This window comes from Columba livia, chromosome 2, assembly GCF_036013475.1.
Source record: "Columba livia isolate bColLiv1 breed racing homer chromosome 2, bColLiv1.pat.W.v2, whole genome shotgun sequence".
In the NCBI taxonomy this organism is placed as follows: Eukaryota; Metazoa; Chordata; class Aves; order Columbiformes; family Columbidae; genus Columba; species Columba livia.
The window spans coordinates 144,974,713-146,128,145 of record NC_088603.1 but is presented as its reverse complement, the minus strand read 5'-3'; the positions used below and the strand labels follow the sequence as shown (position 1 = coordinate 146,128,145).

The 1,153,433-nt window shown below is 35.9% G+C and overlaps 1 protein-coding gene across 6 annotated transcripts; it reads left to right on the top strand.

Moving 5' to 3' along the window:
- The first annotated feature begins 333,632 nt into the window (after positions 1-333,632).
- Positions 333,633-965,381, top strand: CSMD3 (CUB and Sushi multiple domains 3). 6 transcript variants are annotated; one of them, XM_065054280.1, is made up of 72 exons: positions 333,633-334,601; positions 421,938-422,160; positions 450,059-450,171; positions 491,989-492,183; positions 498,402-498,467; positions 528,547-528,754; positions 557,463-557,575; positions 583,392-583,700; positions 595,841-595,918; positions 600,890-600,977; positions 611,010-611,134; positions 620,752-620,873; positions 644,401-644,504; positions 648,445-648,557; positions 692,541-692,723; positions 693,833-694,159; positions 700,793-700,987; positions 709,903-710,041; positions 715,073-715,260; positions 717,719-717,907; positions 727,556-727,672; positions 734,080-734,295; positions 734,897-735,085; positions 750,051-750,220; positions 758,449-758,605; positions 762,749-762,940; positions 768,068-768,194; positions 769,056-769,258; positions 785,578-785,769; positions 793,876-794,014; positions 796,297-796,484; positions 799,359-799,553; positions 825,519-825,635; positions 845,524-845,637; positions 846,300-846,395; positions 847,213-847,416; positions 850,161-850,285; positions 855,114-855,210; positions 856,124-856,228; positions 862,958-863,076; positions 865,244-865,313; positions 866,948-867,064; positions 873,828-874,037; positions 877,611-877,799; positions 881,290-881,467; positions 884,968-885,113; positions 886,051-886,131; positions 887,303-887,416; positions 890,113-890,301; positions 890,702-890,848; positions 892,546-892,734; positions 897,257-897,442; positions 898,800-898,994; positions 900,927-901,100; positions 909,258-909,431; positions 910,899-911,072; positions 913,798-913,983; positions 917,127-917,300; positions 925,156-925,338; positions 926,971-927,147; positions 929,488-929,667; positions 933,461-933,634; positions 936,765-936,938; positions 937,176-937,249; positions 945,531-945,642; positions 946,988-947,167; positions 949,448-949,513; positions 951,580-951,738; positions 956,839-956,951; positions 959,002-959,089; positions 960,730-960,865; positions 962,205-965,381. In XM_065054280.1, the coding sequence occupies exons 1-72, from the start codon at positions 334,424-334,426 to the stop codon at positions 962,362-962,364; spliced, it is 11,187 nt and encodes a 3,728-aa protein (XP_064910352.1). In that variant the 5' UTR covers positions 333,633-334,423; the 3' UTR covers positions 962,365-965,381. The 6 variants fall into 6 exon arrangements, with proteins under 6 accessions (XP_064910352.1, XP_064910353.1, XP_064910354.1 ...); XM_065054281.1 differs by lacking the exon at positions 498,402-498,467 and having other exon boundaries at positions 333,635-334,601; XM_065054282.1 differs by lacking the exon at positions 583,392-583,700 and having other exon boundaries at positions 333,637-334,601.
- Positions 965,382-1,153,433: the final 188,052 nt, after the last annotated feature.

Genomic DNA, 1,153,433 nt, shown 5'->3' with positions numbered 1-1,153,433 from the left:
ATGCATCTGAAATGTGCATAAACAGCTCCCAGAAAATCTAAGAGTATATAATTTTCAAGGTTAGTTTGCTTGGGTCCACTAAAATACTACACATGATGTTTAACTTAGTGCACCTTTTGGACACCTATTCTTGGTTTCCCTACTGTCCCAGGAAATTCACAGATAAATCAACAGAGATATCAGAGACAAAATCAAAGGTAAAGGTTTCATTGTTGAAAAAAAGTTCTTTAAAGAAGCAAAGGCACAACTTGGTCACACCCCCAAGACAGATACATTCAACCCCTTCATTTTTTAAGTTAAGGGACTTGTGTGGGAGTTTTTACAGCTCACAATTAAAACACTTGTACCAGAGCTCTGGAACAATCTAAATTTCCCTTTCTGCAACCTGATTCTTTTGCTCTTCTTAGGAGATATGGAGCAGAAAGACACTTAAATAAACACTGCTTGCATTTGGAGTGCTAATAGTCTCCATATATCCTTTTATTCTTTTCTCCAACCTAGACAATCTCATCATTTTGGTTTTGTGGAAATCTTATTTTCAGAACTTCTTACCACTCTTATAATTATACTTGGCATTAAAGACTCAACTGTCTTTGTCTTTTTCTTAAACTAAGGGGGTCTAACCAGGACATTTACAACAAACTCTACCTCATAGATTCTGTTAGTTTATGTGATCAAATGCTAATTTACATTATTAAAGACAACAGAGCCTGGAGGAATCTTTTTGACCTGTGACACAGACATTTAGCCCGTGCTCCATTGTCCCCCAGGGTTATCTCAGGAAAGCTTTAGCCCTATGTGCTGGGTGAGACCTAGCACCATGAGTCCACAGGGGCAGCGCTCTGGGGCACCACACAAAGAATTCCTGTTCTGGGGGATGGTACTCACTGTGGAATGCCAAGAAAGAGCAAGATGTATTATTGGATGTTTAGGGGAGGACCCAAGGGTAGGGAAACTGAGGGATCAATGTGATTGGAAGAGTTGAATAATAGAGGGATAAGGAGATTAAATTGGCTAGTATTGTGTAAGAAAAAGATCTGTATGCTGGTCTAGCTATGCCTTGTTTCTGGTCAACATAGTAAGTTCCGTGTTCCCAATAAACTCCATTTCTAACTACTTTCCTGAGTGAGGGGACTCTATTTGGCACACATGTGCACATGTGGAGGTCTGAGTGCAGCAGCTGGAGTAGGGCCATTGGTCAAAGGGTCTTTGTGTCTGGTGTGCCAGCAACAGACAAGACTAGAGCATGAGCATACTCTAGAGGGTTGTGCATGGGGGTACATGCAATTTAGTAGAGAACATCAGGCTGGACTAGACATTGAATAGAATAAGAATAATAAATAAATAAATAATAAATAATAATAATAATAAATAATAAATAATAATAAAGCAATACAATTTGGTTTTATTTAAGATTTTCAGTCTTAAATATGCAGAATTTTGAGCTGGACATGTTGGCAAATGTTGAATGCGGTGACTACGAGCTCCACTGAATTCTACATTTTGGGCTATTTTGTCCTTTCTATTGGATAATTGTCTAGCTCTGTGCTGAACTGACATTTTCTGGAACACCTCAGCTTTCAGCTGAGTAAGAAATACAAGCATTAGAAAAGCAAAAACTTTTAAAAGAGGCAATTTCTGTCCTGGGAATCCCTGTACCCCTGAGACCCCGGATGAAGCCAGGTCAATGGAGGAGTTTGCTTTAGTCGATGAGGACTGGGTTAGGGAGCAATTAAATAATCTGGACATCCATAAATCCATGGGTCCAGATGAGATGCACCTGCGGGTGCTGAGGGAGCTGGCCGAAGTAATTGCTAGACCACTCTCCATCATCTTTGTCAAGACTTGGGAAACGGGAGAGGTGCCTGAGGATTGGAGGAAAGCAAATGTCACTCTAGTCTTCAAAAAGTGCAAGAGGGAGGACCTGGGTAATTATAGGCCAGTCAGCCTCACCTCTGTCCCTGGGAAAGTAATGGAACGGCTTGTCCTTGGTGCCATCTCAAGGCATATCAAGTATAAGAGGGTTATTAGGGGCAGTCAGCATGGCTTTACTAAGGGTAAGTCATGCTTGACCAACCTCATAGCCTTTTATGAGAATGCAAAAAGGTGGATGGATGATGGCAGAACAGTGGATGTGGTCTACCTTGACTTCAGCAAAGCATTTGACACAGTCTCCCATAGCATCCTAGTTGCTAAATTGAGGAGGCGTGGTCTGGACAATAGAGTAGTGAGGTGGATTGCAAACTGGCTTAAGGAGAGAAGCCAGAGAGTGGTAGTCAACGGTGCAGAGTCTAGTTGGAGGCCAGTATCTAGTGGAGTGCCTCAAGTGTCAGTACTGGGGCCAATATTATTCAATATATTCATTAACGATTTAGACGAGGGAATTGAGTGTACTATCAGCAAGTTTGCTGATGACACTAAGCTGGGAGGAGTGGCTGACATGCCAGAAGGCTGTGCTGCCATCCAGCGGGATCTGGACAGGCTGGAGAGTTGAGCGGGGAATAACCTGGTGAAACTTGACAAGGGAAAGTGTAGGGTCCTGCATCTGGGCAGGAACAACCCCAGGTTCCAGTATGGGCTAGGGAATGACCTATTAGAAAGCAGTGTAGGGGAAACAGACCTGGGGGTCCTGGTGGACAATGGGACGACCATGAGCCAGCACTGTGCCCTTGTGGCCAGGAAAGCCAATGGCATCCTGAGTTGTATTAGAAGGGGGGTGGTTAGTAGATCAAGAGAGGTCCTCCTTCCCCTCTACTCCGCCCTGGTGAGACCCCATCTGGAGTATTGTGTTCAGTTCTGGGCCCCTCAGTTCAAGAAGGACAGGGAACTGCTGGAGAGGGTCCAGCGTAGGGCAACAAAGATGATTAAGGGAGTGGAGCACCTCCCTTATGAAGAAAGGCTGAGGGAGCTGGGCCTCTTTAGTTTGGAGAAGAGGAGGCTAAGGCGGGACCTTATTAATGTCTATAAATATATGAAAGGTGAATGCCATGAGGATGGAGCCAGGCTCTTCTCGGTGGCAAACAATGATAGGACAAGGGGTAATGGGATCAAGCTGGAACACAAGAGGTTCCACTTAAATTTGAGAAGAAACTTCTTCACAGTGAGGGTGACAGAACACTGGAACAGGCTGCCCAAGGGGGTTGTGGAGTCTCCTTCCCTGGAGACATTTAAAACCCACCTGGACATGTTCCTGTGTGACCTCATCTAGGCGTTCCTGCTCTGGCAGGGGGATTGGACTAGATGATCTTCTGAGGTCCCTTCCAATCCCAAACATACTGTGATACTCTGATACTGTGATACTGTGAGATACAATTGCAATTTCACCTCTACATTTCCACCCTGATGACTTAAAAAAAAAAATAAATACATGGGCTATGAAGAAATTTTCATACAAAGATGCTTCAAAATGCTCCGAAGAAGTAGAAACCAAATCAAAAGTAAGTTACAAAATGATTAAAATATGGAGGCCATGAGGATTAAACTAGACGCTCAAGAAACTAAGTATCTAACTTTACCAATAGAAAAATAAAACTCACCCCCGATTTGTTAAAAAGGTCATGAAACATTGAACTGGACTTTCGCTTAACTCAAACTAGGCTTTTGAAAAACTGTATTATGTCCCAGGGGAGTAAAGAGGATTGCATTGGCTTTGGATGTTCTTTACTTGCTGTCAGTAGGGATTCAGTAGTGTCTGAGGAGTTTTGTTTTGAACTTTCTCATTTGCTTACATGCTTCCAAAGGAATGAAAAAAGCCCATTTTTTCCTTTAGTAAAGATTTATCAGGTTCCCTGGTGAAGCATGGATAATTGATATCAGAAGGTTTAATCTAAGAGGTTACCACAGATAAACATTTACCACCACTAACTCCAGTATTTGGCTACTTCTTTCTGAAATAGCACAATGACAAAGCCGGTGTAAGAGTCAAAACAGCAAAAGTTCATATTCTGTTGAAATAAAAAAGAATATTACATTATTTAAAGAGAAGCTGGACTTATGTGTACCTAAGAAGAATCTTTGAACAAATGAAAACCAAAGTATATTTCAAATATCCACTTTAATCAGAATATTAGAACATCATTATACAGACAAAGAGGTAGTCTATGTTTGAACTTAGATAAAACAGTTCTATGTCTAACAGGCAATATGTACAAAATTCTGCAAGGTTTAGACATTATGAAAACAGAACAATACAGAAAAGAGCAATTAACTTCAGCTCATACATTTATACAGACTCTACAGCTGGAGCAACTCCTCAAAATGTTAGTAGGAACGTAAATAACAAAACTGGGAAAAGGAAAAGAGTTCAGAGAAAATGGAAATGAGAAGAGGTGATTTCAGCTGCCTCCAACTATGAAAAAAAAAATCTGAAAGTTCATTGATTGTATAATGATACTAATTATGTAATATTATATATTCTTTAACATTTGAAATGAAAACTGGAAACTTATACCAAACCTGGAAAAAACCTGCAAATATAACAGTAACTTTAACTTCAGATGTGTTTCAGGTATATGTCTGAGTTTCATCTGTCACATTATGGAAAGATCACTAGAAGTAAAGCCAAGCATGTAACAACTCACTTAGCCAAACTAAATGTCAGCTTTTTTCCTAAGTGGGAAAACTGATAAAACTATTTCAGTACTGCCAGCACCCAACGTGTGAGTGAGCACAGTTGTAGTCCCTGTTGACATTTTATAACTTGGTTTCAATACACAATGGGGAAATTAAAACTCGTTTAGTTATGACCTTTTTCACTTAAAACTTACAGATGCTCAGAAAGTTTAATTCTAAGAAACCTCAGATATACATTTTTATTTGGAAAGTTTCCAGATATTTTTTTAATAATCAAATTAAGTATAATTTGTTGTTGCTCTTGCTAAATTTGTCACCTTAAATGAGACAAATAATTCTTTTTTCTGGATATCTCTCATTAGTTTTTCAAGATTTTTTTTTTTAATCTTGGTGGATATCAAGGATATCAAGGATCTACCTGCATAAGTTATTGTCTAAAACCATAAATCTTAAAAAAAATTAAGAGGAAACATAATGAAAAATAAGTGGATTGCCTTAAGATATCCAGTAACACATGGGCTGACAATTCTATTATACTATAGTAATAGTTATAATTTTAGCTATAATCCCATCATGTCATTGTCTATCAAAGACAGTACACATACTAAAATTGAGCAGTCAGTGGAGAATATGGAAAGGTTTGGTAATTGAAACTACATTAACATTTCTTGTAGACATGTTGGTGTGACCTACCAAAGCACAGTTTTGTTCAAGAAGACGCCTATTTACAAAGTTTTATTAGGTGTTGCAGACCTCCTAGTCTTTGATTTCTGTAGTAAACTCAGGATTTATAGAATGAAATTATTTTACAGTGGATTAATTGTCCCATTCTGCCCTCTCTTTTCCATGAGCCTTTACCTGAAGAAGTCATTTCTCAGATCAACAACCTGTATATCTCTGCATGTAAAGAAACATATGAAGTGCATCATTCATCAGACTTAGAAAAAAAGCTGAATTTATGTGTGACACATTTGTGTGTGTGTTGAAAACAATTTTCATTTCATTACCACCATGCAGAAATTGGTGATTAAACAATGGCAGAAAGTGAAGTATTAACATTGAAATGCTATACTTCAGCACTGAAGAAAAAACAGGAATGTCAGTGACAAGTGAAAGGACTGAAAGAGAGAATACAGTGATCAAAAGCAAAAAGCTCAGACTAAATAAGTTTGTAGAATGTATTTGAAATGCAAAAAGACATGAATGAAACGTAAAAGAAGTAAAACTTGTATGGGGAAGAGTCCTTTAAAGAGCTGTGGGCAAAAATGGGCAATATTACACAATTCTGATGTGGTTCTGTCTGTTGGAGCCCAGGTGGCATGTGGAATTTGTCACTTATATGTCTTCCAGCCATGAGCCAGCACTGTGCCCTTGTGGCCAAGAAGACCAATGGCATCCTGAGGTGTATTAGAAGGGGGGTGGTTAGCAGGAAAAGAGAGGTTCTCCTTGCCCTCTACTCCGCCTTGGTGAGACCGCATTGGGAATATTGTGTCTAGCTCTGGGCCCCTCAGTTCAAGAAGGACGGGGAACTGCTGGAGAGAGTCTAGCGCAAGGCAACAAAGATGATTAAGGGAGTGGAGCATCTCCTTTATGAGGAAAGGCTGAGGGAGCTGGGGCTCTTTATCTTGGAGGAGACTGAGAGGCGACCTCATTAATGTTTATAAATATGCAAAGAGTGAGTGCCAGGAGGGTGGAGCCAGGCTATTCTCGGTGACAACCAATGATAAGACAAGGGGCAATGGGTACAAACTGGAACACAAGAAGTTACATTTAAATATGAGAAGAAACTTCTTCATAGTGAGGGTGACAGAACACTGGAACAGGCTGCCCAGGGGGATTGTGGAGTTTCCTTCTCTGGAGACATTCAAAACCTGCCTGGACACCTTCCTGTGTAACCTCATCTAGATGTTCCTGCTCCGGTGGGGGAATTGGACTAGGTGATCTTTCAAGGTCCCTCTCAGTCCCTAACATTCTGTGATTCTGTGATTTTGTAATGATATGACACGCAAAAAAGAATCCTGTGCAACCTAGGCAGTCAAATGATAAGAAGTCATTCACTGAAGTGCTAGAAAATACCACTCCAAGATATCAGTACACACCTGCCAACCTGAACCACCATGGACCTGACACATATGTCTTGAATTTTACACTGGATTGCTGTGATTGCTGTTCTGTGTACATGACTCACAGGATTCTCTAGAAACCTTGCCCTGAAGAGGAACTTTCCAGGAAAGATGCTGAGCTCTCAGACAAGCTGGACCTGATGAGGCCAAATTACTGATGAAGATGACATGTCTCAATCTGTTTTGGATCTCCTAAGACTAAACCTATATTGTCGTTTAGAGTGTTTGCCATGAATCATTGAATAATTTTGTTGGAAGAGACCCTTAAGATCGAGACCAACCATAACCTATATCTATCACTAAAATGAAACTAAATGAAGCAAATAAGCTTTCTCTTGCCTAGTGTAACATGCATGCTGATTAAACCAAGTCATGTCTGAATAGTGGTGGAGGTGATTACACTGAGAGATAATTATGTCTCTATTTATTTTTTTTATTATTATTATTTTCGGTCCAAGAGTCACTATCTTCAGAAACTGTCCTCCACGGTCATTGTGTTTGCTTCAGCGCTGGAATGTAAACTGCTAGAATATAAAATAGTTTCATGAACTCAAACATTTACAGTCTTTCTGGAAAGCTTCATGCTGGTTCTTTATAGACCTTCTGGAATATTCTTTGGGATGAACTGGAGATTTTTAGTTAGTGGTTTTCTACATCATGTCAAGGGTTGTCAGTGGTGTTTAAACCATTTATCCTTTCACATACTCAATGAATGTGCACACAGTACAAGGCAGGAAACTGTATTTCCCATTTTTGTTTTAGAAAGAGTTCTAAAAATGTATTAAGTGACAATTATGATACCTTATTCCCTATTCAGGAGCATGTGTTTTCTCATTTTTCTTTCTTTGTCCAGGTTTCTGGTTCCACTCCTCAAGGCTTCTTTAACATATCATGACTATGTATACCTAACGTATTAAAATATACTATAGAAGTTTTATCTGTCAAATTAGTTAAGCACTAGATTAAGACTAAAACCACTGAAATTTAGAAACTTTCGTTTTCTCCCTTACACAGAGAAAGTGCATAGAAAATTTTGTGAGTCAGTAACAAGCAATACTGCCCAATCCCCAGACTAGGAGAAGACTATACTTGCTTAGCTTCTTATCTGTGTGCTGCATGGCAGCGTGATTTCAGTATAGAAATCAATCTTAGGGCATACCGTGGTTCTACTGCTGTTTCCTGTAAGTGCATCTCTGAACTTATTGAACTTCTTTTTCTTTCTTCTCTTCTTAGAGGTTATTTTTGTTCTCTTTTTCATTTTACATTTTGTGAAAGTGCCAAAAGGCAGGACACTAAGTTTGTATATTACATATGCATCACAAAATGTAATGGAGCAATTTAAATGAAATTATTTAATTGGAAGTTGGAGAACAAAACCATCAAAATTTAGAAATCTGAATTTAACTTTAGAATTAAATATTTTGTTGTTGACTATGATACTGAACAAAAAAAAAAAGAGAGGAATTATCCAATGAATGAAAAAAAGTATTGAGTTCAACAATCAGGTTTTACAAAAAACAAGTGTTTTGTGATAACTTTTCATTTTTTAGCTCACATTTTAAAGGTTATTATACTCAAGTTTAAAAATAGTTTGGCAATATATTTCCTCTGCTATCACCCTCTGTAATATTTCTCTCCAAAATTCAACAAGATAAAAGTCATGTTATCTTTACGCATTAGTTTTCTAATTATGAGTAAACAAAATAGTACCAGTGAAGATACATAAAGATAGGGGGTTTTTTATTACCAGTGTTAACAGCTATTTCCAATCATTTTAAACAATTTTCTGTAAACTTCTTGTTCATTAACTGCTTATTAAATTTCAGTAAGTAGACACTAATCTGATAAACATGAGATGATTGTGTTGACAATCATAGTTCAGGAAATAGGTCTTAGGAAGACAGTACTTTCTCAGGTAATTTTATTGTCAGAATGCTCAAAAATAAACTGCATTTGAAGACAACAATTTCACAGGAAAAACAAGGCAAGCCACAAAGACGATCTGACAGGCTTGGTTTTGGCTTGTTGCCCTCACTCTCTTTAACATCTTAAATCAGCTTCCAGATTTTCCTTCTGAGTAAAAGTTTCAGTTTGCTCTTTTTTTTTTTTTTTTTTTTTTTTTTCCCTACATGAAAACTAGTTACTCATGAGCTTTTTTGGAGCTTTAATTTGAATATAGGCAGATACTTCATTTCTTTAGGCAAGAACACTAATTAGGATTAAAAGGTTTGCAGCAAATGTAATTTCAGTTCCACCAGAAACTTAGAGCTCAATCCTACAGAGGACTTCAATACCCAAAATAGAATGTAGGTGGAATTGAGCTGCCTATATTTAAACTTGCTATCTTAAAAACTTGGCAACCTGCACCTTAGCCTACTCAAGGTGAAGGAATGAGGTGTACTTTTTTTAAACTCCACTGTGGGGGCTGAGCTTCTCCTCAGCACATCAGTACCTTGACAGACTCTAAATGGAAGGACAGCTATTTTTTTTTTCATAATATGGTGCTGGTATTACCATTCTCCTTTTAAATATTTCATGTCTAAAGCAAGTTTTTAAATCAGATGTTGAGGATCAGCATCCTTCTCAGTCTAATGAGCTCCATTTTCTGCAAGACTTATGGATCTACTCACCAGGTATTTTTAAGTGTGTGGAACACTTGACTCCTGATAAACCTGTGGAGAAAAGAAACAAATTAATGGAAAATGCATCAGGCCTTTACATTATCAGAAGTATAAATCCTGAGGTGTTTAGCTCTGGAGACAACGATTCCTAATTCAGACCTGTTTGTGTATCTCATTCAATGTATATACAACACAGAAGCAATGCCTAAGCAAGGTCTGGAGTCTAGACTCTTACCTTTCTTCATAAGTGCAGAAGCCACTCTAATATAGAGAAGAAAATATGAATTCTCTGAAAATATTTGGATTCCTTGTTGTACAGTGAAAAATCTACAAAAGAGGAAATAAAGTGTTGTCCCTACTTCTGATATGTAGTCAATGGGTTTGAACACACTCATAAATATCGGTAGATTCAAATTTCAGTGTTCATCTTAGACATCTCAATTATGACCTTGCATACAGTCCAGCTCCATTCTGAGTCTAATTCTTAACCATGTACCTAACTTAACACAGTGCTGCCATTTAGTCTCAACTATGATGTCAGTTTGGGAGGTGAAACGTAATATATTAATTGTCTGAAGACTGACTGTTCTCCCTCTCCCTCTCCCTCTTTATTTTTTTTCCCTTTTAGGTATTGTAAAACATAAAAGAGGTGTCAAATGAAAAGTGCAAAGGTAGCACATTTTTCACGCTCAGGTAAAAACTATGTCTTTATTAAGAAAAAATATAAAATCTACTGACATACAGCACAGTGTTAAGTTTGGCCTTTGAAATGAAAACACATACATAGTATTTTCATTGCTATTAACCGGAAAGTTTAGAAGAAGTGAAGAGTAACGATTGAACTATTGTTATCATATGCTTATTTCTACAGTGCTTTATCACCACAGACTTTTATCTTTACTGTGAGCACTCTGAGAATTCTTTTCTTTATAGATTCTTATTTCTACTTTTATTGCTTTGGTTTATGAAGATGTGAAATAGGAATAGTCATCCATTTGTGAGAATTGTTTAGTGAATGCCTCCTGAAAACGAAACTTTTATTATAGCATTCACTTTTATTATAGGCATTCACTATTGATTATTTGGAAGCAGATGTGACTTCAGTTACCTTAAAATACATCTGTTTGCTTCAAGTAACTAGAGCTGTTCTCTGTGATCTAGTGTTGACAATGAAGATGTATTTATTACACAACAGAAAAGCTCTCCCATTGAGTAGTAAATTGTAGTTGAAAACTACATTTATTCTCTTGCCAGAGGAGCCGAACTTTTGAACAATACCACCATGTCTACTCTAATCTTCCTTTAGAAGTTGTTTCCTATGTGCATTTTTGCATACTTTACAGCATATATAGGTGACTAGCTCTCTAACCTATGTAATGGCTTCCTTTGTATTGCTGCAACTGCAGTGTATAGCTCTGCTCAGATAAAAGCTCTTTATAAAATCTACTTCATCTTTCAGTGAGGACTAAACTCCTAATTTCACTGTACTTCTCTTTGTTGAAACGGAATTATGGCAGCAGCAGTAAAAATTGAATAAAAGGACAGACAGTAAAAGGTGCATAACTATAATAGGGTGATCACTGCCATTATGAGGGTGACAAAATTCATAGCAGTAATCAAAGGACAATAATTAGTAAAGCAGCGCATAACCTAACACATTTTTCACTTATACATAACATATTGTGAAAATTTTTTCATGATCATTCTACTTTCAAAAAGTAAATACGGCTGTGAAATAAAAACATTTTCCATGGAAAATTCTACCATTCTTTTATAAAATAATAAATAACATGCATGTGCTTGTGTGTGACAAAGGAGGTAGACAGGGAATGTGAATGGTTCCCAGTTCTATTGTTTATTGAATATAACATATGAGGTCGAACAGAAAAAAAATACCAGCAACAGCATTATTGTTGCTGTTGTTTTTCAGTTGTGTTTTTATTTTTTTTTTGACATTTGACTTCACTAATTCCACTGAGCTGAAACTCAACTCTCTGCAGTTAGCTGCATTATGCTTTTATACCATAGCCTGAATTTTACATTCCATAGGAGGAAAATTCAGTGCTTCCGTAACTGAAGCCTGTGGTGACACGCATTGTAGTGAGTAAACAAAAGGGTTAGTTTGCTCTGAATTAGTCTATTTTCTCTCTAAGTGGAGATAAAATTCCAAACCCTGAACATACACACACAAATACAGTACTGGTAGATACTACACTGTGCTTTGCATCTAGTTTTGGATGGGTGGTAGTTCTGTTTTAATTTGTTTTTTGTTTATGCTGAAGCAGAAGGACAGTTCAAAACTACAAAATCTAGAGTTCATGTTATGATAAACTTTTAATAGCTGTTTCTCTCTCTGTGATAGCTGGGGAGAGGAGGCACTCTGCCTATTTTTTTTCTCTCTACTCATGTTTGCTAAGTTCTCCTGAGTCTGAGTTGTTCTGAAGCTCTCATTTGGCAGTGTTTGATAGTCTACAGGTAAGACTTGAGAATATATTTGATACAAACACATAATGACACATATCTCTTTATCTTCATTAGTGCAAATAAATAAAATATGAATAATGAAACATGAAAAATATGTATTTGTGTGTTTTACACACTCTCCTTTCAATATGAAAACTTTGGGGCTTAAGTAAGTATAAATTGATATGCTTCAAAATTGCCCTCTAGCTAGAGAGCATTTTCTCATATCAGGTATAGTGTTATTTCGTTGTCATCAAAATAAAAGTTCACTTTTCATTGCCCAGACAGTTGAAAAATATATTGTAACTCCAGGTACCGAGAGTTCTGCAAGCTGACATTTACATTTGCTATATCTTGGTTAATACATTTCAGATTCTGACTTTCCTGACATTTTCTCATACAAAGTTACTTTCCTTACTCTAGGAGTTTAGCAGATGTGCGTTCAAGTCTAAGAAACTGTAGGTGTTGAGCTTGGGAAAAAAAAAAAAGAAAAAAAAAGAGAAAGTGCAAGACTGAGAGACAAAGCCTTATTGTATGGATGTAAATGAATAAAATGAGAGGTGGATTGTCAGAGAGTTTATATTTGAAGAAATGTACTTACCTTTGAGCTTATTTAAGAAAATAACAAACAAACAAACAAACAAACAGAAAAAAAACCAACAAACTTTTAGCAATTTTATTTGTTTTACCATAGAATTATAAATCTGCTGATGAGATTTATAACTTGTTTCGTTTGCATTGATGTAGTCAAAACCAGCGTAAGGCCAACAATGCTATACAGCCTAACAACAAATGTTCAAAGACACTTCTGAAGTTATTGTTAGTATAAGGTCTAACTTGGGTTGTCTTATTGATTATGCCTCTATTATGAAATATATACCCACAAGCAATTGTATGTGTTTTAGCTGATGATTGTCTTTTTAAGCATGTGATTTTTTGCATAAATATTCACTTTACCACTTTTATCTCACTTGATTCATTTTCCACCTTGTTGAAAAAAGCAGACATTTCAAACTCTGTAAACCAACTCTTTTGAGGGTCTTAGAGGAACAAAAAACTGCACAACTGCTTTTAGTTTGCCAACATGCATTGTAAGATGTGTAAACTGTAGACAGAGCATTTCCAAGTTCATGTGAATTCTCATATTAAATAAGTGGTGTGTCTTTGCTTTTATATGCAATACCTTATTCAAATTCAGTTATTATTTCAGAAGTCTTTTGTATTTGCTTGTTAAAAAATTGCATTTGATTCTGATCTGACTGAAACATATCTAAGTATTGATCTATGCTGGCAGTTACGAAAATAAAATCAAGTCTGATATATGATATCATATGATATATGGACCATTTCTCTGACAGCTTTGGTTACTGTTAAACCAAAGGTTTCATTTTTAGCACAATCTTTCTTTTTGTTTAAAACATTTTCTCTACAGATATAATTCTGTAGGCATACCAATGCTAACAGCCACTGACATTGTAATTCTCATGGATTCAACGTGAGCTTTTACAGTCATATTACAAAAACGTATGGTTCTCCTGTTGTGCCACAAACTTTAGTGTACTTTAAACATACTGAGCGAAACGTCTGCTTCTTCTGAAGAAACTCTTTGCATCTCACATTAGATTCCCTGTCGTCATCACCACCAGTTACCTTCATCTACCTGAGCTTATTGACATTTCTACTGCAGCCTGCAATCAATTTTCAAGGTCATGAGGCTCTGTAATGGAATATTAACACCCTGTGAGTAGGCTTGCCAGCAGGAGGTGTGTCAGAGCAATTTGACAAACAGTGCTTTGAAGGACTATGACCTTGCAAACCTCTAGCAGGGCAATCTGTGAATTTGGAGTAGCTGTCAGATTTAATTGTAAAAGGGTGTATATTAATACACAGGATTACAAATGAAGACTCATTCATAAACATTCCGCTAAAGAAAGGATCACACAACAGTTTAATAGAATATCTGTACTCTTATTACAAACATAACATGCAAAAAATTGGCTATTTATCTGCATCCTTGGAACACCACAAATTGTACCATATTTTCCAATTTATTCCTTCTTTTTTATAATTAAATATTTTTTATAACTTGCCAAATCCTGCCTCAACTGGATACTGACACACGTCCCACTGATTTTAGCATAAGTAGGCCTGCCTCCAAAAGACAGTTATAATGATGGTCATATTAAAATTGGAAACCGCAGCAAAATCTTTTAGGTCACAACTAAGCACCTGAAATTAGATTTTTAAACCCATATTGATACTTCTACATAAATTTGGGCAGCTTTTCAAAGACAGTGGCTGGGAATCAACTGAAAAGAGCTAGTGGAACAGAAGTTAGGTCGTATTTTTCTGTGAGACTTAATATGGATTTAAAGACTTAACTGCAAACATTCAGGTTTGGAAATGTTGGCCAATAGTTGGAGCCCAAACATGCCTAGTGTTTTCTGAGAAAAATCAGAAAATTATGCAGAAAAGACCATGTGCAGTACGGTTCACTAAGTCATAAAAAGAGACAATAAAACACTGAGGACTCAGCTTAAAAAATATTGTAAAATTACTGGTAATCACTGAACAGAATGATGCTTTTTTGTTTGGTTGGTTGTTTTTTAAAAAAGCCTTATCTGAGAGCTGAAAATACAGAAATAAAACATAAACGATAATTACACAGCCCAAGTATACATTTCTGAAGAAATATTGTCAGTAATTGTGCTTTTATGATCATCATTTAAAAGGCAGATTTATACAGCAGTGAATTCTCAATTACAAAAAGAAGCTTCCCTTTTGCAAATAGAAATGTGCTGCTATTAGACAGAAATGCTTATGTTATTCATGCTCAACATTATAGTTTGTCTCCTTATTAACTGTTCAGAAAATTTGTGAATACTAATCCTACCAGCTTGCACTGTTACTCAGTGCAGCATAGTAAGAACTTGAGTTAGTATTGTCCGCAAAAAAAAAGAACCATCTGATGTGTTGTGATGGGTGGCTCTACACTCTTTACCACACTGGTGGTGGTTTGGTATTTGCTCCAAAATGAGGTAAAAATCTTCACTGTGGCCAGACCATGAACTCCTTCAGCTTACCCACAAAGGAGCAGAATGGTACAGTGAGCAATGATGCATATGAGTTTGGAAAACAGAGCTGTATGAATAGTAGGTAGATTTTTCAAAACTCATTTATAAAGAAACAATGAAAGTTATAGGCACAAACAGTTCCTGCATACCTTTCCTCACACATGTATGATTTGACTACCATCCAACTGCTTTATCCTATAAGTAAGGCAGCCTAGGTGAGATTTCTTAGAGCTTTTCCTGCTGGGTAGCGTGGTTATATAGTGGAGATCTTTGAGCTGGGATACCTGTCAAGGTTGCTCCTTGAGGCAGAGAGACATTTTAGCAACATCAGCTCTTTGGTAAGTGACCAATATTGTGTATAACTTTGTAGTATTGTAACTTTGATTTTTGCCTTGGTAACTTTGAGTCCATGCTGAACTGATACTAATGAAACATTACTCAACAGAGGGTTTCCCTTACCCTTTGCACCTCCGGTCTGTGTGAAATACTCTAACTCAAGGCCGACCCACTTTTCCTCTATATGTTTCTTCCATACAGTAATTAATAAGGTGAACCTTGCCATTGAACTTCTTTAACCTTGTCAAACCACCATTGAACTCAGTGCAATCTGTCAAAATATTATTCTATGTCAATAAAGCATGTTGCTGCTTTTCTGTTTTGAGTGAGGTGCATTCCACTGAGCTGTGGCATGTGTGTAATTGGTATAAAAAGATATCTCATTTTAGCTGATCTCAGTTCAGAACAAAATGGCTTGACAGCACATACAAGTTATGCAGTTCTGAGGCCCTGCCAGTATCCACAGAATGAAGCAATAACTTAAGCCTGATCGAATGCCAGCTGAAGTGAAAAGGAATCATGTCATTGCTTTCAGTGGCTTTTGGATCATGCAATCCTTGACAAATCTACCCTCCACTACACCCTGACATGATTCTCGTATCACACAAGGCAGTTGAACACAAAAAGTACAAAGACATCAGCAGGCATTAGATTTATTTCTTTCAGAAATTTGGTGAATGATGTTCTTTGCATGTCAAGGTTGTTCTCCAGCCAAATGCACATACCTTGCTTATTACATGTCATATGTCCACTTTTAGTATAAAAAGTACTTCCTTTTGAAGTGGAATGTTGACTCCACTAATATTTTCAACAATTTTTTTAAAAATCTTTTTTTCCCTTCTTTCATGCAGTTCTGTAAACTCTGGTGCACAGTCACATAGGAGAAGCAGTCAGTGCCAGATCACTTAATCTCCACTGCTTTCCACTAGCAATACAAGATTGTTTTTCTTTTCTGTATTTTTTTTCAACTCAATGTTTCTACATATCTTTAAATTAATATGATACAAACTGAACAGTTCTAATTTATGAACTTGGCTGTGACATCATGGCTCTATTTACTGACATGAAGGCTCTGCTCTTACCCTCAGCTTTTAAACATAATAGTGATGAACTATGCGGACAGCTCTGGGCTAGAATTTCAACACTATTGCTCATAATTTAAAAAAGCTGACCCAAGCTATTTTTCCTGCCACTGTACCAATTTGTATTCTTATAAACTATACACAGTTGAAGCTGTTTTTTATTAGACTGTAATTCAATAGGTGGCACCCTACAGTCAGTGAAGAACAATTTTCTAAAATAAATATTTTTTAATAATGAGGTATAAAATAAATAACAGTTTAACTGTTTCATTTGTAGGCATACAGTCGTTAGATAAACGACACCACCTTGAAAGAGGGGGTAAAAAGTGAAACAGAAAGAAAATATATTGCATCCTTCCATGGCCTTGAATCACATGTTCTGCAACAGATTTATCCTTCTCTGCACCTCTACTCCTTATGCTGAGGGTTTATTTGAAAATAAAGCCAAAGATAACCCAAATAAGAATTGGAAGCTGAATTACAGTGAAAGGAGCTATTGAAATAGAGGGAACAGAAGGTTGTGGGGGATAAGGGACAGTGAGTTGATGGGGAGGAGTGTGGAGGAGGCTGCATGTTTTCCATCACACTAGCTGAATATTCAGGTAGTTGGCACCAATCACTGCAAACTGTAGCCATGTTTTTGTCCCTAAAAAAATTTAATCTGTAGATTATAAGCATGTAAATGCAGTACCTGGGATTACTTTTTGAGACAGAGCAGAGAATTCTACTCCCTGCATGCATTCACAGTTTCAAGACAAAAAAAAAAAAAATAAATATATATATATATAATAATAATTAAAAAAAATATATATATATATATATATATACCTCTTCTCCCTTACTTCTTATTAGTTCTCATTTCTGTCACCTTGGTATTGAGAACAACCGGGTAAATTTCTATGACAAAATGACTAGATTGCTAGATGAGAGAACAGCAGTCAATATTGTTTACCTACACTTTAGTAATGCTTTCCACACTGTCTCCTGTGAAATCTTCATAAAAGAGCTGATGAGATATGGGCTAGAAGAGCAGACAGTGAGGTAGACTGAAAACTGGCTGAATGGCCATCAGTGGCACAAAATCAAGTTAGAGTCCTGCCACCAGTGTTCACTGGGGGTCAGTACTGAGTATGATCCTCATTACATTCATTATTGGTATGGATAATGCAGCAGAGTGTATCCTCAGCAAGTTTGCTGCTGATGTAAAACTGATACATGAGAGGGTCATGCTGCAATCCAGAAGGACCTCAACAAGCTGGAGAAATGGGCTGACAGGAACCTTATGAAGTTCAACAAGGGAAAGTACAAAGTCCTGCACCAGAGGAAGAACAATCCCATTCATCAATATATACTGGGTGCCACCCAAACGGAAAGCAACTTTGCAGAAAAGGGCCTCAGGGTCCTGGTAGACACCAAGTTGACCATGAGCCCACACTGTGTCATTGCATCAAAGAAGGCTAATGATGTCCTGGGATGCACTAGGAGAAGTGTTGCCAGCAGGCTGAGAGAAGGGATCTTTCCCTCTACTCAGCACTAGAGAGATCACACCTGGAGTACCATGTCCAGTTCTGTGCTGCCTAGTACAAGAGAGACATGGACATACTGAATAGAGTCTGACCATGAAGATGATTAAAGGACTGGAGCTGAGAAAGCTGGGACCATTTAGCCTGGAGAAGAGAAAGCTTAGGAGAATCTTATCAATGTGTATAAATACCTGAATGGAATATGCAAAGAAGGTAGAACCAGGGAGCCCAATGACAGGACAAGAAGCAAGGGGCACAAACTGGAATGCAGGAAGTTCCCTCTGAACATCAGAAAACACTTTTTTATACATGTCCTCAGAGAGTTTGTGAAGTCTTAATTTTTAGAGATATTCAAAAGTCATCTGGACATGGTTTTGTGCAGCATGCTCTAAGTGGCCCAGTTTGAGCAGGGATGTTGAACCACACGACCTCCAGAGGTCCCATCTAACCTCAGCCACTCTGTGACTCTCTGATTCTATGAGCAAGTTTCATCTAATTTTCAGAGTTTAAAAAGCCAAGAGTCAATCTATACAAGCATCTTAGTCCAGATGTAACTTTGAAACGAATCTCCGCATTGTTTCCAAGTTTTTGGTTCCCTTTGCAATATAGTCTCAAAGTGCATGAAATGGACACCTCCTAAATGAAAGTATGACCCCCACCTGATGCACCCTCAACAGATAATTTTATTTCAGGCTAAACTAGAGCAACCTTGAAATAAAACTCCTTAAACTTCTGAGGTGTGGATATTGAGTGACCAGTACCGTTTTATTCTACAGATTCACTCCTCTTGGGTTCTACTACTTGCTAACAAATAGTTTTCTATCTTCATGATTCCCTCTCTCATGACCCAGGATTTTTTTTTCATAATCATTATATGGATTATATAATAAAAAGATTCAGAAAAAGAAAAAGAGTAGTTTCTAGCTGAGTATCTCTCTGAGTGGGATGATGAAGGCAGTCTCCTGCTAACTAGCAGATGGTGGGTCTGGAGCATTCTGTGCTGTGGACTCATTTTCATCTCATGTTTAGAATACTTTCTCAGGAGGGTACTATACAATATCAGATACAACCTCCTTTACTTATGAACTAAAATGATCCTTTCAGGTATATATTGGACTTATTTCAGTGCCACTGAGGCTTTAATATAAGGCATCAAAGATCTATGGTTCTTTTAGGAATTTAGGTCCTCTCCCACTGCTGATGCATGTGACTGATCTGCCCAAAGAACAAGAGACCTAGCGGTTCAGACTGGCAGACTACATATGAACAAAGGATTATGCTTCTGTACAAGAGAATTTCTTAATAAGACAGAATGAATAGGATGACTCTCTAAGATTCAGTGTAAGGTCTAGCATCTCTGATACTGTTGCTTGCCTTAGTTCATAAGTCTTGGGGATATGCACCATTCAGAGGACTATGGAAATATCTGCAATGTGTGCTGATGCCTGTTCAATAATTCAAGATACCTGAGTAACTCTTTTTTTTTTTTTTTTTTTTCCTGGATTTTCACATACACTTCTTGACAGAAAAATGCCTAATTTACTCCAAAACTGCAATTCAAAAGGTTATTGAAACCCCACTGTTCTCTAAGTACTATAAAAAAGGCACACATTCTTCTTTGGTCATGAGTCTATTTGTATGTCCACAGGGGACAGACTAACCTTCTGACATACATTTATTATCAACATCCTCTGGGCAACAACACATACTGTGACATTGTCTCAGTTTGCAGCCAAAAATATCTACCAAATGCTACCAGAAATCTATTTTTTTTTCTCTCTTCTGTCTTTTCTTTCATATATTATTCTTACCAGCCACATGTTCCTTAAATACATCAGGATGCAGACTTTCCATCTCAACACATCTCCTGTGATTCTGTCAAGGTCAACATCAGTTTTGTTCAGTAAAACCCACCAGGGGTTACCAGAGAAGCTCTACTCCTAAGAATACAAATGAAAGAAGGCAAATTACCTTCCAGTTATCTGCAACTTAATGATTAATTTGTTGCAAAATCCAAGTGCCAAATTCTTACATGATGATACATTCACTTCTGTTATTTAGTACCATGCTGCTTGTACAGCCTTATGCTTTAAGTAATTCACTACAACAATTTCCAAGTCATATCCAAGGCTGTCTCATGGTAGCTCTCACTGATAGCTTGTATAAAACAGCAAGGTCATGCTGACACCCTGCTTTGTCACTGTAGCATAACTTGTCTGCCACAGGAAAAATGCACAAGGCATCAGGATTAAAAAAAAATCTCAGAGTCTGTGTATTTGTGTGCCTCATGAGGACAAGAAAAGCTTATTTTCTGAACAAAAGTGTCTTATGAGAATCAGAAACATACAAAGAAATACAATTATTTATTTTTAAGAACATTAGGTTTCTAAATGAAGTTTATACTGAAAAATCCATTAACGGAGAGAATCCCTTTGTGTATTAATATAATCAGATGGTATTACCTGTCTAATTTTTAGAATTGCTGAAGCACATCCTAATTCTATCAAATGCAATTGCGACAGACCAGTTGTGACAGCAGACTTTACAAATTTCCTATCACAAATATATGAAATGTTTTTCAGCACTTATAAAGGCACACATTATCAGAAAAGTATTAATTAAAATAACAGCATTGTGAATTTCCAAACTGACTATATTTCACAAACACGAAAACTGGATACTCAGTCTGTTAGATTTTTCCCTTCCTCCTCTTCGCTCGTGAATCACTTCTCGTGCTTCCCACATAATGCGTCTTGGATTTTTCCTGTCTTTCAGTCTTTGCATTTGAGGAAATTTTTTTTTCGTAAGTTTACACAAGTGATCTTTTTAGGGGAAGACTTTGTGATTGAACCAAAGATTGCTGTACTTCCTAAGATCTTGTAAGACAGTGTTCTCTCCTTGGTTTCAGTGCTCACACTTCACATCCTGCCTCTGGGCTCATCATATAGATAGTCAGAATTGTCACCAATCATTTGTCCTTTGAGTCTATTCATGTCAAATGACTGCAATACCAAGGTATACTACACAAACTATTTCTTCAACTTCATATGACCATTGACTAAGAATACAAGAAGAAAAGTCTGAGGGAACCAGCTCATGCGGTCTCACAGTATGAAGTTGAAAGACACTCATGACTGCTCCAAAAAGCAATGACCATGGGGTCATCTGTGATAGGGCTACTTGCCTTTCTCTGACTGATGCTCTTTTGCAACAAGAGGCAAACCCAAACTAGGTATGAGTGCTTTCTCAGACCCCTCTGATTGTCAACTAATAATGGGGTTTGTTTGGTTGGTTTTTTTGTTTATTTGAAGAAGAAACAGGATGGCTGAACATGGAATCTTTTTTTTTTCTTTTTTTTTTTCTTTTTTTTTTCTTTTTTTTTTTTTTTTAAGAAGGATCTAAAAATAGTCTACTCTGTTTTCAATAAATGTCTGGTAATCAGTTTAGATACAAAAAGCAACACAAAGTCTGTGAGAATCAACCTAGTTTTCTAGAACTTTCTAGAGTTTAATATCCAACAGATCAGGTGAAAGTGGGTTTTAGTCAGAGCTCAAGAAAATAGCATGACATTGTAGGCCTCATCATCACCATTAAGTGATGAAGTAATGAAGGTCTGCCATGAAGTTTCAGGCTTCATGGTGCTTAAGGTTGCCTTAGGTCAGTCATCATGTTGCCCATTGTGTAAGTTGACCATGAGTAATGGCCCTTTATGCTGAGAAATTTAGAAGCTATGACAAATGTGGTACTTGAGAGGAATTCCCTTACTATGCAAAATTCAAAAGGTTTCATTAACATCTGTCTTCTGCTACTGGAAGAGCTACCAAAAAAGACAAGGACTAGGGAATCTATACAACTGGATATAATCAGTGTTATGCACAGTAAGAATTTCATCTTAAATTCCATCTTAGGCAAATGTAACTTCATTGTGGTCAGGAACATTTTGTCAGGTTATAGTAGGGACAGAACACAGCCCAACCCAGAGTTTGCCAACTTAAATATTGCTCCATTAGAAGTAAATTACTGAAAAGTATAATATTAAGAACAACTGAAAAAATAGCTTAAAGCTGTGCTTTTGTATTTTGGTTATCACTTTAAGGAACATAATGGTTTCCATCCAAGTAAGTTAAGTAATGAGTGCATTTATGCCAATTTCTTATTAATCAATATCTTCACCTCCTGTTTAGATTCATTCATCTAAATCCATTTTGTAGACAGCACTGAGGAGAGACTGGTGATTGAAATCAAGTTTAATTAACTTAAGCGCTGTTTCTGCCACTGGTGGCACAGTTCAAAGTGAAAGGAAAGAGAAGAATGAGAATGGAGAAGTGAAATGTCTCAAATAACTGAGCTTGTTGTCACATAAAAATCTTAGACGAAAGGATTTAAGAGTTGTTTGGTTGGAAAAAAAAAAAAAAAAAGAAGCTTGTAGTTTTAATTTGGGCCATTTTCAATTATTCTTATACATTATCTTACTATGGTAAAATATAAAAAATACCTGTTTGTAAAAACAAACTTAAAAGATTAGACAATGAGTCATCTTGTCTCCAGTAGACAGCAAGTCTCTCATCCTTCTCAAATTACATAACTGTAAAAACCCCTACTTTTATATTTTCCCACAAGTACATATAAAAGCCTGACACAAGTGCCATTTCAAGCTCTGATTTTCAAAGGTCCATTTGCACTGAAACAATACATAGTCTGAAAGTTGTTAGCCCAAATATTTATGGGAAATAGAAGAAATAAACCATGGAAACTTGTGAAGATTTTTTTTCTTGTTTTCCTGAAAACAGACATAAAGTTGTGGATTTTAGGACATGAAGGGCAGAGAGAAGGAATAATTTAATTTTTTTATTTGTTTCCTCAATGATGCCTTCTTCTGTAGATCAAACTTGAGCTCTTCAAATTGGAGTTTTAACAAGACTAAATGGAGTGCCTCTATGAAATATTTGTATATAGAAGTAACAAGGCTATTTCTATGCTTTGTTTTCATTACCTTTACACTGACCTTACATCTATCACATATTAATATTGAATGCACATTTTTCATTTTTTTAGTAACTTGATTTCAAAGAAGGTTTGCAGAGATACCTTGTCACAGCGGCACTCCTAAAGTCAATTTAGGCGGGCAACAGATACAAACAGACTTTATTCTAGCCAGAACAGCTTAGTCAAGAAAACAACTAGAAATGGGGTTTATCCAAATTATTTAGCACTCCAAAAACATCATAAAACACAGTTTTGGACACCAGTTGAGGATATTGTTGTATGACCACTTGAGAATAATTATGACCCACAGCACATATACACTTACTTATGGGTACCCAGCAGAAAATAATCACTTGCCCAGGGTTGGCATGTGGTGTGTAAGTGGGGACAGGCACAGTGGGGCACGAAAGGTGCTAAAGAGCCATTAGCTGCCCTATTGAAGGCTCTAGACCTCATTGGGGTGTGTGCAACTGTCAGGTACCTATACAGTTATATTACACAGGCTCCAAAGGAGTTATTAGACTGATAACACCACTAACTTTTATCTTAATTACATCTATGCTATATATTTATGATAGCACAAAAGCTGCCAGGCAGCTGTTACAGTGTCAGTAGAACTGAACTGAGATTTTGTTGGCTCATCATTTTAATGTGAAGTATTCTTGCTGGGCAAAACCCCATACAGAAAAAAAAAAAAAAAAAAAAGTCATGTTTGCATCATTCTCTTTGAACAGGAATAGAGTAAGCATAATATTGATGAGTCATTTAAGGAAGAAAAAAATGCGTTACTGAGAAATACAGCTGGGGAAACTACAAAACAAGTCCCTTGGCAACGGTTAGTACCACATTTGAAGAATCCACCATGGCTCAGTTGTTCCCGCAGAAGTTTTAGCTTGGTTTATCATTTTTGGTTATCACAAAGTTTTGTTTATGGTCTCCTTTGCAATGTTGACTATAATGCAAGACTTCTTAGTCATGATGTATATTCATATGTGTATATATATATCTCCTTAAATATGTCTATACACACATACACATATTAATAGATGCAGTCTCTTTAATTTCTGTTATTTTATATTGAATGTTTAACACAAAAAATTATAAAAATTCTGTTAATATGCATAACAATTTTTTTTCCATAAAATCTGTAGGCAAATTTTTATGTACATATGATATACAGAGTCTTCATTATTACTCCCAATCACAGCTCTTCCTATCAGTACAGAATTCTAGTATCTATGGCATTCTAGTCCTCTAGTAATCTGTTGTACTTTCAGGAACAATTGAAGATTTGTTTTATTTATAACCTCTTCAATGCATAACCATAATCCTATATTCAACTTGTGTTTTACTTCCAAGGCATTTTGCTAGCAGATATAAAACTTCCAGGCCTCTGTCTTCTCACTTTAATTTCAGATTTTCCTTCTAACACCTTTTTCAAAAGAGAAATCTTGGATCAAAACTTTTGGTCAGTTTTGTGCCCTGTCCTTCTTTAAAAAAATAAAATTAATAAATAAATACTGTACAGGCCATACGGATTCTGAATGAGAGTTTGTGTTAGGAACTTCCAGTAGACATTGAAGACTAACCTGTTTATTGTTATTACGAGACCATACAGTACATTTCACATAATTCGATATACTCAACTTGGTGGATATGTCATAGTATCTGTTTTTTAAACAAGAGTATCCTAAATAAGTCACTGGAAAAGTGAGAAGAGACTACTACTTCTCTCTGATGAGATCACTGTGATTATATGGTGCTGTCCATGGTCACTTAGAAATATAGTTTATCCCCTAACTAGTCTAACAATTAAACATTTTAGAGAGGCAAAGCTTAATTCAACCAAAGGTGGTGAGTTGTATCCAAAGATTTGGACTTCTTTTTTTCTACTACATAAATAATGAATTATATAAAATTAAATTATCAGAAATATTCAGCAAGCGCACCAACTGGACTCACCTTTGTGAAAAATTAGATGCACAACTTTATGCAAGGAGTTACTGAGCTGCAATTTTAGGCCTTGTTCTTGTTACAAAGTTTGCAGTACATTTACCTCGGTAGAATCCTCAGCATCTTTGTTATTACTATATAAGGAGAGATTACTTTTACAAATGACTGTGTCAACATTATAAATAGCCCCACTATATTACAGTTTTCCCATGGGCATCATCACTATTGAGGAAATTGACCTTACACAGAACAATAAGTCATTCCTGACTGGGAACCTTAAACTACAAATTGTGGAATAAATTTTGGAATCACTCAGTCCCTAACTAGACACTCTGTTTAGCTTCAGCATAATCATAAATATATTGTACAAAGTATCCAGCTGAGATCCTAATCCAATCAGTCTCCTAGTGAAATCTGTATTTCATATACTCTGCTAGAGTATGCTTCCATAAATGCACTTTCAGTGTGGAAAAAGTACTGGCAGAAGAGATATCCAGAAGTGTAACCTTTGCTAAGCGGAATCACATGGTATTTATAAATAAAAGCATGTTCACAATTCTAGTAATGAACCGGAAGCTCATGGAAACATCATGTTCCAGTAACATCTTAATTACCAAATAGCAAAGAAACCCCACATAACTTACTTCATCTGTGCTGTAAAAGAACAACTAAAATTAAGCAAGCAGCTCAGTCTCCAAATTCCTTCAGTTGTTTGTTTGCCTGGTGAGATTTCCAGCATGAATACTAGTGGTGGCTTTGTGATGTGTGCTCGGCTTAAAAGTCCTGGTCTTAAGTTCTCACTTTGCTTACAGGCTTTGGGTCAGTATCAATCTGAGAAGAATTTGCTGTAGTGATGGAAAAGGGTCACTGAGCTGTTCCAACACTTCAGAGGCAACTGTTAAACATAGTCTTGCTGAATGTGGCTTCAGACTGTTCAGATTTAGAATTATGTTGCCACATGAGAAAGAGGAATGTGAAAGATGAGAGATTATCTTCAGTAATACCTTATGTACACCAAATGCTCAGATCCCCCTCTTCCCTCAATATAAAACAACAAAATCACTAGTGAATGAGACCACAAATTCCTAAATCATCATTAAGACTTCCATACTACATCTACTGACAATAAAAAATTCCAAGGTTTATTCATGTGTGACCACAAGCATGCTATGGGCATTACCACTCCTATGTTGTCATTTAAAATGGCACTCCAAAATAAATAAATACTTTGTATTTTTTATTAATATATAGAAGAGGCAGTTTTAATATACTACTAACACCCATAAAACATGTGCATATATATATTATAGTCAGTGTTTCAATAGGTACCTTTTCAGCAATAAAATGTTATTTAAGTCTTTTCTGATTTTTCTTTTTTTTTTTTTTTAATTAACATAGACTAATATAGAATAGCAACATGTTAATTAAGGAAACATACAAGGAAACAAATTCACCACTAATGAAGCTGCAATGACTTGAAAGCAATTTTACTTCATTAAGCTTGAGCACTATGGTTAAGTATCATTGAAAAAGCTTTCAGTTTAAAAAAAAAAAAAAAAAAAGAAAAAAGTACATTTTATTTTGATTTTACAACAATTATGTAACAGATTACTTTCCTTCTGTTTTTTTGCTGAGACTTGTAAAATCCTGGTGATTCCTGCCTTATTATGTGTCCTGATGACACACAAATACATTCAAAGGCATTTTATTCCTGGAAGTTGTATATAATAGCATCAATAGTCATTCAAGATTTTAATAAAAACATGAGATTCCTAATCCTTTTACTTAAGGAAAATTACAATGGCAATATCAAGAACAACAATAAATCAAAAATTGAAATTCATTCTGTAATGTGAAGGTACAGGGTATTTTTTTTTAATTACTTCAGAAAACTATTAACTTTGTGTTACATATCTGATGTTTAAACACCAGGATTGCAGAACATTCCAAAAACTGTGAAATTATTAGACATTTCAAATTCCTGAAGGAATATATGATAGGCATATAAAGGAACAGGGCAGCAAGCAGAAAGTATTTTAATTGTGAGGAAATGCACAGAGGAAATACAGTTTAAGATATCAAGGCTGTGTTTTGTGAGAGAATCTTGGGATTTATTCTGCTTTATTATAATATCCCCTAACTATCATTTTGGAACGATGCCTCTTCTGTACTTACTGATCATTAAAGCAAGCTATCTTTCTTGGATCATTTCACTTGAAATCTGTGAGTCTTTCAAAAAATTAATAATTTTATTATACACAGTGTAGAATTCTGTAAAAATAATGTTTAACTCTGGTCTGTGGATTTATGTCATGAAGATCTTGAAATAAAGAGTTTTTCTTTTTCCCTTTTTTTTTTAAATCAATGTTTTGTTTTAGTATATTTCTCACAAGGGTCACTGTAGATTTGATAAAGGCTGTAAGTGAAATTTTGAAAAATATTAAACACTTGCCCAATTCTGGTTCTATAAGAGTATATCATAAAAATTATTTGGCTTCAGAAGGTACATCAGGGTAAGGCTTCACCCATTCTTTCAAAAATGTCCCTGTTGATTTTCACACTTTCTTTGCCAATAGCTGAAGAAAAAGCAGTAGAAAACACCGTAGAAGCAGAAAAAGGAGAATCATAAGTAAAACTGAGGGGTTTTTTTAAGAATCTTAATCTAATTGCAAAGATGAACAGATTTGTTGTTAGACAATGAATGACATATTCTCAAGAGATCTCTCTAAGCCTGGATGAGTTTTCTATTTAATTTTGGACAACTTGTTAAACCCCTTGTCTCCATCCTCTATTAGAAATCAACAAAACAAAACAAAACAAAACAAACAAACAAAAAAAACCAACCAACCAAACAAACAAACAAACCTCCAGAGAATTGTTATAATCTCTAATAAAAGGAGCAGTGCTTGCAAAATTTATTAGTGTCTTTGATATGCTCAGATACTGTTGCCATAAAATACAGGCACAGTACACAAGATGCAGTTTCCAAACCAACCACAGCAAATACTAAGGATACCTTGAAGCTCCAGAACTCTATTCAGCTGTTGATTGCTCACATGGTTAATGATTTGATGACTAACTGTTCTTAGGTATAGTCACAGTTTATTGCATGAGCTATTGCTTAAATTGGAGATAGATCCAATGATTTTCTAACATTTGGTTCAACAAGCTTATAAGATCCAATAACACGGTTTCCTACATCATCAAACAGTTTTAGTTTGCCATTAAAGACTCACCCAATGCAAGTCTACAACTGCAGATGGTCTACGTTTAATAACAGTTGAGATTTGTATGCAACACTTGCTCAGTGGGAGAAAAGGAGAAGCAAATACTACATGTAATAAGGGAGCAGTGACTTTTTTTTGGAGGCTGATTTACAATCTGATTTCTCTGCACTAATGTCTGTCACTATCTAAATTCCTCTTCAGAGTTTTGTTTATAAGGTGTGCTTATTTTCTAAAAGAATGGTTGTATAAATGTAAAGTAAGGCAAAAAAATTTCATTCTTTTCTTGTTCAGTTTGCTTTTGTGAATGATTTCCTTATTATCTTTTTTCTTAATGTTAAAACATTTTCCTTGCAGGCAAGGTATATCCTGTATTGTTAATAGACTTCTGCTCAGAACAAGGCAGAATAAGCATACAGGTTTGGAGGATGAGGAATGCAGTAGGAAAGCTAGAAGGGAGCAAAAAAATTACAGAATAAGGTGAAAATGTATGGAAGAATAATAGTACATGCGGTTCTCTTTTCAGCAATACTGAATAAAAATACTGGCTTTAGTTGCAATAGTAACTAAGGAAAGAATAACATCACCCCGTTGAAGTTTAGCCTGATGAGCAAAAACTGAAAATAATTAAAAAAAAAAAAAAAAAGTAAAGGAGTTAATATGTTGAAATAGTAAGCAAAATCTCAGACATTTACATTTTCCTTTACATTCACATTTACAGAAATTATGGAATCTGCCTTAAATCCAGTCAAACAAAGAAAGCCTAACACTGGGCTGTAGTCAGATTTTATGTGTATCCACTCATGTTGTCCTACAAGACATTTTATATCTTTAATGGTTTGTACAGGTTTTGAGTGGAGAAGCATAAAATCCTTACCTTATTGAAAGATTGATTTTCCTTTGCTTCTCAGTTCTCCATCTTCTGTTCTGCTTTACTGAATCTTCTATAAGGCTGCTTTTTTGATCTAACTTTTCTTCTGTTTAAATACCACCAAGGCCTTCCTTCAAAACAATTAATGATTTCAGTAGAAGAATTGTCTGACAGGCTGACCACACAAGGAAGAGTTAGTTACAGGTAACCTCAAATTCTCTTCCTGATAGTGTGTTTTATTTCTGTGACCAGAAAAAAACTATTGCAAATTAATGGGTGACAATAACAGAAGGCCTTGGCTTTGACTGATTAGGAGACTGTAAGATGCCTCCACCTGATAACATCTTTCTTACCACCAGACTACCCTTCCTATTGTGACATTCTTATTGCAACTCATCATATCTTGGAGCCAGGGAAATTATATTATTTACAGTAGTGGCTATTCTATGGACCTGAACTGTCTGCATTTTGACAGGTTGTATACCTACATACAAAGTTGAGAATCTGAATAACATAATAGATTTGCATTTAATCAAATGAGTCCTCAACTACTCAATAATTTAGTATTTTTCACCTTTTTCCAGGTGCATCAGAAATACCAGCAAATACTTATCACATACATAGCAACAATCTTTTTATGTCTCTCAGTGGCAGAAAGTATGGATACGTGGAATTTTAGTAAGAGGGAGCCCAGTAATTAAATAGTTTTTCTTATTAAATAATTTTGCCTGATATTTTTTGATAAAAAATGGGCATATATTTTAACAGACAAAAAGGAATTTAATGTTAAAATGATTTTAAAAATTGAGCTATTTTATCTGTAAAAGATACTGCTCTAAAGCACTGTCTTGTCTATGACAAACAAGTATTACCACTGTGAATTATGTTGCTGTCAATAACAAGTAAAACCTGAAACTTGAGTTGTAATTGCATTTCATTATAATAGCAAACCATAGTTAAATGAACCATCATTGTTTTGCCAGCTTGTTTTTCTTTTCAGAAAGTGTCAGAAACATTACTAGCAAATGTTTTTACTTTAAATAATGATTTTTGTGTCAAAATTATTCAAACATGGCATTGTTTGAAAGATCCAAAGGAGAATTAATGCCTGATGTAGAGGAGTGTATCCCCATAAAATAATAGAATCCTTTTGGTTGGAAAAGAGCCTTAAGATCATTGAGTCCAACCATTAACCTAACACTGTCACTAAACCATGGCCCTAAGAATCTCATCTACACATCTTTTAAACACCTTCAGGAATGATGACTCAACCACTTCCCTGAGCAGCCTGTTCCAATGCCTGACAACCCTTCATTTGAATAAATTTTTCCTGATATCTAATCTTAACCTCCCCTGATGCAACTTGAGGACATATCCTCTTGTCCTGTCACTTGTTACTTGGGAGAAGAGACCAGCGACCTCCATGCCACAACCTTCTTTTAGGTAGTTGTAAAGAGTGGATAAGGTTTCTCCTCAGCTTCCCTTTCTCCAGGTTGAACAGCCCCAGTTCCCTCAGCCACTTCTCATAAGACTTGTGCGCTGATCCCTTCACTAGTTTTGTTGCCCTTCTCTGAACTCTCTCCAGCACCTCATTATCTTTCCTGTAGTGAGGGGCCCAAAACCAAACAGACTATTCAAGGTGCAGCTTCACCAGTGCCAGTGTGTCACAGACATGATCAACAATGATTGTGATGGAGAACTGAGGGACAAACTGCCACATGAGGGGATCAAGAAAGATGCTGAGGGTGACCCTGCTCAGGCTGTGCTCTGATGCACAGTCCTGCAGGAAATGAACTTGTGGGCCAGAGCTGGGTACTGGTGTCACAGAACACATAATGTTAGGGATTAAAAGGGACCTCGAAAGATCATCTAGTCCAATCCCCCTACTGCAACTGGAACACCTAGATGAGGTTACACAGGAAGGCGTCCAGGCAGGTTTTGAATGTCTGCAGAGAAGGAAACTCCACAACCTCCCCGGGCAGCCTGTTCCAATGTTCACTCACCCTCACTATGAAGAAGTTTCTTCTCAAATTTAAGTGGAACCTCCTGTGTTCCAGATTGCACCCATTGCCCCTTGTCTTACCATTGGTTGTCAATGAGAACAGCCTGGCTCAATCCTTGTGACACTCACCCTTTATATATTTATAAACATTAAAGAAGTCACCCCTCAGTCTCCTCTTCTCCAAGATAAAGAGCCCCAGCTCCCTCAGCCTTTCCTCATAAGGGAGATGCTCCATTCCCTTAATCATCTTTGTTGCCCTGTGCTGGACTCTCTCCAGCAGTTCCCTGTCCTTCTTGAACTGAGGGGCCCAGAACTAGACACAATATTCCTGATGCAGTCTCACCAGGGCAGAGTAGAGGGGGAGGAGAACTTCTCTCAACCTACTAACCACCCCCCTTCTAATACACCCCACGATGCCATTGGCCTTCTTGGCCACAAGGGCTCAGTGCTGGCTCATGGTCATTCTGTTGTCCACCAGGACACCCAGGTCCCTTTCACCTACACTGCTTTCTAATAGGTCATTCCCCAGCCTATACTGGAACCTGGGGTTGGTCCTACCCAGATGCAAGACTCTACACTTGCCCTTGTTATATTTCATTAATTTTTTCCCCGCCCAACTCTCCAGCCTGTCCAGGTCTCGCTGGATGGCAACACAGCCTTCTGACATGTCAGCCACTCCTCCCAGCTTGGTGTCATCAGCAAACTTGCTGATAGTACACTCTATTCCCTCATCCAAGTCATTGATGAATATAATGACTGGTCCCAGTAGTGACCCTTGAAGCACTCCACTAGATACAGGCTTCCAACTAGACTCCGCTCCATTGACCACGACTCTCTGGCTTCTTCCCTTCAGCCAGTTCACAGTCCACCTCACTACCTGATCACCCAGTCTACACTTCCTCAGTTCAGAAGCAAGGATGCTTTGGGAGAGTGTGTCAAATGCTTTACTGAAATCAAGATAGACCACATCCATTGCTTTGTCGTCATCTATCCACCTCGTTATATCCTCATAAAGAGCCATGATGTTGGTTAAGCATGACTTGCCCTTGCTGAAGCCATGTTGACTGCCCTCTTATGACCCTCTTATCCTTGATATGCCTTGAGATGGCATCAAAGATAAGTTGTTCCATCACCTTCCCAGAGATGGAGGTGAGGCTGATCTGTCTATAGTTACCCAAGTCCTCCTTCTTGCCCTTTTTGAAGACTGGAATGACATTCACTTTCCTCCAGTCCTCATGCACCTCTTCTGTTTCCCACAACTTAGCAAAGATGATGGGAAGTGGCCCAGCAATGACTTCAGCCAGCTTGCTCAGCACCCACAGGTGCATCCCATCTGGACCCACAGATTTCTGGATGCCCAGATTGCTTAATTGGTCCCTAACCCAGTCCTCATCAAACAAGGCAAACTCCTCCATTGTTCTGCCTTCCTCTGAGGCCTCAGGGGTATGGGGCTCCTCAGGACAGCCTCCAGCAGTGTAGACAGAGACAAAGAAGGCATTCAGTAGCTCTGCCTTGTCTCTTCATCTTCTGTCACCAGTTCTGCCTTGTCTCTATCTTCTACACCCACCTCATTCATGAGTGGGCCTACATTTCCTCTAGTGTCAGTTTTATCTGCCATGTATTTGAAGAAGCTCTTTCTGTTGTCCTTGACCCCTCTTGCAACGTTAAAAGGTTTCATTGACAGCCTCTGACATGGGAATTGTTGAACGCGGTCTGGGATCTCTCCAGGAGCCAAGCTGGGATCAAAAGGCGAAGGCATCAGGAGAGGAGCTACAGTGTAAGGCCAGGAGGTACATCCAGGACTAGAAACTGGCACTCTTCACTCCTACAGTGTTGATGGGGCACATTTGGGAGAAGCACCAGATGGGGTTGGGCAGGGCCAAGAAGTGTCCTCAGGGCCCTGAGAAACGGTGTCAATGCCACATTGCAGAATCTGTCCTGTCATCATTTCAGTTATAAATACAATAAAAAGGCCATTTATGTGGAAGGTGTCTTTTCCTCAAACCCATGGAGTTTTTCATTATAACACTATAAAACAGTCTCTAACACATATTTAAAGTCAGGGCACATTGGCTGTATTTTGTATTCTCAATTCCCTTGCTAGCTGGTGGATTTTCATTAAATTAAACAAACAAACAAAAAATCCAAATAGCAGCATAACATTTCAGTTTTCAATGAACTCTTTAAGAATACTGTAATAAAAATCTCATGTACTTAAGATCATTTGCTTCTTAGAAGAATTTATTAAGGGAATTGCTTAGTGCAATGCCCTCTGAAAAAGCAGAGCTTCTGTCAGTTACCTTATTGTTTCATAAACAGAAAAGGTTGACTACATTTTTTTGCTTCATTGGCATGAAAGGACCAGTTTTCAGGCTTGACCGTGTGAGCTGTCTTTTTACTGCAGTACGTAAATCCTTAAATTAATGCTTAAAATGGTATTTAAGTGACTAAGTAAGGATTTATCTCCAAACTGTTTATATTTGACTGCCTAAAATTAAGAAGGATAAGTAAATCCCTAGCTAAAAGACAGTTATTCAAACAGAAGTGGATTGTTCTTTGAAGCTGGAGAAAAAAACAGTGAGTGTCCCTGGCATGGTTTGGGTACACATGCACTTTGCAGGATTAGGCCTTTAGAAAAAGAAAAGAATTTTGTTCTGCTGCCTACATTTGGCTCCTGTTCTTTTCTTCCCTCAGACATTTTTTAAAAATGGTAGCACAAAAGAGATAAGTGCTGAAATAGGGAAATAATACATAGTTGCTATAATGCAAGTATATTAATTATTTTCTCATGACATGGTAAAGATATATGAATTCAGATTCACCTGTGTGGGATTCATTTCACTCAAACATAGGTATCAATAAAGTAGGTGCCTTCATTTGGAAGTAGTCTTCTAGTTTCCCATAATAAATAACAGAGGTCTAGTCAATATCTTCACTGGAGTTTAGATTTAAGTCTGTTGACCAGATGTAGAGGTTTAATTTAGAGTGAGGTGAACTACACTTTAGCTTCCATGCTCATCATCTCTTTTTAGCAGTGAGGGATCTCAGGTGATTTTAACATTGCAGTGACCAACATTTAGTCAGATTAACCCAGTCAAATCATAATATTTAAAATTTAATGAAGATACTCCTCAGTGACTATGGTATGACAAAAGAAATTATGGTTCCTTGCCAATGCATAACATAATACTGGATCTTTTCCCTTTATTTTATAACAGCTTCAAAACAATCCAAAATTAAGTCCTTAAAGAAATCAACTTATGAATTTGACTTTTTTTTACCCAAGTGTACTCTTAACAAGTTCTGAGCACATTTGAGTTTAAGAGGAACATGAAAAAATCAATATTCATTTGTTCAGATGTTTTTCCATTTTTTAACAGCTTTGTGATGTGGTCAGCATGCTAGACAGACATAATTTTCTATTTATCTCTTCACAAATGTTTGATTGTTAGATCTTTCCATGGCAGGAATTCACTACTAGATTCAGGCATGAAAATTGCATTTATTTGTCCTGTATCCAATACCGTGACAGGAAAAAGGTGTGTTGCAGAGCAGTGGTGTGTGATATGTACAAGGATACAAAAGGTAAGTAATTTCTGCATTGGCATTTGATTTGCAGAGAGAAGAAGAGATGATGTCTGCAAAGCATTTATGCTAGCTAGATAACGTCATCTTGTGTAAATGAAAGTTTTTCTATGGTTCAGTCTTCACTATATGATTATCAGCTTTGTCTTCTGGTTAGGCTGTACACGTTGTTATGTCGATGTACTGCATACTATTTTTTTTTCTGTTTTTTTTTTAATAAAACGTTATGATTTCTTTCCACATCACAAGACATGGGGCAGAAGCATACTTCCAGCCCTCGGTGTCCATGATAAGCTCACAGCTGCCTTTCCTGCTGGCTACAATGCCAATATTCCAACAGGACAAATGCTGGTGATTAAGATTTTCTGCCTCATGAAACAGGTTTTGTTCACTAGTTGTCAAAGAACTTTGCTGAAGGCAATGTACAGAAGAAAGGCACTGTGAGGAGCTTTGTTAACAAACCTAGTTCTCTTCCTAACCGGAAAAATGTTCATGAGGTCCTATATTAGCAACAGTTGCTGGAATGATGTGTTTTCTTACAATGAGGTTTTCAGCTTGCTTACGGCAATACATTGAATATCTGGTTGTCAGACAAAGCACTCCCCTGGTTACCAGCCCTTCGTAGGATTGCTAAACACTGAGAAAGAGAAATATACTGAACCATATCATATGCCAACAGCAGAGGGTAGTTTGTAAAACCTTAAAATCTCAGTGCAAGAATAAACAATGAGCATAATGTATTTTAATTTTAGGTAAAAATGAGTCCAAGATGTCATGAAAAAATCTCCTTAAAAATGTAGGTTAAATACTATACAAATTCTACCTCATCATTTTGCTACAAGCTGTCTGAATAACCTTATTCTTTGCAGTTAGAAGATTAAATTGCCTAAGAAATATAGGATGCTACGAAGACTTTCAACATGGAAGACACAAATACACTTTTGTCCACACCTGTGAGACAGACTAGATGACTGGGCTCAAATTCATTTGCAATTGGCTTACCATTCTGGGTGATTCAAACTAGAGTTGCTCATGAGAAACTACCCTGAATCTGACTGTAAATGGGCCTACTTCTCTTCGTAGACTACAAAAGGAGTCTTGAAGATTGGCTCAGTTCTAGGCATTCACAATGTAGAAGTGGATCATAAAAAATTTCCTAGCAGAGGGTAGACCAGGCCATAGATTATCTGACATGATGTACCACAATGATATTCCCCACAGATATCTCTGTGTGACAGTTTCACTAGATCACTGCGTGATCATTTTGCTTGCTAGTGGATATCTTGAATTAAAAAAAAAAAAAAAAAAAGTATAAATATAAGCAAAAAGATATTTGAAGCAGAGATACACATTTAATTCTCACATTTATGTGACATTTACGCACTCTAGTTGTACCTGCTTTAGCAGGTGGGTTGGACTAGATCATCTCCAGAGGACCCTTCCAACCCCAACCATTCTGTGATTCTATGGTTCTGTAACCTGTGTAAATGGTACTCCACTTATGTTTAAGTTATGTAAACCACATTTTCCAGATTAAGAAATGGATTAAGAAATAGTGTATTGGAGTTTTTACCTCTGTAATTATTATGTAGCAGTTTCTTGTTGATTTATGAGCCAGAACTTCCTTGTTAAAGGTATACATTTTTCAAAAGCTCATTCTTACCTGTAATTAGTTACTATAAGTTACTATTTTTAATTGTTTATTTTCTAGTTTAGTGCCTAAAAGCTGAGAGTTGTCAGCAATAGTAACCTACTTGAATCTGGATGTGTGAAACTGAGGCCCCAAGCCCACAACAGATGGACCAAGTGATTGCTCTTTGTGTTGACAGTTTATGAAGAAACACAATAACTTGTAGGGTTCGAAGTTACACGTCTTTTCCTCACAGTTATTGAATTTTTTTTACATTTTTAACTGAAGAGTGGCACAGTTCCAATAGGAACATTGGATGTGTGTCTGTTCCAGTTTCGTAAACCACATGATGGTTACAGAAGATCTTCTCTGAAGTAAATGCTTTAGCTCTGTAAGCTAAAGACGGCCAAGAACCTGGACCATGTTCTTTGTGGCCATCTGTGCTAACTTCTAAGCTAATACCGAAAACGTAGGCAGCAAGCCTTCCTCTAAGGCCTGTGTTTTTAACAAAAATATTTGTGACTATGATTTGTGCTGTCAGAGAGTACTAAATATGCAACTGCGGGGCATATCAGTTTAGCTCCCTTGGAGCCTGAAGCCCAGCAACATCAGTTTTGTGAATTATAAATAACCTCAGGCTGAATGGGGTCCTGAACTGCTTGGTTCAGCCAAGATGATAGAATTTAGAAGTATTTACATTGCCAAACATTGGGCATTAACTTTTTTTTCTGGCACAACTTTACTTGCCTGCAGACTGTTAGGCACCGAAGTAGTTAGTTGGGAGCTGCTGATCAGCTTTTTTGTCTTTCATGTCTAGATCCCAATTACTTTGTATTTTGTCATATAAACATTTTTTGGACCTTTCTCTGAGCTCTTCAGAAGACACCAAATTATGGTTTGGTACAAGATATTCAGTAAAGTGATCTGTTGCAAAGAAAGACAAAAAGAGAGAACAGTACATATTTTATGTAGTGGTTTCACATTTTTATCAGTGGTTTAGAACTGAAAAAAAAACTCTATGAGGGACTGAGTTGAGTTCTCTTCCTATTGCAGACAACTTTTTTTTTGTTTTATGTAATATTTTTTGGAGATGTATTAAATATTATTATCAAATTAAAATATTATTTTTAATGCATTAAATTATGTATTGGAGCATTATGTACTTCTGTGAAGCTGTTTTGAACCCAAATTATAAGCTCTGCATTGGAAAGTGTCCATAAACACAAATACATTTTAAAAAATCAGGAGGCAAACTTATTTCAAAGTTTTTATCCCAAGGGAAACCAGACACCTGCTTGAATTTCAAAATCTTGACAGCGCCAGTGATGTTCAGATAGTTTCAAAGTTACTGACATTCTAAATGAATTCAATTATCCTGCTTCTTTTGGATTATGAATCAAGATTTGCAGTGTAAGTGTTATTGGAAGAAAAGCTCTTAGAATTTAATAGGATTTAATTCAGTGATTCATATCCACTGTTGTTTTGTGCTGATGATGAACAGGAGAACTTATCTTGGCTGAACTACATGTCCTGAAAGGAAATTATTTGATCCTACAGTGTTTTTCATACTAAAGGAAAAGGAAAAAAAAAAAATAAAAAAGTTTTAATAGCACTAGTTAGAATTTTCGAGAATGGGCACGTTGTTTTTAAATTTATATATTCAAAGGAACATTTGATTGCTATTTTTGTCCAGTGACACAAAAATTCCCAAATAAGGCACATAGGCACTTATAATTCCAATACAAAGAAAAAAAAAGTAAACTGAGATGTTGCAAGAGGATTTTGTTTTTGCATATGTTAGACAAAGAAGACACTAAATTGTATCATGGGTATAAAATCTGTGCAAACACACATGCCTGATTTTTTCCTATAACAGACAAGCTTGGAGTTTAAAATAAGTTCATGGGTAGAAAAACTCTCATAAAACTTTTGAGCTGAATGTCTCTTCATACTATATCTGAACAACTTGACAATGGACAGTAAACCAAGACATAGAAAAAAAGCAAGATGGCAACTTACAGAAATATCCATCTATATATTTTTAAAGTCATCATCAATTTGACAAAAACGGTAAGGTCTTAAAAAACATGCAGTCTCAGATTCCACACTCTGATGATAAGGAGTGTGAGAAAAATGAATTAAAGAATCAGTGCTTAAAAATAGTGCAACACTCTCTGGAGGTGTTCAAGTTGAGAATCTTTTGATGAGTGAGTTACTCTTTTTTGCTGTTAGTGTTAGAATGTCTACCAACGTAGTAAATATTGGTGCGAATTAACCAAGGTTGTTTGATTTTACAGATTCATTAACACCTTTTAATACAACATTGATATTATTAATAGGATAAGGAATTTTATTTATTTTAGAATTTGGGCTCATGTTTATACTTAGCTGAGCTTTTAGCCACAAGAACAGTGGTTAGTTGTGACACTCCTTAGGAAATGCATATCAGACAAATGTACAATAAAATCAGATCAAAGCCTTGGACTGGATGCTGAGGTGGAAAAAATTGCCACCGTATCTTGGGATAGAGTGGATACAAAATAAATTGTGGTCTAGTAGCGCACACCGAATGAAAAAGATCTGCATCATTATATCCAGCTCCCTGTTATTTCTGACAATCACAAGACAGAATGTCCCTAATACATTTATCATACTATAGGTAAAAATTCACTAAGTTCCCAGTACTCTATGGTAAGATTGTTCTACAATAAATTTATTATTTCCTAAATTTATTAACAGATAGTCTATATACATGGATTCTTATATGGACATTATCTTCAGTTTTAAATAAGTCTTCTTCATATGTTCTATTTTATATTTGTATAGATCATCTTTATTCAGATTCTCTCATATCTCTCAGCCTTCCATGGATAAAGGAGTCAACAGGAACCTCATGAAGTTAAAGGAAAGGTAAATGCAAAGTCTTGCACCTGGTGGCACGGTTTCATGCTGGGAGTTACTGAAAAGAGTGCCTACAGAAGAGAACGTAGATCTCTTGGTGGACAAGTGTACCAGGAGCCAGCAATGTGCTTTGGCAGCAAAGAAGGACAATAGCTTCCTGGGATGCATTAGGCAGGTTGAAAGAGGTAATCCTTCACCTTTCCTCAGCATCAGAAGCTCTATGTCCAGTGGGACTTATACTGGGATCCCCAGTACAAGAGAGGCAGGACATCCCGGAGTGAGTTCAGGAAAAAGATACAAAGGTGATTAAGGGATTGAAGCATTTTTATGTGAGGAGGTGCTGAGAGGATTGCTGGGACTGTTCATCTTGGATTAAGAGAAGGCTCAGGGGGCTCTTATCCATGTGTGTATCCTGATGAGTGTAGCAGCATAGATGAAGCCAGACTCTTCCCAGTAGTGCCCAGTCCCAGGACAAGAGCCAGTGAGCACAAACTGAAAGACAGGAAAACCAGGGACTGGCTAGCAGAAGTGAACTGTGTACCAGGGTTGTACTCTGTCCTGAACTCTGGCCAAGGCATGTATTCGGAATTTTAAAGCACTCTTGAATCATAAGAAAATAAGAACCCTCAAACAGGGTTAAGCTACATCACTATGCCATCTCCAGCCCTGTCTATTAATGGCTATATAAGGAAAGGTACAGCCATGAGGCAAGCATAAAGTGTTACTTCCTTAGAATATTCTAATAGCCTTCAGAGTTAGGCATCTCAGGGATTTCCTGAGCTAGAATTGAGAGGTAGTTCATAGCCTTGTATATATATATATATATATGTATATATATATTTAGTGAAATTATCCAGCTGCTTTTTTAATTATGTGAAGTATTTAGCTTGAACAATGTCCTGTGGCATGAATTTTCAGAGTCTAAAGAATGCATGCTCTGAATGACCAACTACCTGTTCTAACCCTTATATCCATTCTGTTCAGATTATGGCAAAACCCCCTTTTTAGCTTTGTAAGATGCTGGCACTTCAACCCATATGCTACAAGTGACATCAAACTTCACTGAGTATGTGTTTGACAGGTCCTCAGACAGTTGCTATTTGCCACACTTCCACTGCAGCCAGTGGAGCTCTGACAAACTGTACACACTTCAGGATCACTTCCTCATTTTGTTCAATTGCTTTTGTACAAAGCTTATTCTTGTGCTGAGGAAAAAAATAAATATTTATTATGTAGCTAATATCCAAGAAGATATCTGTGTATTGTTTTGAGCAGAGTTATAACACTACTGTGTAATTTTAAAAGACTCCACATAGGATTTGTTTATTCTGCTACCTTCAAGAGAATGATTCAATATCGATAATATTCAGATTTTGTAAAAGATTCACAGACCACATATATTATTGTACTTCATATATCTTATTTGAGATTTAAGTAAGAATCTAATTGCTGTTTAACAGCTTTAGAGAATGTGACTTTGAAAATGTGGCTGCAATTTATAATTCAGTCCAAGTACGAATTATTTTCTTCACAGATAACAAAGTCTGGATTTTGATGTCATCTAAATAAGATTTGTAAGTGAAACTTCATTTTCAAAAACTGCAGTTGAGGTGAGATCCAGTCATTAATATCCCTTGAGAAGGTAAATATTAAATCCTCACAGCCTATCACAGAAGCGCTCCAAAAAATTAATTTAGGCAGGTGATAAGATCCAAACAGCCTTTATTCTAAGCAGAATTGTTTAGAAGAGAACTAACTAGAAACGAAGTGTAAACAAAATCATTCAGCATTTCAACAACATTATGAAACACAGATTCAAATACCAGTGGGGAGTTCAATTACTACATAGACTCAAGGGATCCCAAAACTTTTGAATGATGATTCAAAATGCTCATCTTCCCACTCATAAAAAGCGAATTTTCTCAAAGGTACCCAGAAGATGTAATACTCACCAATAAAGCAAGGTCTCCCAATCCTTGAGGAAATTTCCTTAGACGGTGTCCTGCATCTAAGGACAGTCTTCAACTGCAGACTCACTAGTCTGAGGAAGATGAAATGGGGATCTCTGGCTGGCTCCATTGGTACCATAGTTGAACGTGAGCTTCTAGTAATTTATGGTAGTGTCCTAGAAACTTCTGTCAAGCACAGTGTCTCCTTGGTCAAAGACCCTGTCTATCAACTAAGGCATGCCCATAGTAGTCCACTGGCCTAGAAACTTCTCGTGCTTTCCAGGTGTTTGAGGAAGTATATGTGCCATACAGCCTCACTAAACTTTGTGTGGCTAAACATCTAGAAAAAACCACAAATTTTGACTGACTAATAGATCTGAACAAACCCCAAACATTCCATTTGGAATAATAAAAGCCTGTGGTGAAAATAACATGGTTTCAGGAGTGTTGTCTTGCACTGAAATTATGACAAGCAATGAAAAGAAACACGCTCCATCTGTAATGCTAAGCCCCTCCCTCATTGCTAAACCATCATTACCCCAGAACAGTGATAATACAGAGTTTAGTTCGTGTTTTAGAACACATGTATCCTAGCATCAAATTGTTGCTCTGCCTCACTTAAACTTTGTATTGAACCTGTGTTTTGTTCATCAGTGGGGACTGTCCTGATAAACTATGGATTGGTCATAGGAACTGAAGAAGGAAATGCTTATTTTCCATCATTGAAGATAAAAAATTCCTATCTTTCATTTATTATTTTCTCCTTGTTCTTATTAAAATCAATACATCCTTGCTAAACATTTATTTATTGACAGCTTTTTTTTTTTTGCTTTGTGAGAATCATATTTGAGTTTAAAAACTTTCTTTATTTGTTCACATACCACCAACTCACTAGCAATGATTAGCTGCCTACACTTCTTGTGACTTTGTAGATTTCTATAATGATTATATGAATTACCTTAAAATTTAATATATTCTGGTTTCAGAAACTAGCAGTCCATTATTTCCTGTTACAGACCCGCATAAGTGTACATTTTCCTCATTATAATACATATGTTTATGATTTCAAAATATGACTTTTTATGTTGAAATGTGAAAAACTGAAATAATGTGAGTTATATGGATAATCATTCATCTTGACAGTTTCTTTTTATTTCAAAGCAAACTTTGAGATTTTTGGTTTAGTCCCATCTTTAAATGGAAAAAAAACTCTCACATGTCAAGAAGAAGAACAAAAATATATTTCATTTTGGATACTCCATAACATTTGTGTTACAATATGATTTTTAAACTTTATTATTAATTTTTAATTTAAATTAGGTCTTTTCATATTTCATAAAATATTGAATGCTTCATGAATTTTATTTCATCCCTTTTTATGATATTCAGATGTTGCTAAAACTATTTAAGTGAAAAAGGTTTAACAAAATGGTATTATGATAAAACAATTCTAGTAAAAGGTATTATTATAATAAAAATAAAGATATAATTACATATAAAATTTTTAAAAAATAAGCTCTTTTTTTCCCATTGGATACCAGAAGTGATGAAAACTTGAATTCCCCATTATACCTCTGATATAGACTTTTTGTATAATATTAAGTGAGCTACGTAATCTCTTAGGCAGCATTTCATTTGCAAGAAATGCAGTGAGAATTAATGAGATGCTGTTTGCTAAGCCTATGAGACTGAAAGTCATTTAAGAGCAGGACCATGTTTGGGTTTGAATAAAATCTTAATCTTTCCTAATTTGCCTAGGACAGCAACTGCTCTAAAGATACCTTTTGGATTTTGTTTACAAGGAGTATATTCTGTGCTCAACCTGGGAGAGAGTAAAATACTCAGAGGATTATGAGAAGTTGATGAGAAGAAGAGCTGAATTCTGTTCAGTTCTCCCCTGTAGACCATATGATTACAAATTAATTCCTTCCTCGGACAAAGTATCACAATTTTTAATCTGTATTTTTTTTTGGTTCAAGACCCATTAACCAGGTACCCTTCTGGTATAATCTAGTTGGGGAAAACATCAGAAGCTACATCTCCATATTTTAGCACTCCTTTGGGAAAATATCAGTGTGTTTTCCAAAGACTGGATATCCAGACTGAAAGGAGGCTTAGTAGAGGGCAGTTAAGAGAGATTAAGACCTCATACCAAAGTGTGACTTTTTTCCTTCTTTCTTTCTTTCCACTGTTGAAATAAAAATGGAGAGGGCATAAGTTTCCACCTTGTGCCTATGGGGAGACAGATGGCAGAGTAACAGATATTCAGGATGAAAAGGAGAAAATCTGAATGTTACTAGGTCATGCACTCTGTATATATTAATAACGAAAAAAGGTTGAGAAGCTCATTCTGTGTAAGAGGAATAAGCGAACTGTAAAAGGGTAGAGGATTTGGAGAAGAACAGTTTGTGTTTTTAATTCATTCCCATTTAGTCAAAAGAGTCCTCCTATGATTTAGACTTCATATGAGATGAAAGCCCACCATATTTTGTACTTTCATAAGTCTTTACCCCAGGGTCAGCATAACTTTCATAGCACTTGGATTTCTACTGGAATAGACAAAAAAACCTATTTACTTGTCTTTCATTGGATCCCAAATGTTGTAATACATGGTGCTTGGGTGGAATAGTGCTGAACTTTATAATGGTAAACTTTCCTCTTGATAAATTAAATTCTGAGCTGGGATCTGACCTGGTTTCATTTTAGACTGTATTAAATTTCTTTTAAATCATGTTTTGTGTCAGAAAGTTAGACCTTTATTCATGGTCTGATTTAACAGTCACACAAAACAAACTGCAACCATTAAAAGCAAATCAAGCACACTCTAACATGGACAACATCTGCAACAAGCCATTTAGATAGAAAGCTGAAGCCAATTTGCACAATATACAAATCAAAACAGCCATAGGAAAGCCAGTCCTACTTAAATTTTGACATTTGATGAAGGATTATAATCTTGATCTATTACTTTGTTTTTAAAACTACGTAATTAAATAAAATTAATCAATGGAGTAAAGGAAGGCCAAAGAAGGTTAAGGTGTATTTGTTGACATTTCAGCACTGTTTATTAACATACAATATGATTTACAAGCAAATGCAGAATCAGTAAGGAGAAAAAAAATGTGAAACCAACAGAAGCACTAAAACCAGAAATTTTAAGTGAATGTAAATCAATGTAAAAATTTACCATCTCTAATAAAAAACAAAAGTCTAAGCAAGAGTTCTTGAAGTTAGTATGAGTGTTTTTTTTTACTACGGAAAGATTTTAAACACGCCCCATATTAACGTTTAGTTTTTGTGTCCTGATAGTGCCTTAGGGTGCAGTTAGGATCACTGACCTCCATTGTGTTAAGTATTTTATGGATTAGACAGAAACATGGTTCCTGACCTAAGAACCTGACAATTCACCTTTGAGATTTAGCTAAAATTCTGCATAATTTGGAAAGACATAGAATACAGCAGGAAACAAATTTGACTTTAAGCCAATGGTTGAATATTCCCCTTCCTTGCTCTAAGTGAAATAAATGAAGCTACAATAAATTTATTCAGGGTGAAGTATGATGAAAAATGTTTATATAAAGAAGAAACCACATCTGCTTCTAAGCAAAATGAGATGGAAATGAACACTGACTCCAATAGAAATCCAGTACTACCCAACTTTAAGCAGAGTCAGACAAACTCTATTGTGGTCTGAGTTTGCTAGTAGTATGACTGTTTTTGCAAGAAAGTTAATTTGGGAAGTATTCCAGAGAGAGTAAGGAAGGGGAATTTCTTCAGCTGTACTATTTCGTGTACTAGTGGCCGCATTTTCCTCCTGGGTGCACAAATATGGGGAAAATGCATTGTACTAATTCAAACGAAGAGAGGCAAATGTTTTCTGTCTGTGGCACAGTGCTGTGTATTTCCTTCTCTGAAGGTCCCCCATGCCTATGTAGCTCATCAGCTTTCTGATCTCCTGCATCTCATGTTCCATCTTGAAAAGCTAGAAAAAAACTGCAGCACTGTGATGAGAATGAAGGAGCTGGCAGAAGCACAGCAAAGAGACAAGGGGGTAATGTCATGTCTGCAGGAAACCTTGGTTTAAAATGGCATCCAAGAACAATTACAGGTGTCTTTCTGTCCTCATATTGGCATCACTCTCCCAGCCATGGAAGCCTAAGGAACCTTGAGACCACCAGGCTCTTCAATCACAGCTGTGGTGCATGACACTTTCAACATCACAGAACACAATGGCAGCAAATGTTGCTTTAAAAGCTATTAATGTTATTATATTTTCTTGCTTGTTGCATTGAAATTTCACATGGCAGAAAGCATGTTGTGAAGGCATTCCTCAGTTCTCCAAGGACAACAACCCCTCCTTTTCCTTTTAACACTGCTCTACTTGGCAAGCTTACCTTTATAAATAAGGAGCAAAAGTGAAAAATACCTTATACCACCCCTGCCAAGTGATTTGTTTTTCCTTTTATCAGTCAATTCTAATTTGAATTTATTTCTCTTTGGAGTTTTACTCTCTTCTGACTAGTCAAATGCGTGTAGAGGTTTTTCATTTGTTACGCAAGATGTAGAAGAAAATTGCCAACAATATGAACATTGAGCTAAAACACCTAAAACTTTTGGCTTGAGCCCAGGAATTGGGCTCAGAACTACCATAAACTAGAAATATACTGTTGATATTGGCATGCCAAAGGGCATGTGACAGGATTTTAAATCTGTTTAAGAATTCCTATGTGTATTTCAGTCCCTGAAAATATAGCAGTTAATACTGCAGCAGCCTTTGCCAAGACAAATCTATATTCAAATATGTGTTTCACAATTATACAAAAAATTAGCTTGGTCTAGGTAAAGCTCATTGTTTAAATCAAGAAAACAGGACATAAAAATACTTTGGTATCTTAGGCTAGGAAGCATATCCTTCCTTTTTCTTTTTCACTAGTTTTTAGTCTTAAGACCTTGAATAACCTAATCAGTGCATAGTCTCATTTATACAGTATATAGCTATAGACTCTTTCCTCTCTCTGACAGAAGCTGTCCTTGATTTTTTGTTTCCTGAGAAGCAGCACTATGCATTTTTCCATACTTTAGAAGGATTTACAGTCCATGTAAGCAAACATCCAAAGAACTGTTATGCTGTTCCTCTTGAAATCATTTTGCAAGACACTTGTGACACAGCCACAAAACAACTGTACATGGCTATGGATTCAGTAAAACTGACCATAAAACTCAATTCAAAATCTGATTGCATGACACTTGCATGATGATTGCATGATCTGTTTTACCTATCCATTGCCTGTTGTCTAAAGAGCAGGGAATTGTTCTCTGCAAGGGATATGATTTTTCTACTACAACAGGATTATATACAGCCAGACTAATACTACTGTTCCATTACCAATGATAGCCGTTATGCAGTGACAATAGGTATGAATTTTAATCAAAAAAACTCCATGCATAAAGATAAAAATACTTTTTAAACAAATTATTTTGATTCCACTAGTTCATACAGTCTTAGCTCAAGACTCCTCAGAAAGACTGGCAAATGAAATGTTGCCACACCAAAAAAAGAGAAGGAAAAAAATAAAGTTATTATTAAGGATGGATAGTTCACAATCCTGCTGCTCCTGTTGTTACATCTTCTTCTCTTTTCCTCTTCTGGTATTACCTTTCCCTCCAAAATCTACATCTTCTTCAGTCCTACAGCATAGAACTTCCTTTGAGGTACTATATCAAAGTAGCTGGAGAGTGAACAACTCTTCTGTCCTGGCTTGGAGGAGTGATAGCTAAGATTGCTTCATATGAGGTGCTGCTGGGACCTACAGTTACTGTGGAAACAAACTATAGAGCACCAAAATTGATCTCAATTACAAGAGCATCATCCTGGATAACTAAAGCCTGTAACTCTATATTGTTTCAACTTGTACCGGATCAACTTTATACTCTCCACTAGGTTTACATTTATAATTACATAATTAATATGTGTATAAATTTACATATACATGTATGTACGCATACAACTATGTACATACATCATCACATACAGATAAACATAAAGGACTGTGGATAATACTTTATTTACTTCCACTGTTCAAAGCAAAGACCAGATTCAACCTCTTCCTTCGTTATTACTGAGACTGGAAAACTAATTGTTCATAGGTTTGTAGTAAGATGAAAGTTTCAGTGATGGTGTAATATGAATATTTCACACACAAAATATGCATGCATACATGTAAACAGTGTCTTAGGAAGGCTGCTTTTAACAGCTAATTCTGAAAAAGACATTTTGTTGAAGTGTTTGTTCTTACAGTTAAAAAATATACCAAACAATGCTTTCAGCATCACCATCTTATAATAATTGCAGCTATTGTTCAGCAACAAATGGCATCACAGACACATAGTTACAGGTTATCAGCAACTTCAAGCATAAATAAATTATTCATGTTACTCTATTTATAGGATAACACTGTACCAAGGTGGATGACCTCAGCAAATACCTTTATCTCAGCATCAGTGCTGCACTAGGCTTCTGCATTAATGTGCCCTTGAAGCACAAAGCCTTCATGTTTCAGTACAGTATTCCAAGTGAGAAGATTTGGTCTTGCATTGACATAACCTGAAAGTATTATGTCAGGTGAAAAGAGCAGGAAAGGGAATAATTTTCACAGAATATAAATAATAATAATATTCATAAAATACCATTATTATTATTGTTATTAAAAACATCTTGGAAAAAGCTTGAATAAAAAGTTGTGTTGAATTTTTGTAGTGCCTTGTTGGATCAATGGCATTACTCCCCCTTCCTTTTTCCTCTTGGTTGTTAATATCGAAATTTATTCCAACTTCAGCATCTGGCTTATTGGCACATTTAGTTGGAGCATTTTGCATTTTTCACAGGTTATTCATATATTTCTAACCAGGCCCCACTGTACTTTCCATTTCCACTTGAATTTGTTGTGCCAGATCCTCTGTCAGCAATGAACACTCTGTCTAAAGGCTGTTGAAATTAAGTGGAAAGTGTACTTCTGATTTCTGTATTGGGATCAAGGCCTATGTACCTTACAAACTGCTCTTGCAGGCACTATGGCAATCTTCTAATTGAGTGTAGCCATCAGCTGGTAAATAGAAGTCCATTTGCCAATTTAATCCACCAGCTGCATCTCGCTATAGAGAGCAAGTAGGTAAGACAAGATAGTCTTAGGAAGTCCAGATGGCTGTAGAGGGTTCTCTACATATGGCATCTATCATCCAAATCCAGCACAGCAATTCATTGTTCAGTGTGAGAATAAGGCAGCATGTCAATATTTCACAAATTCAGGGGTACATTTTCAGTGCATTATACTGCATAAGGTGTTAATTTTTTTTTATTTTAAAGTCTGGGAAGTACTGGCAGTCAGTATGTCTGTCATATGAATTACAGCTAGCTAGGTAACGGGAATACTATGTAAACAAAACAAAACAAAAAAACAAAGCAAACAAACACAACAACAGAACATCAGAACAGAACAGAACTCAAGCATCACCGAAAGATCTTTGTTTTTTTCAACGGCATCCCCTCAAAAAAGCAAGCAAATGAGACTGTATCCTCCACTGCTCCAGCTTACCCTCTTCTCAGTCAATAGCTCTGTGGTTAAGCCCCTCCAAAAGGACCACGTCCACCAGAGGCGTTCACATCTGCAGCACAAAGGGCTGAAGAGTTGTGTGCTCTTGCACCAGACCAAAGACATGCAGAATAAATCACCCCTATGTTCCCAGCTGTGTAACATGAGAGGGGTGGGAATGCAGCACTGCAGCCAGGGGCTTCTTCACTGCTCCACAGGCCAGTGTGCCAGGGGCAAATGCTGGGCTGATGTGAGCTGCCAGCAATAAATAGGGTAGAAGGCTAACACCCACACCCACATGAATAAATTCTTGTTAGGTCTGATCATTAGGTTTCTGCCTCTTCTAGAGTAATGAGCCTTGTCTCCTCTGTTTCTGCTTTAAGATTTGACTCCAGACCTGTGAAGTGTTCTAGTGACATTTTTGTGAAAACAGACATATTGCCACTAAAAGTTACAGTTGACATTTCATTACTATTTAATGGAAAAACATTACTGTTGAAAAATTCCTTTCTGTTTTCACATCACACTTTTAAACTGTTAGAGGAACTGGTGGGTGTAGTGGGACAGCGATCTCAGAAATGATCAGAGGAAAATTAGTGAAATGAGCCTTGAGCCAAAGGAAAATCATGAGCAAGTAAGGGAAATTTTTCAAAAATAAGTCAATGTAACTTCTGCTTCTAAATCTTTTAGTCTGCTTGATAGTGTCATCTTAAATCTTTCTTCAGATTAACTTTCTGTCATCTGAATGTTGCCATTACGGATGATGACTTCATTAGGAAATATTGTTCTGTTGCTAGGAAGTAAATGTGATAACCAGGATGCTATAAAACAACAAGTTTATAATAACTTCCTTAAAGCATGATATTCAAATAAGTGAATATCATCTGCTCACATAGGAAATCTGTAGCCATTCAGTAACAGAAGACCCTGAGAAATTTATCTCCAAAAATGAGAACTTGCAACATCTTCTTGTAGAGTGATTACAGAACAAGAAGCATCTCAACCATTCACAGGCAAATTAATTTGTTGGCTCATAGAGTGGGTGATTCTGAGAATAAAGTGGATGATTTACAGGAGAAACCTCTGGAGATAAGACTTACTGTAAGGATTCTAATTCAGGTACTATACTTGTTTAAAAATCTCTGAAAATAGTTCTGATTCAGTGTCACTCTGTCTACAGAAAACAACTGCAAGAGACATAGGTATGGTCATTTGATACTTCTCTTTCTTATCTTTTCTATAGTAATCACATGAATCAAGAATAAAATACCATTGAGTTGAAACGGAAAACTTTTCACAACCAGTCTGCAGAAATGCCAATAACTTCGTAACTAGAAGGCAGTAAAAACATCACATGCAACTTCTGAATCTAGTCACTTGATCACTTTGCTAAGAACTGTGGGAAAATTGCAATGGTTTCTAGTTAGAATCTTACATGGTCCTATGGGAGTGCCAAGTCTATTTATGTTTTAAGATTTTTATTATTATAATTTGCAGGATTATTATTTTCCTGGAAGAATTTTAGGATAGGGCTTTGTGGTTATTTGCTGTTAAGTGGAATGTTTGAATAAAAGTATTGTGGTTAGACAGAAATACTGGAATATGTGGTTTACCAGAGAAGAATGTCTTTTTTCTCTCTCTCATATTCAATAGTATTGTAGCTCAATTTCTACTTTTGTGTTTTTGTTTTTAAATCTGCAATGAATCGAGAGCTCATTTTATTGGACATTTGAGTCTAATTACTTCTTTGGTGAGCCCAGTCTGCTACTTATACATGTAAGTGCTCAAGGACATCCACCATTATTTGCAAACAAAACTACCTGCAGTATCAAAAAAGGTCAGGTCACATAGAAAGAGGCAGTTGACTCCATACCTCAAGACTGCCTCAGGTAAGAAAGAAAGAAGGGTAATTGTAGTAGGCAGTTCCCTTCTGAGAGGGACAGAGGGCCCAATCTACAGAGTTGACTCTCATCATAGGGAAGTGTGCAGTCTACCTGGAGCCCAGATCAGGGACATCACCAGGACGCTCCCCAAACTGATGCACCCAACAGACTACTACCCACTGCTGATCTTCCAGGCAGATGGTGAGGAAGCTGCATCCCGCAGTCTGACGGGAATGAAGAAAGATTTCAAGGCCTTGGGACGGATGGTAAAAGAGTCTGGGGCTCAAGTGATTTTCTCTTCCCTCCTTCCAGTTTTGGGTGATGACATGGGATGGAATAGAAAAATTCAGTCTGTAAACAATTGGCTACAAGACTGGTGCTACAGGCAGGGCTTTGGGTTCTTTGATAACAGCTGTTTTTACAGGACACCAGTCCAGACAGTGATACATGGGAAAGGTTTATCTCACAGGGGCAAAAGGATGCTGGGACAGGAATTAGCAAGGCTCATTTGGAGAGCTTTAAACTAGACTCGAAGGGGGATGGAGTTGTAGCTGGGCTTGCATCAGTGGGGCAGCACTCCAGAGTTTGTAAAGGCTGGGAGGCATCCCATACCTCTAGGGTGAAATTTGTGTGTTCAGCTTGCTCTCTGAAATGCCTGTACACCAATGCATGCAGCATGGGGAATAAGCAGGAGGAGTTAGAAACCTGTGTTCGGGCAGGAGATTATGACCTGGTGGCAATTATGGAGACATGGTGGGACAGCACACGTGACTGGAATGTGGTCATGGATTGCTATGTCCCTTTCAGGAAAGACAGGACAGCCAGGTGAGGTGGTGGAGTTGCTCTTTATGTGAGAGAGAAACTACAATGTATTGAGTATTGTCCAGGCACGGATGAAGAGAGAGTTGAGAGTCTATGGGTGAGAATTAAGGGGCAGGCTGGCATGGGTGATACTGTTGTGGATGTCTATTATAGGCCACCAGATCAGGGTGAGGAAGTTGATGAGGTCTTCTACAGACAGCTGAGAGCAGCCTCACAGGCCCTGGTTGTGGTGGGGGATTTTAACTTCCCTGATGTTTGTTGGAAGGACTACTCAGCCAGCCAGCCACAGTCTAGGAGGTTCCTCCAGTGCCTTGACGATAACTTTCTGATGCAAATGGTGGAGGAGACAACTATGAGAGGTGCACTGCTGGACCTCATCCTCACTAACAAGGAGGGTCTGGTTGAAGCAGTAAAGGTTGAGGGCTGCCTTGGTTGCAGCGACCATGAAATGGTGGAGTTCAGGTTCTTGTGTGGCAGGAACAGAACAGCAAGCAGAATTGCAACCCTGGACTTCAGCAGGGCAAACCTTTTAAAATGTGTTTATTTTCAGCAAATGTTTCTAGAAAAGTCAAGAATCTTCAACATTTTTTTTAAGAAGGAAAAAACTTGTTGGGGAATGAGAAAAAGAGAAAATACTATGACAGACACAAAAAAAGTGTAGTTAATACAAAATACATGACTATTTAAAATACAACCTTATTATGCAGAACTTAATGGTCCTTTGGATAACAAGATCAGTCATTTATTTCAATTTAAGGAACAAGAACAGACTTAATGTAAGTAAGTAAAAGGGCATCCTACAGATACGTTACTATTATACTAATTCTGTAGAAATTACTGCTAATTAAAATTAAATAAATATTAGTACATATTAATTTTTTTTTGCTTTTAATAGAGAAATTTGATATCCTGGCACGTGACTGGGTCACACATGCAGAGGATAACAGCAAGTGAATAATGTCTCAGAATTATTTCTGAGGAATTATCAGGGGGTTAAAGATAGGTAAAGCTATCTGAGAATTGTAAGAGAGAATTAAATCCACTGTGTACATCTTGAGCACGCAGGTGACAAACGTGAATTTTGCATTTCCTCTATAGTAAAATAGCTTCACTTTGTCATCATTGGTCCTGAATATCTGGAGAGGTGGACATTTGCACCACCTAATACTTGCATCAGTCTCTGGTATCATGGACGCATGATTCGCTGTGAAAAAGTTGGAAATTACCTAGGAACATTTCAGAGAATGACCATCCAGTGCTTTCCATGTTATCACTGATATGAATCACACTCTGATAGTTCAGTCTGTCTGTCTAGAACCAAGAACAATATTTAAGTTACACTGTCAATAGGACAATTTGTCATAAATTATAACCATTGTAACATTAAGATTACACTTTTTACAAGCTGTTACTAGTTAGTAGACCAGCTGAGCTATGGAAGAACACTTCAGAATTTAATTTCCATTTCTTACTAATTTCTTACTGGAAATCAATTTATATAAAGAAACCAATAAAGAATAATACATTAAAGTTCCCACCAATATCAGTCTGACAGTCTTGACCTGCTGAAAAAAAAAACAAGACAAGCTATTAGACAGGGTAAATTTAAACTATAGTGGGGAAACCTTAACTTCTTAAACATCTTGCTGGTTTTAAATGTATTCTTTTTACCCAGTATCTCACTATAAGGCAGACCGAAGCATCACTGCTTGAGGGATGTTGAGGAAACATAATTTTTCTGGCAGAATGTATCACTGATTAGGTCATTGTAAGTACTGGAATGGGTTAAATGGTCACCTCACAGATAAAAATGAGAATCGGTCCACAGCTGGGATGTTGGGGCTCAACATGAAACATGGGGAGACCTTATTCTGAAGCTCTGTTTTAAATACAAGAAAAAATGGCTTTAAGTCATAGCTTCCACTTCTGAGAAAGTCTTAATTTTTGAGTTACATTATTGTTGTCTCCTTTGATTGAACTAGGATACTGATCAAAGCTGGCATAGATGTGAGTTTAGAAATATTTTGGACCACTACTCTGGCAAGGAAAGAAAAATAGGAATTGGGTTAGATCAGGCCATATTCTTCTTCCAGGTACTCACACAGCCTTTGAAACCCTTAACAGTACCAAATAATTTTCCTGTCATAGTCAGTTTTTTCCTCTTATGTGGACCTAAAGTGACAGCATGATGCTGAAGGTTTTGGAGTATTTCTCTGGGACAGTTATTCTTCTCCCAGGAGAAGATATGTGTTCTCACTATATCTGGTTAAGCAGCGAGCATAATGCAGGGATAAAAATCAACATATTTCTTAGTATATTAAAAATAAAATAAAAAAAAAATTATATATATATATTGACAGCTATAGCAGTTCTTCAGTCCCACATATCTCTAAGAAATATCCCATGGAAGAAGAAATAAGGCTGTGAACGTCAAATAATAGTAGCATAAATATGTGGTTAACGCAGATGTCTTGGGTATGAAAATTTATTTTCCCAAACCATTACTGGCCTGAGAGATGTTATCAGCTAATAATTGTTTGTTTTCCTAGAGCTGTGGAAACTAGTGCTGTATGACTTTAAAGGAGCATAGATATCCAAAACAGTTGATGAGTGCTCCTTTTAAGTAAAGAACATATACTTGTTTTAAAATAGGTAGTCTGGGAATACTTTTGCTTGGCTGAAAAATAGGACCAAAAGAACTGACAGATATAAGAATGAATCCTCTTTGTGGTTGACCCACATAATATTCAGTTTGGATTTAAGGTTCATTTTGAGAATGCAAAGAGTTTTGATTTCATCTTCTCTGCCTCCAGAACACACATAATTGCATGATATGAGGTATCACCTTCAGATTTATATATATTTTAAGTAAGGGTGGGGACGCTTTAGTGTGTGATAACATGCAGTTTTAAATTTAGTTTGGATAGCAGCAAAAATGCTAAGATTAGGAACAGCTGTTGTATATTTGCTAGGTTTCCTAGGTTTCAGTGCCTAGCACACAATAATACATACTTTCCAAATTCACTATTCTAGTACACTGATTTTTTCTTCCTTCTTCCATCTTGTCCTCTTTAGCTCGTTTGTTCCCTCTCTGCATCTTGAGTAGCTCATCATTTAAAATTTCTGAAGTGAAGAAAAAAAAGGATGTCTGCCTGTCTAGCACAGCTGCTGAAAATAACAGTCTTTTCCAGTCCAAGTTTTCTCCTTTTGGTGGCCTGTTTTAGTATGGACTTCCTTGAATAATTAACTAAGGTCTGCATCCTGCACAGGAATGCACTGAATGTACTAGATTTAATTTCATCAAGTTCAATCAAATCAGCTATTAGAATGATAACTGCTTCTAAAACCACTTGCTGCACTTTTGAGCTCAGTTCTGCTGCCTGCTTCCAAGCTTAATACATTTTGTTGTCATCTCTCACTGTCACTAGCTCTCTACACTATTTTGCTAACACAGTATATAGGAAAGATGTCTAAGTAAGAGGCTTAGAGGACAGAGAAAGGATAAAGAAAGGAGATTCATAAGCTCTTCCACCTGTGTGGAACTCTGCAGCTGGTTCCTTCTCCTATCCTCTTAACGAAGTATGTAGAAAACTGTTATCAAGTAAAATAGCATCATGCTTTTGGTGTTGTGTTAAAATATATACTGCAACAAGACATCAGTGAGTAAAACACTGATCTAAACAGGATGAAGTCAATTTCACATCTTACATAGTTTGTACTGTCCGTTAGGACGATCTGTCATCCTTTCCTAGAATATCTATTAATTTTGGCATGAAGAACTTTGGACATGGCAACATCTTTACTGTATTTCTTTTAGGACCTAAGTTGTACCAGTGCAGGCAATGTCCAAAAAACCTTTGCTACCTTAGAGGCAAGGAGGACAACTGAGAGAAGCAGTTAAGACACTTAAATTGGTGGTAAATGTTTTACTATTTTCATCTAAAAGGTTAGATGAAAGGTTATTGTCCCAAAGGTTATCTAACAAACGGCTGTTATTCTATTCATTGTATACTGATGCCTGGGGTTATTTCTCCCCATGTGCAGGACTTTGCATTTCCTGTCCTCCCTCCCTGTTTCCCCAACCTGCTGAGCAGGTTGCTGCTCTGCATGGGAGCACAACACTCTGCAGCAAGCAGGACCCTAAATCACTCAGTTCCCTCAGTTCTGTATTATCTGTGAAACTGCTGAGGGTGCACTCCATCCCATTGTCCAGGTCATTAATGAAAAGTTTCAACAGTATTGGCCCCAGCATTGACCCCTGGGTTATACCACCAGTGACTGGCCCCCCGCTGAACCCTTCCCAATGATCACAACCCTCTGGACCTGCTTATTCAGAGAGTTTTCAATTCACCCCACAGTCTAGTTATTTAACCATACTTTGTTGGCTTCTTTATCAGGATGTTATGAGACAGTATGTCAAAAGATTTGCTGCTGTTGAGGTAACAACATGACTGCTCTCCATTTGTCTGTCGAACCAGTCACATCACTGAGGCTGGTCAAGCATGATTTCTTCTTCATAAGTCCGTGCTGACTACTCCTAATCATCTTCTTGTCCTTCATGTGTTTGGAAATACATTCCAGATGGATTTTCTCTGCCAAATTCCCAGGGACTGACATTAACTCCTGCCCTGACTTTCACATCCTTGAATAGTTTTTTCTCTTTTTCATAAGTATCAGGTCCAGCAGAACACCTTTGTTTGCTGGTTCTTCAGTTACCTGTGCCAGGAAGTTGCCTTCAACACACTCTAAAAATCTTCAAAATTACCTGAGTCCTGCTGTATTGTCCATCTAATAGATAGCTGGGTGATTAAAGTCCCCCACAAGGACCAAGGCCTGTGAATATGAGGCTTCTTCCAGTTGTTTGAAGACGGCTGTATCTACTTCTTCCAGATCATGAGGTCCACAGCAGATTCTAACTACAACAGCACCCATGTTGGTCTGTCTGCTAATCTCTACCTATAAGGTCTTGACTGACTCCTGGAGGCATCATGGAGGCAGACCTCCATGCATTCCAGCTGTTCCACATAAAGGGCAAGTCCCCCTCCTCACCTTCTCAGCCTCTCCTCCTAAAAAGCCGGTATGCCTCCAGTGAAGTACTAAGTCATGTGCACCTTTCCACATTTTCATGTAGTCTCAATCTGGTTGTAATGGCAGAACTGTAAAGAAAAGGAACAATGGAGGAAAAAGGTTGCTTTAACAACAAGAAAACCTGGCTTAAGGCAATATTTTACTTTATTTATTTATGTGATCAAAATAAGATTTCAAAAACGAAAATAGCTAGTGTCTGTTTTGTATTAGTATGACAGGTTTAAGACACAGGGAGTGCAAGACTTTGGCTGAAAACTGACTGGCTGATTAAATTTGATAGCCTTGTAATAAACTTTTGTAAGTCTTTGCAGAGGTGTATAGTATAGAAATGTGACTGCATGCTGAATAAGCTCTTACCATCTGATTTTTTAATACCAATACTGTGCAAACCAGGCTCTGAAATGTATTCCCTAACTAAAAGATATGCTACATTTAATTTATGCAGATGGACAAGCACATGGCAAATATCAAACTTTTCAGTTATATGACCTAAATTAACTAGTAAAATGTGCACTTTACAGACTGTAGTTGCTTGTATCTTATCTTTTGAAAATTACTTAGAAGAGAGATAGCTGAACTGCTTCCTGCTTTCTTCTTTTTATCAGCAGTACTGTCTTACTCCAGTATTACCAAAACATAAATCAAACTCACTTTTATCAATCAAAGTTCATTTAAAGGATATTTCAGCTACAGAGATAAAAGACCAAACTGAGGCTAATCCAATCACTTCTGAAAGTGAAACATGACATTTACAAAATTATTTTCTCTAGGTATAAGACAATTTTTTTTTCTGTTCCAGAAATAATATTTCTCTTCCATTCCAAACAGATTTTGCTATAGAAGACCTCTGAAATAAAAATAACTTGGTTTTTGAATAACACAATGGTTTCTATAGCAACATATTAATGTGACGAACACAAGGTAATTAGGGACAATGAAAGAGATACTTTGAATGACTTTGGAATATATTCAAATGCAAACTGAAATGCAAAATAGTGCAATAAAGAAACTATTCCTGATTAATGGATGCTGTTGTGTGTTTTGCAATACTCGAAAATTTAAGGTACAAACAGAAGAACAGTAATAGCAAGCAAAACTGAAATCCTTTCCATTTAGATAGAGATATGCACAAAGAAAATATTTTAGAAAAATACTTACATATCGAAATTAATCTTTATCAAAACTATTGGTAGGAGCAGTGCATTCCACAACGAACAGAGTAGTGCATATTAAAGGATCTAGTAGACAGAAAACTGCCTGATCCAGACATTTTTATTTACACACACTTATTAACATATAGATATATAGTATAAATGTACACATACATGTCAGCATCTTTTTTTCTGGAATAGGTAATACAAAGAAGGTTATATTAACCCAACACTTTTTCCTTCACTTAAGTGTTTTGTAAACTTCCACTGTGCTATGTGTATTTAGCCAAATTTGAAGACAATAACAAAACTCCATTCACAACAATGGGGAAAATGATCAAGTGGGAGGAACACATACTTAGAGATTACCAGGGAATATAGGGTTGGTATGTATCATACAGAATCAAAATATTGTTCCACTGCAAAGCTTCTTTCCATGTACACAAAGTCTTTTGCAGTTCTGGATGATCAACTGGTTTCCATTGTCTGGTTTCAGATTCATGGCATAAGGAAAAAATACTGGTTCTGACTTCTTATTGTTTAGATACTTGCATTAACTAGTTCTCACTAGTGTGGAGGGGTATAAGTATTGGAATGAAAGGCTATTTTGAAAAATATTTTTTGTTTCTTAGCCTTCAGTAAAGTGGCACACATCAGACTTATAAAAAAGTTTATCACAAAGACAAGGACAAAAATCTTCAAGATAGCCTCCCACTAATCTGGAAAAAAAAATAAAAATAAAAAAATCAAAGTTATCATTACAGACACTGAATACTAAGTTCAGGATAAAATATCTAAATATCTGGATCCCCAAAACATTAAAGGCTTACGCTGCCTCTTCTTGGCCATCTGCCAATAATTAATAACTTCGAATTTCAACAGACTACAGATCATTTCTTGTAAAAATGAGTTTTAACTCCTCCCTGGAGTTTTCCAAATGTGGAATTGCTATGTGAAGACTGAAAATTTTACAATGAGTATTTAGCTTTCCTCGATACATATAAGCCATATTTGTCACAGCTCTTTTAATCAAATGCCCACCCATCTACTCTCTCTCTCACTGCTCCTTCTCAAGAGGACAAGAGGAGAAAATAAGAGAAAAAAGTTTGTAGGTCAATATAAAGACAGATTATTAACCAATTACCATCCCTGGCTGTGGCAGTTGCACATCCCCCTGAGATCCCAAGCCTTCAATGGGTAAGTTGATGGCTCTTTTAGCACCTTTTGTGCCCCACTGTGCCTGTGCCCAAGTACACACCTAGGGTGGCACCAAGGTGTTGACAGTCACATCCTCCCCTACCCCGGGGCAGGGTGGCTTCACCTCCACCAGCTGGTGGGGCAGAAGGGGTGGGACCCTCGGTCAGTTGAGAGGACCCTAAGTCAATTGACAGGGTTGTAAACAGAGGAGGTGCCCAGAGTAGCTGTAAACTTCTGGACTATGTTGCAATGCCCACTGCCAGATCTGACCAGACTATAAAATGGGGTCCCCGCTGAAATCCCCCTTGGAGTGGCCTTCTTGGAGAAAAGTAGACTTGACTTGGGGAAAATTAATGTAATTCATTGACAAAATAAAGCTGCATGGTGAAAAATAAAGACAAATTAAAACAACACATTACCTCTGACCCACTCTTTTTCTCAGAGTCCACATCTCTCCTTCACTTACAACTCATCTGCATCCTCCCCCACAGCCCAAACAGCACAGAAGGGCTGGGGAGGCAGTCAGTTCATGACTCTTCCTCCCTGCTGCTCTTTCTTCTTCACACTCTTCTTTGCTCCAGTGTGAGTCCTTCCCACAGGCTGCAGTCCTTCAGGGTAAACATGCTCCAGAGTGGGGTCTCCACTAGTCACTGTTCCTGTCAAGAAATATACACCTGTTCCAGCATGGCATCCTCCATGGGATGCAAGGAAACACCTGCTCCACTGTTGTCTTTACTTCAGGCTGCAGGGGAAACTCTGCTCAAAACATGGAGCACCTCTTCTCCTTCCTTCTTCTTGAACCTTGCTGTTTTCACACTTCTTTTCTTCTCTGCTCTGCTCTCTAGTGTTTTGGACCTTTCTTAAATGTGTTAGAGAGGTGCCAACAGGTTGGCTGATAGGCTGAGGTCTGCCCTGCAGCGTATAGGATCTGGCTTGAATCAGCTGTGCCTGGCACAAGACTGCCCCTGGCCTCTCCTCAGAGAGGCCAATGTAGTCTCCGCCTCCTCACTGCCAAAATGTGGTATGGACATCAAAAGCACACACACACACACACACAAAAAAAAAAAGCTGCTAAAAAGGCTTTAAACTTCTACTGCTTTTTTGCACTTGTCCTAGAAGGGCTTCAATAATATTTTGAACACTGAACAGCTGACACTAAGACTAAAAGTTTCTGAGTTTGATGTAGCCATGTTGTTTGAAGAGATTGTGAATGCAGGACATCAGTCCACAGTCGTGAGTCTCAGCCTCCTACTGTGTTTATTGCAAAGGCTGCCCCAAGCCTGTGACTGCTGAACTATTGGAGTAAGGAAAAAAAGACCCTGATGTCCCTGAGTATAAATAGCATTCTCTTCTGTGTCCTTTGCTTCGGACCCTGACATGTTTTAGCCATGTTACCTAATGATCTGTGCACACTTAAGAAAGATTATGACTGTTAGTCACCAGGAATAAAACTGTAAATAAGTTTTTCAGGACACCTGAAAATATCTGCCTGTGTTACTTTTAAAAGTGTAGCTCCCATGTGTTCAGAAATACCACATATTTTACAAGAGGGTGTGTGCATGGGAGAAGCTATTTAAGTAGTTGCTTTGTTCCTTGTTTATACATTTTTGTATCTCTCCCCCTGGCAAATTCGTTTCCTTGCTACCTTAAGCTAAATTTCATGGGCCTCATAAAATAATTCACTACCCTAAACTGTACCCCATCATAGCTTCTCCCTGTGGTATGGGAGGACTCAGGTAGAACAGTATCGGCAATGATGGTACTGGGTCTCACTGGAAAGGTGCAGCTCTCCATTTTCCAGGACATAAAGTTCACGGCTGAGTATTACAAAAGTTTATACTTCCAGCCTGTCACTGGTCTATTGCTACCACCTTCCTGAGCTTGCAGATAGATAGAGTGGCAGCACTGTGTTATTCCTTGTCAGAGGGGAAACTGAAAAAGGGTGAGGAGAAAAATATTACATAAATTAAAAAAAGTTAATGTAAAAGTTGTTATGAGCATTCCATTGCCTTCCGGTATGTTCAATTCATTTCCAAGTAATTTTCTCAGTCTAGGTTTTCATGGAGATTTGATTAGGAGAGCTTGAGGAATTTCTGAAAGTGACTGACAGAGCAGAGTAAGAGGGGGAGGAAAAAAAAGAAAGGCATGAAAAACAATTTAAAAAAAAATTCCACAAGAAATTAATATTTTTGTTTGTGAAATCAAGCTGTCAGCCTTCTCACCACTGTCGTCAATTGATTTTGGAGAGTTTGTTATTTATTTACAATGAAAACTTGAAGATAAAGTACTTTGGAAATGAAAGTTATAATAGAAAATGGTGTTTAACATGTTTTTATAGCATGCAACATATACAACAATTGTTTTCCTACTAAATGTTGTAGCTGTATTCACAAACAGTAACACCATTAAACGTATTTTCCCTTTTCCTTTTCTGTTCCCTTCCCTTCCTTTCCCTTCCCTCCCTTTCCTTTTCCCTTTCCCTTTCCCTTCCCTTCCCCCTTCCCTTTCCCTCATCATTCCTCTTCTTTATTTCTTTCCTCCTTCCTTTCTTTTAAAAGTACTCAATGGAAATCCTGAAAAAAAGTATCCTGAGTTTATCACATCAATAAAGATCAATTTCTGCATAAAGCCTGAATAAACATGAACAAAAATAATGAAAATACGCAATTAATGTCTTATAAAATTCATCCTGAAACCTTCTAGTCAACCTAGTTTCTTTTGACTCATGTCTAATTGTTGTGCTACTTTTTGCTTGAGAACTGTGAAATCCATCCCTAGCATAACAGTATAACGCCCTGTGAAATCTTTCTTAATCTCTTTTTCCTCCTGCACTAAGAAGAGAAAACTAACATGCCAGCACCAATCTTTGCACCACTCACCTGAAGAGGAAGTAGACACTGAATCAGGAAGGATACTGCCAGCTGAGATTTTCATCAGCTGTAAAGTAGCAGAGCTGCCAGTAGAGTTAGAGGAGTTTACTGATCATAAGAGTATTTTACTGCTACATTTCACATGAACTACAGGCAAAACATCACATAAGAATCTACTACTTGGGCCAAGAGTGCCCAAGAATGTGCTGTGCATATACGTGAATGTATTATGTAAATATAGAATAAATATACAAAAAGAATATAATAATTATATAGGCAACGTATTATCAATATTTAATATAAACATGCTATGCATTTATATTTATATTTTTCAATATTATGTATTCATATATGCACTTCTAGAGAAAAAATAAATATCTTCTGAAATATACAGACTGAGGGAGCTGGGGCTCTTTAGCTTGGAGGAGACTGAGGGGTGACCTCATTAATGTTTATAAATATGTAAAGGGTGAGTGTCACGAGGATGGAGCCAGGCTCTTCTCTGTGACAACCAATGATAGGACAAGCTGCAATGGATACAAAGTGGAACACAGGAGGTTCCACTTAAATATGAGAAGAAACTTCTTCTCATTGAGGGTGACAATACCGGAACAGGCTGCCCAGGGAGGTTGTGTAATCTCCTTCTCTGGAGACATCCAAAATCTGCCTGGACACCTTCCTATGTAACATCATCCCTCCAGTGGTGAGACTGGACTAGACAATCTTCTGAGATCCCTTCCAATCCCTAACACTTGGTGATTCTGTGTGACTTGGTGGGAATTCACTGGAGGTTGGTATGCATTGGATTTGCAGCAACGGTTAAGTCCCTTCTACTCACCTGATGCATTTTAATCTCTTTATATATGTTCAGTTAAGAAAATATTTAATTTTTTCTGAATGTTGTTATTCTCTTTTATTATGAATCCTATGGAGATTTTTTTTTCAGAGAGTCCCTGGTTCTTTTTGTAGGAACATTCAGGTCAGTGATTGTTATTTTGATTGATTGATTGATATAGATATGATTGATTTTGATTTGATTGATATAGATTTTGTTTGTAAATAAAAATACTGAACTGTCTTTTATATATCATATTAACTTCCTGCCCTCAACAGCATTATTTCACAAGATATTCTGCTTTTAAAACTCCAAGATCCCAAGATGCCTATAATGCATTATCTTTAATGTCAAAGGTAATTCTGTTTACTCTGTCTCCCAAGGACAGAGAGACAATGGAACTGCAAAAGGTAAAGAGAAGGGTAAGGTACATATCTGGAAGTACAGGATAAGTAAAGATTAATTTAGGATTAAATGGGGTAGCCTGAAAAAAGACAGATGAGTAAAAAGGGAGATGTGACATTGGTCTGCAAAATCAAGAAGGCTACAGAGAACTTGAATCAGAAACAATCAGTATTTTTTCAAATGCAAGAACCAATACATACATACCCAATTAAATATACAGGAGAAAAAGAAATAAGATGTTGTGGGTTTTTTGGTTTGTTGTTGTTTGTTTGTTTGTTTGTTTTCTCATAATATGTGTTTCACATGCTTTGAGTGTCTTACGTCTTTTTAAAACAGAATTATTGGGGAAAGGTGCATCAAGATTATTAAGCATGATGATTGCTTATTGCAAGCAGTGAAAGGATACAGTATCACTGTATATTTGTATCACTTTATATTTTTTTAAAGTACATCTAATGGTGGTCCTGGAGAAAAGAGACAAGGTTAAATCTTTGGCCTGACTTGTTGCCATCCTTTCACATTCATACGCAGATCCATCATAGATTATTTTCATTAACTAGAAAGATGTTGATCAATGACAATGTAATTGGAAGGCCTGAAATGTTCCATAAGCATATTTTATTAATATGAGAACTTAAGTAAAAGACCCAGACTAAACCTGTGTAAGCCTGAAATTAAAATTTATTTGCTTTATGGGCACATGCTATTCTGCAGTATTGTAAGTATGCATATGTTTAAAATCTTAGTGATATTTAGGAAAATGAAAGTAAACAGATGAAAAAAACACAGTTTTTTTGTGGAGTACTGTTGGCTTGAGCTTGGTTTTCTGAAACACACAAAGTAAAACAACCAATAACTACTGGTGAATCTCTAGGAAAGCTGAACTTTCTGAGAGTAGATCTCTAGTCGTGGTTTACTGTTGTCCTAGACTTTCCTAGATGGTGTGCTAGTTCTTTCTTTTATGCTCATGTGCCCAAGATTCAGAGGCTTATGATTTTAACATGGTGTTGCCATTTCCCTGAGACATGCAAACAAGATCAGGGGAAAAGTTTTTTTTAAAAGTTTATATCGCAATAAAAAACATACAAGTGGGTGACAGTACAAATAATGGCATTTACTCCCTCTAAACCTCCATTAGTACTACAAGTTTTAGTTTACATACATTCCATCACTTCAGTACCTAAAAACTTTAATATCATATGCACTGTTTTATCATTAATACACCCTAGAGGTTTTAGAACAGGACTGGAATCAGGACTCCAATGCTTGTGGCAGTTCACTCTTTCCTTTCCCTGCTACATATTTTTCTGAGAATTTCTTCCTGACCAATGACAGAGTCAAAATAATTGGGCTGGTGGACACTAGATCAGATACTACAGCCACTATATCTTTACTTGTGCTAGGCTGAGCACACAGGAGTTCCAGACAGTAACAGTGCCATTATTTGTCACTTCCAGTTAAGAAAGTTGCAGGCACAGTGTTTCAATTTGATGCTCGTTTTCCTTCAGTCTCAGCAGAAAGACTGAGATGGAGAGATAGCTGAGGTAGGCCCTGCTCTAAGATAAACTATTTAAGCTTCCCACTAGGCATACTTGTACAAACATATATCTGCTTCCCTTCTAATTTAAATATAAACAGATTACCTAAAATTATCTGTGATTAAAATTTTACATTAGTCTATAAGAGAGGAACAACAAGGCTTCTCATGTCTATTAGCAACTGTGGTTACCCAACAAAAGGCTAGTCATTGACTGGCAACACTTCTTTCAGACAAATGCCCAAATCCTAATTTGAAGACTGTTCTGATCAAGGCCTAAATCTCATGCCTGGATGATGGTGAATCAACACATGCTATTTTTCCTTTGGAGTGCCTAATACTACCAGATCTAACACTCCTTGTCTGGAGTCCTAACTGGCAGGTCAATGTTTTTCACAGCAAGACATGTCGTCTCCTTGGTTAAGCAATTTTTCTCCATAGCTCAGCAGACTGAGCAAATAAAGAGTACCTCTGATAATTCAGAAGAGATATGTAACTTTGTCTTAGAGGAAAGGGCAAAGTCACTGAAGAAATGCTTTTGACCTTAAATCAGAACAGTGTAAGGGCTTGATGGAGTTATATTTCTAAAGAATTCAAATTATAGAGTCAGATTACTGCATGTGAAATTGCTAATGTTTGAGGCTGACCTAGAGACAGAGTGTCTGCTTTAATAAAGTCCAGGCACCTCATGGAACAAAAGCTATTATAAGGATTATACCTATGAACATTACATCATTCTATGCTCAGAAGTTTTATCACAACTGTCATTGAACACACTTTGAACAAAGCATTTTAGAAACATTCCAGCCATACAAGAATTCTTGCAACGTTTCAAGTATTAGCTCATTTTTATGTAAATCCACAAAAGTAAAATATGGGAATTAGGCTGGCATTTATTATCATCTCAGCCCTCATACTGTGTTATGCCTAACTAGAGGAAGATTCTGACCTCAAGAAAGTACAGTGAAGTTTTGTCATTGACTGAAACTGATACAGGGACCTATTCAGTCTGTGTTCTGAAAAAATTACAGTGGCAGAAGACAAGGAAGATACTCTTCACAAGGAAGATAGTACTTGACAACACGAGTAGCAGTTTGAAACTGATGAATCGGTCAGGTGCCCTCATTCAGACTAATCAGAGGGGCCAAAGGGTTGTTTTGTAACACTGTCATATTTTGAAAGAGGAAACTGCAATCTTCAAAAAGGAACCATCAGTTCAAAGCTAGAGTCAGAGAGTAAGAGAATTTTCCGTAACTGGAATTACCAGCACAACAATATTTATCCACATTTTTTTGTTTTGAAAGAAAGAAGGGGGAAAAAAAAAAGTGTACAGAAAGAGCAGGAACAAAAAGTGGTTCAGGGAGGGAGTTCTTCAGTGTAACAGGAAGGCTGCAAAGCAGATGTGAAGTTGAGAGCCAGGAAACTGTTCAGTGCTATACCATTGCCTCTTCTAAATCGCTCTTCTTTTACCAGGAAAGGCAATAAGGCCCTAGGTACTGATTACATAAACCTGTATGCTTGTGGTTAGATTTTTGTACTTAGACTAGCTTTCTGGTATCTCCTTCAAACACTGTGTTTCTCCTAACATGTTTCTGTTAGTGTGTTCTTGCTATTTCCTCTTTTATGTAATGTTTGCCCAATAATGAGAAGCAGAGGTTATTAGTATATAGTCCACACTCAAGGTATGACCTTTCCCATCATTGCCATATATTAGGCCAGGTATTCTTTAAGGAACTGGTTGATTCTTTGTAGCTTGTTCACTTCTTGATCTTTTACGAACTATTTGTTTTATTATTATGCTATTAATAATGTGCTTGTATCCATCTTGTAGTTTCCTTTTTTTTTTGGCTTGAGTTGGTCCTCTTATTGCATGTATATATATTTCTATATATATATGCATTTCTGACTGTCCTATCTCAGATCAGTCACTTACTGAGACCCTTTCTAAGTCCTGATTCTGTATATGGCTTCATTCATCTGTCTATCTAGCCTCTTTGAAATCTTGACTCTGTAATACATTCATACAACTTGTGCTCTACATGATTTAGATTTTCCACATCTGCATAGTTACTATTGTATTCAGTTCTGGTCCACAAGACCTCAGTTTATCCTTTTATACTGTGGTAGGTTGACCTCATTTGGACACCAGCTTTTTTTTTTTTTTTTTTGTTCACTTTGTAGTATGTAGAATGTAATTCTCCCTGTACTGTGCTGGAAAGGTGCCCAGGTCCAGAATTACTGCATACCCTCTTTAAAGCAATTCCCTTCTCTGACTTGTGCTTGTGTGTATCTAATATATATCTTGTTCTTCAGACAAACAAAAAAACCAAACCAAATACATAAATATAACGTTAGGCACCCTAAATTAAACTTTTCAACTAATGTATAAACATTGGATTCTACCAGAGGTTCTGCTCCAGAATTCTGCTCCAGGATGGATACTAGGGACTCTGGCACACATACAGTGCTTGGCATTGGTTATTCCTTCAACTCTTGCATATTTGTTAATGTCTCTTGACTGAATGATTAATGACACTGAGTCTGTTCCAATATGAAGCTTAAAGAGTTTATGATTTATTTCCTTTACACCCACTCAACCTTAAGTTTCTGTCTGCTTTAACATCATATGCTCACAGTGTGCATACAGAAAATACCACTTGAACTGGGAAAGCTAACTCTTCTCCACTTTCTTACTGTGAGGGCTTCGTGGGCATGATCACAAAAGACAAAAGGAAACTTTAGAAGGCAGAATTATCAGCATATGAGGGGAAGTCCTCAACAGAAACCTTGACATAACTCAGTGAACACTTACTAGTTATTTCTCAATGGATAAAGATCGTAGAGTGATTTCCTCTTTAAAAGGTGTTAGAATGCATAAATTTCTAGGTAACCGGAAGAGCAATATATCAGTCTTGTGGCTGAGCTGGAAAACACTGGGCTCAGCTGTGAAGGTCCTGTTATTCCAGCCCTGCCTATGTCTTGCAAACACATGGAACCTTATGTATTATAATTACTCCATCAGAATGAGAACATCAGCTGATAAAGTACAGACATCTTAAGACATAACAAACCTTCAGTCCCAAAATGTAGTTAAAATGTAGGCTTCATACCTAGGTGATGCACGGTAGAAAGTCTTCAGATACTGAATCAGTCCTCAACGTATGTTTTCATGAGGTTCAACTCTACACTTCAAATTGTGTAAAATTAGATAGGATAAAAAGTCTTTCATGTGAAACAAAAAGCTTGATTGGACTAATTTACATTAGTGTTTTCAATAGTGACTATCCCTCATACACCTAGCAAAATTCATTCTCATCTCCATGCTTCAGAAGACGAGAAGATAAAAAAGTTTAAAGTAAATGCAGTGTAGTGTCAGGTAGAAGAGGAGGAAAATATGAGAGAAAAGTGAAGTAGGAGGAGAGGCCATGGAGGATATAATAGCAAGAATAAGTTTGTTTTAGGAAACGGAATAAGCTTACGAGGACACTGCCTTTTGATTTATTGCCGTACATGATAGAAGAACATGTAGGGTTAACTAAGGTTACGTAGCATTTGAAACCATAATACATCACACCGTACCACTGTAAGCATGTTTTTCAAACATTAGCAAGCCACAAATCTAAAACACATTGTGTGTGTGAAATTGAAACTGCTTTACAGTTTGCAATACAACAGAAAGTGCATCATTTTGACTGACATTTGGACTAGCTGTCAACCAGAAAATTCCGTAAGTCAGTTGCAACATATTGGATCATCCTTTATTGTCTGCAGCCAGGATGATAAAGTGTCATAGGCAACAGCATTTAGCATATGATACTCTATTTCCTGACCAATTTGATGTCAGACCATATGCTGGAATGAGGTGACTACAAGTTACTAGTTTGTATTGTGAAAATTTGTTCAGAATTTTGTAGCTGCTGACAAATCTGTATGTATGCAATATAGGCATATCAGTTGCTTTAACTTGTTTAAGTTTGTTTGAAGAAGCATCTCATGCTTTTTTATCAGAACATTGTGCCACTATCTATTTAGTCACAAGTCAAATCTTACACCAAGACAGACTGAAAAATAAATAAATTGTAATACCAGTATTGCTGTAAGCATTGCAGTCTAGTCTCTAATATATAACAAAACTTTCATTATATAAAACTGACAATCATAGTGAGATTTGCAGAGTTGTAAATGAACAGTGCCAACCATAGAACTTTTCACAGAAATGTCAGTGTAAGGTCACAGTTTACAGAACTTCAGTGTGCTGTTAACTTAACCTTTGTTGAGCTGAATTCTGGAAGATTAAGAAACTGTTCATTATCTAAAAAGCATATCAGATATTCTTTTGAAGACATCACTTTGAAATTCTACATTTACAAAGCTAAGTTATGCAGAAATTTTGAAATACATTTTTTTCTTCTACCCAGTGCATTCTGTCATCTTCATGTTTTAAGAGATGTTTCCACAAACTTTTAGAATAAAAGTGAAGCTGTTTTCTATGTATCTAATTGAAAGGTTTATTGCAGATATCTCTGCCACACCTAGTATCTGAAGTAGTTTTATATATTTTCTTTAGTATTTTCTGCTCTCTGTGCCTACCCATGCCTATTCACTTATTTACTTACTTTGATACCTTGGCTCCTAGATTATAAACTCTCTAAATGATACTTGCTTCCATTCTTACAATTTCCTGTAAGACATCTAGATACTAGTATATGTAAGCACTAATAAAGGTTCTGTATCTGATTACCAGTCCCCATTCTACTCCCAATATCATCCCCTTTTTTAAAGATAGGCAGCTGTTATTATAGTCACACTGCAATTGTACATGTCATATAATTTATTACTATATTCTCACAATTTATTTGAATGAGTGAAGGGTACTTGAAACCAGCTATAAGAAGAAAAAATAAGGAAGCCATTAATCAATAAATATACTCCTATGTGATTAACAGTTCTTATTAGCTACTTATAGATTCTCTGAGTGTGACGTCTAGGTTGTCCTAAATTATTGCTGGCAGCAGTGCATGTCAGGCAGAATAAATGCTTTTCATATGTGCCCCATAATTTGTCTTTAACATCTCTACACTAAGAATTTTCAACAGCTTTGAAAGGCTTTTATTATTTTTAGTGAAATCAATGAACAAACAAGAACTTTTGATAATTTTTCCTTTATTAATTCTCAAACAGTATGAACACTTGAATCATGAAGGGTTTTAGGGTTTATTTAATATAATCTTTTTGTCTGATGAATAAAGCGTTGTTTCCCAGTGCATGGATGATTAAATAGAATGTATAAACTTCTGAGACAATTTGGATTTAGGATAAACCACATGAAGTTTATTCAAGTTGGCTGTTACTACCATGTGGCTGGAGGCTAACCTGAAGGCTAAAGAAGTCCTCAGAAAATTTGGAAGTGGCGATAGGTTCATGGAGTGTGTCTGAAAGATTGTCATGGGAAGGGGCTTTGTGGATCTCCTTGCCCTTCAACTTAGTTCAATGCTTAAGTAAAATCTGATTGTTTGAGACTGATTTCCAGGAGCAGATCTTCAATAATAAAGTAAAAAAACTACTGGCATTTTTTTCACATTTCTTGAGCTAGATGGTTGAATACTGCAAGTTGAAATGAATCTCTAATTGGCGTTGAACATAACCGAATCTTTAAAGTTTCAATCTCTTTTCCTTGTAAGGTAAATTTGAAGTAATTTCTTACATTTAATGCTAGTCACTACTGTGGGATACTTGCACTGCCCACCTTTGGCCTGGCTAAGAACAGTTAAGACAGGTATGTAAATAATGGTTGTGAAAGCAACATTCTAAACTTCTTGAGAGAGCCTTTGCCCAAACTGATTAATTTACAGGTGAAGTTGTCTATCAGACAGCTGAAGAGTAGCCTGGATATTAAAATGAGACTTTAGAACAGAAGAGGAACTCAGCTGGAAAAGAAGCATAAAAAAGGTATGAGAATTTGTATATTTTTAGGTTCTAAAATTTGCAGAGAGATACTTAGAAATGCAAAGAGCAGTAATCAAGATCTGTCTGTGCACTGCTAAAAATCTCCCAATGGCATCAGCTCCTCTGCCTTGGCCAGGCAGAGCCATTGGATGGTGTGACAAGCTTGAATCTTGGCATCTGTGGGTGAATATGGCCTTGCCAGGAGGGAAGCACAGGTGCACATAAAGCTGGAGCACCCACATCTCTCCTAGTAGATGTGTTCAATTTCGAGAATCCATAAGCTCGGGAAAGGGGATGTGCTATTGCAGCCCACACTGCCTATGAGAGTGTGCACGTAATTCTGTGTGTACGTGTACATGGGTGTGAGGTTACAGAATTTTGGAAATGGTTATAAGGGCTGTTTCTTAGAATTTTATAAGCTTCTAATATGGAGGTTTATATGTTGTATTGCTGATATTGATCCTGAATGAATCACTGATTGCCTTCTAATCATGTGTCATTAGTAAATCAATAAAACATTTTTAACCTGATTTGGTTTAGAGCTCATGAACTGAGCAGCTTTTCCTTATGGCAATTTTCATTACACTGGTTACGTCAATGCTTCACTAACTTAATCAACTCATACAGTCATTATGAAAATGCATATATATTTTATATATTAATATTACACATATGAATATATATATTAATATAACATATTTCATCTGTTATATGGATGATCCTTCATTGAAGGATCAAAAGATCCTTGTTTTACAAAAGAAATAAACATCTTTAAAAAAAAAATAAAAAAGAGGCATGGTCAATTTCCTTGCAATTTTCACACATTATATCACCCAAACAACTGCTGGAAGTAGACTCTCTATCAAATACGCAAATCCTTTGAGATAGGAGTCCTCTCTGTTTTTGACTGGGGTTTTTCTGTTTGTTTTTGGTTGGTTGGTTTTGCGGTGGGTTTGTTTTTGTTTTTTGTTTTGTTTTGTGTTTTCCTTTTTTTTGTTTGGTGTTTTTGTTTGTTTTTTTTCAGAGACTGCCTAATATCGTAAGGAAAACTTCGTGCAATTTTAGACATTCCTAAATTACAAATAAATAGCAATAAATATTAATCCTAGAAATATAAATTAAGTATGATAAGGATTAATTCAAAGTCTGGTAACTTCCAAGTCAAAAGGTTAATTAAATCCAAATCTAATTCAAGCTAGGCTGTATTGATTTTCATGCACCAAGTGAAAATTCTGTGTAGATAAGAGAACCAAATTGTCTATTTGCTGTAAATGCTGATAAAATTCACTGAGATCTTAAAATATTTCTGCAGGCAGCTCAAAACATGAAGACTTAACACTTTTTCTCAGATCACCAAGAACTGAAGCAACTATCTACTCATTCCACAGGTCCCCTTGAAGTGCCTGATTTATATACATGCCAGGAATGGTTAACTGTAGATGTTTGCAATTTCCTTCTAATCCCATCCTTGTCACAATAAGTAGTAATTCACTTTTATCTTTAATATTTTTATTAATATTGGTTTGACTTCTCTGCCTTGATTTTTTTCCTACAAATCTATGCTACTGGTCTGTACAAACAATTCTTGTTAACATCATGACCTCTTTTTGATCAAGGCCATCTTTTTTCACCATCCTCATGTTCTAAGTCCATTTATTTCATTATTTTTCTTTCTGAAAGCTGTTGATTCCTGGGATTTAGGGAGACTTTTAGTTCCTTCACTTCCTCTGACAAGAGGAGATTTTGTGGTTCTAAAAAAATGATCTTTATCTTTGATGTTTAGTGCAATGTAGTAATAAAAAGTAGATTTTGGATCTTTGTGAAAAAATGCGGAACTAAAACACAGACTTCGCTTCCTTAATTATGTAAGAGTTTGCTTCACAGGTTGGTTGTTTCTTTACTTGCCCATGTAGTGTTTACCTAAATTGTTGTATTTGCTCAAGTTGTTGTAAATATAGCAAATATACATTAAATGTGGATAAATGAGAAAAAATAATCATTTGTCCTTCTCCAGTTTCCCAAGGAATAAGGAAGTTTCAGACGTACAATGTGTCTTTATACTTCTGTACTGTTTTAGACAAACTGATAAGATTTAATACTAGGCATCAGACATTTTACTATGTTTAAATATAGATTATAGATTGAAAAGAACCATATTTTTGCAAACATCTTGTCACATGAAATAACATACTATAAAATTAGCTTTACCTTTTGTGATAGAACACATCCATTGTACAAAAGTTGTGCGAGAAACAGGTGTGATTATCACAGCTGATACTGGATAGCAGTAGCTTGTATTTTGCCAGGAGTAATCTCCTAATAACTTTTCTGTAAAGATACTTCTGAGGACATGCTGGGAACTCAAACCAGACTTCAGACTGACAACAGCAAAAATAGACACAAAAGAAGGAAGGAGTAGCCTATCACATTAAATATTTTATGAGCTTTACTGTTAGTTGCAATTTAGAGATTTTCTGTCTTGGAGACAGGACCAGCAAAATATAAATTTCATTCTGCTTGATGAATGTGTTTGTGTATTTACTGGAGCTATACAATTGTGAGCTATATGGACAAGCTATGAGGAACTTGGCCTCTATGGAAAGTTTCAGTAGTTTTTGCTTCCCTTAGGAAGAGAAGGAACTGATGAATCATTTGTTGATTTACACTAATCACACATTTTGAAGATTATTTTTTAATAGTATAATTTTAAAATAAAAAGTAGCATTGTACCTTGCAGATAGCTTTTTTTTTCATCCTTAATACAAAACAGACCTTTGTTTTTATGCTAATCATTAACTTCTTAGTGTAGAATAAAGGAATAAAAAGGGAAGAGAAAAGAAAGAAAGGCAATAAAGAAATCTGTCAGATGCTGACACTGAATATGTTGTATTCATACATGAATGTTTTATGCATATATTCATATGACAAATGCATATTCAATATTCCGTTGAATATATTGATAGACTGGAAAAGCTGAAGAAAACTAGAGATAGAATTTTCTTAGGAAGTGAAAATATTGCTCGCTTAGAAGTGAGAAACTAGCTTACCTGAGAGCAGAGATTCCAGCATTGGAAGATCGAAACTGAACAGGACAAACCTTACTGACTAGTAGAATAATGGAGTTTCTAGAGAAATTCAGACTGTCTAATTGACTGGCCAAAGACAAAGTAACTGTACTTATTCATAAGAAGAAACAGCCATTGTTTAATGGCTGTGCATTTCTGCCTACACTGAAGACATTCTTACTGATTTCTTACGTGCTAAAAATATTCCTACCCATATAGTGGAAAGGCCAAAAAGCAGAGTTTAGACGAATTTCAATGATTTCTTAAATGTAGCTGTTATTTTCATATAAATATTATAAATTTCTTATTCATATATAGTCATAGGTCTTATTCATCCCTTACTCAGATATTTCATATAAATCTGTCATATGTAATGTTTATCCTCTTCAAGGCAAAGAGTACTATTTTTGTAGGGGAAATAAAATTCCACTGCAGTACAAGTAAACTTGTTTTCTGCATATTGAATTATATACTAGATGACTCCTCTAGGTCAGTAGATGACTTTTTAATATAACAGCATCTAATTCTAAGTTTTGTGACAATTACAGGGTAAAAAAAATTATGAGAAAAATGAACCCTAGCAAGAATGTGTGGGAAGGCTGGTACACAGTAAAAAGACCATAAGATCACAGCTGGTAGGGAGAGGGAAGTACTGTATTATAATAGCATTAAGTGATTAACTTGCAGAAGATTAAAATGACTAATATGACATTAGCAAAGAAAACATTGTTCTGTCATTTATACTGTGTCAAAATGTGCTTGGTGCCTCATAGATGGTTCTTACTAAGGAAACTTACTGACCTGTGCCAAATATTATGCTTTTACCTATCATTAGGATATGAAATCAGTACAAGGTTCTCACTAATTCTTTTTAGATGAGAAACTGTGGAAAACAAGAAAATGGTAACTTCCTCAAAAGTTGACTAAATTAAACTTTTGAATCTACCATTTCTGGTAGGGATGTGAGAAGAGCAGTTTGATATTCAGAGATTTTGTAGAATCACTCGATATTTAAGAAAGGTTATGAGATAAAATTTTCACTATATTAATTCATTGAGAAGCTGTGGTGAAATCCAGTGAGATAATGAGGATGATGAGAAGGTATAGCCAAAGAGATTACTAATTTATTTTTTTTTTAAATAATGACCTGCATAGTCCTTCATGTTCCTTTTGTGTCCCTGCTCTGAAAAGGATACAAACTGAATTTCTTACAGGAAAGCAGATTTTTTTTTTTTAGAGAAAAAAATTAGCAAATACAGTTTTATATTTATTTCTGGGGGATAATTTCATGATAACTTCTGATACCATGTCTACAATCAATATGAAAATGTTCCATGAATTGTATGGTGATGCTTCTGAGGGAGAAGATACTACCAAATATTTCCTGAGCTTACTTTTATTTCTTTTTGCACTTCTATTGTTTCAGTTTGACTTAGTAGTTTTGCATCCACTTGATTTAATGTGGTGGGTTGACCTCAGCTGGCTGCTAGACACCTACTCAGCTTCTTACTGACTCCACTCCTCAACATGTCAGAAAGAGAAAATAGGATGAAAAAGCTCATGGGTCAAATAAAGACACGGAGATTGTTTACCAATTACTGTTTTGGGCAAAACAGTATTAACTCCATCCCAGCCCGATACAGTACCCACTTCTCAAAATTTCTCTTTGTTATACTAATTGAACTGACTATGTAGGAGGTTATGATAGATGCTAGGTCATGGCTGCTGAAGAAGGCAAGGGGTATTGTACATTCTCCTGTTCCCATCTAGTTGCAGTTTTACTGAGTAGCCCCACTGGTTCAACCCTATAAAGCACTGTTTGACACTCTATAACGTCACTGAGGAGAATAATACTGGACAATCAGTGACTATCCATTCAAGTTTTCTTGCAGCATGGTACCCTAATTATTTTATCAATACCCAGTATTATGATGACTCCGTATGACTCCTTGATTTGATTTGTTGCTAGAAAAAGAAAAAAAGTACTCCCAAACTTCTTATTCTATGCTACCCTAACTTCACACTAAAATTATGCAGTAACTTTCTTCAATAGAATCTATTAATAATACATTAAATAGTTTAAGCTGATATTAGTACACGTTCTACCTCAGAGATGGCTTTTTAAATGAGCATATTGGCTTACATATTGCATGCATGTTGAAGTTATATATCCATAAACATGTAGTATAAATACAGAAACCATGTTCATAACTGTTTTTAGGCTTTCCACACCATGTAATTGACAAATGTTGGAAAAATATGAAAAAAAAAAAGGCATTTAAAAATCAATCAGACCATAGACAATCAAGATATTTTATCAGTACTTATGAACAGAAAAAGAGCCGTTTCATAACTTTTCTATTAGCATTAGATATTTGCGTTGTGTTACTTGGTTTTTAATATCTATTCTGATTTTTCTCAAGTTTATTTTAGTTGTTTTTCTGCCTAAGCTGTTCCAGAGTTGATAGACGGTCCTCTCATGAGTAATTTGAGAGTCTGCCAAATAAAGGCTTGACTTAGCCAATGTTATCTTTCATAAAATTATTTACCATATCATGGCTTTAATAAGATTAAGAAATTCAATATAGCTGATTTACATTTCCATGTTGAAGTTCTATTTTTTTGAGAATGATGTTTGAGAAAGAAAGAACAGATAAGAGAGCAGAGAGAAAATGGAGAGTTATCAGTCTGACATTTACCATAGAAACTGAGGAGTCATTACAAAAAATAATATTAAAAATCATACCTGCATGCCATTGTAGAAAATGGTTTATGCAAATAAATTAACAATAGTTACACCTTTAATTATGTGAAAAAGACAGACTCCTTGTACACTAAAAATGTACCTGAGAATTTCCAGTATTAAATAGATTAAAAAATACTAAGAAAGAAGAAAACTGAACAACTGATAACTTACTGTTGATGTTTGGGGAATTTTGGGGTGTTTTGTTTTGTTTTTTTTTTTTTTTTTGTTGTCATTATAAGAACAAGCAAAAACTAAAAAACGTGAACTTCACATTGCTGAGGAAGGCTGCTGGTAAATCAAAGTGGTTAACGTCAACAAAAAACCATCAAAAACATTTTAGTGGTTTTAATTTTGTTTGGTCATTAATTTGGAAAATGTTTCAGCTAGATAGACATTCCTGAATCACAGAATTCTAGGGATTGGAAGGGACCTCAAAAGATCATCTAGTCCAATCCCCCCACCAGCGCAGGAACACTTAGATGAGGCTACACAGGAAAGTGTTCAAGTGGGTTTTGAATGTCTCCAGAGAAGGAGACTCCACAACCTCCCTGGGAAGCCTGTTCCAGTGTTCTGTTACCCTCACTGAGAAGAAGTTTCTTCTCATATTTAAGTGGAACCTCTTCTGTTCCAATTTGCACCCATTACCCCTTGTCTCACCATTTGTTGTCACCGAGGAGAGCCTGGCTCCATCTTCGTAACAGTCACCTTTTATATATTTATAAACATTAATAAGGACACCCCTCAGTCTCTTCCAAACTAAAGAGACCCAGCTCCCTCAGCCTTTCCCCATATGAGAGATGCTCTACTCCCTTAATCATCTTTGTTGCCCTGCGCTGGCCTCTCTCCAGCACTTCCCTGTCCTTCTTGAACTGAGGGGCCCAGAACTGGACACAATATTCCAGGTGTGGTCTCACCAGGGCAGAGGAGAGGGGAAGGAGAACCCCTCTCAACCTACTAACCACCCCCCTTCTAATACACCCCACGATGCCACTGGCCTTCTTGCACACAAGGGCACAGTGCTGGCTCACGGTCATCCTGCTGTCCACCAAGACACCCAGGTCCCCTTCCCCTACACTGCTCTCTAATAGGTCATTCCTCAACTTATACTGGAGCCTGGGGTTGTTCCTACCCAAATGGAAGACTCTACACTTGCCCTTGTCACATTTCATTAAATTTTTCCCCGCCCAACTCTCCAGGCTGTCCAGGTCTTGCTGAATGGCAGTACAGCCTTCTGGCACGTCAGCCACTCCTCCCAGTAATTTATGTTTGACTTTATGTTTGCATGGATAGATTAAAACAGTGCTTTACCTGAGTGCAAACAAGAGCTTAGAAACAGTTCTGTGCTGAATGTAGACTATATTTTCTGTGTAGTCATTGCAAAAGGAAAGGCACTCCTGAGGTTGACTAGCATCTTAATATGCCATTACCTTTGAGTGACCACAAATGTCTTATGATTGAGAGGTCACACTGAGGTGCAGAAATGGGATCAGCAGTAATCTCTGCCACAGGCTTCTGATATGATCTTGAATGAATCACTTCAAGTACATGTGCACTAAGCAACACCAAGTCATAACTGAGCTAACTTGAAAATTAAAATTGACATAGCTGTTAGGGACGCATTGCTAATTAGCTGTAACACAGTTTTGCACTGTAGAGCTATATTAGCTAACACCTCTGCACAGCGGTACTTTGCATTATGTGAATGCATCCAGCAACGAATTTAGCATGATTAAGGCCATTCTCCATATGCTGCTCCTGCACCACTTTTACAGTAGCAGTCACACCACTACATATCTTTCTTCTTCCCCACTTCTCCTGTGCTAGACATTTAAGTTTAAGTAGCATGCTCCCTTGTCAGCTAATTTGTAGCTTACTTATAACTAACCTGTCACTGATAGAGCACTGTACTATAAGATGTAGACAGAATTAGTCACTGCATTCCTTAACTATAACTGGGAACACACAGAGTTTCTTATTCTTCTCTCTTTTTGTCTTTTCTATGCTCATTATAAATTATTTGAACAGTAATTTCTGCAAATTGGTTCTTACCATATGGACATCTCCAGATCTAATCTGCAGTGTAGCTGGTCTGCTATGAGTGTGACAATGCATTCAGACCAGAAAAGACATATAGACATATACATACAAAATGTCAAGCTTGGAAAAAAGGTGGCAAGAGTTTTCTAGATGTGAAATAGCATTGACATATTTTTGTTTGAAAGATTTGGTGTTGAATATGTACCTAAATAAGGAATTTCATAAATGAGGGGTTTTATTCAGCAGTTTTTCATATTCTTTAGGAATTATTCACATCATGTTAATGTTAGAAGGTATGGTATCACAAATCCGCGTACTATCTAAGAATAGGAGATTATTATTTTTTGTTCATCACATATACTCCAAGAAGAAGTATGATGTGTGTCTGAAATCTCTGCATAGTAATAGGAATAATTTTACCAAAGATTGGCTGAATGAAATCAGGATAGATCACTCTTTGGAGTTTCCCACACCACCGTGGTAGATGGCACTTGTTTAAACTAGATATCTACATTTTAGATGGGTAAGATTGGATGAGATTGATCTCATCCTGTGATACTATATATCAGACTAAGAATTAATAGTACAAATATTAAAAAAAAAAATAACAATCCTTTATGAGTTAAACAGGACAAAATAAATTTCTTTCATACTCCAACTCTGGAAAACACATTTCTGTACAGCCAATTGCTATTAAACTATTTATTTCCCACCCATTCTGTCTCACAAGAATCTGACTGTTTTCCTTTTAGTCACTTTTTACTGTACTCCTTTTCTTCTTTTTGTTTTTTTTCAAAAGATGACCCTTCTTCTAGGTCATGCTGTGTCCACTCCAGTTTTGAGTGTACCACTGCTTGATTTTCTCCCTTTGTTCTCATTCCAGGCAGTATTCACTGAAGGATCCCTTGGACTATGTTTTCTTTCTCCCTTCCTCTCCCAATTTTCTTCTATTTGATTCTTTCACTCTCCCCCCTTTTGTTATATATATATTCTTCCTTCTGACTGTGTTCTAGCTTTTCTGCAGAGAAAATTCATATCACAAAGTTTTAAGAGATAGGGTGGGAGTCAGCTACTTAGAAGCAGCTGACTTAAAAGGGAGTCAGCTGTAAAAGTAGTTCAATCTAATAGGCTGTCTTGACAGATAATCAAGACAAAAAAACATCGTCAGAAGGCAAATTTTACCAACATCAGTTTTCTCAGTTTGTAGTAGATTGGTAAATTGTAACCAGATGCATGTTGTTGTTAATAACAGGAAGATAGACCCTATATGTTAAATAGGTGCCTTATTTTCAGACTAGACGTGAGGAAGAAATTGTTTACAATGAGGGTGGTAAAATACTGGAACTGGTTGCCCAGAGAGGTGGTAGTTGCCTCAGCCCTGGAGACATTCAAGGCCAGCCTGGACGGGGCTCTGAGCAACCTGATCTAGTTGCAGATGTCTGCTCACTGCAGGGACATTGGACTAGATCACCTTTAAAGGTCACTTCCAATCCAACAATTCTATTATTCTATGGTTTTTAGACAGCTTTCTGGAGGGTCAAACCAAATCTCACATGATTCTATGGGACTGAGGAAGAATACTGACAAACTGAGCCTTAGATCAAATTTGATCAGAATATATCTAGGAAGTTTGAGACAGGGGAAAAAAAAAAAAGTATAATTAGAGTAACTTTAAGAAAGGACTTTTAACCTTTGCAGTTATCTATAAACTGTGCAGTTTCACCATAAGCACCTGAAAATTTTCACCATAAATATCTTCATAGGACTGAGGGAGGATCAGCTGATTTGGATGATAAGGTACTAAATAAAATATTTACAAAGTTAATAGGATAGCACATTATTGGCAGCCACACAGCAGCGTGTAATCCACTTTGTCAGAGGCACCAACATGCCTTGACCTGTTGTCACGGAGGCACCTCAAAGTTAGTTTAGACGGACAACAGGGTCCAAAGCAAACTTTTGTTCGGTAAAGAAAATGCAGCAGATTAACCGGTGGAAGACGGGGTTTTAGCTTTCCAATAGTGACATAAATACAGGTTCGAGTATCAGTCGAGATAATTATTAAAGGTGCAGCAAATAATAACAATGAGGATCCATCGTGTGCATACACGTGGTTCACCAAAAACAATGCCAGAGCCGTCCCTGACTCCGGGAAAAGTATACTCTTGCCTGAATCTGGCAAGGAATTATTAAAGAGAATGCATGTGCTTATATTTAAGCACGGAATAAGCACCTGCGATCCATCAAGGAATTATTAAAGAAAATACACGTGCTTAAATTTAAGCACAAAATAAGCACCCCCGATCCTGCAAGGAATTATTAAAAGAAAATTTTATCGCTCACCCACGTGGCTCGGTGGGGGGGAATCCCGGTCCCAGGAGATTACCTTAGGCAGCCATCCTGCCTAAGGGGGAGGGCTCTTGGCCGCAGACTTTGGCCCGTGCTCCAAGAGGTCCGCAAAACCGGGAGCTGGCCTCATCGGGGGTCCCGTCTAAACAGCCTTTGTCAGATCTGACTGTAGGCATTCCAGAAGCTTATCTGCACCCCCACTCTGGCTGTGGGGTGTCCTGAAGCTTCTAAGCACCCCCACTCTGGCTGTGGGTGCCCAGCGGGTCCTTCGCACCTCTACGCCCCCACCCCTTCTCGCTCTTAACGACCCTGATCAATGGGTTCCGGGATTAAAACAAAATAAACTGTTAACCCCATTGCAGGAGAAGGGGAGGAGATGTGTCTGCACCTTTCATATGGAAGGAAGGGAGGGGGAGAGAGGGGGGTGTGCATCTACCACACCTGTGTTATTTTAATGAATAAGCAGTAAACACATCTGAGAATGTAATTTGTGAGTAATTGTTTAAAAGCTAGCAGAACCCTGTCTCTAGTCGAGCCATAACTAAGTCAATTTTTTTCCACAGACATTACTTTTTCACAGCTTTGATACTTCAGTTGGACAGTTTCCTTAAATCATCAGAAAATCTCCCTGGATAGGGTTTTTATGCATTTTTTTTTTTTCCTGTAGATTTCTATGACTTTGTAGCATGGCTTCCTCATACAGCAAGAGAAATCTGGTATGCAAATTAATTCTCTTTTCTGACATAAAATAAATTGACCTGTCCTTAAGAGAAAATATCATAAATTTCATATTATTCACTGTAAGAAAATATATTAGTGGGATAAATACATTTCTTTTGCAAGAAAGTCTGACAAAGATCTGTGTCTTTCTGATAGCCCAGGTATTTCCTTGAACCGTACCTCACAATTACAGCTCTAACAATATTAAGGAAATTATTTCATGTGTAACTAACCTCACAAGTTTGACTTTTCATTGTTAGAAGGAACCACAGGAAGAATAAGATTTCTGACAGATCTACAGCAACTGAGCGTTATGTTGATACCAGGGACTTCTATGGGAACATTTCATTTGGTAAAAATTAACATATGTGTGCAAGTATACATATCTACATTGAAATGCTATGCCAATAATTGAGCAAATATTTACATTTCCAAGCATATTTTTAATATATATACAAACATATATATCTGAATTACGTACAGTCAAACTAGTTTAAATTTCAGTTCTTCATAACCTAACTGATATTTCAGTGTATTTCAAATTCCTTTAGTATATGGAAAATTAATGTTAATAATAATCACTGATTGGAGCATCAACTTAGTAATTCAGAACATCCATGCCAATTATTATGTTATTATATTACATTATTACATTACTGTCAATTATTGCAATTATATTACTATGCAGAGCTGATGTTGCTCATAGGAATTTCAAAGAATTTAGTTTAACATAGCAACAGCTACCATCAGCACCTTAGTAGGAAGTTTTATGTCTGGATTAAAACATATAGCTTTATACATAAGAGTCTGAAGAAAATAATTAAATATTTAAGCATACTTTTTCATGATAAAGCGTGCAGGACTACAAAATAATCACTTGTAAATTAAACAATGTTATAGAAGTGATAAAACATATATCCATGAACCAAATATTTTCATTATTTAATGTAAGATAATTATTTTATTTTATAAAAGATAATTGTATCACTCAACTTTTTACTTCTAGCAATGCCTGCTTCTGCGCCAGAGTCAGGTATTGTACTTCCACAGTGTAAGAATTACCTAAATCTGAGGATAATAATAAATACTCAAGCTACAGTGTTAGTAGGTGTTTCTTTGCCCTTTGCCAATAATATTCCTAACTAAAGACGTTATTGAAACACTAAGTTGTAAATGTAAATTGACAAGAACATTTTGCAGATTTTAGAGAAAAGGAACTGGGACTGTTTAGCTTGGAGAAAAGGAGGATGAGGGGAGACCTTATCGCTCTCTACAACTATCTGGAAGGAGGTTGTAGCATGGAGGGTGTTGGTGTCTTCTTCCAAGTACGAAGTGATAGGATAAGAGGAAATGTCCTCAAGTTGTGCAAGGGGAGGTTTAGATTGATTATTAGGAAAAAACTCTTCACAGAAAGGGTTGTGAGGCATTGGAACAGGCTGCCCAGGGAAGTGCGGGAGTCACAATTCCTGTAGGTTTTTAAAAGGTGTTTAGATGAGGTTCTTAGGGACAGGGTTTAGTGCTAGAGTTAGGATATGTTTGTACTCGATGATTCTGAGGGTATCTTCCAACAGAAATGATTCTATGAGACAGAAAAGCCAAAATCTTGTTTTCCCATATTTAACTGTAGTACAGTATAGACAGTTACAGATACAGCAGTTAAATAAATAAATAAATGAAACACACACACACACACACACACACACACACACACACACACACACACACAAACCCAACAACACCAAAAGCACACACTGTAAAGAGTGAGTACTTTAAAAAATAGTTGGAAGGGAAAAAAACAAATAAATGAACAAAGGGAAAAGGAATGAGAGGGGGATGACACTGAAACCTTAGGTCTTTAAAATTCTCATTGCAATCTAAGTTTTTCAGAGCTTGAGGTAAAGGAAAACTCGCACAGCACCTTTTTTTTTTCCCTTCAATTGCAATCACATTTGCATTTAGCCAGAAAGAGTAGATGTGTATGGCCTGTTAGCTGCACTGATCTGCAGTGTGTGATTCTGAAGTACAGCCCCCAGCAACAATCCTGAATAAACACATACATCCAGATAACATGTGGGCTCTTAGCTGACATGAGTGCTGCAGAGTTTCGTTCCTAAAAAATAATGATAAAGGTTGGGAAATTACGTATTAGAGAGCAGTGTAGGGGAAAGGGACCTGGGGGTCCTGGTGGACAACAGGATGACCATGAGCCAGCACTGTGCCCTTGTGGCCAGGAAGGCCAATGGCATCCTGGGGTGTATTAGAAGGGGGGTGGTTAGTAGATCGAGAGAGGTCCTCCTTCCCCTCTACTCCGCCCTGATGAGACCACATCTGGAATATTGTGTCCAGTTCTGGGCCCCTCAGTTCAAGAAGGACAGGGAACTGCTGGAGAGGGTCCAGCGTAGGGCAACCAAGATGATTAAGGGAGTGGAGCACCACCCTTATGAAGAAAGGCTGGGGGAGCTGGGTCTCTTTAGTTTGGAGAAGAGGAGACTAAGGGGGGACCTTATTAGTGTTTATAAATATATAAAGGGTGAGTGCCATGAGGATGGAGCCAGACTCTTCTCGGTGGCAAACAATGATAGGACAAGGGGTAATGGGATCAAGCTGGAACACAAGAGGTTCCGCTTAAATTTGAGAAGAAACTTCTTCTCAGTGAGGGTGACAGACACTGGAACAGGCTGCCCAGGGAGGTTGTGGAGTCTCCTTCTCTGGAGACATTCAAAACCCGCCTGGACATGTATGTTCCTGTGAGACCTCACCTAGGCGTTCCTGCTCCAGCAGGGGTGTTGGACTAGATGATCTTTTGAGGTCCCTTCCAATCCCAAACATACTGTGATACTGTGATAAAGAAGGAAGGGAAATCTTTCAGTTGCTGGGTTCCACTAACGTGGAGTGTCAGGGAGGAATGAATTGTATGGTAACTCAATACAGTAAACTGTTTAAGCCCAGGGATATTACATGAAACAGGCCCCGTTAGCCTGGTGCAACATATCATTCAATCAGTTTTATCTGATTTCCTACCATGACCATATATGCTTACCTTTTAAATTATTCAAATAAGGTAAGATAAATTTATTATAGCCAAATTTATCCATAGACCCCCATAGTAGCTAAATGTGCCATTTATTTGATTCACCTAAACATAGAACTAGTTCTCAGTCAATGAAAAAAGATTAGTTTCAGAATTATTTTCTAAATTTTGATTTATTTTTTCTTAAGCTATGAATCGTCTTGACTAGCTTACCTAAAACTTCACCAAAAAATCAGCACCTCCTCTTTAAAGTCAGCTTATTCTCTCTTCCACTCTCAATGTTTGGCTTTCTTGTAAAATGATTCACTCTTGACAAGATTTCTCTGGGAAGGCTAGTTCACGACTTGTATTTGAGAACGGTAGTTCTCTAGCAATCATCATAGATTTGTCAGTGCTTCTCTGCTCCTAGATTCAGGTATTGCTTTCTCTGAGGCTTCCAAGATATAACATGCCATGTTTGGAGGGTAAAGCAGTGAGGTCCTTATATGCTGCAATACTGAAATACGGGAGCAGCTGCTCCAAATGAAGCAGCTGCAATTTTCAAGGAGCTCTAGATTTTCCATTGAGCAGGTGATTTGCCATTACATTTTGTTGTATGGTTTCCTTTAGCTAATACATGTGGATTATATTCACTGGTGGGTAAAACTTCAGAACTTATTGTATTTTATCCAAACTGTTCATCTGTCTTTCTACTAAAAATATTCAAAACAGATGCTGGATACCTCAGTATCATGCAATATGAAGTTCTGGTAGGATTTGCAGACCTCATGACACATTTAATACATTTGACAATAAAGTGATAAGATTTTCCTTTTGAGAATTTAATTTTAAAACTAATATTATCTTTTAAGTATTTGGACATGTATCAATCAGGAGGTTAATAAATAAAAAACTTTAAAACCAACAGAATTTAAGCAAACATTTGGCATATGTTTCAGGCTTACAGACAATACATTTATTTAATGTCCTTCCATTAGAGACATTTTAGACACTGTTTTAAATTATGAAAATCAAAACTCAGTTGCTTTTCTTTGCTATCCTTATTGAGCTAGGATGTGCTGGATGTGGAAAGTAACACTAGAACAGTATCCCAAAGTATACTCTGCCTTATGAATATGAATTACATGTTCTTGGGCTTCTTGTTCTGTATATCTACAGTGACACAGCTCGAAGAAGCCTATAAAAAGCTTTCTTTTCTTGAGGACTACACAGGGCAAGAAAAACAGAAACCTCAAAAACCCACACAAAACAGTTAATGTGGATCAGAAAGAAAACCTTTAAAAAAGATTTAAGAAGCAGACATATGAAGCAAGTAAGAGCTGTTGACAATTCATATGATAAAATCCTTGATTCCACTCATCATAGAACACACTCACATCAACTGCCACTAGTCACTAAACATCAGATTTAAAGAAACTGAGACAATAGGAAAGTACTTATGTACATACAACTTAAACCACAAGCAACAGTAACTGTTTGACATTTCCCCATAATGATTTACTTCTGATTTTGAAAAAGGTTTTTGCTCTGGTCCCATCAATATTTAAGCATATATAACACATCCTTATTCCTAGTTCTGAGATAATCTGGGTGTACAACTCCTGCAAGTAAAGGAAATTGAATTTTCTTTTTGATGAAGTAGCTGTCCATCAAGAAAAAATGTTTTATCTAAAATTTCTTTTTTTTTTTGCAGGCATGTATCAAATTTTGACAATATGATTTGCAGGAAAAAAAAATTACATGATATATAGTTCATAGATTATATGAACAAAATAAAAATATTTTACTCCAATGTTACTAGAAGTTTTCACTGCAATTTAATTTGCAATTCTGTTGATTTATACTACACTACATTTCACACTATAAAGACATTTGAGATTTTGAAACCACATTGGAATATACTGTGATCTCTTCTGAAATATTGAAAGGTTTTTGCTGTGCTCCTAATGTAGGCAAAAGACAAAGTATACAACACTTTAATTTTCTGATATTAAATTAAAAGAAAAACTTGTTTCAGGCCATTGTTACTTTCCTCTATTCATTTCCCCTTTCCTTGACTTGGTATAGCTCTCAGTTCTTCAGCTATGAACCGTCTTTTGGATTGAAGAGTCTAAATCAGACAACCGGACAATCAATCTTGTTAGACAAAATTTGCCTCTATGGTTTTGTTTCATTTTGTTTTTTCCTTCAGCAAGAGGAAACCTATCTCCCAAATAAAGTGAGAAGGTTGTAGCCCATCTCCAGATGTCTCTGCTTCAGCCAGACCTTCCCAGCTGTGTCTGTGGTTTGCTCAGTCATCTCCCTGTGTTGGGAGGGAGAATTTAAATCATATTTTGAATATGAATCTTTGAACTTAAATAATATTTTTTCTTTTTTCTTTTTTTTTTCTTTACTATGTTTCCTAAGGGAATGTTTTCTTCTCACTTCTTTGTTATAGACAAAGTATTCAAACAAATGTGATAGATATATATTCACAACTGCTTACTTTGTTTTGAAAAAAATATTAATATATCCTGTATTAACAATGACTCAAAAACTAAATCTTTGTTCCTTTTGCATATTGCAGTATCTTCAGTAAGCCTAAGGGAAAATCCTTCATTATAAAATATAATAGATTACTGAAGTTAAATTAAATATTTACAACTGTTGTAAACATAATTAAACTGGAACACCAATGTGCATAATATTGAATTATTGATTATTTATTAAATATGCCAACAGTTACTGCAAATATGCAGACTTTGGACTAGCTTTGTAGCAAGCCCTTGCTAGTTAATTCACAGTATCCCACAAGAAAAAAAAATCTACTCCTTTATATAAAAGGTTATGAAATAAAGTCAAGATATCATTTATATTGTTATTTTAATTTTATTAACATCACAGTTTCATAGAAACCACAATATAGCCAGTGATAACTGCAGAATATATGAATTAATTAATTGCTGTTAGATCTCTGCCCCAGACTTCTTCTGATGTCTTTACTTGAGAATTCATCATTTTGGGAAATCCTACCTCATCTTTTGATGGCTGTACAAGGAATTTTCTCAAGATAGTGTTATGTTTGTTGTCTGCAAGAAGCTGGCCTGTGTAACATTACACTTATTGAGGTATTTCTGCATGGTGCATTTGTTATAATTTCAAAGACCAAAAAAATATCTTTAGTTCAGATTAGGCTTAGTAGTTGGTATTTTGAACTTTTCCATTACACCTATTTTAGCTGAAAGAGAAGTTGCAAAGTATAAGGATAAGAAGAATTAAGAAATAAAAGTAATTTGTACAGGAAAGAGTTTCTGTATCTGTGTGGACTAAACTAAGGGGATGTCTGTGGGGTCTTTATACTTACTAATGTGGCCATACAAGCTTCTGAAGGGTACAATGGGCTTGAAATGTCTGGATACAAGCCAGGTTCAATCTGGAAGAAATATAGCTTCATTCATGCTACCCTGCACCAAAATAATAAATCTTTCCTCTGCAGACTGCAGTGGCTATGCAGCTATAATGGCTCTCATCTCTGCAAGCCTTGCAAACTCTGCACTGTGCTTCACTGTATAGTCTGAATTTACCCTAACTATGAGGAAACTGTAGATACCTTTGCTTTCAGTGCACTTCAGACACAGAAGTTATGTATATAGTACATATTTTGTCAGGGGCATTAGCTGAAAAGGATAATATTAAGTAGCAGCACTTCTCACATTCGACTGTGCTTATTTTCAGCAAGTTAAGGATGCTCATTGTTGCCCTCTACTCAACACTGGTAAGGCCACACTTGGACTACTGCATCCATTTCTGGGCTCTTCAGTACAAGAGAAACATGGACAAACTGGAGAGAGTCCAGCAAAGGGCCACAAAGATGATTAAGAGTCTGGGGCATCTCCCCTATGAGGAAAGACTGAGAGCGGTAGGGCCTGAAGGAGGGAAAGCTGAAGGGGACATTTATTAGTGCCTATAAATACCTGAAGAGAGGGTGCAAAGAGGACAGAGCCAGGCTCTTTTCAGTGGTGCCCAGTGACAAGACAAGAGGCAACAGGCGCAAACTGAAACATGGGAGGTTCTGTCTGAACATGAAGAAACATTTTTTCACTGGGAGGGAGACTGAGCACTGGCACAGGTCACCCAGAGAGGTTGCAGAGTCTCCCACCTTGGAGATATTCACAAGCTGTCTGGGCACGGCCCTGGGTAACTGGCTCTAGGTGACCTCTAAGGGTCCCTTCCAACCTCAACCATCCTGTGATTCTGTAAAATCTCTGGTTCTATTTCTGTTACTGATAAAGGGCAAAAACGAAATGATTGTGGTTATTACAGAATCACAGAATCACAGAATCACAGAATCACAGAATCGACTGGGTTGGAAAAGACCTCAAGAGATCATTGAGTCCAACCCTTGGTCCAACTCTAGTCCGTTTACTAGATCATGGCACTAAGTGCCATGTCCAATCTCAGTTTAAAAACCTCTAGGGATGGCGAGTCCACTACCTCCCTGGGCAGGCCATTCCAATGTCTGACCACTCTCTCTGTAAAGAATTTCTTTCTAATATCCAGCCTAAATTTCCCCTGGTAGAGTTTAAGCCCATGCCCCCTTGTCCTATTGCTAACTGCCTGGGAGAAGAGACCAATCCCCACCTGGCTATAACTTCCCTTCAGGTAGTTATAGAGAGTGATGAGGTCACCTCTAAGCCTCCTCTTTTCTAGACTAAACAACCCCAGCTCCCTCAGCCTCTCCTCATAGGTCTTACGTTCAAGTCCCTTCACCAGTCGTGTTGCTCTTCTCTGGACCCGCTCCAGCACTTCAATGTCTTTCCTGAACTGAGGGGCCCAGAACTGAACACAATACTCCAGGTGTGGCCTCACCAATGCAGAGTACAGGGGAAGGATCACTTCCCTTGTCCTGCTGACCACGCTGTTTTTGATACAGGACAGGATACCGTTGGCCTTCTTGGCCACCTGGGCACACTGTTGGCTCATGTTGAGCTTCCTATCAATTAGCACCCCCTGGTCCCTTTCTGTCTGACTGCTCTCCAGCCACTCTGCGCCCAGCCTGTAGCGCTGCAGGGGGTTGTTGTGACCATGTTTGTGTTTATGTTTGCTGTGATCCATTATCTCTCCAAGACTTCATTTCCATATTGTGTGTATAGATGCAAAGGAGGGTGCACCAGGTGCTGCTTCTGGGCATGCACAGCAAATGCAGAGGCCTTAGGTCTACTTTGCCGGGGGGTGCTCTGGAGGGTGCCCCAATGAGTGACTTTCGACCAGGACATTGAATACATTGCTGGTGCTCCTGAGTGTGTGCCACAGGAATACCAAATACAGACAATATAGTCTTAGATACTACAGTGTTCATCTAGACTTTAATGGGCTTAACTTATCTGGACTCTCTGCCTTTGTTGCAGCTGGACCTTCTCAGTCAGGCCTAGGTCTTATTCACTCAGTCTCTGTGTTTGTCCCCTACCCACAACCAGTTTCCCTGCTCCTTGTATGAATCACACATGCCTCAGCCTTGCATTTGAACTTTTAGATGATTCAGATTTCCAGTTACTCTGGACCTACTTGCTTTCTTTTCAGAGGCAGAGAGTGTCTCATACCCCCCTCAAATGGTAGCCCTATATGGCCTCTGTTTGAGTTCCACAGTTTGGGCAAAGAGGAAAAGGAACTCCCTAGGTGCCATGAGGAATTCCAGCTTGTGTGATGTGAAGGAAAAGCAGATCATAATAGCTGCAGCTGGGGAGCCCATTTTCTTCCACAAACCCCAATATTTAGGCTTGCACTTACCTAAACAGCCTGAATCTTTTGTTCAGTGCTATGTTCAATATTTTTCCCAAAAGAATAAAGAATGACTAGAACACACTGAGATAACTATGCTGTGAGAAGGATTTGTGGGCCAGTCAGTGACATGGACTGAATGTGCAGCATCAATCACTGATGACCTTCAGAAGCACTGTGTATCCAGATGCCTGTGTCAAATGATGTGGTTTGGATACTTAATCTTATGAAATATACAATATTTCAATGGAATCCAAATAAAAAATCCTTAATTAATACACTAGAGATCTTAATAAGATTTTCAGCTCAATGAAATTGTTCCAGAGAGATGAAGACACTCTGAGATCATAGGTCTGAGGAGTGTGATGTCATTTGTGCTAGTCTCTCTGCTCCCTGTATACTCTGAGCACATCCATTTGCTTATCACACAAAAGTACAGGACTTCCAAGGTATCTGTAGAGAGAATTTCAATCTCCTAATATAAACCGAAATTAGAAAGAACTCACTGTATTCTCCACCCCCATCTGTAGAAAGAAGCCTGTTCTGGAAGGAGATTGCAGGAAAAATGCATCCCTTGAATTCTTGAATAAGGTCAGCTTTGGTTTACATTGTAGACCGAGAAAGTGAAAGGACTACTGCAGACCTTCTTAAGGTACCAAACATTTTCAGATAGTAGGATATTTAGTCATTAAAAAATATTTCTGCAATTCAGTCCTTCTGTACACAGTGTAATACATCTGATATGTAAGATAACTTGTCCACACAGCAAGACCTGTATAGCTTATTCAAGGCTATCATTTTAAATTCCACTTTCTCAGAAAAATAGTGGTGCTATGCAAAAGCCAATGGGGATTTGATCTCAAACAGTATTAGCCTAAGGTTTGAGGAAGAATCTATTGACCTCTGAGAAAGCTGCTTATTTTTCTCTTCCCAAATTCCTGTATTTCAGGAACCTTTTACCTAGACTTATAGTATTGAATCTACCCACTCTTAACTTCCAAAACTATCCAAAGAAATGGATTTTTTTTTTGAGCACCAGACAAACTTAACAGTGAAAGTACTGACCCCTCACTGTGAGAGACTGGTATGCCACTGTCCCAGAGAGAAACATTGACAACACAAATACAGCAAGGCTTAAGCTTAAGTGCCTTAAGTAGCTGAGGAACGACCAGTGCTACGGAAATACGTGCTGAGATGACCTAAACTTGCGGAGAAGACCTTACAAGTCTCCACTAGGTGGAGCTAAAAAACTAGCCCTTGTGTCACTCAGAGCCTGGGGCTCTCTCTGCTCCTGCTCTATTCAGGCGTAGGCCAGCTTTTTCCTGATGGACCTCAAGGACTCTAAGGTGGCTTCTTGACTAACTCAGCTCTGCTGCTTGAGCACACAGCTTATGCAGCCTGGGGCTTTCTCAGACATCTAGGATGGGCTCAGAAACTTTGAGACTCTGTTGTGTGTGTTTTTTTTTGTTGTTGTTGGTTTGTTTGTTTGTTGTTTTGGGGCTTGGTTTTGTTTGTTTGTTTCTTTGTTTGTTTGTTTTTGTAGTGTTTCCCCCCCAGATCTATGTGGAGTAGAAAAACCTACTTCCTTTACTTAAATTACACAGAAATAAGCTCTATGCAAAATGAAGAATAACGTATAGAGAAAAGGTCCAGGAAAACTGTACCTAAATATTTGTGAAGCTGAAGGCCACTTAGTTTGTCTATAGCCAGTGTTGTATTTTCTATTATGAGCATTGTAATAATTGTAGACTTACTCGCTCAGACTGGAGACTCACTGTACAAGCATTGTATAAGTATAGACAGGAACTGAGCACTGGATAGGATGAATTTGCTTTAGGGAAAATCTTTGTTTTTTTCAGGCTAAAAAGCATCAGAAAATTCTAAGAGAGTGATATATTTAAGGGAGACAGAATGGTTTGAAGAACGAACTATTGCTGGCATGGGACACATCACGTCTGAGAACCCAATGGTGTTATTTTATTATCTACTGATTGTGCTGCTACTTCAGAAAACAATGTGTGAAAGCTGGCTAAATTGTTTTTGAAATATCATCTCAGAGACAGTTTTCCTCTCTTTAGACCCCAAGTGGCAAAAGCAATTGAAGGGAAAATAACACAATCAAATAGATGTAACATAAAGGCAAATAGGCAGGAGAACTGATAGTTCTGTCTCCAAAACAGCAGGAGATGGTAAAAGATTACAGGAAAGGAAGAAAAATAAGTGAAATAGTGGTGTAAGAAAAGTACTGAATCCAGTGACATAACTTATAATTGCAAATCATAGAGCACTGGGAAAAAAATCAAGGACCAATTTTTCACAAACTAAAAGACAAAAGTGTTTTTTATTTCATAAAATATTTTATATAAGTAAAACACAAAGACAAAAATGAAATTAACTGATTTGTTTAAAATTTGTGACTCACTCAGGACCATAGTTTCTTCTGCAAATTACTGTGATATAAGATACCAAACTGGTTAAGAATGTAGGAAATGCAAATATTTTTGATGCTCAAGCCTATGAGCCATTTCTTACATACTGTTCCTTTTCCCTCATATCTTTTTTTCCTTTCATTCATTTCAGTTCCTTTTTGTCCTTCTACTAGTCTTCTTTTGAAGGTTTTCCTTTCATTATTTTTCCTTCATAGACTTTATCTGAATGTGTTTAGGAAAAAAAATAAATATTTGGGATGCTCATTTTAAACATTTTATGTTCCTTCAGGATAAAAATTTTGATGTACAATTCTGATTTTGATATTGTACCTGTCAGTTTCTTACCAAAACATTGATTAGTTTGACTAGTAGGTAATGGGTGGAAGTTACACCCTTTGGAAAGAATGCAAATTTTATATGCAACTTGTGGCACAGAATTTTAGACATTTAGTATAGCTGGATACAAACTGCTACTCTAAAATAAGAATAAGCCTTAAGATTAATAACCAGTGTGGGTCAACAATCTCTCCAATTATTTCTAATACATCTTCATAAAAATGTGAAATTTTATCATAAAAAGCAGTATTTTCCAAATGAATTTCCAGTTTCATCAACACTAATCCTAGCTACTATTTTAATGAATTAGAGACCTGATCTGTTTTCTTTGGAATCAATGGAAAACTGACTTTAGTGAGCAACAAAAAACCTCTCAGAAATCAGACACCCTTCCAGTGCTTGACTGAAAACTTTGTTAACTGGGTTAACAAAAAAAATATACCAGAAGAAAATTCACAGGTTATCCTAAATGAATATGAAAAAATATAATGCTTTTGTCAACAACTGCTCTTTTTTATCTCAGGGCAAAAAAGGAAGAAAATACTGGCATTAGCAAGTGTTCTGAATCATACTGATAATCCTTTCAACTTGTAGAAGAAGTGATTATTTTGGAGTTAACTTATTTATTCCACTTCTACCCAGACTTTTATAGCACAACAGTGGTATCAGCTCAGAAGCAACTAACACACTACCTAATTACATTCCAGATTTCTCTTTTCTGACTGCTCAAATCACATTCTGTTTTTTTGAGGATGGTGCAACAATAGAGCAATAGTGCTTGTGGTGATAAAGCTGGAGAGGTCTTAAAGGTGTAAAGGTTAAGAATAGTAACATGAAAACCAGTCATCATTTATTACTGGCCTGTGGTGGTGGTTCTTAATGACAAGAAGTGTGTAGTTATTGTAAATTTTGCTAAAAGAAATCAAGAAATAAGAGAAAGCAGGCTGTGAAGGGAAGAATACTACAAACAAACTGTTGAGCTCTGGAGAATAATGTGACAAACACAAGGTCTGTGGAAAAATGACTTTGCCAGACACTGTGATCACAACTCCTGCCCAGGGAAGCTTGAAAGTTACATTGCTAACTAGGCAAGAAATTGTACTGACCTTCTCACTGTATTACAAGCAGGCTGCTATAATGTAAGTCATTGCTGTTGAAATTGATTTTAGAAGCAGCATAGAAGACTTGTTTTTGTTGTTCATTGTGTGTCTTTTTAACAGTTTGACTCATCTTAGTGCTGTGTAGCAATATACCTTCACTCAAGCTGATTAAACTATATTGATTAATCATGACCTTAAAACCATGTAAAGAAAAACAAACCAAAGTAATCTCTCCAGAAAAAATAACACAAGATTCATATGCTCACTGCTGCTGTTATCCCAGTTAAAACACTCTTACCTTGTCCAATATTGTGTTCACAAACAAATTAGGAAAATGCTTCAGTGTAAAATTCATAGTGTTATTTTTTTTTAATATGACCAAGAAGCAATTCGGGGGGGGGGGGGGGGGGGAAGGGGAAATGATGCCCTCAAAGCTTTTACAAGCAGCTCTATTTTACTGCAAATTTTGCAGTTACCTTATCATACAAACAAGTATGGAAAGAAACCAATCTCCCCATCCTGTTGGGAATTTGGATGATGTTAAATGTAATGATTGTGTGTAGTTCTACTATATTAAGTAGTGTGGTAGTCTGGTGACATATTCAATTCAATTATTTTGTTTTTCTTGTCTTAAGAACACCTACAGAAGTTTGAGGACTAAAACAAAGTGCGTGCTAACCATTTTTGCAATAAGAGATGTGGTGCAACATGATATTGAATCAGTATTTCTAAGGCTGTTGCTATTAATCTTCAATCGTTATTGTAACTATAGCAGATTATGGTGTATTCACTGTGGAGACATTTATTATCATATATTTAATTTGCGGTGTTACGGCCAGGAAGAAAAATAATTCAGTTTACAAACCTGAATGGTGTGGCATAACAGTTGTTCAAGATAAAATGAACATATGGATTTTGCCATTAGCAGAAGAGATCGATTCTTATGCTATGAGAATGATGGGCTTGGTGCTAGTACCTTACTGCATGAATAGCATTACATGATAGCTAATAAGTTTTACAAAGCATTGAACTTGCCCTAGGAGTTGTTAAGACATTAACGTATCAGGACATAGCTGGAGTACTTCCACAAAGCAAAATATCTCTGCTTATGCAAACACAGTGATGTGGTATGACAGAAAATGGTACTGGGAAGGATGAAGAAAATAAATATTTTTTAACTTCGCAAAAATTATACAGTACTATTGTTTTTTATTGTTGGTTTCCACTCAGATCTTGCCTGCTACTGTCCCTATAACCATTTGACTTGACAAGGAAAGTCATCATTATCCTAAATTAGATTAACACAACAGACAGGTTGGGCACTAGTGACAGAATAATTTCTGAATTAAGTAAGAGCTAATAACCAAATAATGTCAACACTGCTGCGGCAGTTGCACATCCCCCTGAGATCCAGAGCCTTCAATTGGGCAGTTGATGGCTCCTTAGCACCTTTTGTGCCCCATTGTGCCTGTTCCAACAAAGGCATCTAGAGTGGTGCCAAGGTGCTGACAGTCACATCCTCCCCTACCCCAGCTGGGGGCAGGAGGGGTGGGACCCTCAGTCGACTGACAGGGTCCTCAACGAAAGAGGTACCCAGAGAAGCAGAGAAGCTTCTGGACTATGTTGTAATGCCCACAGCCAGATCTGACCAGGCTATAAACAGTGTCGCTGCTGAAGACCCACTTTGAGTGGTCTTCTTGAAGCAGCTGGTCTGTGAACTGGAGCCCTCCCCTTAGTCTGGGACGCGGTCTAAGGAGACTTCCTGGGACTGATTGTGCCTCCTCCTTTCTCTACTGAATATGTTCTTGAGTGAGTTCTTGCTTAACCCAGGCAAATCATTATTTCTTCTGGGTACCCTTGAGTGAGAGGTCTCTAGTTTTGCTTCTTGTGATTGTATGCATGCACATTGTGGATCCTCATTATTCTTATGTTGTCGTACCCCAACAATCTCCTCAACTGATATCTGAACCTGTGTTTTATGTTGCCAGAGTGCTAAATAATTGTATAAACCCTGCTTCTAGTCAGTTTATTTGCTACACTTTTCCAGCTAGGATAAAGTCTGTTTTGGAAGTTGTTGTCCACCTAAAACTGACTTTGAGGATGCCTCCATGACAACTGCTTAATTTGTAGTTCTGGAAACCAAGAGATGATAGCAGTTGCTGCCTCAGCCAGAGGGTGAAATTTCCTATAGCATTATTTTCAGAAGCACCAGGGGAAAAAATACATGCCAATAGAAAATAAGTGTTTGATCCACCACTTTACCAAAACAAACAAACAAAAACCAGCTTCTGATTAATTCCAACATAAATCATAAATGGGCTCTTCAGATTGCTATTGTTGATTATTCGGCACAGGATAAAAGAAAATTCAAAAATTCTATTTTGAGGCAACTGTAGGTGCATTGTGATTATCAGTCTGTGTTTACAAAACATGAATCTGAAGAAATATTCCATTATAAGTATTCCATTTTTTTATTGATACAGAATTGTATTAGTAATAAAAATCCATTTTTCCATAGCTAATTTGAGGAAGCTCTATAATAAATGTTTCTTTCCTTGATGTCGACAAATCATACAATGGCATGCTAAAAGAAGCTGTCTCAATCTGTATAAAAAGGCAAGTAGATGATCTATTTTAAAAGGACGTTGTAAAATTTACTGTACTTGTTGGCTTCTTCCTTTAGGTCTTACTGTTTCTGCAGTCAATGGAGCTTTTATCTGTGTACTAAGAGCACATAGAGGAATGTTTGTATTGCTGTATAACTGATTTGAGTTATAGAAAGTGCAGAAACATAATAATGTCATAATAAAAAAAGACGTTTTAAACAAAGATTCAGACAGTGAATTAACAGTACTCCTTAAAATATTATATAAGCTGCAGTTTATTGTTTCTATTTGGTTTTGGTTTCCATAGGCCCTCTGCCATAATTTCAGAAATAATGTGCCATTAGATTTGGAAAGGTACATCTAAAAAATCAAATTATTTAGATTGCTATCCTACACCAATTGCAGTCAACCAAAGGACTCATAGAGAATTATTTGGCAGCTGAATAGTGTTATAATTACATAATAAATCAAGAAGACAAGATAAATGTTGACCTTAACTATAATCAGGTTGACCATATAACTGGAGTTCATTCTGCAATGCTCCAATGAATCAGTAGGCAAGGATTTTCTGCTTCTTTTCAATGGTATTAAGTTCTGTCTTCACAGCCCATTTGGAAAGGAATATAAGATTATTCTCCACATACTTTTTTTAAAGGATATATCTATTACCCTCTTTAATCACATAATTTTCTAATTTGTTCCCAGTTTTTTCTTTCTCTTGGTGATTGCAATCTTAAGCATTTACTTCTTGTCCTTAAGTTTTTGTTTTGTTTTGTTTTTTAGTTCTTTTAGAAAAAACAAACATCTTTTTTCCTTTTTTTTCCTCCCCCCGCCCCCCCCCCCCCCCCCCCCGGAAATGAGTAAAAATATCCAAATCTTTCAAATTCATCTGTAACAGGACATGAATTCTGACAGTTTAGTTGCATGTAGCAGAAGTGTAGTCTAGATTTTGTAGGAACATTTTATAACTTTTATTAATCTTTCAGTTAAAAAGAATTCTGATATGATTTGTATTCATTTCCTAATTACCAAGCTTATTAGTAATTTTTTTATTGTATTTGTAGTGTCACTATTTCTTCAATTAAAGAGTATAATCCAGTGTAAAGGTATTAAAAAAAAAAAAAAAAAAAAAAAACACAACAAAAAATCCCAAATCCCAAAACACAAATGAAAAACTAGCCCTATTTATTAATGATTATTAGATGCTTAGGACACATTTTGCACCTAATGTCAGTAAATCCTCTGTAGATCAGATAATTAGAAGAAATTTTGTTAACTTCTGATTCATTATGTTCAATTTAGGAACTTTATTATTTTTTTTTAAATTAATTGATAATTATATTTAGCATCTCATTCTCCCTCTCAAAAAAAAATCATCCAGCAGTAAAGAAATAACTTTTTCAGATTCTTATGAACCCCTATTAATTGAAACCAAACAAACAGACAAACCACCAAAACCAAAAAAGAAACAAACAAAAGATATAATAACTGCAATGTGGAACTGAAAGTGAGAACAGAAAAAACTACCCAATGATACTAAGAAACAGGCCAAATGTGGTTATCCAAACTGGACTTTAACCATGACCCTAGAACAGCAATTAATAAATTACTCTGTTTTAGCTATTTTTGAATACATTAATGCCTTGGATGTACTTGAGTCGACATTCAACCCCAAAGATTCAGCAGCAGATAACAAAAGTTGCTTCATTTTTTCATTGTTCTGCTGATCATGATTCCTGCTGCCAAAAAAAATTAAAAACCAGTATCCTCAACTTTAGATGATTTTTTTGTGTGTGTGTGTTCTCCTCTTCTGCTTGAACCATTTCTAAATAGTTTTCTCTAGATTTATGATAACAATATTACAATATGTAAAATTTTTAACATTAAAAATACAATATTTGGCAAAAGATCCCTGCCAGTTTCGGAGACTTACATTATATAACTAAAAATTATGATTGTTTTCCTTCTTTCTAGGAAATAGTTTTCATTTGTAATGATGGTAGCAATAAATTTGTTTCATCAGTTTAAAAAAAATACATAGTAAGAACACCATGGTTTCCTCTTGATTTATGAGCACAGTGATTTCCATCCATATTGAGGTTGTGGAAAACTGTTTCTGTTCTCTAATGTCTGAAGGGATTTGAAGCAATACATGCTGCTTCTTTGAAGTGTTGTGCATCCAGCCATTGCTCTTTTGAGAGTGACGCACTCAATTGCTCCTGTTAGAGAGATTAATTTGGTCTGTAATATTTAAATATTGAGCAAAGTTAAGGAAACCAAAACCTGTAGTATTTGCAGTTACTTGCCCCAGTGGGAACTTAGATTGAAACCTCCTGAAAGTGATTATGGAAAAGTATAGTTTCTGCAGTTAGTTTAATGGCCAGTTCAGTGACAGAATCAGATTTAATTTTTAGTCAAAGAGAAGATATTGCTCATTTTTGTTTTTAATAGCAAGAAAAAGATATGATAAATACATTCAAATATGCATCTTCAGGTTTACGTGTGGATTTGAAACATTATGGTCTTTACGGCTCGTACACCTGAATTGAAAAAAATGTCCTGAGATAGAACATCTAACATGGGAAGGCATAGAAGTCAGTCAGTTCCCAATTTCGTTTTAGCTTGTTTTGAACCATTAAAAAACATTCTATCAGTTTCAGTACTTAAAAAAAGGACAATAATTGATTGAATGTCCTCTCTGCCTGCAGTATACTTCCAACAATTATTGTTTACGATAATTTCATGATAAGAATTCCTAAACTATACTGCTGTCTCTGAATTCCATTTCAACACAACATTTGCATTGTCTGCTTGTTCACCATGAATTAAAAGGCAACAGAATGGTTGAAATACATGAGCACTTATCCAGAAGATGTTTTCTTCGATCGATATCAAGGATGGTGTTTCTTATATAAGATTTAAGATCATCTTAGTGGGTAACAAATTCAAGTGGCTGTAAGAAAAGAAGGCAGAAGGAGACTTTTTTTTCTATTGTCAAAGGCATGGATGGATGGAATGAACTAGTGGAACAACCTTAGGAAGAGTCAATATACTGAAAAACAAAGTATGCTGATAGTAATATTTCTCTCTGAAGCTCTAACACATTACACATTGCTTATTCCTGCTCTGTGAGTATCTCTGGCATGCAGGAAAAATAATATTTAATTATATGGGCCCAAAATGCGTTCTTGGTATACATTCCCCAGTACATGCTTCAGTCACTTACTGACATTTCTCAGCATAAGTGTGCAGTAGAAAAGTGGTGCAGTAATGAAACAAGGCTCTTATTAAACTCATTCAAATATGCACCTTCTGTCATTGATATAAACGAGATGAATAAGCCCAGGTGGAAATACTCAGGCTCAGTGCAATGTTAAATATGTACATTAAAAATTTCTCTTTGTTGACATCCATCATTTTCAAACTAGTGCTAGTTTTCTTATTTTTTTGCCATCCTGGTCAGAAACACTTCATTAAGCTAGAATTCGTTGTAAAGACATTAAAATTAATTCAAGGCAGAATTAGAAAGTCAAAAGTAGACAAAAAAAGCATCTGAGAGTTAGATCATTTGAAAATCCCTGTCACTTCCTGTTTCTGATAGACCGCTACAGACTGTTAGAAGCAGTCTCATATTCAGAGGCCCTCTTTCTCAGAGGGGACTTCAACCACTACAACACATGCTGGAGGGGCAAGACAACAGGGCATAACTGATTGTGAGATTCTGTGGAGCATCAATTACAACTTCCTGACCCAGGTGATAGAAGAGACCCAGGTGATAGAGAAGCTAATGAGGAAAGGTGCTCTGCTGGACCTTGTACTCACAAACACAGAAGGGCTAATTGCGGATGTGAAGGCTGAAGGCAGCCATGGCTGCAGTGACCATTAGAGTGAGGTGCTCAGCATCCTAATGTGAGAGAGCAGGGCAAAGGCAAGATCATAGCATTCGACTTCAGGAGAGCAGACTTCAGTAGCTTCAAAGATTTGCTTGGAAGGATCCCATAAAAAAAGGCCCTATAGGGAAGAGGGACCCAAGAAACGTGGTTAATATCCAAGGAACACCACCTCCAAGCTCAAGAGCATTCCATCCCACAAAGTAGGAAGTGAATTAAAAATGACAATAGGCCTGCGTGGATTACCAAGGAGATCCTGGCTAAACTTGAACACAAAAATGATGTATACAAAAGGTGGAAGCAGAGACAGGCAGCCTGGGATGGGTACATAACCACCATCGGAACATGCAGGGATGAGGTTAGGAAAGCCAAAGCCCAAGTGGAATTGATGCTATCCAGAGAAGTGAAACACACCAACATATTCTGTAAGTGCATAAGCGGCAACAGGAAGAGTGAGGAAAACATGGGCCCTCTGGTGAATGGGGCAGGTGGCCTGGTGACTCATAACATGGATAAGGATGAGCTATTGGATCCCTTCTTTACCTCACTCTTTACTAGCAAGCCTGGCCTTCAGGAATCCCAGGCACCAGAGACCATAAGGAAAGTCTAGAGCGAAGAGAACTTACCCATGGTGGGAGAGGATCAGGTCAGGGAATAGTCACTCCTGTCTTCAAAAAGGGCAGGAAGAAAGATGCAGGGAAGTACAGGCCAGTCTGCCTCACCTACGTTTTTTTTTCTTTTTCCCCTGAGACACAGAATTTCTCTGAGTATGCTGTCACCATCAATGCTCTACTAATGGTAATATCTGCAGTTTTACCTATTAATTATAGAGGGTGTTTAGTTGGAGACCAGAGGATAGATCTTCTCCTAGCATATAATAATTTAGGCTGGCAGGTAGCTCTGGAGATTGCGTAGTCCAGCCCCCCTGCTCAAGGCAGAAGGGACTAGAATCATAGAATGTCCTGAGTTGGAAGGGACCCACAAGAGTCTTCGAGTCCAACTCCTGTCCCTGTATATGACAACCCCACAGTTCACACCATATGTTTGAAGGCATTGTTCAGTCTCTTCTTGAATACTGTCAGGCTTGGGGCCGTGACTGCCTCCCTGGGGAGCCTGTTCCAGTGCTCTGTAACACTCTGGATGAAGAATCTTTTCCTAATATTAAACCCAAACCTCCTCAGCACATCTTCCTGCCATTTCCTTGGGTTCTGTCATTGGTCGGCAGAGAGAAGAGATCGGTGTTTACCCCGCCGCAGCATGTTGCTCAGGCCTATGTCCACATGGATTTTTAATATCACCAATAATAGAGACTTAACAGAATTCCTGGGCAACCTGTTCCAATGTTGAATCTGATTAACAGTAAAAAATACTTTGTTATGTTTAAGTGTATTTCAGAAATCTTAGTAATTCTAGAGAAGGTACTTCAATTTATACAATTGGAAGATCTTGCCATAAGATGAACTAAAGCTATCCTGAGTAACTTAAGGAATATTAGCTGTGAGAACTGAATAAAATAAAGAGTTCATAGGTCATAAAAGCTGTTGCTCACACCTGAGGCAAGGCTATTTGGGGCCTCTGATACTTTTGATTTGGAGCTTTTTTCCCTCTAGCATTGCCACCTGTCCTGGTGCTATCTTCCTTTTATCCAGCTTCTTCCATACATCAGAAAGAATATGTCCTCTTCTTGTTCAGAAGGTACACCAATGGAAGCACTTCTACTGAAGTGCTGGATGCACTGGATGCATCTGGTGCACCTCTAACCTCTGCCTTTACTAAAATTGTGTTCCTAATCCCGTGAGACTCTGGTTTTCATTAACTGGAGATTCTCCAGATTCTCCAGTTACTAGACATTCATTAAATGTCTACCTCTTTTAGCTAAAGAATTTTTAGAAAACAATATTCAGCTGATTATCCACTAGTATCCCCACATCCTTTGAAAATCTTCACCTTTTGAATTGTTCCATGTAATTTTTTTCTTAGATAAGGGAATCATATGTGACCACAATAAAATATGTGGGTTTTGTTGTTTTACAAAGCAATGCATGACACCGTGTTGGTGAACCGTAATATTTACTACTTAGTGGTCCCCACACTTTGCACCATCTGAATACTTTATCGGTGATTATAACATTTATACAAAAGGAATCGTTAGAGTCAAAAGAAATTCTGGGATTCCACCGAGAATAATATTCAGTAACTGATGATTGCCTATTTACAATGAGTTTTGAGAATAACAAATCTGTGAAATTATTTTTGTATTGCTTTAGTTTCATAATCAAATACCTACCTATATATAGCAGCTTTGGAGATAAGTCCATTGTTCCATCAGTGTTGAAATATAAAATCATTTACCTCCATTTAAACTTGGAAAAGCTATTTTTTAGTCAGAATGATATGAACAATTTCTTGTCTCATTTTTCATATATGGCAATTACCGAAAGAAATGTGGAACTTTTTTCTTCTCTACCTAAAGAATGAATAAAGAGAAGAAAAATCAGTTCTACCACTGTCCTTGGCACCCTTTCTTGTGTAAGCACAGTCTGGCCTTCATCCATATTTAAAATGCAAGTTGCAACAAAGCAGGACCTTGGCATCAGTTCTTCCCTCTCATAAACGTAGTCTGATTGCATCACAACCTTCAGAAAAAAAAATAAATCAGTTTCTTAATTAAACCAACCAACTAGCAAATCTCTCTCCTTTTCCTTCTTGACCTTGTAGTCCCTCCAACGCCCACTTCCTTTCATCAACCAGGGAAGTAAAAGGTATTCTCATAGAAATATTTAATAGACAGAAAGCAATGGGATTAGAGTTAAAGATCATTCATCAGTGTTAGTTTTGAACTTCATAGCTATTTTGTGCCTCTTTTGAAAGGTTGTAGAGTTGTGTTTCTTCAGAACTTACATTTCAACAATGAAAGTAAACAAGATGTTTCATAGATACCTCTATATTACTACTACTTCTTTTTAAAACATATTTTCTGAAACAGGACAGCTACTCTGAAGAATTACTTTCTGCAAGGAAAGCAAGCTCTGATATTTAACTCCTCAGGATTCATACTCTGGCTTTTCTGATAAACGTCCTATTTTTTTGTTACTGCTCTTTTTGTTTTTCTCCCCATCTTTTCCATTTTTGCTATTATGGTCATGTCTTAACTCTAGAGTATCTGTTCCAGCTAAGCACTTTTTTTACTATAGAAAAAGATGGCTGTGAGGGAAGACAACCTAAACCTGTACTAGTTTTTCCCAGTTACTCTCACTTGTCTGAGAGAGAAAGAGATGGTGGAGACAAACTGCCATAACATAGGCAAAAACATGAGACTCAAAAGAAATTAAAAGCAACTTATCCATTTAGCCATTTCCAGTAGAGGAAAGAGGCAATAAACCCCCCTGGATTTAGAATATCAAGCTTTGGTACTACTTGTGTGTGATAATTGAGACAAAAACTACAGGACAATTGGACCAAGCGCCAAATGTTATACCAGTAATGAGCTTAAAGACTGATTTCACCAAGGGTCTCAGAGTCCAGGAATATCAGCATTCCTGACAGATGCTAATTTGCTATTCATCCAGTGTGGAAGGGATTTTGAGCTTTGATTTCACTCCGCCTTGAAGTGGTAGCTAGAACATCTACTTCAAATTTTGCACAACACACACTAAATTACAGCAGGAAACTGGTGTAATATATCTACAGTTTAGATCTGTTCATTTTCTCAAAACATTCATTTCACATTCTACTCTTGAGACACAATTACTATATTCTATCTCTAATCCAGAGCCACCTGGACGGTTCTGATCTAAGGAATTTTTCTTTGGATTTTCCTAACTGGAGAACCCTTTATATTAGAAGCCTGGATATAGTGAGAATGGGCTGTTTCTTTTGGTGGGATTTTTTCCCTTTTCTCATCCTCATAAAAATTGTGGTCATGAAACCTGATCCATCCCTTGCTGTTTCCTGTTCTCATTATAATCTTTGCCAGTGAAATGAGACATCAGAGAATCTTAAAACTCAGTACAGTCTCTGAAAGACAGCAATATACTGTGTAACTCTGACCTTTTCGGTGTTCTATAATTTGATTGGCAGGAAGCCATTCTTGTCCTCTGTTACATTTCTGTCAATCTAAATCTCAAAAGAGAGGCTGTATGGCTAGCCAGTCAAAATCCCAAGTATGTCAAACACAACGAGCAAGGCTTAGTAATATAATTTACACATTACATTAAACACCACTGAGAAATGCAATTCTTGTCACCAGCCAATTATTGTATGATAACTGTGTTGATAAACAGCCAAAAGAATAAAACAATTCACTTTTCTAAAAGGATCAATAAGAAAGTGTAATAATGCCCATACAGACAAAAGAGATACATAGCACAATATGACCCTTAACATTTTATAAATACATTTCCAAACCACTTTGACTGCTATTTTGATACTTATTTCTTCCAGCATAAAAGGCAAGTTAAAAAAAAATAATAATAAACCAAGTGAAAACAAATTGCAAAAGAAAATAAAGTAAGTATTCTCTTGTTAATGGTTATTACAGGAAATAAAGCTGTTAAAGTCTAAAGTGTAAAGACTTCATGTTTTCTGACAGCACATCAAAGTTGGTAACCAGAACTTAAAAGAATGGAACACAGATAGAAATCTAGATGTCTAAAAGCTTGACATCTAAGCTTGAGCTACTCATTCCCTGTCTTTTTCTAATCAAGGTAAGATTTACTTCAGCTCATCCTTAGACAGGTCAGATGCATTTCCTTCTAAAGCTGCCTATTTCTATTCACTGATTATAAAATGAAGGTTACAGTGACTAGCAAGGGCTTAGATATTTAGCTTTCAGCAAGGTGGCTTGACCTCTCTCTCACCCCTCTCCTCAACTGGACAAGAGGAGGAAAATAAGCTGAAAAAACTTGTGGGTCAGGATATACAGGGAGATCACTTACCAAGTACCATCATGGACAAAACTGAGTTGACTTGGGGAAAATTAATGTAATGAATTGTCAATTAAAATAGATTTGGATATTGAGAAAAGAAGACAAAAATTGAACCACCTTCCTCCCGTTCCATCTTTTTTTCCCAGTCTCCACTCCTTTGTCCCTGACTCCTCCATCTCCATGCACCCTGAGCAGTGCACAGGGGATGGGGAACAGGAGTTTGTAGTTAGTCCATGACAGTTCCTCTCTGCTACTTCTTCCTCCTCACACTTTCCCCTGATCCAATATGGGTCTTTCCCATGGGCTCACTCTTCAATAACTGCTCCTGCCAGGGTTCTCTTCACAAGCTGCAGTCCCTCAGGATAAACCTGATACAGTACGGGCTCTCCACCAGCTGCAGTTCTGTTCAGGAGAACCTGCTCCAGAACAGGCTCTTCATGAACAGCAGCTTCTTTCAGGAAACATCCACCTTCTCTGGCATAGTCCACTCCATGATATGCAGGGAGATACCCACTCCACTGTGGTCTCCTCCACAAGCTGCTGGGGAATCTCTGCTCTGGCACCTGAAGTACATCCATCCTTCCTACTACTCTGACCTGGGTGTCTGCAGGGCTGTTTCTCATAATTTTTCCCCTCATTCCTCTCTCTCACAGTGCTGCGCAGTGTTTTGCCCTATGTTTTATTGCTGATAGGCTCAGTTTTGTCCTGTGGTGGATCTGTTGCAGAGATGGCTGGGACCAGCTGGAACTAGCTGCATCCAGCATGATCAGCCCATGATCCCTTCTCACAGAGGCTATCCTTGAAGTCCCCCCACTGCAAAAATGTTAGCGTGGACACCCAATACAAAACAGCACAGAAACACCACCTCAGATTCCAGAAAGAAATGGCCCTGAGCTCTGGACTCTCAGAATTTGTATCCATATGTGTGTTTTAAGGCATAAACTGTGGGTTGTACATTCATCTGTGGGATAACTTCAGACTGTGGACATACTATGATACATTATCAACTTAAAATATTGCTTTTCAAATAAGATACATAGCTCTACCAGCATATGCTATTTGAATGTTGTTTATCAGTATTAATTGTGCTTTTCAGCTGTGGAAGAATCTCATTAATCTTTTACAAAACTAGTTGTACCTACAGTAAAGACAAAAATCCTTCCAGACTTCTTAAATACAAAAAGCTGGAATGTTGTGCTCAATGTCAGAAAACAGGAAATATTCCATTTCTCCTTTTCTTCCCACATTTCAACTGTGTTTGCACCTTGTTTCACTGAAGGATAGTTCCCTGTAAAAAACTGCAAGACACCCACTCCAAGCCTCAATGACAAGGAAGGAGTCCAAGGCTCTGTCCTTCTGTCCTGACAAGCATGCCATACCTTCTTGAGCAGTATTAATGTGCCTACACTTTACTTTTTATAGTAGTAGAATCTGACAATGGCAATGCTGGAGAAAGCCAAAAGCTGCTTATCCTCGTCTTTGTTAAATGGACAATGACTTATCTCACTGATATCAGCGGACCTACTTCTCAGCCATTTTAAAGGAGGAAGCATTTAAAACAACACAGAGATGGAAAGTGTCTGAAAAAAATTGAAAGCCACTATCCCAAACCAGAGCTAAAAAAACATCTGAGAACAAATTCAGAATAAGTTCTCTGGAGCTGTATAAAATATGTGGGAGCTGTGTTATTCGTGTTCTACCATGTAATGGTGTGTACTTGTTTGTGAAAGGCTGCAAAAGGCAACAGGGAGTCAGAAGAAATGAAAGATTCGTGGGGGCCAAGATGACAGTGGACAGGTGCTTATACTAAATGAAAAAGCTGGTTAGAAAACTGAGGAGCAAGTTGTTTCCTTGGACTTGATAAGGCCATTTGACATGCTCATGAAAATCAACAGGACTGAACCCAAAATAACTAAGTTTCATCATTAATTTCTTGTAGCAATGGAAATAACCTGTAAGCCCCAGAATATCAGCTACTTGCTCTCAAGAAAACAAACAAACAAACAATAAAAACTAAACAGCAACAACAACAACAAAAATCCAAATAAACAAAAACGCCCAAATATCCCAAAACCAAAACAAATAGACAAAACAACAACCACAAGAAGCACCAAACAAAACAAAACAACAACCTCACAATAATTTTCTTTAGGTTATCTATATCTATCTATATCTATATCTATATCTATATCTATATCTATATCTATATCTATATCTATATCTATATCTATATCTATATCTATATCTATATCTATATCTATATCTATATCTATATCTATATCTATATCTATATCTATATCTATATCTATATCTAATCTATATCTATATCTACATCTACATCTACATCTACATCTACATCTACATCTACATCTATCTAAGAAAACAAAGGAAGAAAGAAAGAAAGAAAAAAAATAGTAGGCTATGTCCTTTTCCAAAATTATTTTGAATATGTGTTGTACAAATAAGGAGCTGTACAATTTTTTTCAAAATGCTGCTTCTCCATTGATAAGAATTTCTTGCTGCTGCATTCACTGTTTTATATTCCATTTCCTCTGTTTACACCCTGCAAATCTGTCTGCTACAAGCTAGGAAAAAAAATCTTTCAGACATATCTTCAAAGAACATTTGCCTTGGTGATAGGCTGGTAGGGGAAGAGGCTGTTTCTAAACAAAAATAGCTCAAAAATCTAAAATATTAGAATTAATCTGACTTTCAAATTAACATTATAATGAGACTGACTTAATCCTGATTTACTTAAAATCGTTTCATCATTTCAGTAAGCTAGAAAACACTTTCTTTTTCTCTCCAACTTACAAAACAGAAATCACAAATATTTCTGAAGCATTGATAATTGCTAGAGAAACTGCAAAAGCTCCTTTTCAGTGATACCAACAGCATCACAGTCATATTCTTCATGCAAAGAAAATCATCTTCACCTATTGGATTTATAAAATATTGTTAAATTGTACTTAATGAGAGTTGGATGAAAGACTACAGTTGCTGTAACTGTGTTTCATTTACTACATGGAAAACAAAAACTACAAGTACTAAGTGAAATGAAAAAGCAGGAAAAAAACCCATGCAAATGTGAAATTAACCAATTCAGAAATTGTAGCTGTTTGCCTCTGCTTTTGACCATTTTTGCTTTTGTTTTATCCTGCTGCATTAGGTTTACTTTTCACATCCAGTATGGAATAACCATGTAAAGAATCTTCTCACCTTTGGTGCTTTCAATAACTTCATCCCTGTAATTTTCCATATGTCACATAGTAGCTCTTACTCATGGCTCCTGCAACTTCTGTGTTAGTGAAACCACAGAGTACAACAGAACATGAGAATATGTATCTGTGCACAAAGGCTCTGTGACCTCTCAAAGTAAGGTAAATATTAGCAAACACCAAAACATATATTTCATTGGGAATTAACAATCTGGATAGTAGGGACCTGTCATTTCCTAAATTAGAAATATTAAACCAGAGGAGACTTTAAGGACTAGAAAAGGATATAGTTGGTGGCAGCTCTCAACATATTTAGCAGAAGACAGATTTTCACACCTGTCTCAGAATCTGGGATTTAGGATTTTTCTTATTTCCATTTAAAATATTATGACCCTTATTAAAAGCATTGCTAACATTGCTGTGGGCTTGAAGTCTGAAAATTAGGGGGGAAAAATAATCTGCTTTTTTCTTCATTAATAAGGGACAAGGTGCTTAAGACTGAAGCATGGGAAATGCCATGTTATATGAGATGTCTAATAGCTGTTAGAAAATCCTTTGTATTTATCCATCCAGTAATGAAATAGACTATTTTCTCTTCTTGGCCTCTGTCCCAATTACACAGAAGATGCATATTACGTTACTAGTTAAGTGTCCTTGTTGGCTTTTACTTACAACTGGTACAGTTACATTTATTTGAAAGTTCACTATATTTCTTCTGTGCTGTCTACATATTTCAGTACTGAGAGTGAGAAACCATATTTTTATCAGTTTCTAAAGGAAATGCCTGAAAGATCACAGTGAAGTAGAATGCAACAAGAGAACCTGAAAACTCTGTTATAATGGAGGTGTAGCAGTATGAATGGAGTCACCATGCATCTTTATGTCAAAACATCTGCACTCTTCACTGACACAAAGACCTCTCCATTAGCTGAGGGCTCTTTACCCACTGAAGCCATTTGGAGTCATTCTTTGATCCTTGAAAAAACTCAGTGTTTGACATATTAATGGTATTCTGGCTCAAGGAGAATATCACAAACAAAATCTTTTGTTTTCCAAAAATAAGAGATTGTGACATTGGTTAGGGACAAAAGAAGATGACCTATCTATAGAGATAGAATTAAATGCTTAATATAATATATATATATATGTATTAAAAAAAGAGTTATTACTGGAAATATAGAGAGATTAGGAAAAAATCTGTAGTCCAGCTGTAACCTTCTTCAAAGGGGTTGAGAGAACCTTCTAAGACCGGAATCAAATGACAAGGCATTTTGTAGGATGAAAAACCCCCTGATATTAACAAATTCTGCATAAATACTAACAACTGTCATACCTGAAAAAGAAAAATAATTATTCCAAAAGTTTCTGGGATACTTTAATGCAAAGATCAGCTCCTCAAGTTACAGCATTTTGGAAAATTTACATTATGCATCTCATCTCACCTCGGAGTATTTTAGATTTATAGGTCTCGCGAGTTCATTTTGGAATAAGAAAGCCCATAAAAGTTAGATTTTCATGTCTCTTATCAAGGATGTCACAGCATATAATATTAGTACTGAAATTTAATGTTAATATGAAGGGTGGCCAACCAATCGACATTTAACTAAAGAAACCTGAAGAAAGTCAGGGAGAGAAACTGAATTTAAGAAACAGGTCAAGGAGAGAACACTTTAAACCATTTACACCTATGGAGGGACTGTCTTTTCTTGAGATACTCTGACAATTTTAGAAAATGCTTCAGGAAATCAGACTTTTACCTGGAATGAAGGAGCTCAGCATCACACAAGGTTGTTCGGATCAAAACCTTTTGGGGATCTGAATTGTTTCAGGCTTTTTTAAGGAACTGTATTCTATGTTTCTATGCCACTTAATTATTTTATTTCTCCACAGACACTTCTGCTTTGTCATTTTGCAAGACAAGTACAACTCACCTATACAGAGAAATCAGTGAAATTAAAAAAAATAAGTAAAACACCAAACAAGACAAAGAATGAAACATGCTGGATGCTCTGTGTGGTTGATATCGTCCATAGAAACTGTGTTGGATTTTGAAGTCCTGCCAAACGGAAATAAAAAAAATAATCATAATAGTATGTAGTAACACACTCTAGCACTTTATAATTTTGGGGATAACATATCCAGTTTTAAAATATATAGGTTGTTCTATATAGTTTTCCATATTGTTTTGATAACAATAAACAAGTTTTAATTTTCTAAGTGGACAGGAGATGGAAAGGCATACTAAAAAAAAAAAAAGAGAGGAAAAAAAGGATCAAGAATAGAATAGAATCTAAAACATCAAAGGTAAGAGAATCAGGATGAAGAAAAACGATGAATGCTTTTTAGGTCTGATTCTAATTTTCCTCAAGTCAGTCATAAATCTGTGAATGAATTTAGCAGGAATCAGATAAGACTCTAAATCAAGTAACTGGCTGGTTCTGGGTTCACTGTAATTTTTTAGTTCTCTGTAGACACTAACAGGCTACCAACCTTGGGCTGTCAAATTGCTGTAGTTCCATATGTTTCAAAAACCTCAAAACTATTTACCATCCTCTGAGGATTTGACCTATTGTTTAGAAATTCCACAGTTACAGAATTAAAGATGATGGAATAACAAACAGAAAAACCCGAATCACTCAGAGTTTCAACTATGTCACTGAGCTGTCGCTTTGAAAATCCCAGGCAGAGTGAGACAAACAAGCTTAGCAAGGAGTCCCAATGGAGCACTCTCCCTAGCAACAATAGTCACATAAAATGAGTTTCTGCATCCTCTCCTTATTCTTGTAGCTGTCCCTGGTTTAGAAACATGCAAACACTACAGAATAAGTTTTGAGTAGATTGATATCTGTAAATATGCAAACAAGAAAAAAAAGTTATGCAATATTGTGTTTTCTGATAGAGCATACTTTGGAAAAATGTTCATGTCACATGGCACATTGGAATTGTCTCCTTTTTAATATCACTATCGTAGTAGTTCATATTTCTGTATTCTGTTACAACCTTTAAAGATTAGAAAACTGTTATCTTTTGTTATGCTTATTAGGGGCAGTTTCAGGTCAAGCTTCTGACAAGCTGAGCTCCCACCTACGTTTCTTACACACAGTTTATTTTTCCAGTGATAATAGGGATAAGTTCCTATGGCATTTATTTCTTTCAGTTTAATCACTCCTTAAATGTAAATAAATGCACTCTCTGTTATATCTTAATTCAGGCTGTTTTGGAGTCCTGAGATTTTACAGTTAGTATGTGTAAGGTAAGGAAAGCCAGATGCAAACAAAATGGCTGAAAGTTATTAGTAGCAAAAACTGAAGAGAAAAATATGAGAGATGAGAAGAGTGTGAAAATGAGTCCATTCAGGACTAAAAGTTTCCAGAATGCAATAACTGAGAATTCACTTTCAGTAAAAGGCTCTTTCTCTTATTCAAATTCTTGATCTATTTGTTTTCCAGAACACGTAGGAATAAATTCTACAGAGATACCTTGCATCATGTTAAAAAAACCTGCTCATTTTCTTTAAAACTGGTATGTGGCAATTTCTTAGAATCACAGAATAGTTTGGGTTGGAAGGGACATTAAAAGGTCATCTAGTCCAATCCCCCTGCAATGAGCAGGAACATCTTCAACCAGATCAGGTTGCTCAGAGCCCCATCCAGCCTGGCCTTGAATGTCTCCAGGGATGTGACAACTACCACCTCTCTAGGCAACGTTCCAGTATTTTATCATCCTAATTGTAAAAAATTTCTTCTTCATGTCTAATCCAAATATCCCCTCTTCTAGTTTTAAACCATCACCCTTTGTCCTGTCACAACATGCCCTTCTAAAAAGTCTATCCCCATCCTTATAGGCTCCTTTTAAGTACTGAAAGGCTGAAATAGGGTCTCCTCAGAGCCTTCTCCTCCAGGCTGAATAACTGCAAGTCTCTCAGCTTGTCCTCATAGGAGAAGTGTTCCAGCCCTCTGATCATCTTGGTGGCCCTCCTCTAGACCCTGTCCAACAGGTCCATGTCTTCCATGTACTGAGGGCCCCAGAGCTGGATGCAGTACTCCAATTTTCTCCCCTTATTTTTTATGAAAAAAGTGATAATTCCTTTCCAGCATCTGCATGTCATTCCTGATTTACATTGCACACATTTTTTCAAGTTTAAAATCTTATTTGGACTTCTGTGCCTCTGATCTCTTGTAGCCTACCCGAGAATATTTCCTGCTTCCACTATTGCTTCATCTTCTTGAGACAGTTTGACCTGAACTATGACTAATGTTCAAGCAACACCATAGATTTATGCACTGGCATGATTACATTTACAGTTTTGTTTTAACTTCCATTCCTAATATTTCTCAGCTGTTTGGTGTTTTTTTTTTTTTTTTTGTTGTTGTTTTTTTGTTTGTTTGTTTGTTTTGTTTTGTTTTGTTTTGTTTTGTTTTTTGTTTGTTTGTTTTGTTTTTTGTTTGTTCGTGGTTTGTTTTTCTTTTTTTTTTTCCCCACATATTGACAGACTTCACCTCTATTTTGACAGAGCCATGTAATTTCTGCTACATTCAGGAAAATGTGCATTGCACAGCATATCTAAAACATGAGTAGCTTTCCAGAGTAGTAACTTATTCTCACATCATAACACTAAAGTCCCAGTAACATCTGGTGTACTCACTTGGGTACACTTGGCTGTGGTTTCTTCATGATGCTTTTTAATGACCTGTGATCTGCCTAAGCAAATATCCAGTGTCTGAAGGTAACGAAAGTGGAATTATTCCATTTCACAGAATGCAACAAGGAGCTACTTTCCTGAACTATGTCTGTCCTTGTTTGTATCTAGAAAATGCTGCCATCTCTATTTTTCTAAATGTTGCTCTTCAAAGTCATGAAAAAGCAGTATAGTATGATTACACTGTAGGCTACTGCACTAGATTATAGTACTTCAGAATCAGTGACTCACATATCTATTTCATTACTTCATTAAATATTGGTTCCTGATTTCCACTTACTCCCATTCTGCATCCTTTTTGTATTACTTGAATATTTTCAGGCTCTTGACTGATTTTTGTAAAGTAAATTGCTGGCCTCTGTTCATATCCTATGGCCTGGATATATTTGTAATGGTTTTCTGGCTCTCAATACTTTAAAAAAGCTTTTCAGAATCAAAAGATATGTGAAGAAGAATGCAGTAGGTCTTTTCAGCTTCAATTTGACCTAAAATGCTTCCTGAAAAACTGCTTAATACAGTTGCATCTCTGTAGCGTTGTTATGGATTGCCTCTTTAATTTCTTTAAGTAAGAACATCCTCTGTTACAATCAAGATGCTTGTACCTCCCTTCAAAGCCCAGTTTACATCAGTAATGACTTGCAGGCTTTGTTCATACCCAAAGCCCTTTGTACCAAAGAATACTTGCCAAGAGGCATGTGAAACATTGCCAGGCTGTTCCAGTGACACTGATACTTTGCATGTAAAAATACATATAGTCAGCAATTTGATTTGATGAACCATGTAGCGTGTCCTCAATAGCTGGCAAAGATTAGTAATTATTTTTCATTGCTTTGTTGAGTGGTTTTGTATTAATTAATCTGGACATTTTCTCACAGTACTAGATTTCTATCTATGATAGTTGTAGTAAGGATATTGAAGTATTTTATTTGTTGCAGGTTTTTCAGTTTGTTTTGCATTATAAAAATATTTATTTTAGATATGCCTTTATGTATATGGATACTTTATATTTTGCTATAATTCTGTCTACAATATCTCATGAGTACTTTCCTTCCTTTCCCATACTGAGGATATCTTCAAATTATCCTCTGGTCGTATCTATATATTGTACTGCTTTGTTGCCCAGCAACTATATCTCAAAGTAAAACATTCTTGTGTGTGTTTCTTACTGGACATCACTATAGGAATCATTATGAGACATCACATTTTTCCTCCATTTGGTTCAAATTAATATTGCTATTTTGCATTATTGCTTGGATTAGAGGTATAACTGAATTAGCCACCAATCTGATAGCCTAGCTGCAAATAGGGCATTCAAGTGGTCTTTGCAATATGTGTTCATTAAGGATCTCTGGATATGCCCTTTATAGGCTATAATCTCTCCTTCACTGGAGCTCTGAATCTATTCAGACAACACCTGTATTGCAGATGATTTAGTGACAGGGAACACAGATAAGGCTGAGGTCACTAAATATATTTTTTTCCTCAGTCTTCACTAATGGGACTCTAAGGCCTCTGTAGTCAGTGAAAGGGTTCAAGGCTGAAAAGTACCAGCAGTGAATAATGGCTGAGTCAGGGATTACTTGAAGGAGTTCAACATGTGTAAGTACCAGGAAATCAACAGGCTGCATCCAGTGCTGCTGGGAGATCTTTCTGCTCTCATCTTTAGAGGCAGAGGAAGAATTCCCAGTGACTGAAGAAATGCAAATATTGCACTAGTCTTCCAAAAAAGCCAAAAGAACAATCTATCAAATTACAGGCCAGCCAACCTCAGTTTGGTTTGTGTGGAAATCATAGAGCAAGTCACGTTGGAATACACTTATGGCCTTATGAATAAAATTATTTGGAGTAGTCGGCATGGATTTCTAGAGGCTAAATCATACTTGAGCAACCTTATTATCTCCTATGCTGAAAGAACCACATCTACAGATGGAGGGAGAGCAATGGATGTCATCTGATCAGTAAAACTTTCAACATTGTTTCCCATAATATTATTTAATCCATTTTGGGATGTTGTGGTCTGGATGGGTGGACAACTAGATGGGTAAATAATTGATTGCATGTTCAGGCTCGGACGTTAGTGGTTAGTGGATCATACTCTGCTTCAAAGTAGGTAATGTAGAATTAAGACAATAGTCTACCCTGTATCTTGTCTTGCATGACATCATTATCAATGACCAGGAGGTGTCACTCAGTTTTTTAGATGGCACCAAACTGGGGGTAACATTAAATACCACTCAAGGCAGAGCTGCCATCCAGAGCAGGAACAGGCAAACAAGAATCTCATGGAAGTAAAAAAAGACAAGCATGAAGTCCTGCACCTGCGAAAAAAAGCCTTTATAACGAAGTTTGGGCACTAGTTGGCTGCAGAGTAGCACTGCTGAAATTACCTGGGGGTTCTTGGCTAACAGCAGGAGGAGCATGAGTCAGCAGTGTACCCTCATAGCAAAGGCAGACAGTGCATCCTGGGCTGTACTGACAGAAACATTGCTGGTAGATTATGCACCTCTATTCAGCATTTGACCAAGTCTGGAATATTTCATCCAGTTCTGGACTCTCTGTATGGGAAAAACTGCAGTAAATTCAGCAGAGAGAGAGTGAGATGGGAGGGAGGTCCAGCTCTTGCCCTGTGAGGAAAGGCTGAGTGACTGGAGCTTCCTAGACCTGGGGAAGATTTGGCTTAAAGGGAGACATCCCGTATTAATGAGGAGGTCCTCAAGAAGACAGCCTTCTGAGTTCCCCTCCAGCCTGAATTTTCCTATGATATTATGAAACTCAGGGTAGTTGCAACACTAAAACACGAGATAGTTGAGTTTTATTTTACCTAGTGATTGAACTATAGCTTTTCGTCAGTCCATTGTAGCTGCTCTTATACCACAGACAGTGAACCAGAAAGCTCATGTTTGCCCTTTCTCTGGTTTTCTTTTGCCTAAATCTGCATATACTCCTGCATTAGTAACAATCGTTTGAGTCTTTGCTTAAACAATCTTCTGTCTTTACAAGATGAGCAACTTCTTCTGTGGAACCTTCACATAATTTTTAGAGACTCTTTTCTACTTCAAAAATTGCCCACAATCATACATTTAGGTTTAGTTCCCCAGCTGTATATGTTTGCTCCATTACCAGGTGTTCCTTTTTTTTTTTTCTTCTACCTTCTAAACATATTGTTTTCATTTATGTGGGTCCTGGTAGTCTGAGTGCTACCACTACTTCTCATAAATCACACAAGGTTTCACAGATATATCCACAAGACATAAGCCAGCTCAAATATTCAGTTATTGCTACGTGAAATAACGTAGCAGCTGTGGAAGTAGTAGTTCAGATTGTCCCTCATCGCAAGCTGGTTGCATAATTGTCTCAGCAAGATTACTGATTGCTCAGTTGAAGTAAAGCACTGAACTGAGTCAGCTGTAGCATATAGTTATGGAACTACCTAATGTATAACTTATTTAAATGTCTTTGTATAGCACTATTATTATCTGGAGCAGATATTACCTACATTTCTAAAACTAAACAGTTTAAAAATAAATATATATATATATATAAAGAGTTTAAATCATACAAATAATATCTAAGCCGTAGTAGATATTGTAGATAGTATAGCTGTTTCTAGAAAAGTAAAGAAAGAGGTGAAATAACTATATACTTTCGTCATTGTAAAGAAATATTAGCGTATCATTTGAGGCCAAGAAGAATGGACCTATTTGTCCTTATTTGAACATCATCCTTCATTAGACATATGGCTGAAATTAAAAAAAAAATCAGATTATTTAAATCACATCATTTAAAATATGTTAGATCACTATTCAAAACGTTTTAAAATATGCTTCACTCTGTTCCCTATTCTATGCCTTCACTCCCATGTCAGACACATTTTACTGTTTTCCAATGAATTCACAAATCTTGAATATCAAACTGAAACACTAACCAGAGCCATGTATACAAAAATATTGAAGTTGCTATATACAGTAACTCAAAATATCCAGTTCACAGTATGGGGTCTTTTCTTTGTTTCCTTATAACTACCACAACGGTTTTCCAAGGAATTGCTTAAGTAAAATGTAACAGAATAGCAAGAAACTTTCCAAAATGTAGAGTACTTAATCAAAAGCAGGCAACTCCTATAGCATTTAGGCTGGGAGTCAAGATGATTCTATGTTCCAGTTTCAGCCATGACACTGACTGACTTTGGACAACTTTGCTGACTTTTTCTCCTTGTTCCTTATTCAGCTCAGCTGCACAGCTGAGTGAAAAGCAAGCCACAGTGACAGCCAGCTGCTGTGCTTAACCCATACTCTCTGGGGAAATAAATTGAAAAGAAATAGAGAAGGCTCAGAACACACTAAACCACCTATCATTTCAAAACAGACAACTTCAGGTATCTAAAAAGTGTCTAAATAATGTATACAAGGTGAAAGTCCTTAGTGGGCATCACTAAGATTTTTCTTGTTGAATAGGTTTTTAATCTCAAGAAAAAAACAATGTTGTTGACATTTTCTTGTAAGGTGACAAAGCACTGTTTAATACGTGGCACTTGAATTCTACCTTCTGTACATCATGTTTTCTGCTTACGATACGTGTTTTATTTAAAACCATGTCAGGGCAACGTTAAACACTGCTAATGCTTGGCAGCCTATGTGTAGTCAATGAGCAATGAGCAGTAAAAGTCTGTAACAGTGTAAAATCTTGCTAAAGTTCCTGCTGTCTCTGTAATCAGAATGGTTTTAAACACGGTGAGTGAGAGGAATTCACTAAGCAATGTCAGGACTGAGACATTCTGGCACAGCAGTGTGGAGAGCACAGTACTGCTGATACCCCTTTTGCAGCAGACACCATTTCAATTTTGATAACATAGTCATAATCAGATTGGGCATGTGAACAATAGCTCATATGTTTGCCAACAGGATTAATATCACATGTTTCTGGTTTTGTGAAGAAGGAGGAAGTTCAACCTGCTGTGGAAGATTTTGTAAATACATATGACTTCAAGCAAATAAATAAATTTAGAGTTAGGTGACTAAAATTAGATACTGGTGGTTCATAAATGAATATACAGTGTGCTATCATGTTGCTCCAAGAGAAGGTAAAAACCCTACACTGTTACAAAAAGCAAGAAATCTGGTGGGGTTTTTTTGTGTTTATTTCCCAGTCTATGACAAGCCCGTTTGGTAAAGAGAACCACCATAAGGTCTCCATGAATGAAAGACAGTAGGCAGTCTCTCTCATAGTGTGCCTTGCAAATGTTCACAGATTTTAGTCTCCTCATAGTCTTTAGCTTAGTCACCAATGACAGTTTACAACTGTAAGGATAGCTATATTTCAGCTGGGTCCCTAGATCAATCCTCAATTTTGTTTTCACTGCCAAGGGTGCTAGAAGTGTAATTCGGGGACTGTGCCATGACCACAAAATGTCTGTTTTCAAAGTAGTTTTTGGAGAAAGTGAAGCTAAGTAACACACCCTTTATTTCAACCTGCTTCATAGCACTAAACGTAATTGTGAATAGTTTATTGCAGAATTATTAGTCTTACTCGCTTAAGACAGCAGAAGGCAACATACTGCTGTGAAGCATCTTGCCAGAGACTGGTAAATTAAATGCTGTGATGCCAATGCATTTTAAAATCGCAGGCACATGTTTTGAGAGCCATTGTTATCTAACCCTTATTTATAACTGGCAAAAAAGTGAGGTACAGAAAAGAACTCTGCACCATACAGATGCAGCTGAAAACATAATGCAACCCAAATACTGTCATTTCAGAATGAGCTATAAACCTGATTTATTAAACATACTCTATCAATGTTAAACCAAGGATGGAGTGATTACAGAGCGCTTTATGTTGTAAGGATGTATAATTATGATTCCTCCTTAAGAAGAAAGAGGATTTTTTACAAAACGCTTAGTATTTTTCAGCATGCTGGGCTGTGTAGAACTGATAATGAGTTGAAAATTAAGACTGTCAGCAGTACATTTTACAAATGAGCACATAAGCCAGGTAAATCCAGAAGCTATAATGAACTTTTTGTTTGGATCCTTCTGAGAGGGAGAAGGGCTGACTTGAGGGGTTTGGGGTTTTGTTTCCTTGTTTGGGAGGAGGTACAAGAGAAGCTCAATGGGGGAAGGGAATCGTTCAATTCATTACAGTTTTAGAAAGCATCCCTAGAAGTGCTGCAACAGAAATAAAAATATGATTTACCATTATCTTGCAGTTTAAACTATTAGAAGGAATGATAAATATTAATGTAGACAGAAACTGAAAGCCCTTCATCAGTACAAATTCCCAATGAACTCAGTGGCAATTTTGCCTGTGTGAGGACAGAGGACTGTTCCAAAGGGGCACTACACAAAGTTTATGCAGAACTAAAATATGTCATATATGCTGTTTTGAAGGCTTATGTCTGATATAGGTGATTAATGTTTGTTTTTTTAGTTGTGAGTTTTAGTGTAGGGTGGTTTTTTTGTTTGTTTGTTTGTTTGTTTTTAATCTCAATTTGAAGCCTGCAGGATTTTCCTTAGAAATTGTACTTGCCTTTCTTATCATGTAATTATCACCTTTAAGGTTTTTAGCTGTTATTGCAACCATTGCACCATGTATGTCTCACTTTACTGGTGATAGCAGTCTCATTAGATAGAACTGGCTGATTTAGCATTTAAATCTGTTGGGCTATATTAATGTAAAACAGGTAGGAGAACACTATGATAGAATAATTGTATGAATGAACAGCAAAATATTTCACCCATTCACGAATTAATAATAATATAATGCAAATCACTTTTACAGACACAACTGCAACAAGATAAATGGTCTTGGCATTAAACACAGGTTTCCACCTACTTTATAGGAAAAAGATCTTTAGGTTTTTTTAGATCCATCTACAAATGTAAATTATATTATCACTTTTTTTTTTTTTTTTTTTTTTTTTTTTGGAGGGGTGTTTATCTATTCAATGAAATATTTGTCAAATATCTTCTTTGATGATTGTCAGCATGTGCTACTGAGGCCATATTCTGCCTCCCTTACTTGCAGTTACTGGATATGCTGTCCATGTGTACTTCACTTGCTTTGAGCTGAACATCTTGAAGAGGAAGATGTTATTCAATGAAAGGATGACAGTATATGTCTCCAGATGCTCAAGTAGTTGAGCATTTGGTCATGGTTCAGCAGTAAACATTTTTAGATCAATGGTAAATAATCATGCAACTCACCTTTTACACTCTTTTAGTTATCTCAGATGCAGAGCATTATTCTGAGTGAGGGTCAGGGATTAGTAGATGACAACTAAATATCTAAGGTAAGTTGAAAAAATAAAACAAACCCAAGCATCTACCTCCAAAGGATATGGAATACTAGGCCTGGACCAATAAGTAAGCAATAGCAAATGATTAATAGATATTATATAGGGTGATATGTAGAAGCAGTGTGATAATAAACATGAACAGAAAATCTGAACTGAATCTGGACAGATGATCAGATATTAAGCTTTTGATAGCAGTAGCATGTGAAGGTTTGTTTGTTTGTTTATTTTTAAAGATACGGCTGCTGTGTAAGAGGGACAATTAATTAAGTATGTTTAAAGAACATTTTGAAAACAATCAAAGAAGATTTGGGAAGTGAATCAATATGGGATGTTCACTATGGAAGGGAAAACACAGAAAAGAATGTCAGCAAGAAAATATTTACACCAAAAAGTCAGCCAAACTATGTAGCAAAGATTTTAACTGATGTTGTATCCTACTTTCAGAATATTCATATAAATGAGGAAAAAACAACATTCAGTGAACAAAATTATCTTTTTGAGCATCTGCAAGAAAAATGCTCCCTCTTACCTACTTAATTATTCCAAATGCACAAACTGAAAAGATGTCCAACTTCAGTATATAACAGATGTGTAAGTGCATCTGGAAATCAATACATTATGTTCACAGAATCATCATCTTATGTCCCACAACAACATTTTTTTAATCTGCTCTTATTTAGTGCTTCAGCTGCTGTCATCTATGTTGTAATCATAGTGTGAGAGACACCAAAGTGTAGTCATCAATATTAAATAAGTTTCTTAAAATGTATAGGGGATTTCTCATCTTTTAAATCAATGTATATCTTTGTAGAAATGACAAATCAAAAATTACATTAGAAATGAAGACATTAGAATAATGAAAGTAACAAGAAAATAGGAAAAAATAAACAACATTTGGAAAGAAGTTTAATACATCCAAAATTAAAGACTGAAATGGATGAAAGTGATAGCTGGATGTTAGATCCTCATGAGGCTGTTATTGGTTTCATGAAAATGTTATCTCCCAGTCCTTTGCAGCGTTTGCACGTCACAATGTAGAATGGTGTTCATATTCTATTTTTTGACCCACTTAAAATGTGATAATCTTTGAACACGTGGGTTTGTCTCCAATGTAACATCTATAATAAGATGCAAATAGAATAATATTGTACCGATTGACTAGATAAACACATGCAACAAAGCATATGGTTGGTGTAATGTTAATGCATCACACCAAATTTATTACACCATTAATAAATTTGACCCACTGCATTCAACAAGTCAATTTATGATGGAAATTTCTGTTGCTCATTCATCCAGAGTAGCATATTCATTTTTTTTCTTATTGAACACGTTCTTAAATTTACATTGTAAAAGTATGGAGAATCTGTAGAAGGGAGATAGTTGACAAAAAATGGCACCGACTTGCCAGAAGACCATACAGAAATAAGCATTATGCTGGTGATTATGTGCAACTTCATATGCTTATTTTGAGGCAACCACTACAACATATTTCACAGTTGCACAGAGGTCACAATTCTCGTCTCAGGCTCTGACTGCAGAGCTCAAACCTGTGAGCACTTTATATTGCTGTCTTTCTGAACTATAACAGAATTTGGGAATCAGGTACTTTTCCAGCTTTTGTATTAACATACATAAGATGAGTTCTTTTTAGGTTTTGTTTCTGAGTCCCTTAAATATGCATACCATGATTTAGAGGAATTACAAAACATGAAATAAAGCTGCTTATGGCATCAATGTAAGCCAGCGTGCAAGCATGACATGCAGCAGAATTTACAGATTTTTTTTTTTAACTTATTAATTTCAGTGAACAACTCTTTTTGTAACCTCAGATGAATAAATACATGCATGTACTAGTATCCTTGAAGCTTGTTTGAAGCTTTCTGGAGCTTATTATTAATGGGATCTCTATTGCTTGCTGTTAAAGAATGCTCAAATTATATATGTTCAAAGGAGAAGACGTACATACAAATCCTTCCTTTTATTCCTATGCAGATATTGGTAGTAGAAGAGATTTTCTGGAGATGCATCTAATCACTATTAACATTCTCTGTTACAGTGTAACATCATAAATAGTTCCCTCTATGTTATACAGAAAGGATCAAGTTTCAAACTGAAATAAATTCTTTACACCAAAGAAGTCATCCTTCTCTTACCAGACAGTCTTGTCACAAAACCTACAGAATTCAACCTACAACTTTGATGTAGCAGGTTATTAGGGTTGTGTCTGTGTGTCCATCCAGTGCACTTAGTTATTAATTCTGTGAATAATCTAGGAGTTCCCTACTTTGTCTGCATAGAAAAGCCAAACTCATCTAAGACAAAGGATTCACCTGCAACAATGGGAAATTCAAACTGTACCAGAGACTACCCAGAGAGTCTCTGCTGCACTTGAACCAACAGGCACTGTTGGTGTGTTTCATGAGTTGATTAACACTTTGGATATAGGATGTGAAAGAGACTACCACATGGCCCTCCTGCTGTAAAACTGATGAAAATTGTACATAAAAAATAATCTTGTAAAGAGTCAGTAGAAACTGCTCTTGCAGATGTGAAAATGTTCACATAAGGCAATATTTTATAAATAGATGAGATAGTTTAGAAATATTTTGTACCTAGTTTAACACAATTAATATAAATCAATCGTGTATGTGCTGAGGTGGTCATGTGGGACCACAGCCCATCTGGATATAAGAACTGAGCAGATCAGTGGTTCAAGGAGTCCCATTCCAATTCAGCTGGATATTGTTGCAAGGACTCTTGCAACAAAGACTGCTGTCACCCTCTGGACTGTGAGCAGCCATCATGTCATAGAGATCTAATTCACTAAGCAAGCATTACACTATTCAAAAGATCCAAATAAATTTGTTTGTTTGTTTAAATAGACATTCTCTCCATGAGTATAACAATTATATATGTGCGTGGAAAATGAAAAAAAAAGAGCACAGAGATGCAACACACACACAAACAGCATAGACATGGGAATTCTTGTACAGCCTTTTATGTCACCACATTTTCCATTTTGCTTCCTACCTGTGCTCAAAGGAGTAATAAGTAATAAAGTAAATGGCAAACAGTGGACAGGACATGAAAAAAAAGTGTGAAATTAGGCTCACTCATCCTTAAAGCATAAAGCTTAGCATCACCTTAAGGAAAAAAAAAAAAAAAAAAAGGCTGCACTTTTTTGTATTCCTTACTATTATAAGGGAAAAATTAGTGACCATCTGTGTATTGGAATTAGCAGAATTTTTGCAATGAATTGTATATAAATAGCTAGTGCTAGCACAGGTCTTTGTCATGATTCCTTTAGAAAGACAATACAGATGAAAAATTCAGTAGATATCAAGGCAAGGTAATTGGCAGAGTCTTCTCTAGGAGTTTCTTCAAAGATCAGTAAAATAACAAGCAATAGTCCAGTAAAACTATTCATAAATTTCTGGAATACATTATGACATTTATTCAAGACCTAGTCACACTTCAATGTGAAGTTGAAAAATCACACTGCAGTTTTACACAACGATATTTCTTCAAGAAATAATCTGATAAAATCACCATGTCACAAAATTATCCACCGGTAAATTCATTGCATCTATTTCTTATCCTTTTTGTTTTTCCTTTGTAAAACCGTAATGATATACAAAAAATGAAATATAGTATTTGAGACTCCATATATTTAATTAATGTTGCATGTTAGATTGTATTTTCTTTCACTGAGAAAATCCCAATAAAACTAAAGGATTTTAATGGAAAAAGCAAATTCATAACATGACCTTATTTATCATAGGTTGCAGTTTTAGATATGCAGTCCAAGACCTTTTAAATGTCTTTTTTTCCTGTAGGAAACTTTCAGTCTGAAGAACAGTCCAAAATAAAAGTTTTGTATTTTGTTCTTGCAGGATGGTTGGAATTTTTTGCTCCTGATGCAGTTTAACCTAAGGAAAAAGTTTACAAGTGTCAAGCCTTTTATCCTAAAATTTCTGTATTGAATTAGAAAAGTACTCTCTGTTTTGTGAATGGAGCTGTGGACAGAGGACCCACAACTTCTGTGGTTTCTAGTGGTTTTATCTTTATATCAAAAAGAGAGAGCAATTTAAAGCTATTGAGACTCAAACTGAATGACTGATTTAAAAAATGAGATGTGGGGAGCAAGGAGTGTTCCAGTTCAAAATCCTGATCGTAAAATGAAGGGGAATGCTTCCGGAATGAAATATGCTCAAACATACACACAGGTGACTAACAGAAACTTACGGTCACATTTATACTTAAATTAGTAATTCACTCTTTTTATTCATCCTCTGTTTTGCTTTCTGAGCACTTATGAACGGCATCATATGCTAGTCAAAGCAGTTTATCACTACCACATATACACAATTTGTTGCCCAGCTCCTATTGGCACCTAGGTGATCATCCGCATGATATCATGGTATGCAACAGCTTTGTGTATTTCTGTATTACTCCATCAAGAAGATATCTTTCATTTTTTATTCTATCTGCATGTCTTTTACTTCACTGAATTGTTTTTTTTTGCTGAATGTGTGTAAGCATTTGGCACGATTTGTAGATCACATCATTTCTTTGCCGTTTTCTGTCATTCAGGCTAGTTACTCTCTTTTTTTTTTTTTTTAATATTATTATTATTAAACACATCATGTATGTTAGTGTTAACATGCTCCTTTCTTTCAAAATCTTATTTCCCTGGCTACAGGGTTTTTGCTTATTATTTGCTTCTATTATCTAAACTATGCAGAAAACTCTTTCTCTGCAATTCAGACTTGCAGAACCTGAACCATTTTGTTTGACCTATGTTGTACCTTTTCAATCTCAAGAATATACTTCTTGTATTGAGAAGAATAAAATTGGATGTGGTAAAAAAAAAAAAAAAATCAATTCAATTTTTAAACCATCATCTGGGGACCAACATAAAGCACATTATTAGCAGTGCATTTTTTTCTTTGAAGCCTGCATCAGTTGTGAGATGAATTCAGGTCTCTCTGACTGCAGTAAAAGTAAATGGAGTATAATGGACGAGGGTGTTATACAGTACAAGGCTTTTCAAGCTAGATTTCGTCTTGCAGTCAAGTGAGACTGAAATGCTAACATGTATCTGTAAGATTTACAGTCAAAGCAAGCCCTGACAAGAAATTTGAGGTCAAACCAAGAGAATTTGTGCAAAAATAAAGTCATTCATTAGATATGTATTGTGTAGGCACCAGCTGGAGCCATGTGTCATTAATATGTTTTAAAGGTGCCACATATATGCAAGGTGTTTCACAGGACAAATTAAGTCAGGAAAGCTTAAATTCTAAGGATATTTTGTGGCTTCAGTTATATTGGAGTTGAAATTTAAGTTTGTGCTTAATATTAAACACTTTGCTTCATTAAAGCCAAGTAAAATTCAGAATTGCAGAAAATCATAGCAATCTAAAAAAGATAAAAGAAGGATGAAGAAAAAGACAAAGAGATTATTTTACCACTGTTCTGATTTCATTTTCATCCCTTCCTAAATATTGTAATCTTATTGTTTCACTAAAATAGCAGAATTGTTGAAGATTGATTAATCCAGTGAGAAAACAATATGAAGATTGGATCACTTCAGCTCTACCCTGCTCTGCTAGCTGAACAAATCAATGGCTGCATTCCAACATACAGTGATGTAATTCATTTGTATCTTAAAATGAAATCTTCAGTATGACCCATTCTTTCTTTTTTTTTTTTTTTTCCTCTCTCATTTGAGACAACAGTACCATTAGATGGCACTCTGGGTAAAGTTGAAAAATTACTTTGTAAGGCTGTTGCAACTCAAGTATTTTATCAAAATATAGTAAAAGAGAAAATAGCAAATGTGTCATCAACTGAAAAAACATTCATATTCATTATACTTTTAGCAGCCTAGAATGAATGTCAAAGGGTTACTTAGATATTACATTTGAGAGCAACATTTTGTACCACTTTTTTATATGAGGTAATGAATATTACTTATAAAGAAGATATACTAATTTGTTCTTTTTAATCTTGTTTTCAGCTTTCTATAGGAGATATTAAAGGCAAACTGAAGAATCTCAATACCTAATGACATAAACAAGTATTGCAGAACATGAACTTTTGATGGTATTATTCACTGTTTGAAAAGTTACCTCTTAGAGGTGTCTGACCATCTCATACACATTTTATCTGAAAGTGAAAGCCTGAAATAATTTTGACTAATATCAAGCTTGGCTCTCATTTACTTTGTATGTGTAAGCATTAGAGTGCAAGAAAAACATGTTTTTGAAAGGATGTTTCAAGACACTTTTTTTCTTGAGAGAGGAAGACTCTGTGTGAAAAAACAGCAAGGAAAATTCTGAAACTCAAGGCAGTCAATTCTTCTTTAAGGGAAAAATTCTACTCCTAGAACTTTTAGTCTATCTTTTCATCTGTGTCTACCACTAAAATCATCTTACATCCTAGTGGACAAAATCCTAGTAGAATGTTTAAGTAATGATACACAAAATAATTATTTTAAAAATTGTCCTTTAAGTCCAAAATTACCCTCGGCTAAACTCAAGCAGCCATGAAGCCAGTGGAATCCTGTTCAGTTGCAAAGGTATACCAGTGCAGAGCTGGGTGAAGCCCTTAATAATTAAATTATGATGTGACTTCTTTCATATGCAAATTTACATTGCCACTGCAAGAAAACCTTACACTTCGGAGGTCTAATTCTGCTTCCAAACCGTACTTAATAACTTGTTTTCACCCAGTATTTCAAAATGTTCCAACAGCTGTAGATTTAATCTCTAGACACCTCTATCCTGACTAAAGTATCAAACATATTGCAAGAGAATGCTGTGAATTCTAAATTAGGCTTTTTATCATGAACACTAGCTAATATGTTTCACTCTGTTCTATGGTGTGAAGAAGAGCAAATGATAGTTAAAGGGCTGGAAATGCCCTCCAATATGCATCTTGGGAGCTAAATATTCTCAGTATTCTTCTGCTGCTTCAACTATGTAAAACTAAGTTACTGGAAAAAATAATATTTTGGAGGGTCTCCAAATTTTTAGGGTCAAGTTGTAAAATATCTGCTGTCATGTGGATTTTTGTGTGTTGAGCATTTCCTTACAAAATCGTTGGTAATTGATGATGGTAGAGTGACATTGTCTCCTAAAGATAAGATGAGGAAAAAATTAGCTTCAATAAAGTATTAGTATCCACTCACAACATGACATATGACACTACCAGTTAACACTACTGGAAGATTAATTTAGATTTCAAAAGTGGTCCCTGCTTTTTGTACCTTGTTTGTATCACCACTGTTGGTAAACATTTCTTCTCTTTCCTGCTCACTGGTACATTGCCATCCTCCAGAAATGATAGTCTTGTTTGATATTCAGACATAGGTTTGAAGCTGTCTTTCCTTCTATGTGCAGTCTTCACAAATTACACTCCAATTACCTGTACTGGGGGGAATTTCATAATCCTGCCACCACTAAGGCACGTAAGCGCTGCTCAGCAGTGACCGAAACATCCCTGTATTAGCATTGTTTTCAGCACAAACTGAAAACATAGCCTCATAGTAGCTACTGTGAAGAAAATTAACTCCATCCTATCCAAATCCAGCACAAGATGTTAAGGGACTGGGCCAAAGGAATAGAGAGAAAAGAAAATAAAAATCTTAGGATATGTCTATATTTGAATTTAGGTCAGCCCTTGAGAAAAAGATCTGTGGAGCAAACCAGATGATTCTGAAGATCCAATATTCAACATCTGCTTTTCATGGGGTTCTTCAGATTAGTCATTTTCTGCTCCTAAGAGATGAATGTATTCATTAATGCCAACAACACATATGGTGTTCTTCTGGGGTGCATAATCTGGTTTAGTTTCATCTAAAAGGAATCTAGTTTGTGAGCTCTGAGTCTGCCCTATGATGCAATTTGAAATTCAGTGACTGGGAACAATAAGTAGATTTGGTTTTCACTTCTAATCTAAACAATTTGTAGACATACCTTTAGGCATTAGGAGTTGCTTATTCTTTTTTCTCTGTTTCATCCAGTGCTTTTGGGCTATATATATATATATTGTAGTGGATGTCAATAAGTATTTAGGATGTTAGTAGCGACTAATGGAAATATTAGTATTTTAATAAACCTGTAGGTGATAAAAATATAGTTCTTGCTTCAGAGATCCAAGTTGTGAAAAGACTGATTGAAATGTTAATTTAGTATCATCACCATTTGTTTCCTCACGATGCATGAACTAATGTTAAAGATGTGTAGATATCATCTAAACTTGCTGTATTTTTTCAGTGTAGGCATTGCCTCCCACATATTCTGTTTTGCTAACTAGGTCTGGAATTCATAAAATATGGCCAGTTTATTAAAGTTATCTGAAATGATCTGAGGACTGTTCAACCCTAAATGCCTTGAAATATTGTAGAAGCTCAGAATTAAGAAGGTGCATATGGTGAGAACTGACAGTCAACCATGTTTTATAACATCAGAAACATGATTTTATTTTATGTTATTAAAGAAAACACATTTATGTCTGCATGTTTGAAACTTTGACCGAATAACCCAACATGAGCATCACAAGCCAGCTCAGAGCTGTGGGACTGTAATTCTTTGCAATATTTTGTGAGAGGAATGATGGAAAGCTCCAAGAGGGTCTCCAAGGTCACGATCACAGGATTCATAAACAACCCCAGAGATTTTCAAGATGAACAGTGAGTGCTTCATGAGTATTTGCAGTGAAAAAGATTCTTCACTTAACAACGTGAGAGTATGCAGCTTCAGAAATACTAACTAGGTAATACAGAAAGCTGTTTAAAGCTTGGTAAACAAGGGGACTTAAAAATATGTGATCTGATCTATTTTAATGTTCAAAAAAACTTTTGACTTTGATAAGGTGAAGATTACCCCCAACACAGAACATGTTTCTATGAGCATTTTACTGTACAAAACAAAAGTGATTATCCCCATGTTAATAGTACAGGAATACACACAGAGATGTTAACTGCCTCCTTTATGTGCAAAATGAGAAGAGCGATACAGATAGATTATACTTAAATTCATTCTCAACTCTGTTCACTGCACTGTGTCTTTTGGACAGGGCGAGTTGGACAAAATTAACAGTCACCAAAACACCACCTAAGATTTGAGCCGTAACATAGCATATCAATAGTTTCAATACCTCCTTCCTGGAAAATGATTTTTTCTTAAACAAAATAATTATTAGGAAAGGATAGCAGTTGACAAAATTGAAATCTGATATTTTCTAAATGTATCATTTTTTGGAATCAAAATGATCTTGTAATTTCAATTGACAAATACGTTTTCAAAAATCAAGATAAGCCATTCCGATTAATCAGTTTGATCCAATGCATAGGCAAGTCTTCCCCTTGCAAAGATCAAAAAATAATGAGAAAATATTCTGAAACAATCATGAAAATGTGGATAGGAAAAGAAACACTCTAAAAGAATGGGGGAAAAAAAAGACCAAATAAGTAAAGGAGAGTGTTTGAATTTCTTACCTGAAAATTTTCATACTCTTTATTCAATATCTTCATTTAAGAAATACAGTTCTCTACCTGAGACATATACGAGCATGACCCAGACAACTACTTGCAGTGCAAAAGTTTGCATTCAGGAAAGGAAAAGCTCTTTTTCTGTAACCACAGTGAACTGTTCTTCTACCACATCTGAATGTCTGCTAGATTATTACCAAGAGAAGCACATGCAGCTAATAGGAACATTTTCAGGAGAGTGGATCAGCAGAAAATAAACTACAGAAGATCAGCTGGGAAAAAAGCAAAACAGAGTATAGGATGTTGAGGTTGCAGGTGAATTGTACACAAAAGCCTTTCTTAACCATATCCCTTATTTCCCTTCCTCACAACATTGCTAGGCAGATTTGAGTTCCTAAATTTTCCTCTCAGTTTCAGTCTCCAGCACCAGCTCTACACTTCATCTACTAATTCTTCTCAGCTGAAAATTCTTGCTAAGGATTTTAAGTTAAAGGGATAAGTATAGGCAACACTATGCACTTTGAGTTAAGCATACTTGAAATAACTGCAATTTGTTTGTTTGTTTTGTTACTTATTTAATTTTTCTTTAACCCTAGCATCTCTACAGTACACTGCAGATTACCATATGTACATAGCACTGAGGTCCCGGACCCAGAGGCACAGACTTTTTTTCCTGGCAGGGATGTCCAAGATCAATCATAGACAGGATCTAACTATTGAAATAAATCTGTTCATATACACTTTCGGTACTGGTTATATACAGCTAGTCACCTACGTCCATATTTTAAACAAGATGATATGTGACTTCATTGCATCCCAGCAAGGAACTTACATTTCCAGTGAAATAATAATGTTAAGGAGTCATTTTTAGGTAGTCACACAGAGAGAACTGGTGCAAATACTCAAATTTTTTTTTATTACTTCCATGCACAGAACTATATGCACATACGTAGTTAGGGCAGCTTCCCCGTTCCTACATAGTGTTTAAGAATGTCTTGAAGAAACATTAACAGATACTTAAGAACTGTTTTTATTTTTATGTATGAAATTATAGTTGGGAAAGAAGATGCACAAAATCTAAACTATTTGCTAAGCTCTTATTGCTAGATTTATCAGGTCCCATTTAAAAGTCTTTTAAAACTCTCATTATTTTCATCAAGGAAAAAACATATGCCCAGCAAGATCATCATTACCAAAAGTCCGTATTATCTGCTTCTCTTTTGCATTTATTAGGTAGCAAATTCTAAGAATGTCATACTATGGTTCTAGCTGATAGATAGCTAGTAAAAGTAAAATTCACAGAGGAAGAAGAGTAAATTTTAATTAAAATTACTAATATAAATTTGTTTACTGTTTTACATTGTTAATAATTTCTCCAACATTTTTTGCTAAGATTTTTATTTAGGATATGATACCTCTGTTCTTCATACTACTACAAGTCTATAGACTAAAAAGATTATAGATTTTTATTCATGTTATTTTATATTCTAGTTTTTAAACTTAGGTAACTTATATTTATGTGCTAATTTTAAGTAACATAGAAAATTAATTTAGTAGGAATGTACAAGGCTTTTTCTGAGGTCACTTCTGTTCATCGTGTGTAGGTTTAATGTGAACAAAAAAAAAAAATATACATATATTACCTTGAACTTGAATAGGAATGTAGAAAGAAGAATTATTTTTTTTTCCTAAAGCCTATTTATCTGTTATTTATATTGGTGTTATTTAAGAGAAATAGGCATTGCAAAGGTTGCCTTTATGAGCAAAGTGAATTTGATTCAGCTGCTGCTAATCTTGTAGAAATACAAAACTGCTAATTGAAAAACTAATTGTGATGATGGAGTGATGAGCAGCCCATTGGGCAGGATGACATAAACCCCATGAAACACCTATTATAAAGCAGTTGGTATCCTTTGAAGCTAGAAGTATTATAGATTGCTTTCCTATGTTAAAGCAGGCATATTAATATTACACCTTGGACAGCTGGCTATTGTTTTAAATCCAGAACTCTCCATAACAACAGAGTGGACTTTAAGCACTCAAAGCAGAATAGACCAGAATAATAATGTATAGGTCACCCCTATCAGTGTTGAATTTAATGGAAATGTTGAATAAAAATGAAAATGAGATGAAGTATGAAGTTTTGATAAATGCAAAGAATGAGAAGTCACCAAGCAAGAACTCTATTTTTGTTTCAGTCATTGAATTTTTTGTAAGATACTTATTTGTATTTGAATTATGCAAAGATCAGATGAACAGGGATTTGAATCCTTTTCTATTTAGATATTTGTGAAAGTTCTCACTTGGTTACAGTGGAGGTCCATACTAAAGTAGGACCTAGCTGCAAATTTTCTTACTTGATGTGGTAGTTACCGGACCAACCTATTTCCCACAGCATGCAACCTGTCTAAATAACTCCATACTATATATCAGATAAAGAGAGGAAACAGAGATCAGGTTCCTTTTCTTTAAATATTTTGCAGGCAATTAAAAATGCTTCATAATTCAGATGTTATCAATAACCAACTGTAAAGATGTATTTTACTGAAGTTTAAATTCTAAAAATAATTTTATAGGCTTTCAACTCTGATGTAAGAGGTTAAAAAAATAGAACTGTAATATGTAGCCATATTAGAGAATAACCTTCAGATAGAATAGCTGAATTGAAGAGTGAGTATTACTTCTTGGCATAGATTTATTGAATTTTCACGTAAAAGTTCCTTGTAGTATCTCTGGAAAAAAACAAAAAACCCAAAACTTGCTAAACTTTTTAGCAATATCAAATAAGTCTTTCTGTTTGTAGATTCAGTAATGTAAATTAGACATACTCTGCCACAAGAAAAATCATATGATCATTATAGATGCTCTTATAAAGCCACAAGCATTCCTTTTTACATATTACATGGAATATATTCTGAACATTTTTATTGAAAAAATTCTCTGCCTGATGAAATTAATATGAAAATATTTGCCAGAAATTATTGTAGTGTCATATAAAAAAAATGTGATTGACAGATATCTAAACAAAAATAAGAAAATGCAATTAAAACACTTGGTGAAAGTTATGTATGATTTGTATAACAAAGCACATCCTGTTTTCATATGTAGACCCAGTTCTCACTTATACCAGCATAAAGTGGTAATGACTCAGTAGCTACTGGTAGTAACACGGTTAAGAGAATTCAGAAATTTGTAACAGAAAACATAAGTTAAACCAGAATCAAACCTGAAATTCGATGTCTTTAGTTTTAGTTTGTTTATCAATACTTTACCCCAATTTGTGTTACAGCGTAACAATTTATCTGCACTGAATAGTGCTATAACAATTAAGAGAAACATTCAGCTTTTTTGATAAAAGCAGCCCAGTTTTGCACATAATAATTCACAGGGAGCATGTGATATTTTAACCACCTGTGTTTTAGTAATAATATCTATTAGTCTATCAGAACTATGAATTTTAGAGTCAGGGAACACTTCTGCCTATATTGCCAATATCTGCAATTTCATTCCTTATCTTTGTGATTTTATCTTTAAGGTTCAAAATGTGTACTTCCAAATCACCATGCAAACAATCCTGGACAATACTATCCATGAAATATATTTTATAAAAACTTGTGTGCATATGCCTTTACTTCTGCAATCCACAGATTTTTATGAGGAGGACTGAACTTCAGATATAGAGCTTGAGTTTTTCCAATCTGCTCAACATGGCTTTCACGCATTATCCTGCTGTGGAGGAGGTGACTCAGATCAAGTAGGTCAGAATCACTGAGAATTGTCTCCCTCACCCAGCTTGTATAACCAGGTATGAAGGAAACCTCCAGGCCTGATAGATCTATTCCTACATCTATTCTGCTCTCATACAGAAAGCATATTTAGTAGAGTAATGGTAAAACTGATGAGACCAACAAGCTGTCTTCAGGAGCAGAAATAAATACTCCAAGAGCTAGAAAGCCTGATGGACAGATTTCACTGGGAATAGTTCATTTGGTCCTTTTGAATGACTTAATTTATGGGAAAAGAAAAAGAAAAAGAAAAAGAAAAAGAAAAGAAAAGAAAAGAAAAGAAAAGAAAAGAAAAGAAAAGAAAAGAAAAGAAAAGAAAAGAAAAGAAAAGAAAAGAAAAGAAAAAGAAAAAGAAAAAGAAAAAGAAAAAGAAAAGAGAAAAGAAAGAAAAGAAAAGAAAAGAAAAGAAAAGAAAAGAAAAGAAAAGAAAAGAAAAGAAAAGAAAAGAAAAGAAAAGAAAAGAAAAGAAAAGAAAAGAAAAGAAAAGAAAAGAAAAGAAAAGATTATATGTATCTTTTTTTCCTTCTGTGAATTCTGTGAATGTTTGACAACTGTACAGGGCTAAGAAAAATACATAATGGGTGTGTATCTGTGAAAGAAAACAACTATTCAGACTTACTGATATAAGACCATAACAATCTAGTTTTTTAGCATATCAAATTTCATGAAATTGTGTGTGATGTACGGATATATTTATAGTTAGACCTCTTGATCAAACTTTTTCCAAATATAGCTTTTGTTTTGTCCTTGATGCAGGCACTAGTGTGCCAAAGCCTAATGAAATTTGATTGAACTTTGATATAGTTAATTGCATAGGGCTTTCAAATGCTGCCCTCAATGAAAAGACTGATCTATTATCTTCAGTGGTGCCTGGGCCAGTAAATATTTTTTCAAAGTAACTCCAAATAAAAAGGCAGAAAAGGAAAACTGTAGTCTCATTCTCTGGGGGGAAAAAAAAAAAAAGCATATTTTTGCCTAGAAACATTCTCTACGTACAATTAAATCTAAAACATTCATTTGGTAAGAGATAGATCTGCTGAACTCTGTTCAGTGACACCATAGGCAAAGTCAAGAAGATTGGTGAGAAATTGGAATTTATGCCTTATATTTCATAATGTCCCACTCTTTCTGTAAAAAACACTGAATTATTAGTGCTATGCTGGTAAGGTCAATTGGGTCATCTGAACAGTGTCCTTGTCACTTAATACGTCACTTAATAAATGAGTGAATTTAATCACAGGTTCATTTATTTAGCTGCCCAGTAATTAATTGATATCCAGGCAAGTAATAAGCTACAAGACTGTGTTGCCACAACAAAAAATATATGCAAACTGGCAATGAGTACCTTTAGGGAGAAAATAAAGAAAAAAGATTTCTGATCAGTGGCATTCTGAAATAGTCTTTCAACATAACGACCAAAAAAAGCCTGGCTACTTTTCAGATAAAGATTTACTAGTCTATATAAAGAAATACTGAAATATCATCCAAAGTCATCCTCGTTCTAGAGTTTTCATTTTTTTGTTCAATATATTCTGAAAAATCAAAGAAGTCGACATATTCCCAGCAGCTACTGAATAGAATTTAACTGTACTCTGTTAAAGTCTGTTACCGAAGGGAAGAAAGTTATTTTTTAATAATGGCATATCTACAAGCACACATTCTTCCCAAAATTGCAAGAACATAAGCTACAGAGTGATATAAAAGATGACAAGTTGATGCATGGAAATATAGTACTCAGAAGGGTTATCAATTTTCCAGTGGTTTTGTCCAAAGCATCCAGTTTATTACAGTTACCTGAAAAGAAAAAATCTTGAATTAGTATTTAAATTCTGTATTCAGCCAACTACAAGTAACCAACAGGACCGTAGTACTATACTGTAACTCCCAAGCTAAATCTTAGTGGTGGATACCACAGCGAAGTTCCTTCAGAAGGTGTCTTCTAGAGGATGGTTATTTATTTCTTGTATGTAATGTTCTCCAACCCTGTTTATAGTTTATTGCAGGGACTAGAGCATTCCTACAATTTAACATTTGAGCCAAGGAGGCCTTTTTGTCTTTTGCAGCACCAAAGAAGGTCAATAATTGAATAACACAGCAATTACACTGGGGGTTTCAAGTTGCCTCGCCACTTCTGAGGATGCATTTGCTGTAAGCAATTACAGTCATCACAGATTACAATTTTCACTTTGCTTTTCACAGGTAGGTACAATATTGCTGTTTTGAGAAGGTAGTTTACAAATATTGAATGAGAAATATTCCCAAAACGACTTTTCTCTCACCAAGCTAAAAGGAAGCTGAAAGAAATCCATATCCTTGTCAACACACAGGACTTTGTTTTTACAACCTGACAGGAGTATATAATCCTTACAACAATTCATCTGATGAATGAAGAACAAAAACCAATACATAACGTGGCTTATGATGTGTTTTTTTGCTGGTCTCAATATTCATTCTTTCGTTATTTTGCAATGGCAATTGCATTAATGTCAAAGGAAAAAGGTGAAAATTCAATTATTAATAGGATTATGACATAGTTTCTTACATTTTTTCTCTTATGTCCATTGTTTAGAAGGAATACTTTCTATCTTTCATTGTCTTTGCACATTACTATATTGTGTCATTTTGTAAGCTTAAAAAAGATGGAGTAGAATCACTATATGTTGGTACATTTGGTAAAAATAACAGAATATGTGGGAAAAAAAAAAGTTATTTTACAGATAAAGTGGCAATTACATTGTGTAAGAAATGGGAGATAATCAGTATTTCAGGCAAACATTTGCTATGTAATTAATCCAAAGTAGAAATGATCACCTGACATGAAACATTTTCCTGATGCATCTACAGTAAGCAACATTAGTAAGAATCAGCTGAAGTTATGTACATTTTTCACCTCCTCATGTTGATGTTCAATAGCATAGAAAGCCGCTTGACACATTGTAGCTTCCAGGAAAAAAAAAAAAACACAAAACTGCAAGTTGAGGTGGAACCTGCAGAATAGCTCTATGTTGACCTCTAGGCTTTCCCAGGAGTGACAGGAGGAAACAGTCTTTTTGCAATATGCATATTTTATTTTTGTATCTGTATTGACATTTATATGAGACCTGGGAAGGGTTGTGTGAATTAGCAAATAATTTTCTGAAGAATGCAACCTGTGTTGCAGAATAAAACTAGAATCTAGAGGGCCCAAGAGTGAAAATGTTTTGGTTTTCATTTTGTTTTGGTTTTGTTTTTGTTTGTTTGTTTGTTTGTTTGTTTTGTTTTTGTTTTTTTTTTTTTTTTTTTAATCTGGTTTGTAATCATAAACTTTGGGGGGGTTTGGTGGTTTTTGGTTGGTCGGTTGGTTTGGTTTGTTTTTTTTTGTTAGTTTTGTTTTTTCTTTGTTGTTTTGTTTGTTTGGAATTCTGTAGCTGCCCACTTCTTTTTCTACTATCAGAAGATGCCAACGTGAGGTCCCATATCCTGTCTGAGATCTTTTAACCATGTCACCTTTGCCTGCTATGGCATCAACAACCAGTGATCCTTCATGCTGCCCCCAATTTTGCCCTTCTGCCCTCAGATCTGCCACAAGTGTTCAGTCACGCTTCCCTTCTTTTCTTTCTCATCTTTCCAAGGAGTTAATATCCTCTCAGACAATTTGCTCAGTTATGCTTTAGATGTGCACAAGAATGTGCAATGTGGAGTTATATTTATCATTCTGTGTTTGCAGTAGACTTTAAAGATAATTCTTCTTCCATATTCAAATTCAGTCTTTTTTTTTTTTTTTTTTTTTTGCATATAACCACTTTCCACTACTAGTTTCTGCTTGTGTTACATCAAGCATATCTACTTTGTCCTACTAAAATTTCTAATTAATATTGGAAATGCGTGAGTCACTCATTACTGACTGTGATTCACATTACTTGTAAGTATTTGCTCGGTTTTAACTGTACATATTTCTTTTGATTAAATCTCTGCAAAAATAAGAAGAAGCAATGGCTCAACAGAAATCTTTCTGATCAACAGGAAAGACAAACACTACAGGTTAATAAGGTTTTGATTGTTTGGATTGATTGAAAAGGTCTCCCAAGTAGTGTTTTTTCAAATTCAGTCTGGGTGTCAGGAGCGTGTTTATTGTACAGCAGACTTTGGTTTTGTGTTGTCTTGTTCTTGTTAATTTTGTACTTGCTAGTAAAACAAGGCTAGACTTTCTAAGCTTGACCTTCTTTGCTAAAAGATGTTTTTAAAAAGGAGGTGTAATAGAAGTCCAGTGCAATAAACAGGTCTACAGACAAGAACAAATTCACAGTACTGAAGATGAATGCAAATAAAACAGACCAAGACTGAAATGCAGCCAAGAAAATGTAATAGAAAGAAAAAAATAGGAATTTAAGGAATCTTATTTGAAAATTCTATTCAGATCTACTAATGCTTTTTCATCTTATGTTTCCTCGGACAGAAGCATTTCCTACCTCAGACTTCATGCTTATATTACAAAATTTTATTTTTTTCTTTTAGTCCTGAAAAATATCCTAAAATGACTCACCAACTGCAGAGAAAGTAGTTTAATTTCTAGATTATCAGGAAGAGACTCATAAGCAGCTTAAGTCAGTCTCAGATGTCAAGTCATTCAAAGTTTAAATGAGATCTGATGTTATCATGAGTAACTCTTGGGTTGATTTATAAAATATAAACATTAACTATTGTCAGAGTATTTATGTGAATAAATTTAGGAACAATCACCTCAAGGTATTAAAATAAGCACTCTAAACAATCCTTGAAATACCAGTTAGTGTCTTTCAAATTTGCATATAAAGAGAATATATTATTCAAAGTGAAAAAGAGTATAATTTTCCATTAGACTAAATCTAAATGTCTATGTTTGAGTAATTGTAACAGATGAGTTAAAATTCAAGGATTGTAAAATGATATGAATCAAACACATGGAAGGTCACAAAGTTTCAAATATTTCATAGTGTACAACATTTTCAGCTATTATTGGCATTTTCGAGGGTGACTGATTTTATTAATTGAATTTGTAACGGCAAATACTATTGGATGAGATGTTAATAATTAGGAAAGAGCCAAGGCGAATCTGACTCTGAAAGCATACTGTTGTGCTTTAGGATCAGATGGTAATTAATATACAGCCATAAGGGCGTATTATGATAAAGGATGACAGATTCTGCTCTCTCAAGCTATGCAAATCTAGAATCATTGCATTTTTGTTAATGCAGACCTTTGTATTCTCATCAGAGTGGCTGAAAGAAGGATACTGGCAAAGAAAATTTAACTGAAAGGAGGACTATGAAGTAAATATGCCTCAAAGTGGGACCAGCCAATATTATCAAAGATAGTGAAATAGTAACTGAGCAATGAAATTTAAAAATGGTTCATCAGATTCAGTGTTCAGAAGATAAAATAGACTATAGTAACTGGGAAAGTGAAAAAGCACAATCCAAGAACCAGATATGTTGTTATACCAAGCAGAAGAATGTAATCTAAGATGTAAAAACCTAAAATGTTTCAAGTATTAAATAAAGATAATATAGATCACACAATGAATGCAAATTACAGAAAATATTATAATGTTCAAATGACATGCAAGGTGAAATGGCTCAGAGCATACCCTGAGAAGCTCTGGTCATGTAATTTCAAAATGGTATCATAGAAATAGGGAAACCACAAGAATAGGCAGTGTGAAATATACTGGTAACTAAAAATCTTCAAAAGACTGGAGAAAGTAGGCTTTATTTTTAACCTTAAGAAGGCAGCTAAGCTAGGATCTTACTGCAGACAGTTAACTAATAGCGGGTATAGGGGACATATTATAGAATATGTAGATAAAAAAGTCAGGTTGCTCAAAGGCCCATCCAACCTGACTTTGAAAACTTCCAATAATGAAGGAACATCCATTACTTATCTAGGCAACCTGTTGCAATGTCTCACCACCCTTATTGTGAAAAATTTCTTCCTAATGGCCAATTTACATTAACCATCTTTTAGTTTAGAACTGTTGCCCCTTGTTCTGTTTGTACAGGTCCTGGTAAAAAAGTCTTGCTCCATCTTTCTTGTAAGACCCCTTAAAGTACTGAAAGGCCAAAACAAGGTCCCCCCAGATCCTTCACCAGGCTGAACAACCCCAGCATTCTCAACTTTTCTTTATAGGAGAGTTGTACCATCCTTCTGATCACTTCTGTGGCCCTCCTCTGGACTCAGTCTAATCAGCCTATTCTTGGACTTATACTGTGAAAGGACAAAACCCAATGGCAAAAGTTACCAAAATAGATATTCTAGTTAGGAAAAATTCTTCACTGTGAAGTTGGTCAAAGCCTGTAGCAGGTTGCCTAGTAAGGCTGTGGAATCCTGCTCTTTGCAGATACTCAAAACTTGACTGCCCAAGGCCATGTGCAACCTCTGACTTGGCCCTGCTTTGAGCAGAGGTTTGAAGTAGATGACTTTCAGGGACGCCTTTCAACCTATGTGTTTCTATGAGTCCCTGAAACTGAGATAAACATTTGTTAGAAGTGATAAGTTTCTTGTACAACAGTGTTTCCTATATCTTTCAGACTCCTGAAAGATTGAGGAATTTTACTGAACAATTGTGTCTGACACTACTCAGTGCTGTACCAGACAAACTTTATCGTTGAATTCTATGTGGGTAGTCATGCTAAGCATAGACAAGAAGTTTATACTCATAGCAAATGCAGACTGAAAGCCTTTTGTATTGAAAGTGAACAATACGTAACAGAGTACCACATGATTCATATCTGATCTGAGACACCTAGAGACAGATTTTCAAAAAAATGTGTCCTATGGATCGACAAGAGATTTTGAGATATTTAGAATGCCTGACTACGGTTGCATGTCAGTTCTGAAACTTGCATTGGGGATAGTCAGTCAAGTTCCTCTCTTGAGCTGAACTTTTTTAACAACCGGCCAAAAGAGAGAAGAAAGTTGTTAGAGTCCAAACTTTTACAGTTCTAAGCTTTGAAATCCGAAACTGCACCTCAAACTAGAAAGCATGATTAAAGAGTTTTTGCACATGTGGGAAACTGGCATCACTAAGCGTTTCTCACAATGTCTTGAAAATTCTGGATTACTCTCCTGAATGTGAGGACTACATTCTTAAGGACACTCGCAAAATGAGCCAAGTCAAAGGTTCTTGTTACAATGACTTTTCAGTTTGCTGAATGAAAGTTTCTACAGCACAAGGAAAAGCATTTATTTGTATCTGAGCAACTTAAAAATTATTACTGTTTTGCTGAAACTTTACAAAAAGAAAATTCATTGTTATTATCACTAGTTTGAACATTAAGTTTATAGTAGCATACTTAATATCAACATTATTTGGCCTGAAAACAAAAATAGCAAATGAGATGGAGTATGTTCCGGCAGATAGACCTTTATTTCTGGCTTTTACATTCTTGTGATGTGTAAATTGTCTTGCTTAGGTTTTTCTCTGCACATTTGATTTTTCATCTTTTGTTCGTCTTATCTTAGTCAACTATACACTGTTCTGAACAAAGACACTGCATTCTTGCTTGTTTCTGTTCCTAGTATAATAGAGCTTCTGCAGCTGGAACATCTAAATAATGGTGTAATGAAAATTAGCAAAAAATCATAATGTCACAATATCAGATTCTTTACAAGCATTTACACAGACTCAGGCCATCAGGTAAAAATAATACAATAGAACTATGTCCTATGTCAAGAGCCTCTGTTTTATGTCAGTGCACCACCTGAAATCTTCAGCCAAATAAAATAACATTTTTAATTGACTGTTGCAAATGTTTTTTTGAGTTCTAATTTTGTTGTCTCAGGCACTATAAAGGCACGTGACAATACTCTATGCTCTCATAAAACAAGATCTCTCACAGCTTGATCTCTAAGTGAATAAGGCAGGATTTTTTTTTTTTAAAGGCTAAAATATGAGTAGATGCCAAGTGGTGGAACAAAAAAAGATAATTCAAAGTCAAATCTAAAAGGCATTTAAGTCAATGGTCCAGTATTACATGCAATATTGTCTTTGGATCAGAATCTTAATCAGCAGAGAAGAAAATCTGTCTCTCCCACATCCCATTTGTTAACAAGTCTGTATCCCTTGGAAACTCTAAAATAATTTGATAGGCTACAACTGTAGTGAAAAAATTCTGGTTGATCCATAAATTGGAAATACAAGGAAAACATATCTCTTAGGAGACTGAGCAATTAATGAATTTATGAACAAACACTCATAAATTAGCAGAAGGATAGCAAGTCCTCCAGGATGTTCCCTTCCACAATGCCCATGTCCTCCACTCACTACTGAAAAAAGCTACTAGTCAGAGAGTTTCAGGTTTCAGTGGGCTTGTCACCAGTTTGTCTATATAGTATTTCCCCAATGATCTAGATCTGCCAGCAAATACAAGAAACAAGTAACAGTTGCTCTACATGTCTACATCTAAGAGTTTTTAAAGACTTACATGGAAGCATCAGTTTCTCTGTTACCAGAACTGAACTTCATAAAAGGATTTCTACAGCTTACAAGTTCTTTTGAAACCTCTCCCTACTGTGCATGGTGTTTGTTTCCACAGTGCTTAAGTGAATTTATGTAATCGCTTTGAAAAGTAGGATATTGGCCTAAGATGTAACCTCTTGTTCACTGTCATCAAACTTATAACTCTGTTGTGGTAACTGATTTTAAGAGCACCCTTAGTCCATCAGTACAAAGCATTTTTTTACAGCTTTAACATAGAGTTCGTATATATTTTCTTGGATTGGTAAACTCATGTTGATCCTGGACCTTCCCTCTGCTAGCTTGCTTTCTTAATTTCATTCTGGAGTCTCTTATTCCTTCAGGTATTCTGATTCAATTTATGATGTGCCTGTGAAATCCTCATAGGTGAAATATTTTAGGTTTAAAATTTTTGTATTGATTGTGTGATGACACATGCAGATCATTATAATTCTTATGATGTGAGTTTTTTTCATTTATAGCTAAAATTACTTGGTAACTTTTCTAAGAAGTAACATATAATGTTTTGCTTTGAAAAGATATCCTCAAAAATATGCATTGAGAGTTGGAAATAGGCAATTTGGTTAGGTAAATTAAAATGTTCTTCAAAACTATAACACCAGTTTTCAGTAATAATATGGCCAAATAATTTACTTGATTACTCCAAAGGGTCATCTGAGTGGGCGGGAGAGTTTTTCTGAAAAATTTTGCTTTAGAAGAGCTTTCCTGTTACTATTAATAATACCCATCTCCATAGTGTGTCTGAACCTTGCACAGAAATTCTTCTCTTTTACACAGACAGGGAATAAGTTTTAAGTATAAATGCTGTAAATGCAAATAGGTATACTTCCATCTATATACATACACACAGGCATCCACACAATAGAACAGTAACATCTAGAATAAATGTACAATGTTATAAGCACTTTCTTTTCCTGAAAAGGATTGCTATCTTTCCAATAAGAAACAAAACAAACAAACAAAAACACCTGAATTCACTTTCTGTAGAACTAAACATTTTTAGCTTTTTCTAAACTTCCCCCCACCACTTAGAATGTAAGAGGAGAAATCACTCAGGCTATCAAGTAAAATTTAGCATAAATCTGGTCATCCAGTACATGATATATCCAGTAGCATACAATTGATTTTATTCTCCATGGTCACATTGTGGTACTGATTCCCATAAACTGTTACAGATTTTAAGCCTAGACCAAGAATCTCAAGCAACCCAGAATGCTACAGGGAGAGTCCAGAGTACACATTTACAAAGCCCAATGTCCTAGCAGTAGCAGTGTATGTCCTAGGTAAAAACCCCAAGACACCTGGAAAAAAGGTGCTATGGAAGAAGGGAATAAATTTACCAACAAAATAATCCTCTGGTAACACAGAACAAGGAACTCAAGTTTCATCCACTTATTCCAAAATAGAGCATGTGAGCAACACTTAAATAGTCATAGGAATGACTTCTCAACAGCATTCATGGTATGCAACAAGTTTTTCCCCTTATTCTCTTGCCTGCAACTATGAAACAGAAGATGTATATGGCTTTGAAAAATCATTTAATATGTTTTCAACCCAGTTTTCTGCTAGGAATTAATTAGGACTGAAAATACTTCAGTAAAACCTCTGATGTTACCAAAAAACAGAAAACAAAATCCCCAAAGTTTTTTTTTTTCTTTTTGCGATAAAAACATCTTATTGGGGACTGCAGTTAATCAGCACAAATACTGAAGTGTTGACTCAGAAACAGAACTTTTGTGTTGACATAGGATTCTGAAATCTCATTCATAAACATTAAAATTATATCTATGATTTTATTCACTTGAACTAGCAATTGTTAAAGATAAGTTTGTGATTCTAGGAATATAGAAAAATATTGGCTTATTAAATCTGTTAACTTACATCTTTCATAACATTTCTGATAGGAGAAAAAGGGCAATTCATTATGTATTTTCATCATTCAGGGAAAATAAATAAATATTTGTTCAACAAAGGATATTCAGTAGTCTGGGTACCTAAACTGGCTGCCTATATGGCTGCCTATATTCAGTAAACTACATATGAGCATTAAATTTGGTTTCAGATGTATGGTTAATTCTAGCATTATTCAATTGTATTCAGATAATCAAAGATTTCAGCATTTATTTTCTTTAAATTTATTAATTTCATCCACTAAGAAAGCCACCAAGTGAAATAAAATATTTATTAGATTTATGATGCTTACCAAGAGTTTATAAATGAACATAATTATTGTCCAGATTAAGAACTGAAGAATATACACATTAATTTACTCTAAGAAAGAAATTATTGAAAATATAAGGAAAAACCCACCAAAACCTACCAAAACAACAACAAAAAACTAAAGGTGTATTGGCAAGATATTTAGATAGAAAGACTGATACAAAAATAAGTTTTTTCCAGTTTCTCATGATCTTGTATATTGCCTGTTAGTATAATACCTAATTCTAATTATTTTAGTAATACATAGTGTATTTTTAAATATACCAGTAGGTGCTAATCTATAATTCTGCACAATTAAATACCTTAATATGTATCTGTAAGTATTTTCAAAAAGGTATCATTAAATAAAAGATTTTTTCTTTTTAGTTTTAGGCTTAAGAATTAAGCATGATACATTTTGGATTTTGATCAGGTAAATCTACCTAGAGAATGCTGGCAACAGCTAGTTTCTGAAATCAACTTTTTTTAGCTTGCTCATCAGTCTACACAAACAAGTTACTGTAACTAACTTATTTCAGCGACAGACAATTACCACTTTAATTAGTAAGCCGCTGTAACACTTAAATGAAAAACTGAAAATAAAACATTTTGCCTTTCATTTGCATGTGGATGTACCCCAAAGGGATAAGACAGAAACAAAACCCTATCACAGGAGTAACATTTGGGAAATAAAAGTAATTTTGTTGTTAATGTTTCCTTCTTCTCTCCTTCCCATTATGTACTAAACATACCAAAAATTAAAAATAACATAATGCATGCACATGCAACTAGCTGCAAATGGCAGCAGTAAGAGTTGCACTTCAGAGCATAAGCAGAAGAAAGATTGCTGTCTGTCAGTCAGGACTGTGCTTATTTTATTCACAAAATTAAAATATAAACAAGGTTGCACTTAATTTCCTTTGGTCTCACTTACTAGCATCTGAGAAAATTTAGGAAATGAAGACCCAGAAATATTTGGCAAAGGGAAAAAAATAAACACAAAGAAAGTGGCAATCATTCAGTTATACTCACATGCTCCACAATAAAAACAAATCTCAAACAATATCTAAACATAGACTTTTAAAAATAGTAATTGTTTTCCTTAGCAATCCCAGTTTCCAATGTATAAACACAGCAAGAGTTTCTGCACAGCTGTCTTCAGCCTCTTTGAATGCATCTACAAATGTCTGAGCAGCCAGAAGGCATTGCTCTCCAGGAGCCTGCATATCACAAATGGACAATTCTGATATGCAGTTATTTGATCCTATTCTGTTCCATTTGATCCTGAGCTCTGAAATCACATTTACAATCATGGCATGATCAGCTCTACAATCACATATGCTATATATTTACCCATAATATAAGATACGATGGATAAACCAGAACTTTTTTTTTTTTTCTAAAACTTATCTTAGTATGTAAGATCAAATGAAAGAAGTCTGTCCTTTTTTATGAATAGCTGGTGAATGTAATAGTTGGTGCACATGTTACCCTTTACTTAAATGTATATAAGTAAACTACATTATGTAGCTTCAATTAACAGAGAGAAGTATTGCTAATGAGGAAAAAAATGTCTATAAACACCTGATGAGTTAGTAATTAGCTCTCTTCCTGAGGCTGAACTGTCCCAGTGCTCTCCTTATAGGGCTGAAGCTCCAGTCCCTTAATCATTTTAGTACCCATTCACTGGATGCACCTCTTTATGTCCACATCTCTCTATAATGGGGAGCCCAGCACTTGACAGAGCACCCGGATTTGTATAACCTGGGCTGAGCAGAGGGGACAGATCACCTCTGTAAACATGCTGGCAAAGCTCTGCTTAACACAGCCTAGGAGGTTCTGGCCTTCTTTGCTGCAAGTGAACATTGCTGGCTCATGGTCGACTTACTGTCCACCAGTATCCCAAGGCTGTTCTTTACTAAGTTGCTTTCCAGATGGTTAACCACAATATTTTTGAGTGCATGAAGTTATTCTTTCCAGTTTCAAGAGATTCATGTTGGTCCGTTGTTCCAGCTTGTCCAGGTCCCTCTGAATGCCAGCAGAACCTTCCAATATATCTGTCACTTCTCCTAGTTTTGTCTTATCTGCAAACTTACTGACAATCCACTTGGTCACATCATGGAAGTCATTAATGAAAATATTAAACAGTACTGGCCCCAGTACTGATCTCTAGTACACCCCACTAGTGGCTAACTTCCGGTTGGAGTTCATGCTGCTTTTTACCACCCTTTGAGGCCAATAATTCAGCCAGTTTCTCTTCCACCACACTGTTCTTTTTTTTTTTTTTTTTTTTTTTTCCCCCCTCATATGCTGTCACTGATAGTTTAAGATTTATAGATGATCAGTTAGCTAAGGATAGAAGGAAATGAGAAAAAAAAAAGTGAAACTTCCTGATTTTGAAATTTTAACTCATTTACATATTAAGGAAGACAAAATGTCAACAATCCTTATATATGGTTGTTCGAATCAAAACAAATCATTTTGAGTGTTAGAATAAAATCCTTCACTAGTTCTAGTGCATTATATTAATTATATGATAGCTTCTATTAGTGCCAATATGTTAACATTTCCACAGAAGTAAATACTTATTTTCCTTTAAATATAGAAAATGAGTGAGGTTAAAGCATGCTTACTTAGTGTAATCTATCTTAATATAAAGATTTATGAACAGAGATAATTTCAGAACAGAGACACTCTTCCTCTATAAAGCTAATACCATCTGAAAGTTTATCTTTTTAAATAATGATACTGGCCCTACAGTGACACTTACAGCTCTTGTTAAAACTTGGAACTAAAAAGAAGCACTCTGCAGAATTAGATCTTTTAAAGTAAACAACTGAAACCAAGAAGCTTCATTACTTTTAAATCCTGTTTTCTCATTAGGACTACAACTCCATGCCAGTTGGAAGTGATAAGGGTCTAGGAAAGGAATTTCTTCTGCTACTACTTTAATTTTTACTTGTCAGCTTGCCAAAGCTTACCTCTTACTGCAGCCGTGGACCTGAGAACAGATAGGACTTGGCAATGGTTACTATAATAAATGCGTCTTGTCAAGCCTTCTTGAAAAAAATTCAGTGCCAGATCACTTTGCCAGGGAGAAATCCATGCCCTTTTCTTTTTTTTCTTTGTTTAAATTTCCTGTTATTTTCATCCTAGGAGAATGTAAAAAATAAACCTTTTCTAAAATATGATGAGAGAGCCAAGAGGCTAGCAAATACAACAATCAACTTGAGAAACCTGATCGCTGATCAGAGGATAAGAACCCTATTTCATAAACATTTCTGAAGTGTTGCAATTTGGTTTTATGACACTTGGAGTAAAGCAGAGGCATTTATCCTTTTTCACCAAGGAAAAAGAAAGAAAAATGAAGGAGCAAAGAGTACAAACCAGCACAGCAGATCTCAAACTGATATACCGAGAAGCCCAGTTATTCCTGCAACTTGATTTTGATGTATGAATTAAACTGTGATAGTGATTTGAATTTGGGTCTCTTACCTGTCAGCTTTTTCTTGGCCTTCTGTGAGAAGGAATATTGAGCAATGGAAGAACTGCCTTGTCGTAAGTTATCCATGTGTCTCCCTACACAAGGAGAACTAAGCCACAATTTCTGTGCTAGGTTAAGTTTCCCAATACAACTGATTTGTCTCCTTCAGCTACGAAAAGAAATACTGGGTCTCCTTTAGTTTTAGCTGCTTCACCAATTCCTTCTGCCAAGGCACAGGATGCATGATAACAGATGAATATGTGTAGCAAGTATTCTGTCAAATGAGGTCACACCCCATTGCCAGAATAGCCATTTGGTTTGGGAACACGTAGACCTAAGATTGTATACCAGGAACCCAGTACCCATCTCTAAGCCAGGAAATTCAGAAACAAGGAAAAACTAAACCTATTTTTGTGAACTGTTAGTCTGGCACATAGATTAGCTGGCCCTGAGAAACTAGCTTTTCACACCATAGCAAATATATTTTTCCCAGCTTTGCTGGCACTTTTTCTACTTCCTTGGCACCAACTTTGTATGCACAATTCTATTCAGATCATGAACATACTGGTGCTGGTGGTGGTGATGGATAATGTTGATGGATATGTTGATGGATAATATCTGCAGATTCCTAGCAGCTATAGTGAAGATCAACCTGAAGTCTTACAATCTCTTAAAGTACCCCTACAGTTAAGGGATTGTCCTCTTATATTCCATCCTTTTTCTGTTTCTTAGGGTGTGCTGGTACTATGCTCATTGCTGCTCAAGAAAAAATGTGCACTAAAGAAGCCTGAGTTAACCAAAACGATGGTAACATAAAAGGAATATTTACAGACAACATGTTTTTCACCTATACATAGCACATAATTAATACTTAATTGACTAATAATATTAGCAGTAATAATAATAAAAAAAAAACCTTAAAAGGTTATATCATAGAATCATAGAATCATTTCAGTTGGAAGAGATCCTCAGGATCATCGAATCCAACCATAACCTAACTCTAACATTAAACCATGTCCCTAAGGACCTCATCTAAATGCCTTTTAAACACTGACAGGGATGGTGACTCCACCACTTCTCTGGGCAGCCTGTTCCAATGCCTGACAACCCTTTCCATGAAGAATATTTTTCCTAATATCCAATCTAAACGTCCGCTGGCACAACTTGAGGCCATTTCCTCTTGTCCTATGATTTGCTACTTGGGAGAAGAGACCAACGCCCTCCATGCTACAAACTCCTTTCAGGTAGTTGTAGAGAGCGATAAGGTCTCCCCTCAGCCTCCTTTTCTCCAGGCTAAACAGTCCCAGTTCCCTCAACCACTCCTCATAAGACTTGCGCTCCAGACCCCTCACCAGGTTCTTTGTGCTCCTCTGCACTCTCTCTATTATTTCAATGTCCTCCTTATGGTGAGGGGCCCAAAACTGAACACAGGATTCAAGGTGGGGACTCACCAGTACCGAGTACAGTCCTGCTGGCCACACTGTTTCTGATACAAGCCACTATGCTGTTGGCCTTTTTGGCCACCTGGGCACACTGCTTATTCATATTCACCCAGCTGTCAGTCAACACCCCCAGATCCCTTTCTGCCAGGAAGCTTTCTAGCCACTCTCCCCCAAACTTGTAGTGCTGCCTGGGGTTGTTGTGACCCAAGTGCAGAACTCAGCACTTGGCCTTGTTGAACTTCATACAATTGGCCTCAGCACAATGATCCAGCCAGTCCAGATCCTTCTGTATGACCTTCCTACATTCCAGCAGTTGAAAACTCCCACCCAATTTGGTGTCATCTGCAGACTTAATAAGGGCCAATCCCTCAGTCCCTTCATCCAGATCATTGATAAAGAGATTAAGCAGACCTGGCCCCCGTACTAAGCCTTGGGGAACACCACGCGTGACCGGCCACCAACCTGATTTGGTCCTGTTCACTACAACACTTTGGGCCAAGCCCTCCAGCCAGTTATCCATTGAAGAATACATCCTTCCAGGCCATGAGCTGCCAGCCTCTCCAGGAGAATGCTGTGGGATATGGTGTCAAAGGCTTTACTGAAGTCTAAGTACACAACATCTATTGCCTTTCCCTCATCTACTAGGTGGGTCACCTTGTTGCAGAAGGAGATCAGGTTGGTCAGACAAGGCCTAGCTTTCATAAGCTTATGTTGACTGGGCCTGATCACATGATTCTCTCTATGTGCCATGTGATGTTACTCAAGATCATCTGTTCCATGGCCTTCCCTGGCACCAAAGATAGACTGACAGGTCTGTAGTTTCGCTGATCCTCCTTCCTTTATATATATATATATATATATATATATATGTATATGTATGTAAAATAAATATCATTTGCTAGACCAGTCAACATAGCTGAAAAAATGTACAAAATTTAACACGCAAAGGACCTTTCATTTTAAATACATTTGTAAAAATGTCAGTGTTGTTAACACCTATGAAACTGATGATACTACAGTTAGACCAAGGATAAGCTACCCTGAAATACAAAACTTTACAATTTTCCAGCCTGACTGTCTAGGCATTTCAATCTTTAGTTGGCATGCCCTGTAAATTACAGATCCATACATCTTAGGGACAGGATCTGACAACTTTGATGGAAATATAATATCTTATTCCAGGCATGTAGTGTGTCATATATCAAATCTCTCTAAAAAAGTCAGCCAAACTACTGTACAATGTCCAGCTTTACGACTTCTAAACTTGAAGGCAGAAGTCATTGAAGGCAAATGGTGATGTGGAGAGAAAAACTACCTAAATATATACTGAGAAGAGAACTGCATGTCCAGCAAGCTTTTGAAATACTTCTTGACCCTGGCTGTGGGTAGGACACCCAAGTGGAATCTGCTTCTACAAAGCAAATATAGCAATTGGGAGGACATGGTTGGGAATTTCAGAGTGAGTGGTAACTCAGATACTGCTAACAATGAAATGAGAGCTTTCACAGAAGTTAAAACAGAAAGAAAAATTATATCAAAATAATAATTTTAGAAATCAAAACAAAACCAAAACCAAGCAAACACATTAAATACTTTTTAAAAAAATGGTTAATTTATATGCAAATTGTAATAATGGATAAGTCTAAGAAAACAAATCTGGAAAAAAATTTTCAAGTATAATAAAAAAGTATTGAGGTCAAAACATGAGCTCAGTGTACAACTCAATCACAAAGATTAAAAATATGAATGCAAATGTTTAATATAAACTTTGAGAGACAAAATCAAATGAGGCACAAAGATGCAACAATAACCTGTTCTGCTCTGCACTGGTGCAGTCTCACCTGGCACACTATATGCAGTTCTGGGCACCACAGTATAAAAAAGATACTAAGCTACTAGAGAGTGTCCAGAAGAGGTCTACAAAGTTGGTGAAGGGTTTGGAGAGGATGCTGTATGAGGAGTAGATAAAGTCACTTAGTAGCAGGAGGGAAATCTGGAATTGGGATAATGTGCCACTCAGTGGAGAAGGAAAGCTATTTATAGTTGATGCCAAATTGACTGTAACTCTTTGAGAGTGACCACCCAGCCAATTCCTTATTCATCAAGTGGCCCATACATTGAATCAATGTCTTTCCAATTTAGAAGCAAGGATGTCATGTGGGACAATGTCTAATGCTGTGCACAAATCCAGGTAGATTACATCAGTTGCCCTTCCCTGATGCACCAACTCTTTAATCTCATCACAGAAGGCCACTGAATTTGCCAGACATGATTTGGCCTTAGTGTAGTTTTCAGGAGGATCTGCTCCATCATCTTGCTGGGCATAGAGGTGAGACTGACTGGCCTGTAGTTCCTCAGGTATTTTTTTTTCCTTTTGAAAAACTGAGGTTATAGTTCCCCTTTTCCAGTCACCAGGAACTTCACTAAACTACCATGACATATCAAATATGATGGATAGTGGCTTAGCAACTTCCTCTGCCAGTTCCCTCAGAACCCATGGATGCATCTCATCAGGTCCCATGGACTTGGGCACCTTTAAGTTCTTTAGATCATGTCAAACCTGACCTTCTCCTACAGTGGGCAGTTCTTTATTCTCCCAGTCCCTGCCTTTCCCTTCTACAACTTGGGTAGTATGACTAGAGCACTTGCCAGTGAAGACTGAGGCAAAAAAGTGGTTTCATCCAACTCTCTGCCTGCACTAGTTTACTTACATTTGTCCAAGCTATCAGTAGGTCTGTAGGTCTGTAATTTAAAACCTAGTTTGCATATTTCCTCTCCTTTAAGTTTACTTTATATTTTAACTTCCTTCTACTTTTTTATTCTATGTAATAAACTGTTCATTTGCTACAGGATCTTAAGATATTTTTCACTTTTTTCTTTTAACATTAAAATTAGTTATAAGTCTTTTTAACTAACATCCTGAGAATTTACTAGCTAATTTCCAGATGCTGATCTGAAGGTCTGAAGCTCTCTTTTGACCTTCAGAGGAAAATTTCTCAACAGTTCCTGAAAAAGAGGGGGGGAAAAAAAAAAAAGGAGAGAGAAAAGAGGGATTTACTCCAGGTGCCCATCTAAAATGGAGGTATCCAAAATATTTAGTCACTTTTTAAAATCTTCATATGGGAGTCTTATCTGAGTTATACAGAAGATTGAGTCTGCTACTACGAGAGAGATGCTAAGCAAGATACTCATCTTCCATTCTAAATACCTTGGCTATCAGCAGAATCACCAGCAAGTCTATTCTCAAAATGTATAAAACCTCTCCTGAATGAATTTTTAGCTGTTAGGCAATCACTATAGATACAAAAATTATATGTTCATTAAATAGTTGATGAACACAAGCAATTACATATCTTTATTTCCAAATTTTCTACAGCTATAGTTTAGGTAAAGGGACAGATGCGTTAACAACTACTTTCAACTTCAAATCCTTTTCTTCAGACGACTTGCCCTTAAGAAGACAGCAGTTCAAAAATTTTTGATCATAGTATTGTTTGATAATTATAGGCTGCAAATCATTTTGTTCAAGTCACTGACTTTCAGAAGCTATTTAGAATTTTGCAATATTTGATAAGGAAATTTCTCCATTTTCTACCAACTTAACAATACAGCCAGAAACTGAAAAAAACCCCAAACCCTGAGAAGTCTCAAAGACAATTGTTGTGAAGAACAACTCCACTTCAGTTAACTCAAGCTGTCACCAATAACATTTCAGATTGATCTCTTGGTAAATAGGGCATATAAGCCACACAGGCCCTTTTATGAAACATGAGAAACTTCCTGTGTTAGTTTGGTAGGAAAATATAATTTTGCACATCAATATTTTTATGTTAGAAAAATAACACTGAATTTTCACAACATTCAACAACAAATTCAGGGAAGATCAGAAAGACATGATATAATGAACCAAACTATTAGCACCTCAGTTTTAATGTTGATTTTACACTAGTGGTTGGTACTTAATTTTTATAGGGGTATAGTCGCCTAAGTAAATTAGTAATGAAATGTAGAAAGGAAATTATTATTTCTTATCATTTTTAGCATTCTTTAAAAAAGTGTAAGAATAATTTCACATTTATATAGCACATTTCATTCAAAAGATTCTTGAAGATTTTATCCAGTGTTTTTAAAGAATAACCAAAAATTGAGCTTCTCTACTGAATGCAGGATGAAAGCTCAAAACATCAGACTCATAGTGATATAATGTACCAACTCATAAAGAAAGAAAAGATCAGAGCAACATATATATTTTTATCATGTAAGGAGCAAAGGTCTATTAGAATAGTAAATGCATAATAGGATTGGGAGGATAAGAGGTCCTTGACACTGTCTTTTACTGCAATCCACTGAAAAATTTGACGGTTCCCTGAGCCATCTTATCATTAACCAAATGTTTTGCCTTCCAGAAGTGAAGGAGCTGCTATCTGTGCCTCTGCAGCAAAATGAAAGAAGGGTTGGAGCATCTGTCTGGCCCTGAGGGTGAATGGCGTCCACACTACAACAGTATTTTACCCTGGGCCACCTTGTGTTATGAGTGACACCACTCTAACCCTAAGATGAAAACCTCTTGGCTCAAAAAGTCTGCAGTAAAGAATACTTTCACAGAATAGAAATAAAGGTGTTGCATCATCTGGAGTCAAACACTAGAGCATTTATGAAGGATACAAGGATTGTTAAGATAGCATTGTACAAGTCCAGTCTTGTCTCTATAACATTATGGAAATAATCTGTGATAGGATGACCCAAACACTGCCTTGGCACCATCACTGAAAAGGCTAATCAATACTAGTCAAAACCATGCTAGAGAATGGACTATAAAATTAAACATCATGAGTTCAAAACTAAATGCATTCTCTAGATCACAATGTAATAGTGGTTATGTCAGTTAATATTAATATTACTATAAACTGATGATGATACTGAGAGATGTTTACAGGTATTTGAAGAAGGCATTATAAGCCTTGTAAGTCTTTTAGACAAAGTTAGGCAAAAGAGAGGTGTCAAAAGAAGAATCAAAGGAAATTATCATAGGCAAGAGTCTGGAGAAGCACTATATTCCTGGGACTGATAAATTCTCCACCCAGGAGATTAATCAACACATCAAATGTACACAAAATGCCTGTTACGTAAAAGAATAGCCAAAGGCTTTGCTGTGGGGGTAACTGGGAGTTCCAGTTATTACTTTGTCCCAGGTGAGTCCATTGTCCCAAATCTGTTTGTTGTCTCATCTATTCAGAGATTAGTCAAGAAGTTCCTAGACCACCCAGGCAATCAATAACTTAAATGCTCTGTGTGTACATGCAGTTTGATACCCATGATGCCCTCATACTGAATGACACCATAATTACAGGAAAAAACTTGAATCTTATCCTTGTATTTGACTTCTGATTTAAATTCCATAGCTTTTGCCACATCAGAGACAAAGTGATAAATTAACTACCAGTTTGTCATATTTGTAATAATTCAACAATGTGTTAGTTATTAGAAAATAAAAGAATGTCTCTGTCATTAAATTCTTCTGGCATCGAAGACACACTGAGATTCCCAAGTTCAAGGAAACACAGCCTTAGAATTTAACATTTTGCTCAGGCAATATTCAGATTAGAAATATTAGCTAAGAAAAATGTTTCTTCCAGCATTTTGAAATTTATGAAAAAAAAGAATTAAGAATTGTTTATTTCTGTGAAATTTATATAAATATGTTAATTACATATTCATCTCAGGCAATATATAAGCTTTTTTGAATGTTTTTGGTAATATACTTTCAGACTGAGTTGTATAGATTCCTTTGTCTTTTTATTTTTTGAGTAGATTCATTACATTTGGGAGTCAAACAAATGTTCCTGGAGCAGATGACAGACTATAATAGCCATCGTAAAGGAATATTAAAGGAATATTTTCCTTTTCTGGTAAATTACATCCCCAGGACTGATCAAGTGTTTTGCCTCCACTGATGAGATAACTGCTTCAATGGAAGAGGGCAGTAGTGTGGATGTTATTTATCTTGATGATAGCAAGGCTTTCCATCCAGTGTCTCGAGTATCCTTTCAATCGAACTATAGATGTGGTTTTGATAGGAAAACTAAGAACGGTGTCTGGAAATCTGACTGCACGTCTTAGCTGAAAAGACCGTGAACAACAGCAGGACAATTAGCTGATGTCCAATTGCCATTAGCACTGCTTAGGCTGCTGATGTTGTTAAACCTCTTCAATAACAACCTAGGTGAGGGACAGAAGGCACCTTGTGAATGCTCATAGCTGGAAAAGTTGCTGGCAAAAGATTATAAATTCCTGCAAAGACAAATGGGATTTGGGATCTGGGACAAAACAGTTCCATGTGTCAGTAACTGTCGAGGAACGACTGCTTAGGAAGCAGTTTTGCATAAAGCAGGCCTGAGGCTCCTGGTAAACAACATGCTGAATGTGAGCAGGCAGTAGGCCATTTTGACAGTGGGAGAGTACAGTAAAACTTAATATTTTGCACAGGTGTGCCATCCAGGAGAAAAACAAAACCTAGCTGTGTATTTGTCTTCAAATAAGGTTATGGGTTGTGTTTTGTGTGATTCTATCTAGGAATGTCTTTTATCCTGGAACAAATTATTAGAAAACTGATAGAGAAAACTCTATCACTTAGAAATGTTTGTGTTTTTTTTTTAAACAATACAAACCAACCAACCAAATAAACAAACAAACCAAAACCAAATCACAAAAAAAACCTTTAAAGAGAACGTCTGAGTTGGTTCTAGTTTAAATTCCAGTCATTGAACACTGTGTGATGGAATTCCTAATTTAACACATTGTTTACACAGGTTTGTTTTTTTTTTTCAGTTCAGTGTAGAAGGAAGAAGAAAAGATAACAGAAAAATAAAAAAGCTCTAGATAATTTCTACAGCAGTTCTGTTATCATCCCCTTGAAAGAAGGCAACCAAATTCTCCAGTGCAATTGGCTCCCTATGCCACCATCTATATGTTGACTGACTATTTTATAAAAATTGACCTTAAGCTCTTCTCATTCAAGATACAAACCGCTTATGCTTGACATATTTCTCTGAAACAAGCTGTGTCTTGATTAAAAGCAGGGTCAACCTTTAGTCTGTTTGGCTACAGAAAAGAAAGGAAAAGAAAGGGAAGTGTTAGAGCCTTTCACTTGAGTGCAGAAAAACATTAAGCAGAAGACAGAGGTTTGTTTGATTTCTGTTATATTATTCTATACACTTTGAAAGGTGATCAGTCTTTGGATGACATCTCTTCATAACTTGAGCATCTTGAATTGTAACAGTCATAAAAACACTAAACAAATTTCTGAAATTTATTTCTGGAACCGGTAGTTCACTATATTTTATATCTTGAAATCTCCATAGCAACTATCAAACAAAATTTTAAATATATTATTTCCTTAGGATACATTGGAAAATAAAGATTTTTCCAACTAGAATGGTAGTAAAATGAAGATTCTTCTAGATCCTTCTGTACCAAATGTTAAAGGATCTGGGGGATTCAATGACAATAAACATATTCTGTTCATCTTTTTGAACTCCTAGCTTTAGCAAGGTCCCGAGGCAAATAAATACAAAAATGTAAATCCCAGTGTATTTCTACCCATGAAAAAAGAAAGACATGACTGAAGATAAATAAGTCAGAATATATATGCAAACAAAATTCTAAACCAAAAGAGATTAAAAAATTCACTCTTTTTTTTTTTTTTTTCTGGTTGAAAAGAATGAAGGCTTTTGATCTAATACTTATTAATTACTTGTAAATAATATTGTCTACTTTTATTATTTCTTTTGGTTAGGTATGAGCATTGCACTTATTAACCTAGGACTTAATTAAAGAGAGTAGCTGAGAAGTTGGCACTGCTGATCTTGAAAGGAACATATTAGCAATATTACTTCCTCTTTTCCAGTTAGCACAATTACCATTGTATATTGTCACAGCACTGTATTTCCTTTGATTCTCCAGAAATGTTTAGGAAGAATTTATTGCGTGTTGTGTAATAGCTTTTCCTTTTTATCTTTGTCAACAGATTGCTATTCCTGTAAGTCTAAGCCTAGCAAGAGTCCAACTAAAATGGGTTAGTACAGCACCAAATACATTGAGAAAAGGCTGGTTTACCTGATAAAACTGCAATTAGCGACCTGCAGCATGTCCTGACCAGCAGCATCAATGTACAAGTCACTAAACTAGTCTTAAGAATCCAGAACTAATTATAAGCTGCTATTCTAGACACAAAGAAATAAAAAATAAAAAATTTCTTTGTCATTTTCAGCTAACACCTTCATACATGTAATCTCATAAAAAATACTTTATCTGTTTACCAGTGAGTATAATTTCCTTACTAAGGCACCTAAAATGTGGTACATTTTTTGTGTTCACTAGGACAACAGATTTAGAATACTTAATACACAAGTAAATTATTACACTAGCAAAAGCTGAGTGCTTTCTTTCCAATGCAGATGATGTTAAAGACATGCTGGTTTTCATTTCTTACCCCCTCCCCCAAATAAAAAAGGAAAGACTGCTAACTACTTGTTGGACATCAAGTACAATTGTCTCTCCTCATGGTCTTTAAAGTGGATTTAATAATTCTACATTGATATTTTCCATCATTATTCTTCTTGTACCTTGCTGTTATTGACCCCTGCAATATATCATTCTTGCAATTAGCATTCTTCATTAGTACTGTTTGAAATTCTTGCCTTCCTACTTAATGATGTTTGGTTTTATATAGTCAGCTATTAGGCAAACCTTCAATTCGCATAGGCAAATGTATCTTAGTAGCTCTTGTTTTGATCAGCATTTTGAAAGGTAAAATGTAAGTTGACATCTGGAATTTGTATTTTATTTTAGAGAAAACTAATGAATCAAAGATGAATATCTGGAAAAGAATCTTTGAAAATGGTAAAACACTAGCTACACCACAGAAGATTATGGTCTTCTAGCTGTTCTTCTTACAGTCTCACATATGGCAGTGCTATCAGTTTAGCAGTCAAAGCCCTGAGAAATTCTTAAAGCTAAACAAAGCAAGAGAAGAAACATCATGTTGAGACCAAGGACTGTCTCACCATCAAAATATAACTCCTTGACAAATATGCTGTGCATCGAAAGGCTGCTATATTTCTTAGGCAAAGTTTACATCAAAATGTAGATCTACTTCATTAATAGGAAGTTATTAAAAATGTCAAACTCAAACCATGGTATGTTTGATGCTATAGGGCACTGACGTATTTCTGTAGAACCTGAATTAAAAACCTGAGTGAAAAAACTTGCAAAGCAAGTACAGAAAACTGGAATTAGAGATACTTATGAAATAATAATCAGCTACCTAAATGTTTAGTCAGAACCAGACAGAAGTATACTCTGTATTCTGATCTACTGCATAAATCAGACAAAATAATTACATTCATTAATTCTTGCACTGTGACCCTGATTACTAGTACAGTTATAGTATGGTACTTAAGAACACAACTGATCTTCAACCAAATTCAGTTTTAAAATTTCAAGTAATGAAAAGTCCTCTAGCTCTCTAGGTACATTTCCCAAAGGTTAATTATTTTTTTTGTTACAAGTACACACTGTGTTTCTCAACTGAATTTGCTTCTCTTCCATTTCTACTTACTCATTCTATTATGCTGTCATCTATATTAATAAACACATTAATATTCAGTTTATTTTCTGCATCACTTTTGTATTTTGTTTGTATTATACATATGTTCTTGTGACTATATTTGATGGCATCATCTGAAATACCAGCTTCAGAATATCTGTTTGGTTACAGCGTCCAAGATGTCACATTTTCAATTAAGAACTAGTCAACCAATTTTTTGGGGTATAAAGAATAATATTTTCCTATCGTAACTGTCACAAAGTTAGAATATAAGATTCCCTCACTCATCCTTTTTTTTTGTGTGTCTGTTGAAATAGGATATGGTTATTACAACAGAACTTTTCCCTTTGATTTTACATGAGCATATCAGAATGTATCATATAATTGCTAAATAAAAAAATATATTGCAGGCCAGTGTATTTCCCCCAGTTTGTAAACTAAAATTGTGGATCTGAACTGTGGAATTATTTTTGTAGTTCCTATTTTTTTAAAAAGGCAAAAGCTGGTAGTAACTCTTCCTCTTTAATTTTATGACAAAGCTTGAACTTAATGAAAAAATATTGATTGCTTATAAACCAACTGAAGAGGGGTAGCCCCCCTATGGAAAAATGAAGGTTTCCAACACATGCTGAGAAAACTTTAGAAGACATCCACTGTTCTAGGAAGAGTCTTGTAGGACAGAAGAGATATTTCCCTCTGTCAAAGAATATGTCTTTTCCACTAATGAAGGAGGTGGTGGATAAGAAGAATCCATGACCGATCTGGAGATGTCAGCTGGATACATCAGTCTGAGCTTGCTGTCCAGAGAGAAAGAAATTTTGTGATTGCCACTGCCAAATGAACAACAGTAATTAGTGAGGAACCAAATATTGGCACTACCAGACAGATGCTTCTTTTTCTTTTCCTTCTTTCTTTTCCTTCTTCTTTTTTGTGTCTAAAAATAAATATTTCAAAATTAATTTGAGTACATCTCAGTCTGTGCTTAGACCAAGTATCATGTAGCCTATCAAATCTAAATTAGAAAAAAAAAATCTTGCACTTTTTTTTTAAGAAAAGTTTTACTTTAAAAACAATTAAGACATTCACTGTCATGCCTAGGACACAGAAAAGAATCAGACATTTGATTCAGCAGTAATTCTGCTGGCTTTCAACTGTTCAGAAGAAAAGGAAAAAGAAAGAAAATTCTATTTTTACAAATTATCTTCATTTTATAGAAAATTAATTTTCATTTAAATGTAAAATTCTTACCTATTTTTACTGCCAATACTTAATTTCTTTTAAAATGCTAATTTTTCAATTTACATTCAGCTGAGATACTTAGTATTTCTGTAATCTACTCATCAACCACATAACGTTTGAAACAGTGATGCTCTGAAGCATACATTTCTGAAGTAATAAGTGGAAGTTTCAACAACTGAGAATACCACAAAAATTGTGGTTTTAATCAACTAAAAAAACAATTTTAAATCACAGATTTCCTGTATGTTAAATGAATTTTGGTTTTCATGTTAATGAGGCTTGACACGAAAAATTGATATAGATGTAATTATTATCTACTAGAGAAAAATTCTTTCCATATATTAACTGAATGTTGTGAGTTTTCACAGAAGCTCTCAAAAAATTAAATACTTTAACAGAATCTTTGTTAGGTCTTTTCCCTGGAGTGTGTTTCATTAACAGAAGCACTAAACACAAACCCTTCCTCTAGTGCACCACTGGCTAGGACTGTAGAAGGTTTCCTCTCTACCACTCTATGGCAGAGACTATGCAACATAACATAACCTGCTTTGGATCCTACTGAAAAACTCCATCTTCCTTCCACAACTTCCTGTTAATGTCTAAACTATTAACAAGAAACACCTAATTCCTTTCCAGTTTCAGGCAAGAAAACAAATGACTTTCAAAGGGAGTAGGCTGCATGCTATTACAGTAAAGTTATTTCTAAATTATATAGTAAGAATCTAACCCAATGTATGCAGCTTCCACATATTTCCTTTTTTCTTCCTTTTTTAAGCAAATTTTTGTTTTGCATTTTTGCATTTACTAAAATAGAAATTCCAAGTTTACTGTAAAGAATGTGTTTGGTTAAATATTTATGAAAATGAATGAAAATGAAACAATCTTTGGGAAGAAAATAAATTAAAATTACAATTACAATTAATGATCTTAATAATAATTAAAATAAGACATATAAATAATGCTTAAAATAGTATATTTAAATGAATCTACCATAGCAGAAAACTGAAATCTAGGCTGGTATGTGATAGCTTTTGTCGATGTAGAACACATCTAGCTAAGCTCAAATTCAAGTTAAAATGAGTAGAGCTAGACAGCTCATCCTCTAAGCACTATAAATCTCAAACACCTCCACCCAGAATTAAGAAGGCAGCTTTATTTTATAGTTTCTTCACTAACATTTCCTTCAGTCTTATAGCAGAAGCTACCTTCTGTTTTCAAATACAGAGGTGGAATTTGGGGTGCAAAGACTGGTGGCATTGATGTCATATCTGAGAGAAATTTCACTGCCTTTCACTACAGATATTTCAAACATAGGATGCTGGTTCGAAAACAACTGAATGAAGTGGAGAGCTCAATGACATTGTGCCTTTGTTCATTTTCAGCTTTGAAACTGAGAATATCTTTGAATTTTTGTTACAATAGAAAACCTAAAAGAACATCTGAATATCTTTTAATCAGCTCCTCTTGGCCAGTCTCATGCTTTGGGTAGTTCTTGCCTTAAAGCATATGTAATTGGGTGAAAACTACCTAAAAATAATCCTCAGGCTGGTGAGACTTTGGCTTTATCTGCCCAGACCTAACTCATTCATGTGTTCAGATATTTGCTGGAAAAATAATCAAAGCACAGCAAATAGTTACTGGGAAGCCTGGCCAAAAGCTCTGGAGTGCATCTGCTCTGCTGTAGTGTTGCAGGTTTTCTCAAGAATGAACCAAAAAGGCACTCTCAACACCTTCACATACTTATAAGACAGCGTGAAGCCAGAATCTAATAATAATCCAGGTAACAGTTAGTTGGCCTAGGGGTAATATGAGCAGCAAGGCCACTGGCGAGATTTGTAACCATCCAAATTTCAAAGAAAGAGTAAAAACAATATTCTCTTTTGTTCCTCTCCCCCCTGTGGGGAACACATTCAAAACCATACCAAAATCTGAGTAGAGTGTGGAACTATTAATATTATGTGTAAAGCCAGGCAGACCACCAGCCTGGTCTTAGGCACCTTGACCAGATTCAGTAAGACTCTTGTTCCCTTGAGTCCATGGTACTGGTCACAGGTGGACCAACAGCCTTAACTGATGTGAGTTTGTTCTGTACAGTGAGTGTGACTGTGTGTGTGTGTGCCACACATGCATTTTGTAGAACAGATATCACAACCCACCAAATATACCCCTCCCATTTGGGATGCAAATTTTGGATTTTTTTTGATCATGATTACTCTGCTTCTATTCTTCAGGTTACTTGCCCCTAAACTCCCCCCTGGGATATACAAATTATGAGTTATTTGCACTATGCAGACAAAAAACTAAATTGAAGTTTCTGCAGCAATCCCAAAAATTTTACAAGTGCACACATTTTGGTATCCCTTAATGGCACAGCAGAATGCACATAGCTTTCTTTAATGAAACTGTCTTCTTTGCTGCCTGATTCAGATCTGCGGTAACAGTTATAAGCTGTTATGTTACTTTAAACATATTATAATTAGTTTAGGACTGTTATTTACATACTTTTAAGAAATGTATGAGTTGAATTAGAATGTGTTGTCTGTGTTAAATGTAGGGTAGCAGGAACACAGCAGGGTTCTTCAAGAACGCAGGAAAAATAATTAAATGAAAAAGCTTGATATGGAATCAAACTCTAAGATCTCATCCAGCAGCTATGAAAGAGAGACTGCTTCTCATTTTAAAGGTCCGCCTATTTGTCAGGGAAATAAAAACATATTATGTTTCATTGGCGTGTGATTGTCTAAATTATTAAACACTTGGTTAAATGGGTAGAATTTATGTTCACTCTGAAATTAAAACAATCAGTGTGCCTATAAACAGTCCTTACATTGATGTATAGCAATGTGACTGTCCTAAGGATGCTCTAGGACTTGAATGATTAATGTGCTTTTTACCTATTAAAAATGTAGTTATGCTTTGTCTAAATTATAAACCCTCATTTTCGTGCAAGTGTGCCAAGGAAATCTTCCATAGTTTAATCTTAAATTTCAGATTATTTATCTCCAGTATACAGCTAACAAAGTTCAAATACCTCTTCAGACTTTATATAGATACTTGTTCTGAGCTAACAAAGCTGTTTGTGTCCTAAACCAAACAAATATTTTTAAATTTTATATATTTGCCAAAATGATTCACTTCACACATTATTAATTTGAAGTTTAAAGCTCTCATTACTTTCCAAATGAGAAATCCTATTGTATTCTTGTCCTTTCAAAGAGATCTGGACTGGCATATATTATTTCTGTTATTCACTTTATTTAGATTTGATTAAAGACAGTTTTGCATGAATAAGTCCATAGAAAAAGTGACAGGGACCTATTGAGATCTCAGTACTCTCATATAAATTTGAGACTTTGGGATATTGATCCCTCATGTAAGAACTGATGAAATAAAATACAAAATTGTGATTAACTATATTTGCATTTCAGCAGAAATCACACCAAAATCAAGCTTGAAGGTTCCATGGAAATATGGATAAGCACCTTAACAGTATGAGTCAACAGAAACAAACAAACAAAAACCCACCACACTCAAAACCCACAAACCAACGAACAAAACACAAACAAACAAACAAACACCAATAACTTCAGAAAAACTGAAACATTTTTCTGTTTTACAGAATGTTACCTTTTCCCTCTCTGGGATCTGGGATGGTCAAATCGTTGGTTCCCAAATCTTTGATTTGCAAAATTAAGGTGATTAGATATAACTAGGTCAGGTCTCATAATCCTCACAAAAGTATTTCAGTACTAAACATGTTTTGACTGAATTTCAAACAAAGAGATGGCACTATACATCTTCATGCATCTGGACTTCTTTTTCTTTTGTCTGACACAAATCACATGGAAGTCTTCCACGCCACAAGTTATGTGAAGATGCAGACTTTCTGAGTATTAATAATGAAACTCCATTTAAAGGGAAATTAAGATATTCAGAAATATAGGATGTTGAAAATTATGAGGGAATTAACCTGGCATATGAATAATATAAACAGTTAAAGTGACAAAGAGTGATGCAATAATTATGACTCCCTACATAATTTCTGGTCTGGTCCTGGATCATGGACTTTATATTACGGAACTAGGCAACAGAGTTGGATAACTCATCAAAGTGACAACAGAAGGTATTTTGCAGGAACCACTCAACCTATCAACTCTGCTCGGAAGAGACTATTTTGAATTAGAAAAGGAGATGTGAAGCTTTGATATACAAGAGTTAGTCTCCACAAAGCAAGAAAGGACGATTCTGTATTGCTGTTTCTTAAAGAAGAGCGATACAGAGCACCTGTGGCTTCAAAGGATATCTCAATCAATAAGCTATTTGAGTAGTGGTATCACTTCTGAAAGACTTTGGGAAGGGAGGAAAAGCAGTCTTCCTCTCTCTTCCCTAGCCCCTCTCTCAAAATTAGCAGAAATCAACAGAAGAAAGACAATTAGTCGAGGTAAGTAAGGAGACTCAAGAAGACTCAAGAATCTTCTCTCTGGGGAAAGACAACTCCTGTCCCTAAGTCACCAGATCTACGGAGCTACCAAAAGATGCGCAAAATTTTGACAATCCAGAAACTTGCTTTGTTTCTTTGTGAGATCTGCTTACCTTCGCACAAGAAGTTTGGAGTGTATGTTGTTGGTGTCTCACTCCTTGTTAGTTAAAAGATTAATTCTGGATAAGCTGAGATATGGTCAGTGTGTGAACAGTTGTGATTTTTACAACTTCATTGTTTCTCTGCTCCTCACCATCAGCTGTATCATTCCTTAGACCTAGGTTATCAGATCTTTGGAGCCAAGCTTGCAAATTTAATGTAAATGCTTATTTCTTTGAATAATTTCTGAAGAGTTGTAATGCAGTGTTGCAGTTGCAGTTGGTGTTCAGTGTTACACATATTTCTCTATACTTACTGCTGGCCATATGAATGCATTCATCCCATGGAATTTCAGAAACAAATATGCATCCATCATACTCTCTATAACATATATATCTACCTGTGTCACAGTACCTTAGTCAGCCTAAGACAACTTCATAGTTTGTGGAGGACACAGACAATTATTATTTTAAAACAGATGTCTAAAGTCAGATAAATGTACTCTAAAATTGTGTATATTTCTTTCCACCGAAGAATATCTTAGCTGTAGACATTGTTGAAGTGTGAGGGTAGCTGGAATGAAGCCTATCCACATGCTGAAAATTGTGGCATTGAATTGCTCCTTTGCTGCTATTAGTCTTTTTGTAGGACACTGATAATATTTAGGTATTAAAATTAACATGATTATTTGGGGAGTCAATTATTATTGCTATGAAAGCTAATTTATTTTATAATTTATTTATCTTCCATATTTTTCTTAGCAATTTCTTTGACAAAATGTTCTTTATGTCTCTTCTCACTTCAATGCTGTACATACACACAAAAGTACTTTTTTGGTTTTCAACAAAGAAATAAATCTTTAACTAGACTTTTTGAGGTATTTTATTCAGAAATACTCTACATTTTATTATTTAGGTTCCTGCAGTAACCCTTTTAATGATAATAGATTATGCAAAGTCATATTGATTTCAATAAAGTACTTTATTTGTTTTCATAATGAGACTTAAAATTACAGGCTGCAGCATATTGTTTGTGAAGCATGCAAGTGTCATTGACTAACAAGATTAATATATGTCACCCTTTGAAACTCTATAATAAACAGAACACACCAGTTTTCTTCCATTCTTTATGATTTTAGCAAGTTAATGATGCACGTTTTATCAGAAATTTTGTTAACAATCTGTTTTTTTTTTCTTTTTTTTTCTTTTTCTTCCAGAACACTTAAGACAGAGCTTGTATTGATTTTTGTTCACATGAAGATGAACTGAATTTATCACACAAACCATAAGTGTCCAGGTGTTCTCCAACTGGATTAATCACTTCAGCTTCATCTGCTATGAAAATCACAGAATCACAGAATGGTTGGGGTTGGAAGGGACCTCTGGAGATCATCTAGTCCAACCCACCTGCTAAAGCAGGTTCACCTAGAGTAGTTCACACAAGAATGCATCCAGGAGGGTTTTGAATTTCTCCAGATAAGGAGACTACAAAACCTCTCTGTGGAACAAACCTCGGAGAACTTTGAATTCAAAATCAGCTCTAAAAGAACCACAGTAACAGTAGAAATTTAAGGTAGTAATACTTGTAAGATGAACATTCTCCTTTATTTCAGACTGATTCTCACTTTTGTCCAAAACGTGATTCCTGTATTTTGAATCTTGCTATATCTGGTTGTTCTTCAGAGCAAATATGGTCTCTTTCAATGTGAACATAATTATTGGGTATTTTCTCTGGGATACCAAAATCACTCATTCCTGAGGGGGGAAAAAAAAAGCAAGCATATAATTTAAATGTCATTCAGAACTGTGGAAAGCATATGGTTTCCCAGTGTCCCATTCCAGAGACTGACGGTTGAAATGATTTCCAGAAGAAATCACAGATCATGTGAAATACACAAAATTCTAAACTGTAGTCCATAGTTACCTGTTCTGCAGCAGAGAATTGTGGCCTCTGTGGGGCTACTGAATCCAGCACAACCTTTTTTGATCTACACCACCACCACTGCTGCTGCTTCTCTGAAAAATAAATTGTAATCTGAAGAAATTTTATCTTTTATGACCTAATTGCCCTTATACAGTAGGTTGGCCACATTCTGCAGGCAAATTTCTACTTCAGAATTTCTCATATTGGGAGAGATCAGCTTAAAGATTACATTATCTCACCTCAAAGTTAATTTAAGACTGAATCCTTTCCTTGTGCATGCAAGACACAGCTTCAAATGCTGTGGTATAATGAGAGAGGTAAAACAGAAAAAAGAACCTTCAACAGAAATTCTACTGCTTTTTTGTCTTTTGTGCTACAATAATATTTCTGTGTTACAAAGAATATAATTATCAACTCAACATACATGTTCTGTTACATGCAGTTTATTTCACAAATAAATTCTGTTGCGCAAATGTTTAAAATATAATACTGGACAAAAGCATATAAAATTCATCAAAAAATAATTTTACATCTCTAACATAAAGTGTAGAAATTTTACCCTGAAGGTCTGGTAGAGATGTTAATAGAAATATTTTATCTGAGGATTCAGAGGGACAAGACTGTGAAAGACAAATGCAAAATGTATTTCTTAACCACCAAAAGAGTACTTTGAAGATATTAAATACATGAGTGAGTTCTCTAATATTAAAAAATATTCTGCATATGTGGAAATATATGTACATATGCTTAACTGTAGTAGCATTTATGACTTGAAGTAGGAGTTTTAATAAGTGTAGAATGTAAAAAAATAAAACAGAAAGATATGCCATAAAAATAATTTGTTCAGCCTAGGAATGATGCATTAGCCATCAAAATTGCTGTGGGGCTAGTGAAATCTCATAGCTAAAATATTAAGAACAGAAAATGGTGTAAATTGGCTTAGCTGCTTTGACTTCAGTGATTTAATTCAACAAATACTGATGAACATGCATTAGTAAAGGAAACTCTTGTGAAGTCCAATAGAACTTTTCAAAGATATAATTTCTATGACTGAGGTGAACATGGTCATCATAAATTATTTTTGCTATTTCCAAGCACTATTCAGACAAAACTTGTACAAACCATTTTAGATAGGGCAGAAAAGTAGTATTTAATACAATATCATCTATACTTCATGTTTTTCCTCTATTGATATTAAGAGAAACTTTAATATAGAAATGCTTGCTATTAACAGTTAAGGCACAGAGAGGTGCAAGAAACTTCACAGGATTGTACAGCAAGCTAATGGCAAACCAGGATATTAATTCAGATTTTCTGTGTTCTAGACTAATGTTTATACTGCTAAAATGACACACTTGTACTGTAAGTAGAACAAACATAATTGTGAAACATTCTCCATTTGAACAATACCTTACTGTAAAAATATTTTATTTAATGGTAAGTTAAATGAACAAGCCTACGTGATATTTCATATCTATAGATTAGTGTAAGCTCTCAAGTTAATTTAAACATGATAATGTTTTTTTTCCAAAAAAAATATTTTTTTTTTAATATATTTTTTTCTTCACTACATGGTGATGTTGCCTCTTCTGCCTCCTTATCCCTGCATTATTTTGGTAGTCTTATAAAAAATAACATTAAGGACAGGGTCCTGCAGTTGAACATTTTTGCTGTGCAACACAAAACAAACTCTCTCAAGTTTTTGCTACTGATAAAAGTGTCTTTTCCTTAACATTTACTATAGGAGTGTTTGTGCTTGCATTGGTAGACTTCATTGCCACTCTCTTCAGTTTCCCATTTTCTTCTCTTTTGTCAGATTGTACTGATCCTTCTACACTAGTTTTGGGAGCTGGACTAGTAAGGTACAAAAAGGATAAGCAACCAGCAGAGATGTGTTTACAGATATGGCTTGTATCCCTTATCTCAAAAATGTTCTTTTTTTACCTTTATATTAATAATAACAAGAAGTACAAATACTATCTTATACTCTTCAGACACTGGAAACTTTTTTTTTTTTTTTTTTCTGTACCCTCCTGTGAAGAATCTTGTGCTCAGAACTGACAATGATTTTCATTTTCCTTTGTCTTAACATTTAATTGCTTCATTAGCTATAACAATCCAAGAGGATATTTCATATATATAGCTGAAATGGGCAGTGGAAACCAGAGCTGTGGAAACATATCATCAAAGCAATGAATCTATAACTAGAACAACTTTAAAGACTGTGCAGATACTGAGGAAAAAAATGGTCATGACAATTTCATCTTTCATCTTTTGAACTGACTAGGTATTAGTATGTTTTTTTATGGCAACCTCTTTCAACACAGTGCTGAATTTTTAAAAAGTCATCATTAGGTGATTGATTTATCAAGTAATGTAAACTTTATTTTACAATAGCTAGATTAGATAATTTGCTACAACTGAAAAGATCTACAACAATAATTCTATGAAGTGTCCTTCCCAGCTGAAGGAATGTAAATTACAATAAACACATGGAACAGAATTACGGCTATAAACCAACTGAAAGAGCTATCATGGTTTGATTCACAAGTCTTGTCACATACATAATTAAGGCAAGGCCAGATGCAGTTACACAAACAATACTGAGACAATGCAACAATGAAAATATCATTGGCCCAGCAAGTGGAAGCACTGCACTAAGTGCTGTTTACTGAAAGACTCCTTGACCATCCAGGTAAATCACTTTCTTTCATATAACAACTGAATGTCCTACAAGCATATTCAAGCTATCACAACTCCTTGAGGACAGCCAGGGGAACAATTATTCTATTTTGTGGCTTTAGGAGTGAAAAGGGATACAACACTTGATATCCATAGGTGCCATCCCCAACAGTAGCTTTCCTACACACATGGAGGAAGCAGAAAACATGCATTGGCTCCTTCTCTGTGATGACAGACCTATGTTCTATATATTTCCTTACTTTGCCACCCATCTGTACATTGGCATTCCCCATACACATCCTTATTCCACTTCTATAAAAAATAACTCATCTCTCATTCCCCACATACCTATACTTTCTGCATCATAGTTTCCATTTACCTTTGCTCACTAATTCCACATGTTATGTTAATTTGTCTTAGATGTGTTGATGCATTTTTAGCAGGGAAAATAGCCTGTAGGAGACATTGTACAAGTTGATCCACATGAGGACAGTGGAGAGAAATTACGTCCAGAGCCTACGTCAGGATGATACATAAAAGTCCTTCCTACAGCAGTCATATGCACGTTCTTAAGTCTTAGCATGCTGGTCTTAAAATCATTGATACCTTAGTAATTCTCTTACAAGTCTCTCATGTAACTTGGTCATTACACCACAAAGATCTGAGATTCTGTCAGCCAAATTCCTAGATTGGTTCACAAAAACCATCCAACCAAAAAACAAACAAACAAACAAAACAACAAACCAACCAACCAACCAAACAAAAACCCAACAAACCACAAAACAAAAAAAAAATGACCACTGAAAAACATGGATTCCTGCAGATGAAACACTAGGGAGATAATTGTGCAAAGTTAAATTTGTGGTGTTTGCAGATAAGTGTGAGAATGAGCTATGCTAGTGTTTGCAAGCTCCATTGCATTCCTCTCTCCTCTAGTATGGAGCTGAAAAATATTATTCCCTTAGCAAATGTTTTGTAATGGAAAATTCAAACTTGTCAAACACAAGCTCCTGTGGAGCCATAAGCAATACCCTTGAAATACTGAGCCCTGAATAGCTGGTTTTATTTCCTGAGAGTTTTTGCTATTTGTATTTCTTATCTTTTATTTCCATCTGGCAGACAATGAAGTGCTTCCACTAGAAGAGGTGGTGAGAATGGAGATAAAGATGAATACAGATGTGACTGTTAGAACAGGGAAGATATTGCTGTGCATATACCTATATACATATATCATATACCTAGGGTATTCTCACCTTTAAAAAGGATGGAGAAAAGTAGAATAAAAGTGATTTAGTGCACCTTAGACCAAATTTAATAATAATAATAATAAAAGAAATAAAGAGTAGTTTCTAGCTCTATGTTTTAGATAACATAAAAAATAAAAATTAGTTTCTGCTGTTTCTACCATTTCTACTGTTAGTGGCTGTCATTTCTTCATTATTATTTCACATAGAAACTGTTTAATAGATACTGTCAATACAAAACAGAAGAGCTGAGGAAGTCAGGAATGATAACATTTGCACGTGTTCTATACTACCATCTGTGAAAAAAAGTCCAGTCATTCCATTTTAGAGACTATGACAGAAAGAGGTTATCTAAGTGTGATATGGCTTTTGTCAACATACCTGTCTTGGCTTTAAACTAGGAGTTTGATTACCAAGAATGATGTAAATAGAGCAGGTTACTGCCAGCAAAGCCTGTGTCGGAAGCTGAATAAAGAGCTGTGACTTTACCTACTGCTACGACCATTATATTCTGCAGTTCTCCAGATAAACACTGAGTACACATTTTTCCCAATGGTCTTTATCACTACTGAGTAATCCAGTGGTTATTTCATATCTAACTACAATCTCGGTTCATGGCTTGGGATTTCTCTTGTGTTTTATGTATCCTTGAGTATGAATTGTTGAATAAATCACTGCAGAATTACCAGCAAGGCTCTGAAGGAATTACAGTAACTACATCCCAATCAAGTGACTTATATAAACTCACCCAAACAGCTACAGTAAACCAGTCTCCTGAATAGCATTTGTCATGACCTAGACCACACAAAGCTGGGAGAATTCCCATTGAAGGCCTCTTCAAAGAACAATCTACCAAGGTGGAACCTGTGTATATTTGCCCACCAGGAAAAAAATGTAAGGGGGAAGGGTTAGTGAGAAGGAGGAAAAGGGAAAGGAAGGAGAAAGAAACAAAGGGAGGGTGAGCAGGTAAAAAGAGCAGGAAAAAGAGAAGGAAAAAGGGAGAAATGAAAAAGAAAATAGTAGGTCTTTTCAATATAATTGCAGAAGAGTAAAAGGAAATAGATACCAGCAGGACACAAGGCATTGTCAAGGGTTTAGATGTGACATGTTCGATATAACATTTTAGTAAGTTTATTTTAAAAGCACAGCATAGCAAGGTTATATTGTGTTTAACTTATGCTCAGCTGGTTACTTTAACACTTTAACTAAACAGTTTGCCACATTCAAAAGTATTAAGCTTTATCTATACAAGACTGATTTACAGCATGTGGTAACCTTAAATCGTGAAACTCTTTCAGAAAGGGAGGGAAAAAGACCAAAACAGAGTAAGAGCCTGGAGACAGTGACTGAGAGATCTTATAACTGAATCTCAAAGTAAGAACAGATTTAACCTGCTGGATGTCAGAGAAAAGAGAATTGAACATTTCAGAAATACGGTTTCTAGAGCAAAGAATGCCTGTTTGATCAGTAGAGTATTACGACAGATTTTTCTACGGTCTCTTTCAAGTCACTGCTAAAGGAACTTCTCTGTTTTAAGCAAGAGGACATGAATGATCACCACATGCAGCTTATGCAGCCATTCTTGACTTCTGTCTTATTAGAGAGACATTAAACGAGGAAAAGAGGAACGTATTACTGTAACTGAAGCAAAAAAAAAAAAAATCTATCTGCTTAGTAATTAACGATAAAGAATACATTATGTGTCCTACTTTTCATTCTTTTTATTTCCTGACATGTTAATTGATAAGGAGCTACAGTGACAATGGCAAGGAAAGAGAAATGGGGTATTTTTGCAGGAACTGCCAACAAAGGAAACTCCATGAGGATCGCCACTCACACCAAATGTGATGTCTACTTGAAAAGATTGCACTACAGAATCATAGAATGGTTGCAGTTGGAAAGGACCTTAAAGATCACAGACCTTAAATATCACCTAGATCTAACTCCCCTGCCATGGGCAGACATGCATGTCGTGAGGCTGGGGTCCCAACAAGGACCTTTACATATGCGAGTGCTGCAGGGATATTCAGTTTATTCCTTCTATTTGTGGAAAAAAACATAACCAGTTGAGAAAAATTAATAACTCCTCAACTGTACTTATCACCCATCTGTGAGAGGAAAGTGTAAACTAAGAAAATGTGTGATTCTTTCATCCTTTCTCATATAAAAAATGGATTAGTGGATAGTTTAAACTTTCTAATTAAGAGAAAGAGTGAGTTTTCAGGGTAGTATTCCAGAAAATATATTATAATGTCAAAATACAGAAAGTGATCTTTTTTACACCAAAATGCCATGTTAAGTTTCTCATTTGAGAGGAAATTATATACCAGTCATCTGCAAAATGTGTTATTGATGGAAATAAGAAAGAAATAATGTGATACATGCCATTCTCTCTTATTTTTAACCCCTTTCATAAATTACTTTTGTCTTTTTCTCCTCTTCATATGCCAAGTAGACAACTCATTTTTGCAAAATGAAGCTTAAAAAACTTGTAAATGATTACCACATCACATGTATATGCAAACTTCCTGTACAGCTTTTCAAGATAGAGGAAGATCAGACAATGAAATTTTTAAAAATAAATTAGGCCTCCTAAGTAGATACAGTGTAGGATTTCTAGATTTGTGACCTCTATATTTACACATAAATTCAAATTTCTTTGCACTCATCTATGAACATATGCTATTGTTTAAGTTGCTTATAGACAGATGGACTATCTGTTTCACTGCAGAAACCAATGTATTATAAGAAAAAAGGCTCCTGGAACTGATACTGTTCCACAATTCGTTTTCAGAACTTATTCTTACAACAGTATCCAGAGGCACTAATCAGGTTGCTGGGCTGGATTCTGCATAAAACATATCCTTAGATAAAGGCCATTTAAAAAAATATGCAATCTGTTTCTAAGACATCACAAAAACTAGTTCTTACTGCTGACAAGAGATTTTCTGACAACATATTTTCTCATCAAAAAATTGTCAGTTGGAAAGACACTGAACATGAGCATGAATATGGTTGCTTTTCTTGAATCTCAAATTTTAAATTATTTTTTATGGATTTTTTCCTTTTAATATTTTTTATTGATATTTTATTTTTAAATTGTACTTATTTTCACTTTTGAATTTTTTTTTCAAAATATTTTTACTAACCTCTGCATATTTCTCAATATCACTTTTTGGATGGGAAAAAAAGAGAAGAAAATAAAAGAAAAAAGCATTTAGTGTTCTAACAAACCATGGAAGGCTGCTAAAGCTCAGAAAAATATTTCTTCATCCTCAAAATAAGAAGATTGAAAATATCAGTAAGAATGTGAACTAAAATTTGTACTATACAATGTGTTACATCTACCCGCCAGATGTTCTCTTGCTTCTTTCTTAAGCTTTTCTAAGCCTGTTCCAGGTCTTCAATTTCTTTTCTTTTTAAAGTCTTTTTGACATTTCCATGCATTAGGGTTCTTTTCTCATTTATTTGAGACTTTGTACATTTTAGTAAGGCCAACACTTGCTTTGCTTATTTCTGCTGGTCTTGCATTCTACTCCGAGCTGTTAAATATATTTATTTATTAAAAGCATTTTTACTTATCACAGTCAACGAGATTTGTTTTTCACTATGCCTTCATAATGGGTAGGGTTTTATTTCATGGACAATTCAGATAATTCCTTGTTTGTTTGTTTGTTTTTTCCCTTATATTTTGTTCTTAACTAACTTCCCCACTGTTATAGAGGTTTCTTTTCCCTAAATTTCCCATAGAAGAGACTCAGTCATGAATCCAGAAATTCTTCTAAAATAATTTATTCACAAGGTACAGCACAGAGCAGCTCAAGCTGGGTGCCTCCTGAGGAGAGACCCTCAATGGAATAAAACTTGGACAATTATATCACTACAATAAAAACCTCCACCCCCTGTGCGTTGCTCTGGGCCAAATACAAAATTATAGTCTGGGGTCTCCCCATCCTTCATTGGATCTCTTCATTGTCATCTGTTGGGCTGTCAATCAATGTCCTCACGTTCAGTTGCTGTTTTGGACCTGCAGCTGAAGAAAAATAAGTTCTTGGCAACAACCAAAACATTGTTTCTCATCTTCTGCTAGACACCATTCTGTTCCTTTACTTATTTCCAGGGATGCAGCTCCCATGATTTTCTAGCTTGAAGACTCTGAGGCCCTTTTTACTTAATGAAGCAAAAAGTTCAAAGGTTAACAGCTTGCAGAAGTTATGTTGAACAAATTTACTAAGCAAATTCTATATAAGCAGTTTCTAACCAAGTTCTATAAAAATCAGTATAACAAATAATTCAGTAAGCCAAGGCAGTCTATTCCTTAATACCTACCATAGTGTTTTGTGAGATGAATCCATACTAAAAATCTCTACTTGCACAGTCATGCAGTTCAAACTATACACATTTAGTTTATTCACATGTACATCCACAGAGTAAACACTGTCAACATTCAAAGTGACCACTATTCAAGGTGACCACTATCCAGCAGACAACAATCTGTGACAAGAAGACATCATGACCCCTTCATACACATTAACAATTTACCTATATTGCTCGCAACATTACAGTGTCTGAGTTCCTTGCCGTTAACAATTATCCTTCTAAAAAGAAATCTAGGGTTGAAAAATATCTCCATTTCACAGAAATGCAGAGGGGACAGAATTAACTGATTCATGTCATGCACACCGAAGTCTGTAGCTGATGTGAGATGTGATCTATACATCCCACAGACACTAGCTCTTAGAGCAGCCTCTGCTTAAAAAAGTAAAAAATGAATCACAGATATAACGTGGATCCTAAATTTTAAAGAAAAGTTTGGACTCTTCTTTTCTTTTGCAAACCATTTCGGAATGCAAACAGAATGAAATCAAATATTCTGAATTGGCATATATTTAATACATTTTCATGGGAGGTGGTCTGGCCATTCTTCCTCAATGAACAGCTCTACCTTTGAATTTATAGTACAATACTAACTATATTTTTTTTTACATATTTGAAACTGAACTCTGAAGAGACCTCGTAAAACATATATCTGTAGCTAACTTCCTATACTGTGTGAATATGATAGATCGTATCTTCATGAAAATACTGTTGAATCACTGGACATGAAATTCAAACTCTGATAATCAAATCCAAAGCCCTCTAACATTCTGGGAAACTCGGTATTTATACAGTTGTCAGAGCAAGGTGCAGTCAGATAAAACAGTCCAGCAGACTGATTCTCATTAATCATGTAAAAGTTTGAAAATTTGTTTTGAATGAAAGAGAACGAACAGGATATGAAGACCTGTTCAAGTGTCATTTTGTTTCCTGGCTGCGTATAACCACATCTCTGCCTCCTCCAAATTCAACTGCTTACAAGGCAGGAATCTGTCACTGTGTCCAGCCAAGTCAGTAAGCCAGAATCACTAATGGTGGATGAATGCATATGTTATGTTTTTCTTAAGCCAAGATTTCTCAAACTTTGCTGCCTAAGGTTTAGTGTAGATATGTGTTTTAGGTTCTCAGGCTCTTTAACTGAACTCACATTAATGTTAGTAAGCAATTAGAAACATAATTTTATGCATACAGTTCTAAAAAAGTTGGGTTTGTCATTTTCACTCCTTTGTGTTGATGCTCATATAGAAAAACTATGCTTTTCTTATAAGAAAATTGCAAGTTTGTTTCCTGTACAAAAAGATAATATTTTTGAGATTTACAGTTGTGTTTTGTTCTACTCAATTCTAACATAGTCTTCACAGTTCATAAAAATTATTATATCTAATTAAAAATAATAAAGGGTATAGAAAAAAAATGCACACATATGAAATCACTATAAAGGCAAGATTAGGTAGGAAAATTGAATGAACTGTAATTCTGTTTGCAATGTTCTGCATCCCAACTGGACCTAACTAATTCCCTGCTTTTGGCTAGAGGCTCCAGATTTCCATCCCCACCTTCAGGCTTGCCAAGCCTCATTCATCTGGCAGCTCTGTCGTGCATCCTTCTGCCCAGCTGAGGTATCACATGCCCTGCTGGCAAAACAGTGATTGCGGCCATTGATTGCCAGGGGCCTCAGTGGCACCTGCTCAGCCTGCAGACATCTGACCTCCTTTTCCACCATCCCCCAGTCTCCTCTTGCAACCCCTATGGATGCTCAGAGTAGGTTTAAGATTGTCCAGGCTCCTGTTCCCGCTGCCACCATCTTGCTCCCAGGTAGCAGGTTAGATGTTAGCTAGCCCGCCTGGCAGCAGCCCTCTCAACCCCAACTTTTTTTCCTATGAGCCCTCTGCTTCCAGTTCGCCTAATCTGAAGAGCATCCATGCAATGAATGCACAAGATGCTCAGCCTTGCTGTCAGGTTCACCTCAGTCACAAGTTTTATCCTCTGGACACAGTCATGTAACTGCTTAAGTTCCTAGCAGGTTGTCAACAACTTACTGTCAGTCTGTTATTTTTCATTTGGGTTGCAATCCTCCTGAACACAGACTTTTTCTGTTTACTTGATTTCTGATTTCTAGATGTTCAACCCTGATATTTTTTGCTTGTTCTTATTTTAACTTGGATGATGTCCAATCCAAACTACTCCATACTTAATAGCAGGGGAAATCGTTCTTTCATTATGTTGAAGGACAACAGGAACTACATTTAAAATATTAACAATCACTTCTCCATGATGATAGAAAATTAAGAAGTAAAATTTTTTCCCAGTGAACAAAGAACAAGTAGCCTACCTATACAGAATTTTTTCTATCCCTATGAAGGAAGAGATTGATTATACAGAGACGGATATCAGCCGTGTGTCTGCAACTGTCATATGATGCAGAAGCACACATATTACCCTTGGTGAAGGATGGGGACCCCTTCTGCAACTTGATAAATCTGCGACTGATTGATGGTAATTTGAAGCATTCTTCTGTATGTGATCTTATGCCAGTGTAACTGCACTGATCACTTCTACAATGTGTTCCAGCTCCCTCTTATTATCGAGCAGAGGCATCGCTAAAATCCTTGATTCAGCAATAGCTGCATTTATAGTTTTTCATTTGCCTTTATCGTAAAGTAAATGAAGAATGGGAGAGGGTTAAGGATTAGTTTAAACTGCCTTAATATTTCACATGTAAATAATTGCAAATTAACCAAAACTCCTTTAGGAAGCCAATAATGGACAATTATTTTTCATGGAAATGTTCTCACTACTTTACAGCTTTGTCAAGTGGTTCAGTACAGGCAGCATGTTAAATGACCACATTTTTCCAACAAGCTATTTGAAATCTGTGGCAGCCAGATTTGATTGATGCAGTGTACCAGAAAGGATAAGTATTGCAGAAAATGCTATTTCAGAGTTCAAAGCAGTAGAAAAATTGCTGTTTAATAATTCAGCAGTGTAATGAAAATAATGTAAAGAAGATTAGCCATGCTCTTTTATTGGGTGGTATTCATAGCAATGTTCTCATTTCTAGACCTGTTTTTTTCAAGTGATATTTTTAATCAAATGCTTTGAATGAAAGCTTTGTTCTTTTTTTTTCTTTCTTTTTTCTTTTTTTCTTTTTTTTTTTTTTTGAGAGAGAGAGAGCAAAGGGGGGACCTCTTCTAAAAGAACAAGCTATCTTTTATTCAGCATTATGGCAGAACTAAAATTTGTTCTGTGTATCATAGTTTCCTTTTGTTTCTGTCACAATTATACACAAATAATTCAGTAGAAATCTATGTCCCTCTGGAAGCTATTGTTTTCATTGTATGAAGTATTCAAAAGTGGTTGTAAACACTCAGCTGCATCCTGTTTTAACATAGCCCAGACGAGAAGTGGAGTACTAGGATAACTGTGATTTTCATCCATTTCAGTGTTTCTCCTATCTCCAGGGCTTCCCTTATAGATGAGTTGCCTGCTCAGCACACACAGTGTAGCTTATACAAGCCCATTCCCACCCAGTTTCACCCATCCTTCCAAAAATTCTGCAGAACAGAAACCCCTGGAGAGTTGAAATAAGTTGATGCTCTGAAGACTGCTATATTGGATACCTAAAGTAATGGACACCTGTGTCAATAGCACCCTATGTGTCACTTTTCCAGCAATATCTGAAAATTGTTTAAATACAGATTTTTGAAAAAAGCAAAACATAATTTTCTCTGCTGAAAATCACTACAACTGCATTCACCAAAATAAGTATTCAAAGCCATTTGAGCATGCTTATCAGGTAGTTGGACAATCTGGTGAATTCTCAGTTTTAAGAATCACATTTCCACAAATTCATTTTCAAATATTGATTTCCCAGGTTGAATATCCTGCCTATTGGAAATACAGTTTTCAGTTGCATTTATTTGCTAAATCCTCTCTATGTTTGAGAATACAAACACAAGTCGCAAGTACCTTGGGAGAACTGTTTCATGCTATACACTTCCCAGTGTTCAGCATATCTGGCCTGAGCCTTTTCCTTGCTATCAAACTACAAAACTACAAAAGAACAATTGTCATAAAAGCAGTAATTCATGTCAATCCTTTGCTAAATTTCAACTCACGAAAGCATCTAGTAAATTAATTCAGCCATTGTTTTATGTGACAACAGGTTTACTAAGGAAACTGATACAAATTGCTGGAATTCCAAACAGCTGTAACAACGGAGATTTCTGCTGCAGTGTATATCCCTTACTGTGCAAAATGTCCCCTAAACCGTTATAAGATTAAGTCAGTCTAGAGCTGTTCTTTAAAGAAAAGCACTAGCAGTCACTGGTCTGTTTATCAGTCTGGAAGAGGCATTATCTAGCAACTTTTATTGTAGTACTTCAGTGCTGTTCAAAGATTCGAAGGTGCCTTTCATGATATCAGTCATTTCAAATACATCTTTTGGTTCACTGTGCTTTCTGATTCCAGAATCTTCCAACTTCTAAATACATTTTCAATAAGTTTTCAATAAATTTTGAAAAAGGAAAGAAAAAAAAAAAAAAGACACAACCCCAAACATGAAGTATAACTAGCAACTTCAATCATCTAGTGTCTCAACAATATTTGGAAGACTGACAAATAAGATGAGGGGGTTTTTCCTGTGTTTCTGTTGTTCTGTGCCTTCCTAGATTCTGCAGATTTATTTGTGTAAAAACAAAATTAAGAATAATTAAGAATACAATTTTATATGTATTGTTTACAAATGGAAGGATATGATTGAAGAAGACTGTTCTGCTTTCTGTTATATGAGGAAACAAAAGTATAAACACACTTTCCAGGCAAAATACAAGGCATTCAACGTATAAAGCACAAAACTATTTTCTTAGTTCTGCAAGCAGTAAGGCACACAGGTGAAGCAGCACATGTGCAAAGATCTGAAAACATCAAGCTGCATATGTTAATCTGTCACATAAAGTAGAATAAAGTAGCATACTGCAGATATTTTTTCTTGTCACAGATGCTCTACCTTATCTTGCAGTTGCTAACAATAACTTAGACTATTGTGAAAGAAATGACTAGAAAACACAATGACCTTTTAAAACAGATAATAAAATCACTTTCTAGTGAGAATTTCCACAAATTTAAACTTATCCAGGTATTTAGCTGCTGTACTGGAACCAGACCAGCATGTCCACCTTCTTTCAGTACCAGGTCCTTTGCAAACATAGCCACAGCAATTATTTAAACTAGTGCTTCCAGTCTGGGTGTTTCAAAGCTTTGGACAGAGATGGAAAGACAACATAAGGCATTTTAAGTGTGGTTTGCTCAAAGAACATATATGACCTTGTTTTTCTCAGTCACATGTGACAAATCACTGAGAAAGAAGACAAGGGACCACTGATCACTAATTTGAAAGAATCGCTGATATAAATGAACAAGAAATATCACCCAGAGTGTTATCCACCATGTAAAATTATTCAATATTTTAATTAGCAATAAGCCTTATAGGAAATGAATCAGAGACCATAAAAACAGCTGTGCATAGATCATAGATTATTTAATTGAATTTTATAAAGAATTATATATTGAATTTTTTGTACCAACTCTTGTAATCCCAAAGCAGTAATAAAGTTCATTTCTAAGAATTTCATTTATCATTTTTCTATATAAATCCTACAAAGTATTTCCATAATGCATGCTACTTCCTACTTAATTAATGCCCATTTAAATCAAAAGGAAATGGTACTTTGGGATTTAGGGGAATATAAAAAAAAGTTTATTTAAACAAACAGAAATAACTGCTCTGTGCACAAAGCAGATTCAAACTTTTATTATTCTGAATTTTATTAAGGCCATAGACTAAGATTTTATAAACCTGTGCTTACTTGATGAACATTCTGAAGCTGAGTTTAGTTAATACCACTGTACCCTGAATGAGAACATGTGAAGTTAATCTCTACTGTGGTATACATGAGTGTGTGTTCTTCAGAAAGCTATTTAAAATACCTCATTTTTTACATCTTCAGAAATCAGCACTGATATAAGCTGATTACTAATAGTTAGAAAGTATTCAATTAATGGAAGATACAGTAGAATTACAAAATAGCTTTGGAACCACAGGATCATTTGTGCTGGAAGTGATGTCCTGAGCTTACCTAATCCAACCTGCCTACTGAAGCAGGGTCAGCTAAAGCAGGTTGCTCCAAGACCATGTTCAGTCAGGTTTTGACTATCTCCACAGACAGAGACTCCACAACTATTTTGGGCAAGCTGTGCCAGTGTTTCACCATTCTCACAGTAAAAAAGTGTTTTCTTGTATTCAAATTGAACTTCCTATTTTTTAATTTGTGTTCATTGTCTCTCCTGTCAGTGTGCTCTGCTGAGAAAACTCTGTCTAGTACATCTTCAGTCCCCTCATCAGATGATTATATACATGGATAAAAATCCCCTTGAGCCACCTCTTCTCCAGGTTGAACAACTCCATGTCTCTAAGATTCTGTATTCCAGTGATATGATCATTCTTGTTGCCTTTCACTGGTTGTACTCCAGTAAGCCCATATACTTCTTGTATTGGAGATTACAAAAGTGACACAGGACTCCAAGGCTTAGCAGAGGGGAAAGATCACCTTCTTCAACCTGCTGACAACAGTCCAGGAGGCTGTCAGCCTTCTTTGTTGTGAAGGGACATTGCTGGCTTAAGTCAACCTGTTGTCCACCAGGACCTTGATTTTGTCTCTACAAAGCTGCTTTCCAGGCTGTCATTCCCCTGCCATGTGTACTGGTGCATGTGGTTATTCCTTCCCAGGTGAAGGATTTTAGGTTTCCCTTTTTTGAATTTCATGAGGTTTCTGTTGGTCCATTTCTCCAGCCTGTCTAGATCCCACTGAATGACAGCACAACCCTCTGGTGTATTAGTCACCCTATGTAAAGCTGATCTCACTATTTAGGTCTCAAGGATTTAAGGGGGACGTCCCTGAGACTTTACTCTTTGCTTAACCTGTGAGACGGCCAAGCTGTAGGACCCTGAATCCAAGGCAAAAAAGAAAATCTGTATTCCAGTGGTTAAAGTTGTATTGTTTTCATCTTATTCCATGTCCCCGTCTGCATGCAGAAGCACTGATTTTGCTCTAACACAAACCAACTGTACTGAGCCTAGAATAAAGCAGAGATCCAGCTGTGTTCAAAGAGATTGTGTTGGGCAAGAACAAGATTGCCAGGAGAAGAGTTGACTTCTGTATTACAGTCTGAGTCTCTTGCTCTTTTCAACCCAAAGTGGTTTATACCAATATTTCTACTTGCTCAGACAGTCTCATATTTTTCAATAAAATAATGACTAAATAAATAAATAAATAAATAAAAGTATAGAAATCCAGAAAGAAACCTGAGAGCAGAGCTGAGGTCTGTCTCTTTTTTTGTTTTTTTTGTTTTTTTTTCACAGATTTCAGCCTCTGTCTAGATTTTTCTGTCTTCAGGATAAATGAATCCTCAATAGTTACTTGATACCCTGTTATTTAGGGAACACTCTACAAAAATTATTCGATTCATTTCAAACTGAGACAGTCCTATAACTAAATCTTCATTAAATGACAGCCAAGTACTGCAGAAGTGAAACCTTCTGGAAACCATACATAAGTCCTGCTCACTGTATGCACTTCCACATAATTACTTCAGGGGTATGTTCCAAGAGGATGAGTGTATTAATCTCAAAAGCACCACAAACTTTCAAAGAAGCTAACCTTGAAGTTCCAAAATTGGAATCAACAGTATTGATATGGATAGCCCTGCACTTGGCCTTTCCTATTGATTAATGCTAGGTCAGGTCTTTCACAGTGTATTCATCTTTTTGGATTGCACTTTGGAAGCAACTAATGGTTCTCAGTGATTGTATGGGGAGCACAAAAGTCTAACCCTGACTCTCTTGGGGCATTACTCAGATAAGAATGTTGAATTAACCTCTGTGGATCTCATCCGAAGTTTGCATTTATCAAATGAAGATCCTTTATTTTCTACCTTCCAAAATATTCTCTTGTCAATATTTAACATTACTTTAAAGGGTGAGGAGAAAAAAATACTCATATATACCACAAAACAAACAAATGAGAAATTACCAGAACACTAAAATATTATTTTTGTTTTCTGATCCAGAATATAGCCATGAAATACTTATCTCATAATTTTGATCTTTCTCAGCCTAATATCATATCACTTTCACAATGTCAAATTTTGTATGCTTTTTTTCCGTGATGGATCTATTTTATGTTAACTATTACATTAAAGCAACCAAAACGAAAACACATACCAAAAAACATTGAGGGAAACAATAAAAAGTTTATAAGATAAATAGATTTTACTATAAACCTGTTATATGAACACAAGTAAGCAGCCAGGATTCTTTTTGTAAACATGCATATGCAGAATTAGGTACTAGTTGTAGAATCATGCAATCATAGAATGTCCTGAGTTGGAAGGAACCCACAAGGATCATTGAGTCCAACTCCTGTCCCTGCATATGACAACCCCACAGTTCACACCATGTGTCTGAGGGTATTGTCCAGTCTCTTCTTGAACACTGTCAGGTTTGGAGCTGTGACACCACCCTGGTGAGCCTGTTCCAGTGCTCCACAACACTCTGGGTGAAGAATCTTTTCCTAATGTCCAACCTAAACCTCCCCTGGCACATCTTCTTGTCATTCCCTCGGGTTCTGTCATTGGTCGCCAGAGACAAGAGATTGGTGACTACCATTCCTACGCCCCTTGTGAGGAAGCTGTAGACCACAATGAGGTCTCCTATTAGTCTCCTCCAGTCCTACAGCAGTAACACTGCAAGTATATTCAAATGTGAATTCACTCTGAAGTGTTGCAGAATTGTTTTGAATCTCTGCTTGACCACCGTGATAAGGGTATATTTTTATGTGTTTCCAGTCGTGTTCATACTCCTTTAAGAGGTACATGTGGGAAAGTGTGGGAGGGTATGTCCTTGCCTTGAATATCTACCAAGAACTGAGAAAGCTCTGGAAGCTGCAGAGTGTGGTTAGGCAAAGGAGGGTCCTAGCATAGTGCTGACTCAGATCTCTGAAATGACAGATCTTCTTACCAACATATGGGGCCTTCATAGTTTGCTGCTACTCAGAAAGATTACTTAGCTGAGCTGGCTTGGAGATGACCTACCCACCTGGAATGGCATATGTCATTGGGAGATATTGTGTGCAAACCTTTTGTTCTGTTCTATCTTCCCTAGTTGCAAAAAATGGCAACCACTTACAGCAGGTAAATCAGCAACTTTTAAGTGTAGTCTTTATCTACAAATTGTGTTTCAGTAGATATTCTTTGTTATCATCTGCTTCTGAGGTTTTTTTTTCCTGCAGACCCTGATATATTAAACTACCTGCCTGAACTTGATTTGCCTACACCAAGAATTCTCACATCTTGACCTGTGCTCCTTCTACTGCAATGTTCACATAAAAGCTATTAGTTTCTAATAATAAAGCAAACTGAGCTGGGCTTTCATGTTACTTATTTAAAAATATGAAAAATATTTTCAAGTTATTTAGAACAATTGAATTTTACACATAGCTAGTCAGTGTCGTTTGCCCTCTTTCCTTCCTGTCTGATATATTCAAAAGGTACATTTCAAATTAGATTATAATTCTTAATGGTAGCTTTTCTTCATGCATGCTTCATGTACAGAGAACTACACTCTGGAAAGGAGATTTTATAATACAATTATTAAATACATTTATTTGAGGTCAGAAATTTACCAGTGAGCCATAGATGCCATAGAGCTAAATGGCATTAAGCTCCTAGTTCATCAAGAGTTCACAAACCTTCTAGTTCTATAGAATTTAACTCTATTTCCCCAGGACTGGGAAAGCAAAAAGAGAACTTATGTGGGATAAATCGGCAGATAAGGAACCCGTATTACTAAGGAAATTGGCTTAAAGAGTTCCAAATATCAGCCAAGATACACAAAGAACAAGTGGAACAGTTCATCACAATGGAAACGTTTTGCAACTTTCACTACATCATAATTTTCGCTTCCAACTACAAGGCTGCAGTAGAAGTCTTTATCTTCAAAGGGTCAATCAGTGCTGTATAAACATTAACATTATTATTAAAAAATGCAGAAATGACCCCTGCAGAATACAAGAGTAAAGGAGAGATTAATGAATGTATATTTTTGTGTAATGATCATTCAGTGGTGATTCTAGAAGAATATACTATATGCATAACAAGATAGTATCCACTTTGCCTATTAGCAAATGTTTTACTTTGGCTTTGGAATTTGAAATTGTTGTAAATATTTTTTGGACTATATACATTTATGCTGTGTCAGTGGAAAAATATTCAGATAGCAAAGATCATTTTCATAACAAACACTGATTACTAACTATGATAAAAGCCTCAAAAGTATGCACATAAATGCTCAACTCATAAAAGCCTCACTTTCTGGGTTTTTTTCTATTCACCTTTATCTATCTCCAAGGACTCCTTCTGACCAAATAAAAGTATTATTTACTCCCACTGCAAAACAATGCATCTATAATTTATGGCAGTCTCTACACTGTATTTCCAGTAATTTAGTCGACCAATAAACTCTCTAAACCTGCTTGGATTTTTATGACTATATCAATATATTCGTATTCTAGCATCTGTATAAGGAAGTTCTGCAGACAGAGTAGTGTCTTATATTCTGATTCTGTCTGCAGCTTGGTGTCTCCCTCAGCAGCTCTTGAAAGCAGTTGCCTGAGTGTGAGATTCATATGAGGCTCTTCCCTGAAAGCGGTTGTTCATGTTCTTTTTCCACAGACTCCACCACTACAAGTGGGTTTGAACTCATGTGCAGCAAGTCAAACGTGTAGGAAACATTAGATTCACTGTTGATATGAAAATCAATTGCTGCTTATACCCACTGCTCATGTGTTGATGTGTGTGCATGGAATAGCCCCTTACTCATCACATCCAGAAATCAATAATTTGATATAAAAAAAAAAAAAAAAAAAAAAAAAAAAGGAAAAAAGGTGTCAGATTGCCAACAGAAGAAAGGTTCTCACATCTGTCTCTCAAAACTGTCAAAACTGCACAGGGGCAACTACTTTCATATTTACCCATCTCTCCATCCTTCTTCAGTCTGATAGGTCCAAGTTCAGAATACATACCTAGTCTGTAACACAGTTGAATTCAATGTTTCCCATGCTGAAAAGAAATCAAAATAATTTCTTTTCTATATAAATGTCTGAATCCAGTGTTTTCCTAACTGACCAATGGAAAGCCTAATTGATAATAGAAAAAAAACTATATGTGAGAAAACAGACTGTGACATTTACAGTTTACCGCATGTGTTGATATAATTAGATGATATAAAGCAGACATATTTGCTAAATAGCAATGAAATGAGAGAAAATATGTCTTTCTCTCTATTTTGATCATTATTGAAAGAAATAAAAAACTTATATGCCACATAGAGGCAACTATTCCTGACATGACAATATCCAGAGAAATCCTTGAATCTTTGGTATTTAAAGATATCAGCCAGCTGCAGGGTATCGAGACATGCTGCAGAAAGGCTGAATGCTCACAGGGAGTCTTGTTAGGAACAATTAAATCTTGATTAATTGAGGTGGACATTAAGTAAAGTGGCAGTAAGAATCAATGAACTTGGCTAGACTTCTCACTCTATGTCACAGAGGACTTAAATATCTTGAAACATGGACATAGTAATGCTATACATAGTTTTTAATGTTCATAATAGCTGGAAGCAAAATAATTCCTCTATGTTATACATTTCCTCATATAAGTACTTATTTATATTGAACATGCCTTTGTCTATTTCTAAGGTCTAAGTAGAGGTTACACACATAATCCTTTTAGACAAGATCTAGTTTCCACTAAATAAAATTACAGAAATGTATCAACCAAGCAGATTTTAGTCTTATGTCCGAAGTATGTGATATTTAGCAATCTGGTGCCTATTAATTAATTTAAGAGCACAAATTTCATTGGTTTAACTCAAAATTTATAGGATTTCACAAACAAATCACTGGCAGGAAGCAAAGGTATGACTCAGGTCTGACTCTCAACAGGAAAAATTGAGGGAAAGGAAAGGAAAGGGATGTCCTTATGGAGGAAATAAACGGAGTTCATAAAGGCAGCTGTTTCTCTAAAATTAAAATCCTACAGTAAACTTTTTTTCACTGTGCTTTTGAAATGTTTGGAAGAAGTATTATCTCTAGTAACAACTATACTGATCAGAAAAATATGAAGAAGTTCTTTGATCTTTATTTCTAGTTGCTTGTCCAAGTCACTGTTATAAGCATAGAGAAATCCAGTCTTCCTCTCTTAATAGGCTTTAAAGTAGAAAGAAAAACTGTAGTCAAAGACAGTATCTGGAAAACCATTTCCTTTTCGAGCTAATGTAGATAAAAGAAATACTTCTGAAAGTACCTCTAAAACTATTTCTTTTTGAGCTGTAGTTTACACAGGAATTAATGAAAAGGTCTCCATTACTTTACTGGAAAGGGTCAAGTCATGGCAGTTGGAATGCTCTGCACATAGATACATATGTCTATGTGTATATATATATATATTTATATATATACACAGTCATATTTATAATGAAAACATTTTTATTACCTATTTCAACTATACCACAATGAAATTTTATACATTTTCATTACAGGATACATTTTCTTGTTAAATATATTTATTTTACATTATAAGTTGCAAATACATTTTTAAAATATAAATTACTAACGAAATATTAAAATTCTGCTGATGTGATTTATTTGAGTGAAAACATTTTTTAAATAGTTGAAGAAAAATTTTCAAAATATATTTTCATTTCATTTAGAAGGAAATGAGATTTATGAAATTGTATCGTTTCCCATGAAATGGACATTCCCAATTGTAAATCTGGGTGTAAATGACTGCCCATTCACCTCGTATTCTCTATACATATGCATGCATGATGCGCTAATTCAAGCCCAATTAACAATGGATAATTTACCAAATATTTCTTGTGAATATTTGCATGACTCTTTGAACAGGAGTATCTTGCAAATTCATGAAGCTTCTTACAGTTTACAATGCTTGCTCTGGTGTCTGGAGTCAACTGCCTTTGAATTTCTTTAACTAATAAGTTTGAGTGTGGTGTGGGGAGTTGTATAATCACAGCTAAAATAACATGTGAGTCCCAAAGAGTAACAGTTCTGTACAGGTGGTGATGATGATCCATAACATGCAAGAACTACTATTAGCACAAATTATACTGCTAATAAATTAATTTAGGAAAGTTTAGTTACAAACTGGCCTGATTTTTCAGTCTTTTAAACATTCCTACCTCAGCGAGCTCTGGTTTCTTAACTGAAAAAAAAAAATATATGTATGTATGCATACATACGTTTACTTGCAATACTGAGGAGGTAACTATCAGCACAGAAAACTTTGACTGGTAGAGAAATGCACTGGTTTAGTGTGCAATTTTTGTTTGTTTATTTTTCCATAGTACTTTACATTCTTAGAATAAGTTCCTAAACTAATGCACACCTAACTAATTTCCTACATCTTATTAATAAATTATTAAATAATATAAGCATAGTTCACCTCAAATAAATTCTGAAATACTTAATTCCTGAGCTCAAAAAGATAATCAGAAGTGACACATGCAGGAAAAGCAAACAAGCAACCCATCATAAAATAGATTTTTGAGTGTAGATTCTCATTTACTGCAAGCAACAATCTGCTAAACAACCATCCCTTACTTCCTCAATTTCTGCACTGTATGTCTTGATTTCAAAACATGTACACCTTGAATAAATGACCGTTGATTCTTGATCCTGCTACAGTGTCTGTTTTACTGAGAGAAAATATAAGTCAGTTCTGAATTATTTTCTGGCCCTTTTTCAGTTAAGCTAAATTTATGTGTTCTGTTCTAGACAGTTATGGTCCTTTCTGTGTGCTGTAAAACTAAAAACTTCCTGAATCTGGGTCATTACCTATCATTTGGTAGATTGATACAGTAATCAGATTTATATAGCACTTGAAATCATTCTATAAAATGGTGAAGTTGAAAACTAAACAGCTATATGCAGAGGAATTCTTTTACAGCTCCTTAAGATTAACACAGTCTATTTTATAGAAATTTAGAAAGTTATTTTAGAGCAGATTAAAATTTTCTGTTATCACTTTATCCTATGACTTCCCATTTTCTGTTCTGATAAATTTTTACTTTCCCGATTTAAAATCTTCTCATGCAAGCCCAAAAATTGTAGTATCATTGTGTTGGTTTTAGGTAGAATAGAACTGATTTTCTTCATAACAGCTATTATGGGGCTATGTTTTGGATTTGCGGTGGAAACACTGTTGATGACATAGGGATGTTTTTGTTATTGCTCAATAGTACTTACACAGAGTCAAGACTTTTTCAGCTCCTTGGATTATACCATCACACCAGCATGTAGGCTGGGGGTGCTCAAAAAGTTGGGAGAGGAGACAGCGAAGACAGCTGAGCCAAACTGTTCAAAGAGATATTCCACACCATATGAAACCATGCTCAGTATATAAAGCTAAGGGAATAAGAAGAAGGAAAGGGAACAGAGTGTGGCGTTTGTCTTCTCAAGTAACCATTATGTGTGACGGAGCCGTGCTTCCCTGGAGACGGCTGAACACCTGCGTGCCCATGGGAACTAGTGAATGAATCCCTGGTTTTGCTTTGCTTGTGTGTGTGGCTTTCGCGTTATGTATTAAACTCTCTTTATCTCAACCATGAGTTTTCTCATTTTAGTTTTCTGATTCTGATCCCCATCCCACCAGGGGGGAGTGAGCAAGCGGCTATGTGGTGCTTAGTTGCCAGCTGCAGTTAAATCACAACAATCATATGACCTTTGCACCCTCATTAAATATGGCCTCAGAAATTGAAATAAGTTCAAATCTATTATCTGTATTTTTATTAAATTATCGATTTATCCTACTGGGGGTAGGGGGGCAAAAGTTATTTAAGTATTTCATTGAAGGATTATGTCAAAACCTGACCAAATAAATATGAAGCCCAAATAAATATGAAGTATTACCATAATTGTCAGTTGCAAGCACAGTAAACTAGTGAGGATACTGACCTCCCATGTTCTTGCCATTTCCACGGTAGAGTTAACCGTGACAAAGTCTTCTGTATTCTGGAAAGAGATTTAAATAGTCTTATTTTATATTTTGCTGCACCAAACCTTTACATATTTGCCTCCTAAATGGAATTTACTACCTGGATTATAGACATTAGCTCCACATATAAAGCCTAGAAGAACATAAATGCGTTGAAATAATTGAATACCCAGAAAAGCAAATATTGAATATAAGATGCCTGAAGTACTCCGAAAAATTTCTGAGGACACAGTCATATCTTAAAGTTTGCTTCTCTTCAGAGTGCATGCTACAAAAATATCCTTTCTTTCACTTTAGTTTGTGCCTTTCTGGAAACAGGTGCAGAAAACCTTGTTTTACAATAGACAGATGGCAAAATTGGCACATTTTCCTTTACTGGGCCCTTATATCCAGCATTTGAACACTCACCCAAGACCCGGATTCAGGTGCCAACAACTCCCTGATGAAATGAAAGTCACATCCACTATCTCGCAGAAGCCTGACCTAACTACAGTGGTGCAGGTTACCCTAGACTGCTGCTTGGGAAGATGATCCATCTTCATTATGTAATTAAATAGGTAAGGGACAAGGAAAGAATTACTCTTGAGATACCCATTACTCAACAGCTTGATCCACAAATGGACCACAGCACCTCTAAGGATCTTTATGCAAAATTTTAATCATGAGTGCCTAAATAAACAAAGGTCACACATCTCTTTCAAATAACAGAGAGCTCGTTTTCAAGCAGAGGGTTACAGTTGTAGACCTCACTTTTTGTTGATAAGCAATCCTCTGGAACTCTAAAAATGAGTGCGCTGGTGAGCTAAATGTGTTTTTTCATTGCTCACTTGTAGTTGTTATGCTAAGAATTTAGCACACCAAAAATTCTTTATTGAAGGAATATTCTGATATTTTTCAACTGAAAAATGACTTTTAAAAGATTATTCAAAGTTTTAGAATACCTTAAACAAGAGACAAGGGAGTATTATTCTTAAATCAAGGCCTAAACAAGCAGGCAGTGATGAGGGAACATTCAGTGAAATCCAAGCATGATTTGACTTCTCTATAGCGTGCTCACCGACACAACAATATTTCTCTATGCAACAGATCAAAGGCTAGTTCATGCATTTTGATTCTCTCTCTATAGTTAGCTGACATTAAACCAAAAAGCTAGTTTGTTGGATAAGTAGTCGAAGTAAAGTTGCTAGGCCCTGGGTAGTGGGTGACAGGTAATTTTTTGTAAATGGTAGCACACATATTAATCTATAGATACATTAGGTAAACTGAGAAGATATAATGAAAATGGGTTTGTTAGATTTCTTTAAAAAGAAATTTGATGCTGTTGTGGCTTAACCTCACCCAGCAACCAAGCACCACACAGTCACACACTCACCCTCCCCGCACTTGCAATAAGGGAATGTTACCGTTTAAATCTAGGTTGTCGATCAAACAGCAGACAGCTGTTTTCTCTCGCTTTTCCTTCCCTGGGCAGAAAGAAGGCAAAAGAAGGAGTGACTCGTGGGTTGAAATGGAAATAGATTTAATAAAACAATAATAAGAGTTAAGAATGTGAATATCAGAAAATGTACCAAGTTATACAGAAATACAGAGCAATACTTATCCATCGGAATATGTGCTCCCAACAATGAATGTCAGAGGAAAATACTGTGAGCACAGCGAGTCCATTAAAGCACAGAGATCGAAGCAGGGATAGGAAAGTTACAGGAATCAGGTAATAGGAGCAAGAGCAGGACAAGGACGCATCACGGATGGCATCCATCAAAGAAGAAGTGGCCGTCCCCAGCAACTTCCTGCTCATATATGGAGTATGACATTCATGATAGGGAATACTTCATTGATCAATCTGAACGTCAGTCTAGGCAGTATCCTGTTATGTTCCCTCCTGCTGCTATCTTGCACCTGTAGCTGGCCAGTTGAAAAGTCCTTTGTTGCCTTGGCAACAGACAAGATATCAGTGAGTTCTTACATTCTTTTTGTACCAAATCCCAAACACTGGAATGCTGCTGAAAGAAAACATTAACTCTGTCCCAGAGAAGAAGCAGTGTTGTCACATTATTCATATACTAAATCCAAACCAAAAGACCTTGCTAGCTACTAAGAAGAAAATATTCTAACTGCATGGAAAATTACTTCAAGTTTAGCTAATTCAGCACAGGGACATAATAAACAAACCAACAAAAAAACCCCACAAGTGAGTTGAGACAAAGACAGTTCAACAAGATTGCAAAAGAAGAGATAATAATAATAATAATAATTATGATAACAGAACATATAAAACAAGTGATGCACAATGCAATTACTCACCACTGAGTGACCAATATCCAACCCCTACCCAAGGAGCAATTGCCTCTAGTCAGCTTCACTCAAGTTTATATATGAAGAATAACTTCATATGGTACAGAATATTCCTTTGACCATTTTGGGTCAGCTATCCTCTCTGTTGAGTAACATTATTTGTGTGAGGGAGGAAAGCAGGTAATAGATTTGTATTTTATCCTGCCTTACCTAGCTTATTTATGGCAGATGGAAACTCTCTTTAAATGGTTAGAGAAGTAAAAAGGACATAATTCCAGCAGGCTAAGTAGAAAGTTTTCAGTGTTATGTATATGCTGTGTTCTTTATTCTATTCTAATCTTTTTTATAAGCTGTATTGCATGGGTAGAATTCCAGTGAATTTTGTTCTTGCTATTATATATGAAACTCAGAGTAACTCTTTAAAAGCTGATGATATTTAAAATGTTTGGTATCTGTGACTTATCATATAAGTACAGCAAGCTATAGTTTTATGAATATAAATTCTTAATGAAACTTAATATCATTAGAAGAGATGAGAGTAAGAATGTTTTCAAAACACTGTATACAATTTTAGAAAGAAAATGTCTAATGCTACCTAGATTTTTGAAAAACTGCTAATTTAAAATAAAAGGTCATAAGCAGAAGTCCAGATTTAATTAATTACTATGCAATAATTAATGCATAGAAGAAAAGTGATACTGAACTGGGGTTTGGTTGGTTGGTTGGTTGGTTGGGTTTTAATGTAGACTTGAATAAACAGTGGAATAAATTCAGGCTGTAGTATAACAAATGTGTAGAAAATTGATGTTACAGGTACAATAACTAGCTTTTTACAGTGTAAAAGACTATAAATGAGTTACGTTCATTAACTGGGCACAATACATACTTTAATGAACAGTTTTCTATTTTATATTGCTGACATGATTTTTTTTTTTTCCCTACAGATATAAGTTTTGAAAGGTACAAAAGTGATATAACAGGATCTCTAAGTTGCTCCTAAAAAATCTCTTTCCTCATTCCCAAAAAAACTTATAAACTAAAAAACAATGTGATATGAACTGTTCAATTTGTCCTCATAAAACTGGTTGTATTTTGTGATTTTACCATGTTTAAAACTCATTACAATTAAAACAACAAATACAAAAAAAAGTGGGGGTGTTTGTGTGTGTGAAATTCAAAGAGCAGTGAGAAACATAGGATTTTATATTCTTTCAAATTTTTAACCGTCTTATTGTGATTATTTTGTGACTACACACTTTATCACTGTGAGCTGACTGAATAATTATATCATATGATCAGTTTTTCATGCAGATATGCACAGGTTAATGATTATGTTTCACAATTTCTGAATCAATAAAAGCAAATTAAAAGAATGCAACAACCCCCAAAACAGAAAGAAAGCCTTTTCTACTTAGTTATTTTTACATTCATTCTCTAATTGAAGATTTTCTAAAAAGTGAACTTTATGAATCATTCAGTCCTGAATTTAAAGTAAAACCAATAAGTACATTAACATCAAGTGGCTTTCAATCTGTTAGAAGCATGGTAGGCAATTGTGAAGACTTAGCAAGCCCACCTAGCAAATGAGTTCTCCTTTAAATAGTTAGAACAGCATAAGCTGTCCAAAGTCACAAGCTGATGGAGTGATTAACAATGTTTCTGTCTGTTTGAAAATATTCATTCAATATATTAAAAGGTTTTCATTCTTATTCACTGTTGGAATGTTGTTTGTTTTCCTCTAGATGATACAAAAATACTAATTGGAACAAAAGAGATATTTGATATGAGTCACCTTCTACTGTAAAATCACAAAGGCTTCTGTTATTACTAGAGTGCCAAAATGTTGATAGAAAATGCCTGATGCACATCTATGAATCTATTACTCAGCCTGAAATAGACATACTGACCTCTTATCAGTATTTTAATGGATGTAACAGTTTGAGATGGCAGAATTCAATAGAATTTGGAAATATGTGAAAACAGTCACATTTTCAAGAAGGAATTTTGGGGGCAAAACAATGGTTTAATAAGAGTTCTATCCCTACAGTGTCTGACTTTATTGATCCGTTTTTTCTTCTCTTACTTTCTAGAAATTTCGAATTATTTCCAGGAGAAATAACGAAAAAAATAATAAATCACAAAAGCATGCCAGTCTCACCTCTTATACATCAGGAAGGAGAATCTTTTATTCTGTGCAAAAATTTAGTGATGAACAGCTCAGTGTCCAGACAGAGACTGGTGACCAGTGCTGTCCCTCGGGGGTCCATACTGGAACAAGTGCTGTTTAATATCTTTACATCATACACAGTGGGATTGAGTGCACTCTCAGCAAATTTGTAGATCACACCAAGCTGAGTCATGCAGTTGACATGCCTGAGGCATTGGATGCCATCCATAGAGACCTGGACAACTTTGAGAAAAGGATTCATATGAACCTCATAAGGTTCAAAAAGGCCAAGTGCAGCTGAGTTGGAGCAACCCCCACTATCAGTACAGGCTGGGGCATGAAGGGATTGAGAGAAACCCTGCAGAGTAAGACTTGGTGGTACTGGTAGATGAAAAGCTGGACATGAGCCAGCAATATACACCTTCAGCTCAGAAAGCCAGCTATATCCTGGTCTCTGTCAGAAGTGGTGTAGCTAGCAGGTCAAGGAAAGTGATTCTGCCCCTCTACTCTGCTATGGTGAGACACCACCTGGAGTACTGCATCCAGCTCTGGAGTCCTCAGCACAGGAAAGGCATGGACCTATTGAAGAGGGTGCAGAGGAGGCTACCAAAATGATCAGAGGTCTGGAACACTTCTCCTGGTAGGAAAGGCTGAGAGAGTTGTGTTTTTTCAGCCTGGAGAAGACTCTGGGGACACCTTATTGTGACCTCTCTATACTTAAAAGAGGCTTATAAGAAAGAGGGATACAAATATTTTAGTAGAACCTGTTGTGATGGTCAAGGGGTAAAGGTTTTAAAATAAAAGAGGGGATATTGAGACTAGATATAAGAAAGAAATTTTTCACTATGAGTGTGGTAGAACAATGGAACAGGTTGCCCAGAGAAGTGGTAGATGCCCCATCCCTGGAAACATTCAAGGCCAGGCTGGACAAGGCTCTGAGCATCTTAATCTAGTTGAAAATGTCCATGTTAATTGTAGGTAGGGTTGGATTAGAGGTCATTTGAAGGTCCTTTCAAACCCAAACCGTTGTATGATTCTATGATTCTACTATTTATAATAAGGTCTTGAAGTGGAAAAAACCAAAATTGAGTAGCAAAATGAGTAGAACTAAACTATATTGCATTATAACCTTTAAAAAACAAAACAAACAAACAAAATCCTGGGAACTGCTGTATAGAAAATCACAAGTTTAATTCTTAAACTGAGTTAAGATCTCTAGTTCAGTTCGACCAGTTTTGACGAAAAAGTGAGAAAAAAATAGCCAGAACAAAGAAATTTCCATGAAAAATGGCTGAAATTGACAGGTCATAGAATGGATGGGCATACTCTTTTCTCAGGCAAAGAACTGACTGGATGGCAGGTCCCAGATAATGGTGGTGAATGAAATCAAATCCACTTGGCAGCCAGTCACAAGTGGTGTCTCCCACTGAGACCACTTCTGTTTGATTTCTTTATCAATGGTCTGGATGATGGGACTGAGTACACCCTCAGAAAGTTTGAAGATGACACCAAATTGGGTGGGAGTGTTGATTTCCTTGAAGGTAGGAATGCTCTTCAGAGGAATCTGGACTGGCTGGATTGTTGGGCTGAGACCAACTGTATGAGTTTCAACAAGACCAAGTGCCAGGTCCTGTACTTGGATCACTACAACCTCATGCAACACTACAGGTTTGGGGAAGAGTGACTGGAAAGCTGCCTGGCAGAAAAGGAGTTGGGGGTGGTGATAAACAGCCAATTGAACATGAGCCAACAGTGGGCCCAGGTGACCAAAAAGACCTACAGCATCCTGGTGTTCATCAAGTATAGTGTGGCCAGCAGGATTAGAGAAGGGATTGTCCCACTGTACTAGGCACTGGTGAGGCCCCACCTTGAATACTATGTTCAGTTTTGGGCCCCTCACTACAAGACATTGAGGTACTGGAGAGAGTTTGGAGGAGGGCAACAAAGCTGGCGAAGGGTCTACAGCGTAAGTCTTACAGGGAGCAGTTGAGGGAACTGGAGCTGTTTAGTCTGGAGAAAAGGAGCCTGAGAGGAGACCTTATGGCTGTCTATAACTCCCTGAAAGGAGGTTGTAGCTTGGAGGGTGTTAGTCTCTTCTCCCAAGTAGCAAGTGATAGGACAAGAGGAAAAGGCCTCAAGTTATGCCAGGGAAGGTTCAGATTAGATATAAGTTATTTACGGAAAGGGTTATCAAGCACTGGAACAGGCTTCCAAGGGAAGTGGTTGAGTCACCATCCTTGGAGGTGTTTAAAAGACATAGGGACATGGTTTAGTGCCAGAGTTAGGTTAATGGTTAGACTTAATGATCTTCAGGGTCTCTTCCAAACAATATTGTTCTATAATTCTATAATGACCAAAAGAAAGTAAAAAATGTGATTTGTAAATTTTTGAACCAACAAAACAGGTGACAGACCAGTATTGAGAGTGGGAGTATTCATCAGAGAATGAGTTTTTGAAAAAGAAATACTGGTTGCTGCTGTCCACTTAAAATCTATGAAAGATAATGTTTATCTTCTTTCATTGTCTTGACACAACCACCAGTGGCAATGAACTCAGAAGCTTAATATAAAGAGCAAAACATGACTGTAGAAGTGGACTGCATAAAAATGTCTCAAAACAAGACAGTTCTCCATGCATAAAAATGTCTCAAAACAAGACAGTTCTCCATGCAAGTACACCTGAGTCATATGTTATGAATCACTAGATACTTGATTCTTTCACTGTAGCTGGCATACAGCTTGTGCATTCAGGGTAATTTTGAAACATAGTTCATGTTTTTACCACACTCTACAGAATAATGAAATCTCTTTTCAAGGTAATATATTGTCCATCACGTCACAGTCAGAAGTAAGGGATTAACTTTCGCTCACACAGCCAATGTTTCATTCACATGTTTCCTTGAGCATTGAAGTTCATAAAATGATCAGAGATAACAGAGGTGATGTTGTGTAAATCTTTAGGATTCTGTGAAAAATAGTAGCAAAGAAAACAGTGTAGTTAGTTCCCTGCTTTGTTTGCATTTATATATATGTATATATAAACATGCAGTTCTTAAAAGTTCATTGGTTAACTGCATACTATTTAGAATTCCACAATGAAATTCACCTAAGTTGTTAGGAACAGACTAGTCTGCTTTACAAATATATTCACATTTTATTCTTGTCATTCTCTTCCCAGTAAGGAGTTAAGTCACAATTTACTGAATGAGTCTTAATGCTACCTATGTTTCTTAAGTTGCTCTGGAAGTTGTTTCTAAATCAAATAATTCAGCTGTTTATATAATATAAACTTCCACTAAACCATACTTTGTTCTGTGCAGATCCGTGAACATGCTGGTTCCTGGATGAGCATCGGCTTTCCTAAGTACATACCAATCTCCTGTATGCTATCCAAACTACATTAATAATGTAGTTTGTAACATTAACTGCACATTGCTTGTGTCCAGTCTATTACATTTCAAAAGTAAGTTCTTAGGGGAAAAAAATAACAGGCCAGACCCAACAGCTCAAGGGAGGCATTGGCTGTCCCAGCTCTATCACTCCAGGTTCAATCAGCAGCAAGGCTGAAGATGTATTCCAAGAAGACATATGCACTGAGAGCACACGTGTATATCACATATACACATATACACATAGCTGGCCAGACATACCATAAACAGACACACAGAGCATTCACACAAACACACAGAGCACCACTGGCCTCATCCTGCTTTGCTCTGTCGCCGAGCAAGTAAAGGTCCGCTAGTGATAATACATATAGAGATATGTATGATTTTCCCCTCCAGAAGCTGGGATAAAACATTCAGTCTGCCCAGTAGCTGTTCCTGGATCCATCTTCCCAGCTGCTGGCACCTGGACATATGAATTCCTAAGGCTACAGCTCCTCTCCATTTGCTGGTACAGACTGTCTCACTCACACACAAAAACACAAGCAGGTTTCTCAGTTGACCTCAAACCCTACAGTCTCTCACCAGAGAGACTCCCCAGTAACCAATTCCCCTGTGGTCTCACCTGCAGAGCAACCTCTTTACCCAGCTCCCATGTCACATCACATAAGCACTGGTTAACACAGCTTGGCCTTCACTGTAGTGCTCACACACTCACACACCCACACTCATTCCAGTTGCTGGCACTACGGACCTATGTCCCTCCAGCTCCTGGTCTCACCCCATGGGCTGACACTTCATTTCAATCAGCTGTGTCTCCCCATTCACTGGCATCCAGGTACGCAGATCCACCAACCTGTGGTCCATGGTCCCTCTCCTGCTGCTGGCACCCAGGCCTCCCTCACTCCAGTTGCTCAAACCACAGACGTATGGGACCCTCGACCCATGGTACCACTTCAGTTGCTGCCTCTTACATCCACTCACTTCAGTCTCTCCAGTTGCCGGTGCTGCAAACACACAGGCTCTCTGAGCTATGACCTGACTCCAGTCGCTGCACTCACAGCTCCATACACACTGTGCACTCAGAACAGAGACCCTCTCACCCAGAAAGGAGTCAGAAAATATTTCGTGAGAAGACAAAACACACTGTGCTGATCAGGCATGGCTCATGGGCAGACAAGTGTACTTACCACCAAATTCTTTATGTATGACCAGCCTTTTTTATCCCCTTATTTTTCTTTTTTCCCACTCTTGTTCATCTCCAAATCATCTGGACTCATCCCTTTCTCCATCTTTGGTACACTCCCTAAACGCTCCCGTAATAAGTCATGTGCACTTCCAAGGTGCTTTTCCCTTGCATGTCATAAAGGGTCTCATACCCATAGGTAGCAACCCACCTCTGTGGGTGCTCTGGCATTGACTTATCACACCTGGTTATTGAGGTTGAGGTACTCTCACAACAGCCATGGGGTTCCCTAAACAGGGTGTCCCTTTCTATGAGTCCTTCAGTCAGACTCCTGCCTGCCATTGTGTCCCTGTGCTCCTCCAGACTTGCAAAGATGAGCCTGTGTTGGTGCTGATGGCTCCTGCGATGGGCTTGGGAATAGACCATTAGGGTATTATTTGGGTTTATGTGCTCCTCTATGAATTTTCTGATAAGCTTTTATTACACAATCTAACATAAGCAATGTTCAAGGTGCAAGGAAAACATTTTAAAACACAAAAACCCAGAAAAACTTAGTCCTCAGTTATTGCTATTGATCCTGGTACCTTTGTCTTTGAATAACCAAAATGGAACAACCAATGCCTTCAACCAATAAAAAAAAAAAAAAAAAGGAGCGAGATATAGAAGACCACTTGATTTTTAGTCACTCTGAAATACTAACTAGACATTATTTATTGGACAGTATGTGAAATCAGGAGCAATTTCATTTAATTTTAGTCAGCTTATGATGACAATCCGAGTCCACTTTATAATTATCAGAAAAAGGCATCTCCAAAGAGCAGATCACCTTGTAATAAGAGTGGAAAGTTCGTGGGATGATTATGCTTATAGAGCCCTGTCTCTCTCTAAAGACAATTGCTAAGGGAACCCGGACAAGTAATTTAGCCTGGAAACCTATATTTTGGAGGCTAAACATTGGGGAGTTTGTTCCCATCCCAAATGCTGCTTCAACATGCATAATATATGGGGGTTTCTTCCATGGTAACTCCATACTTTCCTTTGAATGCCTCTTCCAACATGAGTGCCATCTACTGACTCAGTTCTCAGTACAGATGAGAAGCAAATACACACCACTTTGGGGTGACAATAATGTTCACTTTTACACCTAATGATATCTGGAACTTGCAAAATAAAATAAAATGGCAGCTCTTCCAGAAAGAAGAAAATAGTATCTGATTCTAGGCTAATCAAATGCTTTTCCATGAATGATGTTAGAAATTCAATGCTTCTATTTTTCTGGTGATTTACAGAAAAAGTACAGCTCACCAAAACATTTTTAAAATTTGCTGATTTTTTTAAAGTATAAGTTGCAAACATAGCCTTCTGAAAAGTCAGTTGGTTGATTTTCTACTTATTTATTATAATTATTATAATTATTTCTACTCATGTTCTGTATTAACATCCATAACTGTTACCCATTATATTTTAGACTGTGCTTTTAGAGAACACTTCTGAGATATGTAGTGATGCACTTGAAGCACAAAATGCAGGAGATTCCAATTAACTTTCTTTTTAACTTTATTGGCAAAGCTATGCTAACAGTAAGTAATAAAATATTAAACTTATTTTCATGACTAAAGTCTGTAATTATGATACTAAATGTACCACGGGGCCAGCCCTCTGATATAAAATGGTTTGACTTTTATCAAATTATCTTTTTAGAAATAGAGGTAGACTTTTAAATATTTAAACCCTTAGAAATGGTTCTTTTAGAAAGAATTACCATTAATTAAGGATAAAATTACATGTACACAGATTGTTTAATTTTTTTAATGAATCTTTTAGTAAGTTTGTGAATTTTAACTATTTGGTAAATATTAAACTAGTTGTTGAATATTAAAAATTTCACACTTGTTTGAACATTTCATTAATGTCTTTCTTGTGGCAAAATACATCACAGCTTTATTCTTTAATTAAAAAATGGGTTCAAATTAAGTAACTATACCTCAGTAAAGCCATCACCTCATACACTTCAGTCACTGATAAGTGATGTCATGAGATCAGTGTGGATTCACACCAATTAGGCAGGATTAGGAGGAGATTTTTACCATTGTCACAATGCGGGTTACAAATACGGTACAAAATTACAAAATCAATTTTTTTTCTCTGGTGCAAAGTTCTGTTATCTTGTTACTAAATGAGATAAGATTTTCATCCAACATAAACATTTATCTCCCTTTTACTTCAATTCAGTAGGACCTATTCATAGAGAAAGTACTCTTTCTTGTCATAATAAAGGAAAATAATACATATGGTATTTTCATATATAATTTCCTTAAAGATTCATAAGAGTATATTAATAGTATTGCGCACTGAAAGGATGTTTCTTCTACATAAATATGTCTTTATATGTACTACCTGATTTTTATTGGAAACCTTAAATTATCTCAGCATTTAGTCTGTTGTAAGAATCATTTGTCCACATAACAGGTTCAATGGAACAATAGATTTAGGGTAGAGAACTGTTGATTTATCAATACACTGAAAGACGAGCAGTATTCAATTGTTAAAACCAGGGAAAAAGTTATCAAGGATGGACTATTATGTGGATAAGACATTCAGAGATCCACAACTACAGCACTTTGAAGAGGCTTCTCTGATCTACTGTGGACATAACAAAGTCACCTGCTCAATAATCAAAGGATTATTGCAGAACCATTTTATAGCCAAGGAGGAAAAATAAGTACTCACTGCAAAATGAGTGTTATCCTAAAATGCCCATCTAAAATGAGTTCTTTGAATCCTTATGTAAGGATTTTTCCTTTGACTATAAATGGAACCTAACGACTTGTTCATATGTTGGTGTCTATCTACATTCCAAATATCTAAAATCATGTGATGAATTTAAAATTTAGAGTGGGATGTTCCCAAGTGCAGCTTACTGGACTTGCTTTACTTGATCGTAAGTCCTTTTATTATCATTAATGCAATTAGCAATCAAATACCTAGTCTTGCTTTAATTGGACTCTGCCTATTTTCTGGGGTAAATACAGATTCTGTATTTTGTTGAATACATTTCTAGGAATGAAAGGCAAAGTCAAAGGAGATATGACACTTTGTGCCTCAGTGTAGCATAGGGTCATTTGATAGTGAATAAGACACATGATAGCAAGAATGGGAATAAATTCCAAACGTATTTGCTTATATTGCTGATTTACAAGGTCTTATATTTTTCATTGTGGGCAACATATTTTAACATGGTCACATGTATGCACATGTCTAAACCAAGCAAGTTCCAACTGCAAATATTTTTGTGTGTCTGCCCATGCTTATTTATTCTGAGAAACAGAATGGAGGCTATCTTGTAAAGTCTATTTTCTTTTTTCCAGAACTGGCTTAGCTTTTACATTTTCACAATACATACAAATAAAAATTTTAAAAAATGTATTTTTAATAAAAATATGGTTGTTCCAGATAGTCACTTTGGCAGAAGGCGCTGATGGCCCTGGCTGTCCCTGTACTGCTTCCCTCAGGCTTCCCTTAGTTGGATGTGGACCCAGGCCCCATCTCAGCTGCCCAGTCCCAGTGATGTCACAACAGGGCCAGTTTCCAGCTCACCACAGCCTTGCCATGCCCTGCCATGGGCCTTACAAAGCTGGGCCCACCTGTGGGCTGATGTCCCAGCCCAGCCTCAGCCCACTCCTGCCCCAGGAAGGTGATTGATGTCTGGGGCTGGGGCTGTCCTGACTGCTTCTGGGTCTGCCCTGTTCTCTGCCCAGGACAGGAGGACAGTCCTGTCTGCCAGATCCAGCCCCACTGCCCCAGGGGAAGCCACTCCATCCTTAATTCCCAGGGAGACCCTGGCCCATGCTTCACCCTGACACTATCATACATTGACATCTGCTTAGACTCAAGGCAGTATTTCACAGTTCATATACCTAAACACATATCAGTATAGTATAAAATGTTTATTATTAATTATTCCTGTAAATGCAGTGTAAGCTTTATGAGACAAATAAAAAGACATGGTCCATGAAATGAAGAGCTCACCATCTAATTTTAGAGGAGAGGAGGAGTAACCAAATAACTCATACAGATGTAGTGAGTCATCAGAAAAGGTGTCCAGCGGCAAAAAGAGGTAAGCTGGCGTGGAGCACAGAACTAGCACCAGAGGGAAGAACAGAGTAGGACAGAAATATCTGGCAGAGCCCGCAGAACAAGGGGAAAGGTCTAAAAAGCAGGGACACACAGGTAGGCTAGGAAAATTATAATGTGAATCTCTTTGTGATGTAAAGGTATACTGGCTAAGGCTCAATAGGAGAAAAAAATAATATATGTTCAAGTGTTGACACTGAAATGAAGCAAATGACTCTGCATGTGAATAGTATCCATAAAAACAGGATTAAGACAACACTAATTTTATCATTCTGATTTCATAAATGTGCACACTGAATGATAGAAAACAGCAATTTTATTTTACTAGAAAATACATGGTGAAAATACATAAGGTTCATTTCAGACAAATCCACTGGAGGAAATATAAAAGTCTTACACTAGTGTCTCTCACTAAGCACCTACATAATGCCAGATTTTTCATATCACATGTTAAATAATTTTTGGCAGCCTGTACTAGGCAGCATTATTAATGAAAAGACTGTTTTAAGAAACTGGGAGACTTGGTGTGAAAGTGAAACTAATCATAATGCTGTGAGGTGGGAAATATTTCAAAACTCACAGAATTACACTTGTTTCATTAGCAGGGCATCATTTTAAAAGGCAAAAAATACACATGAAACACTTCTTGAAATAAACAAATCCAGTAACCAATTAGATGTGACAACAACTTCCTGTAAATCTGTAGTTTTATAGGCACTCCATATTAAGTAACCTATAAGAATGAGACATGGATTAAACCGGTTGCATGATTTCCAGTTACTATTCCAATTTTCCAAATATTTTTCTTTATGCAGACAGTTCCTTATCCTTGTTCAGACTGTCTCTGATGTCTTTTGCACATTGTGTAAGTATCAAGCTCAGTTCATGCTTCAGGATGCAAACCTAAGTGCTAATTCTATGGAAAAACCTAAGGACTTGCTTATGTTTATGTACTGAGAGTAGTACGTCTGTGCTTTTTAGGTAGTAGTCAGTGCATAATGAGGAGCAGAACTTACATTACAGCAGTGGTGCAAAATAAAGAAAAAACACTTCTAGGGGGTGATGAAAGTAGATATGTTAAAGACAGGAATTACATTTTTAGTCATCCAGTCTACCACATTTCCAGTGCACATTCCCCACTCTTTCAATTTCCTGTAGATTTTTTCCAGTTTGGTCTTAACAGATAATTTTTGTCTTTCACATCTTTCTTTGTAAGATCATTATCCAGTACAAGAAAACACATTATTTTTATTCTTTCCCATTATTAACTTTGGCATTTGTATCTTAATAAATTGCTCGTCAGAGTACTCCTAATTGCTGTCCAGAGCATGACCCAAATAATGGATCCTTTCAGCCATTTCACATCTGTGTAGACTAAATTTGCCTTATGCCACAGATCATACTGTAGTCTTTTTCAATATCAGGGCTGCTGTAGTTGTTCAAATCAGTGCATTCCTCCTCCTTCTGATATGAGAATGTGTTGCAATGGAATATATTGTGCAGCTTTCCTCTTGTGGGAGGGACCTGAAGTGTGTGTTCCAAATGAAACTTTCTGTACTCCACATTGTTCTGTTCCTCATATGTTAACTACCACATTCCTGTTACAACATTACTGTCAGCCTGCCCACAATCTGCTCCTGCTCCCATATGGCCCAGCAAACTGCAGCCATGGTGATCCCTAAGTCCAGTGATGCTGAGCTGCATGGAGGGCTCTACTCTATTTTAGGATGGACAAGATGATACATTTTATCAATGCTTTCTCCTATGTGCAAGGGAACTTTATTGTGCCTTTGACTGTATTTCATGATTTCTGTGTTCCTGATGATAATTTGCTCTGATCAGAGGGCTTGAATCCCACACAGTTCTCATATGCAGGCCTGATGATGCACAGTCAAAAACATGTCACATAGAGATTTGCAGTAGAAGATATTAAGTCCTTTGAAATCTATTAAGGAATATTTCAAAATTTGCCCCTTTGGACATCTGATTTTTACTAAAATCATGAAAATGTAATTTTTGTTTTACAGATGAAGACCACACTGCACATTTGTAAGAGCACTCTTGTCCTTCTCACCTGGCATCTGCTGTTTTAAACATGGTCTGTTGGGTGTCCCTGTCCAGGTGTTGGCAGTGGGGGACTGCAGGGGTGGCATATGTGAGGAGAGGCCCAGGGATGTCTCATGTCAGAATTAGCTGGTCCCAGCCAGCTCCAACGGACCCACAGAAGGACATAGCTGAGCCCATCAATAATGATGGTGGCATCTGTGTGATAAGATATTTAAGAAAGGGCAAAAAACTGCATAGCCAGTGAGGAAAGAAAAAAAAGAAAATAATGTCAGAAAAACATCACTACAATCACCAAGATCAGAAAGGGAGGAGGAGGTGCTCCAGATCCCAGATTCCTGTCTGTGCTCCATGATACAGATATTGCCCTGCAGCCCATGGACAATCCCATGCTGGGGCAGCTGGATACACCCTAAAGGAAGCTGCAACATGTGGAAAGACCACATTGGAGAAGAGGAAAATTGTGAGGAAGAAGGAATGGCAGAGACAAACTATAATGAACTGACCCTACTCTACCATCCCCCAACCCCCTGCCCTACTTAGTGAGGTGGAAAATGTGGAGATGTTGGGAATGAAGAAGTGAAGCTGAGACTGGGAAAAAGAGGATAGGACCGCACTACTCTATTTTTAATTGGCAATAAATTAAATTAATATTCCCCGAGTTGAGTCTGTTGTGTCTAGAGCAGTAAGTAATTTCCCTGTCTTTGTCTTGGTCCACAAGTTATTACTCTTACTGTTAATCTCTTATCTTACTAAGAAGAGAGATGAGTGAAAGGCTGCATGGACACATGACAGCCACGAAGGTCAGCTCACTACACATCATATCATTCTTTCAACACTTGTGTTCTTTCTAAGTTCTCTCAATTTCTCTCCTATTATTATTTCTTATTATTTTTGATATTTTAAAATAAATTTAAGAGATAATTAACACTATGATGCCATTTTTCGAATTATTATATGTGGGGTAATGTTTTTGTACCCTAAGTTAATGAAAAATTAATGATATTTTATTAAAAATAAATATCTCTGCTCATTTCATTGAAAGTCAGTATTAGCTTATTATTCGTTGATGAATGACTGAATATATGACTGCACCATAAATAGATCTAGGCAATCATGAAATGTGCATTTTGTCTGCTTTTCTCAGATTTGCTACAAAGGTTAATCAATGTGGTTTTGATACACAGATTACTGATAACTTTGATGATCAACCTGCAAACTGTCTCTCTGTAGCTAAGCGATTTGCAAGTGTTCTCTTAACGATTTTAAGTTGCCTATAACACTTTTGATAGTGCTTCAGGACATGAATTGTCCCTATGAGATCTCTTTTATGCTTTTCTGTGGTTTTGACTGTCAAATAACACCCAGTGAGTTGTTTTAGTTCAAGGTTCAATTTACAGTAGTTGTTAAAAATACTCATGCGCACTATCTTCATTTGGAAGATATTTCCTATTTTATAATCAATAACTTAATATCAAGAGTAAGTTTACAGTCTGAGAGTCACAGCAAACAGAGAACAAATATATGGAGATAGACTACATACAGAAGTATTGATTACTGCAAGTAAGTGGAAGTAATATGGGGTTTGGTTTATACTGTGTGATGCCTTTCATATACATATTTAATACTCAAGATTTTTCAGAAGGGAACCAATCATAAATATTTCCCAAATCCATGAAGTACTACTATAATAACAGATGATACACCTCTTTTGAAAACAAGATCCCTTAGGAAAGAAGTAAAATTTTAGCATGCCTACAGAGAAAAAAAAAAAAAAGGATCTGCTGTCTGTTGTCTTAGATTCAGCCAAGCTAAAACTGCTTGTTCTCTCTTCTAATTGGAAATTCTTTGCTTTGGATGAGTCTCTGACTCATATATTTGTTCGTGCCAGGTCACAAGAAATCAAACCTTCAGACTTCCAGCTGAATAACACCCTTTCTCAACTCAGTGGCCAGAATGTGGCTGATACAATTGAAGGTGTCTGACAAAAACTAGACTGTTAAGGACGCTTAGAAACCATGTCAAAATAGAATGAATTAATGTTGGCCAAATACTTTATATTACCAAGGTTAACATATATAGAAGGGAGAATATGGCTCCACATTTACATGCGTACACTAGTCTTTTTAATAGATCTTTCAGAAATGTATTCAGTCCTATAAATCAGAGCTGTTAAACCCACAATTTCTCTGGGTGGTTCCAAACTGTATTACTCTTAGAAGAACATCTAATAGCTTTTAACATACAACAGAGGGACTTATCCAGTGAGAGAGGACAAAACTCAAGCATTAGGTAAACCTCCCAAAGGACTCTGAAAAGGTCTAACTGCTGACGTAATCCTCCTCTAAAGAATCCACCACATACAGCTGGTTTGAGTGCACCATCAGCAAATTTGCAGATGACACTAAGCCGAGTAGTGTGGTTGACATGCTTGAGAGGCGGGATGATATCCTTAGGGACCTGGATAAGCTTGAGAAGTGGGCCTGTGTGAACCTCATGAGCTTCAACAAGGCCAAAGGCATGGTTATGCACCCAGGTCGGGGCAACCCCTTGTATCAATACAGACTGGGGGATGAAGGGGTTGAGAGCAGATGTATGGAAAAGGACTTAGGGGTATTGGCAGATGAAAATATGGACATGAATCGTATCCTGGACTGCATTAAAACAAGTGTGGTCAGCAAGTCGAGGTAGGTGATTCTGCCCCCCTGCTCTGCTCTGGTGAGACACCACCTAGAGTACTGATTCCAGCTCTGGAGCCCTCAGCACATGATAGACATGGACCTGTTGGAGAGGGGCCAGAGGAGTGTCATGAAAACGATCAGAGGGCCGGAATGCCTCTCCTGTGAGGGAAGGCTGACAGAGTTGTGGTTATTCAGTTTGGAGAAGACTAGGCTCTTGAGAGACATTTTTGCATCCTTTCAGTACTGAAAGGGGGCTGATAAGAAAGATAGAGATAGATAAACTTTTTGGCAGGGCCTGTTGTGATAGGTAAAGGAGTTGTATTTTGAAGCTAAAAAGAGGATATATTTAGACTAAATATAAGAAAGATGTTTTTTACATTACGGGTGGTAAATCAATGGAACAGGCTCCCCAGAGAGACTGTGGATGCCCCTTCCCTGCAAACATTTGAGGCCAGGTTGGACAGGGCTCTAAACAACCTGATCGAGTTGAAGATGTTCTTGTTCATTGCAGAAAGGTTGGACTAGATGACCTTCGAAGTTCCCAAGCCATTCTATGATTCTATGAAAATAAGAGTGATCAATAATGTTTCCAAATCAATTATTTTCTTAGTGTAACACTCTCCAAGTAGCACAGTAGTTAAGCTAACTGTAATATCTCTTTTACACAGTTTATTTATTTTAAGCAGCAATTAATATGAGTTCTAATACCTGTATATCAATTAGATTTGTACATATGTACTGTAGAGAATAGTATGTAACTTTGCCAATCATTGCATGATGGCAACAGCTAAAGAATGTTTAACTGAGTACTGTGCAATCTCTACATTCATAGTATTTCCTTGCAAAAGTGAGATACCTTCTGCACAGGTTTTAGTGACAGAATATTTTTTCCCATTTCAACTGCAGTAGTTAAGATGTTATGAACTCCTAGAGGGTAGGTATATGAAAACAAAGATGTTCCTTTTCGTAGTGTGAGCACTTAATTGCTTTTCTTTAAAAAGAGGTGCACCAAGTTCTGAAACAGATGGAATTTTACAGCCATGTTCTACGTCTCAGGAAAGGCAATGAATTACAGTTGAATTGCTGACAAGCAGTGATACTAGTCCTAACAGTACTGGAAAAATAACTAGATGTAGCTTTATTTCAAGAGCTTTGTAGCTTATAGTGGATTGTGAGAAGCTTTAGTTTATCTCTTAGCATTTCCAATAAAAATTGAAGTGGACATAGTAAATACATAAATATTTTTCATTACAGAGTCATACTATTCCTTCATGAACACTTCTGTCGACTTATGATGTAGTATAATGCAAGGAGTTTATATTCTTCTGATGGATTCAGTTAAGGAAAATTGAAGGATAAAGTATTTTACAGTGTACCTTGAAAATGTGCATGAGCTTAATTAGTAGAAACTAAATATTTTCCCAGTTGCAACCTGAATAAGCAAGGATGGGACATCAAAACTTTCATTAATGCATTTGGGGGACCTTCCTTACTTTTTTAAGAACTGGCTACGTCCCTGTATTTTAATTTCTATGGAGTCAGACTCCCAAATCACCTCACTCTGAACTTAGGAAACTATGGTAGAAATGGAACTTCTCTGCAGACTACCCACCAACCTGTAAGATGTCAGAGTTTCATGGTACTGCTTATATTCTGTCTGAGAGATTTTAATAAGGGTCAACTACATTCTGACTTAGTTTTGTCTCCTCAGTGGTCTTACAGAGATTGCAGAAATGCAATTTCAAGTGAAAAAAGGGCATGGTGAGATGTATAAAGATTCACATATGAAATAAAATTCTACATTCCTTGTACCTGAGAAAGATGGAAAAAGGCAAAAAAAGTAATCTGAGCTGAAACTGTCACAGCCTAAGAGCATCTGAAGGTATAATAACACCTTCCTAAAGGAGAACACCCTATAGAAGCTTTCATGAAGAGGGCACAGTATCCCTCAAGTCTTCATTTTTGCCTTTCAACATACTAATAGCATTGCTAGCTTATCGAGAAGCAATTATGGCATAAGAGTTTAAAAGCATGCAACACAATTGTGAGGCAAGGAATTAGGATCATTAGGTCAAAAGTTAGCTGGGTAAAATGACATTTTACATAATACGCTAAAGGGAGACAAAGATGCACGGTGTACTGAACAGGCTGGCCACTCCATGTAGACAGTTATTCACTATTCTGCACTACCTTTAACATTCCATTTATTAACTATTGATAGGGTTACAAATATTTGTGTATTTCTAGTTTTGATTTTGATAACTTTAACCATAGGCTCTTTTGCTAGATTAAACTGACAACTGACAATAAGGTATCTCCTTGCTACATATGTATTAGCTCCTCAGGTTACTCCATAAATTTATCTTCATTAAAAAAATGGTTGATTTCTCATATTTGTACTAGAAATAATGTTTCCACCACCCAAATACTTGAGGTTTCAGTTTTCTATATCTGAAACGGTATTAAAAATCTTGCCAAATATGGGCATCAGAACCAAACTCTTCCAGTGCAGTCTCACACAAGCATTGTTTTCCCCATAATACTTTTTAGCTACTTAAAGAAGGAGATGTGGAAAATTTTCTCAGACTGTTTATTTTTACTGAATTAGACATCAATAGTAGAAACGATAAATTATCCAGTTCACTTAGAGGCTAGCAGGTAGCTCCTGTCTGTGACTTTTTGAATTAGTATAAGGCTGCTTATGTCAGGGTTCTTTCTGAGAGAAAAATAGAGCTGTCTTTGAAAGAACAACTTCTCCCTTGGAATTTTGCTTTGAACTGAAATAGTTTAAAGAAAAAGTAGATTTTAGATCAATTTTTGTCAGGAGGGAGTTTTTGGATGCTAAAATAATATTCAATGCATTGCTATTGTCATAAATTGTAACTACAGATGTGTAAGCTTACATTCAGTTCTATCTCATTACTTTTTCCTTTTTCCTTATTCTATACTCTGAATGCCATTCATCTTAATGGAAGCTTCAGAAAAAGCTTTATCAAAATGTAATACACATTTTGGAAAAGAAATGGAATACATCCCTCAAGGAGATGTATTCATCAGAAAGTTTAAAAATGAAAGGCATGGTTTTGAATCTCTTTCAAACATACGAAACAAAGATCTTTGTAAAAGCAAATGCATGTATATGAACACTCACTTTAAAAAAACTTACTAAAATTTGGAATCTTTGCAAAAACTATAAGACATGACAGATAATATGGTAAAAATTTTCCCTTAAAAAAAATTGTTTGTTTGAAATATTTTGCACCAAAGAGCAAGAACAAATATCCTTCATTTGTGACTTCAACTAAAACCAAACAACAGAAACCAATGAGAAAGGGGGGGTAAGGCAAAATCAATCAGCACTCTGATAAAATTTAAGAAACTGCAGGTTCAATGCACCAGTCAGAGATATTACTACACAACAGCATACAAGAATGATGATCTAAACCATGCATGCACTCAGCCAAAAAGGAAACGCTCACTCAAAGGTACCCAGAAGAAATAATTGCTTGGCCAGGGCTTTGTGAGGGCTCACTCAAGGATATAGCCAGAAGAAATAATCACTCACAAAGGAAGAGGTGAGGGCTCTCAGTCTAGGGAAATTTCCTTAGATTGTGTCCATCATCTAAGGTGGGAGATTCCAATCACAATCCTGCTGCTCCAAGAAGACACCTCAAAGTGGTTCTTTGGTGGGGGCCCCATTTGTAGCCTAGTTATATTTGGGCTTTTGTCATTTAGGAGCAGAGTCCTGAAGCTTCTCAGTGCCTGAGGCACTTCGTTGACTGAGGACCCTGTCAGTCAACCAAGCGAGTCTTGTCCCTCTGGCTCCTCCAGCCAAAGGGTGTACATGATGGTGTCACTGTGCCCTGGTGGGGAGGGAGATGACAGCAGATACCTGACCAAAGTGCATATGTAACAACACCCAGACAGCCACAATGGGGTACAAAAGGCACAAAAATAAGGTGTGAAAAAGCCGGCAGCTCCTGCGTTTAAGTCTTGAGAACTTATGAGAGTGTGTGCAACTGCGACATCATTCCTCTCCAATAGTTCTCACACCACCACATGCTCATTCACTCATTTTAAAGTGAACTGGAAGTTTCACAGACAAGCTATGTTCAGAGTTAAAACATAGCATAAGTTCTTAGATTCACCCTTATTCTTCCTTACTTATACCTAAAGATATAACAGGCCAATTGACTAGCCATTTCATGATGATTTATGATAAGCCAGCTCTAATGAAAACAAACCCAATACAGCAAATTTGATGTGGTATGCCCCTCCTAAACCTCATCACCAAACTGCCTATAGGCATCTGGCAATAAAAAGTAACTCTACAACAGGTCATACAAAGACAGCATGGAAAATATTTAACTACCACTGCAGTGTTTTTCACTCTGATGGACCAGAAATATAAAGCAGAGGATGATTTATACAGCAGAGTTACCAGCAAGGGAACTGCTATGATGTTTCTGATGTTTCTCTGAGTTTTTTAAATATTTTTTTTAATTATTTATTTATTTATTTATTTTAATGAAAGTGAATATATGATTCAGTTACATTCTAGATGCATAAGGTAAGACAGATGCTGTAAAAAAGGCCAAGGAGAAGAGGAGGAAGAAAAAGAAATAAGATGTTCAAGTTCAGAAGGATCAGGCTGAAGTGAAGATACTGTATTAGGGATGGTGATCAATGACTACATCCACCATGTTCTTAAAGGTGTAAAGCCATTACCTTTGACTACAAGACCGATCTAGTAAAAAATATTGAAAACAGTTATTTAAATAGAGGAGGATAAGTTTTTAATAAGTGTAGCTCCAAATAACTCTGTGACTGTTCTAATTTGGACCAGTGAAAATATCACTCTCTAATGTCAATTGGACTTTTAAGGAAGAAGATAAAAAGGAAAGACAAGAATGGGCAAGAGAGAAGAATAAAAAACCACAGAATCGTGAGTCTGGCCTACCTTTCAAGGACTATTTAGTTGTTGATACACTCTATCAAGGTAAGGTAAACGTAAAATCTGTGCAGCTGCTAAAACTACACACAGAAATGCTGAAAAATAGTTCATAATTCCAGTACAAAACCAGAACTGAAATTATTTTATTTTCTGTAGCGTGTTTTAGGTTTCTATAGGAAAATGAATAAATGTATGATCTGCAGGCTGTTTTACTATTTTGAAATATAACACTCATTATAAATAATGGAAAATCTCATAGCAGCATCTTGCAACATTCTTCAAATACGGATGTAAAGGTGTCGAATGCCACTGCACCTTGCTAATAAGTTATTCAGACTCTAGAGGAAACTGTAGGTATAGAATCCAACCTCTTTGCCTGAATATTAAATACTTGTTAAACAGACATTTACAGACAAAAGAAATTCACCATGTGTTTCTGAATTACTAAGCATTATATTAATATTCAGTTGGTGAGCTGCTGTGTAAAAAGAAAGACCTGCTAGAGGCTTAAAATGCTAAAAGCATGTCTCCATTTACTGTAACTGCATACTAAAAGCACTGCTCTGTCTTACATTAGAAAGAACAGTTCAAGAGCCATTATAATTTAGGAGAAATCCAAATGCAAGGTACTTGGTTTGAGTTCTTAGAATTAATTGAAGTCATAAGCACAGTAAAGGAAGGAAAAAAATCTTTGCCTACATGAATCTATAGTACTTTGCTTCTTAAAATTATATCTCTCTTGGGCTTTTGTATTAATCAGTACTTGAAAAGATTTCTGTTAGAGACGAGTGAACTGTTCTGGTTAAATTGAAAGCTGATTCAAATCTTTTGCCATTGCTTGTGCTTTTGGAACCATACTCAGTAAAAATCAGATATGTTTGGCTGAATATATCTTCCTAGGGAAAACAGGAGAAAATTATAGCTTCTATTACACTTATGTAGACAGCATGTCTAGGGATGGGGTCAATGGAAAAGGGAAATCCCATATTCTGTGTTTAAAGGTATATGGTGGCCAACACCAGGAAATCTGCATTGATAGGATGTGTAGGGGATTTATCTTTGAAAGGATCAAGCTTGAAAATGGTATCATGTGTTCAAGTAATATGATACATGGGGCATGCTCCTCTCTCTCTTACCAGAAACAATTTCAGGAATAACATTTAGAGGAAGCGGCTTTCCTCGGCATTCCCACAATTTTGGGCAGGACATTGCAGTCATCATCTGCTGTATATGGGCTCCTTCAAGAGAGGGAATGGAGGAAAATTTGTAATTCAACAAACATTATCAGAACTATTACTGTATCTCTGAATGACAGGCTTCTACAGAAAGTGAATTATGCTCTTCTGAAATAATGTAGCCATAAGATTTCTGCAGCAAATAGTGTATAGAGGTATGTATACTGTAAATTCATAATTCACAGTTTCAAGGCTTGTGCCAGGCAACATCTCCTGCTCCTCTCCTTTCCCTCTTCTTCCCCACCTTCTGCTGATTAGCTTTGAGACAGGAAGGAAAGGAATATTTGTAGAGAGGGATGAGTTAACCCTGAACGCGACACGCACCCTGACTCAACAGATGAGACCAGGTGTGGGTTAACTCTGGGTTAATTCTGCACGGTTATGTGAAGTGAATGACAGACAATCACTCCAGGGGTCCAATTCAATTACGATTTTTACTAAAAGTACATGTTGGAATATTAGTTACAGCGAATAGTGGCTTGGCAAAAGTATAATAGAACTTATCAACACAAACTTATCAACACATTAACAGCAAAAGTCCTACTACAAGTGATGCATTGGCAACCATTAGTAGCTATAATATGAAATTTAACCAGAATCCAACAGCAAAGCTTAAAGTGATGTTACACTTATGTTCAAAAGGAAAAGAGGGAAACAGAATGGTAGAGAGGGAAGGAAAACTACAGTGTAAGAGAGAGAGAGTGTGTAATATATCAAGGAAGAAGAGACAAAGAAATGGGGGTATAGAAAAAAGAAGAGAAGGAAAGAGCAGAGAGGAAGGAAGGAAGAAAGAATAAGAATGAGGCATCCAGTCTCCCTTACAGCCCTGCAGTGTGGACAATGATGTATGGCCTCCAGTGTTCCACGGCAAGGATGCTGGAGTTTATAGTTCAGGAGCGCAGCATCCTCTGATGCCTGGTTCAGTTCCCCGAGGTGAGGCTGATCCTCAGGATTCCCTCAGTGGATTACCTCAGTGAGGCTGGTGCGCTGAGGGTCCCCAGAGTGACGGATTCCCTACCTGTGCTGTTTTAGGTGGGCTTTTTTTTTATAGCTCTCCAAGTAAAGGAATGTCTGCAGGGGAAAAGGGGTGATTGCAAAAGATCAACAAGTCTGCACAAGTCCTGGGCCACGTTGAAGGGTCTCAACTTTTCCCCTTTGTGTCATGCAGAAGTCCAGGGGGAAGGGGTGATTGCAAAAGATCAACAAGTCTCGACAAGTCCCGGGCCGTGTTAAAGGGTCTCAGCTTTTCCCCTTTGTGTGCCAGGCTGGGCATATCAGAAGATGGAGCTATGTGCCCTCCAGCACATCCTCCACCTCTGGTATCCATCAGCCGACCTGGACTGTGGCTTATTTTCTTGTTGTTGATATGTAAATCGCAGTTCCCCCTGTACTGAATGTGTTACCTCCTGTGGCTGGCTGAACTAGTTTTGCCACAATGTTTTCAGCCATGATCCTTATCAACACACAACAGGCAGACAAGTCAAATCAGTCACATGCTCTAGTAATCATGCTGAAACAACACCACAGGAGAAATCTTTCAGGCAGTTGTAAGTAAGGAGAGTGCTTTGCGGATGTAAAGTTCTTCTACTTATGGGAGAGAACAGGTCACCAAGTCCTGCAACAGTGTAAAGCTGTAGACATCAGCAAGCAGTGCTTGCTGGTCACTTTGTTTCTGAGGATTTCATTACCCAACAACATGTAAGCAAGCACATACTTTCTGACGTCAATAGGACACAATTATGAACTGAGAGACATACAAATTTTGTGCAAATCATATGCAATTCATAAGCAAAATCTGATCTATCTGATTTATAATCAACATTACACATGCAGCCTCCTGTTATATAATGGTTTAGTATTATAGTAGTGTTAGTGACAATGTTATTACCATCAGTGCCAGTCTAATTGATCTAGAAACTTACAACACTTACAACATACTCATCAGTATATTTTGTATATCTATTCAAATATTAAGGAAGGCTTTTTTTTTTTTTTTTTTTCTGCTACCAAGAAAGGAGAATGAAAAAGCCTGAACAAAACTGGCATTTTGTTTCTTCTGAGGTAGCATGCCATTTTCTCTGTAGTCCAATTTTTAAAAGAAGCATATAACTGTATTGCCTCAGGAAGCACCAAGAAAGTATATTATTCTACCACAAAAACATGATTTCCTCCCTGTTCTCTCATTAGTCCCAGAGGTTAACAATTTGCTACTAGCTCTGAACAATGTCAATTGCTGTCTCAGCAACACTGAACACAGCATGGGACTTTGAGGGAAGGAGAGGAAGAAAATCACAGTTCCAGTTTTCCTTTTGTCCAGTTTCCTCCTGGATGCAGTGATTAAGCAAGCTCTAACACTTGCTCTGTCCAGAGTAGTTGTTACAGCGAATAGGCTGGGAAGACAGTTTGAAATTTTATGTCTCAAAATAAAAAAGGGTAATAGACTGAGACCCAGAATAGTTATCAATTTACACACACTGAATTAATGATATTGCACATGTGACATAAAGCTCATCCCTCAGAATCCTTGTAGTTCATATTACTTCTATCTTAATTTGGAAGTTCTCTAATTTATAAAAATTTCTGCTTGGGGTCACTTATTCTTGTTTGGGGACTATGAGAGTTTTCCCCCTTCCCTTCCCCTTCCCCTTCCCCTTCCCCTTCCCCTTCCCCTTCCCCTTCCCCTTCCCCTTCCCCTTCCCCTTCCCCTTCCCTTTCCCCTTCCCCTTCCCTCTCCTCTCCCTTCTTCTTTCTCTCTCTTTTTCTCTTCTCCCTCTCTTTGTCTTCTAATATTTGGGGGGCTTAATTACCACAGAATACTTCAGTAAGAATTAGTTAACAGTCCTGATGATTATACGACCAGAATATAATACATTTCACTTTTCTACACATGTATTGATGTATGACATGAAACTGAATACACAAGAGGATGAGACCGTAAGGCATTGCCATTGTTCTTTTTCCAATCAGCTTAGTTAATCTGCTGCACTCATAAATACGTTATGTAGGAACAGATCCAAATACCATGCTAAGTGTTTCAGAAAGCATGACACCTTTGAAATCCAATCTTCATCTTTTACAAAACATGTACAACATCATTAGACTGTTTTAAGGATAGAGTATAAAACAGGGCTGTGCTTTAGACCTCAGAAATTTTTCAGTGGAATAACACTGTCAATTTATATTTGTCATTGTTTAACCCCAAAGAGCAACTAAGCACCACACTGCTCACTCACTCTGCCCCCACTGTGGAATGGGGGAGAATATTGGAAAAGTAAGAAAACTCGTGAGTTGAGATAAAGATAGTTTACTAGGTAAAGTAAAAGGTGTGCACAGAAGTGAATCAAAGCAAAGAATTCATTCACTACTTCCCATGGGCAGGCATGTGTTCAGACATCTCCATCACATGTAATGTTTACTTGGGAAGACAAAAGGCATCACCCCAAGCATCCCACGCTACCTTCTTCAACCAGCTTTCATACTGAGCATGACATCATATGATGTGGAATATCACTTTGGCCAGTTTGGGTCGGCTGTCCCAGCTATGCCCTATTCCCAGCTTCTTGTGTACCTGGCACAACTTGATTTGAGAGGTTGAAAAGTCCTTGACAACAACTAAAACATCAGTGTATTATCAACATTATTCTTATTCTAAATCAAAACCACGGCACAATATCAGCTACTAGGAAGAAAATTAACTCTATTTCAGCTGAATATAGTCCAGGATTTGGTGGCAAGTGATTAAACCTTGACAAATATCCTTCTTCTAAAGCAGCACTACATGGGAACTTATTATTCTTCATGATTAATGCAGTGAAGTGCACTCTCTAAGATGCCCGATTCAGTTGTATGCATTCAAAGAACTATCATTACTGTAATATAAGGAAAGGTCCAAGATACAACTGAATAATGGCTGTGAGTTACAGAGGAAAGGAGCTCTTGGAACAAGAAAACAAAGTGCTGATAGTGAAAAATATTCCTTTGAGCTAAATTAAACGTAGGTCTACATATCACAGTTATCACACAGAACTTCCACAGACAAGCAGCTCTGGTAGCAGACTCCAGAGGAATCCAGTTTCCTTTTTCACTGCATCTGTCATGTCAAAGAATTGTCAGTTCAAAAACTTTTCAGGTCCTGGAGAATGATATAATAACAATAATGAAAGAAAATTTGGAGATTTTATTTTTGTTCACTTGACGTTCCTCTATTATCAACTATATAGGTGAACCCATCAGCTTCAAAACAGAATTGTTTTAAAAAGAAGGACTTACAAATAATGATAATGTTGTTTTGTTTTTGCTTTGGTTTGGCTTTTTTTAAGTTCTCTGATATAAGCAGACTCTATCAATCCCAAAATGGCTGAAGGGGTATTCCAGGTCATATAATGATGTCATGCTTGGCAATAAAAAAAAAAAGCAGAGGAACTGCTGTTCAGAGACAGGCCAAACACCAGTCTGATTGTGGGAGGTAGTCACTTGTTACCTTTGCATCACTTCTTTCCTTCATTTGTTAAGCTGTCTTTATGTCAACCCGAGCTTGCTTGCTTTTGATCTTCCTATTTACTCCCTAGTCCAGTTGGGGTAGCACGAGAGTGGCTGTGTGGGTGCTTAGCTGCTGCCTGGGGTCAAATTACTACAACTGTTTAAATTTTTGGCAGGGTTGCAGGCAGGTGTGTAGACTGTTGGCCTGGCCCTGGGCTGAGGTTAAGTTAACTGCATGGGGTATGAGAAACTGCAGGACATGACATGATATGAGAAATGGCTAGACATGATAAATAGCAGCCTGAGAAACTGCCAGGAGTTACAAACAGTGCCACAAAGGACAGCTGGATCTTAGAGGTTTGCAAGAGGATTAACAGGAAAGGGCTGAGCCTTGCAGACCACCACACCACTGTCATCCATGTAATAACAGCAAAAATACCAAACTGGATATAGATGTCACAATGCTGGGACTGAAGTTGAAAAAATAAATAAGGACACGTTTTTTATCTGAGGGGACAAGGATGGTGAAAAGAAGGTCAACAACGAGAAAAAGTGATAACAATGTACATAAGTAATTTAATTGGTGCTGTTTGGGGGTACTTGTCAGGCAGACCTGTGTTTGACTGACTAAACCACAAGGGGCAGAATGTGACTCACTGAATAAACCCCTGCAATGGAAGAAGATCCAGTGGAGATGGGCAAGGGTGATGTGCCCATGAAGCTCAGAGAATAACACAAAGAAGCTCTCTTTATCTCAACAAACTGGGACTGCAGGATGGCCTTTTCTTTGATAAACAGCTATCAACAGTTAAGTATTTCAGCTAGTGGTATAAATGTTTCTCCCTGAGCTGATTAAAAGAGTGTGAAGTGTGGTGTCCCCTCACCAATATTATGGGAAAAACTCCAGGTCCCCTGATTGCAAAATCAAATCAGACACCTGTGTTACAATCAGAACAGGTTTGTTGTTCTGCTCCAGGCTGTGCTGGTCAGGCCAGGGCTGACCACTAGGGACTTCCAAATGGTCCCAGTCACATCCATTACCCTACAGTCAGGTTTTTCCCTATTTCCTCCTTCTAGATAAATAATTCTTGTTCATTAAACTTTTTCTCCATATGCTCCCATTTTACTGATTTTACATCCTTGCTTTTTAATTTTGACCTTAGACATCAACACCTTGATTAACCAGGAGCACTGGTTTCATTATTTTTTGACACCTTTGGCTTAGATTCAGGTCCTGGTACTCCCCTCCCCCGATTTCTTTAGTTTCTGCCTTCTTGTCTTAGTAGCTTAAGCCCAGGTCTGGTGCGTCCAGCTATTTTTGCCCTTACATTTTCTGCAGAATCCAGAAATTTCTCATCTTGATACCCTGTTAGTCTGGCCATGGGACAGGACAAGCTGTCTGCATCCACGCCTTAAGAAAGACTAAAGAGGTTTTCAAGCTCAAAAGGTCTGCGAATAGAAGCTAGAACAAATAATGTTCTCTAAATAAATAAATTATACTGCAAATTTGTAGGACAAAATAGAAGTAAATAATTTTCTTACTTCACATTTTGCCCTTTTGGGTTTCCAGAATGGCCAGTAGCATTGTCTGACTCTGCTTCATGTCACTGTTTGCAGATTCCTCTTTCCTAAGTGTGCCTTATACTTCAGAAGAAACTTCTCACTTCCTCTGAAGGGTTCATGTGACTTGGTTTTCACATAAATTTAGCACAACTCAGAATGATAAACCAAGCTTCCTTGATTATTACAGTCTATCACAAATACTTACTGTTTTTCTACTCTAGCCATGGTCACTATTAAAGAAAGTATGTGAGTATGCCCAACATCTTTTATTTATTACATCATATATTTTGTTCAGTCCTTAGCAATGACCACCTTAAATAGTAGTTTCTTGTCTTTTAATACTTGCCTGTAAAATCCCTTATACACTAGGGATATATTTATCAGCAAAAACAGGGGGAATAGAAAACAAAATCCATATTGAAATATTAGCCCTACCTAACTTTAGATATGAAATAATAAAAGGCTTTAAACAAAATTATGCAATATTTTTATGGTGTATTTACAGAACACTATTAAAAACGCATGTTAAAATTAAGCAAAGAAGCATGAATGCTGGAGCAAACTTTATTTCTATATGTTTCATAGGCAATTATTGTATTTCTTGTGAAAGGCATTAAAATGAATTCTGCACTCACTAATATAAAAGATTAAGTAATTTCAGAAATTTTTAATGGGACATCTGCAAATTACCTTTGCATATGAGCTTGGTCAAGTTCCAGACTTCATTAGTGAAAAAGTAATTTAAAAAATGGCATACATTATCTACATATTGTGCACAATATCTAAATCTGATGAATAAATATCTAGTATCTCATGAAAGTTTACTATTGATTTTGTAGATATTGTGTTTTATTTAGAAAGACTCCAGTAAGGTTCTCATCTTGGGGTCTGGAAACTAACTGATAGACACTGCATAATTGGTTATGGTGTCTAAAAATGAGATTCACCTATCTCAACATGTTGATCTAGTGAATATGGAGACAAACTTATTTCGGCTGCTCACTAACACTAAATACACAGCTGTTGTAGCATAGTGCTGATAGGAGCTCTTCCCTAAGCAGAAGAGAAAAGACACACAATGCAGAAAACATTACTTTCATTTCATCCAAACCAACAGTTTTATATATCACAAAATGTGAATAGTATCATTTGTGTCTCTTCAGCCTGCAGACCAGGGAGTATTACTGATTGCAGCTCTTTCTGTTTTATTAGCTGATGATTTTCTTTGTTATGCAAACCAGTGACATGATCATTAGTAAGAGGAAGCTACCTCTCCCTTTTTCTAGTTGAAAAACAGGCTGAAGTTCACACAGTTTCTGTCTTTCTCCCTCTAACCCAGTTGTGGCCTTGTTTGTTTCTTTTTTTTCCAGTCAAATCGTATTACCTTTAACAAGCAACATTTAGGTCTCCTGAAGCACTGTAACCTGATGGTTGGAGAACTCTCCAGGAGTGAACATATGACAATTAAATCCCACTGCAAATAAATTTAGCCTAGGTATCCTACAGTTTGTGCAACTGCTTTTGTGTGAAGGCTTTTAATACAAAGTAGAACAATCACCTTCTAGATGTGCTTTGCATGAGGCTGGCAGGCATCCTGAGACAGCATTTTCCACAGTTCTAGTGTGCTCCCAGTGTCTTCCATGTCTAGCTCCTTACACAGTGGTTTTCATTTTGACTAGATGTCCTACTAAAAAGAAAATGCATGCTATTACTTTGAAATTTCGTCATACTCATGTAAAACAGCCGTTCAGAGCACAAGGCATTAAAGAAAAAGACCTTAGAGTTTTCTATTGTGTAGGTTTAAATTTATTCTGTTTCTTTGCATTGTTAGTGGTTACTAATTAAAATTTCAAATCCAAATTCCACTGTTCACTAATAACCATATATAACAGTGTTCCCATAGATTTCTGAAAACAGTGTTCATCTTTAGCAATGACAAAAAGGTCATCTGTCATTCACAGCAAGAAATATTAGAAATGTTGTGAGTTTGAATAAGGCTGGAAGGTCAAAAGTTACTTGTTGAGTTTTTGTCTTTGTTTTGGTTTGGTTTGTTTTTTTTTTTTTTCATCTGTTTTATGTTCTGTCATTTTTAAGTCTCTTTTTTTGCTTTTTCATATAAATTTGCAAGGTTGATATAACAATTAGCTAGATAGGAGAGAGGCTAATTACTCTGATTTACTCCTGAGACACAACAGAACCCTGTAATGAAAAGCAGAGCCAGATATGCGTAAAAAAGAAGCAAACTGAAAAAATCAGCTTTCATGAGTTTAGAAAAATCACTGGAATTTAGCACAGAAGTAATATTGGAGTAGTGGAACAAAAAAAAACCTATCTGAGAATTAGCTGAAACTCCAGGGCGAAGAACATAGCTTACACTTTTTGAGAAGGCCGCTTATGTGGAATATTACACACTTTTTATGGAGGGCACATAAGTGAGGAATATGAACTATAAGAAAAGCTTGAACTATTGCTCAGACAGTGTAGTGACAGTGATGCTAGGGCATAATTTTTTCTAATGAAACATCTACAGCTGCAAGTTTGTGTAATAAGTAACAACTTCTCTACATAACCACTGAAATTAGAAAGCTAGGTAAAGGGGAACTCATTACCATGGATCAAAGACGTCAAAGACTTTATTTAAATATTATTCAATAACGCATATTAAAACAAATAAAAATTGAGCCAAGATCTTAGTGGAGCTGGACGAAGTAGCATATTTTTTTGCATCATAAATTGGAATCAAAACATTAAATGTCAATATTTTTGAAATGAAACACTATTAAAGTATTACATTTTGTCTCGTCAAAACATTTTTGTTTGATAAGGTCAAAATATTTTGTATAAATAAGACGAAAAAGTTTCATGTCAGTGATATCATTTAGAATATAATATACAATAGTCAAAATGAAGATGCCAATATGAAGTGTTTTGACACAATTGAGGCATTATGTTATGAAAATCCTGCCTATTCTGTAGTTTTGAAGTGTGGGAGAGAATCTGTCAGAGCACAATATAACGGTGAGAAAAGAACTGTCCTGAGAAAAGTATTAGCTAGCAAATGCTGTTATCAAAAGTTTTAAACTGTGACATGATAATTTCTATCAAAGTTACTAAAATAGAAGGTCTGGTGTTCAGCATTATCAAGTGTTGATATTAATAGCTGAGAATGGACTTTTTGGGCATTTAGTAAACACTTATTATAATGCAAGAGAGGGGAAGTGGGCAAATTTGAGAAAGAAAAGGTTGATAGTGTTTTAATAGTGAATGTGATCACTCAAACATGAGTTCTTTCTAGACTCAATGCAGACAAAACAGTTTACTAATGAAGTTTTACAGAATGGAGCAAATAAATACTACTGCACTGTTTCAACAATTATGTTATTCAAATGTGTTGCAGATGAACTATGCATCATCACTTCATTTTAGTTTTTTAACTTAAATATGATAGACAGTTCAAGTGAGAAGAATGGCAAGTGTAATGGACACTGAAATGAAGCATGGCTTGTTGAGTTTTATCTGATGAAGCAAACCAAACAATCTAGATCAGTGAAACCACAGAATCACACAGAATGGTTAGGGTTGGAAGGCTCGTCTTGAGATCATCTAGTCCAACCCACCTGATAAAGGTGGTTCCCCTAGAGCAGATCTTGCAGGAATGTGTCTTGGCAGGTTTTGAATGTCTCCAGAGAAGAAGACTCCACAACATCTCTGGGCAGCCTGTTCCAGTGCTCCATCACTCTCAAAGTAAAGAATTTTCTCCTCATATTCAAATGGAACCTTCAGTCTGCCTTAAAAAATTGGGTCACCAGTTCTCAGACGAGTCATCACTGTTCATAATACTATTATAACATCATAGATGTGCATAGCACCTACAGTGTTCATGTAGAAAAATACTGTTTCAGCACCACAGAAATAATTTGCAACTTTTCACTAGCTATAATTCAAAGGAGACAATGCTCCTCAGTTCACAACACTGAAAGTGTCTGCACTGCATTCCAATAAACCTTTGCCCAGGCGTTTCTATAGAAAAAATAGTAGAATACTTCTCAGACGTGTTAAGAAAACACAATACTTTTGGGTTACTGATACATCTCCTAGAAAAACAGAAGTATCTTTGCTATCCCAAATATATTTCTGGAATGTAAACCAAACAAAACAACCAAACAACCAACCAAAGAAATTCACAACCCAGTTACATGACAGTAGTATTCTAAGAGAAGGAGAAGAGTTTGCTACTGTCAATGGTGAGCAACCTGATCTAGTTGAAGATGTCTCTTCTCATTGCAGGGGATTGGACTAGGGGACCTCTAAATGTCCCTTCAAGCCAAAATATTCTGTGATTCTGTGTGTGTGATTGCAGTATTGCTATGAATTTAGCACTTTATGTGTCTGTACGATCCATGCTGACAGATATTGATTTACTAATGAAATCTATAAAAATCATATCAATAACACAGGCAGATAAATGAAATTCAGTTTCAAAAAATACAAGCGGATATATCTGAGTGGGAAAAAAACCCACAACAACATCAAACAAACGAACAAACAAAAACCACAAAAGACCAAAAGAACAACGACAACAAAAACACAAACAAACAAACAAAAAATCTGAAACATAACTGTAACTGTTCCTTCTCAACTGGTGACTGTGATTTTTTTCCTTCAAAGATGCATTAATTTCCTCTGGTGTTCAGGTGAAGCATTACCACTAGCTGTGCTTTCACTTCTGCTCACTGACACACACATGTTTGGCAAGGCATTGATTCTAGTACTTCCTTTTCACCCCACAGACAGTCATAGACAGATATCCCTGTGCTTGAGAATTGAAGGGACTGATTTTTCAATTTAGCAATTCACTAAAAGATGCTGATCTGACAGTAAGACCTTAGGCACTTAACTGGTGAAGAAGGAAGGGGAGAGCCATTTATAAAATAGTTTATTCTCACTAACCCACTGAGTATCTCTATATTGACAACAACAACAACAACAAAAGGAAAAAAGTTCTACTTCACATTCAAATTACAAACACCCTTAAAAAATGTAGTATTCTTTTGTTGTTTTGGGTGCCAATGTTGAAGAAAATATGAAGGAAGCTCTGGCTAAAACCTTGGCTGACTTGGAACCCAGTTACAAGGGTACTAAAAGGGAATTTCAGATTGGATATGCCTTTGAAAATATCATTGCCATTTAAAAGGCCAGCATGGTTTTTACACTATTTGCCTATCAGGAAATGAAAATACGTTTTGTCTTTGGAATATTCAGTGTGATTCCCTACCACCAGGCAGCTGTTTAGCGATCTTAAGTGTGTAAGGTTAGTGTACAACAAGATTTTTTCAGAAGGATAGGTTTTTATACCAGTTGTGTTCAAATATATACAGTCATGGCAGTTACATATTAGTTAATTTACACAAAGATCTCCATTTGGGAAGTGTTAAATTATTTGTACATTCACACAATAAATTATTAAAGCAGTACTGTAATGGAAGCTATATGGTCTTCTGGAAAGATTCCTTTTCAGTGAAGTGCAACATGCCATGTCTTCATTTCAAAATGAAGTCTTCATTGGCAAATTTACCTGATATGAAGTTATAGAATGAATTGAGATTCCCTAAATTAAAATAAATGAAAACATTTTTAAAAGCATGAAAAATAAAAAAGAGCCATTTCAAACTGAATTGAGCTAATTTTAAGAGTACATATTTTCCCAATTAAAAAAAAAAAAAAAAAAAAGGGAGTTTCTGCTTCAATATTGGCTTTACCTGTTTTGCCTCCATGTATTTTCTTTTATCATCTTTTAGTTTGGTGGTCAAACCATTGTTCACTTCAGCATAAGTAACGTTATGAGGTTAAATATAAGAAAATGGATTTTTCACACACAAAAAATGATCTTTGACTTTTGCAGAGTGATTGACTACTTTAAATTTGAAAGGCAATAAGTGATAATAATAATGGAGCTAAGTAGGTACCATTTATATAGGTTCTCATCCAAGTATAAATGAGTTTTAAGGTAAGCTATTTTATTGTTCTCTTATCTAGATCCCGAGTGCCACAATAACTCATTCTATAGAGAGGGCAATTAAGCATGAGACTGCAACTAAATAGTCATGAGTTGCTAGAAAATACATTGGTAACCAGTGAAATCTTAACAAAGTAACAAAGGTGATTTCCCAATGCTTGGACTACCATTCATGGTGAAAATATTAAGGATACTAAAAAAAATTATTTATGGAAAATACTGTGGACTAATGGAATCTAACCTGGCTTTTTGCTTAGATATGTGGTAACTGACATGCAAAATAGTGTTTAGTTGTCCTTATGACAGCCCTGCACAATTTTTATTTATTTCAGAGCAACAAGAGTAGCAGCTGACTATTCCCAGGTCAGTGTTCTGCTTAATTTATTTTAGTCCTCTACTTAGCAGTTGAGGTTTTTCTTCTGCAGCCATTCTCTTTAATCAAGTTTAAACCCTGAAGTTCTTATCATTTTCTCCACAGACCTTTTCTTTCCACTTTTTCATATTTCTGTCAAAATAACTGACTCTTCAACTGAACAAGAAGCTATAATACTCTCTGATCTATGCTACCTGGAATAGGTGCAAAACTAATTTTTGGCTTAAAGAAAAAATATTTCCTGTCTTACTGTGGCAGTTGCACATCCCCCTGAGATCCCAACCCTTCAACAGGGCAGTTGATGGCTCTTTAGCAACTTTTGTGCCCAGCTGTGCCTGTGCGCATGTACATACCTAGGATGGTGCTGACAGTCACTCCTCCCCTAATGTGGGGCAGGGTGACTTCACCTTCTCCTGGCTTGGGAGGGCAGGAGGGGTGGGACCCTAAGTCGATTGACAGGGTTCTCAACAAAGGAGGTGTACGGAGAAACTGAGAAACTTCTGGACCATATTGTAATGCCCACAGCCAGAACTGACCAGGCTATAAAAGGGGTCCCTGCCAAAGACGCCCTCTGAGTGGTCTTCTCAGAGCAGCAGGACTGTGAACTGGAGTCCTCCCCTTAGAATGGGACACCACCTAAGGAAATTTCCTGGTACTGAGATTGCCTCACTGTGGTGAGTGGTTATTTTTTTCTCTGTGTTGCATATATCCTTGAGTGAGTCCTTGCCTAATCCAGGCAAGTGATTGTTTCCTCTGGGTACCCTTGAGTGAGAGGCTCTCTGGTTTTGTTTCTTGTGAGTGAATCTGTGAATGTTGTGGATCCTCATTATTCTTATGTTGTTGTACACCATTTATCTCCTCAACTGATATCTGAGCCTGTATTTTACGTTGTTTGAGTGCTAAATAATCGTAAAAACCCTGTTTCTAGTCAGTTTATTGGCTATACTTTTCTGGCTAGAATAAAGTCTGTTTTGGAACTTGTTGTCTGCCTAAAATTGACTTTTGGGGTGCCTTCGTGACAGCTACATCAGGAAAAAAAACAAGACCTTCTAAAATCTCTTTCATTCTTTTAATGAAAGACAAGAAGAAAAAAAGGACTATCACACAGTTATGGATGGTCACACTCTAATATTTGTTTCATATCACTTAGATATGAAAAAGTTACGCATCATTCAATTTTTTTGTCATTCTCCAAAGAAAATATCTTCATGACTGTACTAATGCAAGTTTCCAGGTTTGATTTCTTTCTGCTGGATCTGCTGTACCTCATATAAGTAATTTTCCCATTGGAACAAATTGAATGCATGTTACTTTGGGGGAAAAACAAGTGAAAGTACTTATCAAGCAATTTATGCAGATGCTTTTTACTCTAACCACAGATTCTCTCCTGAATCCATACACATCTCCCAATAGCAAATTTAATTAAAACTGATACATTCCCACCAAAATTTTAGGTTTAATTGACCATTATTGTCAAATAGCAAACAGCTTCATCCAGCTATAAGTATTGTATTTATTTCCTGTATCACAGTATTCAATTTTTTGAAAAACCAAATTACCACTAAATCACTTTGTAATCAACATATCAAATCCAATCCATTCATTCTGCAGAAAGATGTGCAATTCATACACATATATATATGTCTAATATTACTCAATACAGTTGTGCTATTGTTTGTAAATTTTCAACTTTTACGGTGGCTTACAGTTATACTAGTAGCTGAATTTCACTCCTACTAGGAAGTAGGACTAGGACTAAGGAAATCTTGCAGGTAGTTTATGCCGAGCTCAGTTAGTATAGTGGCACAGGGTACATGAACTTCTAACCCCATGAATCATTTAAAACAAAAAAATTTATTCATAGGTAGAAAGTACAATTTATATAATTAACTTAAAAAGAGCTTTGCATACTTTCCCATTCTCCTTTGGTAAGGTAAACTACATTTCTTGTAAACTCAAGCAATTTTATTACGAACTTATGGGCTACTAATTAAAGCAAAAGATGTCCCATGATACAACATTCCAGACAGCAATTCAAATCAGTTTTCTTTATAAGAGGCACAAAACACCATCCATCTTTGCAGTACCTTGAGGAACAATTGCACTTGACAAATGCCCCTAACCAGCTATGGTGAATGGCACTAATATTTTGAGACAGAGGTGTGGATGATCACAGCAAGGGCAGCAGCCTTTTGCTCCTTGTCTATGTGGTTCAGTCTGAAGCCAGGGTTGGACCTGCTGGAAAGCAGCATTGCAGAGAAGAACCTGGGAGTTCTGGTTGACAACAGGTTGACCATGAGTCTGCAATGTGCTCTTGTGGCCAAGAAGGCCAACTGTATCTAGGGTGCATTACAAAGAGTGTGACCAGCAGGTCGAGGGAGGTTATCCTGTCCCACCTACTCTGCCCTGATGAAGCTGCCTCTGGAGTACTGCATCCAGTTCTGGGCTTCCCAGTTTAAGAAAGATAAGGAAATACTGGAGGGAGTCCAGAGGTGGACTACCAAGATGATTAGGGGTCTGGAGCATCTTTCTTATGAGGACAGACTGAGACAGCTGTGTCTCAGCCTGGAGAAGAGAAGGCTGAGAAGGGATCTCATCAATGTTTATAAGTATCTCAAGGGTATATGTCAAAAGGATGAGACCAGACTCTTTTCTGTGGTGCTCAGTGACAGGATGAGGGGCAATGGGCATAGACTGAAACATAGGAGCTTCCATCTGAATATGAGGAGAAAATATTTTACTTTGAGGGTGGCAGATCACTGGAACAGGCTGCCCAGAGTGGTTGTGGAGTCTCCTTCTCTGAAGACATTCAAAACCCACCTGGACACATTCCTGTGCAATCTGTTCTAGGTGAACCTGCTTTAGCAAGTGGGTTGGACTAGACGATCTCCAGAGGAGCCTTCCAACCCTAGCCATTGTGTGATTCTGTGACTTTACCACTGCTGTGGTATAAAAACATTTGCTCCAAAGAAAATCACCTATGAGTAAACTTCATATTTTTTTATCTTGTAATCTTGACTGCATTCTGTGCTACTGTGTGACTGAACGAAGAGGAAAAAGAAAACATAAATGTCAGGACCCTGGTCTAAGATCAGGATCTTGAGAGATTTCTTAGGTCTTCCAGAGTGAGACATACTGAATATGGTTAGAGAACAAAGAAGTCATGTACATGCAACACAAACAGGCCACTTTATATCAGGCAGAGCTAGATTTAATCAGAACATGTTCAGCGTCTGCGTTTTCAGGTACAGGGCAGCTGGGTCACAGAAGATTGACATATTACTCTTCCAAAAATCTTTTACAGAAGTACAAACTCCTCAGGAACTGACCAAACACAACTTTTGGGGAAGAAAAAGCTATAAGTGGACTCTTAGTCATCTCATCATCCTGCAAAAATTATAGAAACAAAATTGAAAAAAAAGGAAATTATCTGCCTATCCTGAAAATCTCTTCATTTTTGTAACAATTTATTGTTACTGTAAGCTGAAGAAAGCAATAGTTTTCCAACAACATAACATACAAAATTATAATTTATTTAAATCTTAGGAAGTTTACAATATATTTTGCATTCTGGAGTCCTAGTCAAAGATTAGGAATAGTAGATGCCAGTTAAACAACTTAGAAAAACCTTAAATAGAATGGAAATAAGAATTCCATTTTATATCAATTATTGTTTTCTGAGCAAGACTGAGTTCAAGTAATGTGAATTAGCAAAAAAATACAGTAGTCACACTGTGTAACACTGAATCTAATACAGGGAAATTATTTATGAAATATACCACATTTGTAGTCCCTAGCTTTTTGATTCAATTGACTTGTTGCCAAAGATTCTATAGCAAAGAGGGATTTCTTCATGACTTTGGCGATATAGGTTAACCTTATACAGAAGACCATCTCTAAATATGAGTCCAGAAACCAGTCAGTGATTTCTTATCCTTTTAAGTGACAACATGAGCAACACTGTGAACTTGCTTTTTTATGGCAGAAATATCTATGAACTATGAATTTAGCTAACTTGTTTCATAATGGTTTGTTTGTTATCTGACCTGATGCAGATGGGAACTGAAAGTAAAAGAAAATTTGTAGGGCTCTGTGCCAAAATGAATATTCTTCTTTGACCTGGTGCTTCAGAATAAACACACATCACCATTTTATCCCTTTAGTAGCAAGGGAAAAAAAGCTACTTTAATCATTCAAACCATATGCAAGGTGATCAAAATAAATTCCAGCTTTCAGGAAAAATATTAATTGAAGAAAGTTCTTTAATTTGGGAAAATTAGTACTAGAATTATGGTCATCTTTTTTGAAAAAGAAAATATTGTAGGCAAATCACATGTTAAATAAATAAAAGTTTATCTTTAAACTCAAATAATGAATCTCCTGTGAACTATTTGGAAAAAAAATGCAACCAGCCAATTTTCCCTCATCATGAATATTTGTATATGCAAATAGAACAAGTAAGATGTGTCAAAATATCTGCAAGTGTAAGGTAGAGAGTGGTCTTTTCTGACCACTTCTTTTTCTGGGATTCAATGTGAACCTTATTTTCTTCATTAAGACTGTTAGGTTCAAGTTAAGAAATTTACTTTCTTAAAAACCTCCCAATATTTTTCTGAATTCTGGAAAGAAACTAACACGTTTATGCTAAAAGAGTGTCTTTATGGGTTATTCAATTTTTTTTTCCCCCACAATGCACTGCTTTAGCAAAAAATTCAGGAGTCATCATAACCCTGTATATTTTAGATACTTCAGAAAATAATTTCTGTGGTGTATTCTATGATGTATTACTCAGACTTTGAATTTCTTGCAAGTCATATGTCCACATTATATTTACAAATTGAATTATTAACATTCCCCAGAACTACAATGAGAATGTCTGAATAGCATACTGCTTTATAATTAGCTGTTTATAATTGAACCTGAAGGAAAAAGAAAATAAAATTCATTTCACAGGTTTAAATTAATCGAATCTGATCCGTAAATGAATTTGAAATCATTGTCAAGTTTAAATAGCAATAACCAGAAATTGCTTTTTGTAAGTTGAAAAATTGTTGAAAAATTTCAAAGCTATCACCCTCCAAATAATTACTTCTCAGTGTTCTAAGGTTTTAGCTGTTTTTTTTTAATTTTAATTTTAATTTTAATTTTAATTTTAATTTTAATTTTAATTTTAATTTTATTTTTATTTTTATTTTTATTTTTATTTTTAAGTGTTAATGTCTTTAGCTAAAATGTAAATTGTAATTACAAATATAAAATATCAACCCATAATAAAACTCATCAATTTTACTCTTTAATAATGTTTCTCTTATTTATTTCCATATGCATTAATTATTAATTACGTTACTGTCACCGTTTACAGCAGGGCGACAATAAACTGTGGCAGATGCTCTCTGTTAACCCTCCACCCTTCCCACTAAGGAAGGGTAATAGGAGGAAAAGGGAGAGAGACAAGTTGGAAAAGTTAAAAATGCTTTACTCATGTTACTAATAAATAGAGAAATTAATACAAAATTTCCAAAACCAATCTCGAATTTCCCAGGGCAATGCAGAGCTGACATTGCTCCAGCAGCTGTAGGGCAGGTACCCGGAAGTCCTGGGCTGGACTCCTCATTAAAATGGAACTGGATTCAGGGATGCAGGGTTTGGAACCAGGTCTTGGATCACAGGCATGACAGGCAGGGTCCCCTTCAGGTGCCAGCCATGGTCGAAGAGAACGCGATCCTCGTGATCTCCCACTTTTGTAGGGTGTATGGCACGTATGGGATGGATTACTGAGTTGGTCAATTTTAGTCACCTGTTTTGTCTGCCCCTCCTTGCAAATACGCCCCTCTCACTTAATGGGACATGCAAAATTTATCAGTAACCTTGGCTGCCATAGCAATAAGTCTAAACCTGGGCCTCTTCTGCATACCATTGCTTCTGTTAGCAACCCCAGAAAGAACAGTGTCAGAAAACATGCAGCCAAAATTCAGAAAAGTGCAGTTACTTAGAAGAACTTAGCTGAAAGAAAAAATCACTAAAAGAGAACTGGTCTGGTTTTAAACAAAACCAGGACAACCACACGTTCCCATGGTAGTTTTCGTTCCGATGAATCTTTGTATTTACAAAACTTTTGAAAATTCTTAGTGTTTACTCAATAGCACCATTCAAATTTAACATCATTAATCACAAATCATATTAAATCACAGGAGGTAAGGAAATAAGCACATTGTTTCATCAGCTAATATGTTAATTTTCAAATAGCTTCAGTTTGAAGTTTGTTAATTGAGATTTTACATGGCTTCTCTGTGGAGCAGAGGTTTGACAGTGAGTAATTGTGTAGCAATCTAAAATGTTCAGAGTATTTTTATGCATTTCAGGCAACTGTCCATGATGTATCTGTTGACACTGATGTTCTAATACAGCTCATTCCTGTCAGATTCTTTTAATCCTATCTGTCTGGATTGAACAAGCATTTAAGAAAAAAGTATTCATCTTTATGCTGGCTCATGCTACAATTATTATGAGGGTGAGGAGTTGTAACAATGTGCTTCAGCCTGAGTATTATGTGTTAGTCATCATCTTTGATCAATGTTTTGAAGCTTCACTGTTGATGGAAGGGATGGAAAGCAGCTATAGAGCATTACCACTGAGGTGTTATTCAGAGTCCATCATATTTTATTACATCTGATATCCTTTCATATCGTGAAAATCAATCTTTTATCTTTCAGTTAAAATCTATCAATAAAAGTTACTTTGTTGCTCAGTGCATTATGTGAGTTATAGGTATAACATATAGAAGAGTGTATGTTGATTTTAAATATATGCCTGAAGACGGTGAGGGTACTTTTACCTCTTAATGTTAAGCAGAGAAACAAACTAAATCCACTTTTTTGTCATTCTGTTGAAAAGAACTTTCTGTAAAAATAGTAAAAATAGTAAAAATAGTAAAAATAGTAAAAATAGTAAAAATAGTAAAAATAGAGGACAGCAGCACAAAAAGTTCAGAAAACTCTTTCAAGTTTTCACCTAAATCATAAGAAACTATTTTAATGTGTTTTCCTTTAATAATAGTTTTTGCTGTTCCCTGCCATTGAGACATTTTCATCCTTGACATAAGAGGTTCTCACCTGTGTTTAAATTTTCTCCTCTATAAAAGTAGGTGTATTGATATTCAGTGACATTCAATATCAACAATGATTATTTTATTTCCTCTCTACAGCTCATAGATTGAAATTATCAGGACATACTTAATTGTTCTTCATTGTTCTGCAGTTTTAGAATGTGGTTATCTTTTCCTTACTACTTTGGTTATTGTTTTGTATGAAATGCTTTGATCATTATTTTAGTTTCATATTCAGTGCTGTGTGATCCTACTTGATTTTAAACACCCATTTCCCTTCTAAAATTTCAATTTTTATAACTTTCAGATAAATATTTGCAGTCACACCATGGAAGGTCTGTCATTCATTTTGGGATTTGGTACAGTTAAATCCTTCCCTCCCACACCACTCCAATACACAAAAGTGAGTGAAAGATAGGAATGGATTCTGTGATGAACTTCACTTTGTCAAGAACAGAAATGGAAATTATAAAAGGACTGCAAAGGAGACATATTACTGTTAGGTGTCTAAGGCCAAAAGTGACCTTTAGTGAGGACTCAACTGTCAGCATAGCTTCCCGTATCTAAGCCAAACTAATTCTTCAGACAGTATGATAAATCTCTCAAACTATCTCTCAAACTGTGTCAGCAGTCAGTATATATTTCTAAGAGCTTTGTGATTTTTTCTCTGCTCAGAATTAGATGTGGAGTTTTTCTAGAAACCCAGAGCCTCTGGATCTTCCTATGCTATGTCCCTCAGAGCTGAGAGAAGTCTCATGAGAGAGAATCATAAAGAGACTTTAGGAGAAATTACTATTTTGAGTATTCAGGCAGTCTTAATAACTCAACTATTCCATGATATTTTATATGTCTTGCTCTCTGTCCCCTAAGGTGGAAGAAAGATCAATCTACTAACCTACTATAAGAGAACCCGTTCTAAAAGATATTGAAAAAACAAAAGTTAGGCATCAAGGAGTCCTTGTTGGAGAAATTCTGAAACCAGAAAGAAATGTGAGTGTGGTAGGACTATAAGATGATAACAAGACTGAAAAAAACCCAAAACACCACAGAGACAGTTTGCTGCAAATACTTGTTTGTCCAAATGTCCAACACTGCAACAAGCAAACACATCAGCCTATGATGAAGGAACGGAAAAAAGCAATAAAAAAAAATCAACTAAAAACCTACCAAGACTTTGTTTTAAAATTATTTTCAACACATTCAGCTTTACATAATCCTAGCTCTTCAACTCATGGGTGATGGTGGCAGACAACACAAAGAAAAAAAATTAGTTGAAGGTCCATAAATTTGATTATTAACTCTATCATCAAAAAAGAACAGTGAAGCAAAGGCAAAAAATTCCTAAAAATAAATCAACCATGGTGAAAGAAAGGCAAAAATACCTGAAAATAAGTTTACTAATTGTCATATTGGTAAATATGGTTGGAGAACCTCTCCTATGGACACAGGCTGAGAGAGCTGGGGTTGGAGACATCTTATAACAACCTTCCAGTACCTAGAAGGGGCCTACAAGAAAGATTAAGAGGGACTTTTTATAAGGTTATGTAGTGATAGAAGGAAAGGCAATGTCTTATATTGTAAGAGTGGAGATACAGATCAGACAGAAGGAATAAATTACTTGCCATGAGGATGGTGAGGCACTGAATCAGGTTGCCCAGAGGAACTGTGGATGTCCCATCCCTGGAAGTGTTCAAGGCCAGGCTGGATAGGACTGTGAGCAACCTTGTCTAGTGGAAGATGTCCTTACTCATGGCATGGGAGTTGGAACTAGATGATCTCAAAGGTCCCTTCCACCTCAAACCATTCTATGATTCTATGGTTACAGGCAGATAACTGAGTTAGCTTTAAGTGAGACAGTTTGGGTAACAGAAGCAAAATACTCTACCCTGAGCTCCAAATTGCTCTAGCAAGCCTACTGTAAACTTGTTAGCAAGTTCTGGCATTTCTTCCTTCATTGTAAGATTCATTCTGTGAGGCCTTCTGCATTAAGACCTTATTTCATAAAATATGCAGAAAAAAAGTGAGAAAGATTATGGGTAGTTTAATTAATTCATTCAGTAATTATATGTATGATAACAAACAAATCTTCATTAACTGGAAAGTATTAATAATAAATATCATTACCTTCCAGACTAATGGAACATTTATGAAGGAAAATAGCAACACTACCAGAACACATGGAACTGAAATTCTGTCTTACAAGAAAAATGAGACACACATTTCAATTACTGTTTTCCTAAATGCCATTTCAACTTGCATCTAATGGATGGTTCTATATCTCTGAAAATAACGCTGTTCACCCTAAGCAAGAAATAAATCACTTTCCCTGAATGGAGGTCTGATCCTTTCAATTGTGGGCCATATTTTCAGGCAGAACAAGATAAATTTCAGTAAAACTGACTATCTTATGAAATCCCCTTGTTGGGCCAAAAATATAATGAGATGTCATCTTTTTTCTAAGTATCAATATTCAGGGCTGATTCATGAATTCTAATTTACAGCTAATTGGATTTCTGACCCAAATACGGTCTCTAGTTATACACTTGAAAACATGCTGGATAAGACTGTCATTCAGCTAAAGATGATGTATGTTGATGTTCAAATATATTCACAAAATCTAAGATGTAATACTTCAATTAAACTTTATTAGGTTAAAAAAATAAGCTCTTCATATATTTTTAAAGTGACAATTTACTTTTATCACCGTCAAATAGACATGGAGTATGACTAGATTTGTCTAAAAAATGTAGGTTTTATACATGTTGGATTAACTCCTTAGATGTTGGATAATTTTAAACATTAGTTTAAATTATATTTCATTACTGATACAACAAATAACGAATTTTCATTAAAACTGCATTGTTAATGCATCTCTCTACATTTCCAGTCTTACTTTCTGATAACTATCATGCATTTTCTTACTCTCAGTGAGTTGTAATGTCATAATTTTAGATCACAGAATCACAGGGTCACAGAATGTTAGGGATTGGAAGGGACCTCAAAAGACCATCTAGTCCAATCCCCCTGCCAGAGCAGGAACACCCAGATGAGGTTACACAGGAAGGCATCCAGGTGAGTTTTGTTCAAATGGTTTTGTTCAAATGAACAAAGGTAACTAGTAGCTGTTGTGTGACATGCTAATTACTATCTTAAAACTTGAGTTTTATTTCAAAATATAATAATGTTAAAGAATAACATCTATGCAGAGTATGTAGGAATAAACATCTTCACTACTGTTTTAAAACAAAACGGTAAGGTCTTGCATGTGTGAAGTGTCACTTATTTTTAATCTGTGAAGATCCAAACCCCAGTTTTTATTTTCTTTTAAACTTGTATCTTTTTAATACTTGTACCAGAATGTCTATGCAAGTTAAGAGTGAGAGAGCAAATACTTGGAAAAAAACACACCTGGGTGCTTCTCAGAGGGGAATATGAAATGCAGCAAATGTGTCCAAGTTCCACCAGCTGCTGCTGCATTGCTGGAAGGCTGCTGTCCTAGGGAAGAAGTGCTGTCAATCACATCTGGAAAAGGCTGATAGAGTAGTGAATACCCTGCCTAAAAGCATTTTGCAGTAAATCTCTGTTCCTAACCAATATGTGCTATTTCTATAACTTCTATTTTTTAAATGCAAATGATGAAATATATAAATCTGTCGTCTATGTATACCAAGACCATACACCAACGAAAACCACAATTTTCTTTACAGTACAGTTGAGAAAGTGTTATCATGCAAGACCAGCTACATAGTCTCCCAAAAGTAACTTCCAGTCAGAATGAGGTTGAGAATTATTGTAGGTGATAAATTTCAGTCAACCTCATAATTAAAACTATAATTCTGATTCTGTGGATAAATATCCAACTTTGAGTTTATTGATCTCACACACATAGAAACAAGGCAGAAAACAGTATCAACTCATTTTTAACAGAAGGATTTCAGAAGAATAAAATGGGTTTGTACAAGGAAACAATGTAGTGGAAATCTACTAATTTCTTACTTCAACTGCCTTGCTTGTTGAGTCTAAGTCTCAATGTACCATAGCAGTTGGTAGAATACTAAGCATACTGGTACACTAGGCAAGTCAGAAAATTAATGAAGAGAGATGTCCTATGAAAAATCAGTTTCATTTACATAATTTTGTCTAAAAAATATTTTTAGACTCCGAAGGAACCTACCAGCTCCTGCAGATTTTTCAGTGAATATTGATAAGACTGAATATGTCTATATTTTCATTTTGGATGTGTTGCTCTTTTATTTGGGCCAACAAGCCTTTAGAGAACAATGTTGCCTTTCTTTTAATGACTTACATCTCTGTTGTTTGAACAGTTTATAAAAAAATATGCTAAGGTACTTTAATGTGTTCAGAGGAGGGCAACCAAGCCCTGGTGACAGGGCTGGAAGGACTATCCTATGAGGAGCAACTAAAGACTTTGGGTTTGTCTAGAGTGGAGAATAGGAGGCTAAGGGTCAATTACATTGCTCTCTATAGCTTCCTGAGGAGGGGAAGAGGAGAGAGAGGTGCTGATCTATTCTCCCTGGTATCCAATAACAATATGTGTGGGAATGGTTCAAAGCAGTATCAGGGGAGGTTCAGATTTGATGTGAGGAAACATCTCTTTATTAAGAGGGTGGTAAAACACTGGAACAGGCTTCCTAGAGAGGTGGTCGATGCCCTGAGCTTGGTGGTGTTTAAGAGGCATTTGGACAATGGCCTTAACATCGTCTTTAAACTTTTGATCAACCCTGAAGTGGTGGTTGGTTCAATGATCACTGTAGGTCCCTTCCAACTATTCTATTCTATTCTATTCTATTCTATTCTATTCTATTCTATTCTATTCTATTCTATTCTATTCTATTCTATTCTATTCTATTCTATTCTATTCTATTCTATTTCGTTCCTTTCCATTCCGTGCTATGCTATGCTATGCTATGCTATGCTGTGCTATGCTATGCTATGCTATGCCATGTCATTTTTTGAGATAGATGTACAGTTTTCTTAGATTCAGAAAGAGTTTTAAAGGATTACTCACATATAAGATCAAAAGTCTAAAACTAGAAGTCATAAAAAAGAGCTATTATCAACTCATTCATTCATTCACGCATTCATTATTTCTAAACCTTTTCATAAGAATCTAGACTCATAATGTTTTAAGTTTTGACCTTGGAAATAATTTTACATTGCCTTTTCAGAACACTGGACTCATTTATTTTCTTGAATTTTAGTTACAAACATCAAATTTGGGGCTGGGTCACTAGATTCTTACCCAGGTGTTTGACATGCCTTTAATTCATCACCTTCTGACATATGGCAGGATCCACAAGGAGAGGCATGTGTTATTGTGGCAGCTACAAGTCACCAAATAATCATTCCAGGCAACTTAATTTTCTTAAAAGGACTATTATGCAGCCAAATATCCTGCAAACATTTGTCCAGTGTTGCTGTCTTTATTTTTATGGATCAAGGTTCCTTAGATCACAATGGCCTGTTCTCCTGGGCATTTGATCACCAGGCTGCATCACAGCCACTGTGTTCCTTTAGGATTGTCTGCATTTTCTGAGATACTAAGAAATTCTTCTTAGTGATGATCCTTCGTTATTTAGGCAACTGTTGCAGTAGGAATTATCTAAAGTAGATTAACCTGTTGATAAAATTTTCTACTATGCTGGAACCAATTATAACACTTTGTTTTTCTTCTTTTTATTAAAGACTCTTACTGATATAAAGAATTCCTGTATAAAGAATATTCCTGTATAATCTACACTGAGGTAAGTTTTTAAACAAAAGGCAACATTTTTTTATGATTTGTTTAGTGCATTAGTTTATTTTTTTACTGTCTCCCTATATGTTCCTGCAGAATTACAGCCTTGATTTACAGCTGTTTTGCCTTGATTAAGTATTTTTTAATATTCTACAACGTGTGGCCCCATAGTTTAGATTTCTTTTTTTTTTTTGTAGTGGAAGTTGCCAGTTGAAATTCTCAATTTTTAAATTGTATTCTGCCTTTAAACATTTGCTTCTGAGAAGTTCTTGGATGCTTTTAAGCAAACTTCATCACATAAAAGAAATTTGTAGTAAGAAGAGTGACTTCTCCCAGCAGGAAATGCAATTTTCAAAGACATCAAGCATAGGAAATGCCTACATTAAACTATGTGTTATGACAAAGAATTTGGTTTCTAGCAGCAGGAGTATCTCTGAGCTATAAGCAATCTCAAAGTTCTTTGAAACAGAAGAATATGCAATCTATCCTTTTCTGGAGATATATTTAAGAAGTGAATAGTCTTTGTAAAAAAAGGATAGATGAAACAATGGCTGCAACCTCACAAAAAGTGAACAGAGTGTGAAGCTAGTGAAAAACTAAGTGCATGATAGAAAAAAGGTTTCAGTAGAACATGATGTTAAAAATAATGGAGATGGATATGTCAGAATGTGAGAACAATGCAAAAAAACAGCAGTAAACGGTGACAGCAGCAAGTAAAGTGCAGAGGGAAGTAGAGAAGAAAAAAAGAGAAAGTCCACAGTGTTCTGAAAAGAAAAAAAAAAAAGACAGATTTGGTTTGAAATCAGGAAGACGATTTTGGCTTAATTTATGCTATGTGTTCTGAAGAAGTATGGGGTTTTTTTTGCTTTTTATGTATATAAGAAGGACCATGTCAAACACATTTCATCACTAACCTCTTCCTGGACTCAAAGAGACTTTCAAACTGACATTTATACTAATGAAATCAACAGAGCAAGGTGCTGTACTAGCTCAAAGACTTGTGAACAACCACTCTTATGCCTTAATTGCTAGGGTTCTGACTCATATGGTTTATCCTGTGCCAAATCTCAATCTCCCAGACAATGTATGAGCTTGGCTCAAGAGAATAATGGACCAAGGGTAGGCAGCATGAATGAAGCTACTTTGTTTTAGCGTGGAAGAGAACATAACCTTATGGAGGTGAATTAGACTGCATTGCTTGCCCCCTATCAAGCAAATAGGGCCTGACCCTTTTATTTACTGGAACTGAAATAACCTTTGAGCCTTCATAGGAGTCAGCTGAAATTGGATATTATGTTACATAAAAGGCTGATGTTGTATAGTGCCAACCAGGTATAGCTTAAACTTTGAAATAGTCTTCTCTGAAGCTGTTGATATTGCATATTAACTGGATGGAAACTATCTTCAAGGTTTCAAATATTTATTAGCTTATTAAGTCAATTTTTAAATGCATACCTCTGATGACTGTGCAATTCATCTACTTTTCTGCAACTTCTATTAAACCAGCACCATAGGATTGGTTACTGTAATACATATACTTCCACAGAATAAAAAAAAAAAAAAAAAAAAAAAAAAAGGCAAGCTTTTTTTTTCCCTGTGGATTCGGTTGTTCTCAACATATTCTCATCTTTAGTTTAACATTTTTTTTATGCTGCATTATTCCCAAAAGAATTTAAATCAATCTTTTTTTTTATAACAAACAATGTATATGATTTAAAATTATATGCAGAATCTAGCTGCTTGCCCGTCCCATTTCAGGGCCTCATACCTGTTGTATATAGGCACTTGGGAAGATGGGGCAGGCTGAGGCTGTGTTCACTTGCGGCCACGAGCTGTAACCCATTTCTGTTTTCCCCCAGCTTCTGGGTTATCCCTCACAGACTGGTGGTGGGAGGATGGTCCTTCGTATCTGGTGCCATGGTTGGTTTCTGCTCTTGTGCCAGGGATGGTAGACTGCGAGTCCACCAGTCAATCTCTTTTTCTGACTCTCTGATACTCCTCAGCTTGAGCATCTCCTCTCAAAGCTCTGTCACAAGGCTGAGCAGCTCCTTCACTTGGGCACTTCACCCACAAGTGAGCTCGCTGCTGCCATCAGTCCCCAGGCAGAAACTGGGGCACATTCTGTAGCCCTGGACTTGGACACCAGCATCTTCTCTCCCAAACTCAGTTTGGGTGGCTGCATCAGTTCTTGAAGCCAGAGGACCATGAAGGATACTGAAGGTACTGCTCTTCTCCGAGGGGATACCATGCCTCCTGCTATACTTAGCTCCTTGCTAGCAGGTCGTAGCCTCTGTTTGAACGCAGTCTTATCAGACTCCTGTCCAACCAATTATCCTGCTTTTCCAGTTCAGCTTTATATACATCTCTCTTTTGTGAAGAGTTATTGAAATTGTCAGTTAGATCTATGAAAAAAAACACTTAGCAAGTGGCTATAAGGCAAATGAGGTAGTATAAGTAACAATTTTTCATTCACGTTCTTCATTAGATTACAAGGTAGCATCTAACCACAAAGAAAGTATAGAGTTTTTATGAAATTCCATGCAAATTTATGACATGTATAAGAGTGAGTGTCTCTTTCTCTCTCTTTTTTTTTTTTTTTCTCTGACAACGGTGTACAGAATAGTTAAGTGACATGCTTCTGACGTTATAGAGAGGTGGGAGATGAGGAAGGCAACTGAAGACAACCTGTGACCTTAGCAAAATGAGCTCTTTAGACAGTAAAGCAGCAGCTCAGTTAGACTGGAAGATGGTACTGTTTCTTTTAAGCATATTCTTAGTTTGCACAGATGTCCTTTAAATAATTGAAAAACAACCCTTAAATTTGTATAATAAGAGACTGCACACATGCAGGATGTGCTGTGCTGGAGATTAATAGAAAATGTCATGCAGTTCAGCATCTTATGCAGTACAAGTTCTGACAAGCTGAAAATTCTTGCAGCCTGGCACATAAGTCAGGCAATAAGCAGAGATTTGAAGTCATAACATTCATTTCATATAAAATACACCACCACAATTTTTTTCTTGTTTGATGATTGAGTTTCTGAGCATCTGATTAAGGCCTCTGAAAAAAGTCCAAAGAACATAAAGAGCAAGATCCCTGCAAAAAATAATTCCAACTTTACATCAATGTGTTGGTCAGGGAGAGTCTGTAATTCAGTCAGCAAGTCAGCATTAGCATTTCAGACCAGCAAGAGTTGTAGGCACATAGCCTTTCTTTTTTTTTTTTTTTAATTAACAGAGGCACTAAACATTTAGGTGTTTAACTTCTGTTGTTACCTTCAGACAGAGCTTAGAAAAAATTTCAAGGTCCCAGGAATTCTTATATGATCTGAACCTACCTAAAATATACTGAATTCTAAAAAAAAAAAAAAGAAACACTACTGCCGATATCAACATAAAGCACCACAAAAGGTTGGAGACTGTACTTCCATTTTTGTCCCTTTCTTAAGGTGTCTCAAGCCCATAATTTTCACTTCTGTGAGTCTCCTAACCATATACTCCTTCCTATTATTCCTTCTCCTGGGCAAGGCACAATGAAGAAATAAGCAAAAGAAAGACTAGGTCTTTAGCTCAATGTTTATCCCTCAGTTCCTTTTGGTTTGGCTTACTATGTATATTTGTTCTCATTCTGACCCTTCACTAACTCAAATGTATGCTTAGTTCTGGGTTCAGAATGTAAATATACACTGCTAGAAAAGTGCCATAAATATTATACATCCCTGGGTTGCTACTTCTTCACTATTGTATTTGGTTTATTGCCTCTGACTCTCTCATGTTTAGATATTAACTGCCCCAGGCAAAACTCAGCAGAGCTTTTTGTCCTTCTTATTCTTTCTTTTGCCATAGCCTGGCAAAAAAAGAATTTGTTTTGGTAAGAATTTCAGATAGAGTGGGAAATCAGACTCACAGCTAACGTTTTAGATGAGTAACTGGTGCAGACTCACTGATCAGACTGCTAGAACACTAAATCACCTTTCCAAGGTACCTCTCTCCATCCTTCAGCTCCTTTTATTAATATAATCTAAACAGATCGCATAAACACTCTGAATCACTCAACCATAGCTAAACATATGCATTTTAGGAATTCCTAAATTGGAGTTCCTTATGTAGCGATAGCATTAACAGTAATCAATTAATTTCAGAAGTATAGTAATGAGATTGTATGGATATAGCTGAGCATAACATTTCGAGAAAATCCAGGCAGTATCAAAGACGAAGACAGTATCAAAATCAGAATTGGTATTTGGATGCTAAACCAAACATGTCAGATAAAGTGATGACAGGCGCCTTTAAAAGACGTGTGCTTAGGTATGAATTCTGCTACTTAGCATTTGGAAGAAGTTCCTGAACTGTTCCTGGTAGACTGAATAGAACAAGCAAAAACATCTACAGTAGGAGTAGATTACAAAGAAATACTTAAGACATATGACAGTGTGAAGGACTACTCAGGACACTAAGAAGTAGGTGGAAAAATGTACACACATACATATACACACATACACACATACTTACTCATTAATCCCTGTGAAGTGTTAATATAACATCAAATAGGATTAATGTCACACATGCAATATAAAATAATTTCTAGGCTCAGTTTTCAAACACAGGTTCCTAAATATAAATTCTTAATGGTATATTTAACCATAAATCTACCATATGTGTTGATTATAAATCAGCATTGACTAGGTAAAATGTACATTTGGATACCTAAACAAAAAAAAAAAAAAAAAAGGAATATTGGAATATTTGAAATTCAAGCATAGAGAATTACAGGCATTTGATTTCACACGCAATATGAAGTGAGTATGTCCTGGATTTTGATTACATTTTGCTTAAAATAAAGTACAGCTATTTGGAGCTTGCATTAGAAAGCATCAGTAGAAGCATTGACTAAGAATATCTTGCTCATCCTAAGCTCATTCAGAAAAAAAAAATGAACATGAAGAATCATGATAACTTTTTGACATTAATAAAGCGTCTTATGCAACAAATTATTATAAAGTTGCCATGTCATAATAAAGATTTATGGAAAAGAAACCCCAGGGCAAAACCAAGAGTGATTGCAATGACCCTATGTCTTTTGATGTTGTCTAGACAATTCCTGGGACAGGAATTAGCAAGGCTCATTTGGAGAGCTTTAAACTAGATTAAAAGGGGGGTGGGGTGGTACCTGGGCTTGCATCAGTTGGGCACCACTCTAGAGTTCATGAGGGGTGTGAGGCCCTCCATACCCCTGAGGTGAAATCGGAGTGCTCAGCTCGCTCTCTGAAATGCCTGTACACTAATGCATGCAGCATGGGGAATAAGCAGGAGGAGTTAGAAACCTGTGTTCGGGCAGGAGATTATGACCTGGTGGCAGTTACAGAGATATGGTGGGACAGCACACATGACTGGAATGTGGTCATGGATGGCTATGTTCTTTTCAGGAAAGACAGGCCAACCAGGCATGGTGGTGTGAGAGAGCAACTACAATGTATTGAGTATTGTCAAGGCATGGATGAGGAGCGAGTTGAAAGTCTATGGGTGAAAATTAAGGGGCAGGCTGGCAAGGGTGATACTATTGTGGGCATCTATTATAGGCCACCAGATCAGGGTGAAGAAGTTGATGAGGCCTTCTACAGACAGCTGAAAGCAGCCTCACAATCACAGGCCCTGGTTGTGGTGGGGGATTTTAATTTCCCTGATGTTTGTTGGAAGGACTACTCAGCCAGCCAGCCACAGTCTAGGAGGTTCCTCCAGTGCCTTGACGATAACGTTCCGATGCAAAGGGTGGATGAGCCGACTAGAAGAGGTGCACTGCTGGACCTCATCCTCATTAACAAGGAGGGCCTGGTTGAAGTGGTAAAGGTTGAGGGCTGCCTTGGTTGCAGTGACCATGAGATGGTGGAGTTCAGGATCTTGTGTGGAAGGAACAGGATAGCAAGCAGAATTGCAACCCTGGACTTCAGCAGGGCAAACTTTGGCCTTTTCCAACAATTGCTAGGGGAAATCCCATGGGCAAGGCTGCTTGAAGGTAAAAGGACCCAAGATAGTTGGTTAGTGTTCAGGAACTGTTTCTATAGGGCACAAGATCACAAGCATCCCGACACGTAGGAAGTCAAGGAAGGGAGCCAGGAGACCTGTGTGGTTAAACAGGAAGCTGCTGGGTAAGGTCAAGTGGAAGAGAAGAGTTTATAGATCATGGAAGGACGGGCTGACCACTTGGGGAGAATATAAGGCTGTTGTCAGAGGGTGTAGGGAGGCAACTAGGAAAGCTAAGGCCTCCTTAGAATTAAACCTGACGAGAGGGGTCAAGGGCAACAGGAAGAGCTTTTTCAAATATGTGGCAGATAAAACTAACACCAGAGGCAATGTAGGCCCACTGATGAACGAGGTGGGTGCCCTGCTGACAGAAGATACAGAGAAGGCAGAGTTACTGAATGCCTTTTTTGTGTCTGTCTACTCTGTCGGAGGCTGTCCTGTGGAGCCTCGTACCGCTGAAGCCCCAGAGGAAGGCAGGACAGTGGAGGAGTTTGCCTCGGTTGATGAGGACAGGGTTGGGGAGCAGTTAGGCAATTTGGACATTCATAGAAACATGGGTCCAGATGGGATGCACCCACGGGTGCTGTGGGAGCTGGCTGAGGTCGTTGCTGGACCACTCTCCATCATCTTTGCCAAGTCTTGAGAAACAGGAGAGGTGCCTGAGGACTGGAGGAAAGCAAATGTCATTCCAGTCTTCGAAAAGGGCAAGAAGGAAGACCCGGGTAACTATAGACCAGTCAGCCTCACCTCCATCCCTGGGAAACTGATGGAACAACTTATCCTTGGTGCCATCTCAAGGCATATCGGGGATAAGAGGGTCATTAGGGGCGGTCAACATGGTTTCACCAAGGGGATGTCATGCTTGACCAACCTCATAGACTTTTATGAGGACATAACAAGATGGATGGATGATGGCAGAGTGGTGGACATGGTCTACCTTGACTTGAGTAAGGCATTTGACACAGTCTCTTTACAGCTAAACTGAGGGAGAGTGGTCTGGATGATCGGGTAGTGAGGTGGACTGTGAACTGGCTGAAGGGAAGAAGCCAGAGAGTCGTGGTCAATGGGGCAGAGTCTACTTGGAGGCCTGTATCTAGTGGAGTGCCTCAAGTGTCAGTACTAAGGCTAGTATTATTCAATATATTCGTCAATGATTTGGACGAGGGAATAAAGTGTACTATCAGCAAGTTTGCTGATGACACTAAGCTGGGAGGAGTGGCTGACACACCAGAAGGCTGTGCTGCCATCCAGTGAGACCTGGACAGGCTGGAGAGTTGGGTGGGGAAAAATTTAATGAAATATAACAAGGGAAAGTGTAGAGTCTTGCATCTGGATAGGAACAACCCCAGGTTCCAGTAAAAGTTGGGGAATGACCTGTTAGAGAGCAGTGTAGGGGAAAGGGACCTGGGGGTCCTGGGCACAGCAGGATGACCATGAGCCAGCACTGGGCCCTTGTGGCCAGGAAGGCCAATGGCATCCTGGGGTGTATTAGAAGGGGGGCTGTTAGTAGGTTGAGAGAGGTTCTCCTTCCCCTCTACTCTGCCCTGGTGAGACCACATCTGGAATATTGTGTCCAGTTTTGGGCCCCTCAGTTCAAGAAGGACAGGGAACTGCTGGAGACAGTCCAGTGCAGGGCAACGAAGATGATTAAGGGAGTGGAGCATCTCCCATATGAGGAAAGGCTGAGGGAGCTGGGTCTCTTTAGCTTGGAGAAGAGGAGACTGAGGGGTGACCTCATTAATGTTTATAAATATATAAAGGGTGAGTGTCACGAGGATGGAGCCAGACTCTTCTCGGTGGCAACCAATGATAGGACAAGGGGTAATGGGTTCAAACTGGAACACAAGAGGTTCCACTAAAATTTGAGAAGAAACTTCTTCTCAGTAAGGGTAACAGAACACTGGAACAGGCTTCCCAGGGAGGTTGTGGAGTCTCCTTCGCTGGAGACATTCAAAACCCGCCTGGACGCCTTCCTGTCTAACCTCATCTAGGTGTTCCTGCTCCGGCACGGGGATTGTACTAGATGATCTTTCGAGGTCCCTTCCAATTCCTAACATTCTGTGACCCTGTGATTCTGTAAATGGTGTTCTTCATAGCCTTTTTTTTTTTTTGTAGTAAAAAAAAACCCCAACAAACCCATATGAAACATTTGGATAGTCTCATCTAAATTACCAAAGAACTTTACTTGGCTGAGAATTTTTTTTTTCCAGTGCAAAGGTTTCATCTTTGCATCTCAACAAAAGCTTTTGAATTTATTTAATGCATGATCAATAAAGCAGGAAACAAAAGACACTACTGTTTCTAAGCTGAAACGATTGCATGCTATTGCATATAAAAATGGTCTAACTCTCATCTGAAAGCGGCACAAAGGTATTAATTTACAGTGTATTTAATGCTATAAATGTTACTCTAATTATATATATTAACGCAGAATTGTAAGCACCTTAAAGGTGTGTCAGCAACAGAATAATGCTCAATGTGTTCAAAAAAACAGTATGTAACACATCCTCACTGGGTTACAAAAATACCAATATCACTTGAAAGATCTTGGAGTGGTGGAGAACTCCTAACATCTTGTCACAGCCTTAAAGGCATTAATAACCTCACCTGGGACCCTCACATAACCCCTGTATATGGATCTCATTAATTTCAGCTCCAGGGCCATCAGTCCCTGCCCCAGCAACACTGTAGAAGTGCTGGTCTGCAAACCTGTTCCCATTTCTTGGATATACCCCTCAGTCCTATGATTCAGCTCACCTCCATCTGTCCCTCATCTGTTCTCCTTTTGCTCCAAGGTGAAGTCTTCAAGGGACTCTTGACCTGGTTCATCACTTGTCACCTCTATGGACCCTATTACCTGTCCTCAGCTTTGCCCCTCTCTTCAGTCCTTGCGGGACTGTTCCCTGTCAGAAAGGGTGCAGCTTGTGCAGGGTCAGCTTTGGTTCCTTGATTCCCACCCCTTTAGGAGGAGCTGGCCGTTTCTGCTTCCTAGCATTCAACTGCTAAAAATATTTACCTTATATGTAGTGTGAATTCTTCTAGCTCCAGATTTTTGATAGAAGCTTTTGCTGTGTTGTAGTCAGCTAAGCGATCTTCTTTTTTGTTACAAGCAACTACAGATCATAATCAAGTTATTACTTGAACTTCTTTCAAATAAAATATTAGGAGTGTTCCTGGAACTTGAATTACCTTTCTAGCTATTTTCTGAAACCTATTTATCACCCTGACATCACTTTATTTAAACATACTGTAAAGTAATATAAATTTTATATTTGTACTTTTCCACTTATAGATTAGTCCCCTTTAACCATTTCATTTGTTTGGTGTTTTGGTTTGGTTTGGTTTTTTAATGTTTAAAATTACAGAGTGTTTAGACTATGATCAAGCCCTAACTGTGGGTTAGATAGACATAGGCACCTTTCAGAAACATGGGTTATAGCCGTTGCACTACTGATGAGCACCATGAGCAGTACATTCAGTGTGGTTCTGCTGTCCACTTTGCACAGGACTGCTTCATGGACATCCAGTAGATTTCACAGACATTGATCTCATAGGTGAGGTCTCCTCTGGTCAGGACCTTGTGTCTTTTACTTGGCATTAATAATTTGAACCAAAAAAGGGAGAAATTAATTCTCATGTCTCTCTTCTCCACTATGTCCATAAAAATAATAAAGTCTTAAAAATTAGTAACCTAAACCAGAGAATGAAGTAAAAGAATATAAAGTGGTTAAAGGACAATGTGGTTAGATGTAAATATATGACTGTTATTTAATGTAGAAATACTGATAGCAAACAAGAAGGGGAAGAAAGAGTACACAATGGTCATAGTATCTCAAACACTGCATTGATGATCTGGCAAAAACATATTTAAAACCACTTCACTGGCTTGTTTACCAAATGAATTACTAGTCATACACTCAACAAAATCGTTGAGGTGAGAAAACAGCTTGAGAAACTGGCTAGTGCATTCCCATGCTCAGAGCAGGTAAGATCAGCTAAGGTGGATTGCTCAGGGCTGTGTTGTTGCATTTTGAATATCTCCAAGGATGTAGACTCCACAAATGCTCTGGGCAACCTGCTCCAGTGTTTGTTTTTACTGTTTCCTTTCAGTAATAAAGCAGAGGTAGACAAATAAAAATAGATCTTTTTTTCCTTCTATAGGCTTATTTTCAGTGAAAATGTATTGCATACCACAGTTTTTGTGGCTCAACTTGATACAAAATGTTAAGGATGTTGCTAAAGATTGAATTTTGCTTATGGTTTTAGATATGTGATCAGGTTTTTTGGAGGACTTTGCTACAAAAAACCTCTGAAGACAATTATTTTCCAATGACATTGTAAGGATGAAAACCATGATTGTTTCTGCTGCTGGTGCAGACACAAGGAGTTGGTGATGCATTAACTGTTACTAATACCTTTGAATCTGTACTAAGCTAGCAACCAAAGTATGATTCTAGAAGGCACAGACTTGCTAAAAAAGTCATATTTTGCATGAGACATAAAACATTAAACCTGTGATTGTAAAGGTCTCAGATCTGTGCTGACATGAACCATCACGACTCCGTCACCGAATGGACCATGACACATATCAAATGTTTTCTCTTATAGTGCATCAATATAAGCATGTTCCTCACTCAAGTGAGACCCTTAGCTCTTGTATGGGTCCTTTATTTAATCAAATTATGCACATTATAAGCCTTTTCTGTAGAAAATATTCTCTCCCACTAAACACATCAAGAACTGTGAGGAGTCACTGCAGACCAAGGCACTGAAGGACTTGGCAGTGCCTAGAGGTCCTGATTCCATAACTTGCAGAAGCAGCGCTTGAGTTTTTGCAGTGTGGGTGGAAAGTGAGGTGGACCAATTTGTCCTACTATAAATCATCAGCTTAGATGACAAATTAAAGAGGAAAAGAAGGGCACGTTAAGAACAGCTATGCTAGAATTCTGTCTGAAGTTCAGAGAGCACAGAGGTGGTGACATGATAAATAAAAAAGTTGATGAGAAATAATAGTTTCACATGAAAATTAAAAAAAAAAATGAAAATAAAAAAATATAAAACAAAACTAGTCTTCACTGTCATTGTCTGTAACTAAGACTTCTGTTGCATATAACTGTCACCACTGTGACTGTCATTACCAAAAAAATGGCAAGAGAAAGGTAACAGTGAACTGATAACAATAAGGTATTGTAGCAGTATGCTAACAAACCTAATGTCCACCATTGTGTGGTGTTGGTTGTCTTCATGGGCCCTGACCTTTCTGATAATTTATCAGTTTAATTTATAAGAATTTGTGTAAATAATTTTATGAAATAATTTCTATATATTTTTTTTAATGTGTCCAGTAAGGACATAGTTCTTCTCTATTTGCAACTACTAATGGCAGGAATATAAATTACTCTATTCATTTTAACCAGAGACATTGACCAGATCCATAACTCTGTACCTTCAATAGAGTCTCATTAATTTAAATGAGAATTGGACAAATCTGGCAAACTGTCAGCATCTGTTAGTTAGGAGACAAAAACTTGTGTTTGATTCTATTTGACATATTTCCTCTGAAATCATCCACCTTGGTTTCTGTAAAGTTGTCAGTCAGGTGGCCTTGGTGTATTTTTCCAAAACACAAGTCATACTTCAGTTGAACGTTGGTGTTAGTTGACATAAAGCTTTTATTTGTTGCTCTGAAAAATTCTCCATAACCTGATAAACACACAGAAAGTTTATCACTTTCTTCCCTTCCTAACATCCACCTTTATGTTGTAAGTTCTAGTCACCTGGAACAGGTGGTACAGTGATTTTTTTGCTTGAAGTTTTTTTTTCTGGACTTGGGAGAACAGGAAAGGTTTGTTTGCTCGGTCTTTTTTTTTCCTCCCCCTTTCCCATCCAATCTATGTTATTTATATAAAAGCTATTACCTCCTTCTACAAATTCTTCCTCACTTTTATTCATAGACCATCATGGCTTTTATGAAAGCAGTATCTAAAATTAGAATATCACAGTATCACAGTATCACAGTATGTTTGGGATTGGAAAGGACCTCAAAAGATCATCTAGTCCAATCCCCCTGCTGGAGCAGGAATGCCTAGGTAAGGTCACACAGGAACATGTCCAGATGGGTTTTGAATGTCTCCAGCGAAGGAGACTCCACAGCCTTCCTGGGCAGCCTGTTCCAGTGCTCCGTCACCCTCACTGAGAAGAAGTTTTTTCTCAAATTTAAGTGGAATATTGCTTATGTGAGAACCTTTTCCAGACTGGTTAAAAACAAACAGAGTATATTTTTCAGTAACCATTAGTATTACCCTGCTGATCAAATCATTACACATTTTTACCTGCGTTTTTACTCATCATGCATCTACAGTGTAGGTCTTTAAAATGATAATAATTACAAAAAAAAAAAAAAAAAAAAAGCTTTTACAAATTTGGAACTTTTGATATGATTTGACTTTGTTAATTGTTTCCATGGAGAAAGAAAATGTTTAAAGTGGGTGGAACCTAATCACCAAACTCTATTAAAAATATATGTCAGAAATTAATTCTCCAATTCATTCCTTATATTGTTTCTGGAGAAATAACACAACAATTCAGGACTTACTACTGATATTGTGGATGTTTTACATTTCCTGTAAACAATGTTATGATAAGTGAGAACTAATTCTATCTAGCGATATGGCTTGAACCTTTTTTCTTTTATTAGTGTCATAAATTGACTGTAATTATAAAAGAGAAAAAGAACAGAACTTAGTGTAAATAAACAGGGAAATTTATTTTAAAATTCAGACAGATGAAATTTAAAAGAGTGAAAAAATGCAGCATTTCATGTAATGCAAAAGAGAAAAAAAACCCTTAAAATTACATTGAACTAAAAAAAGTAAAGGAATGTCACACTGACATTGTGGATTTTTCTGTTAAACACAGTACAATGGATTTTATTTCAAACATAAAATGCTATGTTACTTAGATAGGAGGAATATAATTCTTTATTACACTCAGCACTCAGTGAACTTCATGAGAAGAATTTCTCCATTTCAGAGAAGTCTGTGCTGTGATTCAGTGAGACCTGGACAGCCTGGAGGACTGGGCAGGGAAGAATCTAATTAAGTTCAACAAGTGCAAGTGAAGGGTCCTGTACCTGGGGAGGAATAACCCTAGGGACAACTACAGGTTAGGTGCAGACCTGCTGGAAAGCAGCACTGCAGAGAAAGACTTGGGAGTTCTGGTTGACAACAGATTGACCATGAGTCAGCAATGTGCTGTTGTGGTCAAGAAAGCCAACAGTATCCTGGGGTGCATTAAGAAGAGTTTGACCAGTAGGTTGAGAGAGGTTATCCTTCCCCTCTAGTCTGCCCTGGTGAGGCTGCATCTGGAGAACTGCAGTTCTGCCCCTCCCAGTTTAAGAAGGACAAGGAGTTACTGAAGGGAGTCCAGCAGTGGGCTACAAAGATGATTAGGGGTCTGGAGCATCTTTCTTACCTAAAAGAGGCCTAAGAGAAAGTTGGACATGGACTTTCTACAAGGGCATGTAGTGACAGGACAAAGGGCTGTGTTTTTAAAGAGAAAGAGGGTATATTTAGAATAGATACAAGGAAGAAATTTACTATGAGTGTGGTGAGGCACTGGAATAAGTTGCCCAGGTAAGCTGTGGATGCCCCATTCCTGGAAACATTCAAGGCCAGGTTGGATGGGGCTTTCAGCAACCTGGTCTAGTGGAAGGTGTTCCTGTCCATGGCAGGGGAACTTGAACCAGATGACATTTAAAGGTCCCTTTCACCCCAAACCATTCTGTGATTCTAAGATAACATTGAATTTTATATAAATTTTATATATAAAGATAAAATATGTTAATATCAGATTTTGTATTTCAGAGATGATTCTAGGAAACTATTCTTCTAATTTACTCTTTGCTAAAATTGAAATATTCTGAAAAATGTTTATGAAGTCTAGCAAATCAGAAAAACAAAGTTGAATTCCTTATAAACTCTCCAAATTGCAATAAGTTTAGAATTTCTAAGATGCTGACCTCCAAAAGAAGTGTTTTGTATCTATCAATGACAACACTAATAATGGAAATGTAACATTTCAAAGAGACAGTGTGCAAAAAACAATAATTATTTACTGTAAAACTTTTAACTTCAGAAGCAGAAGAGATTGACATTTAGTACAGCTATCTTTAATCCAGATGGGTACCTAATCAGTAAGACTGGTATTACTTTTAGTAATCCTGAACGTGTTGAAGATTACTTGCCAGATTATGTGAAAAAATATAAAAGCAGAAAGAATTCAAATCTGTTAAAAGATTTTCTCTGGGATTACACCAGTTTACCAGAAGACAAATTAGCTCTTGTGTGTGTTCTCTCCCTAAATCATACCAGTTTTTCTCTCTCTTTCTAAGTCAATTGCATTAGAATTTGGCATTCATTATATATACTTTGTGTGCTATGTGTAGTTTTGATTGTTTAACTCAACAACACAAGTAGTGGTAGTGCGCTTCTTCAGCTGCTATGAATATAGTTGATTAATCTTTGTGACTTGTCAGGCAATTATAAAATAATAAAGCTGTGCATTGCTTCTGATGGACTTCTTAATTGCAATTTTTTAATGAAGTTGGAATAAGCAGTGTTACATATGCTAGGACTAAGTACAGTGTTCTTGAAAGTGGCTTGAAAGTAATATTTTAGGCGGTTTTCTTTTTGTTTTGGTTGGTTGGTTTGTTTGTGTTTTTTTTTGCTTTTTGTTGTTGTTTTTTTCTGTCCACACTTAGTTGTTCTCTCTTTAGCGGTTTTATCTGTTTCTATTTATGTTGAACCAGATTTTTGTGTATAAATTTCAAGAAACAAATCTTAGAATAAAGTTTCTCATTGAAGAATTAAATTTAAAATACATAATAAAGAATCTAGACTATTTTATTTTTCCAAGATAACATTTTTCTTTAAAATGTACTAAAAATTTACACTGTGTTTTAGAAGATACAAATAAAGTCAATTTGTAGGTGCTAACTGCTGAAAAATATTGAATATCAGAGGAAAAAAAACAGTAAAAATAATTAAATTCAATATTTCTCACTTTAAATATGATGTGAATTATTATTTTGAACACTGCTGATTAATCATTGATTCTGTTTTATAAATTTGTGGACTTTATCAGTGCAGTGTTGAAACTACGTAGTTCATATTCTTTGGTATGTAGCTACTGCTTTTTATTTGACTTAGTGACAAAACATTTTCAGTTGACAGAGGCAAGATTATCTGTACCTCAAAATACATGAAGAGCATTTTTGTCTTCTATGTTATCTACATGATATTAGTTTCTCATAAGCAGCTTAAGAATGTAGTGACTTTATTTAACTCCTGATGTTCAGTCTCTTTGGGAAGCAGATTCCCACATTTTTTCCAAATATTTAAGAAAACAACGTCCAAACACAAGTCAGCTATAAAGTATACCAGTTGTGCTTATTCTTACAGAAGAACTTGAAAGGAAATTTGCATATATTAAAATTTTCAGAAAATACCTCGGGATCTGTAGAAGAATGATGCCCTGGAGTTGCTAAGTGCAATTGCTCTTCACTATATTTATAACATATTTTTCAACAGCTTTATTTTTTTTGAACACAAGAAGCAATGAAAAAAATCTTTCCATTTTGGAACGTATGACCCAGCTACTGCCTTCTTCCTAATGAAGAAATGACAGAGGAGCATTGAAAAACATATGAAAGTCATGCAAAATTAACTGCCAAGTCCTTGTAAACAGAAATTATAAATAAAGCCTTAGAAGAAGCTATGCAAAGTTACATCTGCGTAAACATCTTGCACACAGAGTTTCTTGCATATTAAATTTTAGCCAGAAGAAATGATGAATAGCCAAGATATCAAAATCCAAATAAATAGTCTATAAAGGAAACTCAATAAGAATTGCAACTATAAAAGCACTAATGATATGGCTAGAATATATTAAGTAGAAATAGTATCTCTGTTATTTCTCAAGATAAGTTGTAAAACTATTAATATCTTAATTGTCCACATCACTCTATTTTATGACTCATTACAAGTTAAATATCTGATTTAAATACTACTGTACTTAAAATATTTGTTAAGATTGAGTAGACTGACAAGTGTTAAGTAACAGTAATAAGCATTTAAGAAATGCAGTGTAAGCATTGTGTTCAGTAGCCAGATATCAAAATTACAGCCAACAGAACAGACCTAATTAATCTCCTTACACTAGCTAAACCCCACTATTACTTCATTCCTTTCAGTGCAATGATTAATGCATCTCCTCTATAACACAAGTGTCTAAGACCTATAAAGAAGAGATACTATGAGGAAACCTAGAGTAAACCCTAAAGATGGCCTCTACTTCATGTTGACATCTGTCTGTTAGCTAATACATTACAGAGGACAGTTTACTCATAAATAGAAGTTGTAGTGAGCTTACAAATAAGCATCTCTGGTGTGTATATGTATTATGCATGTATGTGTAAGTATGTATGTTTATGTATTTACATATGTTATCTAATATTTATACATATTCTACCTACAGCTGTTGATCTTGTTGGCTGGAAGACAGTAATGTAAACATCCTCTACCTACTATTTTCTACTCAGTGGAGTAAAAGTCCACTTCATAAGTCCTCAGATTCAACCACCAAAGTGCGTCTGTAAAGGATGTGTTTATAGACACATCTTAGCTGGAAAGAATGCTGTTCGGTTGGATAATTAGATAACATGTAGAGATTTTTTTTGTTATTGTTGTTTTATTTGGGTTGTGTTGTTTCATTTTGTTTTGGTTTTGTGTGTGTGTGTGTGTGTGTGTGTGTGTGTGTGTGTGTGTGTGTGTGTGTGAGGTGCTACTGCCATTGCTCTGCCTTTTTTCCTGTGTATTCTGTGATAGAGCTATATGCCTATTTCCAGACTCTTTACTGAGAAATAGTGATTTGCAACATCTTTTACCACAGTTCTGCAAAAGTAGCCCTATATCTCATCCTTGGTCTGCCTGCTATTGTAAACTGAGTCATGTAGCCATACAGATTTTTGCACTATACCCATTCTCTCATATATTTTGTTGTACACTCTATCACATTGTATTCAGCTGATGCAATAGATTTACAGCATGGAAACATGAGTAAACAGCTATGCAAGCAGAACAGAGTTAATTTTCTTCATTGTAGCTGGTATAGTGCCATGTTTTGGATTTAGCATAAGAACAATGTTGATAACGCACTCATGTTTTAGTTATTGCTAAACGGTAGTCAAGGATTTTTCAGCTTCTCACACCATGCCAGGCAAACAAGAAGCTGGGATGAACCTCAGTGGGATAGCTGACCACAAATGACCAAAGGGATATTTGATACCATATGATCATAGAATCATAGAATCATTTAGGTTGGAAGAGACTCTCAAGATCATCAATCCAACCATAACTTAGCACTAAACCATGTCCTTAAGAACCTAATCTATATGTCTTTTAAACACCTCCAGGGATGGTGACAACCTCCTTACAGGTAGCTGTAGACAGCAATAAGGTCTCCCCTCAGCCTCCTTTTCTCCAGGCTAAACAGCCCCAGCTCCCAGCTCAGTCATCATAAGACTTGTGCTCAACAGCTCCGTTGCCCTTCTCTGAACTGTCTCCAGCACCTTAATCTCTTTCCTGTAGTCATGCTCAGTATAAAAGCTGGGGGAAGAAGAAGGAAGAGGGTACATTTGGAGTGATGATGTTTGTCTTTACAAGTAATCATTACACATGATGGAGTTCTGCTGTCCTAGAGACGGCTGAATATCTGCCTGCTGACGGGAAGTAGCAAATGCATTCCTTGTTTGTGTTGTGTGCACACCTTTTAATTTATCTATTAAACTGTCTTAATGTCAGCCTAAAGTTTTCCAACTTTTATCCTTCTGATTCTCTCTGTCATAGCAACGCAGGAGAGTGAGCGAGCATCTGCACGTTGTTCAGCTGCTGGTTGAGGTTAAACTGTGACAACAATTATTTGATATTCATGAGTTAGATGCAACTAGATTGTATTTACTCAGTCCTATCAGATTGTTTTGATGCTGTCTCAGGCAAACTCTTTGTTTTTTCATAGATATTTGAAAACTGACTTAATTTCAACTATTAATTTAGATAGCTATTAAGAAAACAGGTAAAAAGAACAGAGGAGAAAAATAATGAAATACATACTGAAAATTAAATAAATACTTTAATATTATTTATGCACTTCTAAATCTAACTAACTCTTGTGTGGTTCCAACACTCTATTTTTTTAAATGTTTGTCAACATTTATATGCTTGTCTTCCCCTTTGTAATCACCCTGTCAACAAATTCTACAACAAAATTTGCCTATGAGGAAGGTGACAGTATCATAGTCAAAAAAGGTTAAGTATAGTTTCTTTTGGACAAAAATCTCAAACATCATTTATATGCAAATATGTGTTTACCATTTTATAGAAAATATCAAAATTTCCTAGCAGCTGGTGATACAACAACAGAACCTAATTGCCTAATTTACACCAGTTAACTCTACTGAATTTCACCATATATTTTTTACCTTTATTCTCATTCTACTTCCTTCTCTAATCTTTCATCCTGAAATTTTTGACTTGGGTTTTGTGCTATCTGGGAAAGGTGTTCATTTTTTGTTTTTCTTTCCTCCCAACATTTTCTTTCTTATCTTTATTTCTTTACCTTCCACTTTTACCTCACACTTTTCTATTCATGTTGTGTGTGCCATTTATCAATTACAAAATAATAACAAATGTATTATTGTGTTAGTATAGAGATTTGTGTCTCTGGATTGCTATTTCGCAGGTTTATGTTTTCTATTCTAGCAAAAAAATAATGTTTCTGAGGATTTATACAGCTTATAAATCACAATAGAAGTCTGAATTAGCTGGCTGTTGATGTCAAACTCAATTACTGATATCCTCTCACATAGATTGCTCTTCATAGACATTATATAACACATGTTTAATGATGTCTACACTGTCATGAATAATATGCTTAATCCCAATTTAAAGGATGCTTGACCTCAGCTTTGCCCTAATAATATTACATTACATTGTACTCGTTTATATATCACTTTTAATAACATGCACTCAGAGGCTGTTCAATTTTCAGAGGCTTTCCTTCCGGCATCAAGCTACATTACTTCCTACCTTGCCAGTAGCTAGGAAATATATAGATTAGTGATACTTTATAACTGAGTTATGACCTTTTACCTTAAATTATTAAATATGCTATCACAAACCCTCTTCTAGGACCACAGGTACACAGATTACTTTTATAAACTTCTGTATGGAAACATACAAATGCTTGTGTATAAATATAAATATTTAATGTTATATGGTAAAATTCTGTTAACAAGTGATTGCATACGCAAGCAGGCTTGGAAATAGGCTGGGGCCTATCCACAACAATGCCATTACCTCTGACTATGTCTGCTGTGCAGTATTTTTCCTGGGTAGTTACTCAGACTCCAGGCTACTTTGGACAGAGACATTGTTTTACTGCACGTTTAACACTGATTAGAATGATGACACTTCCTGATGGCACTGTAGTCCCAGTAAATTGTAAAGACAACAACAGATTCCTAAAAATTTCCCCATTTCTCTCAAACATAAATTGTTACCATAAAGTTGATTATTCCTTGTGGAAAAAAAAAAAAAAATAGCACCTCAGTATATATAATCTATTTGTCTATTACTAGAAGTAGTTTAATTAATCTGTTTTATAACCAAAAATAAAGACTATAGACAATGAGGAGAGATTGTGTGACTGGACAACATCATGAGGCATCTGAAATATTAGCTGATTTATTCTGTAAGGATTCTGACAGAGCTTTATCAAAATTTTGGAGTCATGTCCTCAGAAGATGGGCTACGAGTCCAAACACAAGTATTTGGCAAGAAGTGATATATAGAATAGGCAGGACAACAAAGAGAGTGAAATATGGATAAACAAGAAGGAAAAATTAAATAAAATTATAATAATTTTAGAGAAAAAGTGATGGAAGTCATGAGTCAGACCTGTACTACTTGGAAACCGTCACAGGAAAGATTACAAGATTGTAGTATTCCCTTTCTAATACAGCATAATTTGATCTTCTGAGAACAAAATAAGGATCATTCAGTAAAGAACATAAAAGATGGGAAAATAATGGCATGGAAGAAAAAGGTGGAAAAAGTAGTATCAAACAGGAAATAATTTGGAAGTTAGTATAAAAGACAAGTTAATAATCCAAGGAAGTATTAAAATCTAACAGTACATTTTACTATTTTGCTTACATTCCTGCACCTCTTAATTACATATACAGACAAATTAAGAGAACTCAGGCATGAGGCCCAAGAATAAACCATGACATAGTAAAACAAGGTCTCTGGCATATCCCAAAAGACTGGTCTACCGGATAAAGCTACCAGGAATCTAATGCTGTCTATTTTAAGATGGAGTTGAGGCTACATTTGCAGCCATTTTTTCCTTTTCTTTCCACATTACTGAAATTTTTTTCTTATATTGCAGAGAAACTTCTTTGTCTATGGAACGATAACACTTCCCATTCAAGTTACCTCTTAAATAAATTTGGATTGGGAAGACATTTCCTACAAAAGTAGTCTTTATTAATATAGTTAACTATAATGTCAATAGAACTAAGCTATATTTTAAGGCACAGCTTTATATATTTTGTAGTACAGTTGGAGAAATATAAAACATTTATTTGCTGACTCCAGAACAACTGCAATTTATGGAAAAAGAGATTATTTCATACCTACATCATAACTGCCTTGCTGAATCATACAACAACAACCAAACTGAGAAAATGGAAAAAAAAAACTTGTAAAAAAATTAACTTCCTGTCAGAGCTAGACAATATATTGCATAAAAGGGAACAGGACTACTTTGCAAAACTAATTAAAAATATATTTTCTTTTGAAATCAAGTACCTCAATATTAATTATTGTTTAAATTCACTTATGTAATTTTTTTACTAACCATCTATTGATAATTCCAGATCAGTTCTTCTCAACTATTAATATATTGGAGGCAAACATAACTCCTGACTAGTTTCCGTGAAGTCCTCAAGTAAATTCTCATTCAGTGACTCAGTATCTTTCACAAAGCATTACTCTTTTCCTTTCCTGACAGCTAATGAAAAAATAATAACAGTACTCTTCTTCCTTGATCTGTCAGGGAAATGTTCATGGTAACTGAAATCTTATTTTGAGTAAAATAATAGTACTTTTATAATAATTTTATGTAAAGCTTACAGTAGAAATTATATAAAGGTCAATATTTCATCTTTACAGTTTTAAAGACAGGAAACAAACTTAAAATTCAGTCACAGTACACTGTAATTAGACATTCTAACAAAAGACATAAAAATCAAAATTAGAATGGGGATTAAACCACTATACAACCTTGTTTTCCAAACAAAACTATCGTGTAGGACTAGACAACTGATTGTTCCATGGTACTCAGTGCTGATGAGGCCCCACCTTGATACTCCGTTCAGTTTTGGGCCTCTCATTACAAGAAAGACATTGAGGTACTAGAGATAGTGCAGAGACGGGTGATAAAGCTGGTGAGTGGCCTGGAGCACAAGTCTTATGGGTGGTGACTGAGGAACAGCAGCTTAGCCTGGAGAAAAGGAGGCTGAGACAGAGACTTTATCATTCCTTACAACTACCTGAAAGGAGGTTGTAGCATAGAGGGTGTTGGTCTCTTCTCCCAAGTAGCAAGCAATAGGACAAGAGGAAATGACCTCAAGTTGCACCAGGGAAGGTTTAGATCTGATATTAGGAAAAAATTCCTCATGGAAGAGGCTGTCAGGCATTGGAACAGGCTGCCCAGGGAAGTGGTGGAGTCACCATCCCTGGAAGTGTTTAAAAGACATATAGACAAGTTTCTTAGGGACATGGTTTAGTGCTAGAGTTAGGTTATGGTGGGACTTGATGATCATGAGGATCTCTTCCAACCCAAATGATCCTATGATTCTATATAATTTTATCTACTCTATATGGATAGCTGAATGTGTATACAATTATTTGAATAACTGCGATATTGCAGATTCAGTTTTATTTAAATACTTTCAAACACACTTTGACAATTTACGGAATAGGCAAGTCCCAGTTCTATTGCAACAGGTACACACCATAATCTTTATGTGTTCAAAACAATCTTAAATCCACTGTAAGAAAATTCCCCACCATCTCTCTTACAAACATTGTTTATTCATTTCTGAAGAGTTGGTTCTATATAGCTATATGTGAAGCTTTCTGAAATGTTTATTTGTACAATATAAATCATTGACTAGCTAGTCTTAGACACAAAAAAAAGGTGAATTAATTCTGAAAGCATTCTGAATCTCCTGATTATTAGGCTAATCTAAAATGATCTTTCATTGGTTCCAATTAAAACCTCTGAAGATTTGAATTCACATGGTCTTGTGATGGCCATGGTAACTACTAACTTTTAGTCACCTTAAAACTTGTTTTAATCACCACTGTCCTTGTTTTTTTTTTTTATCTCTAGAATTAGTAAAAACAACTAAGAATAAGACTGACAAGAAACAGAATGCTAAAAGACAAACCACAGACAATAGTAGCTGCAGCTTTAGTATTTAGATATATAAGAACACAGTTACACACCTTGTTCCTTAGCACTTCAATATGACTCAAGCATCCCCACTTCATCTAGTCATTAGACATTTCTTATCTTCATGTTTCCTCTGTGGCACCTTTGTGTTATGCCCACATGAGTGTGTGAACAGATTCACAAAATAAACTGGGACAGGGAGTTGACTTGAAAAATAGCACAGCAAAATACAATTAGTCTCCATAGAATTTTTTGTGCTTTTTTGTTCATGCAATTTATAGCCAGTTCCACGCTATAAAGCCTGTGAAATCCCAAAACACCATATAGTATTGGCATTAAAGAAGCTTTATTTGTAACATGATCCCGTGTTTCCTCAGACAAATAAAGGATAAGAGTTTTTATCCTCCGTGTTCCAACTAAGCACTCTTTTCTTTCATAGAGTGAGTGAAGACGGGTAGGAATTCCTCTCAGAAGCTGCTTTCTAAATGATTGTTCCCTTTTTGCTTTGTTTTATTTACTTAAATCCTGGCTCCTAGAGGACGTTCTCTACCTCTGGAGAGCAGACTTTAGACCAACCCCAAAATAATCTCTTTTGCTATTGACATAACAAAACAACAACAATGATGACAACATTCTCAATCCATTTGCCTCTCCCAAAAGCAAACAGTTTTTGGTTTTTGTTTGGTTTTAGCAATTACTATGTATAATACATAGTCAGATTGGAGCAGTTAAATTGTTGTAGTCTGGCCACCCAGAATTGAACTCTATGAAAAATGTAAAGATGTGCTGTACTTATTCCAGGAGTAATATTTACTGTTTAATGACTCAAAGTATTTTAGAATGTAACAAGGAAAAAGACTGATAGCTGAAAATCTACTTTCCTGTTACTAGGCCACAATGAAAACTAAAACTTCTTACCTTCAAATGTTTATTCTGCTGAAGTGGTGTCTGTATAAAGTAAACAAGCTTTGATCTCCATATTATTTTAAACAGTTTTATCTCCATAGTGAGATAAGCCAGTCCAATCAGCTATAAATAAACTATTTTGTTTCTAAGTGAATGAAAATAGCAAGCAGACAAAGAAGTAAACAGGAAGAAAAACAGAAAGCTCGACCAGAGTAGTAATTCATTCCTCAAGGACAAGATACATATCTGCCTCTGCTTCACATCAGGTTCACCTGCTGTAGAAAAATACCCTTTTTCTTGACAGTGTTATGCACAAGATCAGTCTGAAGATTTGTATATCCCATGTTAGATGTTGCTGGACTGGGTAGTCTGATGGAGGTGAGGCTACTGTGAGTCCTTGTTCCCAGAGTCCAGCAGATATCAAGGCTGAACATGTGCCCCCAACAGGAAAATACATACACACTCAACACACACACACACACACGTAGCCTGCCGCACATACACACACCCTGGCTGCACAGATAACAAAGAGAGAAAACAGAGCTTTACCAGCACCTATGGACATGCATAGAATTCTCACAAACAGGCACAGATGACCTGATCCTGTTCCTCCACGGGAACAGGGTTCGGGAAAGTCTGCCAGTAGGATACAGTAGTACAGGCACATGGAACCCTGTCATAGCTCAGCCTCTTGATCTTGATCAGAGAACAGGTCTCTGCTCCTCTTTGTATGTATCAGTTGAATCTTTGATAGCCAGGTCAAACTGGGGCCTTTTATAGATATTTATACTTAATTTCTAAACAACATCTGCTTTAAACTAACATTTGAGTATTTCCTTTTCTGAATGTGCACCTTCCAGAGTAGTAAGGAGTGCTCCGTACAAGTGCATGTATAACAATGCACACAGTCTGGGCAACAACAGGAGGAACTGGAGCTCTGTGCCCAGTATGAGGCTTATGTTTTCATAGTAATCACAGTATCTTGGCGGGAAAAATTACATGACTGGAAGATCACAATGGATGGCTACAAACTCTTTCTGAAAGACAGGAAAGGGAAGAAGAGGAAATAGAGTTTCACTTTGTGTAAAGGAGAAATTTGAGTGTAGGGAGGTGAACTATGGAGACCACAAAAGTTCTCTCGAATGCTGTTGGATCAAGATTAGAGGGATTGTCACCAAGGGGATCATATTTTAAGTATCTGTAATCAACCTATCAATCAGGATGACAAGGCAAATTAAATCTTGCTTTGGCTGCTCAAGAAGTCTTGGCTCAAGAGAAGCTAGTCTTCATGAGTGACATCAATTACCCAGATGTTTGTTGGGTAAACAATACACCAATGACAAGTTGTCCATCAGGTTCCTGGAGTATATTGAGGATTACATCCTGCTACAGATGTTGGACATGCTGACTAGGACCAGTGCATTTCAAGATTTAGCTCTCAAAAACTGAGAAGGCTTACTTGACAAAATAACTACCAGTAGTAGTCTTGGATATAGCAATCATAACCTTGTGGAATTTAAGATCCTGCTGAACACATTGAAGACCAGTAGCAGGACAAAGACCCTTGATATTAGAAGAACCAATTTCAATACACTCAGAGCCCAACTGTGAGGGATTTCATGGGAAGCATCCAAGGAGGGTAAAGCAGCTTGTGAGTTCTCAGAGTTACTCAAGAACAAAACCAGTCCCCCCTCTACAAAAGGAAAGAGAGCAGAACAAGACACCACCCTTGCTTAACAATTAAAGTTTTGGTGTACTTAAAAGTAAAAAAAAAAAAAAAAGTGTTCTGGCTATGGAAAGGCAGTCAAATACCTACTTAGGACCACAAGACTACAAGAACCCTACTGACTAAGGCATGCCGAGTTGCAGTCAGGAAGGCAAAGGCTCAGCTAGAATTGAAATTGCGCAAAGATGTCAAGAAAAACAGAAAAGGTTCTTCATACATGTGAGCAGTAAGGAGAAACACAGAGAAGACAGAGGACCATTGCTAAACAGCACAGGGAAACTAGTTACTGGAGAAGGCCCAGGGAGGACCTCATAATGCTATCCTGTATTTAAAGGGTGGTTGAAATGAGGAGTCTCTGTCTCCACAAGAAGCCACATGGAAAAGACCAGGGGCAATGGGTACAAGTTGCAACAGAAGGTTTATTCTTCATATAAGAAAGAAAATTTTTAAAGTGAGAACAATCAATATCTGGAATAACGTCCTTAGGGATGTGGTAGAGTCCCCATTGCTGGAGGTTTTCAAGACATGATTGGATATGGTGCTACAGAATCACATGTAGGCTCTCTTTCCCACAAAAGGTTGGACCAGATTGTCCTTCAATGTCCCTTCCAACCCAGGCTGTTCTATGACTCTATGATGTTGAATTCATTGATAAAATTTTGATTTCTACTAAAATAATGTAGTATATTAAAACCGTAAGTTTGTATTTATAAGAACATTTTGGTTTTAATTTACATGAAGAAAAATTTGTTTGGGATTGTTCAAAATCAAAATTACACTGTGATTTTGAATGAAGAAAGAAATATGTATTTATTCAGCTACACTTTGGCAAAATAAAAATTCAGTCTTAGTACAATTACACTGCATGCAGATCACCAGGCATATTAACTTTTCACCTAAACTACAAAAACCTTATTGCCTTACTTTTTAAAAAACAAATTAAATCTATCCACATAATCCAATGGTTAGCCTCTCTCACATATTACTGTCTATACTCTGGGAAAGATCTGATGATGACATGAATCAGCTCTAGTCAACATTTATGTACTTTACTATATTTTTTCACAAAAAATTATGTTCAAAACATCAGGAACATTAGTTATAGACTATAATGCACACATTGCAAATCCCACTACATTAGCCATAAGGCATAATATTGAGACAAGAAAGAATATTGGATTTTGATCCAATGTCTGCAAGTTTTATTAAGTATTTTTGGTAAGAACTTATTAAAAGTAGCAAGAATATTCAGAATATTTGAGGACTGCATTTTATTTTTGAAAGATTGATTGAGTTTTTTGCTTTGTTTTCCATAAACCTTAATCTATTTCTTAAAACTATTTTACTGTATTGTTATTTGCTAAAAATAAATTAACCAAAAAACTTTAATAAGGAAATTGCAGATACTGCTCTCAAAAATTTCACTGAGAATGTCTTGAAAAACAATAGTAAAAAGTGTAAGAAAAATAAAATGTTTGCCATTTTAACATTTTTGTCTGAAAATATATCTAAAAAAATATTTATATTATATATCTCTTTTACATTATTTTTCATAATATGCGAATTTTTAGTATGTCTATTCATTAGCATATATTACATCATGTTAAATTAAATTTAAATATTTTTTTTAAATTATCATCTTGATTTTCATTTACGCATAGCAGAAAAAAATGTTATGTATTAAAACTATTGTATAATTCTGAAGAAAAAGGTTGCTTATAAATTATAATATAGACATGTATCCTCCAACCATTTTTAATGGTGACGTATTTTGATATGAATGTGAAATAAATACCGTATTGACTTCTTACTGAAATCACTGAGTGCACTCAGGATTCATGAGTCATTGCTTTGTGAAACAACTTTCTGAGAAATAACAAAAGCAACTTAACATTAATGCACTGTAAAAACATGGGAATCTTCCAGATCATCTCTTCAAGCTGACAAAGGCTTTGTTTGTTGTTGTTTTCTAAGTGAATGACAAAGTTTTCCCATCTTCATAAAGAACTTTCAGTAAAATTAAAACTGAAACAGAACTGAGCACTGGATATGGTGATACACTTATTTTCCTCAATGTTTTAGACCAGTGGGTTGTTAAGACATGAACAGAGTGTGAAATACATTTAAGAAGTGGGGGGGAAAAAAAAAAAAAAAACCAAAAAAAACCCAACCACCACCAAAACATTCAATAACCAAAAGTATCTCTTATATGATTAGCTGACCAGTTTAAACCTAGATCTAGAGGCACTACAAAGAGCTGGGAACCTATAGAAACCAGTTAACTACAGCTATCCAAGTATGCCTCAGTTTTACTCAATACTGTTTTATTGGTACCTCTGTGCTACTTAGGCATGCCAGGTTCAGTCTGGGTTGTGCTTCTCATGAAAATGTAAAAATGTGTTTCTGTGTATGCGGACAGTAAAGGATTCAGTACATCCCCTAAGGGGAGTATTAAAGAACCAACATACCCAGGCACATTGGCACATAGCCAGCACAGCCCAGGTCTGTGTTGACTCAGCTTTAGATATCTATTTTAGGAAAAAATTGTTATATCCATGGTGGTGTCTCTCTCCTCCCATCAGTCATAGGCATATGGTTTCATTAGATATGTAACTTTTAGACAATCTAATTTTTAGGTTAGCTGAATACCACTTTTAAGCTAAGCCACCACAAAACATTTTAAGACAAGCTTTCTTAAGAAACTGAACTTTAAGCAGATTCTTGAGATGTTAGGAGTCCTCTGCAGTTGATTGTCTCAAGTTTCTGGAACTGCAGAGATCCATCAATATTGTATCACACCAGCAATATTCATCAAAAGATTTAGAGGCTCTGGGGAAATAAATTAACATGTTTTACAATGCTAACAGCTATTGCATATGTATAATGTAATATGTGACTATTTTGGATTAATACATTAATACAATATTGCAGAAAACTTGACTACCCACCAAGAAGTAATAACAACAGATGCAGACAATGAATTTAGTCACTGAACTCCAGAACATGGGAATTTTAATCCAGCTTCGGCTGAAAGATCTCAAAAACCCTTAAGGACCTATTAACTATGGATTTAATACTTATGCCTACATAATGTCTTTTTCCAAGTAGGACATTGTTTTCTCTATGTAAAGCATAACTTGATACTGATGGAACACTGGGGTTTTACTCAGCATATGAAATTTTAATGACAAAACCATGATTCACAAATTAGATATCTATGCAGTTGTACATGATTTATGCATTGAATTATTTCTGTGTAACACAGAGAGGACAAGCAGGTCTTTTTGACCCAAATTTGACTTTGATTTTGCTGTTTTAGCCATGACCTAATTTAGAGCTGTCTCAGGCATGTTTATAAAATACTCAGCATTTAGACCATATGGTGTGGTTAGAAGCACAGAGCATCATTTGAACCTTCCCCAGGATTAGACTTCAAATTATTTCTAGTGTTAAAATTAAAATCTAACTCTTGAATTTAGTAAATACTGTATAACATACATGTAATCCTAAAAGCTCCTCACAATGAAATCCAGCATTAAACCTTCAATTTATCTATAAAAAAGTCCATCTCTGTCTGATCTCTCTAAACAACATTGTTCATGGAAACTTTAGATACTGCTTCTTAATTGATGACTGAGTAATTAACTATCCATATAACTAAATAGTTACTTCTGCCTTTGACACAGGAATTGCCTGCAAGTACTGAATCACACATGGTCTTTAACCAACAATTAGATGTATTTACAAAAATTCCAGAAATGGATGTGCCTAACTACAAATAATCCCACTGATGTGAAAAATGTTAACTACATAAATGAACAAACAAATAAAGCCTGTGCATCAAAAAAAGACCACATATGTTCACACAAATATGCATGTGCAAAGGAACAAAGAATCACAGGTCTGGTGGGAATCTCAGGAGATTACCCAGTCTTTTCATCAGCCTCCAGCAGGACAGAACAAAGGTTGTTTTGGCTGGAGGGTCTGCACCATTTACCCCAGTGGTGGCCAATGCCTCCAGACAGATGGAGCTGCTGAAGAGAGAAGCTGCAGTGCAGACTCCAGGCTGTAGGAAGTGCCTGGAACTTTCTTCTGGAATGAGGACAGGTGGCAGACCTGCCTGCAAAGGTTGTGCCTTGGTGGAGGACCTCCTGCACCAGGTGGCTCAGATGCAGAAGGTGGTGAGAAGGCTGTATAACATCAGAGAGGTTGAAATGGATACCTGGTTCCAACTGCAGTCTGCAGTGGACCCGTAGCCAAACAACCAACAAGTCCTCTAGTAGCACACACAGAAAGGAGAGGACTAATAATGCAGAAGAATGGAAGCTTGCAATGGCAAGGACCAGAAGGAAGAGTCTTCTCCTGAAGTCTGAGATGTTCTTGCAGAACCACTTCACCACTCTGTAGACTGAAGAGGGAAGACCTGTCACATCAGGAGAGACACTGGAGCTAAGTGAGGCAGCCCAATCTTCTGCCTGTATAACAATCAGCACAACTAAGAAAAGGTGACGGATGACAGTAGTAGGCAACTCTCTTCTGAGAGTTGAACCAGCACTCATCAACCTAACACACTCTCTAGAGAGGTGTGCTGCTTACTGGAGTGTCATATAAACGATGCCACCAGGAGACTACTAAACCTTGTACAGTCCAGTGACTGGTAGCAACTGCTTTTATTTCACGTGGACAACAATGATACAGCCAGGAGCACTCTGAGGAGTACCAAGAAGGATTATAGAGCCCTGGTAGCAACTGAAGCGTGGGCAGCTTTTCCATCAATCTTCAAAGTGAAGGGGTTTGAAAGAGACAGTCAAATCTGGTGAATCAACAAATGGTTACAAGACTGGTACCACAGAGTTACTCAGAGTTACTTGGTTACTCAGACCATGGGACTCACTTTGAGAAACCTGTTCTGCTGGGGTCTGAAGGTGTCCATCTGTCAGAGGAGAAGAGTGTCTTCTGTCATAGGCTTGCTAAACTGGCGAAGAGGCCTTTAAATTAAAGTTGCTGAGGGAGGACAATCTCAATCCATCCCAATCCTACCAGTTTGATACCACTGCCATCAACAGATAACCAGAGACCAGAGAAGGAGCACAGGTCAGCAAGAGAGCACCTGAAGAGCAGTGCAAAGGAATCCCAGCCACTCCAGCCTGTAAGTCAGCTCAGTCGGGGTCAAATTTAAAAGCCTCTGTGCAAACACAGGAAGCATGGGGAATAGACAACAGGAGTTAGAGACGTGCACATGCCTGCAGGGCTATGATCTTATTTGCATCACAAAGATGTGGTGGGATGGCTTCTACTACTGGAGTGTTGGAATGGAAGGATATGGGCTCTTTAGAAAGGACAGGCAGGAGAGACAAGGAGGGGGTGTCATCTCATATGTCAACAACCAGCTGGATTGCATGGACCTCCACCTGGGCTTGAATGAGGACCAAACTGAGAACTTATGGGTCGGGATTAAAGGGAGGATGGGGACAGGTGACATTATAGTGGGGGTCTGCTGCAGACCACCTGAACAGAAAGATCAAGCAGATGATGTACTCTACAGACAGACAGGAGCAGCCTCATATTCACAAGCCCTTGTCCTCATGAGGGACTTCAGCCACCCCAATATCTGTTTGAGGGACAACATACCAGGCCATAAACAATCCAGGAGGTTCCTGGAATGCACCGATTATAGTTTCCTTCTCCAAGTGATAGAGAAGGCAATGAGAAGAGCTATTATGCTGGACCTTGCTCTCGCCAACAAGGAAGGGCTGATAGGGAATGTGAAGCTCAAGGGGAGCATTGGCTGCAGTGACCATGAAATGGTGGAGTATAAGATCCTTAGTGAAGCAATGAGAGGACATAGCAAGTGCAATACCCTGAACTTCAAGAGAGCAGACTTTGGCTTCTTCATCTGCTTGTTAGAGTACCATGGGATAAAGCCCTGGAGGGAAAAGGGATACAAGAAAGCTGGTTAATACTCCAGGATCACCTCCTCCAAGCTCAGGAGTGGTGCATCCCAATGAAGAAGAAGTCAGGCACAAAAGCCAAGAGTTGCTCCTGGACAAACTCAAACACAAAAAGGAAGCCTACAGAGGTTGGAAGCAAGGACAGGTAGCCTGGGAGGAATACAGAGAAATTGTCCAAGAAGCCAGGGATCAAGTTACAAAAGTGAAAGTCCTGGTAGAATCAAAACTGTCCAGGGACATCAAGGGCAAGAACAAAAGCTTCTATAGGCATTTTGGTGATAAAAGGAAGACTAGGAAAAATGAGAATCACCTCCAGAAGGAAACAGGAGACCTGGTTACCTGGGATATGGAGAATCTTGAGGTACTCAAGAACTTTTTTGCTTCAGTCTTCATCAGTGAGTGCTCTAGCCACATCACCCAAATTACAGAAGGGAAAGGGAGGGACTGAGAGAATTAAGAATTGCCCACTGTAGGAGAAAGTCAGGTTTGAGACCATCTAAGGAACCTGAAGGTGCACAGCTCCATGGGACCTGATGAGATGCATCTGTAGGTCCTGCAGGAACTGACAGATGAAGTTGCTAAGCCACTATCCATAATATTTGAGAAGCTGTGGCAGTCTGTAGAAGTTCTCACTGATTGGAAAAGGGCAACATAAACCCCATTTTTAAAAACAGAAAAAAGGAAGACAGAGGGAACTACAGGCCAGTCAGTCTCACCTCTGTGCCCAGCAAGATGGTGGGGCAGATCCTCCCAGAAACTATGTCAAGACACGTGGAAAATACAGAGGTGATTGATGACAGCCAACATGGCTTCACTAAGGACGAACAATGCCTAACAAATTCAGTGGCATTCCATGACAGGGTTACAGAGTTGGTCCATAAGGGAACAGCAACAGATGAAATCTACCTGGACGTGTGCAAAGCATTTGACACTGTCCCACATTACATCTTTGACTCTAAAATGGAAAGACATGGATTTGATGGATGGATCGCTTCATGGATGAGGAACTGGCTGGATGGTCACACTCAAAGGGTTATGGTAAATGGCTTGATGTGGAAGTGGAGACCAGTGAGAGATGACTTACTTCAGGGGTCAGTATTGGGACCATTGCTGTTTAACAACTTTGTCAGCAACATGGAGAGTGGGATTGAGTGCACCCTCAGCAAGTTTGCTGACAACATCAAGCTGTGTGGTGCAGTCAATACACTGGACTGAAGGGATGCCATCCAGAGGGATCTTCACAGGCTTGAGAGATGGGCCTGTGTGAACCTCATGAATTTCAACAAGGCCAAGTGCAAGGTCCTGCACCTGGGTTGGGGCAATCCCAAGTGCAAATAAAAGCTGGGTGAAGAATGGATTGTGAACAGTCCTGAGAGAACTTGGCAGTGTTGGTTGATGAGAAGCTCACCATGAGCTGGCAGTGTGTGCTTGCAGCCCAGAAGGCAAACTGTATCATGGGCTGCATCAAAAGAAGCATGAGCAGCAGGTCAATGGAGGTGATTCTCCCCTTTTGCTCCACTTTTTTGACACCCCAGCTGAAGTACTGCATACAGCTTTGGGAGCCACAACATGAGAAGAACATGGATCTGTTGGATCAGGTCTAGAGGGCCCTGAAGATGATCAGAGCAGATGATAAACTGGAGCACCTCTCCTATGAAGGCAGGCTGAGAGAGCTGAGATTCAGCCTGGAGAACAGGAGGCTCCAGTGAGACCTTATAGCAACCTTTACCTAGAGGAGGCTTACAAGAAAACTGGAGAGGGACTTTTTACAAGGGCATGCAGTGATAGGACAATGGGTAATGATTTTAAACTGAAAGAGATTTACATTAGATATAAGGAAGAAATTCTTCACCACAAGCATTGTGAGGCACTGGAACAGACTGCCTAGGAAGCTATTGATGCTCCATCCCTGAAAGTATTCAAGGCCAGGTTGAATGGGGCTTTGAGCAAGCTTGTCTAGTGGAAGGTGTCAGTGCCCATGGCAGGGTGTTTGGAACTAGGAAATCTGTAAGGGTTTTTCCAACCAAATCATTCTATGATTCTTTCATATTCTACTGTATTATGTATAGACTATGTAGATTTAGAATTTGTGACATGATTTTAAATCCACTTTTAAAGATCCAATGAGAAGAACCCAACTCAGTGTTAAGTAGGACTTTTTAGTGCTTTTTTGCAGTTACTGATCCCTGCAAATTCCCATCATTTTGGCAGTGAATTAAGGACTTTGTCACAGGCACAATTTCTTCTCCAGATTTGCCAGAATTCCGCCCTTATGGTTTTTCATTTTTTTCTAAGTTTTCTTAGTACTATCGTGACGCACAATGTCACAAAACTTTAAAAGTCAAGTTATATGACTCTATTACTTCTATTCTGTCTATAGGACCTATTATCCTATTGCAGAAGTGAATTAGGTTGTTTTGAGATGATTTGTTCATGATAAATCTTTTTTTGGATATTACTCTCCTCTTTTTTTTTTTTTTTTTTTGTATTTTCTGGTGCTACAGGTTTGCTAGGTTGGTTGTTCCAGTCACTATTTGGAAACAGAAGTAAAGTTGATAGATACATAGTTCACTGGCTCCTTTTTTTTCCACATTTTTTTAAGTGTGGCATAATAATCACATTTTTCATCTTTGATCCATGAATTCTCAAAATAACTTCTATTTCTCCTCTGATTTTACCAGTCAATTATTTAACTAAGTAGAATGAAAAAGTCAGGCTTAGAATATAAAAACACTTAACTTAGATAAGTAGCCTCTAGCTCATTCTTGATTTATTCAAGGCTGATATCTTAATTTATTGTTGGTTTTAACTATATTTAACTGTAGGTTGCAGCTGGTATTTTAGTCAAGTATTATACAAAAATATTATTAAGCGTATTGACCTTCTTTGCATCACCTGCCAATGGTTTCCTACTCTTATAATAGTGGACCTATTATTATTAAACTGACTTTTTCACTCTTTGTATACCTTCTTGTTTTTGCATTCAGTTAAATGTCAGCCCAGTGATCCGTTACTGTATTTTGGGAGGGATTAATTCATTTGACCACATGTAAATGTCTTCTACGACTATGCTGTATAGTTAATGTAGTAAAATAGATACTCCTAGAATATAATTCAGAACATCCTAAACCTCAGCAGACAGTGCATACCAGTGTTCTGCTACTGCCAGCGAGAGATCTTAAAAGTACCAGCTCACATGCAGCAGTCTCTGTTGTGTATATCTGTAGTTATGTAAGGTTGATCACAAAAAGCCCGATACATATAATCTTCTAGGTTTATTGTTCTATGTGGACTCCTATAATGATAATGATCCTATTCCGTTTGCCCATGAATCACCCAGGACCTTTCGGAAACCTCAATTTAGAGCCTTAGTGTCAGAATTTGTTCTTTATTTTAGAAGGCCATGCTACTCCCTCTTATGTTGCCTTTCTTTTTTAGGAAACTATACCCTATTCTATTTACATTCTGGTCAGGAGAATTATTTCAACCAGTCTGTGACATTTCAGTTTAATAACAAAATACGTATTAATGATCTATTCTCATTCTGAGTTGTACAGGATGGTACCAGTCCTGCAGAGGACTACAAAACACGTCATGTCCATAGTAAAACTATCCAGCTGCCTCAACGTTCTTACTCTCGGATTACTTTTTGCAGGAAAATCTTGAAGGGGTAAAAAACTCCATACTGATGGCTTTTCAGCAAGACTTCAATGCCCAACATAAAGAATCTCAGACTGGCAAATTATTGCACAATACACCCATGAATGGCATTGCTTCAAAACCACAGTAATTGCATGATGTTATGAGGTTAAGAATCTGTAAACTAAAGTTATTGAAAAAAAAAATAACATTTTAAAATACCATAATTGTAATTTGTTGTTCAGAGTATCATTTACATCTCATTTGAGCTTTCCTATAAACTACCCAGTTTAATTTGTTTGGCCTTCTATGCAAATTAATAAGCAAAAATATAATATAGATTTCCAAATGTCCTACTCTGAGCATTATTTTCTACTTCTATGTCATTTCAAATGTCTCTTAATTTTGTGGTGTTAACCAATTATATGAAAGCCATCATAATCCTCTAATGGTTTTTGCTGCCTTTACCTAGGCTGACATTTTTATTATTTCCCCACATAATTTATTTAAGAAAGAAGATGCTATTCCACCTTGGAATCAAAACAAACTGTAGATACTCTCTTTGCTATGCTGGAAGGAAAAATCAAGATGACTTATTTGGACTGGGACAGAGATCAGCTTAAATGTAAATTCCTCCCTGCTTTATAGGTTTGACTATGTCTGTTTGGTCTTGGTACTGACAGCACAGAACATTAGTTCTGTTATTCTTTGTTCTAATTTGGTTTGACACCTCTAACCCACAAATTGCCAGATCTTCTTTCTTAAATATGAGCCTTATGCTGCTTTGTGGCTGTTTGGGGTTTTTTTTTCTTTAAAATTCAGCTCAGGGAAAAATATTATTATAGAATCTCAATATGCATTAATAGTTAAATATACTTGATGAATGCACAGAGGAAAAAAAATGAAACTTAAACACTCATCAGAAGAGGCAAACAGAGTTTCATCTCATGGTAGCTAAGTGAATGCCATGACTACTCCGGTTCTGAAATATTAATATTTGACGATACTCCAATCTTTTGTCTCTAAATTATATTTCCACAAAATGTGTATGAACTAAAAAACAGATAACGCTCAGGAAGCATCAAAGTCTTATTCTCATTTAAAAAAAAAAAAAAAAAAAAGAAAAAAGAAGAAAAAAAATCACCAAAAAAACCCCATACCAAACCCCAAACAATTCAAAAGCAATTTATGAAACTATTTGCAAGCAGCATCCTACTATTACATTTAGAATAGACGATAAAACAGCATATTTTATCTGAGTAAATAAAATACAAGAGAAGGTAAACCATTGTCTCAAGGAGTATGTGCCTTCGGAGAAGTAATATGGGTCCTCATAGATTAATTGTTTCTACAAACTCTAATCACAAATGAGTCTAAGACTCCCTTGGCTTCGTTGGTGAGGGATCTCTGGTGTGACAAGATTCTTTCATCTCAGATTATTCCAACATGTAAATTCATTGCCAACATGCATACACACTGCACAATAACCCCTACTGTTCCTATCTAAATAACCTTTTTGAAATAAAGATTGTGGTTGCAACGAGAAATTAAGTCTCTCATCTTCCTATATTATATTGGTCTGTAACAATTTTGTCATGGTCACTGGCAGCAGGAAAGGTCTGGTTAAAGTATCAGATTTCCTCTTAAAATTAGCTAAAAATCATCACCAGCTCCAGACACAAACCAGAGCTTCTTAAAACTAAGAACATTCTGGAGAAAAAGAGTAAAAGAAAGAAAGAAATTAATATAAAATTGATTTTAAAAAAACACATCAAATCCTGACATCAATAACAACATTGACTTAACTGTATATTGACAGGAATAGTAAGCGAATGCTCTATAGCATCTTGTGGGTTTTTTGGTTTTGTTTTGTTTTTTATATTTTTACCTTGAATTCTCCACTGATACTATAAATATTTTCTAAACAAATATCTCTTCTACGTCTTGTTCTCCTTTGACATTTGCCCTCTCTCATTCATGACTAGTGAATGGTTAGCATCATAAAATGGTTGTCAGTAGCTGGTTGTCATAGAAATGAGAAACACATTTATGCAAACTTGTCCCCAGACTGTACACAAAACTGAAGGCAGGAAAGGAGAGGAAAGGAGAGGAAAGGAGAGGAAAGGAGAGGAAAGGAGAGGAAAGGAGAGGAGAGGAGAGGAGAGGAGAGGAGAGGAGAGGAGAGGAGAGGAGAGGAGAGGAGAGGAGAGGAGAGGAGAGGAGAGGAGAGGAGAGGAGAGGAAAGGAAAGGAAAGGAAAGGAAAGGAAAGGAAAGGAAAGGAAAGGAAAGGAAAGGAAAGGAAAGGAAAGGAAAGGAAAGGAAAGGAAAGGAAAGGAAAGGAAAGGAAAGGAAAGGAAAGGAAAGGAAAGGAAAGGAAAGGAAAGGAAAGGAAAGGAAAGGAAAGGAAAGGAAAGGAAAGGAAAGGAAAAAAGAAAAGAAAAGGTTTATTTTGTTACTTCTTATAAATCAAAAATTTTTAATGATTTTTTGATTTTTCAGTATTTACACAAAATCTTAATAGTTTTATTCCTAAAAAAAATGATTTAAAAAAACTTGTGACTTGACTTTGGTCAAAAGCTTCTATAATATCTAATTTGAATAATGGTGAAAATATAAATTCTTTTTTTCCACTAAAAAAAAAAAAATAGTAAAGAGTGCATGGCTGAAGTTTTGGTTATAATGAATTCATTATACACGGTACATTAAGTACCACTTTTCTCTTTATTCAAATTACACAGACAATTTCATATATTCTATACCTAAAATCTATGAATTCTAACTAGCATAAATAATGTTTGCACTGGCACAAATGCATGTTAACCATACACCTTGTCTTTTTCTAGTCGGCACAAATTTGCACAGAGTTTCTTCACCTCACAATAGTACTAGAGTTAAATAAATGAAACACTAGACTAAACTTAAACAAAATAACTCTGATGGCACATCTGGAAAGTAATTGGACATAGAGTTCAAAATTATGTGAAATAACAGATTATTTTTATTTTTTTCTGTTTTAGCCTGAATCCTCTCTAAAAATGTAACTTCAAAAAGCATTTGCAGGCACAGCTTTTGCTTTTGAAATGACCTGTTGCTAACAACTTTCAATGAAAATCTTCATTGTCTGCGTTGTTTCAACCAGTGTCAAGTACACAAATATACACATTTCTGTCTTTTGTGTATTGTGCTTGGTGAATTGTGTTGGATTTCTCTAAGGAGATAAATGTTCATGACTCACTTCCAAATATCTTTTAACAAACTGTTTGGGACATCTGCTAGTAATGTAAACCTAATAGTGCTCAAGAGACCACTGCTGACAAGCTCCTCACATTTCAACTGAAATTTATAATTAGGCACATGTTTTGTATGTTTATACAAGAAACTTATGCAAGAACCTTTATACAAGGACCTTACACAAGAATGTTTCAACTTTTGAGCAGAGTATTTTTTCCAATGAGAGAGAAGATTTTTCACACCATTTGATAACATTTTTGTATTATTTCAACATCTCCTCAGTAGAGATGCATCATGTGAGCTGAAGTAGCTAAGTATCTTGATGCACTGAAAATGTCACTGCTTATGAAATTCTTTGATTGATCTACTCTTCTCTGATGTGTAGAAGAGGTCTCTATATTCAAAAAGCGAAGAGTAGAAAAAGATTTAATTTATACAGCAAAATTACCTAGATATTCATATTTTCTAATGCTTAAAATTTATAATTCACCCTGGTAAATGAGAATGAAGGAAATAATGATAGGCAGAGATTAACAAAAAGACCCTTTCAATGTTGACCTTCCTTAGGAAAATGTGATAAGTGTGATGGTCTTACATTTGCAGTGGGAGAGCAGGAAAAACTGAACCAAATGAAAAAGTAACATTTATTTTCTTGGAGGGCAACAAAACAAAGGTCTTGAGTAGAATGAGTGTTGACAGAGTGATGGCAATGGAAGATCATAGAAATACCTCTTTCTCCCCAGCCTCATTTGTGTTTTTCGTCTTCTCCTGGAAAAGAAAGGGCAGAAGTAGACCTGTTATAAAGTTGTGGTGAGCCTTTGCATTTATATTTAACAGCCAGACTCTAAATGCAAGTAGCCTGGCTAGATAAATATAATCAACAAAACTCTAGAGCAAACACTAAGCTACAGTTCCCTTTAATGGTGGTGTTTACACAGGCAACAGTACAGTACAAGTTACAGGAGGAAATGGTCTCAAGTTGAGCCAGGGGAGGTTTAGATTGGGTATTAGGAAATATTTCTTCACTGAAATAGTGATCAAGCATCGGAATATGCTGCCCAGGGAAGTGGTTGAGTCATCATCCCTGGAGGTGTACAAAGACATGTAGATGTGGTGCTTAGGGACATTGTTTAAAGGGACTTGGTGGTGTTAGGTTAACAGTTATACCCAATGATCTTAAAGATCTCTTCCAACCTAACTGATTCTATGAGTGATCAATCTGCATATGAGTTTCTCAAGTATGTTGCTAATCCCCCATCTGTTGGAGTCTCTTGTAGTCTTCTACTGAATTTGCAGACAGCTCTGCCTACATTGTCACGTATAGGTTTCTTCACTAGGGTGTGACACAACTTGATATCAGTAAAAAGTCATTTGCAAGAAAAGCCTTAGAGTCCTCTGAACTTTCAACATCTCTGCTAACACTTTTGGGATAAGAGAAGTCCAAGCGAAGTCAGATGTGACTGCTATGATCTTGTGACAATTTGGTTACTCACATTCTTATTCCAAATTTATTAATAATTGTCTCTGCACAACAACAGAGCTCAGAAACCTCTGTATAAATATAGCATATGTAGTATAGCTATACTGTATATAATACAATATGTATAGCAATTTTGTAACTCTGATAGTGATATCCATTGAATTTATAACCATTTATTGATATGAGTTACAACTTAGTTGTCTTCTGGATGCAACAGTGTTTCAACTCCTTATTCCACTAAGACCTAGGGGTAGTAACAGACACTGATTAAAAACAAATCAAAACAAAACAAAACAAAACAAAACAAAAAAACAAAAACAAAAAACAAAACATTGTAGTGGCTGCAGAGTAGAAAAGAGTTTTTCATTACTTGCTTAGTGATAGTCTTGAGAAGTGCGGTAAGCATCCTCAGAGAAGAAACCAGATGGTTGTGTTTCCTTGGTACAAAACCATTATTGTTCTTCTTGAGGGACCAGAGGATAGCTTCCCAAGCAAAACATCTAATCTTCTTGAAATGACACATATTCAGAAACTTTCTACCTCAGTTATAAATGCCTACTTCAAGAAGGCACTGGTAGACCACTCATAAAGGGTCTACCCCAGAACAAAAAGTACAGAGTGCTTTTGTTTGGTATTTTTCAAACCTGTTAAAGTCAAGGACTGAAGCAATCATAAATATGCTAATGCAGCCACTAGTTTTGCAATAAATTTCAGGCACCATCTTGCTACACTTGTTTCATTATCCCAACTGCCATTTTATTCACTTAGTCACAATTATACTGCAGGAAAATTTTAACTGTGTTAACTTAAGTTAGAATGAAAAGACATAGAGCACCACACATTTCTACCTATTAACAATCAACAGTTGTTGTTTTGGTGTTTTTGTTTGTTTGTTTGTTTGTTTGTTTGTTTTTCCCCACGGTGTTAAATGCAAAGTCTTTGATTCCTGAGTTGTATAATATGCTTAGTCTTTGCAACATGGCACATTTGCATATTGAAATGGATGGAAAATAAGAATAATGAGCTATGCAGGGAAATCTGAATATAAATAATAATGAAAAAATGTTTAAACTACTTTATTCTTTCAGTCTTTTCAGGATGTAACTAATGGATAAAATCTTTTGTTGGTGACAATCTATTTAACTATGTAGGGTTTAGTAGACATTTAGAGATGTCTACTTTAGTCTCTAAAATTTTCCCCTTTACCATCTGATTGTGTTTTCTTGGCACTTTTGGATGGGGATTTCTATTTAACCTTTTCCCGCCTGTTTCAATTGTCCTCCTCTGCATAGGCTCCCATATAATTTTCAGCTTTTCTTTTCTAAATTTTACTGCATAGCATTACATATTTTTCTTCCAGAGGGACCTTTAGAGGCAACAGAGTAGTTCCTTTTCTTTGATCCAAAACTACACCAAAGCACTAAAGTAAACATAATGTTAGAAAGAAGAAACCAAACAAACCAACAAACTAAAAAAACACCCCCAAAACAAACAAACAAACAAAAAACCAAAACCAAACAAAAACAAATAAAACCTTAAGAGGGTTTTTTTTTAGCTAAAATATCCAGTCCACCCTTTTTTTATTTAGGCTGACATCACCTAAACCTTCTGGCAAATTTAAAAGTATGTGAGCCATGGCACATTTTCTGTGCAAACCTTTATGTATCCTGTTCACAATCCACAAAATTATAATGACACTTAAGGATGCACACTCCTTTCTCCTCCTCCTTGCGTGAGACATCGACTTCTTAGCACCAAACCCATATGTTCGACCTTCATCTTAGGGAAGTTTGTAGTCTACCTGGAGCTCGGATCAAGGATATCGCTAGAGAGCTCCCCAAACTGGTGCACCCAACAGACTACTACCTGCTGCTGGTCTTCCAGACAGATGGGGAGGAAGCTGCTTCCCGTAGTCTGAGGGGAATGAAGAACGATTTCAAGGTCTTAGGAAGGATGGTGAAAGACTCAGGGGCTCAAGTGATCTTCTCTTCACTTCTTCCATCTTCAAGTAACGATGTGGGATGGAATAGGAAAATTCAGACTCTAAATGGTTGGCTCCAAGACTGGTGCTACAGGCAGGGCTTTGGATTTTTTTATAATGGCTGGTTTTATAAGACTCCAGTCTGGACAGTGTTACAAGGGAAAGGTTTATCTCGCAGGGGCAAAAGGATGCTGGGGCAGGAATTAGCTGGGCTCATTTGGAGAGCTTTAAACTAGGCTCGAAGGGGGATGGGGTTGTAGCTGGGCTTGTCCCACTGGGGCAGCGTTCTAAAACTGATGAGGACCAGGTGGCCTCCTATGCCCCTAGGGAGAAATTGGTGTGCTCTGCTCGCTCCCTGAAATGCCTGTACAACAATGAGCACAGCATGGGGAATAAGCAGGAGGAGTTAGAATCCTATGTTCAGTTGGGAGATTATGATCTGGTGGCAATTACAGAAACATGGTGGGAAAGCTCACATGACTGGAATGTGGTCATGGGTGCCTATGCCATTTTCAGGAAAGACAGGCCAGCCAGGCGTGGTGGTGGAGTTGCTCTCTATGTGAGATGATAACTTCCTCATGCAGATGGTGAAGGGGCTGACTAGGAGAGGTGCACTGCTGTATCTCCTCCTCAATAACAAGGAGGGTCTGGTCGAAGCAGTTAAGGTTGAGGGCTGCCGGGGTTGCAGTGACCACGAGATGGTGGAGTTCAGCATCTTGTGTGGCAGGAACAGAATAGCAAGTAGAATTGCAAGCCTGGACTTTAGCAGGGCTGACTTCGGCCTTTTCAAGCAATTGCTGGGGGAAATCCCATAGGCAAGACTGCTTGAAGGAAAAGGGGCCCAAGATAGCTGGATTGCATTCAGGGATTGCTTCTTCCACACTCAGGATCAGAGCATCCCCACACGTAGGAAGTCAAGGAAGGGAGCAAGGAGGCCTGCGTGATTGAATAGGGATCTGTTGGGTATGCTCAAGCAGAAGAGGAGAGTTTACAGGTCATGGAAGCAGGGGCTGGCCACTTGGGAGGAATACAAGGCTGCTGTTAGAGGATGTAGGAAGGCAGCTAGGATAGCCAAGACCTCCTTAGAATTACAGCTGGTGAGAGGGGTCAAGGACTGCAAAAAGAACTTTTTCAAATAGCAGACAAAACTAATACCAGAGGCAATGTAAGCCCACTGATGAATGGGGTGGGTGCCCTGGTGGCAGAAGATACAGAGAAGGCAGAATTACTGAATGCCTTCTTTGTCTCTGTCTACTCTGCTGGAGGCTGTCCTGGGGAGCCCTGTACCCCTGAGACCCCAGATGAAAACAGGTCAATGGAGGAGTTTGCTTTAGTTGATGAGGACTGGGTTAGGGAGCAATTAAATAGTCTGGACATCCATAAATCCATAGGTCCAGATGGGATGCATCCGCGCGTGCTGAGGGAGCTGGCTGAAGTCGTTGCTAGACAGCTCTCCATCGTCTTTGCCAAGTCTTGGGAAAAGGGACAGGTGTCCGAGGATTGGAGGAAAGCAAATGTTACTCCAGTCTTCAAAAAGGGAAGAAGGAGGACCCGGGTAATTATAGACCGGTCAGCCTCACCTCTGTCCCTGGGAAAGTAATGGAACAGCTTATCCTTGGTGCCATCTCAAGGCATATCAAGGACAAGAGGGTTATTAGGGGCAGTCAGCATGGCTTTACCAAGAGTAAGTCATGCTTGACCAACCTCATAGCCTTTTATGAGAACGTAACAAGGTGGATGGATGATGGCAGAGTGGTGGATGTGGTCTACCTTGACTTCAGTAAAGCCTTTGACACAGTCCCACAGCATCCTCACGGCTAAGTTGAGGAGGTGTGGTCTAGACAATAGAGTAGTGAGGTGGGTCCAAACTGGCTTAAAGAGAGAAGCCAGAGAGTGGTAGTCAACGGTGCGGAGTCTAGTTGGAGGCCAGTATCTAGTGGAGTGCCTCAAGTGTCAGTACTGGGGCCAATATTATTCAATAAATTCATTAACAATTTGTATGAGGGAATTGAGTGTACTATCAGCAAGTTTACTGACGACACTAAGCTGGGAGGAGTGGCTGACACGCCAGAAGGCTGTGCTGCCATCCAGCGGGATCTGGATAGGCTGGAGAGTTGGGCAGGGAATAATCTGATGAAATTTAACAAGGGAAAGTGTAGAGTCCTGCATCTGGGCAGGAACAACCTCAGGTTCCAGTATAGGTTGGGAAATTACATATTAGAGAGCAGTGTAGGGGAAAGGGACCTGGGGGTCCTGGTGGACAACAGAATGACCATGAGCCAGCACTGTGCCCTTGTGGCCAGGAAGGCCAATGGCATCCTGGGGTGTATTAGAAGGGGGGTGGCTAGTAGACCGAGACAGGTCCTCCTTCCCCTCTACTCCGCCCTGGTGAGACTCCGTCTAGAATATTGTGTTCAGTTCTGGGCCCCTCAGTTCAAGAAGGACAGGGAACTGCTGGAGAGGGTCCAGCGTAGGGCAACAAAGATGATTAAGGGAGTGGAGCACCTCCCTTATGAAGAAAGGCTGAGGGAGATGGGTCTCTTTAGTTTGGAGAAGAGGAGACTGAGGGGTGACCTCATTAATGTTTATAAATATATAAAGGGTGAATGCCACGAGGATGGAGCCAGGCTCTTCTCCGTGGCAAACAATGATAGGACAAGGGGTAATGGGATCAAGCTGGAGCACAAGAGGTTCCACTTAAATTTGAGAAGAAACTTCTTCTCAGTGAGGGTGACAGAGCACTGGAACAGGCTGCCCAGGGAGGTTGTGGAGTCTCCTTCGCTGGAGACATTCAAAATCGGCCTGGACGCCTTCCTGTGTAACCTCATCTAGGCGTTCCTGCTCCAGCAGGGGGATTGGACTAGATGATCTTTTGAGGTCCCTTCCAATCCCAAACATACTGTGATACTGTGATAGAGTTAATCTTCTTCATAGTAGCTAGCATGTGGTTGTGTTTTGCATTTGTGCTGGAAACAGCATTGATAACACAGGTATGTTTTAATTATTGCTGAGCAGTGCTTTCACAGAGTCAAGGCCTTTCTGCTTCTTACACCACCCCATTAGCTAGTAGGCTGGAGGTGCATAAGAAGTTGAGAGAGGACACAGCTGGAACAGCTGACCCCAAATGACCAGAGGGACATTCCACACTATTTGATGTTGTGATCACCAACAAAAGCTGTGGGAAGAAGGAGAGAGGAAGACATTTGGAGTGGTGACAATTGTCTTCCCAGGTAACTGTTACAAGTCATGGAGCCCTGCTGTCCTGGAGATGGCTGAACACTTGCCTGCCATTGGAAAAGTGTGAATTAATTCCTTGTTTTGCTTTGCTTGTATGCATGGCTTTTGCTTTATTTATTAAACTGTCTGTATCTCAACTCATGAGAGTTCTCACTTTTACTCTTCTGATTCTGTCCCCCATCCCACCAGGGGAGAGTAAGTAAGCAGCAGTGTGGAGCTTAGTTGCCATCTAGGGTTAAACCATGACACGATGTTTTCAGCACTTCAGTAAATGACCTGGTTGCTGGGCGCCCACAGCTCCTATTGAAGTCAAGGTTAGTTACATTTTACATCATCCTATTTCTTTCTCCAATACATCTACATGGGAAAGTTACAACTTTATGTTCATTAATAACAATTACAACTATCCGAGTTAATATAATTACAATAAAATCGTATGCTTCAGCGCATAAATTGATAGTCTATAGGAGTCAGGAAAGAACTTTTATTCTCTCATTATGGCATTAAACAATGGACAGGTGCTTTATGGTGGCTTTTTCTGTTATTTGAAGCATCAAGAACAGCAGCTGTTTATGGAAACAGAATGCCAGAGTAGTTTTAATAATGGCAATGATCCAACATTACCTCTTTTATATTCTTGTAGAATCTCACCCATTATGTCTCTTATTGTGACAAATACTATTGATAATACAATTAAAACAAAGGTCATTTTTACTTAGTAGTTCCTTTGCTAAAAGAGTACTCCTCAGTGTCATTTGACAATCTATTTTTGGTTTTATAAGTAAAAGCCCTGTGATTAATTCTGGACACAAATCTTAAAATGAAAAGTGAAAAGTTGCTCAGAAGTAATGAAAGTAAGTGCACACGTGTTCTGAAGCCATGTTTCCCTATATTCCACTTCCTTTAGTACGGAGGAATGGACAAAACAAGAAAAAAAATCAAATAATGCTATAAAAAAATGTAAAATTGGCTACAGAAATAATGAGTAAACAAGAAAGCAATACAATAAACACACCAACACACCCTGCATGAAGTTCTTCTGTTCTTTGGGTGATCTGTTTCCAGTGAGGATTGGGTATTTATTAATTCTTTTTATACTAAAAAAAAATTTAAAAAAATAATAAAAAAATAAAAATAAAATAAAAAAATAATCCTAAACTGTGGATGCTGGGGAAAACAAAACAAAACACTTTTACTGTATTTTAATGGATAAATTCATTGATTTGTATTCTTTCTAAATTAATTATCCTTCAACATTACTCCACAGTTTTGCCAGATTGGCAGTGAAATCAAGAACTAAGTTCAGACAGGTAGATTTTCCTCTTAGAACTAACATTATTGACTTGAATCCCCAGCCAGAATTTTTCAGATCACTAACTACATTCTCCTAGTACCCTTAGTAGTTAACCCTCCCCACCTCTCTCCCTTGGGATAAATGCCTAGTTGTCTTCATCAGTTACAGAGGAATCAAAGGGAGATTAAAATCACCAGCCTACAGTTAGCCTTTGGGAATATTCCCTTAAATTCTTAACTTTGTTGTTAAAGCCAGGTGAGGTGAATTCCTATTCTGTATATGAAACAAAGAAAACTTAATTATTAGGAAATGAAACACATCATTATAGCACATGAATCCAAAATAAATAAAATAGTTGTAGTATATTGGAAACAGAGAAGATCAGGAAACATTCACTTTGGTTTCTCAGCAGCTAGCATGAATATCTAGTAGAGAAACAGTCCAGTACCAGACCATTTGCCTCTCTCCCATCCAGCAAATTGTCCTCACATCACAGTTTTGTATTCGGTTCCCAAATGAGGAATGTATTCAGCCAACCTCTATCAGGTGTCTTGGGAAATGCTACCTAGTTCCATCATAATTCTCATTCTTCAATGTGCTATAATTTCATTTTAATGTAATGCTTGAAAGACAAGGTATAATAAGAGTTTGCTTAATTTCCCTGACCTATCTAAGCATCCAAATCACAAATTCTGTGATACATTATCTGTATCATTATTATCAAGGTTATCTCTAACAGCCCTTTCCACTCCTTTTTTTTTTTTTTCCCACATCAGGCTGCCTACACTGAAAAATCTGAGTTTGCAAAAAGTAATAGTGCTTTGGAAAATTAGAGAAATTCCTGGTCAAAAACCTGTACAAATGAAGCTCGCTTGGTAGACCTATTTTATGTTTCTCTCACATAAACAGAGGGCAGAGGTTTCTTTCTCTCTGAAGCTTTGTCCATCTGTGTTCTTTGCTAAATTAATCAGGCAAACAAAACCGTCTGGGCCATTGTTTCAGTGGCCTCACAGACATTAATAGTCTTCCTTGTTCTTCAAAACTTGAGGCATGCTTAATTCACAAAGTTTTACACTCAAATATCCATACCAGAAACAGTCAAATCAAGAAATAGCTATAATGCCATGAGACCTCTATAACTAGTCATACCTAATCCATAGAACCCAAGTCTGAAACAGTACGTATTTATAAAGCTCGGTTTGCAACAATTCTATGAAGGTAAAAACTATTTTTTCTAGACAGGCTTGAGAAAATCACACTGCATTCACTAGAACTGAACAAAGGACAACAACAACAACAAAAAACTAAACTGAACTCTAGCCAAGGTGAAGACATTTAGTTTTGACAGGGTCTCATATAGGCATTTTTAAGCTGTGCTCTACATGAAGGGTGTTTGTATGAATGTACAAAATATTAACATTCACATGAAACTGGGGGTGTAATTTTCGCTGGATCTAAATCTGTTCACTTGGTCTTAATTTACTTGTGGGATCCTGATTCAGTTTTTAAAACTAAACCACAAACATAAATCTGAACAGACTCTAAATTCGAGACCAACCTTTATGGCCTAGACATATCATCACTTTAAAAAACAGCAGAAATCATCCTTGGAACACAGAAAAACAGTGTCTGTGATAGTTGTTCATTCCTAAAATAAATGTTTTATATTAAAAATCCCTTCAGAATAAAATCTGGAAGACTGAATGGAAGAAAACATAAGGATTTTCTTTTTCATTTTGTTTAATTACGCCTGCTTCAAGACAGAAGAATTCACTACTCCCTTTAGGCTATGATTTGCAAGGTGATCTATGCTAAACCAAGAAAGCTACTGGTGCAGTTCTTTAAGGCATGACTAAAGAAATCTTTTCTGAATTCACAAAGTATGACAGGGAAATCATGCACAGTTGAGACCTCTAGATGTTTGATGAGTTTATTTGGTCAAAGGGACTGCTGCTCACTTCACATTTTCATTATTTATGGCTTTTTAAGTCAAAGACCAGCATGCGCCAATGCAAGTCCACCTTGACAAGAGTGCACAACTGCTTGATCTATCAAATTCATAAAGTTGCTTATAGGTTTGTCATTACACATATATATATATATATATATATATATATTTTTACAACATCTATTGCTGCATAGATATGCTGTCTTTTCAGTCTGAGTGAACACTAATAGTACCTTATGTCTGGAACTCTGACAAATTCAGAGGTCAAATAGTTCCCTAGAAAGGTTCCTCCATTGCAAAGAAAAATGAGAAAAGGAATAATGCTGCAAATAGCTGAGCTATAGTTCATCTGGAAAACACAGTCAGTCTTCCTTTGGGATTACAAAACATTTATTTGCCAAAGACAAAAAGAGTTGGAAAACAGTAATTGTTATAGAAATGAAGGTACATGTCATGCATTGAGGTTGAGATACTAATACTTTAAGAACTGAAAACTGACTGAAGAGTAATCAAATCTTTGTAATAACAAATCATGTTAGCTTGAAGCTTCTAATGTACAGACATAAAGTCTTTTGAAATTCAGTGAGGGAATGAATAAATAGAGGGCAAAAAAAGTTTAAAGACATTTTGACAAAAACAAAATACTGTCACAACTAACTTGGAAAAGTGCAAATGAATATATATAAATAAAAGCTAGTAAGAATAAAAACGATCCTATCCAGCTGAAGTAAAAAATGGCAAATGCCATTTCCAACATAACGTGGTTGCAATAGAGTATATGGCAAATATTCTATAGAAAAATCTTTTAAATTCAACATAATTGTTTATTTGCGTATGGTAGTCTATTGTTAGTTGAAATGACCCATAGCTAGAAGCTGGTCCAGTGGGCTTCCACACATTAGTACACTGTCAACAGTAAAATAAAATAGTGAAATACAGTCTTTTGGACTTAGCATAAAAGACTAGGGAACTATGGAGGGACCCAGCTATCAATGTAACATTAATAAACTTTTGTTTGTTTCTTTGTTTTTATATTGGTGTATCCTGTAAAAATAAATAAATAAATACATAAAAATTTACAATTTCATAACTATTCTCCTTTCTGTTTTGTAGGAGTTGCATGGTCACGTAAAAGGCATCAGGCACAAATTTAACAGAGAACAGGCTAGACAGTTATTCAGTTCTTCTGAATTTACTGTCATTGTTTTTGATCTCTTCTCTGTGTATTGCAGAAGAAAATAGCAGAAGAATAAGAGATGTTCTGTGTAGTATCCCCTAGAATAGAAAAATTCCTCAATGTTACCTCATTACAAATGATTATTGTAATTCTTAAACAGAAAATTAAGTTGATATCAGATCTCTTTTTAAATGTATATCTTATGAAAACAAAATATAATGAACATAGAGATTTTTAGGTCTTTTAACAGGCATCATTCAAATGTAATAAAGATATTTGTGTTTAAATGTATTATTTGATAATTTCAATATTTTTGTGATATGTTAAAAAATCCACAAAATTTCCAAAGCAGAACATTTTTCTGTCTTTAATACTTATATATCCTCTGCACTAGAGGCTGCTTCTATGTTAACTACAAAAACCAAAGTTTTACTAAGAAAATCAGTCTTATGGAAAACTATCCAGTGTCAACAACAATAGTATTGTTTTATTTTATAGTTTGAGGGAATAGAAACCACAATAATTTTCATACAAAAAAAAAAAAAAGAAAAGTTTTTCCAATCAAAATCTGCAGGATGTGAAGGTACTAGGAACCTAACATACCACACTCTTCAGTTATCAGAGGTACATTTTAAAATAAAATACTCTACACTCTAATAGCACCTAACCATCACCTTTCTGTAAGCAGGTGTTTTTAATAGATATACTTAAATAATATGAAGTCAATAAAAGGACTCTCATTTTTTTTTGCAGCTTTGGATCAGGGTCAAAACTGTTAATTTCTGCCATTTAATTTATTCTCCCATTTTACATATCCAGCTTAACTTCAGAACATGACTGATTGCAGCTTACATTAGCATTTAAAAATGTTAGGTATTTAGGATGCTTCTATAGTCATTTAAGACATTTGTCTGGGACATATATCGAAGAATGATTAGAGGTGTTTGTTTGTCACCCATAAATACTGGTGAAGCCTAGAGAGATATACATTTCTAGATTTGTGACAAGTAAAACTGTATTAAGTGAATCCCAATTTGTCCATTTTAAGTTCTTCAGCTTAAATATTTAGAAATTACATATCCAGATCCTTTAACATACATCACAAATTTTGGATGTCCTAAGTAAATTGTGCACTGAAGACATCACTGAACTATTGAATGAGCAATCTCCTGGATATGTTAAAAAAGTATCTTATTATTTCTAAGGATGTTCTTTTGATGAATGTCCTAGACAGAGACTCAAACTATCCTTACATCCACAGATAGCTCCACTGAACAGGAGAAGTCTTTTGTTGTTTTTCTGTTTTTAAAGTAGAACATTTAAAAATAATTTCCCTTCCTTCTTTCCATTTCTTTTACCATAGAGCTCCTTACAAATTCAAATCCTTTGGCTTGTGGCATTTTTATTAGTGCCTGTTAAATTAGAACTAATCACACTTGCTAAAATAGTATAATGAACAGTTGTATTGACATGTCCTCTGTTTTTTCAATTATTATTTCAAAATTATGTTAAAATGTCTACATTTATTCATTATAATTAAGATTAAAATCTTATTTTGTACAATATATTTTCTGCTATTAAAGTGCATAGTAATGTACCTCTATTCCATAACAATATGTCTTTTAACTTTTTTTTTTTTCCACAGCCATAAAGATTAGTACCTTTTTTCTCTGGAATGACAGTAGCAAGCTGCAAATGATGTATGAAATGAAAAAACTGCAGTCCAGTGCACAGACAAAATATGGACAATGCTAGGCATTCTTAGAAAAGATATCCACAAGGAAAAAAAAAAAAAAAAAAAGCTACTAGAATAAGCCAGGACACTCAGGACACTTAAAGCTACATCCAAAGCCCATTGTAGTCCAAGAAAGATTAGTATTAACCTCTGTAGACTTAGGATGCAGTGATTCTAGATGTTTTCTTTGAAGGAATGTCTTTTTTTATCTCTTCTGTCAGACTTCACTCTTTGAATCTTTAAAGCTCCTTGCAGTCATACGTCACTAATACCAATGTTTCCTCAGACCATATATTTCAAATACCCTGCATACACCTTAAATATATAAACAAGAAATTTTCATGGAAAATTGACAGAATCTTAGAAAAGTCCTGGATAGAAGAAAACTCTGGGACAACATGTTGGCCTTTCTGTTGAAAGGAAGCATTAAATTAAGTTATCCACGACTCTGTTAAAACAGCCTTAAATATATCCAGTGAAGGAGAATCTACCACTCCTCTGGGCCACTTACTGCACAATTCCATTATTCCCAGAAAAAATATTATGTTTCTTATATCCAGGTGGAATTTTCCCTGAAGAAACTTGAGTTTGTTGTCCTGCTACCATGTATTCTTGTGACAGAAGTATCTCCATCTTTGCAGTAACAACTTTTTAGGTGCTGGAAGACTGTGATTAAGTATACACATGCCCCCCAGTCTCCTCCAAACTGGATAAATTCAATTTCTTCAGTATTTTCATACATCAAGTTTTCTGTCCTCTAATCATCAGAATGGTAGCCTACCACTGGACCCTTTCCAGTTTTTCAGGTTTCCTCTCACTTGCATTGGGGAAACCACAGCTGGACATATTATTCCAGGTGTGGCCTAAGTTATGAATGGACTAATCATACACCTGTATTTCCTGGATTTGCTCTTATAGACACATCCCAGGACATGATTTGCCTTTCTTGTTGTCCTACCACACCACTTCATCTTCCTGTCCACCAGGACTTCCAGAGGCATTTCAGCAGAAGCATACCTCACCTTGTATTGTCACTTCTTTCGTCCCCTGTGCAGTACATTCCACTTATCTTTGTCAAGCCTCATAAAAATCTTGCTAGCTGAATCTTCCAGCCCATTGAGGTGTCTCTGTCGAGTACTCTCCTTTTCAGCCTTTCCTTGCCCTGCCTGGAGCTTTGGTTTAGCTTGCTTCACTGTAACAATTGTGTAACAAATAGTTGAATACTACCTAACTCAATCTATCTCTAGTTGAATTTTCTGCAATTGTAACTAACATATCTTAGTAGCAAGTAGGTTTTTTTATGACACTAAAATAAAAATGAAATGTAGAAAAGTACAAGTGTAGGATGATAGAAGAGACCTTGAAAGTGTGGGAACCCCCAGCTGTGCTGGTTGGATTTTTGGGGACCTCCAGATTTGCCAGGGGAAGAAACTGGTCTTCATGAAAATAATTTCAAGAGAAAAACGAAAAAAAAAAAAAAAAAAAGGAAACAAAAGGTACTTTTAAACTGAGCCAATTCTCTGATCTCATTCCCCACAGACAGCTGTATCAGTGGAAATAACTGGGAGAGGAAGTTCCAGGGCACCTGTACATGGCAGAAATTGAACTGGTTAAAGAAATGTATGCTAAGCCACACCCTGACTGTAAAAGGTTCATCCTTTTGTGGCAGCCAATTGATTTCTTACATCCCTTGATATTTCAGTATTGCAACAGACGGTTTTATGCTATAACCTTTACTTCCTAAGTAGCAGTTATTAACTCAAGCTTTTATATTGAAGTGCCATTGAAGTCAGTAGGAATATTTGCGTCAGTAAATGCCACATGGCTGTGTTAAGGATTATGGCACTGGACTCTCTTCCATTTGTTCACAAGCTGCTCAGTCAGCTGACATTTCTGGCATATAAATGTCTTTGGATCTCAGGGTTTTGTTTTGTTTTAATTTACTAAACGCATTTGAGTAGATACATCTAAGACAAAATTAAAAAAAAAAAAAAAAAAGTGAAAAAGCCAGTGAATCATTCACCTTACTCAGTCAGCAGTACTAGATATAAGGAACATTAGTATTAAAAGGCAATAGACCCAGGAGTCATAGAGTAATACAAGACATAAAACTACTTATTTTAAAGAATGCATTATCTTTAGAGAGCTCCTCTCAAAGGAAGAGCAACACGCAAAGTGCTCAAGGAGGACTCCTCTGGAATCACATGAGAAAGGACACAGTATAAGATTCATTCTGAATTAGACTTTTTAAGAATAAGACTTAAAATATGGATGGTAGAATCTTAATGAATTCAAAGGTTTTTTTATGATAGAATAATGAAACATTTCACATTTTCCTAGTGCTTTATATTATTTTATCTTCATGACCACAGGACAGACGAATTTCAACAAATGACTAACTTATTGACCTAACATAGGGAAGAAGTGCTGAATGATTAACTCTTGCAGCTACTGATCATTTAATAGGGCTTGGTGGAAGATTTCAAAGAACTTTCCATAGGAAATAGTTTAGCCTTACTCTGCTGCCCCATGGAATTGATTCACTTATTTTAATACATAAATAACAACCAGAAGCACATTATTTTTTCAAAGACTCTCTGTTCCTCTTACAGGCAAAAAAATATGCTGGCCACATCTTTAGAGCTGACCTACTGAGACTTACCTTTGCTGGATATTGTTGAAAATTTATGATGAATGAAGCATTCTTAGAGGTATATTGGTTTGGTTTTGGGATTTTTGTTTTGTTTTGGGTTTTTTTTTTGAGGAAGGTGAGAAAAGAGTCTCTGATCACTTCTGATATTTTGATATACACATAAATTACACCTTTCTGATAAAAGTATCACCAACAGAACAGATTCAACTGCTGTATTCAATCTATTAGAAAAAATAATAGAATTTCTTTTACTTTCATTTTCTAAGCACCAGAAGCCAGGTACAGTTGAATTTCTTAACAGGCCACTCACAGTTTTTATTTGTCCTGGGACATAACAATCAGGCCGAGCCTTTAACCTGAGTCTTATCCAGCTACTCCTGAGGACAAAGTGCACTGTCACAGAATACAGTGGGAAGCAAGTTAAACTGCAGACAATAAAAACAGCTATGAAGGAGGCAAAAAAACAAAACCAGGCTAGATCACAGAGGCTTTAGATAATTAAAGAAGTGCTAGTTAACCAGAGCAACCTGAAACTCCAGCATAGTAATCCTCCAGGGCAGCCAGAAGGGAGGTGGGTTTGCTGCTCTTGTCTGTACTGGCTGAAATGCCAGTAGCGCCTTATTAAGTCCTCTCAGCAGTGCCCCTACTTAACTCTTCACTAAGATGAGATCTTTATCAGTTCTTCATCATGGGATACGCAGGATAGACATCTATAATTCACTTATTTTCCTTTCATCATGTGCAGCCTCTCCACTTCTCAGCTTGCTACAGTGCTGAGGAGACCAGTCACTCCAAATTCCGTGCAGATCCCTTACACCTACAGGTCTCAGTCTTATTCTGGATGAATTCTACTAAAGGCAGTGAAAAGTTTGTCAGAGCAAAACCTGTTGTATTCAGACAGAAAGTTAGAATTTGGGTCACTTTCAGCTCTTCAGTAATTAACTCTTAGCCGAATTGAAGACAGACATAAATTGAAAAAAAACAATGAAGATCAAGGCAGAAGACCTTTTTCTGCATAAAGAACCATAGGAAAAGGTTGATATGTGAAATTAAATAAGTTCTTATCTGTGTCCACCAGGGAAATCAAGACAAGGCTTCAGAAATGCAAACAATATGTTTCTAACAATCATAAATAGATTTCCTTAGGGAAAGACTAAACTAGATAATCCAAGTGACTTCAAGAGATATTTTAGTTTGTTTATGGGTGGCAAGAGATAAAATAGGAAAATATGATTAGTATATAACTGAAAAAGACAGGTGTGGTGAGACAGGTACTCTTTGTGATCTTTAAAGTGTTCTCAGAATATACCGCAGTGAAATTACAGAACTAATAAAAAGAGCTAGTTTGTCCAAATGATTCATTGCTTCACATAATTTTTATTTCACTTTTTGAGATAAAAGTTCTGTTAGAAATTATTGATATATTTATTCTTATTTATGTATATAAATTTTGTATCGAAAACCATATGAATCAGTTAAGAAGTGCCATTTTCAGTACAGATTTGCTTGGTGCTTAACATCAGCAAATCATGCCATGTCGGGAATGAGAAATATGAAGTTTCTGGTGAGGTACTATACGTTGATTGTACTTTTATGAAGTGAACACAATTTATCTGCAGTGCTAAGATTATTTACTTAGTTATTCACTTAGTATATTTTGTTGATTGAAACTGCTTACACTTATTGCCGTCAATATACAAACCTGAAAATCTAAACACTATATTTCTGATGAGAATTTAGTCATTAGTGTGAGTTCCTCTATACTGAGTTTATGCTTTGTCTCTGTTAGTTTCTTTTTCTTAATGAATGAAGTTCATTTCTGTGTAAATACTTCCAGAGATTCAAAATTAGAAGATACTTCATTAGATTTCTAAGTGGACAAACTGAATAAATGAGTAAGATGGATTTTGATCCAGTATGATCTTCTTGATCATACACAAACAAGAAATGTACAACAACATGTGACTTAAAGTTTTAATTTTGCTACTTGTGTATGTTGGAAGTAATTATTACACAGCACTATCTGCAGTTTTTGAATCCTAAAACTATTTAATGATTGTGTAACATGCTAGTGCTGTGTTTTAGAAAGTTAGTAAAGTCTTGAAAACAAAAAAACCTCTATTCAAGCTGCACTCCTGAGTGGAGACTACAATCAGATAAATTAAGTGAAAATTTATTATATAGAAACTTCCATTCATCTCCCTAGTTATTCTTTTTCATCTCCAAATACATAATTTTAAATACTTTATTTCCTTTAGAAACAACTCACTAACAGGGTATTTTACCTTTTGCAATATTTGATGTATTATCACAGCAGTACTATATAGTGGGCAGTATCATCATATCTAATTTGCAGAGAAAAAGCTAAAGAGAGATAAATGATTAATTGAAAGTCATTAAAGAGTTCTATGACAAATAAGACTTTGAAATTTGTTGTCTCAAATTCCGAACTTCTATTAAGTAAGACTTTATAAATTGAAAGCAAAACCTTTAATCCAGTTGTCTAAAATGATAGTGTCTTTCCAATTCAATGGTATGCTTGGAAAAAGAGAAATTATAGCAGAGGTTAATTTGCTTATTGACCTAGGAACTAAATGCATCAAGACTAGTATTTAAAACTTGAAGACAGACCTATTTCTCTCTTTTGTTCTTTTTAATAATAATATTTTTACTATTTTTTTCAGTAAGAGTTTTCACAGGTTTCTTGAGGAATTTGGCTGTAAAGATTTCTCACTTTCTCATGCTTTAAGAAAGACATAAAAACCTGTTTGCTTGAAACTGGCAAACAAGAATTGAAACTACACTAAGAAAAAAAAAAGAAAAAATAAAGTAATGTTGCTACATGGAGTAAAGCAAAATGAAAAAAAGATAAACTGTTTAAGTTACAAAACAGCCAGGGTGTCACCTATCAAAAAAGAAGAAAACACTTCAACAAAAATAGAGATAAGAATGTGGTTGTTTTAAAATTATTTTACTTGGTGGAATTTGCTATAATGAAAATCAATATAAGATAAAGACTGAGTTATATTTGGTTTAATTTAGCATTGGATAACCATTGAAAAGCGGATGTGAAAATACAATCTGAAAACCAAGCTACCTGCTAAAAATCAAATAACCTGTCATAGTACCATCATCGAGAACTATAACAGCCTGCAGATAAAAAGAAAAGAAACACAAAGGTGTTAAGAGATAGAAATGAGAGATAAGGCAGACTGGAGATTTTGATGAGACACTGCAGAACATATAAAAGCAGTACATCATTCCAGGAGCATGGGTCAAAGAAAGAAAGGAGTATTTCCAAAATGAAAGAGGGAAGGTTTACATGTTACACTACAACATAGCTTATAAAATACATCAACAGTATCTATAGTTATATTAACAGGACAGTCCAGTTCAAGTTTTGAATCTCATTTCCCTTTCTCTCTTTTTCTTCTAAAAAAATCATAATTATACAAAATCCAAGTTTTCAATACTAGGCCGTTACAAACAGTGCATAGCAAAACTCAGATATGCAGACAAACCTACCTTAATCAGCATTCAGACTGTTGTACATTTTGTAACCTCTTTCTAGATAAGTAAACACAGTATATGGGAGCCGTCTATCTGGTATTCAGCATGAAAACAGAACAGAGAAAAAAAATAGCTAAAAAAGAACACACAACAAGTAACAATTACCCCCCCAACCTCAGTAAACAATTCAGAAAGTAAAATCCTGTGCAGCCATAACACCACTATTTATTCTGTTCCTAGTAAAGCTCCCTGGTTACATAAAATTCTTATAGCTTTTTTTTAGCATGATATCAAACCTCTTTTCTGATTTTGATATTCCTGAACTTTTGTAGTCTTAACAGCTGTCATATATTAGTCTTATTCCTTAAGGTGCTCTGATTTTCTATCTAGATTAATTACTTTTTTCTTCATCCAAAGAAGAAAGTACTCAAGAGATTAAGATGCTTGGATTTGCACCTTACTTAAATGCCCCAACTGGACATGTAATAATTATACTAAATAGTAGAAATTGCATTAACTGTACTCCTCCTAATAGTGCCTGCAGCTTCGCACCATCAAACAAGGAGATACAGAAATATCAACAAGCAAATACTCCAGTATTCAAAGAGCTTACACAGTGAATTTATGCATGAAGGACAGGATAAAAAAGAGTCACCAAACACACAAAGAAAAAAAATCAATTAATCCGTATTTTCTAGATTTTCACTTTTGTGCTGCTATGAAAATTTCCATCTCTGTTGCTTGTTTAATTCACATTGTCCATCTACCAGCAAGAGCAAGCTCTTCTCTCCCTGCATTTGGGAGGGAACTTTTAGGACTTTTTTAGTATTAATTAGTATTTTTTTATTATTAGTTGGGACTTTTTCTAACTAATTTGCTGATTATATTTCTTTATATGAATGTAAATTATGACAGAACCAATTTATAGGAATGCCTTAAAAAAAGGCGTCATTGGTGTTTTTCACAGCTTACAGTACAATAGAATTAAAACAATTCAGCTTCAGCTTAGAATACGGCAGAGCACAAACCCAGAGCTGAACACAGAGATAGTTCAGTTATCCAGGTGTTTGAATTCTAAGTGCCAAAAACTGGGTCCCAACAGCCAATGAAAACCAATTTCTTTTTTGGGAAGTAGTGAATTAAGACTAAATCTTCCTTATTGTTGTAGATTTTAGAAAGACACTGATAAATCTTTTTGATATATTAAGCATTGATAAAACAGAATAATCACTTGAAAGTTTTAGGCAAATAATTGATCAACATTTTCTTTTTCTTGTTTGAAAAAAAAATGAGTGTTGCACTCATATAGGCATGAAAATAACACATTTTATATGACAAATCAAGAATTTATTCTTAGTCAATTAAAATAATTCTAACAGTCTAGTCAAAATACCACAGTTATAAAACACAACAGACAATCACAACAAGTCACAGAGTTCAAGCTGTCTGTCAGCAGTTTGACTCTGTCAGTGGTGGTCCTCTAGGATGGTCTATGTGTCCTTTTGTTCAAGTGATTCCCAATTATTCAGGTTTTCTATCCCCTTTGTTTACTTTAAAACTGATTTTACCTTGAAGACTACCAGGCTAGATTTGTGGTTTGTGATTTCTGTTTGCAGACCAGGACTTTTTAGTCATGTATCCCAGTAAATACGTGATGGACACTGTTAGTAATAGGCTGTGTACTGACTTTGTGGATCTTAAGACTGAGGCTTGAGAAGTTTACTTTGTCTGAATTTGCTTCAACCTGTCTGGAAATTTGTTTTTATTTGATTTGTCTGTAACAGCAGTTTTTCCAATGACTGAGACTATGCCGAATTTGTTTTACTTATGTTTATACAGAGTAGCTCTAGTTTTTATAAAGTATAAATAGAAGTACAAGCATGGGATGGTAAGAGGCAGAGCACAGGCTCCAGGCCTCAGGGCTATAAACAGATCAGAGAAATGCAGATATAAGAACTGGTTTTAGGGTTTGTCCATAAAGAGAACAAAGAAAAAGTAAACAATATATATAAAATGAACCATATATATAATATGGTTGCAGACCACTGAATAAAGATCAAACTGCAAAGGGGTTTTAAAAAGACGTAAAAATAGCCCTAGGTAAATACTGGAGAGAGGAGGAGGAAGACACCATCAGAATTAATGTCATATTCCTCCAGTTGAAGGGCTTAGGATTCTGATGACTTGCAATACCCCACTCCAGATTGAAGCCATTTACCTCTGGATGCAGTGAAAAGATGGGCATAACTCCAGAAAAAGGGCTAGGTACTAGGATGGGTGTACACCAATTTAAACCATATTATAGCAGAGATTTATTTTTTGCCATAATGGTAGTACACTTAATTTTCTCTTTCCGTAATAATTAAATGTGGACTGACAGAAATTCTTTGATTAGACTGTTAAGATTTCTATTCAGAGACAGTCTAATATCCATAGAATAAGTACTTGTTACTGTTATAAACTAATGTAAATTTTTTTAAAGTTACCTGATCATTAGACAGTTGCTAGCACATCTAAAACAAGATAAAATAACTAAAGCCAAGGCAAGCACCAGAAATTTGAAGTCTATAAAACCTGGGACACTCTACTTGTAATGGCAATAACCATATTTATTGGGCTACAAAAGATGACTGAATAAAGTGAAACAAACAAAAAACCCACAAAAACACAGAAGGAGGTGTGGATTAGAAACAGTAATTGATAAGGAGAAATAGGAGAGTAGGGGTGAAGGGTGTGAGGGATAGATGTACTGTGAGGGTGACATGAAGAAACAGTGAATAAGCCTGGGTGTAGCTATGACACAGGAAAGAGATTAGTTTTAGCGCACTAATCCTTACTATTACTTCAAATTGCTATTACAAAAGTCAGTGAAGAAGAGGGCATAATTTTTCATTCTGAACTTACAGTCTTCAAGTGAGGGTATCACCAAGTTTCTATCTTCATAACTGCCACCTTTGCCATTTCAGGAAAACTTCCCATTTTTTGAGCCTTCTTATCATTGTTTTATATAAAAGACCTCTTTGTTGAAATATGAGCTAGTCACAACTAAAGTGAGACTGGGAGTTCAATTATTTTATCCCCACAGTGTGTAAGTTATACTGGACTGAGGTTTTTATTCAGATGCGCTCCTTGCATCAGTCCAAAGAAGGAACTAAAGGTAAACAAAATTAAATAACAAAGTGGCACAGTAATCAATTAATTCCTAGCCATACAAAGCATGATGATTCTCCAAAGGCTATGGAAAATATGTAGATTTATTCCTATCTATATGTTAAAAAGATATGTATGTCATAGTAAAATCTATGCTTTTTAAGAATAGCTCAATATACAAATGGACTCCTAGCTAACAGTGGGAGCTGAGACATTCTTTTCTACTCCAGTGAAGAAACATATAGTTCTTTGTAGTGATAAATCTTTTCATACCTACTTGGAAAATCATCACAACCTTTTCTAACTTAATTTTTAAAATCAATATAAAGAGCCAATTGTAGGTCCAAATACTGAAACTGATGTGTCATTAGAAAATAAAGTTAATGAAGACAACATACCATTAAAAGCATTCAAGGTGTTACCAATGGATACTACAGGCTTAGGCCTGACATCATCAAGACTTACATCAGCTTGTTATCAGCTGAGCATCTGACCATGCACTTTAAAGCAACATGGGTCCGGATTCAGCCTACCTATATTATCTGAGATAGAACAACACATAAAAGTAGTCTCCTAACTCCAGCAAGATCTCTCAAGTGAGGTGGCCATGCTCCTTCCACAGCTGATCAAGAAGACCTTTTGGATATATTACTTTTCTCCACCGGCACACATCTCTGCTTGCATTTCCAAATGATTTATCAACTAACAGAACCATGAAACAGAAAACATGAGGAATAGATACCAAGTATTTTTCTGAGCAGACAGGACCAGTGAAACGCATGTAAAATTTTTCACACAGCAACCTAGTAGTAACAGTAGCTTCAGTACATAAAGTAACAGACTTATCACATCAACTCTTGCCTGTCCTGAGAAGGCTTAAACCCAGAAGTCTGCCTCCTGAGAAAGTATCTGAACTTTCAAACTGTAGAGCAGCCTGGGGCTGAGCTCTTGGCCTTTCTGATGAAAAGGAGGTACTTTTTAGTAAGTGAATGCAGCATTATGGAAGTCATAAAGAAAATAATAAGAAAAAAAAAAAAAAAAAGCCTGAATGATGTACGACAAGGCCTCTGCTGAGATTTAAGATCCTTTGTTTCTGGTCAACATTCCCAATGGCAATCATATATTTTATCCAATTACCTGTAAATGTAAGATGCATAAGTAGTCTTTGACACAGAGGTCAGACTCACAGTCTATCCCTCTTTTCACCCACCTGGTGAAGTGACACTGCAGCTCAATAAGGCGTCCATTTTGAGAAGTGCAAAATCAAGTTTAATGGTCTTAGTTAAATAACTAGTTGGATGTAATTATTAAATCCTAGATACAACAATTAAACAAATAGCGTAGCACAATCAAAGCCAAATTAAGAGTAACCCATTCTAGATTTTTTTCCAGCTAACATTGTTCATTGGTTTTGTTCCAAATTCACAAATTTCGTTGCTTAAGGTTTTGGGTTTTTTTTTTGTTATATCGAGCACATTGTCCAACCCTCTTTTCTTTTTGCTTGACTGTAATAATCACATACGTGATTACAAATAAAAATTCTAAGAAAAATACAGATATTATATCTTTTATTTGGATTTTATTTTGATTTGGATTTTTTTACAATATTTGCTATAAATTTAATAACTTATGTTGGTATATGTGAGTATATTTATAAAATGTCACATGCTTTGTATGGTGAAATATTAGATTAAAGATTAAGCAACAATATGTAAAGGGGAAAATATCTTCTTTTTTCAGTATAATTATCAATTAAAGAAACTGTAGTATAGAGGTATATTTCAATGGGTAATGTGCTTATATTCCCATAGCCTTCTCTCAATACAACATTTTAAACCATGTACTCAATTAATAATTTACAATATATATTCAATGTATATCTGCCTTTTCACATAATTAGAATGTGCACAATACTTTTTTGTTATTATTTATATATTTATTTTTTTTATTTCTTGGACTTCTTTCATGCTCAAAGCCATGAATTTAATTTTCTTGTATTCCTGCTACAAAAATTACATTGAACATTCCAAAGTCATAGAAAAGTCTGAGTAGAGGATTTTTAGTCTACTTTTGCATTTTTAAGTGATTTCTTGGTGACTTCAAGGTCATCTAGTTCTCTTCTTATTAGAATTGGTTATGATTCTGAATCAGCACTATCTTAAAAAGCTACAAACAACCAGTTTGTAACTGTGGAGTCATTCACATCCCTGGTTTGCCTGATTAGACAAAGGAACCTTGAACCTCAGCTTCTCAAACCAATGTGGGAAATAACAGGCATAATTTCAAATACTTACTTTGCCCCATTCAGTTCAATAATATGTAGCTAAATCACATAATCCAGCTGGGTGTTATAATGAGTGACCTATGGGTTTCTCTCTTTCATTTAGTGATTACGTTCTACTGAACAAGAAAAAAACTCTGAAAACAGCAAGATTAAACATTATCCAAAGGGTCAAAGCAATCAAAAGATATTTAACGAACTGATCCACAAGATTTTGTTAATGTGAGATGGGATAATAATGGGAAGACTTGATCTAAATATTTTCAGTCGTTCTAAGGTTTTCTTCAGCTTCACTGTTTCATAAGCTTGAAATTTTTCATTCTGGAATTAAAAATTTTTCTTTATTTCATTTTACTCAAATTCATTCTGCTTCTCTGAAGAGTTTTTGTCTTGACAAATTTGTATTTTATAATAAAATACATCTCCTTATTATATTAATGTCTGCTCATGATACTTACATCTACTAATTCTAAATGCCTGCTTGCAAGCTTCTGCAGGCTTCGGCTTGAAACATCTTTATCAGTATGATGTTTTTGACTAGGGAGCATGGTGCTGAAGGAACAGAGCTGAAAGATAAAACCATCTTTTAGGGTTAAAAACATCAATAAAGAGCCTTTAATGTAAAATATTAATTTTTAAAACAACAGAAGAGACTTCTAAAGGAAAACAAAAAAAAAAGGCAAATTAAAACTCAATCTAAAAGGTTGTTTTATATACAGTGTGACAGTTATTCTTGGAACCCTGGCGTGGTAGTCTTCAGCACTTCAAGACAATTCTATTGGACTATATGACAGAATTCTGTGTGCAAATATACTAAACTTTGATAATCTATCTAGCATGATATTGCCCATTCCAATGAAGCAGTTTTTAACACTTTTAAAGAAATTAAAATATTTACTTTTGCAAAGACTCTAACAGTAAAAGTTATTCTGATTTCAGCAGAAGCACCATGGATTGAATATTTTAGGATTATGTCCTAAAAGCCAGATTAAATATTCAATAACTTTTACTTACTCCAGTAGATTTTTTTTCAAGCTAACATCTTTATCAAACTATATTTAATGCTGAGCAGCTCTTTTCATGGTGGTCTGTAAAAGCAGATCGTTTCCTCTTCTAATTAGATTTTTGTTTGCATGAAAAGAGTATCTTTGATTAGAAGCATTTGGAGCTTTTTTTTTTTTATTACCACAGACTTCTATGAAATCATAATCAGTTTTATAGCAATAATTTGTGATATCACAAACATAAGATTATTAATTCAAGTAGAGATGATGATTTGTTAAAATCCTGTTTTCATTCAAGGTTCTTGGCCACATGGAAAGAAAATGAGTTATATAAAACTGCACAGCATTAGTAGATGCTGCACTAGGAGCAGTGTAGACTGATGTTTGTCTGCAGAGCAGGTGTCATTACTTTTAACTTCTCACACACAGACATGCTAGTAGGTATTTCAGCCTTGTTTTGGAAGAAGCACATCTGAGAGAGTGAGAATGTTGTTGATTTTCTTTGTTCACCAAGAAAGGGTGACACAGAGGCTAGATTGTAGAAGAATGACATAGCTGCTTCTGAAAATCATTTGATGAATCACTGTATAGCTTGAGAAAATAAAAGCTAGTGTAATTTATTTGCAGAGATATATCAAACCACTTTTATTTAGAAATCCTAATTTGCTACAGTCCAGATGCGTTTTAGCACTCTTTAGAGAGTGCTTTGTTTATAAAGAAGATAACATTTTATTTAATCTATTTTTAAATTGAACTTATACTCTTCCTTCACACACTTATCAACCACCTTAATTTAAATGGGATCTTTATTTTTTTAACAGATTATCTGTTCAGCCTGAATTTGTAATCATCTCTCTGTGGTGATATAAATTATTGCTATTGCTTGTAGTTTTGAACTAACATACATTTCACAGTATTGAAAGGTAATTTCATTGTAATACCTGGATTCTGGATTTTTGACCCCTTTTTGATGAAACATTTTGACTAATTTTGTTTATCCTTGAGGTCACCTTTTGAGACAAAGATGTTTCCAGAAGCTCCCAAGGAGTATAAGGGGGGATTTGAATGAATTATGTTAGCAAAGGTCTCAAAGTACATGATAATGCACCTAATGCCCAGCGTTATTATCATCCATGAATCATATCACGATTTTCACAAAAAAGAGATCCTGTAACTATTTAATTAAGGACCTACATTCATTTGCACTTGTTCATTTGTACTCCTATGTTAAAAACTACTTATTCCCATCAAAATTACAGATCCACCGCATTTCATAAAAGTGCTACTACCCACAAAGGGCCAAGCTGTAAAAGCTTTGAAGTATGGAATATTTCCTGTCCATGGAAGCATACGGGCACAAAATCAAAAGCAATCCATTTATAGCAGCTTTATAAGTCATTGTTCATCAGGTCAGTTACAACACATCACATGTACACACTTAGCTCACCTTAATTTGTGAGGTAAAGTACATTAGTTTAAACTAATTTCATGAGGTTATAAATTTTACCCTACCTTCTGGCAAGGTTAAGATGGCATGTAGTGTGATACAGCAGCTGTTTGCTGTCTTGTTGGAAAGCTGTAGCTCAGTCTGGACTGATCCAGGTAGAGGTCTTAGACTATCAGGTTTGACTGCTGTAAATGGTAATTTTTATTGATCTCAGTGTCTGAATATGATAAATCATATGTTTCAAAAAACATCCAGTCCTTATTCAAAGAACTAGAAAGAGGAAGCTTTACCATTTTCTACTAATTTAATTGATTTAATTGCATTCTCACTTTATCAAAAATATGTCTTTTATTTCCAATTTCACTAGATTTTATAATTTCAAACTATTATTCTTCTTGTACCTTTCTCTATCAGATAAAAAAGTCCAGTATTCACTAGAATTTTTTGTACATTTAGATACTTATACATCATTTTTACTTACTTTGAATACTGCCTTGTGATACACGTAATTTCTATAATAGCATCAGCTTCAGTGAAGGAAATCACTATCAGAAATGTTTTTGAATGGATCTTTCAAATATACATCTTCACTTCTCTTCTCTTGATCATTATAAAGTATTTTTGATATGGTACTGTATACTGGCTGTAAACATCAACCTGGTACAATATCATTCTAAACACAGCTGCACAGTACAACACTGAAGGCAGACTTCTATGAATCCATCTTCCTATATATTTGTAACTTGCAAGCTTTTCAACAAATAGTGAACATGGCCAAACAATTTCCTTTTCTTTCTGTCAGCATTTTTTTCTGTTTTCCTACTATTGGATTTAACAGGATCTTGTTATATGCTGGTTCAAAGCAGATTATGAATACAGCTACTGGTGAAACTATACGGAGCTATATCTTCCATTACTTTTACCTGTTACAACTGGTACACCCAAGACGACCTTTCAACTTCCATAGTAATACAAATAATAGCAGATACTAATCAGTCTAGGCACACTAATTGACTTGAGATTTTTTACCTTATCAGATTTATCTTGAAGTATTATAATTTTCTAGTCCAATCCTATTTTCAGGCCAGGTTCTTACAATTAATCAGAATAAGTAAAATTTCATTCCTGAATTACCAATACAAACAAAGGATTCAGAATATGGATTGTAAGCAATATTGCGTTGTTCCTGAATGAAGTGCCATGAAATTCCTTTCAACTTGTACAAGAACAGCTTCATTTCTTTGTGATATTCCATTGCCTAAAATACAAGTTTCTGCAGTAATTTGAAGATGGTAAGAATGCATGTAGCACACACACATACGGTTCCAATTTGTATTGGAATAGCACAAGAATGGTGAGGATGAGAATTGTAAATATGCTTAAGCGACTGCAGCTGGGGTGTAGAGAAACACATAAATCACAAGTAGAACCTCTGTGTTTACGTAACAGGCCTGTGAAAAGAGTCATAAAGGCACTTTATCATATATCCTTGAGATTCTTGCAGGCAAAGATCAAAGCAGTGTGGTAAACTACACCTGTATGAATCCCCATATACAGGTCTAAATTAGCAGGTTTGTTGATCTTCAACCAGGGCTGAATTCTGCAGCACCTGCGTCTCTGCTTATGTCACCTCTGCCTGGGAGCTTAAGTGCTGTTTTGGAGATCACCCAGCAGTGAGGTAACAAAAATAAATTTGCTCTTTGCATTGCATTCATGGCCTCTGGTTGCTCTTGCGACCTGACTACATTGGCTCACGCATAGTTATAACCAAATTATGTGTGAGTTCAGAGAACTACCTGTCTCAGTACTGTAACCAAAGAACAACTGCTGTTCACTCCTACAGCCAGCTCCTCCAGGTAGTCTTGTTAATCCTTGCTTAGTCTCCTGTGTTTATTAAGACTTGTGCATCTTCTCAGTATGGTAGCCATGGACTGAGTACACATAAATGCCATGTTACTTTTCTTCTAATGTGGAATGTATACTTACCTGAAGCCTAATAAATGTTCACATACTTAATAAAAGTTGACTTTGGCACAGACTTAAGAAAAAGCATGTTACAAGACATGAGAACTGTTCCTACAGTAAAAGAACAAGTGTACAACATATGTACAACATGTAGGAAACAACTTTTTCTTGCATTGCTGAGATACAGTGAAGTCTAGCATCAATTGCTTCAAGACAAGTTGACTACTTCACTAATTATGATTTGTGTTTTTTCATTGCTCTATACACTGGGCAATAATCAATAAGGAAATCTGTAGCTTTAGAGTGCCATTTTATTGACTTGTGAGCTTTCAGAGCTCTAATGAATATTTAAAATGTAGATTATTTTATACGTAAGCTATTTGATGTATCCATGATTTTATTAAAAAAAAAAAAAATGAATAAAATTAATTATTTAGTAGAGCATCTGAAGTTTTGAAAACAAATTGTCATTTTTAAAAACAGCCTTGCCTTCCAGAGTCAGGAGACTTACATAAAGATAAGTGTCACCAGAGAAAGAATCTTCTAAACCACATTTATTTTTATTTCAATGTTTTTCAGGCATCACACTGAATAACTCAAACAAAAAAAAATACCCACAATGTTAGCTCTTCCCCATACAAAATCCTGTAGTATTCACAAGAACCTTGAGAAAATATATAATTGTGTTATTATATAAAACACCTGCATATCAAATATTAATGTTATCACATACCTTTGCATTAAATACTAAGATAACAGATCTCTAAAGATTCTACACAGAGACTGATGACCTACAAGTAGCCATGAGCTATATGATATTATAGGGATTTTTTTTTTCAGAGTTGTGGGTAGAAATTATTTCTGAAATTGAGCTTGGAAAGTAGTGAATAGTCTATCCCTAATGCCATTCAAGTCAAATGACATTTATTATATTCACTGGTTTCAGCTGAAAGCTAAGAACATACCTAAGTGTCCTATTGAGTTGAACAAGGCTACTCAGCACAACACAAATGATACTCAGCACATCACAGAATTCAACTTTTTTGCAACACAGATGATAACTATAATATTGGAGCATTGATAGTCCTGTTCACTGAAAATTAACAGATACTCTGATGGATAGTTTAGAGAAGTTAGATAACAGATTTTGCTTTAGGTTTCTGCAAACCACATGACTCAGAAAAAAAGATCATAAGGTGTAACCAAAGTAGAATCACTAGTACAATAGGCCCTGCAACAATATCAAGTTTTATGCTTGGAAGAAATTGCTCAGAAATAAAATGAAACATCAAAGATAATATCTTCTCAAGAAACAAACTCAGATATTTTATAAATGTCTGTGTATTTAGAGATCCCGTCATTTTTCAGTATTTCAAAATTTTATCAGTTGAGTGAGTCCTTACAAAGAAAAAATTATTTCCTAATATTAATGACCATAAGAAGATGGTATTTGGTTCTTTTGCATGAAAACTGTACACTAAATTATTTGTATGAATTAATAACCTTTCTTAAAATTTCAGTCAGCCATTCGCAGAGTCCTTAAACACATAATAAACTCATTAGCCAAACTAGGAGATGAAGTAGTAACAGTGAACAAGGATAGCTAATCAATGGTATATGAAGTATCAGTTTGTTCATCTGACCTGTTCAACAAAGAAAAGAAACAAATGATATTCAACGACATCAGGCTATTTAAACAAAAAAATCCACAAACACAGATCACAGGAGATTTTTTTCTCTGCAATTAATAATTTATTTTGTTTTACTTAAGATTTTTTTTTAACAGAACTATTAACTTTAAAAAGGAGAAAACTATAGACATACTGAAAAATCTTTACACAGAGGCTGTATATTGATTTAGTTCACAGAATGCGCTGCTAGCAAACAGACATTCCAAAGGTAGCTGGTTCCATGCTTACATTTTTAATGTCCTTAGAGTTACTGGAGGTTACTCACTGTGACCTTTAATTACAGTACTTCTGCCTGGATTTCTGAAAAAGCAGTTATTTATTCAAAGATTGTCCCTACGATTCTACTGTCTTGCATTAAACTTATTAGGTGTATGGATCTTTTTCTCATGCAGTAGAAGGGACCCTGTGAATTTAAAACTTATTGGCTAGTTTGAAAGTCTTTTAAACAAATAATGATTTTTTTATATTCCTTTTTATGCAGGTTTGTCTATTGAATTCATAAACTACTCTCTAAGACCAGGTTAATCAGGCCTTCAAGAAATGAGGAAGGAGGCATATTTTGACAAAGCCTTTAAAAGAGCTATGGAATTCAACATGTTCCAGCATTAAAGAAGTAGATAATGTAAAAGTTGAATAGAGATTCCCCTTCAAATAGTTTCTTAGTTGTCAGGAAAAAAAAGCTAATCTTCCTCTCGACTTTTTACGAAGTAGATGTATCTTTTTACTAGAATGCATGTATGCATATACATGTGTACAATTTAGTATAACTGATATAAAAAAAAACACTTGACCTATATGAATTACAGATGCAAGAAGAAAAATATGCAATCAGTTGATTAGTTTCACATGTGTAATGTGTGCAAGAAAATCAAATGTATCTCACTTTCATGTAAAGACTGAAAATATTTATTTTGGTGAAATTTGCATCATATTCAAAAACTTTTGAAAATAATAAAACAAGATACGGTAAGATAAACTTCTTCAGTTAAACAAACCTTAATAAAAAGAAATATCCATTTGATAAAAAGTCATAATATGAGTTCTATGAATGAAATCTATGCCTTCCTTACAATTATTGTTACACTTCAGCTAATGATATTATGAGCCCACAGTATAACTTTATTAGGTACCATTCTAGAATTATTTCCTTATAAAACATATTGATCCATCAAAGATGTACTCCTAGAAAATACACAGTTGAATGAGTTGGCCATATTCAGTATGCTAATTAATATTTTATTTCCTTTAACTTTGTGAATTTCTATGTTTGTACTCTTCAGATAAAGAAAAAACATCAGTTAGCATTTAATCTGAGTCAGAAAAATGAATCAAGTGGATGTCAGAAGTACTGAAAAAGCATCTTCAAACTATTTAAAAGGACAATTTTATATTCCAGATTTTTTATGAGTGACTCATATTTTAAAGCTAAGCAACGAAAGTCCATCATCTTTGCAACAGGAAGTCTTTGAGTTTCTAGTTGAAACTTCTAATTGAAGAAATATTTTGCAGTTAAAGAATTTGAGAACTTAGATGTTTTTCCTTTTTAAATGCTTTCTGAAGATGAAAGAATTGGCTTTGTAGAACCTGCTTATGTGAAAAAAAATCACAAAGAAAATACATTGGCTGCCCAAGAAAATCTTCTAAATCTCCTGCCTTTGGCAAGCCACAGGGTGCTACTGAAGATACAGATGTTGTTTTACAAGAGAAATACAATTCCTGAGTCTTCAAATAAAACCTGAAAAACTGTAAGCATAATTGAACATAGTGATATTGCGTATTAGCTCAGAACTGACAACGTACTTACCAGCATATGGGCCTGAAATTAATTCACTTCACGTGCATAACATGGGGTAAATCCATATTAAAAAGGCAAGTGAATGTGAAGATTGTTCCCTACTAAGCATTGTTTCTTATCTTTCCATTTTCTGCCTTTTTCATGCTCTTTTCTAAGTTTCCATTCTCAAATTTCACTTTCATTTGGTTTCACTTTCTTTTGATTCCATTAAGTATCCCTGAAGAGTTCTATGACAGCTATACCTTCTTACTGAACTTTAGAAAGTATAATTAAGTATTTTTCAACCTTCACCTTGATTACTTACTGAATTTCCTGCACCCATTTCTTTGGTTTATCTTCTCTAATTCCACAGTAAATATTTTAAGATAAAGAGGGTTTTTCCCTCACTCTGTTTTACAACAAAGAACATTTGTATGGTTTTGATGAGGCCTTCAGGTACATTCGTAAGATAAAGAATATAAATCACAATAACAGAAAGATAGTAAGAATATGACCTTAAATATTCTTTATGCATCTTCTCTGCTTTCAGTTTAACTTCATATACTGTATCAAGTAAAGTTTACACTATATTCTTCGACATAGAGATAATTCATTCACTTATATGAGTAACATGATGACAAAGCTAACTGCTTTAGTAACAAGAATATCTGATGAGAAAGGAGTTACTACTCTGCATTTTAGATGGCATGCTATGGTGTGGTGTCCCATGTTGTTTTGTTGTTATTTTTTTCATAGATGGCTGACTTTTTTGTTGCAGTGTGATAAAATGTAATAGGTACAAACAAATGAAAAAATAAAACACTTGGACTGAAATACTAACTTATTATGAATGATTGAATGGATCTTGAATAAACACCTTCTCTCAAGGATATGTATATCTAAAGCTAGGCATTTAAGCATGTACATAGACAGAAACCTTAATAGGCTAACCTATATCTACACATCTGGTTGTGGTAGCAACCTTTTTCCTATTCCAGACTATAAAGTTCTGTAGGCATATTTCAATGAATGTACGTAATCAACTGTTAAATCTCATTAAAAAGCACACACTGTTATTCTGAAGACTTCACAATGGAATCCTGATTCCATTCTAGCAATAACACTGGTCTGTTTAGTGAAAGATATTTTTAGGAATGGAGTGAGGATGGTTCCTCCCTCAGGGTATTATTGATGAAAACAGCTCTAAAATGCCTATTTATTATTATCATCTTAGCATCAGCAGGTAGAATACATCCAACATAGATAAAAAGAACAAAAAGTATTAATTTACTTATGTGGTTCTCTGGAATGCTGGCAGAGTTTTTCAACATTGCATTGTTTTTGCGTAGAACTTCACACATTTCATTAGATCCTTGCTACAACAGCAATTCCATTAAAAATCTCAGCTATTGCAAAGGACAGATATTTTACCTTTAGCTCAGTAATATTTTAGCTTTAGTCCCTGTAATATTTCTTAATTGCTCCACAGTTAGCTCTCAGCAACCAATATGTCTTTATGGTTAGTGTTACATTGTCCCCTAGCTTAATCTTATAAAGATAACTATACAATTGTTATGATCAGTAGGCTCAAGCATCTTCTGTATTTTATATGCTGTTCTTTAATCTCTGCAAAAGCTCACACTCAGCTGACATTCACTACCTGACATAATATCATGTTTATTTTTAATTGCAAATCAATGGAATCACAAATTGTTATGTACTCTGGAAACTAGTAGATTTGTCTGAATTCTCAGTCATTACTCTGCAAAATGAACACATCAGACAATTTCTATTCAAGAAACAGAGCAAAGGGATATCATAAAATATACACTTAAAGGAGCTTAAACTCACTTTACTTTCTACCACAAAGGTACATCCTTCAAAAACACACTTGTTTGTGCTAAATTACCAACATTACCCACAGCTACAATTCCTACATAAGATATCATCTGTATCTTGAACTACTGGACTTAACTTCTTGAGTAAATTCAATCAGATTGCATTACAGCAGACAATTTTTTCCAAAAACTATAGTAGTAAAACCCCAACATTCTTGGACACCTGCAGAAACAGAAAAACCTCTATAGCTAATGCTGTTATGTGAAATTTTAGGAGCAATTTAACAATTTAAAATATGCCTTACTGAAAACCTTGATGGGTGTTGTGCTTTAACCCCAGCTGGCAACTAAGCACCACGGAGCTGCTCTCTCACACTTGATGGTGGGATGAGGGAGAGAATTGGAAGGGTTTCATCTCCTGTAGCTTTTTCAGTGTCTGGGCTGATTTCGCACTTTCTCCAATTGAACTTCCAAAATGGAAGATCAGTTAGCCCCAGCTATGGCTATTTTCTTTCCCAGGAGGAAGACTTCCATTTTGAAAGTGACTAGATTGACATCACCAGCTCCATATCATTCTTTCTGACTAGAGAAGGATGTGTGTGGGATGTACTGGTAGGTCGCTGTCTTGGCTGACTTTAAAATTTTTGGTGTAATGAGAAAAAAGGACAGCAGAGCAGGTACCCTGGATTTCAAGACAGCAAATTTTAAGTTACTCAGGGAGCTACTTAGCAGTGCCCTGACAATCTGAGGGCTTAGGAGTCCATGAGTGCTGGTCAGTTTTTAAGAGCAACCTTTTAAAGGCATGGGAGCAATCAATCCTACTGTGTTCTAAGTCAAGCGAGTGGGCAGAAGACCAGCTTGGCTGAATGGGGAACTCTGCTTGGACCTTAGGAGGAAAAAGCAATTGTGTGATCTCTGGAAGTGAGGAAGAGGCATTTGGACAATCGCCTTATTACCATGCTTTAATTTTTGGTCAGCCATGAAGTGGTCAGGCAGTTGGACTAGATGGTCATTGTAGGTCCCTTCCAACAGAACTCTTCCTCTCCTCTCCTCTCTTCTCTTCTCCTCTCCTCTCCTCTCCTCTCCTCTCCTCTCCTCTCCTCTCCTCTCCTCTCCTCTCCTCTCCTCTCCTCTCCTCTCCTCTCCTCTCCTCTCCTCTCCTCTCCTCTCCTCTCCTCTCCTCTCCTCTCCTCTCCTCCTTTCTCCTCTCCTCTCCTCTCCTCTCCTCTCCTCTCCTCTCCTCTCCTCTCCTCTCCTCTCCTCTCCTCTCCTCTCCTCTCCTCTCCTCTCCTCTCCTCTCCTCTCCTCTCCTCTCCTCTCCTCTCCTCTCCTCTCCTCTCCTCTCCTCTCCTCTCCTCTCCTCTCCTCTCCTCTCCTCTCCTCTCCTCTCCTCTCCCCTCCCCTCCCCTCCCCTCCCCTCCCCTCCCCTCCCCTCCCCTCCCCTCCCCTCCCCTCCTCTCCTCTCCTCTCCTCTCCTCTCCTCTCCTCTCCTCTCCTCTCCTCTCCTCTCCTCTCCTCTCCTCTCCTCTCCTCTCCTCTCCTCTCCTCTCCTCTCCTCTCCTCTCCTCTCCTCTCCTCTCCTCTCCTCTCCTCTCCTCTCCTCTCCTCTCCTCTCCTCTCCTCTCCTCTCCTCTCCTCTCCTCTCCCTTTTCTAAATAACTCTCAGAAAGCTTAAAGTTACAAATGAACTGTGAAAGTTTTACCTCATGGCTGAAGCATGTTTTGTATCCTGTATAAACATGTTTAATAGAGGAGCTGTGCAACTTGGTTGGACTGGGAAAAGAGGATGTGACGTCAATAGCAGCATTGAGCTATTCTTAGCTTGGAATAGCTGTTGTTTGCCTTGCTGTACTTTAGACAAGGATCCAAACATTCTAGGTTTGAAAATGACCAACACTGCCATCACATCAGTGTAACCTCTGCTCATTGTTTTTCAAAGCCTGTGTTATTTCCATGGCAGTCTGTTGTTACCATCCATCCCACCCTATGGCTCTGGTTACACTGTGACTTTACTCCAGGCTGTGGCTGTCAAAATCATCCCCATCCCCACAACCCTCCCAGAAAAGGGTTTGTGTCCAGCCAGATCAAGTCCCTGGCCTTTCTCTCTGCATACCCCCATGGACATTAGCTCTGATGCAGAGAGGGGATGGCTAATAGAGGTGGTGTCTGGGCTGGAGGGTTGGTTTCTTCCATGGCTCATCTGGACCATTTTGGCTAGGTACCTACTGCTTCTGCTCCACAAAAGTGATCCTCATGCCTTGCATATGGAGGGGGAGGTAACATTCTTTACCCCCAAGGCAGGCTGGCAACAGTTCCCTGGAGGTTTCTCTTCATCTGCAGTACTGAGCACAGCCTCTTGTCAAGGCTACTCTGATTCATTTTGACTCAGTTCTTGCCTGCTGCTCTTGCACCAACAAGGCACCACTAGTGCCCTGGCTCCTTCTGGCTCTCTTCCCATTGTAAGTTTGTAGTGGAAACAGAGAGTGCTTGGCCTGTATTCCTGCTGCTGCTTTCTGTAGCTCTGTGACTTGCCTTTGCCAGGGATATTTGTGAGGGATATTTTTTGCAAGCTAAACTGAAGAATGCATTGGCCTCCTCCTGGCTAGAAATGCACCTTGTGTTAATGCCTATAAGCATTGTCTCTGAAACAGACTCAGAAAAATTAAAATTAATAGAATAGAATAGAATAGAATAAAATAAAATAAAATAAAATAAAATAAAATAAAATAAAATAAAATAAAATAAAATAAAATAAAATAAAATAAAATAAAATAAAATAGTTTCCACTTGCAACCTTTATGATATGTGTCCTTAAAAGTGTTTTTTTTACCTGAAAAACTCCCAGCATTTCAGACAGATAACAGTCTCATAATTACTGAGCTTATGGTGAGCACATGGACTAGACTAGGCTAGGCTAGGCTAGGCTAGACTAGACTAGACTAGACTAGAATAGAAGTTATGCATGGCAAGCTATGACTTAGGTCTGAGGGGTGCATCCAGGACAGCAGTTCTTTGCCACGCAGGTCCCAGGCCCATCCAGGAGACAGGGTCAGAGATGGCCACATCTTCAACGCAGCTCAAGCAAGGACTAAAACATCCCTGTATTATCAACATTGTTTTCAGAACAAATCAAAAACGTAGCCACATACAAGCTACTATGCAGAAAATTAACTCTATTCCAGCAAAAAACAGCACAATGGGGAATTAAATGTCTGCTTGTTAATAATATCCCCTTGGAAATACAACATCTTAAACTATTTTCGTGTTATACTGAAGGTCTTCAGAGTACTTTCTCCAATTAATTCCATTTCTACTACCATTAAGAGCATTTACAGTAAGAACTTCATTTAAGAAACAAATTGTATTTGTATTTGTGTCTTCTTTCATCAGTGTTTCAGGGTTTTGTCAAGCCATTAAAAATCATGCTGAAATTCTGTTGTCTCTTGATGTCTCTGAGGATAAATCTAGTGAGAAACAGATGTATCATCAAGCCAGAGAATCAGCAGGTGAAAACACACTTTTAACTGTTTTATATTAGTTTAATTTCTGTCTTTGAATTGTGGAAGGAAAAATGCACATTCACTGTCCTCTCTAGAGCTCCTTATATAGAAAATGTAATGATTCAACAACAGTTGTTCTTTTTTGGTACATACTGTCTTCATACTGAATAGAGGTTTTAAACAGGAGATCTTTAATAAATTCACACTCCACAGCAAAACAAAACTTTCATCATTCAAAAATGTCCACGGAAATGGAAAACTACAGTATGAAATTAACACCTTGGCATCCAGTAGGTCAGAGATTAAGATACTGGTAGGATACACACAGGTTCAAAAGCCAGCCTAGCATGAAACGCAACAAAGATGCAAATCCAGCATCTTCTGTGAGAAAGTTAACAACACATAATTATCCACCACTGGAAATTTTTTTTTCTTCTGATGTTCATTAGAACTTTCAATGAATTCTTAGAATCACACAATCATAGAATCATTTTGGTTGGAAAAGACCTTTAAGATTATTGAGTCCAACCATTAACCTAATATTATCAAGTCTACCTCAAAACCACAACCCTAAGAACTTCATCTATGCATCTTTTAAATACCTCCAAGGATGGTAACACAACCTAGGCAGCCTGTTCCACTGCCTGACAAGCCTTTACATGAACTTCTTCCTAATATCCAATCTAAACCACCCCTGGGGGATTATACTAGATGATCTTTCGAGGTCCTTTCCAATCCCTAACATTCTGTGATTCTGTGATTCTGTGGTGCAACTTGAGGCCATTTTCTATTGTCCTATCACTTGCCACTTGGGAAAAGAGACTGACAACCACCTCACTACAACCTCCTTTCAGGTAGTTGTAAAGAGCGATAAGGTCTTCTCACAGCCTCCTTTTCTCCAGGCTAAATAATTCCAGTTCCTTCAGCCACTCCTCATAAGACTTGTGCTCCAGACCCTTCAGAACCTCAATGTCTTTCTTGTAGTGAAGTGCCCAAAACTTAACACAGTATTCAAGGTGCAGCCTCACCAGCACTGAGTACAGGGGGACAATCACTTCCCTAGTCCTGCCGGCCACACTATTCCTGTTACAAGCCAGGATACTGTTGGTCTTCTTGGTCACCTGAGCACACTACTGGCTCATATTCAGCCAGCTGTTGACCAACACTCCTGTGTCTTTTTCCATCAGGCAACTTTCCAGCCACTCTTCCCCAAGCCTATACATTGCATGGGGTTCTTATGATCCAAGTGCAGAACCTGACACTTGGCCTTGTTAAACCTCATACAATATTTTTTTTGTTGACAGCTGAACGTTATACATACAACTTAAGTTACTGTTTATCATCATTTTCTGTTGAAAATCAGTCTCATTCATTCTTGTCCAATTTAGAATGAGAACTGGATGACCTTTTATTACAGATAACTATGTCTGTTATCAAATATGGGTGCTTAACTTAAATTCTGCTTAAATTAAATGCAGTAGTTAAGCCTGTAACTAGCACTTATATATGAATCTTAAAATATAGTAGTACATGCTTGATGGCTGTTTTATGCAAGAATGTGTATATTTATAACAGGGAAAATTAATTTTGTGTTTGTACTTTAATTCATTTAGCACATACTGTGTGTTTTCAACTTATTATTTTATACTTTATTTACTACATTAATACTATAATCAGTTAGAATGACAGGGTATTAATTATTTTGAAAGTCATTTAAAATACCTACTAGAGAAAACACTTCAACTTTTTTTTTTTTTTTTTTTAAAAAACCCCACATGATTATATATAATATGAAAAAGACCAGCTAGTTAGGGTCCAGCTTCTTTGGCTCTGCTGGGCGAATACTGATTTATACTAGTTATCTAGTAAATTATCTTAATTAAATTAGCATGATATTATCTTAATTTAAGGATGTACCTTTCTTCGTATGTTTTGAAACCTTACAGCATATACTTACCTTATCAGCATATACTTACTATGAGAACGCTACAGGACAAACATGTGTACCTAAGGTAAAAAAAAAATAAAAAATCTTATGACTGTTATCTCAGATTGCGAAATCTGGCAATTACTAAAAAGAATTAAAAAACAAACAAACAAAAAAAACAACCAAACACACAAAACACACACACAAAACCAAAAAAATCCCACCAAAACAAACAACATGGTACTAGTACTTTCTGTTAATTATTGTATTGAACAACTGGACAGTGAAATCACACTTACACGTAGTTAGTGAATCCTTTAAATAAAAAATACTCAATTATGCAACACATATGGTAGAAATTCTATGATATCAAATAGGGTTTGTGCATAACTTACTGATCTTTAGGAAGCATTTTTATTTTCCTGAACACATTCTGCCCTATTGCATTTTTTTTTGTAATATGTAACACATTTTCATTCTGACAATTTTTCACAAAAAAGGTCATTTTGCTTTCCATTTTAGCCATAATGTATGGCTAAATGTATAAATGTATGAAATTTTCATTTGTGTTTTAAGACCCTTGAACATTATAACTTGCTCCAGAACTGCTAGCTGAATTCTAAGTCTGCATCTATAATATATTTGAGTGAACACCTACTGTCATGGAAATAATTGTTTCTGTGAATGTTATTTTCTACACGTATGCTCTGTTAAATTATTTAGTAATAGCCATTTCCTAACAAAATCTGCACTTAGGAACTACAAGTACTGGATAATTTGATTTTTTTTTACATATAAATACATATAAATGTTTTTAGTATTTTGCTGTTTTAGAAAGCTCTCCCTAATGAGCATCAAGTTCACACTAGGGGAAAAAAAAGGCTCATAACTCTAAGCTTTACAATGTTGGCTTCAGGCATGTAAAGCAGAAGAGTTTTCTCATGTCCCTTGTGGAAGCCCTTTTCCTTTTTTCTTCTTTTCCTTTAAACCATTTGAAGATAATGTAGCACTGATGAAAAGATGCATTGTAATAGTTATGGAAAGTGAGCTTCTTGAATGCTTAAAGTAAGTATACAAAGACACTAAAAATAATTTAAATTTTAAAGCAATGGATCTACTCAATGAACTCATTTCATACGTCGGTGTTTAATGACTTAAATGATGCTCATTTAAAGTTTCCCCTTTCTTCTTGCTTTTTTCCCCCAAGTATGGAAGTAAAAAGATCCCTCATTAATTAGACTCCACAGGTCCTACCATTTATGCATTTAAAGACATCTACTTCAAATCCACTGAGGAATTTATGGTCCCTTTGAATTTGACATTTGCTTTCAATTTTCTGCTAAACTAACCATCCTACTTTCTAGATTCACACCAGTAGAACCTTCAGAAATAGTGATAACATTTGAAACCAATCCAAAACTCCATGAGAACATATGTCTTTGGTTCTTCTTTCCTACCCTAACCCAGAAGAGCAAATTCTGTATTTTTCTTGCTATGGTCTTTCTACTTTTCCCTGAGCATCACAATCAGACACAAAATACTTTGTATTAATTCATTAAGGGGCAAAAAGCTGTTCCAGTTGAAAACTGGAGGGCAAGAAATCACTGTGGAAAGATAAACAGAAGAGTGAAATAATAATTCTTCATTCTACAAAGTGATATAGAGCCAGCCCATGATTACTCTCTGTTACCTTAAAGTTGACACAGAGGATAGATATACTCTAAACTGTATCCCTAACATAGCCTCTTCAATTCTGTCCCCATAATCATAGAAAAAGTTAATTAATTCCTTTCTCAAAGACAAACAAGGATAAAATCATATGAAAAAATCATTAACAAACCAAGCCGCTGCTCTGTAATTAAATCTTACCATCAGCTTCTTATGGAAAATAGTATAAGTAGCTAGAAGCATGTGTTTTCTTCAGTGAGAACTGTAACAAGTTATTGTAATTTTTCTGTGATTGAGATCCCTTATTTTCATCACATTAATTTATGAAATCCTTACTTACTTTGTCTATGTTGTCTCATTCTCTAGTCTATGTGTGAGTGTCCCACACCACATGAGTGGTAGCAACTGGAGAAGATGCTGTGGGTCACAATGCTCATAGGCACATGCCCTGCAACTGGAGAGGCCTATCTGTGTTTATCTTTCCCCAGTGAAATCCTGAATGTGTGTGTGCATGTGTCACCCCTCAGCAAACCTCAAGCTGGACTAGTCTGCAAGCAGAACACCTGCACGGACAGGCATGAGGTCTGAGCCAGGGGGCGGAGGAGGGCCCTGCTGTTCAGGAACAGATACTAGGTAGACTTGGGGCTTTTGCTAAAATATGAGGGATACATGACTGTGTGGGTGCAAGATAAGTGTGAAAAAAACATGCAAGTGCATGTGTCTGTTTGCTAGTGAACATCAATCTGGATAAACTGGCGAGTAGGAGATCTGCATACTGAGTAAGGGGATCTGTGATTGTGTGCATTTGTCAGTCTACAGGGTGAGGGTATGTGTGAGTTTTCACTTCAGTCCTGATGAACCACAGAGGAGGGACTGGGCTGCTTTATGTGAATGTTGATGTTGTTCGTGTTCATGGGGCTTCTCCTAAAGACAGTGCCCTGTCTATGGCAGTCCGTGTAGCCAGACATATTAGAGTCTGTGTGTGTGCAAATGTGTATGTGTGCAAATGCCTCTTTGGGACACAGGATCAGGCTCACTACCTGCCAAACCTGCAAGCAGGAACAACAGCAGCAGCATCCATGGGAATGGGATGGAGAGACCTCTGGGTTCCCAGGCTGCACCTGGCTGGGCTTCACAACTGCAAAGATACTCCGGTCCTGGAATCCACAGGCTTCAGCAGCTTATAACTTCCTCAACATTTTCACTTTGACTAACTCTGAATTAGATATATTAGTTTTGATTTTATTTGTTTTGAACAGCTTTTACACATATCCATGAAAAATACAAAACATTCTTTTCAACTGTTTAACTCATACTTTTTTTTCACAGGAACACAGCATCTGATGCACAAGATCAGAGATCCATTTAATCTAATTTTCAAACACTTTGTGCACTGCTAGGTGTTTCAGTGAGATGCTATGAAAGCTGTCATGTTGAATGGTTCTGTTAACAAAATCCTAATTTTAGAAATTATTAAATTATGGATCTAGGATTTTCTGAGGAGTGGTGAAAATAGAGAATTCAGCATTAAGCATGGGACAAAAAGAGTGTCCTTATGAGTAAACAAGTATCCACAAGTTGAACACCTGCTGCTTCAATGAATGTTGCCAGCAGAAGAGAGTTTCCAGGTCCTTGCTGACAGCATGGTGAAGGCTGATAGCAGCAATGAGAAGTCCACCAGTCTGGATGAGAAAGCAAGAGAAGGGGATACCCTCAGAGCTTCAAGGATCCAGACATAGAAGCAATATCCACAGAAGACTAGGTGGCTGAAGGGTCAAAACATAGTGCTCCTTCTCTGATGGTCAGTGCTTTAACATTCAACTTTCAGGCTATTGCAATTGAATATGAATGCGCCTATATATGTGTGTGCACACATATAATACATACACATATATGTAACTATCAGTTAATTAAGAGATTGCTGTGAGAAAGTGTTTAGAAGACTGATAAATCAGGCCAGTTTTAAGTTTTAAAAGCAAACTTTCCTAAATTTATTCATTAACACCACATTCTGCGCTAATAATTAGTTATCACATCTTACTGATCATCATTATTACATATACAAAACTGTCAGTCCGTAACACTACTATGTTACATCAGTTATGAGTACATAGCACCCTGGAACTCATGATGACACCAGTGGCTATGGTCCTTTGATGACCACATTCCTCACATACTTTGTGAAGCGCTTATTCATTGTATCTATTTCTGTCATCACAGCATTACAAAACACGTAAGTTTTGATGCTGGTTACTTTACTTTAGTACCCTTATATTCAGGTTCAAGACAAGTTAATACTGATTAGGGCACTTTTTTTTAGTTGACATAAGCCTCTGCTTTGGCTACAAGGTATATGGCACCAAGAGGAGTTATTTAAGCCCTAAGTTCAAAGTCTTAGCTCCAGGCAAAATGCACATAGATATTTGGGCATTCAGTAATCAGATGGAAAACAGCCAGTGCCTTGAGTACAGAGTTTCCTATTATTTAGCAAATAAATAATGACAAAGAAATGTGTCAGGAGTTTACACACCTGATTCTAGGCTAAAGGGAAATTATTTCATTATATGAGGATTATCAGCATAGAATTCTCTCTTGGACCTTGGTTCTTAAATAATTTCTTTTAAGAAACATAGCTGAGTCATTTATTCCAATGGATGCCTGGAAGGAATTTTGCTTAGTAAAACTCTCAGGAGCAGACAGCTTGCCAGGATTTGAGAGTCAGACTGGATTCTCAGTATAGGAGACATACTACCTGAAAAGTACAGACATTGATCAAAGGAGAAGAGCATGCTTCATCTCCTTGAGAAAGACTCATGAATAAGCATTCAATGATTAATATATTCTCTTAGGAGAACAGAAACTTGTGTCTAGTCCTAGTAAGTAAGACATAGAAACCTTAGTAAACAGCCATTACAGAAAGTAAAATTCAATAAGTTCCAGCTTTGTTGTTGTATTCAGAAATATTTCTTTATCTCTAATATTTTTTCCACCCTGTATTAACTCTGTTTCCCCTAAATTCTGTATGTAATGATGTGAGAAGGGATGGACGTAAGGGTCATTATAAATTGTTAACGTGGAAAGGCATCATTTTACTTATGTCAGTTAAACAATGCCTGTGTACAGCAGCTGAGGAAAAAAAAAATTAAAAGGTGAATTTTCCTCTATATGTAATCAATTTTTATAATACTTCATGTTAAATATTTAGAATAGAACAGAACAGTTCCACTGAAAGGGACTTACAGTGATCATCTAGTCCAGCTACCTGACTACTTCAGGGCTGACCAAAACTTGAAGCATTATCATTAAGTGTGCTGTCCAAATGCTTCTTAAACACTAACTGGCATGGTACATCAATCTACTAAGCCTGCTCCAGTGTTTGACCACCTTCTCAGGGAAGACATAGTTCCTAATGTCCCGTCTGAACCTCCTCTGACGTGGCTTTGAACCATTCCCATGCATCCTTTCATTGGATACCAGGGAGAAATGCTCAGCACCTCCCTCTCCACATCCCCTCCTCAGGAAGCTGTAGAGAGCAATGAAGTGGCCCCTCAGCCTCCTTTTCTCTAAACTAGACAAGTCTAAAGACCTCAACCACTCCTAATAGGACACTCCTTCCAGCCCTGTCACCAGCTTCATTGCTGTCCTCTGGACACATTCAGGGACCCTCACGTCCTTCTTAAATGGTGGTACCCCAAACTGCACACAGTGCTCAAGGTGAGGGCACAACAATGCTGAATACAGCAGGATAATCACCTGTTTTGACCGACTGGTTATGTTGTGTTTGATGCACCTCAGGATGCGGTTTGCCTTCTCAGTTGCTGGGGTACACACTACTGACTCATACTGAGCTTAATATCAACCAGCGCCCCCAGACTTCTTTCGGAAGGTCTGCTCTCCAGCCTCTACTCTCCCAATTTACACTTGTGCCCAGTGTTACTCGGTCCTAGGTGCATAATTCAGCATTTTCCGAATGTCCCAATCTATCTAGATCCCTCTGCAAGGCATTTTGTCCCTCAAGTGAGTCAACAGCACCTCCCAGTTTATTAACATCATCAGACTTACTAAGGGTGTATACAATTCCTGCATTCAGATCAAATATAATAACATTAAACAGAACTGGCCCTGGAACTGAATTGAGGAACACTGTTGGTGACCAGTCACCAGTCAGATGGCTACATGACTACAACCCTTTGAGAGCTGCCATTCAGCCAGTTCTTCATGCAGTGGACCACAAACCCACTGATCCTACAGTTGGATAACTTGTCCAGAAGGATGCTGTGAGGGACAGTATGAAAAGCCTTATTAAAATCCAGAAAAACTGCATCCACTGCCTTCCCTTCATCCACTGTGGGGGTGACCTTATCACGAAAGGATATCAAATTAGTTAGACAGGACTTTGCCTTTGTGAACCCAAGTTGACTCTGCCTGATGATTGCATTGTTCTTAAAATGACTTTCAATAGTACCAAGTATAATCTTCTCCATAATTTTTCCAGTCAGCAGGGACCTCCTCAGAGTCCCAAGACCTTTGATAGGTAAATGAGAGAGTCCTGCTGTAACATCTGCTAGCTCCTTCAGTATTCTGGGATGAATCCCATCAGGCACCATGGACTTGTGAACATTCAACCGGTCCCTTCCAGTTTCAGTGTTCACCAATGAAAAGGCATGGTTCCCACAGTTGTGGTACTCCAACTCAGGGGACCACGCAGCCCAATGTCTATCAGTCTATCAGTATTATTAAAGACTGAGGCAAAAAAAAAAAAAAAATCCATTTAATGCCTCTACCTTTCCTTGATCCCTATTTGTCAGGTGAACATCAAGCATTGATGTCATGTTTTCCTTAGACCTCCTCTTGCTATTAGTGTACTTTAAAAAGACTTGTTTTCAGACACAACAGTGGCCAATTTGAATTCTAAATGACCTTTGGCCTTTCATGTTTTCTACCTGCATTTGTGAACCGCAACTCTGTAATATTCCTGAGAAGTTTGATCTTGCTTCCAGAGATCACACCATTTATTTTTCCTCTTCTGCTCCAAGAGGAGTTCCCTGTTCAGCCAAGCTGGTCTAATACCTCACCTTCTTGCTTTGTTATAGTATGCATTAATTATATTGAAAAAATTGATGGAGTTCATATAGTATATGCTGTATTTTGTTATTTATTTTCCATCTTATTCTAGCCATAATCCAATATTTCACTGTGGTGAAACCAAATGAATTATTTTGAGTAGCCTTTCATATATTCAACATTATTTCCAACATATTTTCTTGAAATAACTCTGAAATATCTACAGTTAAGCTGAACTTGCTCCATTTAATGATTGTAGAGCTACTAAAGATTCTTTTACACTCACCCAAGTTCATTGTGAATTTTTCAACATATTCAGTATTCAAGGATCTCATTATTTTCTTTACTTGTAGACCTTCAATATTTCTGGTTCAAATCTGATTTCTCCGTCACTATAAAATATTTTGATGCCACTTATTGTATCTTTTAAATACTTTTGCCAGAGGCTATTAGGATTTCAGACAAGAAACTACTTGTTTATAAATGAAACCATTTTCTTAAAAAGACAGACTGAGATGCATACAGTCATACATTCTGTAAGACAATACACTACAGTCCATTTTTCTTTCTTTCTATAATAATGACAAACACATATGTGGATAGACACTATGTCCAAAATAAAAAATGCAACTGATTACTGTTTCCAAAAGGTAGCTAACACCTTCATAGGAAACTGGAAATCCTAAAGCAGTAAAAACAAATCAGAAGAAAATAATCAGAGGAACTTGATGAAATAATTTTTTTATATGTTATAAATTGGCACAGTATGGAAAATTTTAAAAAAGTGCTTCTGGATATTAATACTGTACTTTCTATTTATTGAAGTGCTTTATTCTTACTAACTGAAATTTGAGGACTTAAAACAATAGCTTATCTACTCAATTCATGAGAACGGGTAATGTTATACATTCTATATTTTTATGTAGAAAACAATAATCATAGAACAGTTGTGGCATCAAAAGTAGTATACATATCATGCCAAGAATTTTTTTACCCATCAAAACAATAAAAAGGTAAGAAGCATCACATTCAAACTAAGGACACTATAGATGCACAGTGCTGAAAAAGGTAGCCTACCATCTGAAATGCAGAAAAGGGTACCAACCAGCAAACTGTGAACTGGTGACTGTTCCCCTTTATTTTATCATCTCTGCATTTTTACACATTTATACCTTGCCAAACCACCCTGATCCCTCCATTTCCTCATCTTTGATTCCTCCTCTAAACATCCCATAAGAAGTCTTGCACAATTTCAGCATGTTCTTTCCCTGCCTTTCATAAGAAGCATTGTCCCCCAGGACAAGGACTCCCTGGTCTGTGTGGTTCCTCAGAGAACCCTCCCAGGGAATGCTGAGTCTCACCTGGCCCATGGGGCTGATGCTCTCCTGGGACAGGCTTGAGAAGGTCAAGGCAGGGGCTCCTGTCTCTGTGCTGCTCTACGTGTGTGGGTGAGATTTTTATCACATATCCTAACATAGGTCAGCTCAGATCTGCATTTCAAGATGCACAAAAAAGCACAGCATCACCACATCACCACTCATTACTTTTAGCTCATAATTCTCCAAGCGATACACAATGCCCCCACAGAAAAAGAAGCAAGTGACAGAGCTGGCTGTGAAACGTTATTCAAAATCAGCACCAATATACTCTTTGCTGTAATACTGCACTTGGCTAAACAGGGGAAGGGATTCAAACATTATAAATCATTTAAGAGTGGAGTACATAGAGAAATAGACAGGAAAAGGGTCTAGCTATGTTCATGCATACCAAATATCTAGCTGAAACAAAATAGCCTGAAACTAATCCAATAATCTTTTCCACCCACCATCTTTAACCTCCTCAGCTTCTGATCAATGTCTAACATTAAATAATACAAACGAAAGTCCGAAATATTTTACTAAGCTACCCTGAATACTCTCAGACAAAATAAAAATTCAGTCACAAATAAAAATTTAATGTCTCAACTGTGATATTTGTGTTCATCAGGTACATTTAAGTTCCATTTTTGCCTGTCTTTTCTTTAAGATTAAAAATTGCAAACACTTGCAACCAAAATTTCCTAACCTATATGTGCCTTTATAACAGGAGCATATAGCATCCAAAAGCCGTAGGTATACTTGAGTTGCATATCCAGACATATGTCTCTAAACCAGGTAATCAATTCTGCCTGCAATGTCTCTATACTCTTAAGTGTTTGTTAAAGAATATATGGGAGGCTGACAGAATGTCATTCTTCTTTCTAGGTATGAATTACTTATAAAAAAATGTTCATTATACAATTTGCATTCTGAAATTAGAGTCAAGGTTACCAATATTTTACAGGTTTAGATTTTCTATAGCTACATGCACAGAATTCCTGTTCAAGCCAAGGAGAATCCTTCATGGAAAATAACAGCAAAACAGAGGCCTTCTAGATTTGTTCTTCTGCAGATGCCAGAGGATTTATATGTGTAACTCCTGTAAGTATCATCAAGAATAATTAATTATTAATTTTGTATCTACAGTGCTTATCTTCCCTACCATTCCAAGAACCACATAAAGACATTAAAAACATTAAACATTAAACAATGCAACAGATAATACAGAGGAAAAAAAAAACAGCCACATAAATAATTAAAACAAAATCTGAGATGCAGTAGAAAACTTTTTTTTCTACAAAGTATTATTTTTACCCCCTGGCTAACAAATAAAAGTTCACTGAGAAAATCTACACTCACCAGTGAGAATGCAGTTCAGATTTGCTCGATGAAGAATGGAAGTACATTGCATCTGATTATCCCTGAATGACAGTTAAATAACTGACATGTTTAATATACCTTTACTATGTCCCAATCTAATGTAAACAGGAAAGCAGAATTTGGAAGGATATTTTAATCTCCCCCACAGCAGATCATCCACTTTCCTACCTAAAGAATCCACTAAAAAAAAAACCAAAAAGCAAACCAAACCAAACCAACTTTTTTCTTCCTATTTCAGCACCTCATCACCCTTCCTGATTTCTTTTCCTTTACATACTGTAAAAGTTCTGTTATAACAGAAGGATAATATTTGGTTAAATTCTAGACATTTCTATTTTTTCCTTCAGTGATGAAGCATAGCAATTTCCTACCACACTTTTTTCCTTTTTTCCCCTAATATTTACCTTTTCTTCTCTCTTTCTTTTTTTTTTTTTTTTTTTTTTTTTTTTCCTACTGATACTACATGCAGCCATTCCCTATTATGGAATTTCCCTTTTCTATGTCCATAATATCAATCCAGGTTGTAATGTCTTTAAGTAGATACTAAATAATTGCATTTGTTGCAATAATCACATTAAGTATCTTTTCTAAATTTCTACTATTCAAGCTTTCACTGCATAATGTTGCACTGTATCACGTGCATGAACTTGTTGGGAGCTACTTATGTATCTCAACAAAGCAGTGCTTTGAGCAGAATAAACAGTGACATCTTTGGTCATGGATCAAAGGTCCTAAACTGCCAGATCTAAGGGTAATACAGTTAGTGTACAAATAGCTATTTGAACATATGCCACTCAATTACTAAGGACAGGGGAATCAAGATCTAAATTCTCCCAAGCTGACTGCCTAGAACATCTTTGTGAGCCTGCACATACCACGTAAAAAGCCATTCTGCCTGTGTAAAGTCACACACTTCTGATTTTCACACACCCTATAGGATTTCCAAATCATCAAACTCAACTTTGCTGACCAGAGATGAGAGAACATTACAGTGGTGACAGCTTCTGCTGAGAATGTCAGTTGTCTAAATCCCAAACAAATATAACTACACACCACAATCATCCTGACTGATCATGACTAACAATAAATTTAGTCACTAAGATATGCAAAATCTGGTAGTAGACAAAAACTAATTCCTTGAATTCCACTTGAAAAGTAAGTTTTATATAGTACAGGATCTAAATCAGGAAATGTTGCATATAATAGAAATGCATTCTCTCATCTCCAAACAGATTTCAGATGTGGCCTCTAGCAGAATGCAAGGAACATTGAACAGGGAGATAACAAAACCACAGCTAATTGTGATAATGAGACATATGATCTCTGTCTCCCTGCGAACAGCGCATCTGAAAGAAATATTCAATTTTTTCTTTATTCAGGGGTGTAAGTGGGTACTCTTGAATATCACTGCTTTCCAGTTTTCTTAAAGAGATATTTTGTGCTAGGGACAGCTTAGAACCTGTTTTATGAAAACTTAAGTTGAAAAGAAGTCAAGAGTAGATAGGTATTATGGCACCTTTCCCCTCCAGCTATTTCCATCACTGTATATTTGCTTTACTGCATCTTTGGGTTGTATTATACTTGATCTTTGTGTTATGGTTGTGTCCTCTACTCTGAATATGTGGCAGTAACACCAGCACATGACAGCACCCCAACACTTGCAGAATGATCCCCACCTCACTTTTTCCCATCCAAATGCCATTACCTGTTTCCCACCAGTAAAACTACTGTACTCTGAGCAAGAAATGAATACCATCTACCTGAGGATGACACAACGGTGTCTTTCTCTCTGTGGCCTGCCCTGTGACATGTTGAGAAGCCTAAGTGAGAAAACAACAGTTTAGGACTGTATTTGTAACACTCTCCTACTATTTTCAAGGTAAGAAAATAATATTAGGGCTCACCAACAGACGAGCAGGCAGTTTACCATCATGGTTAGGTCTAACATCTATATTTGGGTTTATAACCAGGTGGACTAAGTTACGGGAATTCAAAAAATTCTACATTCTGCATTAGGTGAGGATGTTCAAAGTAATTATGTGACATGAGTGAATGAGATTTGTATCCTAAGTAAAATACACATTTTTAAATTTCACTATCTATATGCTTTACACATGCCTACATGTGCTGTCTGTGCTTGCAAACACTGTGTATCATATTATTCACAGTGTTATTTGTCATGGAAGACTCCACTGCATTTTTTGAAGCAAAGCAATCAGTCTATCTATGATTAGAATTAAGTTACCTGGGGGCAAAATGTAGGAGTTACTTAACAAAATACAGCTACCTTACACAAAAGTATATGACAGCAAGTAAAGAATAACAAATGCAGTTGAAAATGTAGGAGGAATTTGTAAAATAATTATCAAAACTTAAATTTGATCTGCCTTGGCAAAGGTAATAGGGAATTCTAAAGGAGGGTAATGTGAATACTAATAGTAGTACTTTATTCCACAGATCCTATAGAATCATAGAATTACCTGAGTTAGAAGGGATCTACAAGGATCATCGAGTCCAACTCCTATCCCTGCATAGGACAACCCCCACAATACACACCATATGTCTGAGGGCATTGTCCAGTCGCTTCCTGAACACTGTCAGGTTTGGAGCTGTGACAAATCCCTGGGGAGCTTGTTCCAGTGCTCCACCACCCTTTGGGTGAAGTTCTTCCTAATATCCAATCTAAACCTCCCCTGACACATCTTCCTGCCATTCCGTCGGGTTCTGTCATTGGTCACCAGAGAGAAGAGATCAGCACCTGCCTCTCCTCCTTCCCTTGTGAGGAAGCTGTAGCCACGATGAGGTTTCCCCTCAGTCTCCTCTAGGCTAAGCAAACCAAGTGACTTCAGCCACTCCTCATATGGCTTCCAGTCCAAACCTTTCACCAGCTTCATGGCCCTCTTCTGGACACTCTCTAGTAGCTTAATATTCTTTTTATACTGTGCTGCCCAGACCTGCACACAGTGATCCAGGTGAGGTCATATCAGTGTAGAACAGAGAGGGACAGTCACCTCCCTTGCCTAACCGGCAATGCTGTGCTTGATGCACCCAGGACACGGTTGGCGGTCTTGGCTGCCAGGGCATAGTGTTGGCTCATGGTCACCTTGCCGTTGACCAGAATCCCCAGACTCCTCTCCACAGAGCTGTTCTCCAGCATCTCGTCCCCCAGTCTGTATGTACAGCCAGGGCTGCCACATCCCAGGTACAAAATCTGGCACTTGCCCTTGTTGAATCTCATGTGGTTGGTAATTGCCCAGTTCTCCAATTTGTCTAGATCCCTCTGCAGGGCCTCTCTGCCCTCAAGAGTGTAAAAAGCTCCTCCCATTTTTGTGTCACCAGCGAACTTACTTAGTATTCTATCAAGTCATGCTTCCAAGTCATTTATGAAGACATTGAAGAGTCTTAGACCTAAGATAGATCCCTGCGGAACCCTGCTAGTGACTGGTCACCAGCCCAACCCAACCTCATTTACTGCAACCCTTTGAGCCTGACCCATCCACCAATTGCTCACACACTGTATTACATGTTTATCCAGCTATATTCTGGACATTATGTCCCACAGAATAATGTGAGAGTATTGAAGGCTTTACTGAAATCCAAAAAGTTCACGTCGACTGGCTTCCCTTGGTTAGCTATGTGGGTAATTAAGAAATTAAGTTAATTAACTATTTTGATGTATTTATCTATTGGAGGTTCTGAGGCAGGAGTGCCTGCTTAGAGATACTATAACTAAGCCACCACAGCACAGTTTACCTTATGAAGTATCCAACAATAATAGTACAAAGGAGCATCACCACTGTCAGGTCTTTGATACACAATTTCCACTAGCAATGCTGATATTCATGTGCCTGACAGGTCATACATTTAAGTATCTGCCCATTTCTGATTTTAGCACATTTTAAAGTTCTTGGGAGTATTTAATCATAGTGATTGACTTAATGATCCTTGCCAAGTCACTTTCATCCTCAACTGGCACCCAAATGATCAATAAGCTTGACCATGCCAAAAGATGGGGGAAAGAGAGGAAGAATAAGAGAAGAAAGAGAAAAAAGAGTGCAAGAAAAAGAAAGAATGAGGGAAATGGAGAGAAAGAAAAACACAAAGGAAGGAAGAAAAACAGAGTGAGAGAGCAAAATAAAAGAAGGAAAAGAAGGAAAGAGGAGAAGAAGAGAGAAAGAAGGAGGAAGGAAGGGAGGAAGGAAGGGAGGGAGGAAGGGAGGGAGGAAGGGAGGGAGGAAAGAAAGGAGGGAGGAAAGAAGGGAGGGAGGAAGGAAGGGAGGGAGGAAGGAAGGGAGGGAGGAAGGGAGGGAGGGAGGAAGGGAAAAGTAAGAGGAAGGACACTATATGAGTATGAAACATATAGCATAATCTACAGCTTGAACCCAGAATCACTCAAAAAGTTATGGGATGCTAGTATTTGACAACAAAACAACCACAACATCACAATGTTCAAGGGTAGAAGTGGAAGGGTGTTCTATAAAGAAAGTCAGTCCCCAGCATTACTACTATCAAATGTGCCTAAAATTTGCCTTTAGTACCTGTAGTACTATTTTTAAATGTGTGTAAATTACTTGTAAACCTTGAAAATTAGTAAGAATTTGGCCACAAAAATTCCTTGGGTAACCCACTTTTAACTGTAAGCATTTCTTCATTCATGTTTAGCATCTAACTGATAATCCAAATTTTATTTTCAGAAGTAATACAGATAACTCACAGCACAAATCTTACCGAATGTTAAAGAGACATGACTTCTAACAGCATGAACATAAGCCTCCTACATAAGTTAGATATTGAAGTACTGAGCAATGCAAGGCATGGATTAGAAATAATATGTTGTCTAGGTCTTCGATATCTATTTCTTATCCTCTGTAACTAATAAAGTATTTACCCCAAAGAGATTTGAGTTCTGAAGCTGAAAAGTGTTCTTTGGAGGATAAGGGCAGAACATTATTCTAAGCACATTAAAAAAAGATGAATACCAGAAGTGAGGCCATTTGTGCTATTCTGAAAGCACAAGCCTTCTTCAGTTTTGAAATGCTTTTGAAAAATGGATTCCAGTTACATGCATACATACATGCATAAATGAACACATGTATATAGTAAAGAGAGGTGTATTGATTTTTTTTAAAAATGAATACAGTGGCCAGGTTCTGAACAGAGTGGTTCTCCCTCATCCCACTTTACCTAAAACAGGGACCACAGAAATTTTGTCAGAAAGTTGACCCTAATGTGCCACCCCCCTTAACATGAGCACAGGGCTTGTATCGTTTCTGTGATCAGATTCCTGAGCTGCTTCAGAGGAAGCGAAGAAGCCCACCAAGTTTCAATTACGACAGTCACTCTCCAAGACTTATGTGTCTGCAAGAGAGGGCTGTAGACAGTACACAAGGCCATGAAATATATACCTTTGCTTCTCCTCAGTAAACAAACCTGTACAGATCCGATGGGGCTGGTTAATGTCAGCACTTGCAGCTATTCTTTCCTCACACCAGCTACATGCAGTCTTACAGCTACAGAGACAAGTTCAGCCAGCCATATGCAGGGCCACACTCTGCTAAATGCTGTTGGCCTCACTAAAACAGGGCATGGATGTAAGTAAAGATGGAAGGAAAGTATATAGTGCTCACTCCTACACCCACATGGGAGCAGACTCATGGCCATCCAAACTTCCTCTTTCACATTGTTCTTTAGGAGCAAAGGCTGAATCATTGTTTTTCTGGATTCCTTCAATACTATTTTCTATGATATTGTGGTACAGCTGCATATATAGTTTATATACACATAAATACATGTTCATACAAATACACATGTGCACCTACATGTATATAGTACATCCACACCCCTTCCAGAATCAGTTCTTAACAAGGACAGACCTTTCCACAAATGCACTCCATGCACATACAAAACCCACACAATACTGATCAACATGTGGAAATGCACAGACACACCTAGAAAAATCAACACTTTGTGACTGCCTGCCAAAATTTCCCACCTCACATACTTCACTTCAGATTATACCCATGGACTCAGACACATGTGCACATATGCACATCCACATAAAAACGTAAACATGCAAACCTACATGAATGAACACATACATGTGTGCAAGACAAAATCATGCACAGATGCACACATGTTGACATGTAGAACACCCACACACACAAAATACATGTACACAGACACACAGAAACAGATCCATGCACACATACACACAGATGCATGCACACATACACACAAAAACCATGCACACACATAAATACACTTATATGCACACACAAAAGTGCACACACAGAACTGCACATGCACACATACACAATCACACACCACACACATTCACCTGTGCACCCAGATTTCATGTGACAGCACATACATGTATATGAACACACTCACCGAGGCACACATTTCCACAAACACACATGCAAGTGCAAACACTCACAGGTGCAAACACACGCACCCCCACAAAGAATACACAACGCATGCACTAATACAAGCGGACCCTTACAGACGCACTCGTGCAGTAGGGAGAGTTAAACACACGTGCACATGCATGTACGCTCGCTCACGCACACTCTCGCGTTCAAAAATACATGTCCACCCCGCAGACGCCCCCGCACACCCACTCATACGCACACCCCCCCCATCGCAGGCGTTGCTTGCCTGCCCCCTCCGCACGCTCCCCCCAGCAGAGGGAACCTCCACCCGGCGCACCTTGCGCGGTAGCTGCGCTGGGCAGAGGAAGAAAGCCGAAAGCGCGGTTCCCGAGCCCGACAAGGAGGGGCCGATTCTGATTCCACAGCCCCGACCACCAGCCCCCTCTCTCTCTCAGCTGGGGCTCTCCCCGCGCAGCGCAGCGCCCCCGCCCCCGCGGAGCGTCGCGGCCCCGGTGGCACGGCAGGGCGACCGCTAGGTGGCGCCAGCGCTCTTCCCGGCAGAGCCGCAACCGCACCGCCCCCGCCCGGTCCGGCCCGGCCCGCCGGGATCTGCCGACCCGCCCGCCCCGCTGGCTGCGCGGCCCTGCGCGGGGTCACATTACCCCCGCCCGCGGCGGCCAAAAGCCCTCTCCGCTGCGGGCACGGCTGTGGCCGCGCTCTTTAGGGAGCGGGGTTGTGCCACCGCCTCCCCGCGGCCGCGGAGACCGGCTTGTCATTAATGGCTCCGCGCAGAGCAATTAGTCTGCAAATCCCCTCGGAGACGCACATGCTTCTGTGCGAGGTGTGTGTCTGAGGGCGTGTGTGTATGTGAGTGAATGTGTGCGGGTGACGATGGCAGCCCCCAAGCACCGCACGTGAATTCTTAATAACGAGACACTGATTGTTTTTGCGAGCGGCCGCAGGATGGATGAGCCCCCCCGTATTTACTGCCCGAGGCTCCTCCGGGGGGCTTTGGAGACCTCGCCACTGTATTATTTCTCGAGCCGTTTTCCTAGGCAGAACTGATCCTCTTAGGGGAACGAGGGGGCGGCGGGAGAATCTCTGTTGCAAATACTGTTTGGAGTTAATCGGGAGAGTGTCTGAGCTTTAAGATGCTCTTCCATAGGTCCTGGTGGATGCTGTAAGGAGGCAGGATTGTGGTGGGTTTCGACTGTGCAGGGAGTTGGGGTAGAGGGGGGTGGGGGGAAGGAAAAGACACGATCGAGAGTAGCTGAGACTTTGTGCCCCCGTTGGAGAGATGGTTGAGTCCTCGTCAAGGTTGCTGTGGTATCCCAGAAACACCATTCACTCCGAGCTGTGACCGCGCACCATCAACAGCAACAACTCCGCTGCGCCTAGCCAAGGAATAGGAATCAGGAGCTCTCAAGAATAATATGAAAGGAATCTGCAGAGGGGAAATCCGTGCAAAGGAATCGAAATTAGCAGACTTTTTGGAAAGGGGATGTACTAAATGTGGCCGGCTGGATTTCATCCTGGTGAAGAAAATGGAGATTAAAAGTGGATTTACATTGTGGAACCTCGTCTTTTTATTGATGGTTTCGTGTGTGAAAGGTAGGGTAGTATTTGAGGGGTATATTTTTAGGGGTCCGTCTGCTTTTTGTCAGGGCGTTGCAAGCTCTCTCCTTATACCAAAGTATATTTCAATATATATATGTATATATCTTTAATTTTATATACTTACGCTGAGTACTTTGCAATGGAGAGATATAAATGATCGCTAAAGCGGGGAGGAAAGAAAGAGTTGATTCAGAGCTCTCTTCGGAGATAGGAAATGTATTTGCTTGCCAGGCTTGGCGTTCAATGCAGTGACTGAGCTGAGGCTCAATAAATATTCTTGCAGTATGCTCAAACGGAGACGTGAGTTGGTTCATATAGCCTCTAACTAGTATATTCAAGCAAATACCACCGTGTGACTTTTTTAAGGTGATGATAATGGTAGTGGGGGGCGGAAAACCCACCTTTCTGGTTTTCAGTCGAGCAACGGGCTCTTTGCGGGAATGCCTATATCGATGCACTTATGAGTTTAACCCGTTGCGTGGGGAAAGTTACGGAGGAGCCCGGCGTGTGCGTAGCCGTCTCACAGCCCGAAATGCGCTTCGCGCTCAGCTGTTTGTATGCATGCAGGGCTCCCTGGCTGTCGAAAAGGTACCTTAGCAATTCAGCCTTGAAGGCATGGTCTGCCGCTGGGTGCAAAGATCGGCACCTTTTCTCTTCTCTCTTTTGATCCCTTTTCCCTGATATATGTGAGGCTTTTGATGGGATTTTTTTTTTTTTGGGGGGGGGGCGGTGTCTCTCTTTTTTTTTTTTTTTTTTTTTTTTTTTTCTGGGCAGGGGCTGTTTTGCTTGGTTCTTGCTTCTGTGTTCACGAAAGGAGAGTAAAAAGGAAACCTCTAGTTAGCCCCATAAATATCTCCAGTAAGTCTGTGTTTGCAGATAGTTAAGGAAAATGCTACACAGAGAAAAGAAGAAATACGTGGCTTGAATAATCTGCATCTTCAAAATTACACAGGCACCGCTAAACGGTGAAGTGCTGTTCCCATCATGCGTGCCTTCAGTAAAAGGATCTATTCTGCAAGTCCCCACAGTCGGCTGCCTACCCGAAATAATCTCCCCTTGTTTGTAGCCAGTGATTAATATCTGATTAATCACCCTTTTATCCCCCTCCTCATCCTCATCCCTCCTCGCCGCCACCCTCATACACTCTCAGAATATTTAGTAGACATTATCGATCCTCTCCGAGTTTTTAGCCTTGGTTATCGCCTACAGAGGTTGCCCGCACTGGTGGGAAGGAGGTGTGTGTGTGTGGGAGGCGGGGGGGGGGTGGGTGTCATTCAAAGGCGTGCCTTCCCAAGCTGGCTCTGCCTTGGATGAAACAGTTTATTGTAGAGCTTTGCAGCTGCTTGTCCCCTCATTTGCATGGCGTGGAAAAGATAATTCGTGTTTCAGAGAGAGGATGTCGAGGGCTTTTATCTAATCCCACGTTATCCTGGCGCGGGGATCCAAGAGGAAGGGGCTTGCCCGCGACGTTAATGCACAATATAGTTACAAGCAGCGTCTCTGCGTTTATCGAGGCGAGCTGCTTCCTGCGCTTTGCCCCGTTCTATCGACGGTCTGTGATCAAAGTCAACCCGGGGCTTTGGGGGCATTTCTTTCCTCTGGTTCAGTCCCCTGTCATTAACACATTCTCTGTGCGGGGTGCCATCATTTGCAAGTCACGGGCTCGCTGTCGGCGAGGCGTGCCGTTCCGCTCCGCGACGCGCGGCGGGCGCGGTACGGAGGAGCGGTGGCTCCGGAGCTGCTGCCGAAGCAGCTGCTGCTTTGTGAGCACAAGTCGCGGGGCGGCAGCATCCTACAAAATTAAAGACTCGGGTGGTTCTCCACGCGTAGCGATGGCCGCTGGAGCCGTGCAAGTTTCCACAGCACCTGTTGAGAATCCACTTCGCTTGCTTTTGGGGGTGGGGGAGGGAAAAAACACTGGACACTGAGGGATAAAACTGGGATGAAGCACCTGAAACAGCACAAGAAAAAAGAGAAAAAAAAAAAAAAAAGGGACTTAGCAAAATTGTCGCTTTCTCTTCCTGCTCATGTACAGTTCCAGAGAGATGCTGTGAAGCTGTTTCCTCTCTATTGTTAGGGCTTGAGCTTCCCAGGTGCTGACCCTGACAGTTTCTGTAGACATTCCCCAGACTTTGTGCGGTCCTCTCTGCAACTGCAAATCCAGCAGGTCAGATTTTACACCCTGGATGCAGGCTCCTTTAGGCAGCCAAGCTTCATAGAGCTGGCTTAAAGTCATTGCAGAAGTGCATCTATTCTGGGCATTCATATTTAGTTCTCTCCCCACTCCCATGAATGAATATATTTTACCTTTATTTACATTCCCATTGTGTCAGTACACGTTTCTGCTCCCAGAAACCTGGGCAGAAGCAAACAATGAATGAATACCTGCCCATTTAAAACATTCCAGATTTTGGGAGCAAGGTGAGTCCCTAGCTCCTTCATCTGCTCTACTGCTGCCTGTCAAATCCTTTTTACCGTGCCCTAGCTCCACAAACTCCAGTCCGTATCCTTCCTTGCTTAATCACCTCCATTGAATAGTCTAGCACCACATCACAGCACACAAACTGTTGGTGCGTTTCCTGTTATCCAGACCACTTCCACAGCTTTGCTTGGTATCTGCCTCTCAGGCCCTTCATACTTTTGTCATCATCCTGTGCCATTTCTCCAGTCTTGATCCACAGCTGTTTCACTGTTAGAGGTGTCAAACTATCCCAGGATGCTTACAGAGCCACGTTCATATCTGATTAATTATGTGCTCCTTGTATTTGTATATATCCATATAGATTAAAACAAACAAGCAAACAACCGTCATGTTTATCCATAAATTTGTGCCTCTTTGGAACCTTTACACAATACTTGGAAGGACTTAGAAAAGGGAGAAGAAAGAAGGAGAAAATGGAAGGAGGGAAATTGTGAGAACTGTTGGGGAAGGAGTGATGGCAAGAGCTTAAGACGAATTCTGCCTTCTTCCATGAAAATCTTTAACTGCTTATGCCATGGATCAGTCTCCAACAAAATTAGACATATTAAAAAGGCAAAGAAATTGCATAAGTGGAAAATGAGAGAAGGCACAGGTGACACTGAAACAAACAAACAAAACAACCAAAAAAACCCCCACAACTCAGCCCTTGGAAAATGCCAAGCAGGGTCATTTCTGACCATCTGCAAGGGATAATGTATACCGTATTCTTCTCTTTAGATTTACAAGGCACCTAGAAAAGCTCCTTTCCCTTCTCCACCATCCTTCCACAGGAGAAATGAGAAGCTTCCTTTAGGCACAGGAGATACAAATCAAAAGCTTGGAGGAGCAGCAAGTGGAAACCTACATGCTCCAACTTCGCTACTGAAAGGGGAAGAGAGGGGATAAAAGAAAATGAAACTCAAATCCATGGCAGTTCTTTTATACGCAAAAATGAAACAAGCACTATCAGTGAGCTTTGTCTCCCGAATTTTAGGAGAGAAATCACTGATACCTGCACCCCTTTGGTTTGGCAGCTCCCTCCGCCCAAAAAAAAAAAAAATGTTTGTGATCTGTTTGCAGAAGCAAACCAGGGAGGAAATCGGGAGAAATTACTAGAGACCACAAGACTCCTCTATCTCTTCTGTTTAGCTGTCGCTCCAAGACAGACAGGATAGAGCACTGAGATCTGCTCATTTGTCTGCCCAGCTAAAATGAAGCATCGCCTCTGCTGTTGCTTCCCTGTTCCTCTGTTGCAGTTGTGACAAGCGGAACAAGGACAGCTTTCAAAATAAAAGGGAATGAAGCAGTGAGATTTTAAACTGCTGATTAACAGAAGTGATGAGAAAATGGAAAGGATTTCCGTTTCCACTGATGGGTGTCTGGTACGTGGGAATATTTAGGAGGGACAAAGCGTGTCCTGCTTCTGTCAGCCACCTCTGCAGTCCCCCTTCTCCTTCATTCCCACCTCAGCCCCGTTCTCTTCAGTCTCCGCCAGCCCCTCCTATCTCTTCCTTCCCAGTCACTTGATTTGTGGGGTTACTGGCGGTGGCTTTCCTCAGTGGGGCACGGGTGGGCGCAACAACGATTGGGCGAGTAACAGCAGGTTCGAGTTTCCTCATCTCCAGATGGTAGCTGCTGCTGCTGCGTCTTTGTGTGTGTGTGTGTACGCACGCCGGGGTGCAGGGAGACACCGGTTAGAGAAGAGGCAGCCTCTTCCTTCCTTTTCAACTCCTCCGCAAAAGCTCAGCTCCTTTTACGGTGCCTCTTTCCCAGAAGCTTCCTCAGATCACACTGGTCTCCTGCTCAGGGCACTGGGCACAGCACCTAAGCGATTTTTTCAAGCTACACAGTTCTGCAGGGTTGCAGTCTAAGTTGCTCTCTCTCACCCCAGCTCTTCTCCTTCAGAGCTGAAACAAGGCTCCGCTATGCCCTCTGGCCGGCACACGGCTCTTCCTCCTTCTCTTCTGCAGGGTAGAAAAGAAGAAAAACACAAACCCTTTCAGCAGCATCAGCAGGGACCGCTTCTCCCTCCCTTGCCCAGTAGCATTAGGGACTGGCAAAGGGCACAGAGGAAAGTCCCCTGCAGTCAACACTTTTTTGTTGTGAGCTGCAGCTGTCGCAAGGCGGAGCCGGCCCGGAGCAGCAGTAGCCCTCCGGCCGGCGCCACCTGCGTTCGGCGGCAGCTGGACCGACACCGGTACCGGCACCGGCCTCCGTAGACTCCGAGGCGGCCGCACCCTCAGGGAGTCCTTCTAGATATGCTCCCGTCGTTTGGCTGTCCTGTGTTTTTTTTGTTGTTTTGTTTGTTTGTGTGTGTGTGTGTGTTTTGTTGGTGGTGGTGTTGGTTTTTTTTTTCTTTTGTTTTTTTCTTTTTTTTTGTAGCTCTGTGACTCCCTCAAGTCTTTTGTTTGTAAGTCTGAGACAGCATTAGGATGGTTGGTTTGTTCTTTCCAACACACAGAAATAGCCCCTCACTCCCTGAGCGCCTGTTACTCGCAGGAGTGGGCTGGGGCTTCAGGCAACCATACAAGCTGAAGAGGGACAGGTTGCATCTTCAGCTCCATTATAAACATCTTGGTTTGCAAGCATCAGCTCACAAGACTTAAAGACCTTTGTGGATATGCTTTCAAATCCCTCCTTTTCCAAAACCCCTGTGAAATAAACATAGCAGAAGCTTATAGTCTACTTGTTCGTTTGTTTGTTTTCTTGTTTGTGGCATTTTTTTTGTTTTTGAGGAACAAGTCAAGTAGGATTGATTGCACATCTAGCTTAGTAGGATTGATTGCACTTCCCTTCCCTTCCCTTCCCTTCCCTTCCCTTCCCTTCCCTTCCCTTCCCTTCCCTTCCCTTCCCTTCCCTTCCCTTCCCTTCCCTTCCCTTCCCTTCCCTTCCCTTCCCTTCCCTTCCCTTCCCTTCCCTTCCCTTCCCTTCCCTTCCCTTCCCTTCCCTTCCCTTCCCTTCTACATGCTTTACATTCTGCACCTGTCTGAAAGCACTGAATAGTATGAAAGCTTGTAACAAAATCTGCATTATTATATCTGGTGTTGTTGATGTGTTACACAGGTCAACTCCAAAAATTTGAGATTTGTAACCATTGATTGCACATTGATCTAGTAAAGAAGGAGAAAAGCACAAAATTGTTTAGAGAAACTTTAAACGATTTTGAAATATCCTGCAGGGATGGCTCAATTTGCATGATTTTAACACTCTTTCAGATAAAAGGTTATGAAAATAAAGTAGCCTTGTATCCCCCCTTTTTAAAAAACAGATGTCTTGGGCACTATCTAATTTTCAGAGATACTGAGCATTTCCAATTCCAGCTGGCTCCAGGAAGAGTGTGGGGAACTAGTTAGCACCTGTGAAGCAAGGCCAAGTCCATTGTTACGATGCTGGGACAGAGACAGATCAAAGGATAACATTTATAAAATAACTTATGTAAAATGTTAATTCTATAGAATCTGATAAATTTGAACTGGTAGGAATAGGAAGACCTTTATGATCTGTTGCAAAAATTGTTTTTACCTTTTCACTCACAGAAAACTTCAATTCTAATTTAACAGATTTGTGACATCTCAGACTTAACTTCTTCTGTCATTTGACTTGTATTTCTGGACATAGTGGTTAAGATTGAAAAGGTGGAACAAAGCCTTTGTGGGAAATTATTTTACGAGATCACTCTAGAGCAATCTCCCACAAAAGAACAGTCAAAGAAGAGACAATTTGATCTAAGGTGGCGTTTTTTTCTTAGGTCCTTATAATTTTAGGGGTGCTTTGAAGAAACAATATTTAAGTAACAAATCAGAGAGGCATATGATAAAATTATTTATTACAAAGCTAAAAAACTTAACTCACTATTTTGACTGAATAATTTTCATGCTAAGGTTTATTGAAAATTTCCAGAATTCTTATGGGAATTTAACATGTGCCTTTCAAACAACTCTGTAGATGAATGTTTCCTTCTCAATGAAATTGTACAATTTGTCTGCAAAAAGAGAGAATCTTTGCATCTATCAAAAATTCAAGGAACAATATATAGTGATGATCTTGGATCTAAATGGAATGGTGCATAAATGTAATGTACAGGAATTCACCTGCATCTTAAAAAAAGAATAAGAAAAGCCTAGTAGTACTAGGAAATGTTGAATATCTGCTTCCCAATATCCAGCTATTCTTTCCAGAATTGGAATGGACGAGGCTATGGGCTATGACAAAGACTTTTTAAAAGAAACACGCACACACATGGAGACATGCCATATTTTTGTAGATGTTTAGATTTAGTTGTTTAGTTTTCCTGGGCAGATTTGCATTTATACTATCACTGCCTTGTTCTTACAGATCATGTAAGATTTACTATGGCTCCATAATCCCAGCATTGCAAGCGCTGAATACCATTGTAAATGTCAAAGAAGGAAATAGTGGAAATTCATCATCTCCTTCCCAGTGTCTGAAATGTTAGATAAGTTTATAGATCTAGGAACAGTGTTAGTCAGGAAGACAGAGCCTCAAAGTATTTGGGAATGGCATACAAGGGATTGCATCAGAACTGGTGCTCTCACAGAGTGGTATTGTCAAAAAGGAAGGTGAGATGCAACCAGCACAGACACAGAGAGATGGACTGACCATTTTCCTTTGGATTCTACAAATGGCATCATAGCATCATGTATTGTATTCATATTGTATTACAGAAATAAGATGAAAAACGATAGGTAACTTAACCACACAGGGATTCACAGGGTGATGAATTCTCACCTCCTGAGACCGGTAAATAACAAAGATTATCTTTGCAATAGGACTAAAGGAATCTGGAGGCCTGAGGCAGAAATTACTGAGTAATTACTTGGACTATATAGATGATGGATCGCTACTTCTGGCCTTGAATTCTATTTTGTCTGTTTCCCATGTCTGCATGTCTTATTAGTTTTATATCTTCATGTATTGTAGCTTGTCTGATTTCATTCATTGTGTATACACATGTGTACACATACATACATAATATGTACATATAGAAAGTATATCCATACATTTGGTTATGTCATGAAAAAAATTCAACAGACTACATTGTCATCATACAAAGGTGCACATAACAACTTGAAATGTATGTGCTTCCTAAGTAACTAATTACCTCTTAATTTATTGTCTGTGTCCAATCTCAGAAGGAAGTTCTGCTATGATACATGACTGATCTCACTAACAAAACAAGAGTGCAAGTAGTGGTAGCTAGCAAATGTTAGGAGGAAAGCTTGATGAAAAGAAAAAGCACCAGTTACTAAATACACTAATAAAAACTGATTCTAGCACATTAAGAGTTAACTGACACAATTATTTATTCCCACTGCTTTTGAAAAGTTGTACCAAATATAATTCCTATAAAACTGTCTTTGGTAGAATGAAAGCTTCTAATCACCTCTCAAATATAGAAAAAAATGTCTGCGCTATTTTCTCTTTCATTTTAATACTGGCGTTATCATTTAAAGAGGTTGACATATCACACCTCAGAGGTGGCTGTATTTCAGTGACACTTAAAAGATCCCTCTGTGATCATTATCTTCTTATAGAAGTGTTTTCAGACCAAGCAAGTAGCTATCTGCAAGTGTAGTTTGGAGTCCATACATAAAATGAACTGCACAAATGCTGAATATGTACATTCTTCTTATTTCAGCATAGCATTACTTTCATTGGGTTATCATCTATTTAAGATATGTAGTTACATTTCAAAATGCTGAATCATCCAGCAAAACCAAAGCACAAAAGTAGGGAAGTTTCCACATTTATTTTATTGTGTTTATCTTCTACTAGCATGTTCTTTGTATTTGCCATCGTCTCAGATCTAAACCCATATAATATACTGAGCCAAATCACAAGATCTAAAATATCCTGGAAAACAAGTGTGCAAATCCTGACTTTTGGAAAGCCTACCTAGTTAACTAAAGGTGAAGGTGAGAAAATAATAGGTCTTCGGCCACCTCACATAGTGAAGACAATTATCTCTGCTGTAAAAGGTGCTTTTTTCATGCATCTCCAGGTGCATGTGGGAACACAGACATGCACACGCATGCAAATGTGTGTGTGCACATACCAGAACTTCTGTTAGTAGCCTTCTGTAGCTGTGAGCTCTATCAAGAAGAACCTATGCTTAGTTCACTACTATTTCGTCTTCTGTGTTCTTCCTTGAATATATCTACGCTAATCAACATTTATGCTTTAGTCATATGACTACTGCTATTGACTTTAGCAATGTTTATTGCATGACATGGCAGTTTTAATGACCACAAGGAAAGAAATACATGTAATTCATATTATGTAACCGAAAGGGTAAGTCATTTTCTCCAAAACCTTTACATCAATATAGTGCTCACAAAAGAACTTATCTGATTAGAGAATTTTCATCAGTCATATTGAAGCAACATGATACAAATTGTACTTTATCAAGTGAATGCTTTAGCAATATTCATGGCAACAATTCTTCCCTTTGAGGACTATTACTAAAATGATTTACTTTTTTACAGCATCCACATTATTTACTAAATATGAAATTATTTCATATGAAACTGCTAAAAGATTTTATCTTTAATTAGACCCTTCAACAAACAGTCCTGGAACTGAGAAAAATAACAACATTTAATGTTTGATGGGCTTGAAAAATGTTCTCTTACAATCAAAAGAGAGGAATTGACTGCTCAATCCTCAGTTTCTTGCTGTCTTCTTCAACTTAAAAACAAATAGGAACATCATTACCTACTCCTTTCCACATTACTATTCAGTGTATCTACCACATTCATTCAAAATTCTTCTTTTTTGAAGAAAAACCTCAAAAGCTGTTCCTTTCTGCAACCTCTTTTGAAGAGGGCAAATGACTTCCCTCACACAAGTCACATAGTTATTACCTTCAGAGACTTTGATAATATCACCTCTTTACCCTTTATTTCAATCTTGGCAACTTGTTCCTGAGAAAATGAAATACCTCTGACATTTGGAAGAATGTTTGTTTAGGGGTTTTTATAGATGCTATTTAATGAACTTTCAAATATCCTAAATTCAACTGTATTTCCTTCTAACAATTACAGAGATTTTGTAAGAATGTGGCACAACTTTCTACCCAAGTACTTCAGCATTCTTGAGAAAATTTAATTTTCAGCCCCTTTCTGTGGAAAGAAAAAAAACCATAGACACTAGACTAGCAATAGCATTTCTGTGTTTTTTGTAGAGGACACAGTGCCAACAGAACCTCCCCTGTCTTGCCATGCAAGGATAACAAGTTTCTGTTGATGAACAGGTGAGATATATTTTACTGGAATTTTCATTTTCAACAGTGGAAAGTTGCACCAATCAACCATATAAGACATGGTGATTTTTGAAATGTCCTTACAAACTTGTGCTTCTCAAAGCTATTTATCTGAAACAGCAGCAAGCAACATAATGCTTAATATAGAATGAGTTCAACAGGATGGGTGACTTCTGTATGCTTGCCTCTGTAACTTTCCTAGGGATATATTTCCAAAATTCCTAAGTTGCTCTAGTACTACAATTGCAGGTCATAGAAAATTGTATGAGTTTCAACTCTAATTTCATCTGGTTTTAAATTAAGCTACCCATAAAAAACCCCCCATTCTCCTAAGCTCTATCTATATATTTTTTACTACACTCAAATTCTAGCTCATCAGCTAGCTCTTGTAATTTTTCCAATTTATCCAGCCTCCCCTGCGCTTCTGGGCTCCCTTCCCAAAATCTCTTCCCAGTCCACAAGTACCACTGGAGAAGTCCCAAAAACATAAAGCCTGCAGTAAAATATAGAAAGTTCTCTTCAGTTTCTATGTCACTTTAAAGTTCTTTTGTGGCCTAAATTAATAAGTGTATAAGGGTAATCTGGTAGGAATCTAAATATCCTCCCAGCCTTAGAGTCATAGATTAGACTTACCTTTTCAGAATGTTCTTTGAATTTTAAATCGTCTGCAAGAAGGCAGGATTGGAAGACTAGACTTTCAGTTATACTTGTTTTCATTCTTCTGTCTGTTTTGCCTGTCTATTTTTTTTTTTTTTTGGTAACCAAAATAATACCCCTTCACCCCAAACAAAGAATGCCAAAATAATTAAATAATTGCAGAGGTTCTGCTGAGCAGATCCTCTCCTTAGCTTATATCTGTGGCACAGTCTGACTGTAGACTGGACATTTGTGTTAACTCAGCTGTCAATAGATTTCAAAGAGGTGACCAGTACAAGAGGCCCCAAAGGGAGCAATTTGGAACAGTAGCTTTCACAAGTCAGAAACATAGCAAACTCTCCTGATTTCATTGAAATGCTCAAAGTCAGTCTTAGAACAAGGGAGTAACAGAATCCCTACAAATCTGGCCTTGTTTTACCCTACGTGATTAAAAAAAAATAAAAAATATGTACTAATATACGATATTCTGTAGAATCTATAGTTCCGACCTGTCTGTCCTGGTCATCCCAGAATGATTATATCAGTAAAGGATATAGTAGTAATATTAGATCTGTAAAATTTTCCTTACCATATCATGTGGAGTGTTTAATTGCATACACTGGAACTTGAAAAACATCTTGGATTTCCAAAATACACCAAGTATCCAAATTTTAACCATATGATTCTATAGTGCTTATTTGTATGCAAGGATTTTATCTCTAAGTTACTACTAGGTTTCAACCTTTTTTAATCATGTGCTTTTGTTAACCAAAACACTACTGCTTCACCCCCCAAAAAAAGTATTGCTGGAATTTAGGGTAAGTCTGAGGTAACTAAAAGGAAAATTGATAATTTATTTTAAAATGTGTTACAAAATACAATGAACATTTAACCATCATTAATGAATTTGCAGATTTTTCTGAAGATACAGCTGTACTTTACCTGAGATGTTTTCTGAAGAACATTTTCTTCCTTCTTAAAAGATTTAACTTTCTGTGTTATTAAGCCAGTACACAGTGTGCTGTAGGTGAAAATCCTTTGTCCAAACTGATTTGGATACACTTAGTTGATACTTTATTTTTTTCTTTCCCATCTGCTTCCTCCATGTTTCATTTGCACAAAGTTTATTTGCACCATCTCTTTGGTACCATACTTCTTTGTGCTTTTAATTCACAGACTGCTTGGGGCTGGGTTCCGATTCTTTGGTACACTTCGATGACTGTGCATTTTTTGAGTCATGTACCATTGATTTATCCTGTTTGCCCACCTCTTATCAGTGTTTTAAATGTAAAAGTTATCTACTTGAATATCCATACTTTATAGTCTTAGTGCTTTTTGTTTTTCTTTTTGAATTAATACTATTTTTCTGTCTCATTTCTAATGATGGTTCAATTCATGTTACTAACCGTATTGCTATTTCATATTGCTTTAAGTCTTTCTATTCAAGACTTCTTACTCTCAAGTGAAATTTTGAATGAGAGTGATCATCTGTTCAATTATAACCTTATTGAAATAATTACCAGTAGATTATTTTAGATCTTCTCCCCACTGAAATGAAAATTTGCCATTGGCTTTCAGCAGAACAGAACAGATCGCTATAACACACTAAATGCTTCTTAGCAATACAGAGGAGTTTATTTAGGATGCAACAGCTCTACAAAACTGTTCATATCATGCATGGGACTAAAGTGATGAAACTGAAAAACTGTAACAGTTGAAATCCCTCAGATTCTTTTTGGCCAGTACCCTAAAATGGTATTAGAGCTAGTGAACTAAGTAATTGACACTCAAAAACCTTACAGGCTTTGGTCCATTTCTGTTCACTGTCTTATGACGGTAGTTAAGTGAGTCATAAAAAACATGTTTCAGACTTTAAAATTATTATCAGATTTTATCACATTTTTTGGAATCCTTTTCTAATTAATCATTCATTTATAGAGATGGCAGGAGAAATACTAGAGTTGCAAGATGAGAAGAAATTCTAAAATCCATTTTAAAGTCTAAAGTAAGTAAGTTCAAAACTTTAGAAGACAATGAGTCAACAGTTTATTAACCAATTACATTTATTTAACTGTGATTTGGTCTAGAAGTTGGCAGAAACACATGAGAAACCCTGAGAGTTTAAAGTTTCTGGCTGATCTCTAAATCAAAAACAGCTGAGTAGATTTAAATATTTTGTGTAAACAAATTTGCATCCAGGCTGCTAATCTGCATGCCAGCTTTCAGTTTGACATTTTCTGAAATTATGGAAAAATGCTAAGCCCTTAATGCTAAACGGAGTTCATAATGGAAATGCTGACAGAGCTGTAATTACCTGTATTGTGATTTTGCTGAAAGCTTCTTTATCTGTCTAATATTTCACAATGGAGATAAATATATAAATTCTTGAAAGGAGGAAAAAAAGGAACATTATGTTGGAAATGTTAAACTGTAGCAATTCTATATTTTCTTCCAGACACTCAGTTATGGAGGTAGAAGTGACAAATAAAAATTGGAAGAAAAGATGTAGCTCTTTCTGTGAAACTGTAAAAGCAGCCAGTGATGCCTGAAAGTCTAAAAAATTTCATTTTTCAATCTTTTTGAGTCACCTTTCTGGTAAGGTATGAGTAAACAGATCTAATCAAACATTAATATGGCAATGAGGAATTATCATAGAAGAAATTTGTCATTGACTTGACATGGAAAAAAAAAAAAATCCTAGCGAACAACAAACAAGAGATTGACATTTCCCTGCCCTCATAATGACAACCTGTGCAAAAATGTTCTGCACTGGGGGAGAAGAAAATAGAAGATGGTATGTTTAGAACACTTCTCCAGAAAATGAAGTGTAATGATAATACTAATAAGAATGAGAGTAAGGTAGTTATCTGGACTCTGTAATTTAGAAACTCCATAATTAAGAAACTCCATTATCTGCCAATTTTATAGCAGAGTCTTGAAGTTCCTCTGGAAGAGTTTTTTTTCTTGATATCTTTTTCATTCCCTCCATGAAAATATTCTCCCATTTGCTCAGGTTCTAACCAGCTGAAAAACTAGACAGCATTTGCTCTGCAGACACTGCTTAGAATGGATGATTCAGGTATACCAGCCTTACTCCATCTGCACACAAACTCTGTGCACTGGCCATGGCACACATCTGTCCCTGCAGTACAACTACCACACATCATAGGAGCCCTTCATTGAAACAGAATGTCCTCTAGCATTTTTGGCTCTGTGGTTTGCTGTGAAGATGAAATTTGTTTCTCCAAACCTACAGCAAGGACTGACACAGTTCAAAGAAAATATCCTGAGGAAAACCAAAGGAATATATCCCTCTGGTACCCTCTTTCCTAACTGCTACCATCATGAAGCAGCTGCTTCAGTTCTAAGATCACTTATTTGCTCATTTCTGTATCTTCACTTCTTGAGACATGGAGATTAGGACTCCAGGCAGTGCTCAAGATGTACACCAGAGTGTTCTGCAGGAGTTCAGTTACACTTTGTCTTACTGTCCCTTGCTGGACTTAAGTATACATTTGGAGGGGAGTAGCTGGAGAGCAGCCCTCCAGAAAGGGATGTGAGGGACATGGTCAATAGCAGCTCAGTGTGAATCAGCAGTGTGTGCCCTGGAAGCAAGAAGGCAAACCACATCCTGGAGTGCATCAAACACAGCACAAGCAGGTAGCCAAAAGAGGAGATTGTCCCACTGTATTCAGTGTTTCTGTGGCCTTACCTTGAGAGTTTTTTGAAGTTCTGGGCCCCACAATTTAAGAAGGATGTTAAGGTACTAGAATGCAGCCAGAAGAGGGCAATAAAACTGGTGAAAGGGCCAGAAGTAATGTCTTATGAGGAGTGACTGAGAACTTTGGCCTTGTCTGTTTTGGAGGAAAGGAGGCTGAGGGACCACCTTACTGCTCTCTACAGCTTTCTGAGGAGAGGAAGTGGAGAGCAGTTAGTTTAGTTGATCTTTGTAAGACACTCCAAACTGAAATTTCTCTTTCTCTTTCTCTTTCTCTTTCTCTTTCTCTTTCTCTTTCTCTTTCTCTTTCTCTTTCTCTTTCTCTTTCTCTTTCTCTTTCTCTTTCTCTTTCTCTTTCTCTTTCTCTTTCTCTTTCTCTTTCTCTTTCTCTTTCTCTTTCTCTTTCTCTTTCTCTTTCTCTTTCTCTTTCTCTTTCTCTTTTCTTTCTCTTTCTCTTTCTCTTTCTCTTTCTCTTTCTCTTTCTTTCTCTTTCTTTCTCCCTCTCCCTCTCCCTCTCCCTCTCCCTCTCCCTCTCCCTCTCCCTCTCCCTCTCCCTCTCCCTCTCCCTCTCCCTCTCCCTCTCCCTCTCCCTCTCCCTCTCCCTCTCCTTCTCCCTCTCCCTCTCCTCTCTCTCTTCTTCTTTCTCTCTCTTTTTCTCTTCTCTTCTCCCTCTCCCTCTCCTCCCTCTCTTTGTCTTCTGTTCTAATATTTGGGGGGCTTAATTGCCACAGAACAAAAAGTTGATCTTTTCAGAGATATGTTAGTGACAACTCTGACATAGAAACTTTGAAGTTTCAAGTTCAGCATCATGCAGGTATGATTTAGATACGTTTTTCTACATGTGCATTAATCTCTAAAACTCTCCTACTAAGCATTTGCACACTCATTCAATTTGTGAGAACATTCTGGAGTTCCTCAACTCTGGTGTATCATTTGATTACCCAAAGGAGCTTAACATCATCCCCACTCTTGAAAATGTCACTCCATGCTCCTTACTCCATTTGGATGGAGATGTGGAGGAAAACTGATCTCATCACTGATCCACTTATGATTCTTCCTCATCCAAGCATGTGATCATTAAACCCTATTCTGCTTCTTATCCTTTAGCCAGCTTTAAGTCCAGAAAAGGATCTTTCCATCTATCCTGTGGTAACCTGTTTTCTTTAATAACCTTTTGTGGGGAGCCTTGTCAAAAGGTTCTTCTATGTTGACAATGGCTAAATATAAAAGTTTAGTTATTCTAAGAATTCCCTTTTGCTGGATGACATCTTTAACAAAAGACATTCAATTGGAGTAATATTCTGCCTCTCACTCCTCCTTTCATAAGCTTGAATACAAAACTGTATATCCAGAAACAGACAGAGGGCAAGAGCCATAGCCACTTTGCAATATGTAAAAGATTAGTTCAGCCACTTGAAATGTTTGGGAGATCTGTTGAATGGCCAAGCATGAAGGTTCAATACAAAGATTCAGGCTTGTAATCACAGTTTCACAGAGGTACCTAAATGAGGTAAGAGTGTAAACCTATGGATGGAGCTTCCAGTGTGCCTCTTTCTTGAGAGTTCCCTATTGACAGCCCACAGAAATACCAGCACTTAGCACATTAGCTGCTGTTAATGCAAGTGGAGTTAAATCCTTTCATACATTAATATGGAGAACATAAGACCTAATCTACAATTCTGAACTCTGGTCTTGAACCTCCTGTCTAATAGTTTAGCCATTGAAAGGAGGATGAGAATCCATCTCAGGTCCAAAACATCTGACTTACAAGCACCCAGCCTCACAAAATTAAGCCTCAAAACCACTGGAGAAGAGTGATACCTGTATATATCACCTTCTTCATTACACGAAAGAGACATAAATATTTTGTGGGCTGAATCAGAATCCTTTCCTTGGTACTTCTGAGGTAGGATGAAATTGTTTGGTACTTTAATAGGAGACTTGAAAAACATATTTCTGGAGTTGCAGGAAATTGTGCTGATTCTGTTAGAAGCACGTTTCTTCCTAGAATTTGAACCAAACTACTACTCAGAGCAAAGTGCTAGAGATATTGAGCTGTTGCAGTTGCCACATTTCAGATGATATGTTGCTGGCATGTCTGGTCCTGAAAGATTGCATGGTATTTTTCACAGAATATTTTTGTTAGCCTTCATCTGCTGGCTAAATTCCAATTTGGATAATTACAGTCTGCTATCTAAATTCTCTAAGCAGAATATGTTAAATAACCTTCTACACTTCCTTTGCTAATCCTCTGAGGGGCATTTCTGTGATTTATTAAATAATAGTTCTGCTTAATCTAAAAGGCAAATGCTTCTAGAATCTAGGGGAAAATGACTGTTTTAGAAGGTGAGCTGACTGTTTAGTGCTCAGTGATAAAGTGATAACTTACATAGTTGTGTTGGTGATGCTTGCCAGGTAGGAAGAGTTCTTCAGCACTGTACAAAAAAACCCACAAACAACCAACAAAACCCCCCTACCTCCATATCAGGATAAGTGAAATCTAATTTAGATTTGGTGGAAACGTTTTAGATAAACAGTACAATATCTTCTACACAAGATATGAGTGAGAGCCTGGAGAAATCTACATAAGATATTTTGCAAAACTTACAAGATTTTGAAGGTTTAAATAAAGATTTCTTATTCAAGATGAGGGATAAATACACACAACTGTAGTACACAAGAAAATGTAGAAAAGTGTAAAGATGTGCAAAACTTTCATTTTGCTTGAGATATGAAAAATATCAAAGAGACAAAATTGGTCACTTGGACTAGCCATGAAGCCAAGTCTCAGTTTTGTAATAAATGGATGAAAAAGACACATTTCAGATATAGTTGAGAAGATTTTGCTGAATCTAACACATTCTAGTTCAGTTCTTTGTTTCAATGTGAGATGAGAAAAGAAGCAAAGAGAAAGAAATAAGAAAAATAAATAGGTCAAATATTAATCACATTGTTGTTCAAAGTGCTTTTAAATCCTTCTAATTATTGGACTAGTTTAAGGATAATTTGTTGAGCTTCAGTGCATTAAACTGAAATTTGTTTCTTCCTCTCTGCCCCATGGTATTTATCAAAATAAGAAAGAGACAGGAAGTAAAGGGATTCTACAGAAATGTCCTGCCTCAAAAGATGCTTTAATGTTCGGTATCTCCATCTTTTCTCAGTTGTCACAGTTGTGTTAACCTAGAAGAAACCCTTTCACACATAATTTATTCCAATTTTATTTACCTCCTACAGAATACCCTCTGTTAAGTCAGAAGATTTTTGCTCTTTATGTAGAAAGGACAGCAGTGCTAACATTTTTGTTTATGATTGTTCCACTATGCATTTTGCAAACTATGTACAGCCTCACAGTAAAAGTTTATTTTTGTGGGTTTTACAAAGAACAATTCAGTGCAAATAACACAAGCTCTTAACATTTCTATGGATGCTGCTATTGTTTGGCATTATTTTGGTTCAAGACAAAAACATCATAACAATGCTCACATAGTAACTCATGTCTGCGTGAACTACACCTAAGCTCAGTCTCATGTGTTTAAAAAAGCACAATACCAAGAACATTTTACATGCTATGTGTAGATTAGGTATTCACAGGACTGATGTATGTCTGTATTGAATGGAAGCACGATTTGTGTTTACAGACCTTCGAGAAATAATTTAAAACTGATTTAAGAAAACAGTGTTTTTACAACGTCGATGTTTTTCATGATTGTAATCTCAAAGCTTGAGGATTTATTTATTTCTCTGATGTTACAGAAATGTAAAGACTTTTTGGGCCTGGTTATCATTATAACTTACTGTTGCCAAAAACTGCATTAAATGCTATTTTGGAGTCTCCTCCATACAAAATTTTTACTACCTTAGTTTCTTGTTTGAATACAGAATTAATAAATATGAGTGTCATAAAACATGCACAGTTCCAAAACACATAAATGCATTCTTGCTGGTAATGATGAGAAAAACAGAGTAAGTTATTTTCTCTGTTAAACAGCTTCCTCATTTGGGAGTTAGTTAAACTTCAGGTACTTTGGTTTGCAATTTACCACTAGATTGTCCCAAAAAATCAGGATATACATTGTAGTTCAAAATGCACTTTGAAGTCTTCAGTTCTTTACAGTTGTATAAAAAATTGGCATCAAGGGAATTGCTACTGTCCTTTGCTGGAAAAAACAAACAAAGAAAACAAAACCAAAAATACACTCTTGAAATTAATGAGTCAAATATAATCTGCTTTAATTACAACAAACAGATAGAAATAATTTATAATTATTCATAAAAACCTATTTATATGCCCCTTCTAGGGTTATTATTTCAAGATTTTTTCAGTTACAAAACCAGCAAGTTAAAAAAAGCAATTAATATAATCCTATTTCTGCATATTAAGAAACAACAATGGTTTGTTTTATAACTGTTCTGACAGGTAGGTGGGTCCAAATCCAGTGCAGACAACACAGAAAATCCGAATTTTAAAATCAAGCTGTGTTGAAGGATTTATTCCCAAGCTTCCAACTATTTCTTCATTTTTATCATTGTGTTTCACTAATACATGCTGTTAAGAGGGGCAAATAAGTTTATGGGAAGTAGATTTTTTACTAGGAGAAAAAAATAATTCCCTTCAGACAAACTCTCAGATAATGTGTGATTTCTACCAGCTTCAATGAGATTTAAGTGTACATCTTACTGCTTTTTCAGTAATGAGGTTCTGAACTTGTTACTGTACTGTTTGAGAATTAGAATGTCCAGTATTTTAAAAGTTGTCAGAATAAGAGTTCTTTCATACCTGGAAGGGGTACTTCTGAGAATTTTCCTACTTTCACATTTGTATTACTTTTCATTTTGCATTTATACGTGAGTTACTTCTGAGTTAAAACCACAGCTGAACAACTGTATCAACTTTACCTGTTAGACCTGCATCTGCTCAGTGTCTCATCTTTCTGAGCTTGCTGACCATTTGTGATAGCTTCTGAAACTTTCTTTGTGTCCATTCATGCAGCTCATGGAATACCACAATATAACCAAACTTAAAAGTGTTGAAATAATGTACTTCCTACACCTCAGCTGAGACACAGCAGATTCTTGAACTGCTGTTACACAACTACAAAATAAACACATGAGCATGTGTGTTTCCTCTTTTATTTACTCCCAGCTGTGAACTGAGTCCTCTGTACTAGCTCTTCGTGCCTTTGTTGTTGTTGTTGTGTTTTTTGTTGTTTTTTGTTTGTTTGTTTGTTTGTTTTGTTTTTAAATTTCTTTCTCTCAATACCTAAAAAAAGTTTCACTTTCAGAAAATGGAAGGATAAAAAGAAAGGTTACCCCTCTGCCTCTCATTCTACAAATTTCAAAGACTCGAATACAAATTTCAGAAAATAAGTTCTATACTTGCAAAATTAATAAGAAAAAGTAATTGTAACTTGTTTCTGCATTTTGAGAAAAATGTATTGCAGGTTTCTAGTTAACTGTAACTAAATTAAGGAACTTAATTTTTTGCCTTTGAAATATTATTTCTCTTCTCCAATGCAATTCAAACACCTGGGTATAGGAACTGCTTACGCAATCTCACAAAAAAAAAAAAAAAAGCTATCATTTCCATTACAGTTCTTTTGGTAGGTGTTTTGTCGGTTGTTTGTTTTGTTCTTATTTGAGAAGAGAGTTGAGGATAATTTTTATCTTTCACATGCCATGGATGACTTTCCCCGTTGGGAGTGAGAAAAGAGGAAAAAAGAGCCAAATGATCCTTATGTGTGTCATTAGGTCAACGTGTTCTGGACTGACTCCAGATATGCTGCTCCATATAGGCAGATAAAGGACAGTCTGAATTTCAGTTCGTAATACACTTTGTGATCCCTTGGGTTAAAAGTTGCTACTTACATACAAACGTTCCTTCAAGAGCAAGCCACACAATTCTTGTAGGTATCCTCCTGTGGTTTTCTGCCCCCAGCCGTGAGGTTTATCTGCTGATGAGCCAGCCTGGCCACTCACCTGCACAGAGCAAGTGGACCTACAGGGAGCACAAGATGTTTCTCTGCAGAGCACAAAGCAACCACACAGAGTGGGGCATCCTCTGTGCTAAGTAGGCCATTTCCCACCGTATTATAACAATTTCACACTACGTTATATTGTAAGCCTTAAATGATTGAATGTCCCCTTTGAACACTCAAAGGTTTCCTACTATGCTAGCTCACTATTATTGCTTTTTACATTGCCTTGTGGCAAATTACTGGAACATACTGTAAGAAAAGGAAGATCATCAGCATCTTATTTGCATACAAATATCACATTATTTTCAAATTATCCTCTTTATGCTTCTCATTTTCTTAGGATGTTTTCTGCAGCCTGTATGAAGTTTGCCCATTCTATCTGTATTCTCCTAATAATTCTTTGTTGTGTAACGTAACAGATTTTTTTTTTCTACTTTTATTCCCTAACTGAACAGAAGAGCTAAATTAGAAAATGGTAAGAACATCAGCAATATTTCACTATTGAATTTTACTGATTAATACCAAGCTAGTCAGAAAAGTTAAGACAAAAATGGTCTAAACTTTCAACAAAAATGCAGCTCTTCACTTTTTTATGGCATAAAAAATGTTTCAGGATTGCTTCAGTATTCCTATCACTGTCGCTCAGCCTAAAATGTATAGGAAATTTCTCAGGCTTATAATGCTTTTGGTAACATCCTGTGTGCTTTCCCCTCCACTAGAGAAGAACAAGAAAATGCAGTCATAATGAAGACCAGTTTCCCTAGCACCCGGCTCCCTTACTCTAGTATGTTCACGGGTCCTTTAGGCTCACGCCTGTTATTGTATTGTGCTGGTGTTGTATGAAATCATTCATACTTTGCAGGACATGTGAATGATAAGGGAATGGGAGGTGATTTTTCTAAGTGGAACACAATGAAAGAAAGCTAAACTATGTACAGTTACAAGTGCCTTCATTATTGATGATGTCTGAACTGCAGACATACTGAGACATAATGGGGAATCGCAGCTTCAGGGTTCTGTATATCTCAATGCAAAATCATTCAACTCAGCAAAGTTAAAGCAGAAGGAGGTCTATTTTAGCATATTTTCAGCTGGAAAAAAAAACTTTTCAAGGAAGTTTACAACACAATAAATAGATTTGTGTTCTATGTCAGTTCTGCCTTATCTTGACCAACATTCTTTAGGCAGTGACAGTTTTTGTGCAGTATATAATATTGACATTAAACCTCTGATACAGAAAATGTATTTACTGAAGGATACTCTGGTTGCAACTTTTGAAAATAGGGAAATATGTAATTATGACGTTTCTTAACTAATTTATTCTTGAATTTACTGTCTGAAAAATATCTCAGCTGGTGTTGTTAATATTTATAATGGGGAGTGTTGGAATCCTACTGTGTTAGCAGAGAGAAAAAGTTAACAAGAACTTTGAAGCAAAGTCTTTTGTCCTTTGCTTCATGCCTATACATGTCATATTAGCAAGGATGTAAAACATGCACAGAAGCAAAATGAAATAGCTTTTAATGAAACTGTTAATTGTTTCACATATTCTACATGAGGTGAGTACTCTAAATGAGTCATCAAAGCTATATACTGATCAGCTTTAGTTACCATTTGCTCGGCCATTTCGTTAGGGAGGAAACAGAACAAAATAGTTACTTAAATAGAAGATCCAATCGCAAGTCTTCAAAACACAATAACTCACAAAGATTACCACAAATACTACACTGTTTCTAGATTACATGCAGTTTCTTGCACTGCCAATACTGAAATAAAAAACAACCTCCTTCAGCATTATGTTAAGTATGAATCCAAAGTTCATTTGGACCATTGTAGAATTCACAGGGCTTCAGGTCCACAGCAGAAGCTCAAAATAAGAAAAAACACACTTCACAGATATGAGTAGCAAAACACAGGTAAATCCAGAACTAATTGTTTAGAACTATAATACAAATGAATATTTATTTTTTATTGCTAAAAAGAAATTACAATGTTTGATCATATAATCATGACTTGACATTCAAAACTAGCCACAAATGTCCTATGTTTGAACTAACGGAAAGGCAAACAGGTGTGTAGGGCAGAAGGTGACACCCAGGCAGGTGGTCTGTCCAGTCATTTGGTTTATTTTTATTCTAGAAAAAAATCTTAGTTTTCTCTATCACTGATCAGGAGCAGCAAGTTTAAAATCTGCACTTAATGCAGTGTCAGCTAGTAAATCTTGGCACTGTTTTGATGCATTAGTAAAGAAAAAACATCTTTCACAGAATACTAGTTTTCTAATAATCTCTGACACAGCTAACTTATTCTTACAGCTTTTCATAATGCTGCTTAGACATAAAAAATGTAATAGCCCTTTCTAGTTTGTGGATGTTGAAATACATTTAAAAAGCTTTCATACTGACTATGAGGTTTTTAATTGCTCTTGTCCTTTCAGTCTGTCAAAATCTTAGTTCTGACATGCTTTTATATTATTATAGGGTTCTAAAATGCTTTGTTGTAATTAAGACTCAGGCCAGGTTTTCTTAGTGGTTTCTTCATGCTCTCTGTTTCAAAGTGGTTTATCAGAAACTGGGATTATTCATAAGATTCATGCTTTTTCCTAATAACAGCTGTCTTATCTTACGCATTTCTAGTTGAATTGTTTTGTTCACAATGCCAAACATGGTTTTCTCCATTTTGGGATAACAACCTTACTTTCAAACACAGACAGTGTAAAGACACAAAGATGCTGGTATAGGAACTCATTGTCTGGAAGTCCACCAAGACAATAGGAAGTGGTAGTCAAATACAAATGTAGTATATGTAAGAGTATATGTAAGGTGGAACTGGTAGGAAGAAAAAAGAAGAAAAATGTTCCTAGAACAAATTCTAGAGACAGTTGATTCAGAACATATTGACTAGACATAGTCTGTGATACTGCGATCCTGTGTGCTTATTATTTTTTTAACTCTATCACATGTTTCACTTTGGATTAGATGCTATCACATAATTTATTAACAGTTGTTATTTCATCAATATATTAAGTCCATACAAAATCTTCAGTCATTAGCACTACCACACATTACATTCACATGTCTTTCAATGCCACTTGCAGACACCTTTCAGTCTTCCAGTCCTAGGTGTTTTGGGTAGACTTGGCTCATTTTGGAGTACATGATGGACATTCTCCTCATCAAGGTGTAACCTATTGTTTATCAATATCATGCTTAAGATACTTTCTACTTCTGTGAACAGGTATAATAAAGTTTTTGCTATTTTTCAGGCACTCAAAGCATTGCTTTGATCAGTTGCTAGAGAGAAAAGAGAACAGCTAGTTCAGGACAAAATAACAAAAGACAGAGTCAAAGCTATACCTTTAAATTAAACACATACAGATACCGACTTTTTAATGTAAAATAACTTTGCTACTTACAAAATATCTGTCAGATAAGCAGTGCATCAGAAAGAAAGGAGAAAAGGAAAACGCCTAGAGCTAAAATGTTAATCTAATGGGTGAATACATGTAAATTGATAAAAAGTATAGGATATCTAGAAGAGTGAAGAGACTGGCTCATTTAATCTAAGGTCTTGCTGACAAATTAGTGTTGTGTGGGGTTTTTTAATTTTTGTTTTGCTTTGAAGTCTTCTGGATTCTTTCAACTCTTTTCAACCTCCGTTCAAACCTTTTTTTCAATGTACTCAGTCATTTCAGTGGCAGTCTTTAAACCACCTTTAATTCTGCAGTGTCATCTCTGGTACAGGCTGAGTACTACTGTATGCAGTTTTCTACATATGACTGCACTATTAACATTATGTAATGGCATTTCTTAATGATCTGTCTTACATATTGATGTACCACCCCATGCTTTAGTATCTAGCAGGGCTATAATTTATACCAGTATCATGAGGGAATCCTGTTGCCTGACACCTTACCTGTAGATAGGTCTTTCTGCAAGTCAGTTATGGGCCAGATTTTTTAAGGGTACTTAAGTACCTAATGATGCAGGTAAGTTCCTAGTGGAACTGACAAAAAACTAAATGTCTAAGTCTCATTATTTCAATAGATATTAGACACTACATTTTTCAAAATCATGTTGTGACCTATCTGAATTTCCAGATCCTAAATGCCCTTTAAAATCCTAAAGAATTTTTGAAATTCCTAAGTGACTTTCCAAAGTTACAGAAGTCTTTGGTCAAGCAGAAAGCTAAAGCCATGCCTCCTGATTCCAGGAGTCCTCTGTTAACATTGGATCTATGATAAATCCCCTGTTATATGAGTAAATGTAGAACACTAACCACATTATCTTCTATATCTTACTGTGTATAAGGGAAAAATCTCCAGGAGTTGTATTTTAATATTATTATAAATTGCTATTTTTTTTCTAATAAGACATTAGGTTGCATACCACTTTTCAGTACTGATCTGCCATCTGTGTCAAATAATAAGACTACAATAATTCATAAAATAGAACTGACACAGATCTCTAATTTTTTTGGTGTTACTTTTTCTGACAAACTTTAAATCTATCCCCTTTATTATGTTAAAACATTAAATGAAGGTAGTTACCAGTGACATACATGTACATACAGTCAAAACCATTGGCAAAAGATGCATATACAATGAATGCATATAAGCACCGTTAGTATTGACCAAAATATGCAAATAACTGTACTTATATAACTTAAGTGCAAGATGTGGTAAATTAGTCTGGTAAAAAAGGAGTTTGTATTGTTTTCTTTAACATGTTCTATGAATGATCCCTTTTTAGATGCTGCTTTGCTACAATTTGTCCAAACCTGGTACCTGTCAGGCAGCAGGTGAGACCACCTCACTTTCTGGTGATCAGCACCATCTCATGATTTCCTTGTGCTCCCTAGTCTGCACGTCCTTGTGCTATCTAGTCTGCACACAGTTGTGCTATCCTGTTTTTCTGTTTAGACTGAAGTCTTTTAAAATCAAAATCTGTGTCTTTCCTGTCTCTATGCAGCTTGTAGCACAACATACACCTTGTATATGTGACTATTTCAGGAGTATTGTCACATAGTAATGGTGGAAGCTATGCACATATTTAAATCAGTGGGTCCAATTATCTACTGCCTGGTGCTTTTGAAAAGCACAGTTGTTATAAAAGATACCAACTCATAATTTTGCATTTTGAATGACAAGAGCAATTTATGTCAATTTTTCAAAGAGATTCATGAGAAAAAGAGATTCACGGAGATGAAGAATCAAACCTCATCTCTGTGGCATTCTTGGGATAGAAATAAACTGGACTTCAAAAGTTTTTAATCTCTTAAGCATGTTTCAATAGACTGGCTAATGATTAATCAAAATACATGCAACAATACCCTACCTAATTAACTTTAAAGCTGGTTGAGTTTTTGTTGGAATTTTTTATATTCAACTTCAAAAAAGAAAATATTTCTCTTGAATGTCACAAACAACTTCAGACTTTAACTGGAATTCCATCGTATTTTGATTAATTACAAATCTGCAACAAAGAAAAAAATTGTGTTGTTTTTTTTTTTTTCAGAAAAAATACAACTAGCTACACAATACAGAGAAATAAGCAGAAATCCCAAAAAATGGGCCAGACGTTCATGCCCCCACTTGAAATCCATTCTAATCTGTATGTAAAGAGGCCAGCCAAAAAGCCAGTGTGGAATGATCACTGTTGCAATGAAGATCATTTGTTGTTAATATGTTGTTAATATGTTTTTCCACTACGTTGCTATTGTTTAGTCATGAATAGGTGTGCAAGATGCTGACTATTTTTTTAGCCCCATATTTAATTGCTCTTATAATCATTTTGCAATGATAAAAGGGTCTGCAAGGTTATAGAAAATCAGATCAGATGCAGAGTAAAGGAGACTTAGGCTCCAGTATTTGTCTTCCACTTTCATATTTCAGTGTTTCAGGTGTATGTAAATGTTCTGTCTTGATATGTAGTTGATATATCCATTACAATATACACTTTAAATAATCTTTTTTTCTGAGGTTTGGAGGTTTTTGTCCGTGCTTACTATAGTTGAATTTGCCAACAGCTGTCATAATACTCAAGGCAGGGAATTCTACTTATGACTTTACAGCCATCTTTTGTTTTGGTGTGTAACTCAGGAGACACAGAAAGAGAAATTACTTAAGTGTTTGTTAGTGTCTGAATTAAAGATATTTTATGGCTTGTATTCTTGCTCTTCCCTTCTGACCCAAATAATGTTACTTTTTTTTTTTTTAATTTATTTTTTTTTCTCTTCTTTTTGCAAAACAGTAATAAAATGACTACAAATGGACGACTGGAGAATGCCCAAGAACTATAGTCTGGTGTTAGGGAACTCTAGAAAAGAGTTGAATTCCCTTAGGCAGAATAGAAGACTTCTTAACCTAGAAGAATACTATAATTATAAAGCTTCATTTTAGTGTTTCTGGGTTTTGTTTGTTTGCTTTTTCCTCTGGGAGGTTTTTAAGGACAGAAAGAGGAATGGAGTGTTACATTTATGTGGTATATTAAGGGTAAAGTTGAAACCCTTATAGCATTTTACAAGAGACCTAGTCTATTAGATATATTTTGAGAATGCCAAGTAGTTGTTCTGATGATGTGAGCAAAGGGATGGCTTTGATCCTGTCTGGGTCAAGTCCAAGCTAAGTATCAGCTGCTCAGCATCTCAATCCCATCCATACTGAAGCACAGTAAAGCATGTTCAGAGTGGATTTTATGCATCCAAAGAACTTTGGTACAAAATACTCAGTAACTTTGAGTCTATTTTCTTCCACAAACAAGACACCAGTGGAAAAGGAGATTTCTAGATCATAATTTTCATAGAGATAAAACATAGGTACCCACATTCCATTTTTTTTCCAGCAGCTAGGAAGACACTGGAAGGCAATCTCTTACAACAAAAAACCCACATTATTTAGTGTGGATGGGTAGCTTAGATGCCCAGTCCATCTCTTCCTAATGCTGTCCTATCTTGCCTAATGTGACTTATATGACTTGTTCTGTTTTACATAAATTATTTTACTTGGTAACTTCAAAAGTATTAAGTAGGAATAAGAAAACTAAACCCAGAGCAGTGTCACAACTGATGGTGATTCACATCAGATGTTAATGTCTGTTTTGGAGCTCCATGCAAATCTTTTTCTGAATATCTAGTCTTTATTCTTCTTGGCTAAAGGGATACAGGCTTTTAAGGTTGTTTCAGACAATGTTCTTTTTCATGGTGGCCAAGCAGACTTAGGAGGTTTCACATTTAAGATGCTCAAATCTCCAGAGGTACTTTTACTCCAATTCCAGTTGCCTCAGTGGCTTTACAAGTAACTTATTTAACCTCCAATTCAGTGTAACATTTATGTATTGTCTAATACTTAAAAAACAAACAAACAAACAAACAAAAACAAAGCTGTAGGTGAAGGAATATTTGGATAACATTTACACTTATCCAGTAGACAAGCAAATCATGGACATGTGGTTATGCTATGTATCTTTATATCCATCACTGTGTTTTGGGGGATCTGTAGGTTGGCAAACTCGAAGAAGTTTCATTTAGCTTTTTTACTAAGACAAAAAAGAATGTACTAAAGATACATCTTAATAATTATGAAATATATTTGAATTAAAATACCTTGGCTTAAATTTCTTACATTAGCAATTGTTTGAATAACCAAGATTCAACAGCTATTGCTGAATAATATATGGTTTCTTCCAGAAATTACATTTGCTTGTGACTTCTCTCAGTTTGCTGAATAGGTATTTAAATGTGTGTGTGCATCTTATTTTCATGTGGCTGTCCACCCCTTCCTTCCCTCTGCTTTTGTGAATTCCTAAAGTATGAATGCATCAGAAGTTATTTACTGGCTGTGTATGAAGTGGCTACGTGCGAAGAAACAGTAACTACTCTGTTTCTCATAGCTGAGTTCAAGCCAATGCAACTCTTTGTGCTATCATGGATTAAACCTTCTCTATTCTGTGCTACAACGTCTGCAGAAAAACTTGGCATGCACATGGAGCTTCTTTATCATCTGTACTGCTGGGAGAGAGGCCTGCTTTCATTTACTGTACATGGCTGCTGAAACTAAACAAGCTGGACCTAGTTTTTGGTCATGTGTATTTTTGTTTGTTTGTTTGTTTGTTTGTTTGTTTGTTTGTTTTTAAGAAGAAATGTTCACAACAATAATGTTAAAATAATATTTCTATATCCAAGAATTAGCAGATACAGTTTCTTTGCTTTATTGTTAGTGCATTTTGATAGTGGAACATCAGTCTCTCACCTCTTTAGTCTGCTACTTTTGGTGGGCTTCTGACATTATTTATCCTGCATTTGCTAATTCATTCTCATAAAGCTGACAACTCTCAAAATCTTTGTGGGCCCAAACTGTATGAGATGTATACAGCATGTGAATTCTGAATTGTGTCAATTTTATCATATATAAAACATTATTTTTAAAAGCTATGCACAGCTTTTCTGCTACAGCTTCAGCTTTACTGAAAAATTATTTTGTAAACAGAGAAAACTCCTTTTTATCCCCTAAAGACATAAGATAGGGACAAATTAATATATGGGATTCTATGATCCTGAGTTGAAATATTAGGAAAATTATGAAATACCTATACTTTATGCTGCATAATGCCTATCTGTATGTTCTTATTGCTGTGTATGATCTTGAACACAGAAGTTTAATTTAATTTACAGTGAAATAATCCTATTAACTCTTTCCTTCTCTTTTCCTGTTGAACTGAATGGCAAAGCTCCCACAGGACTTGAACAAGCCATATTTCTCAACATGTAAAGTTAATTGCATGGCTAGATACAATTACATGGGTATCACAGAACAAGCAGCATTTACTTGCTCCCTTAGTGCTGTTGTCTCCCCTCCTTCTTTCCAGAGGCCATCTAAAAAAAGCATGTTGTAAGCTAGAGAAGAACTGTTCAACTCCTGTCTGTGTGTGGCTTGTGTTTAACTTGGGTAAAAGCTTAGATTGCCTCCAGCATATTTAGTTTTTAAAGAATTCTGAAGTCAGTTCAGCCATATTTTATAGATTTCACAGAGATAAACTTTCAGCCTGCTCACTCACTTTTACGAAGTCCTCATTATAAAAGCAGGAAAAATGACTATGTACAGAAGGATTGTGTTTTCTATCAGAAGTTAACTGACTTAATAGGGAAAAGTGCTGCTGAAATAATAATTGAGTTAGAATATTTTTCGTGTATAGATCAATTATATATTTATACATTTGAATGGATGTTTTCATTATTATACTATAGAACATTTCAGTGTTACATGCCATAGCGTATTTCCCAGAGACTATTTCCCAGAATATTTTAGAGCAAAAGCAATTCCAACTGAAAATAAAACTGAAACCAACCAACCGAACAAACAAACAAAAAAAACCTAAACCAAACCAAACAAACAAATAAAAAACCCATCAAAATTCCTTTTCTTGTTATTTATTTAGAAGACAATTTCCAAAGCTTATTAGGCAAAGTGGGGTTACAAAAAACATTTGAAAGTACCAAGAAATGAACAGAGAGGATAAAAATTAAGGAAAACAGAGAAATTTGGAGCAAACAAATGTTAAACTTTGTAGGAATACCTTGCTCCCTTTTGGCAGAAGAAAGTGTCTTCAATAGTTTTATGCTTAAAGCTGAAGTTACATTAAAATAAATGCTAGCTCAATACATACTCAGAATTAGGGAATTGAATTTAAGTACTTCCTTGAATTATAGGGATTTTTTTCTTGTTTTTTTTTTTTTTTTTTTTTTTTTTTCCAGAAGTTTCTCAGATATTATCATATGAAACATTCCTGGGCAACAGATAGATGTTACTCCTTTTTCTGTTCTTGTGGTGGAAAAAAAGGCAAAGAAATTGAAGAATTTGACTATAGCTGGGATTTGGATGATAGCTGATGTGAAATGAATCTTTACAAGAGATGTTTACTTTCTGATTGAACTACTAGGCAAAAGGTCTTTCCCATTTTAGATATTTTAATCTGAAGAGAAGAAACCCCTTTTGAATGGTTTTAAATTAAGGTGTATGGGTTTATGGGTCATGTTTTCTACACTGCTGGAAAATTAGTGCGCTTTTGTGAGCCTCCTTTGAGTGATTTGGAATCTGTCAATGGTAAGGTTTATCCATCCCAGTTTCATTGCAGTCCTTCTAAACATCCAGCCCACTGTTTCTTCTTGGTAAGTTTGCCATGAATGCATCAGTATTCCCAGCCTTTTCTCTAACCTCTCAGAGGTCCATTTATTTCCCAGAAGGTCCATTACTTTTTGGTTGTAAACTGTGATTCTGTAGGCCATAATACATTTATTAATTCTCCAACACTGTTTATTCCTACTCAGAATTGACCCTTCCAAATTATTTTGAAACCCAGAGTGTATTTTCAAGCACAGTGTATTGGATTTTTTCTCTCTTTCGCTCATGACCTGCTTCTGTGTGACTCATGCTTTATTTAAATATGCCTTTGGCTTTCAGAGCATCTCAGTGTCTTCCATTGTTGGAAATCAAACTGAGTAATTAGAGCAAAACGTAACCATTCATTTAACTGAAAACTGAGCCAAAAAGGGTGACTGCAAAATGCAGGCTACTTGCTTCTGGGAACAAGCTAGTTTATAGAATAAGGTGCTGGGTTCTTTTATTAAAAAAAAAAAAAAAAAAAAGGTTTTAGTTGCTTAATAATGGATACAAAATTAATATGTAGATAGTGTTCTGCCTTTCTAAGCTGTATACATTTTAACTTGGCAATATATGGGGATGAGATTTTGAAAGCTTTTAGTGTTGACCTGATCTTGTTATCATTTCAGCCACTTCTAGTGGCTGGAAAAGAAGGCATTTCTGTCAGGGCTAAGTGCTGTTGAAAATCTTAACCATCCCCTGTTTGGTTGTACTTACCACTTTGTATTATTTTATTAATACAAAGCCTCATATAAACAACTTAACAGAAAGAGCCATGATTTTGGAGTAACAATATTAAACATTTCCTTAGTTCCAACACTGAGTGATATGTGATACTGCAGTTTCAGACAAACCCTTATAGTCCTGCAAGCGCTGCATATCCATTTAAGTTAAAATTATGTATACTGAATGTGGATGAATAAGTTAACATGGCTTTGAGAGGGACAAACAGAAAATAAGTCTGATTGTCACAAATACAGGTTTATTCTGATAATCATTTTTGTAACCAGTAACTTTATGATGTTCAATTAAATAAGTAAAAGGTCTAAAACTTTTAAATAATTTAATCAGACCCAGGCCACCACACTTCCCTCATGTATTCTTGCATTGTGCCCTAAAATGTGCACTTTGAATAAGTTCGTATAAAAAGTATGTTATGCAATTTGAATTTGACAACCCTTTATCTGGGTAAAAATAAAACTACTGTGCTAATTAGAGATTGCCTTAATTTTTCTCTCTTACTTAAATTCCATACCACTTTCAACTGGCCTGTCAGTCTCTGCCTCTTCTAAATGAAAGTACTTGAACAACATGAGTGACAGGTAACAGTCTTTCACAAAGAGATCACTAGGATTATTACAGAAATTTGGTCAGTGGGGCATCTAGATTAATTTTGTATATTTTTTTCAACATTTTGAAACATTTTAAAATCATGAACTCCAGAGAGCCTGAAAGTAAGTCTTGGGAGTTCAAGTGTTCAGGGAATACTGAGCACAGCAGCAAGCACAGGGAGCTAGTAAGGGTGGTGAACTGTCTGTGTGTAGTTCTGCCACATTTTCACTGTTCCTGAAAATTGTAAGCAGGATTCTTTATGGAAAAAGTGCTTTTGAAATTAAGTCCATCTGATCTCTTTTTCTTATGCTTCTTGGTAGTAAATGCTTGTGTTGTTCAAGTTTTCTTTTTTTTTTTTTTTTTTTCCAATTTGTGTCATATTTTGGATGCTCTCGTCAAACTGAGAGTATCCATGATGCTAGATGCATTAACACAGGTAACATGGCTACTGATGACAGGTCCAGCATAAAGAAGGCTTGGAAATAGGCTGCTTCAGTTCACACTAATGTGAACAGGATGGAGAAGTCTGAATTGCTGCTTTTGTGTAGAAAAACAGAAGCATGTAGCTTCCAGAAAAAAAAAAAAAAAAAAATCTCTTTAAAGCTGTGGCCTTCACTTTTAAAATGTTCTTGCTTGTCTTTAATCCTTTTTTTCTGTGCTGCTTTCTCTTTGTACTTCTCCTTATTCTCTTTTCCCAAAAGGTAACAAGTGTTTTTCTCACCTTTCTTAGACAACTTCAATCCACAGTAGGCTGATTTATATTAGAGTGTTTATACAGTTTTTCAAAGGTGAATAAACTTAGCTTTGGCTTAAATCTGTGTTGTAAAAGTGACCCTGGCAAAGACTGCTGTAGAGCAACTGCAAGCAGAGTTGCTTGTGTGTGTGCCAGGGCAAACTGTCAAGGGGAGAAAGGGAAAGCTGCAGGAAATGAGGAGAAAAGTCTTGGCGTTGCCTAAAATGGAATTTTCAGATTTGCTCTATGTGACAAATCCTCTTCTAATTTAACTCTGTTATTTATTTATTTATTTGTTTGTTTGTTTGTTTGTTTGTTTATTCTTGTTTGGAAATTGAATATACAAGAAGAGAATAAACTCATAAATATCATCTGGGTAGAAACAATATATATATACATATTCTGGCTATCAGTATCAAGTTGGAGTCTATGTAATAAGAATGAAAAGCTAGGATAATTTTATTATATTATTTTTATGACTCTTTCAAAAGAATTTGTAAAATTTTCATTAGAGAGAAATCAAAACCAAAATTCAGGCCAGTTATGGTGTAAGAATAAGGAAAGAAAAACTAAAAAGAAGGAGATCAAATATAGTGGGCCCTTCATTAAATTTATGGTTTCCCCTGATGAAACTGGTTGTTAATCTTTCTGTCTTGGAAATAAAAAGGTTCTTCACATTCCACTAATTCCCCAGCTCTGCTTTATGAGCCAGATATTTGTCCTACTAGTTTGTCATGTATGCTATGGTGCTGCAAGCAGCACACCAATTACTTGCTAAGGTCAATGACATTGCTAATTTCCTCTTATTTAGGAAACCCATCGGTGACCAGCTTAATTAAGTGCAAGATGGATTCTACTCCTATGCAAACACTGCTTGTAGATTATAGAAGTATAGAAAGAGAAAGAAGACAAATAATGAGCTAAAATCTGTATGTGCCATTTTACTCTTTGCCTCTGGTAAGAAAGTTCGGTGACACATTTTAGTAAGTACAGATAGAAATATTCAATGGTCATGAAGCACTACTTCAGTGGCTTATTTTTTTTTAATATACATTTAATTTTTTGTTTGCTTGATTAGTATTTTTTTTTTTTCAGACAATTGTGGCTAATACTGAAGTTTAAACCAAAGAGATTACCCCTGAACTAAATTGTTGCACTTGGGATTACACTCAATTCACTTGCTTTGATCTAAGCCTTCAGGGTGTATTCAAGTATGTTATAGGAAGATGAAAGCCATCTGCTAGACTAAGTTTCATTATTCAAGCCTATATATTAGGACTTCTCCATAGCTGAGTGCCTTCTGTACCAGCTTTCTCTAGATAGGTTTTGCTACCTACTCATAAGTACAGTTTCAATTCATATTTATTCTTAATAAACAGGATCTGAAAAAGAGCTGTGAAGGAGGGTACTCTATTATGTCTACAGTAGTGGTCATATTCCTTAGTAAGAGTTGAGATGAAAGATAGTCTATGTCTCCATTTGCCTGAGAGCTGTACAAAAGCACTAGTTAGGGGGGTGTGCCAGGTTCCCTGCACTCTCTTGTTCAGACAGCAGGTGATCACATTTGAAGCCACTTTTCTATTAAAACAAGTTCTGAACAGTTTAATTGCTTTCCTCTGCCCCACTCTAATCAGTTTTGCACTTCTTGTATCATTTTAATGAACTGCAACTTATGGCTGGAGGTTGCAGAGATTTCCATTTCTATGGGCTTTGTGAAAATAAGTACTGAGAAGTAAACCTGAATAGTGTTTTTCCATCCTATGCCAAAGAAGTTTTCAAGAAGTAGTTAGACTACCAGGCAATAGAAAACTCACCCAGATGAATGAATAAATTGGTTTTGAAGAAAAAATAATTGCAATCAGGCCTTAGGATTTGCCAAATAATGTAACTATAAAATAGTCTTCACAGATGAGACTTCACAAATCTGCTACTTGTGGAATTGTTAGACCTTATTTCAATCTTCACTCACAGTATTTTTCTGGTTTTGAAATATTCTTGTTTGTGTATACAATTGTATAATTGGTTCCAGCACCCATCTCATCTACTTGTGAAAATCAGTAATAATCTTAGTATTTCTGAAAATTAGGCATCAATTTAAGCACTTTTTTTAGCTGTCCCATTTGAAAATATTGTCCACGTAGCTACTTTTAAGAGAAAAGTTTCCATGGTTGGACTGAGTAATATACTAAAACACTAAACTGCAATTTGTAAAATGGATAGTAAATCATTAAATCTATAAAATTTGTTTGCACTTATGATAATTTCAAGTCTAATTTACTTAACAATAAGGTTTTAGATGTAAACTAAAAATAACCAACTGTGTCTAATCTTTGCAGCCTTTATAGTTACTGATTCATTATGATTTATTTTCCTGAAACTTTCTAATATTTTCAAATCATAAAAGGAAACAAAGGTTCCTTTGAATGTTGAAATGGCTTTGTATTCATGCCAGTAACATTTCTGTTTCTGGTTGCCAGTGTATACTGTATCAGTATTAAAGTGACCAGGATATATATTTTAGAAGATTGCTACTGTTGCTTCAAATTATTTCTCCTCCATTAATGTAAGCTTATTAATATAATTAAGAGCACTTTGTTCTGGAATCAGTTAATTCTCAGTCTGGTTAAAGTGTTGCAGCTTTACACATAGCAACATCCTCGTCATAGCTGCAGAACTGTTATAAGTTAATGTAATTGTTTGTTTGCAAGACCCTTGGTATTGACCCCAGAGACATCAAATTCTAGCCTTAGTAACACCTGTATAAATCAGGAATAGGTCCATTGATTTCAATTACTCAGTATTTATGGTGAGATGAAATTGATAATGTAATTTGCCCTATACATCTTACTTTAACCTTGACACAAACATGCACAGTCCCTATTTACTCAGATGAAGAAGTTAGGGAATTCAAAGATCATATTGGTAAGTGCAGAACAGTGGCATTCTGAAAGGGAAAGTTAGAAAAAGAAGCTAGATGGTCAGTGTAAATTAGAGAAATCACAATTTCATCTTCCCTCCCACCCCCTAAAAATCTTCTGCTTTTAACTTTCCTCATCTCTTACCAGAAAGGACTGTATTTAGAGTCACTCTTTTGTGTGACTGTGTTGCACTACAGAATACTCATAATTTTGTCTCAGTGAAAAACTATACCAAGTGATGTATTTATGAGTCCAGTTTCTGCTACCTGACATCATGAAAAGAGAGAAGTTGTTAGACCTTTAGTCTCTTAGGAGAGACTGAAAGCTCATCTAAGCCAGAAAGAGTTTATTCTTAAGATATGAAGAGTTGGTTGAAATGCTTCTTCAGGGATATATGCAATGTATAGTGCCTCCAAAGCATTATGTAGTTGCTATTGCTCTATCAATAATGTTATTGGGTGTTCCTTCAGACTGAACCTTGAGCGTTCCATCTGTCTAAAACTGAAAGTTTATTTTAAAGTCTACAGCATTCCCCACAGAAGTGATTTTTGTGCCTCTTGCCTTCAAAATACATTTTATTTTCTGTTCCATAAAGAACAATTCCTTGTGATATAGCTATAACGATGTTTGCTAAAATTTCCTATGGGTGGTAAATATTTTTCCATTTTCTGTTGCTGTCATTAAACTGTATTCTCCATCCAGAAAATAACACAAGATGATAACATGAAGGACCTATCTGGGTCATCACGATTAAATTGTATAGTAATATATAAAACAAAACTTAAAAGAAAATTGGTTCCTTTCCTCTGCAGAGACTTGTTCCTCCAGGTTTTCATAAGGATGGGCATCTTTAATCTCTAAAACCAGACACCATGCTGAAACTATATCCCAGAATAAAAATACTTTTGCACAGTAAATACCTTTTGCAAAACTGAGTATTGCAATTGCCATATTCATCATGAAAACCTCAGAACGGAAAGTTATTTCCTTCTCTGACATTGAGACCACACTTGCATGCACACACATCCTTCTGATAGGGAGATATTAACTTGTTGAAAGCCTATCACTGATCGATTATTTAATAACCACTAATGCATTTAGCTTTGTAATAATTCTCTTTAAAGTAAAAACAGCGTAAGATTTTAAGGATAGAGAGGTGTCAAAAGATACAGGTGTGTATCCAGTAATAATTTCGGTGGTGTATTAACTGCTCAGTTACAGCTCCATCTGCATCAGCAGAAGCCTAGCCTTCAATTCCAAGGTCTCTAAATTTTATGTAGCACATAAGAAACAAGTGGTAAAACCTACATTTAATTCTTAGTTTCAGGCTGAATTACCTGTTTTTATTCAGATATCATGATATTGAAATAATTCAACTCTTTCTTTGATTTTCATGTGGTCCCGATAAACATTTTTGCTGATATTCATGTTGCAGTTGCTGTTATATGGATGAAGAAGTGCTTCCAGTTTTAGAGCCAAGTATTTAATCTTGAAGAAATACATACTGTATATCCTGCTCTTGTGAATTTTGACCTTATAAAAGCATATTAAACTAAGATTAATTAAATATCCACTTTTATATTTGCCCAGTCCCTTAGAACTTTCTGCCTGTCTCAGATTTTACCATCTCTGTATGCCTGTGGTAAGCAAGATACAATGAACAGAATTCCTAACATTTTGCATGGCTTCTTGAATCAGAAGTAGCTGAAAACTCAAAGCAAAAAAATCGGTACAGCACATTGGAGGACATTAGATTGCTTTCTTATGTGGATAATCCTACTAGTAAGATATTGTTTTCAGGGCTGAAAGAAGATTTAATTACTCTTCCACTTCTAGTTTATAAGTGATATGTTGACAACAATTAGCTCATACCATATACATATACATGTGTACTAACTTCATTATAATTTACTTTGTAAGTTGTACCAACTGAACTTTGTGATGAAATACAAGACTGTCTTATAATGCATTGATTCCATCCTCTATGTGAGGTAGCACAGTATCAGAACACTAATGTCAGTCATCACTCCCAATGCAAATCACCAAGAAAATTAATCTGGATGTACTCACTAGACCTCAAAACTAATTGAATTTTAATGGGACATGAAAATGAGCATATTAGAATAGAGTAAACTTCTGGCCCACCACTGAATGTGGGAAGTTAAAAAGCCCTGAGAGGAAACCAGAGAAATAATACTGGAGGCACGTACAGATACGGAGGAAAAGATTTCTCTTCAGAGTTGCACAGCAAGGTTATAAACTAGGCAATGTTTTCATTATTCATCCACAAGGCCAATGGTTAGAGATGAGTAGCCTTCACACTACTGCTCAATCTGCAGGTACCATTAAAAGAATTTTCCCATGAGTATCTACTAAATATATGAGGAGTATATCTATTGCACACGAAGTCTTGAAGCAATCTACAACCTAGGTATTTTTTTACTGGAGAGTTAAAACATGAGGATGTCAGTGGGGAAGGAATACATTGTTCAAAAAAATTACACTGTAAGATACCTTTATTTCTCTTTCACAACCATAGAATTTGTCCATTAAGTTTTTCAGCTGCTATGGCAATTAAAGGCTTAGAATGATAAGAACCCAGAACAACAGTGCTGAGATATTTCCCCCATGGATTTTAATGCCCACCCTCTTCAAACACTTAGTATAAACACATGGAAGGAAGAACTGGTTCATAAACAATGGAAAATAGTGTGTCTCTAATGTATGTAGTCAAGGGCTATGGGATACAGATGCTCCATTGCTTACATTACAATGTTCTGACACTATAAGTTTGGTATAGGCAAGGAAAATTAATTTTTATTAGACAAATAATTGAAAAATTTACTATATATTATTGCCACCAGATTTAACTGGAAATTATATGAGTCTTTTAAAAGCAAAGTTAGGTAAGCAGACTACAATATTATGTCATCATTTGTTAATGAAATGAAGGGAAAAATATCTGTATAGTTCATATATTTATGAACCCTCTTGGTCTTTTAGCAGTTCTTCCTTGACCTGGACTCCTTTTTTTTTTTTTTTTTCCCCCCTGTTTTACTTCTTTATGGGTTTCAATAAAATAGATGTTTTCAACATAGAGTAATGTTCTCACCCAGAATAATTTGGACTATTGGAGACAGAAAATCAGAATGAAGATACCAAAGTAGAAACAAGTTTGCACTTCTACATTATTTCAGTTTATCATGGTTATACTTGCTAACAACAGAAGTGTTTATTAGGGACAGTGATTATGGTGATCCATGAAAAGAACTGAGACATAAAATGAAGGATTTACACACACAGTGAGTTATTACTATTATACATAATGTATTTTGTTCCTATACCTTTAAGATTTTTTTATCCAAACAAACACAGGTACTTTTCTGTTAAAAGATTTTTAAAACTAGCTTGTCATAGAGTCGTAGAATGTCTTGAGTTGGAGGGGACCCACAAGGATCCTCGAGTCCAACTCCTGTCCCTGCATAGGACAATCCCACAGTTCACACCATGTGTCTGAGGGCATTGTCCACTCTCTTCTTGAACACTGTGAGGCTTGGGGCCATGACACCTCCCTGGTGAGCCTGTTCCAGTGCTCCACTACCCTCTGGGTGAATAACCTTTTCCTAATGTCTAGCCTAAACTTCCCCTGGGACATCTTCCTGCCATTCCCTCGGGTTCTGTCATTGGTCACTAAAAAGCAGAGTTTGGCGCCTACCCTTCCTCCTCCCCTTGTGAGGAAGCTGTAGAATGTGATGAGGTCTCCTTTTCTCCAGGCTGAACAAACCAAGTTACTTTAGCTGCCCCTCATACGGCTTCCTCTCCAAACCCTTCACCAACTTTGTAGCCCTCTTCTGGACACCCTTCAGTAGCTTAATATCCTGTGTTTTATCTTGTGGCACCCAGATCTGCACACAGTGGTCCAGGTGAGGCCACATCAATGCAAAGCAGAGGGGGACAATCACCTCCCTCACCTAACTGGCAATGCTGTGCTTAATTTTTGTAATATTAAAGGCAGCAAGTTCATACACGTTGCATCTTTACTGAATACGTCTCATGTTAAAGTTGAGTCTTCCCCCTGCTACAAAATAATGGGAAAGAAAATCCATTAGGAACTATTAAACACAAAGGGATACATGTTAACTTCATAAATTTCCAAGGAATTTGTCTGCAGAATATACCGAGGAAGTTTTAATACATGATTTACTTGTTTCATATTCTCCAAGAAGCTAATTTATTGTCTAACGTAGCATGCTGGAGGTAGGCCAATCTAACTTTTACAATACTTCATTACTAGGGCTGTAATAGCAATGTGAAGAAAATAACGCTTTTTAACAAATACATATGATTTCCAAACAGGAGAAAAAGTAGGTGTAATGTGATTCATGCCCCAGGATATATTTATGGTGGTAAGAAAAATGACATTATTCTGCCATGATAAAAAAAAAAAAAAAAAAGCTTAGATGAGAACATAAATTACCACTTCCTAAGAAAATAATTACTGTGAAGACATAAATTGTTGTAGAGGAATCCATGCAAGACCCATTAATAGAATTAACTCATGTTTGTTCAATGTGCACCTGAAAGGATGAATATGTTTATGTGAACTTGTTATGCAAAATATTTGCTTTTGAGCAACGTGTCATTATTAAATCACTAGCTTCAGAGGACTCATGAATCTAGGAAGAATAGTTGGTAGCCATTTTTTCTTCTGTGCTGAAATTTGTGAAAGTTTATTACTGTTTTCAGACCTTCCTAGGTGATTTACTTCTGTTCTTTTGCAAAGATTCTGATGTACAAGCATCCTGATAAAATAACACTGTGTGTTTTCTTATGTTTCTTTGTGAGAAGAGGTGAATATATGTGAACTGGTGTGCAGACACTTCTTTTGTGTTCTTTGGTACTACAACCTGACAAACCTAATGAAGACAAATAGTCTCATTCAGCAGCTCTGCATGTGTTGGGATTTTTTTTAACTCACTTGTAGCTCTTCATGGTTTTGTTTTGCATTAAGTTGTCTGTGGAAATGCTATGTGCATAGTGTTCATATTCTGCATTCTGTTAGTAAGGTTCCCATTTCTTCTTATGCTTTCCTCTTCACATTTTTGGTGGGTTATATAGGAAGTAATTTAACAATTAACACGCTACTAGCATGAACAAAGCAAAGAAAAAAAATAATCTTTGATATCTGCTAGGCTATAGACACTGTTCTCTAATTCTTTAATATCCTGTTGAATTTGGCTTGGGGTAACATAATGATAACCAGTTTTCAAAGGTTTTTTGCTTTGTTTTCTAGAGATGGTGTCATAGTAAGAATTAACGCATAAGTCAGAAAAATGTGGAAGTGGATTTTCTCTCTTTCAAAACATTGAGATACAATAATGATTTCAAGCAACCCTCATAAAGATACATAACTTCCTTCCTAACACCAGCTGTTAGCAACCAACTGTTTTATATAATTCTAAAAGGCTCAAGAAAATCTATAAAGTTATGTGGAAAGATTAGGTTATGTTTTACATATATTTATCCTCCCTCTCTACTATGCCCTGGTGAGACTGCATCTGGAATACTGTGTCCAGTTCTGGGCCCCTGAATTCAAGGACAGGGAACTGCTGGAGAGAGTCCAGTGCAGGGCAACAAAGATGATTAAGGGAGTGGAGCATCTCCTGCATGAGAAAAGGCTAAGGGAGCTGGGTCTCTTTAGCTTGGAGGAGACTGAGGGGTGACCTCATTAATGTTTATAAATATGTAAAGGGTGAGTGTCACGAGGATGGAGACAAGCTGTTCTCAGTGACAACCAAGGATAGGACAAGGGGCAATTGGTACAAACTGGAACACAGGAGGTTCCACTTAAATTTGAGAAGAAACTTCTTTACAGTGAGAGTGACAGAACACTGGAACAGGCTGCCCAGGGGGGTTGTGGGATCTCCTTCTTTGGGGACATTCAAAACCCACCTGGACGCCTTCCTGTGTAACCTCATCTAGATGTTCCTTCTCTGGCAGGGGGATTGTACTAGATGATCTTTTGAGGTCCCTTCCAATCCCTAACATTCTGTGATTCTGTGATTGTGTGATTCTGTGATTGTGTGATTCTGTGATTCTGTGACTGGACATCAACAGCGTAGGCAGAAGACAGTGGGACATTAATTACCATTTACAAAACAATTCCCAACTAGAAGTGTAATAAAATTGACATGTAAAGTGATAAACAATGGTGAGAGTCGTTAGATCTAACTTAGAAGCTTAAAAGTTATAGCTGAACCTTAACCAGCCAGCCCAAGGTCTTTTTATAATCAACATATGGAAACAAATAATTACAGGGGGCAGTTCAAATGGTTCTTCTGATACGTTAATCTGAAAACAAGATGAAGAGCTACATAAAGGTGCCCTTTTGTCTCCTTTATGTATAACAGAAACACAGAATGACTAGCCTAGGCTTAGAAGTACAACTTTTAGGTACCTTAATCAGGCTAAAAAAATCTCATCCAGCTTAATCAGTGGAAAACATATCACTATTTTATTTTTTCACAGTAGAATTTTTTTTTCTTGTTTGTCTGTTTTTCTTTTTTAAATATAAACAAGTATGAAAATAATCTTATCTTAAGAAAACAAGTCTTACTAAGCACTGAATTTTAAAATATCATCTAGGTTGAAGTTAGTGATAAACCAAAAGAACTTCAACATTTAGGACATACACTAAAGTTTCAGATCAGATAGTTTTTATTATTTTCTGTTCAATGACCTGTGAGTCAAATAAGACTGTTAGGCCACTTTGCAAAATGCATTTGATGGAATCTATATGAACATATATATATATTCTATAAGAATTATAAACAATTACCATGATCTATGATGTATGTCTCAACAAGGAGACGGAGGAATTAACATGGAAGCAGTTGTGTTGCTGGGAGTTACTCTTCCCTTCATCCCCTAGAAGCTTTAACATTTATGTTTGACTTTGTTTAAATCACACAGATCTCAAAATCTCTTCAGATTTTTTAATATGGAGGAAACTTGTCTTAAAAATACAATCACATTTCACTGTGGGAACTGTAGTTTGGCAGTTTAATTTACTTATTCCCCTCCAGGAGTGACATTCTGTGATAGACTGAAGTTTCTGTGCTTATCCTCTTTTTATTTCCTTAATCTTTTACAGTTCACTACAACTGCTTGACTACTACTTGGTCATGCCCTAAAACTTCCGTAGCCATTTAATTTTGGAGAAAATCCACGGCCTTCATGGTATGAAGAAAACTATTATGTGGAAGAAAAAGTCATGTATTAAAGATTTTGGGCTAAAATACTTCTAGGAGTAAATGTTTTGTCCAATCATGGAAGCCTTCAGTTCATCAAATGGTTATGCCAAACTTGTTGAAATGAACAACAGTGACCTGTTATATGAGTAGGAAGGTTCCTTGTGTAAGATGTTAAAATGAAAACTTTCCAAAACCTGAACAGAAATAAAGTATTGGCCTATGCTGAGTTATTCAGTAGTGTGATTCTGAGTAATGCATTAATTTAAAACAGCTCCTGTCTGAACTTAGAAGTATACTTTTTGTCATGTTTAATGGGTGACAGCACAGATGTAAGAGTTTCCATAGAAAGAGTATATGTGATACATTTCCTTTTTTTTAAAAAAAAAGAAAGCTGTTTATATAATTAATTTTTTTTTGCAGTACAGCTGTATATCAGTTTTGAATTAAATAGTTTAATACACTACTGAGTCATCATTACAGATACTTGGTAGCAAGATCAAGGACATTACTACAATAATTTTACCTGGAAAAAATATGTGGTGTTGGCATTTCTCAAAATTACTTAAAATTTTCACCGAAATAATTTGAGTTACATCCTATTCACACTCCAAGATGCCAGATGGAACTTTTCTTATCTATGTTGAATCATGGGCACAAGCAAAGAAAGCTATCTAATTTATATCACATGATAAGTTACTAAGCTTTTCCTAGTATTTTCTGATTTCCTGTAGCTTTGGGAAATGTTCAATTAAGGAAAAACAAAACAAGAACAATACATTTATGGAATATTGAATATCAATATTCAAAAAGTATATTTCTGAATAGTGTATTATTAATTTTAAAAAAGTCAGACTGTAAATCAAAGCTGATCACACTTCCATCCCTCCTATAATTGCTTTGTCTTTCCTATATCTTCATAGAAACAAACTGGTACAAAATGTAAGATTTTGTCACACAAATAGTTAGTTGGACAGAGAGGCAAAGAAATACGTTTTTCATTAAAAGCAGAAGATCCTAGGTATTAAACACACTTTAATTTAAAAATATATTCTGGGCCTGTATATTTGACTTAAATTCTTAGATACCTAGTGTGAAACAGTACCAAAACAATTTGTTGTTTTAAATCTAGTTATTCAAACATAGGCATTCTTTGTTTTAGGAGAAGAAACGACAGCTTTGTAAGATTTTCTGGGATGTCTCTACACTGCTTAGCATATTAAGCTTACAGAGATCTGGATCTGGAAATTATTTTGTCAGTATTTGATAAAAAAAATGTATTTTCTAAACTGTGAATTCATCAAGAGGATTATTAATCGTTCAACAGGAATATGTCTGATCCCAGTGTGGTATTTCAGGGTAAGGGAGTGTTCTCAATTGTTTCTTCTCCGAGAATGGGTTGAAAATGGCTTTTGGTGGCTACTTATAAACCATCTGCTTTAAAGGGAATTAAAAGGAATATAGTCCCCTCTCTTCGACTCAGCTCACAAATGCAGTTATTAGGACCAAATATATGCTCATATTAAAATGCATGATAATAAGGGTACATTCAGATAGATTCTTGAACCTAATTAGCACTGAGATAATTCAAAACCAAACCAAAAGTTAATAATAATAATAATAATAGTAATAGTAATAATAATAATAATAATAATAATAATAATAATAATAATAATAATAATAATAATAATCAAAATCAAAATCAAAATCAAGTTAAAACAAAATAAAGTAAAATAATGTGAAATAAAAATTTAGATAAAATAGATAAATAAAATAAAATAAAATAAAAATAAAAATAAAAATAAAAATAAAATACAAGCACCAAAACCCCCCAAAACCCCACAACTACCACAAAGACACAGTTTTTAAAAGCTCCTATAATGTCAAGAAAACATGATGTTGAATAAAGTGGTAGAAAATTCAGTGTTTTATATGTATTCTGTGATCTGTCTGAATGACTACCGACTAGTTTTAAATTTCACTGTAGTTTATGATTACTTTTCTGCTGAGTAGAGGTGTGGTATTCTTACCGCAGAAGAAAAGAATCAGATTCAGGCTTTCTAGAGAGGCAAGACCACATTGTCTGAGGCATCATTTTAATTTATGGTGCAGAAGCTCAGCTAGTTTGATGATACCAATACTTGCTTCTAGAACCACGTGGGAGACCCTCTGGTTCAATTAAGTTTTCATCGGGTGAAGGGACTTTTGTCTGGATATCCATTTGCTTTTCTTGAGTGATATGAAACCATAAATGATATAGATGAAGGCAGTTGATTCCAATATGCAAGCTTCAAGTTTATGGCCCAAAAAATTGTGGCCAGCTGGGAAAATAAGTTGTGGTGATCACCTCTTGACATGAAGTTGATTTTATAAGTGTACATCTTCCACTGTCACAAAAATATGACTACTTCCCACAAGTTTCTTCCTCATGCAATCACACCATTATTTCAATTACATAAAACTTCACTTTTCTAAAAAGGTTGTAATGATTAAACTGAGGATTCCTTTGATTACATGAGACTTCAATTATCTGAATGTTTTGTTTCCTTTAAGACTTCAAAATGTTCCAGTGTGTTGTATCATTTTATTGCAGTTGCATAAGGGAAATGATAGATGTTATCTCTGTCTCCAATGTATGAATCTCTGTAGAGGCCATCTGGTCCTTAAGATTCTGGATGTAAGTCTGATGCTAGTACATTGTGTATTTATATTTGCACATATGTCTCAGTAAACTCAGGATGGCAGCATATTCTAAAGCCACGTGAGATAGTGTTCACATCTGACCAGTCCATAGGGCTATCATATGCTACTGATAATTCATATTTTAGGAAATTACTCAAAAAATGTAAAAGATAAGTAAAACATCTTTTGATAAGTAGCTAACGTTTTCCTCATTTTTGAGAATGGGACAAGTATACTTGTGTCACCTGGACAAATATGGACATTTTATAGTTTCTAATTGAAAGTTGCTCAGACATGGGTTACATGTATTTGAATATGTAAATCTCATCTTTTAGTTAATCCTGATATCCTATCATTAAAGAAAGGATTGTCATATTAATATTTTTATCTATTATATTCTGGAAAATAAAGTGCAAATGGAAAATTGGATACATGTCTATCATGCTAAATAGAAGACAACAGTGGATTAATCGACATCTGTATGCAAATATAGAAGGAAAAAACAAACCAAAAAAAACAAACCCAAAAAAAAAAACAAACCCAAACAAACAACAAACTTGTTCGATTCTTTCACAGTCCTCTTTTCTAAGATATACCATTAATACATTTCTTGACTTGTTTTCCTTGAAATTTCTGATTTGGTATTTTGCTAATTATATAGGTAAAAATGCATTTATGACATTCTAAAATATTTTTGAACTTTTGCTTCAGTCTTATCATTCACACTTTGTTAATACATTTTTTATATTTGGCATGCCTTTACAAACACTGCCAATCTTAATGCTCACCAAGTCAGCCATGAAATGTAATATGTGATTACAAATCTCTGATCATTCAGTAGTTCATGTTACAAAAAAAGAGATGTTGAGAGATAAAGTTCTGCTTCAGTGACCCCAATCCACACAAAATATTAGCGAAGTAGGTGACTTAGATGATGTATTTATTGGCAGAAATGATATGGTTACATGGTGATATCTTATTTCACAGAAACACCAAATTACAGAAGAGTTGATGTTGCTGGGGATCTAGAGCAGATTGTATAGGACTATGTCCAGACAGCTTTTGAATGTCTCTAAAGATGGAGACTTCACTACCTGTGCTACCGCTCAGTCACCCTTACATTAAAAAAAGCATTTATTGATGTTCAGACAGAACCTCCTGCATTTCAGTTTGTGCCCATTGTCTCTTCTCTTGTCACTGGACAGCACTGAAAAGTCAGGCTCCATTCTCTTTGCACCCTTAAGTATTTAATAGAATCATAGAATCATTTCACTTGGAAGAGACCCTCAGGATCATCGAGTCCAACCATAACCTAACCTAACTCTGTTACTAAACCATGCCCCTAAGAACCTTGTCTAAATGCCTTTTAAACACCTTCAGGGGTGGTAACTCCACCACTTCCCTGGACAGCCTGTACTAAATGCCTGACAACCCTTTCACAGAATCACAGAATCACAGAATGTCAGGGATTGGAAGGGACCTCGAAAGGTCATCTAGTCCAATCCCCCTGCCAGAGCGGGAACACCTAGATGAGGTTACACAGGAAGGCATCCAGGCAGCTCTTGAATGCCTCCAGAGTAGTCTTCCATGAAGAATTTTTTTCCTAATAACCAATATAAACCTCCCCTGGTGCAACTTGGGGCCATTTCCTCTTGTCCTATCACTTGCTACTTGGGAGAAGAGGCCAACATCCTCCATGCTACAACCTCCTTTGAGGTAGTTGTAGACAGCAATGAGGTCTCCCCTCAGTCTCTTTTTCTCCAGGCTAAACAGCCCCAGCTCCCTCAACTGCTCCTCACAAGACTTGTGCTCCAGGCCCCTCACCAGCTTTGTCGCCCCCCTCTGCACTCTCTCTACTATTTCAATGTCCTTCTTATGATGAGGGGCCCAAAACTGAACACAGTATTCAAGGTGGGGCCTCACCAGTGCTGAGTACAGTGGCATCATCACTTCTCTGATCCTGCTGGTCACACTATTCCTGATACAAGCCAGGATGCTGTTGGCCTTTTTGGCCACCCGGGCACACTGCTGGGTCATGTTCAGCTGGCTGTCAATCAGCACCCCAGATCCTTCAACAGGCAGCTTTCCAGTCACTCTTCCCGAAGCCTGTAACAGGGGTTGTTATGATCCAAGTGCGGGACCTGGCACTTGGCTTTGTTAAACCTCATACAACCGGGCTCAGCCTAACTATCCAGCCAGTACAGATTCCTCTGTATGGCCTTCCTATCCTCCATCAGATCAACACTCCCACCCAATTTGGTATGACCTGCAAATTTACTAAGGGTGCACTCAATCCCTTCATCCAGATCATTGATGAAGAGATTAAACAGAACTGGCCCCAATACTGAGCCCTGGCGAACACCACTTTTGACTGGTTGCCAACTGGCTTTGTTTCTGTTCACCACAGATCTTTGGGCCTGGCCATCCAGCCAGTTCTTTATCCATCACAGAGTACACCCATCCAGGCCATGAGCTTCTCCAGGAGAATGCTGTGGGATACGGCATCAAATGTCTTACTGAAGTCTAAGTACACAGCATCCACAAGCTTTCCCTCATCTGTTAGGTGGGTCATCTTGTCACAGAAGGTGATCAGGTTGGTCAAACAGTACCTGTCTTTCATAATCCCATGTTGACTGGGCATGATTCTATGGTTCTCTTGTATGTGCTACGTGATGTTACTCAAGATCATCTGTTCCACGACCTTCCCCGGCACTGAGGTCAGACTGACAGGTCTGTAGTTCCCTGGATCCTCCTTACAGCTCTTAATGTAAGTGGGCATCATGTTAGTCAACTTCCAGTCAACTGGGACCTCTCCAGTTAGCCAAGATTGCTGATAGATAATGCAGAGTGGCTTAGTGATCACCTCCACCAGCTCCTTTAGAACCCTTGTGTGTATCCCATCTGGCTCCATAGACTTGTGAGTGTTCAAGTGTTATAGCAGGTCCCTAACCATTTCCCCTTGGATTATTGGGGCTTCATTCTGCTCCCCATCCTTGTCTTCTGGCTCAGGGGGATGGGTACCTGGAGCACAACTGTTTTGACTATTAAAGACTGAGGTGAAGAAGGCATTTAGTACCTCAGCCTTTCTGTCATCTTCTGTAACTATGTTTCCCTTGGTATCCATCAGGGGATGGAGATTCTCCTTAGGTATCCATCAGGGGATGGAGATTCTCCTTAGCCCTCCTCTTCTTGCAACTGTATTTACAGAAACATTTATTGTCTTTCACAGAGGTGGCCAGGCTCAGCTCTAGTTGGGTTTTGGCCCTTTTAATTTTGTCCCTGCATAATCTCACAGAATTCTTGTATTCCTCTTGTATTCCTCTTGAGTACCCTGCCCCTCCTTCCAAAGGTTATAAATTCTCTTTTTATTCCTAAGTTCCAGCTGCAGCTGTCTATTCAGCTAGGCCTGCCTTCTTCCCCACCGTCTCGCATTCCAGCACATGGGGACAGCCTGCTCCTGCACCTCTAAGATTAACTTACTGAAGAGAGACCAGCCTTCCTGGACTCCTTTGTCCTCCAGGACTGCATCCCAAGGGAATCTGCCAACTAGCCTTCTGAACAGGTCAAAGTCTGCTCTTTGGAATTCCAAAGTAGCAATTCTGCTGACCACCCTTCTAACTTCTCCAGGGATAGTAAACTCAATCATCAACCATAAAATAGAACAAAATAGTCTTCTACTGGAGGACTGCTTAAGAAATATAATGCAAACTTTCCCCATGCCATTCATTTCCAGACACACTCTTTCTTTTACTGGTTTCTTCCTGAAAATTCTTGGTAACTGTAGTCAAAATTGGCTGATTTTCACAGTTTTCAAGTAAGCATTTAGAAAATCAAAATTTATTTTTCAATGTAGTGAAATAACAAGAATTATATTAAAAAAAGCTTAAAAAAACCCAACAAACAATTAGTGATATTTGTCTAAAACTAGTAACTTGTTTATTTAAGGGAAATGTTTTCTGGATTACTTGTTCTTTCTTTGTGCATTTATATTTCCTGCTCATGTTCCAGGAAGTTGCCAGCAAATAGAAGGGTCTAGATGATAAAGGAATTTTAGAATAATAGATATATAGTAAACACCCTGTAGTACATTTTAAAACCTTCAACAGAGTTGTGAATATCTTTTTTCACTCTATCACAATCCAGAAGCATGAGCATATTCCATATCTTTTGGACTCCCTCTGTTAGTTTTATACCAAGGAGCTAAACACGACAGATGTAAAACAGAGAAAATGTATCCAAGTCTGTATGAATGCAGTTAAAAATACTCAGACATCTTTAATTTATGGAATCCCAAGCAGATGGTAGAATATGTTTACTGAACTCTTGTCTTTTCTTCTCTAAAGATCTAGAAGCTTTAAATATCATAGCATGTTTCAGAATTTGGCAGTCAGGATGTGAGTTTTCTGTGGATTCTTCCTATTTTTTTAATGTCCTAATAAGATGTTCTTAAATTTGAAGCACTGTTAAGATTTGTAATAGTTACAAATATGACTCAAATTACTGATTTGAGATCTCCACTTGAAAAAATAATTAAAAAAAAAAATGATATAAAAGAGAAAATGTTGACTTACTGTTTTCAGTGTCTGTACTGCTATTTGATTTGGGAATTATAATTTAACTCTCTCAAAATTAGGCTGCTTTGAAAGCAGCCTAATTGCTTTTTTTCTCTTGTAATAGGATCATAATAAGATGATTTCATTATCTTTGCACATAAGGACAATGTGGTGTTTGTCTTAAATATATCTTCCAGACAGACAATCATTCCTCCTTTGCAATAGCAAAAGACTGGAGCATGCCTTGCAGTCACTCATCATTTGTTTCAGTCACCTATTGAGGATCTTCTTAAAATGTTTTTCTCTCTCTTTTTTTTTTTCTTTCTTTCAAACAACATGGCTTTAATTTTCCTTCTTTTTTTTTTTTTTTTTTTTTGGTTATTATTTCTCTGCTTGTGTAAAGATTTCATCATAAATAAGTTTCAGAAATTAAGTTATGAAAGGAAGAGTAGTAGGAAAAAACCAGAACTACTGTTACCACCTATCAGTCAGTGATATCACATATCCAATACCATGTATAATATAGTTTGTACATACCATGTATGAGATATAGTTTGATGTTCAGAAAACCAAAATATCTAAAATTTTTTATTCCTTCAAGCTTCAACAGAATGGAGAATGAACTGTTTGCCTTCTGCATGAGGATGTCAATTTTTTTTTCAAAGTGATTAGATACAACATGTGTTAAAGTCTGTGTGTACAATCTATGTGAATCTTTTTGAAAATATCAAATTACAGTCTAGAACTTCTGAGTATTTCTTTACATAAGTGCTTGGTTTCCCTTAGAAGCCCAGCTAAACAAGAACAGGGCAGAGAACAAGCAGTGGCTGGGGCAGTGTCCAGGGAGGAAGCAGCAGGCCCATTTCTCAGGTGACCATTCTTCAGGATTATTTCTCTGAAGAATTTCGTGACACTCTGTCTTCAGATGAAAGAGGGAAAATGGATTTTTGGTCACTACATTTTTATGGGCTTTTTAATGGATTCTGAAGGAACAGGTGAACAGAAGCAGAGGGCTGCTGTCTTTATTTACATATCTAAGACTCGAAGTGAAATTCCTGTCCATTTTGCAACTGATGTTTCAAAAATACTGTGAGTATCACAGAATTCAGATTTTTTTTCTTCCTTCTTCAAAGATAGTGTCATGAGAATGAATGATGCAAGAAAGGATTCTCATGCAAGCAACCCTGCACTCTGAATGATATTGTATTCTGAATGATAGCTATAGTAGCAATTCAGGGATGGCTAAGCTACGGATTTTGAGTAATGAATGTATGTGTATGTGCATATGCATGTGTAGGTGTATCCCATTTTATTTTTTAAACAAGGTGGGGAACTGCATGGAAGTTTAATTTGATCTACTTAAACCTGAAGGTTTTGCATTCAGCAAGTATAATCCTAATGAAGAGGAAGAGGAGGGTTAAACATGCAACACTTGATAGTCCAGTTTGTCAGGAAGCAGGTTACAAGAATATGTAGAAGTGCAAATCTGCACATTTAGAATGGAGAGATAATTATCTTAGGATATGCTTTCATATATACATTACTGTGATCTGTTTAAAGGGTTATTTTTTTCTCATACATACTTAACATTTACATTTTTTTGATTTCACAAATATTTTTATAATAATTTGTTTTATTTATTAATCATATACTATTGATTTTTTAGAAAGTTTTCAGACCTTCTAACTGCCTAAAGTAACATCAAATATGTATAAATATAAATAGTGTTATAAATAATACTTGACATTCTTGACATGTATAATTTAATTTATTCCTTTGAACAATACCCTCTCAAACACTGACATTCTAAGCTTGTGAAAGATTAGTGCTGCTCTGTGGATAGTTCTAAATAATGGTTTTAAAGAAAGTGAAAATGTGAACTATATGTATATTTGAAAGGAAATAGTGAAATTGTTCTCTTGGAAAATCTGATTGTAAGTGTGGTATTAATTGTCCCCTTGAATGTTCCATTAAATCTAAGGATGGGAATACACATATTTCATTTGCAATAAGCACTTGTACTACTCTTCCGAGATTGCTAGTTATAAGTGTTTGAACTGCACACACCATTAAATCTTTATTTTTTTAAATTAACTATTCCGGAACTCCAGTCTTGATTCTCAAAAATGTCTGAACCTAAATGTCAACAATCTGACTAAAAATAAAAGCAAGGAAAAGAAAATTGTCATTGAGAAAAGTATGTTTTCATCTCAGGCCACTTGTGACAAAGACATCTGAAACCTAACTCTTCATTCTCTGTTCCTCCATTTCATCCAGTTACCAAGAGAAGTATACCTTTATATTAAGGCAGTGGTTCTACAAAGGAAAACAAATACTTTAAAGCCTAGAAGGTATCACTCACTGGGTGATTTTAAGATACAAAAATGTTTTGGTTAAACACCCTGTATGTTATTATTTCTGGAGGAATCAAGATGTTCTCCTGTGTTTATAAATTACTTCAGAGCAAGGCTCTGTTTTAACAGAAACGAAGTGGGGAAGTAATTTGGTCAGGGGAATTTAATGCCTTGTAGCTGGCTTGCATAAGCCTTACACAATGATTTTGACTAGTACTGCTGGTTTTCCTTTCAAATAAGCTAAAACAATAACAATTTTGTTTAAGAACAGATTACCTTTACAGTTGGATAAGTTATGGATTCTCTTATCTGCTGTTAAGAACATCAGTCTGTAATTCTGACTTATTTGTTTTAAGCACATAGCTAGTCTACCCTGTAATGGAATAAATTGAGCATTATTATACCAGGATATACACTATGTTAGAGAAATTGTAATTGGTTGGTTCCTAATTTTTTTTTTTTTTACCTTGACTTTAGCCAGGCTTGTGACACCATTACCCACAGTTAAACATTATAATCTGGTTGAGTGGAAAACCAGATGGGTGAAAATTGTTCAGATAATTGGGCTCAGAGAACAATAGTTAATGAGTTGGATTGTCTGGAGGATGGTAACAAGTGGAAGGGCCTGCGTCTGTCTTATTTTACATCTTTATCAGTGACTGGGACAAGGATGTGCAGTGTATTCTCACCAAATTTCTAGATGACACCAGTTTGGGAGGAAAATAAATGTAAAAATTAATACTCAGTAAAATCTCCTTTAAAATACTGCAACTCACCACACAAACTAAATGACTTAGGAAAGATATATGGGAAATAATATAATTAATTAACCTGAATGTCAGGTTAATTCTCTAATCTATTACGACATACAGCAAAATGATTATTCAGAATGATACAGTATTTGCAAAAAGATTAGCACAGTACAGCTACATCTCACAGGTCATTCTTTGTTTTATTTCATTTAATGAAAATGTAGGAGAAATATCTTTCTAGAACTCAATTTCAAATGATCAAGTTTAGGAAATGTGAATAAGATCTAAATAAAACTGTCTTCCAAATGCCTAATTAACCATCTGAATATATGACTTAATTTTCTAAGTTGGGAACACTTAGAATTTTACACTGAATTTGCAGAGAAGCTTGCAGATAAGCTTCTAAAAGTGTCTAATTTTTCTCTCTTTGTTTTTACAAATTCAGCAGGAGCTCCCCAAGATTTCTTATTCTGCAAATTAGCTATGTACAGAGAAAATCAGACCAGTCACTTGGGAATAAATATCATATGAACACAATATCTTTAATTCCAATGAGGGATGATAAATGTCTTTCCTTCAACTTCCATTTATTTTATTACTTAACATGAAATTCATGTCTGTTTTACTCCTTTGTTAGCACAGATGTTGTTTATACAGTCCTTGTTTTAAGAAATATACGAACTTTTATGAACCAAAACCTGCTTCTGACTGGACTCAGTGCACAATTTTTCAGTGGAACATTTCAGTATAAAAACTTGTAAAATGGAGGACAAAACCAGAGCAAAGTGTGTTGATATCATAAAATCAGTGATTTTACAGGCTCCTAAGTTTGAAGTTTAATCTACTATGCTGTCATAAGCAAGGCAACACAAAGTTAAATGACTTTTTTTTTTTTTTTTTTTTTTTTGTTTGGTACCAAAATATTGCATTTGAAGTTCATTTTGGATATTTTGGTAAGTTTTATGCATTTAGTTAGGACATAATAAAACCATATTTCTCCACTGTCATCTGAGTTATGATGCCATAAAACACTCAGGTTGAACTACACATGGAGTTACTAACTTGGGTGCCAGTTCTTGTTGAAACTAGATGGCATCATATAATTACCTATAAAATAGTTTTGCCAAGTATGTTATGTCACACTCAAGCACTTATTTCATCATAATGGATGTCGGTGAACTGAAGGAACTTAGAAACTGCATACATTACCATATTTTTAAGGTGCTTGTAAAATTGTCTGTAAAAACACTAAAAGAAGAGTGAGTAAAGGTCAGCACTACAAATAGACTAGCCCAGCCATAATAGAAGAGAAAAAGCTTTCAGTTAATAATTCAGCATTATCTTTTTTCTTTTTCTTTTTTTTTTTTTTAGTAGAAAAAGTATGTTTAATTTCTACTTTAATTAGGAATGTAACAGTCAATAAAAGGGAGATCATAGTGCAGGAGAGCCAAGCAAAAGTTCCTGTTCTCTTTTTCTTTGTCTTTCCTATATTATTCTTGCTCTCATGTTCCTATTTTCAGCTCAGGCTTGTTCTCTTCTGAAGGGGAATACTGTTGGAAATGTAGATTTTTACAGGATGTTCAAAAAAACTATCCTTGCCGAGGTCATGCTACAAGTCAAGAAAAAAAGCATTAAGTATTTGGGAGGACTCTGAACAAAGTATTATTTAGCTATTCATATATATATATATTTTTAAAATTATTTTGCTTGTTGTTAAATTTCCTTTCAGTCTTTATTTTCAGTTGTTCTAGATCTTTCTAGTCAACTTCTCTTGACTAAATAGTAAGCTGAAAATACTGACAGAACCCCAGAAGATGACAGGTCTTCTCACCATTTTATGCATGAAGTATAGGACAGAGATATTCAAGCTTGTTGGATGTCACGGAGGTTGCATAGCAACAATACAAGAAGCATCTCAACTCTGCTGACTGTCAGACTCCCAGGACAGCAGAGGAAGTATTTCAGGGACTGCAACTCCAGACCTTTTAGAATCTTTAACCTTTTCTGTTTAAAAAAAAAAAAAAAAAAAAAAAAATTAAACAGCATTGGATAAGCATACATGGCTTTTCAGGTTCCATCAAGAGAAGGAGAGTTGAATATGAATATTAGTACAACCTTTTGTTAAAAGCTTTTTCTTCTTCTTTGGACTATCAGAGCATAAAGCTAAGTATCTGAGAAAAATATTAAAGGAAAATATACAATATTGTCGATTGACAACATTATGACACGGTTAATTTTTGTCAATGACATGCAAACACCATTTTTCTGCATTAGTAGATTTTCAGTTGTACAGTGAGGCCAGTAAGAGATGCATGATACACGGAAAACAAAGAAGGGGTTGGAAGTCAGGAGGACTGGTAGTTAAAGATGACAATGAAAAAAGTTGTGATCGGGCTAGATAGCACTGGTCACTTATTGGGTGGCACTTCCTGTTAAGATTTCTAATATTGTCATTTCAGGATTTTCACACTTTAGAAAGTAGAAGCAGGACTTTACAGAGAATTTTCATTTATTTACAAAGAAGGAATGTGAATCCCAGTAACATTCCAGACCTATAAATGTTCCTTTAGAAGATAATAAAGCTCTTTAACAACACTAAGCAACAATGCTTCGTGACAAATTATTCCCAGATATGAACAAAAACCAAGTATGGCTCCACAGAATAGTAATTAGGACAAATTGGCACATTGTTTAGATTGGAAATCATCATAGATTAATATTGCCTTTTTAAGCCTCTAAAGAACTTGAAGTGATAAATTAATTTGTCAATGTGATGCAGACACCTTTTGCATTAAGCTGAGCGAGGATTTTCAGGATCAGAAGTGTGGATTTAAGTGCCTAAAATCCACACACATTCTCTGTGATCCAGAGTCCTTAATGGTGCTACACAAGTGGTTTAAAAAAAAATTTAAGATAGTCAATAGCTGTGGGTTTTTCAGTAATTGATCCAAGGTCCCAGAGGTTGAATTTTCAGGAGTACTAAAACTTACTTCCAGTTCCAATGGAGGCCAGCAGTAACGTGCTTTTGAACTTGTATGACTGTACAGAAGGTTACATAGCGGTAAGCAGTGTGAAAAATTAGATTACTCTAAATTCAAACATTGTAATGACTTCCAGATTTGAAGACCATGTGCTTTAGTTCCTCTCCTGTAAACTGTATTACCTAATCTAGCATGCATATCTTTTGGTGGAGTCATGTTTACATTTTTGGTAACTGGATATTTGCAGAGGAGTTAGTCTATCTGAAGCACAAGCACTTTATTTCAATGGTAAAATTGTCTCTGCGATTTCATGTGCAGGCTTTGCTTTTGTTATTTTCATATTGTTTTATCACAGTATAAAATAAAATACTAATTCTGAATGTTTATGTCTTTGCTTAAAGTAACTGACATGTAATTCAGAAGGTGGTCAATTTGTTATGATCCCTATAAAACAAGGGCTGACACAACAGGGAAGGGTATCTCAGTGGTTGAAAATTACCAGTTTTGAACTCCTGCTGAGCAGACTCAATTAGGATCCTCACATCCCAAGATGCAAAAACTCATTTCCATGCCTGCAAGCAAAAATAGTGCCAAGTTCTGGAAATACCCCAAGATGCAAAGATTTCAAGGCATGCTTATACATATAAACAAAGCCTGGTATGCATAAAATTAACTGCATGAAAACAGTCTGCTAAATAGATGGAGTTCAACACCTTAATAATGTTCATGCCCTCAGAATGTTGCTATATGTATTTAAAGAACTATATTAAATATCATACAAAAAAGATAATCAGGAGAGGGGCATTCTTCCCAATACATTAGTGTTAACATTCAGAAATTGTTTTGGAGTAAATACTATAATTTCAGAACCTGCTTCCATTTTGGAAAGGAATAAAAATTTGGAAACTCCATCTTTCACAAAATCCATTGAACAAAGTCAAATAACATTATTAAATAATTGGACTTGTTTAAAAATTTTGAAGTACAGATCGTATTCACCTATGGCATTGAATATAAAAATAACTATACTATTTTAAATATAAAAATTTTTGGTAAAGTTGAACAACTGATCTTTGTTGAAACAATTTTATTGCTAACAAATTTTACCACATGACAGAAAATATAAAAGAAGAAGAAAACTCAATTTTATAGCTAGGAACTTCTCATATGTTACAATAGATTGTCCCAGAAGACCTGCTGTGTATTAGCTTTGCTAATGTCTAAAGACAGGAATCTTTTCAAACTAAAAGAAAATCTCAAAATATGTATGTAGTGGTAAATAAATTCACACCTGGGATCCCATTAAATAAAAGTTAAGACTTATTAATATTTTAGTGTCAGTCTTGAAGCCTATTGAATTTTCGATATGAAAGCTGAGTTCACAAAAAATTATCTATAAAAATTAATTTACATATTTGTTTATGGACTTGGATTTTTTAAAGGTTTCCAGTATTACCTTTCCTAATATCAGATAATTTAGCAGCAGTGACCTTTAATATTTGACAGTGGTATCTTTTTTACAAATAGCAGCAGGAAGTGAAAAACAATAAAAAAATACTTAGTCTGTGCTTTGTGGAACTAAAAGTTTAAACATGTAAGCCTGAAAGAAAAAAAAAAAAAAAAAATATTCTGTTGGTGTAGGTGGGACACTGAGTAACAAAAAATTGATTAAGATCACAACGTTGCATAAAAAGTGATGGAATAAGAACTGAAACTAAAGCTCAAAGAATTATCTGTGATTCCTGTATTACTGAATTCTTCCATTCATAAATATTTTCTCCTTTGCCTAGTGCTCTGTGTTTCTAGTCCTTGCTTCTACTCATAGCACTTACTTTCTTCTTAGCTTTCTTAACTTGTTTTCATCTTTTTTGTCTTTTATGTCCATTTCTGTAGTTGCTGAGAATTCTATAATTGCACACACACATAGAGAAGTATATCTTTGGCCTGTAATAAGTATACACATAGTATGTAGTGTATGACTAACTACACACATTTCCTAGCATTTAATGACTAGAATAATTGTGAAAATAATACAGTATTTTTGTGCCACCCATTTTAGGTAAAGAGTAATATGTACTTTTTGTTTTCCTTTTGATGTTTTGTCTTAATTTAGATCTCAAATATATGTAAGAAATGTGACTTTTTTTTCTTAAAAAGCCTTAAAATCTTTATAATCTGTTCATTTAAAGTCAAATATGCAATGATTTCAGCAGGGCTATTCAATATGATTAGGATTTGAAGAATCTGAGGTCCATACTGAAACCCCTTTACATACAATACTTATTATGTACTCACACTTGCTGCATATTAATAAATATGACAGCTTAGTTTATATTATTTCAATATATCTAAGTTTACAAGAGAAAGAACCTATAATATGAGGACAATTTCTGAACATCTATATGCATTTTCAGAACAAATTTGCTTTTCAGTTTAAAAAATATACTAGTAAAATAATATGTAACATGGCATAGCTGCACTCAATTTTCATATACTGTTTTTCAATAAATATTAGAATTAAGTTCCTGATCCTTTGTCTTCAAGGGAAAATGAGAAGAAAAACACTAATTTATTTGCTGTTATGAACTACTAAAATTGAAACTCATTATAGGATTCTAGCTGAAATTACAGAGGCATCTTCCTCAGAATCGTTCTTTTTAATTAAGACAAGAGTACAGCACAGATAGATAATAGTACTATTGAGTATGCAGCAACAGCATCCTTCTCTGGTACTTAACTGCTTATTTCTGAAGTGCTCTTTCCCTCTTGTCCCTTACTACATGACATGAGAGTTTGTCCTTTGCATGCACCTAGATCTCAAAAGTAGAATCTACACATGGAAACTTATGTCTGGAGATATTTTGACCTTTGATGTTACAATGCGGATTATTGCTTGGATGACCAATGCAACTCCTTATTGCTACCAAAATGATCTTTTTCAGAGCTGGATGCAAGGTCCCGCAATAACATTTATTTTTCTTAGCAGATATAACAGAGAAAGAATGAGATGAGGCCCTTAATCAGCAGAAAGCTCAAAGGAACAGACCTGTTCTCAAATATTGTGTATTACACAGTGGGGGTCGTAGTTTTAAAAGCATAAGGGCTTATTAAACACATTCTATTCAGGAAAGATACTCTGATAGGAACAGGACAGAAGGACCACTAAAAATAATTCTGACATTTTGGACCCTGCTAACTTTTTCACATGACTAAGAAAGTCTGTAATATTTTAAGTTCTGGAACATTTCCCGATTAACCAATTATGAATGGCTAATTACAAATTATTTGGTTAGTATACAATCATGTGGATGATAGAAGCTATTGATGTCACCTCAGAGAGTGTGCCAGTGAGCCGTGAAAAATATTACTGATGCTACCGCTCAGTTTATGCTGGCTGAGCAAAATGTGAGAACACCAAGAACTGGTATGGCACTGCACTTTTGCAATGCAGCTGAACGCCAGCAGATGGAGGGTTTCAGTTATGCTGCTGAATACAGTTATTCCGAAGTCATCAGAACAGCTGATGCCTAATCTTTGCATCACAGGAGTTACACTTCATATTTTAAGCAACCAAATGTTTAAAAGCTTTGAGATGCAAAGAAACTGTAATGCAAATCATGTTATATTTACAAATATTATTTCTATATTATTATTATTAACTGTGATACAGTTCTGTACTAAGTATACTTTCTACTTATTCACAAGATTCAAGCCAGTTTATGTAATCCTGATGCAAACAATCTTGTCTCTTGCAAAAATGTTTCTTTTAAATTATACCCCATCCTTTCTGGAATGGACTATCTTGTTTGTTTGTCATATGAGTTTTTTTCAATTTACATCATATTCAGTGTGCTCTATCCACAGCCTTTTGTACTCTTGATTATTTTAGGATAGATCTTCTATGTGTCATCTGATAGATAAGATTTATTTAATGTATAGAGACTAAAATGTGTTTTACCTTAAACACATAGTAAAATAGAGAAATACAGTAAAAGAGTACAATAGGCGAAGCTTAATCTTTGTCTTTCTATTTGTCCTACCAACAACTTAAAAATAATTAATATATCAAAAATTAATCACACTATGAATCCCTCCAGTAACTAGTCTTAGCCACTCAGACATCTCCATCAGCTGGCCCTAGAGGCCCCAGCAGCCCTTACCCTCCCCCTGCTTCCCTAAAGAGATGTCTCAGTGCACAGGATCTGTGTGGAACCTCCCGGCCCTTCTGGTAGCCAGCCTCCAGACCTTCTGGTCTGTACCAGATCCAGCTCCTACCCTACTCAGCTGTTAGTCCTAGTTGATATTCACTGCCCAGCACACACTGATGTATGTTCCCACACACTACCCACGCACTCCGGTCTGTCCAGTGTGTTTCGTACCATAGACACTATTCAAGAAGAGACCGGACAATGCCCTCAGGCACATAGTGTGAACTGTGGGGTTGTCATATGCAGGGACAGGAGTTGGACTCCATGATCCTTGTGGGTCCCTTCCAACTCAGGACATTCTATGATTCTATAATTCTATGGGCGCATGGATATAAAGGATAAGAGGGTTATTAGGGGCAGTCAGCATGGCTTTACCAAGGGTAAGTCATACTTGACCAACCTCATAGCCCTTTATGAGAATGTAACAAGGTGGATGGATGATGGCAGAGAGGTGGATGTGGTCTACCTTGACTTCAGTAAAGCCTTTGACACAGTCTCCCACAGCATCCTCACAGCTAAGTTGAGGAGGTGTGGTCTAGACAATAGAGTAGTGAGGTGGGTTGCAAACTGGCTTAAGGAGAGAAGCCAGAGAGTGGTAGTCAATGGTGCGGAGTCTAGTTGGAGGCCAGTATCTAGTGGAGTACCTCAGGGGTCAGTACTGGGGCCAATATTATTCAATATATTCATTAACTATTTGTATGAGGGAATTGAGTGTACTATCAGCAAGTTTGCTGATGACACTAAGCTTGGATGAGTGGCTGACATGCCAGAAGGCTGTGCTGCCATCCAGTGGGACCTGGACAGGCTGGAGAGTTGGGCGGGGAATAACCTAATGAAATTTAACAAGGGAAAGTGTAGAGTCCTGCATCTGGGCAGGAACAACCCCAGGTTCCAGTATAGGTTGGGAAATTACATATTAGAGAGCAGTGTAGGGGAAAGGGACCTGGGGGTCCTGGTGGACAACAGGATGACCATGAGCCAGCACTGTGCCCTTGTGGCCAGGAAGGCCAATGGCATCCTGGGGTGTATTACAAGGGGGGTGGCTAGTAGATTGAGAGAGGTCCTCCTTCCCCTCTACTCCACCCTGGAGAGACCACATCTGGAATATTGTGTCTAGTTATGGGCCCCTCAGTTCAAGAAGGACAGGGAACTGCTGGAGAGGGTCCAGCGTAGGGCAACGAAGATGACTAAGGGAGTGGAGCACCGCCCTTATGAAGAAAGGCTGAGGGAGCTGGGTCTCTTTAGTTTGGAGAAGAGGAGACTAAGTGGGGACCTTAATAATGTTTATAAATATACAAAGGGTGAGTGCTATGAGGATGAAGCCAGGCTCTTCTTGGTGGCAAACAATGATAAGGCAATGGGTAATGGGATCAAGCTGGAACACAAGAGGTTCCACTTAAATTTGAGAAGAAACTTCTTCTCAGTGAGGGTGACAGAGCACTGGAACAGGCTGCCCAGGGAGGTTGTGGAGTCTCCTTCTCTGGAGACATTCAAAACCCGCCTGGACATGTTCCTGTGCGGCCTCACTTAGGCGTTCCTGCTCCAGCAGGGGGATTGGACTAGATGATCTTTTGAGGTCCCTTCCAATCCCAAACATACTGTGATACTGTGATACTGTGATGTCTCATCCCTGTTCCTAACCCCAGTTGCTGTACTCAGACCCCAAAGACACACATGCATGGAGTATAAAGAGCCTCTCATCCAGGAAGGAGTTAGAGATGGAGTTTAATGAGAAGACAGAACAGACTGCATGGACCAGGCACAGGGCACAGCCAGACCAGCATACTGACCACCAATCTGTGGACATGTTACTGGTCCTGTTTATCTTCTTATCTCTTCAGGTTTACACATTTATTACTCCCCAAACCACCTTGATTCTCCCTTTCCACACCTTTGATTCCTCTCCTAAGCATTTAATAACAAGTGTGACACAATCCCAGAATCCTTTCCTAGTGGGATGCAGGGCAGGAAGTCAAGTCACTGAGAGAGGTACTGGTGCTTCTGCTCCTTTGTGGGGAGACTAGGCAGTTATCACATAAGTTAACACTATGCTTAGAAAATCAGCTTAGAGATAAGCAAATCTGGCCACAAAACAGTTGGGTGTTTGTTCTTTTGTTTTTTGTTTTGTTTTGTTTTGTTTTGTTTTTGGGTGGGGGGGGCAGGTGTTTGTTTTTTTGGTTGGTTGGTTGTTTTTTTCCCAAGAAGATGCAAAATTTAAAAATGACATTTTGTTCTTAGATGGAACACTGTGAACCCTTCAGAGTTTAGGGCAAGAAATTCTAGAAAGACTGATAACCAATGAGATCATGTGAGCCATAACTCAGAAATTACTTCCCTATTAGGATTGGGACACAGTTCGAAGTGAAATTCAGTTGTTCCTGGAGGGTGTTCAAGACAAGAACAAGTTGGATGACTTGTTGGACAAAAAAAACCCCAAAATTACAAGACTAACATTTTAATTTTATATTTTTTCTAGATTTTTCAATAACAATTATAATTACAACAAAAGCCCTACACTTCACATAAAGTGCTTTATAAAGTTCAGAATGGCAAAACAGTAGTACAGAAACTACATGGGAAACCAATAGAGCCACGTGAGGCAACTGTGTGTTTTCAAACCAGATATTTGATTTAATGAATTATTGTTCAAGTGGAAAGAAATATGGAATGGTATTTTTAAAGAAACATGAATGGAAATTTTCTTTACAGACGTAGTATTATAGTTAAAAAAGAGTCTTGCACAGATGGAGGTCACTGTTGTAAACTTGTGTGAATTATGTTTTTAGAACTACTGAAGAGAGAAAAATGTTCCTCAGAGCTAAAAGAAATTGTTCAATACTTTTTACGTTAAAACATGCAAATTATTCTTACATTTTGAAAATGCAGGATTATTCCCATTAGCTACTTAATGTGTACTTTCCATGAACAATTAAAATGGAAATCTAGGTTATTTCCATAATTTATTTGGCTCATAATCAATGAGACACAATCATTATAAGCAAAAACAGTTTTGAGATGAGATCAATGAATTCTAAATGTTCAAAGGTGACCCTGCTACTTTTTTTTTTTTTTTTTTTTTTTTTTTAAGGAACATTCTCATTACTGAAATATTTTAAATAATTTGCCTGTTTAGGGAAAAAAAAAAAAAAAAAAAAAAAAAAAGAAGAGTCTGTAACCTGGTATAGTGATGTGACATCAGTTTAATATAGAGAAGAAATATAGAAGAAACATACATAAACTGGTAGTTTATTCCATGTTTATCTCAAAGATGATTAACAAGAAAAGATACAGAGATTCAGAGACTTTGATGTAGTCACAATAGGTATGTTCCATTTATTATTTGCACTGTAAAATTTCATTATTATTGTGTAGTTGGGAAAGGAAAGAATAAAACATGGAAGGCTGTCCTTAGAGTACTTTGTGATGAAGCTAAATTCTGCCTGTTCAACTGCAGTAGTTCATCCAAAAGGTTTTTATAGGATGCTGTAGATTTAAGAGAGGAAGAGGTTTCTGAAGAAAGGGCTTTGGTATCCTTTTTAATCTTAAACATGATAGAACTAGAGAAATTGAACCAGGAGAAAAGATCCAGTGGCTGTAATTTCATAATCACATAATGTGGTTATAGGTATTAGCATGCAGAATATGACTCCTTGTATGCCTATGTAATGTAAATGTGGGAATTATTTTCTTTCCATTGAAACAGCTTATCTTGTATTTTCAGTAAATTCATATGCTAAATATTTTCTTGCATTAACAACTTCTACAGAACATACTGGTTAAATTGAATGTGTTTTTGGAACTTTACAATGTATAATTCTCTTAATATTGAAGAATGAGGCAAAAATAATAATTCCAGAGTATCTTATATGAACTGCCTGACCTATAATTTAATCACTCCATCATTTTATATATTCCATTCTTACTTATCTTTTTAAAAATTGCTTCCTTTCATTCATCTTCACATTGTCTCTGCACGTTTTTTTCCGATTGTTCCTGCATTCTTTCTATTTGTGAGTGCAGTTGAGCAGTTACCAGCTGTCTTAGACCACTGTGACTTTCTTGGCTTCATTGGATTTATTCCAAGACATGCCAGAGGAGGATGTGGTTTAGTAGTTCAGGGGAAGAACTTCCAGGTACATTGATTCAAAATAACAGCATTACATGAACTTTTACATCAATTTTGTAGGATCACCAATTTTTTTTTTTTTTTAATTACTTTTAGACCATTCAACATGATTGAGATTTTATTCGATAAACAAAAAGATGTGCAGGTTTTTGTTTGGTTGCTTTGTTTTATTTTGCTTAGTTTTCCCATTAATTTTATACCAGCTATTTTTCTTTCAGAAGTGTGTTAAATCAAATTGATCTATGTTCCTTTCCACTCATTCCCATTTTCTGAAATGCTTTTAAATGATCTTTACAGACATGCTCATGGCCTTTTCTGTCTCTGACTCTCTGAAATGATTTCATCACTTCCAAATTCTGATACTTCTTGATCTAACCTTAAAAAAAAAAAAAAAAAAAAAGAAAAAATTACAGGTAGGACTTTCCTGTCCTTTGTCTTGAAGAATTGTTATATTTTTTAATGAGATATTCACAGATGTTTGAAGGGCAATGCACTTTACACATACCATTGGCTAGAGCTGTAGTGCCTTTCCTTCTTTTTTTTTTTTTTTTTTTTTTCCTAAATCTAGATCTTCAGGTGACACAATTATCTTAGCTCAAAGTTGAAGTAGCTGTGTCATTCTGTAATCATTTAGGTCTGATCTTCATTAACTAATTATATGATGAATGAACTCCATTCTCTAACTTTTCATATAAATGTTTTGCCATAATGAATCAGAAGAAACATTAAGTTAGAGAAAAGTGAAGAGAAAAGTGGCCAGGAATGTAATAATTTCTGAACCCAGTAACAGCTCGGTGTAAATCTGTAAGTGTTCTTTCATCTTTCCTGAGCTCATTAGTTGTAGTAATCTCCTTGATTCTGGGTCACTCATTGAAGTCTAATACTCAGAGGGATGTGATTATATTTACCTGTTTTTAAGACTGAATATTTTTTGACATCTAATGAGTGACGAGAGGGGTAATAGCAGCTACTGTTTCTGCATTATTCCTTAGGCATTTTGCAAATCTTGTAACTCAGCCAGATGGAATATTCCAGCATGTTTCTCTATAATATCTCAATGTCATCTTCTCCTGTAGCAGGTAATGCAAGCCACAGAAAGGCTGATAACTTAAGTAGGCAATAAATTCTCATTAACATGGAGTTTACAACACAGATCAAGAGATGTTTTCTCCAATGATATGTTTTAAAATAAATTACTGTTGGCAATCAATATTTTTTTTATCTTATCCTAAAACTACTTACCTCTACTTCTTTCATTTTACACAATAATCTGAAGAAATATTAGTGAAACAATATTTAATAAACTGTAAAAAATGTGGAAAAGGAATTGAAGCAGAAAAAAGCAGTACACAATTTATTGCAATGAAAACTTGAGTAAGCAAAGAATGTATGCAGAAGCTAGAAGCAAATACTAGAAAAAAAATGAGTAACTGAATGATGTAAATATTTAATGAAACAAAATAAAGTAGCAAAAATAAACACAATTACCAAGATGTTAAAATATGGTCCATCATACAATGATACAAATACAGTAATGTTCTCAATTTTACCCTTAAATGGGCATTTTAGTATTTGGTGTCCTAAGTAAAATTAATTATCAAAGCTAAGGATATATAGAAGCTTTCAATAAGTATTATAATGTTATTTTTCTTGTGCATTAGAAAAACTCAAAGACAATATTTGTAGAAAAACACTTATAAAAGGAATACATTGTAATGGTGGCACAAATTGGATGCTGTGTTATTTCAAAAACTGCGATGTATTTAATTTCAAGGACAGTGCTTAACACTCAAAAGGAAATCTGTTAAGCAGGCTGGAGTTACCTGATATTTTTCCAAAATGCAGGTTTAATAATACTGGGGCCTTCAATATTAAAAGAAAATAAAATCTATATCTTATACCTTTGTGAAAAACAGATGCTTTAGTTGTGTCACGGAGGCACCCCGTAGGTTAATTTAAGGGACAACAAGGTCCAAAACAACTTTTATTAAACCCGTGAGAAACAGGGTTTTAGCACTCCAAAAGTGACTTAAATAAAGGTTCGGATATCAGTCGAGGAAAATTATTTAAGAGGCAGCAACCAATACAACACAGTGTGCATGCACATGGCTTCACCCAAAACAATGCCGGAGCCGTCCCTGAGTCCCGGAGAAATACACACTTGCCTAAACACGGTGCAGGATTATTTTTAAAGAGATACACGCACTCGTAGTGAGTACAGGAAGTGTACACTCGTGATTCCGCGAGGTAAATTTACAATACACCTGCAATCCTGCAAGAGTTAATTTACTTACACGTGCAAGTGTGCACGGAACCCTACACGTGCTTATGTGGAAGCATGGGAGGAAAAAAACACTCGCGATTGTGCGAGGGGCTCTCGGCGGCCACTCGCAATTGTGCGAGGAAATAATTTATACACGTGCTCGTATTGGGCACGGAAAGTTACGCGTGCAAGTGTGCACGGAAGGAAAATACACTCGCAACTGTGCGAGGAAATAATTTAAAGTACATGTGCAAATGTGCACGGAAGGAAAATATACTCGCAATCCTGCGAGCAGTTTTACTTACACACGTGACGGCAAGGCAAGCGCAGTCCCCATCCCGGGGAGAGGGCCTCTCGGCAGCAGCATCTTGCTCGTGCTCCGAGAGACCCGCGACAATAGGCGGAGTCTCGACGAGAATCCCGTTTTTATCTGATCAGATCTGACTGTAGGCACTCTAGAAGCTTCTCTGCATCCCCCACACTGGCTGTGGGTGCCCCTGAAGCCTCCAAACATCTCCCACGCTGGGCGCGGCTCAGTGTGCCTTGGCACTCCCTTCTCCTAATGGCCCAGGAGCCAAGGTGCTCTGGGGCCGAACAAAAGAAGCTGTTAGCCTCAAGTAGCAGAGAGAGAGGGAGATGTGCCCACTCCTTCCACATTGAAGGAGGGAGGGGGAGAGAGGGGGGGTTGCATTCTGCCACAAGTTGATTTTGAATTGCAAGAAACAAGTTGTTTTGATTTATTCCTGCTTTCAGGAAAAAAAAAACAAAAAACTATTTGTAATTTCATAGAGGCATGAGAAGGTCCCTAAATAGATTATTTCAATTATTCTTCCTCTGCATGGGGTTATTAACCCTACCAGCTTTTAAGATTAAAGATTAACATAAGCAAAACATTAATGAAATCTACATGCAAAATAGGACAGAATGTCTCATGTTGAGAATGTGCTTCATTGTTTTGCTGAACAGAACCATCTAGGAAGACATTATCCACAATTAATAATTGGTCTTCTTTAACAAAACACTGTAAAGAAGAAAAAAATATACAGATTTTTATGAAATGTTGATAAGAGAATAAAGTACAAAGAAAGAAAAATAGTTAAATCTACTTTTGCCATTCTGAATATAATTTTGAAATATACCATAATGTTATTAAACTATACATTTTGTTAGACAGATGGGTTTGGAGTTTGGTTTTCGTGTTTTTATTGTTTTGTTTTGTTTTTACAGTTTCTGCTGGAATATCAAGGTGTTGGGGGGTTTTGTGAGCAAATTAACATTTTTTTTTTCTGAAATTGTTTTATGAACAGAATCCTAAAGTGAAAAAAAAAAAGGAAATATGATCTAGAGAACGTGTCCCACATTTTCAAAATGAAATCTGAAAACATATTGATTATTCATGTAAATGAACAGTCTGATTCTCATTGGGAGCTGCCTTATTCTCAGCATTTCTGAATACTAGGACACATCCTTGGGTATCTAATCACCTATTTCAAAGCATAGCAAATGGATGGGTTTCATTTGGTGCTTAATATATTAAGTCTAGTGTCAGTTAAAAGTATATATATATTTAAATCACAATTAAAATTAAGTTATTTCCTCTTCAAGTTCTTATAAGCCTTTTTCAGACAAGTACAAATGCAGGGTACTCTATCATGATTCTTTTCAAAGGTAAGCTCTTGGAGTGATCCCCATGATTTTTTGTTTTGTTTTGCTTTGTTTTTGAAGTATTGAGAAGTCCTCTCTGAATTTTCTTATTGTATATGTCCTGAACTTTCAGAAAGCTTTAATGAATTTTTAAGCTTTGAAAGCAGCCATGGAATCTAAACATAGAGGCTTCTTTAAATGGAGATCTGGTATCTTTAAGCTTTCTGATGAGTGCCAAGAGTTACTCTATTAATCAAGCCGAATCATGACAACAATGTTGAGCCTTGATATACCACCTAGCTTTTCTAATATTAACAATTACACTGTCTTAGTAGCACAAAATTATAGCTTAGCAATCTGATTTTTTAAATGCACTGAGCAGCAGTTATATTCCCTCTCCTCCACATCATTCATATGCAGTTTGCCACACTAATTCAACAAAGTCAACACATCCTTTACATCCAAGAAGTAGAGTGCTATTTTTTAAAAGTTGTTAGGTTCACTGAGTATTGATTTCAGGTTATTATATTGTATTAATAACTTAGTCACATCCCTCAACTTACAACAAAGTATTTAAGATAGACAGAAAAAATATAATTGCTTTTTGTTTGAAAATTCTGTAATTTCTATGCAGACTGGGTAATTTTTTCCTACTGAGAGTGGATTCTATTTTTGTTTCGCTGCACTGATAGCATAATCACATATTCCTAATTATAGAGATAGTAAATAAGAGAGAAAAGAATAAACCACTCCTCACTCTTGTAGAAACTTCTATTGGCATGCTAAGCACTAATTAAAATTCATTATTGCATCCCATTTTGCACAGACACAAAAGGTTTGTAACAAAAAGAAGAGGAGATATTTTGTGTGGGAGGGAGGAAGACAGAGAGTTACTGTTAAGATCTTTTTCAGTGAGCATTATTCTTGCACTCTGGCCCTTGTTCTAATGCTTACGGCTCTTCCCTTAAAGCTGTTGCTGTTGCTCACTGCTGTAATGTGATCTGGGGCATTCTGAAAAGAAACCCAGTGCAGAGCGTTCATTTCTGCCAACTGTGTAGCTGGTACAATTTTCATCATGTTTCTCTTGAAGATCTGGTTAAGCAGTGTGGCTGTTTCTCTTCACTGCCATCCCTCCATCAACTCTACCCTGTGCACATAAAGGTTTGATTTTAGGATTTTAGACTATGTCCTGGGATTGCCTTCATTTCCCTCTTTTACAGAAGGAGAGAGCACCTGAGCAGCCTACTTACCTTCTTCATCTCTTAAATCTGAGAGGACCTTCTTATATGGGAGAGAGATGAAAAAGACAGCTTGATGTCATTACCAAAAAGATATGATGGCTTCACTTAGTATTGATGAAAGATGCTGACAGATTTATCCTTGCAATGCTGGCCCACCTTGCATTCCTCTGTGCATAATAAACTGATGTCAGCAATGATGGCAACTCTACGTTGTAGTGTGCAAGCAGGAAATGGAGATGAGATGTTGATTGTGCACTGCTTCAGGAAATGCAGAGGGGAAAAAAAGCGCTGTGAAGCTTCCAAGTATAATTCCAAACAAATACTGAGGATTCTAAGAAATTACCTAATTTTGGCTGATTTTACTCCTGTCCTTGTCTTGCTTGGGAAAAAAAAGAAAACAAAACAAAATGAGGTGCTAATCTAATCATTGGAAAGAACTAAACTGAAAATGTATTAATATCTTTGGCAGGATTCCTTCAGTTGACGTTAGACACCTGTTGTGCAGGTGTCTAAGTTGATCTAGGTATTTAAATCTGTGTTATAGCCAATGGAGACCACATGAAGTCAGTTTATTTGCTGTCTCATGTACATGACTAAGCACCATTGAATCTGTTGTCCAGCACTCCACTGATAATAACCAGAGCCTTGCTGTTAGGGCATTGTAAACACCCATGTTTAATAAAATTCTGCTGTTTGTATCTCATTTGTAAGCAGATAAAAGAGGAATAAATGTCAGTACTGGAACATAAGGACGACTTAAACCCCTGGACTGTGTTCAGCAGTCAGAGGATTCTGGTTACACTGACAGAGAAGTCACAGGACATACAGTTAAGGGTGGAAACCAAATCTGCTCTAACAGAAACAAAATACAGAAATTTGAAAATTTGGCTTTGATCCTAAGTAGCAGCTGAAATGAGATTTAAGACACCTTAGAAGCTACGAGCACGAACCTGACTTGCAAGCAAGCAACCAATGTCCAGTATTCTGCAAGACACATAAACTGGGATAACACAGAGAAGTAGGACTTAAAATTGAGTTTTGTATACTCCAGTAATTACTGTGAATGTCGAGCTATTACATGCGATGTCATTTTTGGTTAGACCAGAAGGACATGTTGGCACTAAGAAACCTTAATAAAAATGTATTTGGATATACATTCAGATACAATTTGATCTAACTTTTTTTTTAATGATATGTCAAATTAAAAAATTATAATTTATATCCAAACATTCCAATCAATTATTGTGACTGCACCAGTCATCACTGAACACAATGTTGCACAAGGTGGTTACATCTCCTCTGCGACTGTCTCTTTGATACAAAGTTGTTTTCTTCTGGTGCAGCCTTCCACCATGTTCCACTTTTCTCGTATTTTTTTTTTTTACCAAAACCCGATCCAAATACCATGCTCTTGCCTCAGACTGGGCACAACCACACAGTATACTACACTTTTGTGGTATGATTCTGCTTATCAGCTGGAGGGATAAAATGATTATGTTTCTCTTGTAATCTAGAGACTAAATTTAGGTCTTAAAATATAATCTCCTGGTAGCAAAGTTGCCCTGTGTGTCCTTAAGGTTTCTACTGGTATTGTGATTGATGTGTTCAATTCACCTGGGTCTTCCTTGTAACTCCTGTGCAAATATATTCACAACTTTTGAAAGAATTATCTCCGGCTTTTTCTGGAAGTACTTGTATTGCAGTCCTGTTTTGGATTCCCCAAATCCCACTTTCTGCAAGAAGTAACTATTTTAATCTTGATACACAACAATACAAAGCAACTCTCTGACTTCCAAAACTACTAGAAAAGTCTTCTTTCCTATGAACAAGAACTCCCACGCTTTATGCGGGATGAGACTAAATGTTTCCATATCACAGAGGTAGGTGTGGAGTATTAGAAAGAACATTTTTGTTTCCTAGAGAAGTATTATAGGTATGTACTTTGCCTGCCTTAGTATCTATGTATCAGTCTGTCCTGATGGATTCACACACATGCATATATACTGAAATAAAAAGATTTCATAATCCTTCCCACGAAAAAGGCTCTCTCTGTATTAGTCTTTGCTCTGTTATAAACAGCCATTTTCAATTACTCCAAAGCAGGGACTCAGTAACCGACACACAACAACGTGTCTTTGGTTTAGGCAAAAAGAGATTTAAAAAGTGAGGTCCTTAATATTTATGCTAAGTGCCAAGAGGATCGAATGCTTATTTATTTAATGCTAAGATAAAAATCGAAGTATGCAGTATTTAAAGACTTACAGAAAAGGTACTTCCAACCCCCACTCCCCAAAAAAAAAAAAAAAAAAAAAAAAAGTTATGTAAAACACTGCTATTTTTTAATATTTAACAAAGGGAATATGACTCTTTCAGCCTGAGAAAGACACAAAGGTCTCTCTTCTCCTTCTTCAGAAATGAATAAGCTTTAATAATCTACTGAGATTCCTTACTACTGAGAATATTTCAATGCAGTAGAATTTGTTTCAAAGTAATAGCTTTCCTGCTAGAGATAATTTGTCATGTCAGAGGGGATGATTATTCATGATAAAGCAGTGGCACTGTTGTCAGCAATTTTTTAGGAATGGGGGATAGTGATTAATTTCAGGAATACCATCTATTGAGAGCAGACATTAGTACTGCAGAATCGATCAGACACTTGGAGTAACAGTTGCCAAAAAGTGAAACAAGCTAAAAGCAAAGAGCACATCAAAGATATAAAGTAACAAATTTAATAGAAATTTGTGGGTTTGGTTACTTGATGAGAAGAGACACAGATCTCTGCTGAGTATAAATGGCTGGGAAGCTGTGCCTTGGGCTATTATATAACAAATCGTCATTAAGTTCCAAGAAATAATTAGCCGCAAATTTTTGTGCTGATAGAAGATGAAACCAAAGATGGAAGACTCAGACCAGACATCTACATTTTCCCCATGCATTAAATGTTTGCATGGGCATAGTAACAGTGTAACAGTATGTAAGAGACATTTGTGAATACTTAATACCTAGCACATTAGCTAATCTGTACAAATTTCAGTCAGTAGGCACTGAAGAAAGCAATATGTCAAATTCCTTTGTCCCATGCAAAGAAACATGAAGACACCTAGCCAACAGTAAAATCTTAGTGTTTAAAAGAATGGCATAACTGTTCTCCCGAACAGTTTTATATACCAGGTTAAACTATGTAATCTAAGTCAGAACCGTTTACCTCATATTTTTGCTTCCCATTTCTGTGACTGTGCTGCTGTCTTTTTTGATTTTCTTTCCGTCTTCAAATATTTTTATGTATTTCTCTTCTACAGAAATTTTTCAGTCTGGCTTTTCCTACAACTTTTTTTATTACCTTTGTTCTGCACCCCAAGCTCAGGTGATCCATTATTTTTGGTTAGAAGATGTTGCTGGAAGGAATGAGAAAAAGGGTAACTGGTCAGTTCTGAAGAACTAATTTGTTTTCCTTTGATGCTGGGACAGAGTGGTTGGATTTTGCTTGTTTCTCTGTTTGTTATCTTGAAGGGAAGAGGGAAAAGAAGACATCAGTGATATAATTAAATATTTGTTCCTCTTTCCCTTTTCTGCAAATGGTCACAGTGTAGCTCCAGGTTTTAATTAGCCAGGCAGAGAGGAAATTCAGCTTTTCTTGATCATGATTTTTATCTCACTTGCAAACTGACAAAATCAGCTGGGGGGGATGAATCAGTTAATGTGCTCTCCCTTGTTTCTCTCTGTGTAATTCATTGCTATAATAAGGACATCTGCCCAGGAAAACTCATCATCTGAAGTTTGAAACCTTGTTATTCACGTAAATTCCCAACATTTTACCATAATATGCTGGATTCCTCCCTGACAGCTTGGGATATAAAATTCATCTGGATGTCTCTACAATGAAATAGGTTTTCTCTGGAAAGGACCAGAATAAATATATAGAGTAATATATCAACAGCTTCAATGGTTCTGGGACCATTTGGACCAAAATAAAATCTGAATGAGTACTTGATTATCTTACTTGGCTCTATAACATGTTAGCATTGATCTCTCTATTAAAATTCTAAAAAATTGTGTCAGTTCAAGAAGCTATCAATGTCATGTACTCCTCCTGTTTAGGGTAGTATTATCAACAGTTTTGTCACTTTTCCTAGAAAAAATTTCATGACTTTGCAGGGTTTTCCAATGTATAGAGAAGCAAATCTTTGCTTTTCTTTTTAACCAATTATTGTATTTGTTAAACACTATATATTTTAGAGTAAAACCCTCATGTGGTGATGTTTGCTTTTTAAATACAAATAATTAATAGGAATTAATGCAATATAAACAATCTTGATAATATTAAAGTTATTATTTTAGTGACATCAGTAAATCAGGTCTCATTACAAAATCTTATAAACTAAGTTATCTCAGTGATTAACGACATTCTTCTTTTTAACCTATTTTTGATTTTTGCCTCAGTCTACACTACCTCAGTTGACTACTGAAATTTATATTCCGGTTTATATCAAAAAATAGATTTATGACACTTAGAAAGAACTATCTGAGAAAGATGTTAATACTTTCACCTACTGCAAATTCAGAAACATACTATTGGAATTCATTCAAAATTAAAAAGTGAGCAGAACTGAAAATATAGGAAAAATTAACTTTGCATTCAGACAGATGAAAGAATTGGGATAAAAAATAGCCTCTTGATTTATAGGTGAGAAGGATTTTTTTGTATAGGAAAAGGCTGCTTCAATCAAAATTACTTTTTTAAAGAAAGATTAGTTCTTGAGGAAATCCTGTTACACCATGCATGATTTTTAAAAGTTGATGTAAAACATTGTTCTTCAAAAGACTTTTGTTGACTGAACATTCTGCTTGGTCTGGTTGGTTCTTCACGTCTCAAGGTTTTGATATGTTTTATTTTAGAAAAAAACCTGGACACCTCAAGGTATACCTCTTCAGTTTAACAATGCATCATTTAAATCACAAATAAATTTACCACAAACGCTGTGTCAATACCTGTTAAAAGTTAAAAATAAAAAAAAACCAAACAAAACTGATACTTTTTTTTTTTTTTAAATCAGTATATTATATGAGATTCCTAATTCATAAAATTGGATTTCAAACAGAAAAATCTGTAGAAATATATTGCTTGAATATCTACCATTGGCAGTCTTTAGTTGATAAAATGTTTAAATAGTTCTTTCTTCACTTTTAAGAACTGTGTCAGAAGCTGTGCCATAGATTTAAATCTGTCATGATAAGTTCTCCTGACCTCCTGCATTCATTTGACCCTTATATAGTCTATGGCTCTTTAATTTTTGAAGTGTTGGCATTTTTTTCACTATTATATGATCTAGAAAATGAAAACCAGAAAACTCACCCTGGTGTGCCATATCATCACAACTGTGTGTTTGTCTATTTATTTGCTTATAAAAGGACATTTTTTTTCTTTACTTTATAGTGAACTTCACTGTATTTTCTCTTTTTAACTTCATTTCCACCTGCCTATCCTCACAAAAGTTGTATTTGCTTATATATTTACTGAAGAGGTTGAGATCCTGCCTATTTATTTTTTTTTTTTTTTTTCTATTTAACAACCAAAAAAAAAGACACTGTTTGGAGTAGGTGAGACTATATTTGTAATTTTTTTTTTCCAACTGCTGCTTTCTTTAATTCTGAAGACATCTTTAATTTTTTTGCACTCAAGAAGCTTAGGCTGTTGTGGACTGCATGAAGTACATGTGGTACAACAGTGCAAACTCAATAGTAATGTCATCATAGGATAGCTATTGTCATCAGGTTTTTATAGATGTTTCACTGGGAACAGTAATGTTTCAGAACTGTGAAACTTTAGTTTCAGAGTTTTTTACTTCGCAAGTTTATAGCAGATTTCCAAAGGTCTGAATTTCTGTGTGGTCTAAAGCAAGAGGGGATTTGTTTTTCATTTTACTTTATTTTGGTTTTTAAATTACATCTTTTCTGATGGTAAACTTAATGAGTGAATGAGAAGACTTTTGAGGTTGTTTACATTTGAAGCAATTTAAGCTGCCATAGAAGGTTGTCTGTTAATTTTTGAAAGAAGGAAACAGAACCTAGGAAGACCATCTGCGGTGGTGTACAATAAGTACTGAGCCATTCCTGTGTTCGGTTTCTATTGGCAGAAACTTAAAACAGAACCATAATTTTGTCCTGATTTTCCAAGCACTGAGTTTTCAAAGTATTTTCTAATCTTGTTGAAGTCACTTCAAATGAGCATCACATGTCTTTGATTTTGTTTTTGTTTTTGTTTTTTGTTTTTGTTTTGTTCCTATCTGAATGCTTTTTGGAACTTTTTTCCTGACTCTTGGTTTTCTTCCCCCTTTTTCCGTCCTTCACTTTTTGACTAAATCTATGAGCTTGTAGAAGAATTGTGGAAACTTTTTTCTTTCTCTGCATCTATATACTAATTTCAACAGGTTTCTTAGGTTTGCAATGATGTTTTCTGTCACTTATCTGAAACTGCTGCAAGATTTCAAACTAACAGATGTAATATACTGTAATTGTGTTTTCTTTCTTTTCTTCTTCACTAGATTAAGTCTCTGTGTAAATCTCATTAGAGAGGTGCATATCCCAGATCCTAGATTTTAATGAATCAGATATATAATAACAGAGGTTTATTATGTATGCCACTGGCCTTTAAAGAATTCGGGTCAGCATTATATCGACTGTTCTTCTCTTACATTGTGATTAATGCAAAAACTGTAATTAAGGTTTTTGGACATCAGAACTGTGTACTAGTAAAAGTGTACTAGTAAATGTTTTACCTCTTTTTTTTTTTTTTTTTTTTTAAGAGCTTATTTGGTTATATTCCACTAGTGCCAAGTATGAAGTGTCTTGAAACACCTTATTCTATGATTATTTTCCTTATTAGAGAGTTCTGATATTTACCAGTTTCACAGTATTGTTAATTAATTATTTGGCTGTAGACAACTCAATTTACTCTTTATTTTTTTCCAAAATTGACTTTTTCAGGCCCTGTTCTCTACTTGCATCCTAGAGATCCAAAGGAAAATATTTTCTCTATCAATATTTAAAATATAATAAGAAATAAATATAATAGTAATGAAGCTTTAGAAGCAATATATTGCATGGATTCAACTAAATGATAAACTACTACAGAAGTTTTAGTTTGACCTGCTGTTACAGCAGTTGCTGTCTTTCATACAGTTCAAATCAAAAGGGCTGACTACTTACCAGCACATTTTAATGAAAATAAAATTTTGCTCTATACCTTAGATTATTTGAAAATCAATTAGGAAGTCTATGCAAATTTAGACTTGCTATTTCTAAAAGAAAAGAAATGCTTTAAAATGATATTGGCAGTTCATATTATTCTGGAAATGGTCATCTTTGTCATTTTGACTTAAGTGATGGTTCTAAGCTAACTTTAAAAATATCCCAGTTTAATTATGAAAATAATAGTTTATCAGACCATACATTAAAAAAAACAACAAATGAAGCACAGTACTAAACCTTTAGACATGTGGTTAGCTTTGCATAAAAGGGAACAGTGAAAAGGAATTGTAAAATAAATATAATTCTTTCAACAATGGATATCTACAGTGGAATATCAGTTTGTATCTTTTCTGCAGAGTAAATTTCTCACATAATTAAACACAAAATTTGCATGAAATAATCCTCAGACATGTCTTGGCTATGGTGTTCTCCTTAGCACTGCCGGGAAGATTCCTGGATCAATTTCTGGTTGTATGCTGGGTACTTTCCAATTTTCAAGTGGAAGAACTGCAGGAAGAGTAGGTAGAAGAAGAAAAAAGAGCTCAGGGTCAGAGTACTAATGAAAGCACTTTTCAAAATTTGTTCTTTTTAAATGAAGAAGTCAAAGTTCAAAATGCTTGTTCTTAAACACAGAGAGAGAAGCAGGGTGGCCAAATGCAATTGTACCAGAAATTCTATTACTTGAAATCCAAATTTTCTTAAAACTCCAAACACCTTTAATAGCTAACCATGATCTCTCCAAACATAAGAAATCTGGTTCTCCTGCAAGTTTGGCAGCATTAGTGTGTGTGAGGTATATTAAATATGGCAGGCTTTCAATCCCAGAGAGGATTTTTAATTCAATTTCTGATGATATTCCAAATGTCCTCTCTTGTTTTTTTGTCTGGTTCAATTATCTAGATGTTTGTCACATCTGAGAGATTACTCTTCTCCAGCTGTGTGAGCAAGGAGGCAGTTATTTTGAAATCGGTAGTCCCTTCTGTACAATGCATTAGAGATATTAGGTGATGAGTAGGAGAGAAGTATTGAAATATCCTTAGAAAGCAAATAAATTACATACTGGGGATAAAACCTTGAGTGTATTTCAGCTGACTGTTGAAATCAGACTTTCGTCTGTGGCAGTGGTAGCAATCCTTTTAGAATGGAATAAGAAGGTTATTTCCTGTCAAAGAATTGTGTACAAACCAAAGTAATTAAGTGTCTAAGGTAAGGGAAAAAAACTGTATTTTCCTGTGAAAGTAATGATCTTCTTCTGTTGAGTGGCTTACAGGGTCGTTGATTTATGCTACATCTTTTCTGAATTTCCTCAAAGACTGGCAACACTGCTGAAGTTACAGCCTTTTTGGTTTTGGTTATTAGAAATGACTCAAAAATTTTCTGTCAAAGAACAAGAAAACAAAAAAGAAAACGGAACAAATATTTATTTCAGCATACGTAACAAAAATGTTATGGATGTTTTTGTTAGATGAGATCCACTTGTTCATTTTGCTACCTTGCAATTTTAAGCCATTTGCTCTTTAGGATGGATTTCATGTGAATATGAGTAGTCCTTCTGTTTTTTAGACCTTATGTTTCTCAAAAGAAGAAACATAGAATCATAGAATGTTTTGGGTTGAAAGGGACCTTAAAGATAATCTAGTTTCAAGACCCCTGCTGTGGACAGGGACACCTTCTACTAGGCCAGGTTACTCAAAACTCCATCCAACCTGGCCTTGAAAACTTCCAGGAACGGAGCACCCACACTTTCTCTGGGCAACCTGTTCCACTGCCTCATAAACCTCATGATGAAGAATTTCTTTCTTATACCTAATTTAAATCTACCCTCTTTCAGTTTAAAGCCATTACCCCTTGCCTTACACTACACGCCCTTGTAAAAAGTCCCTCTCCAGCTTTCTTGTAGGCCTTCTTTAAGTACTGGAAAGCTGCAATAAATTTTTCACAGAGCCTTCTCTTTTCCAAGATTAACCCCAGCCTTCTCAGCCTGTGTTCATAGGAGAGGTGCTCTGGCCATTTGATGATCTTTGAGGTCCTTCTTTGGACACACTTCAGGAGGTCCATGTCTTTCTTACGTTTGGGACTGCAGAGCCAGACACAGTACTGCAGGTAGGGTATAATGAGAGCAGAGCAGAGGGGGAGAATCACCCCCCTCGACCTGCTGGACACACTTCTTTTGATGCAACCCAGGGTATGGTTGGCTTTCTAGACTGCAAGCTCACATTGCTAGCTCATATTGAAATTCTCATCAACAGACACACCCAAGTCCTTCTCCTCAGGGCTGCTCTCAGTCCATTTCCTGCCCAGCCTGTATTTGTTATTGGGATTGTCCTAACCCACATGCAGGACCTGACACTGGGCTGTCTTGAACTCCATGGGGTTCGCATAGGTCCACGTCTCAAACCTGTCAAGGTCCATTTGGATGGCATCCCTTTCATCCAGCATGTTGACTGCACCACATAGCTTGATAACATCAGCAAACTTGATGGAGTGCATCCTATCCCGTTGTCCATGTGACCAACAAAGATGTTAAATAGCGCCAGTCCCGATACTGACCTCTGAAGAATACCACTCATCACTGGTCTCTACTTGGACATCGAGCTGTTGACTGCAGCTTTTTGAGTGCGATCATTCAGACAATTCCTTAGCTGTTGAGTGGTTCATCCGTCAATTGGTCTGTCCTTCAAATCCATGTCTCTCCAATTTGCAGACAGGAATGTCATGTGGGACAGTGTCAAATGCTTTGCACAAGTCCAGGTAAATGACATCAGCTGCTCTTCTCTTATCACCAATATTGTAACCCCTTGTAGAAGGGTACCAAAATTGTCAGGCATGATTTTCCCTTAGTGAAATCATGTTGGCTGTCACCAATCACCTCCTTATTTTCCATTTGCACTAGTGTATTTTCCAGGAGGATCTGCTTCATGATCTTGCCAAGAAACAGGCTCGATGTTGACATGAGAGGGCAAAATATTTTGTCCCTCTCCCCCTTTTCACAGCTGAGAGAAGTGGAAGACAATGCTAAAGTATTTCTGAACCTTTTTTTTTTGAAAAGGTGGCTTAAACAGAGATAAGAAATGACTCTTTAGATGAAAAAGAGTGCTTTTATAAGGTTCTCCAAATGTAGTGATAATTACTTTACAGTGATAGCTTTTTTTTGGCTGGTATTCTGTACCACTTCCACTGAGCTTTTTATAGGGTTTCCAGCCCATGCTAGCAAATTAATGGAAAAGACATTTTGGCACCTAGTTATAGCTCATGCAAGAGCAAGACAATCTATCTTATCCAATTATTTGCAAAGAAGTATAACTATCTTTTCTCAAATCTTAAAATTATACAAATCATACATGAAGAAAAAGTCTTAAAATAAGCTTATTTTGAATCCTTTACAATGTCTACATATTGGCACAATTTTCAGTAAACTGTGCAGAGAATAAGTGTTAAAATATCTTGTTTGTGAAAGCAAATGCTTTTAAGAAAAAACTGACATTAAATGGTAATTTAGTTAAGAAATCTGAAATTTATTGGAACTCACAAGAGCTGATTTTCACAGAGATGCAACGATGGTGTTTTTACATTGTGTGCTTCACAAACACAAGGTTTTGTTGTTGTTGTTACAAGGCTTTATTATACATGTCAAGGAAATAAGCATTATATATATATGTATAAAATATTATTGACAAAAACAGAAAGTAAAAAAATAAACCTATGTAGACAGACATAACCACAGCAGAAGTAGTTATTAGTACTTTGGGAACTTAAAAAAAGAAGAAAATCTCATAATTAATCTGGGGGATTTGTTGTTTTTTTGGGGAGGAAGGGGGCTTGTTTTTTGTTTGTCTCAGGGTTTGTTATTTTTGTTTGTTTGTTTGTTTGTTTTCAAATGATCAGGTGAAATATTAAACTTAAACTCTGATCAGTTGGTAGAAAATTAATTGTAAAAGCTGCTATTTGATCTGAGATGGAAGTGAAAGGATTTTTGAAGCAGAAAGTATTGGATTAAGCAGGAACAGAGGTCTACATGAAGACAGATATTTCTGAAACAGCAGCAGCTCTAATGCCTTGTAGCTGGTATGGATCCCTACCTCCCTGTGAAATACTACACAGATGCACCATACTTCTGGTGTGCTGTGGGGCAGTGTTGCTGCTGGCATGTGCACCTTCTGTGTCTAGCACAGGCAGAAAACAAGGCTCCAAAAACAAAACAAAAAAAAGGAGTTATAATGTTCTGGTAGGAATGGACACCAGTGAGTGCCCTTAGTGTAAAAGTCACCAGTCACAACTGTGATAAAAGCATAATAGAGAAAGAAAGAAGTATTCAAGCTGTTGGACATTTGAAGGAGACGGAGAAAAAGGTGGAGAGTAGCAAGGAACTAAATGCAGTACATTAAAAGAGGCAATTATCTTGCATGTTTTATGCAGAAAAGAGGCTAATTCAGAGATGGAAAAGCATAAATGAAAGCGAACTAAGACATGACGAAAAAAGTTAAAAAGTAAATTTCAAACATAGTCCAAAATAAAATAAAGTCATTACATCTGATAAAAAGTTCCTTTTCTCTATTTTGTAAATGGGCTAGAATATCTTCATGAAAAGCATGGAAGAAAAACTAAAATGATGGTTTAGAAAGAAAGATTGTGCATGTATTTTCCAAAAATGGGAAGAACTGATAGGAGGGGGAAAAAGCTTCACAAAATAGTGAAGGGTTTATGTCACTATGAAGTATATCACTGTGGCATTCCAATAGCTTCTTTGAAGTGCTAAGAAACACATACAAGAGTATAATATATAACTACAAAATCAAGAGGTTTCACAAACAGGACCATAGGGGAGAATAAAGAAACAACAAGGATAAACACACAGGCACCATAAACCCTAAGGTGATGATAATGCAAGTCAACAGAAAGAGAATCCAACACAACAGAAGGGAATTAGGAGAACAATCCTAGCGAAACTGAAGGAAGACTGAGTTATCAGAAAAGATAGAGAAGAAAAGAAGCAGCATATGAACAACTCATCTTCCATTTTCTCAGTTTGCTCTTAAAGCAAATAATAGCAAGTATTAAATACGTCTTTAAAATGAAATATACAAGCAACTTAGAGATGTGTGTATTAATCAATGCAGACACAGTATCATTATTTTACGGTGGTGACTGCTCCTAAAGAATAAGTTAAACAAAGGAGGTTAAACAAAAGGTGTGGAATACTTACAAGGAGTGAGGTGTAGAAATATGTTATTAATGGTATAATTGAATGGTCAGGAGGATCTAAAAAGCAAAAGACAATCTTGTAGTACATTGAGCATGCATAGTTGTGGGACATCCAAGGGCAAGGAGTATGGCTGTGTCCTAAGTATTATAGAATCATAGAGTGTCCTGAGTTAGAAGGGACCCACAAGGATCATCGAGTTAAACTCCTGTCCCTGCATAGGACAACCCCACAGTTCACACCATGTGTCTGAGGGCATTGTCCAGTCTCTTCTTGAATACTGGCAGGCTTGGGGCCATGACTACCTCCCTGAGGAGCTTGTTCCAGTGCTCCACCACCCTCTGGGTGAAGAATCTTTTCCTAATGTCAAACCTAAACTTCCCCTGGGACATCTTCCTGCCATTCCCTCGGGTTCTGTCACTGGTCACCAAAGAGAAGAAATCGGTGCCTGCCCTCCCTTCTTCCCTTGTGAGCAAGCTCTGGATCATGATGAGGTCTCCCCTCACTCTCCTCCAGGCTTAACAAACCAAGTGACTTTAGCTGCTCCTCATACAGCTTCCTCTCCAAATGCTTCACTAGCTTTGTAGCCCTCTTCTGGACACTCTCCAGTAGCTTAATATCTGTTTTAACCTGTGACGTCCAGAACTGCAGACAGTGCTTCAGGTGAGGCCACACCAGTGCAGAGCAGAGCGGGACAATCACCTACCTGCCTGGCTGGCAATGCTGTGCTTGATGCATCCCAGGACACTGTTGGTCCCCTTGGCTGGCAGGGCCACTATTAGCTCATGTTCAACCTGCTGTCAACCACAACTCCCAGTTCCCTTTCCACAGAGCTGTTTTTCAGCATCTCATCCCCCAGTCTGTATGTACAGCCAGGGTTGCTGTCTCCCAGGTGCAAAATCAGGCATTTGCTCTCATTGAACCTCATGTGGTTGGTGATTGCCCAGTTCTCCAGTTCGTCCAGATCCCTCTGCAGTACCTCTTTGCTTTTGAGAGTGTCAACAGCTCCTCCCAATTTTGTGTCATCAGCAAACTTACTTAGTAATCCCTCAAGTCCTGAGGCTAAGTCATTTATGAAGACATTGAAGAGTGCTGGCCCTAAGATGGTTCCCTGTGGAACCCCACTAGCGACAGGTTACCAGCCCAACATGACCCCATTTACTAGAACCCTTTGAGCCTGCCTGGCCCATCAGCCAGTTGCTCACCCACTGCATTGTGTGTTTACCCAGCCATATGCTGGCCATCTTGTCCAGGAGGATACTGTGAGAGACAGTATCAAAGGCTTCACTGAAATCCAGAAAGATCATATCGACAGAGTTCCCCTGGTTAACTAGGTTGGTAACCTTGTCTTGGTAACCTTGTTAAGCAGGACTTTCCTCTCATGAACCTGTGCTGGCTGGGACCAATGACTGTGTTGTCATTTAGATATGTTTCAATATCTCACAGAACAATCTTCTCCATGATTTTGCCAGGCACAGAAGTGGGGCTGACAGGCCCGTGGTTGTCGGGGTCATCTGTGTTGCTCTTCTTGTAGATTGGGACAATGTTTGCCAGCTTTCAGTCATCTGGGACCTCTCCACATTCCCAGGAACATTGCAAAATCATGGTCTTTCTATGACATCAGTCAGCTCTTTAAGCACCCTTGGATTAATCCCATCAGGTCCATCAACTTGTAGGGATGTAGCTGGAATAGCAAATCCTTTACAAGTTCCGGATTGATTGGGAGTTTATTGTTCACTCAGTCATGGTTTTCTAACCCAGGGTTGTGGGGGCCCCCAAATCTATCTTCGGTGTTGAAGACCAAAGCAAACATTGCTTTGTTAGAAGGCATTTTTTTTTAGAAGTCAATGAAAGTTGAATAAATAGATTAAGTAAGAATAGATGTTACTGATACTTACTGTAATCCCACAATAAATCAAAGGATGACTGAAATCAGGAAAAGCAGCAATGCTTTATGATTTCAAGAAATATTTATCCATGCAAAATTGATGAGAATTAAACATTTGAATTTTAGAATCTGGTAGAAAAAAATACAATGGAAACTTTGAATCATGCTAACTATTAAGAGAAAAGCATCAGTGCTGTTTGTTGTCACACTTACTCCAACAAGTATTTTTCTTTTCTAGTCTAACTTCAAGCTTTTCAAAATTGTTTATCTCATGCTTTGAATCAAACCACCTCTTTAATGAAAAGCAGTTTGCAAGTAACTTCTGTTTTGAATGCTAGTTATGAAATCTAGATGAAAAAAGATCACAGTATATGTTACCAGTTAATTCAGCATGAATTTTGCCTTGTTAAAATAAATGTCTTGTCTTCAGCATTTGATCAGACCAGTCCATTTTGAATGTAACCAAGTTGGTCTGACGAGGTGAAGACCATTACAGAATTGAATAACACATGAAAGTAGAGATTAAAATGAATGCCATATGGATTCTGTTGGTATGTTTTTTATTTTACAAACTAAAAGTGTAAACCTATCAAAATCAAACCTCATTGTTCATTTTTTACCATTCTTGGAATTAAAAATGTGTCTTCTGACACATGCATAGCTGTGTTACATTCTGCTTGTCATTGCTGAAAAATATCCAAGTTATATCATCCTGCATCCCATGAATAATTCTCTTTTGTTACAGTTTGGATATTTAGTAAAAGGAGTAAGTGGAACTTCTGTATGTCATGGAAATTCATATTTCATACATATGTATGGATAGAACATTTATTGAATCCTGTATGAGGAATTACATTCCCTAATAAGTAGTGTATCATCTCACAAGGCCCTTTCTGACTGTTTTGACTCTTTTTTGTAATATAATTTTATTTTGGCCACCTGTTACTTGAGTTTGTTTGCTTGTTTGTTTGTTTGTTTTTACAGCTTGCATTCAATTAACAGAATTGTACACGTGATCAATAGCTATACTGACTTAGATACAGCAACTGTGACACAGGCTCTGAATTATGGAGCTGTATTATGACAACAAGACAAAGTTCACGTTGTGCTTTCCACATCTGGTCTGGAGAGATGCATAGAAGTTAACCATCTGTGCTATTTAAACTTCAAGTCTATCAAGTTTTTTCCTCTCATTCAATAGAAGTAGGCCTCAGCAAGAGACATCTAGGAAAAATTAAATTGATAAATACATACATGCTTAGCTATTTTAAAAGTTTTATTCCAGTGACTATATTTGTTGGGAAGTGGTAGATTTCTAGGATGAAGAATCTTATGATGAGTAAATAGTTTATTTTTGTAAAGTGACTTGCTCACAAACTGTATTCTGAAAGATTTTTAAAGTGCTAAATAAAACAGTTGAGCTTAAATAATGAATAATAACACATAAAGGAGATTTAAAAATAGTTTGAGTATATGAGGGAGATGCAGAAAGACATAAATAAAACAGAGTCCTAGCAGTGAATGTTGATAACAAATGAAAGTGCATAAGCACTTTTATGAAAATGAATTCTCTAAGCTAATTTGCAGTAGAAGGTAAAATTTGCAATACATGTCAGATGAGGCAAACAAAGCCCTAATCACTTTTTAAGAGGATCTCCATTCCCTCTCTGTCCTATATGTCTATGATATGCTGATATTTGTAGTAAAAAAGTAATCACATTTCATAAGAGGAATTTTTTCTCATAATTAGAGATAAATATGAAAAAGGATACGTCCTGCTTCTGTTGCCCAGCAAAGTTACTTTACAGTATAGCAATACAGTATGTAAAATCTTAAGAGATTTCCACTTAATACTTCAGAGAAAAGGGTCTCTGCACATTCAAATGCTCAACACAAAGACAAGCTTGTGAATATGCCATAAAGACGATGATTTAATTAACTCAAATATATACATATGTGCATAATTAAAGAGATGGTATCTGGTTTGTTTTTTTGTAGTTTGTTATGAAATGTATAACATGTTTCTCTGAAGGCACATGCTGAGCAACTGAGTGCTTTGTGCTTTCTCTCAGTTTATGAAATCCCTTTGCTAGCAGAATGGACTTGCTCTGAGCACGCTTGGGGAAGATAAGCTTCAGGGGTGCAAAAGGCAAAGAAGGAAAACTGATCTAATATTAAAGGCATAAGAGAAAAGAAAGCCTGCAAAGGGGATGTAGAACAACAGTCAGACTGTGATGCTGATGGAAAGAAAAAAAAGTATTCTAAGGACCAGGAACAATTAGGAGCTCCTGTAACTGAGCATTAAAACTGAGAACAAGAGTATAGAAAAGGACCTGCCCTGCCAGGTCACAGTGACTTGGGCGAGATCTTTTTAAAATTATTATTGTTTTCTATTTTTTCACAGAAAATGGAATTTTCTGTGAAAATTGTTTATAGTCCAAGAAAATTTGGCTTTTGAATGTAGGGGCTATTTCTGACATTTGGGGATATTAATGTTAAAAAGGATCTATTGGCAGATCTATATTTCAGCTTTGATCCCCTGTACTGATTTGGGGTAGGACAGAGTTAATTTTCTTCATAGTAGATCCTATGTTATTTTGTTTTGGATTGCAAACATTCTCTGTTTCTCATGCTGACCCTCCCAGCAAATAAACCTACAAGGGGCAAGCAACTGGGAGGTGACACAGCTCAGATAGCCAGCCCAAACTGATTAAATGGATATTCTATACCATATGAAGACAACTTCCATGATCAAAGCTCATGGAAAAAAATAGAAGAACAGACATTCAGGATTTTGATGTTTGTCTTTCCATGTTACTGTTAGATGCGATGAAGACCCGTTTTCCTGGAAATAGCCACCTGCCTGTCAAAGTAGCCAATGAATTCCTTGATCTGCTTTGCTTACGTGCACAGCTTTTGCTTTACTTAATCTGTCTTTATCTAATCTACACATTTTCTCACTTTTAACCTTTCTGATTCTCTCCTACATCCTGCTGGGGAGTGAGCTGATGACTGTGTGGAGCTTAGCTGACTACTGGCATTAAACCACAATGCCCATTTAGAGTTAGTCAAAACACGTAAGCTGTTCATCTTAATATTTTATTTAGATATAGAAAAGCTTACTACATTCTTTCTAGTTACACATGCACAATGCAATTATCTACATGAGGTAATAAAATGACATAACACATGGCTATTTCACATTGAGTCTTTAAGTACGCAACTTTCATAAACCAGAACTATTGATAGAAAAAGCTTGTTCATCATGAAGAGCCTTTCAACCTCGTCCAGTCCCAAAATCTGAGGAGGAGCAGCAGAAGGTTAATAGATCTAACCTGTATCAGACTGGCAACAAATGAAGACTAATTTACTTTGCTCTGGTTACTTATCTTCATTTTTTCAAAAAAGGGAATTGAAGCAAATACTTTGGCTCATAGGTGACAAAATATACTCATAAGTGTTGTTTATATATATATATTTATTTGGAGAGATGCTACCATATGTCTTTACATAAACAGTATGGAAAACACATTTGTTAGGTGGGTGGGGTTTTTTTGCATTAAGTGGCCAGAATTTGTATTAAAACATGGGCTTTACCTTTCTAAATGCAGTCCTTGCAAAGAAGTATTTTGACAATTTTTTAGAAATCATAGATTTCAATTATGTATTTTATTGAAGTTTGATATAAAAATGGGTTGCTAACTTTTGTCTCCTTGGATTTTTTTTTAGGATTTATTTATACCTGTGGTGGAACTCTAAAAGGACTTAACGGCACTATAGAAAGCCCTGGCTTCCCATATGGATATCCAAATGGTGCAAACTGTACATGGGTTATAATAGCAGAAGAAAGAAACAGAATACAGATTGTCTTTCAGTCTTTTGCTCTAGAAGAAGAATATGATTATTTGTCATTGTATGATGGGCATCCTCATCCTGCAAACTTTAGGACAAGGTAAAGAATAAACATTATTAAAGCATTTACTTGCTTGTATCTTAAAAATATCTAAGAAAATAATTAAAGCTAATATTTTAAAATTATAGATTCTTTCTTATATAGACTTCCAAGTACACTTTCCTTAATTATAAATGTCTTTAAATCTATATGGTGTGTTTTAATTCTAGTTAAAGTAATTGGTAAAGTTAATCTAGCCCTCATATAAAATTTGTTTAAACAAAAAGTAATTAATTAAGAATCATATGAGCATGGATAAATGAATGTAAAGTGAATATGACATTGTAGAGGTCCCAGTTTGCATGATCGAGTAGTGGTGGAACTTTTGGAATGTTTGTAACAGGAGACTTTCAAGAGAGATCAGAAAAAGGTAATGTATTTATGACAGAAAATAGGTAACTTTTTGATAATTGTATATGACCATTCTTCTAACACAAAGGCATAACAAGAGTGAAAAAACTTTGGAAAATCAGGAGTATGGTGGGTCACAGAATATTTTTTATCAGTGTCTATTTCAGAGTTCTGGAAGGTTGCAGCTTGAGGGATACATAATAATTCTGCAATAGCAACAGATAGATTATCCATACATTTACTAGGAATCTTTCTAATCATCTATCCTGACTTCTGTAAGTCAAGTAGTCTTCTACCTAGACTACCTAGACTTCTGTAAGGCCTTTGATATGGTCCACACAACATCCTGATTGCTAAATAGGATAGATATGGTTTTGATGGGTAGACTGTTCAATGGATAATAGGCTGGATGTTCACATCCAAAGAGTTGCAAATGTAGATCAGTAACAACTGATTTCTCTCAGTGATCTGTATTGGGACCAATAGCATTCAATATCTTTGTTAATGACATAGGCAGTGAGATTGAGTGCACCCTCAGCAAGTTTGCACATGGTGCCAAGCTGAGTGGTGCAGTTGACACCCCTGAGGGGTGTTCAGGGGGATCTGAGTAACATACATTCTTTATACATTGCCTCTGCCACTCCTTCCTCCTCGGGGAAAGTGTTCCTCACACTCTTCCCCTGCTTCAGTGAGGGGTGCCTCCCACAGGAGACAGTCCTCCATGAACTTCTCCAATGTGAGTCCTTCCCATTAACTGCTTCAGTGTGAGTTCCTTCCTCTGAGTGCAGTCCTTCAGGGCCAGACTGCTCGAGTGTGGGTTCCCCACAGGGTCACAAATTCTGCCAGAAAACCTTCTCCAGCAGAATCTCCTCTTTCCGTGGATCACAGGTACCGGGAGCCTGTTTTAGCATGGGCTCTCCATGGGGACTCCTTTGGGCATCCACCTGCACCCCTGTGGAGTCTGCTGTGGACTGCAGGTGGCTATCTTCTCACTGTGGACCTCCATAGGGCTGCAGTGGGACAGCCGGCCTCAACATGGTCTGCACCATGGGCTGCAGGGAAATGTCTGCCCTAGTGCCTGAAGCATCTTCTTCTGTCCTCTTTTGCTGTCTGCAGGGTTGTTTCTCTCACATATTCCCACTCACCTCTCCACTGCCATTGATGTTGCCCAGCAGATACGGAGAAACGTATCTCTAATAAAATTGTTTTTCTTTGTACTTCTGTGTTTCCCTTTGTATTTCCTGTTTCACGAGTGTTTGTGTGCTATTCTGATACTAGCTGCAGGAAACAGGGAACGCCTATCTAAAAGATTTGAGTGTTGTTTTTCAAAAGAAAATCCAAGAACATGTAGTTTTCCTCCTTTCTGCCTACTCCTCAAAAGATAAAATTTACATGGAGATTTGATCCCATGTAGGAGCCCAAAAAGTCCCTCACTATCACTCAAGACTTCTATTGGTGAATCCATTCTAAATTGTAATCTCAAAGAGTATGTGAACAATGTTTTGCACAAGTTCAAATAAAACCATTATTGCTGCTAGAAGCTTATGGTTCTTAGAGAATTATAGTTTTAGTGAGCATCAGAGAAAACAGGTGATGGAAGCTAGGAGGATGGAAGGAAGAGGAAAATAGTACCTTGCAGAAGCAGAAACCTTTTGTGTATCTTGTTTAAGCTGCCAAGAAGTTTTATATATATTTGTATGCACATGTATGTTCATATCTGTCTGTACACATAAAGATCCATCTACATATATAAATACATGTGTGTAGGATTATTTTTATATTAAAATGTCAGTATCTTGAGAGAAAGTCAAGGAAACCTGACATGCTCAAAAGTTTTAGTATTGTGAATTTCGTATGCTACTACATTCTGGTGAGGAAAAGGATGAGGAGTTCTGTAGAAAAAAATAGAATAAGTCAGCACTTAAAAAGGAAAAGATGATTAAGCCTCCATATAGGTCTTGAAATAGGCTACTTCTGTAAGACTTATAAAACGTTGCCAATGTGCGGGTGCAGTAAAAAAATAGTACACATTTGTTGGAGGCAAAAATTAGGTTTTAAATAAAGAAAGTGTGGAAGTGAAATTATGCAAGCTTTACTAAATTTTCTATGGTGTTTTTGTTTGTTTGTTTGTTTTTTTGTTTGTTTTCTCAGATTTCAGTAGCAAGTAGTAAGGTGGTGTTTCCTAGAGTTTTCTATTTGCAAAAGGTTTTTACTCAAATAAGTGAAGTTTTGCTGACATAACAGTTGCTTGTGGAAATTTTCTTCCTAATATGATAGTGGATTTTATCATTTTTCTTAGTGACATTAATGAAAATGTAATCAGATTACACTAGTCATCCTTCTCCCAATTCTGTAACAGACAAAAATATTTTCAGGGAACTATATAGGTGAATTTGTAAAATATATACCTGGACAGCTAAATAAAAGTCTCAGATAGACAAGGCCACTCTATTTCTTTATCTACTTCAATATTTTGACTGAAAAAAGTTTCTACATTACCGAAAAATATTTTTCAGTTGGGCTATTTGTGAATCTCATGACCTTTGACTCCATCCTCATCCAGTTTTGTACTTCTTTGTTTAATTGTTCTCTTCAGAATTGAATCTTCTTGAAATTTGAAGTCACTGAGTGTCTTCAGTGAATGCCTGACAGTCTTAACTGGTTTAGATGGCACTTAAATGGCAGCTAAACAATAACAAATAGAAATGAAGCATGTCAGATATGGCCATTTCAGAAAGTGTACAGCCAATATTACTCTCTCATTGTTGTGACTGTATATGCTAAATCTTTGCCTCAAAGTACAGAGAAAACATAGAATAGTTTAAAACTGTGAACTAAATGAAAAAAAAAAAATCTTTCCATAAATCAACTACAAAAAAAGTATAGGTAGCATTACTTACTGAATTTGAACCAAGCTCTCAGCAAAATTTCATACTTGAGAGTCTTTCTGGGTTATGTCCCAGACACTGTCTATTTTTAGGGCTCTCTTTTTGCCCTCCCAGTGCATCTGACTTTTGTGTACATTTTCTTTCACACTTGTACATCTAGCTTCCTCAAAAAAATGAAAAGTAATTTAAAAAAAGGTAAAGTCAGAGTTTGATTTTATAAGATTACTTTTAAATTGCAACTTTATATACACCTCATTTTGGAAAGTAGCTAATACTTCTGACTGCTACTCTGAATCTAAGTACATTTCCAGATAAAACTTTGGTTCAATTTTTTTCAAAATTTCTGCCTTTCACATATTTTTTTGTCTGTTACTAGATTAATGATTTCAGCTATGCTTTTGGAGATGCATATCAAGGACATGCTTTCAACTATCTGGGTGCCCAGCTTGAGAAATAGCGGTTTTGTTTGCACTAGTGATAAGAAATCACACTTTTAAATGACATTAATGGAAGGTATGTTTTTAAGTGATAAAACATCAATCAACTGATTTGCAAAAGCCAATTGGAATCACCTGGTAAAAGCTCTTGCACGTTATGAAAAATATTTTTTAAGTTTAACCTGGAAGGAATTCACCATAATAGCTACTGCCATATATTAGGGAGTGGCAAGAGCAGGACTGCTCCACAAGGGACACAAACCAGGTGTCGAGGGTGACCCTGCTCAGGCTATGCTTGCATTGACAAGGCACAGTTCTGCAGGGGCTGCATATAGAGTCAGAGCCAGGGACTGGTAACAGGGTCCATCGACAGCTCCCTGCATGGCAAGTGATGAACTGGGTCCAGGGTGCCTTCAGGGAGTCCAGCTGTGAGCAAAAAGAAATGGGGCCAGCTAAGGTTCCCACAGAGTAAGGCTGCAGGGCTCATACAGGAGGCAGGGACAGGGACAGCGCTGTAGCAGGGTCTGGATGTCTCAGCGTGAGCTGAAATGGAGTCCTAGAACCCATGGGCAGTGATGGGTGGGAGTCCCAGCTGAGGCTGGTCGGGACCAGGAAGGTCTGTTGGTTTCCTCAGGTATTGACACTGCATATTAAACTAAGAAAATTATTTGACACTTGCCTTTAAAGTTTTAGGTATAATAGAAAACAAAATATGGGGTTAATCATACAAATCGGTCATTGGGAACTCTTCATGACGCTCTTTAAATAGGTTTATTAAAACCACAATTAATTTTAAACCGTGCTTAGTGCCAGTGATGGTGCAAGTGTAGGTGAATGAAAGAATGGTAACTTAAATTCTGACATTTACTTGCAAGTGTTTTACTTTGCAAGTTGGATTTTTGTTTTTTTTTGAGAAATTTCTAAGCACAACACATGATATACTATCAGTAAATACCAAAGAGCAGGGTTGTTGTTGCTGTTGTTGTTGTTTTTTAAGGAATAAGGTACTTAGAATTGAACACTATTTTTAAAAGAGGTGTCATACTCAACAGTTTTCTAAAATATATTTTTTTTCTCTAAATAGTTAAAGAGTTTGCAGTATGATATTAGAAGTAACTGTAAATAATTGAATAATAACTTGTGATTATATACCCAAGGTCTGTTCACAGCTCCAAGGGAATGTATTTTTCAAATACAATGGTCTTCAAAAACACAGATGTGGTATGGGGGTTTGGTAACCTCCACCGTTAGCAAAAAAGATGTAATAATTTTGTGACAGCTATTCGTTTCCATAAGTGAAAAGAAGTATGGATATGTTCATCCGAAAATCATGAGAAAAGGAGGTGTGACAAACTGGAAGTTTTGAATACTTAATAAAGATATATTTTGTTTCTGTTTGAGAGCCTGCAAGACCAGCAAATATCTGAAGAGATATTTTTTAAATGTTGATATGGTCACTGTGGCCAGAGACTTAATGGAATGAATCAAAATCTTTCTTCTGCCTACTCATGGTTAATTTCACCTTAAGAAAGGAAGCTTTAGCATTCTCAGTGTTTAAAAGGTGAGCTAATACTCATCCTCTCTAATCTCATGTTTTCAAGCAAAATGAATCATCCTTTCATCTGTACTCTCAGTTGAGGCAAACAGAATCAAATGCACAGCTTGCCTCATCAGTATAACTGAGCTGCATAATAAAAATTCACTGAAATTACTGGAGATATCCAGGCCCTGAGTAGGCCTACATTTTTAACATTTAGTCTCCAACTACTTGAAGAGAAAAAAAGTTTTCAGAAGATTAATAAGTAGATCTTTAAAATTTCAGGATGCTGTTAGTCTTAAATGCAATTGAGTATGCTCTCTTCACCATAACATTTCTAAAAGTTTTAATTTGGTACTAAACAAACAGATTCATACTTTGATAATTGTTTTGAAATTACACAAAAAAAGAAACAGTTATCACATAACAGAGGAATAAGGTCAAAACTAAACTTAAATAAAACTAAAATACTTTATTGTTTTTTAATTCCAGAGCATATGGGATAGCATATATTGGTCCACTTAGAATGGGTGGTACTGACTATACAACTAAAATTAATTTATTTGATCTAACTAATTGAGCAGAGAAAATAATTGGGAGTAGAAATATGTAAAATTACAACAAATCCTTAATATTAATTCATATTAAATATTGTTAGGGTTGCAAGCAGGTGAGTTGACTGTTTTCTTGACCCTGGACTGGGTTACACTAACTGAAATGGTCATGGAAGACTATTGGATATGCCAGGATGAAAAGCCAAACTGGCTGCTCTGACCATGCCATAGGAGTTGGACCTGCTTCAGTGATCTGAAGAACCACAATAGGAACAAGATGAATGCTTTCTCCAGCTGATATGGGAACACACACTTGGATGAGTTGAACACCCTGTTGTAAACCTGTCAGTGCCTGCTCCTGGCCTGATAGCATTGTTGATACTTGTCTCTCCACGATAAATGTGCCAAGTATCACTGACAACATAATCAAACATTGTGGTTTACCTCAGAACTAGTCACAAATTTACTAGTCACAAATTTTTTTTCTACATCTAAAATCTTATTGAAAAACATTCAGGACATGAGCTAAATTAAAACAAAACAAAACAAAACAGAAAAAGAAAAAAACACAGTAAAATCAAGGATACTTCAGTGATTTTATATTCTTACTTAAAAAATAAGTAGCACTAAGCAAAATACTAACTATTCCCAATTTTAAAAGGGGAAAAATGTACTTTTGGAAGATTAGATTTTGCATACAAATTTTCTATTTTTAAATTAGAAAAATTATGATTTACATCCTACAGGTTCTAAATTGTCAAAATTATCTTACGTAAAAGTTCTGAAAAAGGAAGGGTAGCAAAAGAATGAATGTTGACTAGAGTAAAAACTTTCAGTGCCCTTATTAAATAGCTCTGTTTTTCCATTTCTTATTCTAACTATGCCGAATATGTGTTTCTCCTTTTAAGAGACAGAAGTCTGGCTCAAACAGGCAGCAATTAGGCTATGCTGCTATCATTTGTGCAATGTCCAGCTTGCTACATGTCACCTGATGCCATTACAGTAGCTACAGTAATCTTTTTCTTGTAACTCAAACTCTTTCCTTCTTCTGGTCCTTAGAATTTTAGCCTGAATTATTTGTGAAAGTTATATCTGTTTTATACCCTTTTCTATTTCCTGGCCAAGCTCATTACCATACTTTTTTTTTTGTGAATCTATCATCCTGTTATTTATTAGCAAGTGTTCTAACCTTTCTTACACTAATTGTCATCAAAACCAGAAGATTAAAAAAATTCCTACATTTTTTCCTTGTTTTCACTGCCTTCATCCTCCATTTCTAATATGTCAGGATTTCCACTCAGAGAATTTCCTGACATAAAGGCTTGTTTTCCTAGTTTTTTTCTTTCCCACTTCTTTGTCTTTAGATGATCCACAGTACTACAAGATGTAGTACAGGGTGGCCAGAGCTGGTGCCAATGTCTCACCTGGTCAAAATACCATGATGTTGTGTTGATTTTTCCATTCTAAATCCAAGCTTTGTTGTTTGTAGCTCCATTTTACTTCATGCACGTGTATCCTTTTGTTCTCTTAAAATTCTTTCTCGTATGAACAAATCTTGTTCACGTAAACCATATAAAGACCCTTTCTGAGTCATGCTATCATTTGACTTATATTACCGCAATTTCAAATCCAGCTAGTAGACTTACCCCCTGTTAGTTCTACACCTTTCATCTACTATTATAATGGTTGCTCAAGTTAGAAGACTCAGTACTAATAAAACAAAGAAAAAAATCATAGCTCTGTGAGGTTCTAGATTAAATCTGATAGAGACAAAATCTCTTTGACTATTTGGTTATTAAGGCTCTAAGATACATCAGAGTAAAATATTTTCAGTCATTTGGGTCATCATTCCCAACTAACCTTGACAACTGGAAATGTACAAAGCTTTCTTTTGCACTCTCCTGTTTAAGTCTTTTTGGTTATTGATATAGGCCAAGAGCTGTTGATAGGGAGAAAGTGGATCACTTAATGAACATAAAAAATTTTCATAATCATCAGAGACAAGCTTAGCACTCTGAGTTGTTTTCTGTTCATACTGTTTATTATGCCCTAAGTACATTTACGTTTCTTCTCTCATCAGTGTTCACTTTCTATCCAAATTGGCAACCAGAGCAGAAACTATGAGCTGATGAGGATCAAATTAAGGATTCAGCACTTCGGAAACACCTTAAAACTGCTGATCCCTGAAAAATTGATTTTTCTTTCACCTAATCCACAGTTTTCTAGATTTTTCCAGTATTTGCATGCAAAGAGAAGAAAGGAAGGAATTTAATTTGAGAATTTATGGACCAGTGAACAAAACTAAATCAGATAATACTCTCCCCCTACAAAGAAAGACAAAATAAAAGAGTATAAATGCTAGTCAAAGACCAATGAAGAGATAAGGAAGCAGAAGGAAAAAAGACCAAAGACCAATGCAGACTGAAGGAGTTAAAATGGCAATTAAAGACAGAAAGCACAGTGAATGAGTAATCAATGTGGAAAATGATGAGACAGATAACAGAAATGAACGAATCTAAGCAAGAAAATTTTCACTGCAGGAACAAAAAATAATGGCAAAGGTGTAAATAGAAGATATGTCGAATGTTGAAAATGGACTGAGTATGGATAGAGACACACAGCAATAAATACAACAAAGCTTGTAGATTGTAGCTTGTAGAGAAAGAAAAATAATTGAAAAAAAATGTGTCAGAGTGTAATGATAGTTATCCAGCTCTGAGAGATGGCTTCAGAGCATGCAAGTCATTTAAATGAAGATTTCTTATTTTTCAATCTGAAAAGTTTGCTTTATGAAGAAAACACATTGAAGCAATAAAATGGCTTGCATTGTGATTATAAATGCAAAGTTGAAAAAACAGTAGCTCATATAATTGTGCAACACTCTTGGCAATATTTTCATATTATGTTAAATTTCTGGAAACACATCAAGAGTGAAAAGCAGAAAATTAAAATTGATAAAAGAAAGTGCCTGTCCAGACAAGGTGCAACTGCTCTCTTCTATACGTTTAGATGTTCACTTAGCTAGCACCCAAGTCCAGAGTTAAATGGTAAGGATTTAAAGCCAAAATCGAAACCAAACCAAGCCAAACCAAAACCAACTTAGCAAGCAAAAAAAGTGGTCATCATTTGAAGGTGGGTATAACTTTCTGCTAACTGACTTTAGGAAGAGACTTTCCCATTATCAGCCTTCCATTGGATACTTTTCTCTAAAGTAACTAGGATGTCCAGTGTGGTTACTCTGAAGTAGCTTATGGATATTAGACTAGCTTGCTTATTTGACTTCTCATGCAATGCAAGAAAAACCTCTTTTACAGTCTCTGAGAATTACAATCTTCTTTGAAAAACTGGTAACTAGCATTATAAAGATGAAGAGTACAAATACCAGTTTTAAAGGGAGATGAATGTAGTCATCTCTCAGAACAAACCTCTGCTAAATATTAGTTATTAATTTTTCTTTGCTTTGCTAAATTGCTTTATGGGATTTGAAACAGCCTTGGAATCAAAATTGATTTTTGTTGTGTAGACCACTTATATACAATACACATATATGAATACACCAGTGGACAAAGGAAGACCTATGGCTATAATCTATCTGGACTTCTGTAAGACCTTTGACACAATCCCCCAGAACATCCTTCTCCCTAAATTGAAGAGATATGGATTTGATAGGTGAACTGTTTAGCAGATAAGGAATTGGTTGAATGGTTACATCCAGAGGGTAGTGGTCAATTGTTCAATGTCCACATGGAGACCGGTGACATGTGTTGTCCCTCAGGAGTCCATACCAAGATCAGTACTGTTCAACATTTTTGTCGGTGACACAGATGATGGGATTGAGTACACCCTCAGCAAGTTCGTATACGACACCAAGATGAGCGATGTGGTTGACATTCTGGAGGGACCGGATGCCATCCAGAGGGACTTGGACAAGCTCAAGAAGTGGGTCCATGTTAACCTCAGGACATTCAACAAGGCCAAGTGCAAGGTCCCACGCCTGGGTCAGGGCAACCCACGGTACCAATACAGGCTGGGGGATGAAGGGATTGAGAGTAGCCTTGTGGAGAAGGGCTTTGAGGTTACTGGTGGACAAAAAGTGGACATGAGGTAGCAATGTACACTCACAACCCAGAAAGCCAACTGTACCCTGAACTGCATCAAAAGAAGGGTGGCCAGCAGGTCAAGGGAAGTGATTCTGCCCCTCTGCTCCACTCTGGTGAGGCCCCACCTGAAACACTGCATCTGGCTCTGGAGTCCTCAGCACAGGAGAGACATGAATCCACCAGAGTGTGTCCAGAGGAAGGTCATGAAAATGGTCAGAGGACTGGAACAGCTTTCCTGTGAAGACAGGCTGAGAGAGTTGGGGATGTTCAGCTTGGAGAAGGATAAAGATCTGGGGAGCCCTTATTGCAGCCTTTCAATGCTTAAAAGGGGCTTACAAGAAAGATAGGGACAGAGTTTTTAGTAGGGCCAGTAGCATTAGAACAAGGAGTTTTAAATGGTTTAAAAGCTTCAGGGTAGATTCAGAATCGATGTAAGAAAGATATAAAAGAAAGAAACCTTTTACAATGAGAGTGCTGAAACACTGGAACAAGTTGCCCAGATAAACTGTAGATGCCCCATCCCTCGAAACATTCAAGATCAGGTTGGACAGGGCTCCGAGCAACGTGAAGACATCCCTGCTCATTGCATGAGGGCTAGATGACCTTGAAAGATCCCTTCTAACCCAAACTATCTATTATTATTCCACATTATACCACAGTATGCCAGCACAGACTATATGTGGGCATTAGTTTTCCACATATGTTTCAGCTGTAAAAGAAGGAAGAGTAATAGTTTGCAATAACAATCTTGTCCCAGAAAATTATAGTCTATGGGAAAGACTCATTCTATTGCAGGAGTGTCTAAGGGTTAGACTTGCTTACATGGCAGAAAGGTAACTCTCAAACTGGTTGTTAAACTCACTTTGTATTGTTGCAGTTGACAGTAACAATCAACATACCTCATAAGGTTGATAATTGAATCTGAATGTACTTAGAACAACCATATACTATTGCTAAACTAAACTCTGAATGTTTAGGTCCAACAAGAACAGATTATCTTTTTTGAAGAGAGGTGTGATCATTCTATTTTAAACTACTATGTCTGCAGAAAGCCAGAATAAACATGAGTCTATGTGCAAATGTGTATATGTGTGTGTATTTACATATACATTTATCAGAATGAAGGACTGTTTAGGCCTAAGTCTGGAACTGGACAACTTTCATCTCTTCCTAATATTTGTCTTAAATTGTGAATACGATAAATTACTACTGAATAGTGCCCCCTATAGATCACATTGCATTACACAGTTTTAAATGAGTATTTTATCATTCAAATTATTTATGTAAATATAAAATATGTTATCTTTTGTTTTACCTAAGTACAAGTTAATGCCAACAGTATACTAGAAATTCCTGAATCTTCTGAGATTGAGAAAATTATCTCCAAATCTGCTGTCAGTTATCCTGTAGTCAGTGAAGGTCTTCAGGACCTAAATGTAACTGCACAGGCAGTTAAGCAAAAATGTTTTTTTCACTTAAGATTTACATATTCAGTCATGTATCTATACAAATTTCTTATATGGTCTTGACCCAACTGTATTACTCAGATATGTTTTGATTTTTGCACTGTAAAACACATACACTACACATTTGCTTTTCAATAATCTTTGGACATGGCACTTAGTGCCATGATCTGGTAAACGGACTAGAGTTGGACCAAGGGTTGGACTCAAGGATCTCTGAGGTCTTTTCCAACCCAGTCGATTCTGTGATTAGCTTGATGACATATATACATGGGACTGAAGTAATTTTGTTAGTTAAATATTGCTTCTTTATAACATGAAATGAACGGTGCATAGAGAGAAATATATAATTTATTCACTTTTAAACAATATTAGAAATTTTTCTAAGATAAAATAGATTTGCTTCTCATGGTCACAGTTTACAGTGACTTTTTGTACATCTGCCATACTAAAACTGTATAAGCAGACAAAGTTCTAAAGGAGATTTGCAAGTACAGAGTCCTCATCTCCTTCAAATCTTCTTTAGTGCTATCCAAAAGGAATATTTTATTGGACAAATGTTGGTGGTTTTTATCTATGGTCTGCAAGAAACCAATAAAGACATTTATTGCTAAAGCCTGAAGATGAATCTTTCCCAAATACTCTTTTACAAGATGATTAATGTTATTGAGAACACCTCTCTGGAGTAACAAGCATCTATGTAAAAGTAATGGAGTTCATATTTTTGAGTGGAATGTTGAGTATTGGAAAAAGTGAAATGAACAGGGTCCAGCGTGATAGTCTAACTAATAAACACAAAGTACAAAATATGAATGTTGTGAAGAGGTAGCAGAGAGACAGATAGACAGTATCTTCGATATATATCTTTTATTACACCTTTTTTTTTTTTTTTTTTTTTTTTAATGAGAATTTAGTAAGCAACAAGTAAGATATGGCAGGAATGAGGAGAGATAGTTGCTACTAAGAGTATAGCAGACCCATGAAGACTCCCAGATACACAAAAATGGCAAAGTCCTGAGTGAAAACAGTGGTCCTTCTAGGCTATTTTTGTACTGCAAATGTTCATGTTGTTATTTAGAAAGTAGCTGCTGATAAATTGCAAAAGGATTTCTACACTTTGATGGCAACAGTAAATATTAAGGGACAAATATTGTTACCGCTGGCACAAGCTTCCTCCCATGGCAAAATCTGGAATTAAGTTAAAGTTTAGTGTTTTTAAAGTTTGAAACTAAGGTAATTCTTAGGTTACTGCTATTCTTTGTCTGGTCCCAGTGCCATTGTAAACATGTTGTAGCAGACCATGTGAAAATGAGTCGTGCCTATAATAGTTCCTATAAATTAGTTTGAATTCTTCTGTGATTTCAAGTGAAATTTCACTTCAAGGAAGTGAAAATTTATTTAAACATAGAATTAAACAAATATTTAAAATATAAAATAATCACAAAATATTCCATGCCACGTAAAAAAATTGAAAAATCAAATAAACACCTTGTTTGTCCAAAATACAAAACTCAGAGGTATGAAAAGTAATATTATTCACTATGTAGAGAATTTAAAGAGAGGTTTTCTATGTCTGTGTGTTTGGTTGGTTTTTTTTTGGCTTGTTTGTTTGTGTTCCCCCATCCACTTCCCCAATGAAACTTTTTATTCTAAAGAATTCAATTAGGCTTTCCCATCAAAAATCAGCTCTGAATGTATTTGTACCTTCCTGTTTTTACAATATTGCTTTAACTGTCAAATTATTTCTATAATTTATCACTTATTTCATTCCATTCCATTTCATGTTCCTTAAAATATTTGTTTTATCTGTCTCCATCCTGCCTTTCTAAGCCCACTGTAATGAATTATCCCTCAATAATGTTTCTTTTTATTATTATTATTATTTTATTTTATTTTATTTTGCCATTTCCTATTTTTAGTTTCTATCTGTGAAATTACTACTTTTGAGGATCACTTTTTTTAAGATCTCACAGTGGCCTTAACTAAAATTACAAAAAATGTTCAACAGAAAAATCCAGACAAATTTTTATTTGCATCAGAGCATTTGCACCTGTAATAAGGTGCAAGATTCTGCTAGGCTTTCAGCTTTAGGTATATTACACGTTGGAGTTACATTTGACATGATTGTTTATTTTTATGTGGAGGATTTAAAAAACTTCATATTTGTCCTTGTGTTTTGGGTGAAGTAGGTTTAATCTTTCTTTTCTCAATGGTTGTCTTGGGAAATTAAATCTGTTTTTTTCTCAGAGTATTATTGGACATTGTTTTCTTGTTGTTTAAAACCACACTAGGTTATCGATCACCATACTGTAATACCAGGTTTCATTATTATGCTAATGTGATCCAGATTTATATGACAGTGGTTCTTAACACTGATTTATGTGGTGCAGCTGTAAGAAACTTTTGAACTAATATTAAGCCACGAAGATGCCATTTCAAAAATAGAGGAGTTACTGGGTTTTTTTTTGTTTGTTTGTTTGTTTGTTTTTAATAATTACTACATTCAACACACTAACAAAGTTTTCAGGTTGGTATTTAGAGATGTAGTTAGTTAACCCAGGTGCTGAATTCTAAGGTAACATTCCAAGAAAAATGCAGAGTAGGACCAACCTTTAGTGTTCTAAAAACCACTGTGTACCTTGTTAAATATATAGAGTCCGAGAATAATTTTGTATTGATTTTACACTTTGCACTATGTGTCCCAGTGGTTTGAAAAAGTTATTTTATAAAGCATATATCCAAGCAATGAAAGGACAATGAAAATGTTTGAAAGTTCCTGCATAAGTTTTTTCTTTGACTGTCTTTATCAGTTAAAGTAGTAAAAAACAACAACTGTTACTGCTTATTTTGGCGTGAAATGTGGGTAGCTCACTCAACTTTTTTGTGAGATATCCTGTTTGCACGAATGATTATTTCCCTTAAAATTCTTGTTTACTCCACTATCTGATTCTATTTACTATCAGTCAAAGTTACTCATATATGGATATAAGATGACACAGTGACTAACCTATTGTTTGATAATTGCAAAATGGATTAGCTAAGTGGACTTATGCTAGATGCAGACCTGGCAGACCTCTAACTATTTACAGATGTGTAATTCTAAATACAAACACTAGCTGCATTTTAGGAAAACTAATGGAATCTTTGAAAATTTCTTTCCTGAAATTATTGTGGTACTCCAAGCATGAAAATGAATTTAACTCTTTACTAATGGTCAAAAATAAAATCTTTATACATACTTTTCCCACTGCAGTGGATTCAGGCTCTGCCTTGGAGCACCATATGCTTCAGACTGCTCTGTACAAAGTTAACAATACCCTGTGTTGAAGGAGAGACACCTTCCACTAGCATACTCTAGACTTCCCTCTCTTGCTCTCTGTTGCATACTCTGCCTATATTTTCAACTCTAAAGTGAACAGGGGTCTGTGAAAAAAGTAGGTTGCTTTTGACTCAGAGTGCAAGTTTGCTGGAAAAAAGGGAACAAAATGGTTTGGGTTTTTTTAACTGTTGCAGTCTGTTTTCCAGCTAATTTAGCTGATGGATTGATATGATTTGTTTGTTACTCAGCTATGACTTTATATGCTAAGACAGTCAGGTTTTCACATTAAAAGCGTAGATTCTTGAATATATACAGATAGTTTTTCCTCTTTCACATGTCCTGCTACTACAACTTTATGTCTGTACCAGAACAGAGATAGCATGTGTGGTGATAATGTCACAAGCATTTTGCTTATGGATGAATTCCAAAACTCCACAGAATATTTAGTAGAAGTCGAAGTTCTTCTGGAAGTTCCTGGCACCTGCAGTGGTGATAAGCAAAATATGGCATCTCTCCTTTCCATATTGTGCTATTTTCACACATTAAGGCAAAGTTACAAAAGTCGAGTTCATCGAAAAGCTTGTTTTGACTTATAGAAGGAAATCTGCCTCCTGTGTTCCTCTGACTATCTGTGTGATCCTTCACTTCAATTTGCTCTCTAACTCATCAGGCATATCCCTTTGTGGATTGACTTAAGTTTATTTTTAATGGATTAATTATTTGTCAGGATTGTTAAATGAACCAATTCACAGAGGAGTGTGCAAATCTCTAGAATCAGTGTGAAGTCAGTGTCAGAAGCCTCCCCTCATTTGGTGATTAGAAAGCTAAAATGTACCTTACATCTTTACCCAGGTTTAAGAAGGGCTGGAAGGAATGTCCTATGAGGAGTGGCGAAGGACTTCGGGCTTGTGTAGTTTGGAGAGAAGGAGGCTGAGGAGTGAGCTCATTGCTCTCTACAGCTTCCTGAGGAGGCAAAGTGGAGACAAAGGTGTTGATCTTCTCTCTCTGGTATCCGACGCATGTGAATGGTTCAAAGCTGTTTTTACCAAGAAGGTGTTCAAACACTGGCTTCCTAAACAGGTGGTTGATGCCCCATGCCTATCAATATTTAAGAGGCATTTGAACAACACCCTTAACAACATGTTTTGATTTTTGGTCAGCCATGAATTGGTCAGGCAGATGGTCAACGTAGGTCCTTTCCAACTTAAATTATTCTATTCTATTCTATTCTATTCTATTCTATTCTATTCTATTCTATTCTATTCTATTCTATTCTATTCTATTCTATTCTATTCTATTCTACTCTATATGAGGAGAATGTCATAATATTCTTGCTTAATCATTTTTGCATTCTTGTTACTATAAGGAACTAGGATGTTTTTGAGTGCTCTAAAAGTAATTGGTGTTTTTTGTGGTTTTTTTTTTTTGGTGTGTTTTTTTTGTTTGTTTGTTTGTTTTTGTTTGGTTTTGTTTTTTTTCTTTTTCCCTGATAGTTTTTCTGTCCAAGAAGCAAGATTTTTAATTACTGTTTGAAGTTCTTCTTGCTATTTTTTATGTATTAAAATAAATTGACTTTTATAGGAAAGAAAATTATTCATAAAGTCTGTTTCGTTGGACAGTGGAACATTGATAATAAAAGTTTCACACTGATAATTGGTGGTGGCAGTTTTTAGAAACATGCTTTGTAAAGAATATAATGATTGTGCCAGAACCTGATGAGTAATTGATTGTTTAGTTCAAAGCAGCTGTTCAATTAAAAATGTTCAGCCTTGACCTATGATCATTATTTTAAAATAATAGATTGCATGAACAGTTTTGTGTTTTGACAGGGAAAAATTATCATTTGACAAAAATAAATTAGTTCATAAATCATATGTTGATTTGTTAATGAGTTGTTCAATAAAGTATAAGATAGTTTTATTAACATTTCAGTGAGAGTGAAACTTGAATTTAGTCAGCCACTTCTGCTTAATCTGGTTTGTTTTGTTTTATAGGCTATTAAGACAAATACTGTTTACCTGTTTTAAACTGATTTAATAGATCTATAAAAAGGATAGGAGTTACTCCTATCCATATTTGAACTAGAATTCTTTTAAAAAAGCCTTTACATTCTTCACTTTCTTCCTAATTCGATGTAACTGCTTCCTTGGAAGGAAAATTGGAAGACCAAACATCAGTTGAAATTCACCTGGACATTGCAAATCTAACTTGCAATATACTCTCAGATGCAATTCAACACCTTTAGTTACTTCTCAACACGTGCATTTGCACATGCACACCCAAAAACTTTAATTAGATTCAGACTCTATTACTCAGTAGGAAAGTGTTTTCCTTTGCCAACAGGCTTTTGAGACTTCAAAAACGTTTGTTCTGAACTGGTATGTAACAAAGAACATTAGAAGTTGTGGTGGGTTGACATTGGCTGGCTGACAGATGTTCACCCAGCCACTTCTTCATTCCCCCTCAACTACAGGACAGCAAGAGAAAACAAGATGAAAAAAACAACCTTGGTCAAGATAAAGGTGGGGAGATCACTTACCAATTACTGTCATTGGCAAAACAGACTCAACCTGGGGAAAATTAATGTAATTAATTTCCAGTGAAAATAGAGTTGGATGGTGAGAAACAAAGACAAAAATTAAAACACCTTCCTTCATCCCCACTCTTTTATTTCCAGGCTCACCTTCATCATAACCTCCTCCACCTTTCCCCTCCTGGAACAGCACAGGGGAGATGGAGAATGCAGGCTTGTGGGTGGTCCATAACAGTTCCTCTCTGCTGTTTCTTTCTCCTTACACCTTTCCCTGCTCCGGCCTGGGTCCTCCATGGGTTGTTTCAATATGGGTCCTTTCCATGAGCTGCAATTACTTCAGGGAATATCCATCTGCTCTTGAGTGGAATCCTAAAGGACTACAGTGTGGATACGTGCTCTAGTATGGTCTTCCATGGGCTTCAGTGGAATCTGTTGCATTGCCTAGAGCATCTTCTCCTTCTCTGACCTTGGTGTTCACAGGTCTCTTTTTCACTCTTGTTTACCTCACTCCTCACTGCTTGTGTAGCATTTTGCTCCTTCTTAAGTATGTTTTCACAGAGGTGCCACCAGCTTTACTTATGCACTCATCTGTGTCCCGCAGTGGGTCTGTTGTGGAGCTGGAAACAGCTGTGTCCAGCATGAGTCAGTCCCTGATCCCTATTCACAGACCTCCGCCCCCCGCCCCCCCTCTCCCCAAACCTTGACACATCCACCCAGTGCACACGTGAAATACACACATGACAGAGCCTCAGTTTAACTCAATGCCTACAAATTGAATTATTTATTGAATAATGAGATTTTTGTATCCATCCTAAAGCTCTAGCAATTCTTTCAGTGATATACTGCTAAACTCTGAGTTTATTTATTAGTTACTTGTCCAATCCCTTCTGAATCCTTCTAAACTGTTGGATTAATAAAAGAACTAGTTCAACAAGGTAACTGAACTTTGTCTCATCCATTGTAATTTGCCACTTTTAGATTTCATATAATTATTTCTATTATTATGAAAGAATTAATACCTTTTCTTTAAATTAGTTATTTTTCTAATAAAGTGTAGCAGAACACTAGCAAAAAAGCAGGATGCTTGATTATTTGAGTACTATAAGAACATGCATACTAGGTCAATGGAAAAAAGTTTCAAGTAGGAAGGATTAAAAAAGAATCTGTTACAATTATAATTATCCTGGATTATTTTACTTTCAAATATAATGCTGAGAAAATAGAACATATCTACAAAAATGCAAAGTGTAAGTCATTATTTCTCCGTCAATTACTAAGCTTGGGTAGTGATTTGATTGCCATCATGAGTGACTGTGTAATCCATTTCATCAGAATTCTTTTGGAGCATATATGATCCACTCTTGGATTAGTTACTATGGCTGCTTGACTTTTTAGCCTTTGACATTCTTGAAACTCACTTTCTGGACATGGTCTGTTGTGCTCAAAAGTCACAAGGGCATGGATGCATAGGTGGATGCATAGAATATGTATGTGAGAAAAGGCCACAAGACTGAAGAATTAATGGGAAACTAGTTTTGCTCTGACAGTTGATAGAGAGGTCAGAAATATATAATCAAAGAAATATTGCTGATGTAATCCATTAGATTAGACATAGGAGTCTCAGATATTCAGAGATTTAAATTCACGTGTACAATATAAATAGTAGGCTTTTTTTACTCAGAAAAGTTCTGGTGTACTCATTTTAAAATATACATATATTTTAGTGTGAAACTTCATTTTTATCATTCCTTTACCTGAAAAAGAAATAATTTAAATAACTCAGAAAATGTATATTGGAAACTAAGGAAAGTAGGGTGTATTTGTGCAAATATAGAAATACTCTTCTAAGACCTGTACTAATATTTATAGCTGTTTTACATGAGAATCAGTTTACTTTTACTGGAATAATGGTGAAGAATTAAATTAGTTCATTTTTTTCAAGGAATTCTGAAGTGAAATTTATCTTTCCAAATCAGTTTTGTAGGCTGACATGTTAGACACTGTGTTTCTCAACTTCGGCAATCTCTAAATTTCCTCAGTATTGTCCTCTGAACTAGAGGCTCCGAGGAGACCTTATTGTAGCCTTTCAGTATTTAACAGGAGCTTACAAAAAGATGTTTAATTAAGTATTCAATGTCATGGATGTCATCAAAGTTCTTGAGAGTGAAATGCATACTTTAATTTTTAACAACATATTACCTGGCCCTTTTTTGCTTTTCTGTTGGCTAGCTTTTATAAATGACTGCTTCTGCTATCTACTTAGTTTTGCTTGCTTTTGGAACTTTCTACTGATAGGTGGTTAGGTTGCTCTTCAGAGATCAGAGATGCTTACATGTCTGATGAATTATTACTGAAGACACATGTAAAAAAAACAAAAACCAAAAAACAAATAAAACCCAATAAAAACAACAACAACAACAAAAACCCAAACAGATTGAAAAGGAAACAAATGCTAGATTTTTCATTTTCATGAAAGAGGGAAACAAGAAATATGCCAATAGGGAAATATGTAATTTTAACATGGCAGTCAAAGTCAGGGAAGGCAAAATGGGACACACCGAACATTCAAAATCCATACTTTATTAAGTAATCATGTCTTCTCTTCAATACCTCGGTATTCAAAATAAGAAAATGCCATGAAGTGTAAGGGGATAGGGTCCTTAGAAACAAATATTTGATGAGTATTAGAAGACAAAAATAAAACTTTTCTCAGAAAAAATACTGAAAAAGCCTTTTATTTCAGTTAACCAGATGCTGATCACAACAAAATCAGTAGAAGATTGAGTCAGAAGAGCATGTTTTTATCTCAAAAAATGCAAATATGCAATCCTTCCTGTTGAAGGCTTTTTTTTTTTTTTTTTTTTTAATAATCAGAGCTAGTGTGAAAATGTTAAAGAATTTGGGAAGGCAAAAGGCCTGTTTTCACTAAATTTGAAATTGAATCAGTGTAACATCAGGCTTGTCAAATGTAAAATCAAATCATCTGCTACTTAGAAAATGAATAGAAGTGTATATGAATGCACAAACACACAGACCTGACTACACCAGCTAATAATTAATTCATCAGTGTGTAGTCCAACAAAACCAAACCCTAGCAGTACTCCACGAAGTTTAAGTTGTATTTATTTGGTAAATATTAAATACTAGTGTCTGCATAAACTGTGTATACTAAGTCACTGGACAAAGCAGCAAATAACACAATTGGTAGGAGAATTGTATTTAGCTTGACGGGAGAAACCCACTGGTTATGAAGCTTCATTTGTTTATGTACAATGTTTCATAAGAACAATATTCTCTGAAGATTATCAAATTGTGTAGGTATCATCGAGACCAAAATTTCATACTGGAAGAAAAACTTACATTAATGTTATAAAAGCTAAATCTATAATTAGAATTATTTTATCTATGCTTTTAACATATCTTATATTTCAACTTCCTGAAAACAGCTAAATGTGGAATAACACGTTTATTGTCTTCACAAAGTTTGTATAAAAAAGTTAATTTAACCTACTTTTTTTTTTTCTAATTCGCATTTTGCTTATAATGCCTATTCTTTTTCAGAATCCACCTTCTCCATTTGACATTAAGAATAAACAGTTATTTGGAAAGAAAACTAAAAGTGCAAATGGATGGACTTGGACAGTCTTTCTAATGTTAGTCATAGAATCACAGAATAGTTTGGGTTGGAAGGGACCTTCAAAGCTCATCTAGTCCAACTCCCTGCAATGAGCAGGGACATCTTCGACTAGATCAGGTTGCTCAGAGCTGCATTCAGCCTAGCCTTAAATGTTTCCAGGGATGGGGCATCTACCACCTCTCTGGATAACTTGTTCCAGTGTTTCACAACCCTCAGCATAAAAAAGGTCTTTTTCATGTCTAGCCTGAATCTCCCCTCCTTGAATTTAAAAGCATGACACTTTGTCTTGTTGCAACACGCCCTTCTAAAAAGTCTGTCCCCATCTTTCCTATGGGTTCCTTTTAAGTACTGACAGGCTACAATAAGGTCCCTCCAGAGGCTTCTCTTCTCCAGGCTGAACAACCCCAAGTCTTAGCCTGTCCTCATTTGAGCAGGATTCCACCCCTCTGATGATCTTAGTGGTCTCTTCTGGACTCCTTTCAGCAGGTCCATGTCTTTCCTGTACTGACGGCTCCAGAGATGGATGCACTACTCTAGGTGCGGTCTCACCAGAGCACTTCTGGTAGAAGGGCAGAATCACTTTCCTCGACCTGCTGGCCATGCTCCTTTTGATGCAACCCAAGATATGCTTGGCTTTCTGGGCTGCAAGAGTACATTGCTGGCTCATGTAAAATATTTCTCCACCAGTACACCCAAGTCCTTCTCCACAGAGCTGCTCTCAATCCTTTTATCCTCCAGCCTGTATCAATACTGGGGGCTGTCCTGTCCCAGATGCAGGATCTTGCACTTGGCCTTGTTGAATCTCATGAAGTTTACATGGGTCCACTTCTTGACCTTGTCCAGGTACCTCTGGATGGCATCCTGTCCCTCAGATGTGTCAACTGCACCACTCAGTTTGGTTTCATTCACAAACTTGCTGAGGGTGCACTTGATCCCACTGTCTATGTCAGTGATGAAGATAGTAAACAGTACTGGTCCTGGTATGGACCCTTGAGTAACATCACTTGTCACCAGTCTCCATCCAGACATTAAACCATTGACTACTACTCTCTGGGTCTGACCACGCACCCAGTTCCTCATCCACTGAACAGTCCACCCATCAAATCCAGTAGTCTCCAGTTTAGAGAATAGGATGTTTTGGGGGACCATGTCAAAGGCTTTACAGAAGTCCAGACAGATGACATCCATAGCCCTTCTCTTGTGCACTGATTTAGTTACTTCATTGTAGAAGGCCACTAGGTCAGTGAGGCAGGACTTGCCCTTGGTGAAGCCATGCTGGCTGTCTCCAATCATCTCTCTGTCCTCCATGTGCCTTAGCATAGCTTCTAGTGGGATCTGTTCCATGATCTTCCCAGGCAGAGGGGTGAGTCAAAGTTATAATAAATCGGCATAGTGACATGTTTTATGTTTCTGCATTATTTTATGTAAATTAGAGACAAACAGCCTAGAACTAATCCTGTTGTAAAATTTCTATGAGCTAATCAAAAGTTTATTGAGATAAAGTGAAAGACTAGTATTTATTTCAAAGATCTTTTGGTGAATTTCCTTATATAGTATCAAACCAAAACTGAAATATTACAGATGAACGGTATTTTCTTTGGAAATCAGTAAAATACTAGAAAAAAACTAGAATTTTATGAAGCTGGAAAAAAAAAAGTCTTTAAAATGCATTTTTTTTAATTACATATTTTAAAGGTAATCAATGATTTGTCAAACAGTAATTATGTGAGATATACAGCCAAAGAGGAAATGCTGTCATCTTATTTATCACAGTACAATCTCAAGTAAACAATTTATCTCAGAGTACTTTTGCAGGACTAATAAGGATTGCTTTCCATAATTTAAACTTTACAGTTATGAAAAGATTGCTCTAATTTGATCCTGCTGTTGGGAGCTTGTCTTTCCTTAAGGGCTTGTGAGGTTGAAGTCCAGCATGCAGCTAAAAGTTTGCTTGACATATGATTAAAGGTTTATCCTAAGGATCACAGCAAAAGAAGAAAACAAATTATGGATAAAACTTCACAGATTTCCAGTCAGAACCCTTAAAAGCTTGGACATCATAAATCTGCATTGATTTGTCATTTTTAAATGATGGCATAGATGAGTGTTCACTCTCTATAACTACCTGAAGGGAAGTTATAGCCAGGTGGGGATGGGTCTCTTCTCCCAGGCAGTTAGCAATAAGACAAGGGGGCATGGGCTTAAACTCTGCCAGGGGAAATTTAGGCTGGATATTAGAAAGAAATTCTTTACAGAGAGAGTGGTCAGGCATTGGAATGGCCTGCCCAGGGAGGTGGTGGACTCGCTGTCCCTGGAGGTTTTTATACTGAGATTGGACATGGCACTTAGTGCCATGATCTAGTCAACGGACTAGAGTTGGACCAAGGGTTGGACTCGATGATCTCTGAGGTCTTTTCCAACCCAGTCGATTCTGTGTGATTCTGTGTGATTCTGTGATTTTTAAAAAGAGAGTGAAAGAAACTACAAAAATATTGCCAGATTCCCATGTTACTGAAACTACTTTACAAAGCATCATAATTTTGCATGCAAATATTATCTAAATTCTGAGTACATATTATGTCTCCACATGATTTATCATCTTAAATTTCACCATATTTACCACTGGAGTTTTGGAATTTTTGTAGAAAAGAAGTTTAAAATATCTCTCAACCTTTTCCTGCACTCCCAGTAGCATTTGGGTATCCACACTGCTAATCTCATTCTCACATAGACAACTTCAAAGTCTACTAGGTGGACACAAAATGTATAAGTTTCCTGTGGGTGTGGGTACTGACCAGCTTGCTAAGACGTTAGCAAGAACAAAGGAAACATTTCCTTTAATATGCGGTGTGTTAATTTACAAATTTCTATCGCTGTTGCATGTTGGATAGCACTCTGTATCTGAACCGCAGCATCTCAATCAAATGTTCCTACTAGAATGTTAAAATTCAAAATCTAATTTTTTTAAGAGTTGACGCAGAAAGAAGTGTGTTTCCATCTCACACTTCTGTAGACCCCGTCTCTTAGTTTCCATGTTTTGTTTGTGTTTTTTTTGTTTGTTTGTTTGTTTGTTTTATTTTTTTCACCACAGGAGCCAGTATCAGTTGCTTATGGGATGTTCTTACGTATTTCAGTGAACACTAAATGAGTCAATTTCAAAACTGAAGTGGGAAAGAGGATAAGGACTGGGTAAATAAAAATCCCACCAAAAAAAAAAAAAAAAAGCCTACCTGTGTTAGTATAAATTTCTTCTGTCAAAGTGTTAAACTTTGAGTCTTGTGTAGGTCCAATACCATGCTCTATGCTGAAGTCCCAAATACCTCATGGTGTCTAAAACAGCAGTAGAGAGACACCTGAAGTACCTAAAGTACCATTACTTTAAATTTGAAAAAAAGTTGATGCAAATGGAACAAAACATGCAAATGGAAAGTAAGAGAGAAAATTGCTGTAGATTAAAAAAAAAAAAAAAGCTAATACAGGTAATTTGAATTTTAATGTGTTTAATATGCAGATGATACCAGTTTAAGGAGATGATTCCTCATTTTGCATAAGTGTCCTACCTATATTTTTACTTTTACCAAGGCACTTGGTCTCTTTAATTTAACCATTTATTTGTGACTGATCTGAATAAGTGACAATCAAACCCACACACATAGATTATCTCACAGCCATTTTGTTACTTACCTGACATCTCTCTCTTGCAATTATTATGTAGTTGATATGTTTCATTTTAAATAACAAAGAAAACTATTCTAGCTAACATTTACACCTTTTAGTAGGGTTTTACAAGCAAATGAGACTTAAGTTCTGAGGTGAATGTACTGTAGTACCTAATGAATAATACTCATGGTACTTCAATTATCTGAACAAATAAATTACATTCCCTTTTAAAAACCTGTAGTATTTTACCAAGTGATATTCACAGGTTGCATTTTTACTTGTTAAAAAAAATCAAATTTTGCATCCACTAAATCACAAATAAACTTCTGTGTTTTTTCATAAAAACTTAAGCGTAGCAATGAAATTAAAGAAACAAGCTGAACTTTTCTGCGCAAATGCAGCACAATGATGGTGATAAAAGACACATGCCTGAAAGATAAATGGTATCAAATGGCTCTAATAATGATTTATTTTGTATGAGGATCTGTAATACTTGCCACAGTAGTGACATATGTGTTCATTTAAAAAAATCCTTTACCTGTAGAAGCTGTGCATATGTACCTCTTGTAAAATTAAATAATTTGGGATAAACGTGTATTTTTTTTCCAGCTGGATATGTGTTTATACCCACAATTCCCTCAAATCATTGAGTAGCAAAATACATACCATCTAGACCTGCTGTGCAGTGCAAATTAAAGTTTTATTCAAATAATTGACTTTGTTTTATGTTAGGTCAGCTTATCTTTAAGTGGCGATACTTACTAATGTATTGATTGCTTTATGAATAAGCTAATGGAAAAGTTGTACTGATATTGACTTGTCAAAGAATTATGTATATGCCCCTTTGTGAGAGGTAAGCATTTTTAAATTTGTTTTATTGTTAGAACAAAAATATATTCTCATAATGAAATTAAAAAATGCATTTCCTAAATCCTGAATATTCTGCAAATAATTCTCCATCTTTACATATTAATATAAATTCTTTAATCTAGTCTTGTTTTGATAATACTATTCATGATGAGGCCAATAACAAAACAAAGAATATGTTTCTGGATACTCACACTGTTGACTTGCTGCATATGTATACATCTGTACATACAGCTCTTTAAGTGTCATTGCCACTTCTGTTCATGTTTTTCCATTTCCATTTTTCCTTATATCTAAGCTAAACCTCCCCTGGCACAACTTGAGGCCATTTCCTCTCATCCTATTACTTGTTACATGGGAAAAGATGTTGACACCCATGTCGCTGAAACCTCCTTTCAGGTAGTTGTAGAGAATGATAAGGTCTCTCAGCCTCCTCTTCTCCAGGCTAAACAACCCCAGTTCCCTCAACCATTCTTCATAAGACTGTGCTCCAGCCCTTCACCAGCTTCATTGCCCTCCTCTGAACTCAGTCCAGCACGTCAATTGACACACTCTTGTAGTGAGCGGCCCAAAAGTGAACACAGGATTTGAAGTGCAGCCTCACCAGTGCTGAGTACAGGAGGACCATCACTGCCCTAGTCCTGCTGGCCACATTATTTCAGATACAAGACATCCGTTGCAACACTCCAGTTACGTGAGTCATCCCACCGTGTTTCTGTGATGGCAATTATATCACAGTTTTCCAGTTGCACAAGAGCTACCAACTCCTCCTGTTTGTTACCCATGTTGTGTGGATTGGCATAGATGCACTTCTGTTGGGCTATTGATCCTACTAGCTTTTTCTGGGAAGAAACCCTCATTCCTACATAACTGTTTTCAGGCACTTCCATGGTTTCTAACACATCAATAACCCTTTTGTCTTTGCTGCTGCAGGGATCTCCACCCCCTGCCTTCACTGAGATAACAGGTTGAAGGACCTTGCTAGCACACCGCCCCTCAAATATTGGCATAGCACTCTCATGCTTATCTCTAGCAAGCCTGGTTTTATCCATTTCCCCCTTCAGATCTAGTCTAAATCTCTTCCAATAAGTTCTGCTAACACTTGCATGAAGATCTTGTTCCTCTTTTGAGGCAGACACACCTCATCTGTTACGAACAAGCCTGGTTTTGTGTAGACCAACCCATGACCTCGTGTAATGGAGACTAGCAGTTAGTCACCGAGGGAAGCTCGGAGCCAGCCCAATCCACAGCAGAGCCGCAGATATTGGCATACACAGGGATTATCCTGAAGCTGGGAAACATCAGGGCAGTGGAGAGACCCACCACAAGCAGGCAGGTCTGGCAGGAGATGCTGATGAGATCTGGGCATTGCCAGAACAACTGTGACCATCCCCATGCCTATAGAAAGCCACCTGGGGAGCACTGGTGACCAAGAGTGCTTCCAACAGAGCAGGCAAACAGGGCATGATGCCTTAGCTAGGGTGTGGCGCTTCACCAGGGGTGTGGCACAGCATTTCAATGGCCTCCAGCAGGACAGAGCAAAGTTTGTAGCTCCAGCTGGGGGCTTTGCACCATCTACCCCAGTGGTGGCTGATGCCTCCACACAGACAGAGCTACTGAAGGGAGAGGCTGCAGTGCAGACCTCAGACTGCATGAAGTGCCTGGACCTTTCTCCTGGGGCAGGGACAGGCAGCAGACCGGCCTGCAAAATATGTGCCCAGGTGGAGGACCTCCTGCACTAGGTGGCTGAGCTGCAGGATGCAGTGAGAAGGCTGGATAATGTCAGGGATGCTAAGAAGGAGTTAGAAAGCTGGTTCCAAGTGGAGTGTGCAGTAGACTCTCAGCCCATGGCCGAACAGCCAAACCCCCACTGGCACACACAGAGGTGAGAGGGGCCAGTGATGCAGAAGAATGAAAGCTTGCAATATATGATTTTGCAATGGATCTATGGTTTCACAATGATGCTCTTTGGATTTCCTATATGAGTTGAAAGCAGAAATATTTTCTTTGAGGCTAAAGTACATGGTTTAAATAATCCTGAATTCCCTCATCAAAGTGAATCATAATCCACTTTCTTTCATCATATTGCTACAGAAAATGCATCACCTAAAAAATTTCACAGAAGTCTATGTAAAATATATAATGCAATAGATGTTTGAACATAACCCTAAGTAGTGTAAATTAGCTGGTGGTTGGTTTTTTGTTTGTTTGTTTTTTGTTTTGTTTTGTTTTGTTTGTTTGTTTTTTTTCCATCTACTGATAATCTAGACAATTTTAAAATTCTAGTTTCTATATCTTACTATCATCTCTACTAAAGTATCTGTTTTCTCAAACCAATATACCTTAACTGGTTCAGTGTCGGTGAAAGCTGATAAAATTTTGTATCGATTTCTTAACCTATTGTATAAAAATAATTTTCTCAAGTAATATAAACACTCTATATTTTTAAGTCACTTGCCCTTTCCAGGATGAAATACTTCTTTGGAAGATTAATCTGTCATGGTTTTATTTTTCAGACAATTAACCACGAGTCGTGCTTTTTTGTTTCTTAGGTTAACAGGATTTCATCTTCCTCCACCTGTGACAAGTACAAAATCTGTATTTTCACTGCGCTTGACAAGTGACTTTGCAGTTAGTGCTCATGGGTTTAAAGTTTACTACGAAGGTAAGACATCTTACAAAAGATTCTTGATTTTTTTCCTCTGGTCTCTATACATAATAAAACTAAATGTCTCAAAAAATGTTTACAAATACACATTTATAGTCTTACCCAATATACAATGCTTGTTTTTTACGTAGTCATTTGGAGGCATAGACTCACACCTGAAACAAAAATATTTTAAGCTCTACCATCTACAGTTGCATTCAGTCACAAATGTTTTAAGACATTTAATACCACCAAAATCTTTAAATTCTGGAAAACATGGTCATAATCTTTCTGGCCTTTCTAACACATGCTTATTCAAATTAATGTCAAGACATTACTAGTTACTCTTGAATGTCACTAAATAGTTGAATTTCTCTATGCAAGTTCTATGGACGAATTCCCTCTCACACTTTTGTATAGAAGAAATGCTGACTCAGTTCTTTAAACTAACATAAAGTTATTTCCCTATTGCAGTTTTTATAATTGCCTTCAGTTTTCACACAGACACTGGAGTAAATGAGTTGGCACAGGTATTCCTGAGGTCCAGAATCTTATAGTACTGTATGTATGTTCCAGGAAGGATCTTGTTTCCAATTAAGCTCATTTCAGTCTCATTTGAAGAGTTGTTGAAGAGTTGGAATATATCATCCATCAATCTTTTTAATCAATTTCTTAGCACTGAGATTATGAACTCTAACGTGTTTATAGGATATAAACAAAAGCTTTTTTTTTTTTTTTAAAGTTGATGTAAAGACCCTTGATCTTTCTGCTACTATTAAGTGTCTCAATCAGCAAGCCAGGAGCTATAGTAAACTGCCTAGAGAAGCTCTGAGGTCATTGTTGAACCCTGCACAGTCCCATTAACAACAGAAACTAATCTCTGAGAAAGTAGCGAGCTGAAAGTAACTGGTAATGCAATGAAGGGCTACTATATAAATAAAGCTCAAAATCACTTTGTAGTAAAATACCTTCAGCTATTAACATAGTTTACCTTCAGGTATGATGCATTAGAATACTACTTCATATATAAATTCTCTCTTATATGTACTTATGTCAAGATATGAAACAAAAAACATAAAAGAATTTTCAGGTCTTTCTTGTTCCTTGAGTTATTATAGAAAATAAATGAGGCAATACACACACTCTTATGGTTTGCACACAAGAAGTAATTTACAAAACAAAAATTCAAACTAGGTGTAACTGGTTTTGCCTGGATTATAGCTACTTTGTAGTCTGTTAATTCAAGCTAAGGGTAATAATTGTTTTTGGCTAGATTATAGCAAATCTATAGACTGTTATTTTTTCAAGTGTTCCATAACTTTGTTCAGTTATTTAAAAAAAAAAAAAAGTTATATAGAAATGTACTATGGAATTCCCTTGGATTATTAGCTACACAAAATATAGTATATACTTCTCTTATGCATATTAGGAAAGTACATAGCATTTTTTATCATTCATTTGGTGCCATAAATTGAGAAATTAAAATTCGTTATATATAGTATCAGCTGCTGTCCTTATACATTGTTTGCCAAAAAGTTTTGCACTACTAATGCTAATAGAAAGTGTACTATGCATTTCAGTTATGATAAATAATTATTAAAACTAAAATGAAAAATCACCAATAGAATTCAGTTTGCACATATGACTGGCTCCTCAGCTAGTTCCTTTCTGGGATAAAATAACATGCTGATTAATAGAACTCAAGCTCTTAAATCACTGACAAGTGTGGGGAAGTTTTACCTTCAACCATAGAAATTATGATTTTAGAAAAAAGAGTAATCTTGTTGCCTTGAATTATTATTATTATTATTATTATTATTATTATTATTATTATTATTATTATTATTATTATTATTATTATTATTATTATTATTAATGTGAGGCTTTGTTTTGTGCAATCAGGTATATTGAAAGAAGCTAAGCTACACCCTAGAGTTTTAGTTCACTGGAGTCTCAATTCCAACAGCCAGATCTCCTTTTTTTAAGAGCTGCAAAGAAGCAATTTTCATTCAGTGACAGAATTTTGCTTTCAATTCCTGTTTTTTTGACTTCCTATAAAGCTACCTGTCTTTATCCCAAGCTGGCAAAGAAATGAAAATTCATTACATTACATTCATTTCATGTATCATTCCTTGACATGAGAGAATAGATGTATTTAAATGATAATCACATCACGGCAATCTCCATTTCTGTTCTTGTACTCTTTGTGAAAGTGCATAACCCTGCAATCAACATTTTCAGATCTGGTTCTACCTAGTATTCAATTTTCAAAAATCATGATTGCCCAGTAGCTTCTTTTCAGCTTCCTGATGAAACATCTGCATACTTTGCACTGTTAAGTGTCAGACCACACACTTACATGTTTGATTATGGATATGTAACTTGAAACCTAAGATAGAAATGATTAGCAACCTATCGTTGCAATAAAGCAAAATGATAGAGATGCCATGAGAGGGCAGGATGAGCAGTAGAAACATATATCTGAATGTATTAGATCCATGTGCGGTTTGAACAAGAAGGAACATACCTTTCATTATCAATGGTAATTTAAATTTCTTTTGAAATGTTTGGAAATAGAGGACATAGACAGATGGCTATATGGGATGCATTACTGTTCACTACATTTAAAAAACAATCCAAACCAAACCAGAACAAAACAACAAGCAAACAAAATAAACAAAGTCAACCAACATCTCTTTCTCTGACCTCCCATACTGCATGACAAATTTGCACTCAGGCTGAAAGTTTACAAGAAACTACAGAGTGTCTTACAGAATCTGTGGGAACTGTGAATCTACTGTGGACATTCTTGATCATAGCATAGAGGAACATATTAATTTTCTGCTCTTCCGAGAAAAAAAATATGTATGAAATGATGTAAAATTATATTGCGAATAGAAGTGTTATGCTGGGCCACCATATGTAAGCCCCTGCAACTACATCCAGTCAAACTAAGTACACAATAGACCACAGAAATATCCATTCTGGTCTCCCACCATCAATAGCATAAGCCTCAGCCTGTATCCTCTGTCTCTCCATCCTTCTCTCCTTCTTTCCCTCCTTTTTACTGTCAAGTGGCATATTTGGGTTAGCTTTGGTACTCTTGTGCACATACTTCTTTATGTTCAGTTTCTCTGTTATTTGAGAAAGAACATATCTCAGAAATACACCTCCTTACATAGCACAGTATCCCTCGATAAAAAAAATTTCATGAGAGAAAACATAAACAGATTACTCAAAAGAAAAAGACTTCACTTACAGTGACAACAGAAAATGATGAGATGCATTGAAAATTAAAGAGGGATTTTAAAAAAAACCCTTCAGCTACAATAATTACAAGTAGCAATTTATCATTTCATCATTGACAAGCGACACAACTTTGCTGGCTGGAGTGAGAAATGGGGGAGTTACAAGGCTGCTGATTCCATGCCTGTTTGTTTTTAATTTTTTTTTTATTTTTTTTTTCTTGAGAGGTCCCTGGCATCTTTGTTTTGATTTTCTTTTTCAGTAGCTTTCAGGGTCTGTGTAACATGTATTGGTATTAATGTATGGAGCAGAAATGCTACACTTCATCCCCTACTTAGTAATTCAGGCCAAGTCACAGTGTGGCTATGTCCTTTTCGTTTTATTTCTGATAAGCTTATTTTGCTTTCAGAATAGAAGAATTTGATGCATTTCTCCATTTCCTGTTGTCCTGAGATACATAAGCAGCTTTATTCATTGAGAGCACAGGAGGGGAAATACAGCTGCTGAGAAAGAAAGTAACATAGCAGCTTGGCCCATACAGCAATGAGTTTCAGTGAACCTAGTCCTGCTTTGAACAGAGCTTCCTTTTGTTCTTACTGAGTTATTTTACAGCTATTAAACAGGTAGCTGACATTGTTAAAATCATTGACTTCAGTAACAAATTTACTGCTATAATTTGTGGCAATCTTTATTTAAAAGAAAAAGTATAGTCATTATTGTGTTATCCTGTTGATCACGAAGAAGGCAAAAAAGAAATGAACATGTTAATTAACATTAAGATTATTCTTATAGTGAAAATTCTGATTGTCCTGCAGAGGAATCACAATTATTGATAATAGTGTTATTAAACCTTATTTAATCTGCTTTGTACAGCTACACCTATTTTTAAAGATGAATTATAAAGCTGAATTATTAGATAGTGTAGAAATAAAGAAATTATCTTCATGATTGTGCTATAACGGTGCTATAGGAATTCAGCAATCCTACTGAAATGCTTTTGAGAGGGGTTGGAAAGCAATGTTAACAATTTCAAGACTGATCTCATCTTTATGGGTAATGGCAGTGGGGGGCAGGAAAGAGGGGAGCAGATGGTGTTTATTAACAGAATACGATTTCTATCTAGTGACTTCTAGGGACGTATCATGCATTTCTTTCAGTAATATTAAGAAAAATTGGTCACTGATGCACAAGATTATTGAAGTATGTAGATTAGAAATACTAGTAGGACTTAAATGTGCCAGAATGTAGATGCTAAAAATAATTTTGGTGATTGGTATAGAGCTAGAGAATGTGAACAAATAGGATAATCTATTTTTAATTCTCCTTCCCATCAAAATTCAGATATGTGGCTATGCGTAATCTAAATACTGGATTTGGATAAGTTTCATGAAGTACTAGCTATACTAAGCTATTAATATCTTCACTATTAAATTAATATAAAATTTTAAAAGAGTACTAATTAATTATTGCTTAATATTGGAGTGGTCTCTATAAAAGGTCCACTCAAGAACTGTTTGCCAGGTTGGAGTTGTAAATGCTACAGACTTTAAGCTGTAAAGTTGTCACCAGGCTTACTACCTGACACATACTACAGGCTTTTTTTTTTTTCAGATTTTGTCATAGCTGTTGTAAGTATGGCTGCTCGCTGTCATAAGACTGCTTCAGCAAGCCCTTAATAAAAATGGTATTTAATTGAGTTTGCCTAATGAGGAAAGGAAAGCTAATGCTTAAATTGCCTAAACAGGTAAACTCCTGTTTATTAAATGAAACATACTAAATGTAACAAAGAAATATACTAAACATAATAAGGCAATCTAAATTCTGCAGCTTGCAGCTGGTTATGTTGGTGTCTTGTGTGTGTGAATGTGTTTCTCTGGAATACATGCTCAGCTGTGTGACTGATTAAACCTGCAAATGGGAAAGCATCAACAAGGTCTGTTGGCCTGAGTCAGACAGCCCCAGGTTTCAAGGCTGGACTCCTATGGCTGAGCAAGAGAAACCTCCAAGCCCCAAAGCTGCTGGAAGCAGTGGCCACTTTAAATAGCCCTTCACATTCTGAAATGTCATTTGGGTTTATAAAGCATAATTTGCCCTTGTAAGTCTGTGCTGACTATTCCCAATTACCTTCATCCTTCAGGTGTTAGAAAATGGATTGCATAAGTGTACTTTTCAAGCTACTTCCAGCAACTGAAGGAATAGTTACTAGTTTATAGTGCCTGGGGTGATCCCTCTTGCTTTCATAAGGACAGGTGTATCACTAGTGTGTCTAGTCAGGAGGGACTACCACTGATTGCCATAATTTTTCGTGGATTACAGACAGCAGCTTTTCAGTCATGGTGGGACAGCTCTTTCAGTACCCTTGGGTGAATCTATGAATGTGACTATATTCAGCTTCTCTATATAATCCATCACTGCACACCTAGAACTGACTGCTTCTATCCTTACCAACTGTATTAATACATGAAGATGTTTCTTTTTGTGAAGAATGATGCACAAAAGGCATTGTGTTATTTGGCCTTCCCCATGTGATCCATTGTTGTGTTCTTCAGTCAGTAATATATCTGCATTTTTGCCTGTCCTTTTTGCTACTAGCACACTTGTAGAATCCCTTTTTATAAACCACAACACCCCCCTCTGGTGTTAGTATCCCTTGGATTTTGGCTTTCTTCATTTTGTCTCTAAGTACTGAGCCAATACTTTAATACTCCTTTCTTGTTGTCTGTCCTTTTTCCACTTTCTTTTTGTCTGTACTTCTTTGCATTGTAGTCAATAAGAAGCTCCCTTGTTAGGCTCGAGAGTCATTTGTCAAAGTTCACTTCTCTTTAAAATAGTTGGTTGTCTTTTAAAAACATCAACCATCTTTCTGGCTGTCCTTCCTCCTCATAATTGCTTCCCAGGAGATTCTGAATAACAATTCCCCTAATAAATCCAAATGTAATGTCTTAAAGTCTAGTGTTTCAATTTTACTGCTTACTTCTCAATCTTCCTTTTAATGCTGGGGTCAATTTTCTTATCTTCTACTTTGTAGTTTAGGTGTAGACAGGTCCCTGTCCCCTGACAAAACTATTTTTGAAGGCCCTCCTTTTGAGGTAAGCAAGTCTGCTTGTGGTTGTGTTCTCCTTCACCTTGATCAGGTGGTTTCATTTCTTCCCATCAGTCCTATTTCATCTTCAGATGAGGTACTATGATTAAGGAGGCCAGATACTTGAAGACGACTGTGCAGCTAGGCATTGGTCTGCTGGATGCAGTTGCTCAGAGCCAGAACTTTTCTCCTAACGAGGACTGAGGAGATACCAACACCATCTGGAATCATATTCCACTCACTCTTCCCCTCAGAATCCCATACCAGCCTTTGATCTGCTTAAAGTTGCCCTTAGCCACATTATTACCACTCACATGTGTGAACAGCATGAAGTAGCAGTTGTGGAGCTGAACAAACAGCAATTATTTTGAGAAATTATGGGTCTGGTAAGAAGCACATTGTCCATGGCTATAGTTCCGGCTTCTAGGCAGGGGACTGTGCCGTTGCAGGAAAGAGTACTTAATCACTACTACCTCTCAAAGGCTCAGTAGGAGTAGCTATGGCACTTTATTAATAGTACACAAAAGTACAATTAAAGATTGTTCCTGCTGTGAAGAATTTGCTGTCTTATTTTAGAGAGAATATGTGATAAATTCATCTAGATAGATTTCTCTTCCTTGCTCTTTCATTTCCAAAATAGCCTGTCATTTGTAGGAAAAAAGCTTATGCACATGTGCTTGATTATAGATCTAGTGCTTTATTTTCGTATAACTACCAATTGAACTTCAGTTGTTGTCTGTGGAGTGCCAAACTTTCTTTAATAAATCATAATAAATAAATAAACTAATAAATAAATAAGGTGATTGATTTCAGAGCCACAGAACCACACATTGTTTTGGTCCAGGCAAAATGAATGGAAATATCATCTTCAAAAAAGACATTATTTGAAAGTTAAAAACCAATGAGTAACCTATCATTTCTTCTGCCTTAAGAAATATGTAATTATTGAAAGAAAAAATGTCTCTCCCTTAGTCTGCAAAAAAATCCACTCACTATTTCAATGTTCTGTTTAATTTAATTCTCTCAGAATAATGTTGTTAAAAAAGCCATGTTTGTCAACCTATGCTACTGTAATTTATCATTTTGATACATGCCTCATATTGAAGTTTAAGTAAGACAGTGATTAATTTGAGATCTCAATTATATGTCAGCCTTACTTTAGCATTTTGCTTGTGTTTTCAATGTCATTTTTCATGAAAAAAAAATGTACACTGTAAGTCATGAAATAAATTTCCCAAGAGATTTTGGGGTTTTCATTGTGAACTTACATTCCTCAGCTACTGGCCTGTCATATTATTAAGGTAAGTACAATACCCTGACTAAAGCAAATCTTAAGGCAATCTAATTTGTGATTCACATTTTGATCCCATGTCTAGACAAGTAGTGGTAACTGTAGTCCAGTATAGTTGAAACAGTATTTATTCTATAGGAACTAATTTACTGCTCATTAAAGCATCACATTAAATGCAGCTCCATGTTTATAAGCAGTTGCTCCCTTCATGCTTTTCCTAAGTTACAGCTCAATGAAATTTTGATGCAGTAATAAACAATAGCAGACTTTGAAATATCCTTTAAGTTCATAAAAATGAGGCTACTAATTGGTGACGCTGGTACCTCTAGAGCTACATGGCTGAATCCTTCAACCTGCATTTAGTATTTGATAGAATTTTGGCTTTGCATTTGCTTTGATATAACTTCAGCATGTGATCTTAAAAACTCTTCAAAAGTCAATAGGAAACTCTGCAGGTGGAAAGGTTTAATAATGATAAGAACATGCATCTCAGTAACACAGAAGTGTGATCTAAGAACAGACTCTTTTTGTCATCTTAACAGATTTTCAAAATCTGTTATTTTTTCCATATCTAAGTCTAATTTATATTTCATGTTTGGACACTTAGATCCATAAGGAGATATTTATACTGTTGAGCATTTAATAGCTCCCACTAAGTCAAATACAAATTATATGACACGCAAAATGCCTGGAAATAGGTCAACTGATTTTTTTGAGGTTTGTAAATAAAGCATCCAGTTATGTCAGTCACTGACATTATCCAGAGCAATACCATTGTAACCATTTAGTCGTGATTATAATGACAATGTTATTTTAACAGGAAGAGAGGAGTCATTGCTTACTCAGCACTGGAATTCTCTACCATTAAAAAAAAAAAAAAAAAGTTGTTAGAAGTTTATTTTGGAAGACATTTTATCTTTCGATCAAGTCTTAACACACAATTGCTCATTATTCAATGAGGTCATCTAAGCAAACCTCAGTGTAAATTAAACAGCTTTGCGAATGGCTGATAATAACGCCATGAACTAGAGGGTAAGTCAAATGCCTTACAATTTGAGGGGAAAATAAAATAAATAAATAAAATAGTTGAAAGCAATTTTATCTACAAGTAAATATTAGTTTTCTGGATGAAGGAGCCATTCTCCTTTGGTAGTTCTGTATTTCTGCTCATGAATCCCTACCTGAACATCTTAAAGGAAAAAAAAAAAAAAAAAGAAAAAAGCCATTCCTTTGTCAGATGGTTGGCAACAGGCCACTAAAACCCCATGGAGTATAAGTTGCATGTTACAACTAACAATTAATTAGCTAAACTGCTTATCTGAGATACACACTATAGATGTAACTGGAAAAGTTGTCCCAAAATATTGGCACAGTCTTAAAACTTATTTTTTATATGCAGTTCTGCATTAGAAATGCTTTGAAACTCCAAAGCTAACCTGTTTGTTTTAAACAAAGAGGTTTATCCTAAGGAAATATCATACTGAATTATTGAAAATGAAATAAAATCTAGAAATTCACGTACTTTAAAAACACCAGTTCATTCTTCTTAGGACATTTATAAAAAACGTTTTTCTGAAAATAATGGCAATGGAATAATTAAAAACTGCATAACAGTATCAGCTTGTGTTTTGGTGCAGAATTCTTATACCTCCTTGGTTTTCATCTTACATTCTGCATCTGAAGTGAGTTTAGAGAAAGTGAACAGACCTGATTTCAGAAGACAATCCTACTGCTTCTACATAAAAAAAAATACAGGAGTAAGAGACTTCCTTACATATTTATTGTATAATTAAGGAAGAAATTAAAACATTAGAATCACAAAGATTTAATGAATTTTCTTTAATTTGATTTAGCATTTATGTTGTTTTTCCCTTACTGTTCTGTCAGTGTGTGTCTAAAGAATAAGTGTTCTTAGTTTCTTTAGTACCAGATATCATCGGCACTTGAACACTCAACTCCCAGTCTCTCTAAAGAGATAATCAATCCTGATGCACTTAGTGGCAGTTGTAGAGCTGATTTTGTGATGAATATATGCATCATCTGGGAAATTATTTGAAACCACAGGCTAAGAAAATGCTACTAAACTATGGCTTCTCAACATGAGCATTTGTGTCCAGGTCTGAATTGATGATGTAGGAATGAAAGCCTGTGCTGCACGTTTACTCTTTTCAGCACCCTGTCTCTCCAGTTTACTAGTTATTAGTAAGCAGACAGATGACAAGAATAAGATGTTTATAGACAAGCAGTGTTGTAAAATAGCAACATGTTGTGTCATCTTTAATTACAGTGTAGCGTTGCTCAATTCTGTACTTATCATGAGAGCTTTATTGCAAGTAATAAGAATGTGTTTTTGTGGGCATGATGCATCTTCATATGGAAAATTTTCTGCTTCCATCCACAATTCTGCTACTGCCACATTTAAAATACATTACAGATTGACATAGTGTTGAAGTTTAATGAAATACAGACTCCTTATATCTCAGCCTTTTCCAAGGTTCTGCAGACACTTGAAAGGTTTTTTTTCTAAAATATTCCTTATCAATTAAATATATTTATTTATTCACTGTTCATAGAATACCTTGTAAAGTGCAGCATAAAATAATATTTAATAAACCCAGGAAACATTGCTTAATAACAATGCCTTAATTGGACGAAAGAAATGTAAAGAAGAAATTCTTGTAAGATGATAATAGAAAAGTAGGCAGAAGCTAATTATTGATAAAACAGATTAGATTACACCTGCAAAATGATACAAAGATTCTTATAGCACAAGAGTTTCTCACATTGATCTTGGTGGGCAAAGCATTTCAGTTTTGACTAATGGACCAAGACAAACAAGCGTGGTATTAGAGAAGTTTTCAGAGGGCTAACCATCAAATTGGTGAGATCAAGCCAGAACTAGGGAGCAGGCAAAGGAATTGAAAAAGTGGTGGAGGCAATATTATTTGAATTTTGGTGTTAAATGTCATTATTGTTTTTGAGGTGCTACAGATCTAGTCTGGTCCCCAGCCTCATGTTCCTTGATCTCTCCCTGTTTGCTTGCTGTAGCACCCACAAGGCTATGTCAGGAGCCAGGTCAGAGAATTAGTACAGATGAAATCATATCATTTCACTGTCTCTGTGTTATTCCCTCGTCCTTTTCTCCAGTCCAGCCTGTTGCATGGCTCACAAATGCTAAGAGCAACCCAAGGCATTAATGAGATACACACAGTTGACAGGGAGAAAAAATGTTGCCCTTTTGACACAGTCCATATACCTTAATTTAAAGCATTTATCAAACTTCATCTTGATGCATCATGTATAATGCAGAATGACAATAGGAAACTATAACACTCTTACAGTTGTAAATTGTCTCATCTCTTGTCTGTGTTTCTGTTGTGTAACATCTCCTAGCAGATTTACTAAGTATAAAAAACTGACTCTTGCTGTTTAGAAGAAACTGTATCACAATATATTGGACTCCCAAGATTGTTTTGGATTGTAAATGCTCCAAGTAGCACATTTGTCATGTTTGGATTTGGTTCTTCCATGAAAGTATTACACAGTGTGCCTGTTATTTTTACTTGAATCCAGTTAGATCTCTACACAGACTTGAAATTATAAATTAAAAAAGAAAAAAGTCCCAAAGATTAAATATGTGTTACAGATTGTAAATGGTTACACACGGGAAACTTAATTTAAGAAGTTTCCCCTGAGATTTAGGTCTCCTTTATCCAACCTCTCCCCCTGAACCTCTCTGCTTCTAAGATTGGCTTTGCCATATGAGATATTTCACACTATACTTTAACTGTTCCCTTCAAGAGATGGAGGTATTTTCTCTTCTTCTGTCTCTTTATTTTAGAACTCCATTCAAGCTCATTTATGTGATAGACAGCATGTCCTGAGTTTATGATGATGATGATATGCATCAGTCTTCACCTCCAGTACTATTTGTGGCATAAATGCAAATGAAAGAGAAAGGACACTGCCCTATTTTCTGAGTCTGGCTTCTAGCTCATTCTTTTAAGTCAACACTATCTTGTAGGTATCTTTTCAGCTACCTACACTATCTTGTAGGTAACATTTTTAAAGACTGCTACATCAGTTTATAAATCCTATCACATATGAGAGATTAGGTGGTTAGGATTCACCTCACAAGACTTCCAATACACATTACAATGTTGATGTTGACATCTTGTATTGTCATTTCAGACTTACTTTATAGTAGAAGGCAAAGATAAACAATTCCAGAGTGCCATCCCATCTCTTTTCCATTGCTAGCTACATAGCTAAGCATAAATGACTAGTAGACATAGATGTATAAATAAGTCATACTTAGCCACAACTGTAACACACAGGTGTTTGTTTGCTTTGTTCTGTTTTGTTTTTCTCTTCTTTGACAGAATATATGACATACTACTGCAGAAATGACAATATTAGCATTTTTTACCTTATCCCCCAGAAATCATTTTAAAGGCCCCTATTGTCACATGAGTGCAGGTGACATGGTGGAAAACATAAGTGCTTGTGGCATTATTGCTGTTCCTGCCTTCAGGTGACATCTGTTGACTTATAATCAGATGAGCATCACACTGACTTCATAGGGCACCTGCTGAAAGGCCACAGCAGTATTTCAGTTACATTCACCTTTTCCTCATCAGAGCACCAGGATGAGTCAAAGATTATTGCTACTCACAACCAGTTTCTCTGACCGTTTCATGTGTTATTTGAAGGTCACTCTGCACAGGCTTTGCACTCTTCAGTGGCCTAAGCCCCACAGAGCTGAATATGGGATGCAGAGCCAGGGGCTGGTAACAGGGTCCATTGATAACCATGGTAACATGGCAATCAATGGATCAGGGCCCAGGTGCATCTAGGGAGCAAAAAGAAAAGGGGTCAGGGCCAGACTGGATACAGGACAGCAGCACAGGGCTGAGACTCCATGCAGGAGCTAAGCACCCTACAGCTCAGGGACAAGGGGTGCATCTGGCAGGTATTTGGAGACTGGCTGAGACCAGAACTCCTATGGTGTTGCTACAGCAGGGGACTGATGGCCAGTCTGGGCTTAAAGGGGATTCCTTAGCCCATGGGCAGGGATGAGGGTCCTAGGTGAGGCAATCAGGTCTGGTATTGTCTATTGTTGCTCTCAGGATGTTGATATTTATTCCATCTCCGGTTACTGAAAGATATCTGTACTTTGTGTACATACGTTGAGTTCTTTTTTGAACTATGATAGCTGCAACAGTGTGCAGACCCTGCAGTTTCACTTGGTATCTTGTTCATGAAATCCGTAAGTAAGCAGAAATGCTCTATTAATCTTTACTGTGACATTAATTCTCTGTGTTTCTGAACTGATACGTTAGAAATACCTTCATGTGAAGTACCACAGGACTGTAATTTTGACATTTGTAACCAGGTGATCTCTACCTTCAAAAAAGCATCATGAAGGAATGTTTACACCACTAGATTAAGACATCTAGTTTAGCTTAGAGCATTCGAATTGGGCTCTAAATTGTCCTCTGAAAAGCAACTCATTTTTCCATTGATTTTGTGGAAAATATTGTCTCATCTTTGAGAACTAAAGTAGGAACCTGACTGTGGACACCATGATTATACTTTTGTTTCAGTAGAAAGCTTGTCAAAAGAGATCAGTGCATATCTTTGCTGTCAGGGTGATCCTCAGAATACCAATCAAAAAAGCACTTTACCTTCATATGCTTAGTTCTGAGACTTAAAAGTTTGAATGACTGTTTAGTTTGCTTCTTCATTGCATGGCATAATCTTCAACATAGAAATGTCTATATAAATGCTGTATAGCATTTCAATAAATTAGAATATCATTTCCAGTTAATAGAGCATCTTTCTGAATGTGATATAATAGATATTGAGTGCTAGCAAACCTCATATTGATATTGACTTTCATTTTATTTTTAAAAATTTAATTCTACTATGCCATCTGGTGAAATGAAATTAAGTGAATTATAATAATTCAGATATTTTAAAACTGTAATCAAATTACATATTATTTTGTGTAAAACACATTTTCTGCTCCTGAAAGGTTTGCAAGTTGCAAGGGCTAAGAGACTATGTTTTTACTTCAAGTTTTTAAACTCAGATTAAATGCCGAAATTACATTGCCACTACAGAATACTTTTTTGAATGTTTATTCTTCCTGGAGTAGCATTAACAATTAAATTAATTAAGTGCCATTATTTAAGGCTGCGTAAACTCAATACAGAGAATTATTTGCATATTGTGTTCTAATTTTTCTGGCCAACTGCCAACTCTGGAAAACATTAATGCGGTTAAGTAGTTATTCCTATCAATAAAGGACTTGTGCCTTATTCTGTTTAAACACTATTATCTTTACCCTGTGGCATGTTAGCTCCTTAAATAGATGGCACATCCTTTTAACTTTTCTGGTAAGTGTTCATCTACTTACTCCAGCAAATCACTGAGAGCTTATTAGCAGAACTTATTCATCTGTGACCTGTTTGGTAAACAGAAGTGTTTTAAAAAGAAACAAACAAAACCCAATTCTATTATATAGTATAAAGTAAACCTCAATTTAAAGTTTGGATTTTGGTTTTAATAATATCTTTTTTTTTTTTTTTTTAATGGTCAACCATTCTGTGATTTACCTGGAGCCCAACTTATGTTGTCACTCAGATATTTCAAGTGAGAAAGGCTCTGAAAATCACAGTATTGTCACCAGAAAAATCTTAGAGAGATCTAATTTGTAAGAGCATGACTTCACAATCTGCACTATGAAAGTAAAGAGGTTGTCAAAAAGACTGAAAGAAGACAAAAGGAAACAATACCTGGTCTTATCAAAGAGCCTCAACTAGTGAGAGAGCTGTCACTGAACTGAGACTTCATGAAAAACTGAGCAGTTCAATAAAGATAATTGGATTATTGTGCACTTGAGAGAGTGCTGAAAAGATAATAGTGATGAAAGAGGTATACTAATTGTAGAAAAAAAAAAAAATTCTTCAGTTGATTTGTTTAAATTTTAAACCAGAAAAGGCTAATTTAAATCTTAGATGAAGAACTGATCTCTGAATGAGACTCAGTCATACAGTAATGTATGGAAATTTAAAAATAATTTCTCATAGAGAAGAACCAGATGCAGTAGCTGAATAGCTTTTCAGTCTGCAAAAGATACCTGTCAGCAGTTTGGAAATTCCTTCTATTGATCAGAAAACTCCTTCTTAAAGAAAAGACTTATATTTTAGTTGCCACCCTCCTTGCAAATTCAGCCAAATTCAAACTGGGCACTTATTCAAGGTCTAGATTATGTGAACATACTTCTTTGTTTAGATTGTTGCAGTTGTTCCACTTATATGGACAATTAGATATTAATTTCATTAGGGATTTCAAACTCTTCTGTTCCTGGTGATTATTCAAAGAAGCTATAAAGTTTACTTCCTTTCTCAGAAAATTTGTATCATCCAGTTAGGTACTATTTCTAATTTCTTTATTTCCAGCTTTACTTCAAAATGCAGAAAATTATTTTCTTATTCATAAATTTGATATTAAGAATGTTACTTTTTGCAGAAATATAATTTTTGACTTCTCTGTTCTTTTGAGTTTGTTGTAATGAACTCTAAGTATTTTAGAAATATGCGGTTAAAAGTCTATGACAGAAAAAACATTAATTTATAGGATCTGAGTATCATTACAACTGAAGAATTCTTTCTATATTTCAAATACTTTGCATCATCTTAGCAAGAAAACATGACATACTCTCTGTGTTACACAAAAAGAATATAGACCAGTAAAAAAATGGACTACATAGTAGACAAAAATTTTTGCTCAACTTAAAATTTAATTCCTTAAAATAGCCATTTTTAACAATGTGAACCTGTTGAGGATCAGATCAGCAAAGGAAAGCAGAAATAGTAAGTGCAGTATGATGAATCATAGTAAGAGAGAAATGAAGATAAAGTAATATAATTAAATATTAGTATTTATAATTTCATTCTGTTACAGTTCTTTCCTGTATGGCTCACTCTACTGAAATACAAGTTTCATACTGGTATATGTTTATGGTTATGTATTTTTTCCTTCATCTGAAGGAACCAAGTACCACCTGAAATACCCTGGCTTCTCATAGCAGGAGCAACATTCATTATTTGTGTAAAGTCCCAGGCCTTTAGATCTCGGTACTACACTGGGTTTTATTTCCCATATAGCACTACCGGTATGATTTTTGAAAAGGAAGAGCTCTGGTGGTGATTTCCATTACACCTCGCTCCTGTTCTATCAAACAACAGCAGAACAGCAGGTAACCTGAAGGTTGTTTTCATCCCCAGAACTCTACCAGCACCTTGTTTAGGAAGAACTCTTAGGCAATACTAACTGCTCCTGATTTTTTTTTTTTTTTTTTTCCTTGAATGACCCTTTCAAATAAATAATATAATACAATTTTATTAAATAAAAGATAAAAAGAAAAGGCACAGTCCAATTAGCCATCATTAGATATGTTTTGCATTTTGGAAGCAATGTTAAAATAGAACAATCTTAGTCATTGGTGTTCCCTTCCACAATCCAGTCCAGAGGTTCATAGACATGTACATTAGTGGAGATTGCAGTGCAGCATTTAAATATTTTAATAAGCAGCATGATATTCTAATGAAATAATTAAAATACCCATATACAGATATGTTTTATTTTCAATAAAATAATAATTTTTATCTAGAGAATTTCACTGTGGTGATAGAATTTGCTCTCTTTCATGGTCTTTGTAGGTATTTATTTAAGCCTTGACAATGTTGAATCTATTTTCTTATCAGTTAATGAAAACAGACTTTAAGAAAGTATTTTTTTTTCCAAAAGAAATGTCTACCACATTAATTCAATTATCACTGAAGCCTATTAACCCTTCATATATCAAAGCAGGTCTATTTTAATCTAATTTTTCTGTCCTGGAATTTAGTGAATAAATAGGAAAAAACAAAGTGAAAAAGTAGCATATGGCTACACTGACAGATGAAAGGTTAAAAATGAGAAAAAAGAAATAGTTATTTAATTCTTCACAAGAAACTCACTAATGATGCTAAAAAATTGGCACAATTAGAAAAAAGAACTCCATCTTTACACAGACACTCCCACCCTCATCCCAAGTCTGTATAGACCAGGTGGGAGCCAGCATTCCATTTCAGAAACAGTGATGTTTTTAAAATAATCTCCACTGGGTCTGTGACTGCCAGCTTGGCTGCCATAGAAAATCTAGAGAATTCTAGGTCACTTCTCTGCTGTGAACTGTTGAACAGAAGCTTTGAATCAAAAATGCTTCTTTTCAGCATCTCTGCTGCCTACAACATAATAACAGCAGCAAAACTGATAAGACACTTTTTAAATTGTGAAGGAGGAAATGTGCAGGCCCTTTCAACTTTCAGGTGCCAAGAGTTCCAGGACTTTGGCTCCAGGGCAGGCTGGAACATCGTATTTTTATTTTCTATAGTCTGTTTGTGTGGATGGCAGAAGAGCTGTAATGTCTGGGAGCATTTACTCAAGCTGACAAACTCCAATAGAAAGGGACTTATAAAAGAGATAGAATAGTGAGCTAGGAGTAGTCTTCAAAATCTTCCTCATCTTACCTTCCAACTTCTCTTTTAATTACCATTTTCCTTCATGGTTTTCTCTCCGTCCTGTATTTGGACATACCTACAAAAATGAAATTATACTGATATGCAGAGACAACACTCACACCTCTTATCAGTTTGTTCATGAGCTCATTACCTTTGTTCAACCCCTGTTTCTGTGAAAAACAGACTTTGAGCTGGTGTGCTCTTCTTATCCTTTACACTAGAACAGTGTGGTTTAGATTGCATGGACATCTTGGGGTAATATCATTGAGATGCATCAAATGAAGATATCACAGAATCACAGAATCGACTGGGTTGGAAAAGACCTCAGAGATCATCGAGTCCAACCCTTGGTCCAACTCTAGTCCGTTTACTAGATCATGGCACTAAGTGCCATGTCCAATCTCAGTTTAAAAACCTCCAGGGACGGAGAGTTCACTACCTCCCTGGGCAGGCCATTCCAATGCCTGACCACTCTCTCTGTAAAGAATTTCTTTCTAATATCCAGCCTAAATTTCCCCTGGTAGAGTTTAAGCCCATGCCCCCTTGTCCTGTTGCTAACTGCCTGGGAGAAGAGACCAATCCCCACCTGGCTATAACTTCCCTTCAGGTAGTTATAGAGAGTGATGAGGTCACCTCTAACCCTCCTCTTCTCTAGACTAAACAACCCCAGCTCCCTCAGCCTCTCCTCATAGGTCTTATGTTCAAGTCCCTTCACCAGTCGTGTTGCTCTTCTCTGGACCCGCTCCAGCACTTCAATGTCTTTCCTGGACTGAGGGGCCCAGAACTGAACACAATACTCCAGGTGTGGCCTCACCAATGCAGAGTACAGGGGAAGGATCACTTCCCTTGTCCTGCTGACCACGCTATTATTGATACACAATAACAAGGTAGAAATGTGAACATAGTCTGTGTGCAAAGCAATCTTCTTCTCTGGATAGGTGGTTTATTTAGAATATACATGGCTGGAACCGTCCTTTATAGAAGTGACTAGGGGGGAATTCTATTTATATTAGTCAATGACAATGATGGACACTTTGATAGGACATTATTAGTACAATGAACCCTAAGCAAGCTGGATAAAGTAGAAAGAAACAGTGACAAAATTAAGATTAAATAAAATTATACTCTGCATGTATTCTATTTTCTGTTTGCCCTGTATCTGTATTACAGGATTTTTCTTTTTTGCTATAGCTGGACACCAATCAAATTAGGCTTGTAGGTCTTAGCACAGATGCCTACAAATTGCAACTGAAGGCAAGGGTAAAATCTACTCTTTAATTTGAAATGATTGACCACAGATTAGGCACACCAAATGATACCATTTGTTTGGACAGAAAAAGTATGTAAAAATATTCAGCAGTCAGTATCATGGAAACAAAACTTGGCTTTTACACCTGAAATTATCAGTCCTTTCACAGAATATCATAAGCAAGAAAATGTCCCCAAATGCAAACTGTCACCTTCACAGTAACCCAAAGGGCCACAGGAATTCTTGTCCTTGTTTCATTTGTATAAGTCACAATTACATTAAGCAAATTGAATGGGTGAATTGAAGGCATGTTTATAGCCTAATTATCCTCACACTTGCACTGCGTTTAACTTCTGCAGCATAGAAACCACACTAACAATACAGCAAGTTAAATGTATGTTAACAATAATAATTAATAAATGTATACATAAAGCGGAAATAATTTTTTATATGTAATTCAGATCTTTACAGGAAAGGGAACTAAGATGAGTCAGGCCTCATTTCTTGCTTTTTCCTGACTTGAGCTTCATTTTTAAAAATTTTTCCATAAATATAAAGAAATAGGAGAATACTATAATATTGTATATTGTATTTTGCACCTTTCCATTAATGTTCTCATTGTTAGTTTTATTGTTATTTTTATTTCTTTTTTTTTATTTTTATTTTTTCATAGTGAATGAATCATTTCCTATTTACATATATGTTAAAAAATTCAGTGCTTGTGCACTGAAACTGAAAGTTTTACTCAAGTTTTATTAAAAAGCAATGATCCCAAGGAGCTCTATTTATTTTGGCCTCTGAAGTCCCTACTCTTTTAATGTTTCTGCATATTCCTTGTGGTGTTTATAAATATACTAGATACATTCTTACTTCTAGATGTCCAACTTTCACAACTCTGTCTAAAATTATAGTGGTCAAAACTCCTGTTGATACATGGCAAAGCAATAAAATTAACTTCTGACAGGCATATCAGAAGAAGACTGAGGCCATATATTTAATGACATAGGATATAGTACAGCCACTTTCACTTTAATGCAGATTAAACAGAAAATCTTATCTGCAGTATCTCTAGTAGTTATTCTCATAGACGGAATCATTATGAGAGGAATATTTCTAATCTGTTCTGCTGTGTGTGTAGCTAGAGGAGTTTCTTTGATTTCATCTTTGAACAATTTAAAGCCTACATTGTGAGCAGAAAAAGTTAATGTGTGAATTAAAAGTTTTACTTGTGGAAACAGAAAACAGAATAATATAGGCAAGACTTCTTATATTTTAGTTTAGGTAAATTATGTTAAGGACTATTATCACAGAATTGATTATCGTTAGGGTTCATCTCCTTTAATCACAGTTGTTTACAATATTGACGTCTGAAGATGAGCTAATTACTTTTCTTTTACTGTAGATGAAAGGAAATACAGCATGAGTCACCCAACATGGTTTAGACAGCCTCGTTCTAAAGCTGATGTCATTCATTAAGCTTATTAATTATTCTGTAAAGGTGGTACTTTGAACTAATTATAACTGGAAAGCAGATGAGCAGTTCATATATATCTACACTATAGATGTCTGCAGTTATTATAATCATCTGTTGTCCTGGAAAGTCTGTTTTTTGCTTCCTGGTGCTGTATTTTATTTGCTATAATATATTTTGTTTTTCAGGAAGGCAATATTTAAACGCTTGGCCTAGCAAAACAATAATAAGTGATGGATATGACCTATTTCTGTGGAGTAGGAGTAGTTATTTCAACCATCGTGCAGTGTTTGTCTGTTGAGCAGCACTATCAGCTTTATGAATCATGAGCTGGGAACTAACTTTAATTAAAAGGAACATGGCATGTTCATATTTGGCTGTGATAAAGGATTATATTTGTCAACTTTTCTAATGAGTTCTTGGGGGCTAGTAATGTTCCTCAAGTGACTTGTTTGTCGTCTCTGTAACTCGGGTCATACTGGCACAGTTGAGATCAGGAAGTATAACTGAACCAAAATTTTTACAATGAAAGAAATAGAAATTGTCAGCAGAGAGTTCACCTAAGAGTTCCTGAACTTTTAAATTATGGAAACTCAGTTTGGGTTATTTGCAGAGTTGGTGATCATTACAAATGGTTTAAATCTCTCCTGCAAATTGTATGTACTGTTTATTAATGTCTACTACCTTGTGCTTTTTTCCAAACCCAAGGTATTCTTCAGTGCTTCTCCTCTTTCTGATACTTCGTGAAAGTTCAAAGGGTGTATAGGATGGCACATGGCACAAAAAAAAGAATGAGTAGCTTCATTAATTTTAAATTAGTTGTTTGAGAAACTGGCCATGGGGAAACTTGTTAGCAGCCCTGTTAAAGCTTATTTTTATTTTTTGTTCAACAGGAAGCTTGTTCTGAAAAAATTCTGGTTACTCTCATGCCTTTACAGTTCTAAATTTATATGTGAAGGGGTATAGGATTAAAGGAAATTTTAGTCTTGTAGTTTTGGTTGGTATGACTGCTTTTTTGACATGACTTTTTTAATTGGAAAACATCCATATATTTTAATTTACTTAAAAAAAAAAAAGATAAATGCTAAGTCAGAAAATTTTATGGTTATTTAAGCTGAGAAAGAAAACGCCCAACCCTACATTTTTCCTTTTTTAGTTGCCTCTAAAACAATGTAGACACTTAAATAGTATGCTTAAATACTACCAAACCAGATAAATCTTTAACAGTATGTCTATACAATACATCATCTGGGACTCACATCAGCTAACTTTAGACATCTACACTGTATACATCTATGTGACCTAGACACTGTAAGGTTCCTTTTTTAGTTGTAGGAGAAAGAGGATTGCTTTACGAAATAAATTTATCTCATCTCTGTTAGTCATTTACACTAGGAAGACAAAGTTCTACCCTAATGTCTTTCATCAACCCTTGCAGCAGTCTTGCTGCCACCCAGATTTTATATTCTACCAAAATCGTGTCAATACAAATAAATGTAAGTATCTCTTCCGTCCGTACGGAACGCTTCTCAGAAAATTTTCATTGTTCTGGAAATGCAATTTCAAATATTTACAATAGGGGCCAGCCCTCTGTTTATACTGTTATTAACACTAATTCCCAAAGTCTCCTACATAAAGTCCTCTCTCTGAGAATGCCTTTCCTCCATCCACACCACATCTTCTTCTTGCAACTGCACCAAAATGAAAGATGAAACAGTGATCTCAGCTTGAGGTTTGTGAGAATAGTTCTAGGGTTTTTAATGAACAATGATCCTGATTAGAACAGATTGTCCCGTCCCAACAGATGGGATGAGGGATGAGTTAACTCTAAACATGACACGCACCCTGACTCAACAGATGAGACCAGGTGTGAGTTAACTCTGGGTTAATTCTGTGCGGTTAAGTGAAGTGAATGATAGACAATCACCTCCGGGGTCCAATTCAATTGTGAGTTTTATTAAAAGTACATGTTGGAATATTGGTTACAGTGAATGGTGACTTGGCAAAAGTATAACAGAACTCGTCAACGCATTAACAGCAGAAGTTCTACTATAAGCAATGTATTGGCAACCATCAGTAGCAATAACACAAAATTTAACCAGAATCCAACAGAAAAGCTTAAAGATGGTATTATCCTCATGTGTTTAAAAGGGAAAGAGAAAAAGAGAGTGGTAGAGAGGGAAGGAAAACTAAGGTATAAGGGAGAGAGAGAGAGAAATATATATATATATAAGGAAGGAGAGACAAAGAAATGGGGGTATAGAAAAAAGTAGAGAAGGAAACAGCATAGAGAAAGGAAGAAAGAAGAGTGAGGGATCCAGTCTCTTACAGCCACACAGTGTGGATGACAGGACTTGTAAGATGATATCTGGTCTTGGTGTTCCACCATGAGGATGCTGAGGTTTGCAGTTCAGGAGCACAGCATCCTCGATGTCTGGTTCAGAGTCCTGAGGGTGGATTCCCTTCGATGAGGTCGGTAGGCTGAGAGTCCTCAGGGTACTTGCTTCCCTTGGTGAGGCTGAGCTGGTATTCCCTTGGTGAGGCCGAGCTGGTATTCCCTTAGAATCATAGAATCATCATAGAATGTTAGGGATTGGAAGGGACCTCGAAAGATCATCTAGTCCAATCCCCCTGCCGGAGCAGGAACACCTAGATGAGGCTACACAGCAATGTGTCCAGCCGGGTTTTGAATGTCTCCAGAGTAGGAGACTCCACAACCTCCCTGAGCAGCCTGTTCCAGTGCTCTGTTACTCTCACTGAGAAGAAATTTCTTCTCAAGTTTAAGTGGAACCTCTTATGTTCCAGCTTAAACCCACTACCCCTTGTGCTACCATTGTTTGTCACTGAGAAGAGCCTGGCTCCATCCTCGTGACACTCACCCTTTGTATATTTGTAAACATTAAAAAGGTCACCCCTCAGTCTCCTCCAAGCTAAAGAGACCCAGCTCCATCAGTCTTTCCTCACAAGGGAGATGCTCCACTCTCTTAATCATCTTTGTTGTCCTACGCTGGACTCTCTCCAGCAGTTCCCTGTCCTCCTTGAACTGAGGAGCCCAGAACTGGACACAATATTCCAGGTGTGGTCTCACCAGGGCAGAGTAGAGAGGAAGGAGAACCTCTCTCGACCTACTAACCATCCCCCTTCTAATACACCCCAGGATGCCATTGGCCCTCTTGGCCACAAGGGCACAGTGCTGGCTCATGGTCATCCTGCTGTCCACCAGGATCCCCAGGTCCCTTTCCCCTACACTGCTCTCTAATGGATCATTTCCCAATTTATACTGGAACCTGGGGTTGTTCCTGCCCAGATGCAAGACTCTGTTATATTTCATCAAATTTTTCCCTGTCCAGCTCTCTAGCCTGTCCAGGTCACGCTGGATGGCAGCACAGCCTTCTGGTGTGTCAGCCACTCCTCTCAGCTTGGTGTCATCAGCAAACTTGCTGATAGTACACTCTAGTCCCTTGTTGAGGCCGAGCTGGTATGTGCTGCATGTGCTGGTTTTGGTGAGCTTTTTTATAGCTCCCAAAGTAAAAGAAAGTCTAGGGGGGAAAGTGGTGATTGCGAAAGATCAACAAGTCTTGACAAGTCCCAGGCCACGTTGAGGGGTCTCAGCTTTGCCCCTTTGTTTGCCGAGCTGGGCATATCAGAAGATGGGGCTATGTGCCCTCCAGCACACCTTCCACCTCCTGTATCCATCAGCTGGCCTGATCTGTGGCTCGTTACCTCGTCATTGATATGTAGATCCCAGTTCCCCCTGCTCTGAATGTGTCATCTCCTGGCTGAACTAGTTTTGCCACAATGTTTTCAGCCATGATTCTCATCAACACACAACACAGATGAAAAGGTATTTATTCGTCACTGACTGAATCACTTCAGTTCTGTGTATACCAGTAAAACGAATATGTCCGTAGAATGGATGCAAACCCTCACAGAAGATCGTCTCTGTCATTTAGTTGTCAGAATATGTATCCCATGACATGTTTTGTACTTGTATAAATTATTGCCCTGACACAATTCCTGGGCACGATGTGGGCGATTCCATGTATGGATAAGGCCAGCGTGGTTTGGGAAAGGTATTAGGACGTAAGATTTTTAGTCATTCCTTGCCACTGACTGTCAGGGCTTGCAGACCTATGTCTTTACTAGCATATTGTATAGGTAGCCTCAACCTCTCAGGTGATATATGTATAAAGGGTACACCTTGTACATAGTTTTACCAGCTATCTATTTCTGTATGTTCCTGTGCTCAGCATCCGTATCTATGAACTATCTTTCTTTGTCACTTAGCTTTTCCACTGTATAATACGTGGAACTAAGACACAGAATGTATATGTTTAGATTTTTACCTTGGAAGATGTGTATTAAAAATTTAGATGAGGCAACACAGGATTTGGCAGTTTTTCAGCTCCTATTTCATAATTTGACTTATCCTCAAAGCCATTTTGAAGACAGTTAACAATAGCAAAATGATGGCATAAAAAAGGAAAATGCTTTTAGGGTGGTTTGGTAGCATTGGAAAAAAATGTTTTTTCAAGGCACACAGTCTTTGATATGAGATAAAGTATCATTTATCTTAAGACACAGGGCTTTTAAGAATGAATTTCATGATCCAAGAACAGTCCTTAAGCAGTTAGGAAAGGTGCATCTTTATCCTGGAAAAACAGAGCAGGTACATGTCCAGCTGCGAAAAAGAGCACTTTAAAAAAAAAAAAAAGCATATTTTAAATTAATTAATACATTTCTAGATTATTACTAGATTATTAGAAAGCTTTGCTTTGTCTGTTAAGTTTCACATTAAATCCATTGCACATAAAAGAACAAACAATTGCTGGTCTAATGACACAAATCAGTTGAATGATGTTTAACAATCTTTACTTCATGCAAGTCACCACTACTAGTCAATGAATAATGCTTTCAGAAAACCATAATTGTTTAATAAATAATCCATTTAATTTCATAATTTGAATTGTTATGTATAAAACTACCAGATGGTGTCTTAAAATATATTTAACTGTGTTGATCTGAGGTTTAAAAACCCAAATTTTAAGATTTTTGTGACATGACACTTCTAACCTTAGACTCTGATTTCTCAACTTACTCAAGTGATGTCTGTTCTGGCTGACATATAAAAAGAAGCAAAGTAAAATGCAGAAAGAAGTAAATGAATGGGATGATGTTGATATTAATCTAACTGACACCCAGGAGCAATTGCCCCAATTTGAAATAATTAGATCTACATTATATCAAATTTACTGCAGCATTGACGAGATCTTCACTTTATTGTTTAACATTATGAATGAGTATTATGCAGCACATTGCGATCAGCATCTTGATATATATAAAGATCTGCACAATCACTAATATTGCAAGTTTCTGGAATTGCAGAAAATTAAGGAAAAAACTAAAGTTCTTGTTTGAGGAACTTTCTGTCTAGTAGAATAATTAAAAACAAGGACTATAATTAACATCAAATAAAAAGATAGAAAGACAGACAGACTATAATAATATCCTGAAGAGATTAAGTTGCGCTGCTCCTGCAACCAGCTCCTCTTCTGCTGTGATCCCATTTTACGTACTATTAAATACACTTAGAACATGGAATTATTTGCATATTATAGTGAAAATAGCCCGAAAATACACTGTGACTTCACAATCTCTTCCTGTTGCCTGTAGACACCTTCATGTTTGAGGTAGGAGGATGGACAGCAAGTTGCAGTGAATAAAGTGGCCTGATGACAGGGAAAGAGCTAACATCAAGCCTTTGTACGTCTCGATTTATATGCAAAATCTCTATAGTCTCCCAGCTTGCTGCTGAAAAATTTGTTTGACATAATTCTCCTCAGTAGTAATTTTTCCTTAGAGATAGGACTGAATTATGGCACTGCTAAATTATTGTTATAATCAAGCAATGACAAGATTTTATAAGAAAAAGAGAAATAGAAAACAGATTCCAAAGAAACCTTTAAAGATTTCCCAATACCTTCATGCCAATACCAATATAAAATCCAATATCCTGGCCAATTACTGTACGAGTGATTCCTTCTGCTGACCTATTTTAAATACAGTGTTTTATCAGTGATTTCAGGACATTACCCTGAGTTAAAACATTTTCGAAACAGACAAGTCTGGAAAAAATAGAATATATCAGCTTCGTGAAAAATAATTAATTACTTAATTCAAAACACTATATAAGTACCGCACCATGCGGTATAAAGTGTTCTCAAATGAACAATTATATGTTATTTCCAGAAAGGTAAAGCAAGAGATTTTGACCAAAAATACATGTTTTGAAAGCAATGTTATTGAAAGTCAAAGGCAGGCTAAGGCTAAACCCCACGTAAACTCTCAATTTAGTAAAAACTAAATCTGAACTCCAGGAATATGTAATTATCAACACAAATATAGATGGACATTTATCAAAATAAAACTAATTAATTTTACCAGGTAAAATTTCTTTAAATGGAAATCAACTTGACATAGTTCGATTTTAATCAAAATAATAAGATCTTTAAGGAATGGGTAAAGTAATAAATAAGAAATACTTTATGTAATGAAAAAAAATTGAGATAATCATATATCAGTGCATGAAGCATATATTGATAAAGCTAATAAACTATACAGACTCTTATCTGAATACATTTCACGCACGTGATATGTTGAATTAATAAATTGAATTTACTTGCCATGGTGTGCCATGATTGCATCATGTCTTTTCACTTCATGGAATGCTTCTTCAGAATTATCTCTGCAGGTGATTAAAAAAAAAAAAAAAATAAAATTGTTCAGGTTTTTTGGTAGCATTTTTATTTAATAGTTAACTTGAGGAATAGCTTTTCTTCAGAGTATTGCACAGTAGATTACCTATAATTATTTAGACATATTTTAAAAGGTGCCTGACACTGTCCACCTTTCATAATGTTAAACTTTAAGTTTAAAAATATTTTTTTTCCAGTTTCCAGGGTTTTAAATTTTTTTTTTTATAAGGAAGTTTTTCTTCCTGTCTGAAAGCTTTGAAACATTTTAAACACTTTATACACTTTCAGAGGTAGTCTTGAAAATTTGACACGGTAGTGTTTCTGCCTTTTGTTACCTTGTCTTTACTATGACTGTCATACTAAAACACTGTAGATAGATCAGGCTTAGTGATAATGTGTAGGAAGTAGGGAAATGCTTCAACCTTTCAGAGACTCTGGTGATGAAATGGCCCAGGTCACCTCCAGATTTCCTACTGTTACCAGGCAAGGACTGTACCTTTTCAAACTATTGGGATGAAACCTCTGTGCTTTTATGATATAGGCTTCTTATATCTTCCCCAAGCTAAGTTAGACCAGATCTGGAACTGAGATGAGGGGACCCGTATCTCCTCTGGTCCCAGGGATTCTGCTGCTGACATCAAGTGACGCATTTTTCCAGAGTAGCCATGACAAAGTCCAAGGACTATACCTATTGAATGTGAGGTAGTACTTCTGGAGTATAGGAAGTTGCAGTTGCAGAAACACATTCTTGTCTCTTACAGAAGCTGGAAGATGACTGGTAAAATGAGGAATGGAATAAGCTTATTTTGATTTTTGTTCGTTGGTTTGTTCTTTGAGAATTATGTTTTTTTCCCTGTCAAACACAACTTCTTTGTGCTTCATGTAACTTAAAAAATAATTTATCCTTTCATAATTCTATTTTTTCTTTTCTTAAAGTTTATGAAATTCATTGTCTAATGTTTGTAACTTCAAGAAAAATGTACTTTTTCTTCAGTAGATTTAGTTATCACATATAAAATTATTAGATATGAAAATATCTGTGCCATTGTTTCAAAGGCAAGTGGGTAATGCTTGTCATCTACTTGTACAATTAGCAATATAGATCATAACCAGCTATTAAATAAGCAGAATCCTCCTTGAGAAATTAAGATATCAAAGGTCTTTTAGAAAAAAATCCACTGTGTGCGCACTCTAGACATGCTGGTAATTGTGTCACTATGCTCTACTCTATGTCTTGGAAACCATTGACTCAGATAATTTATAACAATCTAAAATTACCTGATACTAGAGTGTGTGGTTTTCACAGCATAAAAGAATCAAAAAGAACAATATGAGAAAGTGATGATAGGAACATACAGATGTATGGATTTGTTTTATAAAACAGATATTTTTAATTGTCATTTTTACAGATGATATGTTGGAAAAACCTTCTAGCTGGTTAATGTTCAAAAGGAAAGTTTGTGTTGTGAAGCATGTTTGTCACATACTCCACACACCATGTATGCATATTCCAGTTGTTAAGGGCAGGGAGATGTTTAAATGTTAATATTAATGTTGAACATTATTTCTTAAACTGGAAGCAATCAGGATTCAATGAATTAAAGAATTTTAGGTTGCAGAAATATGAAAAAGGTATTAATTACCTTGTCAAGTGAAGATGATGTAATTATCAACAGTTCTTTCAAATGTATCCAGTATTAGCCAGGACTAAAATTTATAGAATGGATCTGTTATCAATGAGGAATGAGTAGCATTTAGGAAAAGATTTTACTAGGAATTGAAGTGATGTAGTTTGCTTTCTTGATACGTGGATTGCCTTGACATCCATTTCAAACCCCTTGTTAAAAACTTGCCTTTTAGTCCAATTCTGAGCTGAAAAAGACCTCTTCAGTGTCATTTGGTATTCCGACATGTACAAATTGAAAATAGTTGTACTTTTAAAAAATAACTGGCATTTTTGGACACTGCTGATACTTCGAATTCAAGTTCCAGCTATGAGTCAGATGACTGTAATGCTGAAAATAGCACTTATGTTTGAAGAGTAAGAAGAATTTCACACAGTGGATTAGACAGTCAAATTCTTGAAGGGTTCTGTGGATTCTTTTCCATTTTTACCACCATCACCACAGTGATCTCAGTAATGACTGAAGTAGAAAGCAGAGAAACGAATACTATTCAAAGACAAATTATTATACTAAAATTTGGCTTTATATAACCAAAACTATATCTCACTTGTCTGTTCCAAGAAAACTAGCTGTGTCTGAGACTTTTTCTCTTATCTTAAAGTTTTAAATTAATATCCAAATACAATCTCTGTAAGTCAATATAGAACAATATAGGAAACAATAATAAACTGTATCGTATCTGTAGACTTCATATTTAAGTCCTTTTGTAAAAATAACATAGGAAAGTAGAAATACACATACTGATTCCAGCTAAGAGATAATACATTTGTTTCTTATGTCTCAGCATATTAGCATTAGTTTGTTAATGTAAAAGAAGGCAGAACATTACAGCACTTAAATAAATGAGAGATTTAAAATGGAAGAAGCTACTGCAGAGAGACTTAAGAACATATTCAAAAGTTTTAGCTCATGAAAACACAATATAGCTAAGAGTTAATAACTCAATTTTTATTTTTCTTAACATTAAATAATATGTAGAGGAAAGAAAATATATCATAATGAAGACTTGCTTGATTTTCCTTGAAACAAGGTAGGCTCTAGAGAAATCACATCAACATTGTAGTCCTGTCTAGGTAGTGTCATATGTCTGTTAGCAAATATTTGATTAGATAAAATTTAATAAACACGGCAAGTTTTTCAGGATTTCCAGATGCTCATATACTAATAGTGGAACCATAATTTCCATCTACAAAGTTCACTGACAAAATTATCACACCTCAATTCAGTGTGCTGAGACCCAAAACTAGAAGTCTGAACATTCATAAATTTTCTTGCCTCACACTCCGTCTTTTTTTTTTTTTCTTACTTACAGCATTTTATTTATATTTAGCCCAAATATTAAACATTAAACATTTTATAACCAAGTCAACATTAATTGCAAATGTGCTCCAATTGTAACAAACATGTCTGATGAACACAGACTTTTTCCCTGAATGAAAACACATCTTTCTAAACTTGTTCAAAAACAAAGTAACAAATTGATCTTTCCCCCCATTTTTCTTATTCACCTGTATTTTCCAGTGGAAAATATAGGGTAAATCAAACTGAAATGTTCAACAGTTCATTAGTACCCTTCCACCAAAACCAGAAAACTAATGCTGAAAATATTTTTTATCCATAATTTGATACTTTTTTTTCTCTCCTTATATTTTAAAGTAGGATTCTGTATCACGTGATTGAACATGTCGGATACAGACCTGAGGATACGTTTCTGCATATTCCTTACCATTTCCCACTGTGCTAACAGCCTACTTGTATAACATATATTTCTTTGACACTGTTTAGCTTGTCTAATATTTAAATCTGTCACTCTTTAAAGAAGTTTTTCAAAGATCTCTATAAGATATATGATCTTTCAGAGAGGTAGACTACAATGAACCCTTCATAAGCTCTGTCAAACAGTGATTTGTGCAGGATTTCAGCAGGTTGTTAAACTTATCCTTTCCTAGAATATTTTTCTTTTTCTCAATAAAAACAGAGAATATTGAAAGTATTTAAAGGCAGAAACAAGAGGGGTGTTGTTCAAGTAGTTTCTTAACACAGAAATACCAGTAAGTATGCCAGAGATGTCATCGGAATGACTGTTTCAGTATTAGCCCGTCATGAAGAGATTGCAAAAAAAAGCAGCCTACACAGATGTTTTCTGAGAAATTAATTTGAATCTTGAGTTATTTAATTATAAACTTTTATATTCCCTCAAATTATGACCATTTCTACTCATTAACAGGTCAATCAAGAGAGGAAAGACCCATAGCAGGTATTCTGAAGGGATGGGGATAGAAGTATCTCTTATTCCAACTGCTGATATGATTTGGCGGAAAGCTGACTATATGAGTTCAAGATTATAGTGGTTAAAAAAAGAGACTTTGAAGGAAGAAAGTTAATATGTATGTGTCACATGAATTATTTTGCAGATGCTTTCCATCACTGTATCTAAAAAATAAGATTAAATGTCTTTTACTGTTTATGTCTCAAATGCAATATTTTGATGTAGGATTAACAACATTTTGATCTCTGCTTCTGCAGGACTTAGACTAGAAACTACAAATATCCCTTTCTGATAATAAAACCTGTTGGGGAAAAAAAAAGAAAGATACCTGTAATAGCCCATAACCCAGAGGCAAGTGTACTGAATCAGGTACTTGTCTATATTGTTAAATATTTCACTATTAGAAAGAAAAAAATTATAATTAAGCACTTTTCACCAAGCACCACAAAATATAGCTTATATAAAGAAATTCACCCTATGCAGAGTTGTAACTCTCCTATAGAACAATTTTGGTACATATTCAGGTTGAAAGCTCTTTCTTTTTTTAGATATTTTAAATATTTTCTGCATAAGGAAATCATATGTTTCATCAGAAAATACACTACTTTCATTCTTCCATGCTTGAGAATTCTGAAAATATTTTCCCAAATCTGCCAGGAACTTGCCTCCAGCAGAAGGCAAAGCATACAAATTTTGAGGCTTGAGAATTTCTCTGAGAAATGCACAAGCCCATGCAATGAAAGTGATAACAGAATGGTGAATACCAACACTAATGTTAACTCTTGCAAAAGGAAAATGATAGCATAATGCTGAAATAAAATAACATTTAAAGATAACTGATTCCAAAGTGAAGGACATCTGGGAATGCTTTTTTAAAGTGAAAAGGAAAGGTGGAGTAGATAGGAAAAGCAGACTTAATGCTTTTCTGTTTGGAGTAGAATATGCTTCTCCTTCCCTCCCCGTGGAAAGCTGACAGTTTTAGAAGGTACAATATAGAATCATAGAATAGTTTGGCTTGGAAGGGACCTTCAAAGGTCATCTAGTCCAATGCCCCTGCAATGAGCAGGGACATCTTCAACAATCAGGTTGATAGAGCCCCATCCAGCCTGGCCTTGAGTGTTTCCAGGCATGGGACATCTACCACCTCTCTGGGCAACCTGTTCCAGTGTTTCATCACCCTCACTGTAAACAGTTTCTTCCTCATATTTAGTGTGAATTTCCCTTCCTTTAGTTCAAAACCATTACTCCCTGTCCTATAATAACAGACACTGCTAAAAAGTCTGTCCCCATCTTTCTTATTGGCCCCTTTTATGCACTGAAAGGCTGCAATAAGGTCTCTCTGGAGACTTCTCCAGGCTGAATAAGCCCAACTCTCTCAGTTTTCCTCATTGGAGAAGTGCTCCAGCCCACTGACCATTTTGGTGGCCCTCCTCTGGACCACCTCCAACAGGTCCATGTCTTTCCTCTACTGAGGGCTCCAAGGCTTAATGCAATACTCCAGGTGGGGTCTCACCAGAGCAGAAGGGCAGAATCACCTCCCTTGACCTGCTGGCCATGTGCCTTTTGATGCAGCCCAAGATACAATTTGCCTTCTGGGCAGCAAGCACACATTGCTGGCTCATGTCCAATCTTTCATCCACCAGTACACCCAAGTCCTTCTCCACAGGGCTGCTCTAATTCCCTTCATTCCCACACTGTATCAATACGGGGGATTGCCCCAACCCAGGTGCAGGAGCTTGCACTTCTTAAGCTTATCCAGGTCCCTCAGGGTGCACTCAATCCTGCTGTTTAATTCATTGATGAAGATATTAAACAGTAGTGGTGCCAGCACAGACCCCTGAGAGAAACCACTTGTCGTCATTGTTCATCCAGACATTGTCCCATTGGACTGCTACTCTCTGGTTGCAACCATCCAGCCAGTTCCTCATCTACTGAACAGCTCACCCATCAAATCCATACCTCTCCAATTTAGAGAGAAGAATGTTGTGGGGGACCATGTCAAAGGCTTTTTGTCAAATATTGTGGGTACAAAGCTCAGCACTAAGTTAAAACCCAAAGTTTCATGCAATATAAATTATTAAAAAGTTTTGTGCTTGCTCTTGGTGAATGGCCAGTTGTAGATGTTTGTTCACATTATTATCCACTAATTTGATCACAGTCTTTCCTCGTTAATGAATCATGTCAGTAATGTTGTATTATTTCGCCTTATGCAGTAGAGTCATTAGGCCATAATGCAATTCAGCACTGTGAAATTATCAGGATAAGTACCATTAAAAGCAGAATCATGCATATATACTTGACCTAGTACTTTTAAATGTTCTCATGTCTGGACATTTTTAATGCAAGACTCAGATTATACGCAAGATGAACATTAACCAAAGAGACCTTTTCCAATAAAAAGGGCTTTATTAGGTAGCCATCTGCTTCAGACCTTAAAACTACAATTTGGTTAAAAAAAATATTCTGAGAATAGTGCTTTATTATGCAAGACCTGAATTTTTATGGGTTTCTGAATCATATCATAAACACTAATAAAAATGAACAACCTAAACCACTTTTAGTAGGATTAGTTGCACACTTTCAATTATGAACTTTCTCTTGCTTAACATATCAGCAGTGTTTTCAGTTGTATTCCGAATGCAGAATCCTTGAGTACAGTTTGATGTAAAGAGAAGGGATCACACTTCCATCCTGATATGGAGTGGAGATTTTATTTCAGTATTTTAATAAAAATATTTTTATTCACAATAAGACTTGTATTTCAGAATATAATATCTTTATTTTACACTTATTTATACATTACCTCAAATTTACAGTCTTGACAGCATGAATACATACTAATGACAGCTATGCAATATAATAAAACATGGTTAACTGAATGAGCTGTATCATATCCATACACAGTTTGAAAGATGTGTTAGTGCCTCATGAAACATTCATGCAAATACTTTAAAACAAAAGCTGGAATAGGGATTTTAAATTTCACCTGATGTGCTAAGACCTTGAGACACATAAAAGAATAGTTTGATTTGTTTTGTTTTGTTTTGTTTTCCTAAGGAAGATATTCTGTTGAAAGGATATTATAAGAACATTCAAAAAAGTAATACAGCAATTGAGCCTTGACTAAACAAAGGCACTGCCTAACCACTACATATCCTACCTATTGAAAAGCAGTGTCAATCTGCCAGTTGAGATTTATTATGGAATATAAAAAAGAAAACACCTCTGAAGAGTTTGGTAATGTCCTCATGACATCCAACATCAGAATGTTGATTATGACCATCTGCCATCAAATACAGTAAGGATATTTATTCTATCAGGAAATAGTGTCAGAAAAACCAGCTGTGATAAAGATTTTGGGGAGATTCAGTCTTCTAAATGAAAATTCTAAGCCATAAAACTTTCTAAGTGAAATCTAAATTACAGAACTTAGGCCCACATTTCTTTTGTAAAAATGGCTAAAACCAGAAACATTTAGCAAGTCAGTATAGGGAAACAGCTCTAACTTTGGAAAGATGGTTTCTGTAAACAATGTTGTTACGGAATCCTTCACACCAGCAATAATGGTGGAAACCAGATGAAATTTTGCTGTAAGAGACATTATGTTCTTTTAGAAAAAGAAGATGGCAGTCAATGAAGTTATTCAATTGCATCAAAAAATCATACTTCTAACAAGGCACTACAGTGTCTCCTAGTAGCAGTTCTCTATATAAACATATATACCCCAACACATACATGTACAAACCATATGTAATAGATATATATTAAAAAAAAAAGGAATTTTATGTTACCACTGATATGTACAGAAGGAAATTTTTGTTACTCTGACAGGTCATACAACAGCTCTGAACGATTCAGGTGCCACCTAGTGCCCAGTTCTCATGTGTCAGTCCTTTTCATGAGGTGAAAACTGATTTTCTTTGTGCCCTTTTATGCTGCTATCTAATTACATGTTCATGATGCATCCCATAAATTCCAGCTTTAAACAAGTTGAATAGTTCAGCATACCAGAAGGACTCTACCTTCAAGGTTTAGACACAATTTCTGAAGAAGGCCTTGGCTAATAAGTTAGACACAAGGCATGGCTGATTAACCAGGAACATGTGTCTGTATCTTTAGACTATATACTAGTCAGTTCAGGTGACCTTTGCCAACAGGAAGCTGGAAGAGGTGTTGCATATTTTCTTCTTAAAACTAGACAGTCTGTAGTTTATAATAATTTAAGGCATAAATCTTTCAGATTAGCCCTTATAAAACTTTAAGAACCAATTCACTAATTATCAACAATAATAACAACAATAACAACAATAATAACAACAATAAGTGTCAATTTTTACATTTCTTCTTAAGTCTCTTTAAGAAGTCTCAATATTTTTCTGCAAACTGTGGTTTATTTCATTCTATTCTCTGCTTTCAGTATTCCTCTAATCTTGAATATAAAAACTGTACGTCTTCCTAATATTTGTGTTACACAGGAATTTGAATATGATAGTATATAAAATATATAAAAATAATTACATTTATTTGACAGATGCATCTGTTATTGTCTGTGAAATTTGTGTGGAAACACTGTCTATATGTTATCATACAACTTGTTTGTGCTATGACATCCTCCTTCGGTGGGTAAACTGCCTTTTCATGAGTTCAGTTAGCTTTTAATATCTTTTGTTTCTGCAGATTCTCCAGGTAGGGAAAGCCAGTGAAGAAAAATGAAACATTAATAAAGTACCTAGCATAAGACAAAATAAGGTTAGGCATTGAGGCAACAGTAGAATGAAAATAAATAATACTATGAGATATTTCTTACCATAACAATTCAGAAATTGAAGTTGAAATTCTTTTGTATAACTCTAAAAGGCATAGTAAGAAATAGATATTGCAGAAGGAATAGCAATACGGTGTAGGTTGTAGGGTTCTCTTTTATTTTAAATTGTCTTGGGCTCTGAAATAATCTTTGCCCTTTAATTATAACAGCCTCTTCTCAGCTGCCTAGAGAATACAGCTGTGCCAAAAAAAAAAAAAAGCGCTCAGAATCACTACAGTCTAAATGAAACAATCCTGTTATGACTCATATAGACATACCTACACAGACTTAGCACAGCAAGCAGGGTGCTTCTGTGTGGATTTCATCCACCTGGGAAGCTGAACAACTACCACATGTGGCAGATGCAGTGGTCAGGCTTTGGACTAGGGGTTGAATACATTCAGAACAGTGTGGATGGAGTAACCTCTGTGATATTGGCAACTCTACACCCAGTCCAAAACTTCAGGTAGTCTCCAATGGTCTTTCTCAGTCCATGCACTATGTGAAGTTACCTTTCAGGAATTTTTGGGGTTTAGCTGGTACCCTTAGCAGCTGTACAGGAATTCACTGCAGATAAAGCTTTAATTGAAGTCAAGTAGGATTTGATAAAGGCAGAAAAGTGTGGCTGGTGCTGTTAACCATACAGCTCTCCTAACTAATGGTTTGGTCTTTACCTCTTTGTCATTCCCTTTAGGTAACACTTTAGAAGAATGTCTGATGTGAAATGTCAGATTTAACTATATCTAGTGAAACTTATAGTCACCTTCCTACTGCTTTCATTTGATGCATAATTATGCTGTCATATGGTAAAATTAGTGGCTGCCATTGTCTTTCTGCATGAATTTTCAGCTCTCTAGTGTTGTTCTATGTCTTTGATTTAAATAGATATTCCAAGTGTTGTATTGCATGTGAAGGAAATGTATTACAAACCCTAAACCTTTTCTTGTGTTACGTTTGTCAAGCTCAGTGTATCAGTTACTATAGTACTACAATTATCACTTGTTTCCTTCATATGTCTTGAAGGGTTTTTTGCTGTACTTCTTGTTGCTATTGTTCTTTTGCTTGTAGAAGAATTATATTAATGCATTTCTAATGCACTTAATGCTGGAATGGATTTGTTCCTATAAAAATAACATATGACTTTAATGCTATAGATAGAAGCATCCTTGTGTTACTTGCAAAGAAGATGTGGTGATTGTTTCAATGTACTTAGAAACAAAATCAAACTTGGTATAAAGATCTACATTTAAAGTTCCCTCAGGCCGTTTTTTAAAGACTCCCTTATAATAATCAGTGGCTTTACTTCAGATAATCAAGTTCAAGGAGAAGAAAATAAATAGTTTATCTTGTTTTCCTTTAGGGAAAAAAAAAATCTTTCTCACGCTTCCTCTTACCTATATATTTATAGATAGATAAATACCAGAATATGACAGTCTCTTTTGATTGGCCTATATAAAATACAGAAAGGAAAAGAAAAACTGCAGAGAAGTTTTAATTGTTAGACAAACTATTATTTGTATTGCTGCTGTAAAAAAAATGGGAATTTCAGAAAGGTAACTCTTCTTTTTGCACTCGTATCTTGAGGTGAGATGTCTGGTGGAATCAAGGAATAACCATTTATGTTGTTGAATTACAACAAAGGAGAGACCTGGATTTGGGAGGAGAATATTTTTTTTGTTTAATCTCTGTTTTAATAAAACTGTATTTCTTATAGTAGATATTTCAAACCATTCATTTATAGTGTCTTTTTCTTTGCTCTCTGAACCATACATATTTGTGCAGTTAAATTGCCACTTAGACACTAAATTTTTCGTTTTCTTCCTTCAATGCATTGATATTGCATACTCTAATTTTTTCTTGTGGTTTCTCTCACTCTTTAAACTCAAGTGGGAAAGGTATGTATACAAATTTTTAAACATGCATGTAGGAAAACAATGGTATTTCTAGTTTATTATCTTAGTCCCTTTTAGATCTAAATCTAGACCATGCTCACTCATATATTCAGAGCAATGTGAATGGGTACAGAAAAGAAAAATAAGTTAAATACACATTTTGAGAAAAAAAGCAAAGTACATGAGGTAGAGACTATGCATCTAAGTTACTTTTTTAGTTTACAATACCTTTAAAAAACTATATGCAACAAAAATAAACCATTACAAGATTTGATATAGTGAAATTTTGGACAACTGAATTTCACCCTACTTCATACTGTTACAAATGAGTCATCTTGCCTAATATTTGGGACCCTCAGAATATACAGCACTCATCATATCCACACACATACTACTAGGACCCCTTCTGAAATTGGTCTTGAGACTCCAATATCAAAGCATTCTCACTTGTCAATATGACAAGCTACATATGCATTGCTTTTGAAAGGGATATCTGTGTACAGCTGTGTTCTAGTATTTCCAGTTTCACCAAGCTTTGTGCCAAAAGACAACTGGAGTGACCCCTTGAATGGTGTATACCCTGGACCATACTCAGCTTTGTCTGGCAGAGGAATTACTGCTTGGAAGAGCAGACATGAATGAACAAGAAGTTTATAACCAGTTCCGTGCAGTAATAGAGGGAGGTATCCAAACTAGCCATGTAGGGATACCAGAAGTATTAAATCTAAAAAATAATAGATGAAACACATGTTAACCTCTCTTGGGATATTTCATAGGTTTTAAACTGTGTGAGTACTCACGAAGATACACATTTGATATTAACAGTGTTTCTCATCTTAGGTTGGGAAAAATGGGATTATAATAACTTGTAATAGATATGAGCAAAAACTGTGATAAAGATCTGGATCAACCTTCTGAAAAAAAGCCAAAATTACTTATGTTCCTAAGTTTCCAATATCAGATTTGGTGTGTGAAGAACATTAATCTTCAGCAGAGAAAATACAAATAGTTTCCACTGAGCTGAATGCAATGCAATTATATGGAAAATGCATTTTTTACTGGAATATTTTCAAATAATTGTTCTGCATATTTGGACATAAAAATATAAATTTCATGCTCAAACAGTTTAGAGAGGAGAAATGATACTCTTGGTTTTATACAGAACATAAAAAAAAAAAAATCCTGATTTAAAATCTGAATAAAAAGAAAGTAAATTGGAAATTTCTGAATCTGGTTATGAGTTGTTTCTGCTTGAGTGAATGCTGAGAGTCTCTCCTAGTCTTGTTTTTAAAAATATTGTCACAAAGAAGTTATATTAAATGTGATTTAATTGAATAGCTTATTAATTAGTATTTTTAAGTGGCTGAATTTCTGTTAATTAAACTCTTTAAAGGAGTATGTCCATTCCTGTTAAGCAGAACTCTACGAGGCATGTTTTACCTGCAGTCTTTAAGCAGAATTTCTATTAAGGAAATAGAAACTTATTGAAAAGCATTGAAGGGCATTGTGATGTTGGTGTTTTATCACCATGTTAAAAAAAAAAAAAAAAAACCACAAATAAGTTTATATGTACCATGCTTACAGGTGGAATATTGATTTGAAAAAGCATTTTGGTTTTGCATTGGTGAACAATGCATATAATTTCAGAGATAACTGACAATTAAATCTAGGACAAAGAAAATTCTTATTTGGAGAGAGATTGAAGCAATTGTGATAGCTTGCTCTAAAAAGCAGATGAGCAACACTACACAATAAAAATGTAAAAATAAGAATGGTATAAAAATCATTTATGTATATTTTCAGAGTATATGAACAAGGAGAAGTTCAACCAAATTATAATGTGGCAAATTTAAGAGGAAATACTTTTCCATGCTCCATATCATTACTGAATATCAGAATGTTACTGAAGTCAAGAATCTGTGCAGATATGAACAAAAATTACAATCTAGTCTGGCAATTCCCATGTTTCCTGGCAAATGACAATCTCAAGGTAACTATCCACAGCTTTAAATGGCAGGGAACTGATAGCACAGTTTTAAAAAAGATGCTACCTATCAAAGAGGACTCATGCAGTTACTTGGTGAATTACACCCTCCCCCTTAAATAATACACTTGTATGTGTTAAAAATGAAAGTACTTACAGAAGAAACTAATATCTTTTAAATTGTATTATTTATTTTCTAATTCATTATCTAGAATCAGGAACAAAATGAGTTGAAGGGTTAGAGGTAGTAACACAATCAGTAGCCACTTTCATGATATTAAAAAGTTAATGCAAAATGCCAAGTATCCTTTTTAAATGAGTAATTTAACACTGCAATGGGAAAACAAGTTTTATTTTCAGAAGGTGGGTGATTTTTAATTAGTGCTTTAAAATACAACATAGTTTCATAAGAATATGTTTCCTTCTGTGGGTAGTTCTTGATGAGACAGCAGTAAGAGTAAAGCAAGCAATTTTAGGCAGTGACTATTAAAGGCATTGTTAATCACTATATTCTTCATTTTATAGGACAGGGAATCTTTTCATGACCTTTTACAAAGCTCTAAGAAATACTGGCCTCTGAAAGATTTCATCTTCTTGGAGAAGACAAAAATAACACCACTGTGAACAGACAGAGTTTTCAAGTTACTATAATATGATTCATAAGATAATCAGAAACCACAGGATGATATTCTTACCTCTATTTTGACATGCTATAATGATACATAATAACTAGAGTGGCCTTGAACCCTTTTAAAGCATTTACAAGAAATCCCTTTGAACAAATATGCAGGAGTCAACTGTAGCATTGCCTTCTTTCTAAGCCTTGCAAGCAGATTTAAGGACAGAGAGGTTTTGTTGGAGGACAGAAGACTTTGCTCTATAAAGCATTAGTAAGAATATCAACCATTTAGGTGAGCTTTGACGTGATTAAGAGGAGGCAGGCTATCTTCTTCTGTGTTATGTCTTTCTGCAAAGCAATGAAAGTCAAAGACAGTTCCACATTTTTTTTTTTTTTTTTTTTATGTAAAAGAAAGAAAACAATAGCAGCAATGACATTGGCAAATAATCTGCAAATTAAACTTTCACATCAAAACATGATTGATACAGAAATTCTTGCATGTGAACACACTGTTAGCATATATTTTACATATAGCCTCTATATGTGTAGACATCTACAACATATATATATGACTCTACAGGATTCCTCCCTTTAATAATTGTTACATAGTTTTGTTTCACAGCTGGTATCAGAAATCTAATAACAAATCCTTGATAATTTTTGGCATAGAAATTTCACAGTGTAACGTACCTTGAACCATACTGCTTTTTTTGATAACCATTTATACCTTTTTCTTTAATTGAAACATTGTAACAGTTCAAATTGGTTTTTTTATACTGTATTTAAATATCTTAATAGCTATATATATGAGCGTGACTGTGTGCATACACTCATGAACACATCGGGGATACAGAAGAATAAGTTAATTGCATGGAACTCAGGAAAAGAAATGAAAGCAATACATATATACCTTTCTGTTCTTTCATCTTGTTTCTTTACTTTGTAGATTAGGGAAATTTGCTATGAGTACCAGTACAGGTTTGCCTCTTTCCTGTTAGCATTAGACTGGTGAGTATACTTGGTATGAGCTTTGAAGAGCTCCAGATGATATTATGAAACCTCTTTTGCTTACATTGTACAAAATCTATCTTTTTATGTCCATTAACTAAAAGACTTCAGTAGTAAATGACGGGAAATTTTGTAATCAAGCTGTTTATGATCAGTCAAAAGGGTACACAGTCGGAGTGTGAGTACTGCCTAGTAAAAGTGAGCTTTACTTAATGTCCTCATGAATCAAACAGCTGAGCTGCAACTTACTTTGGATTTTCAATGGTTTAAAGCTCTGTATTAGAGTAGAAGTAACGCAGATCTATGGTATTTCATATGTTTAAATTAACCAGTCCTTTGCTCAGAACTCAGTTACCCACAGTGTCTCATAACTTTTTCCCCATTATCTAAAATCTATTAAATCATTCAACATATTCCTGATCAGGCTCAGACATATGTTTGTCCTGGTGTCCTGTCTTGAGTATTTTATTTGTTCTTCTAATTTTTTATTGTTTTGAATCTGATGCTCTTTTATGTCTGTGTTACAGTTTTATTTATTGTTTTGCATTTTTATGAATTAAAAGCCAGAAATATATCAAGTTCCTTTGTTTCCTCTTCCTATGCAATGAGTTCTTTGCTGTCAATTAAAAAAAAAAAAATAAATCTAAAGCTATATATCTATAGCTGGAGTTTAAGGAAAAACTTGTGCTCATTTTCATATAATATTCTACCTTTCGATATGTGGGTATGTAAGTAGATACTTAATAGATTAAGTCAGTAATGGCTTTTCAGTGTTGGGTGTTGTATAATAGTTGTGGAAACACACTATCTGCCCAAAGTTGCTACAAATTTGCTGTTCTATATTCTTCATCAAACTACAATATTGATTTATAAAAACATTATAAGTAATAAAAATATGTCTTCTCCAGAATTACAGAGTAGTTCCTGTGGCAATCCAGGAGTTCCACCAAAGGGTATCTTGTATGGTACAAGATTTGATGTTGGTGACAAAATCCGATACAGCTGTGTAACTGGGTATATTTTGGATGGCCACCCTCAGCTTACTTGCATAGCTAACTCTGTGAATACGGCATCGTGGGATTTCCCCGTTCCTATCTGTAGAGGTAAGAGAAATGTTATAGTAATGTTCTTGAATATATATATTTATTAGTATGAACAACTTTAAATCTCTGGTTTAATTATTGTCTTTCAGACTATGATTAAAGAAAATAATATTTTTGAACACGTATCTCAGCATATGCACCTCCTAATTTTTAAGTCAATATCCTGATAAAATGACATTTCTCATTTATTTTAAAATATATTTAATGAAATAAGAACTAGAAACCTAGTAATAAGTAGGGCATAAATTTCTGTATTCAAAATAATCACAGGTATGGGAATGTAGTTTTGGGATCCATTAATACTTCCTAAGGACTGATTTTTGTCAAATATTAACTTGGATATGCAATGAAAAGAAGTTCAAAACTATCAAAAAAATTGAGTTAGAGGGACTTCCACTCATTCACAGTTAGATTTAATATCTTAAGATTTCTATATGGGATATGCCTTGTATTCTAACAAATATTGTAGGTCAAATCCCTTTCCCTTGCTCTCATTAGAAATACAGCAGAGAATCCTGTTTTATAGGCAAATCTTAATTTCTGAGACTAATCAAGAGAAACAATGTTTCAAAATAATGAAAGTAATTAAGATGATGAAATTGAGAAAATATCACTACTATACACAACCAAATGCAATATAGTATTTTGATGAAACACTGTTATGTCAGGCAAGCTTGAGATCCTCTTCTGGATTCACAGCTTAACTTTACAGAATGTAACATTTATATTTGTCTAAAGAATGTTATATGTTCTTGCAGGGGCTACAAAAACATTCCATCTGAAATTAGCATTCTGATTCAGAAAAATAAAAATTCAGTTGGGCTAAAACCTGGTTAACCAGTACCACGAAAAAGTATTTATATATGGGAAATGTGTATCATTGGAAATACCATTCTATTGTTTCCTATACTTGGCTTAGAACTATTTAATACGTTTATCCATGATCTTAAAGAAAACAAAAAGTTATTACTAATAATACTGTTTTCTAGTAAACTAATTTTTAACTCCCAAACCTTCCCCTCCTACTTCTCAGAAAAAATGCTGGCTAATAACGAAGAAGATACACAATCAAGGCATAAATCCAAATTTTGTTTGTGGAGGTGATGATAAAAAAAGATTTCACGAGAATATGTGAACTTGCAAAAACTTACATTTGTAAGAAAGTAAAAGGCTAAGGGACTTCACTGTGAATCGTTCAAATTCTTGATCTGCAAATTTTGAAATTCATGGGCACTAAAAATTGTACTCTTAAATGAGGAATGTGAGAGACTTGAACTAGATGCTTCCACTTGCCCATCAGTCATCACAGTCACAGTGTTACACACTTTTTCTTTTGATACAGCATTTTTCAGCAGAACTTTTGAGATTTTGTGAATGTGAAAATACACAGTGTTAATCTGAATTTAAATAAGTTCCCAAAGTAGTCCTGTAGTTAAACATAACTCCAGTGTGTAAAGAGAAGACTATCACATAAGAATATGAAAAACATATTACTTTTTATTCATGATTAGAGAGGTCATTATCTGAATAGTGTTACTCTCTAGGGTGAAACAGAGTTGAAAAATTGGAAAGGATTCAGAAAAAGAGGAAACAAGTTCTGTTAGGTTTCAAAATTGTCGTTTTGTCTAGAGACTTAAGGAACTCAAGCTTTTCAGTGTATGCGAAAGAGGGCAAAGAGTTGGCTTGATTTACTGCAGAAACTCATGTAGAAGGAAAATATTTTCTGAAGAAGACAGTTCTCTAATTGATAGCAGTGAAGAATCTAGGGGACAAAAGCTTGACAAATAAAAAAATAATTTTTAAAAAAGATACACATTTTAACAGTGGTGGTTATTAACTACTGAAGCAACCTAGGAACGTGACAGTTTCTTGACTTGACATCGAGCATAATGGTTTAAAGGCTTAACACGCCAAATTACTGTTAAGGTACTTTTGATCTATGTTCAATAAAAAAAAAACAAACCCACAAACAAACAAAACAAAACAAAACAAAAACAACAAAAAAACTAATTTTTTTTCAATAGTTCCTTCCCTGACTCTATGTTTGATATCAGAAACCTCTAACTCTACATTTAATGCAGAGACCTTTGTGGTTCCATTCTAATGAATGTGTCCTAATTTTGTCTGATACAATTATTCAACACAGAATTCTGCAGGAGGTTGCTAAAGGTGATTACTCACTAAGGAGCTTTTTATCTCTTTCTTTCCTTTTGCTATGGAGACTCTCTTTGATTAAACAGTCATTTTTAAAGAGTTCTTCTGATAAATGTCTTATTGTTCTCTACCAATGGTCATTGCATTTAAACAGAGAATCCTGAGACAAACAAGTGGTGTATAATTTTGAGAGTATATGTGCAATAATTTTTCTCAACACTGAACAAGCTGACTACCGATTTTTGGAAGATGGCCAGGTCTCTTCCAGACAAGCATATACTAGTTATAAATTTTAATGTAATTAGTTGGACTGAGGAAATACAGTGTATTTCAATGCCATCATATAGGAAATGTCACTGTCTGATTTGTTAGAAAAAAGCCTCAAGAATAGAACAAAAACAATTTTGGGGTTTTTTTTGTTTGTTTCTTTGTTTTTACCTATGGGAAATAAATTGAGCAAAGCTCTGAACTTACAGCATGCTTAGATCTCAGTGGAGTTAAGCTCATAGATTTCTTTAGATCATCAATGTGTAAATGCCATTGTCATCTGCCTCTTGTAAATCAGAAAAAAAAATAAATCAGGGAGTAGGGTTTTTTTAGATAATACCTTTCACATTGCCTTCACTTTGAATGAAGAGATTAGGAGGGGGTCATGCATGAGTTTTAGCAATGTAATTCTTACAGACTGATGTCTCAATGAGGGGAATTTCACTGGAATCAACAACGCTTTGTATTGCCACAGGCATCCATACATGACACCTGATTACATGCTTATGGTTTAAATGTTGTACGTAACACTGTTATTTGTATTTTTTTTTAAGTTATACATTTTTGGGCTAAATTTTGTTCATGAGGAAAAGAGTTATTGTTCCAAATGACTTCCTTTTTCTTCACTGATCTCCATAGGATTGTATTGCAAAATCAGCGCACATACCTAACAATCACTTTATTTTATATCCTGTTTCTCAGTGAACATAGTTTGAATGCACAAAGCTTTTCACCTGTCATTTGTATGTTCTGATATTTATTAGCATACTGTAATTTTTATTAGATTTACTAGAAGTGCAAAATACTTTAATTAAAAGAAAACTAAATTGGATTTATTGTGCTGTGGTCAATTATACTGTGCTCAACCCGTGACTAGTTTTTAAAACAAAGTCTTCTTCCATGACAAATTAATTTTGATAAGGTTATATTCAACAGTGAAACAAGACAGCAGCTTTATCATATAACCTTTTCCTGAGATAATGTTGCAGCTTGCAGTTTCTCTATAGTGCAGCAAGCTAGGAATATATTGAGGCCAATAAATAAGGTTACATTTCTATATAATGTTGTTCTATAAACATTATAATAATTAGACACTTTCATAATCAAGAAAATATTCTGACTACTATATTTTTGCAGCTTTTCCTATTCCAGGGTAAAATGGATGTTGTAAGAAGCTTTATTCTTAAACTATTTTTTTGTTTTTAGAATTCAGAAATTTCAAAAACAAAATATAGTTTTATTTGTATTCCTAGAAGTTCTATTAAAATATTTTCACTGTTGCCCGTACATATAGCTACAAAATATTTGTCACTATAAAACTTCTGTTCATAGTTTTAAGAACTGGCTTGTTTTTCCTCTTGTTTGAATTGACGTGCATTTTGGTCAGACAAGTTCACAGCCCACTGATTATGTGTACTTTTTTACATGGGAAAAAAGCATTTCTGTTTTTTATTGTTGATGTGGGAGGATATTGAGTTATTTTCCCATATTGTACAATGACAGGTAAAAGACTAATGAAGCTGGTACTAAATTCCAAGTTTGGGAGTTCTGTAATTCCCCTGCAACATATATACACATATAAAAATATGTTTGTTTCTACCTATCTGTACAGATGTAGGCTTAATTTTGTAGGACTGTTGTTCAAAGCCCCATACAGCCTGGCCTTGATGTCTGCCCAGGGCTGGGGCACCCACAGCTTCTCTGGGCAACCTGTTCCAGTACCTTACCGCCCTCGCAGTAAAGAGTTTATTCCTTATATCTGATGTAAACCTGCCCTCTTTCAGTTTAAAACCATTAGCCCTTGCCTTATCATTACACACTCTTCTAAAATGTCATTCTCCAGCTTTCTTGTAGGTCGCTTTTAGGTACTAGAAGGCTGCTATAAGGTCAGGTCAGAGCCTTCTCTTCTCCAGACTGAACAACCACAACTCTCTCGGCCTTTCTTCATAGGAGAAGTGCTCCAGCCCTCTGATCATCTTTGTGGTCCTCCTCTGGATCCGTGTCCATCTTGTGTTGAGGGCTCCAGAGCTGAATGTGGTACTCCAGGTGGAATCTCACAGGAGTGGAGCAGAGGGGCACAATCACCTTTCTTGACATGCTGGTCAGGTTTCTTTTTATGCAGCACAGGATACAGTTGGCTTTCTGGGCTGCAAGAGCACATTGCTGGGTCACATTGAGCTTCTCATCAACAAACAACCAATTCCTCCTTCTTCAGTGGATTTATTCCAGATAAACCAGATCAAGAGTATTATAACCTCATATTCTAAAAAGTGATCTCACAGTCTCAAATTTGAATATTTAAAATTCAGCTCACTACTGGAGAAGAAAATTTGTTAACTGCAAGTTACTAGTACAGTTCTGTGACTATCCACATTTCAACTACATGAGGCAAGTTTTAGGTCAGGTAAAAGAGAGAGCATTCACATATGAAATAAAAGTACACCTAAGAGTCTTGTAGACCCTCCAGTACACTTTCTTGATGGGGTATATCTGTTTATATACAGCCTATAATAAGAGGAAATTTTGAAAAAAATGAATTAAGCTTCTCATAACTACCAAGAAGTATTAATATAAAAATGTAAGCATTTCGCAGACAGATAAATTTTGTTGCAGGTAGGTAAATGATTTTATGGCAGCATGGCAAATAAAATAGAACTCAGTAACATAAGCACTAAATAAGCTGACTCTGCCTTTGTGTCTTTATTGTGAGTAGGGCTTTATAGGCTGTGGAGAGAACAAAGCAGGAGATTATGTACAGCACTTGATGTCATGCAGTGCATTAACTAGCAGAACTGACAATATACACAGAGGAAAATAAAGTGCACTAAACTTAAAAGCAGGAATAAATTACATCTCATGAGGAATGAGCAGTTTTCTGTCTGAAGCCAGTTCTTACATACAAAGAGCTGTTAACTGCTTATTCTTGGGAGAAGCCCCAGTATAGCTGTGTGAGACTGTATTAAAGGCACGTTAGATTATTTAAAGGAAGGTAAAAAGAAAATCAACAAAAATATTTTGTAGAATTATGTATTTGTATATAAGGTATGAAAATTACTTGACACTAAATAATGTGCAATTCTTCAGAGATTGTTCCACGGATCCTTTTTGGGACATTATAAATCAGTGGCTTATAATGGCCAAAATTTCTGATTGGTACATTAAAACATGTAAATGGTCTGCAAATGGCAATGATGCTTCCCTAAAATTAGAGAAGTTAAATAACATTGTGGGGAGGGGTGGGGGGTAGGTCAGGGAGGGAATGATAAGAAAAGTCTACTATTTTATTGAAATAGAAGCAAATATAAAAAATGTGTTTTCCAGTAGAACACTGTGTGCTTTCAAGTAGGGCCCAGAAGCCCTGCAAAATAATACCTTAAACTGAATATTCCTTTGGTCAGTTGGGGTCCCAGCTGTGTCCCCTCCAAATTTTTTGTGCAACCTCAGCCTCCTCGCTGGTGGGGTGGTGTGAGAAGCAGAAAAGACCTGGACTCTGTGTAAGCAGTGCTCAGCAATAATTAAAACATCCCTGTATTATCAACACTGTTTCCAGCACAAATCACATCATAGCCCCATATTACCTACTGTGAAGAAAATAAACTCTGACCCATCCAAAACCAGCATAGACAGCATTGTCTGTCTTGTGAGTTGGATTTCAGATCTGTAGTCTGTTTTTAAACAGATAATATTTAAAGTTGTCCATTGATGAAAGAGTGTGAAGATGGTTCAGTTGTGTTAAAAAAATTAATGCCAAAGCAGTGTTTTGCCACATGTGTACAAAAAATGTCATTTTATTTAAGGTGGTCAAGAAAGGCCCAACAACACAGACTTAATCTCTTACAGAACTGACTCTAATCAACATATAGGTAAGAGATCTGCTTTTAAACTCATTTGTCTTCTGTGATGGCCTTCTGAGTTCTGTGCAGCATGAAACCTTTGACAGTAGAACTGTACAAATTTAGCACATAAAATATATTTCAGATTTCAGTAAATCAGTGGAGCTGGCCTTATTTCACCAAAACAGAGCAGTTTATGGGCAAAGGTTGTCTTTGCTTGTCTACATCATAAATTTGATTCTGGGTTTTTCTGAGACTGTCTGGGAAGAGGTAAAAACTTTAACTGGGAGAATTTTGGATCACTAGTTGCTTCATCAGTTTAATCTTCCTAATCTCAATACTCTTAACACTGGCTGGTATTTGACACTTCAGAGAAAGAAACTTCCCACTGTCCAGTTATGTATTAATTCTTTCAATCATACAGTTCTATCTTATCTTTTATTTTAAATCTTTGATGTTATGTTAAAATATTTTATACTTTGCATTTTTCTATACATTTTTTGCCATATTGTTGTAAGTATGAATATTTTAAATTTCTGTATATATGTCTTAGAACTTTTAAATACTCTATAATGCATAATGGAAAAAAAAAAAAAGTTTGTTTTTGAGGCCTGTTATTTTCCAGTTTTCTCATCTTGACTAAACCAGGAGAAAAAAAAGAGCATTCTGGTTCAATATCAATACTTCATACAAAGTAATCAAGTTGAAAAGAAAACAATTTTAAGCTAGGAGCCATGGGAAACGGACAATTTGACCCATATTAAAGTTAGGTAGAAGTGGACAGGGGTCAAAAGCAAATGGTGCAGAGTAATAGGAATATGGGAGAATTCAGAAATGATAAAACAGGGTGAAGGGACACCTGGCTATCTGCCTCAAGTCAGCCTGGGACACATGCAGGAAGAGCTGCAGCTCCATGTGCAGTCACAGAACAGTGACGTTGTTGGAGTAACTGAGACATGATGGGATAGCTCACATGACTGCAGTGTGGTAAAGGATGGATACAAACTCCTCAGGAGAGACAGCCAGAGAAGATGGTGTGGTGACCACTGTGTGGAGGAGCATCTTGGATGTATGGGTCTGCCATTGGGGATGCAGAATGGCTGGTTGAGAGCTTCTGGATCAGGATCAGGAAATAATAGAACAATCAGAAAAGTCACATTGGGAGTTTGTTGCACACCACTAGATAAGGGTGAGAAAACACATGAAGTGTTCTTTAAACAGCTCGAGGAAGTCTCAGATTCACAGATTGTAGTTCTGACAGAACTTTATCCTTCCTGATATATGTTGAAAAGGTAGTATGGCAGGATGCAAACAGTAAAGATTTCAGGTGATCTTAAAGAATTCATACCCCTGTTTCACAGAAAGATTTATTCCCAGTAGGTATTTGTCCAGATAGTCCTTTAAAAACCTTCCCATTTTCCAAAGACTGTGGTTTCCATTGTTTTATTTTTAACATAATTAGAAAGAGTTTTCATCATTTATTTGACATTGATTATTTTTGTCTAACTTTAAGCATGCTTTCTTCACTCTATTCTGCTCTTTGAGGTGCTGGTGTGTCCAGTTGTTCACCTAGTTTGTCTATGAGGATTATTTCAATTATTTTTCCACTTTTAAACCAATGTTCTGAGGCTTAAACAACATTTTTAACAAACAACGTTTTCCTGATTTGTTTTGTTTTATTTTGTCAGAATAAATTAATTGTTGAATTCCAGATAGGTGGGCAAGGTTTTTATCTTTCTGTATTGCCCATGTTATCATGGATTATTATTGCCCTACAGTAAATGGTGATACCGTGGAACGAAACACTTGTGGTAAGGCACAAGTAAACAGTCTCCAGGAGCTGTAGACAAATCTGGCCAAATTCCCAGAATGATATTTTATTTACTGCTATCTATAAATCTCCAGGCTGGTGAAAAATACAGTGCCAGATTCCAGTTCTCTTAACTATATGAAGTAAAAAGCAAGGTACATACATTAATGGAAATAATGTTATGGCTTAACTCTTCATTTACTCCTACTTCATTTAATAAAAATACTGATAAAAATGTTTGGATATTCAGTCCTCCCTCATTTTCGGGCATCAGTTAAAAATGCTGGGACATTGCTTATTTCATGTAAAACTGGAAGTATAACAAAAACAAAATTCTATATATTTGTTCATCTGAACAGGACTAGAAAAAGCAGAGATTTATGAATAACAGTAATGTTAATAATGTCATAAATGAACTATTTTGGGAATACTCTCATTGGGTATGACAGTTCAAAGGGCTTCTTGTACTTATCCAAGTCATGTGGACAATATCCATACACCAAGGATTTTATAAAGTGTCCAGTTTCTATCATTACTAAGAACACCAAAAACTGAGGAACTGATACTCACTGCACTAAGATTTGTCACTTATAAATAGTACAGCAAATGGATTAAGAGCACTGCTTCATTGAAGGGAAAAAGAAAAAGAATGAACAGCATGATAATAGCTAGTTGCTCCCAATGCTCAAGGTACAATAATGACAGTTCTCTTTTCTCATCTCCTAATGATGCAACTGCTAGGATAGTTAGAATCATTGAATGTCCTGAGTTGGAAGGGACCCAAAAGGATCATCAAGTCCCACTCCTATCCCTGCATATGACAGCCCCACAGTTCACACCATGTGTCTGAGGACATTGTCCAGTCTCTTCTTGACTACTGACAGACTTTGAGCCATGACACCTCCCTGGGGAGACTGTTCCAGTGCTCCACCACCCACTGGGTGAAGAATTTTTTCTTAATGTCTAGCCTAAACCTCCCTGACACTTTGAAAATTATACTACTGTATTACAGTTAAACATTGTAGTGTGTATGTGTATGAGTTTAGGTACCTGAAAAGTTTAATTAAGCAGTTTCCTTGGACAGACCTTGATTTTAATATCTATTTTTACAGTATCAAAGAGCTAAGAAGAAACTAAGAATATATATTTGAAATATCTTGGAGTCTAAGAACTGTGTCTGGAATGTATTTTTTAATGAAACCTTTTCCACATTTTCATGCTTTCATTTTTCTTTTTAAGGAAGGCGATATTAAAAACCTTGAATACGGAACTTTTTTTTTTCCTTCTTAGTTCCTAGAACTAAAAAAACGCCATTATTTGGACTCATTGGATAAGTGCTGTGTAATGTATTTGAATACTAGAAATATCGCTACGGCTTTTTTAGAATATAATTTCCATATTTTAGATCATCTGTTGAAGCATGCAACATTGTTTTTAGAGGTTTGGAGTTTTCAGCAGGAGTCAGGCTATTTGATGACTATGTTGCTTAGCAGGCTGTGGTTTACTGATTCTTACAGTATTTTCTAATTGTTAAAAACAGTGGTACCATATGCCTAACATGGTATCTGATTTTCCCTCTGAATTGTGATTCTCCTTAGAGCATGCATATAACTACGTAAGGGAATATTCATGTTTATGAACAAGCTTCCTGCTGATTTCTTTCAGCTTTGACTGTTAACACTTTTTGTATGATTGTTCATCAAACATATTTTTTAAAAATACTTAAGCTACTAGGACATTATTAAAATGTGAAAGCCTGCAGCATAGATACCAGTTAAAAACAGCTTGAAATTCCCGTATAACACAGATGTTGGAATAGGAAGGAGAGATAGATAACTCAGAAGAACTTATTTTTCTTTGTCTCAGTGTATTGACAGAGTATTTGGAGCAGAGATTTACCTTTCTGATTTATCCTGCAAGAAACTTTTTCTGCTAAAACATAGGTACTGTAAAGCCTCACTGTCTGTGCCCAATTGTGACCTGGGGTTGTCCTCCAGGTAAGTCAAAATCAGCTCTGGGTACCAGACAGGTAGGTGGGAGGGAAGACAGCTTCTATTGAGCAGATGTGTTGATTTGAATTAGAATTTTTTAGAGACCAAATAAAGAGCCAGGGAAGTTATATGGTGGCTCGTTTGGCATAATAACTCCTTCTGGAAAGCTGTACAGAAGCCATATTCAAGAATAAGGACAGGGAATAGAGTGATGTGGATTAAACAATTTAATAGTGCTAGATCAAAATAAAATAAATTTAAAATGTAGATAAGTGGTGGCAGTACTTCTAAACCTGTAAAGGGTACATGAAGTGCAAAAGACAGGGAACCTGGATGTTGAAAAAATGCTGCACTGCTAAATGAAAATTCTTCCAATGAATTTAATGGTGATAGTAACATGCAAAAAGTAACTGGGGAAGAAAGCAAGGCTAAGGATTCTAAGGATGATACTACAACCGAGATACTATATTATAAGAGGGAAAATCTTTTATAACAGTATAAGAATTTAGGAAAGTGAAGACTTTATCTACTAAGGCCACTACCTTGACTTCCCTCTTGGTATTAATCTGAATTAATTTTATATGTTGGATCCATAGTCACTTTTTCCAACCTGCCTTTTTACAGAACTCTTAAGATGAATCTGGAAAAGCAAATGTAAATTCAGGATGAAATGCCTCTGCATACAAATCTGTCTTTCAGAACTGTAGTTTTTAGGCATTTATTTTAATAAATTTTCTGCCTCTCATGACTCTGGAGGTATCCACAAGAAGTGTAAAAACATTGCTTTAAGTATCATAAGCTAACGTTGCATTACAAACAGTATTTCTTCAACAGTACAAGCTAATTCTTAGATTCCAGATGGGATTTCTGATTTTAGACAATGAGTGAAATTATTTTGCATTTTTTTCAAGCTCTGTTTATTGGTAAAACTACAGGTTAATCTGGTTTTGTAGTATCCTTTTTAGTTTGCGGTAACACATTGGTTTTTATGTGGCTTGTTTCTCCATTATGAACACATTCTGTTCACCACCTAGAGTCTTAGACATATTTCTTGGCCTAAGGTTCATATGTGCATAGAAGAGCCAGACAAAAAGAGTGATGTATCCAGAAGTGCTGAACATGACACTGCATGTTAATTGTTTGTTTTGTGCTATTGCATATAGATTTATAACCATCCTAATTTCAGTTATTTTTGGATTAAATTTGTTTATGTCTCATGTCTACCCTGCTATTTGCAAGACTACCTGCTGTTTTGAACAAGGATGCTATAATGATCTTGCTATTAGCCAAATAATTTTCCCTCAGACATACATTCCACACTGCATAGTATCTGCCTTATGCCAGCACTATGGAGATTGTTTACAGACGTTAGTGATTTTATAGCCCTCTAGTCCCAGAATAAATTAATGTATAATCTGCACGTTGTTGGCTCAGGAGCTGGCAGACTTGATAGACTCTGCAGCACTTCAGCCACTTCCTGGCTAGGCTGGCACACAGAAAGTCCAGTTGAGATTTTCTAAATGTGCACAAATAATTATACTGAAAGCTCCTTTTCCTGTCATCCCCAGTATTTCACTCTTCAAATCTTCTAAAGATCAGTCTTCCTTCTTAATCTTTGTACCAACATTTGCATAACAGTCTGAAAGATCTATGGTCCACATAAGGAAGCTGCTAGTGAAGAGCTTTGCCATCAATATTTACATACATTATGAACAACAGCTTGAAACACATCCGAAATTGCTGGAACACTAACAGAATATGTTTATTTCTGGACAGTGTTCAGATATCTCTGTTAGATAAGAGCTTTAAATTAGTGGATTAATATCACACACATATATAGAAAAATACGTAAAAAATGAAGGTATAAATAGCAGCATTAAAAATAAACAAACAAACAAACACACAAACTTCCTTAAGTTAATGATGCCTGTCATATAACTTGTAAATAGAGGAAAGAAAATGGGATTCTGGAACAAAAATATATTTTTCTTTTGAGTGCTGCTCTCTCTCTCCCCCAGCCCATCATCTATTTATTTAGGGAACCCCGTATACAAACTGTACATGTCTGACTATAACGTTTGTCATAGCTACCTCCAAACATTTTGTGTTGTTAAACTATCATTTCAGCTTCACATGAAAACCTAAGGCAAACCAAAATAACAAATGAAAATAAATGAACTGATTGAGTTACAGGCACTTCTAGCACATAGGTAAGGAGTGAACACATAATTTTCAAGGTCTTGTTACAGCTCCCCCAAAGGCTGCAAATCTTGATGTAATTTATTTTGTAACATTATAGATAAAAAATTCAGAAACAATCGACAGCATTTAATGTGAATAAATATTTGACAAGCAAATTAGAACTGTGCAAACTGAAGCCTTTTGTAGCATCTGGAAATGAGGAGCACATGGACAGTTTTTCAGAGCTGGCTATTGAGGATGAGTATGAAAATCCACCTAAGAGTAAGACTGAAGTACAGGCTGCTCCAGAGAAAGCAAGGAACTCAAGACAGTCCTGTCTTAAGGTATAGTCTCCAGGCAACCATTTGCAAGTGCCTGAGGAGCTGGTATGTCCTGTAATTCAGGACTCAACTCCACTGACAGCAATTCTGTGTTCACTGTGTATGATGGGGTGTTTTTCATGCATTAAGTAAGTCTAACATTTTGTACATGCATATTTGTATATTTCTTATACTAAATATGCAGACAAATGCATAAAAAATAAAAGTATTCTCACCGAGTTTTTGTACAAAAATAAATACTGCATTATTTGTGTAGATTGGCTTTACACCGCATGTGAGATGGCTGTTATATTGTTTTCCTTTTCTTTATGAAATGTGTCCTGTGTACTTCTCTGGCAATATAAGTGTGGTATTAAGTGAAGAGTTGTGCTTAAAAACCTGAAATGAGTTGTGGCTAGACAATTAGGAAATCTACCATTATTTGATCACCTGGTCCCGAGAGAATTATATTGAGCACAGTGATAGGGTTTCCATGGAAACAACAACCTTATTAAAACCTCCAAGAAGTTCTGACTTTCTCCAGCTCCTCTCCCATCTCGCCTCTCTTTTATCTAGTTTGTATTGTGCATAAGTGTTTCATTTCAAATGATGCAATAAATGGGAGAATTTCATCCCCTCATTAAATAGAATGTATTGCTTTCCATGATAAACTGAAATTCTGTGGACTGAATGTTCTGTCCTTGTGCTGCAGCCTTAATTTTAAGCAGTTTTACTTTAAGGATAATATGACTATTCATTTACAAGTTAGGCATATTATTTGTGAGCTAAGAAGATTTAAGCTACATGTGGGGGACACCTTCTCAAATAATGTGAGCAATTAAGCCAAAATAGATTACTTAGAAAGGCTGTGGAATCTCCATTATTTGATGGGAGGTGGTTTTTTTTGTTGAGGTTTTTTTGTTGGTTGGTTTGGTGGTTTTGTTTTGTTTTGGTTTTGGCTTTGTTTGTTTGTTTGTTTTTGGTTTTTTTTATTTGTTTGTTTTTTTCAGAAATACGTGATATTATTGGGGATTTTTATAATTTGCAACCCCTTTGAATTTCCTAATGGAGGCATCTAGCCCTTTTTAGGACATAAGCTTACTTTTATAAGTTAATGTTTTAAGAAATAGAGTCACTGTTAGAGGAACAAAAATTCAGAATCCACTGATAATTCATTTCTCATTCTTTAAAACATAGCTATCACCTTCTTTGTTCTGGAGGGTTTGTTTGTTTATTTGTTTTTAGTAAGCCGATGTCTTTACAAAAAGTTTGAATTCATGGTTCATAGATAGAACTTCATTCTGAACAGATGATCTAAGTCTTTATTAAACATTTTCAGTACTGCTCCAGGTCAATTCAGTATATTTAGAACTGTATTTGTAAAATCTGAGCCAAGTTAGGAATTAAGATGATAATAAGATACAAGGTTTAGACCACTTTGAAGAAAAGATTTTTTAAATTTTGTCAGTTTGTGGCAAATGTAGCAGTGTGTAGATATGAAAGTAGTTATTTCAAAGTCCTCATTGCCACCATGCTAACCAACCCTGGCAGATCCAGAATTTGAAATTCTTGCAAATCAAGATCATGGAGCCAAATTTATTGAAGATATAAAGATAAGTAAAAGGTTTATAAAGTATCAAAAATTTGCAAAAATGTAGTGCATGCATTATTTCTTAATAGCATAGTATTACTCCTATTAATGTGTTGGAATGAGTGAAAGCAGAATAGCAAAGAAGGAAACATGACCAAGACTGTTATTTTTCTAGCAGACTTACTTTTTCTAGTACCTTCACAATAAAAAAAACCCAACAAAACAAAACAAACAAACAAAAAACCCACAACAAAAAACAAACCCTAAAACTTCACTTTCATGGCATGTGACTACAGTCAGCTTACTAACTTCTTTACTCCATCTCTGAATTTCCATGCTTCTTAAAGAGTACTAACACTCAGAGTGTGGTGTTTGTTTTGTTATTTTTTTTCATGGACTGAAATGTTTTCATTCAATCATTTCTACTGAGCTCTGAACTATATGTATGCAATTGAGATGTTGGATGGCAACTGCAGAGAAATTGTACTTGCAAAAAATATTGTTTAACTGAAAAAACATTTTAATGAAAGATTCATTCAACAGCACAGCAGTAAATACATTGTTAAATCTGTCTTTATAATGGAAATGAAGCTGTGTTATCTTCATAAATAGAAGCATCATATTCTGTTCTGGGATTTATGAAAAATGGAATTTTAAGGAAGACTACTTTTTTTTTTTTTGCATGTCTTCTTGCATTTCTGAAATGTGTCTCTCTTCTCATGATAATTCATTTTCATATTATGTGACTAATTCATATAACCACCACTTAATTTTTCTACTTCTTTTTATGATAGCTCCCAAAATGTTTAGAAGTTAGGAAGGCTGTTTAATGACAAAAGAGTTGAAAAGCTTCCTGTGAGATCAGCTTAAGCAAAGCTACAAATCAGAGTGGTGTTTAACTGTATTTGGAATAGGCAGAATGTGAGGGGTTCCTTCAACCATCCTCAGTATAAAAGCCTAAGCATTGATTAGTGTCTGGGCTACATTTAAGGCCACAAGGAAGAATAAAGCACTAATGGTCTGTCTAATGTTCACTGCTAAAATAAATCATATAATTGCTTCATCACATAAGTTGGAAGGGGCCTCTGGAGGTCTCTAGTCCAATATTTTGCCCAAAGCAAGGTCAGCTACGAGAAGTTGCTTGAGGCCATGTCTAATTGAGTTTTTAATATCTCCAAGGATGGAAACTCCAGGCCATCTCTCGGTCTCTGTTCCAGTGTCTGACCTCACTCATGGAAGATTTATTTTTCTTTGTGTTGGAACAGAACTTCCCACATTCCAGCTTGTGTTGATCCTCTCTTGTCCTTTCACTGTGCACTTTCTAGAAGAAACTGGTACCATTTTCTCTACATTTTTCCGTTAGGTAGTTTAAGATAATGGTAAGACCTTCCCCAAATTTTGTCTTCTCCAACCTGAACAGACCCAGTTCCTTCAGCTTCTCCTCATGTCATGTGCTCCCAAATCCCAATCACCCAGGCAGACCCCTTCTTGACTCAGTCCAGTACATCTTTCCTATGTTGGACTTTAAAATCAAACACAGTGCACCTTAAAATTCCCGTTTCCTGTCAATGATTATGCACAGGGCCTAAGGTGACTAGGTCAAATATAGAAGTATACTATCTATGTGCATCAAAAGTTAGGTGAGACATCCATTTCCATATGTTAAGTGGATTCTACAATTTCAAAGAGAAAGAAACTGCTGGAAAATCTATCTCAAAATAACAAACTATAAATATGGAGAAGCAGGAGAGAAGATAAGAGATAGTAAGAAAGAAGATTTGGAGAGATGGAACAGACAATTTTGACACTGTTATTGGGAAACAAAACAAACCAAACCCACACAACTCAAAGATGGAACAGAAGATAAAATAATATTTTAAAATACAGTGATTATAGAGTATTGATAAAAGGATTAAAATAGAAGGTCAAAGCAGAGGCGCTCATGGGGGAATGGAGAAGATCTACAAAAGTATATAAATCCATACCACTGGAAGCAATCTTAAATTTTTCCAGAGCAAAAGCTACTTGTATGTTTCCTTTCATACATATGAATGTTTGGGGAAAACAAAGACCAAAAATCAAACCAACCAAACAAAAAAATATCCAAGCCACCAAAAAAACCTTTATAATATGAACTGTATAAGTCTACATCTTCTTTTCTCTTTTTTCCCTGTCAAGAAACATATGGCTGCTGTTATTCATTTGTTATAAAAATTGTAGCATGTTCTGTCAAAAATGCTACGTTCCACTTTGCATAAATTACTTAAGGACCTTCAGTGTGGCAAGAAAAAAAAAAAAAGACAAAATGGCAAGTAATCTGAAAGTAATCTGACTGCATCAAAGAGACTTGTAAGGATTTGTTGATTATGGCATAGTATGTTCATAAAAAGAAAGTAAAAATTCAAGCAAGATAACCTTCATAAATCTGCTGCTTTTTTAATGAATAAATATTATCATAAAATCATAGAGTGGTTTGAGTTGGAAGGGACCTTCAAAGGTCATCTAGTCCAACCCCCTGCAATGAGCAGGGACATCTTCAGCTATATCAGGTTGCTCAGAGCCTTGTCTAGCCTGGCCTTGAGTGTTTCCAGGAATGGGACATCTACCACCCCTCTGGGCAACCTATTCCAGTGTTTCACCACCCTCATTGTAAAAATTTTCTTCCTTACATCTGGTCTTAATCTACCTTTGAGTTTAAATTCATTACCCCTTGTCCTGTCATTACAGGCCCTGCTAAAAAGTTTGTCCCCATCTTTTCTATAAGCTCATTGCAAGTTCTGAAAGCCTGGAATAAGGTCTTCTCAGAGTCTTCTCCAGGATGAACAACCTCAAGTCTCACAGCTTTTTCTGATAGGATCATTTCTGTGACTTCCTATGGCCCCTCTCCAACAGGTCCATGTCTTCCCTGTATTGAGGGCTCCAGACTTGGATGCAGGACTCCAGGTTGGGTCTCAGCAGAGCAGAGTAGAGTGGCAGAATCAACTCCCTTGATCTGCTGGCCATGTTCCTTTTGATGCAACTCAAGATATGATTTGCCATCTGGGCTGCAAGCACACCTTGCCAGCTCATGTCCACTCTTTCATCCACCAGTACCCCCAAGTCCTTCTCCACAGGGCTGCTCTCAATCCCTTCAGCCCCTGACTGTATTGATATTGGGAGCTGCCCTGACCCAGCTGGAGGACCTTGCACCTAGCCCTGTTGAACCTCATGAGGTTTGCATGGGCCCACTTCTTGAACTTCTACAGGTTCCTCTGGATAGCATCCCCTCTCTCATATAAATTATATATTTGCTAGAAAAATCTAACAACAGTCATATACATTTTTCACCTGTGTCCTTCAAATAATATTCATAAAGATAAAACAAAAGTATGGGGTTTAATTATATAATTACTGAAATATAGATATATATTTATAAAATACATAAATACATATTTATATACAACTATAATGGTGTTACTTTCTATATGTATCTCTGATCTTGTGATATTATTTGTGAGGTAATTTAGATCACTCTTATTTTTGAAGTGCTATTGCCACAGGCTGAGAACTGTATTTTTGTTTTTTCCCATGTTCTAATACTTTAGAAGCATAAATTGTTTTTCTTAATTTTAATACTTTCTTCAGAAGTATATGAAATTCTTCAATCAGAGACTGGGTAGAAAGAAAGCAGAACGTGGTTCCAAAATAGTAGTCATTCTCATTTAGCTAAGATTATTGTAGACTGAAATATAACCACTTATAGACACAACTTAGGTTTTGAGTACGAGAAAAAAAAAGTAATTAACAGAGTTGAAAGTACCAAGGATTTTTCAACATTTAAAATGAAAACTAAGAAAATGACTTAGTTCTATTCAGCCACAGCCTTATTCATTCAAAGAAAAGCAAACAAACAAAAAAAAAAAAAGGTGAAAATCCGTATTTTCTGTGGTCGTGGTTGACTCTAGCACAAGAAAGTAATAAAAATATTGAGCAGTAGAACTCACAAATATTAACTCTCTGCATGATTGTATTCATACTTCAGTATTTTCTGCAATGGGAGCAGTAATTTATCTCTATAGAGCAGCCTATTTTCGTAAAAATCTTAACAATGTTGTTCAAAATGTGTCTTTACTGCAAAACTTAATTCAAGTGAGGCTATAGATTCAAAAGCTGTGGAAGTAGGAGGAAGCCAAGCTGAAATTACTAGTGTTTGTATAATCAATTTAGCATTGAATTTCAACAATGCAGTCCTGGTCTTCTCTTATATTTTGCTATACAAGTAACCACCTATGTACTATGTACTCCTAAGTATAATGTTTAACTTATATTAAAATAATTTATGCTGTTGTTGAGTTATTGAACTTCCAGGTAGTCTGCATTGCAATGTAAGGAATGTGTTTTTCTTTGATTCTGTTACACTGACATCATGATGAAAACAGCATGTTATGCATTTTATTACTGTATTATTACATTGTGTGTGTTGAGAATTGTCACTTAATGCAAATATTCAGGCAGCCAATGAATTGTGTGACTTTTCTAAGCCAAGCTGATTTTCTTGTCGATTTTCTTTGCTGTTTCTGTGCTGAAGATGCCCAGACACATAACTGGAATTTGCATTGTGTTGGCATTGATATTGAATCCCAATTCATTTTAGAATTAATTTTTTAAAAAGTTCTTTAGATATGAAATTTATCGTGTTGATTTATTTTTTTTTCCTCATGTACCTCTAAATACATTTACTAAGTAAAAATCTTGCTTTAGTAAGTCCTGTGTAATGCCATTGGTCCAGAGGGAACTGCAAAATCTATCCATCCATACACATACTATCCCATCATCTTTATAAGCAATGTGGTCTAGCAAGCAATGGATCAGAAGTGATGTAACTAAACATATGTATATGTCCACATGTATACATTAGGAAGCTGGAATCTGTTGTCATGAAATATTTACAAAACTGAAAAATCAAAACAGTTTTAAACTTTAAAACTGAATTTTGCTAAATCCACATATTAATGGCACATTTGAAGGAACATAAGGTCGCTGTTAAGGTATGCAGGATGCAGTGAAGAAGGCTAAGCTACACTTAATTAAATCTGGCCATGGATGTCAAAGACAATAAGAAGGGCTTCTTCAAGTACATCAGCAGCACTTTTTCAGTGAACTTATATTGGGGTTTAAGGTGAGCTATTTCAAGCCATTGCTGAGCAATAAAACTGCGAGGGCAGGGCAGAGTTTTTTTTCAAAGTAGCTGTTGCTCATGGACTAGCTTGGCACTGGATGTTGAGTTGAATCACTTGTTTTTTGTTTGTTTGTTGGATTTCTTTCCTTCCCTTTCCTTCTGCCACCTCCACTTATTAAACCATCTTTTGAGCCACAGGCTTTCTCATTTCTGCGCTTCCAATTCTCTCCTCTGTCCAGCTGGGGACAAATGGGTGAGTCACTGTGTGAGGGCTGACCTTCCGGCTGGGGTCAGCCCACCACACCTCATTCCATCATTGAAAGTTTGGGATCTGGTGTTTTTATTGAAGTAATCTGTAAAGTTCATTTTACTAAATAGGGGCAAAATAAAGCCTGAGATGTATATGGCTGTCAATGTCAGATGAACATGTATCAGCAGCATGTGTAGCACATATCCTGTTCCAGGATGAATAATGCAATAAAGGATGAAAATGACAATAAAGAGAAACTTTTTCAGAATCCAGAATTCCTTCTTGTGTTCTCTCTCAAGAAGGTGGTTTACTGTGAGGTCTGTCATCATGGACTTCACAGTTTTAATTCTGAGATTAAAACCTCTCTAGACACTTGCTCCTCAAATCAGTTCTATTTCAGTCTTGGAAGTGCCTGTAACAACTGTACTCTTACAGTTACATACAAAGTGCTGAAACCCTTAATATCAACAGAAGTATTGCAACATCCTTATTTGAAAACAGCATTGGAAAGATGTGTATTATTTTTTATTTGTGATTAGCTCAGTTCTGCTATCATTGCTCTTTTTTGTTTTTTTTTTTTCTTTTTACAATGTCATTATTCCATGCACTGGCATATATGTAGGTCCTGGTATTGAAATTTTGTAGTTTTTAGTAACTGATAACAAACTACCGAAAATGAAAGATAAATACTTGGACCATGACCAAATCACCTTCCAACTTTAAAGTAAAGTAGTAAAATGGACACCAAACTGGGATTGACTGTAGGTTGACTGTTACGTATACATTGTAATTTGCCAGGAAAAATTCTATAGTGATTTTCAATACATATATTTAAGACTTTGGATTCCTATCATAAACCAGAATAGCTCTGAAGATGTCATTACTACCTGTTGAGTAAATAATGTGTGAAATAAGAAGGATGAATATTGTAGGTCTTAATGGTTCTAAAGGAATGACTCTTAAAAAAGAACCATTATGTACAGCTTTTTTATGAAGAAGGGACAAAATGCACAGATATAAAGAACATGCATGTGTGCACGTGTGTGTATTCACTGTGTGATTTGTCATAGGGGGAAAGGAATACCAAACAATGCAGCTTCCCAGAGCTCAATCTTTTAAGCAGATCAGTGGAGGAATAGATGTCTCAGGGTAAAGCTTTTACCTTACACTGACATACACTATGATCACCACTCCAGAGAGGATGTCATTCAAACCCTGGGATGGCAATGCTTGCTTCAGCCAGTTCCACTGCTGGTGCTCATGTGCAGCAGCTCAGCTTTAACACAGAACAGTTCTACTGCATGCACTTTGTTTCTGTGTGATTTCATACAGCTGTGTTCAAATGTTTCCATCAGATCTCTACAGACAAGGATCTTTGTAGTGAATCAGTCTACAGTGACCCACGCTATACACCTTTCCACCAGTTTCTGATATGGTTTTCCTTACAGCTGTGGATCTGTGGCCAGTGCCAAGGCTAGTTACACTTAATTCTTGTTTACATGAGTTTGTTTTCCATGGATTGCCACGGCCTGTACTGTACTCAGCTCTTGACATAGGCAAGGGCATAATCCCATGTCACAGAATCACAGAAACAGACAGAGTCTGAGGCTGGAAGGCACCTCTGGATACAATCTAGTCCTCCAAGTCTCCTGCTCAAAGCAAGAACACCTGGAGTGGGTTGCTCAGGACCATGTCCAGTTTGATTTTGAGTATCTATAAGGATAGAGATCCCACAGCCTCACTGGACAAACTGTTTGAGTGTTCAAACAGCCTTACAGTGGGAAAAAAATATTCTTATGCTTAAACCATATTTCCTCAGCTTCAGTTTGTGCCAAATTTTCCTTCATCCTTTCACTTGATACCACTGAGAAGAGCCAGGCTCCGTCTTCTTTACTCCTCCATCAAGTATTTATGCACATTGATAGGATCCCCCTTGAACCTTCTCTAGTCTGGGCTTAATAGTCCCAGCTCTCTCAGATTTTCCCTGTACATTGGGCACTCCTGTCCCTTAATCATCTTGTAGCTTTTTGCTGGACTGTCTCCAGTGTGTCTATATCTCTCATACCGGAGAGCCTGGCACTGGACATGGTACTCCAGATGCAAGGTAACTGGCCTCTAGCTGGACTTTATGTTGCTTCATGCACTTCACCACACTTTGAGGTCAGTATTTCTGTCAGTTTTCCAAACATCGCACTAGCCTTTGATGTGCCCCATACTTGATCAGTTTGTCTTGGGGTTGTTATGGGAGACACTGTTAAAAGCTTTGCTAAAGTGAAGATAATGCCTCTCCTTTCATCTACCATCTTGGTAAAATCATTGTAGACAACTGTCTCATTGGCTCAGTATTTCTCCTTACCTTGACGGATCAAGGCTGACTACTTCCAATCACCCTACAGTCACCACAACCTTTGAGTGGTAATTGACAGTGATGTTGCAGTGACATTGGCCAGCTTGTGGGTGCATCCCATGGGATCCTGTGGATTTATGTATGCCCAGTTTATTTAAATGTTCCCTAGACTGATCCTCCACCATCAAGGTTAATTCTTGCTTGCTCCAGACTTTACCACTGCTCTGGAATTCCTGATGGCAAGTCTTACTGAGGCGAAAAAGACACTGAGTACTTTAATCTTTTCTATGCCCTTTGTCACAAAGACTCCTTGCTCCATTAGCAGAAGGGTCATATTTTTCCTAGTCTTCCTTTTGCTGCTGATAGAATGTATAACACACCTGTATTTAGAATTTGTCATCAGTGCAATGTATCAAACTTGTGAATCACTTGTGATCTCTGTGTTGCCTCTTCAGTAGATCTTAGGGTGGTGCAAGTGCCTAGCTGGACTAGGACCTGAAAATATGAGGTTTCTTCCAGTTGTTTGGACATGGCTTCAACTACTGCTTCCCCCATAACCTGAACCCTGTCATTCCTACTTTTTAGTTGTCCTCACCAGGTTGGCCAGCCTGTTGGCTAAGATACTTATGCCTCATGTCTTGAATCCCCTCTCTTCCAAGCAGTTCTCAAACCTCAGAGATGCTCCCATTGCCATAAAATTGGAATACCCATTGGCCACATCTGCTGTGTCACCACATGTTGACCAAGAGGATCTGTTCACTCCCCCTCAAACACTTGCGCTGTACTGGCAGGACTGACAAAAACCAAACCAAACCAAACCAAAACAACAAACACCTGAGCACCCACTCAGCCCTTGACCCTCAACCCAGGGTTGTGTAGTCATACTTGATATTTTCCAGCTCTGCCCTCACAGTGCTAGTGCCCACATGGAAGAGCAGCATGGATTTACAGGCCAGAGAAACCTCAGCCATGCCTGGGATCTGAGGCCCTAACAAGCACGAAACCCCCCTAGGTAGTAAGATCAGTACATGGAGGCCTCCATTTCTTGCAACAGGGAGTCTCCTGCTACTGTCATTTCCTGCTTTCTCCTGGTTCTTCTGAAGAGCCCAGGCTCACCTGGTTCAAGTGCTTTGTTGACCTCAGGTCCCAGGTCCTCATCTGCTACCAGGGTGATCTGCTCTCAAGCTGCAGAGCTGCAGCAGAAGCAGGAGCTGTCTTCCTAATGTCAGCAGTCCCAGGCTTCCAGACTTCACGGTCATGGAGTCTCCATTTCCTGTGGTACTGAAAAGGTAATAGTAGTAGCAAAGTTAATGAGGGTCCTCTGTATCCGTTAAGAGATTCGGACTATTATCTACCATTAAATCACTAATCCAAGGAAAAATAATTTATTGTCTGCATATAAATTTTATGTTCCTTTTCACCCACAAGAAGATTTTGAGTGTAACAATGAAACTATCCAGTGGTAGGATGAGATATGAGTGGCAGAGGCATTTGGATACAGGAAGGAGATATATTCAACTTCTTGAAAATTTTTGTACATTTCTGAAGCAGAACACTGAAACTCTTACTTCTAAATGCTTCTGTGGTGTAAAAATCTTTTTCTTCAAGTTCTGATTTTAATCTTCCAAATTTGAACACGTCTGTGAACTTTTCAAGTGCAAGCAGACTCAATTTAAGTTTGATAATTTTTGGCAAACAAGATAACAGAGCTGCCAAAGCAGTCATTGTAAATTGGCTGAGAAAACGTCTTCAGAAGAGGTTAAATCCTGTTTCTTCTGGTTTCTTCTGTAGTCACAGATCACATTCAGGAGTGCTGAATTTTTAAGTCTCTGCATAATTAAGCAACTGCAGAAATCTGGACTCTGAATTCCTGGAAACATTTTGTCTTCCTTAGGCATTTTGTGTTGGGATAAAAGGCAGATTCTTTTAGATACATAACATTATCGGAACAAAGAAATCACAAATATGCCACAGAAATTGTGCTTCTTGCTTTGCATGGTGCTTGGTAGGTATACCCCTTTTTGTTTAGCTGTTTTATAAACCTGAGCATATGGAATTGTACATTTTAGAAAAAAATATTTTTATGAACATTTGTGTTTTTCTCCAGTTCATAAAAGTAAATTATTTTAAACTGCATGCTTCTTGTAATCCAGTTGTCATGAGGCCAGAAGTTTCCAAGGACTAGTCAATGAAAATTCTGACAGATGCTTATCCCACAAAGGTCCTATACTGAATGTAATGTAGAAAATTAGGAAGAGTTGATGGCATGATGGTTTATGAAAAATGAGGTTCAAGTGGTCTCATTCCACACTTTTTATAACAAAGATAAAAATTATTGAAGATGCATGCATTGCAATGCTTTCTTTGTTGGGTGGTGTAAAACTTAAAACTTAATGCACTGGTTCTGAGGAAAAAATATGAGTTTAGAAATCAGGCCAAGAGAGTTACAAGTATAATAAACATCCTTAACAGCAGTATCTTGTAGTTATAACCGCTTCTTTGAAGACACATTGTTACACTTGAAATCGTATGGATGAAGCATACCTTACATATAAGTAAAACCAAGAATTTATTGCTAGTATGATGTAAATCTTATTAGTTGAATAATTATTAGTCAGGATCTAATTGTTTCAGAAAAGGAATAATAATAATAAAGCACTTAGAATTATTATACAGTGATTTGAGTATGTTATGTCAGTGCCCAAAATGAAATAAACCTGCAAATAAAGTTTTCACGTCACAAATTCCAGTGTTACAGGGTCAGCTAAGGATTTGATCCCACCTTATGGATTTAGTTGCGGATTAGATAAAGTAATCATACAGTACCTATTGTTCAGGTCTTGACACATCCAAACTCATCCTGTAACTATTAAGTGTGTTAGGACAGAGAAGTTATGAGCCTTGAAAAAGAAGACACAGGTTTTACTGTCTGTTCAGCCTCAGACTCTTTTCAGCAAGATGTACATAGGTATGAACGGAGCTGCCTACAGTAGGAATATGTCTGTACTAGGTTTCCTCTATAGGTCATCACAGAAAAGGAGATACTTCCTGTGGACAGTCCTCATACTGACTATAGGGAGAGATTTCAGATTTTATTCTTGTCTCTAAATTCAAGAGAAGCATAAAGTGATTGTCCATAGCTTAAATGTCTGTGTTAGATAAAGGCATGTTCTGCACCAGAATAGTAAGATTTTATAGAGGCATATGCCTGTCTTTCTCTAAGTCTGAATTTTTTTTTTGCTTTTGCATATCTCAAATGTGTGAGTTACTGGTGTTTTCACATGCTTTAATGATTCTTTTCGAGGTAAGTTACATAAGAACAACTCATAAGTTTTAAGAGTTGTCAGTTGACAATTCTTACTTAAGGTTAAAATGTGTTCATCACATAGTTTTGTCAAATATATCTGTCTATTGTACACTCAGGGATTTCCGAGAAATTATTAATTTTTTTAACAGGTACCTGTCAACTTAACTGCAAATTGATTTTTAGGCAACAACATAAATTCTGTAAAAATCTAAGCAGGTATTATTAATAAATCATCTTGAATCTGGAAAATTCATAACATGTTGTACCTGGTAATAAAATAGACATCAGTAATTTTTATGATATAAATTAAGAGAAACCTAAAAGTCCATTTTTACACATAAATTAAATTTGATTTCATGTTACTCTTTTAGTAAAACACTAACAAGGATATCTTCACTTTGCCGGGTTTCATTAAAAAAAGCCTAATTTTTTTTCCCTAATGTAGCCAACTCAGTAATATTTATCAAAATGGAATTTAGAAATTGAAGTATTTAAACATTGATAGAAATATATGGGGGAGGTTTGAAGCATAGCTTTTGAGATGGCAAGGAGGAAGTTCAACTGGGGACAAAGCAATAACGCAGTGGATATAAGAAACTTTTTCACTATAAGAACAATCAAGAAGTAGAACAGATTGCCCAGAGAGGTCTGTAAACACACATTTTCAGGGATTCCAATGTTAGTGAAATTCCCTTCTAGAATTTATCTTCTACAAATCACTTCTGCTTTTGAAGACTGCTTCAAAATTTGTTACTGCCCATTGCCTCTTTTTCTCCATGCATCACTTCAACCAACTTGTCTCTGTTGTCTCAATATCCTCCCTGTAGGCACTGGAGGCTGCTGTTATGTCCTTCTGAAGCTGCCTCATCTCTGGACATGAACTAGCCCTGTTACCTTAGCCTCCTCAGTTCTCCAGTCCCAACAGTCCTGGTGATACTTTCTTGAATTCACTCCAGTTTATCCATGTCTTGTCTGTCTTTGGCGGGGGCAATGGACAGTTAGGGCAGGAAGGTGATTGTGCAAAATTCTAGAAGCTATTTTAGAAGCTGTGCTGTATTCTAGGAGCTATCAAAACCAAAACCATAAGAGTATTTAAGCAAGGATTTTAATATAGTTCTCCCGCTTCCAACATGACTCTGAAACTCTTATCCTTCTCTTCAGCCTACTTGAACTTCAGAACCTTTTAGGAGTTTCTTAGATTGAAACAAACTCCTTGGAACTCAGACAAGCTTTTATTTTCCACCCTCTGGTATGGCTGTACCCTGTGCATTCCTAGATTATCTTCACCTATGTGGTGACTTGACCTTGGCTGGCTGCAAGGTGTCCACTAAGCCGCTTTCTCAATTCCCCTCTTCAACAGGACAGCAAGAAAGTAAAAACAGAAAAAAAACTTCTGCCCTGCTTCAGCATGGGGTCCCTCCCAGTCCTTCAAGAACTGCTCCAACATGGGTCCTTCCCACAGGCTTCAGTTCTTCAGCTGCTCCAGTGTGGGTTCTTTCCATGGGCTACAGGCCTTCAGGAAGAGACTGCTCCTGTATGGGCTGTTCTCCATGGGATACAGTTCCTCTTAGGAGAACTTGCTCTAGCATGGGCTCTCCACAGGTTGCAGCTTCCTTCAGGGCTTATCCCCACTGCTGCACAGCGTTTTTTTACCCTAAGTTTGTTCCTAGAGAGGAACCACCAGCATTTCTATTTGCCTCAGTTTTGGTCAGTGATTTTTCTGTCTTGGAGCCTTTTGGAACTGTCTCCGTCCAACATGGGGGCAGCCTTTGATGTCTTCTCACAGAGGCCATTCCTGCAGCCCCCATGCTACCAAAACCTTGTAACATAAACACAATGGAATATTCTTTTGTGTAGACTTCTTCTGTGGTGGCTTTTTCACATCCTTCCTGCTGCAGTCTTCATCTGAGAAGGTCCTTCCAGCTAACAGCTGTAAGCTGGTCCCGAAAGAAGTGACAACTCCTCCTCCTTGCAGGCAATGTCAGATGACAATGGGTGCCGTGGCTTGGATAGGCCACTCAGCCTCACTTCTGAGTGACCCACCACATCATTTCCACAGAACAGAAACAAGTTTGTTTTACCCAGTAAATTACCAACAGATAAACAAAACAAGAACCATTTTAAATACTTAGATACCTGTCACATTCTTATTTATATATTAGCATAATCTTCTTTCTGATAAAACAGTGTCTCAATTACAGCTGAGTTAATAATTTCTTTGTGGCTGAGATGCAAAACTGCAAAACCAGGTGTAAAAATTAGTCTTCAGTAAACTCATACTTAAATGTAGCTTCTTTATTAATAAAATGACAAAAAAAAGATATCCCTAATAATTTCTAAAACCTCAGTTATTATGTTTTTGATCATCTCTCATGTTTGGCATGCCTAATTTAAAGAAAAGACAAATTTTAAGGTCAAAATTACATTTCAAAACCATAGTAAAAACCTTGTTCTTCACAGAAATAAAAAATAATCATAAAGAAAAAGAATTTACTTTCAAATTGATGACTATTTACTTTAAAGTATTTTTCCTTTTCTTTGCCCGAACAATTAAAATGATTTCTGCCTTCCTTTATATTCCATTTTTAATGAATTTTACTCTTAAGCTTTCCGCCCCTCAGCAACAAAAACAGTTCATATCAGGTTTGCAAATTATGAAATCTGAACGAATATCTTAACACTGCAGAATGGCCAATCTTTACTGTTTCATAAAGCAATTGGAAAGAGTTTGATCAGCAAGAAATCTTTTCAGTTTCTTCCATTGTGCCCACACAAGCAGTCTGTCCAAGTATTATCATTCAAATTACCTTGTTTTCTTTATAAGTAATAAAAGCACTAATCCTTCCCCAACATTTATTTTCACATGAGAAAAAGATGTATTTCATTCTCTTTCTGGAAGCAAGCAGTAAAGAAACAGCTGGCTGATGTACAAACTGGTGGGTTCTCTTACCTTGTCAAATATGCCTCTGAGTTAATCCATTAAATTTTAAGCCTTATTCTAGAAAAGCAGGATTTTCTTTTTTAAAAATGTACATTTTAAACCAAACAGCTTATGATGTTTTCCAAATATATATGTAAAAATTCAGCAGACTGCACACATTTTTTTTTTAAATTTTTATTTTTAAGAATCCTGAACTCTTGGCTTCATGTGTCAAGATTTTTCCTATGTTGATATTTTCCCTTTCTTCTTTGTAGATAAAATAATACATGAGATTGCTGTGCAGTGTTTACTAGAAAACAATTACTTTTTGTATTGGTAACCCTTCAGAAGAGCCCAGCTCACCTAAATCACACCCACAACATGGCATTTCCTTGGGGGAAAAACATCCAACTCGCAGGATCTGACTGAATTTTATTGGTAGTTAACACAAACATTGAGTTACTGATTCAGGCTTTGTGAAACAAAAAAGACAAAATCTTAAGCACTTAGGGAAGAGACATTTCCTCCCTCTTCGCCTGACTCAGCTTTGCTCCAGACCCGCCTAGCCCTCCCGGTCTGCACTTCCAGTGCCCCTGACACATCTCACCCTTGGCCCCGCCAGCAAGAAGTTGTGGGAGGTGACAGTGCATACTGGTTTCCTTTTTCTCCATCCTGGTTTCCCACTCTTACCTTTGCTCCAGCATGGGTGTCCAGGGGCCACGTTCTCTTCAGGACCTTCCTCCTGTGCAGTTTTCAGTGTGTTCTCAAAAGCACCTACAGGTTTCCTCTTGTGTTCCCCTTTGTGCCTCCTCCCACACTGCCTCCTACCTGCTTGGGTCACTCCATTGTGACTCCCCTTTGGTGACACAGTGGGTCAGAGCCACTGGTTGCAGAGCTGTCTGGAACCAGTTGAGAATGACACAGGGCAGTTCACAGCCTCCTCCCACACAGGCCACCCCTGCAGCTGTCCTCCCAGTTTTGCCCAGTACAGGGCTCCAAGTAGGCACAAACTGTGTGGATGTTGGCGGCGGCTTGCCTGTGGCATAGCTAATTTGTAATGGTTCTGTCTCAAAAAAGGCATGTTAGGAAGCAATTTATTCCATTTAACTTCTGCTAAAGCACCATTTAAGATTATCAGCTTCCTCACCTTTTCAGCTAGTGATGCTATTTGATTTTTTTTTTTTTCCTGGCTGTCAAATCTGTATATATTTTTACAGCACTACTGAGCACATAAGTGCAAAGTGAAAGACTTGAGCATGTGAATCAGTTTATAATCGTACTTGGGTTTATTGGAATTTAAAATCTGTGACTTTTCAAATCGTGACACAAAGCCTTAGAAAATAAGACTTCCATATTTCCTCAAGACATGTTTTATGTCCCTCTCCTCAAAAGCTGCATGAATTTTATGTAAGTCACTAATGACAAATCTTCTGCAAAGCTACCCTTAGAGGTTTTCAGCTGATAGATATTTTGCAATCATTTCATTTAAATTTCTGAAAGCTGTAAGCTTATTCTGTGAATAAATTATGAGGAAAGGCTGCCATTTTTTATTATTGCAGGTTTGTAAAAAAAGTCAACATAGAAATGTTTCTCAGAAATTACTTACATATATGTCTCATGTTATATGTGGACTTTTTAGAATATATCAGAACATTACAGGAAAATAAATGTAATATGCATTATTATACATATGCTATTTTTTACATTTTAAAGACCTATTTGTTCTCTGATTCTGATCATTAGATCATTGAGACTAAGTGAAACTCATTGGATTACTAGTTTTTATTTAGTGTGGCAAGAGCACCATTGACAAGAGTCTTGCTAACCTAGTAAGGAGGTCTTCAAACTATGTTTATTGGGGAAGGGCAGACAGGGGGAGGCATGCATGGAGAAGGGTGGTGAGGGATTTGCTTGCACCCTTTTTGAGGAAGTGAGATGACCAGAGACACAACTCAAGTGCCTGTACATGAACACATGTAGCATGGGAAACATAGGAACTATAAATTCATATAGAATCACAGATCAATGACATCATTAAAATCACCGAACCATTGCAGAACAGCTGGTACCACTAAAGTCCTGCAATAGATGTATACAGACTCCAAGAAAGGTGTGTAAGGAAGAAAAGGTGTAAGTGGTGCAGCTTGTGCAAAGGAGGAAGCAGTGGGAACTCTGCTAGGAAATTGATTTGCTTACGCAGCTTCTCAAAGATATTTTTGTGACTGTCTATGTAATGTATTACTGTGTTCATTTGCAAATTTCATAATCAGATTATTATACTGCAGACTTTAAAACTGAGCTTAACTTTTTAAGGAGCTTTCCACTTCAACCTATACAGTTACCTTTCTGCTGTTTGCCTATAGTACAGGCAATGAAGAAACTTAATAAGAAAAATATTCTAAGTTGTTTTTTTGAAAGCACTATGAGATGCACAAAAAATTGCAAAGCTGGAGTGTATATAAGAGCATTGGATTAAAAACTGGCCAAGTGTGACATTGGAAATTTGTGAAAGTTGCTGATGGATAAACCAGCAAATCCAGACTTGTGGAAAATTATGTTTAGAATGCTCTATGAAGCTGCTTCTCAATGCTGTGCTCCATAAAAACAATCTGAGTGTACAAATATACAGGCCTATGAAGGGGAAAAGACCAAGCATAAAATGCTCGTGTAGTAATAATAATATTCAAGTCAATATGATTCTGACCTTCATCCCCCCAAATCAGGAAATAATTCTATATTATTGTTATAGAAGTATTGTAAAACATTCATAATGAACACCTTTGAAAACATAAAAACCTTCCTAAACAGTGATCAATGGGGTTGCTATCTAAGTGAGATTTCTTGTTTGTTTATTTTTTATTTAAAGATAACCTCTGACAAACTTCCAGAAGTAACAAAAAGAGGCAAGGTCCTTGGAAAGAAACTACTTTCTGATTCAGAAATTTTTGTAGAACTAAGTTGCACCTAAGATAGTGTGCTGCCTTTTCAATAGACAATAATGTTTTCTTTCTTATACCAAGTTACTATCTAGAGGAGATAATCTTATTTTCTTTACCCTTTTATTTGAATATGAAAATAATTGAATAAAAATCTTATTTAGAAAACTGATAGAATTTTATAACAAAACTTCTGGTTTTTTTTGTTTTTTTTTTTTTTTTCTGTCAGAATGGAGTTTTTAGCTAATAGGTTGTCATTTTGAAAAAGTTTTAAAAAATATCTGCATAATTAATTTCCATTTCCATTGTACTTTAATGCATCAAAGAATCATGAGCTGTTTCAAAGGACATAAAAAGCCATACCTTTAATTTAGAAACATCTGAAAATACTTAGAATTATGCTTCATTTTCCACATAATTATTTTAGTTATGTAAGTTAATTTATGTTTCATGTATGTTAAAGATGATATGGGGTGATAGAGAATGACATTTTTCAGGTCCCTCTTTTCTTCAGTTGACCTGATACCAGATGCCAATATTTAAGGCAGAATCTCAAATAAAATTCTGTGTATGGTTAGATTTTGTGTAGACATATGCATATGTGCACGTTTCCTATGCAGAAACAGGTAAAGTAGTTTTTTATCACAGTAATGGAATCCATTGTTAGTGTTATGTGTTTTCCTATATTAATTTTTTTTTGAGAGCACTGGAGTTTCTGAAACAAGTGTTTTCTATCTACTATACAGATCTTCTGTGATCTTCAGATGAAAGGTAGTTATTGATGTGTATATTTAAAAGCAATAATTAATGACTGTAAAATGTTTAAATGGGGTGATAGAGTTCGGATTCCTTTAGATTGTTCAGCTAATTTGTCTGAAGTAGAGCTATCTAAAATTTGAAAGGGCAGACAACAGTGTGTCTGGGGTTGTACTTGAACTAGACTGCAAAGAGCATGCCATGAATTTCTGAAGAGTTTATGTAGCTAAGATGAAAGGATAAAGGGATTACTGCAGATCTCTGCCTTTCATGACGCATTTCTTCAAAAGTGGCTCAACTTGCTCAGAGCTTCTATTGGCTATTGTAAATATCATTGTTTAAACTTGGAAGGTTGCTATAGTCTTTTTTTTTTTCACCCACATTATTTTCAATAATAGATAACAGATGTCTATTACTCTGTGATGAGCTGAGCTGTGCACTTGATTTTAACTGTTTGATACACTATAAATATCTAGATAGATAAGATGGTGTGATACACTGTGTGCCAGATTAAAGCTTGATCTTCCATGCAACCTAATTGAATTCTCATTGAAATCCATGAATTTGCATGGTCTATAAATCACTCATAACCTTGCCTCTCTTTGATCATGTATCTTCTTGAAAATTACAGTTCAATATTTATGTAATATTATTATGAATATCACTGAAACCTACAAGAATAAGCAGAAAATTAAATTTAAATACGACTAACTAGGGAAATATATATTCAAAATTTATTCTGAAAAAGGAACACTGAGCAGCAAACCAGGAATATGGTTGTGAAATAAAATACAAAATGTTATGAAATGAATTTTCACCAGAAGTTATTTAAATGTATACTCATGTCACGTGAATTTTTATGGATACTTAGCCCTAAATAAATAAAAAAAAAAAAAGCTGCATATAACTATGTATGTAAATAAAAACCCATCTATGCCCACAAAAATCTAAAAGAAAAAAATTATACTCCTAGTTCTGTGCTTTTGACTTGTTACATGAACTGAAAAGCTATTTCATGTACTACAAACCAAAACCAACAAATCCTCAGAACCTTTGTACTCCTACAATCATCACTCACATCATAATATCAGTGATAGTTCCTCTGCATAAGAGCCCTTATGCATATTCAAATATAGATCTTCATTTGAATTCATAATACCTTGAAAAGCTTTTCTAAGCCAAGTCCCCACTTGCATATCACTTTGAAAAATTTTCCCCTTTCAGCATATGGTTAAGATCAGAGGAGTCTGTTTGGAAAAATGACATTCTGTCACTATGCGTATTTTTTGTGTTTATGCCTTCACATCATATTTGCAAGTTTGTAGGTCAGATAAATTCTCCCAGTACATGACAAAATAAATTTTAAAATATTGCTTGGGAAGTTTAAAAGTAGATTTTTTTTTTTAATGTCATCAGTGTTCATCATGTATTTGTAATTGCATAATGCCAGATTCTATCAAGTCTTAACTGAAGTATTGTCTTCTCACCATTCCTGTGAATAATTTTTTCTCCTTATTTGGTAGCTGGAAATTAAAAGAACAGGAACAGACACACAATTCTTTCAAGGCATTTAGGTGCTGAACTGCTTTTTATGTATTAAAAGTCCCAACCAAAACAATTCTGATTCTATGATTCTATTATATTTTGATTGCACTGATTACAGTGTTAGTCACTTAAGTATCTTTGAGGACAACTACCCGAGTGGTTTGACAATGGTGATTTAGAAAGTTGTGGAAAGGCAAAAAGAGATTCTCAGGGCTCTGTACAGAAATCATTGCAAAGATTAACTTTCTTTCCACCTTGTTCACATACCGTTGTTGGACTTGTGCAATGATGAAGATAGACCATTGTTAGTCTTCATAAATGTTCTCTTACCAGTTATTTTTCTGTTTGTTTCTTTTATAGCTGACTTCTAAGCAATTATGCTGTTTCAGTGTGATAGAAATACAGATTGAACAGAATAAATTATTACATTTTCTTTTGTTTCTCAGGGTCTTATTCACTATGAAATCAATGGTAGAACTGCTGTCGACTTATGTGTTTGTCAATTTACTTGAAGATCAGTTCTTTTTTCCAGTGGCTTCACAACTTAAGGCACCAAACATTTTCACATGGATTAATGTTTGTCAGCTTTCTCTCAGATGTAAGGATCTGACTGCAAGACTGGAACCAAAAAAATCACAAGCAAATTATACTGTAGGTGGAGGAACATCAGAACACAACACAGTAATTCTTTATTTTTTGGGCCAATGCTTGCACTATAGAGGCTAAGATGATATCTGGTGTGGTCTTGGTTACGTTTACAACATTTAAATGTAGTTAGCATTAGTTTTGTTTGAATCAAATTTGCTACATGAATCAGATGCAAAAAAACCCCAAACAAACAAAAACAAACCAAACAAACAAACACAAAACCCAAAATAACAAAAAACATTATGATATGGCTGGACCCTTTTGCTGATGGTAGCAAAATTTCATTTTGGAAAAAATCTCTAAATAGATGTGTCTCAGAAGTAGCAGACTTGCTCATGGACACAGGTTGTGTTTTTAAACCAATAGTCTATTCTTTTAGGTATTGATAGGGTATAGCAATGTTTTTAGTGAACAGGTTTTTATATTGCTATGAACTAGGATAGGTTTATCTATAATTCATTTGTGAAAGCAAAGCAATGAGTTCTCTAGTAGAATAGTTTTCAAAAGCACTTCTATTTTTGAGAAAGTTATTCCATCCAAAGTCTTTAGTCTTGCATGATACTCCTAGTTCTGTGCTTTTGACTTGTTACATGAACTGAAAAGCTATTTCACATACTACAATTTATCTTTCCGGTTTGCATAAGCTTCAGTAATTTAGACATGAAAATTTACCTCTCAGAACTTTTTTCAAGTCAGTTTTGATAAAAGACATTTCAATCAATATTTTAAAATCAATATAAAGTTCCTTCAAAATCATTGAACCAGTATGTTACTCACTATTTTAATGGACATTTTGCATCTATGAACTAACAGCTAAAATTATTCTCCTGATAGTCCTTAATGAATGGTCCTTTCACAGTAAAGGACCTAAGCCTGTGATGTGATGAGGTTTCTCAGTTTTGTTGTATTTAGAGGATGCTAAATACATTGGTTAATTAATTAGATTAAACCAAAGATATGTTCTTGCTTTAGTTTTTTCATCCGGTCATAGAATAACTTAGCAGAATATTCAAGACACAAAACATGGAATTTTAAACTCCTAAACAACTGTAATTAAGAAGTTTCTTACAATCATTAACATTTTTCTCTCCATGAAAAGTGAGTCAATACGTGTGTCAGAATTTTTTAAAGCTTTTGTTCTGTGATGTTATGCTCATTTTTTCTTATCTTTGTAATTAATCTTTCAGCAATATTGACTGTTTTTCAGGCTCTAGGGCAAGTTTTATTCATGTTAGCACTCTAATTAAACAGAAACAAGAATTGCTTTTCAGTTATGCTTCAAACATTTGGATAATAAAATTAATAAGTAATGCAATACAGTATTTCTGTCTGATACCATGGTAGTTCTGTACAAGTTGTTTGAAAGGTATTTCCATTTCTGAAAGTAATAGCACTACATTCACAATCAATTATATTAGCTCACAAAAAAAAAAAAAAAAAAATTGGCATGAGAGCCTCCAAAACAATTTTGGAGTTATTGGGCATATATGCACCATTCAGATAGAAGATACACAACATCAGTCATGTTCTCTTATCCTACCAAATGAAACCTGGGAATATCTGAGAACTGTTTTTTCATAGAACTAGTTTTGTTGCTGTTCAAACTGATTTTGTAAATCTCAAATATTTACCTAGTGTATTCAGTATAGATCGTGTGTTAGAATGTAGTCTCCACTACATTCTTTCAAGCATGGAGGGTGTAACAGCTGAAATTACACAGGACCTATGCTTTAGTAGAGTGATACAAAATAGATTACATAACAACACAAACATAGATTACACTTAGCCAAACATATAGCATTTTCAATATACAGTTTTATCACAATACAAATGCGATTGCCTTTATAGGTATCTGTAATGTGCTCACCACCATGACACTAGGCATCCCCAGTCACTGGAATGAATGCATAGATTGAAATCAGGTCAAGGCCATTGCTCTCTTTGATATTTGTTAGTTGCCTAGTTTTTATACTCTATGCTGGACTAAGCCCCAATGCTGGTCTGGCTAACTCAGAGAGACATTCACACTCCTAATAAACTCAGGGAGAAATATGTCCACCACCAGTCCATCCACTCATCTGTAGATAGGTGTTTTTACAAAACAAAGGCAGCCCTCCGGTTGAGATAAAAGTCAGATTCTTTGCAAAAGCTGTGCTCTGTCATGCCCTGCATTATTTCCTAAACTTTATGGGCACATCACCCTTGTTCATCTCTGAGCATTCTTCCATTTTAGGGGTTTATTGGTGTATTCACAACCAATAAATAATTGTTTGTGTTAACTGGTCAAATAATTTTACGATTCATTTCTAAGGGATGATTTTAATGACATTTATAATTCTTTTTTAACAGCTGAGGATGCATGTGGAGGAACTATGAGAGGGTCCAGTGGTATCATCTCGAGCCCCAGCTTTCCTAATGAATATCAAAATAATGCGGATTGCACATGGACAATTGTGGCAGAGCCTGGGGATACTATCTCACTCATATTTACAGATTTCCAAATGGAAGAAAAATATGATTATTTGGAAGTAGAGGGTTCTGAACCACCTACAATATGGTAAGTCAACTATTGCAGTTTTAATCTGGTAAAAAATTATGATTAGATGTGGAAGAATAACTTTTCCTTCCTGTCAATAGATAGTCTTGCTGAAAACAAAAATAGTAATGATTGTTACTATGGCATAAAGTTTATATTCTAATTGCAGCTGTAACATAATTTTGAAATATATTCCATCAAAATGTAATATTGATATAGCATTGAGATGAAAGGCATTATAGGGTCATTCACCTCATTGATCTGTAGATCTAACCATTCTAACCATTATTGTATTAAAAATTTATATATTTAGAAACAGAATGGAGTGGACTGTTGTACTGGTTCCTTGGTGGAGCCTTCAGGGTGTTTTATAATGTCAGAAAGTAAATGGCATGGAGTCCTTTAAGCACAGACTGGGAGAAGTAGCATTGCTCACACTTGGTGGTCACAGATTCTCTCTGGAGGAATTTCTGTACAGAGAACCAGATACATGATGTCATTATGTAAAGTGCTGGGAGTATGGTTGATGTTACATTCATCTAGAAAATTCCATTCTGATACATGAGATACAGCACCCTGAGCTGAGTAGCTACAACACTTTTTTTTTATTTGGACTTTATTCCAAATATTCTACCTTTAGAGAAGATTTCTGTTTGTTAGTTGGTGTAGCAGTAGTAATAATATTTTTCATAGTCTGACTTCTGCAGTTCTTGATCTCAGTGTATAAACATTGTGTAAAACAAGTAGATGAAATAAAATAGTAAGCAACTTCTTTTGAGATCAGGTTCAGTTAAGTAGAAAAAATAAAGGATATTCAAGAAATATGTGAATATGATGAATTCTTGTGTTTGTTATATTGATTTTAATATACTATTCACACAAAAGAGGGTATATATATGAAACCATAAATACCAGTGATACCTTCCAGTAAAGTCTTAAGAACTTAACTTGTTCATAAAGTATTATGAGGGTTCTGCACAACAAACAGAGGCATTTAGACAGCAGGTGATACAGCACATGAATGGCTAGCCATTAAACTCATTAGAGTCTTGTTTTCTTTTATCAGTGCAAAAATCCCTAAACATAGCATAGAACAAATAAAATAATTATTTTTAACTTTATAATAGGAAAATATTCCAAATTAGAGAACTACATTATTTTGAAAAGAGCAGTCTCAGATTCTACAAGTGATGCCTATAAGTGATATTCCTTACTGCTTCAGGGTATAGTAGAAGCCTATACACTGTCAGCTTCAGCAAACAGTCTTTTATAATTTGAGTTAATACACACTGCCACCTACATAGTTAATTACCTGTATTAGAATATTACTTAATTGCCATTGAGTTTCTCAGGCTGTTAAACCTAAATCTTCTGAACTAGCTGTCAGCTAAAATAATTTTTAAACAATAATTTATAATAATTATTAGTGAGGTAACATCAATGACATACAGACATTATGGATCACTTGAATAGCTAAATCTGCATTCTATTACTCTTGAATGTGTTTTATGTATTCAGTCATGAGTTTCAAACAATGATTGATTATTATTTTTTTTTTCCTGCAAAAGGCTTTGGCTATATTTAAATGATAAAATTTCTTTATATATGGAAATTCTCATATTATCTGTTTACAAAACAAAATATTACAATGCTAATTTAATAATTGCTCATGTAGAGAAGCAGATTGAGAACATATTATTTTTTCTTAGCTTGTCATTTATATTCCCTAAATTAGACTGATATATTCAATTATGCAAAAGTATCCTCCCCATATGTTAGGAAAAATGGATTTGGAAAGCTTAATTAACAACAATTTTTTAATTAGATTTACAGTGGTAATATGTTACATCCACTTGAGGTTTAGTTCACTATATCTTAGTTCATAAACTACATAGAAATATACTTCTAAAACTAACACCAGGCTCTTGATTTTTCATTCTGGAAAACAAAGAGTACATGATTTGTAAGACTACTGAATACATATTAGTTGATAGCAAGTAGTATTATAAAATAATTTCTTACAGATTTTGTTGCTTAATGTGACTCTTATACCTATTGATTTGAAAAAAAACAAAACAAAACAAAAACCAAAACAAATCTCTAACTTTTATTCTTTTGTACATCTGCTATGTAACAAAATACCCCTGCTTTTTTATTCTAATTTAAACAACGAGGTAAAATATACATCAATAGATACTCTGGGGTTATCCATGAGATAGGGCTTGAAATTATCCATGAAGTGCTAACTTTCCATAGCCTTCCACTCTCACAATATAATATTTTAGTTATGCCAAGTCTTTTGTTTAAGAAAATCTTGATAGGCCATTTTCTTTTAAGTAGTGGGAAAAAGTTGCCTAGATGTTCTTCAGGTTTTTGTTGGCAGATATCAAGGGCTGATTCTGACATTTGACAGCTTGATTTGAATTATGAGTTTCTTTTCATTTTGGAAGTGAAACTGAGAAAAAATATTTAGTTTGAGGAAACTATTTCCTCTCTTTTTTATCAACAAAACAAAAAACTGACAATAAACAAAATGGAGTGAAATGTTCCCTTTTACCTATGTGAAAAGTTAGGATCTGAGAAATTCATTGATGTAAGAAGTAGCAAGGTCATTATGGGATAATTTATTCAGCATATGAAGTTCAGAGCTTGCCTCTAGGATATTTTCGTTGGAAAGATTCAGTCTCTTATTTTGCTGTTGGTCACTTTTCATGTGATATTGAATAATCCCTGAGCAGAAAACTGGAATGATTCTCTAGGCTGATTTGACGTGGGTGTCCTGGATTCCATCATGTACTCTAGTCTGAATTGTTAAGACAATTGTAAAGATCCCCTTTAAATTGTATAGAAAAAATGGTAGAACCTCCTTCCCAGAATACTCTATGAAAGATGTGTTTAGAGCAATCTCCTCATAAGAGTGGGTGAGGATGGAAAGTGTATTTCACACTGTCCTGGGGAAAGACATTAAATCTATATCTTCTATTGCTGATTACCAACTCAATTAAGCCATTGTTGAAAAATAAGTTGACAATTTCTCCTTCTACATGTTAGGAGAGCTTGGTTATTAAAAAAAAAAGAAATCAACCAATTGAACTTGAAATTATAATTAGTTTTGAATTAACCACTATATTTTTGGTGGAAAAGTGATTTAAAATAATGGTTGTCATAAAGTATGTGTGTAGAACTCTCAATTCAGAAAACTGCTGTAGTCTGAGCGAGTATCACAATTTCTTTTCAAAGAACACATAATTATGTCAATTTTTTACTGTTTGTTAACATGAAGGTGTGCATTACTGTGAAGGTGCTTGGGAGTGTAGCACTATCTCTAATGTTGTAGGGAAAATGTACTTCAATTCTACTATGACACCAAACAACAACACCAAAAATACCAAAACAAAACCAACCAACCAAAAAAAAACAAACAAAAAAACCCCTAAACCAATTAAGTGTTCAACTCTGTTCTCTCTGGGTGAGAGTGTACTCCTAAGAAGAACTTTGTGTAGTGTTCAAACATTTGACCTACCACTGGCACGTTTATCCAAAATAGTAGGACACCTAGGTAATCTGTTATTGAAGATAAATTTGAAATATGATATAATTACTCCTTTTAAAGTAAAACAACTCACCTCACTTCACTCTTACTAGTAGTATATTTTTGGGTATTTCAAAATGGTTTCCTATTTAATCTTCCTAAATTTTAAAGGATGCTCAGAATTTTCATGGTAAATTGAATTATTGTGTTGTCTAGGCCACCACTCTGTTTCTTATTTTAGCCAAATTGTATTTTATATATACACTATAAAATGATACATACTGAATGAAATTTATGTTGGTGAAACCACAACCAATTTACTTCTGCTCTAAAACATATTAAAATATTTAACTGTTTGATATTTCACGTGTTATACATCATATCAATTGTGTTAAAAGACAGCTGTTAGAGAACAATGGCTAACAAAATGCATTTCTCCCTTGCAACAGTGATTTTGCTGATTTTTTTTCCCAACAGCAACACTCCTTTCACATTCGTTTTTAAAATTCTGTGGAGAATGAAATAGGATTTTATGAAAAAAGCTTTCCCTTAACTTAGATGCAACAAAATCACATCCTGTTTAAAAGTTTTTATCTGAGATTCTTAACACTCTCCTGAATCTTATAATAAAATTCTCTAAGATAGCCCGTTAGCTTAAGAGTCTGTTGCATATTTTAAGGATGAGAAAGAATAAGAACAAGAAAATGTGGGTCTTTGTTTGGGTTGCCAAATAAGGATTTATTCCAAGTAACTAGTTATTTGTTTCTAATCAGTTTGGGTCTATCCTTGACCTGGAAACATTCCTGATGAACTTTTCAGTGGATATGATGTGTTTCTATATATTTTTTTTTTTATTGTGAACTTAATTAGTTTACTTTTCTGCATAACACTGCTAAGGACAATTTAATTAGCACATTTTATTCCTTACAAATTTACATCAATTGTAATTTCCCTGTATGAGTTTTTTGGTTTTTTGAAGCCATTTATCTTTTTTTTTTTTTTTAAAGTTTATGATTTATGACAACTGGAAGCTAAAATAAAATAGAAGGCCCTTCTATGGTACTCTCTTCTAGTGATTTTTTCTGTGTTCTTTTCTTAGGTTGTAATTCAAAGTGTAGTGCATAAACATGTCTCAAACATGACTGCTGCTGAAAGCAGGCTCAGATCTGAGGTGAGACTTGGTCACTCAGGGCTTTATCCAAGCTAGTCTTGAAAGCCTCCAAAGATCAAGACTGCACAACCTGTGTGGACAACCTTCTTCAGTGCCTGACTGTCCTCATGGAGGAAAAAGCTTTTCCTTTTTTCCCTTATTTGGAAATCATTATTTAGAGTCAGAATCAACACACAAGAATTTATTATCTCCAAACATCTCAATGAGGTCCAAACATCTCAAGTGGCCTCTTTCTTCTTTGTAGATAGACAGTGATATGACTTTTCCTCTGGGCAGGTTGGCTTATCTGTCCAAGTCCTAGCTTGTGAGTTGAAGACATGTGGGGTCATGATGGAGTCCTTCCTATACCTCACTTGTGTTTTCCCACTCATCTTACAGGGACATGTACATGACTAGAATAATGAATCATCCTGTCTTCCTCTAGACTATAATAAGCCAAAGTTTATCTGGTACATGTGTTTTAGTACTATATAATATAGAGAAGAGTGAGGCACATAGGGAGTAATGTATCAAGATGATAATTTAACTGGTTCATGAAGGAGTAGAACCACTTTATGGTGAAAATAAAGCACACACTGTTTTCCTTTCAGGTACTGTAGAGTCTGTAGACTGATGGACAGCATCCATGCAAGCATTTACTTTTTTTTTTTTTTTTTTTTGTTAACCTTATGTGCAGAGGTTTCACAGATTTAGTTGATTTCCTTTATATTTTTCTTCTGTATCCTTAGTTTATTGTATTTCTGTGATGGTATAAAATATTTTATTCTGATTAAGGTACACAATGTCAGGAAGGCAGTATTTCACTATTGTTGTGACAAAAAAAAGAGTATATCCTGGTAGTTCAATGCACTTCTCTTGAAGAAACATTTCTGAAACTGTTCCTAATTTGTTTCCTTTCCTATGCTCATGAGTACCGCAAAAGTGAATATTTGTAAATCTTAAGATACATGCTTTTGCTATTCACATGGTACTTTCTAATATTTATTGAAGGTATTCTGATCTGAGTCAAAGAGATACCCATCAGCAGTTTTCAAATGAACAGTTATATATTGGATGGGCTTTTTACATACATTCTTCTCAACAGAGACAGGATGATACTGCTTTATTTCCCAAAGTCTTACAAACATTCAGAAACAAATAAAAAAATAATTCTCATGAATCCTTATATGGTAGATGAGTACTCAAGTTTTTCCACCATCCCTCTTGGGCAAAGATGTACTGACTATAGTGTTTATGCTTCCATGGCCTCCTTTTACCCTCTTCAGGTGGAGCAGTCCAGAGTGCTTCCAATATTTCTTATTTGTAACTCTGTGTTGAAGAAAATAGAAAAATAATAGTCTACACCTAGGGCATTTTATTAACAAATACCTAAAAGGCATTATCAGTAATAAAAACAAACAAATGCAAAAAAATCTGGAGTCTCTGACTCAACAGTTTCTGGAAAAAACACAGATAGGAAGGTGGCTTGATAATTTAAGAGGAAACACTTTCTCTTTGCTTACTCCAGCGGAATACTGCACTTGTTCTTATGTAGTCATTTACTATTGTCTCAGGATGGCAATTGCTGGAGTAGTGAGGGAGAATGATTGCTCTTGTCTTGACTAAAATATAAGTGACTGAAGTGGCAAATCTTGCAAGTAGTACTGAAACAGCTGTATTTTATGTTGCATGAGTTGTTTGGTGGGGGAAGGGATTTTACACATAAAGCAGAGGTTAACAAAAATCTCGAAACAAGGCAGGGAAAAAAAACCCACAACCAACCCACAAACATCCCAAAACCAAAACATATAATTGTTTCAAGTGTCATTGCAGAGAAGTTTAAGCTTTGCACTTTCTTGTCATGTGCTCCAAGTCTCTCCATGATCTCTGTTTATTTTATTCAGCAAAATAAGGGACAAGCTGCCAGAGAACAGTAACTCCTGCAGAGATAATCTCTTGTTTTTAGATTCTGGATGAAAATCCTTAGTATGTTTTCTACATCGGGTAAGCTACATGAATTTATAATTCTGTCTTTTATGCTTCAGGTCATAACAGCCAAAATTATAGTATTTTGAATATATGAATGAAACTCTTTGAGTTAATAAACAAATCCAGACAAAAGGAAAAAAAAATAATCCTTATATGGGGCGTACAGACTACTTAAAATTTCAGATACTACTACTTCTGTTTGTCACTGTCCATCTGATTTGACTGTCAAAATAACTTTAGGTGATTTAGGTTGAAAATTCACTTGTAAAATGAACCAGTAGCTAAAACAAATGATTAAGCATCCTATGAATCCCAAACACCACCCTTCTCTCTAAATTGGAGAGGTATGGATTTGATGGGTGGGCCATTCAGTGGATGAGGAACTGTCTGGATGGTCACACCCAGAGAGTAGTGGTCAGTGGCTCAATATCTGGATGAAGACTGGTGATAAATGATGTCTCCCATGGATCCATACTGGCACCAGAACTATTTAATATCTTAATCAAAGACATAGACAGTGGGATTGAGTGCACCCTCAGCAAGTTTGTGGATGACACTGAGCTGAGTGGTGCAGTTGACATGCCTGAGGGATGGGATGCCATCCAGAGAGAGCTAGACAAGCTCAAGAAGTGGGCCCATGAAAAACTTGTGAGGTTCAACAGGGCCAAGTGCAAGGTCCTGCACCTGGGACAGGACAACCCCTGGTATTGATACAGGCTGGGGGATGAAGGAATTGAGAGCAGCCCTGCTGCATTCTGGTGGGTACTTGGGGGTACTGGTGGATGAAAGACTGGACATGAGCTGGCAATGTGCTCTTGCATCCCAGAAAGCAAATTGTATCTTGGACTGCATCAAAAGGAGCATGACCAGCAGGTCCAGGAAGATGATTTTGCCTTTCTACTCTGCTCTGGTGAGACCCCACCTTGAGTCCTGCATCCACCTCTGGAGCCCTCAGTACAGGAAAGACATGGACCTGGTGGAGAGGGTCCAGAGGAGGTCACAAAAATGAGCAGAGGGCTGGAACACCTCTCCTATGGGGACAGCTGAGGGAGTTGGGGTAGTTCAGCCTGGAGAAGAGAGGGTTCTGGGGAGACCTTATTGAAGTCTTTCAGTACTTCAAAGGAGCCTAAAGGAAAGATGAAGACAGACTTTTTAGCAGGGCCTGCTACTGCAGGACAAGGGGTAATGACTTTAAAGTAAAGGAGGGGAGATTCAGACTAGACATGATGGAGAAATTTTTTATGAGGGTGGCAAAATACTGGCCCAGGTTGCCCAGAGAGGTGGCAGATGCCCCATCCCTGGAGACATTTAAGACCAGGCTGGATGGGGGTCTGAGCAGCCTGATCAAGTTGAAGATGTTCCTGCTCATTGCAGGTGGGTTGGACTAGATGACCTTAGAAGGCCCTTTCCAACCCAAACTATTCTATGATTCTATGAACTTGCTAAAGGAATTTCTTTATATTAAAGATTGACACAATGTCAAACCAGTGTTAGAACAATTTTTGGTAATTACACGTCATCCAGTATGCAGATGATTGGTCACAACCCACAGCTTCCTGGTCATGACACAAAAGTCATTAAAAAAAGAAAATAAATCATTCATGTATGCTTATTGTATGCTTAGTTTTTCCTTTGTACGAGAGGTTATGCAAGTGAAAAAAACCACCAGAATGTAGCAACCTAGACCTTTGAAAACTAGCCTTGAACAAATTACATATTTTCAAAACATTCCACCCTGAACTTAAAAAAGCCTATTCAAATAAATTATCAATTTCAATAAATTATTTCATCCCATAAAATTTTAAACTGTTTTTAATGTTAAGAACTTTGCATGTTTACAAGTGAAATACAATTAATTTTCAGTATTTTGAAAACCTGAGGGTAGATTCATCTGAGCATCTTTTAAAAATTTAAAGATTTGAGAGTTAAATGAAATTTCCCTTTGACCCAATTCCTGAACCATGTTAATATCCCAATACCTTATGTCAGGATAGGGATAATAACATGAGAAACAGTACAGAAAATGGGAAAAGCATGAAAACAGACACGGAAAAGCATCTATAGGGAGAGGAATAAAATAGGCTAGAACTTTTAAATCTTGAAAATAAATATACAAGATAGGATTTGAAGGATTCATAAAATTATGAATATTATATGTCAGGTAAATAACGAACATTCATTCTTCATTTCTTACACTGAAATAAATAGATACACTCAACGATTTAACAGGCTGAAGATTTAAAACAAAAGGTAGAACTTTTATGTAGCAAACATGATTAGTTGTGGAAGTCGTTAGCATGTGACATTATAGGTAGAAAAATTATTAGTGGGTTGAAATAAGGAGGATAAGGAATTACTGGAGGGAGTCCAGCGGCAGGCTACGAAGATGATTAGGGGCCTAGAGCACTTTTCTTATGAGGAGCAACTGAGTGAACTGGGTCTGTTCAGCCTGGAGAAGAGAGGCTGAGAGGGGATCTCATAAATGTTTATAAATATCTCAACAGTGGATCTCAAGAGCATAGGACCAGACTCCTTTCATTGATGCCCAATGATAGGACGAGGGGCGGTGGGCATAGACTGAAGAATAGAAGGTTCCATCTGAATATGAGGAAAAACTTCTCTACTTTGAGGGTGCCAGAGCCCTGTAACGGGCTTCCCAGAGAGGTTGTGGAGTCTCCTCCTATGGAGACATTTAAGACTCACCTGGACACATTCTTGTGCAATCTACTCCAGGTGAACCTGCTTTAGCAGGTAGGTTGGACTAGATGATCTTCAGAGGTCCCTTCCAATCCTAACCATTCTCTGATTCTGTGAAAAAAGGATCAGACGGTCATAAAATTAAATTTTATGAAAGAGTATTAAACATAAAGGCCTGGTTGAAGAGTTCCATTCAAGAAGCCTACAGTCCATATATTTTCTGGAAATTGTGATGATGTATGAAGGGGTAAAAGTCATTCTGTATAATCACAGTTTCTGATACTCCTGGTGAATTATCTCTTACTGCTTGTTGTCAGAAATAAAATGTTAGTCTCAGTGTGTTTCTGTTCTAACATATCTTAGATACCACCAAGGATGTGATGAGTATTACAGAGGATATTATAATTCCAGTCATGACAGTAAGAGACTTTTGCATGATTTATTTAAACCAAATAAATGGTCATAATTGAGATGTATCAGGAATAATAGTTTTGCATCTGTAAAACATTTTGGGGGCTTAAGTTTAGAACTTTTTGGTTTATGTTATAAATATATTTTGCCTAAAGCTTGTCATAAGAAAACCTAAAGCTGCCAATTTTGTAATTTTTGTCTGGTTTCATTTTCCACCCAATTAGGAATTCTTACTGGATTTTTCTGCCCCCTACTAAAAAGCTTATTAATGCAGATATTGATATACCTTGATTGCGCTGACTATTAGTCTTCTTTTTTGGCTGAGTAGACTTTTTGGATATTCTGTGTAAGATCCAATGAGTAAGTTGTGGGAGCCTTCACATCTCTTGATCAGACTTTTCTGTACTCTAACTTGCACCATTGGACTGCTGCATTTGAATGAGCAGAAAAAAAAAAACAACTACCTACCACATGGTACATATTCTCTAATCCTTGAAGCATATAACACAGGTTCTGGCATCTTTTATGTGGGTACATGGCTCTGCTGCACAACTTCTTTTCCCCATCATTTCTTATGTCATAGGATAAACTCCTACAATCACCTCTGCTAAGCAAGAAAGTACTGGTCTGCATGTCCAAAGTGAAGTTAACTGTAAAGTGAAGGACTGTTACAATGAGGCTTAATTTCTGTTTAGTAGCTGACATCATGTCTTTCAAAAGAAAACCAAAAAGACAAACCAACCAACCTTGAGCTGAATTTTGCAACTTTTTTTAATAAAAATTTCCAATTCTGTATGCCTTACAGAATTTGAGATTCAATCCCAAAGTGCAGGCATCTTTGAATGTGTTTGGAGATTTTTGAGGTGTTTTTTATTTGTTTTTTGTTTATTTGTTCCTGGGTGGTTTTATTTTTGTTCTGTTTTGTTTCGTTTTTTATTTTTTTCCAGAGAGTAAATTATAGTAAAGGGGAATTTCCTTAAAAAGATGAAATAAAGGCAGTGCTACAGTGTTGAGTGCACTTAAAAGCAGAGTTCAGCTACTGTGGGAGAGAAATGAGAGATGACTGTGACAGCACCAAAGGCTAACAGTCCTTATAACATCACTTATTGTTTTTAACTTACAAATGAATCTGCTGGCAAGACCTTCCACAATCCTGTTAGTGGATTTAGACAAACTAGTTGCAAGTTGTGTTTGTCCTGAAAATTTTGCTAAACATGAAACTATAGCTTTGCTAAATGTTCTGGAAGTGATTTTTATTACTGTAGTCTATGCATTAGACATTTATAGCCATACACTGGATTGCTGCCATTCAATTTGTTTTTGGTGACTTCTTACACAGAGTCCACAAAACTATGAAGCAGAGCAGCGTACTGTACTCTTCTGCTATAGAAAGACACAGTACACAGAAATAAAGCTTAAATCCCCAAACTTGTGATTTGAATCACTTGTTGCTGTTTAACAGCTAGTGCAACTCAAATTAAAGCCTGATCTGTTCAGCATTACTATTCCTCTTACCTTTTGCAAGGCTTTTGCTGATGCAGTTAAAAGATAAGAAGGAACCTAGTGGTATCAATTGCCAGTGGGATCCATAGTACTTTGCAACATATCCTGTATTTCTGTTGTCTAATTTTGCTTTGGCTGCCTCCTGAAACATGAGACATAGATTCGAGTGTTAGTGTTAGTGGCTCATAATTCATGACAGAAGTATCTGGCACATTTTTCAGACTGAAAACCAGTTGATGAAAACCAGCTAGGTTGTTCAAGGGAATGTTTATATGTATTTTCTGTTAAAAAAGAACTAGGAACAAGCAATCTCAACTGAAGTCTGTGACTAACCCCAAAAGAAATCAGATTTAGGAGTAGGATGCCATTGACATGTGACATGTGCCAATGGGGAAAATAATTCGGCAGCCAGCTAAAAATTTTGTATTTTTAATGATATTGTATCAAAGAGACCAAAAAAAAAAAAAAAGAAAAGAAACAGAGGTACTCTATCAAATATTTAGTGTATATGTATTTATTTACATTCAATCAAGAAATAATTTAAAAAAAAGTTTTCTATTTTAATATATTACTATATCTGGTATTCAAAAAGAAAAAGAGTAATGTTGTCATTACTGAATATTAAATTCAAAGAGCAAGGCATTCTTCCTATTCTGAAAAATAATCAGAAACACGTGAAGTACTTTACCTGATGGAAAGTTCCCTCAGCTACTCCTCATAAGACTTGTTCTCTAAACCCTTCATGAGTTTTGGTGTCCTTTGAACTCACCTCAGCAAATGACAGGGAAAAGGAGAGGGATCTCTGGGGAGCTGTAAGAAAGCCAATTAACTCTAAAACCTGGAAGGAAATAATGGAGTAAGTGGTGAAAAATAAATTCCTTAATGCAAAACCTAATTCTGTTTACTATTTTTTTTTTTTTTTAATTACAAACTAGTGAAAAAAAGACTCTAAATATATGGTGTGCTTAGTTGGGAAAATGCATACAAAGAATATTTACTGGTTATTCTCTAAGTCAGTGCTCTCCAGTTCTAGGCCTGGTAATGTTACATATTTTTGCTATATTTTGGATATTGAATAAGAATTATGCATAAATATCGTTAACGACCCTGAACTGTGGGGAGTCACAGGCTCTTTAGATGCTAGAAGTATACTTCAAAATTATGCTGATAAATTAAAGTGAACATGAACATATTATCAATGTGAAATTCATTTCAGGCCAGTACAAAATGCTGTAGAGTAAATGAAGAAAAAGGTGTAAATATAAAATGAGGAGTAAATACCCAGACAGAGGAACAAAACCCAGTGAGTACATCAGGAAAACACAAAAAGTAGTTAGTATTAACAAACATTAGTGAGCAGTATGTCCTTGTATGCACTACTGAAAGGCTGAGGGAGCTGAGTCTCTTTAGTTTGGAGAAGAGGAGACTGAGGGGTGACCTTATTAATGCTTATAAATATATAAAGGGTGAGTGCCACGAGGATGGAGCCAGGCTCTTCTCGGTGGCAAACAATGATAGGACAAGGGGTAATGGGATCAAGCTGGAACACAAGAGGTTCCACTTAAATTTGAGAAAAAACTTCTTCTCAGTGTGGGTAACAGAACACTGGAACAGGCTGCCCAGGGAGGTTGTGGAGTTTCCTTCTCTGGAGACATTCAAAACCCGCCTGGATATGTTCCTGTGCAACCTCACCTAGGTGTTCCTGCTCTGGCAGGGGGATTGGACTAGATGATCTTTTGAGGTCCCTTCCAACCCCAAACATACTGTGATACTGTGATACTGTGGTCCACATAATTCTCTGTGTGTATGTGCATGCTTTTGTGTGTGCAAGAGCAAATTCTTGTTACAGAATTATAGAATTTGCCCTGCATTTATGCAGGCACAGTATGTTTGTAAGTTGCAGATAGGACTAATGAAGATGCCGAAAAATGTTGAATTCTTTGGTTGCTGAAAAAAGGGTAAATAGAAGTTTATTCGCAAATGAAGATGATATTTCATATTTCTACATCCTTTAGAACTCCCTTAGCAGCTACACAAATATTTTCCTGTTTCCTAATCAGGCATTTCCACTATATCTTGCTAAACAACGACAACAGCAACAAAATAGAAACAATGTTATATCATGAGCTGGTGTCGTAGCTCAGTATGCCTAAGGTTTGTTCACTGTGTCATGCTGGATGAGTATTAAAGGTTAGGACTAACTACACTGACAGGTGTAGAACCTAAGCATTCTTTCACCTGCCTGTACTTCTGTGTAGTCTGCTGTGGTTATCTTGCTAGTTATTATAGTCTTATAAATGCAGTGTTTTAAAGGTCAGTCTGCATTTATAACAAGTGAATTAGTAATCTTTTTATCAGTTATTGTATCCAAGTATTTGCAAACTTTCTAACTCAGATATATCATAATAGAAAATTCTTTCAGAGTGCTCAGATAATGCTATGATCATTATCACTAATATCAGTAAAAGACATCTTATAGAAGAAATTAACAGATATCAAACTATGATACAAGATATTTTAAATATGATAATATAGTTTGTCTTTTACTGCGTAATTTATATGACTTTCCAGCCAAATGTCATGTACAAAGGTAAAATTCTTTTGGTGAAATGGAAGTGAAATTTTGGCACTAATAATTGTTATATATGGTAAAGTAAAACAATATTATTATTCTAGTGAATATTTACTTACAATCTGCTCCAATCTGGAAAACCTACATAATGAGATGACCTTTTAAATGAGGCACCAGATTTTCCCAGAGTATAACTATTTCATTCTGACAATACAAAAATATCAGTAAATTTTCTAAACTTTGGTTTTGCTCTCTATCAAAGCTTTCATACATATTAATCAATGTATTAAACAAGTACATGAATTTTATTATGAATAAATATATTAATAAATGTTTTATATGTGTCCTGTATAGAAGCCAGAATTTTTTAGCAGACATACTTTTCTCTCAGTTTTTTGAGAGGGAGAGAAAAAAAGCTGAGAATTAAAAACAAATGATATTTGCTTATATCACAATGAAAATGTAAATTTTAAGACACAAATATTAATTTTAAACATGTATTTTTTAAGAACTGTAAACTGAAGGCTTTAGAATTCAGAGTGTGTATGTGTGTGTGTGTTTTTTTTTTTTTTTAAATTGTCTTTTTAGACATCTATTGCACTTTAAATCCTCAGTATGGCCTCTGTTAGCAGAGAGTGTGATGTCTCCTGTTGGACAAATTAAACTACAAATGTTCAACTCAGAGGCATGGTTCCAGAGCATGGAGAGGTTAAAATGCGATGACATGGATCACTGGTTCACAGTCTGATTTACCAGAAACAGCAGGTGGCTAGAATTCAGACCCATGCATTGGTGTCCCTGAAGTGTGTGCTCATCTCTGAGAGCAACATTTAGTTTTTTGAAGGAAAATAATTACATAAATTGTGATTTTACATGCACAAGTGTATGAAGAATTGATATCAATAAAATAATTTTTGCATGTATACATACTTCTTCAAATTAAGAAACAAAAATCCCTCTTGTCACATTTCTCATAAGATTTGCATTTTTAAAATGTTTTTATGATATTTATTTAAAAAAGCACTCTGAAAAAAATATATGTCCCTACTATTCTTGTTGTCTTAGTATATATAAACTTAATAAACAATAGTATTTCAACAGTTTATTTCAGTGAGTCCTTTTCAACATGATAACTTGAAAGTCAGTACAGTTTGGAGCAGACCCTTGCTTTACACACACATCAGTTCATGTATATCTGCAAGGTTCAGATCAGTGCGGTACCAACTTCGGCCTAGAACTGGAAGTGGTACAGCTGCATCAGTGGGAATCCTTGCTCAGGACAATTATTATATTTTTGCTTCTGTATGTATGGATATCTCTGTACATTGTTTCAGTCTGAAAAACATGTGTTAGCTCCAGGCAGTTACATGGCACAAAAAAGGACTGTGGTGCCTCTTTCATTCAATATCTGATAACCACATTGTGTGTTTTCCAGTGGTTCAGAATGTCCAAGCAGAGGTGTAATATAGCCTGTCTTCTTCGCTTAAAAGTGCTAAGTGGTAAAAAAACCAACCAACTTTTCTTTTTTACAATTTTTAATAATAGATACCCACCATTGTCCACAAAAAAATAAGAAAAAAAAAATATTTTGAACGTGTTTGTCATTGACTTCCACTGCTGGATTTTTCCTGTATTTTCCAGGTTAGAGAAAGAGATCTTCAGTGGTTTTTACATTCTTTTTCTTTTAAATTTGATACCTTAAGAAAAGTTGGTATATCAATTTTTGACTGCGGCATTTTCTGAAAACTGCATAACCAGAACTAAATGCATATCTATGTTTCCACATACTTCTTCCCTGGTTAGATATATAACATTTGCTTTAGTCTTTTTTGCTGCAGCATTCACCTATATTAAAGGAAGAAGAAAAATGCTTAGCTAAGAAAGTCACTTAGGTCATCCAGCATGATGGCCATATTCTTTCCATTACCTCATTATAGTTACTTCTGAAATACAGAGTACCATGTTTTTTCTGCTGGTGAAACTCTCCCTGAAACCTGTCTTAATCAATATAGTAAACTCTACCTTTATAGATAATATTTCTTTTGCTGGAGCCTAATTGACATGATGTTATTTATATTTTGAAATTTATGTGATATGCCTTCATTATAAATATATGAGAGAAACAGAAGTTTAGTGAGCAAACCCTTCTAGGACCTTAAATTCCAAATAATCTGTATCTGTTGATTTAAATGTTTGTCTTCTATAGATGTTGTTAAACATGTTCCTTCAAGTAGAAAGTTCTTCATTATATGCTTGCCATAAACAAATCATTCTGCTTCTTTCTAAATAAGAGGGGTATATTCACTGAATTAAGACATCGTATTACATCATCAGTTATTTTTACTTTTGTATCTCATATTCCTCTGTTTCATGTCTTATTTTATTCTTAATGTAGATTTACACACTCTTCCTCTCTAAAAAGAATAAAAACAAACATTGTTCAATTTCCTTCTCCCTTTTAGCTCTTGTCTGATAGGGCAAAACATGAGCTGTCCTACCCCTTATTAGCCACAGATAAATTCAAAGATTTGGTCTTGGTTTTAGAGACTTCCTGTTGGTTATATCTCTGTGGAGTAACGGTAGAGGTATATGATATCCACATCTTAATTTTATCATAACGACTTAAAAGTCCTTCATACAAAAGATACAAGAAAGGTTTTGCTATTTGCAGTGGGAGACCATTTGAATATGAAAGTTACAAATAGGGTAAGAGAAATACAATCAAGTACACTGAACAACAGCAAAGTCATAAAGTTGTTTAAATCAGATAACTTATTGTAGAAAAATAGTGAAGTTTTAATGATTAGAGCAGTTGAATTGGGAGATTTGAATTCTGTTTCTGTCTGGGAGCAGTAGAAGAGGGGAGGGGATAACTTCAGGTCATGCCCTCACCCATGATGTGCAGTCCTGCAAAGGCTGAACACAGGGTTCGGAGGTGAGGACTTAGACAACAGAGTGAAATGGCAGCCTCTGACATGGGATGTGATAAACCGGGTCCAGGGTCTCTCCAGGAGCCCAGTTAAGAGGAGGTGGCAAAGGACAGAGCTGAGGGAAGGGTCAGGCTGAGCTGGTATGAGGTTCCTGGGCCCAAGGGCAGAGGTTCATCAGGGTCTCCAGACAGGGCTTTGTGGTGGAAAACAACATAAATTATCTTTGTTTGTTTGTTTGTTTTTTAATGAAATAAAGGGTAGTACTGTTTCTTGACATTTGTCAAGCACTCTGAGATGACAGTTCTATAAAATTATCAAGTAAGAAATCTATTAGCTGACACTTATATTGCAGAATAGGGGAAGGTCACTACAGATAAATGTAAGCAATTTTAAAATGTAAATGTCTTATGCGATAAATTCAGCAGAACTAGAAGACTAGACGTTTGAGATATAGAAGAAAGTTGTTGGACAAAATGTAACTGAGCAAAAATTATTTCACAAAAAATGAGATGGAAACTGAAGTGAATGATTTTGTGAGTAATCTGCATGGATTCATTGACAGCAATTATATTTAAATTATGCAATAAGAGTAGCCTAAGACTGGCTTAGGTAGCCTAAGACTGGATTAAGGAGAGAAGCCAGAGAGTGGTAGTCAATGGTGCGGAGTCTAGTTGGAGGCCTGTATCTAGTGGAGTGCCTCAGGGGTCGGTACTGGGGCCAATATTATTCAATATATTCATTAACAATTTAGACGAGGGAATAGAGTGTACTATCAGCAAGTTTGCTGATGACACTAAGCTGGGAGGAGTGGCTGACACGCCAGAAGGCTGTGCTGCCATCCAGCGAGACCTGGACAGGCTGGAGAGTTGGGCGGGGAATAACCTAATGAAATTTAACAAGGGAAAGTGTAGAGTCCTGCATCTGGGCAGGAACAACCCCAGGTTCCAGTATAGGTTGGGAAATTGCATATTAGAGAGCAGTGTAGGGGAAAGGGACCTGGGGGTCCTGGTGGACAACAGGATGACCATGAGCCAGCACTGTGCCCTTGTGGCCAGGAAGGCCAATGGCATCCTGGGGTGTATTAGAAGGGGGGTGGCTAGTAGATCAAGAGAGGTCCTCCTTCCCCTCTACTCCGCCCTGGTGAGATCACATCTGGAATATTGTGTCCAGTTCTGGGCCCCTCAGTTCAAGAAGGACAGGGAACTGCTGGAGATGGTCCAGCGTAGGGCAATGAAGATGATTAAGGGAGTGGAGCACCTCCCTTATGAAGAAAGGCTGAGGGAGCTGGGTCTCTTTAGTTTGGAGAAGAGGAGACTAAGGGGGGACCTCATTAATGTTTATAAATATATAAAGGGTGAGTGCCATGAGGATGGAGCCAGGCTCTTCTCAGTGGCAAACAATGATGGGACAAGGGGTAATGGGATCAAGCTGGAACACAAGAGGTTCCGCTTAAATTTGAGAAAAAACTTCTTCTCAGTGAGGGTGACAGACACTGGAACAGGCTGCCCAGGGAGGTTGTGGAGTCTCCTTCCCTGGAGACATTCAAAACCCGCCTGGACATGTTCCTGTGCGACCTCACCTAGGCGTTCCTGCTCCAGCAGGGGGATTGGACTAGTTGATCTTTTGAGGTCCCTTCCAATCCCAAACATACTGTGATACTGTGATACTGTGAGCCTTTTCTGACAGATGTCAGTATCTATCTTGACACATTTTCAGAAGCAGAAAATACAAAATAGGAAGGTGTGAACTCTCAGGAAAATATCACTTGCAGTTTGAGTTGAGTTGCTTAATTTTTGTCCTTCTGCTTTGTACTGGTGAGTTCTTTAAAGGCATTTCAGGACTTGAACTGTCTTATTATTGCCTTTATAAAGATGAAATAGTACAACTGACTCAGGCGTAATATGACAGCATTTTTAATTTTTGTTCTCATGTTAAGGAACAGCTCTTTTAAGATACGTTTGCATTTGGCTTTAATATCTAACTATGAGTAAGCAGAGTGGCAGATACTCAGGAAAATTTAGAGATTCTAAAAGTACTTTTTCAAATAAGACCCATGGGGTCCCTAATTTTGCCGCAGAGTGGGAGTAATTTGACTTATATTTTAAACTTTTTCTCCAGCCAGATTTTCATGCCAATTTTCCTTTGTGCTGTACAAAAAATATAATTAGCCTTTTACCATTTTGAATATTGCACACCTATATGTGCTTTTGATTTCAACTGCAGTAGTTACATGAAGTACTAAGGATTAGGGGTAGAAGTTAAATGCTCTTTCCTTCCCATTTCCTATGTCTCCAAGATTCTTTAGTGTGAATCTGGCAACACTGGTATCACCAGAAAGCCCAGTAAATATGACTTTTCCCCTATTACTGGGAAATGGCCATAGGCTTTGTGTTGATCTGACAGTGGGACTGTCTTAAGCCTCTTCTGAGATGTCTTGACCTGAGCTAGTTTTAGCTTGTTTGAGCTCTGACAATTGCCTACTTTTCCTACTGCTGATATGTGACTCTCACGTAAAGGTCTGACAACCCTAGGCAGTTGCTGTGTAGCACACATTGTCTCTCTATGTTAACTGGAGCCGGAGAAGGGTGGGAATCAGTGAGGAAAAAAAAAAAAAAAAAAGGAAAGTAAAAGCGAGCTTGGTTAAGCAAACATCAAATAGCCCAAAACTGATTCAAGGTTGAGGAGGGGGAGTTTTATCACTAGCAGCTTTCCAGAGATGACCTCAGGATACTGTTGATTCAAAATAAACATTTTCCCCTTCTGTTTGGGAAAGAATGAAGTGCTGACCTCAGGCCAGAGAGGAACACTGAAATGGTGAGCATAACACCAGGGAAAGGGGATGGATATTTGGAAGATTTCTTTAATTCAAGAAGGTACTAGTATTATTGATGAGACTTTTCAATATTTATCCTATTAGTCCATTAAAACATGAATTGGACTAACAGTAAGTTTTGGCTCAATCTATGGGGTGTTCTCTTCTGCCCCAACAAGATTTTGTGTGTAAGAAACTATAAAACACTGCTGCATACGTGGTCTATTGACCATCAAGTTGTAGTACCAGGTGTGATATTTCTTTCTTTGGTTCATTTGTTAACACTTAGCAGAAAGACTGAAGAACAAGCTTCCTTCCCCTATGAAAAAGTAAGATGTTGGCAACTTTTTAAGAGAGGTGAACTGTGTAAGCCTCTCACAGATAATGGTCGCAGTTATTCAGCTTGACTGCTACCTAAAGAAGTATTTGATCAGATACAAGTTGTATTCAATGCAGTTCTATTTAGAGCAGCTGTGAAAGCAGAGGGAAAAAATGTACAGAATTCCAGGGAAAACATTCAGATAATTACGTTAATCCTTAAAACCATCCAGGGTCCTCAGCTCTCCAAATAAGGCCCTCAGAGATTTGAGGTTCTTGAAAGAGAGTGGACCACAGGTTGTTTTAGGTCATGCAGGAAAACAAATCCCGTGGCAGGTCTTGATGTCCATCAATGTTATGTTTATTACTTGTGTCAGTAACAACACATCGTTTGTAACACGGACTAACATTTCAGAGTATGTGGATTTGGAAGTCTCCATTTACCTTTTGTCATACTTCATCCTCGCTGTTAAACTGAGGCTGTGGGTGTGGGCTAGATGATCGGGTAGTGAGGTGGACTGTGAACTGGCTGAAGGAAAGAAGCCAGAGAGTTGTGGTCAATGGGGCAGAGTCTAGTTGGAGGCCTATATCTAGTGGGGTGCCTCAAGGGTCAATACTGGGACCAGTATTATTCAATATATTCATCAATGACTTGGATGAGGGAATAGAGTCTACTGTCAGCAAGTTTGCCAATGACACCAAACTGGGAGGAGTGACTGACATGCCAGAAGGCTGTGCTGCCATCCAGCGAGACCTGGACAGGCTGGAGAGTTGGGTGGGGAAAAATTTAATGAAATATAACAAGTACAAGTGTAGAGTCTTGCATCTGGGTAGGAATAACCCAGGTACCAGTATAAGTTGGGGAATGACCTGTTAGAGAACAGTGCAGGGGAAAGGGACCTGGTGGACAGCAGGATGACCATGAGCCAGCACTGTGCCCCTGTGGCCAAGAAGACTAATGGCATCCTAGAGTGTATTAGAAGGGGTGTGGTTAGTAGATCAAGAGAGGTTCTCCTCCCCATCTGCTCTGCCCTGGTGAGACTGCATCTGGAATATTGTGTCCAGTTCTGGGCCCCTCAGTTTAAGAAGGACAGGGAGCTGCTGGGGACAGTCCAGTGCAGGGCAACAAAGATAATTAAGAGAGTGGAGCATCTCCCTTATCAGGAAAGGCTGAGGGAGCTGGGTCTCTTTAGCTTGGAGGAGATTGAGGAGTGACCTCATTCATGTTTATAAATATGTAAAGGGTGAGTGTCACAAGGATGGAGCCAAGCTCTTCTTGGTGACAACCAATGGTAAGACAAGGGGCAAGGGGTACAAACTGGAAAACAGGAGGTTCCATTTAAATTTGAGAAGAAACTTCTCAGTGAGGGTGACGGAGCACTGCAACAGGCTGCCCAGGGAGATTGTGGAGTCTCCTTCTCTGGAGACATTCAAAACCCACCTGGACACATACCTGTGTAACCTCATCTAGGTGTTCCTGCTCCAGCAGGGGGATTGGACTAGATGATCTCTCAAGGTCCCTTCCAATCCCTAACATTCTGTGATTCTGTGATTCTGTGAGTCATTATTCTGCCAAGCCAACAGATTAATTGGAAAATCTTAGACATGTGAACATCTGTCTTTATAAGATACTATCTCCTTCTGAAGTTAAAGAGTATTTCTTAATCTTGATACTTCTCAACATTTCATATCCACAGTACTATAAACTTTCTTTAATCAGTCAGACCTTTATTCGGTCCTTAATAATCATGCAGTGCTTTCTCATAGACTTGCTTTATAAGACACTAATTTCACTTCAAAATTGAACTTTTTACAACATTGTGAAGGCATGACAGGGTTTTCCTATATTTCAACACTGACATTTTTAAAACAAAGACTTTTTTTTTCAGTCTACCAGGCATCATAATGAACTTGACAAAAAGTCATATGGTGAATTATTTTTATCCCTCTAGCTGAATAATTTTAAAATTAATCAATAGATTATTAAAGTACTTTCCAGAACAATATAGAACTTTTTTTCCACTTATTCCAAAACAATGGCTTATTTAAGTTTTCATTTGTTTCTTTTATAAATCAGAAATAAGTTACTATAGTAGATTTTCTACCTAGAATTTTAGTTTAGTTCTAAATAGCTCATTGGGTTAAATTTGAAGAATGGTAATTTACTGTTCTAAAAAATAAAAAAATAGCTTTTGTCAGTCATTTTGCTTCAAAGTTGACAATGTCTTGATTCTTAGTTAAATAAAATGCTTAATCCTACTACAGGCAGTTTTACAGGAACTGACCTTGGGAACCAGGTCTTTTATTTACTCTTGCCTTTGCAACCACTTAAAATTTGGTTGATTTACATTACCCTGCAACAACAAACAGAATGCTATATTTTACACGCTTTTCTTTTGTTGCTTTTTCTTTACTTTTCTGATGCATGTTTAACTTTGAGAAAGAGATGGGTCTTTGTCTTCTTCTTCAAACCTGAATTAGTGCTGTTTACTTTCTTTCTTTTATTCTCTTTATTTACATGCTTGCTGTACCTCCAGCTTATCTTTCTCTTACTGTGTTGTTTCTAGTTTTCACTATTTGAAGACTTAACTGGGAAATTTTGCAAATTTTCATATTGTAATTACTTTTCAAATTAGTCTATTTTCTCAAGCCAGTCTTTTATCTCACTAAATGGTCAATTCCAGAATCTTCCAGGGAGTTAATGACTTGCGTGTACTGGATGTACATCCAAGAGCATCCTTGATACTCACCTATAGGTTGGACTTCACACATACAATTCAATGAAAAACTCCCCTTGCATAGAAGTTTTATAGCTTCTGTCGCAGAGATGTGTCATTAAGTCCTCTTCTGTAATATAGATATGTCAATATTGTAGATATTAATGTTGAATAAATGTAAGCTACGATTAAAACCCTAAGAAATCCATGGGTCTGAAAATACTTACTTTCATGTTACTTTAGTTTTTCTATTGGAAATACTTTCATGAAAGAACAATTTACAGTTAGTCATGATGCAACATCAGGAGGGGATGCTGGTACTCTTGAGGGCAGAGGGGCCCTGTAGACGGATCTGGACAAATTGAAGAACTGGGCAATCACCAACCACATGAAGTTTAACAAGGGCAAGTGCTGGATTTTGCACCTGGGACACAGCAACCCTGACTGTACATACAGGCTGGGGAATGAGAAGCTGGAGAGCAGCTCTGCTTAGAGGAATCTGGGGGTTCTGGTTGACAGCAAATTGAACGTGAGCCAACAGTGTGTCCTGGCATCCAAGAGGGCCAACTGTGTCCTGGGTGCATCAAGCACAACATTGCCAGCTGGGTGAAGGAGGTGATTATCCCACTCTACTCTGCACTGTGTGGCCTCACCTGGAGCACCGTGTGCAGTTCTAGGCACCACGGTATAAAAAGGATATAAAGCTACTAGACAGTGTCCAGAAGAGGGCCACAAAGTTGGTAAAGGGTTTGAAGGGGAAGCTGTATGAGGAGTGGCTAAAGTCACTTGGTTTGTTTAGCCTGCAGAAGAGAAGACTAAGGGGAGACCTCATCATGGTCTACAGCTTCCTCATGAGGGGAGCAGGAGGGGTAGGCACTGATTTTTTCTCTGTGGTGACCAATGATAGAACCCTAGGGAATGGCAGTAAGATGTGACAGAGGAGGTTTAGGTTGGATATTAGGAAAAGGTTCTTCACCCAGATGGCAGTGGAGCACTGTAACAGGCTCCCCAGGGAAGAGTCACAGAACAAAGCCTGACAGTATTCAAGAAGAGACTGGAGAATGCCCTCAGACACAAGGGTATGAATTAAGGGGTTGTCCTATGCAAGGGCAGGAGTTGGACTTGAGGATCCTTGTGGGTCCTTTCCAACTCAGGACATTCTATGATTCTATGATCTGGTTGACCTATCTTGTTATTAAAAGATAACTGAAAATATCTATTACCAAGTAATATTTATCTGATATCTTCAACAAAATTCAAATTTTGAGTTCTCAGTTTAGACAGCAATAGATTTTGTGGGAGATAGAAGAAGGTTTTTTTTGACTGTTTGACAGTGTATGTCAAAGTGTCCTTGCTCTCAAATGGTTTACTATAATTTGGATAGAGCACTTCAAGGAAAAAAGAAGAATGAGGGAAAAAAGCCAGCCTGCAAAGTTGTTATGCAATAGACATTTCACATTCATAAAGACTGCTATTAATACCCATTAATACCATCACTGGAATTGGCAACATTAAGGGTGTCAATAGGCCTAGTCATACAAAATACTTATTTAGTGCTTGACCAAAAAGTTAATGGTTAGGTTAGTGTTTGAACTCCAAAGTAAATATCTTTCTAATTGGGTTGATGGAATAAGAGGGATATCTTAAATTAATCATTAAATCGTTCAGGATCTTTTAAATCAAACAAAGTTTTAAATAGTTAGTTTCAGCTTTGCTTCTTCACTGTTAATCTGGTTATTTCTAAACAGATTCAGATTTATTAAATCAGAGACCTGAGTTTTAGTCTTGAATCCACTAATGAGTGTCTGTACATCTACCTTGTGGGGTGGATCTTTTTACAAAGTTGTTAATGTTGAGGCTTGTTACAAGGATTGTTGTGTTATGGGATTAAGGCAATAGCAGAGAACAAAGGAGAGGATGTGAGAAATCTTTACTGATGAGTATATGTTGTATACAAGTACTGAAAACACAAAAGCTATAAGTGGTTGATACTTCACATTTGTGTTCAACACACTTGTTCCCTAGTTTAACCAAAATTCAACCAAATCAGATAAATCAGGTACTGTTCTTTTGGGTAAGTCTTTCCTTCCAAAGAGGCATGAGGCCACTGCCTTTTGTAGTGTTTGCATTATGCTGTATAACTATTAAGCCCCACTGATATGCACATGTACATGGATAATAGGCCTTACCAAAATATGTGATACTTTGTCATTTTTAATCAAACTTTTTATATAGCAGTTTTATCTTAACAAATAATGCCAAAGAGAAAGATTCCATGCAGCTGTATTTAACATAAATACAAGCACTTAAGATTTTGTACTGCATAAATATGAGTGATGAAATCTATGTGTCCACCTAGTCATGCTGAGATATAAATCTGAGTTAGCCTAAGGCTTTGATAGTATTAGAATAGGTCTCAGCAGTGCATGTAGATGGGATATCAACCTCAAATTCCTTTTTTGATCAATTCCATCACTGTGAATCTCCTGGCTTGTGAGGAAATGTTGGAACTCTAGTCTTTATTAAAAAAGTTTTGTGTGAAAAACTTTGCTGTATATTTTTCCAACAAAAATACTTTTCCCATTCAGAATACATTTGGACATGTTTAATGCATACACTAAGGCTTGTATTAGTTAGGTTTATATTAGTGGAGCTTGCATGCTTGTTACTTGATAGTAATCTTTCTTAGAAATTAAAATATACATGTTTTACAAATAAATCAATTTCACTAAAAGAATACCTGATTTGATGTCACTGATTTCTGCTCCAAACAAATAAGTAACACACAAAACTTAAATTCCACTACCATTCCATATAGATTCAAACATAATAAAATAGAATTGGGCACTTAAGTAGAGCAAGGATTGCCTATTTGACTCTTTTTAATCTCCTGCCCCTCATATATAAATTTTGTAGTGTTTATATCCTTCAAGTTTTTTACACATTTGTTCGCTGATCTGATTTTGATCTTTTACCAGACATTTGAAATCTGTGCACTATTTGTTTCTCTTCATACCTGTATCATGTCTAAATTACTTCTTTTGTTTGTATGTTATATACCATATTTTATCTGACTAATCCAGAAAAAGCTTCTGAGCCACTTCGTAAAGAGATGACAAAAGCAATCATTACAGATAACAATGTATGAAAAATAAAATGACAGCATGAATGAAAGCAGTTGTTAAATATTTTTGCTATAATTTCTGTAAGAATAAGAAAGATCATGTCTGTGAAATTTGTACATAATCAAGCATTTTTGTCTTATTATTTATATCTTCTACTAATCCTCATTTATTTGCTACCTAGCTTTAAAGAAACAGTTTTTCCTGTTTTAATTTCTGTTTGTAAGAACTATAATTTTAGAAGATTTTTAGTCATGAAAGCTAGTTTGTTACATTAAAAAAGACAGGGATTTTATGTATTTGATTTATGTAATGGAGTATGTGCACTATGCTATTAAAAAACCCGAGTAAACCAACCCTGAATTCCACTTTGCAATACGAAGTGAGAATTATGTGATAGATTTTTGAAGGAGAATAAAGTATTAATTGACTTCACTGGATTAGAGTTAGCCTAAAGCAGGGTAATTTTTTAAAAATTAACCTCCTAAATAGTGAAGAAAAGAAGGGTATGGAGGCAGGATGCTGTCATTAAGTATAAGAAGAATAAAATTCTGACTCTCAAAAATGTTAGTGCCTTATTTCTTCTGTAAACTGTGAATTACTCAAATTCTCAAACCAAATAAGATGCAGATTGGAATATCACAGACACATCTACATGCATAACCTTATACTTTTAAAAATTCTTTGATAAGAAAAAAAGGTACATTATTTCAGTAAGCACAGGTTTATTTTTTAAATACATTTTATGTTAGATGACAAACTATCTAGTGTAAATGTTGTTTACTACACTTAGTAGTTAGATAATTTAAATCTTTGCTTCATAACCAATGATTTGAGGATTCCCCATGAGCATTTCTAAGAGTATATGAAAGACCACTGCAAAAAGGAGCCTACTGTCTGCTGACTTAAATTTGCTATGCAATTTTCTGTACAGTTTGAAGGGGACCTACATCTTTTGAACTGTAAAAAAACATCAGGCAGCTGCATTTCCTTTATGGTAGATATGGCGTTTTTCTTTGAATTTTAGGAAAATGCTAGAGATGATGTAGTGTAGCTATGCTTGCAATAGCAGCTGGCACAGAAGTAGGTTGGACTGCTAATGCATTATGGTAATGGTGAACAGCTTTACCATTTGCTGAGGAGATAAATTGATGTGAGAAAAGGTGCAGTTATATGAGCAGAATAAACAATCATCTTTTGCCAATGACCATTATAAATTTCATCAGCTTGCAAATCTAATTTCTGGGAACAATCCCATAGAGATCAGGAAATATAAAGATCAGATTTTATGTAACTGTGAATTTAGTTAGAACTGTGCTGCTATCAGTATGTATTTAGTTAGAGTCATCTTAAGTATAACCTGTAGCTGTCAAGGATTTATGCGTTAATGAATAACTGATAAGACAGGTAAGCTTAATCAGATATTAGGTATTTAAAAAATAAAGCTAGTGTTCTACCATGAAGATGAAGTTTTCTCATGTCTTGGAGAATAAACTTGTAGTTTATTTTTCACAAGATTTTTTTCATTCTAGAAGAGAAACCTTGTTATAGGCAGAATATATATTAATGAAAATTGGTGCTAGGAAACGTATTTTACAGACCTCTTCCAGTAATAGGTTTATTCTCAAATATGTAAGCAGCGAAAGGTTGTGGCCTTTATGTTGCTTAACAATTGCTTACAGGGTGAGAATTTAAATAAAAGCTATTGTGTTTTGCATAGTTAGGTAACAGTACTATATAGAGAAATAACCATACGAAAAAGGATGGCTAATTAAACTCCTTCAGAAACCAAGCCTCAAGCTGAAGTATACTTCTTACATTTGTAATGAGATATTTGTAAGAACTTCAGTCACTTAGTGTGTTTCATGCAGAAATTCACAGTGAGAAAGCAGAAAGAATCTGTGTTTTCTAATCAAAAGGTGTAAGCTTCTGCCTCTTACACTGAATACATGTCATAGTACAGTTCTCACTTTAAACACTACATTTCAAAAAATGAAAATGAAATTTAGTAGCTAGATAGAACAACGCACCATATAGTAAAGCTAACCAGAAAAGAAAATTCATCCGTTTGGGGGGCTTTTTTTTTTTCCCCATTAAATTCTGGATATCAGCATTATATAACGTTATAAAATTTCCATTGGTTTGGAAGAAAACATTTTGGTGTTGATTGGATGGCAAATCAAAAAAAGAGAGGTAAAAGGCCCACCTAGTCCACCATTTGAATAAGCAGGCAGTTAAGGGGCAAACAGAAAAAAAAAAACAAAAAACCCAAAAAAAGTCCAGGTAATTTTGTATACTGTGTCTAGTAGCTTGGGGTTGATTTCTTTCATAGAATTCCAAGTAGTGCTGTGGTTTGGATTTCTGACTAAACCAGAGATGACAACGTACCAATTCACCACAATTCCCTACTTTTCTTGTACATTAAATTACTAGTTTTCAGATTCACTGAAGTGATGGAGTATTTCTTTGTACACCCAATTTAGAAAAATACTCTCAAAAAATAGCTGCCTGTTTTATAGTTTTAGGTGGTGGTCTGTATAACCTAAGGTCTCTTATTCCACATCTTGAATGTGACAGTCACTGGGTACTATCCTTCTCCTGGTGCCTAGAGCAGTGCTTTGCCTAACCTGCTAACTGACCTGGATGGACAAAAGCTCTTTCTAACCTGAATGTCATGTACTTTCATCATGATAGTGCTGTGCTTCATCAATGTGGCTGTGTGATTTTTGGATTAATGTTAATTTGTATCCTGTCACTTGGTCATGCAGAGTGGACAATCTTGTCTATTCACGCTTGTCATAATATACATTCATTGATAAATAAGAAGTCCCACAGAAGGCATGTCAACAAATGTGTGTTTGAAACAAAACAGTTTTCCGTAGAAGACCTTCATCAAAACTTTATGAAAACCTACTGATCTTCATCCCTGATATTTTTAAAATCTTTTAATAGTAATTTTTCTTTGTTTTAATTCAGGCTTTCTGGAATGAATATACCACCTCCAATTATCAGCAACAAAAACTGGCTGAGACTACATTTTGTAACAGACAGCAATCACCGATACCGTGGATTTAGTGCTCACTACCAAGGTACATTTAAAGAAACACATTCTTTGTTGTGGTTGTTTTTGTTAAGAAAAAAGTGCTTGCAGTTGTAGAGCACAGGTGTCAAACTCATTTTCACCAGGGGCCATGTCAGCCTTGCAGTTGCCTTCAAAGGGCCGAATGTAATTTTAGGACTGTCTAAATGTAACTACTCCTACATTTAGACAGTCCTAAAATTACATTCGGCCCTTTGAAGGCAACTATGAGGCTGACGTGTCCCCCGGTGAAAGTGAGTTTGACATCCCTGTTGTAGAGGAAATGGGAAGGGCCATTTTAAAAAATTCTCATGAAGGTATAGTTTGTATTTGCATGAATGATAAATTAATCTGTGCAACCTGTTGTATCAAATTACAGTATGTTTGAGTATGGGTGGTGTAGTGCCTACTGCATCTAAATACAATTATAAAAAATTACAGAGGATATCTGCTTCACTTTACACTTTTAAATACTTAGCTTTTAAAATGGTCCTAATATTCTGGATGATATTGAGCAACAGATACAGAAATAATGTTTTCATCATTAAAATATGTATTTACCTCTATGGTTGTACGTCACGTTTTTAAAACAGTGAGTAAGTTTCTACTTACTAATGTAGCATTTAATCACTATAATCTCTTACTACCTATTTCTCAATGCATTGTGCTGTTAATCTCCAAGATTCTTATCCACTGTTTTTATGAACAAGCATTATTTTGAGTAAGAGTGAAAGTATCTGAAGCATTAACTGGGGAATATCACCATTTGGAACAAAGTCATTGTAATGGTGAAGTGCTAATGAAAAGTGAGCTTCATTAGTGTATGGTGATGCTGACTGCTTTTTCACAAGCATTACTGTAAATAATATTTTTCAATATCTACATTGTATCAATGGATCTTCATGGAACAGTAACCCTTTTTGTGCTTTTGTGCTTTTCCATTTATCTGATAAAAAAAATAAATCAAGGCATTTTGAATGAGATTTAGTTCAGGAGTTTCTTTTACACTTCTCTATAGGAAATTTAACATAGGAAAATATTAGCTACATAAATATTTGCAGAATCCAGTAAAATTAATCAACTAATGTAAAACTGCAAGTAACAAAAGGCTAATTTTTAAATGTAATTAATCTTTTGTAATAGTAAACTCTTTACAACTCTGTGTGATTGCCTCAGATAACATATTCTATACAAGACTAATGAAAATTTGATTGCTATTTCAGAAAATACTGTATATCTCTACTTAGACTTCCTGAGTTCATAGATGTTCTGGGATGTGTATTCTGAGTTAATTTAGGTAAAAGGAGGTTTCCTACTGTAGCTCCAGGGCTGCTATAACTGTTTTCAAAAGGTACTTACTCATTTTTCACATGGTATGCTTCATACCAAATATGAAACCATGGCACAACTATTTTGGTGTTTTATGTGAAGTAATTTGGATTATTGAGATGTTAATTTTTGAATTACTGAGGAAAGTAGAACAAACTCTGTCTCAGATGACACACATAGTTACACTCCTGCTGAAAATGTGGTGTAATGGGTAATGAAAGAGAATAGGTTTTTGTTCAGTTTCAAAATGTGTTTTCTGCAAGTCACATAAAACACATAAGTTGGTAGATGTAAGAGATTTGAGTGTGCTGTGTATCTTAAAGTGTACTCTGTACTAAATTGTGAGATGCTGCAGTAGTCCACCATACTTAAAATGAAGAAAATATCTTTTTACAACTCTCTAAAAAAAAATATATAGTAAATAATTTCAACACATGAAAGCATTAAATGTGCATACACAGGCCAATATGACCATTGAAATTAAATCTTGACAGCAAAAAATGAAAAAATGCATCGAGTAATACGGAGGAGTGGTTTCTGAGTCAATGGTAGGCAAAAAGAGAGAGTGTGAGGCAATTAAATAAACATATTATAAATATTTCATATCTTTATAAACAAATTAAAATATATACTACAAAATATTTTGGTTTGTCAAAAACTGAGACCTTTGTTTTTTTTTTCAGTTATAGACAACCTTAAGCCTTTTTTGTAAAAAACATTTAAAAGCAGTAATTTCACTAGTGTGCTGACATGAGTTGTCACAAAAGCAGATTACTGCTAAAAAAAAAATAAATATTGCAAAGAGCTGTGTAGTACAGATACAGGTGCCTGCTTTCAGGTGTTTGTTTCTGCATCACATTTGAGAGGTTGTCTGTTAATCCTTTCACTAGCCTGTATTATCACGGTACTACACTGCAATACCTGTAGTAAAAACCCATTCTTTTCCTGGCTTAATTAACATAGAAATTACTTTAACATCTCTCTGACTTCCCTACCTGAAACTTAAGCTTTCCTACCTGCCACCACTATAACCAGAATTGGCAATTTCCTACCGCTTCCTCTACTTTAACTATCTTTATTGTTGCATCTTTTGAAGAAGTCAGACTCCGAATTTTGAACTTCGGAACTCTACATAGTTCTTAATTCATCACTGTTTGACACTTTAGCTCTCTTTTCATCTAATCACTCACTTGAATTTCTGTTTTTGTTTGTACAATGACACATTTTGTGCTAGTGTATTTGGGTGGTGGTTTGACCTGGAGTAGCAGTGAAGTCCTACAGACAATCACTACACCCCCACACTGGAACAGAGTAGAAATTAGGAAAAAACAAAGGAAAAGTCATGGGTTGAAATGAAGATGAGGAAAACCACTCATCAACTACTGTCCTGGGCAAACTAGTCTTAATTTAAAATATTTAATTACTGATTTGGGTGTTGAGAAACAAAAACAAATATTTACAAATTAGGGAAAACACATTTCCTCTCCCCTTTTCCAGGCTTAACTTCATTCTAGCCACTTCTCTCTCCCCTTTCTCTATCTATGTCACAACAGATTGCACTTTGTCTCGTTGGTGATGCGACAGGCAGTGCAGGAATCTCTTTCTGCTGCTCCTTGTTTCTCACTGTTTTCTTCTGACACTCCTTCCTTCTTACTCATTTCCTCTGCTCTGATGTGCATTGGCCATGGGTCACAGTCTCTCAGAGGAAGAACTTGCTCCAATGTGGGTTATCCATGGGCTCCAGTCCCTTTGAGGGTGTTACTAGCTCTGGAATGCAGCCCTTCTGCTCTGTCCTTTTCTCAGTGTTCACTGCCTTTTCTTAAATACATTTTCACAGAGGCACTGCAAATTCTGCTGATGGGCTCAGTTGTGTCCTGTGGGTGGTCTGTTGTGGAGCCACCTGTAATTAACTGTGACCAGCATGGGGCAGCCCCTGACCTCCCATCACAGAGGTTACATATGCAACCCCTTTGCCCCCCTACTACCAAAATCCTACCATTTGCACCAATTGCTATCTGAAAAAAGCCTGTCAGTTGTTTTATTAAAACAAAAGAAAATAAACAAAGTTCATGGCCAATTTTTATTCAGGATGTGAAATAACCAAATCTTAGTTTCTGTTCTTTTATATTTATGAAAACTGTTTTTCTCATATTATTTTTCACAAGGCAGCCTCACATAGCCTAGCTTTAGTGTAATATCTAAAGCTACTGTGGCCTAGACGTTTGAAAACAAGACTAAAATGATGCTACACAAATCTAGCTGTATATTAAAAAAGACAAAAACCACAACAAACAAACAAAAACAACAGAAAACCTAGGGTATTACATAACCTTTCATAAACATCCTTTTAATTTAATTAACTATCATGTCTTTCCTAATTTTCTGTTAAAGGCTCCAGTCTTGCAAACACCCATGAAAATATTTAAATCTGCTTATACAGAACAAATGAAATTTACCGAGGTGCATGAAACTATGGAAAACTCTCAGCTTTGTAGAAGTACATTGTCACGTGGGCTATTTGTATTAATTTATTTTAATACACATTTTAATTCACAAAAGATATTGACTTATACAATATTTAAAATATGTTTGTCAATGATAATTATAGTTATATATGTCAATTAAAATAGAATCAAAATGTTTCTCTACCCAGGTTGTGGTGTCATAACCAAGACACACTTATTCTTGCTTGTCTGGTCACCTGTGTTTCAGCACTTTTTATTCACTGAGGATTTTTTGTCTTGATGTTTTCTGTCCTATTGCTTGGATAAAACTCATTTGAGTTAGAAACGGTTGGCTGAAGTAGTTCCAAAGCTTGTTTGGATCTTCCTGAAGGTGCTGCTTCAATGTTTCTTGGCACTGGTAATCCTCTTTTGCTGTTTCTAAAATTAGTTGTACTTTTTTACTCCATCTATTCACAGTTCCTGTAAAACTTCATTTTGTTTGCTGCTCTTTGCACTCCATCACTTAAGTATAAAACCACAATGTTATCTAAGCGGACAGAAGGGATTAAGTTAGCCTCACGGCTTCCAGTCTCACAGGCTGGCATATACAAACTTCAATATTCTTTACATCAAGCATACCTGCACTCCCAAAGGGCTTTTGGAAGATAATTCCTCATTTTCTGATAGTTAAACATTAAGAATCTGTAACTTTGCTGGTTTTTGAGATCCAGTATCTTCCCTTTCTCTCTCTCTCTCTCACTCTTTCTCTCTCTCCCTCCCTCCTCTTTTAAAGCTCTGGAAGGTTTCAGTAGTAGCCCTTTTCTTGCTATTTATTTCACTCATGAAATCTCTTTCTTAACTGATTTTACTTCCTTCCCTCTTCTCTAGTTAAGCCGTGTACAAACTAATGCTTCTACTTTGGACAAAATAATATAAAATATGTCAATTGAGTGCACAATTGCGTCTGCCTTTCATTAAGAATCTTTGCTTATAGGACAATACAGATGAAGAGATTAAGTATATCCATGAGCTTTTCAAAATGAAATAAAATTCAGCTGTCATGCTCATGTTGAAAAGCATGCAAACAGTTTCTCTATTTAATACCTGACAGCCAACTGAAGTTGGATAAATGCCAGCCCTTTCAATGTGTGATGCAATAAGGAGAAAACTGATGTTGGAAAGTTTTTTCTCTGCTTGATTTTCCATTATTCTGTTCTTCTTCGTTCTGTCATTTATATATTAATAGAAATGTATCTTCATTCAGAAATGATTTATGGAGTTCAACTTGTCTTAGATTTTTTTTTTTTTGCTGGTTTTGCTTTGAGAGAGAATTCAAAGCAATTGGCAATCAGGTAAAGATCAAAAGTAAGCAACACTAGGCTGCCTCAGAACATCATGGCTAAAGTTGCCAGAAGGGGGAAACTGTCTTTATCACTTTATTTCAGAACACCTAACAGTTTAAACAGAATTTGTCATTCATACCTCATCTCAAAAGCTGTTGAAATGAACAGTACACAGTACTACTGCCATTAGACTCAGCAGTTGTAGCTAAGTCAGGTGAGATTCTGCTCCAAGACACCAAAATGTATATGTCTCTGTATTGCACCCTGTAGGTTTGGACACCTATAGGTAGCTAAGTCAGGAAGCTGTGGAATACAGTTCAGCTGTCAATGAATATATGTGCACTGATGTATGAAATCACCTAGGATATATTTATGGCAGTGGCAGAAGTGCAGAGTTCTTCTGGCAGACAAATCAAGGTGCTGTGAAGCAGTACGTTATGAAGTGTCAAAATTGCACCAACCTAAACTACGTATGGGCAACTCAGTCTTCCCCATATGTAGCTAATCTTGTTAGTGCAGGTTACAGGTCAGCTGACCACATGGTAAAGGTTGAATAGAGATGCTCTAGAGTAAATGAAATATCAGCATGGTTTTGGCAAATTAGAATTTACAGGAGACCATGCCATTCTGGCACAGAAACTGGATGGCAAGGAACAACACCTAAAATGATAACCAACATACAGGCAGCTGTTATGCCCAAAGGGTGCATAATTAAATCGCTACATTCCACTGACTACGCTATTTTTCCCTTTCTTATGATAGTTTTTACACCTTGTGCAACTATAGACATGTAGAGCTATGTGTCTTAATCTCAGGTTGAATCTCATGCAGCATGACTACTCACTTACTGAAATGGCTTTTTACAATGAGCATACTCATGGGCTTGAGATTCCCTGGCAGAAATTAAGGTGTCACACTGTGTCACATCTGTAGAAGTCTCCTACTTCAATAGGAACTGTGCCTGCTTCTGCTTAGGGCAGTGTAAATAGTTGCTGTTTGTGTCGGTAAATCATTTGACAGATGACAGATTTTTAGGGGGTTTTTAGACAGAGATTTAGTTATTAGACTTTTAAGTCTGTGACTTTTCAGAACCTGAACTCCTATTGTCAAAACAGCTCAGATGGTTACCTGATTTTGCAATGAATAGAGAAGAAAGAAGCCCTGTCCTCAGAGAATGAAAGAAAATTACCAAGGCTTCTCAGCAGATTTTTTTTTTCTTCCAGGCATAATAGGAACTTAAATTGCATAAATTGTCACACAAGTAAATGGTTTTAGTGGATTTTCATATCATGGGTCTTTTAGCTCTGCTTCATTTTTTACAAGGTATACTTTCTGGACAGATTATTTTTCACCTTTTCACTCTTGAGAGGTCTATTGTGCACAACTACACACCCACACAATAACAGTGTGAGTGGTTTTGCTGCAGTCAAGTCAGAGGGGAGAAAAATTGCTGCATTATGTTAACCCTTCTCAATTTTAAAGTACTTAGTTTTAGAATTCTCTCAATCGTAAGTTTTAATAACACCATTACTGGCAATTAGTTATTTCTGATACTGTATGCAGATCCAGAAAGCTGTTTCTAAAATTTTAATTTGCTTTTTTTCTACTTAAAATAATATCATTATTCATTAAAAATGTCAATAGTACTAATGCTAAATATAAAAACATGGTAGTCTCTGGTAATGTTTAAATTGATGGATTGTAATTTACTTCTGAAATAGATATTAAGTGATGCAGTAAAGAACTCTTCCCATTCTTTAATGATTTAACAGGTGTGTCTTCTTAATTTCATACTTATCTGAAAGAAACACCTCTAATGTTTTAGGTGAATTGAAACATTTCAATATATTTCTGTTTCATTTATTGTTCTACATACTTCTGTTCATTGTTTACAAAAGACCAAATGACAACGTTTTATGTAGCATTGACTGGGAGTAATTCAGTCTCCACTGCAGAAGAAAAAAGATGCACTGAATTACTCTTTATTTCAATTTCAGTATTACTTAAAAAGAAACTATTTTCTTTATCTAGGTCAGCTTTTTCAGATGTTCAAGAATTTATAAAATGAAATGAAAACCAACATTTTAAAAGACAATTTAAAAAACCCAAGAAGATGGGATATTCAAACTATAAAATCCATAGGTGATATGAACAGTCCTGGTTTATGGAAAGGAAGAAAAAAAAGTGTTTAAAAATTCATGTGGTTTTAATGATAGTATTCATATATATATTAATGTATGTATAAATACACTAAATATATATGATTATATATAATACTCACCTAGGTATAATATATTTAATTATATAAAAATTATATCTATATCTATATCTATATCTATATCTATATCTATATCTATATCTATATCTATATCTATATCTATATCTATATCTATATAAATAAGGGATCCTATAAGGAAACCAAATAGAATTCAAGAAAAAATAATTATGAAAATAAATATTCTCGGGTAGTGGTAATCGTCTAATAATAGTATATAAATAATTGAGTTTATAGGACCTTCAAAATACTTCATTTTGATAAGATAAAATGTTAATACATTAACCTATATATCTGTATGCTTCATAACCATCAAACAGCATAATATATTGCACTGATGATGTGTTCCTGTCAAGATGATGGAACAACTGAGGGAAAAACCTGGGATAAAACACTTGTTTACATTCAGAATATTTAGTGGCATTAAGACAAGGTGTTGGAACACATTGTTTCCCCTTTGAAAAATACTGACATTCAAATACTCCCAAAATATGTTTGGGCTTTTTCATCAAGTGATCTGTTTCGTGCAGCAAAAAATTATTTTGTCATAATCAAAAGTCATAAGCCATTCCAGTTATTTTTTTAATATCTTGGGCCACCATGAAGCTTACGGGACATCAAAGGAAATGAATGTGAAGTGGTCTAACTTTAGAAAACACATTTTAAATATTAAAATGAATACAGTCAGTGACATCAATTGTATTAGAATTATTTCTGCTGGATTATTTACTCCCATGTCTATCCATCCTTCCTTCCCTACATAGCATTTTCAACTATTTTTTGATTCTAGGATGTAATTTTTTATTTTGGAGGGTGTTTTTTATATACTGTTAGGTGACACCCACACAGTGAAAGAGATTGCTTTGATAAGAAACAGCAGACAGATGTAGAGAACCAGAAAAATAAGTAACTGAATGTAGGATTTTTATGTCTTGCCTCATACTAAAGTTTCCTATGTATTTTCTAAGCAGACTGCATAAATTATTATGCACAATTATCCCTTCTCTCTGTTTCTTCTCTTTGACCTAAATAAAGGGTTGTTTATTTGTTGTTTAGATGCTTAGATGCTTGAGAACACTTGCGCTTTTGAGAGAAATCATACCCTCATGATCCTGAGGATAAAATTAGTTATTTAGTTTTAAATGTAATTGTATGAGCTGGACAGCCATGTGTTGAGGCATAAATTATGTGAAATATAGTTGTATTACTCTTTTAAGTGTTTCTCCCTTCTTTATTATTTGTGAAGACTGTGATAACACTATACGCATGAAGACTGAGTAATATGCCAAATTGTCTCCTTCCTAAAGATAGGAATGATACTTTTATTTTTCAAATAAAAAATTAGATCAAAAATTCTGCTCTGGAATATGAATATGAATATGAATATGGAAGTGATCTATGAAATATATTATGTCAGAAGTTATTTCTTACTGTTAAATAAGAGACTACTGTTTTTACTAATTCACAGTGTAGGTAAGTTTGAGGACATTCAGCTTTACTCTTCAGAACTAAGTCCAAGGTTATTTAATTTCAGAAATAACAGTACTGTTTGCAAAGTATCCCCCAAATGTCTTAGTAAATAAGGAGTCAAATCTATCTAATGAAAAGTTAATGTTTAATGAATTCCACTCCAAGGAAGAAAAGAAATTTCTGAACTATCTTATAATTTTCCAGCTACACTTTCTCTACCTTTGTTCCAGTCAATGGATCTTTTAATAGTTCAAAATATGTATTCCTTTATTTTTGGACTGTATCAGTAGCAGTACCACAAAGCTGAGAGAATGTAACTTTTTTACCCCATTCACAAATATCTGGAAATTAATTAAACATATACCTCGGTTTAATAAAGTGTTTTCATTTAAATGCAGCTGAGGCAATAAGTCTTGCATACTAGTGAACAGTATTCTATGGAATTTGTTAATCTGTAATATCAGTAACTAGTACCCTAGAGAGTCTCAGTTATGTAATTTCCTTATATCTTCATTATGTTAAACATCACTATCATTCGTATTTAAAAGAAAACTTCATAAAAGCCCTCTAAGAACTACGTTGGTCATATTTTTTCTGTTTCTAAGTCTATTTGAAAATTGTCAGAACAACTGTTGAGTAGCAATGTGAATATGAGAGTGTTCGTAACATCTCTTAAGAGTGTTTTTTTTCTTTTTTTTCCTTTTACTTATTAACTTGCTTGGTTTAAGGGATGTCAATATATATCCTTTTTGCTGAATTCTGTATAAATATTAACATTGTTTTACATTTTCAGAAAATGAAATTAGCCTAATTCACATTGCTTTATGCATTTTCCATTCCAGTATTATTTTTTTTCAGAAAGCTCATATATTTTGGGATTATTAACATGACCTGTGACTTTTCCTGAGTGTCACCTATGTTTAACTAATTTACAAAGCTTTGCTCTTGAGTGGTGAGAAGAAGTTTACTTATGAACTGAGAAACAGAGGCTGCAAACTGGGATTAAGAGATAAAAGAAAGGAAGGGGAAAAAGAAATATTTGTATCCAGAATTCCAAAAAAGTTTGCTGAAGGTTTGTAACGGAAAGGGATAAGTAGGAGAAAGACAGAATGCCAAGTGAAGTGATTAGAGTGGAGAGTGAGGGATTGTGAGAAAAAGATTTAAGCAAAAAAGACCGGCAGTACTAAGGAGATTGAACGTGAAAAGAATCTGTTAAATAGTTCTGACTCACTGAATAAGAAAACTTCTTGTATAATGCATAACCTGGTTGGAATCTACCTTGTGCTAGTGGAGAAAAATTGTCTTTAAGAGATAGCCAGGGCAAACTATAGACAAATAAAATGGCCTCTGTGGACAGAAGTCTTCAAAAATGATTCTGCCAGCGTCCTCAAACTACACTGCATGGCTGTGAATATGTTCTTTCTTGCCATGAAATAGCTGAAACCTACCAGAAAATTTTGGGTCAACAAGGTGTTTTTTGCACTATATGGAGTGGACTGAGGATCTGCTAAAAATACTATCATGCAGGGTTGGCTATAATTCCTTTGTATTATCATTTTGAAGAAATTAAAGGGGGATTTGTGAATGACATATGAAATTTAAGTCACTCTAAGAAGCAGCTTAGGTATCATAAGATCATAGGATAACTCAGGTTGGAAGTGAACGGCCTGCTCAAAATAACCTGGGTGTTGAGATTATAGAATCACAGAATGGTTAGGTTTGGAAGGGACCTCTGGAGACCACCCAGTCCAACCCACCTGATAAAGCAGGTTCACCAGAGTAGATTGCACAGGAATGTGTCCAGACTGGTTTTGAATGTCTCCAGAGACGGAGACTCCACAGCCTCTCTTGGCAGCCTGTTCCAGTGCTCTGGTACCCTCAAGGTAGAGAAGTTTTTCCTTATATTCAGATGCAACCTCCTATGCTTCATGTGCCCATTGTCCCTCATCGTATTGTTGGGCACCACTGAAAGGAATCTGGTTCCATGCTCTTGATATCTACCCTTGAGACATTTTAAAACATCGATGAGATATCCCCTCTCAAGGCTTCTCTTCTCCAGGTTGAACAGACCCAGCTCGCTCAGTATCTCCTCATAAGAAAGATACTCTAGAACCCTAATCATCTTTGTAGCTCTCCGCTAGACTCCCTCCAGTAATTCCTTGTGCTTCTTAAACTGGGGAACCCAGAACTGGACGTAGTACTACTGATAAAGCCAGTATGCTCAAGGGTTTATCCCGTTCTCTCTTGAAAAGTAATGTCTCTAGGCAATCTGTTCACAGCTTGACTGTCCTCACAGGGTGTAAGTCCCTCCTTATATCTGCCTGGAACTTCTCTTGTTTCATCTTTCCTCTTGTCCTCCCACCTTGTATGTATTGGAAGCACCCTTCTGAAGTTCTCTTCTCTGGGCTGAACAAGTACACCTTTCTCAGCCTCTCCTCACAGGGCAACTTCTCCAGTCCCAACCATCTTGGAGACCATCTGAAAACTAACTCTCATTTATCAATTTATTCCCAGGGCCTCTTCCTTTTGGTGAGCCTCAAAATGGACACAGAACTAACAAGTGCTAAACACAGGTGGGGATAATTTCTTCCTTCAGTGTATTGGCCATGCTACTGCTGGCTCACATTCATACTGATGTCTACCAGGACCCACAGGACCTTTTCAGCAGATCTGCTCCCCAACCAGTCAGACCCCAGACTTTCCTGTTGCCAGGGGTTGGATTTGCCCCTGTTTACTTTCATAAGATTCCTGTTGGCTCATTCCTCTGGCCTGTCTTAGGTTCCTCTGGATCTCAAGCCTGCTTTTAAACATGTTGTATATTCCTCCCAACTTGGTGTTACTTACAAACCTAATGAGAGCCCAATCCGTAGTTTGCTCCTAGTCCTTGATGAAGGTAGTAAACAAAACAGATCACAAGATAAAGTCCTGCATGCTACACTTATTACAATCTTCCAAGAAGAGTATGACCCACTAACCACAAACCTGTGACCCAGGCCATCAAACCAGGATCTCTGCTCTACTACTTGCTTTTGTCAGTCTCCTTGGGGCCTTGAATTAGTTAGCCAGGGCTAACGTTGATTACCATGTCTCCAACCTGCTTCTCCTTGTTAGCTGTGCATCACCCCTGGTTGCCCATCCAGTATGTCTATCAAGAAGTTGTCCCTGACATCTTCCAAAAACCCACCACCACATTCCAGCCATGTGAGCTATCCCACCACACCTCAGTTACTCCAATGTTGTCACCTTTTTGTGATGACAAGTGAAGTTCTATTTTCTCCTGCTTCTGTCCTGTGATGACTGCATGTGTGTATGTAAACTTGAGGTAGGGGTCTCTTCACCCTATATTATAATTCTTCAAGTAGCTCTTATTCCTGTAAATCTTTCATTTCCATTCTACTAATTTACAACACTATGTCACTTAAATGTGGCTCATTATCTCCCCCTCCATCATTCTTAGTATAAAGGTCTCATCAGCAGGTTGTCCAGAGTGCTGGCAAAGATACTTTTTCTACAATTTGTTAGAGGCACCTTTGCTACTTCAACTAATAGCAGACTATAGTCACTCTGTTTAGGCACAAGTTCATTTGAACAACACGAGATTTGTACCGTGCTTCCTAAGGCAGCATAAAAAAATTATCTCTAAGTGGCTGCGGTCTCAGAGTTATAGTCATATAGTCTTCTTGCTTCACTTAGAGGGAATTCAAAGATCTTAGCTTGTGTTTCTTCTTTGTAACTCTCTTTGCATAGCAAGCACTGCAAAATAATCTTAATTTGCAAATAAAATGCTGGGATCTGTTCATCATTACTATTGGGGGTAATACCACCAAGCTCTTATGTTCTAAGATATACATACATAACAGCACTACATAGTCCTCAGGTCTGTACTTAGAGTGCTTTAAAAAACACTAATTAGTGCTTCTAAAAATAAATATTAGGAAAAGTGTAGAGGACAAAACAGAAAACATGCTGTTGTATAGGTTGACCTGCACCTTGATTTTTTGTTTCTCTGGCCTCTCTGCATTTCAGAAGAACATAGGAAAATTAAAGAAAGTTCGGAGAATGATAGTAAAGATCATCAAACACATGGACTATTTTCAGGTTTCAAAGTGATGCACTAGTGTAGGACCCTGCAGCTTGAAAAACAAAGCTGTGGGAGGAGGGGATATACACAGATTTGAAAGTCATAAATTGCAGGGATAGTACTCGAAAGTTATGATGTCTGTTTTGGATGTCAAAACTGAGGTGCATACCAAGGAAGTGACTTTCCCAAATTCACCCAGAAAGTGATCAGTGGAATAGGGTCTTTTGAGCCTCAGTCCAGGGCAGCTGAAAACTAGATGACACTAACCCTTCTGCTTACCAAAGCTGCAGAAGTGCTTTGGTAAGGCTGGTTTAAGTTCTAGTGCTGCCTAAGTGCACTATGATGTGTACAAATGCCTGTGAAGAGAGTCCTTGATTTGAAAGATTATATCCAAAATAAACAAAGCTGACACAAAGACAAAAGGGAACAGATGTAATGATCTCTGAAAGTAAAGCAAACTGCTGCTTTTTCTATTCTCCTTCACTCGTCACTGCTTTCTCTTCTCACTTAATAGTAAACTTGGGGTTAACAGCAATACCTTTGAATTCCTAATATATATATATATCTAGAGTATAGACATAACAAACAGGGAAATAGCATATGTAGCTTTATAACTGGAAATATAAGAGGAAATTATTTTTTTTCATTTGTATTCAGCCTGGTGTTGGGTAGGTCATCTTTTAATGAAAAAGATATAAAAGCCACATGCTTAAATCATACTTTCTCCTGGAAGGTTCTAAAATTTACGTGTGCTAAAAATATTAATGATAAAAAAATATAATTATAGTCTTGAAGACAATTTCATTTTTAAGACATTGACCTTCTGTGTTGTTGAGGTTTTTTTGTATGTGTTGTTTTTTTGTTTTGTTTTGTTTTGTTTTGTTTTTAAGCCATTTGAGCACACTCTTTCGACACTTAGAGCAAGCAAGTCAGTAGTACTGCTGTCCAGTTACTTTTCTTATATGTGAAAGGAGTTACTTTGGACCTCAGTAGAACCTTTCAGAAACTCTTGCCTCTACAAAGAGTACCATGGCACTCTTTAATTTATGTAAAGTAAATATCTAGCGGTGATAGTAAAACTGTTGACAGCTTTGACAGAAGCCAAATTCTAAGCAGAAATAACGAGTAACTAATGAGAGACATAGAGGACACGGCATGCTCTAGGCATCAAATTTAGCTTCAGTTTAAAGAATAAGTATTTCAATGGTTTTCAAGACCCATTAAGAAGTTTTCTAATGTCTTTCACAGTTAAATTTCTCAGAAGATTATTTGCAATTGAATTTTTGTCCCACAAAACAATCCAACAAAACTTTCCACCAGTCAGAAATTTTCACATAATTCCAGGAAAGGCATGTTTAATACAAATTAAGTTTACATAAATAATTCTCAAATCATAGCACTATATGAGTTAGTTTATATAGGAGAACATGCAAAACTTGTTTTAGAGATGCTTTTTGTAATTTTTACTGGTATTTATCCCAGTGATATTGAAGGAATAACTTTTTCAACTTACTACCCACTAAGGAACTCACAATATAAGAATGTCTTAAGCTAAATGCTTACACATTAAAAGAAATTTGAAATGTATTCCTAAGAGAAGAATACTGCAAAGAATGTTACATCTCTGTGTAGAAACATGTAAAATCTTCTGCAAGTGAAAACACAGAGAAACTGTTCTTTTTAATATTTAGGTTTTCATTTTTCCTCAGGAATACTAAGAATGGAATAGTGCTAATTTAAAAGGTATGAAAATAAATTAATACATAAAATTATAAACAGAAAAAAAAAGTGACAATCATAACATCCCAAATAAAATTCTATACCTCATAAGCCCATGAATTATTCCATAATTTATTTATATGAAATCAGTAATTACTTAGAAATCCCAGCATATGTTGTGATACATTAAGATCAATACCTGAGGTAGAGAGCTTGCATTACTTTCCACATTTCAGTCCCTGATTCTATGGACTGTTATTAGTGCTTTTTTTTCAAGTAACCTACTCTAATATTAATCCTGATTTCTGGCTTTTGTTCCTTTTGTTGCCTGAAATCTGAATTCTAGTTCTGCTTACCATTACTGCAGTACCTCTTTGGTTCTCTTCACGGTCTAATGAGATGAATATACCTTTTAATGTAGGTTTGTTTTTTTTTTTTTTTTTTTTTTTTAATAGAGGTGAAGACATTGCTGAAAGTAGCTTCCTATAAAGCAAGAAACCAGAAACCCATGCTTTCTGGCATGACTCTAGAAAACTGGCAAATTCTGTGAAAAACACTGAATTTCCATTTTTGCATAGAAGAATAGATTTTATGATTGATTCCAGGAATGTATATGTCTTTGATTTGGATAAATAGGACATTTCAGATAACTTGAGGAAGCTGAACAGCTTGAAATAGTATTTCACTGACTCAAGAACTTAACAAATATTAATAACTTCATACAAATTTAATTTTTATTTTTGAGAGTATTCCTTAGAGTGAAAACAACACATGATCTTCTAAGAGAATTTTTTCTTCAGTGTCAGGTTTGAGTTTTTCTGGAAAACAAATTGGTTTGCTGACACATAGAACTTATATCCAAGAATATGATTGTCACAGGAGACAGACTTGAGACTAGGGTATTTTCATAAGAAAAGGAAAAAAAGTGGAAAGAATGTTTAGAACATATATGATTCTAAATTTCTAGTTCAAATATGCACTTCCAAGAATATCTGATTCCAATTTTAAAAATATCAGGTTTCAAGACAATTAAACAGACCAATATTTTTAGAAAATAAGCAAGTATGGTGGTGCATATATATATTAAAAATTGATCAGAGAGATTAACAAAGATGGAACCAGACTACTCTCAGTAGTGCCCAATGAAAGAATAATGGTTATGGACACATGTTGAAATATGAAAAATTTCATGTAAACACAGAAACCTTTTTACTGCAAATGTAATTGAAAAATGGAACAGGTTTCCCAGGGAGGTTTTGGGAGTCTCTGTCCCTGAAGAGACAGAGACTAGACATGGACTGAACAACATTCTGAGCAACATGCTTTAGCTGACCCATCTCTTAGAAGGTAGGGATGGACTAATCAATCTCCAAAAGTGCCTTCCAACCTCAGCCTTTCCATGAAAGTCTAATGTGTTCAGGTATGCTGAGCAAGCAGTCATGTCAAAATTTGACCTCCTTGAGTTCTATTAGCTAAGGAATGCAATAAGCATCCAAAAGCAGGTGCCATTTCTGAAAATCAAATTGCCATATTTTTAGACATACCAATATATTTCTCCCCTTTAGAAGATGCCTCTTTGTGAGCATTTCTCTGTACAACATTATACACTGCTGAGGAAAGATGCAGTAATTGAGATAGCTGTTTTGGATTTTAGTAACCATTTTGGCTATTGAAAGAAAACTCTTTCATTACTAACATTGTATTGTGCTGCAATATTGCCTGAAATGTTTATTAAGGCAATACATATGTGATTCTCTCAAGAATACATTTCAAATTTCTTTTAATGTGTAAGCATTTAGCTTAAGACATCTTGAAACTGATGCCTAATGGATCACTGGGGACATCTCATAGGGAAGCTTTTCCTGAGGCAAAGTTCTTTTTTCTCACTGGATGCCCACTTCATAGCTCAAAAGTTCCATTACTGCCCACTTGATCGTGGCAGCATGTAGAGCTCTGTGGGAATAGCTTTATGCCTGTAAAGTCTAAGTGGACTTTGAATCAGTTTCTATACTGAAGCAACCTTCTTCTCAGAGAATTGTTTTCATCGCATTTAGGACTTGACTTTTCTTTAAAAGTATTATTTTTTCACCTATCCTGACCTTTTAGATAAAACCAAAAAAATAAAAGATAGTGCAGTTTCGTTTATAAATCGTTCAACTTTGCATTAACTTACAATTAACACTTACTCTGTTTAGAGATTAACTTCATTTATTTATTCTGAGTGAGAAATGAGAGAAGAATACTTCTTGCTAAATGTCATTCTTTACTTTGTTCATGGGCATTGCAATTTTCACAGTGATGAAGAGACGATAATCATCAGAGTGCAGCAAGGACTGATGGCTCCCTGAGTGCTGGTGCGCTGGGGGGAAGGGGATCTGTGTGGACGCCAGCAGTGCAAGACGTCACAGCCCGTGCTGGTCCCGCTGCCCCCAGCCAGGGAACAGGACAGAACAGGGGGGCAGTTGCAGGCAGACCCAGCCATGGGCCTTGGGCATCCCCATGGGAATGGGGACAGGCCAAGGTCAGGTGGGGACATTAGCTGAAGTGCCTGGCAGGGCAGAGCTTTTAGGAGCTGGGACCACCACTGCTGCAGTGTCACTGGGTAGGGACTGATGACGCCAGGCCAGGGGTCCTGGACCCATGGTGAGAGGAGGCTCAGGGGAGGCTGGGGAGTTCTGTTTAGGCCCATTGCAGCCCTCAGATTTCTGAAAGTCATTGAACAAGCAGTTCAGTGGTACAAGATCTATAGAAACAAAATTTATGTTTGGTATACAAAAATTCATATCTAAAGTTAGTCAGATTGTAATGCATTTATGACAGTATAATGTTAGACACAGAATCTTGTTATGGCTGAAGGGAAAGCAATTAATATGGAGTTAACAATTTATTGTTATTCCAGTTAAAGTTTCAACAGTATGGTAGTTTAAATTATGTAATACAGAAAAGCCTCAACAATAATAACTATTTATAAAAGTTAAGAACTCCCTTCCTACTCTCCACTATTTTTCTCTTGCCTCATTTTCACTCTTTTCACTGTGCCCCTGGGGTAGAGATTATAATGAACTGATAGCATCTGAGGGTCTGTGTTGGGATGAGTGTGATATTGGTGGTGATGAGAGAAGGGGGAGCATCCTCTCTGGTCTGGGAGTTCAATTGTTTCATAATACAAGCTGCTTCTTTCTCAGTGTGCTTTACAAAAATCTGAAAGTTGTACTTTAGCCTTCCTCAGCCTCAGAAAGTATAAAGGGCTGTTACTTGTTATGCAGTGACAACATGGCTTTAGCAGAAATTGACTGTAGGTAGTATTCTAAAAGCATAACATTCCCAAAATATGAACATATCAGGAAATACCCACTTGACCCCTACAAGACTATCAAAACTAGTGAAAATGCCTGAGGCCAAGGTAAACCTGCATGGGATCAACACAAATCCTGTGGCCTTCTTTTAGTAATGGCAAAATTATATTTACAAAGCTACAGCGTTCTGATTTTCTGTATCATTCTCTGTTAATTTTGCTGGACACAAGTAGAATAAACAATGCAGAAGATGTGCTTAACTATTAAGATTTGTATTCTTTCTTGTGCGTGAACATATACAGACTGATATTAAAGTAAACTTGCAGGATACCATTTCTGCAAGTTTCTCTTTGCCATTGGCCTAGTAAATGAGCAGACTTTCTAAGAATTTCACAATATTTCTAACAAACATTAATGTATTTAAAAGAATGAAAGAAAAAACTCTTAAAATTATCTTCCTGTGATGAAGATTATTACATCGAATAATTTTTTTGAGTCTTAAATTACATTATCAGTTTGATAAAATTAAGATACATAGATTTACTGTTTTCAGTATCTTAAAAAAAAATGCAGGTGATTTTAAATTCACTGATAGAAACATCTGGAAGATCATGGAGATATGCATTAATATTTGCCAAAGCATGATAAATGTCTTTATCTCCTGCATCTCTGAAGATTTCTGGTCTATGCTTAATTGTTTCTACCAGATTTTTCTGGCACATATCTTACTGCAGCAGTTGATTTACATTTCAAATTAATATAAAAGATGGAGAGGAAGAGAAGAAAGAATTAATAATAGAGAGATCAAAAGAAGAGAGTGTCTAAAAAAAAACATAAGAAAATGCAGGAATGCAAATAAATGCCTTCTGGTACTAAAAGAAATGAAAGTTACATCAATTCACATAAATTGTGGACAAAAAAGGAAACAAAAAGAACATATATTAAACTTCTGTCCAGACAGGTTTTGGAGTCTTTGCTGTTTGGATAAGTCCAGGGATCATTGCCTGTTTGAACTGAAGTCTAGAAACTTGTTTTGAACCTATTTTTTCAGTCATACATTTCTTGATATCAACAGTTATATTTCCTTTCTGAATAGCTGTGAACTGAAAATTGATTTGGTCAGAAGAATGTTTTCATCAGCCATTTATACTGATTTTATATTCTGAAATGTATATTTGCATTGTGGATTCCTTTTTTTTCTATAACTTGTAAATCATTATGAGAAAAACTGTAATTTGAGCTTAGAGCAGGTAAAAAGACAAGACATTTATAAAGAATAATAAAGATATGTGTGAACATAATAAAGCTGTTATAACATCTAAATACATGTTAAAATAGTCAAATAAGCTGTTGTATACAATATAGTGTTATATACATTAACTTGAAAATTCCTTTAACAGATCCAGAACACATTATTCTAATTAAGTTCATAACTTTATTGGAAAGTCTTGCAGGCAGCAGATATTTAATGACAGAGAACATCAAAGAGAACAGTTAATTAAGATATTCTTTTAGCACACCCCCCCCCCCCCCCAGCCTTGTTGATGAGATACACTGGTCATTGCAAAGTTACTTAATTGTGGAAAGGTTTTAAGGATACCAAATAAGTCCTGACTGACAGTCCTTGGACATCTGAAAGAAGAATGAAGATGGAATATAGTGATTACTCTTATTTAAAATTATATATAATTGTAACCACCTCTTTTTTTCTAATGAAATATGCGTTTTATTTTTGCTTAAGACTCTCAACACTTCTTTCTCAATTATCCATTACAAAAGGATAGAACATCTTCTTGCTATTAAGATACACAGAAATATTCACTTCTAACCTCATTAGCATTTTACTATAGTGAGTCCCACTTAGAGCCATCTGCATTAAGGACCTTTGGCTTTGTTTGGGAAGTCTGTGGTTGCACTCTATGTGTTACCAGGACTAAGAAAGTCCTGCATCTTTAATTCATCCTGAATAAACAAGATACTGAATATTTAGTCTCACATTTTGAACTCAATCTGATTCTTAGGAATTAATCACCAAAACTAATTCTAATGAATTGGAATAGCTGCCTTAGATCCCATTTATCTGGTCTTATGAACAATTTGCCAGTTTTTATCTGCTCTTTAACTGATGAAATTAAAAAAAAAAAAAAGTGTATTTAGAGGGCAGTCATAAATGGGCTGTACTCTATCTAGAGCAGGGGGTCCATCATTGTACAAGTTCTGTTCAATGTGTTTATCAATGAGTTTGAATCTGTGACAGAGTGCAATCTCAATGGATCTGCAGATGACACCAAAATGTCAGTCAACAGTCGATATGCTTGAGGACAGGGTTGCCATCCATAGGGACATAAACAAGCTGGAAGAATGGGCCAACAGGAATCTTATGAAACTCAACAAGGGCAAAAGCAAAGCCCTACACCTGGGTAGGAAATGCCCTGCCAGCAGGACTGGCTGACATTAAGGAGCTCTGCTGAAAAGACTCTGGATATTGTGGCAGACAGCAGGCTGAGTGTGACCCATCAGTGTGTCCTGGCAGCAAAGAGAGCTAACAGCATGCTAGGTTATATTAAAAGGAATGTAGCCAGTAGATCAAAGGGAAGGATTATTGTCCTTTACTCAACACTCCTGCGAGCATGGCTGGAATAGTGCATCAAGTTTTTGGCCCCATGAGAGGAAAGATGAGTTCCTTGCTGGAGCAAGTTCAGTGGAGTGTCACCAAGATGGTTGGGGGCTGGAGCACTTCCCCTGTGAGGAGAGACAGAGGGAGCATGGCTTTTTCACCCTGGAGAAGAGGAGAAAGCTAAAAGCAGCTTCCAAATGTCTTCAAGGGGGTTATTGGAAAGACAGAGCCAAGCTTTTGATGGTAGAGCATGATGTGAGGATGAGAGACAACTAACAAAATTTGAAATTAGATCTTCAAGCCAGATATAAGAGAAACTTTTATTCTGTAAGGACAGTCATGCATTCGACCAAATTGCTCAGGGAGGTTGTGCCATCTACATCCTAGGAGGTTTTCTCCAGACTCGACTGTATAAAGCCCAGAGCACTTGGTCTGACCTCGTGGCTAACCTGCTTTATGTTGTCATGAAAACAAGAAACCTCCCGAGGCACATTTCAACCTGAGTTATTCTATGACCCTGTGGATAAAAACACACTATATAATGCTCACTCTTTTTTGAACAGCTCAACTCCTAATCAGCATGGTATTACTAACCAATGGTCAAATATATAGGATTAAAACATTTGTTTGTTCATTGGTTGTCTCTGAAATAAAAGCCAATTTAGAAAATCTTTAAAACTTTTGCTGAATACTTCTTGAAAACTCAACTTCTTTAGCTGCATTTCAGACATTTAATGGTGGACTTTCAACTTAGTCAAGTTTTGCTGGCTGTGCTTTCAGTTTGTGGAATTACAATATTTGACTTGTAATAACAGAAGTTATAGCTACATACTTCATGTCAAAGGTTTATTTAAATATGACATTGTGCTGGAAATAGTTTTTTTCTGTCTAGTCAATGGTTAATATCTGAAAACATGGTAATTTTGTAATGTCACACTGTTACTTTAATTGAGTAAATTAATTAATTTTCCTTAAAATACTATCTATTTGAATATAGCTCATTCTCAATCCTATCTTGTAAGATACAATGGCAATTAAATATTGGTAGGTAATTATGTTTTATGAAAAAAAAAAACAGCAATCTTAAATCATGTGTTAATGCAGGTTGACTAATCACCAATAGTTTACCTTGTCAAAGCTTGTGGAACAGGAAGGGAAAAACAAGTCTGGTTTAAAAAGAGACAACAGCCATAGCTGAAATCTACCTCTTAATCTGGGATTGAACAAAATACATTAACATGGCACAGAGCACAAGCTTCTAAAATAAGCATAAGACTCAGGCTGTCCTGTCTGAAATGAATTGATTTTGGTTAAGAACACAACTTATTTCTAAAGTGTATAGAGATTCAAATTAAGATCTATAACAAGAATTGGTTTTGTCTGATTTTGCTTTCCAACACATATGAACTGCTGTGACTACTTTTTTGCAGACCTACAGTTTCTAAAAGTTAAATTTTAATATAGTGTGGGCACATTCCTTACAATTCACATGAATACATTTTAAATAACTGTACTGATTGGAGAGGGAAGATACATTATTCCAGCATTCCCCATTTTAAACAGAAACTCTCTCAAGTCATAATCTTCTAAAAGGGAAAAAATAAATCAGTAAAAGAATTTTCACTGAATTAGATACTATTTTCTGCCTTAATTTTTTTTTTTTTTTTCTTTTTGCCGGTGAATGCTTTTGCAGAGTGGGCATCTGCCTGGGTTATTTTATTCCCTTAGGGATTACTTGTAAAAAGTTAGTCCGTTATAATAATTTAAATGAGATTTACCACTATGAGTTTATCTGGGGTAAATTTTCTTTGCTGTCGTGTTTACAACAAGAACCCTATATATACTTGTAGCATATTGCGTGAACAAAGTGAGTGCATCTAGCACAGATTCATAATCTATTTTTGGAGCTTTGTCTCAGGCAAATGTCAAAGGCTCTTGCCTCTTTCATTTACTAAAAATGATCCTGGAATCAGGAGCAACCTCCACTTCTATATAAATAGAAAGGCTTATGGGTCTTCCATATGTTTGCATTATGCAAAGTTTTAGCAGTTAAAACACTTTTGAGTAGTGGTTCATTCAGACTAGTTTTCTGAACTGAATTGCTCATCAGCTTGATTTCCATCCACTTCTACCTAGTTGTGAATTTTTATGTGCAAATACCTCTTAATATCTTTCCTCACCTAAGCAATCTAATTTGACACATGCCAGGTCCTCAGTTTTACTGATTTTAATCTATTCTCCATCCACAGGGACTCACTTAGAGGAATAGCTGTCCAGGTCAGTAGCTCAGACTGCTTTAGTCTGAGCCGGTCATGTTCCTTTTGTGAACTCATGCCTTGAGCAACAATTACTATATTTTGCCTCCACATTCTTATTGCTGCTTCCCATGGTGCAGCCTGGCAGTTTGTCAAACCTCAAGTTATCCCAGTTGCTGATTGTGAATTCAAAGTGATGATCTACCTCTGGATTGAATTCAGCTGACAGAAAGTGTTGGTTAGAATTTCATCCAAAAAGCAGAAATCAGTCTTCCTGTCTTCCTTCTTGTACCATTTTTCATTGCCAATTTGTCTCTTTTTTTTTTTTTTTTTAACCAGAATATTAAAGGAAAATAATATCTGTGGTGCTCTTTTTCTTAATCATATAGGAAATTACAATTTTTAAAAATAGCCTCTTTGACAAACTGAAATGTCAGTTTTGGCTGCAGATGACTGAAGCGGAGAGTATGTTAAATTACCCATGCAACATAGGTATTTCAATTGGTCTTAACCTGTTTTCATAGAATCCTAAGACATCAAAGTTGATGCTTTTACAGATTATAAATTGTATTTAGGCAAACACGAATGCATCTATTCTAGGCAGTAGCTGATACTTACCAGATTGTTCATACATTACTTTAATTTTGTCTTGGAATCTTCCATGTAAATCATACCACACTGTTTATCTCTTAACGATCTTCTGCATGAGTTCTTTTTTGTAGTTTAAGTGGATGTGGAAGCCAAAAAAGTTATGTGTTTTGCTTGAAAGATGCCTCAGTATCAAAGTAGTACAGTACTTTCATTGTATAAGCTTTGAAGTTTTAAGTAGCATAATTCCTCTTGCTTTTTTCTGTTGAGATGAACTTTCTCTTCGCTTGTTTTCATTTGAAGGGCTTTGCATCTTTAAAGCACTAGTACACAACATGCCATTTGAATGTGATTCTGTATATAATTTTACTTTGAGCTCGATAATGGGAGCAGGTGACTGTTCTTATATATTTACTTGCATGATAAAGGTGTGTCCGCATAGATTTTGCTTCAATAGTAGTGGTTACATGACATGCAACAGTTGTCCTTGCAAGAATCATTGCAATAATGACATGCAATATTTTTTTCTTTGTTTTAATCAACATCATACTGTTCCAAAATATCACTTGACCATGCATTTGTTTTTCTGTGTTTTAATCTTGATACCTGTCTGTCAAAATTTATTGCATCCTGAATCATAACAATTCTAGTCTCTGATATTATTCATTGTTGTGACAATTTATTTCTTTTATTCTGAAATAAAGAATAAAACATGTCTAGGTCTAATTTTAGTTACTTGTAATGCTGGCATCATAGGACAGTCAGTAGTTTTTGTTGAGTCTCTGACACATAAACCTGGAGTCTTACCTGACACATTTAAGGTTGTTTACTTTTACAGGGAGAACCACCAGCGTATGATTTAGAAGTGCTGTACTGCAGAACAATTATTAAGACATTAAATGTAAGATAGCTAAAAAAAATGCGTACCACAGCAGCTCTACAAGTTCTCTGTATTGTGCTGAAGTATTCTGTTGTGGTAATATTTTTTAATAGTATAGCAAAGTAAAACATTTTCAGCCTAAAATTTTTGCAGTAAACAAAGACGACTTTATTAGCAAGACTATTTTTGACATTAGGACCTGTTACCTTTATTTATACAGTACATTTGATAAATCTGTCAAGAGTTTTTATATACTTTGTGCATGAAAGGTGCTACATAGTGCTCAGTTCCTCTGGGAGTCTTATTTCCATTTTCTAGTGTACAGGTTCTTCTAACAGTGCAAGAACTCTGGTTTGTTTCCATCCTGTCACCACCCACTACACTTAAAGGTCATATCTCAAAAGTCTGTGTGAGGTGACAGCTCAGAAATAAAAAGAGAAGTGTCTCTATTATTGTCTCAATGACTGTTCAAGAGCCCCTTGATCATTATTATGGAATAAAAAAGCCATGTTTTAAATATACTAGTATAACATAATAGTTCATGGTACATCAACTTGGTTTATGCTAATTATTATGAATTTTTTTATATATTGCCCAGTCACTTATTCTTTCAAGATGGAGTTGCTACTGTGTTAGGAGTTTTAAATGCTCATAGGTGAGAGACTTGGCCTTTTGGCCATTTGTAGCCTAATCTGGGGAGTGGGGAAGGTTAATAAAACATTAAAGATTCCCTCATCAGTTATGTATTTTAGCTACAACACGTTAGATTTGTTATCTTCATATTTTCACAAGCAGTGGATGCACAATTTTTTAACTCATTGAACATTTTGTGGGTAAGGTTTTTGAGTTATATAACCTGGCATATTACAGGAATAAAAGAGTAAAAAGAGAATTACAGACGCTGCCTTTGTCCAATATCTAATGTAGATAATTATGGTTAGATATGTTTGTTAAATGTGTACCTTTTACTATCCATCTACCCTTGGCCTTGTATCAAGTCTAAATGAGCTTTTAAAGCCCTGCCAATCTCTGATGAAAAGAACTAAATGTATGAATGGATTGGGCAGCCTTATTAGCAGCTGGAGTACAGAACCTTTGCCTGCTACCTAGGTTACTACATAATGCTGCTGTATCACTCCTTGATTGGGTAGTTATCACTTATCTACATGTGGGGTCTCTTTTAATGATATAGCTGTATGTTTTTTTCTAGCCATGCTGATTTCAGGACTGAATTTTCAGGGGTGGAAATTAGGTGCTGTCATTCCCATTGATACAAAAGTTTATACTATACATATTTAAGTACATTTAAAAACGAAGTGTGTAATATCACTATAATTACAAAATGTTCACTAGCATTAAAAAAATGTCTCAATTACTTCAAATTTTTAAATAAAACATATTGACTTTCCTCTTTTCATGTCACTTTTCTTTACTATGTTAAATAGAGGGAAATTTAATCTGTTAGGTTGATCAGGAAAACATAATTCAAAAGAAACAGTTAGCATCCAGTGCTACTATGTGTCCCACAGGTTCTTCCACTTTGATCAAAACTGCCTCCACTGGTGAGTTAGAGGAGCGTATTGCGGCCACTACTGGTGCTATTACTGTTGCTAGCACATCAGCTGATGTTGCTGTATCCAGTGCAGTGATCACCCATAGACAACCTCCTGAAGAGCAACAAATGCAAGCTATGAATATAAGAAAATCAATTCTGGAATCGGCCACTTCCAAGGAAGCACTCTCCCTTCATCAAGCAAACTTACAAAGCACAAGAAGACGACCAAGAAATGCTGAGCAGATAGAAAGAACTAAAGAATTTGCAGTTGTTACTCATAGAGGTATTGGATATTATTTTACTTGCGCCCATGTAGTTACAGAAAAATATTTTGTATAAATTAAAAGTGAAAGGTCAGTTATCCATTCAGGAAAAATAATTGAATCAAATGGGAAAGGGATTAAACCTGCTTAAAACTGAGTTCTAGTGGCGCAGCCAGATAGAAGCATGAAATGAATAATCATATTGTCATAGTAATTTAAATTAATTTGGTGTGTATTATAAAAAGACAAAAGGGAAAGATAAGGAATTTTCTTTTGATGCCACTTTATAGATTAACACAGTTTTTTCACTGTCAAACCTAGTGTAAGATCTGATCAAGGTTTTGACAATTGAGATTAAAATATTAATCTATTCATATGTGTTGAGGCATAATCAACTGTAGTATTAAAAATTTGCCTTTTAAAGAGCTGCCTTGTTCTAAACTAATGGGTGATGCAGCTGTAACCATTTTGCTTCTGTTTAAATCTTCAGCAAAATTTTGGCTTTTAAAAATGTCTTTACATTTTTATTTTATCTAAGATGATATCAATGAATGAAGGAAAGTTTAGAACACAAGGGAATTCAGTTGCAAGTACTAAAGCAGTAAAGCTAAACGTTTGATATGTTCCTGTATTCAGAAGATTTAATCCACATGCTAAAGTACTTAGAATGAACATCATTTGTAGTATAAAGAAAGCATTATTTATTGTGTTAAAAGGTAAATGCCAGTGTCTAAAACATGTGGCAGAGAAACAGCAATGCTGAAATGTCTTAATTTAACCAGCACAGACATTTAGAAACAAATTGCATGTGGTACGTTTTTTACATGTACACAAGTTCAAGTAAGAAGCAACTTAATTTTGCAGGTTAATTTTGTTGAATATGATTTATTATATATTTTTAATTTTTATTGTGTGCTAATCCATTGTTTCATGTTAATCTATTGTGCATGAAAAACAGATAAATACAAATATATTAAGAAGGAACATCTTTTATAGACCAAACAATTTGTAGAAGTGTCATTATATGGTTGATATTTTCTAAAGACAACTTCAGATTGGAATCTGTTTTTCTGCTGGATCAGATAGTGTCCTTGTGTAAGTTATTGTGGCTTCATTTACTAACACGTATTATGCATTCACTTCAGAACACATTTTCAGCTATGAGGGATTATCTGAGAGCCTGTAATAATCTCTTCTAATTTAAAGATGTGAGAGTATACTAATTCGGAAGTTACATTTGACAGTAATTGTGATGTACATACAGTTTCTTCCATTCCTTGTTTCTAATCATTACATTACAATGTCTTCTCCACTGTTTTCTCACTGTCATTTTCTTTGACCTATCCTTTATATAAGATATAGGTAAGGCACCTACTTCTAGAATTGTTTTGTTATATTAAAATGATAAACCTTCCATTATATTAAAAAAAGAAAAATACGGAGACCAAGACTCTGCCAAAATAATGTTATGTTACTTATTTGTCACATGTTAAAGTAGTATTACACATACTAAAAGGCATCACAGCCCACATGCAGATGAAAGCAGTCTTGTATAGACCTTACCAGAGAAGACAGCCAATACCTAGTTCTCTGTGCAGTTTATTCCCTCATGCCACATTTTAACTCCTGATTTTGCTAGCATTCTTTATACAAAATCCACTATTTTTTACTTTACCACACTTGCAGAATATTATATGTATGTATGCTACTAGAGTCGGTATTCGTATACTGAACAAAAAATTTCTATTTTGCCTTGGCAAACATCGGTATTTGACAGTATAATTGTAATAGCCTTGAAAACATATCAAATTGACCCTTCTTAAAAAACCTGTAATTGTCTTCCCCAAACTATTCCTCATTACAAAGGCACAGACATATTCTGAAGGAATGTTTGTGAATATATGACTATTGTTAATTAACTTGAAGAAATTTCCATTATGGGGAGATATTCCACAGGTGTTTCTATGGAGTTTTCTGCAGGTTTCTATTGAATTGTTTTCCTTCTCTTTGCCAATGAAATATGCACAAAGGTATGAAGACTACTTGTCTTGCCTTGCATATCAAATTACTATGGAACTATAAGAGCTACTGAAGAAATTTACGAAAATTCATTTTTTGTAATTCTTTCTCTACTTTATAGATATTAAAAGTTAGGTTTTAATCTGGAAATATAATTTTTTCTGTGTTCTTGATTATAATTTAAGAATTATCCTCCCAAAGCTACGCAAATTAAGAAATACTTGAAAAGATAAAAGTGAATATACTAAAAATAATTTATTAGAACTTACTATATCATGTATGTGTATATTTAAAATGGCAAAAGTGTACCATGTAGTCTTCACTGTAGTTTTTTTTGAGAATGTTGCTAGTGAGATCAGGCTAGTCTTGTTTTATGTTACATTAGTATTGATGAAAAATGATAACTATAGGATAAGAGTCAGTTGGCTTCCATAGGATTGTTCTGCGAATAAGATCTCTCAGAATGAGTAAACAATAACAATATTGTTTTGTTTCCCAAATTTATATTTTTTAAACTCTATGTGTGAAAGAGATGTATAGAGAGAGCTGAAAGTCTCTATTCATCTACAATTAAAATTCTAGGTAGAAATTAGTCTACCACACTTACTGTCTGGACTTCAATAACAACTATAGGTTGTGTCAAAAGCTGGCTACAGAATTTCTTTAAGCTTTATGTTGGAAATCACAGAAGAGGAGTTTGTGTTCTGACTGTTTAAAAGGGGAAAAAGGAACCCTAGATGCATTTGGTGCACTACTTCCAGTAGAAGCAGGGAAGTACAAGTATCATTTAATAAGGCAACAGTGAGATCTCATGAGGAATATTGTACATGATTATAGTTCAGACGAAAAAAAGAACTATAATGGTGTTACATTGTTCTGATCACCCCACCTTACAAAAGAAAATGTAAGATAGGATGAAAGGATAAATATTTCAGTAAGTGAATGGCAGTATGTGTAGAACTTAAATAAGGACAAATGAGTAGAAAATATATAAATAGATACATTAGGCAGAAGAGCGCAAAGAGTTATTGTTATTCGAGCCTTATATTGATAAAACCTTCTGAAAGAAGGACAGAATAGATTAAAAAAGCTTACTTTCAAGATGCAGCTTGATTAGCTAATGAAAAATATGTTTAGATATGATAGCCAGAAGAGAAACATAGTGTCTTTTGGGTCCTGAGTTACAATGAAGCAAATCACTCAAATTCAGGAAAGTTAATCTCTTCCTCCAGTAGAGAGAGAAACAACAACAACAACAACAACAACAAACAACCCAAATAAAACAAACAAACAAACAAACAAAAACCAAACCAAAACAAAACTAAGAAGTCCCTAACCACTTTCATTCAGTTACATCTAGAAGCTTCAAATGCCAAGCATTCAGTAGCAATTCATGTGGATACTACAACCACAGTTTCTAGTACGTTCTGTCTTCTTCTGATGTTAAAACACGAAGGAAATAAAAAGTGGGGTTTTTCCCTTGTTTATTTTCTGTTGAAATATTTAAGTACTGGTAGTTTGATCATAGCTACATTAGTAGAGGATAATCTAACGTGTTTATTCAATTTAATTTTCTTGTAGTTCCTGCAGTTCTTAGGTGTTCTTTATTATATTTTACATGTTTACTTCTGTAATGGATATTTGTTTTTTGACATGTTGTGTCTTTGTTTTCCGTCAGTAATTCAGGTTTTCTTATTTTAACCACACTATGCAGATATAAATCAAGTACCTTGTAGTTAGAATATAAAAGATAACTTATCATTAGTGTAATTATACTTTAGCTTAAAAACATATTTGTTAACCATAATTGCTTTCTTTTAAATAATTATTTTTTTTCCAAATTATAGAATTTAAGATACATATAATGTAGAATATATTAGAAAAACTGTAATTTTAACCAATACCAATATATAGAATAAAATATATATACCTGTAACCTGTATTAAAAAAAAAAAGTTTTATCAATGCATTTGCTGACTAATTTTAAATAGTGCTCCTCATTATTGCACAGTGATGACCATGAGCCAGCATTGTGCCCTTGTGGTCAGGAAGGCCAATGGCATCCTGGGGTGTATTAGAAGGGGGGTGGTTAGTATTTCGAGAGTATTTTGAGTTCTCCTTCCCCTCTACTCTGCCCTGGTGAGACCACACCTGGAATATTATGTCCAGTTCTGGGCCCCTCCATTCAAGAAAGACAGAGAACTGCTGGAGAGAGTCCAGCGTAGGGCAACAAAGATGATTAAGGGAGTGGAGCATCTTCCTTATCAGGAAAGGCTAAGGGAGCTGGGTCTCTTTGGCTTGGAGGAGATTGAGGGTGACCTCATTAATGTTTACAGATATGTAAAGGGTGAGAGTCACGAGGATGGAGTCAAGCTCTTCTCGGTGACAACCAGTGATAGGACAAGGGGTAATGGGTACAAACCGGAACACAGGAGGTTCCACTTAAATTTGAGAAGAAACTTCTTCATGGTGAGGGTGACAGAACACTGGAACAGGCTGCCCAGGGAGGTTGTGGAGTCTCCTACTCTGGAGGCATTCAAGACCTGCCTGGACATCTTCCTGTGTAGCCTCATCTAGGTGTTCCTGCTCCGGCAGAGGGATTGGACTAGATGATCTTCCGATGTCCCTTCCAAACCCTAACATTCTGTGATTCTGTGATTCTGTGACTTTATTGTACAAAGTTGTTCTTTATATTAATTGGTACTTCACTAAGGAAGTAAGGTATTTTTATAAATTTTAGTGAAAATATTGTAAAGTGGAAAAGTTACACACATCATTTTGTTGACAAATAACATAGCACAGTAAAACTTAAACTTCCATTTCTGCTCCATGCTAATCATGCTTTTCAGTCAAGAGAAGAGGAGGGTTGTTGTTTTACATTTAGTGGCTCATCAGTGTATTTTTAGCTGAGATAACAACTCAGTGAGAAATTTTCAAATGCATATTAAATTATACAGTTCTCTGAAAACTGTCATAGGTTTTCATCTATGGATAACAAATGAACCTGAAAAGCTGCACAATTAAAACGGTAATGCATCTTATTGAAACAAAATCAAACTACATTAAATTTTAATATAAATGGGAAATGCACACATTGGGTTAAAATAATATGCATATGGCATGTTTCATTAAAGTATACAGTTATATGCATTGAACTATCAGAGCTTTTCATTTTATGGAGAGACTTTTACATTCATCCTCATTTGCATTGTAGTCCATTCTGAATAAAACTATTTGACTGTGGGGTAACACTAAAATAGAGCCTGTTGTCAGTAAAACTAAGATACCTGAAAGGAAATAAAAATTCAAATTTTGTCTATTTAATAGATCATAATGAACAATAACTTTATTTAAGCATTTCTACCTTTAGCAAGGAGTCAAAAAGTAATTTTCACTGTTTTAGTAATCCTATTTATTGTGCAGCACCACATCATGTTTAAAACATTGTAGGGTCATTAAACAAATATTTATTGTGTTGTACTAGTGCAGTATGTTAATGCACTAATTAGTAATACAGTGCAGTAATTCAGTACAGTAATGCAGCAGCTGCAATAATTTTTAGTGTAAATCTCCCATACAATCTGCTTTGACCAGGGAACTTAGGGTTGAAAGGGGGGAATGATAAAATGAGTAATTAAGATGAGCTCATTTAAAAAGCAAAAAATGGAATAGTAGGAAAATTGGATGGTTCACCACTTTATACTGTGATTGTTCATCTTCTGAATGGCTCTTCAAATTTAAGAAATCGTTAACCTACATAGTTGATGCTGTATTACAAAAATTTATGAAAATTCATGTCCTCTAGTGCCAGCTTTCAAGGTTCAGAAAGTCTCTAAAAGATAGTGCTACATCAGTGTGTTGGGTTACAGTGAAGTTTATTTGGGTAACTGCTATTTTTGTAGATTTTTAATGTAAATTTATGCAGCCTAAAGTGTCATAACTTGAAAACGAAATAAGTTGCTATATCTTCCCTTCCCCTTTCACCACTCCCCCCACAGGAACCCCCATAACTTGTGCAATCTCTTGAACTGGTGATCCCTAAGATACCTGGATATCTAGCACTTGTGTTGCCAGAGCTTGGAGATTTTAGATAACTAGTTGTGTCATATGCATAGTGAACATGAAGGGTACAAAAAAGAAAACAATCAACTGACCTGTACATAAACAGTACAGTAAGTTCAGCATATTCAGGCTGTGCATGTGCATCAGCTTCTTGAGAAAATGCAATTAATTAGACCTATGCCCAAGATGAGCTGGAAGTGTCATGCATTATTTTTTTTTGGCATACCTGCACATAAGCACCAAATGTTAGAAGTCCAGGGTATATCAGGTGTGGGTTTCAATCATTAGAAACGGCAGCTGCTGCAGATAAAGTCTGCCACCTTCAGCTATTGAAGTTCTTGAACAATTACTGAATTACTGGTTCTGCACCATTCAGAATCAGTTCTAAACTGCATTCCTAACAAACATCTTGTCTCTTCAGAAGGCAGTTAATGAGTTAATTACTCATTATTTCTAGGATAACATAAATCCAGCCAACATACTTATTGCAGAAGATCATGTCATTCTGAATCTACAAGTGGTTTTAATGTCAGCTTGTGTTCCCTAATATCTGTACCCAATACAAAGTAAAAAAATCATATTGATTTATGTTTTCTAAAAAAATAGTAGTGTGATGGGAAGAATTTGAGAATGTGAATTCAAAGGAAAGTTTAATTTTCTCTCTCAGTCTTGTAATAAAAAGAAAAAAAAAATATCTCTTGAGACAATATAGTTTCTAAGACTTTTACCTCATACCTTCTCTTAGCAGATATTTTGATTTCACATACTGTCACACAAAATCCTTTGCAGTTGGCTTTAAATAAATGTCAAATACGAGAAACAGAAAAATACAGACATTGTGAGGAAGCACAAAATCTTGCCTTTATTTCTGGAGATATTACATGTTTTCTAAAACATGTTATATGGGCACCTATGTATGTGCAATACAAGCATTAGATACAGTCATATAAGCAATCTACTGCCTTTTTTCATATAATATCATATTTCTGCAGATGTCATTTAAGAAGGGATGTGTGTGCAATCTTGAAATAATGGCTTTGATATTATGTTTTTGTTCTCTATCTCCCTTAGCTGAGTAGTAGTGATTATAATGTAAGGAAGGTTCTGAAGAAGGGAGGGGCTGTTTCAGTGTTTGAACTGCTTTGAGCTACATCCAAGAGAATAAGTATACAACGTTAGAATAGGCTGAAGTTTCCATAGTTAATACTCTGTATAGTTACTGGTAGTAATGCAAACTGAGTGCCTGTAGAATGGTCACGTTTTGGTCGTCACCATTTTAAATGCACTTTATACTTGGCTTAAAAGTTTACAAAACATAGACAAGACAAGCTAGACAATTTCATTACATAAATGCTGTTCCATAACTGAAATAAATAAATAAATTTGTTGGTTGTCAGTGTTTTAAATAGATATCCATCACATGGCTATATATCCCAATACTTCCATACTGTAGAAGCAAATTTCCTGCCTCAAAATCTATGCTTCCTGTAGCAATCAGGATGTACTTTTTGAATGAAACTAAAACTGTGTCAGTTGAACAATCTTTACTTCAGCCAAAATTAATTTATAGTGTCTGAGAGCTTGTATTCAAGGTTACTTCAGAAATTATACCTCTAAGTGTTTCTTTTATAATATATATGCTTAAAATATATGCACATGAATTCTTGTTTACCTGAGGTCCTTTTTAACACAATACCTAGCCTGAAGAGTAAAATTCAGTCATTGTCTATATTAGTCCTTTCTCACAAATGTTTGTGTGTAGTCTGTATGCATATGAGTATGCATATGTACACAGAATCACACATACTTTTAATAAAAAATAATTAAGACAATATTTTACTTTTGTCTATATGTCTCAAACTTTGCCTGTAAGGGTTTGAAAATTGCTTATCTTACATGGTCAAAAACTTCAACAAAATGATTCTGAACATGTTTCTGTTTACATATAAGTTTACTACATGAGAAATGTACATGAGTCTGGTCTGTCTGTTGGCTGAACATTAGCCCGCCTGTTGATCATACAAAACTCCTTACCTACACTTCTTTCATTACCAGGACTGCTCATGTCTTTCCCTCCTCAATAGAGTGTTGAGTTCCATCTTTCATATTTGCAGGAAACAACGGGCCAACTAACTCTAGAAACAGTTACATAGATAATAATTTATTGCTCCATATTAAAGCCATTTGAATAAGGAAAAAAACATGAGCAATGTTGAGCATAAAAAACAAGATGGATGTCTAAATAGTTTTCAGGTTTTCAAGGTTTTTGATATAATCTCTGATTCAGTGTCACGCAGTTCTGATGCTACTGTTTATATTTCATCAGAAAATCGTATGTATTTAAAATAGCATTAAAGAACATTTTAAGCCTCTCCTTGCATTATAGCACTGTTCAGGTGATTATGTCAGACAGGTATTTTTAAATTTTTATTATCTTTAAAATAGATTTTTATAGTCTTTCCAATTACATAATTATTGATATGAAAGTGATACTGAAGATTTGTTCTGTTGTAAGTGTAATTAAGTTTGATTTCCTTGATCTAACTTTTCAGTTTTATTTTTGGATTTATTCTGAAAGGGGTTGAAGGACAGGGCATAAAAGAAGCTTTGGGTTCACATCTGTTTTAATTTATGTAATATTATTCCCCAAAGCATTGGAGAATCTTATTGCTATCTTCCATCTACACCAGTATGCCTTCTCAGGGGTATCCTTCTTTTTGGACTAATCTATTTCACTTGCTCTTGGCTGTTCAGAAATATGAAAACATACTAGTCTGACCATATTCAGCTGTTTGTAGCATTATCACATCTGAACTATTTATCTTGAGAGAAATGGGCATATCAAAGTTTAAACTCATCTTGAGAAAGCAGGTATCTGAGGCCAGATTAATTGAGCTTCTAATACGTCTATTTCTCTTTGTGGAATAGCTTGGATATGTACAACTACACTGTTTGCTGACGTGAATCCATCCTCTGAGACTTCTGAAAAGTGAAAACCACTTTCAGAAGTTACTGTGTGCTAAAACTGGTTTTGAACAGCCATCATTTTCTCACTGGCTTCCACATTGGCATCGGCAAAATAATGCCTAGTTTACCAAGTATTAAAACATATATTTATTGCGTTTCGGGTATGGGATTTCTTGGTGGTGGTAGGGTTGTTTCTATGTATGTACATGCAGGTGGAGCATGACACATAGTTTAGTGGTAGCATGTTAGGACCAAATACATTTCTGTAACTAGTTGACAGTGCATTCAGAAAGTACTGTTCAATAAATTAACATACAAAACCCAGTTAAAAGTAAAATTCTTCTCTTGTAAAGATGCTTCAGAGATCTTGAGTTGCTTGCTTTACTATTACTATTTAATAGCCTTGGCAAAATGATGCAAAGAGTTATAAAAATCTCTGTTTTAAATGTGCTCACCAAGACACTCTTGTAACTATTTCCAGTTTGACCTTAGCTTTTGTGAACTCTATTTCTTGTGTACATAAACTATGTATGTGCCATTCAAGTGTTTGAGGATGAGAAGAAACAAACAAAAAACCCCAGATAATTCTTTAATGTGTTGTTGCACTGATTTCTGAAAATAAAGGACAAACATCTCCCTAATGTGAGTATTTAAGCCCATCCCAACACCTGAGATCATGTATTCAAGCCCACTCCCATTTTACTTAGGTGTTGGAAGAATAGTTTGGCCTATAGTCTGATTCATGAGAAGTCATTTAACACTAGTGCTCAGAGAGGGTCAAAAGAAGCTTGCAGCTGTACTCCTACATTGATATTTATGTATAAATAGCATCTTAAAAATCTCACACAATGATGAGAGAGCATTACTGTTATTCCAGTATGACTCTACCATGTGAAGGTCCATGACTTCCACTGGGGATAGAATTGCTTCTGGACTTCAGTTTATTTGTGAGGTGGGGAGGGCTTCTGGTACCAAAGTTTCAAAGATATATTAAAAATATAGTATTTTGTGGCAAAATATATGTTGTGTTCCTGCAAGTAATATATTCCCCAGAACCATTAGCAATGTTTATAGATTGCATTATGATGATACACAAGGAAAGTTACATTTTGCCTATTGAGTTAAAAATTTCTGTGTATTTAGAAGAAAGTATGTTCTCTTCAATCAGAAGTGTAAAAATATTTATCATCACATCCTGTATCTCTCCTATGAATTGTCTTTCTTAATAGTATGTTATGTTCTCCTGAATCTTGTTCTGCTGTTCTGCATTGTAATGATTTCTTTTATTTATAAAAACAGTATCAGTAGTATTTTGCTACTTTGGTATTTATGTCTCATATAAGAGTTTCTTTCACTATTCATTGATTTTGTATAAGAACTTAACGGGTGCTGAATAATTCTTTGATGATCTACTGTCTGTCATTCCAGGTTTACCTCTCTTAGACCTCTAATCTCTCATGTTTCATCAGCAGAATTTTCTTGTAGCCAACATAAACCATCTTCCGTATAGCTTTTAATCTATTAAGTCTCTTGAGTATAATGTACCTAAAATTAACATGTATTTAAAATTTAAAAATGTTTAGAAGGTCCATTTTTATGAATGGTTCATTACTCACTGTTAGAGTGTATTGCAGAAAAGAGGCACTTAGTTTAATGACTGAAACAAAAAGTTTCTTGTGCTGTTCTTGCTTTATTTTCTCTTACCTTTTGTATCTGTAAAATTTTGGGTTTAGTCTCTTTTTATTAGTTGTTACATTTCAAAACTATGTTGAAGCCACATGGTTTGCCTGGATTAACTGTCTTTATCATAAAGCCAGCCCAAAATATGGAATTTTGCAGACATAGTTCAACTGTGGGTTTAGGGGTGAGGTGGGAGCCAACTACCTTCTATATCATACTTTGCAAATAACAATTTTCAAGCTGGAAAGAGGACCAGCTCCAGAACCAACACCAGAACAGTGGACTGCAATTTTTTTTAATTTTTATTTTTAATCCAAATCTCTATAGACAAAATAGAAAAATAGCTTGGTATGTTTAATTTAATAATGAAGTGGTTTTCTTCTATGATGAAAATATTACTGTTTTGTCACAGATAACAAAATTTCAGTATTTCCTGAAAAAATATTTATTATTCTGTACTAAAGCTAGGAACGTAGCTAAGGTGGATTTTGAAAACAACTAGTGGAGAAGTAATCTGGGTGCTTATAGATCTTGAGAATGCATGCCAATGTGTTACTTTAAAAAGGACTTTTTGTCTACTAGAACATTGTAATATTTTAGCTGTTACCTCTGTTTTGTCTTTTTCCCAAAAATAATACTGATTTTTAATTGAAATTTTAAAAACTGAAGTAACAGGCAAAATATGTAAGATTTCCTACTGCTGATTAAATATTTTCAGAATATATGTGGATTAAGATATGTCTTGTATTGCCTGGATGCTTATGGAATACAGATCTGAGCATGTATATCGGATTTCAATGTGCTTTCAGTAGAATGTTGTGGACAACTCTTTTTTCCTTCTGTCACTGTATATAATAATTGAATTAAAATTCCACAAAATATCAGCTGTTTAAAAAAGTCATACTAATTTTTTTTAAAGGTTGCTGACATTTCAGTTCACAGATATGATAGTATTCTGTACTTTTTTTCTTTTTCCTTTTTTTTAATATGGGGGGCAGGGGATAATCACAACTGTTTCTTCACACAGCAGAAACACCATATAGGATTGAACAGTTCAATTATTTTAGATCAACAAATCTATCATTCTTTTCATATTCCAGGTTCCATAAATGTGTGACAATATTTTGCACAAATATATAGTTTGTGGAAATAACCAATTTGGCCTTTTTTTCTTTTTTTTTTTTTTAATTGCTTATGAGGAAGAACAATTAAACTAAAAATCCTACTTGTTTCCTTTGTCAGATGTACAAATTGGTCTTAATATTTTGTTTTGTAAATTATTATATTTTCCACCAGAGGTACACAATATGAGCTTGTTAGGTAGTCAATACTCTAGCTTGTATGTACTTCCATGATAAAATTTGTCAAATGAAATTAACTATTTTAGACTGTATTGCCTGATACATGTTTTTGTTTGTTTTTTTTTAACTAGTGAAAAAGGCCATAGATTTTAAATCTAGAGGATTTAAATTGTTTCCAGGGAAAGACAACAGCAACAAGTTTTCTATCTGTGAGTGTACTCCTTTTTTGTTACTTTTTTCTAGTGCAAGAGTGAAGTTTGTGCTGTCTGTGTTGTTTGTGTGTTTTCAAAATTGTTTACGTATTTCTGATGATATAACTGACTTAAATCAGTTTCTTCAGTCTGCATGGTGAATTTTTGAATATGGTTCTACTCTAAAGACAAGCTTTCTATAAGTTTGGCATTGTAGAATGACATAATATTTCATCAGTAATTTCACATTAAACTTGAAGTATTTACAACTAAATAGGTGTTCAGCCTCCTAGATGTCAACTGAAACCTAGCTGTGAACAGGAGATGTTAGTTTAATTGAAAATTAGTACTAGCAACAAAAGACTATACAAAACAAAACCTATTCTCATTTTCAGATGTGCAACCATGTATTTTTTAAGCAACACATGGGGTGACTTTCTGATTTTTTTTTTTTTTCTTCATTACCTTTGACATTTTGAAAAACTCTGGATATACTTAGTACCTTCAATTTTAATTACAGAAAATAGAACTTGAAAGTGCTCGGCATCTTACAAGTCCAAGTCCTGATTAACTCGTAAGTAAGAGTCAGGCAACTTTCTAACATGAATTAAACAAGTATGACTCTAAATACATTTAAAAGGCTGTCTTTTTAAATGAATGTGCCATTTTTATAGAGTTCCTTTTCAGACTAGAACCATATTTTAAATATTTAGAAGTAATTGGTTAAAATAAAGGTGGACTAAATGCTTAGCCTATGTCTTCTTATACTGCATTTCATTATTCTTCACAGGAGTCAAAAGACTTGTTTTGAAATCTGCTTAGGTTGGACAAATTTTAACTAATTTTTTTGTTTAAAGTGTCAGTGATGGATTCCAGTTTCCAGAATTTAGTAAGGCATATTGGTATAACTTTTAATGCTTTTTTCAGTTTTCAGTTTTAAACTGTCAACAAACTAGACATTATTTTTTTTTTTAATAAAAAGGGGTCTTTAAGCAGTATGACACTTTAACGTTTACCAAGTCAGAACAATAAAGCAAAACACACTTCTGTTTTTATAATGTAGCATATTGCCATATTCAACTTTTCTGTAAACTGCATTACCTAAATAGTTCCATAAGGGATTTCTGTTTTTTTTGAAATCTTTGCATCAAGATATTTAAAAACAAGTACCTTTTTAGTGCATATGGGGCGACTAGAAAACAGAATCATTTATATAACAAGAAATAACAGCAAGATAATTACAGTAGTGTTTATAAGGTTTGTAAGGTACATCACTGAGGTCTCTGTCTGAGAATATTACAATGGCCAATAAAATAGATTGTTTCTCATAAGTTTATTTTGCACAAGTCATTATGTATTCCACTATATAAACATTAATAGGAATTGCATATTTATAGTGAAGTACAAGACACCTGTGATGTCTAAAGGTGATTGTTAGGGATGAAATATATTATATATATATTTTTAAGTATTTATATAATTTCATATGTTATGATATTCTATGTCAAGCTGAAGACTTCCATAACTTGTTTTATTGGTTATGCAGAGTACCTATATGAATCAGTAACAAATGAAGGTGAAAACCTTGATGTTTTGTACCTTTAGTGATCATAATCTCATCATAAATGGATAACTAAGATTTTATATTGTAATCTAGCATTTGTCTAGTTAGTCACTTTGGTAGCTGAGGCATATGAAGAGCCAGTATTTCATGAAGAGCTTGTGTATTTAGCTGTTGACGTTATCTAAAATTTTTTACCTCAGCCACATCTGTACTTGCATTATGATGACAGGTAGGACCCTTTAAAAAAAGGATGACTATCATTCAACTGTTACTTGAAATAAGTTGAAATAAGAAAAGTGAATAACTGTTTTACATTATGTCTTGTATTAGCAAAGTCTTTAGAAATTATCATCTCTATGTCTTTTCCCTATTTTACTTTTTTGAATGCACCAGGTATATAACATTAAATGCTAATGCATAGGTAACCTGCACATTGTAAAGCCAGAATGGTAATATTTTATAGGATTATATACTTTGAAACATTAACTTAATTTTGCAACTGTTGAGATTAACAAAATGAATCATTGTGGGACTCAATTCTACCTCAATTAGAACTCTGAAGTTTCTTGCACCCGGTTTCATAACCAGACCATGAATGAATGCCTTCCCTGGAGGAGCCTTTAATTTAGTACAGGAAACTGTTTCATTGCTTATTGTCATATGGATATCTGGGTATAAAACAAACAAATATAGGCAGATAGACAGATATCTAGGGAGCTACATAGACATGTATTTCATTAGACTCAAAAGTCAAGCATCATGTCTGGAAAAGGAATGTCAATACAAAAATAATAAAATGTGCATTTAATTTTGCTAAGTATTTAACAGAAATCAGAATGGATTTAGGTCTGTTCTTAAATGCATTTCTGATTTGGGATCAAATCAGAAATCAGTTTAATGACTTCTGCTTATAACTATTTCTTCTGAATTTTTACTGTTATACATGTCTTAATTTAATTTTGTCACTGTAATTATTTCATTGTTTTTCTTTAACATAAGCCTTCATATTTTTATTTATTAATATTAATAAATCTGTAACATATAATTTAAAACTCAATTTCATATAGTATTTTTATAACTGAATTTTATATAGAAGATGTAAAAAAAAAAAGGATTTTCAAGCTACCATTTTTGGTAGAAGTTGGTAGAAGTTGAAGTATATAATAGTTCTTGTGCTTCGAAACCCAGTAGAATATTCTTTTTTATACGAATGTTCACTCTATTAAGTGTGTACGGGGAAATAAAATCTACAAAAATAACATAATTGTTTGAAATATTAAAACATGAATTACTGTAAATATAATAGCTCTGTTTAAATAATATTCCTTTTTTTAATTAAAAAAGACTTTCTTCTGTGTGCATAGGTATACGTCATAGCTCCAAAATGTCACCATTTTATTTTAATTTATTTGATATTATTATCATGCACTGTGAATAAGTTCCTAGCTATAGTTTTAATTTAAGTTTAGTGTCAGAAAAGTTAACTGCCACAACACTGAGGTGTCTTTTTCCCTATTTGTTCTCAAGTATACTTCCTTTCCCCCTCTGCATTGCTCAGTGAATCCTAACTGTCTACCCAAAGCTTTAAGATCTTTTCTATATATACAGGCTACTTATGAGGATTCTGAATTTCTCATGTCTTGATATAGGCTTTGGAACTATAGAAAAGTACCCAGATATTTCAAAGAGAGAGTTCTAATTGCTCATCCAACCAGTTCCTGCTAGATGGCTTTGTGAAATCCTCTGTGTGGGATTATAATTGTCAGAGATATGTATATTCCAACAGTAACAGGAATTTGGGTTTCTATAGCCAATGCTTTCACCACACCTACAGGTATGAGGAGAGGAAAACATGGAAAACCGTTAATATGGATGCGTTCCATGGAAGAGCCCTCCTGGCTCGAAAGTCTCCTGACAATAGAGATGCAGATGAAAAGACATTGCCTTTGTTTGCTCTTAGAACAACCTTGGGCATGGTACAGCTTTTTCAAGACAGAGGAGGAAAAATACTGTTGTTCCAGTTGACAAGGGCTGAGCTTGATAGGTTTTCTGAGCAGTGTGCTAAGTTGAGACATTTTCCTTTTAACACTCTGCAACATTTTCATGTGGCCTTTGGCTTCCTAAGGGGTACCGAACAAATTCTTCCCTTTCTGTGTGTGTAAGAAGACAAATTTCAAGGAAGCGAAAACCACCAAGTATTCTGAATGTTATTATCCTTCATTAAAAGCTGAAATTTAATCAACACCCTTTAGAAATATAGTCAGAAACTACATTTTTTGTATCCAGGTACAATCAATTTACAACATAATGTGATTAACCTAATTATATGCAAACTTTTTATTTAAAGGAAAGTTAAGATCTAATACTGCAAATCCATTGATCTAGTTGCTCAGAAATAAAGATGGATAACAGTGAAAAGTCTCTTTCTGCTTAGTATCAACATGTGTTTTTGAAAAACATATTATTCTATCAGGCCATTAATTTATTGAGTAACAGCAGACCAATTTCCTTCACTATATATATATATTTTTTTGGGGTGGGAACTGCTACCTTCTTATTGAATGAGCTTCATAAATTAAATACAAAAGTAATAAAATTATTTTGGCCTAAAATTATTTTTGTAAGATATACTTTTAAAAACTGTAAAAATTACATGGAAGTATGTAATGCATTGGAAAAAAGAAATAGTGAAGAAAGTTGAATAGAAGAAGTTGAAGAAGTTGAATAGGCTGACGGCTGGATTGCTACACACAAATTTCTGGAAAAACACACTGAAAGGTTCACAGGAAATTTCTCTTGAAGATCCATATGCAAATCAAGCTGACATTTTGAGTTTACCTTCGCTATATTTTGGGTATATCTGCATTTTCAATACTGATTAAGAACAATTCTCTCAGCATGAGCCTATGTGTTCAATTTTTGTTATAATTCAAGGAAAAAAGGTCAGTTCTTAGGGGAGATTTATTAGATTATGATCAGAGTAAAATTTTACAGCCCTGAACTTGATGAACACTCTTTTAAAGGTTAGTGTTTTTAAATGAAGAGTAGTAACATTTCCTTATGGCTTCAATAATACTATAAGAAAACAAAATAGCTGTTTAGTACAACTTATAAAAAGCTTGGGTTATTTTTCTGAAAAAAAAAAAAAGAAAAGAAAAAAAAAAAAGAAAAACAACCCAAAGAAACAAACAATAAAACAAATAACCAGAAAATACATGTTCTGCTTTTTATAAGGAGGAAAAACTTATATATTGAAACTAGAAATTATATGGGTGATTATACTCTGCAGAAAATCTGTTTTGGAGTACCTAAGATACAGATAATGTACTTCTTCATATTTGTTAATTGCTTGACTCTGTATTTCATAAGAAGTGTATTATTTTATCTTTTTTGTGTTTATTTTGTGGTTTTGTTTTGTTTTGCAGTAAATGAGGGAGGTATTAAACAGGCATCCAATTCGTGTCCGGATCCTGGAGAACCAGAAAACGGAAAACGAATAGGCTCAGATTTTAGGTAAAACATAAAACCTACCATTGTGTCATTTCTGTAATACTAAACTTGGAAAATGTGTTTATTAACAATGTATTTATCTTGTTGACCTGCTCTTTCAAAACTGAAGTTTTCAGTAAAAAGTGAAATGAAATTCTATATAAAATTATGTAGTACAATTTAGCCTGTACTTAGTAAGCAAAGAAGATCAAATGCCTACTTGCAAGAGAGCTTATATATCTGATAATCTGCAAAAATTGGACTGAAGGTAAGTTAAAATAAATTTCTCATGTAAATACTGTATTAGATTTACAAACATTGAGCATACATGTTCTACTGGATTTTTTTGTGAAGTACAAAGCAAAATTAAATGCAACACAAAAAGAGCAATAGAACCTCAAAAAAAACCAACTTCAGATATCATTATAGAAATGTTCATGGGGATCTAACAGAGAATATAGTATGTTCTATATTACGTTTTTCAGGAACCCAGAAGTTTACTACATGTAGGTGTATTTCCCTGGTAGTCCTCAGAGTGGTTTAGCGCTCTTAATGCAGATTATATTTTAACTAATTTTGATACATAACTAATTGGTATAGTATTACTAAATTAAAAATAAAAATAAAAAAATCAGAACTAAGGAGTTGTACTTAGTTTTTATCAAATTCTTATATTTCCTTTTTGCTGGCTTTACTGAATATTTCTAGAATGCAAAGAATCAAAGAATGATATCCTGCCAGTGATCTATTCCACATTTTTTTATTTTAACTAAACTTTAATTTTAGCTCACTTTCCTCCTAATTTCTCAGCTATCTTTCAAATCCCTTATCTTATAAGAAAAAAAAAAAGAAGTCTGCAATACTAATTCAAAACATTGTTTGTTTGTTTGTTTGTTTGTTTTCTCTATAATCATAGATGACTTCTACAGCCAGTAACAGTGGTTGATGTTTTGTGTGCATCAATGCATCAATATATATATATATATAATGACTGCTTGAAAATGTTTTGAAATAATTTTAATCTCTTATCTATCTGAGTTTCTGATTTTTTTTTTAATTCTTGAAAATTCATTTCATCGCATACTAAAAAGGATTAAAGATACATATAATATATTTGATATACAGAAAAACTTTGGACTGTATTAATAGAGTAAATCTAAAGCTGTGTTCTTGCTTTACATCATATGCTAATTTCACATTACCTTCATGTTTACAACATGAGGAAAGGGAAAAGGAAGAACTATGTAGGAGGGAGACTGATTGTTTTTAAACTAATTGGTTTTATTACATTCAGTTTTGTTCAAAAGATGTATTTTGCTTATCACACAGTACATTTCCTAACATTTGAAGGTAATAAGTGTTAGAATAGTCCAGGAGAGGAGCAAATATTCTGCAAAATTACGTTACTTCATTATTTTACATAACTTCTTGTACTTTTGTTTTGTTTTGGTCTTTTCTCCCCATAATGAAGCAGAACATAGAATTGAAAATGACATCCCAAGTAAATGTGCTAGCTGGCAGTTAGTTATTATAATTTCTCAGGTAGTTATAGTCTCTCTATTTCTCTAGTTTTGAGAAAAGTTCAAGGGACATCAGAGAAAGCTTTATAGGTAATTTTATATGAAAAATAATTTCTGACATTACCTGACAAAAAGATTTTATTATATATTCAGAGAAATTACAATAAATTAACTGTATTTCTTCACTTTCCTGCTTTCTAGAATCATTGCTTAGGCCAGTGTTTCATACTTTAAATTCAGAAATATGAATTGGTAGAGGAAGTCTTTTAGAGAGAGAATCTGCAAATCCTTTCTTAGTGTTGCCTCTGTAAGTGACCACTGAAAGACCTACTTTCAGGTCTAGTTAAAATTATGTGAGGGGCAGTACCTTGGAGGAGATACGATGATTATCACGCCCTCATCTTTCTTTTTAGGCTAAACTGTTTAGGATATAATTTAACATAATTTTTCAAATATATGTACATTTCAAATATAAGTACATGAAAGAACATGACTTGCACATACAATATCCACTGGAAGTGAAAGAAGTGAAAGTATTCAAAACAAAATAAATAGAAGGTGTAACAGATACATTATGATCTTGGTCTTATGGGTTCTAATTTTGATGTGCAGAAATGTCTATTTTGGTAAGGAAGTATTAGGGATAAATGAAATGTTTTCCTACCTAATGCTTGTTAAATGTCTCATGAATATGAATGGTGAGATTTGTTCTTGTAAATAACAGAATTGGTGAATATAAGTAATACATGTGTCATTTATCTCAAGTTGAGTGCTATCAAGCACATTGAGAAGAGGTCCTACAAAGAAAAAAAGCAAACTGAAAATTTTCATCAGACTGCATAATATTCCTTTTAAAATTAACCTGGTTTCAATTCTTGCCATTATTATAATGGCTGATCAACTGCCTTATCAGCTTTCATAATTAGAATGTTATTAATTCTTTAAATAAATAAATAATGCATTGAAAGAAAATCCTTACATTTAGTTAAAGGAATACAGTGCTATGGAAAAATCTTTTCCATATTGTCTTATACCTGACAGGGTATGACCCTTCTTGAAATCACTTTCTTTGTAATGTAGGAAATAGATTTACTTTGAGCTTATATTTTCCCCCTTCTGATAAGGAAGTGAATCCCAGTTACAGCACCTTAATTTTAAAATATAGTATTTTGAAGAATGGTTCAGGCTATCTTTATGAAGATCAATCAAAATCTAACTGCAGTACAACTTAATCTATTTTAGAGAAAAGCTTATTTCTTGTCACTTTTCTTTAGCTTTCTTTAAATGTGAAGGTATAGGTTTGGAAGTATTTTATTGCAGTTTCACTCCTGTTGTGATCATAAACTGTACCTGCTCTCTCAGCACATTAATATGTTCTTACATGGTTTTTAGAAAATTAACGATGTAAGTTCTAAGACAAACTGCAGCATTTCCTGTTCATTCTTTTGGACCTGGCACTCCATGTTCACCGTTATTCTACCCGTCACCATGGATATTTTTTCTATTGTGAAAATTCCTCATGGCTGTATTTTGAAGTTTTAAAGGCTTTTTTTCTGATGGTAGATGCCTATTTGAGCATAACAGGCCTTTGCAGTGTGAAATAGAGTCAGGAACCCTTACTAATAGCTGCCAGATTTTCCTGTAGTGAAAAATATATTTTACTTCAGAACAAAAACTTCCCTTCCCTAGAAATTTCAGATGTATTCATTCTGCTGAAATTTTCAACAGCTTACTTTACGTTACCTGTTGTACAGTAAAATACACTTTTTTCCACATGAGAATTTTCCACTTTAGAATCAATACCACTATGGAAAACATAAGAAAGATGTAACAAGTGAACAGAAAATATTTTAATGTACTCTTGTTGCTTTTTTTAATTGTTAATTTTGTTTGGTTTTGGAATAACCATAGCAACACTTAATTATGCTTGGACATATATTTTATTATGAAGCAAACTCCAACATCATCCCTGAAATTTTGCCTTCATGAAATGAATGAACAAGCCTATCTCCGACCCTCTACCTCTGTAGTATAGTCCAACTAGGTATTTAAAGACGAGATTCAGATCCAGCTTGGATCACAGCAAAGCAACAAATGCTGTTAGACACAAAATTTATTAAATTTTATATTATAAATTAATTCATATTTATTGTCTTTAGAAGAATGACTTTGAAGTGTAACCACATTGATTGACTGGAAGTTTCATGACTAATTTTCCTAAAATCTCTGAATTACATACCCTTCTCTGCAGATATGCAAGGCAAGCTTCTAGACTCTGAAACTTCAAGCCAAACATCCTGATAATTGAACAAAACTCAAACAATCTGCAAGATGATATGTGAGACTAGTTTAAAGGGAAATAGTACATTTCCTTTATCAGCAGTTAATTAGTTTCTTTGTCAGACAAAAGCCTCTGACAGTACATGCTTTGTGGGAAAATGTGACACCTTAAGAACTGTTTAAGCAGAGCTACTAATGATATCCAGAGTACTGGGAAATCCTCTGCAACTGAAATTTAGTCATGACTTTAGTTAGTTCAGCATATGGTAGGGATTTTTCTTGCTCAGAAGTTTTGAAGATTTAGGTATCGTAACATTATGTTTTGGAATCCTAACATGTTGCAGCAACATTTCCAAATACTGTATCAACTGATCTACAACAATGTTCCCATGCATACTCTTAACTTCGGACACATGATGTGGCTTAGCTCAGCTCTCCTACTGCATCTCAAATAAACTACAATAGATTCTATCTGTGTTTTGCACATAAATCATTATGGATCGGTGCTGTGCAGAAAGTTGCTATGTTAAGAAAATTAGATTCACTGGGCATAGTCCTGAAAACTTACATATAATTTTAGCTTCTTTTACTCCAGGTGGAGAAAATAGTATGTGCTCAAATACTGATTAGTTATTTACACTAGCATTAAAATGTATCAAAATATTTAATTAATTCTTTGATAGTGACAGACTTTAAGAGACAATGGAGTTAATGTTAGGTATTTCTGTTTTGGTTTTGTTTGTTTGGTGTCTCGTTTTGTCTTTTCCTATGGCAAAAAAATGATGTGCTGTGTCAAACTTGTTCAGTTGCAGGTCTGGGTAGAATGGGTTAATGTGGTAGAAAGGCACACATCTTGGAGAATGCTGTTTTCTGTACTTTAATGTATATATGACAGGATAGAAATGCAGTGTGTGAATTCAGATGTATTCTCTGCATATCAGTGCAAAAATCAAAAAAGCATTATCTTCTTCTTCTAGCCTGTCTCACATATCCATCACAAAATTTACAAGAGAAATGTAAGTTCAAAATGAAGAATAATATAAGAATAATATAATGTATTGTTACAGTTGAGCCTGATTTTTTGATTCCTTGTATAAATGAGTCTTGTTCAACAATAATTTGCATATATAAAATAATGGAGGAAAATAATCTAAAATGAGTTATTTTGTTGCACATATGCTAACTGTTAAAATATTACTATTCAATATGAATTTCCTATGAAGCTCAAAATTTTAAACCTGATTTTTGCATCCTTTAGAGATTCTATAGCTTCATTTTAGACTCCTGCTTACTGCTTTTAATTTGTGTTTTCTGAAGAGGGATCCCAAATTCAGGGCAGATGATGGAGAGCTCAAAAATACATAGAAGGTTAAAGTGTTTTCTCAAATTTTTATACACATTTAATATTTACTCATACTATTTTCCTAATGAAAATACATCAGAAGTTTATTTGTTTGTTTGATTTGCTGAATATGCAAACCTGATGGCAATCATATTTTGTCCTGTTAAAAATAGAAATTGTCAGTTACTGAGAGTCACATGACAAACATAGGTTTTTGAAGCTATGAACTCCTTTAGCACAGCGTGTTGTAGATGTGAAAGTTTTATATGAGTAAAAAATAAATTGATCAGCTTGAACAAGTCATAGAAATAGTGATTGGAAGGGTCCTTGAGAGGGCATCAACTCCAATCTCCTGCCTAAAGCAGGACTAATACCAACACTAAATAACATCAGTTTTGTCTTTGTTTACCTAATCCTGAAAATTCTCAAGATTAGAGATTTCACAACAGTCTGAGTTTGCTGTTCCAGTTCAGCCTGGCCTTTCTTGGAAGAAGTTTATCGCAACTCAAAACCTAAATCTCCTGAACTGCCCCTTGTATATTATCTTTCACATTAAGAAAAGTTTGGCTTCATTATCTTTGTAAAAGTTCTTGAAGTAGTTATGGTCTGCTGTTAGATAGTATGTTAGCTTCCTTTTTTTCAGACTAATTAAGCCTAGCTGCCTCATATTTTTACTGTAGGTCATGTGCTCTAAGCTTCTGACTAACCTCCAAACCCTCTATAGAGTTTTTATCAATATCTCTCTTGAAGTGGGAGACCAGACACTGGGCTTAATATTGCAGATATAGCCTCACCTGCTGAGTGATAATTTCACTTATTCTGCTGTAGTTGAACAATTTGTTTTATTCAGGATGAGAACACATGACTGACCAACAGTCCGTAACATTGTACTTCTACTTGTTGAGTTTCATGACGTTTTTGTTGGCCTGGTGCTCAAGTTTATCAAGTGTCTGGATTGCAGCTCTTCTATTCAATGTGTCAGCTACTTCTCCAAGTTTAGTATGATCCATAAATTTGCTAGGAGTCCGTTATGTCTCACTATCAATGTTGAGAATGAAAATATTAAGCAACATAAGACCCCATATCAACTTCCTAATGTTCTTGCTTGTTACTGGCCACCAGCTGAATATAAAGTCGGTGATTACTACCCTTTGACACAGCTTCCAGGCCAATTCAAAAGTATATATTCAGTGCATATTTTGATAGCTTGCAAAAGACATCATGTCAGACACCTTCCTAATGTTGAACTCTGTTGCATCAAGTACTATTGCACCTGCCACTGTTCAATGTAGCCCATCATTTTGTCATAGAAGACTGTGAGGTATGATTCACTTTTGGTAAATCTGAGTAAGTGCTCCTGATTTCCTGTTTGCAGTTTCCTAGACAACATGTTCTTTTCAGGGATCGATGTGAGGTTCCCAGTTTCTCTTTGCCTTTCTTAAAAAAAAATAATGTAATGTTAGCCTTTCTAAAGTCAGTAGGAACTTCTTGTCACCAAAATTTTTCACACAAGGTACCAGCCTTGCATAGAATCAGACAACTTGAAAAAAGGTCGTAGGTAGGCGCTGGATAGAGACTCGAACTCTTGTGGGTTACTCTGAGCAGTATTTATTGTAGAAGATTCGCAGGAACAGCAGCGTTGGGTCACCTCCTCAGAGAGTGACAATCATACAGCAGTATAACTAGTCATTATATAGGGTTCTAACAGGTATTATGCAACTAAGCAAAATTTATCCCTGTCTATCACTGTCGATATCTATCACTGTCGATATCCTCAGGTTCCTTCCGTTCCAGTGATCTGCGGGTTCCACTTCTTCTTTCTTGGCAAGTACCGAACGAAAGGTCATCGGGTCACAGGGCTAGCTTCTTTTGAAGTTCCACCTGTCTCATTTGTTATCCATAGTTCACCAGTCTAGTATAGAAATCAGCAACCCTAAGAATAGCATTTATCAATGTCTTAACTAAGGGTACAAAGCAAGCATAAGGTAACCACACTCGTGGTTCTGGGTAAGGACTATACAGGGGACAAGCTGAGACTTGCAGCCTTAGCAGCACAGCTTATAACACTGATATAGGCCTAAAATCCTAATTTCCTATTTTCCTACAACACAACTTTTTCAGCACCCTTTGGTGAAAGCAATCTGTTCCCCTGCCTTTGAATATAGCCAACTTTTTTTAGTTGTTGCTCCTCAGTATTGACCATCTCTCTTCTGCCCAAATCTTGCTGATACATCCAGATGACTAGGAGCAGACATGCTGTAGACATTGATGCAGAAAAGGCACCGAGTACTTCTGCCTTTTCCATATTTCATTCCAATATTACAAGGTTGCTTCACCCATCTATTAATGCACCCATATTGTATATGAATATACTTTTGTGACTAATATACCCGCAGTAGCTTTTTTTTCATACTAGTGTGCCTTACCAGTCTTAGCTCTAGTTGTGGGCTGGCTCAGGGAGAAAACTTTAGTCATTCAGGGACTACTAAATTAGTAGCTCCAGTTCAGAAAGCTTCTTTACCATAAATGATTTCAATATGGTAACGATCAGAAGGTGAACTATAGATGTTCTCTGTATTCTGAAGTTTTTCCTAAGTATTCACTTTTCTTCACTCTTAAGATTTAAAAAAAAAATAAAAATTAAAATAACAATGTAATGTAAGACAGTGTCAAATGCTTTGCATAAGTCCAGGTAGATGACATCAGTTGTTCTTCCCTTATCCACCAATGCTATAACCCCATCATAGAAAGCCAACAAGTTTGTCAGGCATGCTTTGCATTTAGTGAAGCCATCTTCACCATATTCACCTCATGTACTATACCTGGAGAAGGAAGTGACATTTTACCCTTCTGTGCTCAGTTACCAAACTTTTTTTAGAGGAAGATGGATTTTGAACTGAATTCTTGTATGTCATCAATAAAAGGTGTTGGAGAAAAAATATCATTAGCTGAAACAAGAAGGATTTCTCCTACTAGATAACTGTGAAAGGATTAATACTTTTCTATTTTTGAAAGTGTGTATAGGTAAACAATGACAGGAAAACTTTAAAAAAAAAATGATCTTGACTAGTCTTTTAAGTTCCTGAGAGACCCATTTTCTTAACATTTACTTGACAAGCTCATGACAGTGAATATGCAGGTCTTTGTGGATGCCATTCTTAGACTGCAAGTCCAGAAGGATTATACAGATTTCATGCAGGATTTTTTCTTCATTGTCCTTCTTTTGACATTTCATATAGGAAGTGTTTGTTTGATTTTTTTTATATTATTGTTTTTTTGAGTTGATCTGCCATAGGAACTGGTGTCTGGCTCTTCCATTTTCTTTCTTAGACTCATGTTTTACAACCTGCTTATCTAACTGCTTTTATTAGATGTCACTCACATGGTACACATTACAGATGTTGCACATTTTCCAGTCTTACTGTGTTAATGAGTCCACTATGCTTACAGTCATATACTGTCAAATGTCAGTTTAATGTTGAAACTGATTTGGACAAGTGAAGTGTGTAATATGAATGTTATTTATACTTTTTGGAGATAATAAAAATAAATATCAGGCTTGTAAAGTCTTCATAATCATTTCAACCCTCCAGAATTTTTGCCAGTTACAGTTTTGGCACAATCTGTTCATTTTTCTTTTTTTTTTTTTAGTAAATGGTGTACTTCCTGCTGTTTCCTCTTTAAATGAGTCCATGGTTAGTTAAAAGAAATATTTTTCTCTGTAATTGTGGTTTTTTTTTTTTATGTGACTTTTTTTAATAATTAAAGGGGTTCAGATTTTCTCAACATGACTTTCTACAGCAGATATGTGAAAATCTATTCTTAAGAAAGTTATTTTTGCCTTCCCAATTGCTACCCCTTTAACCTTCCTAACCATATAGTCCCTGGAGTAGCTGAGTATAATTTTTAACATTAATGATCATCAATTTTTAACATTAAGATCATCTTTCTGTTTCATAATTTTGAAGTTTTCCCTAACTCTGTGATCTGCCTTGTGGCTCTTTTCCTCAGTCTCATATAGAAGGTTTTCAGCCTTACCTTTCAAGGACCTTTACATTGTGTTTACCTCTTTATTCTTCTAGTTTTGCACTTTTATATCTTCTTCTGTTTTTTATGGACTCTGCAGCTCTTCTTTATCTCATTCTTTCACAAATGTTATTATTTGTTATACAATTAGGAACTGGTTTTGGAATAGTTTATAGAGTTGTTATCAGCTGTCAAATCCTCCTTTGCCACGATGTCTGTTCAGATGACTGTATCATCTTTCATGACCTCATTACTTATTATCTATGTTTCTGTAAAGCCCAGGTACTCTCCGAATTTCATCATCTCTATTGTGCTGACAGCATTCCTTTTGAACCATCTAGCATTTCTAACTCCCTTAAATTTAATTCTTGTTCTATTTAGTATCAATCAGTTATTTTCATCGTGGGTGTATTTGAATTGATTACCTAACAAATGTTAATCTCTGCAACCTGTGCTCAGTCTTTTTAATTTTTTGTCTGTCTTTGTAAACTGAATTGAAACTGAAATTACTATTACAGCACTAAAATCCCCATCTATAATGAAAGAAAAAAAAAAAAAAAGAACTTCTTATTTACAAGGCATTTGTTACACAGTGTCCAGGTCTGTCAAACCTTACTATATAGGTCAGAAAATAGTCTCTTAACCTCAAGAAGACTTTTAAAAAGTGGTAAACCAGTTCTTGCCAAAGTGATCCCAGAGAAAGCTGAACACTGCACTGTCAGGCTAGTAGATAGGCTGTAGTGTTTTAGTACTAAGAGCAAAAAATCATATTTACTGAATTACATGTTTGTATTGTTGTTTAGAAACATCATACTTAAAATAACAGAAAAAATATTCATATCTATTTGTAAAAAATTGCTTCTTCTTTATGTCATTGTTTGATTTTAGCTTGGGAGCAACAGTGCAGTTCTCCTGTGATGAAGATTATGTGCTACAAGGTTCAAAAAGTATCACCTGCCAGAGAATAGCTGAAGTCTTTGCTGCATGGAGTGATCATAGACCTGTGTGTAAAGGTAAAGAGGAATTCTTGTCCTTATAATGATTTGTTCATTTCACATTTGTCTATTGTTTCATAACCAATCCTATTAAATGAATATTTTGTAAATACTTAAGTCTGTAATCTTGGTGTCCACACTTCCTTAGCAAAAAGGTCCCACCTATACTGTTTCATTTAATACGAACTTCGTAGTTCAGCATGCTTATTTCACTTGGGAACTTACCTTATGAAGTTTTCTTTATAATGAATTGAAGAAAATCTATCACATGTTGAATATTAAAACTCACCAAGTTGGATTTTAAAATTGAAGTGATACAATATAGAATAATTAGTTCATGAAGCATCTTCATTATGTATTTTCTATGCAGATGAGAAATACTTGAATCTAGGATTGATAAGGACTGGAAAAGAAAGTCTATACCTGGTTTTGACACTGACAATATGGGTAAAGGACAAAAAACACAAAGAAATTTAAGAAAAGAAAAGCACAGTCATTCTGCTGAATATATTTAATGTCCAAATACTATGACAAGAAAAATGACAAATACCTGAATCAAATAATGAATGTATTAGTGTGTATATATATATTAGTATACATAATGAAAATATTAGTTTGTACATATACATGTAAACTGGCACAAAAGCGAAGCCTAATATTGAAGACTACAGTTTATTCACAAAAAACACTTGGGTATGGAAAACAGAAGGCACATTTATATTGTAATTCAAGGCTATGGATACTTATACTAATGTCCAGAGAGAGGTGTGAGAAGTTTCTGGCCAGTGGAAGAAGGAAAAAAAGTCATAGAAGCATAGTATGTCCTGAATTGGAAGGGAGACATAAGGATCATTGAGTCCAACTCCTGTTACTGCATAGGTCAACTCCAAAATTCACACTGTGTCTGAGGGCGTTGTCCAGTCACTTCTTGGATACTGTCAGGCTTGGGGCTGTAACTACCTCCCTGGGGAGCCTGTTCCAGTGCTCCATCACTGCCTGGGTGAAGAACTTCCTAATGTCACATCTAAGCCTCCCCTGGCACATCTTCCTGCCATTTCCTAGGGCCCTATCATTAGTCACCAGAGAGAAGAGATCAGCGCTTGTCCCTCCTTCTCCCCTTGTGAAGAAGTTGTATACCATGATGAGGTCTCCCCTTGGTCTCCACTTTTCTGGGCAGAACAACCCAAGTGACTTTAGCTGTTCCTCATATGGCTTCCCCTCTAAACGTTTCCCCAAATTGGTGACCCTCAAGACTGAGGGTGGAATGATTGTGTATGGTAGAAATACACAAATGCTGGAAAATTACATGGGTGATTATTTTTTTAGCTTATACCAGGAAAGTCTAAATGAGACTGAGGGTGAATAAGCATGAAGTGCTAAATGTAGGCTGGAAATCTGAGATGAAGAAAAATATAATAGGTGTTACAGCTGCAGAAATAGGTTTACAATGCTTCATGGCAGTATACATTTCAACAATAACCTATCACATAAACAAGTAAAAAGTTTAGTTGTATAGATATAAATATACATACTACTAACATTTTATATTCTACTATGGTTTACTGTATGTACTATATGTATGTATAATTATTAAAAATTGATAAAGAGGTACACATACACACAGACACACATGTATAGTGGAATTAATCATGTTATTCACATAAATGAAATATCTTTTTAGAGTAAAACTAGTAAGGCTTTATCTACTAGAGTTTTCAGCTTATTCACATATCCTAAATCAGATACCTATGACAAGATGGTAGTCTTTTAATGTTCCAATTTAACCATCTGGGTGTGGCATACTTGTATAAGGATGTTTACATATATTATTAAACAGTATTATATAATCTGATAGTCTTGTCTGTGGATTCCTCTCTGGAGGAGGTTTTAGACACAGCTGATTAAATCAAGGAGCCCATCTCTCATCTTAGGTGCCTAAGGTTACGCAATGTGATCACCTCTGATTTTCCTTGCTACGGAAATGAAGTTTCAAGAAATGAGTAGACCAGTGAAAATAGGACAGAAGAAAATATTTAAAAGTATCAAAATTCTCTAAAATATAACTTAATATAAACAAGTGGAAAGAACTGGGCTTCTTTGATCTAGAGAAAGAAGAATCCAGAGAAAAAGGGAAAACATAAAATATAATGGGCTACAATTGTGCAAAGGAACATTTATGGTTGGACACTAGCAAAACTTTCTAAAGTAAAGAATATTTAGGTATGTGCGTAGTTTTAAAGAACTTGTGAGATTTACAGATATCCAGGAGAGTTTAAGCACATGTAATCTTACCTTTAGCTGTGACAATGGACTACATATCTTTTCAAGGTTCTTCCAAACCCTATTTGCTGTGTTTTATAAATAAAAGAATATTTATCACAGTATCACAGTATCACAGTATGTTTGGGATTGGAAGGGACCTCAAAAGATCATCTAGTCCAATCCCCCTGCTGGAGCAGGAACACCTACGTGAGGTCGCACAGGAACATGTCCAGGCGGGTTTTGAATGTCTCCAGGGAAGGAGACTCCACAACCTCCCTGGGCAGCTTGTTCCAGTGCTCTGTCACCCTTACTGAGAAGAAGTTTTTTCTCAAATTTAAGCGGAACCTCTTGTGTTGCAGTTTGATCCCATTACCCCTTGTCCTATCATTGTTTGCCACCGAGAAGAGCCTGGCTCCATCCTCATGGCACTCACTCTTTATATATTTATAAACATTAATGAGGTCCCCCCTTAGTCTCCTCTTCTCCAAACTAAAGAGACCCAACTCCCTCAGCCTTTCTTCATAAGGGAGGTGCTCCACTCCCTTAATCATCTTCGTTGCCCTACGGTGGACCCTCTCCAGCAGTTCCCTGTCCGTCTTGAACTGAGGGGCCCAGAACTGGACTGGACTTTAGATTTCAAAGATATATCATCATGAGGCTCTCACGTAAGTCTGGCTGCATGACAGGATGTATTTATTCCTTGTATGATAACAATGATAAAATGACATAAAGATTCTTAGCTTTCATGACCCACATAATATTAACGGTACTGCAAATCTTGCTGTCCTCTGTGTATTATGTTTCATAATACAATTTAGCAATCCGCCATTGAAAAGGCACTTAAAAAGGAAAGCATACTGCAATTAGCATTTCACTTACCAATATCAATATTAAGAAAGTTATTAGGAATTGATACAATGCCATATAGTGAAAAGCCAGACAGATGGTATAGATACTATAGTTTGTCAAATATGTAACGCTTTAGAGTGTCATTAGTTGCATTAAAATTAATGATTTAAGTAACTTTGGTGTGCTGTAATTTTGATTATTTTGTTTAACAAGGTGTTTCAATTAGACTCTTAGATATAAGAAAGCTGGAATATTAACATTTCTTCTAGACTATTAATTATGTCTTCTCTAAGTTTCATGCACAGAACATGTAATAAACATTTTGAAATAATTTTGCATAAGTAACATCAATATCACATAGTAACATGAAGAAAGTATCTGCAAAAATACGTGTGCATCTGCTTACTGAACTGCATGTATGTATACAAATCATTCAGGCAAACAAATTAGGCAATCATACATAAATGTTATTTTATGTAAGAAATGAATATTTTCTTGTGAGCTGATGCAGCTTTGTGGATAACAAAGGAAAGGTCATTTATTAGATACTTCACCTGTTGTTCCTTAAAATGTCATTTGAACTGTTGCTTTTTATCATGTGGTGTTTCCTATTTGTCGAGTACAGCTTGCAATAATCTTCATTCATTATATAAATTATATTGTACACACACCAAAAATTCCACAGTAGTGATACACTTTTCAAAAATGGCATGTGAATTTCAATAATTAGTTACATCCATATACTGCAACTGGGCAGAGTTCTAAACAGGAACATTCCTATTCTGTTATGTGCATTTGATTTGACATCATAAATCCTTAGGATCTGTTTTCATAGGTCATGTGAGTGACTGAGTATAACTGCCTGCCAAAATAGAAAGATTAACTCTCTTTAGGACTTATCATACAACACCAGCTGGAACTTGCGTAAGATCATAGTCACAAAAGTGAATCTGGAATGAGTCTGAAGAATTTCTACAGGAGAAATATATTAGAAATTTGAGAAGGAAAACTAATACATCACTTCCAAAATATAAGCAAATGTTGTAGATTATTAACATCTTCTAGACCTGAAGACTAGTTTCTAGGAATATGTTACTTTGAAGGCTTGGCTGATTTATGAACCTTTTGACTTCTAGAAGATACTATGAGAAAATTGTAAAGCTACCTCAGACAACCTGACAATTTAATTGCAGTTGTATCATCTTGTAGTTTACCAACAATCATACTTCCTTTTTCATATTTTTTAATTATTATTATTTTAAAAATATGTTTTATAATTTATTTCTCCCATCACCATGGCAAAATTTCAGATACTCAGGTAGATGGAACTGGTGAACTAATATGGCAGAAAATCAAGGCATTTACCCCACTGTGATTTACAGATAAGGTATATTGAAAATAAGTTGGAATTTGAAGCTATGAGGAAAGTATGGCTTTATGTTGTAGGTAAGGAGAGAAAATAACATAAACAGCAGCTGAAATTTAACTGGTCACGTTCTGCATTTTCTTAAAATTTTAGAGTGTATTCATCCTCTCAGACAGTTGCTTATTTTTAGCTGGACTTTTTCAAGATCAATGCATCATGCAAGACTAAAATTCTGTTAGTAATTTTTGTCCAATTTAATTCACGTCTTGTAGCATACCATTGTTGCAGGACAGCAGAATAAACAATACCTCCTTATCCTTCCTGAGAAAGAAAAGTTCAAAAAATGACATGAGAATCTTTGCCTAGCCATTTAGTGTATATTGAGTTACAGTTGAAGTCTGCTATTTGAAAGATCAACATTTCTGGCAGATGTTAATTATTTCACATCCCAATAAATGCTTCAGTACATGTGGCTGTACTAACATGGCTGCTTACATGGATTTCTCTGTTACTTCATTCAAGAGAGGTAGTTTAAACACTTCAGGATTGAGACCCTGCTTATTTTTCTGCCAAGGGATTCATTGTTCCCCTCCAGGGATTATTACAAAGCTAATTTGTTTAAGCAGAGACAATTATGAAACTATTTGCCAGTTGATAAATCTCTCGCTCTCCTTTACGTTTCAGGAAATGAAACATATAGACCTATTCACAGTTGGTCAATTAGTCTTTTTATTTTTATGCCCACTGCTCCTGTTTTCTGCTTGTTTGTTTCTCAGACCCTGTGAAACATGCATGAATGCTGCCTTTTATAAGTCTGCTGGCAAGTTAGCAACAAGTTCTGCAAAAAGTACAGTATTTTGTAAAAGCTCACCTAATTTGTACTTTGTTCTATAGTCGTCTCTGCTGAATTGCATATTATTTCAATGTCATTTCTTCAGTTTCTAATTTGTAACTCTAATTATGTTTGCTAATATATTCACAGTTCTTCCCAGCTCTTTGTTAAATGCAGATTTAATAATTATGTCCAAGGTGTTAATGAAAATGCTGAATGAACCTGACCCAAGACAAATCTCTGTGAAACCCCATTCAGTTATTCTTTCCTTTGGACTCTAGGTTAATCAAACCCAGTTCCTTCAATCTTTTTTTTTGTCTGTCTTCTTGGCTGTCTTTCACTGCACCCTTTCCAATGTCTCTTAACCTGGAGGAACAACAAAAGGACAGTATTCCGTATATGGCCTAACAAGCACCAAGCAGGGCTAAATAATCATGACCCTTCATCTGCTGGCTCTGTTCTTACTGATACAGCCCAAGAAAGTTTTTTTGCTGGGCTGCCAAGGAACGTTGCTGGGTTTTGTTCAGCTTCCAGTCCACCAAGGCTCCCAGGTGCATTTCAGCAGAACTGATGCTCAGACAGTCAGCCCTCATCTGCATGGCTTCTGGGGCTTATTTTATCCCTTGTATAGGACTTTGCATTTATCCTTTCTTAAACTCATGTAATTCTTGATGGCCCTGTCTTCCACTTCACTGAGGTCTCTCTCTATAGTGGTTCTTTCTTCCAGTGCAGCCACCTCTCCTCCCACTGCAAACTTGGTGAGTGTGCATTCAATCCCATCATTCAAATAAATTTAAAGATATCGAATACTATCAGAACGATAACTTACGCATGAGGAACTCTACTCATAACAGTCTGCCAGTTTGACTTTGAGTCTTTAACCAGCATCATTTGAACACAGCAGTACAGCTAGTTTTCAAACATCTTGTGGTCTAACTATCCCAAACATGGTTGATGAGTTGTGAAGAAGGTTTTGAAGGACACTGTTAGCTATTTTCCTGAATTCAAGGTAAATTATGTCTATAGCTCTCCTCTTGTCCACCGAGTATGTTTTTTTCATTATAGGAGGCATCCTGGTTGGTCCAGTTGAACTGCACTTCTGAATTCTAGTCTTCATTCTGCTACTTGTCTTTCTCATGCCCTTTAGGGTCTTAAACTCTATGATGCTTCCTTATTTTTGAACACTAGGTCTAAAAAGGCAGCATTCCTCTTTGGCACATTTTGCCACTGTGTTAGGAAGTTGTCCAAAGTTCACTACAAAAATCTCTCAGATTGCTTTTGCACTAGTGTTGCTTTCCTAGCAAATATCAGGGTCATTGAAGTTCCCTAGAACTTGGGCCTGCAGACCCAGGACTTCTGTAAGCTATTTGGGGAATGTTTGGTCCTGATCAGGTGGTCTGTAGCAGACATCTCCTCTGATGGAGATCTCACTGATTTTGAAACAAAGCCTCTATAGAGAACTGTCCTCTTGTTGTTGATAAACTCCACATGCTCAAATCTTTCTTTTACACAGAGGCCAAACAGTCCTTTTTTATCCTTTCTGTCTTTCCTGAATAGCTTGTAACCATCCACTGTAGTACTCCCAGTCATGAGAGCTATCATACTGCATTTCTGTAATTCCAATGAGATCATTACTCTTAGATCATTACTCGTCATTACATAGACTAACCATGGTGTTTTGGTCTTGCTTGTTCCTCGCACAGTTTGCATTGGCACACTGCAAAGTAGTTCAGGCAAGGACCATGTGTCTGAGCTATCAAATACAGCAACTGCTGAGTGGAGTGAGGACTAACAGGGCTTACTATAACTCTTTGTCACACTTTCTGCCAGGTAGCTTTCAAGACATTCTTCCCCAAGCCTGTAGTGCTGCCTGGGTTTGTTGTGACCCAAGTGCAGGACTTGGCACTTGGCCTTATTAATCTTCATACAATTGTTCTAAGCCCACTGATCCAGCTGGTCCAGATTCCTCTGTATAACCTTTCTACCCTCCAGCAGATCAACACTCCCACCCAGTTTGGTGTCATCTGTGATCTTACTGAGGGTACCTTCAATCCTTTCATCCAGATCATTGATAAAGGTATTGAACAGAACTGAGTCCAGCGCAGAGTCCAGCACAGAGCCACAAAGATGAGTAAGGGAGTGGAACATCTCCCTTATGAGGAAAGGCTGAGGGAGCTGGGCCTCTTTAGCTTGGAGAAGAGGAGACTAAGGGGTGACCTCATTAATGTTTACAAATATATAAAGGGTGAGTGTCACGAGGATGGAGCCAGGCTCTTCTCGGTGACAACCAATGATAGGACAAGGGGTAATGAGTTCAAACTGGAACACAAGAGGTTCCACTTAAATTTGAGAAGAAGCTTCTTCTCAGTAAGGATAACAGAACACTGGAGCAGGCTGCCCAGGGGGGTTGTGGAGTCTCCTACTCTGGAGACATTTAAGACCCTCCTGGACGCCTTCCTGTGTAACCTCATCTAGGTGTTCCTACTCCGGCAGAGGGATTGGACTGGATGATCTTTTGAGGTCCCTTCCAATCCCTAACATTCTGTGATTCTGTGTGGCCCCAACACTGAGCCCTGGGGAACACCACTCATGACCAACTGGATTTGACTGAGTTCACAACTCTTTGGGCCTGACCATCAAGGCAGTTCTTTATCCATTGAAGAGTACATCTATGCAGGCCATGAGCTGCCAGCTTCTTCAGGAGAATGCTGTGGGAGATGGTGTCAAAGGCCTTACTGAAGTCTAAGTGCACAATATCCACAGCCTTTCCCTCATTTATTAAGCAGGTCACCTTGTTGTAGAAGGACATCATGTTGGTCAAGCAGGACCTGGTTTTTATGTATTCATGCTGACTGGGCCTGATCACTCAGTTGTCTTGTATGTGCCACGTGATAGCACTCAGGATGATCTGCTCCATGATCTTCTCCGTCAACGAGGTTAGACTGACAGACCTATAATTCCCTGAATCCTCCTTGCAGCCCTTCTTGTAGGTGGGCGTCACGTTTGCCAGCTTCCAGTCAACTGAGACCTCCTCAGTTAGCCAAGATCGATGCTAGATAATGGAAAGTTGCTTAGTGATCACCTCCGCCAGCTCCCTCAGCACCCTTGGTTGTATCCCACCTAGCCTCATAGACTTGTGAGCATATAAGTGGTGTAGCAGATCGCTAACCATTTCACCTTGGTTTATTGCTGCTTCATTCTTCTCCCAATCCCTGTCTTCTGGCTTAGGGGCTGGGTAGCTGGAGCACAACTTCTCTGACTACTAAAGACTGAGGCAAAGAAGGCATTTAGTATCTCAGTCTTTCCCTCATCTGGTGTCAATATGTTTTGTTCCACCAGATAATTTCATGTATCTTAGTGTGATTTATTTTTTTTTTAATTCAGTTAAGCAAGATGGTCTGTCAAAATACAGAGAAAGTAATATATTTTTAGCCTCTGCAGTTTATTTTTGGTTTCATAATGATCACTGGAAAAACAGGGTAAGCTTATGTTTAGCTGAAGTTGCATGTAAGGTCTATAGCCTCATACAGGAAAAGATAAGCAACAGTGCATTCAGCAAAGATCTGAATATCAAGGAACCATCAATAAAACTTTTATTGACTTCAACAATGAATTTACTGCCTTAAAAATGTCATTCTCAAGCAGAAAGCACACAGTTTATGTCCTTTGTGTTATTTGTGATGTGAGATGCAACCTACAGTAAATAAGGATATCAGTTTGTTTTATTTAAGATATGCTACTGTAAATAACCACACAGACTTTGATTTGTAAATAAATGCCTTTTGTTGTCTTTAAAAATACATAACACTACTTTGTGTAAGTCTAACTTCTACAAGATTCCTTTAAAGTTTTCAGTGGTTCAGCCATTGGTAAAATGGGTTGGACAGTAGTTACAACAAAAAAAATGCTGACATGCCATACACCAATACATATACACAAAAAGTGCGCAGTGATAAAAGTGATCTTTGTGTTCCACTATATAAGTCTTGTCTTTCAAGACATTAGTGAAGGTTAATGACATAAATTACTTCTTAAAGTTTACTTTTAAAAATAAATGGAGCAGTTCCTCTCTCTGTAGTTACCTTTTTTACTCCAAATATACTACTTTTTAAAAAAATATTATAATCTTGGACACAAAAAAAAGTCTATTTTACTTTGTCAGAATAGCTAAACATAAATATTCTATTATCTTGTATGAGGTGGTTCTATTTTTGTGCAATGGCATTTTAATCCTTCACATCTTGATTAATATAAATTAGAGCTTGGTTTATGAACCTGATACATGTATTTTGTATGTGAATGAAATGGTGAACTTTCATTTTGCAGTCAAGACTTGTGGATCAAATCTTCAGGGACCTGGAGGTACTTTCACATCACCCAATTTTCCATTCCAGTATGACAGCAATGCTCAATGTGTATGGGTCATCACAGCTATCAATATTAATAAGGTAAGTTTGAAATTCTGGCTTTTATTGGAAAAAAAAAAGTAGACTATGACATTTTTCACTAACATGATTCGCCTCTACAGTCCAGCTGCTGTACTTGGTGCATTGCAACCATTTCTAAGAAATGGCTTATATTAGATGAGTATGGACAGATGTTAGAACCTGTTGTTTCCACTAAGAGTGTTTTGCTTTTCATATGCCAAGTAGATGGCATCATGTTTTTATGTGATTCTCTAAATGAATTCCCAGAAACAAGTAACCAATGGTATGAAGTGATGTCATGGGTCCACTAATTTTGTGTTGTAATCAATAGAGCTGTTTTGTGTATAATACTGTTTATAACGTGCTTGACCTTGGACTACGTGAGAAATCACTGAAGTTCAGTAATTCACTTTCATTTCGTGAAGGACTGTTCTAAAGTTTTGTAATCTATTTCATTGTCTGAAGCACTATATTACAATCACTTATGCTTTATACTTACACTATAAACCAAAAGTACTAGGAGTTCTGATAATGTCAGATGAGTCAAAGTAAAGGAATAAAGCTAAGTTATGACACCAGTTGTCTTTAAATTCAAGACCCAGACACCTGGCAGCAACAACTGTATTCTATTTCCAGGTGTATCATTTTATCTGAACCAAGAGTAATGAACTTGTTTAGATGTAATAAAATAAAAATTAGCTGGACAGCTCAGGAATATTTTATAAAGTACTACCAACATCTGTCATTGTTGCTAGAGGGGTGTATTCTACCTGCTAATTTCTGTCTTATATTGCCATCTGCATCACACTCCATTAATTGATCAGAGGGGCCTACCCCTTTGCACCTGAGTTTATTAATCACAAAGCCAGAGGACTCGTCAAAACCTGATTACATTTCAGAAACAGTTTAGCTACATTGGTTCATTTCTTTCTCTAATCTTCTGTGTGGAAGCCATCCTTATGTTCCACTTTGGAAGAAGAAAAAAAAAGGATATTTATTCAAGTGATTAGAATATTCATAATGAAAGTAGGTGTGTTTAGGAAGGGAGACCACAAAAAATGTGGTAAGAGTCCTTGAAAAATTACACAATCTCTCTCCCACAGACGGGCACAAAGTTTAAAAGACCAATTTCTCTGGCCCAAAAAAGCTTGATATTTTTATTTATTTAATCAAAAACTTTTAGTAGGCAAGATGAAATCTGTGCACATCTAGAATTTCAGAGAGAAAGTTCTGTCAAATGTGGCAGTGAGTAGAATTTAGTATATTGTTTGAGGAAATTAAATGCAGCTCTTACACTTTGAACAAGTGTTTTAAATGGCTTGAAAAACACCATTGAGCTATTGTATAGAATGAATTTAATACTTTCTAAGGTGTGTTTTTCATAAAATTGTTTCTTTTCTTAAATGCAGCAATGGCATGTCTACATAACAAAAAAGCCAAATAAGATTTGATACATTCTACAAATGGTAGAAGCAAAACTTTAAGCTCATAAACTGGTACATAGCTAATGACAAGTCACAGGTGACTGAGGGGTTAAGATATTAACGACTTCAAGAGTGTTAAGGCTTACACTTAGATGTGGTGAATGCACTCAAGCCTCCCTCCTCCCCAGTATTAATGTTTTAATGTTGCCTTCCTCCCCACCAATTCACAACATGGTGATGCAGTGTTATCTTCAAAACCTCAGAATTTTATTTTGACCCAAAGTATTTTTACTGAAGCATTCAAAACCATTATTCCTTAGCATTATTTTCCTTACAAATTTCCAGTTTTTGCTCTTAAGGAACTTTGAATTTAAAGCTGAGTGAAAAATTAAGAAAACAACAAATTCATTTTCTCTTCTCAGTGTGGTTCACAGAGTTACAGAATGATTGAGGTTGGGGTGGACCTCTGGAGATCACCTAGTTGAACGCCCCTCTCAAGCAGAGCCACCTATAGGCAATTGCCCAGATGGTCTTTGAACATGTCCAAGGATGATGACTCCATAATCGCCCTGGTTAACCAGTACTAGTGCTTGGTCACCCTCACAGTGGAAGACTGTTTCCTGATGTTCAGAAAAAATCTCTTGTGTTCCAGTTTGTGCCCATTGCCTCAGGTCCTCTCACTGAGTATCACTGGAAAGAGTTTGATTCCATCTTCTTTACATCCAGCCTTCAGGTATTTATACGCTTTAAGGTCTGCCTGAGCCTTCACTTCTCCAGACTAAACAAGACCAGCTCTCTCAACCTTTCCTTATATGAGAGATGCTACAGTCCCTTAATCATCTTGGTGTCCCTTCACTGGATTCTTTCCAGTAGCTGCATGTCTCTCTTGTACTGGAGACATGCAGTTAGGCTAGTTCACCTTTCTCTCAAGACACTTAGAAGATCAAGCTATTCCATGTGTATAAATTACCGTTCTAATGAAAACAAAATAAACACTTTCTGTAGACAGAGGTCATGCCTACAGTAGTTCAAATAAAGGCTTTGTAAAAAGTTATTTTATATTTTTTTTTCTGAAACTGTAAATACTACAAAGTAGCATGTTAGCATAACATCAAAATTGTTTCAGTCCCTGATTGATAAAATATATATAAGCATACACCCAGTTTTAATATTTGGTAATGGAGCATTAATTCATAAGTTGAACCTCTGCTGGTTCAGTAAAATATTTCAGTGCACGCATGATTCAGTTTGTTTTGATTAGTAATTATGTACTGCATTTACATCGTGAAGTTTTGACAACAGGAGGCTTCAGGAGTGACTTCTGTGAGAAGTGATCAAAAGCTGCCACCACGTTGGACAGAGCCAGTTCTAGCTGGCTCCAAAATGGATCCACTACAGGGCACAGCTGAGCAAACTGGGCAAGCTAGTGGCACCTCTGTAATAACACAGTTAAGGGTAAAAAATGCTGCACAACAGCAGCTGAAGGGGAGGAATGAGAAAATGTGAGAGAAACAAACCCAGAGACACCAAGGTCAGTGAAAAAGTTGTGGGAGAAGGTGCTCCAGGCACTGGAGATGAGATTCCCCCACAGCCTCTGGAGAAGACTGTGGTGATACAGTTTGCTCTCTGCAGCCCATGGAGGTCCACAGTGGATCATATATCCACCCTGCAGCCCATGGATGGCCCCCTGTCAGAGCAGATGGGTGTGCCCTGAAAGAGGCTTTGACCCTGTGCAGAGCCCATGCAGGAGCAGGTTTCTAGCAGGAAATGTGTCTCATGGACAGGAGTCCACGCTAGAGCAGATTTGTTGGCAAGACCTGTGAATCCATGGGAGTCCACACTGGAGCAGTGTACTCCTGAAGGATTGCTCCCCACGGAAAGGACCCATGCTGGTGCAGTTCTGAGAACTGTAGAATCATAGAATAATTTTGCTTGGAAGACACCCTCAAGACCATTGAGTCTGGCTGTTAACCTAACACTAGCACTAAACCATGTCTGTAAGAATCTCATCTATCCATAAGAAAGTTCTTGAAGAACTGCAGGCTGTGGGAGGTACAAATGGTGGAGAAGGTTATGGAGGACTATCTCCTATGGGAGAGACCTGACACTGGAGCAGGGGAAGAGCATGAGGACATAGGAGCTGCAGGAATGAAGTGTTAGAAACTGATTGCAACCCCAATTGCCTGGCCCTCTGCACCACCTGGGGGAAGGGAAGAGACAGAAGAGTCAGGAACAAAGAAGTGAAGTTCAGCCTGGGAAGAAAGAAGATAAGGGGAAGGTGGCTTTAGTTTTGTTCTTAATTCTTGCTTTCCTACTGCTATTTTTAGTTGGCAATAAATGCATTTAATCTTCCCCAGGTTGTGTCTGTTTTGTCCATGATGGTAACTAGTGAGTGATCTCCCTGTTCTTATCTCAACCCATGATTTTTTCATCCTATTTTTCACCTCCTGTCCTGCTGAGGAGGAGTGGTAGAGTGGCTTGGTGGGCAACTGCGAGCCAGTCAAAGTTAAATGACCAAAATTTACATATATATCTGTCTCCTCATGTATTTAATACTGTGAAAGTATTGAGGATATAGTAAAAGAGTGAAAAATATAGTTAGGAATGGGTCACTTATTTCAAATTTAGCATGGATTTTTAAATAAGGACATAATCAAGAATGCCTGCTAGTGGATGGTGCTTCAGAGAGTTTGTCAGTAATAATAATACAAAGAAGAAATGGCAGATTAAGCAAGATATTTTATTTCAAAATATGGAGGTTGAAGACTATTCCTGCACTTCTGTCATGTACCACTGAAATGACTAGATTAAGAGAAATCTTAGTTTCATCATGGGCAGATTCTAGTGCAAGGAGTTACACGGTTAATTATAGATATGCGTATAATAGCTTCAGCATTACCAAGAAAATGCTGTTCTTTGCATGTTAGTGGTTGGACATAATGATACCTCTTTGATACTGCAATTAAGTGCAGACTCACAGATAATTATCAAGTTTCTGAAACAGTGGGTATGTAAAAGGTTTACAATGTTATCTGAAACAACATTCAGATATGTTTATGGTTTTCAATATAAATAGAAAAAGTGTCTAATACTGTTTAGAAGAACCTAAATTTGTTGAGATTAAAAGACAATGGGATTGTATTACAAGTTAAATCAACTTCTTTTTAGGATATATTGAAGACTTTGCATGTATAAAGTTTTTGCTTACATAATCAGTGGTTTAATGTGTTCAGTTTTGATTCATGCTAATATTGCCTTATTGGTCTGAACATAATAAGGCTTGCCTTGCATGACTGCTAAAAGGCATAACTTTTGATGCTTGCCTTGAATTAAAAACTGTCATTGATGTGTAATGAAGATTAACCATTGAGAGTTATTTATAATGACTACAACAAACAATGCCATGGTGTTCATTATTACATGGTAATATTTACAACATTTTATATCATAGCCACAAGAACCATGAGGATTTACTGAGCCTAGTATTTCAGGACTTATTGATCTGATATTTCAGAGATCCTTCTGTTGCATCATTTGCAACAAAACAGCTCAGAAATTGAGAATCTTCTAAGGGAGAAAGTACTAGATGAAAGACCCTGAAAAGAACTTTAACTCTAGCGTAAATGGACGTTCTCCTGTGCCTACATGTCTGCTCTGGGGTGGATACTATGATTTTCTTCTCCGATTGGTTTCTTAAATAAGGTTGATATCAATACAACAGAAATATTGTCCCAGACAATCAGCTACCTCATTAGCTTTGTACTGCATTGCTGTTGGTCTCTTGCCTCATGCAGTTAACAAGGCATGCTATTCATTCCCAAACCTTGTTGGCAGTGGAGCAGAACCATGGCTTTCTTAAAGAGAGACAGCAGTTTGCAACCTCTGAGGTGGAAATGAAAAGCCCAGAGCAGAAGACTTATTTTATTTAGAGTTTTGTGTAAGTAAACCATGAGTAGAGGAAGATAATGATTTCTGATGGGTTTAACCCATATATACATGTGTTTATATACAGATATATTTTTAGAAACAAAAAAACTTTTTTTTTTTTTTCCACCCGCTGGAAGACTGATTCAGTTAATATCAACTAAACAGGAAAAAGAGAAAAGCCTTTTCTGTGAAACCTGCTTCAGCACAAACAATGATAAATTTACTTGTGATTAAAAATAGCAAGTGTATTTAAATTTCCCTGCACTAAATGCCCACAATATCTCATCTTAACAGAGAAAACACTGGGTGGATTGATTTTAGCTTTTTTTTTTTTTTTGTCTAAAGCTGGCAGTCATTGCTATTTGATATTCTAAAACATTAAATGTCATTAATTGAACTTAAAGAATTATTATGATGACAGCATTTTCATGTTGTTATAAACATTGCAAGATTTTCTGTATTGTGTTATCTGAATGACAGAATGTCATTTTGAATGTTTTATTGCTTCCATAACTCAAATATATACTGATGCTTGCAGTGATAGAAGTTCTGCAGCTGTTCCTTAACCTTTTTCAGAAAGTCTTTCCTGTTAAGTTTAAAACACCGAATGAATGATACATGTGATGAAATTCCAGACAAAGAGGGAATAAATAAAATGAAAGACATATGTAAATTTGTAGATTATAAATGCACAAATTACCTGTTTGACAGGTAGAGTGAAATCATATGATAATTTTTAATTATATGAGTTCTTAAATTATGATACTTCAAATGCTCTGGTTATTTTGCCAATATAAGAACGATGAATTTAATTCTTTTGTTCTTAGCTAATACCTAAAAAATACGAATTTTATGTATTGTATATGATAATATTAGTTTGTATATCCCTCTGCGTTAGCTTAACATAAGAAATTTGCCTCATTGCTGGTGAAGTAAAAAGTCTGTTTCCAGCACTATGCCAAGGCACAATTTTTTGTTTTTATATCTTCACCTGCTTCTTTTGATTTGTTATAAGGTAAAGCTTAAAAATTGCACAATTTCCTCAGCTTCACTTAACATAAAGGATTACTGTTTGTCAGGCAGTGAATTCCCTGGTTTGTTAGGCTTATTTTGCCATATACAATATTCTCAGAGCTAAATCGGACCTGTTAGCCACTAATTGCTAGACAATTGTTATTACAGCACAAGCATTCTAAAATCATTTTAGGAGAAAGCCTAATAATGCTGAGGTCAATTGTCAGGTCAATACAAATCCTGGCATTTTTTTTACTAGTAATGGCAAAAATTCTGTTTGCTGGGCTACATTAAAACGTAGTTCAGGTTGTTTACTTAAAAGGAAAGTGTGATAAGAAAATTGCATCCTTCAAAAGGATGGGCTACAATATGATCAGTTTAAATTTAACTACAGGCTGAAATACCAGTGGAATTTGAATTATGGCTATAGTTCAGCAGAGTTCGAGTCTTATGAATTACACTTGCTGATTTTTTTTCTAATCCACAGTGACAGAAACACTGTGGAAAACATCAGTGCTAGAATGACAGCCTTTCTGACAGATCTCAGCCATATTCACACCACATATCTTTCACCACCACGCGTCAAGGAGAAAAATAAGTAAAAGTGTTCCTTTTTTCTAAAAAAAAATCATGCTGTTTTCCAAAATTGTAAGGAGAAACTAAATATATAAGCTTATTGTCAAATTTAGGTGGATCAGAACACTAGATCCTGATTCTCTTCATTTTATATGGCAGTAATTTTAGAAAAAAGGAATTTTACGTGAGCACATGTTTGTTGTTGTGTTTTGTTTTTTTTTCTTTAACACCATCATATTCAAAATTCTACATTCAGTGTATTTCAAGCATAAATATACTCTTACTACCTCCATAAATGTATTCTTTAGAATACAGGTTTCAAATGTGTTTCAAATGTATATAGGTTTCAAAATTTTACTAGTGTTCACATTCTTATCTTTTTATCCATTACATTTTAAAATTATTTTGAAATGAATAATGATTTATGTTTGAGAGCTGGGAGATAGCTGGGTTTTGCTTTTAAGGTGGGTTTTTTAATTATTATCTTTGTGTTTGTGTATGCCAGATACCTGTTAGGAAACCTATTATCTGAAATTTGTCATAATGGCAGAAACTACTGAAAATCTATGACATCTGTTTCCAGCTGCTGTAGTCCTTTACTTTCTGAGAAATGGTTGAAATAGTTTTAAATACCTGGGAAACTCCTCACATGACATTTTCTTCAAGTCTGAAGAAGGTTACTGAAGAAATAGCTCACAATTCTTATTGAGTTTACATCATATATGGTTCTCATGTAATCACTGTATATTAGGATGTTCTTATTTTTCTTATATTCTTAAATTCCATTCTTCCCTTCCTCTTTCCTTATGTCATGATGTCGCTGTTTTCCTCTTGCAAAAATTTCATCTTTTTTTTCTGAGTTTTTGTGCTTTTTAGGCTAAGCCAAAAATAAGCAAAACAAATTCAGCATAAAGCTGAATGTTTACATTTATTTTACCACAGCTGTGTTATTTTGTTAACCATGTCAAAACTGTCAGTGGAATATTTCCTAAGCTTGCTGTCAAGCCTAAATCTGGTTACTATCCATATTTGTTCATGTTGACAGTATAAATCTCAAGCAGGCTGGCTGTTTCAGTGTGAACTCAAGCACTCATTTAATGAAGCCCATTTTGGTCAGACCTGTTGGAACAAACTACACGGCAGCTCTTTTTTCAGGCAAATGTCTCAAACTTAGCTTTTCCTAAACCTAGTGTGAAGATATACTATAGCTATTACAGTCAGTGAAATTACTGGGAAATATGAGCATACATAAGCTTATACACTATATATTTTAATCATAATAATGCTTTTCATCCATGCAGATTTGAAAAGCTGGTATTGCATTTATCAATAGGAGATAATGTACTTTTATTCTAAATGAAACTGGAAAGTAAAAATATTTCAGTTCTGTTCAGGACATTAAATTCCTTTGTAGTGGTAGCTACACTGTTCTTCCATATTGTTCATTAACATTTTGATCCAGTTAAAAACAAAGAAACAAGCAAGCAAGCAAACAAACAAACAAACAAAAAAACAAAACAAAAACCTGAGTGATGTACATAACACAGTTAAAAAAACAATCTTAGAAATATATGTGGATGGAGGGGAGATTGTCTCAGTGAGGGAATAAAAACAATTGTTGAATGAGAGAATTTGGAGTCAGGAGGTATGTGCATGTGCTTTGGGTAAGTGTTGGAGAAAAACAGTGAAATAAAAGAGACATAGAGGAAAAAAAAAAAAGTAATTGCAGAGTGATAAATGACTTGTCCCATTCTGTAATTTTACTTTAACATTACTTTCATTCTGAAAGGAGGAGAGGTCCATTTTCTCAATTATTGTAGATTTCATCTCACCAAATATTTTCCTGCCATTTCTGTGACTGTAGGAGTGATGTTTTACACTCTGAAAATATGATCTGCCCATAGGGAATAGGTGAGAGACTGTGCTTATTGCAATAACTGCAACAAAAGCAATTACTTCTATTTCAGCCATCAGCAATTTTAGATTCTAGCCATAACACGAATTTCAGGTATTAGCTCCACCTTTAATTAAAACTTTAGACAGAACTAAAGGCCACATAAGAGTTTTAGTTCTGTTTGTCTTTCTGTAAGTTCCTAACATTAGTCTAAGTTACGTCTCTCAGACACTTTGAATTCAACCATATTTTCTTATTTGTACTTATCACGAATATCAACACCCAAGCTAGAACTTTTAAAGACATGTATGCATATTACCCAGAGACTTTGATCCCTGGCTGCTCATACAATTTTTTTGTTTTCTCCCAGGCTACCTGTCCTTGCTTAAGCCTTCTGTAGGCTTTCTTTCTGTATTTGGGTTTATCCAGCAGCTCCTTGTTCGTCCATGCAGGCCTCTTCACATTTTTCCTGACTTGCTCTTATTTTTGGATGCATTACTCCTGAGCTTGGAGGAAGTGATCTTGAACATTAACCATCTTTCTTGGGCCCCTCTGCCTTCCTGGTCTTTATTCCATGGTACTCTACCAAGCAGATCCCTGAAGAGGCCAAAGTCTCTTAGTGACATCCCTGACGTGAGCCCCCAGTAAACAGCATGCCTCTCTGGAGGGTGCACCAGACTGACAAATGGGTGCCTCTGTACCTCTCAGAAGAGAGTCACCTACTACTGTCTTTCCTTACCTTTTCTTAGTTGTGCTGGTTGTTATATAGGGAGCAGATTGGACTGCCTTACTTAGCTCCAGCATCTCTCCTGAGTGACAGGTCTTTTCTCTTCAGTATGCAGAGTGATGAAGTGGTTCTGCAAGGACAGCTCAGACTTCGGGGGAAGTCTCTTCCTCCTGCTGGTCCTTGCCATTACAAGCTTCCATTCTTCTCCATTATTGCCCCCCCTCCCTTCTGTGTGTGCTGGTGGGGGGATTTTTGGCTGTTTGACTGTGGGCTATGGGTCCACTGCAGACTCTGCTTGGAACCAGGTATCTAACATCCATGGGTCCTGAGGGAGCTCCCTGAAGTCATTGCTAGGCAACTCTCCATCATCTTTGCTAAGTCAGGAAGTGGGAGAGGTGTCTGAGGACTGGAGGAAATCAAATGTCACTCCAGTCTTCAAAAAGGGCAAGAAGGAGGACCCGGCTAACTATAGACCAATCAACCTCACCTCCATCCCTGAAAAGGTGATAGAACAACTTATCCTTGACACTGTCTCAAGGCATTTCAAGGATAAGAGGGTCATTATAGGCAGTCAATGTGGCTTCACCAAGGGGAAATCATGCTTAACGAACCTCATAGCCTTTTATGAAGACATAACCAGGTGGATAGATAATGGCAAAGCAGTGGAAGTGGTCTATCTTGATTTCAGTAAAGCGTTTGACACCATCTCCCACAGCATCCTCACAGCTAAACTGAGGAAATATGTTCTGGAATATCAGGTAGTGAGGTGGACTGTGAATTGGCTGAAGAAAAGAAGCCAGAGAGTTGTGGTCAATGGGACAGAATCTAGCTGGAGGCCTGTATCTAGTGAAGACCCTCAAGGGTTGGAACTGGGACCAATACTATTCAATATATTCATCAATGAAGGAGTATAGTACACTGTCAGTAAATTTGCTGATGACACCAAACTGGGAGGATTGGCTGACATGCCAGCAGGCTGTGCTGCCATCCAGCATGACCTGGACAGGCTGGAGAGTTGGGCAAGGAAAAATTTAACAAAATATAACAAGGCCAAGTGTAGAGCCTTGCATATGAGCGAGAATAACTCCAGGTACCAATATAAGTTGGGGAATGACCTGTTAGAGAGCAGTGGATGGGAAAGGGACCTGGGGGTCCTAGTGGACACTGGGATTACCATGAGCCAGCATTGTGCCCTTGTGGCCAAGAAGGCCAATGGCATGCTGGGAAGTATTAGAAGGGGTGTGGTTAGTAGGTCGAGAGAGATTCTCCTCCCCCTCCACTCTACTCGGATGAGACCGCATCTGGAATATTGTGTCCAGTTCCGGGCCCCTCTGTTAAAGAAGGACAGGGAACTGCTTGAGAGAGTCCAGCACAGAGCCATGAAGATGATTAAGGGAGTGGAACATCTCCTTTATGAGGAAAGGCTGAGGGGATTAATTCTCTTTACCTTGGAGAAGAGGAGACTGAGGGATGACCTAATTAACGTTTATAAATATGTAAAGGGTGAGTGTCACGAGGATGGAATGGAGCCAAGCTCTTCTTGGTGACAACCAATGATAAGACAAGGCGCAATGGGTTCAAACTGGAACACAGGAGGTTCCACTTAAATATGAGAAGAAATTTCTTCATGGTGAGGGTGATGGAGCACTGGAACAGGCTACCCAGGGAGGTTGTGGAGTCTCCTTCTCTGGAGACATTCAAAACCCACCTGGACACCTTCCCATGTAACCTCATCTAGGTGTCCCTGCTCCAGCAGGGGGATTGGACTAGATTATCTTTTGATGTCCCTTCCAAACCCTAACATCCTGTGATTCTGTGAACTCCTTCTCAGCTTCCCTAATGTTACACAGCCTCCTCACCACCTCCTGCAGCTCAGCCACCTGGTGCAGGAGGTCTTGCCCCTGGGTACATCTTTTGAAGGGAGGTCTGCCACCTGTCCCTGTCCCAGGAGAAAGGTCTGCACTGCAGACAGCTTCTACATTCAGCAGCTCCATCTGCATGGAGACATTGGTCACCACTGGGGTAGATGGTGCAGACCCTCCAGACAGAGCTGCAAGCTTTATTCTCAAAGGGGTGCCCACCATTCTACCTTGAGGGTCAGGTAGGATGAGTGTCCTTGACCTGTGCAGATGGCTGCAGGACAGTGTTGTGTCCTGTGTACTTCAGGTCTGCCACTCTCCCAGTGGAATGCCCCTCCTCGTAGAGGTGCTCTCCTTGCATGTCCTCCTGTATGAAATGCTGTGCCACATCCAGGATGAAGTGCCACACCGTGGCTGAGGCGCCATGCTGGGTTTACCAGCTCTGTTAGCAGCACTCCCAGTCACCAATGCTCCCCAGGTGGTTTTTTATAGGCGTGGAGGTGGTCACTGTTGCTCTGGCAATGCCTAGGTCTTTTCAGCATCTCCTGCCAGAGCTGCCAGTTCCTGGTGTGTCTCTCTGCTGCCCTCACATTTCCCTGCCTCAGGAAAACCAACTGTACAGAAATAGCTGCCACTCCACTGTGAATCGGGCAGGCAGGCTCCAGAGCAGCTTCCCACAGTGACTGACTTTCAGTCTTTTTTGTTTGATGAATTTTTTGCACAGAGACTTGTCACTTTCCTCCACAGTTGAGTTCACTTCTTTTGTGAGTCATCTTTATAATAAATTTTTCTGCACAGTGTATACCTTTTTCTGGTATTTGACTGGAAAATGGTTGTTTGTTTGTTTTGTATGAAGCGACTCCTCTAAAAATTCATGGTACCATTCTATGGTGGGTTAACCTTGAATGGCTACCAGGTGCCCACCTGGCTTCTCTATCACTCCTCCTCCTCAACAAGACAGGGGAAAAAAAAAGCAATTAAAAGTCTCCTGAGTTGGGATAAGGACAGGAAGATCAGTCACTAGTTACTGTCATTTGCAAAACAGAGTTGACTTGGGGAAATTCAATTAATTTATTGTCAATGAAAGTAAGATAATGAGAAGTAAGAACAAATTTAAACCAACACCTTCCCGCCACCCCTCCCTTCTTCCCAGGCACAACTTTGGTCTCAACTTCTCTGTCTCCTTCCTCAGGCAGTGTGGGGAGGACAGGCAGTGGGGGTTGCACTCAGTCCATAACACTTCCTCGTTGCTGTTTCTTCCTTCTCAAGCTCTTCTCTTGCTCCAGCATTGTCTCTCCCATGGGCTGCAATTCTTCAGGAGCAGGCTGGTCCAGCATGGGCCTCCACAGGGTCACAGTTTCCTTCAGGGCACATCTACCTGCTTTGGCCTGAGGTCTTCCATGGGTTGCAGGGTGGATATCTGCTCCACTGTGGATCTCCCTGGGCTGTAGGGGTACAACCTGCTCCAGCATGGTCTTCTCCAAAGGCTTCAGGGGAATCTCTGCTCCATCACCTGGAGCACTTCCTCCCATTCCTCTTTTACTGACTTTGGTGTCTGTGTAGCTGTTTTTCTCACATATTGTCACTCTCATCCCTCAGCTGCTGTTATGCAGCACTTTTTACCACTTCTTAAATATGTTATCACAGAGGCACTACCAGCATCACTTATTTGCTCAGTTTTGGCCAGTGGCAAGTCCATCTTGTAGCCACCTGGAACTGGCTCTGTCCAATATAGAAACAGCTTTTGATCAATTCTTAGAGAAGCCACCCTGTACTCATGTGTATAAATTTTAAAGATTTTATGCATGACTTTAAAAAAAAAAAAAACAAAACAAAGAAAGAAATAAACAAACAAACACACAAAACCAAACCAAAACCAACCACCACCAAAGCACAGACTAAGCCAGCTTTATTGACTTTGGTAAGCTTCAATTTATTAGCATTTTGCTCTCTGGTATACAACTTTTTATTTAATATTTACAGATATTTCAAAACTGTTTTGCCTTTTTTGTTTACAGCTGACCTTGTTGCTTTTTGGAATTTTGTCAGCCTAAATAAACAAATATGATCCTAGCTTGGCTATGTTCACCTTCCTAATATGGATATAAATTTGTTTTTAACCACATAGCCATGTGGTTTTATACCCCATAAGTTGTAATCAATAGCATCTTCTCTCACCTTTCTCTAAAATCCTTTCATTCATTCCTCATGCTACTATATCAAATGCTTTCCAGGCAGGCTGTTGTGTTCAGCTAGATGTGATAGGGAATAATTAGCATGTTATTCCCAATATAATTATTCCTTATTTTTAACAACTGCAGCAAAGGAGATATGGAGGGATAATTTTATGGAAGAGAAAGACTTTATGTAGATCATTGTCATGTAACTTTAGTCAACAGAAGGCTAATTGCCATAGTTGGTAGATGTTTTTATTTTAAACTGTCTCTCCAGTTAATGAAGAGACATTAGTTTCACTAGAGGTAAAAATCCTAAGGTCCTGATTAATTATTTATTGTAAGAGGCATATCCAAAATAGGCAAGATTAGTTTATCTCCAAATAGCTTATCTGTACAAAAGCACTGGCTTCAGAGGTAGTAGATGACCACATTTTAGAAGATGTCTAATTTTTAGTTGATTCAGTTTTCACAGAATCACAGAATGGTGGAGGTTGGAATGGGACCTCTTGTCCAAACCCCCTGATCAAATGACGCCACATAGAGATGGTTGCCCAGGACCATGACCAGACGAGTTTTTAACTACTCCAAGGAGGGAGACTCCAAAACCTCTCTGGGTAACTTGTGCCGGTGCTCAGTCACCCTCACAGTAAAAAACTGTTTGCTGATGTTCAGGAAGAGCCTCTTGTGTTTCAGTTTGTGCACATTACCTCTGGTCCTGACCCATCAGTGAAAAGAGACTGGCTCCATCCTATTTGCCCCCTCTCTTCAGGTATTTATATACATTGCTAAGATTACCCATGAACATTCTCTTCTTTAGGCTGAACAGTCCCAGTTCTCTCAGTCTTTCCTCACAGGAGAGATGCTTGAGTACCTTGATTGCTTTTGTGGCCATTTGTTAGACTCTCTCCAGTATATCTGAAGCTCTTTTGTACTGGGAAGTACTGGACACCACATCCAGATGTGTCTCACCACAGCTGATCAGAGGGTAAGAGTCACATTCCTCAACCTGATGGCAATACTTTTTCTAATGCAGCTGAGTATAACATTCACATTCTTTTCACATTGTTAGCTCATGTTCAACATGGTGTTCACCAGGGGACTCCCAGGTACACTTCTGCAAAGCTGCTTCCAGCTGGGTGGTCCTAAGCATATACAAGTGCCTGGGGTTGTTCCTCTCCAAGGGTTGGACTTGTCCCTTCCCCTGGTTGAACTTCATGAAGTTGCTGTTGGTCCACTTCTCCAGTCTGTTGAGGTCCCTCTGTATGGCAGCATGACTCTGGCATATCAGCCACTTTCTTGGTTTGGTGTTGTGGCAAACTTACTGAGGGTATACTCTGGCCCATCATCCAGATCACCAATGAAGACATTAAACAAGACTGATCCCAGTATTGTCTACCGGTCTACACCACTAGTTACTAGTCTCCAACTAGAATTTGTGCTGGTGATTATCACCCTCTGGGCCCAGACTTTCATCCATTTTTCAGTCCATGTTACTGTTCACCAAGTGCATACATCAACAGCTTGCCTCTTACAGGAGATAATGTCAAAGGCCTACATGAAATCCAGGTAGACAATATTCACTGTTCTCCTCTCATGTACCAGATTAGTCATTTTATCATAGAAGTTACCAACTTTACCAACTTTCATAAAGTTGGTAAAGCTTGACTTCCCTTTGGTGAAGCCATGCTGACAACTACTGGTGATTTTCTTGTCCTTAATATTCCTGTAAATAGTTTCCAGGACTAGCTGCTCCATGGTAGTATTAATGTTAAATAAATCTATACCTCAGTATAAATAATTAAAATAAAATTATACCTCAGTCTAATAATAAATTATAGATTCATTATATTTTCCTACTGAACCTATTATTCTAGAATCAAATACAGAACAACACAATTATTTTGATGGTGGGACCTGTGATTCTATGAAAATTATGGAGGCAAAGCCAATCAATCAGACTGCAGCATTTCATTAGCTTATATCATCAGATATAAATGCACATCAGTTACTTGCTGGGAAGTAGTCAGACATCCTCAGCCCAAAGGCAATTAACCATCATGAGGACATATGAGGACACACAAATATAGACAGAATGCGTTTTCTTCTCCTTGCTTAGTTTCACTTCTACCAAAGAATTTATTTTGATTGATAAGAAAAAGGTGGGCATGGCATTATCAGCAGTCTATAGGGTTTTTTTGTTTGTTTGTTTTTTTGTTTCTTTTTTCTAGAGTTAACAGTGAAAACTGATGAAAGTAGATATCTTGTCGATATGTTTCAGTGAGGTGGATTCCTTGCAATTGTTAATACGTTCAGATCATTCATACTGTGTTTTTTTGCAAAATTATGTTTGCAGAAATAGAGTTCTTTGCAGAGCAACAATAGAAGTTCTGGCACCAAAGAAGTGACCAGAATTTCCAAGTCAAATCTTTCTGTCTTCTGTTATCTTCTAGGTACAAATGCCATTCCCATATGATGTTAGTTGTTATATGGGTCATTTCCTTCAATGTCTAGATCAAAAACTTCAACTTCTTTTCTAATAACTTAATAAAAATGAGTGAAATTAATTTTACATACAACCACTAGCAACTTTTAGAAGTATAATGAGACAACACTTGCAAAGGTTAATAAATTTGATGTGAGAAAATAGAAAATATAAATATAAAATATAAAGTTGTATAATAATTTGTATTGGGAACTTGATAAATGTACTGACTTAAGTAAAAGGCAATGTGTTTGCTTAATGATTTAGTCACACTCTTTTATTTCCCTTTGTGGATACTATATTGATAGTTCAATTAAATTGTGTAATTAAAATTATTTTTTTTATCTTTGTAGAAGGCCTTATTTATAAGTTAACTTCTTTTTTTTTTAGAATGCTTTTTTTTATTGAGGCTGCATAAGTTGATTAAATGTTGAGATTGTATACCTCTGATTAATCAGTCTTGGAAACCCTTTTTGTGAATACAAGCCACTACAATACAGGTCATAGTTTTATGCAAACAGAAAACTATAGCATGAAAAAAAATATAATCTCTTCATGCTCTTCTTTTAATGAGCTGTTCTTCTATTTTAAGGCTTTCAAATAGTATTTGTTCTCAAGATAGGTAAGGACTATACATTTGCTTTCAATTATTTTCACCCCAAAGTAAGTAATTTTAAATGACCTTTATAAATAACTGATTGCAGTTTTAGCCTCCAAGGAAATATAAGTGACATTTAGCATTAGTATTGGAGTTAAATAAAACCAAACCAGAACAAAACAAAAAACCCCTTTTAAAGAACTGCATGAAAGAAATTATGTCATGTGTTTACAAATGACTGTGCAAAGCAGAATTCATCTGCTATCTGTAGGACTGAGATTACTGGCAACAACTGACATATAATACTCCAGGATAACCCCACCTGATTTTCATCTGCCTTCACAACTGAACACGATTCTCTTGAAGACCCTGTATCTGGTTTGTGTGGATATTTTGGCTGCTTTACAGTATCTCGGAGGGTACTACTTAAATCATTCATGTGAATGAATTCCATTTTAGATGTCCAAAGTGAAGACATCCATATGCAAATACCTAGTCTCGCTTCACAGTCAAGAAAGGTAAATAGGAACTATTAAGGTGTGGTTGATCTAGTGTGTGTTATCCACCTTTTGATGAAATAGATTACACTCTAGACATATTTTTAACTGGTTATGACGATGCCTACATAAAATATAAATGTTTGCACTGTAGATGTCTACAGTTAAGTATGATTAACCGTATTGACAACAAATGGACTGAACAATATACAAGTAGCTTTCCAGTTCAGTTGGTAAGCATTTATGTCTTCAAATTATCTTATGGCTTTGTGTGTCACCTGCTTTTTTCTACAATGTTCTAGAAATCTCCAAGTTTTCTCTCTCCTTTTCTTGTCCCTCTACCCCTTTTCTCATCCTCTCTGATACTCAATGATCAAATTAAATCTAATTTGAAAACACAGAATTGATTAATATTTAGACTCTTTCTTTTTGGATTGTGTTTTGTTCCTGTAATAGGTGACTACCAGAGAGCCAATTAAACTATTGTTATGCTACACAGCTGCTAGCAGTTCTTGGATGTTTTGAATCATTGGATTATATGTAATGTGCAGCAAAATAATATGTAATAATATCGTATTTTTGCTAGATGTTTTAATTCAAATTTGTTCCTTACTATTAATATTATCTAAGATATAGCTCACTTAAGCTATATCTTAGCTTAATTTTAAGTACTCTTCTGAGGATAAAAGATTCATAATAGCTTTATAAACTTCTTCATTATTATTTTACTGGTAAAATGTCAAATTTTATGGAGTGAAAACATTACTACACCTCCAAAAATATTTTTAGAGGTACATTTGCATTGGAAGCTTTAGGACAACAGATGCACATGTGGAAATGCATACAATTTTAAACCGTTATGCTTCCCCTTTAGAAGCAGTTCTGAAACACATATACTAATTTCTGTTACAATTCTGCTTTATATGTTTTGAAATTTTAAAAAGTTGAGTACTTTACCTGGAACACTGCTTTCTTTGATAAATCTTTGGTGAGCTAGTTCAGGAACTAGACACAGTCATACTGAACAATTATCTGGAATGGTTGCTATCTGGAACACATCCTCCTAAGTATGTTCTCCCTCTGAAGAGATGTAGGAAGTCCTCAAGTCATCCATTAACTTTTTGTAAAGTCTTCTCCTCTGTTACTTATGAGCTGGATAACAGACTCAGTTTTGCCCAAGAAGTGGATTTCAAAGGCTATATTCCAAGGCACAGAAAGGAGGTACATTCACCAAAATTTGTTAGAAATGAGACCTCTGCTTCCATTTCTTCCTTTGGAAGACTGCTTGCAAAATTATTAGTCACCATAATTTTCAGAAAGTTGTTTTTCAAATAGGACCTTTTTTTCTATATAGCTTTGATAATATTAGAATTGTTATCATTTGTTTGTTTGTTTATTTGCTTCTGGGTTTATTATTTTAATTTAATTCATCAATTATAAGTTGTTTATTGCTTCTGGGTTTATAAACAACAAAAGCAGACCAGGATATAGAGAGACTATTGTCTTCCTTTCAGTTACTTTCATATTTATTTTAGTGAATAAAGAGTGCATAACTCAACATATTTTATTTTAAATAAATTGGTTGTTTATATGTGTCTATGGAGGAAGAAGAAAAGAAAGATTCCTTTTTCCTAACAGTAGTGTCTAGAGACATGTTTAATAATATCCTCTGAAAAAAACAGTTCATTATATGATTAGTCTGTGTCAGGATAGTTATAGTAGTCTGCTACCTGCTGGATACATCACAAAAGCTACTATAAAAGTACAAAATATCAAGGACTAATGCATAGCTCTTTGTGAAAAAGATTAGCAATTATTATTTTGCTTGATTTTGAGTAAAGATATTATTCTCAGCTCTGTGATTATACAAACACATATCTGATATCATTAGTTGACTTGTAATTTGTGAAATGATAGATCATGAGTATGGTGGTAAACTGCCTCTAGCTGGAATTCTGCATCTTTGAAATTTCTCTCTTGTGCCTACCTTCCAGAACCCACTTTTGATGGTGTTATCCCACTATCCAGAATCTTGTAGTTCAGGCAAATAACTGGTGAAATATATTTGTCCATAGTATTGTTCCCTGAAAGTATATCTGACCATTTGAAAATATTTTGTGGTCCCTCTGCATTTTTCTTTTGTTTTTGTTTTTATTCAGTTTTAAATGAGATTGTGGGGTGGGGCATAAATACAACAAATACATAAATAAATTTTAAACATGGTCACTGTTGATATGGGTCAATAAAAACAATAGATCAAATCCAATTTATACTGATGATGCTCATATCTTGCCCTGGAAAACTGGAAAAAAAGGCTTTACTTAAATTTATAGATCAAGAATACCTGTCTTTGTGCTTCTGATTACTGTGCATCTACTAACCAGAACAACAGCACAGTTTAGTAATGGTAATCTGATTCAAAAATATATAGAACATAGTAACAAATCAGCACAATTTTCCCTGAAGTGTTTATCCTTACAGTAGCAGCTAAAATGTAGAATCACCTTGAGGTTTTACTTTACTGTTAAACTGATTCAAGGATGCCACCTGCCTTTGGTTTGCCATTTACAACTTTTGCAGAAAAAAAAATCAAACAAACAAGACAAAATGTTAGATGACTGGTAAAAGCAGGATTTTGGGCAGGTTTATAATAAAATCATAAGTTTACTCATTTTACCTAAGTCTCAGCTTTTCTTTTGAAAGGTTCCAGCATGCTCAACTTCAAATGCTGATACAATCAAAATACCGTTTTAGTATTCTAAAATGAATAATCAAGATAATGAGCACTGACAAATCAAGCCATCTTTGGATCTGTTCAAACTAAATCTAACATTGTAAAACAAAAAATCTGAAAATGTATCTTATCACTGAGAGTACAATACTAATTTTCTTTCCATTCAGGCATATTTGCAAAGATTTCAAGTACATTTTTTATTGTACATATTTACTTCACACATCAAGAGCAGAGGACGATTTTTTTTTTTTTAATATATATATATATATACATACAGTTGTTTTTCACAGTTAAAACAGACAAATGCTTGTGCCTTACATTTGTAGTTTATGAGTTTATGCTTCTTGCATGTTGGATATTGACAGCTCTGCTGTTGCTGTATGTTACTCTTGCTCTATTTGTGCAAATTCCCTTAAAATGTAATGTCTCCAAGTGTCAATCAACAAATATATTTGGCAAATAAATGGCAAATTTACTCTGCTAAACCCAAAGTTTGTACTGTAAATCAGGTCAGGTGTGGTATGTTAAGCCTAAATTGAAATAGATTAGTAGGTTAAATGGAGTTGCTTGCCTACCCTTTAATGATCTGGAGTTATGAAATATTTTATTTGTACTATAACGTGTCTGGAGTAGTTTTGCTATCCATTTCTAGCCCTCTTCCAGCAGAGGTATGCATGATATGCAAAATGATTTACTGTCTCAAGCAATAATATTTGACTTTTTCCTATAAATAAAATACGGTCCTATTGGTGGTTACTGTTTCTGGTTTTGTTTTACTACTGGAAGTTTTGTACAAAGTTGCAGCATTTTCTAATTTTCAGTTGATCCCGAAACCTTTAAGAAGAAATCATAGTAATAACAACTGCAAGAATAAGATTTTCACATGTTTAAATTCCAAATTTTTAGAGCCACTTAGTATAATATTTTAATGTTTAATATATTCCTAAACTTTGAAAGTTATTAACGACTTTATTGCTATTTCTTAAGGTAAAAATGTGACTGTTTCACAGATTATGATACAAGACAGATGTAGACAAATCTATGCACTTTACAAAGTCATACCTATCCATTATCTCAGTTTTAGGTAAGTTACAAAGACAGTGGGCCAGAAATTTTTAATAAAACATGCATTTTAGTGCAGCAAAACTTTTTTTTTTTTTTTTTTAGATGTACATCTATTTTATTAAAATTAGAAAAGCTTTCTTAGAAAATAATTTCAGATTGTCAGATTGCAGAACTGTGAGACATTACATCAGAACAGCCAATAGTCTTCTAGGATAAAACTGAGCATCAAAAATTTGGGGATTCACCACAGATTAGTGGAAAGATATAAGCTTAAGCCTATGATTTGAACAATAAAAGCAAACTAAGCAAACTTAGGGTTGCTTTTTTGCATGTGTTCCACAGTATTCCCTAAGGACTGAGGTATTTTTAATTGAGTTAACAAATATTGAAAAAAATCTTACATTTCTCCAGTGAAATGAAGGAAATATTTTGAACCTTAATCATACAAATAGAAATTTTTGTTTTTTGTTTTTGTTTGTTTTTTGTTTTTTGTTTTTTGTTTTTTTTTTCCTGGTCAGCCCTAACTGAAAAAAAAGATAAGGTATTTTGAAACACTTGGAGCTTATATTTTCTTTAACCTCTGTCCTCCCCTCCTCTCCAATGAAATACATGTAGCATGAGCTATTCTTGGCTGTGCCAAAGAAAAGCTGTTTTAGCTCTCTGACACTGCTTATAAAGACCAGTATTTCAACTACAAAAAAGATGAATGATTTTATCGATTTGGTAGTTTTTCATTAATATGAAATACCTGGAAGGATATTAATTAAAATATGTTTACTGTTACACTTACCAAGAAATACAGGCTAATCAGATTAAATTTCTCCTTGTATTTAATGGAAAATAAGATTAGGATTTAGATGGATGAAGTAATTATACAAGTTTTCTTAACACTTCGATTTCATGATATTATGAATATAAGTTGAAGTTTCTTATGCTGTAGTGCTTAAGTATTGATACTATTGAAAAATGTGTTTCTGTTAATAAGTGAAATATCCTTTCAACTTGAATTCAATACTAATATTCTTTGCTTAGAAACTTCCATGTTTTATTGTGGAGCTTTACCATGTTCTGATATAACTGCACATCTAATTGCACATAATATAAATGTCAACCAAAAATGAAGATGCTTTTCTATTATTTTTTCTTTCTTATTTGTGTTTTTTTTTTCTTTTTTTCTTCTTTTAAATTTTATTTTATCAATAGTGAATTAAATATGTGTCAACCTTAAATCTAGTTAAGGAATTTAGTTTAAATTCTTATTTTTAGGCTTACAAATTTTGTGGTTAGAACAACACAAAGCATCTAGAATATTTTCTTACACTAAGAAGATTAGGAAGATTTATGTGTTGTTTTGTCTGCTTTACTCAGACAATTAGAGCTAATCAGCTACTTGCCTGCACAATTTTCCATGTCCTCTCCATCTGGGCCTTTTTAACTCTCTGTACTTGACTGTATTCCCTGGGGTGTAATGCATACACACACGGACACACACACGCACTTTTTTCTGTGAGTACGCCAAAGCAGCTGTTCCTCAGTGTACTTATGTTCTCACTTACACCTGTAAAGAAAAGTGTTTAAGTGTTTCTCCTCCTTTTGGAAAAAAATACAATCCTCAGAACTATATCAGTTTCTCCAGCTTGCCAGCACTGGCTTTTGTTTGTAGAAATGTGTCCTTCAGACAATTACTACAACCCCAGTGTAACAAAGTAATATGGGCTTTCAAGGGATATTAATCCATCAGAATGGCATCCACAGCTTTAAACACAAACACTCTCAGCTCTCAGTTTTAACAATAATTAAAGACCATTTATTACAGATATAAGTATTAAAAATTCCTACATATAAGTATTCTGTCGTTTTTATCTATATGAAAATTTGAGGAACTTTTATTATTTTAAATAGACAGAGATAGCGTGGTTAATACCTGAGTAGAAACAGTATACTTTTTTTCTAATTATATGGCTGAGTTTTTCTCTAAGTGAAAAATTCATTGTATTCTTAAAATGTAGCTGTAACCTTTATCTTTCAGCATTAAATATGGATGCTGCAGTTTAAATTATGGGATATAAAAAATGTTCAAGCTTCTGATAGCTGCATTTTACGCAGGTTCATGAAATAAGAAAATCACTCTTACCTCTGATCCAGCTTTATCCTACTTGATTCACATTATAGATGTCAGGAGTAAATTATGTTCTTTGCCTTCACTGCATTTACTCAGTGAAATCCAACTATTAATTTCTTATTTTAAGACAACTGTATTGCACAAAGTATATCTTACTCTAAAAGTAATGCGATTATCCAGAACTGTGTTAAACTTGAAACAAATAAATAAATAAGTGAAATGACAGTGCTTTGAGGAGGTCAGCAGAGTGATGATACCTTAAAATTATTAAAATTTGTGTTTCATTAACCAAAACTTCTGGGTTAATGACAATAATTTATTTTAAAATATGCTAAATTACAAGTATTAATTGGAAAATCTACTGTATTTACACTGCTGAAAGCTTACTTACAGACTCATCTCTCAGGTACATTTTTTATTTCTAAAGTGTATTTACTTATTTTATTTCCTAGGTTATTCAGATAAATTTTGAAGAATTTGATCTGGAGATTGGCTATGACACACTGACAATTGGTGATGGAGGAGAAGTGGGTGACCCTAAAACTGTGCTTCAAGTGTAAGTCTTTTGAATTTACAGTGTGTGTGTATTATAATTTGTTTTGGTTTTGTTGTTGTTTTGGTTGGTTTGATTGTTTTTGTTTTAATAAGCTGACATTTCAGTAAGTAGCTTAACTTATCATTAGTTCAAATGGGTTACATACTGAAAACACAGATCGGAACAGAAGCAGATGTGATAGATGTTCAGTACAAAATTTACCTAATTAAAAAAAAAAAAAAAAAGCAAAATTAGGATTCCTTAGAATGATATTCCCTGTGGTATACTTCGTGGACATGTAGTCATACAATTTTTATATATTGTAACTTTCCTTTATTCATCATAAGAATGATATCAAGGATTTTTGTTGTTCAAATATACCAAAACCAATGTTCACCTTCTTTTTTTTCTTTCCTAATTTTATCTCATTAATATTATTAATTGAAAAACTTCGAGCAGAGAGTTCTGCTGTTTCATGTTTTGCATGTTTTCATCATGATTTCCCCCTTAGATTTACCCTTCAGAGGACAGACTGTCTAATCTTCTACATCTTATTGTTTTTACAATAATTCCATCTCTTCTTAGCAACAAGGAGACCTGGATTTGGCCAGGTATTCCAAGTGCAACTACTTTGGGATAATGTAAATTTTCTTCAGTGGATTACAGATGTGATTATCGTTACTAATAACAGTTTGAAGAAGTGGGAAAGTATGGCCATTTGTATTTCACAAACAGTAACAGTACCAAACTTCAAAATATCTTTTTGATAATGCTGGAATTAAATTTCACATACTCTTTGATTCCTAAATTATATAGAATAACCTCTCATGTGGAAAGAATACTTAAGTACCAGTTCACCAAACTGAAGTATTGTTTTTCATTGGTACTTGAATTACAGTAAGATATTAATGCACAGCAGAATGATATTTAAAATTGTGAGTAATACAGTCTGGATATGTTATAGTAACAGATAAGAAGACTTCTTCTCTAAAAAACTAGATAAATAATTTTATAGAATTTTTACTATGGGGATCCTGGAAAAGCAAAACATCCCCCAATTAATTTGTAGGATTTTAATATTAAATAACATCGTAGAATCAGCCACACATATATTATTTTAGTTTACCAATGATATGATCACTGGTTGTTCTGTGATCAGAAGTATCAGTGTTGAAGTCATTAAAATTAAAATGTTTTTAAAAAATATGTGGAAGATGGAATATAATTGAGTACTGTAAAAAACTCGTAAATCTTTTCTCCTGTGTGCCATGCAGAGTTTGTCTGAGATACAATGCATATCAAATAAATCAACTTTTGTATGACTTAATTTCAGATTCTAAATTTTAAAATAATTACCTTTCCTCCAGCAAATTGCTGAAGAATATTGAGTTGAATGTCTGGTTTACATGTAAATGATGTGAAAATATTTATCCTTCAATTTAGCAAAGTTAATCAGGAAAACTATCCTGGTGTTTAATGTACTAGTTTTACTGGTCACTGCTAGACAGGGAGGTTCAGAACCAAAAACTGCATTTAAGTGGCATTTAAATAGATAGAATTATTCTTCCTAAATTGAGAATCACATGCCTGATAATTGCTACTCTGTTGGTACTAATCACAGAAGTAGCTAAACTCCAAAGCCATTTCAGTGCTTGCCATTAAGTTTCCTTCACGCCTATAATTCTGTGCCTACAGAAATGCATGCAGCAACATGACAGACTGCTCCAGGCTAGTAAGCCTAGCACCTAAGTGAACCAAAATCTGAATGAAATACATTTTTGTCTGTGTTTGACAACATGATTAATATAAAGTCATTCTTAGTGATTTCCTATGGACCTAAGATCTGTGCAAGATGGAGCAGTTTTGTTACAAAAGGACAGAGGGGAAGAAGGAAAATAAAAAGTGAGTCCTCCTACACACATCAGTCACAACACTTTTTCAGGATGTTTGGAAGTCTGCTTTCAGCACCTTGGTCTGACAGCTGCTGCATGTGACTTTTAATGTGATATGTGGGCACTGGTTCCTGTAACATGAAACTGGAAAATCCCGTGCACAAGGCATGAAACTCATTCTTTTTGTATGCTTGCTATGTTGGGTGTACATGGATCCACTCTTTCATATTACAGATCATCTTCAGCAGATGGAGAGTGTTCTAATCTTCTGAATATCCTCTAACCTAGTCTTCAGTGTATTTTCTGGGGGGAGTGTATGTCACTAGTATGTGGGAGGGGTAGCTCTGGAGTCCTAGAGGAAGAGGTGGAAAACACCCTAATGGTTGCCATGACTGTTAATATGTTTAATAAAAAGGGAGGTATCATCCATTTCTGCTGTTTACAGTGTCTACTGATCATCTTTTGAATGGGAAGGTTTAAGATCGTGCTTCCAGGAGAGGAATCTAAGTAATGAATCCAGGGTAGAGGAAGGAGGAGAGAAATAAAGAAAAAATCCTAACTGTAGAATTTAATTATTACCTTATATAGCTTCCTTCAATTAATGCTGTTTTTTCCTGAATCTTATTGCTCTATGGCCCCAAAATCTTCCCAAATATTGTACAAGGATCCCTAAGAACTTGAAAAAGAGCAACAAGTGAATTCTATGTTCTGTTGATCTATTCTTATTTTCAAAAATGCATATTCAAATGAAAAATATTGTTTCTGAAAACTGCCTGCATTTAAAAAATATTTATAAATGACTTCTGTAAATAGAAATGATAAAAAATTTGGTGGCTGTTTATCATAGGAAATATTCTCTCTGACATTGCAAAGAGATTAATATTCACAATGGCTTTAATGTTCCCAAAATATATTGTCAGTCACCAGTGACAATTACAAAAATCTGTTAGCCATTACACCAGTGCTGTTTCTGAGAAACATCCTGTTAATCTATTAATTTGGCAGTGAACTCACTGAAGACACTTTCCCTTAGTGTGGGAATGAGCATGTAGTACATTATTTTGGCCAGACATTTACTTGTTCAGTTCTGGCAAGAGACTTTGTAGTAGCTCCATCTGTGGATACAGATGTGGGAAATAGACAAGAATTTCTCCCACAGAGTATTTCATACAGAAACAAACTAAAAAAGACCAGATGGGAGAACTAAAGTTAGCTGCAAAATATATTTAAAATAGTCCATTTGAAGTTTCAGCTAGCTTTAAAATATGGTAAGAACTGCAAAAAACACACTAAAAGTTCTCATTCTTACACACTCTTGTGCTTGTGAACCTTTTTACAAGAATGGAAAATCTTCTAGTACTTTGCACCATTCTGTTTTAGCTAATATTCTTACTAAATTTGTGATAAAGTTTTGAGGAAAAATGCAATATAACATAAAACTTCAGCTTTCACAACATTTCATTTTTGATATAACAATATTTCATTCTGCAAACAAAATGAACATTTAGGATTGCATTGATTTGCAAATTTTTACAAACAATATGAACAGCTGGAAAGAAAAAAAAAATGTTTTTTCTAATTAATCAACATCCTGTATCATTAGGAGGTTTTAAAGTTCTGACATCTGGTATTTTTATTAATGAATGAATGAATGTCAGCTGAGTCCATCAGGCACATTCTTCCATTGTTGTGATGAGGGGAGGTGAGAGAGTACAAGACACAGGACTGCCAGGTAAGGTTCAAGATTAGGGGACACACATGTCTTTCTAGACCAGCAACTGAAAGTGAGATGAAATATTTCAGTACAACACAAGCATATGTTGCTTGTTTTTATACATTGCTATCAAATTTGCAGTCATTGGAACCTTGAGAGCTGTGTTGGCTAACCAGCCAGTAGATAAATAATTTGGTGTGTGCTGAATACAATTAATTTGAAAACAAAACAAAAGATCCTAAAAAATACTTGAGTTTTTAGATTCCTTGAAAAAGAGAAACAAAAAAAAATCCTAACCGGCTAACAACAGCGTTACTTAATGGCTTTATGGATTTTTCTTTTTTTCTATCTATAGGTTAACTGGGAGCTTTGTACCAGACTTAATTGTGAGCATGAGCAATCAGATGTGGTTGCATCTACAAACGGATGAAAGTGTGGGTTCAATTGGCTTCAAGGTTAACTACAAAGGTAACAGTACATTATTGGAAGCAAATTTAATGGTGTAGCAAAAATTAAGGCAATATTATGTCAGGTTTTTCTTTCATATTAGGGGATGCATTCTATTTTTAGTTTTGTTGGTTAAAAAAAGAAAAAAAACTAAGAAAATGCAAGCTCAGTTTGAAAAAATACAAAAAATACATTTCTTCTCTTTAAAGGTCTTATGTCACATGAAACCACACAATTTATGAGTTGTTGTTTTTTTTTTTTTTTTACAGCAGCTGATATTTGGCATGTAGTTTCAGATTTATTTTCTGTTCTTTCACATTGAAAAATATTAAATTGAAATAATTCAATGATTTAAAGCTAAATAAAGAAAATTAATATTTCCTACATTTTTTAAAATTAATCATGTTTACCACAACAGAGGGGAAAAAAAAAAAAAAAAAAGACACAAACCAACCCTCAAGCAAAGACTTGGAATTATTTAGGAGTTTTGGGCTAAGACAAATTTACCTAATAATGTTTTTCTTTATGATCTTAAAATGTGAAAGATCTATAATGCATAACATAAAACAGCTGTTGCTATTTGAGGCTTCTGGGAGAACATAGAGTTTTCATATAGCATGAAAAGCAGTATTAACCAAAAAATTAAGAATTACATATATATATATATATATATATATGCAATTCTATGTTATAACAGAATTAGTTATATTTACTATTTTTACATTACCTTTAACTTAGCTGCATGTATTTCTTGCAACAAATGTTTAAATGGTATGATTTCTGCCTTTCACCAAAACCAGATAACTGAAAATATGACTATTCATCAAAATTATTCATCAGAAGGGGAAAGAGGAAAAGAAAAAGTTAAACCAACAACCATTTGTGTGAGAAATGGAGATGATATTGTTGAGGATAGGCACATGGAGTGCATCAGCATATTGGGAGTAAACCTGCACAATGTGACTTGCTATTTTTTTTCTGTCTATAGTTTTCCTTTGGCGGTCCATTTATATTTTGCTCTATAGTGCACATATATTTTGCTCTATATTGTGCTCTACGGCACAAGTGTGCTTCTGTGCTCTTGATATTTAGATTGAGACAAACAAGATAGAAAGATCTTACTGCGTTGTTGTATGGTACTTAGTAAGACCCTGGATTGTATAAAGACATGAAGAAATTTATTAATATAGCAAACCTTGAACATCACCTGAGTGAAAAAGGAAGCTTGTTAGATCTGAAGTTGATTTCCAGAATTCAAAATTATTTGCACATGTCAAGCAATTTTTCCTTTGTTTACAGGATCCTTTTCTAGTAAAATTAACTTTGTTTGCAATAATTTAAATTTGCACAAAGCAGAGGGTTATGATCTAGTGTCTTACAATATAGTGCTATGCCTTGCTTTATTCATGAGTTACATTTATTCCTAGAAGCTACAGTTCTGTAAGAATAAAATTAATTCAATATGAACAGGTAGAAGGGGACAGAAAGGGTGAACAGTCACAATCTCACCTTCATATAATCGACTTTGTGATTGCACACCTAGATATTGCATCTGTATTTCTTTCTTGCCCTACACTGTTTTACTAAATAGCATTTGAATTTATCAAACATTCAGTGGACGTGTGGTGTTTTGTTTTTCCCTCATATCTAGAGTATGGGATATTTTTTTTCTATCAGTTGTCTTTACTTTGATAACTGAGAGGCTGGTTTCATTAGAGGTGTCAGAATCCAGGCAGTGTTCCCTCAAATAACAAGGGAAGCAGGGAGAAGGCAAATTTGGGAGCTTACTATTGATTTCTGTTAGTTTTTCTTTGTGGTTAAGTCCTTTCTGTTAATGATGGTAAACTCTGAAAAGAGACTTCTAAACAAATAGTATTTTGGATAAGCAGCTGGATTGCAAATAAAGTTTTAGAACCTATGAACTGGGAATTGAGAGAAAGTCCAATGACATAAACTGAGTCACTGAGTTAGAACAGTGCACTCAGGGCTGTGACAAATCACTGACTTCTTTACTAGGATAAAAAATTGTAAAGGCTTTTCTCTTAATAATGTTTATAGTTACTTAAGAGAATTGTGATTTCTGGGAGTTAGGGTCAGAGGACATGTTATTTTAGGTGACTACATGAACTATTAGAAATGTATGCCCAACATGCTTTTATTTATCTTTAATGGACTAAATAAAATCCTGTAATAAAATTCCTTTTACTTGCTCCCTTCCACGTCACAATTTCTGCCATCCACTTAGGTACCAACTACAGCTGATACTGTATCTATTTTTATATACTATATATTTAGATCTTGTAAGTTTCTGCTTACATAAAGGGTGCAGCTGCCTTAGCATTTTAGATTAGATGTAGTAGTGTGATCTTCCGATCACTCCAATCATTCCTACTCTCCTTGTTTTAGCTTTCATCATGGAGTAGTCTTGAAAGGTACAGATTATATTCCTTTGAATTAATTCATAAAATGCACTAGAATAGCATTGGGAATAGCATTCTTCATGTGCTACAGCTCCTAATGGGTATTTATCAGGACCTGATAAGGCTTGTACAAAGTAAAACCACTGAAACACAATGAAATTCTTACAGATAGTATGGATAATGTATCTTCTGTTTCACTTTACAGACATGCTTACGTCAGAGTTAATTACTTGATAATATACTCAATAACAGTACTTGCTAATAGCTAAAATAAGTTTTCACTAAAATGTTTTAATGCCTAAATATTTGCTTCTGTACATTCTGAGACCAAACAACTACAGAGATAGTGGAGATGTATGTGCCTCATCCCATCAAAATTCAGAAAGACGTTCTTCAATTTAACTGACATTTAGGTTTGAGTCTGGCAGTAATTTTCAAGAGTAAGGGTTGTTCCGATTTCTACATGGAATATGATTGGAGGAACAGAAGGTTGTGGGATGTCGTTATTCAATATCCTTTACCCTGGAGAAGATAAGGTTGTGGGAAAATGTTATTGAGGCCTTTCAGTACTTTGAAGGGGCTTATAAGGAAGATGTGGACAGACTGTCTAGTAGGGTCTGTTGCAATAGGATGAGGAGTAATGGTTTTAAACTAAAAGAGGGGAGGTTCAGGGTAGCTACGAGGAAGAATATTTTTACAAGGAGGGTGGTAAAATACTGAAACAGCTTGCCCAGAGAAGTGATAGATGCACTGTCCCTGGAAATATTCAACATTTACTTGGGGTTCCATCAAGTGTTAACAGTTACTTGGGAAAACAAATGCCATTACTGTGAACGTCCTGCCCCTCTTCCTTCTTCTTCCCCCAGACTTTATGCTAACTATGACGTCATATGGTATGGATTATCTCTTTGGTCAGTTGGGGTCACCTGACCTGGCTGTATCTCCTTCCAGCCTTTTCTGCACTCTCCACCTCTTCATTGGCAGGTCAGCATGAGAAGCTAAAAATTCCTTGACATTGTTAGCAACTAAAATATCAATGTATTATAAACATTCTTCTCACACTAAATCTAAAACACAGCACTATACATGGTACTGTGAAGAAAATTAACTCTATCTGAGCCAAAAATGAGGACGATCTAATTTTAGGATATGGGATTTACACTCTGAAAACCAGCATTTTGAAAGTTTGTTTTTTTTTTTTTTCCTGAAGTATAACTTTCATCTTGCTTCAACCAACTTGCATTCTGGAGAGCTTGGTACACTATTGCAGCCTTGGGTAGCCACCTGGAGTCAGTGATCCACATTTCATCCTTTTTTCCTAGCAGTGACGCGTCTGAGGTTTTTTATCATGGGTGCTGTAGAGATGTTTTTTCCATGACTAACTGCTCGACAGGACTTGCTTTTCTGTTGATGACAGAACACTGAATTAGGTAGATAGTCTAATCCAGTATTAGTCTTCTTAATTACGTCTAGAAACATGTCATTCAGAAATAAGTGTGAAATGAGATACATATGCCAAAATATGGGCTTCAGGCAGGTCTCATCTCAACAAGTTATGAGAATAGTTTATCTATGAAACATGTATCTTCATGTCCATTCTACTAAGAAAAATACAGCTTTAGTTGTTCATATGATAGACTAATTTCTGAAAAACTGAAATTACTGAACTCAGTGAGATCATAGGTATTTTCCTTATGTAACTTTGCGTTTCATGAGACAAGTTATTTTTTGTTCATTTAATACTACCTAATCCTTATTATATAAGGGAAGGGAAAGTGAAATTTTTGTACTTTCTGAGCTGCAAAATCATGAATTAAATCTCTGTAACACTTCTATTTTCTGAGCTGTTCAGTCTTATCCATTTCAGCTTACAGTCTCTTACAGTGTTTTCACTCTTCTGATGATTTCTGTTGCCTTGGTACCTACTCTCTTCTGTGTGTACCATCATGTGTTTCATTTGTGTGCGCTTTCTGGTGCAGTAACTAGTTGGAATCATACCTATAATTTATTTAGTTGGATAATAATGCCCTCAGTTATATTCCTTGTGCATCTTAACTTCAGTTTGCAGAAAGAATGACAAGCAGCGATTCACATTAATGGCAAAAATTCCTGTGCTAAATCAATGTAAATAATTTTAAACCTTGTAGGTCTCATGATTACTTCAAACTCATAAGCACAAATACTACTTTGTGTTTATAAAAACAATAAATGAACGCTTCTTTTTTGTGCAACCCCACTAACCAATAGAATAAAGCAGAACTTTCTCAGTCCCTGATTCCATTTCTGCTGAAAGTGTGTTATTGACAAGTTTTGTAATTTGAGCTCATTCCTATTTCAGATTATCTCTTGAAGATATTAAGCAAAAGGACATCCACTGCAGAAACCTGAGGCATCTTCCTTGTTAACTTACTGTCAAGATGAACGTTTTTGCTGTATTTAACTCTCTTTGTTGCTCCTGCTTTTTTTTGGCCACAACTCACTGCTAGATTTTCAGTAATAGACCCTACTCTGTCAGTATTATCCAAATGCTTTATTATAATAATCTTTTTATCTAAATCTCAAACAATGTATTTGACATAAGATATGTGTTTCATGTTTGTAATCCCTAGATTATAAGAATATGAGAAACAGCTGTACAGAGTCACAATAAAGGTCCATTTAACTCATTATCACATAAGGAAAAGAGAGCAAATATTATAGTGATACTTCTGCAGAATCCCTTCCTATACTCTAACAGTTTGTGGCACAGAGACTTACTAAATCCAGTCTATTTGTAATAAGTAAATCTTGTAAGATTTTTCATCTATGACTGTCTTTTTTTCTCTTAAGCACATGTACACTTTCAGCGTTCTGAATATTTTATGGCAAGGACATTGCAATGAGTATTTTCTTTGTTTACTTTAGTTTTACTGGCTTTGTCTGATGCCTTTTCATTCTTTTTGGAGAAAATACAGAAAAATACAGAAAATACACTGCTTACCTTCTTTTCCAGCATATCTACAAATATATTGTCAAACATGTTAGATGATAAAAAAGTCCATTAGTGACTTATTTCCTCTGGAAGAACTGGCCATTTACTTTCACCATCAATTAAATATATTTTAAGCAAATATTCATCAAAAGTTTGTCTTTTTGTGACAGAGATCCTAGTCTCTGTAAGAACCTTCCATGAGGAACTTCTTCAAATACCCTTTGGTAGTGCAAATTCTCTACGTAAACTGGATTTCTCTCATCTCTGGGCCAGCTAATATCTCTGGAAAGCCTTGGTAGGCTTCTAATGCAGGACTTTCCTTTAGAAATGCCAGGCTGCTTTGTGGATGTAATTTTTATGCATGTGTCAGATGAATTTATTCTTGGTTATAATTTCTTCAGTCTTGTTACATCTCAGGTTTACATTTCTGTACTTTTCAGATTTGTCTCTCTGTCATACAGTACTAAGATGATCTTAAGCAAGAAATTAGACATTCTTTAAGTTTTCTACCTACACATGAAGTCATATGTCTAAGGAGACCCCAAACCAAGCTCTTTTCCTGTGACCATAGGTCCAAAAAATTACTTAGGTTTTGTGCTATTGCTTTAAAACACCTTCAGAAACAGGCAGATAAGAAATTTCTGTTCTTTCTGATGGAGTAACATTATTTTTTTTAATTATTAGGTTTTTTTGTTATTATTAGTTGTTGTTGGTAGGTATTTGTTTGTTGGGAGAGGCATATTACAAATTATCATGTGTTGTTGCTAGAAACTAAGTTCTTTCAAAACTTTGATGCATACCATCAAGATAGGTTTTGAGTGTGGTTTGTTGTTATTTTTTTTTAATTATTATTATTCATTTGTTCCAGTATGCCTGTTGATATCTCAGTCTTTGATAGTTCGTCTTAATTATCAGAAAGGTATGTCTGTTCACCTGCTGAGATGAGAAATTTCCTGTCTCAAGATATGCTTTACATTTGAATGAAAATATAATGCTGTTCTACACACTTCTTGTCTACTCTTAGTCAAGACTGCATATAGCAATTTGTCCATGTGCATATATATTTACCCACACACATATATACCTATGAGCCAAGATTTTCAAATGTTAGTACTTAATTTGTAATTTCTAGATATTCAAAACTGTATATTTAATATATTTTATAGAGAGAAATATAGATTAATGTTGCATCAGCTCTGATCTTCCATAGCTCCTTAAACTGTATTTCTGAATACTTAAAAGGCTATACAGGTTACACTAAAATTAAGGTCTTAAAAATTTCACATACTAGGAGGCTAAAAAATTATAAAATTATATGCAGCTACTGGAAATTAGCTTTTCAATAAATTATTACCCATATTGCTTAGATTATGGTTGAACTCCATGGTCTTAATGGTCTCTTCCAACCAAAATGATTCTCTGATTCTATGACAGGAGATTAAGTGGAGGCTAGCTGGTTTTAAGTCCTGGAGGGCTCTACTTGCACAGTAAGCATGGCTTGGTGGGGAAGTGGCTGATGTGAGCTAGGAACTCATCTGGATGTGGAGTGAGGAGGCTGGTACCTTGGGTGAGCTCTGAAGTTCCCTAATTTCCATTCTGAGATTTTGTTTCAAAGGATTTACTGTCCTCATACCTGCTCCTTACGTGACTTCTCCTTATGGGAACATCATGTTGCTGTAAACATGATGATGCTAACAAGACGAAATGGCCTCTAGTTGAACCAGGTGAGGTTTAGATTGGATATTAGGAAACATTCCCGTAAAGTGTTGTCAGGCATCAGAACAGGTTGCCCAGGGAAGTGCTGGAGTCACCATCCCTGGAAGTGTTTAAGAGATGTATAGATGAGGTTCTTAGGGACATGGTTTCGTGCCAGTGTTGGGTTAATGTTTGGACTCAATGATCTTGAGGGTCTTTTCCAATCAAAATGATTCTATGATTCTATATAATCTTTCAGTAGAAATATATTGGTTTTAGGTCATATGAAAACTAAAAATAAACTATGCCTCAGAAAGCTGTTGCATCATCATGCATTTGGATGTAGGATTTTTTTTTGTTTTCTTTTAAAATAGTTTCTGGAAGGAGTATATATTTGATATTGATTTGAAATTTTGCATTTTAGATCTATTTTACATTTCTATTTCCTAAAATATTTATTTACTTGTGCATGCTGCTTCTTTTTGATTATTGATTTTAATTCTGATTCCTCTGCATATAAGTATTGTTTAAGATTATAATCGCCAAGTTGATTTATAAAGTGAGGTTATTTGTCTTCAACAAGTCTTAATTTAAAATTAATATTTCTACTTAATGGTTTTGTTCGGTTAAAAGGAAGGTAATTATTTCCATGAGACAAAATTTATGATCCTTTTTCTACAACTCCCCTCGTGTCAGTGGAGAGCTGGTCAGACAAGAAGTTATTTGAAGGTGACTTACATGATTTTTTAATTTTGTTCAATAAAACTGTAGGTCATTCTTTCTGCTTTACAATATTTAATTAAAAGCATTTGGCAATCAAACCTTTTTTGATAGTACTAGCTATAAAGAAGAGCGAAGGATTTTCTCTCCTCTGACATTAGTGTGCTGAGCAACCTGAAAACATTACATATGGAAAGGTAATGTTTTGCTGTGTCCTTAAGTATCGGCTGCTTCTTGAACCAGGACTCTGGGCTAAAAGGCTGTTAGTCTAACTCATCCTCCTCAGCATTTTAGTGTGTATTTAACTGCATTCAGTTCTGTTGTCCTATGTGTTAAGCATATATGTTACAAGAGACTAACTATTTACATCTGATTTGGGGGTAAAAAATATACCAAATCCTGCTTATTTATTTGTGGGAATTAAGTGAAAATTTTATCATGAGCATTTCTGAATTTTATCACGTTAACTGAAAATGAAAACCCATAGACAGATATTAAGACAATTTGTGCTTTTGGAAAGATCCTTCTGGGCAAAGGGTAGAATTTGAAATCCCAACATGACAAGAATAGCAGTTAGAATACATTGAGCTGAAGAGCTCTAAAAAGTGGCATGAATATAGAGTTCTATGACCATATTTAGTCTTATTTATCTCTGAATGGATTTACCTCAATATTTACAATACATATTTTTTGTGTTCTCTGTCAACTAGCAATGATCCCTTAGTTCAAGCCTGGCTCTTTCCTCTGCATATTTTATAACAAGAATTTTCTATGCCTCATTAGTCTCCTTTTACCATACTTGAACTTGAGTTAATGGTGGTCCCTCTTGTGGCTGCATTGCACAGAGCTTCCTGAAGTGATGGACTCACAGCATGTACAAAACACTAGAAGATTTAATTTTATCATAAAACAAAATGCTTCATGGACTGCCCAGTGCTCCAAGGTAGTGCTAAGGTGTCCAACCACTGCGTCTTTTCTTTCTTTAAGCAACAGCTCAAACTACCTGCCAAATTTGTTTTATTTCATTTTCTGTGTTTTAATATCTAGTCAAATCTGGTGCTATATTCTCTTATTCACAATTAATAGATTCTTCATATGTTGTAGAAATAATTTGCTTCCCCTTTCCCTTTTTATTTTCTTTCTTCTCCCCTCATTCTAGACTGAAATATTTTGCATACTGAAACTCTCATATCTTCTAAAGAGTAACCTTCTGGTCACCTGAAGTAACACAAGATGAGAGTAAATGGCCTAAAATTCCATTTAGCTTCAGGAACATTTATGATGTCTGATTGAACAAGTGAAAAAGTGGACAGCAATGAACAGTTGGAAGTTCCAAGCTGAAATGATTAGGTGAACTTAATGAATTTCCAGAAAATGTGCTGTGGAATTTAGGGGTTTTTGTCACAATCTTTGGTCCTATACAGTCTAAAAATATAATTAATATTTAGAATTTTTTTTTAATTGAATCTCTGAAGTGCAAGCTTATATGCTTGTGTATATATAAACTGACATGAGTAGATTGAGACAATGATAAAGAATTTGACATTACTTGACAGAATCGTTCAAAAAAAAAGTATTTTCATGTTAAGTATGACACATCCTTTACATAGACAGTCCACTTGCAAGAGTTAGAGAACAAATTAGTGAATTACCAGTTTTCCTAATTCCTCTTATGAAAATAATTAATGAATGATACATGTATTAATAATATATATCTATTTACTTATATATACAAAGGCAGTTGAGACTTTCTCTGCCTATGCAAATCTCATGGAATATTATATAGGTTTTGAACTTTTACATCTGCCATAGGAAATAATACTGTAACTTATTGTTACTTGCATCTGGAGTGCTGTGTCCAGCTCCAGGCTACATAGTAAAAGAGATGTATGGATTTACTGAAGCAAGTCACGGTGTCACAAAAGTGATTAAAGTGCTGGAGCAGCTTTCATATGAGAAGAGGATGAGATCACTGGAGCTGTTCAGCCAGGAGAGGAGAAGGCATAGGGATATCTTATCGATGTGTATCAATAACCAATGGGAATGAATGAAGAAGAAGGAGGCAGACTCTTCTCAGTAGCACCCAGAAGAGGCAACTGACACACATTAAAACATGAAATTCCTTCTGTATATAAAAAAACACTCTTCTACTATGAGGGTGATCAAACACTGGAACAGGTTGCACTGAGAGGTTGCAAAGTACCAGTCCTTGGAGATCATTCAAAACTTGACAGGACATGATCCTGGGCAACCAGCTCCAGGTGACTCTGAGCACGGGGATTGGGAGATTAAATAACTCCCTACCCATGAAAAAATCCCTCTTTTATTTGTCTGTCTTGATTTCAGTAAAGCATTTGACAAAGTCTCCCACAACATCCTCACAGCTAAACTGAGGAAGTGTGCTGGATGATCAGGTAATGAGGTGGACTGTGAACTGGCTAAAGAAAAGAAGCCAGAGAGTTGTGATCAATAAGATAGAGTCTAGTTGGAGGCCTGTATCTAGTGGAGTCCCTCAAGGGTCGGTATTGGGACCAGTACTACTGAATATATTCACCAATGACTTGGATGAGGGAACAGAGTGCACCGTAAGCAAGTTTGCTGATGACCCCAAACTGGGAGAACTGGCTGACACACCAGAAGGCTGTGCTGCCATCCAGCAAGACCTGGACAGGCTGGGAAGTTGGTAGGGGAAAAAAATAATGAAATATAATAAGGGAAAGTGTAGTGTCTTCGATATGGGCAAGAACAACCCCAGGTTCCAGTATAAGTTGGGGAACGGCCTGTTAGAGAGCAAAGTAGGGAAATGGGACCTGGGGGTCCTAGTGGACACCGGGATGACCATGAGCCAGCATTGTGCCCTTGTGGCCAAGAAGGCCAATGGCATGCTGGGAAGTATTAGAAGGGGTGTGGTTAGTAGGTCGAGAGAGGTTCTCCTCTCCCTCCACTTTACTCTAGCGAGACCGCATCTGGAATATTGTGTCCAGTTCTGGGCCCCTCAGTTCAAGAAGGACAGGGAGCTGCTTGAAAGAGTTCAGCACAGAGCCATGAAGATGATTAAAGGAGTGGAGCATCTCCCTTATGAGGAAAGGCTGAGGGAGCTGGGTCTCCTTAGCTTGGAGGAGACTGAGGGGTGACCCCATTAATGTTTATTAAGATGTAAAGGGTGAGTGTCATGAGGATGGAGCCAGGCTCTCCTTGGTGACAACCAATGATAAAACAAGGGGTGATGGGTACAAACCGGGACACAGGAGGTTCCACTTAAATATGAGAAGAAACTTCTTCATGGTGAGGGTGACGGAGCACTGGAACAGGCTGCCCAGGGAGGTTGTGGAGTCTCCTACTCTGGAGACATTCAAAACCTGCCTGGACACATTCCTGTGTAACCTTGTCTAAGTGTTCCTGCTCCAGCAGGGGGATTGGACTAGATTATCTTCCGATGTCCCTTCCAAACCCTAACATTCTGTGATTCTGTGATTTGGTCTCTAACTTCCAAGTTTCACAAAATCTCTAAAGATTCTATAGAGTTGTCAACATTTAGAAATTAAATAATTCTGAAAATAATCTTGGAAACAAATGTATTATTTATTCTTTTAATACATTATTTTTAAGCAGCAAAAAATGAGGATTTTGGACTTTGCACTTTTATTCCTTTGTTTATATATTTTCCTCCATAAATTATTTTAAATCTCTTTTGATTCTAACTTCTTAGTTATATGATTGGCAATGAAATAATTTTATATCCAGCGTCCAGTTCAGTGTCCCTTGGAGACAGTTTTCTCTGGTTTGATTTTGACACACTGAGATCTACCAGAAAAATACCCATTCCTTTATGGTCTGTAATAAGCAGAGTATTATATTTTTCTTTTACCATGGCATAAAAAAACTAGATCCCTCAAGCTGGAACAACTTTTAATATTAAAAAAAAAATAAAATATGTATAGACATATTTTCAACTGAACAGTCTGGTGGAAATACATGTATATACATTTTCAATTAAATGTCTCAGTTCACTGATTTGGCAGATTGAGCAACTCTATCATGAAGATATAACTGCATGAAGTTGCTGATTCTATGGTGAATGCTTTATTAATGCTGATTGACAGGTGATGGAGGCAGTTAATGAAGGAAGGCCACAGCTGACTTCTCAGCTAAACTGAGTCTGGAGAAACTGTTTTGAACTGTTTATAACTGGGAGTTAGGACAGAAGCACTGGAGATTACTGTGTCTTGGAAATTTTAAATTGTTTCAAGAAATTTCAGTGTTACAGAAAGGCAATTAAGATAGTTGTTTTCAAGTCTCCAAATTGTACTTTTTCCCCTTTTAAATGGAAATAGAGTGACATTAGGTAGTAGAGATTTGTTTTGTTTTTCAAAGATTAACAAAAGTCGAAAAAAATCTTGCTGGTTTTGGGGGTTAAACACCCCATCTTGCTGGGATGTCATGGTTTAACCCCAGACAGCAACTTTGAGACTCTAAATATCATTTCACTGTGAATATTTCAAGCTCAGCTAACTGGGATTTATCCAATATAATCAGTAATATTTAATTTAAGCCACTTAATAATTTTATAAAGATAGGCTTTGAAGGAGTGGGCTTTTAATTCATAGTAAGAAGTAAGTGTTAACCTAGCAATTAACAAGATAACAGTATTTCTGCAACTAGGCAGCACACAGCCACTCACTCATTCACCCTGGAGCATGGTGAGAGGAAGAGAATTGGAAGGATAAAAGTGAGAAAACTTTTGGGTTTAAATAAGAACAGTTTAATGATTGAAATATAATAATAATAATAATAAACCTTGTCTTTAAAAGGAAAATAACAGAGAAAACCCCAGAAAGACAAGAGATGCAAATGAAAACAATTGCTCATCACCAATCAGCTGAAGTGCAGCCAGTCCTGGAGCTGCACCCCCCTGCAAACTTCCACCTAGTTTTATTGCTGATCATGACATCATATGGGCTGGAATATCCCTTTTGTCAGTTGGGATCAGCTGTCTCAGCTGTTTTCCCTCCCAACTTCTTATGCACCCCCAGCCTACTCGCTAGTGGGGTGGGGTGAGGAGCAGAAAAGACCTTGACTCTGTGTAAGCCACTGTGAAGTGATAACTAAAACATCCCTGTGTTATCAATACTGTTTCCAGCACAAATCCAAAACATGAAGCAAATTAACTCAGTTCTAGCCAAAACCATCATAGCGCCTTATGAAGTCATAGGCAGAATATCTATGTAGTCTGCATTTTAAATGATGTGTGCATGTATCTGCAAACTAAATAATCTTTATTATTGCTTTTTATAGTCACTTAAGAATTTTCACTTGAACTGTGGATTGTTACACAGACTAATTTGGGGAGAAAATGAGCTTTACTAAATAGGTACCATAACCAATAACTTTATTAAATTATAATTAAAGAGAGACTATGACAAATTACTTTGAGTATTAATGTAAATTACTGAGCAAATACAGAAGTTAACTTGATGGAATTAATTAGATGACATTAAACAAATGAGTTCACAAGCCAAATAGAATAAACCCTAGAAAGTGAACTTTAGTAGGCATTTAATAATTGAAAATTAGTAGAAAATCTATTGGTGATCTATTTCAAGCTGAACTGAATTCTTGGAAACAGGGATACAAACTGAGCTTATTTCAAATTCAAAATAGGAAGTCTAAGAATTTATATGTGGTGAAATTTTGAACACCTGATCTCTAAAATCTTCAAATCCAAAAAATGGAATTAGAAATTCTTTCTCCTCGAGGAGGCATTTCAGAGAGGTAATCCGAAGAAACTAGGATGATGAATGCTGTGCCATCCAGACATAACAAAAGGAAGTGTTATTGTTATACAAGCAACTCACACTCCAATGGAACCTGATGTTACGTTCAGTCTGGTAAATGAGCAAAAGGGAATACAATATAAAAGAACTAAGAATTTCTTCTTTGTCCAATTCACATTTTAAGTCTAACATTCCAGTTATCTAATTAACATAAAGAAGCCTTATTGAAAATACAGATAAGTAGCCACATAACCTTTTTAGTATCTGCTCCTTTTCCCTGGAGTTATGCTCACCTTTCAATGTCTCTTTGTGTCATAACATCAATGTCTGCCTTCATGCAGAGGTGACTGCGGAGGAATTTCTACAATTTGCCATCATCCCAAGGTAGTGCTTGGAGGAGTATGATGTTCATAGTGAGGTTTCTTCTCCTTTGGGTCTTCTTAGGCAACTATTTTTACATACTTCTTCAAACAGACAGCTTTTTGTCTTGTTGATTCTCAGTTACTGTTTTGAATTTGCAGTTTGAATTTGAATTTGCCTTCCCCATTCCCATGGACACTAAGGGCTGTTGAATGTTACACAATATCTACCTGGGTTAGTCAGAGCTTCACACTGTGTGATTGTCACAGAACTTCTTCTCAGGGTAATTAATAGTCCCTCCATTACCAAACAATTGCTGGTTTGCATCAAACCAGCTAAAAGTAGCTCTGACCAAGGCAAACCCAGCCAAACACTGGCAGTCAATGCCTGTGGCCATTTAATGTTAGTGGGGTAGAAATAATTTTTACTGGGATACATAAGTTACTGAAAACAAGACTTAAAGTATTTTCATTGACTTAGGATCCAGAACCTGGTTATCTCCAGGTTATTGCTTAGATTATGCTAATAGAAAGACCATATGTATTTGTATATAATATATACATATATTTCAAATGATATCATGTCTAAGTGTCTGAACTAGTTATGTGAAAAACAAATGGTGTTAAATCCATTACTTCTTCATTTTTAGGGGATAAAAAAAAAGATTTCACATGTCATGACTTAGGGATAGGGAAAAGGCCACACAAGTCATAAAGATCACGATAATTAAAGACATTATTGGTTTTATAGACTAGATTTACAGTAAGTGATACAGAAAATGGAAGCATTAACAAGGAAGAATTTCAAAAGGGATGAAATGGTGCTTGACTATCTGAAAACCAGCATATTACATAAAAAGTTAAACTTTTTTGACAGTAGTAATAAAAAAAAAAAAAAGGCAGCTTAGGAAATTCAGTTTAAAATTTTGGCTGAATTGAGAAAAAAATGTGATCGTATTCATTGCCAGTGGCGATAATGTAGTGCATAGTTCACATTGTTGAATGCAGTCCCTTTCTGTTGGCAAGTCCTAGTGACTGTCACCAATTTATTATTCATTATCTACAACCATGCATTATTTCTAGACAATTACCTTGCTGCTGTTTAAAATATATATAAACATAATAGCTGTAGGTTATACACATAGCTGTAATAATAAATCTCATAATAAGCTTAATGATAAAAAGCATGAAAAAATCTGAAGTATAAGTGTTATGGTTGCGGTTGCTTTGTACATGACATTTGTAGATCATATTTTACTTATAAAATACTTTAATATACAATTATAAAAATTATTGAGCATGATGGCTATCTAAATATACTGTGTTACAACTAATTTCTTATAACTTACTATGCTAATATTATTTTTGCTTCAAATTGCTTATTTTTCACTCACAGTCTAAATACCCATATGCTTAACCATGTAGATAAATAGGAAGAAACAGATAAACTGAATGGAAAATACCCTGGAAAATGCATTATGTTAGTGTACATATAAGCTGAGAAAATGTCTTATACTAGGACAGTAGGAAGTTATTATGTATTCTGTTAACACGGCTATCTCTACTCTTCACTTTTTATGTCAACTTTATATCCCCAGTCCAGCTGCAGGCTTCATAAAAAGAAGACACGGCCATAGTGTAACAAATAATAAATAACGTTTGGCATTGCAATATGGTACATTGTTTCTTGCATTTAAAAAGACCAAAAGTTGAACATGGGAGAATTTAAGCCCTGGGCATAGTTTTAGTCAAAATAAAAAAAAAAAATGTCTCTAAAATACAACCATCAGGAAACAGAAGTAATCTGAAAGCTTCAAGACACTTTTTATGCAAATTCGTAGAAACCAAATCACTTCATCTAGTGTGCCAAGTCAATTAAAACACTAGTTGTATGGTTTCAGGAAAAACAGATGGTGGGTGAAATTTCATTCACTTTCAACCATTTTAGGCCCCACACCTATTGGTGATATGCTCATATTACCCAGTGGGGAGGTTAAAAGAGATTGCCAATGTCTTTTCCAAACTGCTTGCTTTTCTTCCTCCTACTCCCTCACCCTTTGTTTCTAGGACTATTTAAAACTGTGTTTTTGTTTGGTTTTGTTTGTTGTTTGTTTGTGTTTTTTTCTACAATTGTGTTTTGTTTTTTTGTTTTGTTTTGTTTTGTTTTTCTGTTTGCTTATGTGAAAAGCTGTTTGAAGTTAGAAATAATCATGTAAAGCTATATAGTAGAGATAGGAAACTCACCGGTTTTGATCTGTTCAACAATTTAAGGATTACAAAATTATTTGGCTTTTACATAGCCTTATTACTCAGCTGACTAGCACCTGGTACATTTTTTTCCATTATTTCTACAGGGATTTTTTAGTATTTTAATGTCCTTTGTAATAATGTAACAATGACTATATTTAGGACACCTGGCTGGACACACGAACCATAATTAAAATCAGTAAATTTATGGTGTATTCTAAATTTTTGAGAGTTTTGTTCTCTCTGCTATCTAACAGTGCCTAGTTATTATCTTCTATGCCAGGACAGCATTTTTTTTCTGCAGGTGACCTCTTGTTAATTTTTCTGATTTTTTTTTTTTTTTTTTTTTTTATATGTATATCTGCTGAAGCAAAACGCTCTGTTAGGTAAATTCTGGGGTAAATATTTTCATTTAAAATACAAGGTGTTTCAAAAAGATGAACCCAGTTCAAAATCACTATATCATTGAAATTGTGTCCATCTTTTTGAAATGCCCTGTATTATTCTAATGAGACTAAAAAGCTGAAAACGTGCGAAGAATTGCATTTCCTTAGTGTAAAGCATGTAGTTTATGGAAAGCCAACACAAAACTAGCTAATTCTTTTTATCTTCATTGTTAGCAAGTCAGAGCTAACCTGAGAAAAAAAAAAAAAGAAAAAAAAAAGAAAAAAAAAAGAGCTAAAGAAGCTTAACACCTCACCACACCTTCTTATTCTGTATTTTTTTCAAAAATCAATGAAAATTAAGCAGAAATATCATGAAAGCATTTTGTCCCTTTTTTATTCCTTTTAATCCTCACAAATATTTTCCATTCTTTTCCCCATTAAAAAAAAAAAAAAGAAAAAGAAAAAGAAAAAGTTATTTGCAGAATTTGGGCTACTTCATCCTAAGACCTTTGGAGAGATATGACTTAATGTTACCTAGGAAAATACTTTTATATCATTTGAATTCTGCTTGGATTTATGCCTATGGATGATTTGGCCATGAAGTCAGAAAAACTATCTCTGCTTTTCAGTCTTGAATGCAGCCAAGATAAATGCACTTAGTTCTACTACCTCTGTGCTAAGTAATTTACATATTATCATCTATGTGAATCAGATCTTCTGTTTAGAAAGAAGCATTTTTCCACTTTTTTTATTACCTATGATATTTCTGAAGAGACTTGTTTATTGTAAATATGGAAGGTTTCTTGTTGTTTGCTGATGTATTTAGTAGTTGTTTAATTTATTTTTATGGGACATTTCAAGCAAGTGATCATTGTCAGACTCAAATATTCCTTCTTTTAATAAAATTATCATCATTCTAGCATATGCTAGAGTTGAACTCTGAATATATTCACTGGGGGGAGCTAAAAAAGATTACTAGGATTTTGGTACTGTGCTGTGACCCAAGCTGAAAGTGAAGATGAATCATAGGTGCACAGGGTGATCTGGGCCCAATGCAGCTGCGGTTTCACATTACTCCAGTCCCTCTGCCACCATTACTGAAAAACTAGTAATATCCTTGACGTACTTAAGAAATGAATGTGGTTTTATTATCATAGGTTTTATTGTCACAGAAACCTCTTCTAATGAGCTGATTGCTTAGTAGATTTCAAGTAGAATATTGCTTTGTATCAAAGTTTCTTTTGTTCAGTGAAAGACATGTATATATACAGTTTTGGTACTGGATAAGTTCTTAGAGCTTCAGACACTTGACTAAAGGAGAAAATGAGTTAACTGTTTTGTTGGCTTTTTTAGCTTATTTTCATCATTTTATGGCAACTTAATTATCTTTTTTTTTTTTTTTCTGTGAAAGGAAATGTCTTCCAGCAGAATACAAATTTTCTAGAAATTGTGAACTTTTGACTTAAGATCTAATTTCAAGTTACTATAATTTCGTTAAAATGATTGGTAGCAAGTGAAGGGCAGTGTAAAGGAAAATCAAACTTCTCCTAAAGTAATGGAGTTGGTGTGAACATCCAAATTTAGATATTGAGCAGTTTCATAAGACTGTCATCTTCAGAAGCATGGGTGGCACGTCATGCTAAAGCACAGCCTCTCCAAATCATATTGTGGATGTGTAACAGAAAAGGTGAGACACAAGGTGAATTATCAGGCAAAGACAGATCACAAATGTTGTTATACAGAGAAGTGCTTCTTGTCCACGTATCTGGCAGAACTGAAATAATTTACTAGATATTTTGCTGAAATAAATTGTGGGTAACATCCCATGAGATATCATTTGAAATGATCCAAGAATATGTGCTGCTCTTTAGACTTCTTATTTTTCATGCTTTCTACTGATATATCATTTTTATTACTTTCCTACTTTTAAGAACGACTTACACCACTACCTTCAGTAGTGGTAATGATCTGATTATCAATAAGTGAATCTTTATTTTTCTTGCTATGTGATTCAACATCTTGATGGAAATTCCATTGTCATTTGCAGTAGTCAGATCTTTAAGGTGAAAGTTTAGCCTTTTCAATACTGCCATCGTGAGTTTGCATTTAACACTCTCATTATAAGTGTTGACAAATGTGTAAGAATATACTTTTGTCAGCAAGATCTTTCAAAAATGCTTTTGAGTAACTGGCATCTGCTAGAATTTATCTAATTTTCATCTTTTCTCTAAAACCCATCAGTCTTCAAATAGGCAAAACAGTTTTCAGCTGTAGAACTCAAGACTCTCAACTTTCATTCCTCTCTGTCTACAGAGGTTCCCCTGAACAAAGGACATTCCTTTTGCTAACTTAGTTAAAAGTATAAGTATTGTTAAGCATATTTGTTTTTTTTTTTGTCTACACATAGGGAGTGGAATTATGTCTTGGCAAAATTTGTAAGTGACATTGAGGACCAGCCTATGAAAATATTATGTCTTTCCTCACATCACTGTTTTGTTTTATATACCTTTAGTTCAGTTTCTGGCTTCTTTCAGATGCATACTATTTTCTTAGTCTCTGGACCCATAGTGAGCACAACTTACATACAGACTCTTGAATGAATCAGTGAATTTAATTCAATGAAACTTAGGAATTCCGGTTCAACTTGTATACCTAGAAACTGTAGAGAGATGATACTACATAAAAATAATTGCAACAGAATGTTATAAAGCATAACTTAAAGTGTAATACTTGTATTTAGGATTTTCACTTTTTCTGGCTGGTTTTAAATCTGTTATTTTAGTTTAGACTGTTGCTGTGCATGTGTTTGCATCCATTAGAAACTGTAAATGCATTTAAAAGAGTTCCAAGGAATGCAAGGAAGTCTAACTCATCTGAATTTATAGATCTTTCTTGGTAGTCATGAGGACAGAAGTTTTGTTTGGAAGGAGAAGAGGCAGATGTGCTATTTGCTGGAATTAATTGTTTTCTATGTTTTTCCCTACTTTATTTACCATTGAAACACTTATCTGTTTTTAGATTCTTTGCCATGTCTGTAGTAAACGTAATGGTCAGACCTTGGATCTTCAGGAATGGTGTAGAACAGGTGTCAAACACACAGCCTGGCACTTCATTTCCACCAGGCAGCCATGCCAAGGTCCTCGCCCCCCAGCTCCTGCCAGCGCTGGTCACTGTGCAGCGATTGTGACATGCGTTGCGCTGCAGGAGCAGAACGGTGGAAGCTACGGCTGTGGCTACAGGAGGGTGGTGAGCCTGGGTGAGAGTCATAGGTGAGACTGATGGGGGACACTAGTAACTTCCTTGGGGCTTTGAAAGAGAAGACAGATAAGAATTATGCAAGTGGGGGAATACAGGGGGTTGGGGGTGGGGTGGTACTTGAAGGGTACTCTCACCTGGGAAAACATTTCATTTATTTCTTTAATAAATTAGCCAAATACATTAACTTTAGCAATTACATGTTATTTTTAAAAAGTAGCTGTAAAAATATATTTTGTAAACAGCAGCCAAGGTCCTACTCATGAATTCTACATTGTTTTCCATGGATACAGTCAGCTCTGCTCTATGGGAAAGGGGGTTTGAAGGAAAGGTGAGCCTGTGTGAAATGGCCTGAGTATTATTTGACTTGGTCCTAAAGGACATCTTGGTCTTTCACTTAGGTGGCACACTGTACTATATTTGGTGGAACAATTTGAATCCCAAAATATCCAATAAGGGAAAGACTGATGCAGAAGGAAGGCAACTTAATGATAGATGGGAAACCAAAAACATGTTTGTGTTTCAAGGAGAAAAAACAGTATGTCTTTTGTGTTACGAGACAGTGTTGGTGATAAAGGAGTACAATGCACATAACTGAGTGGCAAACACAAGGCCTGGAGACCAAATACTAAAATTACCTTCAGCCCTTTGAAGGCAAGGACAAGGCTGGTGTGACCCTCAGTGAAAATTAGTTTGACACCCTTGATGTAGAGCTAATTTTAGTCACTTTTTTTCTTTTTCCCTACTATAGTTTCAACTGATTTTTCTGTTATACCGTATGTCCTCTTTCAAAAATTAGGCACACAATTTTGATTGAGCTTTTGTTTCGAAAAAAATGCATAATCTATGATTATGCAGTTCTTCCAGCAAATTAAAAAGATTTGCAGGCTGCATAACTTCTGAAATACCTCGCATGTCCTTCTCAAAAAGTGATCAGTTAATCTACTTAGCTTCTGTAGAAAACAGAATTAAATACTGTGACTCCTCTTTGACTGGCACTAGGCATGATAATAGTCTTGCCTGCCTACCTTTTTGGCAAAATTGGGGTGCTTGCTCTGAGTAGAATTAATAACTAAATTCTGCCTCTCATTGAAAAGCAACAGTTACATTATTTTTAATTGGTCTGCATTCAAAAGGTACTCAGTGAAGGGAGATTCTGTCCTGTCATAGTACACTTTTTATATATGATTGAAGAGACTGCATATACCACATTATGTACATGAATAAATATCACATTCTTTTAAAAAATTTCAACAATGTAAGTAAAAGTTGCAATAAAAATTCTGGCAGTAACTTTAGTATCTACTTTCTTCCCATAAACCATTAAAAAGAGTAATGTCTTAATTGCTAATAGTTTGCCACATAATAAAACTCTAACCATGAAATCTAAGTAGACTTTATCTGATAACTGCTTAGTTTTCTCTCCTATCTTTATAATCTTTTATACTTAGTTTTGATGAAAATATCATATAATGTTTGGAACATAAAAAAGCATATAAATCCCCCAAAGATTGATTTTATCTAGATGTCATTCCTTTGCAGCTCTTATTATACAACTGTCCAATACCTGTTATGCTAACATAAACAAACCAAACCAAAACCAATGCTTTGAAAGCAAGACAATTTATTCATTAAATAACTGTCATAAAGAAAACATCTACTTTTAAATGTTATTGGGACTGGCTGTGTGCTCATTCTCTTAAAATTTAGATATTTCTAAAAGGAAAGTGTGTATCTCATGATATTTTAAAAAAAATCTTTCTGTCTTGAGAATTTAGCACAAATGTAATTGGTATTTTAAATTCTGAGTCCATAAATATGGCTTTGAGGTATTTGGAGTGAGGAGCTAAGTCATATACTCAGTAATATTTTAAAACTCAGAGTTGTTTATGTAGAAATGAAAGCATGAGCCTGAAACATGTTTAGTCTCTTAAGACTAAATTTTGATATTTTGGCACCTGAATGGATGGTGTTTGAGAGAAACTCTAGCACAGGACCCAGTGGTCATTTTGCACTGCACTGGAAATAGGATTTTTCCAGGAACTGTTTAATGTTAGACCTATGGTTCAGTCTATGCTGCAGTAGTTAATCTAAAAGGCATATACACAAACTTCTTAGAGGCATGGTTTAGTGCTGTAATTGGTTTATGATCAGACTCGATGATCTTGAGGGTCTCTTCCAACCAAAATGATTCTATGATTTTTTGAAAACTACTAATGAAACATAGTATGATAGAGGTGAAAAATTTAGCTGAATAAGATGCATTTTTGCCTTTTACTTAAGCTAGGTATGGAGTGGATGGAATTCAAGGCCTGTGGGGTGGTTTTTGTTGGAGGGTAGCCCTTTTGTAAAGTAAATTTTTCAAAAATTAGGAAAAATTAAAGCATAATTCAACCTCCATGCACACATTCATCATCATACAGTCTTTAATTATACAATCACCCAGTGTTTCCCTTAGGTTCCCTGCCAAATTCATTACATTGGATGAATGGTGCCTGGGAAATGTAGCAGCTGTTTAATATTTTTAACCTCATCATTCATGTGTTGGCCTCTGCCTTATTTACTGCACTTTCTTTAAAGCCTGCAATAAGTATAAAAAGATTCTGTCTTGGTTTTAGCATATATATGATCTTAGAATCATAGAATGGATTGGGTTAGAAGAGACCTTAGAGATCATCTATTAATAGTTCCCAACCCCATGCCATGGGCACAGACATCTTCCACTAGACAAGGTTGCTCAAAGCCCCATCCAGCCTGACGTTGAACACTTTTAGGGATGGGACATCCACAACTCATCTGGGCAGCCTGTTCCAGTGCCTTATGACCCTCATAGTTAATTATTTCTTCCTTGTATCTAATCTAAGTCTCTTTCAGTTTAAAGGAATTACCCCTTTTCCTGTCACTACATGCCCTTGTAAGAAGTCCTTCTCCAGCTTTCTTGTAGGCCCTCTTTAGGTACTGGAAGGCTGCTGTAAGGGCACAATGGAGTCTTCTCCTCTCCAGGCTGAACAACCCCAAGTCTCTCAGCCTGTCTTCACAGGAGAGGTGCTCCAGCCCTCTGATCATCTTGGTTGCCCTACTCTGTCCTCACTCCCAACAGGTCTATCCTGCCTCCCCAGCCCCAGCTCCTTTCTCTAAGCTTTTATTGCTAGGCATGATGTTATATTGTATGGAATATTCCTTTGGTCAGTTTGGGTCAGGTGCCATGGGTATGTTCCTTCCCAGCCTCTGACCCACTCCAACCTAGTGGCCTCTGCAGGGCAGAGGGGTTGGAGGGAAAGCCTTGATGCTCTGTGAATACAGCTCAGCAGCAGCCAAAACACTGGTGTGTTGACAACACCATTGTAGCTACGAATACAAAGCTCAGCACTATAAGGCCTACTACGGGGAAAGTTGACTCCATCCCAGAAAGACCCAGTACACTTGACTACACAGCTTATTATTTGTGCAGAGTGTTTATCTTGCACTGTTTTCTTTTGAGATGTTGCCATGTGGAAACTGAGACTAGTTTATTCTGCTGCACTAGAAAATAGTCGTTGTCCCTAGGTTACATTCTTAATCAATTCTCTTCAGAGTGAGTGCGTCAATGTGATAGCTAAGAGAGGATTTGATTTCTTCCTAGAAGAAAGATGTACAGGCAAAATTTTCATAGCTCTGAAAAGTGCATGCTCATGCGGAAGTGAATAATTTTCTGATGTATGTCTTACATAAGACAAAAACAAAGTATAATTCTGTATTTATTAATCACTGAAGATGAAATAATGGAACGAAATATATATTTTTTTTTTGAAGTAAAAATTTTTAGAATGCTATTTACAGTCTTGTAGCACTCCGTGAACACCACAGAAGTACATCCTAAAACTTGCTTGACAGCCCTTGTATCATTTTAGAATAACATTTGACTATTTTATTTTACATTGTGCTGCAGGTAGCTGCATAAAAATTTTATCCGAACATGCACATCTTTAGCTTAGTGCTAGCATTATTTCACTGCATTACCTAAGACAGATATGCTGGCTTTCTGCTGCCTAACTACATTGAACTAACATATAAGGTTGGAAAGAAATATTTTTCACCTTTATTAATAATTTTGTACATTCCATACATAATCTGTGCTAACTTAGAAATATTTTTTGACTTAATGATTTTTCCTAGTGGTAGAAGAAATTCCTAGGTGTAATTTAACAAGAAGCCTCTAACAATGTAGAACACCATAGAAAATTTGTAATGAATATCTTTCAAGCTGTTTTCTGAGTTTTGATTTGTAAACTTCCTTTTGAATTTCTTGTGAGGTTTTCAGTTTCTGCATTTTTTGAGAGTAGCATGGTGACATTTTGGTGGAACAACTCTTTTTCAGAAAACTTTCCAGTTCTGAGAAGGTGCCCTTTGAATCTTTGTTAGCTATCTAACAATGGGCTCTTTTGAAAACAATATTTATAAATGTAGAACTATACAGTAGCAGATGAGGTACTGACAGAAATACTACTTCTGACCATTTATGGCAAGGCAGTAATCATGTATTGCATAACCAAATCATCCTACAATGCCAGTTAAAAAACTTTCTCTACATACAAACAGGTTAAAGGAACAGATTGTAAAGGCAGTGCAGTCACTAGGTCTTGCCCAAGAGTAGAAAGTAAAGAACAAATTTGATCAGCTTCAGATTGAACATCCAGCTCTGACAATGAAGGTAATTGCTGCATAATTGCCATTTTGTTCTAAGAGTTTGTTGATTTTTCATGGCCCAGGTGTATTATCTTTGCTGGCATATCACTTGCAATAATAAATCTATCACTATCTCCAGCTACTTTGTTAGGAAATCTCATGCTGTAGTCTCACTGTTCTAGCAGAAATGGCCTAAGGTGTTTGAGGTTGTTAGACTATTTTGTGAATAAGTCATGCCACTTCTCTTGAATCAGAAATAGTAAACATGCAGTTATAATTGCTCTCCTGAATCTACTTGTAATCTTTATTACTACTTTGACATCATCTGGGCTTCTGAGAAAGATAAGAGATTTTCATAGTATTCAGCCTCACCTTTTCACATTATCATCTATGTTTCTTTTAACAGCGAAATGAAAATGTTAATAGTCAGATTATTTTTTTTTTCTGTTCACAGGCTACTTATACTGTCATTTGCTTGGCTCTTTTTAATTGGACTCTCATGTGATATATGCACGATTTGAATAAGAGTTATTGCATCTTCAAGTGCCTTAAGATAATTCCTCTAGATGCAAGGTTTTTGTAGTCTTGTTCCTGCAGATTCAGGAAAGAACTGTCCCAGGCGCATAATCAGAGCTACCAGTATTCATATTGTAATAATACAAAATCTAGCAATGTAAATGTTTAAGTATTCATGAACAGTTCTTTAACTGGTGAAAAAATAACAGGTAACCCATCTGATCAGGACAGGTTTGTGGTTCCATGACACAGGATTTCTGTGTGGCTGAACAATGGCTCTACAACCAAAGCACATCTGTGAATAAGCTTTGCAGTCTCTTTATTTACAGAATAATCTTACACACAGTCAGTGATTTACCTGAATCCATACGAAGGTGAATATTCCCGTTCTTCTCTGTCTGTAATACTGATGAGATCAACTCTTAAGAAGATTTGGGGATTTTAATAATCAATTCTCGAATGCTTGTTAAAAATACATGATAGCTGTAAAGTCAAATGGTATAGCAACAGTAAGTATCCAGTTGGTCACATCTTGATTTTTGTGAACCTGGTTTTTGCTAGCGACTTTTATTAGAACAAACCTGAAGTCTCTTATGACACCTTTTTTGGTAGTTGGAATAATAGTCTTATTCCTAATTTACATGCTTGAAGTGGAAAACACCTCTACTTAATATAAAGGTATCATATATACTTAGTACAGAACTAATCATTTATGGAATTACTGCCCCGCATTGTTATTTTAATGCACCTTCTATTTCAAAACACAATGTATTCACGTGGTCTAAGCTGTCATTTGAATATAGCAGAACCATTAACAGGATGTATGCAGCTGTGGTTTTTGAGACTCATTTGGTCAAATGTACAAGCAATAAAAGGTGGCCATACCTATTTCTTAGACAGGAAATTACGCCTTCATCAAACTACATCTGCTTTTCTTCAGTACTTATACTGAACTTCTTTTACAACAAATCTTAGTAACTTATAGTGCATTGAATAGATTGCAATGGCAGCACAATTTTCCCTGTTTACACAGTTCCATTGATGCTTCTCTAATCTAACATTTTAGTTTTGTGCTTTCCTTTCTGTAAGTTTCTATGTCTAGCTTTTTCAACCCTATTTATAATGGTTTCCTGTGTTGAATCCAGTTCATTTTTTTGTTTTAAGTCAGGGTTATAAATTCTCTTTCTACTGTTCTCAGTTCATCCTTACCAGCAGTGCTGACTGTCCTTCATAATGTGATGTCTATAGTGTCCACAAAATAAAATAGAATAATAGAATATTTCAATTGAATGTGACTTAAAACAATCAGCTAGTCCAACTGCCTGACCAGTTCAGATCTGACCACGTTAAACCATGGTCATTGTCCAAATGCCTCTTAAACACTGTCAGGTCTGGGGGAGAGCACCTTTAGTCCAAGATGTAATTGTGTGTGTGTGTGTGTGTGTGTGTGTTCACCTTAGTTATTTAATGAGTTGACTCCTTGTCATTTAATGTACCATAGCCCCATATTCATTTATGATCTATTTAGAACCAAGGTTGTCTTGATTTTTCAAGTTAACATTAATGTTGTTGAAACCCTCAGCATTTGTAACTCATACATTAGGTGTGAAAAAGTTCTTCAATGCCAGGAGTGCAGACTCATATTTATCACAAGCAGCAAGTGTAATAAAATATAGAACAGCCATTTGTTCAAAGGCAGCGAGTGTATAACAGAAACTGTCATCTTCTCTTGAACAGCTCTTGGATATTAATTTCAAATCTATTGTTTCCACTCATTTTTTTTTTCTCTATTATGCAAGTTATTAAAGTATAAATTTATACCAGTGTAAAAAGAAAATATTATCTTAACTGGGCTTTACAAGAACTGTAATGCTGGATTCAATTTTAGCAGAGATATCTGCATGGCATATTTACAATACAGTGAGTACAGGAAATTTATTCTCTCTCTAAGTTTTATATTGTATGCAGAAAAGAGCAATAGGTAAATTCTGACCAAAACAATAGCTCAGAGTCATCATGCTAACTTCTGATGAACTATAAAAACAAAAAAATGAATATCACTTGGTAATTAGCATTACTCTGCATCACTAAGGCAGCTGAAAAGCTTTATCTAGTAAGCAAAATAAAATAACATGAGCAGGGATTTGGACCACAGGACAGTTAGAAATCCCTTCTAACCTAAACTGCTATTTGAGTCTGTGTTGTAACTTGTATGTGATGTACTTTAATAAGCATCATATGTCTGTAAGATGTCTGAAGGGTATTTCCTCAATTATATAAAAAAAAAAAAATTATCTTCTCATATTTAATGAAAATACTGTTATAAAAAATGAGGTATATGAATTAAACCTCAGAAAAAGGCATGGTACCATGTATTGATGCAAATTGAAAGGTTAATGAATAGTTATAAACAGCTCTTGAATATGTTTTCGATCAGTCTTAAGCAGTGCTCTTGTCTTGTGTGATCTTAATTTCTCTTTTATTTCTTTTTTAATAAAGAATATAATTATTTATATCATAAGTCTTGTAAGCTGTCAGTAATGTTCAGTACAGGGAAGGGGTATAGCAGAAAAAGAGAGGGGCAAAATGGCAGAAGAAATAGCTGGTGTGCTCCTATACTTTGCTAGATGACTATGTTCAGTGGCATGCAGCTAACCCAGAACACATAGCTTAAAAAGTCATTCAGTCATCAGTGAAATATGTTTATAATTTAGAAGCCCCGCATTGTGTTCCAGTCATTAATTATTTATTTTAACGCTTAAAACAGTTGGTATTAAATTTAATTTACATACAGTTTGGAATTTTATACCTTTTTTCATGGTCTTTAGATATTTCTAAGTCTTTCTTATGTTCGACTACACTCTAACAGCAGACCATTCATGCATTTTATAGTCTGAGATTTACTTCAATATATAGATTCACTCTCATCATCACACTGACATCTCTCCATATTTAAATATTCTTTCTAATGGCTTAAACACACAGTCATAGTAGTGATCTTGCTGGTATTTTACATAGTGAAGAAGTATCTTTCTTAATTTTACTTAATCTTGTCCCATCCATTTGCAAATATTTCCTCTCTAATTTTTATATTTAAACCATAAGAGAGAGTGAAAACATAAACCATAGTATTGGTGAAGGTGATGCATTACTTTGAAGCTGAATCATTGTTTCCTAAGTAAGATAAGACTTAGGTTAATTATTCTTTATTTTACTGTTTGGAAACTTTGAATTTTAACTATTTGGATTGAAATTATCTGTACTCTGGCTGTCTTACTTAAAGTTCTTATGGCAGATTCAAGAAAAACACTTCAGCAGCTTTGAAGAACATGGTTTCAGGAAAATACCTTCTTTAGTAGCCATTAAAAAAAATCTGGCAACCTTTTTGATAAGTTCTAGCATTCTTGCACATTGGATCAGTGACCTGAAATTTGACAGGGGGATGAATATCTAACCAGATTCAGTATATAAAATTCCAATTTGCATATGTTTACTCACTTGTTTGAGAGGATTTAGATTATAGAAACTAAAACCCCCTAGAGCTTAGTCCAAGCTGTAGTCTGACCAGAGCTTCTAGCAATACTTATCTCTCCTTTTCTTTTGTGGGTGTGGGGAAGGGGATGAGAGAACTCCATTTCCAGCTTGAAGAAAAAAAAAAAAAAACTACATTGAACAACCACCTTTAGATGAAATTTAGGTGCTGCTCTGTGGTGGATAACCTTGGCTGGCCATCACATGCCCACCAAGCTGATCTCACTCCTCCTCAGCAGCACAGGGGAAGAAAATAAGATGAAAAAACTCATAGAGTGAGATAAGGACAGGGAGGTCACTTACCAGTTACTATCACAGGCAAAACAGGCAAAACAGACTCAACTAGGGGAAGATTGATTTGATTTATTTCCAATTAAAAATACGGTAGGACGATAAGAAACTGGCATGGATCCTTTGCATGGGGTTCAGTCCTTCAGGAGAAGACTGCAGCAGCATGGGTCCCCCATCGCCACAGGTCCTGCCACAAAATCTGCTCCTGTGTGGGCTCTTTTTCATGGGGTCACAGGAGCCCATTCCAATGTGGGCTTTCCACAGGCTGCATCTTTTTTCAGAGAATAACCTTTTGCTGCTGTGTGGGGTCCTCCATGGGCTTTAGATAGATCTCCGCTCCACCGTTACCCTCCGCAGGGTACAGGGACATAACCTGCTTCCATATGATCTTCTCCATGAGCTGCAGGAAAAACTCTGCTCCAGTGTCTGCAGCACCTCCTCCCTTTCCTTCAGTGACCTTGGTGTCCGCAGGGTTGTTTTTCTTGGATTTTTATCACCCCTCTCTCACAACTGCTTTGCAGCATTTTTTTACTTTTTCTTAAATATGTTGTCACAGAGGCATCACTTGCATTGCTGATGGGCTCTGCTTTGGCCAGCAGCAGGTCCTTGTCAAAGATGGCTCTGTCTGACATGGGTGAAGTTTCTTCTCACAGATGCCACACCTGAAGACCCTTCAGCTACCAAATCCTTGCCATCTAAACCAAGTAGAAACTCACTATATGAGTTTTATAGGAGCAAATCCTACTCTGTCTTTTTAGGGTGAATCTGGGATTTTGTCTTTCTGTATGTGTTTGTTTGGGGAAAGATGGTATTTGTTCTGGATTTTTGGAGGTTTTTTTTTTTTTTTTTTTTTTTTTGTGGTTTTGGTTATCTTTTTAGTCAGCCTTAATTTCCTTTTGGAAAGACATGGCTGCGTTGTGCCAGAACGGAGCAACTGACCAAACTAAAAGGAGCGGGCTGAGTGAATCATGGGAGCAGAACCCTGGGTGGGCAGGAAAGCAAGCCTCATGTACAGTCTAAAGGCGTCTGAAGCCAAAGCTCTGTGTAGAAATAGGGAGGCCTCTCTGAAATGGCAGTGAAATGGAAGAGATTTACCACTTAGATAAGTGAGATACATGAGTTAGACCCCATATAAAGAATATATGATTAATAAGTGATTTTGACGTGGGTTGGAATAGTAACACGCCATATTATAATTTAATTTGCCATAATATAGTGTAATAGTAATTCCACATCAATCATGTCGATAAGAAGTTCAGGGTGTTCTATTATTCCCCATAACTACTGTTTCTTTTTTGGTGTTGTGTAGGCATTTATTTTTACCATTTATTTTATCACTACTGTATGAGTGGATCAACACACAGGTCTAGCACTTTTTTTTTCTTTTTGAATTGGTAATTGTTTCTCTTTCCTCTTTTATGTGTTTATCAGCTTAGCTGGGTGCTTTATCCCAAATGTGACACCTTCGTAATAGATTTGCCACCAGCTTCTTTTTCCTCTTCCCATTGGCACTGAACTGATCAGATCTGAGCAAGATTTTAACATCCTTAATTCTTGTGCAGTGTTGAAATGTTCCTAATAAAAAAACAAGCAAGAACTATTAGTCTTACATCCTGACTAGATGTTTAGCTCAGCAAAATTAGGGAGTTGTAATCTTAGATTATTCCTAATGTAAAACCTTGGTAGTGTTCCATAGTCACACGTATATTCAGAATATGATGCAGATAACCATCATAGAATCATTCAGGGTATTGGATGACAAGATTTATTGACTGCCATTAAGGAAGAGTTGCAGAGCTAGTGGAGGCTGAAAACATTTTCTGCCTTGATATAGGTAATAATAACATCAATGGATTTGAAGGTTCTGCAGATGATATACTAGCTGCAAATACATTCACAGTTGTTAACAGATAAACTCTGGATGTGTCGAGAGATAATTTCTGCATGATAACTTCAACAGTCTTGGGTTTGGACTTCTACCTGCACACATTTACCATATAAGAAGAAAAAGGATAACGCTGTTCAGAACAGCAGGGTCAGCACTGTATGTACAAGTCTGCTGGACTCCAATAGTGTCAACAAAAATCCACTGAAATAAGTAATTTTCTTTTATGTGTTCTTTAAAAGCATACAGACAGGTAAAGACGAAAGTAGTGAATTTATTGAAACATTCTATTTTACTGAAGATTTTCTAAAGAGATGAGTGAAATGCCTTAGTCAAATCAGCAATGACACAAATGAGTTTTCTTCTGCTACTCATACTAGTAAAATAGTATATTGTATGTCTTTATCATAACTTAGAATATTTTTTAAACATTGAAGGACCACATTCTCTATATGCTCAGTCTCTTTATGATGATTAACAACATGTTTATATTTTTGTCATTGAAATCAAATTATTAAGTCTGTGGAAGAAAACTATCCTTATTTTAAAATGAGAAAAGCCCCATCCATTTAAATAAAAAGATTCAAGCACAGAAATTATTGAATTAATGTAGCTGCTAGTAAATGGATTTTAGGCTTAACATTACCTCAAAAATTATTTCAGATTTTTCTGCATCTGCGTATGGTCAGTATTGCCATGTTCAAAGTATACAGATTCCAAACACAGCTACAGCTGTTGTTTCCAGTCATCTATTTTCTGGAAAGAAAAAAAAAAAAAAATTGGAAAGATATATTCAGAAGGCATCTTGCAGTTTTTATTAGCATCTTTCTTCTTGGAGTGTTTCAGTGGTTTTGACAATTATCTAACAAATATTTTATTAAGAACTTTTTTTTTCAGCTTGCATTCATATTATTTCCTTTCAACAAGCTAAGCACTAACTGGGGCTCTAAGGGTTATGTTGTGTATTCTCATTGGAAGTGATCATGTAAAGGATCACAGACTCATATAAAATTCCTTGGTATTATTTTTCCATTTATTCTTTCTTGCTAATGCCTAGTTTCTATAGTTCCAAAAGGAAAGCTAACAGTGTAGTTTGCTGCTATTAATGGTTATATCAAGGGAGAGCTGTTGGAATTTATAAATGTTTTCTCTCTTTTACAAAACTATTTTTTGAGGTGTAATTATGTGATATAAGACTTAAGAATGTGGAATTGTATTTCAATTTTAAAAATAAAACCATTGATAGTTACATGAAACTTCCTTCAACTTATCCACTGATCCATCTTTAGTCCAGATAAAGTCAAATACATTCAGGAAAAGCTGCCAGGAGTTAGTTAACTATGCCCAACTGGAGTTCCCCAAGGCTCAAGTAGCTGTGTTAATGAAAGCAAATGTAACATAAGCTCATTTCTGCCTATTCTCTTGCTTCTTGGGAGAAGGGAGTTAGCTGAAAAGAAGAGGGATGGTTGCTGCAAAGTTGTAGTGGCTGGGGAACAAAGAGGATTGAATAGGCAAACAGGAATATAAAGATGCATAAGAGCACCGCAGCTTCAGAAGAACATAGTGGGAGGATAAAACACGCCTCCCCTGACATGCATCTTCTTTTCACATCAAAATTATACTGAAACAGAATGAGAATTACTGTGGTAAGGCTGAAGGAGGAAGGCTGTATTCATAGCGTTTTAGGGAATAAAGTTGTGCAGGAAGCAGAGGTCTCTTGAGTGCAACATAGATAGAAGACAAACATTGTTAATGATTCTCAAAACTTTAAAGTGATATTTTATCAAATAATCAACTAACAGCTGTTTTTCTGCAAGCAAACCTGGAATTAAAAAGATATTGGGATTTAGTAATATTTCCACAGAAATTAGGAAATGCTAGAACCAGAAAGAATTTGGAAGCGGAAAAATAAGACTACCCATTTCTCTGAATTATTTGATATGAAGCAATAATTTAGTATTGGTACATGGCTGCTGGTTTCTAGCTATTCTTCTTTTAGTCACTGTAATGTTCTGAGGGCAGAATGACCACTGGATTAAAAAATATGTACTTGTTTTTAGATTTTTGATGTGTACATTTTTTTTTTTTTTGAAAAAAAAAACAACACACACACAACCCCCAAAACACAAACTAAAAAGCCTCAAAGCAACAACAGCAAAAGAAAACAAACCACCAGCCAGCCAAATAACCAAACAAAAAATCCACCCAAAAGCTAAAACATTGGTGACTGAACCAGTAAGTAAAGGAATGATTAATGTTTTATTTATTCAGTGCAATTACCTGAAATGAAACATAATACTATTAGCATCAAACCCAGAACCTGGAAAATTTTGATTAAGTGTTAAATTAATCCAAAGTCAAAGTGACGAACAAGTTTAAGCTTCAGTTTGTCAGAAACTAAAGTACTGAATAAAAAGGTAAGGTGTGGAAATTAGATTTTAGACAACCCAGGGAATCTCTTTTATGCCTCTAGTACAATGTGTAAAAGAAATATAATATAGCATTTTCTGTATGCTTTATACTATTGCTAGTATTCATTTTATTACTCATATCTGTACATATTATTATGGCAATATATTTCTTGCTTGCATCTTTTACTTGAATGGCTACTTTCATTAATGTCCATTACAGTATTAACAGTATGTAACATAAAATCAATAACCAAAATTAAAAACTCAGCATGTCAATTATGGCCTTGTCTTTAATTTCAGAGGATTTAAGTATTATGTTTACAAAATATTCTTTCTGGCTTTCTTTATAATCTTTCTATACTGAAATGCCTGTGCTTATATGTTCCAGTTGCCTTGTATTATTTAATATTTTTTTTTGTTGGATTTTACTGTCTACTCATGTGTATGATACTTTGTAAATTCTCTGGCCTTCAAGGACATTGATCTTCCTTCGATTGCTTTGAGTATTGCATCTCTTGCATTCTCTGAAATAATTTTTTTTAATTTTATTTTTTTATTACTCCATACATGAAGTAAGGTTGAACAGGTATCTTAAAGGAATTGCCTGTACTTGGGGAACTGGATATGGATTTGGCACACAACTAAAATTTTCTCCTCTCTGCCCCATGCCTTCCTTTCCCCACAATCCATCACCTTTCTCCTATTTGTTTATTACTGGGATTTTTTTAGAAGCCAACTAGAAACCAGGAGTACAGCAGATACACTGTATGTTATGATATCCTAATTTAATCACCAGTTTGGTCTAGATAACTATTGGCCCCTATTTTTTTTTTTTTTTTTTTTTTTTTCCCCGCTGAGTATGTTATCAGTGGAGTTTGCTACTGTTTGATCAAATACATGAGGAATGGGACAAAATGGATAATGCAAAGAAACAACAACAAAAACAAAACAAAAACAAAAAAACAAACAAAAAGAAAAAAAAAAAAAACAAAAACAAAACAAAAAGAACGAGAAAAACACACACACACACAAAAAAAAACAAAAAACAAAACAAAACAAACAAACAAAAAAGAGATGTCAAGAGATGTCAGTATTATGTAAGAATTTGTGGTCACCTAAGGTGAATGAATAGGTTCATCCTCAGAAGTAGTTTTGGTTATAAAGAGCAAGGTATCTTAAGTATTTGTTGAACTGAATCCATGTTCTTAATAATTTTGTTGAAATTTGGGTAGCAGTGTGATCTGTAAAATTCAAAATAAAATCAATAATTCAAGTAAAAGATAAAATTTTACATTAACTGTATATTTAAATAAATTACACATAATGATTTAAAACTAAGTTGTTTTGATGCAATCAAATATTCTCCTAAATGAACATTCTCCCAGAGCTACTAATGATTTCTTCATGCTTTGTTTTTTTGAGGCAGTAAAGGAGTTTGCATTTGATACAAAGATCTTGAAAATAGTAAGGGTGGTTATCTATAACATGTTAGACTGGCTGTGTTGTGTAAGGTAACAAATAAAGTTGGTATGAGTCATCTTGGGGGTTTCTGAGTATTAAACTGTATTTTCTCATTAGTTTGCATTCCCAATGAGACAGTGTTTTTATTTTAGGTGGTATTTAAAATTTACTTCAGTCCCAAAGCATGTACTCAAAGATAAAAACATTCTTACATGCTCCTGTAATTTAGGACTCAAAAGTGTTAACAGGGTAAGCTACTTTTCTGTGGGTTCTACATACTGCCTAGCTTGCTGACAAACCTCAATATACAGACTATTATTTCTTCCGTCTTTCTCTTATAATTTAAATATTTCTGTTTGTGCTTTTGAACGAAATTAGACTTAATGCCCCAGTTGATTAATTCAGCAGACTTTTGAACATTCTAAATAACTTCTAAGCAAAGTGGATAATGGGAGATACCAACAAGGTAATACGTGGTAGAATGTTAGATAAAAGACAGTTAGAAAATGGTATTGTGCTACTGGAATTTTTAAATTATTCTAAATATAGGTGTTTGAAAAGAAGGAAGTATGTATATCTATAAAGTCTATAAGTACCTACAATATATACAAGTACATAATTATGTATGAAATATTTCATGCTTATTTTTAAAAAACATTAGGTAAATTATACAATAAAAGTCATGCAGGTATAACTGCTGTCCGTCTGAAAAATATATTGGCATAGGGAATGGCTGTAAGCAGTTTTTCTTTATCCTAGAAAAGTTGGGCGCTTGTGGTATACATAAAATATTACTTTTAATGGTGGCTGCCATTGTTGTCCCACTGCATTCTCAGATGAGCCTCATCTAACTTTCCCATAAGTGATGTTAGCACCATTACCCTGTTTCCATGAATTATACTTCTTTTCTTTGTGAAGCATTCACATTTTGACTCGTCACTTTACCTTATCAGGAAATGAGAAGTACCCTGATAATTGACATGATTCAGCAAGGGTGCAGAAGGTTACCACCATGTACATAACGAGGAAAGAACAGCTGCTTCTTTTATAATTTTTTTTTTTCCCCATAGAATTTCACTGACTGACTCTATACCCTTGGATGGGTGTTCTTTATAACACATTATATCCTAAACTTCTTGTGAATTCATACAGGGATAAGACCTGACTGTTTGCATAAATCCTCCTCCTCTCCTCATTTCCTGCCTTTACGTATGTGTTTCTTCTATAAGAGAACCCAGGAGCACAAAGCTCTGTTTGTAAAGCACAAAGCTTTATTTATAAAAATACTCATGCTTCTACAGTAAGAGTTAATAGATAAAACTATTTCCTTTATTTGAAGATATGTATAAACATAATAGTATTTGGGAGAAAGTATCATCTGTTATGTTATTAAAATTGGTTTTGTTTTGACCCTGTTACATGAAATGTGACCCAGCCTCTAATCTTTTACCCTGAAAGTGGTTAAGCATAGTCTAAGATCTTGCTGAAACTGGTCCATATCTGTTTTTCTGCTACATACCTATAAGATTCTTTTTTTTGAATATGCATACTACGAAGACATATGTCATAGTTTACCAAATGCCTTGTATTATTTATCATCCTAATTGACACTAAGAAATATATGTTCTTGATTCATAAGTTATTCTTTTTTATCTTCCTGCTTGTTGATTTTTTGAGTGCTTTTTCTCTGTATGATTTAAGTTCTAATGTTCAAGATAAGACAGATAACTATGCTGTTGCTGGTTCCATGTGCTTTGCAAACAAAAGTTCTACAAGTATGTAATGATATCTTTTTCTAGCTCTTTGAATAAGCAAGTCCTGCAGTGGGAACACTGACATGACAATTTCACAACCAAATTTGACTTGTATTGTATGTACGTATTAATATAAATTGTACATACACTTGTGTTTTGAAGTGGGATTATATACAGTTTTCTCCATTATCTTGTAAAATGTCAGTATGTCAATTTATGATGGCGAATCTTTTGGTGTGGCAAATTCAAATATCAAACAATCAACTTCATTCTTTTTTGAATCACGTACTGAAACTTTCTCTTTTCACAAAGTATTTAGTTAATCCAGTATGTTTAGTTGCAAAAAAAAGCATGTAAAAAATTCAAATACAATTTTATTTATGCTAAAGAATTCTAGTTCCCTCTCAAATTTCAATTGATATGGTCAGAGAAACAAAAAAATGAGCATTATTCTAAAATGCTGTTAAAAAGTGATTGGTCTTTGACTGATATTTCTCTGAAGTACTATAGATTTTGCTGCTCAGCTGAAGTGATAGCAAGTCTTCAGTATTGTGTTTTTCCACTGTGTGTGAGTGATCTCTTTTCTTTCAGAATTTTTTTCCCTTATAGGAATGACATTCTCAGCTTTTATTTTCCCTTGAGTTACAGGAGGGAAAAGATAGACAAGTTACCTCTTCAAGCCCTAACTCCTGTGTGACTCTGTCAAGACACATTTGTGTAAGAAGTGACCATTTATTTTCCCCAAGGCCTATTTAGTCACCTCCAGAATGTGCCCGTCCTTCACAAAGACAGAGCATAAAAGAAAAAGAACATTCCTATCTTGCTGTTTCTATACTGGTAGCTAATGTAGCTTATCTCCCCTTAGTTCATCACTGTTTGGAAATCTACAGAACCCTTCAGTGAGATACACAAAAATAACAACAGGATGATTTAAAACAAAATTAGATGGTTACCTTAATTCTATTTCTATTTTTCTTTTATTTTTACCTTAGTAAGTTTTCTGAATATTTCTTGTCAGAAAATATGCTAACAGTTATAAGCTCCATCAAGTGCACTGCGACTACAAAATTATAAATTTTATAAAAAAAGTTTCCAAAATAATGAAAATCCTAAACAGTCCCAAGATGAATTAGCCTTTAAAAACTGTTGGATCTCTAACACCACAAGAAATCATGGCTCCTTTTACTTTAAATGTCCTTTGAAGTGAAAAGTGGATTTCTTTTTCCCCTCTCAAAAGTCTTAAACCTCAAAAGATCATGCCTGATGCATTATTAACACATTTAACAAACTGTATTTATGCTTAGAAGTTTGTAGTTTTTTATGACTACACAGAAAAAAAGGACTATCTGAAGGAAATCATATTAGCATAAATGGGTGTTTTGTTTGTTTGTTTATCTTAGGAACAAATAACAATATTCATCTTGTGAATCACAGATTAATAAGTCACCTGTAGTGACCACAAGAAAAGAAAAATACATTTTAGCTATCTATTATTGTAGTCAACGTGAACTGCAAAACTCAAAAAGCAGACTTAATCATAAAAGAGAACATAAATGAACATAAATCAAAATGTAAAAATACAAAGTAATGAAAATATAAAATAAAATACAAAAACATGTTTAAGCAATAGGATTACTTTTAACATTTCAAAGTTAGCTATTATATATAATAAACTTATTCCAAATGCTTTTACTATGCAATACCCTGTAGAAATAGTGTTTCCACTAAAATACACTTTTTTAAAAACTTCTGCTGTGAACTGCAGCTTTGATATACATGTGCATTATATGAAAGAATGTTTGTCCTTTTTTGTTTGTTTGTTTGTTTTAAAAAAAAAATTAATTATAGCATTACTATTTGAGCTGTTTATCTGTTTACTATTTATCTGTTTCAAAGAAAGTGAGTGGACATTCTCTAAACAAATCTAAAAATTATTTGCACTTCTGCTCCTAAGGAAAACTAAGTAATGACAAAAATATTCTGTTTCAAATTCAGAAATGAATGGATGCTGACATGAAATTTACAGAATATGAAAGTGGTGTAAGCAAGTCATACAGAAAAGATTAAAGTAATAAAAGAAAGATTTGCTATGAATGTAAATGGATATGAATGGGGTTTAAGGATTTTTTTTTTTTCATTTAAAACTGTCATTCAAGTGACATCTTGTTTAACATAATACCATTTATGAAAGCAAATTAAATATAAGTCTATGGATGTAATCTCTCAAATACAGTAATCAGTTAGGATAAAGGAAAATAGTAATTTTTTTAATTTTTATTTTTCAGCCTACTCCCATAAATAATTATAGTCTGCCTACGAATTTTCTGAATGCAGAATCAGTTCCCTTAAGTCTTCCTGACAGGGATGTCTGATAGAATACAAGCAAAGCAAGCTCACTGTATCAGCTTTGCTCAGCTATAGATCTCTTTAAATTTGACAAAAAGCATGGAGACCCTTGGTATTTAGGATCAAATAATAATTAGAGAAAATCATTGGCCCAGCTACATCAGCATAATAGCCCAAAAGAGCATAAATTTAAGTAGGAATAAGTACATTTACTGTTGCACATTCTCTGAGAAAATGGCATTAGTTTACTTAATGCAATCAATTGTTGGAGAACCAGTTTATAGAATACATTTATTTTCTCAAATGAAATGTGAGGTGACTTAGGCACTTAGAACATTATTAATCTATCAGGACAGCCTAGGAAAACTTTGTATTTCTTTAGCAGTTAAAACCTGAGTATTTCTGTAGATTTGACACTAAAAGTCTCATCAACATTGAAGACAAGAGGAATGAGTTCATGTTTTTTTTGGGAAATCTTATGTTGTTTATTCAGGACAGCTTTAACTTTTATTGGAGGTCTGTGGTCGGGGGAGAGTTTGAACCTGTTTTTTTATCTTTTTTCTTAAATTATGAATTATATTCTTATTTTCCCACAACTGTTTGAACATTTATATTTTTTTTTAATAAAAATAAATGTTGACATTTGTTGTGCTTTTTGTTAGATGGTTTAGTTTTGTTGGTTTTGATTCTTATTTAATGAAACAGAATAATAAACGCTTTCAATTCACTATGAATTCTTTCTTTAAATAATCTTCAACTCATTTCCATTTCCTTGTTGAAAGGGAAGGTTTGTTTTTCTGGGGTTTTTTTTGGTCACATTTCAGTTCTATTCAGAGCACTAATAAATGAAAGCTTTGAGAAATGACGTGTATGCTGCTGACAATATGACCCTAGAAATATTATCTGAGTTAAAATCAAAAGACTTGTGTTTTGTTTTTTTTTTAAATTTTTCTCATAGTCAAACTACCAAATGTGACAATGTAAAGATTTGGCAGCAAGACCTTTAAAGAGAATTTTTTCAACTATGGTTTAGGGATCTTTGTTGCTATTATTATTGCATGTGATAAATTAATTTTAATATTTCTGTCCTTTTTATAGTTATGATCTCTCATGGATGGAGTTTGGGGCAGGTGGGATAGACAAGGGAAAAAAAAACATTTTGTACTGAATTTCCATTACCTATGTACCGTATTTCCTGTATTAGTAGATTAAGAATGCATTCTTAAGTTTTATATCTTGAACACAACATTTCCTTTAGAACTTTCTAAGACATAACGGACTGCATCCAAAGGTGCTGAGAGAGGTAGTGAATCTCCTTGCAAGGCCCCTTTCTATCATCTTTGACAGTTTGTCGAGCTTAGGAGAGATCCCAAAAGACTGGAAAAAAGTTGCATGATCTTCAACAAAAGCCCAATCTTGACCTGTGCAACTGCAAGCTGATCTTTATTTCAATTTCTGGGGAAAACATGGATCAAGTCCTCTCGGAAGCCACTTTCTGGCATAGGAACAAAGTGTTTTGGAACAGCTAGCATGAATTTATCAAGGGTAAATCACACCTGACCAAGCTGGTAGCTCTTTTATAATAAATCACTAGGTCACTGGACAAGTGGAGAGCAGTGAATGTTGCCTACCTCAACCTTATCAAGGCTTTTCACTCTGTCCACTCATTTGGAATTGGATATGTGAATATAATGTCCTGAATTGGATGTAAGAATACTGTAGGAGGTAACCAGTAGGTGAAAAAAACAAACAAACAATGACAAAATAAAAACACAAACAAAAAACAACAAGAAAACCCACAAGCAGGTTGGATAATAGGGTAGAAGGTAGCATTTAATGGATCATACTGTACTGGAGGTCAGGAACAAGAAGAGTACCACAGGTGTCTACTTCGAGATACTCCATTTTGTCATTGGCTGTGAAGAGGCTATGGAATGCATTCTTGTGACATTTGTGATTACATCAAATGGGGAGAAACAGTCAAATATGCTCAAGAACAGTGCTGCTGTCCAGAGGGACCTATACAGAACAGAGGAATGGGCCTGCAGGAACTTCATGAAATTCAACAAGGTCAAGTGCTAAATCCTGCACCTGGGAATGAACAACTCCTATACATAGTAAAGGCTGGGGAGTGCTTTTCCAGAAAAGGTCTTGGTGCACTGTCATACACCAAATTGATTGTAAACCAGCAGCATGCCTTGGCAGCAGGGAAGGTCAGAAACATTATGGGCTAGATTAATAGACAGATTGATGGAGCACAGATTGATGGAAGTGATTGTTCTCTCTTATTTGGCCCTCCTTAGATTCTATCTAAGATAGTCCATCCAGTTTTGAGAGACTGATTAACTGAAGTGAGTTCAGTGGAGGGCTGCCAAAGTGATCAGGGACTGGAGTACTTGCCATGTGAGGACAGCCTGGGAGAACTAGGCTTGTTCAGCCTGTAGAAGTAGGGCCTAATATCAGTCTGCCAGTGGCTATATGGAGGTTATTGAGAAGACAGAAACAGGTTCTTCCCACTGGTACATGACAGAAGGATGGTGGGACAATGGACATAAGTTAGAGCAAGAGAAGCTCAGACTGGACATAAGCAAAAATCTTTTTTCCATGCAGACAGCCAAAAAGTGCTACAGGTTGCAGAGAACATTCTCCAACCTGGGAGGTTTTCAAGGCCCAACTGGATAAAGTAACCTGATCTAACCGCAGAGCTGAGCCTGTTTTGAGCAGGAACAAGTCCTAGAGACCTCCTCCATGAAAAGTAACAAGGATTTCTTCAGGTACATAAGAGGACGAAGGAACATGAAAGAAACTGTATCGACCCTGATGAATGAAATGGCAGACTTGGCTACAACTGACATAGAGAGGGCTGACATACTCAGTAGTGTTTCTGCCTCGGTCTTCACCAGCAAGAGGCCTAACCACACCACCCAACTCACAGAATCAAAAGAAAGGGACTGGGAGAACGAAATACTGCCCAGTGTAGGAAATCAGCTTAAACACCTTCTAGGGAATGTGAATGAACGCTAGTCTATGGGAACTGATAAGATGCATCCCAGTGTCCTGAGGGAACTGGCAGATAAAGTTGCTAAGCCACTATCCATTATATTTGAAAAGTTGTGGCAGACTGGTGAAGTTCCCAGTGCCTGAAAAAGAGGAAACATAACCCTCAGTTTTAAAAAGGAAAGAAAGGAAGACATGGGGAAACTACAGGCTGGACAGTCTCACCTCTGTGCCAAGCAAGATCATGGAGCAGATCTTCCTGGCAACTATGCTAAGGCACATGGAGAACAGAGATTGGTGACAGCCAACATGGCTTCACTATGGCCAAATCATACCTGAAAAATTTGGTGGCCTTCTGTGACGGGATTACAGCACTGGCGGATAAGGGAAGAGCAACTGATGTTGTCAACCCAGACTTGTGCAAAATATTTGATGCTGTCAAACACAACATCCTTCTCTCTAAAATGGAAAGACATGGATTTGATGGTGGATACTTGGTGGATAAAGAATTGGATTGATGGTAGCACTCAAAGAGTCGTGATCAATGGCTCAGTGTCCAGATGGAGGCTGGTGTCCCTCAGGGGTCCATACTGGGGCCAATATTATCTTTGCCAGAGACACGGACAGTGCTATTGAGTGCACTCTCAGGAATTTTGCTGATGACACGAGGCTGAAGCTGAGTGGTGTGACTGATACTCTAGAGCAAAGGGGTACCATCCACAGGGACCTTGACACACTTAAGAGTTTCATCTGTGTGACCCTCAAGAATTTCGATGAGGCCAACTGGAAGGTCCCAAACCTGACTTGGGGCAATCCCAAACATGGATAATGATTGGTTGAAAAGTGGATTGAGAGCCGCCTTGGGAAAAAGGACTTGGGCTACTGGTAGATGAAAGACTGAATATGAGCTGGCAATGTGTGCTTGCAGCCTAGAAATCAAATAACATCCTGGGCTATGTCAGAAGACCTCTGGCAAGCAGGTTGAGGGAGGTGACTCTGCAACTTTACTCCACTCTCATGAGAAGCTACCTGGAGTACTGTGTTCAACTCATGGGCTCACAGCATAAGAAAGACATGGACCTGCTCAAGATGGTCCAGAGGAGGGCCACAAAGATGATCAGAGGGCTGGAGAACCTCCCCTGTGGGACAGGTTGAGAGAGTTGGAGTTTTTCAGCCTGGAGAAGGCTCCAGGGAGACCTTATGCTAAGGTCTTCTATGCCTTCTATTCCTTCTATGTCTTCTATGCCTTCCAGTACCTAAAGGGGGTCTACAGGAAATGGACTCTTTATTAGGGAGTGCAATGATAGGACAAGGGGTAACAGGTTTAAACTGAAAAAGGGTAGATTTACATTGGATATAAGGAACACATTTTCATTATGAAGATGGTGAGATACTGGAATAGGCTGCCCCAAAAAGTTGTGTATGCCCATCCCTGGAGTTGTTCAAAGTCAAGTTGGACAGGGCTTTGAGCAACATGATCTAGTGGAAGGTCTCCCTGCCCATGGCAGGGGAGTTGGAACTAGGTGATCTTTAAGGTCCCTTGCAACTCAAACCATTTTATAATCCTAGCTTGAACTGCCATTGTGAAGTACATATGGGTGAGAAATGTTTTTTAGAAGATCCCTCCATGCTTGAATCTACAAGTGAAAGTTCAGGACAGTATGTAATTTGAGATAATATCATAGCTGTAACAATTGTAGAAACAGGAGAGAATCATTCAGGTACCTTGCAGTTAAGTTTACTGAGGGAAAATGTTAAGTATAGAGAAGTTATTTTTGCATGTGTGTACATAATATGTGTATATATAAATGTGCATATGTATGTCTATATACATATTTATGCATAGCCTCCTTTTGACTTCGGGTGATTTTTTTGTCACTACTCCCTTTTTTTTGGTCATGTCATTTGTTCATCAATTTAAGCTCAATTTGAAGATGGACAGTGTTTACACAGTGGGATGCCAGTCTCTGTTGTTAATTTTAAGAACTCAGATACTACAGTGATACTTTAGTTGATATTATCATTGCCTAAAGTTTTACAAAATTAAAAAAAAAAAATAGGAATCGTTTTCCTCATATCCTTGTAATTTGAAGTACCCTATTAACGTAAAAAGCTCTGATTTTTTGAAGATACTTATAGAGAGTTTCCTCCTTCAGAAACTAAAATATAGAATCAGACTCAGTGGTGTGTTTCAGCAACTGTTATGTAGATTATTTTAATTTTCTTATAATAATCTGTAGTTATTTTCTAGTTGTAAGCATGTACCCACAGGGAGTTTGTTTTATTCTTCTATAAGTAAATTCCTTACTTATTTCAACAGAAATTGAAAAGGAAAGCTGTGGGGATCCTGGAACACCTTTGTATGGTATCAGAGAAGGGGATGGATTTTCTAACCGTGATGTTTTAAGGTTTGAGTGTCAGTTTGGATTTGAATTAATTGGAGAGAAATCTATCATTTGCCAAGAAAACAACCAGTGGTCTGCAAACATACCAATCTGTATTTGTATGTACCAAATATTTTTTTATTATTATTTTTTTAATACATAACATTATAAGAAGCTTTTTCTTATGTGTAATAATTTGTGTGATTGATTGCAGAGTTAGCACAATGCAATTAATTCCACTGACAGGGTGAATTTACTTTTGTTCATGGTGGGTTTGCCTAATAATTATGCCCAAGACTGGTTCTAGAACTGCTAAAACATTTTTTTATTTTACTAGTAACTATTAAAGCAGTTGTATTTATGTGATTTGATATAATGTTTTATTATTGGCTTTTTTGTAGCATTCTGAAGATTTTATGTGTATGATACACTTTTTCTAGCTACTTTTATAAGTTAATATATTTCCTTAGATTAGATGTTGCTGAATTGTAATCAAGAGTTTAAATTATTTACGTTGTTTCCCCATGTGTTATATATGAACATTTTTAGCGCTTAAGTGATCATAGACATTTATAACTCTCTTCTGGTTATGTTGCACAACATAAGTAAAACCAAATATTTTTTATATATATTTGTGGCAACACCTTTCTTAATTTTTCCACTGAAATAGTACAGATCAAATATATTGAGAGTGCAATCTGTTGCTTTCATCCCTGCAACTCAATAAAATATGGCTTAACTGGAATGCTTGAATATAAAATATTATCCTGATAACAAAAAAAAAAAAAACCTCTGTTGTCTCTTCGAGGCCAGTTAATTTCTTGTGCTTCTGTGTGAACAGCAAATGATAAGGGTGCTATTGACTTTCTGCCTCTTTAATGTGCTCAGTGAGAGGTCTGCGCTTCTAAACAGTTCCCTAAAGGAGAAAATAAGTGGTGCCAAGTGATTAAAGATTGTTGAACATGGGTAAATTGTAAGGACTACTGTGGACTTCCAATGCAACAAAGATGTTCTTTATTACTCATGGGCTCTGCTTAGGAGGTAGTTTTATTGAGGGGAAGTTAGTAAGAAGACAAGAAAAAAAAAAAAAGTACTTTATTACTGGCTTCATAGATCATAACAAATACTGAATTATTCAGCTGAGCATCTCTTATAACAACTCTAGTGATAAAATAAATGTTTATTAAAATGCTTTATTCTATTACCTAATTTCTTTCTTTTTTGACAGTTCCTTGCCTTTCCAATTTTACTGCACCAATGGGAACAGTTCTTTCCCCTGATTATCCAGAGGGATATGGGAATAATTTAAACTGTATCTGGACAATAATTTCAGACCCTGGGAGCCGAATCCATCTCTCTTTTAATGACTTTGACTTGGAATCTCAGTTTGACTTCCTTGCAGTTAAAGATGGTGACTCTCCAGATTCCCCCATAATAGGAACATTTACTGGTGCTGAAGTTCCTTCCCATCTTACTAGTAATGGTCATATTTTGCGTCTGGAATTTCAAGCTGACCATTCAATGTCAGGACGTGGATTTAACATAACTTACAACAGTGAGTAATAATATTTATATACATATGTATGTGTGTGCGTTTTCTTTTCAGCTTACAGGTTAGGTGATACATGTAAGCATGTAAAAATCCTATATAGCTACAAATACGTAATTTAGGTGTTTAGATTGTGTTTCAAATACAATGTTAGGGCTGAAAATATGTGTATACTTATCATTTATGACATTAGAAATCATTGTGATGGGAGTGACAAGTCAGGCCAGTTTCAAATTGTAAACCAGGACTTTACTAAGTTTGCTAACAGCACACTTTGTGCTGCTGGTTAAATTCTACATAATATTAGTCACCATGATTACACGTACAAAACTTTTACTCTTGAACACTCATATGTTAGTTTAGCTGTGAATGTGTGTAATACCCTGGAGTTGATGGCTGCAGTCCATGCTAGTTTCCAGTCACTGTTGCTAATATGGGCAGCCACAGGAGTACTTTGGTAAGAGAAAGAAAACCATAATAGACTTGTCTTCTTTTTCTCTGTTTTACCTTCCTTATGGCTGACAATTTTAAGCTGTTTTTTTAAGCTGTTTTTCCTGCTTCCAGAAAAGAAGGTCTCCTGTTCTCCTGGTACTACTTACCTTGTGTTTTTTCGTCTTGCCAGTTATTCTTGACTATTCAGGAAGATGATGTCTCTTGTGCTTACCTTGTCTTTTGTTTGGCATTTTTTTTCTGCTTGAATGCCTCTGTGGGCAACTACATCTGTCTGTCTATGTCTTTTTGGTGATCAAATTGCTCAGACGCTTATTTAATATGCGCGTATGTTGTGCCTAGATACACCATTACAATGTTAAAAGAAGTACGAGCTGTTGTTAGTTACTCTTGTAATTTGTATATGGGCTAGAGGAAAGTTCATATTAATTATATCCTGATTAATACAATTTTAAGTTACAGCTCTAACAGCCACAGGGAAGGAAATTTCTAGACTGCTATTCAGAAAACCTGCAAGTAATAGTAGTTTGTCTTCTGTCTTGAGTGCCCTAAATTGTACATATTTATTTGTAGCTTTTGGAAGGGAAGCCAGCATCTTCTGTCACCTTTTGAATTTTGTTTATCTATTACACAGAAACAGAGAGTTTGCCATTGAAATACTGTCTGTGTTTTTCATTTCTGTCCTGGGGGAGGTGAAAATGTAAAAACTAACCAAAAACATGCATAGCTCCATATTTACTACTTGACACCACATTTACTGGCAGCATAATAATTAAAGGTGGCATTAAATATCTTCTCCAGTACTAAATACCATTAGCACTTATTCACCTTTTTGCTAGCAAAATTGTTATGTTTTTTCTGAAGGACATGTGAAGAACTACCCGTGTTTTATTGCTATTGTATTTGGCATTTATCTCACACCAAAGTCAAGGCAGGATATATTCCCACTTTGGGCAGACATAATGATGCAATATATAAACCCACAGCATGAATAACACTGCAAAATACAGCATGATGCTTTCCTGGGAGCATATGCAAAATTAAACCTTGCCACCCCAGCAATGAAGTGAGTAGGACTGGGCTTAGCCAGGTTGTTCCTTTAGGGGAGCTGAAAGGAACTTGGAAGGAGAGAAAATGCCTGAAGTATCAGGCTTGCTTCTATGTGTAGAGGGTTGTAGGGATAAGAGAGTGGCTTTTGAGGTGATCATCATATTCTCCAGCGGGAGCTGGCTCACCTCACACAATTGGACTTCTTTTTTTTTTTCCTTTGTGATAATAGAGGTAGTAGTTTTCAATGCCAAAAGGTACACAAAATAGGCAAAAAAATATAGATATATTGATATTCCCAGAAGTCTGATGTCAGGAGTAACTGGTCCTGTTCCTGTCTTTCTCCCTATCACCTAAGAGTATGGTGATTCCAGAGGCTTGCTTGGAATGTAAGTGAATCTTCAACCACACGATTTGAAGAAGAGCTGCATACACACATTTCCCCTTTCCAGAAGTGTGTGTTGAATACCTGGCTGCATGGAAAAAAAAAAAAAAAAAAAAGTCTTCATTGTTGAAGATCTTTTACTCTAGGGAGGGTGGGGTGGGTTGGAAAACAACCAACCAACCAAAGCAACATAAAAATAATTTAAAACAAAGTGGAAATGAGGTTAAGTGAGCTTGGTAATTGAGAGACTCAGACTTCACAGTTTTCTCCAAGGAATATTAATCATTAATATTATTTTTTTTTCATAGTATTGCAAAGACTAGGTTCCCTTGTGGCCCTCTACCAAAAATCATAGTTTACCTCTCCATCATTTTTTTTTTCCTCTCTGTTTTGTTTTTAGATTGTCAGTCTTTGAGAGAAGCATTTCTTAAGACTTAACTTGAACATTGCTGTCTGAATAGAAAAGAGATAAGCTGACACCAGACTACTGTGTAAACATTATTTTTCTGATATTGTCTTATATTTCAGCTCCCAGTATTCTATCTTAGCTGTTTCATCCCCAGGTCATTTCTCACAACTGTAGACTGTAAGTGTGAAGAAAATGTGGTGTCATCTTATTGGTTTCTATAGCTCCTAGTCATCATTGCAAACTAAACTTTGACCTCTAGTTAGGTATCTTAGTACCGTAACTAAATATTGGAAATTCAGAGGTTATTCAGTACTACTGAAATATAAAATTATTTATTAAAAAAATAGATATTGAATCCATGTTTCTTAACAGAAGTTGTAACATTTTCTCCATGTTTTATTCTGTTTCATATAGTTTTAACATTTTTAAGGGTTCTGTTTACTTCTTTAAGGTTACACTTTAGTGTGCTCAATGGTGTCAGATCTAATGTCGAGGAAAAAAAGTTATTGGAGGGTCTAAGGCAGGCTTCTGGGATAAAAATTAGGTCTGTGTGTAAATGAATATTCTCAAGTCATCCCCTTTTGCAGAACTAGAACTAAAAATAGGTCAGTTAAAGTAGTATTTACAGTAAAAAAATAGAAGTTCCAGATTATTAACTTGAAATAATTCTTATATTTAGTTTTTGTTTGGAAATAGAATAATTATTCAAGCACTGTCAAGATGCCAAGTTTAATATTTCAAGGACACATAAATACACTTGTCTAAGGAAATTCCTGTCCCTTAAAAATTTGCAGAGTTCCTTGAGCATGTAGCAGTCTGATTATGATATTTCTCAATTATCACTTGAAGTATGCACTGATAGTACCAAATGGTACTATTTTAATTCTTATAAAGAAGTAAAAATGCATTAACTTTTGCCAATTGTATCATGAAACCCACTCTGAAAATAAAGATTTTAAAGAAGTGTTATCTATATTTGAACAGTTTTCACACATTCATATATTTATTTCTCTTTATGGGTCTATTTAAGCTAGAATGGAGGTGTTCATGTGTATGTTAAATTGTAGCTAAAATCTACTTACTAAAGCAAAAATAACTCCAGAAAAAATGTCTAATCTTTATTTAGTAAAGACGGATACAATTTGATAAATTACACAAGTAATCTTTCCATAATAAATAAAGGCCAAGAGAGAGGATAGAAAAGGAAAAAGGAATTAACATGATTTTCACTCTGTCTTGTCATTCATAAACCTAAAGTTTATTAAAAATATCCATTTTCTGCTAACACTCCAGCTTATATTTTTCAAATCTAACAGTCTCTTTTTTGCTCCCTTCAAGAGTAGAACAGTATATCACAGAAAAGGTACAACATGATCAATCTTTTCTTAAAAGAGTGTGGGCTATAAATGCAAATAACTTCATTAATGTTTTTGAGGCATAGGATAGGGAAAAATAATGCTTGCACATAATCTGATTTTTAAATAGTATTTCTCAGAAACTATTTTTGTTATGGCAACATATGTAGTTTCAGATATTTATTCTCAGTCCAGTATCTTCCAAATTGTTTGATTTTTGCTAGTTAGTGGACTGCTTTGACCTATTGCTCATTGATTAGTGTGTAGGAGGTGCTGGGCAAATATTTTTCTATAAATTTACATCTGCTGTTTCTGCCAGTTGATTTAGTTGCCTTTTTCATTACAACTGTTTAATTGTGCTTTGTTTAACAAAAAAATTTACAGCCCTATGAACTACATAGCAACATGACAAAGGTCAAACTGTGGGCCTCTGACACCAGCCTAATTACTCAAGTAATTTCAACTCAGTAGGCCAAGACATTGGCAAGCCCAGATGCTGTTTTTATATGCAAAGACTGCTTTAGTCTGTTTTATTGCTGTGATAGAGTATGTCCATCACAGCATATTTTTGATGCCACTCCCTCCTGCTAGACTTTTTTAGTCTCAGTACTTCCCAGGATAGGATTCTTCAAACTGTTAGGTACTACACACAAGTATGAGTTTACACGTGATGGTACTGAGTAACCTACCAGTTATTTGCATAAATAATATTTATTTCACTTTTTTTTTTTTTTATGAAGCATTTATTTATTATTTCATATTCTCTTAACTTGTGTTTCTTCTCTGATATTTTCCTCTGAAAGGGTTACATTTACTGCAAAGCTATTGTTAGACTTAGCAGCTAAAACTCTTCATAGGCAATCTACCAAAACAATTAATCCTGCCAGTGGACCACTATTTCCTGGCCCTGTTTCCAAGGACCTTTCAAAGCAGACTTCAGACCAGAGGAGTTATGTCCAGCTTTTTCCTGCCTTCCTATCTCTTGAGAGCTCTGCAGTTCCTCCTTTTCACATTTTTTTATCCAAAATGCAGGTTTTGACATCCTTCTGAGTTAATATCAGAACTGAAAGTACTTCATCATCAACCTGTGCTATGATTATGCTGCCTGTTTTCTTTTAAAGAAACTGTTTAAAATACCAGTATAATCATGGTAGATGATGACTGTTTAAAGGATACCAGGATACCAGGAAAACTGAATCTCCTCTCTACATGTAATATTGCATAGGGGATTTTTCCATGGTTTCTTGATTTATTGATGGTGGGTAAAAATGTTAATATTATGTTATTTTTCTTTTCACTTAAGGTTTGTGTATAACATTACATCTCTACCGTATTGCTTTTCAAAAGTATAGGCAGACTGAATTTTACTCATCAAGTATTGTAACTGTAGCCAAGCTAGGCTAAGAGAGTGACTGCTGTTGTCGAGAAGAGCTGTCTTTCATTCTCTGGCCTTCCATAGCCAACCTATACAGTACAATTTGTTCCATAGGATCAGCAGCAGCAGCCACAACTCTCAGTTCCTGAGCTGAAATAAAGAGCCATGAATTGATTTTGCAGCCTTAATGAACTGGTGACATAGACAAGCAAGCTATACCTGGAGTCAATTTTTATGTGCATTTACAGATAACACTTTGAAAATCTATCTCTGTGTTGTCTGAAGCTAGTAAGAAATACAGGCAATCAACTCGCTTAAAACGATGACTGTGCATGAAGTATAGGAAAAGTTTTAGTAACCCCTATGAAGAAGTATGGCATTGCACCATTTATAATGTTGTCATCAAATAGTAGACAACTATTCAATGAAAGCACTATTTTCATTCCAAGTATATGTCACATGTTCTAAGTCAGAATGTTAGTAAATCAATGTTTTCTCTTGTCTGTTATTATGATTTTTAATACTTTTGTAATGCAACATCTGAGAAATCTTTCTTCTAAGTTAATGAAATATTACTTTTAAAAAAATTTGGAGCAGGACCTTGGATAGGTTTTGTCTATCAGACACATTAATAAAACTGCAGAAAAATATTGTGAATGTATCTTTTTAGAGCATTGTCCTCTCTGATGTCTCCATATGTAAATATATTATGAAGATATAATTTGCAGTCATCACATGTGAGGAAGGTGGATATTGTGCTTGTAGTTGTGCTTGTTCTCACTGAAAAGTGAACATTCTTATAAATCTAAGATATATGTGCTGTATTCTTCTTAACAAATAAAACTTCAAAATATAATAAGTAATTAATACACATCTTTTAACAATCATGTTATAAATGTGATTTTGCTCAGTTTGTGTAGGAAGGCGAGCTTATTTGTTCTCCCAGAGTAAGGCATATTCTGTAGTAAAAGACATGGACTATTTTTGTGATAATATCTAGATATATACAGGGAAATAACAATTTTTTTTGTACACAATATATATTTCTTTGACCTTAAACATAAAAATACAGTTAAAGTTTCGGGTTTTCTTTCTTTCACCAACATGACCCCTTTTGTAGCTGTTCACTGGTTCTCAATAAAGGAAACAACACAGACTATGGCAATATCAAACACGCTGAGGTCAGTATGGCTTGAATAGTTCTGTTGGTGAATTGAAATATAACAGCCTCTAACAACAGGTGACTAAAATTATTATATCATAAATGCTTGCCCTGCCCTTCTGATGGATGCTTCTAGCCCATTGTAACATTGGACAGGATGAGGTATTGGAAAGGGGAAGTTAGTCAACAATGAATTCTGCCAGAGCCTACCTGTCCAAACTAAGATTCAAGCTGGTATAACTTTATCATACTTTAAGCAAGTTTTTTTGTACTGGTTTACATTTTCTGCTGTTGGTCAGGCTTTTGTTTCTTATTGCTTTATAGTATAAATAACTAGTTCTTACTAGTAAAATAAAATCCTAAAAGTGTTATCTTACCTGCAAGAGTTATACCATTTCTACCATTTCTCCTTTTTTTTTTTTTTTTTTTTTTTTTTAAAAAAAAAAAAAAAAAAAGCATTTGGACATAACGAGTGCCCTGATCCTGGAGTGCCAATCAATGCTCGGCGTTTTGGTGACAACTTTCAGCTGGGGAGCTCAATATCTGTTATATGTGAGGAAGGATTTATTAAAACACAAGGAACTGAAACAATTACTTGCATGCTAATGGATGGAAAAGTAATGTGGAGTGGACCTATTCCTAAGTGTGGAGGTATGTATAATATTTCTTTCTGATTCAAGACCTGATGTTATGTCTTTTAAGTTGTCACCAATTGAAGTTCAGATATTTGCCAACAGATAACACAAAGATCCTGTAAAACCTAGTGCTTAGCAAAGGAGTCCAGTAAGGCATGAGTTTTCATTATAACCCTGTCTGCAGGAGTGAATTTTTCTCATAACTGTTATAAGGACAGAAGAAAAAGACAGAAAAATATCTGCATAAACATCGATGATGCAAACCCTGCAAACCTCTGTAACAATGAAGGCTCATCTAAAAAACTTATTAGGAAAGGAATAGGAATAGTTCATGCTGCTCGTACTTTCAGATAGTTCTCATTTGGCACTGGTGGAACTACAATTTTCCAAATAAATGTTATGCTTGAAAGGCTTACTTTTTTTTTTTTAAACATGTATTTGTCCACTTTGAGAAACTGTATAAAACAGCGAGCGTCAGTGCTAGAAATTCACCAATAATATTAATCTCTGCATTTTTTATTTCCAGCCCAATCAGTATAATTATTGACCTTGTTAATACCTAGGAGACACAGACATTAGGGGAGAAAAAAATAAGAAAATACTCTTGTTTTCACTGAATCTTATTTTAGTATATAGGTATGATGGTCTATTTAGTATATTGAAGGTTTCCCTTCTTCAACTTTGATATTTAAACTTCTTGTTGACGTTGTCACTCAAAGTTCTTAAGCAGTCAAGAAAACTGGGTGGTTGATTTTTGTTTGTTTCATTTGTATTTTTATTTTATTTTCACCCAGATTCACATAGGAGGTTTCTTCAAAGTACAGCTATTGACTTCCTACTTGAGACTGACAAACAATCTAAAGTCATTTGAGTGATCGATTATGTTTGCTGATGCAATATTAGATTAGAATGAAGACGTTGTTCTCTTTGCAGGTTACATTTTCAAGGTTGCTTTAAAAATCTCAAATTAATGGGAATATTTTAAAATATCTGTCCATACACAAGATCAACTGATCCATAGGTGGTCTGAGACTCTAAATGGGACCTTTATTGGAATCCTAGAGTTTGGAACACTGTTATATTTTAATTAGGTGTATTTATCAGCTGTAAAATGAACTATATTTTTTAAATTTCAGATAAATTTGAAGACAAGTAAAAATATTTTTAAGCTAATAATGTAATTTTGTCTGTTCAGAATTTTTATTGACTGTACACATTTGTCTATAACACATAGTCATTTCATGTAAGGTGAAGTTTTCTTGCCCGACAAATAACTCATAATTTCATTGTCATATCTTTCAAGGTAAAGGCATGAACTCCACATATGGACTAGGAGACACTAAAAGTGGCTGCTGTGGAGTTTTCCTTCCACTGCAGAAATGTTGACTATTTCAATTTTTAGGAGAGAATTATTTAACAATAAACATGGTGCAGATGGAGAGGGTCAGCATACTTGTTTTTCAGACCAATCCTGGTCAGCCTCTGCTGGGGCTTCCTCCGAGCCCTCCCAATGTCCAGGATCCTGTTTCCACTCAGCCTGGGGCTGTTGGTCCCTGCTCCAGCAATGCCACAAGAGTGCTGGTCTACAGCCCTATTCTCTGCTGATGTCAACAGGGCTTCCTGGTTTGATCTCAGACCTAACCCATCAAATTGCATTCATCTGGTGGTCACTTGGCTGTCACTAGACCCTTTTCCTGTCAGCAATCCAGTCCTGTTCAAGAGTTGGATGATGCTCTGTCAGTGAGGGCACTAACTCTGTGTGTGTGTGTGTGTGTGTGTGTGTGTGTGTGTGTGTGATCATCCTTGGCTTCTCTAGCGGAACAGCCCTGCTTTAGTGTTTTGAGTTTGGGATTCCCGCCCTTGTGCCTTTCAGCCTTCCTGTGTGAAGGTTATATGGAGGATTTCCCAATAATCTCTTCTAAAGGTATGCTGTTGTACCTGTGATGCAGCTCTAACCTTCACTTTCCTGCTTGACTCCTGTAATGCTTAATATCCTACTGTTCTGTAGCGTGAGTGATAAGATCTTGAAAAAAGTGTCTAAAACTATGAATCTACAAGATACTCAGTGAATAGCCTGTCATCCTCAAAGCTTTCTTCATACTCCCATACAGAAATTTCCTGCCTCAACCCCTGAACCTTACTGTAGAAAGAAATAAATAGAAATAACTTTGTGAGATCAGGCTTAGATTAACTTTCAGTATTCAGCATAGACCTGTGTTTGACAAAGAGATTCTGGTTGATGAAAGCCTCTAGTTATGTTATATTTCTAGTCTTTTGTTTTTAACACATTAGCAGTGGATATGAATCTGCCAGGCATCTATCAAACAGAACTAAAAGAAAGAACAGAGACTGAAAATCAATGTAAAAAAGGTCAGGAAAACAATCCTTTGGCAAGATGACTGGAGAGTTTTATTTTCTAAAAACAAGGCTCTTTAAGATAAGCCACATAACCCAGCTGTTCAGAAAAGGAGGACTCCTGGGTCTGGGAAATCAGTAGGTGGTGGTAAGCATAAAATAAAAAATTCTACTAAATATGGCACTGCAGGCATCAGGAAGAACCATTATCAGGGGAAGAGTAAGAAAGATTTTCTTTGGAAAAACAAACAAACAAAACCACAACAGCAAAACACTCTATTATTTTCAGATCCCAAATACAAAGCTAAATTATTTTTAATTTAGGCAATCTTGTCATTGGCATGATTTTTAATACAGTATCCATATGAGCATTGTTGTAAGAGTTACTTTTTCCATTTCAAAGATAATCTTTGAGAGTTTCATGTAAATTTTGTGGGGAAATGGAGCTTTATACAAGTTCAGAAATACCGTTTTCCAAGTATGGTAGTAGACTGGCTCAGAATAAAACCATCTGGTATTCCTATTCTTGTTGATGTACTTTGTAGTTTGTAGGCCCCATATGCATTATGAATATGTGTAAGTGGTTAGACACAATAAAGTGTAGAGATGATGAATGCAGTAGATATAGCCTTCTGGTTGCTGAGGTGACTATAAGTTTAAATAACTTATTGTTTGACTGGTGCTGTTTGCTGAAATTAATATGACAAAGGTATTTTAAGATAAAAGATGAGAAACGTTTTAAAAAGAGCATTGCTGGAAAAAAAATTCTAAAGCTGGATATTTAGAAATGTTTGCAATATATTGAATTGTGAATTTTATATAGCTTTTAGAAACCTTTTTTTTTTTTTTTTTTCCCCAACACAGTAGGAGACATATGGACTATTATGTCCTTAAAAATATAAAATAGCTCTTTACAATAGTTTGTCATTTTAACACAGGAGTTTGGTAACCTTCTGAGAAAAATTAAGATCTAGCAAATATATGATAATTCATGATCTTCAATTTGGAGGTGTTTCAACCAGGGCAAAATTAATCTATATTTGTAATGAAGCAGTCCAGAATAATATAGACAATTGTGTGTACTACACTGGTTTGTCAAAATGAGCAACCAAAATGTTTTGCAGAGGTATTAGGTGACAAAAAAAACCCAGAAATTTAAGAAATAGCCATGTGTTTGGGGAAAAATGCTGTATATTTTACACCATTTTTAATAGAGACACATACTTCTAATAGTACAATAAGACCTTTCCAGCTTCTTTATGATACACAGTGTGGCTCATTTATTTTCATTGTGTAGCCTCGTATGCATAAGGTCCACTGGAACAATGGTATTATGAAGCTTTATGGTGCAGCTTTCTCTTCCTGCAAAGTAAGATACTTCTTCTCTCTGTCTAAATGGATACTTACATGATACTAGTAAGCAAAAAAAAAGAGTGTTTTCTGATAATTAATTACATAGTTATATTTGTGATGGGACAGAGTGTACTCTCAGCAAGTTTGCCACAACACCAAAACAGGAGGAATGGTGGATATGCCAAAGGGTTGTGCTGCCATCCAAGAGGGAACTCTACAGGCTGGAGAAATGGGCTACTAGGAACCTCATGAAGTTCAACAAGGGGAAGTGCGAAGGAAGTCCTGCATCTGGGGAGGAACATGCACCAATATATGCTAGGGGCCACCGAGCTGGAAAGCAGTTTTGCAGAAAAGGCCTTGGAGGTCCTGGTGGACACCAAGTTAAAATTTGTGCCCTTGCAGCAAAGAATACTAATGGTATACTGGGATGCGTAAGGCAAAGTATTGCAAGCAGATTGAGGGAGGTGATCTTTCCCCTCTAACCTGACTACTGGTGAGGCTACACCTGGAGTTTCTATCCAGTCCTGGGCTTCTTGGTGTGAGACAGATAGGGGCATACAGGAAAGAACATCAAAAATTATTAAGGGATTGGAGCATCTTTGCTATGAGGAAAGGCTGAGAGAGCTGAGATTCTGTCTTCACAGCAGCAATGTTATGTCCTCATAGAATCATAGAATGGTTTGTGTTGGAAGGGACCCTTAAAGATTATCTAGTCCAACCCCCCTGCCACGGCCAGGGGCATCTTCCACTAAATCAGGATCCTCAAAGCTCTGTCCGACCTTACTTTGAACAATTCAAGTGATCAACAACTTCTCTAGGCAACCTATTCCAGTGTCTTACCACCTTCATCCTAAGAAATGTCTTCTCTGCATCCGATGTAAATCTACACTCTTTTAGTTAAAACCTATTATCTCTTGTCCTGTCACTACAGGCCTTGATAAAGTCACTCTCCATTTTCCATGTAAGCTCATTTTAAATAATGAAAGACCACAATCAGGTCTCTGCAGAGCTTGGTTTTCTCTAGGCTGAAAAACTCCAACTCTCAGCTTTTCTTCACAGGAGAGGTGTTTCAGCTCCAAGCCTTTGATCATTTTTGTGGCACTTCTAACCTGTTCTAACAGGTCCATATCCTTCTTGTGGTGGGTACCTGGTATCTGAATGCATTACTCCAGGTGAGCTCTCACAAGAGCAGAGAAAAGGGGAAAAATCACCTCCCCTGATCTACTGGCCTTGCTTCTTTTTGCACAGCTCAGGATACAGTTGGATTTCTGGGTTGCAAGCATGCGTTCCCAGGTCATCTCCAGTTTTCCATCCACCAATATACCCAAGTCCTTCTCTGCAAGACTGGTTTTAATCCATTCATCTTTTATCATCTGCAGGTCTCCTGACATATCTTCGGATATTCACTTTGGAAGTGAATATTGAAGTGTTTTGGTAACAGGACAAAAGGTTTGCTTGTGTTTAGAAATAAATGAGAAGTAGTTGTTTCATACTCACTTTGAGTGCTTTAATAAGATGCTTTAATTTAACAATAAAAGGAAATCTTAAGCAAAAATAAAACTTTTTGTCTACATATAGATTCCTATTATGTAAATAAATATGCATATGTGTTTAGTGAGCCTGGCAAAGAAACAAAGCAAGCTCATCCTTCAGTTTGGAAAATGAAATTCAGGCGAAAATTTCCGGCTTGATTATGTCAACTGTGTATGAACTTTAAGGCTTGAGGAAATCCAGGGATGTCTGGTGAATTTGTTTAGAAAAGTCTCATAAAAATATATACATATTAAAAAAAAATAAAATAAAAAGCAGGTCTGTAAGATTTTCCTTTAGAAAATTTATTTAGTCCCCGAGGGTTCAGATCCCGAGAAGCTTGCCAAATCTAATTTGGGCTGAATCAAATCCTTAATTAGCAATTAGGCAAAGAAGCTCATGATAACAATAACTCTGTCATGCATTGATAGTTCTATAGGCTAATGTATTTACACCAATATTCATCAGAAAATACAAAGTATTTAAGCATACTTCTACCAGAGGAAATTGTATTTTCCTAAGTGTCTGTAAGTTACCAGGTGGCCTACTTGATTATTGTTTATGATAAAGTTTATATATTTATACACTCAAGTTTATGTTCTTCTCTAATTATTCGTGCAGATGAACAAATCTCACTCTTGGCACATGCCCATGTAATGTACAAGAGACAATTAAGGTATCCTGTTATCTCTTCATTTAGCCCAAAGGCACCCAATTCTAACACTTGCTATTGCAGTGTGCATCTTAGAAATCTGCTCATTGATGCTCTTTAAACCTCAGTACTGTTTAAAAGTTCCGATCTCCAGAATACAGTGCCCTCACTCCAGGAGTGGAATTGATATGTCCCTGGAATTGGAACTGAAGTCAACTGAAGTCCCCTGAAAACCATCTCTTCAGTGAGATCTAGTGAGATATAAGACCATACCTCAGTAACCTTCCTAAACCTAAACTGCAGAATCCACTTATCCAGCTAGTTGAATTCTTATTTATATAACACAAGAAAACTGGCTAGTTCTATCTGAACTTCATCTAGAGTAAGGGATATCCAGTGTTTGATGCTGTGCTCTTGAGAAGTCTTTGACAAATAAAATATTTATTCTCATCAAGGTTGCATCAGTGCACATCTGTACTACACCATAGTTGTGGAAAAGAGCGTGGTGTAAGTGGTTCAGTTTTTGTATGATTTAGCACTGTCCACAGAATATGCTAACTACTTCTTCATGGCTGATATTTTGGAGAAGCAATGAATTTTGTTTCTGCCTGCTTGTGTAAAGCACTGAAATGTATGTATGCCCCATATAGGGCAAGGAATAGTCCAATCAAAAAATAAATAAAAAAAAAAGATTTTGTGACAGAAAAAAATAGTTTTAATGTAAAGTTAGAACTGAATAGCTATTACATTCTGCAGATTTCATTTTCCATAAACCAGTCAGCAATTGCTGAATATAAAGAAATTGTAGACTGCTCATCATTTGAGACTACAGTCACCAGTTTAAAATCATGCTGTACATAATGCTTTTGTCTTTTAAATGCTGCTGTGTTGACCATCATTGAAAACATATTTGTTGTAGAAAAAAAACAAATAATATATGGTTTACATTTCACAGGTTCTAAATTCTAATCCAGTATGCTACTTAAGGCTTTACATGTTTATGCTATTATAGTAGTCTCGTGAAAATCAACTCATATTACTATGCTTTCCTTAGCTTTCTTTTTCCTTACAATAGGTTGCAACACCTTATCAGGTCCTTATCAACTTTGTGTTTTCTTCAAAGAAATATTGATAAGGTCTTTTCATAAAGTCACAAGTAATGCTCTCTCACAAAACTCAGAGCAACTGTGAAAAAACTTTTTTGTAGTATTACTCCTAACTCACTTTTTTTACTTAATATTTGAGGTAACCCATTTTAGTTAAAATAATAATAACTGGAAAAACAAAACAAACAAACAAACTTCCTAAATGACTATACTTGTAACAATTTTTACTAAAGTAGCTGGATTGCCTAAAGGACAGCATTTTGCAAGCACTTCAATGAGTGAAGTTTAGTTTAGAGTCAAGTTTAGAGTCAAATTTTACAAATTATTTTGTCTCAGGGATAAGTAACTGAAGTTAGTTATTTGATATGTAACATTGTAGCTCAGGGAAAATACATCTTATTATTCTAGAGTAAAATACATTCAAATACCAGTTGCTTTTCTGTCTTGTCTCGTCTGGACTGGTTTTTGTATTAGTCGATATAGGTAGGTCTACTGTATTCAAGTGTATGCGTAATAGGCATATAGAAAAATACACAGACATGGTCTTTTGCAGATGCTTTGACTTGTGCTGAAAAATATATATTCAATTTACTGCACTGAATATGCATTGAATTTATAAGTTGTCCTAGATATTTTAAATTGCTGGAAAAACACTAAGATTTGTTACCCGTTTTAAATATGTTAATACTTCTAGTTACAGAGCTACTGTATTTCTTAGATGTATAGAATTCAAGATAGTTCTGTGAATTAACTTCTCTATTCAGGGAATATCAATCTCCTTTTGAAAACAAATAAACAAAAACATTCCAAGCATTCCCATGTTCTTTTCCTCACCCACCCATACCACTGATGATCTCACAAAAGACTGATGAGACAAGTGCTTGACTTTACATGCACATGTTTTAATTTCATGCATGGAATTAGAAACCTGCACAGAATTCTGCAAGACTTAAACCTAAAAAAATCTGTCCCTCAGCAATATTAGTTTTACTGTTCTTATTCTTTGCACCTGTGAGATTATACCATCTTTGGGATAGACTACCACTGTTCATAGTTAAAATCAGCATCAGTCAAATGTGAGTATTAGTACTGAGATTTTCACTTCTGCCCTATGACTTTCTTGACACTAATCAGCTAATGGAAACTTCCCTCTGTCACAGATTCTCTTCAAATATTTTAGAAGAATTCTTATCAAATAAATGTTCTTCATCTTTGTAATACCTACTTGTAATTAATGTGTCATTAAGCCATTGAAAAACTTTAAATATGATTACCAACAACTTTGGTTTCAGTTATGTCCTAATACAGTTTTCCTAGCTTCTATTTACTCACTATCTCTGAAGTTATTTCTAGTTATTTCTAGTATTTTTGGTTGCTGATGTACATATTACAGTGTTTAATACATATCTATTTGCCAAAAGCTTCAAAAGTGTCAACTAATCTCCTGCAGATGGTAAGTATGTCTTTTTCATGAATGAGGAATTTGAATTGCCAACAGGACAAGAAAAATGCATGTGGTCTGACAGTGGATCCATGTCAAAGCTAGAATATTAATTCACTAGTATCTAGCTTGATACTCACCTGAAACATTTGCAAGATTTTCAAATCTCTCTGCTCACAAATGAAAGCAGAATTAATGGCAATTTATAAACACTATATTTTGTTGTATGTCCTTTGTTACAGGAAAATAGATTTTGCCTGTAAGAATACAGTATAAAAAGCTTTGTCATGCACTATTGAACAGTTTATTTTATCTTATTGAGGTTTTAATTCAGTTGTCTCTGTCTAATTGTGAGCCCTACAGAAGTCTGTAAGTTTCAAAGCTTTGTTACATCTTCTTGCAACTGAATTTTTAAAATTTGTTCGGTATAGATGTCCTATGTTGAAAGTGATAATTATTAATTACATATACCATTGTCTTTGTTTCATTTTTAGCTCCATGTGGTGGGCATTTTTCATCTCCCAGTGGAGTAATCCTCTCTCCAGGCTGGCCAGGGTATTATAAAGATTCCCTGAATTGTGAGTGGGTGATAGAAGCTGAACCAGGACACTCTATCAAAATTACATTTGAAAGGTCTTGGCTAATGTTTTTCTTATTTAATATCTTCCAGTTTTTACCCAGAAGGAGTTTATGCTCTGTTACAACATTAATTTGCACTATGCCTAAAATCAAGGAATTGTATTGTCAAGTAAGATTTTTGAAAATACCTTAGTGCCTTCAGAGCATAAATTTTATTTTCAGTGTAATTTCTACTTTGATGCACTGACAAGCTTTTGAAATCCCTACCCTCTTGCATATATTTTAGCCTGTCTAGCCCAGTTAAAAATTGTGTCTGTTTTTAAAGATTAACATGTTTCCTTTGCTCATAACCATATTGTTATGATGAACTGTACTTACAAAATATTATTTTCTCTCAGACCTATGAAATCTTCAGCTCTGAAAATCTGAATCAGTTATGAATGCATTTAATTAAGTTTTCATATTTTAATCCATTGTGAATATTTAATTACCAAATCGTCTGATTTGTTTCTGTGAAAAGACTCTGCGCTCTCAGGATGGAGTTCTAATTTCCCCAAATTACTCCAACATTCCATTTTTCCTACATTATTGCCTGTTACTTAAGTTCCTTCTTTATTCCAAGGATCAAAATGTGCTGACGATCTTATATTTTTCATGTTAGAAAGACACGGGCATTTCATTTAGGCTTTTTATGAGAAAGCAAAATAGAAAATATAATTAAAAAAAATGCCTCATTCTACCTATTTTCAAGGATGTTTTAGATTCTTCTTAATGGTAGATATTAATGAAGTTAGATGATGATCCAGGAAAAAAGGACCTTTGATAATCAAAATTATAGCACACAAATATCATCCAAGTACTTCTTGCTTATTATTCGTGCAAAGTATTTTAACTACTGGTCAACTCAACTTAAAAGAGAAGACATAATTTCACTTTAATGCAATTGAAGAGTCATTTTTAGCATGGTATGAAAATTACCACCTTCTCTTAGCAAAATTTCTCATTATGATGAGATTGTTTAAAAATTTTTTCTAGTACTATAGTTTACACTATAGTAAAGAGCTCACATGACATTAAGTACCATCAGAGAACGGTAATATGGACACTTTGAAGGTATTTCCAAGCCTTAACATCAAATGAAAGCTAGTATTCTAAAATCATTAATGCTGTACATCACCTTAAAATGAAGATTTACCAAATTTTTGCTAATTAAAATATAAAAGAACAGTGAATAAATCCCTCTTGTAGAAGTTAATCAAACTCATATTAGTTCAAAATTAAAATAAAATTATTGATTTTCCTCATTGTCTTTCATTGTAAAATGAAAATTTTGGAACTTTCATTAACTCATGTTTTTGAAAAATAAAAATATAATTTCATATAACTTATTTTTAATTCAGCATTTCATTTTCAACTTCATATTTGTTGTGGACAGTCATTTCAAATTGAAAAGCCTTTTCCTTTGTATTTGCAAAATTCTATGTCAGCCAGAATTTCACCTGAATTTCATTATATCTGACAGTCTCTTGTGTACACTTTTTGCTTGTAACGCATTAACACCTTGTTATACAATTGCACAACCTCTGTTAGTCTTGTAGGTAAGAGCAATAAGAACAAGATGTGGTGTCTTCAGATCACAGAGAGATCTCCTGTCCTCTTTATAACTTAATCTTATCATGACATTATGACATTTCTTTTTCCATTGCTGCTCTTACTGGACACTCTTGTCATTTGCTATAAATTGGACTTATATACACACTGCTCAGATGCAGAAAGATGAATCTAGAGAGCCCCTACTTACATATAGGTGTTTGTATGTTTATGTCTTTCTGTGCAGGAGTACGTGTAAAAATAAATCTATATGTGTTCACAGAAATGCATTCAGATATGTAATTACATGTTTGGATGTAAATAAAAAAGTTATTACATAAAACAAATAATGAAATAAATCTTCAAAGTACACTGGAAGAAATAATTTAGTAAACTACTAATGTTAATTTACTTAGACTATTATTTTTCACGTATTTAAAACTTACATTCAGAGACTTACATTCATCTATAACATTATTTTTAAAGACTCATTCTGGTTTGAATGTCCTTGCTCTGCTCCTTTTGCTTGCAAATCTTCAGCTAGACTTAGGACAGAAGATTAATTTTGTTGAAATATGCACATTTAAAACTACAGCCAAATGTATTTCCCATTTCATTAAAAAGAAACAAACAAACAAATATTTTGTCCAGTTCTTTACATTTCACCTTTGTCCTGAAAAAGAAAGACAAATACTTTTTCTAGCTTTTCTTAGTGCAAACACTAAAACTTCCACAGTATCTTTAGCGGTTCGAAATATTCCTTTTTTCAGTTTCTCAATCAAGGTAGAACATTTATAGTACAATTGTAAGATCTTTGCATCCTTTCTTTTTTGGATTTTCTAAGAGGAAGGGAATAGTTACTAGTAATGCAGATTTCCTCCAGAGTGACATATTAACATTACATAATTTATCATTTGCTCAGTGGTTTATTTCCTTTTAATCTCCCATCTTCTTCTCTTCCTATGGCTTCTGTCTTATGACATTGCATATGTGTGAGGTGCTGCATTCTACAACTATATGCTAAAGTTTTCCTATGCCATGGAAAGAGATTTACAGACAAAGCTTATAATAATGACTATGAAATTTTGAGGTTTCATAATAACATTTTATATCCTGTTTTATGATTATGCATGTGTGCTCAAAATAGTTTACTCCTTTTGTAGAGGCATAGCTATGATAGATAAACTGTTGGATTTTTGTTATAAGTCAGTAGCTTTTTAGACTGAATTGAAATGATAGAAGTAAGAAATGTGAGTGCCATTCTTCATTTAATGAATTGTTTATTGCAAAGCATAATTATGAGTATTTAAATGTTGCGGATGTTAATCAGCAAACTAGTGATTGGAGTACTAACCACATTTGACTAATGAGCATACAATATGTATATATACTAATGTGAATACTGATATCCTGACACTTCATTGAGTCGATAAGGTGTGTCCTAGAAACTTAGATGCATCCTTAGATGCAAGCTTTATTTCTTCAAATAAGATTAAAAAGTATGTGTCACCTCCTGTGTAAAAGTTTGTTTCACTCCTATCTGCTTGAATAAGTTTTTGTGAGTCCACTGTAAGAAGAGACTTCACACAGTAATGAAGCCATGTAGGTTAAAGAGTAGTGACCGGTTAAACAGGAAAGAACATCAGTGTGTTCTTACATGAGGACAAAGTATTTTTTATTCCATTTTCAATAAATCCCTACTGGTTTCTGACAACAGGGAATAACCAGATGATATGTAAATATATCAGATAAGTTGATCATCAAGAGGAAAAGTATTCAAGAAAAAAATGATATTAGCATCACCCTTATAAATTAAATTTAAATTGAATACTTTTCTGAGCCAAATGACCAAGCTAAGGCACTGTACATAATCCCCTCTTCAAATTTCTTTCAGCTCATTTCACTACAAAACTGTCCTCACTTCTTTTTCTTGGGTGCTCGTTTGTTTTTTTCATCTCCTGACTTTTCTGACGTTTGTGGTGTTGTATGTACTCTTTGAGCAACAAGTACTGAAGAGAGGATTTCTGTTATGTCTTTGGAGACTCAATTTCATCATGTCTTGACTGACCTGATAAGTTATTTTGCATTTATGAGGTCAGTGCCTGTCTTAAGTATGTTTTTAATAAAGGAACAAAGAAATCAGAGCAAGGTTATAGTATTTGTTTTCCAAGATGGCTTGTGGGGGGGGAGGAGCAGAAAAATTACTGAAAAAAAACCAAGTAATTGAAGTAATTGCCTAGTAGATTTTTTAGTGACACATCATTTTTAGCTCATGTGGAAACTTACAAAAAAAGAGAAATTTTCAGTTCTCCTGCTTCTAGGCTTATCCTGCTTCATTTCCAAAACTCTTTTACTTTATTTCTGTGCTCCTTTCTATGTTATTTAGTAGGAGCAGGACATGGATAAAAGCAAACACATGTTTTGGAGGTTTAATTTGGCTTTTCCTCTTTCAACAAACTCTTTTGGGTCTATAGGTTCAGACTCATGGGACATAAATACTGAAATACAGATTTTTTCAGTATATTAGCATGAATCATACAGTTCCTTGAATGAATTTCACAAAGCTGAATTGGGTATCTAAGTGAATCAGAGTGAGAATTAGGAATATCTGAAGGGTCCGTATCAGATCCTACTGTTATTTTTTCTTTTTCATTCTTAAAGGCCTTTTCAATAATCCATCAAAGAGTCCATTAAAACAGTATGATTGATATAAGGTCTGTGATAGCAAGAAAGAGAGAATCCACTGTCAAAATATGTAACAGTTGTTTGGGATTGTTGATACCATCTAAAACAAGACAAGCAAGGAGAGATCCAGCAGCACTGTCATACTCATTCTTTCCTTGACAGAGGCAGCACACATGCTATCTGTAAACACACATTTTGCTCTGCAATGTTTTCTAAATGGGAATTTTTTTTTTATTTGCCATAACTTCTAGCACTACTTTGGACTGAGTCTCAACTGGCACAAGGCCACAAGTTTCAGAGCAGATTTAAATAATTCTATCCCTGCATACAGCTGATTTTAAGGGTAGAAACTGAGAGTGTGATTCTTTGATAATATAAAGTACCTTGATGATATTTGTGCCAAATGGAATTAATATAATAGGAGAATGAATCAAATCACCCTCTATATAATTCACTTTTTTTTTTTTTTTTTAAGTGCTATGAAATAGTATACACAAATAATATTAACCTTTGCTAACAGATTATCTGTTTCTGGCTTTAGTTTCCTACAATACAAACCAGCTCAAGGACTTTAAATTGATTTCTCATCTTACTATGGCACTAACCTGAAATTTGGTTATTGTATTAATTAAATAGGATAATTGATACTATTATATTGATATTGTAAAATAGGTATATGGAAAAATAATTAAAATTATATGATCAGGAAAGGAACATAATTTTAAAATATGGCTCACTTTGTATGACTTTACTGACTTGTGTTTCAACTGCTTCTTAAATTGGTGCCTCTGTGTGTTTGCTCGGTTGCAGATTTCAGACAGAACTCAATTATGATGTTTTGGAAGTTCATGATGGACCAAATCTATTATCTCCACTTTTGGGATCTTACAATGGCACACAGGTCCCCCAATTCCTGTTTAGCAGTAGCAATTTCATATATCTTCTCTTCACAACTGACAACAGTCGTTCTAACAATGGCTTCAAGATTCACTATGAAAGTAAGTAATTCTGAATTGTATGGCTTGATTTCCCTTATCTTAGTTATAAATAGGTGCACAGGTATCATCTTTGGTAAATTCGTGTGATTTCCCAAACTGAAAAAGATTTAGTGATGTTAAACTGCAGAAGAGGTGAACAATAATTTCATTTACCATTTAACATCATTTCTGTACTGCTCCATGTCTTAAGAACCAGAACATCACAACAGGAAAGAAACACCTTTCTTCTGGGTGTCGGTTTTATGTTTTGTTTTGTTTTAATTATTATTATGCTTCATATCATACATTGGTTTTGTGTGTAAAACTGCATGAGATCAGGAAGATTATTAAAATTTAAGCAAATACCTGAATTACTGTCCTAACTGCTGTACCTGCAGCTCTAACTGAAGGTAATGGCAAATGTAGTTTCCACTAATGAGCTGAAAATCAACCTATGATTATGGATTTTCAGGAACCCAAAAACCTGCATGTGTGTTCTGACAGAAGTATTCTTTTTTCATTATTCTAGTCATATAAACTACACTGCTGAAGGGGTCTGTTAGATTACGTACTTTACGAATTCTTAAAATTTGTATAGGTTGATATATTAGCATGTCATCTATGTTTCATGTTTCTAAGTTTACGTTTTGTTGTAATAAGTCATATTTTCATGTGAAATAATATTTTTGTAGTCACTTCTAATTTGCTTACTAAAGGTCATGAGCACATTGTTATCTCTTCATTTCTTTTTTATACTCCTTCTTATTGGAACTACCACCAATCAATTTTGCATTATTTTTGGCCATTTTCACAGTTCCTGACCAGTAATTATAATGATATTAAATATAATATATGTGGAGGTGACTTTGCTGGACAAATTTTAGGATTATTTGAAACAAGTTCTGGCTGTTTATCAAAAAAAAAAACCCAACCCAACCAACCAATTAAACTACAAAAAACCCCACCAACCTATTGTTATTCAAAATTCTTCACTGTCCTAGCCTCCTAGCCTTCACCCACATACTTCCATTTCTATCATCTTCTATACTGTGAAGAAATTATGATTTTGCTAAGTTATTATCCTTTCTGAAGTTTGAAAGCCGCCTACCCTTACAGAAAACTAGGCTAATATTGCCAGCAGAGAACACGAAATTCTTAAAATCACTGGCTAAATGAATAATGTTAAATAGTAGAAATTACACTTTGGGAATGTGAACAGCAAAAAAGATAAAAGCCATACTTATTACAAATATCCTTATATCAATCTGCTTTAATTAAAGAGAGTTGGAAAGGAAATCTAAAATTTCACTGCAATTGAACTGTTCAATTTTATTAAAAAATCCCATTTTTTCTAAAATTGATCCCCACCCAACAATTATCTTTACACTGGTGAAGAATTAAAGTTAAATTTATACTATCAGAGAACATTGACAATATACATACTTACCACTTGTAAACAAAGAAAAAAACATTTTCATTATTTTTTTCTGGTTAACAACCTTTGTTTATATACAGACATCTAGTATTAATTTTATTTTTGTTTAATTCTTAATGGTTCATTGTATTATATCATCCAGCACAACCCAATTCTAGTTACCCTTTTCTGGATGATAATAACAGTGATTCATGTTTCTCTGTTTAGCATTTTTCTCTTCAAGTATACTACTGCAAGCTGAAGTCTTTTATATGTTCTTATTTGCTATGCTAATCATTTCTTTGGATGCTGAATTTCTTTCTAAGAAAGGATATTTTATGACTTTTGCGTAGGAATAAAAGGAATAACATCCATTTAAAAAAATGCTGAATATTTCTTGTAATTTGCCAATTTCAGTAATATTCCTACAGATTTTTGTTTCTTTTTTTTTTTTTTTTCCCCTGATTCTTTTACAATGAAACTAAACTTCTCACTGGGAAATAGTCTAAAAGGTTTAATTTTTTAGCACGAATTAAAATTCTTTTTTTCAAGCCATTTTTACTGCTTTCTCTGCTATTATCTTCTGAATATCTCACATACCAAATAAAGTAGACATGAGAATTATTTAGGTAAATAGTTGATCTATGTAAATATTTGAAGGATAAATATTGAATAAAAAATAAAGCATTTTAGCTAGGATAAAAAAGCTTGATCGGGAAAAATGAAGGCTGGAAATCAGAAATTTGAGCAATCATCAAGGTTTATCAACATCAGCATCAGGGAAAAAATCACTCAATATTGCTGAGATAGGATCAAGCAAAATATCCTGTAAATTATGTGTTGTTTTTCTCTGCAACAATGGCAAGATGCAATTAATTAACCATAGAGTCTTGTAACAGTAACACAGAGAAACACAGTACAAGGATAATTCACTGAACATGTGTGATAACACCCCCACTCACAGCACAGTGAATTATTTAAATTAATTTTTAAAACTCTGTTGGTTGGTTGTTTAATTATTTTCCTTGTTGTTTCTTTGTTTTGTTTTGTTCTGTTTTAATCTAGGTGTTACTGTTAATACTTACTCTTGCTTGGATCCTGGCATACCAGTGCATGGACGTCGTTATGGACATGACTTTTCTATAGGTTCCACAGTCTCATTTAGTTGTGATCCAGGTTATAGGCTGAGTCATGAGGAGCCTTTACTATGTGAAAAAAATCACTGGTGGAGTCACCCACTCCCAACTTGTGATGGTAAGATGGATGGATAAAATTCAGAATACCTTAAAATATACACATTTTGCGAAACTATTATTAGTCAAAATGACCTAAATATTGGAAAAAAAAAAAGAGTAGTCCGAGGACATAAATATTATATACTTCTGTGTGATGAGATATTTAGTAATAAAAGTAGAGAATAATATATAATTCATATAATATATATATATTATATATATATATATAATATATATACATATATATAATTCAGCAGGTTTTGAAGATAATGTTATCTGAACATATGTTAGTGTGAGCTGATTGCCAAATAGCTCTAGGTATGCGAGATTAATGTATTATGTATCTGCTTGTAAAGTACTTATTACAAACTACAAATATCTGTGTTTGGTTATCCATCTATAGACACAGGAGTGCTGACATACAAAACATGAGATGTGGTTTATTTATACATGACTCATAAATCTGCATTTTTTCCTGTTTCATGCTGATTACTGTGTTCCTAGATTGTTAACAGAACTTGACAGCCCTCAGTCACTGTAGGAATTGATTAGAGCCATATTACACATGATGACTGTTAAACCAGATAAAAATGGTATCGAGTAACATGTCATACAGTTTTGCGGTTGCCAGCATGTCATTAAAAAATCTGCTTGAAAAATTATCTCGTAGTTTCAGTCATCTCTTGTTATCTGAATTGTTAATTTTAATCAGTTTTCCCAGTTAGGGGGATTTCAATTATAGTTAATATTAAGAAAACAATTTGTAATGTTTATTAAGGTGTGTACTTGAGCTGATTTCCTCTCAAAATAAGTTTTTTCCTTTGAGCATGACATACGCTTTTCTGATAATAAAAAAAATTGTACATGATAGTATATTTTCTAGAATAGTTCTTAGTGTCTTAGGACACTCAATTAGAAAGAAAAAGCTGAATTGGAATGAAAACTAATGAAAAAGCTCACTGAATTGTTTGATTTGCCATATGAAAATATATTCATTTTCACTGGATTTCTTTTTTAAAATGTAGTAGGGATTTTCTTGGACTTCAGCTTGTTTAGTTAGGAAATGCTTTGGGTTTACTTTTTTCATATTTCAGTGGGTTGAACATGCCAATATATGATGATACTCAAAATTTGTGGTGGTAAAAATGGGTGTGGATAATCACTTTCCTGAAAATGGCACTCTGTAGTTCAGCAAACCTGTTTCCTAATGGATTCTGCTTTTCAGTCAGGTACTTGGAATGAATAATCACAGGGTTCCCACAGCTCACAGTATAACATATGGTGTGTTTTCTTACAGTGGTAGGCACTAGATGCTGAACTACCTAAAACAAACAGTATTCACACTCTCCCTATGAATACAATGCTCTGCTGTGAAATAAACTTATATATTGTGATAAATATCTTCCTCAAGATGCTGAACTAGCATGCAATTCATTAAGTAAATAAGATATTTTTTTTTTTCCAGAGCACATTGCTAAATAGCAATTGTCCATTGAATAAATATGATCTGAAGGCAGGATTAAGTACATTTATTCTAGTAAATTTAATCAATTCATGGTTGAACTAATTTTAATTTCATTGCTGAATTTATTCTCTGGTGGAATGTTTTTAAACAGGATCCAGAGTCCTTGAACCTCCAGGAAAAAAAAGCCATTTGCTAAATGGGCTGTTCTTTCCATAAACTACGAGGACGGGTTTGTATTAATTGTGCCACCAATAAACCCGTTGATCACTGTTCCCACTCATTCAATATATTATTCTGACAGTTTTGGAGGATTAGAGGTCTTTCTTGATTGTTCTTTTTTTGCTAATTGCATCTCTTTTTTACAAATACACCATGCAGTGACATGCAGACAGACCACAATGATTTTGCAGACATTATGACAACTCATGAGTGTTTTGGAGGAGGAAAACAGTGTAGAAAAGTAAAATAAATAGATTCCTTAGGACCAGTTCTTCCTCCAAGTCGAAGATGGTGTTGACTGCAATTCTGTTCTTTGAAGGAGTGTAAACTAATTTTTTCATGAGGTGTTTGGATGTTACACAGATAAGCATCTCAAAAAGCTTATCAGGGAAGTCACACTTCATTATCTGCAGAAGCATTTAGACAATAGTGAGAATGTTGGTTTAAAAAATGAACAAACTTTCCTTCTCTAAAGCTTGGCCTGAGTTCTTATGGAAGGCTGTATCATTCATTCATATTTGAATAACTGGTAAGCATGAAGGATTTATTAGGTAATTTCTTTAGTTTTGATTTTTATATGTATCTATATAGGTAAGGTGTGCACACTATTCCTCAGTGCACATATGTATCCTCTGTGTCTGTATACATACACATGCAAACACAGTTTTATGTATACAAAAGTATGGCAAAGCATTTCTGAAACAAAAAAAAAAAAAGAAAAAAGAAGAGCTTTCTGACTTTTGAGGATAGTAGAATCTATTTCTGTGCTTTAAAGAGAAATATTTAAGAAAAATATTTTCAGAATCATAGAACAATAACAGCTAAAAGAAACCTCAGAATGTCATCTAGTTGAAACCCATACCCCAAAAAGTAAATCCAATCTGAATATTAGATCAGGTTGCTGAGGATCCTACCGAACTGAGTTTTATCTCCAAGGGGCTAGGTTTAATTTCTTCTATGGGCAACTTGTGACATTGTTTGACCACAAAATAGTTATTCTTTATATCTGCTGAGAAGCTCCCATCCTCCACTTACACCCATTACCTTTCATCTTTTCACTGTGGTGAAAGCTACATGAATTTTTACAGTATTTGAATTCCTTAACAGTTTTCAAGGCAGCAAATCCGCTATGTTAAAATAAGTTATACAATCATAAAGTTAAGGCTTCTTCAAAGAATGAAGAGTAAAACCTTTGATCTTTATCAAACCATCAGTCTCTTTTCAGTAAACGAATTAGTCTGTAGGCTGTTATGAAGAAACTGTTAAAAATACTTCAGTGTTTTTAAGCATGACCAATTTCAAGATGAGTCTTTGCAAAATACTTTATTTCCTTTCAGAAGGGAAGGCACAGATCAAGGCCTAGGCTTTCAATTTTATTTTTTTTTCTTTCTTTGGTCCATGGATAAACAGCTTTCTTATTCACACAGAGCAGAGAAAAACAATGAATGCTGTTGTGTACATTTATTTATTTTGAAATAGTTGATCTGAAGACGTGGTTTGATCTATATGCTATAAACATGGGACACATTACCTAGGGAAAAAAACATATAAATAAATAATAACCATTCTTTTCAAATGAGAATATATACAAGCCTTCAGCAAATAGTCATACTTAAGAGAGAGAAAATAGATGGGTTTGAGCTTTGCTTAAAAAATATTGCTTGTATTACATTTACACCATTTCTATTTAACATCTATATATGACTTTCTGGGTACCTATCTATCTGGACATCCCTGAATTTCTTGACTGTAATCTCCTCCCAATGCTTAACAAAGAAGACAAAATTCTGTCTTATCATGTCCTGTCTTATCTGTCTTATCATGTCCTTTCTGTATGAATATTATAATATAATTTTGTGTTAAAGCTTTGAATATATGTTGCAAATCCTATTCTACCCAATATATGAAGTATTATATTAATGCAATTAAAAATGACAGGAAAATGAATGTAAAAGTTAGATCCCTAATCATCATAGCATGAAAACAAATGCTAATACATAAAAATTCTTATTCATTATTTGAATGAATAATAAATATTGACATTCCATTTGAACTCCATGTACTTTAGAAAAGTAATAGCAAAAAAATGTTCAAGCAAGATGAAAAACCTTTAATGTTTATGTTGAAATGACCTAGATGTCCAAATGAATTAGCAAATATAACTTGTTCACTACCACAAGGAACATATCCAGGAAATATGGCAGAGACGTTATGTCGTTTCTGTTAAGACATTTCTAAACTAAACCAAATACTTTTTATTAAAATACAACTGTTAATAAACTTGCTGCAAATATTCAGTGTGGTAGATGCCATAATTGGAAAAGAATAGCATGTCTTGATCTGTTTCAGATTTAGATAAGAAGGTAAAAATAGAACATTTTAGGTTTTCATTGATCTAGCCTACACTAGTTTCTATTCGATTAATCTCTTCTGTGATGTAACTCAAGCCCAGAAGCTGATTGTAATTATTTGATGTTCGCATTGTTATTTACTTGTTACTACTTGACTGAATCCCGTTTTAAGACACATAAGATATTCCATAATTAGGGGGGAGAGAAGTTGAAAATCCTTGATCTATGAAGAACAGTATGTAAGATTCAAATTCTAATTTGCTGTTTCAATAATTTTTTAACTATATTTATTGTTCCCTGTTCCCTGTTTTCATCAAATTACACAATAAATGAAAATATCCTTATGTTTAGATTTATGTATGGACAAACACATCTATGTATAAATGGGCATCTTCACTGTGTCATTCTTTCTAAACTAGCATATGTTATTAGTCTTTTCCTGTGATCCTTTAAACCATTTGTAAATCTAATCATTATTACTAATCAATTATAAATGTGTAGTTTCTGTTCCCATCACCTTTGAAAACAAATATTTTACAATTGTTTATACTTGCAGCCAGCTGACCTTACAAAAAAAAAAAAAAAAGTGGGGTTTGGTTTTGTTTTGTTTTTTGTTTTCCAGAAGGTTTCTGTTTGTCTTGTGTGTATTTTCTTTTTTTTTTTTTTTGAAGAAAATTGAGATACATCATTGCATAGTAGTTTCTGAGTTGTGGTTAATGGCCCATGGCTAGTGTCTTGAAAAATACATATATCTCAAAAATTGTAGGTGATATAATTTGAAAATAAGGAAAATGTTGTTAATTTCCCACATATTAAGGTCTTCAGGCAGGCTAAAAAGGCACAATAATATGGCTTATTTTAATTCTATTGCTAGTAAGCACCACATGTAGAAATATTGCAGTACTAAAATAACAAATGCCTTCTCTTGATATTTTTCCATCCTTCTTGGATATGGTGACCCCCTTCTTCTCACATCCAGTTTTCTTGATAACTTCTTCTTGTTGCTATATCCTTCATAACTTTGAGAATGACTTGTGTTACATCAAAATAAATTAGTTTTAAATAAGTAGTAAACCTTATTTGAAGACCTTGGAGGACAAAGAACATAATTAGTGGCTGTTTAGTTTTATTTCATGGTATAAAAACCAAAATGTAAGAGGCTTTTCTGTGAACGAGTGTTAAGCTAGCTATATAGGCTGGCCTCTGTAGGAAGACATTATACAGACTGACTTCTGCAGTGAAATCTAAATATGTTAAAAATAGAACAGAGGACATGAAAAAAATGAATATAATCTAAGAACAAAAATGTCAACTTCCTTGCTTATAAGCTGCTGCCACAATCTAATGTGAAGTGTCCCAGTGACATTTGTGTAGCACAGCTGCTGTGACAAGAAAGACAGGTAGGTACTTGCAATTGGTAATGCAGTGGTCATAAAGATGGAAAATGTATCTAACAGTAGTAGATTAAGAAAACCTGTCTCATTTAACGTAATCAAAGTGAGAGATACTAATGTGCTTTGCAAGCCTTCCAAAGTGACTCTCCAAGAGGGAAAATAACCTAATGACAATTTTGCAGCAGAAAAATGGGTGAAGGTGGACCATGAATACATTTAGGCTACAAATTATGAGACTGTTTCTAGTACTGGAAGATGTATTTTCTATAATAGTTTTATAGTATCATGAAATATGGTCTGAAATGGAAGTCAATAATTTTATGAATGACACAAGTAAAGTGCTTTCTTTACAACTACTCATGTATTTCAGGGTAAAGCATAGCCTGCATGTCTTCCACTGAGACACTTAGGAATAGCCTAAGTAAATGTTCTAAAATTGTTTGGGCCAAAAATATTTTCAAACGATATAGGGCCATTTTCTAAGATAGTGTTGCTTATTGTCCTCTTCGTTATGACTGGTCATGTTGCTGAGCAAAATGAATACAGTTGTGATCATTCACAACAAAAGAAATTGTAGGTAATCAAGCCAACACTGTAAGAATTCATTTTGGCTAAACAACTGGTTTAGCCACTGAACTACACTACTAAATTTTGATCTTCATTCACGGCTATTCAAAACTTGCTTCTTAAGCTGTCACATCATTTTTGATCACTGTAGTGATGTAGGGATACTTTGTACTATACATCCAGGCACCTATCTGTATTTCATACAGTCGCTTCTATATTTCTTCTCTTTATTTTTTCTTATTTTGTTTCTCACTATTCTGAAAACACAGTAATGGAGAGAAAAATAAATTAGGCATGTCTGTGATTCTGTCTTGATTTATCTTCTCTACTTGCATAACAAATTATCAATTTGTGTGTTAGCAACATGTTATTCCATTTTCCACATTAGAACACCAAACTAATGCTTCATTTATCTACTTATCTATTCACTCTACTTTTAGCCTGTCCTAGCTTCTATCTCTGTAAATCAGATAAAGTGAAAGAATAGTTCCTTGTAAAATCTGGAAAAATGTGTGGATTTTATCTTTTGCTGTATTTATTTTCATATCACAGAATCACAGAATGTTTGGGGTTGGAAGGGACCTCCGGAGATGATTTAATCCAACCCACCTGCTAAAGCAGGTTCACCTAGAGTAGATCACACAGGAATGTGTCCAGACAGGTTTTGAATGACTGCAGAGAAGGAGATTCCACAACCTCTATGGGCAGCCTGTTCCAGTGCTCTGGTGCCCTCAAAGTAAAGAAGTTTCTCCTCATATTCAGATGGAACCTCCTATGCTTCAACCTGTGCCTGTTGCCCCTCGTTCTATTATTGGGTACCACTGAAAGGAATTTGGCCCCATCCTCTTGACATCCACCCTTGGGATATTTATAAACATTATAAGATCCTCTCTCAGCCTTCTCCAGGCTGAACAAACTCAGCTCTCTCAGCCTTTCCTCATAAGAAAGATGCTCCAGACCCCTAGTCATCTTTATAGCTCTTGTTTTTGGTTTCTGTTTTCCTTTGCACTCTGAAAAACTATCAGATTCTAGGAGTGATATTATATGCTTAGTCTGTTTGCCATCTTATCAGGACCAGAGCACATTTTATATTTCAGATCTGTCAACTTGGCTTTGTTTTGTAAAATACTGGTCCCTTGATGCCTTTTGTTTGCCATCTGCTAGCCTTCACAGACTTACATTGAGTGCCTGATGGTGTGCCAGAGACATTTTGTCACCATTGGGGTGCCTGAAAGGTTTTCCAAACACCCACTGTAAAATACATGTGATGTTTCCCATGATTATAAAAACTAATTGCATTTTCTTATTTAATAGGGCTGACCTAGGGTATGGACAAAGTAGGTAGAATCAGAAGCTCAAATAATGTGCTGCCATGCCCCTGGCTCTGTTTTACTAATATCTAAATATAACCAGATCTGGTCATAAGTGGACAGTGCTTACCTTCATTGTCTCTTCATCAGAGAAGTGAGGAGGAAAATTAGTATGCTGGGAGGTTATTCCCCTGTGGTGACAATTATGAGATTAGGCAGTTGTGGTCCTAGAACATTCTATTTCAGCATAAGGTCCTGGATCTGCAAATTTCCAGCTTACAACTAGGCCAAAAGGCTAGAAATAGGACAAAAAATTTCATTTCTGCTTTATAAGAAAACTCTAGTTAAATGTATATTTATTTTTATTCATGCTCTGAAGATAATGGTGGCATGGAATGCAAGTAACCTCACTATGAAAAATTATTGACCTTTATAAAAACATTCCACAGTGTTAGTGAAATGTCTGGAAAATGCATGTATTTCCTTGTGACAAACATCTGCTTAGGTAGAGGGTAAAATAGAAGGTAAATTAAGGATATTCTTTCCGTACACTGTACGGCTGGTACTCAAGTTAGTTTTGAATGTACTTCTACAAGCAGAAATAATGCCCAGTCAATGTATTTATTCTCAAATAAATAGCATTAATAGCAAAAGAAAACAAGGGTATAACTTTCATGATTTACCCCATCAATGTGTGGCAGAAATTGTCATAAATAGAATAAATAGCAAGATACAGTAGAATAAATTGCATGATGTAACACATTACACCACCTTTCTCTTGAAGAAGTATGAAGATGTTGTTTGAACACTGTTCAGATATTGGAAGGCCAAATTTCTCCCACTGTTACCATCCATGTTGTTGAGTGCTACATTGGTAGCTGCTGCTGAGATTATATGAGGAGTAGGAGCCAGTTAAACCAGCTAGTGCAGACGAGGCAGACTCTCTCAGGAAGAGATGTTGTCTCTCCAGCCTGTGACAGGCTCCTTCCCTTACCCTTAGTCCTGTGGAAGCAACTGGGAAGCACAGACATGATCAGCAGGTGAGAATCAGCTTAGACAAGGTGAAGAGGGGTTGATAGTTGTATTGATTGTAATTGCAGACAGGTAACTGCCATTTACTTATCTTTCAAAGTTCCTTTTAACAGCTTTAGCATTGGCTGAAGAGAAAACCTTATTGTTAAAAATGGGAGTGCTGAATACTGGCTTAGGTTAAGGTCTGGGCTCGGAGAAGGTACAGTTGATACCTGTAACAATTCTGAAAGGACACTGGTTGAAAGCTTGACTACTGAAGGCTGAAAAGGGAGAGTTTGTGTTGATTTGGAAGAGCTGCTCATATTAAGAACTGCAATTAGCATTCTAGAACAGTAAATATTATTTGACTGAAGTCTGGTGGCAATAATATAGTTTACTGGGTTTTTATGTGTTCTGGAACATTGCTACAAAAAAATTTTAGTAATGTGTATAATTAGGCTAAGAAAAAGAATAGAAATAGGTGTTTTTAATCTTGAAGAAAAAAAAAAGTAGAAATACTAATTTCTTTCATAATGTCCTTCTGAAATAATCCATATTTAGAGAAGTATCATGTAATAACTTTGCTTGGTAGTGAGTTTTAATCACTGTTTTTGATAAAAAGATAATTCTAAGGAATAAGAGCCTCTTCACCACTAAAAATTACTCAATTAGTTTAGTACTTCAAAAGCTCTGGAATGGAAAATTCAGCATTAAAATGTAACAGTGAAATGTGAAGATATTTATGCCAGTGTTGTAAGATTTTATTTTTGCATTTTGTATTAATTCAAGCTGTAATTTAATTTTTGTATTGCTCAATTACTGATTACTTTTACAAAGTCACTATTGATACTGTAGAAAGACTTATTCTCATATTGTCAGCTGTCATTATCATTTACGTTAAAGATACAGATGCATATGCAATAATTAGATACAACAAAGGATGTCATGCTTCCCTGCAATAATATTTTCAGTCAGTAATTCTTCAATAGCAACATCTACTCTGTAGCATTTTAACTTTTCAGCCTTATCTTGTGGACACATCTGTTTTGTTGAATCCATATCTTTGTCTACCTTCATCTTCCTGCTGAACTTGTGATTTTCACAGAGTCTCAATAAAATATGAAAAAACAGCTAGGGATTAATACCTATAAAAATGTTAATTATTCATTGATTATTTTATTATTGTGTAAAAATGGGCTGTAGTTATATGTGGAATTGCTGACCAGCAATTTTTAAATAATTTTAAAGCCAGAAGCGGGGGGGGAGGGTGTTTTAATATTTTCATATATTTTCTCTCATCTGTAAGTTTTATATTAATTATTTTATTATTATTATATTTGTTATTTCTAGCTTTATGTGGTGGAGATGTTAGAGGACCTAGTGGAACAATTTTGTCCCCTGGTTATCCTGATCTGTATCCAAATTCTTTGAATTGTACGTGGACTGTGGATGTTACCCATGGAAAAGGTAAATAAATCCTCTTCTCTTTTTCTGCCTATTTTTTGTCATATATAAGTTCAGTATTCTCTGCTACAGGTGTAGGTCTGTGTTTGCAGATATGAAGTAGGAATTGTATTTCTGATGTTTGTTTTTGTTTATTTTTATTGTAGTAATTCCTGGGATTCCAGGTGTGGACTAGGTCCTAATGCTTTCTACACTACAGGAAGTCCCTAAAAGTCTATAGTCCAAGTAACGGTTGTATGCACACTAATTTGTTCCAATTAAAAGAGGATGAATGCTTTTTCTGTGTTGAGGAGGAAATGCCTTATCTTAGACAGAGATTAGCTGGAAAAAGTCATTGATATTTAGCCTTGGTATCAACAGAAGAATCTGAAGCGAAGACTTAAAAGAAGATTTTATTTATATTATAGCATAAAAAAGGAATTCATGTAATGAGAGAAGAGTTGTTTAAAAGGTTACTCATTGTGCTAAATTTTACATTATGACTAGCTGTTGACAAGTAAATATCTGACAAAAAATTCCTATTATTTTGAAGAAAAGAAACTGTTTCAGCTTACTGAGACACATTTTCAGAGTGACAGCATATAAATGGCAGTTTAATATATATTTATGGATTGAATAAATAATATAATTTAGAAATAAATGTAGAGGGAAAAATAATAAATAATGGAACTTAATAAGAGACAAGTTCAGTTCTGAATTTCATCATTTTTCTCTGTGAGGGCATGAAAATCATTACAAAGTATACTGTTGATGTATTCCTTTAGTAATGATCTATTAATAACATAAAAATAAGACTTCCCTAACAGAGAATTATGTTAATCTGTGATCCTCGTGTTCTACTTTGTACAAATAGTGTGATAGTTCTTCATCGACATGTTAAATAGCTCCAACTGGATGTCCCGTTTAAAGCTCCTTAAAGTGTCAAAGTGGCAAAGTGTGTATCTCAAAATTATTCCTCCAGCTATTCCACAATCTTCTCTTACTACCAAATGATGCCACTGTGTCAATATAATTTTCTTGTAAGTGTCCACAGTGAAAAAGCATTCTGAAATTGCTGAGGCTACATACAAATGCTACATTTACCCTTGTTATCTCTAGGTATGATACATTGGTTTTAGAGTTGCGGGAAAATAAGGTACAGTGGATCTTTTGCAAAGGAGAAAAGATGTGGGAAGAATATAACTGTTCTTCTTGGTAAGCAAGAAAGTGTAAGAAAACAGCCCTGTAGTAATTTATTTGGAAGCCTATGTGAAAACTCACTGGAAAACCAACCCAAGCTTTGCAATGTGGCCATCGAAGAGAAGTTGCAGAGATGGATAAGGGTTTACCTTCGATGGAGTAATATGTGACTGAAAAATATGTAAATTCTACAGTAAACATAAGACCAAATTAAGCCATATTTTTCAGGATTTGTGAATGATATTTTATTAACATTTTCTTAAATCAAAAATGAGATTGTGGAAGAAAGGGTGTTTTGTTGTTGTTTGTTTGTTCGTTTGAATATTACACAGCAGTTTTGAGATTTATCTTTTTTTCCTTATACCCTCAGCTACAGAAATACTTACAATTTGGGATAAATAAGAGCTGAAATTCTCAATGCGGTTAAATTTTATGTGAGAGTATTGAAAATAAAAACAACACCAAAGATGTTGAGAATCCTGAGAAAACAAATATACAGAAATAATCTATAGAGCTAAATAGACTAATAGTATAAACATACCTATTTATAAGCATGTATACTCAGATACATATGGACTAGAATGTTTGTTGCAATAAGTTTCATGTTATCTTATGGAAATGTTATTAAGGAAAAAAATATTAAATATGAATGCTATGTGGTAATTTGTCGAGCATTTTGATTCATGCTGCTCGAAGATCTGCTGGAATCAATTAAAGACTGAGGAGTTGTTGTAGTTGGAAATATTGTGTGAATTTTTCGTATTTTGTTCTTGTTGGCAAAAAGGTATTAACAATTTAAGCTCATGTAGTACTGCATGAGAAAGGTAGCTCTCCTTTTATGACACTAAGCTACAGGCTTACTTAATTTAACTTTAAAATTCTAACAGTAAAGCTCCATGTCTGAGCAACCTAGTCCATTAGGCCACTTCTGTATTTAATCGGCAAATGTATATATCTTTAGGATATTAATCATGTCACTCTGAAAACGTATCTAAAGTGGATGGACTGAATGATCCTCTGGAAGTGCCTAATTATCTCTATCATCTAATGTCCAGGAGGCTTATATAGTCCCCAGATGAATTGTCCATGAGGAGACTAAGTTTTATATAAGTTAGCATTTGGCAAAAATCAATCTTACATACATAAATGGGTTATTTCATAGTGAAGGAGAAAAATTCTGTTCCAGAAGTCTTTTTTTCTGCTCAGTTTCATGTCTAATACAATTCCGACTTAAGAATATCAAGAAGTACCTTCAATTGGCCATTAACTAGTGATATGTTTTTAAAAAAATAATTAATTAAATTTTCCTTTTGCCACTTTTTTTTTTTTTTTGACAAATTTTAGTAGTTTAAGGTCAGAATGCCAAGAAAATCTGTATAACTTGTAGCTCCAGAATGCTGTGGAGTACTCTTTTAAACACACAGTATCACAGTATGTTTGGGGTTGGAAGGGACCTCAAAAGATCATCTAGTCCAATCCCCCTGCTGGAGAAGGAACGCCTAGGTGAGGTCGCACAGGAACATGTCCAGGCAGGTTTTGAATGTCTCCAGCGAAGGAGACTCCACAACCTCCCTGGGCAGCCTGTTCCAGTGCTCTGTCACCCTCACTGAGAAGAAGATTTTTCTCAAATTTAAGTGGAACCTCTTGTGTTCCATCTCGATCCCATTACCCCTTGTCCTATCATTGTTGGCCACCGAGAAGAGCCTGGCTCCGTCCTCGTGGCACTCACCCTTCATATATTTATAAAGATTAAAAAGGTCACCCCTCAGTCTCCTCCAAACTAAAGAGACCCGGCTCCCTCAGCCTTTCTTCATAAGGGAGATGCTCCACTCCCTTAATCATCTTGGTTACCCTACGCTGGACCCTCTCCAGCAGTTCACTGTCCTTCAACTGAGGGGCCCAGAACTGGACACAATATTCTAGATGGGGTCTCACCAGGGTGGAGTAGAGGGGAAGGAGGACCTCTCTCGATCTACTAACCAACCCCTTCTAATACACCCCAGGATACCATTGGCCTTCCTGGCCACAAGGGCACAGTGCTGGCTCATGGTCATCCTGTTGTCCACCAGGACCCCCAGGTCCCTTTCTCCTACACTGCTCTCTAATATGTAATTTCCCAACCTATACTGGAACCTGGGATTGTTCCTGCCCAGATGCAGGACTCTACACTTTCCCTTGTTAAATTTCATCAGGTTATTCCCCGCCCAACTCTCCAGCCTGTCCAGGTCCCGCTGGATGGCAGCACAGCCTTCTGGTGTGTCAGCCACTCCTCCAAGCTTAGTGTCATCAGCAAACTTGCTGATAGTACACTCTATTCCCTCGTCCAAATCGTTAATGAATATATTGTATAATATTGGCCCCAGTACTGACCCCTGAGGCACTCCACTAGATACTAGACTCCACACCATTGACTACCACTCTCTGGCTTCTCTCCTTAAGCCAGGTTGCAACCCACCTCACTACTCTATTGTCTAGACCACACCTCCTCACCTTAGCTGTGAGGATGCTGTGGGAGACTGTGTCAAAGGCTTTACTGAAGTCAAGGTAGACCACATCCACCACTCTGCCATCATCCATCCACCTTGTTACATTCTCATAAAAGGCTGTGAGTTTGGTCAAGCATGACTTACCCCTTACTATTTAATTGCCCCCTAACCCAGTCCTCATCAACTAAAGCAAACTCCTCCATTAACCTGGCTTCATCCGGGGTCTCAGGCGTACAGGTCTTCCCAGGACAGCCTCCAGCAGAGTAGACAGAGACAAAGAAGGCATTCAGTAATTCTGCCTTCTCTGTATCTTCTGCCACCAGGGCACCCACCCCATTCATCAGTGGGCCTACATTGCCTCTGGTATTAGTTTTATCTGCTATGTATTTGAAAAAGTTCTTTTTGCAGTCCTTGACCCCTCTCGCCAGCTGTAATTCTAAGAAGGCCTTGGCTATCCTAGCTGCCTTCCTACATCCTCTAACAGCAGCCTTATATTCCTCCCAAGTGGCCAGCCCCTGCTTCCATGACCTGTAAACTCTCCTCTTCTGCTTGAGCAAAGCCAACAGATCCCTATTCAACCACGCAGGCCTCCTGGCTCCCTTCCTTGACCTTCATGTTGCATCTTCATATTGCTATTGCATAACAGCAGGCAATTAAATGCATATATTTAGTTAAAAGATTTGTATTTTACACCCGTGTGTTTTGTATTGCTAAGAAAAACAGATTCTGTGTTTTTACATACTGTCTCAACTAACATAATCTGCAATATAAATATATATATTTATTTTAGTGTAAAAGCGTATCTAAAATTCTGGAATTCTGGAATGATTTTTCATTTGTTTTCATGTGGATCAGCATGACGATTCTTGAATGTCCATTAAAAATCGATGTGATTATTTTTTTTTTTAGATTTGTTAACTAGGGAATGGAACATGTGCCTTAAGCATAGTTAATATTACTAGTAATTGGTATTAGTGGAAAGGAAACATCTATCATAAGAATAATTATTTTATTTTTTCTGCTGTTAGCAAGCAATTCAATATATGGTCAAGTGAAATTTATGGAGTACCAATGGTATATTTTAAACTATTTACTAACAAAACAGTTAATTTACCCCTTTCTCAACAGACTGGATTGTAAGATGGAGAAATTACATTAGAGTGTTATTTCTTTCTATCTTCATTTCAGATTTTTAAATATTTCTCTTATATAGAAAGGTACACATGAGGCAGAATGAGAAATAATCACCCTGAACATTTCTTTTAAAATTCTTCTAATGAGAAGACACAATCTATCACATAGCATATATTAATGTGATTAGAATATTTTCCCAAGAAAATCAAATTGTACAGCTACGGCTGGAATATACCTTGGTGTTTTGCTTAGAAACGTCATGGCAATCTGGAAAACTGATTGAAAAATTCCCTTGAGTTAAACCTTGAATCTGATGTTTGAACAACACTCAGTGAAGCTCAGCCATGATTCACAGGAATTCCATTATTTTTATTTACTACCATAACATTTTCTTCAGCACTTCTGATTTTCTTGTTGCACTATTCATGAATACATAAAAATAAACAAAATGAATTTCGATTGTAGTAAATGCAACAAATATGGCCTGAATCTCAGCTTCATTCTGTATATATCTCTTATATCACATTTTTCTCTTAAGAGCTATCTTTTCATGTCAAATCACTGCTTTCTCCTATGGAAAACTGATAAAAAGAAATAAACCATTTCAGAGTTTATCAGTCCCAAAATTAATTTTGTTACCCTGTTGGGAAGTTCTTGGTGGAGGGAGTATGGAAAAGTAAGAAGGCAAAATATTTGTTTGCTTTTTGATTAAACTATGTCCGTTGTCTGTGAGAGTACCCAGTGATCATCAGGCTTCATATTCAATCACATCTTCCCAAGCATTACATCATTAAATATATTTTACAGAGCCTGAATCATTGGTTTGTGACTTTTAAGAAGAAACTGAAAATTCTATTACACTCGAGGTCTAAATAATATTCAAGATACCTAATGTATTCCCCTGTTTATTTTTCCTTTTTCTCTGTTTTTTTTTTTTTTTTTTAATTTTGAAGTTTCTGTGCATTCTACCCAAAGATTGTGGTCTAAGTCTTAGAGAATCGAAGAAAAAGCATCTGTCTTCACCTTTTAGTTGCTATTTATTGCTATTTTATTGCTGTTGTGTTGCAGGATATATCTTCTTTTCTAGATATGTGATTTGTATCTGATGTTTTGAAAAAAGACATACTGTTGACATATGCCGCATCTTATAAAGAGACCTCCCATTTTTTTTGGGAAGGAAACGCTGCTGTTACTGAATGTGCCATAAGAATATAACATCATATATTTTATAACCTTTCTTTTCATTACTGCTGTACAAGGATGCTGGTGACTGTAAGAAACAAGGTTTACCTTTTCCATTCTGCCATAACCAGTTTTTAGTTTTGAATATACACAGTGCATCATTGGATTTTACATAGAAATGCAAGCATATGTCTCTGAATTCTATGAATCAAGCATCCATTTTGCAAAAGAGGCAAAAATGAAAGACAGTATCAAAACCAAAAGGTATTTTAATATTGAAATCAGAAAATATACTAATTTTTAGAAGAATTGGATTATTTTCATTTTCTGAACCATGATTTATAATGAAATACATGAATTTAATCCTTGGTTTAACTGCATTGATCTTCACAGTGTGATATGTGAATCTAATTCTACTTTTTCTAATAGGAGTGCAGTTCACCTTCTACACCTTTCATTTGGAGGATCACCATGACTACTTACTAATAACAGAGAATGGCAGTTTCACACATCCATTAGCACGTCTGACTGGCTCAGAACTTCCTTCACCAATCAATGCTGGTCTCTATGGAAATTTCAGGGCTCAGTTGCGTTTTATTTCAGATTTTTCAATATCATATGAAGGATTTAATATTTCTTTCTCTGGTAAGGAAGTACCGGTAACAACAAACTTTTTCACTATTTTATGTAAAGAGAAAAAAAGAAGTTTAAACTTGAAGTGATTTTGATGTACGCATATACTGAATCATAACATTACATAAGCTGTTTCCTAAACACAACAATTCAAAGTTAGAAATCCTCTCTGGCTCTGTAGAGACTTTTCTGCTATGCGATAGATAAGATGGCAGTTAACTATAAGAAATTATCAAATGAGGGGAGGAAACAGAACTAATTTCAGTTAGTGAAATTCCAGATGAGCCCAAGTGTCAATTATTTGGACTTTTATTCTGTGCCATTGTTTACATTTGTCTTATGTACCTGGAATATTTATGGCTTTTACAAGAGTGATAAAGCATGTTGTTTTATGCATCTTTAGAACATTGTGTACGTATTCATCAGTCTTCATGTTTTAATGTAGTATAATTGCAAATTTAACGTTCACACATTCATTTTGGTTTTTAAATCTGAAATCTGTATTGATAGTCAGGTGGAAATATACAGAAATGACTAGACTACAAAATGACAAATATGACTAATTGAAAACATGTATTCACTTCTACAATCTGACTTGCTCTCTTGTTTTCAGAGTATAATCTTGAACCTTGTGAAGATCCTGGGATCCCACAATTTGGTGACAGAATAGGTTTTAATTTTGGAGTGGGAGATATTCTGACATTCTCTTGTTCATCTGGATATCGTTTAGAAGGAGCTTCAGAGATTATTTGTCTTGGTGGTGGCCGAAGAGTATGGAGTGCACCTCTTCCAAGGTGTGTGGGTACGTGGTCAGCTGCTTTCATTTGCTTGTATGTGTAGTCATTGTCCATGGATTTGCAGATTGACAGCATGGAAAAGCATGGTAATACACATTTTACTTTTTATTGTACTCTCATATTCTCCATATTTCCTTAGCCAAATTTATTTAATCTTTTCCTAATATAATTAGTATTAGAACTATAAGTGCACTGCGTAGTCTATACTTGAAAGCATTTCAAATTGAGAGCACAATGCTTGTTCTTCTTATTTTGATTAATAGGTTAGAAAACTAGGCATAAATCTTAAACAGCAGTTCAGATGCTTAACAATTGACTCTTTTTTTGTCAATGCAAGCTTCTAAGTGATACCCATATTACAAAAATGTGTATATGTAGTCAGAGAACTTAGACCAAAGTTATTTCATAAAACTAGGTCCATGTATGCATGTGTGCAGTCAACCTGGGCTTTCTGTGTAAGTCAGAGTAGAGAACCACATGTTCAGAATATCCTCAGAACAGTTGTTCTGGTTTTAAAATTATAGTTGAGATAAATGAGAGAAAATGCTTTCTGACGATGCAGAGGTAGCCTACATAAGTAGCTTTTGGCTAGAAAGTTAATTTTTCATGGCTAATGTTGTCTGAGTAATTCTTCCTGAATACCTTGATATTCAGTTCTGTTGAGAATAACAAAATCTCTAAAAAGTAGGGCATTTCCTTGCCTACATTTTTTTATTTATTTACGAGTATATGCTACTTAGAAAAGTTTATATATTAATATATCTGTATCAATGTGCATTTGAAATATTTTATTTTTTCATACTAAGTTGTATGATCATAAAACATAAGCTTCAGAATCTTATTGTATAATAGCAAACACATAATAAATCAATAGTTATTATCCACTGTTAGTTGCTGTATCATAATTTTCATGTCCAAGCTATTCCTGTCCTTTGTATAACTGAAGTGAATTTGGCATATGCATCAGTGTCATTTATGTATGTATGGTATAGATAGTATAACAGTCGGTGTAGTGCATGAATAAAAGTTATTTTTTGTGTTGGAATTGAGAGTTTCTGCCCATAAGAATAATAAGCAACATATGCACAGTTTTGAAGACAGGTTACAATTTAGTAATACATTTATGGAAGTGTTAATATACTGAAAATGTTTTGGTAAATTATCAGTAAAGAAGAATTTGTACAGAAACAGAAAAAAAAATGCTTTTTATAGTTTTCATGGCATAAAAAATAATGTTTACAGTTATTTATTTGCTATTATCTATGACTGGTTCCTAGTTCACATGCTCCTGATGCTTAATACTATAAGAACCACAAAGGTTAAGACCAGTAACTTGGGTTGTTTGTTTTTTTTTTTTGGTAGTGTTCATATGTCATTTATTGGCTGCAAATTGACTTTTCAGTATGTTGGACTCCTGAACTCTACTAAATTCAAAATTTGAAAAATCAGTTGACTCATAAATACCTTGTGAAAATTCCATAAGCAGAGACTGAATTTGATAGATTAACAGTACTTTACACTATTTTTTTTTTTTGTTTATTTCCAATGCTTAAAATTTAGTGTGATTTGTATTATCGGATTCCTTAGATTGCTTGAAATTTGCCATATAGTTAAATAAAACAATCCTCGTTTTGGTAATACATGTTTATATGTTTATGTCTTCATTCTCTGTTTCGGTTATACATATGTTATTTTGTTTTCCCAAGAATTTGACAATATTCACAGCTCATCTATTTATTTTGGAATTAAACTTAACAGATTTAACCAGAAGTTTAATGCAAAGTTTACTTAAACGTTTTGTAACCTTTAATTTACAGTCAGAAAATAAACAAAAATGTAGTAGTTATGGCAATATACCTAGTCTATGAACTAGCCATTTCAGTTTCTCAATCAGTCATCACAGGATTGTCTTCTGCTGTCTTTGCTGTGTTTCTGGTACCATATACTGAATGAAAAGAACACCAGCAACAGAAGTCACATTTGCCAAATGTGAGACAGGTCTGCTTGACATGGTGCAGAGATTCTTGGAAATACATAGCTATACCAGATTTCCAGTAGATTGAGAATATTTAAGACTTAGTAATTATTCTGTCTGTAATATCTTCAAGTACAGACAAAACAAAACACTACTGTCTGTATTTCTGAAACTAGCTTTTATTCCTGTTTTGTCATTATAATATGTGTATAATAATGGCCAACTACAGATTGAAACTACTAAGCCTATTGTCAGCATTTGAAAATTCAGTTTGTATTATTACTCTCTGACATATTCTCAGTGTGGATTTATTATTTCCTTTTGTGCTCTTCTGTATATTCAACCGTAAATCACAAAAACTTTACATATATATAGTTGGGACATTTTTTAATTGGCCAAAGCTCTAGGTAAATTATCACTCTTCCTATCTCCCTCTTTTACTCAGGGCAGACATAGCAAAAGGTTAGCACATCTGTTAAATGGTCATCTTTATTGGTCAGAATTTCATGTTAGCGTTCTAGGTCCTGTAAAGAGAAATAATAATTTAGGTTTTTCATGCAAACTACAGAGAATTAATGGATAAAGAAGAAATCACTAATTTTGTTTTCAATAAAACTTAAGAAAATTTCATTTGAGATACTATGAATTTGTCATTAGTTAAAAATCTGTAAGAAGAAAAATTTTGTTAGCAAAGTGAAGAGTGTGGATGCTAAAAATTGATCATATAATTAAATTAAACTTTCAAATTTTGTATTAGTTCTATCTTGCTTTAATATATTCATTACTGTTCGGAAAGTGAACTCTATGGTAGCGGTTGCTTAGAATAGTTACAACCAGAAGAAAACATTGAAGAACCTGAGAGACATACTAAGCTAGGAATTCTAAATTAATGGCATTAATCTAGGAAATTGATTAAAGAATAAATAATTTGCCAATGAATCAGAAGCTGTCTTCATCTTCTTACTCAGAAGTTGGATAAATAAATGTCACATATTAATTCATATTACTATTATTCAATTTATGAAGATACTATTTTTCAAACCCAAATTTGAAATAAAAAAAAAAATAGAAATTAAGAACTAATAAATGAAAAAGTAGTGTTCAAATAACAAATGAATACGTGTTACTGAATTTTTAAAGCTGAACTGCTCAAATGATGACACTATCTAAATTCTATAGGGCTTGATGTTGTGCTGGAACAATTTTTAAAACAAGTTTTTTTCTAAAATGCAGAAATATTTTCCATATTTCTGTTTATTTATCTGGTTCTTTTAAATTACTAATAGCTTCAAAGTTGATAAACTGTTACTGAATACTACTATTTCTAAATCGTGATGAACACGATAATTACAAATATCCACACTTGCTAATTACATGGTTGGTAGAGGTTCACAAAAATACATGTGTATGTCTTGTTTATATATCTGTACATCACTCCTGGTATCCTAGAGTTACCTTATAATAAGTGCATGTATTCTCTGTATAGGTAAAAGAATCCACTATCTGAGTCAGCTTATTTTGGGGTAGATGTCTGCAATGACTCATGAATTGTATCACTCGTGTTTCCAGCTTATATATGGTAGTTTTAATTAACTTACAAACAAAGTCAGCATACTGTCATTTTTTTTTCTCTGTTTTATTTGTTTTAGTTTTGGCTGGCTATTTTTTGGGTATCTAAATGAGTATTCCTTTTCAATACATCTGGAGACGTGATTAATAATACTGTTAATAACAGTGAGAAACTGATCACATCAATTCAATTCTGAAAACTCTTATATTTACTTAAATATACACTTTCATTATTAACAAGCAGTAATATCAAATATTTTATCCTATGACTGTTAATGCTTCTTTAAGCAAATAACTAAAAATAAGGAGGGGATGTTTTATTCTTGTGGAAAGAGGTAACTGTTGGAACAAGTTTATTTAATGTGATAAGTCCACTTCCCTCTTTAACTGCTTCCATATGTTGAAAACTGATGCATTATTTTCTATCAAGCCATATCAATTGTCGGTCTTTTCAGATTTGTGTTCGTTCTTGCCTCTTGACTGTAGAATTTCTATATTTATCCACTTACATCTGCTTTGAAATTAACTTCTTGAAGGTCAATAGATTACTCAAATGTGAGGTCTTACCACTATCAAACAGAAGAGATACAGACAGTAATCATATTTCTATATTTTAATCTCTTGTTATTATGTGGAAGACAGCAATATACTGGTGAGCGGTTGAAAGTCTTTGATCTGCTATTACTCCTTACAACTTTCTATGCAGTTGATTGCTAATCATAAAGATTTGGCATTCATTTTATTGAATTTTTCTTATGCTTACTCAGGTAAATATCCCATTTTTTCAAAATGCAGAAGGGTATGTTAAGGGAGAAGACAAAATTAAGAAGGAGCGAGTTGAGAGTGTATGGGTCAGGATCAAGGGGCAGGCTGGCAGGGGTAACGCTGTTGTGGGCGTCTATTACAGGCCACCAGATCAGGCTGAGGAAGCTGATGAGGCCTTCTATGGGCAGCTGAGAGTGGCCTCACAGTCACAGGCCCTGGTTGTTGTGGGTGATTTTAACTTCCTTGATGTTTCCTGGAAGGACCATTCAGCCAGCCAGCCACAGTCCAGGAGGTTCCTCCAGTGCATTGATGATAACTTCCTCATGCAGATGGTGGAGGAGCTGACTAGGAGAGGAGTGCTGCTGGATCTCATCCTCACTAACAAGGAGGGTCTGGTCGAAGCAGTTAAGGTTGAGGGCTGCCTGGGTTGCAGTGACCATGAGATGGTGGAGTTCAGCATCTTGGGTGGCAGGAACAGAATAGCAAGTAGAATTGCCACCCTGGACTTTAGCAGGGCTAACTTTGGCCTTTTCAAGCAATTGCTGGGGGAAATCCCATGGGCAAGGCTGCTTGAAGGAAAAGGGGCCCAAGATAGCTGGATTGCGTTCAGAGATTGCTTCTTCCACGCTCAGGATCAGAGCATCCCCACATGTAGGAAGTCAAGGAAGGGAGCCAGGAGGCCTGCGTGGTTGAGTAGGGATCTGTTGGCTTTGCTCAAGCAGAAGAGGAGAGTTTACAGGTCATGGAAGCAGGGGCTGGCCACTTGGGAGAAATATAAGGCTGCTGTTAGAGGATGTAGGAAGGCAGCTAGGATAGCCAAGGCCTCCTTAGAATTACAGCTGGCGAGAGGGGTCAAGGACTGCAAAAAGAACTTTTTCAAATACATAGCAGATAAAACTAATACCAGAGGCAATGTAGGCTCACTGATGAATGGGGTGGGTGCCCTGGTGGCAGAAGATACAGAGAAGGCAGAATTACTGAATGCCTTCTTTGTCTCTGTCTACTCTGCCGGAGGCTGTCCTGGGGAGCCCTGTACGTCTGAGACCCCGGATGAAGCCAGGTCAATGGAGGAGTTTGCTTTAGTTGATGAGGACTGGGATAGGGAGCAATTAAATAGTCTGGACATTCATAAATCCCTGGGTCCAGATGGGATGCATCCGCAGGTGCTGAGGGAGCTGGCTGAAGTCATTGCAAGACCGCTCTCCATCGTCTTTGCCAAGTCTTGGGAAGCGGGAGAAGTGCCCGGGGATTAGAGGAAAGCAAAAGTTACTCCAGTCTTCAAAAAGGGCGAGAAGGAGGACCCGGGTAACTATAGACTGGTCAGCCTCACCTCTGTCCCTAAGAAAGTAATGGAACAGCTTCTCCTTGGTGTCATCTCAAGGCATATGAAGGATGAGAGGGTAATTAGGGGCAGTCAGCATGGCTTTACCAAGGGTAAGTCATGCTTGACCAAACTCATCGCCTTTTATGAGAATATAACAAGGTGGATGGATGATGGCAGAGCGGTGGATGTGGTCTACCTTGACTTCAGTAAAGCCTTTGACACAGTCTCCCACAGCATCCTCACAGCTAAGGTGAGGAGGTGTGGTCTAGACAATAGAGTAGTGAGGTGGGTTGCAAACTGGCTTAAGGAGAGAAGCCAGAGAGTGGTAGTCAATGGTGCGGAGTTTAGCTGGAGGCCAGTATCTAGTGGAGTGCCTCAGGAGTCAGTACTGGGGCCAATATTATACAATATATTCATTAACGATTTGGACGAGGGAATAGAGTGTACTATCAGCAAGTTTGCTGATGACACTAAGCTTGGAGGAGTGGCTGACACGCCAGAAGGCTGTGCTGCCATCCAGTGGAACCTGGATGGGCTGGAGAGTTGGGCGGGGAATAACCTGATGAAATTTAACAAGGGAAAGTGTAGAGTCCTGCATCTGGGCAGGAACAACCCCAGGTTCCAGTATAGGTTGGGAAATTACATATTAGAGAGCAGTGTAGGGGAAAGGGACCTGGGGGTCCTGGTGGACAACAGGGTGACCATGAGCCAGCACTGTGCCCTTGTGGCCAGGAAGGCAAATGGCATCCTGGGGTGGATTAGAAGAGGTTGGTTAGTAGATTGAGAGAGGTCCTCCTTCCCCTCTACTCCACCCTGGTGAGACCCCATCTAGAATATTGTGTCCAGTTCTGGGCCCCTCAGCTCAAGAAGGACAGGGAACTGCTGGAGAGGGTCCAGCGTAGGGCAACCAAGATGATTAAGGGAGTGGAGCACCTCCCCTATGAAGAAAGGCTGAGGGAGCTGGGGCTCTTTAGTTTGGAGAAGAGGAGACTGAGGGGTGACCTTTTTAATCTTTATAAATATATAAAGGGTGAGTGCCACGAGGATGGAGCCAGGCTCTTCTCGGTGGCCAACAATGATAGGACAAGGGGTAATGGGATCAAGCTGGAACACAAGAGGTTCCACTTAAATTTGAGAAGAAACTTCTTCTCAGTGAGAGTGACAGAGCACTGGAACAGGCTGCCCAGGGGGGTTGTGGAGTCTCCTTCGCTGGAGACGTTCAAAACCCGCCTGGACATGTTCCTGTGCGACCTCACCTAGGCGTTCCTTCTCCAGCAGGAGGATTGGACTAGATGATCTTTTGAGGTCCCTTCCAATCCCAAAAATACTGTGATACTGTGTGAAGAAAAGAAAAATAGTAGCAGGAAACTTTTCACTAGACTAGTCTTTTGAAAGTACTTTGTTTACCGCCACATATTTTTAATTGTCTGAACAGTCTATGAAATGAGTATGAAATAGTCTAAATGGTATAGGATCTTGATCAAATAATGGGTTGACCCCAGCTAGTAGATGAGCCACCAACCCAGACACTTGCTTACTCCACACAGTAGGATGAGGGAGACAATTGAAAAGCCAAAACCAAGGAAAAAAAAAAAATAAAAAACAACAAAACAAACCAAAACAGAACCAAAATAAAGACAGGTCAAAATAAAGACAGTTTAATAAGTGATGGGAAAAAAAAATAAAATAAAGTGATGCCAAGCAGTCACTCACAACTAGCAGACTGATGCCCAGTCAATCTCCAAGCAATGACTACTTTTAAAAATTCCCTTGATTTTATTGCAGAGGATGGCACTCTGTGCCATGAAATGTCTCTTTGGTCAGTTCAGATCAGCTGTCACAGTTGTGTCCCCTCCCAGCCTCTTGCCTACTCAGTGGGGGAGCATCATGAGAAAGATAGAAGATCTTGGTGCTGTGCAGCAGTAACTAAAACACAGTTGTGTTATCAACACTGCTCTGGTCACAAATCTAAAACATGTACTATATGGACTGCTATGAATTAACTCTATCCCAGCCAAACCCAGTACTATCTGTTGATATTTCTAAGGATTAAAAAAAAAATAAAAAAGAGCAGAGAGTCTTTTCAGTGCTTGCTTTGAACTTCAACATAGACAGTGAAAACATTTAATTTTTGATACTGAGTAACAGATTCTTGAAAAAATACTGCAAGTATGAATACTTTTTCACTTTAAGCTTTTTCTGGAAGCAAAATCTAAGCTTTGGATAGTCCTAAGTAATCAACATTTTCAACATTATATTAGGGGCATATCTCCAGCTTGTCATACAAGTACAGGTATCACCTTAAATTTGTCAATATGCAGTTTACTCTTTTTTATGGTGCTGTAGTGCCTCTGAACTGGTTCTGAATCATTTACAGCACTGCCTAGTGTTCCTTACAATTTTCAGTGACATACATATCTTAAAAGAAGACAGTTTTAACTTCCCTGTAACTGTGGTATAAACAAGAATAAAGAAGAACAGTTAGTGTTGCTTTAAAGGAATGAAATAATAAATAATGAAATAAAAATTAAACTTGTCTGACAATCTGTAACAGAATTAAGATGATTAAAGATCTGTAAGAATATTGCCATTCCTTAGTTTCATACTTTTCATGCTTTATTCAAATAATAACCAAATGCAGTGTTCATATTCACCACACAAACTGCTTTCTTGGAATTACCTGTATTTCTAGTGAAATGTAGAAAGTTGTCTCTTTTATGCCAGGATTCTTCATGTCTTTTTTTCTCTCCCCTGTCCTCTTTCATTTTCTTCTTTTCCCTTTCCCTTTCCTTTTCCTTTCTTTTTTTTTTCTTCCCTTATAAGGCTGCTCAATAGCCAAATTGCATAACTTTTCATTATAACTTTCATATCAGAAATTATAATCCATAAATGTTTCTATGTCTGTGTAAAGAAAATAATCGAGTCTCTTCATAGGTTCCCAATTGTGTAGGGCCTTTTTCTCTGGCTTCCTCAGGGCCATACAGTTTCTTTCTGGTCTGCTAAACCTTAGTTGGAAAATGCTGACTTTAAAATCTTGTATTCTTGTCCTTATATGCTACTTACACTTATATTTCTCCTTATAACATTTTCTGTCCATTTTTCTCGCTATGTCTTAAACAGTTAAGATCAGAGTTTTTGACATTCCAAGGAGCTATACCCCTTATGATTATGAAAAGCAGACAAACAAACAAAACCAAACATAAAACCTACAAGAAAATTCATTTATGTAATGTGCATTGTATTATTTTCAGATAATACTGACTATGGATGATTGCTGATAAATATTTTTGCTAAGGTGATAGTGTTTTTCCTGTCTACCAATATAGCTTATTTGCAAAGCTTGAGTTAAGGTGCTTTTCAGGGTATACCTGGGCAGTGAAAAATAGAAATGTCTGGAGGGTTATATTGTATGAAAGAAAAAAATAATTCAGTGTTGAACTGAAACACAGTTACATAACCAATGATGTGAAGGTTCTACTGCAGATATGTCTGCAGTAATGGCAAGGTCTCTTAGTTAGAGAGAAAGCCATTAACTACTCTCTGCACATTTTATTCCATATTGTCATTAGAGTCTTGCTGCATAGCTTTATCCATTTCTGTGCATACATGAAATTTAAGACAAAGGTTGGATTTAATATTTTGGGCTGTAAAAGGTGTCTTTTGGTAGTTGTAACTGAGATTTCTTTTAATATGTAGAATGTTTTGGCAGCATGAATTCTCAGTTTTAGGACATTGATATTCACTTGTAAATGTGTCACTGATTCTTCTCTAAACAAATCAATCCTAATCCTTCTTTAGTTTGCCAGAAGTAAATTTATTCCTTTTTTCTGTCATTTCTAAACATGTTGTATTTCTGTTATTTTCTTCAGGGATAGGATATCCCAAACAAAGTAAATATGGCCATCGAGAGCCCACCATCAGATAGTATAATGGTGTTATAATGTGATAACCACTTTCTTTAATTTTCCTATGTATTCTAATATTTTACAAAAAGTTTTAATTGTTCCTGTTCACTCCATGGAAATCTTTACTAAGTTCCAACAGTTCTTGAGTTATTTTGTGTTTTGTTTTGGGTTTTTATATTTTGGGGTTGTTTTGTTTAGTTTTGTTGTTCTTGTTTGTTTGTTTGTTTGTTTGTTTTAGAGACAGTTCTAGTTAGTTTAAAATCAAATTTTGCACATTGGTTGTTTAAATTATTCTAAGATACAATATATATTTGTTAATACATTTTATCTTGTTAACACTAATGCAGAAGCTCATTTGTCATGCTATTTCTCCATCTTCTTTTGGTCAACTGCAATGCAGGAGCATGTTCTTTAAAGTATATGGGACTCCATTCTCGTCAGCTGGAGCTATTGACTGCAAAAATAATAGTAATAATATAAATAATTGTCTTTCATTAAAACATAAGCCACGTAAGAGTCAAAAAATAGTATGTGCAAAGTATATTGAAAGTAAATTTAATAAACAGACAGCTACGTTAATCTTTTGATGTTCAGATCAACTCTGATGTAGATGCATGAACTGCAGATACATACTAAGAAATTGCAGTTATTTCGTTTTGGATCCATGAAAGGAAGTCTGATCTTTTGGAACAATCTGAAAGTGAAAAACACGATTCTTACTGATTGAAGAAGATAAGGTTCCTTACATTTTCTTCATCAGCATAAGTTTCCTTGTACTTTGTCAGAATACTAAAACCACCTGGATATCTTTTGAGGACCTCAGAACTCAAGTTATTCAAGGAAATAACGCTGTTTTGTTTTGACAAGAGTCTATTTTCTTGCTTTCATCTGCTGCAGAGAAAAGTCCCATCAGAGTTCCAGACCCGAGCGGACGGAGGAAGAAATGCAGGCGACTCAATATGAGTGATAAAGCATACTTCAACTTTATTGCCCGAGATAGCGTGCATTTATACCAAATACCATAATTATGCATACTTGTCTCTATCTAATAGGCTAAGCACATTTACTTACTCCACCTACTTGGGTTTAGCTAGCTATGCGCATCCCGCATTCTTCTGACTCTTATCTCTTCAAAAATATCCTGACCCTGCCTTAGTCAGTACATTTCCGTTCCCCCCTTTCCCACGGCCTAATAGACAAGCTAACTAAGGCCTACTTATGTCAACTAAAATGGGCTCTGCTCGTACAGTTGCTTGGTGGACTCATGTCTGTGCTCCTTGAGCCAATCCCCGACAATCTGCCATCAGTTGAAGAGGTAGAACTTCTGAAGATTAATCTTTTTATAAGAAACAGTTATTTGACCACTGAATTTAGGTATACTTTCTTAAGTAGCTGTTGATTTGCAGTCTACTGCCTCTATTGGTTGAAGAAAAAAATCCTTTTTAGAATGTTTCCACTTGCCCAATCAAGCTGTTGCAGTGTTCTTAGTCTCCTAACCAAGAGGTAACATATTTTCAAAATACAGAACTGCTATTTACAGCTCTTATATTTTGATTCCAAGGGATCTTCTTGAACAAAACAATAGCTGAATTTCAATCTGTAGCAGCATGTCACATTTCTTTGTTTGATAATTATTTATGGTAAGTATTTCATCAGCTGAATTGTGAGAAACCTTGCAAAGTTCTCCTAATAGAGCACATTAAAAAAAAAAAAAAAGCCATTCAAGAATTGTTTTCAAATGGTTAAAGTACCCAAACAGATGCATTTCATTCCTTTGTTACAATAACAATTGCATTTTAGAAGATTACAGAATTTAAATGTACTAATAAACAGTAGTTCAAACTCATCTGGTTTATTATGGAAATGTGCAAGGAACACATATTCATAACCAAAGATATAACAGTCATTTCTTACAAATAGCTTATTGTATCAGTGTTTTCCTTTCATTAATTTTGAGTTTTTGTTTATTCTTCTTTCTAATACTGAAATGATTCTATATTTCTGGTAAAGTCCAGAAACTCTTGTATTTTATACAAGGCTGAATTAAACTCTTTGTGAAAACAGCTGCATGATGAAATGTTTCCTTATCTCTTATTTCTATTTTCTTTTTTTCTTTTTTTTTCCCTACAAGCAAAGTGTGTAGGGTAGGTTCTAAGTTTCAGCTTAAATAAGTAGCTTTTCTTCAGAGAAATATGTCACTAACACAACCTGAATTTCATCTCTATTTAATAGGGAACGTTACTAAAATGAAACATTAAGGCACTGCAGACATGCTTGTAATTTCTGATAATAGCTCTAGGTATGTTTTTAAAGGATGGTCACAGACTTCCTCTTCTTCTGTGATTTTTTCCCTTATGTCTGAAGTAGTGTTTTGTGTCTTTTCTCTCTTTTTTATTTTCCTCTTTACACTTTTTCCTTTAATTTTATCCAGGCTTGCCTTTTCAGTCTCTCTTTTCTGTCACTTACTGTAATGCCTATTAAAATGATTTCCCAAGCACTTTAAGCAAATTACAGATGTTTGCATTTGTTTTAAATTTAAGAACTCAGGTTTTATTTTGTTTCAATTTGGTTTTGTTTGTCGTTGTTTTTCCCTGACACTCTTTTACTCAGTACTTAGGAGTATTTTGTTCTCTTTTGATTTATGCTATAATATTAACATCAAATAATAGAAGAAAACTATAGGTTACTTGAAGTTCCATGTAATTTTAAGCAACATAGCTGTCTGTTCATATTGACAAATAAAAGTGATGATTAGCAGATAGAATTATCCATGGTACAGTTTGGAAAGTCATATAATACTAATGGCATATATTCCCGGTTTGAATCTGCACTTACTCAGAATTATACTGGTTGGGGTTTTGTCTGTGTTTGGTTTGTTTGGTTGATTTTTGTTGTTTTTCTGAAGTTATAATTTGTGCGGACAGGAGGCAGGTAAAGAAGCAAGGCATTAATTTGATTTTGTGAGAATCCCTCTGAGAAGTGTATAAAAGAAGCCATTGTTGTAGGCCACAGTGTTTCCATGGAACTGTAATGATATGACTGAATGCTATGAGAGAAATTATTTTCTGCTATGGTTTTCAAGACTACTGTTACTAGACATGCTTTCTTGTCTGCTAACAGGAGGGTTGAGATCGTATATAGAAGCATAGAATAGTTTGGCTTTCCAAGAAAATCATCTAGTCCAGCCCCTTGCTGTGGGCAGAGATATCTTTCAGTAGATCAGGTTGCTCAAAGCCCCATCTAACCTGACCTTGAACACTTCCAGTGATGGAGCATCCACAACTTGGAATATAATATTCTCTACATTAAGAAAAATACAATCAGATTGAAAAATATTATGACATGAAAAATTTCCTTATTTTTAACAGAAGACATAACATAGTTCTCAAAAAATAGCTGAAAGTGTCCTAAAAGTTGACTCACTGCTGTGTTTAGATTTTTTTAAATTGCTTTGAATTACAGTTTTGATAGAAACAGAGTTGCTGCTTCAACTTAATACCATAAATACCTTCAGCCTTTTGACTTTTCTGTCTCTCTGGAATGGGAAAGGATATCCCACTAACTTAAAATTACAATCATCTTATTCCTCTATGTTGTAATTCAAACTGACCTATGCATCTTCAGAGTAGCAAATACACGTTTATTTGAGAATAAAATTAAAGGATAGACATGATCATGTGGATTAGAAGGTTTTTCACTTCTGTCTAGGTTATGTGTATCCAACTGTCCTAAGGCAGAGTGATGACACCTGAATTATTTGGGTACTTGTTCCGTATCTCTGTCGAATTAAACATAGTCTTCAAGAATTTCTTCCTCTTTGATCTGTGCCTGATTTGACTTCCTGCACAATGTTTGTTTTACCTGCACACCAAAAGAATACTTAATCAATGACTTTATTCAATGACTTTATTTTTGTACAAATTTAATGTACAAAATATATATTTCAATATCCTGCATTTCGCTCAAACAAGTCAGGTGGGGGAATGATAATAATTTTAATAAAAAATAATAGTTTTTAAAATAGATACCGTAGATTGTTTAAACATCTTTTCAAACCATTAAAGTACCACATGGTTTTGCACAATACAGTTGATTATTCTGTGAAATTATAAAACAATGTTTTTCCCAAGTTAAAATAACTGGGGTGCATTCTTATGAGAATGGCTAAAATAAACGACAAAAATATTGAAGTGATCCTGAAAAAAACACAAACCATAAATTCAGAAAATTTAGTGTTACAGTTAAATTTAAAATTAATTTCTAATCTATTAAAAAGAGAGGAAGTGCTCTTATTCTTGCACTACAATGACACATAACTGTTGTTTGTCTGTCTCAACTGTGACACATACAAAACCAAATAAAACAAGGAAGGAAAGAACTGTAAGAGTTTGTCAGTGTTAATTTTAAATACTTGGTACTTCACTGCTAAAATATCTTAACTAAAATTATGCAAGTACTCTAAAATATGACAGTAAATGGAAGTTAGTTATTAATGCCTAATGTAGCGTTACCTCAAGTTTTTATGTTCGGAGGTTTTTTGTGATTGAACTTAGTTACCAAAGTCCGCAACTGTAAAGTTTCCATTTTGGAATGGTAATAGTATTACTTGGAAACACTTTCTTATTTTTATTTGTAACTCTTAAGCTTAATTCCTTCCCTGTCCGTTCGTCCCCCACCCCGAGTTACTATTTTTCTACCCATTTATTGATGAAATTATTTCTTTCTTTTGTTTAATTGGTAGATATAGTATAAGTCTCTTTCTAATGTAATTTATACCATTGACCATGTTGTTTATTATAGTACATTACCAATAGAGAAGATTTATCTTTTTTCACTGATCTATGTGAAAATGTGTGTATCTGCATATATGTAAATTTATATGTGTGCATGTATATGTCTCCTTCCCTGGAGACATTCAAAACACACCTGGACATGTTCCTGTGTGACCTCATCTAGGCGTTCCTGCTCTGGCAGGGGGATTGGACTAGATGATCTTCAGACGTCCCTTCCAATCCCAAACATACTGTGATACTGTGAATATATACACATATAAACCTCTAGAATACTTTTACTTTAATTCACAAATCTTTATCAATTTCTGTGTTGGTGAAATAAGCTTTAGCAAAAACAAGTTTATTTCCTCCAAAACAAAATTCAAGAAAGATTCTTTAAAATATAATTATGGAATGGAATGTTCCATTAATAAAAATGTCCACATTATTTGACATATTTCCATTAAAATTTTGCAGCAACTTAAAATATTCTTGTAGCCTTCAATCACTGTCATGAACATACATTTAAAACCAGATATTAGATGTTGATAAATGTTATTAAAGTGTAACTATATTACATTAACATTCCCATTGTCACCTTTAATAAAAATGTTTATGTTTTCTATTACAATATACCTTAACATTTTCTTTTACTTACAGCTGAATGTGGAGCCTCCACAACAAGTAATGAAGGAATCTTATTGTCCCCAAATTATCCTCTTAACTATGAAAACAACCATGAATGTATTTATAGCATTCAGGTACAAGCAGGGAAAGGAATCAATATTTCTGCCAGAACATTTCACTTAGCACAAGGAGATGTACTTAAGGTACGTACACATGTAACGTATTTGTTGTTTCTAGACTTGTCATTTCTCATGCTGTTGAAGTTTATCATCTGTCTGTGACAGTACAGTATCAGGTAAATTGATGTTATTAATATTTTAGAAAAGATGTATCTAAATCAGTGCCATTTCTAAAAAGACAAAACTTAGTCAACTTGAAATGCTTCCATAATCTGTTCCTTAAATAGATATACTTTTTTTTTCACTACATATAGTTAAAAAAGATTGAAACTGTAAATGAAATGCTGCCTTAATGTGTATTTGTATTCTATTCTTAGTATTAAATACTCACCAATTACATCTTTTATGAATTCTGTTGTTTTCCTCAGTATCTTCAAAACTTACGCTGTGATCTAAACATAATAAACATTACACCCAGAAGCTTAATTTAGTACACTGTTTACATACTACATTTTATACATGAGATGAATGCTTTAAATGACTGTAATCTTGTGTGGTGTGTAACATCTCCTGCAAATGGTAATCACAGTAATTACATGTGAAAAGAATTTTTTTATTAAACAAAGAAGAAACAAAGGAAATAATAGGATACTAGAATTTTCCAAAGTTTTATAGAGTGGTTTCGTCCTATAAATTCAGTAGCAATTACTTTGATTTGTTCACAGCTTTTATTACTGTATTCCCCAAAATATAATTTTCCAGATACGTATTGCTTAGTCAACTACATATTTAAGGTGATGGTAAGGGCAAGTGTTTTGCAGCATAAAAGTATTAAATTATTATCTAATTTTTCAGAATACATTATTTAATTAAACTTACCTCTCAGAAATCAAAGGAACAAGAGGTACCATGCCAATCACACTTGATTAAAAAAAAAGTTTTTCTCTGCCATGTATTTATTAAAATTAGAAGGATTGTGTAAAGTTGTTTCTAAGAAACAATTACAGTTCAGATTGGGTTTTATCTTACCTAACTTTAGCCATCTGAGCATTATGTTAGGATTTCTGTTGTTACTAGTCAGACATAAGCACCTCCACAAAGGGATTAATTATACCCACAGTATAAGCAGACCTAAACAACCAATGTAAAGTGAAATTAGGCAGCAGTAAGAAAAAGAAAAGTGATTTTAAACAAAAATAAGTATTCTGTTCTTCTTAAAACACAAGTTAAGCAAAACAAAATAAAACAAAGGCTACTAGATACCCAGCATCCACAGGGATATTTATTTTATTTTGGCCTCACGGATTACTTCAGATCCAAGTAGATAACTTTTAATTTTTACACTAATTAATACAAAAAGATTTAATTTGAAAGATACTTAGCATTTATTAACATATAAATAGCATGGCAAAATAACGCCATACCAAACCAAAACATCCTGTTATTCAAGTTACAGTTAAGGCATTCAGATGATGTATGTCATTTTAACAGTTTTGGAATTACTTAAGGAAGCAGAAAAATTGGTGAAGTTATGGTTAGATTTGTAAACTAACTTTAATGTAAGATTTGAAGTCAGGTCTTACATTTGAACTTGAATCAGTATCCACTCAAATCAGTATAATGATATTTCTGCCCACATTTTTTATGCCAATCCAATAAAAGTATATGGCTGCCTTTTCCTCAAGACTTTTTAGGTTGAAACTTTTAAACTATTATCTTAGTGTAAAAGACATAGCACTGTAGGGAGGGAGCTACAGTTATATAAATAGAAACTTTTATATTAATATAGATTAATATGAATATAAAGCAATTAAAAGTTTTGTTGTTTTTTTCTTCCTTAGTCATTGAATGCATATGCAATTTTGTAAAACTCTATGCACTCAAGTGCCATTCCAACCCTGTGCACTGCAGATGTAACTAGAAAATGTTAAGACTCAGATGTTTATGAAATAAAAATTCTACTTTAATACGGCTAATCAGTTAATGTGAAATTAAGAGTAATGTCAAATCTATTATAAATGGAGGAAGGCCAGCACTCAGCTGTAAATGTCAATGGCAGAAATATTTGCTGGTTTGCAGGTGTGTCTTTTAGATGAAAGTAATACTTAGTAATTAGTGTTGATTTTTTGAGTCCGCAGCTTAGAAATGTAGTAATGAGCTGATATTCCTCCCAATCCTTTAAGAAGACAAAACAAAACAAACTGGAAGAAGTATTCTTTATTACGATTATCACTTTTTTCAGCTTGATATTGTAGCAAGACAGAGGCACTCAACCCTTAATAGTGTGGGAAGGAACGATATCTGTGGAACTCATTCTCATCTCTCAAAGCTCTTCCAAACTGACCTAAATCTGTAAGACTTTTTCTTCATGTATTCATTGATAAAGGGTTCTTGTCTCAGGAAATACAAAGCAGAAGTCACACATTTCAAAACTTTTCTCATGAAACCAGTTCTGAACTTTTCTGTTGATCCTGTTATTATTGGCTAGTCCTCATCTCCAGCAGCTGAAAAAGAATCAGTGGAAGACTTGATGTGTGATTGACTTGGCAATATTGCCTAGTAGATAGTGTTAATATTTTTAAGGTCAGGAAAGTAGTCTTCGTTATCCACTTTTTTTTTTTCTTGTCGTCTCTTAGATTGATTTATGTCAATCCCAGTAAAACACCTTCGAAGATAAGCTTGCAGAAACTTACTTATGGTTTTCCAGAACTGATAACTAAAATGAAAACTGCTTTATTTGCCTATTTTGCTGCATGTGGAGGAGTACAAATTTTTGGCTACAAGAATAGGACATCAGGATTATACTTTAACTTTAGTCTTAAGTGAATCAATAGGTAACAAATGCTGTAAACCTATCCAATACGTATCACTAGTTTGCAAATGTATGTAGTCAATGCCTTGACTAAACTCCAAGAAATCTCTGAAGTAAGTAAAGAACAACTAAGTCTCCTGAAATGAAAAATACCAATAGAAGTAAGTTAAAAAAAACAGCCAACCAACCAAAAAACAAACAAACAAACAAAACCCCAAGAAACCGTCATCCAGTCTCACAGCAAAAAGCTGAGGGATGGATAGTGAATACACAGCTCCCTTTTAACTATGAACTAGGGAGGGTAAGTAATTCACCATTTGGACAGCAAGATACTTAAATAACAGCTTCCAGACAAGGCTTCCTTTCCCCAAATACAAATAAAACAACTCCATAATATTTCACAGTTAAAGCTCAGTCTTTTAGCTACAGATTTTGGTTAAGAAATGGATAATCATTCTCTGTTCTTCAGAAAGTGTTGGCAAAGAAGTTAATCATGTACTTTGCATTACTTTTTCTATCAGCTAAAATTTTAGATTGCTAGAGCTATGCAGATAAAATTCTATTCAAAGTCTGAATAGATTGAATATTCTACTGAACTTTTGATATGCTGCTTAATCAAATCATGGAGCCTGCTGCTTAGCGTACGAATTAACCGAACATGGATCAAACTTATACCTGACAAGCACTGTGACTGAAAGAATGAAACAGCTGTATTGGGAACAGAGCATTAGAGGGAAGCAATATATTTAACAAAAATAAATTGCTGCCCTTACTGTTGCTCCTCAGGCAGAGAAGGAGGAGTTCCCATTTATCCATTCTGAACTAGTATAGAACAGAGTTTTCAGAACATATAATTTATTTTTCATTTACTTCATTTAATATGTGGTTCTTTTTTTCCTCTTATTGATGTAACTACCCTGGCTACTGACATAAATGTAGGTGTTTTTCTGTTTGAGTGGTTGTTTTTTATTGGAAACTATAAGAAATATATGTGTCTCTTTACTTTCTGTGTGTGTAGGGCTATAACTTGCTCTTGATAGTGCCAGATCTTGTTTTAATATTGTTTTAATATTGATGAAGCTGTACGAAGAATTTAAGATCTATATAGTCCCTATATGCTGATCCATTTAATATCAATCTCAAAACTCTATAACAGTTGCTTTGTTCTTTGTATAATATTTATACTGATAACTGAGTTTGTGCACTATGTTTCAATAATTCAAAATGTTTACTTTAAGCTTCCTATGTGGGAGGCAGGGGGAAAAAAACCAAACTGTTTTAAAAACTATGAGAACTGTTCTACCTGTTTTTTTTATTCCCTCTTTTATCTTCATCCACCAGTTATGCTTGTAAACTCTCTAGACTCTGATAGCTGCAAGAATAGCCTTTAGATTTGCATAGAAAGGAATGGAGTTACCATTCTTCTACTTGCCTGAATAGTCCATTATTAATGGCAAATGAATTTATATCATTAATAACAATTGTTATTTCTTTTATTTTTAATTATTAATAATTATTAATTTATTCATACTAAACCCCCACTCAAAAACCAGGCAGATTCTATAAGTGAACATAAACCAAAGGAGATACGAACACCAAGTATCAAAAGGACTGAGATGAAAAGAGAACATCAGTTGTTTGTGTTTGTTTGTTTGTTTGTTTTCATCTTTTGTAGTAGGTTATGTGCTTGGCAGTATGCAGAGTGAGACATGATGTGGCAGATGAATGTGGAAAAAAATGGCTTCAAGAACTATTTTTGATACTGTAATGAAACAATATTTTGCTTTCTATTAAAACAGTGCAACAACAGGCAGGTAACAGTGTGCCAGTAAACCAAATAGAACTGGCATTAAGCATCCCCTTCCTTGTGCTTGGCTCAGAGGATTTAGTTTTACTGCAGATTTTGCTGTCTTAGCTGTGGGTCATCTTTGAAATGTGTGCAAGATACAGTTTTTTAGGGGTTTTGTGCAAAGACTCCAAAGGAGGGTAATGTTTGGGGCTTTTTACCAGTTTGTTTCTAAGGAATCTCCACACTTTTAATAATATTGCCTTGAAAATACATGTGAGAAATAGGTAAAAAAATGTAATGGACAAAAGAAAAAAAAAAGCAGACATATGGGCACTTTTCTGTCTTTATACTAGTGCTTCTATTTACATGAGATATAAATGATATATTTGACAGGGTGTTGACAGCCTCAGCTCAACGATGTTGATTTTGTGTTATTCCTTCTCTTTAAAAAGGCACAGATCTTCATATCCACGTCTTTTATTTTTCAATGGCAAATCTCAAAAAATAGTTTAAAATGCACAAATCTGATACATTCACTTCACATTATTCCCTTGTTAAAATTTTACAAAGTTAAAGAAGTTAACAGAAAAAAATGCCATTAATTTCCATTTAAAATGTATTAATAATGGAGAATATCAAAATCTTAGGAAGTTTTAATTATTCTCCAACTGCAAATACAAACATAACCCCTCCTCCCAAAATTACACATTACATCTACCTGTTTACATATTTATGTAAACAGTGTTCTCTATTAGCATCACTATTGGCATCCTTCCCTATAGCATTTCAAAATATCATTGTGGTATGAAGAACATTAATTCCTTTGCTGATCTTTATGAATTAATCATTTAATCATCTAGCAGATCAGTCCTTTAAACAGCTGCTAAAGGTAGACCTCTGTTTTCCAAATAGTCTGCCACTGGCATATTTAGACATTCTACTGTCATGAACCAATTATCTTTGCATTGATGTTACAGAATGACTTCAAGGAAAATCAGCCAACCTAATAATCTTTTCATAATGATTTTTCTTGGCCATACATTTTACACCCAAGTGACATAAATACAAATGTACTGGCTATAAGAAATAATATTCCTATCTTAAGAATAACATAGTCCTAACGTGAGTCACAGACAATCTCATTTTCTGAATCAAATTTGGAAGCTGAATTCATAACATGTTGAAAGTCTTCAGGAAACCTCCCACCTGTTTTAGGAAGGTTGGAAAAAAAATGCTGGTTCTGCAAATGTTGCAGTAGAATGTAGGCTGTCACCACCTCCTTTACAACTTAAATATATTAACAAAACAAAACAAGCAAACGAACAAAAGATAGATATGGAATAGAATTAATAGCTGTGTCATTTAAATTATACCTAGAAATTTCTATTTTTTGCCCCTTAACTTGAATGAAGCACAAAAAAAGACAATGTGTCTTAAATTGTGAATTATGCTATAAAATATGTATGCATTTGTTGTTCTAAATGAGACTTCATTATCTCAAGAAGAGGGGTATATGTTACCTTGAATATACAACGAAAAGAAAAAAAGATATTTCAATTTAATGTTCAAATGAATCACGTCCCTCCCTCACCCAAATGCAGTTCTCCTAGTCAAAGAATCAAAGACTTTCAGGAGTGTTAGGGTACTTAACATTTTTTCAATCATAGCAATGATGCAGACTTAGAGGTGTTTTACAGTGGGACAGTGAGTTAGCCCAAAGGAGAATTAGTGACAACTCTGGAGACCTGTCAGTGTGCCCGTGTGAAAGGTTTAGTATGGTAACATAGTTAACAAAATTTGAGATAAAGTGTATGTGGAGAAATTTGCATCATTAAGTGGTTTCTGGCAATTTCTGACAAAGCATTGAGAATAGTTAGTATAACTTAATAGTTTTCTTTGTTTAATTACTAGTGATACACACATAGCAGGAAATTATTACTCTTATGTAGTGTTGGAAAAATAAAATCAGTCCTGAATCCTTGTGTGCTATAAGGAGCTTGCAGAAATTAAGAAAAAGAGCATCAAATACAAGATGGGTTTTCTTTAAGTCTGTCATAATGTAAATATTTCTGTAGGATAGCAGTATTTCTCCTGGAATGGACCTTTCTCTTTTAGTTATTGAAAGAGTACTAAGTCCATCTCAGATCTGGTGTTCTGGGTTTTGTTTTTGTTTGTTTGTGGTTTTGTTTGTTTGTTTTGTTTGGTTTTGCTTTGGATTTTGCTTTTGTTTGGTTGGTTGGTTGGTTGGTTGGCTTTTCTTCTGGCTTGATTACTGAGCTTAGCATAATTTTTAAAAAGTTTTAATAAAATTAAGACATCCTTTTAATATTGTTATATGCACTTTAAAATGACTTTTTAGTTTCTGAGCATTAATTGCACATTTTTCTTTCTTTAATTTTCTATTTTTATTCTGTGTAAGGACATTGGCATTTAATTATGTGGTTTGTTTGGAGTTTATTTACTTGTTTCAGTAGAAAACAAGGAATAATGCCAACTCATTTTGCTGTGCTTTTTTAACCGCTGCACAATTATTTATTTAGAAGTGTCTAGAAATGGTTTATTTGTTTTATTTCAACATATCATTAAATATAAAATCTGTATTGTTATTAGAGACATGAGGATATATGCAAAAGACAAGCCAGTCTAACAGATGGGGAACAGACATCATAATATTTCACATCCACTTTGTCGCCTTGGTACTACTGCTAGTGGATTTGTTTTGATTTCATTGTGATATAGATGTCTGTTTACAAATGCAAGCTTTGGTTACATTTCAATTTAATACAATTAGATTTTATTTAGAACTGGACACTATTCCCTATTTATTTAATAAGGTATTAGAATTTTGCTTTTGCAATTTCAAAGTTATTCAGAGGTCAATTTACTGATTTCTGAGTGAAATTTTTCCTAAGGCCCATTTATCATAGTTTTAGTGATTTTAGACATCACTGAATAAATTCTACAAGCCATATTGGTTGGGTTAGCAGGTATTGTTAACTTATATTTTAACTATTTTTAGAAATTATAGGAGTGCAATAACCTGTGATGTTTTAAAGCAACCAAGCTTGTCAGAAAATCTGCTGAGAAGTTTCCATTTAAAATACAGACAAGAACAACCCTTGAAGAAAAAGTAATAGAAGTGCTGTATTCCAATTTACATATAGATTACATTACTCTTTCAACTTACAGAACCAGTTATTCTATTTATTTTATTTCCTAGTCTCCTTTTACTTTATAGTTATAGTTGAACCTCTCTTTACATAGAAAACATTTTTAGAAGTTTGTTTGACAAGGCAAAGTTGGGGAGCTTTTCTGTTATGACACCTCAGTGACTTCAGGCAGACACAACTGCACAAAGCAGGTGTTCGCTGTTGGGTTGTGACCAGCATTAAAATGCTAGCAGTGAAAGAGAAAACACAGATTAAAAACACTGAGATGATATGGCACCTCTGCCCACTTCTGTTGTTATGCAAAAAAGGAACTGACATGTTTCAAACTGTGCATTTGAAAAAACACCACAATTAACTCAACTTTACTCAAGAGAGCAAACAACATATCAAAATAGTACTTTGGGTTGACTAGCAATGGATCTGCTTTGGTAGAGCTGTCCTCCCTCTAAATGGAGATGTACAGAATTGTTTTGTAAAACAAATATCTCTTTCTTTCCCATAACTGTAAAACTCAGTCTTTTTTTTTTTTTTTTTTTTTCAGATATATGATGGCAAAGACAACACTGCTCACCTGCTGGGTGCATATACTGGGGCATCATTAAGAGGCTTGACACTAAGTAGTACTTCAAATCATTTGTGGTTGGAGTTTAACTCAGACATGGAGGGCACTGATGAAGGTTTTCAGCTTGTATATACCAGTAAGTATTTGAGAAAACAGTAGTAATAGATTCATGATTTTAAAGGAATCAAAATTTTCTGCTTATAGGATAAAAATGCAGTCAAAAGACAAATCCTTTAAACAAATCTCTCATTGCTCATCAAAATAACACAGTTTTATAATTTGACCTCAAAAAACCCAAACCATGCAGCATACTGAAACCTTGCTTTGACAGTACTTTGCATAGTTTGATACCTAAATCACTGTCCTTTTTTTCTAGAGAGTTATTTTGAAGATTTTTTATTCTTGACAAGTATAAGAAAAAATAAGATGATGTTCAGTTAACTGTATTAGTATATAAAAATATCTAAGCATGAGTTATTTTAAATGTGTAACCAAACCCCATTGTTTCATAAAGATAATTCATAAGTAAAAGGTATTCTCCGTCTTAAGACTCATCTCTGATACTAACTTTGCATTAGACTAGCAATTTCTGCATTTTGTTTATTGTTCAGAAAAATCCAATTTGGAATAAAAATAATAGATTCCTAACAAAAAAAAGAATTACTTGTATATAAACAGATAAAATTAAATTATAAAGATTAGAAGAGAAAAACTCTTTTCACATCTGACTTAGAGGTTATACCTGAAACAGTTATGTACATCTATTTTATCCAATGGCAATTTATGAAAATGTATGTGAATGTTACATGTGTCTATTGACACGTAGTGTATATGGCTTCTTTAGTATATAATTATTTCATTGTCACTGAATTATTATATAAACCTGAACTTTTAGCAAGCAGTAGAACAGTATTTAGTATTTAGAACAGTATTATAATTTAATTCTGCAATGCAGCTGTCAAAATCCTTTTTTTCTGCCTGTGCTTAAATAGTTCATTTTCACCTGTTCAAAAAAATGTTCTTATGTTTCAAAAAATTTCCATCATATTTTTAAAGCTAATTCTAATAAAACCAATATAATTCTAGCAGAATGAAAAGCAAATACTTCAAGATACTACAGAAGTGTGCAATTATTTTTCAGGTGAAAGTTACATAATTATAGCATGTAGTAGCCTGTGAAAGCTTAGGCCTGTACCCTGTGATTAAAGATAGGTCTTCCAGTGATGTGTTACTGTGCGAGTGTCAAGGTATTTCATTTTTCTTTATATAGGTATGTCCAAGCCCAGCACTTGAACCTTATCATTAACATTTCCTGTCTTTTGAGAGAAACACTCTTGTACAATACACTTTCCTAGCCCAAATAGCTATTAGCCTGAGCAGTGCTGAACCTCCTGTTGTAGATGTTTGAAGAATTGGAAGGGAAAAAGTGAGAAAAACTCATGGGTCAAAATAAAGACAAGGAGGAAAGAGAAAAAGAAAAAACAAGCAATGCGAAGGCTGTCACTCATCACTTCCCACAAGCAGACCAATACCCAGCCAGTTTCTGAGCAATGTCCCCTTCGGAAAGACTGTTCCTTAGTTTTGCTGTTCAGCATGACATTGTATGGAATATTACTTTGGTCCATTGGGGTCAGCTTTCCCAACTGTGTCCCCTTCCAGCCTCTTCCTTACCTCCAGCATACTTGCTGCAGGGACAGAGTGAGAAACAGAGAAGGACTTCATGCTGTGCAAGTAGTGCTCAACAATTGCAGAAACACTGGTGTATTATCAACATAGGTTTAATCAATTTAAAACACATCACTGTATGGGCTGCTATGGTGATAATTAACACCATCATAGCCAGACTCAGTGTATTACATCTCCTTAACACTTTCTCTTCAGATTTATATGCATTGATGAGATCCCCCTGAGCATTCTCTTTTCCAGGCTGAACAGTTCCAGCTTTCTCAGCCTTTACCCACAGGAAAGATTCTACCCTCCCTTACTCATCTTAGTGACCCTTCACATGACTCTGCTCTTTAACTCCACATGTCTTGTACTGGGGAGATCAGAATTGGACACCCTACTCCCGTGGTGGAGTGGATGTGGCCTCGACAGTTCTCAGGGTAGAGGATGTGCTGGTTTTGCTATGTGATCCAAGTTGGACCCTGAAGTCCTTTTCTACACAGCTGCTTTCCAGCTGGTTAGCCCCCGGCATATTCTGGTGATGGAGTTGTTCCTCCCCAGGTGCAGGACTTTGCATTTCTCCTTGTTGAAATTCCTGAGGTTCAAGTTGGCCCATTTGTCCAGCCTCTTGAGGTCTCTTTGAATGACAGCATGACCTTCTGGTGTACCAGGCACTCCTCCCAGTTTGGTGTTATCAGAAACTCTGTGAGAGTATACACTGCCCCATCATCCAGATCATTAATGAACTTAATGAACAAGACTGGATCCAGCATTAACCCCTAGGGCACATCACTAGTTACTGGCCTCCAACTAGACTTCGTGTCACTGCTCATCACCCATTAATCCTTTCACGTTTTGGGAAACAGCTGATATTTGATTGGCATAAATGTAGACAATGAAACCTTGAAAAGTAGTGTGGGCTTACCCTCGTGCTTTTAGGCAGTAAACAAAGTCCCTAAGAGCTGTAATGAAACAGTCTGTCTTCAGGAACACATTGTGAGCATTCAGGCTCTTTCGGTTGCCTAAAATAGCCAATTATTGCCATTCTAGATCCCCTTCGCTGCGCTCCTAGTTACAAGGTGCTTCTTCAGAAGGATACAGTTTTCCCTTTGGTCCTATTGCCAGAACTGCCCGCACTTTGTAGATGAAATACACTTAGGGCAGCAAAAACACTGCTAGCACCTATGCTTAGGCAATGGAGTTACATGTTCACCCTCAAGATGCAAGTGGTCAGTTAAAAATATTACTTTGGTGCTGTGTCTGTAAACAAGCTCTCCAGAGATAAGGACATCTCAGGGATCAAGGTACATTTTTTCTTTTAACATAGTGTGATCAATTATTTTCTTAGAAGACAGGAAATTCTAACTAGTCAATAAGTATCCAGACTGACAATATCAAAAAAAGGTTTTTCACTTGGGACTCAGCTGCTCTTAGAGCTTCTGCATTTCAGTCTGTGCTGGGAAACAGTAGCTTGTCTACGAATAAGAAAAATTCAGCTGTAAGGTTCACCTCTTCAGGAGGTGAGCCATTTTCAGTGAGACATTAAATGAGTTAAAAGAAGAACTGGGAAGATACAGCATTTGACCTACTTGTTTTCCTTGTCCAACCCAAAGCATTTTGTCTTTAAAATAAAACAATGAACATTTTCTCAATCAATCAAACAATAGTAATCATTCAGTACCTGAGGAGAGATTATGAGAGGTTACAAACTGCTGACCAGATGGACAAATACTATGTAAATTACTTAACTGAAAAATGCAGGTATGAAAAACCCTTCATTTGTTCCCATGTCACCTACCTATAGGAATACTGGCATGACATACAGTGCCTTTTCTTCCTACAGAGTTTGAGCTGCATGATATTGGTAAAATACATTTGGTTTTGAACATTGTGAGGTTTCAAACTGCTTCGCACTTAATAACAGGAAACCTTACTTGGAACACAAATCCTTTTTCCCAAATTACAGTTTATGTTTCCACAAATGTTACTATTCTTCCCTGTTTCTTTATAATGCATAAGTCATTTTGTTTCCATCTTGCTTCACATCTAATTCTCAAAAATGTCCAAATTCTTTAGCTTGAATGCTCTGTATCATCATTATCATTGCTCCTTGCATGTAATTTTTAAATTTGCAAACTACTAGACTAAACATTAGGATAGGAATTGATTAATATAACAGTATTTCTTCTGTGCCATAGACACTTTTGTGCCGTTGGTGTCACTGTGCACAGTAATGACAAAAAAAATCTGCTGGGCAATTTTGTTTATGAGCTTTTAAATGTCTATTCACAAACTAGATTGTATCAAAGTAAATGGGCAGTCACTTTAACTGCCATTTTATAATTTATCATATCATTTTAGAACTGATTGATAATGGTGATGAATTTCATTCTCATGTCTTTAACTGAACAAAAATGATGTTATGACAGTTTGGTTTACATGCTTTAAGCGAGGGTTATAGAGAGTAATCCTATTTAGATTTTTTTAAAACAGACAAGAAATCTGAAGTATGTTGTTGCATGAAGTCTGAAATGTTTGATTTCCACTGGAAAATAGAAAATCTTTAATTTATCTTTGTGTCTGATTTTGTAACTACTTTTCATTCCTACCACAGGTTTTGAGCTTTCACATTGTGAGGACCCTGGTGTGCCACAGTTTGGATATAAGATCAGTGACCAAGGGCATTTTGCTGGAAGCACTATAATTTATGGATGCAATCCAGGTTACACACTCCATGGAAGCAGCCTTCTAAAGTGTATGACTGGGGAAAGAAGGGCATGGGACTATCCTCTGCCATCGTGTATTGGTATTAGACACTTTTTCATTGTTATTATTTACCTAAACTATTATCTGAATATAAGAAGAAAAAAAGTAAGGATTTTTATTTCTATGCAAAATCTGAGTTGTATGTATACAGATCTGTTTGCACATACATTTACAGATCTGTCTATGTGAGTGGTGTTGCCTTTTTTAGATTTAAAAAAGATAGTAATTATTAAACATTTGTGAATACTGAAATTCCTACCACATGGCTATAGTCAGTAAATAGTCAACATAAAAAGTTTAACCAGAAATCCAGGACCATATACGTTTTATGAGGTGTGAAACTAGGTTGTTTTTTTTTTTTTTTAATTGTATCTAAATAATATTAAGCTAGAAAACTTTTTGTATATTTACATATAAATATTAGGAAATAAATTAAAATATTAAAGGTAAAAAGAGTTGTAGAGTTACATTATATTTTTGTCACATGGCTTCTGTCATGTTGCTGCGATAAGTTTTGCAGGTACATACACACTTGATTTCTTCCACAGGAGAGCAAAAAGAAGCCAAGACTTAAATATTCTAGTAATTTTCTTTCTTTTTAATCTACTTTTCATCTACTTTTTCATCTACAGGAAACTGGAATTGAGTGAGGAGTGGAAACAAGGCACTCTGTGCCTAGATTTAAGTTTGACAGAAAACAATGTACTTTGGCATGTCTTTATCAAGACATAAAGCCCATTTAGGAAATCTATGCAACAAATAAGAACTGAATAGCTCTCTTATAGTAATGATCACAGAATAAAAGCTTAAATTTCAAATTTGTGATAAGCCTTAACTGATTTCTACATCATTTAGGATATGTGAAACCAAAGAACTAGAGGGAAAGCACGGCATTGGAATGTGCATGTAGCAAACAGGAGGTGTACAAAGAAAATATGATATGAAGTGAAACAAAAAGTTCAGATAAAATATGAAAGTGCCAGAAAGTTGAAACTAAAAATGTGAATAAAAAATTACATTTTCAGTGCCGTTATAAGCATTAAAAATCATAAGATGTATCACCTTAGTAACACTCAGATATATCTATGAGTAAGTTCTCGCCTAGTTTTAAAACAGGCCAGGGTAAATATCTAAAGTTATTCATTCATTTTCTTTTATTATTGATTATCTAGATTATGTACTGTGCACTGTTGTCGAGGTTTTGATTGCAGGGTGACAATAAAACCATGGCAGATGTATTGTTAACACTGTCTCTCCCACCTTTCACCCTTAAGCTCCTCCCTCTCCCTGCTTCCCACTAAGGTCAGGTGATTGGGAGGGAAAGAAGGACTGAGAGAAGAGATTTGGAAAAATTAACAATGTTTTACTAATGCTACTATTAAAATTAGAGAAAAATAGTACAAAATATACAAAACCAATCTTGAAAATCCCAGCAACTGTACGGCTGGCACCCAAAGTCCTGGACCGGACTCTGCAGCCAACCAAGCAGAACTGGATTCAGTCTGTCACTCAGCCTCAGTTCATAGGGACGACTAGCAAGGTCCTCTCCTAATGTTGAGCATAAGGAAAAGGGATGAGATCCTCATGATCTCCCACTTTTATTTGAAGTATTCATGTGAATGGGATGTTGTACTCCATTTGTCATTTTCTGGTCACCTCTTTCTCACTGCCCCTCTCGCAAGATGTACGTCCATCCTTAGCAGTCCAGCAACCTTTCATACCATTGTTATGTCTACCAAAACATGTATCTGGCTTTCAGAAAGCAGCTAATAGGAAGGCTTTAGCTGACAGGCAAATTCACTAAAAGAGAAACTTGTTTTTAACAAAACCAGGACAACTGCTTACACTAACTGTGGGAGACTCAGCTTTCTCATATTCTAAGCAAATATTCAAAATCTCACATAGTTCAAATCTAGAAGGTCTACTGGAATAGCTCACAAATGGGAATTGAACACTGTTACCTTGTGTCCCCTATATGAGAGAGTATGTTTGCAAGAAGGTCCCTGGATTTAATTATTCAGCAGTCCCTCTCCAAAATAGATGAACACAGCTCAAAAGGTACAGGTTGGCCACCTTTGGCCTGGGAAGCGAGCCACAATTAGAGCTGATATATACTAACAACAAATGTCAACAAACTGAAATGCAGAGCTGAACCAGGATCTCTGACAGAAGTGATTATATGCTGCATATATTCAAGGTTTGATATTCTTTTTCGTTTCCATATTGGTAAACCATTCAACTCTAATCACTATCTTTCAAAAAAGATTACACAAGTTAAGTACCTAGGTTTTGCACTGCCATCTGAACCTTTTATGAAAACTACATTATAGTTATTCCAAAATGTTCTGTATCTGTTTAGAATGTGAACCAATCAGTAGTATAAACTTTCTGAGTTTTAAATTAATATTATTCAAAAGATATCTATTAGTCTGCTATTCACAGGGAGGTTACTTCTCTATCCAGTTCAGTATATCTTGTATTTGTCTATATTGCTCTTCCTTAAGCAGACAAAAGTACATTGATAGTGTCATTGTAAATGAATTTAGGAATAATTTCTACTAATTTTGTTTATTTCAATTTCTGATTTTTAGTGTTAAGAAAGCATCACTGCAAATGCTTTAAAATACTCTTAAATGGATGTAGTATGACTCATAAAATGTCTTCAACATCAGTTGTTGTCTTCTTGGCCTGAGAAACATGAAGTAAAAGAATAATGGTGTCTTAGTAATGATACAACATGAGGAAGTTGACTAGAAGAGAACAGGGAAACAGAGGGGCAATTAAAAAATGCACAAGAACATCAGTGAGAAAAAAAATGTGCTCAGTTTAGAAATGTTCCTCAAAGAAAACTACAAAATTGCATCACAACAGTTTCTCTACAGGACTGAGACCTCTTTTAGACATCTCTTTAATATACCCGAACAAAAGTCTGAGTCTGAACATCTTTTATTCACCCATGATCAAAACAGTTTTTGAGAGTAATTCAGTAATGCATTAAATAGCAGGAGGTGAAGACAAATCAGCAATAAAACGGTTCTAACACTTCTGGTTTATAGGAATCCTTCTTTCAACATTTACTCTTAGTCATAGTCAGACTGAAACTAAGATTTGTTGCTACGAAAGAAAATTGGATAAAAAGAAAAAAAAAAAGTTTTTTGCAACCCTGATGTCCTTTGATGTCCTTTGTTTCCAGAGTACTTGTTTTTGTGAGTCTGGTAGCTGTATGCACTTAAGTCTCATGCTTGCAAGAACTTGTTCTCAGCACACCACGAGATTTTTTTAAGGCCTACGGATCGTTCTGGGAAACCCCAAGAACCTGTGAAAACAGTGATGCTTTGCATTAAATACTTTAGGTTGACATGTACAAATAAAATGATTTTCTGGATATTTATGAGAAATGTAAATCAACAGACACTTTAATTTGCTGCTATTGTCAGAAATTGGCTTAAAAATGCTACTGTTCTTGTTTTAGTAGCATTTTATGAAAGAATGTGACATTGATGAAACAATAGTAAAACTGTTTTCGAATAGTTCTAGTAATCATAAATCTTAAAGATGTAGTAAATGTTAAAATATGACGTACTATCCATAGAATTTGCCAGAAGAAATGTAGTGCAATATGTATTTCCTTTAAATTGACAGCCTTAATATATAGCACTGACACTTGGAGGCAGAATTAAGATTCTTAATTGGGATTGTCATCATAGTAAGAAATCTGGAGATGCAAGATAAAAACAATTTTGGTCGTTTACTCCTGACCTCAACCTGAGATGATGCTGCTTTCAGAGAAGTCACCACTTGCACAGCTGATTCATCAACCAGCAAAACTGAGAAACTTGAACTATGCTGGAGGGCAGAAATAAGGCACTGAGGAGAGAGAGGGAGCAGGGAGAGGCAAGGAATCTTCAAAAATCATAATAAAAAGGCAGATTGGTTATCCTTTGTGAAAATTATAAATTATGAATTTATGGTCATTCAGTGGTCCTAGATGAAATGTGATTAATTTTAAATTTTATTCAGTTTGTCAGTGATCAGTTATTTTTCTTTACAGGATTCTATATATATACACTTACTCTACTGGAAAAATAATAGACTATGCTATCCTCTGAGCTGAATACTCACAAAAGAATTTTTTTAAGACTACTTAGGAATTAACAGATTGGCAAAGTGCTTAAAAAAGATATGAAAGGCCACCTGTCTGCAAATGTGCTTTTATTATGTCAGAAAATCCATCAAGAGTAGCATTTCAATTATATTTTAGCACAGAACTCAAAAATCATAGTATAATAAATGTCTCAGCTAAGTATTTTAGGTGATGTTAAATCAAAATAAAACCGCATTTCTACGATACCAAGAGATCGTATAAAAGCGTTATTTTGTCTTTGCACTTCACAAGAGAGAAAGCACCAGAGGGACTTCAAAAGGAAGGAAAGCAAGAAAAAAAGAAGGGCTTTAAAGGCCTCTGGGATCTATATATAAGAAATCTGATTTTCTCAAACATTAAGTAAAAGGATTATAAAAAAAACTCTAGGTTTTGCCTAATGACTGGATGAGGCCATCTAAGAGAGAGCTATTTACCATCTGTTATCCTCTAAGAAATACTATAACTTCACTGTGAGGACAAGTTTTGAGTGAGGAGCTTTACAACTTTTTTTTTTTTTTTTTTTTTTCCCCCTCAGCTGAAAGGCTGATTTTCTCTATGAATACCCTGCTTTTATTTAGTATGTTTTCTCTCTGTTGGTAAATATATATTTATGTGTTATTTTGCACTAATTTATTTAGTTTTCTTAATTCTATTGCTTTAGGGAGACTTGGTGTTCTTGGGGATTTTTTTTGTTTGTTTATTTATTTATGTATTTATTTATTAAGTATCAATGCATATTCCTTTCGTTATATAATGGTATGCTTTCTATTTTTTATGAGTTTTTTTTCCAAATTGTGAGAGGAAAATACAAAAACATTCAAATAAAAACCCATTTATAGATTTCTTTCTCAAGACCCTTCAAATCCTTATCTGTTGTCTTACAATCTCAGAACACGGTCAATTTAGTTGTGTTCCTTATCCAGCAAGAGATTAGCTGTATAAACTGGTTGATCAGGTGATTAGCTGGAAGACCATATGTAATAGATTAGAAGTAACATGTTATGTAATGTTTTATTTTATTAGCTGAATGTGGAGGCCGTTTTAAAGGAGAATCATCAGGAAGAATCTTATCTCCTGGCTACCCTTTTCCCTATGACAACAATCTCCGTTGCATGTGGGTGATTGAAGTAGACCCAGGAAATATTGTCAGGTACTGGAAAAAATCTTACAACTATAATTTTTTTTTTTGGATTGTGTTATAACCAAATCCTATCTGTACAGTGGAGAACAAAAGGGATTTAGGATGCAGTTCAGGCTCAGTATTTTTGACATTCTAAGACTGAGTATGTAGGTTTCTCTTGAAACTGTCTGTTTTTCAAAAAACATTATCTGATGATTATCAACCTTTAGAAATGGTTAGAAATTTGTGAAAAACCAATGAATTTTAAAACAATTTTTATATGGATATATGCAGTCATAAATACAAACTAGAACTATTAACTGGAAATATACTTAGAAAATATCTAGCATGAATGATATTTTAATGCCAAAGTTACAAGATCGAATATGTACAAAGTAAAAATGCTGGAGTCAGCAGAATGATTTATGGAAGAATCTATTTTTTTTTTTTTTAAGGAAAAAAAACAAAACAAAACAACTTACATTTTGGTAGTTCTTTTTAGTTAGACATTTATTCACACTGTATCACTAATTAAACTAGTTTACAGTTTATTTATTTTGTTTTGATGTGAATGTGATGCATAATATCATCCTAAGAAAACCAAAACTATTTTCTGAAGAGACTGTGTGAATACTTACAGATTATTTGTGTCTAAAGCAATATATCTATTTCATGGTAGATGAATTAAAAAAAAAAAAATAGTTGCAAGATTTTTTTTCTTTCAAATACATTTCTGTATTGGAGGTTTATGCATCCAAACATAAAGGTGTGAAATATTATGGAAAATTACCCTTGGAAATGAAAGTTTGTTTGCTTGTTTGATTTAGATTTAGTTGCTAAAGATTATTGACTGATATGAAAGCTAACAATAGAAACATGTTATTTTTACAGCCTCCAGTTCCTCGCTTTTGACACTGAGGCATCCCATGACATTTTACGAGTTTGGGATGGTCCACCTGAGAATGAGATGTTACTCAAAGAAATTAGTGGATCACTTGTTCCTGAAGGCATTCACAGTACACTCAACATAGTAACTATCCAGTTTGACACAGATTTTTATATCAGCAAATCTGGATTTGCCATACAGTTTTCAAGTAAGTTGATTAATTTAATTTAATTCAATTTTAATGTTTGCTCACAGATAATTTTACTGGTAAAAATTAAAATTGGTGACAAAATTTCTGACTTTTTTAGGGAAAGGGTTGTCCCAGACTTACAGGTTTGTTGTAAAGATACCATTTTATCTTAAAAAAAAAAAAAAAAAAAAAAGTCCTTTGCTAATTTGGTTTTGTTTCAAGGTTTCAAGGGCAACTGGGGCAGTGCTAGAATGCTCATAGTTATGACTAAGGTTTTTCATGAAGGAGGTGATGTAGGCATATTAAAGGCTCTCTCCTTTTCTAATCAATAAGAGTTTCTGCATTCAGAGACATCTGTGCAATTTTCATTTCATTCCTGCTGTGCTTGTATAGGATGAAATGGGAAATAGCACTGCAGGAACAGCAGTGTCCTTCTCGTTTTTGCCTTCTAGTGCTATTTCATCGTATTACAGGCAGCATGGTGACAAATCTAAACAGTTACTTAACTGTTATTAAATCCCTTTAGACATTTTTAGTGCTGAAACAGAAGAAATAATGAGTGAGGTCCATTTTGATCTTTTTTTTTTTTTTTTCTGTCAGTGAAATATATATTTTTTCAATATTAGCAAGATGTAATCTAATATCATAATTTTGTTTAGCACTAGCAGTATTTCTAACATAGATTGACAAAGACTCTTAATGATAACTTTAGCTACCTTGTTATGCTTCCTGTGCTTAGTAGTTAGCTGTATGAGCCCCTACCCTCATTGTTTCTATGTGCATGGCAAATACACATGTGCACACACAGCAGTCTGAAGGAAGAATTGCGTGAATGAGAGGATGAAGTGCAAGTTATTTAATTTGTAGTGAAAGGGTACCTCTGCTCCATCTGCTGTTTTTTGAAGCCGTGAATAGAGCTTTTAATTCCTTACCTCTTATCTATTTTGACCATTCCGCCCCCTTCCAAAGTCTGTTTGGGAGAGTCTCACAAATCTGCTTTCCAATATCAGACATGTTATATAATGTTGAGGCCAAAAGGTAGTGAGGAGAGTGTTATGTTCTGAACTTATTCAGGTAGTTATTTAGGGTAAATGGAAAAAGAGATTGATGTAGACTAGGAATGGAGTTCAAGGAAAAATGGATGGGACAAGGGACTGAAGACATAAAGCAGTTAGTGATGTGCTTGCAGTTGCTTTACCTGAAAAGAGGTTTTAGAATTTCGTCTGAAAAGAGAGGTATTTTATTTAATTTGCCATGCCTTCTGTTGGGATCTAATAATGATAGTTTAAAGCATCCATGAAGTATTACTGCCTCAGCATTTCTCTTACTTTTCAGTCCCAGTTCACAAAATCACAGTGATCCTTCTCAAATACTTTAAGTTGCATAGTTTGGGTATATATTCCTTATCAGAACCACAGAGGTTGTACTGTTTTTTTGTTTGTTTTCCACTAAATTAAGATTTTAAAAGTAGTGTATAAACAGGTATAAAATCTGAATTACACAGTTGCTGTATGGACATATTATTTTACTAACCAGGAAAGAAATGTCTTTGAGGAGATGAAGAAAAGAGAAAGATAATTGTGTGCAAATTTGTTTCAAGCTTTCATATACTTTGAGTAGATAATGTTTTCTGAGGGAAACAGATGGTGTCTGTGCACTTTAGCTACAGTGTAATTAAAAAACAGAAAGCTCACTCAGGGGAGGTATGTGCTTTTACTTTCCTCTTGCCATTTAATGGAATTCGGTATGAGTATTTAAAAGGATTGTTGGCCCTTTTACCTCAAGAGGAATGCTATTCAATGACAGCAGGTATTTTATGTTCAGACTTTTTTAAGACCTTGAATGCTTTATTTTTTTTAAATGTTATTTCCTTAATCTTTAAATTAGAAATCTGTTTCTACAAAGTGGGTAATCTTTATCAGTTCCTGACAGTTTTTTATCTGATTTTATCAATGATTCATACATAATTCTGCATCTGTCATTTATTTAATCAGTGAAAATGTTCGCCATTGATAATGTGATATAATTTGAATTGGACTTCTTTACAAATCACCCACATATACAGAGAAAGAATTTGTATCTGGTGACATAAATTACAGGTAAGATAGCATCCGTTAGCAAATCAAAGGAGGGAGGGAGGAGAAAAAGCCTGGAGAAGCTGATATGCTATATAAATAGTAGAAATAAAATTGTTATTTAATTAATATTATGTGTTACAGCTGGTACTATTAGAACTGTCTCTATATAGGACTGCCCAACACAACCTCTTACAAGGCATTGAAGTTATTAAAAATTTTGTAAAATTTAGGGGATATGAAGGAGTGGGGAGTCAATATGAGATTTTCTTGCCCATTGCCTCAATTGGTTTATTTGTTTCTTTCTGTTTGCTTGCTTTTTTTTTTTTTTTTTAAGAGGGAAAAAGAAAAAAAAAAAAAAAGAAAAAGAAGAGAGATTTTTTTATGTGAAATAGTAGAACTGTTTCCGTGATTTTAACATTCATAATAATTTTCCATAAGGAACTTATTTATTTTATGCTGAACTTCTAAGGAATACTACAGATATTTCTATGGTTGACAAGGATAAACTTTCTAAGTTAGTACAATTGTGCATTATTCTGAGAGGGAGAAGAGAAAGTGATGGATTTGGGATGCAATAAGAGAGCTCAGCTGGCTCATGTTTCTGTTTTTCCATGAACATGGTGTATCCAGGACTAGTGAATGTACAGCTTGTTTTATACATTTAATGTAAAAAAATAAATTCCACTCCTCATGACTTCACTTCTCATCACTAGGCAGAGCAGACTTTTGGTGTAGTATTTTCTTTGATGTGTAGTATATAATTTTCTTGTTAGATGTCTGCAAACTGTGACTATGAAACCTCTTAATATAAACTTTAAAATTTCTCAGTTTCTGCAGTCTCCTTTGAGATGACAGTGAAGGAAGCACAACCCACAAAGCCTGAAAAAGAAAGTGCAAAAAAAAATTGTAAAAAGGCAGAATATTTAGAAAACTTTGTATATACATGTAGAAGAAAAAAAAGAACCTCTAAGGATTCAACAATAGGATTGCAATATAAGGATTCTGGAACATGCATAAATGGAATTAACAGACTGAATAGTGTTGCTACAGAACAGGTTCCAGCATTATTGCCTTAAATTCAGAGAAGAGTGAAAGGTTGACGACAGGCCAAAAGCAATATGCAAACAAGATGTATGTATTAGAGCATATTTTCTCTGAACTGTCAGAGACAGATCATGAAGAGCCCAATACATACTGGAAAAACACCAGTGAAATCAGCAGTAACTTCATTTGATCAGGAGATTTTGCAGAAAATAGAAAATCAGACCATCAAGAAAAGTGAAGGAGGAAGAGAAGGGAACAAGTGTGTATTTGCCAGAGGAACAAGCTATGTAACTCAGGGTCAGAGAGGAATATTAAGCATAATGAAGCATTTTCTTCCGCTGACATTGCTTCATGTCACCAAGCTGAAAGTAGTAGCTGAGAGAGTAAAAGACAGAGTAAGGACACTGAAAAAAGTTGAATAAGAACCTTAAAATGGAAAAAAAAAAAAAAAAGGTGATAATGATTGTGTGTGCTTAAAATAATCTTTTTGGTCCCTTTAATAAGTGTGAAGTGTGTAATATCAGATCAAATCATACTGAAGTTGATGAGATTATTCCCACTGATTTCAAGAGTCTTTGAATCTGGTATTACGGGGAAGTTTCCTCTTTATGAGTTTTAACAGGTCAGGTGAGATTTATCATTTATGCAGAAAGGAAGGATCTGTATTCATCTCTTGCAGGCCATTATTTCACCTTTAACAGCTGCATTACTGAGTTACTCAGCATTACAGACTGCATTCTGCTCAGACCTAAGTGTGCAGTCACATTTCTGACTAATTAAACAGCATACAATATAAAGCGTTTTAGAGCATTATGAGGCAGCCACTGCAGAACTAACTGTAAACATGTTTTGAGTAACTGGAATGTTTTTCATAAATAGATGACTTAGCAGTATTTTATATCATGTGACAGAAATTTCTTGTATAACAGGGTATGCCTTAAAATGCTTGGATTTCCTCTACTGTCAAAAACCAGCTGTCCCTCCTCATTTTAAGTCTGGGTGAATAACCTCTTGAAGTTACTTGTCTCTGTAGACTACAGTAAATTTATAGAAATCTTGTGTTAGGTACCTACCTTTTCAGCTTAAGTTTTCAGAGAAAATATACTCTTAGTATACTTTTAAAAAGAGACTTTGAGAGGATTCCTTTGGATTTAGAGATTTCAGGATTAACATTTTCCAGTCAGAAATAACTATCAAATAACTGTTTATGCTTTTAAATTTAGACCAGCGTTTTTGCTTTGTTTTCGCTGGGAATGGTGTCAGTATGTGTTTTCTTTGATTTTTTTTGTTTGTTTGTGGGGTTTTTGTGTGTTTCTATCTTTGTTTGGGGGATGTTTGGTTGGTTTGGTTTTTTGTTGTTCTTGGTTGTTTTTATTTGGTTTTGGCATCAAGAGGCTAAAAAGAAAGACGCCATTGAATAAAATTGTTTTCTTCTATCAGCTGTTGTCTTTCTTCTAAGTAGCAGATACTAGGAATAGAAATAACCGTTTATGGGTCTTTCAGTGGCATAAATGTCATTCCTATCACAGTTTTGTAAGTGATATTAATTTCTCAGTAGCAATTATCTCTTAGTTGAATATTGCATAGGATATGTGTATTTTATGCGGGCAGTTACTCTGAGTTAATGCTTCCATGTAAAATGTCCTGGCAATGGCTTCTAGTTAGAGAGACCTGTAGTTACAGGGTGGATAGCTGAAAGCAGAAAGGAAGTATTGAAAAAAAACAGATCAATTTATAAGTACTTGGGAAACAAAAAAAAATAAATAACTTTCTTGGTCATGTCACCATAACAATAACTTATTTTAATTATATTGAAGTTTGACCTTCCTTGATTTAAACCCCACACAACCTAGTTTGGCCAAACTCTTGTGATGTAAACCAACACAAAGCCTACTCACTTGCCCTAAACTTACAGACGTAGAGTTTAAAATAGACTTTGCCTGACTTGTGACATAGCATTTCAAAGAGCTCAAGCTGATTTCATTGCAAATTGGGAATGTCATGTGTCTCAGATTACAGTTTTAAGTTTGTATTTCATTTTTTTTGTGTGTGTGAAATTTATTTTTCAAACCTGAAAAAAGAATCTGTGGGTATGTCTTCTGCTAAAACAGTACAAAATCAAACACTGTACGTCAGGTTTCTCAGAATAATTTTGTAACTCTGATGGGTCACTCTGCTTGCAAGTAAAATCCATTACAGACCTTTATTCATATCTATAAAACAAAATTAACTTGGAAATACAAAAATGTGGAACCAAAATGCCATAAATGAAACTAGTTTTACATTTCATTAAAGGTTATCTTTAAGTTCTTTTTTTTTTTTTTCCTCTTTGGTTAAACCAGTCTCTTTCATTAAATTCTTTAAATTTTACTATGCACAAGGCAGTAAAATATTTCTATTATAGTATATTTGTAAAAAAATAATTAAAAAATGAAATTATTCTAGCTATGATAATTTAAAAATTAAATGAATAGTGTGTATTTTATTTTACATTATGTATAAGTCAGTAAAAAATATAATCAAATGTATACGGGTTACACTATTTTGTGTAACAGTTCTCTTCCTAACAGTTATGATATCCATAGAAAGGAAATATGTGGTCTGTATCCGCACACGTAATTGTATGATTTTAGTCACAGTAGCAAATGAGAGAATGAGGGGATATGGAAGCCTAATTGTTAAATATTAGCCTATGTTTAATAACAGAATTTACCTCTTTAGGCTTCTTTGGGACCAAAAATATGTGCCTTGATTGAATAAGGAGTAGAAGCTCAAAGAAGCTTTCCCTTCCTTGCATTTCCGTTACTACTGATAAGTAAGCAAAACTGCATGAGGCCAGGGTTTGCTAATTTTTGCCTTCTATGTACAAAGAAGCATCTCCCAAACCACTTTTCCTGTGGAGATTTCATCCTGAAAATTAGCTGCTGCATTCGTATGCTACGTTAGTATTCAACAGTCTGGTTTGGTTTTTTTTCATTCTCACATAGAACTACAGGTAAACTGTAGTGTGATTAGCAAATTCATCATTTGAGATTTACAGGATTTTTTTTTTTTTTTTATGAAACCATATAAAAGTAACATTTTGCTTTTTTAAATGGACATGAAGTTTATCATGCCTCATTGCAATATCTTCTTACAGTACATTTTACATGTAGGATGGTACTATGGAGCTGGTTTTGCAGTATTCTCCAAAAAGGTATCTGGCTAAGTATTTGTAACAAAACAGAGAATAAACCAGCATGGAATTGACACAGTCATATGACTGGGGAAACCATTTTCCAATGGTAAGTGAATGAGATGCCATAGTTATTCTGCTCTGTTTTCACTAGCAAATTCTGGTATAGCATTAATGCTACTTTGGAGATGGATTTTCTGCTCAGCAATTTCAACATCAATAGCTTCCTTCATTTATGATTCATGTGCATGATTCATAAACAAGTGCACTTATGTGTACATGCACACATACATAAACAAACATGTGATAGGTACTTTCCTGCAGGTAAAGATACATCTTCAGGACAGTTATCCTTTTTCTACAGACGGATTACAATAGAACTCACAAATGTACAGGAGGGGGCATCTATTTTGAGATTTATTTTCTGTTTCTCCAAGGTCTTATCATCCTCTCACTTATGCATCTCACATTTTCAGTCAATGAATGTAATTGAAGTGCATTTTCTGTTATATGCAATAAGAAAGAATGATGTTTTGGAAGTTTTATTTCTTACATCTAATGGAATGAATACACCACAAAAATCTATCTAGAGAGAAGTAATATTTTCTGACAATGGTCAAAATATACATATAAAAGTTAAATTCCTTGAAGGCATATCAAACTAGATCTACACTTGACCAGTGCGACTTTTTCATGTTCTGTAACTTGCTGCCTTTTGAAAAACTTTCATTAAGGGAATCCAGAGCCTCTTTCTCAATCTATAATTTTTACATCCCATATACATCATCTTCAGTTTTGAGAATAATTCTTAACATGGAGGCTACTTCAAGTTTGTCAGCTCATTGTCTTTTCCTACTTTCCCTGTAACACCATTCCTGGCTAGGGCTGGATGTTTTGTAACATCGTTAAGTTAAAGGGAGATTTTTGCTGCTATTTTATTGACATAAAAATATTTTTTTTTTTTCTTAAAAGCATTCCAGTAAGCTGCCTGATCTGGACAGATCTAGCAAAGATATTTGACTGCAGGAATGCTCATCTTTCAGTCTTCTACATTTGACTGTAGAAAAACTATTTGTGGACTGGTAACTTCATTTACTGGCTGGATATATTCAGATATGTAGTTTGAAATATAATTAATTTACATAGAGGAATTTTAGAACCTTGCAAAAGAAAACAAAAATAAGATTCAGATCTTAATTATTTATATTCCAATTGTTGTTTTCATGTGATCTGTATAATGAGAAGAAAGAAAACAATATTTGTTTTCTGACAGTGTTCTGTAATTTTTTGCAGGTGACCACAGTATGCTTTACTAAATGAAAAATTTTCAGTTATCTTAACATAGATCAGAGTAATGACATTCAAGAGTAAAGACAGAATGTTACCAAATAATGAAGCCAATTCTGTGTTAATGTCAAACTCTTCAGTTACAGTAACAAAACAAAAATCACTTAGATCATCCTAATGATCTTTTCAGTAGAAATTGTATTAAAAACTGGGTGATTATTGGTAAGATATTTCAATGCATGAATACCCCTTGTGTGTCTGGTCCAAGATCCTGATGATTGCTTCTTTTTGAGAAGCTACTTCTCTCTCCATGTATTCATATATATACATAAAGAAATATGACATCTGAAATAGGTATAGATCTGGTATAAAAAGCTTAAAATCCTCTATAGTTCAAAAAACAAACCTGAAAACATGCAATCTAAATAAAACTAAGATTTTTTCAAAACACTTATCCCCATCTGGAATGCGTTGCGAGCATGATTACATATTGTCACAGTATCCATTTTCTGCTGACTTCCAGCAATTATCTGAAACCATATGTCAATTAATTTGTTTGGGGCTGGGTTTCAAATTCAGTGCCAAAGCTAGGAGCAAATGCTTAAGGGATAATAGATGTTCAGAAGTCTATGGAGCTAGATGGGATACATCCAAGCCTGCTGAAGGAGCTGGTGGAGGTGATCACTAAGCCACATTCCATTATCTATCAGCAATCTTGGCTAACTGGGGAGGTCCCAGTTGACTGGAAGTTGGCAAACGTGATGCTCATCTACAAGAAGGGCTGGAAGGAGGATACAGGGAATTACAGGCCTGTCAGTCCAACCTCTTTGCCAGGGAAGGTCACAGAGCAGATCATCCCAAGTGACATCACACGGCACATACAAGAAAAACAAGTGATCAGGCCCAATCAACATGAGTTTATGAGAGGCAGGTCCTGTTTGACCAACCTGATCCTTGCCTAGACCACCTAGAAAAGCCAAATTGTGCAAAACGTTAAACTTTTTATTGAAGGGATATGTTGTGCTAAATAAAATTGTGATTTGATGCTGTATTATTAATATTTTCACATTTTAATATTCAAACAATAACTGAAAAACTTATATAGAATCTATGAAGTAATGCAAAATCAATAATTTGAGTCTATGGTCAGGATTTACTTAAGAATGATAATGGCTATCGTCCTAAATCTCTGTTAGATCTACAGCAGAAGCAAAAGTTAAAAATAAACAAAAAAAATTATCTCAGCAGTGCTTCTGTTGGCAGAAGACTGAATAAAAACAATGCAGCTGTTTTATTCTTTCTTTTTGTGGAAAAGTTTTATAGAAGGTTGAATTTCAGACAGCAAACACTAGGCTGATCTAATTCTCAAACAGACAGTAGTAGAGATGCAGGGAGGCTACAGTGTCCACGTGGGTAAAGGTATTATATGGAATCTGGGATAGCTTGAATTTTGAAAGTGCAGTGTGTCAGAACTGGTTCAGGATGACACAATTTTGAAAGACCAGCAATTATAGAAAGCCTTTCTTTAAAGTGTTAAAAGAACATGTTGGTTTAAATAGGTTAAGAATGATCTGTTTTTACATTTGTGTTATGAAAAACTTGAAATTGAGAAGGCTTAGAGCTTCTGCTCTAATTTTGTGCTCTGGGAAAGAAAAAAGAAAAAGAAGAAGAACAAAGGAAAAAAAAATATTGGAGGTTTTTTTTTGTTTTCCACCAATTCTCAAATAAATACAAAAAATTCACTTTTTTTTTTTTTTTTTTTTCTCCCCTCTCTCTGGAAAACATGCACAAATTAATCAAAATGAAGAAGTAATTTTGTCTCAGGGTTGAGATTCAGGCTCTTTACTGTTGACTTGGCACATTTTAGAAAACTAAAATTAGAAATTACTTGTATCAGCAAGAAATTCCAATAAATTTATTAGATTGATCCCAGAATCAATGGAGTCTCTTACTGCCTTGTACTTTTAATGTCATGTTTCAAAGTATCTTTCCTGCATGAAAACGAAACTGTCATCTTAGGGCATTATAGTCACGTATCAAATTGCCTGGGCTTTTGAACTATCAGAAAATTTTGAATGCTGTCAGTAATTTACTGTTTTTGAGGCAGGAATGATCAATTCACAATAATTTAATTATTTATTGGTTAGATGCATTTTGGTGCCTTATTATTAAAAAGATATATCTAAATGTTTTTATACCCAAAATCAGGGAAATTTGTGGACAAATCTGTGTTTCAACACTTTCTGGGTATGACTGAATGCTGGTTTAATCATTTTTGCAGCTCAGCAGTAGCATTTGTATAGTCATATACAGCTAGTCAAAGGATAGTTTAAGATGTTTCCTCCTCTTAAGTGCTCAGAGCGTATGAATCTATTCATACGAGTGATCTTGTGACAAATCCAAAGAAGTTTTGGGGGAGGATGGAATATTTTACATAACTTGACTGTCATGAAACTCCAGAACCAGATTCTGCCCCATTTCAAGTCACATAGCAGAAATGAGATATCTAACTCTCCAGGGTAAGAATTACTTGCTCCTGTGCACTGGCACTTATTTTCCGGAGAATTAATGATCTCTTATTCAAAGTGTACTTTAGAGAGTACTTTGTATGTATATCCAAGATATTAAGTCTCACTTGTGGGTCCTTTGACTATTTCTGTATTAGCAAGTAACATCATCTAAGAGGAGCTGATAAGTAGGATGAAACAGCTGATACTGAAACCCTGGGTTCACTATTCATATTCAGAGATATTCTTAGTTCAGAGTTCTAGTGTAGTTCAGCAGTGTGTCTTCCAGTTTAGTTTAATCCAAAAGGAATCAATTAACATGCTCTAAATCCATGCCGCAAAGTAAAACAAAACACTATCTGGAGTTCTATTTCACAAAGGAACTTGGAAAGTATGAAATACTAATGTTGAAACTTTCGGTCACTCTGACGATACAGAAAGAAATACAATCTCTGTCTGTCTATTCTACCCACTTATTGTCTCTCGCCTATTGAACAGTTTGAACACTGAGTCTCATTCATCCCCATCTTGAAGCTGGAGTTCTTGGTCAAGAACTGTCTCTTTGAGTTCTTAATCTGGAACAAATCTTTTGACTGATTGCAGTGTAGTTATTCCAAGCTAACACTGCCCAGAGAAAAAAATAAAATAGGTTTCTGCATTTTTCTATCTTAATAAGGGAAAAAAAAACCTCTCAGATGATGGCACACAGGTTTATGCTACACACACACAGTTCAGAAATGTGTCTTGCATCTGTCAGGCTGCATGTACTAGGTAACAGACACTTTTTGGAGTTTATATTTTTACCATCTAAAATGTAGTTTATAGCAATTTAATCCATTACAGTTACAAATCACACCTCACTTGTTATTCAAGACAATGTGGCTGTAAGAAAAGCCTTTTCTTAACTCTCAGTTTACAATGATGGTAATAAGGTAAAACCCAATATCTTATTTTGTTACTTTATCAATTTAATATCACAAAGAGCTTTGTAGCCTATACATGAGCTTATGGGGAACTGTGATAGCCAGTCCCATTTATTTTGCAGAAAGCTCTCAAGACTGTATTACAAGTATGATAGCAAAGATATAAGGGACTTTTTCATTCCTGAGGTTTTTGCTTACTCCTCAAATTTTCATGATGAATTATGAAGGTAGTGACTGAGGTCTCTGAATATGTAACAGGAAAAAAAACAAAACAAACAAAAAAAACACAAACCAAACAGTTCTAGCACTGGAATACACACTTCATAAGTCAAAAAGTATAGATACTTCAAAAGGAGACAAATATAGGTTGAAGGAAGATAATGAAAAAAAAAATCAAAAATAAACAGAATAAAGAGGAAAACAGAGAATAGAGAATGCAGTACAGAACATATATTATCAAGACAGTTATCATGGAGAACCTCTCTCAAATCAAATAAACAAACAAACACAGTTCTCAACAGTAGTAATGATGGGCTTAGAGTGAGGCACGTGAAAAAAAAAAAAAGTAACGAGTAGAGCAAACATTACAGAAAACTGTGATTAAGAAATTCCATTTGATTATATGGCTAATATATTTTAGTGCTCAAAAAATGCATAGATTCTGTAATTTTATACAGTAATGAGATCTTCCTCTTCCAGTTTCCTTTTCATATTGCTGTTTTTTGACCTTCCACCCCAATATTTCTGTATTTGAAGATTCTTATTCTGATAATTTGATTTAATTAAAAAAAGCCCTCTCATTTTTGAGGCAGTATATAATGCCAATTGAGTAAAAATAAAATTTATTATTATTACAAATTTATTATTAAGATAGAAATTACGTGTCTAATAATTATTGATACAGGATTTTTCTCTTAATGGAAAATGATTGATGTATCAGGATGACTTTTCCTTCCATTCAATCACATGAGAATGTTAACTGCCTAAGACAGAAGTAGATGTTTTTCCCTTGCCATAGTGACTGTGAAGGGAATCTGGGAAACAAGCCTGTTAATAAGACAGCTAGCTTTCACAGGGCCAAAATTAAGTTAAATGAATCCCACTCCTGATTAAGCAAGTTGAATTCAGACACATACTTGCAAAGAAATATATATGTTTTTCAGAAACACTGTAAAAGAATAATTTATTTACATTTTAATCTCACTATAAGTATGGAATTGAGTTTGAATATCTTCTCCTAGTGTGTTCTTTTTAAAATTAATTAGAAGGAAAAAAAAAAAAATTGAAAATGGTCTTCTCTAGGAATTCTCTAATGCTCAGTCATTTCCACAACACAACAAAATATGGGAACAAGTAAGAAAAATAAACAAATAAATAAGTATATATATAAATCTCTACCACAATTTATACATATAAACCTCTAACACCATTTAAAAAGACAATTTAAAATGAAATTTTAGTTGAAATTTTGTTTCTGCATCTGTTAGGTACATTTATTGACATGCTCTGTAGAGGTATGCATATATTTTGAAATGAAGGTGAGAGGTACAAAACTGATGGGAGTGCTTGCTCTCAGCAACAGCAATGAAAGGTCTGAGACTTTTATGTAGATATAAATTAAAAAATCAGAGTAAGAGATGTGTTAAAATCTCATCTATTTTTGGCTTGTCTAGTATGCATACATATCTAAGTTTTTATCTATTTTTACCCACATTCCCAAAGACTGTGGGACGTATATGACTCTAAGTTAGTACCTTTGTAGCTCTACAGTGTATTTGCACTAGGAAATCATCACTGTATTGTGATTCTGATTATATTATTGAAGATAATATCAAACAACTACATGAATGAATAATCACGTATCATATATCAACAACATTGTGGAGGTTTTTTTCTCTCTTTCTTAAAATGCCTCCTTAAAATATACGGAGAACATAGAAGCAAAATTTCCAACAGATTTTAGACAAATCAAAACACAATGATTATTTATGAGAAAGTAAAAGTAAATACATCATTTCTGGAATCCTAGTGCTTTTAGTGGTGTGTTGGGTTCTTTCGCTTTCTTACATTTTATTCATTGGGAATATATTAATCTATTTTTTATGAGCTTATTGAGAATTTCTGTGACACTCACAGTTGCTTCTAAAATACTAGCTCACCTTTCATAAATGCTTCAATTAGAATTGATACTTCTAATAGAGCCTTGAAAATTGTCAGACAATCTCTGAAAAATGAGAATTAGACTTTTAGAAATTGAGTACTTTAAAGTCTAAAATCCAAACATAGCAGTTTATTTACTTCTAGTGTGGGAGAAGACAACCTGTCTTTTGCATTCCAGCACTGTAATGCAAAAATCAATCTTAAAGTAGACTTTTTATTTTTAAATGAAGTCTGTGTGTATTTAATATGAATTTACAAAGTTAAAAACCAGTCCTAGAATAGTTTAGGTTGGAAGGGACCTCTGCAGTCCTCTGGCCTGACTCCCTGGTCAAAATGAGTCAAAGAGATCAGGCTGCTTAGAGCTTTGAGTATCTCCAAGGCTGGAGATAACACAGCCCCTCTGGAAAAAATTACTCTCGTGTTTGACCACCCACATAGTGGGCTAGTTTGTTGGAAATTTCTTTTTATCTTTTTTTTTTATTTATTTATTTATTTATTTTTTTTTGCATCTGGAGTTTTGCTAGTTCAGAGTTTGGAATGCTTTGTTTGTACTTTTGCTACACACTTGCAAGAAAAGCTTTTGCCTTCTCTGTTCCTTTTCTGCAAAGCTGCTTTCCCACAAATAGTTTCATGGGATTGATTTGTCCCAGATGTGGAATTTGCATTACCTTTTTGAACGTCATGAATTTTCTTTCAGGCTGTTCCTTGAGACTACTGAGATCTCCCTAAATAGAATCATTGTACTAGGGCATATCAACTGATCCTCCTCTGACTGTAAACTTGCCAAGAGTTTAGTTGGTCTCATTTTCCCCATCTTTAATGAAGGTATTGAATAACATTGAAGTCAGCATCTACCCCTGAGGGAAAGATGCCACCCGGGTTTTGGATCATGGGCCCTCTTTGAGCCCAGAAGACAAAGGACTGTTTTCCCTCCGTTTTATACTCCACCTATCCGATTTGGCTACAGAGCCAAAAGATCAAGAAGCATGTTGAACAAACATATGAGAATGCATGAAGACAACTATATATGACAAATAAGGAAAAGGTTTTCAGTTTGGTGTACATATCTCATATTACAAAGTTAATTTGGATAATTATTACTAAGTGGTTAAAAAAACCCAAACAGTGAGTATCAGGAATTCCAAGTAGATCTGGGTGTCACTTAAACTTATTTTTAGCCACATAAAATTCTTTTGCAGAATGATACAATTTAATAAGGAAACTATGATGTACAGCTAATAAGTTTTATAGCAGCAAGTTTATCCCTTGAGCACTTCAAGACTAATTACGAATTCTGTGTATCAGCCCCCATTCTTCTATAATTTATTTAAACATATATTAAATAAGGCAAAGGAGTGTTATTCTTTATTATGGAAACATTTGAGACAGGTAGTACTTAAGTGGTCATAACACAGTTTCTCTCCAAAATGGACCACTCTGACTGCGCAACACTAATCAAAGATACAGTGTTCTGTGTTCTCAGCAGGGAGAAATGCAGATTAATATATGACTGGTTTTACTACTTGCTTCAGTCTACTTTTACCTTAGGGATTTCTTTTTGAGTCTTGAGCTGTATTAATGTAATGAACCTTTTCATATTTGGTGAAATTTCACTCCTATGTGATGTAGCTCCATTATCTTATTCTCTTGCATGCAACTTTTGCAATCTGCTAGTATAGTGCAGTGAAATTCAGTAATTCCATATTTTAATAATATTTTTTTTCTAACTTGAAAACCAGCAGCTTATTTAAAGACATAAACAGGAGTCCTGATCACTGTTTCAGTGGCAGAAATCTTAAAAATTTGCAAAAACTTGCATAATTACATGTATATAAATCATTAGCTTTCGTTTATTGCACAGTAGTTCATACTTAGAAGAAATATTTATTTAATCTTTGAGGAATAAGGTGGAAAAATTTCCCTGACTTCTCGGTCATAGTTGATGTGTGTGTGTGTATATGTGTGTTTTTTTACCCTGTATTAAGCACTTATTACTTGGAAAAAACAAGCCCATAAAAAGCACCAGAAGTTTATAGAGCTTACTCTTTTATTTTCTTTTATTTTTTATTAAGTGTGCCTTGGATAACCGTATACCTGGGTGTTGTGTTTTGTTTTGTTTTAGGGAAAAAAAAAGAAAACAAAACAAAAACTATTTACACCAAGATTTCTTCTGAAAAATATAGTAAATACATAAACCATGCACATTTCAGATTAATACATTGATGTCTGCTTGTATTAGTTCCCCAGGAAAAGAGAATCTGAATTAAATCTTAGTACTGCCACTTTGTGTTTATGTTACACAGACTCCTGAGCTCAGTGGGACTAGTTCCACAGGCAACTCTGACATTTATTATTTATTTGTAATACATGTAACATATTGCAGTTCTATAACGTAAGTAGGAAATAGTAATTACTTAAATAAACATTGATGTGCTTACCTTGCATATTTTGTTGCATAATGTATTAAATAATATGTTGATCATAATATGTTAAATTTAGGGAAAATGTATATAAATGTCTCATACTACTTTTGTAGTGATTGTGAATTTGTGTGCAGTCTTAGTAATAACGTACTTGTGCATTATGTATTACTGTATATTCTGTCAGACTAAGTCCATGTGTATGTTTTGTATAGCTGATTTGTTTAACATTTTTACAAAAATCTAGCATGGTAGATGTGTCATGTGCAAGGGTATAGATATGAATCATCAGTGAAATTAAGTTCCAAATTCATGGCTAAATGTTACACAACATGCATATTTAAGAACTATAGAACTGTGAAAAACTGAAGATATGTGCAAGCGTAGCTTATTGGACAACCTGAGGTTCTTCATCTGTTCTTTTATTATTCATATTCAATATTCTTCTAAGTTAGAAGTTCTGCGTATCCAGAGTACTAGGAAATCTCCTACTTTCCTTTTTATGTATTGTTCAACATATTTTTATCCAATAATAATAATAACAACAACAATAATAATAAATATTAAATGAAAAATTAGACACTTTTAATAATTAAAGCCGATGGCAAAAATTAAGAATATTTTAGAAGTGAGTAGGAAAACGTTGGATTAGTAAAATCTAATGGGGCATATCTGGATTGAAAAGCTGTCTGTAAAAGAAAAATATATATATATTTATACATATTCTTTCCCTTCTCTGCTAGGTTCAGTAGCTACTGCCTGTCGTGATCCTGGTGTGCCCATGAATGGAACTAGAAATGGAGATGGAAGAGAACCTGGAGACACTGTCATTTTTCAGTGTGATCCTGGTTATGAACTGCAAGGAGAAGAGCGAATAACCTGCATCCAGGTAGAAAATCGGTACTTCTGGCAGCCCAACCCACCAGTCTGTATAGGTATGCAGAAAAAAATAAAAGTTTTCCTAAATTTTGGAATTCTGTTGTAATGAATCACACTGCTCTAGAAACTTTCTTTGAAGAACAAGACATACAAGTACTGCACATCTGATAAATTACTGTGTATAAAGCTCTGATGGACATTACCAAAATCTTTCCTCTGTAGTTGTCATCCTTTCCCTTTCAAGGCCATATAATTTGTAATGTGATGATAGGAGACAGAGGAAGCAAGAAAGTCAATGTCAATGACACTATTAGCTTGGCCTTAAAATTTGTAAAATGGTGATAAACATAGAGGATTCGGCTAAAGTTCATATGCCCGTATGTACTCAATATCATGCAGAGGACCTAGTAAATTTATAGAGCAGGTAAAATTATGCAAGGGTTAAAGCAGCATGCAACAGCAAAGAATAAGAAGATAGTAGCCTAAGTTCTCTGGTGGTCTTAATTATTCTAGAAAGAACAGAATTTTCATTAATAAAGTATTGTAATGTACTGTTTATTACTGGAAATATTGTCTCAGTCTTTAATATAATTCTGATTAACATAACTCATTGTAAATGGACTTTGAAAGCATTTGAGTTGGTTAACTGAAATATGATGAAAATTAGTAAGAAATTACAGTAGCCTTCCAGCAATTATTCTGAGGAAATCCTAATCATTATTATTATTAAGCTAGACAATATCTAAACTATCACTTCTAAAACCTCATGTAGAGATATAATGATAAATAACCACGGGGTTGTGTTCCATCTGGCTAGTTCAGTAAATAATGTAATGGTGCTTATTTTCCCAGTATGTCTTTGATGCAGTCAAGTGCGGTATCATGGTGTAGAATGATAGATTTTTGTCTCAGAGAACAGCAGCTGCTGACCTGAAATTCCCTAAGGGTTGTGATAGGTTACCTGTTGCCTAGGATCTGCAAGTTTGATGTTGCAGAAAACAAGGAAAACGGGCCACTCCAAGGAACTCCAGATGGAAGAATATTGGATAGGCCAGATGCAGTAGTATTACCCTGAGTCACATCAATATGAGATACTGTGCTTACTGTCCTGTCCAAAGTAGAACTGCCTGAAGGGAGTGGCCCTTGTGCCCAGAGTGGTGTAGAGTAGATACTGCAAGTGTGAGAACATCTGCCTGTTTTGCTATCCTTGGTCATCTGGTCTTGGGTAAATATTTCAGGGAGGAACTTGCCAGAGATCACAACTGCTATTAATAGAAGCACTTGTATAACCTTCAGATACTCTCTTGCCTTTAATAAACTTAACTTGACCTTAGCTGTTACAAAATGAAATCTTCATCCTATTTGCGTATGCATACATGCATGTAGCCAACAACCTTCCATGCATGTTTGCACACAGGTATTTGCAAATGTATTATGATACTGACTTTGGCTATTCTACTCACCCCATCAAAGTGTTTGTTTCACTGTTCTTACTTTCTTTACTCTGCCTTCCTGTGTAGTGCACAGGCTATTTACTGGAAGACTGCAGAAAAGAAATATTTTATTGCTCATCTCTTATTATTCTTATATGCCTAAATATGTGTTTGATAATAATGATAGTTGAACATTTGTAGGTGTTTGAGGGAAAAAATAAAAGAACTTATAGAGCTCTAGAAACAGACCTTATAATGAATATATTGTATCATACTGGCCTTCTTTGATATTGCTGCTTTGAAGTATTTTTTCAACTGAAAAATGATTACCTTATTATAAGGCAGAGCTAGCACTTTTAAATATTATCAATACTGAGTTGATGATATTATTAAATAAATCAAATGTATGTACTCACCTGTCATTCTGTCCTTAGTACATGTGTATATATGCATGCACTTGTTTTCTTAACTGCATACATCCATTTACCTAACACTTGTAATTTCCACATTTTATGCACAAACACCTACTGTACATAGAGTAGCAAGAATGCTTATTATGATGATTTATCAGCCAAATATCAGGCATGATGTTATTTTATGTTTATTTTGTATAATGATTTTAGGTAATAAGATGTGCTGATAGCCTAAGTAGGTTGTGCAAACGTTGGCTTGAAGCCTTAAAATTGCAAAATCATCTGTTGCAGTTCAGTACATTCCGAAGTACTTTTTTTTTTTTTTTCCAAACTTGTAATATATAAACTTCCGTACCTGTGAATCAAAACTATACAAGGCTTGCTCCATTTATTACTTCAACATCATCGTGGTTTATCTAAGTCTTATTAAAAATAAATATAATTTTGATAGAAGAATAAGAGGCAGGGATAATTCCTGAGGTGTATTTTTGTAGCAGGTTCTAGATTTATTTTTTCAGTCCTTTACACTCTGAAGTGTCTTCCTGAACCTCCTAATTACTAATGGTCAAAACTAGGTAAATGCACCTGTTAATTTTTCTGACCTGGGGGACTGCCTTACTTTGGTCTTGCCTGTAACACAATTCTGAAGACATCTTCATTTCAGAGGTAATTGAAATAGGAAAATTACAAAGAGCTAAATATTGATTCAACTATTTGAATTATGAAAATTAGAGATTCTTCTATACCGAAGATACTGTGATAAACTGTAAATTTGAGAATATGTCTCTGCCACAACACAGTCCTTTGGCTTATGCCTATGGTGCCCAAAATACCTACATCTTTTCCATTCCAAAGTCTTCCCAGACTCAATCTTGTTTAAATACCAAAATCTTAAATGATTTTATTTCCTTAGTCAGGCATAACATTAAAAATACTAGAATATAACGTGTCACTTTAGGATTCAGATTTACTATACATTTAGGTGAAGTAACGACTGAGTCCCAGAAGTTTCAGACTTTCATCAGATTTTTTTTTTTTTCTAGATTTTGTTTGTTTCTGTTGTTTCGTTTTAAGCAAGGTCTTGGTTTCCATTTTCATAGCTATGGAAAAATTTTTTGCAATCAATGAATTAGAATCATACTTTCCTCAAAACGTGATCTTTATGACACTAGTGCAAAGATAAAATGCAGCATTTATTTTATAATTAATTACAATTATTTAAATATACCTTCAGACTAGATATAAGGAAGGAATTTTTTATGATGACCTTTAAAGGTCCCTTCCAACCAAAACCATTCTATGATTATATGGATCTATATTTAATATCTCTTATTAAAAAAAGAAAAAGAAAAAAATCAGACATTTTCCTTCTTTTGTTAAGATGCAATGAAGTGAATATATAAATAAACAAATAAATAACGTAAAGTTCTGGAATAGTACCTTGTTGCCTTCCAGAAAGATTAAAGTGTTTTTAGGTAAAAATCAATAAAACAAACAACCAAAGAGCCCCCAAAACTAGTAAACGCCACACCAAAAGCAAAAATCCACGTGTACTTCCTCCCACAGAAACAATGAATGCTAATATCATCACACAGATAAACTGTCTGGCACCATGCTTGCTTAGCTTTGTGTTTACACAGAGTTTTATAAATACAGATTGACGTAACCTACATCTAGTTTTCACTGTGTAATACATTAAAAACATATTTTTTCATAGTATATTGACATTTACTTTTATTTTTAGATTGGTTATTACTTTTGTTCAGTCCTAGGTCTTGTGTCTAATAGTATAAAAGATGGGTATCCTTTAAACTTTGTTTTCAGAGCTGGTCTGCTCTCAGTTAAAAACAAAATTATGACACTTAATGCTGTACACATTAAATTCAGAAAATCATGGATTCTGAAGCACACAAGAATTTATTTCAAGCACACAGGGAAAGAAAGTATTTAAACAACTTCAGAGAAGTTAGGGAACTGGAAAAAGCTACACTGCCTAATTTCATTTTTCATTAGGTCATGTTGATTTTCTTAACTTACTATCTAATTAATTGAAAATTAATCTAAAACTGCTGCATCTAAAGAAAATTCTAACTGGGAGATATTTTACAAAGTTGAAGATTAATGCAGTTTTTTACTGCTTTTGATAATATAGCTTTAAATAAAATACAGTTTGACTGTCTAACTTCATGTACTTTTCATTTATTGTCTGGAGAGTCTTTCTGATTATCAACTACACCTTGGCAAGGATTAAATGAAAGAACCGGTCTCCCTGTAACAGGAAAAGTAACTGCTGTTGTGTGCAAATTAAAGAGTGGATTAGAAAGAAGCTACTATTCCGCAAATATTATGTCAATGAACTTAACAGATAACTGAACTAAATCAAGACCACATCAAGAAAGTATAATGAATGCAGACACTTACACGAAATAGTCTCGAACAAGGACATAACAGCCAGAGTTAACATCTTTGTATCATCATATGGAAGTTCAGGGTGTCTCAGAAGATATCATCAGACTAATGCAGTTTAGAGGTCATGGCAGTGAAGTCTGGTTGCAGTGAATAACTTTAACATCTTCCTTGGTACTCTACATTTTCATTCTTGAGATACACGTAGTGCAGCCTGAACCATTAAAATACTTCAAGAATGTTCCAGGTTATAATGAAGAACACTATTTCCAAGTGATGAGCAGGCTTTTCATTCCATACAACCTCACAGTTCAAAACTCTTCAGCACGAACAACTAGTTCAGTAAGAGAGAAGGTTACAGTGACTTCTTTTATAGTTAAAGGAAGTATACTGGTTTTCAACAATATAACCTTACATTGTTTCAGAATTGTAACAAAACATATTAAATAATAAGATTCTTCTGATTAGAAACAGTACCCATTTGAATCTTGTGAAGACAGAGAAATTGCATTATTATGCGTATTTTAAAAATAAGTAAATGTTATGTATTAAAAAAAACCAAACTTCTCCAGTCTCTTCCCTTGTAGCTAATGGAACATTTTGTAGCAACTGAAAACCTCTGAGAAAATTCTGTAATGATAAAATTTGTGTTTGGTGATTGTTAAGAGAAGCAAAAAAAATTGTGCTAGGTCTGGAAAAAATATTATATGAATTTACTAGTACTATTGATTTATAATATTTATGTGTTGTTATTTACATGTTGCTATTTAAGCCTCTAAGTGCTTTTACACAAATTGTGATTTTGGAATTCATTGCCACTTATAGAAACAAAGTATAATGGAAGATTTTAATTTTTTTTGGGGGGGTGTTGTTTGTTTGTGTTTTTTTGTTTGGTTGGTTGGTTTTTGATTTTTTTCATTTGTTTTTTTTTAATGTAATTTAGCTATTTATTGCTCCCTTTTAACAGAAGAAAAATATCTAAGATGTAGAAAGACTATATTCATGTGTATTGTAACTGTGGATACATTAATCTACGTAAGTTTTCTAGTAGCATGCTTGAACTTGTGATTTATTTCTCATGACATTAGAAAATACTGCACAGATTTCCCACCCAGTTAATTTACATCTGTATGTGGTGGGTTGACATGCCCATCAAGTAGCTCTATCGTTCTCCTCCTCAGCAGGATGGGAGGTAGAAAATAAGATTGAGAAAAACTCGTGGGTCAACATAAAGGTAGTTTAGTAAAGCAAAAAACAAAAGCCACACAAGGAAGAAAAGGAAAATGAAAGATTTATTCTCTACTTCCCATCAGCAGCCCATGTCCAGCCACTTCCCAGGAAGTAGGGCTTCATCATGCATAACAATTGCTCCAGAAGACCAGCTTCATAATAATGCATGCCATCCCCTTTCTCCTTTCTGTTGGCTTTTATATGGCATGGAATAGCACTTTAGTTAGTTTGGATTCGTTGTCCTGACTATGTGCCCTTCCAAGATCTTGCCCAGCCCCAGTCTACTGGTGAGGAGGGAATGTTGCAGAGAGATTTTTGATGTTATGCAAGCATTGCTGAGCAGTAACCAAAACACTAGTGTGTTATCAACACCTTTCTAGATACCAATACAAAGCACAAGCACTTCAAGCACAGCTGCGACGGAGAAAATTAGTTCCATCTCAGCCAGATCCAATACATTGTACATATCATATTGATCTGTACAGATCATCTGGAGTGCCATCATATGACACACACAGGACAAACAGGTGATCAGGCCCAGTCAGCATAGGTTTTTCAAAGGTAGGTCTGGCATGACTAACCTGTTCTATGAAAAGGTAAACCTCTTGCTGGATGAGGGAAAGGCTGTGGATGTTGTCTACCTAGACTTCAGTAAAGCCTTTGACACCATTTCCCACAGCATTCTCCTGGAGAGACTGGCTGCGTATAGCTTGGAGAGGTGTATTCTTCACTGGGTAAAAAACTGGCTGGATGGCTGGGCCCAAATAGTTTTGGTGAATGGAGTTAAAACCAGTTGTCAGCTTGTCAAAAACAGTGTTCCTCACTGCCTAGTATTTGGGCCAGTTCTTTTTAATACCTTTATCAAAAATCTGGACGAGGGGATCAAGTGCACCCTCAATAAGTTTGCAGACAACACCAAGTTGGATGGGAATGTTGATCTTCTTAAGGGTAGGAAGGCTCTAGAGAGGGATCTGAACAGACTGGATCTATGGGTGAAGGAAATTCTACAAGGTTTACTAAGACCAGGGGCTGGGTCCTACACTTGGGTCACAACAACCCCATGCAATGCTATAGTTTTGGGGAAGAGTGGCTGGAAAGTTGCCTGGTGGAAAAGGACCTGGAACATTGGTCAACACCCAGGTGAATATGGGCCAGCAGTGTGCTCAGGTAGCCAAGAAAGCCAGCAGCATCCTGGCTTGTACTGGGAATAGTGTGTCCAGTAGGACTAGAGAAGTGTTTGTCTCCCTGTACTTGGCACTACTGATGCCACACCTTGAATCCTGTGTTCAGTTTTGGGCCTGTCATCATAAGAAAGACATTGAAGTACTAGAGAGAGTGCAGAGGAGGGGGACAAAGCTGGTGAGGGGCCTGGAGCACAAGTCTTACGAGAAGTGGTTGGGGGACCTGGGGCTGTTTAGCCTGGAGAAAAGGAGGATGAGGTGAGATCTTGTTGCTGTCTACAGCTACTTGAGAGAAGGTTGTATCATGGAGGGTATTATCTTCTTCCAAGTCACAGGACAAGAGGAAATGGCCTGGTTGCACCAACGGATGTTTGAATTGGATATTAGGAAAAATTTCTTCACAGAAAAGGTTGTCAAGCACTGGAACAGGCTATCTGGGGTAGTGGTTGAGTCACCATCCCTGGAGGTGTTTGAAAGATGTATAAATGTGGTGCTTAGGGGCAGGGTTTAATGGTGGACTTGGTAGTGTCAGGTTAACAGTTAGACTTGATTATTTTAAGGATCTTTTCCAACCTAAATAATTCTATGATTCTATAAGTGATTTAGGTAACCTTTTTGCTCAAAGGATCTCTGTTACAGAAGACATGAGTGATCTTTTCCCTGGTACTGCAGATGACCACTTTGTAGAATTCAATATGTCAAAATAAGTCTCTATAAATCTTGCTAGAATCTTTTGCATAAAATCTAAGTTCTTTCAAAACAGATCTTTAGAACACATGCTTATTCTCTTGTTCTTATTTGATATCTCAGTTAAAGAATTCTGAACTACAGAACTTTATGAGGGTAGCGATACTTTTGTTCCTTTTATTAAGTATTTAGATTCCTGGAGCACAAACACACAGCATCTAAGAACCTCAAAATCACACAGAGAACTGTGTTTGTTTTATTCTGCGTGTACTTGAAAGATATTTTTTTTATCTCTGAGTTTGAAAGCTGCAACTACTATTATGTTTTTTGTTGAATTTAATTTATGTTATATCAGTCTTGATCTGAATTACTCATCAGTGCTATCTGCTGAAAATGCAGGTAGTTGCATGATCAGTGTAAGCAGATCGTATTTCATAACCTAAGAAGCTTCTTTTAGAATGCCTTTAGTAAGCAGTAGAAAATGAAGAGCCTATCCAGTCAAGGGGTGTTTTTTGTGTCTGCAGCTAGAGCATTTCTCAAGTTCACAGTATTTGCAGAAAAACCTTGACATAACATTATGCAGGCAAATAAAAGGACATGTAGAACAAAAACGAGTGCTTCACTTAGTAGTATTAGCATTTGTCTAAGGAGAAATGTGAATACATTTTGTATTTCTGTTAAAGCTTTGTAAATACTTCACTTTTTTCTTGTTTAACCTTTCGAGGACATAAAATGTCAGTGAACAGATTGCTGGTACTTGCTTCATTTTCTCTTACCTTCTCTCCTCAATTCCAATTTCTTTTTATTCACAGCTCCCTGTGGAGGAAACTTGACTGGCTCATCAGGTTTTATACTTTCACCAAACTTCCCTCATCCTTATCCCCACAGCAGAGACTGTGACTGGACTATCACTGTTAATAATGATTATGTTATATCACTAGCATTTATCAGGTAAACTGCTACTTACTCATAATTTTTAAAGTCCTGTTTGTAACTATTATTGGCAGTTGTTCAGAGCTTTGTAGGGTAGCATATATATACTTAACATAACTGTCAAAGTGATTAGTAATTCTTATCTTTGTTAGTAGTCACAGCAAAGACATTAGAGGTGGAGCTTGGGACCTCATTGCTCTGATTCAGTTAAGAGCACCCTCAGTTTACATCTGCTAATGTGGAAGTAGTTGCAGCTCAATTTGCCAAGATTCTCTTCGTGAGAAGGCAGCATGGAGTAACTCACTGAATTCTTTGCAGTCCAAGAGGATGGTCTTTAGTGATGAAGCCTATTGATTAGTCATATTTTGTTTGAGACACTCACGTGCAATTTAACCAGAATTTCAAAAGTATTATTTAAATGTAGCTTTATTAATTCATATCATTTCAGGATGCTTCAACAACATACTTCCTTTTGTTCTGTTTTTAAAATGGAATAGTTTTAGCATTTTCCTTTATCACAACTCAAAATGAAATTGATCTAAATAGAATCTACAGAGGAATTTCTGCTGTCTGCATTGTATGTAACCCATAAAGTAAATTAATATATGTATTATTTGTGAAAAATATGCATTCCAACCAGAGCATATGATGATGTCACAGAAAAGTTAAAGGTAGCACTTGTAAAGTCCCATGAAATTTAAGTCCTTCTTATGCTGGATGTTCTAAAATAGTGACTTTATTATTCTGATCAGTGATAATGTGATGATTTGTGTAGTGATGCAGTTTATATAGTTGTTTATTCTTGGTGCTCAGTGATATAGTATGTGTTTTGAAGAATTCCTTTGAAACACTCTGTTATATTTACAGAATTTAAAAGTTAACTATTTTCTTGGTGATTTCAGAATGCTTTAGGTTGCCAAGGAACTTTCTACTGTGCCATAGCACATATAATTTTTCTGTTTCCTGAAATATGATCTCAAAATTTAAGAATATTTTGCTCTTCATATTGTGCATGAAGATAGAAGAGATCCATCATCTTGTAATAAACCAAATATTTTACAACGTGACTCAGTACAGTATATTAACAGTTTATAAATCCAAAATATTGTGAAGTTGTTCTTAAAATCTGGACAATTGTTATGATTTTTCACAGAAGTTGACAAGCTTCATCTTAGTCATATCAAATTGCATACTTACTGAGGCTTGTTTCACTTAGAATACACAGATAGTTCCAGAGTGAGAAAAGCCCTTCCTGAATAGATCAAGCTATGGATAGTCCTCTGAGTACTGTTAGATAGGCTTTTAAATTCAGACACAAACTAGTGCACTTTAAAAATCAAAGCTGTTGAGCTGGCATTTGACTTTTGCATTTCTTTTGTAAGGAAATGTTTTGGAAATAATTCAGAAGTTAAAAGATATTTTCCCTGAAGGAGCTGTATCAGGTCTTCAATGCCTTTATTTATTTTAATCAAGAGCTACTATCAAGTAGATTAAAAATAATTCAAGTGGATAGGTTTTTCGTTCACAGATTCACAGAATGTTAGTGATTGGAACAGACCTCAGAAGATCATCTAGTCCAATCCCCCTGATGGAGCAGTTTTTAAAAGTTTTTTAAATTATTTTTTTTTTTTTGGTACAAAGATGATTTTATAAATAAATTTTGTTAACTCTTTGGCTTTAAATAAAATTGAGTTTGAAATTAAGTAATTAATTAACATAATTACATATATAACTAAATTAATTTAATTTTTCAAAAATATGTAAAATTGGTTCAAAAGAAAATAGGAGGTTTCAGTACCATACCTTTTCATTTAAGCTGATTAGAGGTAAAATGCTTTTTGCTCCTAGGTTTCCTGAAAGATAATCCCCTGGTTGTGTGAAAGTGTTCAGTCTGACTGGAAACTGTGTACACTGTATTTGGCAGCTGACCGTATTTTATCATAAAGCATTTCTGCAAAGGGTTCCAGTAGATCTATGCTGTTTAATTCTCTAAAGCTTTAGCAATATTGTTATTAATATTTTATATGTAAAAAAAAGTCAACTTTTTTTTTTTTCTTTTTTTTTCTGGCTAGCGGCAAAAGAATCGTTCTAACCAGAGAACCAATAAATATAATATTTCTGTCGTTTTCTAATAAAAACTAGAAACCACTATTCTGACAATGGAGTTTGTTTGGTTGTTTGGTTTTGTTTTGTTTTCTCCTTTTACATAAACAATGATGATAAAACTTATTCAAGCTAATAAGAATGCAAATGTTAGGCACAGCATATTCTATCTAATATTTCTCTTTTTTGTTCTACAGTTTCAGTATAGAACCAAATTATGATTTTCTTTATATCTATGATGGGCCAGATGGTAATAGCCCACTGATTGGGAGCTTTCAAGATAGCAAGCTGCCAGAGAGGATAGAAAGCAGTTCAAATACCATGCATCTGGCTTTTCGGAGTGATGGATCTGTTAGTTTTACTGGATTCCACCTAGAGTACAAAGGTAAATAAAATTGTTTATCTTAAAAAGTCTAATGCACCTAGTATGCACAGCCAATGATATAATGTTACTGTAACTCAAATCTTAGCTGTCTAATGAAACAATTGCTTTTAGTCCATAAGTAATTATTACGGAAAATCATTTTTAAAATACTACTACAGAAAAAAGCCTTCGAAATAATACAGCTAAAATTGTATTGCACACATTCTCCAACATTTTCTGTGATGTTCTGCTAGACTCACCCTTTTGTGTTTACAGCTTAATTACACTAATATTCTTGGAATGAAAGGGAAAGTCCTATAGGGGCCATCAATGTCTTGAGTTCTTCAGATGGAACAATATGACATTGCTGGTGAAGGACTTTTATTCCTGGGTCCTAGGAGTACTTCTGTTTTATTTTTATAAATTTGCTAATACAGTATTCCTATTTGATCTTTTTTTTCACAGGTTCTCAGCTAGACCTGGTGAATCTTTTTTGCCACATTTGACATAATTCTTCATATATTGTAGTGTAGTGTACTGACTTTCTTTACAAGTTCACTTAGCAGCTACTTCAGATTTGCAGTGGTAGTTTGAAGGTGCTAAGTATTTCAGGCTTTTTTTTTTTTTTTCAGAATAGTTTTTAGGAAACTGTATTTCTATAGTGACATTGTGGCTGTTTAGTCAGCAGTTTCAGGAGTCTGTCATAACTGTATTTTTGGGGAAAAGAAAATTACAAGGCTGTAATTTTTCCTTAGAGATAATATGTGCTGTGACGAATCATGTCTTCCCTCAGTTTTTTTATTTATGTACCAGACACAATAGATTATTTTATCTTTCTCTCTCTTTAATTTCTCATGTAATACTAATCTCTACTTTATCAAAACATCTGAAACCTACTAGAATTATGAAACATGAATTTCTTATCGTAAGAATGGTGATCTCACAATATCAGCTGTCTATCAGTTCAAATCTATACCAGTTCAGTAAGAAGAAAAAATGTTTTATTTATTGTAAAAATGTTAGTTATGCTCCTAAATTATCCTTTTTTTTTTTTTTTTTTTAGATGTGAGAATTCTGACTTGAAATAATTTTCAGTTTTTCCTAAAGTCTGCCAGATTTCTCAAGTGACAGTGTGGCTTACATAGTAATTATTAATAGCTATGTGACATCTCACAGACTTGTATGTTTTAACTTTTGATTGTCCACCCAAATTTTTGAATAAGAGTGTTGCAGCAGTTTTGGCCTTTCTTTCTGTGGTGTCCCACTGTAATTTGAAGCCTTACCACTCAGAACAGGAGACAGCTGTAATAGGCACCACACTACAACTACCTGATACCGGATTATCAAATCACTGTTCTTAATAATTATGTGATGTAATTATTACTTGTTATTGTACTGGTTTTCATATAAGAAGCACTCTCTGTAGATTAGCAAATCCTTATACGTTGTTAATCACTTTAGGAGATCTTCACATTCTTGTGGAAGATGTGAAGCTGAAATTTGAAAAAAAAAAACATTTTGTGTTTCCATCTTCAAACGTAAATGTACATTAATGGTTTTGTAATATAAGTCTTTTTCTCCTCTCAGAAATACTACAACATAAAAACAGCTTTAGGGGATCAAAGCAACAATTATAAGCTTGTCCGCTCAGTTTCTTGTCTGTAGTAGTAACCAACAGCTGATATGTGACTAAATTATATAAATGTCAGATATATAATAATTTCTCCTTGTTATCTGTAAATTTTCAGAAACTTCATCTTAGAGACTGCCAGAATTGGATGAAGTGTCTCTGTATTTAGAGATTTTAAATGGCCATCCAGGAATTTCAAAGCTCATATAGTCTTTTGGAAACCATACCTACCTGTAGCAGAAACTTCCACAGTGCAAATATGCCTAGAAAAAAACACCTCTTTGATATATTAGAAAGTTGGCACTGGTCTTGCAGAAACCGTTTAAGTGTTCTCTATTGATCTTCTTCACAATACCATTAAATGGTAAAGAAGAAAATCAGAAATTTCTGTCTTCTGTTTGATAAAATAAATTACTCCAAACTCCATCCTGCATAGCACAAAATCATCTGTTTCATTCCAATTTCTACCATTCCCTAATACATTTTACAGTTTTTTTCCTTAATGGAAAAACATCACAAATTTTTTTCTAATATCTTTACCTGTTTTCCCCTTCTTCATAGTAATGTTGTTAATCAGATGTGCTGAGGGGTTATTTTTGTGCAGTGTGTTATGTCTTGGATATTAAACACACTGATATTCACGTTATAGAAGGATGTGGAAAGGAAAGATATGAGCATATGCATATGTTTGAATGTATTTTAATATTTTGAAACAAATTACTCTAAATAGCACAAAAGGACAAAAATTTAAGGAATAATTTCACATTTTGTCCTCCAGTAAGGGAAAAACAAAGAAACAAAAAAAAAAAAAGAGAAAGAAAAAAACCAGTACATCTTATACGTCATATGCACAGGTATTAATTCTGAAGAAATTCTTGTTTGCATACTGCTTATTTTGTAACAAACTACTTATGATGATTTCCCCCACTTACCAGTTTTCAGACCACGGATTTTAAAACTAGGATCTGTCTAATCTACTAGGGCAGTGTTCAGTGATCTAATTTCATCTAACTACATAACAATGTCATTGGTTATAATGAAGTCTGGAAAAATAGTTCTCATAATGTACCTCCATAGGAATTATCTAGGAGTAATATAGGAGACATGGTTTTGGTCATTATATAGCAATTTGTACAGTCTTTAAAATAAAGGAGAGAGAACATTTGATTTAAAACTTCGTGTGTCTACAGGGTGCTCAAAGAAGACCTAAAATATAATGTTTTAAATTATTTTCAGAATTCTGTTTGCATTTGTTTCCTCTGTAGCAAAGCTTCGTGAGTCTTGCTTTGATCCTGGAAATATAATGAATGGAACAAGACTCGGAATGGATTATAAACTGGGGTCAACTGTCACATATTACTGCGATGCAGGCTATGTTCTTCAAGGGTATTCTACGCTAACATGCATCATGGGAGATGATGGAAGACCTGGATGGAACAGAGCCCTGCCCAGTTGTCATGGTAAGAGCAGTTTTTCATTTATTATAGTTGCTGTTTTTATTATCCTTCCTTTGTCACATGGAAGAAAGAGATACAAAATTAGAAGCAGCAATTCTAATAGACTTCTCTTTCAGGACAAAGCCTTTTTCAATAGTACATTTAATAAAAATTAACATATTTAATAACTCAGGATAAACATTGTTTCAAGTTTTTAATAACATTAGCTAAATAGTGCTATGAGTTATTTTTACAAATAGAGGTTAATAGTAATGTCCTCTGTGCCGACCCATATTCTTGAATTGGCAAATTTACAGCAGAGTATATATCCCTATACTCTGCTGTAAATTTGCCAATTCAAGAATATATATGTATTTAAATACAGTGTTAACTATACTCTGGATGTCACTATATGTTTGTTTCTCGTTCTTATTAATGACTTTTAAACCACATAGATGAAATATTTTGTATATAAAACATTACATCATTTAATCTGTTAGGAATGTGATCTCTCAAAAAATTCAGCCTTGAAGTGCACCAAATATCCAAACATTAAACTTTTATGTATATGAAGAGCTCCACTTATTTCAGGATTCTTCTAACTTTAGTTAAGTTACCACTGACTGACTGTCTCAAGCATAAGCATTTGAACTCCAAGAAGAGATTCAATTTTTATTTTACTGATTTGATATTAATTCTGATCAGCAATTGATAGCCACTTCAGAAGAAAAAATATTATTTTCATATATTCTGTAAGATTAAGCACAAAACCTCTCCATCTAGCCAGATATTAATAAACAACACAAAACCGCCAAATTGTAAAATTAGCATTTGCTTTATAAGTTAAAGTCTTCTCATTATCATGTTATTTTCAATTGTTTTTCATAATTTGAAGACAAAAAACCTGTTAAATCCGTGTTGAGTTTGAATATATTTAATTCCAGTAGAATATGGATTTGTTGTGTACTTAAATTTCTATTGGAAAGTGGATGGTGAAGTACCAGCAAAACAGAAAAAAAAATAAAAAAAATATAAATATATATAATATAAATTGTCAGCTATAAAGAGTAACCAATACTAAAAGAATGTGAAGAACTTCAATACTTTCATTATCCACCAAAACTATCATAGCACTGAACACCAAACTTTCATGGCGGCAACCTGGAAATCTGGCTCTAGCAAACTTTTGGAAATGCATTCAAACTTGTAGACTTTGTGCAATGGAACTCAAAAATATTTTCCTCATCTTAAAATGAGATATGAATCCTGTTTTTTAGAGAGGAGTTGGTAAGGAAGGTTGTTGTGTATAAAAGGAGAACAGTTTCCTTCTTTGGAAGATCTTTTTCATAGGTAATGAAAGATAAAGAATTTCTTTATCAATGATGCAACAGTTGTGTCTATTCATGCCACTTATAATCTACTTAAAAATCTTCCGGTGTTATCTATTTTAACATTCACTAAAGAGAGAGTGTTTTGCTTAGAAAGACTGACATATTTATAAAAGGAAAAGAAAAAATATTTCATAATGAAGGGGGTAGGGCATATCTGTCACTGATTCTAACCAGACCACTCTTTTTCCTGCATGATCAAGACCTTATTTCAAAGATGGCAAACTGCATGCTTCTTTAGGAGGTGATGTCACAAAGCAGGCTCCATAAAAATGCCCTAGCTTTGCAGTTTTCACATGTTTTTCTTATATGGCTTTTCCTCCAGTTCAGAGTTGATGGAGATTTGTATATACATAATCAATGCTTTCCACTTTTGCAGGATTTGTCTCAAGAAAAGCAGAACATTTATATAGCCTTGAGAAAGGCAATATCAACTGATTAGCTTTGAATTACATGGAGCTGCCAGAAACAGTTTGAGAGCTTAATTTTGCCTCCTGACCACCCATCTTACCTACATAAAAAAATTTGCTTAGCAGATAAATGAGATTCCTCTGCTTTGGCAGTTACATTTTTTGAAACTCCATTGAAACTGATAGGGCTACAGTGAAATGTATTATACAGCACACCTCAGTATGTGTTGTTTTGTGGGTTTTTTTTTCATTTTTTAATTTATTTTTAAGAAAAAAAAAAGTAAATGAGAATCTGAAAGCCCTTTATACTTGTTATAATTTGATGCTTTAGGTATGAAGTAAAAAAAAAAAAAAAAGGCTATTTATCATTCTCTCTAAACTTTTACATTTTTGATATCAATTTAGAATCCAGATTCTTCTGTTAAATTCTTTTGAGCCATATTTAGCCATACAGCTTTATAAGGTAAGTGAAGTATCTCACAATATGGAAAAGAAAAATAGTACTAATGAGTATTCTCATTTTGCTCATATTTAGAGCTAAGTAGGTCGGAGGAGAGGCAGAGAGAACTTTCAACACTCCAGATGGCTCTCTGGACTCAAGGGACATGCTTTACAATGTATAGAATTGGTCTTGTAAAGAATATAATTCAAGGAACATAGAAAAGCTTTTTTTCTTCTATGATAATTTGTGTCAGTAATACTTGATCACTTCCACAAAGATAATGATTAGATAAATAACGTGGATAGCATGAGAGTGAAACTGATACGGGGGTCCAAAGTCCTCAAAATTCTTGTTGCAATTAATATGAATATTTTCACTGGATAGTACAATCTCAACAGAGGAGGATAGAGTACCATTTCTATACCCATTCTGAATAACTTGGCATAAATTAAGGCACATGGATGGCCCATGTAGAGGAAGGAGTTATGGGCCTTGTTTTAAAGTGTAGCCTTTTAAATAAAATGTGGTCAAAAATAAATTCTCCATTCTGAATTCAAAAGAAAATGAAGGCCATGGCCCAATTACATTGGAAGGGCAACCATTTGGAATGGCTTTAAGCATTTTTTGAAAATGCCTGGCACATCACGACCCATAGGAAATCTTTGTTGAGGAACACTGATGTTCTGAGTCTGGTCAGGCTTCAGCATGAACTGGCTGATTAATTGCTCAGACTGTCAAAACTTGCTTTCCTGGGAATGTGCAAAACTAGGAAATATGAGCATCCATAGACCCTGAAAGTCAATAACTGATTATTTTGGAGTGAGATAAAAGCTGAGCAGAGGCTTTCAGTATCATAGAGGATCGGTTTTCCAAAATCTGTTCAGTGAATAAAGCTGATATTTTTGTGATTGTACCTTTATGCCCCAAATATTTTTTATGGCCTAGTCCTATGTGCATTAGGCATGACGTGCATTTGGTTGAAATAATGATTTAAAATGACCTTGAGCCTCTCTAATGGATGTGGGAAGTGAACCAATTCATTGGCTTCATTATTTTATGAACACATGCAAAGATTATCCAGGCTAATATGCTAAGCTATTTGGCATTTCATGGTGGATATTAAGAACAGGATGTAATTAACGTATGCAGATGCAATATTGCTATGACAGAGATGACGAATAATGATTTATCTTAGCTTCACCAGCTATAGTTAATTTTAAATTTTTGGTAGCAAGCAACAATAGTTTACAGAAAAACAAAAAGCCATGTGATGGGAAATCACATTTATGACTGAGTGTAAAAACCTTGTTCCCACTAGAAGAAATAATTTATGGATCACTAAAAAATTTTGCTATGTTTCATATTAGTATGTTGTTTAATCCTTGGAAATATTTGAATCCAGGCTTCAAAACATCTCCATCTGAAAGACATATCTAACAATCTCAAATATTGTTATGAACTGCCTATGATTTATTTTATTTCTCTTGGTAAGAAAAGATCAGTATTTAGAATATTGATATGTACTGTTTGTCTTTTGTTTAAAAGTAAATCAAAAAGTCCTGGGATTGCTCACAGAACAATTTCATACCATGATATTTAAGAGCAACGGAAACATTCTTACTTATGATTGCAACAAGAAATCTTAATTTCTAGTCTTATGTACACAATTACATACTATAGCTGTGGTGGTTTAGTGATTAAAGACCATACTAAAATCCATATGTATATGAATTATGAGGAAGGAGAGATGATCTTGAACTACATGTCCACTCCTCTGTCATATGACCTGGAGGACAATTCACACCACTAGGAGCTGGGAAAAGGGGTTCCTGCAGGCCCATCATAAAATCATAGAATCATTTCGGTCGGAAGAGACACTCAGGATCATTAAGTCCAACCATAACCTAACCTAACTCTAGCACTAAACCATGTCCCTAAGAACTTCTGAAATGTCTGAGGAAGTACCTGTTCTTTGAGGTAAATCCTACTTTTCTGTATAATTGTTTTGTTTCTTTATATCTGCATTAACATTTTCACAGCTATTTGAAATAGCTCAGATCAGGTTTATATCTGGAAAGTTTTAGGGTGGATGACTGCATGTAATCTTACTATGTATTATTTTTAATACCTTAAATATTGACAGCTTTTTCATTGATCATTCAATATTGATTATTTAGTCAGAGGCTTTATAGGTCTCATTTTTATGAACTCTTTACATAATGAATCTTTGGTTCTGTGGCTGTTTCATACCAGTGTGATCTTTTGAAATCATGACTTTACTCAGCCAGTTGTTTACATGATAAGTCATAGTCAGACTAAGTACTATTGCAAATTGCAAGAAAAAAAAAAAGTATGATTTTTGTCATTGTTGGCAATAGTATACAGAATTGAAAATGTTCTTGTCATAGAAGAAGATAAAAGATTAAGGTATATTAGGGTAAAATACTTTCTTGACTATTTTCATTTAGGATAGGTAGGTAAAGATGAGGTTTAATTTCTAGGCAATCTAATTTATATTTCTGAAAAATGCTCCGGTATGTTAAAAGAACAAATACAACTGGCTTGTGAAGGTCAATTTCATATATGTAAGAATCAAAGCTTCTGTTTATGGTATTTTGAATGTGAAGATTTTGATCAAAGCAGCTGGAACTTTCATTAATATTTTTTGTTCTATTGTGCATTTTCAGTTTAGAAATATAGAATGCTTGATAATGTTCCCAGATCTTCAACTATCATATTTAAGTAATTGAAAAGCATGTTTTTAAAAGGCACAAACCAGTTGTTAGAAGCCTAACATTCATTAACTTCTATCTGTGGTATTTAATATTTTCATATTTATTAAAAAAGAAACCAAACAAGATATATTTGTAGACAAAAAAAGCTTGTTTCTAATAGAGCAGATCAAATGCACATCTAACTGAGATCAGTGTCAGACATTATTACAGGAATACTGTAGATTAATAGTAGTAGTTGTATTTTGGGTTGTCTACAGTTACTGCTTTTTTCTGTTTGTTATACGTAAGTACCTTTTGATTATTTCTTGTGTTTTATGTGCCTGTTCTTGGAAAGAGGCTTGTTCTTCAATATGATAAATTTGCTTCAAAATAATGCATCTGTGGCAGAGAATTAAGTCTTCAGTAAAAACATTGTTTTCATATTTTGGAGGTGACAGATAATTGAATGAGATAGCAGAAGAGAAGCAGAGATACAATGAAGATGCAAAGCCAGGATGGCATCTAATCACTAAAGAAGAATTCTTGTAGAATCTGAAATTAATTGTCAGAAGTTGAATGTGTATCTTTCTCATGTTAGGAAAGGGCCTCCGACAGAAACTGAGGATGACAGGACTTTAAATGTTTGGTACTTACGATATAAAGAGTGGCATGAAGACATTGAGAGAGTTACTGTGTATTGGAAAGCAAAGACCTAACTTTGTTGGTATTCCACTAAGGTAGTAAAAGTACTAAAGGTATTAAAACACATGGAAAAGGTGGCATAGGTGATGCTGCATTTGTAGTCATCCATTTATCTCTTCTTAAAGCGTAACACTTTCATTTAAAATAAATTTATCCCTACTAATTTTACATTTAAATTATGACTAGCTAAATGATATTACAGAATGAGATTAATTCATTGTCATGGACATATGAACAGGATGTGCCACCTGCTCTTGGACTTTCAGTATCTAAGGGTGGTTCTGAATAGATTTCTTCACTGCCTACTTCAGAAACCTTTCTTAAATGAGCATTCATACAAGGTATAACTGTTATTTTTCTTATGTTGTTCACATCTATCATGCAATGTTATGCTTGCACAATATCTTTGAGTAGGTGAAGTATTCAACTTCATTACATTTACACCGTAAAACAAGAAGACAAGACTGACGCTTTTACTCTAAAACTACTCAATAATTCCCTTAGATATTTATAAATAAAATCTGTAAAATCAGTAGTGAAAAACAAAAAAAGCCATAGCCCTCTGGAGTGGCTGTATTTGTGGTACTGTGCAATGTAAACAGTTACTTTATTGAGTTTACATAACTTTGTGTTTAAATTTGTGAAGACTGAAATGACATGAGAGGCAAGATCAAGTGTGTAGAGAGGGAAAATTTTTTCTTTAAAATAATAAAAATTATATTTATTATTAGATAATATTATTTATTAGTATTATACGTAATAAACTGATGTTGCATTTACATTAAAAAAAAGGCTGAAATATCTAACACTAGAAAGTTAGTCGATGCCAGAATTAAGGTGATCATGTGTTTGTAACATCTTCAACTGTGATCTTACATGTTACTGTGACTGGGAGAGGGCATCATGTTTTTTTGTTTTGATCAAGTGATAAAGATTAACTTATGTGTGAAGTAACCATATGAAGGGCCACTATTTAATCAGTTTCAAGGTTTGAATTGGTGTAACGAATGAGTCAGGCAATTGCAGAAGGCATAGAGTGTTCTTGCAGGTAATGACTCTGAACATTACTATAAATGAGAATGTGTTTATCTGTGTTTAATAATTCCATAGCAATGTTCAGTTTAACCATTAAGCAGCATGATTTATTTAACGTTGTCATATGTTGACTTCTTACAAAACATTTATCATTTTCTTTCTGCCCAGAATATGACATGTATTTTGTAGAATCACATAAACCTGAGTAATTAGCAGTAGAAATGAAATCAAGTAGGATTCTGCTTTGAATATATAAAATGCTACTCAAATGCTACAGACTCTGAAAAGTTAGTTCTTAAGACTAGACTTGAAAAGGCAATTGAGGGATTTCTGAAGAAAATATAAAGTATTGTATTTTATTGTGACTGAAATATCTTCTGAATAATAAATTTTTGCTTTCCAAGCTTCCACGGCCTGTTTTTTCAAATGTATGCCTAATGCTTTACCATTCCGAGCTTTCCTCCCAATACAACCAATGGAGAGAGACAGATTTCTTAAAAGATCACCAAAAAAGATTCAAATAACTTGTTAGGAAGACGTATTTTTCTGTTTGCATCTGGACTATGTGAACAGGATTTACTGTGCTTGCATGTTCAGCAGGGCATGACTTAAGGCAGCAAGACAGGAATACTAGATACTGTGAAATATTTGAATATGCTATGTGGAAGAAATACTACTTGAGATTGAAGCATACAACAAACTATTTTGGAGGGGTTGAAGGGTTACTTTTGTGTGTGTGTAAAAATCTAGTAGCTAGAATATTCATGAGGAAGTAAAAGTATAGGCATATAGGTCTGAGTATACCTTAACATCTAAATCTTACACGACAGATGCTTTTCTGCATGAACACATTACTCTTCCTCCATGGAAGGGTGTCTTTGAACACCAAGAACTATCAAGTCAAAAAGCCAAGAAGATAAAAACTAGCTTGCACCTAGTGGATTTGGCAGTAGCTGAATAGAGATTTGTTTATCAGTGTATACTTCTTGGAGATAGTGGGTTTATTTTTCCTACAAAACCCCACAGTTTTTGGAAAATGTGATTAAGTTAAAATCCCAACTTGAATCTGTTCTTCTCTTCATATCAGAGAAAGTTGAAAAATGTTACTAGAATGAACTACAAAGTTTAATAATTCTAGAAATCTTAGAAAACAATTAAAAATAGACACATAGATACACGCTTGTTGTGGGTACACAACAAGCATTGTTTTGAATGTCTGACCTTTTGTACATATATTTGGAATTCATAAAATAACTTTACAATGTCCATTGAATAATAAGTGCTGGATGTAATTTTTCCAAGCTTCCCTTTAAGAAGTACTAGTGTAATGTAATGATAAATAAAACATAAGAAATGAAGAACAGTAGTTAATTACAATAACCTTATGAAAATCAGCTGCCAGAGAATCCTAGTTTCCAAGGTATTTAAGGAATTAGTTAAATAGAGTGGACCGTAAAACCACGTAATTCATCTTCTGTCAAACTAATTTTGCTGCCAATTTTTAGAAGCCTAGTTTAATGAAGGAGATTTTAGAAAGAAGGAGAAACAGTTTAAGCTATGTAAATGTTGATTTTTTTTTTTTTTAGGTTTAATTCTTTTGTTTGTTACTACAAAAAAATGTATCTGCAATCAAGCATGTATATCTAAGCCAAAATTTTAAACCTATCTGCTTACATGCAACTGTTAGTTTGAACAAACATAATGAATAAGCAAGGAAAGCAGGGAGCTTTAGTATTATTGAGAATAATGTGTAATGATAATATATGTAAATTAACTGACAAATGGGTTCTAATTTATTTGTCAATAAAAGTATATAGAAAGCTCAGATGAAAATGCAGAATAAAGTATGTGTTTTTTTTTCATTTAGAATATTAAACACTGATACTTGTTTGAGTGTTTGATACTTGGGTGAGTGCCACGAGGGTGGAGCCAGGCTCTTCTCAGTGGCAAACAATGATAGGACAAGGGGTAATGGGATCAAGCTGGAACACAAAAGGTTCCACTTAAAGTTGAGAAAAAACTTCTTCTCAGTGAGGGTGACAGAGCACTGGAACAGGTTGCCCAGGGGGTTGTGGAGTCTCCTTCTCTGGAGACATTCAAAACCCGCCTGGACATGTTCCTGTGCGACCTCACCTAGGCGTTCCTGCTCCAGCAGGGGGATTGGACTAGATGATCTTTTGAGGTCCCTTCCAATCCCTAACATACTGTGATACTGTGATTTGAATATGTAAATTTTCCAGAAGAGTGAAAATTGTTAATATTCCTCAAAAAACAAACAAACAAAAAAAGCCATCCTGTGTTTTCAGGTGGAGAGACAGCTTTTAAAGTAATGTTTAAGTAAATATATGCTTGCTTCTGTATTAAATATAGACATTCCAGGTACCTATTTTTCTTTGAAGTTTTTTTAGAATAAACAACATGGCTGCAAGATATTCTGCTCTTAAAAGGGAAACATTTATTCATGCAGATAAGCAAATATTTATTTTCCAATGCCTGTGAGACACTGAAGTAGGAAAGGATTATGTAGTATCAGTCAGTAATCAAGGTAAGTCAGTTAATTAATAACTAGAGCTAAAGAAACTAATCCAGTCATCTGCACTGGCTATACCTGATAAATATGCATGTTTCTAAATTAACCTTGGGCAGCAGTCTGATCATCCTCATTCTTCTCTAATTAGACGACAGTAACCCACTCAACTGGAAGAAGATTTATTTGGTGAGATATGTTGGTGGTTACATGTATAAAACTCAAATTTCATTCTTTGCAGAAGTTTTGTCACTTCACATTGACTGTCACAATGGAGACTAGGGGAGGATTCTGTGAAATAGAAAAACCTACAATTAAAAGGCCACATTGTTTTAAAAAAGGAAATCAGTTTTATTTTCCTCTTGGCTGGGCTACATATAGCAGTTAGTTGACCTAGTGTATGAATGAGGAGTTGGAAGTGACCTCTGGAGATCATCTAGTCCAGCTCATGTGCTAAAGCAGGTTCACCCAGAGCAGATCACACAGGAATGTGTCCAGGAGGATTTTTAATGTCTCTAGGGAAAGAGACTACACAGCCTCTCTGTGCGGCCTGTTCCAGTGCTCTGCCACCATCAAAGTAAAGCTTCTCCTCACATTAAGATGGAACCTCCTACGCTTCAGTCTGTGCATGTTGTCCCTGATCCTGTTGTTGGGCACCACTGACAAGAGTCTGGTCCCATCCTCTTGACACCCACCCTTGAGATATTTATAGGCATTGATAAGATCTCCTCTCAGCCTTCCCTTCTCCAGGCTATGGACTGCGAACTGGCAGAAGGAAAGAAGCCAGAGAGTCACAGTCAATAAGGCAAAGTCTAGTTGGAGGCCTGTATCTAGTGGAGTGCCTCAAGGGCCAGTACTGGGGCTGGTATTATTCAATATATTAATCAATTATTTGCATGAGGGATTAGAGTGTGCTATCAGCAAGTTTGCTGATGACACCAAGCTGGGAGAAGTGGCTGACATGCCAGAATGTTGTGCTGCCATCCAGCGAGACCGGGACAGGCTGGAGAGTTGGGTGGGAAAAAATTTAATGAAATACAACAAGGGAAAGTGTAGAGTATTGCATCTAGGTAGGATCAACCCCAGGTTCCACTATAAATTGGGGAATGACGTATTAGAGAGCAGTGTAGGAGAAAGGGACCTAGGTGTCCTGGTGGACAACAGATGACCATGAGCCAACACTGTGCCCTTGTAGCCAGGAAGGCCAACGGCATCCTGGGGTGTATCAGGAGGAGGGTGGTTAGTAGTTCGAGAGAGGTTCTCCTTCCCCTCTACTCTGCCCTGGTGAGACCACATCTGGAATATTGTGTCCAGTTCTGGGCCCTTCAGTTCAAGAAGGACAAAGAACAGCTGGAGATAGACTAGCACAGGGCAACAAAGATGATTAAGGGAGTGGAGCATCTCCCTTATGAGGAAAAGGCTGAGGGAGCTGGGTCTCTTTAGCTTGGAGGAGGCTGAGGGGTGACCTTATTAATCTTTACAAATATATATATATATATATACATATAATATATATATATATACATATAATACAAATATATATATATATATATATATATATAAAGGGTGAGTGTCATGAGGATGGAGCCAGGCTCTTCTCGGTGACAACCAATGACAGGGCAAGGGCTAATGGATTCAAACTGGAACACAAGAGGTTCCACTTAAATTTGAGAAGAAGCTTCTTTTCAGTAAGGGTGACAGAACACTGGAACAGGCTGCCCAGGGCGGGTTGTGGAGTCTCCTGCACTGGAGACATCAAAATCCGCCTGGACACTTTCCTGTGTAGCCTTATCTAAGTGTTCCTGCTCCAGCAGGGGGATTGGACTAGATGATCTCTTGAGGTCCCTTCCAATCCCTAACATTCTGTGATTCTGTAAATAGATTCAGCTCTCTCAGTCTCTCCTCATAAGAAAGATGCTTCAGACCCCTAATCATTTTCGTAGACCTCCACTGTACTCCCTTCACTAATTTCTTGTCCTTTTTAAACTGGGGAGCCCAAAACTGAATGCAGTTCTCCAGATGCAACCTTACCAGGGCAGAGTAGAGGGGGATGGATAACCTCTCTCAGCTTGCTGGTCACACTTTTCCTAATAGATCCCAGGACACCACTGGCCTTCTTGGCCACAAGGACACACTGCTGACTCATGGTCAACTTGTTGTCAGCCAGAACTCCCAGGTCCTTCTCCACAATGTTCCTTTCCAGCAGGTCAGCTGCTGACCTGTAGTGGTTCCTGGGGTTATCCCTCCCCAGGTACAGGACCCTACACTTGCCTTTGTTGAATTTCATCAGATTCTTCTCTGTCCAATCCTCCAGCCTGTCCAGGTCTCACTGGATAGCAGCATAGCCTTCTGGTGTATCAGCCCTTCCTCCCAGCTTGGTATGGTACCACCCTTGCTGGGGGTGCACTCAGCCTGTTCATCCAGGTCATTGATGAATAGGTTGAACAGGACTGGATCAAACACTGACCACTGGGGAACCCCACTAACTATGGCCTCCAACCATCCAGCTCTGCCATCCAGCCAGCTCTCAATCCATTTCATAGTGTACTCATGCAACCCCACACTTCCTGAGCTTACCTATGCAAACGTTGTGAGAGACAGTGACAAAAGCCTTGCTGAAGTCAAGGTAGACAACATCCACTGCTCTCCCCTCATCTACTCAGTCAGTCATACCAACATAGAAGGCTATCAGGTTAGTCAAACATGATTTCCCCTTGATGAATCCATGTTGACTAGCCTGGTAAAGTCATTGGCCAAATTAGAGGACAGACGCCTCTTTTAAGATCTCATGGTTCTTGATGTTTCATTCAGAAGATGCATGCATAACTGCTTTTTTTTTTTTTTTTTTTCTGATGTCACACTCTCTTGAAGGAACAGTAGCTTCCAAACCAAAATTTTGTTTATAGGTTTTAGGCATTCACTGGAACCTTTTTATTGTATATGGGGTTTTATATACTGAAGAGTAACTGTCTGCTAACAGAAGTTAATACAATGCATCACAAATTTATCTAACACACATTTGTGTACTCCAGCTAATGCAGAAGTTGTTTTGTTGTTATAAATTTAGGCTACGTTTCCTTCCCTATTGTACTGCACTTCATTTACTATTTTTCTATCAATTACTAAATTGATAGTTTAAAGCTTTACTTATATAGAACACTAGGAAATACACTTGTCTGGTTCATGGGTTAATTTTTAGTAAAAGATATATTCAGATATTAAGCTATATTTAGAGTTACAATTGAGAGCACATATAAGTAACTGAAGGTCAGAGAACATTACAGTGATATTTTAATTACCCTCAGTTCAAATATTAGTGATTCAGTTAACATCTTTTTATTTCAACATTAAAAGTACCAAGTGACTAGAGAAACAGCTGGCCTAAAACAGAGCAGATTTTCTCAATGAGACTAAATGTGACAATAATGTGCTCAGAATGTATCCAAAGTGCCTTTAATGCACTCAAATTGGACAACCTGGGAGCAAAGGAAGAGAGAAAACCTAAAAGTAATTATTGATTTTTTTTATGGGGAACTATATTGAACTGAAGAAGATCATTGAAATGAATTTGAAGACAACAGTGAAAATTATTTACTGGTGACCTGGAAGTCATGTAGAAATACCAATTCAGAGTCTCACTAATCAGAAGCAAAACTAAAAGTATCACTAAAACAGGTGGTGAAACAACATACTCAAAGAATTTAATATAAATTAAAATAAGTATGCCAGAAAATTAAATAATATTAAAATAAGGTTGGTAGAAAATGTGGCCAATGAGATTTTGAGAAAAAACTTTACAGCATGGGAACCTAATCTAACCTCTAAAACATTTTTTTCAGAGATGAGAAAATTAGGAAACCTATTGAAGTGTTAAGCAGAGTTCAAGGTCAAAAATATATTTAAAGAAAATGTAATTGCAAACAAGCTAAGTAAATCATGATGTTATGTTTGTTATGAGGTTATGTTATGTCATTATGTTACATTTCATTGCGTTACAAAATGTTGTTATGCTACTGAGGTTACCAGAGACATCGTGCATGAGAACCATTCCTTTGGCTCTAAGGAACTTTGTCAAAATGGAAGCAGTTAGAGAATAGATGTTAAAGAAAATCAATAAACAGAAACATAGCAAGTTGTTAGGGTGAGACAGTCTTTTCTGTGTAGTTCTGAAAGAGCCTAGATATGAAGTGTTTGAAGTACAAATGTTGACCTAAAGGTTTAGTTATGGAAGATGGTGAATGTGTCAAAAAACTTCCATGATGAACAATTGGCCAATTTCCACAGTAAGAAATTTGTTAGAGTTTAGAAAAAAGAACAGAGAGGTATGGTTAACATTTTGAAGTAAAATCAATATAACTTTTGAAGCAGAATGTGGAGCTTAATGGGAAGTCTAAGAGCTCAACAAGCCTATGAATGAAATTAACAACAGTTGATACAGTATCATTAAATTTTTTAAAACTTTTGAAAGATTTCCAAAATGAAAGGTTATATTTTAAGGGAAATGTAACACAATGTGTTAGGATTAATATTAGATTACAAGGTAAGAATTGGAAGTTGTTGGTGTGATGGTAGGTTTTATGTTATTTAATTTAAAAAAATGCAATAAAGGAAGCTTACCACAAAGATGCCAGGCATATTTGTGTTGGGAACTGTGCCATCCAATACAACTTCACATAAAATTGAGATGACAAAATTCACAGATATCACAAAATTTTACTGCATAATCAAAACTAGAGTCAACTGCACAAAGATTAATCCTCAATACAGTGTGACTAAGGATTAAAATGTGCATCCATTTCACTTTTGTTAACTGCAGGAATAACTCTAAGTATAGGTATGTGATGATAGTCAATTAACTTTGACTAGTAAGGAAAATTACCTTTGCAGATTAGCAAAATTCTAGCAGGATTATACTTAAAGATTTTTTTTCCCCTCATAGAGCATTTTAGCTCATGAGACATATTCTGATGAGTTAGTGTTAACACTAGAACAAATAAATATAGCATGAAAGTAGTGTTTGCTTCTTGCCTTCAGATATAGGAGAGTTTATTTGTCAGAGCTCAGAGTTCAAGGAAAAATAAAATTTATATTCTCAAATGGAATCCTTAGTACAAGAAAAAAGAGTCTTAGATTCCTGAGAAGTGCAATTAAAAATACCTTAAAATAGCTTAAACAAAGTGCCTTAAATCTATCTTTTTGTTGCTGAGAAATAGATCCGTACCTTATGCCTTCTTCAATTCAGTGATTTGAAATGCAGCAAATAAGATTCCCTGAGTTGCTGATTATGTTCACATGTTGATTCACAAGTGAACAACATATGAAGGTCTTCCAGACACACAAAAATAAGCAACCTTGTTTTGTTTTTGTCTTGTGGCATCCCTAGGGATTGAGGATTGCCTCAATTAACAAAATTCAAAGATTTTTAAAAATCTTAGCAAAAAAAGCTGTTATGATTCCTCTTCTTCAGAAAGTAGATATTTTTTTTGTGTATCAGTTCGACACTTCAATAGACTTATCAAATATACTTATAATTAAATATTTAACTGTGCACAGTTTAACTTCCATAGGCTGGTCCTGGGCATGTTCAGAAGTGAAGGCTATTAGCTAAAGATGTAGACAAACTGTTAAGATGTTTCATTGTACTCTAAACTGGATAGTGATTTTCCAACTTTTCTTCATATGGGTAATACATATATTCCCCTGCATTTCAGTCTAGCAACCTGACTGAATTTAGAATGATGTTGCAGCTATAAAGCTAAAAATTACAGTCCTCAACTAGGTCAAAAATCATGTTGTCTCTAGTGATTATTTTTCTTAAATTAATAAAAAAATATCAAATAGTAGATTTAACAGGACTCAAAAGAAGTTGGTCCTTTCTAAATTTTTAAATGATTTCTAACCAGTACAGTTCACTGCAAATCTATCACATGCAACATACTGAATTCACTTTATATTTAAAATACCAGGGATTAAAAGGAAGGTTACAGAAAACAAAAGGAAGATTAAGTAAAAGGTTTTAGGTACTCCAGAAATTATTTGAAGATGAGCTTAAAATTTTATTTAAAATCTATGTGGACATATGAGATATGGAGGGGATGTTCATCTAAATGTGTATTTACATTTGCAAAATCACATTAATGCTGTTGACAAAATCAGTTCTGAAAGAAAGGTGTTCTTTGGATTCTGATGAAAACTGTGACTCTGGAGTATTTCTAAGTTTTGTAATTTCTTTATATACTTGGAACAGAAACTGTCAGGACTGTGTCATTTTCAACCATGGCCTCTGTCTTTTTCATCTACTTCTTCTTCTGCCTCACCTCCATAGGCTATCTGCTGTCCTAGACATTTGCTTTCCTTACATGTACTCAAAGCTTTGGATATGCATAGAACATAGGAAACTAGAAATTTAATTTTTGCAATCTTGCTTTAATTATAATCTATCATTGAAGAATTAACAAAGATACAGTACAATCAGAAAGTAGCTACACATTAAAGAAGTAAATAATATGCTCAGCCAAGAAGGAAGAATTTGAGATTTTTAGCACTGGAGAAATTCTGAGCTTCACTGTTATCTAAGAGGCCCCATTGACAAAAACAGCTATTCTTGGTCTTATATAAATCTGTAACTAGTGGTTGAAATGCCTTTATTGCCTTTGTATGTGCTGACATGCCATACTGGTTTTCAAAATGTAGGAGAGACACTACTGGTAATGTCAGAGTAATAGAACTGGCTGCTACAGAAATTATTTTTGTTGTTGATTTTGATGGTTTGTTTGTTTTTTCTTATTGCTTGTTCTAAAGGCTTATCTTGCATTAACATTTTATTTTACATTTTTAATCAGTACTTGTGCTTATTTACTGTTCTTTCCATAGACTAAATATTTTGCCTATCATTTATTTTATTTCTAACAGTTGTTTCTTATCCTGTTTTTCATTCTTGTGTTTCATGAATTAGATCCTGGTTCCTCACTTTCTGGGATGAATTAACTCTTTTTTTGTTTCCAGCGTGAATGTGATTATACTTATGGATAGCATTTGGGATTGTTTTTGGTTTTCTCTCTCATGTGTGCCTTTTTCAGTCTGGTACTTCTTCAACGTTTTCATTAGTAGTTCTCTGGAGTGGGAATTAACAAATATGAACCTGTCGCTTTTTCTACAATAATCTTAAAAGACATTTTTTTGCCATTTGAGAGAGACAGGCACTTGCATGTATCTATCCCGAATACTATGGGATGAGATGAATCATCCTTTGGGGAAATATGTTTCTTTTAAACTTTATCCCTTTACAGATACCTATCTAAAAGCAGCAATGCTTTGCTGCTGTTGTTTGCTTGGATTATTTGTGCTTCAATATATTTCTTTTTCTCTCAGTTATATTATTGAATTGCCATATTTAATTTGTTACTGGTTTGAGAATGACCCTATGTGAACTTTGAATTACCTCAGATATTTAAGTAATTGAATTGAGATGGCTGTTCTTACTGTTTGTATTTTAATCTATTTTCCCTTTTAACCACAGAACTGTGTCTATTAGAATTAATACTGGTTGGGGTGTACCATGACGTTTTATGAACTGATAAAGTTAGTTAGTTTTCAGAAAACTCAGAGTTTTAACTTTCAGAATTTTAACTTACTATTCAGAAATCAAAGATGGATCCAGGAACAGGAAACGATAGCTACAATGAATTAAAAACATAGTTAGATTTAAGAAAACAAACAAACAAACAAAAACCCAACCCCAAACCAACCAACCAACCAACAAAAAAACCCAAACAAAAAAACCCCACCACGTTTTGCCTCTGGAAAGTATCTAGTATTGAGTTGTTTGGTTGGATATAATACTCCCATTACCACGATGTAACCTATTGACTCAGAATTTTAACTTTCATCATCACATCTTGTAGGTTTCTTCTTCCACATAATGAAATTATGTTTTAAGTGTGTCCTTGTCCACTAAGGTTATGGAACAAAAAAATATTCTCAGTAAGACCTCAACTGCATTGTCTATCAAATGACTTAGAAGCAGTCATCACACTCTTCATCACATAATAGGAATATAATAGGAATGATTGTCCTTAAACCAAGTAAGTGAAGTAAGTAATGATATGTAATGTAGACATAAAGAATGCACAGGTAGTAAACAAATAACACAGATGCCATATGGTCTCAAAAAAAAAAAAAAAAGAAAAAAAAAAAGAAAAAGCTTCTGAGTGGAATAGATTATTATTTCTTGTGAAGGGACCTTCAAATCTTAACCCATCTTTCATTCATACTTTCTCATGACTCACTGTCTCAGTTCTGTTATTGTAGGTAAAAATGTGTCAAATTTCGTTAATCTCTGACTTATTTTTACTTCTACACATTTCTTTTCCTCTTGCTGTCTAAATAGACCTCTAAAACTCTGAAATGGTCTACATCAAAAGCCTCTACTACTGCAAATTTTCTTTTATTATATTTTTCATTTATTTATTTCGTTAGTAGATAAATTGTTTTAGAATTATTTTTTGTTTTCCTCCAGAAGTTCCATAAATAATGTCAAAGATTTGCTGCAGAAGGTTGACTTGAAAAGAATTTTTAATTTTTTATTTAGTTATTGTTTTTCAGCTGTGGAAGCTATGACTCTGATGTGCTCTTTCAGAGGAATGAAAATGTACTGAAGCACAGGCTGACTGCAAAGACCAATTCCACCTCCATTTATTATGAGCAGAGAGTGTTTCATTGCAAAGACTTTTAATCTAGCACAAAATATGTTAGTCAACATTTTCTTGTAATAGAAGGCTCCGTTCTCAGAGCCTGCTACTCTAACTCCATTTTATTGGCAAAGACCAAATAAAACATTACTTAAATGAAGAAACCACAACATTATTCAGTGATTGTTTCCAAAGTGAGCCAGGCTCCTGGAAATGTCTCTCACGGGGTTCTACTGCATTTATCAACTGGAACAAGAGATCTCTGATGCATTAAGAAACAAAAAGGAGTGGAAGCACCTCACCATCCTCCAGCTTGTCTGAAAATGCTAAACCAGAAGCACCCCAGATTACATCCCTTTTTCCAGAGGCAAGCTAAACTGAAAGAAATCCTTGCCTAATGCAGAAAGGCCATGTGATCACTCAGTGTGACCTTTGTGAGCCACATACACTTCATCCAAAAGTTAAGAAGAAGAAATCAGTGCACTAAACATCACTTAAGAGTCTAGAATACTATACCACACTGGAAATTAACTTACGACAGAGACACCTGTTGAATTATTTTCCTTACAGAAAAATATTTGTTGAATTTTAATAGAAAAGCCAATAATTAATAGTAATAATTCTCAACAATTTAGCTGTTTAAGATTCAAAATTTGCTAGTGCATCTGTTGAACAGTGATTTAACAACAAATCTAATTTCAGCCTGATTTCAATCTGTTTTATTTTTTTAGTTTTATCAATAAATTATTAATATATGAAACATATTTATTTAATACCTGATTATGCTTAACTACTAGATATTTTGACATCTACAGGGTTTGATAATAAAAAATTCCTGATGTGTAGCTCTACCCTGACATTTAAAAATCAAAAGATTGTATAGAATATAACTTCTTATTATAAAAAGTAGGGCTCTCAATTTTCAAATTTGCCTTAATTTTCTCTCTTGTACTTTAACAATTCAAATAGGAGCAGAGAATTTTGATTTTATGTTTCTGCATTCTACTGTCCATCTAAAATTGACATGGCTTAACTCAGCTGGTACAGGAAGAGAAATATGTCTAATTTCCAGCTAGCTGCATTTTGCAAATAGACAATATTTTGGATAACAGCCAATATTATGAAGGAGCCATCAGTTGGGATCACATTCTGCAGCAGAAAATGTGTAGGATTTTGACCTTCTGCCACTTCTCAGTTCATATCTGAAAATTCATTTCAGACTTTCCACACACTTAATAAAAATGAGTAAATTTAGTAAACTAATTTTAATAAACATGATTTCAATATCAAAGAAAACTATATAGAAATTTTTAAAACTGTATGCACCACACTTCATAAGAAGAAAAAGAATATATTTGATATTTAATAACCATTTATCATTAAATTGAGAGCAAACTTTTTTTTTTTTTTTTAATGTTAGGTTAAACCTATTCTCCTTTCTACTATTTCCCCTGAATGTAAAAACATATATTCAACTGTATAAAATCTGCTTCTCATACATTCAGAAAGGTATATCTCCTTATAAGTCATATTTTCTTGATTATACATCTTTCAGAAAAATTCCAAGTTTTTTATAATTCAAGTTTATTACAGTTTTTTTATTTTGGAAATAATTTCTTTTTGGAGATTCTCCCATTTTATATTTCTTTATTCATAAACTTTTTTTTTTCTTTAAGACTTCTGCCTTTCAACCTGAAATACTATCCTTCCTCTTCTAGAAAAAATAAAACAGCCCATCACACTATAACAGTTCAGTTTGCAGTTCTAGTATTGCTAGCACTGAGAAAATGGAATGTACCCCTCTGTCATGCTACAGTCAATTAATATAGATAGATAATAGCCAATTATAAAAAAGTGAAGTATCGTCTCATGTCCGCTTAGATGTACTTAACTCATCGTGATATATATATATGTCATTTTCTTCCAGGAACCACCAAAAAATTCAGTGACTTCCCAAAAGTATTTATAACAATATCTAAAATTAATTTATCTTACTAGAATTGTTGGCAGTCATTTCCTGTCCTGTCATTTATGGATGAGAGAAAGAAATAATTTCTCTAATCTTTATCTCAATCTATCACAAAAAAGTGACCAGTCTGTCCATGATCTGTTTCTTCACTTTTGCACAGTAAACTAAATCAATTGTTCAGAAGTGCCTGCTAGATCATATGAGAACCTTCTTTTTTATTTATTTATTTATTTATTTATTTTATTTTATTTTATTTTATTTTATTTTATTTTATTTTATTTTATTTTATTTTATTTTATTCTATTTTATTTCATTTCATTTCATTTCATTTCATTTCATTTTTAAATGGCAAAAAACTTGATGTAATATTCCTGCTGAAACTTTATCACTCTTGAGTGGAGCAGAAATGTTACCTTTTATGCCTAAAATACGAAAGCCTAGCTTAGAAGTGTCTTTGTCTATATCAATGTTGTATTGAAACTCACATTCCTTGTTTGATCCTTTAAGTTTTTCTGTAATATCTAGATAGTTCCTTCTGATTTTGCATTTCTACATTTCCTAAGAACTTTTCTGTTTAACTTCTTGTTGTTTATTTGTTTGTTTTTAACATTGTCATAATTTCTCCAGTTTCTGTTAATGATTCACACCCTGCCTTAGTAAGCTGCTGAATTTCTGAGGGGATTTTGAGGTCAGAGTTTATGCACTGTTATTCTTAGTTTTTTATTGTGTTTGTAGATGTATAATCAGTTTTACCTACATGACATAAAGCCATGTTGTACCATTTATTTTTAAGCAGTATTCCTCGTTGATTCCACTAAGGATTGCTGTTTAAAAGTGGATGGTGCAATATGGCACTGTAATCTGTAATTACAACTGAATTCTATTAGATATTAGCTGTAAAAGCTAGAAAGAAGGTAAGCTGAAAGCAGTAGTAGGAATTAAAAGCTTCAAACTGCAGAAAAGACACTTTGTAACAAAAATATTGAATTCTTCGAACGGTGAATAGATCTGAGATTGATTTTCATACTTATGTAGTCCCTTCTTTACAGTTCTTTTACTGAAGTATTTCCTCATGGGTTCTTTCTTTTGGTTAAACTGCAAAGACATGATGGAAAACATAGAAGCAGTCAACACATGGCAGAAGCTTTTAACCCTGTGATATTTGCTGGAGTTATAGAAAATTTTATTTTACAGCGATAGTTAGGTTTAGATTACAGAGATCTGTGGTTCTATAGTGTGATTTTTCCTCTCTGCAGTGATCATCTACATTTCTTCTACAACAAGCACATACTGAAATGTGAGAAAAGGTGTCACTGATGGTGGTAATGCATTTTATACTGTATTCTCTGTTTACTAATGCATTTCCATAAAGAGGGAGAATTCAGTTCTTTGACAAAGCTGCATGAATACTAATGATCAAAACAGATAATCTACAGCATAAAAAATCTTACAAATTTAAGATAAAGACTGGGTGACATGTTGTTATGATAGGGTTTCTTCAAGGACTGCAGGGAGTGCTATTTTACAAGACAAGATACCACTACAATAAACTCAGCACACACAGAATAGTAAATTTTGTCACTAGTGCTTGATAATGTTTCAAAGAAACAGTGAAAAATACATCAATATACTGATTATTATCACACACTTAACACAATCAAGTACCTTTTTCTCCTTTTATTGTTCACTCCAGATCCTGGAAAGCAGGACAAGGACAGCATACTGAGTAGTATTTTTGTGTGTCAGAGAATAAATTAAAGTAGAACGAAATAAATAATATGATGCAGTATTCCAGAGTCTAAGCAAACATTATTAAAAAATAGTGGAATACCATAATATTATTTGCCTTTTGAACTTTTTTTTGTTAGTTGGTTGTTTTATTCTGCAGTATTTTTTTCATTCTTAGAGAAATAATGATCAACATTTATTGAATTTTTTTGATGTTAGGTACAGTTTACATTTGTAAATGTGTAGGTAAGTCTCTCAATGTACAGCATAATAATTAGGCACATTGTTTTTCACAAATTTTCAGCTTTGAAGCTTGTAGTTATTAGGAAATGAATGAAATAACTTCACTGTAAAACTAAAGCAAAGGCAACGAGACCTGCAAAACTGAAATAAGTGTAAGTAAAAGTCAATAGGTTACATTGTGGTAGTGGGAGCATTATATCCAACCAAACAACTCAATACTAGATACTCTCCAGAGGCAAAATGTGGTGGGTTTTTTTTGTTTGTTTGTTTGGTTGGTTTTTTTGTTGGTTGGTTGGTTGTTTTGGGGTTGGGTTTTTGTTTGTTTGTTTGTTTTAAATAAAATTAATGTTTTTAATTCACTGTAGCTATGGTTTCCTGTTCTTGGATCCAACTTTGACTTCTAAATAGTACTGTTTACTGATGATCAGGGTAGAATGTTCTCTTCCTGAAACTTCTGGCATTTTAAAGTAAGCATTTCTTAAAGGATCAGGAAGGAAATATAGTCAGTGAAATCTATGGGTTTACTAAAATATCAAATAAAACTCTTCCTCCTTCCTGATACATTAAGAAAGGTGTTGGAGGACAGTCTTGTTGCTAGAAGAACTAATGATTTATGAAGTTATACATTTTCTCAGATTGCAAAGGTCAGCTGTGTGCTTACATCTTGATTCAACTTTCCTTTATACTACTTGTTTTGGAGATCCAGGAGTATGAAATCTTGTGAGAATAAAGAGTCATTATAGCAGCAGTTGGAAAAGGAAGAGACCATAAGAGAAAAGGAAAACTCAGAAAGAGCAGAGTGAAAAAGTCCAGAATGAGAACTAAGTGAAAGACATTGCTACGAAATACTCAATGCAAGTATTTTGTTATTGCTGCAAGTTAAACTTTATGTGTGTCAGAGTGACAAATAGTTCATCTCTAAATCCAATCAGTACTGAGCATGTTGTAGCATAGACTGCAGGCAACTCTGTTTAGAGACTTTGCACCTAAAGGAGCCCTTTTGGAAATCCTGCTTCCAGCCTTGTACTGTGTCTCTTGTCCTTTTATGTGACCAGATATGTGCCTGCTATATAACCTGTGCAGATGTATATTGCTTTCATGGGATTCAATGTCTGAGAAAAACTTTTAGATGTTTCAGACAATGTGTCATACAAACATTTTAATTTATATCAATTGTAAAAACAAAATGGCATTATGTTCACCTTTTAGTGACACTGAAGTTGTTTTAATCAGACTGTAGTAGCAATGAGAATGATCAGATTTCTAAAAGTGCAATAATGTATTTAGTATTTTTTTAACTTGCAAAAAATTGCTGGGTTTAATCTCTTTTAGGAATCTATGTGCATTTGCAATGAAATTATTTTGTGTGATTACTTTTATACCAGCTGTGTTAATACTACCTTTCAAATACTGTGAAATATTTTGGCTAGACATATACATTGCTAAATACAAATTCTACCTCAGAGAATCAAGAACACTTTGAAAATGTACTAACTTTCTAAAATTCTTGTGTATAACACAAATATAATTAGTTTCTCTCTTTTCCAAGATTTGAAAAAATGTCGTGGTGATAGGATATTAACTCAAAATTCACTGCTGATTTCAGATACACAACTGCTAATAACAGTAATTTGAAGTGTAAGATATTTCACTGAAGTAAATAAAACTTGCAAAACTTGTAGTAAATTTGATTTTTGTTTGAAAAATTTTGCATGTTCAGTTAATTTATGGGAAAGTATGTTTGTTTAAAAGAGTCTGGTTTTGTTTTGTTTTTAATTTTGCTCTGTTTTAAGCATACTAGTAGTTTTGTAAAATCATAATTATCTTCCTTACCTGCATAACCTTTAGGAATAAGAAAGAATTGGGTTATAAAAAATCCAGACTTTAGAAGTAATGGTCTACTACATGCTGAGTATGAAATTAATTGTTATTAACTAAAAGTATTGATATTTTATGCTATTCCTTAAAATGTTATTAAAAATTAAGAATGAAATTCTGTCCTTTTTTTTTTTGTCAATGGTGTTGACTTCAGTGGAATCATAGTTTTACTCGAATTTGCACATTATTGTATATCTGTACATTAGAGAAATATAATAATGACGTGGGTGTTGGAGTGGGACAGTATTATTGGTCTTTGCTGCAGTAACTTATTTGTTCAACTTGCAAACAGTAAACAATGAAATAGGATTAGGGAGCAGTAATAAGCTTTTTAGCGAACATTGCTCTAGTTTTAGTGCTTTTGTTGCTTGTGTTCTTCCATATTCTCTTCTGTTTCAAACAAAATCAGGAATAGAAAATTTTGAGTACTTACAAGCTGGTAAACAGATCTGTTTTCATAAAAAAAATATTTGTCACATTCAGCTAGTGACGAGATTCTTGTCTGTGTTTTTTCGAATAATTCAAGGCAAGTAAGTTCCTGGATGTGAGGCTTATCCAAGACTCTGTTGCCTCTTGGCAAAAAGTACCAATAATTCTATTATCTAAATAAGTTTTCACAGAGAGCATGTATTTCTGATATTTTGCATGATGGTGGTTTGAGGGAAGACACTGAGATGGTTCATTTAACAATAAAGAACAATATTCTGTACATGTATGTTAGTCTTAGTGCTTACTCTGCATCTCAGAGTGTGTTCCTACCAGTAAAGCTGCACTGAGCATCGCCAAGACTATGTCCTGTTCTGGATCCTGAATGATTTGCTAATCTCTAATGTATGTGGCACATCTACCACATGCACACACACACGCACAAACAAAAGTCAAGATACTTTGTTTGACCTATTTCAAATACCATGACTTTCATGTTAGCCCATTAAATAATTTAGAAAGTGTACATGCAGACTGGAGAAATAGGTGCCATCTGCTCCCGTTCCAGGTACATAGTCTGTCAGACTCTGCAGCTAGACCATACTGAAAAGAACCACTGTTAATGTGAATTACAGAAATCCATGCTCAAAGCACTATGTGGCTTTGAGTTGCTAGCATTAAAAGACATGTTCTTTTTGTGGTATACTATAAATTTTATGTGAATTACCTAAAAGTAGTCTTAAAATACGTTATTTTTAGCTACACTAATACATAGCTTGTGTTTAGTGTGACAAATAATGAGATCGTATCTTCTGAAACAAAAGTAAGAAAAACATATTTTTCTTATTTAATATAATTGAAAATATATTAATGTTTTGAGAACAAACCATAAAAAACAGTGGGGTTTTTTGTGTGTAGCAAATGAAACGTTGAGTAGTTCTTATTTTAGAAAGTCACTTATGTCTTAACAGAGGAAACAATTTTGATAAGTAGATATGTTAACATTAAACTGATTAAAAATGTTTTATTGTCCTAAGTATTAGAAGATATATTCTAAAGAGATGCCATAATCTTGACAATAGATTAAACTACTAAATTTCAGAGTGTTTATGAGAAGCAAGTAGTACATAGGAAAACACTAATGTTTACAATTGTTTAATACAAATTCACCTGAACAACTGATGAAGAAAAAGAATAAAAAGCACTGTTTCTTGTTTGACATTTTTGAATAATGCCAAATGTTAATTTCTGTAGTTAACCTTAGAAAAATACACTGTTGTAGCAAATAGCATTGTTATTTATCTGCCATTTTATCAAGTATTAAAAATATTAATGGTAGAATAAACATGATGTTTGTGTGATAAAGTGTTTGCTCACAACTTTATATATAATGTTATAAGTAATTGAGATAGAAATAAGGTGTACATTATGTTCAGTCAAGGAATACTGACTTTCTTATTTGAGTAGTTCTATACATCATTTTCAATTATGAGTCTATTGGCATGAGTATGAATTTACTAGTGTGTGGAAGGGCTGCATAACCTATTCCTTTAACAGAGCATAAGGCACAATACAAATGAATGATAGTTTTCTATGCTGTGAAGAATAACATACTGGGTAGAAAGCACATCATTATTTTATTAAGATGATTGATAAATGGTAAAGAAAAAGAATAATTGATCTGTAAAACTGCAGCAAGCCATCACTTCTCTTTTGATATATGAGAAAGTTGCACATACTCGGTACGTCACAGATATACAAATTTAATCCAACGTATAAGCGTAAAAAATTTACTGTAATAGCATATTATTCAAAACAGATTATCTTCACTTTCTAGCACCATGTGGAAGCCGGTCAACAGGCTCTGAAGGCACTGTATTATCACCAAACTATCCGAAGAATTATAGTGTTGGTCACAACTGTGTTTACTCTATCACTGTTCCTAAGGAATTTGGTAAGTAGATCTGATCTGATCTCACTTTTATCTTTTTGTTGCTTGGATACTTTTAATAATTCTGAATAATTTGTATGATTGTTTTTATATTAAACACATTAATGTGAAAAAGCTGTTTTAAACTGATATTTCAATTTATACTTTTAATCATTTTTATCATACTCTGTTTTATCTAAAATACTTATATTTGCCATTATCTTTTGAAATTACTGTTGTTTATTTAATTTTGTCTCACCATGACCACCAACATGTAGCTTAGAATATTGCTGTGATGGTAGCCAAATACATTAGTGGTAGCAGTTAAGGTTTCTTCTTACCCAAGACCATGTACCAAGACTACAGAAAGTATAGCATAGCTCCAGTAAGTCCACATAAGCAGGGGTAACAGCATTTGTCTTAAATGTATGGTAAGATTGCTCTCATAATCCTTGTCCTCTCTGCATCATGAAGCAATGTCATAGTCTTGTCAGAAGAAAGAAATTAGAGCAGCATGTGTCTTTCTTGCTTCTGTGGATTCCCAGGTCCTTTGCCAAAACTTTACTCCCATCCTAACATTTTTTTAAATCACTAGATGAATCTTTTGAAGATGTCTTCTATCCCACACAAGGATAGGGCTTTTGCAGCACTGTTTTATCTCTCTAGATTTATGAACTGCTTTCTCTCTCTTTACTATTAAACAATGCCTACAATGACAGCTGATAGTTTATTGTTCACTTTGATTCCTTGGTAAGCAGTTGCCACATACTGAGTATCGTTTGTTTTTTAAATATTCGTGTTTCAGATTTATGCTTGGATAAGTAGGACTTGAATCTGACCCACTGCTCACATTTCAGTTCATCAAATAACAGCTGCCTGGGGATGAGCACTAATCTTCATTCCTGTTGATTCTGCAAATATTTTATCCAAATTAAAGACAATTCCTGAATTGCTGTGTATCCATCAGCCACACTCATGTTGACTGAACTCCCTTAATATCCAATTAATTTGTTCTTATAGCACAGAGGTTCATAGGCTACTACAAAATAAACAGGTTTTTAAAAGTATTTTTTCCTAAGCCATGGGAATCTCTATGTATTCCTCTAGAACATAAAGGAAAGATTGAACAGATTTACACAATTCTCAATTTATTTCTATTAATAACTGTTACAAACACATGCTTTTTGACTTGGCTAATTTTGTTTAGATAAACTGGAAAGAGAATGTCCTTCCATTTGCATCAAATATGATACTTCTTAGTTTATGACACAGATGTTAACATGTAAAGAGTTAAAATCACCACAATAAAGGATTTACAATGTAAATGCTCTGTACTTCATATCTTTGACATTCTGGATAGAAACGTAATTTTGTGATTTCTGGAAATAAAGACAGAATTCCCAAAACAAGAGATGGAAATGGGCAAAAATCCCACTGTTATGTCTAGTTGGAATAATTTGACAAATTCTCTTTTTGTTTATATACTATGCATGTTAATAACAGTATTAAGAAATTCTGTTCGACCCTTTCACATTGATTATACAAAAAAAAAAAAAAAAAAAAATAAAACAACCAACCAAACAAACAAAAAACCACATTATATTTTGACAATTACACCAGGTACCTGCTGTAGAATATGTCATGGAAATATTGAAATCACTTTTGTGAATAAAGATAACATGAATGCCTGTGTGTTGAAAAATAAATGTATAAAACATACCTGGCAATAGCCATTCAAAAATTATGATGACCTGACACATAGAATAGGCCAAAACATGCGTATCTATTTTAGCTGGGTTTATTTCAATAATAATCCTACAGTAGGAGGGAGCAAAATTCCTTGCACACCAAAACTCAAATTTTAAAATACAGATCTTTCTCTGAATTATACAGTAGTGTATTTTTTTTTTTTTTTTGTAAATTATTGATATAGGGTTTATTTCTGACCCATTCCCTTTTACTATTCTGTTGTTACTGAAATTATTCCAGACTTTTCAGAGATTATTCACAGGAAATAAGATTTTGGAAAATGAAGGAGTACTCCAGGAAAGCTGCTGACCTAAGATAAAGTCATTTTCCTAAAGAAAACAGAAAAACTTCTTCTTCCGTAATCTTCCTTATGTCTCTGAGTTTCAGTGTGAAACATAGTATTCAAATATTTGCTGAATGGAACCTCTTTAGGAATTATTTTAGCATCCAATACTGTATATGAAGTCTTGTGACAGAGCACAGGTTTTTTTTAAAAAAAAAAAAAAAAAAAGCTAGAACCAGGTCAATGGAATAGCATATTCAGTGTGTAGAAACGAACTCATTGGCCTGGATTGGTTTTTAATGGAGTCAAAAGCTATTTCGTGTGTGGCTTTTCAGATTCTCAAGACCTAAATTCTTTGGAGAAGTCAATGCGGTGTAGACTTCTATTCAGTGTTTCATTATTCTGTCATGTAGAATCACAGTTGCAATATTTCATACCATGACAAGTTTAAGCTGAAGTTAAATGATTCATAAAAGCACACAGTATGCTGCAGGCAAAATCTTTTACAAACGTGGAAGACTCATCTTTGACACTCTCCCACTGATAATTCAAAATGAAGTAATGATCATTAATTGTTCAACACTGAAATCCAGTACTGGTTACAATTAAAATGCAGATGTTTAATATTTTAATTTGTTTTCCTGATGCACATTAATTAATTTGTATGCTCTGCTAAGTGTAATGGTGTCATCTATCCTTCTATTTAAATTAATTTTATTAACAGAAAAATAAATTTTCTATCAACTTGCCTCTGCAAGTAACTTTCCTTTCTGTCAGAGCAAAAAGACAGACTGAACATACACAGAAGGTATGTAAGTGTGTTTTATGAGCTATGCTATCAGAAAATTAAGTATCGATTCTCAATGGCCATCATAAATATGAAATTTAAATCAAAACTCTTTTTTTCCTACAAAGAAGCTAAAAAAAGGTATAGAATTGGGGCAATGTCTGGTTTCCATGGAGACTGTGCATTTACTTTGCACTTAAAACAAGATATACTATTTTAAAAGTGACAAGCACTTTATTGTTAAACATGACATTTTGGGACAAGTTTTCTTATCATTTGGCTAATGAAGGTAGACCCAGTTTGCTTACCATAAACATGGAAGTTAAAATGCACTGTTCCCTTCAGTTCCTGAATAACTGACTTGTATTAACAGATACTTTTCTATCCTGTGGTTATACCATTTTCAGATTTTCCTTGCATCTTTTCTTGAATTTTTGTGTTATGAGATAACCTTGAATTATTGTAAAGAAGCAATAGAGAGAAGAAACAAATAAAGGCAAACAGCAGGGGTTTGGGATTAGTATTAGCATTAATTAGATCCTTGAAAGAGTAATTTTTTGCAAATGCTGGAAGGTACATGTGAAACTTTTATTCTGCCAGTACAAACACACATTGAGCAAAAAATGTTGTCAACATGTGTTTTCTGTTAGCTCACTGCATCTAGAATTGTTAGACAGTTTAAAAGCTGTGTCACACTACAGTTAGTTCAGTACTGTTTAATTTCAAACTCCATTTACATTTGGAAAGAAAAAACACATATAGACAAGGACAGATCCTAAGTAGTAGAATGTCCCATTTGGCAACCTCACAGAATGAACATATGAACAGAACGGTATTTATGATAATACTTAGCTGCATTAAAGTAAAACGTTTGCTTTTAATAATTTCAATCCATCATCACTGCTGTGTATATCTTACTTTCATTTAAAAAATGTGGCAGACATGTATGGACTGACATTTTTAAACTGTGGAGGATTTAAATTAAAATAGTTGGAAATGTCTGGTTGGATATCTAGCTTTAATATTTTCAACCATTAATTAAGCAATTATTGAATTAATTTGAATTGAATTTGCTGAAGGGGAGGTAGAGGTAATAGAGATTACCTCAAATATCAAAAAAGCTACCATAGGCAGGAATCTTATTCCGTTTCCTACCCTCTATTCATACAAGTAACCAGTTCAAAATCAGTGGGACTGCACTGTCCAAATAATGAATACTTGTCAGCAAAATTGAATGAAATTACAAAGGCTGCTCCAAATATTCTATGCTCAACTGCATAAAGGCTCAAGACCACTAGTTTCAGGAGAAAGCGGCAATAATCCAGTTTGTATAATATATTTCATAAAAAGCCGGCCTACCTTTCCTTCCTGAAAAGAGAGTGACTTCAAACCCACAGGACTTCTGAGAAAAGTTACTTTTATTTATTTGTAGATTTTGAAAAATATGTATTTTTTTACCCTGTAATCATCAAACTATGTTTTTAAGAAAAAATATTCTGCTTTTTTCAATTGTGTTTGCGAGAATTTGACATAAAGACAGAAAAGCTGACTGTATCAGAGGACACTTCATTTAAAATCTAAAAATGTTTTAGAAAGATGAATTACTTTATTAATACAACTAATGAATTTCAATGTAGTTGAGCATGACAACCAGTTAGGAGTATAGTACTTCATTTTTTTGATTTATTTTATCAGTTTTCTGAAATATAGAGTGAACACCATGCAATACTGTGAATACACATACAAATATTTATTATTAAAAATAGGAAGAAATATTTGTTGTATGAGTAAAACCAATAGATAATAGAAATTTTGTGTCCCTTTTCCTTTTTATTGGCATTCTTTCAACTCTTTTGCCCGGTTGTCATTTCTCTTTTTAACATCATTCTATTAATTCAAGGTTTTCAAAGGGTCTTGTACTAGCATTCAAAAACATTATAATGATATTAGCAAATTCTTAAAACTGAGCTTCAAGAGCTCAGCATTAAAAAGTGTATGGAAATCCTTGTCTGCAATTTTCTCCAGCCAGCTAACTAAGCTTCATTCAAAAGTACATAACCAGCAACGTTATCTGTGACATAATTTAGAAACTCTGGACAGAAGTGAGACATCATTGTGCTAAAGGTATTGGAAAGACACACAAGTGGTTTTTATGACAGAGATGACAGAGGTGATAAGCCTAATTGGCTAAGCCTAATTTGTTGTTGTTTTGGTTCTTGTTTGGGTTTTTTTGTTTGCTTGGTTGGTTGTTTTTTTGTTTTCTTTTCTTTTTTTAATATATTATGAGCATTTGCAGCACTGGTGTAAATACTGTTTTATGCTAATTTAGATCATTGCCAAAATATTGTTTTGATTTCAAAATTCTCTGAGTGGACTTAATGGTGGTGGGTACATGTCTCTTAACTCCTTTATCAAGTTAATTTTGAGAGTTAATGAAGTACACTGAAGGGAGATAAGAATGGAGTTAGACACACTCCCACCACAATAGAAACTAAATATTCTCAATGTGCCTTCAATATGTATTGAATGACTGAATATGAATTTATTTTCCACTATTATTTTGTTTAAAAATAAAAAAAAAACCTGTTTGTTTGAGATGTACAATGCATTTTTAAGGCATAGTTCATTTATTCCTTAAAGTAGGAAGATTAGATAGCTATATACTAAATACAACAAAAATCTGGGAAATCTAGCTAATTGTATTGTATGCATTTTAGCAAGAAAATAATGCCAGGTGGTGAGCCAGAAACATAAGAAAACTTAGAAGTCTAACTTCTGCACAATAAATGGACATAAAAAGCTTAATGGAAAAAAAAAATCTTTGTCCATAAGTGCAAGATGGAGTCAGATGCAGTGACATGATCTGTGTTATAATCTGTATAATCCAAGTGGGGATGCTTTAAATCTATGAATGTTTAAGCTGCCCTCAAACATTGTTGATTTATGTGCATACATGTTATAGGCTTGCATGCAAAGCAAACCCTTTGGTGGTACATTTCCTCTTGGTTTAGCTATGTATCTAACTATAGAAGTTAGGTATCTAGTCTAAGCCATTCAGATGTTTGCTATAATCAGCAGAAATACATCTTCCCATGGCATGATTCATCCCATCTGAAACATCTATCTGCAATTTTTGGAATGAGATGAATCCTCTGTAATGTAAGAGAAACAGCACAGCTCCATTTTGTCATATTTGTTCTGGCAGCTACTGCAGGTTAAATGAATTAAAGAACATTGCTGCTAGTATAATCTACATCCATCCAACAGTCATCTTGTACAAACATAACTTCATTATTTTATCCTGTAAGTATATGGCAAAGCTAGCAATTTCATATGCATTTCAGTTAGTAGTCATTTAGGGGCTCAAGTTTGGATGATTCAAATTCAAGATTTCCATAGTGATTCTTTATGCTCAAATCTTTTAAGTCTGACACTGGAAGTGAACAAAATCTGTATCTTATATTTTAAGCGTATATTAGGCAATAACATTCCTGTGTGTTCAAATATTGTTGGATCACATACACAAGAAGAATTTCAGGTTATGGACTGCATAATGTTAGATATTCTACATGGATAGGAATGCATGGCTTATAGCCTGTCTATACAATGAATACTTAATAGATTTATGTTTCCATCTGGAAAAAGAAACTGAAATACAGAATTAGTAATAGTCTGGAAATACTTTATTTCCTTCTTATTTTTCCTTATTATTTTCTTCTCCAGAATATATTGTAAATGTATCTTAAAGTACTATTTAAAATATAAATATTTGCAGAGTTTTGTATAAAATGAATTATGCTGCAAGAATTTAGGTTACATATGTAAACTAGGAAATTATTTTCACATTGATAGAACAACTAATTTATTTGAAGAATATTTTGCAATTTTTAACAAGGTTATGCCAAATATTTTAATTTTGCATTGTATTTCAAACACAGAGCAATAACACTGACTACTTAATTTAGATACAAATAGGCTAGTAGCAATATATTCTATATGGAAGATAACTGGTAGATAGTGAACATATTTTTATCGTAGTGTTAAATACACATGAATTATTGTGCTATCTGCTCTCCATAAAATATCTTGAGATTGTAGTCTAAGATTTTAGGAGAATAAAGGCAAGCATTAATTATATAAATATTAACTTCTGATTTGCTTTTCTAATTCATGGCCAAGTTTGTGTCATTCAAATGCTGACTATATAATTTAAAGAAGTGCCAGAAGGTCATTTCATATCGCTTTCCACTTATCTATGAATCTCCTAGGTTTATGAGAGACTGGCAGATTGTATGTAAGCAAACTCACAGCTGGGGAGTAATGAATTCATTGGTTCAGTGCTTGATGTTCTTGCCAAGTAAGCAGATGCCAATAAAAAAGTTACCATTGGGTGACTTTTAAAGGAAGTCGAAGCTATTCAATGTATTTTTGGAAAGAAAATGTGAAGAGATTTAGTATTTTCATTGCTTAATATGATTTGAAGACACTTTTTCAATGCTGCTTTTAGATTTATTTGCAATGAAAATGATTAGTTTTGGCTCAAATCTTAATGATGTTTTGAATATAATAATGACCAATTTAATGCAGACAACTAAATAGCTTAAGCTATTGAGTTTGACTATGAAGATATGGCAACAGTATAGCTGTCTTTTTAATAGCCTAATGACATAGTAGAATGACGATAAGACCACATCTGTGGTCTTCAAAGAAATTAATGGCTTCACAATAAGTAAAATAATGTTACTATAAAGCTGATGAATTGATGAAGGATTTCTAAAGATTTATTTTTTTTTCCCAAGCAGTGTGACTCCAGCTGCTCCAAATATTTAATTATCAAACCTTGTTCATAGAAAATGCTGTTATTTAAAGAGCTGAAATTATTCTGGGTTCCTGATTCCAAATGATAGAGGACAGACTACATTACATTTGTGACTTCAATGATTTCCAACACATGTTACTATCCTGGGGAGGAGACTAAGTGGTGGCAGATCTTGTAAACAACTCTGCTTTATTTTTAGGTTCACTTCTTAGGGCAGGATTGAAGTACTTTAGCAGCACAATACCAAAAGCTTGCATTGTCATTGATTAGGGCCTTTTAATGTAAAGTTATATTAACATGAAGTTGTCATTTTTACTCTTAATCTCTGTATGAGTGAAAAAAACAGCTTTCCCACTCTTCAAGTCTGCCCATTGTGGGGTTGTTTAGGTGGTGCAAAATTGCTTACCTCTAGCCAGCACACTTCTGAGATTCAGGAGCATCCTGCCCCCTTCCAACAAATGTCTGCACTAGATGAGAGCCTTCCTCATTCCTCACATTGAAAGGCCACAGACCACCTCAGAATCCACCTACCTGCATACAAAGCCAGAAAGAGAGCAGGTAAGCTCTCCCTGGAGAGCTTGACTTTTCAAGCATTAGCTAGGCTTTGGTAATTTACAGATCTACCCTTCATTCCCAGGAATTGCAAATAATTAAGTAATCAAGGAAAAGGGGTTATTTCAGCATTTCCTGACACACACAAAAAACAGCCCTTACAGCTTCTGGTTATTCTAGAAATATTGATTTTGCATATATGACTACATAAAATCTCAGACAACTGCAAAGGCCAACACTGCTTCTATTTAGAACAAGATGTAATTTTACTGATAGTGTAAATTTCTTAGATAATAGAAATGAATGAAGTTTCAATTTCCCTCAGGATAAAGTAAGTCTAAAACTCTATTCACCTGCTCACATAGTCCTTTAACTAATGAGGAATACAAAATTATGAACAATGCAAATCATACCAGCCCCACAAACCAGTCTAGATTGCATCTAAGCAAATTATGTTCTACTAGGGGAATTGGTTGATTGGGCCTCATAACTCAGATACTAAGTTTTGAAAATAACGCTTCCTGTCCTCATAAAAGGAATCAATAGTTGTGATTATGTAACTGTTCATAAATATCGTAAATGCATGTTCAGTAATCAGTAAATACAGATCGTTGGATCATTGGACCATGACTTTCTTTTTCTCCTTTTTTCCTTTTCTTTTTTTTTCCCCCCTGTATTTTCCCACCTTTGTAGCTGAAGAAAAAAAAAAAAAAAGAAAAAGAATAGGAAAGTCACCCTAACAGAAATGAGGAATCTCCAAGTGCCTACTCCCTAATAGAGAATTTTCACTGTTTGACAGAGAAACATGGCCAGGCAATCTGTGAGAAGTCATTGTGACCATTGCCAAGTTTCCATCTTGAAGTAATTTGCTGTATTTCAGGGAAGAAACTCATAAGGATCAGGCTAGGATCAAGGAACTGCAAAAAAATCCTCATACAAAAGCCTTCTACTTATAAAATTTTTCAGTATTGGGCCTTGTTCATTTAGTTATATTCCATTCTTCTCATATTTCATTTTCATTATATTCCTTTGGATATAAACCATTCCTCTCTCAAGTAAGCTTACCTGTATTGACTCAGATGTTTGTATTCACCATGGTGTACATAGATACAATCTTCAGAGATTCAGGATTTCTAACAGTGATTTCCCTCTAATTACCTTTGTTTACAAAGGGAAAAGAAATATATTTGCAATTCTCACTAAGCTTTGTTATTTTTTTTTTCCATTTGCAGTCCTGACTGCAGAAGTAAGTGATTATTCTGCTTTCTTAAACAGAATCTCTGAGTACTCTATTTTACTGAAGAAATGGTGAGGTTTTTATCTGTGTGCTATTTGTATAAAACTACTTATTTATAGTAATTTAAAAATAAATATTTTAGTTAGACTTCAGATTAAGCTGAATTGTACCTACTCTGTTAACATCAGTAAATTAGTGAATTTCAGGAAAATGTGATTAAATCCTCAAAACAAGATCCAAAAAAACCAAAAAAACCCCAACTTGGAATCCAGGTTCTTGCACACATTTTGTGTGCAACTTTTTATAAGAGTTTAGAATTTGAAATTTATTTTGAGAACTTATTAAAAGTCTGACAAAAAAAGGCTATTTAGGGAGAGAAAGTTTCTTTGAGTTGCTACTTTGAGAGGGTGTTGAATTTCTGGTTTAGGGGCAGGTGTGGACACATTGAATGATAGATTCTGATAAGTTTTTGATAGATTCCAACCGTGGTATGTCAATTAGGTAGGAGAATAAAAGAGGACCATATAGTTCAACAATGAATAAATAGCAGAAAAAGTAATGTGAAAAATAGGAAAAGTAGTGTACATACATATGCATGGATACATACACACATGCATTTATGTTGTCAAAGGGCAAATTCTCCTGGAGAGCAACACTCATCTAATGAGACTTGTCCACCTCTAAATGAGAGAGTATTGCATGCATTGAGAACAAAAAGACAAACACAAACTTTGTTATTGTAATGTGTGAGACCTACCCAAGAACACTGCTTAGACAAAAGACATCTGTACCTCATTTGTCCAGGTCTAACAAATAAAAATATTCCAGTATGTGCAGAACAAACAAACAAACAAAAACCAGCACAGATGAACCTTGTGAAAGAGATACCATAAGGTGGAAATCGTACGTATAGTTGTCAGGATCACAGAATCACAGAATGACAGGGATTGGAAGGGACCTTGAAAGATCACCTGATCCAACCCCCCTGCCAGAGCAGGAACAGCTAGATGGGATTACACAGGAAGACATCCAGGCAGGTTTTGAATGTCTCCAGAGAAGGAAACTCCACAACCTCCCTGGGCAGCCTGTTCCAGTGTTCTGCTACCCTCACTGAAAAGAAGTTTCTTCTCATATTTATGTAGAACCTTTTGTGTTCTGGTTTGTACCTATTGCCCCTTGTCCTATCATTGGTTGTCACCAAGAAGAGCCTGGCTCCATCCTCATGACACTCACCCTTTACATATTTATAAACATGAATGAGGTCACCCCTAAGTTTCCTCCAAGCTAAAGAGACCCAGCTCCCTCAGCCTTTCCTCATAAGGGAGATGCTCCACTCCCTTAATCACCTTTCTGGCTCTATGCTGGATGCCAGGCAAGACTCAGACACACCAAGCATTTGTTGCAAGTATTCCTTGCATGTACGGTACTGGTCACAGCTTGACTGGAGGAGCTGTTGTCTTGGCCAGTGTGAGCACGAAGTTATATGTATGTCATAGAACAGAAATTCTATCTGCTACATTATCCACCCTGCTTTGTAAATTTGTTTGGGTTTGTATGTCACTGAGTGGTGTGGTTCTCTTCTTGTGAGTTTCACCCCCACAAATTCCACTCTAACAATGTACACATTGTATGTAACATTGGGTGGACCCCTTTGTTTTTTCCTTTAATACTTGAGATCTCTGTAGACACGTCATTTTAAAATATATGTGATGGCAAATATCCACTTGCATTGTTTAGAAATGATCAAAGTCATTCAGAAATACATTTCTACAAACTCTGTTTTTGTGAGGTTTCTTCTACTGAATTAATCACTAAGTCAAACTGTTATTTCTCCAAGCCATCTGTTTGTCCTGCTCTTTTCCTCCTTTTTCCCTTTCCCACTCTCTATAAAAAACTGTGGATCCTTGGGCAACCTGTTTTGGCTATAACTTCTTGTCCATACTTTCAGCGGTGGTGTCAAGAGGATAGTAAATGTCTTCAAAATAGTAACCTATGCTATTAAGAACAATTAAAAATGTTGAGGCCTCATATTGCATTTTATAGAAAAAAAATTCTAATAATATGACTTTGGTCATTATTTGGTATAAGTATTGTTGACCAATGTCTGGTAAGTTACAGGAACAGTATTTTAAGAAAAAAGTTCATGTCTTCATTTTTATGTCATATCCAAATAAACATTTAATTTTAAATTATCTTTTAAGATAAAAGTACACAATTGAAACCCTAAATTAGTTTACTGTGCCTCTCAGATAAACATGCTTATTTTTATATACAATCCTATGCTACTTATCCACCTTTCTCTTCTTTTTCATAGAATCATAGAATTCTAGACTATTAGAGTAATTTAGGTTGGAAAATACTTTTAAGAACATTAAGTCCATCCTTTAACCCAATACTTCCAAGTCCACCTCTAAACCATGTCCCTAAGAACTTCCTCTACGCATCTTTTAAACACCTCCAGGGATGGTGACTCAACAACTTCTCTGGACAGCCTGTTAAAATGCCTGACAGCTCTTTCAGTGAAGTTTTTCCTCAGATCCAATCTAAATCTCCTCTGGCAACATATGAGGCCATTTGCTCCTTTCCTATCATTTGCTACGAGGGAAAAGAGACCAACATCCACCTCACTACAACTTCCTTTCAGGTACTTGTAGAGACCCATAATAATTCTCCTCAGAACCCTTTTCTGCAGGCTGAACAACACCAGTTCCCTCAGACATTCCTCATCAACCTTCTGCTTCAGACCCTTCAGCAGCTTCATTATTCTTCTTTAGACACACTCCAGCACCTCAATGTCTTTCTTGCAGTGAGAGGTCCAAAACTGAACACATTTTTGTGGCCCTCCTCTGGATACTCTCCGACAGGTTCATGTCTTTCCTGTACTGAGAGCTACAGAGCTGGATGCAGAACTCTGAGTGGGGTCTCACCAGAGCAGAGTAGAGGGACAGAATCACATCCCTCAACCTGCTGGCCACACTGCTTTTGATGCAGCTCAAGGTACAGTTGGTCTATTATAGGCCACCAGATCAGGGTGAGGAAGTTGATGAGGCCTTCTACAGTCAGCTGAGAGCAGCCTCACAGTCACAGGCCCGGGTCATTGTGGGGGATTTTAACTTCCCTGATGTTTGCTGGAAGGACTACTCAGCCAGCCAGCCACAGTCCAGGAGGTTCCTCCAGTGCCTTGACAATAACTTTCTGATGCAAATGGTGGAGAAGCCAACTAGAAGAGGTGCACTGCTGAACCTCATCCTCACTAACAAGTAGGGTCTAGTTGAAGTGGTAAAGGTTGAGGGCTGCCTTGGTTGTAGTGATCATGAAATGGTGGAGATCAGGATCTTCTGTGGCAGGAACAGAATAGCAAGCAGGATTGCAACCCTGGACTTCAGGGCAAACTTTGGCCTTTTCAAGCAATTGCTAGGGGAAATCCCATGGGCAAGGCTGCTTGAAGGTAAAGGGGCCCAAGATAGTTGGTTAGTGTTCAGTGACTGCTTCTACCAGGCACAAGATCAGAGCATCCCGACACATAGGAAGTCAAGGAAGGGAGCCAGAAGACCTGCATGGTTAAACAAGGAGCTGCTGGGTAAGCTAAAGTGGAAGAGGGGAGTTTATAGATCATGAAAGGAGGGGCTGGCCATCTGGGGAGAATATAAGGCTGTTGTCAGAGGGTGTACTGATCCTTGAGGCACTCCACTAAATACAGGCTTCCAACTAGACTCTGCCCCATTGACCATGACTGGGGCCAGTATTATTCAATATATTCATCAATGATTTGGATGAGGGAATAGAGTGTACTATCAGCAAGTTTGCAGATGACACCAAGCTGGGAGGAGTGGCTGATACGCCAGAAAGTTGCGCTGCCATCCAGCAAGACCTGGACAGCCTGGACAGTTCGCTGGGGAAAAATTTAATGAAATATAACAAGGGCAAGTGTAGAGTCTTGCATCTAGGTAGGAACAACCCCAGGTTCCAGTGTAAGTTGGGGAATGACCTATTAGAGTGCAGCATAGGGGAAAGAGACCTGGGGGTCCTGGTGGACAACAGGATGACCATGAGCCAGCACTGTGCCCTTGTGGCCAGGAAGGCCAATGGCATCCTGGGGTGTATTAGAAGGGGTGTGGTTAGTAGGTCGAGAGAAGTTCTCCTTCCCCTCTACTCTGCCCTGGTGAGACTACACCTGGAATATTGTGTCCAGTTCTGGGCCCTTCAGTTCAAGCTGATTAAGGGAGTGGAGTACCTCCCTTATGAGGAAAGGCTGAGGGACCTGGGTCTCTTTAGCTTGGAGAAGAGGAGACTGAGGGGTGACCTTATTGATGTTTACAAATATATAAAGGGTGAGTGTCATGAGGATGGAGCCAGGCTCTTCTTGGTGACAGCCAACAGTAGGACAAGGGCTAGTGGGTTCAAATTGGAACACAAGAGATTCCACTTAAATTTGAGAAGAAGCTTCTTTTCAGTGAGGGTGACAGAACACTGGGCTGCCCAGGGACATTGTGGAGTCGCCTACTCTGGAGACATCAAGACCCACCTGGACACATTCCTGTGTAGCCTCACCTAAGTGTTCCTGCTCCGTCAGGGGGTTTGGACTGGATGATCCCTTGAGGTCCCTTCCAATCCCTAACATTCTGTGATTCTGTGGTTTCTGGGCTGAAAGTCCAATTTTTCATCTACCTGCACCCCTAAGTCCTTCTCTGCAGGGCTGCTCTCGATCCCTTCTTTACCCAGCCTGTATTGATACCAAGGGTGCAGGACCTTGCGCTTGGCCTTGTTGAACTTCACAGGCCCACTTGTCAAGCTTCTCCAAGTTCTTCTGGAAGTGCATGTCATCCCTCAGATGTGTCGATTGCACCACTTAGTTTCATGTTATTCACAGTCTTGCTGAGGTTGTGCTTGATCCCACTGTCTGTGTCATTGATGAAGAAGCATCTGTCATTACATCATTAATATCCTGATTCTCTGACATTATTTTATAGTTTGGATGCTTTCATTTGGAGTTTTGGAAGCTCAAAATACTCCTTTTATAATATTTTTTAGTTTTGTTTTTGTTTTTGTTTTTTTTTTTAGGGTTCATTTTGCGGGGTGTAGAAGCTTTGGTGTAACTGTAACCTAACATTGTGTCATAAGAGCAGTGAGATTTTCAGTCTGATTTCTCTGGTGTTTTCTCAAGTGGTTTCATTTCCTGTCAGAATGTTCCAAAACAGATCTGAGAAGTCTTAGCCCATGCTAAGATTTAGCATCCTTATGTTATATTCAAGGAGAATAAACTTTCTTTTCATCTCATGGGTGAAGGAGGCATTGACATTTTTGCATTTAATGAGTGTGATGGTAGCTTAAAAGATCAGACTCTGAACTGAAATAGCAAGTGCACTAGAAATACAGACCAAAGGAGTGGTGTGACGGTAATACTGAACCTCAAAAATGTCAGTCGTAGTTTTGTTAAAGGAAGAAGCTTTTACTATTGTAAATTTGAACAGTTGGTGGATGTGCTGAAATGTGTGGTAAAATCTTTAGCTGAAAGGAAAGACAGGCTATTCTAATATGCTGACTGTAGATGAAGACAATTTCCACTAGTCACTCACGATTATGAGGCCACTTTGCTCATATCACTTTGATAAATGCAGATTAACTAACATGAAATAAAAGATTCATAAATTCCTACAACTTTATAACAGTATTATAATTAATTATTATAACATTTTTAATTAAAATATTTTAAATATGGTAATTTCAATAAGAAAAATAAAAACTCAATAACAGCATTCTCGTCATATTTAGGATGTTCTGCTAAAAATAAAATTACAAGCTTATAGTTACACCAGCTTTACCTTCCTCACAAACAAAAGTTTTACATTTAACTCTTGAAACATTTCATTTTGAAACATTCCCTAAGTTCTGAGTTCACATTTCAGTTATAAACTCAGGGAGATTGGCAACACATCTGTTGTCAGACTTCTGGAAACTCTGATAAATATTTAGTCTACTTATCTATGTTTTTAATTTTTTTCTAATTGATGAAGATATGTTTCTGCTATTTACAGGTGTTGAATGGCTGAAATGTTTTCATTTTTTTTCTTTCACAGTTTTTTTTCTACATACCTTTTGCTAATTGATATGAAGGAAGTTTTCAATGTTTCCTAATATTATTGACTTATTTTCCCACTGGGAATTGTTTTGGTTTTGCCTAACAATTAAAACAAACAAACAAACAATATTCACATATTCATTTCATCCACACCATTCAGTAAGCTGAAGTGGTAATTTGTTTCAGATGAATGAACTGATGAGTCATCTGATCTAGATGATAACATTTACTAGTAGGACAATAAAAGATAATTATTATACTCAGAAAGTTGTTGTACTTTTAGTAGCTCTAAATTAGCAGAGAGGTGATTGAAGAATGAAACAGCTTTTTTAAAGTGATTTTTCCATTAAATCTAGAACCCTTATTACTTAATTAATAAGATGGCTTCAATTAAAACTGGTATCTTAATAAAATTTTATTCTTAATTGTATCTCAAAGAAAATAACATTGGATTCTTCTTATTGTTGTTGTTGTGATTCTTCCATAGTTTAAACAGCTTATTCGTTCTAGTATGTTGTCACGTCCTGCCCTTGGGTATGAGTGGCGGGGAGAAGTGACTCAGGTTCATGGGTCCCCTTTAGTTGGAAAACAGTACACATAGTATTTAGGGTCCGCAAACAAAAGGCTTTTATTTTGCAGCTTGGCCCAAATGGTATATGATTTGGTGGCAGAAGGATTTACATTATTGGTAAACATTAAATGTTTGCAGCATATATGGGGCTGTAAATCTTATGTTATTATGTTACATATCAGAAGGAAAGCAAAAGGGTAGAAGTATGGGGAAGAAAGAATATACAAAGATTTCACCATCCTTATGGCTCCGCTTTTCGTGTGATGGAGTTCACGGTCTCGGGTCCAGTGATGTGTGGCGTCCTCTGGTGTCTTGTTCAGTTGATGCGGTGAGACTGGTGGGCAGAGTGGTCCTCAGGATGGCGGGTGGGTGCCACCAGTGCTTGTACAAGGCCTTTATAGCACTCTGGGTTGTCTGCTTGCGTAACTTCTGGTCTTTTGTGGAGGTGTTATTGTGAAGGAGAGGAAAGTCTGGGGGGAAGGGGTGATTGCAAAAGACTGACAAGTCTTGACAAGTCTTGGGCCATGTTGAAGGGTCTCAGCTTTTCCCCTTTGTGCCATGCTGGGCATATCAGAAAGTGGAGCTATGTGCTCTCCACTCCCCTTCTCCTGCATTGGCCAGCCTGCCTGGTCTGTGTCTCCTTAGCTTGTCATTGATATATAAATCGCAGTTCACTCTATACTGAATACATCATCTCCTGTGGCTGGATGAACTGGTTTTGCCACAATGTTTCAGCCATTGTCCTTATCAGTGCATGACGTATATGTATTACTTAAGAGGTTAGTGTTCCTGTGTTCCCTACACAAGCCTAGAGAGAGGTTTCACAAAAAATTTAAGGGGAGACCAACCTTCAAAATTAGACACCATGTTTAATACCACATTAACCATTTTCATATTCTCTTATTATATTTTTTTCATTATAATGTTCTTACATTGAAAAATCAGTTCTTGCTAGAACTATAGTGAAGAGGTTTGTTGAATGCAACTAAGGTTAACTTCATGTGTTTGTATATTTAGAGATAATATTTTTATGAATGGTTTTGTGATTGCAGTCCCAAGAACAACCAATGAGAATATTTTTTCTTAATCTCTCATCTCTAGGTGTATTCTTTCTATTATATAGAGGCAACTGTTAAAATCTACAGGAAAACAACAAGTTGCAAGCATGCTTTATTCGTTCTTCATTCTAGAGGCTGTAATATGAAACTCAGATGTTTTACTTTTGCCAGTGTACTCCTCTTTCTTTCCATAAAAACTTGCTTAGACAGTAAGGTGCTTTAAAAGTGTGATTCAGATTTGTTTTCTAAAAGTAAATAAGCAATAGTATATAAAAAGCAACGATGCATGACTAGAAAATGCTGCCCATGTATAAATACCAAGGAAGCAAAGGAGACAGGTCTAGATTTCTCCATGGTGCCCAGTGACAGAACAAGTGGCAATCAACATAAACTGAAACACAGGAAATTCCCTTCAAACATACCAATTAAAATACAGAAGTAAACTCCATATATGTTTATTTCTTACTTTAAAAATGAAACTTTCTTTGATGAAATTTTTAACCAGTGAACTGTTTTGTGCCAATTTCATCTCTTTTTAGACACTTTCTAAACTCATTCAAAGTATCCAGATGTTATAGTGATGAAGACCATCGAAAAATCTAGATATTTAGAGGCATGGAAAGTTCTTCTGTCTAGCTCTGGCCTGGTTAAAAGGGAGCTTGCTCGTGCTGATATATTTTAAATTAATGAATTCCCAAATTTCCTAAATTAATGACAATATTAATGCTATGGTTTCCCTGGAGAGAGGTCCAGCAATGACTTCAGCCAGCTCCCTCAGCACCTGCGGATGCATCCCATCTGGACCCATGGATTTATGGATGTCCAGACTATTTAATTGCTCCCTATCCCAGTCCTCATCGACTAAAGCAAACTCCTCCATTGACCTGGCTTCATCCGGGGTCTCAGGGGTACAGGGCTCCCCAGGACAACCTCCGGCAGAGTAGACAGAGACAAAGAAGGCATTCAGTAATTCTGCCTTCTCTGTATCTTCTGCCACCAGGGCACCCACCCCATTCATCAGTGAGCCTACATTGCCTCTGGTATTAGTTTTATCTGCTATGTATTTGAAAAAGTTCTTTTTGCTGTCCTTGACCCCTCTCGCCAGCTGTAATTCTAAGGAGGCCTTGGCTATCCTAGCTGCCTTCCTACATCCTCTAACAGCAGCCTTATATTCTTCCCAAGTGTCCAGCCCCTGCTTCCATGACCTGTAAACTCTCCTCTTCTGCTTGAGCATACCCAACAGATCCCTATTCAACCACACAGGCCTCCTGGCTCCCTTCCTTGACTTCCTACGTGTGGGGATGCTCTGATCCTGAGCGTGGAAGAAGCAATCTCTGAACGCAATCCAGCTATCTTGGGCCCATTTTCCTTCAAGCAGTCTTGCCCATGGGATTTCCCCTAGCAATTGCTTGAAAAGGCCAAAGTTAGCCCTGCTAAAGTCCAGGGTTGAAATTTTACTTGCTATTCTGTTCCTGCCACACAAGATGCTGAACTCCACCATCTCGTGGTCACTGCAACCCAGGCAGCCCTCAACCTTTACTGCTTTGACCAGACCCTCCTTGTTAGTGAGGATGAGATCCAGCAGTGCACCTCTCCTAGTCGGCTCCTCCACCATCTGCATGAGGAAGTTATCATCAATGCACTGGAGGAACCTCCTGGACTGTGGCTGGCTGGCTGAATGGTCCTTCCAGGAAACATCAAGGAAGTTAAAATCACCCACAACAACCAGGGCCTGTGACTGTGAGGCCACTCTCAGCTGCCCATAGAAGGCCTCATCAACTTCCTCAGCCTGATCTGGTGGCCTGTAATAGACGCCCACAACAGTGTCACCCCTGCCAGCCTGCCCCTTGATCCTGACCCATACACTCTCAACTCGCTCGTCATCCACTCCTGGGCAGAATTTAGTACATTGTAGTTGCTCTCTCACATAGAGAGCAACTCCACCACCACGCCTGGCTGGCCTGTCTTTCCTGAAAAGGGCATAGCCATCCATGGCCACATTCCAGTCATGTGAACTGTCCCACCATGTTTCTGTAATTGCCACCAGATCATAATCTCCCGACCGAACATAGGATTCTAACTCCTCCTGCTTATTCCCCATGCTGCGCGCATTGGTGTACAGGCATTTCAGGCATTTCAGTGATCCAGTGTATGTGTTCTGTAAAGTATTTGTTGCTTTGAATCAGTTGCTTGTTTATTTCATGAAAGTGAAGAATCACTGAATGTTAACGTTCTTAAGAAAAATTAAACATTCCAAGGTAAGTAATGCTTAATAATTAATTAATAAAACACTATCCATATCAATGTGCCTAGAATTATAAAGGAAGATATTGCACTGAGAAATCAGATGTGTGTTGGCTGGGGGAGAGCAGAGAATTTCAAAGTGTATTCAACAGCAGAAAAATGGTTTTGTGCCCTCACTACTGGAATCTTTTAACAAGGAAATGTATGATTTGCGTACCTTCATTGTCTCAGTATATATAGAGAATTACATTTTTAACGTTTTACTGCTGTAGTGATAGGAAAAATAATATTAAACACTATAACAGCTAATTAAAGTATCAGATAAATCAATATATAAATATATTTTATTTTTGTATTTTTAAAGCAATATGATAATGTGTTTTTTTTTATCTTCCTTTGTTGTTGCCTTTCTTTTGGTTGGTTTATTTTGGTTTGGTTTTGTTTTGTGTGTTCTGATTTTTTTTCTTTCTCATTCTGTCTTCCTTTATTTTGGCATTGGTGCCCCTTTTTTTTTCTCCATCATGTTTGGTCAGTGGTTTTTGGCCAGTTTGTATTTTTCCAGACATCACTTCATGATGTAGTTGAAGTATATGATGGTCCAACTCTGCAGTCATCTTTGTTATCCTCTCTCTCAGGATCACATTCAGGTATCCTTTAACAGAACTGTCATTAAACTGGTATTTATTTTCTTTATGAACTTAGAAAGATAGTGCAGTCAGAAAAAAAAAAGAAAAAAAGTCATATTTTCTTAGATTAAATTCAGACAAATGTATGAAATCAGGATTTTAAACTAAAAGCCTAATCACTCAAAACTTTTCATATTAATCAATAAAATTAAGTAAAATGGAATCTATTTTTTTTTTTTTTAGATTATTTTCTTCTAATATTTAGCTACTATAGTGAGTGTCTGGAGCTTCTTATTCTGTGGCTTTATGACTTCTATCTACTGAGCAATCTGAAATGGAAATTGTATACTTAAAAGGGAAAACAGCATGTATTTCTAGTAAAGTATAGATTATGCGCATTTTGACTCCATTAAAAGAGGTATGGGGTTTGGGTTCTTTTTAGTAAAAGAAAAAAGCAACAAATATTCCTAAGAACTGAGATGAGTTTTATTCCTCCTTTTCTACACCACCATAATACTGCCGACATAAAATATTGAAATAGCATGTATCTTGCAAAGTTTATTGAAGAAGAACAGGGGTTTGGGAATCTTATTTCTTCCTGGAAAGATGTTGACAGGTATTTTGAATGGGTTTTTTTAGTAAAAAATGGTTATGATAGCTTTGTATTTGCTTTGTTTGAGTAGGTGAATCCCTTCCGTTGAGCTCAGGTAACCAGATCACTGTTAGATTTACTTCAGTTGGACCAATAACAGCTAAAGGATTTCATTTTGTTTATCAAGGTGAGACAACTTGGAAAAAAATGTACATATAAGAAATATAAAAAATTTTACCATTTCTGCATCTTTTGAAAAAAGTTTAAAACCATTATTTTATCTAGATTTCAGATCTGGATTTCAAAGCTTAAATTAAATATTTAAGAAGTATAAGAGAGGTTCTAAATTTAAGAAAAGTTATACAAAGCAGCTGTTTGTGTTTGTTAATCTGTTTGATTAATGTTGGATCTATCTGGCTGCTCAAACTGGTTAATATCTCAATTTAAATACGAGTAACTATAAGTGTTATTACCTATGGGTGAATCAGTGACCTTACTTTTATTATATTAAGACATTTCTCTTGGTTTACATTATTTTCCTTTTTATGGGTCAAACACAGAAATGGTTATGTATCAATACTTGCTACTGTAATTCATTCTTTCATGAAATTTAAATTCTGATCTAACAGTCAGAATACACATTTAGAAATCCACAGGAATAAAAGTAAATATCTATCTGACACAGAATGTTATTTTAAAAACATGTATTAGCTCATTATTTCATAGTCATATTTCTTTTCAGTGCAATTTTAGAAAAGTTTCGGTGAAGATTTTATGCATTGCTTTTTATCTTGACAAGGATATCTGTGCAATGCTTTTCTAAATAGTAACTCAGACATCAAAAGCATGTAATCTGTATTGTGAAGATTCATTTGGGGATTATGAAAATATTCTGGCAAATAACTGAAAGCTACTTCCAGTAATTTTGAATAGTTGGGTTTCAAAAACTGTCTTCCTTCACTAAAATTGAGATTAAGAATCTACAACTGTTTGTACATTTGCAGCTGTTCCAAGGACAAGTGCAACACAGTGTAGCTCTGTGCCTGAACCAAGATTTGGAAAAAGAATTGGAAATGAATTTGCCGTTGGGTCATTGGTTCTTTTTGAGTGCAATCCAGGATATATCCTCCATGGGTCAACAGCAATTAGATGTGATACAGTACCAAATGCATTGGCACAATGGAATGATTCACTCCCTACATGTGTTGGTGAGTTCTTAAGGCTTTTAAAAATGCTTACAAAGTTGTACACCATTCTGTCTGGCTGGATGTGTTCCTTCTTTGTCATTTTACAATATTTTATTCTTGCTTACTTTTACTCATTTCATTCAAGGTTAAGATTTTATTCCCCTTTCTGTTCTAACCTTGCTGTGACACTTCATGAGTTTCATGAACATACTCTTCAGCTATAAATTTTATGTTAGCTTATTTTACATGAATCAGTGGTGGTCCCTGGCTATTCCTTAATCAAGACTCAGAAATATCAGTTTGTGCCCTGACTACATGCAAAACTAAAATACTCTCACCTTATGGATCTCAAACAAGTTATTACAAGCTATTAGAAAGAACAGTGCTTTATTAAAGATTTAGAAATAGTTACACTAATGTTTCATTGCTTGTCAGAAATTAAACGGTAATTTTTCTGATCAGAAAATATACTATGTCTGGTTCTAGTCATACAAGATTAAATTCTCAAAATTAAATTCTTAAAATAAAGTGCATTTATTTGTATTTACAAAGCTGATTTGCACCCATTGGAAATCTTGTGGTTAAGCTGAAAAGCCTGACAGTAAAGAGATAAAGTTCTAATGGTACATTTTTCTATAGGTTTCTGTCAAGGGTAAATATTACACATTTATGTATTAAGTTTTATTAGTTTGGCATAGTTTCTTATATGAAAAAAAATATAAATGAATTAAAATTGGTTCTCATTTACACAGACATTTTTGCAATGCCATCAAACTTTTCCACTTGTAACATCTGTTGCAGTACTGACTGCATTATACATTTATTTTCTGTAAATTAATTACATTAAAAATTATTCATTTTGAGGGTGAAGACATCTGAAAAACTCCATTCCCAATCAAAATAATAAATATATACATGAATTAAAGTTACTTTACTTTTCTTTACAGAAAACAGATTTTTTTAATAAAAATTATCCTAAAACATTAAGATTATCCATTACAGAAAACAGATTAAGATATTGATTCCAGCATTAAGAAGTACATAAGCGGGATTTTAGATGAGTGGAGGAAAGGAAAAGAGAGAACAATTTTTCATTAGGTGGATTTTAAATCTTCTGTGCTAATCAGTTGATGGTGCACAGTAGATTCTGTGTGGTTTTCAGTAAAACGAAAGATTTTCTCCAAAATACTGAAGACTTGATAGGTGTCAAGACTAAGTACCACTGGGGTAATGTTAATAAAATATAATTAAGAAGCTATTATACTCAAATAATGTATATCTAGACTGTTTCAGGGGCAGGATTAGAATCAAAATTTGTATATCAATAAGAAGCTGATGTACATAGCTATATTTCATTTATTCTCAGTGATTACAGTTTAATCAGTAGAACTGTGCTGTTTAGCCCCTTGAAATGTATTCCCTTTATTTTTCAGATATAACAATCTAACAAAGTGTTGAAATAATTGTTTTGGCCATTGATCACAATATATTATTGATGTTTTAATACATAATTTAGTCTATGGAAGAGAAAGATATCTGTCTCTAGACAAGTTGAACTGAGAAAGGGTTACAGGCCACATTCTGTGTGAAAAGCACTGTGCCAATAAAAGTGACAAAATATATATGAGATGAAAATTGCATTGAACTAAATCAGTTTAATAATTGAAGTAGTAGACATGACCATATTTGACCATATTAAGTTGCCTTAACTGTAGTGAATGCTCGAATATTTTCTTACATATACTAGACTTCAATCATTGTATGTTCATCCTTGTATGAGTAATTATTTAAACACTTTAAGTAACACTGACTTTTAGTTTATTCATGTAGTTCCCAAGAGATTTCATCAATTATATGCCACATGAAAAGTTGCTACAGTATTCATTATTAAGTTATATTCTCATATCTATTTTTTAAATCCTCACCTTTTTTTGTTGTTCAGAATTCAGTAGTGTTGCATAGAAGTGATACATTGACTTGTAACGGTCTTGATAAACCATCTCACCTATCTTTTCAGTCAACTACTTAAATATCAACAGAATATCTGTATCTAGATTAAGCTGTATTATTCCTTGTCACATCTAATGATCTAGGCAAGATACATTAAAGTTGAACATTCAGAACGGACACTTGATGGTACTGAATGCCTCTGTCCTATTTCATACATAACAGTTGTATTAGTCCATGAGCAGGGATATGACAATTGGAATCTTGTGAGCATTTAGCAATTTCTTTACTAATGTGACAGAATTCTATTCTGTAATGGGGTAACTCACACTAGCAAATAGAATAGTCAAGAAGTTGAGACCAGTGCCATTAATTATCTAGACAACAACAAAGTAGCAATATTAAGAAAGAAGGTATCTTTTTATGACATATTTTAATCTTTTACACTAATACAACACCTAACTGTTCAAATTTCATTCTTAACCCCTAAAAATAATGTTTTTGTAAGATTACTAAGAGACAATTAAAGGGATTTCACTTTGTTAAATGTCAAATAAGTAAGGGTAACATGAGTGTGATTCTGTCAGGTAGAAAACTGGAATAATTCTACTTTTCCTTTATTCATTTTGGGTCATTTAAAGGAAGGTTTTTGAGATACAAGATTTTATTTTCCTGAGGCAAAAATAAATTTTTTAATATAGCATAAATTTCCAAAGTTTTCAGCCATGACATGCTGACTATTGTGTAAGCTTTTATTATAACTTTTCTCACTTCTGAAGTCTCATACTTCTTTTCTTGCTTTATGCACTTCCTTTCAGTGCCCTGTGGTGGAATTTTAACAAAGCGCAAAGGGACCATTTTGTCTCCTGGTTACCCTGAGCCTTATGACAACAATCTGAACTGTGTGTGGAAGATCACAGTACCAGAGGGAGCTGGGATTCAAGTAAGTATCCTTGCTATTTGCTTGCTGTAATCATATTGAAAATTGTCTTTCCTGATGCAAGAGCATGAAAAGATAATTTATTCATACATTTTTCTATCTCGCTAATGGTTGTCACAATGGAATTTACTCCATATTCATGCAGTTGTTAAAAGTTATAAAATTTACAAAAATATTGAAAGGTACACTTGTAACTTTTGATTTAGAAGAAAATCACAGATATTTAAAATGTGTTATTTCAATAGGTCAGTGAGTCTTTGTAAGCCAGAGGAAACAGAGATGCTTTCCTGTGATTTTTTTTTCCTCTCTTAAAATGAACAGGTCTTCTGTAACAGAATGAAATTAAATGGGTTGGTTCCATGGACAAGTTATATATGTTTTCCTAGAAGCTCTGTTATTTACTCTATAGTTATGGAAGTTCATTGTGATATAAAGATGCTTCAGAATGTTTCAACATGAGGTGGGAATTGGTCGTTTAAAATATTGTCTGAATTGTCATTTATTAAGGTTAAGAACTTAATGGAACACATAGAAAAGTAACCATTAACCTAAGTCATGCTTATCTCACACTTTAGAGCTCACTGAAGAAACTGTCAGAAATCTCGTTATTGGAAATGCAGTTGAGTTCAATAAATTAGGACTTTTAAGCTGATCAAATATACAGCAAAATACGTATCAAGGAACCATGGTACCAAGTTTTCTAGGTCTACTCTTGGTTCAAAATATAACTGCTCTAGAAAAAGAATAAAAAAAGAGTTCAGTTTCTCTAGGTAAATATTTGATAATAAGAAATAGGAAAACCATTGTGGACAGTTTTTAAAATTTATTCTACTGTGTCAACAAAAGTTTTTAAAGTAGTATGAGTTTATACTTTGCAAATTTATAAGCACTGAGATAAATCTCTTTTTTTTGTTTTCAATAATTAAAATACTTAAGAAAAACGTAAAAACTATGAAAGAACACAGAAGTAATCGCAAATATGATCTGAGACCATACACAATAACATTTATTATTTCAATTTTCAAAGCTGCCAGTGTCCATTAACAATAATATTTAATAATTTAAATCATTTTTGAGATTGATTTTGAGGAACACTACTTGATTTAGACAGTTGACTAAGTCAGGATACTTTATTCTTTGTATTTCTTATACAATCATTAATCTAAGTTAAACAGTTAGAGGACAGTTCAGAGGACTTAAATTAGGCCTTCTTTGGTGTCCTGCCTTAGACAGTCACTGTTGCTTTTTCGGAAGCGCTTAGCTCTTATCATTGGCTGCATTAGGTGATTAAATTACTAAATTTTATTTCAAGTTTTGTGTTTAATCTGCATGATATTGTCTTGCTCCAGAGTGATAATAAAAAGATATATTTACTGTTTGCTTTTTTTTTACTAGCTCTTCTGCATTTTCTGGTTAAGATAGTGAATACTTTCTATTTTCAGCTACTAATAGGTGATTAATTTATACTTGTATAAATTTAATGTAATGACAGCAGGGCAGTCTCATAGGCATACCTGTATGACTGTAATTAGACCTGTAGAACGTTTAATTGTCAATGAAGCAGGACAGTGATGAAGTGTGGTATTCATGTTTGATCCTCTGAATCGTGTTTGATTTTCAGGTCTAGATCTGAGGAAGATAAAGTCCATTATATCGTAAATTGAACACAGTTAATGCATGATCAGTAAGACAGAGTATACACCAAAAGTCATAATACCATTTTTACTGTTTTATTTTTCACACCTGAGCTTAGTGTTATATCTACTAATGACATAAAAAATGGCATCAGAATTGGGGTTTTTCTTTTTTTTCACTTCATAGGAAATAAAGAACAGAATATACATATATAAATATGGAATTATTACTGTGAATATCAGCTACTTGAGGCAACATTTGAAAATTTATTTCATCCAACCTGAGAACGCATGTCAAAGCAAATATCCAAGATACTGTGGAAGCTAATGTTTTTGTGTTTATGTGAATGCATAAAATATCTGGACATTTTTCCTGACCAATATTTATTCTTTCAAAGTAATAAAGACACTTCACCAGCTTTAAAGGAGAGGAAGATAATTAATCACCAATGCATATTCGTCTGTGAAATGTGTAGATGGAATTTTACACTATTTAGGTAGAACAACCATCAATGTGTATGATTTCATTGTGGATTTTGTTGAAACAGTGTGATCAGTTGCAGGTGCTGAGCTGTCTTGTATCAAACAAAACAGCAGACATTTAAAAGTAGATTTAGGTAAATATGAAGTGTGCACCCAAAGCCTGCTTTCAGGCACCTCACCTAAATGCTTTATATCAGGAAATTAATCTACCGTGGTTCCTTACAATGTCAGGGCAGAAAGGACCCTCAAGTAGATAATTCAAAACATCTAATACAGACTCTGGTTCTGAATCCCTGCCTAAAGGTATGTCTGTCTGTTTATTGACTACATGGGGAGGTCAGAGCAACTAGCATCAGTTGCACTAAAATAGATATTTTAAATTACGTGGTTTATGATGAATATAAAAACTGTAGTCAGCAGCAATCTGGCCCTGAAAACACATTAAAAAAAATAGATAATTTGAAATTTGTTCTGAAGTTTTCCTAGGTGTCTGCACTTCCAGTCCTGTATGTCTTCAGAAATACTACTGACAGAGACTACACCCATAAGTTTCACCTAAATCTCTTCTGAACCAAAAGTAAGCAGTTAGGTCTTGCAGTCTTCTAACAGACCAGAACCAGTGGGCCTCCTCTAACTATGTAAAACATGCTAACAGTCATGGCATCTCCATTGCTTCACTTAAAAAAAAAAGAAAAAAGATTAAAAAAAAATCCTTTGGCTGTAGTACATGCCCACTTCCTACAAAAAAAACTAGTGTTTAAGGTCTCCATCCAAGAAATTGTAGCGAAACTAAATATTCCTTTTACCTAGAAGAATGTCCAAGTAATATATTTCACCTTCCGTAGTTGTACTGGAACCAGTGTGTATTTCTTCTGCTGAAGGTATTCCATTTTGGAAAAAATCAAAGGAAGAATAGTGGAGACAGAAGAACAGTAAAAGACCATGATTCTATAACTTAATGACTAAGGTACCCCTTTTTGAGTGTGTTAGGGATTTTATCCATGCTTCTGTCACTCTTTATATGCTTTTCATTAAACAGATGTGTCACTAAAAAAAAATGTCAGACCCGGCTCCCTGTAAAACAGGAACAGGAACCTGGCATTTCTTTACTCCATGTGGAGTACTGTCACTATATGAGAACAGATATATCCTCCCTCTTGCAGCCTATCTGCTTACAACTTTGCATCTCCTTATGAGTGGAAGAATGTTGTCACCTCTGGGGTCAGTACTGGGGCCTGTATTATTTGATATATTCATCAACGATTTGGACAAGGGAATAGAGTGTACTATCAGCAAGTTTGCTGATGACACCAAGCTGGGAGGAGTGGCTGACATGCCAGAAGGCTGTGCTGCCATCCAGCGAGACCTGGACAGGCTGGAGAGTTGGGCGGGGAAAAATTTAATGAAATACAACAAAGGAAAGTGTAGAGTTTTGCATCTAGGTAGGAACAACCCCATGATCCAGTATAAACTGGGGAATGACCTACTAGAGAGCAGCATAGGGGAAAGGGACCTGGGGGTCTGGGTGGACAACAGGATGACCATGAGCCAGCACTGTGCCCTTGTGGCCAGGAAGACCAATGGCATCCTGGGGTGTATTAGAAGGGGGGTGGTAAGAAGGTCAAGAGAGGTTCACCTTCCCCTCTGCCCTGATGAGACCACACCTGGAATATTGTGTCCAGTTCTGGGCCCTTCAGTTCAAGAAGGACAAGGAACTGCTGGAGAGAGTCCAGCACATGGCAACAAAGATGATGGAGTGCAGCATCTCCCTTATGAGGAAAGGCCCTGGGTCTCTTTAGTGTGAAGAAGAGGGGTGATCTCATTAATGTTTATAAATATGTAAAGGGTGAATGTCACGAGGATGGAGCCAGGCTCTTCTCGGTGACAACCAATGGTAGGACAAGGACTAATGGATTCAAACTAGAACACAGGAGGTTCCACTTAAATTTGAGAAGAAATTTCTCAGTAAGGGTAACAGAGCACTGGAATAGGCTGCCCAGGGGGGTTGTGGAGTCTCCTACTCCGGAGACATTCAAAACCCACCTGGATGCCTTTCTATGTAACCTCATCTAGGTGTTCCTGCTCTGGCAGGGGGATTGGACTATATGACCTTTTGAGGTCCCTTCCAATCCCTAACATTCTGTGATTCTGTGTGGTTCTGTGAAATTAAGTGAATTTTTGTCTTTGGCTTGTAGCATGGTAGTGACTGCTCCTGCTCAGGAGATGTGTCCATATTGAAGGCTGCTGAATACAGGAGGTTGCTCTTACCTGGAGGCAGAATTGAATGTGGCAAGATATAAGCAGCAATGTGTATTGCTGTGGGACTGTTTTTAGCCCTGGATAAGTGAGAGAGAATCACAAAGAAACTGCAGTAATTGATGATACTATGTTTAGTCTTCCCCTCAATGTCATGCAAATAAGGGAATCATATTCTATACCTAGTTGATTTTACTGGTTGTGTAACTCTTGTCAGAGGTAATGTGTGGTTGTCACTAAAGGTTACAGGATTTAGAACTCTGTTTGGCAATTAAATATAAAAAATATTGCAATGCGATTTTGTTCACTTAAGATCATTTTCCATTTGCTTTGACAATGAGAGCAAGTCACAACTTTTAATGATTGAAAGCAACAGAGGCTACAATTTACAGTCATCTTTGCGCTTGAATACATAGGGGAAGAAGTTTATATCCTTTACCTCACATTTTTGTTCATAGGTGCAAGTGGTGAGTTTTGCCACAGAACACAACTGGGATTCCTTAGACTTTTATGATGGTGCTGACAACAATGCTCCAAGGCTTGGAAGTTACTCAGGTGACTGAGAAGATTTTACAATAAATGTTTCACATATCCAACCCTTTATTGTAAACACACAGCTCTTTCTAGTTCTTTCATGTGTGTGTGTGCGCGCACACGTGTGTGTTTCTCCTATAATTAACAATAGGTAGTATTCTTTCAGTTTCAATCAGCCATCTCTTAGCACACTTTCATAAAGCTGAATACTTGGAAATGTTAGAAATGAAATAACATTCAGAGGGTCCCAAAGTAGACATCTATTAATCTTATTGTTTGTCCACTCTTATAGCAGAAAAGCAGACCTCTAAAAGACATGCTTCTTGAAATTGTGCATGACTAAAGGATGCATTCTTTATCCTTATTTTAGATAAACAAGACAGTTCTGTTTGCCTTGCTTTTTCTTGTTTTCTTTTATTTTACTTCATTCTTGTGTACAGAATGTGATCACAGACAATAAGATTGTTGTCTTATATTTTGCTGAAACACAAATAAATAATCAATCACATTTCTAAGAATAGCCCTAAAAAATATGTTCAGAGCTGCTAGATACATTTGACTGTTATATTTGAAATTATTTCAGTCACAGGATTTGCTCATGCTTTTATTTTGTGGATAAACTTGTATAATATAAACTTGTAAAATATAAATTTCTATTAGACCTTGCTTCTCTGAGTGCCTACAGCTCACATCTCTGATATTGTGTCTCACCGAAAATGTAATAAAAATTTTGTAGGGGCAGATATAATATTTGACAGCATTCAGGATGACAAACTATGGTGTAATTAGTTATGTGACCTCTCTGTCTCCCTCTTTCATCCTCTCTCCTCCCTTTCCTCCTTTTTCTTTTTCTTTCTTTTTATATACACATGCACATTTAGGTATTCAGTTCAGTTTCTGTGCATTTCAAAAATATTTTAATTTCTCTTTTCAGGAACAACCATACCTCCACTTCTCAACAGCACATCAAATAATCTGTACCTAAATTTTCAGTCTGATATCAGTGTTTCAGCTGCTGGATTTCATCTTGAGTACACAGGTAAAGCAGAAATGTTCAATTAATTGAGATCTCTTGCTGGTGCTAGACATCAGGTCTACCTAAACCATATGAAAGGGGTATTCTGTCCTATTGCATATAATGAGATACATACCACCATGTCAAAGGCATTGGTAAAATCCTCACTCAATTCTAAGTGAAAAAAAAAAACAAGCCTAAATTGTGTACTGTAAGAACTGGGAAGTTTAGTTTGTCTTGCTTTCACATTTAGTTTGGTTTTGCTCTCTGAAAACCTTTTCTGAGCATACAGCAGCCAGGAGTAAATGCAGACATGTTCATGGGACGATCCAAATACCAAGACTGATATTTATATTGTTGCTGCAAGCAAAATCAGCTTCTTGATTTAGGGGATTTCAATTGAACCTCTTTGTCAATTAAAAATAATTACTGATTCTGGTATTGAAGAAAAACATTAACACAAAAAAACACTTAGGAAAAACTCACCTGCAGGTGAGTGACACCTCCCCACACACACACTTTTTTGTTCTTGCCAACACTACACTCCGTCCCTTTGGTGAGGCAAGGGCAGTGCAGCAGATTGGATCAGTGTCCTGTGGTTCCGATGGTCCTGTTAGGGTCCCACCTCTCAGTGCTGGTTTAGGTGGACACTTGGGCTCCAACTCTTGCTCAGCCATATGCTTTGGTTGCAGCCTCTGCTCGGTCATGTCCTTCTCTCTGTCCTCCTTCTGCAAGGTCTCCTTTCTCCTCTTGTTCTGGCCTTGTTCCTTCTCTTGGTGCTTACTGCTGTTTCTTAAATATGTTTTCACAGATGCACATAATATATATACTATATAGTATGTATTTTATATGTATGTGTCGGACAAAAAAATTAGTCACCCTCAACAAAAATGAGAAAACGAATAAACTGAAAATAGTAGCTAAGCTTCTTAACAAACTGACAAATGCTCAGAGGTTGGTGAGAACACAGCAGAATTATTTCAAATGGTTTTATTATTGCTGAGTACCTCACCAGCAGAAAAGGCTATAATTATAGACATACTTTCTGTCCGAATGAAAGCGCATTAGTTGACTGACAGGAATTCTGGCAATCACTAACAATTGCTGCGCAGTTCCCTCTGCTCATATTGGTTCTGGTGTCTGATTTGCATAATGTTGTCACAGTTATTTCTTGTCAGTTTTACAGTATGCAAATCCCATGCGCTGGTTGTCTGATTAGCCGGTCAGAGAACATGGCCTTGCAAAATTGCTGCCTGATCACTTGTCTATAACTAAGCATTAATTATAGGTTGGAATTATCCTGCCATTTCCTTGAAATGCAGATACTCTCAGCTGCTTAAAATTTCAGAGCAGAAAACATTGCAGGAAGGTATGAAAACAAAGTAAAATGAGACCGAATCCAGTGAAAGTGAAAATTCATCTGTGTATTAATACATGTCCAAATAACTGAAATGTGTAGTGTATTGCTGGTATACAACTTTCACCTCTGTAATAAAGAATTCACAGTATATAATTTAAAGTATTGGTCCATGCCAAGAACAAAAGCTGTATATGAGTGTATGGATTTATACAAGGGAGTATGTGTGAATCTGTACATATGCAATATATTTTCTGTCTGAGTGTATAAACCTGTAGTATATGCCAAAAATTTGTTATTCAGGAAAAAGTAGTGATATCCCTCTGTAGATATCCAATTAATTAGTAGCTCAGTGAAACACTCTGCTTTACAAGATTAATATTAATTAACTTTTCACGTGCTGGTAATAGAGATATATAATTAAAACATCATATAAACTTCAGGATGGAGGCAAGAAATTGCAAAACACTGTCTAAACCTTTAATCTTCATTGAAAACAAATATAAGCTTTAGGGCAAAAATTTTGTTATAAGTAAAGAATTGTGACTGGAGAGCAGGCACATCACAAGAGCCAGAGGCCACAAATGCATTTGCAAAGAGCAAGTTTTATTTCAGTTACTTCTACTGGGGAATCTCCGAAGTAGCACCTAAGCTCCCATGCAGAGGTAACACAAGTGGGGATGCAGGCATTGCATCAGTTCAGCCCTGATAAGATCACTGAGCCTGCTGAGCTCACCTGTATTTCAAGGCTTCAGGCAGGCACAGCCTCCCACTCTTTCTCACAACAAAGCAGAAATCTCAGACATAGTGATAAGGGTCTAGAGTTTCTCACAGGTCTATGTTATCTAACACAGAGCTTCTACTCATCAAACATACAAGGTCAGTAAAACAATTAGTGTGACGTATCTGCTTTTTCTACAGAGAGCTGCAAGTCACTTGAGCATATTTACATGCAACCAACTTCCTCGCCAATCTTCCACTATATTCCCATACAACTATGATAACTGTTGAATTAAGATTTTCTGTAATACATTATATATGCTCTAAAATATACATAAATCATTGTGCATGTGTGAGATTTCTTGAAATAAAATCTATGGTATTCAAGGTACAGAACAGGAATAAGTGACCATAATAGCTCCATAAAATCTGTAGAATACACAATCTATGAATTGAAATTTAAAATAGAGGTACATTGTAACTAAATTCCTACACTGCAACTTGCAAAATAATGAAATTATTTTGTAGCATAAATGTGGAAAAATGTAAAGCACTAGGCCTCCCTGTTTGTTTACCACCCTCTGGCTCACACCACAGAACTAAAGCATAGTTTCAGAGCATGCATTCTTGATTCCTGTTGTGCAAAACTAAATAGGAGTGTGTACTTCAATGTTTCTGGTAATGCCTTCATCCACTCAAGTACAATAAGCCTATGGCACCATACTAACTAAAGCTAATGATAATAAAACCCTGTAGTTTATCGTTTAGTGTGGATCTTGAGTCCTAAGCAACAGCTGTTTCAGTCTGTAGATCCCTGACTATTATTCTCTGCTATTCACTGAGAAACACAGAGTCTCTATTATCTGTGGATTGGAGGAAGGTTTTATGATTTTTTTTTTCGTCTATATCTTAATTTTTTTATCAAGAAGAGACTATGGAAAATTCTGCGTTGGGCTGAATCAAGAGATTAAGCTAAGGGACAGTAGTTTCTCATCATCGCTAGGAAGGAAAACAACAGAAACTGTATCTTGTTTTTCTTCTGGACTTTTGTCTCTTGCAGTTTTCTGCAATAGAGAGACAGTAATTTTTGTCAGAATTCTAGGACTCACAACACTGCTACATTTCTACTGAAATTTCTCCAGAGATGCAATGTTTAGAAGAGAGCTCACTCTACTCAGTTGTCCTGGTCATCTCTGACTCTCAGACAAACTTGCAGCTCTAAAAGTTGTGATTATGTTTCTAGATATAGTAAATAGAAAGCAACGGCAACATCTCAATGTCAGTGTTTCATATGTTTATTGCATTGCACTGACTATACTGACAGAGGTCATTATGAGGAGTCAGCTATATTTAAGTCTTAGTATCAGTGAAAATCACATCAGAGTTAAGTATTTATATAAATAAATTTTCGTGTGAGCTAGTCCTAAACATTTTTTGTTCAATACGTAATGTATCTTCCAAGCCTGTTTCATGTATTCTAAGAGACACAAGTCTGAGGAGATGGGCACCCCTCTTACCAAAATGACTGCTTTCTTATGTCAACAACATGTTTCTGGAAGGTTTCATTCTGCTTCATTTCCAATATCTTTTCATCCTTTATCAATAGACTTTTCATGCTGGTCAGTCTGACTTATATTTTGAAGTCATACAAAAATCCAAATGCACTTTTTTAGATAAAAATAAAACAAAACAAAAGGAACTTTATTTGTTGAAGAAGTATTTTTAAGACCAAGCCAATGACACAAGGGATTAAGTATTCATATTCCAAAACTGAATAGTGGTCTTATTAATAATCTCTTTTCTAGTATATTTCTTTTTTTTTTTCTGGTATTTTTTTACTTCTTTTTTTGAAGCCTTAAATTCTTATTATATTCATAACATGTATTTTATGCATTCTAATAGATACCTTAAATGTTAACATACTACACAACAACCAAAGTATGTCAACAAAGAGCAGCACAGAATGGTTTGCTAATGTTTATATGTTAATGTAATTGTTAATGTTTATGTGGGGTTTTTTTGCCACTATAGATCTTAATTTAGTCCTGATTTTCTTTAATTAAAGTTTTCCTTATTAGGTGACTGATTATGCTGTATAAGTAGTAGTAATATTCTTGGAGATTAGATGAGTTTTTCAGATGGCTTCATACAAAATTTCTATAATATACAATACCTATCTAAAATTAGTAAAAAATGTGGCATTCTGGTTTTCATTCTAAAATAAAATACCTAGAAATCTATTTATTTGAATTGTCTATTGTATAATTCTAACATCATGAATATTATATCCTTTCAATAAAATTACAGTAATAATAAAAAAAAAAGGCTATTATGTTAAGACTTATGTAGTCCCAGTGTGCATTATCCAAAATTTCATTGTTAGGTTTTTGTATTTAGAACCATAGGAGCTGATGGAGAAGGGCGAGACAGCATCTACTATCATCTTTTTATTTATATACACAATTCTTCCTATATAAAAGTTAGAAGATACTGAAAGTGTTTTCAATTAATACCTATGTAAAAATCTCTTTACTTTCTATCCATTGCTCATGAAAGTTTAAAAATCTAACACATCACACTGAGATAGTAGTATAATATGGCTTAAAGTACAAGTTATGAACTGTCACTGACTCTGTCGATAATGAAGAGTATGGCAGTACTCCTAGCTTTATGCAGTCCTAAAATTACATTCAGCCCTTTGAAGGCAACTGCGAGCTGAAAATTAGTATGACACTCCTGCAGTATGGTTTATGAACACATTTATGATTTCACCTGAATAAATATCATGATATGCTAGAGATGCAAGTTCTAAACTAGCCATTCAGCTGGGAAGGCAGCAACCCTGTTACATTTGCTGAAAGACATTGTAGATATTCAAGCAGTGTTTTTTTTCCAAGCGTTATTTTATTAATTGAAGTGAGAGCACAATAGGCTGAATAACTGATCTGGTTTGAGCTGTTAAGATACATATTCTGAGAAAGGCATTTAAACAAACTCGTTTCACTCTGTGTGGCCTGAGTATTCACATAGTTAGGTTTTGCATTTCAGCTGAAGGTTCAGTAATTGGAAGCTGATTACTACTAACTCTTAACTGTTCAAAATAGATTATAAGCCATCATTATAAGCCAAGTATTGCTGTTCTTTTCACATTTGTACTTTGTACATGAGCTGGATCATGATCTAGATCTCTGAAATATAAAAAGTGGATCTAAGCCCATAAGCCATTTTCAAAATAGATTCTTTGATGTTCTTTTGGTTTGTAGTTGGAAAAGAGAAAATAAGGATTTTAAAGGTAAAACCCATATGTTATGTAGACATAGGTTGCAAAATACTTGTTTGCATCACTTTCTACATGTCAAATATGGGTCATTATGGGATGAGTAAGTATGTGAACGATATACACAAAAATATTACTGCCATAGACAGGGAACATTACATCTTCTTCTGTAAACCTGCAGAGGAGAGCCTTGAAATAAATACAAACTTTTTTCAAAGTAGCAACATTCCTTTCTATACAAAGTGATGCAAGCCAGTATTGTATCTTGTATCTTGTTGCTAATTTGTGTAAGCTTCTTAATACCAAAATATAAAATTAAAAAAAAAAAAAAAAACAAACAACAGCAACAATAATAATGCGTATGCTTTATAAATTCCTTGGAAAGCTTTCAGCTTTAATATAGTATAAAACCACAGCATTTTAAGAGTTTTCAGGTAGTCATTTTTACTTAACCATCTTCTTACATGAAGTGATCAGTTGCAGTAGCAAGTTTTATATAGCAGAGGTTGATGATTTATTGAATTGGTGCTATTATTGAATTCCACAACATTTTCTGATTACTCTGTGTACTGATGTTTAGGTGCTTAAATGTCCTTGCTTCACAACTACTTGGGGTGTAACTCTTACAGTACACAAAGAGAGTAACCGAGCTGCTTATACTTAATGTTACACATATATTTGTAAATCTTCCTGGGTAGACACAACAAAGAATTTATTTACTTCTCTTTTTGATAACCATGAAAAAAGCATACAGTCTCTTTGCAAATTAACTTCTGTTGTAATCAGAAATTTGAAATATTAGTGTTATAACTATAGATAATTAATTAATTAAAAATAGCAGATTAGGTGATATTTGATGTAAATATTTACTGTGTGTGTATGTGTACGTACATGAACGGAAAAGTAAAGTCAGACGTGTGAAAAATTGGATGCAGTTGAGCAGTTATAGTTTGCATTGGTTTTCCTATGTTTTACACTTGATGTGGTGTTGGTTAGCATCCCCAGGTATAGGTGCTGGGAAAAGAAAGGGGGCATGTTCCCAGTTTTAATTATGCAGACTATAATTAGGAACGAGGCTGGAGGTGGAAATGAATGAATCTGAGCCAGGAAGTTTATAGTAGACTTTGAGTTGAGACTGCAGATTGTTGGGAAGTGTTTGTTGCCACCCTGCTTATTTCTTTCCTCTTCTTTTACTCAGTAAATGAGGTTTTTCTCCCTATATAACAGCTGTTCCAAAATAATATGCCACTTGCTTGTCCACAAACAACTGCTGGTACTCAAGAGCTTCCAAAACATATCAGTACACTGGGCCTATATGCAGTGTACACAGAAGTTCTATGTGGATCTAAAGACAGATTTTATGTTCCTTAGTATGTCTAAACTTCTCAATTTTTCACAGCTATAGGTTTGGACTCTTGTCCTGAACCACAGACCCCAAGCAGTGGGATCAAAATTGGAGATAGATACATGGTTGGAGATGTGGTGTCTTTCCAGTGTGATCAGGGTTATTCTCTTCAGGTGAGACAAGTTTCCAATTTCAAATGATCCCTTTTAGTTCTTTAACATGGTTATGTTTGAGTCTGTCAATATGAAATGAACACTAAATTCTTCAGGGGTTGTGAAGCTTGCAGGACTGGTAGTCTTTTCTGCCAAATATTAAATTAGCAACTATCTAAATATTCCATCCGAAGTGTGTGGCTCTGTGCTTCCTCTGCATTAGTGATTACAGATGTTATTTATTATTGATGGCTTCTTTAGTATGCATAGCTGAGGTCTGAAGTGTTGGCATATGAAGTTAAGTTACTTGATGAGCAACTATCAATAGTTCTCTATGTACAGGAGGAAAAAGAAAGTAAATGAAGAACAGGAATAAGAACAAACAAAGGGAAAAGAAATATTCTTTTTCTCAGTACATCAGATCGTGTCAGTTACGTTTGTTCAGTATTTTTTTGGATTTTTTTAATCCAAAAAGATTTTCAAATATGGGAGGTTTTGTTGCCAAGAAAATTTGCTATGCTGCTGCATTAGCAAAAAGGTATAACCAAGGGCGATGAAGTGATTGTACATTGTGTCTAATTTTCCTCTTTGGGTTACTGAGCACATATAACCAGTAGAAATCTGTCTGCCTTTGGGAAAGGTCTTGATAATATTTTCAAAAATTTGTACAGTTACACTGTAGAATCAAATCCAAAACTGAGTATTGTTTCCACTTGAGTTACTGACCAAAAGGACTAAGGTTTCAAATGGTAGGTAACTATTTTAAACTATGTTTTTTTCTCATGAGTGACTGCAGAGTCTGTAGTCTCCACCTTAGCTCTTTGAGAGAGTAAACAGAGAAAAAGCAATCAAATTACCTATGCATACTAAAAAGAAAGGGAGAAAATGCCTGCAGCCTTCTAACTTTTAAAGAATAACTGAAATGTTCTGTGATTGCAACTCCGACAATAACTACTGAAGTTTACTTCTTATGTCACCTGATTTTAGCCAGTTATTCTTAGGAGCAACCTGTCAATTATTTTCTTCTTCTTTGTTTTAATTTCATACTTAAATACAAATATGTGAGAAGACAAGCCACAGTAAATGGCTGAAAAAAAGAAAATGCAAAGAACATTGTAGCATAGAGTGTGCAAACACAGATGTAAAACCTCTTCCCTTCATATTGTTCTTCTGACTATACAGTATGATTTTGTCACTTTATTTTTTTCTTCTAGCAATGAGCAAATATGTTTATTTTCACTTTGAAGAAAGTGTGTTTTTTTTTCTTCTGAGAGAGAAAAATAATGGATTGCAGATTGATGAATCAATTATTCAGAGTTACCCTGGGAGTTTTAGAGATGCTTGCTTCCCTCAAATACTACAGGCTCTGAATTGATAAGGAGGTTTAACATGAAAAACTAAGTTTTCTCTTTATGTGAAGGTTGGACAAACACGTTAAAAACTACTAATTTCTTTCTAGTAGGTTATCTTAAGGTGTATACTATATGGTTTTGCAAGATATCCCAGGTACAGTTTTCTCTTAAGATTTTTCATTTTTGTTTGCTGCCTCTGGAAGATAATTACAGTTACATGAGGCTTATGAACAAACCAGAGGGTCACTCTGGTGAGTCTTGGAACTTCTCTGTAACAGGTTGCCTTGAAATCACGACACCTCATGTATTGTAAAGGGAAACGTGTCATAAAGAGATACCTTAAATATCTCGGCTTTTGGCAACTTAAACAAACTCTTTCAGGGGAGAGGGTAAGGAATGCATTTAGAATAAGTATGAATTTGAAATGTAAAGTCAGTACTCTATAGTGTATATAGTTAATACATTTTTTATCATATTACACAAAGGATGCAGATAAATACTATTGAAACATTACTCCAACTAAACCTTTAGTTTCTAGACCCTTAGTTTATAGCAAAGCTGATACAGAGTTCAGCTAGATACTGTTATACCATTAGAAACAATATTAAGGACATAGACACAATTGTCTAGTGAACTAACAGTCTCATATTTAAGATTACAGACTTCTCTGTTGTACTGAAGACATGATGCAGTTCACAGTGTACAATATCAACATTATACCTTATTGTGTTTTACAAATTTTGATGGTGTTTTAAATCATAAATTATTTTTTGAGATGTTAATGATGTGCCACAAATTTTTTATTATATGAGTTAACAAATGTTGTGTCATTTCAGGGACATTCACATATCACCTGTATGCCTGGACCAGTAAGAAGATGGAATTATCCAATTCCAATATGTTTAGGTATGTTCAACTTATACAAACTTTCTTAAATATGCCAAAACGAGAAAGCCACAGAACTCAAAAATAAGAGATGTGTAGAGGAAAGGATAGGAAGAACTTAATTAAAAGTGAAAATGATAAAATTAAAATTAAGGTTTTTAAACTATACTGCACATTCATTTTGGCAAAGCTTTTCTGAAATGTCCAGTCAGAAGAAGAAAGAACAAATTACGTTCCAGTCAGAATCTATCATCAATTCATTATCAGCAATAAGACCTCCAAAGATCCTTGCAAACATAGTTAGTATATTTATTAATAATTTTCACAGCAGAGTGATGGCTATTATAGAAAATGCTAAAATAGAAATAACATTACTTTTTCATCTCTAATAACTTCAACATAAGGCGTGTCTACCCAATTTCAAATGACACATTACTTTTCAAATTAATCTATATACATTACGATATTAATATTGTTAGAAGCAGCACTGGAAGCCTGCCAAAACCAAAATGAAACATCTGAAGTTCATTTAAATATATTATCTTTACATGATGAATGTATGTGAGGGATATAAAACTCTATTTGTTTTCTCTTTCACTGAATAGAAATGCTTTTTGTTTGGGTTTCCCAACAGTGAAAGTTACCTGTTTTTATAATCTTAAATATATGAAAAGTAGGATGCTGCAGATCTCATTAAAGATTATGTACTTTGCTTTTCTTCAAGACAGATTACACATCCTCTTGAGATGCCTCACATAATCCTGTTCTTAATCCTATGAGGTATTAAAAAGATCCTATGAGGTACTGAGCTCCCTCATCTTAGAATGTATAAATATTCAACAAGATTCAGATATCTGAAAAATTTTTAAAGGAGTCAGTCATCAGTCTTCGACATTATGAATTAACATATGTCTAGGAAGTCTGAAGACAGATATTCTGTGCTGAAATGTTAGAGATTTTTCTTTTCAATTTTTTTTTTATTTCTTTTTTTTTTGCAAGTAATGTTTTTAACTGTGTTTCAAAGGATGTAGCAACTGTTAATGGGACAAAACTGTCAAATAAAAGTTAGTTTATTCACTGTCATTCCTAAAAAGAAAAAAAAAAAAAAAAAGCTCAAATATGATTTTAGTACAAATTCTGGGAATATGTGTGTGTGTACATTTTCTAAGTTTGTTTATTTTAACTCACTTTTTAGAACAGCAGGATATAAATGCAGTTTTTAAAAGGCCTCCTGAAATATTTTAAGTACACAACCTTTTAAAAATACAATGTTGTATTATTCTGATGCTTCTTTGCAAACTATTGTGGAATTGTTTTAATGTTGCTATGCATTGTTGTGTGTTGCTTGGCTGTTCACAAGGGTGGTTCATCCAGATAGAATGTGGCATAAACATCTCTTTTTCAGGTGCATGTGTTCCCCACAATAGTTTCAGAGTAGATACATGTTTTTAAAGTACCTACTTGTAAACTACTTTGTTACAGATATTTAGTAGTAAAAGAAAGTTTCTGTATTTTCTGAAACAAAAAAAAAAAAACTGTTTATTATTGTATTATTAATGTCGGAAGGATCTTCAGTGTTCTGGATTAATTCTTTAGCTCATTCTACCCCTCTGAAAAACGTTTTTGCTTTCTTTATTTATTTATTTTTTTAACAGCACAATGTGGTGGCGGTATGTCAGACTTCAGTGGAGTGATCCTCAGCCCTGGCTTTCCTGGAAACTATCCTAGCAGTTTGGATTGTACATGGACAATAAAGCTACCTATTGGTTTTGGTATGTGAACTTTCATGGATTATTTTTTTTGAGGTTTTTATGGATTCAAAACAATGAAAATAGATTTTTAAATATTTTGAATATATATTCTGTAATATATATATATATATAAAATTCCTTTAAAGAAATTATCAAAGCCTTAAAAGAAAGATATACTAAAGTTTTCTAACAAAGACAAAATTATTTAATTAGAATTAAGCTCAATTTTCTAACTTAACATGCTTGATTTCTCTCTGTGTGATCATAAGCCCCCTCAAATAAATAGCAAAATCTTTATTCAAAGTTAGCCAATACAGTTGTTCCGCCCAATTTTTTAATGCTTGTGGCACTTTTGTAAGAGCACGTGCACTTTAATTTTTTTCTCTATGTTAGTTCAATAACATGCTGTTTTTTCAGGTGTTACTCACTGTTTTCTATTTTGCTCTTGCCATCTTCTGTCATCTTCTTTACTTTGTGATACAGAATTTCTAGGTCTTCTGTAGTAACTGAATGTGACATCCCAAATAGTTTTCCCTACTACATCTGTTCATATTCTTTCTGTTCTGTTTTTAAAATCAATTTTGTAATCTTTTTGATTATAAGTATAGTCAGCCTGGTTCACTTACCATTTAAATGAAAGTCAGTTGTTATGTTTCAGTTGTTTAAACTGAAGAATAGTGACATTAACTTAAAGAATCTATCTGTGGGAAACACAGTCACAGTATTCAAGTCAATAGGTTTGTGTTTGTTTTTTCATTTGCTTGTTTGCTTACTTGCTTTTTTGTTGGCTTTGGGGTTAGTTTGTTTGGTTGTTTGATTGTTTTTTTAATAGCATTTTATAGAAATAGCATTGATACTTTATTTCTGTCATTACCTTGATTTTAGACATCTTAAAATGACAGCGTCTATTATTTAATCATGAATCATAATGTTGTCTAGAATCTTTGGATCCTATGCAGATCCGTGCTAGTTTTGCAGTCCATGTGTAGAAAAACTAAATACTTCTTTTTCTAGGAGGAAACTAAAACTGCACAAATTGAAATATGCTTGACATTTTTGACCATTTCTAAACAAGGTATCTTTAAAATTGAATTGAAAATTAACATTTCATTGTAAAAATTAAAAAATGACATCCAAAAAAAGTGATGGCTAAAAATGGTTTTAGTGATGTTCTGGTTCTAGTCCAGTGGAGGCACATACATCTGATTATTTTGAATAGTAAATAGAAAAACTCAAAAGCAACATCAGGAGAACATTCTATAGGCTTTCAATTCTTTAATTTTTTCTAACAAGACCTTTTCCTGGTTTGAAGTTACGGTTCCTAAGCTTTTCCACTTTGTGTTAGCTAATGGTGTAATCCAAACGAATCACACTATGTTGATTTCAATCAACTTACAAAGTTACTTTATACAATTTGTTGCTATTCGTTCTGAGATTTATTGCTAGATTTTATATATAAAAATGTGAAATACTTATTCAAGAGGCAAAAAATCTATGGAAAAAAACAGTCTAACAAGCAGAAATCTGAGACAAAGAGGCAGGTGCTACAGTCTGAGCAGAGGGTGAATAATTCAGAAGAATACTATGGGTCAAGAACTTGCAAAGACAGCAGAGTACAGAAAGCAAAATGATAGGCATACGTACAATATAGCTTGTTTTGTATCAAACGAAGTGGGTTAAAATGACAGTAAGATAGCATGAGTTGGCAGTTATTAATGAGATTTTAAACTTTGGAAAGTGTTTTATTCACAGGATCAAATAAAAGGTCAAGCCTACAAATATCATGGACAGAGAAAGAGCAAAGTTTGGAAATAACTGGATTCTTTGTGCAAGAAGTATTTGGAAGGCTTGCAAAGTCAAAGAACGACATAAGCAGAAGTTTTCTTATCACATATAGGCTGTCTTCAGATACAGAGAGACAGAGATAATCAGAGTTAAAGTAATTTAATTATGCACCAAACTTTTTTCTTGTGGCATATAAAATGTTACATACTTCAGAAAACCATCATAAACTTTACATGATATCTGGGGAGAAAGCCCTAAAAGACAGTGAAAAATACTGCTTAGTTATTATAGTTTAGCAGTTACAAAATTATTCATGACTTTTCAATAATTAATCTGACATTTTATCTTTTCCTTTCAAATTTATAGAAGTCATGTTGATTGTCTTTGCCAGAAACACCAGGGGGACTCACTCACCTTCTTAATGAAAGTACTCAATTATCATTCCACACTTGCACTAATTCTAGACAAAATATAGATTTTGTGTTTTTGTAACCTATCTAGAAATATGTATAAACAGGAAAACTTTTGAAGAGTTCTATAGCTACTCAGCTACTGAGCATTTTCTTCTCATCCTGCCACATAAATGTTGTAATATATCACCTAGTTAAGAGAGACAACTTGCTAAGGGGTAGGAAGATGCCTTCTTTTTCCTTATTGAATCAATGATCTGGAGGATTGGATGGAGTGGACCCTCAGTAAGTTTGCAGATGGCACCAAGTTGGGTGAGAGTGTTGATCTGCTGGAGAGTAGGAAGGTTCTACAGAGGAATCTGGACCGGCTGGATTGATGGGCTGAGGCCAGTTGTATGAGGTCCAACAAGGACAAGTGCCTGGTCCTGCAGATGGGTCACAACAACCCCAGGCAGTACTACAGACTTGAGGAAGAGTGGCTGGAAAGCTACCTGGTGGAAAAGAACCTGGGAATGTTGGTCAACAGCTGGCTGAATATGAGCCAGCAGTGTGCCCAGGTGGCCAAAAAGGCCAACAGCATCCTGGCTTGTGTCATAAATAGTGTGGCCAGAGGGACTAGGGCAGTCAGTGATCATCCCCCTGTACTTGGCACTGGTGAGTTTGCACCTCAAATCCTGTTTACAGATTTGGGCCCTTGGCTACAAGAAAGACATGGAAGTGCTGGAGTGAATTCATAGAAGGGCAACAAAGCTGGTGAAGGGTCTAGAGCAAGGGTGTCAAACTCATTTTCACCAGGGGCCACATTAGCCTCAAGGGCCGAATGCCATTTTAGGACTATATAAATTTGGAAGTAGCCTTGGAAGGCAACCGTGAGGCTGATGTGGCCCCTGGTGAAAATGAGTTTGACACTCCTGATCTAGAGCACAAGTCTTATGAGGAGTGGCTGAGGGAACTGGGGCTGTTTAGCCTGGAGAAAAGGAGGCTCTCTACAACTATGTGAATGGAGGTTGTAACAAGGAGGGTGTTGGTCTCTTCTCCTAAGTAGCAAGCAATGGGATGAGAGGAAATGGCCTCAAGTTGTGCCAGGGGAGCTTTAGATTGGATATGAGGAAAAATTTCTTCACTGAAGGGTTTTTCACACATTGGAAAAGGCTGCTCAGGGAAGTGGTGGACTGACCTTCCTTGGAGGTGTTTAAGAGACTCGTAGATGAAATTCTTAGGGACATGACTTAGTGCCAGTGTTATCAGTTGGACTTGATGATCTTGAGGGTCTTTTCCAATCAAAATGATTCTATGATTCTATGAATCAAATAATCAGAAATTTCATTCCACGAGATCATCACATGGCACAGTGTGCGTGTGAAAATTAAAAAACTGAACTGCAGATTTAACGGGAGAAGTACTGATGAGTGATGGTTAGATAATATCATTTTTTTGTGACTCAGAAATCATATACATGTTAAGAGATGTAAGGAGTGTGGTCACCTCCTCCCACCACTCCAGCCCAGGACCCTTCTGCTCAGCTACTGGTGCCCAGCCTAGTGTTCAGGGACACAATGTTTCTGCTCAGAGTGGGGGACATGGCTGCCACTTTCCTATTTGCAAATTCAAACAGTATCGAAGCTGAGGACAGACTTGCACACACAGAGGACACTGACATGACTGGCCACACAGACTGCCACAGAGAAGGTACTGCCTTCAACAGCACCTACGTACAGGACTCACAAAAAACAGAAGCACGGGCAGCCATTTCCCCTTCTCCTCTTGGGCTGGCAGAGGCAAAAGTTCACGAGTGCAGGCACACACACAACACTTTCTAGGTTCACAAATACACACATTTATGCATCCCTTGAGTGTCTACCCAGCACCCTTGTCTGGATCTCAGACATCCTTACCTGTTTCACCAGTCCTCTACTTGCCCTCCAGTCCATCTTGATGCCTTCCTACTCACCAGGTAGTCCAGTTTGAAGTTTGTTAGCAGATGACAGATGTGCAGCCCCCCACATCCCAGGATGGGAGAGGATATAGACATCTGCCCTCTCAGTAGCCAGCACCAGGCACTTGTCCTGTGGCCCATAGTCCTGCTCCAGCTGCCACTGTTGAGCTCCTTAGTCACCTCACTCACACAGCTCTCCACAGTAATTGGTTTTGAGAACATACACTATTCCTACTCCAGTGGCTGTAAATTAAAGACCCTCAGATGCCAGGTAAGACCCTCACACCCACTTCAGGCCAGGGACACCAACACCTCTGCTTCTGACACCAGTGGCTGGCACCTAGCCCATTCACGCTGATCCCCTCATTAGCTGGAGTTCTGGGCACAAGGTCTGTAGAATCATGTAATAGTTTGGGTTAGAAGGGACCTTTAAAAGTCATCTAGTTGAATCCCACTTCAATGAGCAGGGAGATCTTCAACTAGGTCAGGTTGGTCAGAGACCCTGCAGGATTCTCTCTAGATCCAGAGAGCTATGGCTTCTCACTCCAGTAGCTAACACCACAGGCTGCAGGGCACTCACACGCCTGGTCTGAATCCTGCAGCCAACACCAAATTCCACTCACAGACACAGACCTCACCAGTAGCTAGCACATAGTCCTTGTAGCACAAATACACAAGGTGTAGAGAGTGAGATTGCACAAAGACAGATTTAAGAAAAGACATGAGATAGTTAAGAAGATATGAGATGATAGGACAGACTGGTGGTCAAGTACAGAGCTCAGCCAGACAAACATACTGACCCTCTCCATTCTACATGCACCCAGCCCCTTTTATACCCTTTCTGCCTACCCTCGTCGTTGTTCCTCCCTGTTCCCCTCTCCCCTACACATCCCCTCAGGGGTTTGTATAGGTCTGTCAGTTCCTGCACTCCTCCAGGTGTGGTCCTCCTGGTTTATAATCTTATTAGTTGCAAAGTCCTGGTTGAACTTCCTGGAAGTTGTGTTTGTAGTTTCTTGACAGCCTATCAATTAGTGTGACTGGCAAGGTTTGTTTTTTCTCATTGATTCCATGTTTGCTTTGTCAGTTCTGTGTCTTTGTATATTGGGCAATCCCAAACACAAATACAAACTGAGTGGAGAATGAATTGAGCGCAGCTCTGAGGACAAGGACTTGGGGGGTGTTGGTTGATAAGCTCAATATGATCCAGCAATGTGCACTGGCTGCCCAGAAAACCAGCTATACCCTGGGCTGCATTGAAAGCGTGACCAGCAGTTTGAGGGAAGTGATTCTTCCCTTCTACTCCCGTGAGACCCCACGTGCAGTACTGCATCCTGCTCTGGGACCCTCAACATAAGAAGTACATGGACCTGTTGGAACAAGTCCAGAGGAGGGCCACAATAATTATCACAGATCTGGAACACCTCTCCTATGGAGACATCCTGAGAGAGGTTCAGCCTGGAGAAGAGAGGGCTCCGGGGAGACATTATAACAGCCTTCTGATACCTAAAGGGGACCTACAAGAAAGTTGGAGAGTGACTTTTTACAAGGATGTATAGTGATAAGACAAGGAGTAATGGCTTTAAACTGAAAGAAGGTAGATTTAGTTTAGATATAAGGAAGAAATTCTTCGTCATGAGACTGGTGAGACACTGAACAGGTTGCACAAAGAACCTATGGATGCCTCATTCCTGGAAGTGTTCAAGGCCAAGTTGGGCTGGGCTTTGAGCAACCTGATCTAATGGAAGATGGCATTGGAATTAGCTATCTTTAAGGTTCCTTCCAACCTAAATCATTTTGTGATTCTATTATTGTAGTTTCTGGTTTCCATCTTTTCTCTTGGTTTCCCAGTTGATAAAGTCCCTGATCAGATAACCTCATTAGAATAAATATTCTCACACTCCCACTCAACCTCATCAATTAGTGTGTTTGATCAGGTTTGGTTCTCATCACTGCCTCCCTCAGGTTTATGACCCTGCATGTTCTTGTTTATGATTTCCTCATTTTCTTATTTTGCCTTGCTTCATTTAAAAATGCCCTTGACCAATACCCTTAGAGAAGCAGACACTTTCCTTCCACTTACCTTTACAATATATATAATCCATATTATAAGCATAATTTTTACTGCATCATTTTTTTTTTCTACAGGTGTTAATATATATCAGCTGAGATAGATCAGTTTATGTGAAATGCAGCTATTTCTGACAGAATTCTGTCACTGTTTTCTTCCAGGTGTGGAGCACAAAGCATTTTTTTTTTTATTTTAGAAGAACTGGAGACTATTTTATGCAATTTAAAACAGGAAAGACCTCACTAAATTAAATGTATTCAATGTTCATAGCTGAAATTTACCCTAAATGCACAAACAATAAACTTTGCCAAAAGGTGACATATAAATAACCTACAGTTCAAAGCCTTAGATCATGTTAGTATTTCAATGCTAGCATGTTTTTCCTTGCCAGCCTCTGAGAATTAGTAATGCATGAGGAGAATCAATGCTTCAAATTTAAATCTGTGGAGTGTACATGGGAGCTTAACACTCACATTTCCACTGATCTACATTGTTTTCTGATATTATCAGTGTAAAACGTACATACTTTATTTTCCCTGCTGGTATTCCTACTGGTGGCTTTTATTTATTGACAATGTTTTTCAGGTGTGCATTTGCAATTTGTGAATTTCTCAACGGAGACCATACATGATTACTTAGAAGTTAGGAGTGGATCTACAGAAACTAGCACGGTTATTGGGAGACTAAGTGGCCCTCAGCTACCAGCCTCTCTGTTCAGCACGACTCATGAAACCAGCTTATACTTTCACAGTGATTACTCACAGAACAAACAAGGATTTCATATTATATACCAAGGTGAGATTTTGACATTCTTATGTGAGAAAAAGGTGGCTGTTGGAAGATATTTCTTTTTTGGCGTTCCTAAAACATAAACATGGAATAAAAGAATTGTGAGCTTCAAACCCCAGTGTTATACATTGAGATCAAATAGAAGAATGCAGAAAATTAAAATGAAATAGCAAAAATTGCATTTTCTCTTTAAAAAGCAGTTCAAATGTAAGCAAACTGATCTGAATTTGGTTGGTCTATTAATTTACGTTGCATGGCTTTACAAAGTAAGAATGTCTACTATTCAATCTTTATAAGCATATGGGAATCTCAGTTTTGTCTCTTGGGTTCTGGAAGGGGAAAATCTAAATATTGGTTCAGAGTACTTGATCTGTGTAGGCTAGTACAGAATGATGCCAACTCAGAAATCTCCAAATACATTTTATTTCCTGGTTGGCAATATTGCTAGATGATTCATGTTCTCTTGTACCCAAATTGGTCATGCTAAGCTGGTGAAGACTGCAAGATCATAATTCTATTTTACAATTGCCAATTCATTTAAAAGGGATTAGATTAGCACTGTTCACCAAAAAAAAAAAAATAAATATATATATATATATATATATTATAAACTATAAGTTTCATAATATAAATAACATCAAAGAATGATTTAAAGAGTTTTTACTTCATAGTGGTCTCCTATTACTCTTTCAATAGTAACAAGTCCAAATTAACTTGAACTCTATGTAACATTCTGAAAGTGAGCCCCTCTAAAGAGTATGAGCTTTTAAAGAAAAAGTCACTTTATGACTTAAATTGCTTGGTAAGATGTTATTCACTTGTTATTTGGCATATGACACAATTTTTAGGAGTAAAGGAACTTTAAAATCTGCTGACTTTAAAATCTACTGTTAAGAAGGCAGTAAAAGACTTTAAAGCCTACACTATTACTGCTATTAACAGTAATAGTAATCATTTCAGAAATGCTGTTATTTGACAAAGAATTAAAAAAATTAACTTCCTCTCTGTGTTTTTAATCACATGAGAGAGAACTGTTTTCTTCAAAAACATACAATAAAAAAGAAAACCATTATTGGTTCAGAAAAAACTTCTATCTAGCTCAGTACATTTTTTCCAAATGGCAAAAAGAAATACTACTTAGCAGCAGAGAAGCCTAACAGGTTTCTTTTGTACTTTTACAGTATCCACAGTTGCTGTCAGACTCTTAATTCTATTATTTTGCAATTTGATGGCACTTTTACATTCAGTATTTCCACTGTTTTCATGATTTTTGTGAACTTCAGTCATATCACCCCGATCTCTTTCCCAAAAACCCATGTTTAGCCATGTGCTTAGTTGTGCTATTCTTTGTTATAGGCTGTATCATATTAACAGATATAGAAATCAGGCTCACTGACCTGTAATTTAAAGGATCTTCACTAAAAATAGATGTGTTTTACATTGTGAAATCACTAGTCCTTCAGATAAGATCTTGAAATTATATGTTAACATATCTTGGTTCAGAAGCTCCACTGGGTGAAAGCCAGCTGGTCCTGGTCCTTTGCCTTACCTATTTAGTGAAGTATTTTTGTATTTATTTCAAATTAATCTAGAGCCTTAGACCTGTGTAATGCAAGCACCGTATCTTGTATCTTGTGGGTTTTTTTGTTTGTTTGCTTGTTTGTTTGTTTTTTTTTGTTGTTGTTGTTGTTGTTGTTGTTTTTTTTGTTTGTTTTTTTGTTGTTTTTGTTTTGTTTTGTTTTGTTTTTGTTTTTTGTTTTTTGTTTTTATTTGTCATGAATTATCCCTCCAGTTCCCTAGATGTCAAATGTTTCTTTATGGTCAGCTGAGACATCTTCTGCAAAATATTTTTTCAAGTTTGTTTTTGTTTTTTGTTTTTTTTTTTCTCTGTTTTCTATTTAAATCTGGCCTGCTATGTTTTATCACTTTCTGGAAAGGCAGACTTTAATTATTTAAATGTCAACCTTTTCCCTATTGTAGCTTTTTAAACTTTCCTGCTGAGTCACACAGGCATTTCTCTGAACCACTTTAGTGTTTTTTTTAATTCTGAATTGTAGAATGTGTTTTACCTGGAGTTTTAAGGAGTACAAATTAGCAGATTCCAAACTACATTACCTCATTTTTGTATAATTTCCTTTCCAGAAAATTTTATATCCCTATACTGGGTTTATTTGCCTCGCTCCCTCCCAGTTCAATCAAATTGCATTATGACTGCTATTGTGGAGCAGCTCTCCCACAAATACTTCTCAAACTACGGCTTGAGTACCAAAATGATTCAAATCTAAAATAACATATTTTCTTGTGACCTCTCCAACTGCTTATTCTAGGGAACGATTATTTCCTTTATTCAAAATTGTATTTTGTTGGGTTACCCTAATGAGGTGGATATTTGGGTACTTACTACCACCTATTGTATTTTTGCATCTTGTCTAATTTTACTTAACATTTCCTGTTAGCTACCATTTTCCTGTTTAGACATTTGTAGAGTCAGCTCAATACGACACTTACATTTCTGTTTCTGGAGTTTTGCTTTCTAACTATGAGTATTCCGTAATCCTTCTTTGTTTCTGGTAATATTTTTCTTCCATGGCACTTAGTATAATCTCTAAACACCAGTGCTGCTCTCCCACCTGGAAGTCTCTGCCCAATCAGTCTTGGAAAGGTGGTCACTTGGCAACATTGCATCCTCCTGCTCCATGTCATGCCTTTCATGTTAGGGCTCTTGGTAGGTTCAAGCATTCTAAATCCCATTTCCTGTGTTTTACATTCCCTTTTTGTTTGGCCCTTTTTTGTTCCTTAATACTTTATTCATCACTCAGCATGCAGTATAGGGTACCTGATTTGCTTTTCTTATTTGTTCTGCTGTTTGTCACTCTCATGCACTTTTTTTAGAGGTTCGTCGGCTCTTAGCCTCTTCCATTTCATAGCATCACATCAGTCTTCCATATCTGTTAGTTTTTTCCCATGTCTGTAGTTTAGATACTCCTCTACAGCCTTTTTAATTTTCAGTGTCAGCAGCTTGGATCCTTGGTTATGGTCAACTTAAGGGTGCACTTGGAAGCAATTTGTATTCTTAAGGAGACAGTCATTGACCTACCTTTTGAAGACTTAAATGGAGAAAACACAAAGTGTAAATTAATTTTTACTCTCTTCTTATTTCCATACTGCTGTGCTTACTAATATTAAAAGAAAAAATTAAACATCTAGTCTCATTTTTGCATTAGTGGACTCAGTTCAAAAAACCTGTTGAATAGTATGTTGGGTATTTGTTCACACACACATTATTAAAGCATAAACAACATAAGAACATTTAATCTTCTGTTGTAGTATTATGTTTCCCATATGAGGTTTGGAATTGGAAATTAACTTTTATGCAGATTTCCAGAATTGCTGTGCTTTTCCTACTGTAGGAGCAATGATATTGACTGTCATCATGATGGAATTTAAGACATATGAGATCTCCATGATTTGTAAATTTTATTCTAATGCAAATATTTTATTTTTGAAATAATAAGAATTTGAATTTAACTTCCAACGTCGTGTCCCCCCCTGCCCTTTATTATTATTTATTTATTTCAGCATATCAGCTACAAAGCTGTCCTGACCCTCGGCCATTTCGTAATGGTTTTGTTATTGGAAATGACTTTACGGTTGGTCAAACTATTTCATTTGAGTGTTTTCCTGGCTACACATTAATTGGTAATTCAGCTCTGACTTGTCTTCATGGTATCAGCCGTAACTGGAATCATCCTCTCCCCAGATGTGAAGGTATGAACCCTTATTATTTGTAAGTCTTCCTAAGGACTGTTAACTGAAATAATTTTATCGTTTCAATTTATAGAGACCTTTTGTTTGTTTGGTGGTTTTGGTTTTTTATATTGTGGTCTTTGCAAAGTAAGTATCCAACTCTGTACGTGAAAATTTTTGCAGAAAATCTGAAATATTTCATGGAAATATGAAATCTCTGAAAAATTATTTGAGATTATGAGTTTATTTTTGGAAGGTTAGCTTTAAGGTCTGGAGTGTGGAGACTCGTGCTACTTTTCAATCTAGGTGGTACTACAGAGTAAAACCTCTGTACTGAATCAATAAAAAGATTCAGAAACAATTTCCCATCTCTGGCCACTAATGTGTTAGAAAGTAATGTCAAAATGACATAAAGTGCAGTTGTTCTCCAGTTAATGCTGTGTGGAGGCCTTTCTATATGTATTTTTGTTGTGAATGAGATTTTTTTTACATAATATTTTTTAACCATTTACACTTTTTCACTCTGATATGCTTGAAGCGGGTAATCATATTCAAGGAACTGTTGCTTGCACGTAGCTGAAAGTTAGAAGAGACAGAATGAATGTATATGATGATTCTGTAGAGGTGTTTATCTTATCGCTAGCTATGCTGAAAGCAACCTGTACCTAACCAAAGGCCAAAGAAGGTCAGTCACCCAGTGTCATCAGGCTCTCAAACAGAAGAGGATGGATATTTTGGTAACACGGAAATCTCTTTGAGTAATATCTGTGCACCACAAAATCTGATTGTGGAACTGGAGACTGAATTTTCTTCCATATGAAATAATTACTTTCTTCTGGAAGCTCCAGGTTTGTCACAATTGTGGCAACAGTCAGACAGCAATGCTAGGTTCCTGGAGAAACATAGACACAGTGAAGATATTTAATACTCAAAACTGTCACCCCAAAATTTTATGCTCCTGGGACCACAAGATCTAAACACAATTAAGTTATTGACTGTTAATTTCTCTATATGCCTAAAGTTTCCACAAAGATGAGATTTGTACAAGGTGTTGTGTGCTCACTTTCACATGCCATAAACACCCTCCACAGTTTCAGGAGGGGGATTCAGGACCTGAGTTAAAGGCCTAATTTCCCTCTATACTGAACTGTAAAAGTTCAGCTCTCAATACCAAGCAAGCTGAAGAGGAGTTCCTGGATTTTTGCATTGTATTCTGAATCATCTACCTGTACTTAAATTAGAAGCTTCATTACTCAAAATTCCTTCTGCATCCAGTGAACCACAGACATTTCTGAGGGATGTGATAGCTAAATTAAGATGTATCTGATACTGAATTTAGAAGGAGAAGCCTTATCATATAAAAGAGAGATGACACCTACACTGTCTTTTGAAAGGGACAGAAGTTAATTAACCACAATTAAGTTTCAATCGCCATTTTCTGGATCCTGAAGGAATAGTAATGGTTTATGTCTTAACTGCAAAAGAGCTTAACTTTTCCTAGTTCTAGCTGTATTTTCTGTGCCTCAGAATCAAGACAAATGATTTACTGGATGGAGTTATTCCGTTTTTCTGAATTACATTACTGTAACCAATATTTTAATTAGCAAATTATAAGATGCCCAAAGTATGTTGCTGTTCTGAATATTTCTTTTGATGAAGTTCCTGAAGAATGGCTGGAAATTTTTTGTTTCTATTTAATGTGATATGAAAAGATGCAGATAAAAAAAAAAAAAAAAAAGAAAAAAAAAGAAAAAAAAAGAAAAAAATCAACCTAATTGATACTGGAGATCTAACATGTTCTGTGCTGCATAATTTCAGACTGCCAGTGTTACTCAGCTCCTAGAAAGCTGTATTAAAGTATGCGAGGTTTTGTGCAAATATTTACTGTGGTAGTTTTAATAAAGATTTTTTTATATTTTTATATGCTACTGATGGTTTTGAGTTTTGTTTTTTCTTTACTGTTGAAGGAAAAAAGATAATTATGTATCTTCTAGTTGTACTTCATTTGATTTGAGATAAAGGTCTTGTGTTCAAAAACATTAAAATGAAATGGGGTTTTTTGTAAATGTCTAGTGCCAGAAATGTACAGTACGTTTTAAATTTGGTTTTGCTTTATTATCTTTATTGTAACGCAGCATATACAAAGACTTGTTTAATGCCTCAGACTTCTTGAAGTATACAATCTAAATCAAATATCACTAAATTTTTTCCTGTTTAAACAGTTTTGTTCTCTTCTTCTTGCATCCTCATGCACCTAAAATCCCTCCAACCTGTCCTCAACACCATTTAACACTCTCTGACACTTCTTAACTAATTTTCCTCACTTTCATCCTTTTAGAATATATTTCCTCTTCTTTTCCAAGAAATGTCATTGCCTGGCAGTTACCAGTGCATGGCTTTACTCTCCTAAGACTGTGCTGCAAAATCAGTTCTGCCTGCACTGCTTAGAAACTGTTGAGACATTGAAGCTAAAACTGAACAAAACCAGTATCCTAGCTGTTGAGTCTGAATGTGACTGTGAAAGTCTCCTTATTCTACAGTTCAGCACCAAAATATATATATAAACCATAACACATGCTTTACCTAGATATAGACAATGCATAAGTCTTATATGTCAAAGCTATATTTGCAACAATGGATACTCTGGTTAGAGCATATTTTAAGGAATCTGGGTTGCCATTTCATACCCATTTGGGGTGGAGTGGGGAGTAATAGAGGCAAAATAAAGCAAATTGTGCTGGTTTAGGCTTTGTTTGCTTTTCCAGAACTAGGCTTCTATAACATAATTTCTCTTCTGTAATAATAGGATGGCATCATATTCAACATGCATCAGAAACCTCTGTGGAGAAAATCATATAGTTTGGCCTAGTTTTCCTGAAATGCATAGTTATGGAAGTCTAAAAGCTGTATGGTCAGTCTTGCACTGTATGATGTCTAAAATAAGTACACTTCAACAAGAATTACACAAAGGACTCTTTATCAGAATTTATCTCAGGAAATGCAAAGTTGCTATTCATACTGTTTCACACAATATTTCAATTTTCAAATTCCTCTCTATTTTTCCCCCACTCATCCTCCATCAGCTTAGCATATCTCTTCTCTCACCTAATAATTTTGGTTGGCTACCTTCTTGTGACAATGAATGACAGCAACTCACGCGTTTCACTCCTATGTTGTAGCTGGCATTTGCACAAAGCCAACACAAAATGGTTTTCAGTTGTGTAGGGAATACTTTAACCCAATGTCTAAATATTACTTTAGTTCCAGTTCTGATAAAATTTATTACATCAGATTTTTTTTTATTTTATTTTATTTTTTTATTTGACGTGTCACAACAGACTTTTGACTCTTGGCAAAAAGCTCAGTAAAATCTGTTTTCTATATACAGCAATGGTTTTACACAATCTAGTTGTAGTGTACCAAGTGTGTTTAAAAGTATGGCTCTCACGCAGCCTAAGAGGAATGCAAGAAGCATCTAATATCTTTTTAAAAATAAATGTCTTTTTTATAGCCCTCTGTGGAGGAAATATAACTGCAATGAATGGCACCATATACTCTCCAGGATACCCCGACGAGTATCCAAACTTTCAGGACTGTTTCTGGCTTGTAAGAGTACCACCTGGGAATGGAATCTACATCAATTTCACAGTTCTCCAAACAGAGCCAATATATGATTTCATAACTGTCTGGTAAGAAAACACTTCTGGCATTTACTTAATCTTCATGTGACACTATGCAACAAAGTATGAAATAAAGAGTCTATTTATGATTTCTCCCTTGACACTGGAATTCTGTATAGTGGAAATGAGTGATTTGCACGGATCCATGTTTTCCAACATACCATTCTCTTAAGATAGCACTGGACATAAAGTTTCACAGTCCTTGTGTTAAGAATTCAAAGCCAATAATAGTGTGCCTCAGTTTCTCAGTGAAGAAGAGTTCAGAAGTATGTTAAGACAGCTTATCAACAACTAAGAGAAGTATACTTAAGAGTGATAACAAGCAGTTGCAGCTGTGTGAATTACAAAGTTTTAGAGTGTTAATAAAATAAACCATAGCAACACTTTTTTCATTTATTCCAAGTTGTTTTATTTTAAACTGGTAAGGAGAGACTAGATTTGTATTTAGCTATGATAAAAAGAGTTGAGCTAACAATAGCTGTAAAAAAAAAAAAAAAATGTTCTTTAGATACCTGAATCCTTGTCTAGCATGGTCTTTTCAGATAATGAAGCCCCCATTTTTCTTAATTGCAAAGATGGTAAAGGCAGAAGGCTGTAACCAAGTGTAACAGCTCCAATAGAAATCTTGAAATTTCTACCAGTGAGACTTCTTGACATTTCAAAAGTGGATAAGACCTTGTGGAAGCTTGCCTAAAACAATAATCCACTGATTATTGAATATGCATTTTGAAAATCCACAGGCTGAGAGAATGGTCTTGTAGTCTGAGTAGTGAAAAATAATGAGAAGCAATTTGGAATATTGATTATTCATTTTATACTTCTGTTGCAGAGAAATCTAATTTGGACGCATGTAAATTCATGTAACTCAGGAATTCGTTCCTAATTTCCTAAACATTAAACTGTTCTCTATATATACTTTTGTGATAATTTCTGTAGGTCCTGGGTTTTTTCACCTTGTGTTCTACAAACTGTCTTGTCCTGTATCCCAGATACTTGACGGCTTTTCCTTAAAATCTAAAGAAAACTTGATCATAATATATATGCAGTCTGTTGTCTTGATTAAACTCAGATAATTTTGAATCTCTTTAACTCTTCATCACTTGTTTTGTGTATCAAACTTAGGCCGACCTTAAGGATCTTTCCTGAATTGAATTATACTATTGTGTGCATACACAATTTTTTTTCTCTTTTTCATCCCACACAAACTATCACATCACCGTCCACTTCTAGTAATTCTTTGATTCAGCTCTTCCTTCCTATGAAGTGTTTTCATGTGTTTTCAGTTGTACTCCTACCTGTGTTACAAACTTGTTTCTTACAGTAAAAGTAACTGTGTGTATCACGACAATTGTAAAACTCTAGTTTTATTGCATTATGGCACTGTGTATTCTTTGCTGATATCCTTTGCTGTATCCTACTTAGATTAACAACAATTTTAGGAGAATGTTCTGAAATTAAGTGATCTATTATGCTATTGATGAATATATCGTGCATGTTGTTACTTATGCATGATTTATATATCTGTATAAGCTGTATTAGATAGGTTGGGAAATTACATATTAGAGAGCAGTGTAGGGGAAAGGGACCTGGGGGTCCTGGTGGACAGCAGGATGACCATGAGCCAGCACTGTGCCCTTGTGGCCAGGAAGGCCAATGGCATCCTGGGGTGTATTAGAAGAGGGTTGGTTAGTAGATAGAGAGAGGTCCTCCTTCCCCTCTACTCTGCCCTGGTGAGACCCCATCTAGAATATTGTGTTCATTTCTGGGCCCCTCAGCTCAAGAAGGACAGGGAACTGCTGGAGGGGTTCCAGCGTAGGGCAACAAAGATGATTAAGGGAGTGGAGCATCTCCCTTATGAAAAAAGGCTGAGGGACCTCGGTCTCTTTAGCTTGGAGAGGAGGAGACTGAGGGGTGACCTTATTAATGTTTTTACATATAAAGGGTGAGTGCCACGAGGGTGGAGCCAGGCTCTTCTTGGTGGCAAACAATGATAGGACAAGGGGTAATAGGATCAAGCTGAAACACAAGAGGTTCTACTTAAATTTGAGAAAAAACTTCTTCTCAGTGAGGGTGACAGAGCACTGGAACAGGCTGCCCAGGGGGGTTGTGGAGTCTCCTTCTCTGGAGACATTCAAAACCCACCTGGACATGTTCCTGTGCGACCTCACCTAGGCGTTCCTGCTCCAGCAGGGGGATTGGACTAGGTGATCTTTTGAGGTCCCTTCCAATCCCAAACATACTGTGATACTGTGATACACTATGGCTATATAATTAAATAGCTTACACCATTTCTGGGATTTTATTTATTTACAAAACTAATCAGAAATTTTGATATCTGTTTCCAATGGAAAAAAATATATTTTATTCACTTTCAGATGTTTCTTCAAATCATATTATTTCCCTGATAAAACAGAAGAGGAAGGGGAAATCTGTGAGAATTTGCACAAATATAGTACTGCACAATTTTCATAACAAAAAATATCCATAATTTTGAAATAATTTTCAGTTAAAATATGCCAATAACAACTAGAAAATCTAAACTTCTAATGTTCAACAATTCTGATCTGCAAGGAAATGAGTACAAAAGTTTAATGCCCTTGCATCATAGTTTTGTCATCTGTACTTTTCCACTGTTGTTTAGTACCAACTTTGGTTTAATTTTTCTATTGAAACAAGTATTTAATTCTTCCATAAGGTAGCAGTGATCTTACCAACAGTACATGTATTGTCTAAATCGTAATAAATACAACAAAATAATATTAATCATTGTGTGTGAAAAAGGATTTTAAAACTTCGTCAACTGCATATAATATTTAGTTTTGTTCAAAATTACCAACATTTATATGAATGTTTACCTGAAGTTAAAAAATTCTGAAATTATTAGATTTCTAAAATTATCATGCTTAAAATAATAATTACAAAGAAAATCTATGTTTATAAGCATCTATATACATATTTCAAGTGGCATCTTGTCTTCAGTAGAGTAAAAGCATTTTTTAAAAATTTTTAGTGAAGTCAATTTTCGCTCCTTGTCTTTTTAAAATTAAATATTATTGATCTCTTTATTTTCCTAGAAATTATGAAGTTGAAAAGACTGGGGAAGGGGAAGATGAGCAGTATTAGGTTGGTTTATTTCCTGGTAGCCCCATTTGAAAACACAGATAAGTAAACATGAGCAGAGTTTGTGGCAGGAAGATGAAGTATGATAATTTTGAGCTTGCTGCAGTTTTTAATTAAAAATAAGAATATTACTGCTAAAAGATGGTTGAATGGAGCATCTTACTTTTTAATAAATTTTGATGATCCTCCTAGCTACTACCTGCTGTTGTCTAGTCCACCTATAGCATTTCAAAAGGCTTTCAGCCCTTAATGTCTGTGTTACCTGATTTTAGATGACTTGTGTTTTTTAGAGTTATCTAGATAAATTTTACCACATTATATTAAAATTTGGATAAATTAAATTATGTGTTTTGGAAAAAAAAAAATCTTTTTGTATCTGCTTTTATTAGGGATGGACCAGACCAAACTTCTCCTCAAATTGGACAATTTAGTGGCAACACTGCACTAGAATCAGTCTATAGCACTTCCAATCAGATTCTGATCAAGTTCCACAGTGACTTTACTACCAGTGGCTTCTTTGTACTTAGTTATCATGGTAAGTGTGACAAATGGCAGTTTTTCACTGTCTGTACTGATTAATGCAGGAAGAAAACTCATGAAAAATTGCATACTTGACTCATTGATCAACCTGAGTGTACATCTTAAAACATAAAAGACTACACTGTTAGTATAAAAACTTCAGTATGATTTCTTCAGCCGGATTTTTCTCCTAATTGTGTTCAGATTAAATGGAACTTCTTTTGTGTCCAAACACAGGTCCATCCTTATAGGTTCTTTGTAAAAAAATAAAGCTATATCTGCATATTCTTCCTTACTTGTCTTTTTTATAACTTGTTTCACCTATTTATTTTGCCTGACTGCTGCATACCTGTGTTAAAATTCACAAAATTATTTCATGTGAGACTTCAAATGAAAAGATTGAAAGCAGAATTTTTCTCTGACCCTATCTGCAGGTCAGATATGCTCCAGGACTATACATGTCCTGGAAAATTTCACATTCAAAATGCTTATTTCCATAAGTTATGCTGCCTCTGGGTAGAATCTTTTGGATTTTAAAACTTCTCTTTATTTCAAAGTTTCAAAAGTAGAAGATTTCAGCAGTACATATGTATTTTAAAAAGAAAAAAAAACACAAAATAACAATTGCGTAATAAAAAAAAAATTTGGTTCTCAAATCAGATCACTTAAATGAGAAAATTGACAACCTCTTCTAAGCTTCTTAGGTTATTTCTGAAAAGAGTTTTGCCACTGAAATTAAATAATTAATTAAGAACATGTAATGTTACCATTGAATTTTTCATTAATTCTGAAATTGATACGTTTCCTTTCTTTTGATTCTCTTGAAACTTTCAAAGTAAATGAACAGTTGTTTGTTTTTATCCTGTTAATATGTGCTAACTCAGGTATGTTTGCACGGCTATGTTAACTGTCTAAGTATGGGAATGTCAACTGTGCTTTCTTCCTTTTTATAGCCTATCAGCTTCGGGTCTGCCAGCCTCCAGCAAATATACCAAATGCTGAAATTCTAACTGAGGATGATGAATTCGAAATAGGTAATATAAGAGAAAAGAAAACCAACATTTGTTTCAAACAAAAGGACTGCTATGCACAGAAATTTCTCACTTTTCAAAATGCAAATTATGCCTCTAACATAATAGATTTATATTTGAAAATGCACTTTTTAAGAATTCATTCCTCTTTACTGTACTTTTTGAATCCAATCTATGTTTCAGAGATCCCATATAAGTAAAACAGTAACTCTTTTCTAGTTAACTTATTGTAGAATACATTTTTCATAATGTTTAATACAAAGCATTGTCTTACACTGAAACAAACAAAACCTACAAAAAATATGTAGGCAATGGCATATTCTGTACCAAAATTATGGTTCTGTGACCTGAAGGGTAAAATCAAATTCACAAAAATTAGGAGGATTGGGAAGGGGATGACACTCCAAGTGTCCATAGACATGTTAATAATATTACTTAGCCATCTATCATTCAGAGAAATATGACTTTTATGATCAGTCATCAGATGTCTAACTGGTTAGTTTTGCATACATTATGGTAAAGAAAAATAAATTTATTTTTAATATTTACCAATATTTGACTAGTTATATTGGTAACTAAGAGAAAAAAAAAATATATATATATATTTTTTTTTCTATTCTGCTCTCTAATCTGGACCAACGAGAAATGCTGTGATGCACTTTTTTTTTTATTTTATTGTTACATAAAACTATATGAATTTTTAATTTCTTAATTAATAAAAATTTCTTCTTCTCACCATGCCTAATTCAGATATCATCAACTAAATACAGTTTCTATTTAATTTTATTTTCCTTTAGGATTATATAAATAACTTACTTGATCTTATATCTTTATTTATTTCCATAATGGTTATCCAATACATTTTATTGTGTAAATCTTTGGACACATGGTTCACACAGCATCAGTCAAACCCAGGCAGATTAGTAAACTATCTGACTAATAATGTGATGAAAAACACTGATAGATGCAGCATAGTGTGCAACACAATGCCCATTTACTGCCTTTCTAAGATTGATCAAAGTTGTTTATGCCAGAGGTCATTTAGCCCATTATATATGGTGTCAAGAAACTTCATTAATCAATAATCCTTTCAAAGCTAAAAGTGCCAGTTAATTGCTGTTTAATGTTTCTTTTGATTGTTTATGTTTTGTCTTGTTTTGTTTTTTCCAAACAGGAGACATAATAAGATACCAGTGTCAGCCAGGTTTTACATTGGTTGGTAATGAGATTCTGACATGCCGACTAGGTGAAAGGCTTCAGATGGATGGAGCACCACCTACTTGTCAAGGTTTTTTCTCCATTTTCTTTTCCTCCTGCCAGACCAGCTGACTGGTGATTCCTTAAATACCCTCTGATATCTCTTTATATAAGATGGCACACTGAAAATATTCCAGACTTTTTGATTATATTCCAAATATTATCACTGTTTGTTATAAAGAATACATATCAAATATTAATGCAAATAACTAGTAATATATTAATGAAGGAATGCTGCTCTACTTAGTGAAAATAATTTCACAATTCTGTTTTTTTTGGGGGGAATCTAAATTTAATAAATAATGAGAATAATTAATTTTATCTACAACATAATAGTATGAAAAATTATATGGAAATTTTTAAAAATGTCAACATAGCATGCATTTAAGTGAAAAACATCCTGACAACATTTTTCATTGCAACTTTAATTGCTTTCATTTTTTTTCACTGTATTCTAAACAATGGGGTTTTGTATGTGTGTGCATGTGTTCCCCAAGTCTGTTCACATTTTCCTCCTTTAATTGAAAACTGTGAATAGAAAGATATAACCCTACCTCATTGTTAAGGTCAAAACAAGATTACAAACCTGCCAACCACTAACTCTAAAGTTTAAACCAGTCATTATTGAGCTGACATTTTACATGTTATGCTAGAAGTTTTCTATCACTTTTGTAGAAAATGCAGATTTTCCTTCAAACCAAGCCAATTCAGAAGGTAACAGAGATAAACCTTGCATGTGATTTATTTAAACAAACGTGATATCTTTAAAGTTTCAATGTTTATGTTTTCTTACTAACTCCTCCATTTATTTCCAGAAATGTGAGGACATACAGTTATAAACATGTATGACAAAGACAATCTGAGAGGGGGGAAAAAAAAAAAGAAAAAGAAAAAAGCACCCACAGACCCACAGGCTCATACAACTGTAATTTATGTAAACAAAAGCCATTTTGGATACTACTAGCTGTTGTGATATTACTTCACAACCCATCTGCTCCTGAGCTTAATATTCTGACATTTACTGCAAAATTAAAATACATTTCCAAATAATTCATAATAAATGCAGTTTGTTTACATTTGTATTAAATGAAGAATACTGCCATCTTGGTTTTCTACCAATCAGATGTTGTTTTTGCACACCCACAGCAGTTTTAATTAATTAGCATATCTAAAAAACACTCTCATCTTGCGAAGGTCTAGCCTCTCCCAGCAATGTTTTAGAGAAAATGGAAAAGCATTAGAGCTTGATTTAGGAAAAAGGCTGTCAGCAATTAAGAACTTCATATTTTTGTAATTTCTTCCTCAGCTAACTTTCACCTACTTATGAGGGAAATAGTCTGTCCCTGTGATAGAAGGAGGAAATGATCAGTTGTATGAATTGAGAGTTCACTAGAAATATTAAAGTATAACCAAAAACCTATCACAGACATTTAATTAAAAAGTAGTGGTTTGTAGGTATAGATTTAGTATGCATATAACATATATGACACAGTTACAGACCTGTTTGCTTAATAAAGAACTGAAGGTTGATGAGGAATATAGAGGTAAAATAAATACATATATGTATCTCAGGGTGATGTTTGGATTTTTACTTTTAAGTTGTGCAGAAATCACCTATAATTTTTTCCTCCTAATTTGATCTTTATTTCCTCAGAAAGTGGTTATCATATGGTGAACTTTGTACCTGTTTTTAAAAGGAGTAGCAATTAGATGAATTGCCCATAGTCAGCATGAGATTCCCTAGCTCATTCAGGATTATAGCACTAACGTCTTGAATGCTAGTCATAGGCTTTGATTTTAACAACTTTCCTTTGTTGCTTCTTTTGATTAGAGATAAGGAAGAAATTGGACTATATTAGGTGTGGTGAAGAAAAAATAGAATTTGAAGTGCTTTGTTTTTTTACTGCATGTAAAGGCAATAACCTAGAATTTTTTGAGATTTCTATGAAACTAAAAATAAGGTATCTGGATTAGCACAAGACATCTTCTTTTCTAATTAGTCCTGCTGAGTCCTACTGAGCAACAAAATGTCAGCCTGGAGTATGTCTTTTATCTTCTACATCAAAGCCATCATGTCTGAGTGGTGCTTACATTGTGTGTAGGTACATAGATTCATAGGATCATTTTGGCTGGAAAAGACCTTTAATATCATTGAGACGTCAGTGTTCTTGGAGCTTAATGGAGGATCACAAAATTTAGGTGTCACCAATTTCTGCTTTCAGAGCGTGACTTTACCTGGTATTATCACTGACGGTAATAGTAATCTGAGGGGGGAGGAAAAAAAAGGTCTATCATTCCATCCATGGAGGTGTTTAAAAGGCATATAGATGAGGTTCTTAGGGACATGGTTTAATGCTAGAGTTAGGTTATGCTTGGACTCGATGATCTTGAGAGTCTTTTCCAAACGGAATGATTCTATGATATTTATAAAATGCAACAGTTTAGTACTTAAGCAGGGCCTGCAAGAATATCTCATCTTCTAGAGAATGAAAGAAGAAAAGTGTCATGAATTGGTAACTTCTGAGGGTTTCAGGGCTTATTTTCAAGATAAACATTACTTTAGATATTTTTTTCAACTAGCTGACTTTATTTCTAAAATGAAAGTCTTTCTGTATTTATTTAAATAAAATGTGCAATGCAGATCTTTTAAACTCAGGAAAATCTTGCCAATCATATGAAACAAAAATAGTGTGCTTTGGAGCTTTTACCAGTCTTTCTGTTTTACAGTGCTCTGTCCAGCCAATGAAATGCGTCTGGATTCAACAGGAGTAATACTGAGCCCTGGATATCCTGACAGTTACCCAAACCTTCAGATGTGTGCATGGACCATTACAGTGGAAAAGGGTTATAACATCAGCATGTTCTTTGAATTCTTCCAGACAGAAAAAGAATTTGATATACTTGAGGTGTTTGATGGTAACTATAGGATGCACAAATTTGAATGATCTTTTTTCTATATATATGTGTTTTTATATTGCATCTGTGTAATCATTGTTGCTTATGCAAAACATTTTATGTCAGTATAAAAAATCCTAAATAAGCAGTTATAAATAAGCAAAATTCTTAAGCAATTAAAAGAACTGTTGTGTGTCAAAATTGTACTTAATTAACTATGTTTAGAAATAATTTTGTTTCCAAAGCAATATTGACTCTAGCATATAATGTCAACTTCCAATTTTAATTCAGATTAATTTACTCTTTGCTTGCAGAAGGTTTTTGATGTATGTTATTTATATGCATATAATTTCTTCTATGTTATTTTAAACTTTGTAACTCCTTTTTTTTTTTTTCCTTTTTTTTTTTTCCTTGTTTCAAGGACCAAATAGTCATAGCCCATTGCTCATTTCTCTCAGTGGGGACTATTCATCTTCTCTAAATATAACCAGCAATGGCCATGAAGTATTTCTCCGGTGGTCAGCAGATCATGGCACCAATAAAAAAGGTTTCAGGATCAGATATATAGGTATGTAAATCAGACTGTCTTTAATGTGTGTAATATTTCAATATGGAACATATTTATTTATGTGAAATGGGTAACCTAAGCTAGATTTTGTAACATTAATTGCCCAGACTGAAAGGAAATCCAATCTGTTTTATATATGAACCTGATGATACTGATCTTGTGAGAAAAAAACCCCAAAACAACAAAAACAAACACCACCCCCCCAAAAAAAAAGAAATAAAACAAAACAAACAAAAAAACCCCAATGAACCAAACCCACAACAACAACAACAACAACAACAATCAAAACAGAATGCACACCCTAAATAGGATACATGAAACACATGTGCTGTGTAGAAATTCAAGTGAATGTTTCACAGGACTTTAAAATGACATAAGCCAGTACTGAAGACTAAAGCAGCAGCTTCCCCCTTCTCCCTCCTACCATTTGTTTGCATTCATATGCCTCTGTTCTTCATACTGGATCTTTATGCATTCATCATTAACACTTCTGGTGGGCCAGAGGAAGAGTTGTCAACAAGGCAGGAGTGAGGACCTGTAAGATGGAAAAATCTGAGACCTGAAGGACTGAACTCTTTAATTTAAGGTTCCCCAGAAGCAGCAAACCATATTACAAGAGATCATTTAATATGTCAAAAAAGCCAACATTGTGTCTGTTATTAATTCAAATGAACATATTTAAGAAGAATGCGTGAAGATGACACTTAATAAAAATTGAGTTTTATATCATTTATTTCATGAAACTATTATACAATATTCTTGCTTTAAAGGATAAAAATATTCATTAAGCTAAAGTATATCTGTTGAAATTTACAGCAATTACACAAAATCTATATTTGATTTTTTTTATTGTGAACAGAGGCATGAAATATACAGAATGAAAAGTACTAGGGATAGTATCTGTAGATACTGGAGAAGTTATTGGAATAAAGCAATTTCACTTTGCTAAGTAAAGAAAGCATTAAAGAATAAATAAAAAATATTTGTTTTTGCTGTGTTTTTTTGTTTTTCATCACTCAATTTCTGGCTAATTCACTATTGCAGAAAAATAGTTAGATTCACAAGAGTCTGTAAAGCAGTATCAGTGTCATCTTTTCCTTTAGGAGAGGACAATTTTCTCAGAGGTAAAATGTTTGTTGTATAACTAGATAAAATTCACTGTTGACTAGACACGAAGTATTTTATGATGCCTGTTTTCATTAACTGCAGTACTTGTTGGATCTGTTAAAAGAAAAAGAAGAGAAAGTTCTTAAAACTCTTTTAGGACCACAAGGGAAGATTATTTGAAAATAATTATGTGCACCATAACCTTGATATTTCCTTCTTAAACATATATATATATATATATATATATATATACATACTACTGAAATTTCTGCAATTGCAATAAATTTAATCATGAACTAAAATTCTTGAGCTTACTTGGTTTAAAAAAGATGGTGAAAAAAACAGTTATAAAAGTAAGCTATCACTATGTTTCCTTTTAGGCTTCTAAAACATGAAGACCTTATAAAGCCCTATTATTTCACCTTCATACTCAGTGAAATTTCTTGATGATCAGAATAAAAAAAGAACAACTTTTAGTGATGTTTTCTTAGCTTGTTGTCAAGTGTCCTCTGAATTCCACAAGAATTTGTCAAGAATTGTCATCTGGATTCTAAATGCATCTTTTATTTATTCAATATTTATCTTTAAAGCTCTCTACTGTAGTACTCCAGAGTCCCCTCCACATGGTTTCATTGTCAGTCAGACAGGTGGACAGCTCAACAGCATGGTTCGCTGGGCCTGCGATCGAGGTTTTCGGCTCATTGGGAAAAGTACTGCTGTATGCAGGAAGTCTCCCTACGGTTATTACTCATGGGATGTTCCAGTCCCAGCTTGTCAAGGTAAATTCTTTCATTATAAAATAATACACAAATAAATTTTCCTTTTCCTTTTTTAATGTAAGCCATGCATTTTCTGACTTGAAATGAATAGCATGTAATCATTTAATGGTCATGTCTCTATACTGAAATTTTTCTACCTAATAAAAGTGAAAAAAAAAAATATTTTTAAGAAACAGTATTTCAACAGAATTTGCTGGACTGGCAGATACTAAAAAAATCTACATCACTGTAAGAAGAAAAAAATCCCAAATATGAAGTATAAAATTATTCAATTAAAAACTGAACATTTACTGAAGTTCATTTATCATGATCTAAGAACTATATAAAAATGAGAAAGACCTCAACCTTGCTACATTTCAAGAATGGGAAATTGTCCAAAAAAGCATTGCCCATGATGCCAGTCTAATCTTTCATGGTTTAAATTGAAATTTAAAATATAATTCATTGAGTTAACTGTATATTTAATTTCTTCTGCATTATAAAAGCAAAACATATTCTACTTAACAAGGAAAAGGAAATAGTTATTTAATAACCATCACAATTGTATTCTACTTCTTCCTTTCCTGAAAAGAATGCTATTGTTCTGATAACTTACTTATGTCACTCTTCAGTGAGCTATTAGGACTTTTTTTTTTTTTTTCAGGAGAATTTGCAGGTGTGTTTATTCAACATACGTACATTTTATTCCTATTAACCAGTGGAGATTAATGCTATAGGAATGTTCCATGTTAATTTCCCATATTTTTTTTTTCACAGAAAGTCTCTTAACTGTATATTTGTAAAGCAAAACAAGCTAAACTTTATCAAAGGTGAAACAACCTCAGCCTAAAAGCTTTTTGATAAATTTCTATCAATATATACAAGGTGTGCCTGTAGTTTTCAAACATGAATGTCCTCGAAAAAAGTACGGGCAGTGCATTTTCTACATATCATTCATTAGTTTTTCTCCTCTTCCATTATCTAAGGACTGCCTTCACTTATTTGTGGAACACTTATTTGTAGAACTTGATCAGACTATTAATTAGATGTATCAAACAATATGGAATGAAAAACAAAACAAAAATAGAAACACAGCAAACAAAAACAACACTTACTGAATTCAAGCAGCAGATGATTATTGTCAACGTACTGAGTAAAGTTCAGTAATGGAAATTGTTTCAATACTCAAACAATACTTTACTAACAAGTTAAGTGTTTAGTAATCTCACGGTGTCTGATTAAGCACAAAGACTGTTGGTATCAACTGTTAGCGTATTGAAAATTATTTAATGTAAGTATTAATTTAATAACAGCTATTTATAATTACGTATTAAATGAGGGCTAATTTTGCTACATGACATGGACTTTATTCTTGCTTCCAGCAAGACCTTCTGTGCAGAGAGAGGTTTGCGGTCAAGATGTGTAGCTGCAACTCAAACCAGCAAACTCTTTAGATTCAACCTAAAGACACATTATTACCGCAAAACCCCTCACGAACAAGCTGCTTCTATACAACAGTCATACATATAAGCTTACCCTTGTTTTGCTGAGGTGAATATTATCCCCTATACCCACATGACAGAGATGATTTATGATATGATCCCTTGTAAGAAAAGGTTGAGAACAACATCAGTAACTATCCCTCATGTTATTTCATACAGGATATTGATGAGACACAATTTCCCCTACTACTGAGCAGTACAGCTTCACCACAAAGTAGTTCTAACTCTTTTAAGTATGGGCTGTGGGTTTTAGAACCTTGTGATATAGAATATGAGCATTATTTTAACAACTATTTTAATTGTCAGTCAGTATTTACCAATTTTTTTGCTAGGTGATATCAGTTGACAATGTTACAGTCTTACCTTCTACTTCACATTCTCTGTTATGTATAGAATAAATAGCAAAGCAATTTTAATCAGTTCTTTCACACGTCTGAACGTAGGGTTGGCACAAATGACCATTAAACACAACAACAATGAAAGTATTAGTTTTTTGGTTTTGCAATATCTTTAAAAAAATGCATCTCATTTTAATCTATTTTCTGTCTCCTAAATGAAGATTACTAGTCAAATCACAGTAGTAGTTACTGGCATCATCCTATAGGAAATGAGAAATCTAAGGACTTAAAATTTACGCGTTCTTTAACAATGCCTCTACAATCAACACAGCTAGTGGCTTGTGATTGTTTGAGTTTTCTTTTGAACAATACTAAGTCCATTTCTTGGGAAATATTTTTTCCAGGCTGCAGAATATTTCATTATTGTATTTAAACTAATGCTTCCTCTTTACATTTTTCATTTTGTATCTGTACCATTGCTGTAACTGCTGAACCCATTTGTGTAAGTAATGAATGCCAGTAGCTTTTTTTTTTTTCAAGCACATGAGTAATGTTAGAGTAATTTTTAATGTTCTCATTCTTATAAATGTATGAATAGAAATCTCGATCTCTGAAACTCTAAATAGATAATACTAGCCATTCTTCAAATCACTTGCACTACAGGACTGACAGAACCTGAAAAATCCAGATATAACATTTTAACCTTGAATGAAACCTTTTTTATATTGTTTATAGAAATAAACATATGTCAGTAGAAGAGTCTCAATGCAGTAGCAAGGAATCAAAAAGAAATGCCTCAAGCCAGACTTCAGCAGCTGCCTGAAACCTGTTTCAGTGTTAATACAAAAGCACCTTTCCTCTGGCATGGAAAGAAATACAAGGGAGCTGCTCCAAAGTGTAATATTGTATTAGTATAATGGTAACAATAATAAAGATTACTTTCAAACTGTTATTGCTTTTACTGTTGAGATATTAACTATTCTATTTAATTAGACATACATTAAACTGATCATAATGTAAAAGTATTGTCATCCTTTTATCCGTCTCAGTTTTAATGATACTAAACCTCTTATCACAAAATAATAAAAGATTCCTTTGATTATCTAAATTATAAGGTTTGATTACGATAAACTTTTAAAAGAACTGGTTTTGAAGGAAGAGTTTACCTTGGCCAGTTATGCAATAAACAGTGTTATTTGACTATACCTTAGTTAAACCAGCTTCTGCTTATCCTCCTTTTTGCGTGCATAGGTCTGCCTAATGTTTGCTGCTGCAGTTGAGGTATCTAAGATATAATAGATAAGATATTATAATAAGATATAATAAACACCAACTTGGTCATATGTTTTCATTTTAGTGTTATGGAGGCTCAGTTTCGGTGATATTAGGGAAATAGTAGAGTTTTATCAGATGTTTAGTAAGAAATGGAAGATGGGCCTTCTGGTTTAGTTAACTTGTCACTTTTTATCCCTCTGGGATCATGTCTTTGTACACCCTGGAAGATGGAATTCAGTGACTCTCTTGGGGCCTTCACTGTCTCCTAATCACTGTTTTCGTATTTTCTTCAAAATGTGTGTTTGTCTCTAATTGCCTGTAGACATTGTGATATCCATGAGATACATATTTTTATGGTTACCCAGACAAGGCAATAAGCAAACTAGTAATAGCTTTATGTGATCTTTTTTAGTACAGTATGCAGTTTCTTTTTATGGCTATTCAAGCATATTTTAACACTGATCCTATCACCTCTATTAGTGCTTTACTTGTGACTCAGCTGTGATTATTAGCTTTGGTACAGTGCCATACTGTTGTTATATTGCTTGTGAAGCAGATCTCGCTTATGTCAGATCATCTCACAATAGGAGCAAAAATAGATTACTTCTTTTTATCAAGTATTTATACACAGTCTGAGAAGCTTAACTTTTCATACCTCCATGTAGGCAGATTAGGTGGTTTCTAGGGGTAAAAGATTCCACTTCAAGGTCAAGGAATTAAGTGCCTAACTCCTCCCTCCCCGCCCTGCGCTGATTTGTGTTTGTTTTTTTTTTTTTTTATCTGGCCTGCTTTGGTGTATTGTGTATGTGGAAAGTATCGATTTAGTTCAATTTAGGGCCAGATCTTCTCATGCTTCTCTCTGCTGAATAATAATAAAATAAAATAAAATAAAATAAAATAAAATAAAATAAAATAAAATAAAATAAAATAAAATAAAATAAGGTTTACCCTTTCATTTGACAATATTTTCAAGAGAGTATTTTCTTTCTGCTTTGTGAAACGAAAAATAGAGTATTCAAAGTTCATTTTAATGCTGTGCCAGAGGTCACACAGTACAACTGATGGAAGAAACCTGAAGTACAAACTTGCTTCCTAGTGTTTCAGGCTGGTGTTTTACTCATTCAACCATGCTGATCATATTTTTTGCACACATTCTCTGTAATCTTCTTAATTTTAAATGGATAGCTTCAGAGTTACGAACCGTTGTTCTTACTTATAACCTCCTCCATGAAAAGACAAAAACTTCCTGAGATTTAATTCCCTACAATTTTAAGGGAACTTATCTGTGGTATTAAAACACACACTAATGAGTTAAAAGTGATTTTCATGAATTTATGACTGTTGATGTTGCAAAGCATAAACCCTTTGTATTGGCAGAAGCTGATAGTAAAGAATACATAAAATAAATATATCTTTCTCTTTACTCAGCAATATCTTGTGGAATTCCTAAAGCTCCATTAAATGGTGGGATATTAACCACAGATTACTTAGTTGGCACCAGCGTTACTTATTTTTGCAATGATGGGTATAGACTATCAGCTAAAGAACTTACTACTGCAGTCTGCCAGCCAGATGGTACCTGGAGCAACCACAATAAAACACCTCGCTGTGTAGGTAAGTAACATGTTAAAACTCTCCAGTGAGTAAAAACATGGCTGTACATTTTGTTTATTTATCTAAGATACAAGTCTTCGTATTTCTTAAACTTTCAGCTTCAGGTTACTTTAATCTAGAGTAATTGCTGGTATTAAATTATTGTGAAATATGTATTCAAAATGTGTATATCTGAGATATATATTGAAACTTTCTGTCACAGCAGAAGAAATACACTGGAGACCATGTAATACATTCAAACTGATAATTAATTTACAGAGAAATCAAAGTTAATGGTTGCAGAGGTTTATGCAAAAGCCATCTCTTTGGTGAGAGCAGCACAGTTCATGTACTGATAACAAACCCTGTTTACTATTCAGGATTGTAAAGTCTCTGGTATTCTGTGATACTTGTTTGAAACTGCTGCTGATTATTTATATTCAGCCCATCATTATAATCCTACACCCTCTAAACTTGGGATAACATCACTGAAGAGAAAATGCATGTTCGATCCCAAAGAGAAGTGGATACCATCAGTTGTAAATGCAGTATGAAAACCCAAGTGATTGTAAGACTGATATAGAAATGTCAGAGTGTCTGATACACATTAAGATTTGGATTATCTCACCCAATGAATCTTGGAAAGGAAGGAAAACATGCCCTCGTATAATTTTCAAAGATTCTCCCTTTTGCCTTTTTTATTTTTTTCTTTTTCCTGTGAATCACATTTCCTTATACCTTTTCCTCTATCTAAAGAATCAATCTGAAAGGTAAGAAACAAAGTAGTATCCAGTAAAGATTTTCCTGTGTCTTTCTATCATAGAAAAAAATGTTGTACGTGTTAACCTTTTTCTATTAGATTAGGGTGGTAGAAAGTTTTTGTTTGGTATTTGGAGGAAGAACACATAGAATTAAGACATGAGATAAAAAGGTGTAGCTTCTGAAAAACCATGTTTGTGGATATTGTTTTATCTGTCACCAATGTGCAATCTCTCCAAATGGGTCTTTAAGATCTCAGAGAAATTACCTGGATGAACAATATAATTCCTTTATTGAAAAGCAGTTAAAATTTTAGTAAAAATTCTTATGTCTGACATAAAATATCACAGGACTGACAGTGAGTTCAACCATTGTATTGATTCTATCTACACCAATTGCATAGCTCTGCATACACAGTCACTGATCTGTCTGGGACATTGATCATTATTAATTGAGACAACTTGTAGCTACTAACCACAGACAATTTCAGATACAGCCTTACTCTGCAAATATTATGTCACTGTGTTTAAAATACATTTCTGAATTAATAATGGTACATATTTTCCTAATTTGCCTGTACTAAGCCACAAATAATTATGTGTTTTTGTTATTTTGGAAGTTGTTACATGTCCAAGCATAAATTCTTTTACACTGGAACATGGAAGATGGAAAATAGTGAATGGTTCACATTATGAGTACAAGACAAAAGTAGTTTTCAGCTGTGATCCAGGGTATTATGGTTTGGGACCAGCATCTATTGAGTGTCTTGCTAATGGCACCTGGAGTTGGAGAAATGAACGACCTTACTGCCAAAGTGAGTACATATTGTATCTCCATCTGCTGTACAGATTTCAGATATAAATATTTTATTTAGCTAAATTAGAATTTAACTAAAAAATATTGGGATCAGTTAATTAGAAAAAGTTTCCTGACTGGAATTCCTGGTTATCCTAAAGGTTTATACTTACAAATACAATCCATTAGGTTCAGTGACAAGGAAATATCTGTAAGCACAGTTTTGGAATTTAAAGGTTCCTAAATCTATAGAGGTTCAAATAAGTAATAGAGAACATTTTCCTATTATTTTTCTAGGTCAGGAATGCTGTATAGTCTAGAAATGCAAAACCTTTATATCCTGTCTATAAACTTGATAAATAAAATAATCTCTCCTTTCAGCTGGTTACTGTATAGTGTGCAAGTCTACATAATTCTTTCTGTTTGCTGTTATTCTGATGACCTGCAATAGCTACTTTTGAAAAAAATAAGTGATGATTATTCAGACACTTTAAACAGGTTAAATGTGTGGTTATGTTCCCCTCCTCCAGTCCTGTGAAAAGCAGGTTTATTTATTTATTTAAATTTAGACATCTGTTTTTCAGAAGTGTTGGGTTTTGGATATACTGTGAAATGCCAAAGTTCTTCTTCATTGTGAAACACCACGTGACGTACACTCTGAGAGAATGGGATATGACTGTGGGTTTGGTGCATGTGTCTAAACTGTGTGTATCTGCATGTATTTATGTAAATCCAGACATGTTTAAAAAACAGAAAACAAAACAAAACAAAACAAAACAAAACAAAACAAAACAAAACAAACAAACAACAAAACAAACAAACAAACAAACAAAAAACCACAGATAAGCCAAATAGCTGTGGATTAGAAGGTATTTAGAATTTATTGATAAGATATTTGAAGATAATAAGGGGGCTGGAGAATGCAAATACAAAGGCAGGTAATTACGTTGGAAATTAAGTTCTTTATAACATAGTGAAAATTTCGTTTATAATTTAGCTGATTTTTAAAATTAATTGTGATATTTTTCCTATATCAGTGTTAAAAATACTGTATATGCATCTGTATCTATGTATGTCTCTGTGTACATAAATATTTTAAATACTGTATATGTACTTGTAACCTTTTTTTCTTTAAAAAAACAAACATTTTCACTATATTTTGGGAAGTTCTGTTTACAGTATTGTCACCTACATTTCTTTTAGCATAAAGTGCACTAAATGTTTCATCCTTTGGTAATCCACCTCCTTGTTTACTAATGATAAAATTCTTTTTACTAAGTCTTAAAAGAAAATTATTGAAGGAAAAATAAGATTTTTTAAATAAAAGGTGCTTTGAATTGTAAATTATAACAGGAAATTCCATACATGTAATTCACTTATTGTAACAATGTATTGTGTGAGTACTAGGGCAAGCATTTAATTACAAACTAGGAGATAAAAAAGATGTCTTCCCAGGAAACCATAAAGACAATTTTTAAAATGGCAACAACTGTGTTATTCTAATATTAAGAAAAACGTATTTATAAAATCAAAGTAATTAAATAGCAATTTAAATATTAAGTATGTATTATAATAAATATGGTAATAAAGATATTATATAATAATATAAATTTTATATACTATATGTTATATGTTGTATTATGTATTATGTATCATGTATTATATACAATTTATATATATTAGATAGCTGTTTAAAGAGCAATATTCTGAATGGTGGGGGGTTTTAAATTTTTAGAGACAATTTTAATTCGTTCTTCAGTATTATTTCCGGGGAAGTCTTTTTAATGCAGAGTTTTTAATCTATTTTTTCTCCTGAGCAAAATACTTAAAACTGTGAAATTTATTTATCTCTTTGAATGGTATAATTGACATTGCTGGTTGATAAGTGTTATTGTATGTATTTTGTGATACTCAACTTTACATTTTTGTTTTGTTTTTTTTTGCTATTAAGTTATTTCTTGCGGAGAACTTCCTACACCTCCAAATGGGAATAAGATTGGAACTCAAATCACATATGGATCTACAGCTATATTTACTTGTGACTCAGGATACATGCTCGTTGGCTCTGCAGTGAGAGAATGTCTGTCTTCTGGACTCTGGAGTGGAATTGAGACCAGATGTTTAGGTATGGATGCTACTGTCACGGCTTCTCTATTTTGTTTCTCTCTGGCAGACAAAAGTAAGCAAAGTGAATCAGCTTCTCTCTTTCTTTTATCGCAGACGTTGAAAAGAGTTCTGCATTTTAAGAAATATGTGTGGCTGGGCTGTTTTTCTCATCAAATTATAGCTATGGTTACCTTTCCGCAGATTGAATCCCTTTTTCAATATCTCTCCAGTGTGCAAAGACTGTGTCACTGGGTTGCTGAATATGTCTCTAAAGTTGAATATAAAAGAATATCCATGAACTGAGACTTTCATATAAATCTGAATTAATATATACATTAAATATAGAGGTTTATTACAATGTCACTTTGTACAGATTACTCTTTCCCTTTCTAGACTACTGTCCATGTGAAATAATTTTCTTTCCATAGTTCAGCATTATTTGGTGCAAATTTTCACTTAAGCTTAATCTGAATGACTCATGAATGAGCAAAAGTGTTGCTTATGAAGCTACAAGTCTGAAGCTGGAATATATCCTGTCGTATAACTGAGGGAAACAGATATGATTTGAGGATCAGGATGAGTATTTTTTTTTTTTTCCCTATGCTAATGTAGCTTACCAGGAGAAAATAAACAGACATTTCCAAAAGTGATGAAAATTGAGGTGGCAGAGATCAGTATGTGCTGAAATGAATGATGGAATAAGTGCTGAAATAGTCATTTGTTGGCTCTTAAAGTGTTTCCTGTATTACTTTGCTTGTAAGTTCAGAAAACCTAGTTAAAACAAAACAAAACAAAACAAACAAAACCAAAACCAAACAAAACCAAACACCACCACCAAAACCAAAACCAACCAACCAACCAAATCCCACAACCAAACAAGGACAAAAAACCTGAGGTAAAAATAAGAAGCAAAAATATAACATGGTTTCAAAAGCCATTCTGTTGGATTCAATTCTTCTTAAAAGCAGGAAGTGTTTTATTAGATTATTCCTAATCATTCTGACTTCTTCCTAGGACTTTGAACATTGATAATGTAATGTACAAAGTTTCGTACTTTTTTGGGGGTGGTATGTAATTTTACTGAGTTCCTCTCAGTTGTGTTAGTTGCATTAAAAAAAGTAATTTTAGAAAATGGTTAGACATCATATGAATGAAAACCATGTGAAAACTGGGACAAAATATTTTCAACCAATTATCAAACTCATTAGAGGGAAGATATCTCATACAAACTTTTTGTTGTTGTTGCTATTGATTGGTAAACTTACTCCAGCTTTTCACATTTCTTTAAGTTGTTAATCTATCCTCTTCAACTCAGCTGGATGACACTTAAACCTGATTTATTAATTCTTTCTTCTTTCTGAATCCCTTTTGACATCTAAACAGATCTGTTAATACTCTCTCTCTCTCTTATTTACCAAAAAAAATATTGCTGTCATTTACTACATATGTGCTGCACATATGTACATATGTGCAATTGCTGAAATGATAGGCGGGTTCAGTTTGGTAAGTCAGTATTCAATCTGAACTCAAGATAAACAATTTAATTTTTAAAGGTCTGTAAGGTCTCATATTTTGTTGTAAATCCTGATATTATTAAATGATGTTATATTTAGTTCATTTGGAGAACGAAACGGGCCTTTATAAAATCCTAAGTTTACATATGAATTAAAATGCAAGAATGAAGAATGGCATTGACCTGATCAATAAGACATATAGATATTTGTTTCCAATACATGACTAATACTAGAAGAGTTTTCAATAAAGACAGATAGGTAACAGAAAAAAGCTAATTGTGTTAGAGTGAGCATTAAATGTCAGCATTTGTTCACACTCGCTGTATAATAGTATCAAGAACATGTTTACGTATGGTTCAGAGAATTTTCCTTGGACAGTGTCTGGTCTAGTCCTCTGGGCTGAATGTTATCATTACTTATAGGGTTCTAACTTGTCAAAAACACCTGTCAATAATTTTGACCTCTTTGCCTCCAAAAGGAAATAGAACACTAGTTTTGTGCACCTAGAGCTGAGCTTCTCAATGTGCTTCCTCTGAAAGGAAGCTAATTTTTTCATATCAAGACACTCATCACATGTAAAAGTTGCAAGGAGGATCTGAACAAAAATGCTAATGTAGACATAACCTGAGACTTGTTAGATGAGAAAATTTTACCAGAGTTTTACTCATATTTCTCTTCCTTTGTTTTTATATAAAAATACAAATTTCAAACACTAATGAGTCATTGGTGACAGCCTGCTGCTCACAGAGAAACACAGTGACACAGGAGAAAAATGTTATCCAGTAGCTCTGTACAGAGCAATGCTGTCAAGGTGGTAAACAGAGCAGGAGACATACCAGCTGGGGCAGAGCAACCGTGTAAGCTGATAGTGAAGAATATGGTGTACATGAATCAATCAGTGCTGTGGAGAGGTGTGTGGGACCGATAAGAATCTGCCATTTAGTTCCTCCAGTCCATTCATAACTGAAAGATAATGTGATAAGGGATAAAAAGGTGATTTTTTGTTTTTGTTTTTGTGGTTTTTTTTGTTTGTTTGTTTTGTTTTTTTTTATAAGACCAGTTTATAAGATGTGTGTACATTAGTGAATGAAGGAACCAGTGGGAAGGTTAGATAATCATCCTAAACATACCATTCATCCTGAACAGTTTTAGTACAGCTTGAAGAGCTGGTGAGTTGAGGAACTTCTGAAACTAGCAGGAGAAAGACACCAAACCCTGTGTTGTCCAGGGTTGTGCTAGTGTCATTTCAGTACTGTGATTTTCTACAGAAGATGATGTTTGTGAACTGAAGGATGTAAAAGAAATATAACTTTCTGAGAAATGGAAGCCCTGTAGTAAAAAAAAAAAAAAAACCCAGCAAATAATTCTTCCCTGCTCAGCTGAGGTCATCTTGACAGGTTAGTTAACTTTTTTTAATAACCCAAATCTATTTTTGCAATAATATATTGATATGTAGATTTCTTTCACTTCTAGGCTCATATTGGACATTACTGACAGCTAAAATAAGCATAGGCACATTTTTGCCATTTAGTGTAAAGATTCTCTATTCATTTATTCCTCTTCTTGTATCTCAGAGAATAACCTTCAGAAAAGAAACCTCGTTTGAAGCTGAGGTTTCAAAGGTTCTGACACTAAGTTATTATGCTCATTCTTCATTGCTAGAGCTGGCTTTCATGTCAAGTTAGGTAATTTATTTGGTGCTCACACACATTATTAATAACCTTCATTCCTATTTTTTGACTTATTTTGTTTCTTAATAATAGTTTGTGTAGTTATTCATCTCAAGCTTTGCTAGACTTTGAAAATTTTCCACATTCACAAAAACCCCTTCAAAACCCTACACTCACTATTTATGTATGTGTGTATATGCACCCAGATATATAGATGCAAGCACATAATACACAAAGCATCAAAGGCTATAGAATGGCACTTCAAAAATGCATTTCAGAATGTTAAACATGGGAAGTAAATATCTTTATTTTTCACAAATCCTTTATTTTTCACAAATCCTTTCACATTTATTTTTCACAAATCCTTTCACAAATAAGACTTTAAAAGGAATGTCCTGAAAAACAACAGCAGAACTGATCATAAAAGCTACCAGGATATATAGTAATGAATATGAGCATGTCCTTAATGTATAATGAACATTTTGGAATTTTTCACAGGTATCTTAAGAGAAAAATAACAAAAGAGTTGAATTCTACTAATAGTCATGAGGAAAACCAAAACAAAAAAATAGCTTTTAAAAAAAGAGTACAATAAAACTGGAATAGAATGGAAGAGAAATTAAATAATAATTATTCCTCCAGATATGGTATGAGTGTGGATGATAGCAGGGGTTTTTGTCAATTTGGGAGGTTTTTTTGGTTGGTTGGTTGGTTGGTTTGGGGTTTTTTTTTTGAGTTTAGAGAAGTAGTGATAGCAACTATTACAAGTGAAAGGTCGGTCTATACTTCCTCTGAGGGAGACCAACTCTGTGGCTGTGTGAAAGAGAATGGAAAAATAAAGGAAAAAAAGAAAAAAAACTTCTGGAAAATATTAGTGAGTCTCTGACTTCATTGCAACGTAAGGAATTTATTCAGCTGCATAAATTAGTGAAAATTTCAATCATGTTCCCAAAAGTTCTCTTAAGAACAACTATGTATACCACTACACACAATTTCAGTAGCAAGCATACAGAACAACTTACCACATGCACCGACATGATAAACAGTATTTTGAAAATGAAACAAATACATCTGAACCCATCAGGGTTTTGTTTTGGGAGGGTACATAGCTGGTGTTTGTTTTGAAGTTTGTTTTAATGTCTTAGTCAGACAAAACTTCCCCTGGAAAGCAGAGTGAAAACTGGAGATGAATCTTGCAAATCTCAAAGGGTTTTCATTTGCTTTTAAAACGTAGATGAAAAATGTGTCACAAGTCTAGCATATCCTGTTTTAAAATGATATTTAATTCCTTGACACTGTCACTATAAGTTTATTTATAACTCTGTTGTGATAGAAATCCAGTTTTATAATATTCTTCATAAATTTAGATTCCTTTATTTTTCAGTTTAGAAAACTTACATATCCCTGAGGAGGTTGTTTCAGTTGATGTTTGTTCTTAGTGTAAAATGTTGAGATAGAACCTCTCCAAGTGAAACTTCTACCCATCGCCCCTTGTCCTCTCCATGTGAGTCCTTGTGAAGAGAAAGCATCTATCCTCTTTCCTGTGATGAGTTCTCCCCAGAGCCTTCTCTTCTCCAAGGACTAACACCTTCAGCCTTTCCTCATAGGGCAGATTCTCCAGCCCTTCAGTTATCTTCATGGCCCTCCTTTGAACCCTCTCTAGTCTGTCTGCATATTTCTTCAGTGGTTGGGACAAGAATGGACACGGGACTCCAGATGCAGCCTGACAAGTGTTGAGTGAGATGATCACATCTTCGTCTCTGCTAGTAATGTCCCTGCACACAAGGCCCAGGATCCAATTTGCCTTTGTTGCTGCAAGGTGCACTGCTGACTTGTGTACAGCTTGTTGTCTGTCAGGACCTTCAGGTCCCTTTCAGCATACCTGCTACCCAGCCACACAGATTCTAGCCAGCACTGGGATCTTTGATTATTCCTTCCCAGTTATGGGACCATGCAGGTCTCTCCATAAGATGGCTTTCCCTTCCGATGTGTTCACCTCACCACCCAGTCTGGTGCCATCAGCAGACTTGGTGAGGATGCTTTCAATCCCATCATCAAGATCATTTATGAAAATGTCGAACAGCATGAGACCCACTATTTATCCCTGCAGATTCCACTTGTGACAGGCTGCCAGCCTGAGTAAAAACCATTGATCACTGTCCTCCGAGTTTGGCCTGTTAGACAATTCCTTACCCATCTTGCAGAACACCCACCCAATCTGTACCTTGCCAGTTCGTCCAGGAGAAGTCTGGGGAAAAAGTGTCTATTGCTTTACTAAAGTTCAAAGAAAAAGAAGTAAAAAGAGAAGAAAGCAAAAAAAAGAAACTCAAAACAAGCTGTCAAACCTAGGGTCTGAGAGGTTTATGACAATGAGAGGAAGTAGGCTGAGAGGATGGGAATTTCAAGTAGTTTTAAATTTTCTTAAGCTAGACAGAGATGTTCATGGAAGACCTATGGATGATTTACAATAAATTTTTCACCTGTTGCAGCTGTGGTTTGTTTGTTGTCTTCTGTTGTTGTTTTGTTTTGTTTTTTTAATGTCCATGCACAGCTGTAGAAACTATAGTGTCATCTTAGTCACCTGATGTGTTGAATTACTTCAGTTTGATTCCCTCTGCACAGGAAAGCTTGACATTTCTGGTGATGTATTCTTCTTTCACTCTACTGCCATAAAGCAACACTAAAACAACACTAAAATCTTAATTAAGAACAAGGTGAAATTGAAGTGCTGGAGCGGGTCCAGAGAAGAGCAACACGACTGGTGAAGGGACTTGAACATAAGACCTATGAGTAGAGGCTGAGGGAGCTAGGGTTGTTTAGTCTAGAGAAGAGGAGGCTGAAGAGAAGTTATAGCCAGGTGGGGATGGGGATTGGTCTCTTCTCCCAGGCAGTTAGCGACAGGACAAGGGGGCATGGGCTTAAACTCTGCCAGGGGAAATTTAGGCTGGATATTAGAAAGCAATTCTTTACAGAGAGAGTGGTCAGGCATTGGAATGGCCTGCCCAGGGAGGTAGTGGACTCGCCGTCCCTGGAGGTTTTTAAACTGAGATTGGACATGGCACTTAGTGCCATGATCTAGTAAACGGACTATAGTTGGACCAAGGGTTGGACTCGATGATCTCTGAGCTCTTTTCCAACCCAGTCGATTCTGTGATTCTGTGAAATTTTGTAATTAAATGCAATTAGAAAATTATTTCCTTGGACATGATCTGTGTCACTGCAAACTATGTGGTTGCAGTTCTGATAGAAACTGAAGTTTTGCATCTCGGTTTTTACTCTTCATCTGGTTAGTCCTATTATCATCACAAATGGTATAGGATTGGGTAATTGGGCCCATTGTGTCATGTTCAAGAAAGTATACTATGTACTGAACAGAGTACAACATTCCTGGAGAATCAAGAAGTACTCTGAGAAAAATTTTATAAACATATATTATGCTATCTTATCCAAGAAAATATAAAACAAATTTCAAGTACACCTAGTCCTTATGTAACATTGAGGGAAACAGGGAGCAGACAAACAGGGGTGAATAATCACTTTAACAGTACCGGATTTGGACTCCTCTTCCTTGTACAGAAGTCTTATTGCACTCAACAATTTAATCTCTGTGAAGGTACACATACAGCCTATATTGTGAATTTGGATGCTTTGATCATGATTCATACAGTAAAATACTATATGAGGCTTAAGATGTCAGATGCAAGTTATAAGAAAATCTGAGATTTGGCTTTTTTTTTTTTTTTTTTTTTAAATAAGAATTTTCTAGCCCTGAAAGAATTCAGCAAAATTCAAAAAGTTACATCAGAGTATTATAAACAAAGTTCAAATGAAAAACAATCCAAACTATATTGCATCTAACTGTCCTTTTTTATTAGCAACCCCATGTTTTGGGGGTTTGTTTGTGGGGTTTGTTTCTTTGGGGTTTTTGTGTTTGTTTGTTTGTTTGTTTCCAGAGAAGTAGAGGAGAGAGAGAGTACAGGTGTTTTTGTTTTTTTTTTCAGTAAGGTAGTAGCTGAAACACTACTTGTTTTCCTTGTTTGCTTTACTGTTTTTGCAGTGAGTTCTGTGCCATATGTCACAGTCTCCATGAGGTCAACCATTCTCAGGGGATTTTACATTACCACAGTTTGCTGAAACACAGTGCCCATTTTCTAGTGTTCATTAAGAAAAATAGTAACAAATGACACATGGTTCATTCTTTTTCCCAGCCTCTCTCTAGATTTCATATCTCTTTGTGACTTTCATAGTGTAATCTTTCATAGTTATTTCACATATTTTGAGAATATAGGGTAGAAGGTTAGACTAAGATGTAGAAAGGTATTTGGTTGCAGGACATTTGGATGTAGTTACACAGACTGCCTTTAGCTCGAACATCTCTTCGAGATTCCTTTGAGAAAAATAGGGCAGAAAGAATGGAAAACAATCCAGAGAGTCAGATTCCAGCAATGAATTGTCCAAGTTCATTTGTTTCCATTGTAAGAAGGCTGTACTTATAACATCCACATGGATTGATATTTATAATATTATTTTTATTTGCATTTATATGCTTTTTTATATAATGGTATAATGGTGTAATGTTAACTTTGTTAAGTTTAGTCTTAATCAAAATAAAACTAAGTGGAATAATATAGAATTTTACAGGTTTTAATAAAAATGAGTTACTCATCTTTTTTTGAAAAGAAATTTGATAACATATATGACATTTAATCTCTTTGCTACACTGTCTTTTTATATTTTTTTTACATGCGTCCTACCTATACAAATGTGATACTGCAGTTTTCCTCAAGTTAATAAAAGTAAACCTTTGAATGAAGTCAATAAAAAATATTGAAACATTCGACATTTTTTTGTTTTAATTATCAAGGTATCTTTAAAATTTATCTGGCATATTTACTGATCATTTTTACTGTTTTTTTTTGTTTTGTTGGTTGTTTTTTGTTGTTGTTTGTTTTGGTTTTGTTTTGTTTTGTTAATTTACTTTGAAAAACCTAGCTGGTCACTGTGGTATTCCAGATCTTATAGTCAACGGTCAAGTAATTGGAGAAAATTATGGATATAGAGACACAGTTGTATATCAGTGCAGTCCTGGTTTTCGACTGATTGGTTCTTCTGTACGAATATGTCAACAGGATCACAACTGGTCTGGTCAACTTCCATCCTGTGTGCGTAAGTAAGCGTGGCAACACATACAGAATTATGTTACAGGATAGATATTTCAGAATAGCTCCACTTCAGATCAAAGGTTCAAGTGAAGTGTAGAAAAATAGTCTCACATTTATTTATTTAAATTCAGCTGTTTAATTTGAATTCTTGTGATTATGTGTTTAAATGTAATGATTCTGACTTTTCAATTATGAATTCACCATTCTTCATGCTTGTACAGTGGGCAGACATGTTGCTACTGTTGTGTATTACTACTGAATGTGTGTGGGTATTATCCAAAATTTTATTCAAATTTCATGTACTTATTTACACAAAAATTGTTTTTATTGTTATTGTATGTACATTAAAAAACTTGTCCATGGGCTGAATGTATATCTTTGCTTGACAGCTTTACAAATGTTCACAGTTTAAAGTATGATGCCAATTACTCTTTTTGGGAAAAAATGTGACTCCTTATACACAAATTTCCAGTAACATAAAGATAATATATGTAATTAAAATAACTTAGTGATATTAATGGAACATACAGAATTCATTTTAACTTCCGTTCATAGAATATGTAGTGACTTTTTTGTGGGGGATTAGTATACTATACTAGAGGTTAAGGCTTGATGTTGCTTAAAAAAAATATTTTAGTTTAAATGAATTAGTTTCTTTTGTCATTATAAGCCTATTATACACAGAGAAAAAGAAAGTGTATTTGTCAGACTTAACAAGATTAATTTAGAAAAATAATAATGTTTCTAGAGTTATAAAAATTTGAGAGTTAACTGATTTATTCTGTGATTATTTTTTTTGTTTTAAATTACTGATGAACATTTTATTTATCAAGAATTGGAGTTTGTTAAAACATAGAAGATAATATTTACACATTTTTGAATTATTTTAGGAAAATTAATTTGTGCTTTATTTTCTTAATATTTTTGCATCCGGTCTTAGTGAGGAAATAAAAGGAACTTTACCTCCTGTAACCAGGTCTTGTATGAATACAATAAAAGTTTCACAATGCCTGTAATATTTAATATATGCAGTCATGAATTTATAACTTCACTAACTACTTAGGCCTCAAAGATAAAACAAAGTGTGTTGGTGCTAAAACATATTTGTAAGAAATAATACCTGAGGAACAAACTCACTAAAATATTTCAGTTTCAGACCATATGTAATGAAAATCAAGTGCTTGCTTTTCTTCTGATTCTTCAGAAAAATTTTCTTCAATTGCCTTGATTACTGCATGGCAAAATCTATTCAGTTTGTTTAAATATTTTAATAAGTGCTTGAACATTTGCTAAAATATGTCTTAGTTCTTATTCAGTTCAGATAAATGTAAATCTTTCACAGAAAGCACTCAGTATTTTATCAAAACTTTACTGTTATATGATTATTGTAATGATTACTATACCATAAATCATGAAAAGTGTAACGGCATGTTCTGTTTGGTTTCTGCTTTTTTGTTTTGTGCTGTGGTAGCTGTTAGCTGTGGTCACCCTGGTAGTCCTATTTATGGAAGAACAAGTGGAAATGGTTTTAACTTCAATGATGTTGTGACATTCTCGTGTAATACTGGGTATGTTATGCAAGGACCAACCAAAGCACAGTGTCAGGCTAATAGGCAGTGGAGCCACCCACCTCCAATATGCAAAGGTAAGAATGCAAACATTTGTAGGTTTTTCAAACTTATTTAGAAAATTAAGGCTGAAAAAATAAGCTGAAGATAAAGGGACACCGTCAAGACAAAATAATGCCTCTTACTAACAGGCATCAAATTATTAAAGATGTTTCATGATTCTAAGATTTTTCAGTCAGGTATGTTCTACATTCAGGTTGCCAGGATACTTGTTGCAGAGAAACTTTCTTATGTGTCTGTAGTTTGTATTGATTTTTTTTTTTTAATGGTTTCTACAAGTTCCTCAAGCAAAATTACGCAGAGATAATGAAGAGCTTAAATCCTCAAAAAATATTCTCTTCATTTTTAGCCAACATGAAGCAATGTACCTGGTTTCCCTTTTACATTTCCATTGACCATGACTTTTAAATTTTATTCTAATTTGTTATTATAATCAATTTGGGTTGGTTCTCAACACTTCAAGATATTATATTTATATTTATTTCACTGAAAAGAGTATTCTGAAATCAGTCAGGTTTGAGTTTTCATAAGCACTTTTAGAAATGTTTTATCACCATTGTCCTTTTTAAGTCTGCTGTCATGTGCTTCTTAAATGTTTTAATTGTTCTGATTTAGAAAAATGTGCTTATTGCTATAAACTGCTTTCACATATACCAAAATTGTATTGATTCTTTTTCAGCATCTTCCAGCAGCTTCTGTGGATTTTTATCAGTATACAGCCTAAGTCATGTTATATATTTCTAATAATTTTATATACTGTATTTTCTTTCCAGTAGTTTTTTTTCCACTTTCTTTTTGTCACTTTGCCTTAAACGATACTGCTGAATACTTTACAGAACTGAAATTTCCGAGGGCATTTTGTTCATGAGAAGCTATTATTTTTAAAATTTACAATATTAAACATGTGTTGTTTATTAAAGGTACCTAATAAATCTCATTTTCAGTCTAGCTGCTATAAATCACCTCAGCGTTCTGGTGTTGCAGAATAATGTGCCAAACCATCTGATATGTTATTGGCCTGTAGGAATCAGTAAATAAAGTGATCTGGTTATTCTCTGAAATTTTACATAGTCCTGAAATCTTCTATTGGTTTTAGAACAAACTTTAAGAATAAAAAGAAACATCTTTGTATAGAAAATTATTAGTGATGTCTGCAATGTGCAGTGAAATCAATTCTGATTAATACTATTTTGTTTTATTTGCATTGAAATTGAATTAAAAAAATGAAAAGATGTTACCTTGTATTTATATACTGTGTTAAGTGCAATATTATAGAGAAGGCTTCAGTCCTTTGAGAAAGCTGAATTTGCAATTGCTGTGTGAATTCAGCAGTGCACTTGCTGTTGTTACATTGTCTACAACTTTGCTAAAGTATAGCCAGCTATAATAATAGTGGAAAAATATTTGAATGGTCAAAGCTGCTTGTATTTTCTTTCAGGCATTCACTACAACAGATTTACTAATAAAAAATTTTCATTATTTAAGTACACGCTTAATAATATGAAGATAAATGTTCATATGTTATAAAACATTTTTCTACAAAAATGAAATCGGATAGAAATACAACTCAGATTTTCCTCCGGGAAAAAAATAACAAGTTTTCAATAGTGTCCATCAATATAACTGAAAAAAATGATTTGTCATTTAATGTTAAAGAAGTCAAATTCAACCAGTAAGTTACTTCTATCAGAAAAAAAATATATGTATTCTAGTCTTACGTTACCAATACTTGAGAACTCCTAAGAAGAGCATATAAACAGATTACAACATTTAGGAGAGTGACTAGAGAGAGTAGGCGAGCCATAAAATGACTGCATTGAGTGATCTAGGTAGGAAAAATTATCTTAAATTGCATCTGGCTTTTTTTATTTTTAGACTACAGAGCTTTTTAACATATTTTGATACTTTTATGTACACACATCCATGCACACACACACACAGATGTGTAAATTTGCACGAAGATACATACATACACCTGTATGCATGTAAACATGCAGTTGATTATAAGAATATAGGGATAGTAATTTTCACTTGAACTGTGGTTTTCTAGAGGCACTTTGAGTAGGTAATGATGGCTATACTTGACCAGAGGAGTCTATTGCATGGAAAATTTCCATGACTCCCCTGATAAGTAGATAGCTGCAAGTCACAAAAAAGGGGAAAAAAAATCAACTTCGGTGATTTTCCAACGTACGAATCCTAAAGTAGTTGAGGACTCAAAAAAATCCACCAATATTCTTAACTGTCAAACTATACCCCTATTTTTAAAGGTAAATACTCATTTGTTGGGATATTTCCCTGTTTTAGCAGAAACACCGGTCTTACCCAACCGAACATGTGCCTTTTTGCTCAAAACCTCTGGTGCAAGGGTGCACTACTATCAAAATGTTAGGATAGGAACAGAAATATATTTGCACAGCTGTGTGGGTTAAACCAAAGGCACATCTAGCCCCACCACCTGTTTCCAACTTTTTTTTTTTTTCCACTTTTAGTGGCAAATACTTTAACAGCAACATCACAGTCTGTGAAGAGACATTTCCTTTTATCTTCTTTGAGTTTAGCATCTCCCAGATTTAGCATATCCTGGTTTCATATTAGCTTCCTAATTCAGTATCATTATATATAAATTCAGGGTACAACACATTGGAAGTTTCTCATACAAGGAACAGGAGACCATTTAAAGACAGTTTTAGTAGGCTGTATTTGCACAACTCTCAAATCTATGTTCTTTTTCTTTTTTAGTTGTCAATTGTTCTGATCCTGGAATTCCTGCAAATTCCATAAGAGAAAGTAAAATCGAACATGGAAATTTCACATATGGCACAGTAGTATTTTATGACTGTAATCCTGGATATTTTTTATTTGGCTCTTCAGTTTTAATTTGTCAACCAAATGGCCACTGGGACAAACCTCTACCTGAATGCATTAGTAAGTAGATAATGTGTATTCTGCTATAAAAAATGTGAACAAGATTAGGTATTATTTTATACAACATTTCCATCAGTCTTATGACAGCAATTAGATTAGTTGTATTTATATACATTTGTGTGTGTGCAGTAATGATGGAAGGTCTAAGTAGCAGCTGAAGTAATGCAGTTATATTGTTACTGTATGCAGAAAATAACACAGAAGCCTTGGGAAATGCAATAACTGGAAAAATCATCTCTGAATACCTCAGCACAATGATCCCTGATAGCAGAGATGAAAGATAAAACACATCCATTGACTTTGCCAGTATGTGAACTCTATTAGCCACAAAGCTACAATCACATTGAAACTTAAAAATTAGAACATCCAATTATTGATACCATGCTACCTTCTGGACTTCTCTTGGGACAACAGCAAGATCAATCTATCTATGTGGAGAGTAAGCAAATAGAAATGGCACTGTAGAGTACCAACAGTATACTCTGGATCATGTTCTCAGCTTGCCACACTACCAGAGGTACCTGAACATCATAGTCATATGCAACCTCGACCCCAACGAAGACAAGCAGACCAACACAATGAGTTTGTTTTTGTTCTGGCTTGACATGGACAACTTTCTAACTATGATATAAATATTTCCACAGATATTTCCTAGGTTTTTAGTTGACTGGGACAGCCGTTTTGCCTAATTCTCTACAAGTCTATGAAAAATATTTTGGTTTAGGATAAAAATTTGTCTCTGAGAAAGGCTAAAAGCTTTGTTTTCTAGAGGGTAAAGGAAGACAGGTGGAGGGTTTCTTGTTCAGGAATCATGGACATATATTTACAAAATTGTAGGTACTAGTTCTCAGTTTTACCTTGATTATTCTTCCTTGACTGAGATTCCTCCAGTTCTGCTCTTGTCTCTCTCCAGTTAAAACAAAACAAAACTAAACAAAACAAAACAAAACAAAAAACCTGAAACTTTATTTTTTCTTACTCTTAAAAGCTTTAGTTCTGGAAGTTGTCTGTTTTATTGATGGAAAAAATAGCTCAATTGCAAATCAGAGTTTATAACAAAGAGTTTAAGTGTTTAACATTAAGAGCAATGGAAAAGAAGTGGAAAGCTGGCTGAATATTTTTCTTTGACCCAGGCTGGATTTTTTTTTTTTTTTTGACCTAGCTGGTTTTCAATCTCTAGTCTCAAAGAAGATACCTTTTTTAAAAATATTGCTAGCTTGATGCAGAAGAGAAATGATAACAAAGGAAAAGTTCACCTGTAAAGTTACTCAATTCCTTTGAAATGTTTTATAGCTAAAGTACTTCTAGCTACTATAAATCCTATAAGAAGCAGAATGCAGCACTGGCCTGCACCGTAATGCCCTTTCAACTCTCATCAGGGGCATACGCTACTTAGGCATATATTGCTAGAAAGACACTTTAAATTTGAAATGTACTTTAAATATTTGGACAATATACCTCAAAACATTCCAGTGCCCATACCATGTTCTTTTGTAATGTAAAATATTCTCAATTTAGTTCTGATAGACATGCTCTGATTTGCTATTTTTAAGCTACTGAAGTGAGAGTACACACAATCCACAGCTTCCAAGCTTGAAATCCAAATAATGGACACTAGTTTTTTCCTGGTATCTGTGCCATCCTTTCAGTAATTCTAACAGTGCACCTTGTCCTGATATTTCTTCCCACATAAGATGATATATACAGACATTCTGTGATTCTGTGATTCTTTGTTGTCAGATAGAATGATAAGAATTACTGGCAAGTATACACATTAAAGAAACTTCAAGTGTACTTTTTCATTCAGTACTAAAGAATTTGTGTATAATGTTTATAAATTTATTTAGACTTTAAACTAATAATGTTGTAATTTTACTGATACATCACCACATTTGACCAGAATAGAATGTGAATTTATGTTTATTTCTGTTTTTCCAGAATGTTATATATCTCATCCATAATCTGTATTAGTGGTATATTTTTTTGTTTGTTTGTTTTTTTCAGGAAAAAAAGAAATAATCATTGAAATTCTTCAAAGTTTTCTGTGTATTAATTCCATATTCAAGGAGGTTTTTTTGGTACATTTTTGATATGTGCTCTTAATCTTAAAGACAGGCTAGCTATTTCTTTTCAATATAGAACTTTGTTTCCATTGCATATGTTGTCCATGTAGATAGTGCATAATCATGTATAAGATCTTTTGTCATTTGGTGTTGATCTTCTGGAGTAGCTAGCCTCCTGTTCATCTATCCAAGGTAGCTTCACTGTTACTTTTAACAACTTTCCAGTAGATAGGAGGCTGCTGAAATTATTTCAGTGGTGTTCTCCTGATTTTAGACCAGGCTTCTATCATTTAGCCTGCTTTATATTCCTAAAAAAATGACTGCTTTTGACCATTTGTAGCAAGAGCCACTTATCGTAATTTTCTATATAAGAGACAACTTAGAGGACAAAAGATGCAATACTAAATCATTTCATTTTCTTTCCTGATTTTATGTGCTTCATGAAATTTGAGCCAGTTAACAAAATTAGATGTGTGCAAACTAACTGTTGGATACCCTTATCTGCAATCTGTAAGCGGAAATCACAAAAATGTCAAGATTAAGAGTACTAAAAATTAATCATAGTGTGGAAATAACTAGCAATTAATGATCAAAATTTACCCAATAAACAATTGATAGAGAGTTTATCTATGACCATTTCTATGACAGGGATTCTAGAGAAATTACCTTCAATTATTGTACAATTAATATAAATGTATGATGCCTACAGTGAATTTGGCAGATTCAGTCTTCCTGTATTTTTTCTCTGAAGAGTAGATTCATGAGTGTGTGTTTGTGTGTGTGTGCGTGTATGTGCATGTGTTCTTGCCATAAAGATCAACTTAATGAATGAGTGTCTTTGGATATCAATATCTATATCTAGAATACCTTTTTGACATCTCTAAACATTTGTTTCACAGCTTTTGGTCTGTAATATTATGTATTTTGCATTTCTAATCACATAATGTGCCCCCTTCCCACAAACCCTGAAAAGGTCAGCCTCTTCACAAAGTTTATGTACGGAGTAATGAAAATGATAACTACAAACTGTTTGAGCAGTGATAATAACCTTTTTTTATCTCCAATAATTATGCATTGTAGTGATTGACTGTGGCCATCCTGGCGTGCCTCCTAACGCGGTCCTGTCTGGAGATAAATACACATTTGGGTCTACTGTTCATTATACCTGCACAGGTAGACGATTGCTGTTAGGTCAGTCATCTCGCACATGTCAGTTAAATGGACACTGGAGTGGATCTCTTCCTCATTGCTCAGGTAATATTTTTGAGTTAATGAATGTGCTCTGGTTTTGAATTTATTTTTATTTTATCAGAAGGCCATTTTAAAATCTGGAAAATCATGTATAAAACTGAAGTACTGTCTCAATAGAAGTAAAAGTTAAGTTAAAACTATTAGCAAGAAAATGATTTGTGAGAAGTAGGCTTTCTCAGTGACAGGAAATTGCACATTCAATAGAATGTTAAAGGAACTGGTTTGTTTTGAAAATATTTTCTCTGTTACTTCTGGCAAGAGTGTTACTTTCCACAGGCAAACCTTGCATCAACATCTCTTCAGGATGATGGTTGGTCTTTGGTGTTTTGTCTGTTTGTTTGCTTTGTTTTGCGTTTGGTTTGGTTTGGTTTGTTTTTTGTTTGTTTCAGTTTGTTTTTGTGGGTTTTGTTTTGTTTTGTTTTGCTTTGTTTTTCTAATTTCAAAGTATCTGCTGACTTTACATCCTAGGAATACAACTTAGTTATATATTACATCCGTCTTTGTAATAAGGCCAAGTGGATTCAACATAATTTCAGGATAGCATGCTCAGGTTTTGAGGGAACACTATCTAACCCTTGTAATAGATTAGCCTTCACTTGAAGTCAAGGTATGTTTTCTGATCAACTTAATGCTTAGGAAAGTTCTGTTTCACAATTTCTGTTTGATTCACTTTAACAGCAATCATCAAGTGAAAAACAGAAATCCAAGTTACACAAAAATTTGAGATTTGTCTAAATCCCATTTCGTATCTTAGGATATATAAACATGGATTATGACAGAGGTTAATCATGTTGTCAGTTTCAATTCTCAATTTCTACTGGAGAGAGGTTATTTCTTGTAATCCTCATGTTTCCGTTCTATAGTTTAAACAAATCAGTGGGATTTTGGACCTTTTTTCAGATCTATGTAATTCAGAGTACTTAGATATTTTCAAAGGCTGAAAATAAGAAGAAAACAAGTAAGAAATTTCTTGTGTTGCAGCTGTGCCAAAGCAAGAGGTGAAAAATAACCAATGTGCAATCTAACTGTGCGGCTATACCACAATCACACTAAAAATATGAGGTTCTTAACAGCATCAGTAAATCTAGAATTAAAGAACAGTTTGAGTCAGAAGTGACCTCTAAAAATCATCTAGTCCAAGCCCCCCAGCCATGGGCAAGGACATCTTCCACTAGAATAATGGAATAATGGAATCACAGAATAGTTTGGTTTGGAAGGGATGTTCACAGATGACCTAGTCCAACCCCCCTTGCAATGTGGAGGGACATCTTCAACTAGATCAGGTTGTTCAACTAGATCAGGTTGCTCAAAGGAATAGGCTATCCACAACTTCTCTGGGCAGCCTGTTACAGAGCCTCACCACCCTCATCATAAAGAAAATCATAGAATCATAGAATGGTTTGGAAGGGTCCTTTAAAGATCAGCTAGTTCTATCTCCCCTGCCACGGGTTTGGACACCTTCCACTAGATCAGGTATGTCCAGTATAAACATACCCTCTTCCACTTTCAGACAGTTTCCCCTTGCCCTGTCACCACAGGTATTGGTAAAATGTCTCCATCATTCTTATGTATTTTATATATTGAAAGTCTTCAATAAGGTCTCCCAGGAGCCTTTCCTTCTCCAGGCTGAACAACCTCAACTCTGTCAACCTGTTTGCATAGGAGGGGTGTTCCGGTCCTCTGATCATTTTTGTGACCTACCTCTGGACCCACTCTAACAGATCCATGTCCTTCTTGTGCTGGGGACCTCAGTACTAGATATAGTACTCTAGCTGGGGTGTTATATATTGCAATTTTTTTCTTTTTCCTCCTGCCTTCATGTCTTCAGTGAATTCAGATATAAACTGGTTGTCAGCTACAGTATCAGAATTTGAATTTTTAATGCCTATGACACATAAATGATTAAAAATTAATAACACATATTAAAATAGTGCTTCTTGGTTAAAATCTTGGACAACATTCTGAAAAGAATAATTCTACTGAAAACTTTTATGAAGTAGTTGCAGACAAGGACAACATAAATATTTTTACGTTGTTCTGTGAGTCCCTCTTCTTTCAATAATCTGTCATTACAACCTGAAATCTGATGGAAACTAGAAAACTGGAACACCTAATTTAATTCCTAAACGTTCCATCTTTGAAATCAGAGGGAAATTTGTCGCAACGGAAACAAAGATCAAGTTCTTATAACCTATGATATTTAGAGCTATGCACTAGAAATAAAACTTTAATGCAAAATAATATTACTTAATAAAGAATGATATATTAATGTGAATTGCAAATGCAAACTAGTTTCATAAAAATATTTTTACAGCTAGTATGCATGCATTTTTGTTTGGGGGAAAAATTCTCTTTAGATAAAATCTAAGGCTACTTATTATAGTTTTCCATAGAGTTCATAAGAAAAACAAGGAAACAAGCAAAACCCCGGTGAAATTAAAAGACCAAACAAAACAAACATGCACACCCCCCCACACACACACTAATTTGTGACTTACAAAAACAGAAAAAAAACAAAAAAATAAAAATAGACAAATGTGAAGGAATACAAATATGGAACCTGAAAATGTACATGAAAGGATCTAAGAAACCTGGCTGATAATAAGACTATTCTATAATCATCACAGTATCACAGTATGTTTGGGATTGGAAGGGACCTCAAAAGATCATCTAGTCCAATCCCCCTGCTGGAGCAGGAACGCCTAGGTGAGGTCGCACAGGAACATGTCCAGGCGGGTTTTGAATGTCTCCAGAGAAGGAGACTCCACAACCTCCCTGGGCAGCCTGTTCCAGTGCTCTGTTACCCTCACTGAGAAGAAGGTTTTTCTCAAAATTAAGCGGAACCTCTTGTGTTCCAGCTTGATCCCATTACCCCTTGTCCTATCATTGTTGGCCACCGAGAAGAGCCTGGCTCCATCCTCATGGCACTCACCCTTTATATATTTATAAACATTAATGAGGTCCCCCCTTAGTCTCCTCTTCTCCAAACTAAAGAGCCCCAGCTCCCTCAGCCTTTCTTCATAAGGGAGGTGCTCCACTCCCTTAATCATCTTGGTTGCCCTACGCTGGACCCTCTCCAGCAGTTCCCTGTCCTTCTTGAACTGAGGGGCCCAGAACTGGACACAATATTCCAGATGTGGTCTCACCAGGGTGGAGTAGAGGGGAAGGAGGACCTCTCTCGATCTACTAGCCACTCCCCTTCTAATACACCCCAGGATGCCATTGGCCTTCCTGGCCACAAGGGCACAGTGCTGGCTCATGGTCATCCTGTTGTCCACCAGGACCCCCAGGTCCCTTTCCCCTACACTGCTCTCTAATATGTAATTTCCCAACCTATACTGGAACCTGGGGTTGTTCCTGCCCAGATGCAGGACTCTACACTTTCCCTTGTTAAATTTCATCAGGTTATTCCCCGCCCGACTCTCCAGCCTGTCCAGGTCCCGCTGGATGGCAGCACAGCCTTCTGGCGTGTCAGCCACTCCTCCCAGCTTAGTGTCATCAGCAAACTTGCTGATAGTACACTCTATTCCCTCGTCTAAATCGTTAATGAATATATTGAATAATATTGGCCCCAGCACTGACCCCTGAGGCACTCCACTAGATACTGGCATCCAACTAGACTCTGCACCATTGACTACCACTCTCTGGCTTCTCTCCTTAAGCCAGTTTGCAACCCACCTCACTAGTCTATTGTCTAGACCACACTTCCTCAACTTAGCTGTGAGGATGCTGTGGGAGACTGTGTCAAAGGCTTTACTGAAGTCAAGGTAGACCACATCCACCGCTCTGCCATCATCCATCCACCTTGTTACATTCTCATAAAAGGCTATGAGGTTGGTCAAGCATGACTTACCCTTGGTAAAGCCATGCTGACTGCCCCTAATAGCCCTTTTATCCTTGATATGCCTTGAGATGGCACCAAGGATTAGCTGTTCCATTACTTTCCCAGGGACAGAGGTGAGGCTGACCGGTCTATAATTACCCGGGTCCTCCTTCTTGCCCTTTTTGAAGACTGGAGTGACATTTGCTTTCCTCCAATCCTCGGGCACCTCCCCCGTTTCCCAAGACTTGGCAAAGATGATGGAAAGCGGTCCAGCAATGACTTCAGCCAGCTCCCTCAGAGCTGGCTATTAAATTAAATCCTATTAAATTAAATTAAATAAGTGTTCAAATATCTTGTGATAATGTTCATAAGTGAGCTACATTAAAATAGACGGTTTTTGTTTTGTTTTGTTTTTTTCTAATGACAATTTCAGTAGCCAAGGATAGGAAACTCTAATCAAGTCTAATGAATACATGAAGAAACACTTTTTGGACAGAGATTCGAATGTTAATCATATGGAATAAAATTCTGGCAGAAAACAAATGTCGTTTTCTTTATGTGTACAGTACTAAACTACAATTCTAGATTAAGAAAACTTCAAGATTTTTATTTCATGTATCTGAAATACTTTAAAAAATTTGTAGTTTACTGTAAAGAATTTCCATATTTTGTATCTAAAACATGTTGAAACCATTGGCTTTCGTTACTAGCCTTGGTAACTTTATTTCTTCATTTTTAATGCATGTTAAAGCCATAAACTTTGTATTTTTTGTTGATTATATTAATAATAATACAGAATGTTCAACTGACAAAAGATACAGTACGCTTGTTCTTTTCACATATGGAGATGAATTTGAACAGAAAATGCTAAATCAGCTAACATAGCGTAACCAAATTTTGTCACATCATACCTAAGAAAGTTTCCTTTCTGCTACATGACACTTTCATGTTTCACTTCCTAGAGCTGGAAGGAACTGTCATGTCCCTTTGATATCTATCGGCACTGAGAAACACAGTTTTTGCTCATCACATGTATATCAGCTGGTGTCAGATATATGCAGCCACTTAGAATTCCTTGTAGGTGCAGCAATGGCTGTGTATTTACTGAAGTGGTCTAAATACCCTCCTTGTTATTAAGATTAAATGCCAGTTGAGAATTTGTTAAACATGTGGGTGAAGGATGGCTCATAACTGACTGTGAAAATCATTTTGTTGAACCTCTGCACAAGGCAATAGAAATATGTTGTTATGATATCATTGATTATATCACTGTCACTTCATGATGTGATTAGTCATTTAGAAAACTAATTTCTGTAACCTTCAATCAAAAGCTGGTGGGTAACCTCCCTAAGATTAAAAGAATAATAATTACCAGTAATAATTAGGCTTTAGGAAATAACATATTATTTCATTTACAAGAGAGATATGCAATTTGTAGTTGGCATAGCAAAAAGCCTGTTTTCATTTTTTCATCATAAAATTATTTAGGCATAATGCCAAGAGACTTGCTGAAAACTGAGCTGTTATTGTAGACACTTTACAAGTACAGAATAATCTATAGGTCCAGGCCCAAATTCTTCTTGGTCCAGATAAATAATACTGGAAAATGAAAGATAAGGATTCGAAAAGAAAAAAAAAAAAAAACAAAAAAAACCCACACCACAAAAACCCAAAAACCCAACCAACCAAAACAAACAAAACTTGATCTAGGACATTTTTAAACTATTTTAAAAATATTTTCAAACTTGAAGGTTGTTGTCACCTAACTATCTATCTTGGACATGGAGTATTTTGAAAGCTTATAAAATAATTTTACTTACTATAATTTGAACCTACTTACAATTTCTTTTTAAATAGGGCTGGCAGGCTGCTTTACTGACCTGTGACACAAAATGAAATGTATAAACAGAGAAGAACCTAAACTTTTGAGTCTATGATTTTGAACCAGACAGTCAACTAGCTCTTATACTTACTTATTTCTGAACGCATCAAAATACATAGGACCACGTGTTTTTGCACATATGTTCTATAAAAGTTCACAATGTAATAAACATGGCTGCATTAGTTTGATTGCTCTTAAATTAAAAGGTTTAGTTTAAGGTGGGTTAATTTAGGTAATGATAAAATTGGTTTCTGAAGTAGTAAGGGTGGTTCACAGTCTACTCTGTCAGCTGCTTCATCACAGGGTTGGATAGGATTGGTTCTCTTTTGCTATTCCAAGCAAGGTTCCACCCTTATCTATGACTCTCCAGATGTGCCTTCAGATTGAGGCTCCATGGCTACACTATTTTTTCAAACAAGCCTTTATGAGTTCTGCAGGTCAGCTCCTGTAAGTTATATTGTTAGCTATATTGTTTTTTAATGAAATTGTGGGGAAAGAAAAAATAATGACCTAGGTGAAATGAAATTAAAAATAGTAAACGTGACCTACAAAACTGCAGGTTGGCACTTGAACTGCCTTAACAAATGACAAAAATATGGTCAGCTTCTTGGACATATAGGACTAAATGAAGTATTTGCTAATACACCATAATTCTCAAAGCAAAGCAACCTAGTTCTACTCTTATTCCTTTCACTATTCAGTACTGTACTTGCTTTTATTAGTAAAGAGATGTGTCCAACCAACAGTGTCACTCCAACAGTGTAGTTTGCACACACACACTGCCAACCAAGGCAAAAGAAGCTCTGTTTTTCCCTTTATCTACAACTCCAAGGTCCTAACTTCCCATAGAACCCTTAGATAGTGAGTTTGTCACATTTAGTCTTCTGGGTAACTGAAGCAAGCAGCTTTGTTTACTACTTCTATGTAAGACCCTCTCTTATTACTGCCATTTAAGCTTAGATAAATACCAGAAAATATGGCTCTTCTACAGAAACCATTCTTTGCATAATTTGTACAGATATTTTAATATAATGTGTCTCTAATGTGAAACTTTAATAGGAGGTTCTTCAGTAGTTAAATTAAAGCTTTCTAGCTCATTCTTAAAATAGTTCTTCTTTATTTACATTAGTGTAACTAAGTATAAAATAATGCAAGTATGCTCTCAAAAATATGAAGACGTTTTAGTTACTTTTTGCGTAGAAGAAGTAAGCTGTCCACGGACAAAAATCTGAATAGTGCAGCTCCAAGAATTCTACAATTCAAATATTTTGTATTGAAACTTAGTAATACAATATACCTTAATCTCTTATTACATAGAAAGTTAGCTTAAAGACCTTTAAAAACATGAAACAGCAGATCCTAAGTACATATTAAAATATTTAAACAACTGACCTGCTGTGCAAATACAATGTTACCTAGAAGTTCCTAAAATTTCTCACCATAAATAAAGAAGTTGATGTATAATCTCAGAGATAATGGTTGTTGTTGTTGTTATTATTATCATTATTGTTATTATTATATTTTAACATTGATATAAAACAGATAGTAGAAAACATTAACTCTCTATTTTGGAATTTGCTTAAACATTTCTAGCTGAGGAAGACTTTAGCTTTCAGGCAGTCTTGAAATGAACTTTCAACATTTCTAAAAATCAGGGAAATGCTTCATGCTAGATGTACTTAAAATTGTTGACTAGAGCTTTCATTCAATAGCAAAACTTTTACAACTCTAATGATATCATAAAACAGGAAGTATTTTATGAATGTTTGTTATAGGCAAACAAGAAAATTATCTTTATGATCAGAACCTTGACTTCACTCAGAATTTCTGATTTTAAAAGAAAAGTGACCAATGTTTTGTATCTTTTTGTTTCTCTATTCTTCTTTGATGATTCTGTTACCAAAATTTAACATGATCTAAGGGGAATCTTGTGATAAATATAACTTCTGTTCTGTACTTATATAAAAAAATTAAAAATAAATTATTTGAGAATCAAGCAATTTTGTAATTACAGATATTCACACCCACCAGGATATATGCTTATTTCTAAAAATATGAATATAAATTTATTTATAAATACCTAGGAACATATTTTTTAAATGCAGCATCATAAGATTTCATATTTATTCTAATCTTTGCACTCTAAATTCTAGGTGATACAGCTGGTTCTTGCGGTGACCCAGGTATCCCAGGTCATGGATCTAGAGAAGAAAACAATTTTAAAATTAAAAGCACGGTACATTTCAGCTGTGATGTTGGGTATATTCTCCATGGCTCAGAAGAAAGAACATGTATGGCAAATGGAAGCTGGACAGGAAAGCAACCTGAGTGTAAAGGTAAATCACAGAAGATGCACTCTTCGCTTAAACAGTCTTGCTAAAAATGTTAATCAGAAAAACAATTCTGCTTTGTTAGTTTTGTGTTGTGAACTGTATATAGTTGGTTTTGGAGTGACTTTTTTTTTTTTTTCTTAAGAAGTTGTTTGAAATAAGTTCCTGGCACCTATGAAGCTGAAAGTTTTCAAAATTTTAAGAAAAAAAATATACTGAATGGCTGTTTTCTACTCATTCTTATGTCAGCATCAACTATATGTGTCATCCAGTACAAAAAAACTAAGCAGGAAAGTAGACAAGTCCTCTAAAATTTGATTTTTGCTGATTTTTCCCTTAAAAAAAATCACTATCACCTGATCTTTAATTACAAGGATTGTACATCTGAATTTCAGAGAAATGATTTGCTTTAAAAAAATTATTTACTAATGCTGTTGACATTATTATTTTTGGTTTTCAACCAAAAATGAAATGCTGCAACGATTCTTTTTTTTTTTTTTTTTTTTAAATATCACTTTAAAAATTTCAGGCTAGATGTATTATCATAAAAGAAAATTCTAACAGGATTTTTATTGAGAATCATTTACTACCTTAATTATCTTGATTCAAAAATAGGAAATAATACGCAACAGACCCTTCTTCAAAGAAAAGCTTTTTGAAAAGCTGCAAGTAATTTGAGAACCTGTACTCTCATTATCCACTTTATCACTGTTGACTGCATTATCTGTATGAAATAGTGATCTAATTTTAAATACTTATTTCACAAGCTGGTTTTGTAATATACCTTCTGCTGATCCTGACAGATCCATAAACGTATATATGTATTTTATATAGTCATCTAATTTTAAATACTTATTTCACAAGCTGGTTTTGTAATATACCTTCTGCTGATCCTGACAGATCCATAAATGTATATATGTATTTTTATGTTGGTATCTGTCCTTAACCCAACTGAACTTTCTGCTGTTTTCCTTTGATCTTACAGAAATGAATTACACCTTTTATATTTTGAGATACTTCTGGTGTTATTTTTCCCTTTAAAAATCCATTGAAATGATGGATCGGGTTCACAGATTCTTGCATGGTTGTGTTTAATACGCACACAGGTATATTGCTCTAGTTAAGGTCATATAGGTTAGATGTATCTATGTAATCACATAAGAAAGACACATTCAAATTCCAAGTTGAGCATCGAAGCAGTGGGAAACATCAGGCTTAAACCTCCCTATGAAACAGGATTTTGACTCTATCCTGTGCTTTGAATTAGGTAGGGAATATACTTTGGTGGTGCTATAAATACAACAGAGTCAAATTAAATCCACAGTGATAATTGTACATCAGGCATTTTCTTGGGAGTTTGTCTTTACAGCTAAACTAGATTTCCTTTAACGCAGTTTTTAAAGGTGATTTTGTAGGCTGTGTTTCCCTACATACAAAAAGATAAAAGAAATTATTCATGCAAACAGCTATTTACTGTAGAACATGCCTTACCAGTAGGTGGTGAAACTTACATTTTTCAGGATAACAGCACAAATTTCTACCACATAACACAGCTAGCAGCAAGTTTGTCCTTGGACATTACTACTCAAAAAATTAACCTTACTACATTTGAAAGTTATTTCACATTTTGTTTTATAGCTGTGCAGTGTGGTAACCCAGGAACAACCGCTAATGGAAAAGTATTTCGTATTGATGGAACTACATTCTCTAACTCGGTAATTTATTCATGCATGGAAGGATACATACTTTCTGGATCATCTGTAAGACAATGCACTGCCAATGGAACATGGTCTGGATCCTTGCCAAACTGCACAAGTAAGATGAACCTCTGAGGAATAGACTTTGTTTATTGTCTGAAAGACAATAAAATAAAATATGGAAGTAGGATGTGATTAAAGTCTTCAACATTATCTTGCACTACTTCATGCATAATTTCGTACATTATATACTTTTAAAAAATGTAGTGCTACAAGAAGATTAATATATTTTTCTTTTTAATGACAGGCACAGTATAGTAAATTGTATAGACTGCTGTTACAGTTTAAGGGATTTGTATGGTTACATGATCTACCCACTTTAGTTCTTTACTAGCACCTGTTTTTAATCTTGTTTATATTTTATAATATGTCATATCTTTTCCTTACTGCTCTTAACCCACCTCTATGAACTGTTCTAATGTTACATTACAGTATTATGAAGAATTACTCTTGTTCTCCCCAAAGTTGTTTTTTTTTTTTTTTCATGCAATATTTTTTTTTCCCTCTAGTAAGATAGACACTAGTAAGTACAAAAGGGCAAAAAACACATGAAAGAAATCAGGATTTTTTTTTCTTTTTCTTTGAAATATAGCTTGAAAAGTTAATGATAAGAAGGTAGAAATTTTGAGAAGGTAGAACAATCTAAAGATCCACTAAAGCCATTGTAGCTCTTGTTGTTAAAGTGTCAGTATGTGTTAAGGTTACAATCTTTACAGTAAGAGTGGAATATTCTTGATACAGGAAAATCTAAAGAGATGAAACAAGGATCAGGGCAAAAAAAGATAAAAGCATGAAAATTATGTTGTAACCTAGTCAAAAAAATAGTATACCTGGAAAAATATCAAGGATTATTTTAGTTGAATTTGCAACACTGAGGGTAGTAAATGGCATATGTCAAATAGAGAAAGGTAGAACATGTATTTTAATATAAATATACTCATGTAGCTAAGAGAAACATTTTTGTCTTTCACAGCTCTGTATTTTTTAAGAATGACAAAGAAAAATCTGTGACTTTTGAAGTTTAAAACAAAATTAATTTATCATGTTAAATTTAAAATAAAATAGGCTGATCTCAAATTTTCTTTGTCACTGTACTACCTACCTTTAGACTAAACCCCTGGTGTGTTTTCTCTTCTGTATCTGTAGATAGCAATTGTGTGGACATTTTTTATTTTTTTTAAAATAATTGATACATGCAGCTTAATTAGTATCTGCTCAGTCAGACTATGATAAACTGTAGAACAGTTGTACTTTATGCCTTGAATTTTTAATTCCCCAGTTATTTAAATCAAGGGACCTGGCCAGAATACACTACAAACATGTAGTCATTGGTTTTCTCATCTTTGAAACCAGGATACAGAGACAGTGCCATTCATTTCACTCATGCTTTGGCGTTGAGTTGGAAGTGGCCAGGAAGTGCTTTCTGCCCAGGAAATTGCCAAAATCCCACAATTACTTAGAAGTAATAACAATACTATGGGACAAATGTTTACTATAAGACAAACTGTAAAACACATGGGGGATTTATTTTGTATGAACTAGAATTTTTCCTGATGTTTGATTATTTCTGAAAAATAACAGTTTTTTGTTGTTGTCACTAGGGTTCTCAAGATCTCTTACTCTGAAAACTGTTCTAGAAATCCGTAGATTCAATTGACTCGATCTGACAGATCTACAGATCTATTTTAATATTATTCTCAGATTATAATAATATAACTCTTTATTAACTCCTTTTGAATATTGAATCTCCTTAGGAGATTAAATTATCTCCTGACACTAGAAGTCACAAGAGGTTTTACAACCATTTCCACTCACTAAAGTACTATAGGTCTAATTTTGTCATAAGTTGAATCCCATGTTTGGGTATTGCCTGAATGTTCTCAACTTTTCATGTGCATATTAACCACATGAGCACTCACAAAGTGGTAGCCTTTTGGAGACAGATTTCTTGAGTTTTCCAGATTCTGTTTTCTTTCAGGATGTGCCAATGGAAAAGTAAACTAGACAACAGATATCTGCTTCTTCAGAAATGAAGCTCTGAACTGATAGGAACATTTCAGTGTATCAAACTGTGGTAGAGACATGTGGATTGTTTCTTGAGTTTTTTTCATTTTATAATCTTGACATTTTACTGATCAATATTGTACATTCTATTACTTCTACTCTTAAACAGGTGTGTTGATATTCTCCAAATGTAACTGTTATACAGCTCTGCATGCTGTGTTTGTCAGCTAATTCAGATGGCATATATGTTTATCTTGTCTTGATGGAGATAAGGTTTATGACACTTCTCCCTTTTTCCCCTATAACTACCTATTTTTGCCCTAGATTTTTCCTCTCACACATAAATAAATCACGTTTAGGTTTTAAAACTCATTCCTCAACCATTCACTTGCAGTTATCAGTTGTGGAGATCCAGGAGTCCCAGCCAATGGCATGAGATATGGTGATGATTATGTTGTTGGACAAAATGTTACTTACATGTGCCAACCTGGATACACAATGGAACCAAATAGCTCCTTAATTCGCACTTGTACTAGCAATGGCACCTGGAGTGGAATAATCCCAACATGTAGAGGTACAACATTTATTTTCATTGTCAACTATTTCTTCTAGGGCATTTTCATCCACTGTTTATTGTAATGACAACCAAATATTTCCACATAAATCAAAATTTACTGTTTTTATGAACACACTGGATTGATTTTTTGTCTGCACAAACACTGGCTTCATCTTTTGCTTCTTTTCCCTTTTATTTTTCATACCAGCCCAGTATGTTGAACAGTTTTTTGTTGCTTTATAGAACATTTAATTAATTTGCTGCTAAACTGAACTAGCCATTATGAAATTGTGGTTTAGATTTGTTTGCTTCTTTGTTAAGGTTTGTATGTCATACCAAAAATGACCTTATGTATGTCCCTGTCAACTTAGGCACGTGATAGACACCTTTGGGAAAGGTCTGCATATATACAACCAAACTTCGTCAAAAGCAGAATGTTATGGGTTACCCAATCCATAATACTATGATTTTTCTCTGATCCTTTCTTCATTAGGAATACACCTTTGAGCATCACTGTACTGTATTGACATAACCAGCAAAAAGACTAAATCATTCTAGCAAATTTCCTAACAAACCTTTTTATGCTTCATGTGATTTTCTCCACTGTGAAAAATGAAAGGCTTAATCTCAAGATCTTCCTTTTTTTCTCTTTTATCACCTTCCTGATTTTTCTGTTTTATTGGAATTTTTAATGCTCTCTGTTGACATTTTAACAGCAAAAAATCTGAAATTTACTAAAAGACCACCTTATCTCTGCCATCAAAGCAATTTTGTCTGAGAAACTTGCTTGCTAAACCCTAAAACAGCTCTCTGGAGTTATTTTTCTCACTCTTCCTGATACCACACATGTAGAGAAGCAGCATTACCATTTTCTTCTTTTCTTTCTGATTCATACTAAGTATATCTGATCTCTGTTCTTTTAAACTTAGTTGGTTAAGTTTATACTTACTTTGAGCTCATTCATCTTCCTTCTGTTTTGTTTTCAGGAAGTATGGTTACATATCTGGTCAGCAGTTCTCATTTTCTTCCCCTGAATTCATTCATCAAAAAACATCAAATAATTTTCAGATCTCCACTCCATTTGCAATTTCTTTACTTACTATGAAAAATCCCCCCAGTATCTCACGAAGTCCAGTTAAATTCTAATTCATCTTTGATAATGTTGTTTTTGAAAGTTATTTTCACAACACATTCTTAAGGATGTCAGACTTCAAGATGCTCTTAACAATTTACTTTTTTATTTTCTATTTGTATTCTATTTCTATTTGTGTAGAGGCTCTTAGCCATCCTCAGCTTCAATTACAAAACTCATTTTAAGAGCAGAAAAGCCATACTGGTCCTATTGGCCAAGAGTCTGTCTGTCTCCAAGAGCAGCTGTAAATGAACAGCTAGAAGACCATAAGACAATTAAGTATTTATGATATAGTCTCCCAGCCTCAAATTCTTAAGAACTACAGGGCACTTAACTGGGAGAAGGAGATCTAACTCTGATTGATTCAAACAGAACCATACAAAGAAAGAGTTAGGATGTCAATTTTGGTCTTGAGCTTTTGAATCTTTCTGGTTTTAGGTCACACATATTTACAGATTGTATAAAAACTAAATAATGATCATATGCAGAATCTCTAATGTTCTCAGAATTTTGTTATACTCCACACAGATTTGTGTGAGTTCCCTCGGTAAGTTAAAAACTCCCATTTCTTTGACTGTGTAATTAAAAGTAATATATAATATGCAGTTGTGTGTTTTAAATGTACAACAACTGGTTCCTACTGTCAGGAGAAAATGCCAGTGTCCTCTGGTACCATTTTGTTAAAATAATTGGAAAATGAACTAGGCAGAAAAGGGATGCATAATTGTCACAGTGCCATTGAAACAGAAGATATAAATAATTCTCTGGCTTTGCCTTGTCGGAAAAGGATGAATATTCATCTGTGGTTAAATATTCAAGTATTCAAACAGTGTCTTTTCTGCAGACTTCCATTTGTAATATACTTTCAGTCCTTAAACAGAGAAATATTGCTGTACATATTTATAGTTAAATCTCTGACCAAAATATTTAGATGGGCATTCTGGCTTTTTGCTGGGTATTGTTCTGATATTCTGATTTTCTGATTCTAAAATTCTGATATTACACGTACTTTCATTCTACTTCTTCTGTCTCTTTTCCTAATTATTGACTAGTATTTTTTCCTCTAATGTTCAGCTCAGAAGTAAAAAGATACAGATCTTTTTTGAAAGGACTAATCATGAAGCTCTTAGAGAATGCAAAGAGACTTTAGCTGCTGAGAGTACTTATATTGACTTATTAAAGTATCATGAAAGTGTGGCAAAAGCTACCATGTCCTTTTTTGGGTTGGTTGTTTAGTGTATTTTTTAGGCTATGAACCAGAGTAAGAGAAATAGAAAGAAACAAGAATAGGGTCTTAAAATTTAGTTTTGGTTTACAAGTTGGTAAGGTATTAGTATTTGATAATAGTACTACTTTCATCCAGCATTCTCAAACAGCCATGAACGATACTGCAGCACATTTTGTGGTGTAAATAGCTGAGATTCTCTCATTAAAGTGTATTACAAGAATGGAGAAATGGTACATAGTGAACCTTCTGCAGATCACATTCAAATACACAGCACTCTTGATCCGGTGCCTCTAACTTCTTTTAAGTCTGCAAGATGACAGCTGTCTAAACAAAAGTTTGAAGGTTATGAGTGTATCTTTTCATGTCCTCTGTTCTTATGATCTATGTTTTCTGCTTTATTTTTAGTCACCACCTCTTCTCGTTTACCCCAACTGCCTCCACTAAAATAAATCATACTAGTTGCATTTGCTTCCTTTCTCTTTTGCTAATACAGTTTCTGCCAACCTTTCTTTTTTTTTTACCCACTTTTCTCTTTCTCATTCATTCTACTAACTTTGGCCTGAGTTTTCCCCTTTCTGTTTTCAATTCAGATTTTTTTTCCTTTAACTTCTTTTATAGCTTTTTTTTCCTTCAGTTATCAATTAGCAGTTGCCTATTACTGTGCCATTATCCAGTGAATAGCACTTTTTATCTTCATCACCACAGTTATGTCTGTTTAGTTCTACTGTCTTCCTGTGGTGTTTTTCAGTCCTCTTTCCTACAAATAAGTAGAAGATGTTTCTGTTTCTTTCCTGGAGGCCTGGAAATGAGAAACTATACTAAAATACTTCTTGTTGGCCTTCTTAGAGGTAGCAACACTGACAATTTCAAGATGTTACAAATCTTTAAATTTTCTTTGTTTAGCTAGAAGCTAGATGCTTTTTGGTGATGACCTATTGATGAATAGGTTACCTCACTGTGGTACTTAAAAACAGGTTTTCAAGTAATATTTTGGAGAAATCATCCTGGATTTTAACCCCTGGGCAGTAAAATCTAGCAAATGCCTAAGCTGGTTAACAGGAAGAAAGTATTTGACTATTACCACATAACTAAAGATAATTATACTCTCTGTTGTCTAAACAGACAAAACAAATAATTTTGTAGTGTACTATGAATAAATGTTGCATACTTCATAGTTTCCATAACGATTTTTAGGTAGTCTTCCTATTTGGTTTCATAGAGCTGCCTGTTTTATTTAAGATACTTCATCAATCAGCCACTCTCTCCTAAGTGGAGGAAATCAGAAGTACTAACTTCAGGGAATGTAGCAAGAATACAGTGAGGAAGATAGCATGTCCTGACTACATTGTCCTCTAAAAAAGGTGAAATTAGCACATATGGTTCTTCTAGTAATTGTGTACACTAGGGATATTTACAGCAGCTGGACCTAATTATTTTGAATATTATTGCAGCTGTTACCTGCCCAACTCCTCCGCAGATCTCTAATGGAAGACTGGAAGGAACAAACCTGGACTGGGGATTTAGCATTAGTTATGTCTGCTCTCCAGGATATGAACTCTCTTTTCCTGCTGTTTTGACTTGTGTTGGGAATGGAACATGGAGTGGTGAAGTACCTCAGTGCTTGCGTAAGTATTTACTTTATGCTTCTGTATTTCGTTAATCAACTATATTGCTCTTTTTCCTCTTTAAAGTTTTCATATTTTTTTTTCCTTTCCTCCCCCCAGTCCCTCTCCTATCTGTGGCTCAGTTCATTTCAAACTTGGGACAAACACAATCTTTCTATATTTTCTAAAACTGTAACATAATTTGTAGATTGAGGAAGATGTAGGAATATCTGTAGATCCTTTATGAGCATATAGGAAGCCTTAAACACAAACACAAAAAATATTGCAGACAATGCATACAAAGGATCCACGGCAAAACAAGATTGAGAGGTGGTGTCTTATTTTCAGATCCAGCTACATATAGAATAGGGGAGGTTTCATTATAATCTCTCTTATTTGCTCATTACTCATCCTAATTTTTTCTCTGATATCAGAGCTTTTTTCTGTTGATAATATTGACTAGGCCCCAGGGTGGTTCTTGATTCTGAGAGATATTCAATTATTGCACTGAATAAAAAAGTTCTGTATTTATTTGTAAAATATCTATACCACTGAAACTATGTGATGGTCTTGAGCAAGGAGTCTAATTGAAAGAGGATAATTTCATCTTTGTGGCTTTATAGTTTCTGAAGTTTAATTTGAGATTGCTAAGTATCTGAGCTTGCCAAATGGCTTGGTAATGTTGCAAAACTCAGTTCCCCATTCTTTTACTATTTTCTGCATTGTTCATCTCTGTCTTTCAAAAATGTTCTCTGTTTTGGCTATATCCTACCACTATGAAAGCATATCATATAGGTGATATTTTCTTTTCCTCTTTTTCATGATGATATTCTCATATCATCAACAATGGTTGCTGATTGCTGCTGAAACAGTATGTGCCATAGCTGGAGCATGATGAAAGGCACTTCTTCTGGAAGAAAAAAAAACAACAAAAAGTTTATTGTTCAAGTTCTCTAGATGGAGATCTTCTAGAGTCCACTATATTATGAACATCAAAGGCTGTGTAAAATTATTTTCATCATTTTTTCTTGATTGAAATATTGTGTCCTTACATTCACTTTTGGATATCATAAGATATTCACCATCTTTCAGGTTAAAATACTCAATACTACAATATGCTGTGACAAAGGGGCTCCACCTTTAAACTTTTTAAAAGGTATAGTTAGCACAGAATGCAGCTGCCTGGAAATTAAAGGCTGTTTCATCCAGAGATTGCATTAACTGAATGTTGTTGATGGGCAATGGTTACTCATTGGCTTGCAAGAGAAAACAATTGGCAGCCAGTGCTTGTCAAAGAGCTTAGACTGGCTGCCATCTGGCAGAAATGAGAGGGAGCTGTTGAAAGTCATTTTCAATGAACAATTGTTAAGCAGTTCTTAACATCAGAAATTTAGTTTCCAGATTGGTTCTGTAGAGCCTGTAGCTGAAGACATGCAAGGTATAGTTATAACATTGAATAATTATTCAGAATGGAATATAGTCACATCTTCGAGCGTTTGTCATCTATGACACAGTAAATTTGTCTGCTTAATTATTCATATAGTAATTTCAGTAAAAGACTGTTGTTTTTATAAGCTTGGCAATATATGATTAAAAAAAAAAGAAATAGGCCTAAGCCTGAAAATTCCAAACTACAGATATAGCTTGTTAATCAGTTAATGTCTTTGAAGAATGAAACTTACCTCACAGCTCCAGTGCCAGAGCTACATGATCCTATCACTGTCAAAGGCTCTCAGAGTCCACAGGAAAATATCTTCATTGGGAGTGGGAGCACTCACAGAACCTCCAGTTTGCCGAAACCATAAAACCATGATCTGTCAATCAGACAATGAAGTTCACTGTGTGGCACTATTCCCAATTCATGTATCTTTTCAGAATTTGGCCTATAATTCTGCAGACAGTCTCATTCCACTTAAAGCCATTAAGCAGTGTACATTTCTGGTATGTATAGATTACTTCCTTTTTCTTCAACAACATGTGTGTACATGGATTTCCCATACAGTCAGTGTCTGCAGAAAGAGGAAGAGGGCAGAAGCATTTCATGTGAGCAGGTCCTTTGGGAAGCTTAAGGCATAGGTGATGAAGATTGAGATCTTAGAAATGTTGTTTGTAGAAGATAAAGATAGAGCAGAAAAATCCACTGTTGCTACAACATGTCTTTTTAGAAATATGTGATTGCAAACATCTGTGCTAGTATTTTCTTCTTTGGGGGTATATTACAGCATTTTGTGTTTGGTATGAAAGTAGACTCTACAATATTGGAATTAATGGTGTGTCAGGGAATAATGTGTCTGATGGCATAGGGTTTACCACAGTTGATTGCATTTCTTGAATCATTTTTTCAAAATCCTTCTTCTGACAGTGATCAATACTATGTATTGCAGAATTATTGCCAGTAAATTTGTCAGCAGTGCATTTGCTTAGTTATGCTATGCTATGCTATAGAAATAAGGAATATATATAGAAATAAGAAATAGATATAAAGTAAGAAGATAAATTTAAGAATATGTTCTCATTAGCCAAATTCATCCCACCTAACACCAGTTTATTAGTGTTTGACTTGCAGATTGCTGCTGAAATGCCTTTACTGTGTATTATATTTTTTTGTTAACTGTACTGTCATGTCTTCTACTTCCATACATACCAAATGTTATCTTTCAGTAAACAATGAGGAAACAAGAATGTATGATTCCTAAAATACGTCTGAAAAATCCTTTAATCACACAAAAAATTTTGAGCACTGGCTAGGTGGGAGAAAGCAGGAGAAGACAGGATATTGACGTAAAGGTTTGGTACACTTTCTGATTGCTGCCTATAGGAGGATTTGCAGACTTATGTGTTTTGGGACTGTGGTAAACTGTGGATATTTGGGCCTTAATAAAATATGTTGTGTAACCTTGAGTGTCATGTTCAAGCTACTGTCCAAGCCCACAATGTAGGTATTCTGAACTGCTAGCAAACTGAAGCAGACTAAATATTGCCTATCATCTATTCTCTCTTGGAATTCATATTAAATGTTTCTGTATTTGACTTGTATTTAATAAAACAAATACAACATTCAGAGTAACTGCTTCACAGAATTCAGGTAAATGTTACTTTTGTGTATTTTAGTAAATGACACATTCCACTTATATCATATCTTTTCTCACAGCAAAATTTTGTGGTGACCCTGGAGTACCTGCTCAAGGGAAAAGAGAAGGCAAAAGCTTCATCTATCAATCAGAAGTGTCTTTCAGCTGCAATCCTCCTTTTATTTTGGTTGGCTCCAGCACCAGGATTTGCCAAGCAGATGGCATGTGGAGTGGTTCTTCTCCTCGATGCATAGGTAAGGTTACACCCATATTATTGAAATTTATTGAAACACTTATTATTCCTTTTCCGGCTAAGTTAATCTAGGAGTTTTCAGCTATTTTGAATTATCCTAGTGGTGTTCTATACTCTCTGAGAATCAAGTCACTTTATATTAGTTTCTCCCATTGGCTTATTGCATTTTGTTGAAGAAGTTTGATTGCATTAAAATACTGTAATTTGTTTTGTCTTTAATATATTGTATTTTTTTAAGAACCTACTCGTACAGCATGTGAAAATCCAGGAGTCCCAAGGCATGGGTCACAAAACAACACATTTGGCTATCAGGTAGAATACTTTTTAAAATGTTCTTTTAATTAACTTGCATATTAAAATATTTTTATACTACCTCAAAATCTAGAAAGTTCTGATTTGAGGTCCAGAAACTGTTTACAATGTGAAAGAGCTGGCTGCTGGAGTGTTGCTGTGTTTTCTTATTTCTAGGCCTTGTTTCCCTGTTAGCAATGTGCTACCTGAAACCCTGGTGACAGAGTTCTGCTTGATTTCACCTTGAAAGAGTTCAATATCTCCACACCAATATATAAGAATTCCCTATGGTTTATCAAGTAGTTTTTTTCTCCTTAAAAGTGTTTATACAGTGTAACAAACTGCTAGTGTAGACATACTGTAAAAAACAGTGCGTTTTTGTTTGTTTTTGTTTTCTGTGGGCTTTTTGGTTTTGTTTTTTTCCTGAGAACAATTCTTTTGTTACATTTAGAAAATATGTGACCATAAAAGAATCACAGGGTCACAGAGGATGACAAGCACCTCTGGAGAGCTTCTAGACCAATCCCTGCTTCTCAAAGCAAGGTCAGCTACAGCAGGTTGATCAGGGCTGTGTTCAGGTGGTTTTGAGCATTTCCAGGGATGGAGACTCCACAGCCTCTCTGGGAAACCTGTTCCGAGTTTGATCATCCTTATAGTGGAAATGCTTTTTCTTATTCCTAAACAGAATTTCTGTGCCTATTTGTGCCTATTGCCTCTTGTGCTGTCACTGGGTGCCGCTGAAAAATAGTTTCTCTTTATCACCTTTCCTGCCCCCATTAAGTTTTAACACACTCTAATAACATTTTCCTTGAAACTTTCTTTTGCAGTCTGAACAATCTCAGCCCTTTCAACCACATCTTGTATTCCAGATGCTTTAGTCTCTTAATCACCTTTGTGGCCAATCACTGGACATAGTACAGTCTGTCCCTGTCTCTCTTGCACTGGTGAGCCCAGCACTGGGCCCAGCACCCACTTGTTTCTCACTAGTGCTGAGCAGGGGGAAAGAATCACCCTCCTCAACCTGCTGGCAATTCTCTGCTTGCTACAGGCCAGGAGGATGTTGGTCACCTTTTCTACAAGGGAGTGTTCTGGCAAATGGTGTTTGTATATGCTTCCGTTAGAAGCAGAATTGTGAAACTGAAAATGCTTCTGAATTTCTGATCTTCTGAATCACACAAAACAGTGATGTCAGTGAGATATTTTCATCGGTGAATGCTGTACAGATGCAAAAATGAGCCCTAAAATTTGCTAGAAGTCTGATAAGGCAGCTGGAAACAACTAAAAAAGCATATAAACTATCATGCTACATCTGTATTTGGTGCCAGGGCTGAAAGCTCCAGACATGTGAAGAGGACTAGGCAGAAGAGTAAGCTAGCAGCTCCCAGGTTGTATATGGTGCTGTGGGTAAGGTTGAGGGTAAGAGTTAAATAAAAACTGCAGATTCCCAGAAATGCAAGAAAGCATTGTTTGTAATTTAAACAGATTTACAACATTAAATTAGTTTTTAAATTCAACGATATTAGCTAATGACTTTTCAAAGTTTCATGGCCAAAAATTTATTTGGTTTGTCATGTTGGTGGCCTTTATGCAGTACTCATTGTGCTTAGTGATTGTGTTAGCAATCTTTGGGTTTTCAGATTGTGCTAGATTGCAATCATATGTGAGTGGTAATACAATTATCTAGGTTTTCTCCAGAGAATGGAGTGCGATTTCACGGCAAGGAAGAATATACAGGGGCAGTCCTTGGGCTAGCTTCCTTTGGGTATGGTACAGTATTAGGCTAGAGAGCAAGTCTTTATTCACCTGTGTAAGAAATGAATGATTGCAAAGACCATTTTCTACAATTTCGTTGTCACAGTTTCTCTGGCATACTAATGAGTTTTCTGTCACTGAAGAGCCTAATGTAGACTTTTCTCATTTGTCACGTAGTTGTTGTAGTTGTGAATGAAAGTATCACTCACAGCTCACATGGAACTGTCAAAATACCAAGCAAAATGTCAGCTGATAAATAATTTTTAAAAGAAGTGTAGCTGCTGGCAGAGTTTACAGCCTTGATCCCACAGATACAAGGTTAGTGCCTAGCAAACTTAAACTGTGTGAGCTATTGTCTCCTTACCTAGCAAGCAGCTTGTCCTCACACTCATACAGAGAATTTGGTTTCACACAGTAACTGTCTGCCTACAACTTCTGCTTACTCCAAATATGATTGCTTAGTTAATACGGAACAGGGTAGGACTGTCTTTCACACAGATGAAGCTGAGTTTAGCTCTTTATTAGGTGAAAATCACAGTGGAAATTATCAGTTCTAGACAAGTTATTGTCTGTAGATTCTGGAAATAAATATTACATTACTGTATATCCAATAACGTTATGGCTTCTTTAAACCATGAACATATTATAAATTAGTTTATTTTATGCTATAATTAACATCCTGTATGAAGGGGATAACAGTGACTTTTATTTCCATCTGTAGCAGAAAAGTAAATAATTATTCCAAGTTATAAGTTATGCCAGAATACTGAAGATGAGATGCCTTTGATTTTTTTTTTTTGTCTGATAGATCTATTGCCTAGCATTTGAAAAAATAGTCCTAAAGAGCTTATGCAAAATTAAGCAAAATGTTTTGCAGTTGGAAAACGCATAACAAGGCTTTGTTACTGTTGAATACATAAGAAGATTTTCTGACTCAAATAAAAAATGTCCAAAGAAGGAAAAAAAGAACAGTCTGGGTTAGTTGTTTTTTTCTGGTGTGTTTGTCTTTTTTTAATTTATTATTTTTAAATCTCTTTAATACTTCACATTTAAACTAATATTAATATGGTCACTTAAGTGACTAAATTTTTAATATTAAAATTTATGTCTCTGTCTCATAAAAAAAATCAAGATGTAGCCTGACACTAGAATTCAAGTCTTCACATGTGAAACCCTGTTTTAAGTACTTTGCAACAAATGACAATACTTCCTCTTTTACCAGACTATATGGCTGAGTGTCACTTGCTCTTCTCAATACTAATGTCAAGTTGTGAACTTCCACAGCACTTTATTTTTCTTGTTGTTGTTTCCCCCACTCTTGATTATCTGTTTTCCCATCTCATTGATTGCATTGAAAGTTCAGGCACATACAAGATAATTCCAGGCTTGACTCAAAGGGTTATCAAAACCTAAATTCCTGTCCTGGAACCTACACTAACAAAAGCACAAATATCACCATCTCACATTTGAGTGTGTTTCAACTGTTAAATAGGAGCTGTGTTACAAAGAGGTAACAGGTTTTTGCATATATTTTATTGTTTGGTATTGATTTCAGCAGGCAGAAATAGATCAGGTTCTTGTGTGGTCAAATAACATCAAAGTAACAGTTTTGTACTACTTCGATATCAGGCATGGCATGGAAATGAGTAGCATTACCTGCTTTAATTGTTATGAATATGTATTTGTAGGATACTTACCTTTCATCTGAGTATTCTTGGTTTGACAGATCTACCTTAACAGTGCACTATAATGAAGACAAAATGTCTTTAGAACTTAGTGGATCCTGACTTCATCTGTAATCTTGAAAAAAAATTTCTCCCTCGAAAGAAACTGTGGTTTTGAAAAATTTTTTCAGCTATATTACTGGTAGCATAGAAAATTGCTTATAGCACTTTCACCATAAGCTACTGTAACACAAGAGACTACTGAATTGAAGAAACAGTTTAGAATGGCTTATATCAATCAGTCATATACGTAAGATTTATTACTTCTTATACTTTTCTAGCATATGTTTTTGTAGAAATTCAGCTGTTTTCCGCTACATTAAAACCTGAAGGAAGCCAAAAGGCAGTCTGAATTTAGAAAGTAAAATAGCCACATTAAAATAGTAGTAGCCCTGCGTTAGGTCTCAGGTTCTATTTTATGAAATTCCATATGAAACTTGATCTACAGATGTTGAGAGCAACCTTGCAAATAATATACTTCTGTGAATGTAATACTTATAAAAGCATTAGTGTTGATTGAATTTTCGGATGAAATTCCAAGAGAAATGCTGTACTACCACAGTATAGCTGTCTCTATTAGCACAGTTGGGATCATCACTGCATCAATGAAAATGTAATTTAAGCCTTATCAGACCGCATGTAATTTTCCTGGTTCCTTCTGCTTCAGTCTAGTGTCAGTGGGGGATGTTAGTGTCAGAACCTGGAGTGATTAACTGACAGGAATGTGATTGTGACTCTTTTTTTAATTTTTTTTTCTTTCCCCCAGTCTCTGTCATTCTTGATTTACCTGGCATTTTATGTAACGTTTCTAACACAGTTTTACACCACTCACACTGCATCTCCACATTATATTTGAATCAAATGCACCTATATATAAGGTACATTTCACCTGTGTTAGATACTTGTTCTTTTTTACCCCTGAAACCTGATTCTGTTCAGGGCTGCATTTCTTTAAGAGACCATGGATAAAGTTGTTCACAGTAGTGGGGTCTCTAGTGCTGAACCTGTGTTACACCTCACAGAATCACAGAATGTTAGAGATTGGAAGGGAACTTGAAAGATTATCTAGCCCAATCCCCCTTCCAGAGCAGGAACACCTAGATGAGGTTACACAGGAAGGCGTCCAGGCAAGTTTTGAATGTCTCCAGAGTAGGAGACTCCACAACCTCCCTGTGCAGCCTATTCCAGTGTTCTGTTTCCCTTACTGAGAAGAAGTTTCTTCTCAAATTTAAGTGGAACCTCTTGTGTTCCAGTTTGAACCCATTACCCCTTGTCCTACCATTGGTTGTCACCAAGAAGAGCCTGACTCCATCCTCATGACACTCACCCTTTATATATTTGTAAACATTAATGAGGTCACCCCTTAGTCTCCTCTTCTCCACGCTAAAGAGACCCAGCTCCCTCAGCCTTTCCTCATATGGGAGATGCTCCACTCCCTTGATCAACTTTGTTGCCCTGTGCTGGACTCTTTCCAGCAGTTCCCTGTCCTTCTTGAACTGAGGGGTCCAGAACTGGACACAATATTCCAGGTGTGGTCTCACCAGGGCAGAGTAGAGAGGCAGGAGAACCTCTCTCTTGACCTACTAACCACCCCCCTTCTAATACACCCCAGGATGCTATTGGCATTCCTGGCCACAAGGGCACAGTGCTGGCTTGTGGTCATCCTGTTGTCCACCAAGACCCCCAGGTCCCTTTCCCCGACACTGTTATCTTATCTCTTATCATACTCACAGCTGTAGTCTTTTTCACAGTATACTGTGCCTCCAATTCTCAAGAACCTTTGCTATTGTTCCAGTGCCAGGCCTGTATTCTTCAATACCACATCACGCTATTGGTAAATAGCTCATTCTGCACGTAATAGCTTATTGTTGAAACAAATTAGAAGACCTCAAGACTGGGAATTTTTTAAGACCATAGACGGCTGTATTGTAGCGCCACCTGCTGCCTCTGGCACAACAATATTGCAAAATAAACGCCAAAAGTAATTTGCATATTACTTTTTAAAATCATTATTATTTTTAGTAATTACTTATCATTGTAGGTTTTGTTTTAGGGGCAGGGAGCCTCATTCATTTATTTATGTGTTAATTATTTTGAATAGCATGGCAGCACTTCTAGAAACTTGTTAATTACTTGGGCAACTGTTTTATTTTTTGTGATGCTCTTGGGACTTACATATTTAAAGGTTGTATTTCCCTAACAAGGATAATACAGGTGTCACCCATTTGTTTTTTGAGGAAATAAGGAAAACAGTTTCGCCAGCAGTTACTCTTTTGGGTAGAAATGTTGGTATTGCAATAGCTGGTTGCAATATAAACAGTGGTTTGTTTTGAGATTTCATGAGGGGGGGGGCGGGTTTTGTGTCTTTGGTGGTTTTGTTTGTTTGTTTGTTTATTTTAAATTCTGGAATGCTAGCAGCTCAGCCTTTCCACTTACTTGTCAACTTGAGCCATTTCCTTACTTCACTGTTCTACCACAAAATAACTGGTTTGATACTTAGGCAACAAAGCTTCAGTGAAGCCGTATGGTAATGCAGAGCTGCAGTGAAGATCGGCACACAGTGGAAAAACAAACAAACAAAACTGTGTATTTCTTGGTTCTTCTCTTTAGGTGAACAGTTTTCCTTCAATTTATCTGTCAAGCAGAAGACTCACTTCATAATCCAGAGTCATTAATAGGCAGCTAAATAAAAGATAAATTACAGAAAGTTAATAAAAAATCACCTCCTTTCTTTTTTCACTGTTATCCATAGAGTCCTGTAAGTGTAAAGACTTTGTGGACTTGATTTTCCAGCCCCTTCAACTAAAAAAGTATGAACTTTCTGCTCAGACCATTCCTGATGAGTAGAATCACAAAAAAAAAGAGAACGTAACACATAAAATGTTAATTAAAAGTAAGTGAAGTAGTGTAGTTAAGCAGTTAAAGCCATACAGTATCTATTTCTGGAGTTGCTGTTGACTACTAGAGCTTGAATCTCTAGCTTATTTACAGTTTAAAATGAGGCACCTGAGTGTAAGTGCCCAATTAACCTGCTTACCTCATTGACTTCCGTGATGTCCAGCTACTCCACATCACAAAACAATTATATTTTTTCTTAAATATTTTATATTCAGGATGATCATAGAGTCAGCTTTGAAAGAATAATGCAGAAAGAAAATAGAATACCTATTCAGATATATATGAAGAAAGTACATTTAACAGTTAAGCTGAGATTTGGTTTTGGTCGGATTTTTTTGTGGGAACAATTGTGAAATGGTCCTGGTTTTAGAAACATCATCAAAGTATTGTCTTCCTTGATAGCTAAAGATTAAATAGAGCAGGTGTTACTTCCACAGCTGTGGATGGACATTGCTTTGTCAGAGGCAGATTACTGAAATTAAGAAATCCTTTATAAGACTAGTACTTGTTTTAAAGTAATTTATTAGTGGTGGTTGTTTTAACTAAGATCTTTACTGCACAAAAAAAAGTACTATTTCTGCTTGGTGAAACTTCTAAAATTTTTAGTATTTTCCCACTTCATACTTAATTGTGAAAATGATTTAGTGTATTTTCTTCAAAAGCTTTTAAAAATAATTACATAGTTCAGTGAGCACAGTAAAGAGGTAAAAAAGGCGAGTTCAATTTTAAATAATGTACTGTGTTGAAGAACTACTATTCGTAGTTCATAGGTTATTATTAAATTTTGTTCTGATGAGAAACTTGAGCTGAAATGGAATAGTACTATAAAGTTTCAAATGACCAGTTGTAGCAGGGAAATGCTGTTTCCCAGGACTAAAGTATTGTTGAGGAATTCACTTTTTTCCTTTGAATATCAATTTGAATCAAGTGTTATACATTTATACAAAATAAGGAAAAGAAAAAAAAAATGAAACCAAGCAAACAAAAACCCAACCAAAACCAAACAGCAACAACAACCAACAAAAAAAAAGTAAACAAAACAAACCACACAAACAGATCCATAAATGTGCTGTCACAGACAGTTCTAAGTTTTCAACTTTTTGATTAAACGTGAGTTGATAAATACAGTTCAGTGCAGAAGAGTAGATGTGATCTATGCACCTTAATATTTGAGTTAATGACACACTGCATGTAATAAACTACTCTCTGAGTGATATATTTGTAACATAATTTCCCTGCTTTTGATGGAAATTGAATTATTTGCATTTTCATCAATGTCACCAGGACTGGACATGCTAAACAAGTTATTCCATGTTATGTTTGTGCAGAAACTGTTATTGACTAAAGAATTCTATTTTCCTTTTTATGCAACACATACCCATAATAAGAATAATAATTAAAAATTAATCTCAGATGAATTGCTATTGTAAATTTTGATGTACCTGCGTTCCAATTTCTATTATCTGTGTGGTATAAAGAACAATTCTTTTTTTAGCTCTTGTCATCAAAAAACAAAATTAAAATATTATGGAGCATTATAGTTTCTGAAACATAAGACAAAGTTGTTGACCAGGTCTTGTATAATGTAATGAAATATTTCTCATTATAATTTGTGAATTCATCCAGCATTCCACAAAAGGGCGATCTAGTTCAGGAAAGGTCCAGCAGAATCTATTACACATTTAAACTCTGTGACCTCCCTGGTTTGCTGCAAGATTGCCTGACTGGCTCCTCCTTGGTCCAGAGCTACAAAGTCACAACAAGCTTGGTTTCCAAACTCACAGTGCCCTAACTGTTCTGAGCCCAAGCCAATATATCAGAAAGACCACAGAAGACAAGGTTTAGATTGTCTTCCATGGAGGACTTCAAAAGAAAATATACTCATGTTTCCTCATAAAAATATTACTGTGTTTTCTGCTTTTCAACAGGTAGGAAATGTTGTTCAATTTCAATGTAAAAAAGGACACCTTCTGCATGGTTCAACAACAAGAACTTGCCTTCCTGATCTTACATGGAGTGGAATCCAGCCAGAATGTATACGTAAGTAAATGATAGATTTTTGATCTATCTTTTTTTTTTTTTTTTTTTTTTTTAATCCAGGCTATTTAATTGCAGGAATATTTTTATAAAGTTAACTTCATTGATACAGTTTTATTAACTTAGAGTTAATAAAAATTAGCATTGTTAGCTTCCAGCAGCAAGAATTGTGATTTTGTGAGTGAATTTTTCTATGAACGGCTGTAGAATTAAAAGAAACACAATGCAAAATAATGAGATTTATATACATCTCTTCATCCAGAGAGATGCTGAAATTAGTTTCTATCTAAGAGGTAGCAACCCTTCCAATGAAGACAGTGAAAGAGTTGGGAGGAGATGGTTAGAATAGGATATGGAGGAAAACCCTGCACAACCCTAACTTGTACTGGAGCAGATAGCTACAATCAGTTGTAGCGAAGTGTTTGAGCTGTTTCCCATCTAAGGAGTCAGGGTATTTTAAGAAGAGGGGAAAAAGGGTTTGTAATTTGAAATTTTTGAATCTGAAATTGGGGTGATATTCCTACTTGCTACAGGAAGTAACATTTAATTTCTCAGATCTTTTACACTTTGGTAAATAGTGTTAATATACTGAAGGTATAACATAATGGTTAATCTTTGTAGTTTTTCAGCTAGCCAGCTGTATTTTTCTGGAAATAGTCTTACGTCATAAGGTCTGACCTTATAGAATCACTCTGGTGTTTGAAGAGAATTTCCACAGAGGAAAACCATTTTAATGTTTCAGTTGGTGCTAGCGTTCCCCCTAAGCAATCAGCAAATCACTAGCTTAGTGTGTTGAAAGGTGAGCTCTGCTCTTGGATGTATGCTGTTTTTGAGATAACACAAGACTCCCAGATTCTTGTTGTTAAAGATATAAAACACTTTCATGAGATTAGAAACGGTAATTAATTTTGCTGCCTGATATTTAAAACATGCCTCACAATTTTTCCTTGACCTTTCGTAGTGTTTTCCAAATGATCTGTTTATTTACTGCTACTCAATGCTGCACAGATATCATAAGTCATGTAGGTCACAAGCCACGATTGCTTTTAACTGTGGTAACGTGCACTGTTTGTGTTCACATATGCACACAATTAATTTTGGTTGTGCAAGTTCATTTAAGTTGGCTTTTGGTCCCATTAAATTGAAAGGTCCATTTTCAAGAGTGTATTTACAGGCTCAGGATAGTAATTTATAGACTATGTAGTAATTTTTAATGTGAATCATAATATATTAATATATGTATTGATGCCTTTTTCTTCATAAGTTGCCTGCCAGAATGGGTAGAGATTATTTTTCCAGAACTATTGTCACCATTTTGTCTGAAGGATATTTTCTCTTTTCGTTCTAGCTCACAGCTGCAAACAGCCAGAAACACCAATTCATGCTAATGTTGCAGGAATGGATCTTCCCTTGCTTGGTTATACACTGATTTACACTTGTCAGCCAGGTTTCTTCCTGGCAGGAGGATCAGAGCATAGAGCCTGTAGGTCTGATGGCACATGGACTGGGAAGGTTCCAGTTTGTGAAGGTAACTCTTCTGTTTCCCACTGTATCTCTCATCATTCATATTTCAGTGATGTTCTTATAGTCTAATAGGTTAAGGGAGAATGGCAAGGGCAACAAGGAAGGAGAATATCTAAGAGGATAATTCTAATCCTTTGCCAGTTGTGTTTAACGCGACATGTGTTTTTGTGTACTTGACTTTAATTTGCATGCTGAGAGGTGTCAATTCCAAATAGAATTTTAGAGGCCAAATGCTTGAGCAACACCTGCTTTTAGAAAAGAGAGCAGACCCTCAGGAAAATGGTAGAAAGCAAGCTGCTAGAAAGCTCATGACTTGTTCAGTACTCAGGAAGTGCTATGGAAGGCCAAATGTGATTGTATTTTGATCCAAGAATTTTCTGCTTATGATGTTAGTATTAGCTGTCCTATCTGACAGTAAAAAACCTTTTTGAGATTTATTTTTTTTAAATTATTTGATGGTACCTACAACTGTATCTACCCTGGCATATAACTTAGTTTCCCAATGCCCTGATAAAATGTTACAGAAATGCAAAGTTTTTAAGACCAGAGTTCTCACCTTCTCTTTAGCATTAGAGAAATAGAAGAATGAGCAACATATTGCAAAGTATTAATTATAATTAGACAAAGTAAAATATCTTCTAAATTTTTTCTATCTTATGTGTTACAAAGAAGTGAAACATTTACCTCTTATGGAAGACAGAAGGGCACCAGGTCAGGTTGTTCACCTGTGATTGTGAAGTTTGCAAAAATAGCTTGGAAATGGATGAAAAGGAATAAAACATTTGCAGTTGAGAGCTCTAAAAGGATCTGTAGGGGAATTCAACCAGAATTTGGTCCTTTAAATACAAAACTGCAATCTTGAAAGTCCTACTCAACAAATATCTGGATTTAGAAACTTAAACTCCAAGGCTGTATTTAAATTTTTTATGTTAATTTTACCTTGCATTTAAAATTTCAGTTGTGAACTTGACTAGAAATTTATCTACCTTGACAATGTTGCTTGACTCGGCAGCTTTTTATGCTAAAGCCCTTTGGAAAGTATGATCTATGTATTTCTAACCTGATCCTGATGTAGTCAAAAAGCATATGATGTTGAAATACACCCTTCATGTTAACCATGTTCAGTGAAGTTCAGTAAGTTTATTTTCAGAGAGGAAATAGAGATTAGTAACAGGCCATGAGAACTTTAGGCTGAATTCCAACCCCTGCCCTTGTTTCTTGCCAGTTTTAATCTGAATACCAAGAGCAAGCCTTCTGTAATAAGATAAAAAATGCTCTCAAGAAAAATATTCTCAGTGCTTCTTGCTAAACTTTCCTTTCTATGCAGAAAAATACTCCACTCAGAGAGAAAGAAGTTGCTTTTCTTTTTTTTTTTTTTTAGAGTATAAATCAGAGAGGAAAGTCCTAGGTTCAAAGGCAATTCCAAAATACAAAACACAAAATATTGGAGCAGGGAATGGAACTTAGTATTGCATGAGAGTATTCTACATTGGGAGACAGCATTGTGTGTCTTCTTTATAGCCCAGTGAATCTGAGTTAGTTTCTCCAAAATAAAATAGCTTTAGTTGCAGGAAATGACACTGTCCCATTGCATTTAGTTCATCATCTTCAGCAGTGGGAGAGTTTCTGCTCTAAGCAGAGAAGAAATTAAATTCTCATATTTCCAGTGTTCAAATCACCTGAGCAGCTGGAGATACTGTGAACAGCATCATTTGTTTCTTTCTTTCTGTTACTTATATGTTTTTTAAAGAAACAATTACTTTAGACATTATTATGAGATTAAGTATGTATCTTCAGGTTCTCAGCCTTGAACACAAGATGTCTCACTCAGTACTGTTGAAGATAATTAAGTCCTGGAGAGAGATGCAAATTAGAACACTTTTGTTATGTATATCTTAACTGTTTGGTTTTACATTGTTTCCAGTCAAAGCACTATTCGTATTGCTATTTTATGTAGATCCTGATTTGAATGACATAACTTGCCTTAATTGACATATTGAAAGACATCTCACATATTATATGAACAGTCAAGGACTGTGAATTCTGAAATCTGGATTCTGAAGTGAAAGTTTACACTGTCTTAGTATTTAAAAGACTTGGTGGCATTCAGGTAGCCAACTTAGGAGAAAATGTGACAATGGAAAAAATCAATGGGCATGTGCTCTTGTGATACTTATATATATCCTTCATAACAAATAATTTGCATTATGGAAATTATTTTCTTAGTTTCTGAGTAACATATTTGCTACTGATTTATCTTTTTATCATTCTTTCTTTCTAACAGCTGGTTCCAAAATATTAGTGAAGGACCCCAGACCAGCTTTGGGAACACCAAGTCCCAAACTAAGTGGTAAGTACTTTGAGGTATATACAGTTTTAAACAATTTATATAGAAAAGACAATGAGAATCAATTTGGTGAGACTGTACCGTGTGTCATAGTATGAATAAAGGGTATTAGAATAAGCATTACACTAACAGAACAAAACCATCATTGATTAAATAATGCCCCAATGTTTAAGTCCATGTAGACTACATGATATTATTTATATCCATATACAATTTCTAACTGTTATGTGATGAGAGTGTTATTGTTTTCACTGAAATAACTATGTTCTGAGTAAGATCCAATGCAATTTACCTATTCAGAAACTGTATTACTAACCTAGAGATAATTTAAAGCCTTTGTGTTTCACAGTTTTTTCCACAGCCTTGGAGTTCTTTTACATATTGCTAATTTAAATTGCTTTATCTAAATGCTCCAGTATTAACCTTCAATTTAGCCTTCAAAAAAGTTAATTTTAACCTAGAGAAGGTAGTCTCTCTAACTCTGGCTAAAGCGAACTCCAATTTTAACTGATTTGCTAAAGAAGACTATCTTTGGATGTCCTGACTAGATCCAAGAGGAGTGTTTCTCTTTCTACTGAAGAGACTTTCTGAAGAGAGAAGGCTCCTTAACTAAAATTAGTCTTTGACTATAACCTTATTAAATGTCTACCAATGAATGAAAATTTAAAAGTAATTCCCTGGCATAGGGAGCTTTGGGGGGCTTTAAAAAAATAATTGCAGGTTGTACACTACTTCAAAACTGCATTCATCAATGATCTGCTGCATGACAGTCATATTTTTTTTTCTTTTATTTTCTTTTTCTTTCAGAAGCTTTTTGTACAATCCCAATTAATTGCAAATAAAGTACATAAAGATCAGTTTTCCTGAAAGTAGTGAAATTCCAGGCAGATCACCAATCAACAGCATCAGACTGTTTGCACCATGCAGTCTGCTTGCTTGTGGCTTTCAGCCCCAGTACCTAGGTGTTTTTCTTTTATGTGTCTACTTGTCAAAAAATATGTGCATATATATACACAAAAAAAATACAAGGAAAGCTCTTCTATCCTCCATGGGGATTACAATCTGTCTCTGTGACCCATAAAATAAATGATGAAGGAAGACTGTAGGGTATTCCAGTATGCCCCAGTCTTAAATTTTGGGATATACTGGGAGAAAAAGGGGTAACTACTCTTCTGTGTTTATCTGACATCAGATGCCAATGCATACATGAACTCAGCTTTAAGATCAGTGTGAATGACCACAAATAATGTGAAAGCACTGATATTAAATAATGATTATTTGTTAAAGGTCTAAGTTGGATACACTTCCTTTGGAAAGTGCAGTAAACCTATTCTAAGTCACCTTCAATTTAATTGTTTAAATGGTAGCTTCTGTTAAGATTTTAAAGATTTGCATGTATCTGTTTTTACTGGATAGGTAACATTTTTTTTTAGTCATATTCTTGCTGGAATAACATTACATAACATTTACAGTTAGATAATAATAAATGTTAAATGTTAAAGTCTAGCATATTTATTCTTCCTGCAGTCTATGACTTCTTTTTATGGTGAAGCTCATAATATGTTTAAACATTTGAAGACAGGACAAAACTGCCTATATGGGGTTTCTGTTAGAAAAATGTCTAGGTAATAAATAAAATGCTTATAATAGAATTTAAATATGCTTGTAAAATTTTTTATATCTAAATTGATATTAATTTCTACAAAATGTAATCCTAGCTGTATGTCCCTGCCTGTCTGTGCTGGCATAGAAAAGATCTAATCTTTTGGTTACAGCTGTTAAATTTGATTTTGTGAAATTGGTTTAATTTTAGGACATGTCCCTATTTGAGGAAAAGAACAAGTTAAGGTACAGTTGTTGTTGGGTTTTTCAGTACTAGTACATTTCTTTCATATATATTCATGCCAGGTTTCTATGCTTTGTATGTGAAGATTATGCCTAATAGACTGAAAAATAGCAAGGGTAAAGCAGCGAAAATGCTGATATTTATCATATATTTTATTGGATGTTTGACTTCATAAGTACTACATATTGCAAAATGATTTGAAACATGTTTGATGTCTGTATAGTTCCTGATGATGTATTTGCCCAAAATTATATATGGAAAGGATCTTACAATTACAAAAGCAAGAAACAGCCCATGACTTTGACAGTCACCAGTTTCAATGCAACTTCAGGAAGAGTAAATGCAACACTTACAAACAGTAATATGGAATTGCTGCTGTCAGGTATGGGATAAAAACCTTAGTTCTTTTGTTTGTTTGTTTGTTTGTTTTGTGGGGGTTTTTTTGTTGTTTTTGTGGGGTTTTTTGTTTTGTTTTTTGTTTGTTTGTTTGTTTTTTGCTTTATATATATTGGTTCCCTGTAACTTTATGCATAATACCCGGACTTTTAACATCTTCTTGACATTTTTTTAGCTTATCAAAGAAATTTTCATTCTAGTTCAGCTCCTTTTCAAACATAGGGATTTTTCTACCTTTTCCTCTTTTTTAAAATTTCCCAGGTTTCTATTATATTTGGAGTTAATAGTCAATAAGAAGTGAAAGAATCATCCAAATTCTCATATTTCTTCCTTAAATAATATGTGTAAACTTAAATTATTGTTCCTTAATTCTTAATCATAAAATTTCCCTACAATAACTTATTAGCGACTAACAAGCAGTATGATGAGGTTGGTATGTGTTGACCTAGCAAGGCAGAGATACTTAATGAACATGGAGCGCAAGGAGAGATGACACTTGTTAGACTAGCTGATATAGTTGAAAAAAGTAGCTGCTCTTTGTGTTGTGGTTTCAGAAGAAGCCTTGTATTTCTACCTTGGTTTGTGATATTCCACAGTCTCTGCCACACAGAGCACTGTTGCCACGCTTATGTTGGCACAATATGCAGAGTTTTCTATGCTGTGAACCATTATCAGAAACTACAGATAAGGCTTGACAAGCAAGCAAACAAAAATACTTAAAAAAAAATATTTGGGTTTATAGTTTTTGTTTGCTTTTCAAACTCTGTCAGTCCCTTGATTCAGACATCTCAGCCACACAAACAATGGGCCTGTCACACCAGAGGAGTGGCAGGCTACAGCACAGGGATACAAATGAGCATAGAAGAAACAACTGAAATCAATATTATTACTCAGAACTTGGTTTCTTGAAGCTTCACCATCTGTCTACAATGCTTTTTGAAAGGACTGAAGAAGCCTAAAATTTATGTATAGTTCTGTATAAGCTGGACACTGATGGTTTTAATCTTTTTTATCTCTTAAGAATTTATTTGAATTAGTTCAAGATCACTCTTTATCCCATAGGTGTTAGCAAGGAAAGAAGTAACAAAACATTAACCTGTTGGAAAAAAGAGTGAGGAAAGTTCTTCCCATATGTCTCTGGGAGAGGTGGTCTATGGAAAGCATGTAATGGACCAAAGGATCCGTGTCTGCTGAGCTCTTAGTTTCTAGCATCTGGTAGAGTGGTGAATTTTTTTCACTAGGTTTGTCTGTTGAAGGTATTTTGTAGGTGTCCTTTGAAGAGTCACACCTGAGAAGCCATAGATGGACTGAGTGTTTCTTAAAATATTTTCTGAATGGTAACTGTGCTTGTCTTGACTGTGTGTGTGAATTTATTCTATCATATGATATCTATTTAGTTTCAACCATGTAATTTCCATGAGACTGTTAGGTATGACAGAAGTAGTATTTCATATTTTTAGGATTAGCAAAAGTAAAAGCTGTAATTTCTCACCCAAACTACTTGAAATAAAAAGATTCCCTCAACTGGACACAAAAGTGATTACAAATGCCCATTTCTTTTGCTCTACACACAGGTATTACAACATCAGCAGATAATTAATATTATTTTCTTCCCTGTTTTGCAGATACCAAACTGAGATCCTGTATATTGAAACAGTTTCTTAAGGCCAGGGATGTAGGGGTGGATCAAAAAAGACATTTAGATGCCAAGAAGCTGATTTCTCCTATACTCAATTTGTCGGTTTCTGAAATGAAGGGTCGTTCTCTCCCCATGCAGCACTTACTGTTTTGCATTCCACCATTTGCTGCATCTTTTTTTTTTGCTTTTTTTTTTTTTTTGACACCTGTGCTTGCTGTAATTATATAATAGCATACATGTCTGTCACAGGATAGAACCGTGCATGTTCTTTTGATCATTTTAGAATTAGTGACAATAGCAATGCTATCATTGGGATTAAGAGAAGAGAAAGGTACAGCTTTAAATTGTTTGACTCAGATTAAACAGTCTCTTGTACACTGGGATACCAGTTTCCAGCTCTGAAGAAGTACATTGACCTTTCACCAAGAAATGCTTGTGAATCCACCATTACAAATTACCAGACAACAGTGGCTTCTTGGCTTGTGGGATAATTTTTCTCTATGGTCTTGTCTGAGAGTACATAACCCATGTTTATGCCCATGTACACACACCACAGCCCTCAGTGACTGCCCTCAGCCTCGTGCAAGTATTTCATACTGTACATTTGTAAGAGACATGGCAGACGTCATTGATTTTTTTTTTTCCCCAAGTTCCAAATGATTTTTAGATGTGCACTATCCAAGCTCGTGAAGTGAGCAAACACTATGTGATAATGTTAACGCAGTCCTGAAGACAAGAAAATAAACCCTATCTTACCTAGATGCAGCATTAACATGAAAGTAAGTCTACTTGTTAGCTCAGAGGTGATTTATATATAATGACATCTCCTATAGGGCAATCACCTATCCTCAATGTAAAGAAGGCTTTTGTTCTGTGAATTTAGGCATGCAAATGAGAAACAGGAGCTGTGTTGCCCTGTCTCTTACTACAGCTTCTGAAAAGAGCTAGGAGGTTTGCATCTTAACACGAACTGAACTTCTGAGACACCATCTCACCACAGTCTGTAGTGAGAATCTAGAGTGAATAAACAAAGAGAGAGGATAAAATTAAATGTCTTCTCTTAGTGGAGATATATCTGGGCATGTAATCTATTTCTGTTTTATAAGTATTTGCTTTTCTCAGATTAGCAGCCAGCAAGACAAATGTGATCATGCTTTTGCTTCTCTGAAACTCATTTTAAAACAAAACCATCATACACCACGTTCTTCTGACCATGTACATAAAACTCTTAGTCTGAAAAATCTGCTGTCCTCCAGATCATATCTTTGCAGCACTGCAGTCCAATATTAAAATGCTAGTTTGTGCCAGTGTTTCTTCCCTCTCTGCCTTAAGATGCAATGAGCACTAAGTATCAGGGTATTTCCTTCCTTCCTTCCTTCCTTCCACTAGTGTTTTTGTGCAGCCTTAGTTACACTTTTTCACTGGATAGTGTCGCGTGTTGACTTTGGTTGCACACCAGGTGCTCACCCATACACTCTATCACTCCATCTCTTGAACTGGACAAAGGAAGAAAAATAGGATGAAAGGCTTGCGGGAGGAGATAAGAACAGGGACAGATCACTCACCAATTACCATTACAGGCAAAATGGACTTGACTTGGAGAAATTAATTAATTTAGTGCCAATCAAATGAGAGTAGAGTTATGAGAAATACATGAGGTCATAGCCTCATTCAGGCATCTAATTGGTCCAGTGTGGACCTCCATGGGCTGCAGGGGGACAGCCAGCTTCAACATGATCAGCACCATGGGCTGCAGGGGAATCTCTGCTCTGGTGCCTGGAGCACCTCCTGTCCCTCCTCCTTCTCTGACCTTGGTGTCTGTAGAGCTGTTTCTCTCACATATTGTCACTCCTTTCTGCTGACTGCTGGTGGTGTTGCATAGTTTTGCTCTCCCCGTCTTCTTAAATACGTTATCCCAGCGGTGCTAGCCCTGTTGCCGATTGGCTCAGCCTTGGCCAGTGGCAGGAGCCGGCTGCCTTTGTCTCAGTTGGACATGTGGGAAGCTTCTGGCATTTCATCACAGAAGCCACCCCTGCTGTCTCTCCACTGCCAAAACCTCGCCACACAGTCCCCATACAGACAAGCAGTACCTTCTCCTACATCTCAGTGCTGTCTTCAGTTAGTGTTCACATCACAGAATTTGGATGAACATGAAAATGGGAAGTGACCAAAATTAAGGGTACTTCAGTGTTGCTGGAGTTTTCAGTTAATAAAAAGAGGTCTAGTTTAGTTCATGCATAATTAGCAGATACTAAGTCTAGTCTGAAGTCACCCACATTTTTTAGTCAGTAAAAATTAAAAAAATAAATAAATAAAAAGGGAGGGATGAAAGCCAATGTTTAAGTTTACAGCCACAATGTTTAATGTTTACAGCATGAAGTTTGTTCTGTGATGTATTGGGTCAATAAATCAGTGAATTTTTATTTCATTGTAGTGGAATATTCTGCAAGTAGAAGTATAATTCTTTGAGGGTTTTCTTCCTTTTTCTTGGTTTTGGTTTTAATTCTGTTTCTGTTAAAGTTTTAGCCATCACTGGCTTTTGTTCATATAAAGTGCAATATAACCTTGTGTGGTTCTACAAATAGAAGATTTCATATGAAATGAATAGTAATTTCCATGCTCTGTTACAAGGAAATGATCATACTAGAGAGGTCTCCTATTTAAAATCTGAAGTTTAAAACATTAATTGATAACAATGGTTAAAAATGTGTGGTGGGGGAAGTCTTTATTATATTTTCATTATTCACCATTGTCTCTGTAATCACTAAGCATATCATACTATTTTATTTTCATTCTTCAAATTAACAACTAAGGTTATTTTGTTTCTATTTTTTTTTTTTTTTTTTTTCAGAACTGAAAATAAGTCAATTAATTATGCCTACAATGTAAATAAGGTTACATACAAGTCTTGTCTGGAAGAGACTGTGTTGTATTATTGACTGATGAAGAACAATTCATTTTTTTGAGATATTTTCAAATTTAGAATTTTTTAATTTAGCACCAGGTTTTGGAAAAGAGTTTAGATGTTGTTGTTCTTATTATCACCTTCTTTACCTCATGACTAAATTACAAATACTGAAAGTGGGGATGTGAGGTTCAAATACACTCTGCCTGACTCAGAACAGGATTTTCCATCTAAAATCAGATTACTGTCAATGTTTGCTTTATATAAGGCTTGTTACCATAACTGTTAAGTAATAGCTGTGTGTATAGTTTCCCTTCTGTCCTCTCTACAAGCTAAGCTAATAATGGTTTCTATTGAAATACTATAATAATTGAAATAATTTCACAAAAGTATGCATATTACTTTAGCTAAAATGTGGGTAACAATGCTACCTATTCTTCCTGCTTTCCCTTTTCAAAGCAAGAGATTAAATGTTTATTCTTAAAGATGAAAGTATTTATCTACTCAACACAAATAAAAATTTTTAAAATTATATTCTACAGGAGTGTATAAAAGCCAGGAAGCTCGGCTAATGCTGCACATATATCTCATTAAAGCACCCTCCCATACTTCTGTGAGCAAGTTGAAAGAGGAAAAATGGGCTATGGATGGTTTTGTGAGTATATTTCTTCTACAAAAGAGATTTCTTTGTTTGAAATCATGCTGGTGTTCTACACTCAAAAAATCCTGAGACATATCAAATGGGAACTTGTTATCAATGCCAATTCATTAAATGAAATGAAAATTTCATTGTAAGGTGCAGGAGACCAGTCTGAGCGAATATATGAGAATAGTCATACTGTGTAGGGACAATTATAATGCATGTTAACACAGAAGTCTTTCTCTTACTTCTCTTTGAATTTTCTTCTAATATATTGAGAAATTTTATCATTATAATAATATACTATCAACTTTTAATAACATTATAATATATGATACTAATATAATAGGAATTTTTATCTTGAGGCTGGCAGTCATGTTTTACTTTTTGGTGATATTTTTAGAAACACCATGAGAAAGCTGAACTGTTACATATTTGGAGAAAGCAAAACAGATTGTTGCAATTAAACATTAAGCCCCTTGGGGGTTCTGGGGCTGGGCTTATTCTTTAAAATGGAGAAGAAGAGAGCACATATCTGAGAGGAGAAGGTGAAGAAGAGGGGAAAAAAGAAGCAGCAGCCCAGGTGGCTGGGATGTGTTTAAACCATGAAAAGGAAATCTCTTCAGAGAACAGACAGGAAAAGCAAACATCACCCAATATAATGCTAAGGCTGGAAAAAGCTGAGTGTGCTGGGGGCCTGAGATGCTTTATGTGCTAGACAGGAAAGTGGATTTTTTTCAGAAAAGAAAGGCCCTAACACTAATTGGATGATGATGAACCCTCATAAAGCTGTATTACACCATCTCTTTTTTCAACTAATCTGTCTGTTTACTTATGTTTCACCTGCTGCTAAAGTACTATAGGGACACCAGTATGGATGCACATGCCAAAAGAAGAGAAGAGGTGTACACTGAAGTGTATGCATAAATTTATACTTGCATAACTTGTGGCACTGCAAATATAATAATTTTTAAAAAGCTGCAAAACCAAAACAAACCCCCTATATTACAGATTAGATACTGCAAAATGGCTTAACTCCCTTGGTTTGTCCAAACTTCAGGTTTAATGAGCATGATCCTGAGGTGAAAAAAAGACATGGTAAAAGCAATAAATTTGCTTTCAGACTTCTAAATGTACAAAAGTACACAGTACAGTCCTTACATATGCTATTTACATCGTGGTTTTATTTGATTTTTTTTTTTTTTTTTTTTTTTTTTTTTGCAATAGCAGGCTACTTTGCCGCAAAGTAAGAAAAAGTAAGAAGTTCACCTGAGAAATGCACCCTTTCTTCTGTGAAAACATAGCTTCAGGTCATTGCTGAAGACATACTGTTGCCTTGAGAAAGGGAATCTTAAGGGAAAATCTTGAAGGAACTTTCCTCAGGGCCACCAAATTTAAACTTAATATCTACCCTGGGAAGCAAGAAACTGTAAATTTGAATACAGTGTGTTAGTTTAGAATGTACTTACCTTAATAAGGGAGACATTCATAGAATTACAATCCTTTCTTCCCTCCCTCAAGTATTTTAGGTTATACTAGCATATTTTTCTCTTGTACCAAAGCCTCATTCAACATTCTTCTGGTGAAGAGCTGTATAATTAAGTAATTATAGGGATAAGCACTAAGCAAGAACAAACGAACTGTCAATTGAATGTGAGGTCTTTTTTATTCAAAGTAATTATTATAACCTCAATACTTGCATCCTTATCTGCAATATAAGTTTTGCCATCTACTTCCCAAACAAATCCCATAATTATGAAATATGTCAGATGCTGACATCTTCAATTGCCAGAAACTTTAAGTTCTGTTGTTTTTAAAAAAATGATAGTTAAAGGTGGCATAACATAGTATATATAACCATAACCTACAGGTCTAAATTGTACCTTACACAGTTCTGTCTTTTCTTTGAAAGTTATATTTCTGAAGGGGAGGAAAAAAAAAAAAAGTAACTCTTTTTAATGTGGAATAACAAATATGAATCAAGCTTATTAGGATTATTTCTCTTCCAAACAGATACTTGCAACAAACTTTTCCCCTTTTAATTCAGAATACTTTTTCTTTACAGGTTTCTGCTGAACCTGATGGAGCAACGTATGTTTTTCAAGGATTCATCCAGGGTAAAGATTATGGACAATTTGGACTTCAAAGATTAGGTATTCAGCAAATTCTATGTCCAGTAGTATAAGGGTATCTGCAGGACGTTATCAGTATTGACATTTGATAAGATATTGAGATATTCATATATGTAAAGTCTCATTTAAGTATTAATAGTACTTACAAATAATGTTTTGTCAGAAGTTGCAAGGACTTAGAGGTACTTTGCAACGCACTGCTTAGTATAGCTATACATTTGTAATGTTTTGAACAATGTTTTCCTATGAATATGTGTAATATTCATGTAGTTTCACATCTTAATAACTGTTCAGAAAACCCATGTTATAGAACGGTCTGCTAAACTGATCTCTTGCTCATGGTGCTGAAAACACTTTTCACCGAAACATTTGGTAGAAAACTGAAACTGCTAAATATTTGCAAGTAAATCTTTATGTTACTCTTAACAAAATGTTACTCACCTGATAAGCATTTATTTTCTAAAAATTGAGTTCTTGGTTCTATACATTCAGTTCTACACTAAACTAACAGCCTTTATTTACCCTTTCTTGGAGAAGACATCTCTGGTAACAGTCTGGTTTCAGGAAAACCGGGAAATTTTTTAATTCTTCCACGTGCTGGAAGGATTTGTTGCTGAATGTATGAGATAAATGCAATTTTTTTCTTTTTCATAGTTCCAAGTCACAGTGGAATGAACAGCTTGAGATCCTGATTCCTAAATTCTATAAAAAAAAGTAATAGTAGTTAATATAGTCAATAATACAGTTATGAAGAGATTTACAGTAATTGAAAACATTTTGTTTAGTATGTTTACCACTTTATTGTTTTATGCACACGAACACAAAAATAGTTTATCTGAAACAAAATATTTTGATTGCTATTTCCATACAATTTTTCTCACATTTAATTTCTTTTTCTGTATTTTAGTATATTGATTATATTTTTGTTTTTCTGTCTGTTTGTTTACTTCTTGAATTTCTATATTTTACCTTGTAAGATGGAGAAAGTAAAAAAAAATATTATGACCTACATAATTCTTAAAAGATCCAGTTCAAAGCTTAAAAATTAACTTTGAAACTGCATTGGTATTCCTTTCCTCACATTAAAAATGTGTATATCTTGTCTGTGTAGATAGTCTAGATGATGTGTTCCTCAGCAATGTAGCAGATTGTACTATTGTTTTTTCATCAATACCTTGCTTTAGCTCTTCATAATTTTTTCTACCTCTTTCACTCTATCATCCTTTCCTTGAAATAATGTTTTTTGTACGTGCAGTATTTATTAATTTCTGAAATATAAAAATATATTTAGTAATATAATCAGCCTAACATATGTATCATTATAAATTCAATGTTTTGTAATACAGTACTAAATATGTATTAATAACATCCAAAACTTGAATCCCATACAGAATTATGCAGTAATATATTGACTGTACCAGAGTATATGTATTGTTCTCCCGACATTTTGCATCCACTTATTAGTCAGAATATGGTATACCACAGTGCCTTTACTTTCCAGGGAGTCTCAACTTACAGCTATATATATACAGCTGAACACATTATGGTGACCCAATCACAGGGTGTTACTGAATTTTGAAGTTTATAGAGTAGTATGTGTCATGAGTGATGGATACTTATATTTCTTGTTTGTTTGTTTGTTTCTTATTATTCTTTTTTAGGTCTTAACATATCTGAGGGTTCAAATTCTTCTAATCAACCACATGGTACAAATAGTAGTTCAGTGGCCATTGCTATCCTTGTGCCTTTCTTTGCCCTTATATTTGCTGGTTTTGGCTTTTACCTTTATAAACAAAAGTAAGTACAAATTACGTATATGTAATTCCTGTATGACTTAGTGGTTTTATTGCCTTCAATCTTTGTTATGTAAATAAAGCTTTCTGAAAAATCACAAAATGTTTGCAAGACACGCATGTAAACAGTTCTTCCTACCTCTGTTAAGGTCTTGCATAACGGCTGAGAGATCAGTTTACTGTACTGTGCTACGCTTTCATTCCTACCTCTTTAAAACGTTATAAATTTCTCTCTTTATGTTAACAAAATGGATGCTATAAATTATTGGCATATGGGAAATAATATAATTAACAGACTTTGTATGTCTTTACAGTAGATTTCCTGTATTACTTTTTTTTACATGTGACAGAATTATGAGTCATATATTGAGTAAATTATTTTAATGCCTATTTTGTTTCTTGGCTTGCAGGTATATGCAAGTATTATGTAATTGAGAAAGTTCGTTATGGAACTGTTTCTGTATCTGAAATTATTAGTTCATATGCAATTATGTTAAGCAGCCACCAGTCTTCTCAATTTCATTAGTCTAAGCTCAACAGTTTTGTTCATGTTATTGAGACCAGTATTACTTCTTTGGATATAGTGTCAAGTAATTTTTTGTATAGCTTTAAAGCATTAAATGACTAAAGAAAATTTAATCACCTTAATGACAAGACAATTAATTGCCTACTAGCTGTTAAAATGGTAATTAATGTCTAGTAACCTGACAATAATAGTTGTAATATAACACCAGTTTAAAACAGGTACCATCATTATTAAATGGTACCAGTTGTTTTTGAGCTGTTTCAGAATACAAAAAAATGTTTGGGTAATTTTTTTTAATACATTTGCTATTACCTATATGGTATAAGCACGTGTCTTTATTTCTTATATTGATTTATACAGTATACATTTTGCGTAACAATATAGATGAAACATTTTCAAGTGAATGAAATTATTCAGTGAAAAAAGAAAGTGTTTCAGCTATATATTCATTATTGATAAACCTATTGAGGAAATCTGAGGAAAATCTCAATCATCTGGCTGAGGAATTATTGCATCTTTACAAGATTTTTTTGTACTCTCAAGTATTTATCATCTGATCATCCAAGTGGAAATACCTACCTCTTCTCAGGTTGTTAACTAAGTTTGTAACTGAACATATTTTAAATGAATCAGTAATTCCTTTAAACCTTGTTAAAGAGAGTATTAATTCTTAACACAGCTATGTAAAAAAAAAAAAATTGAGATGTTGTGTTTAGCTCCCATACTTAGAACTGGGAGATAAATTCTGTTCAGATTCTTAAACCACATCATCAGTTATGAAAACTGCAGTTACAAATGCTTTGTTTTTCTTCTACAGGACTGCACCTAAAACACAGTATACAGGATGCTCTGTACATGAAAATAATAATGGACAAGCTGCTTTTGAAAACCCCATGTATGACACAAATGCAAAGAATGTGGAAGGGAAAGCAGTACGATTTGACCCCAACTTGAACACTGTTTGCACAATGGTATAATGCGGTAATGATATGTCTTCAAAGTCTGAAAATGACACAAAACAAAGTGTACACACAGTTCACTGATTGAAAAAAAAAAAAAAAAATTAAAGCACACTTTTCAGGATATACTGGGTCACCTTTTCCTGAGGATGATAGAAAAGAATTGGTTGTGATTATTTTGTTTTGATTTTGTTTTTCATAAACTGGATCAGAATTCTTCTTCATGTATACCATGGAGAGTTACAAAAAAAAAATAAAATGCTGCACTCCATGAGTGCTATTCATTGTTTATTTGCTTTTTTTAAAAAGGAGGTTATTCTAAAACATAAAACATATTTGCATATATTGGAGGAGCATCCATTATCAGTATTTCTGTGCTTTATAAAAACTATAATAGAGGGACTGGGTTAAAAAAAAAAAAAGATATAGGTAGAAAATAAGAGCTATACTTATGGAAAACTATAGGTCACTGACTTCTCTTTAACAGTCATATGGTACAACTTCTGAGTTTGTACCTTTTATTCATTTATTCAGCCCATTTACTACTTTATTTTCCTCAGAACAGTTAATTATTTAAGTACTTAGAAATCAGCAATTATAACTTAATCTTTTCACATCTCAGAAGAAAAATTAAAATGTTTCCTTCTCTGATTCACATCTTCCTTCCTTTTCATGTCCCAAGTCAAGCTCCTTTTCTCAATTTTGGTTAACAATACCCACAGATGACAATGTTTCTACATTAATTTTGTCAGCCATACAACTAGACAAATTTTACAATCAAGAAGTTAGTAGGAATTGAGCTTTGTCACAGGGTTGTGTTCCTTAATGTTGAAGACCATTCAAAAGAGTAACCATCTTATGTTTTGTGTTTTTTTTTCTAGTGTGAAAAGATAATTATATTTCCATTTTAAAAATACAGTTTACAGTAACATTAGTAGTCAAATCCGTATATCAAAAGTTTAAAAGTCCACTTTTCAATCCATGCTAGTAATATCTAGACCATATCACATCAGTTTATTCCTTCAGCATTTTGTCAAAATGCATGTACAAAGCATGGCAAAATCCCATTGAAGTTCATAGATTTTAACAGCGTTCAATTAACTTTGGATTAGAGTTACAAGTCAAGAGGAAGTAATACTTTGGAAATATTGCATTTTCACATCTATTTTATATATATATTCCATACTTTATGGAAACAAATCCTTACAGTTAATGATTTAAAATTGAATATATTATAATAGTGCAATGAAAACAAAACTATTACAAATATATATATAAAGCCATGATTTTATTAGGGACAATCCATTCATTGTAGGGACAATTCAGATTCCACAGCCCTCAAATACAAGTTTTAGATATTCCAAAATCACTTCTAAGGAAATTTAATTTTTAGTTTTACAATTATTTCATGTCAGAATTATAAAGTGGCAACTCACTAATTTATTTGATGTAGGTCATTGTCTTCCATTCATAGCATGATTCACAAATGCTGTATGTTAGCCAGTGTGAATTATCTGTTGTTTTCCCTTTCAGACATTAATTATTCTGTGAAAATCTAAACTTTTTATTACCGTAATAGAGAGTGCCTACCAAAAATCATTGTACCCAGGATTGCTGCTTGGATTTCTATAATGTTTGATGAATTTCTTATAAACCATTTTACAACACTTTGTTTTGAATATTCATACAACTCTGTCAAACTGTATTCTACTAGAAGGATGCTGTTTTATATTTTATACCATTGGTTGTTATTTATTCCTGTTTATTCAAATGACTGCAATAACTATGATTCATTCATTAATGTTAAGGTTAATACATTTGAGATAGTTTAAAATGTTTCTTCTGCAACTGGCTACTCCTCTTATATTAATGCATACACTTTTGTAAAGAAGTATATTTTTATGAAAAAGGATTTGTAAAAGTATGATGTAAATTTTCAGTGCAATGTAAACAAAATAAAAATGGACAATTGCTTTTTCTAACCTTCTTTCTTCTTTGGAAGATGTGCTTTAAATACATCTCAGTTGTGAAGACGAGAAAATAACTAAATTAATAATTAAATTTTAGTATTTTTGTGGGTCTTAAACTCATGTTACTTTTTCTGAATATTTCTGTGATTTTAGGTGAAGTAGCAAAACTTAGATTACTTTCAAAAATGACCAATGAACACAATGTGTAAAATTCTCCACTTACTAAAATGAATTTTCTGTTTGACTTAAAGAAGCAGATTTTTTTTAAAAAAAGGCATGTACTAGTCAACCCAGTGCAAAACACAGAAATACCTCTTTAAGAGAAAAGAAAAAAACACACACACACAAAAAAACCCCAACAAACAAACAAACAAAACCTAACAAACAAAAACGAAAAAACACAACAAACTTAGCCCTCCTCAAGGTTGCAGACAGCCTACTGTGCACATTAATTTTGCTACCTTTTTACAGAAATGTGCAGGGTCTACATATTAAGAAGTAGTAACAGTGCATACAGTATTTTTTGGCATTAAACAAAAAATGTTTCAATGGCATTTAACAGGAAGAGAAGATCTTAATCATTTTGTTATGATATTAAAACTGCTTTTTAACTACTGCTTTTGCTTACAAGCATGGAAAGTGAATGACAATCTTGATCTAAAATGTTATTCATAGGATAACTAGGGGGGGAAAAAAAAAAAAAGAAGTCCAATATTCTTTTGTGAATTTGATGCTCTATATAAACTGAAAAGGAGTCTTTAGATCCATGTTACCCTTTAGACCCACTGAAGACTCTGTTGTTAAATACATTGGAAAGAGAAACAAAGAGTCACTGTAAAAATGATATTGTGAGGATCATGCACTAATGCTTTTTTTTTGGAGAGAGGGAGAGAGTTCTAGAGCAAATTGGTTAATCCTGAAAAGAAAACAAAAGCCTTGTTTCACAGTGGCCAAACTTTCATATGCAACCTAGAACCTGAAGTTAAGCTCTTCCTATTTTGGTTTATGCATTACATGTTGTAATGTATAAAAGTAAATAAAACTTACATTTAATTTGTTCAACAATTGTTAATGTGTAAGCTAGCATCCATTTTGCACTTCTCAAGAATTATACTGACTTCATTGTATGAATTATTCCTAATACACTGGGATTTTTTTTTTTTTTTTGCTTGAGTTAGGTTTATCTGGGTCTTTTGTGTTTTTTGGGGGATGGGGTTGTTTGTTTGTTTGTTTGTTTTTTTGCTGTAGTTCCTGAGCTCTTTGACTCATAATTTTTTTGTATGTGAACTGTTCAGTTTTCTAGTAGCAGAGTGGTTCATTTTCACTGCAGCATATGGAATTTCAAGGTTCCATCGCTCAGTTGTGGTTGGTTAGCACAGTCTACTCACTGTTTTTTGTTTTTCTTAGGAAGATAGCTGAAATGAATTAGACTGTTTTGTCCTCCAAGAACCAAGAACAGACTACACAGAGAAAATGTGAGGGAACACAGAGATTGTTATGCAACTCTATGAGTCCTTTCAAGATTAAGGTTGGTTACTGGAAGCCAGAAATTATATGGTATCACCTACACTCACCAAAGTACTACAGCAGTTCTAGTAGAACTACTCAGAACAACTAGACCATCATAATATGGAGCTAAAAATGTCTGATTTTACTTTTGTTTGTCAAACAGAGCTGACATTAATATGTAGACATCTTATCTTGAAGGAATTCCTTGACAACAGTACAAGAAGCGGTTCTTGTCAATGAAATAATATAATAGCTGCAAATTGTATAGCTTCTTATAGAGAGCTATTGAGAATGTGAGTCTATAGCCAAGTCATTAAACTATTAATCGAGGTACAAGACAACTTTTCATTTCTAGGCCTTAAAAGCATATATTACATCTCCACGCATTAATACATTTGGCTGAAGTGTCGTGAAATAGTCATATTTTTTTCTAAAATTAGTGAAATATCAGGAATTTAAAATCTTGGCTATCACTGCACAAACAGGTCATCAGATCTGTATGCCAGCGTGTAGATTCAGTTGTAAGTCCTTAACTACTGCCTAACTGCTACAACATCTGGATAAAGTATAGATCTCTTGTGCAGGAATATACCACTTTTTACCTTGTTTGCTTCTGTCCATGCTCTCTCTATAAAAGATTATCTATTCCCAAATGAGAAAGTCATATGTGTTGCAGCATGCTTTTTATAGGATGATCCAAGCCAGAGAAAAATACAGCTTGTATGATTTTTTTATATTAAAAGCAGGTAGTCTTTCTCAGATTAATTTCCAGAAATATGTTCTGATTTCATTTTGATCTGATTTCATTTTGATATGATTTTGTAGGGCCGATATTAAATGAACAATTGATTACATAAAAAATAATCCAATAAAGTTGCTGGGTTCCCCGTTTATGATCTTCTTGGTACTCAAATGAAGGCAACATAACATCCTGACCTGCTCAACCAGGAGTAAGTTTAATAGTAGTTCTGAAAAGTCCATCCCATCATTTTGTGAAAAATTAGGAATGTTGAAGACATATATAATTGTCTAACAATTAGTCAAGTATCCAGTGAATATCTGTCAGTGATCAATATTTGGCTGCATACAAAATCATGCGAAATTGGCCAGATTAGGCTGAGTATGTCAAAATACTTTTTTGTCTCAAGTATATTGAGAGAACACTGATAAAAAGTACCATAGCTACCAAAGAGACCAAAGAGAGGGTAATTTCCATTAAAGGAGTTGCACATGTTTTTTAAGGTAACATCTTAAACCACATTAACCAGTGTTCAGAATCTTATGCTCTTGCTGCATGTCCACATTTCTAAGAATACACATAGTGTTAATCAGAATACACATAATGTTAACTTTGATCCCAGCTACCTAGTCCTGATAAAATAATTTATATTTCTAAGATAAAATATGCTAAGTAGGGGTAAAATAATTACATATTCATCTTCTTTTTCAGTACTTAAATGACAAGAGATTACGTATCAGTACTCTAAGTCTTATGTAGTGATTCTTGTGAGACATTCTGTTTGGTGTTTTATCACATCTTGAAGTGATTAGAGTTTAGTCAGTGAAGTGCTAGAATTCAGAAACTGGAAAATAAAAAATAAAACCACTTCTTTAAATAGTGAAGATTAGCCTCTTGGCTAAGAGAAGCATAACACAGGATTCTGCTCCCGTATGTCAGCTGAAGAATCTGCAAATCCAAATGGAATAACCACATTTATGGTTGGCCCACCAAGAGAATGTCCAATAGCGCAAATTGGTTAATGACTCCCTCAGATTATTTCTTCTATCTTACTCATGTGCATTCAGAAATAGGTTGATGCTGGAAAAGTTGTCAGAAAATATTAAAGGTCTGTAAAGAAACAAACCAAACCAAACCAAACCAACAACAACAAAAAAAGAGTCTGGGATAACAAAGTAATAAATAGATCAGTGTTCTATGGTGTTCTGCTTGATCAGTGATGTTGAAACCAGATGATTAATACCAGACTGATATGACTGTATCTTCCAGTTTATTCCACCTACACTCATTCGTGGGTAAAATTCCTCCACCTCCTATCAACTGAGTTATTTCTTACCTGGTTTGAAAAGTTGTTTGATCCACAAAAAGTTTCAAAGAACAACTCTCAAGAACAAGGAATTAGAAAATTGTTGTGAATAAAGTCTGTCTTATTTTAACAACCTCCTAAAAACTATTATTTAGATTTTTTTTATACAATTCCTGGCATTTTTTTTTATTAAGGTAGAATTAATATATTGTATCTCTTAAACAACATAAAAGTGTAAAAATATTTTGCGACTAGTAAATGTATACTTCTGACTTTATTTTTAAAATATGTTTTTAAATGGCATACATAACATCATGACAATCTGCCTCTGTCAATGTTATGTAGAGTACAATACTACTACTAAAGTGGTGGACAAAGAGAAAATATATGAAAAGCTTTCACTGCACTCATTACTGCTATTTTTACATTGCCTATAAATAAGTCTAAGGTTACCAAAGATGAAGCAGGACCTATATTAGCTGTAAAAGACTGAGTAAATAAAATCTATTTTCAATAAATTAACTGCTTTGCCCCTTATCTTCTCTGGATGCTGAAACAATGTCAACATGATATGGACTGTCTCTGAACAAATCTAAAAAAAGGCTAATTGCACATTGTAAGTCATGTCTGTGATTCTGAAATAAGAGGATGATGGACTTTGTCATTAATAAAAGGCAAATATAATGTTTGGCCTCAAGTACAGAGCATTTCTGTGAATGAAGAAACTGATACTTACCTCATGTTAATGAGCTAAGATGAACTGTCAATTACTCTTTGAGAGATTATATAGCAGAAGAAAAATTAAGGAGAACAGGCAACTGTCCACACCACAGCCATAGGTTTCAGAGAATAATGAGGAGTGACAAAAGCAATTAGGGAAGCTAAAGAGTTGATAGTTGAAGAATCAGTTAAGTCAGATGTCTGATGTCATTCCTAAGCATGTCCAGAAGATACTGAGGATTATATAGTTACTTTATATACAAAATGTGTATATCTATATATCTATATATATATATATAGACACACACACACACACAGATTTTATATATACTGTATAATAAATAATAAACCAAACATACCCTTGCACACATCTAATGTAAAATCAAACCAGTGGTGGTGAAATTTTCCTTATTATTTTTTTTGCTAGAATACAAAAAATTATACCATATATAGGATATGCACTATATGCTTATGTTATATACTACTATATATAACTGTACTACGAAATATACTACTATAATACTACTATACTACTATATATAACATAGTATGTGTGTATAATCTGTAGGTTATATACCATATTGTATGTAGTCATTAGTAGTCATTAGTCATTAGTAGTCTCATATTATAAAAACCCTTCAAACATTTTGAGACCTTTCCAGTCTATCAACATAATTCTATGCTTCATGGCTTAATTCTATGCTTTCATTCTAAAAATTCTTTCATTATAGTACAATAGTACTATATGTACATATAGTACAGCTATATGTAACTCTGTCCTTTATCATGGTTCTTGTTACCTCTGTGTGTTAGATCTGGATACCTGCCTAGGTGAGTTGTCCTAACATTGCAATAGTTAGTTTTATTTTGTCAACTAACCTTATATTTGAGAAAGATGCAAGAAGTCTGAACCCTCCTTTCATGCAGTACAAATGTATGATGCAATAGAAAGCAATGTGCAACATAACTGACTTATTTTATCTGTTCTTTTCCATCCTCCAATATATGAGGACCAGGTTATCAGGAAAAAAAAAAAAACAACCAAACACAAAACAAACAAACAAACAAGCAAAACCAAATAAAACAAAAAAACAACCAAACAAAAACAAACAAACAAACAAAAACAAACAAACAAACCTGTCGGAATACAGTGCTCAACGATGAAGTGTTAGCATCTTTACTGTGGTTTTAACTGCAGTTTCCTTATCAATCACGATACGCAAAAAACTTAAGAAAAAATATATAAACCCCATTAACATCAACCAATCCTTCCCTAGCTGAGACCTTTAAATAGTTAACAGCTAATACATCTGCAGTTGGACTTGGTGATCTTAAGGGCCTTTTCCAATCTAAGTATTTTTATGAATCTGTGTTTCTACACTGTTGTGCGACATGAGCAAGATGCAAGTATTCTGGGACATCCATATAGCATTTTTAAGTGACACAGCAATATGAATCTCGAAGGGGAGCAGATTGTCAGTTCTGCTTCCTAGTCATAGAAAGGTCCATGAAAATCACTAGGAAGCATTTAATTCCATTCTGTGGAAGGTTTTGAAAGAGCAGAGGCTTGTTTAGTGTTTACAAAGGAAAATGTGTCTAGCTAGAATCACATTCTGTGTTTTACTCTCCTGAGAACATTTGCTGTCCACAAATACATCCAGCCCTTGACTTCTGGAGTCTAGTAGCTGAGACTCTCTGAGTACTAAGTAAAGCTGACAGGTTCCTGGAAAAATTGTGCTGGCTTCTAAACTGTCTTTATGAAATATTTCTGTTTTGACAGAGGAAAAAATTCTGCAGGAAAAAATGGTTTTGTTAAAATATTTTTAATATCTCTACCAGTCACTTCTCTGTTCAGGAGATAAGACTATATAACTCATATTAGACATAGAAACAAAATTGTGAGTTCTCAGAACTTAAATATACGTATAAAACAGTCTTTCTAGTCCGTTTTTGTCAACTTCAAGCTCAGACTTCTGGACTGTTCTGCATTAAAAGAAAACTGCAGTTATTGTAGCCAGGGATATGACAATGTGGTATGAAAAAAGTTTCAAACAGACCATTGAAGTAGTTCATTCTCAACCACAGAATTATAGGAATTTATGATCACAGAGTAATTCAGGCTGAGAGGTAGCTCAGGATCTGTCTATTGAAACCTCTTACTCAAACCAGAGTCAGCTTTGAGGTCAGTCCAGGTTGCTCAGGGTTTTATCCAACTGGGTCTTAAAAACCTTCAGGAATGGAAACTGCACAACCTTCCTTGGGAAACTCTCACTGCCTGACTGTTCTCATGGGGAAAATATTTCCTCTCTGTGTTAAACTGGGGCCACTCCTTTATGATTTTTCCTGGTTGTTTCTTGTTTTCCTGTCATGTACTACTGCAGTTGGCTCTGTCGCCCTGGGACCGTTCTCACAGGTATTGGGTGAATGGCACTAAGTCTCGCTGGCAAAGTTGTCTTTTCTCAAGGGTAAACAAACCCAGCTCCTTCAACCCTTCCAAAACAGGTTTTGAAGTCCCCAACCAGATCAAAACAATTTATCAATGTCTTTCTTGTTTTGGGTGTCTCTAAACTAGTTGCAGCATTCTAGGTGCTGTCTAACAGGTCTTAAATAAAATGCAATTTCTCACTTAACTGGCTGGATTCCTGTTAGCCCAGCCAAAGATGCCTTTGGCCCTCTGCTTGCAGGGCACACTGGTGGTTTGTGATCAGCATGCTGCCTGCTGAGATTCCCAGAGCCATCTCAATGGAGCTTCACCTCCTGAAGTCAATTATTAGCTTGTATTGCTGCCAGGGGAACTTCTTTGCCAGGTGCAAGATCTCTTATTTGTTCTTTATGAATATCATAAGGTTCCTGTAATCCTGTGTACAACCATTTGGATGGCAACACTGCTCTCAGCAGTATTGGCTTTTCCCTCACTCCCACATTGTCATTTGCAAATTTGCTGAGAATTCACCCTGTCAGCTCCTCTGGGTCATTGATATGGATATTAAATGGGACAGGTTCCTGAAAGGGCCTCTGAGGAACACTTGTCTGCCTCTTGGTTAGGATAAACACTACCCTTTGATCCTGATCTGCCAAACTTTATTTGTTTTTACCAATGTAGTTATCCATCCATTCAGACAATAATGTCCTCATTTAGATATAGGAATATTTTGGGAGACTGTCAAAGACTTCCTGAGGTTTAGCTGAATGACATTAGTACTGTTCCTTCATCTGCAAATATAGACAACTTTATTATAAAAGGTGATCACATTAGTTGGGCTTGATTTTTACTATGGGGGTGATCAAGTACTCTACCAGGCTGCCCACAGAGATTGTGAAATCTCCATCCATCTCTGGAGATAATGCAAAACTCAACTGCACACATCCATAAGAAGCTTGATCTGACTGGCCCTAGTTTGTGTAGGGGTTAGTCTAGGTGACTTCCTAAGGATCCTTCCAACTATATTTTTAATATGGCTCTGAATAAGTCACAGGGGGATTGTAGGTCATCCAGGCAGAGAAGAAGGCAGGAAAAAGGTTGCTGAGTGCAGTCACATATTGTCTCTAGTGGAAATGAGGAAAGCAAGCTTTTATACTTGATTAGATGTGATCTGTTCACTCTTTCTTGTTCACCATTTGTTATTCATGTAACAAGCAAATAGCTGTCTCCCTTGTTATGCTATTCTGACAAGTTACTTCTTCAGCTGTAAATGTCCCACATCTGCTTCCACATTGAAAAGTGGAATAACATGACAAGGAAAATAGACTGTCTTCAGGGTTAGAGGCATGTAATTTGCCAGCTGTTTGGCATTTTCATGGGAAGAACACAAGGAAAGGAGTGCATGTGAGCTGAATTGCCCAAAGGACCATTCCTAACTATTTACATGACTGTGCACAAAGTACTATGAAAATTAAAGTAAATTGAAAATATCTTTAGAATCTTTCTACTGGATCAGTTAAATTGTCAACCCTTTTGTTAAATTCTTCTGTTTTCCAAATGATGTTATTTTTAAGTCTATTCAATTTAAAACAAAACAAAACCCACAATTTAAAAATAAATGTACCAACAATTCCTGTGTGGTAATAAGCAAATCAAACTAAAACCAAACCAAAACAAACAAAAAAAAGGAGAGAGAGGGAGAAATGGTAGCTTACTGAGTTATATGTTGCATTTTCATAGTCTTAAACATCAGTGAGAGCTTGGGCAAGACATACATTGTGGAACTTGCAGTACCAGATATGACTTACACATGTACATAATGTAGTCTGAAGCTTTATTGTTTTGTTTATGAATTTCAGCAAACGCATTAATCTCCTGACCAAAAATGCAACTATTTATGTAAGGCGATGCAATGCTGTCACTAATCTCTAATATATTAGACCAATATATGAATAAATTCTGCTGTACTGTGAAAATGGCATGGGGAACTCTCTAGTGAGTCTTGTCCAGGGACCTTGAGAACTAAAATGGGTGAAGAAGTGTATTTTTCCTGTTTCTTTACACTGTTGACCATTGAGACTTATTTTGTTAGTGTCAACAGATAGGCAAGAAGCATGAAAAATGTGTCAATTATATTCTATGGGCCTGAAATACTTTAAATGAAGGTTTTGTCTCCAATAGAAATGGGAATTTGATTACTTTTATGTTTACATAGAATTATTTATTCTGTACATGCTGTAATGACTAGCTGAGAGAGGTCTGAAATCTCAAGAATTTGAGTTATTGTGAGTGGTTCATAAAAATCTAGGGAGTTGTTGTCTAAGACAGGAAGCATTAGGGCTCATCTGGCATAGTAAAATTAGTGTAAAGAAGATGTTCTTATATTATTTGGCACTCATGTGTAGGGCAACACAACGTTGTACATCTTTGATGTGAGTGCAGAGTGATCATAGATTTGCTTACTGTTGTCATCAGGAACATAAACTAGCCATGAGAATAATGAAGCAACTTTAGTTTTAATTTCACAGATTTTTAGGACATATAAACTAGGAAAGAATGTTGAAGAAATATATTTAAATGGTATTATTTTTTCCAAATGTAATTGCACCAAATCAAATTAGAAACTAAATAGATGCATCTAAATTGTTTTATGAAGTACTTATTTACAGGTCCAAAAGACTCTAAAACCATCTATTATTCACTAGAGTTGCTGATCTTTCCTGTTTTCTGTTTGGATTATCTTGCAGTTGAATTCTTTGTGTCCCTGACAAAAAGCTGGTATCTCACTAGTTGCTCTTTGACTGACAACCTACATATATACCACTTTTGCATGTATACAGGATGGATTTAGATGGCTTTTTGAGTGTTTGATTGTATTCCAAGCTAAACATGGCCCTTGGCAGATCTCACCACTGAAGAACAGCTGAAGAATCAGCAGGTAGAAATCATGAGTCCCTGATATTCCTCCGATATAAACTCACACATACCTTACCTGCAATGTGGATGGAACACATCTGTCAGTGTTTGTAGTCAAATCCCATGGTTCATATGGAAGGTAGCACGGTGACAAAGGCTTTCCTGGAAAGACCCTGTAAGTGTGCAGCACTGGCTGATGTGATATGCATAATTTTTGAAATATTTGAATTCTGCCCTGCGCTTGCTGGTGGCCTATAATTAGTGAAATAAGCAGACAAAACACAGGTCAAAGAATACATTGTCTTTTGTCCAATATTCTATCTAAATTTTTCATTTAACACAGGGAGAATTGCACCATTTTGAAACTAACCAACTGTGCTTTCAGAAAAGTGAAAAACAAATGATAGTATGCATTGTTTTTGCATAGACAAGGGTAAAAGATCCATGGTAAACCATTACAACAGCTTTTGTTTCTGAGTCAGAGGTCCAAAAAACATGACAGAGGAAGTTTGGCTGTGGAGTTTTTGTGAAGGTTTTTGTTGTTGTTGTTGTTTGTTTTGTTTTTTGTTGTTGTTTGCTTGGTCAGTTTTTATTCTTAATCTTCCCTCAACAACCTTTTACAGGAAGATGGGTCTTCTGTTTTACTTCATGCAGGTGTGACCCTCCATGGTCTGAACTTTCATGACAGTATCTCAGCTCCTCTTGACTTCTTCCCTAGTGGAAACTGCAGAATGGTGTTGATGACCCACAGTATCTCATAAGACTAAAGGAAAAAATATACAACTCAGAGAGCACAGACAAATGCATTTTTTGGCTGTACAAATAAAGAAGATAAACAAACAAAACGTCTGTTGCAGAAAATCTTCTAGAAAAAGGTTCTGGTTGCATGAACAAATGTCCCACCCTGGTTAACAGAACTGTAGTTACTCATGTTGATTTGGCACATTCTGCATTCATTTGTGACTAGTACCTGAAAAGCTATAAAACTGGAGAAGACAGGGAAAAGTAAAGAAAGAGAATAAGTGGAGAAAGTACTTGAGGCAGAAAATTTAAGGGGTTATGGGATGGCACTGAAAGACAATTAAATAATTAGAATTTTTACTGTAAAGATTTTTTAACATCTGTGAAACTAGGGAAAATATTAAGCAGGAGTTCATAAAATACAGCATTAAAGATTTACATTGAGATAACTATGTAATATTTCTTCACTAATTGTTTATCATTTGGTCAGAAAGTAGAATGGTTCTAAGTATTATTTCTGTATCAAAAGAATTAAACTACCTGTTTCTTCAGGGAAATTTGAAATTGTTCTTGTTTTCTGTTCAATTGGAACACTAATGGTGGTACATTAAACAAGTATTTCTGAAAATACTGTGAAACTTCCCCTTCCTTCTTCTGCTATTCACTGAAAATTTAAACAGTTGATCAGAGAAAAATAAAGAGAAAATAGCAGTGTTCTTTTTTTTTTTATTTTATTTATTTCATTTTTCATTTGAAAATGACTGACTGTAGTCAGGTATCCTTAGACCGCTAAAGTAAAAGTAATGTATTATAGACTGCTTTGAGCCATTTTATTAGGAGAGTTTTAGAATATTCAGTTACAATGATAAATTCCTGCACATTATTATTAATTTTATTATTATTACTGTCACTACCACTGCATTTGCTTAAACACATTTCGAAATTATTAACCATTTTTATGTAAATGAATATTTAGGATCAAGTGAGCAGTTTATATCTAAAGCGAAGCAAATAAATTATTGCTGTTGTGTTATTAAGCTGTTCTTACCTCACTAAAGAAGAAAATATCTATGAAAACACCACAATGGTGGGATATCTACTTTCTATACAGACCTTACTTACAAGTTTAAGGAAGAAAATTTCTTAAAATAATAACTTTTATTTCTTTTTATTATACTTTTTATCTTTTTCTTTTATCTTTTTTTTTTTTTTCCTGGCCTTCCTTAAGCAACCTGTATAAATCACTGGTCATTCTAAAACAAATGGTTCTGTGAGTTAATTTCTGCTAGTTTTATTTTTCACTGACTAATTTTGAAGGAGAGGGACCTTACTTGTTAATAATCTGAAGTAAAAATTTTATGTTATACAACATAAATAATAATTTAATGGAAATTTATTCATCTTTCTTTATCCAGAATCTCCCAATATTAGGCAGCATTAAGGATCTCTCTGCCATTTTTAGAATTTATCTATAGGATTCTGCCCTTTACTGAAATAAGGTGGGAAAGCAGAGAAGGATAAAACCAGAAGTTGGTCTCGGTCCAGGACTGTGTAATATTTTGTTTGTTAATTAAAAAAAAAAAAAAAAAGTTAAAGATCCAGTAAAGGCTGCATATGTCATGTAGATTGGTTTGGTGATAAATAATGTGATCAGGTTTCTAACACAGTGATAAAAATCTTACTTACTGCAAATCTACCAAGAAAAAAAAAAAAAAAGAGTTTTTAAATGATCTAATAAGAAGAACTGGTTTTACAAAGAAAAAGCAGGTCATCTCTAGAGAGTGGAAAATCTTATTCTGCATCTTAGTAAGTTGGACTCATCATAGGAAAGAGTAACATGCCATTTCCTGGTGACTTAAGACTGAACAAGAAAAAATGGTTTTGTGATGTGCTCAAGCTACCGTCTTGTTTAAACAAAAGACTCAATGAGTGCAAAAGCTGCGAAGATCACAAAAGCTCAATATATGAAAAAAAAGAATATACTCTTTTGAATAGTATTGTTCTCTATAAATAATGTCAATATGATTTGTTCAGTGAATAAATTGATCTACACGACTAAGGGCATCAAAACAGTACATCAGAAAAGATTTTCAAGCTGCCACATTGCTAAACTAACTAAAAGAAATTTCTCTGCCATAACAAAATGATTCTGCATTTTTTAAAGCAGATTAATATGCTGCTTTTAGGTATACTGACTAGTACATATTTTATTAGAAAACATACCTTGGGCGTTATAAAAAAATAAAGTAAAAGGGACATACTGTACCTTGCAGCAAAACAGCCAGAAATTATCCTTATCTTGTGTACTAATGTGAAATGGTCTTGGAAACTTATTATTCTCTACTCATATTTGATGAACTAATCGACTAATAATAGCTTTATTACCTACTAATGACCTAACTTGAAAAACACATTTTAAAGCCAAACAATATATTAGTCAAAAAAATAAGCAAACTGCTTATTAAATAATTAAGCATTTAGCAAAATAGCTAATTAAAATTAGAGTAAAAGGAAGGAAAAAAAAAAAAAGTAAGAACTCACTAGTATTTTGACTCTGCCAAGGAGACGAAGGACTTTCTCATCTGTTCAGCTACAGAGGTAGCCAGCATCTGGGAGGAACAACAAGCTGGACATCACCTAGATTGACATCCAGGCTGGTCAATGAAACATTCCCTACCATTAATATTGTACTCAGTATATCGCTGGAGCCAGCTTTTCTGGCCAGTTAGTTCCACTGAAATTCAGCCTTTTGCTATTCTGCCACTTTGCAGCTAGCCTTTGGCCTGTTTGCCTTTTGCTTTTTTGCTCTCTCACTGCGATCTGTAGTTCGGGCCTGAGGGTACTCTTAGTTCCAGGACTGGCTGGCTGGCATGATCAGAGTTCATGAGGGACTGCATTGAGTATTACTTATTTTATTATATACATATAAAATTATTAGTAGCATTAGTATATTGTTATAATTACTGCTACTACTATTGCTACTACTATTACTATTATTGCTATTATTGTTGTTGTCTTATCAAACTGTTCTTATCTCAACCCACAAGTTTCTCCCTTCCCATCTGACTATTCCCTGTCCAGCTTGGGGAGGTGGAATGGTGAATGAGCAGCTACCATGGCCCCAGTTGCAGGCTGGGGTTAAACCACAACAGCAGGTAAAATGAAATAGAGCTTGTTTTAAACACAAGATTTTCATCACTTTTTGGAGAGGGTTATTGAGGAATTAACATAAAGACTGTATAGATCATGTTATGATATGTAGCAACCACAAGAACTGTAATGCAGCTAAATTAAAAACTGGCATTCAAAAAACTCTGACAATTATTTATTCACAACTTTCATTTATTCAGTTGTATAACCCAAATTATATTTTTAGGAAACTTTTCTGGAGATTATTTGTAGAACCAAGATTTTTCACCCTATGCAAGATTTTGCCATTTAAAGGTCCAAAGGTCCTGAGAAATTTATGACAAAGGTCTTATAAATTTCTCAGGAGGTCAGTCTTCTCCTACATTCCACCAAGCTGACTTACCATTAGCTAATCTTTATTTTATATGCAGGAGAACCTAATTCTGATTATAAATACCTCTTGATTCAAATAGGTGTAGTTGTCTTGACTTCAGTTTTTTCAGCAGGGATCTATACTGCTCTGTAGAAGAGGTGACCTTGTCCCTAAAAATAATCAGACAGCTTGAGTCATTCTTGATATACACAGAAAAGGGCAGGGGGTTAAAAGTTTCCATTAAGAACATTATTATGGTCTTTGATTTACTGCTTTGTTTCATTTTAGAGAATTCCTGTAAGATTCTAATTACAGAACAAAATACTAAAACACTCTGTCCGTGAAGATAAGCCTTCAGATCCTTACACTATGTCCATATTCTCTAAGTTGCAGACAGTATTCAAAGATCTGAACATAAATGCAATAAAATCTTTTTTGTAATGAGAATACATCACTGGGAAACTCCACAGACACATCATATTAGTATTTACCAAGGTTTTTAAGAAACTGCAAACTCACAGAAGGAAAAGAAATGAGAAAATTTAACTTGTCATGACTATTGCAAATCAGTATACACTGTATTTCTGTCAATATAAAAAAAAATTGTAAAGGGGCATTTTAATACAGACTTCCTGCTGTGTTGCTGAGATATTAATAGTTTGCTTAGAAAATGAGACATGCACTTGTAAATTAAACAAAATATTTCTAATTATTTTTTTCTGTGTAACCTCACTATCCTCTATGAGTGCTGCAATACATGAATGTCAGCAAATGGAAAAGAAGTTGGGAGTCACAGGGCGTTGTGAAGTGTGTGCTCAACCCCTTGACCACACTGGCAGTGGTTTGGTACAGGCTCCAAAAGAGGTACAAGCCTGAGTCATAGCCAGGCCATGAACTCCTCTAGTTTACCTACAATGCAGTAGAATGGTACAGTGAGCACTGATGCATATGAGCTTAGAACACCATTTGTGTGATAAATGTATGAATAGCAAGTGGCTTTTCCAAGGGTCATTTGTCGAGGGGCAAAAAAAGTCATCAGTACAAGGAGTCTCATGCATACCTTTCCCACCACATACAATTTAACTGCAAGCCAACCACTTTATTGCATAAATATGACAGCCTAGCTGAGCCTGCTTTGAGTTCTATCTGATAGGCAGCATGCCTATGTGGTGACAATCCACCTTTGAGTTGGGATACCTCTCAAGGTTGCTTCTCAAGGGAGAGAGACCTTTTAGCAAAGACAGAACTTTGGTAAGTGACCGATATCTTCCATAACCTTGTGGTGTTGTAACCTTGATTTTTCCTCGATAACTCTGATTACACTCTGAATTGATACTGAAGAATCATTTGCAGTCCATGTGGCTATTCAATAGTGATCAATATAACCTCTGTATTCCTTAATCTTATTCATTGTATCTCTACCCTTAGACATAAACTGTTGATCAAGTCTGGGACTAAAATCAGATCTATTCACACCTGGGCTCCAATAAAGAGTTTAACTCAAGGCTAACTCAGTTTTCCTCTATATATTTCTCCCATACAGTAATTAATAAGGTGAACCTTGTCATCAAACTTATTGAACCTTGTCAAACCACTGTTTAACTTTGTTAAATTCCATTGAATTCACTGAATTATTATTTTATATAATTTATTAAATTATTTTACTTCAATAAAATACATTGCTCCTTCTCTTTTAATTGAGGTGAAACATCAACGCATGGGTGAAACACCAATGTGAGCTAAGCGTGCAAATGCATACACCTCTTCGCTAGTGAATGTCAAGATGGACTATCTAGCAAGCAGGAGGGGACCTGTGTGCTGGGGTAAGGGGATGAGGGTCCAGCCATGTGCTTTAAATGAACTAAATGTGGATATTGAAGGGATGTGTGATTTTGTGTGTGTTTGTGAATCTACAGAGTGAGGAGGGGTGTGTTTTCACTTCAGTCCTGATCAGTCAGAAAGGAGGAGCAGGACTGCACTGCTTTATGTGAATGCTGTTATTCATGGGGCTGCTGCATAAGGCAGAAAGGCAGTGCATGTCTGTGGTAATCTGTGTGTCTAGCTATGTTAGTGTCCTCTGTGTGTGCCTGGGACACATGTCTCTGGGACACAGGTTTATATTTTTATGTTTTGCAATAGCATTTCTTGCTTTCTACTCAGAAGAAAAACAAACAAAACCCAACAACAGCAAACCTGCAGTAACTCAAATATGGGAGGATTAAGTTCCAATAAAAGAGAAAGAAAAAAAAACAAAACATTTTAAGTCACGGAACTCTGATTATTCTGAAAATTTATTAGAAGATCAAACTGGTTTGTATAAACAAAGGACTTAGATTAGCCAAGGTAAAGTGTTTGTGGAAGATGGTATGTTTGCACTTCTGCTCAACAGAGATAATTTAAGACTTGTTTCCCATATCTGTGTTAGCCTACACTCAGGAAGGCTGTCCTTAACCATCTTTTAGATTATTTCAGTACTTGAGATAGAATTTCTTTAATTCGGATTAGTAATATTCAATTTCTATTCATCTATATGCATCTCATGATTAAGACAATAAATAACAGTACCTGAAAACAGATTCCAGGAGCAGGTGTAATACTATTTCTCCCTTAGACACTAGATGCTGAGTATAAAATGCAGTTATCTAAAGAGGATGAAGAATGCTACAATGCTTGGAAAGAAAATTAAGCCATTGATCTGGCTGAAATTAGTGGAAAAAAAAAATACAGGCAAAAGTCTCTATACATGAGAAAGTAATACTAAAAGCTTTAGGACAATGCCTTTCCTTTGAAAATACCATTTTACCCACACTCCAACCCTCTCTATTCCTTCTCTTTCTCTCAAATCTAACTTTTCTGCTGACCTCTAGAGAACACCCAACTATCGCCGAGAGGAAAATGTTCTCTCAGTCCAGTTCTCCTCTGCTGCTCAAAGGAGACTGCAACAGGCTTGCATGAAGAGCTCTGTTAGTGGAGAGTCTAGCTGACAGCATACATCAATTTGATGATGAAAGCTACTCCAAAAGAAAAAAGGTGACAGAGAGGGGGAGAGGCAGAGAGTGAGAAAGAGGACAAGGAAGCAGAGGAAACAGAAAAGGGAAAGCTCTCCCCAGGTGGCCTGTCTGGAATAGGAACAACATGGTCCCCAGATGAGTATTCACCACTGGGGGCTCTCACCAGTGCAGCAGGTGGCAATGTTGTTGCTGTGTTTTGCCTCTAGTTCTGTAGACTTTCCATAAGTAGCAGTCTAAATTCCCTATTGGTTGTGACTACTTATGATGTTATTAACACTGATTGAAGTATGTTAATCAGAAGTAAATCTGTACACTGATTGGCTGTTAAATTTCAGTTCACAATATTATTAGGTAATGTTTGTCAAGTATTGAAATAACTATTAACCACTCAGTTGAGAATTATGCTTTAGCTTCTTTAATATAAACCAAAGTTCACAAACAAGATGTGGAAAGGAAGTGAGGAGAAGAGAGGTGACTCAGACTACCGATAGGTATTCCGCATGCAAACACATTAAAACAACAAAATCTAAGTGTATGGGTGCATGAGAATGAGAGAAAGCAAAATGAAACTAACAGCATCAGCACTCAAAAGCAGAAGTGCTTAGATGAGGCCCCCCAGCCATGACCCCAGGAAAAAATCTCACAGAGGCCAGGGCTCTTTGCAGCCTGCTGTTCCCTCTGCTCGTACCTAGCTAGCTGTACAACACATAGCTTTGTTTTTGCCTCCACCCAAACCTGAACCCTAAGTGTAGACTGAGCCTAATGCACTGCTCCTGTTGTAGCAGGGTTGTGTCTAACAGTATTTTTCCAGGAGTTACACTGTATGTCTTCTAGAAATTCTCTTCAAAAAACCTACAACAACAACAGAAGAAAAACACAAACTGAAACCAACAGACACTCTACATGTAAAGCATATTTTTTTTCCTAAAGATATTTAACTTAATTAAGTGCTTATATTACTGTGTTTGCATTTTTAAAATCCTTGAACCTAGAGAGGCAGATGGCTAAATGGTTTGCAGATGGCTGAAAATGATAAATGGCTGTGACAAGGCTAGTAATAGTACTTTTGTTCACTGTATTAGTGCAATCTGTTTCTGCCTAGGAAGCAACTTGAACTATTAAGTGAACTGAAAATAACTAAATATTTTCCTCTACTTTTTGCTGTGACATTTCATAGATTTATTTTCAACATAATTCATGTTTACCTGTACTGTGTGCCATTTTTATATACTGTGCATTTTTACAGCTATTAGCCATGTCTTGGATGATGCCTACCATTTTATCTGTGTATGTTATATTAAGTTTTTTTCAGACACATTTATAGGTTTTTCAATGTCCCTAAGTTCATAGCATATAACTAATAAAAAAAGAAAATCCATATGGTCTCACAGATGCATCCTGCAGCTATCCTACAAAACTTGTGAAGGAAGTGTTTGCATTTGGTTTTGTTTTATTCCCTTGAACTAATATGTCATTTGCAATAACTGGGAACAGCAAGACCACTAGCAAAAAATATGTGTTATGTAATCCTATTTTTTAAGTGTATTTATCTATTATTTTCCCTTTCCCAATTTACTAGTCTGACAATGAATGACCATTAGAGACACAGAGCATTGGTGAAAGGTAGGGAAAAGGTTAGCTTAGAAACATGAGAACGGCTACTCACTGTGATTCAGACCAATGGATTGTCTGGTTAGGCTGCCTTTACTTGAAAGTATGCAGCACTATTTATTTTCAGAATAAAGCAGAAGAAAAACTAAGACTGTAGTCATTGACAGTCTCATCAATTCAATGTGGCCTGAGCTTCATCTCCATTCCATTTCTGGGCAATGGCATTTTTTCCTGGAATAATTTCTCAATATCTATATATATATATAGATATTGTTTAGACACTGTTTTGGTTTTTAGAAAGTTTTTTTCTAGCACAATTTATGAATGGCCTTGCTATTTTCAACAGGGAATTTTATCTACCATTGTACTGCCCATGTCAGAAGCTTTATTAAATTCTGTACCATCTTTTCACATTTTACTTAGCATATTTACATGTAAATCAGTAATAAATATTTCTAATACCAATTCTTCTCAGGACCCACCATTATACATACTGCCATGGTGCATTTAAACCAACAACTTCTATTAGTCTTCTTCCTCTTATCTAGCTCAAATCAAGTATGGTGTCTCTCATGTACTTTAAAATAAAAATATGTTCATGAGAGTTTGTGGATAGTATTTTAGCCATCTCATATGTCTGGCTCTTATACATTTATGTGACTTCTTGTGACACATTTAATCTTCCTAATTTACTACATATTTCAGCTTCTTCCTTTTTTATGCTTCAGCTGCTGATAATCCCTCAAAAAAGAAGAATAAGATAGATTGTATCCTTGTAAAAATAATTTCATTTCTTGTCAATGTTCCTATTCTTAATCAGATTTATAACTATGTATATAAAGCTATTTTCAGGTAGTGTTGGCCAGGAATGCATTTCATTAGATTGAGTCACAGTGATAAACCAATCTTCAAAAATTTTTCCTAATTCTTAAATTGAGTATCCCATGATGTTTATTTCTCACATTAGCATCTTTGCATTTCAAATTTCTGCTTCGGTTTTCTAATTTCCACTATACATTTTCTCCTCTAAGGTTTTTGATGTTTTTTACTTGATTTAATGAAGTTGGATTTCCATTTTCTGAAAATATGTTTCAGCATGACAAGAACACTAGATATTGTCTTCAATAATATAGAATTTTTTCACCTGTCCTTCTGTCTGCTTTCCTACTTCCTCTCCACAGTCTCCCAACACTTCAGAGATATTCACCCATTCATAGATGCTACAGCTTGCCAGAGGACAAATATTTCAGGACAAAACCAAGTGTTTCTGTTTCATTACTTTTAATGTTTTTTTTACTAGTCTGTACTTTTTTTAAAGTAATTAAAAAAAAAAAAAAAAACAAACAAAAAACAACCCACAACCTTTTTCAAAATTTCTGGCTCAAGAATAAATTTGGCTTTAGTTTTGATACACTTTTTTTTTTTTTTTAAACATTGATCTTTCTAAGAAATCTCGCCCTTTGCTACACTTGGTGGTTTTGTACACTGTGACCACTCAGAGTGAGGGTTTATGCCATTTAGTAGAAATGTGATCAGACTGGTCCCTTGCCTTGGCCATCTGGTGAATGTCATATATGCACATGATTTAAGGAGATAATCAAGCACCTCTGATAATAATTATGTCTATCTCTGAGGATATGGTCGTCTTTTCTTCATTTTCATAAAATCATAGAACGATTGAGGTTGAAAGGCACCTCAGGAGTTCATCTGGTCTGAACTCCTTGCTCAAGCAGGGCACATAGAGCAGGCTGCCGAGGACCATGCATAAATGGCTTTTGAATAACTCCCAAGGACGAAGACTCCACAACCTCTCTGGGCAACTTTGTCCATTGCCTCTGGTCCTGTCACTGAATACCACTGAAAAGAGTTTGGCTCTGTCCTCTTTGTACCCTCCCTTCAGGTATTTGCATACTTTAATAAGATTCCCTGAGCCTTCTCTTGTCCAGGTTGAGAAGTCCCTGACCTCTCAGCCTTTCAACATATGAGAGATGCTCCAGTCCCCTTATCATCTTAGAATCCTTTTGCTTGACTCTATTTAAACCATGGAAAGGATGGCTACACAAAGCTGTCTAAAGGAATGGAAATCTTAGTTTGCCTCTTGACTCTCTTGATAGCCTACTGAAACCTCAGCTTGTTACATTACATACAGCTTAACATTTTCTAGAGCAATTAAAGCTATTGATAAAGATTTGACTCTGAATTCAAGGAAGAGTACGTATGGTTATGCTTGGTATGTACAAGAGAGGTAACGGGCTGGAATTTTGCACTGTTTCTAAGCTCTTTTAGCTGTGTTGGTAACACATTTTTAATACTTAGATGATAAAAACTGTATAAGATATAATTATGCATTTTGTTCATGAGAAAAGCTTCCACGGGTCTGCAGTTTTATTTATGAGCTTCCAGAGAGCATGATATCTTAGTGAAATTCTCATCTATAACATGCAAATATGCTCCAAAAAATACTATAACATGCAAATATGCTCCAAAAATACTATTCAGAATTGATTTATTATAAAATAATTGAGCCAACATTCTTTTTTTTTTTTTTTTTCCCCACATGTACCTTTCTCCCATTGTCAAAGACAGTGATAATTATAAGGATGCAAAGCTATGTCTGAATTATAAAGTTTCATGGAATCAAGAAACACATGTAAGCATTGTAATACCATCAGGTTTACTCCTTAATTGCTTAATCTCTGGTACAGTTTCATCCCAGGTCAGCTAGCACTCTGCTAAGTTTCAGGGACAAAATGGTTAGGATTTCCCAAAAATAGCTTGTGAAAAGGATTGAATTGACTTCTGTGGGAAGAGTTTAACTTAAGAATAGGTCACAGTACCTCTTAGTTTACTGATAAAGGTGTAGCCCTAAAAATGAACTAGATCCTACCTATCCAAAATTATAAAATATAGAGGATAGTAACTAGATTATTTTGATTTGCCTCTTTGTGTTTTGCTTTTACATTTTGAATTATTTAATCATGAGATCTAAAAAGTGTTTAAAGTGTTTTTTTGAAAAAAATTCCCTTACTGACGTAATGCTTAGAATGGAGCCTAACACACCCACCAGCTCTTCTCATACTGGTGAAACTAAGGGAGTTAGAAACAATATAATGTGTACATAAACTATTAATTTGTCTTAACTACCTCAGCAACTTAAGAAATCTACAGAGTAAATACCTATCCCGTTTTTTTTTGTGTGTGTGTTTTGTGTTTTTTTTTTTTTAATATATATATATATGTATTTTATTTTTTTTTTTCCCCAGACTCCCCTTATCCTTAAATAAATTAATAATTCTCAGGAGAAATTTATCTGACCTGTGTCAGACTTCTATTTCATAATAAAATGAATCACTGTATAAAGATGACAATTTCTTTCTTATGCATTAAGGAACTCCAGGTGACTTGATGTATTGGTCTTATCTTGGCCACAGGTTAAACTTAGCTGGCTAGTTGGAGGAGCACATAGAGAGCTATCCCTTGACTGCAGTGATTACTCCACTGCTGAGTCCTTTTCTCTGTACAAAAGTTAAGCATGTTCTTATGCAAATATCCTTTTACTTAACAGTAGAAATGATGAATAGAATTGTCTACATGTTAGAAAAACCTATAGGAGGCATAATGCCGATAAACATATCCAAGGTATGCAGCATGTCATGCCATGGGTGGAGGTCCATTTAGTGTGGCACAGCTTGGGATTCCCAGCATTTGAAGATATGTAAGGTTATATATATATATTTTTCTTTATAGTATTTGCTCCAATAAATGGTATTTAAATCAATACAGAGTCCAAATGTCTTTCTTACTGAGGTCATAATGAACTCTAACATTGCTGCACTGTGATAGTCTTAAGCCTGATCTCTGGATTTGGTCAGCTGATTCCTTGACTGCTCTTTAGCAATATATATGTCCATCACAATGTGGTAGTAAGTTGCAAATTTATGGACAGAAGTTAATAAGTAAGATCCTGTTAGGTAGCTCCATATCAAATATGTATTTTGGCTGATGTTATGATCTTTTTTTCAATTTTATGCCGAAAGAAAATACACTTGATACTAAATTCTTCATGTACTTTAGTCATTGTGTTGCAGTTAAACGACTTCATTTGACCAACAAAGCCTCCTATATTATGATTATTTTTAGATTGGAGTGCATATTAATAATTCATTTATAAATTGTGAATAACAACAGTCTTCTGAGAATTAGCCTACAAAATAGTGCTATGAATATGTATGTATTATTGTACTGTTCATCCTTCACAAGACCTGAGAGGGAGAATGGTACAAATAAAGCATGCATTAAGTGCTACATTCATAAAAGGTTATTTTTGCAATTTCTATGTAAATAGAATGCTCTATGTGGAGAAAATGTGTGGAATGAGGAAAGAGGAGGGATTGCAAACTATCTGTTCATGACTAGAGTCCTGCGGTCAAAGGCTTTTCAAAGTAATTACCTGCACAGTTTCAGGGCAGCAGTGAGTTCCTCATGATGTTATTGGAAATATTTTCCTAGACTGGAAATCTGGGTGAAGAATTCTGCTTAAAACTGAGGTGGATTTTACACTTATAAATAAATCTTTCATTAAATTTTAGAGATTCAATGTTGATTTTTATTTCTTGGGGCTTTTTTGAAGAACAAGCTGGACGGTACATGACCAAGTTCAAATTTATGTCTGATTAAGTCGGCTTGAATTTAATTCTGTTTCTGTGAATACAAGGGCTGTGGATCTACAAAAGGAATGCTTTCCCTGGAAGGACAGTTAATTTTTTTGTATTAGCTATCACCACATGGTGTGATCACTAAAACCTTTTGTCTCAAATGCCAAGTATTAAAAGTGGCTAATGTGAAGTATACTGTTGCATTCAGGTCTTACATTCAACGTTGAAACATTAGGATTTCTGATAATTATATCTATCAGCAATATTATCGCTGTGAATTTATGTGTGTTGAATCTCTTAAAATTACTGATTCTCAGATTTTTACTCTGACTCTATAGCTTGAATTATTTCTCCTAATTTTTCAAAGTAGTATTGCAGCAATATATTATTTGTGTTTAAATAAGCCATTGGTAGATTCCTGCTCCCCCCCCCGCCTTTTTTTTCTCCTTTTTTTTTTTTTAAATGCTCATTGATCAGTGGAAGCCTCAGTTCTTCCATAGGGCAGACCTATCTAGCTTTTGTCTTCACAAAACACAGTTACTATTTTATTTTATTTCAGTCAGTTCTTACTGGGCTTCATCCATGTAGCTGTCATTTGTAAATGTTTGTCTTCAAAGAAATGCACAAATCTGTAGCAGTGCTGTGGGATAATTTCTTTAAGCATAATTTGTAATTGTGGCCATATCACAGTACTGGGTAAAACTATTGTGATACATAAAGATGAGGTTATGAATAAGCTACCAACTTTCAGTATGTCTGGTTCTAGACAGGTGTGATAAGGTTCCTTAGATGTACTACTGAAAGACAGAAATGTTTGGTAACTATTTCTGCTCCGTATTCAGAGTGAAGCAGGAGGATATTTCCTTTAAAGGAAATTGGAAAAATCTGTTACACATACACACACACGTAAGACACCTCTGAGAGCCTCTGCTTTTATTGCATTTCTTCATAACTCTCCCAAAGTTCCTGAGTTACAATCTTTTGAAATAAATAGTGAGACTCTCACTTATTTCAAAAAGTATTGAATTATCCTTGTTACAGCATATTTCATCTGAAGCATTCCAGTGTGCAATAACTGGACTGGATACTTAAATCCTGTATGGATGTTCTGTATCAAACTATAGATCATAATTACAGAGTTATATGCTGATTTTTTTTTTTTTTTTTTTTTTTTTCTGTGTAAGGGAAGAATGAAAATCTTTAGGAAAGGAGAAACATATTTTTCAGTGAGATCAAACCTGTATGCACACTTCAGTGGCAGCTGTGAGGCTGCAGTTCTTTTCACACTGTAAACCCAAAGTACTATACATTCTGGCTTCTTTCCCATGGTGAGTCATAGTCCTAGTTATGTGATCTAACTACATTTAGGCTGGACTATAAATACTGTTAATTTCTAAGTGTCTTAGCTTACAGAGTTTAATGATTTTTATTATAAAGTTGAAAGCAACAAAATGATGCTAGTTTGAGTATATTACCCTGGAATAGAAAATGTTGCTCTTCTACATATACAATTGAACGTGCAGTTGTAAAAAAGAGGAGGCCAGAGCAAGGAAAGTGGAGCTGACCTCTCACATATGTATTTGTGTTTGATATCCACACCAGAGAGGATTATACGCTAGCATTTAGCAGTCATTTCAAATATATAGTTCTGTCAGAACATCTTCTGTGTTAAACTAATAATGTTTTTATCTTTCCCATTGGGAATCACTCTGTATCTTCTCATATTTTTGCTAGGTGGTACTTCATGGTATGTAAAATCACAATATAATCACGTATCTAGGAAAGCTTAAGTAGTAGTTTCCTACTGGAAATTTAAAAGATGTACATCTATTTCCCAGTGTGGGGGGCATGGGAGGAAGACACATTTCATTAAGTAGCTTTTCAAATAGCCTTTAAAAAAGACTTACTTGGGAACAATGTTGAAGCAATTATACTAAAATTCAGGTTAAAATAATGTAAATTACTTTCCAAACTGTAGTCTGGAAAGTTTACTTTCACAAAAAGTAACGTCTTCAATTGGTCACATTCTGTAGAGTTTGCAAACAACTTTCGAACTGTAACATCAAGGATTCTGGTACAATTATAAGATCAAATATTTCATTTTATAATATATATTTTATTTTAAAGGGTGATAAAAAGTTATTTGAAGTTATAACAGGAATTTAGTCTAAGAAACACACTTAAAAATATATTATACTAGTATATGTGACCGGTCTTTTTGAATTTTCCACGTGCTTCAGTAAGCACTTCTTATTTTAATATGTCAATGTCTTTTTAATTAAAAATACTGAATAACACGTTTTACAAATACTGTCTCTATTATCTCACTGGTCTGCATAGGTAACAAATTAAATATTCACCTAGGTTCCTTCACTTAATAAAGTAAAAATAAAATAACAATAAATCTATGAATATTTTTTTTTTTTCTGAAGAAAATTTTCCCTACATTGATATTATTGTCAAACTAAGAACTGTAATCTTTGTTCCCTTTGTTCACAATCTCCTCTGTATCTCTGTTAATTTTAATTATGTTCTCTAGCAGGATCTTAAAAGGGTGTGGGGAAAGAAGTCCTTCTAACCATTCTTTAAAGCAATAAGGTCTAGAGAAAAATGTTATTATATGTTCTGTAACATTATGCATGTATATTAATAAAATAATTTGTAAAAAACAAAACAGCTCCGAAGAGAACAACCTTCTTTTATTTCAAATTTAGTCTTTTTAATCTTCCAGGAAACTTTATCATTAAATGTTCTTAGTGACCAGAAAACTATCTGGTAATATGAGTTGAGGTGACTGTATATATTGCAGATTGGTAATAACACATAAATGGAAAAATAGCTAGATAGATAAACTCTTCTTCTAGTACTAGTCAATGTACTTTTTTTTTTTTTTCTACTTAGAGAGACATGACGGAGTGTATGGAATTTTTCAGTCAAATGTACTTTAGGACTTTCTGTTCCAAGTACACAAACTAGAGTAAGGTCCAGGTCTTAGAGCAATCAATGGGCCATGCTCACAGCGAGGTGAGTTTGACATTTAAAGAATAGATCCAGGTTTGGATCTATTTAGCTGGCAGCTAAATTGAGCTTATTGCCAGAAATTTAAATTGCAGTGTCATAATTGTTGTACAGCTTTTTATTTTCTCAAGGAGGCAAACTTAGTCATGATAATGGAAGTGTATTAAGAATGTTTATTACAAAATAGAGACTCCATTTGAACAGTGGAAACACAATAACATCTTAGTTTTTGTTGTTAAAAGTTAATCACCCTGAAAAAATGACTGAAAAGCTATGTAGAAGAAGCATACCTTTGATGTTATTATGTTGAATTCAATAGTAGCCAAAGGTAATGTAATTGAATTGAGAGTGTCAAAATGTGCTGGATTGGGGATGCGGGGTGGGTTGCAGCAAATATTTCTCAGATGGTCTCATTCTTCTCTGATATGTGAATGTGGAAGAAAACTTTATTACAAGCTAGCAGTAACACCTCATAGAAACTATTTCAAATACATTTTTGCTACTTAATTCTGTTCAACATTAGGTGACGCTGATTTTGTCTTCAGTATGAGTTAGATTTAATATGCCTATTTAACAGGTGGATAGCATATTCTCACTGTTATGTGAAACATAACATTAAAAAAAAATTGAGCATAGTATGATATTAACCAGAAAAATCTTCAGGAACCTCCTCAATTACGCTTTGGCAGTATGTTTAAATGTGTGAAAGAAGGCAGAATGCAGCTGTGATGAATATAACAATTGCAGCATACATGAGAATAAATTCTACAGCCATTCAGTGCTCCTGTGAGGTAAACAGCCCTTACATCACAATTTGCTCCTATCATAGAAAAATGTAACAATGACTTTTGAATTACCCCATTACAGATAGTATAAATATTTTGTTCTTGCCAAATAATAGAATAGAATAGTTCAGTTGGAAGTGATTTAAAATGATCCTCTAGTCCACCTGCAACATTTTAAGTATTTTAAACAAATATTTAGTACATTTCTGCTTTGGGCTTGTATGCACAATATGGCTACACTGTTCCTTGTTTCTCACACAAAAGCTACATCTGCATTCGGAAAACTGAGAGAAGATACAGAAATTGTATATGTATATGGCAGGTATGTGGCATAAAATTTTCTGTTTCTCTTATTCAACTTTCACAGACCTGTACTCTACATACCATCAAGTTTTGAACTGGAAGTAAGCTGAAAAACACTATTGCAGCAAAGAAGTTATTAGGAGCCATTACCTTTTCAATGTGTGATAGTTTCCACCCTCTGTCTTTTATTTTCATATGCAAACCTGCTGGCAACATTTATGTATCTCTTATGTACAGAGGAAATGTATTTGTGCAATCCCATTTCTAGACAAGCACAGATGAGCAGAATACATTTTGAACTAGAAGACCTTGAAAAGGTTTAGGACTGACAGAATGGAAGGAGCTTGCCATTGTGTTCTTTATCAGGCAGACAACAGTTATGAACCTCTTTATGTGAAGAGAGGAAAAAGGTGCTTCTTTTTCCCAATATATTTAACTAAAAACTTTCTTGTGAGAAAATATGAATAACAACTTCTGATGCAGACTAAGGATAAATCAGGGATTTATAGTTATCTGTTTCAATTAGAGACAAATATTAAACCTCTAATGTTATTTTTAGGATTTATCTGTGTGTCAGTGGAGCATTATTAAGAAGCTAGTAACTGCTGTATCGGACTAATGTGCAGTCTCAAGGTCGACAAATTACTGATACTGGTTATTTTTTAAATTCTGCAGAGAGAAACTGTGAAAAGCCACAAACATACAATGTCCTATTTTTATCTTCTACTGTATGTATACTGTCTATTCATAACAAGTTATAAATGAAAAGGCCATAGATAAACATGGATTTACACCACTTTTAATGTAAGGTGTCTAATTATAATATTTGTTACGGTGTGTGCTAAAGGCTTATCCCTACAAACGCAGAGGAGCGCAGAGGGCAATGGGGGAGCCCCAGTGCCCCAGAGACACAAGTCGTTGTCCTGCCCCCCCAGGGCTGTCCCAGGAGAACATAAGCCCCACGGGCTGGGTGAGACCCAGCACTGTGAGTCCCCAGGGGCAACGCTTTGGGGTACCACACAGACTGGTGTGGGGTTCTTACCCTCCGGGATGTGGGGGAAGAATGTGCTGGAATTGTATAAGACTTCTTATGGGATGCTTAAGGAAAGAACCAAAGGCAAGGAAAAGGAGAGTTCTGGGTGGTTTGGGGAAGAATAAATGTGGCAAAATGCAGGAAGCAGGGGATAAAAGGAGACCAGTCACCTGTAAACTTTTTGCTGATCAGCATTCATGTCTGTCTGACCACACTGTGATGTGTCAGTGCAATCTGCCCTGTCTTCTCATTAAACTCAATTTCTAACTCTTTAACTGGATGAGAACTTTCTGTTCTGTGTTCATGTGTGTGTTCGGAGTCTGAGTGCCAAAGCTGCAGTCAGACCACAGCCCATGTGTCTATGAGGCAGCAAGTTGTGAGAGACCATAGCAAGTGCATAGTGTGTGGGTACCAACAGTGTATGGTTAAGGGAATGAAATATTTCATCACAGCGCTGAAGCCTAAATTCATTAATGGTTTTTCTTTTCATTGTGTACAAGGATAATCTCTGGACCAGCAGAAAAGTGAGGACATTGTTGCTCAGGTTTAAAAGTATTTAAAATTATTTAACATTATGGATATTGGAATATAATCACTAAAATTACTGGGTTTTTTCTCTGTTGCTTTTGCTTTTTTTTTTTTTTTTTTGTTGAACAGGGCAAAATGACAGTGCAGATAGATTAAACAAATAAATTCAAACACAATTCCTTCTTTCTTTTCACATATATACTAGGCTGACCATCAGAGTGCTCACTGATTCCTTATTCATGCAAGTAAATGAAAGGCCTGTTCTTCTGAAAATGGGTCATACTGATCAGTTCTGTTACAAACCTCAAACAGCAAAACCTGAGAGTTTATAAAGTCTGTGTGTGTGAATAAATTCTAAATTTATTATCCTCAGCTATACTATTGGACTTTAGGTAGAATCCTCAAGTGAATTCTCATTGAAAATTTAATTTTTTGAAGACAGTGTACTCCAAGCCAACCTCAAATTGCTGTCTTTGACACACCCCAGTGTGGCATATGTAGAGCTCCCATACTGTCACACACACAGTACGAACACATCTATGCAGAGCCTCATATGTGTTTTATTCTCACATTCTACTCACTATTTGCATGCCTGCATGAATACTGCATACTGGCTTCTTTACTGCCATAGAATTTGGAATTATTTGTGTCAGTTATTGTCCTGTGGGAGTCTCCTACCTGAAATATAAGCAGTTCTATGATCAGAGTGTAATGTGCTTCAACTTCATAGATAATTTTTCTATCAAATTGTGAGCAATTGAGTGTGATAAACCAAGGAAGATAGTACAGTTTAAATACTTAATTTTTATTAGGTCATTAGACAAGTGTAATGCACAATCGACATATGATTTTTAATATGCAAAAGAGCGATCACAATAATTCTACCATTTCCTTTGTATACCTGATTGCAAGTGTACTACAGGCAATTATGAGAAGAAAAGTGAAGGTACCTATCCATATAATACATGAGCTATTTGAATTAAGCTAAACCTTATCTCTGTTCTGCACTACTTATGAAGCTTCTCTGAATTTGAAATGAGAGATCTTCATATCCCCTGAAGAAGGTAGCAATCACTGTAGACTACTGCAGTGTACTTTTATGTGGAACTGTATGTGAAGGACAGATTTTTATTCCTGAGAGTAAACAGAGCATTACTCATAGCATTTCTTTTTGTTGCTATGGAAATGTATATAATCCTACAGTAATTTGAGGTGAGATGGACCACAGGAGGTTGTTAGTCCTACCTCTTGCTCAAAGCAGGTTAGGCATTAAATCTGAGCAAGTTACTTAGGGCTGGAGATTGCACAGCCTCTCTGGGCAAGCTATACTGATGCTTGACTGTGCTCATTACTTAGTTTTTATATCCAGTGTGAACTTTTCTTATTTTAACTTATGTATATTTTTTCTGTCCCACCAGGAAACCCTGCAAAGATCCTGTTCTTATCTTGATGACTTCCTCATAGGTGTTTACCGGCTTCTATGAGGTTTCCTCATAGTCATCTCTTCTGTAAGCTGAACCAGCCTCTCTTCACAAGGCAAGTGCCCTGGCCAGCATAGCGGCTTACCAATATACTCTCCTAATATTATTGATTTATTTCTGTTTGGGACCAAAAATCAGACACAGTATTCTACACGCAGTCTAGTGAAGCACAGCTAGTACATCAAGGGATCTTTTTCTTTAATCAGCTTTCATTATTTGACTTTCTTCAATCACTTTTACAGGGGCAATGTAGGCCCACTGATGAACAAGGTGGATACTCTGGTGACAGAAAATACAGAGAAGACAGAGTTACTGAATGCCTTCTTTGTCTCTGTCTACCCTGCCGGAAGCTGTCCTGAGGAGCCCCAGAGGAAGTCAGGACAATGGAAGAGTTTGCCTCGGTTGATAAGGACTGGGTTAGGAAGCAATTAGGCAATCTGGACATCCATAAATCCATGGGTCCGGATGGGATGCATCTACGGGTGCTGAGGGAGCTGTCTGAGGTCATTGCGAGACCACTCTCAATCATCTTTGCCAAGTCGTGGGAAACAGGAGAGGTGCCTATGGACTGGAGGAAAGCAAATGTCACTCCAGGCCTACATTGCCTCTGTGAAAGTGATTGAAGAAAAAAGATCCCTTGATGTACTGGCTGTGCTTCTGTTATAACAGTGCAGGACACTTTTGGCTCTTGTCGCACCCAGGGCTGCTGGGTCATGATCAACTTGTTGTCTGGCAAGAACCCCAGGGCCTTTTGAGCAGAGCTGCTTTCCAGACCAACAGAACCTACCCTGTACTGCTACCAGGAGCTCTTTCTTACCAGGTACAGGACCTATCATTGAGGACCTCCCATGGCTCCTGTTGATCCATTTGTCCAGCCTGTCTAGATTCTCCTCAGTGGCAGCCCTGTGTTTGAGCACAGTGACTGGTCCACCTACCAGTTTGATGTCATCTGCAAACTTAATCAGGGTACACTAGCACTCCTCCCAGTCTTTTGTAAAGACATTAAATGTGAGTGGTCCCAGGACAGACTTCTGTGGCACTTTGCTTGTTACCAGAATATATTATAGGTAGAATATGATCCATTAACCATTGCCCTCTGAGTCTACTAGTCCTTTTCTTTTTCCTTTCCCCAGTCTTGTTAACCCCACACCCAGACCACAACATCCCAACCTGGATACAAGAATGCTGTTAGGACTAAGTGTCAGTATCCTTCCTAAAATCCTTCCTAAAGCCTAAGAAAACAGCATCCAGTGCTCTCCTCTTACCTAGAAATCCAGGCATACTATAGAAAGCTATCAAGTTTGTCAGGAATTATTTGTTCTTGATAAATTCATGATGCCTACTCCCAATCAGCTTTTTCTCTTCCATGTGCCCAGAAATTACTTCCAAAAGGACTCATTCCATGATTTTCCCAGGGACTGAGGTGAGGCTGACCATCCTGTAGATATTTAGATTTCCTTTTCAAGCTTTTTAAAGTGTGGGCACAATATTTCTATTCCTCCATTAATTGGAGATTTCCCCTGATGTATGTAAGTTTTCAAAATTATAGAGTTGCCTTGCAAGGACACTGGGTGGTTCTCAGCACCCTTGGCTATGTGCTGTCCATTCCAGGGATTTACATGGTTCAAGTTCTCTGCAGTGATCCTTGACTCACTCCTCATCCACTGCTTGTTAGGCTCTTTCTTGAACCCTGCTATTTAGCATGGAGGCAGGAGGCACCTTGTAGGCAGAACTTCTTCCTTTCCCTCCCTTTGCTGAGGCAAAGAACATATTCACTATCTCAGCCTTATCTGGCACCAATTTTAATCTATTCCAACACAGTTCAGTAAATGCTTCTTTTAACACTGTGAGTTTTCAGCAAATATAAATATTAAACACTTTACCCAACTTCTAAAAAATATGCATAAATTATTTTTTTAATAATTTTTGAGTGAAAGTATTTTACTCAATGTTTTCTGTATTAGCCTACTGGAATACTAATTGAAAAAAATGTGGAAGTATTATGCAGATGTTATTCAAATGAATAAACTATCGAACTCAAGAAGCTGTCCAAAAAGTGTTGGCAGTCAGAAATTATACTTGAAGTTAAATGTCATTGGGTTTTTGGAAAACTTACACTTAATAAATCATTGTTCAGCAGAAGGATTGTGTGAAATGAGAGAATAACAGGTACACATCATACAATTGTCATTTTTTTCTTAGGAGAGAAGAGAAAAGCAAAGGGATTGGAAAACATACCCCTTTGTAAAGGAAATGCCTCTTAAAGAATACAGAGAGTAATGGACCTATTAAATGTGATTACACCAAATTACTCCACTCAGACATTTGTCAAATATTATTGCTGTTGGTAAAGAAAAAAATAGTATCTTGATTTAACAGAGCTATCTCTACATGGATCACTTTTGCTTTTTTCATTTCTGTTAAACTTAAAAGCAAGTTCACTTGCACAGAAACTATATAGAATAGAATCAGAGAATTGCTTAGGTCAGAAAAGACCTTTAAGATTATCAGACTCATAGACCACCTAACACTGCCAAGTCCATCACTAAATCATGTCCATAAGGAGCAAATCTTTGTGTCTTTTAGACACCCCCAGGGATGGTAACTCCACCACTTCCCTGAACAGCCTCTTCCAATGACTGACAACCCTTTCCATGAATAAGTTTTTCCTAATATCCAATGTAAACCTCCCCTGGCACAACTTGAGGCCATTTCCTCTCATCATATCACTTGTCACTTAGGAAAAAAAACTGACACCCTCCTCGCTACAGCCCCCTTTTGGGTAGCTGTAGAAAGAGTTAGTCTCCCTTGAGCCCCCTTTTCTCCAGGCTAAGCAACCGCAGATCTCTCAGCTGCTCATCATAAGATTTGTGCTTCACTGGTCTTGTTGCCCTTTGCTGGAGACACTCCAGCACTTCATGTCTTTCTTGTAGTGAGGAACCCAAACTGAACACAGGATTTGAGGTGCAGACTCACTAGTGCTGATTACAGTGACATGATCACTTCCTTATTCCTGCTGGCCACCCTATTTCTGATACAAGCCAGGATACTGTTGGCCTCCTCTGCCACCTGGGTACACTGTTGGCTCATATTCAGCCGCCTGCTGATCAACGCCCCCAGGTCCTTTTCCCAACAGGCAGCCTTCCAACCACTCCTCCCCAAGCCTGTAACATTGCATGGGGCTGTTGTGAACCAAGAGCAGGATTCAGCACTTGGCCTTGTTGAACCTCATAGAATTGGCCTTGACCTATCAATCCAGCCTGTCAAGATCCCTCTGTAGAGCCCTCCTACCCCTGAGCAGACAAATGTTCCCACTCACCTTGGTATAGACTGCAAACTTAGGGAGGATGCACTTGATCTTCTCATACAGATCATCGATAAGGGTATTAAACAGAATTGGCCCAATACTGAGCCCTGGGGAGCATCACTTGTTACCAGCTGTAAACAGGATTTGACTCCCTTTACCACCACTCTTTGAGCCTGGTCATCCAACTACTTGTTCACCCAGCAAAGAATACACTTTTCTAAGCCATGAGCAGTGAGTTTCTCCAGGAGAATGCTGTTTGAAACTATGTCAAAGGCTTCACTAAAATCTCAGTAGGCAGCATTCACAGCCTTTCCCACATCTACTAAGTGGTTCACCTTGTAATAGGAGGTTCACCTTTCATAAACCAATGCTGACTGGACCTTATCGCCTGGTTGTCTTGTACATGCTGCATGATGGAACTCAAGATGATCTGCTCCATAACGCATATCAGCACCAAGGTCAGGCTGACAGGCCTGTTGTTTCCTGGGTCCTCCTTCCAGCTCTTCTTGTAGATGAGCATCACATTTCCTGACCTCCAACCAACTGGGACTGCCCTGGTTAGGTAGCACTGCTGATAAATGACAGAAAGTGGCTTGGTGAGCACTTCCTTCAACTGCCTCAGTACCCTTGGGTAGATCCCACCTAGCTCCACAGGGTTGTGTGTTTCTAAGTGTTGTAGCAGTTCAGCAATCATTTCCTCTTGGATTAGAGGGAATTCATTCTGCTTCCCCATCCCTGCCTTTCAGCTTAGGAGGCTGTGTACCCTGAGAACAACTGTTCTCACTCCTAAAGACTGAAGCAAAGGCAGCACTAAGTACCTCAGCCTTTTCTTCATTCTCTGTCACTATGCTTCCCCTTCACACCCAATAGAGGATAGATTCTCTTTAACCTACGTTCTAGTTGGACTTTGCCCTTTCTAATTTTCTCCCTGCATAACCTCTCTGCAACCTTGTAGTCCTCCCAAGCTGCCTGCCCCTTCTTCCACAGGTCATAAACTTTTTTTTTTTTTTTTTTAATTGAGTTCCAGCCAAAGTTCTCTGTTCATCCAGGCCAGCCTTTTTCCTGCCAGCTCATGTTTTGGCACATAGGAACTGGATATGTGCAAAATTTTCCACTGAGCAAATTTCTGTCCTGTTATTTTGTAAATATAAATAACTACAAATCTTTGTGTATCGATTTCCCAAATGGGTAGAAGCACAACATTTCTTGCACTGGTCTTATTAAAATGAAGACTAGCGAGTTATTTCTTGTGCCAGTTGCAATTCACTATCTATTTTGTCATATGATGTAAGGTGATTTTTTCAACACATCGTAGTAAACTATTACTTACTGACTTAACATGGTGGTGTTTTAAGATAAAGAATATTACTTCAGAACTGCACTTCTGTAATTGAGGCAGGCAGCTAATAGGGCTCAGCTGATGCATGGTAATTCTTTAAGCTGTAATAACTCAATAACTTTAGCTCTTTTGATAATAAAGTATATATAGACCTTTATTGTGTTTATGCAAATATTCTTCAATATTGGTTTTGTGATAGTAAGAAGCAAAGTGCGCTGTTTTGTTTTGTTTGTTTCACTTTGCTTTGTTTTGTTTTCATATATAGAAACAATCTAAATCTCACTGTGTTGTGGTTTAACCCCAGCTGGCAAATGGGACCATGCAAAAACTTGCTCAATCCCACTGCTAAGTGGGATGAGGAGAGAATCAGAAAGAGAAAAATAAATCTTGTGGTTTGGGGTGAGAACAGTGTAATAAGACAGCAAAGGAAGGGATAACAATAATATTAATAGAAAATACAAAACAAGTGAGGCACAATGTAAATACTCACCACCTGTGGTACAGATAACCTGTTTGTTCCTGAGACAACTCCAGCCAGCTCCAGTTTATAAAAGGAACAATGATGTTGGATGGTAAGGAACACCCCTTTTGCCAGCTTGGGTCAGGTGTCCTGGCTTTGTACTCTCCCAGCTTCTTGTGCATCTGATAGAGCATGGGAAGTTGAAAGTCCTTGACTACCTAGTAACAACCAAAACATCAGTGTATTATCAACATTCTTCTCATACTAAATCCAAACCCCATCTACTAGAAAGAAAATTCTCTCCCAGGTAAATCCAGGACGTAGTGTGAGAAATGAATTACTAGGAATTAATGCAAATCAGAGAGTAATTACTTCATTTTGGTGAAAAACACCCGCTTTCATAGCTCTATAAGAATTATGTGGATGTCAGTGGAAATTTTGCCAGTTATCTCTGTAGTTTAATTATTCTCTTAGATTTATGGTGCCATACACATTAGGATAGCTATGTTCCACCACCACTTTTTCACTAGTAGTAAAGTAAAATTAAGACATTTGCAACACTGTCTCTGCCTATTATTTCTTTCCCTAGAAAAATAATAATTGATCTAGCTAACAAAATGTCAGTATATATCTAGAGCTAGAAGTAGTAAATTGAATTCAGTTCTACTTGAGGCATATTTGGTGTTCTATTAATATGATGTCTCAAGAGGAAAGAAATCAGGATCAAATATTATGTTTTCTAACACTTGTTTCAAAAATATCCTTGTAAGAAAACCTTATGATTTGAATGTGCTGTCATAGATGGGAAAATGTGCAATTTAATATTAATTCTCGAATAAAAGGTCATAGAAAGACTGAACTTTCTTGTGTGTTCGTTTTTTATAACTTTAAGAACAATCCATCAAAGCTATAAACACAGTAGCTCCATTCCCCCTTTTTTTATTTCACTGTATTGTTGTTCTACAAGGGCAAAGACAGCTGACTTTATTAAACTGTTTATATATTCTATTAACAACACCTTCCCACCCAATTATAGTAAAAGCTTGGCTTGCTGCTGCAGAATATGCTTTAAACACTTACAAAAAAAACAAACCAAAACAAAACATGTTGATAATTTTATCTCATCCTTTCAATATCCATCGTTTCCTTTCATGTGTTTGCTTAATGCATCTGTTGTGTCATTTCTTAATTAAGAAGACTCTCTTGTGATTGCTAGTGAGGACAGTTCAAATTCTGCTGTCCTTCTATAACATTAGCACCAACAAATGACAGGGTATTACTTTTGAGGACAGGGTTCACAGAAGGTAGATTACAAAAGGTCCACATCTTCTCCAGTTACCTGAAAGAACGCTAGACTTAAGAGTACACCTAAACCTCAGAGTTAATTTGATTCCAGAAGTTGTTGAGTTAGAACATCTTTCAACAACAGTTTGGAAAAGAGATTTAGAAAAGAAGATATATAAGCAATTTGTAAGAGGTTACCATTAATTCAAAGAGCTTATTAGGAAAAATATTAGTTCATATAAACTCAGACAAAGGGATAAAGATAGATAGTAGCAGTAGCTGGAACAAAGAATGTAGTATACTGATAAAGTTTGAATAAATGAAGAAAATCCATTTGATTCTTTGCAACTGCTATAAAGTACTCCAGAAGAAAGCAACACAAACAAGTGAAAATAGAATAAGTTCTTAAAAAAAAAAAAAAAAAAGTAAAATGTTATCTTCAAGTACAAATTTTTCAATTTATTATCTTTTAACACTAGGTAATATAAGCCTCATTTTATAAAATTGCAAACACCATTTTTTCCTAAAATTCAGCCACATACTATCTGTTCCATTTTCTGAAAAAGCAACCATTGCTAACACTCTAATTGCCTCTAAAACACACCAATTCAGCAGTACAATGCTACTGCTACTAGAATCCAAATATCAATCTCTGTGTAATGTTCTCCATATTAGCCACAGGGCATTTAACAGAGAGCAAATAAAGGAAGAGTTTGATGTATTGTCTCTAATAAGGAATAAATGACAGATGTTGTGTGAAAATAACGAAGAAAAGTAGTAGTATACTACACTGAATGGTGTTTATGTACAGATTGTGCACCCAGTCATTGTTCACTGTTGTTCATCATAGCTATTGTGTTTTACTGGATTGCAACCTCTTGTGCTGCTTTCTAAATTTATGAAAAGGAAGAATATGTTCAGGAATAGTAGAAAAATCAGATATTTGTAGTGAATAATGTTTACTATATGCAACACAGAGAAGTAGTAATTTATGGGTTAAATTATATACACGATCAGCTTTAGTCAGGGTTGGAATAATTTATGAAGAAAAGTTAGAAATGAAAGGTATAAGAAAGATGGTAGGGCTGACAAAGAAACAGCTGTTAGATTGGCAATTAAGGCAAGTTTGTGAAGAAAGAGCTAACAGAACAGTGTCAACAAGACAGGAGAACAAAATAAATCACAATGATTTTATTGAGAATGACCTTTGATAAATTAACTTATTTAACTGATTCAATTAGTTCAATTCACAGTAGTATCATCAGACTATTTGAGAAATAAGTCTAACAATCCATTTATTTTTGCACGTATGTACCAATCTATACTGTGGAAAATTCATTTAATATACTGTGTAGTATAATACTACATATTACACAATATCAAGTCATACACCCTTCATGTCTGTCCCCAAATTATATGTATTTACAAGGAAAAGAGAGGTGGCTCCCAAAGCAAAATTATGCATTTCACAATAATCAAAAGTATTTTAAAATATTATTTGTATTATTTGGTAAATAAAAAGCAAAGAGGAACCTGCTTCATTTCAAGAGCAGATTGTGTGATACTGTTACATCAATCACAGTGAGGTTTTTTTACCAAAAAAAAAAAATATATATATATATATATATATATATTTATATAAAGATAGTTTCCAGTTTAGGTTACTTTTATTATTTCTCAAACCTAAATGTTTTCATTGATCATATCTTCCAAAGTATGATTTTACTCAACTTTGACTTATTTTCATTTATTTAGGAATAAAATAGAAGTATTAAAAGAATAGTAGTGGTGGTGGGTTTTGAACTTAAAGCAATATGATCTTTGTAGTGTAGTATTGTACCAACGGATTGCTACAATCGGATTGGAAGTTATTTTCATTGCATCTCTAACTTCACAAATGCTTATAGCACGAAAAGCCAGCTTAATGCAAGGCCCAGTACATCACATAAGGTTAATATTTCTCATAGCTCACAGTTACTAGGTCAAGGTTGGGTGAGAATTTTCACTTAAACTTCCCCTCCTTTTTTTTTTTTCTTTTTTTTTTTTTTTCCTGCAGAACTCCATATTCTTGCACTACATTTGGAAGATAAAAGTCATAAAGTTGTGGAATAATATTTTACTGAAACATTTTGCTTATCGAAGATTAAATTTTCCTCCTATTTTTTAAATAATTTAAAAAATACAAATATGTTAAATGTTATCTGGATCTATTTATTCCTGAAATACTAATTTGCTTTGTGGGTTGTTTTCTTTTTTTGTTGTTGGTGGTGGTGTTTGTTTGCTTGTTTTGTGTTTTCTTGTTGTTGGTTTTTTCCTGGGTTTTTGTTAATTTGTGTATTATTATTATTATTATTACTATTATTTCGCCTGGTAGTCTTTCATTGAGATCAGGGTAGTACTCTTGTAGACAAGATATTTCTAGCAGTTCAGAAAAACATAGAAACAAGGATCCTTTTTCACAACTGGAGTTACACTGACAGATCTGTGGAACTGTAATACTTTAAACCAAACTTCATGAAGAATTATATATGAAGAAGTCTCACAAAAAATATGGCTGATCACAAGAATGATGCAAAACTTATTTCCTTGTCACGTTTCCTTGCTCAAATTTGCACAAAATTCAGTATTGAATTTTGTCTGCATTGAATATTTTCTGGAAAATTCAAAGCAAGGTGCAAGAGAAGCAGTCAGTCAGTGAGGCACTCAGTGGCAGCAGCTGCTAGCTCCCACGGCTGAGCATCAGATCGGCTAGTTCCCACAGCTGAGAGCTAGACCAGGGCAGACAACAGGCTTCCTGGAGGCAAGGAAACTCGAGGAAGAGGTGGTTCTGGCCAAGAAGTGGCAGATCTCACAAGAGAGAGGCTGATGCAGCGGGGGCATTGCCAGGAGATTTAAACAGCCCCTATAGGGAGTGCAGGCAACCAGGAGTGCAGCGAACAGGGGCAGGAAACAGGGATGAAGGTGTTAGCATGGCTGTTCAAGCAGCACAGCAAGTGTCAAGGGTGAGGAAGCTCTGCCAGCTCAAGAGATTAGTGCAGTTAGTGGTTATCACCCTCGCAGGAGGAGCCTAACTATGATAGCCACTCAGAAGAATGGTAAGTCCCCTGCATTTGCCATGAAGGAGGCAGCAACACAGACAGAGCTGCCAAGTAAACACACAGCTGTCCAGACCTCAGGCTACAGGGAATGCCAGAGTCTCTCACTAGCATGGAATGGTAAGAGAGAGAACAGCTGTGTGAGGTGTGAGCAGGTGGATGACCTGCTCAGCCTGGTGGTATACCTACAAGAGGAAGTAGGAAGGTTGCAAGGTATTAGGGAGGCAGAGATGGAAATAGACTGGTGGGATTGAGACCAGGAGAGTCCATTACCCTCTCCCTGACTGACTCAAGACAGTAGGTCAAGGGAAAGGGGTGAATAGAAACAAGTCCACACCCGAGGTAGAAGGTGAAACATCCCCTTGCCCATCTCACCCTCCCAGGTGCCTCTATACAACAGATACAAGGCTCTGGATGTGGAAGGTCAGTCAATGGTCAATGAAAACAAAGGACCATCTACACCATCTACACCACAGGTGCTCACACGATCTGAAAGTCCTAGCCCCTGTATTACGACCACCTCCACAAAAGAGGAAGGAAGGGTTATAGTTGTAGGCGAGTCCCTTCTGGGGGATACAGAGGGTCCAATACGCCAGAAGTACCCTCCTCTTAGGGAGGTCTGCTGCCTTCCTGGGGCCCGGGTTAAAGAAATTGTCAGGAAACTTCCTAGCCTGTTATGGCCCTTGGACAACTACCCATTACCGGCTTTTCATGTGGGTGGCAATACAACCCGTAATCCAAGGGCAATTAGAAGAGACTTCAGCAACTTGGGATGGTTGGTGAGGGAATCAGGTGAAAAGGTTATTTTCTCCTCTCTTCTTCCAGTTATGGGCAGTGACATTAGAAGGAACAGACCTGTGCTCTCTATTAACACATGACTCCATGCTTGGTGTCACTGCCACAATTTTGGCTTTTTTGATAATGGCATCGCGTACACAGCATTGGGTTTGATGGCATCGGATGGAGTTCACCTTACACATAAGGGGAAGAGGGTCTTTGCACACAAGATAGCAGGGCTCGTTGACAGGGCTTTGAACTAGACATGATGAGGGAGGAGGATGTAATCAGGCTCATTTGTGACGTGCTGTGGGACAAGGCAACAAGCATAGAGGGGTGGGGTGAAATGGACTCTTAACTGATGAGCTTGGGGGGTGGAGTCCAAAGTGGTGATGCTCATGCAATCACGTACAACTGGGGAACATACCAGACCAACCAGAGCAGTGACAAATTCCCCTTAGCTGCCTCCCAAGATGAGAACCAGAAGGCAAACCACCTCAAGGGTACACCTGGCTGCGGTGGATCCTCCTGCACCCCTCATGAGAAACCTGCATGCTTGAGTACTTCCATGAAGTGTCTGCACACCAATGCATAGCATGGGGAGTAAACCGGAAGAATTAGAGATCTATGTGCCTTCACAGGCCCATGATTTCATTGTTATTTTGGAGGCATGGTGGGACAAATCACATGACTGGAATGTTGTCATGGAAGGCTATGTACTTTTTAGGAAAGACAGGCCAGCAAGGCAAGGTGGAGGAGTTGCACTTTGCATGAGAGAGCAACTTGAATGTCTTGAACTCTGCCTGAGGGGCGATGATTAAAAACTTGTGTCCTTATAGGTAAAAATTAAGGGACAATCTAACAAGGGGGACACTCTTGTAGGTGTTTACTACAGGCCACCTGATCAGGAGGAGGAAGTTGATGAGTATTTTTTTTTTTCTACAGACAGCTGGAAGTAGCCTCACGATCACATGCCCTGGTTCTCATGGGAGACTTCAATCATCCAGACATCTGCTGGGTGGGCAACACAGGTAAGTATGCACAGTCCAGAAAGTTCCTACAGATCATTGATGACAACTTTTTGACACAGATGATGGAGGAGCCAAAGAGGAGAGGTGTGCTGCTGGACTTTATCGTTACAAACCAAGAAGAACCGGTTGGACATGTCATGGTTGCGGAGAGCCTCAGCTGCAGTGACCATGAGATGGTACAGCTCAGGATCCTGCGTGGAGGAAGCAGGAAAATAAGTAGGACTAAAACCACGGACTTCAGCAGGGCAAACTTTGGCCTCTTCAAAGTCCTGCTTGGAAGTATGCCACAGGATAAGGCTCTAGAAGCTAGGGGTTTCCAAGAGAGCTGGCTAATATTCAAACATCACTTCCTCCAATCTCAAGACTGATGCATCCCTATGAGGAAGAAATCAAGTAAAGGGAGTAAGAGGCCAGCATGGATGAGTAAGGAACTCCAGTCAAAACTCAAGTGGAAGAAGGATGTTTATGTAGTGCAGAAAAAGGGACAGACCACCTGGGAGGAATACAAGAAAGGCTGTTAGAGTGTCCAGGGATGCAGTGAGGAAGGCCAAGCTCTACTTGGAAGCAAATCTGGCCAGGGATGTCAAGGACAACAAAAAGGCTTTTTCAAGTACATCAGCAGCAAAAGGAACGTTAGAGAAAATGTAGGTCTGCTGCCGAATAAGGACAGTGCCCTGGTGACAGATGACACAGAGAAGGCAGAGTTATTGAATGCCTTATTTGCTTCCGTCTTTACTGTGAAGACCGGACGTCAGGTATCCTAGACCCTAGAGATAGGAGAGAAAGTCTTGTAAAAGGAAGACTTTCCCTTGGTTGAGGAAGATGATGTTAGAGATCATTTAGACAAACTGGACACCCACAAATCCATGGATCCTGATGGGCTGCACCCATGAGTGCTGAGAAAGTTGGCAGATGTTATTGCAAAGCCACTCTCCATCATCTTTTAAAGGTCTTGGAGAACAGGAGAGGTGCCTGAGGACTGAAGGAAAGACAACATCACTCCAGTCTTCAAAAAGGGCAAGAAGGATGACCCAGGAAACTACAGGCCAGTCAGCCTCACCTCCATCCCTGGAAAGGTGATGGAACAGCTCGTTCTGGAAGTAATCTCTAAGCACGTGGAGGAAAAGAAAATTACCAGGAGTAATCAACACACATTCACAAAAGGGAAATAATATTTGACCAACCTGATAGCCTTCTATGACGGTATGACTAGCTGGGTAGATGAGGGGAGAACAATGGATGTTGTCTACCTTGACTTCAACAAGACTTTAGACACCATCTCTCACAACATTCTCATAGGCAAATTCAGGAAGTGCGGGCTGGATGAATGGTGAGTTGGATCATGAACTGGTTGGATGGCAGAGCTCAGAAGGTTGTGATAAATGATGCAGAGCCTGGTTGGAAGCTTGTAGTTAGTGCAGTTCCCCAAGGGTCAGTGATAGGTTCGGTCCTGTTCAACCTGTTCATCAGTTACCTGGATGAAGAGACTGAGTGCACCCTCAGCAAGTTTGCTGACGATACCAAACTGGAAGGGCTGACACACCAGAAGGCTGTGCTGCCATTCAGCGAGACCTGGACAGACCAGAGGACTGGGAAGAGAAGAACCTAATGAAGGTCAACAAGGGCAAGTGTAGAGTCCTACACCTGGGGAGGAATAACCACAGGCATTAGTACAGGTTAGGGACAGACCTGCTGGCAAGCAGCACTGCAGAGAAGGATTTGGGAGTTCTGGTTGACAACAGGTTGACCATGAGTCAACAATGTGCCCTTGTGGCCAAGAAGGTCCCTGGAGTGCATTAAGAAGAATGTGACCAGAAGGTCAACAGAGGTTACCATCCCCCTGTACTCTGCCCTGGTGAGGCTGCATCTGGAGTACTGCATCCAGTTTTGGGCTCTCCAGTTTAAGAAGGAATTACTGGAGGTAGTCCAGTGGCAGGCTATGAAGATGGTGAAAAACCTAGAGGACTTTTCTTATGAGGAGAGACTGAGAGAGATGGGTCTGTTCAGCCTGGAGAAGGAAAGGCTGAGAGAGGATCTCATCAACATTTATAAATATCTCAAGAGTGGATATCAAGAGGATGGAACCAGACTCCTTTCAGTGGTGCCCAACAATAGGATGAGAGGCAACAGGAACAGATTGAAGCATAGGAGGTTCCATCTGATTATGAGGAGAAACTTCTTTACCTTGAGGGTGCCATAGCATTGGAACAGACTGGACAGAGATGTTGTGGAGTCTCCTCCTCCAGAGACATTCAAAACCTGTCTGGATACATTCCTGTGCAATCCACTCTAGGTGAACTTGTTTTAGCCAGTGGGTTGGACTAGATGATCTCCAGAAGTTCCTTCCAACCCTAACCATTCTGTGATTCTGTGATGTGTAACTGAATACTGTCTTTTTTATTTGTTTGTTTTTCTCACTTTGGTTTTTCTTTCTCTATTTATTTTTTTTTCTTCTGACAGTTCCTTTTCCCAAATTAAAGAAAAACCCAGTATAAAGATTAATTTCCAGATAAGTGTTCCAAGAAATTAATCAACTAATACAACTTCATATGAGAGCCTCTAGTATTTATTCTTTATCAAGTAGGAGTGGATGAAAGATCCCATCTGTGTTTTTGAAGGTTTGTGCACTGCAAAGTTACAAATTTATTAGATAACTTTAAAATGGACAGATGGGCAGATAATTCTGTCTTCTTGTGCAGTTACAACCACAATGCATACAAAGTTATGGAATAAAGATGTTCACTTTCCACTTGTTGCCCATCCACACCAGGCAGTGTGGTCAAACAGAAAAGGACCAACTGTTTCTTTGGCTTCCTCACATGTATAATATCTTGTTCTTGAATGTCCTGTGGTTTTGCAGTTCACCATTTAGATCCTTTTACATATATCCTTACAAAAAAAAAAAAATCCTTGAAAAGAAATTATATTGTATTACTCCTGCCACTGTTAGTTACTAACATCTTAATTAATTTAGGTCCCAAATACAAAATATCTGTATTTCTGCTTATTGGATTTTATTACCAAATAATGAAGCATCTTCCCACAGTTGTAGAGTAAATGAGGGTCATTGCTGAAAGAAGAAACTAAGCATGCATTATATTCCATCCATATAGACAGGATATGCATGGACTAATTACATTATTTTAGATTCTTAATATCTTCAGGAAGGAATGTATAGGTTTAATTGTCTCTATCCTGAAATATGGAATCACTTGTCTCTGAAATATCATGGCCTCATCACTAAGTGAAATAGGTCTATTAGTGAGAGACACTACAAGAAAAGCTGAGGTGTTCACACATTTTTCCTAAGGTTTTTTTAAACAAGTTCATCTCTCCAGTCTCTGTGCCCAGCATTAAGGTTTGAGAGGGAAGCAGAAGAGCCTAAGTTGAGAATCTTCAGGTGAGCTCGTCATTTTCAAGTTCACAGGACCATGCTAGATGCGTTGGAGGGAGCTGACAAATCTCCAAGATCTAATTGTGAGGTCAGTCTCTATCATGTTTGAAAAGTCTTGTTTAGTGGTTAATTTTCTCCTCAAGCTAGTCTGGGGGACTTTATTAGTTGTGTAGCAGAGATAATTGAATATTTGATCATACCTCTGTTTTAATTCTCTCTGTTGTATTCTTGATAAGAAGAAAATTGAGGTAATAATTCTTGAGCAAAAAGGACAGGCAAATGACAGAGAGTATAGAAAAAATGCTAGAGCAGCTGATGGCTATGGAAAGAATGGAAGTAACTCCTCCAACTTGAAATGGATATTCTAAAAGATGTTTCCTTGTCTTCTGAAGGTATACTATACAAACTCATGACCAATCCAAAGTAAATCTGGTCATTTCAATAGCATCCAAGCAAACTGAGACTTTTTAGTCAAGGTAATTAGGCAATAACTGGTATCAGTGCCAGAAGAATATTTTTTGATCTGCCATAGGGTAACTGAGGAAGTGGACAGACTGTGATTAATAAATTAAGTGGAAAAAAAAAAAAAGCATTTGTTTGCTTGTTTGTTTTTATCTACTTTAGAGACAGTGAAGTAACTATCATGATTGTGACAATTTGAACAGAATTAAACTGTGGGCATACCTAGGGTGTTGTATAGTGTTCATAAACACAAAGGAGGTACTTTGGATCCAAAAGATGACACAGTTTCAGAGAAAAGTAGAAAAAACTGTGAAGGAGAAATTTGTTGAGAATTGTTAAGCACTTAGAAATTTTTTTTAGATTTTAGAAATTGCCAAGCAACTTAGGAAGCATTTGCGGGAAATACACGAACTTGTGTTCTTATGCTCTTCCACAGGCACCTACCTTTTATTGCCTATACAGAAAGGACACAAAGCTGGATGAATCTTTGATCTACTCTATAAGGTTGCTCTGATATTCTTGCTTATCTCTGCTTCATACTAGTCTCTTTTGGTTTTATTTGTTCTCACTTCCTGGTTACTGGCATTACTACAATAGTTCAGTGCTGTAATCACAAATGCCCTTGATGATAATTATCTTCTTGATGTAATGTTTTGCACAAAGTATAATGCATTTAAGGAGATAGCTTTCCCATTATATGTAGTTATATTTTAATTATTTTTTAAAGATGAAAAAGCATAGTTGTCTAATAGCAATGACTTTGTACTGATGATCAGATTTAGGGTGCAGTTTTCTGTTAAAACTATTTTTAAAAAGGGAGGACACAAAGCAGAAAAGGTGATCTTAAAACTTCTATTAAAATTCTGCCCTGTTAAAGAACTTATTGAGACTTAAGTAGTTCTAGTGCTAATTCACACAAGAAGCAAACTGGCAACTCCACAGAAATGTGTAATCACTAATTTTTGCCAAGATTGATTCCAAAGGTGGTAACCTACGTACAACAATTAGCTAATTAATAAATTAATATATTGAATAAATATATTTGTTCAAAATAGACAAAAAGAAGCTTTTAACAGAAGGACACAGTAGCTCAGACAAACGATCAACATAATGATATGAGAGACCTACAGGCAGTGCAGAAGGTGCCAATGCAACAGCCTGAGGAGTCTGCCAATAAACCAGATGCTGCTGCAGGGAAAATATCTTTCTCAGCTGGCATCTGGGTAGCATTTGTCATCTGAAAGAGAAAACAACTTATGATTATAATGTGGTGGGGTAAATAGCACTATTCCATCACCATACAGTCATCTATATTGTCTTTGGAAATCCATTCTGCATGTGGATTTTACATTTCATTCATACTTCACTTGTGACAGAAGTACCTCACCTAAGTAATCAGGAGAAAAGTATTTGACCCTCTGATAGATAAATGGAAGCATAGATAAAAAGTTTTTTCTATTTTATCCATAGAAAGAACTGCATTCTGCCTTTAGTCTTTGCGTTTTGATGCATGCTTTTTCAGACTGTGTGAGAATAATAATTAATGTTTTCTCTCTTGTGACTAGACAAAGATGAAGTAAAGCTAGTGCCCATGACATTTGAGATTCAGAATATTTTTTTCCTAGTTGAAAAATTCTGAAATGATAGTTAACAGATTTTTTAATCTCTCTCTATATATAGATATAACATGTATAACTATTCAGAGAGAGACGTATAAAAATTCAGACAGAGCATCCCAAAACACTTCTTACACTATGCATGAAACAGTCAGACTTCACCTTTTAACCCTTCTCCCATTGAAAAACCCTCAAAACAGAATTACCAATGATCCAGGTGGCGCTCTACTTCTGACTATATGACAAATCAGGAATTTTTCTGAATTAAGCAGTCTTCATGGGTTGGCAAGGGATTAAGAATGCAAAAAGACTGAAAGAGTGGTTTAGTGATATATCTAATTGCTATAAGAATTACTTCTTTCTGATCTCAGTACAGATACATTGAAGTTGACATTCTGCGTTCTTTCACTATAAAGAGATCCAGTGATAAATCACAAGTGAAAAAGGCAATAGACACAATGAAATCTTTGGTTTTCCTGCTGGATTAAGTGTGACTAGTGAATACACAATATACAATCACTTTTTGAAAATATCACTATTCTTATACATCTAAGAAATGTTAAGAAATTAATTGCATTGTGCAGAATAGACCATGGGTTTCTTTAGTGTTTTGTTTATTTAATTGAAAGAATGCCTCACACCCTTAGTTAGGGCACATCACCTCTGTGTGTGCATGGGATTTTTTTTAGCATAAGTGGTGATACGTTTAGTGTTTCCCCAACACTGAGTTTCTGTGGAGTACTAGTAAAGCTAGAGAACTCTGTTTAACAACAGACTTGGGAACTGAAATAATCAGTTTCATCAATGGGCATTGCCAACACCTTGGCCTAGTGGTGCTTCTCCCAGCCAGCCCATTTATGTTCAATATAGAAACAGAGAAGACAGCAGGAGACATGGTAGCCAGAGCTGCACTGGAATCACCCACTCTTTAGAAAACCTTTCAGTGGTTTAGGGATTTTCTGCACTTGAAAGATGACTACAGGAGAGAACCAAACTAACTAGCATAGAAAACCAAATCTAAATTAATTAAGGCAAATGTCTTACAATATTTTCTTTCTATTTTGAAAACATATATACAATAATTTTACTGTCTAAGAGATTCATCAAATCAGATTTATGTTTTACAGTGATAATACTAAGTGTAATAAAAATCCTACCTTGCAGAATAATACACAGGAAGTGAGTAGTACAATTGCCCCGGTACTAGATCACAGAATTGTAGAATAGCCTTCAAAAGTTCATCAGGTCCAGCTTTTCATGTGAAATGGAGCCTAAATGAAATTATCTAGCACCTTTTCCAGTTACATCTTGAAAACCTCCAGTGATGGGGACTTTACCGCATCCCTGGGGAAGTTTTTACAGTGATCAATTATTCTTATTGTAAAAAATTTATTTATTTTATTAAGATGAGACTTCTCCCAGTGCAACTTGCACTTATTGATCCTTGTCCTCTGCAAATGATGACCAGTTATAGCAAATTAGCACAAGTCCATTAAAATAACTGGAACTGCAACATTTGACAAAAGATTACTAGTAGCTCTATCAACCTGTATACCCAGCTCCACCTTTATCCAATAGTTACATCAGGGTCTGGATCTGCTCTTCAAAGCCCTGGAAAATTCCATTCAGCTTAGTGAGAATGGTGATACAGTGCTTTCTTATGGGGATCTCACATGCCTTTGTAAACATAGGATTTCATGCTGAAATTTCACGAAAAATTAAACATAGCAGCCAATGAATATTTTGAGGAGACTAATGTTGTCATTTACTGTTTTATTCAGGTTTGGTGTTTTGCTTGTATCTTTGTGTTTTCCCTCAACTAAATAGCAATCAATAGTTGGGGAAAAACCAAACCAAACCAAAACAAGATAAAATCAATAATTCTGATTTAGAGAATGAATTTTTGTATTCATCAGGAATAAACCACTTTTGAGGCTACCTATTCCATCCATTCTTCCAGTTTCTAAATTAAAAATTCTTTCAGTGTTCTACTGTATCTGGTCATTATTACAAAACATGAACTTTTCACAAGCAAGAGTCCTGTTTATCTGTGTATTTGAGATCTTATTCCCCTTTATATTGTAATATGAAAATAAGAAATTATATTTTTTTAAAATAGCCACAAATGTTGACAATGTCTGTGTTGTGACATTTTCTGATAGAATAAATGGCTATACAGCATAACTCTTACCACAGGTACCAGGATATTTCAAGGATAAAACAGGTCAATTTCAGTCTAAGCATCTGTCATAATTTCATGAAGTTTAAATAATTTCATTGAACTTGTGTTTTTTTTCAGTGTGATGAGGGCAGTGCTACACTTAGAGGACTGTTTTGTGAGTATAGTGACTTGGAAAGGAATTTGTCAGCTATATTCAGTGGCTGATAAAGTATGGGTTTATCAAGAATTTGCCAACTGACAAAGATTCTACATTAAAAAATAATTAAATTCTACATCTGTGTGTGTATCAGTCCCATTAGAACATTATATTGTTCTAGTTTGGTAGCAAAAAACACACCAGAGATTTCCAGAGTAGACTGCTTGGGGAAATAGGAGGTCAGAAATAATTTAACTTGTAAATATTTTAAGAATAATGAACAATTGTCCATGCAGTAATTTCAGAAATATAATTCAGTATATTCCCACTAGTTTGTATTGGTAATCCACTGCCTTGCCATTAGAATCTGCTTTTAAAATTATCTTTAGAAACTTTAAAAAAAAAACCAAAACCAACAACAGATTAATGTTTACAGTATTCTAAATGAAATACAAATCACATTCATTAACATTAATAATGATAAATGTCCTTGTTTGCATGAAATGGAAATGCATAATCAGAGAAAATTGAAGTCATATGAATTAATTAGTTCACAAAATTGGAAAATGGTGGGGATGCCAAACAGATGCAAGTAAATAAATGGTTGAATGAATAGTACATTATCAATTTGTATGGAGGCTGTTCTGAAATAGGGACAACTGCCTCTTTCAGTTCCACAGGGAATAATTAAAAAGTTAAACTAAGTAATAAATTGATGTGTTGTTTTTTAAGGGAAAACAAATCTGCAGATGAATCCCGCAGAGCATCTGATGTGGCACAAGAAAATTCAGCCTCACCTTTTCTATTTTATTCATTAAATGCTTGAGAAAATAAAGGAAAATGATAAAATTATTGTCCAAATGTAACCAGTTTTTGTTTAAGAGAGGATGGTGAAATTTCCAGAATTTGGGGGGCTTATTTCTGAAATACCGAATATGATTACTTCACAAAAAGTTGTTGTTATTCAAACTTTGATATGCATGCTGTGTGTGTTTCTGTCTATTTTTTCTGCTACCCGGTAAGCTGACTTTTTAACTGACGAAGTCAGTGGGAAATCCGATTTTCATAATCAAAACATATAATTCTAAATTTGCTTTCTGCAAATGCAGAGCACAAGAGCTTAAAATCCTCATAAACACTCCCTCTTACAATAGGTGCTATACATAGCAGGGTACAATTTGTCACCAATAATATTTTCCACTGCACAATCTCATTATTGTTTTGCTTTCTGTATCTTTCTTACACTCAAAAAATTTCCTCAAGTCCAGCATTGCATGTTATTTGCAGAGTGCTCATCACCGCATACTGCATGAGGTATACTCTTTGCTGCTGCCATAATGCAAATAATAGATAATAATTCTGAAATTATATTCAATTGCTAAGAGTACTTTAGGCAGATAAATACATGACCGTGATTATTTATTTATTTGTTATGATGTGATTGAGGTGTAAATGAGAATGGAGCTCCATTGTTCTAGGCACTGTACAAATCAAAGTCTGGATGAAGCAGCAGTGTGGATGGAGGTGTGTGGCCACCTTTCTGTATCATGACCAAGAAATGCTGCACCAGGCAATGACAGAAAGTAAAAGCAACACTGCTGGATGTTCTCTCCAGCCAAGAATGTAAAGCAACAGCAAATCCAAATCTTTATCAGGCCAGTGACTAGCGTCACTGGTAGAAATTGCCATATGTGAGTTTCTGTGCTACTATCTATCTGTGATTTTTCCACCTCCCCAGATGTACTTTATCACATTCCTTCTGACATAAGATCTCTTAAAGCACATTTGCAACTACTGTTTATGTCAATGGCATGGAGAACAGAAAGGTTGGTTTGAGATTCTGTTTTCAGCAACTTTTTGGTCTTTGGTTCTTTCATTAGCTATAAGGCAAGAATCCAGATATATTTTCAAATTTAGGCACTGGAAACAAAAACCTACAGGACTAGGTGCTTACGGAACAAAATCAACTTGTATCATTCCTTCATTCAGTGTAATACTATTTTGGAACAGGTGTGCAGATAATTTTCCATTATTAATTTATACTGACGGATGTTTCAAAAGCCACCATTCAGGTGTCCGTAACTCTAAGTAAAACTTAGATGGTTATCTGTAAAGAAAATGACAGAATTAAAACTAGAGATGTCTTTTGTGTTTTTTTAATCATTGCCTACCAAATTATAATAATAATTCTGAATTTATATTGATTGTAATATAAACCAATGAAATCTTAGAGTTATTAGACCTACAGAAATGTAAAAAATAAAAAGAAAACCAGTGTCTTGTTTTAACCCCATCAGGCAAACAAGCAAAACAAGCACCACAAGTTCACTCACCCACTTCTCCTTGGTAGGATGGGAGAGAGAAGCATAAGGGTAAATGTGCAATGAGAAAACCTTCTGTAACCTATTTTTTCCAAGCTAATACTTTTTAGACTGAAATATATTTATTAATTTTACTCACTGAAGCTTGGGTGTTTTGGTGCAATTTTGTGGATTTTCAAAACAGAGAACATGAGTCAAATCATTCAGACACAAAATGTAATTAATTTATTTAAAAAAACATGATTATCACTTAGATGTAAATCATAAAGAAAATATCTAGACTGCAACTAGAAAATTTTTAATAGTACACTTTTGTTATTTGGTTTCTAATTCATAATATCTGCTAATGGCAAAAATATGGAAAATTACTCAAGGGTGGTTTTGTTGTTGTTGTTGTCGTTGTTGTTTTTTGTGGGAAGAAAACATTTAACAGTGATCAACAGTGGCCCAATAGAGTCAATACAGTCTGATTAAGTAGCTGTCTAAGCTGGGAGTGTTCACTATACCATTAAAAAAAAAATAAAAAATGAGCAAGGGAGATGTTTACAGCCCTGGCAAGCAAGGAGGATAGCCCCAGAGCATGAATAAACGTTACAACAATGTAATCATTTATATGAGAAAAAATGTCCTAGAAAATATAATGTATTTACTTAATTCCATCACCCGAGGCTTGCAAATGTAAAGAAAGTGACTTAGTGCTAAGTGATTTGTTTTATTCAACACTGTACTATATTTGACTGACTGATGCTTTAAGACAGACTTTAAAACACAGCAGCATTAACCTTATCCCTTCATCCCAGGTCATGCAAGATAATTATTCTTTCTGCTTCGTTAGGTGCCTAAATCCACTACTCAGGCACCTGTGACATCTTTCAAAATATGTTACTTATCACTAACTCCGTAGGTACCTGCCCATTTGGTGAATGTGAAGAAAAATTTTTAAGGTAAAAACATGATTGAAATTTCAGCTGAGACCTCTCTGGAGAGAAAATCTCAAGATATGTGTTCCCCAGGCACTAGCATCAGAAGAGATTCTTTCAACTGCAGCTATCTAGTGCGTGCTTTGGCTGTTTGAGGAGATATTAAAAATATGCAGGTCTCTCTGAGCTGAAGCTGAACACAGATGTTCAAGGCTTCTGTCTGTTCTGAGATATCTCAATATATGCCTCTGGCAAATCTGTTCTGCTCTGCTGTCAAAGAACTAAGAGAATTTAGGAATGAAATAAATTGTCCACACGTTTTTGCAAAAATGTTTTGAATCTTGGTCTCTCATAACCTTTGGGATGTGGCTATCTCAAGGTAGTGGGTATTCAGGGGTACAGTGTTGGCTCTGTTCTTTTAAATATGACAGATAGGAATCTAAAAGCTGTGTAACCACAGCTTTTGAAGATAGGACAACAGTAATCCTTGGCTTTGTTAACAACTTCCCTGGCACAGTTTGACCATGATCCATTAGCAAAAAGCAGTTTTGTTACACTCAAAATTTTGTTATGGAAAAAAAAAAAAAAACAACATATGTAAATACAGGAATTTATTGCTATTGTAATTAAAATCTTAGTAACTTTATACAAGACTGATTATTAGCCCAGGCCTAAATATCTGAAAAATAAAATCAAGAAATGAATACTAATATATACAGATAAAGTACCAACAATAATAACACAAATAAAATCGATACACATGGACTTCCTCTATTCTGTTCTTTTGCCTGATATTCTGGCCGCCTTTTCCTGTCTCCTTTGGGTCATAAGATTCAAGCTAGCACTGGTGAAGTCACGATGAGTCATCAGTAGCACAAGTCCCTCCAGGAGGAATATGATATTGATGGTTTATCTTCCTCATTCTAGGATCCACTTGAGGCCATTTTTATGTTTCCAAAGACAGTTTTAGACTGTATTTTTACACCTTCATGGTCTGCAGCTCCAAATTAGATGAAAATGTACTGTATAACGTAGAATCATTGAATAGTGTGGGTTGGAAGATATCTTTAAAGACAATCTAGTCTAACCTCCCTGCCACTGTCAGGGACAACTTTCACTAGATCAAGTTGCTGAAAACTCCACCCAGCCTGGATTTCAACACGTCCAGAGATGGGACATCCACAACTTCTCTGGCCAACCTTGTCCGGTAGCTCACCACCCTCACTGTAAAAAATGTATTTCTTGTGTCCAATCTAAACCCACCCTCTTTCAGTTTAAAACTCTCATCCTTTGTCCTGTTACTATAGGCCTTGGTAAAACATCTCTCTCCATTTTTCTTGTAAGCCCCCTTTATATATTGAAAGGTTGCAATAAGGTCTCCCCAGAGCCTTCCCCTTTTCAGGTTCAACAACCCCAACTCTCTCAGTCCTTCCCCATAGGAGATTCTCTGCTCATTTTTGTGGCCTCCTCTGGACCCTCTCCAACAGGTCCATGTCTTTCCTGTACTGAGGGCTCCAGAGTTGGATGCAGGACTACAGGTGGGGTCTAATCAGAGCAGAGCAGAGGGGCAGAATCACCTCCCTCCACCTGCTGGCCACGTTGCGTTTGATGCAGCCCGGGATACAACTGGCTTTCTGGGCTGCAAGTGCAAACTGTTGGCTTATGTCCAGTCTTTCATCTACCAATACCCGAAGTCCTTTTCTGTAGGTCTGCTCTCAATCCACTCATCTTCCAGCCTGTATTGATCCTGGGGATTGCCCCAATGCAGGTGCAAGACCCTGTATTTCTATACATACTATCTCTACCATCATTCTTTTAGATTCATAAACGTTTTCTTCTTACACAGAAAAATACTGTTAATACTATCTGTATAAAGCTATGTTACAATACATGAAAACAAGTAAAACAAGTTAGCTGTAGCAACTTAGTTGGAAGAATAAATACTGCTACACAAAAACCAAATACAAAAAGATGCTGCAAATAGGTCAAGGAAAGTTCAGACAGAATAAATCTGGCATGCTTCTGAGACTGGGCAAACTTACTACAAGGCCTGTGGCCTTTTACTAGCAATGGCAATATGGCATTACTGAGCTGCAGGACTACAGCTTGTCCTTCCTTAAATTATGTCAGAGGAAAAGAGAATTTAGTAATACAGACATGAGCCATTCTGTTCAAATTAGTCTCAGAGCTGTAAAAACCTCTGATATGCATTTAGATATATTCTTAGTTTCTCAGGTACTATGTAGAGTGCTTGGACCAAGTGAAACTCAGTTGGATGCTTAAATTCCACTAGTAAAATGTTACTTAGAGTTAGATTTCATGGTCTTACATGTTTTGAAGAATACACATATTTCTGAACTTTTACATCTGACACCACATGATATTATATTTCAACTCTGATACTGTTCCAAGGCAGCAGCTATAAGAGAAATCAACATTGACTCAAGACATACCACTGAATGATCCAAAAGAGGAGTCTAGGGATGATCGTAGAATCATAGAATGATAGTATGGTTTGGGTTGAAAGGACCTTCAAAGGCCATCTAGTCCAATCTCTCTGAAATGATCAGGGTCATCTTCAACTAGATCAAGTTGCTCAGAGCCCCGTCCAGCCTGGCCTTGAATGTTTCCAGGGATGGGCCACTTGTCACCTCTCTGGGCAACCTGTTCCAGTATTTTACCACCCTCATTGTAAAAAAATTCTTCCTCATGTCTAGCCTGAATCTCCTCACTTTTAATTTTAAATCATTACTCCTTGTCTTGTTGCAACACGCCCTTATAAGAAGTCTGTCACCATCTTTCTTAGGGGCACCTTTTAAGTACTGAATGGTTGCACTAAGGTCCCCGCTGGAGCCTTTTGTTCTCCAGGCTGAAGAACCACAACTCTTTCAGCCTGTCCTGATAGGAGAGGTGTTCCAGCCCGCATATCATTTTGGTGACCTCCTCTGGACCCTCTCCGACAGATCCATGTCTGTCCTGTACTGAGGGCTCCAGAACTGGGTGCAGTACTCCAGGTAGGGTCTCACCAGAGCAGAGTAGAGGGACAGAATCACCTCCCTCAGCCTGCTGGCCACACTCCTTTTGATACAGCCCAAGATACTAATGCATTTCTGGTCTGTCAGCACACATTTCCAGCTCATGTTCAGTCTTTTAACCCTTCTCAAGTCCTTCTCGGCAAGGCTGCTCTCAATCCCTTCATCCCCCAGCCCGCACTGATATCATGGGTTGCCCCGACTCAGATGCAGGACATTACACTTTGCCTTGTTGAACCTCAAGAGGTTTGTATGGACCCACTTCTTGACCTTGTCCAGCTCTCTCTGGATGGTATCCTGTCCCTCGGACATGTCAACTGCACCACTAAGCTTGGTGTCATCCGCAAACTTGCTGAGAGTGCACTCAATCCCACTGTCTATGTCAGTGATGAAGATATTAAACAGTACTGGTGCCAGTATGGATCACTGTAGGACACCACTTGTCACCAGTGTCCATCCAGACATTGTGCCACTGACAGCTATTCTCTGGGTATGAGCATCTGTCCAGTTCCCCACCCACCAAACAGTCCACCCATCAGACCCTTACCTCTCCAACTTAGAGAGAAGGACACTGTGGAGGACCATGTCAAAGTCTTTACAGAAGTCCAGATAGACGACATTCATAGCCCTTCCATTGTCCACTGATGTAGTTACTCCATTGTAGAAGGCCTCTAGGTTTGTCAGGCAGGACTTGCCCTTGGTGAAGCCATGCTGGCTGTCTCAAATCACAGGCACAGAGGTGAGGCTGAAAGGTTGGTAGTTCCTGGGGTCCTCCTTTCTACTCTTTTAAAAAATGGGTGCAATGTTTCCCTTTTCCAGTCTCCAGTCACTTCACCTGACTGCCATGATTTCTCAAATATCATGGAGAGGGGCTTGGAACTATAACATTCAATTCCCTCAGGACTCTGGGTTGCATATGATCAGGTCCCATGGACTTCTGTATGTTCAGGTTCATTAAGTGGTCACAAACCAGATGCTTACTTACAGTGGGAAGGATTTTGCTGCCCCGGTCCCTGTCTTGCAGTTCATTTTCCACTTGAGAAGCATGGGAAGAGAGATTGCCCATGAAGACTGAGAAAAAGAACTTGTTGAGTACCTAAGCCTTGTCCTTGTACATTACCATTTTATCAATCTTGCTCATCAGGGGGAACATACTTTCTTTGACCTTCCTTTCCTGGTTGACACACCTGTAGAAGGCCTTCTCATTGTTTTTTGCATTCCTTGTCAAATTCTGTTCCAGCTGTGCCTTGGTCTTCCTGACCCCGTCTTTGTACAACTGGGCAGTGTCCCTATACTCTTTGCAGGACACCTGTCCCTGCTTCCACTGCCTATGCATTTCCTTCACATCCTTTAGTTTGACGAGCAGGTCCCGACTGGGTCATGTTGGCCTCTTGCCCTCCTTACCCCATTTCTTACACCTGGGGATCATGAGCTCTTGTGTTCGATGGAAAATATTCTTAAAGATCTGCCAGCTCTGTTCTGTTCCCTTGTCCCTAATAGCGGCTTCCCAGGGGATCCTGTTGAGTAACTCGTTGAAGAGCTGGAAGTTGGCTTTCCCAAAGTTCAGGGTCCTGACTTTACTCCTCACCCATCCCACATCCCTCAGGACTCCAAGCTCCACAAGGGCGTGATCTCTGCAGCACAAGCTGCCTCCAATCTTGATATTACCAATTAGCTCGTATTGGTGACCACCAGGTCCAGTATTGCATCTCTCTTGGTAGAGCTGTCTGTTACCTGCCTTAGGAAGTTGTCCTGAATGCACTCCAGGGGTCTCCTGGATCACCTACAGTTCACCATGTTACTTTTCCAGCAGATGTCAGGTGTTTGAGGAGGCTTGTCCCCCAGCAGGACAAGAGACTGCAAACACAATGTCTCCTGTAGCAGGAGTAAGATGGTTTCATCAATAGTCTCCCCCTGACTGGGTGGCTTGTAGTGGACAACAACCACAAGGTTTCCTTTATTGCTTTGTTCTCTGATTCTTACCCATAAGCTTTCAACTTGCTCATGGCTATTCTTCAGAGACAAACTCTTCACACTGTATCCCTCTGTTGTTGTAGGGGGCAACCTCTCCACTGTTCCTTCCTTGCCTGTCCCTTCTGAATAGCCTGTAGCCATCAATCACTGCACTCCAGCCATGGAGTAATTTCAGTAATGGACACTAGTTCATAGCCTTCTAGCAGCACGGTGGCTCCCAGCTCCCTCTGTTTGTTGCCCATGTTGCCCATTGGTGTAGACGCACTTCAGCTGGGCTGTTGGCTGTGTCACCTTCCTAGAGGATCACCCCTAAATTCCTCAAAAGTATTTCACTAGTGCTTTCCTCTTGGCCTCTAATAATTCATCAGTCCCTGGCTCATCTCCATAAGACTTACAGTGTGCTCCAGTGAGGCCAACATGTCTCAAGGCCACCGGCTGAGAGTCCTTGCTAGCACCCCACTCATCTGTCCTTGACATCTCATCCCACAGTTTGTCACAGGTGAACTTGATATCATCCTCCTCCACCATCATATCCAGTTTAAAGCTCTGTCAATGAGCCCTGCTAGCTCATGTGCAAAGACCCTCTTCCCCTTTAAGTAAGGTGAACTCTAACCAATGCCAGCAAACTTGGTTCCGTGTAGGCCATCTTGAGATGTGGAAATGACCTTACAACCCTTGGGGCTGTAAAGAAGGTATTTATTTACGGCGCCAGACACACGGGGAATCATTTCACCTAATACGTGTGTAAATTTACAGTAGCTGTGAGCTTGGTTAAATGCAGTAAACTGTTACATATTCACGAAAGTTTTAGGAACGCCTATACATATTCATAACCCATCCCTTAGAAGGTGGTTCTTATTACAATGAGTTCTGGGAGACCATTTCCACAGTCTCCACCTCTGGCTCCTCCTGTTTGCAGCTGCACAGTGACTGTGTACTCGAGTCCTCTTCTCTGTACACGGTCACCTTTGGTCCAGTGTGATGAGTTGGTTGGGACTCAGACTGCTGAGTTGGTTAAAACTGGCATACCTCCTATCCTGTTCCCAAGCTTCTGTTATCTAGTTCACCCAAGGATGCACCAAGGATGCACCCAAGGATTATTATCTTTGCAAGGCGTCATCGAACTCCTCTTTCTCATATAATAAGTTACACAAATCTAAGCAAGGCTATGTGGGTTAAAGGGTTAGCTCTCTGTTGGCTCTTTAAGTCTAGTGATGTGGGGTAATGGTTAGTTTTCTAAGTGTCAAGTGTTAGTTCTTCAAGTGTTAATTAGATAATCGTCAGTTCCCTATATCAACCTCATCATCAAAAAACCCAAAACTGTGACAGTGACACCAACCACAGAGCCACGTATTAATAGACTGCATCTCTCTATTTCTTCTAATGTCACTACCCGCAACTGGAAGGAAAAAGAAGAAAATAACTTGTGCTCCCAATTCCCTCACCAACCGTTTCAAGGCCCTGAAGTCTCTTTTGATTGTCCTTGGACTATGTTTCACAACTTCATCCCCACCCACATGGAAGACAGGAGGGCTGATAATCAGATGAATTTCAGAATTTGGGACTCATTCCCATAGATAACTCAGTCAACAGTGCAGTGAGAGGCTGAAGGATAACTCCTTTCCTAGTAATGGTCCTCAGCTTTGAACCCTTTTAGAAGTCCCTAAACTGAATTAATATTATTGTCTCCTATTCACAAACTTCTTTTGCACTTGCACTATATTTCTCAGTACTGCTTCTTCTCCTATGGGTGTCCTGAAAAAGCTGGTTCATTATGGGATTAGAATTTGCTAATGAGACTTCCCTGCTTGTTAGTTTCCTTTAAAGCTTGTGTTGGAAGTTTTGTCATCTCAGACTTCGTTTCAATGGTGCAAGTGTAGTCATCAATTGTGTTATGCTGGAGAAGCTGGCAGCTCATGGCCCGGATGGGCATACTCTGCAATGGATAAAGAACTGTGGAGGCAAGCCTTGCAGTCAGAAGCTACAACAAGAATCTGAAGGTGTTGACTTAGTCCCAGTAGACTGGCTCCAGCCTTTTGAAATACTTGCAGATTATGCACTGCGGAAATGACATGCCACACAGACAACATCATCATGAACTCAAGCCAAAAACTACATAGAATGAAAATCAGAGAGATATTATATGATGCAAGGTAAACCCATCAGTCACAACAGTGACAGATACAGTAACCAAGCTCACAGTGAGCTGTGCACATTCTCAGATTTTCCAGGATAATATTTTTTTAATGTTTTCATATTTTTGGGAAAGCCATTGATATTTTATAGTCTCACTCCACACGTGTATAATTTATCTTTTACCTCACTTTTGGTCAGCTTGACCCTGAAATAAAATATTTACAATATCTAAATTTTTCTCTGTGTGAACAGATACAAATACGAGAACATAGTAAACAGCATATTGCATGTATTTTGAGACACTGAGTGTGTGATTTTAAGCTTCAGGAAAGCTAAAAGTATATACAGAATTTCCCAAGGAAACAGCACTAATCTTTGGTTTCATTTCTGGTATACTCTGGACTGCAATACTTTATGGACTTGATCAGTCTTCAGCTCTGCGCATGGGTGTTGCTCAGCTCCTATTTCCTGGGCCCTGGTGATGTCTGCATTTGCAGTGTTTTTTTTTTTTTTTATTCTGCTGCAGTAATTGGAGTGTGAGATTATGTTCTAGAAGTACTGTGCTACTGAATCATAGAATCATAGAAGAGATTATATTTATTCGTGGCATTTTGCTTTCTGACAGGCTCTGTTATTGCCTAGCACGCACACTTTGTGATGATTTGTTGCCCTTCTACAACAATTGTGTGACCAGACAGTCTTCCTTCAGATGAGGATATATGCCCTTGTGAAGCCCTTATGTTTGTTTTCCTAGATGGCTAAGTAGATTGAATTTCCCTCACCAAAGACACAGAAAGTGAGCAAAAACCATCATTTGTCCTTTCTAGGTGGCAGACAAAAATGCTTTGTGCTTCTTAAAACTCTGCAAAAGGAGAGCAGAACTGTTTGTATGCTGCTTTCTTCTACCCTTGGCTTTCCTACACAAATGATATGAAAAATTAAGCCTCATGAGAGGGATAGTTATCACAACTGAATTTGTCATATTAGTGTATGTTTAGGATGCAAACTTTCAGGATACTGGAGGCCTTTAGCTCTCAGTAGTGGATTTCCAATATTATTTTACAATCTAAAGTTCAAGTTCTTGTGAAAAATACGAGAGCCATGAATACTAATACAACTTTAACTGCATTTGTATTTGGAAATAATACTGAAGCATGAAGGAATAAGGAGTTGAGACTCATAGAATGTCACACAGTAGATCAATACCAAAAGAAGAAATTTTTCAAGTCCAGATGTATTGGAAGTTTAAAGCAGAAGGCTGCTAGGAAAGTACTGTCACTTACTACAGTCTGTAAGTCTACCTTCTGTCTTCAACAATATTTCCAGATACTAGAGTAAAATATGAAGAAAAGTTGAGAAGAGTAATTACTCAGGGTTCTTTCTTATTAAAGTCAGATTATAGAAAGTATCAGGAGAATGGTTTAAAAACCACAACTTGTCAGTCATTGAACCTGCAAGCACAACTTGAATAATTACATGTAGAAATGTTCTGGCATTTGCATACTAGCATAATTATGGATTTTTGTGCTCATATTTTATATAATTCTCATTTGACATGCCACACAACAAAGCCTTCAAGAATCAGCTCCTCCTTACATGAGGAAGAGCTAACATTTTTGCACATGTGCTTCTGTAGCATTTCAGACATGAATGAGTTGAGTTTACTGGACTAAATTGTGCTATAAACTTCTGGATTTTCTGACCAGTGAAGAGTAATAAACTTATACAGAACATCTGACACTCGAGACATTTGGAGTAGTATAAAATGTCAGTGAGGTCTTTATTTATTTTCATTAACTTACGATCCAGTACACCTTAATCAGAGAGATGATTTGCTTCTACTCCCCCACTCCACGAGCCTTCAGTACTTGGTCTCTCTTGCCAATAAGCTCTGTGTGATATACAGCAATTACCTCTGAAAAACAAAAAAACTCCCTGAGATCTGGAATGGAAAGTTAACTTTGCAGAGGCTTTTCACAGTCTAGAATTATACAAGTTTTTCATTGACTGTTTTACATAATTTTCTAAAAAAAATGTAGATGAATTCTGCATCTTTAAGCTGTAATTTTTAATCTATTCAGCATTCTTAACAGGTGATTGCAAAATTCAGACATGTCTCCCTAGCCAAGAAAGAAAAACTTAGAGTCTGGGACTTTATATATATTACATATTGAATCCTTGGATTCAATGCACTAAAATGAGCTGACAAAATCTTCCTGCAGAGTAATATTTTTGCTTGCTTTTTATTTTAGAAGAAAGTCCATCATTCCTCTGAGTCATGTGATGATAAGAATGACGGGAAACTGAAAAGAAAAAACAGTGTGGAATTTAAGAACTTGTTTTTAGAGGAACATAAAAAAAATCCTAAAAATTCAGAAAAATGTACTTGTCATTGCCACAAATATAAATTACTCATTTTTAGTAGCAAACATGTAAAGAAATACCCTTCTTTTACAAGAAACAAATATTAAAATACTACTGAGATTGTATGTGCCTACCATTAATATGTTGTATTTTTATGTACTTACAGTGCCATCACGATGTTGTGCTTAATGCAACTGTTCCTCTGCTATTTTCACCAAGAATCAGTTTAAATTTTGAAGACCTGCAGTTCGGGTGAGCTACCAGGGAATAAGACGCAAAGCTAGAGGGCAATATCACAAGGGATCTCAATGACCTCAGAAAGGAGTTGTGGCAGAATGCAAACCCCAATCACCTCCTTCAGTATGGCACATCTCCCCCTTTCTCTGCTAGTTGAGGCTAACAGCTTCTTTTGTTTGGCCCCAGAGCACCCTGGCTCCTGGGCCATTAGGAGAAGGGAGTGCCAGGCACACTGAGCCGTGCCCAGCGTGGGGGATGTTTGGAGGCTTCAGGGGCACCCACACTCAGTGTGGGGGGTGCAGAGAAGCTTCTAGAGTGCCTACAGTCAGATCTGATCAGATAAAAACGGGATTCTCGTCGTGACTCTGCCCATTGTTGCGGGTCTCTCGGAGCACGAGCAAGATGCTGCCGCCGAGACCCCCTCCCCGGGATGGGGACTCCGCTTGCCTCGCCACCACGTGTGTAAGTAAAACTTCTCGCAGGATTGCGAGTATATTTATACTTTTCGTGCACATATGCACGTATAACTTTCCGTGCTCCATATGAGCACGTGTAAAATTAATCCTCACAGAATCGCGGGTGTATTTTCCTTCCGTGCACAGATGCACCTGTAACTTTCCATGCACATTTGCACACGTACTTTAAATTATTTCCTCACACAATCGCGAGTGTATTTTCCTTCCGTGCACACTTGCACGCGTAACTTTCCATGCCCAATATAAGCACGTGTATAAATTATTTCCTCGCACAATCGTGAGAGGCCGCCGAGAGCCTGTCACACAATCGCGAGTGTATTTTCCTCCCGTGCTTCCACATAAGCACGTGTAGGATTCCGTGCACACTTGCACGTGTAAGTAAATTAACTCTCGCAGGATTGCGGGTGTATTATAAATTTACCCTCACAGAATCGCGAGTGTACACTTCCCGTACTCACTACGAGTGCGTGTATCTCTTTAAAAATAATCCTGCACCATGTTTAGGCAAGTGTGTATTCCTCCGGGACTCAGGGACGGCTCCGGCATTGTTTTGGGTGAAGCTACGTGCATGCACACTGTGGACTGCCTGTTGTATTAGTTGCTGCCTCAATAATTTTCCTCAACTGATATCCGAACCTTTATTTAAGTCACTTTTGGAGTGCTAAAAACCTGTTTCCCACCGGTTTAATAAAAGTTGTTTTTGGACCTTGCTGTCCCTTAAGTTAACCTACGGGGTGCCTCCATGACAGGAGTGTAGCAGAATTAGGAATGGCATCAGTCTGAATAGAGAATAGCCAGAAAGAATTGGGAATAAGTGTAAAAAGCCAAGGGAATATCAAATCAAAGTTGAGACTAAAGCAATCCAGGGCTGAACCTCAAAGCAAGAGCTTGCATTACCTCTTCCATTTTCTAGAGAAAATACCCAAACCATTTTGCTGACATACTTATGAATGTCACAATTTATTTGTTTCTCTTTTTCTCATAAACTTAATAAATAGCCATGGTGCTGAGATCTGGACTTTAAATTTGCCTTAAAATGATCAGAGCATAGCAAAAGCTATCTCAGAGCTGAAGTTACAGGAATTTCATTATGAAGATTTCTGTGTCTTTTCTTCTTGCTCACTGGTGCCTGTATTGTGAGGCAGTTTTTCACTTCTAACTTTCCCATTCTTGCCTAATCTACCTGGATTTCCCCAAGGCTCTCAATATAGCTTCCTGCAGCTTCCTCCTAGAAGACTGATGCATTACAGCCTAGACAAATGGTCTCTGTGGTGGGTGGGGAACTGACTGACAGGCCATACACAGAGTGTGGTGGTAAGTAGCTTCTGGCAACCTGTCACAAGTGGGGTTCCCTAGAGACTGATATTGGGCTCAATGCTGTTTAAGGTCTTCATAAATCATGTGGAAGATGGCATCAAGTGTACCTTGATGAAGTTTGCTGACAATATCTGAGTGGGAAAGTGAATACTTGACAAGGGAGAGCCACCCTGCAGGAAGACCTGGATAGGCTGGAAGAGTGGGCTGACAAGAGCCTTATGAAGTTCAACAAGGACAAGTGTAAAGTCTTGCATCTGGGAAGACATAATCCAGAAGTGCAGCACAAATTGAGATCCACACAGCTGGGGAGCAGCTCTGTGGAAAGGGACCTGGAAGTCCTGGGGGACAGCAAGCTGAATACGAGTGAACAGTGTGCTGCTGTGGCAAATAAAGCAAACAACATGCTGGGTTGCATCAATAGAGACATAGCAAAAGAGACAAAGAAGTCATTATGTCACTCTGCTGAGTGCTTGTCAGGCCACAGCTGGAACAGTGGGAAAAAAAAAAGGAAAGCAAATATGGCATACTTCCAAGCAGGAAAATGAGGTCTCCAAAAGCAATAAACACTAAATATTTTTTGGAACATACACACATGTATTTGTGATAAGAACAGCTCCAGAGTAGGACAAGTCCAAAAATAGTGTACCATAAGAGCCTGAATCTTGTCCTCATTTTTCACATATTGATGGCAAAGCAGTTCCAAATTTAAAATGGGTCTCAAGAGACGTTTGTGTTCTGGAGTGCAACTTAAACAGAATCTATCTCACATCAAAGAAACTGAAATATCTTTAGCACACAGAACCATCTCTCCAAGGAATAATAATCTATTCTGCATGCCAGCCTGGTGCCCACAATGAATGCAGATTGTCCCATTCATCACTTGTTGTATTATATAGGGTCTTGGAATCAAAACAAAGCAGATACACAACTATATAACTACACAAGTTATGGAATTATTCTGTTTTATTAAAGGCAACAAAAAAACCCAAACAACCCCCCCAACAAACAAACAAACAACAAACAAACAAACAAACAAAAAACCCAAAACAACCAGATAGTTGGTTCCTGGAAGTTACTCCATTAACATTAATTAGAAATTAAATGTGCACATATTTTATTAGAAATGCTCATCCATTTTTATCACACAGAATCAATCAGTCATTTCCACCAGTGCAGCCAAGTTGTTCTTGGTCTAGGCAATGGCAAGGACAAAGTGAAGCTGCTTGTAGTACTAAATGGCACACAGTTGCCAATAAATGTGCCTGATTTTCTATAAGCTTAACAAATTTGCGTCACAGGCACATTGGATCAGTCAAGCAATATAAAGGCCTGAAAGCAGAAGACATGTGACTGTATGTCATGCACAAGAAAAAAATCTCAGAATTCTGTTCAACTAGATTGTGTCTCTTTGAACTGTTGAATATGCCAGACATAGTCAAGCCTAAACTAGCATTATATTCCAAATCGATAATACGTGCTTTTTACTTAGTGGGACTGTTGTAATGTAGTCATATGTATTGTGAATCTAAAAGACCTAAATTATTTCCATCTCTTAAAATGAATATAGGCTATTTTTAGATGGGGAGGAAGAGAAATAAAATTATAATCATATCAGAAATTTAAAAAGTAATGCATATATATAAAAGCTGGTTAGAATTGAGATAATAAATTTAAATTTAGTTGCAATTTGGTAATTACATTTATTCATATGCAAGGTAGATTTTAATGTTTCCAATCTGCGACCTGAATAACTAGCTTTAGAATGTCCACTAGTCTGAAATTCAAATAAATCAGTATTTTGATAGCTTTATATTTGGATAAGACAATTTAAGCAAACAGATAATTTTAAAATGTAGTATAATTTTATAGGAAACATTCATCTGATACCTTGATTCCCTTTTTTAATCAACTGAGGTTGAGACAACATTAATGTAAACACTCATTTCAGATTTTTAACTCTGTTTTATCAAGAATAAATGTATAATCCCATATATTGCAAAATAAAAGTATACAGCATGCAAATGCATATTAACAAACAGGAAAAGAAAAATTGGAACTTATCAGAAATTATCAAAAACACCTATTGCAGACAAGTCAGACTGAATTTTAATAATCCTAATGCTTCAAAAGATGATATGACCTTTTTAACATTAATCATATAATGTCAAATAGGGTCTGTTTTCTGAGGTGCATGAAGGAATGAACGTGCCAGCCACTTGAGAAACTCTGCAATGCTAAATTGTAGATGGAGTCAGTAATTTTTTAAGATATATGTGTGGAATTTTTAATCAAGTAGGGTTGGTTTCTACTAAACTTCTCATTGAATTTTACAACAAATAGTGAAATAATCAGGTTAAGGAAATTTCTATGTTCCTTTTACAGACACTGGAGAGAGATAAGATAGGACAGTTGAATCCCCTCTTCAAGCTTCAGTCTTGTCCATTGAATACAGACATCCTGAACTACGTAGGATTCTTCAGGTTTTTTTAGATGTGTATTAAAAATAGTTGTGGCTTCATAGCTAATAAGATGGATTAAAATTTGCATTGCACCTGAAATTCAAAAGGTCATCGTGTAGTTCACTTTGCTACACATCTACACGTGCTTTATTTTGTGACTTGTATTTTCATATCGAAGTACAAACCCCCTGTTTCTGACTGCAATGTCAACTAAGATATTTTACATGCAGTTGAAATAATTTTGCAATTGGCGATTACTTACTCCTAAAATATTTTTCCATTGCTTTTAATAATTGGATATATTTTTATACAGATGATTTATTGTTCTGAATATTTTATTTTATATGTCTAAACATTCAAACTGTATCTGTGCCTGCAAATGTATTAAACTTTCATGTTAAATAATTCAGTTGCTGTTTATTCTAAGGAATATGGATAACTGTGGTAGCTTTAGAAAGCTTTATCTTTGTGTGTGTGTGTGTGTGTGTGTTTGAATAGCTGCAGCATATCTATAACTGGGATAGAAATTTAGAAGGCCTTGATCTGAAATGTGCCTTTGGAGGTCCTTCTGAAAACCTTTCAGCACCTGACAGGACCCACAACCTTTTAAAAACCTTTAAAAACCTAAGAGTCCACTTTTATTAGTTTGTACCAAATTCTCACAGAAAAAGAAAAAAATTAATAACACGGTTCCAGTTATTACATATAAACTTATTTTCTACCCCTTTCCTAGGATTGTGCTCACCCTTGTCTTTCTCTGGGTTTTAGGACTGGTGGGTTTATTCTGATCATGGTGGTGATGATGGGGTGTTACAGTGAGTTGTCACCAAGATGAATATAAAGTGTATGTTGATGTTTTCTTCTTCTTCAGTTTAGGATCCACTTTAAGTTATTTTTCTGTGCATTTGCTAACACACATTTACACTTTTGCTCTTTCTTCGTTGGTCTTCAGTTCCACATTGAATCCAAATTTGCTATATAGAGTGGCTTTTACCTATGTTGGATACTAATTCATTGTTCTCTGTATTCCTTCTAAAATCAGTTTTCTTATGTTTCACATCTGGCTTTCTATGAATATAATTATATATAAACAAACAAGTGCGTATCCATTTTAGCATTATCCACCTGTGCAATCAGGTCATACAACTCAGTTTCATTTCTGCTCTTCATATTCCTAGTTACTTAGAGTCATTCTAGGAGAACCATGCATGTTTGCTAGCGCGGTTTACACGGTGTATCAGCATCACAGTGTCTGTTTGCATGTTGTTGGCTCACTAGCTGAGGAAATCTGTTTCAATTTTATTGTCAATGTTTGAGCACCTGTAGTGCATCATATATTTTAAGATTAATAACACTAATATTGAGTGCTATGCCCAACTTAATAAGAACATAACGATAACATAAAATGGCTATATCAGGGGTCTACTGACTCTCTTGCAACTTTTCTTTAGATAAAAGTGGAGCACTGTTACATTAACAAGAAAAAAATCTACTTTTTTTTCCTCTCTCTTGTGCTCTCGCATGCCCATGAGTTTTTTCATTTTCCTATTCCCATTCAAATGTTTAATTATTTTACATGCTGTTTTTAACATATTTTGTTTTAAATAAGATGTTTTCCCTAAACAACTTTTTAAAATTTTCTGTTGAAATTTCAAAAAAATGCTAAGTTAAATTTTTGTCAGAACACATCTATTAGTCATTACCTGTTTTTTACCAACACATTTTTGCATTCTTGTTTTACTTAGGGGAAAATGTGGGCATTTCTAACTGATTTTTTTGGGAAAAAAAAAAGGAAATATAAGCATGATTACTTTCTTTCATAATCACTTCCAGAACCTGGGCAATTTCAGGAAACAAACAAACAAACAAACAAACCAAACCAAAACAAAACAAACAAAAAAGCAGAAAATTCAAAATATCTGAAAAAAATGACAATTCCATACTGGGAGGTGGTAACTTTGCAAGGAAACATCCTCTGGGCAACCAATTAAGATGGGTCAGAATTTAAAAAGTGTAACATGTTCGAAGTGCCCTTTTCCTCAGAGCTTCATCTGCTCCCTGATGGTAGGAAAGTCAGTTTTGGAAGCAGCCGCACCTCTACAGAAGAGCTCTCTCTGGCTGCACTGGATACAAAACTCAGCCAACACAGGTTAGCATCTGAAAGTGTGCAAGTATCCAATCTCATTTAAACAAAGTAAAACTCTTTTGTTGTTTGGTTGTTTTATTTATTAATATTATTTTTGCATCTCTGTGTCTTCCCATAAAAAATAATAAATACTGATAGATACTACATTAAGTATTCATTCCACCGTGTGTACTAGGTTCTTCCCGAATGTTCAGCAGGGGAATATTCAAATTCCAAGAAAATCATCAACTGGAGATAAATAACAGTAAAGATGTGGTAGGGAACAGAAGATTCTCAAAAGAAAAAAAAAAAAAAAAGGTAATAGAAGAAGTAAACAGTATCTGAAGCTACAGTGCAATTTAAAGTATTGCAGCAAAACAGTAATGTGTTGGAAACCCTCATATATTGTTATAGGGAAAAATGAAATGACATCACTCAACTGTTTCAGTATGAAATTCAGTCTTTTCTATTTTAAATATGACATTGTACATTTCCTTCATACATTCACTATTAAAACCCTGGAAATAAAAGGCTGTTACAAGCACATAGCCAGCATTTACAGAGAATTAGAGGTTGAAGCATAGGCCACAGATTGAGGAAACTGATTAGCCCCCATTATTCAGCACTTATTAGACCAAATCTAGAATACTGTATCCAGTTTAAGGCTCCAAATATAGAAAAGACACAAAGAAATATAAGTGAGTTCAGTGAAGAGCCACCACGCTCATTGGGGTTGGAGAACCTGCCTTGTGAACAGAGGCTAACGGGCTTGATGAACCTGCTGAAGGGACAGCTTTGAAAGCATGGGGGGACCATAAATTGAATTTTTTCCCCAACACTGGAAGAGGCTGTCCAGAGAGGTTGTGTAATCCCCATCCCTGGAGGTTTTTGAGACCTGGATAAGCCAACTGGATAAAGCCCTGAGCACCTGGGCTGATCTCATAGCTGACCTGGCTGTCCTAGAGACCTCCTGAGGTCCCTTCCACCCTGAATATCCTACCTATCCTATCATTATCTGCTGTATAAGTTAAAATTAATATTGTGAAACACCAGACAGTTTTTTCTGTTTATTCCAATATCATCTTCCAGTTGTTCAATACATACTCAGTTCTTTTCCTTTTTAATGCGTATTAACTGTCATGAAGTCAGCATCATGTTTTCCATGACTGAGATATTCTCTTTTATGCAGCAAGAAATCTTTGGCTTCCAGCAGTCTGCTGCAATGAACAACTGAGTAAGAGGCAAAAAGATCTAGTAACAAATCATGACTTTGAACTTTTTCCCCACCATTTTCCTTAAAAATACATCAACAATAGGGCTAAAAGCCACACCATTAGAATTAACCATAATGTTTAATTCTCAGCATATCTCCTCTATTATGTATGTTAATTTAGACTACCTACCTTAAATATTATCCTATTTTGTTGAATTTATATGAGACAGATAAGATGTTCAGTTTATCTACTGGCAAAAAATCATTCATGAGGTAAAGATAGATACAATTTTCATATAATCCAGTGGAGAAGGTCAGAAAAAAATAATGTAAATATGTATCTTCTATATGTTTGCAAGAGTGCACATTGGACTCAAATGATCTCAGTACTAACTGTGAGTTAAAATTTTATCTTTTCTGTATTTGTTTTTATTTTAATATCCTATAAATTCTCTTTTCTCTGTCTTTCAGATTAATCAGTGAAGTTTTCCTTTGAACTGCTGAAGTGCTGGCATGCTCCATTTTTTTTCAAAAGGTTTATTCCTGGTGTTACTACTCTCCATTTGTGATAGAGACACTTGTCACATCCAAAAAGCAGATCCATCCTTTTCTATGCTAAATTTCTTTGGATGGACTTTGAACATTGACTTTGTTAAAATTTCCATCCACACATACCAAATAAATGATCTGTCTCTTCTGGAAAAAAAATCAAAGTTTTTGTACTTAACACACCTTTTCAAAGTCAGACTAGAGATCAATCTGTGGAACCATAGCAGTTTTAGTAGTATCTGTGTTCTATCAGAATGTCCTGTTCCCAAAATACAAGAAAATCTGTTTTTGTTGTCACACTGAATTTCATAATCCTTTCACTGAGTTGTGGTGACTAAACTGTACATGTTCTTATTTAGTAGCCTCCCCATCAGAGCACCCTTATTCACAATCACCTCATCTTTGTGTGTGCTTGTGAGGTGGGAGGATTTCTAACTATGTCTGTATTACTTGCTGATGTTTAGGAAGCTGATACTCCTTGATGAATAACATATTGCTGTATACTCTGTGTTATCAAATATTGAATAGGTGGCGAAAGTCCTCTCTGCAACCTGAAAGGGTGGCGATCACCTAAATCCTACTGACTTCAGCTTCATGCTCGCATGTTGCCAAGTTTTCTGTAGTGAATATGAGCCCATTGGAGCTGATAAGATAAAAAGAAACATGAGATAAAATGGTGTTTATTCTTCAGTTGAAATAAGGTATGTGTGTCTCAGTGATATAACCATTTTGATAACAGAATTAACTGTGTTGACCACTTTGAACTTCAGAATATCTACTCTGTATTGTAAAAATATCATCTTTGTCAGGATTCTTACCCTCTAAGGTAAATTGCAGCATGTTTTGTGTAGGCACTGACAGCAGCATCTGCCTGTCTTTAGGTAAGGTATTTTCTCATATTTTGCGAGAGATAAAACATGATCTTTATTAGGTAACCATTAAAAAAAAAGTCCTATCATCAGAGATTTGATTTAATCTTAAGCATCTTGGTATTCACAGGCAACTTTCCATTTTCCTGATCCTAACCCTCATACTTAAGCACCCCTACACTCCAAGTCATTCTTCTTGGAAATTGATTTATGTCTCCTTCCTAATTTTTGTTATAAGAGTATCTAAGTTCTGGGTCACTTTCAATGTGCTGATCTTTTATATGTATACATAGATATATCTGTATATCTATATATCTATATATCTATATATCTATATCTATATATCTATATATCTATATATCTATATATCTATATAGATATATAGATATATAGATATATAGATATAGATATATAGATATATAGATATATAGATATATAGATATATAGATATATAGATATATAGATATATAGATATATAGATATGTATTTCAGGCAATTGTGGAGCTGGTAAGCACCTAGGATTAGTAAATATCCATTTCAGATGGAGTGCGTTTGTGAAGCAAATGAAAATACAGAGGGTGAAGATTGGCTGTCATTCCATAGACTGTAGGAGAAAGTGCCTATCAAGGTGGATGTCAGATGAAGAAAAATAAAAACAGAAACTCTTCCTTTTGGATGTGCAACTCAGCATCTCCAATTTAATCTCATTTGAAGGGTAAAATGAGACATATTGGAAAAATAGTGTGGGTTTCTTATATCATCAGATTTCTTCTGTTTATATTTAGTTTTTATATACTATGATAGCTTAACTTCAGCATTTCTGTCTTCAAGCATCTCACAACTTACCTTCTCAAAGGGCTCTTTTTCCATGCATTGAGTGTCCTGTGGAAAAATTATGTGAATTATGCACCATTTCTGAAGCTAGTTAATGGGTTTCACTGAACTGCCAAATCTTTAAAAATATATCTCTAAAATGTCAATTTTCAAAACATTGAATTATATTAATTTCTACATTATGACATTACAACACAACTCTATGAAATAAAGATGATAATGAGACAAATGCTGAGGGTTTATTTATTTCTATCCATGAATATCAAATAGAAATGAGATAATATGATGACCCTTACCAAGGTATATATTCATTACCTCTAGGCAAAGGAAAATAGTAAAAATATGTAATAATGTTTTAAACAGAACATAACAAAGAAAAGTATTCCTATTAGCTCCATGGCCTGATTTAATTTTCCCAGAGTATTTGACACACTGTGTTATGGAATTTTGTACTTTACTCTAGGATTGTATTAATCTTCTGCTTCACAAAGTACTTCACAAAACTTTTACAACAATACTATACTGTTTTTACCTATTTTAATGCTTTTCAGCTTATTGTCTGGCTTTAAAATAAAATATTAACATCTACAATTTTTAAGTATAACAAAGTTTCAAAAGTGAAGCTCTGTATTTGTCAGTGATCATATATGTCCTTAAGGATTTATCATCTTCGGTGTCAGCCTGATGAGACAAGTTCAATGTGTCAGAGAAGTATTTGGGAGATGTCATAGCAGTATACAAGTGAAGCTGCAGCATGATTCCTCCTATTATCCAAAGATTTCAGATGCTTCTCACAATCTTCAGATAACCACAGCACTACATTATGCCACTGTTGCATAATGTCATTGTCATTGCCTGTTACCCTACCTTTCAAATGGGAAAGCACACATATTCACACCCACTCACAAAATATGCTGTCTTTTTTGTGTGTGTGCTTTGTTGTTGTTTTGTTTGTTTGCCTGTTTTGTTGTCATTGTTGGGTTTTGTTGGGTTTTTTTGTTTGTTTTTGTGGGGGTTTGTGTGTATGTGTCTTGTGGTTTTCTGTTTTGTTTTCTTTTTTTCTCATTCTTCTTCCCCCCACAAGTTTGATAGAAGTAGCAAAACACCATCTGGTGCTAATCTCCACTCTTACTAACATAATAATGCAACACCAAGACAGATGAATATTTCGGCAGTACAACCAAACCAACACAGAGTACCATGATGTAAAATAATGTGCATACCAGTACTCTGAATACAGATGTTTGTTGTTTTGTTTTGTTTTGTTTTGTTTTTTATTATAAAATGAATGAAAGGTGTATGTTCTTTGACCTAAAGTGAATTAGAATTTTACTAAAGCCTTAGAGTTGAACTCCCCTTCTAGTGTCACCAGAATCACTCTAAAGTGGTTGAACAGATTACAACATGAAGAACATCACTATTTGGCATTAAGGAAAGCCTTAGGGTCTTATGGTTCAGCAGGATGCTGAACCAAGAAGCAAGATAATTATTTTCTAATCATGGTTCTGCAACTGATCCCTTTTATAGTGCCACTTCTTTACTGATACTGTCTGAAGGGTAGATTCAATTGTTAGATTATGTAATTTACTATCAAAACACAGAACTTGTGTTTTATAAATGTGCCATTTTCCATGTAGATTTACTGTTATTTTTTTCTCTCAATCATAGCAAAAAAACCTCTTCTCTAAATCTTCTGTATTAAATTAATTTTAAATTACTAAATTTACAGTAAACACAAATTTTACAGTAATTTACTAATTTAAAATTTACTAATTTTACAGTAAAAACAACATTGCAGTTGTCATTCTGAAGGCCTAAAAATGATGAATTAATCAACTCTGCTCTTCAAAATCTTGAGATTAGAAGGCCACTGGACATAAGATAACTTCTCATTATTTTAAAGCATGACATTTTGGTTATTTGCTTGTTTATTTGGGGATTTTCTGTGTTTTATCTCTTGATTCCTAAGCTGTCAAGGAAAAAATAGGTCATAGTTTCAAAACTGCAAACATATTTACAACTAATGTATTGAGAAAATATTTTTAAAAATTTATGATGATGTTGAAAGTGAAAAATATAAAGGCACTACTTATTGAAAAAGTGTGCTCAAGAAAATACATAGGAGAAAAAAATGTGACATTGTACTTAAGAAAAATATTGCATGGAATGAGTTCATTTTAGAAGTACTAATCTATGAAAAATACAGTTTAGATAACTGTTACACTAACTAGCTAGTTTACTTAGTTTTCTTTATTTTGCCTCCCAAGGAAATACATTATTGTTTTATTTTTCTGGAATAAAATGTGTTGCACATTTACTAAACACACAAAAAATTCTTTCTTCAGGATGTCATTAGCAGGATGCATCTTTTTAGTGTCACCTGAAATTATAATACTTGAACTCATATGGTCTGAATCACTCTATAGATCCATTTTTATTCATCCAGTTTTAATTTATGCCTAAGTCAAATTAACTTGTATGAAACTGAAATATATGCTCAATATTAAGCATATTATTGTCTTTCTGAATTGTCCCAGAAAGAGGAACAACTGCTTCTTAGCTCCAAGTGTCAATTATTTCATCACTCCTTTACTTCAATTTATTTGAGCAGAAGAGAATAACTTATTATCCATTGTTGATTATAGACATGTCTTAGAGTACTATGTACTCAGGTGAATTTGAGGACTGTGGAAGTTCAAGTGTTAATAGGAAGTGTAAGGATATGAGAGCAATTCTTGCTTTCTCTTCTGTACTATTCCTGCAGTCAAGCCCAGAATTCTTCAAAGGGTATACATTTGGCCTGAAAAAAATGTTCGCAACATCTTGAAAATCACTAAGGAATAGCTCTGGAAAAAGGCAAAGTACATGGAATCCAAAATCCTTAGATACCATGGTCTCTGCTAGAAAATAAAATGGGCTTTGGATCGTGCTCTGAACTTGAAGGCAGGAGCTGCATCATGGCTTGTAGTCATTTAGCAAAACTCTAAAAGACTAACTCTAACTCTAACTAATGACTAACTCTAATTCACTGCTGCAACCAGGGATCTGTCACCCATGCTGCTTGGGAGCAACAAGCCCTAGAGTATCAAGTCACCCAAACATCATCTGTAAGAACACTAGTTGATAATGGTGGAAGCCACTTCTGGAAGCATGCTAGAGATTAAACTATTAAACTATTTTGAAATTATTTTTAAAGCATGCATCCCTGTCAATTTTATTAGTATTGCAATAGACATTTTTACATAACATATACTGAGAATGGATGTACAAAAGGCAGCCAGTAAACTGAATCATAGAATCACAGAATGTTAGGGATTGGAAGGGACCTCAAAAAATCATCTAGTCCAATCTCCCTGCTGGAGCAGGTGCGCTTAGATGAGGCTACACAGGAATGTGTCCAGGAGGGTTTTGAATGTCTGCAGAGAAGGAAACTCCACAACCTCCCTGGGCAGCCTGTTTCAGTGTTCTGTCACCCTCATTGGGAAGAAGTTTCTTCTCAAATTAAAGTGGAACCTCTTGTCTTCCAGTTTGAACCCATTATCCCTTGTCCTATCATCGGTTGTCACTGAGAAGAGTCTGGCTCCATCCTCGTGACACTCACGCTTTACATATTTTTGATGAGGTGACCCCTCAGCCTCCTCTTCTCCAAGCTAAAGAGACCCAGCTCCCGTAGCCTTTCCTCATAAGGGAGATGCTCCACTCCCTTAATCATCTTTGTTGCCTTGCACTGGACTCTCTCCAGCAGTTCCCTGTCCTTCTTGAACTGAGGGGCCCAGAACTGGACACAATATTCCACATGCGGTCTTACCAGGACAGAGTAGAGGGAGAGGAGAACCTCTCTCAACCTACTAACCACACCCCTTCTAATATACCCCAGGATGCCATTGGTTTTCCTGGCCACAAGGGCACAGTACTGGGAGGGCTGCTTAAGCTAGTTAAGAGGAAACATCACAGAAAAAGGCACTACAGCTAATCAGCCCCTGTTATAACAGTGTCTGCCTCACTCTGAACTTCGAAGCAGCATCTTCCTGGAAGGAGAAGCAAGAGTTCCACACTCCTACAAGGCCATGGACATTGTTACTCCAAAGATGAAATGTCATTGCACTTGTTCAGGAGGTCAAAAAAATACTGTCAATTTTCTTCTTCTGTGAGAGAAATTAGCCCACATTCAGGTACAGAAGGTATAAAATATACAGCAATGTGTGTTTCATTATTTTTGTCTTGCTGAACTATTCTGATTTGGACAAATAATCATAGTTAATTTAGAGAAAAACAAAACAAAACAAACAAAAACATAAAGAACCCACAGCTTAATATGACTTACCATTCAGTGGTAAGGGTAATCACTTGAGAAATAGCAAATGCATGTTCAAGTTAGCCTTGTAAACGGGGAGGTTTTATATTATATCTCCTATTCTGTATTAATGTCCTAAGCACTGAGTGTGATGAAGATTAACAGTGCTACTTTTTGTATTTTGTGAGTAATGATTAAATTACTATTGTGAAGTTATATTGAATCTGAAAGTTTTTTTAAAAAGAATGGAGACAAACCACTCTGACATTTTAATTTCATTCTTCTTTGTTTGGGGCGAGAGCAAAAAATTCAAGACATCTATTGCTTAATATGTTAATAGTATCATATTACATAAAACTGCATTTTTGGTGAATAGATATTAAAAAAAATAAAATTAGGTCTGCCTGTAATCAGGATACTTCAGTAACATAGAGAAAGTATAACATAAACAGACATAATCTGTTTCACAGCAGACTTAACAAAACAAAGTGATAAAATCAAACTATAAATTAGCATTTTTGGCTGGTAATAGTGCAAAGATGTTGGTTCATAGGGTCACAGTTCTGAAATTTTTCTCCATTTTTCTTTACTGTGATGTACTTATTCCTGCAGGAAAAAAAACGTTGTATTATGGAAGAACAGAGAGCTTGTAAACAGTAGAATGAAATAATGATATTCTTATCATAGCCCTTTCAGCACTTTTAGTTGATGTTGGTTCAAAGCAATTTAATTTTTCCTTTTTTGTATCAGTGAATATGTTTCTTAGTACAGAAAGATAATAGTACTGAGGGGATGAATAAATTATTTAAATGGCTGTACTTCAGTTTAAATATTTTGACAATTAATGTAAGTATTTAGATTCCTAACTCTTGAGCTAAATATTAGTTGATAAAACTGTATCTTTTAGTTTCTCGAGAACTGGAACAATAGAAAATTATTGTTCAGAAACAGTGGAAGAAATACTTTAATTTCTCAATCAAATTTAATGTAGGCCTTAATGCAAAGTTATAAACCTACTCTGATAACTAGGAAAAGGAGGACCTATGAATTTTTAAATAGTAACCAATTCCTTATTTCTGTAAGGGGCATTTAGAAACATTTGTAGGGTGACTGCAGGGGCAAGGCAATACTATTTTTTTTTATTTTTTTTTTTTTTTAACTACACAAATATCTGGGTAAAGTTAACTTTATCCTTTGCATTTAGAAGTCATGTGAAAGAGGGACAATGAAAAAGGAGATGAGCAGTGCACATCAATAACATGATGTAAAATAACTTCAAAACTCATTTAATATATTTTTAGTTGCTAAGAATTTCTCAACTAGTGTAGTAAGTTTCAGCTCTTTTGAGGTAAAGGACAAATGAAAAGAAAAAACAAAAAAAAAAAAAAGAAAAGTTCTGAGAAATATGTGATTTATTTATTCTTATGAAAGAAACAACTTAATTGGGTATTTGATTTTTCCAGACGCAAAACTTTCATTGTGCTCCTTAAGTACCAATCCACAAGCTGCTGATGTATTTCAGTAGGACACCTGAAATATGTGAAATTTGATAAAGCCAAAGATAATGGTCTTTCTTTGTAATCCCTTGTTTTAACTTCCTTCAAGATACAAACTTTTGAAGCCTTACTCAGCTCTCTGCTGCTCCGAAACGTAAGGTCATTTCCCCCTTGAATATTATCTTTTGAGAGCTGATAGCTATCCCCATTCCTACTGTTTTTCAGCCATGCTTCATCTGGGCTATTAGGCGACTTTGTCCATGCTCAGTGGGAATCCATTCTGTTATTCTTCTACCCTGCCAACAGTGCTGTTCTCCTGAATATACTGTAAAAGATATTCTGCCATCCAGTACTGTCTGTTCTGCCCTCTAGTAATCACTCTCCTCCCTCACTATTCACAACAAAGACCCAGTGTGTCTCCATTTGGTTTTTAATCGCTATCCCGGTCTATTCCTCTACTAAAAATTATTTAATTTTATTTCGCTGTTCTCCTTGTCATATCTGCTTTTTATCTTGAACTGCTCTGCTGAGCTCTCATGTTCACAGTTCATTTCTCTTTGACTCGGCATGCATTAAAGTTCCACCCATGGTCCAGTAGTGAACTGGGATTACAGCATGAGGCTAGCATATCTCTGCTAGTCTGCCATTGAAGTGTATGTCCAGGCATTTTTATAATAGACCATGTTCTGCTTCCAACAGGTCTTCTTTACTTATTTTTTTTTTTTTTTTTACTTCCTGTGAAATATTTCAGTTCTTAGAAGTTTTTCTTATTTAAACCAGTCATCAGGACAACAGCTTTGTAAGGCATTGTGTATATCTTCGTAAAGACCCAACTGAGTTATGTGGTTTGATTTCTACTTTTTGTTTTAAAAACATCACACAAGCATCTGGCACATTTTGAATGGGCTCTGGGTAATATACTTTTTAGGTAGCTGTTCTTCCATTGAGAACAGTAGAAGTTCTGTACACCGTACTATTCAAGACACAATTCAAAAAGAATGCAACTCCAAACATTGTTTTTCACCTGGGTGACTGTTATAGAGAATAGTATGTCTTGAAACCTTATAAATTAAAGAATTGCTTTTGGGGATGCTTTAGTTAAGAAAGAGTAGTATCATTGACATGGTCACTGTAATCTTCACTTGGACAAAAAAGGCTATACTTCCATTTGCATTACAACATCTATAACTTGGACATGCTGGAAAGATAGGGGTTTAAAAAAGGGAGTAGAAGATGAACAGAGAAATACCAAAAAGAGTAGTTAGAAAATACCAAAGATATGACAGGTGCGTTTTTCAGGGCATATACCAGTTGTCAGGGCAGTTTTTTTCGTCGCAGTTCATGAGCACCTAGAATAGAGTACTCAAAATGGAATGTTAACCTAGACACAATGCCATGCTCACAAGGTTATGCAGCATTTGAATCAGAGATAGTTCATATTTTTCCAGCTTAGAGCTGAGCTTAGCTGAGGTTCCTGACCAAGTAGTTATGACTATGAGAGATCTAGATGAATCAGCCTTATCAGCTAGTTAGTTGTGTTTTATTTGAAAGTACGTTTTATCTCAGTAGTTACTGTCATGCTATCTGTCATTGCAAATATCCACAGTAATTTATAAAATTAATCAATCTCACAATATTTGGGAATCTGGCAGACAGTAGTAACATATTACATGTATGGTTTCATACTAGAATCGTCTCTTCTCATCCTGAGATACCGCAGGAAATATGCTTTGCATTGATATGAAAATAACTTGGGTTATGTGCGCTGCATTTGCTTTAGGGGTTAAATGTGAATGCTGTATTCAGCTAAATAAAGCTTAAATCGTTATTTCCTTATTATATATTTGACTGATGTGAATGCTTTTTTCTTCTCAAAAAATTGTTATTATCACTATTGTTTTTTTTTTTCTCTGCAAAGCTGTTTTATGTCCACTATTCTTTAAACTTACTATTATTTCATAGGCTATTTTTTTAGTAACAGAATGTTTACATATATGTACCCAGAAAAGGTATTCAGTATTATTGGAGTCTCTGGGTAAAGATCAATTTGTTGACGCTAGACTCATGAAAGTCCTTAGTTATGTAACCTAATCTTCTGAATTAACTCAATATCTGGTAGACCTGTTAAAGTTGCAGTTTCAGATTTAGAGAATTATAATTCCAAATCACTAAATTAAATGGGTTGGAGGTCTAGAAGGGACAGTAATACATTTGGAGAGAAATGATTAGCCATAAGTGCACTAGTGACCAGAAGTCATTAGATCATTGTTCACAGTACACCGACATTGCCATTACCTTGGGCATTTTAAGGTCAGAAGAACCATAGTGGTCGTTTTACTGAGCTGTTATATGCACTCTGCTGTATAATTTTGTTTGTGACTTCAACAGTGACCTGAAATGTGGATTACACTAAGGTTCTGGGCTTTTTTTCTTTTAGGAGACTTTTGTTTTTAACTCATTGTGAAAAATCTGAAGCTTATTTCAAGCCAGAATTTTCTAATTCCTAGTAATTGGATCTCATTTTTATTTGTCTTCTAAATTAAATAACTCAATTATGGAACAGGATCTCATGGGATTGTGATCAAGTTGCTTCTTAATCTTCTTTGCAACAAACTATATAGTGATTTCCTCACATTTCTTATTAGGCACTGTAATGAACAGACATAAAATACTCCAGAGATGGTTTCCTGAGACTTTTAAAAGGTTTTCTTATCCCTTTTATGATGCTACCTTTGATCTCTCCTGATCTCCCCTGCTCTCTCCAGAGCTTTACAGTATTTGTTTATCAAGTGGAAAAGATCTTAGAGTTGTGATAGAGGGCTAGGTAACATTTTATGTTCTATACTGTGTGAATGTAGGCAAACTGATATTTTCTCTTCTCTTCAGGACTAAATTTCAGGTACATAGCATGCTGAATTGCAAAATTCTGGACTAAGTGACCTTGGTAGTCCCTTATGGTTTTGAATGCCGAACTGTATCCACCTTTCAAATATTGCTCATCAGTGTCATGTAGGTACATTACCTTTTTCAATCAGTTCATACAGTTTTCAATAAATTTAAAAATCTCATCTTCATATAGAAAGATTAAATTCTAGAGCCAAGAGCACAATGATGCCTCTTCCCACAAAACAGTTCAGCCTACAATTGTTGTTGCAGTATCATGGCAACTTATCACTTCCAGTTATGTACAGGATGGTAGCTGGGCAGCCAGCAGGAATAAGAGCAAAGGACTATGGAAAGTGTCCTTTAACTTCTGATCCTGTATAATTTCCTTTTAAGCACTATTCTCATGTGTCATGGACAACTAACAGAGAAATAGGAACAAGATTTTTCTCATCTAAATTCAGATTGAAGGCCAAATTGAAAGGATTTCAGTCAAAGAAATAAAAATGTCATAGTGGAACTCAGATAATCTGTCAAAAAAATGCCTCTGATATAAAGCCCTTTCCCAGGCTTTAATGTCTTCTAGTCAAGCTTCAATCTGGGAATATCATTGGATGGGAGGAAACAGGAAGAATACTTAATAATCCCTTCTCAGATCTTCTAAACTCTCTTATTTCCTTGACAGATTAGCCCATCTATCCAAGTTTATTTTTCCAGTTTTTCCTCTCCATCTAGCTAAAAAGTTCCTAAGGTGTAGTGAAGTGCGAGTACGCAGCTGAGGAAAACATGCAGGCCGACTCAATGTGAGTGATAAAGCATGATTTAACTTTATTGCCCGGGATAGTGCGTATTTATACCAAACACCATAATTATGCATACTTGTCTCTATCTAATAGGTTTAGCACTAAAAAGGTCACATTTACTTACTCCACCCACTTGGGTTTAGTTAACTATGCACATTCCGCATTCCTCTGACCCTTATCTCTTCAAGAACAATCCGCATTCCTCTGACCCTTATCTCTTCAAGAATATGCAAACCCTGCCTTAGTCAATACTTTTCCATTTCCCCCTTCCCCACGGCCTAATATTCAAGCTAACTAAGGCCTACTTATGTCAACTAAAATGGGCTCTGCTCATACAGTTGCTCGGTGGACTCATGTCCACACTCCTTGAGCCAATCCCTGACAGTGAAGACTGTGTACATTTATCTCGCTCTGTATTTATTTGAGGTATTTATCTTTCTGAATTTCAGAAGAAGAAAAAAAATACAACTTTCCTTTAAAAAAAAAAAAAAGTAGTTATATACGGACTTTAAGTTGAACAATTTGTCCTTCTAAAAGTACAGAGCAGATTGGATTATGCCTTGTATATCTTTTATATATTTGACTTCCATTGAATGTGAGAAATTAAATAATATTTTGGCAGTGAAATACACTGTACTGTACTTTTAAGTTTAAACTCTGTTTTGTTTTGTTTTGTTTTATTTATTAACGATTTTCTCACTTAGAAAACATGATTACACAAAACCTAGGATTGATTTGTTTCTATGTTTATTTGTTTTAATCTAGCATGCACACTTGTTTACAAAAATCATTGTGGTAATAACTTTGGTAACAGCTTCAATGAGAGATCACTCCAGTATAAATCAGTGATGAAGATCAAGCATCAGATTCTCATAGGTTATTTACTCTCTCATTTACCAATGAAGAATTGTCAGATGCTCTTTATTCTAAAGCATTTTGACCAATCCATTTTTAAATTATTCAGTGATTTGCTGTCCAGGATTCTGTTTGCTATTTATATATTTCTTTCTTCTGTTTTTCTGTCATTATTCCTTGCTATACTTCTATGAAAAACTGATCAGACTCATGCTCTGTTTCAGCCTACTTGTTTGATTTTTTGCATGAGTTTGGCCAACTGACAGAGAAATAGGAACAAGAAGGTTGAATTGAAAGGATTTCAATCAAAGAAATAAAAATGTCATAGTATAACTCAGATCATCTGTCAAAAAATGCCTCTGATAGAAATAAGACCTTTCCCAGGGTTTAATGTCTCCCAGTCAAGCTTTAATCTGAGAATATAATTGGATATTCTGCCTTTCACTCACCAGGTAAGCATAATAAAACAATGGCAAGCAGTCATTTTAGCCCAGCAAGAAAAGGGAGAAATCTGAATTTAACATCTCTCAATGTAATGAAAAACATAGACCAGTCTGTGCATATGACCTTTTAAAAATCAGATACTTCAGATCTTTTTGGATGTTAACAGTTAACTTCTACACTCAGATCACCTTCATGATGTTCATTGTGTTCATATTTCTGGCTAACCAGACTACCACAGCTTAATTGCAGTTCCAACATATTTAAAAGTCAAACAAGGAATGGGAAAAAAAAAAAAAAAAAAAAAAAAAAAGAGGTAAAAAAGAAATCTTCTGTTTTCCAGAATATATTTGCTTGTTTACTTATTACTAGATATTAGATTTAAGGAAAGTATTAAAGGAAAGTAATATATCCAGTATTTGAATTTTAAGTCATCGCTTAGACAGATGTAGCTCACAGATTTGTGTGTGCATATCTTCTTTAGTTCTCCATCTGGTGTAGGGAGCATTTGATACTGTTACCATAGAATCACAGGACACCTCAAGATGGAAGAGACCCATAAGGATCATTGAGTCCATCTCCTTGCTCCTTGCAAGACTACCTAAAACTAAACATAAGACTCAGAGTATCATCCAGACAGTCTTGGTGCCTTGACCACTCCACTGGGTAGCCTGTTCCAGTGACCGAATACCCTGTCAATGGAGAATCTTTTCCTAATGTCCAATCTGAACTTCTGCTGATAAAGCTTCATCGCATTTCCTTTTGTCCAATCACCAGTCACCAGAAAGAGGAGATCAGCACCTCCTCCTCCTCCACTGCACTCTTTGAGGAAGTTGTAGGCTGTGATGAGGTCATCACTCAGCCTTCTCTTATAAGTCATTGACAAATGGATTCAGTTCATGTCACAATTCTGCAAGAAAATAAATTATTTCAGGAACTTTTGAATCCAATATGAGAATTATGACACTAACTTTCACTGGGAATTCTGTCTGAATAAGAACTGAATGCATCTACTAAAGAATGTATGGTAGAAGAAAGTGTTAACATTCATCAAAGGAAGGAAACAGATGAAATGACACATTAAATTAAGGTTCTAGAGGTACAAGTGATGCAGTAGGACAAGACTGATATTGGGAAGGGAACATAAAAAAGAAAACACATAGGAGAAGAAGCAATTACAGGAGGTTTACAAAGGACACAAATATTTATGAAAATATCATTATGCAGGACATCAAATTTGCCACGCATTGCTTGTTAAAGTCATAAACAGAAAAGAAGGAAAATACAAAAAGAACATATCAAACTAATGAAAATGGCTCAGAGGAAATACACAATAAATATTTACTACCAAAGGTGGGGGAAAATATATATAATAATTTATTTATAAAATTATTATTATCCTGTGAGGAGCAGGGACTTGGACTTGATGATCCTTACTGGTCCCTTCCAACTTGAGATATTCTATGATACTTCTATATAATTATACTATTATATGTATACTTCCTGTTATTTCTAAAATGCTATTTTTATTATCTCTTAATAATATTGAACATTTAAAAAAACAAACAGAAATTACAGTGACAAATTATCTAGAAATTCTATAAAGAATGCTACATTAAAGTTGTGAAAGATGGTCCAGTTTACACGGTTAACTTATCTAGCTATAAATAGCAAATCAAGCAATAAATTACATTCATAAGAAATCACTGGAAATCTTGAGCAAAATTCTTGGCATGAGATAAGCAAATTTGCTACTTATGTTTCAGTATAATAAAAAAATAAACTTGAGGTGTCAGGAACTCATGAAGGGCTTAGTGGCCTGCACATTATTGTGTATATTCTAGCTATATAAGAAAACAAAGTATTAAGAGGGGAAAGAATGCTTGAATGTTAAAGACAGCAGGAACATGCAGCATAAATTTATAGAAAATACAGATATTAAAAAAATCAACTATTTTTTGTCCACAGTTTTTAAAAGCAGCAGCATAAAACATAGAATGCAGGTATTGTGTTTAAATTTTAATAGTATTTGTGACAACACTGGAAGTTATTGGAGGAAAAAAACCCACCCTGAATTATTATTTGATTATTTGCTATTATTTGCAATGATTATTTGCTATGGTAAAGAATCAAACATTAAAATATGGAAGGGAAATAACAAACAAGAATTCCATGATGAATAATAACTACTGCTTTACTTTACAGAATAATGATTTGTAGTAAATAGTCTGTTCCTGAAAATCACTGATTATCTCACAGGAGAAAAGAACCAATAGAAACACCATCATTAAAATTAAAAATCCAGATAGAAAAAGAAGTAGCATGTTCCTTTGGATGTGTGAAGGGAGGTGTATGGGGACCAAAAAAAAAAAAAAAAAAAAGCAAACCCAAAACTTACCAAAAAAAACAAAACAAAACAAAAAATAAATAAAAAAATAAATCAAGAAGCACTCTAAGCACCCCTCCCTGCAAGGGAAAAAAAGAAAAAAAAAAAAAAACAACAAACTTGTCACATTAGAAACAGTAAGCCAAGATACTCAGCAACTCTGAGGAGTCAGGAATTGGTGGAAAAAAAACAAGAAAATATTATTCAATAAGTTTCTTCCAGAATTTCATTTGCTTTGGTTTTCCATTGTGCAAAGTAGAATCTTGAATTCTCATTCTCCACTTAGAGCAGACAGAAGAACAAATGATGCTTAAAAATGTAAATTTTCCCAACCTTGATCTTGTTGACAGGCCCACTTGCTCTCCCCACCTACATTTTCCATTCCATCATTAATTTCTCTAATTAACTCCAGTCTCTCAGAAACAGAAAGATATTGAAAAAAATTCAAGACTTGAAGGAAATAAGAAAATACAGTACCCTAGAGATGACCATGGAGGGACCAAAAATTTGTTCATATAGTGGAGCTGTTTCATAGTTGATAAATTGCTTTCAAATCAGATCAAAAGGTATGATTTGACTCTTAATTTTGGGGAGATACAATACCAAGAGATTAAAGTAATAGAAGTGAGCATCATTTGTGGAACTGACAATACCAAATTAAACAAAACTGCTAAACAGTGTTTGGATAAAATAAGTCTAAGCAGTTTTGGAGCAATAGCAAAGATAATAGTCTGATGGTCCTTTAAGAGTACTGTATTGACCAATAAAGTAAGACAGAAAACATAAGATGACTTCAACAGAAGTTTTGCTTTCAGTGCTATGTGCTTTCCTTCTTCATAAAAATGATACGACAACTGCTCTATATTGTCAAGAACAGAACTTAGCTTATCATAATAAGGAAAAGGCTGTTTCTCTGTTCCCCTGGGTATTTTCCTTTCTCTAACATATTGAAATGTGTCACAGAGCATCTTTCATGGTGGATTCTACTTGCCTTCCTTTCCATTTTATCTCTTTTTCTTTGCTTCTCACTGACGGAGCTCATTGGTTAAATAATATATTTTCCTGACATGTTGTTCTCTGAAATAGTATAAGCATAGCACTCAATTATAACATAATGAGTCTCAGTTTGAAAACATTGAAAGAAATCTGAATTAACCATGGACAAGAACTGTCCTTCACTATGGCTTATTAGGATGTAACTATGATTTACTGTGTTTGGGAGTAGGATTTATACTCCAGACTGATATTAAAATATTGTGATGTGAAATCTCAGGAGTCAGCACATTAGTCTTACTACTATTATAACTTCAACAAGCATAAAACGAAGACAAGGTCATCAAGTTCAATAAACGGTTTTTCCAAGGGAAAACAAAAAAAACATGCAGGCAAATTATTTTCTGAAATTTTTCTTTACCACTGCATAAAGTCTGATTATCTTAGATAACTTTTTGGCTTTGATCAGGTTTTATGGAGTACAGATAAAACTACAAATTAATCTAGAAAGTATTCCTGAGTTTTATCTCTGGAAGTCCAAATTTCAATATTAAAATTCATTGTCCATTATATCTGAGGATTTTTCTACATTTCTAGAATGATTATGTTTTTATTCTCACTTCAGTCTCTGGAAGACAGTCAAATTTCCTGAGCAAGTAGAAGAGCAGTCATTAAAGAGAAACTAGAGAATGAGCAATGCATTTGTTAATGTATTTTGTATGTGCGTGAAGTAGGAGGGAAAGGAAGAGAAATTGTCACTGTTTACTGCAGGGTGACAATATACTGTGGCAGATGCTCTCTGTTAACCCCCTACCCTCGCCACTAAATGTATAGGAAGAGAGACTTGCAATTTGAAAAAGTTAAAAATACTTTACTAATGCTACAAATAAATGGAGAAAATAATACAAAATATATAAAACCAGTCTTGAATTTCCCAGGGTAATGCAGCCGTTGCTCACAGCAGAGCTGGTATTGCTCCAGCGGCTGCAGGGCAGGCACCTGGAAGTCCTGGGCTGGACTCCTCAGTGAACTGGAACTGGATTCATGGATGCAGGGTCTGGAACCAGACCTCGGATCGCAGGCACGACAGGCAGGGTCCTCTTCAGATGTCGGTCATGGTCAAAGAGCGTGAGACCCTCATGATCTCCCACTTTTATAGGGTGTATGATGTGTATGGGATAGAATACTTACTTGGTCAATTTTAGTCACCTGTTTTGTCTGCCCCTCCTTGCAAATACGCCCCTCTCACTGACAGGACATGCAAAATTTATCAGTAACCTTGGCTGCCACAGCAATAAGTCTAAACCTGGGACTCTTCTGCATACCATTGCTGCTGTTATCACTTCCGGAGAGAACAGTGTCTGAAAAACATGCAGCCAAATTCAGAAAAGTGCAGTTACTTAGAAGAACTTGGCTGAAAAGAAAATTCACTAAAAGAGAACTGGTCTTATTTTAAACTAAACCAGAACAGAAAAGGTGGAATAAGATCCTTGTCGTTCAGTTCTGTATGTGAAAATAAAATCAAAATTAAAAAAACCTACATTGACACTGTGAATGGACTCCACAAATGTGGAGTGTACCTTTCTTCTGGCCAAAAAATAAAAAATTTCTTGTTGATGGAGACAAAAATAATTGAAAAAGGTGAAAACGTGTTGAAAGAGTAAAGCTCAAAATTCGGTCACCCCAGTGTGACTCAGAGAGAACAGCAGCAGCACAGAAACAAAAGCTAATTATGTTGTCTCCTTCACTGGGCCTGAAGGATTTTTGTTCCTGGAATAATTTTGTATTTGTTTAAAAACACCCCCATAGCTTTTAAAAATCTAAACACTCCTCTGAAAGGAAGTCTCATGTGTACATTTTCAATGCGAATTTTCACCCAGCTAGTCAACTACAACATGTGGCTAGTTTCAAGTATTTGCTCAGATGTGCTTGTATTTGGATCACATCAAAGAGCAAAAAGGCAGATAGAAAGAAATATCTTTGAAAAGGTCATCAGACTTAAAAAAAGTAATGTTAAGTTCTGCCCTGAAAAACATTGAGTTATTAAAAGATCACATGTGATCTGTCAAGTTTCCAAGCAAGTTACAACTTTTGGTAAGTGTATGCCTGATAACTGAACAGTGAAAGTTATCCTGTAGGATGCAAAAGAAGTTCAGAAATCCAGAAAATGTAGTTAAAATATAGTTCAAAATCAGACAGCGCTGAATTATTGAATGGAAAATGTAAACTCATGGACCTATTTATTACAAATTCAGTGCAAGAACTGTGTTCCTGCATTTGAACAGTGTCATGTCATCAATAGTCAATATCACCATAAACAACCTTACAGTGCTTTATAAATTCAGTCTCAAATTGTGAATGCCCTTTCTTTCATAATGAATAATCAACATCAGGTTATTTAACCATGACACAGTTATCAAAACTAAAATATCAAAAAGGCAGAGCAGAGTTGATCACAGACTGGTTCTTGGGTCTTCAAAAAGCTCAGAAAATCAGCTCTAATGAGGCTGAGCCTTTGACTAACATGGCAAAAGTTACAAAAAATACTGCTTTTCAGTTATGTGAGAGTAAAATTTCTTGCTAAGCTTTAAATACTACAAAGTGTTTCATTGGTTATGTTACTTGAGATTTTTTTTTCCAAATAATTTTCTTTTTTCATTTTTTATGGATTCTAACAGTTATTCTCTGCCATAGTACAAGCAACTTTTCCCCTGATGACTATAACTATTTTCTGTACTAGCTGGGCAACGTTTTCAAATCAAAAGAGTTTCTGTCCATTTTTAACACTTAGTTGCCATTTTTTAAAAACTATTTTAATGATTTTAATTATGTTTTCAGGTGTCAGTTTGCCAGATTTATACAAAACCCTTTCCATTTGCTGCTTTCCAAAGGAGTCTAACAGACTTCAAATAATTTGGTAGAAGATGAAGTCTTTGGCCTCTAGAATGAAAGACTCAGTCAGGTGCTCTGAAAATTTCTGTTCATGCTTCTTATTGTAATGGACAAGGTAGAATTTTTTTTCTCTATCATTATCTGGTGCAGTAATTTCACCATGACTAAGAGAGGAATCGTTCAACTACAAGTATATAGCACAGAATTAAATGGTGCATAAAAAATATCCAAAAGAGTTCTTAATTTCTTCCTACACAGGAAATAATCAGGCCTGTAAGGCACCTCTGAAGACATTTGTGTGTTTCAGTGAGAAATGAGTGGATGAGTACCTTAGCAAAGCGTAAAGATATCACATGTAATTTAACTTATAAAATGAGCAAAAACAGATTATCACCCAGGAGGTGCTCAGATGTAACCATAGGATTCATAGGCCTTGGCCATATAACTTTGTTATCACATTGCATCACTTGGAAATTAACATGTTCTGTTTGGGGTTTATTTGTTTGTTTGTGTGTTCTAGTGTTTTGGTTTGGGGTTTTTTTTCTGTATTTTTTGTTTGGTTTGTTTGTGGCTTTTGTTGTTTATGCTTTTTTTCTGGTGTTTTTTAGATACCCTATTTTGGAGCAGGAAACTTTTCTAATTACATATGTTGAAGAGTCTGAAAATAAGCAGTGATTATGTCTGAAGCGATTGAAGCCCCCACAACCACTTAAAAAATAATTTCTATAAAATAAAGGATTGTATAATAACACTTCAAGTGTACTTCTGAATTTCTATGCATTCCTGTACAAAGACAACAAGAAGGGCTTCTTCAAGTATATATGTGTTTTTAGTTTTTGCCAGGCATAAATAATAAATTTAGAATACTCAGGAAGTCTTGTCTGGAATTTTCTGGTATTTTATGTTTGTGTAATTCCACATAATCCTTCATACTATATTTATTCACAAAAAAACTTAGCATATTATAATAAACCAGATTTTCAAAAGCAGATCGGGTGATTTGTGCACCCTTAATTTGAGAAATGTGTTCATTTCTGATACAACAAGTATACATAAATTTGCCCATTATCTATACAGTTCGCCAAGGTCTGTGGTGAAGCATAATCTCAGTGTGCATCATAAGAGTCTGCAGCACCTTTGGACAGTTGAAATTTTATAACAGCCTGGACTCAGCTTGTCTGTGTCTTCCTCTTTTGTTTGCTTCCTGATCCATAAACAGTTATTTTCTTGGTTCTCCATACATAAAGTGACTTCTCACAAAAATAATTGTTCTTTGTTAATGTGAAGCAGTAAAATGCTTTTGAACAGTTTCATGTGAGAAACATACTTGCTACACACAATTTTGCTTTAATTAAACGGTGTTCAGCAACCAGCCGTGAGAGAGGTTGAATGGATGCCAAATTCCACAGTTATACAACCATCAATGTATGTCTGAGAAGCATCACCTGAAACACATAGGAAAGTTAAACTAAACCAGTCAAAATCAAGTCAGAAATAAAGAATACATTTTCAATGCAAGAAGCTATTAGTCATTGGAACAAATTAGCAGACAGACAAGTGCTTTCTTAAACATTTTTTGATCATTTTTTTTAACATTTTCATTAATCTTTTATTGCAGGATCTACTACAGAGGTAACAGCATTATACCTTAAGGCCTGGTCAAGTCATAAAGCAGAACCACAGTCCTTAATCTGTGTTACCAGCAAGGGTGGTTTCATAAATATTTAATACCTTTCAAAGATTGCTGGTCAGCCAGTACAAAGACAGATCCATGGAATGAAAAAAAAAAAAAATAGACTGAGCAGTATGACTGCTCAGGCATCCCCATGGTATCTGGAGGCCAGGGAATCACAGTCAGTCCCTGCCAAGGAGCAGGGCAGGCTGGAGGCAAACAGAGGCAGCCCCAGCCCTGGGCATCAGGCACCTCCATAGGGACAGGGCAGGCTGGGGCCAGTCCAGGACATGGGCCTGCTGGGGTCCTGATCAGATCCAGTGAGAAGAATGGGGGTCAAACATGGCCATGGAATCACTCACTGGGCAGAGCTGTGGAGATGGGCTTAAACCAGGTCAGGATGTCAGCATGTTGGTGGGGATCAGGTGGTCCCATGGCTGGGCAGGGCTGCTATGGCAGGTTCTATAGCTTGGGAAGAACTAATAACAGAGCCTCATCTTAAAAACAGCTCACCTGTGAAAGAAAAACAGGCCTTCACTGAGGCCTCTTCTGTCTCTTTCTTCACAGCAGCTCTTACCAGCTGCCCTTGAAAATACCTGGCTAAATGCTTCACCCTGAGCCCACCAGCCAAAGAACCAGGCAGAGGTGCCGTGTCCAGGACACTGACAAAGAAATACACTATGGAAGGCAATGCCTCCCACAGTACTGCAACCAGACTAGTGACAACTGTCTTCCATTTTCACAAGGCTTCGCTAAACAAGTACTAAATGTTTCTTTTCACTCCTGAGGCATGTCCCACGCCTAGTCATGCTGTGACTTGGATAAGAGTGACCTGACCGAAAAAGCTGAGGAAAACAGATGCCAAAATCAGGACACATAATTATCTTCTTATCAAGTTAGCTATAGTAGCATGGGGTGATACTGCATGAATCCTTTGAATGACTGCATTTGCCATCTGCTATTCACTTGTGAAATGTTGTCCTACTGCATTGCACTCCTCAAAGCACACAAGCAGTATCCAGATACCTACAACCATAAACAGGAATGGTGTGAGGCATTCCTCTATAAGAGCAGCTCTATTTGTTAATACGGCACCAGCATGTGATGGTAATGAGCAAATAATGCTAATATTGGTTAAAAAGATCTGTTCTGACTCTAGTTTCCCACTCTACAGCAAGCTCCGGAATTTTGTCGTCAAAAAGAAGTCCTTGTTTGTACATTTAAGCTGGTGAAACAAATTACATTCATTAATGGTCATCTCTTTAGCCATTCTCTAAAATATTATTTATGGTACTTTTCAAATATATATTAGTCTCCTTAAGGTTTCTGTGCAGTCAGCCTTTATGGATGAATAAACTTAAAGTTTTCAGGCTCTGTGGTGATCTGAAGACTGAATACAGCAAAAGAAGCTGCTCTGTTCTCTTGACATATAGTTGGATGAGATCGGTTTACTGAAGCACAGAACAGTGTTCTGACTTTTCGGAATGTATTATAAAGGAATCAAACCTCAGGGCAATTATAAGCATGCAACAGTAGTTCCCTGCTGCTTTTCAAAGTATAATTTTCCTATCAAAATAAAGAAAACAACAACAAAACCTATTTAGAAAATATTTTAAAGATGTTTTGTATTGTACAGAATAATGTGAATCAGGTTTAAGTTAAAAATTACTTGCTAGTAAGTCTGCTAGCATTCCTTATAGACTACCCAGCCTTCTTCTGACCCATATTGTAATGTAGGATTTCAAGACTGTATTTATTTATATTTGAAAACATATAAAACATGCTGCTTACGTTTATTTTTGCCCAGGGCTGATTTCTTAATATATTATTTCTCCTCCCAGAAATGTGGTTTGTGTATTCAGATGTTAAAAATACCTTCATGGCGACTGACTTCTCTCTCATATCCTATGCAAGACCACTCTGGAAACCATTACTGTCAGCATTCCAGCCCTCTTATCAACAATTGACTGCTCTCAGTTGCTGATGAAACCATCTAGAGCAGTTCAGTTATTAGAGTCTGCATGTAGTAATTTTAATACCATGGATTTTAATAAATAAAAATAGAAAGACACCAGGTAGAAGCAAAATAATATTTTGAAGATAGGAGCACATTTGATGTAGAAGAGGAAAAAGCAAGCTCTAAAATTACAACTTGAAAAATATGGGGTTTTTTGAATATAAAAGTGATGATTTAATTTTGAAATATAAGAAATACATTTTTGATGTTAGATTAATCAAAATTTTCCTGACAGTTTTCTAGTCAAACAGGAAAAATCTGTGTTTTATAATAAACGTATTTTGTGAACATAATACATTGATACAAGTTTTCTTTGCAGTTCATAATAACAGTAACAACAAGAGTAAATATATCTTAATATATGAGTGGAGCTAATTTTTGATTAAGCTATTTGCTTTTTGATGGAAGATGACATTTGAGGTATGACTTTACTAATTTCTCACTTTGGTTTAAAATCCTCACTTTATGGAAGTCAAATATACAAAACTCCTTTTAAGATGAATTGCCTTCATACCTCTGTCCTGTGGCAGCATTCTTCACTTAATCTAATTTACTGCTAAATTTTAATAGGAGACTCCAGATGTAAATAAAGAATCTAATAACATTAAATGCTATAATTACATAAATAAAGCAAATATACTATTAATTATGACAAAATAAAATTAATAATACTATTTTCAACTGTTGATGACATGTCATTTTGACGGCTTTTTTTTTTTGGTCTGGTAGTATGGCTGGGTTGAAATTCAATAATTAACATTTTAAGAGTCTAGGAATTAGTTATATAATCTCATCCTGCCCCTTCCATTGCAGAATGATTGTACTATTTATATATTTTTTCATAGTAAAAAAATCCAAAATAACATTCCTTTTTCTTGCTAATTAAATTTTAAGATGATGTAGGAGTTCATAACTTTTTTTTTTTTTTTTTTCACCTCCACTCTTTAATAGGTAGAATTCCCTAGGAACTAGGGACAGCTAAGCTCTAAGCCTACTGAGTAACTGAGCACATAATCAGCAAAAAGTGAGTTCTGTGGCTTTGATTATGCAGACACTACAGTTTTCAATGGAAAATGAAATGTGATTCAGAAAAATCTTTCAGAAAAATCTGCAAACCTAAGATGAAATATCTGACTGCACTCTTGAGTTGCATGCATTTTGACATCACAACTGTTCTTAATGGGTTTCCCATGTGCTCAGTGAAATACCTTCTGCCTTACTGGCAGCCACATGTATATGTAAAGTCCATCTTTTTGCCTCTGTTCTATCCAGGGTTTTTTGGGTTTTGGGTTTTTGGTTTGGTTTGGTTTGCTTTTTTTGGCTCATGCAAATCAAATATTGTCCAGAAGAGATGCAGCTGAAATAATGAGGCAATGAAGTCTCAGAGGAGAGAGTTTCTCAAAAACAGGGGGAAAGGTTTTGAACTAATTTGCTCATTAACCATTTAAATGCACATTGTCTTGTCAGATATGTTGCACTGAAATGAAAAAAAAAATTCTGTTACAGGCACAATGCCAGTGGAAAGATGGACAAGAGCGTAGACAGACAAAAGATGAAATATGGGTGTGTTAAACATTTTCTAAAAGTAGGAAAATCATGCCAGACCTTCACTGTTCACACTGAGGATATTGCTTTTATGAAGAATAATATGCTATCTCTAGTCAAACTCCTGAATACATCCTTTTGCTACCAACAAATAAAAAAATGCCACCAGCATTACACAGAGTATTTCTGACTCTGTCAAGATGTGTTTGTTTCTGAGTCATGGTTGTATGCTGTAGTATAAAGTTGTCATTTAATACAATTTAACTTGTTATGCCTCATGGCTCAGTTGCCTGATCACATTTTGGTTATCTTTCTGACAAACACTCTCAATTGACAAAGCTGATAGGGAAGGATTGTATGCAGTGGTTTTCATAAAATCCTTGGAAAGGGCTACAGCATTTGGTCAAGCCATGTTTTGTGGATTTTTAATTTGAATGAAGTTAGTATAGTCTGCCTTCAGGTATAATCAGTGGAAAGGTTCAGCCAAAGGGTAATTCATATCAGAAGTCTAACTTAGGTCCCTCTAAAGCCTGCCTCCCTCTGCTAACTGTAAAAGGAACATAAAGACCACAACATTGCAGCAGAGCTACTCCTCATTTGCACCATTTTAAGAAAAAAATAAATTTATTCAGAGAGTTTTCTTGAATAACTGGTATTTCTTGAGATGTATGATTTCTGACACAATGAAGCAAGACTTATCTGGAAAAGAAGACCATAATAAGCTGCTGCCGGGCAGTACAAAAATGTGATATATATAGCTATGGAGGTTACTGAGGAGTAACCTTCTCAGATATGTTACAGTGAGGATTATAAAAGTTGAGAAACTGTTTATATTTGTTATTGCCCTATTAACATTGAAGACTAAGTAAGCGACAGAAGTCAGCTAATGACAGTGCCTGTCCCCCAACAGCTTATTGTCTAAGAATAGTTGATGGAAGAGAATTAAGTAGTTTGAAAGCATGACATAAGAATATCAGTATGAGGAGAGGAAGATCATGTGATAAATGGCATACCCACAGCATAGCTTTGGAAGCATAGGAGAGTTTCCCTGGGATTTGCCATGTGATTCAAAAAATACTTTGAAAGCTGGTGAAGACAGACTGAAGGAAAAGGCATCTCTGACAAAAAGTGCCTGTAATTAAATTCATCTTACCCATCTGTTTCAGCATGTGCAGGTGTCTATTTAATGAGATGCTGTGCTCCATTTTATTATTTCTTTGTTGTATTAAACATGGTGCTAAAAAGATGTCCGGAAACTTTTTATTATGTCTGTTTTTCATTGAAAGTGTGTGTGCATACGTATGTGTTTGTGTGTGGTAAAGAATGGGAGCAGGGGGGAGATTTCCAGAGCTAAAGATCATGTCACAAGAGCTTCAGCATTTAGGATTGTAGAGAGACATAAGGCAAGATATTAAGTTTATAGAAAATTTAATTTTTCATAATATGCCTTTGATCAAAATTAGATCAAATTCATTAAAAACTAATTCTGTGAACAAGAAGCTTGCCAGTAGCTGCTTAGTAAAATTGACCTTCTGCTCAATGTTGCTTCTGCAAAAAGCATTAATGGATCTGATAAGAATATTGCTTTCATTTAGCTTTATAGCAGGTCCTCAGGTTTATGGCTGATTCTGTGAATTTAAAGGATGGCACGGAGTTTGATCTGCAGTGAAAGGCCTAGTAATTTTGGCAGTGATAGCTTCAGGTGGGTTTTCTTCTGGGATGTAGGGATGAATCAAACTCCAAATAGATGATGAATTCTCAGAGATTTCAGATGCCAAACATCAAGGTAAACAGCTTAGGTTAGAGATCGCCAGGCGTATAAGTAGGCAGTGATGTAGAAGGTTCTTGCAAACATTTTGTAATCTGTAAGGGAACAAAAAAAAAAAAAAAAAGCCTTAGAAGGATAGCCTTTAGCTATATATATTAAAATTTAAAACAAAAACAAAACCAAAACACCACAACAAAACAACCAACCAACCAACCAAACCAAACCAAACCAAACCAAAACAACAAACTTGCAACAAGATAATAGAGTACAGTATTGCATATAGGAAGGTTCTGACTTCACATAGCCCTTCATGAGGGTTTTCCTGGTTATCCATCCCCAAGTTCAGACAGAATAGCAGGGAAACTCAAGATATGTGGGAAGTGATGTATGGATGAAGGTTACAAGGTCATTTACAAGATAATGGCCTTCTTTCTCCTTCTAAGAAATAATTACTTAACACTGGTGTCTTGTTGGCATTATCTTGATAATGGATAATATATACTATTCTTGTTTTGTATCATATTGCACTCATAAACTGCTGGTGTGTTATACATAAAATCATTGAGTCATAGGATTGCTGAGGTTAGAAGGGGAAGTCATCTGGTCCAAACTCCTGCTCAAGCAGGGCCACCAAAAGCTAGATATTTAGGAACATGTTCAGACAACTTTTGGATAACTCCAAGGACCAAAACTGCACAACCTCACAATAAAAAAGTGTTGACATTCGGATGGAACCTCTTTTATTTCAGTTTGTGCCCATTGCCTCTTGACCTCAGTCCACGGAAGAACCTGGCTCTGTCTTCTTTGCAGCCTTCCCTCAGATATTTATATCCATTGATAAGATGCCTCCTGAGCCATCTTTTCTCAAGGCTGAGCAGTCCCAAATCTCTCAGACTTTTCTCCTATGAAAGATGCTCACATCTCTTAATCATCTTCATGGCCCTTTGTTGGACTCTCCAGTATGTTTATGTCTCTTTTGGACTGGAAAGTCCAGAACTGGACGTAGTACAGAGGAAAAGAATCAACTCCCTTGACCTGCTGACAACACTCCTAATGCAGGTGAGTATACACATGTGCATATACATACTCACAGAAGCACACACACGTGCACATCCACAAATCTACTACAAAACTTCCATGTTGAGGTATCTCCCAATGTCAAAGTATTAGTTTCAGCTGCTTTCCTTGGATTTAGGATTGTCCAGTTCCAGAGTACTTCAGAGGTCCTTATAGCGCTCATAAGTAGGCGGAGCAGTTGCAATCATAAATATGTAATTTGTGTTTTTCTATCAAGAGCCTATAATTTGCCAGGTAAAGAATGGTCTCTTCTAACATAGAAATCTTGCAGTATAGAGATAAATTTGTGTTTCCTAGGCTGTATGAGGATTTGAATCTTCTGTCTAAGCAGTGTTCTCTCTTCATTGTTTTAAGTATAGACATAATTTTTTAATCTTTTAGAAAGAAATGCAAAAGAGATCTATCTTTTTATTTTGTTTTCCTTTTATAGAACATTTTTCTACTTTATTGTCTTGTAGAAGTTGTGTGCCATTGTAATATCAAATATAAATATTATACTGTATTATTGCCATGTTCCCAAATCCTGCTTCCTGTTAGTACTAAGGAAGTCCTTCTCCTCTGATATTGTACTTGGAGAAGAGCATTCAAACCTTCTCTTTTTATATTAAATGGCTTGGTCTGATCAAATAGGGCAGAAGGTCTTACCATAAGTACAAGACTAGTGGTCTGAAAATTTTTAGTGAAATGTCTTGGTTTTCTTGCAAAAATCTCAAGGAAATGTTGTGAAACACACTGTTTTTCTTTATGAGTTCTGTACATTTCATTAATTATGGCATCACATCTTACAAGAATAGCTAACTTCCTCTGTTACATAGTATATTAAAGATGAAAAAAATCCCTCAAAATATTTTTCTGAGCCCTGCTCAGTAATTTCAGTGCAGACACAAACATCATTGTTGTTCATGTTATCAAATATTTTTAATAATTTAATTTAACAAAAAATATAAAATATCTCCAAACACATTACACCAGCATTAGGTATTTCTAAACTACTTATCTATTCAACAAAGGTGAGCAACTTACATCTTACATATCCATATATTTATACCGGATGTTGCAATTTATATAGTATAATGGATATAACAGTATTTTGTTCCTTTGATAATATAAATCCCTAAAAAGATTAATTTCATAATATGACTACTGAGTGGACTCTTGTTCGGCTGTTCTCTATTTTTTTCTTTTTTTTTTTGGTCAGTAAAAGAGACCATAAACAAATAAAAAAGAAATAATTGTATTAGTATTTCCTCTGGTGATACAACAATCCCAGGGGGAACTTCTATTATCAGCTCCATACTTATATACCTGTCTTCCACAAGACATGACTTGTTTTTCAGTCCCTGAGTGATAATGCCTGGGTCGCAGCCTGGTTTGATTGATTGATTGATTGACTGATAGATTTATTATAATCCAAGAAACAAAACAGGAAGGGAAAATGCAGTGCAAGGTCATTATTGCAAGTATGCTTCAAACCTGGACTGCAGCTATCTGCTACTAGGATAAAAGAGTCTTCCTAGCTGCATGATATTGAGTCATTCAATGTTTTCTATAGGTTGTGAGTAAAGGAGGAAACGAGTGATTGTGTTGAAGGTTTTATTTTCAGACCTGGTAAGCAACTCTCCTTGGGAACTGCATTATGAGGAGTCAGCTCACTTTGTGTAGGTCAGAAGACAGCCACTAGTATTAATTTCGGGATTTTGTTTGGGAGGAAAAAAATGGCAGTTCAACCTCACTCACAAAACAAATGTGTCCAATTTGAGACAGAGAGCATCTATGCTCTGCTAGTCTCCTGAGGAATTTCTGGTCTTTTGTAGCAGATGTGAATTCTGGCAAGATGGATGAACAATTCCCTCTCTTGCTACAATATGCAGAACTGATGGTGGTTTTCACAATTCTGTGCTTCGTTTCTTTTTTTTTTTTTTCTTAGAGGCAACCTTGAGTTTATCCACTGTCAGTTTATATTATTTTCTTCTCTTCATTTTCCTCTAGCTTAAATAATTCTCTCTGTTTTCTATTTACATCCCTAGTTCAATTATAGAAAAAATACTGTGTACATTTCTAACTTCATCTTTCACAGATGAAATACATCCCTGACTTCTTCAATCTTCTTCTGAGAAAACTTTTCTCACTCTTTTTAACAGGCTTTTTATGCACTTATTCCAGTACAAATGCACATTTCTTGAATATTAGTTTAACAACAGTCCATATTATATTACCTTATGACTATATTGTGTTTGCTTTATTCTAACATTACATTTATTTATATTCATTACTTCATCAGGTTTGTAGTTTACAGCCACCATAATATCAACTACTATATGCTGATATTTCTCTTCTACTTCTGTCCAATGAGTCCCCAGTTTCTTATTAGCATCAAATAAATGACTAGGCATTGTTCCGCTGAATTTCATCTCATTCTTCCTTTTCCATCCCTAAAGATTATCCATCCCTTCATGAATAATATTCCAAATCTCTCATGTCTTGCTCATGCCTTCGAGTTTCATGTTATAAATTAAGTACATTGCATCAAGAAGGTTAACAAAAATTTTAATATTAATATGATCAGTCCCAAACCAGATTCTTTAGGAGTTCACCACATTGTTAATTCTCCAGTGTGATAGTACCATGCTTAAAATCAGTAGATCTATTATGATCTGCTAAAAATCTCAATAGTTTTGTAATAGATTTATTTCAGTGTCACAGGAAGAAGAACAAGCTACATTCTCTGAACTACAATCAAATGTAGCACAATTTCATAAAAATACTTCCGTTTCCCTTAGCCATTCTGCTTTTTCCCTGGGTTCAAAATTATCATATTTGTCGATATCTGAAATAAAGAATTTATGTTGTTTTTAAGGAATAACCAGATTCTCTGCAATCTCAGGGCTGTTTCTACAGCATAATGGCATATACCTCTCATCAGTTTTAAGGTTTGAAAAATCTTATTTCCCTTGCTTTAATTAATCTTTGTAACATGTATTTTGAAAGAGTTTATAACTCTGTTAAATGGTAGTCTCCTTTCCTACCTGATTTGATAAAATGCGAAATCATTCATTTTGACAAGTAAGGAAACAGGCCCAGATTTATAAAGCACAGAGAAATTTTTTGCCAAGCTCAAGATGACACAGTTAGGTCTTTTTTCTTTTTTTTTTCCTTATTGCATACATATCAAAGGACTCCTGTATGCCTCCTTTGGACGTCAATATGAAAAATACTTCCTTTTCATTAGACTATGAAACACAGAATTGTTATGTCCTACGTGTGGTACTCTGACACTTGAATTGGAAGATGTTAAATTCTATTATGAACATATTACACTACTCCATTCAAGGAAGAAAAAATAATGTTTAAAGACTTTAATAGATCATAAATAGCTTTTGTACTCCTTCTAACAAAGGAAAAACAGGAATACAGTGATTAATATCCACTTAAGCACAACTCTTGATCTCTATCACTTAGGCCATCTGTGACTAAATATCTGAAAAATAAGTCTAAACCCATAAGAAGTAAAATGACATAAATATTTTTGAGAAAACAAACAAACAAACAAACAAGCTGCAAGTTTTCATTAGTTATACAAAGAATTGAAACATAGGTTATCATTACACATTAGGCAGTGTACCAGGTGTCATGGTAACACATATAATGATTAGATCATGCTATTTTTTCCACTATGAGTTCTCATATTTCATTTAAGGTTATCTGGGTCAGAAACTTGTCAGCAAAGTGCTTGTTATTGTCTTCATGTTTGACTGATAGCTCTTTTTAAATATGCCAGCAGCATGATTCTATCAACAGTGGAGTAAGATATATCAGAATATTTCCATATTATACACTCTGGTATTTTTGCTGCTTTGAAAATGCTGCTGTTCAGTTTAATTTTAACACAGAGCAGAATAAGGATTTCTAAATTAAACCACTTCATTGGTATATTAAACTTAACTAAAATATTAGTAAATAGTGACCTATGTAAACAAAAACTGAACACGATACATCAAGTATATGATTTAAACTGGAGATGAGAGAAATCATTTGCTGCAGGTTAAATAAATACAGATGATTGACCAAAATTCCTAAACTCCTCTAAATGTTTGTTTTGTGTTTTCTTACATATGTTTCTTTTTTTTTTTTATGCTTGACTGTATTATCAGTTTAGGAGCCTTACACAGTATTTAGCTAGGAATTTGAAGGAAGAGATCTAGAATCATAGCCTAATTTTCATTGGAAGAGATACTGAAGATCATCAAGTTCAACCATTAACTTAAAATTGTCACTATACCATGTGCCTAAGAACCTCATCTATGTGTCTTTTGAATACCTCCTGGGATGGTGACTCAACCACTTCCCTGGACAGGCTGTTCCAGTGCCTGACAAACCTTTCAGTGAAGAAATTTTTCATAATATCTGATCTAAACCTCCCCTGGTGCAACTTGAGGCCGTTTCCTCTCGTCATATCACTTGCTACTTGGCAGAAGAGATCAACACTCTCCTTGCTACAACCTCCTTTTGGGTAGTTGTAGAGAGCAATAAGTCTCCCCTGAACCTCCTTTTCTCCAGGCTGAACAAACCCAGTTCCCTTAGCCACTTGTCATAAGACAGAATCAGAATCACAGAATTGGCTGGGTTGGAAAAGACCTCAGAGATCATCGAGTCCAACCCTTGGTCCAACTCTAGTCTGTTTACTAGATCATGGCACTAAGTGCCATGTCCAATCTCAGTTTAAAAACCTCCAGGGATGGCGAGCTCACTACCTCCCTGGGCAGGCCATTCCAATGCCTGACCACTCTCTGTAAAGAATTGCTTTCTAATATCCAGCCTAAATTTCCCCTGGCAGAGTTTAAGCCCATGCCCCCTTGTCCTATTGCTAACTGCCTGGGAGAAGAGACCAATCCCCACCTGGCTATAACTTCTCTTCAGGTAGTTATAGAGAGTGATGAGGTCACCTCTAAGCCTCCTCTTCTCTAGACTAAAGAACCCCAGCTCCCTCAGCCTCTCCCCATAGGTCTTACGTTCAAGTCCCTTCACCAGTCGTGTTGCTCTTCTCTGGACCCGCTCCAGCACTTCAATGTCTTTCCTGAACTGAGGGGCCCAGAACTGAACACAATACTCAAGGTGTGGCCTCACCAATGCAGAGTACAGGGGAAGGATCACTTCCCTTGTCCTGCTGACCACGCTATTTTTGATACAGGACAGGATACCGTTGGCCTTCTTGGCCACCTGGGCACACTGCTGGCTCATGTTGAGCTTCCTGTCAATTAGTACCCCCAGATCCCTTTCTGTCTGACTGCTCTCCAGCCACTCTGCGCCCAGCCTGTAGCGCTGCAGAGGGTTGTTGTGACCAAAGTGCAGCACCCGGCACTTGGCTTTATTGAACTTCATCCCATTGGAATCAGCCCATTTTTCCAGTCATTCCAGATGCCTCTGCAGATCCCTCCTGCCTTCCAGCAGGTCGACACTCCCTCCCAACTCGGTGTCATCAGCAAATTTGCTGATGATGGTCTCAATCCCCTCATGTAAATCATCAATAAAGATGTTAAACAGGACTGGACCCAACACTGACCCCTGGGGAACACCACTAGTGACTGGCCGCCAGCTAGATGCAGCCCCATTCACCAGCACTCTCTGGGCCCGGCCCTCCAGCCAGTTCTTAACCCAGCGTAGAGTACACTTGTCCAAGCCATGGGCTACCAGCTTTTGCAGGAGTATGTTATGGGAGACAGTGTCAAAGGCCTTGCTGAAGTCCAGATAGACCACATCCAGGGCTTTCCCCTCATCCACCAGGTGAGTCACCTGATCATAAAAGGAGATCAGGTTGGTCAGACAGGACCTGCCCCTCCTAAACCCATGCTGGCTGGGTCTGATCCCTTGTCCATCCTGAAGGTGCTGTGTGATTCCATTCAGGATGATCTGGTCCATAACCCTGCCAGGCACCGAGGCCAGGCTGACAGGCCTGTAGTTGCCAGGGTCAGCTTTGCAGCCCTTTTTGTGGACTGGGGTAACATTGGCCGATTTCCAATCATATGGGTCCTCCCCAGTGAGCCAGGACTGTTGGAAGATGATGGAAAGCGGCTTGGCAAGTTCTTCTGCTAGCTCCCTCATCACCCTAGGGTGGATCCCATCTGGTCCCATAGACTTGTGAGGATCCAGATGGCTGAGTAAATCACCAACTATTTCCTCCTGGAATACAAGGGGCCTATTTGGCTTCCTATCTCTGTCAACCACCTCCAGAGATGAGTTGTCCTGAGGGCCACCTGTTTTACTGGTAAAAACTGAGACAAAGTAGGTATTAAGTACCTCAGCTTTCTCCTCATCTTTGTTAACTATATTTCCCTCAGATTCCAACAGAGAATGGAGGTTTTCCTTGCCCCTCCTTTTGTTATTAACATATTTGAAAAAGGACTTTTTATTATCCCTGACAGAATTGGCCAAATTAACTTCAAATTGCACTTTTGTTTCCCTGATTTTTTTTCTGCATGATCTAGCTGTTTCCATAAATTCTTCATAAGTAGCCAGCCCTTTTTTCCACAGTCGGTAAAGTCTCTTTTTATTTCTGATTTCATTCAGAAGCCAGTTTCATTCAAGCCAGTTGCCAGTTGTCTTCCCCGCCGGCTAGCCTTTCGGCATACTGGTATAGCCTGTTCCTGTGCACTCAAAACCACCTGCTTGAAGCATGTCCAACCCTCCTGGGCCCCCTTGTTTTTAAGCATTGCTTCCCAGGGTATGCTCTGAACTAGACTTCTGAATAGGCAAAAATCTGCCCTCCGGAAGTCCAGCGTAGAGGTTTTGTTAATGGTTCTCCCTGCATCTCTGAGTATTGAAAATTCTATTATTTCATGGTTGCTATGCCCCAGGCGGCCTCCAACCACTACATCTCCCACCAGCCCTTCTCTGTTTGTAAACAGTAGGTCTAGCAGGGTCTTGCCCCTGGTGGGCTCATTTACCAGCTGATGAAGGAAATTGTCCTCTATACACTCTAGGAACTTCCTAGACTGCCTCTTCTGTGCAGTATTGAGCTCCCAGCAGATATCCAGCAGGTTAAAGTCACCCACAAGAACAAGGGCAATTTTGAGACATCTGCCAGCTGCTTGTAGAATAATTCATCTCCTTCATTGTCCTGGTTGGGCGGTCTATAACAGACACCCATGAGGATTTCAGCATTGTTGGACTTCCCCCTGATTCTGGTCCACAGGCACTCAACCTTGTCACTGCTGACCTCAAGTTTAACAGAGTCGAGTGACTCTCTAACATATAAAGCCACCCCTCCACCTCTCCTACCCTGCCTATCTTTCCTGAAGAGCTTGTAGCCACACATAGCAGCACTCCAGTCATATGAGTCATCCCACCATGTTTCTGTGATGGCAACTATGTCATAGCTTTCCTGATGCACGATGGCTTCCAGCTCCTCTTGTTTGTTGCCCATACTGCATGCATTAGTGTACATGCACTTCAAGTGGGCTGCTGATTTCACTCTTAAGTGCTTTCCATCCTTAGGCTGATCTTTGGAGAGCTCAGTTTCAATCCCTTCCCCCTCAAACCTAGTTTAAATCCCTCCTGATCAGCCCTGCCAACTTATGGGCTATAGTCCTCTTGCTCTCCCTAGAAGGATGAAGCCCATCTGATTTGAGGATACTAGGTACCACAGAGCTTGCCCCATGGTTAAAAAACCCAAAACTTTGACGGTGACAACAATCCTTAAGCCACCTGTTGATGAGATGGGCTTTTCTGCTCCTCTCTTTATTTAGCTCCTCATCCATCCCAGATAGCACAGGAACTGAGGCAAATTTCACTTGTGCTCCCATCCCATGAACTGACCGACCCAGTGCTTTAAAGTCTTTTATCTTGGTATTTCTTCTGTTGATGTCCTCGCTGCCAGCTTGGACTATTAACAGGGGATAGTAGTCTGAGGGCTGAATCAGCTCCAGAAGTCTTCTATTAATGTCCCTCACCCTGGTCCCAGGAAGGCAGCAGAATTCCCTGTGGGATGGGTCTGGGCGACATATAGGGCCCTCTGTTCCCCTCAGAAGGGAGTCGCCGACTACTACCACTCTTCTTTTTTTTTTTTCTTCTTACAGCTGCAGTTGTAATTCTTTTTGTTGATGAGGTCCATCCAGAGGGCTCTCCAGGTGGATCTTCTTGGCTGTCCTCTGCCTGATTTTCGGGGTCCAGGGCATCATATCTATTTGTTAAGGGCACCAAGGGTGGTGATGGGGTTCGAGAGAGGGTTCTTTTACCTCTCTGATCAGGGACCTGTTTCCATTCCCCCCCATCAATTAGATCTGCTGTATCCACCTTATGGCAGGAGGGACAAGGCTTTGCCATCTCCTGTTGCACACCCTTAGGAGTCAAAAGAGCCTGACCCCACCAGTCAATTTCTTCTTCACTCTCCCTAATGCTTCTTAGTCTCTCCACCTCTTCCTTAAGCTCTGCCACTAGGCACAGTAGGTCATTGACCTGGTCACATCGTACACAGGTGCCTCCCATACCATTCTCTGGTACTAATGCCAGGCACAGACACTCTGCGCAGCCAGAAGCCTGGGTGGCTGCGTCCTTCTTGGCAGGTAGTGTCTGTGTAGACACACTCTTTGTATTAATGGCAGCAACAGCTTTCCTTTTTCTAGAAACCATTACTACCCTTAGTTAAATTGGGGACAAGAAAACAAAATTAAACCCTGGACAAACTCACCTACAAGAGCTAGTTGTGTCCAGTCTACTTGCCCTGCCACACCCCATTCTGTGTCACCAGCAACAAGTGAAGAGGTCTAACAGCGAGGAGTGACAGAACCTCTGAACCCTACTGCACGAGCAGCCCCAGTCGCTGTTGCAGCACCGTGTGAGTAGTGCTCACCTGCCTCACAAGCACGTTCTCCTCCCAGCGCCTGGTGGGCTCCCGGAGGCTTTTTCAAAGCAAGGGGGAGGGGTGTGACCCCCGTCACCGTGGTAATGGCCGCGCCACGTCAGCCGGTTCCGCAAGGGCTGCCGGGGACTCCCGGGTAGCGGAATCGAAAATGCAACCAGAAACCCCTCTCTTTACCCTCTCTTACCTCTGTAGCTTCGAGATTTCGCTCCCGGCTCCAGCCGAGCTGGCTTCAGTCAGTTGATCTGAGGAACTGAGTGACTTGTGCTGCAGGCCCTTCACCAGCTTCATTGTCCTTCTTTGGACACTCCCGTGCACCTCAGTGTCTTTCTTGTAGTGAGGGCCTTAAGACTGAATACAGTATTCAAGGTGCAAACTCACCAGTGCCAAGTACAGGGGGACAATTACTTCCCTAATCCTGCTTTCCGTACTATTTCTGTTATAAGCCAGAATGGTACTGACCTTCTTGGCCACCTGGGCACACTGCTGGCTCATGTTCTGTTGTCTGTCAACTACCACCCCCAGCTCCTTAGCCACTAGGCAGCTTTCCAGCCACTCTTCCCCAAGCCTGTAGTGTTGCATGGGGTTGTTGTGACCCAAGTGCAGGACCTGGCATTTGGCCTTGTTAAAACTCATACAATTGGCTTCAGCCCATTGATCCAGCCAGTCCAGATCCCTCTCTAAAGCCTTCCTACCTTCACGGAGATCAACATTCCCATCCAACTTGGTGTCGTCTGCAAACTTACTGAGGGTGCACTCAATCCCCTCATCCTGATCATTGATAAAGATATTAAGGAAATTAAAATTTCTCCCAGTATATACAAAAATACTGAAATCCAGTATATCCCAATATAGTAAAGATGTATATTTCAACCAGTTATTTTATTTTTTCAGGAAGGTAATCACAGAAACACAGACCCTGAAGCCCCGCTGTCTACTGAAGCCTTTTAAAGCATCTCACTTGATTGGAATGTGGTCATGGATGGCTATGTCCTTTTCAGGAAAGACAGACCAGCCAGGTGTTGTGGTGAAGTTGCTCTTTACATGAGAGAGCAACTACAATGTATTGAGTATTGTCCAGCCACAAATGAGGAGCGAGTTGAGAGTCTATGGGTGAAAATTAAGGGGCAGGCTGGCAGGGATGATACTGTTGTGGGTGTCTATTACAGGCTACCAGATCAGGGTGAGGAAGTTGATGAAGCCTTCTACAGACAGCTGAGAGAAGCCTCACAGTCACAGGCCCTGGTTGTGGTGGGGGATTTTAACTTCACTGATGTTTGTTGGAAGGACTACTCAGCCAGCCAGCCACAGTCTAGGAGGTTCCTCTAGTGCCTTGATGATAACTTTCTGTTGCAAATGGTGGAGGAGCCGACTAGGAGATGTGCACTGCTGAACCTCATCCTCACTAACAAGGAGGGTCTGGTTGAAGCAGTAAAGGTTGAGGGCTGCCTTGGTTGCAGTGACCATGAAATGGTGGAGTTCGGGAACAGAATAGCAAGCAGAATTGCAACCCTGGACTTCAGCAGGGTGAACTTTGGCCCTTTCAGGCAAAAAAGGGAAAATCCCATGGGCAAGGCTGCTTGAAGATAAAGGGGCCCAAGATAGTTGGTTAGCGTTCAGGGACTGCTTCTACCATGCTCTAGATCAGAGCATCCCAACACACAGGAGGTCAAGAAAGGGAACTGGGAGACCTGTATGGCTAAAAAGGGAACTTCTGGGTAAGCTGAAGTGGAAGAGGAGAGTTTATAGATCATGGAAGGAGGGGCTGGCCACTTGGGGAGAATATAAGGCTGGTGTCAGAGGGTGTAGGGAGGCAACTAGGAAAGCTAAGGCCTCCTTAGAATTAAACCTGATGAGAGGGGTCAAGGACAACAGGAAGAGCTTTTTCAAATACATGGCAGATAAAACTAACACCAGAGGCAATGTAGGCCCACTGATGAATGAGGTGGGTGCCCTGGTGACAGAAGATATAGAGAAGGCAGAGTTACCGAATGCCTTCTTTGTCTCTGTCTACTCTGCCGGAGGCTGTCCTGAGGAACCCCGTACACCTGAGGCCCCAGAGGACGTCGGGACAATGGAGGAGTCTGCCTTGGTTGATGAGGACTGTGTTAGGGAGCAATTAGGCAACCTGGACATCCGTAAATCAATGGGTTCGGATGGGGTGCACCTGCAGGTGCTAAGGGAGCTGGCTGAGATCATTATTGGACCACGCTCCATCATCTTTGCCAAGTCGAGGGAAATGGGAGAAGTGCCTGAGGACTGGAAGAAAGCAAATGTCATTCCAGTCTTCAAAAATGGCAAGAAGGAGGACCCGGGTAACTATACACCGGTCAGCCTCACCTCCATCCCTGGGAAAGTGATGGTGGTGGATAGATAATGGCAGAGGTGGATAGATAATGGTAGAGTGGTGGATGTGGTCTCCCTTTAATTCAGTAAAGCATTTGACACAGCCTCCTGCAGCATCCTTACAGCTAAGCTAAGGGAGTGCAATCTGAACAATCGGATAGTGAGGTGGACTGTGAACAGGCTGAAGGAAAGAAGCCAGAGAGTCATGGTCAATGGGGCGGAGTCCAGTTGGAGGCCTGCATCTAGCGGAGTGCCTCAGGGGTCAGTATTGGGGCCAGTATTATTCAATATATTCATCAGTTATTTGTATGAGGGAACAGAATGTACTATCAGCAAGTTTGCTGATGACACCAAGCTGGGAGGAGTGGCTGACATGCCAGAAGGCTGTGCTGCCATCCAGCAAGACCTGGACAGGCTGGAGAGTTGGGCAGGGAAAAATGTAATGAAATATAACAAGGGAAAGTGTAGAGTATTGCATCTGAGTAGGAACAACCCCAGGTTCCAGTGTAAGTTGGAGAATGACCTATTAGAAAGCAGTGTAGAGGAAGGGGACCTGTGGGTCCTGGTGGACAGCAGGATGACCATGAGCCAGCACTGTGCTCTTGTGGCCAGGAAGGCCAATGGCATCCTGGGGTGTATTAGAAGGGAGATGGTTAGTAGGTCAAGAGAGGTTCTCCTTCCCCTCTACTCTGCCTTTGTGAGACCGCATGTGGAATATTGTGTCCAGTTCTGGGCCCTTCAGTTCAAGAAGGACAGGCAACTGCTGGAGAGAGTCCAGCACAGGGCAACAAAGATGATGAAGGGAGTGGAGCATCTCCCTTATGAGGAAAGGCTACGGGAGCTGGGTCTCTTTAGCTTGGAGAAGAAGAGACTGAGGGGTGACCTTATCAATGTTTACAAATGTATAAAGGGTGAGTGTCACGAGGATGGAGCCAGACTCTTCTCAATGACAACCAACAGTTGGACAAGGGGTAATGGGTTCAAACTGGAACACAAGAGGTTCCACTTAAAATTGAAAAGAAACTTCTTCTCAGTGAGGGTGACAGAACACAGGAACATGCTGCCCAGGGAGGTTGTGGAGTCTCCTACTCTGGAGACATCAAACCCGACTGGACACATTCCTGTGTAGCCTCATCTAAGTGTTCCTGCTCCAGCAGGGGGGATTGGACTAGATGATCTTCTGAGGTCCATTCCAATCCCTAACATTCTGTGAATCTGTGATCTTTCATGTTTCAAGAAGTGATGAAACCCCTTTATTAATGACTTGTCCTTTTTCTCTGACTTAAGTATGAGACACTAATTTTTTTTCTCTTTGTTCTTCCCTCTCTTTGACTTCACCACATATTTCACTATGAAAAGGTAATGTTGATTTCTACAGATAACAGTTTTCTTCAGTACCCAGCTGTAACATGTTCAAAGCCATCACAGTATTGAGTCCTGAATCATGATGTTCATAGTGCATCTTTCTTCCTCATCAGTCTTGGGCCACATGTGCCTATTGTAATGCTTTCTTAATGTGGCTTGTTTATGTTGCCTCTTTGCTTCCTAAATACTGAGTTTTTCTGTTCTGTTTGTTATCAACAAAACTGGTTTTACCTGATTCACAAAACTGCACTGCTGCAGTGACCACAGATTGACCACAGTGATATGTGAGACGATCTAAGATCTGTGGTATCGTCTCCTTTCTCTGCTCATTCATGCCACATTTTTCTTCTAGTGTTACAGATAGTACATTCCACAGAGAATAACTACTGTTTTTATAAACTGAGCCAAACCGAAAACAATTAAGGAAGAAGCTTTTTGACTGCCACACAATTTCTATCACAGCTAAAACAAGTCCAGGTTAGCTCAGGTCACAACAAACTCAGATAAGGCTTCATGCCCTGTACTGTCAGGTCAATGTAAAATCTATGGCCTTCTAGCAAATTACACTGAGATAAAAATGGTGGGGTTTTGAGTCAATTTGAAAAGTAGAAGATCCTGTTGGTTATACTCTATTAATATGTCAATGAGTTTCTCAGGAGAAATTTTGAAACTTTTTCGTACATCAGACACTTGGTTTAATGGAGCAAATGATACCAGTTTTTCCTCTTTAAATGGAACTATATCAAAAGGTTAATTTTTACTGGTTTTTTTTTTTTCACTAATACTTGCTGAAAACAGAAGAGTACTGAGGGCCTAGGATTTTGGATGTTTCGTTGAATTTTAGAGTCTTTGGGTATCATAGGTTCATCATTCTGTTCATCAATGACATAAATTAATTTACCTCATTATGACTTCTGTTAAACATTTGTTATCAATAGCTGTTCTGGTCATTTATTCCATTTGCATTTATTTGCATTTATTCCATTGTGATTTAATCCTATGACCTACTCATGTGTCATGGCAATCCTGTTGGACAGAATGAAGAGACATAAACATTAACACAGTGACTGTCAATATCTGAGTTCTTCCCAAGGGTTTATATTGTTTGGCCTGGGGTAGTTCCTTGTGTGTGTCTCTGGAGACTGAACCTTTCTCATGCGGTGGTCAGGGTATCTATATGCTTCTCTTATACTTTACTACAGTGTGAAGATTTACTACCTAGCATTTGATTTGACAGATTACTTATTTTATGTATGAATTGCATCCCATTATATGTTCATATTTGGCAGTATTGTGCAAGATATTGCATTAAGAAAGGTGTTGACAGGATCAAAGACTTCAAACATAAACTAGAAAATACTGGAATCCAAATCTGTGCTGTTCTGGGTCATCTATTTCACATGAAAGTTACAGAAATTCCTCAAAACTTCTTCTCAGTTGGCTGGAAATTTCAGCTAAATAAAATCTTACTGGGGGGATGTGGCAGGAGAATACTTTGACTCAGAGACAAACTGAGCTGTATAAACTGCCTTTTTATAGAATTGCTTGCTAAATAAACATAAACTGAGTATAAAACACCCCTTGATAAGACCTAAATGTGTGAATGTTCAGCTGCATGAAAGCATGAAAAACTGCACTGGAACTTTGTCCTTTTTGAGTAATTTGTTTTCTGATCTTATATTTATATTAATTTAGGAATTTCCTGTTCTTGTCCTGCCTGTGTTGCTCTTTCTCACTTCTGTAACACAGATTGACACTGTCCTGCTTTGCCAGTACTGTTTTTACATGAAAAAAGCCCACTTCTTTTTTTTTTTTTTTTTTTTTTTTCAGGTTTTGTTATATGCATATGTACATATTCGTGCACATCTACTGATATAATTCATTAATCTAGCTCAAGAAACATTGCTCCCAGAGTCTGAAAAAGCAGCTTAGTAAGTGATTTTTAAGCAGATATTAATGTCAGGTGGTCCCCATACCATAAACTGCCTCTCATTTACATATATTTTGCCTTGCTTCTATTATTTATATTGTAGTAATTCGCAGTAACTGTTCACATGAAATATATATATAAATTTTAATTCATATGATATGATGAAAATTAAAAACATGTAAAGAAGTATGTCAGCAAGAGAATGGGTAATGTAAAGCATTAATTATTGTCTTCTTATTTGTTGTTTTCTTATTTGAATTTTCTGGAATTTTCAGAGATATTATTTTTTCTTTCTTTACATGATTGAATTAAAACAAAATGGTTTATACTGACTTAGGTGAACAGAGGCTACTGTCCTTAATAAAAGTATTTTAGATATCAAGAGCTAAATCTTAGCCATAGGTTATAATGAGGTACTTCAATATTGTTCTCTTTACTTACAGAAAATGTAGGGGTCTGAATGTTCAAAGGAAACTAAGAGTTTTCAGATTTTTGTAAGAAATATTCTTACCTAGTAGTCAAATGGTAATACTTAGAAAAACAAATATCGTGGACAGCAAATGAACTACAACAGAATTAACATGAGAAGGAAAGCTGTATTTGGCCCTCTGTTAGTTTGGTTTTTGTTTGTTTGTTTGTTTGTTTGTTTCAAGGCCAGATATGTTTGCCTGGAGAATGTTCCTTGAATATTTATTTAGTCGTTTTCTTTCTGCTGTGCAGAATTCAACTTTAGTTCTGTCAGGTAGTATGTTTGATGTTTTGGACTTCGCATCAAAATTTCACTTGACACCTTCACTCAATTCTAAATTTTGATGTGCTGTCACTTCTCTGAGCTTGAAATGATTAAGTAGATAACAGTATCTTCCTGTGATAGATTTGTGATATAAAATGACTAGAAGTATTTAGAATGAACCATGTATAACAATGAACATTCTTTTTTTGGCTGATTGTATCCTACGCACTATTTTTAGCTTTTAAAAAATCTTGCAGAATATCACCACCTTGGTAATAACTTCCAGCTGGCACTAGATAAAAGTACATATAACAAAATTATTCTGTTTCTCTCTAGATTTTTGTCTTTGCTTTCACTTGATCCTTGTCTAATGCTTTGTTAGACAATTTCCAAAATTTTTAGTAGCACTTACTCGAAAACCTAAAGTTAATAATTTATTAATAGCACCCATGCCTTTTATGTTGGTTAAGCATAAGTAAAGGTTTGATTATTTGCCTGTTTTATCATCATTACCAGTTTTCCAGTAACTCTTTATTCTATACAGATTTTAGCAAATGGAGTGCTGGATAAGTGGATTTTGGTGACTCTAATTTGAGAACTGAGATTGCGCATTATTTTATTGGGACTGTGTTATTAGTCACTTTAATCTCATGATATTGTTTCTGTTGCCTTACATAATCCTTATTGAAATGACTCTCTGAAAATACCACTTGTAATCAGAGACAGAGTAGCGACCTTGAGAGACCTATAATGAGAGAAGAGACAATCAGAGTATTTAAGATGACCACTTTGTTTTGAAAGTGCAGTATTTTGTTTTAATCCTGTTTTATTCAACCATGATAAAAAATTTCATTTCTGGATACCATTCTGGGAGTTACAGTTGCTGGAAGAAAATAAAATCCTCATTGGAGAGCAAAGAAATAGTAGGTGTTCATATTCTATACCCTTTTGCTAATATACAGTCTTAAAATTTATTTTGTCCTAAAATAAATAACATCTTTAATTTCTTTCATTTTTTCAATAGTCAGGACTACTGCTGAGATCTGCATTTCTTATACTTTATCTGAAGTTTTGTAGGTAGATCCTGCTTATGCACAGGTGATTTAAATGTGCAAGACAGAAAAAAAGAAAACATGTAAAGTAATGTAAAAATGGAAAGACAAGAGAAGGGATGGTGAAATTTCAGGCAGTGGTGAGGAATCAGGGGACAGGACTGTATCTACTGATACTGCATTTACTTTTACCAAATCAAACCAAACCAAGCCAAATAACCAAACCCAATGCAAACCAAAAAAACCCCTCCAAATAAACTAACATGAAATTCATAGTGACATTCAATGGGATGTGAGGTGAATCCACTGAATTTACTGTATTTCGTGAAGCACTATACACTTTACTGTGATTCCTGATGTCCCATCTGAGAAATATAGAAAATCTGGATCGTTTCTCTTGCTTTCCACTCATCTGCTGCCGACAGTGGAGACCACTGAATAAGCGGCTTCTGCAAGTCAGCCTGCAAGACGCTTGAAGCATCCCTTACTAGAGAAGCAAATAAATGAGGCTGTTTGGAGAAGACTTCAGTGGAAATTTTCCAACATTTCTAATGTTCCAGATTTTCATGTAGAAAATAAATTTAAATAAATAAATAAATAAATGGCTAAATGAAGAAAGAAATAATGAATTTAATATGAACAAATTGAATTATGAATAAATAAATAGAAACCACTCTGAAGACAGAAATAGTGAGTAAAGAAATCACCTGAAGAAATCAAATCAGCATCCAAAAAGATTGCAAGGAATGATTTAAACTATCAAAATTTCTGGTTGTTGTAAACAAAAGACAAAATACAAAAACAAAAACTAAAACAAACAAAACCAACAAACAAACAAACCCAGCAGGACCTTAAAAGGAGAAAAACAAAACGTAAAACAGGCAAAAATGCACCCACGATTGCCTGAGGATCATCACATCTTGTTGCATAACGTACTGAAAAGGGCAAAAAGGCTAATATACATTTGCAGTATTAATTTTGCCTCAGGCTGTATATGCACACTAGGATCTGTCTGGGCAACCAACTGAGCACCAACTCCTCTTCAAATGCCATCATAAGGGGTAGAATCACTGAAATGTCTGGAGACATAAAGTAACAAATAATTGAATGAATAAAATGGATTAAGTACATCTCCATGTATTGCTTATATATCGAGGTGCAATCACTGCAGAAGATCAGTTGTGATGTTTCAGGGAGGATACTTTTGCAATGGTTATTTCTAAAAAATGGCAACAATGAAACAGGTCAGTCCTAAGAAGATATTAATTCAATCTTATAAATAAGACTAGGATCAGATCTGCCTGTTACAACTGTTCATTGCAAATTCTTGAGAGTATTTCTTTCACCGTTCTTGTCTGATATTTCAGTACTTTGACCTCATCTAGTTAACATTGCCCTTTTTTCATGCAGTTGATCATTTATTATTTCACAGCATATCAAATACAGCAATTTAAAACATTAAAATATGATGCTGTTTATCCTGGGTAAAACCTCAAGTATCCTACACAATTTTTCTAACAGTGGGAGCAAGAACGAAGTTGCCATAGTTCTTAACTTGCAATTAAGAAGCTGTCTGTCCATAAAGATCCTGTATGCCCAACAGCAAGGCACTTGGCTGCAAGGACCAGATATATGTTTTATTAAAACATTTATAATTTATTTACAAAATAACAAAACATATGGCCTGGAGGGAAAAATACCAAATTTGAATCTGCTGTAAATAAGCATACCATGTTGGACATGATAAGTCTGATTTTTCTTTACACAGAATTTAATGTGTGTGTCATGAGTGAAAGCCGTGGGAGATTCCTCCCTGTGGTAGACAGAAGGCCCCACCTGCTGACCTGACCTGCTGTCTAGGGAGGTTTGCTGCTTGCCAGTGCTCAGACTGAGAATGAGCTGGACTGCTGATACTTGTCCAGCCCTCAGGCTATTATCTGCTGCACCTCTTCCATGTAGAGGCTGACACTACCATGAGAAAACCCAGAGAGCTTGACTACATGTCTCTGAAGGTGAGAAGGAAAGGCATGAGGACCCAGGTGGCTTTCTCCTTGATCCTGTCAATGAGAGAAAAGGCCTGAGGTACAGCTGGATCCTGCAGGTAAACACTTGTTTGCACAGCTGGTGTTGACCAGAGGGTGTAAAGGTATGAGAAATGTCAGAGCATCTGTTTCTTTAAGTTATCTGGTTAAGGACTATTCAGGACATAAGAAATAACAAGTAAGAAAAAAAGTGATTAATTAGGCACAGACCCACAAACATTTAGGATTTTGTGGCAATGGAGACAACAGAGAAGAACAGAACCCATCATTCACTGGGGGATGGACTCCTGGAGGGAAAGCTCAGGCATCGCCATGGAACAGGTCACCCTGCCTTTGTCACCAATTCAAAGGTACAAACGAGTGACACAAGTATCATGGGATATTTTACATGGCTTCTGGAACTATGTAAAACTTACTGTCAGATATTTCATAGAATCATAGAACCATTTAAGTTGGAAGAGACCCTCAGGATCATTGAGCCTATCCATAACCTAATTTAACTCTAGCAATAAATCGTGTCACTAAGAACCTTGTCTAAATGCTTTTTAAACACCTCCAGGGATGGTGACTCCACAACTTCCCTGGACAGCCTGTTCCAATACCTGACAACCCTTTCCATGAAGAACTTTTTCCTAATATCCAACGTAAACCTCCCCTGGCACAACTTGAGGCCATATTTGAGTGGATTTGTGGAATATTCATGTGAAGGGTCAAAGGTGGGGAAAGGGGTGAACCAGGAGGGAGCACGAATGAGCATGGGAAAGGGGGGACAAAGGGTCTAAAGAGGTTAGTGGTTTGTAAGCTGACAGTCAGTCAATAAACTTGTTTGATTGAGCCCCACACCTGATGGTAGCAATATATACTTATTAAATGTTATTAAATTTATTATTATTAAATATTTCTTGTCTATTCTTTTCTATGTAATCTTATACTATCTTATGTGTGAGAAGTGCAAGTTGTGGGGTAGGAACTGAAAGAGGGGTCTCGGGTTACACGTCCTGCAGATCTCTATATTATTCAGCTCAGAAAACTATTGTATTAGCAGTTAGTGATCCATGTAACAGCTAATCCAGGATCATATCCCTGTGTGATGGGATAACATGCCAGACTCACACTTTTCTGTAGATATAATAAAAAAGGGAGCTATCAACTTTGTACCAAGTTGAGTCATAAAGAAACATCTACCTCTTCTTAAAGTATTCCAGTACTTAAGTGGTTATCCCTGGAACTTTTCATGAAATTAAGATATTAATTTTCTTTATTTTTTAAGGTTTTCGGCTATGCTATGTTTAGTACATTTCTTGTAAAATCTGTCCATGTCAAAGAAAGCATGCTAATCTTGCCTTTTAGTATCCAGAATCAAGAGCAAAGGTAGGAGATATTGACACTGGCTAATCAGGGAAAACTCTCTGATTCTTCAAACCAATGAATATAAAATGAAATTCCTAAGTGGGAAGTTTGGAATTTAGCTTAAAAGCCTGATTTTCAAAATCTGACAGATCAGTGACTCCCACTACTTTTCTGAGAGCAACTGTGAAAGTGTAAGTTGAAATTCTGCCCCCATGTGAAGATCATGACCCACTATAAAGTGAACAGTGCAGTTATTATTCATTGACTCATCACATCTTTGCCCTAACTCTAAAATGACTCCCATAATCAACACACATGGTCATCCACATTTGCACTGGATACTATAATTATACCATAATAGTACACCTTATATAGTATACCTTTTGTTTGTTCACTGGGCATGTCAGTTGGAGTGGGTCTGCAGAGATAAACAATGAACTTCGGACTTTCAGGATGGCCCTTGTTGTAAGACCAGATCAGCATTATAAATTATCTAAAACCAGACTTATTGATGTAGATCACTAAATACAGTTTTACAATTACTGGTAGAAAACCACAAGTGTTGCATCAATCCCTCAGTGCAGGGACTCAGGACTTGTAAGGGTTTGCCTTGCCCAGAGCTGTTTTTCCCTCATTTTACAAACTTCCTAATTGCGGAGTGACTCCTGATTAGCTTGTATGAGGTTGCTCTCTCTGACTATCAAATATAATAAAGTTCTGACAAACCCAGGTTGTCACTTCAAAACAAGTAACAGCCTTTTATGTTAATTGGTGTTGGTCGAGGCTGTTGGGCAACCAATTGTACAGTCAAACTGTGGATGGGGATGAAGGAAAACAAATAAAGCAGACTGTGATAAGAAAGCCCATAACATGAGCTTCCATTGGAAGGATGGGCATATATACTAGAGGAAAAGTGTAGATATTATGAAGGCTTTTTCTATAACAATTTTGAGGTGGTTATTATTAATGGGTATTTTTTATTTATTTGAATTCTGAGTGTTAGCATTACTATAACTGGACTAAGAAGAACTGTTTATTGTGCTTTGATTAATCTGTTCAGATTTTAATTAGTCTAACAATAGATTCCTGGCCTCATGTGTATATGGCTTGTTCCCTTAGCACATAACAAGATTACAAATGTAATAATGTTACACTTGGGCAAAGTTCATTTTTTTTTGCTAATGAAAGAACGATGCATAGCATGGAGTGTACAGAATTTTGCCAGAGTCAAGTCGATAATTACTTAGAAGAATGCCATTTGTGACTATTACTTAACTCCTCTTTCTTTTTCTGTATATTTACATCTGATAATTGCACTGCCATCTAAGACTATCTAAAGCAGGCTCTCACCAAGAAATATGATTGATTTAAATCTTGTCAGTTAGTTGGCTTTATCTCTTAGAGATAAGATAGATTCCCAAGTTTTGATGGACTGAGTAAAATGGAAATTTTACACACGCTATGAACGTGCCATAGCACTCAAACTATCTACATCTCAGTAAACTGGAAGAGAAAGAAAGCACTAAGATAGAGGCAGAGAGAGGAAAATCCTGGGAGAGAGCATCTAGAGTTTGGTTTCTTGCTTTCTGAGGGAAAAAAATGAAGGAGTTAGAAGTACTGAGGAAAAAGCTGAGGTGATAGAACTAGATCAAAGGGTAACGAGAATGGTAAGGAATAGTTAATCTTGCAGATAGACATGTATGACAGGGAACATAAATGGAAGTCTTCATGTAAAGAAAGTACAAGAGTGACAGGTGAAGGAAGCGACACATTAGATGGTGATACTTGAGTGTGTTCCAGTATAGGTTCCAGTATAGGTTGGGAAATTACATAATAGAGAGCAGTGTAGGGGAAAGGGACCAGGGGGTCCTGGTGGACAACAGGATGACCATGAGCCAGCACTGTGCCCTTGTGGCTAGGAAGGCCAATGGCATCCTGGGGTGTATTACAAGGGGGGTGGCTAGTAGATCGAGAGAGGTCCTCCTTCCCCTCTACTCCGCCCTGGTGAGACCACATCTGAAATATTGTGTCCAGTTCTGGGCCCCTCAGTTCAAGAAGGACAGGGAACTGCTGGAGAGGGTCCAGCGTAGGGCAACCAAGATGATTAAGGGAGTGGAGCACCTCCCTTACGAAGAAACGCTGAGGGAGCTGGGTCTCTTTAGTTTGGAGAAGAGGAGACTAAGGGGGGACCTCATTAATGTTTATAAATATATAAAGGGTGAGTGTCATGAGAATGGAGCCAGGCTCCTTTGGTGGCAAAAAATGATAGGACAAGGGGTAATGGGATCAAGCTGGAACACAAGAGGTTCCGCTTAAATTTGAGAAAAATCTTCTTCTCAGTAAGGGTGACAGAGCACTGGAACAGGCTGCCCAGGGAGGTTGTGGAGCCTCCTTCTCTGGAGACATTCAAAACCCGCCTGGACATGTTCCTGTGCGACCTCACCTAGGCGTTCCTGCTCCAGCAGGGGGATTGGACTAGATGATCTTTTGAGGTCCCTTCCAATCCCAAACATACTGTGATACTGTGATACTGTGTGTGGAAAGGTCAACAAATGCCACGTGACTGGAGAACAGGCATCAAGGACTGTGAATGCTGGAGTTACACTGAATGTAGGAATAATGGTACCTGACATGGAATATAGCAGAAATGTGGGGAATGAGAGCTTAACAACAAAAGCAAAACAAGTCAACACAGCATTAGCTCATAGATTCTTGATAGTGCATGTACAGAAATGAAGTATCTTTTGTGGACAGTAAAACAGTTTGAATTTGTTAAATTTTCCTGCAGTAATACAAGAAAAGGACATAGACACCCAGGATGTTTAACAGCAGAAAGTGGCAGTATGAATTAACTCTGTTGATGAAAAAAAGGAAGTACTGGAAAGTTAAAAATTAAGTGTGACTACAAAATAATGAGCAGAACAGTCCAGAATGGTTAGAACATTAATAAGAAGGAGGCTAGAAGAAATGTGTGACTGGAATGAGCGGCTGGTCAAAGAAAATTCGCTTAATAATAGAAAAATCTGCAAATAAGCTGTGTTCAAGAGTGGGAGCTATGAGTCATGGCTAAGAATCACACACGAAAATAAACTCAAGGGAAAATGAGAATAGAGGGACATTTTGGACATCAATATGAATGTGAAAATTAGATTCTTCACTCTCACACTCTCAAAATGCCTTTCCACATCGCACCTTGGCTCAATGAGCTAAATTCTTCTGCCTGCAAGATTTTAGCAAACAAAGAAAACACCTATTTGTTATGTGTAGGACTTTAGCATGTGATTAAGAGCCAAATGTACACTCAGAGTGCAAAACCAAAACTGATTTGGGGAAATCAGTTCAAATGGTTGCTATTCATTTGAGATCTGTAAGGTCAAGGGTAGCAAACATGCAGGTTAATGTCCGAAGTCTCAACAAAACACACACACAGGTGACCATATGTAAGAGTCGGTCTGAAGATTTGCCTGACCATCACGATCAGGAACTGAGAGAACTGAGACCCTGACAGAAAGAACACATGGGCAACGACTTGGAGAGATGCCTGAGGATAAACACTGTGTTGCACTGGTTTCTCCAATATGGGGCAGGGGTGAAGCTTACAGTGGCTGCTGTATGGATTTCGCCTGCTGCTTCAGCCAAACCAACCCCCACCTCCTGAAAGTTATTGTTATGTGGGTCTCTTCGATCCAGGGACAATAGCTGCTGTCCAGAAGATGGATTTTCACCTGCAGCCTCAGTCACACCTGTCCCCCACCTGCTCCCTCAAACAATGGCCAATGAAAAAGAGCATGCCCAGAAGCTCACCAAGGGTCCTGAGGTCACCCAATGGACCAGAGAAAGACCCCTGAGTTCTGGCCACATAAGCGCTGGCAAAAGAAAGCGTGGATCTTTCAAGCCTGTGCAGTACGAGCCTGGGTTTCTAAATCAAGGTGGAAACTGGCCTCAAACAATGGGACCAAGTTGGGGTGAAGAAGCATAAGAGATGACTCCTGAATGGACACTGTTGAGGATCTCAACCCATGATGGAGGACTGTCAGGACTCTACGGGACCAGAGACCAGAGGGACACCTCTGGAACTCGTCTGGTGGTAAAGCAATCCTCATTCCAACTTTTTTCTTTTTCTTTCCCTGTTTCTTTTCCCTTTTCCTTTTTCTTTCTCTCTCTCGCTGTCGCATGCTGATTTACAGGCAAAATCATAAAGTAATACTGTTTGATTGAATTATAACCCCTTGGCATTTTGGTTGCCTTAATTTTGTGCTTCGAGATTAAGGTAAAAGAACCATCACAAGTCCATCACCGAATGGACCGTGACACCATATTAATAAACTCAGAGTCTTGTTTGACAAAAAGTAAATTCAGGAACATGGGTGTACATCATTTATATTTTGTTATAGGGTTGCTTAAAAATACTTGCTGGTAAAATAGGATTTAAACTGAGAACAAAAATATATATTTTGTTAGTCCTTTTTAAATTTAGCAACTCTTAATTTTATCAAATAGGGGCTATTACACCAATAATTCCACTGACAAAGGGGACTACAAGAATCTGGAAGATTATCAAATAACAACTTAAAGACGTTTACAGGAAAAGTGACTGACTAGAGGTACAAGTGTCTGAGAGCATTAGAAAAAGAGAAGCTAAGAGTGTGAGAGGAAGTGAGAGCTTTCACTTCCTCATGCGAGTAAAGTGAAGAGAATGGTAGCTGTCCTTGAGATTTGTGGTGAGTGGAGTAAAGTTCCCCGGTTGCTTTCCTTCCTTTCTTCTTTTCTTCTGCCTCTCTTTCCCCCTACGATTTTCTATGTGTCAATCTCATATGAAAAAAAAATCCATTAATTCTTATGATTCTTAGATTTACATGTGCTAAACAAAAGTTTATTTTAATTTAGAAGTTCTTTTCAAGGAAATACCAGCAGAGAATTAAAAATTTCTGTTAATCTTAAGCTGGGGTGGTAGATAGCTTCTCCTCCTAGGAACAAAAAAGATGTTCCAGAGAACCATTACTTTGGTAATCCTATCCAGATCAAAAGTAGCAGGAACTATTAAAGCAGCTCTTTCAAGAGCTGAGAGCCCTTCCAAGCTTTCTTTTGGTAATGGGAGATGTCCACATAAGGGAACTGTATTATCATGCCTGGATGGAGAATTACTTGATCATCCATACCCATCCTATATCCATCACAGCTATTGAGATCACTTAAATGCCACAGGAGGGTGTCCAACTGATTCAGAAGCATTTGAGACTGACTGCTGATCGAGCTCATTTGTTCTTTATTGTGAACAGCTCCTGTCTGATCCACCCTTAGACATGTGGGGACCCACCTTACTGTGTAACACTTGCAGTTTCAGATCTGATCTTCTACTTCATCCAGCATGCCCATGCGTCAGTGGATCACCCGGGTGCAAGCTGGGAGCTCTACTTAACAAATTTAAACATGATTGGGTTCTTACAAGTAAAAACCTTTTGCCCTACAAAATTTATAGATCCAGTATAAGAAAAGACATACCAGTGGTATCTGAAAGAAAAAAATCTGTATTTTGTGAATTTTTCCTATAATGGACTTTCTGTAATATTACAGAAGGTACTGATCTTCCCAGTACTTGACATTCTGCCTACACTCAGTTCAAACCCTGAGAAGCAATCATTATGATGACTACACTAACCAAAAAGTTTTACGAATATGTTAAACAGAAATATTGGAAGTCTTCTGAAACACTGCCATCTTGAGATACTTAAAAGAAAAAAAAAATGAAGAAAACAGATTTTGGTGTCCTACATACTGAAGAAAAGCATGCTAATGTTTTGTTTTTCTCTTCCTAATGGATGCTTTTTTATCCTTGTTAAGTTTCTGAATGCTGTTCTCAGCAAAATTAATGTAATTTTCTTTTAAAGTAATACACTATCTTGTTTAATGGCTGGAGTAAATTCTGGCATTTCTTGAGAAAAAGGGAAACTCAGGAACTCAGAAGGTTACATTTATAGAAGTTGTATTTGGTGTTGACACTTTTATTTTACTCCTTTAAAACAATAATTTTTGCCTTTTATTTTTCTTCTAATCATTTAGAAATAAAGGCAGACACCATTTTTTATAGCTTTACTTGTTGCTTTTTTCTTTAATGAAGTCAATAGAAAAGCATTCCTTACCATAAAATGCAGTATGTTTGCCAGTAAATCACAAACTGCAGTATCTCACCTTCACCATATTTAGTCCCTTTGAGCTGACAGTCTGAACCAGCACTTGGAAATACAAAATATGCTCCACTGTTCTGCAATAATGAAAATACCACTGATATCAACAACAATGAAAATACTGTTTCACTCTGTCTATTGTAATTCTAGTTGTTGATAAAATAGTCAATGTCCTATTAATAAAGTTTCAATGTCCTATTAATAATGTTAACATCCAGCTTGCATTTGCAGTTTAAGCTTCTTACAAGTTTTCCATTAGATATGCCACCATTTGTTTATTTCCTTGTTCAAATCATAATGTAGAGACGTACTCCTTTCACCTGATGAGATGTAACCAACATTGGCTTGGAATTTAGTATTTATTCTAAGCATTCTGACAAGAAAGCAGACAAGTTTAGAGACATGAAATGAAGATATTTATATTGGCAAATGAAATTACAGATAAAAGGATAATATTAGATGTAGTTTATGAAGCTTAAATAGAGGGATATTGGGATCCTTCTTTTGGCATGGTCTGGTCAGAAGAAGTAACTGGAATATAATATGAAACCTTCATCAGTAAACTAGGACAAATGAGTCTTACTTTCCTTTCAAATCTACCTCATTTAAATTAGGATTTATATCCACTTATGAAAGGGGATACATTTTTTTTGGCTAAAATGAAAATAAAAATATTCTTCTAGGGATCAGCTCTTCCCTTATCTGACATGTTGTAGGTGTCAGCAGGAGATGAAGCTATGCATAAATTTGATCTTACAGAGAAGACTTCACTGTCATTAGCAGCACACGGGCAGGAAGTGCAGGAGCTCTACCATTTCAAAAAGGTCTTCACTGTCTCTTTCTGTTATAACAAATAATCAGAAACATGCATATTACTCTAGAGAAATAATGTAAATATCTGAAGTAGATGTAACATACCTAACGTAACAAAACAGCAGTTTACTAACAGATAAAAATGTGAAAAATAGCAATTTTTTTTTTTTTTTTGTTTAAGAATAGGTGCAAAACAAATACAGTCAGCTATTGGCACATTGAAAACTCTCCCATACTAACAAAAATATTTATGTGGATTTTTTTTTTTTTTTTGCGTGGCAGTTGGCAACAGTTACAGACACTTTTTTATAGAAAAAATTGCTTCATCTTCATGTTGAAGGGATACTGTGGTGATAATACTCTGAGTAAGCATGAAGATGAAATTATCTTTTACACTTATTTGTCTATTATATCTGTTATGTTAGAAGATACATATTTTTATTCATGTATCACATAGATGCACACATTTATATTAAAAAAATAACTGGGAGAAAAAGGAATAATAAGCCTTTAGTTTTCACATAATTGAACTGCAAAGGAAGTTTAACATAGCAATATAACAGCTACAGCTTTTCGTTATAGAAATCAGTGTGTCAGCATTTCCTCACTGACATCAGTATTTCACATGAGGGTCAATCTAGCCAGAAAATCTTTCATTTCTGAATTACAGTATTTCCAAAATGCCTCTGATCTGGGATGAAGCCAGCCAATTCAGCACAAATCTTAGACTCTTGTGGAATTTCACTCTCTAAAGAAGATAAATAAAATTTTAATGTATTTCAGCATCAATATCATCACAAACTAGGAGCTGTCTAGAAGATGGGCTCAGGAAAAGGTTTTTTCTACTCAGTTCTTTCTGACTGAAACTCCAAAGATACTGCTAGCAGTTCAATCCCAGTGTCCTAGCAGGTCCTATGTGAAACATGACTTCTATTCCAGCTCAGAATCTGATTTTCCACAAGGTTGTTGCCCTTTTCATATATAACAGAAAGAAAAGTCAGAAACTTCAAAATACAATACAATGCCATGACAGTAGCAGTTCTCTGATACCTAATTTTTGGCATCACCTGAAAAATGTCTCAATGTTCATTGCACATAAACTTCTGTGCCATTTGGAAGCTATGCAGACACTTTATTTTTTACCATCTCAGCTAATGTGACCAGGGTTTTACCTCTTTTTTTGCTCTTTCACACGTTGCACATCATGGTTTCAAGCAAGCCTGCTTTTCTCCATGGCTCATCTAAAATTCACTGGTGAGACACATGACAGAAGCAAATGCATATTGATTGGCTGTTCTTTAGAGAAAAGTACTGCTGTAGTAAATACACATAGATCACTATTGTTAAAACATTTTTTACACTGCAAAAGACAATTTTCAACAGAGCTAATTTAAAAGAGCATTATGAGTAAATTATTTTTGGAATACTTCAAGGTAACAGCATATAAAGCCTTCTGTTACAAGGACTCATATGAAGCTTTTAGACCATCTAACCTTGATAAAACATTTTTTTCCTCTCAGCATATGTCATGTCATCTGTAAACTTCTTGTACAGTAGCTTTTATAATTTGAAAACTCAATTAAAATGATTGAAGTTCTACAGACTTCACATTAAGTTTTGCTCACACAGCTGTAAAATTTGTTTGACTTTTCAAGTTGGGATGTAAAGCTTCTTACAGAGATGTAGTTTAGTGAATAAAGGAAACACAGAAATACAAAGTTCAAGTAGTGGCTAGTAACTTGAGGCATCCCTCAAGCATTAGTATTGGGATCAATAATATATAATGTCTAATATTTGTAAACATGGATGGCAAGGTGGAGTGACTCATCAGCTTTGTGAAAGAGGGTAGGGATTTGATCACAGGGACCTCAGCAAGCTGGAGAAGTGAGCCAACAGGAACCTTATGAAGTTTAACCCAGACAATAATTCCACAGACAGAAAAAAACACATCCTTTTCTTGTAAAAGTTTTTAAATAAAAGTTTTAGAATTTTTTTTTTTCTTATAAATTTCTTTAAAGGTGGTAACATATCAATTGTAAATATATATATGGTTGCTGGTAATAATATAGATCACTGTATATTAGCATTGTTTACTGTAAAATCAAACAGAAAGTTCATATCTGCAAATCATATTTTCAAATCAGATACCATACAATTTGTTACTTTCTTCCTATTTAATATCTTGGGACTTTTTTTTTTTTCCTTTTAAATGTGTTTGGAAGTATAAGTTCGATTACATCTGTGTTTTGAAATTATTCAATTTGTGAGCTGCATAGGAAAACAGAAAAACCAAACTGTAATTATGCTGAGTAGATGAGACAATACCAACAGCATTTTAAAAATTTTGAAAGCAACAGACATGCAATCAGCACAATATTCATAATGCCCAGCTGGCTTGAGATCAAATGAAAAAAATAGAAAGGAAAATTAAAGCTTCTTGTGGAGGGATTGTTAAAAGATAAGGCTTAAATTAAATAGACAAATGTTGATGTATGTCTCAGGACAATGCATTCAAGTCAGGAGCTATAACTAGACTTTAGCATTAAAAAAGGTGGATGCTAGATCATGCAACAGCAGAGGCTTGACAGGTACAGTAGAGTCAGAAGGAAACAAAAAGAAAAGAAGACTCAGGGGAGTCAGGAAATGCAAAAGACATGCCAGCAGGGAAAATACTCATACTCATACTCATACTCATACTCATACTCATACTCATACTCATAAGAATAAGAATAAGAATAAGAATAAGAATAAGAAACAGACCTGTGATGGCACTGGAGGCCTACAAGACTACAACTAACTGCAAGAGGATTGGGGAGGGGAGGGGAGGGGAGGGGGGAGGGGAGGGGAGGGGAGGGGAGGGGAGGGGAGGGGAGGGGAGGGGAGGGGAGGGGAGGGGAGGGGAGGGGAGGGGAGGGGAGGGGAGGGGAGGGGAGGGGAGGGGAGGGGAGGGGAGGGGAGGGTTAATGCCTTAAAATCATCCAAATATTCTCAATAACTATTCATTAAAACAAACAAAACAAACACCAACAACTTATACAATGGAATGAACACCTCTGTATTTGGTTGTGTGTCAAGGTTTTGGTAGCAGGGCAGCAGAGGGATGGTTTCTGTGAGAAGATGCCAGGAGCTTCCCCTGTGTCTGGTAGAGCCAATGCCAGATGGCTTGAAGATGAATCCACTACTAGCCAAGAGCACGCCCATCAGTGACTGTGGTAACACTTCTGGGATAACATATTTAAGAAGGAGGGTGAAAAAACCTGCACAATACCAGCAGCAGTTAAAAGAGAGGAGTGAGAATATGTGAGACAAAGGACTTTGCAGTCAACAAGGTTCGTGAAGAAGGAGGGGAGGAGGTTCTCCAGGCACTGGGGCAGAGATTCGCCTGCAGCCCGTGGTGCAGACCATGGTGAGGCCAGCTGTCCCTCTGAAGCCCGTGGAGATCCATGGTGGAGTAGAGGTTCACTTGTAGCCCATAGAGGACCCCGTACCAGGGCAGGTGGATGCCCAAAGGAGGCTGGGACCCCATGGGAAGCCCACACTGGAGCAAGGCTCCTGGCAGAACCTACAGACCCATGGAGAGAGCAGCCCACACTGAAGCAGGATTTCTGGCAGGACTTGTGACCCTGTGGAGGACCCACACTGGAGCAGTTCATGCACTGTAGCCTGTGGGAAGGACTCACGTTGGAAAAGTTCATGGAGGACTGTCTCTCCTGGGTGCAACCCCATGCCAGAGAAGGGGAAGAATGTGGTTAGTTCTCCCCTCAAGTATGAAGGAGCGGCAGACGCAACCTGTGATAGAATTGACCACAGCCCCCATTCCCTCTGTGCCTCTGACAGGGAGTATGTAGAGAAAATAAGGACCAAAGTTGAGCCTAGGAAGAAGGCGAGGATGAAGTGGAAGGTGATTTTAAGATTCAGTTTTATTTCTAATTACCCTACTCTGATTTGATTGGTAATAAATTAAATTGATTTACCTGAGTCAAATCTGTTTTGTCCCATGACAGCAATTGCTGAATGATCTCTGTCTGTCCTTATCTCAACCCCAAGCCTTTTGTTATGTTTTCTCTCTCCATTCCTGCTGAGAGGGGGAGTGATAGAGTGATTTTGGTGGGCACCTGGCACCACACAGGTGTCAACACACCGTAAGAGTGTTTTCTATGATCTAGTGGAAGCAAGAGATTTTGCCCTTTTTAATATCTGACCTACAAAGGTCATGGGTTGGTCATTTTATTGTTTATACATGGATACTTTTAAGGTAAAAATAATTCAGATAAATAAAACAATATTAAAAATGTGTCATTAGTATATAATAATTTTATTAAGTAGTTAACATTGTATAGTAACATAGTATTGAAAACATTCAAAATAACTTATATTTTAACTTTTCAATTGAGGTAGCAACACTAATATATTTTTTTCAGATTCTTTCCTGGAATCTCAATATTTCCAAGATGTTGTGACACAAGTATCAAGAGAAATCTCCATCAGGAAAAAGAAGTAATCTGAGAAGGTTACTAAAAAAGACAAGCATACAAAGATTTCATCCTGTACTCAGTGTGAAGAAAAGAAAGTATGACTAAGAAAGATAATTCTTACATTTTTGGCCTCATAAAATATTTTCTAGCATTTGTTTACTACTAAAAAAAAAAATAATCAAAGTCCACCTTTACTGACACCATTGGGTTGCTTTGCACATAAACAGGTAAACTTTACCTTTCTTTTCTCCCCCCCTTTTTTTTTTTTTTTAAAAGATGCACTGTTGATGTTTCTATGATAAGGCCAGCTATGGTTCAAAACTGCTTGCCTTGCCAGTCAATTTGCATCTGACATGTATCTATGTGTTTCAATTCCTCTATCTTTGAATGATGACAAGTAACCTGAACAACTCATTATCTGCCTATGCAATCTGTCTCCTATAGTGGCTAATCATCCATGTAGCAGAAATGTTTTGAATCTGTTTCATTGATACATCCGTACACGTTTAACAGTTTGAATGACAGGAAGGTCAAGGAACAATCCAGCTATCCTTTGGCAGTTTTTAATCAAATACAGGTATCACCCGGGATTCAACCTTAGTAGTTTTCCTGCCAATAAAAACATGCAGCCCTTAAAGGCGTCCAATCAGCTGTATAACAAAAAGCACTAACATGGGTAGTGCAGTAACTACTAAAATTATTCTCTTTAAATCACAGAATCACAGAATCTTAGGGATTGGAAGGGACCTCAAAATATGAAGTCCAACCCCCCTGCCAGAGCAGGAACACCCAGATGAGGTTACACAGTAAGGTGTTCAACCGGGTCTTGAATATCTCCAGAGTAGGAGACTCCTCAGCTCCCCTGGGCAGCCTGTTCCAGTGTTCTGTTACCCTTATTGAGAAGAACTTTCTTCTCAAATTTAAGTGGAACATCTTGTATTCCAGTTTGAACCCATTACCCCTTGTCCTACCATTGGTTGTCACTGAGAAGAGCCTGGCTCCATCCTTGTGACACTCACCCTTTATATATTTGTAAACATTAATGGGGTTACCCCTCAGTCTCTTCTTCTCCAAGCTAAAGAGACCCATCTCCCACAGCCTTTCCTCATAAGGGACATACTCCACTCCCTTAATCATCTTTGTTGCCCTGTGCTGGACTCTCTCCAGCAGTTGCCTGTCCTTCTGGAACCGAGGGGCCCAGAACTGGACACAATATTCCAGATGTGGTGTCACCAAGGCAGAGTAGAGGACAAGGAGAACCTCTCTTGACCTACTGACCACTGCCTTTCTAATACACCCAGGATGCCATTGGCCTTCTGGGCACAAGAGCACAGTTCTGGCTCATGGTCATCCTGCTGTCCACCAGGACACCCAGGTCCCCTTCCTCTACACTGCTCTCTAATAGGTCATTCCCCAACTTACACTGGAACCTGGGGTTGTTCCTACCCAGATGCAATACTCTACACTTTCCCTTGTTATATTTCATTACATTTTTCCCTGCCCAACTCTCCAGCCTGTCCAGGTCTTGCTGGATGGCAGCACAGCCTTCTGGCATGTCAGCCACTCCTCCCAGCCTCATGTCATCAACAAACTTGCTGATAGTGCAGTCTGTTCCCTCATTCAAATAACTGATGAATATATTGAATAATACTGGCCTCAGTACTGATCCCTGAGGCACTCCACTAGATACAGGCCTCCAGCTAGACTCTGCCCCATTCACCATGACTCTCTGGCTCCTTTCCTTCAGCCAGTTCGCAGTCCACCTCACTATTCCATCATCCAGACTACACTCCCTCAGTTTAGCTGTAAGGATGCTGTGGGAGAAATAAAGGGATAACAGAGACTTTAGATAATGCTTTATAGAGTTGTTATAGCGATTTTTCTAAAGGTAGAAAAGTTAGCACACATACAGAAAGCCTGATGGGGAAAAAAAAAAAAAAAAAAGCCAAATGAGGAAATAAATCAATATTCTGAAATGAAACTAAATAAACCCAAAACCCATATTATGAGGCAAAAGAAAATTGACCTGTAAAGATATTAATTCCAAATTAATTCTAAATGCAGTCCTGAACCAAAAGTTAAAATAACTGAATCACTAAGTGAAAATCTTGACAGTAAATATTAAGTGCTAATTGTAGAGCTGGGCAAAAATATTTCTAAGTATTTAGAATATCTGCAAACAGTAAAAAGACAATATTGTAGCTCCAAAGACTAATTATTAATTACCCCAGGCATAACAGAGTTTCTGGGAAACCTAAATTAATATGGGAAAATTATCCTTTCTTTTGCCTCCTCTCTCAGAGCTGATAAACACTTCCTGTTTGCAAAAGGGAAAAAGAGGAAAGCAGTTCAGAATAAATGGCTGTGTCTTGTGTCCTATCTTGAAGGTTTGGTAAAGTTAATTCCATGATGTCCTAATTAGAATTGCTGTGGTTTTAATTCATCTGCTTTTGTTTTTGAAGTAAGTCATATTTTTATATAATAATATTCTAACTCTATTTAGCTGGATGACATTTTACCGTTTACATTCAGTACAAATATAATCTGAAGGGGTTGTAACTGTATGTAATATTTAGCTCCTAGGTGGAAAGTAATTTGCATTGGAATGTTTGTCTTTCATAAACATCTAGAAATAGTCATGCTTTTGCTTTATAAGATTGATACTAAAAATTGATAACTCATCATTTAAAACCTCGGTAACCTTTTTCACACTGTGATAATATTTCATGCAACTGTATCGTTGGTGTAGTCTAATGGATCAACAGAAGATGCTAATGTATTATTCGCTCTAAGTGCAAATTCCATTATTATGTTATGTATCATCTTGAAAAGAAGTTTGAGAAGAGCTAGTAAGTTTTTCAGCTTCATGTTACAATGGTAGGATGAAATTCACAAATATTTTTACAAAGTCGTAATACCTCAGCAAATTGTGGACTTCTATTTTTTCCTCACATGTGTCGTAGACCTGCTTGAATATATGAGCAATGTCTCACTGCAGCTCTCACATATCTTATATAAGATCATCTCACAGTCTGTCCCAAATTGTCTAAATATATTTAACACATGTTTAAATATTCAGCCATACACTCTGAATTCAGTGGAATTTAACAATCATAGTACTTCGTTAATTTGCTTGGAGGATAATTATTATTTTGAAAATACCTATAAGAAATAAAGCCCTGGACCTCTTTGAACTGTTTAATCTATGCATTAGTGAATGATTTCTTTCTTCCACATTATCTTCTTTGGCCAATTCAGACAGTACTTAAAAAGCAGGCGGCCGCCCTTGGACAACCAGATCCATTCAATTTTTAACCATTATGATGTGGTAATCAACATCATGATTTATGAATAAAACTATCAGTAAAGATAGTTTACTAAAATTTAAAATGTAAATTTGAGGGTGAGACCTTTGCACTTATGCATTTGAAACCTGTTCTATGAATAACAGTCCATACAGAAGTTGAAGATATGTTAAGATCCACAGGCCTGAATTGTTAGACATTGTAAAGCATCACAGAATCACAGGATGGTTGAGGCTGGAAGGAACCTCTGTAGATAATCTGGTCCAATTCTCCTGCTCAAACAGGGCCAACTAGGGCAAGTTGCCTAGGACCATGTACAGATGGCTTTTGAATATCTCAAAGAGGGGCACTCCACAACATCCCTGTGCAACCTGTGGCAGTGCTCAGTCACCCTCACTGTAAAAATGTTTCCTGATGTTCAGACAGAAGCTCCTGTGTTTCAGTTTGTCTGTCATTGGGCACCACTGAAAAGAGCCTGACTCTGTCTTCTTTGCACCCTCCCTTCATGTATTTATACACAGTGATCAGATCCCCCCGAGCCCTCTTTTCTTGAGGCTGAACAGTCCCATCTCTTTCACACTTCCTTTATATGAGACCTGCTCCGATCTCTTAATTATATTCTGGCTCTTTGTTGGACTCTTTCTGGTATGTTCACATCTCTTTTGTACTAAGGAGCTCAGAACTGGCCATGTGTAAGAGTCGGTCTCAAGATGGAGCAGTATTTGCCTGAAACATCGTCATCAGGAACTGAGAGAACTGAGACCCTGACAGAAAGAACACGTGGACAATAACTTGGAGAGAGGCCTGAGGAGAAGCATTGTGTCGCACTGGTTTCTCTGATCTGGGGGGCTACTGCTTACAATGGCTGCTGTGTGGACTTCACCTGCTGTCGCAGCCAAACTAGCTCCCGCCTCCTAAAGGGATTGTTATGCAGGTCTCTTCAACCCAGGGACAATAGCTGCCGTCAGAAGATGGATTCTCACCTGCAGCCTCAGTCACACCTTGTCCCCCACCTCCTTCTTCAAACAAAGGCCAACGAAGATTAACATGCTCAGAAGCTTGTCAAGGGTCCTGAGGTCACCCCATGGACCAGAGAAAGACACCTGAATGTGAGGCCACGCAGGAGGGACCTGGGACCATAGGGATGCCTTTGGACCTGTGGTGGTAACCAACTCTCTTTCTCCCTTCTCTTTTTCTTTCCCTTTTTTTTTCTACTTTTTCTATCGCATGTCACTTTATGGGCAAAATAATAAAGTAACACTGTTTGTTTGAATTATAACCCCTTGGCATTTTGGTTACCTCAATTTTGTGCTTTGAGATCAAGGTAAATGAACCATCACCAAATGGACCGTGATACCATGTTACTCCAGGTGTGGCCTCACCAGTGCTGAATAGAGGTGAGGATCACAGATCTGCAGGCAACACTCCTCCTAATGCAGCCCAGGATACCGTTAGCTTTCTTTGCAGCAAGGGCATGCTGCTAGCTCATGTTCAGCCTGGTGTCCACTAGGATCCCCAGGTCCTTTCCTCTATCTGCTTTGCAGCTGGATGACCCCCCAGCATAAATTGGTCACATTAGATTGTTCCTCACCATCAACAGCTTCTCTGTGAGGATCTTATGGAAGATAGTGCCAAAAGGCTTACCGAAGTCCCAGTATACAACAGTGGCTCTCCCCCATCTATCAGGACAGTCAGTTCATCATAGAAGTTTATCAAGTTTGTCAAGCAGATTTCTGTTCTTGAATCCATATTCCTCATTATGTTCTCATACTTAATGGGCCTGGAAATGCTTTCTAGGATTAGCTACTTCATCACATTCACAGGGATTGAGGACAGAAGTGACATTTGCTTTCCTTTGGTTTTCTAACACTTCTCACAGTCACTGTGATCAACAAAAGACTGTTGAGATGGGCCTCAAAATGACATCTGCTAGCTCCCTCAACACTTGTGGGTGATTCCTATCAGAGCCCATGGGCTTCCGTATATCCATTTTGCTTAAATATTCCCCATCCTCATACTTTCCCACAAAGGGCATATCTTCCTGCTCCAGCCTTTCCCCCATTCTCTGGGACCTGGGTTTCCTGAAGACTGGTCTTGTTATTATAGTAAAGACTGAGGAAAACAAGACATTCGCCCTTGGCATTTTCTCAGTCCCTTGTCTTGTTGAGCAATGGGCTCACATTTTCCCTAGTCTTCCTTTTGTCACTTTGCTACTTACAGAAGCTCTTCTTGTTTTCGTTGACATTCCTGGCCAGATTCAGCTCTATTTGGGCTTTAGTTTTCCTAACTTCATCCATGGATGCTCAGACAATGTTTCTGTGTTCTTCCCAGGTTACCATTCCCTACTTGCTTCCTATCCCTGTATGCTTTCTTTTCCTGTTTGGTGGGGAACTCCTCATTCATCCAAACAGGCCTCTTGATATTTTGCCTGACTTCACGTTTGTTTGACATATTTGTTAGAATTGTTAGACATTGTTAAGCATCAGTTACTGTAAGTATCCAAGATTCAAGTGTGTTTGGGACTTCATTCCTCCTGGACAATTTATTGTTCATCTGCAATTTTTATTTTTTTTTTTTTATTCAAATTAGTGAGGTTTTTTGTTTGCTTTGTAAATAAAAAATTTGGGGGGCATAGGGAGAAAACTGCTTTCAGCAGTTTAGTTGTGCTTCTGCCAGGTGGTTAAAATAAGCATCTTTATAGAAACAAAACCCTGAAAATCTTGTAGTGGTAGGTTCTTTATACAAATTAAAGAAACTATGGAAAAACCTGGCAGTATTTTAAGAGCATTCATTGAGATAATACAGTTGAGGAAGCCTTTATATATGATTCATCTGTTTTATTACCAGGTATTATGGAATCAAACGCACTTTGTGCTAGGTGTACAATGACTCAGAGTCCTGTCTAAATTAGAGTCTATTGTACTGTGTATTGTCACAGGAAAGAAAACCAGCAGTGAGCTTGCAGGTGCTTTTAAATGTGTTTGTTCAGCATGAAAGAGCTGATATAAAATGCAGTGGTTACAGCGCTGCTGGTGTGTTTGTCTTTTAGAAAAGATAGACTATATCCAATTATAACCTAGCCATAATGTTCTTCTTCAGACAAGGCATGAAAATTTGTAACCGTGGCAGCGTAAGTGACATAGTGAGTAGTTTAACCTTTGAGCATGAATGTTCCCTTACACCCACATCTCAGAACAATCTGCTGGGTATCAGATATCTTAATCATCTGCTGCTACATATACAGAGCAATCATATTATAGAAGTGATACGGAAGAGCTTGCAGCAGCAGCGTCTCTAGTGAAAAAACACTCTTGGGACTTTTCACATCTATCTTTTTAAGGTGTAGAGTTACTAGGAGACTCGGGAGAGACAGCTCCCCTTTTCTGCTTCATGTACTAATAAGACTTGTGAGAAAAATATCTGACAATTCAGCATATATTTTTCTGCTTTCTCCTGTCTCATATCCATATTGTGCTCACATCTCTCCTACACAGAAATGCTAAACTATTAAAAATATTTAATTTTTTAAGAGATTGTTCTACTTATTGCTAGAATTCCTCACATGTTTCCTCAGAAATCTTTGACAGGGAAAATGAACAATTAGAATCAGATTTTAAAATAAGTAGACAAAAATATTGTGATATTTTATGTTACCTATATATGCATGATTTTTATCAGAATTCAAATCTGAAGTGTTTATAAGTTCCTTTGCTCTTAAAATGTATGTTATAATGACTTATCAGATATGACATATTACATAAAGTTAGCATTTTTTCAGAATAGTTGCTTTTGTTTGGGCTACAGCCTAGAGCCGACATGGGCAGTAAAGGAAGATATCACCTAGACTAATGTATATATGTTGCCCGGCAGGGTCCTCTCCTGCAAGGTGGAAGAAATTCAATAGAATCTCCTGAGACAGAAGAGAGAATTTAATGCAAAACAAAGTCCTTCACAACTAGGTTAAGATGTTAAAGATAAGCGCGTTTTCTCTCTTTGTTTTGAAAAACAATAAAGTCACAACTCCTGTTTTGGAGGGATAGTTCCTAAAGTATGTAATCGGAAATCCAAGGCATAACTATATGATTGGATGCCTGCAGCTAGTTTCCAACACAGAGAAGGTGTTCTGGGAGAAGCAGCTAGCTGTGCAGCCAACTACAGATATTGGTTTGTATTTCCTTTCTATTTCTGTCAGGAGTGGCCTTTTGGCTAATACAAAGCCAGTGACATTTGAATTGAGTTTTCCTGAGATATGCTTTTCTTGTGCTTTTTTTACAGTTCAAGGTACCCAAGATAATGAAAGTGTGATGCATTTGATCAGAAGACACTAGCAGCATACGTTGCTTTGGAGCACAGTACGAGGGCATGTTGACATATTTGAAGGTGCGATTCCTGTTCAGACAGCAGTAGAGGACTATGCCAGGTGGAAGAAGTCATGCATGACACAATCATACTGTGTGTTTAAGACAGACTGTGGAGCAGCTATTCTGTTAAATCTGAAATTGCTTGAATTAATAAAAAATATAATGCTTCAAGTGTTATTTTCTAAAAATTAAACAGTCTAATCCACTATTGAATTCATGGACTCAGATGATGATTCAGACTGAAAAGGAACTCAGGATATCTACAGTCAAACCCCCTACCCAAGGAAGAATCAGGCATGAGGTCAGACCAGGTTGCTGAGATTGGCCATTCAAATCTTTATTGCCTTCAAGGATTGACATGGCACAATGTCTCTGGGAAACCTGTCCCAATGCCTGACTGTCCTCATGGTGAAAAAGTTTCTCCTTACATCCAGTCTGAACCTCTCTTGTTTCAGTTTATGCCCATTAGCCTAATCTATTTATGTGGATCACAGGAGTCATGATCAATACTCTTGATAACTTTGAGAGTCCACACAGGTCCTTGGATTAGGATAATAATTTGCTCTCTGGTTTGTAGTCCTTTGAATAGATTTATTGCTCAGTAAATAACTTTATTATGTTTCCTATCTGGACCAATTCATTATTTATCCTAGTGAACTATAATGTGGCCTTGATTTTTCAGAGTCCATGTTCAGACATCATTGTATAAACTCAGCATTAAAAAAACACTCCTTGTTTTTCCTTTAATATGTTGCTTAACAAAAAGTCTGATCATTAAAGTATCTGTTTTTAAAATACTATGTCAAGCTAAATGTGTACACTAAGTATCAAAATATTTATGTATTCAACTTTCAATAGCAACTCTTAAATATCAGTTCTTTAAGGAATTCGGTCATCTGTATTTTTAAAATAGTTAGATTGGTCAGACTGGTCCATGGCACAGGTTTAAACCATGCTAATATTTGAGAGTTAGTACAGGGAAGAAAATATTTCCAGTAGGCAGATTAAGTGTGGCCAACATATTGGGGAGTAAAAGAGTTACACAGCATGAATATATGCAATTTTGTGCCACCCGTTTCAGTGCTGGAGGACAGTTCAGGCATGCAGCTTATGGGCTTAGTAATTTGCCATCTGCTTTTACTAAAAAACAAGGTTGCAGAGAACATGCTGAAGTGAAAGACAGACATAATGGGAAGAAACCATGACTCATAACTACAGTGTATTTTACTTTGGTCCAGAAGAGATGTTGGCATTTTGTTTTGCTCTGGGTACAAGGGGACTAAGAGACTGATTCTCCACTCAAAAACCTTCTTGTATTGACTTGATTTGCATAGTCTTTATTTCTGATGAATTGGCTAATAGGACTTAATTGTCTGTATTTCTATCAGGAAAGTTCTTTAGCTTTTGCTTCTTATCTTTTTTCTCCCCTTTTACCAAAAATGGAAACATCAAATATCAGGACTGAGATACTTACTTGTTTGTGGGTAGAAAGATACCCATGCTTATTTTGCTCAGGAGTGGAGCTGTAAGGTATTGCTCTGAACTTAAATTTGATGCAGTGTTGCATATTTCCTTATTCATTAACTTTGAATGTATTGTCTCCTAAATGAAGTTTTTAGTTTTGGAAGGTGAAATAAATTTTTATTTATTATGGACTGTCGAAGAAGCTTTTGATAACAGGAAGGAGAGAGGAAGATGGATAAAAATTCCTTGCACCTGGATAGAAAATGCACAGTGTTATGTCTTGCTGTCCAGTATTTTCTTGTATTACTTTTGTCACAATGTTCTGCTTGGCTAAAACCAAAGGAAATTTTGCCAATATGGTCTATTTTAATTTCATGCAGCTTTCTGTCAGAATTAAGTCTTTTTCTACACCTGTCTGTTTGTCCCATTCCTCAAGTCTACAGCACCTCAGACTGTGACATTTATCCGAGGAGCCTGAAAGACCTAAACAAAAATTTCTACAATCCTTAGTTTCTCAGAAGGCTCTTACGGTCCTTTTTGTCACACTATATCTTATATACATGACTGGGCAGCAGATACAGCAAGAAGTTTTATTTATTGCTATTTTAAACGAAGTATTTTGGGATATAAATTGGGGAGAATCCAATCAAAGATGAACTCAAAGAGTTTGCATAGCTTCCTCCACATGTTTTTAGAGCTCTCTTTCATAGCTAAAATAAGTCATACCTGGTAGAAAAAGGAAAGTGACATAGGCATTCTTAGTAGGAATGAGGGAAGTTTGTCACTTACTATCCTTTCCCTTATGTTAGAGCTACCTTCCCTTCATGGTTGCATGCTTCGAAGTGTAGGGCCTAAGCAGTTTCTTGGGCTTTTCTCAAGTGTGGTGGATTTCAATTAGCCTGACCAACCAACCATAAAGTAGAGTAAAGTTCAATTAGTCCCCATTTTCTCTAAGAGCATTTGCAATGAGGCGTCTATATCTGAAATGCTTGTTAACATTTTTCAGCTCATTGTCTTATTCTTCTGATCAGAGGTTCCATCTTTTTAGCTGCTAGAAATAGCTTGAGGTCAGAAATGTGGTAACTCCAGGTCTGCCCGGCTTGGGAGATTTTGCATTGTCTCCAAAATTTATTAAAGCCTAAAGTGGATCCAGAATCTCTGTGAAGCTTTGATACTTCATTTATGTTGTGTTTCTTATTCTGTTGAAGCTTGCCATCCTTATGATGACATCTGTGCTTTCCTTTTATTCATATTGATTAAAATAATAAAAATGAAAAATACAAAATATATTTATAGGGAAAACACTATATACCAGTTGTTTAGGAGAAAACAGCATTAAAATACTTTGAATAAAACTGGTTATCATCTCCATCTTCTCTCTTTTTCTCCCCTTTATGTAAGGGCAGACAGCTTCAGCCCCTTATTTTTTCAGTCTAATAAGTGCTTGTAAGTTTCTATTAAACTAACCTCTGATTTACAGACAAATTTATGCAGAAGATTCTGTACTGAAACTGAAAAGAACATTCATTTTTATTGGCCTTTTGTATCACTTAGTATTCTCTGATCTTATTATTGTCCTATCTCTAACCTCTCAGTTTCACAGTAAGATCCACCCGCATCAATGCTTTGGACAGTAGGCACCACAGATGATGTTGATAATAATAGCAGTAGCCAACATAATTGTTCTCCTGTATTTGTATTCTCAGTAGCAATTAATCTCTCACAGTCCTTCTCATCCCCAAATACTTTTGTAGCTAGGAAATCATAACAGAAAATACAAGTTAGTCATTCATAAAGGGAAAATTATTCTTTAACTGTGGTGAAAACTTAACATTTGTTTGGATCCTTACTCACCTCTTTTTGGATTAACTTTTGCACAGAATTTTGAAATCTTAACTTACATGCAAAAGATAAATACAGAAAGCCCATTTCACTCTACTTCCTGCAGAGCAATAAAATGCTCTTTCAGTCTCTGCAGTGAGACGTGTGAATGTGTAAGACTGATTCATCAATACAGGACACTAAAGATTGAGCTACCACCCATCTGGCATGGATGAATCCTATGTATTTGTCCTCATTCCTCAGTTAGAATCCTTAAGTTTATGATCTGAATTTAAGGTTAAATTAACCTTTATAGCACTTTTCCAGTTTATAGAAATGCCATTTTGCCACTTAAATGAAAATATAAAAGCCTCTGGACACTTCCAGCCCTTGAAGCCATATAGATTAATAAATAAATAAATAAATAAATAAATAAAGCTGAAAACCCCTGCAAGTTTAATTTGTACCCAAATCATTTGCATGGCCATCTTCATCATTCTCCAACATACATAGGTTTTTTTCTTATTCTGACAGAGTATGCACAAAATATAGTACCAAAAATATACCTGAAAAGTATTTTGCATCAGTAATGAAAATCAGGTCCCAATTTTCTACTTATTTGTTATCACTTCTATATTAACAAAATAAGCAACATGACCTCCTACTTTAAGTGTTACATAAAGGATTCCTGGTAGATATATAGTTGGCCAAAATTTGAATTTATGTTGTTACATTTCTAGCAGTTATTCTTTTTTATTTGAGAAACATATTGGCTCTTGAGCAGGTGAAACCTCTGCTATTAGATGTGCCACTCTTTAGCACTGAATTATCTAATGGTATATTTTAATAGGGGTGTGTAGACTAATGACTAATGAAAGCTTCCTTGTTGTTTTTATTTTGTTCAGTGATATACAGTAATAGAAATACACTGGAAGTCTTTCTGACTATTGCAGAAAATGAGTGAGGTTCAAGAGGGAAAACAATTGTCATGTAAAGATTAATGAAGACTATTAAAATTAATTCAGATAGAAAAAATAAAACTTTTATTTTCTGCTAGTTCAAAAAGTATCATATTTTGGTTTTGTACTTATTTTTTTCAAACAGCAAAACCAAAACAAATTCAACAGCTATCGTCATGTAGAAATAGGCACACAAAAAATATTCATATCAGATCTGAAGAAACACATCCCTGGAAAAGCTATTCAGCAAGAGGTAAACCTTGGAAAATATTAACCTCATGATTCAATAAATCTTAATTTTCATCTCAGCATATGTCAAAGCTTGTTTATTTTAAAATTAAAATCCTCAGGGAATTGCCATTGTTGAAATAAAGTAAAATAGAACATACATTGCAAAATAACAAAAATTGCAGAGTGTGCCCTTTCCTAAAACTTAATACAAATAAAAATAAAGGGGTAAATCTAGAGTACAGTAATTCTTCTTTAACAACTATAGCAAAGGGTTACCTTGCTAAACTAAACAAAATTCAGCATTTATGTTCCTTAGTAAGAACAATTTTGCATACGAATAACGAGATAGGACTATATTTAAAGAAATCTTTAAGGGAACGTCACTTGGACTTCTTAGATTACTAAACTGATAGTAGAGTCTTGTTTGGTTACTGTAACCTCATCATATGACCCCAATGTGGCCTCATTTAAACACCAATTCTGCAATTAAATCAGCTGGGAGGACCTTATATTCAATCAGGATTCCTCTCAGTTACATGAAACTGTATGTGTCTTGCTGTGAAAATTAAATGGCAGTATCAAAGCTGCAGTATATCCCAGAAGATATGCAAAGGGCCTCCTCTTGACCTGCTTACAAGTATATATACCTTGACAGCTTTCTGTTCTTAAAAAGGTCCTGCCAAATCTCATAAGCCTCTGGCTCTGTTCATTAAATGTGAAAAAAAACGTAAATGACAGACTAAAATATTTCCCGGCATTAAATATCATGTTCTGAAATATTTGTCAAATCAAAGCTATTTTGTTTGTACCTGTTCTTAATCTATCACTCAAGTTATTGAAAACCAAATCTAATTTATATATTTTTTTATTTTTTGTCTTTGTTTTCCAAGATCATTGCTAACTACTGACATTTTTTGTTTCCCTGAATAAGAACAGAGTAATTTACATGCACATATGTAAAAACGTAATTCAGGGAACAGTATATTCCAGTCATTCATCACTACTGTAGAGAGTTCTTATAATGCAAAGTCAAACTGAATTTTGGTTGAGTAGCTATGTCTTCTGGGACAAAGTAAGATAATCAAATGATGAATGTAGCACATGACCCTGTGTGAGCAGGAAAGTGGACTTTCCTTTTTTGGACAAAGATGTTGTAGGTTGTCATTTGTTTAGTAACAGTTTGCTCACAAGAGCCTCACAAGACACATCAAGATTATTACTGAATAGTCCTTTATTCAGACATAATAAGAACATTCATTTAGCAGTTTGACATAAAGAGATACTTGATGTAATATTTATCAATGTAGAAAGAATTAGGTTAAAGTCTCATCTTGAAAATGCTCTTAGTTATCAGGTTTACAGAATAGCCATCCTCAGAAGTGGTGCTCCTCATTATAAAGAAGGGCAGCCTTGCCATATGTGGTACTGATTATCAAGAGAAAATATTATATTCTTCAGGGATTTGCATTGTATCTTTATTCTTGCATTCCTTCATAAAATACAGCTGTTTGTTATTGCATTCTTTTCATCATGTCTTTTTTCCTAATTTTTTGAAAACTTATTCTGAAAAACAAACTTTGTATCTCATAGGTAGCTTAATATTTTAAATCCCATTTGCCATTTCCATATACTTTAATTCCTCTAAACTTTTACCTCAAGTACTAATAGGTCACCTAGAATGCCCTTCTTTATTTTGTTTTTAGTTATTCTTACCCTCTGTAGACTTCTTAACATGTATGAAAAATTATATATAAGAAAAATGTATGAGCAGTAAAACAAGTAGCACCAGGGAGGGGTTGAGCAGACTAAAATTCGAGTGTTGAGTAAAGAGAATAACCATTTATAATGCTAACAGGGTTGTCATAACCTTTTGAGAAGGTGATGTACACATCTTGCATCTCTAAGTGTGTAAAGGGCCACAAGAGTGACACTAAATGCAAAATATTGTTAAACAAGGTCCATTATAATTAGTAAATATATATAAGATTTAAATAAACAAGAGTAGGCTAGTGTCCTGGTTTTGTTAAAAACAAGTTTTTCTTTCAGTGAATTTGCCTGTCAGCTAAAGCCTTCATATTAACTGCATTTTCCTGGAGCACCAGACACATGTTTTGGTAAACCTATCAATGGAATGCAAACTTAATGATAAGCACAGATGGACATCTCGCGAGAGGGGCGACGAGAAGAAAGAGACCAAGAAACTGACCAACTGGGTATAACATTCCATTCACGTGAATACTTCATATATAAGTGGGAGATCACGAGGATCTCGTGTTGCTTTTCCCTTTTCCCTGCTGCTTATGGCCGACCTTAGGAGAGGACCTTGCTAGTCATCCCTGCGAACTGAGGTCTAGTGACAGACTGAATCCAGCTCCGGTTGGCTGCAGAGTCTAATCCAGGACTTTGGGTGCCAGCTCTGCAGTTGCTGAGACTTTCAAGATTGGTTTTGTATATTTTGTATTATTTTCTCTATTCTTATTATTAGCATTAGTAAAACATCTTTAATTTTTTCCAACTCTCTTCACTCTGTGCTTCTTTTCCTTCCAATCGCCTCTCTTTAGTGAAAAAAGGGGAGAGGGAGGGGGAAGTGTGGGGGGTAGAGGGGGCTAACAATACATCTGCCAGGGTTTTATTGTCACCCCGCAATCTTAACCCTCGACAGATAATTGGCGCCCAACGTGGGGCAAGAGAAAGGGGTAAATTTGAAGATTTTTTGGCTTTTCCAGTGCTCTGACGTACCTTTCAGTTTTCTTGGCACGGTGCCAACTCATAGAGTTGTGATACTCGCGCGTCCGTTTGCTTTGGATATTATTTAGTTGTATTAAGGCAAAGTGAATTACACTGATTTAAAGATGTTATGGCATAAGTTGTATCAGTTATTTTCTACACTGTGCTCACTGATTCCATATCTGTGTTGGGCTTTCTTTTTAAATCGAAGTATTCATTATATAACAACAAGGAACTGGACAATGATCATGATGATACTGTGTGGTTTGTCACTGGTTTATTTCATTATACTGCAGCCGCTAATGAATTTCTACTCGCTTCTGCTTTACCTTGAAAAGCCTCCAGGAGAGATTAAAGAGCAGTACGGCTCTGTGTTTGCTAATTGGTCGAGCGAATCTTTAGAAAGGCTGACTAACAATACTTTCGTTTTTTCGCTAGGACAGTTTGCAAATGTTTTAGAGAATTTTGAATATCCTTGGAGTTTTGATAGAACTGTGATGGTGTTATCTGGTTTGCTGAATGTGTGTCAGTTTGTGCTTCTGTTAAGAGAAATGGCGTTCAACAGGAGGTTTGCGTCTCTTTTTAGTCCTGAGATTTGCGGTGCGTCTTCGGAAGCTTTAGCAAAAAGCACTCCGAGCCGCTCGAGAAAGAGCAAAACAGCCAAAGCTGCCGCTGCAGCCACTGCCCCCACAACGGCGGCTTCGCAGGCTGAAGCTACAGCTCCTCCGCAGAGTTCCTCTGCCAAGGTCGCTGCAGATAACATTACTTCTCCAGCCTCAAAGGCTAACAAGGCAGCCCCCCCTTCTTCACACACTGGGCACTGTTGCTGCTGTAACCACTGTGACAGTCATTCAGACTCTGGAAATAAATCAAATGATGGTAAACCCATATCAGCATCAGTTGCTGGTTGTAAGAAAGTCACTAGAAAGACTACCCGTGCAGCAGATGATGGCACAGGGCCAACATCAACCCAAGGTGCACCATCAGGACAGGGAGGAGATGAAGTGACCACCACTCGGTCCTTTTCTCCAGGTGAGCTGAGAGATATGAGAAAAGACTTTAGTCGCCGTGAAGGCGAGAATATTTTAACCTGGCTGCTCCGATGCTGGGACAATGGGGCAGAAACAATTGAATTGGAAGGTGGTGAAGCCAGGCAGCTGGGATCTCTGTCAAGAGATTCCACCATTGATAGGGCAATTTCAAGAGAGTCTAATGCCACTAGTCTCTGGACCCGACTCCTGGCAGCTATGAAAGTAAGATTTCCCTACAAGGAAGATTGTATATCCAAGTTAGGGAAATGGAATACTATGGAGAGAGGTATTCAGTTCCTGAGAGAATTAGCTGTGCGAGAGATCATCTATTTTGGATCAGACAACCAAGAGGGGACAGACCCAGATAGAATCAATTGTACACGATCTCTGTGGCGCAGATTTGTACAAAGTGCACCCCCTGCATATGCTAGGTCATTGGCAGGAATGGTCTGGTCAGCTGGAGGTCAACAAAAGATTAATGAAGTGATTGAGCAGCTTCGGAACTTTGAGGACAGCCTTGCTGGTTCTCTACGGGCTTGTGTCTCCGCTGTAGAGAAACTGTGTGAAAAATCTGATGACCGGTTTGAAAAGCTGTTGCAAGAAATCAAAGAGCTCAGAGAAGACACATACCATTCACGACCTGAACAAACCTATGTTTCAGCTATTAGGAAAAGGCGTTTCCAATCTCGAGAGAGAGGACAGAGGCAGCCCACAAAAAGAGGTTCACTGTGGTTCTTCCTACATGAGCAGGGAGAAAACATGAATAAGTGGCATGGAAGACCTACCTCAGAACTTCAAAAACGAGTACGTGAGATAAAAGGAAAAACTCCTAGGAAGGTGGCTGCTCCAGTTTACAAAAGGAGCAGAAGAGATTCTGATGCTCTTGAAGGAACCTCTAATTCACACCCAGAGACTGTGCAAAACAGAAATTAGAGGTGCCCTGCCTCCAACCAGGTGGAGGAAAGGGATAACAGAGTTTATTGGACTGTACAAATACGATGGCCTGGTACAACACACCCCCAGGAGTACAAAGCTTTAGTGGACACTGGTGCACAGTGCACGATAATTCCTTCTAATTATAAAGGAACGCAATCTATCAGCATTGTTGGAGTGACTGGGGGATCCCAGGAACTGACTGTTGTAGAGGCTGAAATGAGCCTAACTGGAAAAAACTGGCAAAAGCATCCCATTGTGACTGGTCCAGATGCTCCATGCATCCTTGGCATAGACTACCTCAGGAGAGGATATTTTAAGGACCCAAAAGGGTATAGGTGGGCATTTGGTATAGCAGCTGTGGACACTGAGAAAATTGAACAGCTGTCTGATTTGCCTGGTCTTTCAGATGATCCTTCTGTTGTAGGACTGCTGATGGTTGACGATCAGCAGGTGCCAATTGCTACCACAACAGTGCATCGCCGGCAATATCGCACCAACCGAGACTCTTTGATTCCTATCCAGAAGTTGATCCGTCAATTGGAAAACCAGGGTGTGATCAGTAAGACTCGCTCACCTTTTAACAGCCCAATCTGGCCAGTACATAAGTCTAGTGACGAGTGGAGACTAACTGTAGACTATCGTGGCCTGAATGAAGTTACGCCACCACTGAGTGCTGCTGTGCCTGACATGCTAGAACTGCAATTTGAACTGGAGTCAAAGGCAGCTAAGTGGTATGCTACAATTGACATTGCTAATGCATTTTTCTCTATTCCTGTAGCAGCAGAGTGCAGGCCGCAGTTTGCTTTCACCTGGAGAGGCATCCAGTACACTTGGAATCGCTTGCCCCAGGGGTGGAAACACAGTCCTACCATCTGCCATGGACTGATCCAGACCACGCTGGAGCAAGGTAAAGCTCCAGAACACTTGCAATATATTGATGACATCATCGTATGGGGCGACACAGCGAAAGAAGTCTTCGAGAAAGGTGAGAGAATAATTCAGATTCTTTTGGATGCTGGTTTTGCCATAAAACGAAGCAAGGTCAAGGGACCTGCACGAGAGATACAGTTTTTAGGAATAAAATGGCAAGATGGCCGTCGTCAGATCCCAATGGATGTGATCAACAAAATTGCAGCAATGTCTCCACCTACTAATAAAAAGGAGACACAGACTTTCTTGGGCGTTGTAGATTTTTGGAGAATGCATATTCCTGACTACAGCCAGATTGTGAGCCCTCTCTATCGAGTGACTCGTAAAAAGAACCAATTTGAGTGGGGCCCTGAACAACGACAAGCCTTTGAACAAATTAAGCGTGAGATAACTCATGCGGTGGCCCTTGGACCAGTTCGGACTGGACTAGATGTTAAAAATGTGCTCTACACCACAGCCGGAGATAATGGACTTACCTGGAGCCTCTGGCAGAAAGCACCAGGAGAAACCCGAGGTCGACCCTTAGGTTTTTGGAGTCGAGGATACAAAGGATCTGAGGCCAACTATACTCCAACTGAAAAAGAGATACTAGCAGCATACGAAGGAGTTCGAGCTGCTTCAGAAGTGATCGGTACTGAAGCACAGCTCCTCCTGGCACCTCGACTGCCAGTGCTGAGTTGGATGTTCAAAGGGACGGTTCCCTCTCCACATCATGCAACCGAAGTTACGTGGAGTAAATGGATTGCATTGATCACGCAACGAGCTCGAATTGGAAATCCCAATCGCCCAGGGATCTTAGAAGTGATTACAGACTGGCCAGAAAGCAAAGACTTTGGGATGTCTCCAGATGAGGAGGAAGTAAAACGTGCCGAAGAAGCACCACCGTATAATACTCTTTCAGAGACTGATAAGCAGTATGCACTGTTCACAGATGGATCCTGTCGTCTTGTAGGAAAACATCGAAGGTGGAAAGCTGCTGTGTGGAGTCCCACACGACAAGTTACAGAAGCCACTGAAGGACAAGGTGAATCCAGTCAATTTGCAGAAGTGAAAGCCATCCAGCTGGCTTTGGACATTGCTGAACGAGAGAAGTGGCCAATACTTTATCTCTATACTGACTCATGGATGGTAGCAAATGCCTTGTGGGGGTGGCTACAGCAATGGAAGAGAAGCAACTGGCAGCGCAGAGGTAAACCCATTTGGGCTGCCACACTGTGGCAAGACATTGCTGCTCGGCTAGAGAGCCTGCCTGTGAAAGTTCGGCATGTAGATGCTCATGTCCCTAAAAGTCGAGCCACCGAGGAACATCTAAACAACCAACAAGCGGACCAAGCTGCTAAGATTAAAGTAGCTGAGGTGGACTTGGACTGGCAACATAAAGGTGAACTTTTCCTAGCTCGGTGGGCCCATGATGCTTCAGGGCATCAAGGTAGAGATGCAACATATAAATGGGCTCGCGATCGAGGGGTGGATTTAACTATGGACACTATTTCACAGGTTATTCATGAATGTGAGACTTGCGCCGAAATCAAACAAGCAAAACGGTTAAAGCCTATATGGTATGGGGGGCGATGGTTAAAGTATAAGTATGGAGAAGCTTGGCAGATTGATTATATTACACTTCCACAAACACGTCAAGGTAAGCGTTATGTACTTACAATGGTGGAAGCAACCACTGGATGGTTGGAAACATATGCCGTACCTCATGCTACAGCCCGAAATACTATCTTGGGCCTTGAAAAGCAAGTCCTTTGGCGACACGGTACGCCAGAAAGAATTGAATCAGACAATGGTACTCATTTCAAAAACAGTCTTATAGACAATTGGGCCAAAGAACACGGTATTGAGTGGGTATATCATATTCCATATCATGCACCAGCCTCTGGGAAAATTGAAAGGTACAATGGTTTGCTAAAAACAACACTAAAGGCACTTGGTGGTGGAACCTTTAAAAATTGGGACTCACATTTAGCAAAAGCCACTTGGTTGGTCAACACCAGGGGATCAACCAATCGAGCCGGGCCTGCCCAATCAGAAATTCTACGGACTGTAGAAGGAGATAAAGTCCCTGCAGTACACATAAAAAACATGTTAGGAAAGGCAGTCTGGGTTACTCCTGCCTCAGGCAAAGGCAAGCCCATTCGTGGGATTGTTTTTGCCCAGGGACCTGGCAGCACCTGGTGGGTGATGCTTAAGGATGGAGAAGTTCGGTGTGTACCTCAAAGGGATTTGAGTTTAGGTGAAAATATGCAATACTGAACTGCATAATGTGAATTGCCATGCTAACAGTGTTTAATAAGTGTTTTTCAGATCAAAACAGTGATGATGAAACCAGAGCTAGCTTCTTCGAGTGGCGCCTGACAACTTCTTCGAAGTTGATGTCTTTAACCCACAAACAGTGGTCATGAGATGCACTTGTACCATTTTTCCTGCCCTGGGAGACTGTCGTGACAAAATGAACTTAATGAACTTTTCAAAGGATGGTCCACTGATTAATTACTCCTGTGTATATATGTGCATATGTGTATATATATAGTAGTAGTGATTAATTAGATTATATTGATAGATTGTATTGATAAGGTTTAAGCATTCAGTGAATGGCATATTATAAGGGGTGGAATGTCCTGGTTTTGTTAAAAACAAGTTTTTCTTTCAGTGAATTTGCCTGTCAGCTAAAGCCTTCATATTAACTGCATTTTCCTGGAGCACCAGACACATGTTTTGGTAAACCTATCAATGGAATGCAAACTTAATGATAAGCACAGATGGACATCTCGCGAGAGGGGCGACGAGAAGAAAGAGACCAAGAAACTGACCAACTGGGTATAACATTCCATTCACGTGAATACTTCATATATAAGTGGGAGATCACGAGGATCTCGTGTTGCTTTTCCCTTTTCCCTGCTGCTTATGGCCGACCTTAGGAGAGGACCTTGCTAGTCATCCCTGCGAACTGAGGTCTAGTGACAGACTGAATCCAGCTCCGGTTGGCTGCAGAGTCTAATCCAGGACTTTGGGTGCCAGCTCTGCAGTTGCTGAGACTTTCAAGATTGGTTTTGTATATTTTGTATTATTTTCTCTATTCTTATTATTAGCATTAGTAAAACATCTTTAATTTTTTCCAACTCTCTTCACTCTGTGCTTCTTTTCCTTCCAATCGCCTCTCCTTAGTGAAAAAAGGGGAGAGGGAGGGGGAAGTGTGGGGGGTAGAGGGGGCTAACAATACATCTGCCAGGGTTTTATTGTCACCCCGCAATCTTAACCCTCGACAGCTAGTATTTAGTTCCTTTCTCCTCCTTGCTTTCATTTTCTCTGCGAAGGAGAAGAGGAGACTGAGGGGTGACCTTATTAATATTTACCAATATATAAAGGGTGAGTGTTCACGAGGATGGAGCCAGGCTCTTCTCGGTGACAATCAACTGTAGGACAAGGGGTAATAGGTTCAAACTGGAACACAAGAGGTTCCACTTAAATTTGAGAAGAAACTTTTTCTCAGTAAGGGTAACAGAACACTGGAACAGGCTGCCGGGGGGGTTGTGGAGTCTCCTACTATGGAGACATTCAAAACCGGCCTGGACACCTTCCTGTGTAGCCTCATCTAAGCGTCCCTGCTCTGGCAGGTGGGTTGAATTAAATGATCTTTCAAGGTCCTTTCCAATCTCTAACATTCTGCGATTCTGTATATCAGAAGACAAGGTGATCAACAGGATCAAAATGTTTCTCAAAATGTTTCATCAGTCTTTTGTCCTTCTCATATATTCCTTTCTTGTTTGTTTACCTTAATCATAGAACAGTTTAGGTTGGAAGGGACCTTTAAAGGTCATTTAGTCCTCCCTCCCTGTAATGAGCAGGGACACCTTTAAATAGATCAAGTTGCTTATTCTTACTGCACTCTGAACAAGGGCCAGTATTATCTGCAGGAAGAATTCAGAATATATGAGGCTATTTATAATATGAACTCTTACATACATATAAGGATATCTCAATCTCTGAAAGCGTGTAGCACCTGAAAAGAAGTGTGAAAAATACAAGTGTCTATTTTCACACACTGTCTACACTGTTGTTTTTTTGTTTTTTGTTTTTTTTTGGTTGGTTGGTTGGTTTGGTTTGGTTTGGTTTTGGTTTGTTTGTTTGTTTGTTTTTGTTTTGGTTTGGTTTTGTTTTTTTCTACTTTGTTTTCGTAGTTCTACTTAAATCAGTCTTCATATTTTGTGTCAAAGGATGCACTTGGTCTCAGGAACTGTCTCTGGAGTCTGCAGAGGCTCTTCACCTCAAGGAATATAGAAATTTCTCTCCCTACAGAAAGGGAAGCTTAGGACTCATGTTGATAATTTCATATAACCTCAGATAGCTGTTCCAATGAGCAGGCTGTTTCAGCATCTATGCAAACAGCAGTTTCATAAAAACATCTGGTTTTGCACTTTTCAAAATTTTCATCATGGACAATTAATTTTCATTGCCTTTCCGTATTCCTTTCCACAGATCATTCATTTAATCTACTACTTCTTTGCTGACTGCTTTCTGGTATGTTTCCGTTGTTTGGGATTTTGTCGCACATGTCCATTATTTTAATAGCTGCAATTTTGTAGAATAGTATGAGAGATCATTTTACCTTTCTCAATTATGTCTGGCATCCTTGAGAACTTGTATCTTGCAGTCCACTTCTTGTTACTATTTTTCTTCGGCACAAATACAAATTCAAATGAAAACCTTTCTTTAGTTCTGCAGTCCTTCATCAGCCTTTTTGGTTCAGTGTCAGAACAACTATTATTAATAGTAGTAATAGTAAATCAGTGTTTTCACTGTGATTTACATTCATAGCATAAAGTACAGATGTTAGGCTGCTTTTAATACCCTTCACTCTCTGCCAGATGAAGCGGGACAAAAGACAAAGCTAATTAAAATAATTAGAAAAGTTCAAGTATGGATTTGTATTAAATATCACAGAAAATCCCAGTCTGTACTAGGATGTTAATATGTTAATTAGCTTGTACTCTCGTTGAAAGAAAATGTTACAGAAGATCTCCACAGACTTTAAAAGCAGAACAGCTTAAATAATATTTAACTTTAATCTAAAAAATATTGTCATTAAATAATTTTTGGGCTCCATTATGCTAATTTTGCAGTAATATAGACTTATATTCTACAAAGGTAACTAACATTAATATTAATTTTAATATTAATTATAAATATTTATTTTTAGACTTATAAAGAATATTCATCATAGTCCTTTGAAACAGTGGCAGGAATTTCAAAATAATTTAGATATGAGGGTTGGAATGTCACACCTTTGCATACTGAACTTAAGATACAACCCAGATTTCAGGGACTGCACTTTGACTCTTCACTTTGAGCAGATCCAGAACATTTGACATTTGTCTGTCATTTGGGGTAAGATATAAAATTATAGTGCAATCAGGTTTTGGTTTGTTTGTTTGTAAATCCATTTCCCTTCATTTAAAGAGCGATTTAGAATGTCTCATTTCTGCAACTTCAGCAGGAAACAGTGCAAATGGCAATGTACACTGTTCCTGTTCCAGTCAGGAAACAGACTTCCAAAATTATCTCAACTTATTGTAGTTATTTTTCCCATATTTATTTTGAGTTGTTAATGTATTTGTTTCTGTTTATTGTTGCCTTTTAACTTAGTCATTTGGCTCTCATAAATAATAAAAATTCAGCAAACAATAGTCAATAAAATGTCTATGACTAGGTATGTTTTATACATTAATTTTATTTATTGAGTCAAGCTATGCTTGAAGACTTCCTTATGCTGTTTCTTGCACAATGCACTTTGTTGTCAACAGCCTCTGGAGCAGGTTGCAGCTACCTGGTAGATAAAAATGTCTAACGTGTATTTACAATTCCTTCTATTTTATTTATAAAAGGGTGCTGAATTATCCCAAATCCACACTATTACTTATTTATGATTTTATTCAAAAATGTAGTCTGCATCTTTGATTGCACAGGACCATACGAACAGAGAATAACAGCCTTAGAAAGTAGTAGCATGTTGGCTGGGAGAAGACAGTCCTTTTACTCTTGCAGCAGCTGCTATGTGTACAGCAACCCAGCATGTTCATATCATTGAACATACACCTGTATGCCTTTACTGTATGACTATGCCATTTTGTGGTAGGAAACCATGTAATCTATGTCTGAATGTCTCCTCTGTGTGTATTAAAGTTGGTAGGGGGTGACAGAACAAAACAAAACAAAAAAGATTTATATATATAAATAATCCAGTGAGAAGTGAAAAATCTGTAGACTCATCTAGGCCTGAAGCAAAGCTACAGCCACTCTTGATTCCAGGAATAAACATATTTTGAAGTATTTCAGTATTACAATATTTCAATATGTGAAATACTTCAGTATCAAAATAATTTTGTCCAAAGAAAGACTGGACCTAATTCATCAAGCTTTCTTCTTTTAGTATGGCATGTCTTTTTCAGAAGATAGCAATGGATCTTCTGTGACTGTGAAGTCCTTCAGGCCAAACAGTTGTATGGTTTATCTCAAAATATGCCTTGAACAGGTCAGTATTCAGAAAAATCACTGAAGAGAGGGAGAATTTTTCTTTTGGAGTCACTTCAGTGTCATAAAACTCTACACTTCTGTATTTTAAAATAAGTGTATGGTAAAGGCCTTAATTATTTCTTTCTGAATATTCTATAACTCAATGGACATCATTGCCTGATCTAGTCCAAGTAACACTTATTAGAAGGTAATCTGTTTTTGTCACACACTATCTCCTCCTTCTCCTCCCCCCAGCCTTTCCATTTTCAATACGTTTGGGACAGATTTGCCTGATTTGATTTTGATGATGTCAGAACTTTGAGGGGTTTTTTGTTTGTTTTTGTTTGTGTTTGTGTTTTCTGTTAGGTTTTGGTTTGGTTTGGAGTTTTTTGGTTTGGTTTGGTTTGGTTTTTTACTTTTTCTGTCTCAATGCACAGTCATTTTTAGAATATAATACCTAAATAGTAACTGAAATGTGCGATTCACTTTGAGATTGATCAACAGTTCTGCTGAAATAGTGCAGAACACTAGATGGTGAAATAGAGGCACCTAAAACTAAAAGCACAATAAGACAGCAGCTTTCTTGAAAGTGCTGGAGTGAGACAATAAGAGGGTGATAAACAGTTATGGTCAATTACTGATTAATAAAGTGTACAGCCCTGGGAGGTGGATGAAACAGTTCTCAGGAACAGCAACAAGGAACAATCATCTAATGTATATAAAACATCCTGTGGGTGATAACGTTCAAATACAACATGGAATCTGTTGAACAGTGTTGACAAGGAAAGTAAGTAGATGGTGAAACAAATACATAAAAACCTCTTTAAATAATTTTATAGATAGCCTGTTCTCAATTATTTTTGTCTGAAATTAAGGAAAGCCCAGACTACTCATAAATAAATTTTTCTGATATAAGGTCCTTATCAACTACTTTCCAATATGCTTTGGAGAGTAAAATGCTTCAGAAATGCTTAGATCCATGATCTCTCAGCTTGGATGTATTTTTAGAAATTCAGAAATTTATAAGAGGATTTTCTGTGAGACTCAGATGCAAGGGCCATCCACATGGCTGAACTTGTTTTATAAGTCAATGTGAACCACAAAATGAAAAAACTCTGTTTTGGAGGAATCATGAATTGTTGCTTTGGCCATGGGGAGTGGGGAATAAAATAACTGTCTATTTCTCTGTGCTTTATGGAACAAGAAAAAAAATGTCACAATTTTCATACAGCCAAAACGCTGTAAGATAGATGTACAGATCAAAGGTCCAAAAAGAGGATGAGTCCTGAAAAGAATTCACAGGCATAAAAGAAAAGGATCCTTCACAAGGTCTTAAATGTCTTTAATTGTTGCTGGGTAAAAAACTAACTACCAGGTGATTCTGTCATTCTGTGAGGTGAGTTTGACCTCTACAGCCTTTACTGACTGATTCGCTTTTACAGCAGGGGTTCAGATTAGCTGTCCACCAGGGCCCTGCCCGTTCAGACCAACTGAATAATGTATCCCAACCAGAAGCTGACTTCTCAGGCTTAGTAAGTTATCTTTTACCAGGTTCAGTCACATCGATTAAGCAAAATGGAAAAAATTGAGCTCAAAACACCCATAGAAATAGAGGAGAATCTGAAACAGCCACGCCTGTAAAATACATTTCCTGCTCTCTTCTAATGTCCTTCTACTGCCAGTAATTATAGATCTGACTACATTATTTACTTTATTGCTTTTGATTGTTGTTAATTAACCCAATCTTCTACTATGATTTCCAGACAAATATCTAAAAATGATATCTATTTATGCCAATATTTTTACATTAGTATGATTATTAATGCGTGTTTTCCAGTGAATTAGTGGTCACACTGCAAGAGAAATAATAAGAAAATAATAAGTTGAGAGAAATAATAAGTTAAATCTCAATTTATTTTTTTTAAACAGCTGCAGTATAAATAATGCTTCTGAAACATTCCCCATGGTGCATATGCCCAGCGTCAGAAGCAAAGACACCTCATAACATGACTATTATGAAGTGAAGGGTGTAAAAGCTTTACCTGCTTGTTTGCTCTGGGCAAGATAGATACTTAAAACTCTTTATCTAGTCAGACCTCCTCTGTTTCAAAAAGCTTGTCTGGAATTTTTTTCTCCAGCGCTAACACTTATCATTGCTATATATGACAAACAGTACAGTGAAAGCAAAGCCTTACTCCTCTAAAGTCTGAAAATTTCCTACTCTCAGTAGCAAAAATATCTGTCATCATAAATTTTAACTCGAGAAAGTGTGGAATTATGAGCAATTAGAATCGTAGAATCATTTCAGTTAGAAGAGACCCTCAGGATCATCGAGTACAACCATAACCTAACCTACCCCTAGCACCAAACCATGTCCCTAAGAACCTCATCTAAACACCTTTTAAACACCTCCAGGGATGGTGACTCCACCTCTTCCCTGGGCAGCCTGTTCCAATGCCTGACAACCCTTTCCATGAACAATTTTTCCTAATATCTAGTCTAAACCTCCCCTGGCACAACTTGAGACCATTTTCTCTTGTCCTATCACTTGCTACTTGGGACTCTTGACCGTAAGTCACAGCAGCTTGTTCCCCTTTATGGTTCAAATGAAATCCTTTTCTCCTATACTGACACAATTTATTCCTGTGTCTCTAATTCCTGCTGAATCTTCTTCTTACACAATCAGCTCTGCCAGCCATTCAAACAGTCTCTCTGGTCCTCTCTGGTCCTATGAACACTTCAGAAGATGTTACTGTAGAAGTCCTGGTTTTCATCTTCCTACATCTTTGCTTACAGAACATCTTTTCTACTGTTTCCTCTTTCGAGGCTTGGTGAGTGTGGAGAGGGCACAAAAGTGGAGCTAAATCTTTAAGTGCAAAGTATTTTCCTTGGGAGTTAAATCTGCTTGTCTTGTTAGTAACAAAAGCATGAGAAATTGGATCAATGTGCCCTTTCCCTTTAGCCAAGGCTCTTCTTATTTTGAAAATGTTTAGATACAAGAATTTCACAGTGTTTTTCAAATAAAGCAAGCTTCCAAATATTGAAGTCTCTCTGTACAACCTGAACAGATAAGTACTTTTACAGGAAGAAAACACTAGATCTATAGGCTACTAGAAAAGTAAAGAATATTGATAAATGAGGCTTAGGAAGTTTATGTCTAGATAAAGTTAAATAAGGAATTATTTTTATTACAGAGTAGGTAATTAAATTCACAAGGAAACCTGATGAAAAGTGGTTAAAAACTAGAGTTCTTTCTGAAAGTCAGGCCATGGGACAGCACAAGTTATCAGGACAGTAATTTGAATCAAAATGAAATTGCAAAAGATCTTTAAACTAAAATATACATGATCACTGCTAGATACTGTTTTATTTTTTGCCATGTTGGTTTCTTTTCTAAATCACTGCACCTTTTTACAAGATACAATGTGATCCTCAGAATTCAAACTTAGAAGAATACAAGGTATCATTTTTCTTATAGTTTAATAAGAAACTGTTTCTTAATAGGAAAAAGTTTATTGATGGGAAACTTTTACATATGTAATAGCTACATAAGCCAAAATTCTTTTGAATGGAAAATCAGTCAAATAAAACTGATCTACAATGTTGTATTCTCCAAATGCCATTACATGGTGTTCCATGAAGTCTGTGAAAATTCCTCATGTCATGACAGTGAACTGCTCTTACCAGACAAGTGCAACACCCTCGTGGAAGCGATGACCTCTTTAACAATTTATCTGACTCTTGGTTTCTGCTTATCTTATTTGAACTCAGTGAGTTAAATGACAACAGTTACCCTGATCTGATAAAGGCACTTCATGGCATCAGATCTTGCCATAAAACGAAAAGCAGGCAAATTTGTCACAAAAATCTTGAAGCTATGCAAGTATGTCCTGGACACACAGCATCTGAAAAAACACAGACGCTCAGGTCTATGTACTCTCCCACCAAATATGGTGGTATGAAACACTGACTAGCAAAAAATCCTCATGAGTACTGACTAGATGGCAATTCTGAAAAATGTAAGTCGGAAAAATATATACATAAATAATAAAAAAAAAATGAGGAAAAATGTGCAATTATAATACTAAAGTAAGCCCTTCAGGAATGCTTATTTAATTACAAATAACTGACCTATTCTTTCAAGCTCTTAAGATGAATTGGTGGTAACAGAACTTCAAACTAAGGGAAAAACATGGCATTTAAAGTCAAGGATGCATCAAAAAATAGCAGCAACACCAGAGTGATTCATAAAAAGATTGGTGTTGCCAAGCTTGCAACTAAAGATAATTACACATAGATTTGTGCATTCAGCTGTGAACTCATTAAAATTGACTCAATTCCCACCCTGCTGTAGCAGTTATCACCTTATATATGCTATCATAAGATTACACTAATCCCTTTGAGGATCTTCGAACTCTCAGCAGATAGCACACTTACCCCATAAACAGGACACTAGGATGCAAACCATGTTTCTTACCTCCCAGGGAGCTTTTTTAAACATCAGACCATAGCAGAGGCAAGACTGGAAAAACTGAACAAGGAAAGAAGAAACTCTCAACCCCTCCTGTTAAAGCTCTTACTTTGTTTAGAAACAAATAGTTATTCATGTATTCAGGAAGTGATAGGGTATAATTTTATTGACTCAGAAAAGGAGCTTGTTTGAGAAGGTGAGTGGCTTGATCCTGACCTCAGAGCTATTTCTGAATTTTATCAATTTAGTCTTACAGATAAAGGGCAAAAGTACCTGCCATGACAATGGCCATGAATTCACTGTGTGAAGATCAGATCCTGCCTAGATGTTGTAGATCATTTAGTGAGAGATTATTGAATTTGGGCCCTGAGGGTTCTTAAGTGCTGCCGTGCCACACTTCTTGAGCCTACCTGGATTAGATAGAAGTTGGATATCAAGTTGCTTATACAGGGGAACAAATTGATAATGTAAAGGTACAGCCACTGAGGATTTTTAAGTCAAACTGGAAACTGACTTTAAGGCTTTGGAATATTAGTGCTAGGTGACAGCAGTATTTTTGTTTTTGGTAGTGATAGCAAGAATAATTTATTGATGTACTAATACAACTTTTGAAACCATGGTTCTTTGATGAAAAGTACACAACGTAGAGAAAATGAGTGGGATGAAACAGAAGGTAGCAGTAATGACCAAATACAAAAATACGTATTTTCCACAGCAAAACACTCTGAGAATAAAATGAAATATGTAGGTTTTGAAATTTACTAGATTTTTAACAGAAATCTGCTACAAGGAGACAACAATTGATGAATACTTTGATAGTAAATAGTAGGCATAATCTTGTAAAAACTGCAATATTTAAATTATTGTAGTTAATCTCATAAAATATGCTTATTTGTATAGAATTGAAGTAGCTGTGGCTGTGATAGAGGAAGCCACACAGCTCGGTTGTTGTTGTGGTTAACCCATGCCTGTAACCTACAAGACAGGACTGTGACGGAAAGTGAACAGTGTAGCTAATTGTTAGGGTATTCGTATACAGAAAATTATCAAATCTGGGTGATTGGGATCTGCAGGCAAATCTGGATGTGAAAAAGAACACATGGATGGGGATGTCTACAAATCTGTCTGAGTGTAATCACAGTTCCATTTCAGCATAGAACAAGGGCTTATACTCTTTTTTCTTTAGATGTGTCGATTTGCATGTATGGAATGCAAGTACCTAAAAAAAAGAGCCTAGAAAAATGTATAAATATTGGTTTAAAGGAAAAATTAAATTAAACTTGCTTTATATGGTGATAATTTTGGTTCAGATGTTTTGGGAGATGAGGACAAGAAGAGCATGTAATAGTTTACCAGTGCAGTTTGGTTTCAGAGAATGAGGGGGGAAAGGGGGTGATTCTTTTAATTTTTAACTAACTTTAATTAACTGGTTTGGTTTTTTTTTTTGTTTGTTTGTTTGTTTGTTTTTGTTTTTGATTCTTTCCATCCTCTCCCCATCTTTCTATCCCAACAGTCTTTAACCATGCAAAAAGTCTTTATCAGGATTTGCAGACAGACAACATGACGGTTGATGTAATCATAACATCAGTTCCTGCTTCGTGGTGGAAGCTTCTCCCCTTTTGATGAGGATTCTTCACTACTTTCTGAATGTAAGTTTAAAAACAGATTTTTTAACTCACTAGTTATGTGAACACTGCATAATAGCAGTAGGACACCAATTTCAAAGTGATTAAGACTAGTACTTATTTTACAGTTTTAATCTTGGTAAAGAGAGACACGCTGTGGTGTAAAAAAGATACAGACTCTGTAGTTCCAACAATTATATCAATGTGTCTTCTTGGGAAAAATTAACAACCTAAAATTACTTCAAATCAGAGGAGTTTGGTGCTTCAGTAACACAATTATACAATTAATGTCTTCCACATAAATTTTGGAAAAAAACAAAACAAAACAAACAAAACAAACACCAAACACACCTACTCCCACCCCCCAAACTAATCTACTGGCATGACATTCATATTGTAAGCTAGTATAACACAATTCCCCCTAGGCGTTGAATTTACTTTCTTATAGCACTTTTTATTTTCACTTTTAGGGAAGCTGTGTGAAAGAAAATATGATATAGCACGATGGTTAACTTTTTATAAATATAACTCTGTATATGCCCACTACGTGAATATCTAAACATATATTAAGAAAATATCTTCCACAACATTTTACTGCTTACTTCATAAACATATCCCTAGCTAAATGAAGTAGCATGGTACTTCCAAAATTTACCTCATTTGTTCTGTAGAGTCCAAGGGTAGATGATTCAGCCATGTAGAATGTGTCCCAGAGAAGTCATGTTCTGAAAAAGACAAAGTTTGAGCCTCTACCTTGTCACTGGATGGGGAAGCATCCCAGTGAGATGGAAAGGTCAAGATTATAACTGCTTCAAATAATTAAAAATTAGTGGGGAAACTGGCATTTGGAATTTATATTTGAAAAGCTGCCTATACAGCCTGAAATCTTGTCTAGAAAGTCAGACACTGACCTTACATCTCTCTAGCTTATAAATACAATCTTAATTTTGGTAAGTTTTTCTTTATTAGAACTACTTACCCAGTGAAAGATTGTTTGATATTCCTCTAAATGTTACTAGCTGTTATGTCTCTTTGTTACAAAAATGCTGAATAGTGTAGAGCCTGATATTTGACTAGTCTTCAACCCAATGTGGAGAACACTGGAAAAATTTCAACTGGTACCTGCACATATTCTGATTAGTTGACCACGTGGACAGATAGGTCTTCAGAGAAAATGTTTATCATTATTTTTACTGTTAATCTTTTAGAAAATATATTATGCATACAACACTTTCATGTCTGCAGTTTCACTCAGACCTAGACAATGGAAGCAAAATTTCTTGGGAGAAGCACAAGCAGGTTAAACTAGCACTGTTCTCATTTGGACTATGTAATAACCAGCAAATTATATGGGCTGTTAAAGCACTCAAATTCCTCTGCATTTTGCAAGCAGTAATTAAGGAGAACTAACAACACCCTAAATAGACCAGAAATGCTTACTTTCAAGGGAGTAGTGTTTTGGTTTTGTTTTAATGTCTGCAGTGCATGGTCATTGAAACATTTGAGAAAATCTGTTTCATAAACTGAGCAAATCAGGACTTGTACAGTGAAAATAATAATTTTGAAATGTCTGACTTTATCTGCTTTCTACCTGCAGTGAGTTGGTTGATATCATGGTCATTTTCACCAATGAATACATCTTTTCATTTCTGATTATAAACTGGTCTTCCTGCCAGGATTTACAACATTCTATAAGAATCAGAATAATAAAACAGTCAATCCTTTCTAAAGGAAATTTAGTGACAGATGAAGCTGGCAACTCTCAGTGCTTAAACAAGTGTTTCACCAGTATTCTAAATGGAAGCAGATGGCAACTTCCCAGAGACTGTGCACATTCCCTGGGGTGGAAGAGAAATGCTACAACACTCCACCATTGCACTGGAGCAGATAATTAGGCAATTAGATCTATTCAAAGCTGACAAAAGGAAAAGTATAGATGAACCTTCTCCTTAGGCTTCAGTATGGTGGTACTTGTAACAGTCTATACAGAAAGTTAGAATGAACACATGATTTATGAATTTTGAGACTGATTTATTGTAATTTATGTGTGTATGAGCATATGCACACCTAATATATACTAGGTATATTTTACAGAGATACATGTATGCATACATGTTTATGTACATATGTTATATAACTTTGTGTGATTACAAATAACTATCTCTCTTTTCAGACAACGGTGAATTTATTAAAAGTCCAAGGCAAAAGTAATTAATGCTCTCATTTTTGCAAGTGAACTTCATTCCACTTGGATCTGTTTCAGGATGCCAAAATGCGAGGACTGGGAAGTATTCCCTCCATCATGGAGGCTAGTTGTCTTCCCCAGTGCATCTGGAAGAGAGAAATGTTCCTAACTGTATGAGCGGAGAGAGAGCTTCTCCAGTTCTTACAAGATGTATTTGCTATTATAGGAAATGAACCGAGCTTTAGTGTGGACTCTGTGGGTGTCTGTGCATCCTTTAGCATCAGCCAGATTAGCCCAGTTTGATGACTTGTGTCATGGAATGAAAGATTGTTCTTGAAGTTTTCAGCAAAGATTTACAAAATATTATTAGTTATTGGATGTGGCATAGTTTCTTAAAAGCTTGTGAAAATAAGTATCTTCTAGAAAAGAGGATCTATGAGACAGTCATGTCAGCAATTTTCTGTTCATATGGTTTTGCAGTTAGTAAATAGACTGATGGAACTGGAACTAATTTCACTCTCATTATATTTGTTGGGAAAATGCTAACACTATAAAAGCTACAATTTAATTGTATTAAGTAGACCTGCTCATTTTTGGTGCACAGGTGTAAATCATAGATTTTAAAATTTGTTTCTTGTATGTTGCTTGTGGTAGAAGGAAAAAGAAATATTCAAAGGCACTTTCCAATCTTCTATTTTCTTAGCTGAAAAATGAAGATGCAACTATAAATCCCTCTATTTCCTTTTATATTTCCAGGTATAAGCTAATCATTTTATTATTAATCTATTGTTAATTATATTTGTAAATTAAGTAGATTTTGAATGTATTATTTATTAGTCAAGTATCAATAATAATATTAAAAATATCTGCTATCTTATGTTATGATTGAGGAGTCAGCCATTGTGTCAGAAAGTATACAACCCAGAAGGAAAAAAATATCCACACTTCAAAAAATCTATACTACACAGTATTTCAAGACATGCCTGTAATAATATGATCAAAAAAAATCAATTACAGATCACACAACTAAATAAAATCACGTGAAATGAAATTTGGAAGATCCTGATCATATGGAAATCAATAGATCCCACAGACAATGTGACATGGAGTAGAATACATCTTTTGATCTCTGATGCAGTGTGGCACAGAATGAATAAATGAAAATACTAGAAAAGATACAAATGTTCAGCAAAATAAATAATGAAAAGATCAAACATAAAGTAATAGAGGAGAAGATAGCAAGCAGTCACTAGGAGACAAACCCGTAGGAAAAAAAGTAAAAGAAAATACAAACAAACAAAACCAACCAACCGACAACATCAACAAACACCACAACCAAACAAACAACAAAAAAAGCACACGCAAGACTTTACAAGTAAATGGGTTTCATACAGATTAACTAAAAGGGAAGAGAAAAAGTACTTCAGGCTACATAACCCATTGATTCTATCTGGTATTAAATTTCATGTATCTGTGACTTGTTCCTTAACTCTTTCTCCTTTCTACTTAAGTAAATGAATATATTACTTAACAATGGAAAAGGCATAAATGGAGAGAAAAGTCTGTGTTTAATGCAAGTAGTTGTTAAGACATCATTTTAGTATCGTTATTACAGTTGTTCTCTGAACTTGTTACAATGATATAAAAGTTGTTTGCCTATTTTGTGAAACGCAATATATGAAACTTTTGGTTAAATCATGGTAAATTATATTTGAGATGATGTAAAAGAGATAATGCATTTTGAAACCAAGTAATCAAGATAAAAAATAATTTCAAGAACATAGAAATTAAATAATGTGGCAGCTAATACAAACTGTAATCTTAGAATTATGATTATTTACATAAAGCAATGCAGTTATAACTTTTACAGTGATACGAGTAGTTTAACACACTGGGAAGAATACACTGAAGACTTTTGAATTAAGTGTAAAATCAATGTTCTTTGAATCAAAGGGAAGAGAATTAATGTTATTTTTGTCAGCTGCTTCTCAGTTTGAAAAGTTACATAAATTAGATAAACTCTTTTCATTCGTTTTATAAATAGACACAAATTCTGTTATGATATAGAAACTGAATTTTGAATATTTTTTTACTGCTGCTGGAACATTTTTCTATCTAATCTTTTTACTCAATTGATACAATTGCTGGGTTGGAAGGGAGCTCTTCAAGGTATCTAATTCAGTGTCTGTTTAAATAGCTTTAAGCTATTTTGGGTAGATGTTCTCTGTACTTTGTTTTTAAGAGCAGTGGTGGAGGCTCCACAACCTTCCCAATCCAGTGTAGGACTGTTCTACCCTTGCCACCAGATATGTCATCTCTTGAATTCCTTGGCTAAATTTATTATTCATTCTACAGACACATACACAGAAAACAGGAAAATAGAAAACATAGTTTGTTTAATTTTTCCAGGAACTGATATTAACCAGATGTACCTATATTTACTGGTTCCTCCTTTCTAACTTTATAAAATTAGAGACCATAGAGCTTTCTCAAATTGTTAAATACCTCAGCAAGTTTCCCTGAGTTCTCAAGAGATAAAGGGCTTTTGCTCTCAGATTTCATTAGCTAAGGTCTACGTATCTCCATGTGAAATTAACCTATAAAATTAAAATGTGCAAATTATTTAAGTGCTTTTTGTTTCTTCCTTGCTCCTGACTAAGATTTTATCTACTTCACTGTAATTAGCACCTGGTCTGTGTCCATCAATTTAGTGTGGTATGATTACTTAATTTTTGTTGGCTTTACTACCAATTTCATACTCTCCATCTTGCTAGTAACATTCTTAGAAAAATAATTGCATGTTTATCTTCTTTCCTTGATACATCTCATTTATGGATCATTTTTTCTGATTTTTCTCATGCCAAATTATTATTTATTAATATTTATATTTGTATATTTCTACAAAAATAATGTAGATGAAAATATTTAATTCCTTCATACACTGCATTTTGATGTTATTTTTGCTCCTTAACACAAGAATGGTGAACATTCATTCTATGACTACTCTGACTTAAATTAATTTCCTTCTTGATATTCCCAGTCTTCCTAGATTTTGAATGAAATGAAGGACAACTTGCTCTGGAGGTGTTACACATCACTATGTGTTAAAAAAAATCACTGAGATTCAGTTTACAAAACATTACCTCCTTGCAAACAACTACTAGACCTTCACCAGTCACCTCTTTATAGTCACTAAAGAGACAAGAATACAATTCAAGTATTGTAAGTGATGTGATCCAAACTAGGATTTTATTTCCCCAGAGGTAATTCAGCTGATAAACACTCACGTAACTAGGAGAACTAGGTGAGGCAAAATTCTACCATATGTGTCATCGTGTCCCACATCTCACAGCTCCTTACCAGGTAAAGTATCCCCAAACCAATAATTCCAATGTTTTACATGATTCTGCCAATTTCTCAAACAAAGCTGTATCTTCCTACCCTTCTAGATTTGTCAGTTAACTCTTGCCATACTGTAATTTATTAACTTTCTTCTCAAATATCTGTCAGTCTACATTTTAGATTCCAGAGGGTGTGCATTTGGTCTTGACATACAAGGCAAACACTAGCAATTGTGAAGTCATTGATGTCCTTGTGTGACCCAGTAAGGGACCTCTTCTTTATGTTTGGTGAATTTCTTCTCTTTATACTTTTCCTTAGGCTTTTGTTATCAGTATTGCATTATTTATAGATAAGAAGTCTAATTGTACTCTGTCCTTTCAACATTATCTGATATGGATGTTGATCTGCCATTTCTTTCTCCTCTTACTTCTGTGTTTACCAAAATGTCCGTCATCACCTCCCTAACTTTATTTCTACTGTATTGCATTTCCTCATTCAAGACTCCCTTTCTTCTCACTTTCATGATGACAGCTTTCTTCTCCTGGTTTGCTTAGCTTTCCTAAAACTAAAATGTGTAAGATTCCAATGCCTGAATGCATTGGTATCTTTTTACATATCTTACTTTATGTTTCATATATATGCATAAATATCTGAAGTGTAAAGTATGATATCATATGTCTTATATTACCTTACCTTATCTTACCTTACCTATCTTATCATTTTTCATATGTGTGTGTACATATGTATATACACACATAAACACACGCTTTTTGCCTCACCTTTACTTTTTTTCACCCTTTTTATCTCTTTTTTCTGAAATTTCATGTCATGTTCATTCATTCTTTCACATCTTAAAATTTGGATTTCATGAACAGGCCATTCTATGCCTCTTTTAGATGCCGAAAACAGTAAGAATGAATTAGAGATTTAGATTACCTTTTCCATAAACCTATTTAGTATTAAGTATTCTGAGTCTGAAGAACTAGTTTGTGAATTAAATGTTTTAATACACCTTGAAACAAAACATGGTCTGATTTCAGGGAACTTCAGGCACAATAATTCAGAAATCAGCCTACATCCTGAGGTTATGCTTCAACGCATGGTAACAGTCAAAGTTCTTTGGTATGATTCCAGTGACAACATTAATGTATGTCATTGTTCAGAAGTCATCAGAGCTCTTAATTTAAATGGAAAAGTCAAAGAAACATGAGAACTTTTCTTGCCTTAAGTGTAATGCTTTTGATTTTGAAGTTAAAACTGAACCTCTTAAAACTATTTTTAGACATGATTCCTGACTTAATGCTGTGCCTCTAAGCAGCTTCTGGCAAAAACTTATAAGATATCCTCTGAAGATCTCACTGTATAATCTAAGATTAGACAATCTGCTTGTGTTTTCACAAATCGGTCACAATTATTTATTTTTCCAGCTAATAGGTTTATATAACTGTCCTTTTCCTAAAGAACAAATGGATTGTATCAGTAAACTCTGTGTCCTAATTCCTCATCACAGGAAGCTTAAAAAACTACTACAAATAAAGCAAATATTAAACAGAATGTAAAAGAGATGCTAACCTTTGTCACACACTGGATTCAGAATACATATGAAGCACATGATAAACACTTTACATTAGTATGTTCTGCAAATAGCTCTTAGCAGCTTTACAACAGCTAATACTTTCATCCATATAGCATGAAAGTGCCTCATTTTTCTCAACTAGTCACAGTACATTAATTGGCTTGATTACCATTTTCTGACCTCATTTGGTAGCTCCTGACATGTAATATGAGAATTTTAGCAGACAATACTATATTAAGCCAGACTTTGTTAACTGTATACTTTATATTTTGATTTGATAATATATAAGTCATCTGAGTATACACAAATTTCCTTGATCAAAATCTAACATAGGCTTTAATCTGCAACTGTAATATCAGCCACTCTGTCTACAAGCATATATACATACATGTACATATAGTTATGAAAACTTTAAACCCCCAAAATTGTATTCATTAAGTTCTTAACTTTACAAATTAAGCCCTCAAAAGTTAGAAAATGAGAAATCACGTATGTATAGCTTCCATTTAATCCATGTATTCTTCAATTCTTTAATTTTTGTACATATATTCTTTGCAATATTGTCTTGATGAGACCACATTTTTTGTCTGTTCTGCAAGATCTCTGCCTTTTTCTCTGTACAAATAGAATTATTCTGTATGTGAATTGATAGTATAGAATATCTGTTCTCTGGAAGAGTGAAGTCTTAATGAATCTTCAAGTGGTTAGAGCCAGGAGAACATAGCACTATAAATGATCCTTTATAGTTAGTTTGAAGACTGCCTTTGGAACTGTATATCAAGTTTACATTTTCTGCACAGTTTTCACATAATGTTGGACAAAGTAGTTGTAACAAATTTGTTGTATGTGCTTGGTAATTTCATGTATAGCCTATTAAAAAGAAGACAGCCAAGATAATTGTTGAAATGCTATTATATATCACAGCTCCCTTTGAAGTGAATCTAAGCTACCTGGAGAACAGCCTTCTAATAGTATGCTAAATGACATCAGGGAATATTTTCAGACACTGGACTTGACTGTCTTTCAGTTGAGAGAATGCTCCTAGTTAGAATATGGACTTAAACTTCACACTTCATCTTTGATTTGGATTTGCAAAACAAATCTGAAGCAATTCTCAGAGGTTAGTATTAGCTAGAGATAATTTCCAATAAGCAGTCTAGGTGTGATAAAATGCTATCCAGAGAAATAAAATGAGGTAGTTTGGACAATGGATGTTCTCAGTACTGGAGAACAGTCCAAGGTGGGCATAATTTTTTGTTGTAGAAACAGCATATAGGGCCCCTGCATTTACTATTTCTTTTTATCTAAGAAAGGCTCCAAAAAATTCTTCAAGCTAAAAGACAGACATTTTTGGCCATGAAAGGAAATGGATGTATATGGTCACAAAATACTAATTTATTAGTCTAGACTAGGCATTAGTTTCTTTACTTTCTCCTGGATATCATAAGAAGACAATACAATACCCTAATGGAAGACTTCTTAATAAAGACTCTGTTTTCCAGGTCCAGCCCAGCTGCTAGGCAGGATGTTCATTGTGTGTATCCATATTGTCCTTTTGTCACGCCTTTTCCCGAGAATTAAGGGATTAGTTGCTCATAGCACAGTTAAGACTACATCACTACAATGAAGAAGATAACCATTTCAGAGTGGTCAGACTGGCAGTCAGAAAATAGTGCCAGGCATATTAAATTTACAAATAGAGACATAGTTACATGCTTCCTACTAATGTGTAATGTTCTTCCCACACACTGGATCTTCAAGTCTTCATATCATAAAATAAAGTCAGTACTGTATTTGCTTGAAAATGCTGTTCATTTCAGAGGAGGAGAAAAAGTTAATGTCAGCTTTTTTATAATGACCCAACATTTAGAGTCTCCATTCAAGAAGTAAGAAAGTAAAAAATTCAGTACCCTTCCTGGCTTCAGACCTGTCCAGCTCCTTAAAATATCTTTCTAAAGCACTTCCCTGAGTATGTCTTTTTTGCTTGTTGTATTTCTAACGTTAAATGCTTTTAATCACAAGGCAAGGGCAACCCAGGAACTGGAAACTCTAAAATTTGACTTCTTTGAACACATGGATACTCTGATGGCTACTACATTAAGCAATCATGTTGCCTTTTGCCTGTTCAACATTTCACCCTATGAACCAGTCTAGTATGTTTGTTTGTTTTTCTATATAATGGCACAGCTTCAGAAAGGTATGGAAGAAGAATCAGGGGGTCACTAATGAAAATGAGCTGATATTTAACGTACTCTTCCTGGGAACTATTTGATTAACTCTGCCTCAAATAGCAGAAGTTTTAAATACAATTTGTCATAGATGACTCTTTAACTCCTAGATTGTTAGATATGAGACAGGAACCATCCATAGTTCCTGCAGCTGTGTTATTTTGAAACTGGCAACAATGGTATAGTTGTGTTACACAGTAAATGAACTGTCTGAAAACCTACTGGGCTGAACTGCAGACATTACTTAGATTTTCTTAAGGTTCTGAAAATGCCTAGGATTACATGAAAGGTAGTCCCTGTCTCAACAGAAACCTGAACTTTATCTGCTCATCTATCTTATTTTGATGAAGGTTTTGAATGCCGTGCAGCTGAAAAGTCATAAACTTTGAGACTGTCTCCTGAATTAAAAAAAAAAAAAAAAAAAAAAAAAAAAAAAAAAAAAAAAAAGGCTTGATATTGTCACATATCATATAACCGTAAAACATCTCGGTGTGAAAAGTCAATGTCTCCAAAAGCAACAATCAAATGAAAATGTGATCTTACATTGGTAAATTAGGGTTTCCCCAACTATTATGTGTTGTTGCCAACACCACAGCCAACATGTAGGATTCCACACATAACTTGATAGCAAAAAATACACTCATGATGACATAATGAATATTGCACATATACGTTGGAATAAAAACTGAGTATAAATACACTCCCTTGCCGAAAGGAACTGGTTAGATAATAGTTTTTACATTTGTTTTTAAAATATTTGATCTAAAAAACGAACAATGTCTCTAGTACTTCATAACACTTTTTCTAAATTGGCAATCATAAATGGAAATTAAATCTGTTCATTAAAGAACAGAAAACAAGAACATAAGCTACTTATACTCTTGCACTATAATTTTACCAGCTAAATTGCTTGGAGCACTGTTGTTTCAGACTGTACTGAACAAATAAATTGTAATTTCATATTTGCATTTTTTAGTACCTTGGAGACTTCCCCACAAACACGTTAATTACTGTGCTGTACAAATGTGAAATCAGAACATAAGTTTTCCTTTCAATTTCCTTACAATTCTGATATGAATAAAGAGACACCAGATGAAGCAGAAAGACAGGCAGGGGAAGAGAAGTTTTGAACCTGATCTTAGAACACCAGCACAGTCAGAGTTGTCAAACTCTTTCTAGGAAATACAGCGTAGTAGATTATTTTGAGAAGAGTGAAAAAGAGAGTAAAACCTCCCTTTTCTATAGCCTTCATGGCACAAACAAAGAAAGAATCTTTCAAAAATAGAGTGAGGCAAAAGGCAAGATTCACTGCTATATATCTCAGGATTGTAGTATTAATCGCTCTGGATGTTACGAATCACAAACTCAAATCTCCAAAAGGCAAGTGGCTGTGATATGTATACCTTAAAAAGCCAACAAGTTGCAGTCTGTACTGGCTTTTCATAGGTCTGGCTACTGTAGTCTAGGATCATGCTGGTGTCATCAGGGAGCTAGATCCATACAAACTCAGCAATGTTAGCTCTGATAGTTCCTGGTCGCTAGGTTCTTCACACAGCCAGAGACACGGGTTGTTAAACTGTTTCGTTCAGCTCAGGCACTAACAGCCGCATGAAGTAATCTCAATTATAGGGATCCATGTGAGATATTTAGGATTTTGAGGTATTCAAAAGTAATTAAAAAGCTATCAGTAAGACAGCCATCTGGATTTAACACAAGTCCAGCGTCGTATATTTTCATAACCTCACTCTGAGACTGCAATCTGGGGCAAGTTATTTCTTGGAAAGCTTGACATTTATGAGAAGTAAAATAGGCTCTAGTACTAAAAATTGCTGAGCAACTGCTTCCTGTGCTGCTTTTGTTAACTGCCTTTGGCTGGCTTCTGCCTTTCTCATCTCATGCAGTTCCTTTCTCTCTTGCTGTGCTTAGCCTTGAATTCATATCTCACAAGTATATGAATCCCTTACAGAAATTACTGGTAAACTGCCAACCTGAAAGTCATGCTCAGTGTTGAAGCTTCACATTCATTTAAGATAGCAGCAACATTTCCCAGATGCAAAGGATAGGGGTAAAAAGGAAAGCAGGCATTTGCGAGAAACCGGGAGGACTATGACTACTTAAAAACAGGAAAAACGAGTGTGTTGTAGCCAAAGAGAGACTATTAATAAGTTTGTGACCAGGCTAAATTATTAGAGAGATTTTTATCTCTCTGGCACTAAATGAATATTTATCTGTAGAATTCCCTTTCTTTAACAAAGAAGATTCAGTAAAGATCCAGATAAAACTTTTTGTACAAGATTTGTCAGCATTAGTTTTTAAACGTATATTTTATGTTGATTTCTCTTTTTAGTTCTGTTTGAATAAAATAATATTCTTTATGTAGTTCAAACAATGCAGATTACTTTGAACTGTCATAAAACTGAATAAGAACATTTCAAAATAGTCCTTTTCATTCAGAACCACAGCATTTTGTTGTGGGCTTCATATAAAGGAAGGACTAAAACATATAGAAAAAAATGACAAACCTTGTTCAATATTTATAATGCCATTGTAGAATGAATAAATTATTCATAAAAGATATGCAGAGGAATGGTTTCCTTCTTCATTCTATCAGTTTATCCTGCAAAGAAGCTCAGTGGGATGTGATCTTAAACAAAACTATCCCCCAGATTTTATTTCTCATTGCATTGCAGCATTCATTAATCCTATTTGTATTTGAGTTATGGTTCATTCCTGTGCCTGGTGCGGTTATACAGCTTTTCCTTTTTTCTGTTATATCTTTATCCTCTTAGAGTACTTATTTTATCTTGATACTGGTTTGATTATATTTCTATAACTACTTCCAAACTTCCATTGTTTTCTCCTAAATAAAGAAAGGTTTTGTGAGACTAATCACTGAGGTATTTGAACATTAAACAAGTGGGTCATTGTTTTCAGACCAATATTTTTTTAAATAACATTTCCTCCTTCTATATTTATGAAATGTACTTTTCTGTAAATCTTCAAGATACTTTAATAGATGTCAGAAATTTTCTTAATGGTTGATAGTTAAATTAGTATAATTAATAAAATGATCAACATCTACTTATTGGTACACAATAGTTCATTTTTAAAGTCTTGTCACTTAAAGCCTCTGGTTTTGAAGATTTCTCAGAAATATATGAAAGTGTATCACAACTCCAGGAATATACATCATCCCAGAGTATCCAATGTCACATTAATTGGAATCCCTAGTGATCCATGTTTCAAGCCTTGTTGAAGGTCTTTCTAATATGCATAAAATATGTCTTGTTATTTCTTTTCAGAAAACCTAAGTTTCCTACTACAGTTACCCTTGGATTCCTTAATCTTATTACTTTGATTCATCCTCTCCATTTTTATCTTATGTGGTCACAAAGTGTTCATTTGTTTTCATAAACAAAAATCATAACTCCTGCTTTGATCTTCTTCTCTTTTTAAAATATCTTGGCCTATCAAAATCAGAATTCTATCAATTGACTGTTTCTTTTATTATGCACAGTACTATGCATATTGTGTAAGTAACTCAAGCAGCTGCTGTAAAATTGCCTGTCTCTTATTCATAAGGAATAAACCAAAACAAAACAAACAAACAAAAAGATGAACAAACAAAGAAACAAAAACTTTTCTCTTGGGCCACACTGGAAAAGTTTTAAGTAATTTTCAACTTCAGTAAGAGGCAGTATGTAGTGAACTCAGCTAATTCCTAGAGCTGAAATGGCACAAACTTTTCTGGGTTTTAAAAAACGATAGACTAAAAAATTACATTTGTGAAAACCTAATTAATTTGCTCTTCTATAAATATTTTTTAAGGATTTTATATCTCTTTGGTAATCAAAAATGAGCATATTTGACTATTACCCAGATAAAGATACTTACACTCTTAGATCCTGTTTAAATCAATGGGAACTTTTGTTCCTAAATTGCTTTGAAGTCATAATTACATAAATCTCATTAAATAGCTACTTTTTCTGTAGCTTAGTTTCAAGTCCTCATGAACTTTTCTCCCATTCCTGATATTTATTTCCACCTTTTCAGTCCCACTGAACTTCATTCAGCTGTTTTTCTATGCCTAATCATTGATGTTCACTGAGGAAATACATATTTGCTATTAGAAGTATTTATTAATGTATTGTTAGAATTTGATCAGGTCAGACAATGAGAAAACTTAATCTAGCTTCATTTATTTACAATGTAGCAATTTCAGTCCATGATAAAATTAAGGTAACTTTGTCATGAGATATCTACCTTTCTATTGAGACCTTTCTCCTCTATTCCCATTTTAGTGGTTCATGCTCTAGTGTTCCTCCAGTGTCAGAATGTCAAATCCATATACCCAACAGCATCAACAATGGAGATAAACATTTGTCCAAGGATGTAACTTCAGATACCTGTTTCAAATCATTCAGAAAACCTAGTGACACAACTATTAATCATTGCTTTACTATTCATTCTCGTGTTCTGTCTTTCTCAATTACCTTTTTGGCTATAGGGGTTTAAACCAGCAGACAGCTGAGCAGCACACAGCTGGTTGCTCAAGCCCCCAAATCAGATGGGAGAGAGGATCAGAGGAAAGGTAAAAATCATGGCTGAGATAAAAAGAGTTTAATAGGACAGAAAAGTAAGGCAAAATAATAATAATAATGGTAGTGATAATAATCATTATAATAATGATTATAATAATGATAATAATAATAATCATCACAGAATCACAGAATCACAGAATCTTAGGGATTGGAAGGGACCTCAGAAGATCATTTAGTCCAATCCCCCTGCTGGAGCAGGAACACCTATGTGAGGGCACACAGGAATGTGTCCAGGCGGGTTTTTAATGTCTCCAGAGAAGGAGACTCCACAACCTCCTTGGGCAGCCTGTTCCAGTGTTCTGCTACCCTCACTGAGAAGAAGTTTCTTCTCAAATTTTAAGTGGAACCTCTTGTGTTCCAGTTTGAACCCATTACCCCTTGTCTTATCATTGTTGTCACCGAGAAGAGCCTGGCTCCATCCTCGTGACATTTACCCTTTATATATTTGTAAACATTAATAAGGTCAGCCCTCAGTCTCCTCTTCTCCAGGCTAAAGAGTCCCAGCTCTCTCAGCCTTTCCTCATAAGGGAGATGCTCCACTCCCTTAATCATCTTTGTGGCTCTGTGCTGGACTCTCTCCAGCAGTTCCCTGTCCTTCTTGAACTGAGGGGCCCAGAACTGGACACAATATTCCAGGTGTGGTTTCACCAGGGCAGAATAGAGGAGAAGGAAAACATCTCTTGACCTACTGACTGCCACCCTTCTAATACACCCCAGGATGCCAATGACTTTTCTGGCCACAAGGGCACAACACTGGCTCATGGTCATCCTGTTGTCTACCAGGATCCCCAGGTCCCCTACCCCTACACTGCTCTCTAATAGGTCGTTCCCCAATTTATACTGGAACCTGGGGTTGTTCCTGTCCAGATGTACGACTCTACACTTTCCCTTGTTATATTTCATCAAATTTTCCTTGCCCAACTCTCCAGTCTGTCCAGGTCTCACTGGATGGCAGCACAGCCTTCCGGTGTGTCAGCCACTCCTCCCAGTTTGGTGTCATCAGCAAACTTGCTGATAGTACACTCTAGTCCCTCATCCAAGTCATTGATTAATATATTGAATAATACTGGCCCCAGTACTGACCCTTGAGGCACTCCACTAGATACAGGCCTCCAACTACTCTGCCGCATTGACCACAAGTCTCTGGCTTCTTTACTTCAGTAGGTTAGCAGTCTACCTCACTACCCAATCATCCAAACTTCCTCAGTTTAGCTGTAAGAATGCTGTGAGAGACTGTGTCAAATGTTTTACTGAAGACAAAGTAGACCACATCCACTGCTCTGCCATCATCTATCCACCTTGTTATGCCTTCATAAAAGGCTATTGAGGTTGGTCAATCACGACTTCCCCTTGGTGAAGCCATGTTGACTGCCCCTAATGACCTTCTTATCCTTGACATGCCTTCAGATGGCACCAAGGATAAGTTGTTCCACAGTATCACAGTATCACAGTATGTTTGGGATTGGAAGGGACCTCAAAAGCTCTTCTAGTCCAATCCCCCTGCTGGAGCAGGAACACCTAAGTGAGGTCGCACAGGAACATGTCCAGGCGGGTTTTGAATGTCTCCAGAGACGGAGACTCCACAACCTCCCTGGGCAGCCTGTTCCAGTGTCTGTCACCCTTACTGAGAAGAAGTTTTTTCTCAAATTTAAGCGGAACCTCTTGTGTTCCAGCTTGATCCCATTACCCCTTGTCCTATCATTGTTTGCCACAGAGAAGAGCCTGGCTCCATCCTCATGGCACTCACCCTTTATATATTTATAAACATTAATGAGGTCCCCCCTCAGTCTCCTCTTCTCCAAACTAAAGAGACCCAGCTCCCTCAGCCTTTCCTCATAAGGGAGGTGCTCCACTCCCTTAATCATCTTTGTTGCCCTACACTGGACCCTCTCCAGCAGTTCCCTGTCCTTCTTGAACTGAGGGGCCCAGAACTGGACACAATATTCCAGATGTGGTCTCACCAGGGTGGAGTAGAGGGGAAGGAGGACCTCTCTCAATCTACTAGCCACCCCCCTTGTAATACACCCCAGGATGCCATTGGCCTTCCTGGCCACAAGGGCACAGGGCTGGCTCATGGTCATTCCGTTGTCCAACAGGACCCCCAGGTCCCTTTCCCCTACACTGCTCTCTAATATGTAATTTCCCAATCTATACTGGAACCTGGAATTGTTCCTGCCCAGATGCAAGACTCTACACTTTCCCTTGTTAAATTTCATTAGGTTTTTCCCCGCCCAACTCTCCAGCCTGGACCAGTGTTCCATCACTTCCCCGGGGATGGAGGTGAGGCTGACTGGTCTATAGATACCCGGGTCCTCCTTCTTGCCTTCTTTTGAAGAATGGAGTGACATTTGCTTTCCTCCAGTCCTCAGGCACCTCTCCCATTTCCCAAGACTTGGCAAAGATGATGGAGAGTGGTTGTGACAGAATGCAAACCCCCCTCCCTCCTTCAGTATGGCACATCACCCCCTTTTTCTGCTACTTGAGGCTAACAGCTTCTTTTGTTTGGCCCAGAGCACCCTGGCTCCTGGGACATTAGAAGAAGGGAGTGCCAAGGCACACTGGGCCGCGCCCAGTGTGGGGGATGTTTGGAGGCTTCAGGGGCACCCACACTCAGTGTGGGGGGTACAGAGAAGCTTCTAGAGTGCCTACAGTCAGATCTGATCAGATAAAAACGGGACTCTCGTTGAGACTCCGCCCACTGCCGCGGGTCTCTCGGAGTACGAGCTTAGCCACTGCCACCAGGAGAGCCCCCCTCCCTGGGATGGAGACTCCGCTTGCCTCACCACCACGGGTGTAAGTGAACTTCCCGCAGGATTGCGAGTATATTTATACTTTTCGTGCACATATGCACGTATAACTTTCCGTGCTCCATATGAGCACGTGTAAAATTAACCCTCGCAGAATCGCAGGTGTATTTTCCTCCCGTGCACATATGCACGAGTAACTTTCCATGCACATTTGCACGAGTACTTTATTTCCTCGCACAATCGCGAGTGTATTCTCCTCCCATGCTTCCACATAAGCACGTGTAGGATTCCGTGCACACTTGCACGTATAAGTAAATTAATTCTCGCAGGATTGCGAGCGTATTATAAATTTACTCTCGCGGAATCGCGAGTGCACACTTTCCGTACTCACTACGAGTACGTGTATCTCTTTAAAAATAATCCTGCACCGTGTTTAGGCAAGTGTGTACTCCTCTGGGACTTGGGGATGGCTCCGGCATTGTTTTGAGTGAAGCCACGTGCATGGACGCTGTGGACCGCCTGTTGGTTATATCAGTGGCTGCCCCTCAAATAATTTTCCTCAACTGATATCCGAACTTGTATTTAAGTCACTTTTGGAGTGCTGAAACCCTGTTTCTCGACGGTCTAATAAAAGTTGGTTTTGGACCTTGTTGTCCCTTAAATTAACCTACAGGGTGCCTCCGTGACAGTGGTCTAGCAATGACCTCAGCCAGCTCCCTCAGCACCTTTGGGTGCTATTATTAAAATAATAACAAAATATCATACAAAACAGGTGATGCACAATGCAATTCCTCACTGCCTGTTGACTAATGCTTAGTCAGTTCCCTAGCAGCAGTTGCTGTTCCCTGCCCAGCTCCCCACAGTTTTTTGTTCAGCATGATGTCATATGCTATGGAATATCCCTTTAAAAAGTTTGGGTCAGCTGTCCTGGCTGTGTCCCCTGTCAGCTTCTTGTGCACTCCTAATCTCCTCGTTAGGATGACAATGTGAGAAGCTAAAAAGTCCTTGACTTAGTGTAAGCACTGCTCAGTAACAACCAAAACACCAGTGTGTTATCAACATTATTCTCATCCTAAATCTAAGACACAGCACTATACCAGCTCCTAGGAAGAAAATTATCTCAGCTGAAACCAAGGCACAAGCCTTCCAAGATTAGTCTCACTTTTTAAACAGCTGAGAGGATATCTGATTTCTAAATACTCCAGGATCTAAATACTCTAGATCTTCCAGGACATTGACTTGGTCTTGGGAGTTTTAGCAGGCTGTAAGTTCTTCCTAATTTCTGTATAAATACTTCATCAGGATCTTGGAAAGAACATCATGGTGAAATTCAAAAACATGGTGATGAAGAGTAGATAAAATTTAAACATGTATCAGTCTTAGGCATCTGAGTACATTTGAACACGCAAGTTTAAGAACCAAGTGATCTTTGAAAGCAGATCTTTTAACATTTCATTTAAATAATTTCATACCTTTTCATATATTAAATAGTTCCAAATTAATAACTGAAAAATCTACTAGTGTTAATTACAGACCAGAGGTTACAGACCTCTCTGGATATGGGAGACATATGTTCAGAGACCATTTACCCCTGCAAGTTTGAAATCTGTGTTCATACCTCCTTTGTCAATATTTGTTCCATCAGATTATTGGACTTTATGTTGTGGATCTATGTTAGGGTCTCCTGATGAAGTTCTTATTTAATGAATACCATTTTCTTGGTTAGAGGAATAATTCAAAGATGATTTGGGAGGGAAAAACTATTTTAAATATAGTTTAGTATACTTTTTCTAAAAAATTCTGTTGGAGAAACAGAAATTTTTAAATTTCTGTTTTGATCCTGCATACTTATGACCCTGAGCAGGTTATGGCTTCAATTTGTGAAACCTCGATGCATCAAAATATATTGACAGTAATTATTTTTGTTATTGTCCTGAACTCACCACATCTTATCTGGGCCTTACTCTTTTTACTCTTTTCCTGTTGGATAGGTTATTTATCTCCATCTTAAAGTCTGCTGGCTTTCTCACACAGAGAAGAGCAAAGGTGAATATATTTTCTGAATTTAGTTCTATATACAGAAGCCACTAGACAGTATATTTTGTAATCAAGTTAACTACTGTGACTGAAAACTTAATAAGAACCCAGGCACATAGGTTAGTTTACTTGATTGCATCTGAAACTTTAGGAAAACAAATTTATTTTTGTTCCACAATATAAAACATGGAATCCAGAATATAAAACATGGAAGCACTCAGAATCCAATACCATGTCAAACTTTATTTATTTAAATTAACTTAGGACACAAAATTCTGTTTATTGGCAGTTTTAAGTGACATAATGTTTTCATAGTAAGTAGAATGTATTTAAATCAACAAATTAGGTGGTCCTCTGTCTGACCCACTAGAGAATATTTCTGAATGTTTCAGAAAATATGACTGTGACTGCTACGTGCCTTTGGAATGAACTTACAGTGAATGCAACAACCTCAGTTTCAAATCTAGTGAAGAAAAATGCCATCTTCCTTAGGATTGCTTGAAGCAGATCACAGGCCCTTTCTCTTGTTTGAACTTTATTACTGTGTATGAGAGATGATGGCTACTCAGTCACTATAAAACAACTTATGACAATAAACAGTACCTGGAGCAAAATGGAACCTCTGCCTGCCACTCCCAGTGACTCTCTGACAAGCCTGGTGGAATACCAGCTATTCGCTGCCTCTTTCTCTCCCTGTCTTTAATTATGGCATGGAAATGGAACTGCTTCCACTGGAAAGATATTATAGCAGAGTGGCTTAAAACATTACAATGAGTAAAGAATCTATGAGGAGATAAGAAAACTGGTTCAGAGCTCATGCAGAGAGAGGAGAGAACAAAATACTTACTCAGGGTCTAACTGCTATGTGAACTCCATCTAGTAGTACCTTGAAGAAAAGGGGAGTTAACCATTTAATAATTTAAAATTGTGGTGTATCTGTGTGTAGTTAGGAGAAGGTACGGAAATATGAATATGGAGGTGTATGACTAAGACTCTGATGTGTTTAACTGTTCCCTCCACATTGTTTAGGTACCTAACTCATGGTTTGAGGACTTTAGCTGCTAGAGAAATTATATTTTTAGAATTTCAGCTTTATTTTACTTTACTTTTAAAAACCTGTTCCTAAGACTTTTTTCAAAGAAAGTATTGGGAAAAAAATCAAATCACTATGAATGCATTACTGTGTTTCTATAGCACATCCAAAACATCCACAGGAACCTAGTCACTATCAAACTACTGAAAATATGAGGTCAAAAATTCATTTCTTTCTCCATGAGGCAGAAAGATTTTGATGCAATTACTTGCTAACGTACTGGCAAAGTTGCTTAATTAACCAGCACAAATGTGTAATGATATGATCAAGAATGTTAATAATGCTGCTAGTTTTTGTCAACACTCACATTTGATAGCATGACTTTGCACAGCTTTTTTCATGACCAAAAAAGAGTGAAGCTTTGTTATTATTCCTGCAATTTATACTGTGACCAATTTAGGAATCCAAATTACCTAGCTGGTTTCCAAAGTGCTTTTAAACTTACTTTATCTCAGCTAATATTTCCTCATGATGCAGCAGGCAGACAGCAAAGAGCAGAGCACAGGAAATGTCCTGAATTACGAGAATGAAGTGCAACAGAAAACAGATCTAATGACTTAGTTCTTTATAAAATGTTTTCAATAGCTGCAGAATTTTAGAATCTGGTATTCTGAAGTTCTTCCAATACATTCTAGCTCTTCTCACTTCTGTTGGGCTAGGGCCAAGAATATATTTTTTTTCTTTTAAATGTTTTTGAGGTCTTTACAAGAGAAAAAGCGTAGATCATGACAGATCGATTTTATATTTCTCTATCTGAGAAGCAGCAAGATTATATGATCCTTTCCCAGAAGAAAAAGGGAGACCCTTAATCGAAAGGAAACAATGCAAAAAATATTAGTAACAGACATCCAATTACATCACATATCAGCTGCTGATATCCTTCCAAAAAACCCACAAAATATAAGTCCAAGCAGGAACAACAAGCTTTATTGTCAGTATATAGCCTTGTCATATAGTATTGCTGTAGTAGCAATAGTGGCAGTCTATGAATATTATACTGGGAGTGCAAGGCTCAGGGCTGGAGTTTGTCAGGCTTGCTCTGCTTGACTCCACCAGTATCCTCAAGTCCTTTTCCACACAGCTGCTCTCAACACATTCATCCCCCAGATTCTATTAACACTGGCAATTTCCCCAAACCCTTAAGGATATGGCAGATGCACTCGACACCCCCAGCCAAACCAGCAGCAGTTTGATCCAGGCTCCAGAGGAGGTAATGGCCTGAGCTGTAGCCAGGCCAAGGACTCCTTCCAGGAGACCCACAAGGAAGCAGAATGGCACACTGAACACTGGCAACTTGTGGGCACAGGGAGTCTCGTGCATACTTTTCCTACTGTATGCAACTTGACTACGAGTCAACCACTTTATTCTAGAAATATGACAGCCTGGATGAGCCAACTTTGAGCTCTCCCTGCTACATAAGTGAGCTGTATGGCAATGGTTTTACTATTCACATGTCAGTGGGTGAGCCCAGTTTAATATTAATCATTTAGTGTAAGTAAATGCATACTAAATATAATGAATCACCTAGAAGTATAAGGTTGCATGATTTTTAATATACTTATTGCTTTATGTTACTTGGTAAGCTGGATTTGCTAAAATTTTAAGCTGTAAAGTTGTGCTCATATTTACCAAAAGCAACTACAAACTACACTGAACACTTACAAGAAAAGGTCCAGTTTGCACTCTGCTGTGAAAAATGAAATTGTGTGGGAAAAATAACAATCCAAGGAGACGTTACAAACATCTGCAAAATGGGGCCTTCTCTAAGAAGAAAGGATTTATTCAGACAAAACTGTACCTGCAAGACTATGGACCAAAACCAATGTCTACAGCTGAACAAAACAAAGGCCCATGTGGAATCAGAGAAAAAGATCCAATGAGAAGCAAGAAGACCTCAAAGTGAAATATTGCTATTGGACCGAATCATCGTATGAATGGTCTGTAAAGATAGAAAAGTCTATGGTTTTCTGTGCTCGGACTGGATCTTTGCACAGGCACCCACCTTGAGCCAACCCTCCATATCTTCTACTCAATTTTTTTTTTTTTTTCCTAAGAATTTTGTCTCCTAAAAATCTGCTCTGCATGTAGTTATCAGGCCTCACCTGAAAGTTTGCCTGTGGAATTCTAAAATATAGACTCCAGAGAGAAAGGTTATCAGGGATGGAATGCCTGAAAGTTTGCTTTTGCTAACAGGTACAGGCCTCCCCTGAAAGTTTGCCTTTGGAGCTCTAAATACAGACTCTGGGGTGAAGAGTTATCAGGGAGAGAAGAATCCTGAAAGTTTGCACCATGACAGACACAGGTCTCACTCTGAAGCTCGAGGACACAGACTCTGAAGTGAATGATTATCGGGGAGGGAAGACACCTGAAAATTTGCTTTGTGAATGGGTACTGGGTCCTGGAGAGAAGGTAAGCAGCATTCGGCCAGGCATATTTCCCCCACATGGTAAATAATAGAGTGAACGAGCTACTGAAATATTTTAAGTCACATTTCTCTTTAATAAATCTAAACATTGTTCTGCAGTGAGCAGAACCCTAAATTGCTCCCCCGTGACAGAGGGACACCACTCAGTTGTTTCCATTTGGATGTTGAACCACTGACTGTAACTTCAGATGCAGCTTTCCAGCAAATTCCTTCTCCATCAAATAGTCCATCCTTCAAAACCATATCTGTTCATTTTAGAGGTAAGAATGTGTTGTTGTGGATGACCATTATCAAAGGTCTTAAGGAAGTCAAGATAGATAACATAAGTTGCTCTTCTCTTGTTCACTGGTCCAGTCATTGTATTGTAGAAGTGATGTTGGATGGAGAAACACAGGCCTGAGAAGACAGCAGAGTCCTTGAAATGTGAGCAAACAGGGTGCAACACAGAGGAGTAGAGCTATGGGATCACTAGAGATGGGACACAGGCTTTTTACTAGACACCCTTTGATCAAGTAATCCTTGGTCATAGAATCATAGAATCACAGAATGTCCTGAGTTGGAAGGGACCCATAAGGATCATTGAGTTCAACTCCTGCCCTTACATAAGATAACCCCAAAATTTACACTGTATGTCTGAAGGCATTGTCCAAGCACTTCTTGAATACTGTCAGGCTTGGGGCTGCGACTACGTCCCTGGAGAGCTTGTTCCAGTGCTCCATCACCCTCTGGGTGAAGAACCTCTTCCTAATGTCCAGCCTAAACCACCACTGGCACATCTACCTGCCATTCTCTAATGTTCTACCGTTGGTCACCAGAGAGAAGAGATCAGCACCTGCCCTTCCTCCTCCCTGTGTGGGAAAGCTGTAGACCACAATGAGATCTCCCCTCAGTCTCCTCCAGGCTGAACAAAACAAGTGACTTTAGGTGCTCCTCACACAGCTTCCCCTCTAAACCCTTCACCAATTCTGTGGCCCTCCACTGGACACTCTCTAATACCTTCATATCCTTTTTACAGTGTGGCACCCAGAAGTGCATACAGTGCTCCAGGTGAGGCCGCATCAATGAAGAGTAGAGTGGGACAATCACCTCCTTCGAGTGGCTGGCAATACTGTGCTTGATGCATCCCAGGACACGATTGGTCCTCTTGGCTGCCAGGACACACTGTTGGCTCACGTTCAACTTGATGTTGACCAGAAATCCCAGATCCCTCTCCACAGAGCTGTTCTCCAGCATCTCGTTCCCCAGTCTGTATGTACAGCCAGGATTGTCATGTTCCAGATGCAAAATCCGGCACTCAGCCTTATTAAACTTCATGCAGTTGGTGATTGCCCAGTTCTCTAATTTGTCTAGATCCCTCTGCATGGTCTCTCTGCTCTCAAGAGTGTCAACAGGTCCTCCTGATCTTGTGTCATCGGCGAACTTACTTAGTATTCCATTAAGTTAAAGACATGTAGACCTGGATCTGGACAAAACTGATTTTGGGGGCAAAAAAAGAGAACAGAGAACATGTACCTAACATATACAAAGAGCATAATATATGGCAAATTTGGATGTAACTTGGAGCTGCAGGCCACTTAGGAAAGAGTATGCTACCAGACATCAGAAAATTACTCCAAATGAACCATAAAGAGAGGAGGGAGACATTATCAACAAGAGCATCATATCTGTCTGTTTTGGCAAAGGACTCCAGATGCTAACAATTCATGGTAATACTTCACCACGCACACCAATACCAGAAAAAATCAGGATCATGAAGCAGGAGAAGGGTGTGCATAACACCAGGAAAAGGAGTGGAAGTTGAGAATTGTGTATTCAACAATTTTAAGTGTATTTTTTTTATTTTCCTGTAATAATCATCTGGCTAACAATTATTAGAGTTCAGTTATACTAACAATAAAATCTTTGCTTTATGTGTAGTTAAAGTATTCTTTCTCTTTGCCCATAAACAATATTTTTAGTGTAACGATCTATGGAAAAGGTATCCATGTCTTTCTCATTCTGGCATTAAAATTCTTGGGGTAGTTTAGAGACCCTTTTCAGCATCTCTGCTCCTTACAAGGCATACAAGTATAGGATAAAATCTGGGAGTGGGAGAATGACTGGATGAGTCAGGAGCACAGGAAAGAATAGCATTGTTTGTAGCTGGAAGAACCAACACACATGCTGTAGAGATATTGGGTAGCTATATAAAGGTTTTTCAGTGGTAATTTCATGTGTATCTCTGTGCCAGAAAAGACTCTTAAACAAATTCACAGCACATATTCAGTGAGTTTCTTTCTAAGCTGAGTTTAGCCTCATACCATGTCACCCCAGTGCCTGCACTGGAATTACTCTTGATTTACACTGTGGTAACAGAGATTACAGTTTGCTCCAGTGCTTAAAGCAAATATTTAAGAGTAGTTGAGCATGCAGGAATAGATTCAAGTGACATCCAAAATAAATATCATGAATGTTATGCAACTGGAAAAAGCAACAGTTAACAAGCCCAGCAAAGCAAGAATAAATTGGAACTTGACATTGCTTTCTTGTCTCCAGGCTGTTGGCTTGTGCGGTACAGAGCACTAACTGTCCATTCAGTGAATTTTGTCAGTCTGATTATCTTTTTTCACCTGCAGGGACTATCCAGTGTAACAAGGCCTTAGAAGAAGATCACTGTTCTTTTAGTCTTTTAAAGTAATTGAAGAGACAGCTTCTAGATGGTTTAACCCCTGTGCCCTTTTACAACATGAATACATGGATGTTAGTGGTTTTCTGGAGTTGCTTTTTGCTCTTTTGTTCTGTAGCTGTATTATAATTCACAGCTCCAAGCCTTCTGAAAAAATCATTACTTCATCATTCTTTTTTCCTGACAGCAATCTTAGTGGTTTGATTATTCCCTTCAGTCTCTGTATGTCTCTACACCTTATTGCACAAGATGGAAAGTACAAACATAACTTAACAACACTCCCCAGTCATCATCTAGCATGGAACATTTACATCTGTTAAATTACACAGTGTCTGTGCCCTGTGATCATATTCTGAAATCTAGACCATAGAGCTGATTTTAAATATCTTGACAGACAAAAAACTTGCCTGCAGACCCTAGTCAGGTTGGCCTTACCAGTTTACAATTGACAGTAATTCATCCAGGGTTCACCAAGTGATGTAACTTTAGTCTGACTTTGGTCTCAGTAAATATCTAGTTAATAAGTAATGTCTCCTTTGCAGCTTCTGAAGTAACTCATTTACTTGTAATTTTGTGCTGTTGCTTAACTTGGCCTTGGCTTCCTGATTTCCTTGTCTACATTTTGTCTTGTCTTAGTTTTCTTTATTCCTGTACCTTGTTTTTTATTACGTTGTCTTAAAGACTTCAACAATGCTTTGCTCACCAAAAGGAAATTGAGCACTTAATAGTCAACAGATTTCCATGCTTGTGTTGTATTTTTATATATTTGCTAAACACTGCCACCTGTCCTACAGGTGATTTCCAAAGGACTGCAACAGTTCATAAGATAATAAGGCAGTTCAAGTTAGAAAGGACACCAGAAAATCTCTAGTCAAACTTCCTGCTCAAAACAGAGTGAACAACGGTAGGTTTAATGCCAAACTTTCAATTATTATTATTACTCTTCCCCTTATTTTCAATAACACTGCAGAACGTATTCATTGGGAGGTAAATTGTGGCTTTATAAAAATTATATACCCTGTCCTTTTTTAAATAACTTATTATTTGCTTTATTGTTTGATGCCAAAAACTGAGTTGATGTTCACATGAAGCTATTGTATTCCCAAGGTTTTCCTTCTGACTCTTAATGATGACATTATTTAAATATGTGCATTGATTAGTCAACTCATCATCACAGAATCATAGATACATAGAATGATTTAGGTTAGAAGAGACTTTTCTTACAAGCCTCCGTTCTAAGTGGAAAGGGTACAAAAAGTTCTTCCTAGAGCCTTCTATTCTCCAGGCTAAACTATCCCAACACTCAGTCTTTTTTTTATAGGAAAGGTATTCCAGCCTTATAACCCTTTCTGTGGTCCTCCTCTGGAACCACCATAACAGGTCCACATCTTTATTATACTGAGGACACAGACCTGGATGCAGTACTCCAGGTGGGTTCTCATGAGAGTGGAGCAGAAGGGGAAAATCACCTTCCTCAGAGGTGATTCTGCCATGCTTTTTTTTTATGATGCCCAGGGTACAACTGGCTTTCTGGGCTGCAAGCTCACATTGCCAGCTCTTTTGCCATTTTTTGTTCACTATTATCCACCTACCAGCGGAGTGATCAGCGACATCCATATCTCCTTTAAGTGACAAAATTCATACACCTTCTCGAGGACCCAGAGTCCTAGAGACCCAGAACTATTTGGAGCCTACTAAATGTATGAGAAAGAACTGTACAGTGTTTGTCTTCGTCCTGTTGTCATCAGGAAGTTCCTTCATAATCCTTTTCAATCTAAGATGTGTCACTTCTGTAACCTTCTGCAGATAATCCTAGATGTATTTGAATCACATACTTTCAGGAAAGTGATATTGAATGCCTTTTGTTATTTTAAGGACAAATAGCCTCCAAAAGTGACTGAGCATATAACAGTGGTATTTCACAGGCAACTTCACTAAGCAAATTGAAAATTTATGGGCAATTCCACTAGGTGAAGGTACGAACATATGTCTCCAAGGAGTCCCAAGAACCTTGTATAGCATATATTTCACAGTGGTTGACAAAAAAGGAAAACTACTCTCATGGATTCAGCAATGTAAGTGCATCTCAGAAATACAGAATCATAGAATCATAGAATCATTTCAGTTGGAAGACACACTCAGAAGGGTCATGGAGTCCAACCATAACCTAACTGTAGCACTAAACCATGTCCCTAAGAACCTTGTCTAAATGCCTTTTAAACACCTCCAGGGATGGTAACTCCAACCCTTCTCTGTGCAGCCTGATCCAATGCCTGACAATGCCCTTTCCATTTATAATTTTTTCCTGATAGCCAATCTAAACCTCCCCTGGTGCAACTTGAGGTCATTTCCTCTTGTCCTATCACTTGCTGCTTGCAAGAAGTGGCCAACCCCCTCCATGATACAACCTCCTTTCAGGTAGTTGTAAACAGCGATAAGGTCTCACCTCAGTCTCCTTTTCTCAAGGCTAAGCAACCCCAGTTCCCTCAACTGCTCCTCATAAGATTTGTTTGTGCTCCAGGTCCCTCATCAGCTTCATTACCCTCCTCTGCACTCTCTCTAGTACCTCAATGTCCTTCTCATGATGAGGGGCCCAATACTGAATAGAGTATTCAAGGTGTGGCCTCACTAGCACTGAGTACAGTGGCACAATCACTTCTCTGGTCCTGCTGGACACATTATTTCTGATGCAAGCTAGGATGCTGTTGGCCTTTTTGGCCATCTGGGCACACTGCTGGCTGATATTCAGCTGGCTGTCAATCAACACCCCCAGACCTTTTACCACCAGACAGCTTTCCAGACACTCTTGCCCCAGCCTGTAGTGTTGCCTGGGGTTGTTATGACCCAAGTGCAGGTCCCAGCACTTGGGCCTGTTAAATCTCATACAATTGGCCTCGGCCCAACGATCCAGCCAGTCCAGATCTCTCTGTAGAACCTTCCTACCCTCCAGCAGATCAATACTACCACCCAATTTTGTGTCATCTGCAGACTTATTAAGGGTGCACTCAATCTCTTTGTCCAGATCATTGATAAAGAGATTAAACAGAACTGGCCCCAATAATGAGCCCTGGGGAACACCACTCATGACCAGCCACCAACTAGATTTGGCTCCATTCACCACAACTCTTTGGGCCCTGTCCTCTAGCCAGTTCTTTATCCATCACAGAGTACACCCATCCAGGCCATGAGCTGCCAGCTTCTTCAGGAGAGTACTGTGGGATATGGTGTCAAAGGACTTTACTGAAGTATTCAACATCCACAGCCTTTCCCTCATCTACTAGTTGGGTCACCTTGTCGTAGGAGATCTGGTTGGTCAAATAGGACCTGCCTTTCATAAACCCATGTTGACTGGGCCTGATTACATGGGTTTTTTGTATGTGCCGTGTGATGTCACTCAGGATGATCTGTTCCATGACCTTCCCCAGAACTGAGGACAGATTGACAGGCCTGTAGTTCCCCAGATCCTCCTTCTGGCCCTTCTTGTAGATAGGCATCACGTTTGCCAACTTCCAGTCAACTGGGACCAGCCAAGACTGCTGATAGATAATGGAATGTGGGTAGTGATCACCTCTGCTAGCTCCCTCAGCACCCTTGGATGTATCCCATCTGGCCCCATAGACTTGTGGCCCCATAAATCCCCTTATTTCCTCTACATTCCCCTATAAACACAAAGACTGACAAGTGTTCTATTTGTGAATCTAGTGGAGGAATACACCCAAATACAATGCCTAATTCATGGCATGTAAGATCTTTGCAGTTATTGTAGACACTATTTGGATAATCAATGGGACTTAGGTATTTTATATTGTTGCTGCATGTTCAAGAATCTGAAAAATACTTTATCTCATAGTCACAATCAAACTATACACATTAATTTATTGCTGCCTGAAGTCAGTAGCCAGAATAAATCATGTGCCCAAAATTAATTTCTGGAAAAATATCTGTTAGTCTTTACATAAATTAAACCCTTCCAAAACAAGCAATACTGGACTGAATATGAAGGACATCAGATAAAAAACTTAAATTATGTATTTTTAGTCTCTTGACTAACTGAAACACCTCTCATATGAGGACAGTCTGAGAGAGTTTAGGTTCTTCAGCCTGGAGAAGGCTACTGGGAGACCTTATCGCAGCTTTTCAGTACTTAAAGGGAGCCTATAAAAAAGATGTGGACAGACTTTTTAGAAGGGCATGTTATGACAGAACAAGGGGTAAAGATTTTAAGCTAAAAGAGGGGAGATCCAGGTTAGATGAGAGAAAGAAATGTTTTAGAATGAGGGTGGCAAAGTACTGGAACATGTTGCCCAGAGAGGTGATAGATGCCCCACTTCTAGAAATATTCAAGGCCAGGCTGGATGGGGCTCTGAGCAACCTGATTTAATTGAAGATTTCCCTCCTCATTGTTGGGGGTGGGCGTGGACAAGATGACCTTTAAAGGTCCCTTCCAACTTGAACTATTCTATGAATGAATTCAACATTGAGATCTCCACTAATTTCATAGTGCTGATTACATTTACAGTTGAACTCAATGATCTTAAAGGTCTTTTTTAACCTAAATGATTCTGTGCTCCTATGATTCTATTTTAATAAATTATCTTATTGCCCAAAATGTTTTCTCTTTCTTGTGACCCCCAATCATCCTCCCCTTCCTTTCTCAGTACTAACTCAGTTGTTTACATGATAACATAATACATGGAAATTTTTAGTGTCCTTGTCTTTTCCTAGTTTTACTTAGCTACTGGAAACAATAGAAGATGTGAGTTAATCCGCCATATAACATTTTATTAGGTTGGTGCAAAAGTAATTGCGGTTTTGAACCATGAATTTTAAATCATTATAACTAGGCTCAAACACATCTTTATTAATCAAATCAGAAACCATTACAATAATCACATTTTTACCAAGGAAAAATTAGGTTCTTTATTCCTGTATTGCAAAAATCCACACTTTGGGATTCAACAATCTCTTGGAAACCATCTTCTATGTCCTATTGGTTGTGGAAGCATTTTTCCTGAAAAAATTTGTTGAGGTGATTGAAGAAGTGTTAGCCAGTTGGTGAGAGGTCAGGTGAATATGACAGATGTCAAAACTTCATAGCCAAATTTGTTCAACTTTTGAAACTTTGGTTGTGTGACGTGTGGTCAGGTGTTATAGTGAAGAATTGGGCCCTTTCTGTTGACAAATGCTGGCTGCAGGTGTCACAGTTTTCACTGCACCTCATCGATTTGCTGAGCATACTTCTCAGATGGAAAGGTTTTGCCAGGATTCAGAAAGCTGTAGTGGTTCAGACCAGCAGCAGACCACCAAACAGTGACCATGAACTTTATTTGGTGCAAGTTTGGCTTTGGAAGCTCTTCTTGGTCCAGCTACTGAGCTGGTAATTGC

Excerpts from the sequence above, each read along its gene's own strand:
- CSMD3 (XM_065054280.1), top strand. The coding sequence starts at position 334,424 with ATGAAAGGAATCTGCAGAGGGGAAATCCGTGCAAAGGAATCGAAATTA. Across the intron at positions 735,086-750,050 it reads ACCTCTTCCAAGGTGTGTGG|CTGAATGTGGAGCCTCCACA; the intron begins GTACGTGGTCAG and ends TTTTACTTACAG. Across the intron at positions 890,849-892,545 it reads TTTCAGGATCAGATATATAG|CTCTCTACTGTAGTACTCCA; the intron begins GTATGTAAATCA and ends TTATCTTTAAAG.